We start from the raw sequence: 1005449 nt of genomic DNA, 5'->3' as shown, positions 1-1005449 counted from the left end.
GAGGAAGGAGATTGCGGGGGGAGGAAGGAGATTGCGGGGGGGAGGAAGGAGATTGCGGGGGGGAGGAAGGAGATTGCGGGGGGGAGGAAGGAGATTGCGGGGGGGAGGAAGGAGATTGCGGGGGGAGGAAGGAGATTGCGGGGGGGAGGAAGGAGATTGCGGGGGGGAGGAAGGAGATTGCGGGGGGGAGGAAGGAGATTGCGGGGGGAGGAAGGAGATTGCGGGGGGGAGGAAGGAGATTGCGGGGGGGAGGAAGGAGATTGCGGGGGGGAGGAAGGAGATTGCGGGGGGGAGGAAGGAGATTGCGGGGGGGAGGAAGGAGATTGCGGGGGGAGGAAGGAGATTGCGGGGGGGAGGAAGGAGATTGCGGGGGGGAGGAAGGAGATTGCGGGGGGGAGGAAGGAGATTGCGGGGGGGAGGAAGGAGATTGCGGGGGGGAGGAAGGAGATTGCGGGGGGGAGGAAGGAGATTGCGGGGGGGAGGAAGGAGATTGCGGGGGGGAGGAAGGAGATTGCGGGGGGGAGGAAGGAGATTGCGGGGGGGAGGAAGGAGATTGCGGGGGGGAGGAAGGAGATTGCGGGGGGGAGGAAGGAGATTGCGGGGGGGAGGAAGGAGATTGCGGGGGGGAGATTGCGGGGGGAGGAAGGAGATTGCGGGGGGGAGGAAGGAGATTGCGGGGGGGAGGAAGGAGATTGCGGGGGGGAGGAAGGAGATTGCGGGGGGGAGGAAGGAGATTGCGGGGGGGAGGAAGGAGATTGCGGGGGGGGAGGAAGGAGATTGCGGGGGGGGGGAAGGAGATTGCGGGGGGGGGGGGGGAGGAGATTGCGGGGGGGGGGGAGGAGATTGCGGGGGGGGGGGGGAGGAAGGAGATTGCGGGGGGGGGGGGGAAGGAGATTGCGGGGGGGGGGGAAGGAGATTGCGGGGGGGGGGAGGAGATTGCGGGGGGGGGAGGGAGATTGCGGGGGGGGGAGGGAGATTGCGGGGGGGGGGAGGGAGATTGCGGGGGGGGAGGAAGGGAGATTGCGGGGGGGGGGAGGGAGATTGCGGGGGGGGGGAGGGAGATTGCGGGGGGGGGGGAAGGAGATTGCGGGGGGGGGGAAGGAGATTGCGGGGGGGGGGAAGGAGATTGCGGGGGGGGGGGAAGGAGATTGCGGGGGGGGGGGAAGGAGATTGCGGGGGGGGGGGGAAGGAGATTGCGGGGGGGGGGGGGAAGGAGATTGCGGGGGGGGGGGGGGAAGGAGATTGCGGGGGTGGGGAAGGAGATTGCGGGGGTGGGGAAGGAGATTGCGGGGGGGGGGGGAAGGAGATTGCGGGGGGGGGGGGGGAAGGAGATTGCGGGGGGGGGGGGGGGAAGGAGATTGCGGGGGGGGGGGGGGGAAGGAGATTGCGGGGGGGGGGGGGGGAAGGAGATTGCGGGGGGGGGAAAGGAGATTGCGGGGGGGGGGTGAAGGAGATTGCGGGGGGGGGGGTGAAGGAGATTGCGGGGGGGGGGAAAGGAGATTGCGGGGGGGGGGAAAGAGATTGCGGGGGGGGGGGAAAGAGATTGCGGGGGGGGGGGGGGGGGAAGGAGATTGCGGGGGGGGGGGAAGGAGATTGCGGGGGGGAGGGGGGAAGGAGATTGCGGGGGGGAGGGGGGAAGGAGATTGCGGGGGGGAGGGGGGAAGGAGATTGCGGGGGGGAGGGGGGAAGGAGATTGCGGGGGGGAGGGGGGGGAAGGAGAAGGGGGAGGGAGGCTGAACGGGCCGGGCCCAAGACTTCGGGCAGGGCCCGTCCCCAGCACCAGATTTATAGGTAGGTGGCGTTGGGTCGGGTCGGGGGGTGGTGGGAAGGAGGTCGGTTCGGGTCAGGGGGAGCGAGGGAGAGGGAGGTCAGGTCGGGTCTGGTCTGGAGGCGGGGGGGGGGAGCGGGTGTCGGGCCCAGTCTGGGCGGAGCGGGAGCGGGTGTCAGGTCCGGTCCGGGGGCGGGGGGGGGGGGGTGGAAAGCGGGAGTCGAGTCGGGTCGGGAGGAAGCAGGAGCTGGCCGTGGGAGGAGCCTTATTCACGCAGCCCCAGCGAGGCCATTGGGCCAGGGCTAGGGGCTGCGTGCTTCGGGCCCCTCCCACACAGTTTCGGGCGCCTGGAGCTACTGCACTTGCGTGCCCACTGTAGCGCGCATGTGCAGAGGTCCCGGCACTGTTTTCAGCGCAGGGACCTGGCTCCGCCCCCCTACAGCTCCTGCTGCGCTGCGCCGAGGGCCAGAGGACCTGCAGGGAGCTGGAGAATACGGAGGGTTTTTTTCGGCGCGCTTTGTGGCGCGAAAAACGGGCATCCAGGTCGGGACTGCACCGTTCTAGGCGCGGCTCGAAACTTGGGTCCATGGAGACCAGAACGGTGCACAGTACTCCAGATGTGATCTAACCAAGGTTCAGTACAAGTTTATATGTACAGGATTTAGGTGCCGATGTGGAGAGATAGTGCCCCTCAACAATGTTCACTCTAATTTTATTTTTGGGTGCACGGCCCCTTTAACAGCTGCGTGGCCCATTCAAATTTCCGTACATGCACGGTTTTTCCATTTAAAAGCCAGTGCGCCCGTTGCATGGGACCTCCGAACCTCTGCGCAGCCGCGCAGCTTAACGGGAACATTGTCACTCAGTCACACCAAGTTCTTACCTGCAGCTGGATGTTTACATTGCATCTACTGTTGAGTAAAGTCTCCACCACATTGATATGCCCGTATTGACTGGCAATTGAAAGGGGAGTAGCACCATCCTGTGCAGGAAAAATACATGGAACATTTATTTTATTTTCTTCACCAATTTTCTCGCCTTCTCTTATCGCCTGAAGGCGCTCATTCTTAGTTAGGCCCCACTGGCAATGCTCTGGTACCTTGCTCATTCTTCGTCTGTGAACCTTGACAGTGAGGCACCATAGTCAAACACAATCCTGTCCTGACCTGACATCTGCTTCCAACAGTGGATTACAGGTTAATGATCATGGGAACAAAACTAATCTTCTCCTTTCAAACACAGGACCACAGAGGCCAATGAGAGCACGAATTCATTGTAGTCTGCTGACCCTTTCTGCTCTAAATGGTTCTGCCGTTCACCAGATAAAGCTTGCAACCCATCGGAGGAACAAATCTCAATTACAAGAGACTGTACATGCATCATGTTACATAAGAACATAAGAAATAGGAGCAGGAGTAGGCCATTTGGCCCCTCGAGCCTGCTCCGCCATTTAATACGATCATGGCTGATCCGATCATGGTTTCGAGTCCACTTCCCCGCCCCGCTCCCCATAACCCCTTATTCGCTTATCGGTCAAGAAACTGTCTATCTCTATCTTAAATATATTCAATGACCCAGCTTCCACAGCTCTCTGAGGCAGCGATTTCCACAGATTTACAACCCTCTGAGAGAAGAAATTCCTCCTCATCTCAGTTTTAAATGGGCGGCCCCTTATTTTAAGATTATGCCCCCTAGTTCTAGTCTCCCCTATCAGTGGAAACATCCATCTTGTTAAGCCCCCTCATAATCTTATACGTTTCGATTAGATCACCTCTCATTCTTCTGAATTCCAATGAGTAGAGGCCCAACCTACTCAACCTTTCCTCATAAGTCAACCCGCTCATCCCCGGAATCAACCGAGTGAACCTTCTCTGAACTGCCTCCAAAGCAAGTATATCCTTTTTTAAATATGGAAACCAAAACTGTACACAGTATTCTAGGTGTGGCCTCACCAATACCCTGTATAGCTGTAGCAAGACTTCCCTGCTTTTATACTCCAGTTAAATAAAAAAAAATTCTGCCAAAGTGCATAACCTCACACTTTCCAACATTATACTCCATCTGCCAAATTTTTGCCCACTCACTTAGCCAGTCTATGTCCTTTTGCAGATTTTTTGTGTCCTCCTCACACATTGCTTTTCCTCCCATCTTGGTATCGTCAGCAAACTTGGCTACATTACACTCAGTCCCTTCATCCAAGTTGTTAATATAGAAACATAGAAAGATAGAAAATAGGTGCAGGAGTAGGCCATTCGGCCCTTCTAGCCTGCACCGCCATTCAATGAGTTCATGGCTGAACATGCAACTTCAGTACCCCATTCCTGCTTTCTCGCCATACCCCTTGATCCCCCTAGTAGTAAGGACTTCATCTAACTCCTTTTTGAATACATTTAGTGAATTGGCCTCAACAACTTTCTGTAGTAGAGAATTCCACAGGTTCACCACTCTCTGGGTGAAGAAATTCCTCCTCATCTCGGTCCTAAATGGTTTACCCCTTATCCTTAGACTGTGTCCCCTGGTTCTGGACTTCCCCAACATTGGGAACATTCTTCCTGCATCTAACCTGTCTAAACCCATCAGAATTTTAAACGTTTCTATGAGGTCCCCTCTCATTCTTCTGAACTCCAGTGAATACAAGCCCAGTTGATCCAGTCTTTCTTGATATGTCAGTCCCGCCATCCCGGGAATCAGTCTGGTGAACCTTCGCTGCACTCCCTCAATAGCAAGAATGTCCTTCCTCAGGTTAGGAGACCAAAACTGTACACAATACTCCAGGTTTGGCCTCACCAAAGGCCCTGTACAACTGTAGCAACACCTCCCTGCCCCTGTACTCAAATCCCCTCGTTAATATAGATTGTAAATAGTTGGGGTCCCAGCACTGATGCCTGCTGCACCCCACTGGTTACTGATTGCCAACCCGAGCATGAACTATTTATCCCGACTCTCTGTTTTCTGTTAGTTAGCCAATCGTCTATCCATGCTAATATATTACCCCCAACCCCGTGAACTTTTATCATGTGCATTAACCTTTTATGTGGCACCTTGTCAAATGCTTTCTCTAAGTCCAAATATACCACATCCACTGGTTCCCCTTTATCCACCCTGTTTGTTACATCCTCAAAGAATTCTAGCAAATTTGTCAAACATGATTTTCCTTTCAGAAATCCATGCAGACTCTGCCTGACTGAATTTTGCTTTTCCAAATGTCCTGCAACTGGTTCTTTAATAATGGACTCCAACATTTTCCCAACCACAGATATTAGGCTAATTGGTCTTTAGTTTCCTGCTTTTTGTCTGCCTCCTTTTTTAAATAGGGGAATTGCAGTTTTCCAATCTGCTGGGACCTCTCCAGAATCCAGGGAATTTTGGTAAATTACAACCAATGCATCCACTATCCCTGCTGCTACCTCTCTTAAGATCCTAGGATGCAAGCCATCAGGTCCAGGAGATTTATCTGCCTTTAGTCCCATTATCCTACTGAGGACCACCTCCTTAGTGATTGTGATTGTGTTAAGTTCCTCCTCCCCTGTAGCCCCTTGACTATCCACTGCTGGGATATTATTAGTGTCCTCTACCGTAAAGACTGATACAAAATATTTGTTCAGAGTTTCTGCCATCTCCATGTTCCCCATTACTAATTCCCCGGTCTCGTCCTCTAAGGGACCAACATTGACTTTAGCCACTCTTTTCCTTTTTATATACCTGTGGAAACTCTTGCTATCTGGTTTTATATTTCATGCTAGTTTACTTTCATAGTCTATCTTCCCTTTCTTAATCATTTTTTAAGTCGTTCTTTGCTGGCTTTTAAAAGCTTCTCAATCTTCTGTCCTCCCACTAGTTTTGGCCACTTTGTATGTCTTTAATTGGATACCATCCTTTATTTCTTTAATTAGCCACAGATGGCTATCTTTTCTTTTCTTTTACACCCTTTCCTCCTCACTGGAATATATTTTTCTTGAGCGTTATGAAATATCTCCTTAAATGTTCGCCACTGTTCATCAACCGTTGGGAGTGGAGGCACTAAAATTTGCCTCAGTATCCCAAATTAAGGAGGGAAAGAGCACCTCTCCTGATTGCTGTCCAGTGACCTCTGGTAGAATTGCACATAAATGGACAGGGCCAAGCTGTACTGTGATGCCCTGCCATGGTAGAATGGTTTGGCACCATTCATTGCCAAAATTCACGCATCAAAAATGAAACATTTGAGAGGGTGGCGAGGACCTGTGGTGCTGTCCACCAGCGAGGGAAGGAGGAGAGAGCAATTCATTTCAAGTATTCCAATTCTATCCAAATGCAACTTCCAGGAAATGTGACGGGTAATTTAACAATTCGTGCTTCGGCACAGAAGCCATTGGACCTATGGGGAAAAGAGCACGGGAGTGGGACTAATTGGACAGCACTTTCAAAGAGCCGGCACAGGCACGATGGGCCGAATGGCCTCCTTCCTTGCTGTATCATTCTATGATTCTATAACCTCACGGGATCTTCTGTCCAGTAAAATAAGAGAGCGCAAATTCATAAAATATACTCAACGGAGCCAGTTTGGTATTTATCAATGGAAAATAATGCTGCCTGTTTAAATGTTCCTTTAATTTTAATAACACAAATGGGCCCTTGTGCTTCTCACGGGTCTGCAATTCAAAACTGCCAACATTTAAGACTTAGAAGTCTTTATCCAGATCCCAAATTCTCATTAATTTAAAGAGGAAGGAAAGTGTAGTGGGAGGGCTTTTTGCTCAAAGTGCTCCACATTTTTATAGAACATTTTTGGTAGCCACGGCATTTATATGGCTTATCCAGTTGAGGTTCTGACCAATGGTCTGGTCAATGGTGACCCCCTGGATGTTGATGTTCGGGGACTTGGTAATGGTAATGCCATTGAATGTCAATGGGAGGTTTTGACTTTCTGACTGAGGGAAGGTCATTGATGTACCAGCTGAAAATGGTTGGGCCTAGCACGCTGCTGTCAGGAACTCCTGTAATGATGTCCTGGGGATGGGCCTCCACCAACAACAACAACAACATCTTGTATTTATATAGCGCCGTTACAATAGTGAAACATCACAGGAGTATTATGAGATAAAACAATTTGGCACCGAGCTGCGTAAGTAGAAATTAGGGCAGGTGACCAAAAGCTTGGTCAAAGAGGTAGGTTTTAAGGAGCGTCTTGAAGGAGGAAAGAGAGATAGAGAGGTGGAGAGGTTTAGGCAGGGAGTTCCGGAGCTTGAGGCCCAGGCAACAGAAGGCATGGCCATCAATGGTTGAACGATTATAATCAGGTGGAAGAGGGCAGAATTAGAGGAGCGCAGACATCTCGGGGGGTTGTGGGGCTGGTGGAGATTACAGAGATAGGGAGGGGTTGTGGGGCTGGAGGAGGTTACAGAGATAGGGAGGGGTTGTGGGGCTGGAGGAGGTTACAGAGATAGCGAGGGGTTGTGGGGCTGGAGGAGGTTACAGAGATAGGGAGGGGCGAGGGCCATGGAGCAATTTGAAAATTAGAATGAGAATTTTGAAATCGAGGCATTACATAACTGGAAGCCAATGTAGGTCAGCGAGCACAGGGATAATGGTTGAGTGGGACTTGGTGCGAGTTAGGACATGGGCAACAACCACAAATGTCTTCCTTTGTGTTAGATATGACTTCAGCCACTGGAGTGTTTTCCCCCTGATCCCCATTAACTTCAGTTTTACTGGGGCTCCTTCGTCAAATTGTGCCTTAATGTCAAGGTCAGTTACTGTCACCTCACTTCTGGAATCCAGCTCTTATGTCCATATTTGGACCAGAAGCTGTAATGAGGTCTGGAGCTGAGTGGCCCTGGCGGAACTCAAACGGAGCATCAGTGAGCAGGTTATTGGTGCGTAAGTGCCACTTGATAGCACTGTTGACTACTCCTTCGAACACTTTGCTGTTGATTGGCAGTGGGGGAAGGGTCAATGAGATGGGAGTAAATCAAATTTATTTTTATCCAGATATGATGGACAGGAAATCACAAGCAAATATGTAAATGTCAGATAGCAATACAAATTAATGAGCCCAATTTATTAAGGAAATCTGTTGGAAGGTCCATGTCGATTGGAAAATGGTCCAACTTCCAAACTCCTCTGTTCCTTGTCACGGACATCAAGGGTACACCTGAGAAAATGTGTTCAGGATTTCAAGGGCACATTCAACCACCTAAAGTCTGCAATTCTTTTTTAGTTGCGTTTGATTTTTTTTAAAAAAGAAGCTAGAACCACATTAAAACTAAAAACACTGTGGTAATCTGAATAATGAATCACTTGTATTGTTGTAAGTCAGTTCTAATCAAAACAAATGGTTCTTCTTTTCCTAGAGAGTGGTGAGCCTCTGAAATACATTACCGGCTTGTGTGGTGGATGCTGATTTCCCTGTCCCAGGAGATTAAATAGGAACAAGGCTGTTAAGCAAAGCAAAAGAGGAAATAGCAGAAGCTCTGACCATCATTTTCCAATCTTCTCTGGCTTCAGGTGTGGTGCCAGAGGACTGGAGGACTGCTAATGTGGTATCTTTGTTTAAGAAGGGTGAAAGGGATAGACCGAGTAATTACAGGCCAGTCAGCCTAACCTCGGTGGTGGGAAAATTATTGGAAAAAATTGAGAGACAGTATTAAATCTTCATTTAGAAAGACATGGATTAATCAAGGACAGTCAGCACGGATTTGTTTAGGGAAGGTCATATCTGACTAACTTGATTAAATTTTTTGAGGAGGGTCAATGAGGGCAGTGCATTTGATGAAGTGTATAAGGATTTTAGCAAGACTTTTGATAAGGTACCACATGGCAGACTGGTCACGAAAGTAAAAGCCCATGAGATCCAGGGCAAATTGGCAAGTTGGATCCAAAACTGGTTCAAAGGCAGGAAGCAGTGGGTAATGGTTGATGGGTGTTTTTGGGACTGGAAGGCTGTTTCCAGTGGGGTTCCGCAGGGCTCAGTGCTGGGTCCCTTGCTTTTTGTGGTCTACATCAATGATCTAGACTTGAATATAGGAGGTATGATTAAGAAGTTTGCAGATGATACTAACATCGCCTGTGTGGTTAATAATGAAGAAGAAAGCTGCAGACTGCAGGAAGATATCGATGAACTGGTCAGGTGGGCAGAACAGTGGCAAATGGAATTCAATCCGGAGAAGTGTGAGGTAATGCATTTGGGGAGGTCTAACAAGGAAAGTGAATGAATATACATTAAATGGTAGGATACTGAGAAATGTAGAGGAACAGAGGGACCTTGGAGTGCAGGTCCACAGATCCCTGAAGGTAGCAGGCCAGGTAGCTAAGGTGGTTAAGAAGGCTTACGGAATGCTTGCCTTAAGTAGCCGAGGCATAGAATACAAGAGCAGATGGGGTTATGCTTGAACTGTATAAAACACCAGTTAGGCTACAGCTAGAGTACTGTGTGCAGTTCTGGTCACCGCATTATAGGAAAGATGTAATTGCACTGGAGAGGTTGCAGAGGAGATGATGTTGCCGGGAGTGAAGAATCTTAGCTATGAGGACAGATAACTTTTCCACATTGGTATCTAAGCTGGTGTGGTATAACAATGTCTTTACAAACCAGAGCTGGGTCATGTTGGCAGTATTAATCTGCAACATGCCGTTGTGTATTTTATTTCTACTTTGAATTCTAGATAAACTGCAAAAAAGACTTGCATTTATATTATGCCTTTCATGAGGGAAATCCTTATTAATCGGGAAATTGTGTTGGGGAAATTGATGGGATTGAAGGCCGATAAATCCCCAGGGCCTGAAGGTCTGCATCCCAGAGTACTTAAGGAGGTGGCCTTGGAAATAGCAGATGCATTGACAGTCATTTTCCAACATTCCATTGACTCTGGATCAGTTCCTATGGAGTGCAGGGTAGCCAATGTAACCCCACTTTTTAAAAAAGGAGGGAGAGAGAAAACAGAGAATTATAGACCGGTCAGCCTGACATTGGTAGTGGGTAAAATTATGGAATCAATTATTAAGGATGTCATAGCAGAGCATTTGGAAAGAGGTGACATGATAGGTCCAAGTCAGCATGGATTTGTGAAAGGGAAATCATGCTTGACAAATCTTCTGGAATTTTTTGAGGATGTTTCCAGTAGAGTGGACAAGGGAGAACCAGTTGATGTGGTGTATTTGGACTTTCAGAAGGTTTATGACAAGGTCCCACACAAGAGATTAATGTGCAAAGTTAAAGCACATGGGATTGGGGGTAGTGTGCTGACATGGATTGAGACTGGTTGTCAGACAGGAAGCAAAGAGTAGGAGTAAATGGGTACTTTTCAGAATGGCAGGCAGTGACTAGTGGGGTACCGCAAGGTTCTGTGCTGGGGCCCCAGCTGTTTACATGGTACATTAATGATTTAGACGAGGGGATTAAATGTAGTATCTCCAAATTTGCGGATGACAATCTGTTGGGTGGCAGTGTGAGCTGTGAGGAGGATGCTATGAGGCTGCAGAGTGACTTGGATAGGTTAGGTGAGTGGGCAAATGCATGGCAGATGAAGTATAATGTGGATAAATGTGAGGTTATCCACTTTGGTGGTAAAAACAGAGAGACAGACTATTATCTGAATGGTGACAGATTAGGAAAAGGCGAGGTGCAACGAGACCTGGGTGTCATGGTACATCAGTCATTGAAGGTTGGCATGCAGGTACAGCAGGCGGTTAAGAAAGCAAATGGCATGTTGGCCTTCATAGCGAGGGGATTTGAGTACAGGGGCATGGAGGTGTTACTACAGTTGTACAGGGCCTTGGTGAGGCCACACCTGGAGTATTGTGTACAGTTTTGGTCTCCTAACTTGAGGAAGGACATTCTTGCTATTGAGGGAGTGCAGCGAAGGTTCACCAGACTGATTCCCGGGATGGCGGGACTGACATATCAAGAAAGACTGGATCAACTGGGCTTGTATTCACTGGAGTTCAGAAGAATGAGAGGGGATCTCATAGAAACATTTAAAATTCTTACAGGTTGAGACAGGTTCGATGCAGGAAGAATGTTCCCAATGTTGGGGAAGTCCAGAACCAGGGATCACAGTCTGAGGATAAGGGGTAAGCCATTTAGGACCGAGATGAGGAGAAACTTCTTCACCCAGAGTGGTGAACCTGTGGAATTCTCTACCACAGAAATTTGTTGAGGCCAATTCACTAAATATATTCAAAAAGGAGTTAGATGTAGTCCTTACTACTAGGGGGATCAAGGGGTATGGCAAGAAAGCAGGAATGGGGTACTGAAGTTGCATGTTCAGCCATGAACTCATTGAATGGCGGTGCAGGCTCGAAGGGCCGAATGGCCTACTCCTGCACCTATTTTCTATGTTTATGTTTATGTTTATGAGCACATGATGTCCCAAAGCACTTTACAGCTAATGAAGTACTTTTTTGAAGGGTAGTCACTGTAGTACTATAGGAAACATAGCAGCCAATTTGCACACAGCAATGTGATAATGATTGGATAATCTGTTTTAGTGATGTTGATTGAGGGATAACCTTTGGCCCAGGACACCCGGGAAACTCCTCTGCTCGTCTTTGAAATAGTGCCGTGGGATCTTTTACATCCACTGGAGAGGGCAGTCTGGGCCTCGGTTTAATGTCTCATCTGAAAGACAACACCTTTGACAGTGCAGCACTCGCTTAGCACTGCATTGGAATGTCAGCCTAGATTATTGTGCTCAAGTCTCTGGAGTGGGACTTGAACCCACAACCTCCTGACTCGGAGAGGCAAGTGTGCTACCCACTGGCAGGCGCAATGCAATCCTGATCAATAAACCAAGGTGCCAATCATTGTTGACTTCCAGTCTTGTGAGACATATCACTGCAGCTTCTATCTGATTACAGACAGTTAGTTATCTTACTTTAGTTGGTAGTTCAGTGGAGGCTCCATACTCCAAAAGGAATTTCACAATTGTATCATTTCCTTGTTGAGCAGCAAAGTACAAAGCAGTAGAACCTGACTGGGGGGGAAAAGAAAGAGGACATTAATTCACTTCACACAAAACAGCTACTGCGCTCAATCATTTGGCTTTAATTAAGAAACATAACAAATAGGAGCATGAGTAGGCCACATGGCACTCGAGCCTGCTTCGCCATTCAGTCAGATCATGGCTGATCTTTGGCCTCAACTCCACTTTCCTGCCTTATCCCCATATCCCTTTAATTCCCCTAGAGTCCAAAAATCTATCGATCTCAGCCTTGAATATACTCAACGACTGAGCCTCCACAGCCCTCTGGAGCAGAGAATCCCAAAGATTCATAACATAGAAACATAGAAAATAGGTGCAGGAGTCTTCGAGCCTGCACCACCATTCAATAAGATCATGGCTGATCATGCAACTTCAGTACCCCATTCCTGCTTTCTCTCCATACCCCTTGATCCCTTTAGCCGTAAGGACCATATCTAACTCCCGTTTGAATATATCTAACGAACTGGCCTCAACAACTTTCTGTGGTAGAGAATTCCACAGGTTCACAATTCTCTGAGTGAAGAAGTTTCTCCTCATCTCGGTCCTAAATGACTTACCCCTTATCCTTAGACTGTGACCCCTGGTTCTGGACTTCCCCAACATCGGGAACATTCTTCCTGCATCTAACCTGTCCAGTCCCGTCAGAATTTTATATGTTTCAATGAGAGCCCCTCTCATTCTTCTATATTCCAGTGAATATAAGCTTAGTCGATGCAGTCTTTCTTCATATGTCAGTCCCGCCATCCCGGGAATCAGTCTGGTGAACCTTCGCTGCACTCCCTCAATAGCAAGAACGTCCTTCCTCAGATTAGGAGACCAAAACTGCACTGTGCGAGAACATCACAGCAAGTCGGGGATATAAATAGAGCTGGAGCGCTGGGCCCTGGAACATCATGGGCCGCCCCAACCTGTGTGAGACCACCACCACAGGTCGGGGCTATAAATAGAGCTGGAGCACCCGGCCCTGGAGAGGTGGCAGAGGTGCGGCGAATGAGGGTACGGGGCCCAGAAGAGCCGAGGGCCCAGGGGCAGCACGGACCTGCCCACACTGCGATATGTGTGCACACGAGGTTAACCCTTGCCACTGGACCAAGACCTCGCTCTGTCAAGCCCGTGTGGTGGCTGGTGTGCAACGGTCACCCCACGTTAAAAAAATCCACGCACAGGTATCTTCCACCCCCTCAATTGGAGTTCAGGACTGGAACATCGGGTCCTTCATTGAAACATCTGTAAACTCTCGTGGAAGCAAGTCATTCTCATTCGAGGGACCACCTATGATGATGCCTCAAGGTGTGGTCTCACCAAGGCCCTGTACAACTGCAGTATGACCTCCCTGCTCCTATACTCAAATACCCTCGCTTTCTTTACTGCCTGCTGTACCTGCATGCCTACCTCGTCTGAAGTTGAATGTTCAGCCATGAACTCATTGAATGGCGGTGCAGGCTAGAAGGGCCGAATGGCCTACTCCTGCACCTATTTTCTATGTTTCTATGTTTCAATGACTGATGTACCATGACACCCAGGTCTCGTTGCACCTCCCCTTTTACTAATCTGTCACCATTCAGATAATAATCTGCCTTCATGTATTTGCCACCAAAGTGGATAACCTCACACTTATCCACATTATACTGCATGTGTCTTGCATTTGCCCACTCACCTAACCTGTCAAAGTCACCCTGCAGCCTCCTAGCATCCTCCTTGCAGCTCACACCGCCACCCAGTTTAATGTCATCTGCAAACTTGGAGATATAACATTCAATTCCTTCGTCTAAATCATTAATGTATATTGTAAATAGCTGGGGTCCCAGCACTGAACCCTACGGCACTCCACTAGTCACTGTCTGCCATTCTGAAAAGGACCCGTTTATTCTCACTCTTTGCTTCCTGTCTGCCAACCAGTTCTCTGTCCACGTCAATACATTACCCCCAATACCATGTGCCTTAACTTTGCACACCAATCTCTTGTGTGGGACCTTGTCAAAAGCCTTTTGAAAGTCCAAATACACCATATCAACTGGTTCTCCCTCTGAGTGAAGAAATTTCTCCTCATCTCAGTCCTAAATGGCCGACTCCTTATCCTGAGACTGTGACCCCTGGTTCTAGATTCCCCAGCCCTGGGGGAAACATCCTCCCTGCATCTACTCTGTCAATCCCCCTCAGAATCTTACATGTTTCAATGAGATCACCTCTCATTCTTCTAAACTCCAGCGAGTATAGGCCCATTCTACTCAGTCTCTCCTCACAGGACAACCCTCTCATCCTAGGAATCAGTCTGGTGAACCTTTGTTGCACACTGTATAAGGCTTATATATCCTTCCTTAGGTACGGAGACCAAAACTGTACACAGTACTCCAGGTATGGTCTCATCAAAGCCCTGTACAATTAATTAGGTTAATTTTTACTGATTTAATTGAATTTGAATTGTTCTGAATTGCAAATGCAAATTTATTCCCACATTGACAGATGTTTTCCTCTGGCTTTGTTCAAGTCACATCGCTGGGAATTTGCTTGGGTGTTCTCCTGATTGGCCGCCATGATTTTGGTAGATGCCCCGCATAGTTGCAGTAACCATGAGTTTGTGCCAAGCCTCTGCCGAAGTTACACAGGCCAATCGGAGGAACACCGGAGGAAATTCCGTTTCATAAAATCAAGGAGGGACAATAAAAGTGAGTTTTGAACTCATAGAGTTACCATAGAATTTACAGCACAGAAACAGGCCATTCAGCCCAATAGGTCCTGTGTTTATGCTCCACACGAGCCTCCTCTCACCCCTCTTCATCGCACCCTATTAGAATATCCTTCTATTCCTTTCTCCTCGTGTGTTTATCTCATTTCCCCTTAAATGCATCGATACTATTCGCCTCAACCCCTCCCTGTGGCAGCGAGTTCCACATTCTCACCGCTCTCTGGGTAAAGAAGTTTCTCCTGAATTTCCCATTGGATTTATTAGTGACTGTCTTATATTTATGGCCCCTGGTTTTGGTCCCTCCTCAGTGGAACCATCTTCTCTACTTCCACTCTATCGAAACCCCTTCATAATTTTGAAGACCTCTATCACCACTCAGACTTCTCTTTTCCAGCCCAACAAAATAAAACAATAATTTGGCTGAGATTATAGAAACATAGAAATTTACAGTGCAGAAGGTGGCCGACAAAGAGCCGCACGGCCCTCGGTCAGCAGCCCTGAAGGTTATATATAAACCCATGAACAATCAACAATGGCGGAAAGGCAAAGAGCATCCAGCCCAACCAGTCCGCCCCACACAACTGCAACACCCCTTACACTGAAACATTCTACACTCCACCCCAACCGAAGCCATGTGATCTCCTGGGAGAGGCAAAAAAAGATAAAACCCAGGCCAATTGGGGCAAAAAAAATCTGGGAAAATTCCTCTCCGACTCAGGCAACCGAAACTAGTCCAGGAGATCACCCTGGCCGTATTCGATTTCCTGCAGTACTTATCATCGTATCTGCACAAACCAACAAAAGGTTATCCAGTCTAATCTCAATTACCAGCTCTAGGTCCGTAACCCTGCAGGTTACTGCACTTTAAGTGCCCATCAAACCATCTCTAAACTGTGGTGAGGGTTTCTGCATCCACCACCCTTCCAGGCAGTGAGTTCCAGACCCCCACAACTCTCTGTGTGAAGAAGCTTCCCCTCAGATCCCCTCTAAACCTTCCACCAACCACCTTAAACCTATGCCCCCTCGTAATTGACCCCTCCAACAAGGGAAATAGGCCCTTGCTATTCACTATATCCAGGCCCCTCAATATTTTGTACACCTCAATGAGGTCTCCTCTCAACCTGCTCTGTTCCAATGAGAACAAACCCAGCCTATCCAATCTGTCCTAATAGCCAAGATTCTCCATTCCAGGCAGCATCCTAGTAAATCTCCTCTGCACCCTCTCCAGTGCAATCACGTCCTTCTTATAATACGGCAACCAGAACTGCACGCAGTACTCCAGCTGTGGCCTAACCAGAGTATTATATAATTTAAGCATAACCTCCCTGCTCTTGTATTCTATGCCTCGGGCATCTTCGGACATCTCTTGAAACATGATGAAGTTCAGCCCCAAAAATACCTCCACCTTGCCCAATAACTACCCCTGGATGGATAGTTGGCAGTTCACATATAACCATTACAATAACGTTTACGACGCATTACCTCTCTCTGGACATTGATGTTGGCTCCTTGCAGAATCAGTTCTCGAACGCAATCCTTGTGATTGCAGTACGAAGCTACCATCAGAGCGGTGGTCCCAAGCTGCCAATAAGAAAATGTGAATGACAATCAAGGCTTGGACGATGGTTGGGATGTTTACTGAAATCACCCATGATTCCAATGGAGTTAGCACACAATGCATGCAGTTTAAACAAAAAAAGTAAAAATGTGTTCCATTTTGAAAGCTTTGCTGTAAACCCCTACCACAATGATTTATGGGAAAGGGGATGCACTTCAAGTGCTGTTGGCATGCATTCATTGACCCATACACTGTCTCTGCAGTCTGCATCCATTCGACCACTGTTTAAAAGCAGCCTCAAGAGAGTCACGTTTCCTTTCCGTGCAGTCCAGAATACAGCATTTGCAAGTGGCATTTCTCTCTGTTAGAAAAATACAAGTTCAGTTTCAGCAGTGAAATATATCATCATCAAAATATGCAAGTGAGTTAAAATGGTTCTTAAACATCTTGCAGTTTTGTGTTGGAACTGAGGAAACGGCAAGTCAATTTACGTTATCATTTTTTGTATCATCAGATCATTTGTTACACAAATTCTGTATTCCAAGTGTGATTGTGGTTAGAAACATGCACGGTACTAACTAAGGCCAAGGGCTATCCCCAAAAGAAAGACAGACTTGCATTTGTATCACAGAATCATAGAATAGTACAGCACAGAAGGAGGCCATTCGGCCCATCGAGACTGCACCATCTTTTGCAAAGAGCAATCCAGTTAGTCCCACTCCCCCCCGCTCTTTCCCCATATCTCTGTAATTTCTTTCCCCTTCAACTATTTATCCAACTCCCTTTTGAAGGCTAATATTGAATCTGCATCCACCACCTTATTAGGCAGTGCCTTCCAAATCCTAATCACTCATTGCGTAAAAACGTTTTCCCTCATGTCACCTCTGGTTCTTTAGCCAATCACCTTAAATCTGTGCCCTCTAGTGATCGACCCTTCAGCCAATGGAAACAGTTTTTTCCTTATTTACTGTATCTAAAGCCTTCATGATTTTAACCATCTCTATCAAATCTCCTCTTAGCCTTCTCCTTGGAGCAGAGAAGGCTAAGAGAAGAGCGCCTTCATACAGCGCCATCCACGATCTCAGGCCGTCCCAAAGCACTTTACAGCCAATGAAGTACTTCTGAAGTGTAGTCACTGTTGTATTGTAGGAAACACGGCAGCCAATTTGCACACAGCAAGCTCCCACACACAGCAGTGTGATAATGACCAGATCATCTGTTTTTTAGTTGTTGATTGTGGGTTAAATATTGACCCAAGATCCCGGGGATAACTGCCCTGCTTTTCTTCGAAATAGTGCCATAGGATCTTTTATGTCTACCTGAGAGGGCAGACAGGGCCTCGGTTTAACGTCTCATCTGGTAGATGGCACCTCCGACAGTGCAGCACTCCCTCAGTCCCTAGGAAGATTACACAATGCAACAACAAGCTACATTTATATAGCACCTTTAACAAAGTAAAACGTTCCAAGGCGCTTCACATGAGCGTTATCAAACAAAATTTGACACTGAGCCACTTAAGGAGAAATTAGGACAGGTGATCAAAAGCTTAGCCAAAGAGGTAGGTTTTAAAGAGTGTCTGAAAGGAGGAGAGAGCGACAACAAGTAAAAAAACACTAGAGGCAATTTTCATCTCTGTTAGATCTCTTAATTTCCAATGAAATACGAACTCCGATGGTAGTTTTAACTTTTTAATCTAGGCAGAGAGTAACAAACTGCTTGGCTTCAAGCCAGGTCTTTGTTCTTACTGAGACACATGGTCAAAATGGCTGTACTTTATACCTGGATCAATTTACAGAAAAGAACTCGCCTTCTTTGACCTTATTGGCTCAATTGAAAGTCTTTTAACGTTTTATTGGCTCGCTACCCAAGGTCCGAAAATGTCAAGTTGATTGATGAGTTAATGCAACATGCTGAGCAGCACGTAGCAGCCTTGACTTGGGGGTCTGTGAATGTTCACAGTCTGTCTAAATGAGCCTGTTTGAATACTCAATCAATCTCCCAGTGGGAAACAGAGGGAGCTGGATGTGGAGAGAGCAATGGGTGTCTGGAGGACTCATTTGGAGCTCTGTCCCAGTTTTCAGGCGGTCTCTCTCATGTACATCATTGAAGCAAACTCCTGGCACAAAACCTGGGGGGTGAAATTTCCCTGCGCCCTGATCGGGGGCGGGAACCAGCTCGGGACAGGATGTCCTGTGCCTGCCGCAGAAGTCCTACCCTGGCCGCTGAATTGGGCTTACCTCCGCTCAAAAGGAAGTGGAGTGCAATCTCGCGCCCTCCACTTCCTGATGGGGCGGGACCAGCAGCGCTAATGGGGTGCGATCGGGTGCGCTTCGTGGATACTACTCGTAGCACTGACATGATTCAACGCCCCTCCCCTTCACTTAAAGGGGAGGGCCACTGTGCACTCTGCAAGGCCTTTGATGGCCTCCACTGGAGCTACAGCCCGGCACCCAAAACGGAGTGTCGGGCTGCACAATGGCGGCCTGGTTCATGCTCGTCAGCAAGTATTGGAGCCGACCCGAGGGTCGGCAAAACGCCAAAGATGGCGGCGCGGGTTGCTGGCGCACCCCCCCCCCTTTAGTTTCTGGCCCCTGAGCGGACGTCGGCCAGCTTTGCGATCCGCGAAGCCGCTGCTGACAGCCACGCATGCCAGCCTCGCGGGCCGGAAAGAGGGCATGCGCTGCGCTGAGGGGCCACCGCGCACGGCAATGACATCATCGTCGGTTGCGTGGCAGCCCGGGGGGGCGCTAGCACCTCTGCAAACTCTCAGGCAATTTCCCAGGAGCCGGTAGTAGCCCTCCCCCCCCCCCCCCCCACCAACACCTCCTGGGCGAAAAGTGTTTTGCGCCCCATTAGCGCACCCTGGAGGTGGTAACATGCATCGCAAGAAGAGGCCTTCGAAGGGAGTGAGCGGCGTGGCAGCCTGGCCCAGCAGTCTGCGCGGCCCCCAGGCCTGCGAGCACCATCGGGGCAGGCCGGGGAGCGGAAGGAGCAGCGTGGCAGTGTACTACTCCTGGGAGCAGCACGTGTTGGAGCAGGAGAGCGACGGCAGCGAAGAGGGCGACTGGATTGGACATCACCAAGATCCAGGTCGGTGATTGGAGCGCGGGCAGGTACAGCAGGAGCGGCGAGGTCGGGGCGAAGGAGCGGCGAGAGATTGTAGAGGGACGTGACCGGGGCCCAGGAGAGGTGAGAGTTCGGGGCCCAGGAGAGGCGAGGGCCCAGGGGCAGCACGGGCCCAGCCCACACTGCGATATGTGTGGGCACTGGGTCCGTGCAGCAGAGCTGGTCTCCAGTCGTCCTGGTTAACCCTCGCCACTGGACCAAGACCTCGCTCTGTCAAGCCCGTGTGGTGGCTGGTGTGCAACGGTCACTCCACGTTAAAAAAAATCCACGCACAGGCATCTTCCACCCTTCAACATGGAGTTCGAGATCCGGAATATTAGGTCCTTCATTGAAACACCTGTGAACTTTTTGGCGTGGAAGCAAGTCATCCTCGACTCGAGGGACTGTCTATGATGAGAACTCCGTGGGCAGCTTGCCTTTTAGGAGGCAAGAAATTGGCTGCTGTTGCAAGTTCTGAATCTTGAAGATTCTAAAGCAACCAAAAACAGGGAAGCAACATTGTGAAGCTGCTGAAAATATCTGCAGCAAGAAGAGAGCAATGCCCAGGGGGTTTCAGTTGCAGCTGTGGAGATACTGGTGGAGCGAGTTCATAATAGAAATGAGTTCCTCCCCTCCATAGATAGCAGGGTACCTAGGCAAATTAGTGAATACACTTGGCGAGACCTGCCACTACACATGAAAAGATCAGCATTTTCTGCAGGACCTAATTTCAGTGCCATTATAAATGTAATGTTCTTACCAGTAGTGCCAAGGTAAGATTCGCTATCACATGTCTCAGACTATCTGCAACATTCTACCTTTGCCTCAGCACCATCAAACCTTCTCTTTCCCTCTTGACAGGGCTGTCCATAAATCGGCAGCAAAAGCATCACTGCAGCTCCTTTCCGCTTTCACTCGCACCCAGAAACTACGTCTCCTTCTTGGCCACACTTGCAGCTTCTTCCTGTCCTACTATGGGGAACTGGCTCATTATTGTTAAAAACCCTTGCCCACTTCCAATCTCCTCGTGAGGGAAGCTGGCTCGCAATAGGGGCAGACAACCAGCACATTAAAAAAAAAAGACAGAAAGACTTGTGTTATATAGCACCTTTCACAACCTCAGGGCACCCCAAAGCACTTTACAGCCAATTAAATCATTTTTGAAGTGTAGTCACTGTTGTAATGCAAGAAACGCGGCAGCCAATTTGCACACAGCAAGCTCCCACAGACAGCAATGTGATAATGACCGGATAATCTGTTTTTAGTGATGCTGATTGAGGGATAAATATGGACCCAGGACACTGGGGAGAACTCCCCTGCTCTTCTTCAAAATGACGGAATCTTTTACGTCAGAGTGTGTTGGCATCTTCCTTTCCTATCCTCTTCCTATTAAACTCTTTCAGTCACACAGTCGCACACTACGTATGATAATCTGATGGTGCATTGCAATGCCACTGATCCGCTAATCTTACACTCACCAGTACATCCTTACCCGTGTCCTTCTCCTGTTTTTCTAGGTTAATCAGATGCCTCAGTCACAAGTGCCAGATAGATTGATGAGGAAAACCTTGATTACAGTGCACTGTCACTCACTCTTATCTTGACAAGCGGCAACATAGAAATTGGCATCCCAACAGCGAGTTCGAGGGGACAGCACTGGGGATTCACGGAGCACAAGTGAGCAGGGGCAGGTAGGGCAGAAAGAAGGCCAAGGGAAAAGCTAACTGGAGGGCCAGCTCATGTCCTACCTCTGCTTAAGATGCAATGCAGACTTCAGGGACCCAGGATTGAAACGACAAATGACTTCTGTGCACCAGCAATTTCTGAATGCATTGGTCTGCCTGCCAAGCAGCTTCCAACACATGCGGGACAGCCTGGTGGAATCCACTGCCAACTTGTATAAGGTTCTCCCGAATGGCATTGACACTCTGCAGTCAACCATGGAGCACGTGGAAACCTCAATAGTTGTTGCAGCTGAGCCCCTCCCCTCCCCCAGCTCAGGAGTTATCTCCCGTGGCTGCACATACTGGCACAGTGCAGGTTCTGAGCTCAAACGTCTCCTCCACCTTGGACAGGTTGGGAGAGTGAATAGATAGAGGCTTTACTCGGAACACTGATCTCTGCTTTCCCGGAGACTTTGGCCATCACACTTTAGGAAGAATGTCAAGGCCTTGGAGAGGGTGCAGAGGAGATTTACCAGAATGGTTCCAGGAATGAGGGACTTCAGTTATGTGGAGAGACTGGAGAAGCTGGGATTGTTCTCCTTGGAGCAGAGAAGGTTAAGGGGAGATTTGACAGAGGTGTTCAAAATTATGAGGGATTTTGAAAGCCTAAGTAAGAAGGGGCAGGAGAGTCGGTAACCAGAGGACACAGATTTAAGGTAATTGGCAAAAGAACCAAAGGAGATGAGGAGGTACTTTTTTTTTTTTACACAGCTAGTAGTTATGATCTGGAATGCACTGCCAAAAGGGTGATAGAAGCAGATTTAATAATAACTTTCAAAAAGGAATTGGATATTTATTTGAAAAGGAAACAATTGCAGGGCTATAGGAAAAAAGCTGGTTCACTAGGTTGATTCCGGAGATGAGGGAGTTGACTTATGAGGAAACATAGAAACATAGAAAATAGGTGCAGGAGTAGGCCATTCGGCCCTTCTAGCCTGCACCGCCATTCAATGAGTTCATGGCTGAACATTCAACTTCAGTACCCCATTCCTGCTTTCTCGCCATACATGGAAAGGTTGAGTAGGTTGGGCCTCTACTCATTGCAATTCAGAAGAATGAGAGGTGATCTTATCGAAACAAATAAGATAATGAGGAGGCTCGACAAGTGGATGCAGAGAGGATGTTTCCACTCATAGGGGAAACTAAAACTAGGGGACATAGTCTAAGAATAAGGGGCTGCCCATTTAAAACTGAGATGAGGAGAAATTTCTTCTCTCAGAGGGTTGTAAATCTGTGGAATTCTCTGCCCCAGAGAGCTGTGGAGGCTGGGTCATTGAATAAATTTAAGGCGGAGATAGACATATGTTTGAGCGATAAGGGAGTAAAGGGTTTTGGGGAGCGGGCAGCGAAGTGGAGCTGAGTCCATGATCAGATCAGCCATGATCTTATTGAATGGCGGAGCAGGCTCGAGGGGCCGTATGGCTTACTCCTGCTCCTATTTCTTATGTTCTTATGAGTGGGACTAATTGGGAGCTCTTTCCAAGAGCCGGCACAGCCACGATGGGCTGAGTGGCCTCCTTCTGTGCTGTCTCAGTCATGTATAGCATGGTAAGATACAGTTATATACAGTAATGTGAGATACATGACACCTCAGGCAAGTGCAGCACTGGAGAGCTGGAATTAAAGGTGCAGGTCCTGAGTGACCTTGACTTCAGCATGTGTCTCATGTAAGTCCGTACATTAGAGTCAGGACTTAACAGTATCATTCTATGATTCGAAGTATAATATTTAAATGTTAATTTTAACCCCCTGTGCCTAAGAAGGAATGTTTTTAGCAATTACACATGGGCACAAGTTGGGCTCAACTGTGCATTTATTTTGCACCTCTACTGATAGATTGGGGAGGAAGATTGAGGCCACTGTTTCAGGAGCGGCATTTGTGTTGTAAAGGTTGGGTTTGAGGAATGGCTGTGCTCAGGGCACCTGAATATGTGATTGCATGGCTTGCACAACCCAAACGGCGTCCCTGACTTCGCTGAGGCTGGGATAAGATCCAGACAGACTGGTCGTGCAAAAACACAGTCCTTTGGAACAAGAGCTCGGCCTACCTGGACTGAGCAATGCTGCTGATGGCAGGAGGGTCGGTAATCAGAGGGCACAGATTTAAGATCATTGTCAAAAGAAGCAAAGGGGAGATGAGGAGGAACTTTTTTTTTTTAAACACAGTTATGATCTTGCTTACTAGCATAGAACATCCGTAAGCTTCTAGGTCACCTTGTCCATTCGGACAATGGTTGCAGGGTTATCCGGAGACAAGGGGGGCCAATCCCCAGCCCCCAATGCTGGGGCAATTCCTTCACAATCATGAGCCAGGCTGGCTGATCGGTCTACAATTGCACTCTACAATCTATCTCAAAGGGTGCAATTGTTCCCAATCTTGCCAAGTATGTCATCTTGGTGCCAACTCAACCAACATCTCCCTCCCTTCCAGCAGGTCCACAGTATGGAATGGCATCACATTGACAGCACAGAAAGAGGCCATTCGGCCCAAATGGTCTATGCCAGTGTTTATGCCCCACAAGCGACCCCTCCCACCTACTTCACCTCACCCTACCCACACAACCTTCTATTCCTTTCCCCCCTCATGTACTTATCTAGCTTGCCCTTAAATGCATCTATGGTCAGCCATACAGGTTATGGCAAGAGGTCAGACTACAAATATAGAGGAAACTGAAACACATGCCTACTGCTTCCAACCTTGCTTCTTTTCACACAATAATCAGTGCAATAACAAGACCATAACCAGATCTCCCCTGCTATCTGCAGTGTGTGCAAGCGTCCCCGGGAGTACATGGATTATGGGATACAATAGCCGTCTCTCTATTTAGTGGCACTGGGAGAAAATAGCAAATTCTTGGCCAAAGAGACCTTTGTGTCTTTAGCTTTTTGATTACATGCGGATAAATGTATAGTAAAAGGTTGCAAACTATGAAAAGGTTCCACAATATGTCAGCATTTAAACAGCATCCCATCCGTTATTTTTTTAAAACAAGATCTCCATTCATGCATCTGTAAGTAGTTCGCTTCTCTGCAATCATGCACAACCCCAGCATGGTCTGCCTGAGACGGCATCGTTACCTTAAAAGACATCCTGCTGCAATTTCCCGAGAGGTGACATGAAACTGGAGGTGACCTGAGTTTTGCTGGTTGCTTCCCTCCGAGCGCGGGCGTTAGTGACCGGGATCCGGCTAAACGGAGCGCTTCACACCCGCAGAATGTCCCGCACCAATATCTCTCATTAATAATAATCACCAGTCTGGCACTGCGCGTCCCCGCGACCCGCCCTCTGCGCGTCCCCGCGACCCGCCCTGCCACTGCGCGTCCCCGCGACCCGCCCTGCCACTGCGCGTCCCCGCGATCCGCCCTGGCATTTGTTTCTATAGAACTGCGTCTCTCCCCCCATTTACCCTCTGACCTTCCCCTCATTTACCCTCAGTCCCTCCACCCTTTTACCCTCAGTCCCTCTCCCCTCATTTACCCTCAGTCCCTTCCCCCATTTACCCTCAGTCCCTCCACCCTTTTATCCTCAGTCCCTCTCCCCTCATTTACCCTCAGTCCCTTCCCCATTTACCCTCAATCCCTCTCCCCTCATTTACCCTCAGTCCCTCCCCCATTCACCCTCAGTCCCTCTCCCCTCACTTACACTCAGTCCCTCTCCCCATTTACCCTCAGTCCATCTCCCCTCATTTACCCTCAGTCCCTCCACCCTTTTACCCTCAATCCCTCTCCCCTCATTTACCCTCAGTCTCTCCCCCTATTTACCCTCAATCCCTCTCCCCTCATTTACCCTCAGTCTCTCCCCCTATTTACCCTCAGTCCCTCTCCCCTCACTTTCCCTTCATTCCCTCTCCCCATTTACCCTCAGTCCCTCTCCCCATTTACCCTCAGTCCCTCCCTCCATTTACCCTCAGTCTCTCCCCCCATTTACCCTCAATCCCTCTCCCCTCATTTACCCCCAGTCCCTCTCCCCTCACTTACCCTTCAGTCCCTCTCCCCATTTACCCTCAGTCCCTCTCCCCATTTACCCTCAGTCTCTCCCCCTATTTACCCTCAATCCCTCTCCCCTCATTTACCCTCAGTCCCTCCACCCTTTTACCCTCAATCCCTCTCCCCTCATTTACCCTCTGACCTTCCCCTCATTTACCCTCAGTCCCTCTCCCCTCATTTACCCTCTGACCTTCCCCTCATTTACCCTCAGTCCCTCCCCCCATTTACCCTCAATCCCTCTCCCCTCATTTACTCTCAGTCCCTCCACCCTTTTACCCTCAGTCCCTCTCCCCTCATTTACCCTCTGACCTTCCCCTCATTTACACTCAGTCCCTCTCCCCTCATTTACCCTCTGACCTTCCCCTCATTTACCCTCAGCCCCTCCACCCTTTTACCCTCAATCCCTCTCCCCTCATTTACCCTCAATCCCTCTCCCCTTATTTACCCTCAGTCCCTCTCCCCTCATTTACCCTCTGACCTTCCCCTCATTTACCCTCAGCCCCTCCACCCTTTTATCCTCAATCCCTCTCCCCTCATTTACCCTCAATCGCTCTCCCCTTATTTACCCTCAGTCCCTCTCCCCTCATTTACCCTCTGACCTTCCTCTCATTTACCCTCAGTCCCTCCCCCATTTACCCTTCAGTCCCTCTCCCCTCACTTACACTCAATCCATCTCCCCTCATTTACCCTCAATCTCTCTCCCCTCACTTACCCTTCAGTCCCTCTCCCTATTTACCCTCAGTCCCTCTCCCCATTTACCCTCAGTCCCTCCCCCCATTTACCCTCAGTCCCTCTCCCCATTTACCTTCAGTCCCTCCCCCCATTTACCCTTCAGTCCCTCTCCCTATTTACCCTCAGTCCCTCCCCCCATTTACCCTCAGTCCCTCTCCCCATTTACCCTCAGTCCCTCTCCCCATTTACCCTCAGTCCCTCCCCCATTTACCCTCAATCCCTCTCCCCTCATTTACCCTCAGTCCCTCTCCCCTCACTTACCCTTCAGTCCCTCTCCCCATTTACCCTCAGTCCCTCTCCCCATTTACCCTCAGTCCCTCCCTCCATTTACCCTCAGTCCCTCCCCCCATTTACCCTCAATCCCTCTCCCCTCATTTACCCTCAGTCCCTCCCCCATTTACCCTTCAGCCCCTCCCTCCATTTACCCTCAGTCCCTCCCCTCATTTACACTCAGTCCCTCTCCCCATTTACCCTCAGTCCCTCCCCCATTTACCCTCAGTCCCTCTCCCCATTTACCCTCAGTCCCTCTCCCCTCATTTACCCTCAGTCTCTCGCCCCTCATTTACCCTCAGTCTCTCTCCCCTCATTTACCGGGGGTAGGGACTGAGGGTAAATGGGGAGAAGGACTGAGGGTAAATGAGGGGAGGGACTGAGTGCTTCCCCCATCCCCCTCCCCTCCCCCCCCCCCCTGCCAGTGAGGTAACGCTGCAGCAGGTGATAATGAAACGGGAGCAGCGTGTGGCCCGACCCGGCAATCGGTGTGGCGGCCCCAACCTGCAAGGACCATCAGCAGGTCGGGGCCTTCGAAGGAGCAGACCACTTCAAGGTACAGCGTGTGCTGGAGAGCGACGGCTGTGAAGAGGGCGACTGGATTGGACGTCACCAAGGTCCAGGTCGCTGATTGGAGCGTGGGCAGGTACAGCAGGATCGGCAAGTGATCGTGGAGCGACGTGGTCAGGGCCCAGGAGAGGCGAGGGCCCAGGGGCAGCATGGGCCCAGCCCACACTGTGCGATATGTGTGCGCACTGGGTCCGTGCAGCAGAGCTGGTCTCCAGTCGTCCTGGTTAACCCTTGCCCCTGGACCAAGACCTCGCTCTGTCAAGCCCGTGTGGTGGCTGGTGTGCAACGGTCACCCCACGTTAAAAAAATCCACACACAGGCATCTTCCACCCTTCAACATGTAGTTCGGGATCTGGAATATTAGGTCCTTCATTGAAACACCTGTGAACTCATCCCTTTTTGGCGTGGAAGCAAGTCATCCTCGCTTCGAGGGACCGCTTATGATGAGAACTCCGTGGCCCTCTTTGAGCTCATTGGTCACTGAATCATAGGGGGAGAAATTGGGGTCGTTTGCAAGTGACTTTTCGCCCGGGCACGGCACTGGGCGGCGGTAACTGGTAGCACCCCGCTCCACTGCGCCGGCGATGAGGACGTCATCATCAAGCCCAGCGACCCGTTTCACCCTGGAGCAAAAATAGCCCCCTGAAGCTGCACCGGGCAATGACAGCACCAACTTCAGGGGGCGCACCACTGCTCGCGGGGCACTAGTTAAAGTGGGGGGGGGGGGGGTAGTGTGTGTGGAAAAGAAATCAGCTGACTTACCTGTCGCGGCCCATTGCATCCTTGAACACGGGGTCCGTGCCGCGATCTGGTAGCCCGGCGCTCCGCTTCTGCTGGTACGGAACCACTTTCCCCCGGTGGTCCAGGTAGAGACCCGAAGAGTCTGCCGCTTGGCCCTCCCCTTTAATGAATGGGAGGGCCCCTTCTACGCGGCAGCTCTACACGTCCCAGCACTTAGCCTTGAGCCGCTCTCCCTATGCTACCACCTCCGTAACGCCCCACAGAGCAAGTGGAGAGCATTATGTTGCGCTCCACTTGCTCTCAGGGGCGTTACCCCCAATATCGCGAGCGGGGCGGGACTTCTGCGCTTGGCACAGGAACTCCCGCCTCGAGGCTGTTACCGCCCCCAAACGGAGGTAGGTTTTAAGGAGCGAATTAAAGGAGGAAAGAGGTATAAAGGTGGAGAGGTTTAGGGATGGAACCCCAGGGCTTAGAGCCCAGGCAGCTGAAGGCACGGCCGCCAGTGGTGGAGCGATTAAAATCAGAGATGCGCAAGAGGTCAGAATTGGAGGAGCGCAGAGATCTCGGAGATATTGAGAACTGGATGAGGTTACAGAGACAGGGAGGGATTTGAAAACAAGGATGAGAATTTTGAAATCAAGGCGTTGCTTAACCGGGAGCCAATGTAGGTCAGCGAGCACAGGGATGATGGGTGAGTTAGGACACAGGCAGCCGAGTTTTGGATCACCTCTAGTTTACGTAGGGTAGAATGTGGGAAGCCAGTCAGGAGTGCGTCAGAACAATCAAGTCTAGAGGTAACAAAGGCATGGATGAGGGCTTCAGCAGCGGATGAGCTGAGGCAGGGGCGGAGACAGGCGATGTTACGGAAGTAGAAATAGACGGTCTTAGTTATGCTGCGAATATGTAGTCGAAAGCTAATTTCAGGGTCAAATATGACACCCAGGTTGCGAACAGTCTGGTTCAGCCTCGGACAGAAGTTGGGGAGAGGGATGGAGTCAGTGGCTAGGGAACTGAGTTTGTGGCGGGGACTGAAAACAATGGTACAGGTCTTCCCAATATTCAATTGGGGAACATTTCTGCTCATCCAGAACTGGATGTGAGACAAGCAGTCTGACAATTTAGAGACCGTGGAGGGATCGAGAGAAGTGGGGGTGAGGTAGAGCTGGGTGTTATCAGTGTACATGTGGAAACTAACACTGTGTTTTCGGATGATGTCGTCAAGGGGCAACATATAGATGAGAAATAGGAGGGGCCGAGGACAGATCCTAGGGGGAACACCAGAGGTAACGATGGGGGGCGGGAAGAGAAGCCGTTGCAGGTGATTCTCTGACTACGATTAGATGGATAAGAATGGAACCAGACGAGTGCAGTCCCACCCAGCTGGACCATGGTAAAGAGGCGTTGGAGGAGGATGGAGTGATCAACCGTGTCAAAGGCTGCAGACAGGTCAAGAAGGACAAGGAGGGACAGTTTGCCTTTGTCACAGTCACAAAGGATGTAATTTGTGACTTTGATGAGAGTTGTTTCAGTACTGGGGCAGGCGCAGGAACCGAATTGGGAGGATTCAAACAAGGAATTGCGGGAAAGGTGGGCACGGATATGGGAGGCGACAACATGAGAGGGGTGATGATGACAGATTTGAGGGAGAGGGGGACAGTACCTGAGGAGAGAGAACCGTTAACAATGTCAGCTAACATGGGAGCCAGAAAAGGAAGTTTGGTGAGAATAGGGTCAAGGGAGCAGGAAGTGGTTCTCATGGACAGGATGAGCTCGGAAAGATCATGAGGGGAGATTGGAGAGAAACTGGAGAAAGATGTAAGGTCAGGGCTAGGGTAGTGGGGATTCTTAGAGGAAGTTTGGCCCAGTGGGCTAGGGGAAGGAAGAGAAGAGGCAGAGGCGGCTGAATGGATGGTCTTAATCTTAGAGGCAAAGAAGTCCATGAGCTCCTCACACTTATTGTCGGAGGTGAGTATGGAGACTGGGGAAAGGGGTTTAAAAAGACTGTTAGCAGTGGAGAATAGAAGCTGGGATTTATCTTTACATTCTCTGGAATAGTGAGGAATTTTGGCAGATCAGAGCAGGACCCTACAATGCTTAACGTGGTCTAACCAGATCTGGCGGTGAATGGCTAAACCAGTTGTCCGCCACATCCGTTCAAGTCTGCGTTCCTTGGACTTAAGGGAGCAAAGATCAGGGCTGTACCAGGGGGAACGGCTAGGGTGAGAGATATTGTGTATGTAGGCACCTTTGGTAATGAATCCACGAGGTAGAGTATGGGACTTAAACTGTGTAGGTTGTAGTCCTTTATTTGCAGCTCCTTGAGTGAGGACACCAAGCTGTGAGTTCCTTTTTATACTGGGTTACCTGCAGTGTGCAGGTAACCCTTAGGTCTCCAGCAGCAGCACCCTCTGGTGTACAGGTAAGGTGTGTACAGTGTAAAGGTACATTCAGTGTTATAGATATCATACAACAATACAAGCATGCATACATAACAACACTCCCCCCTAAGCATTTTCCAAGTCCTTATTGTCATGACCTAGGGAGGAGATCAGTAGGGGGCTATGGGAGGTTGTGGTGAGGGTTGTGTGGGTACCAGGTGTGACCCCTATTCTTGAGGCTGACCTCATACATTCCCCCTGCCCCCCCCTCACACACAGACCATGTGGGTATCACTGTTGTGGGATCCCTCAGGAGGGTAGCCATTGTAGCAGTGGGTAGGGTGCATACTTTGTGATGTGGATAATTGTGTGGTGGTGGGCAGGGCCACAGGACTGTGTGGGCTCCTTGTCCTCCAATTGGGATGAGAGTGGTCATCTCAGGGTTTGCCAGGAAAGCTGGAGGGTATTGGCCTCTCGCTCCTGGTGTTGGCCCTAGTGGCCAGGGGGTGTAGGGCTGGTCTGGGGCAGGTTGCCAGTGGTGCTGGCTGTGCTGCCCATTAACCATTGTCCCTGTAGTGGGTCTGCTCCCACTGGGTGTGTGTGTGGGCCCTTCCTGGGGTATCAGATTTATTCCAAAGGTCCAGGCTACATGGTCTGGTAACCAGCTGGACCTGGAGGTCTCCCACAGGGGGATTCCTCTAGCATTTGCATGGTCCCTGTAGAACTCAAGTGTCCTTTAACAGTGTCCTACCTGTATACATGACACCTTGGCTCTGATCACACATAGTCGAGCCTACATTATTGACTGCCTTTACATTATTAATTACAGCATTTGCATCACTTTTTGGTTTCATGGTCTCACCAGACATGGCTACATTAGGCATTTCAAACTCTCTGTCATAATCATCAAACATAACAAGCTTGTTCTTAACCTTATTTACACAAGCACATTAGTTATACCAGCATCACAATTCATGGTTACATTATCATACTTGTACCCTTTTACTGCATTTTTAACTTTAAAGTCTCTGTCATCATTAAGTTGAAACTGTCCCTTTAAATTTTTTTGGTTACCGGTCTCCTTTAAGGGAGCCGTCCAATCTGATTGGCCGCTTGGTGCCACGTGTCGCTCCTCCAACGCTGCCCCTCGTGGTCTGGTCGCGGCCATTTTGATTGCAGGTTCTTTTCCTCACGGTGCAGCCGCCATCTTCTGCCTCTCCTCCAGGTAGGCTGTGGTGATCTTTTCTTCCTCGGGTTCGGCCGTGGACGTCGGGAATCCACTTCTTTCGACGATGTTCGCCTCTTGGAGTCCTGCCCCGGCCCGGAAGGTGGAGTTTGGGTTTTCGGTCCTGGAGATTTCACCGCGATGTTGTGAAGTCGTCACCGCGCAGTTGAGCTGGACGGTGGGATCTCTAAATACAGCGATGGATCCATGTTTGCTGGTGATTGCTGGAACCCGGAGGCCGTCACCACTTGGACTGGGTTCATCCAATTCCTTCCCAGCAGCGTGGGACTATCGCCGGCTACAATGCACAGGGGGAGTTTGTTCAACACGCCGCCCTGGCAGACCTGGACGTCCACGCTGCCAGTGACCAGGATTTTACCTTTGGTGTCGGTGAGTAGCTTCGCTTGGACAGGATGCGGTTTTGGTCGATTGGCGGGATTTATCCAAATTTTTTCAAAGGTCGTTTGGCTCATCAGAGACTGGCTCGCCCCTGTGTCGATCTCCATGGAAACTGGGACCCCGTCGATGTCTACTCCCATCGCCCACGGAGAATTTTCGGTGGAGCAGGTGTAAAATCCATACTCTTTTTCCAGGGGTTGGGCAGCTTCAGCTTCATCTGTGTCGGAGCCCCGGTGATCAGCCAACTCTTCAGAGACGCGGTGAGTAAAGCCTTTTCTGCACATTCTCTGAAGGTGCCCTTTCTCTTTGCAGCCTTTGCATGCATAGTCTTTGTAGCGGAACTGGTGGGCCCTGTGGTTTCCTCCACAGCGCCAGCATGGGGCCATCCTGTTTGCCCCATGTGGCAGACTCAGGGTTGCGGGACTCGGGGCAGCCTTCCTGCCTTTAGAAGTGTCCATGCGGTGCACTGCGCTCGCCGGTTTAGAGTCCTGGGTCAGTATTCGCCTGGAGACGCCGGCCGAAACCATGTAGGCCTGGCTCACTTGAATTGCTTTCTGCAGGGTGACCGTGATGTCTGCAGAGAGCAATTTGTGTAGGAGGCCTTTGTGGCCAATTCCGATGACAAATATGTCCCTTAGTGCTTCATTTAGGTGGTGGCCAAAGTCACACGGTGCAGCCAGTATCCTTAAATGTGCAGCATACTTAGCAACTTCTTGGCCTTCGGGTCGCCGATAAGTGTAGAACCGGTGCCTGGCTGTGAGGATGCTTCCTTTTGGTTTTAGTTGCTCCTGTATAAATGTTACAAGTTCCTCATAGCGCTTGGTGGTTGTCTTCTACAGGGCTAGCAAGTCCCTGACGAGACAATGGATGGTGGGCCCACAACTGCTGAGCAGGATGGCCCTGCGCTTTTTTGGTCGTGTGGCCGGTGTGTCCCCGTCCAGGTCGTTGGCTATGAAGAAATGTTCCAATCTTTCTACAAAAGCCTCCCAATCTTCCCCATCGGTGAATTGCTGAAAGTTGCTGAGATTCGACATGCCGAGCCTGTAGTTCGTGACCTCGTCGCCAGTTATTGTGTATGTAGGCACCTTTGGTAATGACTCCATGAGGCAGGGTATGGTATTTAAACTGTAGTCCTTTTATTTGCAGCTCCTCGAGTGAGGACACCAAGCTGTGAGCTTCCTTTTATACTGGGTTACCTGCAGTGTGCAGGTGACCCTTAGCTCTCCAGCAGCAGCACCCTCTGGTGTACAGGTAAGGTGTGTACAGTGTAAGGTACATTCAGTGTTACAGACATCATACAACAATACAAGAACGCATACATAACAAGAGAGAGTGATTGTTTTAACAGGGCCTAAGGCATCAAAGGCAGTGGTGAGGGTGTGATTGAAAAGATCGGTAGCTGCAAAAATGTCAGGGTGAATGGTGAGCCAAAAGCTGAACAGTTGGGAGTTCATAAGTGCAGCTGTAAGGGAGTCGGGAGAGAGTTTTTTCCAGGGGCGGACACAGAAGGAGGTAGAGTTTGGGGCGGGGTGAGGGGGGGGGGGGTGGGTGGAAAGGTGATGTGCGTGGAGAGATTACTACCTTTGAGGTCCTGCTTTTTAATCTCTCTCCTAGCTTCCTAAACTCTGCCTGCAGGACCTCATCCCTCGTTCTACCTATATCATTGGTACCACGATTGGACCACGATCTCTGTCTGTTTACCCTCTCCCCCAGCCGCTCATTGACATCCTTGACCCTTGCACCAGGGAGGCGACATACCATCCTAGAGTCACGTCAGCAACCACAGAAACTCCTGTCTGCTCCCTTGTCCATTGAAGACCCTACCACTATTGTTCTTCCATTCTTCTTCCTGCCCCTCCCTGTGCAGCCGAGCCACCCGTGGTGACGTGGACTTGGCTCCGGCACCATGGCCCTCACCAGCACTCAGAACAGAATACTGGTCGGAGAGCGAGATGGACTTGCACTACCTGCCTGGTACGTTGATGGAGATGACAGAGCGGGTTAGGCGGTGGTCCATCCAACAGTCGTCAGCTCCTGTCATGGCGCGGGAGATGCGCACGTCCTTGCAGTCCCTCGCTCGGACGATGAAGTAGACGAGCAGATACCAGTGCTTGGAGCGAGGGTGTTGCCATGAGGCCTTGTACTTGCCTTTCTGATGGAACAAGGTGTTGGTTATGACACGGCCTTGTTCTAAGCATTTCGTCAGGAGGAGGGTACCGTTGGAGTTGGTTTTCCCTACCTGCTATCTGCCGATCACACCTCCCCAGAGGTTTGTGTCCTTTCTAACTCTGGCGTTAAAGTTGCCGAGGAGGATCAGCTTGTCGCCCGTTGGGACTCGGGACAGGGATTGTTGAAGGCTGGAGTAGAATTCCTCTTTGGTCTCGTCTGTAGCTTCCAGTGTTGGGGAGTACGCGCTGATGACCATAGCGCATTGGTTCTGGGCTAGGGTGAGCCAAGAGTCATGAGGCGTTCGTTTATCCTGCAGGGGGAATCTCTGAGACGGCCAACTAGTTCATTTTTTATGACGAAGCCTTACCCATGAAGGTGGCGTTCTACTTCTGGTTTGCCTTTCCAGAAGAAGGTGTAACCACCACCTTGCTCTTTGAGCTGGTCTTCCCCTGCCCGCTGGGTCTCGCTTAGGGCGGTGATGTCTACGTTGAAACGTCTGAGTTCCCGGGCAACGATAGCAGTGCGATGTTCCGGCCTGTTGCTGTTGGAGTAGTCCATGAGGGTCCTGATGTTCCAGGTCCTGAACTTCATTTTGAAGGGTGGAAGATGCCTGTGCGTGAGTTCTTTTATCGTGGGGTGGCCGCTGCACACCGGCCACCACACGGGCTTGTCTGAGCTAGGCCTTCGTCTAGTGGCAAGGGGATCCAAGACGACTGGAGACCAGGCTCCGCTGCATGGGCCTAGTACATACACACACACATACTGCCACTGTCCTCTTTCCTATTTCCCGCAGGTCCTCTCCCCCTGGGATTCATTGCCTCGCTGTTGGCCCTTTCTGCTCCTTCCCTGGGCCCTGAACCCACTGCTGGTCCATGCTGTGCCACTCCTGGACCCCGACCTCACCGCTCCTGGACCCCGACCTCGCCGCTCCTGGATCCCGACCTCGCCGCTCCTGGACCCCGACCTCGCTGCTCCTGGACCCCGACCTCGCCGCTCCTGGATCCCGACCTCGCCGCTCCTGTATCCCGACCTCGCCGCTCCTGGATCCCGACCTCGCCGCTCCTGGACCCCGACCTCGCCACTCCTGGACCCCGACCTCACTGCTCCTGGACTCCGACCTCGCCGAGCCTGGATCCCGACCTCGATCCGCTCCTGGATCCCGACCTCGATCCACTCCTGGATCCCGACCTCGCCGCTCCTGGATCCCGACCTCGATCCACTCCTAGATCCCGACCTCGCCGCTCCTGGACCCCGACCTCGCCGCTCCTGGACCCCGACCTCGCCGCTCCTGGACCCCGACCTCGCCGCTCCTGGACCCCGACCTCGATCCGCTCCTGGACCCCGACCTCACCACTCCTGGATCCCGACCTCGACCTCGCTACCGGATCCCGACCTCGCTCCTGGATCCCGACCTCGATCCGCTCCTGGACCCCGACCTCCCTCCTGGATCCCGACCTCGCCGCTCCTGGACCCCGACCTCGCTCCTGGACCCCGACCTCGCTCCTGGACCCCGACCTCGCCGCTCCTGGACCCCGACCTCGCTCCTGGACTCTGACCTCGCTCCTGGACCCCGACCTCGCCGCTCCTGGACCCCGACCTCGCCGCTCCTGGACCCCGACCTCGATCCTGGACCCCGACCTCGCTCCTGGACCCCGACATCGCTCCTGGACCCCGACCTCGCCGCTCCTGGACCCCGACCTCGCTCCTGGACTCTGACCTCGCTCCTGGACTCTGACCTCGCTCCTGGACCCCGACCTCGCCGCTCCTGGACCACGACCTCACCGCTCCTGGACCCCGACCTCGCTCCTGGACCCCGACCTCACCGCTCCTGGACCCCGACCTCACCGCTCCTGGACCCCGACCTCGCCGCTCCTGGATCCCGACCTCGCCGCTCCTGGACCCCGACCTCGCCGCTCCTGGACCCCGACCTCGCCGCTCCTGGACCCCGACCTCGATCCTGGACCCCAACCTCGCCGCTCCTGGACCCCGACCTCGCCGCTCCTGGACCCTGACCTCGATCCGCTCCTAGATCCCGACCTCGCCGCTCCTGGACCCTGACCTCGATCCGCTCCTGGATCCCGACCTCGCCGCTCCTGGATCCCGACCTCGCCGCTCCTGGACCCCGACCTCGATCCTGGACTCTGACCTCGCTCCTGGACCCCGACCTCGCCGCTCCTGGACCCCGACCTCGCCGCTCCTGGACCCCGACCTCGCCGCTCCTGGATCCCGACCTCGCCGCTCCTGGACCCCGACCTCGATCCTGGACCCCGACCTCGCTCCTGGACCCCGACCTCGCTCCTGGACCACGACCTCACCGCTCCTGGACCCCGACCTCGCTCCTGGACCCCGACCTCGCCGCTCCTGGACCCCGACCTCGCTCCTGGACTCTGACCTCGCTCCTGGACCCCGACCTCGCCGCTCCTGGACCACGACCTCACCGCTCCTGGACCCCGACCTCGCTCCTGGACCCCGACCTCACCGCTCCTGGACCCCGACCTCACCGCTCCTGGACCCCGACCTCGCCGCTTCTGGATCCCGACCTCGCCGCTCCTGGACCCCGACCTCGCCGCTCCTGGACCCCGACCTCGCCGCTCCTGGACCCCGACCTCGATCCTGGACCCCGACCTCGCCGCTCCTGGACCCCGACCTTGATCCGCTCCTGGATCCCGACCTCGCCGCTCCTGGACCCTGACCTCGATCCGCTCCTGGATCCCGACCTCGCCGCTCCTGGATCCCGACCTCGCCGCTCCTGGACCCCGACCTCGATCCTGGACTCTGACCTCGCTCCTGGACCCCGACCTCGCCGCTCCTAGACCTCGACCTCACCGCTCCTGGACCCCGACCTCGCCGCTCCTGGACCCCGACCTCGCTCCTGGACCCCGACCTCACTGCTCCTGGACCCCGACCTCACCGCTCCTGGATCCCGACCTCGCTCCTGGACCCCGACCTCACCGCTCCTGGATCCCGACCTCACTGCTCCTGGACCCCGACCTCACCGCTCCTGGACCAAGACCTCACCGCTCCTGGATCCCGACCTCGCCGCTCCTGGATCCCGACCTCGCCGCTCCTGGACCCCGACCTCACCGCTCCTGGACCCCGACCTCACCGCTCCTGGACCAAGACCTCACTGCTCCTGGACCAAGACCTCGCCGCTCCTGGACCCCGACCTCGCCGCTCCTGGATCCCGACCTCGCCGCTCCTGGATCCCGACGTCCCCGCTCCTGGACCCCGACCTCGCCGCTCCTGGACCCCGACCTCGATCCGCTCCTGGACCCCGACCTCACCGCTCCTGGACCCCGACCTCGCCGCTCCTGGATCCCGACCTCGCCGCTCCTGGATCCCGACCTCGCCGCTCCTGGACCCCGACCTCGCCGCTCCTGGACCCCGACCTCGCTCCTGGACCCCGACCTCGCCGCTCCTGGACCCTGACCTCGCCGCTCCTGGATTCCGACCTCGCCGCTCCTGGATCCCGACCTCACCGCTCCTGGACCCCGACCTCGCCGCTCCTGGACCCTGACCTCGCCGCTCCTGGACCCTGACCTCGCCGCTCCTGGACCCTGACCTCGCCGCTCCTGTACTCCGACCTCGCCGCTCCTGGACCCTGATCTCGCCGCTCCTGGATCCCGACCTCGCCGCTCCTGGATCCCGACCTCGCCGCTCCTGGACCCTGACCTCGCCGCTCCTGTACTCCGACCTCGCCGCTCCTGGACCCTGACCTCGCCGCTCCTGGATCCCGACCTCACCGCTCCTGGACCCTGACCTCGCCGCTCCTGGATCCCGACCTCGCCGCTCCTGGATCCCGACCTCGCTGCTCCTGGACCCCGACCTCGCCGCTCCTGGACCCCGACCTCGCTGCTCCTGGACCCCGACCTCACCGCTCCTGGACCCCGACCTCACCGCTCCTGGACCGAGACCTCGCCGCTCCTGGACCCCGACCTCGCCGCTCCTGGACCGAGACCTCGCCGCTCCTGGACCCCGACCTCGCCGCTCCTGGACCGAGACCTCGCTGCTCCTGGACCCCGACCTCACCGCTCCTGGACCCCGACCTCACCGCTCCTGGACCGAGACCTCGCTGCTCCTGGACCCCGACCTCGCCACTCCTGGACCCTGACCTCGCCGCTCCTGGACCCTGACCTCACCACTCCTGGACCCCGACCTCGCCGCTCTTGGACCCTGACCACGCCACTCCTGGATCCCGACCTCCCGTCTCCTGGATCCCGACCTCGCCGCTCCTGGATCCCGACCTCCCCGCTCATGGACCCTGACCTCGCCACTCCTGGATCCCGACCTCCCCTCTCCTGGATCCCGACCTCCCCGCTCATGGATCCCGACCTCGCCGCTCCTGGACTCCGACCTCGCCACTCCTGGACCCCGACCTCACTGCTCCTGGACTCCGACCTCGCCGATCCTGGATCCCGACCTCGATCCGCTCCTGGATCCCGACCTCGATCCACTCCTGGATCCCGACCTCGCCGCTCCTGGATCCCGACCTCGATCCACTCCTAGATCCCGACCTCGCCGTTCCTGGACCCCGACCTCGCCGCTCCGGGACCCCGACCTCGCCGCTCCTGGACCCCGACCTCACCGCTCCTGGACCCCGACCTCGCCGCTCCTGGATCCCGACCTCGCCGCTCCTGTATCCCGACCTCGCCGCTCCTGGACTCCGACCTCGCCACTCCTGGACCCCGACCTCACCGCTCCTGGACCCCGACCTCGCCGCTCCTGTATCCCGACCTCGCCGCTCCGGGACCCCGACCTCGCCGCTCCTGGACCCCGACCTCGATCCGCTCCTGGACCCCGACCTCACCACTCCTGGATCCCGACCTCGACCTCGCTACCGGATCCCGACCTCGCTCCTGGATCCCGACCTCGATCCGCTCCTGGACCCCGACCTCCCTCCTGGATCCCGACCTCGCCGCTCCTGGACCCCGACCTCGCTCCTGGACCCCGACCTCGCTCCTGGACCCCGACCTCGCCGCTCCTGGACCCCGACCTCGATCCGCTCCTGGACCCCGACCTCACCACTCCTGGATCCCGACCTCGACCTCGCTACCGGATCCCGACCTCGCTCCTGGATCCCGACCTCGATCCGCTCCTGGACCCCAACCTCCCTCCTGGATCCCGACCTCGCCGCTCCTGGACCCCGACCTCGCTCATGGACCCCGACCTCGCTCCTGGACCCCGACCTCGCCGCTCCTGGACCCCGACCTCGCTCTTGGACCCCGACCTCGCTCCTGGACCCCGACCTCGCTCCTGGACCCCGACCTCGCTCCTGGACCCCGACCTCGCCGCTCCTGGACCCCGACCTCGCTCCTGGACTCTGACCTCGCTCCTGGACCCCGACCTCGCCGCTCCTGGACCCCGACCTCGCCGCTCCTGGACCCCGACCTCGCTCCTGGATCCCGACCTCACCGCTCCTGGATCCCGACCTCGCCGCTCCTGTATCCCGACCTCGCCGCTCCTGTATCCCGACCTCGCCGCTCCTGGACTCCGACCTCGCCACTCCTGGACCCCGACCTCACTGCTCCTGGACTCCGACCTCGCCGATCCTGGATCCCGACCTCGATCCGCTCCTGGATCCCGACCTTGATCCACTCCTGGATCCCGACCTCGCCGCTCCTGGATCCCGACCTCGATCCACTCCTAGATCCCGACCTCGCCGCTCCTGGACCCCGACCTCGCCGCTCCTGGACCCCGACCTCGCCGCTCCTGGACCCCGACCTCGATCCGCTCCTGGACCCCGACCTCGCCGCTCCTGGACCCCGACCTCGCCGCTCCTGGACCCCGACCTCGCCGCTCCTGGACCCCGACCTCGATCCGCTCCTGGACCCCGACCTCACCACTCCTGGATCCCGACCTCGACCTCGCTACCGGATCCCGACCTCGCTCCTGGATCCCGACCTCGATCCGCTCCTGGACCCCGACCTCCCTCCTGGATCCCGACCTCGCCGCTCCTGGACCCCGACCTCGCTCCTGGACCCCGACCTCGCTCCTGGACCCCGACCTCGCCGCTCCTGGACCCCGACCTCGCTCCTGGACTCTGACCTCGCTCCTGGACCCCGACCTCGCCGCTCCTGGACCCCGACCTCGCCGCTCCTGGACCCCGACCTCGATCCTGGACCCCGACCTCGCTCCTGGACCCCGACCTCGCTCCTGGACCCCGACCTCGCTCCTGGACTCTGACCTCGCTCCTGGACCCCGACCTCGCCGCTCCTGGACCACGACCTCACCGCTCCTGGACCCCGACCTCGCTCCTGGACCCCGACCTCACCGCTCCTGGACCCCGACCTCACCGCTCCTGGACCCCGACCTCGCCGCTCCTGGATCCCGACCTCGCCGCTCCTGGACCCCGACCTTCGCCGCTCCTGGACCCCGACCTCGCCGCTCCTGGACCCCGACCTCGCCGCTCCTGGATCCCGACCTCGCCGCTCCTGGACCCCGACCTCGCCGCTCCTGGATCCCGACCTCGCCGCTCCTGGACCCCGACCTCGATCCTGGATCCCGACCTCGCCGCTCCTGGACCCTGACCTCGATCCGCTCCTGGATCCCGACCTCGCCGCTCCTGGATCCCGACCTCGCCGCTCCTGGACCCTGACCTCGCCGCTCCTGGACCTCGACCTCACCGCTCCTGGACCCCGACCTCGCCGCTCCTGGACCCCGACCTCTATCCTGGACTCTGACCTCGCTCCTGGACCCCGACCTCGCCGCTCCTGGATCCCGACCTCGCCGCTCCTGGACCCCGACCTCGCCGCTCCTGGACCCCGACCTCTATCCTGGACTCTGACCTCGCTCCTGGACCCCGACCTCGCCGCTCCTAGACCTCGACCTCACCGCTCCTGGATCCCGACCTCACTGCTCCTGGACCGAGACCTCGCCGCTCCTGGACCCCGACCTCGCCGCTCCTGGACCCCGACCTCGCCGCTCCTGGATCCCGACCTCGCCGCTCCTGGAACCCGACCTCGCCGCTCCTGGACCCCGACCTCGATCCGCTCCTGGACCCCGACCTCACCGCTCCTGGACCCCGACCTCGCCGCTCCTGGACCCCGACCTCGCTCCTGGACCCCGACCTCACCGCTCCTGGACCCCGACCTCACCGCTCCTGGATCCCGACCTCGCTCCTGGACCCCGACCTCACCGCTCCTGGATCCCGACCTCACTGCTCCTGGACCAAGACCTCGCCGCTCCTGGACCCCGACCTCGCCGCTCCTGGATCCCGACCTCGCCGCTCCTGGATCCCGACCTCCCCGCTCCTGGACCCCGACCTCGCCGCTCCTGGACCCCGACCTCGATCCGCTCCTGGACCCCGACCTCACCGCTCCTGGACCCCGACCTCGCCGCTCCTGGATCCCGACCTCGCCGCTCCTGGATCCCGACCTCGCCGCTCCTGGACCCCGACCTCGCCGCTCCTGGACCAAGACCTCGCCGCTCCTGGACCCCGACCTCACCGCTCCTGGACCCCGACCTCACCGCTCCTGGATCCCGACCTCGCTCCTGGACCCCGACCTCACCGCTCCTGGATCCCGACCTCACTGCTCCTGGACCAAGACCTCGCCGCTCCTGGACCCCGACCTCGCCGCTCCTGGATCCCGACCTCGCCGCTCCTGGATCCCGACCTCCCCGCTCCTGGACCCCGACCTCGCCGCTCCTGGACCCCGACCTCGATCCGCTCCTGGACCCCGACCTCGCCGCTCCTGGACCCCGACCTCGCCACTCCTGGACCCCTACCTCACCGCTCCTGGACCCCGACCTCACCGCTCCTGGACCGAGACCTCGCCGCTCCTGGACCCCGACCTCGCCGCTCCTGGACCGAGACCTCGCTGCTCCTGGACCCCGACCTCACCGCTCCTGGACCCCGACCTCACCGCTCCTGGACCGAGACCTCGCTGCTCCTGGACCCCGACCTCGCCGCTCCTGGACCCTGACCTCGCCGCTCCTGGACCCTGACCTCGCCGCTCCTGGACTCTGACCTCACCACTCCTGGACCCCGACCTCGCCGCTCTTGGACCCTGACCACGCCACTCCTGGATCCCGACCTCCCCTCTCCTGGATCCCGACCTCGCCGCTCCTGGATCCCGACCTCCCCGCTCATGGACCCCGACCTCGCCGCTCCTGGACCCTGACCTCGCCACTCCTGGATCCCGACCTCCCCTCTCCTGGATCCCGACCTCCCCGCTCATGGATCCCGACCTCGCCGCTCCTGGACCCTGACATCGCCACTCCTGGATCCCGACCTCCCCTCTCCTGGATCCCGACCTCCCCTCTCCTGGATCCCGACCTCACCGTTCCTGGACCCCGACCTCACTGCTCCTGGACCGAGACCTCGCTGCTCCTGGACCCCGACCTCGCCGCTCCTGGACCCCGACCTCGCCGCTCCTGGACCCCGACCTCACCGCTCCTGGACCCCGACCTCGCCGCTCCTGGATCCCGACCTCGCCGCTCCTGTATCCCGACCTCGCCGCTCCTGTATCCCGACCTCGCCGCTCCTGGACTCCGACCTCGCCGCTCCTGGACCCCGACCTCACTGCTCCTGGACTCCGACCTCGCCGATCCTGGATCCCGACCTCGATCCGCTCCTGGATCCCGACCTCGATCCACTCCTGGATCCCGACCTCGCCGCTCCTGGATCCCGACCTCGATCCACTCCTAGATCCCGACCTCGCCGCTCCTGGACCCCGACCTCGCCGCTCCTGGACCCCGACCTCGCCGCTCCTGGACCCCGACCTCGATCCGCTCCTGGACCCCGACCTCACCACTCCTGGATCCCGACCTCGCTCCTGGACCCCGACCTCACTGCTCCTGGACCCCGACCTCGCCGCTCCTGGACCGAGACCTCGCTGCTCCTGGACCCCGACCTCGCCGCTCCTGGACCGAGACCTCGCTGCTCCTGGACCCCGACCTCGCCGCTCCTGGACCCCGACCTCGCCGCTCCTGGACCCCGACCTCGCCGCTCCTGGACCCCGACCTCACCGCTCCTGGACCGAGACCTCGCTGCTCCTGGACCCCGACCTCGCTGCTCCTGGACCCCGACCTCGCCGCTCCTGGATCCCGACCTCGCCGCTCCTGGACCCTGACCTCGCCGCTCCTGGACCCTGACCTCGCCGCTCCTGGATCCCGACCTCGCCGCTCCTGGACCCTGACCTCGCCGCTCCTGGATCCCGACCTTGCCACTCCTGGACCCCGACCTCTGCTCAATGCCGCTCCTCACTGCTCCTACTGCTCCTGTGTCCCGACCCCGCCGCTGGGCATGTCCTCGCTCCAATCAGCTACCTGGGTTCCGGGTTTAGTCACCTTCTTCGATTTTGTCGCCCTCCTCAGGGCGGCTCACGCTGCTCCCCTGTGATGGCACGCTCCACTTCTTATGCCCGGTGTTGCTGGAGCTGTTCCCACCCAGGTCGGGTTGGCGAGGCATAGTTTCAGAATAAGGAGTCGGCCATTTAGGACAGACAAGAGGAGGAATTTCTTCTCTCAGAGGGTTGTAAATCTTTGGAATTCTCTGCCCCAGGGAGCTGTGGAGGCTGTAGGTGAGATAGACAGCTTTTTGAATGATAGGGGAGTCAAGGGTTAAGCGGACAGGGAAGTGGAGTTGAGGCCAGGATCAGATCAGCCATGATCGTATTAAATGGCGGAGCAGGCTCGAGGAGCCAAATGGCCGACTCCTCCTCCTATTTCTTATGTTCTTATGTAATCCTTGGTGACTGTTGTATAATCTAGGGAATCCGGAAAATTAATACCAGTGCATCCACTATCTCTGCAACTACCTCTTTTAAAACCCTAGGATGCATGTTGTCATGTCCAGGGGATTTGTCGCCACTTAGTCCCATCAATTTCTCCAGTACAGGGCCTGAAACATAGAAACTAGGTGCAGGAGTAGGCCATTCGGCCCTTCGAGCCTGCACCGCCATTCAATAAGATCACGGCTGATCATTCCTTCAGTACCCCTTTCCTACTTTCTCTCCATACCCCTTGATCCCCTTAGCCATAAGGGCCATATCTAACTCCCTTCTTAATATATCCAATTAACTGGTATCGACAACTTTCTGCGGTAGAGAATTCCACAGGTTAACCACTCTCTGAGTGAAGAAGTTTCTCCTCATCTCGGTCCCAAATGGCTTACCACTTATTCTTAGAATGTGACCCCTGGTTCTGGAATGTCCAGCAACCTTTAACCTGTCCAATACCATCAGAATTTTATATGTGTCTATGAGATCCCTTCTCATTCTTCTAAACTCCAGTGGATACAAGCCCAGTTGATCCAGTCTCTCCTCATATGTCAGTCCTGCCATCCCGGGAATCAGTCTGGTGAACCTTCGCTGTTCTCCCTCAATAGCAAGAACGTTCTTCCTCAGATTAGGAGACCAAAATTGAACACAATATTCCCCAGGTGTTGCCTCACCAAGGCTGTGTACAACTGCAGTAAGACCTCCCTGCTCCTATACTCAAATCCTCTCGCTATGAAGGTCAACATGCCATTTGCCTTCTTCACCGCCTGCTGTACCTGCATGCCAACCTTCAATGACTGATGTACCATGACACCCAGGTCTCGTTGCACCTCCTCTTTTCCCAATCTGCCGCCATTCAGATAATATTCTGCCTTTGTGTTTTTGCCACCAAAGTGGATAACCTCACATTTATCCACATTATACTGCATCTGCCATGCATTTGCTCACTCACCTAACCTGTCCATGTCACCCTGCAGTCTCTTAGCATCCTACTCACTGCTCACACTGCCAAATAGCTGAGTGTCATCTGCAAACTTGAAGATATTACATTCAATTACTTCATCTAAATCATTGATGTATATTGTAAATAGCTGGGGTCCCAGCACTGAACCCTGCGGCACCCCACTAGTCACTGCCTGCCATTCTGAAAAGAACCCGTTTATTCCAACTCTCTGCTTCCTGTCTGCCAACCTATAATGATAGGGGAATCTATTGTAAGGGGAATAGACAGACGTTTCTGCGACACAACCGAGACTCCAGGATGATATGTTGCCTTCCTGGTGCAAGGGTCAAGGATGTCTCGGAGCGGGTGCAGGACATTTTGAAGGGGGAGGGTAAACAGCGAGTTGTCGTAGTGCATATAGGTACCAACGATATAGGTAAAAAATGGGCTGAGGTCTTACAAGACGAATTTAGGGAGCTAGGAGCTAAATTAAAAAGTAGGACCTCAAAAGTGGTTATCTCAGGATTGCTACCAGTGCTACATGCTAGTCAGAGTAGGAATCGCAGGATAGCTCAGATGACTGCGTGTCTTGAGGAGTGGTGCAGAATGGAGGGATTCAAATTCCTGGGACATTGGAACCGGTTCTGGGGGAGATGGGACCAGTACAAACTGGACAGTCTGCACCTTGGCAGGACCAGAACCATTGTCCTCGGGGGAGTGTTTGCGAGTGCTGTTGGGGAGGGGTTAAACTAATATGGCAGGGGGACAGAGGAAAGTAGAATGGGGGCAGAAGCAAAAGATAGAAAGAAGAAAAGTAAAAATGGAGGGCAGAGCAACCCAAGGCAAAAAGTAAAAAGGGCCACATTACAGCAATATCCTAAAGGGGCAAAGGGTGTTAAAAAGACAAGCCTGAAGGCTCTGTGCCTCAATTTGAGGAGTATTCAGAAAAAGGTGGATGAATTAACTGTGCAGATAGCAGTTAACGGATATGATGTAATTGGCATCATGGAGACATGGCTCCAGGGTGACCAAGGCTGGGAACTCAACATCCAGGGGTATTCAACATTTAGGAAGGATAGTCAGAAAGGAAAAGGAGGTGGGGTGGCGTGGCTGGTTAAACAGGAAATTAATGCAATAGTACGGAAGGACATTAGCCTGGATGATGTAGAATCTGTATGGGTGGAGCTACGGAATACCAAAGGGCAGAAAACGCTAGTGGGAGTTGTGTACAGACCACCAAACAGTAGTAATGAGGATGGGGACAGCATCAAACAAGAAATTAGAGATGCGTGCAATAAAGGTACAGCAGTTATCATGGGCGACTTTAATCTACATATTGATTGGGCTAACCTAACTGGTAATGCGGTGGAGGAGGATTTCCTGGAGTGTATTAGGGATGGTTTTCTAGACCAATATGTCGAGGAACCAACTAGAGGGCTGGCCATCCTAGACTGGGTGATGTGTAATGAGAAAGGACTAATTAACAATCTTGTTGTGCGAGGCCCCTTGGGGAAGAGTGACCATAATATGGTGGAATTCTTTATTAAGATGGAGAGTGACACGGTTAATTCAGAGACTAGGGTCTTGAACTTGGGGAAAGGTAACTTCAATGGTATGAGATGTGACTTGGCTAGAATAGACTGGCGAGTGATACTTAAAGGGTTGACGCTGGATAGGCAATGGCAAACATTTAAAGATCACATGGATGAACTTCAACAATTGTAAATCCCTATCTGGAGTATAAATAAAACGGGGAAGGTGGCTCAACCATGGCTAACAAGGGAAATTAAGGATAGTGTTAAAACCAAGGAAGAGGCATATAAATTGGCCAGAAAAAGCAGCAAACCTGGGAGAACTGGGAGAATTTTGTAATACAGCAGAGGAGGACAAAGGGTTTAATTAGGAGGGGGAAAATAGAATATGAGAGGAAGCTTGCTGGGAACATAAAAATTGACTGCAAAAGCTTCGATAGATATGTGAAGAGAAAAAGATTAGTGAAATTCAGGTGAATTTAGAATGGGGAACAAAGAAATGACGGACCAGTAAAACAAATACTTTGGTTCTGTTTTCACGAGGGAAGACACAAATAACCTTCCGGAAATATTAGGGGACCGAGGGTCTCGTGAGAAGGAGGAATTGAAGGATATCCTTATAAAGCAGGAAATTGTGTAAGGGAAATTGATGGGATTGAAGGCCGATAAATCCCCGGGGCATCTCAGAGTACTTAAGGAAGTGGCCATAGAAATAGTGGATGCATTGGTGATCATTTTCCAACAGTCTGTCGACTGTGGATCAGTTCCTATGGACTAGAGGGTAGTTAATGTAACACCACTGTTTAAAAAAGGAGGGAGAGAGAAAACGGGTAATTATAGCCTGACATCAGTAGTGGGGAAAATGTTGGAATCAATTATTAAAGATGAAATAGCAGCGCATTTGGAAAGCAGTGACAGGATTGGTCCAAGTCAGCATGGATTTATGAAAGGGAAATCATGTTTGCAAATCTTCTGGAATTTTTTGAGGATGTAACTAGTAGAGTGGACAAGGGAGAACCAGTGGATGTGGTGTATTTGGACTTTCAAAAGACTTTTGACAAGGTCCCACACAAGAGGTTAGTGTGCAAAATCAAAGCACATGGTATTGGGGGTAATGTATTGACGTGGATAGAGAACTGGTTGGCAGACAAGAAGCAGAGAGTCGGGATAAATGGGTCCTTTTCAGAATGGCAGGCAGTGACTAGTGGAGTACCACAGGGCTCAGTGCTGGGACCCCAGCTCTTTACAATATACATTAATGATTTAGATGAAGGAATTGAGTGTAATATCTCCAAGTTTGCAGATGACACTAAGCTGGAGGATGCTAAGAGGCTGCAGGGTTTGGACAGGTAAGGTGAGTGGGCAAATGCATGGCAGATGCAGTATAATGTGGATAAATGTGAGGTTATCCACTTTGGGGGCAAAAACACGAAGGCAGAATATTATCTGAATGGCGGCAGATTAGGAAAGGGGGAGGTGCAACGAGACCTGGGTGTCATGGTTCATCAGTCATTGAAAGTTGGCATGCAGGTACAGCAGGTGGTGAAGAATGCAAATGGTATGTTGGCCTTCATAGCTAGGGGATTTGAGTATAGGAGCAGGGAGGTCTTACTGCAGTTGTACAGGAAATTAGGGGTGCATGCAATAAAGGTGCAGCAGTTATAATGGGTGACTTTAATATGCACATAGATTGGGCTAACCAAACTGGAAGCAATGCGGTAGAGGAGGATTTCCTGGAGTGCATAAGGGTTGGTTTTCTAGACCAATATGTTGAGGAACCAACTAGGGGGGAGGCCATCTTAGACTGGGTGTTGTGTAATGAGAGAGGATTAATTAGCAATCTCGTTGTGCAAGGCCCCTTGGGGAAGAGTGACCATAATATGGTGGAATTCTGCATTAGGATGGAGAATGAAACAGTTAATTCAGAGACCATGGTCCAGAACTTAAAGAAGGGTAACTTTGAAGGTATGAGGCGTGAATTGGCTCGGATAGATTGGCGAATGATACTTAAGGGGTTGACTGTGGATGGGTAATGGCAGACATTTAGAGACCGCATGGATGAACTACAACAATTGTACATTCCTGTCTGGCGGAAAAATAAAAAAGGGAAGGTGGCTCAACCGTGGTTATCAAGGGAAATCAGGGATAGTATTAAAGCCAAGGAAGTGGCATACAAATTGGCCAGAAATAGCAGCGAACCCGGGGACTGGGAGAAATTTAGAACTCAGCAGAGGAGGACAAAGGGTTTGATTAGGGCAGGGAAAATGGAGTACGAGAAGAAGCTTGCAGGGAACATTAAGACGGATTGCAAAAGCTTCTATTGATATGTAAAGAGAAAAAGGTTAGTAAAGACAAACGTAGGTCCCCTGCAGTCAGAATCAAGGGCAGTCATAACGGGGAACAAAGAAATGGCAGACCAATTGAACAAGTACTTTGGTTCGGTATTCACTAAGGAGGACACAAACAACCTTCCGGATATAAAAGGGGTCAGAGGGTCTAGTAAGGAGGAGGAACTGAGGGAAATCCTTATTAGTCGGGAAATTGTGTTGGGGAAATTGATGGGATTGAAGGCCGATAAATCCCCAGGGCCTGATGGACTGCATCCCAGAGTACTTAAGGAGGTGGCCTTGGAAATAGAGGATGCATTGACAGTCATTTTCCAACATTCCATTGACTCTGGATCAGTTCCTATGGAGTGGAGGGTAGCCAATGTAACCCCACTTTTTAAAAAAGCAGGGAGAGAGAAAACAGGGAATTATAGACCGGTCAGCCTGACCTCAGTAGTGGGTAAAATGATGGAATCAATTATTAAGGATGTCATAGCAGCGCATTTGGAAAGAGGTGACATGATAGGTCCAAGTCAGCATGGATTTGTGAAAGGGAAATCATGCTTGACAAACCTTCTGGAATTTTTTGAGGATGTTTCCAGTAGAGTGGACAAGGGAGAATCAGTTGATGTGGTATATTTGGACTTTCCGAAGGCTTTCGACAAGGTCCCACACAAGAGATTAATGTGCAAAGTTAAAGCACATGGGATTGGGGGTAGTGTGCTGACATGGATTGAGAACTGGTTGTCAGACAGGAAGCAAAGAGTAGGAGTAAATGGGTACTTTTCAGAATGGCAGGCAGTGACTAGTGGGGTACCACAAGGTTCTGTGCTGGGACCCCAGCTGGTTACACTGTACATTAATGATTTAGACAAGGGGATTAAATGTAGTATCTCCAAATTTGCGGATGACACTAAGTTGGGTGGCAGTGTGAGCTGCGAGGAGGATGCTATGAGGCTGCAGAGTGACTTGGATAGGTTAGGTGAGTGGGCAAATGCATGGCAGATGAAGTATAATGTGGATAAATGTGAGGTTATCCACTTTGGTGGTAAAAACAGAGAGACAGACTATTATCTGAATGGTGACAGATTAGGAAAAGGGGAGGTGCAATGAGACCTGGGTGTCATGGTACATCAGTCATTGAAGGTTGGCATGCAGGTACAACAGGCGGTTAAGAAAGCAAATGGCATGTTGGCCTTCATAGCGAGGGGATTTGAGTACAGGGGCAGGGAGGTGTTGCTACAGTTGTACAGGGCCTTGGTGAGGCCACACCTGGAGTATTGTGTACAGTTTTGGTCTCCTAACTTGAGGAAGGACATACTTGCTATTGAGGGAGTGCAGTGAAGGTTTAACAGACTGATTCCCGGGATGGCGGAACTGACATATCAAGAAAGACTGGATCAACTGGGCTTGTATTCACTGGATTTCAGAAGAATGAGAGGGGACCTCATAGAAACGTTTAAAATTCTGATGGGTTCAGACAGGTTAGATGCAGGAAGAATGTTCCCAATGTTGGGGAAGTCCAGAACCAGGGGTCACAGTCTAAGGATAAGGGGTAAGATGAGGAGAAACTTCTTCACCCAGAGAGTGGTGAACCTGTGGAATTCTCTACCACAGAAAGTTGTTGAGGCTAATTCACTAAATATATTCAAAAAGGAGTTAGATGAAGTCCTTACTACTAGGGGGATCAAGGGGTATGGCGAGAAAGCAGGAATGGGGTACTGAAGTTGCATGTTCAGCCATGAACTCATTGAATGGCGGTGCAGGCTAGAAGGGCCGAATGGCCTACTCCTGCACCTATTTTCTATGTTTCTATGTTTCTATGTACAGGGCCTTGGTGAGGCTTCACCTGGAATATTGTGTTCAGTTTTGGTCTCCTAATCTGAGGAAGGACGTTCTTGCTATTGAAAGAGTGCAGCGAAATTTCATCAGACTGAATCCAGAGATCGCGGGACTGACACATGAGGAGAGACTGGATCGACTGGGCCTGTATCCACTGGAGTTTAGAAGGATGAGAGGGGATCTCATAGAAACTTACAAGATTCTGACGGGACTGGACAGGTTAGATGCGGGAAGAATGTTCCCGATGATGGGAAAGTCCAGAACCCGGGGACACAGTCTTAGGATAAGGGGTAAGCCATTTACGACCGAGATGAGGAGAAACCTCTTCACGCAGAGAGTTGTTAACCTGTGGAATTCCCTACCGCAGAGAGCTGTTGATGCCAGTTCATTGGATATATTCAACAGGGAGATAGATATGGCCCTTATGGCTAAAGAGATCAAGGGGTATGGAGAGAAAGCAGGAAAGGGGTACTGAGGGAATGATCAGCCATGATCATATTGAATGGCGGTGCAGGCTCGAAGGGCCGAATGGCCTACTCCTGCACTTGTTTTCTCTGTTTCTATGTTTCTCTATCCACGTCAATACTACGTGCTTTAATTTTGCACACTCATCTCTTGTGTGGGACCTTGTCAAAAGCCTTTTGATAGTCCAAATATACCACATCCATTGGTTCTCCCTTGTCCACTCTACTAGTTACATCCCCCAAAAATTCTAGAAGATTTGTCAAGCATGATTTCCCTTTCATAAATCCATGCTGATTTGGACCGATCCTGTCACTGCTTTCCAAATGCGCTGCTATTTCATCTTTAATAATTGATTCCAACATTTTCCCCACCACCGATGGCAGGCTATCCAATCTATAATTCCCTGTTTTCTCCTTTTTTAAAAAGTGGTGATCCATTAGCTACCCTCAGATCCATAGGAACTGATCCAGAATCAATAGAATGTTGGAAAATGATCACCAATGCATCCACTATTTCTACGGCCACTTCCTTAAGTACTCTGGTATGCAGCCTATCAGGCCCTGGGGATTTATCGGCCTTCAATCCCATCAATTTCCCTAAAACAATTTCCTGACTAATAAGAATATCCTTCAGTTCCTCCTTTTCGCTCGACCCTCAAACCTCTAGTATTTCCAGAAGGTTATTTGTGTCTTCCTCAGTGAAGACAGATCCAAAGTATTTGTTCAATTGGTCTGCCATTTCTTTGTTCCACATTATAAATTCACCTGATTCTGACTGCAAAGGACCTACGTTGGTCTTCACTAATCTTTTTCTCTTCACGTAGAAGCTTTTGCAGTCAATTTTTATGTTCCCTGCAAACTACTTCTCATACTCTATTTTCCCCTGCTAATTAGACCCTTTGTCCTCCTCTGCTGAATTCTAAGTTTCTCCCAATCCTTAGGTTTGCTGCTTTTTCTGGCCAATTTTTGTGGCTCTTCCTTAGATTTAACACTATCCCTAATTTCCCTTGTTAGCCACGGTTGAGCTACCTTCCCCTTTTTATTTTTACACCAGGCAGGGATGTACAATTCCCCATGCCCCAAGAGGAAAAGGGAGCGTTAAGTCAGTCGTTCCACAATTCTCTTGGGGCGGTGGAACCGAAAATCTCAGCAATAAATTTCCAGAAGGCTTGCGCATGCTGCGTAGGCCACTGCACATCCCGTGGACAACCGATTCTTAAAGGCAGGGTAAGATAAGAATGCACATGCCCAGTTTCAACTGCTCAGACTGCTCAGAGTAGGAAAAAGGATGAACAAGAAGGTCGCCAGTGTGCTCACCGCTTCTCGCCCGGAGCCATCGAGGCATTCATCGAGGCATTGGAGGAAGGAGCGTGTGGAAAACCAGACTCCCCACCCACCCTTTCCTTCAACCACTGTCTGTCCCACCTGTGACAGGGACTGTAATTCCCCTATTGGACTGTACAGTTAGCTGAGAACTCACTTTTAGAGGGGAAGTCCTCGATTTCGATGAATCGAGGCTGTGGAGAGGTGGTGGAATGTGCTGCAATCTCCTAGTGGAAAGAGACCTGTTCCTAGTGTTTAGAAGACTATGGAGGGAGATGGCCCAGCACGTCTTCGCAGTGAATGCCCGCTATCCTGGCAGCGCACATGATGCGGTCATCCTGTGGGACAGCACTGTGCTGAAGCAGCGTTTCCGATGCATGGAGTGCTCTGGAGGCAGCCTTCAATACTCCCCTCAATAGGTGTCGCTGTTCACTGTGGTGTGCTGCATGCTGCACAACTTGACCATAATGAGAGCCCAGGCATTGCCAGTGGGGATTGCAGCCCCAGCTCAGGAGGAGGAGGAAGAGGAAGAGGAGCCTGACGAGGCCCCGAATGACCAACCATACAAGGAGAAGGAGCAGCAGCCACGGAGGAGACATCGTGTGGCAATGCTGCCGGTGCAAGAGCCAAACGCCAGTGGCTCATAATGCATCACTTCTCTTGAATGGAGGAAGTTGACGATGTAACTGATATTGACCACGCTCTGTGTTACAATAAGGGCACGTCACGGTGAAATTCCACATGAATACACAAGACGGGAATGCAAACGAACAAATGAACATTTTAAGAATGCCATCAAACGTCTCGCCTCAAATAGCAGACCAAAGGCCTCTCACCAGGAACTAATAAAACATTTAATAAATGCCCCTTGAAACAGCATAAATATAGAAACATAGAAAATAGGTGCAGGAGTAGGCCATTCGGCCCTTCGAGCCTGCACCACCATTCAATAAGATCATGGCTGATCATTCCCTCAGTACCCCTTTTCTGCTTTCTCTCCATACCCCTTGATCCCTTTAGCCGTAAGGGCCATATCTAACTCCCTCTTGAATATATCTAACGAACTGACATCAACAACTATCTGTGGTAGGGAATTTCACAGGTTAACAACTCTCTGAGTGAAGAAGTTTCTCCTCATCTCAGTCCTAAATGGCTTACCCCTTATCCTTTGACTGTGACCCCTGGTTCTGGACTTCCCCAACATCGGGAACATTCTTCCTGAATCTAACCTGTTCAATCCCGTCAGAATTTTATATGTTTCTATGAGAACCCTCTTATTCTTCTAAACTCCAGTGAATAAAGGCCCAGTTGATCCAGTCTCTCCTCATATGTCAGTCCAGCCATCCCGGGAATCAGTCTGGTGAACCTTCGTTGCACTCCCTCAATAGCAAGAATGCCCTTCCTCAGATTAGGAGACCAAAACTGAACACAATATTCCAGGTGTGGCCTCATCAAGGCCCTGTACAACTGCAGTAAGACCTCCCTGCTCCTATACTCAAATTCCCTAGCTATGAAGGCCAACATGCCATTTGCCTTCTTCACCACCTGCTGTACCTGCATGCCAACTTTCAATGACTGATGTACCATGACACCCAGGTCTTGTTGCACCTCCCCTTTTACGAATCTGCCGCCATTCAGATAATATTCTGCCTTCATGTTTTTGCCATCAAAGTGGATAACCTCACATTTATCCACATTATACTGCATCGGCCATGCATTTGCCCACTCACCTAACCTGTCCAAGTCACCCTGCAGCCTCTTAGCATCCTCCTCACAGCTCACACCGCCACTTAGCTTATTGTCATCTGCAAACTTGGAGATATTACAATCACTTCCTTCATCTACATCATTGATGCATAAAGAGCTGGGGTCCCAGTACTGAGCCCTGCAGCACCCCACTAGTCACTGCCTGTCATTTTGAAAAGGACCCGTTTATCCCGACTCTCTGCTTCCTGTCTGCCAACCAGTTCTCTATCCACGTCAGTACATTACCTCCAATACCATGTGCTTTAATTTTGCACACTAACCTCTTGTGTGGGACCTTGTCAAAAGTCTTTTGAAAGTCCAAATACACTTTATCCACTGGTTCTCCCTTGTCCACTCTACTAGTTACATCCTCAAAAAATTCCAGAAGATTTGTCAAGCATGATTTCCCTTTCATAAATCCATGCTGACTTGGACTGATCCTGTCACTGCTTTCCAAATGCGCTGCTATTTCATCTTTAATAATTGATTCCAACATTTTCCCCACCACCAATGTCAGGCTAACCGGTCTATAATTACCCGTTTTCTCTCTCCCTCCTTTTTTAAACAGTGCTGTTACATTAGCTACCCTCCAGTCCATAGGAACTGATCCAGAGTCGATAGACTGTTGGAAAATGATCACCAATGCATCCACTATTTCTAGGGCCATTTCCTTAAGTACTCTGGGATGCAGACTATCAGGCCCTAGGGATTTATCGGCCTTCAATCCCATCAATTTCCCCAACACAATTTCCTGACTAATAAGGATTTCCTTCAGTTCCTCCTTCTCGCTAGACCCTCGGTCCCCTAGTATTTCCAGAAGGTTATTTATGTCTTCCTTCGTGAAGACAGAACCAAAGTATTTGTTCAATTGGTCTCCCATTTCTTTGTTCCCCATTATAAATTCACCCTGTTCTGACTGCAAGGGACCTATGTTTGTCTTCACTAATCTTTTTCTCTTCACATATCTATAGACGCTTTTGCAGTCAGTTTTTATGTTCCCAGCAAGCTTCCTCTCATACTCTATTTTCCCCCTCCTAATTAAACCCTTTGTCCTCCTCTGCTGAATTCTAAATTTCTCCCAGTCCTCAGCTTTGCTGCTTTTTCTGGCCAATTTATGTGCCTCTTCCTTGGATTTAACACTATCCCTAATTTCTCTTGTTAGCCACAGTTGAGCCACCTTCCCCATTTTATTTTTACTCCCGACAGGGATGCACAATTGTTGAAGTTCATCCATGTGGTCTTTAAATGTTTGCCATTGCCTATCCACTATCAACCCTTTAAGTATCACTCGCCAGTCTATTCTAACCAATTCACGCCTCATACCATTGAAGTTACCTTTACTCAAGTTCAGGACCCTAGTTTCTGAATTAACTGTGTCATCCTAATAAAGAATGCTACCATATTATGGTCACTCTTCCCCAAGAGGCCTCACATAACACACAATTAACTTCAACAATATCTGTACAATCGCCCTTGCCATTTGTAATTCCACAGCAGCTTCCATGTGCCATATTACGCCCAGACCCATGCACCAATAGCAGGCATCAAACAACAGCAACGAGATATTTACAATGATATTTACAGGGTGAGGACATCTGTCTATGGTGGCCAAAGTCTTTATTGTGACTTGCTCTCCGATTTCCTACCCCTTTCCTTAACCCCTCCTCCCACGCCTACTGCTCTTCCTTAATTTGGCCGCAGTTCCTGCAGCAAGGCTGCTTGAAGGCTGCTGTGTCTATGTGGCAGACACTACAGACAGCCTTGCAGAACGTCCTGGACCAGCTCTGGGCCTGGAAAGCCCGTCTGTGGACTGCACCGCCTCAGCATCGGCTGCAGCAGTCTTGGATGGCTGGGGTGTAGACCGTGGCAGGGGCAAAGGCAGAATGGCAGTGGTGGGAGCTGGACTGCTTGAGCAAATAAAACACCTTCCATTTCCAGCGGCCCACTGCCACTTCCCCAGGGTGCAGCCACAGCATCCGGAGCAATCTGTGGGAGCACACATTGCTGGCCTGCTTCGGCACAGACACTTCCCCACTGGACTGTGGGGAACACAGAGAGGATGGCAGCAGTCAGTGTATGCATAGCATCAATCTGAGACTGACTCAGAGCAGACTGAGTCTGAAATACATCAGTCAGAGAGTTGATGCCAGCAACTTGTGACTGCATCACATCAGGAAGGCCTTGCGTGGCTTCGGCCTGTGATGTGTCAACCATGGCACTCACCATCACCTCTGGGACTGCACTGTCGCTCGTTGAGCCCACCTTCCTCTGCAACTACGTGTAATGTTTGCACCAGTGAGGATGCTTACAGGTTGGCAGAGATGTTGGCCCCAAGTTTCGCCATGATTTGCTCCTGATTTTTAGGAGCAACTGGTGTAGAACGGAGTATCTTAGAAATCGGAATTCTCGCCATTTAGTTTGCTCCAGTTCTAGTCAGTTAGAACAGTTTCACTTTGGAACAGAATTTTTTTTTCAAAGTTTCGTCAGTGAAAACTTACTCCAAACTAACTTAGAATGGAGTAAGTGAAGATTTTTGTACGCTCGAAAAAACCTTGTCTACACTTTAGAAAATCAGGCGTAGGTTACAAATCAGGCGAAGGGACTGGTGGGTGGGGGTGTTTAAAGGGAAGTTTACAAACATTAAACACTTCAGTTTTACAAATAAAGAGCCATCATCAATAATAAATGATAAAAACATCAATAAATAAACCAATAAATCAATTTAAAAAAAATTAAGAAGAAATATATTTTTTTAAATCAATAAATAAAACATTTTCTACTTAGCGACTGCAGCACCGGGAGCCCTCCAACAGCGTGCTGGGATGCCCCCCCCCCCCCACCACCCCAGTGTGTCTCTGTCAGTGTCTCTATCTCTCTGTCTGCCTGTCTGTGTGTCTCTCATTCTCTGTCTGTCAGTGTCTGTGTTTCTGACAGCGAGGGGAGGGGGAGGAGGGGGGTAGAGGGAGAGAGGGGGGTAACAGAGGGAGGGAAGGGAGAGGGATGGCAGAGAAGGGGGAGGGATGGGGGAGAAGGGGGAGGAGGAGAAGGGGGGAGGAAGAGAAGGGGGAAGGGGAGGAGGAGAAGGGGGAAGGGGGGAGGAAAAGAGGGGGGAGCAAAAGGAGGGAAGGAAAAGGGGGGGAGGAGAAGGGGGGGAAAGGAGAGGGGGGGAAAGGAGAGGGGGGGAAAGGAGAGGTGGGGGGAAAGGAGAGGGGGGGAAGGAGAAGGGGGAGAAAGGAGAGGGGGGAAAGGAGAGGGGGGAAAGGAGAGGGGGAAAGGAGATGGGGGAAAGGAAATGGGGGGCGAAAGGAGATAGGGGGAGAAAGGAGATGGGGGGGAAAGGAGATGGTGGGGGGGAGAAAGGAGATGGTGGGGGGGAGAAAGGAGATGGGGGGGGGAAGGGGAAGGAGAAGGGGGAGGGAGGCTGAACGGGCCGGGCCCGGCCGGGTCCAAGACTTCGGGCAGGGCCCGTCCCCAGCACCAGATTTACAGGTAGGTGGCGTTGGGTCGGGTCGGGATCGCGGGTCGGGTCGGGTCGGGGGGGTGGTGGGAGGGAGGTCGGTTCAGTTCGGGTCGGGGGGAGGGAGGGAGAGGGAGGTCAGGTCGGGATGAGGGAGGTCAGGTTGGGTCCAGTCGGGGGGGCGGAGCGGGAGTCGGGTCGGTGTCGGTGTCGGGTCCGGTCCGGGGCCGGGGGGGGGAGCGGGTGTCGGGTCCGGTCCGGGGGCGGGGGCGGGGGCGGAGGCCGGGAAGCGGGAGTCGAGTCGGGTCGGGAGGAAGCAGGAGCTGGCCGTGGGAGGAGCCTTATTCACGCAGCCCCAGTGAGGCCATTGGGCCAGGGCTAGGGGCTGCGTGCTTCGGGCCCCTCCCACACAGTTTTGGGCGCCTGGAGCTACTGAACATGCGTGCCCACTGTAGCGCGCATGTGCAGAGGTCCCGGCACTGTTTTCAGCGCAGGGACCTGGCTCCGTCCCCTACAGTTCCTGCTGCGCTGCGCCGAGCTGCAAACGACCTACAATGAGCTGGAGAATCTGGAAGTTTTTTTTAGGCGCGCTTTGTGGCGTGAAAAACGGGCGTCCAGGTCAGGACTGCGCCGTTCTAGGTGTGGCTCGAAACTTGGGCCCGTTGAGTTGGGAGTGGCTCAGCCAGTCACGTGATGTTCACAAAACTCTATAAAACCCCAGCCAGTTCAGGGGATCCACGATGAGGCAGGTGGTTGTGAGCCTGGTGATGAGCTGGTAATGTGTCGTGTGATTATTAATCCTTTGCTCATAAACCAACTAGTTCTTAATAGCAATGTGTTACTATGAATTCTTAAGCAAAGAACCCATGAAACAAATACATTACTGGGTAAGGATAGGCTCGATGGGCTTTTGAGATGTATGGGCAATGCTTGAGATGGCCTTGCCCAACCTCAGAGCAAGTGCATCCCTGCTCTGCAGGACCCTCGCGAATGCACCCATAAGCTCGCGGTTCATTACCATGGACTTTCCCGACATAGCCTCCAAGTCCAGGTCCACATCTGAGTGTCTCTGAGCAGGACCCATGGGTCGACTCACCCTCCGGGGAGCTGGCCCCCGAGCTTCCCCTCGCGCTGGGCATTGCTACAGGCCACCGGGGCCAGGAGCCTCAGGCTCTTCAAACCCCAGGAGTGTCATGTCTTTCACCGAGGTGGGTGTCCCCACTCGGTGAAGTTGATGGAGTGTCCCGCTCTGGTGCACCACTGTCGTGCCCTATCCCTTCATCTTCCCCGTCATTGGATGTGGAGGGCTCACGGGGAGGCTGCTGCGCTTCTGACTCATCATCGGTAAGCACAAAGCAACGGAACTGTGGTTAGCAGTAGGGGAGGGCGCAGGAAGGGAAGAAGGAGGTGGCATTGGACATTTATACGTAAAGGGGGTAAAGGGTCTCACATAAAACGCAAAGGACATTAATATACTGTCACTGTACACAGGGGGCTTGGCTTCACCGACCGCTACCACACCAACTGGTGTGCCCATGATGGCGGACACTCGCCCTTCCACCTCCATGAGGTCCTGGATGTCAGGCTTAGTGCAGATTAGTGGCTCAATCTGTCTCTGGGTGTGAGTAATGTATGGGGAATATTTTTGGTGGGTTTTTTTCAGATTTTTTTTCACGGAAGCCTCCCTTAATGTGCTCCGAGGGCGGCTGTTTAGCTCAGCTGGCTTAGCGCCCTAAAAGAGGTGTGAAACGCCTCCCTTAGCGCTGCGCTCCACACTCAGGGCCCAGCTGGTGAATTTTGCGTCTGGAGACGCAAACCATTTCCCGGCGCAAAATTTGCCACTCCGCTCAGGTTAATGCTACACCTTTGTATCTGCCTTCATGGTAGAAGACAGAAAACACATTCTGGAAATAATGGGGAACCAAGGGTCTAGAGAGAATGGGGAACTTAAAAAAAATCAGTATAAGTAAAGACATAGGGCGAGAAATTTGGTTGTGTAGGGCCAAATTTTGCGGCCCGGAGCGGTGTTAATGCATCTCGAATGGCTTAATGCCCGGCTGTACGGATTGCAGCGCCCCACCAGGAAATTTGGTTCAGGTTTACCAGGGGCACAAAATGCTATTGCCTCGCCGTCTAACTTCAATCACATCATGATGTCAGTACACCTGCAATGACCGTCTAGCGCCCAGCTCGCAAAATTAGGTGTTTCCAACTCATTGTCCACCGCTGAAAATGCTGGAGAAACCAGGCGGCCCCACCTTCTTTAGCTGATACCTGGAGGCTATTTGAAGGGAGGAACAACCGGATTAATCGCAGGTTACGGTGAGTGCAACGTTTCGAAAGTGCACGGTGCGTGAACCTCTTCCTTTGCAACGGCAGATTTTTCTGACCTTGCCGGTTCCTAGCAAATTGAGTTTGAGAGTTCAATGGGTGCATTACTAGCCCGCTAGCATCGCCTTCTACACGCTCTTGTTAGGCGGCGTCAAGATAGAAGAGCTGTTGGTCATGTTGGCCCACGACTGAGGAGACATGCCATAGACGTCGGGACAGGAGGCCTTACCCAACCCCACGGGTTTACAAGGAGCAACACTCATACCTTGACATGTCGGCGGAGCAGTGTATCAGAAGTCTGCGCTTCCGAAAGGAGGTCCTGCCAGAGATATTCCATCTCTTGCAGCCAGACCTGCAGCATGACATCGACACCAGGACTGCGCTGCTTGTCGCAGTGAAGGTCACTGTGGTGCTGACATTCTATGCCTCCGGCTCCTTCCGGCTCCTTCAGGGAGACAAATGCAGCTTCTCCCAATTCGCTGCACATCGCTGCATCCGCGACATGACACAGGCTCTGTACAGACGGAGAATGGAGTTCATAACTATTGTGCTCCGAACACAGATGAGGCTGCACACAGGGAGATTAAAGTAACAGTGACCTCAGTCTTTACTAAGACACTCCAGAGTCAGGAACAGGCCTTAGGGGCCGGCTTATATACAGTGCTCCCAAGGGAAGCTGGGATACCTTGGGACTTCAGGGGATGAGCTCCCTGGTGGCGGAACATGGGAGTGCATGCTTTGCAGATACACAACATCACTCCAGCCAAAGTCAAAGTGAAAACTATTTACAAGGTGAGGCGGTCGGGGGCCTTTCTTTCCCTGGTGGACCGCCTCGGTACAAATGTCTGTTCTGGTGTGTTGGCTGTGCCCTCGCTTGGTTGGCGTGTTGTTGGCCCTGCAGGGCTGCTGGGTGAGCCTGGCCTTGCTGGGCTGATGGGCGTGATGGGTTTGATTTCCTGGTCCGGTGTGGTGTCGTTGATCCTTTGGGTGTGTGTTGTGGGCTCGAAAAAGGTGGTGTCTGCTGTGGGTTGTTCAGGGCAGTCTGTGAACCGCAGCCTCGTTTGGTCCAGGTGCTTTCTGCAAATTTGACCATTGTCCAGTTTGACTACAAACACCTACTCCCTTCTTTAGCTATCACCGTGCCCGTGATCCACTTGGGACCAGGTCCACAGTTTAGCACAGACACAGGGTCATTCAGTTCAACTTCCCGTGACACAGCGGCGCGATCATCGTTTACATTTTGTTGCTGCCGCCTGCTCTCTACCTGATCATGCAGGTTGGGGTGAACCAGTGAGAGTCTGATTTTAAGTGTCCTTTTCATGAGTAGCTCAGCTGGGGGCACCCCTGTGAGCGAGTGGGGTCTCGTGCGGTAGCTGAGCAGTACTCGGGACTGGCGGGTTTGGAGTGAGCCTTCTGTGACTCATTTAAGGCTCTGTTTGATTGTTTGTACTGCCCGCTCTGCCTGCCCATTGGAGGCTGGTTTAAACGGGCCGAGGTGACATGTTTGATCCCATTGCGGGTCATGAATTCTTTAAATTCGGCACTGGTGAAATATGGCCCCTTGTCACTGACCAGTATGTCAGGCAGGCCGTGGGTGGCAAACATGGCCCTCAGGCTTTCAATGGTGGCGGTGGCGGTGCTTCCCGACATTATTTCACATTCAATCCATTTTGAAAAAGCATCTACCACCACCAGGAACATTTTACTGAGAAACGGGCCCGCATAGTCGACATGGATCCTCGACCATGGTCTGGAGGGCCAGGACCACAAACTTAGTGGTGCCTTACATTTACTGATTACTGCAGAAGATAGAGGTACGCGGAGTCAGAGGAAATGTATTAGGATGGATAGAGAATTGGCTAGCGAACAGAAAGCAGAGAGTCGGGATAAATGGGTCCTTTTCGGGTTGGAAATCGGTGGTTAGTGGTGTGCCACAGGGATCGGTGCTGGGACCACAACTGTTTACAATATACATAGATGACCTGGAAGAGGGGACAGAGTGTAGTGTAACAAAATTTGCAGATGACACAAAGATTAGTGGGAAAGCGGGTTGTGTAGAGGACACAGAGAGGCTGCAAAGAGATTTGGATAGGTTAAGCGAATGGGCTAAGGTTTGGCAGATGGAATACAATGTCAGAAAGTGTGAGGTCATCCACCTTGGGAAAAAAAATAATGAAAGGGAATATTATTTGAATGGGGAGAAATTACAACATGCTGCGGTGCAGAGGGACCTGGGGGTCCTTGTGCATGAATCCCAAAAAGTTAGTTTGCAGGTGCAGCAGGTAATCAGGAAGGCGAATGGAATGTTGGCCTTCATTGCGAGAGGGATGGAGTACAAAAGCAGGGAGGTCCTGCTGCAACTGTACAGGGTATTGGTAAGGCCGCACCTGGAGTACTGCGTGCAGTTTTGGTCACCTTACTTAAGGAAGGATATACTGGCGTTGGAGGGGGTACAGAGACGATTCACTAGGCTGATTCCGGAGATGAGGAGGTTACCTTATGATAATAGATTGAGTAGACTGGATCTTTACTCGTTGGAGTTCAGAAGGATGAGGGGTGATCTTATAGAAACATTTAAAATAATGAAAGGGATGGACAAGATAGAGGCAGAGAGGTTGTTTCCACTGGTCGGGGAGACTAGAACTAGGGGGCATAGCCTCAAAATATGGGAGAGCCAATTTAAAACCGAGTTGAGAAGGAATTTCTTCTCCCAGAGGGTTGTGAATCTGTGGAATTCTCTGCCCAAGGAAGCAGTTGAGGCTAGCTCATTAAATGTATTCAAGTCACAGATAGATAGATTTTTAACCAATAAGGGAATTAAGGGTTACGGGGAGTGGGCGGGTAAGTGGAGCTGAGTCCATGGCCAGATCAGCCATGATCTTATTGAATGGCGGAGCAGGCTCGAGGGGCTAGATGGCCTACTCCTGTTCCTAATTCTTATGTTTCTTATGTTTCTTATGTAACATTACATTGGTCTTTTCCTAGATTTTTGTCAGCTAAAATCATCAATGATTTTCGAGAAGTCAAGTCCTCTCAGTACTTCGCTCTCGATGCTCATGATTGAAAGACTATTAAGTCGATCTTGTCCCATTCGGTTCCTGACCACATCCTTAATGCGTTTTAGTTTCGAGAAGGACCGCTCACCACTGCAATTTTATACCATCATCACAGAGATTGCCAAAGAGCTATTTCAATGTTAGAAAAGGTTTGGGTGAGGGCGTGTCTATGGAGGAATTGGTACATTCTCAGCTCTGCTGACTTAGTTTGTTTGACATAAATTGAGGTTTGAAGCTGTGTTGAAGATGCCACCAAGCTAGAAAACTGGATGAATTCACTTTCAATCATAGGTTCCAGATCATTGGGATAGGAGCAGGCAAGATTTGCTGTGATTTGCTTGATCTCATGAGTCGAGAGAGTGGCTAGCTCGGAATCCAAACTTACAGTTGGTTTCCTTGTCTGCTTCAAGGCAGTGTTTCAAGGTACTGATTAGTTAATCAATGATGACAAGGAACACTTGAGTTTTGAATTTCTCCTTGGGTGACAGCACAGTGTTTTCAGCAGCTCCATCATCATAGCGGCGGTTGCATACCCGGACGCTCCTCTGAGCTGAATTGTACTCATTGTGGCCACACAGCTTAATCCCTATGGGCTAGAACCTCCACTTTTGAGGTTATCGCCCCAAAATAGGCATTATTTCTGGCATGGGCAGTAACAAAGGGTTTTCAGATCACCGGCTTCTCGCCCATTCTCAAACAGCTCGTTTACATTTTTGAAAATGGCCGTTACCGTGAACGATCTCAAATGGGTGGTAGCGTTACATTTTTTTGACCTTCTGCCGTAAGCATGGATTTATGAAAGGGAAATCATGCTTGACAAATCTTCTAGAATTTTTTGAGGATGTAACTAGTAGAGTGGACAAGGGAGAACCAGTGGATGTGGTGTATTTGGACTTTCAAAAGGCTTTTGACAAGGTCCCAAACAAGAGATTAGTGTGCAAAATTAAAGCACATGATATTGGGGGTAATGTATTGACGTGGATAGAGAACTGGTTGGCAGACAGGAAGCAGAAAGTCGGGATTAAACGGGTTCTTTTCAGAATGGCAGGCAGTGACTAGTGGGGTTCCGCAGGGCTCAGTGCTGGGACCCCAGCTATTTACAATATACATTAATGATTTAGACAAGGAATTGAATGTAATATCTCCAAGTTTGCAGATGACTCTAAGCTGGATGGTAGTGTGAGCTGTGAGGAGAATGCTAAGAGGCTGCAGGGTGACTTGAACAGGTTAGTTGTGTGGGCAAATGCATGGCAGATGCAGTATAATGTGGATAAATGTGAGGTTATCCACTTTGGTGGCAAAAACAGGAAGGCAGAATATTATCTGAATGGTGACAGATTAGGAAAAGGGGAGGTGTAACGAGACCTGGGTGTCATGGTACATCAGTCAATGAAAGTTGGCATGCAGGTGTATTTGGACTTTCAAAAGGCGTGGGAAGCCCACCCCAAAGGTCTACCAGAGGATATGGACTGAGATAGCAGAGATGGTCTCGTCGGCGACCAACGAGGTTCGTGAGGGCAACCAATGCCGCAAGCGATGGAACAACCTTGTGGGATCCGCAAGAGTAAGTATTACATTGATTTACATGTACTTATGTATTTATATAATTTGATTTGTAACAGTCATGAGTGACTATCATCAGATGTGAGATCTTGCCCTTTTACCGGCAATGTTTTATTCAAAGCCTGCGGTCACGGTGTACGTCTTTAGGTAAAGAATGATAATTATCATAATAATCATGATTACATCTGTCGGTTATGTATCAGTGTCTGTCACAGTACCTAGCAATGATATCACGCAATGATCTCATGCTATGTCGACCTGTCACCTTTTGCAGATGAAGCTATCACCGATGAGGTCCATGCAAAGATGAACGGGTGGAGGGCCACCAGTCCCCAGCGACATCATAGAGATGGAGGAGCGGGTGCTCGCACTCATGGGGAAGCACCCCCGGACAGCCACGGACGCATCTGCAGACCCTGAAGTGATGCCACGTGAGTAAAGCTTACACCATTGCGTGATGTAAAGTCAATAGATGCCACACTTTGTCACCCTGGCACCCCCGTCTCCTCTAACAACCTCATTTGTGTCTTGCAGCTCAGCCAGCAGTGCAGCCCATGCAAGGCCACAGAGGCCAGAAGGTGGGGACGCGGGGCAGGAGTCGGTGGACGATCCTACTACATCTGGTGCTGTGGAGCTCCGATTGTCGGCCATCAATCCGCTGGGTCTGTTCTCGACGGATGAGAGCGTGGACTTCGAAGAACCTGGATCGCCACGCTCCAGAAGCTATTCCACCCCAAGGCTATCTATGGGTCCTCCGGTCATTCCCGCCTCCACTCTGAAGGTGCCGGCCCCAAGCACCTCTCCACAGGGCACCCCATTTGGCCCCATGACGGAGCTGACCCCGCGGAGGTCTCGTGGACGCAGCAGGTCTGTTCCACGAGCGTGACATAGAAACATAGAAAACAGGTGCAGGAGTAGACCATTTGGCCCTTCGAGCCTGCACCACCATTCAATAAGACATGACAGCGGAGAGATGGTTCTGTTGTCCAGGAGGACTGTAGACATTGGTGACCAGCTCATCGAAGCTTTAGGGGGCATATCCCGACAGCTAGCCACAATGACCGAGTATTCCGCGCATGGCGGAGTCCCTGGATGCGATAGCCAGGAACACTGCTGCCACAGGCCCAGTGGTCCCCGAGGGTCGCACTCCACCCCTAGGTTCCACACCACCACTGCGAACAACAGATGAGAACAAGGACCAAGATCCTGCCTCTGCATCAGAGAATGTTGCCCCTCGGCACCTCTTGCTCCTGTACCCGTCCAACCAACGCATCTGCCTTCATCCCCCACAATGAGGCACTGCCTGAGGAGCGCCTCGGCCAAGCGCCGTGGAGTGAGGAGGGGAAGGGGTGGAGGTGGGGAGAAGAAGGAGAGGGGAGAAGGAAATTGAGGTGCATGTGCGCAGGTGATGGCTGTATTATATCTCCACAGGGTGTATGCAATTTGTTGCAATGTATGGGGGCTGGGGACCACGCTCCTGCTTTGCCTTTGTATTCTGTGTTGCTGGACATGTTGAACATGTGATTGATGTCAATGGTAGAAAAAGTGGGGTGTGGGCGGGGGTTGGGTGTTATTGGCTGTGATACTTATGTTTTCAGACCAATGTTGGTCTTAAACTTTTGTTATTGAACATAACCTTGTTGCGCATTGTCTCAGATAGCTGGACCGTTACACACTGGTGATTCCTTACCATGAAAGGGTTAAATACAACTTAACATCAATCAACGTAAACTTTAACTGGCACCAAGATTATGGGCACCATTGATGTCTGAGCTGCACACACATAGCAGTGTGTCAGCGTTGTCACTCACACCAGTGCTCTTTCAGTCAAAATTTTCCGATATCAGCTCCTCACGTAAGAATGGGATTTAACAATTGCCAGCCACACCGCTGGTGTTCGTTCCGGTTAGTTCCACTTTTTGTGGGCGGTTTTTTGAGTGAGTGATATTGTGGCCGATACGTGTGCGAGGTGGTGAAATTGAAGCTGGGCGATCTCCATGGCCGCTAGCTTGGGTAAATATGCTCTTTACGACAGAAAACAGTCGCTGGGCATTAATACTGAATCTCTCCGTTAATTCCATGCGGAAAGTAACACTGGGCGATATTATGGGAGTTGAATTCGCCCATTCTGCTGATTCCGCCCAAAAAAAGTGAACAGGCGGTGATATTTTTTATTGGCGTTGAGCCCATTGGGAAAATAACGCTTGCCGATAAGTCTCCGAAAAAAGCCCGTCAGTTTCCATTTTGAGCCAGAATGGGCGATATATGGGCGTTATATGTCATTTCAGCGGTAAAGTGGGTGTTAAGCATGCAAAAATTCTAGCCTCATGTCTTCGAAGTCCTCAAACTCTGTCCGTTGGGTCTTGACAAAATCGACAAGGGACTTGAGCAAGGACGCCATGACATTCAGATTCAAGCCGGTCTCTTGAAGCGAGAGATTGGTCAGGTGAAAGCGCTTCAAGACTGTCTTCCAAATAACAATGAGAATAGCTGAATCTAGTTCATCTAATTTGTTGAGGATCATCTGAGCTTCATTTCGGCATTCAACTTTCTGTTCCATGTCAGTTGCCAGGGATTCCAACACTTCGCATACGGGAGTGTAACCTTTGAGCAGGGCTGACACTGGTTTATACCTCGCTGACCATCAAGTAGCAGAAAGCTGTTTGACGACAGACGGCCCTAAAGGCTTTAGTTTTTCATAAAGCAGTTGCCAGCGATATGTCGATGCAGAAAGAAAAGTTTACAACTTTTTGTACAATGTCAAAAGATCACTGAGCTGTATTCGGCACTGTTTTTCCCCACAAGGTTGAGTGAGTGCGCTACGCATGGTGTAAACATCGCACATGAGCATTGCAATTTGATGATAGTTTGAAACATAGAAACATAGAAAAATAGGTGCAGGAGCAGGCCATTCGGCCCTTAGAGCCTGCACCACCAATCGATAAGATCATGGCTGATTATTCCCTCAGTACCCCTTTCCTGCTAAATACATTGGACACCAATGTATTTCCCACTCATATTTGAAGCATTATCATAAGATTGTCAGCGACAATTTTGTATGTCGATCCCATTCTCATCCAGAAAGGCCAGTATTATTTCTGCTATTTCTTGTCTAGTATGACCGATTATCGGCAAGAACTTTCGGAACCTTTCCTCAGAACCAGTCGGTAGAACATAGCGGACGACAAATGTCAGCTGATCTGAGTGTGTGACACCTGGCATTGAATCAACAGATATTGAATAGAACTTCGCTGATTTCAATTCCTGTATAATTGACTCAAGTACTTTGCCACCCATCAGACTAATCAGTTCAGCACAAGTGGTCGAAGACAAGTATGAATCAGGCCCCTTGCCTTTGTTGGCGAACCGCTTGATGTATTTAGCAAGGAATGCATTGCAGTTTGTGAGAACATCCAACACATCCAGATAATTACTATTACTTGGAGGCTCCACAATTTCGTCTCTGCCTCGCAATGAAAGACCTTGTTCACAGAGACACGTTATCACACAGACAGCCCGCTCTAGCAGCTTGAGCCAATACTGCCAGTCATTTTCTGCAAGACAATATGACCATCCACACCACCAGTGCCTGCTTGTCTCGTGCACATTACTAACATGGCTTCTCTATGCTGGTGGCTGTTTTCGTGAGATAAAATCCTCTCATCTCCATGAGTAAAGTGGCTGTGACCTTTCAAGCAAATCAGTATACTCTACCGTTTGAAGGTGAACAACTGAGCCATGTTTGCTCCACACGTTGCCCTGTTAGCTGGTGCACACGTGTGAAGAAGGACTTCGAGCAGTATCGGTGACATCCTTCCTTGGCATGAACCATGCCAGAGTTTCGGAAGTCTTTATCACAGTTTCGGCAGTCCTTACTACATTTTGCAATCCAATGGCTTTGCATGTCTTCTGAGCTATTGTCTCCCCATAGCCCAATGCCACTCGTAAGTTGCGCCTCTTTGTAGCGTGTTTGTTTTCCACTCTACTTTGATTCATAGACCTCGGGATTCATAGCAGCAGCCAAGTTCATGGCACCGTGGCTGGCTCTGCTGCACAGGAGGGCAAGAAAAAGAGTGGGAGAGCGATAGTGATAGGGGATTCAATTGTGAGGGGAATAGATAGGCGTTTCTGCGGCCGCAACCGAGACTCCAGGATGGTATGTTGCCTCCCTGGTGCAAGGGTCAAGGATGTCTCGGAGCGGGTGCAGGACATTCTGAAATGGGAGGGAGAACAGCCAGTTGTCGTGGTGCACATTGGTACCAACGACATAGGCAAAAAAAGGGATGAGGTCCTACGAAACGAATTTAAGGAGCTAGGAGCTAAATTAAAAAGTAGGACCTCAAAAGTAGTAATCTCGGGATTGCTACCAGTGCCACGTGATAGTCAGAGTAGGAATCGCAGGATAGCGCAGATGAATACGTGGCTTGAGCAGTGGTGCAGCAGGGAGGGATTCAAATTCCTGGGGCATTGGGACCGGTTCTGGGGGAGGTGGGACCAGTACAAACCGGACGGTCTGCACCTGGGCAGGACTGGAACCAATGTCCTAGGGGGAGTGTTTGCTAGTGCTGTTGGGGAGGATTTAAACTAATATGGCAGGGGGATGGGAACCAATGCAGGGAGACAGAGGGAAACAAAAAGGAGCCAAAAGCAAAAGACAGAAAGGAGATGAGGAAAAGTGTAGGGCAGAGAAACCCAAGGCAAAGAACAAAAAGGGCCACTGTACAGCAAAATTCTAAAAGGACAAAGGGTGTTAATAAAACAAGCCTGAAGGCTTTGTGTCTTAATGCAAGGAGTATCCGCAATAAGGTGGATGAATTAATTGTGCAAATAGATGTTAACAAATATGATGTGATTGGGATTACGGAGACGTGGCTCCAGGATGATCAGGGCTGGGAACTCAACATTCAGGGGTATTCAACATTCAGGAAGGATAGAATAAAAGGAAAAGGAGGTGGGGTAGCATTGCTGGTTAAAGAGGAGATTAATGCAATAGTTAGGAAAGACATTAGCTTGGATGATGTGGAATCTATATGGGTAGAGCTGCAGAACACCAAAGGGCAAAAAACGTTAGTAGGAGTTGTGTACAGACCTCCAAACAGTAGTAGGGATGTTGGGGAGGGCATCAAACAGGAAATTAGGGGTGCATGCAATAAAGGTGTAGCAGTTATAATGGGTGACTTTAATATGCACATAGATTGGGCTAGCCAAACTGGAAGCAATACGGTGGAGGAGGATTTCCTGGAGTGCATAAGGGATGGTTTTCTAGACCAATATGTTGAGGAACCAACTAGGGGGGAGGCCATCTTAGACTGGGTGTTGTGTAATGAGAGAGGATTAATTAGCAATCTCATTGTGCGAGGCCCCTTGGGGAAGAGTGACCATAATATGGTGGAATTCTGCATTAGGATGGAGAATGAAACAGTAATTTCAGAGACCATGGTCCAGAACTTAAAGAAGGGTAACTTTGAAGGTATGAGGCGTGAATTGGCTAGGATAGATTGGCGAATGATACTTAGGGGGTTGACTGTGGATGGGCAATGGCAGACATTTAGAGACCGCATGGATGAAGTACAACAATTGTACATTCCTGTCTGGCGTAAAAATAAAAAGGGGAAGGTGGCTCAACCGTGGCTATCTAGGGAAATCAGGGATAGTATTAAAGCCAAGGAAGTGGCATACAAATTGGCCAGAAATAGCAGCGAACCTGGGGACTGGGAGAAATTTAGAACTCAGCAGAGGAGGACAAAGGGTTTGATTAGGACAGGGAAAATGGAGTACGAGAAGAAGCTTGCAGGGAACATTAAGGCGGATTGCAAAAGTTTCTATAGGTATGTAAAGAGAAAAAGGTTGGTGAAGACAAACGTAGGTCCCCTGCAGTCAGAATCAGGGGAAGTCATAACGGGGAACAAAGAAATGGCGGATCAATTGAACAAGTACTTTGGTTCGGTATTCACTAAGGAGGATACAAACAACCTTCCGGATATAAAAGGGGTCAGAGGGTCTAGTAAGGAAGAGGAACTGAGGGAAATCTTTATTAGTCGGGAAATTGTGTTGGGGAAATTGATGGGATTGAAGGCCGATAAATCCCCAGGGCCTGATGGCCTGCATCCTAGAGTACTTAAGGAGGTGGCCTTGGAAATAGCGGATGCATTGACAGTCATTTTCCAACATTCCATTGACTCTGGATCAGTTCCTATGGAGTGGAGGGTAGCCAATGTAACCCCACTTTTTAAAAAAGGAGGGAGAGAGAAAACAGGGAATTATAGACCGGTCAGCCTGACCTCAGTAGTGGGTAAAATGATGGAATCAATTATTAAGGATGTCATAGCAGTGCATCTGGAAAATGGTGACATGATAGGTCGAAGTCAGCATGGATTTGTGAAAGGGAAATCATGCTTGACAAATCTTCTGGAATTTTTTGAGGATGTTTCCAGTAAAGTGGACAAAGGAGAACCAGTTGATGTGGTATATTTGGACTTTCAGAAGGCTTTCGACAAGGTCCCACACAAGAGATTAATGTGCAAAGTTAAAGCACATGGGATTGGGGGTAGTGTGCTGACGTGGATTGAGAACTGGTTGTCAGACAGGAAGCAAAGAGTAGGAGTAAACGGGTACTTTTCAGAATGGCAGGCAGTGACTAGTGGAGTGCCGCAAGGTTCTGTGCTGGGGCCCCAGCTGTTTACATTGTACATTAATGATTTAGACGAGGGGATTAAATGCAGTATCTCCAAATTTGCGGATGATACTAAGTTGGGTGGCAGTGTGAGCTGCGAGGAGGATGCTATTAGGCTGCAGAGTGACTTGGATAGGTTAGGTGAGTGGGCAAATGCATGGCAGATGAAGTATAATGTGGATAAATGTGAGGTTATCCACTTTGGTGGTAAAAACAGAGAGACAGACTATTATCTGAATGGTGACAGATTAGGAAAAGGGAAGGTGCAACGAGACCTGGGTGTCATGGTACATCAGTCATTGAAGGTTGGCATGCAGGTACAGCAGGCGGTTAAGAAAGCAAATGGCATGTTGGCCTTCATAGCGAGGGGATTTGAATACAGGGGCAGGGAGGTGTTGCTACAGTTGTACAGGGCCTTGGTGAGGCCACACCTGGAGTATTGTGTACAGTTTTGGTCTCCTAACTTGAGGAAGGACATTCTTGCTATTGAGGGAGTGCAGCGAAGGTTCACCAGACTGATTCCCGGGATGGCGGGACTGACCTATCAAGAAAGATTGGATCAATTGGGCTTGTATTCACTGGAGTTCAGAAGAATGAGAGGGGACCTCATAGAAACGTTTAAAATTCTGACGGGTTTAGACAGGTTAGATGCAGAAAGAATGTTCCCAATGTTGGGGAGGTCCAGAACCAGGGGTCACAGTCTGAGGATAAGGGGTAAGCCATTTAGGACCGAGATGAGGAGAAACTTCTTCACCCAGAGAGTGGTGAACCTGTGGAATTCTCTACCACAGAAAGTAGTTGAGGCCAATTCACTAAATATATTCAAAAGGGAGTTAGATGAAGTCCTTACTACTCGGGGGATCAAGGGTTATGGCGAGAAAGCAGGAAGGGGGTACTGAAGTTTCATGTTCAGCCATGAACTCATTGAATGGCGGTGCAGGCTAGAAGGGCTGAATGGCCTGCTCCTGCACCTATTTTCTATGTTTCTATGTTTCTACAGGAAGGACTCCATGTAATGAAAAGTTTAGGCTTAAACCCAACTGTTAGTTTATTACACAAAAAACAACTAAAAATTACAGAACAAGACTTCTTAGAGATTGATCGAAGACATACAATCACCCATCCAGCCAGTTGCTGCTGTTGTCAATTGTAGGCTCGTGGGGCTAGGGAAGGTGTTGGGTCCCCGCTGCTTGCTTTGTGGTCATTGATCCTTTGACCTGCTCTACTGAGGTGTTTCTTCGACTTGTTCCCCTGAGTTGTTGTTCCTCACTGGAGTGGGGCTTGAACCCACAATCTTGTGACTCAGAAGCGAGACTGCTACCCACTGTGCCACAGTTGACACCTAAAGGGGATTGGTGATACAATGACAGGGGAATGAAGGGATATGAGAGCAGGGCAAGGATACGAGATTAGGATTTTTGCTTGTGTAGGTGATGAATGCTACTTGGGCCGGAGGGCTCATTTCCGAGTTGTAATTTCAATGCAGTTCCTGGTGTCCAGAAGGAACAGGAATCATGAGGGAAAATCTAGTAGTCTGGGGCCAATATTCATCCCTCAACCAAAATCACTAAAAAAACAGAATATCCAGTCATTTATCATCGAATCATAGAATGGTTATAGCACAGAAGGAGGCCATTTAACTTGTCGAGCTGGCTCTTTGCAAGAGCACTTCAGCCAGTCCCACTCCCCCGCCCTTTCCCCGGAGCCCTGCAAATTTTTGCCTTCAGGTACTTCTCCAACTCCCTTTTGAAAGTCACAATTGAGTTTGCCTCCACTACACTTTCAGGCCGAGCATTCCATTGACGGTGCATTTATGTCATTGCTGTTTGTGAGACCTTGCTGTGTGCAAATTGGTTACTGCATTTCCCTGCATTACAACATTAAATACACTTCAAAAGTACTTGATTGGGACATCCTTAGGTTGTGAAAATGCAATCCTTTTATTCTCTTTGAGTGAAGAGTGCAATAGACTTCGCAAGTGAGCCATAGAGCTTAAACGGGAGGAAGAAAAAGCTTTTAAATATTGAGATTTTAAAATAAAGTGTAAAGTGTTAGAGCTTTGACATTGTTTCCCAATAGACTGTAAATAATTAATTAGCCTGTCTCAGCAATCGATAAATGCCTCATTGTATTGACGTCTTCTGGCTGTGAATGCAGGGTGATGAGAAAAAGAGATGGGGAGGTGATGAGAGGGGGGAGGGGCGATTTTGAACTTTTGCCCCAAACGGGCACAAAAATTGGCAGGGCAGTCATGTCCCTTGCTGTGTGAATTTCGGGCAGGCCCAACTCTCAAAATGGTTCAGGCCTCATTAGAAGCCACTCGCCGAGCGCTAGCAGGCAGCTCACTGAACTGGGGATGGAAAAATCCGCCGGCTCCCATGCCCTGGCAAAATTATTTTAACGCAGTGAGTTCTTGTGATCTGGTCGAACATAAGAATATAAGAAATAGGAGCAGGAGTTGGCCATTCGGCCCCTCGAGCCTGCTCCACCATTTAATACGATCATGGCTGATCTGATCATGGACTCAGGTCCACTTCCCCGCCCGTTCCCCATTATACTAAATTTCCTTATCGCTCTAAAAATCTGTCTATCTCTGCCTTAAATATATTCAATGACCCAGCCTCCACAGCTCTCTGGGACAGAGAATTCCACAGATTTACAACCTTCTGAGAGAAGAAATTCCTCCTCATCTCAGTTTTAAATGGGCAGCCCCTTATTCTGAGACCAGGGGCTAGAATCTCCACTTTTGTGCTTATCATCCAAAAATGGGCGTTATTTCCGGCATGGGCAGTAGAAAAGGGTTTTCAGATCGCTGGCTTCTCGCCCATTCTCAAAACACCTAGTTTACATTTTTGAAAATGGGCATTACCGGTAGCGTTACATTTTTTTGACCTTCTGCCGTAAAGTGTGGCCGTCCTTAGCAACGGCATGGCAACGCTTGATTCCCGCGATTCAGGAGGTCAGAGAGAGAGAGAGGTCAGAGGGACTGAAGGCGTGTCTGGGTGTGGTGTGGCTGCTTTGGAAGGAAGGAGGGAGACTTTAGAGCTTCACAGTAAGTAGGCAAACAAAAGTAGCTGTTACCAGCCACATATTTGCCCGAATTTGCCCTGTAATGGAGGGAGAGGAGGAGGCATCACAGCACGCTGTGGAGACTGACGCTGGAGAGAGCAGTGAGGTGGGAGAGGAGCACATTGGAGGGCGCAAAAGAGCCAGGAGGTTCTCGGACGAGGCAAATGCCTCCCTCCTGCAGGAGGTGGAGTCACGCTGGGGTGATTTGACACAGGGAGGATGTGGGAAGCCCACCCCAAAGGCCTACCAGAGGATATGGACCGAGATAGCAGAGGTGGTCTCGTCAGCGACCAACGAGGTGTGTGAGGGCAACCAATGCCGCAAACGATGGAACAACCTCGTGGGATCTGCAAGAGTAAGTATTACATTGATTTACATGTACTTATGTATTTATATAATTTGATTTGTACCAGTCATGAGTGACTATCATCAGATGTGAGGTCTTGCACTTTTACCGGCAATGTTTTATTCAAAGCCTGCGGTCACAGTGTACGTCTTTAGGTAAATGATAATTATCATAATAATCATGATTACATCTGTCGGTTATGTGTTGTATCAGTCTCTGTGACAGTACCGAGCAATGATATCACGCAATGATCTCATGCCGTGTCGTCCTGTCACCTTTTACAGAAGAAGCTAACGACGATGAGGTCCGTGCAGAGGCGAACGGGTGGGGGGGCCACCAGTCCCCAGCGACATCACTGACATGGAGGAGCGGGTGCTCGCACTCGTGGGGAAGCACTCCCGGACAGCCACGGACACATCTGCAGACCCTGAAGTGATGCCACGTGAGTAAAGCTTACACCATTGCGTGATGTAAAGTCAATAGATGCCACACCCACTCATATCCGAACAATCGTATATGACAGATGATTTTTAAAAGTGTCATAGAAATAATGCTGGCCTAATGAAAATCTTTGCAATCTACAATGTGTTGATGGTCATGAAATGTGATGTCTGCGATGATTTTGAGAGCAGTGGTGTTTTTGTTGTGCATATGCTGTGTGTAACGCTGGACTCACCTTGTGACCCTAGCACCCCCCTCTCCTCTAATAACCTCATTTGTGTCATGCAGCTCAACCAGCAGTGTGTCCCCAGGCAAGACCACAGAGGCCAGAGGGTGGGGGCACGGGGCAGGAGTCGGTGGACGATCCTATTACATCTGGTGCTGAGGAGCTCTGATTGTCGCCCGTCAATCCGTTGGGTCTGTTCTCGACGGATGAGAGCGCGGACTTTGAAGAACCTGGATCGCCACGCTCCAGAAGCCATTCCACCCCAAGGCTATCTATTGGTCCTCCGATCATTCCTGCCTCCACTCTGGAGATGCCGGCCCCAAGCACCTCTCCACAGGGCACCCCATTTGTCCCCAGGGCAGCGGCGACCCCGCGGAGGACTTCTGGACGCAACAGGTCTGTTCCACGAGCGCGACGTGGCAGCAGAGAGATGGTTCAGTTGCCGAAGAGGACTGTAGACATTGGTGACCAGCTCATCGAAGCTTTGGGGGGCATATCCCGACACCTGACCACCATGTCCGAGTACATTCCGCGTATGTCGGAGTCCCTGGATGCGATAGCCAGGAACACTGCTGCCACAGCCCTCCCAGTGGTCCCTGGGCGTGGCACTCCACCCCTAGGTTCTGCACCACCACTGCGAACGACAGATGTGAGCAAGGACCAAGATCCTGCTTCTGCATCAGAGAATGTTGCCCCTCGGCACCCCCCGCTCTCATACTCGTGCAACCACCGCATCTGCCTTCATCCCCCCCAAATGAGGAGCTCCTCGGCCAGGCGCCGTGAAGCGAGGAGGGGAAGAGATAGAGGTGGGGAGACGAAAGAGAGGGGGGAAAGAAATTGAGGTGCATGTGCGCAGGTGATGGCTGTGTTATATCTCCATCCAAGTGGAGGTTCTAGCCCCATGTCCCCTAATTTTAGTTTCCCCTATGAGTGAAAATATCCTCTCTGCATCCACTTTGTCGAGCCCCCTCATTAACTTATATGTTTTGATAAGATCACCTCTCATTCTTTTGAATGTCAATGAGTATAGGCCCAACTTACTCAACCTATCTTCATAAGTCAACCCCCTTATCTCCGGAATCAACCGTGAACCTTCTCTGAACAGCCTCCAATGCAAATATTTCCTTCCTTATATACGCAGAACTTTGCAATTTTTCTCCATTTAAATTATAATTTGCTTTTCCATTTTTTCTGCCAAAGTGGATAACCTCACATTTTCCCACATTATGGGGCCCAAGTTTCGAGCCGTGCCTAGAACGGCGCAGTCCCGACCTGGACGCCTGTTTTTCGCGCCACAAAGTGCGCCTAAAAAAACCCTCCGTATTCTCCACCTCCCTGCAGGTCCTCTGGCCCTCGGCGCAGCGCAGCAGGAGCTGTAGGGGGCGGAGCCAGGTCCCTGCGCTGAAAACAGTGCCGGGACCTCTGCACATGCGCGCTACAGTGGGCACGCATGTGCAGTAGCTCTAGGCGCCTGAAACTGTGTGGGAGGGGCCCAAAGCACGCAGCCCCTAGCCCTGGCCGAATGGCCTCACTGGGGCTGCATGAATAAGGCTCCTCCCACGGCCAGCTCCTGCTTCCTCCCGACCCGACTCGACTCCCGCTTCCCGCCTCCAGACCGGACCCGACCCGACTCCCGCTTCCCCCGGACCTGACCCGACCCAACCCGACTCCTGGTCCCGTCCCCCCCCTGACTGCACCCGACCCGACTCCTGCTCCCCCCCGCCCCCGCCCCCAGACTGGATCCGACCTGACCTCCCTCTCCCCAACCTGACCTCCCTCTCCCTCCCTCCCTCCCCCCGACCCGAACCAAACCGACCTCCCTCCCTCCCACCACCCCCCGACCCGACCCAACGCCACCTACCTGTAAATCTGGTGCTGTGGACGGGCCCTGCCCAAAGTCTCAGACCCGGCCCATTCAGCCTCCCTCCCCCTTCTCCTTCCCCCCCCCCCAAACTCCTTCCCCCACCCCCCATCTCCTTCCCCCCCCATCTCCTTCCCCCCCAACTCCTTCCCCCCATCTCCTTCCCCCATCTCCTTCTCCCCCATCTCCTTCCCCCCCATCTCCTTCCCCCATCTCCTTCACCCCCCATCTCCTTCTCCCCCCATCTCCTTCCCCCCATCTCCTTCCCCCCATCTCCTTCACCCCCCCATCTCCTTCCCCCCATCTCCTTTCCCCCCCATCTCCTTTCTCCCCCTTCTCCCCTTTATCCCCTTCTCCCCCCTCCCCCTTCTCCCCATCCCTCCCCCTTCTCCCCCTTCCCTCCCTCTGCTCCCCCCCTCTCTCCCTCTACCCCCTCCTCCCCCTCTCCTCGCTGTCAGAAACACAGACACTGACAGACAGAATGAGAGACACACACAGACAGACAGAGAGATAGAGACACTGACAGAGACACACTGGGGGCAGGGGGCATCCCAGCACGCTGTTGGAGGGCTCCCGGTGCTGCAGTCGGTAAGTAGAAAATGTTTTATTTATTGATTTAAAAAAAAAATTATTTCTTATTAATTTTTTTTGATTGATTTATTGGTTGATTTATTGATGTATTTATCATTTATTATTGATGATGGCTCTTTATTTGTAAAACTGAAGTGTTTAATGTTTGTAAACTTCCCTTTAAACCCCCCCCCCCATTCCCTACGCCTGATTTGTAACCTACGCCTGATTTTCTAAAGTGTAGAAAAGGTTTTTTCGAGCGTACAAAAATCTTCACTTACTCCATTCTAAGTTAGTTTGGAGTAAGTTTTCACTGACGAAACTTTGAAAACAGGCGTAAGTGGCCGGACACGCCCCCTTTTGAAAAAAAAATTCTGTTCCAAAGTGAAACTGTTCTAACTGACTAGAACTGGAGCAAACTAAATGACGAGAATTCCGATTTCTTAAGATACTCCGTTCTACACCAGTTGCTCCTAAAAATCAGGAGCAAATCATGTGGAAACTTGGGGCCTCTACTCCAAATGCCAAATTTTTGCCCACTCACTTAGCCTGTCTATATCCCTTTGAAAGTTGGCATGCAGGTACAGCAGGCGGTGAAGAAAGCAAATGGCATGTTGGCCTTCATAGCAAGAGGATTTGCGTATAGGAGCAGGGAGGTCTTACTGCAGTTGTACAGGGCCTTGTTGAGGCCACACCTTGAATATTCGATACAGTTTTGGTCTCTTGATCTGAGGAAGGACATTCTTGCTATTGAGGGAGTGCAGCGAAGGCTCACCAGATTGATTCCCGGGATGGCAGGACTGACTTATGAAGAAAGACTGGATCGACTAGGTTATATTCACTGGAATTTAGAAGAATGAGAGGGGATCTCATAGAAACATATAAAATTCTGACAGGATTGGACAGGTTAGATGCAGGAAGAATGTTCCCGATGTTGGGGAAGTCCAGAACCAGGGGTCACAGTCTAAGGATAAGGGGTAAGCCATTTAGGACCGAGATGAGGGGAAACTTCTTCACTCAGAGAGTTGTGAACCTGTGGAATTCTCTACTACAGAAAGTTGTTGAGGCCAGTTCGTTAGATATATTCGAAAGAGAGTTAGATGTGGCCCTTACGATTAAAGGGATCAAAGGGTATGGAGAGAAAGCAGGAAAGGGGTACTGAAGCTGCATGATCAGCCATGATCTTATTGAATGGTGGTGCAGGCTCGAAGGGCTGAATGGCCTACTCCTGCATCTATTTTCTATGTTTCTATGTTTCTATGTTTGCAGATTTTTTTGTGTCCTCCTCACAATTTGCTTTCCCATCCATCTTTGTATCATCAGCAAACTTGGCTACGTTACACTCGGTCCCTTCATTCAAGTCATTAATATAGATTGTAAATAGTTGGGGTCCCAGCACTGATCCCTGAGGCACCCCACTAGTTACTGTTTGCCAACCGGAAAATTACCCATTTATCCCAACTCTCTGTTTTCTGTAGTTAGCCAATCCTCTATCCATGCTAATATATTACCCCCAACCCCGTGAGCTTTTATCTTGTGTGGTAACCTTTTATGTGGCACCTTATCGAATGCCTTCTGGAAATCCAAATACACCACATCCACTGGTTCCCCCTTATCCACCCTGCTCGTTACATCCTCAAAGAACTCCAGCAAATTTGTCAAACATGATTTTCCTTTCATAAAACCATGCTGACTCTGCTTGATTGAATCATACTTTTCCAAATGACCCGCTACTGCTTCCTTAATAATGGACTCCAGCTTTTTCCCAACCACAGATGTTAGGCTAACTGGTCGATGGTTTCCTGCTTTTTGTCTGCCTCCTTTTTTAAATAGGGGCATTACATTCGCGATTTTCCAATCTGCTGGGACTGCCACAGAATCCAGGGAATTTTAGGTAGATTACAACCAATGCATCCACTTTCTCTGCAGCCACTTCTTTTAAGGCCCTAGGATATAAGCCATCAGGTCCAGGGGACTTGTCCGCCTTTAGTCCAATTATTTTACCGAGTCATCATCAAAGGCAGTCCCTCGGGATCGAGGAAGACTTGCTTCCACTCTTAGCATGAGTCCTTAGGTGGCTGTATAGTCCAATATGAAAACCATAGTTTCTGTCACAGGTGGGACAGACAGTGGTTGAGGGAAAGGGTGGGTGGGACTGGTTTGCCGCACGCTCCTTCCGCTGCCTGCGCTTGGTTTCTGCATGCTCTCGGCGACGAGACTCGAGGTGCTCAGCGCCCTCCCGGATGCACTTCCTCCACTTAGGGCAGTCTTTGGCCAGGGACTCCCAGGTGTCGGTGGGGATGTTGCACTTTATCAGGGAGGCTTTGAGGGTGTCCCTGTAACGTTTCCTCTGCCCACCTGGGGCTCGTTTGCCGTGGACGAGTTCCGAAGACCAATACAAAATATTTGTTCAAAGTGTCTGCCATTTCCCTGTTCTCCCTTATTAATTCCCCAGTCTCATCCTCTAGGGGGCCAACATTTTCTTTAGCCACTCTTTTCCTTTTTATGTACCTGTATTATCTGTTTTTATATTCCGTGCTAGTTTACTTTCATAATCTATCTTCCCTCTCTTTATAATTTTTTTAGTTGTTCTATGCTGGCTTTTAAAAGTTTCCCAATCCTCTGGCCTCCCACTAGTCTTGGCCACATTGTATGCCTTTGTTTTTAATTTGATATGATCCCTTATTTCCTTAGGCAGAGGAAACATTACAAGGACACCCTCAAAGCCTCCCTGATAAAGTGCAACATCCCCACCGACACCTGGGAGTCCCTGGCCAAAGACCGCCCTAAGTAGAGGAAGAGCATCCGGGAGGGCGCTGAGCACCTCGAGTCTCGTCGCCGAGAGCATGCAGAAACCAAGCGCAGGCAGCGGAAGGAGTGTGCGGCAAATCTGTCCCACCCACTCTTACCCTCAACCTGTGACAGGGACTGTGGCTCTCGTATTGGACTGTTCAGCCACCTAAGGACTCATTCTAAGAATGGAAGCAAGTCTTCCTCGATTCCGAGGGACTGCCTATGACGATGATTTAGCCATGGATGGTTATCCCTTCACCTACAGTCTTTCCTTCTCATTGGGATATATTTTTGCTGCAAGTTATGAAATATCTCCTTAAATGTCTGCCACTGCTCATCAACCGTCCCACACTTTAATCTATTTTCCCAGTCCGCTTTAGGCAACTCTGCCTTCATACCTTTGTAGTCTCTTTTATTTAAGCTTAGGACACTGGTTTGAGATCCAACTTTCTCACCCTCGAACTGAATTTGAAATTCAACCATATTATGGTCACTCATTCCTAGAGGATCCTTTACTAGGAGATCGTTTATTAATCCTGTCTCATTACACAGTACCAGATCTAAGATAGCCTGCTCCCTGGTTGGTTCTGCAACGTACTGTTCAAAGAAACTATCCCGGATACACTCGATGAACTCTTCCTCAAGGCTACCCTGGCCAATTTGCTTTGTCCAATCAATATGAAGATTAAAATCGCCCATGATTATTGCCGTTTCTTTTTTACAAGCCTCCATTATTTCTTGATTTATAATCCGTCCAACAGTGTAGCTACTGTTAGGGAGCCTATAGACTACGCCCACCAGTGACTTTTTCCCCTTATTATTCCTTATCTCCACCCAAACTGATTCAACAACTTGATCTTCTGAGCCAATATCGTTTCTCACTAACGCACTGATCACATCCTTTATTAACAGTGCTACCCCACCTCCTTTTCCTTTCTGTCTGGCCTTCTGAATTGTCAAATATCCCAGAATATTTAGTTCCCAGTCCTGGTCACCTTGCAACCACGTCTCTGTAATGGCTATCAGATCAAACCCATTTGTGTCTATTTGCTGATTCAGTAATAACTTTCACAAGGAAATTGGATAAATGCCTGATAAATTCCCGGGGCTCAGAATACCTGCAGCTGCAGGGAGGCGAGAACGGTAAGTGCTTTTCCAGTACTGCTTGTGGGCCAGGAGGGGCAGGAGTTCTTCTCTCTGGCCCCCCAAGCTACCCTGTAAACCACTCCGCGATCCGGCCCCCTCGATCGGCCGTGTTCGGCCCCCTGATGTCCAAGTCCTACCCCCACCCAACCTGGCCTCACCCCCATGTCCGACTCACCTCCGCTCTGATCCCCGACTGTCTACCAACGAGCCAGCCTCTCCATCAATCTGGCTGCGGCCAGTAAACCAAATCAAAAAATTCAACAGGACCTTCAGGAAACACTTACTTTGGGTTGTCCTAGCTGATAAATCCCCTCCCCTCGCCCCCCCCCCCCCACCACCCAGTTCCCTTTCTGCCTCACAGTTATTATTGGGGTCTCCGTATAATAAAAAGTGAGTCAAGGATTTTAGGGAGCGGGCTTGAAAGTGGAGTTGAAGCCCAGGTCAGACATGATCTTTTTTAATGGCAGAGCAGGCTCGAGGGGCCAAATGGCCGACTCTTATTTTCTTATGTTCTTATGTATCTGTAAGTGAGATGGATTTGTTAATGTGAGACATATATATCTGCTGTAGAGGGCGATGTGAGCTAATGTTACATGACAGTCCAGCTTCTTTATTGAGAGGGCAGCTCAGGACGCGATTAACAGGGTTCAGTACAGGTCTGCCTCTCTCTCAACCTAGAAAAATCAGGACCACTTAAATTCATAAACGATCAGGACCTCGTCATAACTTTAAAATAAACAGGGCCAACTAACTGCTTAAAAATTAACACTTCTCAAAATAATGAAATTGATGATCAGTAATTTTTAATAAATTTGCACCTATGCAATTAACTGAATTAATTTCCTCCCTTCCCTCCCTCTCTCCTCCTTCCCTTTCTCTACTCTCTCTTTCCCCCTTCTCCACTTCCCTTTCTAAATGAGAAAAGTACGCGCATGCCGAGATTTGAATGGGCCGCGCAGCCCGCTAACAAATTAGAGGGAACATTGATCCTGACCATTAAAAGCACCTTAAGAACATAAGAAATTGGAGCAGGAGTAGGCCATACGGCCCCTCGAGCCTGCTCCGCCATTTAATACCATCATGGCTGATCCGATCATGGACTCAGCTCCACTTCCCTGCCCGCTCCCCATAACCCCTTAATCCCTTATCGGTTAAGGAACTGTCTATTTCTGCCTTAATTATATTCAATGTCCCAGCCTCCACAGCTCTCTGAGGCAGCGAATTCCACAGATTTACAACCCTCTGAGAGAAGAAATTCCTCCTCATCTCAGTTTTAAATGGGCGGCCCCTTATTCTAAGATCATGCCCCCTTGTTCTAGTCTCCCCCATCAGTGGAAACATCCTCTCTGCATCCACCTTGTCAAGCCCCCTCATAATCTTATACGTTTCGATAAGATCACCTCTCATTCTTCTGAATTCCAATGAGTAGAGGCCCAACCTACTCAACCTTTCCTCATAAGTCAACCCCCTCATCTCCGGAATCAACCTAGTGAACCTTCTCTGACCTGCTTCCAAAGCAAGTCTACAGAACTGTAGTCATACCCGCTATTGTGTTCCTAACACAGATGAGGCTACACACAGGGAGGTTAAAGTAACAGTGACCTCAGTCTTTAATAAGACACTACAGAGTGAGGAACAGGCCTTAGGGGCCGGCTTATATACAGTGCTCCCAAGGGATGCTGGGATCCCTTGGGACTTCAGGGGATGAGCTATCTGGTGGCGGAACATGGGAGTACATGCTTTACAGATACACAACATCACTCCCCCCGCCAAAGTCAAAGTGAAAACTATTTACAAGGTGAGGCGGTCGGGAGCCTTTCTTTCCCTGGTGGATCGCCTCGGTACAAATGTCTGTTCTGGTTTGTTGGCTGTGCCCTCGCTGGGCTGGCGTGTTGTTGGCCCTGCAGGGCTGCTGGGTGAGCCTGGCCTTGCTGGGCTGATGGGCGTGATGGGTTCGATTTCCTGGTCCGGGGTGGTGTCGTTGATCCTTTGGGTGTGTGTTGTGGGCTCGAGAAAGGCGGTGTCTGCTGTGGGTTGTTCAGGGCAGTCTGTGAACCGCAGCCTCGTTTGGTCCAGGTGCTTTCTGCAAATTTGTCCATTGTCTAGTTTAACTACAAACACCCTACTCCCTTCTTTAGCTATCACCGTGCCTGCGATCCACTTGGGACCATGTCCATAGTTTAGCACATACACAGGGTCATTCAGATCAATTTCCCGTGACACAGTGGCGCGATCATCGTTTACATTTTGTTGCTGCCGCCTGCTCTCTACCTGATCATGCAGATTGGGGTGAACCAGCGAGAGTCTGGTTTTAAGTGTCCTTTTCATGAGTAGCTCAGCTGGGGGCACCCCTGTGAGCGAGTGGGGTCTCGTGCGGTAGCTGAGCAGTACTCGGGACTGGCGGGTTTGGAGTGAGCCTTCTGTGACTCGTTTGAGGCTCTGTTTGATTGTTTGTACTGCCCGCTCTGCCTGCCCATTGGAGGCTGGTTTAAACGGGGCCGAGGTGACATGTTTGATCCCATTGCGGGTCATGGATTCTTTAAATTCGGCACTGGTGAAACATGGCCCGTTGTCACTGACCAGTATGTCAGGCAGGCCGTGGGTGGCAAACATGGCCCTCAGGCTTTCAATGGTGGCGGTGCTTCCCGACATTATTTCACATTCAATCCATTTTGAAAAAGCATCCACCACCACCAGGAACATTTTACCGAGAAACGGGCCCGCATAGTCGACATGGATCCTCGACCATGGTCTGGAGGGCCAGGACCACAAACTTAGTGGTGCCTCTCTGGGCCCATTGCTCAACTGAGCACACACGCTGCATTGCCGTACACAGGACTCGTAAGTCAGAGTTGATACCGGGCCACCACACGTGGGATCTGGTTATCACTTTCATCATTACTATACCCGGGTGTGTGCTGTGGAGATCTGAGATGAACGTCTCCTTGCCCTTTTTTGGTAGCACTACGCGGTTACCCCACAACAGGCAGTCTGCTTGAATGGACAGTGTTAAGTCCTGACTCTAATGTACTGACTTACACGAGACACATGCTGAAGTCAAGGTCACTCAGGACCTGCACCTTTAATTCCAGCTCTCCAGTGCTGCACTTGCCTGAGACCTCCCTTTATATACCTCAGTGGGACAGGTATGGAGTGTCTCCTACAAGTGCACCCCTGGTGGTAAGGTATGCTTATTGTTACAGGTCATATCCAGTTACAGTCATGTGTAGCATGGTAAGATACAGTTGTATACAGTAATGTAAGATACATGACATCACCCTCCCCCAAGGTCTTATTGCCTTTATAGATTCAGTCTCTCAGGTGGTCTGCGCTCTCGCGTGGACCGTCTTAGTTGTGGTTCAGTTGTTTGCCTTGGTGCCTGTTTTTCGTTCGGTGTGATTGCTGGTATCTTGCCTGGGCTGTCTGTTTCGTTCGGTGTGATTGCTGGTATCTCGCCTGGGCTGTCTGTTGAGACTGCCCTTTCCTCAGGTTGTTCCACCTGTCTGTCCACCAGGTGTGGTGTGAGTTCCACATTGTAGTCTGCCTCTGGTTCTTTAGTGTTATCAATGAATCTACTTTTTACTTGGTCTACATGCCTCCGGCAGGTTTGGCCATTGTCCATTTGTACAACCAGTAGCCTGTTTCCCTCTTTGTCTGTTACTGTCCCTGCAAGCCATTTGGGACCCCAGCCATAGTTTAGCACAAACACTTTGTCCCCTATCTCATTCCACCTCCCCCTCGAATTTCGGTCATGGTACTCAGTTAGCTTTTGACGCTTAGCCTCAACAATTTCATGCATGTCTGGGAGGATTAACGAGAGCCTGGTCTTTAAGGTTCGTTTCATCAATAGTTGCGTGAGGGGAACCCCAGTCAACGAATGCGGACGAGATCTGTATGCCAGCAGCAGTCGCGACAGGCGGCTCTGCAGCGTGGGACCTTGGATTCTGAGAATGCCTTGTTTAATGATCTGCACTGCTCGCTCCACCTGGCCATTAGAGGCCGGTTTGAAAGGTGCCGTCTTAACGTGATTTATACCGTGGTCAACTCTAAAATCGTGAAATTCTGCGCTGGTGAAGCACAGACCATTATCACTGACCAATATGTCAGGAATTCCATGCGTTGCAAACATGGTTCTAAGGCTCTCCACAGTGGTGGAGGTGGTGTCCGAGTTTAAAATGGTGCCCTCGATCCATTTTGAAAATGCATCAACGACTACGAGGAACATTTTGCCCATGAATGGGCCCGCATAGTCTACATGCACCCGCGACCACGGTTTGGTGGGCCAGGGCCAGGGGCTTAGGGGGGCCTCCCTGGGGGCATTACTGAGTTGGGCACAAATGGTTGGGCTCCAAGTCAGCGTCAATGCCAGGCCACCAGACGTGGGATCTGGCTATGGCTTTCATAAGGACGATCCCCGGGTGCTCGCGGTGGAGCTCCCGGACAAACGCCTCCCTGCCTCGTAAAGGCATAACTACTCGGCTGCCCCACATCAGGCAGTCTGCCTGTAGTGAGAGTTCATGCATGCGCCTATGGAAGGGTTTGACCTCCTCGGGGCAAGCATCATGAGCCTCTGCCCAGTCACCGGTTAAAACACATCTTTTAACTAGAGATAACGTGGGGTCACTGGTCGTCCAGGCTCTGATTTAGCGAGCCGTCATGGGCGAACCTGTGGATTCAAAGGCATTGATTGCCATGACCATCTCACAGTCCTGTTCGTCGGATCCTTCTGCGATCGCCAGGGGTAGCCTGCTAAGCGCGTCGGCACAGTTGTCTGTGCCTGGTCTGTGCCTTATCGTGTAGTCGTAAGCCGCCAGCATGAGTGCCCACCGCTGAATGCGCGCTGAGGCATTGGCGTTGATTGCCTTGCACTCGGATAGTAGGGACGTGAGGGGTTTGTGGTCGGTTTCTAATGCAAACTTGGCCCCGAAAAGGTATTGGGGCATCTTTTTGACGCCGTACACGCACGCGAGCGCCTCCTTCTCAACCGTACAGTTCCCGCGCTCCGCCCGCGAAAGTGACCTGGAGGCATAAGCAACGGGCTGCAATTTACCCGCATCATTGACATGCTGTAAAACGCACCCGACCACGTACGCTGACGCATCACACGTAAGGACTAACTTTTTACCTGGGTCAAAAAAGGCTAAAACGCTCTTGGAACATAGAAGGTTGCGTGCCTTATTGAAGGCACGTTCTTGGGCGTCCCCCCAAAACCAATCGCACCCCTTTCTGAGTAGCACGTGGAGAGGTTCCAGCAGCGTGCTCAACTTCTGCATAAAGTTCCCAAAGTAATTGAGTAGCCCAAGAAAGGCGCGCAGTTCCGAGACATTCCGGGGCCTGGGTGCCAGGCGAATGGCTTCGGTTTTGGATTCGGTTGGGCGGATTCCATCAGCGGCAATCCTTCTGCCCAAAATTTCAGACACTTGGATTTCTTAACTCTTAGGCCTACCCGATACAATTGACTTAGTACTTCCTCCAAATTACGGAGATGAGAGTCGGTGTCCCTGCCCGTGATGAGTATGTCATCTTGAAACACAACCGTCCCCGGAATGGACTTGAGCAGACTCTCCATGTTGCGCTGGAATATAGCAGCTGCCGACCTGATGCCGAATGGGCATCGATTGTACACAAAAAGGCCTCGATGTGTGTTGATGGTGGTGAGTAGCTTCGACTCTTTGGTTAGTTCTTGCATCATATACGCAGATGTGAGGTCAAGTTTCGAGAAAAGTTTTCCTCCAGCCAACGTGGCAAATAGGTCCTCTGCTCTGGGCAGCGGGTATTGGTCCTGTAGGGAGACTCTGTTTATGGTAGACTTGTAATCCCCACAGATTAGCACGGATCCATCAGGCTTCATGACGGGGACGATGGGGCTTGCCCAGTCGCTGAATTCACGGGAGAAATGATGCCTTCCCGCAGAAGCCGGTCCAGTTCGTTTTCAGTCTTTTCCCTCATCACATAAGGCACAGCTCTAGCCTTGTGATGGACCGGTCTGGCATTCTGTGTGATGTAGATTCTAACTTTAGCCCCTTTGAAGGTGCCCACACCTGGCTGAAAGAGATGTTCAAAACGGCTTAGAACTGTTGAGCAGGAGGTCCGTTCCTCTGACGACATGCCGTGAACATCATCCCATTTCCAGTTTAGTTTTGCCAGCCAGCTTCTCCCCAGCAGTGCTGGGAGATCCCCGGGGACAATCCACAGGGAAAGTCGGTTCACCGTCCCTTTGTGTGTGACTGAGAGCATGGCGCTGCCAAGGACTGGGACGATTTCTTTAGTATAGGTCCTTAGTTTGGTGTCGATCTTTGTGAGTTTTGGTCTGTTGCTTTTGTGCGGTCAAATTGTTGAACGCTCATGAGGGATTGACTGGCCCCCGTGTCCAGTTCCATGTTGACGAGTATCCCGTTGAGTAGAACCCTCATCATAATTGGAGGCGTCTTGGTGTAAGAACAGTGGACATTGATCGTGTTAACCCGCTGTACCTCGGCGTCCCGTGCACTGTTCCAACCGTCTTCTGGTCCGCTTTCCGACCCTTCCGATTCGTATACCAGCCGAGCTGCTGTTTTTCTGCACATGCGAGCCAGATGCCCTGTGTAGTTGCAGTTTCTGCAAACGGCATGCTGAAATCAACACACCCTGGTTGAGTGCCTTCCCCCACATCTCCAACACAGACCGTTTCCATTGTTTCCGAAGGATGAGCTGCGTCCGGCTGATCTCCCTTGAGCTTCTCTCAATCTGTTGTTGATTGCTCGCATTGTGGATTGATGAGGTGTGATCGGCCCTTGATTTTGATGGCTTCTGGCGCCACTGTCTGCTGTTGAAGGCCTGCTCTCCTGCCTTTGTCTGTGTGTGTGGGTAGCAGTTTGTTTCACAATGTGAACCCCTTGTTCCGATGCTTCGTTGGTTGTCGTACCCGAAGTATAGATCAGCCTCGTTTCTTCTTCGCCTGCCAAGAACGTCTGTGTGACCAGTGCTGCTGCCTCTAGAGTCAAGTTCTTAGTCTCTATAAGCTTTCGGAATATGCCTGCGTGGCCTATTCCTTCAATAAAAAAGTCTCTCCTTAGTTCATCGGGGAACTCACATGAACTAGCCAGCCTCCGAAGTTCCGCCACGAAGTCGGGTATGCTTTGGCCCACACAGCGTCTGCAGTTGTAGAACCTGTGTCTGGCCATGTGTAGGCTGCTCACTGGCTTCAGGTGGTCTCTCACCAGTGTGCTCAACTCCTCAAACGACTTGTTTGCTGGTTTCTCAGGTGCCAGCAGATCCTTCATTAAAGCGTATGTTTTCGAGCCACAGCTGGTCAAGAGATGGGCTCTTCTCTTGTCTGCCTTATCGTCGCCCAGCCAGTCTTTGGTCACAAAGCTTTGCTGGAGCCTTTCTATAAAGTCATCCCAATTGTCTTCAGCATTGTATTTCTCATCCGAGCTGTTGGTAGCCATTCTGTGGATTCTGTGATCCCGTAACTCGTCGCCACTGTTAAGTCCTGACTCTAATGTACTGACTCACATGAGACACATGCTGAAGTCAAGGTCACTCAGGACCTGTACCTTTAATTCCAGCTCTCCAGTGCTGCACTTGCCTGAGACCTCCCTTTATATACCTCAGTGGGACAGGTATGGAGTGTCTCCTGCAAGTGCACCCCTGGTGGTAAGGTATGCTTATTGTTACAGGTCATATCCAGTTACAGTCATGTATAGCATGGTAAGATACAGTTATATACAGTAATGTGAGATACATGACAGACAGCTCGTCCTTTCATCGCTGGAATGGCTTGATTGGCTCTTGCATTTCGACAGAGATGCTGGCCCAGCTCCCATGCAGTACACAGTTTTTTACTAGGGACAGCAGAGTATCTTGGCTGGTCCAAGTCCTAATCTGGCGGGCCGTGACAGGTGATTTATCATTTTCAAACGCTTCCATGACCATCAACAAGTCTGCGGGCTGCGCCACCATCAATAAGTTTGCAGACTGCACCATTTCCACCCCCTTGGTGGGCAATGGTAGCCGACTGAGAGCATCCGCACAGTTCTCGGTGCCTGGCCTGTGACGGATGGTATAGTTATATGCTGATAGCGCGAGTGCCCACCTTTGTATGCAGGCTGAGGCATTAGTATTTATCCCCTTGTTTTCAGCGAACAGGGATGTGAGGGGCTTGTGTCTGTAAGGGGTTCTTGGGGAGTGTTGTTGTGCCTTGGATGTCTCTCTCTGGGCTCCTGCCCTCACAGCTTATGCCTGGCCTGTGAGGTACCCTGAGTGCTGCAAGAGCACCCCTGGAGAGACTGTGTCCACAGCTTATGAAGGGGGTTTTGAGACTCGTGCGTCCCCACAGCTTATGCCTAGCCTGTGAGGCACCTGTGAGTGTCAAACACTCCTAACCCCTTCTTCCCGAGCCTGTGACACACAGTTGAGCATTTTCGAGGTGCTCCTAGCTTCCCTTACACTGTTCTGACATAAGACTCACGATCAGGAGGTGTAATACAATAGAACTGAGACAAGGTGATTCCAAGAGGAACTTAGGCTTCCAATTTATTTGACAAGGTGTATCTCAACAAACAGCAATACACCAACAAAACAATCCCCCTAAATCCCATTAAACGGACACAACGAAAATCTTTACACAAGTTTAGCAGTACAATGCCCAACCTCCCACCTTTCCTGGCCTAACTGAGTTGGGAGTTCCGGGGACCAGAGGTTATACTCACTACTGTGCCTTCTGCAGTCTGGTGGTTTGTTTCTTCTATCTTCGGTGTCTTCGGACACTGGTTTTCCTTCAGTGTCGAGAGGCTTGCTGGTTGTTGGATCACGAGAGCAGAGCACACACACTGGGTCGGAAACCCCTTTTTATAGCCAGATTATCCAGTCCGCCTCTCCTGCTGAAATCGATCCTTCCCATTGGTGGGCTTTGTGATTTTGAAAAATGCAGCAGTTTTAGATTATTGCGGGTTTTTTCCACTGATGTTAACCTGCTCAAGGTTTGAGTGGGTGTTGATTGCGTTGGCCTCCTGTAGCCATTGTGTAGGCCCTTGGGTTGTTTTGGGTTCCCTAGTTTTCTGAAGGTCTGCATAATTTCCCTCCATAGTGTAAACATGGGGAAGACAATAGCCTGATAATGGCGATGAGTCAGTCCCACAGTTTTCGAGCAAGTGCTCTCCCATTGGCTTGAAAGCCGCATGCTTCGGGCTGACTCTGTCCCACCATTGGCCCTCCGGTGTCCTCCCCCGTCCAATCACTGCTCTGCCCAGGTCAAACCGTCTCAGTTTCAATTCACAGCACAGACCGATCCCACAGCCCTTTTCCTTCTGGGCAAAATGAGGGGGTTTTCGTCCTCCCCTACATGATCGGTTTCCAGCTCAAATTTGAGGCCAAACAGGTACTGATGCATTTTCTTTAGCCCGAACACACACGCTATTGCCTCTTTCTCAATCATGTTGTAGGCCCTCTCGGCCTTAGACAAGCTCCTGGAAGCATAGGTGACAGGTTGCAACTTCCCCGCAACGTTAGCTTGTTGTAATACACACCCGACTCCGTACGACGACGCATCACATGCTAGCACAAGTCTTTTACACGGGTTATACAATACAAGCAGCTTGATGGAGCATAAAATATTTCTGGCTTTCTCAAAAGCAATTACTTGATTTTTTCCCCATACCCAGTTCTCACCTTTGCGCAATAACACATGTAGGGGCTCTAAGAGGGTGCTTAACCCCGGTAGGAAGTTACCAAAATAGTTGAGGAGTCCTAGGAACGACCGCAGCTCCGTGACGTTCTGTGGCCTGGGCGCGTTCCTGATAGCCTCTGTCTTGGCGTCTGTGGGCCGAATGCCGTCCGCCGCGATTTTTCTCCCCAAAAACTCCACTTCTGTTGCCATGATGACGCATTTCGACCTCTTCAGCCGCAGCGCTACGCGATCCAGTCGCTGGAGGACCTCCTCCAGGTTTTGTAGGTGCTCGATGGTGTCCCGACCCGTGACCAATATGTCGTCCTGAAAGACCATCGTGTGTGGTACCGACTTGCGTAGGCTCTCCATGTTTCTGTGGAAGATCGCTGCAGCCGACCGAATTCCAAACGGGCATCTGTTGTAGATAAACAGTCCCTTGTGCGTGTTGATGTAGGTGAGGCCCTTCGAAGATTCCTTCGAAGGCGGTGAAGAAGGCAAATGGCATGTTGGCCTTCATAGCTAGGGGCTTTAAATATAAGAGCAGGGAGGTCTTACTGCAGTTGTACAGGGCTTTAGTGAGGCCTCACCTGGAATATTGTGTTCAGTTTTGGTCTCCTAATCTGAGGAAGGACGTTCTTGCTATTGAGGGAGTGCAGCGAAGGTTCACCAGACTGATTCCAGGGATGGCAGGACTGACATATAAGGAGAGACTGGATCAACTGGGCCTGTATTCACTGGAGTTAAGAAGGATGAGAGGGGATCACATAGAAACACACAAAATTCTGACTGGACTGGACAGGTTAGATACAGGAAGAATGTTCCCAATGTTGGGGAAGTCCAGAACCAGGGGACACAGTCGAAGGATAAGGGGTAAGCCATTTAGGACTGAGATGAGGAGAAACTTCTTCACTCAGAGAGTTGTTAACCTGTGGAATTCCCTACCGCAGAGAGTTGTTGATGCCAGTTCATTGGATATATTCAAAAGGGAGTTAGATATGGCCCTTACGGCTAAAGGGATCAAGGGGTATGGAGAGAAAGCAGGAAAGGGGTACTGAGGGAATGATCAGCCATGATCTTATTGAATGGTGGTGCAGGGTCGAAGGGCCGAATGGCCTACTCCTGCACCTATTTTCTATGTTTCTATGTTTCAGCTCCTGCGTCATGTAGGCCGAAGTCAGGTCGAGCTTGGTGAACGTCTTGCCTCCTGCCAGCGTCGCAAATAGGTCATCTGCCTTAGGTAGCGGGTATTGGTCCTGTAGCGAGAAACGATTAATAGTTACTTTATAATCGCCGCAAATCCTGACCGTGCCATCACTTTTGAGTACTGGAACAATCGGGCTGGCCCACTCGCTGAATTCCACTGGGGAGATGATGCCCTCGCATTGCAGCCTGTCCAGCTCGATTTCTACTCTCTCTCTCATCATGTGAGGTACCGCTCGCGCCTTGTGGTGAATGGGTCGTGCCTCTGGGACCAAGTGGATCCGCACCTTCGCCCCGGAAAAGTTTCCAATGCCTGGCTCAAAAAGCAAAGGAAATTTGTTAAGAACCTGGGTACATGAGACCTCATCGACATGTGATAGCACTCGGATGTCATCCCAGTTCCAGCGGATTTTGCCCAGCCAGCTCCTTCCAAGCAGTGTGGGACCATTGCCCGGGACAATCCAGAGTGGCAGTTCGTGCACCGTGCCCTCGTAGATGACCTTGACCATGGCGCTGCCCAGGACAGTGATGAGCTCTTTGGTGTACATTCTCAGTTTCGTGTGGATGGGGCTTAGGGTTGGTTTGAATGCCTTGTTGCACCACAGTCTCTCAAACATCTTTTTACTCATGATGTATTGGCTAGCGCCGGTGTCCAGTTTCATGGCTACGGGTAAGCCATTTAATTTTACATTTAGCATTATAGGTGGACATTTCGTCGAAAATGTGTTTACCCCGTGTACTTCAGCATCTGCCTCCTCTCTCTGAGGCTCGAAATTGTTTTGATCCACCATGGACCGACCTTCCTCTGCCACGTGATGGTTAGCAGGTTTTGCAGAGCTTGCAGCTCGTTTGCAAGCTCGTTGGAAGTGCCCCATTGTTCCACAACTCTTGCAAACATACCCTTTGAAGCGACATTAATAGGCTGAATGGAAGCCTCCACAACGCCAACAAGGTGTGAATTGCGTTGCATTCATCCTTTGTTGTGGACTCTCAGTCATCTGGGTCACCTGAGACCTGCTGGCAATTGCAGACTCGTGGGTTCTGCCCTGTATGTTTCTGCTCGCAAACACTGTTCCAGTTAATTTATGAACATTGCTAGCACTTGTGTGCTGAGAGATTTGTTTGGCGTTATCACTGGTGGACATAAACGCATGTGCTATCACAATGGCCTTACTGAGGGTCGGTGTCTCTACAGTCAAAAGTTTTCGTCGGATGGTCTCGTGGCCAATGCACAGTACAAAAAAGTCTCTGAGCTGTCATGTATTCAACCAGCATTGTAACCCATGTATAGTCTGACCTAAGTTGTACACTGTGAGAACACTGACCACTAGGTGGTGAACTTGTGGGAGACACTCCTAACCTAGACCTTCAGATATAAAAAGAGAAGCTCCACCCACTTCCATCACTTGAGTGCTATGAAATAAAGGACAGGTCACAGACTGACCTTCTCTCAAGCATGGGCCTCGTGTGCATTTATACTGTATAGTAAGGACCTATCAATGGCGACAAGAAACTGGGATTTAAACCACGCGAGCATGGCCACTAGCAGAACAGACGAGAGGTACTTTTTTAAGGAATGGTTGGGACAGAGATTCAACATTGTTAAAGCAGCACACAGTTCTCCAGACAGACAAGGGCAGTCAGGCATGCCCCAACATGTAGTCGAACCCAAAGGGGGAGTTCGACAGAGACAATGGCAAGCTGAACGGTGATTCACGCCATTACAAGGGACAATGCGGCCAGTAATGGGGCCATCAACACCTGTTAATGGTGCACTCAAGGGCAATAACAGGGGCAGTCAGGGACGATCGACTGGCAAGGGACCTTTTGTTTCAAACAGCAGCTCATGCTGGAGGCATGGAGGCACACACTCAGCCGGAGTTTGCAGAGATGAGCAAAATACCTGCAGAAATTGCAGAAATGGACACTGGGGGAAATCACTGGAAGCTGAAGTTCAGCGAGTTCATGTGGAGCACGTATACAGTTCATACACCAGGACGCCACCGATAATGATGAAAGTGCTCCTCAATGGCATCCCAGTATCAATGGAGTTAGACACGGGGGCCAGCCAGTCCCTGATGGGTATCAAACAGTTCAAAAAGTTGTGGGCGTCCAAGGCCAGGAGGCCAAAATTATCGCCGATTGACGCACAGCTACGGACTTACACAAAGCAGATCATTCCGGTGCTAGGCAGCGTCACGGTAGTCGTGACCCACAAAGATTTGGAGAACAGACTGCCATTCTGGATTGTCCCAGGGGACGGTCCCGCACTACTGGGGAGGAGTTGGCTTGCTGTCATGAACTGGAAATGGGGCGATGTCAATGCAATTTCCTCTGTGGAGCGCGTATCATGCTCACAGATCCTGAACAAATTTGACTCATTATTTCAACCCGGCATTGGCACTTCCATGAGGGCCATGGTAGTGATTCACATAAACCCGGACGCCAGACCAGTACACCACAAGGCCAGAGCGGTGCCGTATGTGATGCGGGAAAAGATAGAAGGCGAATTGGACCGCCTGCTGAGCGAAGGCATCATCTCGCCAGTCGAGTTCAGTGACTGGGCGAGCCCGATTGTGCCGGTACTCAAGGCGGATGGGTCGGTCAGGATATGTGGCGATTACAAGGCCACCATCAATTGGTGTCACTCCAAGACCAGTACCCGCTACCGAGAGCGGAGGACCTCTTTGCGACGCTATCCGATTGCAAACTTTTTTCCAAATTGGACCTGACCTCAGCTTACATGATCCAGGAGCTGGCGAGTGAGTCGAAGAAGCTGACCACCATCACAACACACAAGGGGTTGTTTGAGTACAACAGATGTCCATTCGGGATTCGCTTGGCCGCCGCGATCTTCCAATGAAATATGGAAAGCCTCCTCAAGTCGATTCCAGGGACGGTGGCTTTTCAGGACGACATCCTCATCACGGGTTACGATACTGAAGGACACCTCCACAACCTGGAGGAGGTGCTACACAGACTGGACTGGGTAGGGCTGTGACTGAAAAAGGCGAAGTGCGTCTTCCTAGCTCCAGAGTAGAATTCCTGGGGATGAGGGTAGCAGCAGACGGGATCAGCCCTACTGCGTCCAAGACGGAAGCGATCCAGAGAGCACCCAGACCCCGTAACACGATGGAGTTGCGTTCATTCCTGGGGCTCCTGAACTATTTTGGTAACTTTCTTCCCAAATTGAGCACGCTGCTAGAGCTGCTACACGTGCTCCTACGCAAAGGTCGCGAATGGGTCTGGGGGGACAGCCAGGAAAGGGCTTTTAATAGAGCACGCAATTTGTTATGTTCTAACAATCTGTTAACGCTATATGACCCATGTAAGAAACTTGTGTTAACGTGCGATGCGTCGTCCTATGGTGTCGGGTGTGTGTTGCAGCATGTCAATGCCAAGGGTCAGTTACAGCCGGTAGCTTATGCCTCCAGGAGTCTGTCCCAGGCAGAAAGGGGCTACGGGATGGTAGAAAAGGAGGCGCTCGCATGTGTATATGCGGTAAAGAAAATGCACCTGTACCTGTTTGGCAGGAAATTTGAGCTGGAGGCAGATCACAAACCCCTAACGTCCCTTTTGGCCGACAACAAGGCCATAAATGCAAACGCATCGGCCCGCATACAGAGGTGGGCACTCACGTTAGCCGCCTATGACTACACAATTCGGCACAGACCGGGCACCGAAAACTGCGCCGATGCACTCAGCAGGCTCCCACTAGCCATCACTGAGGGAGCTACCGAGCATGGTGCTGAGATGGTCATGGCTGTTGAAGCTTTCGGAAGTGAAGGCTCACCCGTGACAGCCCGTCAGATTAAAGTCTGGACAAATAGAGACCCGCTATTGTCTCTAGTCACGAAATGTGTCCTGAATGGGGACTGGGCAGCCACGTACAGGGCATGCCCTGAGGAATTTAAACCATTTCACAGGTGCAGGGATGAACTCTCGATTCAGGCCGATTGCCTACTGTGGGGAAACCGCGTAGTCATGCCCCAGATGGGCAGAGAGGTGTTCATCAGAGAACTCCACAATGAGCACCCGGGCATTGACATGATGAAGGCAGTTGCCAGGTCACACGTTTTGTGGCCAGGGATAGACGCAGATCTGGAACTTTGTGTTCTCAGGTGCAACACGTGTGCCCAGCTGGGCAATGCGCCCAGGGAAGCCCCCCTTAGCCCCTGGCCATGGCCCGCCAAGCCTTAGTCACGCATCCATGTGGACTACGCAGGTCCTTTCATGGGAAAAACGCCTACTCAAAATGGATCGAGTGTGACATTTTAAATTCAAGCACATCCTCTGCCATGGTAGAAAGTCTACGGGCAATGTTCGCCACCCACGGTCTACCGGACATCTTGGTCAGCGACAATGGCCCGTGCTTCACAAGCACTGAATTCCAGGACTTCATGGCAGGCAATGGAATTAACCATGTTAGAACGGCACCGTTCAAGCCGGCCTCAAATGGCCAGGCAGAATGAGCAGTGCAGATAATCAAACAGGAGATGCTCAGAATCCAAGGGGGTTCCCTACAATGCCGCTTATCACGCCTCCTGTTGGCCTACAGATCCTGACCACACTCGCTCACAGGGGTTCCACCCGCAGAGCTGCTAATGAAAAGGATGCTCAAAACCCGGTTATCCCTTATACACCCCACCATGAAAGAAATTGTCGAGAGCAGGCGCCAGTCACAATATGACTACCATGGCAGGAATGCGAGGGCGCGATGTATTGATGTAAATGACCCTGTTTTTGTCCTCAACTACGCTGCAGGGCCCGAATGGCTCGCAGGCACTGTGGTTGCCAAAGAGGGAAATAGGATTCTGGTAGTTAAACTTACCAATGGACAAATCTGCCGCAAACATGTGGATCAAACAAAAAGGAGGTTCAGCAACCCCACAGAAGAAGCAGAGGAAGAACACGACGTAGAGTTCACTCCACCACAGGTGACCGAACACAGGAACCAAAGGGAGGAGAGCCCAGTCACTGTGGGCAGTCCGGACAGGCCTGAGGCACCGCAAACAGCAGACACTCAGGCCAGCGCCCAACAACCGGAGCCCCAACTCAGGTGCTCTACAAGGGAGCGTAAACCACCAGAGAGACTCAACCTGTGATCGTAGTAAGACTTTGGGGGGGGAGCTGATGTCATCTATTCAACCAGCATTGTAACCCATGTATAAACTGACCTAAGTTGTACACTGTGAGAACATTGACCACTAGGTGGTGAACTTGTGGGAGACACTCCTAACCTAGACCTTCAGACATAAAAGGGGAAGCTTCACCCACTTCCATCACTTGAGTGCTGTGAAATAAAGGACAGGTCACAGACTGACCTTCTCTCAAGCATGGGCCTCGTGTGCATTTATACTGTATAGTAAGGACCTATCATGAGCATTTGCTCCAGGTAGCCATCAAACTCACATTGTCCTGCAAGCCGCCTTAGCTCGGCGACGTAGCTCGCCACTTCCTGACCTTCAGATCGCTGACATGTGCAGAACCGATACCTCACCATCAGCACGCTCTCCCTCGGGTTAAGATGCTCCCGAACCAGTGTACACAGCTCCTCATACGACTTATCTGTGGGTTTCACCGGAGATGGAAGATTCTTCATGAGGCTGTAGGTCGGTGCCCCGCAGACTGTGAGGAGGACCGCTCTCCTTTTTGCAGCGCTTCCTTCTCCGTCCAGCTCGTTGGCTACAAAGTACTGGTCTAGCCGTTCGACATAAGCTTCCCAGTCCTCACCCTCCAAAAATTTCTCCAGGATGGGCACAGTTTGCTGCATCTTTGCATTGGATTCGTATTCTCGTCGCCAGTTTTTGTGTTCCTAACACAGATGAGGCTGCACACAGGGAGGTTAAAGTAACAGTGACCTCAGTTTTTAATAAGACACTCCAGAGTGAGGAACAGGCTTTAGGGGCCGGCTTATATACAGTGCTCCCAAGGGATGCTGGGATCCCTTGGGACTTCAGGGTATGAGCTCCCTGGTGGCGGAACATGCGAGTGCATGCTTAACAGATACACAACACCCGCCCTCCTGTATGGCTCAGAGACGTGGACCATGTACAGTAGACACCTCAAGTCGCTGGAGAAATACCACCAATGATGTTTCCGCAAGATCCTGCAAATCCCCTGGGAGGACTGACGCACTAACGTTAGCGTCCTCGATCAGGCCAACATCCCCAGCATCGAAACACTGACCACACTCGACCAGCTCTGCAACATTGTTCGCATGCCCGACACAAGACTCCCAAAGCACGCGCTCTACTCGCATCTTCGACATGGCAAGCAAACCCAAGGTGGGCAGAGGGAACATTTCAAGGATACCCTCAAAGCCTCCTTGATAAAATGCAACATCCCCACCGACACCTGGGAGTCCCTGGCCAAAGTCCGCCCTAAGTGGAGGAAGAGCATCCGGGAGGGCGCTGAGCACCTCGAGTCTCGTCGCCGAGAGCATGCAGAAAACAAGCGCAGGCAGCGGAAGGAGTGTGCGGCAAACCAGTCCCACCCACCCTTTCCTTCAACTAGTGGGGTGCCGCAGGGATCAGTGCTGGGATCCCAACTATTTACAATCTATATGAATGACTTGGAAGAAGGGACCGAGTGTAACGTAGCCAAGTTTGCTGACGATATAAAGATGGGAGGAAAAGCAATGTGTGAGGAGGACACAAAAAGTCTGCGAAAGGACATAGACAGGTCAAGTGAGTGGGGAAAATTTTGGCAGATGGAATATAATGTAAGAAAGTGACCCGCTTTCTTTCAATTGGCCAGGAACATCGAAGGGCGGGCTTAACAAGCCCAATCTTGGGAAGATTCTTTTCGCAATGCGCGCTGGAGCCAGGAGCGGGATCGCAATGAGCCACCAACCCTGGCCGCCCCGGACCCACCACAGTTGGCGCAATCGCGGCCAAAGTCTGTGGACAGCTGTAAATATAATAAACGGCGAGCGCCATTCACCCGCCGATGACCGCAAAATCTGGGCCATTCCCCTCAAAGCCTCCCCACCACCGACATTAGGCTGACTGACCTGCAATTTCCTGCTCCTTATTGTTTGAAACAGGGATGTAACATTTCCAATCCTCCTGTCCTCTGGCACCACACCCTATCTCCTTATGATCTCTCTGAGCAAGTTTACTCATTTAGTACACTGCCAAATTTCTACCAGATTGTGAGCAATTTTGTGCTATGGATTCGCTCCAACTGGCAACGCGGTTTGAACTGCCAAAACCCAATTGATTCAGCCAGACAGACAGGGGAGACGTTAATCCTGATTAAACGTGGCGCTCAGGAATTACTCCATAGATTTAGATGAACAAGGCTCTTTGATCGATTTGATCTCATCCTTCCAGAATGCAAACTATTATTTTCCTATTACAATCTCACCACCATTCCTGGAAGCTAATTCCAGCTGTTTTTAACACTGTGTGAAAAGAATGTTTCCTTTAAGAACCGAAGAAAAAGGAGCAGGAGTAGGCCATATGGCCCCTCGAGCCTGCTCCGCCATTTAATAAGATCATGGCTGATCTGATCATGGACTCAGCTCCACTTCCCTGCCCGCTCCCCATAATCCTTTACTCCCTTATTGCTTAAAAATCTGTTTATCTCCACCTTAAATATATTCAATGACCCAGCCTCCACAGCTCCCTGGGGCAGAGAATTCAATCGATTTACAACCCTCTGAGAGAAGAAATTTCTCCTCATCTCAGTTTTAAATGGGCGGCCCCTTATTCGAAGGTTATGTCCCCTAGTTTTAGTGGAAATACCCTCTCTGTCCCTGTCGAGCCCCCTCATTATCTTATACGTTTCAATAAGGTCACCTCTCATTCTTCTGAACTCCAATGTGTATAGGCCCAATCTACTCAACCTATCCCATAAGTCAACACCCTCCTCTCCGGAATCAACCTAATGAACCTTCCCTGAAGAGCCTCCAATGCAAGTATATCTTTCCTTCAGTACGGAGACCAAAACTGTATGCAGTACTCCAGGTGTGGCCTCACCCTGTACAGTTGTCGCAGGATCCCCAGGTCCCTCTGTACTGCAGCACTTTGCAATTTTTCTCCATTTAAATTATAATTTGCTTTTCTATTATTTCTGCCAAAGTGGATAACCTCACATTTTCCCACATTATACTCCATCTGCCAAATTGTTGCCCACTCACTTAGTCTGTCTATATCCCTTTGCAAATTTTTTGAGTCTTCCTCACAATTTGCTTTCCCACCCATCTTTGTATCAGCAGCAAACTTGGCTACATTACACTCGGTCCCTTCATCCAAGTCATTAATATAGATTGTAAATAGTTGAGGACCCAGCACCGATCCCTGCGGCACCCCACTAGTCATTGTTTGCCAACTGGAAAATGACGCATTTATCCCTATTCTCTGTTTTCTGTAGTTAGCCAATCCTCTATCCGTGCTAATATATTACCTCCAACCCCGTGAGCTTTTATCTTGTGCAGTAACCTTTTATGTGGCACCTTATCGAATGCCTTCTAGAAATCCAAATACACCACATCCACTGGTTCCCCCTTATCCACCCTGCTCGTAACATCCTCAAAGAACTCCAGCAAATTTGTCAAACATGATTTCCCTTTCATAAAACCATGCTGACTCTGCTTGATTGAATCATGCTTTTCCAAATGTCCCGCTACTGCTTCCTTAATAATGGACTCCAGCATTTTTCTAATGACAGATGTTAGGCTAACTGGTCCATAGTTTACTGCTTTTTGTCTGCCTCCTTTTTAAATAGGGGCGTTACATTTGCGATTTTCCAATCTGCTAGGACCGCCCCAGAATCCAGGGAATTTTGGTAAATTACAACCAATGCATTCACAATCCCTGCCGCTACTCCTCTTAAGACCCTAGGATGCAAGCCATCAGGTCCAAGGGACTTGTCCGCCTTTAATCCCATTAATTTACCGAGTACTACTTCATTAGTCATAGTTATTGTATTAAGCTCCTCCCTCCCTATAGCCCTTTGATGTTTTTAGTGTCTTCTACCGTGAAGACCGATACAAAATATTTCTTCAACGTCTCGACCATTTCCCTGTTCCCCATTATTAATTCCCCAGTCTCATCCTCCAGGGGACCAACATTTACTTTAGCCACTCTTTTCCTTTTTATGTAGCTGCAGAAACTCATAAGAACATAAGAATGTAAGAAATAGGAGCAGGCCCTTGAAGGAAATCCTTATTAGTCAGGAAATTGTGTTAAGGAAATTGATGAGATTGAAGGCCTGATAGTCTGCATCCCAGAGTAATTATGGAAGTGGCCCTAGAAATAGTGGATGCATTGGTCGTCATTTTCCAACATTCTGTAGTCTCTGGATCAATTCCTATGGATTGGAGGGTAGCTAATGTAACACCACTTTTTAAAAAAGGAGGGAGAGAGAAAACACGGAATTATAGATCGGTTAGCGTGACTTCGGTAATGGGGAAAATGTTGGAATCAATTAGTAAAGATGTAATAAGCAGCGCATTTGGAAAGCAGTGACAGGATCGGTCCAAGTCAGCATGGATTTATGAAAGGGAAATCATGCTTGACAAATCTTTTAGAATTATTTGAGGATGTAACTGGTAGAGTGGAGAAGGGAGAACCAGTGGATGTGGTATATTTGGACTTTCAGAAGGCTTTTGACAAGGTCCTACACAAGAGATGAGTGTGCAAAATTAAAGCACATGGTATTGGGGGTAATGTATTGATGTGGATAGAGAACTGGTTGGCAGACAGGAAGCAGAGAGTCGGGATAAACGGGTCCTTTTCAGAATGGCAGGCAGTGACTAGTGGGGTACCGCAAGGTTCAGTGCTGGGACCCCAGCTATTTACAATATACATTAATGATTTAGACGAAGGAATTGAATGTAATATCTCCAAGTTTAAAGATGACACTAAGCTGCGTGGCAGTGTGAACTGTGAGGAGGATGCTAAGAGGCTGCAGAGTGACTTGGGACAGGTTAGGTGACTGGGCAAATGCATGGCAGATGCAGTATAATGTGGATAATTGTGAGGTTATCCACTTTGGTGGCAAAAACAGGAAGGCAGAATATTGTCTGAATGGTGACAGATTAGTAAAAGGTGCAATGAGACTTGGGTGTCATGGTACATCAGTCATTGAAAGTTGACATGCAGGTACAGCAGGTGGTGAAGAAGGCAAATGGCATGTTGGCCTTCATAGCAAGAGGATTTGAATATAGGAGCAGGCAGGTCTTACTGCAGTTGTACAGGGCCTTGGTGAGGTTGGACCTTGAATATTGTGTACAGTTTTGGTCTCCTAATCTGAGGAAGGACATTCTTGTTATTGAGGGAGTGCAGCGAAGGTTCACCAGACTGATTCTCGGGATGGCAGGACTGACATATGAAGAAAGACTGGATCGACTAGGCTTATATTCACTGGAATTTAGAAGAATGAGAGGGGATCTCAGAGAAACATATAAAATTCTGACTTGATTGGACAGGTTAGATGCAGAAAGAATGTTCCCGATGTTGGGGAAGTCCAGAACCATGGGTCACAGTCTAAGGATAAGGGGTAAGCCATTTAGGACCGAGATGAGGAGAAACTTCTTCACTCAGAGAATTGTGAACCTGTGGAATTCTCTTCCACAGAAAGTTGTTGAGGTCAGTTCGTTAGATATATTCAAAAGGGAGTTAGATGTGGCCCTTACGGCTAAAGGGAGCAAGGGGTATGGAGAGAAAGCAGGAATGGGGTACTGAGGGAATGATCAGCCATGATCATATTGAATGGTGGTGCAGGCTCGAAGGGCCCAACCTCCTCAACCTTTCCTCATAAGTCAAACCCCTCATCTCCGGAATCAACCTGGTGAACCTTCTCTGAACTGCCTCCAAAGCAAGTATATCCTTTTATAAATATGGAAACTAAAACTGTACGCAGTATTCCAGGTGTGACCTCACTAATAGCTGTAGCAAGACTTCCTTTCTTTTATACTCCTACTATTGTTTTTATATTTCGTGCTAGTTTACTTTTATAACCTATCTTCCCTCTCTTAATCATTTTTTTAGTCGTTCTCTGCTGGCTTTTAAACATTTAAACATCCTCTGGCTTCCCATGAGTCTTTGTCACTTTGTATGCCTTTGTTTTCAATTTGATACCCTCCCTTATTTCCTTAGTTAGCCACGGATGGTCATCCCTTCTCTTACAGTCTTTCCTTCTCATTGGGATATATTTTTGTTGAGAGTTATGAAATATCTCTTTAAATGTCTGCCACTGCTCATCAACCGTCCCACACTAATCTATTTTCCCAGTCCACCTTAGCCAACTCTGCTCTCATACCTTTGTAGTCTCCTTTGTTTAAGATTCGGACCCTGGTTTGAGATCCAACTTTCTCACCCTCCAACTGAATTTGAAATTCAACCATATTATGGTCACTCATTCCTGGAGGATCTTTTTCGACGAGATCATTTATTAATCCCGTCTCATTACACAGTACTAGATCTAAGATAGCCTGCTCCCTGGTTGGTTCCACAACATACTGTTCAAGGAAACTATCCCGGATACACTCTATGAACACTTCCTCAATGCTATCCCGGCCAATTTGCTTTGTCCAATCAATATGAAGGTTAAAATCACCCATGTTTATTGCCGTTCTTTTATTACAAGCCTCCATTATTTCTTGATTTATACTCCGTCCAACAGTGTAGCTCTTGTTAGGGGGCCTATAGACTACGCCCACCAGTGACTTTTTCCTTTTATTATTCCTTATCTTCACCCAAACTGATTCAACATCTTGATCCTCTTATGTTTTGAACTTGCCCAACATTGATAGAGTAGATAGGGAAAAACTGTTTCCTCTGACTAGAGGACACAGATTTAAGATAAATGGCAAAAAAGCCAGTGGGGAAATGAGAAGATACGTTTTTTAATGCAGCGAATTGTTGTGATCTGGAATGCGCTGCCTGAAATGGTGATGAAGGCAGATTAAATAGTAATTTTCAATAGGGAATCTGATATATACTTCAAAAAGTAATGATTTGCTGGGCTATGGGGAAAGAGCAGGGGAGTGGGACTAATGGGATCGCTCTTTGAAAGTGCCGGCACAGGCACGATGGGCCGAATGGCCTCCTTCTGTGCTGTATCATTCTGTGCTGAACCTGCGCCTGTCCTGGCATATCTGAAAATATCACTCTAGATTTACATTCTCTATCGTTTGTATCTTATATACTCAAGTCGCTGGAGAAATACTACTAACGATGTCTCCGCAAGATCCTACAAATCCCCTGGGAGGACAGACACACCAACATTAGCATCCTCGACCAGGCCAACATCCCCAGTATTGAAGCACTGACCACACTCGATCAGCTCTGCTGGGCAGGCCACATAGTTCGCATGCCTGACACGAGACTCCCAAAACAAGCGCTCTACTCGTAACTCCTTCACGGTAAACGAGCCAAAGGCGGGCAGAGGAAACATTACAAGGATACCTTCAAAGCCTCCCTGATAAAGTGCAACATCCCCACCGACACCTGGGAGTCCCTGGCCAAAGACCGCCCTAAGTGGAGGAAGTGCATCCGGGAGGGCGCTGAGTACCTCGAGTCTCGTCGCCGAGAGCGTGCAGAAACCAAGCGCAGGCAGCAGAAGGAGTGTGCGGCAAACCAGTCCCACCCTCCCTTTCCTTCAACCATTGTCTGTCCCACCTGTGACAGAGACTGTGGTTCTCGCTTTGGACTGTTCAGCCACCTAAGAACTCATGTTAAGAGTGGAAGCAAGTCTTCCTCGATTCCGAGGGACTGCCTATGATGATGATGATGATGATATAATCAACAGGTTGTGTCTGAGCAATCTCGACTCAAGGTTCCAGACCCTTATCTTATCAAGTTGTTCTTTATAGTTCACGGTAGTAATGCTGGCTATCAACTCATTGCTCTCTTCTGCGACACCTTTGGAATTATGATTAGGCCCCTTACGCTGTCTTACGGTGCCACCCAGTTAAAGAAAAGCCTGTTTTTTCTTTGCTATGGGTGTGTTGGAATCCTGATGAAAGGTTCCCCTTGTGTTCTCTGTAAACAGCGGGAGGGTGAGCACAGTAAACATGGATTGTGTGGAAATTGTTTCCAGTAGGATAATGCCAGCGGAAGTGTTGTACAAAGTTGTTTTGTATCAGCTCCATTGCTTTTTCCCGGTGTTGGCAATACTTTGATTAATTAGTAATATTTTGACTATGCATATCCTGTGAATGCTGGGTGTCTAATTTCCTTGAGATACATTATGCAATTACTGCATTTATAATGAATATCGGTTTTCTCCAGTTTACAGTCTATACGGTTAGCTGATATTTTTCGCATTCTAATGCAGATTTAACTATGATTTTTTTAAATTAAAAAAGCTGTTGTGGTAAGAAATGTCCTTTAACCTGTTTTTTGATTCATTCATTTATTGCCCATCCCTAACTGCCCTTGAGAAGGTGGTGGTGAGCCGCCTTCTTGAACCGCTGTAGTCCGTGTGGTGAAGGTGCTCCCACAGTGCTGTTAGGGAGGGAGTTCCAGGATTGTGACCCAGTGACGATGAAGGAACGGCCGATATATTTCCAAGTCGGGATGGTGTGTGACTGGGAGGGGAACGTGGAGGTGGTGGTGTTCCCATGCACCTGCTGCCCTTGTCCTTCTAGGCGGTAGAGGTCACGGGTTTGGGAGGTGCTGCCGAAGAAGCCTTGGCGAGTTGCTGCAGTGCATCTTGTAGATGGTGCACACTGCAGCCAGGGGGCGCCGGTGGTGGAGGGAGTGAATGTTGGAGGTGGTGGGTGGGATGACAATCAAGTTTTTTCACATACTGTATTGCGTCATATTTTATTCAAAACTGCACTACATGCAAAAGAGTATTGCGCAAAATATAACATTGATAATACAGGTATTTCTGTAATGATTAGCACGGCCAGTGACAATATTACACAGTTCCCATAAAGCTTTATGTTTATTAGGCTTTGATGTTTGTTTACTCTATCTAGAATTTTCTTTATCTCAAGAGTGCTTGAATACAAAGGGTTGGAAGTTGCATAAAGCTCTGATTAGACCCGATTATACATGTAAACCTGTAAATACCTTGTTTAACCACCAGAGGGCTCATCCCCTGGAGTCCCAAGGGATCCCACAATCCCTTGGGAGCACCTGTACTTAAGGAGGCCTCACAGGCTGGAGAGGCACTCTGGAGACCAGAAATAAAAGGCTAAGGTCACACTTTGAGCTCACAGTGTCTGGTCAGACTCTTTATTCATACACTACAACTGGTGACAAGATACAGATGATGAACCCCACCGCAATGATGCAGAGAACAGTGGGCATCCTGGAGAAATTTTCAGAGAGAGATGATTGGGAAACATTCGTGGAGCGACTCGACCAATACTTCGTGGCCAACGAGCTGGAAGGAGCAGCGAACGCTGCCAAATGAAGGGCGATTCTCCTCACCGTTTGCGGGGCACCAACGTATGGCCTCATGAAAAATCTGCTTGCTCCAGCAAAACCCACAGAGAAATCGTATGATGATTTGTGCACATTGGTCCGGGAGCATTTTAACCCGAAAGAAAGTGTTCTGATGGCGAGGTACCGGTTCTATACGTGCAAGAGGTCTGAAGGCCAGGAAATGGCGAGCTATGTCGCCGAGCTAAGATGCCTCGCAGGACATTGCGAATTTGAAGGATATTTGGAGCACATGCTCAGGGACTTCTTTGTACTTGGCATTGGCGATGAAGTAATACTTCTCAAACTTTTGACTGTAGAGACCCCAACCTTGAGTAAAGCCACAGCGATAGCCCAGGCGCTCATCGCTACCAGTGACAATACCAAGCAAATCTCTCAGCACACGAGTGCTGCTACAAGTACTACGCACAAAGTAATGTTGTTTACGAATCGTAATGTACAGGGCAGGCCACACATGCCTGCAGCTGCACGTCCACAGATGTCTCAGAGTCCACCATCAAGGGTGGTGAATGCAAGGCCATTAACCTTGTTGGTGCTGCGGGGGTGATCATCATTTCCATTCATGCCGCTTCATAGGATACGTTTGCAAGGGCTATGGAACAATGGAACACCTCCAACGAGTGTGCAGGCAAGCTGCAAACCCTGCTAATCCTGCAAACCACCATGTTGCAGAGGAGGTCAGTTCCACGGCAGATCACGACGAACCAGAGCCTCAGACCGAGGAGGCAGAGGTATATGGGGTGCACACATTTACCACAAAGTGTCCCTGGATAATGCTGAAGGTTGAATTAAATGGACTGCCGGTGTCAATGGAGCTGGACACGGGCGCGAGCCAGTCCATTATGAGCAAAAAGACTTTCGATAAATTGTGGTGCAGCAAGGCCTCAAGGCCAGTCCTCACTCCCATTCGCACTAAATTGAGAACTTACACAAAGGAACTGATTCCCGTAATCAGCAGTGCTACTGCAAAGGTCTCCTACGATGGAGCGGTGCACAAGTTACCACTCCGGGTGAAACATAGAAACATAGAAAATAGGTGCAGGAGTAGGCCATTCGGCCCCTCGAGCCCGCACCATCATTCAACAAGATCATGGCTGATCATTCCCTCAGTACACCTTTCCCGTTTTCTCTCCATACCCCTTGATCCCTTTAGCCGTAAGGGCCATATCTAACTCCCTCTAGAATATATCCAATGAACTGACATCAACAACTCTCTGCGGCAGGGAATTCCACAGGTTAACAACTCTCTGTGTGAAGAAGTTTCTCCTCATCTCAGTCCTAAATGGCCTACCCCTTATCCTAAGATTGTGTCCCCTGGTTCTGGACTTTCCCAACATCGGGAACATTCTTCATGCATCTAATTTGTCCAGTCCCGTCAGAATCTTATACGTTTCTATGAGATCCCCTCTCATCCTTCTAAACTCCAGTGAATAAAGGCCCAGTTGATCCAGTCTCTCCTCATATGTCAGTCCAGCCATCCCTGGAATCAGTCTGGTGAACCTTCGCTGCACTCCCTCAATAGCAAGAACGTCCTTCCTCAGATTAGGAGACCAAAACTGAACACAATATTCCAGGTGAAGTCTCACCAAGGCCCTGTTTAATTGCAGTAAGACCTCCCTGCTCCTAGACTCAAATCCCCGAGCTATGAAGGCCAACATATCATTAGCCTTATTCACCACCTGCTGTACCTGCATGACAACTTTCAATGACTGATGAACCATGACACCCAGGTCGCGTTGCACCTCCCCTTTTCCTAATCTGCCGCCATTCAGATAATATTCTGCCTTCGTGTTTTTGCCCCCAAAGTGGATAACCTCACATTTATACTGCATCTGCCATGCATTTGTCCACTCACCTAACCTGTCCAAGTAACCCTGCTGCCTCTTAACATCCTCCTCGCAGCTCACACCTCCACCCAGTTTAGTGTCATCTGCAAACTTGGAGATATTACACACAATTCCTTCATCCAAATCATGAATGTATATTGTAAAGAGCTGGGGTCCCAGCACTGAGCCCTGCGGCACTCCACTAGTCACTGCCTGCCATTCTGAAAAGGACCCATTTATCCCGACTCTCTGCTTCCTGTCTGCCAACCAGTTCTCTATCCACGTCAGTACATTACCCCCAATACCATGTGCTTTGATTTTGCACACCAATCTCTTGTGTGGGACCTTGTCAAAAGCCTTTTGAAAGTCCAAATACACCACATCCACTGGTTCTCCCTTGTCCACTCTGCTAGTTGCATCCTCAAAAAATTCCAGAAGATTCATCAAGCATGATTTCCCTTTCATAAATCCATGCTGACTTGGATCGATCCTGTCACTGCTTTCCAAATGCGTTGCTATTTCATCTTTAATAATTGATTCCAACATTTTCCCCACTACTGATGTCAGGCTAACCGGTCTATAATTACCCGTTTTCTCTCTCCCTCCTTTTTTAAAAACTGGTGTTACATTAGCTACCCTCCAGTCCATAGGAACTGATCCAGAGTCGATAGACTGTTGGGAAATGATCACCAATGCATCCACTATTTCTAGGGCCACTTCCTTAAGTACTCTGGGATGCAGACTATCAGGCCCCGGGGATTTATCAGCCTTCAATACCATCAATTTCCCCAACACTATTTCCCGCCTAATAAGGATATCCTTCAGTTCCTCCTTCTCACTAGACCCTCGGTCCCCTAGTACCTCCGGAAGGTTATTTGTGTCTTCCTTAGTGAAGACAGAACCAAAGTATTTGTTCAGTTGGTCTGCCATTTCTTTGTTCCCCATTATAAATTCACCTGAATCCGACTGCAAGGGACCTACGTTTGTCTTCACTAATCTTTTTCTCTTCACATATCTATAGAAGCTTTTGCAGTTAGTTTTTAAGTTCCCTGCAAGCTTACTCTCGTACTCTATTTTCCCCCTCCTAATCAAACCCTTAGTCCTCCTCTGCTGAATTCTAAATTTCTCCCAGTCCTCAGGTTTGCTGCTTTTTCTGGCCAATTTATATGCCTCTTCTTTGGATTTAACTCTGTGCTTAATTTCCCTTGTTAGCCACGGTTGAGCCACCTTCCTCGTTTTATTTTTACTCCAGACAGGAATGTACAATTGTTGAAGTTCATCCATTTGATCTTTATATGTTTGCCATTGCCTATCCACCGTCAACCCTTGAAGTATCATTTGCCAGTCTATTCTAGCCAATTCACGCCTCATACCGTCAAAGTTACCTTTCCTTAAGTTCAGGACCCTAGTCTCTGAATTAACTGTGTCACTCTCCATCTCAATAAAGACTTCTACCATATTATGGTCACTGTACCTCAAGGGACAACAAGATTGCTAATTAGCCCCTTCTCATTACACATCATCCAGTCTAGGATGGCCAGTTCTCTAGTTGGTTCCTCGACATATTGGTCTAGTGGGTAAGTGGAGCTGAGTCCACGGCCAGATCAGCCATGATCTTGTTGAATGGCGGAGCAGGCTCGAGGGGCTAGATGGCCTACTCCTGTTCCTAATTCTTATGTTCTTATGTTATGTTCTATGTTAAAACCATCCCTAATACACTCCAGGAAATGCTCCTCCACCACATTGCTACCAGCCCAATCAATATGTAGATTAAAGTTGCCCAGGATAACTGCTGTACCTTTATTGCACGCATCCCTTATTTCTTGTTTGATGCTGTCCCTAACCTCATTACTATTGTTTGGTGGTCTGTACACAACTCCCACTAGCGTTTTCTGCCCTTTGGTATTCCGCAGCTCCACCCATACCGATTCTATTGTGTTCCTAACACAGACTGCACACAGGGAGCTTAAACTAACAGTGACCTCAGTCTTTAATAAGACACTCCAGAGTGAGGAACAAGCTTCAGGGGCTGGCTTATATACAGTGCTCCCAAGGGATGCTGGGATCCCTTGGGACTTCAGGGATGAGCTCCCTGGTGGCGGAACATGGGAGCGCATGGAATCTCACAACAGATTCCACATCATCCAAGCTAATGTCCCTCCTTATTATTGCATTAATTTCCTCGCTAACCAGCAATGCCACCCCGTCTCCTTTTCCTTTCTGTCTATCCTTCCTAAATGTTGAATACCCCTGGATGTTGAGTTCCCAGCCTTGGTCACCTTGGAGCCATGTCTCCGTGATGCCAATTACATCATATCCATTAACTGCTATCTGCACAGTTAATTCGTCCACCTTATTCCGAATACTCCTCGCATTGAGGCACAGAGCCTCCAGGCTTGTCTTTTTAAAATACTTTGCTCCATTAGAATTTTGCTGCAATGTGGCCCTTTTTGTTTTTTGCCTTGGGTTTCTCTGCCCTCCACTTTTACTATTCTCTTTTCTATCTTTTGCTTCTGCCTCCATTTTATTTCCCACTGTCTCCCTGCGTAGGTTCCCATCCCCCTGCCATATTAGTTTAACTCCTCCCCAACAGCACTAGCAAACACTGGCCCTATGACATTGGTTCCGGTCTTGCCCGGGTGCAGACCGTCCGGTTTGTACTGGTCCCACCTCCCTCAGAACCGGTTCCAATGTCCCAGGAATTTGAATCCCTCCCTTCTGCACCACTCCTGAAGCCACGTATTCATCTGAGTTATCCTGCGATTCTTACTCTGAATAGCACGTGGCACTGGTAGCAATCCTGAGATTACTACTTTTGAGGTACTACTTTTTAATTTAGCTTCTAGCTCCCTAAATTCATCTCGGACCTCATCCCATTTTTTACCTATATCATTGGTACCTATATGTACCACGGCAACTGGCTGTTCACCCTCCCTTTTCAGAATGTCCTGCACCCGCTCCGAGACATCCTTGACCCTTGCACCAGGGAGGCAACATACCATCCTGGAGTCTCGGTTGCAGCCGCAGAAACACCTATCTATTCCTCTTACAATTGAATCCCCTACCACTATCGCTCTCCCACTCTTTTTCCTGCCCTCCTATGCAGCAGAGCCACCCACGGTGCCAAGAACTTGGCTGCTGCTGCCCTCCCCTGATGACTCATCCCCCTCAACAGTACCCAAAGCAGTGTATCTGTTTTGCAGGGGGATGACCGCAGGGGACCCCTGCACTACCTTCCTTGCACTGCTCTTCCTGTTGGTCACTCATTCCCTATCTGGCTGTGTACCTTTATCCTGCGGTAAGACCAACTCGTTAAATGTGCTATTCATGTCATCCTCAGCATCGTGGATGCTCCAGAGTAAATCCACCTGCAGTTCCAGTGCCGCAGTGCAGTCTGTTAGGTGCTGCAGGCGGATGCATTTCCCGCATATGTAGTCGTCAGGGACACCGGAAGCGTCCCTGATCTCCCACATATTACAGGAGGAGCATAACACGTGTCCAAGCTCTCCTGCCATGACTTAGCCCCTAGATTAACTTAATTTGGCAACAATGCTAAAGGTTACTTACTGATAAAGGAAAAGAAAAAGAAAAACTACTCACCAATCACCAGCCAATCACTTACCCCCTTGGCTGTGACGTCACCTTTCGATTTCTTTCTACTTCTTCTTTGCCTTCTGCCCCTGCTGCAGCTGCACCGACTGGCCTCTCCGATGCTGCTCGATCTCCCGCTACCTCACGAACAACGCTGGGCCTTTTATAGGCCTCTCCAACACTGCTCGATCTCCCACTGCCTCACGAACAACGCTGGGCCTTTTATAGGCCTCTCCGACACTGCTCGATCTCCCGCTACCTCACGAACAATGCTGGGCCTTTTATAGGCCTCTCCGACACTGCTCGATCTCCCGCTGCCTCTCCGAACTGCTGGGCCTTTTATAGGCCTCTCCGACACTGCCCGATCTCCCGCTGCCTCTCCGAACTGCTGGGCCTTTTATAGGCCTCTCTGACACTGCTCGATCTCCCGCTGCCTCTCCGAACTGCTGGGCCTTTTATAGGCCTCCGATGCTGCTCGATCTCCTGCTGCCTCTCCGAACTGCTGTGCCTTTTATAGGCCTCTCCGACACTGCTCGATCTCCCGCTGCCACTCCGAACTGCTGTGCCTTTTATAGGCCTCTCCGACACTGCTCGATCTCCCGCTGCCTCTCCGAACTGCTGGGCCTTTTATAGGCCTCTCCGACACTGCTCGATCTCCCGCTGCCTCTCCGAACTGCTGAGCCTTTTATAGGCCTCTCCGACACTGCTCGATCTCCCGCTGCCTCTCCGAACTGCTGGGCCTTTTATAGGCCTCTCCGACACTGCCCGATCTCCCGCTGCCTCTCCGAACTGCTGGGCCTTTTATAGGCCTCTCCGACACTGCTCGATCTCCCGCTGCCTCTCCGAACTGCTGTGCCTTTTATAGGCCTCTCCAACACTGCTCGATCTCCCGCTGCCTCTCCGAACTGCTGTGCCTTTTATAGGCCTCTCCGACACTGCTCGATCTCCCGCTGCCTCTCCGAACTGCTGGGCCTTTTATAGGCCTCTCCGACACTGCTCGATCTCCCGCTGCCTCTCCGAACTGCTGGGCCTTTTATAGGCCTCTCCGACACTGCCCGATCTCCCACTGCCTCTCCGAACTGCTGGGCCTTTTATAGGCCTCTCCGACACTGCTCGATCTCCCGCTGCCTCTCCAAACTGCTGGGCCTTTTATAGGCCTCCCCACGCCACCTCTCTGATGTTGCTCGAGCGATGACCCCACGCTGCTCAGCAGGAGCTGGCTGGGGAAGATACGCTGGAACTGGGGCGACGTCCAAGCACTCTCGCCCGTCAATGACACTTCGTGTGCCCAGGTCTTAAACGAGTTCTCCTCGCTTTTCGAACCAGGCATCGGGAAGTTTCAAGGAGGAAAAGTGCAGATCCACCTAATTCTAGGGGCACGACCCATCCTTCACAAGGTGAGAGCTGTACCGTACATGATGAGAGAGAGGGTGGAGATCGAGCTGGACCGGCTGCAACGAGAGGGCAGCATTTCGCCGATCGAATTCAACGAGTGGGCCTCTCCGATTGTTCAAGTCCTCAAGGAAGATGGCACCGTCAGAATCTGTGGTGATTACAAAGTAATTATCAATCGTTTCTCCCTACAGGATCAATGCCCACTACCAAAGACAGACGACCTTTTTGCAACGCTGGCAGGAGGAAAGACGTTCACGAAGCTGGACTTGACCTCGGCCTACATGATGCCGGAGCTGGAGGAATCATCGAAGGGCCTCACCTGCATCAACACGCACCAAAGGTCTCTTCTTTTACAACAGATGCCCGTTTGGAATATCGCCGCGGCTGATCGAATCCCAAAGAAACATGGAAAGCTTACTGAAGTCGGTTCCACGACGACATCTTGGTTATAGGTCAGGACACAGTTGAGCATCTGCAGAACCTAGAGGAGGTTCTTAGTCGGCTTAATCGCGTGGGGCTCAGGTTAAAATGCTCGAAGTGCATTTTCCTGGCGCCTTAAGTGGAGTTCCTGGGGCGAAGAATTGCAGTGGACGGCATCAGGCCCACCGATTCGAAGACGGAGGCAATCGAGAACGCACCGAGGCCACAGAACATGATGGAGCTGCGGTCGTTTCTAGAACTCCTGAACTACTTTGGTAACTTCTTAACGGGTCTCAGCACACTGTTAGAACCACTGCACGCTTTACTGCGTAAGGGAGACAAATGGGTATGGGGTAAAAGCCAAGAAAATGACTTTGTAAAAGCTAGAAAACTGTTATGCTCAAACAAATTGCTTGTGTTGTATGATCCATGTAAGCGTTTGGTACTAGCATGTGATGCATCGTCATACGGTGTCGGGTGTGTATTGCAACAAGCTAATGAATCTGGGACATTGCAACCAGTTGCTTATGCATCCAGAAGTCTGTCTAAGGCTGAGAGGGTGTTTATGGGGTGAAGAAAATGCATCAATATCTGTTTGGACTCAAATTTTAATTGGAAACTGACCATAAGCCACTGATATCCCTCTTTTCTGAAAGTAAAGGGATAAATACGAATGCATCGGCCCACATCCAGAGATGGGCGCTCACGTTGTCCGCATACAACTACGCCATCCGCCACAGGCCAGGCACAGAAAACTGTGCCGATGCTCTCAGTAGGCTGCCATTGCCCACCACAGGGCTGGAGATGGCACAGCCCGCAGATTTATTCATGGTAATGGAAGCATTCGAGAGTGAGCAATCACCTGTTGCCGCCTGACAGATTAGAACCTGGACGAACAAGGACCCCTTACTGTCCTTAGTAAAAAACTGTGTGCTTCACGGGAGCTGGTCCAGTATCCCATTAGAAATGCAGGAAGAAATAAAGCCGTACCAGCGGCGCAAAGATGAAATGTCTATACAGGCAGACTGCCTTCTGTGGGGTAATGGGTAGTGGTGCCAAAGAAGGGCAGGGACACTTTCATTAGTGATCTCCACAGTACCCACCCAGGCATTGTAATGATGAAAGCGATAGCCAGATCCCACGTGTGGTGGCCCGGTGTCAATGCGGACTTAGAGTCCTGCGTGCACAAATGTAACACATGTTCACAGTTAAGCAATGCACCCAGGGAGGCGCCACTAAGTTTATGGTCTTGGCCCTCCAAACCGTGGTCTAGGGTCCATGTCGACTATGCAGGCCCGTTCTTGGGAAAAATGTTCCTAGTGGTTGTAGATGCGTACTCCAAATGGATTGAATGTGAGATAATGTTGGCAAGCAGGTCCACTGCCACCACTGAAAGCCTGCGGGCCATGTTTGCCATGCATGGCCTGCCTGATGTCCTTGTGAGTGACAACGGACTATGTTTCACCAGTGCTGAGCTCAAAGAGTTCATGACCCACAATGGGTTCAAACATGTCACATCTGCCCTGTTCAAACCGACATCCAATAGTCAGGCAGAGAGAGCAGTGCAAACAATCAAGCAGAGCTTGAAGAGGGTAACTGAAGGCTCACTGCAGACTCGCCTATCCCGAGGCCTGCTTAGTTACCGCACGAGATCCCACTCGCTCACTGAGATTCCACCCGCTGAACTGCTCATGAAAAGAGCACTTAAGACAAGGCTCTCGTTAGTCCACCCTGATCTACATGAACCGATAGAGAGCAGGCGGCTTCAGCAAAGTACCATGAGAGCGTAAATGTGTCACGCGAAATTGAGATTAATGATCCTGTATGTGTGTTGAATTATGGACAAGGTCCCAAGTGGCTTCCCGGCACAGTCATGCCAAAGAGGGGAGTAGGGTGTTTCGGGTCAAACTTTCAAATGGACTCATCTACAGAAAACACTTGGACCAAACCAAACTCAGATTCACAGACTATCCAGAGCAACCCACATTAGACACTACCTGTTTTGACCCCCCAACAAACACACCAGTGGCAACCGACATAGCAGTTGACTAAGAAGCAGAACCCATCACCTGCAGCAGCCCAGCAGGGTTCACTACACCAGGTAGCCCAGCAAGGCCAGCTGCATAGTAGCCCAGCGAGGGGTCAACAAATGATTCACCAAAACCAGCATTTGCACCGAGACGATCAACCAGGGCAAGAAGGACCCCAGATCGACTCACCTCGTAAATAGTTACACTATTGACTTTGGAGGTGAGTGTTGTTATATATATAATACCTTGTTTAACCACCAGAGGGCTCATCCCCTGGAGTCCCAAGGGATCCCACAATCCCTTGGGAGCACCTGTACTTAAGGAGGCCTCACAGGCTGGAGAGGCACTCTGGAGATTTGCAATAAAAGGCTACGGTCACACTTTACTTTGAGCTCACAGTGTCTGCTCAGACTCTTTATTCATACACTACAGACCACATCTGGAGTTCTGCGCTCAGTTCTGGGCACCGCCCCTCAGGAAGGGTATATCGGCCTTGGAGGGGAGCAGTGCGGATCACCAGAATGATACCGGGGCTTAAAGAGTTCAATTATGTGGGCAGGTTGCACAGACTGGGCTTGTATTCCCTTGAGTACAGAAGATTAAGAGGTGATCTAATTGAGGTGTTTAAGATGATTAAAGGATCTGATTGGATAGAGAGAGAGAAACTGTTTCCTCTGGTGGGGGGAGTCCAGAACAAAGGGGCACAACCTGAAAATTAGGGCGAGGATGTTCAGGAGTGTAAGGGGCGGGGGGGTGTTTTGTGTCTCTATGAGGGGGTCAGGTTCCCTTCTGACCAACTTGAGCGGTTTCGAATCGCTCCCCCTCCCTTGGGTTCTGTACTCTGGATTTATTTGGGGGTGGGTGGGGGGTGGCAGTGACAAAAGAGCAGAGGACACTGGTTTGATGCAAAGAATTTTGTTTTTATTACAGTCAGGGTAATACAGGCTTATTACTCTCGTAAAAAAATACACGGCCAAACTTACAATCACTCTAATAAAGAACAATACAAGGAAAGGTACAAGGTCAAAGTTACAATCACTCTAATAAAGTACCATACACTACACATTCAAAGGGGGTTACAGTAAAATTATACCTCCCAGCTCCCAATACCTAATTCTAGCTCGGTTAGACTCCAGGGCAGGCAGGGACTTATGCTTACCAAACCTTTTGATAGTTAATGGTAGATGGTGATGTTCTTCCTTCCTTCATGACTCCAAGATTTCGAGGTTGGAGAGTCTCTCCCCTCTCTCTCCCCTCTCTCTCCTCTCCTCTCTCTCCTCTCCTCTCTCTCCTCCCTCTCTCCTCTAACCTCTGTTGAAAACAGTGGCCAGTTATATGATTTCAGTGTTCTAATCTTGTCGCCCAATCTGTTCACAATCCTTTGTATAATTTTGGCGGGCTTGGTTCTTCTTTGTAATATTTTGTCGGGCTCGTTACAAGTTGCTATGTCTTGGGTGGGTTGATGTTCGAAAACTGTTTCCTGATGGAAATATTAGTTTGGTAATTGCAATGTCCTTTTGTGCTTCGTCTTTCGCCTACAGGCTGGATTGGGCCTCTTTGTGATGTACATGCTGAAATGGTTTGTCCAGACCCATGTTGATGGGGAGCCATCTCTGGGTGATACTGTGATGGTAATGTCTCGTGTGGAGGAAGATTTCCAAATACTCATTCTTCCAGACAGGTTAACTCAGTCCTCAGACAGTTCCAATAATCAAGTGGACTTCCTTTGTTCCCTAGGTCCGCCCACAGGCTTTGTCTTGTAAAAGTTCATAATTCTATTAAAGTTCGTAGTTTCTTCCATAAGCATTTTAGAGTTCCAAACTTTTCGGCAGATAGTCCCAAATTAAATTTCCTTTCGAATGAGCCCAAACGTGGGGGGGGGCGGGGGTTTCTGGTGAATTTTGCTCTCTGCAGGAGTGATGTCTGAAGCACTTCCTCACACAAAGTAGATATCTGGAACTCACCCCGAAGAAGCTTTTGAGGTTGGGGGTCAAATGAAAATGTCAAAACTGAGATTGGTCGATTTTTGTTAGGCAAGTGTGTTAACAGTTACAGAACCAAGGCGAGTAAATGGAGGTAAGGTTCAGATCAGCCTGATCAATTGAATGATCTCCTCCTGTTACAATCTTTCTATAAAATGGATTGAAAACTGCTGATCCGCAGCATAACTAAGACCGCCTATTTCCACCTCCGTAACATCGCCCGTCTCCGCCCTTGCCTCAGCTCATCCGCTGCTGAAGCCCTCATCCATGCCTTTGTTACCTCTAAACTTGACTATTCCAATGCACTCCTGGCTGGCCTCCCACATTCTACCCGACGTAAACTAGAGGTGATCCAAAACTTGGCTGCCCGTGTCCTAACTCGCACCAAGTCCCGCTCACCCATCACCCTTACATTGGGCTGACCTACATTGGCTCCCGGTTAAGCAATGCCTTGATTTCAAAATTCTGATCCTTGTTTTCAAATCCCTCCATGGCCTCACCCCTCCCTGTCTCTGTAATCTCCTCCAGCCCCACAACTCCCCCCGAGATGTCTGGGCTCCTCTAATTCTGCCCTCTTGAGCATCCCTGATTAGAATCGCTCCACCATCGGTGGCCGTGCCTTCAGCTGCCTACACCCTAAGCTCTGGAATTCATTCCCTAAACCTCTCTACCTCTCTTTCCTCCTTCTAAGATACTCCATAAAACCTACTTCTTTGCCAAGCTTTTGGTCACCTGCCCTAATTTATTATGCGGCTCGGTGTCAAATTTCTTGTCTCATAACACTCCTGTGAAGCACCTTGAGACGTTTCACTACTTTAAATGCGCTATATAAATGCAAGTTGTTGTTGACCCATGCCACATCAGACTGTATCGTCTTTGAAGCCTCCACAGCTTTCACTGAATCCTGTCACTCTGCTGATTTAAACTGTTACATCTCAAACATAGTGGGCTGAATGTCCTCTGCTTCTTCTGGTTCCTCTGTCGCAGGTCAAACACCCATTCTACTAATGCATTGCTCCCCAAGTTGGTGAAGACATTAATAGATGCTGGAAATCTGAAATAAATACAGATAATGCTGGCAACACTCAGCAGGTTAGGTCACCCATGGACATTAATAGGCCGGATTTTAACTCCCGACGGGAAACGAGTAGGGGCCGATGGTAATTCCACGCGAGGTGCGTTTTGGGGGCGCGGCTGTTTTAACTCCGACGGTTGAGGCCAGGGATCAGGCCGTCGGCAGCAAGGTAAGTCCTGAAGTGGGGGTTTCCGAGCGTCTTGCGAGCGGAGGTGGGGGACCGGGAGTGGGTGGGGGGGGGGGTTTTGGGGAGTGGGCAGCAGACTTTCCATGTGGGGCCCAGAACAACAATCCTCCTGCATCTTATGAACAAGACAAAGGCAAGCTTGTTAACTGACTCTGCTGGCTTCCCGACCGATTCACCCAAGGAGCGCCCCACGCAGGAGCAGGTTAAAATGCCATTGGGGTCCCGCATGCGTCATGGGACCCCGATTTGTATTTATTAATGAGGCTCCCGCCACAAAACAAAGGGCGTTAAAATCACACTTTGTGGGAATGGAGTGGGAATCGAAGCCGCTCTGAGATCTGTGTGCTCCTCCAAATCCGGCCTCTTGCGCATCCCCGATTTTAATCGCTCCACCATTGGCAGCGGTGCCTTCAGCTGCTCTGGAATTTCTTCCCTAAATCTTTCCGCCTTTCTCTTCTCTTTGAAAATACTTCTTAAAACCTACTTCTTTGACCAAGCTTTTGTTCAGCCATGAACTCATTGAATGGCGGTGCAGGCTAGAAGGGCCGAATGGCCTACTCCTGCACCTAGTTTCTATGTTTCTAAGTTTCTATTTGCCCTAATATCTCCTTATGTGTCTCGGTTGTTTTATAAAGCTCCTGTGAAGCGTCTTGGGACATTTAACTATGTTAAAGGTGTTATATAAATGCAAGTTGTTGTTGTTAACTGTGCCCCGCGACCCCACCACCTCCTTTGCTGCTGATCGGGGAGAGTTAAAATCGCCCCCTTTGGTAGTCAGTCAATAGGACCATCAATTAATTAGAGAATAAATAACTTGTTCCATATCAATTCATCAACCGCGTTCATTCAGATAGCACTGACAATCAAAGAATTTTGCAGCACAAAAGGAGGCCCTTCATCCGGTCATGCTGTGCTGGCGCTCTGAAACAGCTATCCACAGTGCCATTTCCCCTGCCTTTTCAACATAGACTTTTCAATTTTTATTTTTCAAATATTTATCTACTTTCCTTTTAAAAACTATTACTTATACATCTTCCCTTATTGTTTATGGTTGGGCATTCCATATCCTGACAACTCTGCATTGAAACATTTTCCTAGCCATGTCCTTACCTGGGACTCAGACTAAAATGCTCGAAGTGTGTCTTCATGTCACCAGAGGTCGAATTCCTGGGGAGGAAAATTGCTGCTGACGGCATCAGGCCCACGGTGCAAAAACCAAGGCCATCAAGAATGCACCCAAGCCACAGAATGTGACGGAGCTGCATTTGTTCCTGGGTCTACTCAACTACTTTGGTAACTTTTTACCTAAATTGAGCATCTTATTAGAACCACTGCACATGTTGCTAAGAAAAGGCAGAGCTTTTGAGAAAGCCACTAATCTGCTTTGCTCTAACAAGCTGCTAGTACATTATGACCCATGCAAACATTTAGTATTGACCTGTGATGTTTCGTCATATGGAGTTGGTTGCGTACTCCAACAAGCTAATGAGTCGCGTAAACTTCAACCAGTCGCATATGCTTCAAAAAATTTGTCTAAAGCAGAAAGAGCCTACAGCATGGTAGAGAAAGAAGCCTGTATGTATGGGGTTAAAACGATGCATCAGTACCTGTTTGGTCTTCGGTTTGAACTGGAGACAGATCACAAGCCGCTCGTTTCACTGTTCCCTGAAAACAAAGGTATCAATACCAATGCTTCATCCCGCATCCAGAGATGGGCGCTGACATTATCCGCTTATGATTATGTCATTCGCCATAGACCTGGCATCGAGAATTGTGCCGATGCTTTGAGCCGTCTGCCGTTGCCCAGGCCGGAGGTGGAAACGCCACAACTGGCGGACCTATTGTTAGTTATGGATGCTTTTGAGAATGAAGGAACCCCTGTCACGGCTCAACAAGTTAAGACCTGGACCAGCCAGGACCCGATTTTATCGGTAGTGAAGAGTTGCATTCTCAAATGTGATTGGTCTGCCATACCCAAGCAAATGTGCGAGGAGACCAAACCTTACATTCGTCGCAAAGGTGAACTGTCTATTCAGTTGGATTGTATACTGTGGGGCAATCGTGTTGTTATGCCCATAAAGGAAGAGAGAAATTTGTATGTGAGCTACATAGCACACATCCCGGCATTGTAATGATGAACGCCATTGCCAGATGGCCGGGAATTGATTCTGAGCTGGAATCATGTGTGCATTAGTGCAACACTTGCATGCAGCTCAGCAAAGCACCAGCGGAATCGCCGCTGAGTCTGTGGTCGTGGCCGTCCAAACCATGGTCCAAGATCCACATAGACTTTGCAGGTCCCTTCCTGGGCAAGATGTTTTTAGTTGTGGTGGATGCATATTCGAAGTGGTTAGTAACAGGTCCTTACTATACAGTACAAATGCACACAAGGCCCATACTAGAGAGAAGGTCACTCTGTGACCAGTAACCTTTATTAGCCAGCACTGAAGTGGAGAAGATGGGTGGAGCTTCTCTTTTATATCTGAAAGTCCAGGTTAGAAGTGTCTCCCACAAGTTCACCACCTAGTGGTCAGTGTTCTCATGGTGTACAACTTAGGTCAGTTTATACATGGATTACAATGACAGTTGAATACATGACATCACCTCCCCCGCAAAGTCTTATTGGGATCACAGGTTGAGTCTCTCTGGTGATTTACGCTCCCTTGTAGAGCGCCTGAGTTGGGGCTCCGGTTGTTGGGCGCTGGCCTGAGTGTCTGCTGTTTGCGGTGCCTCAGGCCTGTCCAGACTGCCCACAGTGACTGGGCTCTCCTCCACTTGGTTCTGGTGTTCGGTCACCTGTGGAGGAGTGAACTCTACATTGTGTTCTTCCTCTGCTCCTTCTATGGGGTTGCTGAACCTCCTTTTTGTTTGATCCACCTAATTGCGGCAGATTTGAACAGCCAGATGTCGTGGGACATTACGGTACCAACAATATAGGTAAAAAACAGGATGAGGTCCTACAAGCTGAATTTAGGGAGCTAGGAGTTAAATTAAAAAGTAGGACCTCAAAGGTAGATTGCCACATGCTAGTCAGAGTAGGAATTGCAGGATAGCTCAGATGAATACGTGGCTTGAGGAATGGTGCAAGGGGAAGGGATTCAAATTCCTGAGACATTGGAACCGGTTCTGGGGGAGGTGGGACCCGTACAAACCAGACGCTCTGCGCCGGGGCAGGACCGGAACCAATGTCCTAGGGGGAGTGTTTGCTAGTGCTGTTGGGGAGGGCAGGGGATGGGAATCTATGCAGGGAGGCAGAGGGAAGTAAAATGGGGGCAGAAGCAAAAGGAAGGAAGGAGAAAAGCAAGAGTGGAGGGCAGAGAAATCAAGGGCAAAAATCAAAAAGGGCCACATTACAACATAATTCTAAAAGGACAAAGAGTGTTAAAAAAACAAGCCTGAAGGCTCTGTGCCTCAATGCGAGGAGTATTCGGAATAAGGTGGACGAATTAACTGCGCAGATAGCAGTTAACGGATATAATGTAATTGGGATTACGGAGACATAGCTCCAAGATAACCAAGGCTGGATACTCAACATCCTGGGATATTCAATATTCACGAAGGACAGACAGGAAGGAAAAGGAGGTGGGGTAGCATTACTGGTTAAAGAGGAGATTATCGTAAGAGTAAGGAAGGACATTAGCGTAGATGATGTGGAATCTATATGGGTAGAGCTGCGGAACACCAAAGGGCAGAAAACGTTAGCGGGTGTTGTGTACAGACCACCAAACAGTAATCGGGAGGTTGGGGATTGCATCAAACAGGAAATTAGGGACACGTGCAAAAATAAGGGTACAGCGGTTATCATGGGTGACTTTAATCTACATATTGATTGGGCTAACCAAACTGGTAGCAATATGGTGGAGGAGGATTTCCTGGAGTGCATAAGGGATGGTTTTCTAGACCGATATGTCGAGGAACCAACTAGAGAGCAGGCCATCCTAGACTGGGTGTTGTGTAACGAGAGAGGATTAATTAGCAATCTGGTCATGCAGGGCCCCTTGGGGAAGAGTAACTATAAGATGGTAGAATTCTTCGTTAAGATGGGGAATGACAGTTAATTCAGAGACTAGGGTCCTGAACTTAAAGAAAGGAAACTTCGATGGTATGAGACGTGAATTGGCTAGGATAGACTGGAGAATGATACTTAAAGGGTTGATGGTGGATAGGCACTGGCAGACATTTAAATATCACATGGATGAACTACAACAATTATACATCGCTGTGTGGCGTAAGAATAAAAAAGGGAAGGTGGCTCAACCGTTGCTAACAAGGGAAATTAGTGAAAGTGTTAAATTCAAGGAAGAGGCATATAAATTGGCCAGAAAAAGCAGCAAACCTGAGGACTGGGAGAAATTTAGAATTCAGCAGAGGAGGACTAAGGGTTTAATTAGGAGGGGGAAAATAGAGTATGAGAGGAAGCTTGCAGGGAACATACAAACTGACTGTAAAAGCTTCTATAGATATGTGAAGAGAAAAAGATTAGTGAAGACCAATGTAGGTCCCTTGCAGTCAGAATCAGGTGAATTCATAATGGGGAACAAAGAAATGGCGGACCAATTGAACAAATATTTTGGTTCTGTCTTCACTAAGGAAGACACGAATAACCTCCTGAAAATACTAGGGGACCGAGGGTCTAGCCAGAAGGGGGAACTGAGGGAAATTTTTATTAGTCAGGAAATGGTGCTTGGGAAATTGAAGGGACTGAAGGACGATAAATCCCCAGGGCCTGATAGTTTATATCGCAGAATACTTAAGGAACTGGCCCTAGAAATAGTAGATGCATTGATGGTCATTTTCCAACATTCCATGGACTCTGGTTCAGTTTCTATGGATTGGAGGGTAGCTAATGTAACCCCACTTTTTAAAAAAGGAGGGAAAGAGAAAACAGGGAATTATAGACTGATTAGCCTGACATCCGTGGTGGGGAAAATGCTGGAATCAATTATTAAAGATGTAATAGCAACGCATTTGGAAAGCAGTGACAGGATCGGTTCAAGTCAGCATGGATTTATGAAAGGGAAATCATGTTTGACAAATCTTCTCGAGTTTTTTGAGGATGTAACTAGTAGAGTGGATAACAGAGAACCAGTGGATGTGGTGTATTTGGACTTTCAAAAGGTTTTTGACAAGGTCCCACACAAGAGATTAGTGTGCAAAATTAAGGCTCATGGTATTAGGGGTAATATATTGATGTGGATTGAGAACTGGTTGGCAAACAAAAAGCAAAGAATGGAAATAAACGGGTCCTTTTCGGAATGGGAGGCAGTGACTAGTGGGGTGCCGCAGGGTTCAGTGCTGGGACTCCAGCTATTTACAATATACATTAATGACTTTGACAAAGGAATTGAATGTAATATCTCCAAGTTTGAAGATGACACTAAGCTGGGTGGCAGTGTGAGCTGCGAGGAGGATGCTACGAGGCTGCAGGGTGACTTGGACAGGTTAGGTGAAAGGGCAAATGCATGGCAGATGCAGTATAATGTGGATAAATGTGAGGTTATCCACTTGTGGCAAAAACAGGAAGGCAGATTATTATCTGAATGGTGACAGATTAGTAAAAGGGGAGGTGCAACGAGACCTGGGTGTCGTGGTACATCAGTCACTGAAGGTAGGCATGCAGGTACAGCAGGCAGTAAAGAAAGCAAATGGAATGATGGCCTTCATAGCGAAGGGATTTGAGTAGCAGCAGGGAGGTCCTACTGAAGTTATACAGAGCCTTGGTGAGACCACACCTTGAATATTGTGTGCAGTTTTGGTCTCCTAATCTGAGAAAGGATGTGCTTGCTATTGTGGGAGTGCAGCGAAGGTTCACCAGACTGATTCCTGGGATGGCAGGACTGACATATGAGGAAAGACTGGATCGGTTAGGCTTATACTCACTGGGATTTAGATTCTGAGAGGGGATCTCATAGAAACTTATAAAATTCTGAGGGGACTGGACAGGTTAGATGCAGGAAGAATGTTCCCGATATTGAGGAAGGCCAGAACCAGAGGTCACAGTCTAAAGGTAAGGACTGAGATGAGGAGAAACTTTTTCACCCAGAGAGTTATGAACCTGTGGAATTCTCTGCCACGGAAAGTTGTTGAGTCCAGTTCATTGGACATATTCAAAAGGGAGTTAGATGTGGCCCTTACAGCTAAAGGGATCAGGGGGTATGGAGAGAAGGCAGGCGTGGGGTATTGAGGTTGCATGATCAGCCATGATCATATTGAATGGTGGTGCAGGCTCGAAGGAGCTGAATGGCCTACTCCCGCACCTATTTTCTCTGTTTCTATGACTGACATGTTCAATGAAAATGGACTTTCAATCCCTGACATGGCCTTTGCCACTCCCACCAGGTCAGCCACCCAGCCACCAGTCACAACAGACTCTGAACACTCGCCCAAGGCTGGAGTTGAACTGCGACGGTCAGCCCGGGAGCGTAAAACACCAGACTGTCTCAATTTGTAAAAGGCTGTGTTAATATCTCAGGGTGGGGTATTGTCATGTCTGTACTTTTGGGATCACTAGCCACTAGATGACGTCACTGTTGGAGGCCATTGGGCTGCACGCACGTGTGTGCAGCCCAAGTATAAAAGGCCAGCCATTTTGTATGTTAGTCACTTTGGGCCTTAATAAAGCAGAGCCAGGGTCATACCTCTGGGAGTTAAACAGTACTCAGTCTAACAGTTATTGCATACACAACACTCCCTCTCTCACTTTTTGAACAGAAATATTGCAATAGCAATCCTCTAATTCTCTGGCACAACTCCCATGTCCAAAGGCATTTGATAAGCTGTGATTATTTCTTCCATGACTGCTCAGCATTTTAAGTTGCACACCACTATAGGCCAGTGACTTTTCCGTTCTCAGATCCACCAATTTTTCTAGTTCTACTTCCTACGCTATCTAATTGTTCCAATTTCTCCTCTAGGACTCTTTCATCCCCACTACTAGCAACAACAACTTGCATTTTCTAGAGCCTTTAATGAAAGAAGGAAGCAAAGAAAGAAAGACTTGCATTTATATAACACCTTTCATGACCTCAGGATGTTCCAAAGTGCTTTAGAGCCTTCTGAAGTGTAGTCACTGTTGTAATGTAGGAAACACGGCAACTAATTTGCGCACAGCAAGCTCGCAGAAACAGCAATATGATAATGACCAAATAATCTGTTTGTGATGTTGGTTGAGGGATAAATATTGGCCCCAGGACACAGGGAAGATCTTCAAAATAGTTCTATGGGATAGAGCAGATGGGTCTCGGTTTAACGTCTCGTCTGAAAGACGGCACCTCCGACAGTGCAACACTCCCTCAGTACTGCACTGGAATGTCAGTCTAGATTATGGGCGCAAGTGTCTGGATTGGGGACGTGAACCCACGACCTTCTGACTCAGAGGCAAGAATGGTACTGACCCAGCCATAGCTGTGGGTTTTATAGATTGAGAGAGAGAGTAGAAATGTGAAGGGTTTAGGGACTGGCGTTACCAAGTCTGGAGTTTTGAGCATTTGCAGTTTGATTACATGACATTTGACTGTATGACTTTGGTCATGTGGTGTTTGACGACATGTAATTTGACTGTGTGACTGGTCATGTGGTGTTTGATCACATGACCTTTGACTGTCTGACTTTTTGTCATTTGATGGCATGATGTCTGGCAGCAGTTTGCAAATGTTATTGCATTTATCGTACAAAGGCTGAATCCTCTGTATTTGAGTGTTCACCGTGAGTCTAAGAAAAGATTTTTGCTCAGTGACAGGCCTGAGTATCAGGAAATTGAAAGTTGCACGCTCAGATCGAAGGTGATCAATTTTTTAAAAACTCAAACAAAAGCAGATTCAGTGGTAACATTGAAAAGGATATTGGATCTCTACTTCAAATGGAAACATTTTTAGAGGTATGGGGAAACATAGAAACATAGAAAATTGGTGCAGTAGTAGGCCATTCGGTCCATGGAGCCTGCACCACCATTCAATAAGATCTTGGCTGATCATTCACCTCAGTACCCCTTTCCTGCTTTCTCTCCATACCCCTTGATCCCTTTAGCCGTAAGGGCCATATCTAACTCCCTCTTGAATATATCCAATGAACTGGCATCAACAACTCTCTGTGGCAGGGAATTCCACAGGTTAGCAACTCTCTGAGTGAAGAAGTTTCTCCTCATCTCAGTCCTAAATGGCCTACCCCTTATCTTAAGACTGTGTCCCCTGGTTCTGGACTTCCCCAACATCGGGAACATTCTTCCCGCATCTAACCTGTCCCGTCCCATCAGAATCTTATACGTTTCTATGGGATCCCCTCTCATCCTTCTGAACTCCAGTGTATAAAGCCCAGTTGACCCAGTCTCTCCTCATATGTCAGTCCAGACATCCCTGGAATCAGTCTAGTGAACCTTTGCTGCACTCCCTCAATAGCAAGAATGTCCTTCCTCAGATTAGGAGACCAAAACTGAACACAATATTCCAGGTGAGGCCTCACCAAGGCCCTGTACAATTGCAGTAAGACCTCCCTGCTCCTATACTCAAATCCCCTAGCTATGAAGGCCAACATGCCATTTGCCTTCTTCACTGCCTGTTGTACCTGCATGCCAACTTTCAATGACTGATGAACCATGACACCCAGGTCTCGTTGCACCTCCTCTTTTCCTAATCTGCCGCCGTTCAGATAATATTCTGCCTTCGTGTTTTTGCCACCAAAGTGGATAACCTCACATTTATCCACATTATACTGCATCTGCCATGCATTTGCCCACTCACCTAACCTGTCCAAATCATCCTGCAGCCTCTTAGCATCCTCTTCACAGCTCACACCGCCATCCAGTTTAGTGTCATCTGCAAACTTGGAGATATTACATTCAATTCCTTCATCCAAATCATTAATGTATATTGTAAATAGCTGGGGTCCCAGCACTGAGCCCTGCGGCACTCCACTAGTCACTGCCTCCCATTCCGAGAAGGACCCGTTTATCCCGACTCTCTGCTTCCTGTCTGCCAACCAGTTCTCTTTCCTCGCCAGTACATTACCCCCAATACCATGTGCTTTGATTTTGCACACCAATCTCTTGTGTGGGACCTTGTCAAAAGCCTTTTGAAAAGAGCGCAGGGAGAGTGAAACGAATTGGATAGCTCTTTCACGGCACTCTATGATTCTGCGAAAAGCAGAAAATGCTGGGAACACTGGAAACTCTCTTAAAGAAGGAAAGTAATATATCAGTAGAGCCCTTCATCAGCACACAAAGAGGTTACCCATTCCCTTTAAATCATCAAATCGAATCTTGAACCCACTGGTTACTGCCGGTATAATGGAAGGTTTCTATCATGGCTGACACGATAGTTTCGCTGGTGGTATAGAGATAGGTCTGTGGCAGATTTCCATGATGGTTTAATGATAGATTGGCAGTATGATCTCTGAGACTCTAATTGTGGGCCTGGAACATGTTCATTATGGTTTACTGATAACTTCCCAGCAGCTTACTCTAATTTGCTGGCGGTTTAGTATGGGGTTTGTGGCCGATTCTCTGGCAGTGCCTCAGAGGGTGCATCTGATTCCCTGATCGGTTGCTACCAAACGACTGGTTGTCTTATTGTTGTTCTGTTTATCATACAATCAGAGAAGTTTACAGCACAGAAGGAGGCCATTCAGCCCATTGTGCTTGTGCTGACCAAAAAAAAGCTAGCCAGCCGAATCCCACTTACCAGCTCTTGATCCCTAGTCTTACAGGTTACAGTACTTCAAGTGCATATCCAAATACTTTTTAAATGTGATGAGGGTTTAGATTGCTTGTGGCCTGCATGTGATTCTCCGATAGCATTATGTTGAGCCTGTATCCATTTTCCTGCTGGTAAGGAAGTGTGTCTAACTCTCCGGTCACCTGCATCATATACTTTGGTGCTTTCTTCTGGAAGGAGTGCTGCTGCACTCTTAGAGGTGCCATCTTTCAGATGAGACGTTAAACTAATGCCCCATCTGCCCTGCAAGTGGACGTAAAAAAATCCCACGGCCACTATCCGAAGAAAAGCCGGGGAGTTCTCCCCGATGTCCTGGGCCAATATGTCTCCCTCAGCTAATATCTAAGAACAGATTATCTGGCCATTATCGCATTGGTGTATGTGGGAGCTTGTTGTGCACAAATTGGTTGCCGCATTTCCTACATTACAACAGTGACTACACTTCAAAAAGTTATGAAGTGCTTTTGGACGTCCTGAGGTTGCGAAAGACGCTATCTAAATGCAAATCTTTCTTTTTTCCAATTTGCTCCAAGGTTGAGAAAATTAGCAAATATGAAGTTAAGCCAAATGTAGCTCTGCATAAATGGTATGGCACAGGATTTGATGCTTTCAGATAGTAATGCAGCTGGATGGGATATAGCAGAGAGCATGTGACATTAAGCATTTACGGAATATTGCATGTTTGAGAGAGAATCATTGCAACATCGAGCCTTGATTGTAAATTTAGGGAAATACCTGACCTTCTAAGGTTTGAAACTAATAGAAGGAGAATGCCTATTTATTTTCCAAAAACTAACAACTTGTTGATAAAACTGCAAGAACGCACAACTTTGAAATATGCAGAGTTATGCAATTACCCCTGGACTGAAAAGAAAGACTTAAATTTCTATAGCACTTTTCATGATCTCAGAACATCCCAAAGCACTTTACAGCCAATAACGTACTTTTGAAGTGCAGTCATTGTTGTAATATAGAAAATGCGTGGGCAACACTTGTGTGAGACCACCACTGCAGGTCGGGGCTATAAATAGAGCTGGAGCACCGGGCCCTGGAATATTGTGGTGGAGGAGCGGTGAATGAGGGTACGGGGCCCAGGAGAGGCGAGGGCCCAGGGGCAGCACGGGCCCAGCCCACACTGCGATGTGTGCGCGCACTGGGTCCGTGCAGCAGAGCTGGTCTCCAGTCGTCCTGGTTAACCCTTGCCACTGGACCAAGACCTCGCTCTGTCAAGCCCGTGTGGTGGCTGGTGTGCAACGGTCACCCCACGTTAAAAAAATCCACGCACAGGCATCTTCCACCCCCTCAACTGGAGTTCGGGATCTGGCATATCGGGTCCATCATTGAAACATCTGTGAACTCTCATGGAAGCAAGTCATCCTCGTTCGAGGGACCGCCTATGATGATGATGATAGGAAATGTGGCAGCCAATTTGTGCACAGCAAGCTCCCACAAACAGCATTGTGATAATGACCAGATGATTTGTTTTAGTGATGTTGATGGAGGGATACATATTGGCCAGGACACTGGGGATAACTCCCCTACTCTTCTTTGAAATAGTGCCGTGGGATCTTTTACATGCACTTGAGAGAGCAGACAGAGTCTTGGTTTAATATGTCATTCGAAAGACAGCACCTCCAACACTGCACTGGGAGTATCAGCATAGATTTTTGTGCTCAAGCCTCTGAAGTGGGACTTGAAACCACAACTTTCTGACTCAGAGGCGAGAGTGCTGCCCACTGAGCCACAACGTAAGCACTTGGTATCACCAACCAGCTGTAACATGCAACATACTTAAGTGTCCTCTCTGTGCATTAGTCATCGGCTTATTTTATATATTAAATTAGAAATAGGTTGCTATACTACTATTCTCTGAAGTTGCTTTCATACCTTAAATCAGAATGCAGGAGCCAAGTATCTAATGAGCTGACTCTCAGCATTATGTCCATTTTGTGTAATCCAGAAGCAAGCTCAAAGACTCACTTAACAAAAAGATCAACAGCATAAATGCCATGAGTCACTTCACAGATGGTGTGATGAAATACGGCTTGGCTGGATGAGTGCAGCTCCAACAACACTCGACACCATCCAAGACAGCGCAATCTATTCAATTGGCATTGTGGCCATAGTTTTTTAAAATTCGTTCATGGGATGTGTGCGTCACTGGCAAGGCCAGCATTTATTACCCATTCCTAATTGCTCTTGAGAAGATGATGATGAACCGCCTTATTGAACGGCTGCAGTCCGTGTGGTGAAGGTGCTCCCACAGTGCTGTTAGAGAGGGAGTTCCAGGATTTTGACCCAACAACGATGAAAGAATGGTGATATACTTCCTATTCAGGATGGTGTGTATCTTGGAGGGGAACTTGCAGTTGATGGTGTTCCCATACTCCTGCTGCCCTTGGCCTTCTAGATGTAGAGGTCGCAGGTTAGGGAGGCGCTGCCGAAGAAGCCTTGGCGAGTTCCTCAGGCGACCGAAGGCTGCGCTGGCGCACTGGAGGCGTTGTTGGACCTCGTCATTGATATCTGCCCTTGCTGATAGTAGGCTCCCAAGGTATGGAAAATGGTCCATGTTGTCCAAGGCCGAGCCGAGGATTTTGATGACCGGGAGGGCAGTGCTGTGTGGCGGGGTCAGGTTGGTGGAGGACCTTTGTCTTATGGATGTTTAGCCTAAGGCCCATGCTTTCATATGCCTCGGTGAAGGTGTTGATGATGGCTTGGAGTTCGGCCTCTGAGTGTGCACAGATGCAATCGTCGTCCGCATACTGTAGTTCGATGACAGAGGATGGGACGACTTTGGATCTGGGCTGGAGGCGATGTAGTTTGAACAGGTTCCCATTGTTTCTATAGTTTAGTTCCACTCCAGCGGGCAGCTTGTTGATAGTGAGATGGAGCATTGCAGCAAGGAAGATTGAGAAGAGCGTTGGTGTGATGATGCAGCCCTGCCTGACTCCTTCAAGAACACCCTCAAAGCCTCCTTGATAAAGTGTAACAGCCCCACCGGCACCTGGGAGTCCCTGGTCCAAGGCTGCCCAAAGTTGAGGAAGAGCATCTGGGAGGGGCGCTGAGCACCTCGAGTCTTGTCTCTGAGAGCATGCAGAAAACAAGCGCAAACAGCGGAACGAGTGTGCGGCAAACCAGACTCCCCACCCACTCTTTCCTTAAACTACTGTCTGCCCCACCTGTTATAGAGACTGGGCTTCCTGCATTGGGCTGTTCAGCCACCTGAGAACTCACTTTTAGAGTGGAAGCAAGTCTTCCTCAATTTCGAGTGGCTGCCTATGATGATGACGGTGAGTTGCTGCAGTGCATCTTGTAGATGGTACACACTGCAGCCACGGTGCGCCAGTGGTGGAGGGAGTGAATGTTGAAGGTGGTGGATGGGGGGCCAATCAAGTGGGCTGCTCTGTCCTGGATGGTGTTGAGCCTCTTGAGTGTTGTTGGAGCTGCACTCATCCTATCTACACTCATTTCATCCATCCAGTACATATTATCTACAGGGAGGCATTGCAGCAACTCATCAAGATTACTTCAGCAGCACCTCCCAGCCTACCCACTAAGAAATACAAGGAAGGAAGGAACTTGCATTTATATAGCACCTTTTATGACCTCAGGACATCCCAAATCGCTTTACAGCCAATGAAATACTTTTTGAAGTGCAGCCACTGTTGTAATGTGGGAAACGCGGCAGCCAATTTGCGCACAGCAAGGTCCCACAAACAGCACTGTGATAATGACCAGATAATCGGAGTCACAGAATGCTCATGTGTAAGGGACATTGAAGATGAGGGGGGCAGTGTAGCCCCAGGCTACGAAAAGCCCTTCTTCAAGACACAAAAGGATTCAGTGAAGGACAGAGTGCTGCAGCAAATGTCTACTGCTGGCCAGTCACTTGTCAGTTTGGGCACTTGGTTTGGAGGAACTTATTTCACCTTTGTCTTCAAAAAGCAGCGTAATGTATTTGCTTCACGGGTTCTTTGCTTAAGAATCCATAGCAACACATCGCTCTTAAGAACTAGTTGGTTTATTAGCAAAGGTTTAACAATCACACTACACATCACCCGTTCATCCACCAGACTCACAATCATCTGCCTCATCGTGGATCCCCCGAACCCAACTGGCTGGGGTTTTATTGAGTCTTGTGAACATCACGTGACTGGCTAAGCCACTCCCAACTCAACAGCTCTACAACTGTTTTGTTGTATCTGTAAATCAACTTTAAATTTAAATCAAGTGCCCCCTGATTAAAGGGGATGGAGAGTGGGGGGGGGGGGGGGAGGGTCACACTCCAGGAACTTTCATTCAAGTGCCCCCTTGTTTTTTTTTGAGGGCACCAAAAGCACAAATTAACAATTCAACATAAAGAGAACCTTTGTCAAATCAAATCAAATTAAAATTCTGTTCCCGGTTGAAATGATGCACACCAGTCCCTCCGGTGCCCACCTCTCGCGGAAGGCTGCGTACGTACTGGTGGACACCGCGTGCTCCATCTCCAGGGACACCCTGGCACGGATGTAACCGCGGAAGAGAGGCAGGCAGTCGGGCTGAATGACCCCCTCGACCGCCAGCTACTTGGACCAGCTGATAGCCCCCTTGGCCATGCCCAGGAGCAGTCCTCCGAACTGCCCGCTCCCCTCCGCACAGGGTGCCCAAAGATCAGGAGCGTGGGACTGAAGTGCAACCAGAATTTGAGGAGTCAACAGCAGTATAATTTATGAGCATACTCACAGGTGCATGAATTACAAGCAGAAGAATAACTGTCCCAGAACAAAACAATCAATCATGAGCTCACTCCAGGAAATAGGCACGCAATGTGTTCCAGTCACTGAGGCACACCCTCAGTGCATTGTTAAAGTAACTGCAGATTGCTGTGTGACAAAACAGCATTTTGTGTTTCCTTGATGCAGAAGTGGGCTGAGATGTCCCCTTGGAGTGTCTGGAAAGACCCTGTTGCTTAGGAGTTGATACAGTGGTGAGCTTAGTTAGGTGTCAGCTGTGGCTCAGTTGGTAGCACCCTTGCCCCTGAGTCAGAAGTTTGTGGGTTCGTAGACCCACTCCAGAGACAGAGCACAGATTGATACTTCAGTGCAGTACTGGGAGAGTGCTACACAGTTGAAAGTGCCATCTTTCTAATGAGACATTATACTCTGTCTCCTCTCTCAGGTGGATGTAAAAGCTCCCATGGCATTAATTCGAAGAGGAGTAAGGGAGGTTTTCCTCAGTGTCCTGGCTAACATATATCAAGCAACATCGCTAAAATAGATGATTTTGGTTATTATTTCATTGCGGTTTGTGGGAGCTTGCTGTGCACAAATTGGCTGTCACATCATAGAGTCTTCGAATCATAGAACGGTTACAGCACAGAAGGAGGCCATTCGGCCCGTTGAGCCCGTGCCGGCTCTCTGCAAGAGCACTTCAGCCAGTCCCACTCCCTGCCCTTTCTCCGTAGCTCTGCAATTGTTTTTCCTTCAGGTACTTATCAAATTCCCTTTTGAAAGCCACGATTGACCCCTGCCTCCACCACCCTTTCAGGCCGTGCATTCTAGATCCTAACCACTCTCTGGGTAAAATAATTTTTCCTCCTGTTGCCTTTGGTTCTTTTGCCAATCAGCTTAATTCTGTGTCCTCTGGTTCTCGACCCTTCCACCAATGGGAACAGTTTCTCTCCACTCTGTCTAGAATTTTGAACACCTCTGTCAAATCTCCTCTCAACCTTCTCTGCTCTGAGGAGAACAACCCCAGCTTCTCCAGTCTCTCCACGTAACTGAAGTCCCTCGCCCCTGGAATCATTTTCGTAAATCTTTTCTGCACCTTCTCTAAGGCCTTCACATCCTTCCTAAAGTGCGGGGCCCAGAATTGGACACAATACTCCAGTTGAGGCTGAACCAGTGTTTATTAATGATTCATCATAACTTCCTTGCTTTTGTACTCTCTGCCTCTATTCATGAAGCCAAACATCCCGTAAGCTTTTTTAACCGCTTTCTCAACCTGCCCTGCCACCTTCCACGATTGGTGCACACATACCCCCAGGTCTCTCTGTTTATGCTCCCCCTTTAGGATTGTACCCTGTAGTTTACATTGCCTCTCCTCATTCTTCCTATCAAAATGTATCACTTTCCACTTTTCTGTGTTAAATTTCATCTGCCACGAGTTGGCTCATTTCACCAACCTGTCTATGTCTTCCTGAAGTCTGTCACTATCCTTCTCACTGTTTACTATATTTACAAGTTTTGTGTCATCTGCAAATTTTGAAATTGTGCCCTGTACTCCCACGCCTTTCCTAATGTCAGGCCTGTCAGCGCATCGGCGGGGCAGCCAATTAATCGCACAAGCATCTAGTTGACAGATGCTTAACAGACTTTTTAACTTACATTTCCAGTTTAACTTCATGGCCACGGGAACCACGCTGTACGGAGACCACGGCTATCAACCTGAGACGTGCGGTCAATGGCCATTGCTCCAGCTGATTATTTGACATCTTCAAATGTACAGTAAAAGCTCCCACCTGACGAATCATCACTTTCCTCAGCCACTGTTGTGTCTCTGCACCTTGTTACAAACTCACACGAGGCATGGATAGATCAGACACGGTCACTCTGTGACCTTCACTTTATTCCCAGGACTAAAGAGTGCTGATCCTGAGTGGGATCTCCCCTTTTATACCTGGAAGCCCAGGTGAGGAGCTCACTCCCTGTGGTCAGGGTGTGCATTACAAGGGTACAGGTACAGTATGCATGAGTTACAGTTACATACTTATAGTCATTGCGAGATGGTGAAATACATTACATCACCTCCCCCCTTAGGAATTTTAGTTTCAGAGGTTAAGTCTATCGGGTGGTCGACGCTCTCTCGTGGAGCGCCGCAGTTGTGGCTCTGGTGGCTGAGCCTCAGCACGCGTCTCTGTCACTTGGGGTGATTCCGGCCTGTCCGGGCTGGCCGCAGGGACTGTGCATGCTGAGGGCTGTCTTTGTTGCTCGTGCGCTGGCAGTGGTGTGGGTGCTATCTCATAATGCTCTTCTTCCGGTTCCTCCATGTCTACACTGAACCTTGTCTTTACTTGGTCCAAGTGTTTGCGGCATATCTGCCCATTGTTTAGTCTGACCACCATGATCCTGTTTCCTTCTTTGCCAATTACGGTGCCCTCGGTCCCAAAGCATGGTTCAGAACAAATACCAGGTCATCTATTTCTATACACCTCCCCCTTGAGCCTCGATTATGGAGCTCGGTTTGGAACTGGTGCTTTCCCTCAACAATGTCTGCCAGGGCTGGGTGGATGAGGGACAGCCGCGTCTTGAGTGTGCGTTTCATGAGGAGTTCCGTTGGCGGGACTCCCGTGAGCGAGTGCGGCTGGGACCTGTAGGCCAGCAGGAGGCGCGATAGGCGGTACTGAAGGGAGGGTCCTTGGATGCGTAGCATGCCTGCTTTATGACTTGGACCGCCTGTTCTGCCTGGCCATTGGAGGCCGGCTTGAACGGGGCTGTCCGGACGTGTTTGATCCCATTGCCCAACATAAACTCCTGGAATTCATGGCTGGTAAAACACAGGCCATTATCGCTAACCAGGATGTCCGGCAAGCCGTGGGTCGCGAAAACTGTACGCAGGCTCTCCATGGTGATGGATGTCGTGCACGAGTTCAATATGATGCACTCGATCCACTTTGAGTATGCATCGACAACGATAAGGAACATTTTCCCCATGAACGGGCCCGCATAGTCCATGTGAATATGTGACCATGGCCTGGTGGGCCAGGGCCACGGGCTGAGTGGGGCTTCCCTGGGGGCATTGCTCAGCTGGGCACACGTCGTGCACCTGCGAACCCAGTATTCCAGGTCTGAGTCAATCCCCGGCCACCACACGTGTGACCAGGCAATGGCCTTCATTAACACGATGCCAGGGTGCTCGCTGTGGAGTTCCCTGATGAACGCTTCCCTTCCTTTCTGGGGCATGACTACCTGGCTGCCCCATAACAGGCAGTCGGCTTGGATGGAGAGCTCATCCATCCGTCTCTGAAACGGCCTGACCTCCTCGGGGCACGCCCTGTGTGCGGGCGCCCAGTCCCCAGTCAGGACACATTTCTTTATCATGGATAGGAGGGGGTCCCTGTTGGTCCAGAGTTTGATCCGGCAGGCTGTGATGGGGGAGCCCGCAGTGTCAAAAGCCTCAATGGCCATGACCATCTCGGCGCTTTGCTCCGACGCCCCCTCGGTGGTGGCCAGTGGGAGCCTGCTGAGCGCGTCAGCGCAATTTTCGGTGCCTGGCCGGTGCTGTATGGTGTAGTCATACACAGACAACGTGAGGGCCCATTGCTGTATGTAAGTTGACGCACTAGCGTTGACAGCCTTGCTGTCGGACAACAGGGATGTTAACGACTTGTGGTCCGTCTCTAGCTCGAACCGTCTACCGAAAAGGTACTGGTGCATCTTTTTCACACCGTACACACATGCGAGTGCCTCCTTCTCGACCGCGTCGTATCCACGCTCTGCCTGGGAGAGCGACCTGGAGACGTCAGCCGTCATCGTTATCCTGCAGCAACACGCACCCAACCCCGTAGGATTGCATGTTAAAACCAGTTTTTTTACAGGGGTCATACAAAGTCAACAGTTTGTTGGAACACAGCAGGTTCCTCGCCTTATTGAAAGCCCGTTCTTGACAATCCCCCCAAACCATTCACAACCTTTACGGAGGAGCATGTGTAACAGTTCGGCAGAAAGTTCCCAAAATAGTTCAAAAGTCCCAGGAATGATCGCAACTCCGACGTGTTGCCGGACCTGGGCACCCGGCGAATCGCCTCAGTGTTTGATTCAGTGGGCCGGATCCTGTCTGCGGCAACCCTCCTGCCCAGGAACTCGACCTCTGGGACCAAAAACACACACTTGGCCTTTTTCAGCCGCAGGCCTACCCGATCCAATCGGCGTAGCACCTCATCCAGGTTGCGGAGGTGTTCCTCAGTGTCGCGACCTGTTATAAGAATGTCGTCTTGGAACACGATCGTTCCAGGGAAAGACTTGAGCAAGCTTTCCATGTTTCGCTGAGAGATAGCCGCTGCTGAACGAATGCCAAACGGGTACCTATTGTAAACAAATAATCTCTTGTGTGTCGTGATGGTGATCAGAAACTTGGAATCTTCAGCCAGTTCCTGAGTCATGTAGCCAGAAGTGAGGTCCAGCTTCATGAACAGCTTTCCACCTGCCAGCGTGGCAAAGAGGTCCTCCGCTCTCGGGAGCGGGTATTGGTCTTGCAGCGATACTCGGTTGATGGTGGCTTTGTAGTCGCCACAAATCCTGACCGAGCCATCTGCTTTGAGGGCGGGGACTTGCCCAGTCGCTGAATTCAACGGCCGAAATTATGCCCTCTCTAAGCAGCTTGTCCAGTTCACTTTCAATTTTCTCACGCATCACGTACGGCACCGCTCTGGCTTTGTGGTGCACTGGTCTGGCGTTCGGAGTGATGCGTATCACTACTTTAGTGCCCTTGAACGTTCCGACACCGGATTGAAAGAGTGACTCGAATTTTTGCAATACCTGCGAGCATGAACTTCACTCCACGGATGAAATGGCGTGCACATCCCCCCATTTCCAATTCATCTCAGCTAGCCAACTCCTCCCCAAAAGCGCGGGGCCATTTCCCAGAACAATCCAGAGTGGCAGCTGGTTCTGTGATCCATTATGCGTTACCACCAAGTTTGCACTGCCCAGCACTGGGATGATCTCTTTGGTGTACGTACGTAGCTGCATCTCAATGCGTTCCAGTTTGGGCCTGCTAGCTCTGTGTGGCCATAGTCTCTCAAATTGTTGGGCGCTCATGAGTGACTGGCTAGCTCCGGTATCCAGCTCCATGTGCACCGGGATGCCATTCAGTAAGACTTTCATCATCATGGGTGGCGTTTTAGTGTATGAGCTGTGGGCGTCGGCCACATGAACTCTCTGAACTTCAGCATCCATGGTTGTTCCCCAGGCATCATCCTGCATTGCAGACCCCTCGTCTGGTTCCTCTGTCTCGCAGACTAGCCTCGCTACTGCCTTTTTGCACATCCTGGCCAGGTGTCCCTTGTCATTACAAGCCCTACAGGTGTAAAATTGGAATCTGCAGATTTTTGCAGTGTGTCTGCTCCCACATCTCCAACATGAGCTATTCCCAGGCATTCCTCTCTGACGGCCCTTTTGGCTGTTTCTAAGCACTCTGATGAGGGATGTTAATTGTCCCATCACAGGATGTATTGTTCCTCGTGATAGCGTGAATTGCCGATCCCCTTTCCATTGTCCCTGTTGCCAGGAACTTGTTGCTACCTGGATGGTGTCGAATTGCCCTTGCCTGCCTGTCTGGACGGTGTCGAATTGCCCTTGCCTGCCTGTGGGGTTCTGTGTCATTTTTCTAACATTGATTCCCTGGTTCAACGCAACTTTAAAACCAGGGCTGTGTGCGTAAATTAGCTTGGTCTCCTCTTCCCCTTCCATAGAGGTCTGAGCTATCAACGCCGCCCCTTCTAAAGTCAAATCCTTAGTCTTTATGAGCTTCCTGAAAGTGCCGGCATGATTAATGCCCTTGATGAAAAAGTCCCTCAACATCTCCCCCCTGCAGGCATCAGAGAACTTACAGAGACTGGCCAAACGGCGCAGTTCCGCCACGAAGTCCGAGATGTATTGTCCCTCCCGACGCCGGTGTGTGTAGAACCGGTGCCGGGCCATGTGTACGCTACTTGCCGGCTTGAGATGCTCACTGATCAGCTGGCTGAGCTGTTCGAAGGACTTGTCCGTTGGCTTTTGGGGTGCGAGCAGGTCTTTCATCAGCGCATACGTCCGTGGACCACAGCTGGTCAGTAGATGCGCCCTCCGCTTGTCAGCCGCTGTCTCTTCCAGCCAGTCCTTTGTGACAAAGCTCTGCTGGAGTCTTTCCACAAAGTCGGCCCAGTCCTCACCCACACAATAACGTTCTTCTGTGCCACCGGTGGCCATCCTCGTGGTTCGGTGATTCCCGTTTCTCGTCGCCAGATGTTGTGTCTCTGCACCTTGTTACAAACTCACATGAGGCATGGATATATCAGACACGGTCACTTTGTGACCTTCACTTTATTCCCAGGATTAAAGAGTGCTGAACCTGGGTGGGATCTCCCCTTTTATACCTGGAAGCCCAGGTGAGAGCTCACTCCCTGTGGTCAGGGTGTGCATTACAAGGATACAGGTACAGTATGCATGAGTTACAGTTACATACCTGTAGTCATTGCAAGATGGTGAAATACATGACAGCCACAAGCTGTATCTCAGTCCATTTCCAGCACAGATTTTGCAGGTTTTCCACGTTCCACTCTCTAACCACTCTCACCTCATTGGAAGAACTCTCTCACCATTGACAGAATGCTTCTGTCATCTCTACTTCACCTGCCATCTATTCCATCAGCATGGGTGCCCTTTATACTGTCTCACCTTGGTCCCCAGAATCCAACCACGATCAGCCCCAACACCAGCTGCACTAACAAAAGCAGCAACCTTCTCCACAATCACCTGATGCTGCACAGGACACAGGGCATCAGCACCCAAACACATTGCTGCCCGGGAGGCCCTGGATGGCCTCACCATGGCCAGATTTACTTCACTTGACACTGTACAGCCTGGCTGCCACATGATGCGCCAGGTTAGCACCACCCCACACCAACACCATAAAGCATTCCTACAATGTCCAAGCCATTCCTTTCATACTCCCCACCATTGCAGGGGGTACCATTAAATCTCATCATTTATTACAACTCTCTAAACCACTTCCAAAGGTGCACACAAATCTGTCCAAGAACAGAAAGTATTGATAATAAAGGTTTCAATGTTTGACAGCACATTAACATGAACATTGGATAAAACACCCAAGTGGCTACCCTTGTGTGTTGTTAGTTGGTATGATTGCACTAGGATGAGGGTGAGTGTGAGGGATGGCTAGTGAGTTGTGGATGTAATAATGTAGATAGAGAGAGAGGGATGGGTGGAGGTGCAAGGTAAGGACGTGAAGGAGTCGGGTAGGGAAAGCGGAGTGATGGGGATGTGATGAGGGGCACAGCAGGATGAAGGTGAATGTGGCTTTGTACTAGCATTTCGTGATTACTGAGGTTACTGAAAGGTTGGTGCCACTGCACCCAGGTGCTCCTGACCATAAGCATATGGAGGGAGTCATGGGAGAGCCTGGGTGCAGCCCTGCACCTCTGTTCAGTCATTGTCAGTGTTTGCAGCACTTCAATGCTGTAGAACACTGACAGCACAACTGTCAAAATAAAGTTGCCCATGGTTCCTTTAAGCAAACCGGCTGATGACGCGTCATGAAATGACATCACCAGACCCGCTTCCTATAATTGGCCTGGAAAATGCACTGGAAGGATCTAACAAGCCCTATCGACGGAAAGTCATTTCACAGAGCGGGATGGAGCCAGCAACAGGGTCGTAACCCGCCACCGACCCACCGAGATCACCATTGACAGAATGCTTCTGTCATCTCTACTTCACCTGCCACCTATTCCATCAGCATGGGTACCCTTTATACTGTCTCACCTTGGTCCTCAGAATCTGACCACGATCAGCCCCAACACCAGCTGCACTAACAAAAGCAGCAACCTTCTCCACAATCACCTGATGCTGCACAGGACACAGGGCATCAGCCTTTATTTCTCTTTCTGCACCTAATATGACTCTAATTCACCCGATTTCCTTCTCTGTCGCTCCTCTGTTTCTTTCTCAATCCTTAAATCTTATTGCTTAAGGAGATAGGCTGTTTGTCCTATTGTTCACTGAGGTCCCAATGCCTCATTGCCCTTGCCGCGTCGTTATCAGCTTGCACTTCTGTCAAGTTACAGGGCAAAGGATTTTTGAGCTGAAAGCGGCAGGAAAAAGTCTAACCAACAGCATACGTCCCGGCTGGGCTCCAGTTAGGCCAATGGCTCAGGAGATGTGCCCACTTGATGCTAGTCAAAGTTGAATCTGTCAGGATTTCATGAGTCTGCACATTTACACGTCCCATGCAGGACGGAATACTGTGTGGGGATGCTTGGAGATTAGAGTGCAGCATTTTAAAAAAGCCAATTGTGGCTGAAGGTTGCAGCAGCCAGCTGGTGCTTGGGAGAGTGTTTGGCTCACTGAGTTCACTGTTGGGTGGTTGCACTGAATGACTCGTGTGTTATTTTGTCCCACTTTTCAGGAATGTCTTTCACTGCAACATCTGACTCACGGCCAAAAAAAGAGCAAGGACATTGCAAGGATAAATAAAGAAGGAAAGAATGAAGAACTTGCATTTCTATAGCACCTTTCACAACCTCAGAACATCCAAAGCACTTTACCACCAATGAAATACTTTTTGAAGTGTAGTCACTGTTGTAATAACATAAGAAATAAGAGTTGGATTAGGCCATTTGGCCATTCGAGCCTGCTCCGCCATTCAACAAGATGATGGTTAATCTTCTACCTCAACTCCACCTTCCCACATTATCCCCATATCCCTTAATTCCCTATGTTCCCAAAAATGTGTCGACCTCTGTCATAAATATACTCAATGACTGAGCATCCACAACTCTCTGGGGTAGGGAGTTCCAAATTATTCACAACTCTTTGAGTGAAGAAATTTCTCCTCATCTCAGTCCTAAATGGCCGACCCCTTATTCTGTGACTGTGACCCTGAGTTCTAGATTCCCAGAGCCAGGGGAAACATTTTCCCAGCATTAACCCTGTCAGGTCCCTTAAGAATTTTAGGCTGGATTTTTGGCTCCCTTGCACCTCTGGTAGCGTCCTGAAGGGGTGGTAAAGGGTGTTTTAGGCGTAAAAGATGCAGGCAGCCATCTTTTAACACCCGGTCGGCAAATTCGGCTCAGGGTTTGCGGCAAGGCAAAAACTTACCGGCCCGCCCTCTAGTTTCAGTGAGATTCTGACGTCAATCATCGTGCAACGTTCCACTAGCGTCCCGGATGGAAAATTCGGCCCAAATGCCTCATTATACGCCCGCCCCAGGAAACGCCTGAAAAAAAGGGGTTCCCACAGTCCAGCAGGCGGTATTTGCAGCATATGTAATTTGAGGGAGCTCCCACATTGCAGGCCACATTGACTGCAACGTTTGCGCACAGCACGCTGCGTGAAGCTCTGTCTTGAAAGCCGTACTTTGATCTGCCATTACACTGTCCTTACATCTTCACTGAAATAATTTAATGGGGGCATTACTAGTTCGCCAGCGTATCATGTGCCATGCTATTGCTAGGCGGCGTCAGGATACAATAAGGGCTCTTGGCCATGTTGGGCCATGGATGAGGAGAGGCCGAAGATGTCCGGGGAGTCGGGCTTACTCCCGCCACGTGTTTACGGGCACCAACGCTGATACCTCCAGCTCTTTGAGGAGCAGTGTGTGAGAAGGCTGCGCTTCTGAAAGGGAGTACTGACAGAGATATGCCACCTCCTACAGGCAGACCAATGCCTGGACTAGTCTGGAGGCAGCCTTCAATACTCCCCTCGACGGATTTCCGAATTCATTGTGGCGTGCTGCACGTTGCACAAATGAGGGATCAGACATTGCAGTGGGGATTGCAGGCCGACCTCAGAAGGAGGGGGAGCCTGGCGAGGCCCCCATTGGATAGTCACACCAGAGAAAATAGCAGAGGCCTTGACTATCATTTGCCAGTCCTCTTTGGATTTGGGCATGGTGCCGGAGGATTGGAGGACTGCTAGTGTAGTACCCTTGTTTAAGAAGGGAGAAAGGGATAGGCCAAGTAATTACAGGCCTGTCAGCCTAACCTCAGTGGTGGGAACATTATCGGAAAAAATCCTGAAAGACGGGATAAATCTACATTTAGAAAGGCAAGGATTAATTAGGGACAGTCAGCACGGATTTGTTAAAGAAGATTGTGTTTGACTAACCTGATTGAATTTTTCAAGGAGGTAACCAGGAAGGCTGATGAGGGCAGTGCGCACGATGTAGTGTATATGGACTTTAGCAAAGCTTTTGATAAGGTCCCACATGGTAGATTGGTCATGAAGGTTAAAGCCCATGGGATCCAGGGCAAAGTGGCAAGTTGGATCCAAAATTGGTTTGGAGGTAGGAAGCAAAGGGTAATGTATGTTTTTGTGACTGGAAGGATGTTTCCAGTGGGGTTCCGCAGGGCTCAGTACTGGGTCCCTTGTTTTTGTGGTATGATTAAGAAGTTTGCAGACGACACTAAAATTGGCTGTGTGGTTGATAATGAAGCGGAAAGTCATGGACTGCAGGAGGATATCAATCTACTGGTCATGTGGGCAGAGCAGTGGCAAATGGAATTTAATTCGGAGAAGTGTGAGGTAATGCGCTTGGGGAGGACTAATAAGGAAAGGGTTTATACATTAAATGGTAGGCCACTTAGAAGTGTAGATGAACAAAGAGACCTTGGAGTACTTCTCCACAGATCTGTGAAAATAGTAGGCCAGGTGGATAAGGTGGTTAAGAAGGCATACGGAATGCTTGCCTTTAATGGCCGAGGCATAGAATACAGGAGCAGGGAGGTTATGCTTAAATTGTATAATACTCTGGTTAGGCCACAGCTGGAATACTGCGTGCAGTTCTGGTCGCTGTATTATAGGAAGGACGTGATTGCACTGGAGAGGGTGCAGAGGAGATTTACTAGAATGCTGCCTGGAATGGAGAATCTTAGCTATGAGGACAGATTGGATAAGCTGGGTTTGTTTTCATTCGAACAGAGAAGGCGAAGAGGAGACCTCATTGAGATGTATAAAATTTTGAGGGGCCTGGATATAGTGGATAGCAAGGGCATATTTCCCTTGGTGGAGGGGTCAATTACGAGGCGGCATAGGTTTAAGGTGGTTGGTGTAAGGTTAAGAGGGGATTTGAGGGGAAGCTTCTTCACACAGAGGGTTGTGGGGGTCTGGAACTCACTGCCTGGAAGGGTGGTGGATGCAGAAACCCTCACCACATTTAAAAGGTGCTTGGATGGGCATTTTAAGTGCCATAACCTGCAGGGTTATGGACCTAGAGCTGGTAAGTGAGATTAGACTGGATAACCTTTTGTTGGCCGGTGCAGATACGATGGTAAGTACTGCAGGGAATCGAATACAGCCAGGGTGATCTCCTGGACTAGTTTCGATTGCTTGGATGGGTCGGAAAGGAATTTTCCCAGATTTCTTTCCCCAATTAGCTTGGGTTTTTAATCTGTTTTTTTGCCTCTCTCAGGAGATCACATGGCTCCGGTTGGGGTGGAGTGTAGAATGTTTCAGTGTAAGGGGTGTCGCAGTTGTGTGGGGTGGACTGGTTGGGCCGGGTGCTCTTTACCTTTCCGCCATTGTTCATTGTCCATAGGTTTATATGTAACTTTCACGGGTGCTGACCAAGCGCCATGTGGCTCTTTGTCGGCCGCGCGGACACAATGGGTCGAAATGGCCTCCTTCTACGCTGTAGATTTCTATGTTTCCATGTTTCTATCCACGGGGGAGAAAGTGTGGAAATGCTGCTGGACCAAGAGTCAAACGTCGCCAGCTCCTAAGTGGAGGAAACTGAGGGATGGAGCTAATACAGGACTCGCTGTGTGCCCCCATAAAGGCACATCTCCGGTGAACATTGAAATGATACACAAGACACCAATGAAAAAGGATGAATCATAAATTTTACAGCAACAAAGTAACAAAAACTCCCCCCACCAAAAGGAAACCATACAATATACAATTTTATGTTGCAGGGCACTGAACAACAATGAAGTTCCTTAAATCAACAAAACTTTTTTAACGCAGTGACTTTCGGCTGGGGTGCAAAAACTTCCTTGTGTAACACCTGATTTTGCACCCCCGATCATGGAATCTAATTTTTTGCCGAATTTTACGGACAAGGGGCAAACTTTTTCCAGGTGGTATCAGGGCTGACCCACCACCATTACCGCCCCGAAATCTCAAAAACTGAAAATCCAGCACTTTATATGTTTCAATTAGAACACCTCAGATTCTTCTAAACTCTAAGGAATATAGGCCTAGTCTACTCAATCTCTCCTCATATGGCAATCCCTTCATCCCAGGAACCAGTCTAATGAACCTTTGCTGCACTCCCTCTAAGGCTTTGGTTAGGTAAGGACACTAGAACTGTACACAGTACTCCAGGTGTGGCCTCACCAATGCCTTGTATAAATGTAGTAAGGCTTCTTTACTCTTATACTCTGATCCCTTTGTCACAAAAGCTAACATACCATTTGCTTTTCTAATTTGCTTGCTGTACCTGCATATTAACTTTCCGTGATTCATGTACAAGGACACCCAGGTCCCTCTGAGTGCAAACATTTCCCAGTCTCTCATGATTCAAAAAATGTTCTGCTTTTTTGTCTTTCCTACCAAAGTGGATGATGTCACACTTCCCCCCTCATTACATAAGAACACAAGAAATTGGTGCAGGATTAGGCCATTTGGCCCCTTGAACCTGCTCCGCCATTCAATAAGATCATGGCTGATCTGATCTTGACCTCAACTCCACTTCCCTGCCTGCTCCCCATAACCCTTGACTCCCTTATCATTCAAAAATCTGCCTATCTCCATCTTAAATATATTCAAAGACCCATCATCATAGGCGGTCCCTCGGAATCGAGGAAGACTTGCTTCCACTCTTAAAATGAGTCCTTAGATGGCTGAACAATCCAATATGAAAGCCACAATCCCTGTCACAGGTGGGACAGATAGTCGTTGAGGGAAAGGGTGGGTGGGACTGGTTTGCCGCATGCTCTTTCCGCTGCCTGCGCTTGATTCCTGCATGCTCTCGGCGATGAGACTCGAGATGCTCAGCACCCTCCCGGATGCACTCTCCGCTCCTCAGCTCTCTCATTGTATTCCATTTGCCATGTTCTTGCCCACTCAGTCAACCTGTCTATAACGCTCTGCAGCCTCTTTGCGTCCTCCTCACAGCTTACTTTCCCACCTAACTTTGTGTCATCAGCAAACTTGGAAACATTACACCCAGTCCCTTCATCTAAGTCATTAATATAGATTGTAAATAGCTGAGGCCCCAGCACCGATCCCTGCGGTACCCGGCTACTTAAAGCCTGCCAACCTGAAAAAGTCCCATTTATTTCTACTCTCTGTTTTCTGTTCATTAACCAATCTTCAATCCATGCCAATATATTACCCTCAATCCCATGAGTCCAAATTTTGTGTAATAACCTCTTGTGTGGCATCTTATTGAATGCTTTTTGAAAATCCAAATATGCTACATCCATTGGTTCCCCCTTATCCATCTTACTAATTACATCTTCAAAAACCTCTTAACAGATTTATCAAACACAATTTCCCTTTCATAAACCCATGTTGACTCTGTCTAATCATATTATGATTTTCTAAGTGCCCTGTTACCACGTCCTTAATAATAGATTCTAACATTTTGCCTACTACTGATGTCAAGCTAACTGGCCTATAGTCATCGTTTTTCTCTTTTGTAATATAGGAAACCCGGGCGCCAATTTGTGGAGAGCAAGATCACACAAACAGCAATTAGATAATTGACCAAATAATCTATTTTTAGATGTTGGTTGAGGGATAAATATAGGCCAGGACACCAGGGAGAACTCCGCTGCTCTTCTTTGGGATCTTTTACGTCCACCTGAGGGGGCAGACGGGGCTTTGGTTTAACGTCACATGTGAAAAGTGGCACTGTGACAGTGCAGCACTCCCTCAGTACTGTGGTGGAAGTGTCAGCCTGGGTTATTGTCTCAAGCCTCGAGAGTGGGGCTTTAAATCGAATTTCAGTGAGGCAGATCTCCAAACTCTCAAGGTGATCGGGGAGGGAGGGAGAGGGAGAGAGAGAGCGAGAAAGACACCGCTGGGTCTCCCAAGAAGGAAGCTGCAAAAAGAATTTCCACCGCCAGGAGCAGATTGGCACTGACAATACTAGCTCTTACATCACTGGTCTGTGGTTCTGGGGGTAAAAAATTCAATGACTTGACGTAGACAGACAAGGTAACACACAGGTCACTTTCCCTTTTCTTTCCTGGACAGAAGAACACACTTTAGCGTCTAAAATTAAGAGCTGTACAATTAACCCTTTATGCTGCACCCAGTTAAGGAGCATCCAACTCTGAATCCTATGTTTTGTCACTATCTGACTGTCCTTGATTAATCCTAATCATCATCCAGAAAGACACAGATTAATCAAGGACAGTCAGCATGGATTTGTTAAGGGAAGGTCGTGCCTGACTAACTTGATTGAATTTTTTGAGGAGGTACAAGGAAGATCGATGAGAATAGCCGTTTGATGTGGTCTACATGAATTTTAGCAAGGTTTTTGACATGGTCCCACATGGCAGACTGATCAGAAAAGTAAATCCCATGGAATCCAAGGGAAAGTGGCAAGTTGGATCCAAAATTGGCTCAGTGGCAGGAAGCAAAGGGTAATGGTCGACGGGTGTTTTTGTGACTGGAAGGATGTTTCCAGTGGGGTACCGCAGAGTTCAGTACTGGGTCCCTTGCTTTTTGTGGTTATACATCAATGATTTAGACTTCAATGCAGGGGCCATGATTAAGAAGTTTGCAGATGATACAAAAATTGGCATGTGGTTGATCTGAAAATGTTGGGTTTAATTCGCAAAATAATCTTGAAGGGGTTAATAAAATAAATTTTAAGTGAATATTACTTATACTACTGATCACCCAACTTCCCTTGGTGGCTCCTATGCTAGCTGATATTGTAAACATAGAAACATAGAAACATAGAAATTAGGTGCAGGAGCAGACCCTTCGGCCCTTCGAGCCTGCACTGCCATTCAATAAGATCATGGCTGATCATTCAACATTAGTACCCCTTTTTTCTGCTTTCTCTCCATACCCCTTGATCCCTTTGGCCGTAAGGGCCATATCTAATTCTCTTTTGAATATATCTAACGAATTGGCCTCAACAACTTTCTGCGGTAGAGAATTCCACAGGTTAACTACTCTCTGAGTAAAGAAGTTTCTCCTCATCTCAGTCCTAAATGGCTGACCCCTTATTCTTATACTGTGACCCCCTGGTTCTGGAACTCCCCAACAACAGGAACATTCTTCCTGCCTCTAACCTGTTCAATCCCATCAGAATCTATATATATGTTTTTATGAGATCCCCTCTCATTCTTCTAAACTCCAGTGGATACAAGCCTAGTTGATCCAGTCTCTCATCATATGTCAGTCCTGCCATCCTGGGAATCAGCCTGGTGAACCTTTGCTGTACTCCCTCAATAGCAAGAATGTCCTTCCTCAGATTAGGAGACCAAAACTGAATGCAATATTTCAGGTGTGGCCTCACCAAAGCCCTGTACAACTGCAGTAAGACCTCCCTGCTCCTATGCTCAAATCCTCTAGCTATGAAGGCCAACATGCCATTTGCTTTCTTCATCACCTGCTGTACCTGCATGCCAACCTTCAATGACTGATGTACCATGACACCCAGGTCTCATTGCACCTCCCCTTTTCCTAATCTGTTACCATTCAGATAATATTCTGTCTTCCTGTTTTTGCCCTCAAAGTGGATAACTTCACATTTATCCATATTGTACTGCATCTGCCATGCATTTGCCCACTCACCTAACCTGTCCAAGTCACCCTGCAGCCTCTTAGCATCCTCCTCACAGCTCACACCACCACCCAATGTGTCATCTGCAAACTTGGAGATATTACATTCAATTCCTTCATGTAAACCATTGATGTATATTGTAAATAGCTGGGGTCCCAGCACTGAACCCTGCGGTCACTACCTGCCATTCTGAAAAGGACCCGTTTATTCCGACTCTCTGCTTCCTGTCTGCCAACCAGTTCTCTATCCATCCAACGGTTCCCTCTCCTCAGGTACTGTCACCCTCCCTTTCAAATTTGCATTCATCACCCCCTCCTTAAAAAATTCCACCCTTGACCCCTCTGAACTTGCAAACTACCGCCCCATCTCCAACCTCTCTTTCCTCTCCAAAATCCTTGATTGTGTTGTCATGTCCCAAATCCGTGTCCATCTTTCCCGAAACTCCATGTATGATCCTCTCCAACTGGTTCCCACCTCTGCTGCAGCACTGAAATGGCGCTAATCAAAGTCACACATTACATCCTCTGTGATTGTGACCATGGTGCATTGTCCCTCCTCAGTCTTGTCCTGTCTGCAACCTTTGACATGATTAACAACACCATCCACCCCTCTCGCTGTAACTTGCTCAGGCTCTGCAACTCCCCCCAAACTCTCTGTTCCTCCAATCTGGCTTTCTCTGCATTCCAGCCCCTCCATCGCCCCACCATTTGTGGCCGTGCCTACTGTTATGTTTAGAATAACTCCACAAGACTGAGTACTGTAAGCTTAAACTGATGTGACCTTAGTCTCTTTAATAAAACTCCAGAGTGCCAAAGCAGCTTGGCAGACAACCTTTTATATTCGCTTGCATGAGGTGTGCGGGTGACCCTTGGGCCTCCAACAGTAACGCCCTCTGGTGGCAAGTCTTACACAGTTATAATGTTTACACACATAACATCACTCTCCGCCCCCCCGCCCCCCCAAAGTCTTTGATACAAGTTATTTACAAGTTGAGGCGGTCCGGGGCCCTTCGCTCCCTGGTTGAACGCCTGAGTTTGAACCCTGGCGTGGGTGAGTCAGTTGGACCATTGCTGCACTGCAGCGCAGCTGGTCTGACCGGACTGTTGGACATGATGGATTCATCCTCTTGATTGACGGCAAGGTCGATTGCTGGTTGGGTGTGTGTTGGTGAATCAATGATGGTGATGTCCTCTTCAAGTTGTTCCTGGTTGTCAGTGAACATAAAAACAGATAGTAAAAGCTTTTACAGATATATAAAACGGAAAAGAGTGACTAAAGTAAATGTTGGTCCCTTAGAAGATGAGAAGGGGGATTTAATAATGGGAAATGTGGAAATGGCTGAGACCTTAAATAATTATTTTGCTTCGGTCTTCACAGTGGAAGACACAAAAACCATGCCAAAAATTGCTGGTCACAGGAATGTGGGAAGGGAGGACCTTGAGACAATCACTATCACTAGGGGGGTAGTGCTGGACAGGCTAATGGGACTCAAGGTAGACAAGTCCCCTGGTCCTGATGAAATGCATCCCAGGGTATTAAAAGAGATGGCGGAAGTTATAGCAGATGCAATAGTTATAATCTACCAAAATTCTCTGGACTCTGGGGAAGTACCAGCGAATTGGAAAGCAGCTAATGTAACGCCTCTGTTTAAAAAAGGGGGCAGACAAAAGGCAGGTAACTATACGCCGGTTAGTTTAACATCTGTAGTGGGGAAAATGCTTGAAACTATCATTAAGGAAGAAATAGCGGGACATCTAGATAGGAATAGTGCAATCAAGCAGACGCAGCATGGATTCATGAAGGGGAAATCATGTTTAACTAATTTACTGGAATTCTTTGAGGATATAACGAGCATGGTGGATAGAGATGTACCGATGGATGTGGTGTATTTAGATTTCCAAAAGGCATTCGATAAGGTGCCACACAAAAGATTACTGCAGAAGATAAAGGTACGCGGAGTCAGAGGAAATGTATTAGCACGGATCGAGAATTGGCTGGCTAACAGAAAGCAGAGAGTCAGGATAAATGGGTCCTTTTTGGGTTGGAAATCGGTGGTTAGTGGTGTGCCACAGGGATCGGTGCTGGGACCACAACTGTTTACAATATACATAGATGACCTGGAAGAGGGGACAGAGTGTAGTGTAACAAAATTTGCAGATGACACAAAGATTAGTGGGAAAGCGGGTTGTGTAGAGGACACAGAGAGGCTGCAAAGAGATTTAGATAGGTTAAGCGAATGGGCTAAGGTTTGGCAGATGGAATACAATGTCGGAAAGTGTGAGGTCATCCACCTTGGAAAAAAAACCATAAAAAGGCAATATTATTTGAATGGGGAGAAATTACAACATGCTGCGGTGCAGAGGGACCTGGGGGTCCTTGTGCATGAATCCCAAAAAGTTAGTTTACAGGTGCAGCAGGTAATCAGGAAGGCGAATGGAATGTTGGCCTTCATTGCGAGAGGGATGGAGTCCAAAAGCAGGGAGGTCCTGCTGCAACTGTATAGGGTATTGGTAAGGCTGCACCTGGAGTACTGCGTGCAGTTTTGGTCACCTTACTTAAGGAAGGATATACTGGCTTTGGAGGGGGTACAGAGACGATTCACTAGGCTGATTCCGGAGATGAGGAGGTTACCTTATGATGATAGATTGAGTAGACTGGGTCTTTACTCATTGGAGTTCAGAAGGATGAGGGGTGATCTTATAGAAACATTTAAAATAATGAAAGGGATAGACAAGATAGAGGCAGAGAGGTTGTTTCCACTGGTCGGGGAGACTAGAACTAGGGGGCACAGCCTCAAAATACGGGGGAGCCAATTTAAAACCGAGTTGAGAAGGAATTTCTTCTCCCAGAGGGTTGTGAATCTGTGGAATTCTCTGCCCAAGGAAGCAGTTGAGGCTAGCTCATTGAATGTATTCAAGTAACGGATAGATAGATTTTTAACCAATAAGGGAATTAAGGGTTACAGGGAGCGGGCGGGTAAGTGGAGCTGAGTCCACGGCCAGATCAGCCATGATCTTATTAAATGGCGGAGCAGGCTCGAGGGGCTAGATGGCCTACTCCTGGTCCTAATTCTTATGTTCTTATGTTCTTATGAATCGCAGTTTGGTCTGATCCAAATGTTTTCTGCACGTTTGTCCATTACATAGTTTGACAATAAACACTCTATTCCCCTCCTTGGCCAAGACAGTGCCAGCAACCCATTTGGAACCATGACCATAATTAAGGACAAACAATGTCACACGATACAGCCGTGCGATCGTGGCACATGTTTTCCCGGTGATGCCGAGTTTCCATGTGATCATTAAGATCCGGGTGGACTAAGGAGAGCCAGGTTTTGAGCGTTCTCTTCATTAACAATTCCGCCAAGGGAATCCCGGTAAGCGAGTGGGGTCGCGTCCGGTAGCTGAGCAGAACCCGAGATAAACGGGTCTGCAGGGAGCCGTCCATCACACGTTTCAAACTCTGCTTGATAGTTTGGACTGCCCGTTCCGCTTGACCGTGGGCTTAAACGGGGAAGACGTGACATGCTTGATGCCATTGTGGGTCATAAACTCATTGAATTCCGAGCTGACAAGCACATCGGGCAAGCCATGGGTGGCGAACATGGCCCGGAGGCTTTCAAGGCGGCTGTGGATGTGCTGGATGACATGATTGAGCATTCAATCCATTTGGAGTAAGCGTCCACAACTACTAAAAACATCTTTCCTAGAAAGGGGCCGACACAATCTACGTGGATCCTGGACCACGGTTTGGATGGCCATGACCACAGACGCAGTGGAGCCTCCCTTGGTGCATTCCTCAGTTGTGAGCAAGTATTGCACTGTTGTACGCATGACTCCAAGTCCGAGTCAATAACGGGCCACCAAACATGCGATCTGGTGATAGCCTTCATCATGACTATGCCTGGGTGGGTATTGTGTAGGTCGCGTATAAACGTTTCCCTGCCTTTTTTTAGCAAAGCCACGCGATTACCCCATAAGAGACAATCCGACTGGATGGACATTTCATCTTTACATCATTGAAAGGGCTTAATTTCATCTTGCATTTCCCCGGGAACAGCCGACCAGCTCCCATTGAAGACACAGCTTTTTACTAGTGATCGCACAGTATCCTGGCTAGTCCAGGTCCTGATCTGGCGAGTCGTGACGGGTGACCCCTCACTTTCAAAAACATCTGCGGATTGCGCCATTTCCACCCCGGTGGTGGGCAATGGTAACCAACTGAGGGCATCAGCACAGTTCTCCGTGCCTGGTCTGTGGAGGATAACATAGTCATAAGCGGACAATGTTAATGCCCATCTTTGGATGCGGGACGAAGCGTTGGTTTTTATACCTTTGCTCTCTGAAAGCAGCGAAATGAGCAGTTTGTGATCGGTTTCAAGCTCGAACCGCAGTCCAAATAGGTATTGGTACATTTTCTTAACCCCGTATACGCATGCTAACGCCTCTTTCTCTAGGCTTTTTCAGCATTAGATAGACTTCTAGACGCATATGCAACCGGTTGCAGTTTGCCTGACACATTGGTTTGCTGTAACACACACCCGACCCCGTACAAAGATGCATCACAAGCTGGCACTAAACGTTTACACGGGTCATACAATACAAGCAACTTGTTAGAACATAGCAGGTTTCTGGCCTTCTCAAAGGCTGTCTCTTGAGATTTACCCCAAACCCAGTCATCATCTTAATGTAGCAACATGTGCAATTGTTCCTGCAAAGTGCTCAACCCGAGTAGAAAGTTACCAAAATAGTTGAGGAGTCCCAGGAACGAACGAAACTCTGACATATTCTGTGGTCTGGGTGCGTTCTTGATGGCCTCTATCTTTGAGTTCATGGGTCTGATGCCGTCTTCCGCAATCTTTCTCCCCAAAAATTCAACCTCTGGCACCAAGAAAACACACTTGGAGTGTTTCAACCTGAGTCCCACTCTGTCCAGTCGACTTAGAACCTCAGGTTGTGCAGGTGTTCGATGGTGTCACGATCGGTGATCGGGATATCATCTTGAAACACAATGGTGCGCAGAACCGATTTCAGCAAACTCTCCATGTTCCTCTGGAAAATGGCAGCAGCTGAGTGAATCCCAAAAGGGCATATGTGGTATATAAACAGTCCTTCATGCGTGTTGATGCACATCAATCTTTTAGAAGATTCAGCCAGCTCCTATGTGTAAGGGGGTGGTCTCCATGAGGGGGTCAGGTTCCCTTCTGACCAAATTGAGCGATTCGAATCGCTCCCACTACCTTGGGTTCTAGACTCTGGATTTATTTGGGGGATGTGACAAAGTGCAAAGGACACTGGTCTGATGCAAAAGAACTTTGATTTTTATTACAGTAAAGAAATTACAAACTTATAATTACTCTAATAAGAAAGTACAATGTCAAAACTTATTCAAACTATTAAAGAACAATACCGTACACACTCAGAGGGGGTTACAATAGCTTATAATGATGCTAATAGAGAACAACACATTACATTCAAAGGGGGTTACAGTAGGATTACTCCTCCCACCTCCCAATACCTAATCCTCGCTAGGTTAGACTCCAGGGCAGGCAGGGACTATGCTTACCGATTCTTTTGACAGTTAATGGTAGATCATGGTTTCGGGGTTCGCTGGATGCAGTAGGGTCTGCTTGCCGAACCCCAAACGTCGGAGAAGGCTTTCTGCTGTGCAATCTTCAGTTGGGTTGAGTCGGTTGATGCGGTAAGGCGCGTTTTGGATCTGTAGGGTAAGTACCCGTTTTCTTTGGTTAGAAATAGGTTTCTACAGTCTTTTAGGTAATGTTTTACCCGTTGGTAGGCCAGGATTAGATTGTAGAGTGAAAACTTTTCAATTCTTCAGATTTTCCCCGTTGGAGTTTTGCTTCGAGTTTGGTCGATCGCGGCAGTTTTCCCTTGATACCACGTTGGTTGTGGTCGGTGGCTGCCGCAATGGTGATGTCTTCCTTCCTTCAGGACTTCAGGACTTCGAAGCTGGAGAAGTTAGTTTACAACTGTCGTGTTGGTTTCTCTCCACAAGCGTGGTCTCAGTTGTATACCCAAGTATGTCATCTGAGGTAGTAGCAGCCTTGTAGCTACCTAGCAACCTAACCTCTGTCGAAAACAGGGGCCCAGTTATACGATTTCAATGGTTTTAATCTTGGCATCAAATCTGTTCAGAATTCTTTGTTTAACTTTGGCGGGCTTGGCTCTTCTTTGTAATATTTTGGCGGGCTCATTAAAAGTTAATATGTCTTGGGTGGGTTGATGTTCGAAAACTGTTTCCTGATGGAAATATTAGCTTGGTAATTGCAATATCCTCTTGTGCTTAGTTTTTCGCATACAGCCTGGATTGGGCCTCTTTGTGATGTATATGCTGAAATGGTTTTTCCAGATCCATGTTGATGGGTAGCTATCTCTGGGCGATTTTGTAATGTTAATGTCTCTTGTGGGGAAGGATTCTTGAATACTCATTTCTCCAGACAGGTTACTTTAGTCCTCACACCTAGGTAGTCTAACACATGGTGTTAATGGATTCGCATTCATGCCCCACGGCGGTCTCTGAGTCATCCTAGGTCTTGTAGCTGCCAACACGTAGGCCCTGCCATGTACAGTTCAGCCTACTAACGGCGTTAGTTTATGCACAATACTTGCCGGTGAGCTTCGATGCTGAGAAGATATCAATTTAGTATTATCATTCGAAGACATGAAGCCCTGGGCTATCATGATGGCCTTGTTCAGGTCTGGAGATTCAGTAGACAGCAGCTTGCGAAGAATGACCTCGCGGCCGATTCCAAGCACGGAAAAAATTCCGCAGCATTTCCCCCAAATATCCAACAAAATCGCAAGGTCCTGCAAGGCGTCCTAGATCGACATAACTCACCACGTCCTGGCCCTCGGAGCGATGGTGCGTACAGAAACGATACCTGATCATTAAGATGCTCTCCTTCAGCTTGAGGTGTTCCCGAACCAGCATACACAACTCTGCATATGTCTTTTCCATTGGTTTCGTCGGTGCTAGCAGATGATTGATGAGGCCAGATGTTGTAGACCCACACACGGTGAGGAGAATCGCCTGCGCTTGATCGCTTTATCGTCCGAATCCCGCCCATTGGCCACGAAGTACTGGTCAAGACGTTCAACGAAGGCTTCCCAATCATCACCTTCCACAAATCGCTCAAGAATACCAACGGCAGCCATAACCGCGTGAAAGTTCGTGATCTGTTACTCATCGCCAATTGTTATGTTTGGAATAACTCCACAAGATTGATGTGACTGATGTGACCTTTGTCTCTTTAATAAAACTCCAGAGTGCTAAAGCAGCATGGCAGACAACCTTTTATACTCGCTTTCATGTGGTGTGCAGGTGACCCTTGGGCCTCCAACAGGTACGCCCTCTGGTGGCAAGTCTTACACAGTTATGTTTACATACATAACACCTACAGCCCTCTAAGTCCCAAGCTCTGGAATTTCCTCCCTAAACCCTTCCGCCTCCCTCTCCTCCTTTAAGGTCTTTCTTAAAACCCACCTCTTTTGCATAATGATAACATTCTTAATCACCCCTCCTAATATCTCTTTCTTTGTCTTAGTCCCACTGCCCCTGCTCTTTCCCCATAGCCCTGCAAATGTTCCCACTTTAAATATTTATCCATTTCCCTTTTGAAAGTTACTATTGAATCTGCTTCCACCAGCCTTCAGCCGGTGCATTCAAGATCGCAACAACTCGCTGAGTAAAAAGAAAATCGTCTTTTTTTCCCCTCGGGTTCTTTGGACCATTATCTTAGATCTGTGTCCTCTGGCTACCAACCCTCCTGCCACTGGAAACAGTTTCTCCTTATTTACTCTGTCAAAATCCTTAATGATTTTGAACACCTCTCTCAAATCTCTGCTCTAAGGAGAACAAACCCCAGCTTCTCCAGTCTCTCCACGTAACAAGTCTTTCATCCTTGTCAAGCTCCCTTGCACCCTCGCTAAGACCTCGACAACTCTCTGCAAAGTGCCTTGGGATGTTTTCTCGACATGAAAGGCACTACAGAAATGCCAGTTGCTGTTGTTATCTGCCGGGAGGTGACCATTGCGACTTCAGCTGCTGTTGGGTGAAGCCGGATGGAGCTTCTGGTTTGAGCTCCCCGGTTATGTTGCCTGATGTTCCGCAATGTCGCTTCATTCAGCTCCCGACGAAACAAAAATCTGAGACAAGAATTGCCCCCCCCCACATTCTGGTTCAAGTAGCATCAGCTGTTTGCCAATTTTTTTTAGATCGTTGGTCAAGGCCATGCCCCGCATCAAAGGCACTGGACAAGATTACTTTCTTACTGTGCGGGTCGAGGGCTTTGAAATATTGCTTTGTTTGCACGAGAGGGTTGAAATATATTGAGAGAGGTGGTTGGACTATACGAGATATTTCAATGTTGTCGATAATTCAAGCAATGCAATCTCCACCTTTCTAAGGATTAGAGGATACCATCGTTACACTATTAGAGATAACACACTGTCGAGAAGGACAGACTAGAGCAGGTGCAAGTGTGCAAATTAGAACTCATTGCATGAGAATGCAATAGAAGCTCATGTTACTGAATGATTCTGTTTTAAAAATAACGTTTTCAGAGGTTAGGTCAGGGGATTAGGACAGCGACACAGTCTACCACAATACAATACTTTTCAAACTTTTTTGCCTAAGGCGCCCTTCAATTACCGATTGATTCAAATGATACCCCTGCAAATATTGACATACCCCCAGTGATTTCTGTCCTAACTTCCCAAAGAGAGCAGTACCTCCCAAACCTTTTGTCAGCACCTCCCAAACTCGCGACCTCAGGAGTGTGATGGAATACTCTCCACTTGCCTGGATGAGTGCAGTTCCAACAACACTCAAGAAGCTCGACACCATCCAGGACAAATCAGCCCACTTGATTGGCAACCCATCCACCACCTTCAACATTCACTCCCTCCACCACCGGTGCACCGTGGCTGCAGTGTGTACCATCTACAAGAAGGGTATGTTCATGGACCATCGGCAAGGCTTCTTTGACAGCAACTCCCAAACCCACGACCTCTACCGCCTAGCAGGACAAGGGCAGCAGGCGCATGGGGACACCATTCTGACTTGGAAATATATCGGCCGTTCCTTCATCGTCGCTGGGTCAAAATCCTGGAACTCCCTCCCTAACAGCACTGTGGGAGCACCTTCACCACACGGACTGCAACGGTTCAATAAGGCGGCTCACCACCACCTTCTTGAGGACAATCAGGGACGGGCAATAAATGCCGGCCTTGCCAGCAACGCCCACATCTCGTGAATGAATTTTAACAAAGCATCAGCTAGCCAAACGAAAATAGTGCTGCTATTCCAGTCAACATTTTTATTAGCATACGGCAATACAAATAACTTCTTAGTAAGTAAAATAGATAAAATTATGTAGAATACATAATTGTAAAGAGAAGCTAGATAGGTCAATGAGGGAGAAAGGAATAGAAGGATATGTTGATAGGCTGAGATGAAGAGGGGGGGGAGGAGGCTCGTGTGAAGCATAAACATCGGCACGGACCGTGGGGCTCAATGGCCTGTTCCTGTGCTGTACATTCTGTGTAATTTTAAACACCCTTACCACAGGGAACAGAAATCTGATAAGCTCATTAGTCCTCTGGAATCTCTTCACAGATTCCCTAGGGACTGCAGATCCCAGTTTGAAAACCTATTCCATAAAACTTCCTTTCGTCTCTGGGAATCCATATTAATAAATTGTTTCTGACATACCATCAAATTATTATATATAATTTCAGGGTCAACAATGTGTTATTCAGTGCTGAAGATTGGAAAACAGACTGAAGAAAGATCATGGTAAATATTTAGGAATTATTTTTACACAGCGAGTTGTTATGATCTGGAATGCGCTGCCTGAAAGGGTGGTGGGAACAGATTCAGTAGTAACTTTCAAAAGGGAATTGGATACGTACTTGAAGGGGAGAAAATTGCAGGGCTGTGGGGACAGAGCAGGGAGAGTGGATAGCACCTTCCAAGAATTGGCACAAGCACGATGGGCCAAATGGTCTCCTTCTCTGCAGTAAGATTCTATGATTCTATATCAAGAAGCACCAGTGTTAACAGTATTTTTGACATATCACTTCCAAAGTGTAGCCACACATAAGAACATAAGAAATGGAAGCACTCCACTAGTCACTGCCTGCCATTCTGAAAAGGACCCGTTTATCCCGACTCTCTGCTTCCTGTCTGCCAACCAGTTCTCTATCCACGTCAGTACATTACCCCCAATACCATGTGTTTTGATTTTGCACACCAATCTCTTGTGTGGGACCTTGTCAAAAGCCTTTTGAAAGTCCAAATACACTACATCCACTTCCTTGTCCACTCTACTAGTTACATTCTCAAAAAATTCCAGATATTTGTCAAGCATAATTTCCCTTTCATAAATCCATGCTGACTAGGACCGATCCTGTTACGGCTTTCCAAATGCGCTGCTATTTCATCCTTAATGATTGATTCCAACAGTTTCCCCACTACTGATGCCAGGCTAACCGGTCTATAATTATCCATTTTCTCTCTCCCTCCTTTTTTAAAAAGTGATGTTACATTAGCAACCCTCCAGTCCATAGGAACTGATCCAGAATCAATAGACTGTTGGAAAATTATCACCAATGCATCCACTATTTCTAGGGCCACTTCCTTAAGTACTCTGGGATGTAGACTATCAGGCCCTGAGGATTTATCGGCCTTCAATCCCGTCAATTTCTCTAACACAATTTCCCGCCAAATAAGGATATCCTTCAGTTCCTCCTTCTCACTAGACCCTCGGTCCCCTAGTACATCCGGAAGGTTAAATTACATCCGGAAAGTTAGATGAAGGAATTAAGTGTAATATCTCCAAGTTTGCAGATGACACTAAGCTGGATGGCGGTGTGAGCTGTGAGGAGGACGCTAAGAGGCTGCAGGGTGACTTGGACAGGTTAGGTGACTGGACAAATGCATGGCAGATGCAGTATAATGTAGATAAATGTGAGGTTATCCACTTTGGGGGCAAAAACACGAAGGTAGAGTATTATCTGAATGGCGGCAGACTAGGAAAAGGGGAGGTGCAATGAGACCTGGGTGTCATGGTACATCAGTCATTGAAAGTTGGCATGCAGTTACAGCAGGCGGTGAGGAAGGCAAATGTTATGTTGGCCTTCATAGCTAGGGGATTTGAGTATAGGAGCAGGGAGGCCTTACTGCAGTTGTACAGGGCCTTGGTGAGGCCTCACCTGGAATATTGTGTTCAGTTTTGGTCTCCTAATCTGAGGAAGGATGTTCTTGCTATTGAGGGAGTGCAGCAAAGGTTCACCAGACTGATTCCAGGGATGGCTGGACTGACATATGAGGAGAGACTGGACTCTGCCAAGTGGTGAGTCACAGGTTGTTTGCACATTCGCTGGAGGTGCCCCATTGTTCCGCAGCCCTTGCACACATAGTGCTTGAATCGACATTGATGGGCTCTATGACTGCCCCCGCAGTGCCAACATGGTGTTAGTGGATACGCATTCACGCCCCACGGTGGACTCTGGGTCACCCTAGGTCTGGCCTCTATGGTCGTGTAGGCCCTGCCATGTACAGTTCTGTCTGCTTAAAGCATTATTTTATGCACAATACTTGCCGGTGAGCTTTGATTCTGTGAAGGTGTCTGTTTTGTGTTGTCGCTCGTGGATATGAAAGCCTGGGCTATCGTGATGGCCTTGCTCAGATCTAGGGATTCGGAAGACAGCAGTTTGCGAAGAATGACCTTGTGGCCAATTCCAAGCACGAAAAAGTCCCGCAACATTTCCCCCAAAGATCCGGCAAATTCGCACTGTCCCGCAAGGCGCCTTAGGTCGGCGACAAAACTCGCCGTGTTCTGGCTCTCGGAGCGATGGTGCGTGTAAAAGCGATACCTGGCCATTAAGATGCTCTCCTTCGGCTTGAGGTGTTCTCAAACCAGTCTTGTCCGTTGGTTTGTCGGGTGCCAGCAAATTTTTGAGGAGGCCATATATCGAAGACCCACATACAGTGAGGAGAATCGCGCTGCGCTTGACCGCTATATCAGCCATGTCCAGTTTGTTGGCCACGAAGCACTGATCGAGACGCTCAACAAAGGCTTCCCAATCATCACCCTCAACAAATCTCTCAAGAATACCAACAGCAACCATTACTGCGTGAAAGTTCGTGATCCGTTACTTGACGCCAATTCTTATGTTCAGAATAACTCCACAAGACTGTATTGTAAGCTCAAACTGTTGTGAGCTTGGTCTCTTTAATGTGACTCCAGAGTGAGGAAGCAGCATGGTAGATTACCTTTTATACCTGCTTGCCCAGGGTGCACAGGGGACCCTTAGGTCTCCCACAGGTGTGCCCCCTAGTGGCAAGTCTTACATATTGGTGAGGTTTACATACATACATAACAGATTACTTGGTTTTATAATTAGAGGAATAGAATATAAAAGCAAAGAGATTATGCTACAACTTTATAAATAACTGGTACAGTATTGTGGACAATTTTGGGCATCATACTTCAGGAAAGATGTAAAGGCCTTAGAAAGGATACAGCGGCAGTTTACCAGGATGTTACTAGGGATGAGAGACTTCAGTTATGAGGAGAGGTTGGAAAAGTTAGGACTGTTCTCCTTGGAACAGAGAAGGTTAAGAGGTGACCCAATAGAGGTTTTCAAGATGAAGAGAGGTTTGGATAGAGTAAATAGGGAAAAACTATTCCCTCTGGCGAGTGGGTCAATAACCAGAGGTCGTCCATTCAAAATCGTCGGCAACAGATCCAGAGGGGAGATGAGGAGAATGTTTTTCTTTCAGAGAGTTGTCGGGATCTGGAACGCTCGGCCTGGAAAGGTGGCAGGAGCTGATTCCATGCATCATTTTAACGCGAGTTGGACAGATACTTGAAGATGAGGAATTTACAGGGTTACGGACAAAAAGCGAGGATGTGGGACTAAAGCACGACTGCTCTTTCACAGAGCCAGCAAAGGCACGGCAGCCTAAATGGTCTCCTTCTGTGCTGTGAGTCCTGGTGATTCACTCTCTGCTGATTGGCAATTATTCCTGCAAAGGGAAAAGGTACAGGTGCATTTTGGCCACAAACGTCATCACACTTTCCCACCAGTTGATATTTGTGACCAAGTCAAAGAGAACTCATCATAAAACAAGGTCCAGGTTGAGAACAAGGCATTGAGTCCATCAAAGGCCATCTCTCCAATACATGATTTCTTGCTCCATGGCATCTAATTGCATTTTGAATAACCCAAATGGTTTTGTCTCTCATCATATCATCATAGGCAGTTGCTCGGAATCGAGGAAGACTTGCTTCCACTCTTAGCATGAGTCCTTAGGTGACTGAACAGTCCAATACGAGAGCCACAGTCCCTGTCACAGGTGGGACAGGCAGTGGTTGAAGGAAAGGGTGGGTGGGGAGTCTGGTTTGCCGCACGCTCCTTCCGCTGCCTGCACTTGCTTTCTGCATGCTCTCGGCGATGAGACTCGAGGTGCTCAGCGCCCTCCCGGATGCACTTCCTCCACTTAGGGCGGTCTTTAGCCAGGGACTCCCAGGTGTCGATGGGGATGTTGCACTTTATCAGGGAGGCTTTGAGGGTGTCCCTGTAACGTTTCCTCTGCCCCCCTTTGTCTCTACTACCTTGCTTGGTAGACTATTCCAAACATTTATCACTCTTTTAAGTAAAGCCATTTTTCCTATCTAAATTAATTTCTTTAATTTCCAGAGTGAGGGATTTAAGGAGTGAGTGAGGGAGAGCAAGGGATAATTCGAGGGAGAGAGGAAGGGAGGAAGGAGAGAAGTGATTTGATCGAAGTTTTCAAGATAGTAAAGGGAACTGATAGGGTAGATAGAGAGAAACTATGTCCACTGGTGGAGTTTGGGACTTTAGGGAGTTTAGGGGTGGGCAATAAATGCTGAGCTTGCCAGTGAACGAATAAATAAAATAAATAACATTGATTCAGATATATGCTATGCTGCCATACAGGGGACGGGGGAGGGGACATGACACCAAATATATAAAGGATAGCTGTAAATATAAATATGCACGATCATTCTCTCTTTCTTTCTCTCAAATGATTCCTACTTCACGGGGCTTCCGAATTATTAAAGCCCAGCTTTTGTGAAAACGCCCTGCAAAGTGAACTTCATCACACCCGATCGGGTTTAAAACAAACCTCAGCATTCAGCCGACCAGGACAGAACATTTTCAACAGGTGTGTTCCAGAAAGGAAATAATGTACACAGCATGGAGCGACAGGGCTGCGACCCATCAAAAGGGCTTCCAGGGGCGGAGGCTGAATGTTGCAGCTCGGCTCGGGATCAGATCACAACATGAAGAACAGTTGGGCATTTTGCTGTTGTTGTTGTTGTAAGCCACCAAAAAAGTTGGCGAATCTTCCTGTTCACAGCCCTGGCTCGCAGCCGGGAAGCTAAAGTGAGCTGCTTCACGCGGAAAAGTTGGCAACTTAGATTTCCCCAATCGTGTTGGCGGATATAAATCCCTTGGTCGGGGAGAGTGATAACAGGGCAGCTGATAGCAGACTGCTTTTTATTTTATCAATCTAAAGCTGATGGGAGTTGCTGCTGTGGTAAAGTGATATTTAAAAGTATATAGTGTGACCTACCTCGGAGGGTACACAAAAGGGTCATGTTATTGTGGAGAATCAGATAGAAAGCGCTCTTTGCACACATGTTCACTAACAATAATGGATTTCACAATCATATAGCACAGGAGACCATTCTGCCCATTGTACCTCTGCTGTCCCTGTGTGGAATAGCTATCCGAGTAGTCCCTGCTCTTTGCAAATTACTCCTTTTCAAGTATAGGTTCAATTTCATAGATATGCATCTAAGACTTAAAAAGTGCAGCCTTTCAAAATGAAGAATTCAGTTATCCAGCCTAAGCTTAATTTAGCAACACAGCGTTGCTTAAATGCATTGCACGAAATGAAATATGAAATAACAGTGTATGATAATGTGTGCCAGTCTACACTGGAAGTAAAGGGCCGGTAAAGAAAGAATGTCAGGCACTCTTGCTGAAAGAAAAGGTATGTTGGGGCTTGTACTTTGACTTGTATTCCTTCATTTCATTCCCTGGCCGTTTGCCAGCAAGCTAAATGTGCACACGCAATATTTTCCAAACACTTTTATATGCGATATCGCCCCCCCATTCCATTAAAATTAAAAGCTCGGTTATCATGGGAAATTTACACAAATACATTTTGCAGAAAGTAGACTTGATCCACCTTTCTTGTGTATGTGAATTTCCAGTTAGTTAGAGTGCGATGCCTGACTCGTTATTATAATGACATGTAATTACACTAACTACACGGCAGTGCAATTTAATTCATATTAAAGCAAATTAATCAGAAAGGAACTGACAAAAAAATTACATTTAATAATCTGATGTAAAAAAAAACTTTCTAGGACAATTGGTATAAAGTCCGAATATATATTTATCTTAAAATGTAAACGCTGATAGCCAATTAGTATTTTTTTTAACTTCTAAATATAGAAGTTTGAAACAATGATTATTCGCAACTTGTGCAGCCAGGATTTCCTCGCAGTCCCAGTTCCTGGGTAGATGAGGGTGTGTGTGGTTGGGCTGTGGACTAGGAGCAGAGCTCCAGTGTTGAGAGAGAGAGAGAGAGAGAGCGCCCAGTGACTGTGAAACATGGCGAGAGGGGCGAGGGGAGCATTGCTGCTCTGTGCTGCCCTGTGTCACTTTGCAGCCAGCCCAGAGGCGCCGGACCGCGTCAACGGCTTCAGCCTGCACCCGCCCTACTTGAACATCGCCCAAGGGACCAAGATCGCGGCCACGGCCACTTGCGGGGAGGACGGATCGGGCAGGCCGAGGCTGGACCTCTACTGCAAGCTGGTGGGAGGACCAGCTGCCGGAGTCTTCAGCCAGACTATCCAGGTACAGGACTATAGAGTGCGTGATCACCCTCCTCCAGAGAGGGTCATTCCTCTGACTGAACGGTCAGAGGAATGCCAGTCCAGGGAGATTTGTTTTACTCAATGTAAGGGGAAATATACAGGGCGGTGGGGGTGTGAGACGAATTGGATCGGTCTTTGGCACAGGCACGATGGGCCGAATGGCCTTCTGCGCTGTAAGATATGTGTGTGTATTCAACTTATAAAACGTTTATTCTATATGAATGCCCGTGCTGGTTCGATATGTTGGTCTAACATTGTGAAGGACAGTCTTATAGAATTGTTAAAACCTGTCCGTGCAAACGTAAACTCGGGCAAAAGAAATGGTGGGAGGCCACAGCTGTTTGTGTGGATGGGACAGGAGGCTGTTCTTGTGTGCTCGACATGCATCTACTGCAGTTTATACCCAGGAGACCACCAGCGAAATTCCCTCACCCCCCCAACGTGTGAATTACAAGTGCTACAGAAACACGGCAGAAATGCCACTTGCGCCGCAGCAAACTTATTAATTGAACCAAATGAAAGCTGGGTCTGTAAGCTAGATATACAGGGCATGCTGGAGTAATATTTCAAATTAACACCGATAGCTACCAGCCTTAAAATGGAACAGAAACAACTGCAAATTCCGGAAATCTAATATCAAAGCAGAAAGTGCTAAACATAAGGGCAGCATCTGCAAAGAGAAACCCCAGGTTATTATGTTCGGGGTTGATTCACGTCACTCAAACTCTTCTGGTATTACACCCGAAATATTAACCTGTATTTTTCCCGGCTGACTGGCTATGTCCTGCAGTTTCAGCAATTTCCGTTTTAATTTTTATAATACCCAAGTTTTCAATTAGATTGGGACGGACTTAAGCTGACAAACTGTCTTTTGCTTAGTTGCACGCGTACATTCAAACATGAAGTTTCTCCCATGTGCTTCTTGCTGCAATGTGCCAAAGGCATCAAGGGGTATGGAGAGAAAGCAGGAAAGGGGTACTGAGAGAATGATCAGCCATGATCTTATTGAATGGTGGAGCAGGCTCGAAGGGCCGAATGGACTACTCCTGCACCTATTTTCTATTTTGCCCCAGATCAACTGCAAATTGTTCTTCGCCTATTGCAACATTTGGGGCTCACCATGGGTCACATCACGATTGGGTCACATGATGGGCTACATAATTGGGTCACATAATCAGTCACACAATTGGGTCACATGATACGATTGGTCACATGATATGATTGATCAGATGATTGGGTCACATGATTGGTCAGATGATACGATTGTTCACACGATTGGGTCATTGGTCACACAATTGGTTCACATGATCGGTCACACAATTGGGTCACATAATTGGGTCACACGATATGATTGGTCACACAATTGCGCCACATGATTGGCCACACGATTGGGGCACATGATTGTGTCATACGATATGATTGGTCACAATTGGGTCACATGATCAGTCACATGATTGGGTCACACAATATGATGGTCACATGATACGATTGGTCACTCATTTGGGTCACATGATCGGTCACATGATTGGGTCACATTATATGATCGGTCATATGATTGGGTCACATAGAAACATAGAAAATATGTCACGTAATATGATTGGTCACACAATTGGGTGAGATGATCAGTCACATGATCGGTCACATGATTGGGTCAGATGATCGCTCACATGAATGGGTCACATGATTGCATTACATGATATGATTGGTCACACTTTCCAATTGGTCACATGATTGGGTCACATGATTGGTCACGCTATTGGGTCACATGATTACGACACAATAGGACTTGGTGTTGTGCGCTGGCGAAGATTTGCGCTGAGGCGGTGACTATAGAAATCATTCATAACCCCTTGTGTTGTGCTTGTGTGGAGGCAGTGGGGTACTTTTCCAATCAGGCATTCGGTACGGCAACCGATACTGGTTCATTGATTTCTATGGCTGCGACTATTTTGTCCAGCAAAAAAAAATCACCGTTTGTCAAAATGTAGGGGGTGAAATACCCTTGCTGTGCGCCTGTCGTTAGCGAGGAGTTAGAGGAGGCATGAAACTGGTAGCGCCCCGCCCCCGCTGATAGCGCCTCGGGCTGCTGCGCCTTCGGCGGTGACCTATTTTCTCCACGCGGTGGCCCGTTTTCGCCCCGTGGCAGAAATTGGGCAGCGCCCAGTGAGGCGATGTCAGCACCAGCCTCACAGGTCGCGGACCGGGCCGCACTTCGCTCGCGAGCGAAACTTAAAGGGGGGAGGTGCGAGCCACTGCGCGTCACTTTTAAAAAAAACTTATATGTCGGGTCTTTCTCTTCCGATTTCGCGGGGTCCATGCCGCGATCATGCAGCCCGGCACTCCATTTCGGTGCTGGGCTGTAGCCACAGCACCCGGTGGCTGAGTGGAGACCCATCAATAGCCGTGCAGTCTTCGCAGCGACCCTTCCTTTTAATGGAAGGGGAGAGCCCGTGGAACGCGTAGCGTCTGACATTCGCCCGGGTAGCGCCCCTGAGCCCGCCCCGAGAGCAAATGTTGTGCGCAATGTTGTGCTGCACTTCCTGTCAGGGGCGGTAAGCCCAATTTCGCTTCCGGGGCGGGACTTCTGCGGCTCGGAAAGGTTACCATCCCCAACTGGAGCGATACTCAATTTCAACTGAGTGGTCGACTGCCAATACAGTCATGAGCCCATTAAGGGAAGGGGACAGAAACGAATGGCTTAAGAAGGATAAAGAAGAAAAAAAACGAATAAAGGCAATGGACTCAGGACTGTATTGGCAATCGGCCACAACATCCTCCTCCAACGCTTCCCTGCTGTTCAGATGAGTGGGACCATCCTCGTCAGGTTCCCCTTTTACCTATCTAATCATAGATAGAGATTCTCCTTCAATGGCTTCTCTTGCTGCCTTCGCACCAGTATCTCTGGAGTCCCCCAACGATCTATCCTCAGCCCCATTCTATTGCTCATCTACATTTTGCTCCTCGGCGACATCATCCGAAGACACAATGTCAGGTTCCTATGTGCGCTGATGACACCCTGGCCCCAGCTCTGTCTCACCATCACCTCTCTCAGCGCTTCCACTGCCTCTGTGTTCTCAGCCTGCTTATCCGGCAACTAGTCCTGGATCAGCCGCAAGGCATTGTCTTCAGTCGCCGTCGTAAACCCCATTATTTCACCACAGATTCCATCTCCTTCCCTGGTCACTGTCTGAGGCTGAACCGGACTGTTTACAACCTCAGCCTCCTATTTGACCCCAAGCTGAGCTTCTGACCACATATCCTCTCCCATCACCAAGATGGCCTACACACACACCACCGCAATATTACCAGTCTCCACCGCTGCCTCTGCCTATCTGTTGCTGAAACCCTCATTATCTTTGACTTGACTCTTCCAATGCTCTCCTGGCCAGTCTCCCATCTTCCACTCTCCATAAACTTCAGCGCATCCAAAACTCTGCTGCGTCGATATTAACATTTTCATCCTTGGGTTCAAATCCCTCCATGGCCTCGCCTCTTCACATCTCTGTAACCTCCTCTAGTCCCACAAGCCTCGGAGATCTCTGCGTTCCTCCAACTCTGGCCTCTTCCGCGTCCCTCACTCTCTTCAACCCACCATTGGTGGCCGTACAGTCAACTGCCAAGCCTCTAAGCTCTGGAATTCCCTGTCTAAGCCTCTCCGCTTCACTCTTCCTTTAAGATGCTCCTTAAAACCTACCTCTTTGATTAGGTTTTTAGTCACCCATCCTAATATTTCTTTGGCTCAGTGTCAATTTTTATCTGATAAAGCTCTGTGAAATGGCTTGGGACGTTTTCCTATGATATAGAAACATAGAAACAGAGAAAATAGGTGCAGGAGTAGGCCATTCGGCCCTTCGAGCCTGCACCGCCATTCAATGAGTTCATGGCTGAACTTGCAACTTCAGTACCCCATTCCTGCTTTCTCACCATACCCCTTGATCCCCCTAGTAGTAAGGACTACATCTAACTCCTTTTTGAATATATTTAGTGAATTGGCCTCAATAACTTTCTGTGGTAGAGAATTCCACAGGTTCACCACTCTCTGGGTGAAGAAGTTTCTCCTCATCTCGGTCCTAAATGGCTTACCCCTTATCCTTAGACTGTGACCCCTGGTTCTGGACTTCCCCAACATTGGGAACATTCTTCCTGAATCTAACCTGTCTAAACCCGTCAGAATTTTAAACGTTTCTATGAGATCCCCTCTCATTCTTCTGAACTCCAGTGAATACAAGATCTCCAGTGAATACAAGAATATAGGCTCTATATAAATGCAAGTTGTTGAGTATTTCAACGCAAAAGTGGAAATAGAACTTAGCAGTTGTATTGGTGATCTATTTCTCAACCACATGACTGCCCTCGACATCAAGGCAGCATTTGACAGTGTCCTAGGCCCAACTATCTTCAGCTGCTTCATCAATGACCTTCCCTCAATCATAAGGTCAAAAGTGGGGATATTCGCTGATGATGGAGCAGTGTTCAGTTCCATTCGCAACTCCTCAGAAATTGAAACATAGAAACATAGAAAATAGGTGCAGGAGTAGGCCATTCGGCCCTTCGAGCCTGCACCGCCATTCAACAAGATCATGTCTGATCACCCACCCCAGCACCTCCCCCCTACGCCCCCTCCACACCCCCCGACCCTCCCAGTCGCAAGGACCACATCCATCTCCCTTCCGAACACATCCAATGAACTGGCAACAACAACTCTCCGTGGCAGGGACCCCCACAGGCCAACAACTCCCCGAGTGAAGAAATCTCTCCCAATCCCAGCCCCAAACAGCCCACCCCCCATCCCAAGAGCGTGCCCCCCTCCCCGGCTCCGGACCCACCCAACACCAGGAACACTCCCTCCACACCCAACCCGCCCCGTCCCGTCAGAATCCTTCCCAAATGGCAAACACCCCCGGATGTCGAGCCCCCAGCCCCGGCCACCCCGGAGCCACGCTCCCGCGACGCCAACCACACCACATCCACCAACCGCCATCTGCGCAGTCAACCCGCCCACCCCACTCTGAACACTCCCCGCACCGAGGCACAGAGCCCCCAGGCCCGCCCCTCCAACACACTTCGTCCCCCCACCTCCACCACTCTCCCCTCCATCTCCCGCTCCCGTCTCCCCTCAACGTCCCTCTGCCTTCCCGGCACAGGCTCCCATCTTGGGGGCGGTAACCTTCTGGGGCAGGGAACTTTAGCCCCCAGCATGGAAGTCCTGCTCCCACCGCAGAATTGGCCTTACCACCCCTCAATGGAAGCGGAGTGCAATTTCCCACACTCCATGAAGTAGTCTGTGCCCGCATGCAGCAAGACCTAGATGACATTCAGGCTTGGGCTGATAAGTGGCAAGTAACATTCGCGCCACACAAGTGGCAGGCAATGATTATGTCCAACAAGCGAGAGTTTAACCACCACCCCATGACATTCAATGGCATTACCATCGCCGAATCCCCCACCATCAACATCCTGGGGGTCACCATTGACCAGAAACTTAACTGGACCAGCCCAATAAAGACCGTGGCTACAAGAGCTGGTCAGAGGCTGGGTATTCTGGGGCAAGTGTCTCACCTCCTGACTCCCCAAAGCTTTTCCACCATCTACAAGGCAGAAGTCAGGAGTGTGATGGAATACTCTCCACTTGCCTGGATGAGTGCAGCTTCAACAACACTCAAGAAACTCAACACCATCCAGGACAAAGCAGTCCGCTTGATCGGCACCCCATCCACCACCTTCAACATTCACTCCCTCCACCGTGGCTGCAGTGTGCACCATCTACAAGATGCACTGCAGCAACTCGCCAAGGCTTCTTCGGCAGCAAATCCCGACCTCGACCACCGAGAAGGACAAGGACAGCAGGCACCAGGGTATACCATCACCTCCAACCTCTCTTCCAAGTTACACACCATCCTGACTTGGAAATATATTGCCGTTCCTTAATCGTCGCTGGGTCAAAATCCTGTAACTCCCTCCGTAACAGCACTGTGGGAGTACCTTCACCACATGGACTGCAGCGGTTCAAGAAGGCAGCTCACCACCACCTTCTCAAGGGCAATTGATCTTTACGGTGCGACAACTGCAAGAGAAATACAGGGAACAGCACCAACCCTTGTACATGGCCTTCTTTGACCTTACAAAGGCCTTTGACACAGTTAACCGCGAGGGACTATGGAGCGTCCTCCTCCGTTTCGGATGCCCCCTAAAGTTTGTCGCCATCCTCCGCCTGCTCCACGATGGCATGCAAGCCGTACTCCTGACCAATGGATCCACCACAGACCCAATCAACGTCCAAAGCGGGGTCAAGCAGGACTGCGCAATCGCGCCAACCCTCTTCTCGATCTTCCTCATTGCAGTGCTCCATCTCGCACTCAACAAGCTCCCCATTGGAGTGCAACTTAACTATAGAACCAATGGGAAGCTGTTCAACCTTCGTCGCCTCCAGGCCAGATCCAAGAGCGTCCCATCCTCTGTTGTCGAACTACAGTATGCGGACGATGCTTGAGTCTGCGCACATTCAGAGGCCGAACTCCAAGTCATCATCAACATCTTCACCGAGGAGTACAACAGCATGGGCCTTGCACGAAACATCCGTAAGACAAAGGTCCTCCACCGACCTGACCCTGCCACACAGCACTGCCCCCCAGTCATCAAGATCTACGGCGTGTCCTTGGACAATGTAGACCACTTTCCATACCTCGGGAGCCTAGTATCAGTAAGGGCAGACATCAATGACAAGGTTCAACACCGCCTCCAGTGCACCAGCACAGCCTTCGACCACCTGAGGAAGAGAGGATCAGGCCCTCAAATCTGGCACCAAGCTAATGGTCTAGAGGCCTGCAGTGATACCCACCATCCTGTATGGCTCAGAGACATTGACCATAGACAGTAGACATTTCAAATCGCTGGAGAAATACCACCAACGATACCTCCGCAGGATCCTACAAATCCCCTGGGAGGACAGACGCACCAACGTCAGTGGTCTCGATCAGGCCAACATCCCCAGCATCAAAGCACTGACTACACTCGATCAGCTCCGTTGGGCAGGGCCACATTGTCCGCATGCCCGACACGAGACTTCCAAAGCAAGTGTTCTACTCGGAACTCCTACACGGCAAGCGAGCCCCAGGTGGGCAGAGGAATATTTCATGGACACCCTCAAGGCCTCCTTGATAAAGTGCACATCCCCACTGACACCTGGGAGTCCCTGGCCAAAGACTGTCCTTAGTGGAGGAAGTGCATCCGGGAGGGTGCTGAGCACCTCGAGTCTCGTCGCCGAGAGCATGCAGAAAGCAAGCGCAGGCAGCGGAAGGAGCGTGCGGCAAACCAGTCCCACCCACCCTTTCCCTCAACCACTGTCTGTCCCACCTGTGACAGAGACTGTAATTCCCGTATTGGAATGTTCAGTCACCTGAGAACTCACTTTTAGAGTGGAAGCAAGTCCTCCTCGATTTTGAGGGACTGCCTATGATGATGAAGGGCAGTTAAGGATGAGCAATAAATGCTGACCTTGCCAGCGATGCCCACATCCCAGGAACGAAAAATGAAGAAAAGTAACTGGAGGAATGAAAGAACATACAGGAGGTGGTTTTATTCACCTTATTGTGTTTAGCTTGTTGAGTACAGATGCACCTCAGGGTGTTTACTACACAATTAAGTTTTTACCATAAATAGTCAAAAATGCAACAAATAAATTCTAACCACGAACCTCAGTTATTTATCTTCAATAGCTATCGTTTCAGAAACGCCTACCTACATAACAACAGTGGCTGCACTTCAAAGTCATTCATTGGTTCTACTTTGGGATGCCCTGAGGATGAGTTAACGTGCTATATAATTTTGTAATTCTTGCCTTTGCAGCCGAATGTTGTTACGGTGAGCACTTGTGAGCAGAGTGTTCAGATGTTCCAATGTTCCTTTTGGCACGGCTGAGCAATGGCTTTCAGAGTGTGCATGGCTCCTGCCTCACACTGTGTGGAGTGTAAATGCACCGTTCGGCTATAAGTAGGGTTGAAACCTGGATAAGGGGTAAGCCATTTAGGACCGAGAGAAATGAGGAGAAACTTCTTCACCCCAGAGAGTGGTGAACCTGTGGAATTCTCTACCACCAGAAAGTTGTTGAGGCCAATTCACTAAATATATTCAAAAAGGAGTTAGATGTAGTCCTTACTACTAGGGGGATCAAAGGGTATGGCGAGAAAGCAGGAATGGGGTACTGAAGTTGCATGTTCAGCCATGAACTCATTGAATGGCGGTGCAGGCTCGAATGGCCTACTCCTGCACCTTGTTTCTATGTTTCGATGTTTCATGGACACACCAAACTATTTGAATAAGATAGGGTGATGTATGAACTTGAAAGCTGCTTTAGCAACTAGAGTGAACCCTATGTGATAGTCACTCAGCTGTGGCCCAGTGGATAGCACTCTTGTCTCTGAGTCAGAAGGTTGTGGGGTCAAGTCCCACTCCAGAGTCTTGAGCATAAAAATCTCAGCTGACATTCCAGTGTAGTGCTGAGGGAGTGCTGCACTGTTGGAGGTGCAGTCTTTTGGATGAGACGTTAAACCGAGGCCCTGTCTGCCCTCTCAGATAGACGTAAAAGATCCCATGGCACTATTTAGAAGAAGAGCAGGAGGGTTCTTCCAGGGATCCTGGCCAATATTTATCCCTCAATCAGCACCACTAAAAAAACCAGATTATCTGGGTATTATCACATTGCTGTTTGTGGGAGCTTGCTGTGCGTAAATTGGCTGCCACGTTTCCTGCATTACAGCAGTGACTCCACTTCAAAAGTACTTTGTTGGCTGTAAAGCGTTTTGCGCGCCCTGATGTCGGGAAATACGCTATATAAATGCAAGTCTTTCGTTTTTACTAATAATTCCAATAAAGAATTCAGGAGAAACGTCTTTACTCAGAGAGTGGTGAGAATGTGGAACTCGCTGCCACAGGGAGTAATTGAGGCGAATAGCACAGATGTATTTAGGGGGAAGTTGGATAAATACATGAGGGAGAAGGGAATAGAAGGATATGTTGATAGGGAGCGATAGTAACTAGAGTGGGAGGAGGCTCGTGTGGAGATTAAACACTGTAAACCTGTTGGGCCGAATGGCCTGTTTCTGTGCTGTAAATTCGATGTAATTATTAAATCCATGTAAGTCTACAGAATTATTATTATAATTAAGCCTTTTTAATCAGTAGAGACATATTTTTTAGTAGAACTTACCCTGAGCTTGTGGTGCAAAATCATACTTAAAATAAATTATGGCAACATGTTTCAAAATGACTAAAGGTCTAATTAGACGCATTTTTTAAGTGAATTTGATTAAAATGTTGTGAGGTTTTATATAATGCGGTGAATGATTAGGCAGGGAGCTTTGCCACAAGAAAATGAGCTTAGTCTGTTAGTGTTTTACTGTGAAATGGTTTAGTTTTATTATGTTTGGAAATGTGGTGAGAATGAATCTTTTCATTCCTGTTTACCTCACCGTGGAGGACAGGAATTTACTGTTGTGTTCAGATTTTTATTTTTTGGCAAATGAATCTTTTAGGCTTGAGTATTCTGTGTAACGGACACCGGGTACATGTTGATTACATTGTTGGCTAACAATTGTCCAGATAAGAACGGGCAATTTTTGATTACATTTGTGCAATGTAGTGATTGAAATTTGGAGATTTGAGAAAGAACAGTTAAGAATATAATACGCAAGATGAGGCCATTCAGCCCCTCGAGTCTAATCCCCCATTCAATTAGAGCATGTCTGATCTGTATCTTAATTCCATCCACCCACCTTGATTCCCTAACTCTTAATACCCTTGCCTGAAAGCAGTGACAGGATCGGTCCAAGTCAGCATGGATTTATGAAAGGGAAATCATGCTTGACAAATCTCCTAGAATTTTTTGAGGATGTAACTAACAGAGTGGACAAGGGAGAACCAATGGATGTGGTGTATTTGGACTTTCAAAAGGCTTTTGACAAGGTCCCACACAAGAGATTAGTGTGAAAAATTAAAGCATATGGTATTGGGGGTAATGTACTGATGTGGATAGAGAACTGGTTGGCAGACAGGAAGCAGAGAGTCGGAATAAACGGGTCCTTTTCAGAATGGCAGGCAGTGACTAGTGGAGTGCCGCAGGGCTCAGTGCTGGGACCTCAGCTATTTACAAATTACATCAATGATTTAGATGAAGGAATTGAATGTAATATCACCAAGTTCGCAGATGACACTAAGCTGGGTGGTTGTGTGAGCTGTGAGGGGGATGCTAGGAGGCTGCAGGGTGACTTGGACAGGTTAGGTGAGTGGGCAAATGCATGGCAGATGCAGTATAATGTGGATGAATGTGAGGTTATCCACTTTGATGACAAAAACAGGAAGGCAGAATATTATCTGAATGGTGGCAGATTAGGAAAAGGGGAGGTGCAACGAGACCTGGGTGTCATGGTTCATCAGTCATTGAAAGTTGGCATGCAGGTACAGCAGGCGGTGAAGAAGGCAAATGGTATGTTGGCCTTCATAGCTAGGGGATTTGAGTATAGGAGCAGGGAGGTCTTACTGCAGTTCTACAGGGCCTTAGTAAGGCCCCACCTGGAATATTATGTTCAGTTTTGGTCTCTTAATCTGAGGAAGGACGTTCTTGCTATTGAGAGAGTGCAGCGAAGGTTCACCAGACTGATTCCAGGGATGGCTGGACTGTCATATGAGGAGAGACTGGTTCAACTGGGCCTTTATTCACTGGAGTTTAGAAGGATGAGAGGGGATCTCATAGAAACGTATAAGATTCTGACGGGACTGGACAGGTTAGATGCAGGAAGAATGTTCCCGATGTTGGGGAAGTCCAGAACCAGGGGACATAGTCTTAGGATAAGGGGTAGGCCATTTAGGACTGAGATGAGGAGAAACTTCTTCACTCAGAGAGTTGTTAACCTGTGGAATTCCCTGCCGCAGAGTTGTTGATGCCAGTTCATTGAATGTATTTAAGAGGGAGTTAGATATGGCCCTTACGGCTAAGGGGATCAAGGGGTATGGAGAAAGCAGGAAAGGGGTACTGAGGGAATGATCAGCCATGTTCTTATTGAATGGTGGTGCAGGCTCGAAGGGCCGAATGGCCTACTCCTGCACCTATTTTCTATGTTTCTATGTTTCTATGTTTCTATGTTTCTATGGTAAAAATCGATCAATCTCAGTTTTGACATTTTTAATTGACCTCCCCCAGCTTTTTGGGGGAGAGAGTTCCAGATTCCCAGCACCCTTTGTGTGAAGAAGTGCTTCCTGACATCACCCCCGAATGGCCTGGCTCTAATTTTAAGGTTATGCCCCCTTGTTCTGGACTCCCCCCCACCAGAGGGAATCATCATCATAGGCAGTCCCTCGAAATCGAGAAAGACTTACTTCCACTCTAAAAGTGAGTTCTCAGGTGACTGAACAGTCCAGTATGGGAATTACAGTCTCTGTCACAGGTGGGACAGACAGTGGTTGAGGGAAAGGGTGGTGGGACTGGTTTGCCGCACGCTCCTTCCGCTGCCTGCGCTTGGTTTCTGCATGCTCTCGGCGACGAGACTCGAGGTGCTCAGCGCCCTCCCGGATGCTCATCCTCCAGTTAGGATGGTCTTTGGCCAGGGACTCCCAGGTGTCGGTGGGGATGTTGCACTTTATCAGGGAGGCTTTGAGGGTGTCCTTGAAACGTTTCCTCTGCCCACCTGGGGATCGCTTGCCGTGTAGGAGTTCCGAGTAGAGCGCTTGCTTTGGGAGTCTAGTGTCGGACAGGCAGACGTTGTGGCCTGCCCAACGGAGCTGGTCGAGTGTGGTCAGTGCTTCGATGCTGCGGATGTTGGCCTGATCGAGGACACTGATGTTGGTGCGTCTGTCCTCCCAGGGGCTTTGCAGGATCTTGCGGAGACATGTTGGTGGTATTTCTCCAGCGATTTGAGGTGTCTACTGTACATGGTCCATGTCTCTGAGCCATACAGGAGGGCGGGTATCACTACAGCCCTGTAGACCATGAGCTTGGTGGTGGATTTGTCGTGATACCAGAGGAAATAGTTTCTCTCTAGCTACCCCATTAACTCCTTTAATCATTTTCATCACCTCCATTAGATCACCCTTTAATCTTGTTTATTCAAGGGAATACAAGACTAGTTTATGCAACCTGTCCTCGAAATTTAATGCCAATTTTTAAAAATGGAGAATTGTTGTCGGATAAGTTGGGGAGAAACAAATACTTGACTAGATCTGAGGGAAACAGACTTCAGGAGAAGTGGTGACAGCAAGGAGCAGGAGTGGCAATAATGCAATCGAGATGAACATAAAAGAGGAAAAAAAGACTTGAAGAGGAAAAAAGAAAAGAAAGACTTGCATTTATATAGCGCCTTTCACGACCACCAGACATCTCAAAGTGCTTTACAGCCAATGAAGTACCTTTGAAGTGTAGTCACTGTTGTAATGTAGGAAACACAGCAACCAATTTGTGCACAGCAAGCTCCCACAAACAGCACTGTGATAATGATCAGATAATCTGTTTTTGTTTTGTTGATTTAGGGATAAATATTAGCCTAGAAACTGGGGATAACTCCCCTGCTCTTCTTCAAAATAGTGCCTTGGGATCATTTACATCAGAGAGCAGACAGGGCCTGGGTTTTGCATCTCAGCAGTAAGACAGTGCAGCACTCATCAGTACTGGGAGTGTCAGCCTAGATTTTGTGCTCAAGTCCCTGGAGTGGGACTTGAGCTCACAACCTTCTGACTCAGAGGTGAGTGTGCTGCCCATTGAGCCAACGCTGACCACAGTGGAAAGAAAGAGTCTTAACAAAGCTGTGAAGAAAGAGAAAAATGCCTCTTGTACCATTCTCGGGTAATTATCTTAAGTACATTCAATACTTTTAAGTACTTGGGCCTAACTTTATTCATATTGGCATGCTGATGGGAACAGCGTTATTTCTTGGAATTGAGTACAGCTCTCCAGGGCTTTTCAGAATTAAATGTCAGTTTTAATTTGAGCTGTTATATTAATTCTTAAATTCTTTCCTTTTTAGGGGCAATTCTGCGATCACTGTTTGTCCGATGATGGGTACAAAGCTCATGCAATCACCAATGCCATCGATGGGACTGAGCGCTGGTGGCAAAGCCCGCCTCTGTCCCGTGGACTGCACTATAATCAAGTCAATGTCACTCTGGACTTTGACCAGGTCAGTAGATGGTATCTGGAGATGTTTATTCATCTTTGGTTGGTACATCTGTTATTGCGACACCAATATTTTGATTATGATTATATCTGGGCACCAGACTTGGAGAGGGTGCAGAGGAGATTTACTGGGATGGTGCCAGGGGATGAGGGGCTCCAGTTATGTGGAGAGACAGGAGAAGCTGGAATTGTTGGCCTCAGAGCAGGAGAAAGTAAAGGGGAGAGGTGTTCAAAATTATGAGGGGTTTTGACAAAGTAAATAAAGAGAAACAGTTTCCAGTAGCAGGAGGGTCGGTAACCAGAGGGGCACAGATTGAAGATAATTGGCAAACGAACCAGAAAGGGAGTTGAGGAGGTTTTTTTAACGCAGCGTGTTGTTGTGATCTGGAACACGCTGCCTGTAAGGGTGGTGGAAGCAGATTCAATAGTTACTCTCTATAAGGAATTGGATAAATAATTGAAAATGAGAAAATTGCAGGGCTACAGGGGAGTGGGACTAATTGGATCGTTCTTTCAAAGCAGGCTCGATGGGCCGAATGGCGTCCTGTGCTGTATCATTCCGTGCTGTGTGATTCTATGATTATGGTGATTAGCTAAACTGGCAGATGTATTTTCAACCCATGTGTATGTTACTAATTATAAGCTCAAACTCTTCTTTGCTAACCATTCCCCAGTCAAAGAAACATTTGGATTGAATTAATTACTTAAGCAATCAGTGTTACAGCAAATGAATAAAACAACATTCTGAGGACTGGCCAACAACAGAAAGTAAAAACATTCAATACAACATTCAAAACATTATCAATTGGAAAAAAAAATCAGAACCTAAATGTTTATCTGAAATAAATAAATGGTTATTTCTGAACTAAGTATTAATGACGTGATTTGTGCTTGACTTTGATTTCAAGTGCACACTTCCTAATTTATGCATCAGTTAGCCTTCTCTTCTGCTCATTGTGGTCTAATAGTGTGTATGAAATCAAGATTTGCATTTCATTTTGTGCCAGCAAAATATCTTGTCCTGAGTATCAGAACTTGAATATTTTTCCAGTAGTTATGTCATAATTTCTTGTCACATCCGAGGCACAAGTCTCAATAAAAACATCATCTTCATTACAAACAGTGGATGGTAAGAGAATCATCATCATCACAGGCGGTCCCTCGAAGCGAGGATGACTTGCTTCCACGCCAAAAAAGGGATGAGTTCCCAGGTGTGTCAATGACGGACCTAATATTCCAGATCCCGAACTACATGTTGAAGGGTGGAAGGTGCCTGTGGGTGGATTTTTTTAACGTGGGGTGACCGTTGCACACCAGCCACCACACGGGCTTGACAGAGCGAGGTCTTGGTCCAGTGGCAAGGGTTAACCAGGACGACTGGAGACCTGCTCTGCTGCACGGACCCAGTGCGCACACATATCGCACAGTGTGGGCTGGGCCCGTGCTGCCCCTGGGCCCTCGCCTCTCCTGGGCCCCGATCACGTCCCTCTACAATCTCTCGCCGCTCCTTCGCCCCGACCTCGCCGCTCCTGCTGTACCTGCCCACGCTCCAATCACCGACCTGGACCTTGATGACGTCACTCTTCGCTGCCGTCGCCCTCCTGCACCAGCTCGCGCTGTACCTTGCCGTGGTACACCGCCACGCTGCCCATGGCCGCCGTTCATCGCTCCTTTTATGGCCCCGACCTGCCGCTGATGGTCTATCGCAGGTTGGGCCGCCAGGAAGAATCATACAGCACAGAGGAAGGCCACTCGGCACATCGTGCGACTGCCAGCTCTCTGAAAGATCTATCTAATTAGTCCCACACCTCCTGCTCTTTCTCCACAGCCCTGCAAATCTTTCACTTTTAAGCATTTATTCAATTCCCCTTTTGAAAGTTACTATTGAATCTGCTTCCACCGCCCTTTCAGCCAGTGCATTCAAGGTTGTAACAACTCGCTGAGTAAAAAAAATCTCTTCATCTCCCCTCAGGTTCTTTTGCCAATTACCTTAAATCTACGTCCCCCTGTTACCGACTCTCCTGCCACTGGAAACCGTTTCTGCCTATTTATCCTCTCAAAACGCTTCATAATTTTGAACACCTCAAATTTCCCTTAACTGTCTCTGCTCTAAGGAGAACAATCCCAGCTTCTCCAGTCTCTACAGAAACAGGAATCAGTAAAAGGCTGAAGGCTTCAAATGATGCTCATTAACTGGCTGAGATTCATGTTCATAGTTTATGATGTACAGCAACCCCCAGTTAAGTTATATATGGAAGGCTGTTGCTTATTTTATGGGTCAGATTTTTAAAGTTCTTTCCTGAGATGTGGGCGTTGCTGGCAAGGCCGGCATTTATTGTCCATCCCCAATTGCCCTCGAGAAGGTGGTGGTGAGCCGCCACCTTGAATGCAACGGAGTGGCTTGCTAGGCCATTTGAGAGGGCAGTTAAGAGTCAATCTGTCGGTCTGGAGTCAAATATAGGCTAGACTGGGTAAGGACAGCAGATTTCTGTCCCAAAAGAACATTAGTGAACCAGTTGAGATTTTACGACAATCCGGTGGTTTCATGGGGCCCAATTTTTCCCAACCCTTTTTTCGGCGCACTTACCCTAAATGCGGCGACTTTGCGCGCTGGAAACGGCGGCGAGAAAAAGTGGCCCCATCCTGCCCGCTCTGCTGAGTCTCCGGTGTCCCAGCGTGGCATACATAGTGCAGTGGGGGGGGGGCGGAGCAACAGCCCAGTGCAGAAAACACTGCTGGCAGCTGCGCGCATGCGCAGTGGAGTCTGCGCGCATGCTTTTCACCCTCCCAGCGTGTCCTGCGTGCTGTGAGCAGGACCCGATGCTCGCAGCCCCTATCCCTGGCCGAGGGGACGCCCTGCTGTTCGCCTGGTGAGTGGGGAATATCCTGCAGTATTTATTCAGGGTCGTTCAGAGTTGTCAGAAACTGAATGCATCATAAACAAAGTATAAAAGTTGGGAATTTGGGTAAAAGTTGGGAATTTGTTAAGTGGGAATTTGGTGCAGAGAGGGGAAAGAGGGTCTGTTTTTTGGCTTCAATACTTGTAGTGGTTCATGTTACATATTTAAATATTTCATATAATCTACCTATAACTTAAACTAGATCAAGTAATGAGTTAAAAAACTATAAGCTAAGTTGATTAAATAAATTTTGAAAGGTTGTTTCCCCGGGCTGAGATTATTCACTTTGGACCCAAGAAAGATAGATCAGAATAAATGTTGTGAAGCTCGGAACGGTGGTGCTTTAAATGTACTGACCTGCGCCGAATTCTTCACTGCCCACAATGTTTTTCAGAGCTGCCCACATACGCTGACCCAAGTCGATTTGGAGTAAGTTTTAGCTGGCCAAAATGGCATAAATGACCAAAACTGGCGTAAGTGGCTGGCAACGCCCCCTTTTGGAAAAAAAAACTCAACTAAAAAAAATCGTACCTAACTGAGTTACTCTGGAGCACGTTTATTGGGGAGAATGGTGTTTTTTAACTTCTGCCAGAAAAACCAACATACTCCAAAAAAGATTGGAGCAAGTCATGTCCAAAATTGGGCCCATGGTCTCCATTACTGATACTAACTTTTTATTCCAGATTTATTTAATTAAATTTAAATTCCCCAGATACTGTGGTAGGATTTGAACTCATGTCTCCAGATCATTAGTCCAAGCTTTTAGAATACAAGTAACATAGCCACTATGCCTCCATTCCCAAGATGACACAGTGAGCTGTAAAATCCAAGTTCGAATGGTCTACAAACTACCACTGAACACTTTAAATAATCAGCAATTATAAGAATGCTGATGGAAGTTTGCCAGAGGCTACTGTGATGTCATCCTTGCATAATAATATATAGTCACGTGGCTGACCGGAGGGTACAAGGGAATTAGGTTATATAGTAGGCTTGTTTATCCAAACAGTTCAAGATACACCCCCGAATAGTTTTGTTAACCAATCATTTATCAATTCTAAACGTTGAATGGCAATAGACCGTATTAATTCAGGCCAGAAATTTACATACCGTTCAATTACTACGGATATCAGGTACCAGGGATGAGGGACTTCAGTTAAGTGGAGAGATTAAAGACGCTGGGATTATTCTCCTTGGAACAGAGACAGTTAAGGGAAGATTTAATAGGGATGTTATGAAGGGTTTGATTGAGTAAATAAGGAGAAACTGTTGTATTCAGAGGACACAAATTTAAGATAATTGGCAAAAGAACCAGAGGGGGAAATTAGGAGAATTTTTCTTTACGCAGCGAGTTGTTGTGATCGGGAACGCACTGCCTGAAAGGGCGGTGGGAGCAGATTTAACAGTAGCTTTCAAAAGGGTATTGGATAAATACTTAAAAAGGAAAATTTTTGCAGGGTTATGGAGAAAGAGCAGGGGTGTGGGACTAATTGGATAACTCTTTCAAAGAGTTGACACAGGCACGATGGGCTGAATGCAAGATTCTGTGATTATTAAATAATCTCATTAAATAATGGTGAATACTGAGAGGTGCAGCCAGTGAAGTAGAATATAATTTTTTTAATTCATTCATGGCTGGACTAATGATCCGGAGATGTGAATTCAAATCCCACCTTGCAGCTGGGGAATTTAAATTTAGTTAATTAAATAAATATGGAATAAAAAGTTAGTATGAGTAATGGTGCCCATGATACTACTGGATTGTCGTAAAAATCCATCTGGTTCACTAATGTCCTTTAGGGAAGGAAATCTGCCGCCCTTACCCGTTCTGGCCTATAGGTGACTCCAGATGCACAGCAATGTGGTTGACTGCCCCCTGAATTGGCTTAGAAACTCTCACCGCCTTCTCGAGGGCAATTGGGGATGGCAGTAAGATGCCCATATCCCGCGAATGAATTTTCTAAAACTGTGGGTGTCACAGGCAACGCCAGCATTTATTGGCCATCCCTAATTGCCATTGAGAAGGTGATGGTGAGCCACTTGCTCGCATTGCTGACTGGCTTGGTAGGTCATTTCAGAGGACAGTACCCTTAATGTTTGAGTAAATGGCTTTGAACAATAGTTTTGAAGCCGAATTGTAAACTCTCATCCTAGGATGAGAGGGCTGTCCTATGATACACCTATGATGTAAGATGAGGAGAGATTGAGTGGAATGGGCCTGTACTGTCTGGAGTTGAGAAGAATGAAAGGTGATCTCATTGAAGCATGAGATTCTTAGGGGGATTGACAGGGTAGATGCAGGGAGGATGTTTCCCCCCCTGGGCTGGAGAGTCTAGAACCAGGGGTCACAGTCTCAGGATAAGGGGTCGGCCATTTAGGACTGAGATAAGGAGGAATTTCTTCACAGTGGGTTGTAAATCTTTGGAATTCTCTGCCCCAGAAAGCTGTGGAGACTCAGTCATTGAGTATATTCAAGGCTGAGATCGATCCTAAGGGAATCAAGGGATCGGGCAGAAAAGTGGAGTTGAGGTAGATCAGCCATGATCTTATTGAATGGTGGAACAGATTCGAAGGGCCATATGGCCTGCTCCTGCTCCTAATTCTTACGATCTTCTTGTGTTTGGGTTCCAATCCCCTCCCAGTTTACATACTATTGTACAATATTAGAGTTAGTGATTTTATTTCTTCTCAAATTCTGGCTTATCACACCAAACAATCCTTTCTGTCTCCATTCCTATTCTTTGTTTTATTACTGTTCAATTTTCCGAGCACAGATCATAGTACTTATCTACTTTTGTTTGCTTATTGAAATACTTTGGGACTCTTGGTTCATAAATATTCTGTCAGATTTAACAACTATAATTAAATGCAACAATAACAATCTATTCACTCCCTTTGAATTTTGAACATAAAAATTCATTCATTTAAGTAAACATATATATCATTGGATGGCAAACTGTCACAGAGGCGAAGGTATTATTATGAATTTTTTATATGAAGTCCATTTAATTCTTGAGCCTGACCAGGCTACTGTGCAAGATGCACACAGTTTGATTGATTCTAAGAATGGAAATGTTAGTAGATGGAGCATTGTTAAAAACCCACCCTCAAACAATCACCCCATCCCCAACCTCCTGCTCCGAGAACATAAGAATTAGGACCAGGAGTAGACCATCTAGCCCCTCGAGCCTGCTCCGCCATTCAACAAGATCATGGCTGATTTGGCCGTGGACTCAGCTCCACTTACCCGCCCGCTCCCCGTAACCCTTAATTCCCTTATTGGTTAAAAATCTATCTATCTGTGACTTGAATACATTCAATGAGCTAGCCTCAACTGCTTCCTTGGGCAGAGAATTCCACAGATTCACAACCCTCTGGGAGAAGAAATTCCTTCTCAACTTGGTTTTAAATTGGCTCCCCCGTATTTTGAGGCTGTGTCCCCCTAGTTCTAGTCTCCCCGACCAGTGGAAACAATCTCTCCGCCTCTATCTTGTCTATCCCTTTCATGATTTTAAATGTTTCTATAAGATCACCCCTCATTCTTCTGAACTCCAACGAGTAAAGACCCAGTCTACTCAATCAAAAAGGTAACCACCTCATCTCCGGAATCAGCCTAGTGAATCGTCTCTGTACCCGCTCCAAAGCCAGTATATCCTTCCTTAAGTAAGGTGACCAAAACTGCACGCAGTACTCCAGGTGCGGCCTTACCAATATCCTATACAGTTGCAGCAGGATCTCCCTGCTTTTGTACTCCATCCCTCTCGCAATGAAGGCCAACATTCCATTCGCCTTCCTGATTACCTGCTGCACCTGCAAACTAACTTTTTGGGATTCATGCACAAGGAGCCGGCGCCTCACAACTTGAGCCGCCTCGGGGAAATCCCCTCCGTGCCTTTCAGTTCCGCGCGGAGGGGTTTCCTGTACGGGCTGCTCCTGCACACCCTCAACTTTGCCATCCTCGCCGGCCGTCCGGACACGCCATGGCGTACCATCTTGCCGTCCGGAGGAGGCGGGGGTCCCCGATGGAGGGCACTCTACGCAGGGGTCCTCCCACTATTCATCGGGGACTTGGCCTGGAGGGTGGTGCACGGAGCAGTGCCGTGCAACAAATTTTTAAGCCGGTTCACGGACTCCCAGGCCGCCTGCAATTTCTGCGGTCTGGAAGAGTCCGTGTTCCATGTTTTTATGGAATGCACAAGGTTGCAGCCCCTGTTTTATTATTTGAAGGGGCTGCTCCTGAAATTCTGGCTGCACTTCAGTCCCACTCTCCTGATCTTTGGGCACCCTGTGCGGAGGGGAGCGGGTAGGTCCGAAGGCCTCCTCGTAGGACTGCTCCTGGGCACGGCCAAGGGTGCCATCAGCCGGTCCAGGCAGCGGGCGGTTGAGGGGGTCGTTCAACCTGACTGCCTGCCTCTCTTCCGCTCTTACATCCGGTCCAGGGTGTCCTTGGAGATGGAGCACGCGGTGTCCACCGGTACGCTCGCGGCCTTCCGCGAGAGGTGGGCACCGGAGGGACTGGAGTGCATCATCACGCCCGGCAACCAAATTTTAATTTGATTTTACGTTTTTTAAGTTTAATTTGTTTTAATTGCCGGTGCTTTTAGTGTCCCCCTTCCCTTTTATAGGGGGCACTGGGGAAAATTGTGATTTTAGTGCCCAAAAAAAAAAACAAAAAAAGAAAAACACAAAAAAAACCAAAAAAAAGGGGGAGAAAAAAAAGGGCCTTGTAAATGTCTGGAGTGTCACCCAGGTCGGGTAGCACCGTTTAATGTTTTTTGTTTTGCAGATGAACTCCAAAAAGAGTTTCATGCACAAGGACCCCCAGGTCCCTCTGCACCGCAGCATGTTGTAATTTCTCCCCATTCAAATAATATTCCCTTTTACTGTTTTTTTTCCCAAGGTGGATGACCTCACACTTTCCGACATTGTATTCCATCTGCCAAACCTTAGCCCATTCGCTTAACCTATCTAAATCTCTTTGCAGCCTCTCTGTGTCCTCTACACAACCCGCTTTCCCACTAATCTTTGTGTCATCTGCAAATTTTGTTACACTACACTCTGTCCCCTCTTCCAGGTCATCTATGTATATTGTAAACAGTTGTGGTCCCAGCACCGATCCCTGTGGCACACCACTAACCACCGATTTCCAACCCGAAAAGGACCCATTTATCCCAACTCTCTGCTTTCTGTTAGCCAGCCAATTCTCGATCCATGCTAATACATTTCCTCTGACTCCACGTACCTTTATCTTCTGCAGAAACCTTTTGTGTGGCACCTTATAGAATGCCTTTTGGAAATCTAAATACACCACATCCATAGGTACACCTCTATCCACCATGCTCGTTATATCCTCAAAGAATTCCAGTAAATTAGTTAAACATGATTTCCCCTTCATGAATCCATGCTGCGTCTGCTTGATTGCACTATTCCTATCTAGATGTCCCGCTATTTCTTCCTTAATGATAATTTCAAGCATTTTCCCCACTACAGATGTTAAACTAACCGGCCTATAGTTACCTGCCTTTTGTCTGCCCCCTTTTTTAAACAGAGGTGTTACATTAGCTGCTTTCCAATCTGCTGGTACCTCCCCAGAGTCCAGAGAATTTTGGTGGATTATAACGAATGCATCTGCTATAACTTCAGCCATCTCTTTTAATACCCTGGGATGCATTTCATCAGGACCAGGGGACTTGTCTACCTTGAGTCCCATTAGCCTGTCCAGCACTAACCCCCCTAGTGATAGTGATTGTCTCAAGGTCCTCCCTTCCCACATTCCTATGACCAGCAATTTTTGGCATGGTTTTTGTGTCTTCCACTGTGAAGACCGAAGCAAAATAATTGTTTAAGGTCTCAGCCATTTCCACATTTCCCATTATTAAATCCTCCTTCTCATCTTCTAAGGGACCAACATTTACTTTAGCCACACTTTTCCGTTTTATATATCTGTAAAAGCTTTTACTATCTGTTTTTATGTTTTGCGCAAGTTTACTTTCGTAATCTATCTTTCCTTTCTTTATTGCTTTTTTAGTCATTCTTTGCTGTTGTTTAAAATTTTCCCAATCTTCTAGTTTCCCACTAACCTTGGCCACCTTATACGCATTGGTCTTTGATTTGATACTCTCCTTTATTTCCTTGGTTATCCACGGCTGGTTATCCCTTCTCTTACCGCACTTCTTGTTCACTTCCTCCCGCAGGTCCTTGCATATATTGTCGCCTCCCAAAACCATGCCCATCTTTCCCATAGCTCCATGTTTCAACCTCTCCAATCACGTTTCCACTCCTGCCACAGTCACGATGGCATCCTCTGTGACTATGGAGCATTATCCCTCCTTGACCTCTCTGTAACATTTGATACGGTCGACCACACCATCTGCCTCTGATGCCGCTCTTCAGCTTCTGCTGCCCTAGCTTGGTTCCACTGTTACCTATCTAAATGTAGCCAGAGTATCTCTACTAATAGCCTCTCTACACCCCTGCAGCATCATGCTAGGACCCCTGCAAGGATCCATCCTTGACCCTCTCCTCCTCCTGAGTTACCATCATCATCACAGGCAGTCCCTCGGAAGCGAGGAAGACTTGCTTCCACTCTAAAAATGAGTCCTTAGTTGGCTGAACAGTCCAATGTGAGAACCACAGTCCCTGTCACAGGTGGGACAGACAGTGGTTGAGGGAAAGGGTGGGTGGGACTGGTTTGCCGCACGCTCCTTCCGCTGCCTGCGCTCGCTTTCTGCATGCTTTCGGCGACGAGACTCGAGATGCTCAGCGCCCTCCCGGATGCACTTCCTCCACTTAGGGCGATCTTTGGGCCAGGGACTCCCAGGTGTCGGTGGGGATGTTGCACTTTATCAGGGAGGCTTTGAGGGAGTCCCTGTAACGTTTCCTCTGCCCACCTTTGGCTCGCTTGCCAAAGGAGCGAGCCTGAGTTACATGCTCCTTCTTGGTGGCATCATTCACAGACATGGAGACAGCTTCCACTTGTAGGCTAGCGTTACCCAGCTCTACCTCTCTACCACCTCTCTTGGCCCAGCCACTGACTGTATTGTCAGGCTGCTTGTTTCACATCTTGGAATGAGCTGGAATTTCCTCTCGTTAAGCATTGGGAAGACCGAAGCCATCATTGCCACCGATTCTATACTCCGTCTCTGGCCATTGTCTCTGGCTAGACTAGACCATTCACAAATTCAGCCCCTATTCGACCCAAAGCTGAGCTGAGGATTAGTGATGTGATACCAATCCATATCTTCTTGATCGCAAAGGCTGCCTACATACGCCGCCGTAACATTGCCCGTGCCACCCCTGCCTCAGCCCACCTGCTGCTGAGACCCTCAGCTATGCCTTTATCACCCCCAGACACGAATATTCCAATCTTGTTGTGCGAGGCCCCTTGGGGAAGAGTGACCTTAATATGGCAGAATTCTTTATTAAGATGGAGAGTGACAAAGTTAATTCAGAAATTAGGGTCCTGAACTTAAGGAAAGGTAACTTTGACGGTATGAGGCGCAAATCAGCTAGATTAGACTGTCAAATGATACTCAAAGGGTTGACGGTGGATAAGCAATGGCAAACATTTAAAGATCACATGGATGAACTTCAGCAATTGTACATCCCTGTCTGGAGTAAAAATAAAACTGGGCAGGTGGCTCAACCGTGGCTAACAAGGGAAATTAAGGATAGTGTTAAATCCAAGGCAGAGGCATATAAATTGGCCAGAAAAAGCAGCAAACCGGAGGACTGGAAGAAATTGTGAATTTAGCAGAGGAGGACAAACGGTTTAATTAAGAGGGGGAAAATAGAGTACAAGAGGAAGTTTGCCGGAAACATAAAAACTACTGCAAAAGCTTCTATAGATATGTGAAGAGAAAAAGATTACTGAAGACAAACGTAGGTCCCTTGCAGTCAGAATCAGGTAAATTTATAATGGGGAACAAAGAAATGGCAAACCAATTGAACAAGTACTTTGGTTCTGTCTTCACAAAGGAAGACACAAATAACCTTCTGGATGTACTAGGGGACTGAGGGTCTCGTGAGAAGGAGGAACTGAAGGATAATCTTATTTGGCGGGAAATTGTGTTAGGGAAATTGACAGGATTGAAGGCCGATAAATCCCCAGGGCCTGATAGTCTGCATCCCAGAGTACTTAAGGAAGTGGCCCTAGAAATAGTGGATGCATTGGTGATCATGTTCCAGCAGTCTATCGACTCTGGATCAGTTCCTATGGACTGGAGGGTTGCTAATGTACACCACTTTTTAAAAAAGGAGGGAGAGAGAAAATGGCTAATTATAGACCGGTTAGCCTGACATCAGTAGTGGGGAAATTGTTGGAATCAATTATTAAAGATGAAATAGCAGCACATTTGGAAAGCAGTGATAGGATTGGTCCAAGTCAGCATGGATTTATGAAAGGGAAATCATGCTTGACAAATCTTCTGGATATTTTTGAGGATGTAACTAGCAGAGTGGACAAGGGAGAACCAGTGGATGTGGTGTATTTGGACTTTCAAAAGGCTTTTGACAAGCTCCTGCACAAGAGATTGGTGTGCAAAATCAAAGCGCATGGTATTGGGGGTAATGTACTGACGTGGATAGGGAACTGGTTGGCAGACAGGAAGCAGAGAGTCGGGATAAACGGGTCCTTTTCAGAATGGCAAAAAGTGATTAGTGGGGTGCCGCAGGGCTCAGTGCTGGGACCCCAGCTCTTTACAATATACATCAATGATTTAGATGATGGAATTGAGTGTAATATCTCCAAGTATGCAGATGACACTAAACTGGGTGGCGGTGTAAGCTGTGAAGAGGACGCTAAGAGGCTGCAGGGTGACTTGGACAGGTTAGGCGAGTGGGCAAATACATGGCAGATGCAATATAATGTGGATAAATGTGAGGTTATCCACTTTGGGGGCAAAAACATGAAGGCAGAATATTATCTGAATGGCAGCAAATTAGGAAAAGGGGAGGTGCAACGAGACCTGGGTGTCATGGTACATCAGTCATTGAAAGTTGGCATGCAGGTACAGCAGGCGGTGAAGAAGGCAAATAGTATGTTGGCCTTCATAGCTAGGAGATTTGAGTATAGGAGCAGGGAGGTCTTACTGCAGTTGTACATGGCCTTGGTGAGGCCTCACCTGGAATATTATGTTCAGTTTTGGTCTCCTAATCTGAGGAAGGACGTTCTTGCTATTGAGGGAGTGCAGCGAAGGTTCACCAGACTGATTCCAGGGATGGCTGGACTGTCATATGAGGAGAGACTGGATCAACTGGGCCTTTATTCACTGGAGTTTAGAAGGATGAGAGGGGATCTCATAGAAACATATAAGATTCTGACGGGACGGGACAGGTTAGATGCGGGAAGAATGTTCCCGATGTTGGGGAAGTCCAGAACCAGGGACATAGTCTTAGGATAAGGGGTAGGCCATTTAGGACTGAGATAAGGAGAAACTTCTTCACTTAGAGAGTTGTTAACCTGTGGAATTCCCTGCCGCAGAGAGTTGTTGAGGCCAGTTCATTGGATATATTCAAGAGGAGTTAGATATGGCCCTTACGGCTAAAGGGATCAAGGAGTATGGAGAGAAAGCAGGAAAGGGGTACTGAGGGAATGATCAGCCATGATCTTATTGAATGGTGGTGCAGGCTCGAAGGGGAGAACGGCCTACTCCTGCACCTGTTTTCTATGTTTCTATGTTTCTAACCCTCTCCTGGGTGGCCGTCTCATCCTTCAAATCATCTAGATCTCTGCTGCCTGCATCCTATCCCACACCAAGTCTTGCTCACTCATCATCCCTGTCCTTGCTGATATTTTTTTTGTTCGTTCATGAATTGTGGGTGTGGCTGGCAAGGCCGGTATTTATTGCCCATCCCTAATTGCCCCTTGAGAAGGTGGTGGTGAGCCGCCTTCTTGAACCGTTGCAGTCCGTGTGGTGAAGGTGCTCCCACAGTGCTGTTAGGGAGGGAGTTCCAGGATTGTGACCCAGCGACGATGAAGGAACGGCCGATGTACTCCGAACTAACCTGATTGAGGTTTTTGTTGTAGTTTTTTAGTGAGGTAATAGAGAGGGTTGATGAGGGCAATACAGTTGATGTGGTGTACATGGACTTCCAAAAGACGTTTGACAAAGTGCCACATTAAAGTTATCCCTCAATCAGCATCACTAAAACAGATTACTGGTCGTTGCCACATTGTTGTTTGTGGGAGCTTGCTCTGTGCAAATTGGCTGCCATGTTTCCTACATTTCAACAGTGAATACACTTTTTTTTAAAAAGTACATAATTGGCTATAATGCACTTTGGGATGTCCGGTGGTCGTAAAAAGCACTATAGAAAAAGTCTTTTTTTGCTTCCTTAATTCTTACAATTTAAAATTCTCATCCTTGTGTTCAAATCCCTCCATGGCCTCTAACTGAATGGTGGAACAGGCTCGAGGGACTGAATTGCCTCCTCTTGTTACTACGTTCCTATGCGGGCCTTCACTTCCTGAAAACCGAAATGCAACCATACACGCACAATATCTGGTAATGTAGCAAGCCCAGGGGTGAAACAGAAGCTTTGTACTTTGTTTAGCTTACTGGATGTACCATAACACTCAGGATTTCCTAGATTTCAGAAAATAGTACAATAATCATTCTTATCAGACCTTGGCATAGGCAAAAACTATGGAACAGACTTATTAAAAGTAGCAGATAAGCAGTAGCAATAGACAATACAACAGAACTTAAGTTAAACTTCCTCGATACCAAAAAAGAAAATGATATGACACTTCGCTAATTCTCCAGGTTAATATTGGGGCCACAGAGTCTTCAGTGCATATTTTAGTGCATCCGAGAGGGTGCTGAGCACCGCGAGTCTCAACGCCGAGAGCATGCAGCAATCAAGCGCAGTCGACGGAAATAGCGCGCGGCAAACCAGTCCCACCCTCCCCTTTCCCTCAACGACTATCTGTCCCACCTGTGACAGGGACTGTGGTTCTCATATTGGACTGTTCAGCCACCTAAGGACTCATTTTAAGAGTGGAAGCAAGTCTTCCTCGATTCCGAGGGACTGCCCATGATGATGATGATGATGATGACAGTCCAATATGGGAATTACAGTCTCTGTCACAGGTGAACTCATCCCTTTTTGGTGTGGAAGCAAGTCATCCTCGATACGAGGGACCGCCTAAGAGGAATGAACTGGAGGAGGAATGTCCATGATATAGTCGCTGTCTCATTTGAGGTTCTATCAGAAGCAAAGGAAATCAAATATGTATCTCTCTGGCATATTTGTCGGGTATCCAAAGAAAGCACAGGAGATGTTTGCAGTCAGGAATGTGGCTCTTAAAATTCTTATCCTTGTTTTCAAATCCCTCCGTTGCCTCGCCCCTCCCTATCTTTCTAACCTTCTCCAGCTCTACAACCCTCCAGCTCTTCTAATTCTGGACTCTTGTGCAAACTCAATTTTCATCGCCCCACCTTCAGGCGGCCATGCCTTCAGCTGCCTGAGCCCTAAGCTAAGAGTTTCCCTCCCTAAACCTCTCCGCCTCGCCACCTCTCTCTCCTCCTTTAAGACGTTCCTTAAAATCTACCTCTTTGACCAAGTTTTTGGTCACCTTTCCTAATATCTCCTTATGTAGCTACGTGTCAAGTTTTGTTTGATAATTGCTCCTGTGAAGCGCCTTAAGACATTATACCGTGTTAAAGGCACTATATAAATGCAAGCTGTTGTTGTAAGTTAAAAACTGGATATAGGAAAGCAGAAGATGAGAACCCAGCGATTTGCCCAAATCAATAGACTGATAATTATGGGAAGTATTTCCAAATGCATCCGTTCAAAAACCCAGCTGCAGCCCATCAATTAGTGATGTGATACCAATCCATTTACCACTTAGTCATAAAATCCTTTCGCGCAAATGCACAAATTTGCTGCCGCGTTTCCTACATTACAACAGTGACTGCACTTCAAAAGTACTTCGTTGGCTGTAAAGCGCTTTGGGAGCAGGGAGGTCTTACTACATTTGTACAGGGCCTTGGTGAGGCCACACCTTGAATATTGTGGACAGTTTTGGTCTCCTAATCTGAGGAAGGACATTCTTGCTATTGAGGGAGTACAGCGAAGGTTCACCAGAATAATGCCCGGGATGACAGGACTGACATATGAAGAAAGACTGGTCCGACTGGGCTTATATTCACTGGAATTTAGAAGAATGAGAGGGGACCTCATAGAAACATATAAAAGTCTGATGGGATTGAACAGGTTAGATGCAGGAAGAATGTTCCCAATGTTGGGGAAGTCCAGAACCAGGGGTCACAGTCTAAGGATAAGGGGTAAACCATTTAGGACCGAGATGAGGAGAAACTTCTTCACTCAGAGAATTCTCTACCACAGAAAGTTGTTGAGGCCAGTTCGTTAGATATATTCAAAAGGGAGTTAGATGTGACCCTTACGGCTAAAGGGATCAAAGGGTATGGAGAGAAAGCAGGAAAGGGGTACTGAGGTGAATGATCAGCCATGATCATATTGAATGGTGGTGCAGGCTCGAAGGGCCCAATGGCCTACTCCTGCACCTATTTTCTATGTTTCTATGTCTATGTCCGGAGATGGTGAAAGGCGCTGTATAAATGCAAGTGCTTTCTTTTTTTTGTGCATTTATATTTTAACTGATGAAATAGGAGCTATGCTCATACATGTAACCCTGTGTTAAGAATGGAAGAACTCCACAAGACTGAGTACTGTGAGCTAAAACTGATGTGACCTCAGTCTCTTTAATACAACTCCAGAGTGCCTAAGCAGCATGGCAGACAACCTTTTATATTCCCTTTCACGAGGTGTGCAGGTGACCCTTGGGCCTCCAACAGTTGCGCCCTCTTGTGGTAAGTCTTACACAGTTACAATGTTTACATGCATAATATCACTCCCCACCAAAGTCTTTGATACAAATGATTTACAAGTTGAGACGATCTGGGCCTACGCTCCCTGGTTGATTGTCTGAGTTCAAACTCTGGCATGGGTGAGTTGATCGGACCACTGCTGCACTGCGGCGCGGCTGGTCGGACAGGACTGTTGGGAATGGTGGGTTCATCCTCTTGATTGACAGCGAGGTCGATTGCTGGTTGGGTGTGTGTTGGTGGATCGATGATGATGTCCTCTTCAGGTTGTTCCTGGTTGTCGGTGAACCGCAGCTTGATCTGATCCAAATGCTTTCTGCATGTTTGTCCATTCCATAGTTTGACTATAAACACCCTGTTCCCCTCCTTGGCCAAGACAGTGCCAGCAACCCATTTAGGTCCATGACCGTAATTCAGGACAAACACAGGGTCGTTAACCTCAATGTCACGCGATACAGCCGCGCGACCGTGGTACATGTTTTGCCGGTGACGCCGGGTTTCCACATGATCATTTAGATCTGGGTGGACTAGCGAGAGCCTGGTTTTGAGTGCTCTCTTCATTAACAGTTCTGCAGGGAGAACCCCAGTGACCGAGTGGGGTCACATCTGGTTACTGAGCAGAACCCGAGATAAGCGGGTCTGCAAGGAGCCTTCTGTCACGCATTTCAAGCTCAGCTTTGGACTGCCTGTTCCGCTTGACCGTTGGATGCGAGCTTAAACGGGGCAGACCTGACATGATGCCATTGCGGGTCATAAGCTCGTTGAATTCCGAGCTGGTGAAAGACAGTCCATTGTCACTGACAAGGACGTCGGGCAAGCCATGGGTGGCGAACATAGCCCGCAGGCTTTCAATGATGGCAGTGGATGTGCTGGATGACATGATTACAACAATCCATTTAGAGTAAGCGTCCACTTACAACTAAAAACATCTTTCCGAGAAAGGGGCCAGCAAAATCTACGTGGATCCTGGACAACGGTTTGGAGGGCCATGACCACAGACTCGATGAAGCCTCCCTTGGTGCATTGCTCAGTTGTGAGCACGAGTTGCACTGGTGTACGCATGACTCCAAGTCCGAGTCAATGCCGGGCCACCAAACATGCGACCTGGCTATAGCCTTCATCATGACTATGCCTGGGTGGGTATTGTGTAGGTCACGTATAAACGTTTCCCTGCCATTTTTTGGAAAAACCACGCGATTACCCCATAAGAGACAATCCGACTGGATCGACATTTCATCTTTGCGTCAGTGAAACGGCATAATTTCATCTTGCATTTCCCTGGGAATGGACGACCAGCTCCCATTGAGGACGCAACTTTTTACAAGTGATAGCACAGGATCCTGGCTGGTCCAGGTCCTGATCTGATGAGCAGTGATGGGTGACCCCTCGCTCTCAAAAGCATCCATGACCAGAAACAAGTCTGCAGGCTGCGCCATTTCCACCCCGGTAGTGGGCAATGGTAGCCAACTGAGGGCATCAGCTCAGTTCTCCGTGCCTGGTCTATGGAGGATAACATAGTCATAGGCGGACAATGTTAGTGCCCATCTTTGGGCGCAGCTTTGGTGTTTATACCTTTGCTTTCTGAAAACAGCGAAATGAGCGGTTTGTGGTCAGTTTCAAGCTCAAACCAAAGTCCAAATAGGTATTGGTGCATTTTCTTAACCCCATATACACATGCTAACGCCTCTTTCTTGACCATACTGTAGGCTCTTTCAACCTTAGACAGACTTCTAGGCGCATATGCAACCGGTTGAAGTTTGCCCGATGCATTGGTTTGCTGTAACACACAGCCGGCACCGTACGAAGATGCATCACAAGCTAGCACTAATCGTTTACACGGGTCATACAGTACAAGTAACTTATTAGAACAAAATAGGTTTCTGCTCTTCTCAAAGGCCATCTCTTGAGATTTACCCCAAACCCAGTCGTCACACTTACGTAGCAACATGTGCAACGGTTCCAGCAAAGTGCTTAACCCGGGTAGAAAGTTACCAAAATAGTTGAGGAGTCCCAGGAACGAGCGCAGCTCTGTCACATTCTGTGGTCTGGGTGTATTCTTAATGCCCTCTGCCTTTGAGTCCGTGGGTCTGATGCCGTCTGCCACAATCTTTCTCCCCAAAAATTCGACCTCTGGCGCCAGGAAAACACACTTGGAGCGTTTCAGCCTGAGTCCCTCTCTGTCCAGTCGACTTAGAACCTCTTCCAGGTTGTGCAGGTGTTCGATGGTGTTATGACCGGTGATCAGGATGTCGTCTTGAAACACAACGGTGCGCGGAACCGATTTCAGCAGACTCTCCATGTTCCTCTGGAAGATGGCAGCAGCCGAGCGAATCCCAAAAGGGCACCTGAGATATATAAACAGTCCTTTTTGCGTGTTGATGCTCGTCAATCTTTTCAAAGATTCAGCCAACTCCTGTGTAATGTAGGCGGAGGTTAGGCCCAACTTGGTGAATGACTTCCCCCCCTGCTAACGTTGTGAACAGGTCATCCACCTTGGGTAGCGGGTACTGGTCCTGTAACGAGACTCTGTTGATCGTTACCTTGTAGTCTCCGCAGATTCTGACCGTGTCATCGCTTTTCAACACCGGAACAATTGGGCTGGCCCACTCGTTGAACTCGACTGGCGATATGATTCCCTCTCGTTGAAGTCTATCCAGTTCGATCTCGACTTTCTCCCTCAACATATATGGAACCGCTCGAGCCTTGTGATGAACGGGCCTTGCATCGGGGACTAGATGGATCTGCACCTTGGCGCCTGTAAAGTTGCGAATGCCTGGTTCAAATAGCGACGGAAACTTCCTCAGCACTTGGGCGCACGAGGCATCATCCACTGAAGTTAGTGCTTTGATGTCGTCCCAGTTCCATCGAATCTTTCACAGCCAGCTTCTGCTGAATAGCGTTGGGCCATCGCCGGGTACAATCCACAATGATAAATCATGCACAGCTCCTTCGTACGATACCTTAACCCCTGCACTGCCAATGACTGGTATGAGCTCTTTGGTGTAGGTGCGCAGCTTTGTCTGAATCGGGCTCAGTTTTGGCCTTTGTTCCTTGTTGCCCCACAGTTTCTCAAAAACCTTCTAGCTCAAAATTGACTGACTCGCCCCCGTGTCTGACTCGATTGATACCAGAATACCGTTCAATTTGACTTTCAGCATAATAGGAGGGCTCTTGGTGGTGAAGATGTGTACCCCATACACTTCTTCCTCGGGTTGAGTTGCCTCTCTTGTTTGTTCTGCGTGATCCGCGCCGGATCGATCATCCTCTGCCGACTCTGCCACGTGGTGAATCGCAGCACTCTTGCACATTCGCTGGAGGTGCCCCACTGTTTCGCAGCCTTTGCACACGTAGTGCTTGAATCGACATTGATGGGCTCGATGATTACCCCCGCAGCGCCAACATGGTGCTAATGGATTTGCATTCACGCCCGATGGCGGACTCTGAGTCATCCTAGGTCTTGCAGCTGCAGACGTGTAGGCCCTGCCATATGCAGTTCTGCCTGCTAGCAACGTTATTTTATGCACAGTACTTGCCGGTGAGCTTCGATGCTGGGAAGATATCTGTCTGGTATTATCGCTCGTGGATATGAATGCCTGGGCTATCGTGATGGCCTTGCTCAGGTCGAGGGATTCGGCGGACAGCAGCTTATGAAGGATGACCTCGTGGCCGATGTCAAGCACAAAAAAGTCCTGCAGCATTTCCCCTAAAAATCCAGCAAATTCGCAAGTTCCCACAAGGCGTCTCAGGTCGGCGACATAACTCGCCACATCCTGGCCCTCGGAGCGGTGTGCGTGTAGAAGCAATACCTGAACTTGGCTCTCCTTCGGCTTGAGGTGTTCCCGAACCAGCGTACACAACTCTGTATATGTGTTCTTCATTGGTTTCTCCAGTGCTAGCAGATTCTTGATGAGGCCATATATTGTGGACCCACGGTGAGGAGAATCGCCCTGCGCTTAATCGCTGTATTGTCCCTGTCCAGCTCATTGGCCACGAAGTACTGGTCGAGATGACTTCCCAATCATCATCCTCTACAAATCTCTCTAAGATACCAACGGCAGCCATAACTGCGTGAAAGTTCGTAATCTGTTACTTGTCGTCAATTGTTAGGTATGGACGAACTCCACAAGACCGAGTACTGTGAGCTAATACTGATGTGACCTTAGTCTCTTTAATACAACTCCAGAGTGCCTAAGCAGCATGGTAGACAACCTTTTATACTCCCTTGCACGAGGTGTGCAGGTGACCGTTGGGCCTCCAACAGTTGCGCCCTCTGGTGGCAAGTCTTACACAGTTACAATGTTTACATACATAACGTAATGCATGTGGATGTAGTAAATTTCCTTCTCAAAGTTGTGCTTTCTGCCCCAGTCAGGAACCAATCCAGCTCCCTCCCGAAGGCTGGGAGTCAGCACCCACCACACCAGCCGGCAAACATTAGAGTCGGATATGGTAACATAGTGGTTATGTTACTGGATCGGTAACCCAGAGGCGTGAGACGTGAGTTTAAATCCCGCCACAGCAGCTGGGGAATTTAAATTCAGCAAATTCAATAAAGCCAGTATCAGCAATGGTGAGCATGTAATTACCGGATTGTTGTTAAAAACCCATCTGGTTCACTAATGTCCCTTTATGGAAGGGAATCTGCCGTCCTTACGTAGTCTGGCTGATATGTGACTCCAGACTCACGACAATGTGGTTGACTCTTAACTGCTCTCTAAAATGGCCAAGCAAGCCACTCAGTTGTGAAGAAGGTGGCTCAAGGGCAATTAGGGATGGGCCATAAATGCTGGCCTTTCCAGCGACTCCCACATCCTATGAATGAATAAAAACAAATTCCAGAGGCTCACTACTCTCCAGGGAAAGGAAGAACCGCCCAATGTCCAGTCTATTCCTACTCTTACATTGTTTAAGCTCATGTCCTCTAGTCCTCCCCAATCTGTGAAACCGAATAATCTATCGATAGGGACACTAACCAGCTCTCAAATTATTTTATAGATCTCTATCGGGTCACCTCTCAGTCTACGCTGCTCTAAAGTAAATAGACCATTCTGAGTCTATCTGAGTAGTATAGGTTCTTTCGGAATCATTCTTGTAGCTCTCCTCTGGATCTTTTCCAAGACCACTACATCACCCAACATGTGTGGGGCCCAAAACTAGGCCCAGTATTCTAGGTGCGGTCAGTACAGCGCTCTCCTGGGTAGAAGCATAGGAATTCGAGTCAAACAGGAGCCAGGCAATGTCGGGAAGACAGTGTAATTTCCTTGTAAACCATGTGTGAAATATCTTTAATCAAGTCTTGTTTATTCCTTAAACTCCGGTGGTTGGGAGGAGGGGAAGTACAAGTATCTACAGTAATAATCAAAACAGTTTAAGGTAGGGGTGGGCCGGCCATAGGGGAAATCAGGAGATTTCCCGTGTTCTACCCTGAATGGTTCCAGAGGGCTGTATTCCAAAGGGGCCTGCCCATTTTTCCGTGAGAACCCTGCACCCTTTCAACAATAACAACAACAACTTGCATTTCTATAGCACCTTTATTGTAGTAAACATCCCAAGGTGCTTCACAGGAGAGATTTATTAAACAAAATTTGACACCGAACCACGAAAGGAAATATTAGGGCAGATGGCCAAAAGCTTGGTCAAAGAGGTAGGTTTTGAGGAGCATCCAAATGAAGGAGGGAGAGGTGGAACTGTTCAGGGAGCAAATTGCAAAGCTTGGGGCCCAAGCAGTCGGCAGCTTTCGGGAGCCAATCCACCCCTGATTACCTGGGATAAACTCTTGTGTTAATTTTTAAGATTGGTATCGTCAGAGATTTGAGTACTCCAGAACCAGAAACTGTATTTTATTACCATAGTATGTGGGATAGCATTTAGAGCAGATAGAGCAGTTGGGTGGGCCACATTGTTCACATGCCCGACATGAGACTCCCAAAGCAAGCGCTCTACTCGGAACTCGTCCACGGCAAACGAGCCAAAGATGGGCAGAGGAAACGTTACAGGGACACCCTCAAAGCCTCCCTGATAAAGAGCGACATCCCCACCGACACCTGGGAGTCCCTGGCCAAAGACCAAAGTGGAGGAAGAGCATCCAGGAAGATGCTGAGCTCCTCGAGTCTCGTCGCCGAGAGCATGCAGAAACCAAGCGCAGGCAGCGGAAGGAGCGTGCGGCAAACCAGTCCCACCCTCCCCTTCCCTCAACCACTGTCTGTCCCACCTGTGACAGAGACTGTAATTCCAGTATTGGACTGTTCAGCCACCTAAGAACTCATGCTAAGAGTGGAAGCAAATCTTCCTCGATTCCGAGGGACTGCCTATAATGATGGGAGCGGATAAAGCTGTATTGTAGCTGTAGCTATGTACTACTATCACTACAGTAACCATTAAGAGGTGTTGTAATTGTCGTAGCTCTTGATTTGTTATTATATGTAACTATACTCCATACATTGTGCGTCTCAATACCAGAATACATCCAGTAATTTGATGAACACATTATCAGCTGTTAACTCTTTCTTTCGCACGAAACGTTAAACCCAGGCCTTGTCTGCTCTCTCAGGTGGTTGTAAAAGATCCCATGGGACTATTTCAAAGAATATCACGGGAGTTACCCCGGTGTCCTGGCCAATATTTATCCCTCAACCAACATCACTAAACCAGATTAACTGCTCATTATTACAGTGCTGTGTGTGGGAGCTTGCTGTGCGCAAATTGACTGCTGTGCCTCCTACATTACAACAGTGACTACACTTCAAAAAGTACTTCATTGGCTGTAAAGTGCTTTGGGCCATCCTGAGGTTGTGAAAGGCGCTATATGAATGCCCGTCTTTCTTTCTCTTTAACTTCGTTAGGTATTGAGGAATTTTAAATAGCTGACAGGTTAAATATTTATGACAAAAGTTCAGTCTTTTGGATGAGTTTTCCTGTTGCCAAGGGGATTGATGATTTAAAAAGAGTTTATTATATTAGCTATGGTATCTACCTGCACCTTGAGTTGCAGTGTAATCTCTGCTATCTCCCACACGGTATAGAATTTCACCTTGCTGGCCTTTTGCAGAGGGATAAACCTGATCAACACTTTGCATAGACAGAGATAAGTACAACGAATGCTCTAACATGTTATCATACTATTTTGTTCCACAGAAGTTTGATAACTTCTTACAGCAACGATCAAAAACATTTTATAACATGATGCTCCCATGAGGCATACCTTGGTCAACCTCTCTTGTAGAGATATTTATCAAATGTCTTGACTGCTCACAACATATCCTTTCATAGAATCATGGAACAGTCGGTGGCCTTTCGGCCCATCTTGCCTGTCTCAGCCTTGCCCTTTTCCCATAGCCCTGCAATATATCCAATTCTCTCTTGAAAGTTATTATTGAATCTGCTCCCACCGCATTCCACCGCAGGCAGTGCATTCCAGATCATAACAATCATGATAAAGCTTCTCAAAAATCAGTAAGTCATGGTGGTATTGTACTTCACAGCACCAACGCTTGGAGCCATGGCGTGGAGCTTTTGATCTTTAGCCTGATACCACTTTCACTCAGATTCCAATCTGAGCTAAGTGGAGAGCAGAGATGCAGAGTGCGGTCTGTAGGATCTCTCTGCAGGGAGGAGGGGAAATCATGCCCATTCGTTCCTAGAATCACTTCATGTCTTGCTGCATAGGGAATTGGAGACAGCCTGAAACTAAGTGAAGAGGCTGAGTAGCAAGGTCAAGTAGACAGTACACGGGAGACCGCAGAAAACACGAGACGGAAATACAAAAAACAGTTGTAAGATCATTCCCTTTTGATTTATCTCATTGAAACATACCAAGATTCTGAGGGGGATTGACAGGGTAGCTACTGAGAGAGTGTTCCCCCCTGGCTGGAGAGTCTGCAACCAGGGGGCATTGTCTCAAGATAAGGGATCGGCTATTTAAGGCTAAGATGCTGATGAATTTCTTCATTGAGGATTGTGAATCTTTGGAGTTCTCTACCCCAAAAGGCTGCGGATGTTGAGTCGTTGAGTATATTCAAGGCTGAGATCGCTAGATTTTTAGACTCATAAGAACATAAGAACGTAAGAACATAAGAAATAGGAACAGAAGTAGGCCATACAGCCCCTCGAGCTTGCTCCGCCATTCAATAAGATCATGGCTGATCTGATCATGGACTCAGCTCCACATCCCCACCCGCTCCCCATAACCCCTTATCTCCATATCGTTTAAGAAACTGTCTATTTCTGTCTTAAATTTATTCAATGACCCAGCTTCCACAGCTCTCTGAGGCAGCGAATTCCACAGATTTACAACCCTCGGAGAGAAGAATTCCTCCTCATCTCAGTTTTAAATGGGCGGCCCCTTATTCTAAAATTATGCCCCCTAGTTCTAGTCTCCCCCATCAGTGGAAACATCCTCTCTGCATCCACCTTGTCAAGCCCCCTCATAATCTTATACGTTTCGATAAGATCACCTCTCATTCTTCTGAATTCCAATGAGTAAAGGCCCAACCTACTCAACCTTTCCTCATAAGTCAACCCCCTCATCCCCGGAATCAACCGAGTCAACCTTCTCCGAACTGCCTCCAAAGCAAGTATATCCTTTCGTAAATATGGAAACCAAAACTGCACGCAGTATTCCAGGTGTGGCCTCACCAATACCCTGTATAGCTGTAGCAAGACTTCCCTGCTTTTATACTCCATCCCCTTTGCAATAAAGGCCAAGAGTCCATTGGCCTTCCTGATCACTTGCTGTACCTGCATACTATCCTTTTGCGTTTGGAGATTGGAGAGGAAAATATACTTGAAGTCGAAGGTCAGCCATGTTCTTATTGAATGGAGCAGCAGCCTTGAGGGGCTGTATGACCTACTCCTGCTCCTAATTCTTATGTTTTTATGTTCTTAATTGTACTACAGATCAGTGTTCAAATACAATGGACAAGTGTGGATTAATTAAGGAAAGCCAGCACGGATTTGTAAAAGGCAAATTGCGTTTGACTAACTTGATTGAGTTTTTTGATGAGGTAACAGAGAGGGTTGCTGAAGGCAATGTGTTGATGTGGTGCACATAGACTTCCAAAAGGCGTTTGATAAAGTGCCACATAATAGGCTTGCCAGCAAAGTTGAAGCCCATAGAATAAAAGGGACAGTGGCAGCATGGATACGGGATTGGCTCAGTGACAGGAAACAGAGAGTAGTGGTGAACGGTTATTTCTCGGACTGGAGGAAGGTATACAGTGGTGTTCCCCAGGGGTCGGTACTGGGACCACGGCTTTTCTTGATATATATTAACGAAGTGACTGCTGCTAATGACCAGAAGCTGCGCAGACGCGTACTGCGCATTAATCTGGAACCGGAAGCTTCTTTTTTTTTTTCAGAGCATTTCTCTCCCGGCATTTAAATTTTTTTTGAACGAGCCCGTTCCCGTGGCGAACCGACAGTGCGCATGCGCAGACCACTTCTGGTTCATTGGCAGCAGTCGTGTCCACATATTAATGACTTGGATGTGGGTGTACAGGGCATGATTTTAAAATTTGCAGATGACACAAAACTTGGAACTATAGTGAACAGTGAGGAGGATAGTGATAGACTTCAGGAAGACATAGACAGGCTGGTGGGATGGGCGGGCACGGGGCAGATGAATTTAACGCAGAAAAGTGAGGTGATACATTTGGTGGGAAGAACGAGGAGAGGCAATATAAACTAAAGGATACAATTCTAAAGAGGGTGCATGAACAGAGAGACCTGGGGGTATATGGGCATAAATCATTGAAGGTGGCAGGGCAGGTTGAGAAGCGGTTAAAAACGCATACGGGATGCTGGGCTAAATAGAGGCATAGAGTACAAAAGCAAGGAAGTTATGATGAACCTTTATAAAACACTTGTCTGCCCTCAACTGGAGTATTGTGTCCAATTCTGGGCACCGCACTTTAGGAAAGATGTGAAGGCCTTAGAGAGGGTGCAGAACAGATTGACCAGAATGGTTCCAGGGATGAGGGACTTCAGTTACAGGGATAGACTGGAGAAGCTGGGGTTGTTCTCCTTGGAGCAGAGAAGGTTGAGAAGAGATTTGATCGAGGTGTTCAAAATCATGAGGGGTCTGGACAGAGTAGAAACATAGAAACATAGAAAATAGGTGCAGGATTAGGCCATTCGGCCCTTCTAGCCTGCACCGCCATTCAATGAGTTCATGGCTGAACATGCAACTTCAGTACCCCATTCCTGCTTTCTCGCCATAACCCTTGATCCCCCTAGTAGTAAGGACTTCATCTAACTCCTTTTTGAATATATTTAGTGAATTGGTCTCAACAACTTTCTGTGGTAGAGAATTCCACAGGTTCACCACTCTCTGGGTGAAGAAGTTTCTCCTCATCTCGGTCCTAAATGGCTTACCCCTTATCCTTAGACTGTGACCCCTGGTTCTGGACTTCCCCAACATTGGGAACATTCTTCCTGCATCTAACCTGTCTGAACCCATCAGAATTTTAAACGTTTCTATGAGGTCCCCTCTCATTCTTCTGAACTCCAGTGAATACAAGCCCAGTTGATCCAGTCTTTCTTGATAGGTCAGTCCCGCCATCCCAGGAATCAGTCTGGTGAACCTTCGCTGCACTCCCTCAATAGCAAGAATGTCCTTCCTCAAGTTAGGAGACCAAAGCTGTACACAATACTCCAGGTGTGGCCTCACCAAGGCCCTGTACAACTGTAGCAACACCTCCCTGCCCCTGTACTCAAATCCCCTCGCTATGAAGGCCAACATGCCATTTGCTTTCTTAACCGCCTGCTGTACCTGCATGCCAACCTTCAATGACTGATGTACCATGACACCCAGGTCTCGTTGCACCTCCCCTTTTCCTAATCTGTCACCATTCAGATTATAGTCTGTCTCTCTGTTTTTACCACCAAAGTCGATAACCTCACATTTATCCACATTATACTTCATCTGCCATGCATTTGCCCACTCACCGAACCTATCCAAGTCACTCTGCAGCCTCATAGCATCCTCCTCGCAGCTCACACTGCCACCCAACTTAATGTCATCCGCAAATTTGGAGATAATACATTTAATCTCCTCGTCTAAATCATTAATGTACAGTGTAAACAGCTGGGGCCCCAGCACAGAACCTTGCGGTACCCCACTAGTCACTGCCTGCCATTCTGAAAAGTATCCATTTACTCCTACTCTTTGCTTCCTGTCTGACAACCAGTTCTCAATCCACGTCAGCACACTACCCCCAATCCCATGTGCTTTAACTTTTCACATTAATCTCTTGTGTGGGACCTTGTCGAAAGCCTTCTGAAAGTCCAAATATACCACATCAACTTGTTCTCCCTTGTCCACTCTACTGGAAACATCTTCAAAAAATTCCAGAAGATTTGTCAAGCATGATTTCCCTTTCACAAATCCATGCTGACTTGGACCTATCATGTCACCATTTTCCAGATGCACTGCTATGACATCCTTAATAATTGATTCGATCATTTTACCCACTACTGAGGTCAGGCTGACCGGTCTATAATTCCCGGTTTTCTCTCTCCCTCTTTTTTTAAAAAGTGGGGTTACATTGGCTACCCTCCACTCGACAGGAACTGATCCAGTGTCAATGGAATGTTGGAAAATGACTGTCAATGCATCCGCTATTTCCAAGGCCATCTCCTTAAGTACTCTGGGATGCAGTCCATCAGGCCCTGGGGATTTATCGGCCTTCAATCCCATCAATTTCCACAACACAATTTCCTGACTAATAAGGATTTCCCTCAGTTCCTCCTCCTTACTAGACCCTCTGACCCCTTTTATATCCGGAAGTTTGTTTGTGTCCTCCTTAGTGAATACCGAACCAAAGTACTTGTTCAATTGGTCTGCCATTCCTTTGTTCCCCGTTATGACTTCCCCTGATTCTGACTGCAGGGGACCTATGTTTGTCTTTACTAACCTTTTTCTCTTTACATATCTATAGAAGCTTTTGCAATCCGTCTTAATGTTCCCTGCAAGCTTCTTCTCGTGCTCCATTTTCCCTGCCCTAATCAAACCCTTTGTCCTCCTCTGCTGAATTCTAAATTTCTCCCAGTCCCCAGGTTCGCTGCTATTTCTGGCCAATTTGTATGCCACTTTCTTGGCTTTAATACTATCCCTGATTTCCCTTGATAGCCACGGTTGAGCCACCTTCCCTTTTTTATTTTTACCTCAGACAGGAATGTACAATTGTTGTAGTTCATCCATGCGGTCTCTAAATATCTGCCATTGCCCATCCACAGTCAACCCCTTAAGTATCATTCGCCAATCTATCCTAGCCAATTCACGCCTCATACCTTCAAAGTTACCCTTCTTTAAGTTCTGGACCATGGTCTCTGAATTAACTGTTTCATTCTCCATCCTAATGTAGAATTCCACCATATTATGGTCACTCTTACCCAAGGGGCCTCGCACAACGAGATTGCTAATTAATCCTCTCTCCACCCTAGTTGGTTCCTTGACATATTGGTCTAGAAAACCATTCCTTATGCACTCCAGGAAATCCTCCTCCACCGTATTGCTTCCAGTTTGGTTAGCCCAATCTATGTGCATATTAAAGTCACCCATTATAACTGCTGCACCTTTATTGCATGAACCCCTAATTTCCTGTTTGATGCCCTTCCCAACATCACTACTACTCTTTGGAGGTCTGTACACAACTCCCACTAACGATTTTTGCCCTTTGGTGTTCTGCAGCTCTACCATATAGATTCCACATCATCCAAGCTAATGTCCTTCCTAACTATTGCATTAATCTCCTCTTTAACCAGCAATGCTACCCCACCTCCTTTTCCTTTTATTCTATCCTTCCTGAATGTTGAATACTCCTGGATGTTGAGTTCCCAGCCCTGATCATCCTGGAGCCACGTCTCTGTAATCCCAATCACATCATCTTTGTTAACGTCTATTTGCACAGTTAATTCATCCACCTTATTACGGATACTCCTTGCATTAAGACACAAAGCCTTCAGGCTTGTTTTTTTAACACCCTTTGTCCTTTTAGAATTTTGCTGTACAGTGGCCCTTTTTGTTCTTTGCCTTGGGTTTCTCTGCCCTCCACTTTTCCTCATCTCCTTTCTGTCTTTTGCTTTTGTCTCCTTTTTGTTTCCCTCTGTCTCCCTGCATTGGTTCCCATCCCCCTGCCATATTAATTTAACTCCTCCCCAACAGCACCAGCAAACACTCCCCCTAGGACATTGGTTCCGGTCCTGCCCAGGTGTAGACCGTCCGGTTTGTACTGGTCCCACCTCCCCCAGAACCGGTTCCAATGCCCCAGGAATTTGAATCCCTCCCTGCTGCACCACTGCTCAAGCCACGTATTCATCTGCACTATCCTGCGATTCCGACTCTGACTAGCACGTGGCACTGGTAGCAATCCCGAGATGACTACTTTTGAGGTCGTACTTTTTAATTTAGCTCCTAGCTCCTTAAATTCGTTTCGTAGGACCTCATCCCTTTTTTTACCTATGTCGTTGGTACCAATGTGCACCATGACAACTGGCTGTTCTCCCTCCCTTTTTAGAATGTCCTGCACCCGCTCCGAGACATCCTTGACCCTTGCACCAGGGAGGCAACATACCATCCTGGAGTCTCGGTTACGGCGGGGAGGAATCAATTGAGAATCTTTTAGCCTTCCTTCACTTCGCGCCTGTAAATGCTGGAAAATTACTGCACTAAAATCACTGTAGTGATATGGAGTATAAAAGCAGGGAAGTCCTGCTACAACTGTACAGGGCATTGGTGAGACCACACCTGGAGTACTGTGTAGTTTTGGTCTCCTTATTTGAGGAGGGATATACTTGCATTAGAGACTGTTCAGAGAAGGTTCACAAAGTTGATTCCTGAGGTGAAGGGGTTGTTTTATGAGAAAAGGTTGTGCAGGTTGGGCCTCTACTCATTGGAGTTTAGAAGAATAAGAATGAGAGGTGATCTTATTGAAACATATAAGATTCTGAAGGGGCTTGACAAGGTAGACAGGTAGATGCAGGGAGGATGTTTCCCCTCGTGGGGGAATCTCGAACTAGGGGGCTTAGCTTCAGAATAAGGGGTTGCCCATTAGTACTTCACTAACCAACCAACATCACTAAAACAGATCATCTGGTCAATATCACATTGCTGTTTGTGGGAGCTTGCAGTGCGCAAATTGGCTACCACGTTTCCTGCATTACAACAGCGACTACACTTCCAAAGATACTTCATTGTCTGTAAAGGGGTTTCGAACGTCCTGAGGTCGTGAAAAGACGATGGAAATGCAGGTCTTTCTTTCCGGTCAGGATATAGTGCGTTTGAATGCTTTAGCCCCAATCATTTATTTACAATGTCTGAACGTAGGACACTACGATCTCTCACATAAAGGCTACTCTTTAACTGGAATCAAGCGAACTTTCTGAAAAGTACGTGTAGCACTTGAGCTGCAGACTATGTACAGACCCTCAGATGAATGAAATTAGAAGTGATAGCCCCAATTGTAACTGCAGCTCACACGGTTTTGCTGGACGCAGCCCCAGGCCGTTTCAACCCTCTCCAAACTCAACCACGTCCGGGAGCCGCGTCTCCCACCCAGGCCTGGCGGGACTCACACACCTGGCGGGAGGGAATGGCACACCTGGCGGGAGGGAATGGCACACCTGGCGGGAGGGAATGGCACACCTGGCGGGAGGGAATGGCACACACCTGGCGGGAGGGAATGGCACACCTGGCGGGAGGGAATCACACACCTGGCGGGAGGGAATGGCACACCTGGCGGGAGGGAATGGCACACCTGGCGGGAGGGAATGGCACACCTGGCGGGAGGGAATGGCACACCTGGCGGGAGGGACTCACACACCTGGCGGGAGGGAATCACACACCTGGCGGGAGGGACTCACACACCTGGCGGGAGGGAATCACACACCTGGCGGGAGGGACTCACACACCTGGCGGGAGGGAATCACACACCTGGCGGGAGGGACTCACACACCTGGCGGGAGGGAATCACACACCTGGCGGGAGGGACTCACACACCTGGCGGGAGGGAATCGCACACCTGGCGGGAGGGAATCGCACACCTGGCGGGAGGGAATCACACACCTGGCGGGAGGGAATAGCACACCTGGCGGGAGGGAATGGCACACCTGGCGGGAGGGAATGGCACACCTGGCGGGAGGGAATCGCACACCTGGCAGGAGGGAATCACACACCTGGCGGGAGGGAATGGCACACCTGACAAGGGAATCACACACCTGGCAGGAGGGAATCACACACCTGGGGGGAGGGAATGGCACACCTGACAGAAGGGAATCACACACCTGGCGGGAAGGAACCACGCAACTGGCGGGAGGGAATCACACACCTGGCGGGAGGGAATGGCACACCTGGCGGGAGGGAATGGCACACCTGGCGGGAGGGAATGGCACACCTGGCGGGAGGGAATCGCACACCTGGCAGGAGGGAATCACACACCTGGCGGGAGGGAATGGCACACCTGACAAGGGAATCACACACCTGGCAGGAGGGAATCACACACCTGGGGGGAGGGAATGGCACACCTGACAGAAGGGAATCACACACCTGGCGGGAAGGAACCACGCAACTGGCGGGAGGGAATCACACACCTGGCGGGAGGGAATCACACACCTGGCGGGAGGAATCACACACCTGACAGAAGGGAATCGCACACTTGGCGGGAATGGCACACCTGGCGGGAGGGAATCACACACCTGGCGGGAGGGAATGGCACACCTGACAGAAGGGAATCACACACCTGGCGGGAGGGAATCGCACACCTGGCGGGAGGGAATCACACACCTGGCAGAGAATCGCACACCTGGCGGGAGGGAATTACACACCTGGCGGGAGGGAATCGCACACCTGGCGGGAGGGAATCACACACCTGGCGGGGAATCGCACACCTGGCGGGAGGGAATCGCACACCTGGCGGGAGGGAATCGCACACCTGGCGGGAGGGAATCGCACACCTGGCTGGAAGGAATCACACACCTGGCGGGATGGAATCACACACCTGGCGGGGAATCACACACCTGGCGGGGAATCACACACCTAGCGGGAGGGAATCACACACCCGGCGGGAGGGAATCGCACACCTGACGGGAGGGAATCGCACACCTGGCGGGGAATCGCACCCCTGGCGGGAGGGAATGACACACCTGGCGGGAGGGAATCACACACCTGGCGGGAGGGAATCGCACACCTAGCGGGAGGGAATCACACACCTGGCGGGAGGGAATCGCACACCTGGCGGGAGGGAATCACACACCTGGCGGGAGGGAATCGCACACCTAGCGGGAGGGAATCACACACCTGGCGGGAGGGAATCGCACACCTGGCGGGAGGGAATCGCACACCTGGTGGCGGGGAATCGCACACCTGACGGGAAGGAATCACACACCTGGCGGGAGGGAATCGCACACCTGGCTGGAAGGAATCACACACCTGGCGGGATGGAATCACACACCTGGCGGGAGGGAATCGCACACCTGGCGGGGAATCACACACCTGGCGGGGAATCACACACCCGGCGGGAGGGAATCGCACACCTGGCGTGGAATCGCACACCTGGCGGGAAGGAATCACACACCTGGCGGGAGGGAATCGCACACCTGGCGGGGAATCACACATCTGGTGGGAATGACACACCTGGCGGGAGGGAATGACACACCTGGCGGGAGGGAATCGCACACCTGACGGGAGGGAATCACACACCTGACGGGAGGGAATCGCACACCTGGCGGGAGGGGATCACACACCTGGCGGGAGGGAATCACACACCTGGCGGGAGGGGATCACACACCTGGCGGGAGGGAATCACACACCTGACGGGAGGGAATCGCACACCTGGCGGGAGGGAATCGCACACCTGGCGGGAGGGGATCACACACCTGGCAGGAGGGGATCACACACCTGACGGGAGGGAATCGCACACCTGGCGGGGAATCACACACCTGGGGGGAGGGAATCACACACCTGGCGGGAGGGGATCACACACCTGGCGGGAGGGAATCGCACACCTGGCGGGAGGGGATCACACACCTGGCGGGAGGGAATCACACACCTGGCGGGAGGGAATCGCACACCTGGCGGGAGGGAATCGCACACCTGGCGGGAGTTTATCACACACCTGGCGGGAGGGAATCGCACCCCTGGTGTGAGTGTGATTTTGGGCAGAAGGAGGACACCGGCAGATGCCACCTTGTCGGGAATACAGCGGGAAACATTGTTCGGCATTTCATCTACCCGCTCCGCCACATTCCTGATGGGCAGGCAGGGTTAAAATCTGGCCTTATGTGTAAAATAATGGTTAATATTAAACAGTTTATAATGAAATTCATGATTCTGAAAAATTTTACACAGGACAATAAGCATATTTTGGTTAAATTCTAAACTTGAAGTTTGCTTTGATTTAAAAACTTTGACAAAATACAGTTCTTTGGAGGGGGCAGGAGTTTCTTATAACTTTTTTGGCAAATGTGTACAGTGCAAATATTTCCTGTTCTGCAAAGGACTGATGAGACACAGAGAAGAGAACATTTTATTACAGCTTAGACAATTTAACAGCTGTCGGAATCTTTAGTGCATTGGATCAAAGTCACATCTGTTTAGTGTCAGCCGTGAGTCAGAGGGCAGCAGTCTCGGCTCTCAGTCAGAAGGTCGTGGGATCAAGTCCGACTTCAGAGACTTGAGCACAAAACCTAGGCTGACACTCCAGCGCAATACTGAGGGAGCGCTGCACTGTCAGAGGTGCCGTCTTTCGGATGAGGAGTTAAACCAAGGCCCCGTCTGCTCTCTCAGGTGGCTGTGAAAGATCCTATGGCCACTATTTTGAAGAAGAGCAGGGGGGTTATCCCCAATGTCCTGGGACTAATAGTGACCCCTCAACCAAAATCAATAAAACAGATTATCTAGCCATTATCACATTACTGTTCGTGGGAGCTTGCTATGTGCAAATTGGCTGCCGTGTTTCCTACATTACAACAGTGACTACACTTCAAAAGTACTTCATTAGCTGTAAATGTTGTCCTACATGTTGCCCCTTGGCGACATCATCCGGAACCACAGCGTTAGTTTCCACATGTACGCTGACGACACCCAGCTCTACCTCACCACCACTTCTCTCGGCCCCTCCACGGTCTCTAAATTGTCAGACTGCTTGTCCCACATCCAGTTTTGGATGAACAGAAATTTTCTCCAATTGAATATTGGAAAGACTGAAGCTATTGTTTTCGGTCCCCGCCACAAATTCCGTTCCCTAGACACTGACTCCATCCCACTCCCTAACTTCTATCTGTGGTTGAACCAGACTGTTCACAACCTTGGTGTCATGTTTGACCCTGAAATGAGCTTTCAACTACAAATCTGCAGCATTACTAAGACCGCCTATTTCCACCTCCGTAACATCGCCCGTCTCAGCCCTTGCCTCAGCTCATCCGCTGCTGAAGCCCTCATTCATGCCTTTGTTACATAGAAACATAGAAAATAGGTGCAGGAGTAGGCCATTCGGCCCTTCGAGCCTGCACCACCATTCAATAAGATCATGGCTGATCATTCCCTCAGTACCCCTTTCCTGCTTTCTCTTGCCCTTGATCCCTTTAGCCAGAAGGGCCATATCTAACTCCCTCTTGAATATATCCAATGAACTGGCATCATTGCGGCCAATGCGGCAGGGAATTCCACAGGTTAACAACTCTCTGAGTGAAGAAGTTTCTCCTCAGCTCAGTCCTAAATGGTCTAACCCTTATCCTAAGACTGTGTCCCCTGGTTCTGGACTTCCCCAACATCGGGAGCATTCTACCCGCATCTAAACTGTCCCGTCCCGTCAGAATCTTATATGTTTCTATGAGATCCCCTCTCATTCTTCTAAACGCCAATATATAAAGGCCCAGTTGATCCAGTCTCTCCTCATATGTCAGTCCAGCCATCCTGGGAATCAGTCTGGTGAACCTTCGCTGTACTCCCTCAATAGCAAGAATGTCCTTCCTCAGATTAAAACTGAAAACTGAACACAATATTCCAGGTGAGGCCTCACTAAGGCCCTGTACAACTGCAATAAGACCTCCCTGCTCCTATACTCAAATCCCCTAGCTATGAAGGCCAACACACCATTTGCCTTCTTGACCGCCTGCTGTACCTGCATGCCAACTTTCAATGACTGATGAACCATGACACCCAGGTCTCGTTGCACCTCCCATTTTCCTAATCTGCCGCCATTCAGATAATTCTTCGCGTTTTTGCCCCCAAAATGGATAACCTCACATTTATCCACATTATACTGCATCTGCTATGCATTTGCCGACTCACCTAACCTGTCCAAGTCAACCTGCAGCCTCTTAGCATCCCCCTCACAGCTCACACCGCCACCCAGTTTAGTGTCATCTGCAAACTTGGAGATATTAAATGCAATTCCTTCATCTAAATCATTGATGTATATTGTAAAGAGCTGGGGTCCCAGCACTGAGCCCTGGGCACTCCACTAGTCACTGCCTGCCATTCTGAAAAGGACCCGTTTATTCCGACTCTCTGCTTCCTGTCTATCCACGTCAGTATATTACCCCCAATAACATGTGCTTTAATTTTGCACACCAATCTCTTGTGTGGGACCTTGTCAAAAGCCTTTTGAAAGTCCAAATACACCACATCCACTGGTTCTCCCTTGTCCACTCTACTAGTTACATCCTCAAAAAATTCCAGAAGATTTGTCGAGCATGATTTCCCCTTCATAAATCCATGCTGACTTGGACCGATCCTGTCACTGCTTTCCAAATGTGCTGCTATTTCATCCTCAATAATTGATTCCAACATTTTCCCCACCACTGATGTCAGGCTGACTGGTCTATAATTACCCGCTTTCTCTCTCCCTCCCTTCTTAAAGAGTGGTGTTACATTAGCTACCCTCCAGTCCATAGGAACTGATCCAGAGTCAATGGACTGTTGGAAAATGATCACCAGTGCATCCACTATTTCTAGGGCCACTTCCTTAAGTACTCTGGGATGCAGACTATCAGGCCCCAGGGATTGATCAGTCTTCAAACCCATCAATTTCCCAAACACAATTTCCCACCTAATAAGGATATCCTTCAGTTCCTCCTTCTCACTAGACCCTCAGTCCCCTAGTACTTCCGGAAGATTATTTCTGTCTTCCTTCGTGAAGACAGAACCAAAGTATTTGTTCAATTGGTCTGCCATTTCTTTGTTCCCCATTATAAATTCACCTGAATCCGACTGCAAGGGACCTACATTTGTCTTCAGTCATCTTTTTCTCTTCACATATCTGTAGAAGCTTTTGCAGTCAGTTTTTATGTTTCCGGCATGCTTCTTCTCGTACTCTATTTTCCGCCTCCGAATTAAACCCTTTGTCCTCCTCTGCTGAATTCTAAATTTCTCCCAGTCCTCAGGTTTGCTGCTTTTTCTGGCCAATTTATATGCCTCTTCCTTGGATTTAACACTATCCTTAATTTCCCTTGTTAGTCACGGTTGAGCCACCTTCCCCGTTTTATTTTTACTCCAGACAGGGATGTACAATTGCTGAAGTTCATCCATGTGATCTTTAAATGTTTTCCATTGCTTATCCACCGTCAACCCTTTAAGTATCATTTGCCAGTCTATTCTAGCCAATTCACGCCTCATACCGTCGAAGTTACCTTTCCTTAAGTTCAGGACCCTAGTTTCCGAATTAACTGTGTCACTCTCCATCTTAATAAAAAATTCTACCATATTATGGTCACTCTTCCCTAAGGGGCCTCGCACAATAAGATTGCTAATTAGTCCCTTCTCATTTCACATCACCCAGTCTAGGATGGCCGGCTCTCGAGTTGGTTCCTCGACATATTGGTCTCGAAAACCATCCCCAATACACTCCAGGAAATCCTCCTCCACCGCATTGCTACCAGTTTGGTTAGCCCAATCAATATGTAGATTAAAAAGTCACCCATGATAACTGCTGTACCTTTATTGCATGCATCCCTTATTTCTTGTTTGATGCTGTCCCAACTTCACTACCACTATTTGGTGGCCTGTACACAACTCCCACTAGCGTTTTCTGCCCTTTGGTATTCCGTAGCTCCACCCATACCGATTCCACATCATCCAAGCTCATGTCCTTTCTTATTATTGCATTAATTTCCTCTCTAACCAGCAATGCCACCCCACCTCCTTTTCCTTTCTGTCTATCCTTCCTAAATATTGAATACCCCTGGATATTGAGTTCCCAGCCTTGGTTACACTGGAGCCATGTCTCTGTGTTGCCAATTACATCATACCCATTACTGCTATCTGCGCAGTTAATTCGTCCAACTTATTCCGAATACTCCTCGCATTGAGGCACAGAGCCTTCAGGCTTGTCTTTCTAACACACTTTGTCCCTTTAGAATTTTGCTGTAATGTGGCCCTTTTTGCCTTAGGTTTCTCTGCCCTCCACTTTTACTTTTCTTCTTTCTATCTTTTGCTTCTGCCCCCATTCTCTTTCCCTCTGTCTCCCTGCATAGGTTCCCATCCCCCTTCCATATTAGTTTAACACCTCCCCAACAGCACTAGCAAACACTCCCCCTAGGACATTGGTTCCGGTCCTGCCCAGGTGCAGACCGTCCGGTTTGTACTGGTCCCACCTCCCCCAGAACCGGTTCCAGTGTCCAAGGAATTTGAATCCCTCCCTGCTGCACCACTGCTCAAGCCACATATTCATCTGAGCTATCCTGCGATTCCTACTCTGACTAGCACGTGGCACTGGTAGCAATCCTGAGATTACTACTTTTGTGGACCTACTTTTTAATTTAGCTCCTAGCTCTCTAAATTCGCCGCGTAGGACCTCCTCCTGTTTTTTACCTATATGCACCACAACAACTGGCTGTTCACCCTCCATTTTCAGAATGCCCTGCATCCGCTCCGATACATCCTTGATCCTTGCACCAGGGAGGCAACATACCATCATGGAGTCTCGGTTGCGGCCGCAGAAACGTCTATCTATTCCCCTTACAATTGAATCCCCTATCACTATAACTCTCTCACTCTTTTTCCTGCCCTCCTGTGCAGCAGAACCACCCACGGTGCCATGAACTTGGCTGCTGCTGCCCTCCCCTGATGAGTCATTTCCCCCCAACAGTACCCAAAGCGGTGTATTTGCTTTGCAGGGGGATGACTGCAGGGGACCCCTGCACTACTTTCCTTGCACTGCTCTTCTTGTTGGTCTTCCATTCCCTATCTGGCTGTGGACCCTTGACCTGCGGTAAGACCAACTCATTAAACGTGCTATTCACGTCATTCTCAGCATCGTGGATGCTCCAGAGTAAATCCACCCATAGCTCCAGTGCCACAATGCGGTCCGTCAGGAGCTGCAGGCGGATACACTTCCCGCACATGTAGTCATCAGGGACACCGGAAGCGTCCCTGACTTCCCACATAGTACAGGAGGAGCATAACACGTGTCCGAGCTCTCCTGCCATGACTTTACCCTTAGATTAACTTAATTTGGCAACAACAATGCTTAATGTTACTTACTGATAAAGAAAAAGAAAAACTACTGACCAATCACCAGCCAATCACTTACCCCCTTGGCTGTAACGTCACCTTTTGATTTCTTTCTACTTTTTTGCTTTCTCTCCCTGCTGCCGCTGCACCGGCTGGGCCTTTATAGGCCTCTTGACATTGCTCCTTGCTCTCCCGCCTCTCCGACTTGACTATTCCAATGCACTCCTGGCTGGCCTCCTACATTCTACACGACGTAAACTACGTAAATGGCTGCCTGTGTCCTAACTAGCACTAAATTCCACTCACCCATCACCTCCTGTGCTACATTGACTCCCGGTTAAGCAATGCCTCGATTTCAAAATTCTCATCCTTATTTTCAAATCCCTCCAAGGCCTCACCCCTCCCTATCTCTGTTATCTCCTCCAGCCCCACAACCCCCCGAGATGTCTGCGCTCCTCTAATTCTGCCCTTTTGAGCATCCCTGATTATAATCGCTCAGCCATTGGTGGCCGTACCTTCTGTTGCCTGGGCCCCAAGCTCTGGAACTCCCTCCCTAAACCTCTCCGCCTCTCTACCTCTCTTTCCTCCTTCAAGGCGCTTTTTAAAACCGACCTCTTTGACCAAGCTTTTGGTCACCTGCGCTAATTTCTACTTATGCGGCTCGGTGTCAAATTTTTAACTCATAATATTCCCGTGAAGCGCCTTGGGACATTTCACTACGTTAAAGGCGCTATATAAAAACAAATTGCTGTTGTTGTTGTTGTAAAGCGCTTTGGAACAGCCTGAGGTTGTGAAAGGCACTATAGAAATGCAAGTCTTTCTTTCTTTGAGTGCCAATTTCAATGAACAGCACCTTTATTAAATGATTAATTAATAAATTTAAAGTAATTGTGGCATTCTGTCTATGTAACCATTTCTGATAATATATGGTTGAAAGTGTGGAGGTAATTCTGGCAGAAAGCCCGGCCTTTATCAGATTCCAGTTGGAGTGCTGCATGACTGAGTCTTCAGGCATCTGCCTTAACTTGTAAGGACTTGAATAAATGGCAAATTTATGAAGAATTATTTCCCTCTAACTTTCTAACTGGAAATGCATTAATTGGCTGTCCAATCTTGTTCACCCACAGTTTATACTGTGGAGCGGTTTATAATACAAAAACAAGTTATTTTAGTACTTTAGATTATTATTATAAATGTTGTCCACAAAGATTTTCTTTTCTACATTACAACAGTGACTACATCTCAAAAAAAAGTACTTAATTGGCTGTAAAACACTTTGGGATGCCAGTGGTCCTGAAAGTCGCTATATAAATGCAAGCCTTTCTTTCCTGTGCATGAAATAGTATTGATGCATTTAAGGGGAAGCTGGATAAACACACGAGGGAGAAAGAATTAGAAGGATATGCTGATAGGGTGTGATGAAGAGGGATGGGAGGAGTATCGGCCCCAAGTTTCCACATGATTTGCGCCTGATTTTTAGGAGCAACTGGTGGAGAACGGACTATCTTAGAAATCGTAATTCTCCACATTTTTTTTTCTGCAGTTCTAGTCAGGTAGAACAGTTCTACTTTGGAACTGAATTTTTTCTTCAAAAGGGGGCGTGTCCGGCCACTGACGCCTGATTTCAAAGTTTCCACAGTGAAAACATACTCCAAACTAAGTTAGAATGGAGCAAGTGAAGATTTTTGTCGAACTGAAAAAACCTTGTCTACACATTAAAAAATCAGGCGCAGGTTACAAATTAGGCGTCCAGAACGAGGTGGGGGGGGGGGGAGGGGGAAGGGAACTCATTAAATTCTACAATAAATCCTTATTTATACTTCTACAAATAAATCCAACCTGAATAAACATTTATAAGCAAAGAAAAGATTAAATAAACCATCTTCCTACCTGTGTGAAAGTGCTTCAGGCACGGAGAATGCTGCAGTCAGCCTGAGGCGCCCGTTCTTCCCGCGGTGGGCGGGGGGAGGCGCCCGTTCTGCCCGCGGGGGTGGGGGAGGGGAGAGGAGGCGCCCGTGCTTCCCGCGGGGGGTGGGGGGGGAGGAGGCGCCCGTTCTTTCCCGCGGGGGGGGGGGGGGTGAGGCGCCCGTTCTGCCCACGGGGGGGGTGGGGAGGGGAGAGGATGCGCCCGTTATTCCCGTGGGGGGGGGGGGGGGGAGGAGGCGCCCGTTCTTTCCCGCGGGGGGGGGTGGGAGGCGCCCGTTCTGCCCACGGGGGGGGGGTGGGGAGGGGAGAGGATGTGCCCGTTATTCCCGTGGGGGGGGGGGGGGGGGGAGGAGGCGCCCGTTCTGCCCACGGCGGGGGGGGGGGGGGTGGAGGGGAGAGGAGGCGCCCGTGCTTCCCGCGGGGGGGGGGGGGGGGGGGGAAGGAGACAGTGAGAAGGCTGCAAGTGCTGATGTGCTGATGGCAATGTGCTTTTATTAAAAAAATGTTCAAAAATTAAACAGCTACAAACAACTACAAAAATGGCCGAGTGCCAATGTTTTTTTCACACTGAGCATGCGCGAACGCTCCAACGCGCACGCGCAGCGTTGCCGGCAAGAAAAAAACTAATTTAAATAGTACCCGCCCCCTCCCATTTACAAAATCGGCGCGAGTGTAGGCTCCGCCCCCCTGGGCGCCGCGCCAGGCAGACAAGGAGCTGCAAGGCGCTCCAGAATCACGCGGTTTTTTTTAGGCGCCGTTTTAGGCGCGAAAAACGGGTGCCCAGCTCAGAGGGGCGCCCGTTTTTTATCATGTGGAAACTTGGGCCCATCGTGTGGAGCATAAACACCGGCCAAATGGGCCTGTTTCTGTGCTGTAATATTCTGTGTCATTCGATGTAATATATCCTGTTCCGTGGTTGTACAAAGTTTACTTGAGCGTTATTATCACTTTTAGACATCAGAATGGACTCCACAGTTGTTGCCGTGCTGATACCTGTAGGGTTAATGATAGCAGTGTTTTACTGTGAAACATTCATCAAGTTGATAGTAAATTGATAAATATTTGAATTGCGAATTGAAGCAGAAGATGATACAGGGCTATGGGGAGAGAGCGGGGCAGTGGGATTAGTTTGGGAATGATACAGGGCTATGGGGAGAGAGCGGGGCAGTGGGATTAGTTTGGGAATGATACAGGGCTATGGGGAGAGAGCGGGGCAGTGGGATTAGTTTGGGAATGATACAGGGCTATGGGGAGAGAGCGGGGCAGTGGGATTAGTTTGGGAATGATACAGGGCTACGGGGAGAGAGCGGGGCAGTGGGATTAGTTTGGGAATGATACAGGGCTACGGGGAGAGAGCGGGGCAGTGGGATTAGTTTGGGAATGATACAGGGCTATGGGGAGAGAGCGGGGCACTGGGATTAGTTTGGGAATGATACAGGGCTACGGGGAGAGAGCGGAGCACTGGGATTAGTTTGGCAATGATACAGGGCTATGGGGAGAGAGCGGGGCAGTGGGATTAGTTTGGGAATGATACAGGGCTACGGGGAGAGAGCGGAGCACTGGGATTAGTTTGGGATTGATACAGGGCTATGGGGAGAGAGCGGGGCAGTGGGATTAGTTTGGGAATGATACAGGGCTACGGGGAGAGAGCGGAGCACTGGGATTAGTTTGGGAAGGATACAGGGCTATGGGGAGAGAGCGGGGCACTGGGATTAGTTTGGGATTGATACAGGGCTACGGGGAGAGAGCGGAGCACTGGGATTAGTTTGGGATTGATACAGGGCTACGGGGAGAGAGCGGAGCACTGGGATTAGTTTGGGATTGATACAGGGCTACGGGGAGAGAGCGGGGCACTGGGATTAGTTTGGGATTGATACAGGGCTACGGGGAGAGAGCGGAACACTGGGATTAGTTTGGGAATGATACAGGGCTATGGGGAGAGAGCGGGGCAGTGGGATTAGTTTGGGATTGATACAGGGCTACGGGGAGAGAGCGGAACACTGGGATTAGTTTGGGAATGATACAGGGCTATGGGGAGAGAGCGGGGCAGTGGGATTAGTTTGGGAATGATACAGGGCTATGGAGAGAGAGAGTGGGGCAGTGGGATTAGTTTGGGAATGATACAGGGCTATGGAGAGAGAGCGGGGCAGTGGGATTAGTTTGGGAATGATACAGGGCTATGGGGAGAGAGCGGAACACTGGGATTAGTTTGGGAATGATACAGGGCTATGGGGAGAGAGCGGGGCAGTGGGATTAGTTTGGGAATGATACAGGGCTATGGAGAGAGAGCGGGGCAGTGGGATTAGTTTGGGAATGATACAGGGCTATGGGGAGAGAGCGGAGCACTGGGATTAGTTTGGGAATGATACAGGGCTATGGGGAGAGAGCGGGGCAGTGGGATTAGTTTGGGAATGATACAGGGCTATGGGGAGAGAGCGGGGCAGTGGGATTAGTTTGGGAATGATACAGGGCTATGGAGAGAGAGCGGGGCAGTGGGATTAGTTTGGGAATGATACAGGGCTATGGGGAGAGAGCGGGGCAGTGGGATTAGTTTGGGAATGATACAGGGCTATGGAGAGAGAGAGCGGGGCAGTGGGATTAGTTTGGGAATGATACAGGGCTATGGAGAGAGAGCGGGGCAGTGGGATTAGTTTGGGAATGATACAGGGCTATGGGGAGAGAGCAGAGCACTGGGATTAGTTTGGGAATGATACAGGGCTATGGGGAGAGAGCGGGGCAGTGGGATTAGTTTGGGAATGATACAGGGCTATGGAGAGAGAGAGCGGGGCAGTGGGATTAGTTTGGGAATGATACAGGGCTATGGGGAGAGAGCGGAACACTGGGATTAGTTTGGGAATGATACAGGGCTATGGGGAGAGAGCGGGGCAGTGGGATTAACATAGAAACATAGAAACATAGAAAATAGGTGCAGGAGTAGGCCATTCGGCCCTTCGAGCCTGCACCGCCATTCAACAAGATCATGTCTGATCACCCACCCCAGCACCTCCCCCCTACGCCCCCTCCACACCCCCCGACCCCCCCAGCCGCAAGGACCACATCCAACTCCCTCCCGAACACATCCAATGAACTGGCAACAACAACTCTCCGCGGCAGGGACCCCCACAGGCCAACAACTCCCCAAGTGAAGAAATCTCTCCCAATCCCAGCCCCAAACAGCCCACCCCCCCATCCCAAGAGCATGCACCCCACCGGCTCCGGACCCACCCAGCACCGGGAACACTCCCCCCGCACCCAACCCGCCCCGTCCCGTCAGAATCCTTCACAAATACTGAACACCCCCGGATGTCGAGCCCCCAGCCCCGGCCACCCCGGAGCCACGCCCCCGCGACGCCAACCACACCACATCCACCAACCGCCATCTGCGCAGTCAACCCGCCCACCCCACTCTGAACACTCCCCGCACCGAGGCACAGAGCCCCCAGGCCCGCCCCTCCAACACACTTCGACCCCCCCCCAGACCTTCGCTGCAATGTGGCCCCTCCTGTCCCCCGCCCTGGGTTTCTCCGCGCCCCACCTCCACCACTCTCCCCTCCATCCCCCGCCCCCATCTCCCCTCAACTTCCCTCTGTCTCCCCGCACAGGCTCCCATCTTTGGGGGCGGTATCCTTCTGGGGCCGGGAATTTTAGCCCCCAGCGTGGAAGTCCTGCTCCTGTCGCAGAATTGGCCTTACCACCCCTCAATTTCCCACACTCCACTTCCTTTGGGGGCATTTACCGGGGCACGACTGGATGCTCCTGTGACAGTTTGAATTGGTTTAAGCCCTTTAATATCTCCTCTCTCACTATGTTTATTTCATCCAGAATATCACATTCCTCCTCGATAGCAGTGTCTGCATTGCCCCTTTCCTTTGTGAAAACAGACACAAAGTATTCATTAAGAACCATACCAACATCTTCCGCCTCCACCCACAGATTACCCTCATGGTCTCTAATCGACATTACTCTTTCTTTAGTTATCCTCTTGCTCTTAATATATTTATAGAACATCTTTGGGTTTTCCTTGACTTTACTTGCCAAGAATTTTTCATGCTCTCTCTTAACATTCCTAATATCCTTTTTAATTTTACCTCTGAACTTTCTATATTCCTCCAGAGATTCTACAGTATTTAGCCGTTGGTATTTGACATAAGCATCCCTTTTTTCTTCATCCTCCCCTGTAAGTCTCTAGTAATCCAGGGGGCTCTAGAATTGTTATTCCCACCCTTTTTCTTTAGTTTGGGATTGATACAGGACTGCGGGGAGGGAGCGGGGCAGTGGGATTAGTTTGGAATATTCTGCATGTTAAACCCAAAGGGCAATGTACAACTTTCACCTCTCACAGACTCTTTCTCAAAGTATTGACTCTCGTGAGGGAGGCAAATAACCATGGATAAATTTCAAAGAAGACATTTCTCCTGATGTCCAGGATATCAATCTGTGTTGCAGTCTACATGAATCATTCCTGACCAGCAGAATTCTGCAGATGACATTCCCATTGTTGTGTATGCATGCCTGGTCACTGTGTGATGTCTGCAACACTGTTATGCCACATTGAATGTACCCTTATACTGCACACACCTTACCGGTACACCAGAGGGTGCTGCTGTTGGAGACCTTGGAGTTGCCTGCACACGGCAGGTAACCCAGTATAAAAGGGAACTCACAGCTTGTTGTGGTCATTCAGGAACTGCAAATAAAGGACTGCAGGTCTACACAGTTTAAGTATCATACCCTGCCTCGTGGAGTCATTATTAAAGGTGCCTCCATACACTACAACCATAATCCCAAAAGAATGGGAGCATAGTTTTGCAAAATATCCGATGGTTTGCGTTTATACTTATCCCTGTAACCATGAGATATTTAAGAATCTGACAGCACTGAATGAGGCCATTCGGCCCATCGTTCCTGTGCCGTTTCTGTGAAAGAGTGATCCAATTAGTCCCACTCCCCCTGCTCTTTCCCCACAGCCTGGCAAATTTATCCTGTGTCTCAATTTATTTTTTACTGCGCCTTTTGTGAGGTGACTATGTGGCTGTTGTGGATGAAGGTGGATGGTGTTGTGTTTGAGAGCAGGATCGTGAGTGCCTGATACTTAAAATACATGTAGTAAATCTCCAGGCCATTATACTTCATTTTACTTTCTCCAGCAGTCATGTGCGAGTGACTATTTGTTAAACTATTATTACTGACTCCCTTATGTCTCCCTTGTGGTCTCCAGTGGTTAGATAAAGATCAGAGCCATTTATTTAATCTTTCTTTCAAGTTAAGCAAGCTGCAGAAAATACAATGTGCAAAATATTTAGAAAATCTTTGGCAGTCGTAAATCAGTCTGAGTTGGACTCGCAGCAGAAAATGATCCCTAGTTTGGCACTGAAAGCTTTTGTTCATACATTTGCATTCAAGACCTAAGATCCTGAACTTAATGTCTGAATTTCCATTAAAAAAAAATTCATTCACAGGGTGTGGATGTCGCTGGCAAGGTCAGCATTTATTGCCCGTCCCTAGTTAACGGCCTTCATGAACCGCTGCAGTCTTGATACAACTGAGTGTCTCGCTGGGCCATTTCAGAGGGCAGTTAAGAGTCAACCACATTGCTGTGGGTCTGGAGTCACATATAGGCCCAGACTGGGTAAAGACGGCAGATTTCCTTCCCTAAAGGGACATTAGTGAACCAGATGGGTTTTTCCAACAATCCAATAGTTTCATGGCTTTTAATTTTAGATTTATTTAATTAATTTAATTTAATTTAAATCCCCAGCTACCGTGGTGGAATTTGAACTCATGTCTCCAGACCATTAATCCAGGCCGAATCACTATGCTATCACACCCCAGATCCCGACAGATCAAGTTTCATGGCAGGAGTGAGAATCTATAAAGTATACCCTTAAAACTGCAGTCTGACTGAGGGAGGGCGGAGGACAGCCGGTATAGTAAATGGAAAATTCACACCTTGGTGCGGTCGCTGTACTTGTCTGAGCATGGGGATTAGGCACATTGTTGGGATGGAATAGAGGAATCTTTGCTCTGCATCATGCTATACCTGATCTCAGAGCACTTGATGATGACAGCCAGTACTCAAAATTGGAAAATGTCCCCGGCGCTGCCATCCCTCATCTTGATGAGCGGAAAATTCACAAAAAAACACCCATAAAATATGAAACAATTTTGGTTTAATGGGGCGATCGTAAAGCAGTCATATTAATCATACGCAATTTGCCTTGAAATCCAATGCTTGCTTGCAAACTCACAAAAACAGCCTGTGGTCAGACACTATTGGAGGCAATGTTAACCTAACGTACCCGTCGGGACACTGAGAGGATGGACAACACAACACCCCCCGCCGAGTGTTTAAACCCTCCCTGGGGTCCTCACTCCCTGATCTGAGCCCTGACCCTCACTGATTCCAGCCCTGACCCTCTCTGATCCCAGCCCTGATCCCAGCCCTGACCCTCACTGGGGGTCCTCACTCCCTGATTCCAGTACTGACCCTCCCTGGGAGTCCTAACTCCCTGATCCCAGCCCTGATCCTCCCTGGAGGTCCTCACTCCCTGATCCCAGCCCTGACCCTACCTGGGCGTCCTCACTCCCTGATCCCAGACTGACCCTCCCTGGGGGGTCCTCACTCCCTGATCCCAGCCCTGACCCTCCCTGGGTGTCCTCACTCCCTGATCCCAGCCCTGACCCTCTCTGATCCCAGCCCTGATCCCAGCCCTGATCCTCACTGCGGGTCCTCACTCCCTGATCCCAGTACTGACCCTCCCTGGAGGTCCTCACTCCCTGATCCCAGTACTGACCCTCCCTGGGAGTCCTCACTCCCTGATCCCAGTCCTGACCCTACCTGGGCGTCCTCACTCCCTGATCCCAGACTGACTCTCCCTGGGGGGAACCTCACTCCCTGATCCCAGCCCTGACCCTCCCTGGGGGGTCCTCACTCCCTGATCCCAGCCCTGACCCTCCCTGGGGGGTCCTCACTCCCTGATCCCAGACTGACCCTCCCTGGGGGGTCCTCACTCCCTGATCCCAGACTGACCCTCCCTGGGCGTCCTCACTCCCTGATCCCAGCAGTGACCCTCCCTGGGGGATCCTCACTCCCTGATCCCAGCAGTGACCCTCCCTGGGGATCCTCACTCCCTGATCCCAGACTGACCCTCCCTGGGGGGTCCTCACTCCCTGATCCCAGAATGACCCTCCCTGGGGATCCTCACTCCCTGATCCCAGACTGACCCTCCCTGGGGAACCTCACTCCCTGATCCCAGACTGACCCTCCCTGGGCGTCCTCACTCCCTGATCCCAGACTGACCCTCCCTGGGGATCCTCACTCCCTGATCCCAGCTCTGACCCTCCCTGGGGAACCTCACTCCCTGATCCCAGCCCTGACCCTCCCTGGGGGATCCTCACTCCCTGATCCCAGACTGACCCTCCCTGGGCGTCCTCACTCCCTGATCCCAGACTGACCCTCCCTGGGCGTCCTCACTCCCTGATCCCAGACTGACCCTCCCTGGGCGTCCTCACTCCCTGATCCCAGCAGTGACCCTCCCTGGGGATCCTCACTCCCTGATCCCAGCAGTGACCCTCCCTGGGCGTCCTCACTCCCTGATCCCAGACTGACCCTCCCTGGGGGGAACCTCACTCCCTGATCCCAGACTGACCCTCCCTGGGGGGATCCTCACTCCCTGATCCCAGACTGACCCTCCCTGGGGATCCTCACTCTCTGATCCCAGACTGACCCTCCCTGGGGGGATCCTCACTCCCTGATCCCAGACTGACCCTCCCTGGGGATCCTCACTCCCTGATCCCAGACTGACCCTCCCTGGGGGGATCCTCACTCCCTGATCCCAGACTGACCCTCCCTGGGGATCCTCACTCCCTGATCCCAGACTGACCCTCCCTGGGGGGAACCTCACTCCCTGATCACAGCAGTGACCCTCCCTGGGGATCCTCACTCCCTGATCCCAGACAGACCCTCCCTGGGGATCCTCACTCCCTGATCCCAGCCCTGACCCTCCCTGGGGGGTCCTCACTCCCTGATCCCAGCACTGACCCTCCCTGGGGATCCTCACTCCCTGATCCCAGACTGACCCTCCCTGGGGGGTCCTCACTCCCTGATCCCAGCACTGACCCTCCCTGGGGATCCTCACTCCCTGATCCCAGACTGACCCTCCCTGGGGGGATCCTCACTCCCTGATCCCAGACTGACCCTCCCTGGGGATCCTCACTCCCTGATCCCAGACTGACCCTCCCTGGGGGGATCCTCACTCCCTGATCCCAGACTGACCCTCCCTGGGGGGATCCTCACTCCCTGATCCCAGACTGACCCTCCCTGGGGATCCTCACTCCCTGATCCCAGACTGACCCTCCCTGGGGGGATCCTCACTCCCTGATCCCAGACTGACCCTCCCTGGGGATCCTCACTCCCTGATCCCAGACTGACCCTCCCTGGGGGGAACCTCACTCCCTGATCACAGCAGTGACCCTCCCTGGGGATCCTCACTCCCTGATCCCAGACTGACCCTCCCTGGGGATCCTCACTCCCTGATCCCAGACTGACCCTCCCTGGGGGGAACCTCACTCCCTGATCACAGCAGTGACCCTCCCTGGGGATCCTCACTCCCTGATCCCAGACTGACCCTCCCTGGGGATCCTCACTCCCTGATCCCAGCCCTGACCCTCCCTGGGGGGTCCTCACTCCCTGATCTGCGCCTGATTTTGTTCTCCATTGAGCTGAATATTGGGCGGGGTCAAGGCTGGATTAAAGGGCCTCTGGCAAACTGATCCAAATGGGCTGATAGTTATTTTGTTCATGTTCATTACTTTACGTATATGATTCTGATTGTGAATATGAAAACATAGGCCAGTATATTCAGCAATGAAAGCATATATTCTGTATCTAGTAGGTATATATTCTGGTTCTGGTAACATTGCAATACTTGATTCCTATACATATATGTAAATTTCTCTCAATAACATGTGAAATAAAACAGGCTAGTACATATTCTGTTCTGTATATTAGTGTATATAGGTACTTCTGTATATAGGTATAAACAATGGAATCTAGCCTGTATATATCCTGTAGATACTTTACAAGATAACATTGTGAAACTTCCGATATGGGAATTTCTTAATGCTGTCTCCCGTTTCAATAGTATTTATACATTTATTTGGTGGGCCTGGGGCTGCAGCACCATCTGCCTCGTGGTTAATCCGCCCCTGGGGGTGTGCAAACCAGCGTTCTCCCAGATCCCACGGGATTCCCGCCTGGCGAGTTAGGTTAACATTACCTCCCTGAGGAGGGTGAGGCAGATAAATGTGTCAGCTGTGGCTCAGTGGATAGCAACGTCACATCTAAGTCAGAAGGTTGTGCGTTCAAGTCCCACTCCAGAATCCCGAGCACAAAAATCTCGGCTGACACTCTCAGGGCAGTACTGAGGGAGCGCCGCACTGTCGGAGGGGCAGTACTGAGGGAGTGCCGCACTGTCGGAGGGGCAGTACTGAGGGAGTGCCGCACTGTCGGAGGGGCGGTACTGAGGGAGCGCTGCACTGTCGGGTGGGCAGTACTGAGGGAGCGCCGCACTGTCGGAGGGGCAGTACTGAGGGAGCGCCGCACTGTCGGAGGGGCAGTACTGAGGGAGTGCCGCACTGTCGGAGGGGCGGTACTGAGGGAGCGCTGCACTGTCGGGTGGGCAGTACTGAGGGAGCGCCGCACTGTCGGAGGGGCAGTACTGAGGGAGTGCCGCACTGTCGGAGGGGCAGTACTGAGGGAGTGCCGCACTGTCGGAGGGGCGGTACTGAGGGAGCGCTGCACTGTCGGGTGGGCAGTACTGAGGGAGCGCCGCACTGTCGGAGGGGCAGTACTGAGGGAGCGCTGCACTGTCGGAGGGGCAGTACTGAAGGAGTGCTGCACTGTCGGAGGGGTAGTCCTGAGGGAGTGCTGCACTGTTGGAGGGGCAGTACTGAGGGAGCGCTGCACTGTCGGAGGGGCAGTACTGAAGGAGTGCTGCACTGTCGGAGGGGTAGTCCTGAGGGAGTGCTGCACTGTTGGAGGTGCTGTCGTTCAGATGAGACGTTAAACTGAGACCCCATCTGCCCTCTCAGGTAGACATGAAAGATCCCATGGCACTATTTTGAAGAAGAGCAAGGGAGTTATCTCCAGTGTCCTGGCTAATATTTATCCCTCAATCAACATCACGAAGACAGATGATCTGGTCATTATCACATTGTTGTTTGTGGGAGCTTGCTGTGCACAAATTTGCTGTTGCGGTTCCTACATTACAACAGTGGCTACACTTCAAAAAGTACTTCATTGACTGTAAAGCACTTTTGAACGTCTGGTGGTCAAGTAAGGCGCTCTAGAATTGCAAAGGGTTATGGGGAGCGGGCAGGGAAGTGGAGTTGAGGCCAATATCAGATCAACCATGATCTTATTGAATAGCGGAGCAGGCTTGAGGGGCCAAGTGGCCTAATCCAGCTCCTATTTCTTATGTTCTTTCTAACTTTTCTTCACAAAATAATTCCTTTCCTCCATTATTATCTCAGTAGAAATTCTGATAATAACCCTTTTCTTTAACCCTCGGCATGTGCTGTGTTCTTGAAGTTAAACTTTCCAAACTCCTGAAAAACTTGGTTAGGTAGCCTGATTGAAAGCAGATGTAGTAACGGTCGGCCAAGGTTTCGGCATTGTTTTTATGAAATTCAGCTACTTTGGCACTTATTCGCTGCTGTTTTGGAGAACATGCTGCTGCTGATTGCTGTGAGCTGAGACAGAAGTATAATTTCTATACTGCACCCAAACAACCAGCCCTGCCTTCAGCCAATGACGGGCTTCCTCTCTCTCGGTTACAATTCACAGTCAGGCTGATGTAAACTTGGTCTTCACCGCTGATGATACAGTGATATCATCAATGGCGTGACAGTGTATGATAGCCTCTGGTCACCCTGGCAGATACTGCTTGTGTGAGGACGTTCTGTGTTCACGAGGAAGCGGAAGAGAATTCCAAAGCGTCTTGGAATATCCCTCCGGATCACTGGTCCAGCGATCCCTGCTGGGAAAGAGCCAGTCTGCGATGTTTTTCCGCCAATACTGACTGTCTGGGCTCAGTTGTGTAAGGTAGCGGAGGGTAGCGGAACTGGTGGAACCATACCCGAGAAAGGGGGTGGGCGGGGTGCAGTGGAATGTGAAAATGAAAATGATTGTGCAAAACAGCTCCATTCCTTTGGACATTTGCACATCACGAAGCTGTGTGCGTGTACATCGTCTGCAGTCACAAGGAGAGTAAATCCAGAGGTGAATATGGAGCTGATTTGTGCTGAGCTGAAATTGTTCCCACATGAAACCCAAGCCGAGTGTGTCGTGCTTTCATGCCAAGATGGATTTGGAGCACAGCATTCGCATGGCGTAAAAAGCGAAATTCGAAGCTCCAAGATGCTTTACCATCAAATGTATAAATATCACGAGGGTATTAAAGTCGCATTACAAGCTGTCAAATGAGTTCTTCTGCCAGTTACAGCATCCCCCTGTTACACTGCAGCTCCTATAAAGATTGCATTGAGTTCCAGTCGCAATGAGCTCCAGTGAATTTGATCTCCCAGGGTTTATATTGGCCGCTGCCCAGGTTCAGTTGAAGTGTAGACAGTATTAAATTACCAGCCTGTTGCCTTCACTGAGCTTTATTTTCCTACAGACAACAACTGGAGATTTCGATCAGGTGATTATACTGGCTCATTGTGATTGCCTTGCTTCACAGTCGCGACCTCGGGAAGTAAAATCTTTTCATTCCAAACTAGAAACAAGGTGGATCACTCCATACAGTTTACTCTTCGCCATCCAGTACAAACCTGCTTCAAATTCAGAAAGAGATAAATTTGCAGCAGAACTGTAGACACAATAAAGCCAGCCTGTGGAATCTGCAGCGAGGGACAGCAGCGGCCAAGGCTAGTCGTATGTGCACAGTGGCGTCTAACCAGATGTGCAAACATGCACACTGAAACCATAAACAAAAGGTCTTACCATTATGAAGAAACCAGTCCAACTCATTGGGCAGCCAGAGATCAAACATTGTTGTGCAGCAAGATTCAATTCACACCCATGCAGCGTGATGGAATATGTATAGGGTTACCTGCCAAATTTTAGTCATATTTAATTCTGTCGGATAGAATATATCCATAAGAACATAACATCTTTAATTCAGCTGACTTCAAGTGCATATCAAGCTCACTCTATTGCTCTAATGTCAGGAGCAAGCAAAGGTGCAACTTTCCACAGGGAGTAGCAGAGATTGTTGTTGTCAACAACAACAACAACTTTCATTTAGATAGCGTCTTTAATGTAGTTACACGTCCCGACGTGTTTCACAGGAGAGTTATCAAACAAAATTTGACACCGAGCCACAACGGAGATATTAGGGCAGGTGACCAAAAGAACACAAGAACACAAGAAATAGGAGCAGGAGTCGGCCATTCGGCCCCTCGAGCCTGCTCCTCCATTTAATAAGATCATGGCTGATCTGATCTTGCCCTCAACTCCACTTCCCCTTGACTCCATCATAGAAAACATAAGAAAACAGGTGCAGGAGTAGGCCATTCGGCCCTTCGAGCCTGCACCGCCATTCAATGAGTTCATGGCTGAACATGCAATTTCAGTACCCCATTCCTGCTTTCTCGCCATACCCCTTGATCCCCCTAGTAGTAAGGACTACATCTAACTCCTTTTTGAATATATTTAGTGAATTGGCCTCAACAACTTTCTGTGGTAGAGAATTCCACAGGTTCACCACTCTCTGGGTGAAGAAGTTTCTCCTCATCTCGGTCCTAAATGGCTTACACCTTATCCTTAGACTGTGACCCCTGGTTCTGGACTTCCCCAACATTGGGAACATTCTTCCTGCATCTAACCTGTCTAAACCAGTCAGAATTTTAAACGTTTCTATGAGATCCTCTCTCATTCTTCTGAACTCCAGTGAATCACTAATGTTCCCTGTAATTTTTGGGGGACAATGCGGCCCCTTTAACGGGCTGTGTGGCCCATTCACAATTCAGCGCATGCGTAGTTTTTGCAATTTAAAAGCTAGCTCATTGGCTACGCAGGACTGCGACTGCGCAGCTTAAAGGCAACATTGTCCAACACTGGTTAGGCCTCAGCTGGAGTATTGGGTCCAATTTTGGGCACCATACTTTAGGAATGATGTCAAAGCTTTGGAGAGAATGCAGGGGAGATTTACTAGAATGGTACTAGGGATGAAAGACTTCAGTTACATGGATAGATTGAAGAAGCTGGGATTGTTCTCTTTAGAGCAGAGAAGGTTAAGGGAAGATTTAATGGAGCTGTTCAAAACCATAAGGCGTTTTAAGAACATAATAGGAACAGGAGCAGGCCATACGGCCCCTTGAGCCTGCTCCGCCATTCAATAAGATCATGGCTGATCCGATCATGGACTCAGCCCCACTTCCCCGCCCGCTCCCCATAACCCCTTATCCCCTTATCGCTCAAAAATCTATCCATCTCCGCCTTAAATATATTCAATGACCCAACCTCCACAGCTCTCTGGGGCAGAGAATTTAATCGATTTACAACCCTCAGAGAGAAGAAATTCCTCCTCATCTCAGTTTTAAATGGGTGACCCCTTATTTTGAAACTATACCCCCTAGTTCTAGATTCCCCCACGAGGGGAAACATCCTCTCTGCATCTACCTTGTCGAGCCTCCTCAGTATCTTATATGTTTCAATAAGATCACCTCTCATTCTTCTAAACTCCATTAGGTTTAAGCCCAACCTACTCAACCTTTCCTCAGAAGTCAACCCCTTCATCTCAGGAATCAACCTAGTAAACCTTCCCTGAACTGCCTCCAATGCAAGTATATCCTTCCTTAAATAAGGAGATCAAAACTGTACGCAGTACTCCAGGTGTGGTCTCACCAATACCCTGTACAGTTGTAGCAGGACTTCCCTGCTTTTATACTCTATCCCCCTTGCAATAAAGGCCAACATTCCATTGGCCTTCCTGATTACCTACTGTGTCTGCTTACTAACTTTTTGTGTTTCATGCACAAATGTTTTGACAGAGTATGTAGGGAGAAACTGTTTCCAGTGGCAGGAGGCTCAGTGACCAGAGGACCCAGATTTAAGATATTTGGCAAAAGAACCAGAGGGGGAGATGAGGAGGAATGTTGTTACACAGCGAGTTGTTATGATCTGGAATGTGCTGCCCAAAAGGGCAGTGGAAGCAGATTCAGTAGTAACTTTGAAAAGGGAATTGGATAAATGCTTGAAAAGGAAAAAATTGCAGGGCTGTGGGGAGAGAGCAGAGGAGTGGCACTGATTGGATCGCTCTTTCAGAGGTCTGGCACAGGCATGATGGGCCGAATGGCCTCCTTCTGTGCTGTATCATTCTATGATTCTAACATGAGCTTCTGGCTCGGAGTTTCGCACATCATACTGGGAATTCAGATGCTGAGGTGCACAGGCCTCTCAGGGCTTCCCATAAGAACATAAGAGCATAAGAAATAGGGGCAGGAGTAGGTCATACGGCCCCTCGAGCCTGCTCCGCCATTCAATAAGATCATGGCTGATCCGATCATGGACTCAGCTCCACTTCCCCGCCCGCTCCCCATAACCCCTTATCCCCTTATCGGTTAAGAAACTGTCTATTTATGTCTTAAATTTATTCAACGTCCCAGCTTCCACAGCTCTCTGAGGCATCGAATTCCACAGATTTACAATTTCTCCTCATCTCAGTTTTAAATGAGCGGCCCCTTATTCTAAGATTATGCCCCCTAGTTCTAGTCTCCCCCATTAGTGGAAACATCCTCTCTGCATCCACCTTGTCAAGCCCCCTCATAATCTTATATGTTTCGATAAGAGCACCTCTCATTCTTCTGAATTCCAATGAATAGAGACCCAACCTCCTCAACCTTTCCTCATAAGTCAACCCCCTCATCTCCGGAATCAACCTGGTGAACCTTCTCTGAACTGCCTCCAAAGCAAGTATATCCTTTCGTAAATATGGAAACCAAAACTGTACGTAGTATTCCAGGTGTGGCCTCACCAATACCCTGTACAGCTGTAGTAAGACTTCCCTGCTTTTATACTCCATCCCCTTTGCAATAAAGGCCAAGATTCCATTGGCCTTCCTGATCACTTGCTGTACCTGCATACTAACCTTTTGTGTTTCATGCACAAGTACCCCCAGGTCCCGCTGTACTGTGGCACTTTGCAATCTTTCTCCATTTGAATAATAATTTGCTCTTTGATTTTTTTTCTGCCAAAGTGCATGATCTCACACTTTCCAACATTATACTCCATCTGCCAAATTTTTGCCCACTCACTTAGCCTGTCTATGTCCTTTTGCAGATTTTTTGTGTCCTCCTCACACATTGCTTTTTCTCCCATCTTTGTATCATCAGCAAACTTGGCTACGTTACACTCAGTCCCTTCCTCCAAGTCGTTAATATAGATTGTAAATATAATGGATGGAAAATCTTGCAGGACTTGCCAAACCAAACTCCCAATTGCTCGTGTATGAAGTTCTATCCCAGGAACATGATTTCACAAGATTTGCCCATGTATCGCTGCAGTCTGAATCAGTGCTTTGAATCCTGTTGTTCAGTTGTCCACTCTTTAACCTATCCCTTATCCTATATAGTCCCAGCAGGCAGGTTATTTCTGGAGTTCCTTGGCCTCTCTGCAACGTTTGATCAAATGAATTACATCGAATTTGCAGCACACAAACAGGCCATTCGGCCCAACTGGTCCATGCCGGTGTTCATGCTCCTCCCACCCCCCTTCATCTCACCCTTTCAGCATGTCCTTCTATTACTTTCTCCCTCATGTTCTTATCGATGCTATTCGCCTCAACTACTCCATTTAGTCACGAGTTCCAAATTCTCAGCACTCTCTGAATTCCCAATTGGATTTATTAGTGACTATCTTATGTTTATGGCCCCTGGTTTTGGACTCCCCCCACAAGTGGAAACACCTTCTCTATGTCTAACTTACTCTTTCATAGTTTTAAAGACTTTTATCGGGTCAGCTCTCAGCCTTCCATTTTCTAGAGAAAAGAGTCCCAGCCTGTTCAGTTTTTCTTGATTATTATTGTTATGTATGTATGTAAACCTCACCAATATGTTAGACTTGCCACTAGGGGACACACCTGTGGGAGACCTAAGGATCACCTGTGCACCCTGGGGCAAGCAGGTATAAAAGGTGACTCACCGTGCTGCTTCCTCACTCGGTGGAGTCTGAATAAAGAGACCAAGGTCACAACAGTTTGAGCTTACAATACAGTCCTGTGGATTTATTCTGAATACAACAAATTGGCGACGAGTAACGGATCACGAACTTTCATGCGGTAATGGCTGCTGTTGGTATTCTTGAGAGATTTGTTGAGAGTGATGATTGTGAAGCTTTCGTTGAGTGCCTCGACCAGTACTTTGTGGCCAACGAACTGGACAAGGCTGAGACGGTGATCAAGCTCAGGGCGATTCTCCTCACTGTATGTGGGTCTTCGATATATGGCCTCCTCAAAAATCTGCTGGCACCGGTCAAACGAATGGACAAGTCTTACACAGAGCTGTGTACGCCGGTTCGGGAACACCTCAAGCCGAAGGAGAGCATCTTAATGGCCAGGTATCGCTTTTACACGCACCATCGCTCCGAGAGCCAGAACATGGCGAGTTTTGTCGCCACCCTAAGGCGCCTTGCGGGACAGTGCGAATTTGCAGGATCTTTGGGGGAAATGTTGTGGGACTTTTTCGTGCTTGGAATCAGCCACGAGGTCATTCTTCGCAAACTACTGTCTGCCGAATCCCTCGATCTGAACAAGGCCATCACGATAGCCCAGGCCTTCATATCCACGCATGATAACACGAAACAGATATCTTCACAGAATCAAAGCTCACCGGCAAGTACTTTGCATAAAATAATGTTTTCAGCAGGCAGAACTGTACAGGGAGGGGCCCACACGACCGCAAAGGCCAGACCTAGGCCTAGAGTGACTCAGAATCCGCCGTGGGGCGTGAATGCATATACATTAGCACCATGTTGGCGCTGTGGGGGCAGTCATAGAGCTCACCAATGTCGATTCAAGCCCTATGTGTGCAAGGGCTATGGAACAATGGGGCACTTCCAGCGAATGTGCAAACGACCTGTGACTCACCATGTGACAGAGTCAGGAGAGCACAACCGATCCAGCGAGGATCATGCTGAACGAGCAGGAGAGGCAACTCAACCTGAGGATGAAGAGGAAGTATATGGGATACACACCTTCACCAACAAAAGCCCTCCGATAATGTTAAAAGTTGAACTCAACGGCACTCCAGGCTCCATGGAATTAGATACGGGGGCAAGTCAGTCAGTTATGAGCCAGAAGGCATTCGAGAGGCTGTGGGGCGACAGAGCACAACAACCCGAGCTGATCCCGATTGAGGCAAAGCTGCGCACCTACACCAAGGAACTGATACCAGTTATTGGTAGTGCAGACATAAGAGTATCCCATGAGGGAGCAGTGCACGATTTACCACTGTGAATTGTTTCAGGTGATGGGCCAACGATGCTTGATAGAAGGTGGATGGGGAAGATTCGATGGAACTGGGAAGACCCCTGCGCACCCTCTCCTGTGAACGACGCCTCCCTTGCTCGAAGGCTGAGCAAAGCTCCACCTTCAGCTGAACCAGGCATCGAAGTGCAGATCCATTTGCAGATCCCCGAGGCACAGGCCGCTCATCACGGCCACGAGGAGGTGAAGATCAACCGAGCAGCGGTACAGGTGCGGTACCCACCACCCAAAGCCGACGACCTCTTCGTGACGATGGAAGAGGCTCCAGGTCGACCATACAGAGTGGGACTCCGGCCGAAATGATCCGAATGCGACTTCCCGACGCCAGAGGCAAAATCCCCGGGGAGGTAGATCGTGGCAATCGGCATCACGGACACGGACGAGAGTGCGTCCAGACCATGGGACGAGAAGGCATCCAGACCACGGGACGAGAAGGCGTCCACACCACGGGACGAAAGTACGTCCAGACCACGGGACGAGAGAGCGACCAGACCATGGGATGTCGCCGCAACAGAACTGAGACATTTGTTGCCCAGCAAAGTAGATGACTGGGTTTGGGGCAAAGGTTATGGGATGGCCGCTGAGAAGACCAGGAACCCACTACGTTCCAATAAGTTGTTTGCACGATGTAACCCATGTGAGCATTCTTTCGCGGCCAATGATGTATTATCATATGGGGTCGGGGGGATCTTACAACAAGCCAAAGTAACGGGCGAACACCAACCGGTCGTATATGTATCTGACAAAGTACTTGTAACAAGTGATGTGTTATCACACGGGGTCGGGCATGTTGTGCAGCAAGCCAAAGTAGCGGGCGAGCCCCAACCGGTTGTACATGTGTCCAATAAGTTAACCAAGGCAGTAGCCTGGGTTCACGGGACAAAAGAGACGTACCAAAGAGTGTCCCAATATGTGCTCGAGTCAGACAAGCTGCCCATCCCACAGTTTTGGGAGAGCAGAGGCACCATTATCGATGCATTGTTTCAAGAACGTCTAACACTGTCTGTGCACTGTAACATGACCCGCCATGGGCCAGGCACTGAGAACGGCGCTGATGCCCTCAGTTGGCCACCATTGCTCACCATCGGGGTGGAAACGGCGCAGCCTGCAGACCTACCCGTTGTCGTGGAAGTGCTAGAAAGCGAAGGGTCAACCGTAACGGCCGCCCAGCTTAGGACCTGGACCAGCCAGGATCCCACGTTACCGCCTGCTAACGGTGAACCGTTAGATGGGATGTTGCAGCTTATCCGTCGCAAAGATGAAAGGCTCATCCCACCTGGGGCAACCCTGCAACGTTACAAAGAAAGGCAGGGAGGCTACATATAGTCGGTGGTCCGGGGCCTCCATACCATGGCCCAGGATCCACGGGAACCACGAGGCCTCCCGCCACGACAGAAAGTCTCAAGGCCATGTCGGCCATCATGGGCTTGCCAGACCTTAGGGTCAGCGACAATAGTCTGGAGCGGGCAGCCCAAATCACAAAGCCAAGCACCACACGTGTCATGGTAGACTCCCTACAGACCCGGCTATCCCGGGTGCTACGTGGATTGAGAACTGGTTGGCAGACAGGAAGCAAAGAGTAGGAGTAAATGGGTACTTTTCGGAATGGCAGGCAGTGACTAGTGGGGTACCGCAAGGTTCTGTGCTGGGGCCCCAGCTGTTTACACGGTACATTAATGATTTAGACAAGGGGATTAAATGTAGTATCTCCAAATTTGCGGATGACACTAAGTTGGGTGGCAGTGTGAGCTGCGAGGAGGATGCTATGAGGCTGCAGAGTGACTTGGATAGGTTAGGTGAGTGGGCAAATGCATGGCAGATGAAGTATAATGTGGATAAATGTGAGGTTATCCACTTTGGTGGTAAAAACAGAGAGACAGACTATTATCTGAATGGTGACAGATTAGGAAGGGGGAAGGTGCAGCGAGACCTGGGTGTCATGGTACATCAGTCATTGAAGGTTGGCATGCAGGTACAGCAGGTGGTTAAGAAAGCAAATGGCATGTTGGCCTTCATAGCGAGGGGATTTGAGTACAGGGGCAGGGAGGTGTTGCTGCAGTTATACAGGGCCTTGGTGAGGCCACATCTAGAGTATTGTGTACAGTTTTGGTCTCCTAACTTGAGGAAGGACATTCTTGCTATTGAGGGAGTCCAGCGAAGGTTCACCAGACTGATTCCCGGGATGGCGGGACTGACATATCAAGAAAGACTGGATCAACTAGGCTTGTATTCACTGGAGTTCAGAAGAATGATAGGGGATCTCATAGAAACGTTTAAAATTCTGACGGGTTTAGACAGGTTAGATGCAGGAAGAATGTTCCCAATGTTGGGGAAGTCCAGAACCAGGGGTCACAGTCTAAGGATAAGGGATAAGGGGTAAGTCATTTAGGACCGAGATGAGGAGAAACTTCTTCACCCAGAGAGTGGTGAACCTGTGGAATTCTCTACCACAGAAAGTTGTTGAGGCCAATTCACTAAATATATTCAAAAAGGAGTTAGATATAGTCCTTACTACTAGGGGAAATCAAGGGGTATGGCGAGAAAGCAGGAATGGGGTACTGAAGTTGCATAATCAGCCATGAACTCATTGAATGGCGGTGCAGGCTAGAAGGGCCGAATGGCCTACTCCTGCACCTATTTTCTATGTTTCTATGTATCTACAACAATTATTACCTCTCAATTCTGGCATCATCCTTGTAAATGATGTTTGCACCTCCTCCAGTGCCTCCTCCATCATCATCTCTCTGTGATCTGACTTTGTGATATTGCCGTCTCATTGCTCCATTGCTATCTGTCCCAGCACAGCACAGAAACATTTCCTGGAATTACTCAAAATGGTAGCCTCAAAATTAGAGTTCAGGGGCGATGTCAGGAAGCACCTCTTCACACAAAGGGTCGAGGACATCTGGAAAACTCTCCCACAAAAAGTTGTTGAGGCTGGGGGTCAATTGAAAATGTCAAAATTGAGATTGATCGATTTTTGTTGGGTTACGGAACCAAGGCGGGTAGATGAATTTAAGATACAGTCCAGAATTGGTCTAATTAAATGACTTGTTTTGTAATCTTCCTTGAAAACAAGTGCCATGTTCGCTTGTTTTTAATCCAGTAGAGGCTCCTCTGTATTCAGTGAGCCTCTCTTAATCTCAGTCTTGGCAGATGCTTGACTAATACTGAGATTAAGGGGCATTGTCGAGGCAGAGGTGGATGGGAGCTTTGCCCTGCATGTAATTTGTACTGCACCTGACCCAGGAGTAACTGGTATTGATGTTTATTGCAAAAAATGCAAAGTGCTCCGATCGTCAGAGTTAATAAGAATCAAAGTATTGGCTGACAAATTCTCATTGTGCATCGATATTTGATGTATGTGCAGATAGGTTACAATATTGGGAGATCTCCACTAGGTGACAGTGTACATTTCAGTCTCAAATAACACTATCACCTGAACAAGATTGCAAGCCTTGGCTTGATGTTGAGAGAGAGTGAGATACTCTCTGGGGAGAGATTTCTTTGTGTCCTACTCAGATTAAAGGAAACAAAACCTCCCTTTATATCACGCCTTAATCTGTCATTTGAAGCTGAGCTTTTGACCTCAGATTCTCTGCATCACAAAGATTGCCTACTTCCATCTCTGCCTTTGCCCCTACATCAGCTCATCTGTTGTGAACTCTTCGTTCCTGCCTTGTCACCTCCAGACTTAACTACTTCAATGCTCTCCTGGTTAGTCTCCCACCCTCCATGCTCCATGAACTTCAGCTCATTTAATGCTCTACTATCAAACCACAGGGGCCCAGGGGCAGCACGGGCCCAGCCCACACTGCGATATGTGTGCGCACTGGGTCCGTGCAGCAGAGCAGGTCTCCAGTCGTCCTGGTTAACCCTTGCCACTGGACCAAGACCTCGCTCTGTCAAGCCCATGTGGTGGCTGGTGTGTAACGGTCACCCCACGTTAAAAAAATCCACACACAGGTATCTTCCACCCTTCAACATGTAGTTTGGGATCTGGGACATTAGGTCCTTCATTGAAACACCTGTGAACTCATCCCTTTTTGGTTTGGAAGCAAGTCATCCTCGCTTCGAGGGACTGCCTATGATGATCCCACACCAAGTCCCACGCACCCATCAGCTCTGTCCTCACTGACCTACATTGCCTCCCAGTCCCTGAGAGGCCCATATTTAATTATCTCATTCCTCATGTTCAACTCCCTTTATTTCCTCATCCATGCCTATTTTTGTAACACCCTACCTATCCATTTCTCTGACCTCTTGTGCATCTCCGCTGCACCCCACCATTGCAGCCATCCCATCAGTCGCCTCGGCCCTAAACTCTGGAATTCCCTTCCTAAATCTCTCCACCTCTCCACCTCCCTCTCTTTCTTCAACACCCTTCTTAAAACCCACCTCTTGTCATCTCTCCTCAGATTGCCTTCTTTGGCTCAGCAATCATCTTTTGATTGCACCTCTGTTTGGCGCTGTGGGATATTTTTACACATTAAAGGCACTTTATCCATGCAACAACTGTAAGGGGTTTTCAGGGAGTGTTGTTGTGCCTTGGATGTCTCTCTCTGGGCTCCTGCCCTCACAGCTTATGCCTGGCCTGTGAGGTACCCTGAGTGCTGCAAGAGCACCCCTGGAGAGACTGTGTCCACAGCTTATGAAGGGGGTTTTGAGATTCGTGCGTCCCCACAGCTTATGCCTAGCCTGTGAGGCACCTGTGAGTGTCAAACACTCCTAACCCCTTCTTCCCTAGCCTGTGACACACAGTTGAGCGTTTTCGAGGTGCTCCTAGCTTCCCTTACACTGTCTGACATAAGACTCACGATCAGGAGATGTAATACAATAGAACTGAGACAAGGTGATTCCAAGAGGAACTTAGGCTTCCAATTTATTTGACAAGGTGTATCTCAACAAACAGCAATACACCAACAAAACAATCCCCCTAAATCCCACTAAACGGACTCAACGAAAATCTTTACACAAGTTTAGCAGTACAATGCCCAACCTCCCACCTTTCCTGGCCTAACTGAGTTGGGAGTTCCGGGGACCAGAGGTTATACTCACTACTGTGCCTTCCGCAGTTTGGTGGTTTGTTTCTTCTCTCTTCGGTGTCTTCGGACACTGGTTTTCCTTCAGTGTCAAGAGTCTTGCTGGTTGTTGGATCACGAGGGCAGGGAACCATCCACACTACGTCAGAAACCCCTTTTTATAGCCAGATTATCCAGTCTGCCTCTCCTGCTGAAATCGATCCTTCCCATTGGTGGGCTTTGTGATTTTGAAAAATGCAGCAGTTTTAGATAATTGCGGGTTTTTTCCACTGATGTTAACCTACTCAAGGTTTGAATGGGTGTTGATTGCGTTGGCCTCCTGTAGCCATTGTGTAGGCCCTTGGGTTGTTTTGGGTTCCCTGGTTTCTGAAGGTCTGCATAATTTTCCTCCAATTCAGTTTTTCTAACCTACTCAAGGTTTGAATGGGTGTTAGTTGGGTTGGCCTCCTGTAGCCATTGTGTAGGTCCTTGGTTTGTTTTGGGTTCCCTAGTTTTCTGAAGGTCTGCATAATTTCCTTCCATAGTGTAAACATGGGGAAGACAATAGCCCGATAATGGCTGTGAGTCAGTCCCACAGCAAGTGCTCTCCCATTGGCTTGAAAGCCGCATGCTTCGGGCTGACTCTGTCTCACCATTGGCTCTCCGGTGTCCTCCCCCGTCCAATCACTGCTCTGCCAAGGTCAAACCGTATCGGTTTCAATTCACAGCACAGACTGATCCCACAGCCCTTTTCCTTCTGGGTAAAATGAGGGGGTTTTCCTCCTCCCCTACATAATAACAACAACTTGTATTTATATATCACCTTTAACATAGTGAAACGTTCCAAGGTGCTTCCCAGGAGTATTATGAGACAAAAAAATTTGGCAGCAAGCCACGTAAGGAGAAATTAGGGCAGGTGATCAAAAGCTTGACCAAAGTGGTAGGTTTTAAGGAGTGTCTTGAAGGAGGAAAGAGAGGTGGAGAGGTTTATTGAGAGAGTTCCAGAACTTAGGGCCCAGGCAACAGAAGGCACAGCCACCAATGGTTGAGCGATTATAATCAAAGATGCTCAAGAGGGCAGAATTAGAGGAATGCAGACATCTCGGGAGGGGGTGGGGGGGTTGTGGGCCTGGAGGAGATTACAGAGATAGGGAGGGGCGAGGCCAAGGAGGGATTTTATACAAGGATGAGAATTTTGAAATCGAGGTGTTGCTTAACCGTAGATCAGCGAGCACAGGGGTGATGGGTGAGCGGGACTTGGTGCGAGTTAGGACATGGGGCAGTGAGCACAGGGGGTGATGGGTGAGCGGGACTTGGTGCGAGTTAGGACACGGGCAGCCGAGTTTTGGATCACTTCTAGTTTACGTAGGGTGGAATGTGGGAGGCCAGCCAGGAGTGCATTGGAATAGCCAAGTGTAGAGATGCAAATTGATGTTGTTTCAGAATCATTTCAAACCACTTCACATATCTTGAATTATTTTGAAGTTTGTTTGAATGTTATGTAGGCAAAAGCAGCAATCATATAATTTGAGGGAAATCATTGATAGGTAGAAACATAGAAAAGAGGTACAGGAATAGGCCCTTCGAGCCTGCACCACCATTCGATAAGATCACGGCTGATCATTCCCTCAGTACCCCTTTCCTGCTTTCTCTCCATACCCCTTGATCCCTTTAGCCGTAAGGGCCATATTTAACTCCCTTTTGAATATATCCAATGAACTGGCATCAACAACTCTCTGCGGCAGGGAATTCCACAGGTTAACCACTCTCTGAGTGAAGAAGTTTCTCCTCATCTCAGTCCTAAATGGCCTACCCCTTATCCTTAGACTGTGACCCCTGGTTCTGGACTTCCCCCAACATCGGGAACAATCATTAAGATGCAAAATCCTAAGGTGCTTCTACCTCATAATTGTTGCTAGTGGCCCCGATTTTAACTCCAGGCGGATTCCCCGCTCAGGCCTGAGTTAAAATTACAGTCGGGTCTCATTGACGTTATCGGGCCATAACCTGCATATGCAAAGAAGGGCCCTGTTGGCTCCCGGCATGTGTCCTTGCTGCCTGCTCCGAAGAGCAGTTAAAATTGCAGATGTTGTGATCTGGTGGCTTTTGGGCAGGTAAGTGCCAGGGCCAGGTTTCTGCTGAGCAAATAGTGTTAAAATCGCTCCGATTCAGTGCCATCAACATAATATAAACAACCTGACTTCGACTCAACTGATGTCATTTTTTCTTGGGTCTTCTCACCTGCTTTGCAACACCTACAAGAATCAATCTTCATGGTCCCGAGTGGCCACTAACAAATCTATAGACCAAAATATAAAAGTAGGTGTAATATATACAACTACGAGTATGCTCACAGGTTCGTAGAGCTACAACAATTAAAAGCAAAATGCTGCGGATGCTGGAATCTGAAATAAAAACAGAAAATGCTGGAAGTCTCAGCGGGTCAGGCAGCATCTTTGGAGAGAGAAACAGAGTTAACGTTTCGGGTTGATGACCCTTCGTCAGAACCTATCGTCAGCACAGCACTGCCCACCCCCCCCCCCCCCCCCCCAGTCATCAAGATCCATGACGCGACCCTGGACAACGTGGACCATTTCCCATACCTCAGGAGCCTCTTATCATCAAGAGCAGACATTGACGACAAGATTCAACACTGCCTCCAGTGCACCAGTGCAGCCTTCGACCGCCTGAGGAAAAGTGTTTGAAGACCAGGCCCTCAAAACTGCCATCAAGCTCATGGTCCACAGGGCTGTAGTGATACCCGCCCTCCTGTATGGCTCAGAGACATGAACCATGTGCAGTAGACACCTCAAGTCGCTGGAGAAATACCACCAACGATGTCTCCGCAAGATCCTATAAATCCCCTGGGAGGACAGACGCACCAACATTAGCGTCCTCGACCAGGCCAACATCCCCAGCACTGAAGCGCTGACCACACTCGATCAACTCCGCTGGGCAGGGCCACATTGTTCGCATGCCCGACACGAGACTCCCAAAGCAAGCGCTCTACTCGGAAAGCGAGCCCCAGGTGGGCAGAGGAAACGTTACAAGGACATCCTCAAAGCCTCCCTGATAAAGTGCAACATCCCCACCGACACCTGGGAGTCCCTGGCCAAAGACTGCCCTAAGTGGAGAAGTGCATCTGGGAGGGCACTGAGCACCTCGAGTCTCGTCGCCGAGAGTGTGCAGAAACCAAGCGCAGGCAGCGGAAGGAGCGTGCGGCAAACCAGACTCCCCACCCACCCTTTCCCTCAACCACTGTCTGTCCCACCTGTGACAGAGACTGTGGCTGTTCAGCCGCTAAGAACTCATTTTAAGAGTGGAAGCAAGTCTTCCTCGATTCCGAGGGACTGCCTATGATAATGATGGATGCTGTTTGTGGGAGCTTACTGTGTGCAAATTGACTGCTGCAATTCCTACATTAGAACAGTGACTACACTTCAAAAGTACTTCATTGGCTGTGAAGCACTTTGGGATGTCCTGCGATCATGAAAGGCGCTGTATAAATGCAAGTCTTTCTTATATAATTTTGAAAAATGAGGTCAAATTCCTATTCAATGAGACTGTTGCTATTCCAGTTTATCCACTAGGTGGAGCCAGCCTTGTGCAGAGCTTGGAATCCGTGGAGATAAGGGAAAAATGTCAATTAAACAAGCTGTCACCAGAACACATTACAACCCATTCTACAAAAAATGTTTCATTCCGATCTATCAAAAGCTGCTTCTGCATTCCAAGTGCAAACTATTGCTGGGTTTTCGAAATCTGGCCAGTGCCCACATTTTATTGATGCAGGCATGTGGGAAATAATTTTACCCTTGTGAACCCCAATCCCACAACCCTTCCATTGGTGGCCGTGCCTTCAGCTATCTAGGCCCGAAGCTCTGGAATTCCCTCCCTCAGCGGGCAGAGATACTGAACGAGTACTTTGCATCTGTCTTCACTGAAGAAGAGGATGCTGCCAATGTCACAGTGAAGGAGGAGGCAGTAGAGACATTGAACAGGATAAAAATAGATAAAGAGGAGGTACTTAAAAGGCTAGCAGCGTTCAAAGTAGAAAAGTCACCCGGCCCGGATGGGATGCAACCTAAGTTACTGAGGGAAGTAAGGGTGGAAATTGCAGAGGCTCTGGCCACAATCTTTCAATCCTCCTTAGATATGGGAGTGGTGGCAGAGGACTGGAGGATTGCAAATGTTACACTCCTGTTCCAAAAAGGGCAGTGTGCTAAACCTGGCAACTGCAGGCCAGTCAGCCTAACGTCAGTTGTGGGGAAACTTTTAGAGACAATAATCTGGCACAAAATTAATTGGTACTTGAAAAAGTATGGCATAATAAATGAAAGCCAGCACGAATTTGTTGATGGCAAATTGTGATTGACTAATTTGATTGAATTCTTTGATAAAGTAACGGAGAGGGTTGATGTCGTGTATATGGTTGCTTTTCAGACTGGAGGGGAGTTTACAGTGGTTGGTGTTAGGACCACTGCTCTTTTTGATATATATTAATGATCTGAACTTGGGTATACAGGGCATAATTTTTAAGTTTGAAGATGACAAAAAACTCAGAAATGTAGTAAACAGTGAGAAGGAAAGTAAAAGAATTCTGGAAGTCATAGATAGAGTGGAGAAATGGGCAGACACATGGCAGATGGAATTTAATGCAAAGAAGTGTGAAGTGATTTATTTTGGTAGAAGAATGAGGAGAGACAATAGAAACTAAATCATCATCATCATCGGCAGTTTCTCGGGATCGAGGAAGACTTGCTTCCACTCTAAAAGTGAGTTCTCAGGTTACTGAACAGTCCAATACAGGTGGGACAGACAGTGGTTGAAGGAAAGGGAGGGTGGGACAGGTTTGCCAAACGTTCTTTCTGCTGCCTGCACTTGGTTTCTTCATGCTCTCGGCGACGAGACTCGAGGTGCTCAGCGCCCTCCCGGATGCTCTTCCTCCACTTAGGGCGGTCTTTGACCAGGGACTCCCAGGTGTCGGTGGGGATGTTGCATTTTATCAAAGAGGCTTTGAGGGTGTCCTTGTAACGTTTCCTCTGCCCACCTTGGGTTCGTTTGCCGTGTAGGAGTTCCGAGCAGAGCGCTTGCTTTGGGAGTCTTATGTCAGGCATGCGGACAATGTGGCCCGCCCAGCGGAGCTGATCAAGTGTGCTCAGTATTTCGATGCTGGGAATGTTGGCCTGATGGAGGACGCTAACATTGGTGCGTCTGTCTTCCCAGGATATTTGCAGGATCTTGCAGAGACATCGTTGGTGGTATTTCTCCAGCGATTTGATATAAACTAAATAGCGCCATTTTAAAGGGGGTGCAGGAACAAATCTGGGAGTGTATGTACACAAATCTTTGAAGGTGTCAGGACAAGTTGAGAAGGCTGTTAAAAAGGTGTATGGGATCTTTGGCTTCATAAATAGAGGCACAGAGTACAAAAGCAAGGAATTTATGCTAAACCTTTATAAAACACTGGTTAAGCCTCAGTTGGAGTGTTCAATTCTGGGCACCACACTTTAGGCAGAATGTCAAGATCTTGGAGAGGGTACAGAGGAGATTCATAAGAATGCTACCAGAGATGAGGGACTTCAGTTACGTGGAGACACTGGAGAAGCTGGGGTTGTTCTCCTTAGAGCATGAAGGTTTTGATAGATTAATAAGGAGAAACTGTTTTCACTAGCAGGATGGGTCGCTAACTAAAGGATTTAAGGTTAAAGAACCAATGGCAACATGAGGCATTATCATGATCTGGAATGCGCTGCCTGAAAGGCCGGTAGAAGCAGATTTAATCATAACTTTCAATGGGGAATTGGATAAATACTTGAAGGGGGAAATATTGCAGGGCTATGGGGAAAGATCAGGGGAGTGGATTTAATTGGATAGCTCTTTCAAAGAGTCAGCACAGGTATAATGGGCCACCTTCGGTGCTATAAGATTCTTTGATTGTATAAACCTCTCCACCACTCTACCTCTTTCTCCTCCTTTAAGACACTCCTTAAATACTATCTCTTTGACCAAGCTTTGAATATATAAGGACATAAGAAATAGGAGCAGGAGTCGGCCACCTGGCCCCTCGAGCCTGCTCCGGCATTCAATAAGATCATGGCTGATCCGATCATGGACCCAGCTTCACTTCCCTGCCCTCTTCTCATAAACTTTTATTCCTTTATCGCTCAAAAATCTGTCTATCTCCGCCTTAAATATATTTAATGACCCAGCCTCCACAGCTCTCTGAGGCAGCAAATTCCATAGATTTACAACCCTCCAAGAGAAGAAATTCCTTCTCATCTCAGTTTTAAATGGGCGGCCCCTTATTCTGAGACTATGCTGGGGAAGTCCAGAACCAGGGGTCACAGTCTAAGGATAAGGGGTAAGCCATTTAGGACCGAGATGAGGAGAAACTTCTTCACTCAGAGAATTGTGATCCTGTGGAATTCTCTACCACAGAAAGTTGTTGAGGCCAGTTTGTTAGATAGATTCAAAAGGGAGTTAGATGTGGGCCTTACGGCTAAAGGGATCAAGGGATATGGAGAGAAAGCAGGAATGGGGTACTAAAGTTGCAAAAATGATCAGCCATGATCATATTGAATGGCGGTGCAGGCTCGTAGGACCAAATGGCCTACTCCTGCACCTACTTTCTATGTTTCTATGTTTCTATGCAGATGGCATCACTTTGATCAAAGGTGGAGAGAACACTTCAGTAATCTTCTTAATCGACCTTTAACAGTGAACGAAGAAGCACTTGACTCCATACCCCAGCAACCTATCAAAGAAGATCTTGATCTTCCTCCCAGCATGGACGAAATAAAGAAAGCCATCAACCAGATGAGTACAGGAAAGGCTCCAGGAAAGGATGGAATCCCTGCCGAAATCTACAAGGCAGTAGGCCCAGCAACTCTCGAGGCCTTTCATGACATAATAACTAGCATCTGGGAAGATGAAGACATGCCACAGGACTTCCGTGACGCTGAGATAGTTTCCATCTACAAGAACAAGGGCAACAAAGAAGACTGTGGCAACTACAGGGGAATATCGCTTCTGTCCATTGCTGGGAAGATCATCGCCCGCATAGTATTGAACCGACTCATAGCTAGTGTCTCAGAAGTAAATCTTCCAGAAACACAATGTGGCTTTCGACCTGGTCGGAGCACAGCGGACTTGATCTTTGCACTCAGACAAGTGCAGGAGAAGTGCATTGAGCAGAACATGGACCTGTACGCTGTATTTATTGACTTCACCAAGGCTTTTGATACTGTCAACAGAGCAGCGCTGTGGTCAATCTTGATGAAACTTGGGTGCCCAAGGAAGTTTGTCCACATCAAGCTGTTTCATGACAACATGACAGGTGAAGTGCTCTCAGACAGCACAACCACGGCCCCATTTGCCATCTCGCTCCAGTTCTGTTCAATCTATTCTTTACCTGCGTCTTGAACTATGCCATAAAAGACTTGGAGTTTGGGGTCTACCTGAGATATCGATTAGATGGTTCACTGTTCGACCTCCGCCGCCTTGCTGCAAGGACCAAAGTACGGAAACGACTCATCCTAGAGGCACTCTTTGCTGACGACTGCCCCCTTATGGCACACAAGGAGAGTGACCTACAATTCATAGCAAATCAGCAAATTCATACTCAGCAAACAGAATTGTTTGACCTAACCATCAGCCTTAGTAAAACCGAGGTTCTCTATCAGCCAGCCCCTGGCACCACAGCACCTGCTCCCACAGTCTTCATCGGCAGTATACAACTAAAGCCAGTGGACAGCTTCAAGTACCTTTGGCAGCACCATATCAAGTGACGGGTCCTTGGACAAGGAGATTGATGCAAGGATCTGTAAAGCCAGCCAGGCACTTGGTCGCTTGCACACTGAGGTGTTGAGTCACCACCACATCCGACAATCAAGTAAACTGTTGGAGTATAGAGCAGTCGTTCTCTCATCTCTCCTTTATGGATGTGAGACCTGGACACATCAAAAAGTTGGAAGCTTTCCATATGCGCAGTCTCAGATCTATACTCCACATATGCTGTCAAAACTGGGTGTCACACTTTGAGGTTCTGGAGAGAGCACAATCAACTAGCATCGAGGTGATGATCATGCGAGCCCAGTTCCGGTGGGCTGGACATGTCATCCGTATGGATGAGCCAAGGATCCCTCGTCAGCTTCTTCACGGCGAGCTCTGTGAAGGTCGAAGACACCAGGGGCGCCCCACAAGCGCCACAAAGATTGCATCAAGGCTAACCTCCAGTACTGTGGCATCCGACCAAAGGACTCTGAGAATACAGCAGCGAATAAAATCCAGTGGCGAACCCTCACGAGGACTGCCTGCCAGACCTTCGAAGAAAGCCGATGTCAACGCCTGCGGGACACTAGAGATAGACGACATCAGGTGGCAGTACTGTCAGCATCAGGCATATCGAACTTCCCTTGTCCGACGTGCAAGAGACTATGTGCATCCAGAATTGGCCTATACAAACCACTTGAGGACACATGCCATTGATGATTAGCACGTCAACGTCTTTGTTGGATACGACAGACTACCAAGAGGTGTTCTATGTCTCCTAGTTTTAGTTTCCCCTATGAGTGGAAATATCCTCTCTGCATCCACCTTGTCGAGCACCCTCATTATCTTATATATTTTGATAAGATCACCTCTCATTCTTCTGAACTCCAATGTGTATAGGCCCAACCTACTCAACCTATCTTCATAAGTCAACCCCCTCATCTCCGGAATCAACCGAGTGAACCTTCTCTGAACTGCCTCCAAAGCAATATATTTTCTCCAACCCCGTGAATTTTTAACTTGTGCAGTAACCTCTTGTGTGGCACCTTATCGAATGCCTTCTGGAAATCCAAATACACCACATCCACTGGTTCCCCCTTATCCACCCTGCTTTTACATCCTCAAAGAACTCTAGCAAATTTGTCAAACGTGATTTCCCTTTCATAAATCCATGCTGACTCTGCTTGATTGAATTATGCTTTTCCAAATGTCCCGCTACTGCTTCCTTAATAATGGACTCTGGCATTTTCCAGAAGGCATTCGATAAGGTTACTGCACAAGGTAAAAGTTCACAGGGTTGGGGGTAATATATTAGCATGGATTGAAAATGGCTAACTAACAGAAAACAGAGTTGGGATAAACGGGTCATTTTCCGGTTGGCAAACGGCAACTAGTGGGGTGCCGCAGGGATCGGTGCTGGGGCCTCAACTATTTACAATCTATATTAATGACTCTGATGAAAGGACCGAATGTAATGTAGCCAAGTTTGCTAATGATACAAAGATGAGTGGGTAAGCAAATTGTGAGGAGGACACAAAACATCTGCTCAGGGACATAGACAGGCTAAGTGAGTGGGCAAAAATTTGGCAGATGGAGTATAATGTAGGAAAATGTGAGGTTATCCACTTTGGCAGAAAAAAAATAGAAAAGCAAGTTATAATTTAAATGGAGAAAAATTGAAAAGTGCTTCAGTACAGAGAGACCTGGGGATCCTTGTGCATGAAACACAAAAAGTTAGTACGCAGGTATAGCAAGGCAAATGGAATGTTGGCCTTTATTGCAAGGGGGATAGGGTATAAAAGCAGGGAAGTCCTGCTACAACTGTACAGGGTATTGGTGAGGCCACACCTGGAGTACTGCGTACAGTTTTGGTCACCGTATTTAAGGAAGGATATACTTGCATTGGAGGCTGTTCAGAGAAGGTTCACTCGGTTGATTCCAGAGATGAGGGGGTTGACTTATGAATATAGATTGAGCAGGTTGGGACAATACTCGGAGTTCAGAAGAAAGAGAGGTGATCTTATCGAAACATATAAGATAATGAGGGGGCTCGACAAGTTGGATGCAGAGAGGATATTTCCACTCATTGGGGAAACCAGGGGACATAGTCTCAGAATAAGGGTTCGCCCATTTAAAACTAAACTTAGATGAGGAGGAATTTCTTCTCTCTGAGGATTGTAAATCTGTGGAATTCGCTGCCTCAGAGAGCTGTGGAGGCTGGGTCATTGAATATATTTAAGGCGAGATAGACAGATTTTTGAGCGATAAGGGAGTGAAGGGTTATGGGGAGCGGGGAAGTGGAGCTGAGTCCATGATCGGATCAGCCATGATCTTATCAAATGGCGGAGCAGGCTCGAGGGGCCAGGTGGCCTACTCCTGCTCCTATTGTGGCTCGGTGTCGAATTTTGTTTGATAACTCTCCTGTGAAACACGTTGGGACATTTTACTACATTAAAAACGCTATATAAATGAAAGTTGTTGTTGTTGTTGACAGCAACAATCTCTGCTACTCCCTGTAGAAAGTTGCACTTTTGGTTGCCCCTGACATTAGAGCAATAGAGTGAGCTTGATATGCACTTGAAGTGAGCTGGATTAAAGATGTGATTGCACTAGGGAGGGTACAGAGGAGATTTATGAGGATATTGCCAGAACTGGAGAATTGTTTTCACAGGGTGGGGGTCTGGAACTCGCTGCCTGAAAGGGTGGTAGAGGCAGAAACCATATCACATTTAAAAAGTTCCTGGATATGCACCTGAAGTGTCGTAACCTACAGGGCTACGGATCTAGAGCTGGAAAGTGGGATTAGGCTGGGTAGCTCTTTTTCGGCTGGCACGGACACGATGGGCCGAATGGCCTCCTTCCGTGCTGTAAATTTTTATGGTTCTATGGATTAGAGGAACAACGAGTTGGATTAGAGGAATAGAGTCAGTTGACCTGTACAAGAAAGATATGATATTGAAGCTGATACAATACGAAGAGACAGCTTGGTGAGGTTACATAGGTACTGTTAAGTCTTTTATGGCTAGTGTCGGTTCAAACTACAGTCACGTGAGTAAAAGAGATTGTCATGGGATGGCGGAGAGACTCGTGATAATAAACTATAAATGCTATTTTTAATCACCAAATGTTGCTTCCAGTGGAACTGACAGGGATACAAAGAAAGACTTGCCTTTCTAAAACACCTTTCACCCAATCTCAGAAAGTCCCAAAGCTCTTTACAGCCAATGAAGTACTTTTGAAGTGTTGCATTGTAGGAACCAAGGAAGCCAAATTTGTGCACAGGAAGCTCCGGCAAACAGGGTGTGATAATAATCCGTGTTTTAGTGATGTTGGTTGAGCGCGCTAAGTATTGGCCAGGTTGTGGCTTAGGAACGAGTCACCCAATTGTCTTCACAGTGATCCGATTCAATTGGAATGAACTCCAAAAAGAGGATAAGAACGATATCAAAGAATGAGTCAAGAGATAAATAAATGTCCCTTCCATTGCTTATTGTGCTGAATTTTTATTTATAGTTGTTCCATTAAAGACCTTACTGGCAGTTCAAAGCTCCACAATACCAGAAAGTAAACTTTATTCATTGAACTAACATGAATGTAACCACATCAGCAAAAACTTGCATTTATATAGCACCTTCAACATAATAAAATATCCTAAGGTGCTTCACAGGAGCGATTATTAAACAAAATTTGACACCGAGCCACAGAAGGAGATATTGGGGCAGATGACCAAAAGCTTTATCAAAGAGGTAGGTTTTAAGGAACATCTTAATGGAGGAGAGAGAGGTAGAGGGCAGAGAGGTTTACGGAGGGAATTCCAGAGCTCAGGGCCCAGGCAGCTAAAGGCACGGTCACCAATGGTGGAGCGATTAAAAAAGGGGATTCACAAAAGGACAGAATTGGAGGAGTGCAGATATCTCAGAGGGTTGTAAGGCTGGAGGAGGTTACAGAGATAGGGAGCGGACGAGGCCATTGAGGGATTTGAAAACAAGGATGAGAATTTTAAAATTTGAGGCGTTGCCGGACCGGGAGCCAATGTAGGTCAGCGAGCACAGGGGTGTTGGGTGAATGGGACTTGGTGCAAGTTAGGATATGGAACAGCAAGGTCTTGGATGAACTCAAGTTTATGGAGGGTGGAAGATGGGAGGCCAGCCAGGAGAGCACTGGACTAGTCGTGTCTGGAGGTAACCACATTAAATAAATATTCATCCCCCTTACTTGCATTAATTTTCGTGAGGTTTAATACATGTCTTTTGTGAAAAAAATGAATTTCCTCCCTCCTGGAAACCAAAGCCTTGTCATCTCAACACACAACGGCAGCACGTTTGGGCTTATTTCTCTCACAGTGAGATCCAAATCTCAGTCCTGCTGTGGTAGGGGATATGCTGAATGAAGCCAGGTATCTCCCCACAAGAAGGGAGTTGAGATCACAGGAAGACTTGATATCATCGCCAAAATACAGTTACTACGGTAATTAATATTTGAGCACAATAACTATGCCATTGGGCTGCCCATAAAGCCATCGCTGCAAAAGTTGTTTTAATTTGCAATGCTAAAGACCAGTTGCCCTTTCTCCAAGTAGCACACGCCTCACACAGTAAATATCTGACATTCCTTTCAACTAGCGAGCGATCCTAGCAGTTGATACATGTAAAAAAAAAATTTTATTCAAACGTAACCAAAATAAGCGCCAACATGTTATAGCTCCCCAATATTTTACTCATAATTATGATGATTTTTTTTTCAAATAAAATATAAAATGCCCATTTGTACTGGCATTGTTGTGCACTTTACCACTCTGCTTTAAACCAAATATTGGGTTTGTGAATGAGTTGCCCCAGTGTATGTTTCATTCTGACTTTTGATAAAACATCACTTTCTTAATAATGAAGGAAACATATAAATCAGCCTTGGCATCATATGTCCCTTACATTTCTACATTTCCAAGTTCACTATGCCTTTGACAAGAAATAGTATTTTGTGTTGTTCTCGGAAGAAAAGGGAGTGTCAGTACGCAGGATATGAGTCCATAGCGTAATGAAGTGGTTAGTGTTGGTCTGCAGAAACACTCCCTCAGCTATGTTGTGCAACTCAGGCTATGACTGACAGCCTAGTCATTTGAATGAAGGAGGGGAATTATTTATTAAACCTTTAGTAATGTGTGTATTAAAGATGTAATAATGACCCATTGGGCTGGATCATGCCAGTAAAATTAATGGCGTGTTAGTGACCCATGCCGTTATTAATGCGCTCATCGGCCAGAAAGTTCAGAGGATGAAGAGATGCGTTGTGAATTTACAGAACATGCTGGTCGATTTCCGCCGTTCCGCCATTCACTTTGCGCAAACGGCATCTCGCTTTTAGTCTCCCTGTTATTTTTTTTAAGAACTTGCTGGATTTTCACATTAATTGTCCATTAAACGGGGTAGAGGAGCAAAGAGATCTAGGGCCACACAGACACAAATCATTCAAAGTAGCAACACAAGTTAACAAGGGATAACTAAAGTAAACTAAGCACTGGGGTTAATTTCTTGCAAAGCAGAGAAGTTATGTTAAACCTGTAGCGAACCTTGGTTAGAGTACTGTGTACTGTTCTGGTCTCCATATTACAAAACGAATATAAAGGCACTGGAGAAGGTGCAAAAAAGATTTACGAGGATGATAGCAGAACTGAGGTGTTATACCTATCAGGAAGGGCTGAACAGACTGGGGCTCTTTTCTCCAGAAAAGAGAAGGCTGAGGGGCAATCCTTTAAAATTATGGAGGTTTTTAAAAAATGTATTAATTCATGGGATGTGGGCATTTATTGCCCATCCCTAATTGCCCCTTGAGAAGGTGGTGGTGAGCCGCCTTCTTGAACTGCTGCAGTCCGTGTGGTGAAGGTGCTCCCACAGTGATTTGTCGTAGCGGTTTGGTATAACTGAGTGTGTCGCTGGCCCATTTCAGAGGGCAGTTAAGAGTCAACCACATCGCTGTGGGTCTGGAGTCACATATCGGCCAGACCGGGTAAGGACGGCAGATTTCCTTCCCTAAAGCACATTGGTGAACCAAATGGGTTTTTACGATAATCTTACAGTTTCATGGTCACTATTACTGATACTAGCTTATTAATTACAGATTTATTTAATTAACTGTTTGATAGAGTAGACGTAGAGAAGGTGTTTCCACTTGTGGGGCGGTCAAAACTAGGGGTTGGAAACAACGTTCCCGCTAAGCTGCGTGGCTGCACATCAGTGTGGACCTGCGTAGGCTGCTCCCCAGCTTTTCAATGGGAATAACCATGCATGTGCGAATAATTAACTGAGCCGCGCAGCCAGTTAAAGGGCCCACGCACCAAAAAAAAATTACAGGGAATATTGGTCATAAATATAAGATAATCGCTAATAAATCCAATAGGGAATTCAGGAGAAACCTCATTACCCAGAGAGTGGTGAGAATGTGGATCTCGCTTCCACAGGGAGTGGTTGAGGCGAATAGCGTTGATGCATTTAACGGTAAGCTAGACAAACACATGAGGGAGAAAGGAATAGAAGGATAGGTTGTGTTAAGGGGCGTGACAGGGTTAACGCTGAGAAACTATTTCCCCTGGCTGGGGAATCTAGAATCTAAAACAGTCTCAGAATAAGGGGTCAGCCATTTAGGACTGAGATGAGGAGAATTTTTTTCACTCAAAGGGTGGTGAATCTTTGGAATTATCTACGCCAGAGAGCTGTGGATGCTCAGTCATTGAGTATATTCAAGACAGAGATTGCTAAAGTTTTGGGAGCTGAGGGAATTAAGGGATATGGGGATAGTGCAGGAAGGTGCAGTTGAGGTCAAAGATCAGCCATGATCCTGTTGAATGGCGGAGCAGGCTCATAGGGCCAAATTGCCTACTCCTGCTTCTATTTCTTATGTTCTTATGTTGAAGGGATTAGATGAAGAAGGGTGTAAGGAGACTCGTGTTGAGCATAAACACCGGCAGAGGCCAGTTGGGCCGGATGGCCTGTTTCTGTGCTTAAATTCGATGTAATTCTGTACAACTGTTGGAATTAACTTTGATGTTCAAGTTACACGAAGTCTGCAGAATCTGCCTTTGCACCAGAATGCACTGCAAACACAATTACGACTCACAACATTAAGTGCAACCCACAACGTATTCCATCATTATGGAAGTATATTCAGTGCCCCCACCCCACCACTAAGAACATGTAGATTAAGGGAATTTGAGAGATGCATGTCCCTCTGTGATTAATGCACGACATGGAACTTACTGTTCAGTAGTTGCTCAGGAATTAGTCCCTTTCTTTATCATGCTAACACATTTGCACTGTTCAAAACACATTTGCATTAGTGCACTGCAAAGGAGGAGGCACAAATAGCCTTGATGCAATGTCTAACTAAACATTATTGATTTTTATATGACACACTTATTACAGTAAATATTCGCCGCATCTATCATGACTTCATTCCCATAAAATCATGCTGGAGCAGGTTCCCTCCTTTTACACTGTGACTACGCAGATTAGAGGCAAGTGACTATTTAGGAAACATAGGGATCATCACTGATCACAAACTGAACTGGACCAGCCATGTCTACAAGACAAGGCAAGAACTGGATACCCACCATCATCATTATCACAGGCAGTCCCTCAAAATCAAGGAAGACTTGCTTCCACTCTAAAAGCTAGTTCTCAGGTGGCTGAACAGTCCAATACGGGAATTACAGTCTCTGTCACAGGTGGGACAGACAGTGGTTGAGGGAAAGGGAGGGTGGGACTGGTTTGCCACACGCTCCTTCCGCTGCCTGCGCTTGGTTTCTGCATGCTCTCGGCGACGAGACTCGAGGTGCTCAGCGCCCTCCCGGATGCACTTCCTCCACTTAGGGCAGTCTTTGGCCAGGGACTCCCGGGTGTCGGTGGGAATGATGCATTTTATCAGGGAGGCTTTGAGAGTGTCCTTGAAACATTTCCCCTGCCCACCTTGGGCTCGCTTGCCGTGAAGAAGTTCCGAGTAGAGCGCTTGCTTTGGGACTCTTGTGTCAGGCATGTGAACAATGTGGCCTGCCCAGCGGAGCTGGTCGAGTGTGGTCAGTGCTTCGATGCTGGGGATGTTGGCCTGGTCGAGGACGCTAACGTTGGTGCACCTGTCTTCCCAGGGGATTTGCAGGATCTTGCGGCGACATCATTGGTGGTATTTCTTCAATGATTTGAGGTGTCTACTGTACATGGTCCACGTCTCTGAGCCATACAGGAGGGCGGGTATCACTACAGCCCTATAGACCATTAGCTTGGTGGCAGATTTGAGGGCCTGGTCTTCGAAATATCCTGCAACCAGTGGCTCATCTCCTGACACCTGGGAACCTGAGAGTAGACTCAAAAGTCGGGGAGGGGGCGGGGAGAGCAAAGCTGGAATTGGAAAGCAGAACATTAGAAAGTGAATATGGAAGGCAGAGGAAACAAAGGCCAGAAAATAGACAACAAGGGAGTTTGGCAGTGCTAAATGGTACATACTTCAATGCAAGGAGTCTAAGGAATAAGGCAGATGAGCTGAGAGCACAGATAGACACTTGTAACTATTACTGAGACATGGCTGAAAGAAGGGCAGGTATGGCAGCTCAACATTCCTGGTTACAGGGTTTTCAGACGGGATAGAGAGGGGGGTAAAAAAGGAGGGGGGTCACAGTATTAATTAAGGAAACAATTACAACTGTGAGGAGGGATGATATGTTGGAAGGATCATCAAATGAGGCCATATGGGTTGAATTGAAGAACAAAAAGGGGCGATCACACTGACGGGATTGGAGAGGTTAGATGCAGGAAGAATGTTCCCGATGTTGGGGAAGTCCAGAGCCAGGGGTCACAGTCTAAGGATAAGGGGTAAGCCATTTAGGACCGAGATGAGGAGAAACTTCTTCACTCAGAGAGTTGTGGGCATGTGGAATTCTCTACCACAGAAAGTTGTTGGGGCCAGTTTGTTCGATATATTCAAAAGAGAGATGTGGCCCTCATGGCTAAAGGGATCAAGGGGTATGGAGAGAAAGTAGGAATGGGGTATTGAAATGCATGATCAGCCATGATCGAAGGTGCAGGCTCAAAGGGCCGAATGGCCTACTCCTGCAACTATTTTCAATGTTTCTATAGACCCCAAACAGTCAGATGGAGATAGAAGAGCAAATATGTAGGCAAATTTCTGAGAAGTGCAAAAACTATAGGGCAGTCATAGTATGGGATTTCAACTACCCTAATATTAACTGGGATAGAATTAGTGTGACGGGTATAGAGGGAGCAGAATTCCTAAAATACATTCAGGATAACCTTTTTAGCCAGTATGTAGCAAGCCCAACAAGGGAGGTGGCGGTTCTGGACTTAGTTTTAGGAAATGAAGCTGGCCAGGTGGTGGGACTATCAGTGGGAGAGCATTTTGATGCTAGTGATCATAATTCAGTTAGATTTAGGGTAGTTATGGAAAAGGACAGAGATAGACCAGGGATAAAAGTTCTCAATTGGGGGAAAGCAAATTTTACAAAGCCGAGATGTGATTTAGCCAAAGTGGACTGGGAACAGCTACTTGAAGGTCAATCAGTGTCAAAGCAGTGGGAGACATTCAAGGAGGAGATCTTGAGGGTTCAGAGCAAGTAAGTTCCCGAAAAGAAAAAGGGTGGGTCTAACAAATCTAGTGCCCCCTGGATGTCAAGGGGCATACAGGGTAGGAAAAAGAAAATAAGGGAGGCTTATGACAGATACCGTGGGCTCAATGCTGCAGAAAACCTAGAGTATAGAAAGTGCAGGGGTGAAGTTAAAAAGGAAATTAGGAAAGCAAAGAGAGAGCATGAACATTTTTAGGCAAGTAAAATAAAGGAAAACCCAAAGATGTTTTATAAATACATTAAGAGCAAGGGGATAACTAAAGAACGAGTAGGGCCTATTATAGACCATAAAGGTATATTGTGTGTGGAAGCGGAAGACATGGGTATGGTTCTGAATGAATACTTTGCGTATGTTTTCACAAAAGAGTGGGGTGATGCAGACATTGCAATCAGGGAGGAGGCGTGTGAAATGTTAGGTGAAATAAACATAGTGAGAGAGGAAGTATTGGCTGGCTAACAGAAAGCAGAGAGTCGGTATAAATGGATCCTTTTCGGGTTGGAAATCGGTGGTTAGTGGTGTGCCACAGGGATCGGTGCTGGGACCACAACTGTTTACAATATACATAGATGACCTGGAAGAGGGGACAGAGTGTAGTGTAACAAAATTTGCAGATGACACAAAGATTAGTGGGAAAGCGGGTTGTGTAGAGGACACAGAGAGGCTGCAAAGAAATTTAGATAGGTTAAGCGAATGGGCTAAGGTTTGGCAGATGGAATACAATGTCGGAAAGTGTGAGGTCATCCACCTTGGGAAAAAAAACAGTAAAAGGGAATATTATTTGAATGGGGAGAAATTACAACATGCTGCGGTGCAGAGGGACCTGGGGGTCCTTGTGCATAAATCCCAAAAAGTTAGTTTGCAGGTGCAGCAGGTAATCAGGAAGGCGAATGGAATGTTGGCCTTCATTGCGAAAGGGATGGAGTCCAAAAGCAGAGAGGTCCTTCTGCAACTGTACAGGGTATTGGTGAGGCCGCACCTGGAGTACTGCGTACAGTTTGGTCACCTTACTTAAGGAAGGATATACTAGCTTTGGAGGGGGTACAGAGACAATTCACAAGGCTGATTCCGGAGATGAGGGGGTTACCTTATGATGATAGATTGAGTAGACTGGGTCTTTACTCGTTGGAGTTCAGAAGGATGAGGGGTGATCTTATAGAAACATTTAAAATAATGAAAGGGATAGACAAGATAGAGGCAGAGAGGTTGTTTCCACTGGTCGGGGAGACTAGAACTGGGGGGCACAGCTTCAAAATACGGGGGAGCCAATTTAAAACCGAGTTGAGAAGGAATTTCTTCTCCCAGAGGGTTGTGAATCTGTGGAATTCTCTGCCCAAGGAAGCAGTTGAGGCTAGCTCATTGAATGTATTCAAGTCACAGATAGATAGATTTTTAACCAATAAGGGAATTAAGGGTTATGGGGAGTGGGCGGGTAAGTGGAGCTGAGTCCACGGCCAGATCAGCCATGATCTTGTTGAATGGCGGAGCAGGCTCGAGGGGCTAGATGGCCTACTCCTGTTCCTAATTCTTATGTTCTTATGTTCTTATTAAGGGGTTTAGCAGCTTTGAAAGTGGATAAATCCCCAGACTCGAATGAAATGTATCCCAGGCTGTTAAGAGAAGCAAAAGAGGAAATAGCAGAGGCTCTGACCATCATTTTCCAATCCTCTCTAGCTACAGGTGTGGTGCCAGAGGATTGGAGGAATGCTAATGTTGTAGCTTTGTTTAAAAAGGGAGCAGGGATAGATCGAGTAATTACAGGCCAGTCAGCCTAACCTCGGTGGTGGGAAAAGTATTGGAACAAATTCTGAGGGACAGGATAAATCTTAATATAGAAAGACATGGATTAATCAAGGAGTCAACATGGATTTGTTAAGGGAAGGCCGTGTCTGACAACTTGATTTAATTTTTTGAGGTGTTAACAAGGAGGGTCGATGGGGGCAGTGTATATGGATTTTAACAAAGCTTTTGATAGGGTCCCACATGGCAGACTGGTCACAAAAGTAAAAGCCCATGGGATGCAGGGAAAAGTGGCAAGTTGGCTCCAAAATTGGCTCAGAGGCAGGAAGCAAAGGATAATAGTTGATGCGTGTTTTTGTGACTGGAAGGCTGTTTCCAGTGGGGTCCCTCAGGGCTCATTACTATGTCCTTGCTTTATGTGGTATATATTGATGATTTAGACCTAAATATAGGGGGTATGTTTAAGAAGTTTGCAGATGATGCAAAAATTGGTTGTGTGGTTGATAATGAAGAAGAAAGCTGTAGACGACAGGAAAATATCAATGAACTGGTCAGAAACATAGAAACATAGAAAAATAGGTGCAGGAGTAGGCCATTCGGCCCTTCTAGCCTGCACCGCCATTCAATGAGTTCATGGCTGAACATTCAACTTCAGTACCCCATTCCTGCTTTCTCGCCATACCCCTTGATCCCCCTAGTAGTAAGGACCTCATCTAACTCCTTTTTGAATATATTTAGTGAATTGGCCTCAACAACTTTCTGTGGTAGAGAATTCCACAGGTTCACCACTCTCTGGGTGAAGAAGTTTCTCCTCATCTCGGTCCTAAATGGCTTACCCCTTATCCTCAGACTGTGACCCCTGGTTCTGGACTTCCCCAACATTGGGAACATTCTTCCTGCATCTAACCTGTCTGAACCCATCAGAATTTTAAACGTTTCTATGAGGTCCCCTCTCATTCTTCTGAACTCCAGTGAATGCAAGCCCAGTTGATCCAGTCTTTCTTGATAGGTCAGTCCCGCCATCCCGAGAATCAGTCTGGTGAACCTTCGCTGCACTCCCTCAATAGCAAGAATGTCCTTCCTCAGGTTAGGAGACCAAAACTGTACACAATACTCCAGGTGTGGCCTCACCAATGCCCTGTACAACTGTAGCAACACCTCCCTGCCCCTGTACTCAAATCCCCTTGCTATGAAGGCCAACATGCCATTTGCTTTCTTAACCGCCTGCTGCACCTGCATGCCAACCTTCAATGACTGATGTACCATGACACCCAGGTCTCTTTGCACCTCCCCTTTTCCTAAGGTGGGCAGAACAGTGGCAAATGGAATTCAATCTGGAAAAGTGTGAGGTAATGCATTTGGGGAGGGGTAACAAGGCAAGGGAATACACATTAAATGATTGGACACTGAGAAGTGTAGAGGAACAAAGGGACCTGGGAGTGCATGTCCACAGATCCCTGAAGGTAGCAGGTCAGGTGGATAAGGTGGTTAAGAAGGCATACGGAATACTTGTCTTTATTAGCCGAGGCATAGAATACAAGAGCAGGGAGGTTATGCTTGAACTGTATAGAACACTAGTTAGGCCACAGCTGGAGTACTGCGTGCAGTTCTGGTCACCACATTACAGGAAAGATGTGATTGGACTCGAGAGGGTACAGCGGAGATTTACAAGGATGTTGCCTGGACTGGAGAATTTTGGCTATGAGGGAAGATTGGATAGGCTGGGTTTGTTTTCTTTGGAACAGAGGAGGCTGAGGGGAGACCTGATTGAAATGTATAAAATTATGAGGGGCCTGGATAGAGTGGATAGGAAGGACCTGTTTCCCTTGGCAGAGGGGTCAACAACCAGAGGGCAAAGATTTAAAGTAATTGGGGGTGAGGTATCGAGGAGATATACATCTTGTGCCGCCCTGACCTGTGTGAGAGCACTACCGCAGGTCGGGGCTATAAATAGAGCTGGAGCGCCGGGCCCTGGAACATCGTGGGCGGAGGTGCGGCGAATGAGGGTACTGGGTCCATAAGAGCCGAGGGCCCAGGGGCAGCACGGACCAGTCCACAGTGCAATATGTATGTGCACTAGGTCCATGCGGCAGTCATCCTGGTTAACCCTTGCCACTGGATAAAGGCCTAGCTTTGTCAAGCCCATGTGGTGGCTGATGTTCAACGGTTAAAAAAAATCTACGCACAGGCATCTTCCGCCCCCTCAATTGGAGTTCAGGACTGGAATATCGGGTCCTTCATTGAAACATCTGTGAACTCTTGTGGAAGCAAGTCATCCTCATTCGAGGAACCGCCTATGAATGAATGAATGAATGAGGAGATATGAGGGTAAATGTCTTTATCTAGAGGGTGATGGGGGGTCTGGAAGTGTGGTAGAGGCAGAAACCCTCGCCACATTTAAAAACTACTTGGATGTGCACTTAAAGTGCTGTAACCTACAGGGTTACGGACCAAGAGCTGGAAAGTGGGATTAGGCTGGATAGCTCTTGATTGACCGGCGTGGACACGATGGGCCGAATGGCCTCTTTCCGTGCTGTAAATTTCTATGATTTTATGAAAGATTGGATAGGCTGTGTTTGTTTTCTTTACAACAGAGGAGGCTGAGGGGAGTCCTGTTGAAGTGTATAAACTTATGAGGGGCCTAGATAGAGTGGATAGGGCAGACCTGTTTTCCTTAACAGAGGGGTCAACAACCAGGGGCATAGATTTAAAGTAATTAGTAGAAGGTTTAGAGGGGATTTGAGGGGAAATGTTTTCACCCAGAGGGTGGTGGGGGTCTGGAACTCACTGCCTGAAAGGGTGGTAGAGGCAGAAACCCTCACCACATTTAAAAAGTACTTGGATGTGCACCTGAAGTGCCGTAACCTACAGGGCTACGGACCAAGAGCTGGAAAGTGGGATTAGGCTGGATAGCTCTTGGTCGGCCGGCACGGACACGCTGGGCCGAAATGGCCTCCTTCCGTGCCGTAAATTTCTTTGATTCTATGAACAACAACTTAGGTTTTAAGGAGCATCTTAAAGGAGGAGAGAGAGTTAGAGAGGCAGAGAGGTTTAGGGAGGGAGGTCCAGAGTTCAGGGCCTAGGCAACAGAAGGCATGGTTGCCAATGATGAGGTGATGAAACAGAACAAAATGAAATGAAAAATATAATAATGATAATGAAAACATTCCTACAACATTAAAAGCATTGAGAATGTGGAACTTGCTACCACAGGGAATGGTTGAAGCGAATAGTATAGATGCATTTAAGGGAAAGCTAGATATGCATATGAAGGAGAAGGAAATAGAGCGTTATGCTGGAAGAGATAGATGAGGAAAGACAGGAGGAGGCTTGAGCACAGTATAAATGCCGGCATGGACTGGTTGGGCCGAACGGCCTGTTTCTGTGCCATATATCCTGTGTAATTCAATGCAAGTAAATAAGGACTAGGATAGTACAATCTATGGATTGGTGAATGGTGATACGACCTCGAATTGATTCAGAATTATACATTTCTTACACCTTTCTAAAACTGGTCAAAGTAAGAAATGGGTAGGAACCATCTTCTTTACTTGAAATGGCAGTACACTTTAAATTAATATACAAAAGAGATTTGTGTTAAAAAATCAGCAACAGGATAGTCAGGCTTTGAGAGGATGTGGCATAAATTTACACCAATTAATTGCGCAGACGTGCTGAAATTCAGTGTTACGACTGAACATGCATACCTTAAACAGAGGCTTAACTTGGAAAGGTTCGCACTCGTGTGATGTCAATTGCAAGTAGATGCTTGAATGATAATCAAATTAACCCATCGTCCTGACAGCATGTGCAGCGTTGGAATGTACAATTAGATCCACCTGGCCAGATAGAAGCTTTGAGGAAATAAATAACTACTGCCAGTCACAGTTATATTAAGTTTTAAAAAAAAATAAGCATCATAGAATGTAGCACGGAAGGAGGCCATTTGGCCCATCGTGCCTGTGTCAGCTCTTTGAAACAGCTACCCAATTAGTCCCACTCCCCCCGGCACTTTCCCCAGAGCCCTGCAAATCTTTCCTTTTAAAGTATTTATCCAATTCCCCGGTTTGAAAGTCACTATTGAATCTGCTCCCACCGCCCTTTCAGGCAGCGCGTTCCAGATCACAATAACTCGCTGCTTGAAAAAATTCTCCTTATCTCCCCCCTGTGTTTTTTGCCAATTCTCATCAATCTGTGAAGTCTGTTTACTGACCCCCCTGCCACTGGAAGCACTTTCTCCTTATTTACTTGATCAAAACCCTTCTTGATTTTGAACGCCCCCATCAAATCTCCTCGCAACCTTCTCTGCTCTAAGGAGAGCAACTCCAGCTTCTCCAATCGATTCATGTAACTGAAGACCCCCATCAAAGGGCAGGGAAAACGTCTTATATTTTTCACCGCTGTTCAGTAGAAGGTGTTTTGAAGTTTTGGAACTCCCAGATGTGATATAAAATTTACTCTTCAAATACTCAGTATTCCGTGAAACCGAAAGACTACTTCTGTAAGTGTAAAAGACAGTAAAAATGAATGAATGTTCTGCACTATTAACAGCAGTTTGAAAATTGAATCGATAGTTCCTGAAGTAGGACTGTAAATTTGACAGACACGGGCAGGCCAGCGCGAGTGGACGTGGGATCCATTTCATTCGGATATGTCACGGGCAGTTGTAAAATAAGATTTCTCTTTCTACAGCTGTGAGACCAATCAGACAGCTAACTCACGAGCATCCAAGGCACACGTCAATATTACCAGTCTGTGGGTAGGAGAAGCCCATCAATTTATATATAAACATTTTACATTATGGGCCAAACCTTGCTTGAAAATTAACAGTGTTTTGACAATGCGCAAATTGGCCGGAATGAAGAGACAAGCCTTGAGTTGCCGATCTCCAGAACTTACTGCTTGATTTACACCGCTCCTTTGCACAAATGGTATCTCGTCGTTATTTTTAACGTTATTTTTAAGAACTTGCTGAATTTTAACATTAATTGCCCATTAGTCGCTGAAGATAAGGCTCATAAATAAGAGCATAAGAATATTTTTAACACTGTGATAATTGTTAATACAATGCCAATTAATCTCTCTGGCCCAGAAAGGGAACAATTTTAACTATTGATTCTCATTCCAACAGGAAGTCAATTCTTCATAGAGATTTTAAAAATGTCAAATTTTACATTTAAATTACTTTTTTTACTTTTCCTTTCAGTCTCTTTTTTTTCTCTCTCTCTTAATCCAATCTTGCTTTCCCTCTCTCTCTTTCTCTTTCTGTACCTGATATGACTCTAATTCACCCGATTTCCTTCTCTATCGCTCCTCTGTTTCTTTCTCAATCCTTCAACCTCGTTGGTTCAGGAGACAGACGGTTGGTCCTGTCGCTCACTGAGGTCCCAGAAGAAGGGACCGAGTGTAACGTAGCCAAGTTTGCTGACGATACAAAGATGGGAGGAAAAGCAATGTGTGAAGAGGACACAAAAAATCTGCAAAAGGACATAGACAGGCTAAGTGAGTGGGTAAAAATTTGGCAGATGGAGTATAATGTTGGAAAGTGTGAGGTCATGCACTTTGGCAGAAAAAAATCAAAGAGCAAGTTATTATTTAAATGAATAAAGATTGCAAAGTGCTGCAGTACAGCGGGACCTGGGGGTACTTGTGCATGAAACACAAAAGGATAGTATGCAGGTACAGCAAGTGATCAGGAAGGCCAATGGAATCTTCGCCTTTATTGCAAAGGGGATGGAGTATAAAAGCAGGGAAATCTTGCTACAGTTATACAGGGTATTGGTGAGGCCACACCTGGAATACTGCGTGCAGTTTTTCCATATTTACGAAAGGATATACTTGCTTTGGAGACAGTTCAGAGAAGGTTCACTCGGTTGATTCCGGAGATGAGGGGGTTGGCTTATGAGTAGGTTGGGCCTCTACTCATTGGAATTCAGAAGAATGAGAGGTGATCTTATCGAGATGTATAAGATTATGAGGGGGCTTGACATGGTGGATGCAGAGAGGATGTTTCCACTGATGGGGGAGACTAGAACGAGGGGGCATAATCTTAGAATAAGGGGCTGCCCATTTAAAACTGAGATGAGGAGGAATTTCTTCTCTCAGAGGGTTGTAAATCTGTGGAATTCGCTGCCTCAGAGAGCTGTGGAGGCTGGGACATTGAATAAATTTAAGACAGAAATAGACAGTTTTTTAACCGATAAGGGGATAAGGGGTTATTGGGAGCGGGCGGGGAAGTGGAGCTGAGTCCATGATCAGATCAGCCATGATCTTATTGAATGGAGGAGCAGACTCGAGGTGCCATATGGCCTACTCCTGCTCCTATTTCTTATGTTTTCTCATGTTCTTATGCCCGGTTGCCCTCGCCGCGACGTTATCAGCTCGCGCTCCCGGCGAGTTACGGCGCTGAACATGTCGAGCTGAAAGATGTAGGAAGAAGTCTAACTAACAGGCACGGTATGAGATGTCCGGCTCCAGCAAGATCCGGCTCATTATTTTTGAAGGAATCTTCCCCTCCTATAATGGTGGGTTTTGCTCCCTCACTGATTTTGACTTTGTGCAATAGTGTAAAACAGGTGATAGCTAGTCGGCAGTCCATTTTACATCACTCCCGAATTTTATTTCCCCAAAAATTGAAGTATCAGATAATTTGAATGAGTAGACAGTAACTCCTTATCATGTCTCATAGATGTTTCAACGTGCTTCAAGTACAATGAATCACTCTGAAGTACGATATTTAGGCAAAGGGAGCAGCAAAATCACACAAACTACAATGAGATGAGTGATCAGTTTGTCTTTTTTTTTACGAAGTGAGGACTGTTCGTTAAGCAGTAGCTTAAGGATTTTTAATAAATACCTCGAGACCCATGGTTGCACTTCTCATCTGAAGGAAGAGTGCTCCAGTACCGCAATCTAGTCTACATGTTTATATCCTGGAGTGGACTTTCAACCCTCAACCTCTGACTCATATGTGCAGGTGCCATCAACTGAGTCAAACCGGATCATTTTATAAATACTGTTACTAATCTGGCTCCCATTAGAATTGATGGTGCAATTTTGGTACCTCTGAATTGGAAATTTCAATTGAGCCCAAGTTGGGAAAGGAAGGGAAGGGCAGGGAAGTCACATGGTCCTTTCGGAGGGGGATGTCATGATTTTACAGTCGCTGAAAGGAAGTAGAAATTACAATGTACCCCTTGATCCCTTTAAGCCAATCAGCCATGATCTAATTGTATGGCAGAACAGGCTCATGGGGCTGCATGGCCTCCTCCTGCTCCTATGAAGGAAAGCATCAAGTGATTGATTGGCTTTGTGAAACTAATGCTAATAAAGTGGGCTTCTCATTTGACAAATAGAAAGAAAGACTTGCATTTCTGTAGTGCCTTTCATGACCTCAGGATGTCCTAAAGCGCTTTACTGCCAATGAAGTACTTGTGAAGTGTAGTCACTGTTGTAATGTAGTAAACGTGGCAGTCAATTTGTGCACAGCAAGTCCCACAAACAGCAATGAGATATTGGCCCGGATTTTGCTCACAGTGACCAAGGAGCAGTGCTCGCCGTTCACCTCACGGACAGCTGCCCACTGACTCTTCGCAGGCTTCTCAGTGGAGATTTCCACGAATTCAGCATCTGTTTCAGCGCGGCGCCCTCTACAGGGATCTGCAGCATCTGTGAACAGGGAAAGCAACAGCGAGGGCAACAGCGAGGCTCTTCAACCAATCAGATTGAAGTATCCTCACTGAGACACGCACAGTCTAAACCAGGAAGTATAACGCAGGAAATATAAATTAGATTTAAATGATGAACAGAAAGTGAAGTAAAAATTGGGAAATACAGAAGGAATTAAGGGAGAGAGATAAAAGAGACAGACAGAAAAAGTTTTAAAAATTATTTTAATTTAAAAAAAAATCTCCAACACTAATTAACTTCTGAAGGAATGAGATTCCACACTTGGAAAATAACATTTTCAGGGCCAGAGAGGTTGTTAATCAGCAAGGCAAAATGGGATGGTAATGGGACAAGTAAAGAAACAAAAGATGGGTGTAGAGGAGGTGTAAATGGCACCTAGGAGTCCCTCGAAGCGAGGATGACTTGCTTCCACGCCAAAAAAGGATGAATTCACAGGTGTTTCAATGTAGGACCTAATATTCCAGGTCCCGAACTACATCCTGAAGGGTGGAAGATGCCTGTGGGTGGATTTTTTTAACGCGTAGTGACTGTTGCACACCAGCCACCACACGGGCTTGACAGAGCAGCGTGGAGGCCCCGACCTGTGTGAGAACACCAGCGGCAGGTCGGGTCCATAAACGGAGCGGTGAGCGGTGGCCTGGGAGCAGCGTGGAGACCACGACCTGCTTGAGGAGGTGTAAATGGTTTCAGCAGAAACATTACCAACATCTGCTGTCTGAGAAAATTGGAGCAGTGGTTTCAATCTAAAGTTGTGGAACTCAATGTTGAGAGCGGTAGGCTGTGAAGCAGAGTGATTATCTGCACAAACAAGTTTGCAGCCTTCTGCGCGTGGAGAGAGGGGAAGTGACAAAGGATGAGAAAGCGGGGGGGGGGGAGAGACGATCGAAGAGAGAGACGATCAAAGGGGGAAGAGAGGGGATCAGAAGGGAGGGGATCGGAAGGGAGGGGATCGGAAGGGAGGGGATCGGAAGTCAGGAATTCAGGGGGTGGGGTAAAGAGCACAGAGAACACAGTGGGGTTGGGGGAAGTATGTAATTCAAGTTTAAAGGTGGGCTGGGGGAAGGCGGTTTGACTGTGACTGTGACCCCTGGTTCTGGACTTCCCCAACATTGGGAACATCTAACCTGTCTAAACCCGTCAGAATTTTAAATGATTCTATGAGATCCCCTCTCATTATTCTGAACTCCAGTGAATACAAGCCCAGTTGATCCAGTCTTTCTTGATATGTCAGTCCCACCATCCCAGGAATCAGTCTGGTGAACCTTCGCTGCACTCCCTCAATAGCAAGAAAGTCCTTCCTCAAGTTAGGAGACCAAAACTGTACACAATACTCCAGGTGTGGCCTCACCAAGGCCCTGTACAACTGTAGCAACACCTCCCTGCCCCTGTACTCAAATCCCCTCGCTATGAAGGCCAACATGCCATTTGCTTTCTTAACCGCCTGCTGTACCTGCATGCCAACCTTCAATGACTGATGTACCATGACACCCAGGTCTCGTTGCACCTCCCCTTTTCCTAATCTGTCACCATTCAGATAATAGTCTGTCTCTCTGTTTTTACCACCAAAGTGGATAACCTCACATTTATCCACATTATACTTCATCTGCCATGCATTTGCCCACTCACCTAACCTATCCAAGTCACTCTGCAGCCTCACAGCATCCTCCTCGCAGCTCACACTGCCACCCAACTTAGTGTCATCCGCAAATTTGGAGATACTACATTTAATCCTCTCGTCTAAATCATTAATGTACAATGTAAACAGCTGGGGCCCCAGCACAGAACCTTGCGGTACCCCACTAGTCACTGCCTGCCATTCTGAAAAGTACCCATTGACTCCTACTCTTTGCTTCCTGTCTGACAACTACTTCTCAATCCATGTCAGCACACTACCCCCAATCCCATGTGCTTTAACTTTGCACATTAATCTTTTGTGTGGGACCTTGCCGAAAGCTTTCTGAAAGTCCAAATATATCACATCAACTGGTTCTCCCTTGTCCACTCTACTGGAAACATCCTCAAAAAATTCCAGAAGATTTGTCAAGCATGATTTCCCTTTCACAAATCCATGCTGACTTGGACCTATCATGTCACCTCTTTCCAAATGCGTTGCTATGACATCCTTAATAATTGATTCCATCATTTTACCCACTACCGATGTCAGGCTGACCAGTCTATAATTCCCTGTTTTCCTTCTCCCTCCTTTTTTAAAAAGTGGGGTTACATTGGCTACCCTCCACTCCATAGGAACTGATCCAGAGTCTATGGAATGTTGGAAAATGACTGTCAATGTATCCGCTATTTCCAAGGCCACCTCCTTAAGTACTCTGGGATGCAGTCCATCAGGCCCTGGGGATTTATCGGCCTTCAATCCCATCAATTTCCCCAACACAATTTCCCGACTAATAAGGATTTCTCTCAGTTCCTTCTTCTTACTAGACCCTCTGACCCCTTTTATATCCGGAAAGTTGTTTGTGTCCTCCTTAGTGAATACCGAACCAAAGTACTTGTTCAATTGGTCTGCCATTTCTTTGTTCCCCGTTATGACTTGCCCTGATTCTGACTGCAGGGGACCTACGTTTGTCTTTACTAACCTTTTTCTCTTTACATATCTATAGAAACTTTTGCAGTCTGTCTTAATGTTCCCTGTAAGCTTCCTCTCGTACTCTATTTTCCCTGCCCTAATCAAACCCTTTGTCCTCCTCTGCTGAGTTCTAAATTTCTCCCAGTCCCCAGGTTCACTGTTATTTCTGGCCAATTTGTATGCCATTTCCTTGGCTTTAATACTATCCCTGATTTCCCTTAATAGCCACGGTTGAGCCACCTTCCTTTTTTTATTTTTACGCCAGACAGGGATGTACAATTGTTGTAGTTCATCCATGCGGTCTCTAAATGTCTGCCATTGCCCATCCACAGTTAACATTTTATCCAAACAACAGCAACCTCCAATTTTGGGAATGGTAGCATAGTAGTTATGTTTCTGGACTAGTAATCCAGAGTCCTTGACTAATAATATGGAGACAGAAGTTCAAATCCCACCATGGCGGTTGGGAAATTTAAATTCAGATAATTAAATAAAATCTGGAATTAAAAAGAAAGTCTCAGTAATGGTGACCATGAAACTACCGGATTGTCATAAAAATCCATCTGGTTCACTAATGTCCTTTAGGGAAGGAAATCTGCCGTCCTTACCCGGTCTGGCCTATATGTGACTCCAGACCCAAAGCAATGTGGTTGACTCTTAATTGCCCTCTGAAATGGCCCAGCGAGACACTCAGTTATACCAAACCACTGTGACAGAGTTAGCACTGTCACCTTCACCACAAAGGCTGCAGCGGTTCAAGAAGGCGGCTCACCACCACCTTCTCAAGGGCAATTAGGGATAGGCAATAAACAAATATAATTTTTTTTTTAAAGTGCATCGCCCCCTCAGTACTGCAATGTCAAACTGCATTTGGTGCTCAAGTCTCTGCAGTGGGGCTTGAACCTGCAAACCTCTGACTCAGAAGCGAGAGTGCTACCTGCACTAAGCCACGGCTGGCACTCAATTTAGGGAAGAAGTAGTTCAAATCATGGAGAATAGATGAAACACACAAGGTTATCCAACTCATACAGTACAAAAAAAATGGACAAATGCTTTCCAGTCCTTCCCTCTTCATCATCATCAGAGGCAGTCTCTCGGAATCGAGGAAGACTTGCTTCCACTCTTAAAAATGAGTTCTCAGGTGACTGAACAGTCCAATACGGGAATTACAGTAACTCTGTCACAGGTGGGACAGACAGTGGTTGAAGGAAAGGGAGGGTGGGACTGGTTTGTCGCATGTTCCTTCGCTGCCTGCGCTTGATTTCTGCATGCTGGCGTAAAAATAAAAAAGGGAAGGGGGCTCAACTGTGGCTATCAAGGGAAATCAGGGATAGTATTAAAGTCGAGGAAGTGGCATACAAATTGGCCAGAAATAGCAGCGAACCCGGGGACTGGGAGAAATTTAGAACTCAGCAGAGGAGGACAAAGGGTTTGATTAGGGCAGGGAAAATGGAGTACGAGAAGAAGCTTGCAGGGAACATTAAGACGGATTGCAAAAGTTTCTATAGATATGTAAAGAGAAAAAGGTTAGTAAAGACAAACGTAGGTCCCCTGCAGTCAGAATCAGGGGAAGTCATAACTGGGAACAAAGAAATGGCGGACCAATTGAACAAGTACTTTGGTTCGGTATTCACTGAGGAGGACACAAACAACCTTCCGGATATAAAAGGGGTCGGAGGGTCTAGTAAGGAGGAGCAACTGAGGGAAATCCTTATTAGTCGGGAAATTGTGTTGGGAAAATTGATGGGATTGAAGGCCGATAAATCCCCAGGGCCTGATGGACTGCATCCCAGAGTACTTAAGGAGGTGGCCTTGGAAATAGTGGATGCATTGACAGTCATTTTCCAACATTCCATTGACTCTGGATCAGTTCCTATGGAGTGGAGGGTAGCCAATGTAACCCCACTTTTTAAAAAAGGAGGGAGAGAGAAAACAGGGAATTATAGACCGGTCAGCCTGACATCGGTAGTGGGTAAAATGATGGAATCAATTATTAAGGATGTCATAGCAGTGCATTTGGAAAGAGGTGATATGATAGGTCCAAGTCAGCATGGATTTGTGAAAGGGAAATCATGTTTGACAAATCTTCTGGAATTTTTTGAGGATGTTTCCAGTAGAGTGGACAAGGGAGAACCAGTTGATGTGGTATATTTGGACTTTCAGAAGGCTTTCAACAAGGTCCCACACAAGAGATTAATGTGCAAAGTTAAAGCACATGGGATTGGGGGTAGTGTGCTGACATGGATTGAGAAGTGGTTGTCAGACAGGAAGCAAAGAGTAAGAGTAAATGGGGACTTTTCAGAGTGGCAGGCAGTGACTAGTGGGGTACCGCAAGGTTCTGTGCTGGGCCCCAGCTGTTTACACTGTACATTAATGATTTAGACGAGGGGATTAAATGTAGTATCTCCAAATTTGCGGATGACACTAAGTTGGGTGGCAGTGTGAGCTGCGAGGAGGATGCTATGAGGCTGCAGAGTGACTTGGATAGGTTAGGTGAGTGGGCAAATGCATGGCAGATGAAGTATAATGTGGATAAATGTGAGGTTATCCACTTTGGTGGTAAAAACAGAGAGACAGACTATTATCTGAATGGTGACAGATTAGGAAAAGGGGAGGTGCAAAGAGACCTGGGTGTCATGGTACATCAGTCATTGAAGGTTGGCATGCAGGTACAGCAGGCGGTTAAGAAAGCAAATGGCATGTTGGCCTTCATAGCGAGGGGATTTGAGTACAGGGGCAGGGAGGTGTTGCTACAGTTGTACAGGGCCTTGGTGAGGCCACACCTGGAGTACTGTGTACAGTTTTGGTCTCCTAACCTGAGGAAGGACATTCTTGCTATTGAGGGCGTGCAGCGAAGGTTCACCAGACTGATTCCCGGGATGGCGGGACTGACCTATCAAGAAAGACTGGATCAACTGGGCTTGTTCAGAAGAATGAGAGGGGACCTCATAGAAACGTTTAAAATTCTGACGGGGTTAGACAGATTAGATGCAGGAAGAATGTTCCCAATGTTGGGGAAGTCCAGAACCAGGGGACACAGTCTAAGGATAAGGGGGAAGCCATTTAGGACCGAGATGAGGAGGAATTTCTTCACCCAGAGAGTGGTGAACCTGTGGAATTCTCTACCACAGAAAGATGTTGAGGCCAATTCACTAAATATATTCAAAAAGGAGTTCGATGAAGTCCTTACTACTAGGGGAATCAAGGGGTATGGAGAGAAAGCAGGAATGGGGTACTGAAGTTGCATGTTCAGCCATGAACTCATTGAATGGTGGTGCAGGCTAGAAGGGCCGAATGGCCTACTCCTGCACCTATTTTCTATGTTTCTATGTTTCTATGCTCTCGGCGACGAGACTCGAGGTGCTCAGCGCCCTCTCGGATGCACTTCCTCCACTTAAGGTGGTCTTTGGCCAGGGACTCCCAGGTGTCGGTGGGGATGTTGTACTTTTTCAAGGAGGCTCTGAGGGTGTCCCTGTAACGTTTCCTCTGCCCACCTTTAGCTCGTTTGCCGTGAAGGAGTTCCGAGTAGAGTGCTTGCTTTTGGAGTCTCATGTCTGGCATGCGAACAATGTGGCCTGCCTAGCGGAGCTGATCGAGTGTGATCAGTGCTTCAATGCTGGGGATGTTGGCCTGGTCGAGGACGCTGATGTTGGTGCACCTGTCCTCCCAGGGGATTTGCAGGATCTTGCGGTGACATCGTTGGTGGCATTTCTCCAGCGACTTGAGGTGTCTACTGTACATGGTCCATGTCTCTGAGCCATACAGGAGGGTGGGTATCACTACAGCCCTGTAGACCATGAGCTGGGTGGCAGTTTTGAGAGCCTGGTCTTCAAACACTCTTTTCCTCAGGCGGCCGAAGGCTGCACTGGCGCACATTCCTTCCATGGGGCAGGTAAATGGGCAGCTTTATCAAACTCTGCTCTGTAAATGTTGGGTAAATAGTTAGCAACGGGACAGGTGACTGAGAAAAGAATGGCATCTCATCATTATCAAACCAATTGCTACTGGAGTAATTGGAGCAAGTGAAAATCTTCCAGCTGTAAAAGGCCCTCGGTCCAACAAATTAATATGTTGCATTATCAAAGAAAGCAATGTAACATCAGCAGATTTTGTTACTCAAAGTTTCCCTTCTGCATGAGGACCTATGTAGTTCATGGAAGGACAGTTGTCACACACATTTAGAAACCATAACATCGATCCCCAGGCAACAAAGAAGCTGCTTATGTTTTGGAACCCATCTCCTGCTCTGAGCATGACTGAGTCAGCAGGAACGGAGAGAGACAGAGACTGAAGGAGCAGACAGCTGTAGTTGTGAGGGGCAGGGAAAGGTGGAGAATACAGGTACTGAAAGAATAATGAATTGGTGTAATGTATTTGCTTCATGGATTCTTTCCTTAAGAATTCATAGCAACATGTTGCTACTAGGAACTACGACAAAAACAAAATACTGCGGATGCTGGAATCTGAAATAAAAACTGAAAATGCTGGAAATCTCAGCGGGTCAGGCAGCATCTGTGGAGAGAGAAACAGAGTTAACGTTTCAGGTCGAAGACCCTTCGTCAGAACTGGCAATAGTTCGAAATGTAACAGATTCTTAAGGAAGTGCTGGGGCCCTGAAAGAGGGAGGGGAGGAAAGAACAAAAGGGAAGGTCTGTGATAGGGTGGAAGGCAGGAGAGATTAGAGAGACAAAGTGGGTGATGGGCCGAATTGAGATGGTAATGGCACAGGTTAGGAAACAAAAGGTGAGTCTCGATAGGGAGTGAATGGCAGAATGATTACCAGCTGCCATGGGAAACAGAGAGAAACAAAATAAACATTTAAAAAAAGCGGGGGGGAAGTTTTTATTAAAAAGAAGAAAGCGAGGAAAGGGAACAAAATCTTGGCAGAGGTTACGCTCTTAAATTGTTAAACTCGATGTTGAATCCAGAAGGCTGTAAAGTGCCTAAACGAAAGATGAGATGCTGTTGAGCTTCATTGGAACATTGTAGGAGGCCGAGGACGGAGAGGTCAGAGTGGGAGTGGGGAGGAGAATTAAAGTGACAGGAAGCTCAGGGTCACACTTGCGGACTGAACGGAGCTGCTCCGCGAAGCGGTCACCCAATCTTCGTTTGGTCTCCCCAGTGTAGAGGAGACCACATTGTGAGCAGCGAATACAGTATACTAAATTGAAAGAAGTACAAGTAAATCGCTGTTTCACCTGGAAGGCGTGTTTGGGGCCCTGGATAGTGGGAAGGAAGGAGGTAAAAGGGCAGGTGTTGCATCTCCTGCACTTGCACGGAAAGGTGCCGTGGGAAGGAGAGGGGGTGCTGGGGGTGACTGCGGAATGGACCAGGGGGTCGCGGAGGGAGCGGTCCCTTCGGAATGCTGAGAGGGGAGGGGAGGGGGAGATGTGATTGGTGGTGGGATCACGCTGGAGGTGACGGAAATGGCGGAGGATGATCCGTTGAACGTGGAGGCTGGTGGGGTGAAAGGTGAGGACAAGGGCAACCCTGTCGTGGCTCCAAGAGAGAGGGGAAGGGATGAGAGCAGAGTTGGGGGAAATAGAATGGACACGGTCGAGGGCCATGTTAACCACGGCGGAGGGGAATCCTCGGTTGAGGAAAAAAGGAAGAAATGTCAGAGGCACTAGTGTGGAAGGTGTGGAAGTGTGGCAGATGCGACGGAGATGGAGAAACTGGGAGAGTGGAATGGAGTCCTTGCAGGATGAGGGGTGGGGGAAAGTGTAGTCCAGGTAGCTGTGGGAGTCCGTGGGCTTAGAGTGGATACTCGTCGAAAGCCTAGCCCCAGAGATGGAGACGGAGAAGTCGAGGAAGGGAAGGGAAGAGTCGGAGATGGACCATGTGAAGGTGGGGGAAGGGCGGACATTGGATGCAAAGTGAATGACATTTTCTAGTTCAGGGCGAGAGCAGGAAACGGCACTGATACAGTCATCATTGTCCCGGGAAAAGAGGTGAGGGAGGGGACCCGAGTAGGACTGGAACAAAGAATGTTCCACATATCCCACGGAAAGGCAGGACTAGCTAGGACCCATGCGGGTTCCCATAGCAACACCTTTAATTTGGAGGAAGTGAGTGGAGTTAAAGGAGAAGTTGTTCAATGTGAGAGCAGGTTCAGCCGGGCGGAGGAGGGTGATGGGGGATGGGGACTGGTTGGGTCTCTGCCCGAGGAAGAAGCAGAGCGCTCTCAGGCCATCCTGGTGGGGGATGGAAGTGTAGAGGGATTGGACGCCCATGGTGAAAAGGAGATGGTTGGAGCCAGGAAACTGGAAACTGTTAAAGGGAACAAGGGCGTCGGAGGAGTCGCGGATGTAGATGGCTTCCTGTAAAGACTCTATTCCATTCTCCCAGTTTCTCCGTCTCTGTCGTATCTGCTCTGACGACGCCACCTTTCACACGATTGCATTTGACATATCTTCCTTTTTCCTCAACCGAGGATTTCCCTCCACCGGGGTTAACATGGCTCTCGACCGTGTCCATTCTATTTCCCCCACCTCTGCTCTCACCCCTTCCCCTTCGCTCCCAGAACCACGTCAGGATTCCCCTCGTCCTCACCTTTCACCCCAGCAGCCTCCACATTCAACAGATCATCCTCTGCCATTTCCACCACCTCCAGCACGATCCCACCACCAATCACATCTCCCACTCCCCTCCCCTCTTAGTATTCCGAAGGGACCGCTCCCTCCGCGACCCTGGTCCATTCCGCAGTCACCCCCAGCACCCCCTCCCCTTCCCACAGCACCTTCCCGTGCAAGCGCAAGAGATGCTCACAGGTGCATACATTACACTGGGGAGGAAACAAGAGGCAGTTAGCAGCAACTCAGTGGAAAACAGAGAAGCCACTGTGATTCAGCCTCTCAGTGTTGGTTTGGCTATGTCATAGGACGATTTACAGCACATGTATGTGCAAAAGGATATTGAAAGTATATTGTCATTTTTAAAACTGTATATGCTTTTAAGGAAAGCTTGATGTATGTAAGGGAAAGCTAGATCCATACATGAGGGAGAAAGGAATAGAAGGGTGAGAGGAAGTGAAAAGAAAGACGTACATTTCTATAACACCTTTCACAACCACCGGACGTCTCAAAATGCTTTACAGCCAGTGAAGTACTTTTGAAGTGTAGACACTGTTGTAATGTGGGAAACATGGTGGCCAATTTGTGCACAGCAAGCTCCCACAAACAGCAATGTGATAATGGCCAGACAATCTGTTGGTTGAGGGATAAATATTGGGCAGGACACCAGGGATAACTCCCCCACTCTTCTTTGAAATAGTGCCTTACGATCTTTTACGTCCACCTGAGAGAGCAGACAGGGCCTCGGTTTAACGTCTCATCCAAAAGACAGCAACTCTGACAATGCAACACTCCCTCAGCACTGCACTGGGAGTGTCAGCCTAAATTTTATGTGCTCAAGTCCCTGGAGTGGGACTTGAACCCACAACTATCTGAGTCAGAGGCGAGTGTGCTACCCACTGAGCCACAGCTGGCACTGTGAGTGGGAGGAGACTCGTGTGGAGCATAAACACTGGCACAGACCAGCTGGGTCAAATGGTCTGTTTCTGTGCCCTAAATCATCATAAGCAGTCCCTCAGAATCGAGGAAGACTTGCTTCCACTCCTGAAGTGAGTTCTCAGGTGACTGAACAGTCCAATACGAGAGCCACAGACTCTGTCACAGGTGGGACAGACAGTGGTTGAGGGAAAGGGTGGGTGAGGATTCTGGTTTGCCGCACGCTCCTTCCGCTGCCTGCGCTTAGTTTCTACATGCTCTCGGTGACGAGACTCGAGGTGCTCAGCGCCCTCCCGGATGCTCTTCCTCCACTTTGAGCAGTCTTTGGCCAGGGACTCCCAGGTGTCGGTGGGGATGTTGCACTTTATCAGGGAGGCTTTGAGGGTGTCCCTGTAACGTTTCCTCTGCCCACCTGGGGCTCGTTTGCCATGAAGGAGTTCCGCGTAGAGCACTTGGGAGTCTTGTGTCTGGCATCGAACTATGTGGCCTGCCCAGCGGAGCTGGTCGAGTGTGGTCAGTGCTTCAATGCTGGGGATGTTGGCCTGGTCGAGGACGCTGATGTTGGTGCGTCTGTCCTCCCAGGGGATTTGTAGGATTTTGCTGAGACATCGTTGGTGATATATCTCCAGCGACTTAAGGTGTCTACTGTACATGGTCCATGCCTCTGAGCCATACAGGACCTAAATATTATGCAATTCTACATATAACTCTAAGTACAATTCTTAAGCTTTGTTTTCAAATTCCTCCGTGGCCGCAGCCCCTCCCTAGCTCTATAATCTCCTACAACCGCAGAACCCTCCGAGATCTCTGCACGCCTCCAATTCTGTCCCCTTGCGCATCCACGATTTTAATCGCGCCACCATCGGTGGCTGTGCCTTCAGCTGCCTGGGCCCTAAGCTCTGGAATTCCCTCCCTAAACCTCTTCGCCTCTCTCTCCTCTTTTGCCTTTAAGATGCTCCTCAAAACCTGCCTGTTTGACCAAGCTTTTTGGCATCTGACCTAATATGGTGTGATGTGGCTCGGTGTCAAACCTTGTTTGAATACACTCCTGTCAAGCGCCTTGGGATGTTTCACTATGTTAAAGACGCTTTATAAATACAAGTTGTAATTGTTGTATAAATCAAAAGTTATTAATTTCCATTGCTCCAGTGTTACACAGCTTGCATACCACGTTAAACTGTCATAGTTCTCTCAATGCACTCTAAATCATTTATAAACTTGTGTTGCCTTGCTTTATTATTGTCATCTACCAAGTGTTTATCTTACACTTCTCATTATAATTTAATTATCTACAATCTCAAATTTAATGGCAGCCTTCAGCCCACAGAACTGCTAATTAATGCTATTAAACACTGCTGCCTTAACATGTTTGGGCGTTTTTCCTACTGTTGCATTGTCTGCATCAACAATTCTTAATTGAAGAGTAATTTAGTCCTATATTTCCTATGCAATATTATATAATTTTCTTTCCCGCACCATTGGCTAATTTAATATTCCCGATGTTGGGGAAGTCCAGAACCAGGTCACAGTCTGAGGGTAAGGGGTAAGCCATTTAGGTCTGAGATGAGGAGAAACTTCTTCACTCAGAGAATTGTGAACCTGTGGAATTCTCGACCACAGAAAGTTGTTGAGGCCAGTTCGTTAGATATATTCAAAAGGGAGTTAAATGTGGCCCTTACAGCTAAGGGGATCAAGGGGTATGGAGAGAAAGCAGGAATGGGGTACTGAAGTTGCATGATCAGCCATGATCTTATTGAATGGTGGTGCAGGTTCGAAGGGCCGAATGGCCTACTCCTATTTTCTATGTTTCTATTTTTCCCCATTTAAAAAAAAACAATCGATTTATGAAACACAATTTGTTACTTCTGAAAGCATTGTTATGCTTTTGACTTCTTTTGCATCATTTCCTTGTTCAGTAGCCTGATGACGCTTCTTATAAACAGAACACAGCCGCATTCAATCGGAGATCTGCATTATTTTGCTTCCTGCCCTTGCAGAGTGCAAGGGTCTGAAATGAGCCATTGTTCCAATTGTGCTACTGCTGCTAGATTCAGCACAGTCTTGAGCAGAGCTCCAGCTTGCACTTCATTTCAATGGAAAGTAACATGCAGAGATTTGACAGGTTAAATCAACTAATCGAGTTTAGTGACAAAATCAGGTATAAAGATCTAAAATGCAGTAGGTTACAACAGCAACTTACATTTATATAAGAACATAAGAAATAGGAGCAGGAATAGGCCATACGGCCCCAAGAGCCTGCTCCGCCATTCAATAAGATCATGGCTGATCTGATCATGGACTCAACTCCACTTCCCCGCCCGCTCCCCATAACCCCTTATCCCCTTATTGTTTAAGAAACTGTCTATTTCTGTCTTAAATGTATTCAATGTCCCAGCTTCCACAGCTCTCTGAGGCAGCGAATTCCACAGATTTACAACCCTCTGAGAGAAGAAATTTCTCCTCATCTCCCTTTTAAATGGGCGGCCCCTTATTCTAAGATCTAGTTCTAGTCTCCCCCATCAGTGGAAACATCCTCTCTGCATCCACCTTGTCAAGCCCCCTCATAATCTTATACGTTTCGATAAGATCACCCCTCATTCTTCTGAACTCCAATGAGTAGAGGCCCAACCTTTCCCCGTAAGTCAACCCCCTCATCCCCGGAATCAACCGAGTGAACCTTATCTGAACTGCCTCCAAAGCAAGTATATCCTTCCGTAAATATGGAACCCAAAACTGCACGCAGTATTCCAGGTGTGGCCTCACCAATACCCTGTATAGCTGTAGCAAGACTTCCCTGCTTCTATACGCCCTCCCCTTTAACATAGTAAAATGTCCCAAGGTGCTTCACAGGAGCGATTAACAAACACAATTTGACACAGAGCTACATGAGGAGATAGTGGGACATGCCCGATTTGGTGTCATCAGCAAATGTTGAAATTGTACTTCTGATATATAATGTCTGGCTGATCCACAGCTGCTAGCTTATTGCCCAAGTCCAAGGAATAAATTGGCCGCAGTACCTTGGGATAAAACAACTCCTTGAAAGCTGGCACAAATGAATGGATTGTTAACAGCCCATCTTTTCGTGTCCGTCCGGCAGCGAGTGTCATATATAGACTGACAGAGCTCTTTAATGTGAACAGTCTCCAATTCTTCAATCACTAAAAACAAGTGTACAAAAATATAATGAAAAAGGCTAATGGAATGTTGACCTTTATCTCAAGGGGGCTGGAATACACAGAGATGAAAGTTGTGCGACAATTGAATAATGCTCCGGTCAGATTCCATCTGGAGCACCGTGTTCGGTTCTGGGCTCCAAACATCAGGAACGATATATTGACCTTGGGAGGGCGTCCAACGCAGAATCACTCGAATGATACTCGGGCTAAAAGGGTAGAATTATAAGGACAGGTTGCACAGACTGGCTTGTATTCCCTCGAGTATAGAAGATTAAAAGTGAACTCATCGAGGTGTTTCGGGTGATTAAAGGATTTAAGAGGGTAGAAACTGTAATGAATGCACCCGGGAGTATGCTCACAAGTTTGTAGAGCTGTTGCCCTATCCTGGGCCGACGTCCGCCGCGCGGCCGATGCCATCGAGTCGCTAAAAACAGCTCTGGGCCCTGACTCCGTTAGGTGTGTCGAGGAGGCTCAAGCACGTGGGGAGATCCCGTCCGAACTGACCCCCGTCCGGACAGAATTCCTCATCGGCGCCAAGCCCCGAAACATTTCTCGGGCGTCTCACAACTTGAGCCTCCTCGGGGAAATCCCCTCTGTGCCTTTCAGTTCTGCGTGGAGGGGATTCCTGTACAGGCTGCTCCTGCACACTCTCCACCTTGCCGTCCTTGTCTGCTGTCCAGAAATGCCATGGCGCACCATCTTGCCGTCCGGAGGAGGCGGGGGTCCCCGATGGAATGCACTCTACTCGGGAGTCCTCCCACTATTTATCGGGGACTTGGCCTGGAGGGTGTTGCACGGAGCAGTCCCATGCAATAACTTTTTAAGGCGGTTCACAGGCTCCCAGGCTGCCTGCAATTTCTGTGGTCTGGAAGAGTCTGTATTCCATGTTTTTTATTGAATGTACAAGGTTGCAGCCCCTGTTCCATTATTTGAAGGGGCTGCTCCTCAAATTCTGGTTGCACTTCAGTCCCACGTTGCTGATCTTTGGGCACCCTTTGCGGAGGGGAGCGGGCAGGTCGGAAGGCCTCCTCGTAGGACTGCTCCTGGGCATGGCCAAGGAGGCCATCAGCCGGTCCAGCCCGACTGCCTGCCTCTCTTCCACGGTTACATCCAAGCCAGGGTGTCCCTGGAGATGGAGCAAGCGGTGTCCACCGGTACGCTCGCGGCCTTCCGTAAGAGGTGGGCACCGGAGGGGCTGGAGTGCATCGTCACCCCCGGCAACCAAATTTTAATTTGATGTTTTTTGTCTAAAGTTTAATTTGTTTATTGTGTCGGTTTTAGTTCCCCCTCCCTCTTTTAGCCAGGGGGCACTTGCATAATTTGGTGTTTTTAGTGCCCTCAAAAAGTCCCCTCCAAAAAAACAAAAAAACAAAGGGGCACTTGTTTGAAAGTGTTTGGAGTGTCCCTCCCCCCTTTAATCAGGGGGTACTTGTTTTAATGATTTAATTGTTCACAACAGAATAGTTGTAGAGCTGTTGCCCTATCCTGGGCCGACGTCTGACACGCGGCCGATGCCATCAAGTTGCTAAAAACAGCACTGGGCCCTGACTCCGTTAGGTGTGTCGAGGAGGCTCAAGCACATGGGGAGATCCCTTCCGAACTGACCCCCGTCCGGATGGAATTCCTCATCGGCGCCAAGCCCCGAAACCTCCCTCGAGAGCTGGCGCCCTACAACTTGAGCCTCCTCCAGGAAATCCCCTCCGTGCCTTTCAGTTCTGCACGGAGGGGATTCCTGTACAGGCAGCTCTTGCACACTCTCCATGTTGCCGTCCTCGTCTGCCGTCCAGACATGCCATCTTGCCGTCTGGAGGAGGCAGGGTTCCCCAATGGAGTGCTCTCTACACGGGAGTCCTTCCCTTATTTATCGGGGACTTGGCCTGGAGGGTGGTGCACGGAGCAGTCCTGTGCAATAAGTTTTTAAGTCGGTTCACAGGCTCCCAGGCCGCCTGTAATTTCTGCGGTCTAGAGGAGTCCGAGTTCCATGTTTTTATTGAATGTGCAGCCCCTCTTCCAATATCTGAAGGAGCTGCTCCTCAAATTCTGGTTGCACTTCAGTCCCACGCTCCTGATCTTTGGGCACCTCATGTGGAGGGGAGCGGACAGGTCCGAGGGCCTCCTCGTAGGACTGCTCCCGGGCATGGCCAAAGGGGCCATTAACCGGTCCAGGCAGTGGGCGGTCGAGGGGGTCGTTCAGCCCGACTGCCTGCCTCTCTTTCATGGTTACATCCGAGCCAGGGTGTCCCTGGAGATGGGGCACATGGTGTTCACCGGTATGCTCGTGGCCTTCCGCGAGAGGTGGACGCCGGAGGGACTGGAGTGCATCATCACCCCCGGCAACCACATTTTAATTTGAACCACATCAAAAGTTTAATTTGTTTAAGTTTTTCGGTTTTAGTACCCCCTCTCCCCTTTAGCCAGGGGGTACTTGTATAATTTGTGTTTTGGTGCCCTCAGAAAAAAAAAAACGAAAAAAAAAACCCAAAAAGCAGGGGGCACCGGAAAAGGTTTTGGAGTGTGACCACCCCTTCAATCAGGGGGCACTTGATTAAAGTATACAATTAAAATAGCTGTTGCATTGTGAGTGGTTTAGCCAGTCACGTGATGTTCACAAGACTCAATAAAACCCCAGTCAGTTGGAGCTAGCTCATCCACGATGAGGTATGCAGTTGTGAGCCTAGTGAATGAACTGGTAATGTGTAATGTGATTGTTAAACCTGTGTTAATAAACCAACTAGTTCTCAATAGCAATGTGTTGCTATGAATTCTTAAGCAAAGAACCCACGAAGCAAGTACATTACAGAAACTATTTCCTCTGGTGGTGGTTGTCCAAAACAAGGGACACGGTCTTAAAATTAGAGCCAGGAAGTTCAGCACTGATGTCAGGGTGCACTTTTTCACACAAAGGTTAGTGAAAATCTGGAACTCTCTCCGCCAAAAAAGCTGTTGAGGCTGGGGGTCAATTAAAAATGTCAAAACTAAAACCAGAGCTCAGCAATACTGTCAGGAATGTAACAAGCGACACCTTCGTAAGATGCAAATGCCATCCAGAAACCGAGAATTTTGAATTGAATCCTCCCATTCCTGGGCAATAGGTTGTTCACGCCCAGCTTGAAAAAACAGTAATTGGTTTGTGAAGTGGAATGATTTGAACTTTAGGGCTAGATTTTATCAACCTTGGCGGGTCCGTGGCGGGCGATGGAGGGGGCAGGTCCCGGCCTCGCTGCTGGGCTCCAGCCCATTGTGTAAAATGATTTTCCCCTGATTGGGCTTGTTAAGCCCGCCCAGCATGTTTCCCGGCCAATTGAAGACATGCAGGTCTGATGATGATGATGATGATGCGCATCACCAGCCGGTTTCCTTAAACGGACCATGCGCAAATTGATTTTGACATTTGTGCTGTCAGTGTTCTACAAGATTAAGGTCCTGCAAACAGTCATCGGGAATGGTAGCACAGCGGTTATGTTACTGGACTAGTAATTCAGGGATGTGAGTTTAAATGGCAGCTGGGGAATATAAATTCAGTTAATTAAATAAAAAGAAGCTAATTATCAGTAACCATGAAACTATCGGTGATACGTGCTTACTATACAGTATAAATGCACACGAGGCCCATGCTTGAGAGAAGGTCAGTCTGTGACCTGTCCTTTATTCCATAGCACTCAAGTGATGAAGGTGGGTGGAGCTTCCCCTTTTATACCTGAAGGTCCAGGTTAGGAGTGTCTCCCAAAAGTTCACCACCTAGTGGTCATTGTTCTCACAGTGTACAACTTAGGTCAGTTTATACATGGGTTACAATGCTGGTTGAATACATGACAATCGGCTTGTCATAAAACCCCATCTAGTTCACTAATGTCCTTTAGGGAAGGAAATCTGCCACCCTTACCCGGTCTGGCCGATATGTGACTCCAGACCCACAGCAATGTGATTGACTCTTAACTGCCCTCTGAAATGGCCCAGCGAGAGTTTCATACTCAGTTGTATGAAAAACAATAATAATACTAAAACCGAACGGACTACCTGGCATCAACCTCGGCATGGGCTATGGACACAACAACAACAGCAAATCCAGCCCCGTCGACCATGCAAAGTCCTCCTCACCAACATCGGGGAATTGTACCAAAATTGGGAGAGCTGTTCCACAGACTAGTCAAGCAACAGTCTGACATTGTCATAGTCACAGAATCATACCTTTCAGTCAATATCCCAAACTCCTCCATCACCACCCCAGGGTATGTCCTGTCCCACCAGCAGATGGCGGTATACAGGTGGGAGGGAGTGATCCTGGGAATCCTCAACATTGACTTAGGACCGCATGAAGTCTCAGTGGAAAAAAGCCATTGTTAAGTGGCTGCAAACAAGCCACTAATGATTTCAATAGTCTCTTCCCCCCGCTGTGTCTCGGGTTTGCTCAGTGCTGGTAGACCCGACATTTGGGAAAGGTGTATGGCATCGGGCTGACATCGGGGACCCAATCCACTGTCAAAAAGAAAACACTTTTTCACCCGACCCACCACCGATCGTGCCCGCGGACCCCCTGGAAAATTCTACCCTTAACCTTTGTTTCAGTTCGAAAAACTATGATATAACGAACGATCAAAGCACATACTTAACTCTTGGGCATAGGCAAAATGGAAAAGGAGGAGGGATAGCTCTGATAGTAAAGGATGGGATAAAGACGGTGGAGAGAAAGGATCTTAGACCAAAAATTAAGAAGTGGAATCAGTTTGTGTGGAGCTACGAAACAGCAAAGGGCAGAAAACATTGGTGGGAGTTGTTTATAGGCCCCCAAACAGTAGTTGTAATGTCGGGCAGAGTATAAATCAGGAAATGAGAAATGCATGTGGGACTTTAATCTACATACAGACTGGGCAAACTGAATTTGCAGTAATAGTGTAGATGAATTCATGGAATAGGAACATAGGAAATAGGAGCAGGAGTAGGCCATTCGGCCCCTCGAGCCTGCTCCGCCATTCTATAAGATCATGGCTGATCTGATCATGGACTCAGCTCCACTTCCCTGCCCGCTTCCCATAACCCTTCACTCCCTTATCTTTCAAAAATCTGTCTTTCGCCACCTCAAATATATTCAATAACCCAGCCTCCACAGCCCTCTGGGGCAGAGAATTCCACAGATTTACAACCCTCTGAGAAAATAAATTCTTCCTCATCTCAGTTCTAAATGGGCGACCCCTTATTCTTAAACATAGAAACATAGAAACATAGAAAATAGGTGCAGGAATAGGCCATTCAGCCCTTCGAGCCTGCACTGCCATTCAATGAGTTCATGGCTGAACATGTAACTTCAGTACTCCATTCCTGCTTTCTTGCCATACTCCTTGATCTCCCTAGTAGTAAGGACTACATCTAACTCCTTTTTGAATATATTTAGTGAATTGGCCTCAACAACTTCTTGTGGTAGAGAATTCCACAGGTTCATCACTCTCTGGGTGAAGAAGTTTCTCCTCATCTCGGTCCTAAATGGCTTACCCTATGCCCCCTAGTTCTAGATTCTCCCACGAGTGGAAACATCTTTTCTGCATCTACCTTGTCGAGCCCCCTCAGTATCTTATATGTTTCAATTAGATCACCTCTCATTCTTCTAAACTCCAATGAGTAGAGGCCAACCTACTCAACCTTTCTTCATAAGTATACAAGATAATTTTCTGGATCAATATGTTAAGGAACCAACTAGGGAACAGGTTATTTTAGATCTAGTATTGTGCAATGAGAAAGGGTTAATTAATAAGTTTGTAGTAAAGGGGTCTTTAGGGAAGAATGACCATAATATGATAGAATTTTATATTGAGTTTCAAAGTGATTTAGTTAAATCCGAAACTCGGGTCTTAAATCTAAACAAAGCAAACTACGTGGGTATGAGGGGCGAGTTGGCTTAGGGAAATTTGGAAACTACATTAAAAGATAGGACAGTAAACAACAATGGATAGCATTTAAGGAATTAATACATAATTTACAACAAGCATACATTCCTTTAAAGCACAAAAACCCCATAGGAAAAGTGGTCTAACCGTGGCTCACAAGAGGAGTTAAAGTTAATATTAGATCAAAGGAAGAGGCTTATAATGCTGCTAAAAATAGCAGTAAGCCTGAGGATTGGGAGGATTTTAGAATTCAGCAAAGGAGGACCAAGAAATTGATAAAGAAAAGGAAAATAGAATATGAGAGTAAACTAGCGAGAAACATAAAAACAGATTGTAAAAGCTTCTATAAGTATGTAAAAAGGAAAAGATTAGCGAAAGTAAATGTGGGTCCCTTACAGATTGAGACCAGAGAAATTATAATGGGGAATAAGGAAATGGCAGAGCAATTAAACAAATACTTTGTGTCTGTCTTCATGGAAGAAGACACAGAAAACTTGCCAGAAATAGTGGAGAACCAAGGGTCTAGCAGGAATGAGGAACTGAAAGAAATTAGTATTAGTAAAAAAATGGTACTGGAGAAATGAATGGGACTGAAAGCCGATAAATCCCCTGGACATGATGGCCTACATCCTAGGGTTTTGGAAGAGGTGGCTATAGAGATAGTGGATGCATCGGTTGTCATCTTCCAAAATTTCATAGATTCTAGAATGGTTCGCACAGATTGGAAGGTAGCTAATGTAACCCCACTATTTGAGAAAGGAGGGAGAGAGAAAGTGGGGAACCACCAACCAGTTAGCCTGACATCGGTAGTAGGGAAAATGCTAGAGTCTATAATTAAGGACGTGGTAACAGGGCACTGAGAAAATAATAAGATTGGGCAGAGTCACCACGGATTTATGAAAGGTAAATCACGTTTGACAAATCTGCTAGTTTTTTTTTGAGGTTGTAGCTAGCAAAATAAATAAGGGGGAACCAGTGGATGTGGTGTATTTGGATTTTCTGAAGGCATTCGATAAGGTGTCACACAAGAGGTTATTAAATAAAATTAGTGCTCATGGGATCGGGGGTAATATACTAGCATGGATTGAGGATTGGTGAATGGACAGAAAACAGAGAGTAGGAATAAACGGGTCATTTTCGAGTTGGCAGACTGTAACTAGTGGGGTACCGCAAGGATCAGTGCTGGGGCCCCAGCTATTCACAATCTGTATCAATCATTTGGATGAGGGGACCAAATGTAATATATCCAAGTTTGCTGATGATACAAAGCTAGGTGGGAATGTAAGTTGTGAGGAGGATACAAAGAGGATTCAGGCTAAATGAGTGGACAAGAACATGGCAAATGGAATATAATGTGGAGAAATGTGACGTTATCCACTTTGGTAGGAAAAATAGAAAAGCAGAGTATTTTTTAAACGGTGAGAGATTGGGAAATGTTGGTGTTCAGAGGGACCTGGGTTCCTTGTACACCAATCACTGAAAGTTAACCTGCAGGTACAGCAAGTGATTAAAGCAAATGGGATGTTGGCCTTTATTACAAGAAGATTTGAGTATAAGAAGGATTCCCCAGACTGATTCCTGGGATGGGGGGATTGTCCTATGAGGAGAGATTGAGTAGACTAGGCCTAGATTCTCGAGTTTAGAAGAATGAGAGATGATCTCATTGAAACATACAAAATTTTTTCAGGGTTTGACAGGGTAGATGCAGGGAGGCGTTTCCCTCTGGCTGGGGAGTCTAGAACCAGGGGTCACAATCTCAGAATAAGGTGTCAGCCATTTAGGACCGAGATGAGGAGACATTTTTGGAATTCTCTGTCCCAGAGGGCTGTGGAGGCTCAGTTGTTGATTATATTCATCATCATCACCATAGGCAATCCCTCAAAAAGACTTGCTTCCACTCTAAAAGTGAGTTCTCAGGTGACTGAACAGTCCAATACGGGAATTACAGTCTCTGTCACAGGTGGGACAGACAGAGGTTGAGGGAAGGGGTGGGTGGGACTGGTTTGCCGCACGCTCCTTCCGCTGCCTGCGCTTGGTTTCTGCATGCTCTCGGCGATGAGACTCGAGGTGCTCAGCGCCCTCCCGGATGCACTTCCTCCACTTAGGGCGGTCTTTGGCCAGGGACTCCCAGGTGTCAGTGGGGATGTTGCACTTTATCAGGGAGGCTTTGAGGGTGTCCTTGAAACGTTTCCTCTGCCCATCTGGGGCTCGCTTGCCGTGAAAAAGCTCCAAGTAGAGCACTTGCTTTGGTAGTCTCATGTTGGGCATGTGGACGATGTGGCCCGCCCAACAGAGCTGGTTGAATGTGGTCAGTGCTTCGATGCTGGGGATATTGGCCTGAGCGAGGACACTAACGTTGGTGTGTCTGTCCTCCCAGGGGATTCAAGGCAGAAATTGATACATTTTTGGATATTAAGGGAATCAAGGGATATGGGGATAGTGCAGGAAAGTGGAGTTGAGGTCGAAGATCAGCCATGGAAAAGGGAAGGTGCAACGAGACCTGGGTGTCATGGTACAGCAGTCATTGAAGGTTGGCATGCAGGTACAGCAGGCGGTTAAGAAAGCAAATGGCATGTTGGCCTTCATAGCGAGGGGATTTGAATACAGGGGCAGGGAGGTGTTGCTACAGTTGTACAGGGCCTTGGTGAGGCCACACCTGGAGTATTGTGTACAGTTTTGGTCTCCTAACTTGAGGAAGGACATTCTTGCTATTGAGGGAGTGCAGCGAAGATTCACCAGACTGATTCCCGGGATGGCGGGACTGACCTATCAAGAAAGACTGGATCAATTGGGCTTGTATTCACTGGAGTTCAGAAGAATGAGAGGGGACCTCATGGAAACGTTTAAAATTCTGACGGGTTTAGACAGGTTAGATGCAGGAAGAATGTTCCCAATGTTGGGAAAGTCCAGAACCAGGGGTCACAGTCTGAGGATAAGGGGTAAGCCATTTAGGACCGAGATGAGGAGAAACTTCTTCACCCAGAGAGTGGTGAACCTGTGGAATTCTCTACCACAGAAAGTAGTTGAGGCTAATTCACTAAATATATTCAAAAGGGAGTTAGATGAAGTCCTTACTACTAGGGGAATCAAGGGGTATGGCGAGAAAGCAGGAATGGGGTACTGAAGTTTCATGTTCAGCCATGAACTCATTGAATGGCGGTGCAGGCTAGAAGGGCTGAATGGCCTGCTCCTGCACCTATTTTCTATGTTTCTATGTTTCTATGATCTGATTGAATGGCGGAGCAAGCTCAAGGGGCCGAATGGCCAACTCCTGCTCCTATTTCTTATGTTCTTATGTTACATATTACCATCACAAAAACTAACCCTTTCAGATTGGCAAATGGATCTATCAGTGTAAATGTATGTCATTGCAGGTGCCGTTGTATCAATATTAATGAATACATGTGTCTTTTTAACAGCTCTTTCATGTGGCTTATATTCTTATCAAATTTGCAAACTCTCCACGTCCTGACCTTTGGGCCCTTGAGAGATCGGTCGACTTTGGAAGGTCCTACAGCCCGTGGCAGTACTTTGCTCGTAAGTCTCACAAATGTTATATCTCAGCATTTTAGTTTGTTTTCTTGTTGCTTTTACAAATTGGAAGGTTCTTCAAGTTTGAGCTCAAGTTCCTTTCACCAATATAAAATCCTGCCTTAAAATACGAGATGTGACGAGGGAAGTTTGTTTTTAATGCACCGAGTTGTTATGATCTGAAAATGCACTGACTGAAAGGGTGGTGGAAGCCAATTCAATAATAACTTTCAAAAGTGAATTGGGTAAATAGTTGAAAAGGAGAAATGTGCAGAGCTCTGGGGAAAGTGCCGGGGGGGGAGTGGGACTGATTGGATCGCTTTTTCAAAGAGCTAGCACAGGCACAATGGGCCGAATGGCCTCCTTCTGTGCTGTAAGAATCTATGATTCTATATAATCTTGCAATAGATTTGTTTTTTGTGTGTGCATGTTTAGAAAATTGCACAAAAAAAGATATGTGTTATTCTCTTCAAGATTGATTAGAACTGGAGGAAGCAGATCATGTTTGCGGGCCCTGATACTGTCAAAACGTCTCAAAGTGAATTTGCACAATTACTCACAAAATCTTCCCATTATCTGATTTATTCCCGTTAAACAAACATTGTATACATTAATCACATTTTCCCTTGAAAATATCATTAATGTGATAAAGAGGAAAGTCCGCCTCTTTATTTTACATCTTCAGTTTCCATTATTTTTAATCATTTCTTATTAACAGTAAAATGGCTGATTGCTGTTTATGACATCTTGCTGTGCATAAATTGGCTGGTGCGTTTCCCTGTGTTACAACAGTGACAACATTTCAAATGTGCTTCATTGGCTGTGAAACACTTTGGGACGTCCTGAGGTTGTGAAAGGCGCTTTATAAATGCAAGTTATTTTTCTTTCTTTTTGCAAAGTAAAAGAATGTAAATTAATTTGATTAGATACTGCATTCTAAACAGAACAGTTTTAAAAATCAGTAGTACAGTGACAGAGAAAGCTGTAGTTACTTTTAATTATACAAGGACCTTCTCGAATGTGGACATTTTCCCAGTCTTTTTATTGGCAATGGTCTCTAGTTATTGAATTGGCAGACAAAATGACTATTATGTATATTTGCAGCTGGTTCGACCTAGGAAGTGTTCGAGTTGGATAGTGCAGCTAACGTACTGGAAGCCTTGATTGTACAGAGGAAGGATAATTGGCCCTTTGTTACAGTCCATCTCTTCTGTTTATTAGCAACTCGACATGTTTCAGCACACTTTCTGTCACCAGTAGGGCACAGAGTGCTGATTTATAACTCTGATTGGTACAGTATTAGCATTGTTCTGATTCAGGAGTTGGCCATCTGCTGAATGACGGTCCAATTCCAACCTCTATTAATGCTCAAGTTAGAGAATCTCTCCATGATGTTAATGAAGCTGGACAAAAGGCTGTTGATCATTTTTCAGTAAATGGTCAGTGATTACATCATGGGGCTAGATTTTCCACGTTTTTTGCATGCTTAACACCCACTTAACGTCCATTTTACCGCTGAAATTACGTATAACACCCATATAACGTCCATTTAGCTACAAAATGGAAACTGACGGGCATTTTTCGGAAACTTATTCACGAGCGTTACTTTCCGTATGTGCATAACGCCAGGAAAAAATAATACCACCCGCCCACTTTTTTTGGGGTGGAATCATCAGAATGGGCGAAATCAACGCCCATAATATCGCCCAGCGTTAGTTTCCGCACGGAATTAACGATAGATAGATTTTTAACCAATAAGGGAATTAAGGGTTACGGGGAGCGGGCGGGTAAGTGGAGCTGAGTCCACGGCCAGATCAGCCATGATCTTGTTGAATGGCGGAGCAGGCTCGAGGGGCTAGATGGCCTACTCCTGTTCCTAATTCTTATGTTCTTATGAGATTCAGTAATACCGAACGCCCACTTTTTTTTGTCGGAAAAATCACATTTGCCAAAACTAACGGCCATGAGATCGCCCAGCGTCACTTTCACCACCTCGCACACATATCACCCACAATATCGCTCACCCAAAAAAATGCCCAGAAAAAGTGGAACTAACCGGAACGAATCACAGCGTTATGGACGCCATGTTCTACATCATATGTCGCATCATTTAAAAGGCTGCTCTGCTTCAACCTCGGGAGAGTTCGGATGTACTCTGGAGGTCTTTGGAGGGGATGTGAACATCTGTACAAACATCTTTATCATACGGTGAACGATTGGAATTTAATAGGTGTCTTCGTCGGGACATTCATTGTTTGTGACCAATCAGTGGAAAACAGAGAGCTATTGCAATGGGGCCTGTCCTTTCTCACCCTCTCTTGATGACTAATACATGCTGCAGACTCGAGATGGGCGAGAGTATGCTCCACAACATTATGTGCCCAATGTAAGACGTGCCAGACTGATGAGGAGGACCAGACGTTACACCCCCCGCAAGTACAGGGACAAGCATTCTTACCTCGACTTGCCCTGCACCACCTGCCTTCGGAGACTGCGCTTCCACAAAGAGGTTACCACTGAGGTATGCCAGCTCATAAGGGGAGATCCTCAGCCTGCCAGCACCAGCAGTACTGCACTGTCTGTCGAGGTCAAAGTCACCATGGCACTGTCGTTCTACACGCCGGGTTCTTTTCAGGCCACAGCTGGAGATATTTGCAGACTGTCTCAGCATGCCACACATTGCTGCATTAGGCAGGTCACTGAAGCGCTGTACGCATGCAGGAGGGACTTGATCAGCTTCCAGGGAGGCACAGAGTGAGAGGGCTCTAGGATGCTCCAGAATTGCAAACTTCCCCAAGGTGCAGGGAGCAATAGACTGTATGCACATCGCGATGCGGGCACCTTTTCAAGATGCAGAGGTTTTCAGAAACCGCAAGGGATTCCACTCCCTGAATGTCCAACTCGTTGTCGACCACCAGCAAATTATACTGGCAGTGAATGCTAAATTTCCGGGTAGCATCCATGATGCTCACATCCTGCGTGAGAGCACTGTATCTGACTTGTTTAACAATCAGTCACAAGGGCAATGCTGGATGCTTGGTGACAAAGGATATGGCCTCGCCACCTGGCTGATGACCCCCCTGCGTGACACCCACACCGAAGCTGAGAGGCGATACAATGAGAGCCACAGAGCCACTCGCAATATCGTGGAGAAAACCATTGGTGTGCTTAAGCAGCGCTTTAGATGCCTGGACCACTCGGGAGGCAACCTCCAATACCACCCTGAGCAGGTAGGTCAATTCGTTGTGGTGTGCTCCATGCTGCACAGCTTGGCTATCAGGAGGGGACAAGAATTGCCTGATGAGTCTGACAGTCCACCTCACCAGAGAGAGGAAGAGGAGGACGAGGAGGAGGACGCTGACATCAGCCCAGACAATCAGGCTGATGCTGAAGCCTTGCCCCCGCGCCCCTGTAGACCGCATGAAAGGGCCCATGATGGCATGATAGCTGCAAGAGCCTTACGTCAGGAGCTCATCAATGAGCGCTTTGCCTGAAAGAACGTTGGTGATATTTACAAGGCTGACACACTGCTGGGTGTGCAGGTCATACATCAATGGTGGGCATCACCTTGGTGACAGCTAAAGTTTAAGTTGATTGAAGTCAAGTGTAATTATACCCTTTGATGTTAAGGAATCATCAGGATGTAACGGTGCAGCCAACTGAGCCAATACACAACAAGGTTTTGTTAAATAAAAAACATTTAAACCGAACAGTTGTCTGAAATCATCTGTATTTTTGTAAAAACCAACCCTTCCCCTTCGCTTCTCCTCCCCACTTCTACCCCTTCCCCTTCCCCTCCTGACTCCAAGCCATCTGGCCGAGGAGCTCTTTAGGCGATGCTTCATTGGGAGGGGGAGATGATGGCCGAACTATTACTTGGACGGATACGGGAGAGGACGGTCCCGAGGTGGGAACGTGCTCCGAGCCAGAAGCAAGATGTTGCTCCTGGCTCTCGTGTGGTTGGTAATGGGGCTGCGGCACCTTGGGGTGCAGTGCCATACTCCGGGACCATTGGGAGCCCTCTGCCACCAATGTTCCTGGCTACCAACTCCAGGGCCTCCACCATCCCTTCCATGTTATATCTTTTTTATTAGCCAAAAACTCGTTGCCAACTATGTTCTTGGTGCTTAGTAGGCTTTTTGCTGCTGGTGAATCTCCCTCGTGCCTCCCACAGCAACCAAACAAGCAAACACACCACACCCACACACGCTTTCAATCCCTCTCAGCTCCCTCTCTGTCTCATCTTCTGCGCATGTCATGATGACCCTTGACCTCCTGAATCGCGGGAATCGAGCGTTGCCATGCCATTGCTAAGGACGGCGACACTTTACGGCAGAAGGTCAGCGAGATTTAACACTACTGCCCATTTCATATCGCTCGCGGTAACGCCCAATTTCAAAAATGGAGACGAGATGCTTTGAGAATGGGCGGGAAGCTGGCGATCTGAAAACCTATTTTTACTGCCCATGCTAGAAATAACATTCTTTTTTGGGCAAAAAAATCACAAAAGTGTAAAATCTAGCCCATAGTCCCCTAGTTCTAGATTCCCCCACGGCAGGAAACATCCTCTCTGCATCTACCTTGTCGAGCCCCCTCAGTATCTTATATGTTTCAATAAGATCACCTCTCATTCTTATAAACTCCAATGAGTATAGGCACAACCTACTCAACCTTTCTTCATAAGTCAACCCCCTCATCTCAGGAATCAACCGAGTGATTCTTCCCTGAACTGCCTCCAATGCAAGTATATCCCTCCTGAAGTACGGAGACCAAAACTGTATGCAGTACTCCAGGTGTGGTCTCACCAATACCCTGTACAGTTGTAGCAGGACTTCTCTGCTTTTATACTCCATCCCTTTTGCAATAAAAGCCAACATTCCATTTGCCTTCCTGATCACTTCCTGTACCTGCAGACTACTTTGTGTTTCATGCACAAGGACCCCCAGGTCGCTCTGTATTGCAACATTTTGTAATGTCTCTCCATTTAAATAATAATTAGCTTTTTTATTTTTCCTACCAAAGTGGATAACCTCACACTTTCCCACATTATACTCCATCTGCCAAATGTTTGTCCACTCACTTAGCCTGTCTATATCACTTTGCAGATTTTTTTGTGTCCTCCTCACAATTTGCTTTCCCATCCATCTTTGTATCATCAGCAAACTTGGCCACATTACACTCGGTCCCTTCATCCAAGTCATTAAAGTAGATTGTAAATAGTTGAGGCCCCAGCCTCTGGTTCCCCCTTATCCACCCTGCTCATTACATCCTCACAGAACTCCAGCAAATTTGTCAAACATGATTTCCCTTTCATAAAACCATGCTGACTCTGCTTTCCCAAATGTCCTGCTACTGCTTCCTTAATAATGACAGATGTTTGGTTATCTGGTCTATAGTTTCCTGCTTTCTGTCTCCCTCCTTTTTTAAATAGGGACATTACATTTGCAGTTTTCCAATCCGCTGGGACCTCTCCAGAATCCAGGGAATTTTGGTAGATTACAACCAATGCATCCATTATGTCTGCAGCCACTTTTTTTAAGACCCTAGGATGCAAGCCATCAGGTCCAGGGGACTTGTCCACCTTTAATCCCATTATTTTACCAAGTACTTTTTATTTAGTGATAGTGATTGTTTTAAGTTCCTCTCTCCCTATAGCCCCTTGATTATCCATTATTGAGATGTTTTTAGTGTCTTCTACCATGAAGACCGATACAAAATATGTGTTCAAAGTCTGTCATTTCCTTGTTCCCTATTATTAATTCCCCAGTCTCATCCTCTAAAGGACCGATGTTTACTTTAGCTACTCTCTTCCTTTTTATATACCTGTAGAAACTCTTACTATCTGTTTTTATATTTATATAGATTCCGGCCAATAGTCCAGCTGAGGCCTAACCAGCATTTTATAAACGTTTAGAATAACTTCCTTGCTTTTGTGCCCCATGCCTCTAGTTACAGTCAAGAATCCCGTGTTCTTTATGAACAGCCTTCGCAACTTGTCCTGCCATAAGAACATAAGAACATAAGAAATAGGAGCAGGAGTAGGCCATACAGCCCCTCGAGCCTACTCCGCCATTTAATAAGATCATGGCTGATCTGATTATGGACTCAGGTCCATTTCCCTGCCCGCTCCCCATAACCCCTTATCCCCTTATCGTTTAAGAAACTATTTCTGTCTTAAATTTAATCTATGTCCCAGCCTCCACAGCTCTCTGAGGCAGCGAATTCCACAGATTTATAACCCTCTGAGAGAAGAAATTTCTCCTCCTCTCAGTTTTAAATGGGTGGCCCCTTATTCTAAGACCATGCCCCATAGTTCTAGACTCCCCCATCAGTGGAAACATCCTCTCTGCATCCACCTTGTCAAGCCCCCTCATAATCTTATACGTTTCGATAAGATCACCTCTCATTCTTCTGAATAACACCTTCATACATTTTTCTTTAGAAGAAAGAGGTTAAGAGGAGATCTAGAATTAGATTGAATTACATATAATATACAGGACAGAAACAGCCATTCGGCCCGACTAGTCTGTGCTGGTGTTTATACTCCACTCGAGCCTCCTCCCATTCCATCTCTCTCATGTCGCCTTTCAGCATATCTCTCTATTCCCTTTTCTCTCATGTACTTGTCTCGATTCCTTTTGAAAGCATCTAAGCTATTTGCCTCAACCACTTCCTGTGGCAGCAAGTTCCACATTCTAATCACTCTTTGAGTAAAAAGCTTTCTCCATATTTCCCTATTGGATTTATTAGTAACTATCTTGTATTGATGGCCCCAAGTTTTGGATTCCCCCACAAGTGGAAACTATTGTGTTCCTAACACAAATGAGACTGCACACAGGGAGATTAAAGTAACAGTGACCTCAGTCTTTAATAAGACACTCCAGAGTCAGGAACAGGCCTTAGGGGCCGGCTTATATACACTTCAGGGGATGAGCTCCCTGGCGGCGGAACATGGGAGTGCATGCTTTACAGATACACAACATCACTCCCCCCCCAAAGTCAAAGTGAAAACTATTTACAAGGTGAGGCGGTCGGGAGCCTTTCTTTCCCTGGTGGACCGCCTCGGTACAAATGTCTGTTCTGGTGTGTTGGCTGTGCCCTCGCTGGGCTGGCGTGTTGTTGGCCCTGCAGGGCTGCTGGGTAAGCCTGGCCTTGCTGGGCTGTTGGGTGTGATGGGTTTGATTTCCTGGTCCGGCGTGGTGTCGTTGATCCTTTGGGTGTGTGTTGTGGGCTCGAAAAAGGCGGTGTCTGCTGTGGGTTGTTCAGGGCAGTCTGTGAACCGTATCCTCGTTTGGTCCAGGTGCTTTCTGCAAATTTGTCCATTGTCTAGTTTGACTACAAACACCCTATTCCCTTCTTTAGCTATCACTGTGCCCGCGATCCACTTGGGACCATGTCCATAGTTTAGCACATACACAGGGTCATTCAGATCAATTTCCCGTGACACAGTGGCGCGACCATCGTTTACATTTTGTTGCTGCCGCCTGCTCTCTACCTGATCATGCAGGTTGGGGTGAACCAGCGAGAGTCTGGTTTTAAGTGTCCTTTTCATGAGTAGCTCAGCCGGGGGCACCCCTCTGAGCGAGTGGGGTCATGTGCAGTAGCTGAGCAGTACTCGGGACAGGCGGGATTGGAGTGAGCCTTCTGTGACTTGTTTAAGGCTCTGTTTGATGGTTTGTACTGCCCACTCTGCCTGCCCATTGGAGGCTGGTTTAAACGGGTCCGAGGTGACATGTTCGATCCCATTGCGGGACATAAATTCTTTAAATTCGGCACTGGTGAAACATGGCCCATTGTCAGTGACCAGTAAGTCAGGCAGGCCGTGGGTGGCAAACATTCCCCTCAGGCTTTCAATGGTGGCGGTGGCGGTGCTTCCAGACATTATTTCACACTCAATCCATTTTGAAAAAGCATCCACCACCACCAGGAACATTTTATTGAGAAACGGGCCCACATAGTCTACATGGATCCTCGACCATGGTCTGGAGGGCCAGGACCACAAACTTAGTGGTGCCTCTCTAGGCGTGTTGCTCAACTGAGCACATACTCTGCATTGCCGTACACAGGACTCGAAGTCAGAGTCGATATCAGGCCACCACACGTGGGATCTGGCTATCGCTTTCATCATTACTATACCCGGGTGTGTGCTGTGGAGATCCGAGATGAACGTCTCCCTGCCCTTTTTTGGTAGCACTACGCGGTTACCCCACAACAGGCAGTCTGCCTGAATGGACAGCTCGTCCTTTCACCGCTGGAACGGCTTGATTAGCTCTTGCATTTCAACGGGGATGCTGGCCCAGCTCCCATGCAGTACACAGTTTTTTACTCGGGACAGCAGAGGATCTTGGCTGGTCCAAGTCCTAATCTGGCGGGCCGTGACAGGTGATTTATCATTTTCAAACGCTTCCATGACCATCAACAAGTCTGCGGGCTGCGCCACCATCAACAAGTTTGCAGGCTGCGCCATTTCCACCCCCGTGGTGGGCAATGGTAGCCGACTGAGAGCATCCGCACAGTTCTCGGTGCCTGGCCTGTGGCAGATGGTATAGTTATACACTGGTAGCGCGAGTGCCCACCTTTGTATGCGGGCTGAGGCATTAGTATTTATCCCCTTGTTTTCAGTGAACAGGGATATGAGGGGCTTGTGATCGGTTTCCAGCTCAAATTTGAGGCCAAACAGGCACTGATGCATTTTCTTTACCCCGAACACACACGCTAATGCCTCTTTCTCAATCATGCTGTAGGCCCTCTCGGCCTTAGACAAGCTCTTGGAAGCATAGGCGACAGGTTGCAACTTCCCCGCAACGTTAGCTTGTTGTAATACACACCCGACTCCGTACGACGACGTGTCACAGGCTAACACAAGTCTTTTACACGGGTTATACAATACAAGCAGCTTGTTGGAGCATAAAATGTTTCTGGCTTTCTCAAAAGCAATTACTTGTTTTTTTCCCCATACCCAGTTCTCACCTTTGCGCAATAACACATGTAGGGGCTCAAAAAGGGTGCTTAACCCCGGTAGGAAGTTACCAAAATAGTTGAGGAGTCCCAGGAATGACTGCAGCTCTATGACGTTCCGTGGCCTGGGCGCGTTCCTGATAGCCTCTGTCTTGGCGTCTGTGGGCCGAATGCCGTCCGCCGCGATCTTTCTCCCCAAAAACTCCACTTCTGTTGCCATGAAAACACATTTCGGCCTCTTCAGCCGCAGCCCTACGCGATCCAATTGCTGGAGGACCTCCTCCAGGTTTGTAGGTGCTCGACGGTGTCCCGACCCATGATCAATATGTTGTCCTGAAAGACCACCGTGTGTGGTACCGACTTGAGTAGGCTCTCCATGTTTCTCTGGAAGATCGCTGTAGCCGACTGAATTCCAAATAGGCATCTGTTGCAGATGAACAGTCCCTTGTGCGTGTTGATGCAGGTGAGGCCCTTCGAAGACTCCTCCAGCTCCTGCGTCATGTAGGCCGAAGTCAGGTCGAGCTTGGTGAACGTCTTGCCTCCTGCCACCGTCGCACATAGGTCGTCTGCTTTAGGTAGCGGGTATTGGTCCTGTAGCGAGAAACGATTAATAGTTACTTTATAATCGCCGCAACTACTGACCGTGCCATCACTTTTGAGTACTGGAACAATCAGGCTGGCCCACTCGCTGAATTCCACTGGGGAGTTGATGCCCTTGCGTTGCAGCCTGTCCAGCTCGATTTCCACTCTCTCCCTCATCATGTGAGGTACCGTTCGCGCCTTGTGGTGAATGGGTCGTGCCTCTGGGACCAAGTGGATTCGCACCTTCGCCCCGGAAAAATTTCCAATGCCTGGCTCAAAAAGGGAAGGAAATTTGTTCAGAACCTGGGTACATGAGGCCTCATAGACATGGGATAGCGCTCGGATTTTGCCCAGCCAGCTCCTTCCAAACAGTATGGGGCCATTGCCCGGGACAATCCAGAGTGGCAGTTCGTGCACCGTGCCCTTGTAGGTGACCTTGACCATGGCGCTGCCCAGGACAGTGATAAGCTCTTTGGTGTACGTTCTCAGTTTCGTGTGGATGGGGCTCAGGGCTGGTCTGAGTGCCTTGTTGCAAATATCCTTTTTCTCATGATGAATTGGCTAGCGCCAGTCTCCAGTTCCATGGCTACGGGTAATGTTTAGCATTATAGGTGGACATTTTGTTGAAAATGTGTGCACCCCGTGTACTTCAGCATCTGCCTCCTCTCTCTGAGGCTCGAAATTGCTTTGATCCACCATGGACCGATCTTCCTCTGCCAAGTGGTGCTTAGCAGCTTTTGCAGAGCTTGCAGCTCATTTGCAAGCTCGTTGGAAGTGCCCCATTGTTCCACAGCTCTTGCAAACATACCCTTTGAAGCGGCATGAATAGGCTGAATGGAAGCCTCCACAACTCCAACAAGGTGTGAATTGCCTTGCATTCATCCTTTGTTGGGGACTCTGAGTCATCTGGGTCATCTGAGGCCTGCTGGCAGTTGCAGACTCGTGGGTTCTGCCCTGTACATTTCTGCTCGCAAACTCAGTTCCAGTTAATTTATGAACATTGCTAGCACTTGTGTGCTGAGAGATTTGTTTGGTGTTATCACTGGTGGACATAAACGCCTGTGCTATCGCAATGGCCTTACTGAGGGTCGGTGTCTCTACAGTCAAAAGTTTTCGTAGGATGGTCTCATGGCCAATGCCCAGTACAAAAAAGTCTCTGAGCATCTGCTCCAGGTAGCCATCAAACTCACACTGTCCTGCAAGTCGCCTTAGCTCGGCGACGTAGCTCGCCACTTCCTGACCTTCAGATCGCTGGCACGTGTAGAACCGATACCTCGCCATCAGCACGCTCTCCCTCGGGTTAAGATGCTCCTGAACCAGTGTACACAGCTCCTCATACGACTTATCTGTGGGTTTCACCGGAGCCAGAAGATTCTTCATGAGGCTGTAGGTCAGTGCCCCGCAGACTGTGAGGAGGACCGCTCTCCTTTTTGCAGTGCTTCCTTCTCCGTCCAGCTCGTTGGCTACAAAGTACTGGTCTAGCCGTTCGACATAGGCTTCCCAGTCCTCACCCTCCGAGAACTTCTCCAGGATGCCCACAGTTTGCTGCATCTTTGAGCTGGATTCGTATTCTCGTCGCCAGTTATTGTGTTCCTAACACAGATGAGACTGTACACAGGGAGGTTAAAGTAACAGTGAACTTAGTCTTTAATAAGACACTCCAGAATGAGGAACAGGCCTTAGGGGCCGGCTTATATACAGTGCTCCCAATGGATGCTGGGATCCCTTGGAACTTCAGGGGATGAGCTCCCTGGTGGCGGAACATGGGAGTGCATGCTTTACAGATACACAACAGAAACCTCTTAGAAACATAGAAATCTACAGCGCAGAAGGAGGCCATTCCGGCCCATCGTGTCCGCGCCAGCCGACAAAGAGCCGCACGGCCCTCGGTCAGCAGCCCTGAAGGTTACATATAAACGTATGAACAATGAACAATGGCGGAAAGGTAAAGAGCACCCGGCCCAACCAGTCCGCCCCACACAACTGCGACACCCCTTACACTGAAACATTCTACACTCCACCCCAACCGGAGCCATGTGATCTCCTGGCAGAAGCAAAAACCAGATAAAAACCCAGGCCAATTGGGGAAAAAAGTCTGGGAAAATTCCTCTCCGACCCATCCAGGCGATCAAAACTAGTCCAGAAGATCACCCTGGCCGTATTCGATTCCCTGCAGTACTTATCATTATAGCTACGCCGTCCAACAAAAGGTCATCCAGTCTAATCCCAATTACCAGCTCTAGGTCCGTAACCCTGCAGGTTACTGCACTTTAAGTGCCCATCCAACCATCTCTTAAAAGTGGTGAGGATTTCTGCATCCACCACTCTTCCAGGCAGCGAGTTCCAGATCCCCACAACCCACTGCGTAAAGAAGCCCCCCCTCAAATCCCCTCTAGACCTTCCACAAACTATGCCCCCTCATAATAGCCCCCTCCACTAATGGAAATAGACCATTACTATCCATTATGTCCAGGCCCCTCAATATTTTGTACACCTCAATGAGGTCTCCTCTCAACCTCCTCTGCTCCAATGAGAACAAACCCAACCTATCCAATCTGTCCTCATAGCTAAGATTCTCCATTCCAAGCAGCATCCTAGTAAATCTACTCTGCACCCTCTCCAGTGCAATCACATCCTTCCTATAATATGGAGACCAGAACTGCACGCAGTACTCCAGATGTGGCCCAACCAAAGTATTATACAATTTAAGCATAACCTCCCTGCTCTTATATTCTATGCCTTGGCCAATAAAGGCAAGCATTCTGTATGCCTTCTTAACCACCTTATCCAACTGGCCTGCTACTTTCAGGGATCTGTGGACAAGCACTCCAAGGTCCCTTTGTTCATCTACACTATTAAGTGGCCTACCGCTTAATGTGTATACCCTTTCCTTATTAGCCCTCCCAAAGTGCATCACCTCACACTTCTCCGAATTAAATTTCATTTGCCACTGCTCTGCCCACCTGACCAGTAGATTGATATCCTCCTGCAGCCCATGACTTTCCTCTTCATTATCAACCACACAGCCAATTTTAGTATCGTCTGCAAACTTCTTCATCATACTCCCTATATTCAAATCTAAATCGTTGATGTATGCCACAAAAAGCAAGGAACCCAGTACTGAGCCCTGCAAAACCCCACTGGAAACATCCTTCCAGTCACAAAAACATCCATCAACCATCTTCTCTCCATGTCTATCCTGTCCAACTCATTCGTAATTTTGAAGACCTCTATCAGGTCTCCTCTAAGTCGTCTCTATCCTCTAACCTGTTCAATCTTTCCGAAAAACTGTAATCTCTCTGTTCTGGTACCATCCTTGTAAATCTTTCTCCACTCTAATAAAGGTATTCAAAATGTTGATCAGTTTTCATAGAATCATGATACAGCACATTGTGCCTGTGCTAGCTCTTTGAAACAGCTATCCAATTAGTCCCACGCACTTCCCCTTTCCCCATAGCCCTGAAAACTTTCCCCTTCAAGTATTCACCCAATTTCCTTTCAGGCAGTGCATTCCAGATCAAAACACTCGCTGCGTAAACACATTCTCCTCATCTCCCCCTCTGGTTCTTTTGCCAGTTACCTTAAATCTGTTTCCTCTGGTTACCGACCTGTCTGTTAGTGCAAGCAGTTTCTCCTTATTTACTCTAGCCAAACCCTTCATGATTTTGAACACATTTATTAAATCACTCCTTAACCTTCTCTGCTCTAAGGAGAACAATGCGAGCTTTGATAAAGTAAATCAGGAGAAACTTATTTCCATAGATCAGTGAGTCTATAACTCGAGGGCATACCTTCATTATGTCCGAAAGTGCTTCATAGCCAATGAAGAATGAAGGGAGAGACTAGGAGAATGTTTATTTTTACGCAGAGGTTTGTTAGGACATGAAATAGCCACCAGAAACATAATCCAGAAGAGCTTTTAATTGGAAAGTTGATTAATATTTGAAAAATAAAATGTACAAAGTCATTTAAAAAGAAAGACTTGGCATTTAAATAGCACCTGTCATAACCTCAGGATGTCCCAAAGCGCTTTACAGCCAATTCATTACTTTTGCAGTGTAGTCACTGTTGTAATGTAGGCAACGCGGCAGCCAATTTGTGCACAGCAAGCTCCCACAAACAGCAATGTCATAATGCCCAGATAATCTGGTTTAAGAACATAAGAACATAAGAATTGGGAACAGGAGTAGGCCATCTAGCCCCTCGAGCCTGCTCCGCCATTCAACAAGATCATGGCTGATCTGGCCGTGGACTCAGCTCCACTTACCCACCCGCTCCCCATAACCCTTAATTCCTTTATTGGTTAAAAATCTATCTATCTGTGACTTGAATACATTCAATGAGCTAGCCTCAACTGCTTCCTTGGGCAGAGAATTCCAGATTCACAACCCTCTGGCAGAAGAAATTCCTTCTCAACTCGGTTTTAAATTGGCTCCCCCGTATTTTGAGGCTGTGCCCCCTAGTTCTAGTCTCCCCTACCAGTGGAAACAACCTCTCTGCCTCTATCTTGTCTATCCCTTTCATTATTTTAAATGTTTCTATAAGATCACCCCTCATCCTTCTGAACTCCAACGAGTAAAGACCCAGTCTACTCAATCTATCATCATAAGGTAACCCCCTCATCTCCGGAATCAGCCTAGTGAATCGTCTCTGTACCCCCTCCAAAGCTAGTATATCCTTCCTTAAGTAAGGTGACCAAAACTGTACGCAGTACTCCAGGTGCGGCCTTACGAATACCCTATACAGTTGCAGCAGGACCTCCCTGCTTTTGTACTCCATCCCTCTCGAAATGAAGGCCAACATTCCATTCGCCTTCCTGATTACCTGCTGCACCTGCAAACTAACTTTTTGGGATTCATGCACAAGGACCCCCAGGTCCCTCTGCACCACAGCATGTTGTAATTTCTCCCCATTCAAATAATATTCCCTTTTACTGTTTTTTTTCCCAAGGTGGATGACCTCACATTTTCCGACATTGTATTCCATCTGCCAAACCTTCGCCCATTCGCTTAACCTATCTAAATCTCTTTGCAGCCTCTCTGTGTCCTCTACACAACCCGCTTTCCCACTAATCTTTGTGTCATCTGCAAATTTTGTTACACTACACTCTGTCCCCTCTTCCAGGTCATCTATGTATATTGTAAACAGTTGTGGTCCCAGCACCGATCCCTGTGGCACACCACTAACCACCGATTTCCAACCCGAAAAGGACCCATTTATCCCGACTCTCTGCTTTCTGTTCGCCAGCCAATTCTCGATCCATGCTAATACATTTCCTCTGACTCCGCGTACCTCTATCCTCTGTAGGTTAGTGATGCGGATGGAAGGATATGGGAGGTAATGGCCAGGACACCGGAGATAACTCGCTTGCTCTTCTTCGAAATAATGCCATGGGATCTGAGAGGGCAGATGGATCCTCGGTTTAACGATTCATCCAAAAGACGGCACCTCCGACAGTGGAGTACTCCCTCAGTACTAGATTTTCTTGCTCAACGCTGTGGGGAAAGGGCAGCAGATTGAGACTAAATAGAAAGCTCTTTCAGAGACAACATTCGTACATTAGGCTGAATGGCCTCCTTCTGTGCTGTAAAACGTTATTATTCCATGTTTCTGCGCCAATGACACAGAGTGCATTGGCTGTCTATGTTCACTTTGAGAGCTGCCAAGAAGAAAAAGACCCCAAAGTGGAACAAAATTACCCCGATAAAGTTTACAGCCAATCATCATCATCATCATCATCATAGGCAGTCCCTCGGAATCGAGGAAGACTTGCTTCCACTCTAAAAATGAGTCCTTAGGTGGCTGAACAGTCCAATACGAGAGCCACAGTCCCCGTCACAGGTGGGACAGACAGTGGTTGAGGGAAAGGGAGGGTGGGACTGGTTTGCCGCACGCTCCTTCCGCTGCCTGCGCTTGGTTTCTGCATGCTCTCGGCGATGAGACTCGAGGTGCTCAGCGCCCTCCCGGATGCACTTCCTCCACTTAGGGGGGTCTTTGGCCAGGGACTCCCAGGTGTCGGTGGGGAGGCTTTGAGGGTGTCCTTGAAACGTTTCCTCTGCCCACCTTTGGCTCGCTTGCCGTGAAGGAGTTCTGAGTAGAGCGCTTGCTTTGGAAGTTTTGTGTTTGGCATGCGAACAATGTGGCCTGCCCAACAGAGCTGATCAAGTGTGGTCAGTGCTTCAATGCTGGGGATGTTGGCCTGGTTGAGGACGCTAAGGACTATACTATAAGTATGATAGATACCTTGGACTGATTTCAAGGTTATAATTACATGTCAGTGTTTAAGCTGTGCTCTTATGGGGCTCAAATTTCCCCAAGAGTTTCCCCGCTTTTTTTGTAGCAAGTAGGTTTTTTTTGGAGTAACTTAAAAATCGCAAATTTCCCCATTTAACTTGCTCCAATGTAAGTCAGTTAGTTAGGTTTTGTTTTAGTTTGGTATTTTTTTCTCCAAAAGGGGGCGTGACCAGCCACTTACACCTGTTTTGGACATAGAAGCAAATTTGGCCACCTGAAAGTTACTCCAAACTAAGTTAGGCCAGTGTATGTGGCCACTTTTGTAGGCACAGAAAAACCTTACCTACATTTAAGAAATCAGCGCAGGTAGCCAGAGATAGGGGGGCGGGGGGTGGGGGAGGTGAGTTAGAGGATTCCAAAACTCTAAAGACCTTCACAACATCAGCACAACAGTACAACATCTTCAACACAACAGCTGCACAACATCACCACAAATAAATGAAAGATAAATCAGCTACTGAAAATAGAGCAGTCCTACCTTGCCGACTGCAGAACGCACTGGCTATCCCTTCCGCCAGGGCTAGGGGCGGCAGGCATGCATGACTGTAGGGGTGAGGGATTTTAACTTTTTACAGTTGACCCTAAATATTTCGTGGTCCTAATGGAGGATGATTCAGTTTGGATGCAAAATATTTTTTATTGTGAATTTTACAGTGCACGTCAATGATACAAACAATAACAACATCCACAGCGGGAAAAAAAGTCTGCACCCATCCCCCACCCACATCTCGGGGAAAGTGCACTTCCTTATAGGGTCGGTGATGGTGGTGGGGGGGGGCGGTTTGGGGCCCAGATGGGTCTGACCGGTGGCTGGTGCGTGGAGTGAAGTGGAGAGTCTCCGGACTTTGTGCCCTTATTGCAGAAGCCAGCTCCCTCATGGCATTTGCCATCGTCTGCACACCCTCTGCAATGCCCACCCTCAGTTCCCATCTTAGTGCAGAGATTTCACCCGATAGTGTGGCGACCTCATCACGCACCCCAGTGACCGCTGCCATGAGTGATCTTGTGAGGGCATTGGTCTCCTCACCCAATGAAAAAACCTGATTTACTTCTGCTGAGGGCTGCCTCTCAGGAAAGACTAGTTGGCTTCTCCTTCCCCTTGCCGTGGGTCTACCTAGTGGCACCCCTCCAGTGCGAGGCGCAGGCTGGGATGGTGTGGCACTGGGTGTCCCAAGATGCATTTCCTGACTGCCACTCGGACCCGTGACCTCGGAAGGTGTGAACCCATGGAAGGTTGCCGAGGAGCTAATGGAGGGTTTTGGCAGTGTGATGCCCTGTGATGGGTCCCGATCGATATCGCGGTCAGCATTCTCCTGAGCACACATTTCTATGGACCCCTCCTCCCTCCACCCGCCTTGGTCTGGAGCGCACGCATCTGGATGCTCAGGATCTTGAGGAGTGTCATCTTCTTCTGCAGAAGACAACACAACAGTCAAATGGTTAGCAGCATAGGTGGGGGGCAGGATGGGTGGCATGAGTAGTCTCACGCGTAGCAGGCCAGTCAGCAGGTTGATTTGAAGGGCCATGATGCATTTTAATGACTCACCCTCACCCTCGCGTGTGGGTCTAGCTTGTGCAGAGCTGATTCTTTTTCTGCCGGTGCGACTCAGCAAGGCAGCAACCCTCTGTTCCAGGGGTGTCAGTTGGTGCAGATTTGGCAGCCCTCCTCCTGTTCTAGTTCTCTCCCTCTTGTGGTGGGCCAATTTCTTCTGCAAAGATGAAAATATAAATTGTCAGACATGGTGCGCTTCTGATGGGTGGGACACATACAGATGGTCACATTTTCCACTGCAATTCAATTTAAAGATGAAGATATTACTTACACTCACTACGTGACCAACGTCCTGCCATTTCTTCTTGCACTGGCTTCCAGATCTTGCAGTGTTGACCCCAGCGGAAAATTCTTCAGCAATGAGGTTCCACCTTTTCCTCATTTCCTTGGGGGAGACCTTTGACGGACCACTCTTGCTGATATCCAGCTCCAACCATTTCTTCTCAATAACCGTCACTAATTTCTCCACTTCCTCATGGAGGAAATTCTTGGTTCTTCTTGCACGCTCTTGCGCCATTCGTCTATTGGACATCAGCGCAGGTAATGTTCAAAGATCACATTTACACCTCTCTTCCACCTATCCAGCACTCCTTTCCACTCCCTCAGCCACACAAAAATCAATATTCAGACTTCACCTTTATATATGCTCCATAGCCACTTATTCTGAGGACGCTCTCCCTTTAATTGGCCGATTGCCAAGCTTCCTGCGCATGCGCGCAGACTGAAGCGCCCATTGCGCATGCGTGCACGCTCAAACGGTCATGCGTGCCCCTGCCGGCCCAAGCCCTGCCCCCCCTGCCGGCTGCGCTGAGCAAGCGTGGCCAAAGCTCTGCCCCCCCCCCACCCTCACACTCTGCTGCGCGAGGCCGAGGGATGTGGACGATGAGGGAGCAGCCAAATTCACAGGTAGATTTTTGGCACTTTTTCTCCTCCAGGAAGTCAGTGCACCACATCGAGATAAGCCGCTTAAGCGGCTGGGGAAATTTGGGGCCATTGTTTATAAATATCATGTTAACCACAAAACAAGATTAGTACCTTGTAATCACTTCCATACAGTTATTATTCTCCATATAATCAATCAAAATGGATACGCAGTATTGTAAAGATGATTGAGAGCAAGTTTTTAATATATTGACGCATTAACTACCAGTTGTCCGGAATGTCCAAGGTACATGCACTGACGCGATGCGAGTTGTCGGCTGAGGGCATTCTGCTGCCTGTTATCCCAAATAATCCACTGGAATTGGAACTGGGCAATGGAAATCTGGAATACTAGTCCCCATAAAGCTGTTGAGACTGGGGGGGGGGGTCCGTTGAAAATATCAAAGCTGAGATCGATAGATTTTTGTTGGGTCAGAGTATTGAGGGTTACTGAGCCAAGGCAAGTAGATGGAGTTAAGGTACAGATCAGCTGTGATCTAATTGAATGGCAGAACAGGCTCGAGGGGCCGAACGGCCAACTGCTGGTCCTATGTTTTTACTTGCTTGAAATACAAAGAAGGAGATGATACAGTAATAAATTGAAAAGATTCTGACTGGGAAGCAGTGACTAATGGAGTGTATCTAGATTCCTTTGTTCACGTTATTCCTAATTTTCATGTTATTCATGAACAATATGGGCAAGAAAGACAGGTGTGACTATCTCACACCTTATCTGCGCACCTGTCCTTACCACAGGTTCTTTTTCTGGTCCTTCCCGGGCAAGTCACCCACCTGTCTTTGGTGATTTGGTTTCACAAAGGAGGCTGCCCCATAGCTATACGATTTCTTGTAGGGCGGAGTGCAGAAAACTTGTGCCACATGAACCAATCCTCTCTGGCACATGTAGTCCATTACTGCATTAACCTTTTATGCCACTGGATACGTCCGAGTCACCTTTGGTCAATCAGTAAATTGGTTGTCCACAGATGCATCAGGCAAGTGCTAGGCACCTAGCTTGAAAGAGTCATCATCATAAGAAGAAAGACTTACATTTCTATAGCGCCTTTCACGACCTTAGGATGTCCCAAAGCGCTTTACAGCCAATTAAGTACTTTTGAAGTGAAGTCACTGTTGTAATGTAGGAAACATGGCAGCCAATTTGTGCACCGCCAGATCCCACAAGCAGCACTGTAATAATGACCAGATAATCTATTCTTTTTAGTGATGTTGGTTGAGGGATAAATATTGGGCAGGACACCAGGGATAACGCCCCTGCTCTTCATCGAAATAGTGCCGTGGGATCTTTTACGTCCTCCTGGGAGGGCAAATGGGGCCTCGGTTTAATGCCTCATCTGAAAGAAGGCACCTCCGACAGTGCAGCACTCCCTCAGTACTGCACCGGGAGTGTCAGCTTGGATTTTGTGCTCAAGTCTCTGGAGTGGGATGTGAACCCACGACCTTCTGACTGAGGAGGAGAGACTGCTACCCACTGAGCCATCAGCTTGACCGGCACATGAAGCTTTACTCGATTGTTCACCAGACCGATTCCCGGGATGGCAGGACTGACATATGAGGAGAGATTGGATCGACTGGGTCTATTTTCACTGGAGTTTAGAAGGATGAAAGGGGATCTCATAGAAACATATAAAATTCTGACGGGATTGGACAGGTTAGATGCGGGAAGAATGTTCCCGATGTTGGGTGAAGTCCAGAACCAGGGGACACAGTCGAAGGATAAGGGGTAGGCCATTTAGGACTGAGATGAGGAGAAACTTCTTCACCCAGAGAGTTGTGAACCTGTGGAATTCCCTGCCGCAGAGAGTTGTTGAGGCCAATTCATTGGATATATTCAAGAGGGAGTTAGATATGGCCCTTACGTCGAGGGGGATCAAGGGGTATGGAGAGAAAGCAGGAAAGGGGTACTGAGGTGAATGATCAGCCATGATCTTATTGAAAGGTGGTGCAGGCTCGAAGGGCCGAATGACCTACTCCTGCACCTATTTTCTATATTTCTATGTTTCTATGTCCAGAGCATTGTCGATAGAACCTTTGTGCACTGAGATTGACCATTACCTCGTGACAGCCAAGGCCCACCGCTGTTCTCTGGAGACAGTGTCCCGAACTGCCAAACAATGCAACCCTATTTGCACCCATCTCATCCTACAACATGCCTACTTTGTCAGCCAGGAAACAGAGAGTCAGGTGTTGCCCTCCTCCCTCACATGTAGCAAGACTCCATTTGATGCCTCCTTGTTAGGTTCCCTGCACATCTTCCCTCCCTTTGCCTCCTCCCTCCCGAGTCCGGGGTCGGCGAGAGGCCTATAAAGGCCAGCGGGAGCTCGGAGCAGTCAGTCGAGGAGGCGGGAGCTCGGAGCAGCGCGAGTCCGGGGTCGGCGAGAGGCCTATAAAGGCCAGCGGGAGCTCGGAGCAGTCAGTCGAGGAGGCGGGAGCTCGGAGCAGCGCGAGTCCGGGGTCGGCGAGAGGCCTATAAAGGCCAGCGGGAGTCGAGCAGTCAGTCGAGGAGGCGGGAGCTCGGAGCAGCGTGAGTCCGGGGTCGGCGAGAGGCCTATAAAGGCCAGCGGGAGTCGAGCAGTCAGTCGAGGAGGCGGGAGCTCGGAGCAGCGCGAGTCCGGGGTCGGCGAGAGGCCTATAAAGGCCAGCGGGAGTCGAGCAGTCAGTCGAGGAGGCGGGAGCTCGGAGCAGCGCGAGTCCGGGGTCAGCGAGAGGCCTATAAAGGCCAGCGGGAGCTCGGAGCAGTCAGTCGAGGAGGCGGGAGCTCGGAGCAGCGCGAGTCCGGGGTCGGCGAGAGGCGTACCGGTGCAGCTACAGGGAGAAGGCAAAAAAACAAAGGTGACGTCACAGCCTAGGGGGTAAGTGATTGGCTGGTGATTGGTGAGTAGTTTTTCTTTTTCTTCTTATATTGGTCAGTAACTTTTAACATTGTTATTACCAGTTTAAGTGTATCTAAGGGTTAAGACATGGCAGGAGAGCTCGGTCGGGTGTTGTGCTCCTCCTGTACCATGTGGGAACTCAGGGACGCTTCCGGTGTCCCTGACGACTATGTGTGCGGGAAGTGTATCCGCCTCCAGCTCCTGACGGTCCGCGTTACGGAATTGGAGCTGAAGGTGGATTCACTCTGGAGCATCCACGATGCTGAGAATGACGTGAGTATCACGTGTAGTGAGTTGGTCTTACCGCAGGGAAAGGGTCCACAGCCAGATAGGGAATGGAAGACCAGCAGGAAGAGTAGAGCAAGGAAGGTAGTGCAGGGGTCCCCTGCGGTCATCCCCCTGCAAAACAGATACACCGCTTTGGGTACTGTTGAGGGGAATGACTCATCAGGGGAGGGCAGCAGCAGCCAAGTTCATGGCACCGTGGCTGGCTCTGCTGCACAGGAGGGCAAGAAAAAGAGTGGGAGAGCGATAGTGATAGGGGATTCAATTGTGAGGGGAATAGATAGGCGTTTCTGCGGCCGCAACCGAGACTCCAGGATGGTATGTTGCCTCCCTGGTGCAAGGGTCAAGGATGTCTCGGAGCGGGTGCAGGACATTCTGAAATGGGAGGGAGAACAGCCAGTTGTCGTGGTGCACATTGGTACCAACGACATAGGCAAAAAAAGGGATGAGGTCCTACGAAACGAATTTAAGGAGCTAGGAGCTAAATTAAAAAGTAGGACCTCAAAAGTAGTAATCTCGGGATTGCTACCAGTGCCACGTGATAGTCAGAGTAGGAATCGCAGGATAGCGCAGATGAATACGTGGCTTGAGCAGTGGTGCAGCAGGGAGGGATTCAAATTCCTGGGGCATTGGGACCGGTTCTGGGGGAGGTGGGACCAGTACAAACCGGACGGTCTGCACCTGGGCAGGACTGGAACCAATGTCCTCGGGGGAGTGTTTGCTAGTGCTGTTGGGGAGGATTTAAACTAATATGGCAGGGGATGGGAACCAATGCAGGGAGACAGAGGGAAACAAAAAGGAGCCAAAAGCAAAAGACAGAAAGGAGATGAGGAAAAGTGTAGGGCAGAGAAACCCAAGGCAAAGAACAAAAAGGGCCACTGTACAGCAAAATTCTAAAAGGACAAAGGGTGTTAATAAAACAAGCCTGAAGGCTTTGTGTCTTAATGCAAGGAGTATCCGCAATAAGGTGGATGAATTAATTGTGCAAATAGATGTTAACAAATATGATGTGATTGGGATTACGGAGACGTGGCTCCAGGATGATCAGGGCTGGGAACTCAACATTCAGGGGTATTCAACATTCAGGAAGGATAGAATAAAAGGAAAAGGAGGTGGGGTAGCATTGCTGGTTAAAGAGGAGATTAATGCAATAGTTAGGAAAGACATTAGCTTGGATGATGTGGAATCTATATGGGTAGAGCTGCAGAACACCAAAGGGCAAAAAACGTTAGTAGGAGTTGTGTACAGACCTCCAAACAGTAATAGGGATGTTGGGGAGGGCATCAAACAGGAAATTAGGGGTGCATGCAATAAAGGTGTAGCAGTTATAATGGGTGACTTTAATATGCACATAGATTGGGCTAGCCAAACTGGAAGCAATACGGTGGAGGAGGATTTCCTGGAGTGCATAAGGGATGGTTTTCTAGACCAATATGTTGAGGAACCAACTAGGGGGGAGGCCATCTTGGACTGGGTGTTGTGTAATGAGAGAGGATTAATTAGCAATCTCATTGTGCGAGGCCCCTTGGGGAAGAGTGACCATAATATGGTGGAATTCTGCATTAGGATGGAGAATGAAACAGTAAATTCAGAGACCATGGTCCAGAACTTAAAGAAGGGTAACTTTGAAGGTATGAGGCGAGAATTGGCTAGGATAGATTGGCGAATGATACTTAGGGGGTTGACTGTGGATGGGCAATGGCAGACATTTAGAGACCGCATGGATGAAGTACAACAATTGTACATTCCTGTCTGGCGTAAAAATAAAAAGGGGAAGGTGGCTCAACCGTGGCTATCTAGGGAAATCAGGGATAGTATTAAAGCCAAGGAAGTGGCATACAAATTGGCCAGAAATAGCAGCGAACCTGGGGACTGGGAGAAATTTAGAACTCAGCAGAGGAGGACAAAGGGTTTGATTAGGACAGGGAAAATGGAGTACGAGAAGAAGCTTGCAGGGAACATTAAGGCGGATTGCAAAAGTTTCTATAGGTATGTAAAGAGAAAAAGGTTGGTGAAGACAAACGTAGGTCCCCTGCAGTCAGAATCAGGGGAAGTCATAACAGGGAACAAAGAAATGGCGGATCAATTGAACAAGTACTTTGGTTCGGTATTCACTAAGGAGGATACAAACAACCTTCCGGATATAAAAGGGGTCAGAGGGTCTAGTAAGGAAGAGGAACTGAGGGAAATCTTTATTAGTCGGGAAATTGTGTTGGGGAAATTGATGGGATTGAAGGCAGATAAATCCCCAGGGCCTGATGGCCTGCATCCTAGAGTACTTAAGGAGGTGGCCTTGGAAATAGCGGATGCATTGACAGTCATTTTCCAACATTCCATTGACTCTGGATCAGTTCCTATGGAGTGGAGGGTAGCCAATGTAACCCCACTTTTTAAAAAAGGAGGGAGAGAGAAAACAGGGAATTATAGACCGGTCAGCCTGACCTCAGTAGTGGGTAAAATGATGGAATCAATTATTAAGGATGTCATAGCAGTGCATCTGGAAAATGGTGACATGATAGGTCCAAGTCAGCATGGATTTGTGAAAGGGAAATCATGCTTGACAAATCTTCTGGAATTTTTTGAGGATGTTTCCAGTAAAGTGGACAAAGGAGAACCAGTTGATGTGGTATATTTGGACTTTCAGAAGGCTTTCGACAAGGTCCCACACAAGAGATTAATGTGCAAAGTTAAAGCACATGGGATTGGGGGTAGTGTGCTGACGTGGATTGAGAACTGGTTGTCAGACAGGAAGCAAAGAGTAGGAGTAAACGGGTACTTTTCAGAATGGCAGGCAGTGACTAGTGGAGTGCCGCAAGGTTCTGTGCTGGGGCCCCAGCTGTTTACATTGTACATTAATGATTTAGACGAGGGGATTAAATGCAGTATCTCCAAATTTGCGGATGATACTAAGTTGGGTGGCAGTGTGAGCTGCGAGGAGGATGCTATTAGGCTGCAGAGTGACTTGGATAGGTTAGGTGAGTGGGCAAATGCATGGCAGATGAAGTATAATGTGGATAAATGTGAGGTTATCCACTTTGGTGGTAAAAACAGAGAGACAGACTATTATCTGAATGGTGACAGATTAGGAAAAGGGAAGGTGCAACGAGACCTGGGTGTCATGGTACATCAGTCATTGAAGGTTGGCATGCAGGTACAGCAGGCGGTTAAGAAAGCAAATGGCATGTTGGCCTTCATAGCGAGGGGATTTGAATACAGGGGCAGGGAGGTGTTGCTACAGTTGTACAGGGCCTTGGTGAGGCCACACCTGGAGTATTGTGTACAGTTTTGGTCTCCTAACTTGAGGAAGGACATTCTTGCTATTGAGGGAGTGCAGCGAAGGTTCACCAGACTGATTCCCGGGATGGCGGGACTGACCTATCAAGAAAGATTGGATCAATTGGGCTTGTATTCACTGGAGTTCAGAAGAATGAGAGGGGACCTCATAGAAACGTTTAAAATTCTGACGGGTTTAGACAGGTTAGATGCAGAAAGAATGTTCCCAATGTTGGGGAAGTCCAGAACCAGGGGTCACAGTCTGAGGATAAGGGGTAAGCCATTTAGGACCGAGATGAGGAGAAACTTCTTCACCCAGAGAGTGGTGAACCTGTGGAATTCTCTACCACAGAAAGTAGTTGAGGCCAATTCACTAAATATATTCAAAAGGGAGTTAGATGAAGTCCTTACTACTCGGGGGATCAAGGGTTATGGCGAGAAAGCAGGAAGGGGGTACTGAAGTTTCATGTTCAGCCATGAACTCATTGAATGGCGGTGCAGGCTAGAAGGGCTGAATGGCCTGCTCCTGCACCTATTTTCTATGTTTCTATGTTTCTATAGGTGCAGCAGGAGCTGAACAACATTTAAAATCCATTTTAAACCTTTACAAAGACAGAGACCAATATTTGCCCCCATGTGCATCAGTTTGCCTTTAAGGAGGAGCATCCCTTTAAATTTGAACTGCAATCCCAATTTTCTGCATCTCCTAATTTGACGAGCTGAAGGCACCAGGCCAAAGCTGTACTGGGAGTTTATGCTAATTGATTAAGTGACTCATCCCTTGCCCATGGCGATCTCAGTGTGTTTCGGTCAAGCTATGTATGGTCAGACTGACATTCCCAGCACAAACTCTGCCATTAACTCAGAACCGCGCGGCTTTAGCATCTGACGAGCAGAGCATGCCAATCCCGCTCAGTGTCAGGCTCAACGGCTGTGGGATCAGATCTCACATCGCGTTAGACATCAAGTCATTGCAAACAAATCGCCAGAGTTTTAACAAGGTGCTGCTTGGCTCAATTTACGCTCCAGATTCCAAGCGCGATTGCGAAGAGTTCTTTGGAACAAGGGCCCGTGGGCGGATTACCAGAGATGACGATGTCATCTGCACTACAGAATATTCACGGATTTTACCCCTCGAGAATGGCGAGGTAAGAGGCTGAACTGGAATCAAGAAGCACCATTATCGGACGAGCTTAATGATGTATGCTAAAAATGAAACTTGCTTCTTACAGACCACCAGTAAGCAAACTAGACATGTGCAGTCAGAGTTAAAGTAAAGAACAAACCTAAAATGAATCTGTTGTTGATGCTGCAGCTGTAATACTTCGTAAAATTGTGTAGAAGCTGATTAACGCTATATTTCAATTCATTATTTAAAGAAGGGGAGATTTACTAGAGGTGTTCAAAGTTATGAAGGGTTTTGTTAGGGTAAATAAGGAGAAAAGGCAGTGAAGCAGATTCAATAATAACTTTAAAAAGGGAATTGGATAAATGCTTGAAAAGGAAAGATTAGCAGGGCTGTGGGGAAAGAGCAGGGGGAGTGGGACTAATGGGATCGCTCATTCACAGAGCCGACACAGGCACGATGGGCCGAATGGCCTCCGTCCGTGCTGTATTATTCTATGGTTGTATTTTTTGAGTTAAGAATGACTTTTGCTTAATCTACCATTAGTTCCACACAGAAAACTTCTGCCATCTTCTAATGACAACATTTTCCTCAGATTGTTATATCTTTGGTGAATGGTCGTCCAGGGTCCACAAACTTCAATGATTCTCCTGTGTTAAGAGAATTCACAAAGGCTACAAATATCAGGCTTCGATTTCTCAGGACCAACACCTTACTGGGTCATCTGATATCCAAGACTCAAAAGGACCCTACCGTCACTCGAAGGGTAGGTGCAGTGCTGACTCGATACAGAAACGGAAGCAATGCTTTCATTTCAGGTTATGGGTCTGCAAATATTGGCTTGTAATCTGATGCAGACGAACTAAAGTAAGGATATTTTTATTGTGAAAAAAGGCATTGTTTTATGTTTTACTTATTAACTATTAGATGTCTGCCGAGGCTCAGTGGATAGTACTCTTGTCGCTGAGTTAGAAGGTCATGGGTTCAAGCCCCATTCCAGAGACTGGAGCATGTAATCCAGGTCAACACTCCCAGTGCAGTACTGAGGGAGCGCCACACTGTCGGAGGGGCAGTACTGAGGGAGCGCAGCACTGTCGGAGGGGCAGTACTGAGGGAGTGCCGCACTGTCGGAGGGGCAGTACTGAGGGAATGCCGCACTGTCAGAGGGGCAGTACTGAGGGAGCGCCACACTGTCGGAGGGGCAGTACTGAGGGAGCGCAGCACTGTCGGAGGGGCAGTACTGAGGGAGTGCCGCACTGTCGGAGGGGGCAGTACTGAGGGAGCGCCACACTGTCGGAGGACCAGTACTGAGGGAGCGCCGCACTGTCGGAGGGGCAGTACTGAGGGAGTGCCTCACTGTCGGAGGGGCAGTACTGAGGGAGCGCAGCACTGTCGGAGGGGCAGTACTGAGGGAGTGCCGCACTGTCGGAGGGGCAGTACTGAGGGAGTGCCGCACTGTCGGAGGGGCGGTACTGAGGGAGTGCCGCACTGTCGGAGGGGCAGTACTGAGGGAGCGCCGCACTGTCGGAGGGGCAGTACTGAGCGAGTGCCGCACTGTCGGAGGGGCAGTACTGAGGGAGTGCCGCACTGTCGGAGGGGCAGTACTGAGGGAGTGCCGCACTGTCGGAGGGGGCAGTACTGAGGGAGCGCCACACTGTCGGAGGACCAGTACTGAGGGAGCGCCGCACTGTTGGAGGGGCAGTACTGAGGGAGTGCCGCACTGTCGGAGGGGCAGTACTGAGGGAGCGCAGCACTGTCGGAGGGGCAGTACTGAGGGAGTGCCGCACTGTCGGAGGGGCAGTACTGAGGGAGCGCAGCACTGTCGGAGGGGCAGTACTGAGGGAGTGCCGCACTGTCGGAGGGGCAGTACTGAGGGAGTGTCGGAGGGGCGGTACTGAGGGAGTGCCGCACTGTCGGAGGGGCAGTACTGAGGGAGGGCCGCACTGTCGGAGGGGCAGTACTGAGGGACTGCCGCACTGTCGGAGGGGCAGTACTGAGGGAGCGCAGCACTGTCGGAGGGACGGTACTGAGGGAGCGCCGCACTGTCAGAGGGGCAGTACTGAGGGAGCACAGCACTGTCAGAGGGGCAGTACTGAGGGAGCGCAGCACTGTCGGAGAGGCAGTACTGAGGGAGCGCAGCACTGTCGGAGGGGCAGTACCAAGGATGACTTGCTTCCACACCAAAAAGGGATGAGTTCATAGGCTATTGAATGAAGGACCTGATATTCCAGATCCTGAACTACATGTTGAAGGGTGGAAGATGTTTTGTTCTAAATGTTTCAGTGGTTTATTGTATTGTTTTTCCTGTAAATAAAATAAAGCTATGTAACTTTGGTAACATTAAGATGTACACTGTTTAGGGACAATAGTACTGGTAGTTTAAATGTGCCAGATCCATTCAGTAAATGTGCAGAATGCAATCTTTTTTTAACGTGGGGTGACCGTTGCACACCAGCCACCACACGGGCTTGACAGAGCGAGGTCTTGGTCCAGTGGCAAGGGTTAACCAGGACGACTGGAGACCAGCTCTGCTGCATGGACCCAGTGCGCTCACATATCGCAGTGTGGGCTGGGCCCGTGCTGCCCCTGGGCCCTCGCCTCTTCTGGGCCCCGAACTCACGCTATATACAGTTATTGTTGTACCAGCGAGAGACTTCCTCCCATCAATTTGGGTTAGATTCAAAAGTAAAGTTATTTACCTTATTTTTTTTTCTATGGTGAACTGTACAATAGTAGCGTATTGTAATTTCCTCTCTTTTTATTGTACTGAGTCAACAATTTAATCCTGTTTTTGACAATAAAAAGAATGAAGGTAATATCCAGTCATTAATTGTGTCTGTTCTCTCAGTATTATTACAGCATCAAGGACATTAGTGTTGGAGGTCGGTGCGTTTGCAATGGACATGCAGACACTTGCAACGCAAAGAACCCAGAAAACCAATTCCAGTAAGTAGTCATTTAATTTATCAGTTGTACGTTAATGGGAGTTTTTTTCAACATTTTCAACCCTGTTGGAAGTGTAAAAGCAGTAAACATCTGGGCGAGGAGTCTCTGCGAGGGGTGCAATTGGTCAAATGCGGCCAGAATACGGCCGACACTGTGCTGGTTTTGCCGAGCTAAAGTTGTGCCCAACTTGCCGAGTAAACTCATTAGCATAAGCCCCAATGTAAAATCTCCCACGAAACAGCGCCATTCAACAGCGTAATCGATTGGTGACTGGGACAGAACGCCCTTCAACATCGCAAAGAGCCGTGCGATTGCCACGAAATGGCCCATTCTTCCACTGACTGATGTAATGCTCATGGTCTTACTTTTTGAACTGGACTGTTCGCAACCTTGCTTTCATATTTGACCCTGAAATGAGCTTTCGACCACATAAGAACATAAGAAATAGGAGCAGGAGAAGGCCTGGAGTCTGCTCCGCAATTTAATAAGTTCATGGCTGATCTGATCATGGACTCAGCTCCATAACCCCATAACTCTTTATTCCCTTATCGCTCAAAAATCTGCCTATCTCTGCCTTAAATGTATTCAGTAACTCAACTTCCACAGCTCTCTGGGGCAGAGAATTCCACAGATTTACAACCCTGAGAGAAGAAATTTTTCCTCCTCTCAGTTTTAAATGGACGGCCCCTTATTCTGAGACTATGAGACACATATCCGCCTATTTCCACCTCCGTAACATCGCCCGTCTCCGCCCCTGCTTCATCCATCCGCTACTGAAACCCTCATCCAGACCTTTGTTACCTCTAGACCTGACTACTCCAACGCACTCCTGGCTGGCCTCCCACATTCTACTCCACGTAAACGAGAGGTGATCCAAAACTTGGCTGCCCGTGTCCTAACTAGCACCGTCCCACTCACCCATCACCCCTGTGCTCGCTGACCTACATTGGCTTCCGGTTAAGCAACGCCTCGATTTCAAAATTCTGATCCTTATTTTCAAATCCCTCTATGGCCTCGTCCCTCCCTTTCTCTGTAATCCCCTCCACAACCCCCTGAGATGTCTGCGCTCCTCTAATTCTGTCCTCTTGAGCATCCCTGATTATAATCGCTCAACCATTGGTGGCTGTGCCTTCTGTTGCCTGGGCCCCAAGCTCTGGAACTCCCTCCCTAAACCTCTCCGCCTCTCTACCTCTTTCCTCCTTCAAAACACTCCTTAAAACCTACCTCTTTGACCAAGCTTTTGGTCACCTGCGCTAATTTCTACTTATGCTGCTCGGTATCAATTTTTTTTTGCATAATACTTCTGTGAAGCGCCTTGTGATATTTCGCTATATTAAAGGCGCTATATAAAAACAAGTTGTTGTTGTTTTAATTGACTTCAATTGGCTGCTTTGAGGTGCTCTTGGTACACGAGCTCTGTGACCAGCGGGCAATTGAAGCCACAGAGATGTGTCCTGCTCTATTTCACTTGACTGAATTTAGACTAACTTAAACTGAATCGAAGGTGATTGTGGCAACGGGAGCTTCAATTGACTGCAGTTCATTGCACATACCGGTGATTAACGCTGGAGTCAGGTGACCACGGGTGCCTGTGCTCCCGTGAATCTGGGCGCAATTTGATAAACATCCCTGAACAGACGGAAGCTCGACATTCCGACCGAGGGGTATGGCCACTTTTGTGGGCGCGGACTGCTTCGGGTGAATGGACTTTGGAACCAGTGTAAAGTTCCGTGATCTTTAGCGCTACTTCATTCAATTCCACCCAGATTCCACTGATAACTGGGCTCAAATCCTGCGGAACTTCCATGCCCTGCGTGCTGTCAGTGGTTTTGCCCTTGGTGGTTTCGAATCACTCCCCCTTACAACAGTTCTAGAACCTGGGAATTACAGTAGTGAACAGAATACTCCGTTATAGGCAGATCTTTCAGTCTCAACCGTCACAATGCTTTTATTCAAGTTAAAGCACACACCTGCACCCAGTAAAACACACCCTGGTGGTGTAAAACAAACAAACACAGTACAACACACAACACTGGTCTGTCTGAACAGGCCCCTATCGCAAAGTACCCACGACTATAACACCCCTGCTTGGCTCAATAGTGCACCATCGAATCTGTCCAACAGAATGTGCGTACGCCTATGATCCGTACAGAAACCTCCCCACTAAACCCCTAAGGCTTGGTTGGGACACACGACACCCTTTCACACTGTGGTCTTAAGGATGCGTGGGCTGGGATAATGCTCACCAGTTATCCCTCTGGCTTACTCGCTGCTTTTCCCGATGAGCGAGGCTCTCTTTGCTTGTAGATGGTGGTTTCTTCTCTCCGTCCCAGATGGAGTGCTCGGCCTTGAGTGCGTTGAACGAAGCAAGCAAACATAGAAGAGGAGAGAGAGAGAGAGATGGCTGCAAACAGCCGTCCCTTATACCCGAAAAATGCTTCTGAATTTTCACGCCAAAAACCAGTCCTTTGCCTGAGGCAGTCAAACTAAAGAACAATGACTCACATCTTCGGCCTGTGCTTTTGTTACTGGGCTGTTCCTGGGGATAAAAGCTCCAATGAGTCTGGGTGGCCAAATAGCTTCCTTTGTCCTGAGGTTCTCGTGCTCAGGGGCTCTCAGTCATTTCGATGGCTTGAGCACTGACCAGTTTACCTGATCTCTCACTGACGGGTTCCCATTACATGACAAAGGGTCCTGCATCTCACTTCAGCCATCCCAGACTATCTCTGCCCACCTGATGTGTATTCCTGTGGAACATGTTGGGGCGTGCCCCAAGACATTCTGTCAGCTCTTTTGAAATATGAAAAAGCAATGTCCAAATCGTAAAGTCCAAAATGTTGAAGTCGATGCTGTTGATGTTTACGCCGATTCTTACAATGCAAGCTTGGTTTTTGGCACTTTTTATGGTAGTAATTTCCCTCCCTATCCTGAGGTAGTCTCCCCAACATATGCCGGAATCATGCCAGGAGCCCACCCAACATATCCAAATTACCCTGAGCCTAGAAAATTGGCCAACAACAGCCGCTTACATTTATATAGCACGTTTAACGTAGTAAAATGTCCCAAGGTATTTCACAGGAGTGTTATCAGACAAAATTTGACACCGAGCCACATAAGGAGATACAGGAGGCCAAAAGCTTGGTCAAGCAAAGAGGTAGGTTTTAAGGAGGGTCTTAAAGGAGGAGAGAGGTAGGGAGGCGGAGAGATTTAGGGAGGGAGTTCCAGGGCCTAGGGCCTAGGCAGCTGAAGGTACGGCCACCAATGATGCAGTGACTAAAATCGGCCATGGGCAAGAGGCCAGAATTGGAGGAGCGCAGAAATCTTGGAGGGTTGTGGGGCAGGGGGAGGTTACAGAGATAGGAACGAGCAAGGCCGTGGAGGGATTTGAACACAAGGATGAGAATTTAAAGTCTTGCCGGACCAGTAACCAATGTGGGTGATGAGAAAACGGATACCAGGGAAGCAAGGCACTAAGATGGTGGAAGTACTACTTGCCAAATATCTGACCTTGTAAGGGCCCGAATGAAAACTAACCCTACAATTTGCAAATTATCCAGAGAGTAGCATAGCACTGCTCATTGACAGCACGGGCTTCACTCAGCTGGGCAGGCCAGGCCATCGAGTGTGGAGGAGGGTGTACCCAACATCTGGCATAGATTAGGCCCAGTCGGATTTACCTTACTGTACAATGGGGAATTGTTGGAGCATTTCATGAGCAAGTCCTACAAACAACAATGAGATCATCTGTTTTACTGATGATGTGAGGGATAAATATTGGCCCAGGACACATGGAAAGTCCGACAAGAAACAGCGGTGAAAGCAGAATCCATAATAGCAGTGATGCCAAATTCTACAATTCTGTCAAAGAGACATATTTCAAATTGAACATCCACGACATGCCCTCCAAGGTCTAGATTTTTCCAGTGACAAATGTTCAGTGATACCTGGACATTTTTGGTGATTGCTTGAGCCAGTTCTTCCCTCTCTAGATTGATTCCTGGAATGAGAGGGTTGTCCTGTGAGGAAAGATTGGACCAATTGGGCCTTTACTCGCTGGACTTTAGAAGAATGAGAGGTGATCACATTGAAACATATAAGATTGTGAGGGGGATTGACAGGGTAGACACTGAGAGGTTGTTTCCCCCCGGGCTGGAGAGTCTAAAACTAGGGGACACAGTCTCAGGATAGGGGCCATTTAAGACTGAGATGAGGAAGAATATCTTCACTCAGAGGGTTGTGAGTCTTTGGAATTCTCCACCCCAGAGAGCTGTGGATACTGAATCATTGAGTATATTCAATCGATAGATTTTTGAACACTAGGGGGAATCAAGGGATATGGGGATCGGGTGGGAAAGTGGAGTTGAGATTGAAGATCAGCATGATTTTATTGAATGGCGGAGCAGGCTCAAGGGGCCGTATGGCCTACTCCTGCTCCTATTTCTTATGTTCTCTCCATAGCTTTCATCCCCACATGAGCAGACTAACTCAAGTTAATCTCACTCAGGCTGTTTCTTCAGAAATCCAGAACTGACCCATGATGCACTTGCAACTTCTCTTGTTTTCCCATTGTCTCAGTCATAGGCTTATGAAAAGCTGGAACATGTTAGGTGGCTTATCTCCTCTAGTCAACCAGTGAAAAACATATCATGACGAAAGAGCTATCCAATTATTCCCACTCCTCACTTTCCCCATAGCCCTAAATCTTTTTCCTTTTTAAGTATTTATCTAATTTCCTTTTAAGGGAATTGGATAAATACTTGACGTGTCAGCCCTGGCTCAGTGGGCAGCACCCTCACCTCTGAGCCAGAATGTTGTGGGTTCAAGTCCCACTCCAGGGACTTGAGCACATAAATCGAGGCTGACACTCCCAGTGCAGTGCTGAGGGAGCGCTGCACTGTCGGAGGGGCAGTACTGAGGGAGCACCGCACTGTCGGAGGGGCAGTACTGAGGGAGCGCCGCATTGTCGGAGGGGCAGTACTGAGGGAGTGCCGCACTGTCGGAGGGGCAGTACTGAGGGAGCACCGCACTGTCGGAGGGATAGTACTGAGGGAGTGCCGCACTGTCGGAGGGGCAGTACTGAGGGAGCGCCGCATTGTCGGAGGGGCAGTACTGAGGGAGCGCCGCATTGTCGGAGGGGCAGTACTGAGGGAGTGCCGCACTGTCGGAGGGGCAGTACTGAGGGAGCACCGCACTGTCGGAGGGACAGTACTGAGGGAGTGCCGCACTGTCGGAGGGGCAGTACTGAGGGAGCGCCGCATTGTCGGAGGGACAGTACTGAGGGAGTGCCGCACTGTCGAAGGGGCAGTACTGAGGGAGCGCCGCATTGTCGGAGGGGCAGTACTGAGGGAGTGCCGCACTGTCAGAGGGACAGTACTGAGGGAGTGCCGCAGTGTCGGAGGGGCAGTACTGAGGGGCCGTACTGAGGGAGCGCTGCACTGTCGGAGGTGCCGTCTTTTGGATGAGATGTTAAACCTAGGTCGTCTGCTCTTTCAGGTGGACGTAAAAGATCCCACGGCACTATTTCAAGGAAGAGCAGGGGACTTATCCCCGGTGTCCTGGCCAATCTTTATCCCTCAATCAACATCACTAAAACAGATTATCTTGTTATTATCACATTGCTGTTTGTGAGAGCTTACTGTATGCAAATTGGCTGCCCCGTTTTCTACCTTACAACAGTGACTACGCTCCAAAAGTACTTACATAAAAACATAAGAAGGAGCAGGAGTAGGCCATATGGCCCCTCGAGCCTGCTCCGCCATTTAATACAATCATGGCTGATCCGATCATAGACTTCCCTGCCCGCTCCCCATAACCCCTTCATCCCTTATCGGTTAAGAAACTGTCTATCTCTGTCTTAAATATATTCAATGTCCCAGCTTCCACAGCTCTCTGAGGCAGCGAATTCCACAACCCTCTGAGAGAAGAAATTCCTCCTCATCTCAATTTTAAATGCGCGGCCCCTTATTCTAAGATTATGCTCCCTAATTCTAGTCTCCCCCATCAGTGGAAACATCTTCTCTGCATCCATCTTGTCAAGCCCCCTCATAATCTTATAATTTTCAATAAGATCACCTCTCATTCTTATTGGCTGTAAAACATTTGAGACGTTCGGTGGTTGCAAAAGGCGCTATATAGACATAGAAACATAGAAAATAGGTGCGGGAGTAGGCCATTCGGCCCTTCGAGCCTGCACCACCATTCAATATGATCATGGCTGATCATGCAACTTCAATTCCCATTCCTGCCTTCCCTCCATACCCCCTGATCCCTTTAGATGTACGGGCCACATCTAACTCCCTCTTGAATATATCCAATAAACTGGACTCAACAACTTTCTGTGGTAGAGAATTCCACAGGTTCACAATTCTTTGGGTGAAAAAGTTTCTCCTCATCTCGGTCCTAGCTGGCTTACCCCTTATCCTTAGACTGCGACCCCTGGTTCTGACTTCCCCATCGGGAACATTCATCCTGCATCTAACCTGTCCAATCCCGTCAGAATTTTATATGCTTCTAGAAACATAGAAACATAGAAAATAGGTGCAGGAGTAGGCCATTCGGCCCTTCTAGCCTGCACCGCCATTCAATGAGTTCATGGCTGAACATGCAACTTCAGTACCCCATTCCTGCTTTCTCGCCATACCCCTTGATCCCCCTAGTAGTAAGGACTTCATCCAACTCCTTTTTGAATATATTTAGTGAATTGGCCTCAACAACTTTCTGTGGTAGAGAATTCCACAGGTTCACCACTCTCTGGGTGAAGAAGTTTCTCCTCATCTCGGTCCTAAATGGCTTACCTCTTATCCTTAGACTGTGTCCCCTGGTTCTGGACTTCCCCAACATTGGGAACATTCTTCCTGCATCTAACCTGTCTGAACCAATCAGAATTTTAAACGTTTCTATGAGGTCCCCTCTCATTCTTCTGAACTCCAGTGAATACAAGCCCAGTTGATCCAGTCTTTCTTGATAGGTCAGTCCCGCCATCCCGGGAATCAGTCTGGTGAACCTTCGCTGCACTCCCTCAATAGCAAGAATGTCCTTCCTCAAGTTAGGAGACCAAAACTGTACACAATACTCCAGGTGTGGCCTCACGAAGGTCCTGTACAACTGTAGTAACACCTCCCTGCCCCTGTACTCAAATCCCCTCGCTATGAAGGCCAACATGCCATTTGCTTTCTTAACCACCTGCTGTACCTGCATGCCAACCTTCAATGACTGATGTACCATGACACCCAGGTCTCGTTGCATCTCCCCTTTTCCTAATCTGTCACCATTCAGATAACAGTCTGTCTCTCTGTTTTTACCACCAAAGTGGATAACCTCACATTTATCCACATTATACTTCATCTGCCATGCATTTGCCCACTCACCTAACCTGTCCAAGTCACCCTGCAGTTTAAAAAAGGAGGGAGAGAGAAAACAGGGAATTATAGACCGGTCAGCCTGACCTCAGTAGTGGGTAAAATGATGGAATCAATTATTAAGGATGTCATAGCAGCGCATTTGGAAAGAGGTGACATGATAGGTCCAAGTCAGCATGGATTTGTGAAAGGGAAATCATGCTTGACAAATCTTCTGGAATTTTTTGAGGATGTTTCCAGTAGAGTGGATCTATGAGATCCCCTCTCTTTCTTCTAAATTCCAGTGAATATAAGTCTCGTCGATCCAGTCTTTCTTCATATGTCAGTCCTGCCATTCCGGGAATCAGTCTGGTGAACCTTTGTTGCACTCCCTCAATAGCAAAAATGTCCTTCCTCAGATTAGGAGACCAAAACTGCACACAATATTCAAGGTGTGGCCTCACCAAGGCCCTGTATAACTGCAGTAAGACCTCCCTGCTCCTATACGCAAATCCTCTTGCTATGAAGGCCAACATGCCATTTGCTTTCTTTACTGCCTGCTGTACCTGCATGCCTGCTGTACCTGCATGCCTACTTTCAATGACTGATGTACCATGACACCCAGGTCTCATTGCACCTCCCCTTTTACTAATCTGTCACCATTTAGATAATAATCTGCCTTCCTGTTTTTGCCACCAAAGTGGATAACCTCACATTTATCCACATTATACTGCATCTGCCATGCATTTGCCCACTCACCTAACCTGTCCAAGTCACCCTGCAGCCTCTTAGCATCCTTCTCACAGCTCACACTGCCACCCAGCTTAGTGTCATCTGCAAACTTGGAGATATTACCTTCAATTCCATCGGCTAAATCATTAATGTATATTGTAAATAGCTGGGGCCCCAGCACTGAACCCTGCGGCACCCCACTAGACACTGCCTGCCATTCTGGAAAGGACCCATTTATTCCCACTCTTTGCTTCCTGTCTGCCAACCAGTTCTCTATCTACGTCAATATATTACCCCAATACCATGTGCTTTGATTTTGCACACCAATCTCTTGTGTGGAACCTTGTCAAAAGCCTTTTGAAAGTCCAAATGCACCATCCCTTGTCCACTCTACTAGTTACATTCTCAAAAAATTCTAGAAGATTTGTCAAGCAGGATTTCCCTTTCATAAGTCCATGCTGACTTGGATCGAACCTGTCACTGCTTTCCAAATGCGTTGCTATTACATCTTTAATAATTGATTCCAGCATTTTTCCCACTACTGATATCAGGCTAACCGGTCTATGGTCCCAAGTTTCCACATGATTTGCTCCTGATTTTTAGGAGCAACTGGTGTAGAACGGAGTATCTTAGAAATCGGAATTCTCCACATTTAGTTTTCTGCAGTTCTAGTCAGGTAGAACAGTTTCACTTTGGAACAGAATTTTTTTTTCAAAAGGGGGCGTGTCCGGCCACTGACACCTGATTTGAAAGTTTCGACAGTGAAAACTTACTCCAAACTAACTTAGAATGGAATAAGTGAAGATTTTTGTACGCTTGAAAAAACCTTGTCTACACTTTAAAAAATCAGGCGCAGGTTACAAATTAGGCGTAGGGAACGAGGGGGGGGTGGGGTGGGGAGGGGGGGGAAGGGAAGTCATTAAATTCTACAATCAATCCTTAGTTATACTTCTACAAATATTATACAAATAAATCCAACCTGAATAAAAATTTATAAGCAAAGAAAAGATTAAATAAACCATGTTCCTACCTGTGTGAAAGTGCTTAAGGCAGGCCTTTCAGGCAGCGGGTGTGGCGTCAGTGTCTCGACGGCAGGGACAGGCAGCAAGCTTCCAGCTGAGCTGCGGTGCTTGAGGCAGGCCTTCATTCTCTTCGTGGCTGGCCGCGAAGAAGCAGTACCGGACGGACCCGAGGCCATTCGGCCATGAGATATCAGTGGCTGGCCGGCAGCCGAAGAATCAGCGGACCGACGTGAGGCCATTCGGCCATGAGATAGCAGCGGCGTCAGTGGCTGGCCGGCAGCCGAAGAATCAACACCTGACACATGCAGCTCATTAAGGTTCTTGAGGCCATTCGGCCACGCTTTAGGGGCGGCGTCAGTGGCTGGCCGGCAGCCAAAGATACAGCAGCAGCCTTCGAGCTATGAGGGGGACTGAGGCCATTCGGACAGGGAGAGGCAGCCACATCGACAGTTTTATATTTAAATTAGCAGAATGGGTGCTGCATTGTCAACACCATGGATTATGCAATGGTTCGCCATCAATTCACTGCATAGGAGAGAATTGATTAGAGCTCACCGCACCAGGAACGTCATAGCCCGTAGGTTGATGGGCAGAAGACCTTACCCACGTCGACAATATCGAGCCAGGTGCTCGTACCTGGACATGAGCGAGGCTGATTGTGTGAAAAGGCTGTGTTTTCTCAGAGAAGTTGTCACTGAGATCTGTGATATGGTGAGAGCAGATTTGCAGCCCAGAAGCAGAAGGACAACTGCCTTGTCTGTTGAAGTGAAGGTAACAGCTGCACTTTCTTTCTATGCCTCGGGATCGTTTCAGACTACAACTGGAGGTGTGTGAGCCATCTCTCAACGTGCAATACATGCCTGCGTTTACCAGGTCACGGCTGCACTGTATGCGCGAAGGAATGACTTCATCAATTTCCCAATGACCGCACAAGCGATCCATGAGAGGGCTGTGGGCTTCTTCAGGATTGCCGGCTTCCCAAAGGTACAGGGCTGCATTGATTGTACCCACAGAGCCTTGCGAGCACCCGTGGAGGAATCTGAGCAGTACCGAAATAGGAAAGGTTTCCACTCTATCAATGTGCAGCTCGTGTGTGACGACAAGCAGCGCATCATGTCAGTCGATGCGAGATACCCTGGCAGCACCCACGATGCGTTCATCCTACACGACAGCGTTATATCTGACATGTTTGAGCAGCAGCCAGAAGGGCAGAGCTGGCTACTGGGAGACAAAGGGTACGGCCTGACCACCTGGCTCATGACGCCCCTACGCGTGACACGGACAGAAACTGACCGTCAATACAACATGGCGCACATTGCGACGCGCAGCATCATTGAGAGGACCATTGGCATATTGAAACAGCGATTCCGATGCCTGGACCATTCCGGAGGACAGTTGCAATACTCTCCTCAGATTGTGGGTCACTTCACTGTTGTGTGCCGCATGCTTCATAACTTAGCCATCATGAGGCAGCAGGAGCTGGTAGTGGAACCCGAAGACCGACGTGAGGATCCAGTGCATGATGATAGTATTACGGAAGACCAGGATGTGGATGATAACGACAATCAGGAAAGCATGCAAGTGCCTGATGCCGGAGCACGAGGTCGGAGGAGGGCCGCCCATCGTGCCCCTTTAACGATTGCTCGAGACTTGCAGCTCATCCGTGAACGCTTCAACTACTGATGCCTGAGGGCTCTGCGACCACTGTTGCGTATGGACATGTTTATTCTTTGCAGTTGTTCCTACGTTGTGTTGTGTAATGGAACATCAAACAGTTTTAATGAAAAAATATTTTATTGAAAAGTTAACGTCACTCTAATAAAATACTTGTTGTATCAAACTATACTTTTTAATATGACTCTTGAAGATCACTTAAAAACTTTAAGATCACTTATAAACTTGTAAAGTTACAAAAGTTACAAAACACTTTCTATGTGAAAAATTTTACACTCTAAGTTCACTTACACTTCAAGATCACTTTTTAGATGCAAAATTAAATAACTTACAGAATGTGAGAGCATTTACACTATAAGATCACTTGAAAACCCTGAGATCACTTATATATTGTAAAGTTACAAAACTTACAAAATAGTTTCATTGTGAAAAATCTTACACTCTGAAGAACACTTAAATTTCAGGATCACTTTTTATGTGCAAAATTAAATAAGATACAAAAAAATGTGAGAGCATTTACACTATAAGATCACTTAAAAACCATAAGATCCCTTATAAGTTGTAAAGTTACAAAACTTACAAAACAATTTCAATTTGAAAAACGCTACTACAGCTACATCAAGAACAAGAACAAAAGATTAATGTGCAAAGTTAAAGCACATGGGATTGGGGGTAGTGTGCTGACATGGATTGAGAACTGGTTGGCAGACAGGAAGCAAAGAGTAGGAGTAAATGGGTACTTTTCAGAATGGCAGGCAGTGACTAGTGGGGTACCGCAAGGTTCTGTGCTGGGGCCCCAGCTGTTTACACTGTACATTAACGATTTAGACGAGGGGATTAAATGTAGTATCTCCAAATTTGCAGATGACACTAAGTTGGGTGGCAGTGTGAGCTGCAAGGAGGATGCTATGAGGCTGCAGAGCGACTTGGATAGGTTAGGTGAGTGGGCAAATGCATGGCAGATGAAGTATAATGTGGATAAATGTGAGGTTATCCACTTTGGTGGTAAAAACAGAGAGACAGACTATTATCTGAATGGTGACAGATTAGGAAAAGGGGAGGTGCAACGAGACCTGGGTGTCATGGTACATCAGTCATTGAAGGTTGGCATGCAGGTACAGCAGGCGGTTAAGAAAGCAAATGGCATGTTGGCCTTCATAGCGAGGGGATTTGAGTACAGGGGCAGGGAGGTGTTGCTACAATTGTACAGGGCCTTGGTGAGGCCACACCTGGAGTATTGTGTACAGTTTTGGTCTCCTAACCTGAGGAAGGACATTCTTGCTATTGAGGGAGTGCAGCGAAGGTTCACCAGACTGATTCCCGGGATGGCGGGACTGACCTATCAAGAAAGACTGGATCAACTGGGCTTGTATTCACTGGAGTTCAGAAGAATGAGAGGGGACCTCATAGAAACGTTTAAAATTCTGACGGGGTTAGACAGGTTAGATGCAGGAAGAATGTTCCCAATGTTGGGGAAGTCCAGAACCAGGGGACACAGTCTAAGGATAAGGGGGAAGCCATTTAGGACCAAGATGAGGAGGAATTTCTTCACCCAGAGAGTGGTGAACCTGTGGAATTCTCTACCACAGAAAGTTGTTGAGGCCAATTCACTAAATATATTCAAAAAGGAGTTAGATGAAGTCCTTACTACTCGGGGGATCAAGAGGTATGGTGAGAAAGCAGGAATGGGGTACTGAAGTTGCATGTTCAGCCATGAACTCATTGAATGGCGGTGCAGGCTAGAAGGGCCGAATGGCCTACTCCTGCATCTATTTTCTATGTTTCTATGTCTCTAAAAGCAGCAAAGAAAGGCTGCAACCATCTCTCATCCATATCTCAGTGAATATTCACTTCCTCATGGGGTGCCATTTGATTGGCTGGGCTGCGTGCCCTTATTGCAGCAGCTACCTCAACCAGGCCCTCCCTGACGGCCTGTGCCGTCGATTGCACTCCCTCGGACATTCCCTCCCTAAGTTCCCGTGTCATTACTGCTATTTCTCCCGTCAGGACCGTCAACTCTTCACCCACTGCACTGACGCCACCGATGAGTGATCGGGTAAGCTCATTGGTCTCCATACCCAATGCCACAACCTGAGCCACATCTGTTGCACGCTGCATCTCAGGAGAGCGTGTCTCCAATCTCCTTCTCCTCTGCCTGGGTCTGCCTCATGGCACCACTACACTGGAAGGCGCAGGCTGGGACTGTGGGACGCCCTGTGTTCCAGACGGCTGAACTGGAGGGAGAGACTCGGGCTGGAATGGTGGGACGCTCTGTGTTGCAGACGGCAGAACTAGAGGGAGAGGCGCGGGCTGGAATGGTGGGACGCTCGGTGTTCCAGACGGCTGAACTGGAGGGAGAGTGCGGGCTGGAACGGTAGGACGCTCGGTGTTCCAGACGACAGCACTCGAGTGCGAGCCGTGGGCTGGGATGTTGGACGAATGGGTGTAAACTGCTCCATGATATCAGCAGCAACACTGGGACCCGAAGCGTCGGAATCAAAACCATAGTAGGTGGAGCCAGAACCTATGCGAGAGGGAGGCGCAGGCTGGGACGGTAGTGCACTGACTGTAGAATGCTGCATTATACCAGCAGCACCACTGGGACCCGCAACATCGGAAGCGAAACCATGGAAGGTGGAACCAAGACCTATGCTAGGGGTTGAAACTCTGATGCCCCTTGATGGGGGCTCATAAACATTAAATTGGAAGCTCCCCCCTGCAGACATTTCAGTCATCGCTGCCATCATCCAGTCTGGATCGTCCGCAGCTGGTTGTACTGGTCCTTGTTCTGTACCCTCAGGATCCTCAGGGTTGGCAGCAGCAGCATCATCATCATCATCATCATCATCATCGTCGTCGTCGTCGTCGTCGTCATGTTGTGTAAAATAGATCAGAACAGTCAAATGTTTAACAGCAAGGGAGGAGGCCGGGTGGGTGGCATGAGTACTCTCACACATAGCAGGCCAGGCAGCAGGTTGATTTAAAGGGCCACGATGCATTTTCAGGACTTACCCTCTTCCTCGCGTGCGGGCCCAGCTTGTGCTGTACCGATTGCTTTTCTCCATGTCCGACTCATCATAGCAGCTACCCTCTGTTCCAAGGGTGTCAGTGGATGCAGATTGGGCACGCCTCCTCCTGTCCGAGTTGCCTCCCTTTTGTTGTGGGCCAATTTCTTCTGCAAAGAGTAAAATATAACTTTTTACAGAGTGTGTCAGTCTGCAAGGTGGGACATACAGATAGCCAGGTTACAATTACGATTAAATTAAAAATGGGAAATATTACTTACACTAACTACTTGACCAAGGTCGTGCCATTTCTTTTCACACTGACTTCCAGATCTCCTGGTATGCACCACTGCGCAGTAATCTTCTGCAACTTGGTTCCAGCGTTTCTTCTTTTCTTTTGGTGGCACTTTTATGCGACCTCTGTTGCTGGTATCTAGCTCCTGCCATCTCTGCTCAATTACGTTGACTAATATCTCCACTTCCTCATGCAAGAAATTCTTTGTTCTTGGTGGACATTGATCCATTGCAAAGTTGAATTGGCACACTCTTGTTTCTCCAAACACACAGTCCTTAATTTGCAGGCACCGGTTCTGCAAGTTTAGCAGTGAAAAGCTGAACTCACTGATTTCAGCAGGTGATTTATTCAGCAGTGCTGCTAAAAGCACTCCCTTACACACAGAAATATCAAGAAAATTAAAATACAAGCCTTTGCAGGGGTCCAAGAAACAAATCTTCACTTTTAAAAATGGCCGAGTGCCAATGTTTACTTCAGACTGCGCGTGCGCGAACGCTCCAACGCGCACGCGCAGGGTTGCCGGCACCAAGAAGCCTCATTTCAATTGTACCCGCCCCCTCCTACTTACAAAATCGGCGCGAGTGGTAGGCTCCGCCCCCTGTGCGCCGCGCCAAGCAGACAGCAAGGAGCTCGAGAATACCGCACTTTTTTTCCGGCGCCGTTTTCGGCACGAAAAACAGGCGCCCAGCTCGGAGGTGCACCTTTTTCGCCGCGTGTGGAAACTTGGGGCCAATAATTCCCTGTTTTCTCTCTCCCTCCTTTTTATAAAAGTGGGGTTACATTAGCTACCCTCCAATCCATAGGAACTGATCCAGAGTCCATGGAATGTTGGAAAATGATCACCAATGTATCCATCAGGTGCCGACTATCAGGCCCCAGGGATTTATCGGCCTTCAATCCCATCAATTTCCCTAACACCATTTCCTGACTAATAAGGATTTCCCTCAGTTCCTCCTTCTCGCTAGACCCTCGGTCCCCTAGTATTTTCCAAGTCTTTCGTAAAGTTATTATTGAATCTGCTTCCACCACCCTTTCAGGCAGTGCATTCCTGATCATAACAACTCGCTGCATAAAAAAAAAAATCTCAGCTCCCCCTCTGGTTCTTTTGCCAATTACCTTAAATCTGTGTCCTCTTGTTACTGACCCTTGTGCCACTGGGAACAATTTCTCCTTATTTACACTATCTAAACCCTTCATTATTTTGGACACAAATTTACATATCATTGTGATTGTCCCTAACGTATAAAATTCTGACTGGGTTGGACAGACTGGATGCGGGGAGGATGTTTTCCCCTGGCTGGGAAGTCTAGAACAAGGGGTCACAGTCTCAGGATACGGGGCAGGAAATTTAGGACCGAGCTGAGGAGAAATGTTTTCACTCAGAGGGTGGTGAACCTGTGGAATTCTCTACCACAGAAGGCTGTGGAGGCCAAGTCATTTGATATATTTAAGAGGGAGCTAGATAAATTTCTAGAAACAAAAGACATCAAGGGGAATATGGTGTTGAGATAGAGGATCAGCCATGATCATATTGAATGGCAGTGCAGGCTCGAAGAGCCGAATGGCCTACTACTGCTCCTATTTTCTAAGTTATCCTTATAAATGGCATTGTCTTTAGTCTCATCATCGCCCTCCTCCCCCAGTTCTTTTGCCAATTACCTTAACCCATTATCTTTATAATTATAAAACTCATCATCATAGGCAGTCCCTCGGAATCGAGGAAGACTTGCTTCCACTCTACAAATTAGTCCTTAGGTGGCTGAACAGTCCAATACGAGAACCACAGTCCCTGTCACAGGTGGGACAGATAGTCATTGCGGGTAAGAGTGGATGGGACTGGTTTGCCGCACGCTCCTTCCGCTGCCTGCGTCTGATTTCTGCATGCTCTCAGCGACGAGACTCGAGGTGCTCAGCACCCTCCCGGATGCACTTCCTCCACTTAGGACGGTCTTTGGCCAGGGACTCCCAGGTGTCTGTGTGTGAAACTATGTAAAAGGTGTTTATTTGTAGTTTCTGTGCAAGGTATTATTTGTCGAAATGTGTCTGCTCCAATTCAGTACATTGACGCCAGTTGCCTCTGATTGCGTGGTACTGACACGAGTTGTAATGTTCAGGTTGCAGTGTGAGTGTCAGCATAACACCTGTGGAGTATCATGTGAACGGTGTTGTCCCGGATACAGTCAGAAACTATGGCAACCAGCTACAACTTCAACTGCCAATGAATGTGAACGTGAGTATTATCGTTAATGTTTCTATTATCTAAGCACAGCCTAAGAGACATTACTGCCCTCAGGGAGCAATTTTTAGTAACAGGTAAAAAGCAACCTGCCTGTTTTTTTAATTCATTCTCGGGATGTGGGTGTTGCTGGCAAGCCAGCATTTATTGCCCATCCCTAATAGTCCTTGAGAAGTGGTGGTGAGCCGCCTTCTTCAACCTCTGCAGTCCTATGTAATCCTGTGTGGGAGTACCTTGACTGCTGTCCTATGTAAACGTAAACTGAGAACTTGCAACGAAAACAGATAACACACAATCTATTCCACACACTGGCTTTTGAATGGAAAAACCATACCAAGCTGGGCAGTGGAAATGTTACAAGGACACCCTCAAAGCCTCCCTGATAAAGTGCAACATCCCCACTGACACTTGGGAGACCCTGGCCAAAGACCGCCCTAAGTGGAGGAAGTGCATCTGGGAGGGTGCTGAGCACCTCGAGTCTCGTCGCCGAGAGCATGCAGAAATCAAGCGCAGGCAGCGGAAGGAGCGTGCAGCAAACCAGCCCCATCCACCCCTTCCCTCAATGACTATTTGTCCCATCTGTGACAGAGTATCTTGTTCAGCCATCAAAGAAACATAGAAACATAGAAATTATGTGCAGGAGCAGGCCATTCGGCCCTTCGAGCCTGCACCGCCATTCAATGGCTGATCATTCAACCTCAGTACCCCTTTCCTGCTTTCTCTCCATACCCCTTGATCCCTTTGGCCGTAAGGGCCATATCTAACTCCCTTTTGAATATATCTAACGAACTGGCCTCAACAACTTGCTGCAGTAGAGAATTCCACAGGTTAACCACTCTCTGAGTGAAGAAGTTTCTCCTCATCTCGGTCCTAAATGGCTTACCCCTTATTCTTAGACTGTGACCCCTGGTTCTGGAACTCCCCAACAATGGGAACATTCTTCCTGCTTCTAACCTGTTCAATCCTGTCAGAATTTTATATGTTTCTATGAGATCCCCTCTCATTCTTTTAAACTCCAGTGGATACAAGCCCAGTTGATCCAGTCTCTCCTCATGTCAGTCCTGCCGGATCTGGTGAACCTTCACTGCACTCGCTCAATAGCAAGAATGTCCTTCCTCAGGTTAGGAGACCAAAACGGAACACAATATTCCAGGTGTGGCCTCACCAAGGCTCTGTACAACTGCAGTAAGACCTCCCTGCTCCTGTACTCAAATCCTCTAGCTATGAAGGCCAGCATGCCATTTGTCTTCTTCACTGCCTGCTGTACCTGAATGCCAAACTTCAATGATTGATGTATCATGACACCCAGGTCTCGTTGCACCTCCCCTTTTCCTAATCTGCCGCCATTCAGATAATATTCTGCCTTCGTGTTTTTGCCACCAAAGTGGATAACCTCATATTTATCTACATTATACTGCATCTACCATGCATTTGCCCACTCACCTAACCTGTCCAAGTCACCCTGCAGCCTCTTAGCATCCTCCTCACAGCTCACACCGCCACCCAACTTAGCGCCATCTGCAAACTTGGAGATATTACCCTCAATTCCTTCATCACTTCAGGACTGGAAGCAAGTCTTCCTCAATTCCGAGGGACTGCCTATGATGATGATGATGAATCTTCTTCAGCCCCACAACCCCCCGAGATGTCTGCGCTCCTCTTATTCTGGCTTCTTGAGCATCCCTGATTTTAATCGCTCCACCATTGGTGGCCGTGGCTATCGCTGCCTAGGCCCCAAGCTCTGGAATTCCCTCCCTAAACCTCTCTACCTCTCATTCCTCCTTTAAGACGCTCCTTAAAACCTACCTCTTTGACCAAGCTTTTGGTCACCTGCCCTAATTTCTTCTTACGTGGCTTGGTGTCAAATTTTGTTTTATTACACTCCCGCAAAGCATTGCGGGACGTTTTACTGCGGTAAAGACGCTATATAAATACAAGTTGGTGTTGTTGTTGTTGTCCTACCTTCTCCTGGGATCCCCACAGACCACGTGTTTGCCAAGATTAAACCCACCAAGAGCCTCCTCTATTGACAAAGGCAGACTTTCCAGGGTTAAAGAAAGAAAAAAAATTACATCTCTATAGCACCTTTCACATCCTCAGGACGCCCCAATGCACTTTACAGCCAATGAAGTACTTTTGAAGTGTAGTCATTGTTGTAATGTAGAAAGTGTGGCAGCCAATTTGCACACAGCAAGCTCCCACAAACAGCAATGACCAGATCATCTGCTTTTAGATGTTGGTTGAGGGATATACGAACATAAGAACATAAGAAATAGGAGCAGGAGTGGGCCATTCGGCCCCTTGAGCCTGCTCTGCCATTCAATAAGATCACGGCTGATCATCGACCTCAACTCCACTTTCCGTATCTTGAGAGTCCAAAAGTCTATTGATCTCAATCTTGAATATGCTCAACGATTCAGCATCCACAGTCCTCAGGGGCAGAAAATACCAAAGATTCACCACCCTCTGAGTGAAGCAATTCCTCCTCATCTCAGCCTTAAATGGCCGACCCCTTATCCTGAGCCTGTGACCCTGGTTCTAGACAATCCAGCCCGGGGGAAACACCCTCTCAGCATCTACCCTGTCACCCACCTTCAGAATCTTGTATTTTTCGATGAGATCACCTCTCATTCTTCTAAACTTCAGAGAGTAAAGGCCCATTCGGCACAATCTCTCCTCATAGGACAGATCCTAACAACATAAATGTTTCCCACAAAAAAAGCATGAGAACAGAAAAGAGTTAAACAATCCCTCTCATTCTCCAGTAACCAGGTTCACCTTCTGACAGTTCCTTTCCTGGGAATTAGAATCCAGTTAATCTCATGCAGATTATCAGCTACAGGATTTTGCCACTTCATACCTAAAAATCTTTTCCACAAATCAACAACATATTTCTATAGCGCCTTTAATGTCGTAAGCCGTTCCTAGGTGCTAAAATATATATTAGCCAGGACACAAACAGGTGGCTGTTCCTTGATTAGACTGCCCCTAGGGTTGCATCTGGGATGCTCACCATAGCAACAACGGCAAGAAGTCCAGCAGACAAATGGTGGGCCAGAGGAGGGAGGTGCTTGGTCTCCTCACCACCCCCCACCCCCCAACCGCCCCCCACCGCCGTCGCTCCCTCTAACAGAAACCTGTAGGTGCCCCCATGGTCCCTTACAATGGCCCATTGACTCTTGGGGTTCTGCTCCCAGCCTTTGCAGCTTCATCCTCATCATAGGCAGTCCCTCGAAACGAGGATGACTTGCTTCTACACCAAAAAAGGATGAATTCACAGATGTTTCAGTGAAGGACCCAATATTCCAGGTCTTGAACTACATCCGTGAGGATGGAAGATGCCTGTGCATGGATTCTTTTAACGTGGGGTGACCGTTGCACACCAGCCACCACACGGGCTTGACAGAGCTAGGTCTTGGTCCAGTGGCAAGGGTTGTCCAAGACGACTGGAGACCAGCTCTGCTGCATGGACCCAGTGCGCGCACATATCGCAGTGTGGGCTGGGCCCGTGCTGCCCCTGGGCCCTCACCTCTTTTGGCCCCGAACTCACGCCTCTCCTGGACAGCTTAGTACCCAAAGGAACACTTTCAAGAGCAGCAGTGGTAGAAATCTAGGGCAAGTTTCATGACATGTGGTCAATGGAGACCTAAAACGGAAGAGTAGGAACATGGGAACAAGAGGAGGCCATTCAGCCCCTTGAGCCTGTTCCACCATCCAATTCGATCACGGCTCATCTGTATCTCAGATACACTGCCCTTTGTGTGAAGAAGAGCTTCCTAACATCACCCCTGAACGGCCGGGCTCTAACTTTAAGGTTATGCACTCTTGTTCTGGACTCCCCAACCAGAAGAAATAGTTTGGTAATATGATGGTAAGTACTGCAGGGAATCGAATACGGCCAGGGTGATCTCCTAGACTAGTTTCGATCACCTGGACGGGTCGGAGTGGAATTTTCCCAGATTTTTTTTTCCTTAAATTGGCCTGGGTTTTTATCTGGTTTTTGCCTCTCCCAGGGGATCACATGGCTCTGGTTGGGGTAGAGTGTAGAATGTTTCAGTGTAAGGGGTGTTGCAGTTGTGTGAGGCGGACTGGTTGGGCCGGGTGCTCTTTACCTTTCCGCCATTGTTCATTGTTCATGGGTTTATATGTAACCTTCAGGGCTGCTGACCGAGGGCCGTGCGGCTCTTTGTCGGCCGGCGTGGACACGATGGGCCGGAATGGCCTCCTGCGCTGTAGATTTATATGTTTCTTTCTCTCCATCTTCCCTACCAACTCCTTCAATCATCTTAAACCCCTTCGATTAGATTATTAATCTTCTACACTTGAGAGTACAAACCTGGTCTGTGTAACCTGTCCTCATAATTGAATTGTTTTTGGCCCAACATGTTGCACTACTGAAGGGCCAATATGTATCGTTGCCGATTATGACGATTTAAGCCACAGCATTGTCGTTTTTTTATTTAGAAATACATTAAAGAGTTGCTGTCGGCCTATGCTTGCTGATCTCTATTAAGCACTGTGCCTAGTGTTTGCACGAGAATCTATTCCCCCACATAGTATTCTTTGTTTGTGCAGTGCTGAGTGAACAGTGATGTTCGCAATTACATTCTGGCACAGAATGCGCTGGGTGTCTGCCAATCACTCGTAAAGGGAAAAGTTCCCTCCTTTTTTACTGCTTCTTTTGTTATGTTCCATTCCTGTTATTCTTAAGATAGACTTGCCTTGACCAAGTGAAAAATAGAGGGTGAACCCGTGAACTCCAAACAACATGGGCTAACGATTTGATGTTGACATTATTTGTAACGTCCCTAACAACATAGATGTTTCCCACAAATAAAGCATGAGAACAGAAAAGAGATAAACGAGCCCTCTCATTCTCCAGTAACTTGGTTCACTTTTTGACAGTTCCTTTCCTGGGAATTGGAATCCAGTTAATTTAATGCAGGATTTTGCCACGTTACCTAAAAACCTTTTAGACATAGACATAGACATAGAAAATAGGTGCAGGAGTAGGCCATTCGGCCCTTCGAGCCTGCACCGCCATTCAATGAGTTCATGGCTGAACATGCAACTTTCTGCTTTCTCGCCATACCCCTTGATCACCCGAGTAGTAAGGACTACATCTAACTCCTTTTTGAATATATTTAGTGAATTGGCCTCAACAACTTTCTGTGGTAGAGAATTCCACAGGTTCACCACTCTCTGGGTGAAGAAGTTTCTCCTCATCTCGGTCCTAAATGGCTTACCCCTTATCCTTAGACTGTGACCCTTGGTTCTGGACTTCCCCAACATTGGGAACATTCTTCCTGCATCTAACCTGTCTAAACCCGTCAGAATTTTAAACGTTTCTATGAGATCCCCTCTCATTCTTCTGAACTCCAGTGAATACAAGCCCAGTTGATCCAGTCTTTCTTGATATGTCAATCCCGCCATCCCAGGAATCAGTCTGGTGAACCTTCGCTGCACTCCCTCAATAGCAAGAATGTCCTTCCTCAAGTTAGGAGACCAAAACTGTACACAATACTCCAGTGAGATGTGGCCTCACCAAGGCCCTGTACAACTGTAGCAACACCTCCCTGCCTCTGTACTCAAATCCCCTCGCTATGAAGGCCAGCATGCCATTTGCTTTCTTCACCGCCTGCTGTACCTGCATGCCAACCTTCAATGACTGATGTACCATGACACCCAGGTCTCGTTGCACCTCCCCTTTTCCTAATCTGTCACCATTCAGATAATAGTCTGTCTCTCTGTTTTTACCACCAAAGTGGACAACCTCACATTTATCCACATTATACTTCATCTGCCATGCATTTGCCCACTCACCTAACCTATCCAAGTCGCTCTGCAGCCTCATAGCATCCTCCTCGCAGCTCACACTGCCACCAAACTTAGTGTCATCCGCAAATTTGGAGATACTACATTTAATCCCCTCGTCTAAATCATTAATGTACAATGTAAACAGCTGGGGCCCCAGCACAGAACCTTGCGGTACCCCACTAGTCACTACCTGCCATTCTGAAAAGTACCCATTTACTCCTACTCTTTGCTTCCTGTCTGCCAACCAGTTCTCAATCCATGTCAGCACACTACCCCCAATCCCATGTGCTTTAACTTTGCACATTAATCTCTTGTGTGGGACCTTGTTGAAAGCCTTCTGAAAGTCCAAAAACACCACATCAACTGGTTCTCCCTTGTCCACTCTTCTGGAAACATCCTCAAAAAATTCCAGAAGGTTTGTCAAGCATGATTTCCCTTTCACAAATCCATGCTGACTTGGACCTATCATGTCACCTCTTTCCAAATGCTCTGCTATGACATCCTTAATAATTGATTCCATCATTTTACCCACTACCGATGTCAAGCTATAATTCCCTGTTTTCTCTCTCCCTCCTTTTTTAAAAAGTGGGGTTACATTGGCTACCCTCCACTCCATAGGAACTGATCCAGGGTCTATGGAATGTTGGAAAATGACTGTCAATGCATCCGCTATTTCCAAGGCCACCTCCTTAAGTACTCTGGGATGCAGTCCATCAGGCCCTGGGGATTTATCGGCCTTCAATCCCATCAATTTCCCCAACACACTTTCCTGACTAATAAGGATTTCTCTCAGTTCCTCCTCCTTACCAGACCCTCTGACCCCTTTTATATCCGGAAGGTTGTTTGTGTCCTCCTTAGTGAATACCGAACCAAAGTACTTGTTCAATTGGTCCGCCATTTCTTTGTTCCTCGTTATGACTTCCCCTGATTCTGACTGCAGGGGACCTACGTTTCACCAATCAACTTGCATTTCTAAAGCGCCTTTCATCAGAACATAAGAAATAGGAGCAGGAGTAGGCCATTTATTCCCTCGAGCCTACTCTGCTATTTAATAAGATCATGGCTGATCCGACCATGGACTCAACTCCACTTCCCTGCTCGCTCTCCATAGCCCTTTATTCCCTTATCGCTCAAAAATCTGTCTATCTCCGCCTTAAATATATTCAATGTCCCAGCTTCCACAGCTCCCTGGGGCAGAGAATTCCACATATTTGCAACCCTCTGAGAGAAGAAATTCCTCCTCATCTCAGTTTTAAATGGACGGCCCCTTATTCTGAGACAATGCTCTCTAATTTCAGTTTTCTCTGTGAGTGGAAATATCCTCTCTGCATCCACCTTGTCGAGCCCCCTCATTATCTTATATATTTCGATAAGATCACCTCTCATTTTCTGAATTCCAATGAGTATAGGCCCAACCTACTCAACTTATCTTCATAAGTCAACCCTCTCAACTCCGGACTCAACCTCGTGAACCTTCTCTGAACAGCCTCCAATGGAAGTACATCCTTCCTTAAATACGGAGACCAAAACTGGAAGCAGTACTCCAGGTGTGGCCTCACCAATACTCTGTGCAGTGTAGCAGGACTTTTCTGCTTTTATACTCCATCCCCTTTGCAATAACAATTTGTCACATTATACTCCATCTGACAAATTTTTGCCCACTCACTCAGCCTTTTGCAGATTTTTTGTGTCCTCCTCACAATTTGCTTTCCTACCCATCTTTGTATCATCAGCAAACTTGGCTACATTACACTCGGTCCTTTCATCCAAGTCATTAATATAGATTGTAAATATTTGAGGTCCCAACATCGATCCCTGCGGCACCCCACTAGTTACTGTTTGCCAACCAGAAAATGACCCATTTATCCCGACTCTCTGTTTTCTGTTAGTTAGCCAATCCTCTATCCATACTAATATATTACCTCCAACCCCACGAGCTTTTATCTTGTGCAGTAACCTTTTATGTGGCACCTTATCGAATGCCTTCTGGAAATCCAAATACACCCCATCCACTGGTTCCCCCTTATCCACCCTGTTCGTTATATCCTCAGAGAATCCCAGCAAATTTCTCAAACATGATTTCCTCTTCATAAAACATGCTGACTCTGCCTGATTAAATTATGCTTTTCCAAATGTCCAGCTACTGCTTCCTTAATAATAGACTCCAGCATTTACCCATTGACAGATGTTAGGCTAACTGGTCTATAGTTTCCTGCTTTCTGTCTGCCTCCTTTTTTAAATAGGGGCGTTATATTTGCGGTTTTCCAATCCGCTGGGACCTCCCCAGAAGCCAGGGAATTTTGATAGATTACAACCAATGCATCCACTATCTCTGCAGTCACTTCTTTTAAGACCCTAGAATGTAAGTCATTAGGTCCAGGGGACTAGTCTGCTTTTAGTCCCATTATTTTACTGAGTATTACTTCTTTAGTGATAGTGACTGTATTAAGTTCCTCCCTCCCTATAACCCCTTCATTATCCACTATTGTTTTTAGTGTCTTCTACCGTGAAGACCGATATAAAATATTTGTTCAATGTCTCTGCCATTTCCCTGTACCCCATTATTAATTCCCCAGTCTCATCCTCCAGGAGATCAACATTTACTTTAGCCACTCTTTTCCTTTTTATGTACCTATAGAAACTTACTATCTGTTTTTATATTTCGCGCTAGTTTGCTTTCATATTCTATCTTCCCTCTTTTTTTTAGTCGTTCTATGCTGGCTTTTAAAAGTTTCCCAATCCTCTGACCTCCCACTAGTCTAGGCCACATTGTACGCCCTTGTTTTCAATTTGATACCGTCCCTTATTTCCTTAGTTAGCCACGGATGATTACCCCTTCTCTTACAGTCTTTCGTTTTCATTGGGATATATTTTTGTTGAGATATGAAATATCTCCTTAGATGTCTGCAACTGCTCATCAACCGTCCCACACTTTAATCTATTTTCCCAGTCCACTTTAGCCAACTCTGTCTTCATACCTTTGTAGTCTCCTTTATTTAAGCTTAGGACACTGGTTAGAGATCCAACTTTCTCACCCTCCAACTGAATTTGAAATTCAACCATGTTATGGTCACTCATTCCTAGAGGATCCTTTACTACGAGATCATTTATTAATCCTGTCTCATTACATAGTACCAGATCTAAAATAGCCTGCTCCCTGGTTGGTTCCGCAATGTACTGTTCAAGGAAACTATCCCGGATACACTCTATGAACTCTTCCTCAAGGCTACCCTGGCCAATTTGCTTTGTCCAATCAATATGAAGGTTAAAATCACCCATGATTATTGCCGTTCCTTTTTTACAAGCCTCCATTATTTCTTGATTTATACTCCGTCCAACAGTGTAGCTACTGTTAGGGAGCCTATAGACTATGCCCACCAGTGACTTTTTCCCCTTATTATTCCTTATCTCCACCCAAATTGATTCAACATCTTGATCTTCTGAGCCAATATCGTTTCTCACTAATGCACTGATCTCATTCTTTATTAACAGAGCTACCCACCTCCTTTTCCTTTCTGTCTGTTCTCTCGATTTGTCAAATACCCCTGAATATTTAGTTCCCAGTCCTGGTCACCTTGCAACCACATCTCTGTAATGGCTATCAGATCAAACCCATTTGTATCTATTTGTGCCGTCAATTCATCTATCTTGTCACGAATGCTGCGTGCCTTCAGTTAGAGCTTTTATTATGTTTTTTCACCATTTTTCCTTGCTTTGACCCCACCTTCTTATTCACCATTATGTTTCTACATTCTGTCCCTTGCTGTCCAATCCTTTGGCCTCCCACTGGATTTCATTTCCCCCAGTGCTACCCTCTGGTTTTCATTCCCGCAGTGCTACCCTGCTCCATTGCCGCCTTCTTATTCTTTGACTTTTTAAATTTTTGCTCACCTGAACGCCCCTCGCCTCCCACTAATTAGTTTTACAGCCAATGAAGTACTTTTCGAGTGTAGTCACTGTTGTAATGTGGGAAACGCAGCAGCCAATTTTTGCACAGCAAGCTCCCACAAACAGCAATGACCAGATAATCTGTTTTTAGTGATGTTGATTGAGGGATAAATATTGGCCCCAGGACACCGGGGATAACTCCCCTGCTCTTCTTCAAAATAGTGCCATGGGATCATTTACGTCCACCTGAGAGGGCAGTTGGGGCCTCGGTTTAATGATTCATCTGAAAGACATAGTAAACGTCCCAAGGTGCTTCACTGGAATATTATGAGATAACAAAATTTGGCACCGAGCCACAAAAGTAGAAATTAGCGAAGGTGACCAAAAGCTTGGTCAAAGAGCTAGGTTTTAAGGAGCGTCTTGAAGGAAGAAAGAGAGGTGGAGAGGTTTAGACAGGGAGTTCCAGAGCTTGGGGCCTAGGCATCAGAAGGCACGGCCACCAATGGTTAAGTGATTATAATCAGGGATGCTCAAGAGGGCAGAATTAGAGGAATGTAGACATCTCAGGGAGTTGTGGGGCTGAAGGAGATTACAGAGCAGAGATAGGGAGGGGCGAGGCATATAGGGATTTGAAAACAAGGATGAGAATTTTGAAATCGAGGCGTTGCTTAACCAGGAGCCAATGTAGGTCAGTGAGCACAGGGGTGATGGGTGAGTGGTACTTGGTGCGAGTTAGGACATGGGCAGCCGAATTTTGGGTCACCTCTAGTTTACGTAGGGTAGAATGTGGGGCCAGCCACATTTTTGTATTCTTATAAACTTATATTCGTGTACTGATTTGCAGTAGCAAGTGCTGTTGTTGGATTTAGAACTAGATTCTCTTAATGCAAGATAGCATCAAAAGATGAATTCAATATTGCTTTCTGGATCTAATGCAGATGTTTACTGTACCTCCACAGTATCACAACGCATCCCACTTTGTACAACTAACACATTAAATGACTACTCACTGGATATGGGTTTTCCGAGGTCTTTCTGTTGCAAGTGTCAGCATGACCATTGCAAACACACCGACCTCTATGTTTTTTAAATTCATTCACAGGATGTGGATATCGCTGGCATTTATTGCTCATCTCCAATCATAGAATCACAGAAATTTACAGCACGGAAGGCGGCCATTCAACCCATCGTGTCTGTGCCGGCCGACAAAGAGCTATCCAGCCTAATCCCACTTTCCAGCTCTTGGTCCGTAGCGCTGTCGGTGACAGCACTTCAAGTACACATGCAAATACTTTTAAATGTGATGAGGGTTTCTGCCTCTACCAGCCTTTCAGGCTGTGAGGCAGAAACCCTCACCACATTTATAAAGTACACGATGGGCCAAAATGGCCTCCTTCTGTGCTGTAAATTTCTATGATTCTATTCTATGAGTTCCAGACCCTCACCATCCTCTGAGTGAAAAAAGTTCCTCTCAACTCCCCTCTAATCCTTCTACGGATTACTTTAAATCTATGCCCCCTGGTTAATGACCATTCTGCGAAGGGAAGTAGGTCCTTCCTATCCACACTATCTAGGCCCCTTATAATTTTATACACCTCAATTAGGTCTCCCCTCAGCCTGGTCTGTTGCAAAGAAAACAAACCCAGCCTATCCAATCTTTCCTCATTGCTAAAATTCTCCAGTCCAAGCAACATGCTTGTAAATCTCCTCTCGCCAGTGCAATCACATAGTTCCTGTAACGTGGTGACCAGAACTGCGCGCAGTATTCTAGCTGTGGCCCAACTGGTGTTTTATATGTGACCTCCCTGCTGTTGTATTCTATGTCTCAGCTAATAAAGGAAAGTATCCTGTCTGCCTTCTTAACCACCTTATCTATCTGTCCTGCTACCTTTAGGGATCTGTGGACATGCGCTCCCAGACCCCTCTGGTCTACTAGTCCAGTAACATTATCGCTATGCTACCGCTCCACATAATGTTGTGGCTTATTTTTGGATAGTGGAAGTATTGATAAGATGGGCATTGAGATAATTTCTTGCGTCATTTTACAGCTTGTAACTGCCATGGACATGCCCAGGATTGTTATTATGATGCTGATGTCAGCCAGCGCAGAGCAAGCGTGAATGCCCATGGGCGGTATGAAGGTGGAGGTGTTTGCCTGAACTGCCAGGTATGAGGCAAGCCATTCAAGTCGAGACAAAAACTTTCACTAATTGATAGCTGAAGGCATCATTTTTAAGAAGCGTATGGCATGCATCTAGGTTTGTCTTTCTATCGCAGATATTTCAAGCAATCTTTGTAAAAACTGGTTGCTTCGGTTTGTCTTAAAGTTGGAGTAAAAATTTACAAATTCCGCCGACTTCAATGTTAGTTTGATTTGCTAAAACAAATGGCCCTAAAACATTTTTTTAAAGCCTGAATGAATATTAAGCTTTGGCAGCAATCATGTCCAGAATGTTCTGACAACAATGCCCCTTTAACTTCAGAAGATACACAAGTCCTTTTTAATGTGTCTGTAAATAGACACAGCGACTGATTTCTGTGACACAGTAACCACCATGGTGATACGGTGTTTGAATTGCGCTGTCTCCAGTCCACCCTGTGCAGAAACACCAAATAAATAGCGTATCTGTAACCTGTTTAACTGACTTGAACAAGCATCATCATCATCATAGGCAGTCCCTCGAGTCGAGGGTGACTTGTTTCCACGTCAAAAGTTCACAGGTGTTTCAGTGAAGGACCTAATATTCCAGGTCCCGAACTACATGTTGAAGGGTGGAAGATGCCTGTGGGTGGATTTTTTTAACGTGGGGTGACCGTTGCACACCAGCCACCACACGGGCTTGACAGAGCTAGGTCTTGGTCCAGTGGCAAGGGTTAACCAGGACGACTGGAGACCAGCTCTGCTGCACGGACCCAGTGCCCACACATATCGCACAGTGTGGGCTGGGCCCGTGCTGCCCCCGGGCCCTCGCCTCTCCTGGGCCCCGAACTCACGCCGAACAAGCGTTGGTGGTGCTGTTAACAGAAATTTACCACTGCAGTTCCATTGGCACACGAAGGAAAGGTTTTATTCGCTTAATTTCCAAGTTGCAAATCTTAATTGTCCACTTGAAAAGCTATTGTAACGGCTGGGTTTAATTTCCTAAAATGAAAGCTCAATTGCTAATATGCTAGTTTGGCATTTCACAGACGAATAAGCATTTGCAGCAGCAGAAGTTTCGTTACTTTTTTGTGAGTCACTTGTTTCTAAATTTCTCCGCAGCACAACACCGCGGGAACAAACTGTGAGCGGTGTGCGCCATTTTATTACCGATTGCCTGGAGTTCCAAGGGAGGCGCCCGATGGCTGCTTACGTACGTCTTTCCTGTGTTATTGTTTTTCCACAGCAGTAAAATAGATTATTGTAGCACCCTCCAGTGAAACATTTTTGGGGTAGTTTGAGCCTAACTCATCCACGGGAATCCCAGGGGAGCAGGTGGAATGCCAGTCTTACACCCGCCAACATTCAACTTTGGCACATTTACAAAGTAAATATTGTGCAATTTTTAACATTTTTAAAAACAATGCCCCAAACGATGCACTTAACGCACGTCACATAGGCCTTAATATTGCTCTCCGTTGATTTCCGTGGAGAGTAAAATCGATCGCGGTGTGAAACCAGCGTTGCTCCCGGTCTCGCTGCTTTTCAAATGGGCCCCCTGGTATTTCTGTATATCATTTTAGAAAGCAAGGAGTTTCCAGTTTTGTTATTTTAATTGCTCAATGAATTGCTGTGAAAATAGAACACTGATATGAAAAAAGAAATTTTTTTAAGATTTCTATAATCCCTCCTTATTTTACCCCCTTCTTTATGGCTACCTAACCTCAATGAAAAGAAGGAAAGAAAGAACTTGCATTTCTATAGCGCCTTTCACGACCTCAGGACATCCCAAAATGCTTTACAGCCAATGACGTACTTTATGAAGTGTAGTCACTGTTATAATGTGGGAAACGCGGCAGGCAATTTGTGCACAGCAAGCTCCCACAAACAGCAATGTGATAATGACCAGATCATCTGTTTCTAGCGATGTTGGTTGCAGGATAAATATAGGCCCAGGATACTGGGCATAACTCCCCTGCTCTTTTTCGAAATAGTGCCATGGGATCCTTTATGTCCACTAGAGAGTGCAGGAAGGGCCTCTGTTTAACATCTCATCTGAAAGACGGCACCCCCGACAGTGCAGTGCTCCCTCAGTACTGCACTGGGAGTGTCAGCCTAGATTTTTGTGCTCAAGTCCCTGGAGTGGGACATGAACCAACAACTTTCTGACTCCGAGGCGAGGGTGCTGCCCACTGAGCCACAGATTTACCTGTTTAAACATGCATTTGCCCATCTTCTCAAAGTCTTCGAAGGGTTACAGACCAAGTGGATAGATGGGGTTAAGATACAGATCAGCACTCACTCATTATTGCACTGGGAGTGTCAGCCTAGATTATATGTTCATTATATGTGTGCGGGATAGCCTAGTTCTGCGTTGTAATTCTATGATTCTCAGAGAACAAGCAGGCTTCTGCTAATGGTAATCTTCGATCATATATAAGGAGATACACTTGATCAGACTGAGGCAACTTCTGCTGATTTTCTCACTTCCTGGCTGTGAGTGTCACGCTTCTCTCTGCTTGGCATATCCCTCCATGGCCTCACCCCTCCCTATCTCTGTAATCTCCTCCAGCACCACAAACCCCCCGAGATGTCTGCGCTCCTCTAATTCTGCCCTCCCGAGCATCCCTGATTCTAATCGAACCATTGGTGGCCGTGCTTTTTGTTGCCTGGGCCCCAAGCTCTGGAACTCCCTCCCTAAACCTCTCCGCCTCTCTTTGCTCCTTCAAGGTGCTCTTTAAAACCTGCCTCTTTGACCAAGCTTTTGGTTATCTGCGCTAATTTCTACTTATGCAGCTCGGTGTCAAATTTTTATTGCATAATAATCCTGTGAAGCGCCTTGGCACGCTTCACTACATTAAAGGCGCTATATAAATACAAGTTGTTGTTGTTGATGGAGCAGTTAATATTGGCAACTCCCTAGTTGAGAAAACACAAGTCTAAACCACATCCCAGTCCCATGAAGCACCACTGTGCAGGACGAACACACCATCTATATCTTGTTTCCCCAAGATAAATAACCTGGCTGCCTGTTAAAAGTGCACAGAATAATAGCTGGCAGCGAGTGATAAGGTTGTAATTAAACTGAGTTTTGATGATGATATAATGACTTTATAAACGACAAAGACTGAAGTTCAATCGGTTAATGAATGGCAGCCTCACCTCAAGATTGAACTTCAGTGCCTTAAGCCCAGTGCGGAGGTCGTATATTCTGCTGTGTGTAAGATTAGAGAAGAAGTTGTTATGATCTGGAATGCACTGACTAGAATCGGATTCAATAGAAACTTTTCAAAAGAACTTGGATAAATATTTATAAAGGAAAAAAAAATGGCAGAGCTTTTGGGAAAGAGGAGGAGAGTGAGACTAATCGTATCGCTTGTTCAAAGAGCTGGCACGATGGGCCGAATGGCCTCCTTCTGTGTTGTCAGATTCTATGATTAGTGATCGTTTTGTCATTAGCCTACTTCCTGTCGGCTAATGGGTTCGCCGAGTGTGGTTAAACTGTGGAGAATGTATCTTAAATGCTCAGGGTGCGCGCTGACCTTCAGGAAGCACACTGCAACTAGGCCATGTCAGAAACTAACCAGCAATGAAGGGGAAGTCATTGAAACTGTGGCTGTGACTTTTTAATCAACCCGAGCGGGAGGCAAGATCCCTCACTGCCAGCATATACTCAGGAAATTACTTCTTGTACATTAGTGGGTAACAAAACAAGTTGTGCCTGGAGACCTAGAGGCTTATGATACTAAATAAATTGTTCAACATATATTAAATATGCAACTTGAATAAGTTGACTGTCTCAGTTAAATTATCCTATGTCTTAATTAACTACAACTTGTATTTATATAGAGGTGATCTTATCGAAACGTATAAGATTATGAGGGGGCTTGACAAGGTGGATGCAGAGAGGATGTTTCCACTGATGGGGGAGACTAGAACTAGGGGGCATGGTCTTAGAATAAGGGGCCGCCCATTTAAAACTGAGATGAGGAGGAATTTCTTCTCTCTGAGGGTTGTAAATCTGTGGAATTCGCTGTCTCAGAGAGCTGTGGAGGCTGGGTCATTGAATAAATTTAAGACAGAAATAGACAGTTTCTTAACCGATAAGAGAATAAGAGGTTTTGGGGAGCGGGCAGGGAAGTGGACCTGAGTCCATGATCGGATCAGCCATGATCTTATTAAATGGCGGAGCGGGCTCGTGGGGCCGTATGGCCGACTCCTGCTCCTATTTCTTATTTCTTATGTTTCACATAGTAAAACATCTCAAGGCGCTTCACAAAAGAGATTATCAAACAGAATTTGACACACGAACCACATAAGGCGATATTAGGGCTGGCAACCAAATGCTTGGTCAAAGAGGTAGATCTTATAAAGTGTTCAAAGGGAATTGGATTAGTACTTGAAAAGGAAAAACTTGCAGGGCCAAGGGGAAAGAGCAGAGGAAGAGGAAGAGCCGGCACAGGCATGATGGGCCGAATGGCCTCCTTCTGTGCTGTAGATTTTAAGCGTCTTAAAGGAGGAGACAGAGGTGGAGAGGTTTAGTGTGGGAATTCCAGCGCTTAGGACCCAGGCAGGTGAAGGCACGGTCACCAATGGTGGAGCGAAGAAAATCAAGGATGCGCACGAGGTCAGAGTTGGAGGAGCGCAGAGATCTCATTAGGGGAGATAGGGAGGGGACGAGGCCATGGAGGGATTTGAACAACGGCAAAATACTGCGGATGCTGCAAATCTGAAATACAAACCGAAAACGCTGGAAACCACTCAGCAGGTCAGGCAGCATCTGTGGAGAGAGAAACGGGATTAACGTTTCAGGCCAGTGACCTTTCGTCAGAATGGTCTGATGAAAGGTCACTGACCTGAAACGTGAACTCTGTTTCTCTCTCCACAGATGCTGCCTGACCTGCTGAGTGTCTCCAGCATTTTCTGAGGGATTTGAACACATGGATGAGAGTTTTAAATTTGATTTAAATTAATGCCTGAAAGCGACGTCTTATTCTCTTCAGCCTGCAGGTGTAACCCTGAACTTACAGACGGATGTGGCGAAACAACAGGCCTCTGCCGCTGCAAACCTCAGTTCAGTGGTGAACACTGCAACCGTTGTTCCCATGGATACTACGACTATCCTCGGTGCATTCGTACGTATTACAGTTTTATATGTGTGTCTTTATGGACAGACCTTGTTCACAGTGCAGAAAGGAGCCCAGTTAAATACCCGTTCACCCATTTCCAAGCAACTGGCAGCGTGAGAAACCTAATACTTTGTTTATTCCGGTTGGAGAATTTGACACTTGAAATCAGAGATCATGCTCTGATTTAAGTATGTCGTCTATGCTTATGTTATGGGCTCTGAGATTCCCACAGGTCACGATGCTAGCACTGCGACAGCATCACCACTCGTTGATGCTCTCGAACACTGATTACTGCCAGAGTGGGCAGGCACCTCATTTAGAAGGAGCCAGTGGGCATTTACTGTATAGAGAGAGTCCAGAAAGTGCAAATGTAATACACATCTTCATTCTCTTTTGAGACTTACACAGAATTACATAGAATTTATAGCACAGGCCATTCAGATCAGCAGGTCCGGCCGGTGTTTATGCTTCACACAAGTCTCCTCCCAACCCTCTTCATCTCGTCTTATCTGCCTATCCTTCCATTCCTTTCTCACTCATGTGTTTATTGAGTCGGCACAGGCATGAGGGGCATAATGGTCTCTTTCTGTGCTGTAGGTTTTAAGCATCTTAAAGGAGGAGACAGAGACGGAGAGGTTTAGTGTGGGAATTCCAGAGCTTAGGGCTCAAGCAGCTGAAGGCGCGGTCACTAATGGTGGAGCGATGAAAATCGGGGATGCGCAAGAGGCCAGAATTGGAGGAGCGCAGAGATGTGATTGGGTGGACGAATTAACTGCACAGGCAGCTATTAACGAATATGATATAATTGGGATTACAGAGACGTGGCTCCAGGGTGACCAAGGCTGGGAACTCAACATCCAAGGGTATTCAACATTCAGAAAGGATAGACAGAAAGGAAAAGGAGGTGGGTTAGCGTTGTTGGTTAAAGAGGAAATTAACATAATAGTAAGGAAGGACATTAGCTGGGATGATGTGGAATCTGTATGGGTAGAGCTGTGTAATACCAAAGGGCAGAAAACGCGAGTGGGAGTTGTGTACAGACCACCAAACAGTACTAGTGAGGTTGGGGACAGCATCAAACAAGAAATTAGGGATGCGTGCAATAAAGGTACAGCAGTTATCAAGGGCGACTTTAGTCTATATATAAATTGGGCTAATCAAACTGGTAGCAATACGGTGGAGGAGGATTTCCTGGAGTGTATTAAGGATGGTTTTCTAGACCAATATGTCGAGGAACCAACTAGAGGGGTGGCCATCCTAAACTGGGTGATGTAATGAGAAAGGACTAATTAGCAATCTTGTTGTGCGAGGCCCCTTGGAGAAGAGTGACCATAATATGGTAGAATTCTTTATTAAGTTGGAGAGTGACACAGTTAATTCAGAGATTAGGGTCCTGAACTTAAGGAAAGGTAACTTCGATGGTATGAGATGTGAATTGGCTAGAATAGAAACATAGAAACATAGAAAATAGGTGCAGGAGTAGGCCATTCGGCCCTTCGAGCCTGCACCGCCATTCAATAAGATCATGGCTGATCATTCACCTCAGTACCCCTTTCCTGCTTTCTCTCCATACCCCAAATAAACTGGCGAATGATACTTAAAGGGTTGACGGTGGATAGGCAATGGCAAACATTTAAAGATCACATGGATGAACTTCAACAATTGTACATCCCTATCTGGAGCAAAAATAAAAACGGGGAATGTGGCTCAACCGTGGCTCACAAGGGAAATTAGGGATAGTGTTCAGTCCAAGGAATTAGCCAGGAAAAGCAGCAAACCTGAGGACTGGGAGAAATTTCAGCAGAGGAGGACAAAGGGTTTAATTAGGAGGGGGAAAATAGAGTATGAGAGGAAGCTTGCTGGGAACATAAAAACTGACTGCAAAAGCTTCTCTAGATATGTGAAGAGAAAAAGATTAGTGAAGCCAAAATTAGGTCCCTTGCAGTCAGATTCAGGTGAATTTATAATGGGGAACAAAGAAATGGGAGACCAATTGAACAAATACTTTGATTCTGTCTTCACGAAGGAAGATACAAATAACCTTCCGGAGGTACTAGGGAACCAAAGGTCTAGCGAGAAGGAGGAACTGAAGGAAATCCTTATTAGTCAGGCAATTGTGTTAGGGAAATTGATGGGATTGAAGGCCAATAAATCCCCAGGGCCTGATAGTCTGCATCCCAGAGTATTTAAGGAAGTGGCCCTAGAAATAGTGGATGCATTGGTGATCATTTTCCAACAGTCTATCGACTCTGGATCAGTTCCTGTGGACTGGAGGGTAGCTAATGTAACACCACTTTTTAAAAAAGGAGGGAGAGAGAAAATGGGGAATTATAGACTGGTTAGCCTGACATCAGTAGTGGGGAAAATGTTGGAATCAGTTATTAAAGATGAAATAGGAGCGCATTTGGAAAGCAGTGACGGGATCGATCCAAGTCAGCAAATGGCGTTAGGTGATTTGAGTATAGGAGCAGGGAGGTCTTACTGCAGTTGTACAGGGCCTTGGTGAGGCCTCACCTGGAATATTGTGTTCAGTTTTGGTCTCCTAATCTGAGGAAGGACGTTCTTGCTATTGAGGGAGTGCAGCGAAGGTTCACCAGACTGATTCCCAGGATGGCAGGATTGACATATGAAGAGAGACTGGAGCGACTGGGCCTGTATTCACTGGAGTTTAGAAGGATGAGAGGGGATCTCATAGAAACATATAAAATTCTGACGGGACTGGACAGGTTAGATGCAGGAAGAATGTTCCTGATGTTGGGGAAGTCCAGAACCAGGGGTCACAGTCTAAGGATAAGGTGTAAGCCATTTATGACTGAGATGAAGAGAAACTTCTTCACTCAGAGAATTGTGAACCTGTGGAATTCTCTACCATGGAAAGTTGTTGATGCCCGTTCGTTTGATATATTCAAGAGGGAGTTAGATATGGCCCTTACGGCTAAAGGGATCAAGGGGTATGGAGAGAAAGCAGGAAAGGGGTACTGAGGGAATGATCAGCCATGACCTTATTGAATGGTGGTGCAGGCTCGAAGGGCCGAATGGCCTATTTTCTATGTTTCTATGTTATAGAGCTGAAGGAGGTTACAGAGATAGGCATCTTTGCTATTCACCTCAACCACTCCTTGTCCCAAGTTCCACCCTCTCACCACTCGCTGGGTAAAGAAGTTTCTCCTGAATTCCCTATTAGATTTATTAGACTACCTTATATTTATGGCCCCTAGTTCTGGTCTACTCCACAAGTGTAAACATCGTCTCTACCTCTACCATAATCGAACCCCATTCATAATTTTAAAGACCTCTATTTTGTCACCCCTCATCTTTCCCTTTTCTGGAGAAAGGAATCCCAACCGGTTCAGGGTTGAACTCTCTCACTTTTGGTATTGTCCTTGTAAATCTTTTTGCACCTTCTCCAGTTATATTGTTTATGTAATATGAAGACCAGAACTGTGCACAGTACTCCAAGTGTGGTCTAACCAAGGTTCTGTATAAGCTGAACATAATTTCTCTGCTTTTGAATTCTTTCCCCATTGTAATTTTTTGAAATTGGCGCCGTGCAGCCTGTCCTTTAGCTTTGGGGGTGGAGCCTAAGGTCTGCGCCGCAAAAAATGAGCCCCTCCCCACTTCTGCGCATGCACAAAAAATGAAGTTTTCTACGTGACTGGTATGGGCGCGCATGCCCAGTACACCTCATGGTCTGCATTCAGCCATTTTTAAAGAGACAGTTGTGTGTGAGAACTTTTCTTCTGAATGGAAAAAATCGGAGCTGCAATACGCAATGTGGCTCAAGGACCAAACATTTCTCCCAGGATGAAGTGGAGGCCCTGTTTACTGTTATTGAGGCCAGATGGCATGAGCTGGACACCAGCAGAGGTCACATAAAAGTTTCACCAAAAGAAATGAAGAAACGCTGGAACCAACTTTCACAAGATTACTGTGAAATGGTGACCACCCCGAGGTCCGGAGGCCAGTGCAACAAGAAGTGGCTGGACCTTGGTCAAGCAGTTGGTGTAAGCAATATTTTAATTTACTCATTGGAATTGCAATTGTACATGTGACCAGCTGTATATGTCCCACCCAGCAGAAAGACACCCTCCCTCAAAAGTTATATTTTCATCTTTGCAGGGGAAGGTGGCCCACAATAAAAGAGAGAGAACTCGATCAGGAGGAGGTCTGGCACATCTGCACCCAATGACACCCTTGGAAGACAGGGTCGCTGCTTTGATGTGTCCTGCCTGGAGAAAAGCAACCACCACTGCACAAGCTGGGCCCACACTCGAGGGAGAGGGTAAGCCCTGCAAATTCCAGAGTCTGGCTTTGTTTAAAGTTAAGTACTGCGTGGGCTAGCCACGCTTCGGTTCATGGGGATGTCTCTGTCTGCTACGCTTCGGTTGATGCAATGTGCTATTATTCATCGTGGTCCTTCAAATGAGCCTGCTGCCTGCGCTGAGCGCCTACTCATGCCCCCCTGCCCCCTCCTCTGCTACTAACCAGTTGTCTGTTCTGTTATATTTTGCAGAACTTGAGGCCAACCCAGAAGAGGCTGAAGCCATCGCAGAAGAAGATTCAGACACGGACGAGGAGAACATCTTCCAATCCCACCTTCCAGACCAAGAGCAAGGGGGTGAGGGGGAGGGGTAGGAAGAAACCCCCCCACTGTTGTACTCACTCTGGGGGAGGTGCAGGTGCCACCGATTAAGGTGCCAGCCCCTTTCCTGAGCGGTGTGAGTGTTGGGACATTTCCTGGTTTCACACTGTCCGAGGCTGCGGTTCCCAGTAGGATGCAGCGAGGCACACCCAGGGTGAGGAGGGGAAGGAGAGCTCGACCGCGCTCACCTGAGGTGCAGGATGTAACAGATGTGGTTCAGATGATGGCAATGAGTGCGGAGATCATTGACCTTACCCGATCACTCTTGGACACCATGGGGTGGGTGATGAGGTATCGGGTCTGTCGGGAGAAGTAACAACACTCTTGCGAGAAATAGGAACACTGTCCGGGCACATTAGGAATGGAATGTCACAGGTAGCGGATACAATGTCGGTGAATATGAGGGAGGGAATGTCGCAGATAGCGGATACAATGTCGGTGAACATGAGGGAGGGAATGTCGGAGGTAGCTGCTGCAATAAGGGAACACGCCCAGACCCCGTGGCCATTGCTGGAATCAACTGCCACTCCCACTCCAATCCCCAGACCAACCTCTGAAGAGCACCAGCACCTCCTCCAGAGTGAGTACAACAGTGGGGGCTTCATCCTCCGACTCCCCCCCCCCCCTCCCTCACCCCCATGCTCTTGGCAGAAAAAATAGTGAAGCAAATTATAATTTAAATGGAGAAAAATTGCAAAGTGCTGCAGTACAGAAGGACCTGGGGGTCCTTGTGCATGAAACACAAACAGTTAGTGACCAGGAAGGCCAATGGAATGTTGGCCTTTATTGCAAGGGAGGATGGAGTATAAAAGCAGGGAAGTTTTGCTGAGGCCACACCTGGAGTACTGCGTACAATTCTGGTCTCTGTATTTAAAGAAGGATATACTTGCATTAGAGGCTTCACTAGGTTGATTCTGGAGATGAGGGGCTTGAGCTATGAAGATAGGTTGAGTAAGTTGTGCCTATACACATTGGAGTTCAGAAGAATGAGAGGTGATCTTATCGAAACATATAAGATAATGAGGGGGCTCGACAAGGTGGATGCAGAGAGGATGTTTCCACTGATGGGGGAGACTAAACCTAGGGGACGTAGTCTCAGAATAAGTGGCCGCCCATTTAAAACTGAGATGAGGAGGAATTTCTTCCCTCGGAGGGCTGTAAATCTGTGGAATTCTCTGCCCCAGAGAGCTGTGGAGGCTGGGACATTGAATATATTTAAAGCGGAGGTAGACAGATTTTTGAGCGATACGGGAATAAAGGGTTATGGGGAGGGAAGTGGAGCTGATCAGATCAGCCATGATCGTATTGAATGGCGGAGCAGGCTCGAGGGGCCGTATGGCCTACTCCTGCTCCTATTTCTAATGTTCTTATGTTCTAAGCCGGGCCTTCCACATTACCGCCTTCCCACATGCCCCAACAAGAAGTGCGCATTACCCAAGATGCTCGAAAGGATCAAGCTTGGTAACAACCCAAGAAATGCTGTGCCACCTTCAGTGGGTAGGGGTGGAGTCACCAAGACCAAGCGCAGCAGGTGATCCTAGGATAAGGTGGAGGAGAGATGGGTGCAGCCTTTCTTTGCTGCTGTTGTTGTTGTTTCTGTTGTAACTGTTCTCAAATTAAAAGTTTTTTGTGAGTGATATAAGTGTAGAAGTTTAAAAGTTGTAAGTGATCTTAAAGTTTGTAAGTGATCATAACTGAATAATTTAAAGTTTGATACAAGAATATTTTTATTAAAGTTAAGTACAAACAAGTGTTAAAACAAAATATATATTTTAAATTATAACTGAATCAGTTCCGTTATTTGTTCCATTAACACAACACAACATTACGGAACAGGTCCAGACAGTAAGCATGGTCCATGTGAAATAGTTGACGCTGAGCCTTCAGGCAGCAAAGTGTTCACGGATGAGCTGCTGGCGCAAGGCTCGAGCAATCGTTAAAGGGGCACGACGGCCCGCCCTCCTCCGCCATCGTGCTCCTGTTCAGGTAGTTGCATGGCTTCCTCGTCATTCTCCTTATCATCATCTGTATCTTCATCCTCATCATCAGCCACTCTCACCTCAGGTGGGTCTTCCACGACCAGCTGCTGTTGCCTCATGATCGGCAACACTGCTTCAAGATGCCAATGGTCCCCTCCGTTATGCTGCGCGTCGCAATGTGTGACATGTTGTATTCCCGCTCAGCTTCCGTCCGGGTCACGCGGAGGGGCGTCATGAGCCAGCTGGCGAGGCCGTACCCTTTGTCCCCCAGTAGCCAGCTCTGCCCCTCTGGCTGCTGCTGAGACATGGCAGATATAGCCCTGTCGCGTAGGATGAAAGCATCATGGGTGCTCCCAGGGTATCTCGCATCAACTGCCGTGATGCGATGCATGTCGTCACAGACGAGCTGCACGCTCATCGAGTGGAAGCCTTTTCTGTTCCTGTACATCTCAGAATTCTCCAAAGATGCTCGCAAGGCGATGTGGATACAATCAATGCAGCCCTATACCTTTGGGAAGCCAGCAATCCTGGAGAAGCCCACAACCCTTTCACGCATTGCCTGAGTGGTCATGGGGAACTTTTATGTAGTCATTCCTCCGGGCATATAGTGCAGCAGTCACCTGCCGAATACAGATATGTGTTGCATGTTGAAAAATGGTGCACACATTCCCAGTTGTAGCCTGGAATGATCCAGATGCATAGAATGAAAGTGCAGATGTAACCTTTATTTCAACTGACAAAGCAGTCCTCCTGACGCTTCTAGGGTGCAGGTCTGCTTTTATTAACTGACAGATCTCGGTTACAACTTCTTTGCGGAAATGCAGCCTTCTCACACAGTCTGCCTCACTCAGGTACAGGTATGAACGCATGTCTCGACATACCCAATGTGGGTAAGCCTCCTGCCCATCATCGTACGTGCTCTGAGGTTCCTCAGGTGATGATGCCTATTAATTCTTCTCCTCTGCAGCACCATCATGCAGAAGGCTTGTGCGAGGTATGGCATTGTCAATATTGCCCTCATAATTAAATTGTAACTTTGCAACAACCTCAAAACAGTAGGACAAAGCACTCACACCTCTTCTTCCTCTCTCTCTCCAAGGTGCATGCCTTAGTGTGGACCACACCCTGGTCTGCGCATGCGCAATAGGCTTGCTTAAAACGGGAAGCTAGGGATTCAATGAAGACATTTGGAGCAACGAAGTCCAATGCAATTCTTTAATTCTTGATGTTTTTCAAAGTACCACCCCATCACCGAACGTCTCCTCACCGGGCTCGAGGGTCAGAGCGTGGGCCGGCAGACTCGTTCCCTCGCCCGGACACGGGCTCAGGGCTCAGCTTCCCCCCCACCCCGGGCTTCTCTTGAAGCCGAGCCCCGAGCGCCTGTGTCCGGGCGAGGGAACGATTCTGCCAGCCGCGCTCCAACCCTCGAGCCCGGAGAGGAGACGTTCGGTAGTGGGTTGGTACTTTGAAAAAAAATCAAAAATTCAAGAATTGCACTACGCTTCCAATTTCTCTCTTTTGACTTTCAAAAAAATTAAGCTTTATGATGAATATTCTCTGCCTCCTTCACTCCCTCCAAAACTTCGGTTAAATACTTCGGCGTCTTTCTACGCCGATTTTGTAAATGTGCACTGATTTTTGTTAAGTGCCTAGAAGGTTTTTTTGGGAATGGTCACATACACCGTTGTAGGAGAAATGTAAGTTGGCCAAACTTGCTTAAATGTTTAAAAACTGGCGCAGACATCAGGTTACGCCCCATATGACGCAAATAAAAATCGTACCTTTGTGAATTACGCAGGCACAGAAACTTTGGGGAAACTTGAAGATTTTAATTTACTCCAAAAAAAACGGTGCCCGCCAAAAACTCGGCGCAGAACATTTGGGAAAATTGAGCCAAGGAAGCATACAACACAGGAGGAGGCCATTCGGCCCATCGGGCCTGTGCTGGCTCTTTGGAAAGAGTTCTCCAATTAGTCCCCCCCGCTCTTTCCCCGTAGCCCGGCAAATTTTTCATTTTCAAGTATTTATCCATTTCCCTTTTGAAAATTACTATTGAATCTGCTCCCAGATCACAACAACTCGCTGCGTAAAAATAATTCTCTTTGTCTCCCCCTCTGGTTCTTTTGCCAATGACCTTAAATCTGTGTCCTCTGGTTACCGACCCTCCTTATTTACTCTATCAAAACCCCTCAGTTTTTAACTCCTCCATTGAATCTCCCTTAACCTTCTCTTACCCGTTGAGTATATTCAAGGCTGAGATCGATAGATTTTTGGACTTTAGGGAATCAAGGGATATGGGGATCGGGCGGGAAAGTGGAGTTGAGGTCGAAGATCAGCCATGATCTCATTGAATGGCGGAGCAGGCTCGAGGGGCAGAATGACCGACTCCTGCTCCTAATTCTTATGTTCTTATGAATTAGTTTGCATGTTATGTAAATTTGACATTTTTAACTGTGAATGTATTTTTCTTCTAGGTGTTCCGGCTTACCCCACCCCCAGTCCCCCAGTGACTGTTGTCCCATCGGCTGGACATTTCCAAAGTGAGCGCTTACCATTTACATTGAGCACGGCACCCAGGGTGCTACTGAGAGTTTGATTAGTATCACGTCAGTTCAGGCTCTTCTCGCTAGAAATTGCCGGAAGGCATCTTTACTGCCGTTCTAGATCGTGCATTTGGGCTACAGGGATTAACCTCACCATGTGCAGTGGCATTGAAAGAGTTAAATGAATGAAAACACATTTTATTAATCTCTGTTAACTCCATTCAGCTATAAATTACATTCTAGTGAAGATATTGCAGGCCTGATTATACCAATGGGTCATCCTCTATTGACCAGATTATCCACAGAAACCGTTCGTGTGATGTTTTACGATGCTTATTTTGACTTTGATTTAAAATCTAGTAAGCTAAAATGAAACGGTGTTAATCAAACAGTGTCAAAATAATGGCAATCTTCAATTGAAGAAAAAGTTTATTGCACCAATTGCTACAAAACAAGTTTCTAACATTTCTGCTATTAAGTAATTAATAGCAGAAATGTGTAACTAACTTGATTGGGTTTTTTGATGAGGTAACAGAGAGGATTGATGAGGGCAATGTGGTTGATGTGGTGCACATGGATTTCCAAAAGGCATTTGACAAAGTGCCACATAATAAGCTTTGTAGCCCATGGAATAAAAGGGTCAGTGGCAGTATGGATAGGGAATTGGCTCAGTGACAGGAAACAGAGAGTAATGGTGAACGGTTGTTTTTCGGACTGGAGGAAGGTATACAGTGGTGTTCCCTAGGGGTCGGTACTGGGACCACGGCTTTTCTTGATATATATTAATGACTTGGTTGTGGGTGTACAGGCCACAACTTCAACGTTTGCAGATAACACAAAACTTGGATGTATAGTGAACAGTGAGGAGGATAGTGATAGAATTCAAGAGGACAGGCTGGTGGAATGGGTGGACATGTGGCAGATGAAATTTAATGCAGAAAAGTGAAGTGATACGTTTTGATAGGAAGAACGAGGAGAGACAATATAAACTAAAGGGTTCGATCCTAAAGGGGGAGCATGAACAGAGAGACCTGGGGGTATATGGGCACAAATCGTTGAAGGTGGCAGGGCAGGTTGAGAAAGCAGTTAAAAAAGCTTACGGGATCCTGGGCTTTATAAATAGAGACATAGAGTACAAAAGCAAGGAGGTTATGATGAACCTGTATAAAACACTGGTTCGGCCTCAACTGGAGTATTGTGTCCAATTCTGGGCACCACACTTTAGGAAGGATGTGAAGGCCTTCTAGTTTTTTCTTATATTGCTTTTAGTTCTTTTACCAATCACCTTAAATCTGTGTCCTCTGGTTCTCAACCCTTCTGCCAATGGGAACAGTTTCTCTCTCTCTTCTCTGTCCGAACCCCTCATGATTTTGAACACCTCTAGCAAATCTCCTCGCAACCTTCTCTGCTCTGAGGAGAACAACCCCAGCTTCTCCAGTCTATCCACATAACTGAAGTCCCTCATCCCTGGAACCATTCTCGTAAATCTTTTCTACGCCCTCTCTAAGGCCTTCACATCCTTCCTAAAGTGCGGTGCCCAGAATTGGACACAATACTCCAGTTGGGGCCGAACCAGTGTTTTATACAGGTTCATCATAACTTCCACATTTTTCTACTCTATACCTCTATCCATGAAGCCCAGGAACCCGTAAGCCTTTTTAACCGCTTTCTCAACCTGCCCTGCCATCTTCAATGATTTCAATGATACCTCCAGGTCTCTCTGTTCATACACCTCCCTTAGGATTGTACCATTTAGTTTACATTGCCTCTCCTCATTCTTTGTACCAAAATGCATCACTTCACACTTTTCTGTGTTAAATTTCATCTGCCACGTGTCTGCCCATTCCACCAGCCTGTCTATCTCTTTCTGAAGTCTTTCACTACCCTCCTCACTGTTCACTGTACTTCCAAGAAATTGTGCCCTGTACACCCACGTCCAAGTCATTAATATATATCAAGAAAAGCAGTGGTCCCAGTACCGACCCCTGGGGAACACCTTCCTCCAGTCCGAAAAATAACCGTTCACCACTGCTCTCTGTTTCCTGTCACTTAGCCAATTATGTATCCAGGCTGCCACTGTCCCTTTCATTCCATGGGCTTCAATTTTGCTGGCAAGCCTATTATGTGGCACTTCTTTCGAATGCCTTTTGGAAATCCATGTACACTATGTCAACCGCATTACCCTCATCAACCCTCTCTGTTACCTCATCAAAAAACTCGATCAAGTTGGTTAAACACGGTTTGCCTTTAACAAATCCGTGCTGGCTTTGCTTAATTCATCCACACTTGTCCAAGTGACTGTTAGTTTTGTCCCTAATCACTATTTCTAAAAGCTTCCCCATTACCGAGGTTAAACTCTACCTGAAGGAAAAAAATTAGCAGGGCTACGGGGAAAGGGCGGGGGAGTGGGACTGGCGGAAGTGCTCTTGCAGAGAGCCAGCACGGGCTCGACGGGCCGAATGGCCTCCTGCGCTGTAACCATTCTATGATTCTAAGATATTCTTGTCAGGAGGACAAAGATATAATTGTTTTTTGTACGAGATTTCTTCTAATAGCAATCTGTGAAGTATCGAGTTGTTAACCATTCTCTAATGCAGCACCATTTTTGTTTCTTCGATCCTGGGGGAAAAGAACAATGAGAAACCTTAGAAGGTAGCCGAAACTAAAAAATACTCTTTTTTAGATGCAATGTGGAGATTAGGGACTTATTGGTGCAGAAATTGAGTTGGAGGTTCCCCCCTAGGTGGATGCCCCCGACCTTTACGAACTTACCTGGTGGTCCGGGAGGTTCGGAAACCTGCGATCCTGGGCCTCTCTGTGAAGCCCTATGCAGTTAATACTATAATTATTTAAATTAAACTATAAAGCCGAGTGCCCCCTTATTGGGCCCAAATTTCTCCAGCCGCCTAGAGCGGGGTAGTTAGGGGTGGCACGCCGACTTTTTGGGGCAAAAAAAGCGCCAAAAATGTACCTGTTAATTTGGCCGCTCCTTCGTCGTCCGGATCCATCGGCGTGGCTCTGCAGAGCCTGTGGGGGGGGCAGAGCTTCAGCCGCGCTTGCTTAGCGCAGCCGGCGGGGGGGGGGGTCGGGGCTTGGGCCCAGCATCTTGTGGAGTGCCAGCAGGGGGACGCATGCCCGTTTAAGCATGCGCGCATGCGCAATGCGCATTTCAGCGTGCGCGCATGCGCAGTGGAGCAGGAAGCTTGGCAATCGGCCAGTTAAAGGGAGAGCGTCCTAAGTTTTATTGGCAATGGACCATATATAAAGGTAAGGTCTAAATATTGATTTTTGTGTGGCTAAGGGAGTGGAACGGAGTGCTGGATAGGTGGAAGAAAGGTGAGAATTGTGATTTTTGAACATTACCTGAGTGTGAGTCCAATACACGAATGGGGCAAGAGCGCGCAAGACGAACAAAGAATTTCCTCCATGAGGAAGTGGAGAAACTAGTGACTGTTATTGAGGAGAAATGGCTGTAACTGGATATCAGCAAGAGTGGTCCGTCAAAAGTTTCACCCAAGGAAATGAGAAGAACATGGAACCTAGTTGCAGGGGTCAATACCACAAGATCTGGAAGCCAGTGCAAGAAGAAATGGCAGGACGTTGGTCACGTAGTGAGTGTAAGTAATATCTTCATCTTTACATTGAATTGCAGTGGAAAATGTGACCATCTGTATGTGTCCCACCCATCAGAAGCTCACCATGTCTGAAAATTAATATTTTCATCTTTGCAGAAGAAATTGGCCCACAACAAAAGGGAAAGACATAGAACAGGAGGAGGTCCGCCAAATCTGCACCAGCTGTCACCCCTGGAACAGAGGGTTGCTGCCTTGCTGAGTCGCACCGGCAGAAAAACAATCAGCTCTGCACAAGCTGGATCCACACGCGAGGGTGAGGGTGAGTCATTAAAATGCATAGTCGCCCTTCAAGTCAACCTGTTGGCTGGCCTGCTACGCATCAGACCACTCATGCCACCCATCCTGCCCCCTCCTGTGCTGCTAACCATTTGACTGTTGTGTTTTTTTTTTCAGAAGAAGAAGACGCTTCTCAACATCCTGAAGATCCACCAGAAGATCCAGATGCGTGCGCTCCAGACCAAGGCGGGTGGGAGGAGGAGGGGTCCATGGAAATGTGTCCCAGGGAGAATGCTGACCGCGATATGGATCAGTCCATAGTACAGGGCATCACACTGCCAGAAACCTCCATGAGCTCCTCGGCAACATTCCATGGGTTCACACCTTCCGAGGTCGCCAGTCCCATTGGCGGCTCTGAAATGCATCTTGGGACACCCAGTCCCCCACCGTCCCAGCCTGTGCCTCACACTGGAGGGGTGCCACTAGGTACACCCATGGCGAGGGGAAGGAGAAGCCGACCAGTCTCTCCTGAGAGGCAGCCCTCAGTAGAGGTTAATCAGGTTCTGTCATTGGGTGAGGACACCAATGCCCTCACAAGATCACTCATGGCGGCCGTCAGTGGGGTGCGTGATGAAGTAGCGACATTGTCGGGTGAAACCTCAGCACTGAGACGGGAAGTGAGGGCGGGCATTTCAGAGGGTGTGCAAACTATGGCAGATGCCATGAGGGAGCTAGCTTCTGCAATAAGGGCACAAAGGCCGGAAATTCAAATGCCACTCCCACTTCAATCCATGCACCAGCCACCGGTCAGACCCAAGCCGGGCCTCCAACCCCCCTCACCACCATCACCGACCCTATAAAGGAAGTGCACTTTCCCCAAGATGTGAGTGAGGGATGGGTGCAGCCTTTCTTTGCTGTTGTTGCTGTTATTGTTGTTGTTGTTGTCATTGAAGTGCACTGTAAAATATCCAATAAAAGATATTTTGCATTAAAACTGAATCATACCCCATTAGGACCATGCAACATTTAGGGACAACTTTAAAAAGTAAAAATCCCTCACCCCTACAATCATGCATGCCTGCCGCCCCTAGCCCTGGCGGGCGGGATAGCCAGTGCGTTCTGCAGTCGGCAAGGTAGGACTGCTCTATTTTCAGTAGCTCATTTATCTTTCATTTATTGTTGATGATGTGTAGCTGTTGTGCTGAAGATGTTGTGATGTTGTGCTGATATTGTGAAGGTCTTTAGTGCTTTAGAATCCTCTAACTCACCTCCCCCCGCCCCCTGCCTCCCCACACCCCCGCAGCCCCGCCCCCCCCCTATCTTTGGCTACCTGCGCTGATTTCTTAAATGTAGGTAAGGTTTTTCTGTGCCTACAAAAGTGGCCACATACACTGGCCTAAGTTAGTTTGGAGTAACTTTCAGCTGGCCAAATTTGCTTCTCTGGCCAGAAGAGGCGTAAGTGGTTTGTCACACCCGCTTTTGGAGAGAACAAACTAAACTAGAAAAAAACCTAACTAACTGACTTACACTGGAGCAAGTTAAATGGGGAAATTTGCAATTTTTAATTTATTCCAAAAAAAGCTACTTACTCCAAAAAAAACGGGGCAACTCTTGGGGAAATTTGAGCCCATTAAAGGGGCATTAGAACCGACAAATTAACAAATAAAACTTTGTGCTGTTAATACTATAATGAATGTAGTAAAATACATTGGAGTGGAAACTGTCAATGTGCTCGGATAGGCAGTTCTGCTTCGGTCCTGAAGTATTGATTTTCCAGTCATTTGCTTTTGTTCCCTTACAGATTGTAAATGTAATGTGCAGGGTACAGTAGCGAGTACTTGTTACGTGGATCCTTACACTCAGCGCTGTGATTGTAAACCTCACTACACCGGTCCCTACTGTAATCACTGTGCCGCAGGACACTTTGGAAATTATTGTCAACGTGAGTATATGCACATCCAAAAAAGTATTCAGTTGCAAAGTAGTTGCATTAGCTATTTAGATAGATATTTAGCCGACAGAGCAAAACTATTTCCTCTGGTAGGGGGAAGTCCAGAACAAGGGGGCATAACCTTAAAATTAGAGCCAGGCCGTTCAGGGGTGATATCAGGAAGCACTTCTATACACAAAGGGCGGTGGGAATCTGGAACTCTCTCCCCCACAAAAGCTGTTGAGGCTGGAGGAGGGGGGGGCGTCAATTGAAAATGTCAAAACTGCTAGATTTTTGTTGGGTAAGGGTATTAAGGGTTATGGAACCAAGGTGGGTAAATGGAGTTGAGATGCAGATCAGTCGTGATCTAATTAAATGGCGGAACAGGCTCGAGGGGCTAAATGGTCTCTTCCTGTTACCATTTCAGCTGATCACATTCCACATTGAGCTCCATTGGGGGAAACGGAGAATTACATGTTGAAATTTTTGATTTTTAAAAAATTAATTCCATACTGAGTCTCACGACATGTCTAATATTAATAATCAAACAATATGAAACACTTCATTAAATAGTATTCCTATTGTGCATGTTTTATTTGGGACTTATAGTGACATTGAATACAAGGGCAGGATCTCACAATCAATTTGTACAAGGTCATGGTTGGTGTATTGTGTGCAATTTTAGGCTCCACATTGTACATTAACGCCGTGAAGAGCATTCAGTGTAGGTTCACCATGATGATACCGAGAATGAGACACTCATCATCATCACAGGCAGTCCCTCGAAATCGAGGAAGACTTGCTTCCTGGAATATTGTGTTCAGTTTTGGTCTCCTAATCTCAGGAAGGACGTTCTTGCTATTGAGGGAGTGCAGCAAAGGTTCACCAGACTGATTTCCGGGATGGCAGGACTGACATATGAAGAAAGACTGGATCAACTGGGCCTGTATTCACTGGAGTTTAGAAGGATGAGAGGGGATCTCATAGAAACATATAAAATTATGACAGGATTGGACAGGTTAGATGCTGGAAGAATGTTCCCGATGTTGGGGAAGTCCAGAACCAGGGGGCACAGTCTAAGGATAAGGGGTAAGCCATTTAGGACTGAGATGAGGAGAAACTTCTTCACGCAGAATGTTGTTAACGTGTGGAATTCCCTACCGCAGAGAATTGTTGATGTCAGTTCATTGGATATATTCAAGAGGGAGTTAGATACGGCCCTTACGGCTAAAGGGGTCAAGGGGTATGGAGCGAAAGCAGGAAAGGGGTACTGAGGTGAATGATAAACCATGATCTTATTGAATGGTGGTGCAGGCTCGAAGGGCCGAATGGCCTACTCCTGCACCTATTTTCTATGTTTCTATGTTTCAGTGATGAGGGGGCTCATTAATGTAACAAAAAATGAAATGTAGAGGCTGGAAGTCGGAAACAAAAACAAGCAAATGCTGGAAATACTCAGCAAGTCAGACAGCATCCGTGGAGTGAACTGACGAGTTGATGTTCTGAAGAAGGGTTATGTCGGAACCATTAACTTGTCACTGCTCTGTAATGTCAGTGTATTACCGTTGGCATTCTTTTGTAATTGTTAAAGTCTCATAAATCAGTTCATATGACTGGCCATGGTTTTCAGGTTAATTATTAGTGCTGTAATATATGAACTAGATGTATTTCATAGAACCGTAGAATGATACAGCACAGAAGGAGGCCTTTCAGCCCATCAAGCCTGTGCCAGCTCTTTGAAGGAGCTTTCCAATTAGTCCGAATCCCCCTGCTCTTTCCCATAGCCTAGAAAATGTTTCCTTTTCAAGGTTGAACCTCCTGGGTGGAGATAAGGAACAATAAGGGAAAAAAGTCACTGGTGGGCGCAGACTATCGGCCCCCTAACAGTAGCAACTCTGTTGGTCAGACCATAAACTAGGAAATAGTGGGGCCTTGTAAAAAGGAAACAGCAATAATCATGGGTGATTTTAACCTCCATATTGATTGGACAAATCAAATTGATCAGGGTAGCCTTAAGGAAGAGTTCACAGAGTGCATTAGGGACGGGTTCCTTCAGCAGTATGTAACGGAACCAACCAGGGGGCAGGCTATCTTAGATCTGGTCCTGTGCAATGAGACAGGATTAATAAACAATCTCCTAGTAAAGGATCCCCTCGGAATGAGTGATCAGAGCATGGTTGAATTTCAAATTCAGATGGAGGGTGAGAAAGTTGGATCTCTAACCAGCGTACTAAGCTTAAATAAAGGAGACTATGAAGGTATGAGGGCTGAGTTGGCTAAAGTGGACTGGGAAAATAGATTGAAGTGTAGGACGGTTGATGAACACTGGTATACATTTAAGGAGATATTTCACAACTCTCAAGAAAAATATATTCCAGTGAGGAAGAAAGGATGTAAGAGAAAAGATAACCATCCTTGACTAACTGAAGAAATAAGTGATGGTGTCAAATTGAAAACAAGGGCATACAAAGTGGCCAAAACTAGTGGGAGGACAGAAGACTGGGAAGCTTTTAAAAGCCAGAAAAGAACGACTAAAAAAATGATTAAGAAAGGGAAGATAGACTATGAAAGTAAACTAGCACAAAATATAAAGACAGATAGCAAGAGTTTCTATAGATATATGAAAAGGAAAAGAGTGGCTAAAGTAAATGTTGGTATCTTAGAGGACGAGACCGGGGAATTAGTAATGGGGAACATGGAGATGGCAGAAACTCTGAACAAATATTTTGTATCAGTCTTTACGGTCGAGGACACTAACAATATTCCAACAGTGGATAGTCAAGGGGCAGGCAGTGACTAGTAGGGTACCGCAAGGATCAGTGCTGGGACCCTAGCTATTTACAATATACATTAATGATTTAGACGAAGGAATTGACTGTAATATCTCCAAGTGTGCAGATGACACTAAGCTGGGTGGTAGTGTGAACTGTGAAGAGAATGCTAAGAGGCTGCAGGGTGACTTGGACAGGTTAGGTGAGTGGGCAAATAAATGGCAGATGCAGTATAATGTAGATAAATGTGAGGTTATCCACTTTGGTGGTAAAAACAGGAGGGCTGCTTATTATCTGAATGGTGACAGATTGGTAAAGGGGGAGGTGCAACGAGACCTGGGTGTCATGGTACATCAATCATTAAAGGTTGGCATACAGGTGCAGCAGGCAGTAAAGAAAGCAAATGGCATGTTGGCCTTCATAGCGAGAGGTTTCGAGTATAGGAGCAGGGAGGTCTTACTACGGTTGTACAGGGCCTTGGTGAGGCCACACCTTGAATATTGTGTATAGCTTTAGTCTCCTAATCTGAGGAAGGACATTATTGCTATTGAGGGAGTGCAGCAAAGGTTCACCAGACTGATTCCCGGATGACAGGACTGACATTTGAAGAAAGACTGGATCGACTGGGCTTGTATTCAATGGAATTTAGAAGAATGAGAGGGGATCTCATAGAAACATATAAAATTCTGATGGGATTGGACAGGTTAGATGCAGGAAGAATGTTCCCGCTGTTGGGGAAGTCCAGAACCAAGGGTCACAGTCTGGGGTAAGGGGTAAGCCATTTAGGACTGAGCTGAGGAGAAACTTCTTCACTCAGAGAGTTGTTAACCTGTGGAATCCTCTACCACAGAAAGTTGTTGGGGTCAGTTCATTAGATATATTCAAAAGGGAGTTAGATGTGGCCCTTACGGCTAAAGGGATCAAGGGGTATGGAGAGAAAGCAGGAATGAGGTACTGAAATGCATGATCAGCCATGATCATATTGAATGGTGGTGCAGGCTCGAAGGGCCGAATGGCCTACTCCTGCACCTATTTTCTATGTTTTCTATGTTTTCTATGTATAGAAGGCGAGGAATTTAACACAATCACAATCACTAAGAAGGTGGTACTCAGTAAGATAATGGGACTAAAGGCAGATAAATCCCCTGGACCTGATGGCTTGCATCCTAGGGTATTCAGAGAAGTAGCGGCAGGGATTGTGGATGCATTGGTTGTAATTTACCAAGATTCCCTGGATTCTGGGGAGATCCCAGCAGATTTGAAAACTGCAAATGTAATGCCTCTATTTAAAAAAAGAGGCAGACAAAAAGCAGGAAACTATAGACCAGTTAGCCTAATATCTGTGGTTGGGAAAATGTTGGAGTCCATTATTAAAGAAGCAGTAGCAGGACATTTGGAAAAGCAAAATTCAGTCAGGCAGAGTCAGAATAGATTTATGAAGGGGAAGTCATGTTCGATAAATTTGCTGGAGTTCTTTGAGAATGTAACGAACAGGGTGGATAAAGGGGAACCAGTGGATGTGGTGTATTTGGACTTCCAGAAAGTATTTGACAAGGTGCCACATAAAAGGTTACTGCACAAGATAAGAGTTCACGTGGTTGGGGGTAATATATTACATGGATAGAGTATTGGCTAACTAACAGAGAACAGAGAGTCGGGATAAATGGTTCATTCTCTGGTTGGCAATCAGTAACTAGTGAGGTGCCGCAGGGATCAGTGCTGGACCCGCAACTATTTACAATCTATATTAACGACTTGGAAGAAGGGACTGAGTGTAACGTAGCCAAGTTTGCTGACGATACAAAGATGGGAGGAAAAACAATGTTTGAGGAGGACACAAAAAATCTGCAAAAGGATATAGACAGGCTAAATGAGTGGGCAAAAATTTGGCAGATGGAATATAATGTTGGAAGGTGTGAGGTCATGCACTTTGGTAGAAAAAATCAAAGAGCAAGTTATTATTCAAATGGAGAAAGATTGCAAAGTGCAACAGTACAGCGGGACCTGGGGGTACTTGTGCATGAAACACAAAAGGACAGTATGCAGGTACAGCAAGTGATCAGGAAGGCCAATGGTATCTTGGCCTCTATTGCAAAGGGGATGGAGTATAAAAGATGGAAGTCTTGCTACAGTTATACAGGGTATTGGTGAGGCCACACCTGGAATACTGCGTGCAGTTTTGGTTTCCATATTTACGAAAGGATATACTTGCTTTGGAGGCAGTTCAGAGAAGGTTCACTCGGTTGATTCCGGGGATGAGGGGGTTGACTTATGAGGAAAGGTTGTGTAGGTTGAGCCTGTACTCATTGGAATTCAGAAGAATGAGAGGTGATCTTATCAAAATATATAAGGTTATAAGGGGGCTTGACAAGATGGATGCAGAGAGGATGTTTCCACTGATGGGGGAGACTAGAACTAGAGGTCATGATCTTAGAATAAGGGGTCGCCCATTTAAAACTGAGATGAGGAGGAATTTCTTCTCTCAGAGGATTGTAAATCTGTGGAATTTGCTGCCTCAGAGAGCTGTGGAAGCTGGAATATTGAATAAATTTGAGACAGAAATAGACAGTTTCTTAAATGATAAGTGAATAAGGGGTTATGGGGAGCGGGCAGGGAAGTGGAGCTGAGTCCATGATCAGATCAGCCATGATCTTATTGAATGGCAGAGCAGGCTCGAGGGGCCGTATGGCTGACTCCTGTTCTTATTTCTTATGTTCTTATGTTATGTTCCCTTATCCTGAACTCCCTTATCCAGAACCACCCCTCATCTGGAACCATTCCCGGCCACCGGATGGCACATATACAGAACTCCGACATGACCAAATTGAAATCCTTCCTCGCTGCCGACTCCTGCAATCGCTGGCCTGACCCCGCGATCCACCCCACCCCCCCCTCCCTGCCCACCCCATGATCTCTCTGACGTACTCCCAGCCCGAAGCCAGCCAGCTCCGATATTCCCTTGCTCAGTATCTCTACCATCCAATTTAACGTGACAACCCCTCATCCAGAAAAATCCCTTATCCAGAACAGGCCAAGTCCCGAGGGTTCTGGATAAGGGAGGTTCAACCTGTATATCAAATTCCCTTTTGAAAGTTCCTATTCAATCTGCTTCCACCGCCCTTTCAGGCAGTGCTTTCCAGATCAGTGACTTGTGCCTTTTCTGATAGTGTTGCGCAGGTGCCCAGAGCTGTATGTTTGTTTTAAATGTTCTTTTCTTTTTATTCTGACGTGTTCATCATCATCATCATCATCATCATAGGCGGTCCCTCGTATCGAGGATGACTTGCTTTCACGCCAAAAAAAGGGATGAGTTCACAGGTGTTTCAATGAAGGACCTAATATTCCAGATCCCGAACTACATGTTGAAGGGTGGAAGATGCCTGTGGGTGGATTTTTTTAACGTGGGGTGACCGTTACACACCAGCCACCACACGGGGCTTGACAGAGCGAGGCCTTGGCCCAGTGGCAAGGGTTAACCAGGACGACTGGAGACCAGCTCTGCTGCACGGACCCAGTGCGCGCACATATCGCACAGTGTGGGCTGGGCCCGTGCTGCCCCTGGGCCCTCGCCTCTCCTGGGCCCCTGGGCCCTCGCCTCTCCCGGGCCCCGATCACGCCCCTCTGCAATCTCTCGCCGCTCCTTTGCCCCCGACCTCGCCGCTCCTGCTGTACCTGCCCACGCTCCAATCACCGACCTGGACCTTGATGACGTCACTCTTCGCTGCCGTTGCTCTCCTGCACCAGCTCGCGCTGTGCTCCCTGAAGCAGTATGCCTCCACGCCGCTCCCGAGGCCGCTCGCCGCCCCTTTTATGGCCCCGACCTGCCGCTGGTGTTCTCACGCCGGTAGGGGCTGCCACGCTGCTCTCGAGGCCGCTCGCCGCCCCTTTTGTTCACGTAACTAAAAGCAGCCCTGTTCTGTGCCCTTCCCTCTCTGTTGTGCCACGCATCCCTCTTTCCCAGACACGAAGGCAGGGAAATGATTAGTTACTGTCTCTCTGTCAAAGTTGTTTGCTAACTGAATGCTGGGAGGTGACATCCAACACTTCTTATCAACTAAGCCTAGCGATCAAAAGAATTCTTATCCCAACAGATAATGCATATGTATATCACGCTTAGAAAAAGCCAGTTGATAGTGCCTCTATTTACTCCTTAAACAATAGGATTAGAAACAGGATTGAAAATTACAGAAAGAAGCAAACATGCCTTTATTAGCCAAGGCATAGCTGGCCAAAGACCACCTTAAATGGAGAATATTATCTGAATGGTGACAGATTAGGAAAAGGGGAAGTGCAACGAGACCTGGGTGTTATGGTTCATCAGCCATTGAAAGTTGGCATTCAGGTACAGCAGGCGGTGAAGAAGGCAAATAGTATGTTGGCCTTCATAGCAAGAGGATTTGAGTATAGGAGCAGGGAGGTCTTACTGTAGTTGTACAGGGCCTTGGTGAGGCCACACCTGGAGTATTGTGTACAGTTTTGGTCTCCTAATCTGAGGAAGGACATTCTTGCTATTGAGGGAGTGCAGCGAAGGTTCACCAGACTGATTCCCGGGATGGCAGGACTGACATATGAAGGAAGACTGGATCGACTAGGCTTATATTCACTGGAATTTAGAAGAATGAGAGGGGACCTCATAGAAACATTTAAAATTCTGATGGGATTGGACAGGTTAGATGCAGGAAGAATGTTCCCGATGTTGGGGAAGTCCAGAACCAGGGGTCACAGTCTAAGGATAAGGGGTAAGCCATTTAGGACCGAAATGAGGAGAAACTTCTTCACTCAGAGAATTGTGAACCTGTGGAATTCTCTACCACAGAAAGTTGTTGACGCCAGTTCGTTAGATATATTCAAAAGGGAGTTAGATGTGGCCCTTCCACTTACAGCTAAAGAGATCAAGGGGTATGGAGAGAAAGCAGGAATGGGGTACTGAAGTTGCTTGATCAGTATGATCATATTGAATGGTGGTGCAGGCTCGAAGGGCCGAATGGCCTACTCCTGCACCTATTTTCTATGTTTCTATGTTTCTAAGTGCATCCAGGAGTGCGATGAGCACCTCGAGTCTCATCACCGAGAGCATGCAGAAATCAAGTGCAGGCAGCTGAAAGAGCGTGCGGCAAACCTGTCCCACTCTCCCTTTCCCTCAATGACTATCTGTCCCACCTGTGATATTGGACTGTTCAGCCACCTAAGGACTCATTTTTAGTGTGGAAGCAAGTCTTCCTCGATTCCGAGAGACTGCCTATGATTATGAGAATACAAGAGCAGGGAGGTTATGCTTGAACTGTATAAAACACTAGTTCGGCCACAGCTAGAGTACTCTGTGCAGTTCTGGTCACCACATTACAGGAAATATGTGATTGCACTGTAATGCGGAGAGGGTACATAGAAACATAGACATAGAAAATAGGTGCAGGAGTAGGCCATTCGGCCCTTCGAGCCTGCACCGCCATTCAATGAGTTCATGGCTGAACATGCAACTTCATTACCCCATTCCTGCTTTCTCGCCATACCCCTTGATCCCCCTAGTAGTAAGGACTACATCTAACTCCTTTTTGAATATATTTAGTGAATTGGCCTCAACAACTTTCTGTGGTAGAGAATTCCACAGGTTCACCACTCTCTGGGTGAAGAAGTTTCTCCTCATCTCGGTCCTAAATGGCTTACCCCTTATCCTTAGACTGTGACCCCTGGTTCTGGACTTCCCCAACATTGGGAACATTCTTCCTGCATTTAACCTGTCTAAACCCGTCAGAATTTTAAACGTTTCTATGAGATCCCCTCTCATTCTTCTGAACTCCAGTGAATACAAGCCCAGTTGATCCAGTCTTTCTTGATATGTCAGTCCCGCCATCCCAGGAATCAGTCTGGTGAACCTTCGCTGCACTCCCTCAAAAGCAAGAATGTCCTTCCTCAAGTTAGGAGACCAAAACTGTGCACAATACTCCAGGTGTGGCCTCACCAAGGCCCTGTACAACTGTAGCAACACCTCCTTGCCCCTGTACTCAAATCCCCTCGCTATGAAGGCCAACATGCCATTTGCTTTCTTGACCGCCTGCTGTACCTGCATGCCAACCTTCAATGACCGATGTACCATGACACCCAGGTCTCGTTGCACCTCCCCTTTTCCTAATCTGTCACCATTCAGATAATAGTCTGTCTCTCTGTTTTTACCACCAAAGTGGATAACCTCGCATTTATCCACATTATTCTTCATCTGCCATGCATTTGCCCACTCACCTAACCTATCCAAGTCACTCTGCAGCCTCACAGCATCCTCCTCGCAGCTCACACTGCCACCCAACTTAGTGTCATCCGCAAATTTGGAGATACTACGGAGGAGATTTACGAGGATGTTGCCTGGAATGGAGAATTTTAGCTTTGAGGAAAGATTGGATAGGCTGGGTTTGTTTTCTTTGGAACAGAGGAGGCTGAGGGGAGACCTTATTGAGGTGTATAAAATTATGCGAGGCCTAGATAAAGTGGATAGGAAGGACCTATTTCCCTTGGCAGAGGGGTCAATAACCAGGGGACATAGATTTAAAGTAACTGGAAGGAGGTTTAGAGGGGATTTGAGGGGAAATTTCTTCAACCAGAGGGCGGTGGGGGTCTGGAACTCACTGCCTGAAAGGGTGGTAGAGGCAGAAACCCTCACCACATTTAAAAAGTACCTGCACATTCACGACATGCCATAATCTACAGGGCTATGGACCAAGAGCTGGAAAGTGGGATTAGGCTGGATAGCTCATTGTCGGCCGGCACAGACACGATGGGCCGAAATGGCCTCCTTCCGTGCTGTAAACTTCTATGATTCTATGATTCTGTGCCAGTATGGTGGACTGAATTACGATGGAAGGGGATGCCTCTGGAGCATAAACACCGGCATGGACCTCTTGGGCTCGATGGCCTGTTTCTGTGTTATAAATTCTATGTAAAACATGGCAATGATCAAATGCTTCATGGAATGTGTCCTGCTAGGACCCTGAAGATATCATTCGTGGAAAATACGTGAACACGTTTGAACAATGTTAATAGGTTGCAGGCAAAGATTTCCTGTAATTACTTTGTGTGGGTCAGTACCATAAAGGTAGTGGGAATGTTTCATCTGTTTACTATTTCTAATGATATTGTGCCGAATAATGTTGAGCAGTTCTCTGTTTGCACAGCACGCATTGTTAGGAGAAGCTGAAGAGGAGCCCTCGTAAAATTCCTTCTGGCCGGTCTTTTCTCCTGTTATTTTCCCCCTCTCTCCTGCACCCTTCCCCTGAAAATCGGCTGGCTTCTGAGGGACAGGCAGCAGCTCTTTACCAACTGCTGGTCCTGAAATTGCCGCTCTAACCCCTGGCACGTCCAGTAAACCACCAAGAACGCCAGGAAAATAATCAAATGAGTTGACCTTGTGTTACTTGGTGACATTTGCCTGCCTGAATGGCATTGGCTGCAATGCACAGGGACCATATTATCAGCTCCATAGTGATCAGATACAATTCTCCCCCACCAACCCCCTTCCAACCTGCAGCATTGCTCAGCTTTCCTTGGGGTCAGAAAGAGATCTTGAGTATGTTTCCATGTTGCAATATCTTGTGGTTATGCCTGTAGGGGCATGGTTCCCGCTTGTTTCTGCTCATTATAGCAATGCAATCGGGGCGGAATTGGCCAAACCAGCACAAAAAGCCAGGTCAATTTCCAACATCGGTGAGTTACGCCCAAAGCCACGCACGCTCGTATTTTCCGCGACCTTTTCTGCTGGTTCAAGATTCAATTCGCCCGAAACAGGCCCCGCCCACAGAACTGGCCCCACCCCTCGGTCACAAGATTCCGCTGATTGTGCTGGTTCGGGAAAGTTCTTCAAAATTGAGCTTTTTTTTGGGGGCGTACAGGCACCAGTCGGCACATTTTAAAAGTTTTTTCAAGCAAATAATATTGACTTTAGTAAGTAACTGACTAGTGTATACCAATGAAAATAATAAATAGTTCAAATAGTTTTTAAAAGTTATTTTCAGTGATTTTAAATCAGGTTACTCAGAGTTGAAGGACTGGACACCCTAAGTAATAATGCTTATTTTTGGTGATTAAACCCATTTTCAGCTATATTAATAAAACTGCACTGGATTACCGCTCTTAAACACATCAAGGAATACCATTTAATGGGAAGAAAAAGAAACGATTACATTCTATTACGCTGCCCAATTGCGATGGTTCTTTGAAGAGCTTACGTTTGTGACTATGCAAATGAATATGCACAGAAATTTGAACTATGACCTAGCCAGCGCAATCTTGCTCCCGAAGAGGAAGTTCTGCCCCATAATGCCTAATACAGCCTGCAATGTATTTGCTTCATGGGTTCTTTGCTTAAGAATTCATAACAACACATTGTTATTAAAAACTAGTTGGTTTATCAACAAAGGTTTAGCAATCACACTACACATTACGAGTTCATTCACTAGGCTCACAAGGACTTACTTCATCATAGATGACCAAGGCTCAACTGGCTGGGGTTTTATTGCGCCTGGTGAACATGATGTGACTGGCTAAGCCACTCACAATGCTCCACAAACCCTGTGAGCATACTCACACGCGCATACACATTACACAGCCCTTTACCCAACCCAGTATCAAGACAGATTACGCTGTACCAGAGCTCTGTGCTTACTGTACCCTCCCCTTCAGTGATTTAAGACCGCGCCTCCAATGTATACATCGCTTTAATACCATGTCATATTTGTTTAGAATGCCAGTGTTACAGTGCTGCTGTGACACGTCAAGTGTGTGACCCAAACACCGGCCAGTGTTTGTGTCGGAGAGGATTTCAAGGTTACTTTTGCGAACACTGTTCGACAGGGTATTTCCGGTTTCCGTTCTGCGAGCGTAAGTAACAATTACCACTACTGTTAGAAAATAGCCCTGTGTATTTAGTTACAGCTGTACGCAACAATGTTCTCACTTCACTTTTCACTCACACAATCTACGTGTCAGGTTTGATTTATTTTTTAACACTCCCCTCCAGAACTCTCAAGTTCTAAATAAAAAGGAACAGGTCAAAACTCATACAAATCATCATCACAGGCAGTCCCTCGGGATCGAGGAAGACTTGCTTCCACTCTAACAGTGAGTACTCAGGTGGCTGAACAGTCCAATACGGGAATTACAGTCTCTGTCACAGGTGGGACAGACAGTGGTTGGAGGAAAGGGAGGGTGGGACTGGTTTCTTAACCGATAAGGGGATAAGGGGTTATGGGGAGCAGGCAGGGAAGTGGACCTGAGTCCATGATCGGATCGACCATGATCATATTAAATGGCGGAGCAGGCTCGAGGGGCCGTATGGCCTACTCCTGCTCCTATTTCTTTTGTTCTTATGTTTGCCGCATGGTCCTTCCACTGCCTGCATTTGCTTTCTGCAAGCTCTCGGCGACGAGACTCGAGGTGCTCAGTGCCCTCCTGGATGCACTTCCTCCACGTAGGGCGGTCTTTGGCCAGGGACCCCCAGGTGTCGGTGGGGATGTTGCACTTTATCAGGGAGGCTTTGAGGGTGACCTTGAAACATTTTCTCTGCCCACCTGGGGCTCGCTTGCCGTGTAGGAGTTCAGAGTAGAGTGCTTGCTTTGGCGGTAATATAAACTAATAAATGGCAATCAACATTATAATGGGATTAATATAGGCTTATCAGTATAAACATGGTAGAATCAGAGAATGATACAGCAAAGATGGACATCTGTCTTTCAGATCTGACGTTAAACCGATGCCCAGTCTGCCCTCTCAGCTGGCTGTAAATGATCCCATTTTGTAGAAGAGCAGGGGAGTTCTCCCCAAGGTTCTTGCCAATATTTATCGCTCAACCAACATCACTAAAACAAGACAGGTTATCTGGTCATTATCACAATGCTGTTTGTGGGAGTTTGCTGTGCGCAAATTGGCTGCTCCCTTTCCCACATTGCAACAGTGACTACACTTCAAAAGTACTTCATTGGCTGTAAAGCGCTTTGGGGCATCCTGAGGTCGTGAAAGGTGCTATAGAAATGCAAGTCATTCTTTCTTATAAAGACAAAGGTTAACTGAAATTAGCCTCAGTGCCCTTGGCTGGTAAGGGAAGAATTATCCGGGGTTCTCATATTGCTTGCAGGGATGTGCACATGGGTGAGGACAGAAAGAAAGAAAGACTTTATTTCCAAAGCACTTTTCATAACCTCAGGACATTCGAAAACGCTTAACAGTCACTCAAGTACTTTTGTGACATGTACACACACATACACATACACATGTGCACACACACACACACAAATCCCTACCAATGAGATCATGAGCTAGCAATCAGGAGTCGGATCCATAGAAATCTTTGTCCTTCTCTAACCTAAAGATGATAACAACAACAACTTGTATTTATGTAACAGCTTTAACATAGTAGAACATCCCAAGGTGCTTCACCAGAGTATTATAAGACAAATAATTTGACACCAAGCCATATAAGGAGAAAACTTGGTGAAAGAGGTAGGATTTAAGGAGCGTCTTAATGGAAGAAAGATTGCTGGAGAGGCGGAGAGGTTTAGGCAGGGAATTCCAGAGCTTGGGGCCCAGGCAACAGAAGGCACGGCCACCAATGGTGGAGCGATTATAATCAGGGATGCTCAAGAGGGCAGAATTAGAGGAGTGCAAATATCTCGGGGGATTGTGGGGCTGGAGGGAATTACAGAGACAGGGAGGGGGCGAGGGCCATGGAGGGATTTGAAAACAAGGATGAGAATTTTAAAATCGAGGCATTGCTTAGCTAGGAGCCAATGTAGGTCAGCGAGCACAGGGGTGATGTGTGAGTGGGACTTGGTGCGAGTGAGAACATGGGCAGCCGAGTTTTGGAGGATCTCAAGTTCACGTAGGGTAGAATGTGGGAGGCCAGCCGGGAGTGGGTTAGAATAGTCACGTCTAGAGGTAACAAAGGCATGGATGAGGGCTTCAGCAGCGGATGAGCTGAGGCAGGGGTGGGGACGTACGATATTACAGAGGTGGAAATAGACGGTCTTAGTTATGCTCTGGATATGTGGTTGAAAGCTCATTTCAGGGTCAAATATGACACCAAGGATGTGAACAGTGTGGTTCAGCCTCTGACAGAAGTTGGAGAGAGGGATAGAGTCAGTAACTAGGGAACGGAGTTTTTAGGGGGGCACTGAAAACATTGGCTTCGGTCTTTAATTGGAGAAAATGTCTGTTCACCCAGAACTGGATGTCAGACAATTTCGAGACGGTTAGAGGGGTCGAAAGAAGTTGTGATGAGGTAGAGCGTGGAAACTGACGTGTTTTTGGAGGGGCCAAGGGGCAACATGCAAATGAGAAATAGAAGGGGAGCCAAGGACAGATCCTTGGGGGACACCAGAGGTAAGGATGTGGGAGTGGGAATAAAAGGTGATTCTCTGGCTATGATTAGATGGATAAGAATGGAACCAGGCGAGTGCAGTCCCACCCAGCTGGACGATGGTGGAGAGGTGTTGAACAAGGATGGCGTGATCAACCGTGTCAAAGGCTGCAGACAAGTCAAGAAGGACGAGGAGGGACAGTTTGCCTTTGTCACAGTCACAAAGGATGTCATTTGTGACTTTGATGAGAGTCGTTTCGGTACTGTGGCAGGGGCCTGGGTGTCATACATGATGAAGTTAAATATAACATCGCATCACTGCCCCTGGCTTAGATTAGTTTGCGAAGCTCAGCACAGCTCAAGGACGAAAGCTGAGATATTTCTAGAATGTATAGTTCTGTAACTCACTGCAAAACATAGAAACATAGAAATTTATAGCGTAGAAGGAGGCCATTTCGGCCCATCGTGTCAATGCCGGCCGACAAAGAGCCGCACGGCCCTCGGTCAACAGCCCTAAAGGTTACATATAAACCTATGAACAATGAACAATGGCGGAAAGGTAAAGAGCACCCGGCCCAACCAGTCCGCCTCACACAACTGCGACACCCCTTACACTGAAACACTCTACACTCCACCCCAACTGGAGCCATGTGATCTCCTGGGAGAGGCAAAAACCAGATAAAACCCAGGCCAATTTAGGGAGAAAAAATCTGGGAAAATTCCTCTCCGACCCATCCAGGCGATCGAAACTAGTCCAGGAGATCACCCTGGCCGTATTCTATTCCCTGCAGTACTTACCATTATATCTGCTCTGTCCAACAAAAGGTCATTCAGTCTAATCCCAATTACCAGCTCTAGGTCCTAAGTGCTCTAGGTTACTGCATTTTAAGTGCCCATCCAACCATCTCTTAAAAGTGGTGAGGGTTTCTGCCAGGCAGCGAGTTCCAGATCCCTACAACCCTCTGCATAAAGAGCCCCCCCTCAAATCCCCTCTAAACCTTCCACCAACCACCTTAAAACTATGCCCCCTCGTAATAGACCCCTCCACCAATGGAAATAGGCCCTTACTATCCACTATATCCAGGCCCCTCAATATTTTGTACACCTCAATGAGGTCTCCTCTGTTCCAATGGGAACAAACCCAGCCTATCCAATCTGTCCTCATAACTAAGATTCTCCATTCCAGGCAGCATCCTCGTAAATCTCCTCTGCACCCTCTCTTGTGCAATCACGTCCTTCCTATAATACGGCGACCAGAACTGCACGCGGTACTCCAGCTGAATTTACTCATCGAGCCACACACTCTGTAATGGGAAGAAACATTTGTGGTTGAGACATAGGAGTAGCAATTTTAGCCTCTTCCGCTGCAGAGATGTTTCCCTTTAAAAAATCGATCAATCTCAGTTTTCAAATTTGCAATTGACCCCCAGCCTCAACAGCTTTTTGAGGGCGAGAGTTCCAGATACCCACCGTCCTTTGTGTGAAGAAGTGCTTCCTGACATCACCCCTAAACGGCCTGGCTCTAATTTTAAGGTTATGCCCCCTTGTTCTGGACTCCCCCCACCAGAGGAAACCGTTTCTCTCTATTATACGCCCTTTAAAAACCGAAGGGGCCAAAATTGCCCCTTTCCTTAAGGCCTCGTGACACCGACTTTTTGTGTAATGACCGCCATTATCAAAATTCCACTTCTGTGTTATCCCAGCAGTGACTCCCCCCCCACCCCCCCCCCCCACCGCCTTACCACTCCGCTGCTGCTGTCGATCTATGCTAAGTGTATCATCACTGATCTACCCCCACACCCCCCCACACACAGCGAAATTCCGCCGTGAAAATCTTCAGCCTGCCCGGCGGTGCCAAAACAAGCTTTTTCGCGGTGGTCCAGTGAGGCCTTCTGTAATGGTGGCACGGAGAGGGCCTGCCGCCACTCCCGCCATGTTTTATTTTGTTGCCATCTCTTGGATGCCAGGCCACTGGCCCGGCCGAAACCTTCCCTGGGTGGCCCAGTCAATCGACGCTTAAAGATCGCGCAGTGATCTTTAAGTGACGGGGGTAGCCGTGGTGACACGGCACCGTGATGACGTCATCGTGGCGGCCACTTAGCATACCCCCCCCCCCCCGCAACTTCCGCCCTTCTAGAGTTGTCACCGCCGCTCATCTGCCCCCATTAAGAACGACTTCCTGATCCGAGTGAAAAAAATCCAAGAGCAGAATTTTGCTCAAGAGGCGGCCTCAACCACCGCAGCGGTAAAAACCATAAAAATGGGGTGCGTGCGCTCCGTTTCAGGCGACGACCAATTTCGGCCCCCAAATGTGTGGACTTTATGCGTTTTCTGCTGGCGTATTCAGTGGGCTATAATTTACCATGATTCTTAATTTCCTTTTCGCCCTGGTAACTGATGAGTTTAAAGATGTTAATATACACTGTATTGTCCGCCAGCCCTACGACCAACAATACCCTTAATGTGTGCGGGCCTGGGATCATGCATCAATCGGGAGGTCCTGCGCAGGCTGCTCACCAGTGTCGCTGCAGGAAGCGACACCACACATGCACAGCCACGCAGCTAATTTAAAGGCACCGCGCACGAAGAAAAGTTCAAGGGAGCATTGCCGACAACCCTCCGAGATCCCTGCGCTCCTCCAATTCTGGACTCTTGCTTATCCCCTGATTATAATCACCCCACCATCGGTGGCCGTGCCTTCTGTTGCCTGGGCCCTAATCTCGGGAACTCCCTCCCTAAACCTCTCCGCCTCTCTACCTCTCTCTCCTCCTTCAAGACGCTCCTTAAAACCTACCTCTTTGACCTGTCCTAATATCTCCTTATGTGGTTCGCTATCATAGTTTGCTTGATAATGCTGCTGTTAAGCGCCTTGGGACGTTTTACTATGTTAAAGGTGCTGTAGAAATACAAGTTGGTGTTAACATTATGGTAACCAATTTACTCAGCACCTGCTTTCACAGTCCAGTAAGGGTTAAATCCCTGCCAATGAGAAGTGGAGTGAGAATAAATATGTTACCATCTTAAATAACTGGACAACTTTCCAGAATAATTGCTATTAAAAGTGTGATTTGTGAACTGATATCAGGAAGTATTCTTTTCTTTTTCAATAAAGAGCGATCAAGATATGAAATACATTTTCTGATAGAGCAGTGGAGACGAAGACCCGGCAATCAATTAATAACATAAGAACATAGGAAACAGGAGCAGGAGTAGGCCATTCAGCCTCTCAAGTCTGCTCCGCCATTCAATAAGTTCATGGCTGATCTTCTACCTCAACTCCACTTTCCCATCCGATCCCCATATCCCTTAATTCCCTTAATATCCAAGGGAATTTAGAAAACAGTTGAATGCTACATCTTAACCGATAAGGGAATAAGGGGTTATGGGGAGCGGGCAGGGATGTGGGCCTGAGTCCATGATCAGATCAGCCACAATCGTATCAAATGGCGGAGCAGGCTCGAGGGGCTGTATGGCCTACTCCTGCTCCTATTTTCTATACTTCTATGGGCCCAAGTTTCGGGCCGAGCCTAGAACGGCGCAGCCCCGACCTGGACGCTCGTTTTTCGCGCCACAAAGTGCGCCTAAAAAAACTTACAGATTCTCCGGCTCCCTGCTGGTCCTCTGGAATCGGGCGCGGCGCAGCATGAGCTGAAGGGGGCGGAGCTAGGTCCCTGCGCTGAAAACATAGCCGGGACCTCTGCACATGCGCGCTACAGTGGGCGCGCATGTGCAGTAGCTCCAGGCACCCAAAACTGTGTGGGAGGGGCCCAAAGCACGCAGCCCCTAGCCCTGACCGAATGGCCTCACTGGGGCTGCGTGGATATTGCTGCCTCCCACGGCCAGCTCCTGCTTCCTCCCGACCCGACTCGACTCCCGCTTCCCCTCCCCCCCCCGCCCCCTGGACCGGACCCGACCGGACACCCCGGACTGGACCCGACCCGCACCCCCCACGCCCCCCCCCACCCGAACCGACCTCCCTCCCACCACCCCCCTGACCCGACCCATGCTCCCAACCTCCCCCCTCCCCACCCGGACTGGACCCGACCCAACCTGACCTCCCTCCCCCCGTCCCCGTCCCGACCCGACCTCCCTCTGCCACCTCCACCCCCCCCGACCCGAACCGAACCAACCCGACCCGACTCGACCCGCGCTCCCTCCCTCCCCCCCCCCCTACCCGAAACAACCCGACCGCCCTCCTTCCCCCCTCCCCCGACCCAACCCGTGCTCCCGACCGCCTCCCTCCGCCCGGCGCTCCCCACCCCGACCCACGCTCCCCCCGACCTGACCCGCGCTCCCGACCCCGGATCCCGGACCCGACCCGACCCAACGCCACCTACCTGTAAATCTGGTGCTGGGGACCGGCCCTGCCCGAAGTCTTGGGCCCGGCCGGGCCCGGCCCGTTTATCCTCCCCCGCCCCTTCTCCTTTCCCCCCCCCATCTCCTTTCCCCCCCTTCTCCTTTCCCCCCCTTCTCCTTTCCCCCCCTTCTCCTTTCCCCCCTTCTCTTTTCCCACCTTCTCCTTTCCCCCCTTCTCCTTCCCCCCCTTTTCCTTTCCCCCCCCTTCTCCTTCCCCTCCCTTCTCTTTCCCCTCTTCTCTTTCCCCTTCTCCTCTCCCCCCCCTTTTCCCTACTCCTCTCCCCCCCCCCTTTCCCCTTCTCCTCTCCCCCCATTCCCCTTCTCCTCACCCCCTTCCCCTTCTCCTCCTCCCCCCTTCCCCTTCTCCTCCTCCCCCCTTCCCCTTCTCCCCATCCCTCCCCCTTCCCTCCCTCCCCCTCTGCCTCCCTCCCTCCCCTCCCATCCCCCTGCCCCCCCTCTCTTCCTCTACCCCCCTCCTCCCCCTCCCCTCGCTGTCAGAAACACAGACACTGACAGACAGAGAGTGAGAGACATAGACAGACAGACAGACAGAGAGGTAGAGACACTGACAGAGACACACTGGGTGGGGGCATCCCAGCACGCTGTTGGAGGGCTCCCGGTGCTGCAGTTGGTAAGTAGAAAATGTTTTATTTCTTGATTTTTTAAAATTATTTCTAATTAATTTTTTTGGATTGATTTATTGGTTGATTTATTGATGTTTTTATCATTTATTATTGATGATGGCTCTTTATTTGTAAAACTGAAGTGTTTAATGTTTGTAAACTTCCCTTTAAACCCCCCCCCCCATTCCCTACGCCTGATTTGTAACCTACGCCTGATTTTCTAAAGTGTAGACAAGGTTTTTTCGAGCGTACAAAAATCTTCACTTACTCCATTCTAAGTTAGTTTGGAGTAAGTTTTCACTGCCGAAACTTTGAAAACAGGCGTAAGTGGCCGGACACGCCCCCTTTTGAAAAAAAAATTCTGCTCCAAAGTGAAACTGTTCTAACTGACTAGAACTGGAGCAAACTAAATGCCGAGAATTTGAATTTCTAAGATACTCCGTTCTACACCAGTTGCTCCAAAAAATCAGGAGCAACTGAGGGCGAAACTTGGGCCCTTTGTGACAGAATGCCCTTGGATAAAGGGGTTTAATTACTTTATTAAAAAGGAACCAAAGGTATTTCACCCAAACAAATTAAAAACTATGTACTGAGGAATATCTATCCCTTAATTATGGCGTGTGAAAGGAAATTTGTAAGGGATATCAAAATCAACAGCATTTTTTTTTACAATTATATTAGACAAAAGAGGGTCATCAAGAGTAATGTTGGCCCCTGAAAAACTGAAAGTGGTCATATTATCAATATATAATAAGGAAATGGCAGACATGCTGAATAATTGCTTTGCCTCAGTATTTACAGTCGTGGGAGTGGATAGCATGCCAGAAATCGGAAGGAAACTAAATCAGGTACAGGGACTCAATAAAATTAATGTAAGTAAAATAACTCATGAAGAAAATAATGGCACTAAAGAGTGACAAATCCACAGGGCCAGGGTTTTAAAGGAAGTAGGTGAGCACATCGCAGATGTCCTAACTATAATCTTCCAAAGTTCTCTCGGTTCAGGAACCAGGGAATTATAGACCAGTTAGCCTAACATCTGTTGTCGGGAAATTGCTAGAGTCTATAATTAAGGATAGGGTGACTGAACACCTCGAAAATTTTCCGGTTGATCAGATATTTGTGAAAGGTAGGTCATGCCTGACAAACCTGATGGAATTTTTTGAAGAGGTGGTTAAAGTAATGGGCAGGGGTTGTTTTCTTTGAAACAGAGGAGGCTGAGGGGAGACCTAATTGAGGTGTATAAAATTATGAGGGGCCTGGATAGAGTGGATAGGAAGGACCTATTCCCCTTAGCAGAGGAGTCACTAACCAGGGAGCATTGGTTTAAAATAAGTGGTTGGAGGTTTAGAGGGGTGTTGAGGAGATTATTTTCACCCAGAGAGTGGTGGGGGTCTGGAACTCATGGCCTGAAAGGGTGGTAGAGGCAGAAACCCTCACCACATTTAAAAAGTACTTGGAAATGCACTTGAAGTGCCGTAACCTACAGGGTTACAAACCAAGAGCTGGAAAGTGGGATTAGGCTGGGTGGCTCTTTGTCGGCCGGCCCGGACACGATGGGCCAAATGACCTCCTTCTGTTGCTGTAAATTTCTAACATTCTATGATTTATGGGACTTCCAGAGGCATTTACTAAAGTCCCACATAAGAAACTTCTAACTAAGGTAGAAGCTGATGGAATTGAGGGAAAATGATTGACTTGGTTGGAAATTGGCTGAGCAGCAGGAGACCGACACTAGGGATTATGGGCAGGTACTCTAATTGGCAGGAGGTGACTCGTGGTGTCCGGCAGGGCTCTATGTTGTGGCCTCCACTATTCACAGTATTTATTAACGACTCAGATGATGGCAGAGAAAGTCATATATCCAAAATTGCCGATGACACAAAGATAGGTGAAATTGTAAACGGTGTAAACGGAAGCATAAAATGACAAAGGAATATCGACAGATTAAATGACGGGGCAAAACGGTCGGCAAATGTGAGATCATCCACTTTGGACCTAAAAAGGATAGAACAGGGTACTGTCTAAATGGTGAAAGGCTAGAAACAGTGGGGTTCAGAGACTTGGAAATCCAGGTACATAGATCATTAAAATGTCATGACGTACAGAAAATAATCAGAAAGGCTAATGAGATGCTGTCTGATAGGTCCTTACTATACAGTATAAATGCACACGAGGCCCATGCTTGAGAGAAGGTCAGTCTGTGACCTGTCCTTTATTTCATAGCACTCAAGTGATGGAAGTGGGTGGAGCTTCCCCTTTTATACCTGAAGGTCCAGGTTAGGAGTGTCTCCCACAAGTTCACCACCTAGTGGTCATTGTTCTCACAGTGTACAACTTAGGTCAGATTACACATGGGTTACAATGCTGGTTGAATACATGACATCACCTCCCCCCCCAAAGTCTTATTGGGATCATAGGTTAAGTCTCTCTGGTGGTTTACGCTCCCTTGTAGAGTACCTGAGTTGGGGCTCCGGTTGTTGGGCACTGGCCTGAGTGTCTGCTGTTTGCGGTGCCTCAGGCCTGTCCGGACTGCCCACAGTGACTGGGCTCTCCTCCCTTTGGTTCCTGTGTTCGGTCACCTGTGGAGGAGTGAACTCTATATCGTGTTCTTCCTCTGCTTCTTCTGTGGGGTTGCTGAACCTCCTTTTTGTTTGATCCACATGCTTGCGGCAGATTTGTCCATTGGTAAGTTTAACTACCAGAATCCTATTTCCCTCTTTGGCAACCACAGTGCCGGTGAGCCATTTGGGCCCTGCAGCATAGTTGAGCACAAAAACAGGGTCATTTACATCAATACAGCGCGCCCTCGCATTTCTGTCATGGTAGTGATATTGTGACTGGCGCCTGCTCTCGACAATTTCTTTCATGGTGGGGTGTATAAGGGATAACCAGGTTTTGAGCGTCTTTTTCATTAGCAGCTCTGTGGGTGGAACCCCTGTGAGCGAGTGTGGTCGGGACCTGTAGGCCAACAGGAGGCGTGATAAGCGGCATTGTAGGGAACCCTCTTAGATTCTATGCATCCCCTGTTTGATTATCTGCACTGCTCATTCTGCCTGGCCGTTTGAGGCTGGCTTGAACAGTGCCGTTCTGACATGGTTAATTCCATTGCCTGCCATGAAGTCCTGGAATTCAGTGCTTGTGAAGCATGGGCCATTGTCGCTGACCAAGATGTCCGGTAGACCATGGGTGGCGAACATTGCCCGTAGACTTTCTACCGTGGCAGAGGATGTGCTTGAATTTAAAATGTCACACTCGATCCATTTTGAGTAGGCGTCTACTACAACCAAAAACATTTTTCCCATGAAAGGACCTGCATAGTCCACATGGATGCGTGACCAAGGCTTGGCGGGCCATGGCCAGGTGCTAAGGGGGGCTTCCCTGGGCGCATTGCCCAGCTGGGCACACGTGTTGCACCTGCGAACACAAAGTTCCAGATCTGCGTCTATCCCTGGCCACCAAACGTGTGACCTGGCAATTGCCTTCATCGTGACTATGCCCGGGTGCTCCTTGTGGAGTTCTCTGATGAACACCTCTCTGCCCATCTGGGGCATGACTACGCGGTTTCCCCACAGTAGGCAATCAGCCTGAATCGAGAGTTCATCCCTGCGCCTGTGAAATGGTTTAAATTCCTCAGGGCATGCCCTGTATGTGGCTGCCCAGTCCCCATTCAGGACACATTTCTTGACTAGAGACAATAGCGGGTCTCTATTTGTTCTATATGATATAATTGGCATCACGGAGACATGGCTCCAGGGTGACCAAGGCTGAGAACTCAACATCCAGGGGTATTCAACATTCAGGAAGGATAGACAGAAAGGAAAAGGAGATGGGATAGCATTGCTGGTTAAAGAGGAAATTAATGCAATAGTAAGGAAGGACATTAGCTTGGATGATGTGGAATCGGTATGGGTGGAGCTGCGGAATACCAAAGGGCAGAAAACGCTAGTGGGAGTTGTGTACAGACCACCAAACAGTAGTAGTGAGGTTGGGGACAGCATCAAACAAGAAATTAGGGATGTGTGCAATAAAGGTACAGCAGTTATCATGGGTGACTTTAATTTACATATAGATAGGGCTAAACAAACTGGTAGTAATACGGTGGAAGAGGATTTCCTGGAGTGTATTAGGAATGGTTTTCTAGACCAATATGTCGAGGAACCAACTAGAGGGATGGCCATCCTAGACTGGGTGATGTGTAATGAGAAAGGACTAATTAGCAATTTTGTTGTGCGAGGCCCCTTGGGGAAGAGTGACCATAATATGGTGGAATTCTTTATTAAGATGGAGAGTGACACAGTTAATTCAGAGACGAGGGTCCTGAACTTAAGGAACAGTAACTTCGATGGTATGAGACAGACTGATTCCCAGGATGGCGGGACTGATATATCAAGAAATACTGGATCAACTGGGCTTGTAATCACTGGAGTTCAGAAGAATGAGAGGGGATCTCATAGAAACATTTAAAATTCTGACAGGTTTAGACAGGTTAGATGCAGGAAGAATGTTCCCAATGTTGGGGAAGTCCAGAACCAGTGGTCACAGTCTAAGGATAAGGGATAAGCCATTTAGGACCGAGATGAGGAGAAACTTCTTCACCCAGAGAGTGGTGAACCTGTGGAATTCTCTACCACAGAAAGTTGTTCAGGCCAATTCACTAAATATATTCAAAAAGGAGTTAGATGTAGTGTTTACTACTAGGGGGATCAAGGGGTATGGCGAGAAAGCAGGAATGGGGTACTGAAGTTGCATGTTCAGCCATGAACTCATTGAATGGCGGTGCAGGCTCGAAGGGCCGAATGGCCTACTCCTGCACCTAGTTTCTATGTTTCTATGTCCAGACTTTGATCTGACGGGCTGCCACGGGTGAGCCTTCGCTTCCGAAAGCTTCAACAGCCATGACCATCTCAGCACCATGCTCGGTCGCTCCCTCAGTGGTGGCTAGTGTGAGTCTGCTGAGTGCATCGGCGCAGTTTTCAGTGCCCGGTCTGTGCCAATTTGTGTAGTCATAGGTGGCTAACGTGAGTGCCCACCTCTTTATACGGGACGAAGCGTTTGCATTTCTGGCCTTGTTGTCGGCCAAAGGGACGTTAGGGGTTTGTGATCTGTCTCCAGCTCAAATTTCCTGCCAAACAGGTATTGGTGCATTTTCTTTACCGCATATACACATGCTAGGGCCTCGTTTTCTACCATCCCGTAGCCCCTTTCTGCCTGGGACAGACCTCTGGAGGCATAAGCTACTGGCTGTAACTGACCCTTGGCATTGACATGCTGCAACACACACCCGACACCATAGGACAACGCATCGCACGTTAACACAAGTTTCTTACATGGATCATATAGCGTTAACAGATTGTTGGAACAGAACAAATTGCATGCTCTATTAAAAGCCCTTTCCTGGCTGTCCCCCCAGACCCATTCGCGACCTTTGCGTAGGAGCACGTGTAGCGGCTCTAGCAGCGTGCTCAATTTGGGAAGAAAGTTACCAAAATAGTTCAGGAGCCCCAGGAATGAACGCAGCTCCGTCGTGTTATGGGGTCTGGGTGCTCTCTGGATCGCTTCTGTCTTGGACGCAGTAGGGCTGATCCCGTCTGCTGCTACCCTCATCCCCAGGAATTCTACTCTGGAGCTAGGAAGACGCACTTCGCCTTTTTCAGTCGCAGCCCTACCCGGTCCAGTCTGCATAGCACCTCCTCCAGGTTGTGGAGGTGTTCTTCAGTATCACAACCCGTGATGAGGATGTCGTCCTGAAAAACCACTGTCCCTGGAATCAACTTGAGGAGGCTTTCCATATTTCGTTGGAAGATCGCGGTGGCCGAGCGAATCCCGAACGGACATCTGTTGTACTCAAACAACCCCTTGTGTGTCGTGATGGTGGTCAGCTTCTTCGACTCACTCGCTAGCTCCTGGGTCATGTAAGCTGAAGTCAGGTCCAATTTTGAAAAAAGTTTGCCACTGGATAGCGTCGCAAAGAGGTCCTCCGCTCTCGGTAGCGGGTACTGGTCTTGGAGTGACATCCGATTGATGGTGGCCTTGTAATCGCCACATATCCTGACCGACCCATCCGTCTTGAGCACCGGCACAATCGGGTTCGCCCAGTCACTGAATTCGACTGGCGAGATGATGCCTTCCCTCAGCAGGTGGTCCAATTCGCCTTCTATCTTTTCCCGCATCACGTACGGCACCGCTCTGGCCTTGTGGTGCACTGGCCTGGCGTCCGGGTTTATGTGAATCACTATCTTGGCCCCCATGAAAGTGCCAATGCTGGGTTGAAATACTGAGTCAAATTTGTCCAGGATCTGTGAGCATGATACTCGCACCACAGAGGTAATTGCATTGACATCGCCCCATTTCCAGTTCATGACAGCAAGTCAACTCCTCTCCAATAGTGCGGGACCGTCCCCCGGGACAACCCAGAGTGGCAACCTGTTCTCCGAATCTTTGTGGGTCACGACTGCCATGGTGCTGCCTAGCACCGGAATGATCTGCTTTATGTATGTCCGTAGCTGTGCGTCAATCGGCGATAATTTTCACCTCCTGGCCTTGGACGCCCACAACTTTTCGAACTTTTTGATACCCTGGCTGGCCCCCGTGTCTAGCTCCATTGATACTGGGATGCCATTGAGGAGCACTTTCATCATTATCGGTGGCGTCCTGGTGTATGAACTGTATACGTGCTCCACATGAACTCGCTGAACTTCAGCTTCCAGCGATTTCCCGCAGCGTTCAATTCTGCAATTTCTGCAGGTATTTTGCTCATCTCTGCAAACTCCGGCTGAGTGTGTGCCTCCACGCCTCCAGCATGAGCTGCTGTTTGAAACAAAAGGTCCCTTGCCAGTCGATCGTCCCTGACTGCCCCTGTTATTGTCTTTGAGTGCGCCATTAACAGGTGTTGATGGCCCCATTACTGGCCGCATTGTCCCTTGCAATGGAGTGAATCGCCGTTCAGCTTGCCATTGTCTCTGTCGAACTCCCCCTCTGGGTTCGACTACATGTTGGGGCATGCCCGATTGCCCTTGTCTGCCTGGAGAACTGTGTGCTGCTTTAACAATGTTGAATCTCTGTCCCAACCATTCCTTAACACAGTACCTCTCGTCTGTTCTGCTAGTGGCCATGCTCGCGTGGTTTAAATCCCAGTTTCTCGTCGCCATTGATACGTGCTTACTATACAGTATAAATGCACACGAGGCCCATGCTTGAGAGAAGGTCAGTCTGTGACCTATCCTTTATTCCATAGCACTCAAGTGATGGAAGTGGGTGGAGCTTCCCCTTTTATATCTGAAGGTCCAGTTTAGGAGTGTCTCCCACACGTTCACCACCTGGTGGTCATTGTTCTCACAGTGTGCAACTTAGGTCAGATTATACATGGGTTACAATAGAAACATAGAAACATAGAAAATAGGTGCAGGAGTAGGCCATTTGGCTCTTCTAGCCTGCACCGCCATTCAATGAGTTCATGGCTGAACATGCAACTTCAGTACCCCATTCCTGCTTTCTCGCCATACCCCTTGATCCCCCTAGTGGTAAGGACTACATCTAATGCTGGTTGAGTACATGACACTATCCTTTATATCCAGAGGACTAGAATACAACGGGGTAGAAGTTATGCTGCAGCCATACAAAACCCTGGTTAGACCCCACCTGGAGCACTGTGAGCAGTTCTGGGCACCACACTGCGGGCCCAAAATTGGCCAGGAGTTGCTCCGCTTTTTTTTTGGAGCAACTTGATTTTTCTGGAGTATCTTAAACCACATTTTGCACATTCAATTTGTGCCAGTGTAAGTGAGTTAGTTAGGATTTTTTTTAGTTTAGTTTAGTTTTGTTCAAAAGGGGGCGTTACCAGCCACATATGCCCGTTTTGGCCATTTAAGCCACTTGGGACAGCTAATAGTTACTCCAAACTAACTTAGACCAGGGTATGTGACCACTTGTTAAGAAATCAGCGCAGGTAGGTACTTAATGACTTGACTAAAGAATGTGAATAGGATCAAGCAGCTATACTGACAAACTCCGCAAAGTTAATTTACTATACAACAGAAGCATTCTTGGAAGCTTAAACTACAAAAATAAAAGAAGTAAAGAGACAAAACATATTTACATAATTTTTTTAAAATATCCAAATAAAACATAGAAGTACTTCCTGCTCGTAGGAAAGTATTTTCATCAACAGGGTTAAGGAAAGTCTTGAGTAAGCTCATTAAAATTACTGGCTACATAGTTATCACACCCTCCCCACCGCCCCCTCATCAAAACTCTCCTCTCTTCACTTAGGAGTGAAATTAGGAAACACTTCCACACACAAAGGCTGGTAGAAGTTTGGAACTCTCTTCCGCAAACTTGGTCAATTGTTAATTTTAAATTGGAAATTGATAGATTTCTGTTAACCATAGGTATTAAGGGATATGGACCAAAGGCGGGTATATGGAGTTTGGTCGCAGATCAGCCATGATCTCACTGAATGGCGGAACAGGCTCAAGGGGCTGAATGGCCTCCTCCTGTTCCTATGTTCCTATGTTCCTAATTGACAATCTCACTTAGTGACCCCAGTTGGTGCTAAACACAGAAAAGTTCAAAATAGGTTGCAGCACAATGTTGAGACAGATTGTAGAGAGAGCATTATTCTGTAACTGGTCCGTACATAACTAACCTGAGGAACCGGGCTAAGTACAAAAAATTCATTCCACTCAAAAGTTACCACCAGAAGGAAAGTGTTTCAAGATGTTAAGACTGGACACATACCTTGCTACCAGTTCCCCAACATGGCCATCCCTCCCTCCCCCCATCCTCCCCAGGACCTGAGATTGGGAATCCATCTGGTGCAGGAATTAGAATCATATTATGGGCTCAAAATTGGCCAGGAGTGGCTACGTTTTTTGGAGCAACTTGATTTTTCTGGAGTATCTTAAAAATCTCCATTTTGCAAATTCAATTTGCACACTGTCAGTGAGTTAGTTAGGATTTGTTTAGTTTAGTTTAGTTTTTCTCAAAAGGTGCCGTTACCAGCCATCCTCGCCAGTTTTGGCCATTTAGGCCACTTTGGCCAGCAAATAGTTACTCCAAATCTACTTATCCCCAGCGTATGTGGCCACTTCAGAAAACCCTTGCAGAGAGTTAAGAAATCAGCGCAGGTTGGTACATTGGAAACCAGCAGAGCTTAATGACTTGACTAAAGAATGTGACTAGGATCAAACAGCTACACAGGACATCATATGACAAACATCGCAAAGTTAATTTACTATACAACAGAACATAAGAACATAAGAAATAGGAACAGGAGTCGGCCATAAGGCCCCTCGAGCCTGCTCCCCCATTTAATACGATCATGGCTGATCTGATCATGGACTCAGCTCCACTTCCCTGCCCGCTCCCCATAACCCCTTATTCCCTTATCGTTTAAGAAACTGTCTATTTCTGTCTTAAATTTATTTAATGTCCCAGCTTCCAAAGCTCTCTGAGGCAGCGAATTCCACAGATTCACAATCCTCCGAGAGAAGAAATTTCTCCTCATCTCAGTTTTAAATGGGCGGCTCCTTATCCTAAGACCATGCCCTCTAGTTCTAGTCTCCCCATCAGTGGAAACATCCTCTCTGCATCCACCTTGTCAAGCCCCCTCATAATCTTATACGTTTCTATGAGATCACCGCTCATTCTTCTGAATTCCAATGAGTAGAGGCCCAACCTACTCAACCTCTCCTCATAAGTCAACCCACTCATCCCCAGAATCAACCTTGTGAACCTTCTCTGAACTGCCTCCACAGCAAGTATATCCTTTCGTAAATATGGAAACCAAAACTGCACGCAATATTCCAGGTGTGGTCTCACTAATACTCTGTACAGCTGCAACAAGACTTCCCTGCTTTTATACTCCATCCGCTTTGCAATAAAGGCCAAGATTCCATTGGCCTTCCTGATCACTTGCTGTACCTGCATACTATCCTTTTGTGTTTCATGCACAAGCACCCCCAGGTCCCGCTGTACTGCAGCACTTTGCAATCTTTCTCCATTTACTTGCTCTTTGATTTTTTTCTGCCAAAGTGCATGACCTCACATTTTCCAACATTATCCTCCATCTGCCAAATTCTTGCCCACTCACTTAGCCTGTCTATGTTCTCCTGCAGCCTCTTTATGTCCTCCTCACACATTACCCTTCCTCCCATCTTTGTATCATCAGCAAATTTGGCTACGTTACACTGTCCCCTCTTCCAAGTCATTAATATAGATTGTAAACATAGAAAGTTAATATAGAAAGTGTTGATGTCCCAGCAATGATCCTTGCGACACCCCACTCGTTACTGATTGCCAACCAGAGAATGAACCATTTATCCCGACTCTCTGTTTTCTGTTTGTCAGCCAACCTTCTATCAATGCTAATATATTACCCCCAACCCCGTGAACTTTTATCTTGTGCAGTAACCTTTTGTGTGGCACCTTGTCAAATGCCTTCTGGAAATCCAAATACACCAAATTCACTGGTTCCCCTTTATCCACCCTATTCATTACATCCTCAAAGAATTCCAGCAAATTTGTCAAACATGACTTCCCCTTCATAAATCCATGCTGACTTTGCCTGACCAAATTTAGCTTTTCCAAATGTCCTGCTACTTTAATAATGGACTCCAACATTTTCCCAACCACAGATATTAGGCTAACTGGTCTATAGTTTCCTGCTTTTTGTCTGCTTCCTTTTTTAAATCGGGGTGTTACATTTGCAGTTTTCCAATCTGCTGGGACCTCCCCAGAATCCAGGGAATTTTGGTGAATTACAACCAATGCATTCATGGAAGCTTAAACTACAAAAATAAAAGAAGTAAAAGATAGTTGAATTAAATTGCCCTAATCTCACAACTAATTGAAACAACTATTTGTTTGCAATGATTATACTGGGCCAAAATTGAGCCAATATTATCTAAATAAAGTCTACTTCAATAAATAAGATATTCTCTCAGTGTTCCTCCGTCACTTATGTTCTTCTGTCACATTAGCCCTGCCCGCCCGCCCCTAGCCCTGGCCGAGCGGCCGATCGATGCGATTTCTAGATGATTAAAGCTGCAAATCAAATACCCATACTCATAGCAACATTTGTCGATATCGGGTCCCACGCTGCTGCAACACACTGAGCGGCTTGGGGCGAGGAGCTACTGCGCATGCGCGCATACTCCACTGCGCATGTGCAGACATCCCGGCACTGTTTTCAGCACGGGATGCTGGCTCCACCCCCAACTCGACTGGCCACGCTGCGAGTAGACCCAGGAGAGGCCGGACAGCGGCCAAAGTGGGGAGCGATTTTTTTCAGAGCACTTTTCAACACAGAAAAGCGGCGCATCTCCGCTGAGTGCACCGAGAAAAGGGTTGGGCCAATTTTGAGCCCATAGATTCATACAGCTCAGAAGAAGGTCATTCGGCCATCATGCCTATGCCAGCTCTTTGGGGACAGTAACCCCAATTTATCACGAGAGGCACCACATCTGTGCCTGGCGGTGCGCTCCTGAATTTCTAGGCCAGAGTGTTTCATCTGGGTGCAGGAGTACGGCAGAGGTTCATCATTGACGGGCAGGAAAAGACCAGCTGGTCCATCAAGCCTGCCCCTCACCATGATAGCCGGAATGTCATGACAAGAACAGCAGCAACAACTTGTATTTATATAGCGCCTCTAACGTCCCAAGGCGCTTCACAGGAGTGCTATAAGACAAAAATGTGACAACGCTCTTTATCTGCTTCGCTCCCACGCAGCCATTTAATCTCCTGTGATTATTATTTCTCCATCTGGAAGGAGTACTAAAGTCTGCATGCCAGTAAACGGATGTTAAAGAGATTACTTTGCTTCAGTGTATGTTTCCTATTGTTGCCTGTTGTTTTGTCTGAACTGTGAGCGAAATGTTGTTTTGCAGCATGCCGCTGTAACAATGCTGGAACTCTACCTGAACTCTGTGATGACTCTGGGAGGTGCCTGTGTCGGGATGAATTTGCCGGCAGACAGTGTGATCAATGTCGCCCAGGATATCACTCGTTCCCACGCTGTCAAGGTAAGAGTTTTGTTTTGTGGTAACTAAAACATTCTCAATTTATATGCTGCAGCTAAAATCTTGTGTATTTGTACATCGCATGACTTTGATACGAGTACAGGGCTTATTAATATCTGTAGGGTAGCTAACATTTTACGCCAATGTTTAATGCAAAATAATGTTTTAAAAGGGACTTTCACAACCACCGGACGTCCCAAAGCTCTTTACACCAATGAAGTACTTTTGGAGTGCAGTCACTGTTGTAATGTGGGAAACGCGGCAGCCAATTTGCGCACAGCAAGCTCCCACAAACATTGTGATAATGACCAGATAATCTGTTTTTAGTGATGGTGATTAAGGGATTAATTTAGCCCAGGACACCAGGGAAAACTCTCCTTCAAATAGTGCCATGATATCTTTTACATCTACCTGAGAGGGCAGATAGGACTTTGGTTTAAAGTCTCATCTGAAATACAGCACCACCGACAATGCAGCGCTCCCTCAGTACTGTCCCTCCGACAGTGCAGCATTCCCTCAGTACTGTCCCTCCAACAGTGCGGCACTCCCTCAGTACTGTCCCTCCAACAGTGCAGCGCTCCCTCAGTACTGTCCCTCCAACAGTGCGGCACTCCCTCAGTACTGCCCCTCCAACAGTGCGGCACTCCCTCAGTACTGTCCCTCCAACAGTGCAGCGCTCCCTCAGTACTGTCCCTCCAACAGTGCGGCACTCCCTCAGTACTGCCCCTCCGACATTGCAGCGCTCCCTCAATACTGCCTCTCCGACAGTGCAGCGCTCCCTCAGTACTGACCCTCTGACAGTGCGGCACTCCCTCAATACTGTCCCTCCAACAGTGCAGCACTGCCTCTCTGACACTGCAGCGCTCCTTTAGTACTGCCCCTCCAATAGTGCAGCACTCCTTTAGTACTGCCCCTCCGACAGTGCGGCACTCCCTCAGTACTGCCCCTCCGACATTGCAGCACTCCTTTAGTACTGTCCCATCGACAGTGCAGCACTCGCTCAGTATTGTCCCTCCATCAGTGCAGCACTCCCTCAGTACTGCCCCTCCGACAGTGCAATATTCCCTCAGTACTGGCCCTCCTTCAGTGCAGCGTTCCTCAGTGCAGCCCCTCTCTCAATGTCGCATTCCCTCAGTACTGGCCCTCCGACAGTGCAGTGCTCCCTCAGTACTGCCCTTCCGACAATGCAGCATTCCCTCAGTACCGGCACTGGGAGCATCAGCCTAGATTTTGTGCTCAAATCTGGAGTGAGAACCCACGACTTTCTGACTCCAACGCGAGAGTTCTACCCACTGAGCCATGGCTGACACTAACACAATGCCTTGCTCAATATGCCAATTCCTGTTTATCTGCAGTCTGTTCCTGTGAACCTGTGGGATCAGTAGACAACAACTGTGATGCTATGGGTCGGTGTCGCTGCCGTCCAAAATACACAGGACCAGCATGCGCCCAGTGTGCGTATGGATACTATGGTTACCCCACTTGTTCACGTAAGTGCTCAACAAATATTTTGACTGGAATTTATTCAGGGTGGTAATGGGCACGATCGAAGGTGGGTCGGGTGGGATAATTGTTTTTGGGAGCGGGTTGAGAACACGCTGTCATCCCGCCCCCATGCGCCTTAAAATAGTACTCGAGAAATTCATGGGACTGAAAGCCTATAAATCCCCTGGACCCAATGGGCGACACCCTAGGGTTTTGAAAGAGGTGGTTATAGAGATAGTGGATGCATTGGTTGTCATCTTCCAAAATTCCATAGATTCTAGAACGGTTCCTGCGGATTGGACGGTGGCTAAAGTAACCCCACTATTTGAGAAAGGAGGGAGCGAGAAAACGAGGAACTACAGACCAGTTAGCCTGACATCAGTAGTAGGGAAAATGCTAGAATTAATTATTAAGGACGTGGTAACAGGGCACTTCGAAAATAATAATAGGATTGGGCAGAGTCAACACGGATTTATGAAAGGGAAATAATGTTTGACAAATCTGTTGAGTTTTTTGAGGTTATAACTTGCAGAATAGATAAGGGGGAACCAGTGGATGTGGTATATTTGGTTTTCCAGAAGGCATTCGATAAGGTGCCACACATGAGGTTATTAAACAAAATTAGTGCTCATGGGATTGGGGGTAATATACTAGCATGGATTGAGGATTGGTTAATGGACAGAAAACAGAGAGTAGGAATAAACGGGTCATTTTCGAGTTGGCAGACTGTAACTAGTGGGATACCGCAAGGATCAGTGCTGGGGCCCCAGCTATTCACAATCTGTATCAATGATTTGGATGAATATCCAAGTTTACTGATGATACAAAGCTCGGTGGGAATGTAAGTTGTGAGGAGGATGCAAAGAGTCTCCAAGGGGATACAGACAGGCTCAGTGAGTGGGCAAGAACATGGCAAATGGGATATAATGTGGAGAAATGTGACGTTATCCACTTTGGTAGGAAAAATAGAAAAGCAGAGTATTTTTTAAATGGTGAGAGATTGGGAAATGTTGGTGTTCAGAGGGACCTGGGTTCCTTGTACACCAATCACTGAAAGTTAACCTGCAGGTACAGCAAGTGATTAAGTAAGCAAATTATATTTTGGCCTTTATTACAAAATGATTTGAGGGAACTCCCTCCCTAAATCTCTCCGCCTCTCTTTCCTCCTTTAAGACACCCCTTTAAAACCTACATCTTTGACCAAGCTTTTAGTGACATGTCATCTGCTTATGTGGCTCGGAGTCAAATTTTGTCTGATAATGCTTCTGTGAAGCACCTTGGGACGTTTTGCTACATTAAAGGCACTATATAAATACAAGTTGTTCTTCCCCTGCCATCCACCTTTGCCTTCCCCGCCTATCCTTCCTGTTGTATTCTCCCCCCGCCCCCCCCCCCGCCTCTTGGCTCCACTCTTGCCCTGCGCCCTCCTCCGTGTGCCTGGAGCACTAATGGGCCCTGATTATAGCCTCTGCCATCATTTATTTTTGCAGGGCCTCCCTGAACCCTGACCTCTTGGTTTTTTATGGGTGTTCCCCTCATCGCCCACAGTCACTTACTAGCTTCAGTCTCTGCGGATATTTGTTGCTGGGTTTTGGTGGCAAGACAAGATTCACTCAGTGAGGATAGCTTGGGGAGAATAGAGACAAATATTAAAAAAAGAAACATTTGCAGGATATAGGGAAAGAGCAGGGGGCGTGGGAATAATCGGATCGCTCTTTCACAGAGCCGGAACAGGCACGATGGGCTGAATGGCCTCCCTCTGTGCTGCATCAGTCTATGATTCTAAGAAAATCTTCTATGATTCTGTCTGCAAATTCATTAGAGAGCCATTTCCCATCACTTTGAACTTTGAGCAGTGATATTGCAATGATCGGCCTGCCTGGAATTTCGGGCCCCGCCCAGAACGATCCCTGCGCTTGAATGGCGAGGCCAGAGCAGCACCTGAAATTGGGCCTTGGGTCTGATTTCCATGGAGCCGGTGATGTGTGGAGAGTAACACACAGCTTCTCGGCTCAGGGGGATTGAAAATCGGGCTGAAGTGAGGGGGGGCGGGGGAGTGGCCATAGTGGGTGGCGGTGGGGAGAGAGGTCAGCAGCGGCTGGTGGTAATATAAGAACAAAAGAAATAGGAGCAGGAGTAGGCCATACGGCTCCTCGAGCCTGATCATGGCTGATCCGATCATAGACTCAGGTCCACTTCCCTGCCCGTTCCCCATAACCCCTTATTCCCTTATCGGTTAAGAACATAAGAATTAGGAACAGGAGTTGGCCATCGAGCCCCTCGAGCCACAGTCTATTTCTGTCTTAAATTTATTCAATGTCCCAGCTTCCACAGCTCTCTGAGGCAGCGAATTCCACAGATTTACAACCCTCTGAGAGAAGAAATTCCTCCTCCTCATCTCAGTTTTAAATGGACGGCCCCTTATTCTAAGATCATGCCCCCTAGTTCTAGTCTCCCCCATCAGTGGAAACATCCTCTCTGCATCCACCTTCATAATCTTATACGTTTCGATAAGATCACCTCTCATTCTTCTGAATTCCAATGAGTAGAGGCCCAACCTCCTCAACCTTTCCCCATAAGTCAACCCCCTCAACTCCGGAATCAATCTAGTGAACCTTCTCTAAATTGCCTCCAAAGCAAGTATATTCTTTCGTAAATATGGAAACCAAAACTGCACACAGTATTCCAGGTGTGGCCTCACCAATACCCTGTATAACTGTAGCAAGATTTCCCTGCTTTTATACTCCATCCCCCTTGCGATAAAGGCCAAGATTCCATTGGCCTTCCTGATCACTTGCTGTACCTGCATACTATCCTTTTGTGTTTCATGCACAAGTACCCCCAGGTCCCGCTGTACTGCAGCACTTTGCAATTTTTCTCCATTTAAATAATAACTTGCCCTTCGATGTTTTCTGCCAACATTATACTCCATCTGCCAAATTTTTTTCCCACTCACTTAGCCTGTCTATGTCCTTTTGCAGGTTTTTTGTGTCCTCCTCACACATTGCTTTTCCTCCCATCTTTGTATCATCAGCAAACTTGGCTGCATTACAGTCGGTCCCTTCTTCCAAGTCGTTAATATAGATTGTAAATAGTTGGGGCCCCAGCACTGATCCCTGCGGCACCCCACTAGTTACTGGTTGCCAACCAGAGAATGAACCATTTATCCTGACTCTCTGTTTTCTGTTAGTTAGCCAATCCTCTATCCATGTGTTCTTAGAATGTGGAGCACGGCTGCTCCTCCTAGCTCCACATTTAGTTAAGTATATTTAGCACACTGATCTGATTGGTTGCAGCCTTTTGAGGACCATCTGCCAAGTTGCATGTAGTGCTGGTTTTCCTGAGTTCCTCGGGGCAAACCAATCTTGCAGTAGGGCTCCAAACAGCTGTTGGGGACCTAACACCGATTTTCTTTATTTTTTGTTGGCCTTTACCAATATGGTGGGTGGCGCACTTCCTTGTAATTAGTTGCCGCTTCCTGCCCACCATACTCTAGGCTCAGGAGGCCACTGAATTTCTCGGTCAAAGTGTTTGGATTCTTTTTCTGTCATATAGTGAGTATCCTTTACTTTTTTTTAAAGCATGTGAGTGCTCTGCTTATGGCTCTTATGATTTGGAATGTGACCTGACCACTGGACAATGTAAATGCCGGCCACATATCTCTGGACAACGCTGTGATACTTGTGTCTCTGGAGCTTCTAACTTCCCGACTTGTCAAGGTAGCAGTGCTTATTATTACTCTGTTATTATTGCTCCTGTGAAACACTGGGCTCAATTTTCCCCAATTATCTGCGCCGTTTTTTTTAGGAGTAAATTAAAATCTCCAAGTTTACCTAACGTTTCTGCGCCAGCGTAATTCAGTTAGGGCCGATTTCTTTTAGGTTACGATTTTTTTGCGTAACCTGATGTCTGCGTCAGTTTTTCAGTTTTAAGCAAGTTTGGCCAACCTACATTTTTCCTCGGTCGGCGTATTTGACCATTCCCAAAAAACCTTCTGCGCACTTAAGTAAAAGCAGCGCACGTTAAATAATCGATGCAGAAAGACGCCATTGTTTTTAGGCGAAGTTTTGGAGGCAGTCAAAGAATATGCATCATAAATCTTAATTGTTTCAAAGTCAAAAGGGAGAACATGGAAGTCAAATGCAATGCTTTAATTTTTGATTGTTTTGAAAGTACCACGCCACCACCAAACATCTCCTCGCCGGGCTCGAGGGTCAGAGCGCCGGGCGGCAGAATCACTCCCTCGCCCGGACTCAGGGACTCAGGGGCTCAGGGCTCGGCTTCAAAAGAAACCTGAGGGTGGTGGGGTTGGGTGGGGTGGAAGCCGTACTGTACGACCAGCCACTTCTATAAGGGATGAGAACCTTAGGCTATACAGCAGCTGCAAAAGAAGCCCGGGGGAGGGGTGTTGGTGGTGGAAGCCCTATGATTTGGAATGTGACCCGAGGGAACGATTCTGCCGACCTGGTTGAGGAGACGTTCGGTGATGGGGTGATACTTTGATAAACATCAAAAATTAAAGAATTGCATTGGACTTTGTTGCTCCAAATGTCTTCATTGAATGCCTAGCTTCCCGTTCTAAGCAAGCCTATTGCGCATGCGCAGACCAGGGTGTGGTCCATACTAGTCCTTGGAGAGAGAGAGGAAGCAGAGGGGTGAGTGCTTGGTCCTACTGTTTTGAGCTTCTTGCAAAGCTACAATTAAATTATGGGGGCAATATTGACAATGTCATACCTCGTGCAAGCCTCTGCATGATGGTGCTGTGAGGGAGAAGATTGATTAGGCAGCATCACCTGAGGAACCCCAGAGCACGTAGGATGATGGGCAGGAGGCCTTACCCACATTGGGTATATCGAAACAGGCGCTCATACCTGCACCTGAGTGATGCAGACTGTGTGAGGAGGCTGCGTTTCCACCAAGAAGTTGTAACTGAGATCAGTGAGTTAATAAAAGCTGACCTGCAACCTAGAAGCGTCAGGAGGGCTGCTTTGTCAGTTGAAGTAAAGGTTACAGCTGCACTTCCAATTGATGCATCTGGATCATTCCAGGCCACAACTGGGGATGTGTGTGCCATTTCTCAACAAGCAACACATATCTGCATTTGACAGGTGACTGCTGCACTATATGCCCGCAGGAATGATTACGTAAAGTTCCCCATGACCGCCCAGGCAATGCGTGCCAGGGCTGTGGGCTTCTCCAGGATTGCTGGCTTCCCAAAGGTACAGGGCTTCATTGATTGTACCCACATTGCCTTGCGAGCACCTTTGGTGGATTCCGAGATGTACAGGAACAGAAAAGGCTTCCACTCCATTAATGTGCAGCTTGTGTGTGACGACATGCATCGCATCACGGCAGTTGATGCAAGATACCCTGGGAGCACCCATGATGCTTTCATCCTATGCAAGAGTGCTATATCTGCCATGTTTCAGCAGCAGCAAGAAGGGCAGAGCTGGCTGGCTGGGGTACAGCCTCACCACCTGGCTCATGACGCCCCTATGTCGCACATTGCTACACGCAGCCTAATAGAGAAGACCATTGGCATCTTGAAGCAGCATTTCTGATGCCTGGACCATTCCGGAGGCTACTTGCAATATTCCCCTGAGATTGACGGTCAGTTCACTGTTGCCTGCAGCATGCTGCACAACTTATCCATCATGAGGCAGCAGCAACTGGTAGCGGAAGACCCACCTGAGGTGAGAGTGGCTGATGATGATGAGGAAGATGCAGATGAGGATGAGGAAGCCATGCAACTGCCTGAACAGGAGCACGATGGCGGAGGAGGGCGGGCCGTCGTGCCCCTTTAACGATTGCTCGAGCCTTGCGCCAACAGCTCATCCGTGAATACTTTGCTGCCTGAAGGCTCAGCGTCAACTATTTCACATGGACCATGTTTACTGTCTGGACCTGTTCCGTAATGTTGTGTTGTGTTAATGGAACAAATAACGGAAATGATTCTTCCTTAGTTTAAAAAGTTGTGTTAACAATGGAAGAAATAATGTAAATGATTCAGTTATAATTTAAAATATCTTTTAGTCAAAAGTTTAACACTTGTTTGTACTTAATTTAACTTTAATAAAATACTCTTGTTTCTAACTTTAAAGTATTCAGTTAAGATCATTTACAAACTTTAAGATCACTTACAAACTTTTAAACTTGTAAATTTACATCACTTCCAAAAAACTTTTAATTTGAGAACAATTACAACAATAACAACAATAATATCAACAACAACAGCAGCAGCAAAGAAAGGCTGCACCCATCACTCCACCGCCTTATTCTAAGACCGCCCGCTGTGCTTGGACTTGGTGACTCCACCCCTGTCCGCAGGCGATGGCGCAGTGTTTCTCGGGTTGGTACCAAGCTTATTCTTTCGAGCATCTCGGGTAATGTGCACTTCTTGATGGGGGATGTGGGCAGGCGGTAATGTGGAAGCCATGGCTTGGGCCTCTTCAGAGGTTGGTCTGGGGATTGGAGTGGGTTTGGCAGTTGATTCCGTCAATGGCCGTGGGGTCTGGGCGTGTTCCCTTATTGCAGCAGCTACTTCCAACATTCCCGCCCTCATGTGCCCCGACAGCGCCTCAACTACCTGCGACATTCCCTCCCTAATGTACACCGACAGTGTATCAGCTACCTGCAATCTTCCATTCCTAATGTGCCCGGACAGTGTTCCCATTTCTCGTGAGAGTGTCGTTACTTCTCCCGACAGATCCGATACCTCATCACCCACCCCATGGTGTCCAAGAGTGATCGGGTAAGGTCAATGCTCTCCGCACTGATTGCCAACATCTGAACCACATCTGTTACATCCTGCACCTCAGGTGAGCGCTGTCGAGCTCTCCTTCCCCTCCTCACCCTGGATGTGGCTCGCTGCACCCCACTGGGACTCGCAGCCTCGGACGGTGGGGCCCTGGCTGTGCCTCGCTGCACCCCACTGGGACCCACAGCCTCGGACAGTGTGAAACCGTGAAATGTCCCAACACTCGTACCACTCAGGAAAGGGGCTGACACCTCAATGGTCAGCACCAGCACCTCCCCCAGAGTGAGTACAACAGTGGGGGGGTTTCTTCCTCCCCCTCACCCCCTTGCTCTTGGTCTGGAAGGTGGGATTGGAAGATGTTCTCCTCGTCCGTGTCTGAATCTTCTTCTGCGACAGCTTCAGCCTCGTCAGGGTTGGCCTCAAGCTCTGCGAAATATAACAGAATAGACAACTGGTTAGTAGCAGAGGAGGGGGCAGGGGGGCATGAGTAGGCGCTCAGCGCTGGCAGCAGGCTGATTTGAAGGACCACGATGAATTAGCAGATTGCATCAACCGAAGCGTAGCAGACAGAGACATCCCCATGAACCGAAGCGTGGCTAGCCCACGCAGTACTTAACTTTAAACAAAGCCAGACTTTGGAATTTGCAGGACTTGCCCTCCCCCTCGAGTGTGGGCCCAGCTTGTGCAGTGGTGGTTGCTTTTCTCCAGGCAGGACACATCAAAGCAGCGACCCTGTCTTCCAAGGGTATCATAGAAACATAGAAAATTGGTGCAGGAGTAGGCCATTAGGCCCTTCGAGCCTGCACCGCCATTCAATGAGTTCATGGCTGAACATGCAACTTCAGTACCCCATTCCTGCTTTCTCGTCATACCCCTTGATCCCCTTAGTAGTAAGGACTTCATCTAACTCCTTTTTGAATATATTTAGTGAATTGGCCTCAACAACTTTCTGTGGTAGAGAATTCCACAGGTTAACAACTCTCTGAGTGAAGAAGTTTCTCCTCATCTCAGTCCTAAATGGCCTACCCCTTAACCTAAGACTGTGGCCCCTGGTTCTGGACTTCCCCAACATTGGGAACATTCTTCCTGCATCTAACCTGTCTAAACCCGTCAGAATTTTAAACGTTTCTATAAGATACCCTCTCATCCTTCTAAACTCCAATGTATAAAGACCCAGTTAATCCAGTCTCTCCTCATATGTCAGTCCTGCCATCCCTGGAATCAGTCTGGTGAACCTTCGCTGCACTCCCTCAACAGCAAGAATGTCCTTCCTCAGATTAGGAGACCAAAACTGAACACAATATTCCAGGTGAGGCCTCACCAAGGCCCTATACAACTGCAATAAGACCTCCCTGCTCCTATACTCAATTCCCCTCGCTATGAAGGCCAACATACCATTTGCCGCCTTCACCGCCTGCTGTATCTGTATGCCAACTTTCAATGACTGATGAACCATGACACCCAGGTCTTGTTGCACCTCCCCTTTTCCTAATCTGTCACCATTCAGATAATAGTCTGTCTCTCTGTTTTTACCACCAAAGTGGATAACCTCACATTTATCCACATTATACTGCATCTGCCATGCGTTTGCTCACTCACCTAACCTGTCCAAGTCAGCCTGCAGCCTCTTAGCGTCCCCCTCACAGCTCACATCGCCACCCAGCTTAGTGTCATCTGCAAACTTGGAGATATTACACTCAATTCCTTCATCCAAATCATTGATGTATATTGTAAAGAGCTGGGATCCCAGCACTGAGCCCTGTGGCACTCCACTAGTCACTGCCTACCATCCTGAAAAGGACCCGTCAATCCCGACTCTCTGCTTCCTGTCTGCCAACCAGTTCTCTATCCACGTCAGTACATTACCCCCAATACCATGTGCTTTGATTTTGCACACCAATCTCTTGTGTGGGACCTTGTCATGTTCGAGTTCTCTCTCTTTTGTTGTGTGCCACCTTCCTCTGCAAAGATGAAAATATAACTTTTTAGAGAGGGTGTCTTTCTGCTGGGTGGGAAATATACAGCTGGTCACATTTACAATTGAAATTCCATTGAATAAATGAAAATATTACTTGCACTAACTACTTGACCAAGGTCATGCCACCTCTTTTTGCACTGGCCTTCAGACCTCGGGTGGTCACCATTTCACAGTAATCTTCTGCAAGTTGGTTCCAGCGTTTTCTTCATTTCTTTTGGTGAAACTTTTATGTGACCTCTGCTGGTGTCCAGCTCATGCCATCTGGTCTCAATCACCGTAACTAGTGCCTCCACTTCGCCTTGTGAGAAATTCTTGGTCCTTGAGCCGTGTTGCATATTGCCGCTCCAATTTTAAGTTCTCACACACCGCTCAGAATTAAGGTTCTCACACACAACTGGCTCTTTAAAAATGGCTGAATGCAGACTGGGAGGTGTACTGGGCATGCATGCCCATAGCAGTCACGTAAAAAACTTCATTCTGTTTTCCGCGCATGCGCAGAAGGGGGGGGGGGCATACTTTTTTCAGTGCAGACATTAGGCTCCACCCACCCCACCCCCCCACCCCGAAGCTAAAGGACAGGCTTTGCGGGGCCAATTTCAAAAATTCGAATGGGGAAACTTTCTTTTGTTTTGGAGTAGCCGGGCCCCAAAAAAACGGGCGTAACTCTTGAAACACGCCAAAAAACAGCATTGGGGAAAATTGAGCCCACTACTTATATTTGTTACAATGAAAAGAATCATGTACACAAGGCATAATTTTGATGTAAGTAACTTGCACTTAATTTATATTTTCTACAGGTGACGCAGGTTGCAGTATAGAAATTGTCTGAGTCTCTATCGTACCCACCGATTCACCACCTTTTCCCGTAACTGTTACTCACAACGCATAAGAAATTTTTGAAAATACTTTCTATGATGAGGAAAAATTTGCAGGGCTTCTGGGAAAGAGCAAGGGGTGAGGGTCCAATCAGAAAGCTCACTCACAGGCATGGTGGAGCAAATGGCCTCCTTCTATGCTGTAGATTCTATAAGCTGGATTTTCGGGTTTGGTCATTTCGGGGCGGTAATGGCGGCGGGCCGGCAAAGCTTGCACCACGAAATGGTTTACACCTGCAGTCACAAAATTTGCCATCTGGGCTCTGAGTGCGGAGCGCAGCGCTAAGGGAGGCGTTGCACGCCGTTTTTAGGGTGCAAGACCGGCTGAGCAACTGGTAATCCGTTGCTAAAGAGCCAGCCTCGGTGCACCCTAAGAGAAGCTTCCTGGTTTTCCAGGCGGTCCTACTACGGCGCGTTATGGGGCGCGAGGGGGTCGGCGTCAATCAAAAATCGATGCGCTGTCAAAACCGATGGCGTTCCACGCTGGCTCCACGTTCCCGGGCGGTGCTGCTCACGCCCCGCAAAACCAGAAACGAATTTCCCGGCGGGGTGTTGGGAGCTGGCCGCCCGCCTGGAAACCATCCCCGCCAGGGCGCAAACAGAGGCGGCAACAGAGGGAAAATCTAGCCCATGGACTCTCATCAACATGCAGTTTGCCCCTTAATGAACATTGTCAATTTATTGATTCTCTTGGGAGAGATGAAGAATAACAGGCAAAACATCCAGAAATAAAGTTCTGTGAAATGTCTTGTTGACATCTGAAGGTGGTCCCGGCTATTAATCTAACGGTTAATTCAATCCTGTGCAGTTGCATTCTTCGGATTCCATTTTCCTGGTCCCAGCAGGAGAGGAACTATCTATACTTACGCTGCAACCTCGATTCCATTCTTAACCACATATTCATTTAGCTCTTTCTAAAAGGAGTTAACTGACAAAATATTAATTTATTGTGTATCACTATCACATCAGCTGTGGGGACTTTTTTTCAAACCTCTCCATGGCCTCTCCCCTCCCTATGTCTGCAACCTCCAGCCCTACATCCCTCCGGGATCTCTGCTCTCCTCCAATTCTGACCTCTTGCGCATCCCTGGTTTTAATCGCTCCACCGTTGGCGGCCGTGCCTTCAGCTCTAAGGCCCGAAGCTCTGGAATTTCTTCCCTAAACCTCTCCGCCTCTCTCTCCTCCTTTAAGATGCTCCTTAAAAGCTGCCTCTTTGACTAAGCTTTTGGTCATCTGTCCTAATATCTCCTTATGTGGCTTGGTGTCATATTTTGTTTGATCACGCTCCTGTGTAGCAGCTTTAATGTTTTACTAAGTTAAAGGCGCTATATAATTACAAGTTGTGGCTAAGGTCATGGTTTTTGGCTGCAAGTATTCATCCAATTCACTTTTGAAAGTCGCCATTGAATCTGCTTCTTTCAGACAGTGCTTTCCAGATCACAACTCACTGTGTAAAACAAACGTTTCCTCACGTTGCCTCTGGTTCTATGTTACCAATGAGTTTCCAGCAGTATATACTTGAAACATTTCTACTGTTGCATAGACGAGGCTTGTATTCCCTTGCATATAGAAGATTAAGCGGTGGTCTGATTGAGGTGTTTACAACAACAACAACTTGAATTGATAGAGCGCCTTTAAGATGATGAAAGATGTTGATTGGGTAGCCAGAGAAAAACTATTTCCTCTGGTGGGAATGGGGTGGGGGAGTCCAGAACAAGGGGACTTAACCTTAAAACTAGAGCCAGGCCATTCAAGGGCAATGACAGGAAGCATTTCTTACACAAAGGGTCTGGAACTCATTTCCCTCAAAAGGTTCTGGTTCTATCATTATACTGTAGCATCAAAAATGTAATCATCATTACACAACCAAGCAAGCTGTCAGTGAGTCTACAGAGTAAGGGAACGAGCTTAATAAACATTTCTGTTCCTAATATATGGCATTATTTTCAGTTACTGACTGTCATTCAGCTGGGACAGCAAGTCATGCTCCTCCATCTCATTTTGTAAGTATATCTTGCGTTTCTTAATTTAAAGTACATGGGACTGAAAATGCCCTTTTGGCACATATGTGAGTTGCATTGCTGCAAAGAGATTTGCCCCACGCTGAGAGCTAATGGACCTTTGCCAATGGCTACAGCTCCTCAGTTTCTTTCTGGTCCCTGACTTGAGTGGCTCAGATCCAACTGGGTGAGACCAAACAAATATTTTGTATCAGTCTTTACGGTAGAGAACACTAAAAATATCCCAGCAGTGGATAGTCAAGGGGCTATAGGTGGGGAGGAACTTAACACAATCACAATCACTAAGAAGGTGGTACTCAGTAAGATAATGGGACTAAAGGCAGATAAATCCCCTGGACCTGATGGCTTGCATCCTAGGGTCTTAAGAGACAGTGGATGCATTGGTTCTAATTTGCCAAAATTCTGGGGAGGTCCCAACAAATTGGAAAACTGCAAATGTAATGCCCCTATTTAAAAAAGGAGGCAGACAAAAAGCAGGAAACTATAGACCAGTTAGCCTGACATCTGTGGTTGGGGAAAATGTTGGAGTCCATTATTAAAGAAGCAGTAGCAGGATATATGGAAAAGCAAAATTCAGTCAGGCAGAGTCAGCATGGATTTATGAAGGGGAAGTCATGTCTGACAAATTTGCTGGAATTATTTGAGGATGTAACGAACAGGGTGGATAAAGGGGATCCAGTGGATGTGGTGTATTTGGACTTCCAGAAGACATTTGACAAGGTGCCACATAAAAGGTTACTGCACAAGATAAAAGTTCACGGGGTTGGGGGTAATACATTAGCATGGATAGAGGATTGGCTAACTAACAGAAAACAGAGAGTCAGGATAAATGGTTCATTCTCTGGTTGACAAACAGTAACTAGGGGGGTGCCGCAGTGATCAGTGCTGGGACCCCAACTATTTCCAATCTATATTAACGACATGGAGGAAGGGACTGAGTGTAACGTAGCCAAGTTTGCTGACAATACAAATATGGGAGGAAAAGCAGTGTGTGAGGAGGACACAAAAAACCTGCAAAAGGACATAGACAGGCTAAGTGAGTGGACAAAAATTTGGCAGACGGGGTATAATGTTGGAAAGTGTGAGGTCATGCACTTTGGCAAAAAAAATCGAAGAGCAAGTTATTATTTAAATAGTGAAAAATTGCAAAGTGCTGCAGTACAGCGGGACCTGGGGGTACTTGTGCATGAAACACAAAAGGATAGTATGCAGGTACAGCAAGTGATCAGGAAGGCCAAACGGAATCTTGGCCTTTATTGCTAAGGGGATGGAGTATAAAAGCAGGGAAGTCTTGCTACAGTTATACAGGGTATTGGTGAGGCCACACCTGGAATACTGCGTGCAGTTTTGGTTTCCATATTTACGAAAGGATATACTTGCTTTGGAGGCAGTTCAGAGAAGGTTCACTAGGTTGATTCCGGGGATGAGGGGGTTGACTTATGAGGAAAGGTTGAGGAGGTTGGGCCTCTACTCATTGGAATTCAGAAGATTGAGGTGATCTTATCAAAACATATAAGATTATGAGGGGGCTTGACAAGGTGGATGCAGAGAGGATGTTTCCATTGATAGGGGAGACTAGAATTAGGGGACATAATCTTAGAATAAGGGGCCGCCCATTTAAAACTGAGATGAGGAGGAATTTCTTCTCTCAGAGGGTTGTAAATCTGTGGAATTTGCTGCCTCAGAGAGCTGTGGAAGCTGGGTCATTGAATAAATTTAAGACAGAGATTAGTTTCTTAACCGATAAGGGAATAAGGGGTTATGGGGAGCGGGCAGGGAAGTGAACCTGAGTCTATGATCGGATCAGCCATGATCTTATTAAATGGCGGAGCAGGCTCGAAGGGCCATATGGCCTACTCCTGCTCCTATTTCTTATGTTCTAATGTTCAAACCAGTACCGTTTCACTCAAATGTATTTTCAAAGAAACACTAGTGCTTATAAAAATAACAGCAGACTTATGCGTAGAGGCAAGAGTCTGAGCATTATCAACACAAATGTTTTTGAGTTGGAAATTATGTTATCTGCTTGCAGTTGTAACATTCCCTGACACAACCCAGATCGGGTGTACATATTGAAATGCTCATTGCATATTCATTTATCAATTCAGTGCGATGACTTGTAGAGACAGCAAGAAGTTTCCAGGCCAACTGCATTCGGCTGGCTGTAGTTGCTCAGGGAAACATATAGGCAATTGGCCATAACCTTGCACTGGGTTCCCAACCCTCCAGGGTTGCCCTGGAGTGTCCACGAGTTAAAGACTAATCTCCGGGATATGGCTGTGAGCAAAAGCCCGGGAGATAAATCATCGGGGCAATGAAAAATTGTGTTTTATAAAAGAAATATCTTTGAACTCTTTTATTTATTAGTTATAAAAACATTAGACATGGGATAAAAGGCTGCCCAGAATCATCCAATTGGGTAACAAGTCTATTCGCTCTCCAATTGGCCGTGGGAGGGCGACCAATGGCGGGAGTGTGGGGGCAGGCCGGAGATCATGTGATCAGACCTCCAGAAATACACCCAATCAGAGTTGGCAACCCCTACCTTACACACAGAAATGATAAACTTATGAATTTAAATCGGAGTAAAGCGTTAAAACAAATGTAGATTGGGGCACACGCCCAGCTTACTAAAGTGTGAATAACTAACAATGAGCTGAAGTGTAAAAGGTCTGTGCACGTTATTTTATAATGGTGCTGACTGACCTGAGATCAAATTTCCTTGTGAAATTCATTTTAGCTTTTGTGTGAAAACCATTTATATTCAGACAACTTTCCTGTTAAACAGGGTTCTTGCCATTGTCTGGCCAATGTCGAGGGTTCTAACTGTGAGCACTGTAAGAGACTGTACTGGAACCTTGCTGAAGAGAATCCTGAAGGTTGTATCGGTAAGTAATCCATGTCTTTCTTACCCAGGGTAAGATTGCTGGGCAATATTGTAGAACTGTTCACTGGTTGGGCAGTGGCTCTGCTTAGGATCTTGCGGAGGCATAGTTGGTGGTATTTCTCCAGCGATTTGAGGTGTTTACTGTATATGGTCCACGTCTCTGAGCCATACAGGAGGCCATGAGCTTGTTGGCAGTTTTGAGGGCCTGGTCTTCAAACACTCTTTTCCTGGTGTACTAGAGGCTGTGTTGGATCTCGTCGTCAATGTCTGCTCTTGTTGAGAAGAGGCTCCCGAGGTATGGGAAAAGGTCTACGTTGTCCAGGGCCGCGCCTTGGATCTTGATGACTGGGAGGCCAGTGCTGATCACCAAATTGGGGGCTAGTCAATACTGAGGAGGACTGCAGCAAATTACAAGAAACCGTTAATAAACAAACGGACACAGTCATGATGGGCCGAATGGCCTCCTTCTGTGTCGTAATTTACTATGATTTTATTTCTGTAAACTTGAAGAATGGGCATATAATTGGCAAATTAAATTCAACACAAATAAATGTGAGCTATTACATTTTGGCAAGAAAAATAGGGAGGTCACATACTACTTGGCAACAAGGAATCTAAATGGGGTAAGCGATTTCGGTGTACAAATACACAAATCTCTGAAAGTAGCGAAACAGGTTAATAAAGGCCATAAAAAAAGCAAACAAAGCACTGATGTTTATTTCTAGAGGGATTGAATTGAAAAGTGGAGAGGTTATGCTAAACCTATATCAAGCCTTGGTTAGACCACACTTAGAGCACTGCGTACAGTTCTGGTCGCCATGTTATATCAAGGATAGAGAGGCACTGGAGAGGGTGCAAAAATAAATTTACAAGCATGATACCAGAAATGCGAGGGTATACCTATCTGGAAAGGATGTACAGGCTGGGTCTCTTTTGTCTTGAAAAGAGAAGGCTGAGGGGTGACCTAATAGAGGCCTTTAAAATGATGAAAGGTTTTGATCAAGTGGATACAGAGAGAGTGTTTCCACTTGTGGGTAGAGCATAACTAGAGGCCATCAATATATGATAATCACCAAGAAATCAAATAGGGAATTCAGAAGGAACTTCTTTACCCAGAGGGTGGTGAGAATGTGGAACTCACTACCACAGGGAGTGTTTTGAAGCAAATAGAAACATAGAAACATAGAAAATAGGCCATTCAGCCCTTCTAGCCTGCACCGCCATTCAATGAGTTCATGGCTGAACATGCAACTTCAGTACCCCATTCCTGCTTTCTCGCCAATAGAAATAGTATCGATGTATTTAAGGGGAGGCTAGATAGAAGGCAAAGGAAATAGAAGGTTATTCTGATAGAACCACAACAACTTGTATTTATATAGTGCCTTTAATATAGTAAAACGTTCCAGAGCACTTCACAGGAGTATTATAAGACAAAAATTTCACACTGAGCCACGTAAGAGGATATTAGGACAGATGACCAAAAGCTTTGTCAAAGAGCAGCATCTCAAAAGGAGGCTCAAAATGGAGCATAAACGCCAACATGGACTGGTTGGGCCAATTGGCCTGTTTCTGAGCTGTATATCTGATGTAATCCTACATTAACCGATATATGTGATACTTAGCAGTGAATACATCTGATATAATTCAGTATTGATTATTTGATATCAATAGTTTTAAGTTGTCAATGAGGATTACTCCACATCATTCAATTTCAATAAAGCTAATAAAATCCTTTACTTTCACACTCATATGTAAATAACTACTAAAAATGCTAAGTGCTACAGATCATAGAATTACATGGCATGCACTGCACCGGCCATTCAGCCCCAACAGGTCCATGCTGGTGTTGTTCCACACGAGCCTCCTCCAACCCCTCTTCATCACATCCTATCAACATAACCTCTATTCCCTTCTCCCTCGTGTTTATCTAGCCTCCCCTTAAATACATCGATACTATTCACCTCAACCACTCCCTGTGGCAGCGAGTTCCACATTCTCACTGCTCTCTTGGTAAAGAAGTTTCTCCTGAATTCCCCATTGGGTTTATTAGCGACTGTCTTATATTGGGGTAGTTAAAGTCTCCCATTATCACTACTCTATAGTTCATGCACCTCTCAGTAATTGCCCTGAAAGTCTGATCCTCTATCTCCTTCCCACTATTTGGTGGCCTATGAGGACTTTTTAATGCAGCGAGTTGTTGTGATCGGGAACGGGCAGTAGGAGCAGATTCAATAGTGACTTTCAAACGGGAATTGGATAAATACTTGAAATGGAAACAAATGGAGGCAGGAAGAATGTTCCCGTTGTTGGGGAAGTCCAGGACCAGGGGTCACAGTCTAAGGATAAGAGGTAAGCCATTTAGGACCGAGATGAGGAGAAACTTCTTCACTCTGAGAGTTGTTAACCTGTGGAATTTGCTACCACAGAACATTGTTGATGCCAGTTCATTGGATATATTCAAAAGGGAATTAGATGTGGCCCTTACGGCTAAAGGGATCAAGGGGTATGGAGAGAAAGCATGAATGGGGTACTAAAGTTGAATGATCAGCCATGATCTTATTGAATGGCGGTACAGGCTCGAAGGGCCGAATGGCCTGCTCCTGCACCTATTTTCTATGTTTCTATGTTTCTATGGGGAAAGAGCGGGGGGAGTGGGACTAATCGGATCACTCTTTCAAAGAGCTGGCACAGGCACAATGGGCCGAATGGCGTCCTGTGCTGTATCATTCTAGGAAGGGAGCGTTTTTCATCAATATTCTGCTGTCATTTCTAACTGAGAGTGAATGAAGATCTGAAATAAGGTCAACCCAGGTGCTTTTTTTTCCCATATTGCAGAATGTCGCTGTAGTTCAATCGGTACAATTAGCGGGATTGGAGAATGCAATCAGGTGAGCATACAGAAGACATTTCAGGATTAGCAAGACCATGAGCAGCAACAGCAGTTGCACAGGAAGGTTTTGCTGCATTTAAACTGTGACCTTAATGTTTTAGGATGATGGCCATTGCTACTGCAAGTCTAACGTATGCGGTGAGCTCTGTGATTGGTGTAAGGAAGCACACTATTCCTTGGAAGAAAGGAACTACTTTGGTTGTCGAGGTGAGTCAAAATATTAACAGTAAAGACTGGATGAACCTAAATATTTCCTTTTGTGGTACGGTACTTGCCATATTCATCCTCCAAATACGGGGCAACCCAGAACAAACCGAGAAGTCTCCCTGGAATTTCACTAGGGCTTGTTTATAGTCGACATCATCTGAAAACGCAACATCAGGTTCCACATGTACGCTGATGACACCCAACTCTACCTCACCACCACCTCACTCAACCCCTCCACTCTCTCTAAATTGTTACTCGGCTTGTCCGACATCCAGTACTGGATGAGCTGAAATTTTCTCCAACTAAATATTGGAAAGTCGTTGTCTTCGGTCCCTGCCACAAACTCCGTTTCCGAGCTGTTGACTCCGTCCCTCTCCTGAGCAACTGTCTGAAACTGAACCAGACTGTTTGCAACCTTGGTGTTATATTTGGCCCCCGAGTTGAGTTTCTGACCACATATCCTGCTTCGTCACCAAGGCCGCCTACTTCTACCTCTGTAACATAGTCCGACTCCGCCCCTGCCTCAGCTTATCCGCTGCTGAAACCCTCATCCATTCCTTTGTTACCTCCAGACTTGGCTATTCCAATGCTCTCCTGGCCGGCTTCCAATCTTCCAATTCTGCGCACTTCCAATTCTGACCTCTTGTGCATTCCTGATTTTAATCGCTCCGCCTTTGGTGGCTGTGCCTTCAGCTGCCGAGGCCCCACGCTCTGGAACTCCCTCCCGAAACCTCATTGTCTCTCTACCTCCCTCTCCTCCTTTAAGACGCTCCTTAAAACCTATCTTTATCCAAGTTTTTGGTCATCTGACCTGATATCTCCTTATGTTGCTCGGTGTCCAATTTTAAAAACATTGAAACATAGAAATTTACAGGGCAGAAGGAGGCCATTCCGGCCCATCGTGTCCGTGCCGGCCGACAAAGAGCCGCACGGCCCTCGGTCTGCAGCCCTGAAGGTTACATGTAAACCCATGAACAATGAACAATGGCGGAAAGGTAAAGAGCACCTGGCCCAACCAGTCCGCCCCACACAACTGCGACACCCCTTACACTGAAACATTCTACACTCCACCCCAACCAGAGCCATGAGATCTCCCGGGAGAGGCAAAAACCAGATAAAAACCCAGGACAATTTAGGGAGAAAGAAAATCTGGGAAAATTCCTCCGACCCATCCAGGCGATCGACACTAGTCCATAATTTTTGATAATGCTCCAGGGAAGCACCTTGGGACATTTTACTATGTTAAAGGTGCTCTGTAGATGCAAGTTGTTTTTGAAATTGTTCGGCCATTATGGTAGACCCCTGTTGTAACTCCAGTTGATGTCTAAAAGACCAACAGCAAACTCTCCTGAGACCTGGGAACGCTGATGGCTGGCGTTCCAACTCGCCTTTAGAAGGGATGGAATCATATCCAGCAGCCAACATCCCAGGATCCGCTATCACCAACATTCCCTGTAAGCTGTGCGGCTGCACAGCTCTCTGCCGGTCCCGTGGATCCGGGGACCAGCTTCTCCTGTGTTAAATTTCGCACATGAACGGACCTTTGAATGGGCTGCGCAGCGCCTTAAAGGGGCCATGCACCCCCCAAAAATTACAGGGAACATTGTCCATCAGCCCCATACCACGGCAGTGAAGAGGGACATCAACAAGATCCAGGTCGGTGATGGAGTGTGGGCGCAGGAACGGCGAGAGATTGCAGAGCGATGTGATCGGGGCCCAGGAGAGGCATAAGTTCGGGGCCCAGAAGAGGCGAGGGCCCAGGGGCAGCACGGGCCCAGCCCACACTGCGATATGTGTGCGCACTGGGTCCGTGCAGCAGAGCTGGTCTCCAGTCGTCTTGGTTAACCCTTGCCACTGGACCAAGACCGAGCTCTGTCAAGCCCGTGTGGTGGCTGGTGTGCAACGGTCACTCCACGTTAAAAAAAAATCCACGCACAGGCATCTTCCACCCTTCAACCTGGAGTTCGGGACCTGGAATATTAGGTCCTTCATTGAAACACCGGTGAACTTTGTGACGTGGAAGCAAGTCATCCTCGATTTGAGGGACTGCCTGTGATGATGATGTTGACCTGGGCATGTTCTGCCTCTCTTTATCTTCAGCCTCCCCTGAACACACCGTTCCTCCAATTCCACTACCCCACCATTGAGAGCATGTCTTCAGCTGCACAGGCTCACACTCTGGAATTCTTTCTATAAACGCCCTCGACCTCTCCAACTCCTTCTCCCCCTCCTTTAAAACGCTTCATAAAACTCACCCTCCATATTACTCCGACATTGCCTCAGCATCTATTTTTTTAAGATTATCTATGAAGCGGCATGGGATATTTTTCTACCATACAAATGAAATTTATTATTGTATTTGAAAGAGCAAAAGAAAAAAAGAAAGACTTGCATTTATATAGCACCTTACGTGACCATTGGACGTCTCAAAGAGCTTTACAGCCAATGAAGTCCTTTTTGAAGTGTAATCACTGTTAGAATGTAGGAAATGCAGCAGCCAATTTGCAAACAGAAGGTCCCACACAAATAGCAATATGATAAGAACCAGATAATCTGTTTTTGTTATCTTGATTGAGGGATAAATATTGGCCCCAGGACACCAGGGAGAACTCCCCTGCTCTTCTTTGAAATAGTGCCATGGAATCTTTTACATCCACCTGAGAGAGCAGACGGAGCCTCGGTTTAATGTCTCATCTGTAAGACGGCACCTCCAACAGTGCAGCACTCCCTCAGCACTGCACTGGGAGCGTCAGCCTAGATTTTGGTGCTCGAGTCCCTGGAGTGGGACTTGAACCCACAACCTTCCGACTCAGAGGTGAGAATGCTACCCATTGAGCCACAGCTGACACTGTACAGCGCGATAGCAACAGTGGACTCTGCGATGGTTGGTTTATCTCTTGACCCCTCAAGGCTAATCCCTCCTCACGAGTGTGATGGAATACTCACCATTCACCGGTTGGAGCAACCACAACAACACTGAAGAATCTGGACTCCACCCAGGGCTGAGCAGTTTTCTTGATTGGCGCTCTTACCATTGGACTCAATATCCAACACTCCCATCACCTGTGCAATGAGGCTGCAGTGTGTAATATCTACAGGAACCACAGCAGCAACTCACCAACCTTACTTCGATAGCACCTCCCTCCCCTGCAATCTCTACCACAAAGAGCAGCCATATCAGGGGGAATACCATTAACTCCAGGTTCCCCTCCAAGTCACACACCATTCCAACTTGGGCAGATATCGCCGTTCCTTCAATATCACTCAGTCTATTGTGTTCCTATTACAGATGAGGCTGCACACAGGAAGGTTAAAGTAACAGTGACCTCAGTCTTTATTAAGACACTCCAGAGTGAGGAACAGACCTTAGGGGCCGGCTTATATACAGTACTCCCAAGAGGGCTGGGATCCCTTGGGACTTCAGGGGATGCGCTCCCTGGTGGCGGAACATGGGAGTGCATGCTTTACAGATGCACAACATCACTCCACCCCAAAGTCAAAGTGGAAACTATTTACAAGGTGAGGCGGTCGGGAGCCTTTCTTTCCCTGGTGGACCGCCTCGGTACAAATGTCTGTTCTGGTGTGTTGACTGTGCCCTCGCTGGGATGGCGTGTTGTTGGCCCTGCAGGGCTGCTGGGTGAGCCTGGCCTTGCTGGGCTGTTGGGCGTGATGGGTTTGATTTCCTGGTCCGGTGTGGTGTTGTTGATCCTTTGGGTGTGTGTTGTGGGCTCGAAAAAGGTGGTGTCTGCTGTGGGTTGTTCAGGGCAGTCTGTGAACCGCAGCCTCGTTTGGTCCAGGTGCTTTCTGCAAATTTGTCCATTGTCTAGTTTGACTACAAACACCCTATTCCCTTCTTTAGCTATCACCGTGCCCGCGATCCACTTGGGACCATGTCCATAGTTTAGCACATACACAAGGTCATTCAGATCAATTTCCCGTGACACAGTGGCGCAACCATCGTTTACATTTTGTTGCTGCCGCCTGCTCTCTACCTGATCATGCAGGTTGGGGTGAACCAGCGAGAGTCTGGTTTTAAGTGTCCTTTTCATGAGTAGCTCAGCCGGGGGCACCCCTGTGAGCGAGTGGGGTCTCGTGCGGTAGCTGAGCAGTACTCGGGACAGGCGGGTTTGGGGTGAGCCTTCTGTGACTCGTTTAAGGCTCTGTTTGATTGGTTGTACTGTCTGCTCTGCCTGCCCATTGGAGGCTGGTTTAAACGGGGCCGAGGTGACATGTTTGATCCCATTGCGGGTCATGAATTCTTTAAATTCGGCACTGGTGAAACATGGCCCGTTGTCACTGACCAGTATGTCAGGCAGGCCGTGGGTAGCAAACATGGCCCTCAGGCTTTCAATGGTGGCGGTGCTTCCCGACATTATTTCACATTCAATCCATTTTGAAAAAGCATCCACCACCACCAGGAACATTTTACCGAGAAACGGGCCCACATAGTCGACATGGATCCTCGACCATGGTCTGGAGGGCCAGGACCACAAACTTAGTGGTGCCTCTCTGGGCGTGTTGCTCAACTGAGCACACACACTGCATTGCCGTACACAGGACTCTAAGTCAGAGTCGATACCGGGCCACCACATGTGGGATCTGGCTATCGCTTTCATCATTACTATACCCGGGTGTGTGCTGTGGAGATCCGAGATGAACGTCTCCCTGCCCTTTTTGGGTAGCACTACGCGGTTACCCCACAACAGGCAGTCTGCCTGAATGGACAGCTCGTCCTTTCACTGCTGGAACGGCTTGATTAGCTCTTGCATTTCAACGGGGATGCTGGCCCAGCTCCCATGCAGCACACAGTTTTTTACTAGGGACAGCAAAGGATCTTGGCTGGTCCAAGTTCTAATCTGACAGGCCGTGACAGGTGATTTATCATTTTCAAACACTTCCATGACCATCAACAAGTCTGCGGGCTGCGCCACCATCAACAAGTTTGCAGGCTGCGCCATTTCCACCCCCGTGGTGGGCAATGGCAGCCGACTGAGAGCATCCGCACAGTTCTCGGTGCCTGGCCTGTGGCGGATGGTATAGTTATATGCTGATAGCTCAAGTGCCCACCTTTGGATGCGGGTTGAGGTATTAGCATTTATCCCTTTGTTTTCAGCGAACAGGGATATGAGGGGCTTGTGATCGGTTTCCAGCTCAAATTTGAGGCCAAACAGGTACTGATGCATTTTCTTTAACCCGAACACACACGCTAATGCCTCTTTCTCAATCATGCTGTAGGCCCTCTCGGCCTTAGACAAGCTCCTGGAGGCATAGGTGACAGATTGCAACTTCCCTGCAACCTTAGCTTGTTGTAATACACACCCGACTACTTGGTTTTTTCCCCATACCCAGTTCTCACATTTACGCAATAGGGGCTCTAAGAGGGTGCTTAACCGCGGGAGGAAGTTACCAGGAACGACCTCAGCTCCGTGATGTTCTGTTGCCTGGGCATTTTCCTGATAGCCTCTGTCTTGGCGTCTGTTGGCCGAATGCCATCCGCTGCGATCTTTCTCCCCAAAAACTCCACTTCTGTTGCCATGAAGACACATTTAGACCTCTTCAGCCGCAGCCCTATGCGATCCAGTCACTGGAGGACCTCCTCTAAGTTTTGTAGGTGCTCGACGGTGTCCTGACCCGTGACCAATATGTCGTCCTGAAAAACCACTGTGCGTGATACCGACTTGAGTAGGCTCTCCATGTTTCTCTGGAAGATCGCTGCAGCCGACGGAATTCCAAATGGGCATCTGTTCTAGATGAACAGTCCCTTGTGCGTGTTGATGCAGGTGAGGCCCTTCGAAGACTCCTCCAGCTCTTGCGTCATGTAGGCCGAAGTCAGATCGAACTTGGTGAACGTCTTGCCTCCTGCCAGCGTCGCAAATAGGTCTTCTGCCTTAGGTAGCGGGTATTGGTCCTGTAGCGAGAAACGATTAATAGTTACTTTATAATCGCCGCAAATCCTGACCGTGCCATCACTTTTGAGTACTGGAACAATCGGGCTGGCCCACTCGCTGAATTCCACTGGGGAGATGATGCCCTCGCGTTGCAGCCTGTCCAGCTCGATTTCCACTCTCTCCCTCATCATGTGAGGTACCGCTCGCGCCTTGTGGTGAATGGGTCGTGCCTCTGGGACCAAATGGATCCGCATCTTCACCCCGGAAAAGTTTCCAATGCCTGGCCCAAAAAGGGAAGGAAATTTGTTAAGAACCTGGGTACATGAGGCCTCATCGATATGTGATAGCGTTCGGATCATCCCAGTTCCAGCGGATTTTGCCCAGCCAGCTCCTTCCAAGCAGTGTGGGGCCATCGCCCGGGACAATCCAGAGTGGCAGTTCATGCCCCGTGCCCTCGTAGCTGACCTTGACCAGGGCACTGCCCAGGACAGTGATAAGCTCTTTGGTGTACGTTCTCAGTTTCGTGTGGATGGGGCTCAGTGCTGGTCTGAGTGCCTTGTTGCACCACAGTCTCTCAAACATCTTTTTACTCATGATGGATTGGCTAGCGCCAGTGTCCAGTTCCATGGCTATGGGTAAGTCATTCAATTTTACATTTAGCATTATAGGTGGACATTTCGTCGAAAATGTGTGCACCCCGTGTACTTCAGCATCTGCCTCCTCTCTCTGAGGCTCGAAAATGCTTTGATCCACCATGGACCGATCTTCCTCTGCCACATGGTGGTTAGCAGGTTTTGCAGAGCTTGCAGCTCATCTGCAACTCTCGTAGGAGGTGCCCCATTGTTCCACAGCTCTTGCAAACATACCCTTTGAAGCGGCATGAATAGGCTGAATGGAAACCTCCACAACGTCAACAAGGTGTGAACTGCCTTGCATTCATCCTTTGCGGACTCTGAGTCATCTGGGTCACCTGGTTGCAGATTCGTGGTTTCTGCCCTGTACATTTCTGCTCGCAAACACAGTTCCAGTTAATTTATGAACATTGCTAGCACTTGTGTACTGAGAGATTTGTTTGGTATTATCACTGGTGGACATAAACGCCTGTGCTATTGCAATGGCCTTACTGAGGGTCGGTGTCTCTACAGTCAAACGTTTTGTAGGATGGTCTCGTGGCCAATGCCCAGTACAAAAAGGTCTCTGAGCATTTGCTCCAGGTAGCCATCAAACTCACATTGTCCTGCAAGTCGCCTTAGCTCGGCGACGTAGCTCGCCACTTCCTGACCTTCAGATCGCTGGCACGTGTAGAACCGATACCTCACCATTAGCACGCTCTCCCTCGGGTTAAGATGCTCCCGACCCAGTGTACACAGCTCCTCGTACGACTTATCTGTGGGTTTCACCGGAGCCAGAAGATTCTTCATGAGGTTGTAGGTTGGTGCCCCACAGACCATGAGGAGGACCGCTCTCCTTTTTGCAGTGCTTCCTTCTCCGTCCAGCTCGTTGGCTACAATGTACTGGTCTAGCCGTTCGACATAGGCTTCCCAGTCCTCACCCTCCGAGAACTTCTCCAGGATGCCCACAGTTTGCTGCATCTTTGTGTTGGATTCGTATACTCGTCGCCAGTTATTGTGTTCCGAATAGAGATGAGACTGCACACAGGAAGGTTAAAGTAACAATAAAGACTGAGGTCACTAAGACAGTCCAGAGTGAGGAACAGGCCTTAAAGGCCGGCTTATATACAGTACTCCCAAGGGATGCTGGGATCCCTTGGGACTTCAGGGGATGCACTCCCTGATGGCAGAACATGGGAGTGCATGCTTTACAGATACATAACACAGTTAATATCCTGGAACTCCTTACTGAACACCGTTGTGGGAACACCTTCACCACAAGGATCGCGGCAGTCCGCCACCACTTACACAGGGAATCTGGGATGGGCACTAAATATGCTCTTGCCTGTGTCAGTTGGTAGCCTCTGGTCAGAGGTCATGGGTTCACGTCCCACTCCAGAAACCCGAGAACAAAATGTAAGCTGACACTCCAGTGCAGTCCTGAAGGAGTGATGCACTGTCGGAGGTGCCGTCTTTCAGATGAAACGTTACACTGAGGCTCCATCTGCCCTCGTAGGTGGACTTTAAAGATCCCACAGCACTATTGTGAATAAGAGCAGGGTAATTTTCCTGGTCAATATTTATCCCTCAACCAACATCACTAAAAAGGGAGTCCAGGGTTATGGGGAACGGGCAGGAAAGTGGAGTTGAGGCCAAGATCAGATCAGCCATGATCTTATTGAATGGCGGAGCAGGCTCGAGGGGCCGAATGGCCGACTCCTGCTCCTATTTCTTATGTAAAACTGATTATCTGGTCATTATCTCATTGGTGTTTGTGGGATAGAAACATAGAAAATAGGTGCAGGAGTAGGCCATTCGGCCCTTCGAGCCTGCACCACCATTCAATAAGATCATGGCTGATCATTCACCTCAGTACCCCTTTCCTGTTTTCTCTCCATACCCCTTGATTCCTTTAGCCGTAAGGGCCACATCTAACTCCCTCTTGAATATATCCAATGAACTGGCCTCAACAACTCTCTGCGGCAGGGAATTCCACAGATTAACAACTCTCTGAGTGAAGAAGTTTCTCCTCATCTCAGTCCTAAATGGCCTACCCCTTATCCTAAGTCTGTGTCCCCTGGTTCAGGACTTCCCCAACATCGGGAATATTCTTCCCGCATCTAACCTGTCCAGTCCCGTCAGAACCTTACATGTTTCTATGGGATCTCCTCTCATCCTTCTAAATTCCAATGTATAAAGCCCAGTTGATCCAGTCTCTCCTCAAATGTCAGTCCAGCCATCGTGGGAATCAGTTTAGTGAACCTTCGCTGCACTCCCTCAACAGCAAGAACGTCCTTCCTCAGATTATGAGACCAAAACTGAACACAATATTCCAGGTGAGGCCTCACCAAGGCCCTGTATAACTGCAGTAAGACCTCCCTGTTCTGATACTCAAATTCCCTAGCTATGAAGGCCAACATACCATTTGCCTTCTTCACCATCTGCTGTACCTGCATGCCCACTTTCAGTGACTGATGTACCATGACACCCAGGTCTTGTTGCACATCCCCTTTTCCAAGTCTGCCGTCATACAGATAATATTCTGCCTTCGTCTTTTTGCCCCCAAAATGGATAACCTGACATTTATCCACATTATACTACATCTGCCATGCATTTGCCCACTCACCTAACCTGTCCAAGTCACCCTGCAGCCTCTTAGCATCCTCCTCACAGCTCACACCACCACCCAGTTTAGTGTCATCTGCAAACTTGGAGATATTACACTCAATTCCTTCATCCAAATCATTAATGTATATTGTAAAGAGCTGGGGTCCCAGCACTGAGCCCTGCGGCACTCCACTAGTCACTGCCTCCCATTCCAAAAAGGACCCGTTTATCCCGACTCTCTGCTTCCTGTTTGCCAACCAATTCTCTATCCATGACCCCCAATACCATGTGCTTTGATTTTGCACACCAATCTCTTATGTGGGACCTTGTCAAAGGCTTTTTGAAAGTCCAAATACACCACATCCACTGGTTCTCCCTTGTCCACTCTACTAGTTACATCCTGAAAAAATTCTAAAGATTTGTCAAGCATGATTTCCCTTTCATAAATCCGTGCTGACTTGGACCGATCCTGTCACTGCTTTCCAAATGTGCTGCTATTTCATCCTTAATAATTGATTCCAACATTTTCCCCACTACTGATGTCAGGCTAACTGGTCTATAATTACCCGTTTTCTCTCTCCCTCCTTTTTTAAAAAGTGGTGTTACATTAGCTACCCTCCAGTCCATAGGAACTGATCCAGAGTCGATAAACTGTTGGAAAATGATCACCAATGCATCCACTATTTCTAGGGCCACTTCCTTAAGTACTCTGGGATGCAGACAATCAGGCCTCAGGGATTTATCGGCCTTCAATCCCATCAATTTCCCCAACACAATTTCCCGCCTAATAAGGATATCCTTCAGTTCCTCCTTCTCACTAGACCCTCAGTCCCTTAGTACATCCGGAAGGTTATTTGTGTCTTCCTTCGTGAAGACAGAACCAAAGTATTTGTTCAATTGGTCTGCCATTTCTTTGTTCCCCATTATAAATTTAGTTGAGTCCGACTGCAAGGGACCTACGTTTGTTTTCACTCATCTTTTTCTCTTCACATATCTATAGAAGCTTTTGCAGTCAGTTTTTATGTTCCCGGCAAGCTTCCTCTTGTATTCTATTTTCCCCCTCCTAATTAAACCCTTTGTCCTCCTCTGCTGAATTCTAAATTTCTCCCAGTCCTCAGGTTTGTTGCTTTTTCTGGCCAATTTATATGCCTCTTCCTTGGATTTAACACTATCCTTAATTTCCCTTGTTAGCCACGGTTGAGCCACCTTCCCTGTTTTATCTTTACTCCAGACAGGGATGTACAATTGTTGAAGTTTATCCATGTGATCTATAAATGTTTGCCATTGCCTATCCACCGTCAACCCTTTAAGTATCATTTGCCAGTCTATTCTCGCCAATTCACGCCTCATACCGTCGAAGTTACCTTTCCTGAAGTTCAGGACCCTAGTTTCTGAATTAACTGTGTCACTCTCCATCTTAATAAAGAATTTTACCATATTATGGTCACTCATCCCCAAGGGGCCTCGCACAACAAGATTGCTAATTAGTCCCTTCTCATTACACATCACCCAAACATCCGGTTTTAATCCAAACTTACTGTGTTAGAGGAATAACACCTTTTTAAGCAAGTGCTGTTACATCTGATGAAATGCTGTTTCTGATTCTCTCTCCACAGATACTGTCTGACCTGCTGAGTGTTTCCAGCGTTTTCTGTTTTTATTTCAGATTCCCAGCAGTATTTTGCAGTATTTGAAGACGCTTCAAATGATAACTTCTTACTCTTTCCTCTCATTCTACTGACAGGCTGCCACTGTAACATCGGAGGCTCTGTTAATCTGACCTGCAGTGTGTCGTCAGGGACCTGCCATTGTCGACCGAATGTTGAGGGACGCACTTGCAACCAGTAAGAAACCAATGCACTGTTCTCTGTGGGGTTTGAAAACCCAGGATAAAACATCGAAAATGTAGCCTTTTTTTTGTGCTCCTTAATTTTTTCAGTCCTCCTCTGGAGACTCAACTACCGTTGCTGTTAGATATAAGGGAGAGTTTAAAAGGAAGATATCGCAAAGCCTCCCATCTTCCACCCTCCATAAACTTGAGGTTATCCAAAACTCCTGTCCTAACTCACACTCTTCACCCTCTGTGCTCGCTGTCCTGCATTGGCTCCCAGTTAAGCAATGCCTCGATTTAAAAACCCTCATCCTTGTTTTCAAATCCCTCCATGGCCTCAACTCTGTAACCTCCTCCAGCACCACAACCCCCCGAGATCTCTGCGCTCCTCCAACTCTGGCCTCTTGAGCATCCCCGATTTGCTTCACTCCACCATTGGTGGCCGTGTCTTCAGCTGCCTGGGCCCTAATTTCTGGAATTCTCTCCCTAAACCTCTCTGCTTCTCCATCTCGCTTTCCTCCTTTAAAACACTGCTTAAAACCTACCTCACCTACTCTAATATCTCCTTATGTGGCTCGGTGCCAAATTTAGTTTGATAACGCTCCTGTGAAGCATCTTGGGACGTTTTACTCTGTTAATGACGCAGCATAAATACAAGTTGTTGTTGGTTTTGTTACCTATTATCAACCGCCAAATATATAAATCGTGAGCTTCTCCAGGGGATTTGCTACATGAATGCTGGTAGCCCTGAGACTCACCTATTCGCTGCTTGCCATTTTCCAACATGTGCTTCGTGGCAGGTGGGGTTTCCTCATTGTCTCAGAAAATTACTCCCCCCTATGTTGTACAGGCTGAACCTCCCTTATCCAGAACTCCCTTATCCGGAACCACCCCTTGTCCAAAACCATTCCTGGCCACCGGGTGGCGCATGCGCAGAACTCTGACATGAACAAATGGAAGTCCTTCCTTGCTGCCGACTCCCGCAATCGCTGGTCTGACCCCGCGATCCACCGTCCCCACCCCCCCCCACCATGATCTCTCTGCCGCACTCCCAGCCCCAAGCCAGCCAGCCCCGATATCCCCCTTGCTCAGTACCTGTACCATCCAATTTAACGTGACCACCCCTCGTCCGGAAAAATCCCTTATCCAGAACAGACCAGGTCCTGAGGGTTCTGGATAAGGGAATTTTAACCTGTACAATCCCCACCACTTAAAGCATTGATGTTTAAAATGGCCAGTCACTTAAATCGCCCAAAAAGCTATAACCATTATCTATTTGAATTAACATTAATTTCCAAGTTGATAGTTACAGGGTATTAAGCGCTCCATTTATTTCAGGCAGGAACAATTGTATTTACTCAGTAGTCTGCATCTCTGAATGTTAAAGTAAAATTGTCATCCCCATATTGTAACAGTAATACTAATTAATCAGTTTTATCAGCAAAGAAATCCTCCCCAGTGAGTGCAACAGCTGTGCCCAATAGTGATACACTCAGTGCAAGCTAATATAGAATCCAATTAATTAAAATTTTAATTGATGTTTTAAAAGTGTCACCTGTGGCTCAGTGGGCAGCATCTTTGCCTCTGAGTCAGAAGGTTATGGGCTCAAGTCCCACTCCAAAGACTTGAACACATAAATCTAGGCCAACGCTCCAAGTGCAGTGCTGAGGGAGCGCTGCGCTGTTGGAGGTACCGTCTTTCGGATGAGACGTTAAACCAAGGCCCCTCTGCTCTCTTAGGTGGACATAAAATATCACACGGCACTATTTCGAAGAAGAGCAAGGAAGTTATCCCCAGTGCCCTGGCCAATATTTATCCCACAATCTACATAACAAAAACAGATTATCTGGTCATTATCACATTAGAAACATAGAAACATAGAAAATAGGTGCAGGAGTAGGCCATTTGGCCCATCGAGCCTGCACCACCATTCAATAAGATCATGGCTGATCATTCCCTCAGTACCCCTTTCCTGCTTTCTCTCCATACCCCTTGATCCCTTTAGCCGTAAGGGCCACATCTAACTCCCTCTTGACTATATCCAATGAACTGGCATCAACAACTCTCTGCGGCAGGGAATTCCACAGGTTAACAACTCTCTGAGTGAAGAAGTTTCTCCTCATCTCAGTCCTAAATGGCCTACCCCTTATCCTAAGACTGTGTCCCCTGGTTCTGGACTTCCCCAACATCGGGAACAATCTACCCGCATCTAACCTGTCCCGTCTCGTCAGAATCTTGCATGTTTCTATGAGATCCCCTCTCATCCTTCTAAACTCCAATGTAAAAAGGCCCAGTCGATCCAGTCTCTCCTCATATGTCAGTCCGGCCATCCCGGGAATCAGTCTGGTGAACCTTCGCTGTACTCCCTCAATAGCAAGAACGTCCTTCCTCAGATTAGGAGACCAAATTTGAACACAATATTCCAGGTGAGGCCTCACCAAGGCCCTGTACAACTGTAGTAAGACCTCCCTGTTCCTATACTCAAATCCCCTAGCTATGAAGGCCAACATACCATTTGCCCTCTTTACTGCCTGCTGCACCTGTATGCCAACTTTCAATGACTGATGAACCATGACACCGAAGTCTCGTTGCACCTCCCCTTTTCCTAATCTGCCACCATTCAGATAATATTTTGTCTTCACGTTTTTGTCCCCAAAGTGCATAACCTCACATTTATCCACATTATACTGCATCTGCCATGCATTTGCCCACTCACATAACCTATCTAAGTCACCCTGCAGCCTCTTAGCGTCCCCCTCACAGCTCACACCGCCACCCAGTTTAGTGTCATCTACAAACTTGGAGATATTGCACTCAATTCCTTCATCCAAATCATTGATGTGGGGTCCCAGCACTGAGCCCTGTGGCACTCCACCAGTCACTGCCTGCCATTCTGAAAAGGACCCGTTTATGTTGGGGAAGTCCAGAACCAGAGGTCACAGTCTAAGGATAAGGGGTAAGCCATTTAGGACCGAGATGCGGAGGAACTTCTTCACCCAGAGAGTGGTGAACCTGTGGAATTCTCTACCACAGAAAGTTGTTGAGGCCAATTCACTAAATATATTCAAAAAGGAGTTAGATGAGGTCCTTACTACTCGGGGGATCAAGGGGTATGGCGAGAAAGCAGGAATGGGGTACTGAAGTTGAATGTTCAGCCATGAACTCATTGAATGGCGGTGCAGACTAGAAGGGCCGAATGGCCTACTCCTGCACCTATTTTCTATGTTTCTATGTTTCTAACCAGTTCTCTATTCACGTCAGTATATTACCCCCAATACCATGTGCTTTGATTTTGCACACCAATCTCTTGTGTGGGACCTTGTCAAAAGCCTTTTGAAAGTCCAAATACACCACATCCACTGGTTCTCCCTTGTCCACTCTACTAGTTACATCCTGAAAAAATTCCAGAAGATTTGTCAAGCATGATTTCCCTTTCATAAATCCATGCTGACTTGGACTGATCCTGTCACTGCTTTCCAAATGCGCTGCTATTTCATTCTTAATAATTGATTCCAACATTTTCCCCACTACTGATGTCAGGCTAACCGGTCTATAATTATCCGCTTTCCCTCTCCCTCCCTTTTTAAAAAGTGGTGTTACATTAGCTACCCTCCAGTCCATAGGAACTGATCCAGAGTCGATAGACTGTTGGGAAATGATCACCAATGCATCCACTATTTCTAGGGCCACTTCCTTAAGTACTCTGGCATGCAGACTATCAGGCCCCGGGAATTTATTGGCCTTCAATCCCATCAATTTCCATAACACAATTTCCTGCCTAATAAGGATATCCTTCAGTTCCCCCTTCTCACTAGACCCTTGGTCCCCTAGTACTTTCGGAAGGTTATTTGTGTCTTCCTTCGTGAAGACAGAACCAAAATATTTGTTCAATTGGTCCGCTATTTCTTTGTTCCCCATTATAAATTCACCTGAATCCGACTGCAAGGGACCTACATTTGTCTTCACTAATCTTTTTCTCTTCACATATCTATAGACGCTTTTGCAGTCAGTTTTTATGTTCCCGGCAAGCTTTCTCTCGTACTCTATTTTCCCTCTCTTAATTAAACGCTTTGTCCTCCTCTGCTGAATTCTAAATTTCTCCCAGTCCTCAGGTTTGTTGCTTTTTCTGGCCAATTTATATGCCTCTTCCTTGGATTTAACACTATCCTGTTTGTGGGAGCTTGCTGTGCACAAGTTGGCTGCAGCATTTCCCACATTACAACAGTGACTACAGTTCAAAAGTACTTAATTGGCTGTAAAGTGCATTGAGATGTCCTGTGGTTGTGAAAGGCGCTATATAAATGCATGTTCTTTCTTTATGGAAAAATACTTTAAATAAATTGTACTCTTTGCATGACAATGTCATTTACACTGAGACTCAAGTATCTAACCTGTATTTGAAGGCCACAGAGGGACCACTATTTCCCAGATCTTCACCATTTGAAGTATGAGATTGAAGATGGCATCACGCCCAATGGAAGAGCCGTTCGCTTTGGTTTTGATCCACAGGAGTTCCTGAACTTCAGCTGGAGAGGCTACGCACAGCTATCAACAGTGCAGGTATGTGATCCAAGACTCTGGTGAAAGGGGGGTTTGGGGAAAGGGTCTATGAAAAGGGGGGTCTGGGGATAGGGGGGCCTGGGGAAAGTGGGGTCTGGGGATAGGGGGGCCTGGGGAAAGGGGGGTCTGTGGAAAGGGGGGGTCTGGGGAAATGGGGGTCTGGGGAAAGCGGGGTCTAGGGAAAGGGAGGTCTGGGGAATGGGTCTGGGGAATGGGTCTGGGAAAGGGGGGTCTAGGGAAAGGGGGGTCTGGGGAATGGGTCTGGGGAATGGGTCTGGGGAAAGGGGGGTCTGGGGAAAGGGAGGTCTGGGGAAAGCGGGGTCTGGGGAAAGCGGGGTCTGGGGAAAACGGGGTCTGGGGAATGGGTCTGGGAAAGGGGGGTCTAGGGAAAGGGGGGTCTGGGGAATGGGTCTGGGAAAGGGGGGTCTGGGGAATGGGTCTGGGGAAAGGGGGGTCTGGGGAAAGGGAGGTCTGGGGAAAGCGGGGTCTGGGGAAAACGGGGTCTGGGGAATGGGTCTGGAGAAAGGGGGGTCTGGGGAAAGGGGGGGTCTGGGGAATGGGTCTGGGAAAGGGGGGTCTGGGAAAGGGAGGTCTGAGGAAAAGGGGGTCTGGGGAAAGGGGGATCTGGGGAAAGGGAGGTCTGGGGAAAGCGGGGTCTGGGGAAAGCGGGGTCTGGGGAAAGGGAGGTCTGGGGAATGGGTCTGGGGAAAGGGGGGTCTGGGGAAAGGGTGGGGTCTGGGGAAAGGGGGGTCTGGGGAAAGGGGGGTCTGGGGAAAGGGGGGTCTGGGGAAAGGGAGGTCTGGGGAATGGGTCTGGGAAAGTGGGGTCTGGGGAAAGGGTCTGGGAAAGGGTGGTCTGAGGAAAGGGGGGTCTGGGGAAAGGGTCTGGGAAAGGGGGGTCTGGGGAATGGGTCTGGGGAAAGGGGGGTCTGGGGAAAGGTGGGTTTGGGGAAAGGAGGGTCTGGGGAAAGGGAGGTCTGGGAAAGTGGGGTCTGGGGAAAGGAGGGTCTGGAGAATGGGTCTGGGAAAGGGGGGTCTGGAAAAGGGGGGTCTGAGGAAAGGGGGGTCTGGGGAAAGGGTCTGGGAAAGGGGAGTCTGGGGAATGGGTCTGGGAAAGGGGGGTCTGGGGAAAGGGGGGTCTGGGGAAAGAGGGGTCTGGGGAAATGGGGGTCTGGGGAAAGAGGGGCTGGGGAAAGGGGGGTCTGGGGAAAGAGGGGTCTGGGGAAATGGGGGTCTGGGGAAAGAGGGGTCTGGGGAAGGGGTCTGTGAAAAGGGGAGCCTGGGAAAAGGGGGTCTTGGGAAAGGGTCTGTTAAAAGGGGGGTCTGGGGAAATAGGGGTCTGGGGAAAGGGGGGGTCTGGGGAAAGGGGGGTCTGGAGAAAGATGAGTCTGGTTAAGGGGGGTCTGGGGAAAGAGGAGTCTGGTTCAGGGGGGTCTGGGGAAAGGGTCTGCGGAAAGGGGGGGGTCTGGGGAAAGGGTCTGGGGAAAGAGGAGTCTGGTTAAGGGGGGTCTGGGGAAAGGGTCTGGGGAAAGGGTCTGGGGAAAGGGACGTCTGGGCTAAGAGGGTGTCTGGGGAAAGGGGGGCCTGGGGAATTAGGGGTCTGGGGAAAGGGGGGTCAGGGAAAGGGGTTCTGCGGAAAGGGACGTCTGGGGAAAGGGACGTCTGGGGAAAAGTGGGTCTGTGGAAATCATAGAACCATAGAAGTTAACAGCACAGAAGGAGGCCATTTCGTCCCATCGTGTCGGCACCGGCCAGCAAGAGGCTATCCAATCTAATCCCACTTTCCAGCTCTCGGTCCGTAGCCCTGTAGGTTACGGCACTTCAGGTGCACATCCAAGTTCTTTTTAAATGTGGTGAGGGTTTCTGCCTCTACCACCCTTTCAGGCAGTGAGTTCCAGACTCCCACAACCCTCTGCATGAAGAAATTTCCCCTCAAATCCCCTCTAAACCTTCTACCAATTACTTTACATTTATAATTTATGCCCCTAGTTGTTGACCCCTCTGCTAAGGGAAATAGGCCCTTTCTATCCACTATATCTAGGCCCTTCATAATTTTAGACACTTCATTGAGGTCTCCCCTCAGCCTCCTCTGTTCCAATGAAAACAAACCCAGCCTATCTAATCTGTCCTCATAGCTTAGATTCTCCACTCCCGGCAACATCCTCGTAAATCTCCTCTGTACCCTCTCCAATCATGTCCTTCCTGTAATGTGGTGACCAGAACTGCACGCAGTACTCCAGCTGTGGTTTAACCAGTGTTTTATACAGTTCAAGCATAACCCCCCCCCCCCCCGGCTCTTGTATTCTATGCCTCGGCTAATTAAAGGCAAACATTCCATCTGCCTTCTTAACCACCTTATCTACCTGGCCTGCTACTTTCAGAGATCTGTGGACATGCACTCCAAGGTCGCTTTGTTCCTCTACACTTCTCAGTATCCTACCATTTAATGTGTATTCCCTTTCCTTGTTAGCCCTCCCCAAATGCATTACCTCACACTTCTGTGGATTAAATTCCATTTGCCACTGCTCTGCCCACCTGACCAGTTCATTGATATCTTCCGGCAGTCCGCAGCTTTCTTCTTCATTATCAACCACAAGGCCTATTTTAGTATCACCTGCAAACTTCTTAATCATACTGCCTATATTCAAGTCTAGATCATTGATATATACCACAAAAAGCAAGGGACCTAGTACTGAGCCCTGTGGAACCCCACTGGAAACATCCTTCCAGTCACAAAAACATCCATCAACCATTACCCTTTGCTTCCTGCCTCTGAGCCAATTTTGGATCCAACTTGCCACTTTGCCCTGGATCCCATGGGCTTTTACTTTTGTGACCAGTCTGCCATGTGGGACCTTATCAAAAGCTTTGCTAAAATCCAAATACACTACATCATACGCACTACCCTCATCGACCCTCCTGGTTACCTCCTCGAAAAATTCAATCAAGTTAGTCAAACATGACCTTCTCTTAACAAATCCGTGCTGACTGTCCTTGATGAATCCGTGTCTTTCTAAGTGAAGATTTATCCTGTCCGTCAGGATTTTTTCCAATAATTTTCCCACCGCTGAGGTTAGACTGACTGGCCTGTAATTACTCGGTCTATTCCTTTCTCTCTTCTTCAACAAAGGTATCACATTAGCAGTCCTCCAGTCCTCTGGCACCACACCTTAAGCCAGAGAGGATTGGAAAATGATCGTCAAAGCCTCTGCTATTTCCTCTTTTGCTTCGCTTAACAGCCTGGGATACATTTTATCCGAGTCTAGGGACCTATCCACTTTCAAAGCTGCTAAACCCCTTAATACCTCCTCTCTCACTATGTTTATTTCATCTAATATTTCACCTCCTCGATATTAGTGTCTGCATCGCCCCTTTCCTTTGTGAAAACAGACAATAAGAACCATACCCACATCTGCCGCCTCCACCCACAGATCACCCTCATGGTCTCTCATAGGCCCTAACCTTTCTTTAGTTCTCCTCTTGCTCTTAATATATTTATAAAACATCTTTGATTTTCCTTGATTTTATTTGCCAAGAATTTTTCTTGCTCTTTCTTTGCTTTCCAAATATCCTTTTTAATTTCACACCTGGACTCTATACTCCTCTAGAGATTCTGCAGTATTTAGCCCTCGGTATCTGTCTTAAACCTCCTTTTTTTTCTTTATCCTACCCTGTATGTCCCTTGACATCCAGGGGGCTCTTGATTTGTTAGTCCCACCCTTTTTCTTTAAGGGCACATGTTTGGCCTGAACCCTCCGGATCTCCTCCTTTAATGCCTCCCACTGGTCTGACACAGATTTACCTTCAAGTAGCTGTTTCCAGTCCACTATGGCCAAATCACTTCTCAGCTTAGCAAAGTTGGCTTTTCCCCAATTTAGAACTTTTATTCCTGGTCTATCCTTGTCTTTTTCCATAACTACCTTAAATCTAACTGAATGATGGTCACTAGCACCTAAATGCTCTCGTACTGATACCTCTTCCATCTGCCCAGCTTAATTCCCTAAAACTAAATCCAAAACCCCTCCCTCCCATGTTGGGCTTGCTACATACAGGTTAAAAAAGTTCTCTTGAATGCATTTTAGGAATTCCGCACCCTCTATACCCTTCACTCTAATTTTGTCCCAGTTAATATTAGGATAGTTGAAATCCCCTACTATTATTGCCCTATAGTTTTTGCACTTCTCAGAAATTTGCCTACATATTTGCCCTTCAATCTCCCTCTCACTGTTTGGGGGTCTATAGTACACTCCCAGCAGTGTGATCGCCACTTTTTTTGTTTTTCAGTTCGACTCGTTTGTCCTCGTTTGATGTCCTTTAACATATCATCCCTCCTCACAGTTGTAATAGTTTCTTTAAACAATACCATGACACCCCCCTCCCTTTTTACCCCCCTCTCTATCCCGTCTGAAAATCCTGTAACCAGGAATGTTGAGCTGCCACACCTGCCCCTCTTTTAGCCATGTCTCTCTAATAGCTATAATATTGATATGTCCTTACTATACAGTATGAATGCACACGAGGCCCATGCTTGAGAGGTCAGTCTGTGACCTGTCCTTTATTCCTTAGCACTCAAGTGCAGGAAGTGGGTGGAGCTTCCCCTTTTATATCTGAAAGTCCAGGTTAGGCGTGTCTTCCACAAGTTCACCACCTAGTGGCCACCTAGCGGTGCCTCAGGCCTATCCAGATTGCCCACAGTGACCGGGCTCTCCTCCCTTCGGTCACCTGTGGAGGAGTGAACTCTATATTGTGTTCTTCTTCTGCTTCTTCTATGGGGATGCTGAACCTCCTTTTTGTTTGATCCACGTGTTTGCAGCAGATTTGTCCATTGGTAAGTTTACCTACCAGAATCCTATTTCCCTCTTTGGCAACCACAGTGCCTGCGAGCCATTTGGGCCCTGCAGCGTAGTTGAGGACAAAAACAGGGTCATTTACATCAATACATCGCGCCCTCGCATTCCTGTCATGGTAGTCATATTGTGACTGGCGCCTGCTCTCGACAATTTCTTTCATGGTGGGGTGTATAAGGGATAACCTGGTTTTGAGCGTCCTTTTCATTAGCAGCTCTGCGGGTGGAACACCTGTGAGCGAGTGTGGTCGGGATCTGTAGGCCAACAGGAGGCGTAATAAGCGGCTTTGTAGGGAACTCCCTTGGATTCTGAGCATCCCCTGTTTGATTATCTGCACTGCTCGTTCTGCCTGGCCGTTTGAGGCCGGCTTGAACGGTGCCGTTCTAACATGGTTAATTCCATTGCCTGCCATGAAGTCCTGGAATTCAGTGCTTGTGAAGCACGGGCCATTGTCGCTGACCAAATGTCCGGTAGACCATGGGCGGTGAACATTGCCCATAGACTTTCTACCGTGGCAGAGGATGTGCTTGAATTTAAAATGTCACACTCGATCCATTTGGAGTAGGGTCTACTACAACCAAAAACATTTTTCCCATGAAAGGACCTGCGTAGTCCACATGGATGCGTGACCAAGGCTTTGCGGGCCATGGCCAGGGGCTAAGGGGGGCTTCCCTGGGCGCATTGCCCAGCTGGGCACACGTGTTGCACCTGTGAACACAAAGTTCCAGATCTGCGTCTATCCCTGGCCACCAAACGTGTGACCTGGCAATTGCCTTCATTATGACAATGCCCGGGTGCCCATTGTGGAGTTCTCTGATGAACATCTCTCTGCCCATCTGGGGCATGACTACGCGGTTTCCCCACAGTAGGCAATCAGCCTGAATCGAGAGTACATCCCTGCGCCTGTGAAATGGTTTAAATTCCTCATGGCATGCCCTGTACGTAGCTGCTCAGTCCGCATTCAGGACACATTTCTTGACTAGAGACAATAGCGGGTCTCTATTTGTCCAGACTTTAATCTGACGGGCTGTCACGGGTGAGCCTTCACTTCCGAAAGCTTCAACAGCCATGACCATCTTAGCAGCATGCTCGGTAGCCCCCTCAGTGGTGACTAGTGGGAGCCTGCTGAGTGCATCGGCGCAGTTTTCAGTGCCCGGTCTGTGCTGAATTGTGTAGTCATAGGCGGCTAATGTGAGTGCCCACCTCTGTATGCGGGCCGATGCGTTTGCATTTATGGCCTTGTTGTCAGCCAAAAGGGACGTTAGGGGTTTATGATTTGTATCCAGCTCAAATTTCCTGCCAAACAGGTATTGGTGCATTTTCTTTACTGGATATACACATGCGAGCGCCTCCTTTTCTACCATCCCATAGCCCCTTTCTACCTGGGACAGACTTCTGGAGGCATAAGCTACCGGCTGTAACTGACCCTTGGTCATTGTTCTCACAGTGTACAACTTAGGTCAGTTTATACATGGGTTACATTGCTGGTTGAATACATGACAAATATCATACTCCCAAGTGTCTACCTGTGTTCTCAGCTCATCTGCCTTATTTGCTGTACTCTTGCATTGAAGTATATACCATTTAGGAAAGCCAGACCTCCTTGTTGACTACTTTCTAGCCCTTGTTTCCTCTTTCCTTCAAAATCAGAAAGGGTCTGGGAAAAGGGGGATCTGGGGAAAGGGGGGTCTGGGGAAAGGGGGATCTGGGGAAAGGGGGGGTCTGGGGAAAGGGGGATCTAGGGAAAGGGGGTTCTGGGGAAAGGTGGGTCTGTGGAAAGGGTCGTCTGGAGAAAGGGTCGTCTGGAGAAAGGGTCATCTGGAGAAAGGGGGGTCTGGGGAAAGGGGGGTCTAGGGAAAGGGAGGTCTGCGGAAAGGGCCCTGGGAAAGGGGGGTCTGGGGAAAGGGCCTGGGGAAAGGGGGAGGTCTGGGAAAGGGGAGTCTTGGGAAAGGGGGGTCTGGGGAAAGGGGAGTCTGGGGAAAGGGCCTGGGGAAAGGGTTTGGGGAAAGGGGGGTCTGGGAAAGGGGGGTCTAGGGAAAGGGAGGTCTGGGGAAAGGGCCTGGGGAAAGGGTTTGGGGAAAGGGGGGTCTGGGAAAGGGGGGTCTAGGGAAAGGGGGGTCTGGGGAAAGGGCCTGGGGAAAAGGGGTTCTGGGGAAAGGGCCTAGGGAAAGGGCCCTGGGAAAGGGGGTTCTGGGGAAAGGGGAATCTGGGGAAAGGGCCCTGGGAAAGCGGGGTAAGTACAGATATTTTCCCTCTTCCCAGGTGGGCAGTTTTAAAAAATTATTATATAGCTAGAAATTCGCTGACTTTGCAACCGGGTTTTTGGTGATATTTCCCCATAATTGGCGAAAAACCAGTCGGCGGGAACTTCGGGCACCTTCTTGCGGCAGTGCTTTCCATGTACCGCTGGGGAGAGGAGCGCCACCGTGCAAGACCCAAAATAGCGTTTTCGCCCGAAATGTGGCTCTTTCCGCACCCGTATTCTGCGCCAGAATACCGACAGGGAAAAACCCGCATAGCAGCCCTGCCAGCGGCGGTAAGTATGAAGTCCTGCAAAAAAGGTAAGTTCATTTTTATTTTTTAATTCTTTTTCAGCGATTTAGTAGGTAAGGGTTTCGTGAATGTTTTTTTCCAGTTTTTTTGTTGTTTTTTCCCCCTTCCCAAGGCCTCTCTCGCAGCGCTACCGGCCCTAGACTACGGTTGCCGAAATTCGCTGTTTGCACCTCGAATCCTCATGCAAGGCCGATTTTTACCACTGTGCAAATAAAAGGCTGAATATCCGGCCTACCAACGGTAGCGAAGCAAAAACAGTAATTTTGGCGGAAAAAATACCGTTGTGAATTTTTAGCCCATAATGTTTTATGATTTCATTTGTAGGAACCCTTTGTTAAGATATTATGATTGTCTTCTGATGACTTGGCTATGTCACTCTACTTGTTCTCAGACACAGCAAGTAGCCTTTCTGCCTGTGGTGGACAGACTACCGCTCTTTCTCAGCAAGCTTGGTTTACCCTTTGCCAATGTGAGGCCCCCTCCCGGGTGAACCATTGTCATTAGGGGAAAATTATTGCTGGAAAGTTGCTCTACGAATAGACATTATTTGGGGAGAATTTCAATGCGAGATCTCCCAACTCCTTAATGCCATTTTCTTCAGCTTTTCGTAGCTAATCCTTCAAAGTTACGGCATGCAAGGACCAGGACATAGGAACAGTAGTGGGCCGTTCAGCCCCTCGAGCCTGTTCCGCCATTTAGATCACGGCTGACTTGTATCTTAACTCCATCTATCCGCTTTGGTTCCGTAACCTTTAATACCCTCGCCTAACAAAAATCTGTATCAATCTCAGATTTGAAATTTTCAATTGATTTTGGGGGAGAGAGTTCCAGATTTCCACTAACCTTTGTGCGTAGAACTGTTTCCTGACATCATCCCTGAATGGCCTGGCTCTAAGGTTAAAGTTATGGCCAACGTTCCCTATAAGCTGCACGGCTACACAGATCTCTGCCAGTCCTGCACAACCCAGGACAGGTTTTTCATTGTTAAGATTCGCAGAGGAAACTGTGAATGGGCCACACACCCAAAAGAAATTAAGAGGGAACGTTGGTTATGCCTCCTTGTTCTGCACTGCCCCACCAGAGAAATCTCTGTCTACTCTATCAACTCCTTTACTCATCTTATTCACCTCAATTAGTATCAGTTCTTAATCTTCTATACTCAGGAGAATACAAGCCTAGTCTATGCAACCTATCCTCGTAATTTAAATCTTTTAGCCCAGAGGGAGAACCCTTACGGGATTTTGCCAGCATTATTTTGTGGGTCATATTCCATGCTTTCTCATGGTGGTTTAGTACTAGAATAACCTTTCTATACTCTATATTAGATATTCACAGTCAGACTTCTTGAGAATGCAGTTATGAACCGTATAAATAATATATATATTCCCTGGTATATTCTGAGAATGCAACTTTTCACACGATAAAGAGCTCACCAATTGAAAGTTATCTTGTAACTTGGTGTAATCCTCTGCAATATTGTAATTGAGGTTCTGAATTGAGCATGTTATGTATTTTTTGAATCTTTATGGCCATGACTTGCTGAGGTTGGGGTTAACGGATCAGACTACGCCATTGCTAGCTTTGTGGTGTGCGAGTGCTAGTTAGGGTGATTCTTCTGCTGTTGGTAGAATTCAGGTTTTCCCTTATTCTCCTTTGAATGCTTTTTTCTTCCCAGCCAGAGGTGGTCATGTCTATCACTGTGACTTCTCCTAATCTGTTTCGCATAATCTTCCGTTACAAGAACCGTACCCCAAAGCCTGTTAGAGGAAGGATCTCAATCACTGAGGAAGTAAATGTTGATTCTTGCTGTGACTGTAAGTGGCTTTCATTTCTGCACCTAGTTTGTCCACCATCTTTCCCTACTCTTAACATACCAACCTCCGACCCTTATTAAGGTGACTACCTTTGACTTTGAACGATCTCCCTCTAACTGGCTGGTCTTCATTCTGCATGAGCTCCCTCAACTAGCACTAGCACTGCTGCTAACTCTGCTTCTAGATCACCCCACCAGTCATGTGTTCATTAACTTCACTTTTACAGAATAACGTGAGGGTAACAGTGCATGTGGAGAATAGAAACCTCAATTTGTTCCGCATCGCCTTGAGATATATTAACCTGGGATTCACTACTGTGTACGGCCGTGTAACAGTTTATCAAGCTCAACAAAGCACAGGTAAGACTAAGCAGTGTAGAGGGTTCATCACATTCATCAAACAGATTGATTGCCATTTTACAGTAAGTATTGAAAGTATCTTTTAAATCCTTTTGGATTTTGCCTAATACACTGAGTGCTGCATTTGCATGAATACCATGGGTTGCCAACTCTATTTGGACATGTTCCTAGAGGTTTTGTCACATGACCTTCTGTTTCCAACTGCCCACCCCCTCCCCACGCTCTCGCCATTGGTCGTCTGACATTACTCGATTAGATGATTCATGACTGGCAGTCAAACAGCCTTTACTCCCATCTCCAATATTTTTATAATTAATAAACAAAAGTGTTCAGAGAAATTTATTTAAAAAAAAGCACAAGCTCTCTCGGTCTCTCTCCCTCTCGGTCTCTCTTGCTCTCTCGGTCTCTCTTTGTCCCTCTCTGTATCTTTGGGCTGAATATTCCGGGTTGTAACTGGCATGATCGGTGGCGGGTCAGGTGGGAAAATTGTAACTTTTGATAACGGGTCAGGAACCTACTGTTGTCTGGCTCCCCCCCACCCCCCCCCCCCCAGGTGCCTTTCTCCCCCAGGCGCGCCTGTCATCACGGAGCTGAACTGATCAGCAGCGGCGGGGGACTCAATTGAGATCATTAACAGGTAGTTTCCAGGCACTTAAATCTTTTTTCACTTACGTTTTAAATTTCCCTGCATGGCCACGGGATTCACGCAGCTTGGGAACCACGTCAGTCAATCTGAGGCGGGAGATCCGTGGCCATTGCTCCAGCTGATTACTTGACAGCATGGAAAACAAACCAAAATAAAAACATGTCGATTACATCAGCTAACAGGTTGCTGGAGATTCTGTTCTACTTGAAAAGCTACTGGTAAATGTTAATTCAGAAATTCCTGAAGTGATGTGCGTGCTGAACGCTCCCCTCCTACCCCTGGATGGTGAGGGAAATACATTTTTCACTGGCCATTCTCGGCTGTTGCTTTCCAACTCAACAATAGTTGCCGTGAATTGAACTGCACTATAAAAAATGACCATTGAAATACATTTTTGTGTTTCTGGTGAGGTTTTTCCCACAATACACTGTGATTGTCCAGTTACACATTAAATGAAGTCATCAACCGTAACAATTTCATTCTCATCACTCATTCCGCTGGCTTAATTTGCCTTCAGTCCTTAAATATAACTAATTAAATTTTTCAGTCTGAGACTTTAGGGTGTAAATTTTTGCAGAGATTCTCTCACTTGTCCATTGTTAACTTCAATGAAAGAGCTGCAGAAATCACAGAAACACAATGTAAGCACCACTTACCCTGTTTGTCAGGGATTCCACAGCTCTTCCGCTGAACTTGCATAAGATTATAAATCAACCCCTTTCCAATTATATTTAAAATTTGCCTAATTTTATATATTACCTATACTCACACACCTTTTATTTGTACCAGTTACGGATGCAAAAGTCTATAGATTTGTGACTAAAGCACCAATAACTTCCCAATTAATGTACTTTTAAAAGTTATGTCCCCGGTCGTATTTGTATATGGCTTCATATTACATAATAGTTTTATTTAAATATTTCTTTGTCACTCATATATAACTTATTATAGTATTGTAGAATAAAGATTCAACAACCACTTTGTTAAATTAAACTTCAAATGTAATGTAGCCATGGTCCCTTTAAAGATCCTGGCTGAAAACACGCCGTGAATGACATCACCAGATCCGTTCCATCTAATTAGATCGGGTAACGCGCTGGGCGGGCTTAATAGGCCCCATGAAGGTAAGTTCATTTTCAACAGTGGGATGGACCCAGTAGCAGGGTCGCAACCAGCTATGGACACCACCCGCACTAGACCCACCAAGGTAAAGACAATTTCGGCCTTTGTCTCTCTCTGTCTCTTTCTCTGTCTGTCCCTTTGTCTGCCTGTGTCTGTCTCTTTCTCTCTGTCCCTCTCTCTGTCTGTCAATCTGTCTCTCTCCCTTTGTCTCTCCCTTTGTCTCTCACTCTGTCTCTCTCTCTGTCTCTCAATCTGTCTCTCTCTCTATCTCTCACTCTGTCTCTTTCCCTTTGTCTCTCACTCTGTCTCGCTCTCTCTTCTCTCTCTCACTGGCGCTCTCACTCTGTCTCTTTCGCTCTCCATTTCTGTCTCTCTCTGACTCACTCTGTCTCTCTCTCACTCTGTCTCTCTCTCTCACTATCTCTCACTGTCTCTCTCACTCTGTCTCTCTCTCTCTCTCTCTCCATTTCTCTTTCTCTCTCTGTCTCTCTCTCTCTCACTCTGTCTCTCTCTCTCACTTTCTCTCACTGTCTCACTCGGTCTCACCTTTTTTAAAAATTTGTTCCGGGATGTGGGTGTTACTGACAAAGCCAGCATTTATTGCCCACCCCGATTGCCCTTGAGAAGGTGGTGGTGAGCCGCCTGTAGATGAATCTTTAATACCTGGAGACTCCAGGACAATCCTGGAGGGTTGGCAGCTCGAGTAACATAACCTATGGTGACTTGAGCCCCTGCCTTGGAGTGGCTGCAGTTGTACTCGAGCAGTAACTGTACAAGCAGCTTCCAACCTCGGGTAACAACCTTATTGACTCAGAATTTCCCAGATTGCACTATTACCTTGAAATTTACATTGATCTTTGCTGACAGGAACTTCTGCCTAACTTTCCTGCGGGGCTCGTTTGCCTATGCTGCAACATAAAAGCCAGTGTAAAACAAGTGTAAATTCTTCAATATTATCGTGCATTCTAATTCCTATTTTCTAATTGGCTCGGATAGACATTTAAATTAATAGTTGTTTTCTGTCATGTCCCAATAAAGTTGATCAAGATCTGTATGCTAACATTTTTTTACTTTTTGTTTACTTATTCATTCATGGGATGTGGGCGTCGCTGGCAAGGCTGGCATTTATTGCCCATCCCTAATTGCCCCTTGAGAAGGTGGTGGTGAGCCGCCTTCTTGAACCGCTGCAGTCCGTGTGGTGAAGGTGCTCCCACAGTGCTGTTAGGGAGGGAGTTCCAGGATTGTGACCCAGCGACGATGAAGGAACGGCCGATATATTTCCAAGTCAGGATGGTGTGTGACTTGGAGGGGAACGTGGAGGTGGTGGTGTTCCCATGCGCCTGCTGCTCTTGTCCTTCTAGGTGGTAGAGGTCACGGGTTTGGGAGTATTGTATAATATTGTAAATGTTGTATGTTTCTTTAAATAATCAAACTTGCCAATAGATTGAACGTTGTTCTTCATTGTATTAGTCTCTGATAGGTGTATCTAATTCAAGAAGCCCCAATATAAATTTTTCGAACAGCAGATTTGAGTAGTCGCTGGATCACGTGGTTTCATACAACCACCGTTGGAATGCTACAGCTGAATTGGGCCATAATATATTTATTTATTTTGATATATGCCTACCCAATGCCTCAATCACTCTTTCAGCAAATCACATAATCATGAGATTCTAAGAACTCTGCAGTTGCGCTTCAGTTATTTAGAAAATGAAGTATAATGCAATATAAATTAAATGGTGACGTTTACAAGCAAGAACAGAGAGACCTGGTGGTTCACATACACAAATCTTTGAAGGTAGCAGGACAAGTTGACAAGGCTGTTATTAAAATATATGGGATCCTTGGCTTTATTAATAGAGGCGTAGAGCACAAAAGCAAGGAAGTTATTCTAAACCTTTATAAACAACTAGTTAGGCCCCAGCTGGAGTATTGTGTCCAATTCTGGGCACCAGACTTTAGGGAGGATGTCAAGGCCTTAGTGAAGGTGCAGATGATATTTACGAGAATGATACCCGGGGATGAGGGACTTCAGTCAAGTAGCGAGTCTGGAGAAGCTGGGATTGTTCTCCTTAGAACAAAGAAGGTTACAGGGAGATTTAATAGAGGTATTCAAAATGATGAGGGTGCTTTGATGGAGTAGATAGGGAGAGGTTGTTTCCAGGGGCAGGAGGGTCAGTAACCAGAGGATACAGATTTAAGGTAATTGTAAAAAGAACCAGCAGGGGAGGTGAGGAAGATTTTTACACAGCAAGTTGTTACGATCTGGAACACACTGCCTGAAAGGGTGGTGGAGGCAGATTCACTAGAAACTTACAAAAGGGAGTTGGATAAATACTTGAAAAGGAAACATTTTTAGGGCTGTGGGGAAAGAGCAGGACTAATCTGATCGCTCTTTCAAAGAGCCGGCACAGGCATGATGGGCCGAATGGCCTTCTCCCGTGCTGTACGATTCTATTCCGACATTTTGTTTACTGAAAGAAAATCAGAAATATTTTAAATGATATGACATTTTTTAAAGAAACCATTATCAAATTAATTTGTAAATATATTTCACTGTTAAGATATTTCAGCTCTAATTCTGTGTCCATGTTCGTTTCGACTGCTGTCTGTAATGCACAATTTATGTGTGATTCAGTTTTTCACCTTGTTCCTAGTGTCGCCCCAGGCGAAAGAGATTATCTTTGCTCGTAGTACAGAACCATCTTTTGTTACGGTCTCGAGGAATAACTATGGTGACCCTTTCCCCCTCACACCCGGGACTTGGACTGTCAACATTGAGGCAGAAGGCGTGCTACTGGTGAGAAGAAGGCAACGATATATTATATTATAGCATGGTAGAACTCTAGTCTGCAACTTTTAAAATGGATTGAACTTTGGTTGGGATGAAAGTTAACTTTCTAGTCAGGTTCAGTCTTCCAGTTGATTGTCTAATGCATCAATGTATTTTTAAATCTCACACTAGGATTATCTTGTCATGCTGCCCAGTGATTATTACGAAGCTCCGATTCTGCAGTTACAAGTGACTGATCCCTGCACTTATGCAGCCAATCCAGAACAAGCAGGGAAAAAGTAAGCAAAACACAAATAGAAAAATTCTGTAGATTTCATAAGAACATAAGAACATAAGAAATAAGAGCAGGAGTAGGCCATACAGCCCCTCAAGCCTGCTTTGCCATTTAATATGCTTATGGCTGATCTGATCATGGACTCAGGTCCACTTCCCTGCCCGCTCCCCATAACCCCTTATCCCCTTATTGGTTAAGAAACTGTCTATCTCTGTCTTAAATTTATTCAATGTCCCAGCTTCCACAGCTCTCTGAGGCAGCGAATTCCACAGATTCATAACCTTCTGAGAAGAAATTCCTCCTCATCTCAGTTTTAAATGGGTAGACCCTTATTCTAAGATTATAGGGCCCAAGTTTCCACACGTGCCTAGAACGGCGCAGTCCCGACCTGGACGCCCGTTTTTCGCGCCACAAAGTGCGCCTAAAAAAATCCTCGGTATTCTCCAGCTCCCTGCAGGTCCTCTGGCCCTCGGCGCAGCGCAGCACGAGCTGTGGGGGGCGGAGCCAGGTCCCTGCGCTGAAAACAGTGCCGGGACCTCTGCACATGTGCTACAGTGGGCACGCATGTGCAGTAGCTCCAGGCGCCGAACTGTGTGGGAGGGGCCCGAAGCACGCAGCCCCTAGCCCTGGCCCAATGGCCTCACTGCGTGAATGAGGCTCCTCCCAAGGCCAGCTCCTGCTTCCCGCCCGACCAGACCCGACACCCGCTCCCCACCAACCCCCCCCCCCTCCGCCTCCGGACCAGACCCGACACCCGCTTCCCCCCGCCCCCCCACCCCGACTGGACCCGACCCGACCCGAGCTCCTGTTCCCGCTCCGCCCCTCCCCCCCCGACTGGACCCGACCCGAGCTCCTGTTCCCACTCCGCCCCCCCCCCCCCACCGACTGGACCCGACCCAAGCTCCTGTTCCCACTCCGCCCCCCTCCCCGACTGGACCCGACCCGACCCGACCCGCACTCCTGTTCCCGCTCCCCGCCTCCCCGACTGGACCCGACCCGACCCGACCCGACCCGACCCGCGCTCCCGCCCCCCGACCCGACCCCCCCCCCCCCCCCACTGGAACTGGACCCGACCCGACCCGAACCCCCCCCCACTGGACCCGACCCGACCCGACTCCCGCTCCCGGACTGGATCCGACCTGACCTCCCCCCCTCCCCCTCTCTCTCCCTCCCCTCCCCCCTCCCCCTCTCTCTCCCTCCCTCTCTCCCTCCCTCTCTCTCCCTCCCCCCTCCCCCTCTCTCTCCCTCCCCCCCTCCCCCTCTCTCTCCTCCCCCCTCCCCCTCTCTCTCCCTTCCCCCCTCCCCCTCTCTCTCCCTCCCCCCCCCTCCCTCTCTCCCTCCTCTCTCTCCCTCCCCCCTCCCCCTCTCTCTCCCTCCCCCCCTCCCCCTCTCTCTCCCTCCCCCCCTCCCCCTCTCTCTCCCTCCCCCCCTCCCCCTCTCTCTCCCTCCCTCTCTCCCTCCCTCTCTCTCCCTCCCCCCTCCCCCTCTCTCTCCCTCCCCCCCTCCCCCTCTCTCTCCCTCCCCCCCTCCCCCTCTCTCTCCCCTCCCCCCCTCTCTCTCCCTCTCTTTTCCCCCCCCCCGACCCGAACCGAACCTCCCCGACCCGACCCAACCCAATGCCACCTACCTGTAAATCTGGTGCTGGGGACGGGCCCTGCCCGAAGTCTCGGGCCGGCCCGTTCAGCCTTCGGTCCCGAAAGGCCTGCCTGAAGCACTTTCACACAGGTAGGAAGATGGTTTATTTAATCTTTTCTTTGCTTATAAATGTTTATTCAGGTTGGATTTATTTGTATAATATTTGTAGAAGTATAAATAAAGATTTATTATAGAATTTAATGACTTCCCTTCCCCCACCCCTCCCCCCACCACCTCGTTCTGGACGCCTAATTTGTAACCTGCGCCTGATTTTTTAATGTGTAGAACAGGTTTTTTCAGTTCTACAAAAATCTTCACTTGCTCCATTCTACTTTAGTTTGGAGTACATTTTCACTGTGGAAACTTTGAAATCAGGCGTCAGTGGCCGGACATGCCGCCTTTTGAAGAAAAAATTCTGTTCCAAAGTAGAACTGTTCTACCTGACTAGAACTGCAGAAAAAAAAATGTGGAGAATTGCGATTTCTAAGATAGTCCGTTCTCCACCAGTTGCTCCTAAAAATCAGACGCGAATCATGTGGAAGCTTGGGCCCATACTCTCTAGTTCTAGTCTCCCCTTTCAGTAGAAGCATCCTCTCTGCATCCACCTTGTCAAGCCCCCTTATAATCTTATACGTTTCGATAAGACCACCTCTCATTTCAGAGGTGAAGTTGCAGAGAACAGCACACATTTGGGAGTAAAATTCTAATTTTTTGTTTTGGAATCAAAACCCGTTATGGTTCAGGAGCACTGAAGTCACAAGTGACCATTCGATTCGTCTCCCACACCCACCTGAGTAAAGAATATGCCTCTGCTCACTGACTCAAATTGGCTCCTGGTCTGGCAATGTTTCGCTTTTAAAGTTCTCATCCCTCCATGGTCTCGCCCCTCCCTATCTCTGTAACCTCCTCCAGCCCCACACCCCTCCCTATCTCTGTAACCTCCTCCAGCCCCACACCCCTCCCTATTTCTGGAACCTCCTCCAGCCCCACACCCCTCCCTATCTCTGTAACCCCCTCCAGCCCTACACCCCTCCCTATCTCTGTAACCTCCTCCAGCCCTACACCCCTCCCTATCTCTGTAACCTCCTCCGGCCCTACACCTCTTCCGATCTCTGTAATCCCCTCCGGCCCTACACCCCTCCCTATCTCTGTAACCTCCTCCAGCCCCACACCCCTCCCTATTTCTGGAACCTCCTCCAGCCCCACACCCCTCCCTATCTCTGTAACCCCCTCCAGCCCTACACCCCTCCCTATCTCTGTAACCTCCTCCAGCCCTACACCCCTCCCTATCTCTGTAACCTCCTCCGGCCCTACACCTCTTCCGATCTCTGTAATCCCCTCCGGCCCTACACCCCTCCCTATCTCTGTAACCTCCTCCAGCCCCACACCCCTCCCTATCTCTGTAACCTCCTCCGGCCCTACACCCCTCCCTATCTCTGTAACCTCCTCCGGCCCTACACCTCTTCCGATCTCTGTAATCCCCTCCGGCCCTACACCCCTCCCTATCTCTGTAACCTCCTCCAGCCCCACACCCCTCCCTATCTCTGTAACCTCCTCCAGCCCTACACCCCTCCCTATCTCTGTAACCTCCTCCGGCCCTACCCCCCTCCCTATCTCTGTAACCTCCTCCGGCCCTACACCTCTTCCTATCTCTGTAATCCCCTCCAGCCCTACACCTCTCCTTATCTCTGTAACCTCCTCCAGCCCCTACACCCCTCCCTATCTCTGTAACCTCCTCCGGCCCTACACCCCTCCCTATCTCTGTAATCTTCTCAGCCCTACACCCCTCCCTATCTCTGTAACCTCCTACTGCCACACAACCCTCCCTATCTCTGTAGCCTCCTCCAACCCCACACCCCTCCCTATCTCTGTAACCTCCTCCAGCCCCAAAACCCTCCGAGATCTCTGCATTCCTCCTCTTGCACATCCACAATTTTCATCACTCCACTATTGGTGGCCGTGCCTTCAGTTACCTGGGCCCTAAGTTCTAGAATTCCCATCCTAAACTTCTCCGTCTCTTTCTCCTTCTTTAAGATGCTCCTTAAATCCAGGGGAGAATTTTTTTGTATGCAGTGAGTTGGTGTGATCTGGAACGCGCTGCCTGAAAGGGCGGTGGAAGCAGATTCTATAGTAATTTTCAAACCGGAATTGAATAAATACTTGCAAAGGAAAAAATTGCAGAGCTATGGGGAAAGAGCGGGGGGAGTGGGACTAATTGAATCGCTCTTTCAAAGAGCCGGCACAGGCAGGATGGGCTAAATGGCCTCCTTCTGTGCTGTACGATCCTATGATTCTGTGATCTCTAACAATTGTTCCATATTCTCCTGTAGTACATGTACATTCTCATTTCCACCATTATAAAATTCACAGCACAGAAACAGACCATTGGGCCCCACGCTCCGTGCCGGGGTTTATGCTCCACACCAGCCCCCTCCCACCCCTCTTCATCTCACCCCATCACCATATCCTTCTATTCCTTTCTCCCTCATGTTCTTATCTAGCTTCCCTTTAAATGCATCTATAATATTCACCTCAGCCACTCGCTGTGGGAGCGAGTTCCACATTCTAACCACTCTCTCAGAAAATAAGTTTCTCTTGAATTTCCTATTGGATTTGTAACTGACTATTTTATCATAGAATCAGAGAAGGGTTACAGCACAGAAGGAGGCCATTCAGCCCGTTGAGCCCTTTCCCCGGAGCCCTGCAATTTTTTTCCTTAAGGTACTTCTCCAACTCCTTTTTGAAAGCCGCGATTGAGTCTGCCTCCACCACCCTCTCAGGCAGCGCATTCCAGATCCTAACCACTCGCTGCGTAAAAAAGTTTTTCCTCATGTCGCCTTTGGTTCTTTTGCCAATCGCCTTAAATCTGTGTCCTCTGGTTCTTGACCCTTCCACCAATGGGAACAGTTTCTCTCTCTCTACTCTGTCCAGACCCCTCATGATTTTGAACACCTCGATCAAATCTCCTCTCAACCTTCTCTGCTCCAAGGAGAACAACCCCAACTTCTCCAGTCTATCCCTGTAACTGAAGTCCCTCATCCCTGGAACCATTCTCGTAAATCTCCCCTGCACTCTCTCTAAGGCCTTCACATCCTTCCTAAAGTGCGGGGCCCAGAATTGGACACAATACTCCAGTTGAGGCTGAACCAGTGTTTTATACAGGTTCATCATAACTTCCTTGCGTTTGTACTCGATGCCTCTATTTATGAAGCCCAGGATCCCATGTGCTTTTCTAACCGCTTTCTCAAACTGCCCTGCCACTTTCAACAATTTGTGCACATATACCCCCAGGTCTCTCTGTTCATGCTACCCCTTTAGGATTGTACCCTTTAGTTTATATTGCCTCTCCTCATTCTTCCCACAAATGTATCACCTCACACTTTTCTGCGTTAAATTTCATCTGTCCCGTGCCCGCCCATCCCACCAGCCTGTGTCTCCCTGAAGTCTATCACTATCCTCCTCACTGCTCACTATACTTGCAAGTTTTTTCATCTGCAAATTTTGAAATTGTACCCTGTATATCCAAGTCCAAGTCATTAATTAATATATATCAAGAAAAGCAGTGGTCCCAGTACCGACCCCTGGGGAACACCACTGTATATCTTTCTCCAGTCTGAAAAATAACCGTTCACCACTGCTCTCTGTTTCCTGTCACTGAGCCAATCCCGTATCCAGGCTGCCACTGTCCCTTTTATTCCATGGGCCTCAACTTTGCTGGCAAGCCTGTTATGTGGCACTTTATCAAATGCCTTTTGAGAGTTCATTTACATCCCATGAACCACATTGTCCTCATCAACCCTCTCTGTTACCTCATCAAAAAACTCAATCAAGTTAGTTACACATGATTTGCCTTTGATAAATCCCTGCTGGCTTTAACCTTAATTAATCCAGCTTGTCCTGTTCAATCTTTCCTGATAGTTATAATCTTTCAGTTGTTGTATAATTCTTGCAAATCCTTTTTGCACCATCTCCAGTGCCTCTATATCCTTTTTGTAATCCTGATCATCATAGGCAGTCCCTCGGAATCGAGTAGGACTTGTTTCCACTCTTAAAATGAGTTCTTAGGTGGCTGAACAGTTCAATACGAGAACCAAAGTCGCTGTCACAGATAGAAACATAGAAAATAGGTGCAGGAGTAGGCCATTCAGCCCTTCGAGCCTGCACCACCATTCAATGAGATCATGGCTGAACATGCAACTTCAGTACCCCATTCCTGCTTTCTCGCCATACCCCTTGATCCCCCGAGTAGTAAGGACTACATCTAACTCCTTTTTGAATATATTTAGTGAATTGGCCTCAACAACTTTCTGTGGTAGAGAATTCCACAGGTTCACCACTCTCTGGGTGAAGAAGTTTCTCCTCATCTCGGTCCTAAATGGCTTACCCCTTATCCTTAGACTGTGACCCCTGGTTCTGGACTTCCCCAACATTGGGAACATTCTTCCTGCATTTAACCTGTCTAAACCCGTCAGAATTTAAAACGTTTCTATGAGATCCCCTCTCATTCTTCTGAACTCCAGTGAATACAAGCCCAGTTGATCCAGTCTTTCTTGATATGTCAGTCCCGCCATCCCGGGAATCAGTCTGGTGAACCTTCGCTGCACTCCCTCAATAGCAAGAATGTCCTTCCTCAAGTTAGGAGACCAAAACTGTGCACAATACTCCAGGTGTGGCCTCACCAAGGCCCTGTACAACTGTAGCAACACCTCCCTGCCCCTGTACTCAAATCCCCTCGCTATGAAGGCCAACATGCCATTTGCTTTCTTAACCGCCTGCTGTACCTGCATGCCAACCTTCAATGACTGATGTACCATGACATCCAGGTCTCGTTGCACCTCCCTTTTTCCTAATCTGTCACCATTCAGATAATAGTCTGTCTCTCTGTTTTTACCACCAAAGTGGATAACCTCACATTTATCCACATTATACTTCATCTGCCATACATTTGCCCACTCACCTAACCTATCCAAGTCACTCTGCAGCCTCATAGCATCCTCCTCGCAGCTCACACTGCCACCCAACTTAGTGTCATCCGCAAATTTGGAGATACTACATTTAATCCCCTCGTCTAAATCATTAATGTACATTGTAATCAGCTGGGGCCCCAGCACAGAACCTTGCGGTACCCCACTAGTCACTGCCTGCTATTCTGAAAAGTACCCATTTACTCCTACTCTTTGCTTCCTGTCTGCCAACCAGTTCTCAATCCACGTCAGCACACTACCCCCAATCCCATGTGCTTTAACTTTGCACATTAATCTCTTGTGTGGGACCTTGTCGAAAGCCTTCTGAAAGTCCAAATACACCACATCAACTGGTTCTCCCTTGTCCACTCTACTGGAAACATCCTCAAAAAATTCCAGAAGATTTGTCAAGCATGATTTCCCTTTCACAAATCCATGCTGACTTGGACCTATCATGTCACCTCTTTCCAAATGCACTGCTATGACATCCTTAATAATTGATTCCATCATTTTACCCACTACCGATGTCAGGCTGACCGGTCTATAATTCCCTGTTTTCTCTCTCCCTCCTTTTTTTTAAAATGGGGTTACATTGGCTACCCTCCACTCCATAGGAACTGATCCAGAGTCTATGGAATGTTGGAAAATGACTGTCAATGCATCCGCTATTTCCAAGGCCACCTCCTTAAGTACTCTGGGATGCAGTCCATCAGGCCCTGGGGATTTATCGGTCTTCAATCTGATCAACTTCCCCAACACAATTTCCCGACTAATAAGAATTTCCCTCAGTTCCTCCTTCTTACTAGACCCTCTAACCCCTTTTATATCCGGAAGGTTGTTTGTGTCCTCCTTAGTGAATACCGAACCAAAGTACTTGTTCAATTGGTCTGCCATTTCTTTGTTCCCTGTTATGACTTCCCCTGATTCTGATAGGACAGACAGTGGTTGAGGGAAAGGGTAGGTGGGACTGGTTTGCCGCACGCTCATTCCGCTGCCTGCGCTTGTTTTCTGCATGCTCTCAGCGACGAGACTCGAAGTGCTCAGCGCTCTCCCAGATGCACTTCCTCCACTTAGGGCAGTCTTTGGCCAGGGACTCCTGGTGTCGGTGGGGATGTTGCACTTTATCAGGGAGGCATTGAGGGTATCCTCTAATATGGAGACCAGTACTGTATACAGAGCTTTAAGCGTGATCTAACCATGGTTCTATACAAGTTTACCATAACTTCTGCCATTCCGTTAATTAAACTCTAAATTTCCCTCAACAGCTGCTTGTTATACAAATACCTGCCTTTGGACATCTTCCCATCTGCTGGAGCCGATGATGGCATGTACACTATTGATGGCAATCAACAACCTTCAGTTCAAATACGGACATCGTACAACACAAAGATGGCCGACCTCACTGGCAGACAGGTACCAAAGGAATATCTATCAGTCTTTATATTCATTCCACGCGCCAGTTCTTTTTTTTTAAAGCAGGGACTTAGAAATGTATTATATGTATTTTACTCATCATCATCATAGGCAGTCCCTCGGGATCGAGGAAGGCTTGCTTCCACTCTAAAAGTGAATTCTCAGGTGACTGAACAGTCCAATACGGGAATTACAGTCTCTGTCACAGGTGGGACAGACAGCGGTTGAGGGAAAGGGAGGGTGGGACTGGTTTGCCGCCGCTCCTTCCGCTGCCTGCGCTTGGTTTCTGCATGCTCTCGGCGACGAGACTCGAGGTGCTCAGCGCCCTCCCGGATGCTCTTCCTCCGCTTAGGGCGGTCTTTGGCCAGGGACTCCCAGGTGTCGGTGGGGATGTTGCACTTTATCAGGGAGGCTTTACGGGGGTTCTTGAAACGTGCCCTCTGCCCACCTGGGGCTAGCTTGTCGCATAGGAGTTCCGACAATTCGCAGTGCGAGATATAAAGAGGCTGAAGAAAGAAAGCTAATCTAGAAGAGGAAATTATTGAATATTCCATTTTCTTAATGGGATATATTTAGAATTAATACGTTAAACTTGAGTATTATACAACAATTTCTGTATTGTACTTAAACTTTGCAAAACTTTTATATATGTAAAATGTAATGTTTGTAGGTTGTCAGAATATCATGTCATTATTGTACAAAAGATCAGAATGAAATGGTTGTTACATTAGATACAGGATACTGGCACTGGTTGTTAAACATTTTAGGATTTTCCACTCTTTCTTCCTAGGTATTTGCGATAGCCGTGGCCCAGTTGATAAGACTCTCGCTTTTGAGCCAGAAGGTCGTGGGTTCAAGTCCCACTCCAGAGACTTGAGCACAAAAATGTAGCCTGACACTCCAGTGCAGTTCTGAGGGACTGTTACACTGTCTGAGGTGCCGTTTTTCGGATGAGACGTTGAACCGAGGCCCCGTCTGCCCTCTTAGGTGGATGTAAAAGGTCCCGTAGCATTATTTCGAAGAAAAGCAAGGGAGTTCTCCCTGGCGTCCCAGCCAATATTTATCCCTCAAGCAACATTAAAAAAACAGATTATTTGATCATTATCACACTGTTGTTTGTGGGAGCTTGCTGTGCACTAATTGGCTGCCGCATTTCCTACATTTCAACAGTGACTACACTTCAAAAAGTACTTCACTGGCCGTCCTGAGTTCATGAAGACGCTATATAAATACAAGTCTTTTTTTCTTTGGGATTTTAATTAAAATTACTCAATTTTTTCCACCATTGGTCAAATTATCCACTAGTTCTTTAATATGCACCTGGTTTCCATATCGCTTTTGCTCTGTTGTTGTGTCAAAGTCCTGCTCATTTTATATATATTTGAAAATGATTTATGTTGTTATATTACATAAGAACATAAGAACATAAGACCCTTTATGCAGTAGCCTGACAACAGACCCAGATAATGGATGGGAGAAAGATTGTTTCCATGTGTACAATGTTAGTTTGCATAGTAATTAAATCCTTCTTCAACAGAACATTTGTGCCTCCACCAGTCTTCTCTTTATCTCCTTTTTGGGGGATTTATTTGATGTGTACCTTGGACCTTGCAGGTGCGGGACATGAGAGGAACCCTCATCCAAGTTTGTAGGTTGGTCGAAAGGGACAGAATAGTAGCTTTGACAGCTGCTGGTACTTAAGGTTCGAAGGCTCAGAGTAATGTGGTGGATAATAGGCACAGCTTATTTGTTGTGGTTGAGAGATATGTTTGTTCTTTAATGGGTCTGCAGCTGAAAGAACAGCAAAAAAAGCACGCTGACAGATATTGCTATGTCTATTGAAAGAAATATTGATGCATATGCAAAGATCTTATCGTCATTGTAATCACTGGTCCTCTTGTTTTCACTGTGCTATATTTCTTTCTTCGGTGTGCAGAGGGCTTTTGTCACAGAATGCAGCGATACAGAGGGATCTGGGGGTCCTCATACATGAAACACAAAAAGTTAGCATGCAGCTACAGCAAGTAATTACGAAGTCAAGTGGAATGATGGCCTTTATTGCAAGGGAGATGGAGTATAAAAGTAGTGAAGTCCTTCTACAACTGTACTGTTGATGAGACCACACATGGAGTTTTGCGTACAGTTTTGGTCTCCTTATTTAAGGTGGGACATACTTGTGTTGGAGGCATTTCAGAGATACTTCACTCGGTTGATTCCTGGGATGAAATGGTTGTCTTATGAGGAAAGGTTGAGCAGGTTGGGCCTGACCTCACTGGAGTTTAGAAGACCGAAAGGTGATCTTGTAGCATATGCATTTCATTCTGGGGGAGAGGGTGAACAGCCAGAGGTCGTGGTCCACATCGGTATCAATGACATAGGTAGGAAGAGGGATGAGGTCCTGCAGGCAGAGTTTAGGGAGCTAGGAGAGAGATTAAAAAGTAGGATCTCAAAGGTAGTAATCTCCGGATTACTCCCAGTGCCACGAGCTAGTGAGTACAGAAATAGGAGGATAGAGCAGATGAATACGTGACTGGAGAGATAGTGCAGGCGGGAGGGCTTTAGTTTCCTGAGGCATTGGGACTGCTTCTGGGGGAGGTGAGACCTGTACAAGCCGGACGGGTTGCACCTCAACAGAGCCGGAACCAATATCCTCGTGGGGGGGTTTGCTAGTGCTGTTGGGGAGCGTTTAAACGAGCTTGGCAGGGGGATGGGAACCTGAAACTAGATTCAGTAGGGAGGGGAGTAAAGCTGGAATTAGAAAGCAAAACTAAAGAAAGTGAGTTTGAAGGAGAGAGGAAACAAGCAAGAAAAAAGGGTAAAAAAACAAACTTAAAGGTACTTTGTCGAAATGCACGTAGAATTTGCAACAAGATAGATGAGTTGACGGCACAAATTGAGACAAATGGGTATAATAGAAACATAGAAACATAGAAAATAGGTGCAGGAGTAGGCCATTCAGCACTTCGAGCCTGCACCACCATTCAATATGATCATGGCTGATCATGCAACTTCAGTACCCCATTCCTGCCTTCTCTCTATACCCCCTGATCCCTTTAGCCGTAAGGGTCACATCTAACTCCCTTTTGAATACATCCAATGAACTGGACTCAATAACTTTCTGTGGGTAGAGAATTCCATAGGTTCACAATTCTCTGGGTGAAAAAGTTTCTCCTCATCTCGGTCCTAGATGGCTTACCCCTTATCCTTAGACTCATAGCCATTACAGAGACATGGTTGCAAGATGACCAGGACTGGGAATTAAATATTATGGGGTACTTGACAATCCGGAAGGATAGACAGAAAGGAAAAGGAGGTGGGGTAGCTCTATTGATAAAGGATGGAATCACTGCAACAGTAAGAAACAATATTGGCTCAAACAATAAGGGTGTTGAAACAGTTTGGGTGGAGATAAGGAACAATAAGGGGAAAAAGTCACTGGTGGGCGTAGACTATCGGCCCCCTAACAGTAGCAACTCTGTTGGTCAGAGCATAAACCAGGAAATAGTGGCGGCTTGTAAAAAGTGAACAGCAATAATCATGGGTGATTTTAACCTCCATATTGATTGGACAAATCAAATTGGTCAGGGTAATCTTGAGGAAGAGTTCATAGAGTGCATAAAGGACGGGTTCCTTCAGCAGTACGTAATGGAGCCAACCAGGGGGCAGGCTATCTGAGATCTGGTCCTGTGCAATGAGTCAGGATTAAGAAACAATCTCCTTGTAAACGATCCCCTTGGAATGAGTGATCATAGCATGATTGAATTTCAAATTCAGATGGAGGGTGAGTAAGTTGGATCTCTACCCAGCGTACTAAGCTTAACTAAGGAGACTATGAAGGTATGAGGGCAGAGTTGGATAAAATGGACTGGGAAAATAGATTAAAGTGTAGGACGGTTGATGAACAGTGGTGTACATTTAAGGAAATATTTCACAACTCTCAAGAAAAATATATTCCAGTGAGGAGGAAAGGGTATAAGAGAGAAGATAACCATCCTTGGCTAACTAAAGGAATAAGGGATGGTATCAAATTGAAAACAAGGCATACAAAGTGGCCAAAACTAGTGGGAGGACAGAAGACTGAGAAGCTTTTAAAAGCCAGCAAAGAACGACTAAAAAAATGATTAAGAAAGTGAAGATAGACTATGAAAGTAAACTAACGCAAAATATAAAAACAGATAGCAAGAGTTTCTATAGGTATATAGAAAGGAAAAGAGTGGCTAAAGTCAATGTTGGTCCATTTCAGGACAAGACCGGGGAATTAGTAATGGGGAACATGGAGATGGCAGAAACTCTGAACAAATATTTTGTATCAGTCTTTACGGTAGAGGACACTAACAATATTCCAACAGTGGATAGTCAAGGGGCTATAGGGGGGGAGGAACTTAACACAATCACAATCACTAAGGAGGTGGTCCTCAGTAAGATAATGGGACTAAAGGCAGATAAATCCCCTAGACCTGATGGCTTGCATCCTAGGGTCTTGAGAGAAGTAGCGGCAGGGATTGTGGATGCATTGGTTGTAATTCCCTGGATTTTGGGGAGGTCCCAACAGATTGAAAAACTGCAAATTTTCCTATTTAAAAAAGGAGGCAGACAAAAAGCAGGAAACAATAGACCAGTTAGCCTAACATCTGTGGTTGGGAAAGTGTTGGAATCCATTATTAAAGAAGCAGTAGCAGGACATTTGGAAAAGCAAAATTCGGTCAGGCAGAGTCAGCATGGATTTATGAAGGGGAAATCATGCTTGACAAATCTTCTGGAATTTTTTGAGGATGTAACTGGTAGAGTGGACAAGGGGGAACCAGTGGATGTGGTGTATTTGGACTTTCAAAAGGCTTTTGACAAGGTCCCACACAAGAGATTGGAGTGCAAAATCAAAGCACATGGTATTGGGGGTAATGTACTGACGTGGATAGAGAACTGGTTGGCAGGCAGGAAGCAGAGAGTCAGGATAAACGGGTCCTTTTCAGAATGGCAGGCAGTGACTAGTGGAGTGCCGCAGGGCTCAGTGCTGGGACCCCAGCTCTTTGCAATATACATTAATTATTTAGATGAAGGAATTGAGTGTAATATCTCCAAGTTTGCAGATGACACTAAGCTGAGTGGCGGTGTGAGCTGTGAGGAGGACGCTAAGAGGCTGCAGGGTGACATGGACAAGTTAGGTGAGTGGGCAAATGCATAGCAGATGCAGTATAATGTGGATAAATGTGAGGTTATCCACTTTGGTGGCAAAAACATGAAGGCAGAATATTATCTGAATGGCGGCAGATTAGGAAAAGGGGAGGTGCAACGAGACCTGGGTGTCATGGTACATCAGTCATTGAAAGTTGGCATGCAGGTACAGCAGGCGGTGAAGAAAGCAAATGGTATGTTGGCCTTCATAGCTAGGGGATTTGAGTACAGGAGCAGGGAGGTCTTGCTGCAGTTGTATAGGGCCTTGGTGAGGCCTCACCTGGAATATTGTGTTCAGTTTTGGTCTCCTAATCTGAGGAAGGACATTCTTGCTATTGAGGGAGTGCAGTGAAGGTTCACCAGACTGATTCCTGGGATGGCAGGACTGACATCTGAGGAGAGACTGGATTGACTGGGCCTGTATTCACTGGAGTTTAGAAGAATGAGAGGGGATCTCATAGAAACATATAAAATTCTGACGGGACTGGACAGGTTAGATGCAGGAAGAATGTTCGCGTTGTTGGGGAAGTCCAGAACCAGAGGACATAGTCTAAGGATAAGGGATAAGCCATTTAGGACTGAGATGAGGAGAAACTTCTTCACTCAGAGAGTTGTTAACCTGTGGAATTCCCTGCCGCAGAAAGTTGTTGATGCCATTTCATTGGATATATTCAAGAGGGAGTTAGATATGGTCCTTAGGGCTAAAGGGATCAAGGGGTATGGAGAGAAAGCAGGAAAGGGGTACTGAGGGAATGATCAGCCATGATCTTATTGAATGATGGTGCAGGCTCAAAGGGCCGAATGGCCTACTCCTGCACCTATTTTCTATGTTTCTATGTTTCTATGAAGGGGAAGTCATGGTTGACAAATTTGCTGGAGTTCTTTGAGGATGTAACGAACAGGGTGGATAAAGGGGAACCAGTGGATGTGGTGTATTTGGTCTTCCAGAAGGCATTTGACAAGGTGCAACATAAAAAGTTACTGCATAAGATAAAGGTTCACGGGGTTGGGGTAATATATTAGCATGGATAAAGGATTGGCTAACTAACAGAGAACAAAGAGTCGGGATAAATGGTTCATTCTCGGATTGGCAACCAGTAACTAGTGGGGTGCCGCAGAGATCAGTGCTGTGACCCCAACTATTTACATCTATATTAACGACTTGGAAGAAGGGACTGAGTGTAACATAGCCAAGTTTGCTGACGATACAAAGATGGGAGGAAAAGCAATGTGTGAGGAGGACACAAAAATCTGCAAAAGATATAGACAGGCTAAGTGAGTGGACAAAAATTTGGCAGATGGAGTATAATGTTGGAAAGTGTGAGGTTACGCACTTTGGCAGAAAAAAAATCAAAGAGCAAGTTATTATTTAAATGGAGAAAAATTGCAAAGTGCCGCAGTACAGCGGGACCTGGGGGTACTTGTGCATGAAACACAAAAGTATAGTGCTATGCTCATAATAAAGGATGAAACTGAGTGATGTGTACAATGACCTTAGCTCCTTTAATAAGACTCCAGAGTGCAGGTACCTCGTGGGTGACCTGCTTATATACCGTGCTCCCAAGGGATGCTGAGATCCCTTGGGACTCCAACAGGTAGGCCCTCTGGTGGTAGTGTAATACAGGTTACAAGGGGTTAAATACTCCCCCGTGAAGTCAACAGTACACTTATTTACAGAGTGAGACGATCTGGGGCTTTTCGTTCCCTTGTCGATTGTCTCGGTACAAATGCGGGTGTGGGTAAGTTGGTTGGTTCTTCACTGGGCTGTTGGGCAGCCGGTCTTGCTGGGTTGCCGGGGATGGTGAGTTCGACTCCGTGGTCAACCATGATGTCGTTTGCCACTTGTGTGTGTGTTGGGGGGGTCAAAGTTGGTGGTGTCTTCTTCGAGTTGTTCGTAGCTGTTGGTGAACCGCAATTTGATTTGGTCCAAATGTTTTCTGTACGTTTGTCCATTGGCTAATTTGACCTGAAGCACCCTATTCCCCTCTTTGACCGCGCCAGCGAGCCATTTGGGACCATGTCCATAATTGAGCACAAACACAGGATCATTGATCTCAATATCGCGTGACAAATTTGCGCGGTCATGGTACACACTTTGTTGATGCCGCTTGCCCTCGACGTGATCATGGAGATCAGGGTGGACAGGAGAGAGCCTTGTTTTTCGCGCCCTTTTCATGAGCAGCTCGGCTGGGGGAACCCCGGTGAGTGAGTGGGGTCTGGTGCGGTAGCTGAGCAGGACTCGGGACAACCGGGTCTGCAGGGAACCTTCCGACACGCATTTCAAGCTTTGCTTGATGGTCTGAACTGCCCGTTCTGCCTGGCCCTTGGATGCGGGCTTGAACGGGGCAGATGTGACGTGTTTGATCCCATTGCAGGTCATGAATTCCTTGAATTTAGTACTGGTGAAACACGGCCCATTGTTGCTGACTAGGACATCAGGCAAGCCATGCGTGGCAAACATGGCTCGTAGGCTATCAGTTGTGGCCATGGATGTGCTTACAGACATTATCGTACATTTAATCCATTTTGAGTAAGCGTCCACAACAACCAAAAACATTTTGCCTAGAAATGGGCCCGCATAGTCCACCTGGATCCTCGACCACGGTTTGGAGGCCACGACCACAAACTTAGCGATATCTCTCTGGGTGCATTGTTCAGCTGAGAGCAAGTGTTGCACTGGCGCACGCATGACTCTAAATCTGAGTCGATACCTGGCCATCACCCACGGGATCTAGCTATGGCTTTCATCATTGCAATACCTGGGTGGGTTTTGTGCAGTTCACATATAAACGTTTCCCTGCCTTTCTTGGGCAAGATCATGCGATTGCCCCACAACAGACAGACCGCCTGCAGGGACATTTTGTCTTTGCGCCTGTGGAACGGCTTAATCGCCCCCTGTATCTCCGCTGGGACACTGGACCAGCTCCCATGGAGGACACAGTTTTTTACCAAGGACAGTAAAGGATCCTGGCTGGCCCAGGTCCTGATCTGGCGGGCCGTAACGGGGGACTTTTTGTTCTCTAATGCCTCCATGACCATAAGCAAGTCCGCTGACTGTGTCATGCCCACCCCGGTGGTGGGCAATGGCAGCCGACTGAGAGCATCTGTGCAGTTCTCTGTGCCCGGTCTGTGGCGAATTACATAGTTGTATGCTGACAGCGTGAGCGCCCATCTTTGGATGCGGGCAGAGGCATTGGTATTAATCCCTTTGCTCTCAGAGAACAGCGATATGAGCGGCTTGTGGTCAGTTTCAAGCTGAAAGTTGAGGTCAAATAAGTATTGGGCATTTTTTTTTAACCCCGTAAACGCACGCCAGAGCTTCTTTTTCAATCATCCTGTCGGCCCTTTCGGCCTTGGACAAACTCCTGGACACATAAGCAACCGGTTGCAAAATCCCCGATTCATTCTCCTGTTGTAACACACACCTGACCCCGTATGACGACGCTTCGCAAGCTAGCACTAATCTTTTACAAGGGTTATACAGGACAAGCAGTTTGTTTGAACACAACAGCTTTCTGGCTTTCTTAAAGGCAGCCTCTTGTGAATTCCCCCGTACCCAGTCATCTCCCTTGCTCAGTAGCACATGTAGGGGTTCCAGCAAGGTGCTTAACCCAGGGAGGAAATTACCGAAATAGTTGAGGAATCCCAGGAACGATCGCAGCTCCGTCACGTTCTGTGGTCTCGGCGCGTTCTTGATGGCCTCCGTCTTAGCGTCTGATGCCGTCTGCCGCAATTCTTCTTCCCAAGAACTCGACCTCCTGCGCCAGGAAAACACACTTCGAGCATTTCAACCTGAGCCCCACACGATCCAACCGACTAAGAACCCCTTCCAGATTCTTCAAATGCTCAATGGTGTCCCGAGCTGTAACCAGTATGGCATCCTGGAAAACCATGGTGCGAGGGAGCGACTTTAGCAGGTTCTCCATGTTCCGTTGGAAGATTGCCGCGGCCGGCCAAATCCCGAATGGGCATCAGTTAAAGATAAACAGACCTTTGTGCGTGTTGATGCAGGTGAGAACTTTCGAAGACTCCTCCTGCTCCTGCGTCATGTAGGCCGAGGTCAGGTCCAGCTTGGTTGAACGTCTTCCCTCCAGCCAGGGTCATGAATAGGTCGTCTGCCTTGGGTAGCGGGTACTGGTCCTGCAGCGAAAAACTGTTAATCGTTACTTTATAGTCCCCACAAATTCTAACCGTGCCGTCCTCTTTAAGTACCGGGACAATCGGACTGGCCCACTCATTGAATTCCACCGTTGCGATGATGCTTTTCGCTGCAGCCTGTCCAGCTCAATTTCCACTTTGTATGGTACCGCCCGAGCCTTGTGGTGGATGGGTCGTGTACCGGGAACCAAATGGATCTGCACTTTCTCCCCCGAGAAGCTTCCAATGCCTGGCTCGAACAACGATGGGAACTTGCTCAGAACCTGGGCACATGAGGCGTCGTCGACGGACAAAAGCGCTCGGATGTCGACCCAGTTCCAGCGGATTTTTCCCAGCCAGCTTCTGCCAAACAACGTAAGGCCATCCCCTGGCACAATCCACAGCGGGAGTTCGTGTACTGCTCCGTCATAGAAGACTTTGGCTTCTGCAGGGATTAGTTCCTTGGTGTAAGTCCTTAGTTTGTTGTTGTTTGTTGTTGAGCTGGGCCTGTGTGCCTTTTTGCCCCACAGCCTGGCGAAGGCCTTTTTACTCATTATGGGCTGACTCGCACCCGTGTCCAGTTCCATAGATACTCGAATTCCGTTCAGTTCAACTTTCAACATTATTGATGGTGAATGTGTGTACCCCGTATACTTCTGCCTCTTCGGTACGAGTCTCCAATTCAGCCTGATCCACAGTGGATCGATCTTCCTCTGCAACATGGTGGTTTTCAGGGTTTGCAGCTCACCTGCACATTCGCTGGAGGTGTCCCATTGTTCTGCAGTCGTTGCACGCATAGAGCTTGAAGCGGCATTGATGGGGCCGATGATCACCTCCATAACGCCAACAAGGTGTTAACTGCCTCACATTAATGATTGATGGCGGACTCTGGGTCATCTGAGGTCGGGCAGCAGTAGCCGGTGTGTACATTCTGCCGTGTATATTCCTGCTCGAAACCGACGTTACTTTGTGCACAGTACTGGCCGAAACCTCTTTACTCTGCGAAATCTGTTTGTTGTCGCTGGTGGACATAAATGTCTGGGCCATCGTTATGGCTTTACTTAGGCTCGGAGTTTCTACAGACAACAGTTTGCGAAGGATTGTCTCATGGCCAATGCCCAGTACAAAAACGTCTCTAAGCATTTGTTCTAGGAATCCCTCAAACTCACAATGTCCTGCGAGATGCCTTAGTTCGGTGACATAGCTCGCCACTTCCTGGCCCCCCGATCATTGACACGTGTAGAACCGATCTCTCGCCATCAAAACGCTTTCCTTAAGATTTAGGTGCTTCCGGACCAGCGTACACAATTCTTCATAGGATATCTCTGTTGGTTTTGCTGGAGCTAGGAGATTCTGCTTGAGGCCATAGGTTGTTGCCCCACAGACAGTTAGGAGGCTCACCCTTCATTTGGTAGCGATCTCGTCCCCATCCAGCTCGTTGGCCACGAAGTATTGGTCGAGTCTCTCCACGAAAGCCTCGCAATTGTCCCCTTCTGAGAACTTCTCCAGGATACCAACTGTTCTTTGCATTTTCGCATGGTTGTACGTTACCTCGTCGCCAATTGCTATGCTCACAGTAAAGGATGAAACTGAGTGCTGTATACAATGAGCAAGTGTGACCTTAGCTCCTTTAATAAGACTCCAGAATGCAGGTACCTCGTGGGTGGCCTGTTTATATACTATGCTCCCAAGGGATGCTAGGATCCCTTGGGACTCCAACATGTAGGCCCTCTGGTGGTAGTGTAATACAGGTTACAAGGGATTAAATACATAACAGATAGTATGCAGGTACAGCAAGTGATCAGGAAGGCCAATGGCCTTTATTACAGAGGGGATGGAGTATAAAAGCAGGGAAGTCTTACTACAGCTATATAAGGTATTGGTGAGGCCACACCTGGAATACTGCATGCAGTTTTGGTTTCCATATTTACCAAAACTGAACTGCTTCCATTGGAGGCAGTTCAGAGTAGGTTCACTCGGTTGATTCCAGGGATGAGGGGGTTGACTTATGAGGAAAAGTTGAGTAGGTTGGGCCTTTACTCATTGGAATTCAGAAGAATGAGAGGTGATCTTACCGAAACATATAAGATTATGAGGGGGCTTGACAAGGTGGATGCAGAGAGGATGTTTCAACTGATGGGGGAGACTAGAACTAGAGGGCACGATCTCAGATTAAGGGGCCACCCATTTAAAACAGAGATGAGGAGGAATTTCTTCTCTCAGAGGTTGTAAATCTGTGGAATTCGCTGCCTCAGAGAGCTATGAAAGCTGGGACATTGAATAAATTTAAGACAAAAATAGACAGTTTCTTAAATGATAAGGGAATAAGGGGTTATGGGGAGCGGGCAGGGAAGTGGAGCTGAGTCCATGATCGGATCAGCCATGATCTCATTGAATGGCGGAGCAGGCTCGAGGGGCCGTATGGCCTCCTCCTGCTCCTATTTTTTATGTTCTTATGTTCAAGACTAGGCTTATATTCACTGGAATTTAGAAGAATGAGAGGGAATCTCAGAGAAACAAATAAAATTCTGACGAGATTGGACAGGTTAGATGTAGGAAGAATGTTCTCGATGTTGGGGATGTCCAGATCCAGGGGTCACAGTCTAAGGATAAGGGGTAAGCCATTTAGGACCGAGATGAGGAGAAACTTCTTCGCTCAGAGAATTGTGAACCCGTGGAATTCTCTACCACAGAAAGTTGTTGAAGCCAGTTCGTTAGATATAATCAAAAGGAAGTTAGATGTGGCCCTTAAGGCTAAAGGGATCAAGGGGTATGGAGAGAAAGCAGGAGTGGGGTACTGAAGTTACATGATCAGCCATGATCTTATTGAATGGTGGTGCAGGCTCGAAGGGCCGAATGGCCTGCTCCTGCATCTATTTTCTATGTTTCTATGTTTCTATGACTCTGAGGTGGCTTGACAGGGTAGATGCTGAGAGAATGTTTCCCCTCCTGGGGGAATCTAAAACTAGGAGGTATAGTTTCAGAATAAGCGGTCACCCATTTAAGATGATGAGGAGGAATTTCTTCTCAGAGTATCATGGATCTTTGGAATTCTCTGCCCCAGAGAGCTGTGGATGCTGAATCATTGAATATATTCAAGACTGGGATGGACAGATTCTTGAACTCGGGGTCAAGGGTTACGGGGAGCGGGCAGGAAAGTAGAGTTGAGGCCAGGATCAGATCAGCCGTATGGCCTACTCCTGCTCCTATTTCTTATGTTCTTGTGTTCTTATTTTACATTTTGTCTTTTATCACTACGTTCCATGCATACTACCAATAAATCATGGTACATCAAAGGTACATGTAAATGCCAGCAGAATGACAATGTAAACTAAACAACCAGGCTCTCAACTCTCTGAATGGCTTTATTGCCCCAATAAAACTCTTACGATCCATTTTATTACTATAACACACAGGTGATCAAACTGACACAATCGGATATGACTCTCACATCTTCTTGTATCTTCTTTCCTGTAAGGATATCCTTTGCTTTGAACTCTTCTTACCCAATTTACAACCCATGATCATCAGAAATCTCTTTGGACTTTTGACCCAGCATGTGCTGATGTCACAGACTGAGCAGAAAGAATACCGAGGTATTCGGGTAATATGGACTTTCGCTCCCACATTCATTGCCTGGTGTGAATGTTACTTGCCACTTATCAGCCCAAGCCTGAATGTCATCCAGGTCTTGTTGCATGTGGGTACTGACTGCTTCGTTATCTGAGGAGTTGCAACTGGAACTGAACACTGTGTAGTCATCAGCGAACATCCCCATTTCTGACCTTATGATGGAGGGAAGGTCATTGATGAAGCAGCTGAAGATGGTTGGGTCAAGGACACTGCCCTGAGGAACTCCTGTAGCAATGTCCTGGGGCTGAGATGATTGGCCTCCAACAATCACAACTATCTTCCTTTGTACTAGGTATGACACCAGCCAGTGGAGCATTTTCCCCATGATTTCCACTGACTTCAGTTTTACTCGGGCTCCTTGATGTCACACTCGACCAAATGTTGCCTTGATGTCAAAGGCAGTCACTCTCACTTCACCTCTGGAATTCAGCTCTATTGTCCATGTTTGGACCAAGGCTGTAATGAGGTCTGGAGCCGAGTGGTCCTGGCTGAACCTAAACTGAGCATTGGTGAGCAGGTTATTGGTGAGTAAGTGCTGCTTGATAGCTCTGTTGATAATACCTTCTATCACTTTGCTGATTTAGACTGATGCAGCGATAATTGGCTGGATTGGATTGGTCCTGCTTTTTGTGGATAGGACATACCTGGGCAGTTTTCCACATTGTCGGGTAGATGCCAGTGTTGTAGTTGTACTGAAGGAGCTTGGCTAGAGGCGCAGCTAGTTCTGGAGCACAAGTCTCCAGCATGACAGCCAGAATATTGTCGGGGCCCATAGCCTTTGCTGAATCCCGTGTGCTCAGCCGTTTCTTGATATCACATGGAGTGAATCGAATTGGCTGAAGACCGGCTTCTGTGATGATGGAGACCTCAGGAGGAGGGAAAATGAATCATCCACTTGGCACTTCTGACTGATGATGGTTACAACCGCTTCAGCCTTGTCTTTTGCACTCACATACTGGGCTCTGCCATCATTGAGGATGGGGATGTTCATGGAGTTTCTTCCTCCCATCAGTTGTTTAATTCTCCACCACCATTCACGACTGGATGCAGCAGGACTGCAGAGCTTTGATCTGATCCGTTGATGTGGGATTGCTTATCCTTGTCTATAGCATGCTGCTTCCATTGTTGACCATAATATGGTGGAATTCTGCATTAGGATGGAGAATGAAACAGTTAATTCAGAGACCATGGTCCAGAACTTAAAGAAGGCTAACTTTGAAGGTATGAGGCGTGAATTGGCTGAGATGGATTGGCGAATGATACTTAAGGGGTTGACTGTGGATGGGCAATGGCAGACATTTAGAGACCGCATGGATGAACTACAACAATTGTACATTCCTGTCTGGCATAGAAATAAAAAAGGGAAGGTGGCTCAACCGTGGCTATCAAGGGAAATCAGGGATAGTATTAAAGCCAAGGAAGTGGCATACAAATTGGCCAGAAATAGCAGCGAACCTGGGGACTGGGAGAAATTTAGAACTCAGCAGAGGAGGACAAAGGGTTTGATTAGGGCAGGGAAAATGGAGTATGAGAAGAAGCTTGCAGGGAACATTAAGACGGATTGCAAAAGTTTCTATAGATATGTAAAGAGAAAAAGGTTAGTAAAGACAAACGTAGGTCCCCTGCAGTCAGAATCAGGGGAAGTCATAACGGGGAACAAAGAAATGGCGGACCAATTGAACAAGTACTTTGGTTCGGTATTCACGAAGGAGGACACGAACAACCTTCCGGTTATAAAAGGGGTCGGGGGGTCTAGTAAGGAGGAGGAACTGAGGGAAATCCTTATTAGCCGGGAAATTGTGTTGGGGAAATTGATGGGATTGAAGGCCGATAAATCCCCAGGGCCTGATGGACTGCATCCCAGAGTACTTAAGGAGGTGGCCTTGGAAATAGTGGATGCGTTGACAGTCATTTTCCAACATTCCATTGACTCTGGATCAGTTCCTATGGAGTGGAGGGTAGCCAATGTAACCCCACTTTTTAAAAAAGGAGGGAGAGAGAAAACAGGGAATTATAGACCGGTCAGCCTGACATCGGTAGTGGGTAAAATGATGGAATCAATTATTAAGGATGTCATAGCAGTGCATTTGGAAAGAGGTGACATGATAGGTCCAAGTCAGCATGGATTTGTGAAAGGGAAATCATGCTTGACAAATCTTCTGGAATTTTTTGAGGATGTTTCCAGTAGAGTGGATAAGGGAGAACCAGTTGATGTGGTATATTTGGACTTTCAGAAGGCGTTCGACAAGGTCCCACACAAGAGATTGATGTGCAAAGTTAGAGCACATGGGATTGGGGGTAGTGTACTGACATGGATTGAGAACTGGTTGTCAGACAGGAAGCAAAGAGTAGGAGTAAATGGGTACTTTTCAGAATGGCAGGCAGTGACTAGTGGGGTACCGCAAGGTTCTGTGCTGGGGCCCCAGCTGTTTACACTGTACATTAATGATTTAGATGAGGGGATTAAATGTAGTATCTCCAAATTTGCGGATGACACTAAGTTGGGTGGCAGTGTGAGCTGCGAGGAGGATGCTGTGAGGCTGCAGAGCGACTTGGATAGGTTAGGTGAGTGGGCAAATGCATGGCAGATGAAGTATAATGTGGATAAATGTGAGGTTATCCACTTTGGTGGTAAAAACAGAGAGACAGACTATTATCTGAATGGTGACAGATTAGGAAAAGGGGAGGTGCAAAGAGACCTGGGTGTCATGGTACATCAGTCATTGAAGGTTGGCATGCAGGTGCAGCAGGCGGTTAAGAAAGCAAATGGCATGTTGGCCTTCATAGCAAGGGGATTTGAGTACAGGGGCAGGGAGGTGTTGCTACAGTTGTACAGGGCATTGGTGAGGCCACACCTGGAGTATTGTGTACAGTTTTGGTCTCCTAACCTGAGGAAGGACATTCTTGCTATTGAGGGAGTGCAGCGAAGGTTCACCAGACTGATTCCTGGGATGGCGGGACTGACCTATCAAGAAAGACTGGATCAACTGGGCTTGTATTCACTGGAGTTCAGAAGAATGAGAGGGGACCTCATAGAAACATATAAAATTCTGACGGGGTTAGACAGGTTAGATGCAGGAAGAATGTTCCCAATGTTGGGGAAGTCCAGAACCAGGGGTCACAGTCTAAGGATAAGGGGTAAGCCATTTAGGACCGAGATGCGGAGGAACATCTTCACCCAGAGAGTGGTGAACCTGTGGAATTCTCTACCACAGAAAGTTGTTGAGGCCAATTCACTAAATATATTCAAAAAGGAGTTAGATGAGGTCCTTACTACTCGGGGGATCAAGGGGTATGGCGAGAAAGCAGGAATGGGGTACTGAAGTTGAATGTTCAGCCATGAACTCATTGAATGGCGGTGCAGGCTAGAAGGGCCGAATGGCCTACTCCTGCACCTATTTTCTATGTTTCTATGTTTCTATGTAAGAAGTAGGAGCAGGAGTCGGCCGTATGGCCCCTCGAGCCTGCTCTGCCATTCAATACGATCATGGCTGATCTGATCATGGACTCAGGTCCACTTCCCTACCTGCTCACCATAGCCCCTTATTCCCTTGTCGTTTAAGAAGTTATTTCTGCCTTAAATTTATTCAATGTCCTAGCTTCCACAGCTCTCTGAGTCAGCGAATTCCACAGATCCACAGAAATCTCTCCTCATCTCAGTTTTAAATGGGCAGCTCCTTATTCCAAGATTATGCCCTCTAGTTCTAGTCTCCCCTATCAGTGGAAACATCCTCTCTGCATCCACCTTGTCAAGCTCCCTCATCATCTTATACGTTTCGATTAGATCACCTCTCATACTTCTGAATTCAGCATGCATGTAGTCCTGTGTTGCAGCTTCCCCAGGTTGACACCTCATTTTTAGATACACCTGGTGCTTCTCCTGGTATGCTGTTCTACACCCTTCATTGAACAAGGGTTGGTCGCTTGGTTTGATTTTAATGGTAGAGTGAGGGATATGCCAGGCTATGAGGTTACAGATTGTGGTGGAATACAATGGTTTACGCAAAAGTCAAGGAACACAGTGGCTGGCGTTATCCATCTCCAGGGCACCAAGACAAAGAAATGAGAGAAATGATAGTTTTCTCACTGTCCCTCCAAGTACCAAAGCAGTTGTTTGGCAGAAAATCCGCCAGAATACTTGGAATATTTTTGAATGCGTGCCCATCTTTTGTGCAACTCCACATTTGAACCTCTCCAATCAGGTTTCCACACCCACCACAGCACTGAAACGGCCTTTATCAAAGTCACAAGTTACATCCTATACTACTGCAACCGTGGTATGCTATCTCTCCCCATCCTTCTCTACCTGTCTGCAGCCTCTGACATGGTTGATCACACCATCCTCCTCCAACGTCTTTCCTCCAGCGTCGAGCAGGGTGGGACTTCACTCGCCTGGTTCCATTCTTATCCATCGAGTCGTAGCCAGAGAATACCCTGCAATGGCTTATTTTCCTACCCCTGCATCATTACCTCTGATTTCCTCCAAGGATCTATCCTTGGCCCCCTCCTATTCATCATCTACTACCTGCCCCTCGACGACATCATCTTAAAACACAATATCAGATTCCACATGTATGTTGATGACACCCAGCTCTACATCACCAACCCCTCCACTGTCTCTGATTTGTCACGCTGCTTGTCCAACATCCAGTTCTGGATGAGCATAAATTTCCTCCAACTAAATATTGGGAGGATCAAAGCCATTGTCTTCGGTCTCTGCCACAAACTCCGTTCCCTGGCCACTAACTCCACCCATCCCTCTCCCGGGTAACTATCTGAGGTTGAACCAGAATGTTCGCAACCTCTGCCTGTTTGAGCCTGAGCTAAGCATAGAATCATCTGACCACATATCCTCTCCATCACCAAGACCATTTACTTCCCCTACGTTAAAGGCGCGATATATAACCGGGAGTTGTTTAGTTTGTTTTACGTTTGACGTTTAATCAACTCGTCAATTGTACTGAACTGGAGAATTCCCAAAAGCAATGCCTTCAGGACGCCATGCAACAAGCAATGATTCCTCGGCTCAAATTAAATCATGTGTCAACATTCCTTTTTGCTAATATTTTGATGCAGGCAGGAAGATCTGATGCACAACAATACCATGCAAGTAATTTACCCCTAAATTAGTCAAAAGGTATTTGGCTTGAGTGAAATATTACCTTTTGATCAGTGTAGACATTGCAATATAAAATAGGATTAATCTGGTCAAAAGTCAAAATATATAATGAGAATAACACATCAGATTCTTGTCGGAAGTTAAAAGTCTGCTATCATCTTTTCTTCAACCATCCCTTCTGATTCCACTCCTAAAAAACTTCCTTCATGTCTGCTCAGTGTCCATCTCTTTTTCTTGTCTGAGACATTAATTCACTGAGCAATAAACATCATTTGTTATTAATGTTATTATTGTAAGATCTAATGGAAAGCAAAGACGTTACTTTATTGTTACGATGTACCATCAGCCTTGTTGGAACTTAATTTTAGCTGCTAAATGTTCACTGTGAGGCTGCAGAGAAAGCCATACATTAGACAGACTTGAGTGTTCAGAGGTAGTTTTCCCACCACTGATATTAGACTGTAGTTTCCAGGTTTATTCCTCTCCCCTTTTTTGAACAGAGGTATAACGTTTGCAATCCTCCAATCCTTTGGCACCACTCCAATATCCAAGGAGGATTGAAAGATTCTGCTCAGAGCTTCTGCTATCTCCACCCTAGCTTCCCTGAACAATCTAGGATGCATCCCATCTGGACCGAATGACTTTGCAGAAGTACACAAGGGATGTTTAGACCCTGTTGCACTGACAACAGTTACTTATCCCCTTAGGTTCAGCTGTGGTTTAGAATGGAGATTCCTCAACCAGGCCAACATGTTCTTGTTCTCGAATATGCCAATGAAGATGAGCGACTGCAGAACCTTAATGTGGATGTGCACAGTTCTCCTGGAGCTGCTTCCCAAGGGAAATTTAATCTGTACAGCTGCAAATACAGGTACGCCTGCACACAACAGGACTGACGCTGGATAAAACTCTCCTAGTTAGTGTGGCTGGACCCAACAGGACAGACACAGGATAAATCTCTCCTAGTTAGCATGACTAGACCCAACCGGACTGACCCAGGATAAATCTCTCCTAGTTAGCGTGGCTACACATAACAGGACAGACCCTGGATAAATCTCTCCTAATTAATGTGGCTGGACCCAACAGGACTGACCCAGGTAATATGGTGATAAAAGCAAAATGTGGATGGTGGAAATCTGAAAAAACCCTAGAAAATGCTGCAAATACTCAGTTGGTCAGGCAGCATCTTATTATTGGGGTATGTTAGCATACTGATTATGTTACTGGACTAATAATTCAGAAGCCTGGCCTAATGATCCAGAGACATGAGTTCAATTCAATTTAATAAATCTGGAATAAAAGCTAGTATCAATAATGACGACTATGAAACTACCTGTGTAGTGTATTTGCTTCATGGGTTCTTTACTTAAGAATTCATAGCAACACATTGCTATTAAAAACTAGTTGGTTTATTAGCAAAAGGTTTAACAATCACACTACACATCACCAGTTCATCCACCAGGCTCGCAACCACCTGCCCCATCGTGGATCCCCAAACCCAACTGGCTGGGGTTTTATTGAGACTTGTGAACATCACGTGACTGGCTAAGCCACTCACAACTCAACAGCTCTACAAACCCGTGAGCATACTCACAGGTGCATACATTACAACTGGATTGTTGTAAAAACCAGTCTGGTTCACTAATGTCCTTTAGGGAAGGAAATCTGTCTCCCTTACCCGGTCTGGTCGAAATGTGATTCCAGACCCACAGCAATGTGGTCAACTCTTAATAGCTCTCTAAAATGGCGGCTCACCACCACCTTCTCGAGGACAATTAGGGCTGAGCAATAAATGCCGGCCTTGCCAGCAATTCCCACATCCCATGAATGAATTTTTAAAAATCTGTGGAGAGAGAAACAGAGTTAACGTTTCAGGTCATTGCCATTTCCTCATATAATGATAAATCTAGTTAATGCATCATGTGCAACACAAAATAAAATCAGGAATTTCAATGGAATACTGTAATTAATATAAAACAAATGTATCTCAATGTTTTGAATTATATTTATAAGGTATGTAATTGTGGCCATGTGCATTTACTGCAGTTTCCTTTGTCGGAGTATTGCAATTGACTCACAGAATCGCGTGGCAGTTTTTGATCTGCCTTCTTACGCTGACCTCCTTCTGCAGGGAACATTGGTCAGTTTTTTGCTGGTAAGTACATCATTCCACATAGTGTGTGTACCAGATATGAGTCGTGTATTTCTTCAGTGCAGTACATGTCGAAAAGTTGCATTTGTCAAGTTTTTTCTGAGGTGAGGAACGGTTTTCTAGTCTGCGCTCACGGTGAGTTACCGAACCTGCCACTCGAACACATCAGCTAATGGCACGCAGCATGTCGGTGATGGGTGAGGTACTCACAGCAAATCTACTCTTCAGAAACGGTCAGTTATTTTACAAAAAGTGCCCTTCGGTAGCGATTGTGCAGCTCAAAGTTGGATATGTCTGTAAAAATAATATCTACAAGTTGTTTGCATTTATCTAAATGTAAATACTCTGAAGTACAATTAGAGATGTGCTAAAATCTAACGGGTTGAAGTTACAGGATAAGAAATTAGTAACAAACATGTTAGTGAGATCTCTCTGCTATTTTAATGAAAATGTTAATCTTTTGAGCTTATCTTATTTTGTCTGTTCTCATTCAGCATCCATGCACAGTTGCACTTGGGCAGCCCGACTAGCAATCGGGAACCAAGGACGGAATGATTTCCCATCCTTAACACAGGCCCACGAAGGCCAATTGTACCAGAGGAACACAGGAACAGGAGGAGACCATTCAGCTCCTCGAGCCTGTTCTGCCATTCAATTAGATCGTGGCTGATCTGTATTGTAACTCCATCTACCCACCTTGGTTCTGCAATCTTAATACACGTACCCAACAAAAATCTATCAATCACAGTTTTGACATTTTAATTGACCCCCAGCCTCAACAACTTTTCGGGGAGAGAGTTCCAGATTCCCACTACCCTTTGTGCGTAGAAGTGCTTCCTGGCATCACCCCTGAACCACCTGGTTCTAATTTTCAGGTTATGCCTCTTGCTCTGGACTCCCGAACCATAGGAAATAGTTTCTCTATCTACCCTATCAATTTCTTTAACTATCTTAAACACTTCAATTAGATCATAATCTTCTATATTCAAGGGAATACAAACATCGTCTAAAAACCTGCCCTCATAATTTAACTTTTTACGTCCCGGTATCATTCTGGTGAATCTGCACAGGACCCACTCCAAGGACGATATATCCTCCTTGAGGTGTGGTGCCCAGAACGGAACACTACTCTGAATGGGGTCTAACCAGACCTTTGTATTAATGTAGCATAACTTCCACCACTTTGTATTCCAGGCCACTTGAGATCGAGGCCAACATTCGATTAGCCTTTTAAATTTGTTCACCAGCTATTAGTAGCACTTCTACTGACATCAGCCAACTTTACACAGAATCGGAGTCGACCCTGCTACCTTATGATATTGATGGCCGCGTCATGCATGACCTGGCAAGTGATATGAGTCACAAGAGGAACTCACTCCGAATTGTAATATTATTAAATTCAGTAAATGCCCCACAAAAGGCAACACAATTGCATTGCTGAGCTGACTTGATTGACGGAACAGGTTATTAAAATAGCATGATATTTATTAATATTTTGTATGTTTTTATTCCTTTCCATGGACAGCACAAAGTTTATTTAATACCGTTTAAAGAATTCTTCATTGAACACGTGGAACCAAAAGTCCACTGCATCGCCACTCATGGGCCCGTCACAAACAGGAGGTAAAACCTATCAGATGCACTTCCCTGCCCGACTCTTCAAAGTGGGAGAAAAAATGATACTAGGTACTGTAAAAACCCAGGGGCTGTCCATCTCGATGCATGGTGACCTTCTGCTCTGATCTTCCCAAAGGAGGGAGAGAGAAAACAGGGAATTATAGACCGATCAGCCTGACATCGGTAGTGGGTAAAATGATGGAATCAATTATTAAGGATGTCATAGCAGCGCATTTGGAAAGAGGTGACATGATAGGTCCAAGTCAGCATGGATTTGTGAAAGGGAAATCATGCTTGACAAATCTTCTGGAATTTTTTGAGGATGTTTCCAGTAGAGTGGACAAGGGAGAACCAGTTGATGTGGTGTATTTGGACTTTCAGAAGGCTTTCGACAAGGTCCCACACAAGAGATTAATGTGCAATGTTAAAGCACATGGGATTGGGGGTAGTGTGCTGACGTGGATTGAGAACTGGTTGGCAGACAGGAGGCAAAGAGTAGGAGTAAATGGGTACTTTTCAGAATGGCAGGCAGTGACTAGTGGGATACCGCAAGATTCTGTGCTGGGGCCCCAGCTGTTTACATTATACATTAATGATTTAGACGAGGGGATTAAATGTAGTATCTCCAAATTTGCAGATGACACTAAGTTGGGTGGCAGTGTGAGCTTCAAGGAGGATGCTATGAGGCTGCAGAGTGACTTGGATAGGTTAGGTGAGTGGGCAAATGCATGGCAGATCAAGTATAATGTGGATAAATGTGAGGTTATCCTCTTTGGTGGTAAAAACAGAGAGACAGACTATTATCTGAATGGTGACAGATTAGGAAAAGGGGAGGTGCAACAAGACCTGGGTGTCATGGTACATCAGTCATTGAAGGTTGGCATGCAGGTACAGCAGCGGTTAAGAAAGCAAATGGCATGTTGGCCTTCATAGCGAGGGGATTTGAGTACAGGGGCAGGAAGGTGTTGCTACAGTTGTACAGGGCCTTTGTGAGGCCACATCTGGAGTATCGTGTACAGTTTTGGTCTCCTAACTTGAGGAAGGACATTCTTGCTATTGAGGGAGTGCAGCAAAGGTTCATCAGACTGATTCCTGGGATGGCGGGACTGACATATCAAGAAAGATTGGATCAACTGGGCTTGTATTCACTGGAGTTCAGAAGAATGAGAGGGGATCTCATAGAAACGTTTAAAATTCTGATGGGTTTAGACAGGTTAGATGCAGGAAGAATGTTCCCAATGTTGGGGAAGTCCAGAACCAGGGGTCACAGTCTAAGGATAAGGGGTAAGCCATTTAGGACCGAGATGAGGAGAAACTTCTTCACCCAGAGAGTGGTGAACCTGTGGAATTCTCTACCGCAGAAAGTTGTTGAGGCCAATTCACTAAATATATTCAAAAAGGAGTTAGATGTAATCCTTACTGCTCGGGGGATCAAGGGGTATGGCGAGAAAGCAGGAATGGGGTACTGAAGTTGCATGTTCAGCCATGAACTCATTGAATGGCGGTGAAGGGCCGAATGGCCGACTCCTGCACCTATTTTCTATGTTTCTATGTTTCTATGTTGCAAGGTCAGGGGCAGGTCACTTCATTAGCTCAGCCAAATAATCCAGGCAAGTACATGCTCGAGGCTATAAAATGAAGCAGAGGGTTCCGACAACCTGGGGTGTGGGGACTGAGGTACCTCCGGGATGGTGACTTGCGATATTGGGCCCCTTTGTAAGAGGGTTGAAATGCTTTTTGTTCAGTATAATCTGGTTTGCGCTGCCTGAAAGGGCGGTGGAAGCAGATTCAGTAGTAAATTTCAAAAAGCAATTGGATCTATACTTAAAAAGGAAAACTTTGCAGGCCTCTGGGGAAAGAGCAGGTGTGTGGGACAAATTGGAGAGCTATTTAATCAGCCGGCACGGGCCTGATGGGCCAAGTGGCCTCCTTTTGCGCTGTATGGTTCTATGGGGGAAAAATTCCATTGCGCCCAGTAACATCCAGGACGCAGGACATTTTGCGGCAGGCACTGATATCCCGCTCCACTCGCTAAATTCAGGTTACCGCCCCCGAACGGAAGTGGAGCCCAAAATAACACGCTCCACTTCGCGGTAGTGTGACGGACGGGTCGGGAGCAGGGCGCTAACAGGAGGTGCAAACAACCCGAATTTCTAGGCATATGATTTTTGGGATGCGGGCGATGCTGCCAATTAAGCATTTATTGCTCATTCCTAGTTTCCCATTGAGAAGGTGGTGGTGAGCTGCCTTCTTGAAGTGTTGCAGTCGGTGCGGTGAAGGTGCTCCCACAGTGCTGTTATGTAGCCAGTTCCAGGATGAAGGGACAGCGATACATGTGCAAGTCAGGCTGGTGTGTGGCTTGGAGGGGAACCTCGAGGAGATGGTGTTGCCGTGACATTGCTGCTGTTCTCGTTCTCGCGCTGAGGTGTGCTGAAAGCTTGACACAGTGCTGCAGTGCATCCTATAGATTGTGCATACTGCAGCCACAGTGTGCTGGTGGTGGAAGGGGTGGATATTGAGTTCAGGGGCACAGCTTTAGTGGCCTGCTTTGTACTGGATAGTGTTGAGTTTCTTGAACGTTGCTGTAGCTGTATCCATCGAGGCAAGTGGAGAGTTTTCCATCACACCTGGGCTAAAAGGGTTAAATTATGAGGACAGGTTGTATTCCCTTGAGTGTAGAAGATTAAGGGGCGATCTAATTAAAGTGTTAAAGATGATTAAAGGAGTTGATAGGGGAGATAGAGAGAAACTGTTTCCTCTGTGAAGGAGTGCAGAACAAGGGGGCATCACATTAAAATTAGAGCCAGGCCATTCAGGGGTTATGTCAGGAAACACATCTTCACACAAAGGGCAGTGGGAATCTGGAACTCTCTCCACCAATAAGCTGTTAAGGCCGGGGCGAAAGTTGAAAAATTCAAAACTGAGATTGAAGATTTTTTGTTAGGCATGGTTAGTAAGGGTTATGGAACCAAGGTGGGTAGATCGAGGTAAGATACATATCAGCCGTGATCTAATTGAATGGTGGAACAGGCTCGAGGGGCTGAATGGCCTCCACCTGTACCCATTTTCTGACTTCGGCCGTGCAGATAATGAATAGGCATTGAGGTGTCAGGAGATGAGCCACTCATTGCAGAGTACCCAGTCTCTGCCTTGCTTTTGCAGCCATGGTGTTGAATATAGCTGGAGTTGTTAAAGTAATTGTTGACCCCCAGGATGTTGATGGTGGGAGGTTCGGTGATGGTGGTGCCAGTGAACTTCAAGAGGAGATGGCAGGGATTTCTCTTGGTCAAAATAGTTATTATCTAGCACTTATGTGGCTTGAATGTTACCTGCCATTTGTCAGCCCAAGCCTGGCTGTTTGCCATATCCTGCTTGACAGTACTTTGGTGATTTTAGATAAGTAGTACAGTGCACCACTAAAACATGATGTGAAGGCCTTAGAGCGGGTGCAGAAAAGATTTACGAGAATGGTTCCAGGGATGAGGGACTTCAGTGACGTGGATAGACTGGAGAAGCCGGGGTTGTTCTCCTTAGAGCAGAGAAGGTTGAGAGGAGATCTGAATCTGATAGAGGTGTTCAAAATCATGAGTGGTCTAGACAGAGTAGAGAGAGAGAAACTGTTCCCATTGGCAGAAGGGTCGAGAACCAGAGGACACAGATTTAAGGTGATTGGCAGAAGAACCAAAGGCGACATAAGCAAAAACTATTTTTACGTAGCAAGTGGTGAGGATCTGGAATGCGCAGCCTGAGAGAGTGGTGGAAACAGATTCAATCGTGGCTTTCAAAAGGGAATTGGATAAATACCTGAAGAAAATAATTTTCAGGGCTACAGGGAGAGGGATGGGGAGTGGGACTAGCTGACGTAGTCTTGCAGAGAGCCGGCATGGGCTCGATGGGCCAAATGGCCTCCTTCTGTGCTGTAACCATTCTATGTACTAGTCTCCAGCTCTCGATTTTCCAATTGAATTCCCAACCTTGTGGAAACTTGACATGTCGTTTACAACCTTGAGCAAATTCCAAGTATGGGTGCAGCTTGTAGCCTATGCAGACACGCTGAAGTGATGTGTTAGTTCAAAAATTACTGTTTTGTATTCATATTAAAATATAATTTTATTATAATTTACAATAACATTTGTCTTCATTTTCTTTCTGTCCCAGCAATGCAAACTTTCTTATCTTTCTTGTCAGAAGAATGAAAGGTGATCTTATTGAAACAGATAAGGTTCTGAGGAGGCTCGACAGGGTAGATGCTGAGAGGATGGTTCCCCTCGTGGGGGAATCTAGAACTAGGGGGCATAATTTCAGAATAAGGGATTGCTCATTTAAGGCAGTGATGAGGAGGAATTTCTTCTCTCAGAGGGTCGTGAATCTATGGAATTCTCTACCCTAGAGAGTTGTGGAGGCTGGGTCATTGAATATATTCAAGGCCGAGATAGACAGATTCTTGAAATATAGGGGAGTCCAGGGTTATGGGGAACAGGCAGGAGTTGAGGCCAAGATTAGATCAACCATGATCTTATTGAATGGCGGAGCAGGCTCGAGGGGGTGTATGGCCTACTCCTGTTCCTATTTCTTATGTTCTTATTCCATTTTGAACCTCAAATCTTTCTTGCTGCTTGTTTTGTTGGCATCTCTCAGTTGAGATCATAGAATCATAGAAGTTTACAGAAAGAGGCCATTTCGGCCCATAGTGTCCGCGCTGGCCAACAAGAGGCTATCCAGCCTAATCCCACTTTCTAGCTCTAGGTCCGTAACCCTGTAAATTACTGCACTTCAAGTGCACATCCAAGTACTTTTTAAATGAGGTGAAGGTTTCTGCCTCTACCACCCTTTCAGGCAGTGAGTTCCAGACCCCCACCGCCCTCTGGGTGAAGAAATTTCCCCTCAAATCACCTCCAAACCTTCTACTAATTACTTTAAATTTATGCCCCCTGGTTGTTGACCTCTCTGCTCAGGGAAATAGGCCCTTTCTATCCACTCTATCCAGACCCCTCATAATTTTATACACCTCAATGAGGTCTCCCCTCAGCCTCCTCTGTTCCAATGAAAACAAACCCAGCCCATCTAATCTTTCCTCATAGCTTAGATTCTTCACTCCCGGCAACATCCTCGTCAATCTCCTCTGTACCCTCTCCAGTGCAATCATGTCCTTCCTGTAATGCGGTGACCAGAACTGCACGCAGTACGCCAGCTGTGGCCTAACCAGTGTTTTATACAGGATCAAAATTAACCCCCTGATCTTGTATTCTATGCCTCGGCTAATAAAAGCAAGCACTCCGTATGCCTTCTTAACCACCTTATCTACCTGGCCTGCTACCTTCAAGGATCTGTGGACATAGAGTCCAAGGTCCCTTAGTTCCTCTACACTTCTCAGTGTCCTACCATTTAATGTGTATTCCCATTCCTTGTTAGCCTCCCAAAATGCATTACCTCACACTTGTCTGGATTAAATTCCATTTGCCACTGTTCTGCCCACCTGACCAGTTGATTGATATCTTCCTGCAGTCCGCAGCTTTCTTCTTCATTATCAACCACACAGCCGATTTTAGTATCATCTGCAAACTTCTTAATCATACCTCCTATATTCAAGTCTAGATCATTGATGTATACCACAAAAAGCAAGGGACCCAGCCTCCCCTCTCCATCGTTCTCCATCCCTTTCCGGTTCGATAGGGCAGACACAGAGTAAATGATTCCGCTGTGGGGAAACCCAAAATTAGGAGCCATAAATTTAAGATAGTCACGAATAACTCCAATAGGAAATTCAGGAGAAACTCCAGGGAGTGGTGAGAATGTGGAACTCGCTACCACAGGGAGTAGTTGAGGTGATTAGCGCAGATGCATTTAAGGGGAGGCTGGATAAACACATGAGGAATAAAGGAATAGAAGGATATGCTGATAGGGTGAGATGAAGAGGGGTGGGAGGAGGCTCGTGTGGAGCATAAACACCGACATGAGCCAGTTGGGTCAAATGGCCTGTTTCTTGTAGAAAATCACAGGATGATATAGTACAGAAGGAAGCCATTCAGCTTATATGTGTCTGTGCCAGCTCTTTGAAAGAGCTAGCCAATTCATAGAATCATAGAATCATAGAATCTTACAGCACAGACCGATGTCATTCTCCTGTTCTATGTGGGTGTTGTTCTTCTTCGGCACTTTTTCTGCTTTCCCTGTGGTCGTTGTTTACTATTGCTATTGTAGGGTGTTTGTTGTTCACTCTACTCTGATTCTTAGATCTCAGAACTTATAGTGGGACTAAGTTGGGTGGCAGTGTGAGCTGCGAGGAGGATGCTATGAGGCTGCAGAGTGACTTGGATAGGTTAGGTGAGTGGGCAAATGCATGGCAGATGAAGTTTAATGTGGATAAATGTGAGGTTATCCACTTTGATGGTAAAAACAGAGAGACAGACTATTATCTGAATGGTGACAGATTAGGAAAAGGGGAGGTGCAACGAGACCTGGGTGTCATGGTACATCAGTCATTGAAGGTTGACATGCAGGTACAGCAGGCGGTTAAGAAAGCAAATGGCATGTTGGCCTTCATAGTGAGGGGATTTGAGTACAGGGGCAGGGAGGTGTTGCTACAGTTGTACAGGGCCTTGGTGAGGCCACACCTGGAGTATTGTGTACAGTTTTGGTCTCCTAACTTGAGGAAGGACATTCTTGCTATTGAGGGAGTGCAGCAAAGGTTCACCAGACTGATTCCCGGGATGGCGGGACTGACATATCAAGAAAGACTGGATCAACTGGGCTTGTATTCACTGGAGTTCAGAAGAATGAGAAGGGATCTCATAGAAACGTTTAAAATTCTGACGGGTTTAGACAGGTTAGATGCAGGAAGAATGTTCCCAACGTTGGGGAAGTCCAGAACCAGGGGTCACAGTCTAAGGATAAGGGGTAAGCCATTTAGGACCGAGATGAGGAGAAACTTCTTCACCCAGAGAGTGGTGAACCTGTGGAATTCTCGACCACAGAAAGTTGTTGAGGCCAATTCACTAAATATATTCAAAAAGGAATTAGATATAGTCCTTACTACTAGGGGATCAAGGGGTATGGCGAGAAAGCAGGAATGGGGTACTGAGGTTGCATGTTCAGCCATGAACTCATTGAATGGTGGTGCAGGCTCGAAGGGCCGAATGGCCTACTCCTGCACCTATTTTCTATGTTTCTATGTTTCAATGAAAGGAAACACATGGCACAAAATTTTAGGCTTAAACCCAGTGTCCGTTTTATTACACAACAAAAAACGGCTAAAAACTGCAGGACTAGACTTCTGAGAGAAATTGACTTCAGACATACAATCACCCTTCCTGGCTGTAGTTATTGTAGATTCGTGGTCATTGGTTCCGTGACCGGCTGGTTCTTCTGTCCGTTCTCTGCAGTGCTGTTCCCGTTCCTGTCCTTCTGTCTCTCTGTCTTTCTGTGTTTCTGTGTCCATATATTTATATCCATAGCATGAATACGTTTGCCACTGAGCTGGGGTCCGATTAATGCATCTGGATCAATGTGCTGATTTGTTTAACTGGCTGTGGTGATGAGTTTGAATGCCTACCAATTTGCACACAGAGTCGACAGTGCAAGAGATAACTCCTTATCCTTAATGCCCTGTTATCCAAAAATGTGCATTTTGTAGAGTCCTTTGCAGTCCTGCTTTCTTGCAGACTTGTAGTCTCTGGGGTGAACTGTTTTACCCCCTGCAGCCAATGAACTCCGGGGCTCCTCTGACAGATCGTATCAATCTCTTTGTCTGTATGCATAACCACGTTTAGTCCTCGACCACAGAGATTGTTGTTAATGGGTGATGAGTCACCACTTGCCCCAGGTTGGGGCCTTTTCCCCTCCCAAGTAGTCAAAAAGTTTTTACTTTAAAACAGTTTGCTCGTGGCCTCTTCCTGTGCCTTGTTCCAAGAAAAATAGGTGTACCCTTACACTACTGCTGAAACCATTCCTGATTATGGGGTTCCCAACTTGTCAGAGCCTGATGTTACTGTAGGTTGGCAAAGAGCGACACTAAAATATTTCACTGAGTTGTAAATCACCAGTTAGGCCCCGGCTGGAGTATTGTGTCCAAATCTGGGCGCCGCACTTTAGGAAGGATGTCAAGGCCTTGGAGAGGGTGCAGAAGAGATTTTCTAGAATTGTACCAGGGTTGAGGAACTTCATAGAAACATAGAAACATAGAAAATAGGTGCAGGAGTAGGCCATTCGGCCCTTCTAGCCTGCACCGCCATTCAATGAGTTCATGGCTGAACATTCAACTTCAGTACCCCATTCCTGCTTTCTCGCCATACCCCTTGATCCCCCTAGCAGTAAGGACCTCATCTAACTCCTTTTTGAATATATTTAGTGAATTGGCCTCAACAACTTTCTGTGGTAGAGAATTCCACAGGTTCACCACTCTCTGGGTGAAGAAGTTCCTCCGCATCTCGGTCCTAAATGGCTTACCCCTTATCCTTAGACTGTGACCCCTGGTTCTGGACTTCCCCAACATTGGGAACATTCTTCCTGCATCTAACCTGTCTAACCCCGTCAGAATTTTATATGTTTCTATGAGGTCCCCTCTCATTCTTCTGAACTCCAGTGAATACAAGCCCAGTTGATCCAGTCTTTCTTGATAGGTCAGTCCCGCCATCCCGGGAATCAGTCTGGTGAACCTTCGCTGCACTCCCTCAATAGCAAGAATGTCCTTCCTCAGGTTAGGAGACCAAAACTGTACACAATACTCCAGGTGTGGCCTCACCAATGCCCTGTACAACTGTAGCAACACCTCCCTGCCCCTGTACTCAAATCCCCTTGCTATGAAGGCCAACATGCCATTTGCTTTCTTAACCGCCTGCTGCACCTGCATGCCAACCTTCAATGACTGGAGAGACTGGAGAAGCTGGGATTGTCCTCCATAGAGCAGAGAAGGTTAAGGAGAGATTTAAGAGAGGTGTTCAAAATTATTGATAGGGTAAATAAGGAGAAACGGTTTCCAGTGACAGGAGGGTCGGTAACCAGAGGACACAGATTTAAGGCGATTCTCAAAGGAACCAGAGGGGGAGATGAGGAGAAATTGTTTTATGCAGCTAATTGTTAGGATCTAAAATTCACTGCCTGAAAGGCTGGTGGATGCAGATTCAATAGTAACTTTCAAAAGGGAATTTGCAGGGTTATAGGGAAAGAGCAGGCGAGTGGCACCAGAATTATAGGGCCCAAGTTTCCACATGATTCGCGCCTGATTTTTAGGAGCAACTGGTGGAAAACGGACTATTTTAGAAATCGCAATTCTCCACATTTTTTTTTCTGCAGTTCTAGTCAGGTAGAACAGTTCTAGTTTAGAACAGAATTTTTTCTTCAAAAGGGGGCGTGTCCGGCCACTGACGCCTGATTTGAAAGTTTCCACAGTGAAAATGTACTCCAAACTAAAGTAGAATGGAGCAAGTGAAGATTTTTGTAGAACTGAAAAAACCTGTTTTACACATTAAAAAATCAGGCGCAGGTTACAAATTAGGCGTCCAGAACGAGGTGGGGGGGAGGGGGGGGGGAAGTCATTAAATTCTACAATAAATCCTTATTTATACTTCTACAAATATTATACAAATAAATCCAACCTGAATAAACATTTCTAAGCCAAGAAAAGATTAAATAAACCATCTTCCTACCTGTGTGAAAGTGCTTCAGCCAGGGAGAATTCTGCAGCCGTTCGTGCCGCTGAGCGGGAGGGGGAGAGAGAGAGAGAGAGGGAGGGAGAGAGAGGGGGGGGAGGGAGGGAGAGAGAGAGAGAGAGAGGGGGAGAGGGGGGGAGGGAGAGAGAGAGAGGGGGGAGAGGGAGAGAGAGAGAGGGGGGGGAGGGAGAGAGAGAGGGGGGGGAGGGAGAGAGAGAGGGGGGGGAGGGAGAGAGAGAGAGGAGGGGGAGGGAGAGAGCGAGAGAGAGGGGGGGAGAGAGAGGGAGGGGGAGGGAGAGAGAGTGAGAGCGGGGGAGCGGGTGTCGGGTCGAGGGTCGAGGGGGGGGAGCAGGTCTCAGGTCGGGGGGGGGAGCGGGTGTCGGGTCTCGGGTCGGGGGGAGCGAGTGTCGGGTCTGGTCGGGCGGGGAGCAGGAGCTGGCCGTGGGAGGAGCCTCATTCACGCAGCGAGGCCATTGGGCCAGGGCTAGGGGCTGCGTGCTTCGGGCCCCTCCTACACAGTTCGGCGCCTGGAGCTACTGCACATGCGTGCCGACTGTAGCGCGCATGTGCAGAGGTCCTGGCACTGTTTTCAGCGCAGGGACCTGGCTCCGCCCCCCCCACAGCTCGTGCTGGCTGCGCCGAGGGCCAGAGGACCGGTAAGTAGGTGGAGAATACCGAGGATTTTTTTAGGCGCCGTTTTAGGCGCGAAAAACGGGCGCCCAGCTCGGAGGGGCGCCCGTTTTTTTTCTTGTGGAAACTTGGGCCCATAGAATCATAGAACAGTACAGCACAGAAGGAGGCCATTCGCCCCATCGAGCCTGCCCGGCTCTTTGGAAAAACAATCCAGTTAGTCCCACCCCCCCAACACCCCCCCCCACTCTTTCCCCATATCCCTGCAATGTATTCTCCTTCGAGTATTTATCCAATTCCCTTTTGAAGGTTACTATTGAATATGTTTCCACACCCGATCAGGGAGTGCGTTCCAAGTCCTAACCACTCGTCACATAACAAAGTTTCCCCTCATGTCACCTCTGGTTATTTTGCCAATCACCTAAAATCTGTGTCCTCTGGTTATCGAATCTTCAGCCAATATAGTTTTTCTTTATTTACTCTATCTAAATCCTTCATGATTTTAAACACCTCTATCAAATCTCTTTTCACTCCTCTGATCCAACGAGAACAACCCTCGCTTCTCCGGTCTATCCACGTAACTGTAATCCCTCATCCCTGGAACCATTCTAGTAAATCTCTCCTGCACTTTCTCCAAAGCCTTCATGTCCTTTCTAAAATGTGGTACCCAGAATTGGACACAACTAGCTGGGGCCGAACTCGTGGTTAATGTAGGTTTAGCATAATTTCCTGGCTTTTTTCGATAAAGCCTAGGATTCACTGTGCTTGGATGGCTCTTTCAAAGAGCCAGCATAGGAAACATGGGCTGAATGGCCTCCTTCTGTGCTGTATCATGCTACAGATGGAGCGTCCCAAATCCAGTGACCTCGGGACCGAGGCCGAGCCGCTTTTCGTGTTTTTTCGGATTTTGGAACATCTTTCTGACGTCACGAATCTGGAAACACGCGAGCCCAGGTTTGGGTGTTTCCGGATTTCGGAACGTCAGAAAGGTAGGGGGGGGTTACCTGCCAAGGAGCTGTTCTGGCCGTCCGGGGCCCGTCGAGGAGGTGTTTGCATTGGGCGGGACCCCGCTGAGGAGGCTGTCGGGCCAGTGGGTCCCGCCAAGGATGTTGTCGTCGGGCAGGGCCCCACCGAGGAGCAGTTCGCGCGGGCAGGCCCCACCGAGGAGCAGTTCGCGCGGGCAGGCCCCACCGAGGAGCAGTTCGTGCGGGCAGGCCCCACCGAGGAGCAGTTCGCGCGGGCAGGCCCCACCGAGGAGCAGTTCGCGCGGGCAGGCCCCACCGAGGAGCAGTTCGTGCGGGCAGGCCCCACCGAGGAGCAGTTCGCTCGGGCAGGCCCCACCGAGGAGCAGTTCGCGTGGGCAGGCCCCGCCGAGGAGCAGTTCGTGCGGGCAGGCCCCACCGAGGAGCAGTTCGCGCGGGCAGGCCCCACCGAGGAGCAGTTCGCGCGGGCAGGCCCCACCGAGGAGCAGTTCGTGCGGGCAGGCCCCGCCGAGGAGCAGTTCGCGCGGGCAGGCCCCGCCGAGGAGCAGTTCACGCGGGCAGGTCCCACCGAGGAGCAGTTCGCGCGGGCAGGCCCCGCCGAGGAGCAGTTCACGCGGGCAGGTCCCACCGAGGAGCAGTTCGCGCGGGCAGGCCCCACCGAGGAGGTGTTCGCACGGGCAGGCCCCACCGAGGAGGTGTTCGCACGGGCAGGCCCCGCCTAGGAGGTGTTCGGGCGGGCAAGCCCCGCCTAGGAGGTGTTCGCTCGGGCAAGCCCCGCCTAGGAGGTGTTCGCACGGGCAGGCCCCACCGAGGAGGTGTTCGCGCGGGCAGGCCCCGCCTAGGAGGTGTTCGCACGGGCAGGCCCCGCCTAGGAGGTGTTCGCACGGGCAGGCCCCGCCTAGGAGGTGTTCGCACGGGCAGGCCCCGCCTAGGAGGTGTTCGCGCGGGCAGGCCCCGCCTAGGAGGTGTTCGCACGGGCAGGCCCCGCCTAGGAGGTGTTCGCACGGGCAGGCCCCGCCTAGGAGGTGTTCGGGCGGGCAAGCCCCGCCTAGGAGGTGTTCGCGCGGGCAGGCCCCGCCTAGGAGGTGTTCGCACGGGCAGGCCCCGCCTAGGAGGTGTTCGCTCGGGCAAGCCCCGCCTAGGAGGTGTTCGGGCGGGCAGGCCCCGCCTAGGAGGTGTTCGCTCGGGCAAGCCCCGCCTAGGAGGTGTTCGGGCGGGCAGGCCCCGCCTAGGAGGTGTTCGGGCGGGCAGGCCCCGCCTAGGAGCAGTTCGCGCGGGCAGGCCCCGCCTAGGAGGTGTTCGGGCGGGCAGGCCCCACCGAGGAGCAGTTCGCGCGGGCAGGCCCCGCCTAGGAGGTGTTCGCGCGGGCAGGCCCCGCCTAGGAGGTGTTCGCGCGGGCAGGCCCCGCCTAGGAGGTGTTCGCGCGGGCAGGCCCCGCCTAGGAGGTGTTCGCGCGGGCAGGCCCCGCCTAGGAGGTGTTCGCGCGGGCAGGCCCCGCCTAGGAGGTGTTCGCGCGGGCCGGCAAGAAGGCCCCGAGGTAAGGGCGGCGAGGCAAGCGGAGGCGGCGAGGCCCCGAGGTCGGGCAGGGTCGTCGGTCCGGATTCCGGAACATTTTACGGATTACGGACGACCCTGCCACGAATCCTCCTGGAGACCGGATTCTGGAACATTCCGGATTGCAGAACTCCGGATTTTAGACGCTGCACCTGTACAAGGAGCTATTTATTGGAGAAGTTTTCTTCAGGAAACAATTTAAAAAAACACGGCTTTAGTAAATAGCGGGTGGAATGGTTTCATTTCAATAAAGAAATTGTAGTCCAGGGTTTTTAAAATTTGTTCATGGGATGTGGGTGTTGCTGCCAAAGCCAGCATTTATTGCCCATCCCGAGTTTCACACTGAGATTGCGCTACTGGGACTTGGAAATAAAAGTGCGATTGAAACCAGCATTGTTCAATTTCAGCTGAGGTTGAGTGAATAAGATTTATTTATACAAGTTACTCAAACATAAATGATTTCAGCTTTTAAGGATGGCAAATAAAAGTAATAAGCACAGCCAGCATGATTAGATCAAGAATGATTGCGCACCACAGAGCAAATAAATAATACTAACATTGGCAGAATTCCAGAGTACAGGCTCAGCTCCTGAACAGCAAGAAAATACTCGTTTCATTTTGGTTCATGTAACTGCTGCTATATTTGTGTCCACAATGGTTGTACTTTCCCCAAAGCATAGAATCTTACAGCATAGAAGGAGGCCGTTCAGCCCGTCGTGCCCGTGCTGGCTCTGTGAAAAAGCTATCCAGTTAGTGCCACTCCCCTTGCTCTTTCCCCGTAGCCCTGCAAATCTTCTTTCCTTCAAGTATTTATCCAGTTCCCCGTTTGAAAGTTACTATTGAATCTGCTCCCACCGCCCTTTCAGGCAGCGCGTTCCCGATCACAACAACTCGCTGCGTAAAGACATTCTCCTCATCTCCCCCTCGGGTTCTTTTGCCAATTATTTTAAATCTGTGCCCCTCTGGTTACTGACCCTTCTAGCACTGGAAACCGTTTCTCTTTATTTACTCTATCAAAACCCTTCATGATTATGACCACCTCTATTTAATCTCCCCTTAACCTTCTCTGCTTTAAGGAAAACAATCCCAGCTTCTCCAGTCTTTCCATATAACTGCAATCCCTCATCCCTGGTACCATTCTCGGAAACCTCCTCTGCACCCTCTCCAAGGCTTTGAAATCCTTCAAGTATGGGGCCCAGAATTGGACATAATATTCCACCTGATACCTAACCAGAGTATAGAAAATGCCGTTCTGTACTCACATTGACTGTTTCACCAAGTATTGGCAAAAGAAATTTCACCCTCTTTATTATATTCTTGACCAAAAATAAGCATCAATTTAGTCATTAGCGCTTCCTCTCAGTTAGTCCCATTCCCTGCTCTTTCCCCATAGCCCGACAATTTTCTCCCCTTCAAGTATTTATCCAATGCGACATGAGAAAAAACGTTTTTACGCAGCGAGTGGTTAGGATCTGGAATGCGTTGCCTGAGAGGGTGGTGGAGGCAGACTCAATCGTGGCTTTCAAAAGGGAATTGGATAGGTACCTGAAGGAAAAAAATTGCAGGGCTCCGGGGAAAGGGCGGGGGGCTGGGGGGGGGGACTAGCTGAAATGCTCTTGTAGAGAGCCGGCACAGGCTCGATGGGCCGAATGGCTGCCTTCAGTGCTGTAACCATTCTATGATTCTAATTCCCTTTTGAAAGTTACTATTGAATCTCCTTCCTCCACCCTTTCAGGCAGCGCTTTCAAGTTCTAACAACTCGCTGCGTGAAAACAGTCTCCTCATCTCTCCCCTGGTTTTACCAATGACCTTAAATCCGTGTCCTCTGGCTACCGAGCTTCTTGCCACTGGAATCAGTTTCTCTTTATTTATTGTACCAAAACTCCTCATAATTTTGAACATAAATACATCATTGTGATTGTCCATAATGTTACCCTTATAAATGGCACTGTCTTTATTTTGAAATGTTCAACAGTTCATGTGTTGCATCCAAGTTTGAACTCCCCGTGTCCTCAGTGAAGGTGAAGAATGGGCACCTTCCAATAGCAGGTATTCCTGCACAGCCTAACTTGCCGACTGATACACCAATCCTATCTCGACACCCTCCAACCATGGTGGAACCAGGAGACATTGTTTTATTGAAATCGCCACAGGTAACCAACTGTTTTGAGTGTGTAAATGTGTTAACATGTAGTAATATCCATAAAATAGAAAGAACTTGCATTTCCAACCCCAGGATGTCCCGAAGTGCCTTACAGCCAATGAGGTACATTTTTGAAGTGCAGCCACTGTTGTAATGTGGGAAACGCAGCAGATAATTTTGCGCACAGCAAGCTCCCACAAACAGCACTGTGATAATGACCCAGATCATCTGTTAGTTGAGAGAGAAATATTAGTCAAGACACCGGGGTGAACTCCCCTGCTCTTTTTCGAAATATTGCCTTGGGATCTTTTACCTGAGAGGGCATCTGTTCTGAAAGTTGGCACCCTTTCAGACAGTGCATTCCAAATCGTAACAATTAGCCACATTAAATAAATTCTCGTCATCTCCCCTCGGCTTCTTTTGCAAATTATCCATAAACCTGTGTCCCTCTGGCTACCGATCCTCCTGCCACTGGAAACTGTTTCCCCTTATTTACTCCATCAAAACCCTTCATAATTTTGAATATCCCATTACCCCTCAACATTCTCTACTCGAAGGAGAACAAACCCAGCTTCTCTCGTCTCTCCTCATAACTGAAATCCCTCATCCCTGATTTTTCTGTGTACAATGTGTATTGACAGGTTAATAATCCAGTTTACAGAGAGCTGGTTTATGATTGAGTGCACGGATAACATTTTCCTCGATCACGAGTTACAAACCGACCCAATATAGAAAGGAACTCGGTGCAATGTGAATTGGAGAATGGAGGGAACAGCTGAGGTCTGAAGTGTAAATTCAAACGAAATGATCATAGCAATTTATAGATTTGGGAAAATTAATAAAATGTATATGTTGTGCATGTCTGCTGCAAGTTTGTTTTTTAAAACATATAAATAAGGAATTTTTGTTAACAATGTGAGGCTTATTCGTTTTATAGAATCAGATCACCTTCAACACAAGAGTGCCAAATGCAGGCAAATATGTGGTTATTGTACATTTTTATCAGCCTTTATACCCATCATTCCCAGTCGAGGTGACAGTGGATGGAGGTCGACCCTATAATGGTGAGTAAAATAATCCTTAAATGGGTAATATATTAGCATGGATAGAGGATTGGCTAACTTACAGAACAGAGAGTCGGGATAAAGGGGTCATTCTCGGGTTGGCGATCAGTAACTAGTGGGGTGCCGCAGGGATCAGTGCTGGGACCCCAACTATTTACAATCTATATTAACGACTTGGAAGAATGGACTGATTGTAACGTAGTCAAGTTTGCTGATACAAAGGGGTCAAGTTTCGAGCCGCGCCTAGAACAGCGCAGCCCCACGAGCCCTCCTCTCCTCTCCCACCCTCCTCTCCTCACCCATCCCCTCCCTCTCCTCTCACCTCCCTCTTCCTCTCCTCTCCCCCCTCCCTCTCCCTCTCCTCTCCCCCCTCTCCACTCCCTCTCCTCTCCCTCCCCTCTCCTCTCCCATCCTCCTCTCCTCACCCATCCTCTCCCTCTCCTCTCACCTCCCTCTTCCTCTCCTCTCCCCCCTCCCTCTCCCTCTCCTCTCCCCCCTCTCCACTCCCTCTCCTCTCCCTCCCCTCTCCCCTCCCACCCTCCTCTCCTCACCCATCCCCTCCCTCTCCTCTCACCTCCCTCTTCCCCTCCTCTCCCCCCTCCCTCTCCTCCCCTCTCCACTCCCTCTCCTCTCCCTCCCCTCTCCTCTACCCCCTCCCTCTCCTCTCCCCCCTCCCTCTCCTCCCCTCTCCACTCCCTCTCCTCTCCCTCCCCTCTCCTCTACCCCCTCCCTCTCCTCTTCCCCCTCCCTCTCCTCTCCCTCCCCTCTCCCCCCTCCCTCTCCTCTACCCCCTCCCTCTCCTCTGCCCCCCTTCTCTCCTCTCTCCCCCTCCCTCTCCTCTCCTCTCCCCCCTCCTCCTCCTCCCTCCCTCTCGCCCCAGCCTCCCTCTCGCCCCCTCCCACTCTCCCTTCCCCTCTCTCCCTCTCCTCTCCCCCCTCCCTCTCCCTCTCCTCTCCCCCCTCTCCACTCCCTCTCCTCTCCCTCCCCTCTCCTCTCCCATCCTCCTCTCCTCACCCATCCCCTCCCTCTCCTCTCACCTCCCTCTCCCCCTCCTCTCCCCTCTCCACTCCCTCTCCTCTCCCTCCCCTCTCCTCTTCCCCCTCCCTCTCCTCTTCCCCCTCCCTCTCCTCTTCCCCCTCCCTCTCCTCTCCCTCCCCTCTCCTCTCCCCCCTCCCTCTCCTCTCCCCCCTCCCTCTCCTCTCCCCCCTCCCTCTCCTCTCCCCCCCTTCTCTCCTCTCTCCCCCTCCCTCTCCTCTCCTCTCCCCCCTCCTCTTCCTCCCTCCCTCTCGCCCCAGCCTCCCTCTCGCCCCAGCCTCCCTCTCGCCCCCCTCCCTCTCCCCCCTCCCCCTCCCCTCCCTCCGCTTACTCATGCCTTCCTCCCCCACCCCTCCCTCCGCTTCCTCTTGCCTTCCTCCCCCTCCCCTCCACCCCTCTACCCCTTCCTCCCCCCACCCCTCGCTGTCAGAAACACAGAGAGACAGAGAGAGAGACACTGACAGACAGAGAGAGAGACGCTGACAGACAGAGAGAGAGACACTGACAGAGACAGAGAGAGAGACACACTGTGGGGGGAGTGGGGTGCCGTCCCCGCACACTGTTGGAGGGCTCCCGGTACTGCAGTCGGTGAGTAGAAACGTAATTTTTTATTTATTGATTTCTTTAAAAATGTTTTTATTTTTAATTTTTTAATTTTTTTTGATTGATTTATTGGTTTATTTATTGATTTATTTATCATTTATTATTGATGAAGGCTCTTTATTTGTAAAAGTGAAGTGTTTCATGTTTGTAAACTTCCCTTCCCCCCCCCCCCATCTTTCGTTCCATACGCCTGATTTTCTAAGTGTAGGCAAGGTTTTTCTGAGCGTACAAAAATCTACACTTACTCCATTCTAAGTTAGTTTGGAGTAAGTTTTCGCTGCCTAAACTTGCAAAACAGGTGTAAGTGGCTGGACACGCCCCCTTTGAAAAAAAAAATCTGTTCTAAAATTAAACTGTTCTAACTGACTAGAACTGGAGCAAACTAAATGCCGAGAATTCCAATTTCTAAGATACTCCATTCTAAACTAGTTGCTCCAAAAAAATAGGAGCAACTCAGGCCGAAACTTGACCCCTTTTTGGAAAGTGTGAGGTTATGCACTTTGGCAGAAAAAAATCAAAGAGCAAGTTATTATTTAAATGGAGAAAGATTGCAAAGTGCTGCAGTACAGCGGGACCTGGGGGTACTTGTGCATGAAACACAAAAGGTTAGTATGCAGGTACAGCAAGTGATCAGGAAGGCCAATGGTATCTTGGCCTTTATTGCAAAGGGGATGGAGTATAAAAGCAGGGAAGTCTTGCTACAGTTATACAGGGTATTGGTGAGACCACTTCTTGATGTGGAAGGATATATTGGCCTTGGACAGGGTGCGGTTCAGATTCACCAGAATGATACTGGGCTAAAAGGCTTAAATTATGAGGACAGTTTGCAAAGACTGGGCTTGTATTCCTTTCAGTATAGAAGATTAATGGGTGATCTGATTGAGGTATTTAAGCTGATTAAAGGAATTGATAGTTTCTCTCTATCTACCCTATCTCCTCCTGTGGGGAGAGTCCAGAACATGGGGGCTAACATTAAAATTAAAGATTGATCATTCAGGGGTTGTCATGCATCTCACATTACTGTATATAACTGTATCTTAACATGCTATACATGACTGCAACTGGGTATGACCTGTAACAATAAGCATACCTTACCACCAGGGGTGCACTTGCAGGAGACACTCCATACCTGTCCCACTGAGGTATATAAAGGGAGGTCTCAGGCAAGTGCAGCACTGGGGAGCTGGAATTAAAGGTGCAGGTCCTGAGTGACCTTGACTTCAGCATGTGTGTCGTGTAAGTCAGTACATTAGAGTCAGGACTTAACAGAGGTGATGTCAGGAAGCACTTCGTCACACAAAGGTTGGTGAAAACCTGGAACTCTCTCCCACCAAAAAGCTGTTAAGGTTGGAGGTCAATTGAAAAATTCAGAACTGAGATTGATCGATTTTTATTGGGTAAAGATATTAAGGGTTACGGAACCAAGGCGGGTAGATAGAGTTAAGATATAGATCAGCCATGCTGTAATTGAATGATCTAATTTAACAGGATCGAGGAGCTGAATGGCCTCCTCCTGTTCCAATGTTCCACTGAACTATACTTAATTTTGGTTGTGAACAAATTTTCACCAGAATTATGCATTCATCACTTTTTCTTAGGATTCCTCAATGCCGTCTTCTGCCCACATGGGTTCGGATGTCGCAACCAGGTTATTTCAGGAAATAGAATAGACTTGGATATAAACAATCTGGAGATGTCCATCATGCTTACCATTCCTAACGGGAAAGTACTTTGGGTGGTAAGTTTTGAACAAATACTAGAATAGTTATTATTGCCGTGTTACCTAAATTACAACAACAAACTTACATTTATATAGCTCCTTTAATGTAGTACAACGTCCCAAGGCGCTTCACAGGAGCGTTATCAAATAAATATTTGACACCGAGTCACATAAGGAGATATTAGGACAGATGACTGACAGCTTGGATAAAAGGTTGGTTTTAAGAAGCATCTTAAAGGAAGAGAGAGATGGAGAGGTTTAGGGAAGGAATTCCCGAACTTAAAAAGCACTTACCGTATATACTCGCGTATCATGCGACTTTTGAAAACCTAAATTGTAACCTAAATTTGGGGGGGTCGCATGATACGCGAGATACAAAATTTGCGGGTGTGAAGTGCTGGCCAAGATTAGGCTGTTAGGCTGTTAAGCAGACCGTATCCACGCTGAATCTCGGCAGGTATCTCCTGGGCTGGATTGCAGCCTCTATTGTCGCTTGTACTGTATCGGGGGGGATGAGAGAGAGTCGCGGAGGTCGGGGGGAGAGAGAGTCGCGGAGGTCGGGGGAGGGGGGGGGGAGGAAAGAGACCGGACCGGATCCGACCTGACCCCCGCTCTCCCTACCCCGGCGACCCGACCTCCCCTCCCCCAACTCCCCCCCCCCCCCCACCCGGCAACCCGACCTCCGCTTCCCCCCGGTGACCCAACCCGACCTCCTTTTCACCCCCCCCCACACCCCCGGCGACCCGACCTCCGCCACCCACAACTCCCTCTGAAGTTTGCTGCATTATTAGAGGCTCCATCTATCTCAGCCCATGCTTCCTTTACCCGCAAACACAGTAGAGGCTGTGGCTAAACGACGCTAGTCAAGCCAGCTGGAACGATTGCTGTATCGGTGTTCGATTCACGAACAGCTTTCACAACAGAATCCACTCGATGTTTCATGTTAAGGTCTGTATTCGATCTCAAAAGAGTGACTCGCATGATACATGAGATATACGGTAAAATCATGTTTTGGGGACGAAAATTTAGGGGTCGCATGATACGCGAGATCGCAGGATACGCGAGTATATACGGTAATTGGCTGTGAAAGGCTTTGGGACATCCTGAGGTTGTGAAAGGTGCTACATAAATGCAAGTCTTTCTATCTTGCTTTCTTCAGACTGTACTACAACAGGAAACAAGGTAATTTTAAGATGACTAGTTTAATTCTGCCTCGAAGCAGCGTTTTAGAAACATGAAGGCCTTCATTCAAAGATTTTCTTTACCTGCAAAGAGTTATTCTGGTATAATATGTCCCATCGCCAGTCAGTCATAACATTTAAGAAGGACTTTAAGAAACATACAAAAGGGTACGAGAGGAAAGCAGATAAACGGAATTAAAGCAGGTGGCCTAGAATTTCCTGCTTGCCCATTTTTCGGTGCATGAGCATGTGGGTGTGATACCCGAGGTGCCCTCGAGGGTGGGGGTGGGGGGAAGCACTCCGCATTCTTGTATTGTGGGGTCGGGTGGATCACTCCTACTCCTACCGGCTCCTTATTCAGGTAAGTTTGGAGAGGGCCTTCCTACCGATTCGCGCAACATTGTGGCATGCGAGTCGAGCACGGAGTGCGTGATCATCATCATCATAGGCGGTCCCTCGAACCAGGATGACTTGCTTCTACAAGAGTTTACAGATGTTTCAATGAAGGACCCGATGTTCCAGTCCTGAACTCCAATTGAGGGGGTGGAAGATGCCTGTGCGTGGATTTTTTTAACATGTGGTGACCGTTGCACACCAGCCACCACACGGGCTTGACAGAGCGAGGTCTTGGTCCAGTGGCAAGGGTTAACTAGAACGACTGGAGACCTGCTCTGCTGCACGGACCTCGTCCACACACATATCGCAGTGTGGGCTGGCCCGTGCTGCCCCTGGGCCGTCGCCTCTTCTGGGTCCCGTACCCTCATCTGCCGCACCCCCGCCAAGATCTCTCGCCGCACCTCCACCACAATCTCTCGCTGCTCCTCCGCCACAAAACACTCACCGCTCCTCCGCCACAGAAGGCGTTCGACAAGTTCCCACACAAGAGATTGATGTGCAAAGTTAGAGCACATGGGATTGGGGGTAGTGTACTGACATGGATTGAGAACTGGTTGTCAGACAGGAAGCAAAGAGTAGGAGTAAATGGGTACTTTTCAGAATGGCAGGCAGTGACTAGTGGGGTACCGCAAGGTTCTGTGCTGGGGCCCCAGCTGTTTACACTGTACATTAATGATTTAGATGAGGGGATTAAATGTAGTATCTCCAAATTTGCGGATGACACTAAGTTGGGTGGCAGTGTGAGCTGCGAGGAGGATGCTGTGAGGCTGCAGAGCGACTTGGATAGGTTAGGTGAGTGGGCAAATGCATGGCAGATGAAGTATAATGTGGATAAATGTGAGGTTATCCATTTTGGTGGTAAAAACAGAGAGACAGACTATTATCTGAATGGTGACAGATTAGGAAATGGGGAGGTGCAAAGAGACCTGGGTGTCATGGTACATCAGTCATTGAAGGTTGGCATGCAGGTGCAGCAGGCGGTTAAGAAAGCAAATGGCATGTTGGCCTTCATAGCAAGGGGATTTGAGTACAGGGGCAGGGAGGTGTTGCTACAGTTGTACAGGGCATTGGTGAGGCCACACCTGGAGTATTGTGTACAGTTTTGGTCTCCTAACCTGAGGAAGGACATTCTTGCTATTGAGGGAGTGCAGCGAAGGTTCACCAGACTGATTCCCGGGATGGCGGGACTGACCTATCAAGAAAGACTGGATCAACTGGGCTTGTATTCACTGGAGTTCAGAAGAATGAGAGGGGACCTCATCGAAACATATAAAATTCTGACGGGGTTAGACAGGTTAGATGCAGGAAGAATGTTCCCAATGTTGGGGAAGTCCAGAACCAGGGGTCACAGTCTAAGGATAAGGGGTAAGCCATTTAGGACCGAGATGCGGAGGAACTTCTTCACCCAGAGAGTGGTGAACCTGTGGAATTCTCTACCACAGAAAGTTGTTGAGGCCAATTCACTAAATATATTCAAAAAGGAGTTAGATGAGGTCCTTACTGCTAGGGGGATCAAGGGGTATGGCGAGAAAGCAGGAATGGGGTACTGAAGTTGAATGTTCAGCCATGAACTCATTGAATGGCGGTGCAGGCTAGAAGGGCCGAATGGCCTACTCCTGCACCTATTTTCTATGTTTCTATGTTTCTACAACATCCCACCGCACCTGGGAGGCGATGATCTGCTGGTAACGGTAATCAGCATGCTAATGAGTACCTGAAGGTCTATATAGCAAACAATGGTTTGCCAGAGACAAGAAAGATCCAATTCTTTTGGATATAAAAGCAACTAGTTTACAGGTAAGATTATTGGTTTTGTTAATGGTTACCTGGAAAGAGCGACAAAGGCAAAGTCTGATATTCATCTATGGTGTTTTGAAAGTGCCTTGGTTCCTACCTTTTATTTTTACTAATTTTCGATAATCGAAAGCGTGTCCTCCAAGAAGCAGCTGACTCAAATTTGAAACATAGAAACATAGAAATTTACAGCGCAGAAGGAGGCCATTTCGGCCCATCGTGTCCGCGCCGGCCGACAAAGAGCCGCACGGCCCTCGGTCAGCAGCCCTGAAGGTTACATATAAACCTATGAACAATGAACAATGACGGAAAGGCAAAGAGCACCCGGCCCAACCAGTCCGCCCCACACAACTGCGACACCCCTTACACTGAAACATTCTACACTCCACCCCAACCGGAGACATGTGATCTCCTGGGAGAGGCAAAAACCAGATAAAAACCCAGGCCAATTTATGGAGAAAAAATCTGGGAAAATTCCTCTCCGACCCATCCAGGCGATCGACACTAGTCCAGGAGATCACCCTGGCCGTATTCTATTCCCTGCAGTACTTACCATTATATCTCCGCCAGCCAACAAAAGGTTATCCAGTCTAATCACAATAACTTATTCTCCCCGTTATACGTTCCCGTTGTGCGCCAGTGTATCGACCTTATCCAATATGGCTGGCAGCGCACCTCTGGCCGGAAATGTTCGCGTGCTTCCTGCCCGCCATATTGGGAGTTTAGGGCGTCGGTTAACACTGGCAGAAGCACAAGGGGCTAATTGACCTGCTTCTGTGTTGATATTTCCATGATCCTATGTAATGTTAATTTACTTGCAAAGTATTAACTGGCTGAACACACTTTTCTTTTTTAGGACTATATCTTAATTGTTCCTTCAGGGAGTTACGATCCTGACCTACAGAATGAAAAACCTCTGGATAAATCATTTGATTTCATTACTGCCTGTGGTGGAAATAGCTTTCACATCGAGTGAGTGTAATTAACTTTTCTGTGCCTTTTGCGTTTTATATTCTCTTAAATTTGAGTGGGAAAAACATTGGGTGGAATCACAAGTGACAAAATTGATGCTGTTTTCATTCAAGAATAAAGTAAAGAGGGTGAAATTTCTTTTGACAATACTTCTGGTGAAACAGTCAATAGAACAGGATTTTCTATACTCCGGTTCGGCCCCAGCTGGAGGATTGTGCCCAATTCTGGGCCCCACATTGTAGAAAGGATGTCAAAGCCTTGGGGAGGGTGCAGAGGGAGATTTATTAAAACAGTTCCAAGGATAAGGGACTTCAGTTATGTGGAGAGACGAGAGAAGCTGGGATGTTTCCCCTTAGAGGAGAGAGGGTTAAGGGGAGATTTAATAGAGGTGTTCAAAATTATGAGGGGTTTTGATAGAGTGAATAAGGAGAAACTGTTTATCAGTGTCAGGAGGGTCGGCAAACAGAGGACACAGATTTAAAGTAATTGGGGAGGGGCAGATGAGGAGAATTGTTTGTGAGTTGTTGTGATCGGGAACGCGCTGCCTGAAAGGGCAGTGGAAGCAGAATCAATAGTGTCTTTCCAAAGGGAATTAGATAAATACTTGAAAAGGAAGGTGTTGCGGTGCAGTGGGGAAAGAGCAGGGGGGAGTGGGACTAATGGGATCGCTCTTTCACAGAGCCGGCACAGGAACGATGGGCCGAATGGCCTCCTGCACTGTACGATTCTATGTTTTTTGTTCTTGTCGGGAACAAATTAAGAACAGTCTGGTTCATTTCAGCCTCCCATCAGGCTGAAATATTTTGCAAGGGGAGGATTGCGTTGTGCGATGTGAGTCATCCGATTCCTTTGAGGTGAGGGCGGGGCTGAGGGCTAGAAATTGCGTAACGTCCCGTTTGGGGCGGTAACTTTTTGCAGGAGCGCAAAGGTGTCACTGGCCAAAAAAGATTTTTCAGCTGACGTGACCTTCCGCTTTCTTGGGGTGGTAAATCCGAGCTCTACCATTTCCCGTAGGGCGCTTACGGGAGTGAGAGGGGCGGTATCGGCAGAGCACTGAGCAATGTTCAGTGCGGCACTGCCGTCTGACGAGGCCCTTCCCTCGCTTAAAGGGAAGGGCCAATTCTGAGGTGACTGGGTTTTCCTGCTGTCTGTACCTGCGCAATGTCCATAGCAGCCCCAAGCTGAAGAGAGTGCAGAGCTGAGCAATCGCAGCTTCATAAAAGCAAAAAAAACACCACACTGGGAAGATAAATACAATTTGACCACCACTGCCTTTAAATATCACCCCCCAAGCGGCCAGCCCATGTGACAACACCTCCTGCAGCTGTCGTTGTTGACGTCTGGCGATGCTGCAGCGGGGTGGGAGCGAATATTGCATCCGGGCGGTAACGGGGCGCTGTGCACCAGATGGTGTCACAATCTCTAGGGCGCAATAGAGCGAGGCGGTAAGTGTTAGCCCCAGCGCAAAACCGGCAGGAAAGTTCGCGGCGGTGCTGAATTTACCGTGCCCAGATGCAATATTCGCTCCTGCCTCCCTGCAGCATCGCCGGGCGTCAACAACGATAGCTGCAGGAGGCGCTGTCACATGGGTAACCCCGTAACACCCTGTTACTGCACCCGCAGGCGCTAACGGAAGGCGCAAAGCAGGCCAATTTCTCCCCATGAGTTTTTAATCATCTTACGATTTCATTTGCCTTGTCGGTAACGGGGCCGAACTTTCTCCGCTGTTCAGACGGACTAGGCCTGTATTCACTCGAGTTTAGAAGAATGAGAGGGGATCTCATTGAAACGTATAAAATTCTGACGGGGTTGGACAGACTGGATGTGGGGAGGATGTTTCCCCGGGGCTGGGAAGTCTAGAACAAGGGGTCACAGTCTCAGGATATGAGGTAGGAAATTTAGGACCGAGATGAGGTGAAATGTTTTAACTCAGAGGGAGGTGAACCTGTGGAATTCTCTACCACAGAAGGCTGTGGAGGCCAAGGCACTGAATATATTTAAGAGGGAGATAGATAGATTTCTAGACACAAAAGGCATCAAGGGGTATGGCGAGAAGGCAGGAATATGGTGTTGAGATAGAGGATCAGCCATGAACTCATTGACTGGCGGTGCAGGCTCGAAGGGCCGAATGGCCTGCTCCTGCTCCTATTTTCTATGTTTCTATGTTTCTCCCACTTTAAGTGCAGTTGGACTGGAATTTCGGCCAGGGCCTCGATGCACTGGCTTGGCAACTTTGGAACAATTTATTCTGCCTAAGCATGTGTAATCTTGCCAGAATTGGGGTGTGCATTTCCACAGAAATGTTTGCTGAAGCACAAGAGCGTTGGAAGCAGATCCCCCAGAACCAGCCTCGGGCAGCCTGCCAGCAAATGCCTTGAAGTTAAAAAGCAAAATGCTACAGATATTGGAAATCTGAAACAAAAACAGAAAATGCTGGAGATAAACAACAGGGTGTTGAAAATTGACAGTGCTGTGGGGAACGAGCAGGGGGGAGAGGGACTAGTTGGATCGCTCTTTCAAAGAGCCACAGGCACGATGGGCTGAATGGTCTCCTTCTATGCTGTAGGGTTCAATGACCCTGTACTTGTGGTACTTGCAGTTTTTTTCTACTCATGAAGGACAACCAAGGTCAATGGGCCAGATACTACCCTGTAGATTAGCAGCGGCAGATCTCAGCTAAGTTGTCAAGCGGAGGCTAGATATTTCTGTAGGTGGCCTTGACTGCGATGAAGAATCCTCGCACATCATGGCTGTCGGCCAGCTGCTGTATTGAGTGCTTTCTTCATCCATCACTTGTTCTTTAGGTCCCGGGTTTTTTGTTGGACTTCAGCCTTAAGTCGTCTGTAATGCTGGCTTGCTGCTCCCGAGTTGGGTTGTTGTTTAAGGCTCAGAAGTGCCCTGCGCTTGTGATCTATTAGCTCTTGGATCTCCTGGTCATTCTCATCAAACCAGTCCTGGAGACACCAACGATGTCTCCGCAAGATCCTGCAAATCCCCTACAAAGGACAGACGCACCAATGTTAGCATCCTCGACTGGGCCAACATCTCCAGCATTGAAGCACTTGATCAGCTCCGCTGGGCGGGGCCACATTGTCCGCATGCCAGACGCGAGACTCCCAAAGCAAGCGCTCTACTCGGAACTCCTTCACGGCAAACGAGCCAAAGGCGGGCAGAGGAAACGTTACAGGGACACCCTCAAAGCCTCCCTGATAAAGAGCAACATCCCCACCGACACCTGGGAGTCCCGGGCCAAAGACCGCCCTAAGTGGAGGAAGTGCATCCGGGAGGGCGCTGAGCACCTCGAGTCTCGTCGCCGAGAGCATGCAGAAAGCAAGCGCAGGCAGCGGAAGGAGCGTGCGGCAAACCAGTCCCACCCTCCCCTTCCCTCAACCACTATCTGTCCCACCTGTGACAGGGACTGTGGTTCTCGTATTGGACTGTTCAGCCACCTAAGAACTAATTTTTAGAGCGGAAGCAAGTCTTCCTCGATTCCGAGGAACTGCCCATGATGATGAAATGTTTCCCCATAGAGAGGAAAGCAGTCACATAGCATGAGGCCACCTGTGCCACACTTCTGCACCTGCTCATGGTTGATTCGAAAGTCTTAGGATAAGAGGTCGAATTTCGGACTGAGCTGAGGAGAAATGTCTTCTCACAAAGGGTGGTGAATATTTGGAATTCTCTACTCCAGAGGGCTGTGGATGCTCAGTTGTTGAGTACATTAAGGCAATGAAGGGATATGGGGACAGGGTGGGAGTTGAGGTAGAACATCAGCCATGATATTATTGAATGGCAGAGCAGGCTCAAGGGGCCGAATGGCCTACTCCTGCTCCTATTTCTTATGTTCTTAATATAGGACCAGGAGAACCCATGATCCTTTGGCCTTCTCAGCCAGAGATTAAGCTGTGATTGCTGTACAAGTGTGAAGAAAATTACTAAAATAAAAGAGGGGAAATTAAAGTTAAAAATGAATATTCAACATTCACAATTGCTATTATATATCTTAGTATTACATTTAAAAGAAAAAAGACTTTGCATTTATATAGCGCCTTTCTCGGTTTCAGAATGCCCCAAAACGCTTTACAACCAATGAAGAACTTTAGGGGTGTAGTCACTGTTGTAATGTGGGAAACGCAGCAGCCAATTTGTGCACAGCAAGCTCCCACAAACAGCAATGTCATAATGCCCGTGTTTTTTGTGATGTTGATTGAGAGATAAATATTCAAAATAGTGTCATGGGATTTGTCACAACCACCGGAGAGGGCAGACGGGGCCTCGGTTTAACGTCTCATCTGAAAGACGGCACCTCCGACAGTGCAGCACTCCCTCAGCACTGCACTGGAATGTTAGCCTTGATTTTTGTGCTCAAGTCTCTGGAGAGGGAGTTGAATCCACGACCTTCTGACTCACAGGCGAGGATGCTACCCACTGAGCCACGGCTGATACTGTATCTGAGAAAAAATCCCTAAATGAAAATATTTTCTGACAATATGAGGCTTTAACACTTTCTGCAGAGTACTGTGCACAGTTCTGATCTCCATCTTATAAAAAGGTTATGGAGGCAATGGAGAGGTGCATAATAGGTTTACAAAGATGATAGCAAAACTGAGAGGTTATATCTATCAGGAAAGATTGAACAGGCTGGGGCTCTATTCTTTAGAAAAGGGAAGACAGAGAGGTGACCTGATACAGAGGACTTTACAATTATGAAGGGGGTTCGATAGGATAGATGTAAAGAAGATGTTTCCAATTGTGGGGGAGACCAAAACTAGAGGACCTAAATATAAGATAGTCACTAATAAACCCAATAAGGAACTCAGGAGAAACCTCTTCACCCAGAGAGTGGTGAGAATGTGGAACTTTCACAAGGGAATTGGATATACCTGTATACTTCAAATCGCAAGTGCTCGAGGCAAATAGCTTAGATAAAGAAAGATTTGCATTTATATAGCATCTTTCACAACCTTAGGATATCCCAAAACCCTTTACAGCCAATGAAGTACTTTTGAAGTGTAGTCATGCGAGGGAGTTAAGGGGAAGCTGGATAATCACATGAGGGGGAAAGGAATAGAAGATTATGCTGATGGGGTGAGATGAAGAGGGGTGGAGAGGAGGCTAGTGTGGAGCATAAACACCGGCACGGAGCGCTTGGGCTCAGTTCTGTGTGATTCTGTTTAATTCTGTTTTTTCAGTCCAGCTACATCATCCAGATTCTGCACGGACTCTGTTAAGTCACTCGTGGCATTCTACAATAATGGAGCTTCACCCTGCCAGTGTAATGGAGAAGGTGCCACCAGCTCTACATGTCGTCCACTTGGTGGCCAGTGCTCCTGCCGGCCAAATGTTATTGGACAGCGATGTGACAGATGTGCCATGGGCTATTACATGTTTCCCAATTGTCGGCGTAAGTTTGTATAATTGCAGAGTAATCTAGTAGGAGAATTCTATTACACACTAATAGATTTTGACAACATAGCAAGGCATGATAAATTCTATATAGTTATTAATTTATGTTCCAGTTTTGGGGCTGAAATTGTCACATCCTGTATTGAGCTTCCCTTCTATCTTGTATAACTGTAGTAAGACTTCCCTGCTTCTTTACTCCATTCCCTTTGCAATAAAGGCCAAGATACCATTGGCCTTCCTGATCACTTGCTGTACCTGCATACTATCCTTTTGTGTTTCATGCACAAGTACCCCCAGGTCCCGCTGTACTGCAGCACTTTGCAATCTTTCTCCATTTAAATAATAACTTGCTCTTTGATTTTTTTTTGCCAAAGTGCATGACCTCACACTTTCCAACATTATACTCCATCTGCCAAATGTTTGCCCACTCACTTAGCCTGTCTATGTCCTTTTGCAGATTTTTTGTGTCCTCCTCACACATTGCTTTTCCTCCCATCTTTGTATCATCAGCAAACTTGGCTACGTTACACTCAGTCCCTTCTTCCAAGTCGTTAATATAGATTGTAAATAGTTGGGGTCCCAGCACTGATCCCTGCGGCACCCCACTGGTTACTGATTGCCAACCAGAGAATGAACCATTTATCCCGACTCTCTTTTCTGTTAGTTAGCCAATCCTCTATCCATGTAATATATTACCCCCAACCCCGTGAACTTTTATCTTGTGCAGTAACCTTTTATGTGGCACCTTATCAAATGCCTTCTGGAAGTCCAAATACTCCACTGGTTCCCCTTTATCCACCCTGTTCGTTACATCCTCAAAGAATTCATTAATCCATGCTGATTCTGCCTGACCGAATTTTGCTTTTCCAAATGTCCTGCTACTGCTTCTTTAATAATGGACTCCAATGTTTTCCCCAACCACAGATGTTAGGCTAACTGGTCTATAGTTTCCTGCTTTTTGTCTGCCTCCTTTTTAAAATAGAGGCATTACATTTGCAGTTTTCCAATCTGCTGGGACCGCCCCAGAAGCCAGGGAGTTTTGGTAAATTAAACCAATGCATCCGCAATCCCTGCCGTTACTGGTAGAGGCAGAAACCCTCACCACATTTAAACAGTACTTGGATGTGTACTTGAAGTGTGCCATAACCTGCAGGGTTACGGACCTAGAGCTGGAAAGTGGGATTAGGCTGGATAGCCTCTTGTTGGCTGGCATGGACGCGATGGGCTGAAATGGCCTCCTTCCGTGCTGTAAATTTCTATGATTCTAATCAGAGAAGATTCAGAACTCTTTCCTCTCTGAATCTATCTACCCAAGTCCTAATATTATAGAAGACTCGGCCACTACACACTGCATGGGCAGTAACGAAGGGCCAACACAGACTGGTTGGGCCGAATGGCCTGTTTACATGTTGTAACTTTTTGTACAATTAATATTTAGATTTTTTAAAGAATATGCGTTACCAAATTATGCCCGTGCTATTTGTTATCATTTTGTCTATCCCTTTGTATCAATTAAAAAGCTCGTTAGCTTTTATGTGCTAAGCTAAAAATATGTAATTGGGGGAATAAAAGAACCCAACGGCTTACATTTTTTTTCTTTTATCTTAAGCTTGCAATTGTGGCAGGCGCCTGTGTGACGAGGTCACGGGTCGCTGCATCTGTCCTCCTCAAACTGTGAAGCCTGCGTGCGAGACCTGTGAGAAACAGACCTTCAGTTACCATCCTTTAGCTGGCTGTGAAAAGTGCAACTGTTCACGGAAAGGAATCGTCAAACCTGCAAACCCAGACTGCAACCGACAGACTGGACAGTGTCGGTAAGTAGGGCTATGTTCAGCAACGCTCTCACGTCTCACTGGCTTCCCTGAAATAGCTAGCAACGAACAACAACAACAACTTGCACTTATATAGCGCCTTTAACGTAGTAAATCATCACAGGGTGCTTCACAGGAGCGGTTATCAAACACAATTTGACACCGAGCTACAGAAGGTGATATTATCATCATCATCATAGGCGGTCCCTCGTATCGAGGATAACTTGCTTCCACGCCGAAAAGGGATGAGTTCACAGGTGTTTCAATGAAGGACCTAATATTCCAGATCCCGAACTACATGCTGAAGGGTGGAAGATGCCTGTGCGTGGATTTTTTTTAACGTGGGGTGGCCGTTGCACACCAGCCACCACACGGGCTTGACAGAGCGAGGTCTTGGTCCAGTGGCAAGGATTAACCAGGACGACTGGAGACCAGCTCTGCTGCACGGACCCAGTGCACGCACACATATCGCAGTGTGGGCTGGGCCCGTGCTGCCCCTGGGCCCTCGCCTCTTCTGGGCCCCGAACTCGTCCCTCTCCTGGGCCCCGATCACGCCCCTCTATAATCTCTCGCCGCTCCTTCGCCCCGACCTCGCCGCTCCTGCTGTACCTGCCCACGCTCCAATCACCAACCTGGATCTTGGTGACATCACTCTTCACTGCCGTTGCTCTCCTGCCCCAGCACGTGCTGCTCCCTGGAGTGGTACACTGCCACACTGCTCCTTCCACTCCCCGGTCTGCTTGGTCAAAGAGATAGACTTTAAGGAACATCTTACAAGAGAGGTTTAGGGTAGGAATTCCAGAGCTTAGGGCCTTGGCAGCTGAAGGCACGGCCACCAACCAATGGTGGAGAGATTAAAATTGGGGATGTGCAACGGCCCAGAATTGGAGGAGCGCTAAAATCTCAGGGGGTTGCGGGGCTGGAGGTTACAGAGATAGATTGAGGGGGCGGGAGGGGGGGCCATGGAGGGATTTGAAAACAAGGATGAGAATTTTACAACATTCTCGAAGCGAGGCTGGACTGCTCATGTGTTGTCACGAGCTCGATCACCTCGAGACCGTGTAGATATTGACAGGTTGTATCTCTTATATTACTATGCTGTAAGGAGGAGAAATTCCAGAGTGTCCTGCTTGGGGTGCAAATTTTTGAAAGTTGAAAGAATTAGCGGCAGGCGCTAATGCTTTTCAGCTTTTAAAAAATTCAGTGTTTACGCTCCAGGAAGAAACACTAAATGAAGCGCTCCACTTTCTTCCTGGAGCACTCGAGGCTGCAGGCGGGCCGGGAAGGGAAGGGCCATCGCAACAGGCTCTACACTGGGACCAGCTCATCATCATAGGCAGTCCCTCAGAATCGAGGGAGACTTGTTTCCACTCTTAACATGAGTCCTTAGGTGGCTGAACAGTCCAATACGGGAATTACAGTCTCTGTCACAGGTGGGACAGACAGTGGTTGAGGGAAGGGGAGGGTGGGACTGGTTTGCCGCACGCTCCTTCCGCTGCCTGCGCTTGCTTTCTGCACGCTCTCGGCGACGAGACTCGAGGTGCTCAGCGCCCTCCCGGATGCACTTCCTCCACTTAGGGCGGTCTTTGGCCAGGGACTCCCAGGTGTCGGTGGGGATGTTGCACTTTATCAGGGAGCCAGTTAGCAGGCCCCTGATAGCAGCCATGATCCGGCCTGATCAGGCCCATGCACTCCAGCAGAGTGCCGGCCTGATCGATCACGGCCCAGGAGACTTTACATAAATTGAAAAACACCATGTTATAAATGTTGTTACTTATCTCGGCAACCTCCCCTTTAACATTTGCCCCCGAAGCACCTGGCCTCCCGAGCAACCCCTCCTGCAACTGTTGGTGCTTTTGCCTGGCGATGTTGCGGGGGGGGGGAACCGAAGTTCTGGTCCGGGGGGGGGGGGGCACACCCTGGGTGAAGCTTTGTAAGGGGGGGCTGCGTACCTGCATTCTTACAGGGTTTCTATTTTTAAACTCGATCGCTCTCGAGAAACCCGGCAGCTAAAAGTTAGGAGGAGGGCCGGATCCATCAGGAGCCACAACACGGCTGTGGTTCCCCCATGGCCCATCAAGCTGACCTTGTAAATCCACCCCCACACCCAACGATCTGTCAGACCCCCCCAGTATCTCCATAATCTCCGACCCCCACGCTCTCCAATCCCACCACCGTCTCCTTCCCCCCACTCCCCTGCACCTCCACCAGTCGAGTTGCAGGACCTGCTCCACAAACTGAGCTCTTCTGCTGCAGGCTTTCCCGCCTGACAGGCAGCCGACCTGTCAATTAGTCTGGCCATCGGGCAGAAAACCTAGAGTTTAAATACGTACTGTAGTTTAAAACATTTGCGTGTCCTGTCCATAACTCCTCCCTATTAGAGACCATGAGGGTAATCTCTGTGCGGAGGCGGAAGATGTTCGGAGGGTTCTTAACGAATACTTAGCATCTGTTTTCACAAAGGAAAGGGGCAATGCAGATACTGCTATCGAGGAGGAGTGAGATATTCTGGATGAAATAAATACAGTGAGAGAGCAAGTATTAAGCATTTAGCAGCTTTGAAAGTAGATAAATCCCCAGGCCCGGATGAAATGCATCCCAGGCTGTTGAGCGAAGTAAAAGAGGAAATAGCAGAGGCCTTGACCATCATTTTCCAGATCTATTTGGATCTGGGCATGGTGCCGGAGGATTGGAGGACTGCTAATGTAGTACCCTTGTTTAAGAAGGGAGAAAGGGATAGGCCGAGTAATTACAGGCCTGTCAGCCTAACCTCAGTGGTGGGAAAATTATTGGAAAAAATCCTGAAAAACAGGATAAATCGACATTTGGAAAGGCAAGGATTAATTAGGGACAGTCAGCGCGGATTTGTTAAGGGAAGATCGTGTCTGACTAACCTGATTGAATTTTTTGAGGTGGTAACTATTATAAATGTATACTTGCATTTACTCTGTACAGCCACCAGAGGGATCATCCCCTGGAGTCCCAAAGAATCCCATAATCCCTTGGGAGCACAGGTATATAAAAAGGCTTCACAGGTTGGAGAGGCACTCTGGAGACCTGCAATAAAAGACTACGGTCACACTTAACTTTGAGCTCACAGTGTTCAGTCTGACGCTTTCTCCATACACTACAACTGGCAATGAGACACAGTTAGCGAACCCAAAGATGCAGAGAACAGTGGGGCATCCTGGAGAAATTTTCGGATTGGGAAACTTTTGCGGAGCGACTCGATCAATACTTCGTGGCCAACGAGCTAGATGGGGAAGAGCGCACCGGCAAACGCAGAGCCATCCTCCTCACCGTCTGTGGGGCACCGAAGAATCTGCTCACTCCAGCGAAACCCACGGAGAAATTGTATGACGATTTGTGCACACTGGTCCGAGAGCATTTGAACCCGAAGGAAAGCGTTCTGATGGCGAGGTACCGGTTCTACACCTACAAAAGGTCTGAAGGCCAGGAAGTGTCAAGTTATATCGCCGAACTGAGACGCCTTGCAAGACATTGCGAATTTGAAGGACATTTAGAGCATATGCTCAAAGACCTTTTTGTACTTGGCATTGGCCACAAAACCATACTTCGCAAGCTTTTGACTGTAGAGACCCCAACCCTGAGTAAGGCCATAGCGATAGTCCAGGCGTTCATTGCCACCAGTGACAATACTAAGCAAATCTCTCAGCACACAAGTGCTGCTACAAGTACTGTGAACAAAGTGATGTTGTTTTTGAATCGTAACGTACAGGGCAGGTCACACATACCTACAGCTACACGTCCGCAGATGTCTCAGAGTCCACCATCAAGGGTGATGAATGCAAGGCCATTAACACCTTGTTGGCGCTGCGGGGGTGATCATCGTTTCCATTCATGCCGATTCAAAGGATACGTTTGCAAGGGCTGTGGAACAATGGGACACCTCCAACGAGTGTGCAGGCGAGCTGTAAAGCCTGTTAAACCTGCAAACCACCACGTTCCAGAGGAGGACAGATCCACGGAGGATCACGACGAACCAGAGCCTCAACTAGAGGAGGCAGAGGTACATGGGGTGCACACATTCACCACAAATTGTCCCCTGATAATGCTGAATGTTGAACTAAATGGACTCCCGGTGTCAATGGAGCTGGACACGGGATCGAGACAGTCCATCATGGGCAAAAAGACTTGCGAAAGGTTGTGGTGCAACAAGGCCTCAAGGCCAGTCTTAACTCCAGTTCGCACGAGACTAAGAACTTACACGAAAGAACTGATTCCTGCAATCGGCAGTGCGACTGTAAAGGTCTCCTACGATGGAGCGGTGCACAAGCTACCACTCTGGGTGGTACCGGGTGATGGTCCCACGCTGCTTGGCAGGAGCTGGCTGGGAAAGATACGCTGGAATTGGGACGACGTCCGAGCGCTATCGCCCGCTGACGACACTTCGTGTGGCCAGGTCTTAAACAAATTTCCGTCGCTGTTCGAACCAGGCATCTGGAAATTCCAAGGAGCAAAAGTGCAGATCCACCTAACTCCGGGGGCGCAACCCATCCATCACAAGGCGAGAACAGTACCGTACATGATGAGAGAAAGGATATAGATCGAGCTAGACCGGCTACAGCGAGAGGGCATCATTTCACCGATCGAGTTCAGCGAGTGGGCCAGTCCTATTGTCCCAGTCCTCAAGGGCGAAGGCACCGTCAGAATCTGTGGCGATTACAAAGTAACTATCAATCGTTTCTCCCTGCAGGACCAATACTCACTACCAAAAGCCATCGACCTCTTTGTAACGCTGGCGGGAGGAAAGACATTCACGAAGCTGGATCTGACTTCAGCCGACATGACGCAGGAACTAGAGGAATCATCGAAGGCCCTCACCTGCATCAACACGCACAAAGGTCTTTTTGTTTATAACAGGTGCCCGTTTGGAATCCGATCAGCGGCGGCGATATTCCAGAGAAACATAGAAAGTTTACTGAAGTCGGTCCCCACACCGTGGTCTTCCAGGATGACATCTTGGTCACAGGTCGGAACACAGTCGAGCATCTACAGAACCTGGAGGTGGTTCCCCGTGTGGGGCTCAGGTTAAAACACTCGAAGTGCGTTTTCCTGGCATCTGAAGTGGTATTCCTGGGAAGGAGGATTGCGGCGGACAGCCTCAGGCCACCAACGCGAAGACGGAGGCAATCGAGAACGCACCGAGGCCACAGAACGTGACGGAGTTGCGGTCATTTCTGGAACTCTTGAACTACTTTGGTAACTTCTTACCGGGTCTCAGCACACTGTTAGAACCACTGCATGTCTTACTACGAAAAGGTGGCGAATGAGTTTGGGGCAAAAGCCAAGAAAATGCCTTTGTAAAAGTGAGAAAATTGTTATGCTCAAACAAATTGCTTGTGTTGTATGATCCATGTAAGCGATTGGTACTAGCATGTGATGCATCGTCATATGGCATCGGGTGTGTATTGCAACAAGCTAATGATTTCGGGAAACTGCAACTGGTTGCTTATGCATCCAGGAGTCTGTCTAAGGCTGAGAGAGCCGACAGCATGATTGAAAAAGAAGCGTTAGCTTGTGTCTATGGGATAAAAAAAATGCATCAATACCTGTTTGGGCTAAAATTCGAATTGGAAACTGACCATAAGCCACTTATATCCCTATTTTCCGAGAGTAAAGGGATAAATACCAACGCATCGGCCCGCATCCAGAGATGGGCACTCACGTTGTCCGCATACAACTACGCCATCCGCCACAGGCCAGGCACAGAAAACTGCGCCGATGCTCTCAGCAGGCTGCCATTGCCCACCACGGGGGTGGAAATGGTGCAGCCCGCAGATCTAGCCATGGTTATGGAAGCATTTGAGAGTGAGCAATCACCCGTCATTGCCCGGCAGATCAAAACCTGGACAAGCCAGGACCCCTTATTATCTCTCGTCAAAAGCTGTGTGCTTCACGGGAGCTGGTCCAGTGTCCAAGTGGAAATGCAGGAAGAGATAAAGCCATTCCAGCGGCGCAAAGATGAAATGTCTATACAGGCAGACTGCCTTCTGTGGGGCAATTGAATAGTGGTCCCCAAGAAGGGCAGAGACACCTTCATCAATGACCTCCACAGTACCTACCCAGGTATCGTAATGATGAAAGCGATAGCCAGATCCTCCACGTGTGGTGGCTCGGTATCGATGCGGACTTAGAATCCTGCGTTCACAGATGTAATACATGCTCGCAGTTAAGCAATGTACCCAGAGAGGCGCCGCTAAGTTTATGGTTTTGGCCCTCCAAACCGTGGTCCAGGGTACATGTTGACTATGCAGGCTCGTTCTTAGGTAAAATGTTCCTTGTGGTTGTAGATGCGTACTCCAAGTGGATTGAATGTGAGATAATGTCGGCTAGCACGTCCATCGCTGCGACCATTGAAAGCCTGCGGGCCATGTTTGCCACACATGGCTTACCCGATGTCCTGGTGAGCGACAACGGGCCATGTTTCACCAGTGCTGAGTTCAAAGAATTCATGACCCGCAACGGGATCAAACATGTCACATCTGCTCTGTTTAAACCAGCATCCAATGGTCAGGCAGAGAGAGCAGTGCAAACCATCAAGCAAGGCTTGAAGAGGGTAACTGAAGGCTCACTGCAGACTTGCCTATCCCGAATCCTGTTTAGCTACTGCACGAGACCTCACTCACTCACTGAGATCCCAACTGCTGAACTACTTATGAAAAGAGCACTCAAGACAAGGCTCTTGTTATTTCACCCTGATCTACATGAACAGGTAGAGAGCAGGCGGGTTCAACAAAGTGCATACCATGATAGCGCAAATGTGTCATGCCCGATTGAAGTCAATGATGCTGTATTTGTTTTAAGTTATGGACAAGGTCCCAAGTGGCTTCCCGGCACTGTTGTGGCCAAAGAGGGGAGCAGGGTGTTTCGGGTCAAACTTTCAAATTGACTCATTCACCGGAAACACTTGGACCAAATCAAACTCAGATTCACGGACTATCCTGAGCAACCCGCCTTGGACCCTACCTTTTTTGATCCCCCAACACACACACCAGTGGCAACCGGCACCACGGTTGGCCACGAACCATCATCCACAGCAGCCCTGCAGGGCCCAAAACACCAGGCAGCCCAGCAAGGCCAGCTGCACAGCAGCCCAGCGAGGGCCCAACAAATGATTCAACAATACCAGCTTTCACACCGAGACGATCAACTAGGACAAGAAGGGCACCAGATTGACTCACATTGTAAATAGTTACACTATTGACTTTGGGACGGGGGGCGGGTGGGGAGTGTTGTTATATATGTATACTTGCATTTACTCTGTACAGCCACCAGAGGGCTCATCACCTGCAAGTCCCAAGGGATCCCATAATCATACTCCTTATATTCAAATCTAAATCGTTGATATATACCACGTTGATATAAGAGGCTTCACAGGTTGAAGAGGCACTCTGGAGACCTGCAATAAAAGACTAAGGTTACACTTTGAGCTCACAGTGTTCAGTCTGACTCTTTCTCCATACACTACAGTAACCAAGAGGGCCGATGAGGGTAGTGTGTACAATGTAGTATATGTGGACTTTAGCAAAGCTTTTGATAGGGTCCCACATGGTAGACTGGTGATGAAGGTTAAAGCCCATGGGATACAGGGCAAAGGGTCAAGTTGGATCCAAAATTGGTTTGGAGGTAGGAAGCAAAGGGTAATGATTGATGGATGTTTTTGTGACTGGAAGGATGTTTCCAGTGGGGTTCCGCAGGGCTCAGTGCTGAGTCCATTGCTTTTTGTGGTATATATCAACGATTTAGATTTGAATATAAGGAGTATGATTAAGAAGTTTGCAGACAACACTAAAATTGGCTGTGTGGTTGATAATGAAGAGGAAAGTCATGGGCTGCAGGAGGATATCAATCTACTGGTCAGGTGGGCAGAGCAGTGGCAAATGGAATTTAATTCAGAGAAGTGTGAGGTGATGCATTTTGGGAGGGCTAATAAGGAAATGGTATACACATTAAGCGGTAGGCCACTTAATAGTGTAGATGAACAAAGGGACCTTGGAGTGCTTGTCCACAGATCCCTGAAAGTAGCAGGCCAGGTGGATAAGGTGGTTAAGAAGGCATACAGAATGCTTGACTTTATTGGCCGAGGCATAGAATATGAGCAGGGAGGGTATGCTTAAATTATATAATACTTTGGTTAGGCCACAGCTGGAATATTGCGTGAAGTTCTGGTCACCGTATTATAGGAAGGACATGATTGCACTAGAGAGGATGCAGAGGAGATTTACTAGGATGCTGCCTGGAATGGAGAATCTTAGTTATGAGGACAGATTGGATAGGCTAGGTTTGTTCTCATTGGAACAGAGGAGGTTGAGAGGAGACCTCATCGAGGTGTATTGAGGGGCCTGGACATAGTGGATAGTAAGGGTCTATTTCCATTGGTGGAGGGGCCTATTACGAGAGGGCATAGTTTTAAGGTGGTTGGCAGAAGGTTAAGAGGGGATTTGAGGGGGGCTTCGGATCTGGAACTCGCTGCCTGGAAGAGTGGTGGATACAGAACCCTCACCACTTTTAAGAGATGGTTGGATGGGCACTTAAAGTGCAGTAACCTGCAGGGTTACTGACCTGGAGCTGGTAATTGGGATTAGACTGGATGACCTTTTGTTGGACGGAGCAGATATAATGGTAAGTACTACAGGGAATAGAATATGGCTAGAGTGATCTCCCGGTCTAGTTTCGATCGCCTGGATGGTTCGGAGAGAGATTTTCCCAGATTTTTTTCTCCCGAAATTGGCCTGGGTTTTTATCTGGTTTTGCCTCTCCCAGGAGATCACATGGCTCCAGTTGGGGTGGAGTGTAGAATGTTTTAGTATAAGGTGTGTCGCAGTTGTGGTGAGGCGGACTGGTTGGGCGGGTGCTCTTTGCCGTTCCGTCATTGTTCATAGGTTTATATGTAAGCCCATAGGAATGCTGACCGAGGGCCGTGTGGCTCTTTGTCGGCCGGCGCGGACGCGATGGGCTGAGGTGGCCCCCTTCTGCGCTGTAAATTTCTATGTTTCTATGTTTCCCCCGACCCCGCTCCCAAAGCGCGGCTCGGTAAATATTCGTAAGAAATGTTGCTTCATCGGCCTGCTGTGAGCAGTTTAATTTCATGTATTTTTTCCATTTAGGTGCAAGTCAAAAGTAACAGGCCGTCAATGTGACCACTGCTCCATCGGCTACTCCCGTTACCCAGACTGCATTCCCTGCAACTGTAACCGGAAAGCAACACAGTCGAGTGTGTGTGATCCAGTAACCGGGCAGTGTCTTTGCAAGGTAAGTCTTAAGGTGTTTAACCATTTTGGATGGGAACAGATAGCATTACACTGCAAAGCAAATAGAAATTGCTATACGACCATCATTTTCTCATATCATACAATTGTGCGGCACCGAAGGAAGCCATTCGATAAGAAATAGGAGCAGGAGTAGGCCATACGGCCCCTCGAGCCGGTTCTGCCATTTAATACGATCATGGCTGATCCGATCATGGACTCAGCTCCACTTCCCCGCCCGCTCCCCATAACCGCTTAATCCCTTATCGGTTAAGAAACTGTCTATCTCTGTCCTAAATTTATTCAATGTCCCGACTTCCACAGCTCTCTGAGGCAGCGACTTCCATAGATTTACAACCCTCTGAAAGAAGAAATTCCTCCTCATCTCAGTTTCAAATGGGCGGCCCCTTATTCTAAGACTATGCCCCCTAGTTCTAGTCTCACCCATCAGTGGAAACATCCTCTCTGCATCCACCTTGTCAAGCCCCCTCATAATCTTATACATTTTATTAAGATCACCTCTCATTCTTCTGAATTCCAATGCTTAGAGGCCCAACCTACTCAACCTTTTCTCATAAGTCAACCTCCTCATCTCCAGAATCAACCTAGTGAACCTTCTCTGAACTGCCTCCAAAACAAGTATATCCTTTCGTAAATATGGAAACCAAAACTGCACGCAGTATTCCAGGTGTGGCCTCACCAATACCCTGTATAACTGTAGCAAGACTTCCCTGCTTTTATACTCCATCCCCTTTGCAATAAAGGCCAAGATTCCATTGGCCTTCCTGATCACTTGCTGTACCTGCATACTATCCTTTTGTGTTTCATGCACCAGGACCCCCAGGTCCCGCTGTACTGCGGCACTTTACAATTTTTCTTCATTTAAATATTAACTTACTCCTCGATTTTTTTCTGCCAAAGTGCATAACTTCATTTACAGCAACAGGTTGTGTCTGTCGTTCATCACCAGCAAAGCCTCTGATTTTAGGCTGGCTGACCATTGGCAGAGATGCCAGGCAGAGGCAAGGGAAAGAGGAAAAGTTACAATGTCAGTTAGTAAACCAAATTACCTGTAAAACAAAAAAGATGTAATTAGTTAGAGCAAGGTCAGTGATAAGGTGTTTGACCATTTTCTATGGGGCCAGATGGCATTACACAGCAAACTAAAGAGAAATTATTAGAGCTGGCTCGAGGGAGCAAATGGCCTACTTCTACTCTTATTTCTTATGTACAGGAAGTAAATTGAATGAAGCTGACGTTATACAGAGCTAATGTTAGCGCACCAAAGCTTAATGAATTCCCCTGTATTCCTTTCCTTTCTCTACTCTTTTAATGGAGGTTTAACCTATTTAAAATGCACACATTAGAATCATAGGAGGCCATTCAGCCCATCGAACCCGTGCCAGCTCTTTGCAGGAGCCATCAGATTAATCCCAACTGTGCATCATTTTGAACACCTCTATTAAACCTTCCCTTGACATCTGAATCCCTCCGAGAACAATCCCAGCTTTTCCAGTCTCTCCACACAACTTAAATCTCGCATCCCTGGCACCATTCTGGTAAATCTCCACTTCACCCTCTCCAATGCCTTGACATCTTTTCGAAAGCGTGGTGCCCAGAATTGGACACAATACTCCATTTGAGACTTCAACAGTGTTTTAAAGAAAGCAATTGTATAGGAACACACTAAACATTCAGATGCTAATATTCACACACTCTAATGTAAAGATATTAATGTTGTACACATAGGGAAATGTTAATGATCATCTTGAAATTGAGATAAAATAAATGATAAGAACATAAGAATTAGGAGCAGCGGCTCCTCGAGCCTGCTCTGCCAGTCAGTCAGATCATGGCTGATCTTCGACCTCAACTCCACTTTCCCGCCCAATCCCCATTCCCCGAGAGTCCAAAAATCTAGCGATCTCAGCCTTGAATATACTCAACGACTCAGCATCCACAGCCCTCTGGGGCAGAGAATTCCAAAGATTCACCACCCTCTGAGTGAAGAAATTCCTCCTCATCTCTGTCCTAAATGGCCGACCCCTTATCCTGAGACTGTGACCCCTGGTTCTAGACTCTCCAGCCCGGGGGGAAACATCCTCTCAGCATCTACCCTGTCAATCCCCCTCAGAATCTTTTGTTGCAATGAGATCACCCCTCATTCTTCTAAACTCCAGAGAGTACAGGCCCAATCCACGCAATCTCTCCTCATCGGACTGCCCTCTCATCCCAGGATTCAATCTGGTGAACCTTCGTTGCACTGCCTCAAAGGCGTGTATGTCCTTCCTCAGATAAGGAGACCAAAATTGTACACTGTACTCCAGGTGTGGACTCACCAAAGTCCTGTACAAGTGTGGTAAATTACTCTTGTACTCCAGCCCTCTTGCAATAAAGGCCAATATGCCATTTGCCTTCCTAATTGTTGCTGTACCTGCATGCTAACTCTCTGTGTTTCCTGTACAAGGGCACCCAAATCTCTCTGAACACCAACATTTAATAGTTAATCACCATCTTAAAAATATTCTATTTTTCTATTCATCCCACCAAAGTGAATAACCTCAAATTTCCCCACATTATACTCCATCTGCCACTCACTTAACCTGTCTATATCCCTTTGCAGGCGCTGTGTGTCCTCCTCACAGCTTATCTTCCCACCTAGCTTTGTATCATAGAAACATAGAAACATAGAAAATAGGTGCAGGAGTAGGCCATTCGGCCCTTCGAGCCTGCACCACCATTCAATAAGATCATGGCTGATCTTTCACCTCAGTACCCCTTTCCTGCTTTCTCTCCATACCCCTTGATCCATTTAGCCATAAGGGCCATATCTAACTCCCTCTTGAATATATCCAACGAACTGGCATCAACAACTTTCTGCGGCAGGGAATTCCACAGGTTAACAACTCTCTGAGTGAAGAAGTTTCTCCTCATCTCAGTCCTAAATGGCTTACCCCTTATCCATAGACTGTGACCCCTGGTTCTGGACTTCCCCAACATCGGGAACATTCTTCCTGCATCTAACCTGTCCAATCCCGTCAGAATTTTATATGTTTCTATGAGATCCCCTCTCATCCTTCTAAACTCCAGTGAATAAAGGCCCAGTCGATCCAGTCCCTCCTCATATGTCAGACCAGCCATCCCGGGAATCAGTCTGGTGAACCTTCGCTGCACTCAATAGCAAGAATGTCCTTCCTCAGATTAAGAGACCAAAACTGAACACAATATTTCAGGTGAGGCCTCACCAAGGCCCTGTACAATTGCAGTAAGGCCTCCCTGCTCCTATACTCAAAACCCCTAGCTATGAAGGCCAACATACCATTTGCTTTCTTCACCGCCTGCTGTACCTGCATGCCAACTTTCAATGACTGATGTACCATGACACCCAGGTCTCGTTGCACCTCCCCTTTTCCTAATCTGCCGCCATTCAGATAATATTCTGCCTTCGTGTTTTTGCCCCAAAAATGGATAACCTAACATTTATCCGCATTATACTGAATCTGTCATGCAGTTGCCCACTCACCTAACCTGTCCAAGTCACTCTGCAGCCTCTTAGCATCCTCCTCACAGCTCACAACGCTACTCAGTTTAGTGTCATCTGCAAACTTGGAGATATTACACTCAATTCCTTCATCTAACTCATTAATGTATATTGTAAATAGCTGGGGTCCCAGCACTGAACCTTGCGGCACCCCACTGGTCACTGCCTGCCATTCTGAAAAGGACCGATTTATCCCGACTCTCTGCTTCCTGTCTGCCAAACAGTTCTCTATCCACATCAGTACATTACCCCCAATACCAGGTACTTTAATTTTGCACACCAATCTCTTGTGTGGGACCTTGTCAAAAGCCTTTTGAAAATCCAAATACACCACATCCACTGGTTCTCCCTTGTCCACTCTACTAGTTACATCCTCAAAAAATTCCAGAAGATTTGTCAAGCATGATTTCCCTTTCATAAATCCATGTTGACTTGGACTGATCCTGTCACTGCTTTCCAAATGCGCTGTTATTTCATCTTTAAGAATTGATTCCAACATTTTCCCCACTACTGATGTCAGGCTAACCGGTCTGTAATTCCCTGTTTTCTCTCCCTCCTTTTTTAAAAAGTGTTGTTACATTAGCTACCCTCCAGTCCATAGGAACTGATCCAGAGTTGATAGACTGTTGGAAAATGATCACCAATGCATCCACTATTTCTATGGCCACTTCCTTAAGTACTCTGGGATGCAGACTATCAGGTCCCGGGGATTTATCGGCCTTCAATCCCATCAATTTCCCAAACACAATTTCCCGCCTAATAAGGATATCCTTCAGTTCCCCCTTCTCACTAGACCCTCGGTCCCCTAGTACTTCCGGAAGTTTATTTGGGTCTTCCTTCGTGAAGACAGAACCAACTGCACGCCTCATCGTGGAGAACCTGAACTCAATTAACTGGGGTTTTATTGAGTCTTGTGAACATCACATGACTGGCTAAACCACTCACAGTGCAACAGCTCCACAACTATTTTAGTTGTATCAGTGACCAAGTGACCCCCTGATTAAAGGGGGGGCACACTCCAAAAAAAACTTTTCATGTGCCCCCTTGTTATTTTTTTTATTGTTTTTTTTTGAGGGCATAAAAAACACAAATTATACAAGTGCCCCCTGGCTAAAAGGGTGGGGGGGGGGCACTAAAACTGACAACTGATAAATAAAGGGGCAACAGCTCTACAACACTGTGAACACGCTCACTGGTGCATATATTATCTATACAAACATCAAATCTTTTTGCTTTAACCATTTTAGGAGAACGTTATCGGTGCACAGTGTGATATCTGTCGACCTGGCTCATTTCACCTGGATCCAGCCAATCCCAAAGGCTGCACAAGCTGTTTCTGCTTCGGAGTAACGAATGAGTGTCGGAGCTCGGACAAGTCCAGGATTAAAGTGAGTGCAATAATATGAGTCCTCAATTTTCGAACTTCCACCAAATACATGGTCAGAAGTCAGCATTGTAAATGGACAACTTTTGAATGTAAGCATTGGAAAGATTGTCGGACTTTTACACATTAGGGTTGCGAATTCTGCTTGGACATATTCCTAGAGGTGTCATCACATGACCTCCTGCCTCCAACCGCCCCGCCCCCACACTCCGCCATTGGTCGCCCGACACGTCCATCCACGCGCTGCCCCACCTTCCCACGGCCAATCAGAAAGCGAATAGACTCTGGCCTAAGATGGTTTGGAGCAACTATTTGCCAAACTCGCTTAAATAGCCAAAACAGGCGTAAGTGGCTGGGACTGCCCCTTTTTGAAAAAAAAAACTAAACTAAATAAAAATCTAACTAACTCACTTACACTGGCGCAAATTAAATGACCAGAATTGCAACTAAAAAAATACTCCAGAAAATTTAAGTTGCTGCAAAAAAAACGGAGCAACTGCTGGGGAAATCTGGGCCCGATGTCTCCATTAAAATAGCAGATAAAGAAATTTGCTGCAAATGTGCTCTCAATTAACATTGCGCAGCAAAATGTCCACGCTATGGTGTATTATACGAATGGCTGAGAGGTTCGCAAGGAATCGCTTCGGGGCCGACCTTGGTGAAGGCCAAGTCCTGCCCAAGTGCCGCCCAAAAGACCGCCAATGACCACAGAGAGACCGGGCGGCACTTTGGGCGGGAAATTGATGAAAAATAATTTAAAAGTTGGGCCAGCAGCAAACAAGCGACGTATACCGTCAAACTGGGTGGGAGCGGGCGGGAGCTGCCAATCTTGGCGGCAAAGGCACTTGCCGCCGAAGTGCCGCCGAGGATGGAGTTGGGCCCACGGAGGGTCGAAGACGTACAAATAAAAATGATTGGAAAAAAAATTACCCGGAAGACCTTCAGGGGAACCCATTAAGGTAAGTCACTGTGAAAAAGAATTTATTAAAAAGTTCACGAATCTTTTTTTTTCAGTTTTGTAAACTTACCGTGGGGGTTAGACCAGCCTCCTCGCGACGGTCCTTCCCCCTGCTGGTGCCAACTCCCTCCCACACCAATCTGGCATCTCGGCGGGCAGGAGGTCACTTGTGCCACTTGGCCGTCCACTGATGTCAGTGGGCGGTAAGGCCATCAATTTCAGCCCCATAAAGGTGCAATTGCAGAACTTCTTCACATAGAGTGGCTTTGGGTCTGCATCGAAGAGCAGTTCGGTTATGTATGAGAAAGAAAGACTTGCATTTATATCACGCCTTTCATGACTTCAGGACGTCCCAAAGCGCTTTACAGTCTATGAATTACTTGGACAGTGCGCCGCTCCCTCAGTACATCGGTAGTGGGTAAAATGATGGAATCAATTATTAAGGATGTCATAGCAGCACATTTGGAAAGAGATGACATGATAGGTCCAAGTCAGCATGGATTTGTGAAAGGGAAATCATGCTTGACAGATCTTCTGGAATTTTTTGAGGATGTTTCCAGTAGAGTGGACAAGGGAGAACCAGTTGATGTGGTGTATTTGGACTTTCAGAAGGCTTTCGACAAGGTCCCACACAAGAGATTAATGTGCAAAGTTAAAGCACATGGGATTGGGGGTAGTGTGCTGACATGGATTGAGAACTGGTTGGCAGACAGGTAGCAAAGAGTATGAGTAAATGGGTAAATACAGAAACATAGAAAATAGGTGCAGGAGTAGGCCATTCGGCCCTTCTAGCCTGCACCGCCATTCAATGAGTTCATGGCTGAACATGCAACTTCAGTACCCCATTCCTGCTTTCTCGCCATACCCCTTGATCCCCCTAGTAGTAAGGACTACATCTAACTCCCTTTTGAATATATTTAGTGAATTGGCCTCAACTACTTTCTGTGGTAGAGAATTCCACAGGTTCACCACTCTGGGTGAAGAAGTTTCTCCTCATCTCGCTCCTAAATGGCTTACCCCTTATCCTTAGACTGTGACCCCTGGTTCTGGACTTCCCCAACATTGGGAACATTCTTCCTGCATCCAACCTGTCTAAACCCGTCAGAATTTTAAACGTTTCTATGAGGTTCCCTCTCATTCTTCTGAACTCCAGTGAATACTAGCCCAGTTGATCCAGTCTTTCTTGATAGGTCAGTCCCACCATCCCGGGAATCAGTCTGGTGAACCTTCGCTGCACTCCCTCAATAGCAAGAATGTCCTTCCTCAAGTTAGGAGACCAAAACTGTACATAATATTCCAGGTGTGGCCTCACCAAGGCCCTGTACAACTGTAGCAACACCTCCCTGCCCCTGTACTCAAATCCCCTCGCTATGAAGGCCAACATGCCATTTGCTTTCTTAACCGCCTGCTGTACCTGCATGCCAACCTTCAATGACTGATGTACCATGACACCCAGGTCTCGTTGCATCTCCCCTTTTCCTAATCTGTCACCATTCAGATAATAGTCTGTCTCTCTGTTTTTACCACCAAAGTGGATAACCTCACATTTATCCACATTATACTTCATCTGCCATGCATTTGCCCACTCACCTAACCTATCCAAGTCACTCTGCAGCCTCATAGCATCCTCCTCACAGCTCACACTGCCACCCAACTGAGTGTCATCCTCAAATTTGGAGATACTACATTTAATCCCCTCGTCTAAATCATTAATGTACAGTGTAAACAGCTGGGGTCCCAGCACAGAATCTTGCGGTACCCCACTAGTCACTGCCTGCCATTCTGAAAAGTACCCATTTACTCCTACTCTTTGCTTCCTGTCTGACAACCAGTTCTCAATCCATGTCAGCACACTACCCCCAATCCCATGTGCTTTAACTTTGCACATTAATCTCTTGTGTGGGACCTTGTCGTAAACCTTCTGAAAGTCCAAATACACCACATCAACTGGTTCTCCCTTGTCCACTCTACTGGAAACATCCTCAAAAAATTCCAGAAGATTTGTCATGATTTCCCTTTCACAAATCCATGCTGACTTGGACCTATCATGTCACCTCTTTCCAAATGCGCTGCTATGACATCCTTAATAATTGATTCCATCATTTTACCCACTACTGAGGACAGGCTGACCGGTCTATAATTCCCTGTTTTCTCTCTCCCTCCTTTTTTTAAAAGTGGGGTTACATTGGCTTCCCTCCACTCGATAGGAACTGATCCAGAGTCAATGGAATGTTGGAAAATGACTGTCAATGCATCCACTATTTCCAAGGCCACCTCCTTAAGTACTCTGGGATGCAGTCCATCAGGCCCTGGGGATTTATCGGCCTTCAACCCCATCAATTTCCCCAACACAATTTCCCGACTAATAAGGATTTCCCTCAGTTCCTCCTCCTTATTAGAACCTCTGATCCCTTTTATATCCGGAAGGTTGTTTGTGTCCTCCTTCGTGAATACCGAACCGAAGTACTTGTTCAATTGGTCCGCCATTTCTTTGTTCCCCGTTATGACTTCCCCTGATTCTGACTGCAGGGGACCTACGTTTGTCTTTACTAACCTTTTTCTCTTTACATATCTATAGAAACTTTTGCAATCCGTCTTAATGTTCCCTGCAAGCTTCTTCTCGTACTCCATTTTCCCTGCCCTAATCAAACCCTTTGTCCTCCTCTGCTGAGTTCTAAATTTCTCCCAGTCCCCGGGTTCGCTGCTATTTCTGGCCAATTTGTATGCCACTTTTCAGAATGGCAGGCAGTGACTAGTGGGGTACCGCAAGGTTCTGTGCTGGGGCCCCAGCTGTTTACACTGTACATTAATGATTTAGATGAGGGGATTAAATGTAGTATCTCCAAATTTGCGGATGACACTAAGTTGGGTGGCAGTGTGAGCTGCGAGGAGGATGCTATGAGGCTGCAGGGTGATTTGGATAGGTTAGGTGAGTGGGCAAATGCATGGCAGATGAAGTATAATGTGGATAAATGTGAGGTTATCCACTTTGGTGGTAAAAACAGAGAGACAGACTATTATCTGAATGGTGACAGATTAGGAAAAGGGGAGATGCAACGAGACCTGGGTGTCATGGTACATCAGTCATTGAATGTTGGCATGCAGTTACAGCAGGCGGTTAAGAAAGCAAATGGCATGTTGACCTTCATAGCGAGGGGATTTGAGTATAGGGGCAGGGAGGTGTTACTACAGTTGGACAGGGCCTTGGTGAGGCCACACCTGGAGTATTGTGTACAGTTCTGGTCTCCTAACTTGAGGAAGGACATTCTTGCTATTGAGGGAGTGCAGCGAAGGTTCACCAGACTGATTCCCGGGATGGCGGGACTGACATATCAAGAAAGACTGGATCAACTGGGCTTGTATTCACTGGAGTTCAGAAGAATGAGAGGGGATCACATAGAAACATTTAAAATTCTGATGGGTTTAGACAGGTTAGATGCAGGAAGAATGTTCCCAATGTTGGGGAAGTCCAGAACCAGGGGTCACAGTCTAAGGACAAGGGGTAAACCATTTAGGACCGAGATGAGGAGAAACTTCTTCACCCAGAGAGTGGTGAACCTGTGGAATTCTCTACCACAGAAAGTAGTTGAGGCCAATTCACTAAATATATTTAAAAAGGAGTTAGATGTAGTCCTTACTACTCGGGGGATCAAGGGGTATGGCGAGAAAGCAGGAATGGGGTACTGAAGTTGCATGTTCAGCCATGAACTCATTGAATGGCGGTGCAGGCTCGAAGGGCCGAATGGCCTACTCCTGCACCTATTTTATTTGTTTCTATGTTACTGCATTGGGATGTCAGCTCAGATATTGTGCTCAAGTCTCTGGATTGGGACTTGAATTCATGACTTTCTGACTCGGTATAAAGACCAACAGTTGGGCCAATTGGCCTGTTTATGTAAATTCTATGTAATCAGATCAATCACCTCTTCACGTTGCCAAACCCCCAACAGCCTGTCAAACTCCAGGACCCTGCCCCAGTTCTGCCAAACCTCAGCACTGCTCCCCAGTGATCCCAAGTCCCAGCTGCTGATCAATCGGATTCTTCCGCCCCTGTGCTGCTAAATAGCAGATATCTCCCTCTGATTGGTGTATCATACCAATCAGAGGTCGATTGCTGTGTATTCTCAGCTTTAAAAATTATACAGGTAAAAGAGTGTGTACAAAATAAAGGCCACTTTCACAGAATAATGACCAAAGTTATGACATTCAAATTCCCAAAGCTTCAGTAAAAATCCCAAAATACCAGTTCATAAAATCGAATGTGACATGCAGATCCTATGGGCTGGATATTAACTTGGAGGTGGGGAGGGAGCTGGGTGTGGGGCTGCTTTGAGGCCAGAAGAACGGGCTTCCCTCAGATCCTGCCGAATTTAACAGCAAGACTTGATTAGCATCTTTAGTTTACGTTTCCCAGCGAGCCATTTTCGCCCCGGAGCAAAAATTCTCTAGCGCCCCGTGAGGCCGTTGCGGGCGATGCATGCGACAGTTTCACGGGTTGTGTGCTGAGCTTTCGGCCGCTCGTGATGCGAGTGAAATTCAGTGACGCTGATATTTTTTAACTGGCCGACTTCGCAGTCGTGGCCTTCCCATCCTCACAGCGCAAGGTCCGTGCCGCGATGTTGCAGCCCGGCACCCCGCTCCCTGGTAGGCTAGCGATGGCTCCTAATGCAGAGCGTGTCTCTCCCCGTATCACTGGAAAATTCACAATGTTTAACACCCCGGTCCCACTCCGAGAGAAAGTGCAAGCGCAGTGCGATATCTTGCGCTGAGCTTCCTCTGGGGGCGCGGTAAACCCAATTTCAGCCGCGAGGCGATACTGACTTTCGTCCCCTTTGTGTCTGTCTTCACAGAAGAAGACATAAATAACATCCCAGAAATAGCAGAGAAGCAAGGGTCGAAAGAGAATGAGGAACTGAAAAATTAGTATTCGTAAAAAAATATTGCTGGAGAAATTAATGGGACTGAAAGCCGATACATCCCATGGACCTGATGACTTACATCCTAGGGATTTGTAAGAGGTGGCTATAGAGATAGTGGATGCATTGGTTGTCATCTTCCAAATTCCATAGATTCTAGAACAGTTCCCGTGGATTGGAAGGTAGCTAATGTAACCCTGCTATTTAAGAGAGAAAGCGGGGAACTACAGAACAGTTAGCCTGACATCAGTAATAGGGAAAATGCTGGAATCCATTAGTAAGGACGTGGTAACTGGGCACTTAGAAAATAATAATAGGATTGGACAGAGTCAACACGGATTTATGAAAAGTAAATCATGTTTGATGAATCTGTTCAGAGTTTTTTGAAGTTGTAACTAACAGAATAGATAAGGGGGAACCATTAAATGTGGTGTATTTGGATTTTCGGAAGGCAATTGATAAGGTGTCACACAAGAGGTTATTAAACAAAATTAGTATTTGTGGGATTGGGGGTAATATACTTGCCTGGATTGAGGATTGGTTAACGGACAGAAAACAGAGAGTAGGAATAAACGGGTCATTTTCGGGTTGGCAGGCTGTGACTCGTGGGGTACCGCAAGGATCAGTGCTGGGGCCCCAGCTATTCACAATCTGTATCAATGATTTGGATGAAGGAACCAAATGTAATATATTCAAGTTTGCTGATGATACAAAGCTAGGTGGAAATGTAAGTTGTGAGGAGGATACAAAGAGGCTCCAAGTGGATATAGACAGGCTCAGTGAGTGGGCAAGAACATGGCAAATGGAATATAATGTGGAGAAATGTGAAGTTATCCAATTTGGTAGGAAAAATAGAAAAGCAGAGTATTGTTTAAATGGAGAGAGATTGAGAAATGTTGGTGTTCAGAGGGACCTGGTTCCTTGTACACCAATCACTGAAAGTTAACCTGCAGGTACAGCAAGTGATTAAAGCAAATGGTATGTTGGCCTTTATTACAGGAGGGTTTGAGTATAAGAGTAAAGGTGTCTTACTGCAATTATATCGGGCCCTGGGGAGACCACACCTGGAGTATTGTGCATAGTTTTGGTCTCCTTACCTAAGGAAGGATATACTTGCCATAGAGGGAGTGCAACGAAGGTTCACCAGACTGATACCTGTATGGGGGATTGTCCTATGAGGAGAGATTGAGTAGACTAGGCGTACATTCTCTAGAGTTTGGAAGAATGAGAGGTGATCTCATTGAAACATAAAAAATTCTTACAGGGCTTGACAGGGTGGATGCAGGGAGGATGTTTCCCCCGGGCTGGGGAGTCTAGAACCAGGGGTCACAGTCTCAGGATAAAGGGTCGGCCATTTAGGACTGAGATGAGAAGGAATTTCTTCACACAGGGGGTGGTGAATCTTTGGAATTCTCTACCCTAGAGGGCTGTGGAGGCTCAGTCGTTGAGTATATTCAAGACAGAGATTGAGAGATTATTGGATATTAAGGAAATCGAGGCATATGGGGATTGTGCAAGAAAGTGGAGTTGAGGTAGAAGATCAGCCATGATCTTATTGAATAGCACAGCAGGCTCGAGGGGCCGAACGGCCTACTCCTGCTCCTATTTCTTGTGTTCTTATACCATCCAAAAAACTTTCAATCCTTCAGTCTACCCGATTGAATCCTTTCATAATCTTAAACTCGTCAGCCTCTCTTTTCTAGAGAAAAGAACCCAATGTTTCCCGATAGGTATAACCTCTCAGTTCGGATACCGTCCTTGAAAAACCTTTTTACACCTCCTCCAGTGCCTCCACATCATTTTATAATGTAGTACTGTGAACTAGTAATTGGTCACGTTAATAAATTACATCTACATACAATGTAAATTCACAACAAAAAAACTATCAGATAATGCACTAATACGTTAAAACGCACCAATTTCACCAAGAATGGTACAATTTTTAAGAGTTGATTTACTTTTGATGTTGCAATTTTTATGTCTTTATTTTACACAGCATATGCAAATGAAGAAGTGGAATTTATACACGGGGAATAAGCAAGCGATTCCAGTTGTTTATAACCGACGGAGTAACACTGTCGTAGCTGATGTACAGGAACTACCTGAGATTATTCGTGATTTATACTGGCTGGCCCCGGAGTCTTATCTGGGGGACAAGGTGAGTGAAGTGCAAGGCTATGGAATCTCAACATACAGTCATAAAATGATACAACGCAGAAACTGGCCATTCGGCTCATCAAGCCTGCACTGATCTTGTTCTCCACATGAACTACCTCGTCTCCTCCCACTCTCCGACTCATTCTCCGTATCCTTTAACATTCCTCTTTTTCCAACAACTATTTAATTTCCCTTCAAAGTGATTTATGGACATGGTTCAACAGTACTTTGTGACATAGATTCATAGAATCATAGACATTTACGGCACAGAAGGAGGCCATTTAGCCCATCGTGGCTCTGCGGGCCGAAAAAGAGCTATCCAGCCTAATCTCACTTTCCAGCTCTTGGTCAGGGATTAAGGGGTTATGGGGAGCGGGCTTGGAAGTGGACCTGAGTCCATGATCGGATCAGCCATGATCATATTAAATGGCGGAGCAGGCTCGAGGGGCCGTATGGCCTACTCCTGCTCGTATTTCTTATGTCCTTATAGTCCGCAGCCCTGTAGGTTACGGCACTTCAAGGGCATATCCAAGTACCTTTTAAATGTGATGAAGATTTCTGCCTCTACCACCCTTTCAGGCAGTGCGCTCCAGACCCCCACCACCGTCTGGGTGAAAAATGTTCTCCTCAAATACCTTCTAATGCTGCTGCCAATTACATTAAATCTATGACCCCTGGTTATTGACCTCTCTGCTAACTGCATTATTTCTACGAACTACAATCTGTATCAACATTTTGATTTTTAACCTCCCCTTGGGGAAGAGTGACCATAATATGGTAGAATTCTTTATTAAGACGGAGAGTGACACAGTTAATTCAGAGACTAGCGTCCTCAACTTAAGGAAAGCTAACTTCGATGGTATGAGACGGAAATTGGCTAGAATAGACTGGCGAGTGATACTTAAAAGGGTTGACGGTGGATAGGCAATGGCAAACATTTAAAGATCACATCGATGAACTTCAACAATTGTACATCCCTGTCTGGAGTAAAAATAAAACGGGGAAGGTGGCTCAACCGTGGCTAACAAGGGAAATTAAGGATAGTGTTAAATCCAAGGAAGCGGCATATAAATTGGCCAGAAAAAGCAGCAAACCTGAGGACTGGGAGAATTTTGTAATACAACAGAGGAGGACAAAGGGTTTAATTAGAAACATAGGGCCCAAGTTTCCACATGATTCGCGCCTGATTTTTAGGGGCAACTGGTGGAGAACGGACTATTTTAGAAATCGCAATTCTCCACATTTTTTTTTCTGCAGTTCCAGTCAGGTAGAACAGTTCTACTTTAGAACAGAATTTTTTCTTCAAAAGGGGGCGTGTCCGGCCACTGACGCCTGATTTGAAAGTTTCCACAGTAAAAATGTACTCCAAACTAAAGTAGAATGGAGCCAGTGAAGATTTTTGTAGAACTGAAAAACCTGTTCTACACATTAAAAAATCAGGCGCAGGTTACAAATTAGGCGTCCAGAAGGAGGTGTGGGGGGGAGGGGGGGGAAAGGAACTCATTAAATTCTACAATAAATCCTTATTTATACTTCTACAAATATTATACAAATAAATCCAACCTGAATAAACATTTATAAGCAAAGAAAAGATTAAATAAACCATCTTCCTACCTGTGTGAAAGTGCTTCAGCCAGGGAGAATTCTGCAGCCGTTCGTGCCGCTGAGCGGGAGGGGGAGAGAGAGAGAGAGGAGGGAGGGAGGGAGGGAGGGAGGGAGAGAGAGAGAGAGAGAGGGGAGGGAGGGAGAGAGAGCGAGAGGGGAGGGAGGGAGGAGAGAGAGAGCGAGGGAGGGAGGGAGAGAGAGAGGAGGAGGGAGGGGAGGGGAGGGAGAGAGAGAGAGAGAGGGGGAGGGAGGGGAGAGAGAGAGAGAGGGGAGGGAGGGAGAGAGAGGGGGAAGAGGGAGGGAGAGAGAGAGAGGGGGAGGGAGGGAGAGGGGGGGGGGAGCGGGTGTCGGGTCGGGTCGGGTCGGCGGGGGGGGGAGCGGGTGTCGGGTCTTGTCAGGAGCAGGAGCTGGCCGTGGGAGGAGCCTCATTCACGCAGCGAGGCCATTGGGCCAGGGCTAGGGGCTGCATGCTTCGGGCCCTCCCACACAGTTCGGCGCCTGGAGCTACTGCACTTGCGTGCCGACTGTAGCGCGCATGTGCAGAGGTCCCGGCACTGTTTTCAGCGCAGAGACCTGGCTCCGCCCCCCCCCCCACAGCTCGTGCTGGCTGCGCCGAGGGCCAGAGGACCTGTAAGTAGGTGGAGAATACCGAGGATTTTTTTAAGCCCCGTTTTAGGCGCGAAAAACGGGCGCCCAGCTCGGAGGGGCACCCGATACTCCAGATGTGGCCTCACCAAGGCCCTGTACAACTGCAGTAAAACCTCCCTGCTCCTATACTCAAATCCCCTCGCTATGAAGGCCAACATACCATTTGCCTTCTTCACCGCCTGCTGTACCTGCATGCCAACTTTCAATGACTGATGAACCATGACACCCAGGTCTCGTTGCACCTCCCCTTTTCCTAATCTGTCACCATTCAGATAATATTCTGCCTTCATGTTTTTGCCCCCAAAATGGATAACCTCACATTTATCCACATTATACTGCATCTGCCATGCATTATCCCACTCACCTAACCTGTCCAAGTCACCCTGCAGCCTCTTAGCATCCTCCTCACAGCACACCGCCACCCAGTTTAGTGTCATTTGCAAACTTGGAGATATTACACTCAATTCCTTCATCTAAATCATTAATGTATATTGTAAAGAGCTGGGGTCCCAGCACTGAGCCCTGCGGCACTCCACTAGTCACTGGCTGCCATTCTGAAAAGGACCCGTTTATCCCAACTCTCTGCTTCCTGTCTGTCAACCAGTTCTCTATCCACGTCAGTACATTACCCCCAATGCCATGTGCTTTGATTTTGCACACCAATCTCTTGTGCGGGACCTTGTCAAAAGCCTTTTGAAAGTCCAAATACACCACATCCACTGGTTCTCCCTTGTCCACTTTGCTAGTTGCATCCTCAAAAAATTCCAGAAGATTTGTCAAGCATGATTTCCCTTTCATAAATCCATGCTGACTTGGACCAATCCTGTCACTGCTTTACAAATGCGCTGCTATTTCATCCTTAATGATTGATTCCAACATTTTCCCCACGACTGATGTCAGACTAACCGGTCTATAATTACCCGTTTTCTCTCGCCCTCCTTTTTTAAACAGTGGTGTTACATTAGCTACCCCCCAGTCCATAGGAACTGATCCAAAGTCGATATACTGTTGGAAAATGATCATCAATGCATCCACTATTTCTAGGGCCATTTCCTTAAGTACTCTGGGATGCAGACTATCAAGCCCCGGGGATTTATCGGCCTTCAATCCCATCAATTTCCCGAACACAATTTCCCGCCTAATAAAGATATCCTTCAGTTCCTCCTTCTCACTAGACCCACTGTCCCCTAGTACATTCGGAAGGTTATTTGTGTCTTCCTTCATGAAGACAGAACCGAAGTATTTGTTCAATTGGTCTGCCATTTCTTTGTTCCCCATTATAAATTCACCTGAATCCGACTGCAAGGGACCTATGTTTGTCTTCACTAATCTTTTTCTCTTCACCTATTTATAGAAGCTTTTGCAGTCAGTTTTTATGTTCCCAGCCAGCTTCCTCTCATACTCTATTTTTCCCCTCTTAATTAAACCCTTAATCCTCCTCTGCTGAATTCTAAATTTCTCCCAGTCCTCAGGCTTGCTGCTTTTTCTGGCCAATTTATATGCCTCTTCCTTGGTTTTAACACGATCCTTAATTTCCCTTGTTAGCCACGGTTGAGTCACCTTCCCCGTTTTATTTTTACGCCAGACAGGGATGTACAATTGCTGAAGTTCATCGATGTGATCTTTAAATGTTTGCCATTGCTTATCCAATGTCACCCTTTAAGTATCCTTTGCCAGTCTATTCTAGGCAATTTACGCCTCATACCGTCGAAGTTACCTTTCCTTAAGTTCAGGACCCTAGTCTCTGAATTAACTGTGTCACTCTCCATCTTAATAAAGAATTCTACCATATTATGGTCACTCTTCCACAAGGGGCCTCGCACCACAAGATTGCTAATTAATCCCTTCTCATTACACATCACCCAGTCTAGGATGGCCAGCTCTCTAGTTGGTTCCTCGACATATTGGTCTAGAAAACCATCCCTCCAGGAAATCCTCCTCCACCACATTGCTACTAGTTTGGTTAGCCCAATCAATATGTAGATTAAAGTGGCTCATGATAACTGCTGTACCTTTATTGCATGCATCCCTTATTTCTTGTTTGATGCTGTCCCCAACTTCTGTACACAACTCCCACTAGAGTTTTCTGTCCTTTGGTATTCCGCAGCTCCACCCATACCGATTCCACATCATCCAGGCTAATGTCCCTCCTTACTATTGCATTAATTTCCTCTTTAACCAGCAACGCCACCCCGCCTCCTTTTCCTTTCTGTCTATCCTTCCTAAATGTTGAATGCCCCTGGATGTTGAGTTCCCAGCCTTGGTCACCCTGGAGCCATGTCTCCGTGATACCAATCACATCATATCCGTTAACTGCTATCTGCACAGTTAATTCGTCCACCTTATTCCGAATACTCCTCGCATTGAGGCACAGAGCCTTCAGGCTTGTCTTTTTAACACACTTTGCCCCTTTAGAATTTGGCTGTAATGTGGCCCTTTTTATTTTTTGCCTTGGGTTTCTCTGCCCTCTACTTTTATTCATCTCCTTTCTGTCTTTTGCTTTTGTCTCCTTTTTGTTTCCCTCTGTTTCCCTACATAGGTTCCCATCCCCCTGCCATGTTAGTTTAACTCCTCTCCAACAGCACTCGCAAACACTCCCCCTAGGACATTGGTTCCTGTCCTGCCCAGGTGCAGACCGTCCTGTTTGTACTGGTCCCACCTCCCCCAGAACCGGTTCCAATGTCCCAGGAATTTGAATCCCTCCCTCTTGCACCAAGCCACGTATTCATGTGAGCTATCTTGCGATTCCTACTCTGACTAGCACGTGGCACTGGTAGCAATCCTGAGATTACTACTTTTCAGGTCCTACTTTTTAATTTAGCTCCTAGCTCCCTAAGAGGTGGAAAATAGAGTATGAGAGGAAGCTTGCTGGGAGCATAAAAACTGACTGCAAAATCATCTATAGATATGTGAAGAGAAAAAGGTTAGTGAAAACAAATGTAGACCCCTTGCAGTCAGATTCAGATGAATTTATAATGGGGAACAAAAAAATAGCGGACCAAATACTTTGGTTCTGTCTTCACGAAGGAAGACATGAATAACCTTCCGGAAATACTTGGGGACCGGAAATACAGGGGTAGGCCATCTAGCCCCTCGAGCCTGCTCCGCCATTCAATAAGATCATGGCTGATCTGGCCGTGGACTCAGCTCCGCTTACCCGCCCGCTCCCCGTAACCCTTAATTCCCTTATTGGTTAAAAATCGATCTATCTGTGACTTGAATACATTCAATGAACTAGCCTCAACTGCTTCCTTGGGCAGAGAATTCCACAGATTCACAACCCTCTGGGAGAAGAAATTCCTTTCAACTCGGTTTTAAATTGGCTCCCCCGTATTTTGAGGCTGTGCACCCTGGTTCTAGTCTCCCCGACCAGTGGAAACAACCTCTCCACCTCTATCTTGTCTATCCCTTTCATTATTTTAAATGTTTCTATCAGATCACCCCTCATCCTTCTGAACTCCAGCGAGTAATCTATCATCATAAGGTAACCCCCTCATCTCTGGAATCAGCCTAGTGAATCGTTTCTGTATCCCCTCCAAAGCCAGTATATCCTTCCTTAAGTAAGGTGACCAAAACTGCACGCAGTACTCTAGGTGCGGCTTTACCAATACCCTATACAGTTGCAGAAGAACCTCCCTGCTTTTGTACTCCATCCCTCTCGCAATGAAGGCCAGCATTCCATTCGCCTTCCTGATTACCTGCTGCACCTGCAAACTAACTTTTTGGGATTCATGCACAAGGACCCCCAGGTCCCTCTGCACCTCAGCATGTTGTAATTTCTCCCCATTCAAATAATATTCCCTTTTACTGTTTTTTTTCCCAAGGTGGATGACCTCACACTTTCCGACATTGTATTCCATCTGCCAAACCTTAGCCCATTCGCTTAACCTATCTAAATCTCTTTGCAGCCTCTCTGTGTCCTCTACACAACCCGCTTTCCCACTAATCTTTGTGTCATCTGCAAATTTTGTTACACTACACTCTGTCCCCTCTTCCAGATCATCTATGTATATTATAAACAGTTGTGGTCCCAGCACCGATCCCTGTGGCATACCACTAACCACCGATTTCCAACCCGAAAAGGACCCATTTATCCCGACTCTTTGCTTTCTGTTCGGCAGCCAATTCTCTATCCATGCTAATACATTTCCTCTGACTCCGCATACCTCTATCTTCTGCAGTAACCTTTTGTGTGGCACCTTATCGAATGCCTTGTGGAAATCTAAATACACCACATCCATCAGTACACCTCTATCCACCATGCTCGTTATATCCTCAAAGAATTCCAGTAAATTAGTTAAACGTGATTTCCCCTTCATGAATCCATGCTGCTTCTGCTTGATTGCACTATTCCTATCTAGATGTCCCGCTATTTCTTCCTTAATGATAGTTTCAAGCATTTTCCCCACTACAGATGTTAAACTAACTGGCCTATAGTTATCTGCCTTTTGTCTGCCCCCTTTTTTAAACAGAGGCGTTACATTCGCTGCTTTCCAATCCGCTGGTACCTCCCCAGAGTCCAGAGAATTTTGGTAGATTATAACGAATGCATCTGCTATAACTTCCGCCATCTCTTTTAATACCCTGGGATGCATTTTCTCAGGACCAGGGGACTTGTCTACCTTGAGTCCCATTAGCCTGCCCAGCACTACCCCCCTAGTGATAGTGATTGTCTCAAGGTCCTCCTTCCCACATTCCTATGACCAGCAATTTTTGGCATGATTTTTGTGTCTTCCACTGTGAAGACCAAAGCAAAATAATTGTTTAAAGTCTCAGCCATTTCCACTTTTCCCATTATTAAATCCCCCTTCTCATCTTCGAAGGGACCAACATTTACTTTAGTCACGCTTTTCCGTTTTATATATCAGTAAAAGCTTTTACTATCTGTTTTTATGTTTTGCGCAAGTTTACCTTCGTAATCTATCTTTCCTTTCTTTATTGCTTTTTTAGTCATTCTTTGCTGTTGTTTAAAATGTTCCCAATCTTCTAGTTTCCCACTAACCTTGGCCACTTTATACGCATTGGTCTTTAATTTGATACTCTCCTTTATTTCATTGGTTATCCACGGCTGGTTATCCCTTCTCTTACTACCCTTCTTTTTCACTGGAATATATTTTTGTTGCGCACTATGAAAGAGCTCCTTAAAAGTCCTCCACTGTTCCTCAATTGTGCCACCGTTTAGTCTGTGTTTCCAGTCTACTTTAGCCAACTCTGCCTTCATCCCACTGTAGTCCCCTTTGTTTAAGCATAATACGCTCGTTTCTGAAACAACTTCCTCACCCTCAATCTGTATTACAAATTCAACCATACTGTGATCACTCATTCCGAGAGGATCTTTCACTAGGAGATCGTTTATTTTTCCTGTCTCATTACACAGGACCAGATCTAAGATAGCTTGCTCCCTTGTAGGTTCTGTTACATACTGTTCTAAGAAACAATCCCATATGCATTCTATGAATTCCTCCTCCAGGCTACCCCGTGCGATTTGAGTTGACCAATCGATATGTAGGTTAAAATCCCCCATGACTACTGCCGTTCCTTTTTCACATGCCTCCATTATTCCCTTGATTATTGCCCGCCCCACCGTGAAGTTATTATTTGGGGGCCAATAAACTACGCCCACCAGTGACTTTTTCCCCTTACTATCTCTAATCTCCACCCACAATGATTCAACATTTTGTTCATTAGAGCCAATATCGTCTCTCACAACTGCCCTGATATCATCCTTTATTAACAGAGCTACCCCGCCTCCTTTCCCTTCTTGTCTATCTTTCCGAATCGTCAGATAGAAACATAGAAACATAGAAAATAGGTGCAGGAGTAGGCCATTCGGCCCTTCTAGCCTGCACCGCCATTCAATGAGTTCATGGCTGAAACTGCAACTTCAGTACCCCATTCCTGCTTTCTCACCATACCCCTTGATTCCCCTAGTAGTAAGGACTTCATCTAACTCCTTTTTGAATATATTTAGTGAATTGGCCTCAACAACTTTCTGTGGTAGAGAATTCCACAGGTTCACCACTCTCTGGGTGAAGAAATTCCTCCTCATCTCGGTCCTAAATGGCTTCCCCCTTATCCTTAGACTGTGACCCCTGGTTCTGGACTTCCCCAACATTGGGAACATTCTTCCTGCATCTAACCTGTCTAACCCCGTCAGAATTTTAAACGCTTCTATGAGGTCCCCTCTCATTCTTCTGAACTCCAGTGAATACAAGCCCAGTTGATCCAGTCTTTCTTGATAGGTCAGACCCGCCATCCCGGGAATCAGTCTGGTGAACCTTCGCTGCACTCCCTCAATAGCAAGAATGTCCTTCCTCAGGTTAGGAGACCAAAACTGTACACAATACTCCAGGTGTGGCCTCACCAAGGCCCTGTACAATTGTAGCAACACCTCCCTGCCCTTGTACTCAAATCCCCTCGCTATGAAGGCCAACATGCCATTTGCTTTCTTAACCGCCTGCTGCACCTGCATGCCAACCTTCAATGACTGATGTACCATGACACCCAGGTCTCTTTGCACCTGCCCTTTTCCTAATCTGTCACCATTCAGATAATAGTATGTCTCTCTGTTTTTACCACCAAAGTGGATAACCTCACATTTATCCACATTATACTTCATCTGCCATGCATTTGCCCACTCACCTAACCTATCCAAGTCGCTCTGCAGCCTCATAGAATCCTCCTTGCAGCTCACACTGCCACCCAACTTAGTGTCATCTGCAAATTTGGAGATACTACATTTAATCCCCTCGTCTAAATCATTAATGTACAGTATAAACAGCTGGGGCCCCAGCACAGAACCTTGCGGTACCCCACTAGTCACTGCCTGCCATTCTGAAAAGTCCCCATTTACTCCTACTCTTTGCTTCCTGTCTGACAACCAGTTCTCAATCCATGTCAGCACACTACCCCCAATCCCATGTGCTTTAACTTTGCACATTAATCTCTTGTGTGGGACCTTGTCGAAAGCCTTCTGAAAGTCCAAATATACCACATCAACTGGTTCTCCCTTGTCCACTCTACTGGAAACATCCTCAAAAAATTCCAGAAGATTTGTCAAGCATGATTTCCCTTTCACAAATCCATGCTGACTTGGACCTATCATATTACCTCTTTCCAAATGCATTGCTATGACATCCTTAATAATTGATTCCATCATTTTACCCACTACCGATGTCAGGCTGACCGGTCTGTAATTCCCTGTTTTCTCTCTCCCTCCTTTTTTAAAAAGTGGGGTTACATTGGCTTCCCTCCACTCGATAGGAACTGATCCAGAGTCAATGGAATGTTGGAAAATGACTGTCAATGCATCCACTATTTCCAAGGCCACCTCCTTAAGTACTCTGGGATGCAGTCCATCAGGCCCTGGGGATTTATCGGCCTTCAATCCCATCAATTTCCCCAAAACAATTTCCCGACTAATAAGGATTTCCCTCAGTTCCTCCTCCTTACTAGACCCTCCGACCCCTTTTATATCCGGAAGGTTGTTTGTGTCCTCCTCAGTGAATACCGAACCAAAGTACTTGTTCAATTGGTCCGCCATTTCTTTGTTCCCCGTTATGACTTCCCCCGATTCTGACTGCAGGGGACCTACGTTTGTATTTACTAATATTTTTCTCTTTACATACCTATAGAAACTTTTGCAATCCGTCTTAATGTTCCCTGCAAGCTTCTTCTCATACTCCATTTTCCCTGCCCTAATCAAACCCTTTGTCCTCCTCTGCTGAGTTCTAAATTTCTCCCAGTCCCCGGGTTCTCTGCTATTTCTGGCCAATTTGTATGCCACTTCCTTGGCTTTAATGCTATCCCTGATTTCCCTTGATAGCCACGGTTGAGCCACCTTCCCTTTTTTATTTTTACGACAGACAGGAATGTACAATTGTTGTAGATCATCCATGCGGTCTCTAAATGTCTGCCATTGCCCATCCACAGTCAACCCCTTCAGTATCATTCGCCAATCTATCCTAGCCAATTCACGCCTCATACCTTCAAAGTTACCCTTCTTTAAGTTCTGGACCATGGTCTCTGAATTAACTGTTTCATTCTCCATCCTAATGCAGAATTCCACCATATTATGGTCACTCTTCCCCAAGGGGCCTCGCACAACGAGATTGCTAATTAATCCTCTCTCATTACACAACACCCAGTCTAAGATGGCCTCCCCCCTAGTTGGTTCCTCGACATATTGGTCTAAAAAACCATCCCTTATGCACTCCAGGAAATCCTCCTCTACCGTATTGCTTCCAGTTTGGTTAACCCAATCTATGTGCATATTAAAGTCACGCATTATAACTGCTGCACCTTTATTGCACGCACCCCTAATTTCATGTTTGATGCCCTCCCCAACATCACTACTACTGTTTGGAGGTCTGTACACAACTCCCACTAACGTTTTTTGTCCTTTGGTATTCTGCAGCTCTACCCATATAGATTTCACATCATCCAAGCTAATGTCCTTCCGAACTATTGCATTAATCTCCTCTTTAACCAGCAATGCTACCCCACCTCCTTTTCCTTTTATTCTATCTTTCCTGAATGTTTAATTCCCAGTCTTGGCCACCCTGCAACCATGTTTCTGTAATGGCCACCAAATCATACCCATTTGTAATGATTTGTGCCGTCAACTCATTTACTTTATTTCGAATGCTGCGTGCATTTAGGTAAGAGTGTTTTAATCCTAGTTTTTAAACCATGATTTTTAGTTTTGACCCCTCCTGCAGCCCCTTTATATTCAGTTGCCCTTTTTGTTTTTTGCCTTGCGTTTCTCTGCCCTCCACTTTTACTCATCTCCTTTCTGTCTTTTGCTTTTGTCTCCTTTTTGTTTCCCTCTGTCTCCCTGCATTGGTTCCCATCCCCCTGCCATATTAGTTTAACTCCTCCCCAACAGCACTAGCAAACACTCCCACTAGGACATTGGTTCCGGTCCTGCCCAGGTGCAGACCGTCCGGTTTGTACTGATCCCACCTCCCCCAGAACCGGTTCCAATGCCCCAGGAATTTGAATCCCTCCCTGCTGCACCACTGCTCATGCCACGTATTCATCTGCGCTATCCTGCGATTCCTACTCTGACTGGCACGTGGCACTGGTAGCAATCCCGAGATTACTACTTTTGAGTCCTACTTTTTAATTTAGCTCCTATCTCCTTAAATTCGTTTCGTAGGACCTCATCCCTTTTTTTACCTAATGAGAAGGAGGAACTGAAGGAAATCCTTATTAGGCTGGAAATTATGTTAGGGAAATTGATGGGATTGAAGGCCGATAAATCCCCAGGGCCTGATAGTCTGCATCCCAGAGTACTTAAGGAAGTAGCCATAGAAATAGTGGATGCATTGGTGATCATTTTCCAACAGTCAATCGATTCTTGATCGGTTCCTGTGACTGGAGGTTAGATAATGTAACACCACTTTTTAAGAAAGGAAGGAGAGAGAAAATGGGTAATTATGGACCAGTTAGCTTGACATCAGTAGTGAGGAAAATGTTGGAATCAACTATTAAAGATGAAATAGCAGCACATTTGAAAGCAGTGACGGGATCGATCCAAGTCAGCATGGATTTATGAAAGGGAAATCCTGCTTGATTAATCTTCTAGAATTTTTTGAGGATGTAACTAGTACAGTGGACAAAGGAGGACCAGTGGATGTTGTGTATTTGGACTTTCAAGAGATTGGTGTGCAAAATTAAAGCACATGGTATTGGTGGTAATGTACTGATGTGGATAGAGAACTGGTTGGCAGACAGGAAGCAGAGAGTTGGGATAAACGGGTCCTTTTCAGAATGGCAGGCAGTGACTAGTGGAGTGCCGCAGGGCTCAGTGCTGGGACCCCAGCTATTTAATATGCATTAATGATTTGGATGAAGGAATTGAGTGTAATATCTCCAAATTTGAAGATGACACAAAGCTGGGTGATGGTGTGAGCTGTGAGGAGGACGCTAAAAGGCTGCAGGGTGACTTGGACAGGTTAGGTGAGTGGGCAAATGCATGGCAGATGCAGTATAATGTGGATAAATGTGAGGTTATCCACTTTGGTGGCAAAAACACGAAGGCAGAATATTATCTGAATGGCGGCAGATTAGGAAAAGGGGAGGTGCAACGAGACCTGGGTGTCATGGTTCATCAGTCATTGAAAGTTGGCATGCAGGTACAGCAGGCGGTGAAGAAGGCAAATGGTATGTTGACCTTCATAGCTAGGGGATTTGAGTATAGGAGCAGGGAGGTCTTACTGCAGTTGTACAGGGCCTTGGTGAGGCCTCACCTGGAATATTGTGTTCAGTTTTGGTCTCCTAATCTGAGGAAGGACGTTCTTGTTATTGAGGGAGTGCAGCGAAGGTTCACCAGACTGATTCCCGGCATGGCAGGACTGACATATGAGGAGAGACTGGATCGACTGGGTCTGTATTCACTGGAATTTAGAGGGGATCTCATAGAAACATATAAAATTCTGACGGGATTGGACAGGTTAGATGCAGGAAGAATGTTCCCGATGTTGGGGAAGTCCAGAACCAGGGGACATAGTCTAAGGATAAGGGGTAAGCCATTTAGGACTGAGATGAGGAGAAACCTCTTCACTCAGAGAGTTGTTGAGCAGTGGAATTCCCTACTGTAGAGAGTTGTTGAGGCCAGTTCATTGGATATATTCAAGAGGGAGTTAGATATGGCCCTTACGGATAAAGGGGTATGGAGAGAAAGCAGGAAAGGGATACTGAGGGAATGATCAGCCATGATCTTATTGATTATTGAATGGTGGTGCAGGCTCGAAGGGCCGAATGGCCTACTCCTGCATTTATTTTCCACGTTTCTCTGTTAAATTCCTTTTGTGATCATCCTAAATTTATGCCCTCTCCTTAACATTGTGCTGACCAGTGCAAATATCCGATCCGTGGCAAAGGTGCGACGAATGATGGTACAGAGCCCAGAAAAGGCGAGGGCCCAGGGGCAGCACGGGCCCAGCCCACACTGTGCGATATGTGTCCACACTGGGTCTGTGCAGCAGAGCTGGTCTCCAGTCGTCTTGGTTAATCCTTGCTACTGGACCAAGACCTAGCTCTGTCAAGCCCGTGTGGTGGCTGGTGTGCAACATGTTAAAAATATCCACGCTCAGGTATCTTCCACCCCCTCAACTGGAGTTCAGGACTGGAACCTTCATTGAAACATCTGTGAACCCTTGTGGAAGCAAGTCATCCTCGTTCGAGGGACCGCCTATGATGATGATAACTAATCACAACCTTTCTTAATCTTGATAATCCTCGGAATCAAGGAACACTTGCTTCCACTCTTAGCATGAGTTCTCAGGTGGCTGAACAGTCCAATACGGGAATTACAGTCCCTGTCACAGGTGGGACAGACAGTGGTTGAGGGAAAGGGTGGGTGGGACTGGTTTGCCGCACGCTCCTTCCGCTGCCTGCGCTTGATTTCTGCATGCTCTCGCCGACGAGACTCGAGGTACTCAGCGACCTCCCGGATGCACTTCCTTCACTTAGGGTGGTCTTTGGCCAGGGACTCCCAGGTGTCAGTGGGGATGTTGTACTTTATCAGGGAGGCTTTGAGGGTGTCCCTGTAACATTTCCTCTGCCTTTGGCTCGTTTACCGTGGACGAGTTCCGAGTAGAGCGCTTGCTTTGGGAGTCTCGTGTCTGGCATGCAAACTATGTGGCCTGCCCAGCGGAGCTGGTCGAGTGTGGTCAGTGCTTCAATGCTGGGGATGTTGGCCTGGTCGAGGACGCTAACGTTGGTGCGTCTGTCCTCCCAGGGGATTTGCAAGATCTTGCAAGATACTTCTCCAGTGACTTGAGGTGTCTACTGTACATGGTCCATGTCTCTCAGCCATACAAGAGGGTGGGTATCACTACGGCCCTGTACACCATGAGCTTGATGACAGTTTTGAGGGACTGGTCTTCAAACACTCATTTCCTCAGGCGACTGAAGGCTGTACTGGCGCACTGGAGGCGGTGTTGGATCTCGTCGTCAATGCCTGCTCTTGTTGATAGGAGGCTCCAGGGATCGGGCAAGTGGTCCACGTTGTCTAGGGCGACGCCGTGGATCTTGATGTCTGGGGGCAGTGCTGTGCGGCGAGGACAGGCTGGTGGAGGACCTTTGTCTTACTAATGTTTAGCTAAGGCACATGCTTTCATACGCCTCAGTAAATACATAAACTATGTCCTGGAGTTCAGCCTCTGTGTATGCGCAGACGCAGGCGTCGTCCGCGTATTGTAGTTCGACGACAGAGGTTGGGGTGGAACTGGTCTGGAGACGCCGAAGGTTGAACAGCTTCCCACTGGTTCTGTAGTTTAGTTCCATTCCAGCGGGGAGTTTATCAACTGTGAGGTAGAGCGTGGCAGCGAGGAAGATTGAGAAGAGGGTTGGGGCGATGACGCAGCCCTGCTTGACCCGGTCCGGACGTGGATTGGGTCTGTGATGGAACCGTTGGTCAGGATCACGGCCTGCATGTCGTCGTGGAGCAGGCGGAGGATGGTGGCGTACTTTTGGGGGCATCCGAAACGGAGGAGGACGCTCCATAGACCCTCGCGGTTGACAGTGTCAAAGGCCTTTGTCAGGTCGAAGAAGGCCATGTATAAGGGCTGGTGCTGTTCCCTGCATTTTTCCTGCAGCTGCCGAGCTGCAAAGATCATGTCCGTTGTGCCCCGGAGGGGATGAAATCCGCACTGCGACTCTGGGAGGAGCTCCTCGGCCACGGGGAGAAGACAGTTGAGGAGAACTCTAGCGACGACTTTCCCAGGGAGATAGCAGGGAGTTTCCTCTGTAGTTGCCGCAGTCGGACTTGTCCCCTTTTTTAATGATGGTCATGACCACTGCATCTCTAAGATCTCCCGACATGCTCTCCTCCCTCAAGATGAGAGAGATGAGGTCGTGTATTCGCGCCAGTAGTGCCTCTCCGCCATACTTCAGTGCCTCAGCAGGGATTCCATCCACTCCCGTAGCCTTGTTTTTTTAGCTGTCTTCTGGCCTTTTCTACCTCGTGCATTATTGGCGTCTCACTGAGGTGGTGACGGGTCGCATGCTGCGGAATGGAGTCGAGAACACTCGAGTCAAAGGCAGAGTCTCGATTGAGGAGATCTTCGAAGTGTTCCTTCCAGCAGGCCCTGACTGCCCCGGTGTCCTTGATGAGTGTTTCCCCATTCTTGGCCAGGAGTGGGGTGAGGCCTTGGGAGTTTGGTCCGTATGTGGCCTTGACTGCGGTGAAGAATCCTCGCACATCATGGTTGTCGGCCAGCTGCTGTATCTCCTGTGCTTCCTCCATCCACCACCTGTTCTTTAGGTCCCGGGTTTTTTGTTGGACCTCAGCCTTGAGCCGCCTGTAATGTTGCTTTGCTGCTCCCGAGTTGGGTTGTTGCTTGAGACTCAGAAATGCCCTGCGCTTGCGATCTATTAGTTCTTGGATCTCCTGATCATTCTCATCAAACCAGTCCTGGTGTTTCCTGATTGAGTGACCGAGCGTCTCTTTGCAGGCACTGGTTATGGAGGCCTGGAGGGCAGACCAAGCGTTGTGGACATTCTGCGTCTCGGGGTCATCAAGGCATGCCAGGTTAGCTGTGAGGCGCTGGCTGTAAAGGACTCTCTTAGCTGGGTCCTTAAGTGCCCCGGCATTGACTTTTTTGCGACATTGTTTCTACTGCCCCCTTCGCTTTGGGGCTATGCTGATGTTAATGATGGATCGGATTAGTGATGGTCCATCCAGCAGTCGTCGGCTCCTGTCATGGCACGGGTGATGCTCACACCCTTGCGATCCCTGGCTCGGACAATGACATAGTCGAGTAGGTGCCAGTGTTTGGAGCGAGGGTGTTGCCACGATGCCAAGTATTTGTCCCTCTGGCGGAACAAGGTGTTGGTGATGACAAGTTCATGCTCTAGACATTTCATCGGGACTAGGGTACCGCTGGAGTTGGCTTTCCTTATCCCCTCTCTGCCAATCACGCCTCCCCAGAGCTCTGTGTCCCTGCCGACCCTGGCGTTGAAGTCGATGAGGAGGATCAGTTAGTTGCCCGCGGGGATGCAGGTCAGGGATTTTTCGAAGTTGGAGTAAAAACCCTCTTTGGTCTGATCTGTTGCATCGAGTGTTGGGGTGTAAGCACTGATGACTGTGGTGCACTGGTTCCGGGATAGGGTGAGTCGAAGAGTCATGAGGCGTTCGTTAGCCCCACAGGGGGAGTCTTTGAGCCGGTCAACCAGCTCGTTTTTGATGGCAAAGCCGACTCCGTGGAGGCAGCATTCTTCCTCTGGTTTCCCTTTCCAGAAGAAGGTGTAACCTCCACCTTGTTCCTTGAGCTGGCCTTCCCTTGTCTGCCGGGTCTCGCTTAGGGCTGCGATGTCGATATCAAAGCGTCTAAGTTCCCAGGCAACTATGGCGGTACAGCGTTCCGGTCTGTCGCTGTTGGGGTTGTCCATGAGGGTCCTGACGTTCCAGGTCCCGAACTTCATATTAGAGGAGTGGAAGATGCCTGTGCGTGATTTCTTTTAACATGGGGTGGTCATTGCACGCCGGCTACCACACGGGCTTAGCTGAGCGAGGTCTTGGTCCAGTGGCAAGGGGGTCCAGGACGACTGGAGACCAGGCTCTGCTATATGGGCCTAAGGCAAGGTGTTGGCTTAATCTTGAAGACTTCTACTGAGTCACCCGTTAACCTGCTCAGCTCTATAAAAACAATAACAACAACAACTTGTATTTATAGAGCGACTTTAATGTAGTAAAATGTCCCAAGGTGCTTCACAGGAGCTTTATCAAACAAAATTTGACACTGAGCCATGTAAGGAGTTATTAGGCCCGGTGACCAAAAGCTTGGTCAAACAGGTAGGTTTCAAGGCGGAGAGGTTTAGGGAGGGAATTCCAGAGCTTGGGGCCCAGGCAGCTGAAGGCACGGCCACCGATGGTGGAGTGATTATAATCAGGGATGCAGAAGAAGCCAGAATTGGAGAAAAGCAAAGGTCTCAGAGGGTTGTAGGGCGCAATTCTCAATTTTTTTCAGCACTGGTTTAAAATCAACTTTATATTTGTTTTCCTTCAGGTCTCAGCATACGGTGGCTTTCTGACATACCAGGTAAAATCCTTTGGCTTACCAAGTGAAGGGATGACTTTACTGGAGAAAAGATCCGATGTCGAATTGAGAGTAAGTAGCACTCTTTAAATGTGAGGAACTGGAGTGTATAGGCGATGCGGAGTTAGTATATGGCATTGGTATATGACCTGGTCACAGAGGGGACATCAAAGTGCACTGTTCCCACTGCGTTCAGTTCTGGGCCCCACCCCTCAGGAAGGGTATATCGGCCTCGGAGTGGGGGCAGCGCTGATTCACCACAATGATACCAGGGCTGAGAGTGTTAAATTCTGAGGTCAGGTTGCACAGACTAGGCTTATGTTCCGTCAACTCTAGAAGATTAAGGGATGATCTCATTGAGGTGTTTAAGATGATTAAAGCAGTTGTTGGGGTAGGTAGAGAGAAACTATTCCCTCTGGTTGGGGAGTCCAGAACAAGGGGCATCACCTTAAAATGAGAGCCAGGCCGTTCAGGGGGGATGTCAGGATGTATTTCCTCACACAAAGGGTGGTGGGAATCTGGAACTCTTCCCCACAAATGCTGTTGAGGCTATTGCTAGATATTTGTTAGGCAAGGGATATGGAACCAAGGCGGGTAGATGGAGTTAAGCTACAGAATAGTCTTGATTTAAGCGAAGAGGTTGCAAGGCCTCCTCCTGTTCCTATATTCTGAAGTACACTCACAATGTGCAAATGCGATCAAGAAAAAAATTGTAACATGTATGTGCTCTGTTTCAGTAACTGTATTTTGCTTGAACGTAACCTTGCTATGTTACTTTAACACTTTCAAATTGGAAGTAAGCTACACTGTGCCACACAACATAAGAACATAAGAAATAGGAGCAGGAGTAGGCCACCTGGCCCCTCGAGCCTGCTCCGCCATTCAATAAGTTCATGGCTGATCTGATCATGGACTCAGCTCCACTTCCCCGTCCGCTCCCCATAACCTTTTATTCCCTTATCGCTCAAAAATCAGTCGATCTCCACCTTAAATATATTCAATGGTCCAGCCTCCACAGCTCTCTGAGGCAGAGAATTCCATAAATTTACAACCCTCTGAGAGAAGAAATTTCTCCTCATCTCAGTTTTAAATGATCGGGCCCTTATTCTGATGCCTTCTGGAAATCCAAATACACCACATCCACTGGTTCCCCTTTATCCACCCTGTTCGTTACATCCTCAAAGAACTCCAGCAAATTTGTCAAACATGATTTCCCTTTCATAAATCCATGCTGACTCTGCCTGACTGAATTTTGCTTTTCCAAATGTCCCGCTACTGGTTCCTTAATAATGGGCTCCAGCATTTTCCCAACCACAGATGTTAGGCTAACTGGTCTATAGTTTCCTGCTTTTTGTCTGCCTCCTTTTTTAAATAGGGGTGTTACATTTGCAGTTTTCCAATCTGCTGGGACCTCCCCAGAATCCAGGGAATTTTGGTAAATTACAACCAATGCATCCACAATCCCTGCCGTTACTTCTCAAGACCCTAGGATGCAGGGCATCAGGTCCAGGGGATTTGTAAGGCTTTAGTCCCATTATTTTACCGAGTACTACTTCGTTAGTGATAATGATTGTATTAAGTTCCTCCCTACCTATAGCCCCTTGATTATCCACTATTGGGATATTTATCGTGTCTTCTACCTTGAAGACCGATATAAAATATTTGTTCAACGTCTCTGCCATTATTAATTCCCCAGTCTCATCCTCCAGGGGACCAACATTTACTTTAGCCACTCTTTTCCTTTTTATGTATCTGTAGAAAATCTTACTATCTGTTTTTATTTTTCGTGCTAGTTTACTTTCATAATCTATCTTCCCTCTCTTAAATCATTTTTTTAGTCATTTTCTGCGGGCTTTTAAAAGTTTCCCAATCCTCTGGCCTCCCATTAGTCTTGGCCACATTGTATGCCTTTGTTTTCAACTTAATACCCTCCCATATTGCCGAACAATGATTGCCATTTTCCTCAACCATTCTCGCAGACTCCAGCCGGAGTTGTGGCCAGAATCCAGAAGTGAGGCCCCACTACATCATTAAAGCTGCAGTTGTGCAGAGTGAGACCTACCCCATTCTCCACTATCCTGGAGTGCTGGCCTTTTCTAACTCCTTCTGTGTCCGACCCTGGAAAAACCTCCCTTTACTGCACTTATCAACTCCGAACTGTCCAGCCTTTGGTCCTCTATTCACCATGACATCTCTGCAGCTACCGATCTGCTCAACCGCACTCTCGTCACCACCTTTGATGCCCTAGTCCCTCTTAAAACTGTCATGTTTGTAACTACAATGTAACACCACTGTATTACTGTATACACTCAACTTAGATGCACACCTTGACCACAGGGGGTGAACTTGTGGGAGACACTCCTTACCTGATCACACAGGTATATAAAGGGAGGTCCCACGCAGGGTCATCACTTCTGGAGTCCTGTAATAAAGAGTTAAGGTCACAGAGTGGCCTTGTCCCTGGAATGTGCCTCGTGTGGTTTCATGCTGTAGAGTAAGGACTTTACATTGGCGACGAGAAACGGGAATTCACGACCCACGAGAATGGCCACCGGTAGCACAGAGGAACGGTACTGTGTTGGGGAAGACTGGGATGATTTTGTCGAGAGGCTTCAGCAAAGCTTCATTACGAAAGACTGGCTGGGGGATGCAGCGGCCGACAAGCGACGGGCTCATCTCCTGACCAGCTGCGGGCCAAAGACTTACGCGCTCATCAAGGACTTACTGGCACCCGAAAAGCCGTCGGACAAAACCTTTGAAGAGCTCAGCAAATTAATCGGGGAGCACCTCAAAACGGCGAGCAGCATACTCATGGATCGATGGGCCGAATGGCCTACTCCTGCACCTATTTTCTATGACGCAGATTCTACACCCTCCGACGTCGTGAAGGACAGAGCATACCAGACTTTGTAACGGACCTCCGGCGTTTGGCCAGCCTCTGTAAGTTCACAGACGCCTGCAGGGGGGAGATGCTAAGGGACTTCTTTATCGAGGGTATCGGTCATGCGTGAATTTTTTGCAAGTTAATTGAGACCAAGCACTTGACCTTGGAAGCGGCAGCGTTGTTAACTCAAACTTTCATGACGGGAGAGGAAGAGACGAAAATGATTTACGCGCACAATTCTGCCTCTAACGCAGCGATAGATCAGGGAGTCAACATCATCAATGCTGCTCAGAGCCCCACAGGCAGGCAGCGACTGAATTCAGCGACTGAGCGAGCCCCATCGTTCCCGTTCTAAAAGCGGATGGCTCTGTCAAGATCTGTGGTGACTACAAGGCCACCATCAATCGGGTGTCCCTACAAGACCAATACCCGCTCCCAAGAGCGGAGGATCTCTTCGCCACACTGGCAGGCGGCAAGCTGTTCACCAAGTTGGACCTCACTTCAGCCTATATGACCCAGGAACTGGCCGACGAATCCAAACTACTGACCACCATCACCACGTTTGGATTGTTTGCGTATAACAGGTGCCCGTTTGGCATTCGATCAGCGGCCGCGATTTTTCAACGTAACATGGAAAGCCTGCTCAAATCCATTCCGGTAACAATCGTATTCCAGGACGACATCCTCATCACGGGCCGAGACACCGAGGAACACCTCCACAACCTGGAGGAGGTGCTACGCCAACTGGACCGGGTAGGCTGCAACTCAAGAAGTCAAAATGCATGTTCTTAGCTCCTGAGGTTGAGTTTCTGGGCAGGAGGGTTGCTGCAGATGGGATTCGGCCCACCGAATCCAAAACAGAGGCGATTCGACGAGCACCCAGGCCCTGCAACACATCGGAGCTGCGTTCATTCCTGGGACTGTTGAACTATTTTGGGAACTTTCTGCCGAACTTGAGCACGTTGTTGGAGCCTGCGTAAGGGTTACACGTGCTCCTGCGTAAGGGTTGCGATTGGTTTTGGGGGGATTGTCAGGAACGGGCTTTTGATTGGACGCGAAACCTACTTTGTTCAAACAAGTTGTTGACCCTGCACGACCCCTGTAAACGTTTAGTTCTGACATGTGACGCATCGTCCTATGGGGTTGGGTGTGTGTTGCAGCAGCGTAATGCTGAGGGTCAGCTACAACCTGTGGCTTATGCCTCCAGGTCACTCAAGCAGAACGGGGCTATGGGATGGTCGAGAAGGAAGCGCTAGCATGTGTCTATGGTGTAAAAAAAATGCATCAGTACCTCTTCGGTAGGAAGTTTGAATTAGGGACTGACCACAAGCCACTCACATCCCTGTTGTCAGACAGTAAGGCTATCAATGCCAACACATCAGCCTGCATACAGCGATGGGCTCTCACGCTGGCTGCTTATGACTACTCCACCCGGCACCGGCCCAGCACTGAAAATTGCGCTGACGCGCTCAGCAGGCTCCCACTGGCCACCACTGAGGGGGCAGCTAAGCAAAGTGCTGAGGTGGTCATGGCTGTCGATGCCTTTGACAGCGCAGGCTTCCCCATCACAGCCCGCCAGATCAAAATCTGGACAAACAGAGATCCCTTCCTATCCCTGATTAAGAAATGTGTCCTGACTGGGGATTGGGCGCCCGCACACGGAGCATGCCCTGAGGAGGTCAGACCGTTTCACAGACGGATGGATGAGCTCTCCATCCAAGCCGACTGCCTACTATGGTGCAGCCGGGTAGTCATGCCCTAGAAGGGCAGAGAGGCATTCATCAGGGAACTCCACAGGGAGCACCCAGGCATCGTGCTGATGAAGGCCATTGCCTGGTCACACGTTTGGTGGCCTGGAATTGCCTCAGACCTGGAACACTGTGTTCGCAGGTGCATGACCTGTGCCCAGCTGGGTAATGCCCCCAGGGAGGCCCCGCTCAGCCCATGGCCCTGGCCCACCAAGCCATGGTCACGCATTCACGTTGACTACGCGGGCCCATTCATGGGGGAGATGTTCCTCATTGTAGTAGATGCGCACTCGAAATGGATCGAGTGCATCATCCTGAATTCATGCACGTCATCCACCACCATGCAAAGCCTACATGCGACCTTTGCAACCCATGGCTTGCCGGATATCCTGGTTAGTGATAATGACCCATGTTTCACGAACTATGAATTCCGGGAGTTTGTTGGGCAATGGCATCAACCATGTCAGGACTGCGCCGTTCAAACCGGCCTCCAATGGCCAGTCAGAAAGGGCAGTCCAAATCATTAAGCAAGGTATGCTCAGAATTAAAGGACCCTCCCTACAATGCCGCCTATCGCGCCTCCTGCTGGCCTATAGATCCCGCCCACACTCACTCACGGGGGTTCCGCCCGCAGAGCTACTCATGAAATGGACACTCAAAACTCGGTTGTCCCTCATCCACCCAGTCCTGACCGACATAGTTGAGGGCAAGCGCAAGTCACAAAACGAGTACCATGACCATAACTCAAGGGGGAGATGTATAGAAATAAATTATCCTGTATTCGTCCTCAATCACGCCATGGGGCCCAAATGGCTTGAGGATACTGTAATTAACAAAGAGGGGAATAGGGTCATCGTGGTAAAACTCAACAATGGCCAGATATGCCGTAAGCATCTGGACCAAGTAAAAAAAAAGTTCAGCACCGACACGGAGGAACCTGAAGAAGACCATGAGATGGAGCTCACAACACCACCAGTGAACGAGCAACAAGAGCAATCAGAAGAATGCACAGTCCCTGCGGTCAGCCCGGACAGGCCGGAATCACCACAGGTGATAGACACTCACGTCAGTGTCCAACAACTAGAGCCACAACTGCGGCGGTCCACGAGAGAGCATAGACCACCTGAAAGACTAAACCTATGGTCCCAGTAAGACTTTGGGGGGAGGTGGGGGGGGAAGGTGATGTCATGTTTGTAACTAACTACAATGTAACACCACTGTATTACTGTATACACTCAACCTAGATGCACACCTTGACCACAGGGGGTGAACTTGTGGGAGACACTCCTTACCTGACCACACAGGTATATAAAGGGAGGTCCCACGCAGGGTCATCACTTCTGGAGTCCTGTAATAAAGAGTTAAGGTCACAGAGTGGCCTTGTCCCTGGAATGTGCCTCGTGGGGTTTCATGCTGTAGAGTAAGGACTTTACAAAAACAATTACACTCTCTCGCCCTGGCCGTTCCCCTGGTACAGCCCTCTGAAGAGACGTAGACTTGAACATATATGGCGGCCAACTGGTTTCGGCATTCGTCATCACATCTGGCTGGACCACATAAATCACTATCGGGTCCTGTTCTCGTCTGCCAAAATCGCTCACTATTCCAGAATCATTCTGGAATATCAAGATAAACCCCGGCTCATAGTCTCCACTGCTAACTCTCTTTTTAAACCCCTCTCCCCAGTCTCCATCCTCACCTCCAACAATAAATGTGAGGAGCTCATGGACTTCTTTGTCTCGAAGATTCAGACCATCTGTTCAGCTGCCTCTGCCTCTTCCTTCCCCTAGCCCACTGGGCCAAACTTCCTCTAAGGATCCCCCTGCCCTAGCCATGACCTCAAATCTTTCTCCAGTTTCTCTCCGATTTCCCTTCATGACCCATCCGAGCTCATCCTGTTCATGAGACCCACTTCCTGCTCCCTTGACCCTATTGCCACCAAACTGCTGAACACCCAACTTCCTTTTAGGGCTCCCATGTTAGCCGACATTGTTAATGGCTCTCTCTCCTCAGGTACTGTCCCCTCTCCCTCAAATCTGCCGTCATCACCCCTCTCCTCAAAAACCCAACCATCGATCCCTCCGTCCTTGCAAAATACTGCCCCATCTCCAACCTCCCTTTTATCTCCAAAGATTATCCAGAAATACAGCATCAGTTTCCACATGTACACTGACAACACCCAGCTCTACCTCACCACCACTTCTCTCCAACCCTCCATGGTCTCTAAATTATCAGACTGCTTCTCCAGTTGCTGGTTAAAGAGGAGATTAATGTAATAGTAAGGAAGGACATTAGCTTGGATGATGTGGAATCGGTATGGGTGGAGCTGCGGAACAGCAAAGGGCAGAAAAGGTTAGTGGGAGTTGTGTACAGACCACCAAACAGTAGTACTGAGGTTGGGGACGGCATCAAACAGGAAATTAGGGACGCGTGTAATAAAGGTACAGCAGTTATCATGGGTGACTTTAATCTACATATAGATTGGGCTAACCAAACTGGTAGCAATACAGTGGTGGAGGATTTCCTGGAGTGTATAAGGGATGGTTTTCTAGACCAATATGTTGAGGAACCAACTAGAGAGTTGGCCATCCTAGACTGGGTGATGTGTAATGAGAGAGGATTAATTAGCAATCTTGTGGTGCGAGGCCCCTTGGGGAAGAGTGACCATAATATGGTAGAATTCTTCATTAAGATGGAGAGTGACACAGTTCATTCAGAGACTAGGGTCCTGAACTTAAAGAAAGGTAACTTTGATGGTATGAGATGTGAATTGGCTAGAATAGACTGGCGAATGATACGTAAAGGGTTGAAGCTGGATAGGCAATGGCAGACATTTAAAGATCACATGGATGAACTTCAACAATTGTACATCCCTGTCTGGCGTAAAAATAAAACGGGGAAGATGGCTCAACTGTGGCTAACAAGGGAAATTAGGGATAGTATTAAATCCAAGGAAAAGGCATATAAATTGGCCAGAAAAAGCAGCAAACCTGAGGACTGGGAGAATTTTGTAATACAGCAGAGGAGGACAAAGGGTTTAATTAGGAGGGGGAAAATAAAGTACGAGAGTAAGCTTGCAGGGAACATAAAAACTGACTGCAAAAGCTTCTATAGAAGCAAAAGCTTCTGAAGAGAAAAAGATTAGTGAAGACAAATGTAGGTCCCTTGCAGTCAGAATCAGGTGAATTTATAATGGGGAACAAAGAAATGGCAGACTAATTGAACAAATACTTTGGTTCTGTCTTCACTAAGGAAGATACAAATAACCTTCCGGAAATACTAGGGGACCGAGGGTCCAGCGAGAAGGAGGAACTGAAGGAAATCCTTATTAGTCAGGAAATTGTGTTAGGCAAATTGATGGGATTTAAGGCCGATAAATCCCCAAGGCCTGATCGTCTGCATCCCAGAGTACTTAAGAAAGTGGCACTATAGACTCTGGATCAGTTCCTATGGATTGGAGGGTAGCTAATGTAACCCCACTTTTTAAAAAAGGAGGGAGAGAGAATACAGGGATTTATAGACCGGTTAGTCTGACATACCGGTCGTGGGGAAAATGTTGGAATCAATTATTAAAGATGTAATAGCAGCGCATTTGGAAAGCAGTGACAGGATCGGTCCAAGTCAGCATGGATTTATGAAAGGGAAATCATGCTTGACAAATCTTCGAGAATTTTTTGAGGATGTAACTAGTAGAGTGGACAAGGGAGAACCAGTGGATGTGGTGTATTTGGACTTTTAAAAGGCTTTTGACAAGGTCCCACACAAGAGATTAGTGTGCAAAATTAAAGCACATGGTATTGGGGGTAATGTATTGACGTGGATAGAGATTTATTTGGCAGACAGGAAGCAAAGAGTAGGAATAAACGGGTTCTTTTCAGAATGGCAGGCAGTGACTAGTGGAATACCGCAGGGCTCAGTGCTGGGACACCAGCTATTTACAATATACATTAATGATCTGGATGAAGGAATTGAATGTAATATCTCCAAGTTTGCAGATGACACTAAGCTGGGTGGCAGTGTGAGCTGTGAGGAGGATGCTAAGAGGCTGCAGGGTGACTTGGACAGGTTAGGTGAGTGGACAAATGCATGGCAGATGCAGTATAATGTGGATAAATGTGAGGTTATCCACTTTGGTGGCAAAAACAGGGAGGCAGAATATTATCTGAATGGTGACAGATTAGGAAAAGGGGAGGTGCAACGAGACCTGGGTGGCATGGTACCTCAGTCATTGAAAGTTGGCATGCAGGTACAGCAGGCGGTGAAGAAGGCAAATGGCATGTTGGCCTTTATAGCGAGAGGATTTGAGTGTAGGAGCAGGGAGGTCTTACTGCAGTTGTACAGGGCCTTGGTGAAGCCAAACCTTCAATATTGTGTACAGTTTTGTGTACCTCCTAATCTGAGGAAGGACATTCTTGCTATTGAGGAGTGCAGCGAAGGTTCACCAGACTCATTCCCGGGATGGCAGGACTGACATATGAAGAAAGACTGGATCAACTAGCCTTTTATTTACTGGAATTTAGAAGAATGAGAGGGGATCTCATAGAAACATATAAAATTCTGACGGGATTGGACAGGTTAGATGCAGGAAGAATGTTTCCGATGTTGGGGAAGTCCAGAACCAGGGGTCACAGTCTAAGGATAAGGGATAAGTCATGTAGGAATGAGATGAGAAGAAACTTGGTCACTCAGAGTTGTGAACCTGTGGAATTCTCTATCACAGAAAGTTGTTAAGGCCAGTTCGTTAGATATATTCAAAAGGGAGTTAGATGTGGCCCTTGCGGCTAAAGGGATCAAGGGTATGGAGAGAAAGCAGGAAAGGGGTACTGAGGGAATGATCAGCCATGATCATATTGAATGGTGGTGCAGGCTCGAAGGGCCGAATGGCCTACTCCTGCACCTAATTTCTAGTCATGACCCCTGACCACTTGAAACGCGTGAAACTAGCGTTGCCATGCCGTTGCTAAGGACGGCAACACTTTACGGCAGAAGGTCAGTGAAATTTAACGCTAACGCCCATTTCAGAGCGTTCGCGGTAACGCCCATTTTATAAAATGGAAAGTTGGCGTTTTGAAAATGGGTGATAATCCCGCGAACTGAAAACCCATATTTACCGCCTACGCCGGAAATAACGCTTATCTTTGGACGATCTGCACAAAAGTGGAAAGTCTAGCCCCATAGTCTCTGGGGTATCAATGTCTTTGTCGGTATGCATAACTAAGTTCCGTCCTTGACCATGGAGATTGCTTTTAATGGGTGATGAGTCACCATTTGCCTCAGGCTGGCGCCTGGTCCCCTCTCAGGTAGTCCAAAGGTTTTTACTTTAACACAGTTTGTTTTACTTTAAAACAGTTTGTTTGTGGCCTCTTCCTGTGCCTTGTTCCAAGAAAAATAGGTGTAACACAGGAAGGATATATTGGCCTTAGAGGGAGTGCAACGTAGTTTTACCAGAATGATACCGTGACTCCAAGGCTTAAATTATGAGGAGAGTTTATACAAACTAGGATTGTTTTCTCTGGAATTTAGAAGGTTAAGGGGTGATCTGATCGAAGTTTTCAAGATATTAAGTGGAACTGATTGGCAGGGTAGATAGTGAGAAACTATTTCCGCTGGCTGGGGAGGCTAGGACTAAGGGGCATTGTCTGAAAATTAGAGCCAGATCTTTTAGGAGTGAAGTTTGAAACACTTCTACACACAACTCTCTTCTGCAGTTGCTACAGGTTTCATTGTTGATTTTAAATCTGCGATTGATAGATTTCTGTTCACCAAAGGTACTAAGGGGTAAGGGCAAAGGCGGATATACGGAGTTTGGTCACAGATCTGCCATGATCTCATTGAATGGCGGAACAGGTTCGAGGTGCTGATCGGCCTCCTCCTGCTCCTGTGTTCCTGTCGACTTCCTCATCTGCCGCTCAAGTAAAGTCTCTGAAGATAGAATTGCTAATACTTTTAGGGGGAGAAATTCGGTAGTGTCCTGTTCGGGGCGATAACATTCGAGAGGCACGAGACTTAGCGCCAGGTGCGGAAGTCCCGCCCCTCGAGAAATTTGGGTTACCGCCTCTGTAAGGAAGTGCAGCCTCGGCAGTGTTGCCCACTGGGCTGTCATCATCATCATCATCATCATAATAGGCAGTCCCTCGGAATCGAGGAAGACTTGCTTCCACTCTAAAAGTGAGTTCCCAGGTGACTGAACAGTCCAATACGGGAATTACAGTCCCTGTCACAGGTGGGACAGACAGTGGTTGAGGGAAAGGGTGGGTGGGGAGTCTGGTTTGCCGCACGCTCCTTCCGCTGCCTGCGCTTGCTTTCTGCACGCTCTCGGCGACGAGACTCGAGGTGCTCAGCGCCCTCCCGGATGCACTTCCTCCACTTAGGGGCGGACTGGTCTTTGGCCCAGAGACTCCCAGGTGTCGGTGGGGATGTTGCACTTTATCAGGGAGGCGTTGAGGGTGTCCCTTGTAACGTTTCCTCTGCCCACCTGGGGCCCGCTTGCCGTGACGGAGCTCCGAGTAGAGCGCTGGGCCGTGTAGCACTGCTGAGTGCTCGGGGCACTTCCCGCAGTCCGCTGCCGACTCTGCATCGGAAAAAGTGTCCTACCTGGAGCACCAGGGAGCTGGGGTGCCATGCAATCACCCCGCCACTCAAGCAGAGAGCCGGGCTGAGCGTTCGTTCGCGGCCAGGACCCAGCGAAGAAACTGGAGCAGGAGCGGGAAAATGAAGATTTTTTTTAATTTCTCACTCGGCCACCTCGCCTTTAATGTTTCCCCAGTGGCGACCGGTCGCCCGACATGCATCTCCTGCAGCCACCAGTGTTATTGCCCAGTGTGTCAATTTCGGGGCCGGGACGCTAACAGGGTGATGCGCGCAGCGATGATGTCACGTTCTCCGGGCGCAGGAGATCGGGGCACAAAGCCGTAGCGCCGTCGCTAAACTCCCGCCCAATATGGCGGGAGTTGTTAATAACGCCACGCCTGGTTGCAAACTCATTTGCGCCCCAGTTAGCGTCCCCTGGGGGCACTAATGGGAGGCGCAAATGCTCCGAATTTCTAGCTCTTAATTTAAAAATAGTATACAGCAACGAATATCCACCACAATATAAGAACATGTGAATGTAGACTTTTCATTGGGTAAATGTGGACCTTTGTACTTTAAGGGGGAACAGATGACGGTTGTATACTTTGACCCACGGAATCCGCTTCCAGATCGAGTTTACCATGGGCAAGTCCAGCTTCTAGAGGTAAGCGTAAAATTGTTGATGATAGTTTGATAGTTTATACTTAATCAACATTACATCGAGTGTACAGCACAGAAACAGGTCCCAACAGGTCCATGCCGGTGTTTATGCTCCACTAGAACCTTCTCCCACCCCTCTTCATCTCACCTGATCAATATATCCTTCTATTCTTTTCTCCCTCATGTGTTTAGCTAACTTCCCCCTTAAATGCATCGACACTATTCGTCTCAATTACCCCTTGTGGTAGGGAATTTCACATTCTCAACACTCTGGGTAAAGAGGTTTCTCCTGAATTCTCTATTGGATTTATTAATGACTATCTTACATTTATGGCCCCTAGTTTTGGATTCCTGTACACGTGGAAACACCTTCACCCCGTTTACCCTGTCGAACTCCTTCTCTTTACTAGAGGAAAGAGTCTCAGCCTGTTCAATCGTTCTTGATAGGTATAACGTCACAGTTCTGGTATCATCCATGTAAAACATTCTTCATAAGATACCGGGTGAAATATTAGAAACAGGCTTAAAGTTCAAGTAAGAAAGAGGAGATTTAATTGAGGTGTATAAAATTATGAGGGGCCCTATGAAGGACCTATTTCCCTTAGCAGAAAGGTCACTAACCAGGTGGCATAAATTTCAAGTAATTGGTAGAAGGATTAGAGGGGATTTGAGGAGAACTTTTTTCACCCAGAGGGTGGTGAGGGTCTGGAACTCACGGCCTGAAAGGGTGGTAGAGGCAGGGATCCTCATCACATTTAAAAAGTACTTGGATATGCACTTAAAGTGCTGTAACCTACAGGGCTACACACCAAGAGCTGGAAAGTGGGTAACTCTCCTTCGACCGGCACGGACACGATGGGCCGAATGGCCTTCTTCTGTGCCATAAATTTCTATGATTCTGTGGCGCTAATAGTTATCTGTTATATTAACAGGATAATTTTAGGCATGCTGTCATCAATACTCCAGTGACCAGGGAAGACTTCATGTTGTTGTTGAGCAATTTGGAAGATCTACAAATTCGAGCACTTTATTACTCCCAAACACAACGCCTATCCCTCGGCCTAGTTCAACTCGAGGAAGCCTCAGTCTCTGGAACTGGAAGTCCTGCTACGAATGTGGAAGTGTGCTCATGTCCCCCAAACTACTTGGGAGATTCATGCCAGGTAGGACCCATCATTCACTGAGGTACATATTTTCTGTGCTATGCAACATGTCAGCTTTTTTTAATCTTTTAGTTTTAGGGTTTTTTTTTAAACATTGTTGCTGTTACCTGTCTGTGGCATAAACTGTTGTTTAAAATCCTACTTTTCCTGATTATGAAACATGCATTCTTCTGATTGGGACTTGTTACCCTAATAACTGTGTCACAGGGATCGATTCTGCCAGGATAGAATTTGTTCATAAGTTAGTCTTGGGTCTTCCAACAAATATGCAATGGTTCTTATTTCTCTATGACATTGTGGACATGCAAAGAATCTGTTTATTGACAATTCTTAAAAAGTGTAAAAAGCCTCAAATAACTTTTGTTCCCAGTTGTGGATATATTAGAATATTGGCTTATCTTTTTTATAAGTTGATTGTGTATCTAGTGGCCAGTTCTGCCTCATAATATAGCAACTGTACGGGCTTAATAAATACTACATTTTTAAAAATGTCATTTACGGGATGTGGGCGTCGCTGGCAAGGCCGGCATTTATTGCCCATCCCTAATTGCCTCTTGAGAAGATGGTGGTGAGCCGCCGCCTTGAACCGCTGCAGTCCGTGTGGTGAAGGTGCTCCCACAGTGCTGTTAGGGAGGGAGTTCCAGGATTTTGACCCAGCGACGATGAAGGAATGTCTGATACATTTCCAAGTCAGGATGGTGTGTGACTGGGAGGGGAACGTGGAGGTGGTGGTGTTCCCATGCACCTGCTGCCCTTGTCCTTCTAGGTGGTAGAGGTCGCGGGTTTGGGAGATGCTGTAGAAGAAGCCTTGGTGAGTTGCTGCAGTGCATCTTGTAGATGGTACACACTGCAGCCACGGTGCGCCGGTGGTGGAGGGAGTGAATGTTGAAGGTGGTGGATGGGGAGCCGATCAAGCGGCTGCTTTGTCCTGGATGGTGTCGAGCTTCCTGAGTGTTGTTGGAGCTGCACTCATCCAGGTAAGTGGAGAGCATTCCATCACACTCCTGACTTAGAAACATAGAAAATAGGTGCAGGAGCAGGCCATTCGGCCCTTCTAGCCTGCACCGCCATTCAATGAGTTCATGGCTGAACATGAAACTTCAGTACCCCCTTCCTGCTTTCTCGCCATAACCCTTGATCCCCCGAGTAGTAAGGACTTCATCTAACTCCCTTTTGAATATATTTAGTGAATTGGCCTCAACTACTTTCTGTGGTAGAGAATTCCACAGGTTCACCACTCTCTGGGTGAAGAAGTTTCTCCTCATCTCGGTCCTAAATGGCTTACCCCTTATCCTTAGACTGTGACCCCTGGTTCTGGACTTCCCCAACATTGGGAACATTCTTCCTGCATCTAACCTGTCTAAACCCGTCAGAATTTTAAACGTTTCCATGAGGTCCCCTCTCATTCTTCTGAACTCCAGTGAATACAAGCCCAGTTGATCCAGTCTTTCTTGATAGGTCAGTCCCGCCATCCCGGGAATCAGTCTGGTGAATCTTCGCTGCACTCCCTCAATAGCAAGAATGTCCTTCCTCAAGGTAGGAGACCAAAACTGTACACAATACTCCAGGTGTGGCCTCACCAAGGCCCTGTACAACTGTAGCAACACCTCCCTGCCCCTGTATTCAAATCCCCTCGCTATGAAGGCCAACATGCCATTTGCTTTCTTAACCGCCTGCTGTACCTGCATGCCAACTTTCAATGACTGATGTACCATGACACCCAGGTCTCGTTGCACCTTCCCTTTTCCTAATCTGTCACCATTCAGATAATAGTCTGTCTCTCTGTTTTTACCACCAAAGTGGATAACCTCACATTTATCCACATTATACTTCATCTGCCATGCATTTGCCCACTCACCTAACCTATCCAAGTCACTCTGCAGCCTCACAGCATCCTCCTCGCAGCTCACACTGCCACCAAACTTAGTGTCATCCACAAATTTTGAGATACTGCATTTAATCCCCTCGTCTAAATCATTAATGTACAGTGTAAACAGCTGGGGCCCCAGCACAGAACCTTGCGGCACCCCACTAGTCACTGCCTGCCATTCTGAAAAGTACCCGATTACTCCTACTCTTTGCTTCCTGTCTGACAACCAGTTCTCAGTACTTGTGCCTTGTAGATGGTGGAGAGACTTTGGGGAGTCAGGAGGTGAGACACTCACCACAGAATACCCAGCCTCTGACCCGCTCTTGTAGCCACAGTATTTATGTGGCTGGTCCAGTTAAGTTTCTGGTCAATGGTGACTCCCAGGATGTTGATGATGGGGGATTCGGTGATGGTAATGTCAAGGAACGGTGATTAGACTCTCACTTATTGGAGATGCCTGATACTTGTGTGACCAAGCCTGAATGTCATCCAGGTCTTGCTGTATGTGGCCACGGACTGCTTCATTATCTGAGGAGTTGCGAATGGCACTGAACACTGTGCAGTCAGCAGCGAACATCCCCACTTCTAACCTAATGATGGAGGGAAGGTCATTGATGAAGCAGCTGAAGATGGTTGGGCCTAGGACACTGCGCTGAGGAACTGCTGCAGCGATGTCCTGGGGCAGGGATGACCTCCAACAACCACAACCATCTTCCTGGGGCTAGGTATGACGACAGCCAGTGGTGAGTTTTCCCCCTGATTCCCATTGACTTCAATTTTACTAGGGCTCCTTGGTCAGATGCTGCCTTAATATCAAGAGCTTTTACTCTTACCTCACCTCTTGAATTCAGCTCTTTTGTTTGGACCAAGGCTGTAATGAGGTCTGGCGGAACCCAAACTGAGCATTTGTGAGCAGGTTATTGGCGAGTACGTGCCACGAGATAGCACTGTCGATGACACCTTCCATCACTTTGCTGATGATTGAGATTAGACTGATGGGGCGGTAATTGGTTTGATCGGATTTGTGAACAGGACACACCTGGGCAGTTTTCCACATTGCCGGATAGATGCCAATGTTGTAGCTGTACTGGAACAGCTTGGCTAGAGGCTCGACTAGTTCTGGAGCAGAAGTCTTCATCGTGACAGTGGGATATTGTCGGAGCCATAGCCTTTGCTGTATCCAGTGCACTCAGCTATTCCTTGATAGCAGGTGGAGTAAATTGAATTGGCTGAAGACTGGCTGTTGTGATGGTGGGGTCGTCAGGAGGGAGCTGATAGGAATCATCCACTCGGCACTGCTGGCTGAAGATGGTTGCAAGCGCTTCAGCCTTGTCTTTTGCACTCACGTGCTGGGCTCCGCCATCATTGAGGATGGGGATATTCATGGAGCCTCCTCCTCCCGTTAGTTGTTTAATTTTCCACCATCATCCACGACTGGATGTGGCAGGACTGCAGAGCTTTGATCCATTGATTGTAGGATCACTTAGCCCTGTCGACAGCACACTGTTTAGCATGCATGCAGTCCTGTGTTGCAGCAGCTTCAGGATGGCACCTCATTTTTAGGTACACCTGGTGTTGCTCCTGGCATGCTGGTCTGCACTCTTCAATGATCCAGGGTTGGTCCCCTGGCCTGATGGTAATGGTAGAGTGATGGATATGTGGGGCCATGAGGTAGCATAGAAACATAGAAAATAGGTGCAGGAGTAGGCCATTCGGCCCTTCTAGCCTGCAGCGCCATTCAATGAGTTCATGGCTGAACATGCAACTTCAGTACCCCATTCCTGCTTTCTTGCCAATGGATTGTGATGGTATACAATTCTGCTGCTGCTGGTGGCCCACAGTGTCTGATGGATTCCCAGTTTTGATTTGCTAAAGCTAGGGCCGTGTGCTCTTTACCTTTCCGCCATTGTTCATTGTTCATAGGTTTATATATAACCTTCAGGGCTGCTGACCGAGGGCCGCGTGGCTCTTTGTCGGCCGACGCGGACTCGATGGGCCGAAATGGCCTCCTCCTGCGCTGTAGATTGCTATGTTGCTATGTTTTAACTGTTCTGAATCTATTTCCACATAATACAATGGATGGTGTTCTCAGTGTGAAGACGCGACTTTGTCTCCACAATGACTGTGCGGTGGTCACTGCTGACATGGACAGAGGCATCTGTGACCGGTAGCTTGGTGAGGACGAGGTCAAGTAGGTTTTTCCCTCGTGTTGGTTCTCTCACCACCTGCCGCAGGCCCAGTCTGCCAGCTATGTCCTTCAGGACTCGGCCAGCTCGGTCAGTAGTGGTGCTACCGAGCCGCTCTTCGCATTTAAAAGGTGATGGACATTGAGGTCCCCTCATCCAGAGTGCAGTCTGTGCCCTTGCTACCCTCAGTGCTTCTTCCAAGTGGTGTTCAACATGAAGAAGTACTGATTGATCAGCTGAGAGAGGGTGGTAGGTGGCAATCAGCTGGAGGTTTCCTTGTCCAGTGGGACAGGGCATGCCCAGGTGATGGAGGAGTCTGGGACGTTGGCTGAAAGGTATGATTCTGTGAGTATGACTATGTCAGGCTGTTGCTTGACTAGTCTGTGGGACAGCTCTCCCAATTTTGGCACAGATGTTAGTGAAGAGGCCTTTGCAGCGTCGACTGGGCGGGGTGTGCCATTGTCGTGTCCGAAGCCAGTGCCGAGGTTGATGCCGGGTGGTCCGTCCGGTTTTATTCATTTTCATAGTGGTTGTGTTACATAGAAACATAGAAACATAGAAAATAGGTGCAGGAGTAGGCCATTCGGCCCTTCGAGCCTGCACCACCATTCAATAAGATCATGGCTGATCATTCCCTCAGTACCACTTTCCTGCTTTCTCTCCATACCCCTTGATCCCTTTAGCCGTAAGGGCCATATCTAACTCCCTCTTGAATATATCCAATGAACCGGCATCAACAACTCTCTGCAGCAGGGAATTCCGCAGGTTAACAACTCTCTGAGTGAAGAAGTTTCTCCTCATCTCAGTCCTAAATGGCCTACCCCTTATCCTAAGACTGTGTCCCCTGGTTCTGGACTTCCCCAACATCGGGAACATTCTTCCCGTATCTAACCTGTCCCGTGCAGTCAGAATCTTATATGTTTCTATGGGATCCCCTCTCATCCTTCTAAACTCCAGTGAATAAAGGCCCAGTTGATCCAGTCTCTCCTCATATGTCAGCCCAGCCATCCCTGGAATCAATCTGGTGAACCTTCGCTGCACTCCCTCAATAGCCAGAATGTCCTTCCTCAGATTAGGAGACCAAAACTGAACACAATATTCCAGGTGAGGCTTCACCAAGGCCCTGTACAACTGCAGCAAGACTTCCCTGCTCCTATACTCAAATCCCCTAGCTATGAAGGCCAACATACCATTTGCCTTCTTCACCGCCTGCTGTACCTGCATGCCAACATTCAGTGACTGATGAACCATGACACCCAGGTCTCGCTGCACCTCCCCTTTTCCTAATCTTCCGCCATTCAGATAATATTCTGCCTTCATGTTTTTGCCCCCAAAGTGGATAACCTCACATTTATCCACATTATACTGCCTCTGCCATGTATTTGCCCACTCGCCTAACCTGTCCAAGTCACCCTGCAGCCTCTTAGTGTCCTCCTCACAGATCACACCGCCACCAAGTTTAGTGTCATCTGCGAACTTGGAGATATTACACTCAATTCCATCATCTAAATCATTAATATATATTGTAAAGAGCTGGGGTCCCAGCACTGAGCCCTGCAGCACTCCACTAGTCACTGCCTGCCATTCTGAAAAGGACCCGTTAATCCCGACTCTCTGCTTCCTGTCTGCCAACCAGTTCTCTATCCATGTCAGTACATTACCCCCAATACCATGTGCTTTGATATTGCACACCGACCTTGTCAAAAGCCCACACAAGAGATTGAAAGTCCAAATATACCACATCCACTGGTTCTCCCTTGTCCACCCTACTAGTTACAACTGAGTGTCTCGCTGGGCCATTTCAGAGGGCAGTTAAGAGTCAACCACATTGCCGTGGATCTGGAGTCACATATAGGCCCAGACCGGGTAAGGACGGCAGGTTTCCTTCCCTAAAAGACATTAGTGAACTAAATGGGGTTTTACGACAATCCGATAGTTTCATGGTCACCATTGCTGACGATAGCTTTTATTCCAGATTTATTTAATGAACTGAATTTAAATTCCCCAGTTGCCGTGGTGGGATTTGAACTCATGTCTCTGGATCACTGGGCCAGCTCCCTGGATTACCAGTCCAGTAATATAACCACTATCCTACCATATCCGATTATTTCTGCTGCTAATATTCTCAGTTACTTTTATTTGGTGTCTAATCTCTTCAAATAATTAACAAGAAAATGTCTGGCGTATTGATTTGCTCTGGATAGAGAATTTTGGTGGGAACAAAGTAAAGATTAGTGTTATAGCTGCTGTTTTCTTAAATAAGTTAATACTTTTATGTTGTCATTGGAGAAGGAGATTTTTGCTTCCATTCATTCTCTGAAGCGTTCAGTGCTGTGAATGTTGCAGATCCATTCAATGAGACTGCATTAATACCTAGCTCATCGTCTGATTGATTGTTATTGGTTTATTGCCTACTTTCACCTTCGTAACATCGCCCGTCTCTATCCCTGCCCCAGCCCTTCTGCCGCTGAAACCCTCATCCGTGCTTTTGTTACCTCTAGACTCAACTGTTCCAATGCTCCCCTGGCCGGCCTCCCATCTTTCACCTTCCATAACAACAACTTACTTTTGTAGAGCGCGTTTAATGTAGCAAAACATCCCAAGGTGCTTAACAAGAGCGATATCAATAAAAACATGTTTGACACTGAGCCACAGGAGTTATCAGGGTAGATGGTCAAAGAGGGAGGTTTTAAGGAGTGTCTTAACGGAGGAGAGAGAGGTAGAGAAGCGGAGAGGTTTAGGAAGTGAATTCTAGACTTGAGGGCCCCGGCAGCTGAAGGCACGGCCACCAATGGTTGAGCGATTAAAAGCAAGGATGCTCAAGGGACCAGATGGAGGAGTGCGAACATCTCGGGGGCTTGTGAGGCTGCAGGAGGTTACAGAGATAGGGAGGGAGTGACGCCATGGAGGGATTTGAAAACAAGGATGTGAATTTTAAAATCGAGGCATTGCTTAACCGGAAGCCAATGTAGGTCAGCGAGCATTGGGGGTGATGGGTGAACGAGACTGGGTGCGAGTTAGGACATGAGCAGCAAGAGTTTAACAATTTTATATTATCTTTATGACATGAAATTAAGGTCACTGGCGATGTTTGAATTGGAGTGGCATTCAGAGTGTTGATACTATAGGTGTTGTGGGAAAATATAATCGCCTTTCTCCAGAGACACACAATCCAGTCAAGGTTCAGATATTACTGTTAGATATCTTTCACTGCATTCCATTAAATTTGCAATGCTGACGACTTCTGACAACATTTTAATTGCGAAAAGATTGCAACAGGAGTTACCCCGTTCATAGCTGCTGCAATCTTAAAACATTGCTGTCTAAATATTTACAACGGAAATATAATTTATAGCATGAAGAATTGAAACTTCAGGTGTGATCTTTGGTTTATAGCTGAAGTGATAAGTAGATAATTAGCTTGTCTATTCATTGCCAATAAATCTGAAGTCTCTTTGATAGGCAGTAATAACAGCGCTGCTGTGGGTGGGCTCATTGCTATATGCTTAGATTGAGGCTTACCACAATCCTTCCTCCCCACCTTCAAATGGAATGCAGAACATTAAGAGCCAGAAGTAATTCATTATTGTTAATGCACGTATATAAATTGGCTCATGGATGGTTACAGCGCAGAAGGAGGCCATTTGGCCCGTTAAGCCCGTGCCGGCTCTCTGCAAGAGTACTTCAGCCAGTCCCACTCCCCCGCCCTTTCCCCGTAGCCCTTAATTCTTTTTCCTTCAGGTTCTTATCCAACTCACCAACTGAAGATAGGTTGAGTAGGTTGGGCCTATACACATTGGAGTTCAGAAGAAAGAGAGGTGATTTTATTGAAACTTATAAGATAATGAGGGGACTCGACAAGGTGGATGCAGAGAGGATGTTTTCACTCATAGAGAAAACTAAAACTAGGGGACATAGTCTCAGAATAAGGGGTCGCCCATTTAAAACTAAGATGAGGAGGAATTTCTTCTCTCAGAGGGTTGTAAATCTGTGGAATTCTCTGCCCCAGAGAGTTGTGGAGGCTGGGACATTGAATATATTTAAGGCGGAGATAGACAGAGTTTTGAGCGATAAGGGAGCAAAGGGTTATGGGGAGCGGGCAGGGAAGTGGAGCTGAGTCCATGATTGGATCAGCCATGATCTTATTAAATGGCGGAGCAGGCTCGAGGGGCCGTATGGCCTACTCCTGCTCCTATTTCTTATGTTCTTAGGTTCCATTTTGAAAGCCGTGGTTGAATCTGCCTCCTCCACCATTTCAGGCAGTGCATTCCAGATCCTAACCATTTACTGCGTAAGCAACTTTTTTCTCTATCGCCTTTGGTTCTTTTGCCAAACACCTTAAATCTGTGTCCTCTGGTTCTCGACCCGTCTGCCAATGGGAACAGTTTCTCTGTCTCTACTCTGTCCAGACCCCTCATGATTTTGAACACCTCGATCAAATCTCCTCTCAATCTTCGCTGCTCTAAGGAGAACAACTCCAGCTTCTCCAGGCTATCCAGAGAACTGAAGTCCCCCGTACCTGGAATCAGTCTCATAAATCTTTTCTGCACCCTTCTAAGGCCTTCAAAACCTTCCTAAAGTGTGCTGCCCAGAATTGGGCACAATACCCCAGTGTTTTATACAGATTTATCATAATATCCACGCTTTTGTACTCTATACCTTTATCCATGAAGCCCAGGATCCCATAGGCTTTTTAACCGCTTTCTCAACCTGCCCTGCCACCTGCAACGATTTGTGCCCATATACCCCCAGGTCTCTCTGTTCATGCACCCACTTTGGGATTATACCCTTTAGTTTATGGAGTATAAAAGTAGGGAAGTCCTGCTATAACTGTACAGGGTGTTGGTAAGACCACACCTCGAGTACTGTGTGCAGTTTTGGTCTCCTTATTTAACGAAGGATATACTTGCATTGGAGGCAGTTCAGAGAAGGTTCACGATGTTGATTCTTGAGATAAAGGGATTGTCATATGAAGAAAGGTTGAGCAGGTTGGGCCTATGCTCCTTGGAGTTTTGAAGAATGAGAGGTGATCTTATTGAAACATATAAGATTCTGAGGGGGCTCGACAAGGTAGATCCAGAGAGGATGTTTTCCCTCATGGGAGAATCCAGAACTAGGGGGAATAGTTTCAGAATAAGGAGCCACCCATTTAAAATGAAATGAGGAGGAATTTCTTCTCTCAGATGGTTGTGAATCTTTGGAATTCTCTACCCCAGAGAGCTGTGCAGGCTGGGTCATTGAATATATTTAAGGTGGAGATAGACAGATTTTTGAATGATAAGGGAGTTAAGGGTTATGGGGAGTGAGCGGGAGTTGAGGCCATGATCAGATCAGCCATGATCTTACTGAATGGCGGAGCAGGCTCGAGGGGCCTATTTCTAGGGGGCATATTTCTCCTGCTCCTATTTCTTATGTTCTGATGTTTATATTTCCTCTCCTCATTCTTTCTACCAAAATGTATCACTTCACACTTTTCTGCATTAAATTTCATCTGCCACGTGTCTGCCATCACACCAGCCTGTCTATCTCCTCTTGAAGTCTATCACTATCCTTCGCACTGTCGCTATACTTCCAAGTTTTGTGTCATCTGCAAATTTATGAAATTGTGCCCTGTACACCCACATCCAAGTCATTAATATATAGCAAGAAAAGCAGTGATCCTAGAACCGGCCCCTGGGAAACACCACTGTATACCTTCCTCCAGTCCGAAACATAGAAACATAGAAAATAGGTGCACGAGTAGGCCATTCAGCCCTTTGACCCTGCATCACCATTCAATAAGATCATGGCTGATCATTCCACTCAGTACCCCTTTCCTGCTTTCTCTCCATACCCCTTGATCCCTTTAGTCGTAAGGGCTATATCTAACTCCCTCTTGAATATATCCAACGAACTGGCATCAACAACTCTCTGCAGTAGGGAATTCCAAAGGTTAACAACTCTCTGAGTGAAGAAGTTTCTCTTCATCTCAGTCCTAAATGGCTTACCCCTTATCCTTAGACTGTGTCTCCTGGTTCTGGATTTCCCCAACATCGGGAACATTCTTCCCGCATCTAACCTGTCCAGTCCCATCAGAATTTTATATGTTTCTCTCTCATCCTTCTAAACTCCAGTGAATACAGCCCCAGTCGATCCATTCTGATAGTCTGCATCCCAGAGTACTTCAGGAAGTAGCCCTAGAAATAGTGGATGCATTGGTGATCATTTTCCAACAGTCTATCGACTCTGGATCGGTTCCTATGGACTGGAGGGTAGCTAATGTAACACCACTTTTTAAGAAAGGAGGGAGAGAGAAAACGGGTAATTGTAGACCGGTCAGCCTGACATCGGTAGTGGGGAAAATGTTGGAATCAATTATTAAAGATGAAATAGCAGCACATTTGGAAAGCAGTTACAGGATCGGTCAAAGTCAGCATGGATTTATGAAGGGGAAATCCTGCTTGACAAACCTTCTAGAATTTTTTGAGGATGTAACTGGTAGAGTGGACAAGGGAGAACCAGTGGATGTGTTGTATTTTGACTTTCAAAAAGCTTTTGACAAGGTCCCACACAAGAGATTGGTGTGCAAAATTAAAGCACATGGTATTGGGGGTAATATACCGACATGGATAGAGAACTGGTTGGCAGACAGGAAGCAGAGAGTCGGGATAAACGGGTCCTTTTCAGAATGGCAGGCATTGACTCGTGGCATGCTGCATGGCTCAGTGCTGAGACCCCAGCTATTTACAATATACATTAATGATTTGGATGAGGGAATTGAGTGTAATATCTCCAAGTTTACAGATGACACTAAGCTGGGTGGCGGTGTGAGCTGTGAGGAGGACATTAAAAGGCTGAAGGGTGACTTAGACAGGTTAGGTGAGTGGTCAAACGTGTGGTAAATGCAGTATAATGTGGATAAATGTGAGGTTATCCACTTTGGGGGCAAAAACATGAAGGCAGAATATTATATGAATGGCGGAAGATTAGGAAAAGGGGAGGTGCAGCGATACCTGGGTGTCATGGTTCATCAGTCACTGAAAGTTGGCATGCAGGTTCAGCAGGTGGTGAAGAAGGCAAATGGCATGTTGGCCTTCATAGCTAGGGGATTTGAGTATAGGAGCAGGGAGGTCTTACTGTAGTTGTACAGGGCCTTGGTGAGGCCTCACCTGGAATATTGTGTTCAGTTTTGGTCTCCTAATCTGAGTAAGGACGTTCTTGCTATTGAGGGAGTGCAGCGAAGGTTCACCAGACTGATTCCCGGGATGGCAGGATTGACATATGAGGAGAGACTTGATCAACTGGGCCTGTATTCACTGGAATTTAGAAGGATGAAGGGGGATCTCATAGAAACATAAAATTCTGACGGGACTGGGCAGGATAGATGCAGGAAGAATGTTTCCGATGTTGAGGAAGTCCAGAACCAGGAGACACAGTCTTAGGATAAGGGGTAGGCCATTTAGGACTGAGATGAGGAGAAACTTCTTCACTCAGAGAGTTGTTAACCTGTGGAATTCCCTGCCGCAGAGAGTTGTTGAGGCCAGTTCATTGGACATATTCAAGAGGGAGTTAGATATGGCCCTTCCCGCTAAAGGGATCTAGGGGTATGGAGAGAAAGCAGGAAAGGGGTACTGAGGTGAATGATCAGCCATGATCTTACTGAATGGCGGTGCAGGCTCGAAGGGGCGAATGGCCTACTCCTGCACCTATTTTCTATGTTTTTATGTTTCTATGTAGAGAGAGGTCCTGCCCTTGCCGTGTGCTTAAGAAAAGAGACGAGCAAACTGTGGTTTGAGTTTTTATACCTCTCAATGCCATTGTTTCCCCGGAAGCCTCAGGATTGGATCTTTGTTCCAGGGCAGTTCCTTATTGGCTCTCCTCACACATGGGTCTATCTGGAGGGCTGGTGGCATTCCTTGATTAGGTCAATGGCTTTCCAATACACATCTTAAAACTCTGTCCAACCAGAAGACAATATACACACAGAACTTGGTGGAAGTCTGTGAGCGTCCATTTTGTCTCTTTCAAAACTGTCTTTTCATATAATCTCATCTTTTAAACTATTTATACATACACAGAATCAATTTTATCATTGCTGAACACTTTTATTCCTACAAACTCCCCACCTTGAGGGGGAGATATCCTTATTGACTCCTCATATGGTTTATCTCCTCAGGGCTCACATATCATAGACATTGAGGGGGTTCTGATAGCTCTGCTGTTTATGTTTCTGTGAGGCGGATGACCGCTGTATAATGGGTTTTAAGCTTCGAGAGAGAGAGAGAAAGAAAAGTGGATAGCCTGACTTGGTCCCCATCCCATAAGGTATATGCCACACGTAGGGGAATTACGATAACATCTCCAGCGGAGACTCTCCCCTTCCCGTATCTTCAGTGCACCGTCGCTTCTCAAAGCACATCGATGATCGATGATGTCCGTGAGTCATGCTGCAGCTCCCGCTTCTCCATCTTCCCTCGGCTTCAGTCGTGACCAGTGTCGTCCTGACAATGGTGAGGATCCGTAACACGGTCTGTGGGAAACAAGATCAGTGCAGTGTTTACTCTTTGGCAGTTTTTAACTGATTAATGTGAAACCACTTCTTGTACTTAATACCCTTTTCCCCCGGTAACTGAATCAAATAAACCGCGGGGTTCAATCGGTCTATAATCTTATGCGGTCCCCACCACCTGGGCTCAAAGGCAGCTTCTTTTTCCCATAATGTGGAATCATTACTGAGTCTCCAACCTCGTATTCACAGGGACGTACTTTCTTGTCAAAGTACCTTTTAATTTGTCTTTTTGACTTTCCCAATTTGGTGGCCACAAATCGATTGATCTGATCGGTGTGATCTGCCACTTGTTCCAGCCACTTGGAACTACATGTTTTCATTGTCAGGGGACTCATCCCTGTTAGTGTTAGCTGGCCTGGTGTTCTCTTGAGCCTCCCCATCATGGCCTGATATGGGGAGACCCCGGTTGTTCGATGAGGTGTGGACCTCATTGCCATTAAGCACATTGGCAGCATGTTAGCCCATTGAGTGGGGTGGACCGCGCACAATGCTTTTAACATTAAGGGTCCTGTTCCCCCTTTCGACCCCTCCAGATGACTGGGGGGTGGTGAGCAATATGTAATTTGCGTTTTATCCCCAACATTTCCAGCAGGTGGGTAAAAATGTTACCGGTAAAGTGTGAACCTTGATCGCTGTCCACTTGTACTGGTGCTCCCCACCTACAAAACACATGATTCAATAGTGTTTTGGCTGCTGTGATTGCAGTGTTGGAGCGGCAGGGGAATGCTTCGATCCATTCAGTGAATTGATCCACCACCACTAGGGCATGCTGAAAATTGCCTTGCACCTGTGGAAGTGGCCCAATGAAGTCTATCTGGAGGTGAGTCCATGGCCCTTGAGGCGGGGGCATGCTTTGAGGCAAGGCTCGGTTAGTGCATGCGGGAGGATTGTGTTGCAGGCACGGTAGCCATCGTGCTACGTATTGGTTGATTGTTTCTCTCGTGGAAGTCCATCAAGCTGTGGATGCTACCTTGTAGAAGGTTACCAGGGCCGAATAGTGCCCTGTTGTGGGGTGGGAGTGAAAGAGGGATAGCAGTTCCTGACCCACCTCTGGTGGAACACACACCACCTGGCAGGCGTTTGGCTTTCTTGGCTCATCTGAGGCAGGGGCAGTGGCTAGTCTGGTATTGGGAGCCCAGGCGGTTGGTTGAGGAAGGGGTCTGCCTTCCTAGTGCCAGGCGCTTACAACAGCATATGGCCAGTATGGCTGCTGCAGGGATTTTAAATCTAGGTGATCTGTTGGGGAGGCCTTGCTAACTGCATTTCAGGGCCTAACAACTATACCCTCTATCTCCCCATCAATCGCAGCATCCTTGGCTGCTCTGGAATTTCCCTCATTATGTGGACCTCCTTTTCTATGGGCTGCTACCTTTCCTATGAAGCAGGGCTGGGGTCGCTGTTTAAGGTATGACCAGAGCAGGCATAACCAGGGCCCATGGACCAGGGCCTTCCCGTCTATCGTACGATAGTCATTTTTGTGGTATAGAGGCAGGGAGAGCATAGGCACTGTCAGACCAAATATTCACGGGTCTATCTGAGGTTTCTTTTACAGCAGTTAGAAGTGCGCCGATTTCTGCATATTGTGAAGACTGTCTGTTGCATCTTCGCTGCATGGTTCTTACAGGCAATACCACAGCATATCCGGTGTGAGGGGGATCCATCAATGTGATATGAGGACCCATCGATGTTGACATCTGGGGCACCCTGTATGGGCTCTTTCTGCACAGAATGGGTCTCAAAGTTAATCAGGGGTAACGGACATTCATGCGTGTCCCCCTTATAGACCAGAAATTGTGGCAGCAATGTGGTGGGTTTGGAAATGGTATCAATGTCTCTTTCCATAAATTCCAATGTTCATTTGCTGAGGTGCTGCGAGGAAACTAACGAATCTCCAGGTTTCATCAGTAGTTTCAGAGGTGTGTGTCCGCTGTGCAGGATTGTAGCCTGTAACCCAGTAATAAAGGTAAGGTGATGTACCGACCAGAAGACGGCCAGTAGGTGGCGCTCGCATGCGGTATACGTCTTTTTTGCCCCTTGCAGGATTCGAGATGCATATACAATGGGCTGTAATCGATCAGCTCGCATTTGGCACAGAACTGCAATGAGGCTTTGCTCTGTGGCCCCGACCTCCAAATGGAAGGGCTGCGTGGGGTCAGGAGGGGTCAGACATGCGGCCCGTACCACTGCAGTTTTTAATTTAGCCACGGACTGGGTGTGGGCACAGAAACATAGAAAATAGGTGCAGGAGTAGGCCATTCGGCCCTTCGAGCCTGCACCACCATTCAATAAGATCATGGCTGATCATTCACCTCAGTCCCCCTTTCCTGCTTTCTCTCCATAACCCTTGATCCCTTTAGCCGTAAGGGCCATATCTAACTCCCTCTTGAATATATCCAATGAACTGGCATCAACAACTCTCTGCGGTAGGGAATTCCACAGGTTAACAACTCTCTGAGTGAAGAAGTTTCTCCTCATCTCAGTCCTAAATGGCCTGCCCCTTATCCTTAGACTGTGACCCCTGGTTCTGGACTTCCCCAACATCAGGAACATTCTTCCTGCATCTAACCTGTCCAGTCCCGTCAGAATTTTATATGTTTCTATGAGATCCCCTCTCATCCTTCTGAACTCCAGTGAATACAGGCCCAGTCAATCCAGCCTCTCCTCATATGTCAATCCTGCCATCCCAGGAATCAGTCTGGTGAACCTTCGCTGCACTCCCTCAATAGCAAGAATGTCCTGCCTCATTAGGAGACCAAAACTGAACACAATATTCCAGGTGAGGCCTCACCAAGGCCCTGTACAACTGCAGTAAGACCTCCCTGCTCCTATACTCAAATCCCCTAGCTATGAAGGCCAACATACCATTTGCCTTCTTCACCGCCTGCTGCACCATCAGTCCATGCCGGGCGTATGTCAGCACCCTGCAGTTTTATTAAATCATACAGGGGCTTTGCACACTCTGCAAAGCCTGGGTTAAAGTTCCTTTGATACCCCACCAAACCCAAGAATGATCGTAGGGCTGTTTTGTAAGCGGGTAATGGTAGTCGCTGTGTTATCTCCATCTTGTGAGAGTCGGGAGATGATCCCTCTGGAGAAATGGACACTCCTAGAAAGGTGACCCATTCTTTTACTAATTGAGCCTTACGTGGATTCACCTTTAGTCCCGCCTGAGCCAACAATGTCAAAAGTTCGTGCAAAAGGGACAGATGCTCCTCCATGCTGTCGGTTGCCCACAGTAGGTCATCTACATACTGCAGCAAGCAGGTAGGGTGGGAAAAGTCTTTTAAAATTGCAGCGATTCTTTTGTGGAATATCATGGTGGTATTGTGGAACCCCTGATGCAGGCATGTCCGGGGTAGCTCTGGTCCTCAAATGTGAACGCAAATTTGTACTGGTCTTCCCCTTTAACAGGGATACTCCAGAATCCATTGGTGATGTCGAGGGTCGAGAAGTACTTGGAACCAGCAGGAATTTGAGATAATATGGTGGGAGTTTCTCTTACTACCGGTGAGCAGGCTGGTGTTACAGAATGTAACTTTCTGTAATCAATAGTCAGTCGCCAGCTGCTATCAGGCTTTTTAACCGGCCATGTGGGTGAATTGGTCATGAAAGTACCTATCCTAAGAACACCCTGCTTGACTAGGGATTTTATGATGTCTCGTATGTAAGGGTGACTCTCCCTTGGGATGGGGTACTGTTTAGTGAATGAGTGGGGGGGTCTCTCTATAGATTCCTCGCCTGCCATTTTTCCACAGTCATGCTTGCACATGGCAAACACCGCTCGGTGTTCCCGAATTAGTTTTACCACAGTTTCATTATTGCTCCCCAGATGGCTTTTTAATAGCAAAAACTGAGTGAGCATCTGAAATTTCTATCACTCCTGTCTCATCTCGCAATCCCATCCAAACACAGTCCTGATTATAATCTATCACCATGCCATACTGATCCAACACATCAGTCTCTTTAATTCCCCTTCAGTCGGGGGTGGTCATCAGCATCGGCGCTGGGACCTTACAGATGAGGCCTCCCAACTGAAGTGCAGTGGCCTTCCCTGTATACGCGGTGGTTGCATCACCGTTAAACCCTTTAAGGGTCATACAACCCTAGCCCACTACATGGCGTTCAGGGTATGGGGTGTGGATGATGGTAACGGCTGAGCCAGTATCGATAAGCATTATCTGCTGCCTGTCCTCTTTTAAGACAACAAGCACTACTGGTCTCCCACTATTATCACGCCGGAACCCCACTTCCGACCAACCTTTGGGGGCCGTACCCTAACATAGGGGCGATCCTGGAATGGGTCTCTCTAATGAGAATGCATTGGCGATTACGTGCACCGGTAAATGATTTTGCATCCTTCCTGTGGCAATTTGGGTTTGTATGTGGGTTATCAACTGGTCCAATTGTTGATCTGTCCCAGAGGGCTTGGATTCGTCCCTCGGAGGGTATCTATGCGTTGCATCATGGTTCGGTGCTGGTCTGGGTCTGCTGCAGTCTTTTGCTCGGTGGCCTACCTTCTACAATTAAAGCACTGTCCCTTAAAGGGGTAGTTTCGAGATCCCTCCACCATTGACACTGGTTTATTTGCAACGGGTGATGATTTCACCTTTAACTGGTCTTTTACCATCTCCCAGGCTCTTTGAGCGTTGGTCTCTATACCTGTCCGCCGATTGGGGGGCCTCATGGCTATGCCCAGGGTGATTTTAACTAAAGGGTGGAGTTGGGTCAGGAACATCGATTTAAATTGTTCCTGATTCTTTCCTACTGTAGCATTTGCGGGTGCCTGGTTCTGAGTACATTGATAGATATCGTACAGGTGATTACTGAAGGCTCTAAGGGTCTTTTCTGGGCGCTGCTTGGTCTGATTAAGCAGAGCCACTAAGTTCAAGTTTTGGATCCCCTAAATGGTTTAGGATCTCAGCCATGAGTGCATCAGCCGCTGTGCCAGGCTGGAGGGCTGCTTCTGGCAGATTATCTTTTAGGGAAGTGGAACAGGCCAAGAGGAGGACTCGTGTTAAGTCTCTCTCTTCCAACTCGGAGTGACCCCTCCTGAAATTTGCCCACCTCCTATTAACTTCCAGTGGGTTGTCCCCATCATTAATGGGCCCCAACTCATGGTTCCAGGCCGTGGCGTCAGCACCAGATATGGGCCGTGAGTCAGTATGGTTACTGGTGATGTGACCATGCGTATTACGTTGTAAAGAAGTGGTTACTATGGCTACGATTGGCTCTTGTGTCTCCAAGGTATCCCATCCTACACCACTACCCTGGGAATTATACTGACTGCCTTCTTTTTCCCAATCTGTCTCCCCTTTGTCCCCTTCTGCTGTCTCTGTTGTGGCTCCCCATGTTACTGCGGATACCAGGGCCTGTTGCTCCCCTAACTTACGTTTTAGCCTCGCTATTTCTAGTTGGCACCAGGAATGATCTGCCTCCCTGTGTGGCTTCTTAATTACTTCCCTTAATGCTCCCCTAGCATCTTCTATCTCTTGCTGGAGCCCCAAGATTTCCAATTTATATTTTTTTAACTCTAATTTGTTTTCATTTGCTTCAACGATGGCTGCTGTGGCATTTAAATTTGAGAAGCTTTGTTGTTGTAGCAATGAAGTTGCCTGTTGAGCCCCTCTTTCTAATTGCCTAATACTGTGGTTTAATTGACCAATTTCTTGTCTTAAATGCTGTATTTCTCCCTCTTTTAACTGCTTCACAAGTTGGAAGGAAAAGGCCTTCTTCCTTTTATTGTTTCATACCTTGATTTTCTCTTTCTTTTAAGAACATAAGAACATAAGAAATAGGACCAGGGATAAGCCATACAACCCCTCGAGCCTGCTCCACCATTCAATAAGATCAGGGCTGATCTGATCATGGACTCAGCTCCACTTCTCTGCCCGCTCCCCATAACCCCTTATCCCCTTATCATTCAAGAAATTGTCTATTTCTGTCTTAAATGTATTCAATGCCCCAGCTTCCACAGCTCTCTGAGGCAGCAAATTCCACAGATTTACAACCCTCTGAGAGAAGAAATTTCTCCTCATCTCTGTTTTAAATGGGCAGCCCCTTATTCTAAGATCATTCCCTCTAGTTCTAGTCTCCCCCATCAGTGGAAACATCCTCTCTGCATCCACCTTGTCAAGCCCCCTCATAATCTTGTAAGTTTCGATAAGATCACCTCTCATTCTTCTGAATTCCAATGAGTAGAGACCCAACCTACTCAACCTTTCCTCATTAGTCAACCCCCTCATCCCCGGAATCAACCTAGTGAACCTTCTCTGAACTGCCTCCAAAGCAAGTATATCCTTTCGTAAATATGGAAAAAAAAACTGCACGCAGTATTCCAGGTGTGACCTCACCAATACCCTGTATAACTGTAGCAAGACTTCCCTGCTTTTATACTCCATCCCCTTTGCAATAAAGGCCAAGATACCATTGGCCTTCCTGATCACTTGCTGTACCTGCATACTAACCTTTTGTGTTTCATGCATAAGTACCCCCAGGTCCCACTGTACTGCGGAGCTTTGCAATCTTTCTCCATTTAAATAATAACTTGCTCTTTGATTTTTTTTTCTACCAAGGTGCATGACTTCACACTTTCCAACATTATACTCCATCTGCCAATTTTTTGGCCACTCACTTAGCCTGTCTATGCCCTTTTGCAGATTTTTTGTGTCCTCCTCACACATTGCTTTTCCTCCCATCTTTGTATCGTCAGCAAACTTGGCTACGTTACACTCAGTCCCTTCTTCCAAGTTGTTAATATAGATTGTAAATAGTTGGGGTCCCAGCACTGATCCCTGCGGCACCCCACTAGTTACTGATTGCCAACCAGAGAATTATGTGCTTTGCCAGAGGGAAGTGACGTATACCAATTTAGTTGAATCTCTTTCACTTGCAATTATTTTAAATCCTGTATCACTTTCACCTGCTGCCTCATTAATTCCTCATCTCTCCGGCCACAATAAAATGCGTTGAATACCACAAAACCGTTTGCCTGCTTTGGCCTTAGCTCTCCTTTATCTACTTTCTCCTTGATAAATGCCACTAGCTCCCCAAAGGATGCATGTTGGCCCTTACGGAGGAACCATGCCTGTGCCTGTTACTCTTCTATGTCCTTTATCAGTACCTTTTTGGACAACTTCTCCTGATAAACTAACTCAACATTTCTTTTTACTATTGGCTTTCTGTTCATGACCGATCCCTTCATCCTGTGTCTTTTGAATATAACTACTGGTGGGTCCCCACTTAAACAGTTACAACTATCGAGACAACTGCTCCTAAAGACACAACTCTCCCGATCCATTTAACCGTTTATAATTTATACTTCGCAACATAGGTTAGAATCGCAACTCCCAAAATGTTCAATTGTCCACAAGAATCATCAAAAAGCTGTCTCACCAGACCCGGACGAGCCCCCAATTTGTAAGATTTCTAAATCTCTGGCATTAAATTGACAGCAAAACTGATTCTTTTAAAACGATTCGGAATAGTTTATTAAACACACACACATGCACATCTATCAGCAGTCGTCAGCTATCCTACGGAGCTACTTAGTTACAACAGAGATACAATGAGGCGACAATAATGATTTATAAAAAGGTACAAAAAGGTCGCTTCCCTTTGGCTAAGCCCACGGCCTGCGCCTTTGTCCGTAGAGAGAGGTCCTGTCCTTGCCGTGTGCTTAAGAAAAGAGACGGAGCAAATTGTGGGTTGAAGTTTTAGACCTCTCAACGCCATTGTTTCTCCGAAAGCCTCAGAATTGGATCTTGGTTCCAGGGCAGTTCCTTATTGGCTCTCCTCACATGTGTCTATCTGGAGGGCTGGTGGTATTCCTTGATTAGGTCAATGGCTTTCCAATACACATCTTAAAGCTCTGTCCAACCAGAAGACAATATACACACAGAACATGCTGGAAGTCTGTGAGCGTCCATTTTGTCTCTTTCAAAACTGTCTTTTCGTATAATCTCATTTTTTAACATTTATACATACACAGAATCAATTTTATCATTACTGAACACTTTTATTCTTACACTGCTCTCTGTTTCCTGTCACTTAGTCAATTCCATATCCATGCTGCCACTGTCCCTTTTATTCCATGGGCTTCAATTTTGTTGGCAAGCCTATTGTGTGGCACTTTATCAAACGCCTTTTGGAAGTCCGTGCTACAGTCTGTGTGGTGAAAGTACTCCCCCAGTGCTGAAACAACCATTCACCACTGCTCTCTGTTTCCTGTCACTTAGCCAATTCCGTATCCATGCTGCCAAAATGTATCAAGCGGGAAATGTACAATTCTTATACCACCTATGTTGGATGCTTAAACAAAAGCCAAACTCTGCGGATGCTAGAAATCTGAAATAAAAACTTACGGGAAATGCTGGAAACAGCAGGTCAAACAGCATCTGTGGAGAGAGAAACAGAGTTAACATTAGAGGTCGGTGATTTTTCATTCGAAACATCTTTGTTTGAAGCAATCACACCTCCCTCAAGAGAGAGGGAGAGAAGAGCTGCCAAATAATTTACAACTATTTACAATCTACATTAATGACTTGGATGAAGGGACTGAGTGTAATGTAGCCAAGTTTGCTGATGATACCAAGATGGGTGGGAAAACAAGTTGTGAGGAGGACACAAAAAATCTGAGAAGGGATATAGACAGGTTAAGTGAGTGGGCAACAATTTGGCAGATGGAGTATAATGTGGGAAAATGTGAGGTTATCCACTTTGGCAGATAAAAATAAAAAAGAAAATTATAATTTAAATGGAGAAAAATTGCAAAGTGCTGCAGTACAGAGGGACCTGGGGGTAATTGTACATGAAACACAAAAAGTTAGTATGCAGGTACAGCAAGTGATCAGGAAGGCAAATGGAATGTTGGCCTTTATTGCAAGGGGGATAGAGTATAAAAGCAGAGAAGTCCTGCTACAACCGTACAGGGTATTGGTGAGGCCAAAGCTGGAGTACTGCGTATAGTTTTGATCTCGTATTTAAGGAAGGATATACTTGCATTGGAGGCTGTTCAAAGAAGGTTCACAAGGTTGATTCCGGAGATGAGGGGGTTGACTTATGAGGAAAGGTTGAGTAGGTTGGGCCTCTACTCATTGGAATTCAGAAGAATGAGAGGTGATCTTATCGAAACGTATAAGATTATGAGGGGGCTTGACAAGGTGGATGCAGAGAGGATGTTTCCACTGATCGGGGAGACTAGAACTAGGGGACTAAGGGCTAGAACCTCCACTTTTGTGCTTATTGGCGTGGGCGGTAAAAAAGGGTTTTCAGATCGCGGGCTTCTCCCCCATTCTCAAAGCACCTCATCTCCATTTTTGAAAATGGGCGTTACCGCGAGCGATATGGAATGGGCGGTAGCGTTAAATTTTGCTGATCTTCTGCCGTAAAGTGTGGCCGTCCTTAACAATGCTCGATTCTGGAGGTCAAAGGGTCATCATGACATGTGCAGAAGAGGAGACAGAGAGAGAGAGAGGTCAGAGGGACTGAAGGCGTGTCTGGGTGTGGTGTGGCTGCTTTGGGAGGAAGGAGGGAGACTTTAGAGCTTCACAGTAAGTAGGCAAACAAAAAGCAGCTGTTACCAGCCACATATTTGCCCGAATTTGCCCTGTAATGGAGGGAGAGGAGGAGGCATCACAGCACGCTGTGGAGACTGACGCTGGAGAGAGCAGTGAGGTGCGAGAGGAGCACATTGGAGGGCGCAAAAGAGCCAGGAGGTTCTCGGACGAGGCAAATGCCTCCCTCCTGCAGGAGGTGGAGTCACGCTGGGGTGATTTGACACAGGGAGGGAGTGGGAAGCCCACCCCAAAGGCCTACCAGAGGATATGGACCGAGATAGCAGAGATGGTCTCGTGAGGGCAACCAATGCCGCAAACGATGGAACAACCTTGTGGGATCCGCAAGAGTAAGTATTACATTGATTTACATGTACTTATTATATAATTTGATTTGTAACAGTCATGAGTGACTATCATCAGATGTGAGGTCTTGCACTTTTACCGAGAATGTTTTACTCAAAGCCTGCGGTCACAGTGTACGTCTTTAGGTAAATGATAATTATCATAATAATCATGATTACATCTGTCGGTTATGTGTTGTATCAGTCTCTGTGACAGTACCGAGCAATGATATCACGCAATGATCTCATGCCGTGTCGTTCTGTCACCTTTAACAGAAGAAGCTATCGACGATGAGGTCCGTGCAGAGGCGAACGGGTGGGGGGCCACCAGTCCCCAGCGACATCACTGACCTGGAGGAGCGGGTGCTCGCACTCGTGGGGAAGCACTCCCGGACAGCCATGGACACATCTGCAGACCCTGAAGTGATGCCACGTGAGTAAAGCTTACACCATTGCGTGATGTAAAGTCAATAGATGCCACACCCACTCATATCCGAACAATCGTATATGACAGATGATTTCTAAAATTGTCATAGAAATAATGATGGCCTAATGAAAATCATTGCAATCTACAATGTGTTGAAGGTCAATAAATATGATGTCTGCGATGATTTTGATAGCGGTGGTGCTTTTGTCGTGCCTATGCTGTGTGTAGTGCTGGACTCTCCTTGTGACCCTAGCACCCCCTTCTCCTCTAATAACCTCATTTGTGTTTTGCAGCTCAGCCAGCAGCGTGTCCCAAGGCAAGACCACAGAGGCCAGAAGGTGGGGGCGCGGGGCTGGACTCTCCGGACGATCCTACATCTGGTGCTGAGGGGCTCCGATTGTCGCCCGTCAATCCGCTGGGTCTGTTCGCTACGGATGAGAGCACCGACTTTGAGGAACCTGGATCGCCACGCTCCAAAAGCCATTCCACCCCAAGGCCATCTAGTGGTCCTCCGGTCATTCCCGCCTCCACTCTGGAGGTACCGTCCCCAAGCACCTCACCATAGGGCACCCCATTTGTCCCCAGGACGACGCCGACCCCACGGAGACCTTGTGGACGCATGAGAGTGGAGAGATGGTACAGTTGTCCAGGAGGACTGTATATATTGGTGTCCAGCTCATCGAAGCATTGGGGGGCATATCCTGACAGCTGGCCACCATGACCGAGTATATTCTGCGGATGGCGGAGGCCCTTAGATGCGATAGCCAGGAACACTGCTGGAACAGGCCTCCCAGTGGTCCCCGAGCGCGGCACTCCACCCCTAGCTTCCGCACCACCTCTGCGAACGACAGATGAGAGCAAGGACCAAGATCCTGCTTCTGCATCAGAGAATATTGCACCTCGGAACCCCCCGCTCCTGTACCTGTGCAACGACCACATCTGCCTTCAACCCCCCCCAGTGAGGCACTGTCTGAGAAGCTCCTCAGCCAGGCGCCGTGGAGCGGGGAGGGGGTGGGGAGAAGAAGGGGAGGGGGGAAGGAAAGTGAGGTGCATGTCCACAGGTGATGGCTGTATTATATCTCCATCTGGGTGTATGCGATTTGTTGCAATGTATTGGGGCTGGACATGTTGAACATTTGATTGATGTCAATGGTGGAAAAAGTGGGGTGTGGGTAGGGGTTGGCTGTTATTGCCTGTGATTTCAGATCTATGTTGGTATAAAAAATGTTTTATTGATCATAACCTTGTTGCGCAATGTCTCAGATAGCTGCACTGTTACACACTGGTGATTCCTTAACATGAAAGGGTTAAATACAACTTAACATCAATCAACGTAAACTTTAACTGGCACCAAGGTGATGGGCACCATTGATGTCTGAGCTGCACATACAGCAGTGTGCCAGCATTGTCACTCACATCAACGCTCTTTTAGGAAAATCGTTCAGCTATCAGCTCGTCACGTAAGAGTTTTGCAGCTATGTAGCCACCACAGGACCTTTCCTGCGGTCTGGAGGGGGTCATGGTCATGGTTGCATAGCCAGCCTGATTGTCTGGCTCTAGGTCAGCATCCAGCCCCTTGTCGTCTCTCTCCTGAGGTGGAGCATCATACCTTCTGGCAATTCTTGGCCCCTCCAGATAGTCAGGTTGTGCAGTATTGAGCACACGACCATGAATTTACCGACTTGCTCAGGGTTGTATTGTAGCTCCCCTCCTGAGTGGCCAAGACATCTGAAGCACTGCTTGAACACAGTTACTGTTTGGGAGCCCCATTGCATTGAAAGTATAACAGCGATTGATCAGAAGCAATGATTTACTCACTAAAATACACCTGGAGTAAAGCCCCGATAGTCCAGAGGCTGAAAATATGTCTGTTGAGATGTTCACTTCACCTGAGTCAATGCAAACTCCCCCGAAGTTGAGGCAGCCTTTTGAATGAAGCGACCTGCGATTTTAAAAATGCCAGCCACACTGCTGGCGTTTGTTCAGAACAGTTCCACTTTTTCTGGGCGTTCTTTTGGGCGAGAGCGATATTGTGGCCGATATGTGTGCGAGGTTTTGAAAGTGACGGTGGGCGATCTAGTTTCACCAAATGTGCTCTTTTCGACAAAAAAAAGTGGGTGGACGGTATTATTGAATCTCGGCGTTAATTCCGTGCGGAAAGTAACGCTGGGCGATATTATAGGCGTTGATTTCGCCCATTCTGATGATTCCGCCCCAAAAAAGCGGGCGGGCAGTAATATTTTTTCCCGGCATTAAGCACATGGGGAAAGTAATGCTCGGCGATAAGTTTCCGAAAAATGCCCGTCAGTTTCCACTTTGTGCCAAAATGGCCGATATATGGGTGTTATGCGTCATTTCAGCGGTAAAATGGGCATTAAGTGGGCGTTAAGCGTGCAAAAAAAGTGGTGGTTCTAGCCCATAAGGAGCCGCCCATTTGAAACTGAGATGAGGAGAAATTTCTTCTCTCTGAGGGTTGTAAATCTGTGGAATTCTCTGCCCCAGAGAGCTGTGGAGGTTGAGTCATTGAATATATTTAAGGCGGAGATAGACAGATTTTTGAGCGATAAGGAAGTAAAGGGTTATGGGGAACGGGCAGGGAAGTGGAACTGAGTCCATGATCAGATCAGCCATGATCTTATTGAATGGTGGAGCAGGCTCGAGGGGCCAAATGGCCGACTCCTGCTCCTATTTCTTATGTTCTTATGTTCTTATAAGTTGCATTTCCGTTTCTAAACATGCACTATTCACCCTCCAACTCGCCCTTCCCAACCTGTACTGGTCACCAAACTATATGCAGTTGCCCTGGCTAAATAAGTGAATTGGGTTCTTATAGGGTTCTCATGCAGGAGCCAGCACTCGATGCCTATTCAGTGTGTTGCAAGAGCTGTTCTCCTTAGATGCGGAGAAGAATCTAAATGATTGGAGTGGAGCCATGATGTGGATTGCAAACTGCGCTGACAGCCCACTCTGCACGAATGAGGTCAGCTCTTCCGCTTTTACCCCTCCAGAGAACCCCCCCCCCCCTGATATCAAGCACCGGAACATGCACAGAAATACAAGCAGGTGAGGCTGGGGATAACACGAGCTGTTTATGGCTGACCTGCTACTCTGCAACTCAAGCCACTCTCGTCCAAAGGATCAAGGGGTTCGGGCAACCCTCAGAATGCAAGTTTAACTCTTCCAAAACAGAGGACATGTTCTTCATTCATACCTTTCCCTTTGCATAGAGTTAAGCTTCATGTACCAAACTTTTCCAGCACCTAATCAGTATACAAATGTAGATATACCAGAATGATAGGTGGACTCCAAGAATTAATTTACAAGGAGCGATTGCACAAGCTAAGGTTGTATTCCCTGGAATTTAAGAAGGTTAAGGGGTGATCTGATCAAAGTTTTCAGGATATTAAGGGGAACAGAGAGGGTAGATAGAGAGACACTGTTCCCACTGATTGGGTATTCTAGGACAAGGGGATGTAGTCAAAAAATTAGAGCCAGGCCTTTCAGGAGTGAAGTTACGAAACGCAAAGGGTGATAGACGTTTGGAATTCTTTTCCACAAATGGTAGTTGATGCTAGATCAATTGTTAATTTAATGACATTGTTAAATTTTTGTTAACCAGAGGTATTACGGGATATGGGGCAAAGGTGGGTATATGGAGTTAGATTGCAGATCAGCCAGGATCTTATTGAATGGCGGAATGGACTCGAGGGGCTGAATGGCCTCCTCCTGTTTCTATGTTCCTAGATATAGAAACATGGAATAATCAGCTTATGTTGCTCCTGGGGACCTTTCAACATGTCCTTCATGCTCCTGAACAGCAGTCCAGATACTTAGATCCCGACTTTATCTCCAACCCAGAGAGTGGTGAACCTGTGGAATTCTCTACCGCAGAAAGTTGTTGAGGCCAGTTCGTTAGATATATTCAAGAGGGAGTTAGATATGGCCTTACAGCCAAAGGGATCAAGGGGTATGGAGAGAAAGCAGGAAAGGGGTACTGAGGGTGAATGATCAACCATGATCTTATTGAATGGCGGTGCAGGCTCGAAGGGCCGAATGGCCTGCTCCTGCACCTAATTTCTATGTTTCTATGTTTCTATGCTAACCCACCTGATGAAACCCAGGCGGGGAAGACAGATAAGGGAAATGCGGTTGACGTGGTGTACACGGATTTCCAAAAGGAGTTCGACAATGTGCCACATAATCGGCTTGGCAGCACAGTTGAAGCCCATGGAATAAAAGGGCCAGTGGCAGCATGGATACGGAATTGGCGAAGTGACAGGGAACGGAGAGTAGTGGTGAACGGTTGTTCATCGGACTGGAGGGAGGTATACAGTGGTGTTCCCCAGGGGTCGGTACTGGGACCGCTGCTTTTCTTCATCTATATTAATGACCTGGATTTGGGTGAACAGGGCACAATTTTAACATTTTCAGAAGACACAAAATTTGGAAATACAGTGAACAGTGAAGAGGAAAGTGATAGACTTCAAGAGGACATAGAGAGGCTCGTGGAATGGGCGGACACGGGGCAGATGAAATTAAACAAGAAAAGTGTGAGGAGATACATTTTGGTAGAAAGAATGAGGAGAGGAAATATAAACTAAAGGGTATAATCCTAAAGGGGGAGCATGAACACAGAGACCTGGGGGTATAGGTGCAAAGATCGTTGAAGGTGACGGGGCAGGTTGAGAAAGCAATAAAAAAGCTAACAGGATCTTTGTATTGTGTCCAATTCTTGGCACCGCACTTTAGGAAGGATGTGAAGGCCTTAGAGAGGGTGCAGGAAAGATTTACGAGAATGATTCCAGGGATGAGGGACTTCAGTTACGTGGATAGACTGGGGAAGCTGGGGTTATTCTCCTTCGAGCAGAGAAGATGGAGAGGGGATTTGATCGAGATTTTCAAAATCATCAGGGTCCTGGACAGAGTAGATGGAGAGAAACTGTTCCCATTGGTGGAAGGGTCGTGAACCAGAGGTCACAGATTTAAGGCGATTGGCAGAAGAACCAAAGGCGACATGAGGAATAATGTGTTTACGCAGCGAGTGGTGAGGATCTGGAATGCGCTGCCTGAGAGGGTGGTGGAGGCAGACTCAATCGTGGCTTTCAAAAGGGAGTTGGATAAGTAGCTGAAAGAAAAGAATTTGGAGGGCACCGGGGAATGGGCGAGCGAGTGGAACTGGCTGAAGTGCTCTTGCAGGGAGCTGACATGGGCTCGACGGGCCGAATGGCGCTTGTGACCCGCGAAACTGCCGTTGACACCTGCTGGCGCCAACCTCGCTATCCACAGGGCAGTTTCCTCCACGGGGCGTTAAGGGGTCGGCGCGGGGAGGTGAGGAGGTCACAGCCCGGGACACTAACCGTGGGGCATGCCTCCCCCCGGGCGAAAAGTGTCTTGCTCCCCATTAGCACGCCCCGGAGGCTCTAACAGGGCTATATAAATAAGGGCAATTTCGCCTCTTATGATTCTAGGGAGCCAAAATTCATCACTCACCGCCCACTGCCGGCGACATTCCTCCTGGAGACCCGCCCAGTGCCACTTTCAGGGGGGGGCCTGGAGCGGGCGGGAGGGGAGAGCCGCCGGGTAGCGCCCGCCGACGTCAGCGGACGGCCGAGTGGCGCAACTGAGCTCCCGCCCGCCGAGCTCCCAGATTCCTGCGGGCGGGACTCGGTGGCAGAACGGGGGCGGGGCCGCTGGATGGGGGCGGGTACTGTCCGCGACGGTGTGTCTGAGGTTCCTGAGAAAAAGGTAAGTGGACATTTTTTTAAAACATTTCCACAGTGACTTCTCCTGGAGGTCTTCCCATAGTTTTTTAAATTTGTTATTGCTGCATTTTTATTCCCAGCTCTCCGACCCTCCGTGGGGCCCAACTCCATCCTCGGTGTTACTTGGGCGACAGGCCCCTCTGCCGCCGAGAATGAGACCTCCCGCCCGCTGCCGCCCAGATTGGCGACGTACGTCGTCCATTTGCCGCCCGCCGACCTTCGAGGGACCTCGGCCGTGAATATCCCGCCCGCAGTACCGTCCGGTACCTCGGCGGCCACCGGCGGCACTTGGGCGGGCGGGGGCTTTGACCAAAATCGGCCAATAGGATTCTGTGATTCTAAAGCCAGCCCTTTACCCCACTCTGATCCTGTTGCCTTCTCACCGTATCCCGATGTTAACCTGCTCTTTTGAGCAGGTAAGCGGGACACTCGGAGGATGGAGGCAGGATTCTTCAGTAAATATGCAGCTCGGGGCCCAATGACGTCAGTTCGCAGGCCTGAGCTTGGGAGCGGGAGCAATGATGGATTCCCCTCAGTCCAGACCTGTCAGGAGGGGGCTTGTGGGCCAGAGGAGGCCCAGCAATTTTAGGTTTCCCTGTGGGCTAAGTGCTCCTCCTCCAGGCCTTGGGCCTCCCTTGCCCAGGCCTCCCCGCCCCCGAGCAAATGATGCGGACCATTATCACGTGTACCTGGTTGTGTCCTCCTGCCAACAAACTCCCACCCCTGACGATCTGGCTGGATTTGGGCAGGAGCCGGGTATCCAAGTCCCCAGACTCCTCGGGTTCAACGCTCGGTTCAGGACTCGGGCTCACCGTACCTATCCCTCCCTCCCTTTAACATCGAGGCCGCAGTGCATGTATGAAATGGAAAGAACTTTGCAATATCGTGTGCTTTTTAGCTTTAAGCTTCTCTTCCCGTTCCCGCACCGTTATCTCTGGTGTCGCCCAAGGATCTATCCTTGGCCCGCTCCTGTTTCTCAGCTACATGCTGGCCCTCAGCGATTTCATCCATAAACACATCAGGTTCCACATGTACGCTGACGACACACAACTCTCCCTCTCTTACTCTCCACCACTTCTCTCAACCTCTCCACTGTTTCTGATTTTCCACGCTGCTTGTCCGTCATCCAGTATTTTCTCAAATTATGTATTGGGAAGACTGAAAAGACTGAAGTCACGGTCTTCGGTCCCTGCCACAAATTCCGTTCCCTAGACACCAACTCCATTCCTCTCCCTGGCCACTCGCTGAGGCTGAACCAAACTGTTCGCAACCTCGGCATCTTATTTGACCTTGAGCTGAGCTTCTGACCCCATATCCTCACCATCACCAAGACCGCCTCTTTCAACCTCCACAACATCACCCATCACCGCCCCTGCCTCAGCTCATCTGCTGCTGATACCCTCATCCATGCTTTTGTTACCTGTAGACTTGACTAGTCCAATTTTCTCTCGTCTTCCACCCTCCATAAACTTCAGCTCATCTAAAGCTCTGCTGCCCACATCCTGACTCGCACCATATCCTATCGCCTCTGTGCTCGCTGATCTCCATTGGCTTCCAGTCCATCAACACCTCAGATTTAAAATTCTTATCCTTAGGTTCAAATCCCTCCATGGCCTCGCCCCTCCCTATCTCGCCAACCTCCTCCAGGCCCACTCCCTCCAAGAACTCTGCATTTCTCCAGTTTTGGCCTCTTGCGCACCCCCTATTTCCTTCACCCCACCATTGGTGGCCGTGCCTTCAGGTGCCTGAGCCCTAAACTCTGGAATTCCCCTCCCTAAACCCACCTCTTTGATTAAGCTTCTGGTCATCTGTTCTAACATCTCCTTACGCAGCTCGGTGTCAAAGTTTTGTCTGAATACGCTCCTGTGAAGCGCCTTGGGACGTTTTACTGCGTTCGAGGCGCTATATAAATGCAAGTTGTTGTTTTTGTGACAAATGTTTTTTCTGTCAGTAACTGTTGTGTTTGCAGCTATTTCTGTTTCCCAGGTGTTTCGCGCAAGAAATTAGTTCTTACAGTTGGGCTCTTTCTGCCTTACTTCTAATATTTTTGGGAGTTTGAGCCAGTTCTGCTTTAAGTGATCAGAAGCAGTTTAATAGCCTGCTGATAGTGGATATCCCACCCCTTGGACCTGGTGCACCAGCAGAGAATTATAGGCCTCTATGATTATTGGTTCGTTAGTCTGGCACCTTTGGCATAGAAACATCTAGTTACTTTATCCAACTGGTTTGATGTGGCTCCAAAACACACAATAACAAATACTGTTACAAATTCTTCACTTGGAGTTTTGACCCTGCAGAACAAATAGAAATTTGTGCGTGAGTCACAAACACTTCTGGGCTAGCTCTCAACAGTTCTCTGGTTGCAAGCTCTCTCCTGTTGGCTGGGATGGAACATTTCTAAATCCACAATACTCATTATGGGTGCGTTTGACATTAGGAATGTCTGGATGTACCAGCTGGTAAACAGACAGAATTTGACCGGAATTAGAGATTGCCGTGCACTTGAGCCATTACATGTTTTGGAAAGTCTTGGGGCTGAAATTGACCCTTTTTTTAAGGCCTGCCGCGTTCCGTCTTTTCCCGCCCCGCCTGCCACGCCGACCCCTCTTGCGCCCCACGGGGGGGAATTGCCCCGTGAGAGTGTGTTCGGCGCCGGTCTCAAAGGGGAGGGCGTACTGCCGACAACAGGCAGCTCTGGCAGCCCCCTTCCCTGGTGGCCCAGTGGGCGCCACAGGGCCCTCATTAGGGCCTCGCAGCATCCCTCCCGTATAAGTGAAGGGGAGGGATGTTGTGACACGTTACAATGATACCGCCCGCCTTTCCTCCTGCTCCCGACTCTGTTCTGTCCCGCTCCCGCCTCCAAACAGTGCCCGAGAACACCGATAGGCTTCCCAAAAAACAAAGTCCCGAACATCGCTCCGTTCTCCGCCCCATGTCTACGGGTGCTAAATCTTCAGTGAATTCAAATGATCTGCCCCAAACGGGCGGAGGGCAATTTCGGCCTCTTTGCTTTGAGGTAGTTTTAATATTCCAGCTTATCTTGGATGTTTGCAATTTTTAAAACTATTGAAAATATTGGGGGTAGGAAAGACTACAGTATTGGAACTGGAGTTGGCCATTCAGCCCTTCATACCTGTTACGTAATTCAATGAGATCATGACTGTACCACAACTCCATTTACCCATCTTAGCACCATAGTGTCAGCCGTGGCGGAGTGGGCAGCACTTTCGCTTCTGAGTCAGACGTTTGTGGGTTCAAGTCCCACTCCAGGGACTTGAGCACAAAAATCTAGGTTGACGCTCCAGTGCAGTGCTGAGGGAGCGCTGCACTGTCGGAGGTCGTTCGCATCAGACATTAAGCCGTCTGCTTTCTCAGATCAGTGGCACTATTTCGAAGAGCCGTGGAGTTATTCCCGGTGTCCTGGTCAATATTTATCGCTCAATCAACACCACTAAAATAAATTATCTGGTCATTATCACGTTGCTGTTTGTGGGAACTTGCTGTGCGCAAATTGGCTGCCGTGTTTCCTACATTATAACAGTGGCTACAATTCAAAATGTACTTCATTGGCTGTAAAGCGCTTTGGGACGTCCTGAGGTCATGAAAGGCGCGATATAAATGCAAGTCTTTCTTTTCCCTGTTCTTGGCAATAATATTAATGGAGGATCTCTAGGTTATTGGTGGAATAGTCTCTTAATTTGAAGACAATTTGTTTGTCTTATCGAACAGGATCTTGATTCTTGCATTCAGTGCACCTAAATGGGCTGCGAATTAGTAAGTAATCAAAACAGTGAGAGATCGTGGCGAAGGTGCGACAGATGAGCGTATGGGGCCCAGGAGAGGCGAGGGCCCAGGGGCAGCACGGGCCCAGCCCACACTGCGATATGTGTGCGCACTGGGTCCGTGCAGCAGAGCTGGTCTCCAGTCGTCCTGGTTAACCCTTGCCACTGGACCAAGACCTAGCTCTGTCAAGCCCATGTGGTGGCTGGTGTGCAACGGTCACCCCACGTTAAAAAAATCCACGCACAGGCATCTTCCACCCACTCAACTGGAGTTCAGAACTGGAACATCGGGTCCTTCACTGAAACACCTGTGAATTCGTGGAAGCAAGTCATTGGCAACTATGAAATTAGCATCAAGGCAAATGGTTAATGGTTTTCACTGATGGGGCGATATAAGCGACTGCCTTTTTAATTGTGGATGTTTTAATCAGGCATAGTGGTTACGTGACTGGACTAGTAATCCAGAGGCCTGGCAAATGATCCGGATATGTGAGTCAAAATCCCACCACAGGCATCTGGGGACTTTAAATTCAGTTGATGAAATAAATCTGGAATTAAAAAGCTAGTATCAGTAACGGTGACCATAAAACTACCGGATTGTCAGAAAAACCCATCTGGTTCACTAATGTCCTTTAGGGAAGGAAATCTGCCATCCTTACCCGGTCTGGCCGATATGTGACTCCAGACCCACAGCAATGTGGTTGACTCTTAACTGCCCTCTGAAATGGCCTACTAAGCCACTCTGGCAGCTCACCAACATCTTCTTGAGGGCAATTAGGAATGGGCAATAAATGTTGGCTTAGCCAGCGACGCCCACATCTCATGAACGAATAAATTAATTTTTTTTAATTGGTGGGGACTGTAATTAAATATTAGAAAATTGGTTTAAGTTTCTGTGACAGTGAAACATAACCTCAGTTATGCAAATATACATAGAAAATGAGAGCAGCTTGTTCGTATGACTGATAATTTAGGAATTTTCTTTTTTTTAAATACGATTTTGAAGTAACTTTTCATATTTTTTTATTTTTATGAACCTAAGTCGAGAGTAATTCATTTTCAACTGAAACAATGTTGAGTACAGGTATTAGCATTTGTACGCACTTGAGGGGATTGGACGAGAGTAATAAGTTCAAAGTGTATGTTATAGATAAACTCTGATCAACTTCCAAACATTGTTTAATATTCATAATGGGTACATTTTAATGTTTCCATTGGGATTTTTTAATATTCAGAGCTCATATCTTCCCCACCATTAATCACTGCCATTTTGGCTGCCAAGTTTTTTTCAATATGGCTCTGCATCAAATTTTGTAACATTGTAATGTCTTCAATACTCTTATGAATGACTCCATGAGGTCTAGTATTGTACTTGAGCTATTGTGACCTTAGTCCCATTTATTGTAACTCCAGAGTGAGGCACATGGTGGGCAGCCTTTTACACTGGGCCCTGCACACCTATGCAGGTGACCCTCAGGTCACCCACCGCAGTGCCCTCTGGTGGCATACCTTATGTGACTATGCAGTTAGTATACATGGTCTACATAGATGACAACAATGCTATGATATAGTCAGTCAACAGAACGAGACGATTGCCTGGTTACTGACCCTCCTGTCCTTGGAAACAGTTGCTCCCTATTTAAGCTTGGGCTGTGGGGAAGGAACTGAGGAGAGGGACTAATTGGATCGCTCTTTCAGAGAGCCGATATGGGCACAATGGGCCGAATGGCCTCTTTCTGTGTTGTATGATTCTATGATTCTATCTGGACCTATGCCGGGCTGCAGTAAAGTGTGTCTGATGTTGGTGTGGCCTCTCAGACTCCGGGTGGAGATGTAAGTACGCGGACAGTGCCTTCATCTGCTGCACGCAAAGTCCAGCCATGACTTGCGCAGCATGACAATTCTATCTACGTTTCTTTCACGACCTAACTTTTATCATCATCACAGGCAGTCTCTCGGAATCGAGGAAGACTTGCTTCCACTCCAAAAGTGAGTTCTCAGGTGTCTAATACGGGAATTACAGTCCCTGTCACAGGTGGGACAGACAGTGGTTGAGGGAAAGGGAGGGTGGGACTGGTTTGCCGCACGCTCCTTCCGCTGCCTGCGCTTGGTTTCTGCATGCTCTCAGCGACGAGACTCGAGGTGCTCAGCGCCCTCCCGGATGCACTTCCTCCACTGCGGGCGGTCTTTGGCCAGGGACTCCCAGGTGTCGGTGGGGATGTTGCATTTTATCAGGGAGGCTTTGAGGGTGTCCTTGAAACATTCTTACGTATCCTTCCTTTGTCCAAGTGCTACTCCATATATCCGTATTTAACAGGAGTTTAGACATGAAGTACCTACTGTTGATAAATGGTATTAAACTAATTGTGCTTTAGAAATATTGTGTTGTGCACCTCAAAGCAACAACATTTAGATGTTGTGACATAATGATATATCATTGCATGTGTTTGTCTTGGGATGAGTTGTGTATGTGTAAACAGGAAATAAGTACGTTACTAACAAGAGGTGTAAATTGGCAGGGTGAATGAATAGTCAGTGTGGGACAGCTGCACAAATAGGGAGTAACTGTTCGAACTTAATCACCACCTCTTGTCAGTTTTGATACTAACCCCAGTCACATTTACTCTTGGTTATTGCTCTCTCTAATTCTAAACACTGCTAGTTTTACAACACACTGTTATTTTTTTTAAAACAGATATTTTTATTCTTTCTTTACGTGTCTTTTATTGTTTTTGATTCTCTCCTCCATTCTTTTTCTTTCTCCTCATGCTTTATGCCTTCATCTGTATTTTCTGAATTCTCGCTTTTCTTGATCAGTTCATTGTATCCCTTCATTTTGCCTGCTTCAGTGTGGTCACCTCTCTTCCTGTCTCTCCATTCGCGTTCAGTCATTTCTGACATGCTTGTCCCGTGACGCCTCGATTTCTAAACTCTCATCCCGGTTTTCAAATCCCTCCATGGTCCCTCCCCTCCCTATCCCTGTAACCTCCTCCAGCCCCACAACCCTCCGAGTTCTCTGCACTCCTCCAATTCTGGTCTTTTACGCATCCCCAATTTTTATTGCTCCGTCATTGGGGGGCCGTGCCTTTAGCTGTCTAGTCCCAGAGCTCTGGAATTCCCTTCCTAAACTTCCTTCTGCCTCTCCCTTCCTTTAAAACGCTCCTTGAAACCTATCTTTTTGAGCAATTTTTGGTCCTCCTTATGTGGCTCGGTGTCAAATTTTGTTTGATAATCGCTCCATGAAAATCCCAAACCTCCATTGGGGTTCCCTCACCACAGATTGATTTTTTTCCTCTTTGGTTGCATATAACCTGTCGAACAATGTGATGGGCTATCCATGGCAACTAATAATATCAAACACTGTTTCAAGCATATCATTCGTGTCAATAGAATATTGAAGTTGATATTAGAAAGACAAATGTACTTGAACAGGAAAATACAGTGATGGGCTCATTCAGATCCCACTAAGCTAAAAATACAATCAGCATAGGCGATCCCTCGAACGAGGATGACTTGCCCACGAGTTCACAGCCATGATCTTATTGAATGGTGGTGCAGGCTCGAAGGGCCGAATGGCCTACTCCTGCACCTATTTTCTCTGTTTCAATGACTGACCCGATGTTCCAGTCCTGAACTCCAGTTGAGGGGGTGGGCGATGCCTGTGCGTGGATTTTTTTAACGTGGGGTGACCGTTGCACACCAGCCACCACACGGGCTTGACAGAGCTAGGCCTTGGTCCAGTGGCAAGGGTTAACCAGGACGACTGGAGACCAGCTCTGCTGCACGGACCTAGTGCGCACACATATCGCAGTGTGGGCTGGGCCCGTGCTGCCCCTGGGCCCTCGACTCTTCTGGGCCCCATACCCTCATTCACCGCACCTCCGCCACGATCTCTCGCCGCTCCTCCGCCACAAACATTCGCCGCACCTCCGCCACAATCCCTCACCGCTCCTCCGCCACGATCCCTCACTGCTCCTCCGCCACAAAAACACACGCGCACAAATACAAACACAAGTAGGGAATCTGTAAGAAATTAAGGAGAGGTTAATAGAATTACATAGAACGTACAATACAGAAACAGTTCTGACGAAAGGTTGGGGAAGTCCAGAACCAGGGGTCACAGTCTAAGGATAAGGGGTAAGCCATTTAGGACTGAGATGAGGAGAAACTTCTTCACTCAGAGAATTGTTAACCTGTGGAATTCCCTACCGCAGAGAGGTGTTGATGCCAGTTCATTGGATATATTCAAGAGGGAGTTAGGTATGGCCCTTATGGCGAAAGGGATCAAGGGGTATGGAGAGAAAGCAGGAAAGGGGTACTGAGGTTGAATGATCAGCCATGATCTTAGTGAATGGTGGTGCAGGCTCGAAGGGCCAAATGGGCTACTCCTGCACCTATTTTCTATGTTTCTATGTTTCGATGTCATCGACCTGAAACGTTAACTCTGTCTCTCTCTCCACAGATGCTGTCTGACCCGCTGAGTATTTCCAGCATTTTCTGTTTTTGCAGAAACAGGTCATGCTGGTGTTTGTGTTCCACGCGAGCCTCCTCCCACCCTGTTTCATCTAACTCTATCAGCATAACCTTCTATTCCTTTCTTCCTCATGTATGTATCAAGCTTCCCCTGAAATGCTTCGATACTATTCGTTTCAACCACTCCCTGTGGCAGCGAGTTTCACATTCCCGCCACTCTCTGGGTGAAGGAGTTTCTCTGAATTCCCTGTTGGATTTCTTGATGACTATCTTATATTGATGGCCTCTAGTTATGCTCTTCCCCACAAGTGGAAACATTCTCTGTCTCCCCCATCAAACCCTTTCATAAACTTAAAGACCTCTACCATGTCACCCCCTCGGTCTTCTCTTTTAGAAACATAGAAAATAGGTGCAGGAGTAGGCCATTCGGCCCTTCGAGCCTGCACCGCCATTCAATAAGATCATAGCTGATCATTCAACTTCAGTACCCCTTTCCTGCTTTCTCTCCATACCCCTTGATCCCTTTAGCCGTAAGGGCCATATCTAACTCCCTTTTGAATATATCTAACGAACTGGCCTCAACAACTCTCTGTGGTAGAGAATTCCACAGGTTCACAATTCTCTGAGTGAAGAAGTTTCTCCTCATCTCAGTTCTAAATGGCTTACCCCTTATCCTTAGACTGTGACCCCTGGTTCTGGACTTCCCCAACATTGGGAACATTCTTCCTGCCACTAACCTGTCCAATCCCGTCAGAATTTTATATGTTTCTATGAGATCCCCTCTCGTCCTTCTAAACTCCAGTGAATACAAGCCTCATCGATCCAGTCTCTCCTCATATGCCATCCTGGGAATCAGTTCTCGATAAAAGAAGCCCAGCCTGTTCAATCTTTCAAAAACAGAAGTTATAGGTAAAGGTATCAAGGGATATGGAGCAAAGGCAGGTAAATGCAATTCTGATACAGGTCAGCCGTCATCTAACAGAATAGCGGAGTAGGCTAATGGGGCTGCCTGGCCTCCTTCTGTTCCGATGGTCCTATGGGAGGAAGGCCAAGCTGGGAACTAATAGAAAAATGAAACCAGCAATGAAAAATAGTGTTAAAAAATGGATTACGTTTTGTGCACTAAAAGCCTTGAATTAAAAAGCATGAGCTTACTTGAAAGAAGAATTTGGTTACTTGTCTAATATCTTGCCACACATTTATAAAAGTACAAAGGAGGTTATTTGCGTTCTTATAAATGTATAAACCGAAGAGGTGAATACTGCTTTGTGTCTTTCATTGTTTATGTCTCTATGATGATAACCGCGGTGGAGGAGAATTCAATACTGCAAGGGGAAGGCAATGTATCAGCAGTTCAGTTTTACAAATAAATCGCATTGATGTGAAATGACTGAGCAATTGTCTAGACACGTCTGGGTCCAGACGTGGAAAGGGTGTGCGTACAGCCACACCTTTCAACTAGTACGGACTAGACCTGCGAATGCGTTGTCTGATTTGTCAGAGTTGTATTTGTGATTATAGCTGTTATAAACCCTGAGTCAGAGGGAGGCAGAATTTAAAGGTGGAGTATCAGGTGCCTTGTACAGGGAGCGGATATAAAAGCCACATTCAGTGGTGAGCTCCCCAACTTGAAGTATTCCCCTGCGAGACCTGAGGGCTAAAGGATGACCACGTATTTGGTGTGGATGAAGAGACTCAGTGTCCTGGCTGTCCTGTTATCGATTATTGGACCATGTTTGGCGGGGATGAGGCCGAGGGATGAGCCAAAGAATATACCACAGACTCCACAAAATGTTTTATTGAATAGCACCATTAACAGAGTCAACTGCAGACAGGTAACCTTCTGTGACAGGATATTGTGAAACAACTTAAATGAGAAGGAAGACAGTTTTAAAGTTTAAAGAAACCTTCAGTTTTGTGTGCACGAACTTAGTTTTATTTCCAATTGCAAAAGATACTTCTAAAATATGAAAATGTGCTCCAAAATTGTTTATTAACATCGGGTTTTTGTAATTGTGTTTTGGGATACAGATTAATGTTTACTTTCATTGTTATTTGATCCATTATTTTAAAAATCTGTGAACTTGAAATTTGCTGGTACATTTCTAAGTATTGTTGTGGCTAAATTGGACTAGAGGAATGATCAAGATCGCATAAGATTTAATGGGAGTGAAATATTAAAAAGCTAGGTTTTGTTCTCAACTGAGAAGAATTTTATTTACACAGCGAGTTGTTGTGATCTGGAATGCACTGTCTGACAGGGCGGTGGGAGCAGATTCAATAGTGACTTTCAAACGGGAATTGGATCAATACTTGAAAGGGAAAAAATTGCAGGGCTGTAAGGAAAGAGCAGGGGGAGTGAGAGTAATCTCTGTCACAGAGCCGGCACAGGCACGATGGGCCGAATGGCGTCCTTATGTGCTGTATGCTTCTGTGATTTAGAAATACATAGAGATTGCAACACAGAAACACCCCGTGTTGATGTTTAATCTTCACACGAGAAAATAGTACGAAACGCAATTAGCTGCCCTATTCCCAGACTTCCCTTATCCTCTTTTCTTTCATCCTCCTCTCCAATCTAATCTTGAATGTTGACACAATTTCTGCAGGGTGGGATGCTACCAGCTCCCGTGAAATTGCACGGGAGTGAGCTGAGACGCAAAACTCGTAGCGCTGTGCCCCGGGCTGGTAGTGCCCCGGGCTGGTAGTGCCTCTGGTGATGGCATCATCGCCACAACCCCTTTTCACCCGCGCCGGCCCTTTTTCGCACCGCGGCAGAAATTGGGCAGTGCCCCATGAGGCTGTCGTGGGCGATGTCAGCGCCAGCCTCGAGGGTCGCGAACCGGGCCGCACATTGCTCGCGGGGCGAAACTTAAAGGGGAGGTGCGTGCTGCCGTATGCCGTCTTTTTTTTTGCCGACTTACTGGTCGGGCCTCTCTCTGCCGATTTCCTTGGGTCCGTGCCGTAATCGTGCAGCCTGACACTCCCCGGTGGCCGAGCAGAGGCCCATCAGTGGCCATACCGGGTGCACAGCATCCCTCCCCTTTAATGGAAAGGAAGGCCCCGTGGAATGCATCAACGGTACGTAGAGAGGCCGCGTGGCGCCTGTTTAGGGCCCCCGAGCCCGCCCTGAGATGAAGTCGAGTGTCTGACATTGTGCTCCACTTCCTCTCGGGGACGGTGACCACAGTTTAGGTTGAGGGGCGGGACTTCCTGTGCCGGGTGCAGGAAGTCCCGCCTTGTAGGGTTACCGGCCCCAAACGGGGCCCTCCGGAATTTCGCGGCCCCTGTATTTAATCTTGTACCAGTGACAGGAAAGAAAGAACACTCGTTTCTATCGTATCTTTCACAGCCTCAGGAAGTCCCAAAGCTCTTCAGCGCCAATGAAGTATTTTTTTTGGAGTGTGGCCACTGTTTGTAATGTAGGAAACACGGCGCACAGCAAGCTCCCATAAACAGCAATGTGATTAATGATCAGATCATCTGTTTTGGTGGTGTTGGTTGAGGGATAAATATTGGCAGGGAGCACTCCCCTGCTCTTTGTTGAAATCGTGGCCATGGGATCCAATTGAAAGAGCAAATGGGGCCTCGAGTTTATGTCTCATCCTAAAAATAGCACCTCTGACAATGAAGCGTCCCTCAGTACTACACTGGAGTGTCATCCTCGATTATATTTATGGCCTCAAGTTTTGGTCTCCCCCACAAGTGGAAATGTTTTCTCTACGTCTACCCGATCAAACCCCTTCTAGAATTTAAAGATCTCTATCGGGTCACCCCTCAGCCATCTCGAGAAAAGAGCCCCAGCTTGTTCATCCTTTCCTGATAGGTCTAATCTCTCAGTTCTGGGATCATCAATGTACATCCTTATTGTACCTTCCCCAGTGCCTCTATACCCCTTTTTGTAATATGGAGACCAGAACTGTACACAGTACCCCAAGTGGAGTCTAACTGAGGTTCTATACAAGTTTGACATAACTTTGCTTGCTTTTCAATTCTATCCCTCCAGAAATAAACAGGAGTACTTCATTTGCTTATTTTAACTGGCCTGTGTAAAGTCCTGTCCCCTCAGTACAGATTCACACGAGGCATGTCGTGAAGTCAAGGTCACTCTGGACCTGCACCTTTATTTCACAGCTCTGGAATGCTGCACTTGCCTGAGACCTGCCCTTATATACCTGTCTCTTGCAAGTGCTCCCCTGGTGGTAAGGTATGCTGGTGGTTACAGGTCATATCTTATTACAGTCATGTATAGCATGTTAAGATACAGTTATATATAATAATGTAAGATACATGACAGCCTGCATCACTACATTTAGTGATTTGTGTATCTGTACTGCTAGATCCCTCTGCTCCTCTACCTCAGAGCAAATGTTAGCTTATATTTTCTTCAATGTTGATCTTTAATAGCAATGTGGCATTGGATACTACAAAGAGCGGAAAGGCTTCTTCCTGGGCCGGTGTGTTCCTTGTCGCTGTCATGGACATTCAGACAAATGTGCAGATCGATCCGGAAGATGTACTGTAAGTAACCAGATATAGATTTTGATTTCACTGTACAAAATTTGCAAAGTATTTACCACACAGAAACAAGCCACTCGGCCCCACGCTCCGTGCCGGGGTTTATGCCACACACAAGCCTCCTCCCACCCCTCTTCATCGCACCCTATCAACACATCCTTCTATTCCTCGCCCCCTTATTTAGCTGCCACGGAAATGCATCAATACTATTCGCCTCAACCCCTCCCTGTGGCAGCGAGTTTCACATTCTCACCGCTCTCTGGGTAAAGAACTTTGTCCTGAATTCCCCATTGGATTTATTAGTGACTATCTTATATTTATGGCCTCTAGTTTTGATCTTGGCTGCAACTGGAGGTATCGTCGAGCTTATTGAACCCTTTCATAATCTTAAAGACTTCTATCAGGTCTGTGAATTGCTTGAACCCGATATCAAACGCAACAAAAACCTCTGCTTAGAAATTGCGGGATTTTTGGCCTAGAAATTCGGTCTAAATCTGACTCTTTTCATTGTACACTATCAGTTGTGTTTGTATTTACATTGTCGATAATCATCAAATGTTCATATTTAAATATAGGTTTAATCTCATCCATGGAGATTCTTCGTTCAATGATAAATTGCCACGAATTATCCCGATTGTTTATGACTCCTGAGACTAACTATTAAGCTCCAGCATTAAGACCTGAACTGGTTCTAACAGGAGTAATTCCACAGCCACACATTCCCAGCATGTGGGTCACAGTATCAAGGCTACAATGTTCTCACCTTATCTTCTACCCCCCTCATTGCTGCAAGCACAGCTTCCCTACTGCAAGCACGGGATCAAGAATTGAGCCCTTATGTCGAAAGATTGGGCCTTTCGGAACCAGAGACATTCCACTGCACCTCAATGGTGAGGCCTGGGGCACCCCCAATCTTGGGCCTTGGGCCGAGGGCCTCAGGCCTCATTTCGATGGAGCTGGCCCGGCACGAACAGCCAGCCAGAGTAAACCAAGATCGGGCCTCTGCTTGCATCGCAGTGGTCCTCAGGCAATTGAGGGTCGGGGAGGAGAATCGAAGGGTGGAGGGGATGGGAGATCAGAGGTCAGAGGTCAGGGAGGGGGAATCGGAGGATGGGGGGTGGGTGCGGGAGATCAGAGATCAGGGAGGAAGAGGAAGTTTGTGCGCATTACCGGCCAGAAGTGCACCGCCCACCATGTTGGTTAAGGACAATATGAGGCCTAACATCTGTCTGAGGGCCCCTCTCCTATGGGGAAGGAATGGGACTAATTGGACAGCTCATTCAAAGAGCCAGCACAGGTATGATGGGCCGAATGGCCTCCTTCTGTGCTGTGCCCTCTGTTGCCTAGGCCCTAAACTCGAGAATTCTCTGTCTTTCTATCTCTCTTTCCTCCATTAGACACTCCTTAAAACCTATCTCTTTGACCAAGCTTTTGGTCTCCTGCCCTAATTTCTCCTTATGTGGCTCAGTGTCAAATATTTTGTCTCTTAATACTCCTGTGAAGTGCCTTGGGACATTTCACTATGTTAAAGGCGCTATATAAGTATAACAACAACAACTTGTATTTATTAAATTGTTGTATGATTCTATTATTTCCGCAGAACACATTACTATGATACATTTCTTTAATAAAACATAGATTTAATTTTAAATGGTTTGTAACATGGTTTTATAGATTTGTTTTAATTTATACAGGTTCTTTGTCCTATAACCTTTCTCTGAGGGATTTTGCTTTAACTGATTTGCTGTCATTGTGGAGTTAAATAGGAATATAAATTCATCTCAAAGAGTGACTCACGCTGTTATTCACTGGTGGATTAAGATTTATTCGACAGGGTTAGGCTCGGACTAGTCGAGGTTATAGCGAGAAAGTACGTCAAACATAAACTCTTGCAATGTTCTGAGAGCTAGTAAATGAGACTGCGGCACTTAATACATTAAAATAAATGCAAGAAGGCGGTTTGCTCAGTGTGCGAACCATTCTGTATCAAATTACTGTAAAGTAAGTACAGGAACTTTAATATAAACAAAATAATATTAAAAAAATAAACCCTGAACAAGGGCTTGTTGTGAACTTCCAAAAGTCACTCCTTGCAGTGTGCTTTCTCAAGGGTATTTGATTGAATCGCACATTTTAAAAGGGAACTGTAAATATCTACTGATGACTGATATGGCGAGGTGTGAAATTTATTTAAAAATCATGACACTGGGAGTGACAACACTCTGGAACAAAGTAAACGGAAATCGATTGACGTGAGTCAGGACTTTAAGAGAAATCGCTAGTGTAACCTTAGGGCAAATTGATCGTAATTTTTAATCCAGCTGTTTCTGCCTCACTCCAACCCGCCAACTGGAGCATGTCGATACTGCCTGAGGATAGGGATCGGGCTACAGATGGGTGGGAACATGCAGCTGCGATCTTACAAGGTGGAGCTCTGTTAGTGTAGCTGGAGTGTGAAGATTTTGTTCCAATTACATGTTTTATTTGGCATTTTGTGAGTAGAATTGTAATTAGTAACAGTTTTCCCAGTTTTTTTTATATATACTTTTATTCGACAAATTGTAATCTCAATGGTTCTGTCACTAACACAATTTTACAGCACAGAAGGAGGCCATTCGGCCCATCGTGCCTGTGCCGGCTCTTTGAAAGAGCGATCCCATCAGTCCCACTCCCCCTACTATATATCCAATTCTCTTTTGAAAGTTACAATTGAATCTGCTTGCACTATCCTTTCAGAAGTGCAGTTCAGGTCATAAGAACTCCCTGTGTAAAAAAAATCTCTCCTCGTTTCTCCTTTAGTTCTTTTGCCTGTTACCTTAAATTTGCGTCCTCTGGTAACTGAGCTTCCGGCCAGTGGAAACAGTTACTTCCTATTTACTCTCTCAACTCTTTTCAGAATTTTGAACACCTCTAGCAAATCTCCCCTTAACCTTCTCTCCAAGGAGAACAACCCCAGCTTCTCCAGTCTCTCCACATAACTGAAGTCCCACATCCCTGGATCCGTTCTCGTAAATCTCTTCTGCACCCTCTCCAAGGCCTTCACATCCTTCCTAAAGTGCGGAGCCCAGAATTGGATACAATACTCCAGCTGAGGCCTAACCAATGATTTATAAAGGTTCAGCATAACTTCCTTGTTTTTGTACTGTATGCCTTTATTTATAAACCCAAGGATCCCATATGCATTTTTAACGGCCTTATCGACTTATCATGCCACCTTCAAAGATTTGTGTATGTGAAACCGCAGATCTCTCTATTTATGCACCATCTTTAAAATTATGCCATTTTGTTTATATTACCTCTTCTTAGTCTTCCTCCTAAAATATATCACTTCGCACTTCTCTGCGTTAAATTGCATCTGCCATGTGTCTGCCCATGTCAACAACAACAACAACAACTTTTATTTATATAGCACCTTTAACGTAGTAAAACACCCCAAGGCGCTTCACAGGAGCGTTACAGACAAAACAGATAAATTTGACACTGAGCCACATAAGAAGAAATTACGGCAGATGCTTGGACAAAGACGTAGGTTTTAAGAAGCGTCTTAAAGGACGAAAGAGAGATAGAGAGGCGGAGAGGTTTAGGGAGGGAGTTCCAGAGCTTAGGGCCCAGGCAGCTGAAGGCACGGCCACCGATGGTTGAGTGATTATAATCAGGGACGCTCAAGAGGGCAGGATTTGAGGAGCACAGATTTTACTGGTCTGTCGATGTCCTACTGAAGTTTGTTAATATCCCTTTCACTGTTCACTTTTCCGAGTTTTTGATCTCAAAATTAAAGTGCGCAGCTCCTTTTAAGCGAGTTGAATGCATAGTTTGTTGAACAACCTGCTGCTCTTTTCCTTAACAGGATTGTAAACACAACACCGAAGGGGATCACTGTGAACGATGCCAATCAGGTTTCTTTGGAAATGCTGCCCGAGGTGCCTGCAGACCCTGTCCCTGTCCACACACACAACCCTCCAACAAGTAAGGTTCACGTGATTGAAACACTGGAATAGAAGGCGCACATTGACTGATTTGAACAATTATTCCCACCTCCGCTTTATTTATCGATAGCCTTTAATAGTTTTTCTTTTACAGCTTTGCCACGCGATGTGGCGAGCGGAATGGCATCTTGCAGTGCTTGTGTAAACCAGGCTACACCGGATCAAGATGCGAGAGGTTGGTGTCTTGTTTTTTTGAACACCATAACAGTCAGGTGATTGTTAGAATTGAGATTGAGAGATTGAGTAGACTATATTTCTCTGGAGTTTCGAAGAATGAGAGGTGATTGTAATGTTTGCATCTGTGAGTATGCCCATGGGTTTGTCGAGCTGTTGCATTGTGAGTGGCTTAGCCAATCACTTGATGTTCACAAGACTTAATAAAACCCCAGTCAGTTGTGTCTAGGTCATCCACGATGAGGTATGCAGTTGTGAGCCTAGTGGATAAACTGGTAATGTGTAGTGTGATTGTTAAACCTTTGTTTATAAACCAACTAGTTCTTAATAGCAATGTGCTGCTATGAATTCTTAAGCAAAGAACCCACAAAGCAAATATATTACAGTGATTTCATTGAAATGTCTAACATTCTTACAGGGCTTGACATGATAGACGCTGTTTCCCTGGGCTGGAGAGTCTAGAACTGGGGAGGTCATAGTCTCAGGATAAGGGATCGGCCATTTAAGACTGAGATGAAGATAAATTTCTTCACTCAGAGGGTTGTAAGTCTTTGGAATTCTCTGCAACAGAGGGTTGTGGATGCTCAGTTATTAAGCATATTCAAGGCACTAAGGGACTCAAGGGATATGGGGATCGGGCGGGAAAGTGGAGTTGAGGTCGAAGATCAGCCATGATCTTACTGAATGGCGGAGCAGGCTCGAGGGGACGAATGGCCGACTCCTGCTCCTATTTCTTATGTTCTTAAAAGGGTATTAATTCATAATTCATAAGAGCTATAAATGTGAGTATATAAAGAGATTCAGAAAAGTCTAGATCATTTTATTTTGCTTGATACTAAATGAAGTTGTTTTCTTAACGCTAGACTGATTGTTGTTGTGATGTGGAACACGGCGGTGGAAGAAGTTCCATAGCAACTTTCAAACTGGAATTGGATAAATACTTGAAAAGGAAAAATGTGCAGGACTGTGGGGAAAGAGCAGGGGGAGTGGGACTAATGGGATTGCCCTTTCACAGAGCCGGCACAGGCACGATGGGCCGAATGGCCTCCTTCTGTGCCATATCAATCTATGATTGTATGAGGGCAAAACTTTGCATCCTGTCACTGAATGGTGCAGTGAACTGGTAAAGTGCAGCACAGCGATTATGTGGCATGTTCATTTAATAGATGCCAAACCTGGGCCTTTTTTAAGGATCATAAGTCAAGAAAAGCAGCGATTTTAGGAACTTCGAAACAAAAGCAAAATATTGCGGAAAGCTGGAAATCTGTAATAGAAACATAGAAACATAGAAACTAGGTGCAGGAGTAGGCCATTCGGCCCTTCGAGCCTGCACCACCATTCAATATGGTCATGGCTGATCAGGGAAATGCTGGAAAACACTCAGCGAGTCAGGCAGCAACGGTGGAGCGAGTAACAGAGGGGGAAATTTTAACCTGATCCGCCCCTCGGGAAACTGACAGGATCGGGTGCAACCCTGGTTTCACACCCGCCCCATGTTACTCCCAATTAACGTCAATATTGGGCGGGCTGTGAAACCGATGTTCCACCTGATCCCGCAGGATTCCCGCAAAATTACCCACAACGTTTCAGCTCTATGCCCTTTCATCGGAGTTCATCATGGAGCTGAAACGCTAACTGTGTTTCTTTCTTTTTTTTTAGCATTTTCTGATTATAGGAACGTGTTGCATTAAAGTTTTTTGAATTTAAATCTGCAGGTGTGCTCCAGGTTATTTCGGGAACCCTCAAGAGATAGGGAGTGAATGTCAGCGTTGCCAGTGTGGCCATTCAGACTCTATAAGTTGTGACCCACTGACCGGTCAATGCAGCAACTGCCCAGGTAATGTCAAACTACATCGCAGAGATGATCTCAATCCCACTATTCTCTGAGGCTGCAATAGCTCAACAGGATTCTTAGTAAACTAAATTCACACCTGAAAAACAAGTGCTCATTCTGTGTGCTGTAGACTTAAAATAATGCTCAACAAAGATATTTCCACTGTCTGGCAAACTGTGCCACTTGTATCCTGCAAGATATGCATCTCTCTGAGATCATTAACTTCATTATCGAACAATAAAAATTTGTATTTATATAGCGACTTTAACAAGGCACCTCACGAGCGATTATCAGACAAAATTTAACACCGAGCCACATAAGGAGATATTAGGGCAGGTGACCAAAAGCTTGGTCAAAGAGGTAGGTTTTAAGGAGCGTCTTAAAGGAGAAGAGAGAGAGGCGGAGAGGTTTAGGGAGGGAGTTACAGAGTTTAGGGCCTAGGCAGCTGAAGGCACGGCCACCAATGATGGAGCGATGGAAATCGGGGATGTGAGTTGGAAGAACGCAGAGTTCTCAGCAGGTTGTAGGGCTGGAGGAGGTTACAGAGATAGGGAGGGGTGAGGCCATGGAGGGATTTGAACACAAGGATGAAGATCTTAAGTTCAAGGTGTCACTGGACCTTGGGTCAACATAGATCAGCGAACGCAGGAAATAATGAAACCGACAAGTGCTAGTGAGCTCTTTGCTAGTGTGTACTGGAACACTGAATGGCTGTTGCCAGAATGACGTCCTTTGCTATTGTAAGTTTGGTCTTTCACTGGGTCCCATCATACTTTCTCAGTGCCCATTTCCTGTGCAAACAACCAAGGAAATAAACCACAAGGATACACTTGTTGCCTCTGATTATATTTCATAGAATCATAGATACAGCCTGGAAGGAGGCCATTCGGCCCGTCGAGCTCACGCCGACCCTCAGCTAGTCCCACACCCCTGCCCTTTCCCCGTAGCCCTGCAATTATTTTTCCTTCAGATACATATCCAACTCCCTTTCAGGCAGTGCATTGGCCGCCAGAATCAGAACCCAACCACTCATTGTGTAAAAAAGTTTTGTCTTACATCGCCTTTGCATATTTTGCCAATCACCTTAAATCTGTGCTCGACCCTTCCGCCAATGGGAACAGTTTCTCTCTCTCTCTCTACCCTGTCCAGACCACTCATGATTTTGAACACGTCGATCAAATCTCCTCTCAACCTTCTCTGCTCCAAGGAGAACAACCCCAGCTTCTCCAGTCTATCCCCGTCACTGAAGTCCCTCATCCCTGGAACCATTCTCATAAATCTTTTCTGCACCCTCTCTAAGGCCTTCACATCCTTCCTAAAGTGCGGTGCCCAGAATTGGACACAATACTCCAGTTGAGGTCGAACCAGTGTTTAATACAGGTTCATCATAACTTCCAATCTTTTGTACTCTATACCTCTATTTATGAAGCCCAGGATCCTGTAAGCCTTTTTAACTGTTTTCTCAACCTGCCCTGCCTCCCTCAATGCACATATTTCCCCAGGTCTCTCTGTTCGTGCACCCACCTTATGATTATACCATTTGTGTCAGTGATTATGTGAAGGCGGTGGTCGACTCAGTTGTTCATCCTAGCAACATCCCAACATAACAAAAACAGATTTTCTGGTCATTATCACATTGCTGTTTGTGGGAGCTTGCTGTGCACAAATTGGCTGCCACGTTTCCTAAATTACAAGTGACTACTTTCAAAAAGTACTTCATTGGCTGTAAAGCATTTTGAGACGTCCAGTGATCGTGAAAGGCGCTATATAAATGCAAATCTTTCTTTCTTTCATGGAGTATGGCTTGTTGCTGATCGTTTTCACTTTGCAGAACCTCACTCAAAAATCATGGACTTGTTAAAAGAAAAAATATATAGTTCCAAATCTTGCCGGTAAAATTAACGGTGCGGTTAACGATGCACGCTGTTATTAATGCGCAAATCGGCCAGCAGCAAGTTCAGGGGATGAAGAGTTTTGCCGTGAGCTGCGAATCTCCAGAACTTGCTGGTCGATTTAGTGCTTTGCACTAACGACATCTCGCCCTCAGCCTCCCCGTTATTTGATTGGACTCTTAATTCACCAGATTTCCTTCGCCATCAGTCCTGTTTCTTTCAGATAGACCCGGAGTACTGCGTACAGTTTTGGTCTCTGCTTTTAAGGAAGGATATACTTGGTTTGGAGGCAGTTCAGAGAAGGTTCACCAGGTTGATTCTGGAGATGAGGGGGTTGACTTATGAGGAAAGGTTGAGTAGGCTGGGCCTCTACTCATTGGAGTTCAGAAGAATGAGAGGTGATCTTATCGAAACATATAAGATAATGAGGAGGCTTGACAAGGTGGATGCAGAGAGGATGTTTCCACTGATGGGGGAGACTAGAACTAGGGGGCATAATCTTAGAATAAGGGGCCGCCCATTTAAAACTGAGATTTCTTCTCTCTGAGGGTTGTAAATCTGTGGAATTCTCTGCCTCAGAGAGCTGTGGAGGCTGGGACATTGAATAAATTTAAGGCGGAGATAGACAGAGATTTGAGCGATAAGGGAGTAAAGGGTTATGGGGAGCGGGCAGGGAAGTGGAGCTGAGTCCATGATCGGATCAGCCATGATCTTATTGAATGGCGGAGCAGGCTCGAGGGGCCAAATAGCCTACTCCCACTCTTGTTTCTTATGTTTTTATGTTCTTATGTAGACTGTTGGTCCCACCGATTGGTCCCAGGTGCCCTGTTTCCCTCACCCGCCATTATCAGCTCGCACTCCCTGCAAGTTACGCTGCGAAAATGTTTGCGCTGAAAGATGCAGGATAATGTCTGACTAACAGGGCTCACCGTGAGAGGCTCCACTCCAGCAAAGATCCAGACCATTATGTCTTAATTTGTAAAATCTTACGTTTGAACTTTCTTTGTTCAATTAATTAATTGGTTTGTGCTTTTTTTTTCACAGACTGCAAAAATGAAGAACCAAAGGATACTAGTTCTGATGAAAAGTGTGATAGTAAGTAAAGGAACTCAATAGATCTGTTCTGTGGTCATGTTGTCTTTGAGAAAGAAAAACCTAGCCAATTACTCGATTGGGGCTAGAGTTACCATATCTGACTAATAACAGTAAATATTAGCAGAGAGGTCATAACTAAGGGACCTAGATTTAAAATCATTGGCAGAATAATTACAGGGCAGTTGAAGAGAATCTTTTCCACCCAGAGGGTGGTGGGGGTCTGGAACTCACTGCCTGAAAGGGTGGTAGAGGCAGAAACACTCACTACAATTAAAAAGTACTTGGATGTGCACTTGGAAGTGCTGTAACCTACAGGGCTCCGGACCAAGAGCTGGAAAGTGGGATTAGGCTGGGTAGCTCTTTTTTGGCCGGCACGGACACGATAGGCCGAATGGCCTCCTTCTGTGCCGTAAATTTCTATGATTCTATGAAACACTGTTTTGCATGGCGAGTTGTTGTGATCGGGAACGCGCTGCCTGAAAGTGCGGTGGGAGCAGATTCAATAGTAACTTTCAAACAGGGGAATTGGATAAATATTCGAAGGGGAAAATATTTACTGGGCTGTGGGGAAAGAGCAGGGGAGTGGGATTCATTGCTTTTTCAAAGAGTCGGCACAGGCACGATGGGCTGAACAGCCTCCCTCTGCGCTGTATCATTTCATGATTCTGTGAACATATGGTAGCATAGTGTGAGAAAAGGGATGGGGGACTTTGGTTGTGAGAAATTGGTGCTCATGGCATTAGCTCAAAGAAGGCTCAGAGAAAATCTGATATGGGAGTTCACAAATTATACGGGGTTTTGATAAGTTTAGTCGAGAGTGAGTCACTAACTAGGTGTAAATTTAAGATCATCGGTAATGGAAGAAAAAGGTTAGATGTTATTTTATACCTGGAATACTCAGAAACCTTTGGAAGCAGAATCCATTATAGTTATTTTTAAATGGATAAATGGATAAAGAAAAGAAAAAAGACAGACTTGCATTTCTATAGCGCCTTTCACTGACTTTTGATAGAAACATAGAAACAAGGTGCTATGCAGCCAATGAAGTACTTTAGTGTAGTCACTGTTATAATCTAGGAAACGCGGCAGCTACATTACAACAGTGACTACACTAAAGTACTTCATTGGCTGTAAACACTTTGGGACACCATGAGGCAGTGAAAGGCGCTATAGAAATGCAAGTCTTTCTTTCTTTTTAAATTCCTCATTATATGTTCAGCTTTTCCGTCAATGAATGTGTGGCCAGTGATGCCGTATCCGTGATAATCTGTTCTTTTATATTCCAGCGTGTGACAGCTGTGTTGAAACCCTGTTGCTTGACTTGAACAAGATGGATTCCGATCTTCTCAAGATCAAACTCCAACTTCAAAATGCAAACACAAGTGCTGCTGCACAGCATCGTATGAACAACTTAGACACGGCCATAAAACACACCGAGGTAACTCCACGACCAAGCTCGTGTTCTTTCTTTGTTTATGATGTTCCATTCTGCTACTTCTGTAGCTGTCTCCAAAACTTGACTGGCTCACCCCAAGAAAAATTTGATATGATTTTCATTGTTGATTGCTAAAACCAATATATATATTTTTAATTTAAACAAAATGCCAGTGTAAGATTAAAATTTTCAATTCGTAAAATAAGGTTCTGAGGGTGGGTGGGTGTGAGTGTGGGAGTGTGTGAGTGAGTGGGTGTGTGAGTGAGTGGGTGAGGATGTGTGTGTGAGTGTGTGTGAGTGAGTGGGTGTGTGAGTGAGTGTGTGTGTGAATGAGTGTGTGAGTGAGTGAGTGGGTGTGTGAGTGAGTGGGTGTGTGAGTGAGTGTGTGAGGATGTGTGTGTGAGTGTGTGTGTGTGTGAGTGACTGGGTGTGTGAGTGAGTGGGTGAGGATGTGTGTGTGAGTGAGTGGGTGTGTGTGTGTGAGTGTGTGAGTGAGTGGGTGCGTGAGTGAGTGTGTGTGTGTGAGTGAGAGTGTGTGTGTGAGTGAGTGTGGGTGTGTGAGTGAGTGTGTGTGTGAGTGTGTGTGGGTGTGTGAGTGAGTGTGTGTGTGAGTGTGTGTGGGTGTGTGAGTGAGTGTGTGTGTGGGTGTGTGAGTGAGTGGGTGAGGATGTGTGTGTGAGTGTGTGAGTGTGTGTGAGTGAGTGAGTGTGTGAGTGTGGGTGTGTGAGTGAGTGTGTGTGTGAGTGTGTGTGGGTGTGTGAGTGAGTGTGTGTGCATGTGGGTCTCTGTGTATGTGTGCATGTAAGTAAAAGATGTGAAAGCAAACTGGAAATTAGTTACAGCATAGGTTCAGGTTCAAAGTTAGAAAACATTTTATTATAAATGCATCAATTTCTTGTAAACTGGAAGATTATTTTTTGGTAGATTGGAAATGATTTTTGCTTTGTCTCAGCAAACCGTGTGAAAAAAACACACAATGCATTACAAATGAAATGTTACGAATTTACCCAGAGCCATTCCCTTTGCTTTCCCATCTTAGAATCAGTTGAAGATTTATCGGGCCAAGGTCGAGCGCCAGGTTAAAAGGACCGATGATTTGGAAAATGACAACATGAATCTCATTCAAGATGTTAATGCACTTGAAGAAAAGGCAAGTATTATTTTATACAGGTACCATTTTGAAACATTAACAGATGTCAAGGCCTTGGAGAGGGTGCAGAAGAGATTTACTAGAAAATGATGTGGAGAAAGTGGAGATGCTGTGGTTGTTGTCCTTCGAGCAGAGAAGGTTAAGGGGAGACTTGTGTTCAAAATCATGAAAGGTTTTGACAGAGTCGATAGGGAGAAACTGTTTCCAGTTCCAGTCGGTAACCAGAGGACACGGATTGAAGATAGTTGGCAAAAGAACCAGAGGGGAGATGAGGAGAATGTTTTTTACGCAGCGAGTTGTTATGATCTGGAACACACTGCCTGATAGGAAACAGCTTTAACAGTGGCTTTCAAACGGGAATCGAATAAATACTTGAAAAGGCAAAATTAGCAGGACTGTGGGGAAAGAGCAGGGGGAGTGGGACTAATTGGATTGCTCTTTCACCAAGCCGGCACAGCAATGATGGGCCGAATGGCCTCCGTCTGTGCTGTATCACTCTATGACAATTTATTCCTTTAATTATCTGTGTAAATTTAAGATGTGCTAAGATCTGAAAACGTTTCTTATCAGGCGGAAAAGAATTCCCGAAGTACTCAGCTGCTACTCACTTCAGTTGATGAAACCAATCGACGTGCACAAGAGATGCTGACAAGCGTACAAGAGGTGCTGTTGAAGATCTTAGGTAAGGTGGTTTTTACAGCAAACGGAATCGCTCAGTGTACCTGATATGTGTGTCTGTAATATGGAATGAAAGTGGTCTTTAAAAAGAAAGACTTGCATTTCCACATCATCTTTCACGACCTCAGGATGTCCCAAAGCGCCTCAAAGCCAACCAGGTACTTTTGAAATATAATCGCTGTTGTAATGTAGGAAACGCAGCAGCCAATTTGCTCACAGCAAGCTCTCACAAACAGAAATGTGATAATGACCAGATAATCTGATATAGTGATGTTGGTTGAGGGATAAATATTGGCCCCAGGACATCGGGGATAACTCCCCTGCTCTTCTTCAAAATAGTGCCATTATTTACGTCCACCTGAGAGGGCAGGTTTAACATCTTATCCGAAAGACGGCACCTCCTTTCAGTGCAGCGCTCCCTCAGTACTACCCTGGCAGTGTCAGTCTAGATTTTGTCCTTAAAAGTCTGGAATGGGCCTCGAACCCACAACCTTCTGATTCAGAGAGAGAGTCCGACCCACTGAGCCACAGATGACACGAATCATTTCAAATAGAAAACATCTCATTCCATGCTAAAAGATCATAGGCTAGATTTTCCTCTGATATCCTGCATGAAATTGAGCCAGATTGGAGTGGAAATAGTGAGACAATGGGGTACTGAAGCCCACCATGTCTGCCAACATTGACCTCGTTTTCCCTTCTCCCCACCCTGCCAGGAGAACCACCTCCACCCCCAAAGACTTCCCGATAGAAGGTGGCTCAAAACAGCGTGGTAAAGACTCCAATGTTGACAAATGGAGTCCAAGGGCTGAATAGGGGCCTCCTCTCCCTCCAACTGGGTCCCCATGCACTTACCTCTGTAGGCCTCAGTTTTTGCCAAGGCTTACAGAACGAACTCTTCCGGGCTCTTCTATCGTTTAAGGTTTTCTTGCAGTACCTCCCAGATCTCCCTCTTTGACCCTGATGGACTCCCTCTTGGTAGCAGGAATTCCCCCAGGAGCTCACCTTGTTTGGTGAATGACCCCCAACCTGGAAAAATAGGTTGGTATTACAACAGGGTTTGAAGGAAAATCCAACTCTATAAATGCACGAGTGCTGCCCAAAGTATGTTAATGAGCAAAATGATGAAATACCAACATTCATGTTTTTTCTGGTAACCCACCCTTTTATAGCAGAATTGTGCATTACTTGCATTTATATAGCAACTTTAATGTAGTAAAACGCCCTAAGGCGCTTCACAGGAGCATTATCAGACAAACATTTGACACTTGTAATGTCACAGGTTTGTAAAGCTGTTGACCCTCTATTTATTGAAGACTTGGCCTGGAGGGTGTTGCACGGAGCAGTCCCGCGCAATAAGTTTTTAAGTCGGTTCACAGGCTCCCAGGACGCCTGTAATTTCTACGGTCTAGAGGAGTCCGTGTTCCATGTGTATGTTGAATGTGTGAGGTTGCAGCCCCTCTTCCAATATCTGAAGGGGCTGCTCCTCAATTTCTGGCTGCACTTCAGTCCCACACTCCTGATCTTTGGGCACCCTGTGCGGAGGGGAGCGGGTAGGTCCGAGGGCCTCCTCGTAGGACTATTCCTGGGTATGGCCAAGTAGGCCATCACCCGGTCCAGGCAGCGGGCAATCGAGGGGGTCGTTCAGCCCGACTGCCTGCCTCTCTTCCGCAGTTACATCCGAGCCAGGGTGCCCCTGGAGATGGAGCACGCGGTGTCCACCGGTACGTTGTTGGCCTTCCGCGAGAGGTGGGCACCGGAGGGACTGGAGTGCATCATTTCAACCGGGAACAGAATTTTAATTTGATTTAATTTGACTTGATTCGACAAAGGTTCCCTTTATGTTAAATTGTTACTTTGTGTTTTTGGTGCCCTCAAAAAAAATTTTATTTGATTTTAGTTTCTGGTAAAAAGTTAATTAGATTAATTTGTCAGTTTTAGTGCCCCTTTAGTCAAGCAGCACTTGATTATTGTTCTACCAAAACAGTTGTAGAGCTGTTGAGTTGGAGTGGCTTAGCCAGTCACGTGATGTTCACAAGACTCAATAAAACCCCAGCCAGTTGGGTTCGGGGGATCCACGACGAGGCAGGTGGTTATGAGCCTGGTGGATGAATTGGTAATGTGTGGTGTGATTGTTAACCCTTTGCTAATAAACAAACTATATCACTGTGTTGCTGTGAATTCTTAAGCAAAGAACCCATGAAACAAATACATTGCAACGCTGGGCTGTATAAGGAGATATTAGGGCAGCTTGGTCAAAGAGGCAGGGTTTACAGAGCATCTGAAAGGAGGCGAGAGAGTTGGAGAGGTTTCGGGACCAGGCTGCTGAAGGCACGGCCGCCAATGGTGGAGTGATGGAAATCGGGGATGCTCAAGAGGTCAGAATTGGAAGAACGGATCATTTTCAGACCCGCAGTTACTAAAAATGTGTATCGGGTTGGAATAACAAGATATTTTTGCAAGGGGAACCTAGGAAAGGTTTTGTTCCTCCATTTGCTTCTTTCGTTTCAGATATGATAAAGACACTGAATACCCTTGACTCAGCCGGCACCGCGCAGAAGTTAGCTGAGGCGGAGCGGATGCTCAATGAAATGAGAAACCGCAACTTTGACCAGGAGAGAATAGTGGCTGACAGGGAGAAGCAGGAATCAAAGATACGTAAGTATTGTAGCTCTTATTCTTTTTTTTTAAAAAAAAAGAAAAATAATTTTCATCCCATTTCTTCAGACCGGCAATCCCAGCAGCTTGATTGAGAATTGCTGTAGATCAATTCCTGAGCATGAGGTAGAATATGGAACTCGCTACCACAGGGAGTAGTTGAGGCAAATAGCACAGATGTATTTAAGGGGAAGCTAAATAAGTATGTGAGGGAGAAAGGAATAGAAGGATATGTTGATCGTTAGTGGTCCCTGTAAGCTGCACTACGTTCCGTGGGGCCTTTTTCTTTTACTGTGTGGTCCCTTTAAATTTCTGTGTATGCGCAGTATTTACAATGGGAAAGCCATTGAGCAGTCTTTGCGGGACCTTTCAGATTACTGTGCAGCTGCGGGGCGCATCTTAGCGGCAACACTGTTGATAGGGTCAGATGAGGTAGGAGGCTCGTGTGGAACATTACCATTGACATGGACCTGTTGGCTGACTGGCCTGTTTCAGTGCAATGTAGGATGGTGATTTTAACCCTACTCGCTCAGCAGAAACCTGTTGGGCAGGCTGTTAAAATCGCCCAAGCTCCTACATGTCTGATTGCAACATCTGCAATTTTAACCTGCTCTCCTGAGCGGGCGGCAAAGACAGGGTCCTTCTTTACATCTGCATGTCGTGGCCCGATGACATCATTGGGACCCGACTGTAATTTTAGCTCAGTGGGGAATCCGCCTGGAGTTAAAGTCGGGGCCAATGTAAAGTCTGTGAGGTCGTACAGAAAACAATTCCTATTAGTGAACAGCTGGGACCTTGGTGAAATTGTTGCCATGCATTTTATTCAATGATTTGGCAGTCTCTAGAAACATTTAGGTTTAAAATTTATAAATCAGTTCCCAAAGTACGGCTTGACAGGCCTTTCAATCTGTGCAGGTATTGGCCATATTCTCACCCCAGTTTTCAGAAAACAACTAATTATTGTTTTAGCAACAGTTCTTTTTAGACACATGTTAAAGTACATCATCACAGGCAGTCCCTTGGAATCGAGGGAGATTTGCTTTCACTCTAAAAATGAGTTCTCAGGTGGCTGAACAGTAAGATACGAGAGCCACAGTCCCTGTCACAGGTGGGACAGACAGTGGTTGAGGGAAAGGGTGGGTGGGGAGTCTGGTTTGCCGCACGCTCCTTCCGCTGCCTGCGCTCGGTTTCTGCATGCTCTCGGCGATGAGACTCGAGGTGCTCAGCGCCCTCCCGGATGCACTTCCTCCACTTAGGGCGGTCTTTGGCCAAGGACTCCCAGGTGTCAGTGGGGATGTTGCACTTTATCAGGGAGGTTTTGAGGGTGTCCTTGAAACGGTTCCTCTGCCCACCTTTGGCACAACATGCATAATTACTTTCAGTGTGACAGGATGACAAGTGCAATTAGAAGTTCAGCTAGAATTTCTGGTTTATAATGTAACTTACTTTATTGGGACCAGAAATATAAGATAATCACTAATAAATCCAGTAAGGGATTCAGGAGAAACTTCTTTACCCAGAGAGTGGTGAGAATGTGGAACTCGCTGCCACAGGGAGTGGTTGAGGTGAATAGTATCGATGTATTTAAGGGGAAGCCAGATAATCACATGAGGGAGAAAGGAATAGAAGGATATGGTGAGAGGGTGAGATGAAGAGGGGTGGGAGGGGGCTGGTGTGGAGCATAAACCCCGGCACGGACCTGTTTAGCCGAATGGTCTGTTTTTGTGTTGTAAACTCTATGTAATTTTATGTAATACTTTATCTAATAAATCCAGGTACAATCTGCATATTTTTTTTTTACTAACATGTCATTTGCTGTCTTCAAACTAAAATGTATTATTTATGATCTTTCAGTGCTTGACCGTATTAAGAATACGCTAGCAAAAAATATTGAAGAGAACAAGGAACTTGCAAGTGATATAAAGGATGCACTAAATTTGTACCAGTCTAAACTAACGGATCTTCAAGAAGCAATGACAGATGCAGCCAGCTTAACCAGAAAGGCCGATGACCTCAATAGAATCAACTCCATTTCACTGGAAGCTATTAAGGTGATTGTTGTTGTTTAATATAACATGAATTGCATAATTTATCTGTTGAGTTTTTTTTTACAAAGTCAATGGATTTTTTATTCATTCACGGGATGTGAGTGTTGCTGGCAAGGCCGGCATTTATTGCCCATCCCTAATTGCCCTTAACTGAGTGTCTCGCTGGGCCATTTCAGAGGGCAGTTAACATTCAACCACATTGCTATGGGTCTGGAGTCACATACAGGCCCAGACCGGGTAAGGGCGGCAGATTTCCTGCCCTAAAGGACATTAGTGAAGCAGATGGGTTTTTACGACAATCCGGTAGTTTCATGGTCACCATTACTGCCACTAGCTTTTTATTCTGGATTAATTTATTAACTGAATTTAAATTCCCCAGCTGCCATGGTGGGATTTGAACTCATGTCTCTGCATCATTAGTCCAGCTCCCTGGATCACTGGACCAGTAACATACGCCATAGGTTAGATTTTCTAATCAATTGTACCCACTTTTGGGTTTTGAAGGAATTATGCCGAGTTTTCATAGCGAACATGAGGAGAAACTGTTTCTACTGGCAGGAGGGTTGGTAACCAGATTGAAGATAATTGGAAAAAGAACCTGGGGGGAGATTTTTTTTACGCAGCGAGTAACTTTCAAAAAGGGAATTGGATAAATATTTGAAAAGGAAAAAAATTGCGGGCTATGGGGTAAGAGCAGGGGAAGAGTGGTGGGACTATTTCGATTAGCTCTTTCAAAGAGCCGGCACAGGTTCGATGGGCCGAATGGCTTCATTCTGTGTGCTGTGATTCTATGATACAACTGTATATTAGCACAGAAAACCCGACAGAGTGATTTTGAACAATTTGTCCGCCTGTCAGGAACATTAAACGGCCCATAGCATTCAGCTACAATTATACTTCAGATTAAAAGAGTCCAGAATTAGTTCACCGGGATTCAGAGTATGAGTACTAAGGTTGCAGGAAGCATTCTAGCCCAACCCACCAGGAACTATGACACAGAAAAAAACTGAAAAAAGTATTTAAGTTCCTTAAGATAAAAAAAATATTGATATATTGTTTCTAATACAACACTAAAAGTATTACATGTCTTCTTAAAGTTTTCATCGGTTGGGGAGTCCAGGACTAGGGGACATAGCCTAAATATTAGAGTCAGGCCTATCAGGACTGAAGTTAGGTAACACTTCTGCACAAATTGGGTGGTAGAAGTTTGGAACTCTCTTCCGCAAATGGCAATTGATGCTGGGTCAATTATTAATTTTATATCTGTGATTGCTAGCAAATTGTTAACCAAAGAGATTAAGAGATATGTGGCAAAGGCGGGTGTATGGAGTTGGGTCACAGATCAGTCATGATCTCATTGAATGGTGGAACAGTAATGTTGACCATGAAACTACCGGATTGTCGTAAAAACCCATCTGGTTCACTAATGTCCTTTAGGGAAGGAAATCTGCCGTCCTTACCCGGTCTGGCCTGTATGTGACTCCAGACCCACAGCACTGTGGTTGACTCTTAACTGCCCTCTGAAATGGCCAAGCGAGACACTCAGTTATAACAAACCGCTACAAAGTCTGCAATGGTTCAAGAAGGCGGCTCACCACCACCTTCTCAAGGGGCAGTTAGGGATGGGCAATAAATGCTGGCCTTGCCAGCGACGCCCACATCCCATGAACTAATTTGAAAAAAACAGGCTCGAGGAGCTAAATGGCCGACTCCTGTTGCTATGTTTCTTCAAATACTGCTTTCGTTGTTTGAATTTTAGTACAAGTGAAAGGGTCTGATTTCAGCAAAAGCAAATCATTCAAAGCAGGTCTATTCAAAACACACCAGTGACATCTCTTGGCAGAAAAATGGTACTAAACTCCAACTATATCTTGGTGTTGCATAATGTTTGAAGTTGCTTGTGTAAATGTAGTTGTTAAGCACCAAAGCCAACAACCTCAACTTGCAAAGAAATGTTATTTATATTTAGGTTGTGTAGAGTGGTTTTATAGATTATTAATGTGAGGTTTTCCTATGTTAAAGGCGCTATATAAATGCAAGTTGTTGTTATTTCTTAATCCTCCGCCCTTCCGAGACTTCATCCCATCCAAAACTCTATGTACCGCTATCCTAACCCTCACTAAGTCTTGCTCACCCATCATCCCTGGTACATCTCACCTTCCCTTCACCCCACATTTGGCAGTCATGCTTTCAGCCACCTAGGTCTTCTGCTCTGCAGTTTTTCCCCAAACCTTTCCACCTTGCCACCTGACTCTCCTTTAAGTCCTTACTTACAACCCACCTCTTTGACCAAGCTTTTGTAGTCACCACCGCCTATAAGAACATAAGAAAAAGGTGCAGGAGTAGGTCATTCAGCCCCTCAAGCCTGCTCTGCTATTCAATAAGATCGTGGCTGAACTTTAACCTCAACCCCACCTTCCCGCACTAGCCCCATATCCCCTAGAGTCCAAAGATCTATCGATCTCAGCTTGAATATACTGAAGCACCGAGCATCCACAGCCCTCTGTGAAGTGTCTTTCGTTAGTTTTCTACATTAAAGGCACTATGTAGAGGCAATTGTTTGTTGATAATGGCTCTATAAATCCAGAGTAATTGACCCGTAATGCAGGTGTTTCTAACTACTTTGAACCTGGTCAGATTTGAAGAGAGTGGAATTTGGCACAGATATCTTGGTTAGCCAAATCTTGCAGTCTGATCTTGGATTTTGGAGAATAAATGAGTTGGTTATAATTTTTTTTAATTTATTCTTTCATGGGATGTGGGCATTGTTGGCAAGGCCAGCATTTATTGCTGATGTAGAGTATGGTATAAATTGTACATAGTCTTAAGTAACCTATTTCTTATTAACAAATGCAGTAACATTGCTTTGGATAATACTGTTCTATTGAATAAGCATATTTAATAATACATTGTGGAATAATAGAATTCTTACTTGTGCAAGTGAAATCTCAGTCACAACTAGTATACTGCAGGAAAGCACGCAACATCTACTACATCATCAACTTGCATTTATATAGAACCTTTAATGTAATAAAATGTCCCAAGGTGCTTCACAGGAGTGTTAGCAAAAACAATTGTCAGTGAACCACTTAAGGCAATATTAGGACAGGACAAAACTTGATTAAGAGGTAGGTTTTAAGGAGTGATATAAGAATATAAGAAATAGAGCAGGAGTCGGCCATTTGGCCCCTCGAGCCTGCTCCACCATTTAATAAGATCATGGCTGATCCAATCATGGACTCAGCTCCACTTCCCTGCCCACTCCCCATAACCCCTTATCCCCTTATCGTTTAAGAAACTGTCTATTTCTGTCTTAAATTTATTCAATGTCCCAGCTTCCACAGCTCTCTGAGGCAGCGAATTCCACAGATTTACAACCCTCTGAGAGAAGAAATTTCTCCTTATCTCAGTTTTAAATGGGCGGCCCCTTATTCTAAGACTATGTCCCCTAGTTTTAGTTTCTCCTATGAGTGGAAATATCCTCTCTGCATCCACCTTGTCGAGCCCCCTCATTATCTTATATGTTTCAATAAGATCACCTCTCATTCTTCTGAACTCCAGTGTGTATAGGCCCAACCTGCTCAACCTATCTTCATAAGTCAACCCTCTCATCTCCGGAATCAACCCAGTGAATCTTCTCTGAACAGCCTCCAATTCAAGTATATCCTTCCTTAAATACGGAAACTAAAACTGTACGCAGTACTCCAGGTGTGGCCTCACCAATACCCTGTACAGTTGTGGAAGAACTTCTATGCTTTTATACTCCATCCCCCTTTAGTCCCATTATTTTACCGAGTAGTTTTTCTTTAGTGATAGTGATTGTTTTAAGTTCCTCCCTCCCTATAGCCTCTTGATTATCCACTATTGGGATGTTTTTATTGTCTTCTACCGTGAAGATCGATACAAAATATTTGTTCAAAATCTCTGCCATTTCCCTGATCCCCATTATTAATTCCCCGGTCTCATCCTCTAAAGTACCAACATTTACTTTAGCCACTCTTTTCCTTTTTATGTAGCTATAGAAACTCTTACTATCTGTTTTTATATTTTGTGCTAGTTTGCTTTCATAATCTATCTTCCCTCTCTTTATTACTTTTTAGTCGTTCTTTGCTGGCTTTTAAATGTTTCCCAATCCTTTGGCCTCCCATTAGTCTTGGCCACTTTGTACGCCCTTGTTTTCAATTTGATACCATCCCTTATTTCCTTAGTTAGCAACGGATGGTTATCCCTTCTCTTACAGTCTTTCCTTCTCATTGGAATATATTTTTGTTGAGAGTTATGAAATATCTCCTTAAATGTCTGCCACTGTTCATCAACTGTCCCACACTTTAATCTATTTTCCCAGTCCACTTTAGCTAACTCTGCCTTCATTCCTTTGTAGTCTCCTTTGTTTAAGCAGAGGACAATAGTTTGAGATCCAACTTTCTCACTCTCCAACTGAATAAAGGAGGAGAGAGAGGCAGAGAGATTTAGGGAGGGAATTCCAGAGCTGAAGTCCTAGCAGCCAAAGGCACGGCCGCCACTGATGGAGCGATGAAAATCAGGGATGCGCAAGATGCCATAATTGGAGGCCGAGATCTCAGAGGGTTGTAGAGCTGGAGGAGGTTACAAGATATTTGACCACAGTGAAGGAAGGAGGGAGAGCAATTGGATAATCAGTCAACGTGGAGCACTTAATAGTGGCCAGAGAACATTTAGAAAGTGTCTCTATTTATAGTGTGAATTAAGAGTTTTTAATATGAAGACATGTAACGCAAGACAGAAAGTCACAATTCAATTCTCTTCTTAGAAAAAATACGATGAACTGGATGATAAGCAGACGGAAATCTCAAGTTTGCTTCGAATGGCTGATGCCACCATCAACAATCTGAACAACATGCTCCGAACTTTGGATGCAAGTCAGGAGGTAAGAGGAAGCATTCTTCAGCAGCACTTGTTCTCAATATACCTCTCCCACAAGTTCACCACCTAGTGGTCATTGTTCTCACAGTGTACAACTTAGGTCACATTATACATGGGTTACAATGCTGGTTGAATACATGACAATACCAAACAGTACTTAACGCTCTTACTCATAGTTTATAATTTTTATATTAACCAGGATTACGAAAAACACGGAGCTGAGTTAGATGGGGCCTTAACGTCACTTGATGAAAGAGTTAAAAAACTGGCGGATGCAAGCAGTAAGGAGCCCATTGTGGTCAGTGCGGAGAAACATGCCGAAAACCTGGATCAGCTGTCAAAGCAACTCCATAGGTGAGAGGGATTATGGGGATCGGGCAGGAAAGTGGAGTTGAGGTCGAAGATCAGCTCGAGGGGCCGAATGGCCTACTCCTGCTCCTATTTCTTACGTTGTTATGTCAGAACACTCGCTGGTTGAAAAAGTCATCACCACAAACAGTCTCTTGGAATTGAGGAAGACTTGCTTCCACTCTTAAGATGAGTCCTTAGGTGGCTGAACAGTCCAATACGAGAGCCACAGTCCCTGTCACAGGTGGGACAGATAATCGTTGAAGGAAAGGGAGGGTGGGACTTGTTTGCCGCACGCTCCTTCCGCTGCCTGCGCTTGCTTTCTGCATGCTCTCGGCGACGAGACTCGAGGTGCTCAGCGCCCTTCCGGATGCACTTCCTCCACTTCGGGCGGTCTTTGGCCAGGGACTCCCAGGTGTCGGTGGGGATGTTGCACTTTATCAGGGAGGCTTTGAGGGTTGTCCTTGTAACATTTCCTCTGCCCACCTTTGTCTGATTTGCTGTGAAGGAGTTCCGAGTAGAGCGTTTGCTTTGGGAGTCTCGTGTCAGGCCTGCGGACAATGTGGCCCGCCCAGCGGAGCGGATCAAGTCTGGTTAGTGCTTCAATGCAACCAACTTGGACTGGCACAACAAGTCAGTGAGTTGGTGTTGCTATCTATTACATGTTGGAGGAAAGAGACCCACATTTTGAGGTTGACCCCCACATTTTGCCATCTGTACCTCAAGCATGCTCCAGCTTTCCGCTTGGGAAATGACACGCATAGAGTGGCGATAAGGAGGAGAAAATAACACGGAGCTGATTTTTCTTCTGACCATTTCCCAGGTGCAAAGGTCAGGAAAATGAAGGGGGTGGAGATCTGTGACACTAGCTCTCTGATCTCTTTGTCAGCCGTGGCTCAGTGGGTAGCACTCATGCCTCTGCTTCAGAAGATCGCGGGTTCAAGTCCCACTCCAGAGACCTGAGCAAATAATCTAGGTTAACATTCCTGCGTCGTACTGAGGGAGTGCTGCACTGTCGGAGGTGCTGTCCTTTGGATGAGCCGTAAAACCAAGGCCTTATCTGCACGTAAAAGATCCATGGTATTCAGGGGAGTTCTGTGGCCTGGCCAACATCACTAAAACAGATAATCTGCTCATTATCATGTTGCTGTTTGTGGGAGCTTGCTGAGCACAAATTGGCTGCCGCGTTTCCCACATTACAGCAATGACTGCCAGGTCAAAATTGTCTGCAAAGCGCTTTGGGACATCCTGAGCTTGTGAAAGGCGCTATATAAATGCAAGTCTTTTCTTTGCATTGCCCTGGGATTCGTGGCAATAGGCACAGGCACGATGCACTCATTTAAGTGAGGGAGGTGGGGGCTTACATGTCTCATTTTCCTGTGCCCAGACACCAAGATTAGAAGGCCTTGAGGGGACCCGGCAGCAAGGCCGAAGGGTACCTTACTCTTTCCGTTTCACCACAAGGATTTTGGGGGAATTCTCCAAAAGCAGCGCCAAGACCCAAGGCCAATGGACAGGCTTGCCTTCTGGACATACTCCTGGAGATAGTGTCACATGACCATCCGCATCTAAGCACCGCACTTCCGCCATTGGTCGCCCGATTAGTCCCGCCCTCACGATACAAGATAATACAAGATACACAGATAGCCAGCACAGCGTTAGCTCTGCCAAAGGGTCGACTGAATCTCTGCGCAGGCATGGACGGTGCTTACCGTCGAAGGTCGGCCTTTGCCGCCCATTGGCCCGCCGGCGGTAACGGGTGGCAGTAGAAACGGCATTTCGACCCCAGGGAGTTCCAAATCCACTTTAATTTTTAAAAAAGAAGCTGTGTAACTCATACCATAAGTGTCCCAGTTATCGATAATGTGTTTCGATGTGTTAAAGTTGTGGGTATATTTACGTTGAAACGTTTTTTTAAATTTTAACTTTGGTTTCAATTGTTTACATTCTAACAGAGCAAGAGAAGAAGTAAACCAGGATTCCTTAATCCAACGTGTTCTGAATGCCTCCGATGCCTATGAGAATATAATCAATGCAGTGAATGCTGCAGAAATGGCGGCCAAGAAAGCAGCTCATGCAGCAGATGATGCTTTACAGGTAAATGTCACACCGGCGGAGAAAGTGCAGCTGGTCTAATGCTGGGAATGGATGGAAACAGGCACTAAATTGTATAAATATATCGGTCTAGAAATGTGGTAGGATAGCGCCTCTCGTTAGTGCCTGGGAGGGGGGGGTTAACGGGACACTAAGGGGTTAGCGACCGGCCGCGGTGAATGCAGTGACGCCCGCAAACGTCATTGTCGGTTTAGCGCTGGCGCGAACTCGCAGCGCCTGGGTCTCTAGTGCCTCGTAGACCGTGATGTCATAAAGTGCGCAGCGCCCTGTTAGCGCCCCCCCCCCCCCACCCCGGATGTAAAATCGACTCTCGCCCCCTCTGTATGGCCTCGCGTCAACAGCGCCAGCAAGAGGAGATGTTGTGAACTCGGCTGGGGGAGTGGTAATTAAAGGGAATGGTTTTCAGCTGGAGCAACTTTTATTATTCGCACCAGTCTGGTCCCTGCACAAAGTTTTTCATGTTTCAATGGTGCAAGATGTCCATTTTGTGAGAGCATTTGGGGCTGTACTGGCAGCCGCGCAGGTCGCCTTGCAAAACAGAACTGCCGACAACTGTCTTGTGGAGGATCACTGGCCCTGCCCTTTAAGCGAGGGAAGCAGCCTCTGATGCCGTTACCAACGCGCTCGAAATTGTTCAGCGCTCTGCCGCGACCGCCCCACTCTCAGACCTTAGCGCCCTAAGGGAAGTGGTTAGTGCTTGATTTACCGCTCCGTTTCCCTCTTGGAGCGCGAAAGCTGAATATCGCCGGAGGAGAGAACCGTTAGCGCTACTTGCCGCTACTTTTCCAAAATTTAGTGCCGACCGAATTTCTGGCCCTCAATCATGGGTTCGTCCTCAGCTGGAGGACTGCGGCCTATTCTGGGCACCGCACGTTAGGAAGGGTGTCAAAGCCTTGAGAAGGTGGAGAGTTGGAGGAACGCAGAGGGGATGTAGGGCTGGAGGGGGTGACAGCGATGGTGAGGGGCGAGGCCGCGGAGGAATTTGTGCTCTGGAATTTCGGGGGAGAAATTCCCTGGCTCCCTGGTTGGGGGCGGGACCCGACTAGGGGTGGGACTTCCTACACCCGGCGCTCTACTTCCTCTTGGGGCGGATCCCGGGGTGATGCTGGGGTGCGATTGGCAGCGCTGCGCGGATGCTCCGCATAGTGCTGACGCGGTTCGATGACCCTCCCCTTCGCTGAAAGGGGAGGGCCGCTGCTCACTCTGCACAGCCTCTCATGGGCTCCACTGGGCCACCCGGGCAGCGTGCTGCTGAGGCTGTAGCCCGGCACCCAAAATAGGCCGCCAAATATGGAGCCATTAAAATAGGGAATCCACAAGAGGCCAGAATTGGCAGAGTGCAGAGACCTCGGAGGGTTCTCATCATCATCATCATCATCATAGGCAGTCCCTCGGAATCGAGGAAGGCTTGCTTCCACTCTTAACATGAGTCCTTAGGTGGCTGAACAGTCCAATACGAGAACCACAGTCCCTGTCACAGGTGGGACAGACAGTGGTTGAGGGAAAGGGTGGGTGGGACTGGTTTGCCGCACGCTCCTTCCGCTGCCTGCGCTTGGTTTCTGCATGCTCTTGGCTGGAGGGGATAACAGAGATAGGGGTGGGTGAGGCCTTGGAGGGATTTGAGGATGGGAATTTTAAAATCGAGGTGTTGCCAGACCTGGAGTCAGACCTGTAGGTCAGCGAGCACAGGGGTGATTGGTGAACGGGACCTGGTGAGAGTTTTGGATGAGCTCAAGGCTATAGATGGTGGAAGGTGGGAGGCCGGCCAGGGGGGCACTGGATTAGTCATCTAGAGGTAACACTGGCATGGATGAGGGTTTCAGCAGCAGATGCAGACATATTGACTGCTTTTTATTGTGTTTTTAGGCTGTGGTGAAGGAAGATTTGCCCGGACAAGCGTCTGATTTAAACATGAAAAGCAATAGAGTACTTTCCGTGACAAAAGATGCTGAAAGGAAATTAGACACAGGTGGAGTATTTACTTGATGTTATTGTGAGTCTGTGGGCGGGGGGGCGGGGGTCCCAGTGATGATGCGACATTAAAGGAACAGTCACAAAACGTTTCAAAAATGTAATGAAAAGATACAAAAATTATTGGAAATCTGAAATTAAAAGCTGGAAATGTATAACATTGTGGCCCATACCTGAATTTGATGTTTTTAAGAATGTAGGAATTGAGAGCAGGAGTCGGCCATTCGGCCCCTCGAGCCTGCTCCGCCATTCAGTGAGATCATGGCTGATCTTCTACCTCAACTCCACTTTCCTGCACTGTTCCCATATCCCCTGATTCCCTTAATATCTAAAAATTCTGTCTTGATTTCTGTCTTGAACATACTCAACGACTGAGCCTCCACAGCCCTCTGGGATAGAGATTTCCAAAGATTCACCACCCTCTGAGTGAAGAAATTCCTCCTCATCTCAGTCCTTTATCCTGAGACTGTGAGCCCTGGTTCTAGACTCCCCAGCCCGGGGGAAACATCCTCCCTGCATCTACCCTGTCAGGCCCTGTAAGAATTTTATAAACATCACCGAGATCACCTCTCATTGTTCTAAACTCGAGAGAATATCGGCCTAGTTTCCTCAATCTCTCCTCATAGGACAATCCCCCCATCCCAGGAATCAGTTAGTCATCTTAAACACTACGACACAGTTGCAGCACAGTTGTTGCACGAGCTACACAGTCGCGAGACGACCCATTACACGCACAGACACTGCTTTTGTGATCTGCATGTTAGAAATGTCCCCATGACGAATGATTTTTGAGAGTCATTCTCAAGATTTTTGTGACTGCTTTCAAGTGTTTGCTCCTGTCCAAAAATGTAACTCGTGTCTTTTTGCAGATGTTCTCCCGAGACTCAGAGATGTGAAGAATCGCCTCAGCGACGCAACTTTCAAGAAAAATCAATTGCTGCCGGATCTTTCATTACTTCGGAACAAACTTAAGCAAATAAACAGAGGTATGGATTCATATTTCGTATGTTTGCTGGTTTAAGTCATAGGAACAGGAGGAGGCCATTCAGCCCCTCGAGCCTGTTCCGCCATTCAATGAGATCATGCCTGATCTGTTTGCTAACTCCATTTACCCACCTTGATGCCATAACCACTAATATCCTTACCCAACAAAAATCGATCAATCCCAGTTTTGCAAATTCAATTGACCCCCAGCCTCAACAGCATTTTGGGGGAGAGAGTTCCAGATTCCCAGCATCCTTTGTGTGAAGAAGTGCTTCCTGACATCACCCCTGAACGGCCTGGCTCTAATTTTAAGGTTATGCCCCCTTGTTTTGGACTCCCCCCCCCCCACCAGAGCAAACAATTTCTCTCTATCTACCCCATCAACTCCTCTAATCATCTTAAACACCTCGGTTAGATCACCTCTTAATCTTCTGCACTCCAGGGATGCCCTGCCATTATTACATCCTGTTGTTTCTAAAGTAATCATTTTCAATATGTTCTTTTTTTTCAGATGATGTCGGTGAGGCTTTAGATCGAGCAAAAGATACTGCCAACGGAGCAAATGAAATGGCTCATAGAGTGATGGATAAATTGCAGCCAATAATGGATGGTGTAAGAGACATCAACAAGACATCAGTCAATATTCCAAATATTGCTGTATTTAACACAGCGTTACATGAAGCAGAACAGTCGGGTGAGTAAAATGGCACGCATTGGAGAGATATGTAAACTCCCTCCCTACATGTGACTCAAGTCCCACACCAACGTGGGCTGACTCTTAACTGCCCTTTGAAGTCACTCAGTTGAATTAAACCGCTACATTGGATATATTCAAGAGGGTGTTAGATATGACCCTTACGGCTAAGGGGATCAAGGGGTATGGAGAGAAAGCAGGAAAGGGGTACTGAGGGAATGATCAGCCATGATCTTATTGAATGGTGGTGCAGGCTCGAAGGGCCGAATGGCCTACTCCTGCACCTATTTTCTATGTTTCTATGTTTCTATGTTTACAAAAAAAACCACACGGATTGCAGCGGTTCAAGAAAAAGGCCCTCCACCACTTTCTCGGGGCAACTAGGAATGGGCAGAAAAATACCGGCCTTGCCAGCAAAAGCCCATTGATTATATTATAGGCTAAACTGACAATTAAAATGCGTCCATTGAAATTGCTATTTACAGTAACGTAAGCAAGCAAGGAAGTTATACTGACCCTTTACAAATCACCGGTCAGGCCCCAGCTGGAGTATTGGGTCCAATTCTGGGCACCACACTTTTTGGAAACATAGAAACATAGAAAATAGGTGCAGGAGTAGGCCATTCGGCCCTTCGAGCCTGCACCACCATTCAATATGATCATGGCTGATCATGCAACTTCAGTACCCCATTCCTGCTTTCTCTCCATACCCCTTGATCCCTTTAGCCATAAGGACCACATCTAACTCCCTTTTGAATATATCTAACAAACTGGCCTCAACAACTTTCTGTTGTCGAGAATTCCACATGCTCACAACTCACAAGGATATCACGACCTTGGAGAATGTGCAGTGGAGATTTATAGGGGTGAGGGACCTCAGTTATGTGGAGAGACTGGAGAAGTTGGGGTGGTTCTCCTTAGAGCAGTTAAGGGGAGATTTAATAGAGGTGCTCAAAATGATGAAGCGTTTTGATAGAGTAAATAAGGAGAAATTCTTCCCACTTGTATAGCGTCGGTAACCGGAGGGCACGGATTTAAGATAATTGACAAATGAGCCAGAGGGGAGATGAGGAAAATGTTTTTACGCAGTGATCTGGAACGTGCTGCCTGAAAGGGCGGTGGAAGAAGATTGAATAATAACTTTCAAAGGGAAGTTGATAAATATTTAAAGGGGAGAAAATTAGCAGGGCCATGGGGAAAGAGTGGGACTTACTGGATCGCTCTTTCAAAGAGCCGGCACAGGAACGATGGGCTGAATGGCCTCCTTCTGTACTGTAATATGATATTTTCACTAGCTAGGCTAACGAGTGTTTGCAATAGCAATTGAATTTTGGTTATTTCTTCTCCTTCACAGTAAAGAATTTGACGGATACCCTACCAGACCTTGTCCGGAAGCTAAAGGATTTAAGCCAAATGCAACCTGTCAATAACATCTCCAAAAATATAGACCGAATCAGAGAGCTAATTGATCAGGCCAGGGAATCTGCAAATAAGGTTTGTTTTTCATTTTTGTTTAGCGACGTCAAAAACTTGTGGATTAAAATCTAGTGGATTGGATCAATGTTCCCAGTAATTTTATTTTGGCCCTGTGCTGCCTCTCTAAGGGGCTGTGTGGGCCATTCGAAATACCATGCATGCACGGTTTTTACATTGAAAAGCCAGCTGTGCCGATTCCCTGGGACACTGCACTGCTGCATAGCTTAAAGGAAATATTGGATTGAATATTTATTTCAATTATCTCATATATTAACTAAGCTGATGTTTTCTGTATTATAAAATACACCCAAATGTGTGAAGTTAATTTTTGAAAACTTTCTGATGGCTACATACACAACAGGAGCAGGATATTCAGCCCCTCGAGCCTGTTCCGCCATTCAATTAGATCATGGCTGATCTGTATCTTAACTCCATTTATCCGCCTTGGTTCTGTAACCCTGCCCTCTCAGGTTGACGTAAAATATCCTTGGGAACTATTTTGAAAAAGAGATGGTGAGTTCTCCCCAGTGTCCTGGCCAATATTTATCCCTCAAGAAGAATGACTATACTTCCAAAGTACTTCATTGGCTTTAAAGCGCTTTGGGACGTCCTGAGGATCGATAGAAATGCAAAGTTCTATCTTTCTTTTATCGAGTGATTTTCTAAAACTTTTCTCTTTCCCCTCTGTGGTTGTAGATAAATGTGGCAATGAAATTCAACGGTGATTCTGGTGTTGAGGTGCGCCTTCCTGACAGTCTAGATCCTTTAAAAGCTTACTCGTCTCTCCTGTTGTACCTGAAACGGCCAGATAAGGATCCAGCCCGAGGAGATAATCTCAGACGGAAACGACAGGATCCCAAAAGCATGTTTGTTTTCTATCTCGGCAACAAGGATGTAAGTATCCTTCTCTTGGTTGAAGGGATATGGGCATGTTACACGGTTGCAAGGGGAAATATTACCAAGTATGCCATCTTACGTGTTGTACAAATTATTTTCCTTTGGTACCAGATTTCCAAGGATTACATGGGCATGGCATTGGAGGGTGAGAAGCTGGTTACTGTGTACAAACTAGGAAATGAAGAAGTGAGAATAGCTTCTGAGAAACCAGTCAGCACCAAAAACTTTGACAATGTCAAATTCGAGAGGTAATGCACAGTCTTAACTTATTTCTTGTAAAGTTGTTCTACGCTGTTTGTTGAAAATCTGCTCTTTTGTTTTACACGCTGTGTAAAAATACGTGTATAGAGTGCACAAGTGACTTTTACGCCAAGTGTTTACACAAAGGAACAGGAGGAGGCCGTTCAACCCCTCGAGCCCGTTCCAGCAATCTGATCTGTATCTTAACTCCATCTAACCGCCTTGGTGCTGTAACCCTTAATACCCTTACACAACAAAACTTTATCCATCTCAGTTTTGGAATTTTAAATTGATCACCAGCCTCAACAGCTTTGTGGGGGAGAGAGTTCCAGATTCCCAGCACTCTGTGTGTGAAGAAGTGCTTCCTGACATCACCCCTGAATGGCCTGGCTCTAATTTTAAGGTTATGCCCCCTTGTTCTGGACTCCCACCACCAGAGGAACTGGTTTCTCTCTCTCTACCCTGTCAACTTCTTTAATCATTGTAAACACCTCAATTAGATCACCCCTTAATCTTCTATACACAAGAGATTACAAGGCCAATCCTGTCCTTATCATTTAATGCTTTTAGCCCCATGGGTACCATTCTGGTGAATCAGCGTTGTTCCCCCTCCAAGCCGATATATCCTCCCTGAGGGGTGGGGCCCAGAACTGGACACAGTTACTGCTGTCAGGGTCTAACCAGAGCTTTATACAACTGTAGCATAATGTCCGCCCCTTTGTATTCCAGTCCCCTGTAGATAAAGGCCAACATTCCAAAGGTTATCCGACCTGCAGCCTTAAGATCATATGCAACCCCCATACTCTGGCAACCCAACCTTCAAAGCCCAGACAACTTAGCCCTGTGTGCACTTATATTTCTTATTTTGTTGGACCTGAACGTTTGGAGAGGGCTGTTGCCTCTTTGATGAGTAAATCGTCAAACAGATCACCAAGATTTTTTGGGTAACATGCTGATTAATGGGGACGTGGATTCAAGAACATAAGAATTAGGAGCAGGAGTCAGCCATTCGGCCCCTTGAGTCTGCTCCGCCATTCAATAAGATCATGGCTGATCATCGACCTCAACTCCACTTTCCCGCCCAATTTCCATAACCCTCGATTCCCCTAGAGTCCAAAGATCTATCGGTCTCAGCCTTGAATACACTCAATGATTCAGCACCAACAGCCCTTTGTTTGGGGTAGAGATTCCAAAGATTCGCAACCCTCTGAGTGAAGAAATTTCTCCCCATCTCGGTCTTAAATGGCCGACCCCTTATCCTGAGAATATGCCCCCTAGATTTAGACTCTCTAGCCAGGGGGAAATAACCACTCAGCATCTATCCCGTCAATCCCCCTCCCACTTTATGCTTAACTCTCGAGGCACTGTGATACATATTTTTGGCAGCAGACTATGACAAAAGCTTGGATAGCTCTGGTTTACACCACAGCCCCTATGAAAAGCCTCCGCAAAGATGTCACTTGTGCAGCCGCGTCTACAAAAAATTTGTAAATTCCTCATACGAAGTCCTGTGTTTCATGGAAACTCTTCTGTTCCAGGATCATGCAGTATGGCCTCTTAAACTACAGTCTAGTCAATCCCATCAGTGGTAAACTTGTTGAAAGCACGCCATACAGAAACACCGCAAGTGGAGATGACCTGCTACTTAATCTTGATCCAAAGGACACTGTCTTCTATGTTGGAGGGTTTCCCAGCTCTTTTACGGTAAAAATGAACTATTGTGCTATCTTTATTTAAGGATTCTGTGAGTCTGTATAATAAGCTTTAGGAATATAGGAACAAGAGCAGGTCATCGCATAGAATGACACAGAATGTACAGCACAGAAACAGGCCATGCAGCCCAACAGGTCCGTGCCGGTGTTTATGCTCCACACAACATATTCCTTTCTTCCCTCATGTGCTTATCCAGCTTACCCTTAAATGCACCTGTGCTATTCGCCCCAACCCCTCCCTGTGGCAGCGAGTTCCACATTCTCACCACTCTCTGGGTAAAAAGGTTTCTTCTGAATTCCTTAATGGATTTATTAGTGACTAGCTTACATTTAATGTCGTTAGTTTTGGATTCCTTTACAATGGAAGTATCTTCACTATGTCAGCCCATCGAGCATGTTCTGCCATTCAGTTTGAACATGGCGGATCTGTATCTTAACTCCATTTACCTGCCTTGTTTCCATAACTCTTAATACCATTGCCTAACAAAAATCTATTAACATCAGTTTTGACATCTTCAATTGACCCCCAGCCTCAACAACTTTTTGGGAGATTCTGACTCCACTTTGTGTGAAGAAGTGCTTCCTAAGATCACCCCTGAACAGCCTGGCTCTAATTTTAAGGTTAAGTCCCCTTGTTCTGGACTCCCCCACCGGAGGAAATAATTTCTCTCTCTACCCTATCAAATCCTTTAGTCATCTTATACACCTCGATCAGATCACCCCTTAATCTTCTATACTCAAGGAAATACAAGCCTAGTCTATGCAACCTGTCCTCATAATTGAACACTTTTAGCCCCGGTATCATTCTGGTGAATCTGCGATTCACCCCCTCCGAGGCCAATATATCCTCCCTGAGGGACAGGGCCCAGAACTGAACACAGTTACTCCAGGTGGGGTCTAACCAGAGCTTTATATAACTGTAGAGTAACGTCCGCCCTTTGTATTCCATTCCCCTTGACATAAAGACCAGCATTCCATTAACCTTTTTTAATTATTGAATCTACTCCATACTTTCAATACATATTGGCCCTGAAATTCGGAGGAGGGCTTCCCACGGGTACATCCTGAAAAAATAGAAATAAACTGTGCACTTACCTGGAGCTGCTGCACACATTGGGACTTCCGATCCTCTCCCAACGACACACAGCGCATGCACGTCAGGACGTCCGCAGGAGTCACGTGTGCCTGGGAACCCAATCACAGGTAAATATTTTCTGATTCATAGTAATCGGAGATTCGTAAGTTACGAGTCTCCTATTACTATGAATGAGGAAAACCCCAAAACGCACAAACGCTATACAAAACATTTAAAAAACACCTCACACAATAAATTAATAGAAATTAAAAATGTTATACATGTTTTTTAAATAATAAAAATTCCCGATTTTTAAAAAAAGTTAGGGTCAGGGTTTAACATAAAATTATCTGAGTGGGCAGGGTTTTAACATAAATGTGTTTTTAACATTTTTATTTTAATCATGTTTTTTCGATGTTTTTAAACTCTTGCGCCTGTAAAAGTAGGCTATACGCCTGCTTCTATCAGGCGCAAGATTGTAAAGGACATTTGCAGGGCAAGATATTCGTAAATATCAGAAATCTTGCCCGTACAAATGTCCTCGCTCCCGAGATACGGAGGACCTGTCAAGCCAGAAACTTGACAGATCGGAAAAGTCGGTTTTCATCGCGTGCGCATTGTGTGCTGAAAACCGGCTTTTCCGATGCCTTCCCGAGTCCGTAGAAACTTCGTACGGACCCGGGATGTCGGAATTTCAGGGCCATTAATATTCTTGCTTAATTTGAGAAAATGATTATACAAGTTGAACCTGTTGCATTTTTTTAACAATAAGCATTGTTAGTTGTCACAATGATGTTTATAGTAAAGATTATAAAATTATTCACCCTGGCCTCCACTAATTTTGGCGATATAGGATAGGAGGAGCTCGTGTGGAGCATAATTTTTTGGAATTCTCTACCCCAAAGGGCTGTGGATACTTAATCATTGAATATATTTAAGGCTGAGTTAGATAGATTTTTGGACGTTAGGGGAATCAAGGGATATGGGGATTGTGTGGGAAAGTGGAGTTGAGGTCAAAGATCAGCCAGGATCTCATTGAATGGCCCTTTGGGGCTGTGTGGCCGACTCCTGCTCCTAATTCTTATGTTCTTATAAACATTGACCAGTTGCGTTGAATGGCTTATAAATTCTATTTGGGGTATGGAGAGAAAGCAGGAAAGGGGTACTGAGGTGAATGATCAGCCATGATCTTATTGAATGGTGGTGCAGGCTCGAAGGGCCAAATAGCCTACTCCTGCTCCTATTTTCGATGTTTCTATGTTTCTATTTAATGAAGCAATCAGCAGCATTATCAGGTAATCATTTACCATTCTTACTGTGGGTCACGTAAAGTAGCCACCTTCATATGAACCTTGTGCATCTAAGAATGCTATGTTACCATTTTACTTCATACATAAGAGTGTTTCAATTTTAAGCCTTTCTTTTTTAATCCAGCCTCCAGCTACCTTAAACTATCCAAAATATAAGGGTTGCATTGAACTTGGCGTTTTGAATGAGAGACTGATCAGCTTGTACAACTTCGAAGCAACATTTAACATGAATACTACAAAAGACAGACCGTGTGAAAGGTATGGGCTGGTAACACTGTTTGGTTTATCCCTGGTGCACATTATTTCATGTGAAACCTTCATCTGCTTTGACGTCTTTAATAAAAAGAAAGAACTTGCATTTATATAGCGCATTTCACAACCTTAGAACTTCCCAAAGCGCTTTGAAGTGTAGTCACAGTTGTACTACTAGGGGGATCAAGGGGTATGGCGAGAAAGCAGGAATGGGGTACTGAAGTTGAATGTTCAGCCATGAACTCATTGAATGGCGGTGCAGGCTAGAAGGGCCGAATGGCCTACTCCTGCACCTATTTTCTATGTTTCTATGTAATGTAGGAACCGCGGCAGCCAATTTGCGCACAGCAAATAGCAATCAGATAATCTATTTTAGTGGTGTTGGTAAATAATAACCCAGGACACCAAGGAGAACTCCCCTGCTCTTCTTCGAATTGGTGCCATGGGAACTTTTACATCCACCTGAAAGGGCCGACGGGGCCTCGGTTTAACGTCTCATCCGAAAGACGGCACCTCCGACAAATCAACACTCACTCAGTGCTGGGATTGGGAGGGCCAGCCTAGATCTTTGTGCTCAAGTCTCTGAAATGGGACTTGAACCCACGATCTTCTGAATCACTGAGTGCTGCCCACTGAGCCACAGCTGACACAAGGTCCTCACACACTGCCTGACACATGGCAGTTAAATTGGCATCCTCCGCATGCTCCATTCCCATTGGGCGCCGGGGTTAAAATTGGGCCTCAAGGTGTTTGACTACATCAGCAGTAATTTTGACTCTGATGGCGAACTACCTACATTTTTTCCTTTTACAGATATAAGCCAACTAAGGAACCAGGAAGTGACGGTTTCTATTTTGATGGAACTGGATATGCATTAATTAACTTGACCGGTGCATCGCAAAGATTAACGATTGAACAAACCATTCAAACCTCGACGAAAAATGCAGTGCTGTTATACTTCGAGAAAATGGTAAAAAAGCACTCCACTGTCTCTGTTTATCATAGAATCATAGAAATTTACAGCATAGGAGGAGGCCATTCGGCCCATCGCGTCCGTGCCGGCCGAAAAAGAGCTACCCAGCCTAATCCCACTTTCCAGCTCTTGGTCCGTTGCCCTGTAGGTTACGGCACTTCGAGTACTTTTTAAATGTGATGAGGGTCCCTGCCTCTACCACTCTTTCAGGCCGTGAGTTCCAGACCCCCACCACCCTCTGGGTGAAAAAGATTCTCCTCAACTGCCCTCTAATTAAATAAAAACAGAAAATACTGGAAATACTCAGCACGTCAGGCAGCATCTGTGGAGAGAGAAACAGAGTTATCCTTTCGTCAGAACTATAAATGAAAGTTGTTGATGCTGTTCAGACATATTATAGATTGTGGTTTATAACCAGATTCATTGTTTGTTCCAGAATACAAGCCTTGCTCTAACCATTGAGGATGGAAAGTTGGTCTTCAGATATGATCTCAGATCAAATTCACCCAAGGCTGTACATTCAGAGAAACGAATCGATACTACCAAAGAGAATGTGGTAATTATATTTTATTGTTGTTTTTCTTCTAAGATATAAATACTGGACTCCATTCATTACAGACATTGTATTACAGACACATAAAAACCAGTAAAAATGAATATTGTATTTTCTGATTCCTTTAGCATACAGTCAATGTTCCCGTCAATTTTTTTGGGGTGCGCGGCCCATTCAAAATACAACGCCTGCGTGTTTTTTCCCATTTCAAAGCCAGTGAGCCGGCTGCTCAGGAGCTCCAGAGCACTGCACGGCCACGCAGCTTAAAGGAAACATTGCATACGGAATAAATCAATAAAAATGAATAACTACTGGCTAAAAATATGTAAACTATTATCAAAATATTTATCTATGATATTTCCTGCAAAAAAATATAATAAAATACCTCGGGGTTTGCTGTAATTGGGAAAATGTGGTCCCTTTCTTACCTTTATCTGTCCAGTACAGGAACAGACCATTCGGCCCAACTGGTCTATGATGGTGTTAATGCTCCACACGAGCCTCCTCCCACCCTACTTACCAGCATGAACTGGTTGGGCCGAATGGCCTGTTTCTGTGCTATATATCCTATGTAATATTTCACTCCACCCCATTAACAAATTCCTTTCTCCCTTCACGTAATTTTCTCTCAGAACATAAGAAATAGGAGCAGGAGTAGGCCATACGGCTCCTTCAGCCATAATACGATCATGGCTGATCCGATCAAGGACTCAGCTCCACTTCCCTGCCAGCTCCCCATAACCCCTTATTCCCTTCCTTATTGGTTAAGAAAATCTGCTCTAGGTCTGCCCATCAAACCCATTCGTTATGTTAAAGACCACTCTCAGGTCACCTCTCTGTCTCTTTATTTTTTAGAGGAAAGAGCTCTGACCTGCTCAATCTTTCCTCACTAGTGTGCTATCATCCTTTTAAATCTTGTTTGCACCTTCTCCACTGCCTCTATATCCTTTTTGTGATATGGAGACCTGAACTGTTCACAGTAGTCTGAATGTGGTCTAACCAAGGTTCTATACAAGTGTAACGTAACGTCTCTGCTTTTGAGTGGTGTTTAATGTTATGTTCCCTGCAAATGAACAGCTTGCCTCAGTACCATGCCCAACGTTTGTGAGGTACTAAATGATATTTTCATGATACTCTGCTTCCTGACAATATTCTGAAGTAGCTCAGTGTAAAAATATTTTCCAGAGGGAAAAATTAGTTCTGAAGAGTCAAAGTTGTTTAGGCGAAGAGAAATTAACTTAGCTTTCAACTCTAACCTATCACAATTTATTCGTTCTTTGATATTTGTAGTCAAAACTTACAATTTTTTTTTCAATTCCCATTTAATTTGAGATCAAACTCCAAATGGTGAAAACGTTTAAAACCAAGCGTGCTGTTGTAAGAGTCGGCAGTGAAACATTTATCGATGTGCTTAATGTTTTCGATGCGATCGACTTCACTAATTATTACCTTGGAGGAATACCGTTACACATTAAGGAAGGGTATGTTAAGTGTTTTTTTTAAAAGCTGAATGCAAGCTAAAAATGTCTTATCTACAAATGTTGCCTGCATGACAAATGTGTTTTGTAGTAAACGTTGTTTCAATTTATAATGAGATAAATATGAGATATGAAATTCAAAAACCCAGCCCCATAATTTACACAGAGTTACCCTGGTGCCTGTGGCTGTAACCTCAGCTGATGTGGAGCATAAACACCCGTTGGGCCCAATGGCCTGTTGCTGTGCTGTACAGTACATTCAGTGTAACTCTATTTGTCTTATTCTGTTGTAGATTAAACATGCCTGTAAAATCATCACTGCGAGCCTGTGTGAAAAATCCAAAAGCTACTTACAACAAGGACCTGTCCAGAGAATACACCGTTGGTGTTAGTAAAGGCTGCTCACAAGAGCTCTTGGTGAGTTTTGATATTCAACTCCTGAATAATGAATCTCTAATAACTCCAGCAAATCATTGCAACAGCAGTTGTGAAAAGCTGTGGCCAAGAAATTTGTCTCGGGTGCTGGTGAAAAGCGGGCGGTATCGGATTGGCCACCCGTTATACGCAGCGCCCGATATTCAGGTCCATTGCAGTCAATCGAACTGGACATCAGATGCTGCGCATAACGGGCAGCCGATCCTATTGCGCCCGAGAGGAATCTCTAGGCCAGTGACTGAGTTTATGATCAGATCAGCCATGATCTTATTGAATGGCGGAGCAGGCTCAAGGGGCTGAATGGCCTACTCCTGCTCCTATTTCTTATGTTTCTTATGTTTTAAATTAAAGAAAGATTTGCCTTTATATAGCATCTTTCACAATATCGGGAAGTCCCAAAGCTCTTTACAGTGCTTTTGAAATGTAATCACTGGTGTAATATGAGGAAACGCGGCAGCCAAATTGTGTACAGCAAGATCCCACAAATAGCAATGGGATCCGTGACCACATAATCTGTTAGTGATGTTGGTCGTGTGTTAAATATTGTCATATCAATCTCTATTTAGCCTATTCATAGAGAGAGGATTGAGTTTGTTAATTTAAATATATATTAATATTAATTTCTTAGATTGCCTATTTCTCTATTTATTTGTTTCAGCAATTACTGCGCATTTTGTCAGTGTCTTTTCAGAGTTAGTCTTAATGTTTCATTGGTACATTAACATTGATGTACTCTGGGCGATTCATTTGAGTAACAACTCGGGAGGCACATGTGGCTAAAATGTTTCCGGAGCCTTGAAAAATTATAGGAAAAACATAAATTGTAATACACAGTCTTTCTATCACTTAGTTAAGACCTGGTTAAGATTTAATAAATAATTGTACAAATTTGTAGCAAATAAAAATAGTTAAGCCGTTGAAGAACATCAAGACCTGGAATGAGCTGCCGGAAAGGGCGGTGGGAGCAGAATCAACAGTAACTTTCATAAGGGAATTGGAGAAGTACTTATTTAGGAAACATTTGCCGGGCTGTGGGGAAAGTGCCGGGGGGGAGTGGGACTAATTGGATCACTCTTTCAAAGAGCCGGTACTGGCACGATGGGCCGAATGGCTTCCTTTTGTACTCTGAGGCCGAAATTCAGCCTCCTGAAAAGGCCTCTCTTACTATCGGAAAGCAGCGGCCGTGTGGCGGACTCGAATGGCCGCTGATTTGGGGCCAAAAGGTCACCGCTACCGAAATTCACCTCGGGCGGTTTTTCCAGCGGTCCCCACTTCCGCCCCACTGCTGCCGACCCCCGATATCCTGCGCGTACCGCCGATATCCTGCACCTCCCGCCAAATTCACCGTGAAAAATCTTTGAACTGCCGCGCGGTATCTCCGACAGCTCTTTCTGTCGGTGCACTTTGTTGGAAGTGTGTGCAACCTGGCACCGTGGCGGCCATTAAAGGCGAGGGGTGGGGGCGGAATTCCGCGGCCGCCATGTTTTTTTTTTGGCGGCCGACTGCCAGGGCGGGCCGACGATTATGCCCCCGGCTTCGGCCAGGCCGCCTGGTGCCGCATGGTGCCGCCTCGTGGGGTGCCAGGCTGCTGGCCCGACCGAAACCCTCCCTGGTGGCCCAGTGGGCCAAAGTTTTAAAATGGCGAAGGCTCTCCCCTTTAAGTACCGGGGAGAGCCTTGGTGACGCACACACACGTCAAGGCACCATCACCGCTTCGCTGATTAATGACAACAGCAGAGGCTCTGTCCCACCTCCATTTCCGCTCTCGCTCGTTGTCGATCTTCTGCTTACCCTGCCCCCTCCCAACTTCCGCCCCCGTTATGACCGACTTCCGTCTGCCTGAAAAAAAATCACATAGAGCTAAATTTCATGAAAGAGGCCATCCAGCGCGGCGGAAAAAGCACTTTAAAAACGGTAGAATGCCCCAGGTTTCCGACGGTCATAGAAACATAGACAATAGGAGCAGGAGTCGGCCATTCGGCCCTTCGAGCCTGCACCGCCATTCAATATGACCATGGCTGATCCTCTATCTCAACACCATATTCCCGCTTTCTCCCCATACCCCTTGATGCCTTTTGTGTCTAGAAATCTATCTATCTCCTTCTTAAATATATTCAGTGACTTGGCCTCCACAGCCTTCTGTGGTCGAGAATTCCACAGGTTCACCACCCTCTGAGTGAAAACATTTCTCCTCATCTCGGTCCTAAATTTCCTACCCCGTATCCTGAGACTGTGACCCCTTGTTCTAGACTTCCCAGCCCCGGGGAAACATCCTCCCCGCATCCAGTCTGTCCAACCCCGTCAGAATTTTATACGTTTCAATGAGATCCCCTTTCATTCTTCTAAACTCTAGTGAATACAGGTCTAGTCGACCCAATCTCTCCTCATACGACAGTCCTGCCATCCCAGGAATCAGTCTGGTGAACCTTCGCTGCACTCCCTCTATGGCAAGTATATCCTTTCTTAGGTAAGGAGACCAAAACTACACACAATACTCCAGGTGTGGTCTCACCAAGGCCCTGTATAACTGCAGTAAGACATCCTTGCTCCTGTACTCAAATCCTCTTGCAATGAAGGCCAACATACCATTTGCCTTCCTAACTGCTTGCTGCACCGGCATGTTTCCTTTCAATGACTTTTGTATTAATGATTTCTAATGTTTCTTTCGTTAGCTGGTCCGGACTGCCTACTTCAGTGGCAATGGATTATTGGGCCTTTCTGCAGCCAACGTGACCTTTCCTGAAAATTTCCACATTGGGTTTGGATTTACAACAAGCCAGCTGAACAGTCTATTGTTTTCTTATGAAAAGGTAAGAAATCTAGTGAGTGGCTAGCTCAATCCAATATTATTTTAACAAAGCAGCCGATTTTCCTAAAATACCTCAAAATGTTCATAAAACACATTTTTTTCTTAGAATTAGACATGGAGCTGTGTTTGAGTAGTATAAGCAAGTGAATGATATAGACATTCATTATTCATTCTTAAGAAAAAACTAGAATCGAGCATAAAGCAGGAAGCACCACTTTAAATGTGTTCACTTTTCGCTCATCATCACAGGCAGTCCCTCGGAATCGAGGGAGACTTGCTTCCACTCTAAAAGTGAGTTCTCGGGTGGCTGAACAGTCCAATATGGGAATTACAGTCCCTGTCACAAGTGGGACAGACAATGGTTGAGGGAAAGGGTGGGTGGGGAGTCTGGTTTGCCGCACGCTCCTTCCGCTGCCTGCGCTTGATTTCTGCATGCTATCGGCGACGAGACTCGAGGTGCTCAGCGCCCTCCCGGATGCACTTCCTCCACTTAGGGCGGTCTTTGGCCAGGGACTCCCAGGTGTCGGTGGGGATGTTACACTTTATCAGGGAGGCTTTATAACGTTTCCTCTGCCCACCTTGGACTCGCTTGCCATGTAGGAGTTCCGAGTAGAGCGCTTGCTTTGGGAGATTTTTTTGCTATAATTAGAAAGAAAGGAGAAAAAAAGACTTGCTTTTCTACAGCGCCATTCGCAACCTCAGGACGTCCTAAAGTGCTTCACAGCCAATCACTGTTGTAATGTACGAAACATGGCCACCAATTTGCGCACAGCAAGCTCCCACAAACAGCAATGTGATAACGACTAGATAATGTGTTTTTGTTATGTTGATTGAGGGATAAATATTGGCCCCTGGACACCGGGGATAACTCCCCTGCTCTTCTTTGAAATAGGGGCCTAGATTTAACATCTCATCCGAAAGGTGGCACCTCTGACAGTGCAGCACCCCCTCAATACTGCACTGGAGTGTCAACCTGGATTTTACGTTCCAGTCTCTGGAGTGGGACTTTTAAGGCGAGAGTGCTACCCACTGAGCCACAGCTGACACCTCATCAGCGAACGGGAGAACATACACCCCTCAAAGCATAGACACGTACCGATGTTTTAACTCATTAAAATTGCATCGAAGCCCAGTGATGTCATCGCGGTGCGACACCTGCAGCTTAAGTAGGCCTTTGTCTGCTTTTATCGAGAGCTTTGACCAGGGCCTGAATCTCCACCGTTAATATGATGGTGGGCGGGATTGCATTGGGTTGGAAGCGGGATTTTTAATTTCAAGTTTAATTTCCCAGGAGATCCCATGGCTCCGGTTGGGGTGGAGTGTAGAATGTTTCGGTGTAAGGGATGTCGCAGTTGTGCGAGGCAGATTGGTTGGGCTGGGTGCTCTTTGCCTTTCCGTCATTGTCCATAGGTTTATATGTAACCTTCAGGGCTGCTGACCGAGGGCCGTGCGGCTCTTTGTCGGCCGGCGCGGACACGATGGGCCGCAATGGCCTCCTTCTGCGCGGTAAATTTATATGTTTCTAAGTTATTAGCCCCTCATCCGACTTTTTCCTGAACATCGGGGAGGAAGAACTTAAAGTTGAAGCCTGTCTCTAAATAAGAGATTTTATGAAACACTTTGCTGTAAATTTTAAAAGTTATGTGCACTATGGGTTATTAAGCAAAACTGCTCAACTCTAATTCTGAAAATAAAAGTCTTTATTTCCTTTGGTAGGATGACTTTGAAGTTTGGCTGCAAAATGGCAAAGTAAAGGTTAATATTCTGGGCAAAGTCCTAACATCCAGAAGCTCCTTCAATGACGGCATGCACCACTATGTGTCAGTCCAGAGGAGAGGAAATAAGTACGTTTCTTACAATTGTATCTTTTACATTTTATCAGTTCAAAGGTTTGTCTCCTTCAGCAGAGCACAGCCACAACAACAACTTTTATGTAGCACCTTTAATGTAGCAAGGTGCTTCAGAGGAGCGGTATCAAACAAAATTTGACATCGAGCCACATAAGAAGACATTAGGGCAGGTGGTCAAAGAGATAGGTTTTAAGGAGCGTCTTAAAGGAGAAGAGAGAGAGGTAGAGAGCCAGAGAGGTTTAGGGAGGGAATTCCAGAGCGTGGGGCCCACGGCCGACACTGGTGGTGCGATTAAAATCGGGGATGCTCAAGAGGGCAGAATTGGAGGAGGACAGAGATCTCAGTGGGTTGTCGGACTGGAGGAGATTACAGAGATAGGGAGGGCACGGCCAAGGAGGGATTTGAAAACAAGGATGAAAATTTTTAAATCGAGGCGTTGCTTAAGCGGTAGCAAATGTAGGTCAGCGAGCACAGTGGGTGATGGGTGAGCGGGACTCAGTGCGAGTTAGGACACGGGTCAGCGAGCACAGGGGGTGATGGGTGAGCGGGACTCAGTGCAAGTTAGGACACAGGTCAGCGAGCACAGGGGGTGATGGGTGAGTGGGACTCGGTGCGAGTTAGGACACGGGTCAGCGAGCACAGGGGGTGATGGGTGAGCGGGACTCAGTGCAAGTTAGGACACGGGGCAGTGAGCACAGGGGGTGATGGGTGAGCGGGACTTGGTGCGAGTTAGGACACGGGGCAGCGAGCACAGGGGGTGATGGGTGAGCGGGACTGGGTGCGAGTTAGGACACAGGGTCAGTGAGCACAGGGGGTGATGGGTGAGCGGGACTCAGTGCCAGTTAGGACACGGGTCAGCGAGCACAGGGGGTGATGGGTGAGCGGGACTCAGTGCAAGTTAGGACACGGGTCAGCGAGCACAGGGGGTGATGGGTGAGCGGGACTCAGTGCGAGTTAGGACACGGGTCAGCGAGCACAGGGGGTGATGGGTGAGCGGGACTCAGTGCGAGTTAGGACACGGGTCAGCGAGCACAGGGGGTGATCGGTGAGCGGGACTTGGTGCGAGTTAGAACACGGGTCAGCGAGCACAGGGGGTGATGGGTGAGCGGGACTTGGTGCGAGTTAGGACACGGGGCAGTGAGCACAGAGGGTGATGGGTGAGCGGGACTCGGTGCGAGTTAGGACATGGGGCAGCGAGCACAGGGGGTGATGGGTGAGCGGGACTTGGTGCGAGTTAGGACACGGGTCAGCGAGCACAGGGGGTGATGGGTGAGTGCGACTCGGTGCAAGTTAGGACATGATCAGCAGAGTTTGGATGAGCTCATGTTTACGAAGGGTAGAATGTGGGAGGCCGGCCAGAAGATGGCCACACAGCTCACAAGCGATGTGCTTGCTGCAGGGAGAAATATTCCCCATAAGGCTGTTTTCAAATCATTTTATTCCTTCCAATATGATTGTTATCCAATATTACAAATATGATTGAACAAAATATATAACATAACAGCTGAGGATTATAAATCACTGATTAGGCCCCAGCTGGAGTATTGTATCCAATTCTGGGCACCGTGCTTTAGGAAGGAGTTTTACTAGGATGGTTACCAGCGATGAGGGACTTCAGTTACGTGGAGAGAATCATAGAGTCATAGAAATTTACAGCGCTGAAGGAGGCCATTCAGCCCATCGTGTCTGTGCTGGCCAAAAAAGAGCTATCCAGCCTAATCCCATTTTCCAACTCTAGGTCCGTAGCCCTGCAGGTTACAGCACTTCAAGTGCACATCCAAGTACTTTTTAAATACAATGAGGGTTTCTGCCTCTACCACCCTTTCAGGCACTCTAAACCTCCTACCACTTATTTTAAATCTATGCCCCCTGGTTATTGACCCCTCTGCTAAGGGGAATAGATCCTTCCTATCCACTCTATATACGCACCTCATAATTTTATACACCTCAATTAGGTCTCCCCTCAGCCTCCTCTGTTCCAAAGAATACATCCCCAGCTTATCCAATCTTACCTCAAAGCTAAAATTCTCCAGTCCAGGCAACATCCTCATAAATCTCCTCTGCACCCTCTTTCATGCAATCACATCTTTCCTGTAATGTGCTGACCAGAAGAGACAAGAGAAGTTCTCCTTGGAACAGGGAAGGTTAAGAGGAGATTTAATTGAGGTGTTCTAAATTGTGAAGAGTTTTGATAGAGCAGATAGGGAGAAATTCATTCCACCGCACAAGGGTCGGTAACCAGAGGACACAGCTTTAAGGTCATTGGCAATGGAGCCGGAGTGAGAGATGCGGAGCATGTTTTACGTAGCGAGTTGTTATGATCTGGAACGCGCTGCCTGAAAGGGCGGTGGATGCAGATTCAATATTAACTTTCAAAAGAAAATTGGATAAATACTGGAAGGAGAAAATTTTGCAGGGCAATGGGGAAAGAGCAGGGGGAGTGGGACTAATCGGATAGCTCTTTCAAAGAGCTGGTACAGGCACGATGGGCCGAATGGCCTCCTTCGTGCTGTTAAACGCTATGATTCGATGATCAATCCCCTTACAAACATGGCCACGAAGACGATGTTGCTGAAGTCTGGTGTGTGGGGGGGGGGGGGGCGTGCAGGGAGGGGGAGGAAGGTGGGGGAAGCTGATCAATCCCCTGCATGGTTGGCAGGAGTTGAATTTTCAAACTGCGTGGGGTAGCTGGACATTAGGGACCCACCACCTGCACCATGCACAATGGGTGCCCTTCCATTGACACAGCAAATCCCAGTCCGGGCGGAGTCAGCACTGGAGGACACCAGTGGGTGTAATCTACCAGGATCGCAACCCATGGTATTCCATCGCCATGGTAAATATGACAGGTGGGGACGAGTAGCTCCAAATTCTGCAGCTCAAGCCCATGATCTGATGACGTGAGATAGTTTTTCTTTATTCATTCCTGGGATGTGGGCGTCGCTGGCAAGGCCGGCATTTATTGCCCATCCCTAATTGCCCCTTGAGAAGGTGGTGGTGAGCCGCCTTCTTGAACCGCTGCAGTCCGTGTGGTGAAGGTGCTCCCACAGTGCTGTTAGGGAGGGAGTTCCAGGATTGTGACCCAGCGACGATGAAGGAACGGCCGATATATTTCCAAGTCAGGATGGTGTGTGACTGGGAGGGGAACGTGGAGGTGGTGGTGTTCCCATGCGCCTGCTGCCCTTGTCCTTCTAGGTGGTAGAGGTCGCGGGTTTGGGAGGTGCTGCCGAAGAAGCCTTGGCGAGTTGCTGCAGTGTATCTTGTAGATGGTACACACTGCAGCCAGGGGGCGCCGGTGGTGGAGGGAGTGAATGTTGAAGGTGGTGGGTGGGGTGTCGATCAAGTGGGCTGCTTTGTCCTGGATGGTGTCGAGCTTCGAGTGTTGTTGGAGCTGCGCTCATCCAGGCAAGTGGAGAGTGTTCCATCACACTCCTGACTTGTGCCTTGTGGAAAGGCTTTGGGGTATCAGGTGCTGAGTTTTGATATAATTATGCTATATTATTTTAACATTAACAAAGTAGCACTTCATACGATACATAAAACAAAATGAAATATTTAGAAATTCATGATTTGTAGGCACACTTTTAATTGTAATGGATGTATGACTATTTCCCTGATTAGCTGTAATCTGAGTAATGTGGAACTCGCTGCCACAGAGAGTGGTTGAGGTGAATAGCATCGATGCATTTAAGGGGAAGCTGGATAATTCAATGAGGAGAAAGGAGTGTGGAGCATAAACACTGACATAAACCGGTTGGGCCAAATGGACTGTTTCTGGGCTGTACATTCGATGTAATGTTCATACATAAACAAACATTGATTATTTCCGTTGTGTTCTTTATTTCTTGAGAATCTGTTGCTCTGTATTTACCACTTTGTCTTTTTTTAATTCCAGGATCTATCTGAATGTCGATGATTCAGACAGGCATCAAACAGAAATTCGATTTAGCCAGCCGGCCCCGATAGCCTCGGTATACCTGGGTGGGGACAAAGACACAAAGAATTTTGTTGGCTGTATCAGCAATGTTTTCCTGAAAAGGTAAATTTCTCTCATTTAACTTGCGTACATGGACAAATGTAACTTGTTTCAACTAATGTTGAGAAACCTCTTTACCCGGAGAGGGGTAAGAATGTGGAACTTGTTACCACAGAGAGTGGTTGAGATGAATAGCACAGATGCATTTAAGGGGAAGCTGGATAAACATCAGCCAGACAGGAAGAGAAGATTATGCTGATAGGATGAGATGAAGTAGGGGTGGGAGGAGGCTCGTGTGAAGCATAAACTCCAGCATGGACCAGTTAGGTCTGTGCTGTAAATTATATACAATTGAGTATTGACCAGTACAGTGAGCTTGTGATCATACTGTTCAATTCCTGGTTGATGAGAGGTGATCTTATCGAAACGTATACGATTATGAGGGGGCTCGACAAGGTGGATGCAGAGAGGATGTTTCCACTGATGGGGGAGACTAGAACTAGGGAGCATGATCTTAGAAGAAGGGGCCGCCCATTTAAAACTTAGATGAGGAGAAATTTCTTCTCTCAGTGGAATTCACTGCCTCGGAGAGCTGTGGAGGCTGGGTCATTGAGTAGATTTAAGGCAGAGATAGACAGTTTCTTAACCGATAAGGGAATAAGGGGTTATGGGGAGCGGGCAGGGAAGTGGACCTGAGTCCATGATCGGATCAGCCATGATCGTATTAAATGGCGGAGCAGGATCGAGGGGCCGTATAGCCTACTCCTGCTCCTATTTCTTATGTTCTTATTGTTCTTACGTTGAGAGCAGCAACACTAGAATATTTGGGCAGAGTAATAATCAATAGTCAACGATAACCAATATTTTCTACAAATGATCATCACTTCCCAAGCAAAACCTCTGATCAGGAATGCTTGTCTTAACTTCGGTTTGTATCTGGGTTCTCTTCCAGGGCTTTGCATTTTCACAAGCTCGCATCTGGTTAGCTGGAACTTCAAAACTTTAAAAAAATGAAATACAAGAATGCGTAGTACTCATCGGAGTCCCCAGTATTTTAAACGTTTAGTGAACTGCCAAGCAGACTCGCTGACCGTGCTTTTGGCCGACTCATGCCACTGGTTGCAAATGTAAACTGGGAAGAGTAACGCCAGGAGACCTTTCTTTTAATTTGACCTTGGGATGTGAGTGACTCTGGCAAGCACTCATTAATTAATTGTGGTTCATCATCATCATAGGCAGTCCCTCGGAATCGAGGAAGACTTGCTTCCACTCTAAAAGTGAGTTCTCAGGTGGCTGAACAGTCCAATACGGGAATTACAGTCTCTGTCACAGGTGGGACAGACAGTGGTTGAAGGAAAGGGAGGGTGGGACTGGTTTGCCGCACGCTCCTTCCGCTGCCTGCGCTTGGTTTCTGCATGCTCTCGGCGACGAGACTCGAGGTGCTCAGCGCCCTCCCGGATGCACTTCCTCCACTGAGGGCGGTCTTTGGCCAGGGACTCCCAGGTGTCGGTGGGGATGTTTTACTTTATCAGGGAGGCTTTGAGGGTGTCCCTGTAACATTTCCTCTGCCCACCTGGGGCACGTTTGCTGTTTAGGAGTTCCGAGTAGAGCGCTTGCTTTGGGAGTCTCATGTCAGGCATGCGAACAATGTGGCCCGCCCAACGGAGCTGGTCGAGTGTGGTCAGTGCTTCGACGCTGGGGATGTTGGCCTGGTCGAGGACGCTAACATTGGTGCGTCTGTCCTCCCAGGGGATTTGCAGGATCTTGCGGTTGTGGCGGGGTGAGTGGGCGGGGGGGCAACTGTTTCTATAACTAAGTGACAAACCATTTCACTAGGTTTTAGGAGTGAACCACAATGTGGAGTAGGAGTCAAGTGTAGGTGAGACCGGGTAATGACGGCACAAACATTGCATCCAAATAAAGTATCTCACCATTTGAGCTTCATGTATTAAGTATACAATTCACTAAAGGCCATATAGAAATACTTTATATAGACCTAAAAAGAAAGACTTACATTTATATTTCGCCTTTCATGACCTCAGGATGTCCCAAAGCACTTTCCAGTTTAGTCACTGTTGTAATGTGGGAAACGTGGCAGCCAATTTGTGCACAGCAAGCTCCCACAAACAGCACTGTGATAATGAGCAGATAATCTGTTTGAGTGATGTTGGTTGAGGGATAAATATTGGCCCCAGAATACCGGGGAGAACTTCCCTGCTCTTCCTTGAAATAGTGGCATGGGATCTTATACGTTCCCCTGAGAGAGCAGACGGGGCCTCGGTTTATCGTCACATCCGCAAGACGGCACCTCCGACAGTGTATTGTTCCCTCAGTACTGCACTGGGAGTGTCAGCCTAGATTTTGTGCTCAAGTCCCTGGAATGGGGTTTGAACCCAGGATGTCCTGATTCGAAGTTGAGAGTGCTACCCATAAGATTAACACCGTGATTCGTACCATAGAGTAGGACCACCTAGTAGTCATTATGCTTGTGCTCAGATACAAAAATCTTGATGTGGTTATTATATTCAGTGATAGAAATTATCCCGATGCAGGGATGAACACTGTATACTTGCATTCGAAAGTATATGCATTTCAGCTGTTGTACATTTTATCCTATCTCACTGGTCTACCTGAAGAATTTATAACGAGATTGAAAATAAATGAGTAATGGTGGTGTTCTGGAATACATTGATAACATTGCTGCTCTAAGCAGATGATTTGGGGATTGGAAATGACATGGCTAAAATCACCACTCTCTCTTTAGGAATTATCAATCTCCTGCAGTTGAAAATTTGGTATTTTCAACGGAGCAGTCTGGAATATACCTGGACACCTGTCCACAGCAGAGAGCCCCAGAAATGCTCATGTTGAAAGAAAGCAGAAAGTCCAACGGTCAAGAGACAGTTAATAAGGTATGCAAACCTTTCTTGGTTTCATAATATTTGGAGTAACGTTAATAAACAAAGGGGGAGAAGTTCGGTCGCACCTCTGTGGCGTTAACCCAGGCGGAGTGGTTCTTTTAGTGGCGTGAAAAAGTTTGCGCCTCCCGCCCAGAAATTGGTCAGAATCGGTCGAAGAGCTGACGGGCGATAAATCAGCCGTTGCACGCCAGAGCTGGGGGGCGAAAACAAAAGTTTGGTCGGTACATTTGGCGGGCCCATTGTGCATGCATGGAACTCTGATTCCGATCCCGGGACACGCCGAGTCTTAAGGCATGGCATAGTAATGCACCCATCAAACTTTCTGTGGTGTATGTAGCACACAAATCACTGACTCCACACGGTCTGGTGTAAGTCTAACTGCTGTGACCTTCGTCCTTTATTGTTCAGCTCCAGAGTGCCTCCCAGGTGTGGTGGTCAGCCTTATATAGCACCTATTACAGGTACTACCAGGGTTCCCCACCGCAGCGCCCTCTGTGGTGTGGCATAGTACTTACAATACATTTAAGGTTCTGGGACGATACACACATCATTACATAACATCACCTTCCCCCCCTCCGCCTGGACGCAGGACAACGATACACACATCATTACATAACATCACACTTGTCCAACGGAAGGCAGGTGGGCATAGACAGTGCGTTAGTATGGTACATTTTATCTGGTACATTAACTGGTTATTGATTGGTAGCGGAACCTTGATTTCCTTGTTAGCCGTTATCATTAATTGTACTTCATCCATTATTTTACACAAATACAGTGGCCATTCAGCATAAAAAAACTTTCCAAACTCACTTGTTTCCTCCCGCACTGTTATGTCTGTCTGCCGCTGCAAACAAGGAGGCTCACGCACCGTGCTGTGTGTAAACATTGCACTGACTGACCTCCCAGGGAAGCGCTTTCTCATCCCTTTAAGTAGCCGCCAGTTAATGACTCTGCACGCCTGCACCCACTGTTTTTCCAGACGTTGTTATTGGCGGGCGCTCAATGAGGCGCACGCACCGAATTTACCGACCGGGGCGCAAGTGTGGGCATTGCACCAGGAATACCTCAGGATCGGAGCGATCGGCAGCAGCCGGGCGCTACTGATTTGTGCCCCCGGTGAACCTCTAATAAATTTTCCATCGGGGCACTAAAAGCTCCGCTCCTGGTCTATAACCTCTTCCGCTCCCATTGACGCTCCTTCTGCCTGCTAACTGAGGTGTCCAACCCAAAATGTCTCGTCAGTAAATGTATGTTGATGGAACGTTTCCTCTGACACAGAACGGAAAGAATCACAAGGTTGTTCCTGATCATTCAACAAAAGAAAATGCGGGGCAAGAATCAGAAGGGTGTCAGTTTCCATGGCAACCAAAAGCAATCAATGGCGCCTCCCAATTTGGAGATTCACCAGATAGCCGATTGGAATATGACGTTTTGCCTGAATCGTTTAAAGAGAGGTAAAATGTGTTATTATTATTTTAATTACATGTCTATTGATGTGATTCAGCATGTGACATCTGTCACATGTCAGCTCTCACACACTTCTGATGTCGCACTGCGAAGTGCCAAAAGTATTTAAAAGGAAGGTTTTTTTTATTCATCCATGGGATAAAAGCCAGCATTTATTGCCCATCCCCAATTGCCCTTGAGAAGGTGATGATGAGGTGCCTTGAACCGTTGCAGTCCTTGTGGTGAAGGTGCTCCCACAGTGCTGTTAGGGAGGGAGTTCCAGGATTGTGACCCAGCGACGATGAAGGAACAGCCGATATATTTCCCAGTCAGGATGGTGTGTGACTGGGAGGGGAACGTGGAGGTGGTGGTGTTCCCATGCGCCTGCTGCCCTTGTCCTTCTAGGCGGGTAGAGGTCACGGGTTTGGGAGGTGCTGCCAAAGAAGCCTTGGCGAGTTGCTGCAGTGCATCTTGTAGATGGTACACACTGCAGCCACGGTGCGCCGGTGGTGGAGGGAGTGAATGTTTAATATAGTGGATGGGCTGTTGATCAAGTGGGCTGCTTTGTCCTGGTTGGTGTTGAGCTTCTTGAGTGTTGTTGGAGCTGCACTCATCCAGGCAAGTGGAGAGTATTCCATCACACTCCTGACTTGTGCCTTGTAGATGGTGGAAAGGCTTTGGGGAGTCGGGAGGTGAGACATTCGCCGCAGAATACCCAGCCTCTGACCTGCTCTTGTTTCTACAGTATTTATGTGGCTGGTCCAGTTAAGTTTCTGGTCAATGGTGACCCCCAGGATGTTGATGGTGGGGGATTCGGCGATGGTAATGCCGTTGAATGTCAAGGAGAGGTGGCCAGACTCTCTCTTGTTGGCGATGTGTAATAGTATTAGGCGGTCCCTCGTATCGAGGATGATCCGCTTCCACATCAAAAAGGGGCGAGTTCACAGGTGTTTCAGTGAGGGACCTGACATTCTGGGTCTGAACTACATGTTGAGGGGTGGAAGATACCTGTGCGTGGATTCTTTTAATGTGGGGTGGCCGTTGCACACCAGCCACCACACGGGCTTGACAGAGCGAGGTCTTGGTCCAACATGACATTTATCAGCCGAAGTATGTTGTGTATTGTGTGGTTTAGTGCTCCTGTTAGAAAACAGTTCGTACAGTGAGCTAAACCACAAAAGGCACTTGAGCATATTTTAAATGTGACATTTACACGTTTCAGGTCAAAGTTCTCCATCGATGTGCGAACTGTTGCGTCAGAAGGAATCATCTTTTATGTAGCAGATAAGTCGGAGAAATCCTACATGACGCTTTACGTTTCGAAAGGCCGTTTCTTCTTTTCCTTTGTCGTTGACGGGAAACAACTGAGAATTAAGAGCAAAGCCAAGCACAATGATGGGCAGTGGCATACAGTAAGTAAAGCAAACAACAGCTAGTCGCTTCAGCTATACGATTGTACATGAAAAAGGTACTTTTAGCAACCTGTACCTTTAGTTTGTCTCTTGTCAGAATCCATTGCCTCGCCCCCTCCTCCCTGTCTCTGTCACCTCCTCAAGTCCTAAAATCCTCTGAGATCTCTGCGTTCCTCCAATTCTTGCCTCTTGTGCATCCGCAATTTTCTTCTCTCCATCATTGGCGGCCGTGCCTTCAGCTGCTTTGGCCCTGAACTCTGGGATTCACCTCGCTAAAGCTCTCTTAACTCTCTCCTCTTTTAAGACGTTCCTTAAAACCTACCTCTTGCACCAAGCTTTTGGTCACCTGTTCGAATATCTCCTTATGTGGCTTGGTGTCAAAATTTGTCTGATAACCCTCCTGTGAAGCACCTTCAAATGTTTTACTATATTAAAGGTGCTATATAAATGCAAGTTATTTTTGTTTATAATATTTTGGCTACAGCAATACAAAAGGCAAATTGCAATGTTTATGCTAGACCACAAGAGATGAATACTACTAGTGCGTAGGATGTGACTTATACATTAGATTCTGCACTAAATAAATTGAAAGGTTTCATAGAAATGAGAATGGTCAAAAGCACAGGTCTGAAGAAAGTTATCCAACAGTCCTCCCCAACTAGAGTCACCCTACTTTAATTCCATTTCCCTGCTCTTTGCTCCCACTCTTTAATATTTTTCTCTGAGTGTTTAATTTGCACTTTAATGTTATAATTGATTTCAATGACTATTTGTGGTAAAGCATAGAAACATAGAAACATAAAAAATAGGTGCAGGAGTAGGCCATTCGGCCTTTCAAGTCTGCACCACCATTCAATATGATCATGGCTGATCATGCAACTTCAGTACCCCATTCCTGCTTTCTCTCCATACCCCTTGATCCCTTTAGCGGGCAGGGGCCACATCTAACTCCCTTTTGAATATATCTAACGAACTGGCCTCAACAACTTTCTGTGGTAGAGAATTCCACAGGTTCACAACTCTCTGGGTGAAGAAGTTTCTCCTCATCTCGGTCCTAAATGGCTTACCCCTTATCCTTAGATTATGTCCCCTGGTTCTGGACTTCCCCAACATCAGGAACATTCTTCCTGCATCTAACCTGTCCAATCCCGTCAGAACTTTATATGTTTCTATGAGATCCCCTCTCATTCTTCTAAATTCCAGTGAATATAAGCCTAGTTGATCCAGTCTTTCTTATATGTCAGTCCTGCCATCCCAGGAATCATTGAAAAAAATCTCCGAATCCATCCAGGTTTTTGTTAAACTTTCACAATCCTGAAAAATTTAAAAATGAGCTATGTAAAATTTGACTTGGGTTAAGAAATTCATTTTACAATTTACAACGCAGAAACTATTACGTAAGCATTGCTTTAAATTATGCTTTAAATTCCTGTACTGATAGTATCTGCATAATTTGCCATTTTTTTTTAAAGGTGGTGTTTAGCAGAGAAAGTAACAAGGGAAAGCTTGTTATTGACGGACTTCGGACACGACAGGACAGTATTGCCAGTAGTCCACTCTTGAAAGTTGAATCGCCATTCTATCTGGGTGGATTACCAGTGGGCAAAGGGCAGGGTAATCAGAAGGTAATGTGACATTTTTCATTCTCATCCTCGTGTTCAGACCCCACCGTGAGATCGATCCTCCCTTTCTCTGTAACCTCCTTCAGCCTTACAACCCTCCCTATCTCTGTAACCTCCTTCAGCCTTACAACCCTCCCTATCTCTGTAACCTCCTTCAGCCCTACAACCCTCCCTATCTCTGGAACCTCCTCTAGCCCATACACCCCTCCCTATCTCTGTAATCACCTCCAGCCCCTACATCCCTCCCTATCTCTGTAACCTCCTCCAGCCCCTACACCCCTCCCTATCTCTGTAACCTCCTCCAGCACCTACACCCCCCCCCATCTCTGTTACCTCCTTCAGCCCTACAACCCTCCCTATCTCTGTAACCTCCTTCAGCCCTACACCCCTCCCTATCTCTGTAACCTCCTCCAGCACCTACACCCCTCCCTATCTCTGTAATCTCCTCCAGCCCCTACATCCCTCCCTATCTCTGTAACCTCCTCCAGCCCCTACACCCCTCCCTATCTCTGTAACCCCCTCTAGCCCTACACTCCTCCCTATCTCTGTAACCTCCTTCAGCCCTACAACCCTCCCTATCTCTGTAACCTCCTCCAGCCCTACACCCCTCCCTATTGCTATAACCTCCTCCAGCCCTACACCCCTCCCTATCTCTGTAACCTCCTCCAGCCCTACACCCCTCCCTATCACTATAACCTCCTCCAGCCCCACAACCCTCCGAGATCTCTGCACTCCTCCTATTCTGCTCTTTTGTGCATCCTTGATTTCTGTCGCTCCACCATTGGCGGCCGTGTCTTCAGCTGCCTGGAGTTCCCGTCCTAGACCTCTCTGGCTCGCTCTCCTCTTTTAAGACACACCTTAAAACCTACCTCACCTGTCCGACTATCTCCTCATAACACTCATATGAAGTGCCTTGGGACGTTTCATTACGTTAACGGCGCTATATAAATATACGTAGTTGTTGTTGTAGTAGTGGTCCAGATGAATTAGCCTGACTTGCGTTGACCATAGCTTCTGGTCCATAAGGAAAACAACGATATTAAGATTGACTGCCTTGTCAGTTAAATGGAGTCATAATTTAGATTTAGTTCACAAATAACCCTAAAATATCTGTTGTGATTGTAATTTTATTCCATTAATAACCTTTTATTTGCCAAGCAGCTACCAAGGCACAGTTTCCATGGATGTATAAGAAACTTTAAACTGGACGGTAACCAACTGCATGCCCCTTCACGTACGTTTGGAGTCACACCATGCTTTGACGGCAACTCTGAGCAAGGAGCTTATTTCTCAGCCGAAGGAGGATACGTTGTTTTAGGTTCGTCAAGTCTTTAATTTATTGGTGCCTTCTGGACACTTCAAAAAAATACTTAATTGGCTGTTAAACGCTTTGGGATGTCCTGAGGTTGTGTAAGGCTCTACATAAATGCAAATCTTTCTTTTTCTTTCTTTCCTTTTCCCTCCCTCCCTCCCTCCCTTCCTTCCTTCCTTCCTTACTTACTTACTTACTTCCTTCCCTTCTCTCTCTCCTTCTCTCCCTCCTTCTCTTTCCTTCTTTTGTTAGCCTGGCTGAAACTGCATATTTACTTGGTGTGGAGTCACAAGTTGCAAATAGACATCCCATTATCCTGCAGCGCAGCACTTTGCTGCCTAAATGCCATCATCAAATATCCCTCGTGCAGTTCATTACTGATACCTGAATGCTTCTTTGCAGATAACACCTTCGTAGTGGGCAAGGATTTTGAGCTCCTGTTTGAAGTGCGCCCTCGAAGCCAGTCTGGCGTCCTCTTCCATATCAACAGCCCACGGGGAAACTACCTCAGTCTCTATATGTACAAGGGAAAGGTAGGAATGGCCAGTTACATAATCAGCTACACGCTATGAAACTTTCACTTTGTTATCTTCTGTCTTTTGCATTATATACAAACATACGAACAACGACGGGACAAGTAAAGACCCTCTGGTCCAGCGAGCCTGTCCCACACAAATGCAATAACTTGTGTCTCACAATATATACACCCCATCCCACCTGAAAACATGTGATCACCTGAGCGAGGCAAAAAAACAGATTTAAAAACCCAGCCCGATTTGTGGTTAAAAAAATCCGTGAAATTCCTTTCAGACCCATCTCGGCGATCGTAACTAGTCCAGGAGATCTCTCTGGATCCGAATTCCCTACAGTGCCTGCCTTCTGTAAGAGCTGATCTCTGCCCCAGCCAGAAACCGAGCCAGCTCTCGCTTGAAGGAATTCAGCGAATCAGCATACACCACACGAGGCTGCAACTTGTTCCAGAGGCCCACTATTCTCTGGGAAAAGAACCCCCTGCGAACATCTAACCTAGATCTGGCCTTATACAACCAAAGCTGGTTGTTAATAAGTTGTTAATAATTACTGGTTTGGTACAACATTAGGGTCTTGCCGCAGATATCGTCTCAGGTACAGGAGCGCTCGTCATTCCTGTAAGAGTCTGAACTCTGGTACTGCCCAATATCTAATACAATCACTTAACCCAGGGTTGTAGCAATAGTTCTTCTAGTGATCGGAACTAGATATTCATGTCTTCCGCACATGTATGTCTTCAGTCTCTCTGCAGGAGGAACTCCCTCCCTAACAGCACTGTGGGAGCACCTTCACCACACGGACTGCAGCGGTTCAAGAAGGTGGCTCACCACCACCTTCTCAAGGGGCAATTAGGGATGGGCAATAAATGCCGGCCTTGCCAGCGACGCCCACATCCCAGGAACAAATTTTTTAAAAAGCACTTTGCGAAATCAGACCAGAAACGAGTTGTTAAGCAGCTTTATTTTGCACGACTTAAAGACAAGGAACAACTTATTTTAGTCAGTACAACTTGTTTTCGTGTTTCCCTGCTACGGTGGGTCATCTTGAACTTAGAACTTAAACAGAGTGCCCCAGAATCTCGTGGAGATTTGCTCCATTGTAGTGAAGCATGTACATTGGAAGGGTCTGTTGTACAGCACTGCAGAATAAGGAACTGATGGTGTAAGTGACTTATACTACACCGTAATATCTCTGCCGTTATCCTCTCCGAAACAGTGAGACGTTAACGAGTGAATATTGACACCGCTATATCAGCCAATGAGTTGGAGGGGGGCGGAGGAGGTCACAATGCGTGTCCATTGGAACGACGTCAAAAACTTAATTTTTTTTCTGCGCATGCGCAGAAGGTGCGGCATTATTTTTTGCCGCAGACAGCCCCCCCGAGGAGAATGGACACGCGGCGCGGCATCAAATTCGAATTATACATCGGGGAAAGTTTGGCAAAATATTTCTGCCGCATTTCTGGCCGAGAAATCCCTGGCGTAACTCTGGCAATACGCCAGAAAACGGGCTTGGGGAATATTGAGCCCTATATACTCGCAGAGTCTCCCGCGTACAGCAGGATGGTGCGGTGAGCGTAGGATAGTTACACGATACAAATGAAGTGCGTAAAATCAATCACTCCGACAGCAGTGTGGTCTCCAGGCGTGATTGACAGGGGCAATTACCCAATCACCTCCTTTCTGGCTGGAATTGGTGGTGTCACTGTGCGCAGCCAGAAGTTAATTATCCGAGCTCCTCCCCTCCCACCCCCCCCGCCCCATTAAAATCAACGCCGGTCGCAAATTCCTGAATTTTGTTGCTGCTGCCACTTAGACGGGACGATCATGATACTGGAGGGCTTCTGCTGATCTGGCAGCTGCCTAATTTATTGCTCCAATACCCGCATACATTATTTATCATCAGCTTCAGCAACAGCAGTCGGGCCGGAAGCATTAAATCTGCAGCCAGAAAACCGTACTCAGAGGAGCAATTAACAATGCTTTTTGCATTGCAAATATTCGCACGCTCTGTTTGATCTTGGGTATATGGGCAGGAATAGTCACCATGGAGCAGAGCTTGCCCATCCTTGCAGATTTAAATCAATCGGGAACAGTTGTGGGAGACGATCAAATCTATCACGTGATTGTAACTGCTCGCACTTTCATAATAATCAGTTTTAGAGCCGTGCTTTATAGGTGATGTTAGCGTCCATGCCTCAGTATCACCCTCGCCTCTGAGTCAGAAGGTTGTGGGTTTAAGTCCAGAGACTTGAGCAAAAATCTAGGCTGACACTGCGAGTGCAGTGCTGGGGAGGTGCTGCCCTGTCAGAGGTGCCGTCTTTCGGATGGGGCATTAAGCCAAGGTCTCGTCTTCCTGCACAGTTGGATGTAAAAGATCCCGCGGCCACTATTGGAAGAGGAGCCAAGGTGCTCTCCTCAATGTCCTGGCCGATATTTAGCCAATTTGCGCACAGCAAGGTCCCACAAAGAACAATGTGATAATGGCTGGATAATCTGTTTTAGCGCTGGTGGTTGAAGGGTAAATATTAGCCAGGAAACCGGAGAGAACTCCTCAGCTCATCTCCCAATAGTGGCAGTGGGGTCTTTTACATTCATCTGAGAGGGACGATCTCATTTAACATCTCATCTGAAAGACGGCACCTCCGACAGTGCAGCGCTCCCTCAGCACTGCGCCTCCGGTAATGTAGCGCTCCCTCAGTACTGCCCCTCCGACAGTGTGGTGCTCCCTCGGTACTGCCCCTCCGACACTGCGGCGCTCCCTCAGTACTGCCCCTCCGACAGTGCGGTGCTCCCTCGGTACTGCCCCTCCGACAGTGTAGCGCTCCCTCAGTACTGCCCCTCCGACAGTGCGGCGCTCCCTCGGTACTACCCCTCTGACACTGCGGCGCTCCCTCAGCACTGCGCCTCCGGCAATGTAGCGCTCCCTCAGTACTGCCCCCCGACAGTGCAGTGCTCCCTCAGTACTGCCCCTCCGACAGTGCGGCGCTCCCTCGGTACTGCCCCTCCGACACTGCGGCGCTCCCTCAGTACTTAACCTCCGGCAGTGCAGCACTCCCTCAGTACTGCCCCTCCGGCAGTACGGCACTCCCTCAGTACTGTCCCTCCGACAGTGCGGCGCTCCCTCAGTACTGTACTGGAGTGTCCGTTGGTAAGCCATCGTCTGTAAGTGTATATTGCTGAAAATGTTAATTCTCTGAAACAAAAGGTGACACCTCCTTACCCCAAGATAAAACACTCTGCAATAAGCAATAAATTATTCCAAAATATTGTCATTTTGCCTTCTAGATCTTCTCCAGATAACCTGGAGTATATAAAACACTTCCTTCTGTGTGTGGCTTACTTTGTTTTTATTTTGCTTGTACTTATAATTAAATTTCTTCTCTCCTCATTTCGGAGACATAAACTCGTTATTCTTGACATACAAACATCAATCACAGACTGCTAACCTCATTACTTCGCAATACCTCCGTACAATTTACTAAATAATTTTTTTAAGACTTTGAACAAACACTAATTGATATGTTTCCCTATGAGCTTTTAAATATACAGGGTATGTATAAAACTTGGCACTTAAATGCTTTACTGATTGCCTGTGATTGCGGGGGAAGAGTAACACAGTCGCAAAGTGTGTATGGGTTCGTTGACTGATAGGTAAACAACTGAAGCCTGACTGATGAAAGAACTCAATTTCGCCTCTCGTTTCTCCAAATTCTTCGGTTTTGTTTTGAGGAGCACAGTAATCAGTAATCACTGGCTCTGTTCATTTAATCTTTGATCTGATGTGACATGGACAATGCAATGCTCAGCGTCTGATGCGCATCAAGCGTCAGTTAGATGTGGCCCTTATGGCTAAAGGGCTCAAGGGGTATGGAGAAAAAGCAGGAATGAGGTACTGAAGTTGCATGATCATATTGAATGGTGGTGCAGGCTCCTAAGGGCCGAATGGCCTACTCCTGCAACTATTTTCAATGTTTCTATGTTTCCCTGCATTATCTGATGCTCGAGGTGTGCTCAGCCCCTGTTTTCCCAGCGCACCATGAAGCACCTTCAAATTGCGAGTTGTAATGTATTCACCTGTGAGCATGCTCACAGGTTTGTGGAGCTGTTGTGGCAGGTCCGAGGGCCTCCTCGTAGGGCTGCTCCTGGGCCTGGCCAAGGGGGGCCATCAACCGGTCCAGGCAGCGGGCGGTCGAGGGGGTCGTTCAGCCCAACTGCCTGCCTCTCTTCCGCGGTTAAATCCGAGCCAGGGTGTCCCTGGAGATGGAGCACGCGGTGTCCACCGGTACGCTCGCGGCCTTCCGCGAGAGGTGGGCGCCGGAGGGACTGGAGTGCATCATTTCAACCGGGAACAGAATTTTAATTTGATTTAATTTGATTTGATTTGACAAAGGTTCCCTTTATGTTAAATTGTTAAGTTGTGTTTTTGGTGCCCTCAAAAAAAAAGGGGCATTTGATTGAAAGTTTCTGGAGTGTGACCCCTCTTTAATCAGGGGGCACTTGTATTAATGTTCCTACACAAAAATAGTTGTAGAGCTGTTGTTGCCGTACGGACACGCCATGGCGTACCATCTTGCCGTCTGGAGGAGGCGGGGGTCCCCAATGGAGTGCTCTCTACGCGGGAGTCCTCCCTCTATTTATTGGGGACTTGGCCTGGAGGGTGTTGCACGTGGCAGTCCCATGCAATAAGTTTTTAAGTCGGTTCACGGACTCCCGGGCCGCCTGCAATTTCCGCGATCTAGAGGAGTCCGTGTTCCATGTTTATGTAGAGTGTGGGAGGTGGCAGCCGCTCTTCCAATATTTGAAAGGGCTGCTCCTCAAATTCTGGTTGCACTTCAGTCCAACACTCCTAATCTTTGGGCACCCTGTGCGGAGGGGAGCGGGCAAGTCCGAGGCCCTCCTCGTAGGACTGCTCCTGGGCACGGCCAAGGGTGCCATCAGCCGGTCCAGGCAGCAGGCGGTCGAGGGGGTCGTTCAGCCTGACTGCCTGCCTCTCTTCCGTGCGTACATCCGGGCCAGGGTGTCCTTGGAGATGGAGCACACGGTGTCCACCGGTACACTCGCGGCCTTCCGCGAGAGGTGGGTGCTGGAGGGACTGGAGTGCATCATCACCCCCGGCAACCAAATTTTAATTTGACTGTTTAAAATTTCAAAAAGTTTTATTTGTTAATTTGTTGGTTCTAGTGCTCCAGTAATAAGGGGACACTTGATTTAAAAGTTTTGCACAAAATAGTTGTGGAGCTGTTGCACTGTGAGTGCCTTAGCCAGTCATATGATGTTCACAAGACTCAATAAAACCCCAGTTAATTGAGTTCAGGTTCTCCGTGATGAGGAGTGCAGTTGGATGAACCCTGGTAGGGTTCAGTTTGACTGTTAAACCTTTGCTAATAAACCAGTTAGTTCTTTACAGCAAATGTGTAGCTGTGAATTCTTAAGCAAAGAATTCATGAAGCAAATACATTCCAGGAGTGACTTTCATGGGCATGACTATCAAAGTGACCATGGATTGTCGTAAAAACTAAACTGGTTCACTAATGGCCTTTGGGGAAGGAAACCTGCCGCCCTTACCCGGTCTGGGCCTATATGTGACTCCAGTCCCCCATCAAAATGCTTGACTTCCAACTGGCCTCTGAAGTGGTCATTCAGTTATATCACCGGGATAGGCAGTAAATGCCAGCGATGCCCACATTCTGAAAATGATTTATTTTAATGTAAAATTATACTTTCTTTGCCATGGACCAGATAGATGAAATTAATCAGTCCATGATTAATATGAGACCAAGATCTGTTGTTGTATAAATGTTAAAGAAACTGCCTCAGGTTTTGCTGGCCTGGAACGCATTGATGCAGCTGACTAAAGTTACATTTCCGGTCGCATTGCTTTCAAAGTGAGGAAAAACAAAGGCTAACTTTTTATGAAAAAAATAACAAAATGTGTTCTAATCTTTGTTCACAGGTTACTGTCCATGTAAACAATGGAGCTGGTGATTTCAACACCTCAGTCACACCTCAGTCACTGTGTGATGGACAGTGGCACAGAATGGCAGGTGAGAATCCTTCAGTGTAGCTCGAAGCTTGTCTTTCCTGTAGAAATAAACAACCACGGAATCTTTCAAATGCAGGCAGGTTAGGAATCAAATGCCAGATCTACCACAACATTCATTAGAAAGCTTTTTAAAAAATTTGTATTGTTTTAACGAGAATGAAAATAGATCCGTTGTCATGCCGTACGGCTGGTAGTGATCCGACAGGTTTGGCAGCAGCAGATGTTTGAGGATCAGTTCAGGCAGAATCCAGTGATGATCAAATAAACATTGTTTATCGGGAGATAGAAGAGGCCAAGATTGGTAAGAAGTGAGATGAGACCTCCGGACTGGTGGCGGGGCGGGGATTGGGGAGGGGTGGAGGGGCAGGGGGAGGGGGGGTAGGTGGTAGGGTTGCTATTAGAGAAACCATCATCATCATCACAGGCAGTCCCTCAGAATCGAGGAAGACTTGCTTCCACTCTTAAAATGAGTTCTTAGGTGGCTGAACAGTCCAATACAGGAATTACAGTCTCTGTCACAGGTGGGACAGACAGTGGTTGAGGGAAGGGGAGGGTGGGACTGGTTTGCCGCACACTCCTTCCGCTGCCTGCGCTTGTTTTCTGCATGCTCTCGGCGACGAGACTCGAGGTGGTCAGCGCCCTCCCGGATGCACTTCCTCCACTTAGGGCGGTCTTTGGCCAGGGACTCCCAGGTGTCGGTGGGGATGTTGCACTTTATCAGGGAGGCTTTGAGGGTGTCCCTTGTAACGTTTCCTCTGTCCACCTGGGGCTCGCTTGCCGTGAAGGAGTTTGCCATAGGAGTAAACTATGGCTAGGTGACATCACCCGACCACTGCCGCAGAGAGCCACGTGGAGTGCAGTCGGGAGGGGTGGGTACTCTGAAATTGGGGGTGGGGAGCTTGAGTGGGGGTGTGGGGTGGGGGGGGTGTGGAAGAAGAGAGAGAGACTGGGAAATGGGGGCTTGAGATATATACTTTGATTTGATATTATTCATACTTAAATAGCAAAACTTAAAACACCTTGGGAAGCGGAGATATTGAGTTTGTTAGAGCATTGTACATTGAAGGGTTTTGATGGAGTAAATAAGGAGAAACAGTTTCCAGGGGCAGGAGGGTCAGTAACCAGAGGACACAGATTGAAGATAATTGTCAAAAGAACCAGAGGGGGGGGGGGGGATGAGGAGATTTTTTTTGCGCAGCGAGATGTTATGATTTGGATTTCACGGCCTGAAAGGGCGGTGGGAGCAGATTCAATCGTAACATTTAAAAGGAAATTAGATAAATACTTGAAAATGAAACGTTTGCAGGGCTATGAGGAAAGAGCAGGGCAGTGTGGGAATAATTGGATCGCTCTTTCACAGAGCCGGCATAGGCATGATGGGCCGAATGGCCTCCCCCTGTGCTGTATGATTCTAAGAGCTGGATTTTCTTTCAGTTCCCTCAAACATTCCTGCTGTTTAAATTGCAAATAACTGTATAGAACTGATTTATGTAAATGTTGGATTGATGCCCGGACCAAGGTCTGGTGATAATTAACTAAATATCTATTAGCCGTTATAATGGGAGTAAGATTTCTGCACTTCTCCCCCACACAACGATCCAGTGTTTAAAATCACAAAGCTAACATCATATCCCAGAAAAAGTTCCAGGAGTGCTCTTGGTTTTTTGTTTGTTTGTTGTAACAATTATTGGCTGCTCCTGTACCAAAAAAAAACACGAGACAGAAAGAAAGAACTTGCATTTATATATTGTCTTTAGTGACCTCAGGACGTTGCAAAGCGCTTTACAGCCAATGAAGTACTTTCTGAAGTGTAGTCACTGTTGTAATTTTGGAGCGCGGCAGGCAATTTGTGCACAGCAAGCTCCCACACACAGCAACGAGATAATGGCCAGATCATCACATTTTAGTGATATTGGTTGAGGGATAAATATTGACACAGGACACAGGACAAGTGAAATAGTAAAGCGTTATTTGCAATTCTGGTAAATATGAGCATAAACCCAAACGTTCGTAGCTTGACCAAATGTATAAAAGAAAGACTTGCATTTGTACAGTGCCTATCATGACCTCAGGGCATCCCAAAACGCTTTAGGAACAGGAGGAGGCCATTCAGCCACTCCGACCTGTTCTACCATTCAATGAGATCCTGGCCATTCTGTGCCATAACTAATCTGCCCGCCTTGGTTCCGTAACCCTTAATACCCTTGCCCAACAAAAACATTTCAATCTCAGTTTTAATTGACGTAGCCAATGAAGTACTTTTTTGAAGTGTAATCACTGTTGTATGTCTTTAATTCGAATGCAGTGATCAAAAGAAATAACGTGGTGCAGCTTGACGTGGACGCAGAACGTAACCATGTTGTAGGGCCTTCTGCTTCACTCTCCACCGACACAGCGGACCCTCTCTATGTTGGTGGCATCCCAGGTAAGATGTTTGTTATTAAAGTTAGAATGATGGTTTTCAGGTTCCCCTTGTGATTTCAAGTTTCACCTGTTTCTCTCATTTAGTCAATGATGTAACTATTCCTCTCAAATAATGGCAACCGTTCCGACGACAACAACAACAACAACAACAACTTGCATTTACATAGCGCCTTTAACTTAGTAAAAACGTCCCAAGTCACTTCACAGAAGCAATTATCAAAAATAATTTGACACTGAGCCACATAAGAAGATATTAGGACAAGTGACCATCATCATCATAGGCAATCCCTCGGAATTGAGGACGACTCGCTTCCACTCCTGAAGTGAGTTCTTTGGTGGCTGAACAGTCCAATACGAGAGCCACAGACTCTGTCACAGGTGGGACAGACAGTCGCTGAGGGAAGGGGTGGGCGGGACAGGTTTGCCGCACGCGCCTTCCGCTGCCTGCGCTTGACCTCTTCACTCGAGGTGCTCAGCGCCCTCCCGGATGCACTTCCTCCACTTAGGGCGGTCTTTGGCCAGGGACTCTCAGGTGTCAGTGGTGATGTCGCACTTCATCAGGGAGGCTTTGAGGGTGTCCTTGTAATGCTTCCTCTGCCCACCTTTGTGACCAAAAACTTGGTCAAAGAGGTAGGTTTTAAGGAGCATCTTAAAGGAGGAGAGAGAGGTATAGAGACGGAGAGGTTTAGGGAGGGAGTCCCAGAGCTTGGGGCCTTGGCAGCTGAAGGCACGGCTGCCAATAGTGTAGCGAAGGGAGTGGTGAATGTGCAAGAGGTCAAAATTGGAGGGTTGAAGGAGGTTACAGAGATAGGGAGGGGTGAGGCCATGGGGGTGGGGGGAAGGGGCAACTTTACAGCAAGTGAACAAGATTTAATGGACATATACATATCTCTATTCCTTTAGCAACTAATATGGCATAATACTTAAGATAGATATTTGAGAGGATCCTATTGAAATTAGTAAAGCTTACATGATTTTTTTGGATTATGGCATATTACAGAATAGTGGGTGGAACTTGCAATTAAATATAGCGTGAGTGTTACAAAATTCAGTATGCTTTGTTAGCACCAGGCACTGAGGATTACTTACATGGAATGTACAGCATAGAAACAGACCATTGGTACATGCCGTGTTTATGCTCCACACGAGCCTCCTCCGACCTCTCATCTCACCCCATCAACATATCCATTTATTTCTTTCCCCGTCATGTTTATCTAGATTCCCCTTAAATGCATCTATGCTATTCGCCTCGTCATCGTCATAGGCAGTCCCTCGAGTCGAGGATGACTTGGTTCCATGCCAAGAAGTTCACAGGTGTTTTAATGAAGGTCCTAATATTCCAGATCCCGAACTACATGTTGAAGGGTGGAAGATGCCTGTGCGCAGATTTTTTTTAACGTGGGGTGGCCGTTGCACACCAGCCACCACACGGGCTTGACAGAGCGAGGTCTTGGTCCAGTAGCAAGGGTTATCCAAGACGACTGGAGACCTGCTTTGCTGCACGGACCTAGTGTGCACACATATCGCAGTGTGGGCTGGCCCGTGCTGCCCCTGGGCCCTTGCCTCTCCTGGGCCCCGATCACGTCCCTCTACAATCTCTCGCCGCTCCTTCGCCCCGACCTCGCCGCTCCTGCTGTACCTGCCCACGCTCCAATCACCGACCTGGACCTTGGTGATGTCCCTCTTCACTGCCGTTGCTTTCCTGCCCCAGCACGTGCTGCTCCCTGGAGTGGTACACTGCCACACTGCTCCTTCCGCTCCCCGGCCTCAACCACTCCCTGTGGTAGCGAGTTCCACATTCCCACCACTAAAAAGAATTCTCCTGAATTCCCTATTGGATTTATTAGTGACTATCTTATATTAATGGCCCCTAGTTTTGGTCTCCCTCATGAGTGGAAACATCTTGCATAAGTATTAGGAGCAGGAGTAGGCCATTCGGCCCCTCGAACCTGCTCCGCCATTCAATAAGATCATGGCTGATCTTCGACCTCAACTCCACTTTCCTGCACTGTCCCCATATCCATCTATGTATTCAAATCACAGATGGATAGATTTTTAACCAATAAGGGAATTAAGGGTTACGGGGAGCGGGCGGGTAAGTGGAGCTGAGTCCACGGCCAGATCAGCCATGATCTTGTTGAATGGCGGAGCAGGCTCGAGGGGCCGAATGGCCTACTCCTGTTCCTAATTCTTATGTTCTTATGTTCTTATGTATCCCTTGATTCCCTTAATATTCAAAAATCCATCGATCTCTGTCTTGAATATACTCAAAGACTGAGCCGCCACAGCCCTCTGGGGCAGAGAATTCCAAAGATTCACCACCCTCCGAGTGAAAAGGTTTCTTCCCTATGTCTCTTCTATCAAACCCCTTCATAATTTTAAAGACCTCTATCAGGTCACCCCTCAGCCTTCTCTTTTCCAAAGAAAAGAGCCCCAGCCTGTTCAATTTTTCCTGATAAGCATATCCTTTAAGTTGTGCTATCATCCTTGTAAATCTTTTTTGCACCTTCTGCAGTACTTTCATATCCCTTTTGTAATATTGAAACCAGAACAATGCACTGTGCTCCAGGTGTGGTCTAACCAAGATTCAATGGCAAGTTTAACATAACTTCTCTGCTTTTCAATTCCATCCTTCTAGAAATGAACCCCAGTGTTTTGTTTGCCTTTATAATGGCCTTATTAACCTGCATTACTGCTTTTATTGATCTGTGTATCTGTATCCCTAGATTCCTCTGCTCCTCTACCCCAGTAAGTCTCTGGTTTCCAAGCAGTATGTCGCTTCCTTATCGTTCCTTCCTCAAGTTTGGTCTCCTAACTTGAGGAAGGACATTCTTGCTATTGAGGGAGTGCAGCGAAGGTTCACCAGACTGATTCCCGGGATGGCGGGACTGACCTATCAAGAAAGACTGGATCAACTGGGCTTGTATTCACTGGAGTTCAGAAGAATGAGAGGGGACCTCATAGAAACGTTTAAAATTCTGACGGGTTTAGACAGGTTAGATGCAGGAAGAATGTTCCCAATGTTGGGGAAGTCCAGAACCAGGGGTCACAGTCTGAGGATAAGGGGTAAGCCATTTAGGACCGAGATGAGGAGAAACTTCTTCACCCAGAGAGTGGTGAACCTGTGGAATTCTCTACCACAGAAAGTAGTTGAGGCCAATTCACTAAATATATTCAAAAGGGAGTTAGATGAAGTCCTTACTACTCGGGGGATCAAGGGGTATGGCGAGAAAGCAGGAAGGGGGTACTGAAGTTTCATGTTCAGCCATGAACTCATTGAATGGCGGTGCAGGCTAGAAGGGCTGAATGGCCTGCTCCTGCACCTATTTTCTATGTTTCTATGTTTCTAAAATATAAAAGCTCATACTTAGAGAAGAGTTACAGATGACTCGATAGAGGTCTGTAAAATTATGAATGGGTTGGACAGGGTAGATGGGGAGAGAATGTTTCCACTTGTGGGGAATCCAAAAATAGAGGCCATAAATACAAGCTACATAGAAACTTAGAAACTAGGTGCAGGAGTAGGCCATTCGGCCCTTCGAGCCTGCACCACCATTCAATAAGATCATTCACCTCAGTCGCCCTTTCCTGCTTTCTCTCCATACACCTTGATCCCTTTAGCCATAAGGGCCACATCTAACTCCCTTTTGAATATATCTAACGAACTGACCTCAACAACTTTCTGTGGCAGAGAATTCCACAGGTTCACAACTCTCTGAGTGAAGAAGTTTCTCCTCATCTTGGTCCTAAATGGCCTACCCCCTATCTTTAGCTAGTTACTAATAAATCAAATAGGGAAATAAGGAGAAAGGTCTGTGCTCAGAGAGTGGTGAGAACGTGGACCTCGCTACCACAGGAAGTGGCTGAGGCAAATAGCTTAGATGCATTCAAAAGGAAACTAGACACGTACATGAGAGAAAAGGGAACAGAAAGACATGCGGAAAGGCTAAGGTGAGGGAGATGGAATGGAAGGAGGCTCGTGTGGAGCATAAACACCGGCACAGACTAGTCGGGCCAAATGGTCTGTTTCTGTACCGTGCAGTCCATGGAATTCGATGTAACTTATCTATTATTAAAATGTGTTTGCCATTTGCACTCACATTCAACAACAACAACTTGTATTTATATAGCACCTTTAACATAGTGAAATGTCCCAAGGTGCTTCACAGGAGTATTATGAGATAAAAAATTTGCCACCAAGCCACATAAAGAGAAATTAGTGCAGGTGACCAAAAGCTTGGTCAAAGAGGTAAGTTTTAAGGAGCGTCTTGAAGGAGGAAAGAGAGGGGGAGAGGTTTAGGGAGGGAGTTCCAGAGTTTTGGGCCCAGGCAGCTGAAGGCACGGCCACCGATGGTGGAGCGATTATAATTAGGGATGGTCAAGAGGGCAGAATTGGAGGAGCGCAGACATCTCAATGGGGTTGTGGATTTATTCTGGAAGTTTATCCATGGTTAACATGGTCAGGGTCTCCCTGAAGACCATTGAATACATTAGGTCATGGGGCTTGCTGTACATTGCGTGAAGAATGTTTGGGTGCCCTGCAAATTGTCAGGTGATAATGCGCACAGTAAACTCTTGAGCTGAAGTGTCCATTTCAAGAGCTTGCGTATCAATGTCAATGATTTTAATATAAAACAGAACAACTGATTGTGTAAGGTATTTATATTTCCACTCCCCCCCCCCCCCCCCCGCCATATTTAAAATGATCATTCCTACTCTTTCGACATCCTTGCACCTCACCACAATATTCTCTGAGCGCAATCAGGCAAGCTCCTCACATTCCACTGCCAATACTATCCAGTCACTAAACTCATGGAGGTGCACATGAAGAAACTCATTTGAGTCGTGGTGATTAGTGCCTGAATTAGCAACTCACCTTCGAGCAACCCTTCTGAGGCTACAGAATAGAGTGAGGGTTGAGGCGATGTACCCTTGGTGACCCAGATGGCAGTTTCAGTTTCTATCCGCAAAAAAGGGGCAGAAAACTAGCATGGAATCTCACCGAAAGCAAAGAAAAACTTGCATTGATAAAGCGCCTTTCACAACCTCATAATGTTCCAAAGCGCTTTACAGCTAATGAAGTACTTTTAAAATGTAGTCACTGCACATCCACCACCTCCAAGTTCCCCTCCACCAACCTGACTTGGAAATATATCGGCCGTTCCTTCATCGTCGCTGGGTCACAATCCTGGAACTCCCTCCCTAACAGCACTGTGGGAGCACCTTCACCACACGGACTGCAGCGGTTCAAGAAGGCGGCTCACCACCACCTTCTCGAGGGGCAGTTAGGGATGGGCAATAAATGCCGGCCTTGCCAAATACTGTGAATGAATACATTTTTTTAAACTGTTGTAATGTAGGAAAAGTGGCATTCAATTTATGCATAGCAGGATGCCACAAACAGTAATGAGATAATGACCCAGATAATCTGTTTTCAGTGGTGTTGATTGAGGGATAAATATTGGGCAAGACACTGGGGAGAACTGCCCTGCTCTTCTTCGAGTAGTGTTTTAATCTCCAGAGCATAAAATGGAACAAACGAGAAAACACAGCCTTCATCACACTAATGAAATGCCACCCTAATATATTTTAGTAATAAGACAGCTGTTGGCACAAACCTTTGGCACAGGCTTTCAAATGAAGTGTTTTGCAAGTTATAGTTATTAATATCAAAGCATTGTTTTATTCTAAAATCTATTGATCTTTTTCAACTTGCAGATGACGTGCGGGTACCTCAACTCCCAGCTCGCACTCCATTCATAGGCTGCATGGCCAATGTAAAGATCAATGTGAAGCCAGTATCGTTCAGGAAAGCAGCAGAGGTTCATGGTGCTGTTGGTGTAACTCAGTGCCCTGCTGTGTAAACTCCAAGTGCTATTTGTACCTGCAGAGATAATTCTACCTTCCTGCACCTGATCGTAATGGACGACTCAACCACTGTCAAAATGCAGAACTATTAATTTATTGTAACTCGGACTCGCTAGTTTCAGTCAATTGAATTTGACACATTTATGTTTGGCTTAAAATAACGGCAATACTTTACTATTAAACAAAAAAAGGACCCACTAACTTTGTGAAATGTGATTCAGATATTTTACTTTCTAACTGGTGCTATATTCTGTGGGGCCAAATACATTACTAAATTTTGCTGCTAATTTTATATTTTTATACTTGAATAATTAATATGCTAAACGTATTTCTTAAATAAACTCCACTGAACCATCATTAGTAAAAGCTTTTTAAAATTATTCTCCATGCCATTGTTACCTCTAGACTTGACTATTCCAACGCAGATCAACCAAAACTCAGCTGCCCGTGTCCTAACTCGCACCAAGTCCCGTTCACCCATCACCTCTGTGCTCACTGGCCTACATTGGCTCCTGGTTACGCAATGCCTCTGTTTTAAAATTCACATCCTTGTTTTCAAATCCCTCCATGGCCTCGCCCCTCCCTATCTCTGTAATCCCCTCCAGCCCCACAACCCTCCGAGACGTCTGCGCTCCCCTAATTCTGCCCTCTTGAGCATCCCTGATTATAATCGCTCCACCATCGGTGGCCGTGCCTTCAGCTGTTCATCTGCCCTAATTTCCCCCTTATGTGGCCCAGCATCATATTTTGTTTTATAACACTTCTGTGAAACGCCAGGGGTGTTTTACTATGTTAAAAGCGTTATATAAATACAAGTTGTTATTTTTTGGTGAGGATGTACGATCTCCCAGCAAGGGGATTATTTTCCCCTGTGCTGCCTGTTTGGGAACTCAAGAGAGGACTGAGGCAGACACAGTTGCAGATTTTGTCTCTTTCTTTGGATGCATGTCTGGCTCCTGAAGTATGGCTGAGACTGGGGATGTAGTGTAATAGAGCCTAGGACTTGTATCTCTCCACTTCACGGCACTACACATTGGTGCTCCAATGCATATCTCTGCCAAAACTAGGGGGACATAAATATAAGATAGTCACCAATAAGAATATAAGAATTAGGAGCAGGATAGGCCACACGGCCTCTCGAGCCTGCTCCGCCATTTAATAAGACCATGGCTGATCTTCGACCTCAACTCCACTTTCCCGCCCGATCCCCATATCCCTTGATTCCCTCAGAGTTCAAAAATCTAACGATCTCAGCCTTGGATATACTCAAAGACTGAGCCTCCACAGCCCTCTGGGCCAGAGAATTCCAAAGATTCACAAGCCCCTGAGTGAAAAAATTCCTCCTCATCTCAGTCCTAAATGGCCGACCCCTTATCCTGAGACTGTGACCCCTGGTTCTAAACTCCCCAGCCCGGGGGGAAACAACCTCTCAGCATCTACCCTCTAAGAATTTTGGAGTTCAGGAGAAATTGCTTTACCCAGAGAGTGGTGAAAATGTGGAACTCGCTACCACAGGGAGTGGTTGAGGGAAATAGCATAGATGCATTTAAGGGAAAGCTAGATATGTACATGAGGGAGAAAAGATATGGTGATGGGGTGAGATGAAGAGGGGTGGGAGGAGGCTCGTGTGGAGCATAAACACCGGCACGGACCTGCTGGATCAATCTTTTCAGCAATTTGTTTTTATTTTATATTTCCATTATTTGCAGTTTTTCTCATTAAAACTTCATACAAATGTTCTATAAACATTTGGAGCAGTTAGTTTTAATTCATTTCCATCCCCCCATCCCACCACTAATATTTCTTGAGTTCCAATGCTTATCGCTCATCTTTAATTCTTGATGGTATATTCCATCAATGGGTCCTTGTCTGATATATATATCTTTGGAACAACATGAAAATGTATCACATCTCTGATAGAAAATACCAAGGAATTCACATGATCACGTCAAGCTATAATTGCAGGATAATAACTTAAAAATAAAACGGATTATCTGGTCATTTATCACATTGCAGTTTGTGGGACCTTGCTGTGCACAAATTGGCTGCTGCGTTTCCTACATGACAACTTGCAAGAATCCTTGCAAAAAAACCTCTGAAATACTCCCCATGTGAATGTTTCCAAACTGTTCATTCCTGTGTATTTCTGTTGCTCTGATGTCAATGGAATCACCAACAGCAACTGAAAATAAATTATTAAAAAATTAACAAAAACTTGCACAAATTCATGATCGAACGGCAAGAATGAACTCAATATATTAGAGGAGCGAGGGTTAACAGTAAGGATCGATTTGAACCCTACCTGTGCGGCGCAGTTAATGAGCAGATTACTCTACCAGCTCAGATCCTGACTGCTTGAGATATTAACCTGCAGGGGGATAAGCCACTTAAATCGATGCAAATTGGGGTACTATTGCACCTATAGGCCGCTGCAATTTTAACTGGGACCTGAGCAGGGAAACCACGATGTTCCTCCAGAACCCACAATGAAAGCTATGGCCTCCTCTGCCCGCCCCCACCCCCTCCCTACTCTCCTGGGAAACCCTCCCGAAAACCCTCTTCCCTCCACCTTGGCCGCCCGATTTTCGCTGGCTGACATCAGCTCCGCACCCTCTTCAATCTCCAGTCGTCTTGGATAACCCTTGCCACTGGACCAAGACCTCGCTCTGTCAAGCCCGTGTGGTGGCTGGTGTGTAACGGCCACCCCACGTTAAAAGAAATCCACCCACAGGTATCTTCCACCCTTCAACATGTAGTTCGGGATCCGGAATATTAGGTCCTTCATTGAAACACCTGTGAACTTTTTGGCGTGGAAGCAAGTCATCCTCGATTCGAGGGCCTGCCTATGATTACCCTCTTCAGGCCCATTCCGGGCGGGAAATGGGCCGGCAGCAATTAAGCGCAGCTCAGCGGTTAAAATCGGCGTGACTTTCCTGCTTTTTTCCGCCTCTGGCGGTCGTTGAAGCCAATTGGTGGGAAACCCACTCCGGGTTAAAATCTGCCTCTAATTCTGTGTTTTGGCCAAACGCCTAAGAAAGAAAAAAAAAGAATTTGCATTTCTACAATGTTTTTCACCCCCCTCGGGATGTCCCAAAGTTCTTCACAGTCAATGAAGTACTTTGGAAGTGTAGTCAGTGTCGACTAGACATACGACTGCTCAAACATTATTGCCTAATTATAAGACCATCAAAACTTTTATCAACAAAAAAATCATACTTTTCAGGGAAACAATTCTAGTTACCTTTTTATTTAGAATTCATAATAATGAAAGATTTTTTTCTCTAAAGAATGCATACATAGTGGTTTAGTTTTATTTTTGATTAACAATAATGATAGGAAAGACCCATATTATTCACTAGTCAAAATTCAGCTCTCAGAACTGTCTCCAGGTTAAAGTTTCCACTGACCCAAACTTTGATTTCACACCACATAGCCACTTGGGGAAACTTGGAAGCCTTAATGTGTTTGTCTGCTGTTATGACGCTGTTGTTAACCCATTTATTTTCAATGAGGTAGAACCTCCATTAAAATAGCAGACAGCAGAATGTCATATGACTACATGAAGCATTCATTCATTACAATTACAACTTAACTTCTAGGCTGACGTTTGGACGAGAATTTGGCTTCAGATCATTCCAAATTACATTAATGTGAAACTTTAGATGTGCATGCATCTTCATTTACTCATGGTGCAGTGATGTTCGTGAGTTGTATGTTTTCTGTCACTCATGAAATAAACAGAACATTACCTCAGCTCATTATTTTTTGTGTGTCTAATTCCCTTTTTTATAATTAAAGGTAGGCTGATAATCAGTGAGCAGCACTCTCGCCTCTGAGTCAGAAGGTCTTGGTTAAAGTCTCACTCCAGGGACTTGAGTACAAAAATCTAGGCTGACACTCCAGTGCGGCGCTGAAGGAGTGCTGCACTGCCGGAGGGGCAGTCTTTCGGATGAGACGTTAAACGGAGGCCCCGTCTGCTCTCTCATGTGGATGTAAAAGATCTTCCGAAGAAGAGCAGTGGGGGCTTGGGGGAAGAGTTCTCTCTGGTGTCTTGGCCAATATTTATCCCTCAAACAATACCTATCTGATCATTATCATGTTGCTATTTGTGGGAGCATTACAACAGGGACTACACTTCAAAAGCACTTAATTGGCTGTAAAGTGCTTTGGGATATCCTGAGGTCGTGAAAGGCGCTGTATAAATACAAGTTATTTTCTTTCAATTTACCTCTAGTAGCTGGGTTTAAATCAGACCACAATGAATGGACGAAACTCTCTCTCTACCAGCTGTAAGGGTTATATATGATATGAGGTTGGGTTGTTCTAGCGGCAAACCTGTCCCACCCATCCCTTCCCTCAACCACTATCTGTCCCACCTGTGACAGAGACTGTGGTTCTCGTATTGGACTGTTCAGCCACTTAAGAACTCATGTTAAGAGTGGAAGCAAGTCTTCCTCGATTCCGAGGGACTGCCTATGATGATGATGATCTTAATGGTTTGGAGTAGAGCCCCGAGATCTGCTGTGCTCCCGTAAAGCAGAATAATACGCTTTACCAGTGGTGCTGAGGGCTTGTGTATAAGTCATGGGATAGCCATAGAAACATAGAAACTAGGTGCAGGAGCAGGCCATTCGGCCCTTCGAGCCTGCACCACCATTCAATAAGATCATGGCTGATCATTCACCTCCGTACCCCTTTCCTGCTTTCTCTCCATACCCCTTGATCCCTTTAGCCGTAAGGACCATATCTAACTCCCTCTTGAATATATCCAATGAACTGGCATCAACAACTCTCTGCGGCAGGGAATTCCACAGGTTCACAACTCTCTGGGTGAAGAAGTTTCTCCTCATCTCGGTCCTAAATGGCTTATCCCTTATCCTTAGACTGTGACCCCTGGTTCTGGACTTCCCCAACATCGGGAACATTCTTCCCGCATCTAACCTGTCTAAACCCGTCAGAATTTTATATGTTTCTATGAGATCCCCTCTCATCATATATTCAAAAGGGAGTTAGATGAAGTCCTTACTACTCGGGGGATCAAGGGTTATGGTGAGAAAGCAGGAATGGGGTACTGAAGTTTCATGTTCAGCCATGAACTCATTGAATGGCGGTGCAGGCTAGAAGGGCCGAATGGCCTACTCCTGCATCTGTTTTCTATCCTTCTAAACTCCAAGAAAGAAAAATAAAGACCTGGATTTATATAGTGCCCTTCACGCCCATTAAGTACTTTTTTTGGAGTGTCGTCACTGTTGTAATGCAGGAACAAGTGTTTTGGAGAATCCGGGAGAGTTGGTACAACGGGGGAAGGAAGTATGAAGGCAGAGTGTGTGACCGTGGGAATCCGGGAGGGTTGGGAAGTCTGGCTAAGAGGGTGTGAAGGCAGAGTGCAGGTCCGGGCGAGGGGGTAGGGGGGAGGGAGAGGGGGGAGGGTTGGCAACCCTGGGGAAAGACGGTCTGAAAGCAGAGAGCGTGTCCGGGAGGGTCTGAAGGCAGGAGGGAAAGTGTGTGCGTGTAAGTGTGTGTCCGGGAGAATCCGGGAGGGTTGGCAAGCCTTGAGCCCATCACCGGAGGAGGGGGGGGGGGAGGAGGAGGAGCTAGCGGCGGGTTGGTTGGAGCCGAGCCTGGGGTGAAGGGTCACCGTTGCCATGTCACCGCCTGCGCGTTGCGAGGTGCGCGCTGGACGGGCCGCGAGCGGAGCGCGGACGCGGAAGGGGCAAACAGCGAGCGGCGGGGCGGCGAGGCCCGGGGCTTTCCGTGTGTGTGTGTGTGTGAGAGAGAGTGAGACCGAGTCGACTTGTGAAGTGTCCCGGTGCCGGCTTCTTGTGGCCCCGGCCGGGGTCGGCTGAGGAATGGATCGCAAGCGGCTGGAGACGGCGGGTTCGGGCTCGGCGGCCACCAGCCCCCAGCAGCTCGACGACTCCGAGCTGGCGCTGGCGGGGATCAACATGCTGCTCAACAACGGCTTCAGGGAGTCGGACCAGCTCTTCAAGAAATACAGGTGAGTGAGTGAGTGAGGCGGGCCGGCCACGCTGAGGCGGCTCGGGGAGCGCTCGGCTCAACTTCGGGAACGCTCGGCCGCACTTCGGCCACACTCGGGAACGTTCGGCCACACTCGGGAACGCTCGGCCGCACTTCGGCCGCACTCGGGAACGCTCGGCCGCACTTCGGCCGCATTCGGGAACGCTCGGCCGCACTTCGGCCACACTCGGGAACGCTCGGCCGCACTTCGGCCACACTCGGGAACGCTCGGCCGCACTTCGGCCACACTCGGGAACGCTCGGCCGCACTCGGGAACGCTCGGCCGCACTTCGGATCCAGCCGGAACCATTCGGCCGGCTGCACTCGGCTCATGTCCATCAGCTCCACCTGCATCCATCATTTCTGGTGCTTTCTGCTGCCCTCAGCACCTGCACTCATCTCGTTTCTCTCCTTTTTGTGTAAAGACTGATTTCTCCCTCCCCACAAAAGTCACTTTACAACCGCCTCCCCCAGCACAGGAAAAGGCCATTCAGCCCATCGTGCCTGTCGGCTCTTTAAAAGAGCTTTCCAGTCAGTCTCACTCCCTCTGCTCTTCCCCACAACCCTGCAATTTTGTTCCATTTCAAGTATTTAATATCAAACATTTTTTGGGGGCGCAGCAATGGTGAATCATACTTTTTTTGTGCAATAAATAATGCTGCAAATAAGATGAAGTTCATTCGCTCTTTTCATTGTTTCTCATCTTTTTACTCTCGAACCCCATCATAATCCCTTCCGAGTGCTAGATTTCAATTTGTTCAGAGAATCTTCCAGCACCGAAGGATGACATTCGGCCCATAGTCCCACTCCCCCTGCTCTTTCCCCACAGCCTGCAAATTTATCTTTTTCAGGTATTCCAGTCCCTTTGAAAGTTACTGTTGAATCTGCTTCCACCGCTCTTTCAGGCAGTGTGTTCCAGATCATACCAACTCGCACGATTAAAATAAATTCTCAATGCGAGTGACCTTAGATCCCTGTTCGGGAGCGCTCGCCTGCACTCCTGCTACTAGAAACAGTTTTTCCTTATTTACTCTGATTATCAAAGTCTTTCATCATTTTGAATACCTCTATTAAGTCTTCCCTTAACCTTCTCTGCTCTAAGGAGAACAACCCCAGCTTCTCCAGTCTCTCCACGTAACTGAAGTCCCTCATTCCTGGTACCATTCTCATAAATCTGCTCTCCTGTGCATGAAATGCAAAAGGATAGTATGCAGGTACAGCAAGTGATCAGGAAGGCCAATGGTATCTTGGTCTTTATTGCAAAGGGGATGGAGTATAAAAGCAGGGAAGTCTTGTTACAGCTATATAAGGTATGCTCATGCAGTTTTGGTTTCCATATTTACAAAAGGATATACTTGCTTTGGAGGCAGTTCAGAGAAGGTTCACTAGGTTGATTCCGGGGATGAGGGGGTTGACTTATGAGGAAAGGTTGAGTAGGTTGGGCCTCTACTCATTGGAATTCAGAAGAATGAGAGGTGATCTTGTCGAAACGTATAAGATTATGAGGGGGCTTGACAAGGTGGATGCAAAGAGGATGTTTCCACTGATGGGGGAGACTAGAACTAGAGGACATGATCTTAGAATAAGGGGCCGCCCATTTAAAACTGAGATGAGGAGAAATTTCTTCTCTGAGGGTTGTGAATCTGTGGAATTTGCTGCCTCAGAGAGCTGTGGAAGCTGGGTCATTGAATAAATTTAAGACAGAAATAGACAATTTCTTAAACGATAAGGGAATAAGGGGTTATGGGGAGCAGGCAGGGAAGTGGAGCTGAGCCCATGATCAGATCAGCCACGATCGTATTAAATGGCGGAGCAGGCTCGAGGGGCCGTATGGCCGACTCCTGCTCCTATTTCTTATGTTCTTATGTTCTAACCCCTCAAAGCCCTTGACATCCTTTCTAAAGTGCGTTGACCAGCTCTTGGACTCAATACTCCAGCTAAAGCCCCTCTTCCTTATTTATTGTGTTGAAAGAAAGATGGTTTCGTTAATACTATTCAATTCATTGCAAAAACTCCCAGTGTTTTAAAATGCAAACTGATGAAGGAAGCTTCTGACTTGTCTGATTATGACAGGCTATTTTAATTAATGGGTGGGAAAATTAGTTGCCATCAGTTTGTGGTATTGTAGTGGTAAATTTTACAGGCCACCTGCATAACAAAGAAAGAACAGGTTCCAGCTTGTGTTGACATTTGGTTAAATATTTGAAGTAGCATTTTTGATTGCCACTGTTCTGCAAATAAGCTACTTGAAGCTGTACATATTAAACAGCTTCTTGCATGTTGTGGAAGCAGAATTTTCTAAGATGCATAACAAGTTGAGGATGATTCACCTTGTTTTCGATCGTGCACTGTAGAGAGGATAATTTTAAACCATCCTTGGATTGAGATTTTAAGATTAAATCAGATTTTAAAGATTCATTGACGTGTTTAAACAACACCCTTGAGTTTAAATAAATGCTGTCTGAAACTAAAGTTTTTCATTTCATCTAGTCATGTTGGAGACGTGCCTCTGCTTGCAGAATCTTTTAATTTGGAGACTAATTGTGTGAAATGGCCCTCCTTCCAATCATTCAGTCAGTGTGTTGCACTGCTTCTGCTCTAGTTATTTGATAAGCCTTTGACTTTAAGGGTGATCATGATTTTCAGAGTACAGAAAAAAACAAAGTTAAGCAGAACACACACCTCTCAATGGAAGATTCTGACCGCGTTCAGAAATGCTTAGTCACTAAAAATGAATGAATTAGTTATAGCGATTGCATTTGGTGTTTGTAAATCCAGTAACTAAATGTATATTTTTCGACCATGGCAGCCTTGTGGCCCCTTTTCTCCTCTTCCCGATTGAGCAGTCCAGCATGTGTACTGGTTGAAGTATGCACTGCAGCAATATGGAAATGCAGAAATGTGGTAGTGGGTCGCATTGCATTTAGAAGGCAGAGGAGGGCTATAATATATTTTGGATGATGTAATCACCAGCCAGTCACAAGGCAGGAATAATGTCAGGTGCTTTGTAAAATACCTCCATTGACAACAAGCGCAGAGAACTAGTCAGATTGACACGAGTTCTTTATCGGCGACTTGTGTATTAATGAACCCTACATGTCGTAATATTTAATAATTGTGCTTGGCACAATTATAGAATTTATTACCTGTATTTATGTGTTACATATTTCCAGATTTATTTGTTATTTCTGTTATTTATCAATGCCTTTATCTTAAGTCTGTGAAAGTGAAAGGTTTTGAAAGTGAAGGGTTTTTAAACTGAGGACCTTGGACCCAAGAGATCTGGGAGATGGGCAGAAATCTCATTATACATCACTAATTTGGGTATTTTCTGTATTTGATTGGCTAGCATGTTAATTCTGTTGCTGTACATACATTTTTGTAAATCTTGAATTAAAGCGTTGCTTTCCTTTTGGGTAATTGCTACTTCTCAAAATTAGGACAGCAATTTATGTCAATATTTGCAGCGACTTCCCCCCCAAACAGGATAACGTTTGGCAACTGTTGATCTAACACCCGTCCTCCACGCCCACAGCTTCTCCTGTCATCTCTGCATATCCAGATAATATTCATACAATCATAGAAATTTACACCATGGAAGGAGGCCATTTTGGCCCATTGTTTCTGTGCCGGCCGACCAAGAGCTATCCAGCCTAATCCCACTTTCCAGTTCTTGGTCCGTAACTCTGTAGGTTAAGGCATTTCAAGTTCGCATCGAAGTACTTTTAAAATGTGATGAGGGTTTCTGCCTCTACCACCCTTTCAGGCAGTGAGTTCCAGACCTTCTGGGTGAAAAAAATGTCCCCTCAAACCTCCTACTGATGACTTTAAATCTATGCCCCCTGGTTGTTGACCCTCTGCTGAGGGAAATAGGTCCTTCCTATCCACTCTATCTAGGCCCCTCATAATTTTATACATCTCAATGAGGTCTCCCCTCAGTCTCCTCTGTTCTAAAGAAAACAACCCCAGCCTATCCAATCTTTCCTCAGCTAAAATTCTCCAGTCCAGGCAACATTCTGGTAAATCTCCTCTGTACCCTCTCTCGTTCAATCACCTCTTTCCTGTAATGCGGTGACCAGAACTGCAGTACTCTAGCTGTGGCCTAACCAGGGTTTTATACAGTTCAAGTATGCCATTTGGCTCCTCGAGCCTGCTCTGGCATTCAATAAGATCATGGCTGATCTGATCATGGACTCAGCTCCACTTCCCTGCCTGCTCCCCATAACCCTTTACTCTCTTATTGCTCATATTACCTTGCACTTCTCCGGATTGAATTCCATTTGCCACTGTTCTACCAAAAAGTAGTCCTATGTTTGTAAACTGTTGTGTCACCTGAAATCTTAGCGTTTCTTGAACACGTAAGCACTGTTTCTTGCCACAAACACACCTCCTGAATGATCTTCAGTTTGAGGACTTTCCTATCTCCTACACCCAATGCCCTCTTGTGTGTTTCGCTCACTTGTCTGCGCCCTCACTGGTCGTTGTAGGTTCAAGCCTAGCCCCAGAGTTTGGGCGAATAATTTAGGCTGATATGCCAATGTTAGATTGAGTTACATCGAGTGTCTTTTCTTCTTAGGTAGTCTCTCGGGGTGTACAGTCCAGAAACAGGCCATTTGGCCCAACTGCTCCATGCCGATGTTTACGCTCCACACGAGCCTCCTCCCACCTTACTTCATCTCACCCCATCATCATTTCTTTCTATTGCATTTTCCCTCATGTACTTATCTGGTTTTGCCTGAAATCTATCTATGCTATTTGCCTCAACCAGTCCATGTGGCAGCAAGTTCATATTCTCACCACTCTGGGTAAAGAATAGGGTTGTTAGAGATGCTTCCTTCAAAGGAGACATCAAACAAAGGCCCCCAACCAAAGGAACATAGGAACCGGGAGTAGACCATTTATCCCTTCTCGCCAGTTAGATCACGGCTGATCTGTATCTCAATTCCATTTACCCGCCTTGGTTCTGTATCCCTTAACAGCCTTACGGAACCGAAAGCAAAATACTGCGGATGCTGGAAATCTGAAATTAAAAACACAAAATGCTGGAAATACTCAGCAGGTCAGGCAACGTCTGTGGAGAGAGAGAAACAGAGTTTCAAGGTGATGACCCTTCGTCCATCTCAGTTTTGAGATTTTGAATTGACCCATGGCCTCAACAGCATTTTGGGGGAGAGAGTTCCAGATTCTCAGCACCCTTTGTATGAAGAAGTGCTTCCTGACATCATCCCTGAACGGCCTGGCTCTAATTTTAAGGTTGTTCTGGATTCCCCCCACCAGAGGGAATGGTTTCTCTCTCTCTACCCTATCAACTTCTTTAAATCATCTTAAACACCTCGATCAGATCACCTCTTAATCTTCTGTACTCCAGGGAACACTAGCCTAGTCTATGCAACCTGTCCTCATATAATGAAACCCTTTTAGCCTCAGTATCATTCTGGTGAATCTGCGCTTCACCCCCTCCAAGGCCAATATATCCTTCCTTAGTTACTCCAGATGGGGTCTATCCAGAGCTTTATATAATTGTAGTGTAACTTCCATCCCTTGTTTTCTAGCCCCCTTGAGATAAAGGCTAACATCCCATTAACCATTTTTATTATTTTTTGTACCTTTCACTAGCTTTTAATGATTTTTGTATTAATATTGAAAAAACAATCCACTAACTGGGCACTTCACAGGAGCATTATCAAACAAAATTTGACATCGAGCCACATATGAAGATATTAGGACAGGTGAACCAAAGCTTGGTCGAAGTTTTAGATTTTAAGAAGCATCTTAAAGGAGGAGAGAGAGGCGGAGAGGTTTAGGGAAGAAATTCCAGAGCTTAGGGCCCAGGCAGCTGAAGGCACGGCCACCAATGGTGGAGTGATTAAAATCGGGGATGGTGGGTGAATGGGATTTGGTGTGAGTTAGAACACGGGCAACAGATAAAATCTGGGGATGTGCAAGAAGCCAGGATTACAGGAGCGCAGAGATCTCTGAGGGTCGGAGGGCTGGAAGAGGTTGCAGAGATATGGAGGGGTGTAGGGCTGGAGGAGGTTACAGAGATGGGGAGGGTTGTGGGGCTGGAGGAGGTTAGAGATGGGGAGGGTTGTGGGGCTGGAGGAGGTTAGAGATGGGGAGGGTTGTGGGGCTGGAGGAGGTTAGAGATGGGGAGGGTTGTGGGGCTGGAGGAGGTTACAGAGATAGGGAGGGTTGTGGGGCTGGAGGAGGTTGCAGAGATAGGGAGGGGTGAGGCCTTGGAGGGATTTAAAATTGAGGCGTTTCTTCCAGGTTGGGTATACTGTAGCCCAGCTCGCTGCAGAATAAAAGCCTTGTACTTTGCCCCAATCTTTCAGCATCATGTCTGCTCCAGTGTTACACTTCCCCATTTCCCAGCGTGATGTTAATTGGTGGCATTTTGATGCGGTTGTTGCGTCCACGAGAAACCAGGTTGAAAGGCCAATCTCATTTCGAAAAGATTCTTGGGTGACAGAGAGGAGAAATGTTGCACAATTATCCTGGATTGAATTTGATCTCTAGTCCCGTTTGTAATATCCACCATTTTACATCGGAGAAACTGTCCCAAAAAGGTGTGTTATTGTGAAGACACTTCTAGATGCAAAATCACAGTTTTTTTTAAAAGTCTGAATAAACCAAACTGGAACTAGCCACTGCTAGCTACTAAGCAGGATCCTGTCAAAGTAACAGATGAGAAGGAGAGCTATTAAGCAAAAGTTGAAGTGTTCTACTTTAATGTGGCACTTGAAGCCTCTTCAGAGCAGTTGAGAGCTGCTGTGAAAGTGGATTGCGATGCTGCATGGTGAAGCTGACCCATCAGGCGATTAACTGGAATCATGTTGGTCTGCAAGCATGTACAATTCCACAAAAATAATTGTGCATCAATTTGGCTAAAGTTATGATCAGAAGGAGGCCACTGGACTAGTACGAATAACGGCTCTTGCTCGCCAACAAATCAGTGGGGTCTGGAAAAATATTATTATACAGTCATATACTGTGACTCCGTGAGTAGCACTCTTTCCGCTGAGTCAGAAGGTCGTGGGTTCAAGTCCCACTTCAGGGACTTGAGCACAAAAATCTAGGCTGACACTCCAGTGCAGTGCTGAGGGAGTGCTGCACAGTCGGAGGTGCCGTCTTTTTGGATGAGCCGTCTGCTCTCTGGGTGGATGTAAAAGATCCTGTGGCACTATTCGAGGAAGAGCAGGGGAGTTCTCCCTGATATCCTGGCCTAATATTTATCCCTCAATCAACATCACTAAAACAGATTATCTGGTCATCATCACATTGTTGTTTGTGGGAGCTTGCTGTGCACAAATTAGCTGCCACGTTTCCCACATTACAACACTTTTTTTTTGCCCCCCCCCTCCTTGCATCTCGAACCGGTGGGATATAAGTCTCTGCCTGCTGGCTGTTAAATTAGTTTGGACAATTTCAGTCCAGTTCATAGTGGGCCGAGGCTTCAGCACAAAACGGCCCCCAATTTGGTACTAATTTGGCGATGTCAATCAGACAGGTCTGAGGATGGTTGCTGTTGGAAACTGAAAAAAAAAGTCACATGGATCCAATAAGAAGTTACTCTTCTGAAGTTGAGCAGAAGCAAGTTGAATAAAATAGGGGGAAGCTTTACTCTGAACCTAGCTGTGCTATACCTGACCAGGGAGTGTTTGATGCTGACATCAGATGCTTGAAATGCAAAATTGTTCATTGCTTAGCTTGATGAGTACGAAATAAACCGTAGATTCTTGTGTTCCACAGTCTTGTCTCTGTATGCTGACATTATAACATGAACATACGAAACTGTTTTATATTAACATTGCACGAGAAGTTGTGCAGCTGTTTCTCTGTCCAAACAACTACTTTGTTCTTCAAAATCACCCCAAGAAAACAGACACATTGAAGTGTCTCCCCAATCATCCTGCCAAGATCCCCGATCACAAGATAATTACAGCTGAGGTGGGCTGTTCGGCCCATCTTAATTCATCCAGCCAGCCAGGCAGACTCTAAAGTTTCCCCCACGATTGCCTCATCCAATTGTTTTACTCTACACAATTACTTCCTGGTATCCGTCCTACATTTAAAAAATTTGAACTGGATTTCCCATGTCGTAACCTTCCAATTTAACTTAAAGTAATAATAACATAAGATCATAAGAATTAGGAGCAGGAGTAAGCCTTACGGCCCCTCGAGCCTGCTCCACCATTCACTAAGATCATGACTGATCTGATCTTGACCTGAACTTTATTTTCCTGCCTGTTCCCCATAACCCTTGACTCCCCTATAGTTCAAGAATCTGTCTATCTCCGCCTTGCTTATATTCAATGACTCACCTTCCACAGCTCTCTTGGGTAGAGAATTCCAAAGATTCATGACCTTCCCTGAGAGAAGAAATGCCTCCTAATCTCCGTCTTAAATGGGTGACCTCTTATTCTGAAACTATGCCCCTAGTTCTTGATTCCCCCAGGAGGGGAAACATCCTCTCAGCAACTACCCTGGTCCCTTCATCCAAGCCATTAATATAGATTTTAAATAGTTGAGGCCCCAGCACTGATCACCTGTGGCACCCCACTAGTTACAGTTTGCCAACCTGAAAATAACCCATTTATCCCGACTCTCTCTTTTCTGTTAGTTAGCCAATCTTCTATCCATGCTAATATATTACCCCCACCACCATGAGTTCTTATCTTGTGTCGTAACCTTTTATGTGGCAACTTATCAAATGCCTTTTGGAAATCCAAATACACTACATCTACTGGGTTTCCCTTTATTCACCCTGCTCGTTACATCCTCACAGAACTCTAATAAATTTGTCAAACACGATTTCCCTTTCATAAAACCATGTTGACTCTGCTTAATTGTATTATCCAGCCTAATCCCATTTTCCAGCTCTTGGTCTGTCGTCCTATAGGTTACGGCACATCCAAGTGCACATTCAAGCATTTTTTAAATGTGATGAGGCTTTCTACCTCTACCACCCTGCTTGATTGTATTGTGATTTTCTAAATGTCTCACTACTACTTCTTTAATAATGGATTCCAGTATTTTCCCAATGACAGATGTTAGGCTAACTGGCCTATAGTTTGCTGCTTTCTGTCTCCCTCCTTTTTTGAATAATCCAATTTTATTTTACTATTCCATTAACGAACATGTAGGTTTCTATAATATTATCCCATTAGGCACCTCCTTTCTAGGTTGAAGAGCCCAAGTTTCTCCAGTTTTTTTTCCTCCAGCCCCATAAATTTCCTCCCCCCCCGCCCCTCTTCCCCGAGATCTCTGTACACCTCTAATTCTGGCCTCTTGAGCATTCCCTAATAATAATCGCTCCAACATTGGCGGCCGTGCCTTCAGCTGCCTGGGCCCTAGGCTCTGGGATTCCCTCCCTAAACCTCTCTGCCTCTACCTCTCTTTCCTCCTTTAAGACGCTCCTTAAACCTACCTCTTTGACCTGCCCTAATTTCTCCTTGTGTTGCTCGGTGTCAAATTTTGTTTTATAATGCTCCTATGAAGCGCCTGTGGACGTTTCACTACATTAGAGGCGCTATATAAATACAAGTTATTCTTAACTCGGACCTGTAACACACGGGATTAGTCTTGTGGCTGTTCACAGCACTGTCCCCAGTGCCTTCATATCTTTGTGTCTCGGCAGCCAGTATTGAATGTGCAGTCGGACCAGAGCTCTGTGCAACTTGCTCTGAGTTGTATCCTCATATTTTGGCTGTATAATTCACTGCTGTATTGCTTTGCATTGGTTGGACATATTGAGCATTGCGTCTAAGAAACTTGGGTCACGCCATTCATAGTGTGTAAGTGTGTCACCCATTTTACTTCCTATGTACATTGCTCAATGCTTGTCTGCATTAAGTTTCATCTGCCATTGTTCTGCTCTCAAATATTTTTTCCAACTCATCTGCGCATCGTCCTCTGATTCCATTGCCTCCTATTTTGCTACATCTGCACATGATCAAAATACATTCAGGTTTGAAATCCAAGCATTGATGTAAATTATAAATAAAAGTGGTCCCAACACTGATCCTTGATGCACTCCACTCCATACGTCTCCCCCACCTTGACATAACTCTTAACCAGTGCCCTTTGTTTCCTACCCTTCAGCCAATTATTGATTTGCAAGATTTAACCTGAATCCGCACAGCTTTGAACATTTTCAAATGGCTGGAAGTCGATGTAAAAGAGTAGGAGTAAATGGGGACTTTTCAGAATGGCAGGCAGTGACTAGTGGGGTACCGCAAGGTTCTGTGCTGGGGCCCCAGCTGTTTACATTGTACATTAATGATTTAGACGAGGGGATTAAATGTAGTATCTCCAAATTTGCGGATGACACTAAGTTGGGTGGCAGTGTGAGCTGCGAGGAGGATGCTATGAGGCTGCAGAGCGACTTGGATAGGTTAGGTGAGTGGGCAAATGCATGGCAGATGAAGTATAATGTGGATAAATGTGAGGTTATCCACTTTGGTGGTAAAAACAGAGAGACAGACTATTATCTGAATGGTGACAGATTAGGAAAAGGGGAGGTGCAATGAGACTTGGGTGTCATGGTACATCAGTCATTGAAGGTTGGCATGCAGGTACAGCAGGCGGTTAAGAAAGCAAATGGCATGTTGGCCTTCATAGCGAGGGGATTTGAGTACAGGGGCAGGGAGGTGTTGCTACAATTGTACAGGGCCTTGGTGAGGCCACACCTGGAGTATTGTGTACAGTTTTGGTCTCCTAACCTGCGGAAGGACATTCTTGCTATTGAGGGAGTGCAGCGAAGGTTCACCAGACTGATTCCCGGGATGGCGGGACTGACCTATCAAGAAAGACTGGATCAACTGGGCTTGTATTCACTGGAGTTCAGAAGAATGAGAGGGGACCTCATAGAAACGTTTAAAATTCTGACGGGGTTAGACAAGTTAGATGCAGGAAGAATGTTCCCAATGTTGGGGAAATCCAGAACCAGGGGACACAGTCTAAGGATAAGGGGGAAGCCATTTAGGACCGAGATGAGGAGGAATTTCTTCACCCAGAGAGTGGTGAACCTGTGGAATTCTCTACCACAGAAAGTAGTTGAGGCCAATTCACTAAATATATTCAAAAAGGAGTTAGATGAAGTCCTTACTACTAGGGGAATCAAGGGGTATGGTGAGAAAGCAGGAATGGGGTACTGAAGTTGCATGTTCAGCCATGAACTCATTGAATGGCGGTGCAGGCTAGAAGGGCCGAATGGCCTACTCCTGCACCTAGATTCTATGTTTCTATGTCTATGTTTCTACACCACATTGTAAGACGTTCCACAGTCTACTGGGGTTGTCATTTCTTCAAAGAAATCGAGAAGGTTGTGGAGAGAGAATTTTGCCCATTATAAAGTTGGAAACTGTTAGCAGCTTGTGGACTATACTGTCTCGGTTTAATTAACCATCATACTCAGCTGATTTCAGTTTTGGGTTATTAAGAACACAGTTGTTTACAGAACTGGAGTCATTTTGACTCTGGAATTTAAAACTCCAGATCTCTTGGTGCAGAAAAAGATTCAAAATATGCGTTTGGAATGGTGACAGCCATGGCTCAGTGGGCAGCACATTCACCTGAGGGGGATGGGAACCTATGCAGGGAGGCAGAGGGAAATAAAAGGGAGACAGAGGCAAACGATAGAAAGGAGAATAGTAAAAGTGGAGGGTAGAGAATCCCAAGGCAAAAAACAAAAAGGGCCACATTACAGCAAAATTCTAAAGGGACAAGGTGTGTTAAAAAGACAAGCCTGAAGGCTCTGTGTCTTAATGCAAGGAGTATCCGTAATAAGGTGGATGAATTAACTGTGCAAATAGATGTTAACAGATAAGATGTGATTGGGATTACAGAGACGTGGCTCCAGGATGATCAGGGCTGGGAACTCAACATCCAAGGGGATTCAACATTCAGGAAGGATAGAATAAAAGGAAAAGGAGCTGGGGTAGCATTGCTGGTTAAAGAGGAGATTAATGCAATAGTTAGGAAGCTTGGATGATGTGGAATCTATATGGGTAGAGCTGCAGAACACCAAAGGGCAAAAGACGTTAGTGGGAGTTGTGTACAGACCTCCAAACAGTAGTAGTGATGTTGGGGAGGGCATCAACAGGAAATTAGGGGTGCATGCAAAAAAGGTGCAGCAGTTATCAAGGGTGACTTGAATATGCATATAGATTGGGCTAACCAAACTGGAAGCAATACAGTGGAGGAGGATTTCCTGGCGTGCATAAAGAATGGTTTTCTAGACCAATATGTCGAGGAACCAACTAGGGGGGAGGCCATCTTAGACTGGGTGTTGTGTAATGAGAGAGGATTAATTAGCAATCTTGTTGTGCGAGGCCCTTTGGGGAAGAGTGACCATAATATTTACATTAGGATGGAGAATGAAACAGTTAATTCAGAGACCATGGTCCAGAACTTAAAGAAGGGTAACATTGAAGGTATGAGGCGTGAATTGGCTAGGATAGATTGGCGAATGATACTGAAGGGGTTGACAGTGGATGGGCAATGGCAGACATTTAGAGACCGCATGGATGAACTACAACAATTGTACATCCCTATGTGGCGTAAAAATAAAAAAGGGAAGGTGGCTCAACCGTGGCTATCAAGGGAAAACAGGGTAAGTATTAAAGCCAAGGAAGAGGCATACAAATTGGTCAGAAATAGCAGCGAACCCGGGGACTGAGAGAAATTTAGAACTCAGCAGAGGAGGACAAAGGGTTTGATTAGGGCAGGGAAAATGGAGTACGAGGGGAAGCTTGCAGGGAACATTAAGACGGACTGCAAAAGCTTCTATAGATATGTAAAGAGAAAAAGGTTAGTCAAGACAACTGTTGGTCCCCTGCTGACAGAATCAGGGGTAGTCATAATAGGGAACAAAGAAATGGCAGACCAATTGAACAAGTACTTTGGTTCGGTATTTACTAAGAAGGACACAAACAACATTCCAGATATAAAAGGGGTCAGAGGGTCTAGTAAGAAGGAGGAACTGAGGGAAATTAGTCGGGAAATTGTGTTGGGAAAATTGATGGGATTGAAGGCCAATAAATCCCCAGGGCCTGATGGTCTGCATCCCAGAGTACTTAAGGAGGTGGCCTTGGAAATAGCGGAAGCATTGACAGTCATTTTCCAACATTCCATAGACTCTGGATCAGTTCCTATGGAGTGGAGGGTAGCCAATGTAACCCCACTTTTTAAAAAAGGAGGGAGAGAGAAAACAGGGGATTATAGACCGGTCAGCCTGACATCGGTAGTGGGTAAAATGATGGAATCAATTATTAAGGATGTCAAAGCAGCGCATTTAGAAAGAGATGACATGATCGGTCCAAGTCAGCATGGATTTGTGAAAGGGAAATCATGCTTGACAAATCTTCTGGAATTTTTTGAGGATGTTTCCAGTAGAGTGGACAAGGGAGAACCAGTTGATGTGGTGTATTTGAACTTTCAGAAGGCTTTTGACAAGGTCCCACACAAGAGATTAATGTGCAAAGTTAAAGCACATGGGACTGGGAATGTTAATACGGATTCTTTTCCCTCAATCTGGTTCAGCGAATTCACTGAGTCGAACACCGTAGCCGCTTATAACAAAGCAGACTTTATTAATTGTTTCACCGGCCGGGACTTATCAGAATGAAGGAATGCTCTCCCTATAGAGTGCACCCACTCCCTACGGACAAGTCCTGTTACAATGTAGGTGCGCAACGGTTATACATTTTCAGTACATGATACAATTTGAGTGACATTCAGTTCAGCTTATCCCCTTATGATCCCTCCTTCCCTTTGTCCACTCGTGAGCCGACATCTGGCCCTCCTGGACCAATTAGGTATGGGCTGCAGTTATGTGTTGCAGCAATTGTTTTACACAAAGAGCCTTTCAGAGTCTTTCTCACCCTTTTTATTGTTTCAAGTTTACTGGTGTGACTTAGCAAGACCTTGAGCCAGTCTGTTATTTGTGCCAATGTTGTAACATTTGCAGTCTGACATTCTTAAGGCTATTCTTCCATGAATCCTTTGTTCAATTTCACTGTCTCTATACATTTTCCCACATTCTCAACTTCAGTGTCTCTATACATTTTCCCACATTCTCAACTTCAATGTCTCTATACATTTTCCCACACTCTCAGGGGTAGTGTACTGACGTGGATTGAGACACGAAGCAAAGAGTAGGAGTAAATGGGTACTTTTCAGAATGGCAGGCAGTGACTAGTGGGGTACCGCAAGGTTCTGTGCTGGGGCCCCAGCTGTTTACATTGTACATTAATGATTTAGACAAGGGGATTAAATGTAGTATCTCCAAATTTGCGGATGACACTAAGTTGGGTGGTAGTGTGAGCAGCGAGGAGGATGCTATGAGGCTGCAGAGTGACTTGGATAGGTTAGGTGAGTGGGCAAATGCATGGCAGATGAAGTATAATGTGGATAAATGTGAGGTTATCCACTTTGGTGGTAAAAACAGAGAGAGAGACTATTATCTGAATGGTGACAGATTAGGAAAAGGGGAGATGCAACAAGACCTGGGTGTCATGGTACATCAGTCATTGAAGGTTGGCATGCAGGTACAGCAGGCAGTCAAGAAAGCAAATGGCATGTTGGCCTTCATAGCGAGGGTATTTGAGTACAGGGACAGGGAGGTGTTAGTACAGTTGTAGAGGGCCTTGTTGAGGCCACACCTGGAGTATTATGTACAGTTTTGGTCTCTTAACTTGAGGAATGATATTGCTATTGAGGGAGTGCAGCGAAGGTTCACCAGACTGATTCCCGGGATGGCGGGACTGACATATCAAGAAAGACTGGATCAACTGGGCTTGTATTCACTGGAGATCAGAAGAATGAGAGGGGATCTCATAGAAACGTTTAAAATTCTGATGGGTTTAGACAGGTTAGATGCAGGAAGAATGTTCCCAATGTTGGGGAAGTCACAGTCTAAGGATAAGGGGTTGTTGATACGGATTCTTTTTCCCTCAATCTGGTTCAGCGAATACACTGAGTCGAACACCGTAGCCGCTTATAACAAAGCAGACTTTATTAATTGTTTCACCGGCCGGGACTTATCAGAACAAACGAACGCTCTCCCTCAGAGTGCGCTCACTTCCCTCAGACAAGCCCCGTTACAATGTAGGGGCGCAACGGTTATACACTTTTGGTACGTAATACAATTGAGGGACATTCAGTTCACCCTATCCTTTTGTGATCCCTCCTTTCCTTTATCCACTCATGAGTCGACACCTGGCCTTCCTTGCTCAATTAGATTCAGGCAAGTGGTTATGTGTAATAGCAACTGTTTTTGCACAAAGAGCTTTTCACCCATTGCTACAATTTTACTGGCGTGACTAGTAACCAAGACCTTGAGCAAGTCTGCTATTTGTGCCAATGTTGTAACATTTGCAGTCTGACATTCTTTTGGTTATTCTTCCATGATTCCTTTGTTCACTTCACTGTCTCTATTGCTATACATTTTCGCACATTCTCAGGGTAAGCCATTTAGGACAGTGGTGAACCTGTGGACCTCTCTACCACAGAAAGTTGTTGAGGCCAATTCACTAAATATATTCAAAAAGGAGTTAGACGTAGTCCTTTCTACGAGGGGGATCAAGGGGTATGGCGAGAAAGCAGGAATGGGGTACTGAAGTTGCATGTTCAGCCATGAACTCATTGAATGGCGGTGCAGGCTCAAAGGGCCGAATGGCCTACTCCTGCACCTATTTTCTATGTTTCTATGAGTCAGAAGGTTGTGGGTCCGGATCCAAGTCCCACAAAAATCTAGGCTGACCCTCCAGTGCAGTACTAAGGGAGTGCTGTACAGTCGGAGGTGCTGTCTTTTGGATGAGACGTTAAACTGAGGCCCCCTCTACTCTCTCAGGTGGATGTAAAAGAGCCCACGGCCATTATTTTGAGGAAAAGCAGGTGAATTCTCCCCGGTGTCCTGGCCAATATTTATTCCTCAATCAACATAACAAAAACAGATTTTCTGGTTATTATCACATTGCTGTTTGTGGGAGCTTACTGTGTGTAATTGGGTGCCGTGTTTCCTACATTACTAGTGACTACACTTCAAAAATTGTCTGTAAAGTGCTTTGGGACGTCCTGTGGTTGTGAAAGGTGCTATAGAAATGCAAGTCATTTTGGTGTACTTTCCTCAAAGGCAGCCTTTCCTTTAGTCCGTTCCATTATATGAATGGAATTGTGACGTTAAAATCTTTGTCCATATCTTTGAGGAAGAAGAAGACGTTGTTTATTGTGCACTGGAAATTACATTTTTACCAGGGGTTTTCAATCGTAATTTATGGTCAATATTCAGCAATCACTTCTGTAGATTGTACTGCATGACATTACGTACTCCAGTACTTAAATGTTTACTTTGTCATGATTCAACAATCAATTTTTAATACTATCAAAATCAGAACGTTGAGTTCTTAGGCAGACCCTGGAGTTGAGGATGACTTGCTTCCACACTAAAATGAGTTCTCAGGTGACTGATGAGACCTGATGCGCAATCTAGCCTGTCACAGGTGGGGCAAATGGCAGTTGGAGGGATGGGAGGGTGGGGTGCTTGATTTGTCGTATGCTCTTTCTGCTGTTTGTACTTGGCTTCGGCGTGCTCCCGGCGAAGAGACTCGGAAGTGTTCGGCACCTTCTCGGATGCTTTCCTTCCACTTTGAGTGGACTTGGGCCAGGGTTTCCCAAGAGTCGGTGAGGATGTTACATTTTTTTCAAGGAGGCTTTGAGGATGTCCTTAAAGCATTTTCTCTGCCCTCCTGCGGCTCGCCTCCTGTGACGTAGCTTGGAGTAGAATGTTTGTTTCTGGAAGCTAGTATCGGGCATGCGGACAATGTGGCCTGTCCATCGGAGCTGATCGAGCGTGATCAATGTCTCGATGCTGGGGCTATCGGACTGAGAGAGAACGCTGACGTTGGTGCGCCAATCCTGCCAATGAATTTGCAGGATTTTGCGGAGGCAGCGTTGGTGTTACTTCTCCAGTGCTTTGAGGTTCCAACTGTACATAGTCCATGTCTCTGATTCATATAGGGGGGTGTGTATCACTACCGCTCTGTCGACCAGGAGCTTGATGCCGGGTTTGAGATCCTGGTCTTCAAACACACCACCTCGGGCGGCCGAAGGCTGCACTGGCACACTGAAGGCGGTGTTGGACTTCATCATCGATGTTTGTCCTTGTTGATAGTAGGGTCCGGAGGTATGGGAAGTGGTCCACATTGTCCAAGGTCTCGTCATGGATCTTAATAATCGGGGAGCAGTACTGTGTGGCGGAGGCAAGTTGGTAGAGAACCTTTGTCTTGCATGTGTTTAATGTAAGGCCCAGACACTCGTATGCCTCAGTGAAGATGTCAACAATGGTTTGGTGTTCAGACTCCGAGTGTGCACAAACACAAGCTTCATCTGCATATGTAATTCAATGAACGAGGTTGGAACAACCTTGGATCTGGCCTGGAGGCGACGGAGGTTAATCAATTTCCCGCTTGTCCTGTAGATTAACTCCACTCCAACGGGGAGCTTGTTAAAGATGAGGTGAAGCATTGCAGCGAGGAAGATTTAGAAGAGCGATGGTGCGATGACGCAGTCTTGCTTGACCCCAGTCAGCACTTGTGTTGGGTCTGTGGTGGATCCATTGGTAAGAATCATGGCTTGCATGTTATCGTGAAGGAGGCGGAGGGTGGTGACAAATATTTGAGGACAGACAAATTTGAGAATGGCACTCCATAATCCCCCAGAGTTTTCAGAAAGCCATGTAGAGAGGTTGATGCTGCTCACTACATTTTTCTTGGATTTGTCACGTGGTGAAGATCTGGGAGGAGCTTTTCAGCCACTGGGAAGAGCTGACATGAGGAGGGTTCTTGCGATGATTTTCCCTGCGGCAGACAGCAGGGAAACTCCTCTCTAATTACCGCAGTCAGACTTGTCACCTTTCTTGAAGTTGGTCACGATTACGGCATCTCTGAGATCCCCCGGCATGCTCTCCTCCTTCCAGATAAGAGAGATGAGATCGTGGATTCATACCGAGTACTTCTCTACCATGCTTTAGTACATCTGCTCCTGAGGCCGTGTTTTTTAGATGTCGGACGGCCTTTCCAAACTTGTGCTGGGCTGGATTGTGCCGAGGTAGTAACGGGTAGCATGTTGTGGAATGGAGTCAAGGACACTCGTGTCAAAGACAATCTTGGTTGAGGAGATCTTCGAAGTGTTCCTTCCAGCAGGCACTGACTGCCTCTCTGTCCTTGATGAGTACCTCTCTGCTCTTGGCTCTCAGTGGAATAGGACCTTGAGTGCTTCGGCCGTAAGTGGTCTTGACTGCATTAAAAAATCCATGCACGTCGTGATTGTTGGCTAATTGCTGAATCACCTGTGCTTTTTTCACCCACCATCTGTTCTTTAGGTCCCGAATTTTTTCATAGAATCATAGAAATTTACAGAACAGAAGGAGGCCATTTCGGCCCATCGTGTCTGCCGGCCGACCAAGAGCTGTCCAGCCTAATTCCACTTTCCAGCTCTTGGTCCTGTAGGTTACGGCACTTTAAGTGCATATCCAAGTTTTTGTTAATTGTGGTGAGGGTTTCTGCCTCTACCACTCTTTCAGGCAGTGAGTTCCAGATCCCCACCACCCTCTGGGTGAAGACATTTCCCCTCATATCTCCTCTAAGCCTCCCGCCAATTACTTTAAATCTGTGTCCCCTGGTTGTTGACCCCTCTACCAAGGGAAACAAGTCATTCCTATCTCATCTATCCAGGCCCCTCATAATTTTATACACCTCAATCAGGTCTCCCCTCAGCCTCCTCTGTTCCAAAGAAAACAGACCCAGCATCTCCAATCTTTCCTCATAGCCACAATTCTCCATTCCAGACAACATTCTTGTAAATCTCCACTGCATCCTCTCCAGTGCAATCACATCTTTCCTGTAATGTGGTGACCAGAACTGCACACAGTACTCCAGCTGCAGCCTAACCAGTGTTTTATACAGTTCAAGCATAAACTCCTTGCTCTTGTATTCCATGCCTCAACTTATAAAGGCAAGTATTCCATATGCCTTCTTAACCACCTTATCTACCTGGCCTGCTACCTTTAGGGATCTGTGGACTTGCACTCCAAGATCCCCTTGTTCCTCTACACTTTTCAGTGTCGCTTTAATGTGTATTTCCTTCCCTTGTTTTGTTGGACTTCGGCCTTCAGCTGCCTGTAGATCTGCTTTCTTTTGCTCAAGTTGTGTTGTTTCTAGTTCAAAAATGCCTTGTGTTTGCGGTTTATTAGCTCCTGGATCTCCTGGTCATTCTCGTCGAACCAGTCTTTCTGGTAGAGTAACCAAGAGTCTCTTTGCTAATTATGGTGGACTTGAGGGCAGACCAGGCACTCTGCGGCTTTGGTTCATTGGAATTCATCAGGTTGGCCGTGAGGCGTTGGCTGAATAGGACTTTCTTTGCAGGGTCTTTGAGTGCTTCAGCATTGATTTTTTTCTGCGGCAGTATTTCTGTTGCCCTCGCCGTTTTGAGGCTACATTGATGGAGATAACAGAAAGGATTAGACGGTGGTCAGTCCAGCAGTTGTCCGCTCCTGTCATGGCACGAGTGATGCGGGACGTCCTTGCGGTCCCTCGCTCGGATGGTGATGTAGTCTAGCAAATGCCAGTGCCTGGCCATTACGTACTCCAGCACTTAAATGTTTACTTTGTCAATATTAAAAATTGATTGTTGAATCATATCAAAATCTGAGCATTGTTAAAATTCTGTTGGAGCCCTATTCCAGAACCTTGCAATTAGGGAAGTGGTGGATGACCCAGCTTAAATGTCAGTCTTGGCTCCACGGCAGCACGTGCCTCTGAGTCAGAAGATCATGAGTTTCAAACCCCACTCCAGAGACTTGAGCACTTAATCTAGACTGGCACTTCAAGTGCTGTACTAAGGGAGTCTTTCAGATGAGAACATAAGAAATAGGAGAAGGAGTAGGCCATACGGCCCCTTGAACCTGCTCCGCTATTTAATATGATCATGGCTGATCCGATCATGGACTCGGGTCCACTTCCCTGCCCGCTCCCCATAACCCCTTATTCCCTTATTGGTTAAGAAACTGTCTATCTCTGTCTTAAATTTATTGAATGGCCCAGCTTCCACAGCTCTCTGAGGCAGCGAATTCCACAGATTTATAACCCTCTGAGAGAAGAAATTCCTCTTCATCTCAGTTTTAAATGGGCGGCCCCTTATTCTAAGATTATGCCCCCTAGTTCTAGTCTCCCTTATCAGTGGAAACATTCTCTCTGTATCCACCTTGTCAAGCCCCCTCATAATCATATATGTTTCGATAAGATCACCTCTCGTTCTTCTGAATTCCAATGAGTAGAGGCCCAACCTACTCAACCTTTCCTCATAAGTCAACCCTCTCATCTCTGGAATCAACCTAGTGAACCTTCTCCGAACTGCCTCCAAAACTCTACAGTATTCCAGGTGTGACCTTACCAATACCCTGTATAACTGTTGCAAGACTTCCCTGCTTTTATACTCCATCCCCTTTGCAATAAAGGCCAAGATTCGATTGACCTTCCTGATCACTTGCTGCGCCTACATACTAACCTTTAGTGTTTCAAGAACCAGGATCCCCAGGTTCTGCAGTAATGCAGAACTTTGCAATTTTTCTTCATTTTAAATAATAACTTGCTCTTGGATTTTTTTTTCTGCCAAATTGCATAACTTCACACGTACCAACATTATACTCCATCTGCCAAATTTTTGCCCACTCGCTTAGGCTGTCTGTCCTTTTGCAGTTTTTTTGTGTCCTCACACATTGCTTTTTCTTCCATCTTTGTATCATCAGCAAAAATGGCTACGTTACAGTCGGTCCCTTCATCCAAGTCATTAATATAGATTGTAAATAGTTGGGGTCCCAGCACTGATCCCTGTGGCACCCCACTAGTTACTGATTGCCAACCAGAGAATGAACCATTTATCCCAATTCTGTTTTCTGTTAGTTAGCCAATCCTCAATCCATGCTAATATATTACCCCCACCCCCGTTAACTTTTATCTTGTGCAGTAACCTTTTTTGTGGCACCTCGTCCAATGCCTTCTGGAAGTCCAAATGCATGAGAACTTCAACGAGACACCGTCCATCCTCTCAGGTGGACGTAAAAGACCCCAACGCGCTATTAGAAGATTTATTTCATTGCTGTTTGTGAGAACTTGCTGTGCATAAACTAGCTGCTGTGCTTCCTACATTTCAGCAGTGACTAAGGGCCCAAGTTTCCACATGATAAAAAACGGGCGCCTAAAAAAAAATCGCGATTCTGGAGCGCCCTGCAGCTCCTTGTCTGCCTGGCGCGGCGCCTAGGGGGGCGGAGCCTACACTCGCGGCGATTTTGTAAGTGGGAGGGGGCGGGTACTATTTAAATTAGTTTTTTTCTTGCCGGCAACGCTGCGCGTGCGCGTTGGAGCGTTCGCGCATGCTCAGTGTGAAAAAAACATTGGCACTCGGCCATTTTTGTAGTTGTTTGTAGCTGTTTAATTTTTGAACATTTTTTTAAATAAAAGCACAGTAGCACTTGCAGCCTTCTCACTGCCTCCTCCACCCTCCCCCCCCCCCCCCCCCCCCCCCCCCCGCGGGAAAAAACGGGCGCCTCCTCTCTTTCCTCTCCCCCCCCCCCCCGCGGGAAGAACGGGCGCCTCAGGCTGACTGCAGCATTCTCCGTGCCTGAAGCACTTTCACACAAGTAGGAAGATGGTTTATTTAATCTTTTCTTTGCTTAGAAATGTTTATTCAGGTTGGATTTATTTGTATAATATTTGTAGAAGTATAAATAAGGATTTATTGTAGAATTTAATGACTTCCCTTCTCCCCCCCCCCCACCTCGTTCTGGATGCCTAATTTGTAACCTGCGCCTGATTTTTTAATGTGTAGAACAGGTTTTTTCAGTTCTACAAAAATCTTCACTTGCTCCATTCTAACTTAGTTTGGAGTATGTTTTCACTGTGGAAACTTTCAAATCAGGCGTCAGTGGCCGGACACGCCCCCTTTTGAAGAAAAAATTCTGTTCCAAAGTAGAACTGTTCTACCTGACTAGAACTGCAGAAAAGAAAATGTGGAGAATTGCGATTTCTAAGATAGTCCGTTCTCCACCAGTTGCTCCTAAAAAATCAGGCGCAAATCATGTGGAAACTTGGGCCCTATGTGTCTAAAGTACTTATTTGGTTGTGCCCACATGCTGTTTGGCCCTTGGAACTGTACCCCACAACCTGCTGCATCTTTCTTCTGCACAGTGCTGCCCTAGTACATATAGCTTTGCTAACAATCTTACTACGCACTAAGATAATCTATGAAGTAATGTGTGAGCTGACTGAATCTGATAATGTAAAAGTATTAAAGGTTAGAAATAAGTCATCTCCAATCTTTCCCTTCTCCCTAACCCCAGAAAGAATTATAGCTTATTTTACAGTACTCTTTCAAGGATGGTGCGGGTTGAACTTCCCTTATCCAGAACTCCCTTATCCGGCACCACCCCGTGTCCAAAATCATTCCCGGCCACCAGGTGGCGCATGTGCCGAATTCCGACATGAACAAATTGAAGTCCTTCCTCGCTGCCGACTCCTGCAATCGCTGGCCTGACCCTGCGATCCACCGCCCCCACCCCCCATGATCTCTCTGCCGCACTCTCAGTCCTAAGTCAGTCAGCCCCGATAAACCCTCGCGCAGTTACCTGTACCAACCAACTTAACGTGACCAATTCCTCATCTGGGAAAAAACCCTTATCCAGAACAGGCCAGGTCCCGAGGGTTCTGAATAAGGGAGGTTCAACCTGTACAATTTCTGTGAAAGATTAGATCGCAGAAATTAGATTTTTTTCTTTAATATGACCTGCAATAAAGCGTAGAAATGAACTCTCTTGTGCTAAAATATGTAAAATATTGTTGAGGTAGTGTTGAGGTGGATTATGCGTTTTTGGAGGGTAAATTGAATCTCAGTACAGGGGCATGTGGTCTGTTCTCGTTCATTCATAAAGAATTCAACGACCGTTCGATTCACTCCCTCTGGGATCCACCTCCCCCATTTTCTCGTTATTTTCAAATGCCTGTTTGTCTTTGTTCTCCTTTCTGATGAAAGGTTTCATGCTCCAGGTCAATAACCGGCTTTTCCTTGTAAAAATGCTGAAAGATCTGCTTTGTAGTTCCTGTATTTTTATTTCAGATTCGCAGCATTTGCAATTTTATTTTCCACCTGCATATATCTGTTGGTAACCAGCAGTTTTGGTTTGACCAGCTTTTTGCTTCATGTATAGCTAAATGCCAGTTTACATAAAATTACATAGAATTTACAGCACAGAAACAGACCATTCGGCCCAACTGGTCTCTGCCGGTGTTTATGCTCCACAGTGCGTCCTCCCACCCTACTTCATCTCACCCTATCAGCATATCTGCAATAGGACATAGACAGGCTAAGTGAGTAGGCAAAAATTTGGCAGATGGAGTATAATGTTGGAAAGTATGAGGTCATGCACCTTGGCAGAAAAAAAAACAAAGAGAAAGTTATTATTTAAATGGAGGAAGATTGCAAAGTGCCGCAGTACAGCAGGACCTTGGGGGTACTTGTGCATGAAACACAAAAGGTTAGTATGTAGAAACAGCAAGTGATCATGAAGGCCAATGGAATCTTGGCCTTTATTGCAAAGGGGATGGAGTATAAAAGCAGGGAAATCTTGCTACAGTTATACAAGACGTACAGTTTTGATTTCCATATTTACGAAAGGATATACTTGCTTTGGAGGTAGTTCAGAGAAGGGTTCACTAGGTTGATTCTGGAGATGAGGGGGTTGACTTATGAGGAAAGGTTGAGTAGGTTGGGCCTCTACTCATTGGAATTCAGAAGACTGAGCAATGATCTTATCGAAACGTATAAGATTGAGGGGGGTTGATGAGGTGGATGCAGAGAGGATGTTTCCACTGATGGGGGAGACTAGAACTAGAGGGCATAATCTTAAAATAAGGGGCCACCCATTTAAAACTGAGATGAGGAGAAATTTTTTCTGAGGGTTGTAAATCTGTGGAATTCGCTACCTCAGTGAGCTGTGGAAGCCGGGACATTGAATACATTTAAGACAGAGATAGACAGTTTTTTAAACGATAAGGGGTTATGGGGAGCGGGCAGGGAAGTGGACCTGAGTCCATGATTGGATCAGATCAGTCATGATCGTATTAAATGGCGGAGCAGGCTCGAGGGGCCGTGTGGCCTACTCCTGCTCCTTTTCTTATGTTCTTGTATCCTTATATTCCTTTCTCCCTTGGTGCTTAACTAGATCTGTGGATCTCAACGTGGGGTGCATGAGCCACTGGAGGTCCAGGGGATCCGCGGAATAATGTGACCATGACCGTTGCTGTGAAGGCGCGGATCGGGCGCCTGCTCTTGGTTTTTGTCTGCTCGAGCGGTGCAGTGAGAGCTCGCGCACAAGGGAGTTCGATGTCGGGCACCATGGCTGAGGCAGCTCTGGAAACGGACACATATCCGGATTTGTGGCGCCTTGGACTGACTGAGAACCCCAAGAGAATAGACGAGAGACCCCAGAGACACCGGGAATGGATTTGCAGAGCTGGGGCTAGGGGAGGGGAGGAAGGAGCCACCACGGCAGCCTTGTCCATGGGCCTGGAATGATGATCAAGTTGAGCTTTGTTCTAAAGCCACTGACCTGGTTACTGGCAGTATTCTGATGGCAGAAATGGTGTACACTAGGCAGCGTGTCAGTGATATTCCAGCGAAGACAGGCAGAGGGAGAAGAAATAATCCCTGCAGCACTCAGTAGCTGTCCAGTGAGAAGGCGGGCAGTGGAGAGTTACACAGGGACGGTCCCAGTGTTCCCAACCTCTGGGCCTAATTCCACTCCAGGAAGGGCAGGGCGGTGTCCTGCGGTGAAGTATTCAACAGTCATGTTGCTGAACTTGTAGGGTTACCTTAGGGAGGGGACGATAACATTTTTCACATCACCAAACACATCAATGTTCATTATATCGGACCAGCCCTGCCAAAATTTCATGCAAGTCCCTTTAACAGGGCACTGATGAACTTTATATTCAGAAATGTAAATATGCAAGGAGTTTATAGTGCTTTCATTTAGATGGGGGGGGGGGGGTCCGCGATTACTAATCCATTTGAAAAGGGGTCCTTCAACCTTAAATGTTTGAGATCCACTGATTTAGCTTCTCAATTGTCGCTGAGAGCATGCAGAAATCAAACGGAAGGAGCGTGCGAGAAACCAGACTCCCCGCCCACCCTTTCCTTCAACCACTGCCTGTCCCATCTGTGACAGAGACTGTGGTTCTCGTATTGGACCATACAGCCACCTAAGAACTCATGCTAAGAATGGAAGCAAGTCTTCCTCGATTCCGAGGGACTGCCTATGATGATGACCATTGCATCTGTGCTATTCGTCTCTCCTACTCCGTGGTAGTAAGTTCCACAATCTCACCACATTCTCAGTAAAGAAGTTTCTCCTGAATTCTCCATTGTAGTTCCTATCATTCAATTGCAGAAGCCATTTTGAAAGTGACCTCGGTCTTAAAAGAACTTTTTTTAAGGTTAAGTAGTACAGAACAAAGCAAGGGGCTCAGTGGGTTATAAGTCTCTCTGCCTTGTATTCCCATCAAAGACTAAATATACCAAGTGTGGCATCAGAAACCCCTCGTGGTATATTGCAGCGCTGGTTGTGTTGCCGCACTTTGAATCTTGTGCAGCTACGGATAAATTTACATGGCTCTGCAAACTGTGAGATTTTTTCCTAAGTAGATCAGCAGTAGGGAGGGAAGCACATGCTGCCTTTTTAATTGGCTTGTCTGTTTTTATTCCCACCTCTTGTCCACTGATTCATGCCAGGGTATCTGGCCCTCAAATTCCAAGTAACACCATGCTGTTTGAATCAGTATTTCTTATTTGCAAATTGCATCCTGTTTTCAAGTTTTGTAACTTGAGGCTTGGAAAGGACTGCTCTTAGAACTGTTGATTGGCGGGTAAATCGTAAGTCAGGATAACGAGATGTCCGTATGTGTTAGTTAATGGAACATGGATAGAATTTGTATGTGGCCTGTGAGGCTCCATGGTATGCTGCAACAGTGAGTGTTATAGCTACTTTTGACTAAGAATGGTGTTGCAGCCCAGCCTGTTCCTGTGCTGGCCTTGCTTTAGGTATTGGCTGTGACTCAGTGGATAGCACTCTCACCTCTGAGTCAGAAGGTTATGGGTTCAATGCCCACTCGAGACTTGAGCACACAAATCTAGGCTGACTTTCCAGTTCAGGACTGAGGGGTATAAAAGATCCCATGGCACTGGCATGGCGCTCTACTTGGAACTCCTTCACGGCAAACGAGCCAAAGGTGGGCAGAGGAAACCCTCAAAGCTTCCCAAATAAAGTGCAGCATCCCCACTGACACCTGGGAGTCCCTGGTCAAAGACCAAGAAGAGCTGGGGTGTTATCCAGTCTGTGGTGAGAGCTGAAGGCGATGGTTTTGTTTAATTGGTGGAAATTACACCTTACCCAAGATTGGATGTTGGGAAGTATCCTGACCATGCAGGTGGGTTGAGGTAGAGCTGGGTGTTATCAACACCATTATCATAGGCAGTCCCTCGGAATTGAGGAAGACTTGCTTCCACTCTTAAAATGAGTCCTTAGGTGGCTGAACAGTCCAATACGAGAACCACAGTCCCTGTCACAGGTAGGACAGATAGTCGTTGAGGGTAAGGGTGGGTGGGGCAGGTTTGCCGCACGCTCTTTCCGCTGCCTGTGCTTGATTTCTGCATGCTCTCGGCGATGAGACTCTGTGCTCAGCACTCTCCCGGATGCACTGCCTCCACTTAGGGCAGTCTTTGACCAGGGACTCCCAGGTGTCAGTGGGGATGTTGCACTTTATTAGGGAAGCTTTAAGAGTGTCCTTGTAATGTTCCCTCTGCGCACCTTTGGCTCATTTGCCGTGAAGGAGTTCCGAGTAGAGCGCTTGCTTTGGGAGTCTCGTGTCTGGCATGCGGACAGTGTGGTCTGCCCAGTGGAGCTAATCAAGTGTGGTCATTGCTGGGGATGTCGAGGACGCTAATGTTGTTGCGTCTGTCCTCCCAGGGGATTTGTAGAATCTTGCGGAGACATCATTTGTGGTATTTCTCCAGCGACTTGAGGTGTCTACTGTACATGGTCCATGTCTCTGAGCTATACAGGAGGGCGGGTATCACTACAGCCCTGTAGACCATGCGCTACAGTCGGCACGCAAGTGCAGTAGCTCCAGGCGCCGAACTGTGGGGGAGGGGCCCGAAGCACGCAGCCCCTAGCCCTGGCCCAATGGCCTCACTGGGGCTCCTCCCACGGCCAGCTCCTGCTCCCCGCCTGACCAGACCAGACACTCGCCCCCCCCCCCCCCCCCGCTGACCAGACCCGACCCGACACTCGCTTCCCCCCCCCCGCCCCGACCCGACACCCGCTGACCCCCGCCCCGACCCGACCCGAGACCCACTCCTCCCCCCCCCCCCCCGACTGACCCGACCCGCGTTCCTGTTTCCCGACCCGATGCCCCCCCCTCTCTCTCTCCCTCCCTCTCCCTCCCTCCCTCCCTCCCTCCCTCCCTCCCTCCCTCCCTCCCTCCCTCCCTCCCTCCCTCCCTCTCTCTCTCTCTCTCTCTCTCTCTCTCTCTCTCTCTCTCTCTCTCTCTCTCTCTCTCTCCCCCTCCCGCTCAGCGGCACGAACGGCTGCAGAATTCTCCCTGGCTGAAGCACTTTCACACAGGTAGGAAGATGGTTTATTTAATCTTTTCTTGGCTTATAAATGTTTATTCAGGTTGGATTTATTTGAAGAAGTATAAATAAGGATTTATTGTAGAATTTAATGAGTTCCCTTCCCCCCCCCCCTCCCCCCCACCTCGTTCTGGACGCCTAATTTGTAACCTGCGCCTGATTTTTTAATGTGTAGAACAGGTTTTTTCAGTTCTACAAAAATCTTCACTGGCTCCATTCTATTTTAGTTTGGAGTACATTTTCACTGTAGAAACTTTCAAATCAGGCGTCAGTGGCCGGACACGCCCCCTTTTGAAGAAAAAATTCTGTTCTAAACTAGAACTGTTCTACCTGACTAGAACTGCAGAAAAAAAAATGTGGAGAATTGCGATTTCTAAAATAGTCCGTTCTCCACCAGTTGCTCCTAAAAATCAGGCGCGAATCATGTGGAAACTTGGGCCCAATAAGTCACCTTGTTCTGATACTAGCTATTTAAATTGTGTCAGCTGTGGCTCAGTGGGTAGTACTCACGCCTCTGACTCAGAAGATTGTGGGTTCAAGTCCCACTCCAGAGACTTGAGCACAAAAATTCTAGGCTGACACCCCCAGTGCAGTGCTGAGGGAGTGCTGCACTGTTGGAGGTTTCATCTTTCGGATGAGACATTAAACAGAGGCCCCCTCTGCTCTCGGATGGATGTAAAAGCTCCCATGGCACTTTTTCAATGAAGAGCAAGGGAGTTATCCCCGGTGTCCTGGCCAATATTTATCCCTCACTCAACATAACAAAAACAGCTTGATGTTTGTGGGAGCTTGCTGTGTGGAATTGGCTGCCGCATTTCCTACATTACAACAATGGCTACACTTCAAAAGTACTTCGTTGGCTGTAAAACGCTTTGGGATGTTCTGAAGGGTGCTATATAAATGCAAGTCTTTTTGCTTTTCAAATTTGGTAAAGGGATAGTATATGTTTAGTGTTTCATTTGCTATAATATGAGCAGAATATGGTACTATCATTGTGGTGGTACTGTTTCTAATTGTATATAATTTTCATGTATTATTTATAGGAATAACAGTCCACTGATGAGCTTTGGAGCAAGTTTTGTTAGCTTCTTGGTGAGTACCCATACAAATTGTGTGTGTGTGTCTATTTTTTGTGTTGATTTTATAATCTACAAGTAACAATTAATCTTTAATTATTAGACCTTCCTTTGCTGCAAGTTGAATGAAATGGACACATTTCTACATCAAATCAAGTTCGCACAATGTAAGAGAATTCGAATCCGACACACAATATGGTTGCAACTAAACCGTTGATTGTGTTCGACCAAGTTTTGGCACACTCCATGTCCATGCTGAGAAATAAACAATATTACCCGCTTTTCCTCTGGGTAGAGAGTCGTAACCTTAATCACAAATTGTGAATGAAAGCTCAAGATCTTTAAAGGCCTCAAGTCACGCAGTGACTATGATGATTCATTATAGTGTGATCAGTTATTGTGAGCAAGACTCCGAATTGAAGCATTTCCTGAAAAAATACCAGATGGCCAACTTGCTTACTACTTTGGGTCCATTGTTCCGTTTCCTATCTCAATAACCTTATTAAGTAGTCCTTGCCAACAAAAGAATCTTTCCTTGCTGACAAAGCTCTTTCTTTCTCAATGTGATCCAAAGCCTGAATCATCCTGGGATGAGCAACTTAACCATTTCATAAGACCGTAAGAATTAGGAGCAGGAGGAGGCCATACGGCCCCTTGAGCCTGCTCTGCCATTCAATAAGATCATGGCTGATCATCGAACTCAACTCCACTTTCCTGCCTGACCTCCATATCCCTTGATTCCCCTAGAGTCCAAAAATATATCTAACTCAGTCTTGAATATATTCAAAGACTCAGCATTCACAGCCCTCTGAGGCAGAGAATTCCAAAGATTCACAACCCTCGTTACTTCAGGGTACAGTATAAGTCTACAAATTATTTATTAGTCAAAAGAAAGCAAAAACTTTAGTCATATGAGATTAAACCTAATCCTACTTGTATATGTATACAAGAATAGGGTATCTTGCAACATGCACGTTTCAGGTTGGTTCTGCATTCTGTTCTTGACCAGTTGGACAAGTACTGCAGTATAAAATAAATCGTCTTTGTTAGAATTCTTTTGGGGTAAAGGTATGCTTCGTTGCAGGTTATGGGGTGGGTAAATTGTACAACATAATGTATAATTTAGCCTAATATAATTCATCATAATTGCTTAGTTATCCAGATTGAGAATTTAAACATAGTTTCCAACAAATAAGTTTCCTTTTGAAAGTATAGTTTAATTTGAAAGTGACAGCCAAACGATTCAGTGGGAAATTTTCCAAACTGGCTAGTATTAAAAGCTATGGAAGATCAATTCATTTTCTACAATTGGGAATAACACTAAGGGCTGGATTTTCAGTTGGAGGCTTCCTAGGGTGCCAATGGCGGTGGGGCAGTACAGTTTGCGTCTGCAGCCACTAAACTCTCTGGCTGGGCCCTGAGTGAGATGTTCCACACCTCTTTCGGGGCGCTCGGCCGGGTGACTAACTGAAAATCCATTGCTAAAGGGCTGGCTTCGGAGCGCCTTAAGAGAGGCCTCCCTGTAAAAAATAAAAATCGGGACACAAAACATTCCCAATATATTACCGACCCCAAATAAAGATAGAAAATCACACTTGCTTCATGCGGTCACTGCCACTGGAACAGCTCGGACCGCCCGCTTTCCCAGGCGATCCCACTAGGAGGCGCTATGGATACCGCTTCAACCAAATTTCCCAACGCTGTCAAAACAGTGGACGTTGCACACCGGCGTGATGCTCCCGGGTGGTACCGCTCAGCGCCGTCGCAAAACTGGCACCAAATGTCCCGGCGGGGTGCTGGCTGCCTGGGCGGTAATTATTTCCAGAGCCATTTCCGACCCTCCAGAGGCGGAATCAAAGCGCAAATCCAGCCCTAATTGTCTAAACCATAGTTTTGTAGTGCTCAAGTCTCTGAATTTTGTCTGATGGATAAAATATCAGGTATGAGAGAGCAGACTAGTTAAATGAACCGTTTCAAGCTATGGTTAGAGACTAAACGCAACTTTTCCTCTGCGTCCTGCTTTACCACCCAACAAACTTTGACAAATTGACCACTTTCATACACTAGGATTTGCAGTCCCATTTGTAAATTTAATCTATATAAAGATGAAACCATTATCTCCCACGTTCATATGTTTTGAGGATAGCGTTTGTCTCTTAACTTTGGCTGTCCTGACTTGGTTCTCATTGCTCATAGCTCTGCGGGTCTGGTGGGTAAAGCATTTTATGGCAATGATTTTACTTGGCCAAAAGACATTATTTTACAATAAAGGATACAGTGAGGCCTCAGTATTTCACGTTTTGCAATTGGTTAAGTATCCACTGTGTCAGCCAGTGGCTCAGTGGATAGCACTCTCGCCACTGGGTCAGAAAGATGTGGGTTCAAGTCCACTCCAGAGACTTGAGCACAAAAATCTAGTCTGACACTTCAGTGCCATACTGAGGGAGTGCTCCACTATCGGAGGTGTCGTCTTTCGGATGAGAAGTCAAACCGAGGCTCCATCTGCCCCCTCGGGTGGATATAAAATATCCCATGGCATTATTTTCGAAGAAGAGCGGGGGAGTTATCCCCGGTGTCCTAACCAATATTTATAGATGAGCTTATTTGCACTAGCAAAATTGTCTGATAGGCTCTCCATGATCACATGACTTGATTGATGATTGGTCACCTTGGAGGATAAGACACACCCAGCAGTTTCTCTGGAATGTGTAATTAGAATCGCCCAGCCCAAGTTCTGAGTGACTTTGCAAAGTGTAATTCGAGCCATTCTGACTTCCGACCCCAGACAGGATAGAGCTAACCCATCCCAGCCCAAGTTCCTGACGCCCTCCCCAAGCCTAAGTTCATGGGTCCGTTTCCCTCCGCCCCCAGCCCAAGTTCATGCATCTCCTAACCCCTCCCCCAAGCCCAAGTTGATGAGTCTCTTCCCCGCCCCACCCCCTCCCCCCCAGCCCAAGTTCATGCATCGGCACAGCTCGGGCAGGTGGTGGCACAGCTCGGAAAAGCACGATACTAACCACACGGGTTTGAGGCGTCTGCGCATGCGCGGGAGGACGGTGACTGAGTCCAGATGGGCAGCGGTGTGTAGGTGTCGGGGGCGGAGTCCAGCGCGTACAGGGGGGCAGAAGGCCGTTCAAAAAGACGAGTGCAAATAATCAATGAATATTTATCCCTCAATCAATATAACGAAAACACATTATCTGGTCATTATCACATTGCTGTTTGTGGGAGCTTGCTGTGCGCAAATATATCTGCCGCGTTTCCTACATTACAATGGTGACTACACTTCAAAATTGGTTCATTGGCAGCTAAGCCCCATGGGATGTCCGGTGGTCATGAACGGTGCTACAGAAATGAAAGTCTTTCCCTTTTTTTCTTTTCACTGAGAGATTTACTTAGTGTAAGGAAAATATCGCATGTGGCCGCCTTGAGTTGAGCAATCTTGCTGATTAAGCTGAATTGACCCGAAACGCATTAACACTGGTTCCAGATTTGAACTGCTGAAAAGAGACTAAAATTAAAATCCGTATGCAAGTATGGTATAGTCATTTAAAAAATAAATTCTGTTCTATGAGACTTGCAAAGCAGGCGATTAGATTCTCGCTACTCATCACCAACTAGCCAAGATTAAGATCCTCTTACTTGGAATAGCAGTCACCAGTGAAGTGAAGGAATAATGGAAAAGCACTTATACAAAAGCAAAATACTGCAGATGCTGGAATCTGAAATAAAAACAGAAAATGCTGCAAATCTCTGGGTTTAGGCACTGTTGTTTTGTGTTGTAGACTTGGCCTACTTAATTTTCATAGAATGGTACAGCTCATTGTGCCTGTGCCAGCTCTCTCTAAAAGAGCTGTCCAATTAATCTCACTCCTTGTGCTTTCCCCCTCGACCTGCAAATTTTGCAGGCCAGGTAGATAAGGTGGTTAAAAAGGCATACGCAATACTTTCCTTTGAGTCGAGGCACAGAATATAAGAGCAAGGAGGTTATTCTTGAACTGTATAAAACACTAGTTAGGCCACTGCTAGAGTACTGTGTACTGCCTGGTCACCACATTGCAGGAAAGATGTGATTGCACTAGAGAGGGTACAGAGGAGATGACGAGGGTGTTGGCAGGACTGGAGAATTTTAGCGATGAGGAAAGATTGGATGGGCCGGGGTTGTTTTAGAAATATAGAAAATAGGTGCAGGAGTAGGCCATTCGGCCCTTCGAGCCTGCACCACCATTCAGTATGATCATGGCTGATCATGCAACTTTAGTACCCCATTCCTGCTTTCTCTCCATACCCCTTGATCCCTTCAGCCGTAAGGGCCACATCTAACTCCCTTTTGAATATATCTAACGAACTAGCCTCAACAACTTTCTGTGGTAGAGAATTCCACAGGTTCACAATTCTCTGAGTGAAGAAGTTTCTCCTCATCTCGGTCCTAAATGGCTTACCCCTTACCCTTAGATTTTGACCCCAGGTTCTGGACTTCCCCAACATCGGGAACATTCTTCCTGGATCTAACCTGTCCAATCCCGTCAGAATTTTATATGTTTCTATGAGATCCCCTCTCATTCTTCTAAATTCCAGTGAATATAAGCCTAGTTGATCCAGTCTTTCTTATGTCAGTCCTGCCATCCCGGGAATCAGTCTGGTGAACCTTCGCTGCACTCCCTCAGTAGCAAGAATGTCCTTCCTCAGATTAGGAGACCAAAACTGTACACAATATTCAAGCTGTGGCCTCACCAAGGCCCTGTACAACTGCAGTAAGACCTCCCTGCTCCTATACTCAAATCCTCTCGCTATGAAGGCCAACATGCCATTTGCCGCCTTACTGTCTGCTGTACCTGCATGCCAACTTTCAATGACTGATGTACCGCGACACCCAGGTCTCGTTGCACCTCCCCTTTTCCTAATCTATCACCATTCTGCCTTCGTGTTTTTGCCACCAAAGTGGATAACCTCACATTTATCTACATTATACTGCATCTGCCATGCATTTGCCCACTCACCTAACCTGTCCAAGACACCCTGCAGCCTTTTAGCATCCTCCTCACAGCTCACACCGCCACCCAGCTTAGTGTCATCTGCAAACTTGGAGATATTACATTCAATTCCTTCGTCTAAATCATTAATGTATATTGTAAATAGCTGGGGTCCCAACACTGAGCCTTGCGGTACCCCACTAGTCACTGCCTGCCATTCTGAAAAGGATCTGTTTATTCCTACTCTCTGCTTCCTGTCTGCCAACCAGTTCTCTATCCACGTCAGTACATTACCCCCAACACCATGTGCTTTAATTTTGCACACCAATCCCTTGTGTGGGACCTTGTCAAAAGCCTTTTGAAAGTCCAAATATACCACATCCACTGGTTCTCCCTTGTCCACTCTGCTAGTTACATCCTGAAAAAATCCTGGAAGATTTGTCAAGCATGATTTCCCTTTCATAAATCCACGCTGACTTGGATCAATCCTGTCACTACTTTGGAACAGAGGCGGCTGAGGGGAGACGTTATTGAGGTGTATAAAATTATGAGGGGCCTGGGTAGAGTGGATAGGAAGGACCTATTTCTCTTAGAGAGGTCAATAACCAGGGGGCATAGATTTAAAGTAATTGGTAGAAGGATTAGAGAAGAGTTGAGAACTGTTTTCACCCAGAAGGTGGGAGTCTGGAACTCACTGCCTGAAAAGGTGGTAGAGGCAGAAACCCTCATCGCATTTAAAAAGTATTTGGATGTGCACTTGAAGTGCCGTAACCTACAGGGCTACGGACCAAGAGCTGGAAAATGCGATTAGGCTGGGTAGCTCTTGGTCGGCCGGCACAGACATAATGGGCCGAATGCTCTCCTGCTGTGCTGTAAATTTCTATGATTCAATGATCACTAAGAAATACTTTCTTTAAAATCTGCAAAATGTTTTACATCACATAGGAAAGAGGGAAAAACAGCCAATAAATAACACTCCATTCTATATTAATGCAGCTTTTCAATGGCCGAGTGGATCAATGGCATAAAGTCATTCCGAGTGAAAGGTTGCAAGTTTTGATTCCTTGCGGAGTTGGCTTGGGCCAGCTGGGTTGCTGTAATTGATCGTAGCGCTCCTGATCCAGGGAAGCAATAAATAATTAGGTCTCGCATTTAAGGCCAATTCCCTGTAAAACTGGCAATCTAACAGTGATTGCTCTTCTAAATAACGGCTGAGAATTTTAATTTTAACTTGGAAGAGGCAAGTGGCTGCTGTCTGTATAGAGATTCTGGAATAAATATGACTATAACTGATAGGGGAAATATTCACTCTCTGGGCTTGACTCTGAAATCAGGAAGTTTGCCTAATGGTAAAAATTTTCTAAAAGGCATCCCCTTAATTCTCAGCTGTTCAAATCTTGTGACCCTGAAAGGAATAGGTGGAATATGTAGTCCTGCGTCTATCTTCATTTTATAACCTGAAAGGACGTCATCCTTTTAAATAAATTAATGGCCTAGAAATTCCTCTTGAGATTTTCCCGCGGGCAATTGCCTCCCAACCGGAGAATTTTTACGAAAGTACCTTGTGGTCTGGGAGGTGCACTGGATTGCGGTGGGGAGGCCTTCTCTTCCCGCGCTGCGCAGCGCGTTCCCGTCCGGAGGGTTCCCACACACAAGATGCAGTCACGTGTGACTGCTCAGCCAATCAGGTAAGTATTTCACAGGTTCCCATTAATAGCACCGAGACTCGCGTATCTACCAGTTCTCAGTGCTATTAATGGGAACAAAACCAAACACACAAAATAATAAAAAATAAAAAACAGACCACACATTTAAAATTAATTGAAATTAAAGTTATTATGCCTTATAAAAAAATAAAATATTTTCCCGAAGGTTTTTAAACAATAAAATATGTGTTTATAATTTTATTTTAACATGTTTTTGTATGTTTTAAAACTCTTGCGCCTGTAACAGTAGGCTATGCGCCTGCTTTTATCAGGTGCAAGGTTTTTGAGGACATTTGCCGGGCAAGAAATCGGTAAATTCCGCAATCTTGCCCGTGCAAATGTCCTCTCTCCTGAGGTACAGAGGATCTGTCAGGCTTTCAGCACATGCGCATTGCGTGCTGAAAACCGGCTTTTCCGATGCTTTCCCGGGTCCGTAGAAACTCCGTACGGGCCCGGGATGTCGGAATTTCTGGGCCATTTTGTTCGTGCTGTAAAATGAAAGGGAGGGTAATTTCTCCATGCCTTCTGTATGTTTACAGGTGTAATCCTTTTGATTTTTGAGATTTTGATACTTGGAAAGTAAATGCATCTTCTCTGAAAGAACCTTTTTAAAAGTTGCAGAATTTGATGCCTTAAACCTGCAGGGCTACGGACGAAGAGCTGGAAAGTGGGATTCGGCTGGATAGCTCTTTTTCTGGTCGGCACAGACACAATGGGCGAAAAGGCCTCCTGTGCAGTTCTATGATTCTATGAATTAAAAAATCATTGCTAGGATGAATGGTGTCAGAATATTATTTTTGCTTTACATAAATAGTAAGACCGTATGCATTTTTACGATATTGATCGCTGTAGTTATCGCCATAGGCAGTCCCTTGGGGTCGAGGATGGGATGCCTCTGGCTACTGTATAATTTGATGATTACATTTATTGAACATCCATGTTTGCAAGTGTGATCTCATTAGGCTGATATTCATAAATTTAGCTATACTTATCACAACAAAATGGAAGATAGTAATTCAGGCTTCATTTTTCAGAACGCCATGATGACCTTTGAAGATGAAAAAATGCAGCTGGCTTGTGACGATTTGAAAAGCACAGAGAAGTTGTGTGAAAGTAATGAAGCAGGTGTCATTGAAACAATCAGGAATAAAATTAAAAAGAATGTGAGTACACTGTCACATTGGTAGAGTTATTCAAGGGCCAATATATATCAATTAAAACAAATAATGGGAAAACATTTCCTTCAGTCTTCACATTGCAAGCATATTCTTCTAATTATACAGTATGAAAGAATGACAACATTTTAACTGTTTTCATAATGAACTTTTAAAAGCACTGCATGACTTGGCCCTTTTTCTAGGCTGTAAAAGTAGGGGGTTCTAATTTCCCCAGATAGTTGAATCGTTAACGCATTAAATAACATTCCTTTTGTGCACTCTTCATGCCCTCTTTGAGCTCATCTTTTCCGTGAGACCCACCCTACTCTGACGACCCTATTCCTGCTAAACTACCCTCACCTGGTTCCACTCTTGTCTATCCAGTCGTAGCTAGAGAATCTCACGTCTGCACCATTGCCTCTGGAGTTTCCTCAAGGATCCATCCTTGACACCTCCCCCCCCCCCCCCCCCCCCCCCCTTCCTATTTTGCATCTGGATGCTACCCTTTGGCGACATCATCCAAAAACACAGCATTGGGTTCCACATGTACACCGATGACACCCAGCTCCTGCTGACCATTACCTTTCTCGACCCCTCCACTATCTTGTCGGACTGTTTGTCCAACATCCAGTCTCTCATAAGCAGACATTTCCTCCAGTTAAACATTGGGAAGACCAAAACCATAGGGCTCAATTTTCCCCAGTGATTTGTGCCGTATTTTTGGCACACGTTGCTTCTTTTGGCCTAAATTTAAAAATCCAAGTTTCCCTAAAGGTTGTGCGCCAGCGTAACTCAGTTACAATTTTTTAGGTTAGTTTTTTTTTTTGCATAACCAGATGTCTGCGCCAGTTTTTCACAATTATGCAAGTTTGGCCAACTTATATTTCTCCTAGGACAGCGTATGTGACCACTCCCGAAAAACCTTCTGGGCACTGAAGAAAAACCACGCACATAAAAAAATCGGCACAGAAAGACGCCATTATTTTTAGGCCAAGTTTTGGAGGGAGTCAAGAAAACACACATGCATCATCAAGCTTATATTTTTCACACTTAAAACGCAGAAAATGGAGGTTTCATGGACGCCACCACCGAACGTCTCCAAGCCGGGCTCGAGGGTCGAAGTGTCGGCCGGCAGAATCGGTCCCTCACCTGGACACTGGCTTGGCTTGAAAAGAAGCCCTTAGGGTTGGGGGAGGGTGGGGTGGGGGGGGGCATGTTCAGCCCTGTGGTCCATATTAGGGCATCGACCTTGGGGAGAGAGAGAGAGAGAGAGAGAGAGAACAAAGAACCTTGCCCTGCCTGCCATCTTGAGTTTCTTGCAAAGGTACAACTTAATCATGGGGGCAATACTGACATGGGGGCAATATCTTGTGCAAGCCTTCTGCATGGTGGTGCTGCGGAGGAGATAATTGATTCGATGTCATTGCATGAGGAACCTCAGAGCACGTAGGATGATGGGCTAGAGGCCTTACCCACAGACGTTCATACCTGCACCTGAGTGATGCAGACTGTCGGAAGGCTGCGTTTCCACAAAGAAGTTGTAACAGATCTGCGAGTTAGTAAAAGCAGACCTGCAACCTAGAAGCGTCAGGACGACTGCTTTGTCAGTTCAAGTGAAAGTTCCAGCTGCACTTTCTATGTATCTGGCTCGTTCCAGGCCACAACTGGGGATGTGTGCACCATTTCTCAACCTGCAACACATATCTGCATTCGGCAGGTGACTGCTGCACTATATGCCCGGAGGAATGACTGCATAAAGTTCCCCATGACCGCCTAGGCAATGCGTGAAAGGGCTAACATAGAAACATAGAAACATAGAAAATAGGTGCAGGAGTCGGCCATTCGGCCCTTCTAGCCTGCACCGACATTCAATGAGTTCATGGCTGAACATGCAACTTCAGTACCCCATTCCTGCTTTCTCGCCATACCCCTTGATCCCCCTAGTAGTAAGGACTACATCTAACTCCTCTTTGAATATAAAGGCTGTGGGCTTCTCCAGGATTGCTGGCTTCCCAAAGGTATAGGGCTGCATTGATTGTACCCACATTGCCTTGCGAGTGCCTTTGAAGGATTTCGAAATGTACAGGAATAGAAAAGGCTGCCACTCCGTTAATGTGCAACTTGTATGTGATGACATGCATTGCATCATGTCAGTTGATGCAAGATAGCATGGGAATACCCATGATGCGTTCATCCTACGCGAGAGCACTATATCTGCCATGTTTTAGCAGCAGCCAGAAGGGCAGAACTGGCTACTGGAGACAAAGGATACGGCCTCGCCACCTGGCTCATGATGCCCCTACGTGTAACCCGGACGGAAGGCTGACCGGGAATACAACATGTCACACATTACGACGTGCAGCATAACAGAGAGGACCATTAGCATTTTGAAACAGCGTTTCCGATGCCTGGACCATTCCGGAGGCTACTTGCAATACTCCCTGAGATTGTTGGTCAGTTCACTATTGTGTGCTGCATGCTGCATAACTTAGCCTTCATGAGGCAGCAGCAGCTGGTAGTAGAACCTGAGGTGAGAGTGGCTGACGATGAGGAGGAAGATGCAGATGACGAGGAGGATGACGACGAGGGCGAGGAAGCCATGCAACTACCTGAACCCGGAGCACGACGGCGGAGGAGGGCGGGCCGTTGTGCCCCTTTAATGATTGCGTGAGCCTTGCGCCAGCAGCTCATCTGTGAGCGCTTTGCTGCCTGAAGGCTCAGCGGCAACTATTCCAGATCAGCCATGATCTTATTGAATGGCGGAGCAGGCTCGAGAGGCTAGATGGCCTACTCCTGTTCCTAATTCTTATGTTCTTATGTTCTATTCCACGTGGACCATGTTTACTGTTTGGACCTGTTCCATAATGTTGTGTTGTTAATGGAACAAATGATGGAAATTATTCTTGTTTAATTCAAAAAGTTGTACTAATAATGGAATAAATAATGTAACTGATTCAATTATAATGTAAAATATATTCTATTCAAAAGTTTAACAAACATTTGTTTGTACTTAACTTTAATAAAAATATTCCTGTATCAAACTTTAAAGTTTTCAGTTAAGATCACTTACAAACTTTAACATCACTTACAAACTTTTAAACTTGTAAATTTACATAACTTACAAAAAACTTTTAATTTGAGAACAGTTATAACAGTAACAACAATAATAATATTCGTATTAGGCAGTCCCTCGTATCGAGTATGACCTGCTTCCACACAAAAAAGGGGTGAGTTCAGAGGTGTTTCAATGAGGGACCTGACATTCCAGGTCCTGAACTACATGTTGAAGGGTGGAAGGTGCCTGTGCATGGATTCTTTTAACATGGGGGGCCGTTGCACACCAGCCACCACACGGGCTTGACAGAGCTAGGTATTGGTCCAGTGGCAAGGGTTAACCAAGATGACTGGAGACCAAGCTCTCCTGCACGGACCTAGTGTGCACACATACTCCTACTGTGCATAGATCGCAGTGTAGGCTGGCCCGTGCTGCCCCTGGGCCCTCACCTTTCCTGGGCCCCGAACTCTTGCCTCTCGTGGGCCCTGATCTCGACGTTCCTGGGCCCCGATCTCTCACCGCTCCTCCACTCCGATCAAAAATGGAGCAGTCAGTAACAGAACATCAATTAGTCTCCTCTTATCTTGGAGACATCAAATATCAACACACTGTTACTTGAAGTATCAAAATATTAAACTCCAGCATAGTTGAAGGGTTAACATCAGAAACAAACACCAGCTAACAGAATGAATTTGATTCAGTAGGGATGTGAATAACAGCAGAATCAAGTTGTTAATCTCGATTGTAAATAGTTAGGGTCCCAGCATTGATCCCTGCGCACCCCACTAGTTACTGATTGCCAACCTGAGAATGAACCATTTATCCCTACTCTCTGTTTTCTGTTAGTTAGCCAATCCTCTATCCATGCTAATATGTTACCCCCAACCACCTGAACTTTTATCTTATTCTTTTGAACACCTCGGGTAATGCACACTTCTTGATTGGGGGCAGGGGGGGGGGGGTGGGGGGGAAAGTGGCAGACGTTAAATGTGAAGGGCCCGGCTTGGGCCTCTTCAGAGGCTGGTCTGGGGATTGGAGTGGGAGTGGCAGTTGATTTTGTAAATGGGCGAGGGGTCTGACCGTGTTCCCTTATTGCAGCAGCTAACTCCGACATTACCTCCCTCATGTGCACTGACATTGTATCTGTTGCCTGAGACATTCCCTCCCTCCTGTTCCCGGACAGTGTTCCCATTTCTTGCCAGAGTATTGATGCTTCTCCTGACAGTCCCAATACCTCATCACCCACGCCGCTGATGGTATCCAGGAGTGATCGTGTAAGGTCAGTGCTCTCCGCACTCATTGCCATCATCTGAATCACACCTGTTAGATCCTGCACCTCAGGAGAGCGCCGTCCAACTCTTCTTCTCTTGCTCACCGTGGGTGTGGCTCGCTGCATCCCACTGGGACCCGCAGCCTTGGACGGTGGAGTCCTGGGTGTGCCTCGCTGCACTCCACTGGGACCTGCAGCCTTGGACTGTGGGAAACCATGGAATGTCCCAGCAACACATGTACCACTCCATAAAGGGGCTGGCATCTCAATGGGTGGCATCTGCACCTCCTCCAAAGTGAGTACAACAAGGGGGGGGCTTCATCCATCCCCTCCCCCTCACCCCCTTGCTCTTGATCTGGAAGGTGGGATTGGAAGATGTTCTCCTCTTCAGGCACGTCCGTGTCTGAATCTTCAGCATCGTCAGGGTTGGTCTCAAGTTCTGCAAAATATAACAGAACAGACAAATGGTTAGCAGCGGAGGAGGGGACAGGGTGGCATGAGTAGGCTCTCACAGCGCAGAGAGCATGCTGATTTGAAGGACCACGATGAATGATAGCTCATTGCACCAACTGAAGCGTAGCTGACAAAGACATCCCCATGAACCGAAGCATGGCTAGCCCACGCAGTACTTAACTTTTAGCAAAGCCAGACTGTCGAAGGAGCCTTGGCGAGTTGTTGCAGTGCACCTTCTAGATGGCACACACTGCAGAATAATACAGAAGCAGCTTGCATTTATGTAGTATCTTTCAAGGAATAAAAAATCCCAAGTGACATTTAAAGCAGTGGCCACCGAGCAGGAGGAAACGAGAGACAGAAATAAGGTTTTTTTTGTGACTTTGAAGGTTGCGAGAGAGTTTGCAAGGCAGAAGAGTTTTATTAAAAAGTTGCAAGTTGCCATGATTCAGACTCCAGTTCCTTTCCCCATGCACTCATCAGTTTTCCGAAGTAACCATATGCGTCCTCTGAGCTAAAGCCTCGCCTTGTGTGTGAAATATCTGGGATAAAGGCCTTTAATTGAACAACAGTATGCACTGGATGTAGAGTGGCAAAGTATCAAAACACACAAACTCATCGAGATTACTAATGTAGAAAATTGGGATTACTGGCTTGGGTTGTACGAATCCTATCCTTTTGAAGTTGAAGCTAATAATAAACTTAAAAAGGTACTTCCACAATTAATGTGAATTTCAAAGATGCAATCGTAGCAGATGGTCCCTTTTTATATTCATGAGTAGTGACATCCAATGTTTACGTTACTGAGGAAGTGCTATTGCTGACAATGTGTCACCTGCCCTGAGAGAAAAGAGACCCAGCCTGTTCATCCTTTCCTGATGCGTATACCCTTGCATTTCTGGTAGCATCGTTGTAAATCTTCTCTGTCTCTATATCCTTTTTATAATATGGCGACCAGAACTGTACACAGTACTCCAAGTGTGGTCTAACCCAGGTTCGGTACAGGTTTAACATAACTTCCCTACTTTTCAATTCTATCCCTCTAGAAATAAACCCTAGTGCTTGGTTTGCTTTTTTAATGGCCTTGCTAAGCTGTGGTGCAACCTTTAGTGATTTGTGTATTTATACTCTTGAGATCTCTTTGTTCCTCTACCCCACCTAGACTTGTGCCCTCCAAGTAGTAAGTGATCTCCCTATTCTCCCTACCAAAATGTAATACCTCACATGTATGTGTTAACTTCATTTACGAACTATATGCCCGTTCTACAAGTTTATTAATGTCCTCCTGTAATTTGTTGCAGTCCTCCTCAGTGTTGACTATCTCCCAAATTTGGTGTCATCCGCAAATTTAGAAATTGTGTTTTTGATTCCAAAGTCTAAATCATTAATGTAAATTGTGAACAGCAGTGGTCCCAGCACTGATCCTTGTGGAACACCATTACCCACCTTCTGTCACTGTGAATAGCTACCCTTTACCCCTACTCTCTGCTTTCTGACTTGAAACCAGCTAGCAATCCATTCTGCTACTTGTCCTCTGACTCCACATTCTCTGACCTTGTTCATAGGTCTATTATGGGGGGCCTTATCGAAGGCCTTTTGAAAATCTAGATAAATTATATCTACTGCATTACCATTGTCTACTCTCTCTGTTACTTCCACAAAAATTCTATGAGGTTGGTCAAACAAGACTTTCCTTTTTGAAATCTTCTGGCACTACACCCTTTTCTAACAAATTATTAAATATGTGTAATAATGCCTCTGCTATCTCTTCCCTAGATTATTTTAAAATGTATAGCTGCAATCCATCCAGACCAGGGATTTTATCCTCTTTGCGTTTGATTAATTTATTTAATATATCCCTTTTTATTTTAAATGTAGACCCTGGTTGAAAAAAATTCCACTCAAATCCCCTCCAAACTTCATACCAATTAATTTACATCTATGCCCCTTGGTTGTTGACCCCTCTGCTAAGGGAAATAGGTCCTTCATATCCACTCTTATTGAGGTCCCTCATAATTTTATACACCTCAATTAGATCTTCCCTCAGCCTCCTCTGTTCCAAAGAAAACAACCCCAGCCTATCCAATCTTTCCTCAGATAAAATTCTCCAGTCCAGGCAACATCCTCGTAAATCTTCTCTGTACCCTCTAGTGCAGTCACATCTTTCCTGTATTGTGGTGACCAGAACTGCACACAGTACTTCAGCTGTGGCCTAACTAGTGTTTTATAAGTTCTAGCATAACCTCCCTGCTCTTATATGCTATCCCTCGGCTAATAAAGGCAAGTATTCATGTAAACTCGGTCTGCTGACTGAACGGAGTTCTTCCGCAAAACGATCACCCAATCTGCATTTGTTCTCGCCAATGTCGAGGAGACTGCATCGTGAGCAGCGAATGCAATATACTAAATTGCAAGAAGGTCATCGATTTGAAACGTGAATTCTGTTTCTCTCTCTCTCCACAGATGCTACCTGACCTACTGAGTATTTCAAACATTTTCTGTTTTTGCTTCACTTTTCTGATTCTTTTACCAGATTAAGCAAACATGCCTGCTTTCTGACTGTATGTGTAGAATTGCATAGACATTACAGCATAGAAACAGGCCATTTGTCCCAATCAAACTATGTTGATGTTTATCCTTCACACAAGCAATAGTCCCCTGTGCCTCCCCTGTTCCCCTATTCCTTTAACATAGAAAATAGGTGCAGGAGAAGGCCATTTGGCCCTTTGAGCCTGCACCACTATTCAATAAGATCATGGCTGATCATGCCACTTCAGTACCCCATTCCTGCTTTCTCTCCATACCCCTTGATCCCTTTAGCCGTAAGGGTCACATCTAACTCCCTTTTGAATATATCTACCGAACTGGCCTCAACAACTTTCCGTGGTAGAGAATTCCACAGGTTCACAATTCTGAGTGAAGAAGTTTCTCCTCATCTCGGTCCTAAATGGCTTACCCCTTAGCCTTAGACTGTGACCCCTGGTTCTGGACTTCCCCAACATCGGGAACATTCTTCCTGCATCTGACCTGTCCAATCCCGTCAGAATTTTATGTTTCTATGAGATCCCCACTCACTCTTCTAAATTCAAGTGAATATAAGCCTAATCGATCCAGTCTTTCTTCATATGTCAGTCCTGCCATCCCGGGAATCAGTCTGGTGAACCTTTGCTGCACTCCCTCAATAGCAAGAATGTCCTTCCTCAGATTAGGAGACCAAAACTGAACACAATATTCAAGGTGTGGCCTCACCAAGGCCCGGTACAACTGCAGTAAGACCTCCCTGCTCCTATACTCAAATCCTCCAGCTATGAAGGCCAACATGCCATTTGCCTTCTTCACCGCCAGCTTTATTCCACTTTGGTTCAACCAGCTGTCTAACCTATTCTGCTTCAGTCACTAACTCCAGTCGTGTATTCCACAGCCTCTCAACCCTCTTGTGTAAGAAAAATCAGAAAAGTGGAGTCTGTTTTGTATGAAAAATGCAGGTGACTTATTGTCAACAATAGCACTTCCTCAGTAATGTAAACACTGGATGTTACTACTCATGAATGTAGAAAGGGGCCATCTGCTACGATTGTGGCTTTCACATTTATTTTAATTGTGAAAGCATCTTGTGTTTATTATTGGCTTCAACTTCAAAAGGATGGGCAGTCAAAGGACAGGTGGGGCTGATTAGGGGCCAAAAAAGATCGATTCTGGAAGCAAAGGGCATGGCTGAGGTGCTAAATGAGTACTTTGCATCTGCCTTCACTAAAGAAGAGGATGCTGCCAATATCACAGTAAAGGAGAAGATAGTAGCGAAATTGGCTCGGATAAAAAATAGATAAAGAGGAGGTAATTAAAAGGTTGTCAGCGGTCAATGTAGAAAAGTCACCTGGTCTAGATGGGATGCATCCTAGGTTGCAGGAAGTATGGGTGGGAATTGCAGAGGCTCTGGCCACAAACTTCCAATCCTCCTTAGAAATGGGAGTGGTGCCAGAGGAAATGTTACACCTGTTCAAAAAAGGGTAGAGGTTTAAACCTGGCAACTACAGGCCTGTCGGCCTAAAGTTGGGAAAACTTTGAGACAATAATCCGGGACAAAATTAATTGGCACTTGGGAAAATATGGGTTAACAAATGAAAACCAGCATGGATTTGTTAACGGCAAATCGTGCTGACTAACTTGATTTGAGTTCTTTGAATTAACGGTGAGGGTGGATATGGGTTGTGAGGTTGCTATTGTGTATTTGGACCTTTTAAAGGCGTTTGATGAAATACAGGTTGAACCTCCCTTATCCAGAACTCCCTTATCTGGAACCACCCCTCGTCCGGAACCATTCCCGGCCACCAGGTGGCGCGTGCGCCGAACTCAGACATAAACAAAATGAAGTCCTTCCTCGCTGCCGACTCCCACAATCGATGGCCTGACCCCGCAATCCTCCCCCCACCCCCTCCCCCTCAATGATCTCTCTGCCACACACCCAGCCCCAAGCCAGATATCCCCTTGCTCAGTACCTGTACCATCCAATTTAACATGACCACCCCTTGTCCGGCAAAATCCCTTATCCAGAACAAGCCAGGTCCCGAGGATTCCGGATAAGAGAGGTTCCACCTGTGCAACGTAACACTTGTTAGCAAAATTGAAGCCCATGGGATTGAAAGGGCTGTGTGGATACAAAATTGGCTGAGGGACAGGAAGCAGAGAGTAGTAGTGAATGGGAAATGTGCAGTGGTGTCCCTAGGGGTCAGTATTCGGACCACTGCTCTTTTTGATAGATATTAACGACATGGACTTGGATATACAGACCATAATTTCAAAGTTTGAAGATGACACAAAATTTGGAAATGTAGTAAACAGTGAGGACTATAGTAACAGACTTCAGGAGACATAGACAGACCGGGGAAATGGGCAGACTCGTGGCAGATGAAATTGTAGTGTGAAGTGATTGATTTTGGTAGGAAGAATGAAGAGCAGCAACATAAACTAAATGGTACAATTTTATAGAGGATTCAGAAGCAGAGAAACCTGTAGGTGTACGTACACAAGTCTTTGAAGTGGTAGGACAGGCTAAAAAGGCAGAAAGGCTTGGCTTTCTAATGAGTACAAAAGAAAGGAACTGATGCTAAACTTTTATAAAACACTTTTTAAATAAAAAAACATTTGTTCCTGGGATGTAGGTGTGGCTGGCAAGGCCGGCATTTATTGCCCATCCCTAATTACCCTTGAGAAGGTGATGGTGAGCTGCCTTTTTGAACTGCTGCAGTCCATGTGGTGAAGGTGCTCCCACAGTGCTGTTAAGGATGGAGTTCCAGGATTTTGACCCAGCGATGATGAAGGAACGGCGATATATTTCCAAGTTAGGATGATGTGTAACAAGGAGGGAAACTTGGAGGTGATGGTGCTCCCATGCACTTGCTGCCCTTGTCCTTCTAGGTGGCATAACTAAGACTGCCTATTTCCACCTCCGTAACATCGCCCATCTCTGTCCTTGCCTCAGCTCATCCGCTGCTGAAACCCTCATCCACGCCTTTGTTACCTCTAGACTTGACTATTCCGATGCACTCCTGGCTGGCCTCCCACGTTCTACCCTACATAAACTTGAGGTTATCCAAAACTCGGCTGTCCATGCCCTCACTCGCACCAAGTCCCATTCATCCATCACCTATTGTGCTCACTGACCTACATTGGTACCTGGATAAATAACGCCTCGATTCTAAAGTTCTCATCCTTGTGCTCAAAATTCCTTCATGGCCTTGCCCCGCCCAATTTCTGTAATCTTCTCCAGCCCACAACCGCCAAGATATCTGCGCTCCTCTAATTCTGATTGTAATCGCTCAACCATTGGTGGCCGTGCCTCATGTTCCTTAGGCCCTAAGCTCTAGAATTCCCTTCCGAAACCTCTCCACCTCTCCTCTTAAGACACCCCTTAAAACCTACCTCTCCGACTAAGTTTTTGGCCACCTGTCCTTCCTTATGTGGTTTGGTATTACATTTTGTTTGTTGATCTCTCCAGTGAAGAGCCTTTTGATGTCTTGCTACATTAAAGCTGTATAACTGCAAGTTGATGTAGGCAACGATGAGTCTTGGCATACCTCTGCTGTGTCACACTGGTGCCTCACTGCTGTTACTTCCTTCCTTTGATCTTGTATCCATTTGTGATCAATATGATTAAAGTCCCAGTTCATTTGGTTTGTATTTAAAGGCACTATAAAAATACAAGTTATTCATAGAATCATAGAAACTTATGGCACAGAAGGAGGTCTTTCAGCCCATCGTGGTTGTGCCGGCCGGTTGTATCATGTGATCAATTCGATCGAAGTTCCCTTTGTTACTGCACACACGTGGTCTGTTTTCAACACCTCTGAATCAGAAGGCTGTTGGCACAAGCCCCACTCCAGAGATTTGAGTACATTATCTAAACTGGCACTTTAGTGCAGTGCTGAGGGAGTGCTTTAATTTGTAGGTACTATCTTTCAGATGAGGTACTAAATTAAGGCCGTAATTGAATCCACAACATTATTTAAGGACGAGCAGGGAAATTCTTCCGGTGTCCTGGCCAGTATTTATCCCTCAGCTAACACTGCTAAAATAAATTATCTGGTCATTTATCTCATTGCCTTGCTGTGTGCAAATTGGCTGCCGCTTTTGCCTACTGTACAACAGTGACTGCATTTTGAAAGTACTTCATTTTCCTGGCTGTCTTTCGAATGAGATGTGAAGCCAAGGCCCTCAGGCGAACATGAAGGAGCCCATTGCACTATTTCAAAGAAGAGCAGGAGAGTTATCACCGGTGTCCTGGCCAGTGTATATCCTTCAGCCAGCAGCTAAAAACATTTCCAGCGTCCGCTGTCATCATCAAAATTCTGACTGGACTGGACAGGTTAGATGTAGGAAGAATGTTCCCAATGTTGGGGAAGTCCAGAACCGAGGTCACAGTCAAAGGATAAGGGGTAAGCCATTTAGGACCGAGAGTGCTACTGCAGTGCTACTGCAGTTCATAAAATTTTTAAGAACTTCAAATTCACTATCACACTCACAAAGACAAAAAAACATGAATGATCAGCCATGATCTTGTTGAATGGTGATGCAGGCTCGAGGGGCCGAATGGCCTACTCCTGCACCTATTTTCTGTTTCTATCATCATAGGCAGTCCCTCGGAATCGAGGAAGACTTGCTTCCATTCTTAACATTAGTTCTTAGGTGGCTGTACAGTTCAGTACGCAAAACACAGTCTCTGTCACAGGTGGGGCAGATAGAAACATAGAAAATAGGTGCAGGAGTAGGCCATTCGGCCCTTCGAGCCTGCACCATCATTCAATACGCTCTGGGCTGATCATGCACATCAGTACCCCATTCCTGCTTTCTCTCCATACCCCTTGATCCCTTTAGCCGTAAGGGCCACATCTATCTCTGTTTTGAATATATCTAACGAACTGGCCTCAAGAACTTTCTGTGGTAGAGAATTCCACATGCTCACAGCTTTGTGAGTGAAGAGGTTTCTCCTCATCTCGGTTCTAAATGGCTTACCCCTTATCCTTAGACCGTGACCCCTGGTTCTGGACTTTCCCAACATCGGGAACATTCTTCCTGCATCTAACCTGTCCAATCTCATCAGAATTTTATATGTTTCTATGAGATCCCCTCTCATTCTTCTGAATTCCAGTGAATATAAGCCGAGTCGATCCAGTCTTTCTTCATATGTCAGTCCTGTCATCCCAGGCATCAGTCTGATGAACCTTTGCTACACTCCCTCAATAGCAAGGATGTCCTTCCTCAGATTAGGAGACCAAAACTGTCCACAATATTCAAGGTGTGGCCTTACCAAGGCCCTGTACAACGGTAGTAAGACCTCCCTGCTCCTATACGCAAATCCTCTCGCTATGAAGGCCAACATGCCATTTGCCGCCTTCATCGCCTGCTGTACCTGTATGCCAACTTTCAATGACTGATATACCATGGCACCCAGATCTCGTTGCACCTCCCCTTTTACTAATCTGCCACCATTCAGATAATCCTGTTTTTACCACCAAAGTGGATAACCTCACATTTATCTACATTATACTGCATCTGCCATGCATTTGCTAACCTGTCCAAGTCACCTTGTAGCCTCTTAGCATCATCCTCATGGCTCACACTGCCACCCAGTTTAATGTCATCTGCAAACTTGGAGATATTACATTCAATTCCTTCGTCTAAATCATTAATGTATATTGTAAATAGCTGGGGTCCCAGCACTGAACCTTGCGGCACCCCACTAGTCACACTGCCTGCCATTCTGAAAAGGACCCGTTTATTCCTACTCTTTGCTTCCTGTCTGCCAACCAGTTCTCTATCCATGTCAATACATTACCCCCAATACCATGTGCTTTAACTTTGCACATTAATCTCTTCAGTAGGACCTTGTCAAAAGCCTTTTGAAAGTCTATATACACCACATCCACTGGCTCCCTGTTGTCCACTCTACTAGTTACAGCCTCAAAAAATTCTAGAAGATTTGTCAAGCATGATTTCCCTTTCATAAATCCATGCTGACTTGGACCGATCCTGTCATTGCTTTCCAAATGTGCTACTATTACATCTTTAATAATTGATTCCACCACGGATGTCAAGCTAACCGGTCTATCATTCCCTGTTTTCTCTCTCACTCCTTTTTTAAAAAAATGGGGTTTCATTAGCTACCCTCCAGTCTATAGGAACTGATCCAAGGTCTATAGAATGTTGGAAAATGACCACCAATGCATCCATTATTTCTAGGGCCACTTCCTTAACTATTCTGGGATGCAGACCATCAGGCCCTGGGTATTTATCGGCTTTCAATCTCATCAATTTTCCTAATACAATTTGCTGAATAATAAAGATTTCCTTTAGTTCCTCCTTCTCACTAGACCCTCGGTCCTCTAGTATTTCCAGAAGGTTATTTGTGTCTTCCTTAGTGAAGACAGAACCAACGTATTTGTTCAATTGGTCTGCCATTTCTTTGTTCCCATTATAAGTTCACCTGATTCTGACTGTAAGGGACCTACATTTGTCTTCACTAAGACATCGAAGGAAGGGGTGGGTGGGTGGGACTGGTTTGCCGCACGCTTCTTCCGCTGCCTGCGCTTGATTTCTGCATGCTCTCGATTTCTGCATGCTCTCGGCGATGAGACTCGAGGTGCTCAGCGCCCTCCCTGATGCGTCCGCAGTGTTTTGCTTCTGCCTTGCATTGCGCAACAGACTTGGGGAGAAAAGCAGTGCTGGAAATCTGAAATAAAAACAGGAAATGCTGCACATACTCAGCCAGTCAGGCAGTGTCTGTGGAGAGAGAAAAAGAGTTTCTGTTTCGGGTCGAAAGTTAGAAAGGTGTAACTGGTTTTTAAGCAAGTACAGAGGCAGGAAAAGGGGGGTAGGGCGCGTGGAAAGAACAAAAGGGAAGGTCTGTAATGCAGTGGAAGGCAGGAGAGATTAAATGACAAAAGGGAAGATGGTGCCAGGCAAAAGAGGGTGGTAATGGGCCAAGTAAATAAACAAAAAATGGTGGGCAGAGGAATCGTTACAAGGACACCCTCAAAGCCTCCCTGATAAAGTGCAACATCCCCACCGACACCTGGGAGTCCCTGGCCAAAGACCGCCCTAAGTGGAGGAAGTACATCCGGTAGGGCGGTGAGCACCTCGAGTCTCATCGCCGAGAACATGCAGAAATGAAGCGTAGGCAGCGGAAAGAGCTTGCGGCAAACCAGACCCACCCACCCTTTCCCTTAACGATTATCTGTCCCACCTGTGGCACGGACTGTGGTTCTCGTATTGAACTGTTCAGCCACCTAAGGACTCGTGTTACTAGTGGAAGCAAGTCTTCCTCGATTCCGAGGGACTGCCTGTGATGATGATGATGATAAAATGGTAACAGTAGAATCATTATCAGCAGCTGCTGTCTGGAAAAAAAATGGGAGTGGTGGTTAGGATTGTTGAACTCGATGTTGAGTCCAGAAGACTGTAAAGTGCCTAATTGAAAGATGAGGTGCTGTTCCTCGAGCTTGTGCTGAGCTTCGTTGGAAGAGTATATTAGGCTGAGGGCAGAGTGGGGAGGAGAATTAAAATGACATCATCAGAAGCTCAGAGTCACGCTTGCAGACCATGGAGGTGTTCCGCAAAGCGATCACCCAATCTGCATTTGGTCTCCTCCCCACCCCCCTCCCACACCACCTCCTCCCCACCTCCACACACACAAAATAGAGGAGATTGCATCGTGAGCAGCGAATGCAGTATATTAAATTGTAAGAAGTACAAGTAAATCACTGTTTCACCTGGAAGAGTGTTTGGGGCCTTGGACCATGGGAAGACAAGAGGTAAAAGGGCAGGTGTTGCATTTCCTGCGCTTGCACAGGAAGATGCCGAGGGGAAGGGGGTGTTGGGGATGATTAGAAATATAGAAACTTACAGGGCAGAAGGAGGCCATTCCGGCCCATCGTGCCTGCGCTGGCCGACAAAGAGCCGCATGGCCCTTGGTCAGCAGCCCTAAAGGTTACATATAAACCTATGAACAGTGACGGAAAGGCAAAGAGCACCCAGCCCAACCAATCCGCCTCACACAACTGTGACACCCCGTATACTGAAACATTCTATACTCCACCCCAACCGGAGCCATGTGATTGAGGAGTGGGCCAGGGTGTTGCGGAGGGAACAGTTCCTTCGGATTGCTGAAAGGGATGGTGAACATGTGATTGGTGTTAGGATCACGCTGGAGGCGGCAGAAATGGTGGAGGATGATCCGTTGAATGGAGGCTGGTGGGGTGGAAGTTGAGTTCTAGGGGAACCCTATTGTGGTTCTGGGAGGGAAGGGGCGAGAGTAGAACTGCAAGAAATTAGATGGACACGGTCAAGGGCCATGTCAACCACAATCGAGGGGAATCCTTGGTTTAGGATAAAGGAAGACCTGTTGGAAGCAGTGCTTTGGAAGGTGGTGTCATCAGAACCGATGTGATGGAGAAATGGAGTAGTCTTTACAGGAAGCTGGGTGGAAGCAAGTGTAGTCAAGGGAGCTGTGGCAGTCAGTGAGTTTGTAGCGTTGGGGGATCCTGGTTTGGGTGCATTTCCTGAACCGTGGCAGCTGGAGAGAGATAGCTCTAATAATACGGCACAAAGCTAGTTTAGGAACTGTAGCAGTTTGAATTGCGTTTTGTTCGCATATAAACCAATCAGGATCAAATTGGTTTATTTCCTCAACTTCAATTAGTGCCATTGTTCCTTAGATGAAAAATAATTAATTTGTTCCATTGTATGTTTGCAAATATGTGAAGTGATATTGTCCTTCACTGTAGCTGTAACCTTGATTTGCCATTAGCTATATGTATATCGTAAAAGAAAGACTTGCATTTAAATAGCGCCATTCATAACTACCAGATGTCTCGAAGCACATTACAGCCAATGAAGTACCTTTTGGAGAGCAGTCACTTGTAATGTAGGAATTGTAGAATCATAGACGTTTATAGCATAGAAGGAAGCCATTTGGCCCATCGTGACTGCTGGTTGAAAAAGAGCTACCCAGCCTAATCTGACTTTCCAGCTCTTGGTTTGTTGATCTGTAGGTTATGGCATTTCAAGTGCATATCCAAGTATGTTTTAAATGTGATGAGGATCCCTGCCTCTATCACCCTTTCAGGCAGTGAGTTCCAGACCCCCACCACCCTCTGGGTGAAAAAAATTCTCCTCAACTCCCCTCTAAACCTCCTACCAATTACTTTAGATCTATGCCTCCTGGTTATTGACCTCTCTGCTAAGGGAAATATGTCCTTCCTATCCACTCTATCTAGGCCCCTCATAATTGTATACACCTCAATTATGTCTCCCCTCAGCCTCCTCTGTTCCAAAGAAAACAACCCCAGCCTATCCAATCTTTCCTCATAGCCAAAATTCTCCAGTCCAGGCAACTTCCTCGTAAATCTCCTCTGTGCCCTCTCAAGTGCAATCACATCTTTCCTGTAATGTGGTGACCAGAACTGCATGCAGTACTTTAGCTGTGGTCGAACTAGTGTTTTGAGTTTGTCTGGGAAACTAAGCCAAGGAGTTAACTGGAGAGTTTGAAACTGCACGAGTTCTTTCGAAATTCAGTGCTTGATCAGAACGAGAGGTTTGAAGGCTAAACACGTAAGAGTTTTCTGAAAGGATGAAATGGCCAGAAACATTTGTTGCATTTAGAAACTTCGATCAGAAGGTAGCCTTACAAAGCACCTTTCCATTTGTTGATGGATATTAGTTGTGTTAGCCTGTAAACTGTCACTATTTGGTAACTTTTGACATTTGAAGGACAATTTGGTAAAATCAAGTGTTTATTAGAGTCCAAGAGGACTTCAGTTTTGTTGTGCAGATGCTTTTGGGAGCTGCCCAGTATAGATTCCGTTTTGTGTTGTATGACTTAAAAAAAATTCATTCTTGAGATTTGGGCGTTGCTAGCAAGGCCACCATTTATTGCCCATCCCTAATTGTCCTCGAGAAGGTGGTGTTGAGCCACCGCCTTGAACCACTGCAGTCCGTGTGGTGAAGGTGCTCCCACAGTGCTGTTTTCGGGGGTTTCAGGATTTTGACCCAGCGATGGTGAAGGAGCGGACGATATATTTCCAAGTCAGGATGGTGTGTGACTTGGAGGGGAACGTGGAGGTGGTGGTGTTCCCATGTGCTTGCTGCCCTTGTCCTTCTCAGCGATAGAGGTCGCGGGTTTGCGAGGTGCTGCCGAAGAAACCTTGCGAGTTGATGCAGTGCACCTGCAGTGGAGAGAGTGAATGTTTAAGGTGGCGGATGGGGTGCCAATCAAAAGGGCTGCTTTGTGCTGGACAGTGTCGAGCCTCTCGTTCTGATCACGCACCGGATTGCAAAAGAAGCTGCACTCATCCAGGCAAGTGGAGAGTATTCCATCACACTCGTGACTTGTGCCTTGTAGATGGTGGAAAGGCTTTCGGGAGTCGGGAGGTGAGACACTCGCCCCAGAATAGCCAGCCTCTGTCCTACTCATGCAGCCACAGTATTTATGTGGCTGGTCCAGTTAAGTTTCTGGTTAATGGTGACCCCCAGTATGTTGATGACTGGGGGTTCGGCAATGGTAATGCCATTGACTGTCAAGGGGCGGTGGTTAGATTCTCGCTTGTTGGAGATAGTCATTGCCTGGCACTTTGTGGCCCGAATGCGACTTGCCACTTAACAGCCCGGGCTTGAATGTTGTCCAGGTCTTGCTGCCTGTGGGCATGGACTGCTTCATTATCTGATGAGTTGTGAATGGAACTGAACACTGTGCGATCATCATTTCCCCACTGTATTGTTACTGGCAGCATTTGGGGAGGCGTGGCACATCCTCCCAGAGTCTTTGGCCTGGAGAGAATATTTTATGAAAAATCAACAATTTGCTTGTGTTGTTGAGTTCACTAATTGTATGCAAATATTGAAGTCCTGCTGGGCATCACATGCCCTTTATTTGTGAGATATGAAGACAGTACTTTAAAATATTTTTTTTAAATTCTTGTCAGCAATCTTTTAAAGCTTCCAGATAACTGTTTACAAATTAGATTTTCCTGTAACTAAAGGTCAGAACAAATACTTTTTCTCACAATCTCAAGATGTGCTGGGGAATCTCCACTGTTGGCCTACATGCAATAGTGATTGCACATCAAAAGTAACCCGTGCTTGAGGAGCTTTTAGGACATTAAAGCACTGTTGAAATCTTATTTCTGACATGACGTATATGTAATAGCTTAGCTTTGTTGTTTACAGGTTTAATCATTTGATTTAGAACAAGGGCAGGGAAAATGGAGTATGAGAAGAAGCTTGCAGGGAACATTAAGACGGATTGCAAATGTTTCTATAGATATGTAAAGAGACAAAGGTTAGTAAAGACAAACGTAGGTCCCCTGCAGTCAGAATCAGGGGAAGTCATAACGGGGAACAAAGAAATGGCGGACCAATTGAACAAGTACTTTGGTTCGGTATTCACGAAGGAGGACACAAACAACCTTCCGGTTATAAAAGGGGTCGGGGGGTCTAGTAAGGAGGGGGAACTGAGGGAAATCCTTATTAGCCGGGAAATTGTGTTGGGGAAATTGATGGGATTGAAGGCTGATAAATCCCCAGGGCCTGATGGACTGCATCCCAGAGTACTTAAGGAGGTGGCCTTGGAAATAGTGGATGCATTGACAGTCATTTTCCAACATTCCATTGACTCTGGATCAGTTGCTATAGAGTGGAGGGTAGCCAATGTAACCCCACTTTTTAAAAAAGGAGGGAGAGAGAAAACAGGGAATTATAGACCGGTCAGCCTGACATCGGTAGTGGGTAAAATGATGGAATCAATTATTAAGGATGTCATAGCAGTGCATTTGGAAAGAAGTGACATGATAGGTCCAAGTCAGCATGGATTTGTGAAAGGGAAATCATGCTTGACAAATCTTCTGGAATTTTTTGAGGATGTTTCCAGTAGAGTGGACAAGGGAGAACCAGTTGATGTGGTATATTTGGACTTTCAGAAGGCGTTCGACAAGGTCCCACACAAGAGATTGATGTGCAAAGTTAGAGCACATGGGATTGGGGGTAGTGTACTGACATGGATTGAGAACTGGTTGTCAGACAGGAAGCAAAGAGTAGGAGTAAATGGGTACTTTTCAGAATGGCAGGCAGTGACTAGTGGGGTACCGCAAGGTTCTGTGCTGGGGCCCCAGCTGTTTACACTGTACATTAATGATTTAGATGAGGGGATTAAATGTAGTATCTCCAAATTTGCGGATGACACTAAGTTGGGTGGCAGTGTGAGCTGCGAGGAGGATGCTGTGAGGCTGCAGAGCGACTTGGATAGGTTAGGTGAGTGGGCAAATGCATGGCAGATGAAGTATAATGTGGATAAATGTGAGGTTATCCGCTTTGGTGGTAAAAACAGAGAGACAGACTATTATCTGAATGGTGACAGATTAGGAAAAGGGGAGGTGCAAAGAGACCTGGGTGTCATGGTACATCAGTCATTGAAGGTTGGCATGCAGGTGCAGCAGGCGGTTAAGAAAGCAAATGGCATGTTGGCCTTCATAGCAAGGGGATTTGAGTACAGGGACAGGGAGGTCTTACTGCAGTTGTACAGGGCCTTGGTGAGGCCACAGCTTGAATATTGTGTACAGTTTTGGTCTCCTAATCTGAGGAAGGACATTCTTGCTATTGAGGGAGTGCAGCGAAGGTTCACCAGACTGATTCCCGGGATGGCGGGACTGACCTATCAAGAAAGACTGGATCAACTGGGCTTGTATTCACTGGAGTTCAGAAGAATGAGAGGGGACCTCATAGAAACATTTAAAATTCTGACGGGGTTAGACAGGTTAGATGCAGGAAGAATGTTCCCAATGTTGGGGAAGTCCAGAACCAGAGGTCACAGTCTAAGGATAAGGGGTAAGCCATTTAGGACCGAGATGCAGAGGAACTTCTTCACCCAGAGAGTGGTGAACCTGTGGAATTCTCTACCACAGAAAGTTGTTGAGGCCAATTCACTAAATATATTCAAAAAGGAGTTAGATGAAGTCCTTACTACTCGGGGGATCAAGGGGTATGGCGAGAAAGCAGGAATGGGGTACTGAAGTTGAATGTTCAGCCATGAACTCATTGAATGGCGGTGCAGGCTAGAAGGGCCGAATGGCCTACTCCTGCACCTATTTTCTATGTTTCTATGTTTCCATAAGAGCATAAGAAATAGGCAGGAGAAGGCCACCTGGCCCCTCGAGCCTGCTCCGCCACTTGATAAGATCATGGCTGATCTGACATGGACTCGGCTCCATTTCCCCGCTCGCTTCCCATACCCCTTTATTCCCTTATCGCTCAAAAATCTGTCTATCTCTGCTTAACTATATTCAATGACCCAGCCTCCACAGCTCTCTCAGGCAGAGAATTTCACAGAATTACAACCCTCTGAGAGAAGAAATTCCTCCTCATCTCAGTTTTAAATGGGCGGCCCATTATTCTGAGGCTATGTCCCCTAGGTTTAGTTTCCCCTATGATTGGAAACATCCTCTCTGCGTCCACCTTTTCGAGCCCCCTCATTATCTTATATGTTTTGATAAGATCACCTCTTATTCTTCTGAACTCCAATGAGTATAGGCCGAACTTACTCAACCTATCTTCATAAGTCAACCCCCTCATCTCCAGAATCAACCTAGTGAACCTTCTTTGAACAGTCTCCAATGCAAGTATATCCTTCCTTAAATACGGAGGTGTGGCCTCACCAATACCCTGTACGGTTGTAGCAGGACTTCTGCTTTTATACTCTATTCCCCTTGCAATAAAGGCCAACATTCCATTTGCCTTCCTGATTACTTGCTGTACCTGCATGCTGACTTTTTGTGTTTCATGCACAAGGACCCCCGGGTTCCTCTGTACTGCAGCACTTTGCAATTTTCTCCATTTAAATTATAATTTGCTTTTCTATTTTTTTCCTGCTAAAGTGGATAACCTCACATTTTCCCACATTATGGGCCCAAGTTTCCACAAGAAAAAAAACGGGCGCCCCTCCAAGTTGGGCGCCCGTTTTCCGCGCCTAAAACGGCGCCTAAAAAAATCTTCGGTAGTCTCCACCGACTTACAGGTTCTGTGGCACTCGGCGCAGCCGGCACGAGCTGTGGGGGGGGCAGAGCCAGGTCCCTGCGCTGAAAACAGTGCCGGGACCTCTGCACATGCGCGCTACTGTCGGCACGCAAGTGCAGTAGCTCCAGGCGCCGAACTGTGTGGGAGGGGCCGAAGCACGCAGCCCCTAGCCCTGGCCCAATGGCCTCACTGGGACTGCGTGAATGAGGCTCCTCCCACGGCCAGCTCCTGCTCCCCGCCCGACCAGACCCGACACTCGCTCCCCCCCCCCCCCCCCCCGCCGACCAGACCCTACCCGACCCGAGACCCGCTCCCCCCCCCCCCGCCCCGACCGACACCCGCTCCCCCCCCCCCCCGCCCCGACCCGACACCCGCTCTCTCCCCACCCCCCCCCCCCCCCCGCCCCGACCCGACACCCGCTCCCCCCCCCCCCCCCCCGCCCCGACCCGACACCCGCTCTCTCCCCACCCCCCCCCCCCCCGCCCCGACCCGACACCCGCTCTTCCCCCCGACCCGACCCAACACCCGCTCTCCCCCGCCCCGACAGAGACCCGAGACCCGCTCTCCCCCCCGCCCCCCCCCCCCCCCGACCCGACACCCGCTCCCCCCCCCGACCCGACACCCGCGCACCCCCCCCCCCCCGACCCGACACCCGCTCCCCCCCCCCGACCCGACACCCGCTCCCTCACCCCGACCCGACACCCGCGCCCCCGACCCCCCCTCCCCTCCTCCCCTCCCCTCACCCCCTCCCCTCCTCCCCTCCCCTCCTCTCCTCTCTCTCTCTCTCTCCCTCCCTCTCTCCCCTCTCTCCCTCCCTCCCCTCTCTCTCTCTCCCCCTCCCCTCTCTCTCTCTCTCTCTCTCTCCCCCTCCCCTCTCTCTCTCTCTCTCTCCCTCCCTCCCCTCTCTCTCTCTCCCTCCCCTCTCTCTCTCTCTCTCCCTCCCTCGCTCAGCAGCACGAACAGCTGCAGAATTCTCCCTGGCTGAAGCACTTTCACACAGTTAGGAAGATGGTTTATTTAATCTTTTCTTGGCTTATAAATGTTTATTCAGGTTGGATTTATTTGTATAATATTTGTAGAAGTATAAATAAGGATTTATTGTCAAATTTAATGAGTTCCCTTCGCCCCCACCTCGTTCTGGACGCCTAATTTGTAACCTGCGCCTGATTTTTTAATGTGTAGAACAGGTTTTTTCAGTTCTACAAAAATCTTCACTGGCGCCATTCTACTTTAGTTTGGAGTACATTTTCACTGTGGAAACTTTCAAATCAGGCGTCAGTGGCCGGACACGCCCCCTTTTGAAGAAAAAATTCTGTTCTAAACTAGAACTGTTCTACCTGACTAGAACTGCAGAAAAAAAAATGTGGAGAATTGCGATTTCTAAAATAGTCCGTTCTCCACCAGTTGCTCCTAAAAATCAGGCGCGAATCATGTGGAAACTTGGGCCCTATACTCCATCTGCCAAATTTTTGCCCACTCACTTAGCCTGTCTATATCCTTTGCAGATTTCTTGTGTCCCCCTCACAATTTGTTCTCCGACCTATCTTTGTATCATCAGCAAACTTGGCTACATTACACTCGGTCCCTTCATCCAAGTCATTAATATAGATTGTAAATAGTTGAGGACCCAGCACCGATCCCTGTGGTACCCCACTAGTTACTGTTTGCCAACCGTGCAATGACCCATTTATCCCGACTCTCTGTTTTCTGTTAGTTAGCCAATCCTCTATCCATGCTAATATATTACCCCCAACCCCGTGAACTTTTATCTTGTGCAGTAACCTTTTATGTGGCACCTTAGTGAATGCCTTCTGGAAATTCAAATACATCTTATCCACCCTGCTCGTTACATCCTCAAAAGAACTCCAGCAACTTTGTCAAACATGATTTCCCTTTCATAAAACCACGCTGACTCTGCTTGATTGAATCATACTTTTCCAAATGTCCCACTACTGCTTCCTTAATAATGGACTCCAGCATTTTCCCAGCAACAGATGTTAGGCTAACTGGTTTATAGTTTCCTGCTTTTTGTCTGCCTCCTTTTTTAAACGGGCATTAAATTTGTGATTTTCCAATCCACTGGGACCGCCCCAGAATCCAGGGAATTTGGTAGATTACAACCAATGCATCCACTACCTCTGCAGCCACTTCTTTTAAGACCCTAGGATGTAAGCCATTAGGTCCAGGGGACTTGTCTGCCTTTAGTCCCATTATCTTACTTCCTTAGTGATAGTGATTGTATTAAGTTGCTCCCTGCCTATAGTCCATTGATTATCCACTATTGGTTTAAATATTTGACTTTTTCCCTACCTTTTTTCTTTTCTTATTTCTTAATAGTATTGGCATGAACTTTAAGTGCAGGCGAACATTTCATTCTCTCTCTCTTTCCCCCCCCCCCCCAAATATCCGTGATTGGGAAACTTCCTTATTCTATTTATATATTCAGAGTGGCTATTTGTACTGATCCTTTTCTGTTCCTTCTGCGCCTGAACATAAGAACATAAGAATTAGGAACAGGAGTAGGCCATCTAGCCCCTCGAGCCTGCTCCGCCATTCAACAAGATCATGGCTGATCTGGCCGTGGACTCAGCTCCACTTACCCACCCGCTCTCCGTAACCCTTAATTCCCTTATTGGTTAAAAATCTATCTATCTGTGACTTGAATACATTCAATGAGCTAGACTCAACTGCTTCCTTGGGCAGAGAATTCCACAGATTCACAACCCTCTGGGAGAAAAAATTCCTTCTCAACTCGGTTTTAAATTGGCTCCCCCGTATTTTGAGGCTGTGCCCCCTAGTTCTAGTCTCCCCGACTAGTGGAAATAACCTCTCTGCCTCTATCTTGTCTATCCCTTTCATTATTTTAAATGTTTCTATAAGATCACCCCTCATCCTTCTGAACTCCAACGAGTAAAGACCCAGTCTACTCAATCTATCATCATAAGGTACCCCTCTCATCTCTGGAATCAGCCTAGTGAATCATCTCTGTACCTCCAAAGCTAGTATATCCTTCCTTAAGTAAGGTGACCAAAACTGCACGCAGAACTCCAGGTGCGGCCTCACCAATACACTGAACAGTTGCAGCAGGACCTCCCTACTTTTGTACTCCATCTCTCTCTCAATGAAGGCCAACATTCCATTCGCCTTCCTGATTACCTGCTGCACCTGCAAACTAACTTTTTGGGATCTGACCTGCGGAGGATGCGTGAGCGCCAGGAGATTTACTCGGCCGCATCCTCCGCCAGAATCAACTGGGAAAAATGTTCCGGACTCCTGGTGGGTCAGTGGCGGGTGGACTCCCTGCCGGAGGAGCTCAGGCCTTTTGCCTGGAGCACGACCCATCTCCTCTATCTGGGAGTCTACCTTAGCCCCGACGAGGGAGCCTGGCCGGCGAACTGGCAGGAGCTGGAGGCCAAGGTCGCCGCTCGCCTAGGGCGCTGGACAGGACTGCTCCGAGTGCTGTCCTACAGGGGTCGAGCGCTAGTCATAAACCAGCTGGTGGCCGCAATGTTGTGGTACCGGCTGGTCACTTTGACCCCTCCCCCTGCGTTTGTCGCCAAGATACAGAAGAAGCTGGTGGACTTCTTCTGGAACAACAGGAAGCACTGGGTCTCTGCTGCGGTTTTGAGTCTCCCGCTTGAGGAGGGCGGTCAGTCGTTGGTGTGCGTCAGCGCCCAGCTCGCGACTTTCCGTCTTCAGACCCTGCAGAGATACCTTTACGTCGAACCCCCTCCTAGGTGGTGCGCTCTGGCGACGTATTTCTTCCGCCAGCAGCGCGACCTCAACTACGACACGCAGCTCCTGTTTGTGAACTTGGGGGGTGTCAGGACCGCCCTCCGGGAGCTGCCTGTCTTTTACAGGGACCTCATCAGGGTCTGGAACAAAGTCTCCACCAAGCGCAGCTCTCCGCCGGCTGGAGTGGCGGCTGTCCTGCAGGAGCTGCTGCTCGGGAATCCGTACCTCCACGACCGAAGTTTTTTGTGGCGGTCGGACGAGAAGGCTGTGGCTGGTGAGGTGACAAGGGTTAGGGACCTGCTCGATGGCGGAGGAGCGGGCTGGATGGCGCCAGACACGCTGGCGCGGCGCCTAAATTCTGCCAACGTCCGCCACACGGCCGATGCCATCGAGTCGCTAAAAAGAGCTCTGGGCCCCGACTCCGTTAGGTGCATCGAGGAGGCTCAAGCACGTGGGGAGATCCCGTCCGAACTGACCCCCGTCCGGACGGAATTCCTCATCGGCGCCAAACTCCGGAACCTCCCTCGGGGGCCGGCGCCTCACAACTTGAGCCGCCTCGGGGAAATCCCCTCCTTGCCTTTCAGTTCCGCGCGGAGGGGTTTCATGTACGGGCTGCTCCTGCATACTCTCAACTTTGCCATCCTCGCCTGCCGTCCGGACACGCCATGGCGTACCATCTTGCCGTCCGGAGGAGGCGGGGGTCCCCGATGGAGGGCACTCTACGCAGGAGTCCTCCCACTATTCATCGGGGACTTGGCCTGGAGCAGTGCTGTGCAACAAATTTTTAAGCCGGTTCATGGACTCCCAGGCCGCCTGCAATTTCTGCGGTCTGGAGGAGTCCGTGTTCCACATTTTTATTGAGTGCACGAGGTTGCAGCCCCTGTTCCATTATTTGAAGGGGCTGCTCCTGAAATTCTGGCTGCACTTCAGTTCCACTCTCCTGATCTTTGGGCACCCTGTGCGGAGGGGAGCGGGTAGGTCCGAAGGCCTCCTCGTAGGACTGCTCCTGGGCACGGCCAAGGGTGCCATCAGCCGGTCCAGGCAGCGGGCGGTCGAGGGGGTCGTTCAACCTGACTGCCTGCCTCTCTTCCGCTCTTACATCCGGTCCAGGGTGTCCTTGGAGATGGAGCACGCGGTGTCCACCGGTACGCTCGCGGCCTTCCGCGAGAGGTGGGCACCGGAGGGACTGGAGTGCATCATCACGCCCGGCAACCAAATTTTAATTTGATTTTATGTTTTAAAGTTTAATTTGTTTTAATTGCCGGTGCTTTTAGTGTCCCCTTCCCTTTTATAGGGGGCACTGGGGAAAAATTGTGATTTTAGTGCCCAAAAAAAAACCAAGAAAAAAGAAAAACACAAAAAAAAAACAAAAAAAGGAAAAAAAGGGCCTTGTAAATGTCTGGTGTGTCAACCAGGTCGGGTGGCACGGTTTAATGTTTTATGTTTTGCAGGTAGACTCTAAAAGAGTTTCTAAAAGAGTTTCATGCACAAGGACCCCCAGGTCCCTCTGCACCACTCCCCATTCAAATAATAATCCCTTTTACTGTTTTTTTCCCCAAGGTGGATGACCTCACATTTTCCGACATTGTATTCCATCTGCCAAACCTTAGCCCATTCGCTTAACCTATCTAAATCTCTTTGCAGCCTTTCTGTGTCCTCTACACAACCCGCTTTCCCACTAATCGTTGTGTCATCTGCAAATTTTGTTACACTACACTCTGTCCCGTCTTCCAGGTCATCTATGTATATTGTAAACAGTTGTGGTCCCAGCACCGATCCCTGTGGCACACCACTAACCACCGATTTCCAACCCGAAAAGCACCCGTTTATCCCGACTCTCTGCTTTCTGTTAGCCAGCCAATTCTCGATCCATGCTAATACATTTCCTCTGACTCCACGTACCTTTATCTTCTGCAGTAACCTTTTGTGTGGCACCTTATCGAATGCCTTTTGGAAATCTAAATACACCACATCCATGGGTACACCTCTATCCACCATGCTCGTTATATCTTCAAAGAATTCCAGTAAATTAGTTAAACATGATTTCCCCTTCATGAATCCATGTTGCGTCTGCTTGATTGCACTATTTCTATCTAGATGTCCCGCTATTTCTTCCTTAATGATAGCTTCAAGCATTTTCCCCACTACAGATGTTAAACTGCATCTTCTGGACTTCGCCGCCTGCCCGAAACTGGAAGTGGGGCCCTGCAATTGGCCACGTTATTCCTGCGAGCTTGCAGGTGGTGAGGAGAGAGGGGCAGCCAAGGGAGAGAGAGAGAAAGATTGGGGGCTAGAGGGTGGACATATTGGGGGGGAATCGGGAGGGAGAGAAAAAATTCAGGGAAGACGGGATCACGTTCTCAGCCCCCTTTACACCAAACCCGATTGCTTAGACAGCTCTATGCGTATGTTGCAAAGAACATGGTTGGAGTGGATGAAATCCAGAAGTCACGCCACTGTCACTTCACCATACCCAAAAATGTTGTTAACAATCTGTACACAATTTCCCATCTGTGGCGGGGGAGCGGTGTGTAAGATCATGCACTTGTGCTGGGGTAAGGGACTTTGGCTGGGGGAGGGATGCACTTGCGCTGGGGTAAGGGACTTCGGATGGAACTTGGTGGCTTTTGCTGGGTTGTTGGAGATCTGTCCTCTCTGACTTCTGAAGTCAGAATGGATCGAATTACAATTTAGAAAGTCAGTCAGAACTTGGGCTGGTGGTTCAGGGTGTGGCTTATCCACCAAGGGGACAAATTAGCAATATTAATGTGTTAATGGAGAGCTAATCAGAGACAATGCGGCCATTTTAGTAGTACAAATAAGCGCATCCTTGTATATTAGTAATCTGATGAGTATCAGTTGAGTCTACAGGTGCAGCGTTGAGGTTCCGGACTCCGGGCCGATCGGTGGCAGGGTCGTCTGGAATCTGTAAAATGTTCCGGAATTCAGATCCGCCGACACTGCCGACTTCAGGCCTCGCTTTGCCACTGCTTACCTCGCCGCCACAGCCCTTACCTTGGGCCACCTCGCCGGCTCGTCCGAACACCATCTCCGCGACGAGGCTGACCGGTCAGCCCGAAGAACTCCTCGGTGGGTTCCCCCCCCCCCCTGCCTTTTCTGACGTTCCGAAATCTGGAAATACCCGAACCTGGGCTTGGGTATTTCCGATTCGTGACGCCAGAAAGACGATCGAAAGCCCGGAATCCGGAACGGCCTCGGTCCCAAGGGTTTTGTATTCTCAACGGTGCCCTGTACAACAGACTGATCAGGGTGGTTATCTGCAACTGTTGTATTTGTAGAAGTGTGACGACAAGTCAGTGAAGCAAATGTTCCACAAATGACCGTGTTTAATATAGCATGGGCCGCAAAAAAAATAAACCAACCACAAATGCTGAATCCGTATTTCAGATGGGACAATAAACCCGTCTGCGCTCTCAGGTGGATATTTGCTCCCATGGCACTATTTCAAAATAGAGCAGTGGAGTTCTCCCCAGTCTCTTGGCCAATATTTATCCTTCAACCGTCATCACTAAAAAAACAGATTATCTGGTCATTGTCACATTGCTGTTTTTAGGGATCTTGCTTTGTGCAAATTGGCTGCCGCGTTTCTTACATTATAACAGTGTAAAGGACTTTGGGACGATCTGAGATCGTGAACGGCACTGTATAAATGCAATTCTTTTTTCTGAACGTAAGATATAAAGTGATCAATGATTATGCATTTGCCTAAAGATGGCTGGGAGCAAGCTGAGACTACTGAACACACTTCATCATACTCTTCCTGCTATGTCAATATACTTGCTATTGGTTTGGGTATCATCATTCCAGCTGTACTTAAATTGATTTGAAAATGAGCAACCCAGTTTAAAAAGACCCAATAAAAACCAAAAATGCTGGAGGTACAAATAATATCCATCAGCTGTTGTATCTGCACTTGTTTTTAATGTTTATTTTATTAAGAAAAGGATGCTCCTAGTCGTCCTTTTTGCAAGACAACTCTTAACCAACTGAGAACATAAGAAAAGTGAGAAACGACCAACTGGCCACTCACCACCTGACAAAGATGTAACCTAGGGCCTGATTCCCACAGCCTTCAACTACAGCGTGTATTTATATAGCGCCTTTAATGTAGTGAAACATCCCAATGTGCTTCACAGGAGTTTTAGTAGACACAAAATTTGACACCGAGCGGCATAAGGATAATTTAGGGCAATTGACGTAGGTTTTAAGAAGCGTCTTGAAGGAGGTAGCGAGGCGGAGAGATTTAGGCAGAGCTTGGTGCTTAGGCAACAGAAGGCACGGCCACCAATGGCTGAGCGATTTATAATCAGGGATGCTCAAGAGGGCAGAATTAGAGGGGCGCAGACATCTTATGGGGGGGAGGGGGGCAGCGGGTTGTGAGGCTGGAGGAGATTACAGAGCTAGGGAGGGGTGAGGTTATGGAGGAATTTGAAAATGGGGATGAGAATTTTGACGTCGAGGCGTTGCTTAACCGGGAGCAAATGTAGGTCAGCAAGCACAGGGGATGGTGGGTGAGGGGGACTTGGTGCGAGTTAGGACACGGGCAGCCGAGCTTTGGATCAACTCTTGTTTACGTAGGGTCGAATGTGGAAGCCAGCCAGGGATGTATTGGAATAGTGAAGTCTAGAGGTAACAATGGTATGGATGAGGGCTTCAGCAGCAGATGAGCTGAGGCAAGGGCGGAGACGGGTGATATTACGGAAGTAGAAATAGGCGGTCTTAGTTATGCTCTGGATATGTGGTCGAAAGCTCATTTCAGGGTCAAATATGACACCCAGGTTGTGAACAGTCTGGTTCAGTCTCAGACAGAAGTTGGGGAGAGGGATGGTGTCAGTGGCCAGGAAACTGAATTTGTGGCGGGGACCGGAAACAATGGCTTCGGTCTTCCCAATATTCAATTGGAGAAAATTTCCACTCATCCAGTACGGGATGGTCGAACAAGCAGTCTGACAATCCAGAGATCGAGGAGGGGTCGAGAGAAATGGTGGTGAGGTAGAGCTGGGTGTCATCAGCGTACATGTGGAAACTGATGCTGTGTTTTGGGATGATGTCGCCAAGGGGCAACATGTAGATGAGAAATAGGAGGGGCCGAGAATAGATCCTTGGGGACACCAGAGGTAACGATGTGGGGGTGGGAAGAGAAGCTATTGATTCTCTGGCTACGATTAGATAGATAAGAATGGAACCAGGCAACTGCAGTCCCACCTAGCTAGATGACGGTGGAGAGGCATTGGAGAAGGATAGAGTGATCAACCGTTCAAAGGCTGCAGACAAGTCAAGAAAGATGAGGAGGAATAGTTTGCCTTTGTCACAGTCAGAAAGGATGTCATTTGTGACTTTGATGGGAGCCATTTCAGTACTGAACCATGCAATCTCTTGGTAGAGGCAAAAAAAGGAGGAGAAAGTAAACTTGTATTTATATCAAATTGAAATGCATTAAATTGTTACTACTACTATCAGCTGCTCTCAGTTGTCCATCCTACTCGAGTCACATACTGAGCGACACAATCTCTGTCCCACCGAATTCAGTGGTACTTCGTATCCCACTGGATGTCGACCGAGTTTCAGAGAGCGGATCTCTCGTTTACGCTTACAGGGATTATCTGGATTGTGGTTCTAACCCATCACATTTGGACTCTGAGGCAGAAATGCTACCATTAAGCTTAGGCTCACTCCACAGTAATAGAAAGAAAGACTTGCATTTATATAACGCCTTTCATGACCACCGGACATCTCAAAGCGCTTTACACTCAAAATGTACTTCATTGGCTGTAGTCACTGTTGTAATGTGGGATATGCGGCAGCTAATTTGCGCACAGCAAGCTCCCACAAACAGCAAAGAGATAATGACTAGATAATCTGTTTTTGTTATGTTGATTGAGGGATAAGTATTGTCCAAGACACTAGGGATAACTCCCCTGCCCTTCTTCGAAATAGTGCCATGGGATATTTTATGTCCACCCGAGAGAGCAGACGGGGCCTCGGTTTAAGGTCTCATCCGAAAGACAGCACCTCCGACAGTGTGGCACCTCCCTCAGCACTGCACTGAAGTGTCAGCCTAGATTTATGAGCTTGTGTGCCTGGAGTGGGACTTGAACTCACTGACTCAGAGGTGCGTGTGCTACCCACTGAGCCACAGCTGACTTCATTATCGATATACGAGCTACCATTAAATATAAAATCACAAAATTTTACACTGCCCGCTGTGCCTGCACTGGCTCTGAGCTATCTAATTAGTCTCATTAATTTGTTTTATTCCTTTTTGTTTCTTTCCTTTTTCAAAGCTATTATGAATTCCGTTTGTGCCATTTCACAGTCGGGCATTCTCTGTCCCAACAGCTCTATTCTTCATAGATATATTGAAAATAAAAGAAGTCTTAACTTCTTCCTTCGCTCTTTTGGTGCTGATCTTCTGGTTTTGCTCTCGCCAACCAGTGGAAAGGTTTTTCCCAATTTGCCTCATCAAAGCCCCCTCATCAGATATCTTAACCTTCAGAGCCCTAGTGAAAAGAGCCCCAGATACTGTAGTGTGCCCTGAACCTTTATAACTAAAGCTTCTTAACCTTGATTATAATTCGAGTAAAGCCCTTTACCCTCTGCATAAATGCTGTGACCTTCTTAAAGCAGGGGCACCCCAAACCGTTCACACTATTGGAGCTGCGGTCAAACAAATGAATTGTACAGTGATTCCGTTTTTTTGGTACTAAAAAATGATTTGAGTTAAATAATGCAAAATAAGTAGGAATTTAGTGATTTAAAAATTATATTATCAGATACCACTTTTAATTTAAGAGTAGCATTGCATTCCCTGGATTTTGGGGAGGTCCCAGCAGATTGGAAAACTGCAAATGTAATGCCCCTATTTAAAAAAGGAGGCAGACAAAAAGCAGGGAACTATAGACCAGTTAGCCTAACATCTGTGGTTGGGGAAAATGTTGGGGTCCATTATTAAAGAAGCAATAGCAGGACATTTGGAAAAGCAAACTTCGGTCAGGCAGAGTCAGCATGGATTTATGAAGGGGAAGTCATGTCTGACAAATTTGCTGGAGTTCTTTGAGGATGTAACGAGCAGGGTGGATAAAGGGGAACCAGTGGATGTGGAGTATTTGGACTTCCAGAAGGCATTTGGCAAGGTGCCACATAAAAGGTTACTGCACACGGTAAAAGTTCACGGGATTGGGGGTAATATATTAGCATGGATAGAGGATTGGCTATCAAACAGAAAAGAGAGAGTCGGGATAAATGGTTCAGTCTCGGGTTGGCAATCAGTAACGAGTGGGGTGCCGCAGGGATCAGTGCTGGGACCCCAACTATTTGCAATCTATATTAACGACTTGGAAGAAGGAACCGAGTGTAACGTAGCCAAGTTTGCTGACGATACAAAGATGGGAGGAAAAACAATGTGTGAGGAGGACACAAAAAATCTTCAAAAGGGCATAGACAGGCTAAGTGAGTGGGCAAAAATTTGGCAGATGGAGTATAATGTTGGAAAGTGTGAGGTCATGCACTTTGGCAGAAAAAAATCAAAGAGCAGGTTATTATTTAAATGAAGAAAGAATACAAAGTGCTGCAGTACAGCGGGACCTGGGGGTACTTGTGCGTGAAACACAAAAGGATAGTATGCAGGTACAGCAAGTGATCAGGAAGGCCAATGGAATCTTGGCCTTTATTGCAAAGGGGATGGAGTATAAAAGCAGGGAAGTCTTGCTACAGTTGTACAGGGTATTTGTGAGGCCACACCTGGAATACTGCGTGCAGTTTTGGTTTCCATATTTACAAAAGGATATACTTACTTTGGAGGCAGTTCAGAAAAGGTTCACAAGGTGATTCCGGAGATGAGGGGGTTGAGTTATGAGGAATGGTTGAGTAGGTTGGGCCTCTACTCATTGGAATTCAGAAGAATGAGAGGAGATCTTATCAAAATGTATAAGATTATGAAGGGGCTTGACAAGGTGGATGCAGAGAGAATGTTTCTACTGATGGGGGAGACTAGAACTAGAGGGCATAATGTTCTAGTCTCCCCCATCAGTAGGTCTGTGGAAGCTGGGACATTGAATAAATTTGTAATTTGTAATACCATGGCCCCAAGTTTCCACATGATTTGCTCCTGATTTTTAGGAGCAACTTCTTCACCCAGAGAGTGGTGAACCTGTGGAATTCTCTACCACAGAAAGTAGTTGAGGCCAATTCACTAAATATATTCAAAAGGGAGTTAGATGAAGTCCTTACTACTCGGGGGATCAAGGGTTATGGCGAGAAAGCAGGAAGGGGGTACTGAAGTTTCATGTTCAGCCATGAACTCATTGAATGGCGGTGCAGGCTAGAAGGGCTGAATGGCCTGCTCCTGCACCTATTTTCTATGTTTCTATGTTTCTATGTTTCTAAGACGGAAATCGACAGTTTCTTAAATGAAAAGGGGATAAGGGGAGCGGGCAAGGAAGTGGACCTGAGCCCATGATTGGATCAGCCATAATCGTATTAAATGGCGGAGCAGGCTCAAGGGTCCGCATGGCCTACTCCTGCTCCTATTTCTTATGTTCTTATGTATTACATCTACTTTTGTACCCACTTGTAATACCATGGCCCCAAGTTTCCACATGATTTGCTCCTGATTTTTAGGAGCAACTGGTGTAGAACGGAGTATCTTAGAAATCGGAATTCTCGACATTTAGTTTGCTCCAGTTCTAGTCAATTAGAACAGTTTCACTTTGGAACAGAATTTTTGTTTCAAAAGGGGGCGTGTCCGGCCACTTACGCCTGTTTTCAAAGTTTCGTCAGTGAAAACTTACTCCAAACTAACTTAGAATGGAGGAGGTGAAGATTTTTGTATGCTCGAAAAAACCTTCTCTACACTTTAGAAAATTAGGCGTAGAGAACGGGGAGCAGGGGGAAGGGAAGTCATTAAATTCTACAATCAATCCTTAGTTATACTTATACAAATATTATACAAATAAATCCAACCTGAATAAAAATTTATAAGCAAAGAAAAGATTAAATAAACCATGTTCCTACCTGTGTGAAATAGCATCAGCCTTCGAGCTTCAGGCAGGCCTTTCATGTTGGAGACAGGCAGGGGTGTGGCGTCAGTGTCTTGACGGCAGCGGCAGCAAGCTTCCAGCTGAGCTGCGGTGCTTGAGGCAGGCCTTCATTCTCTTCGTGGCTGGCTGCGAAGAAGCAACACCGGATGGACCCGAGGCCATTCGTCCATGTGTTATCAGTGGCTGGCCGGCAGCCGAAGAATCAGCAGCGGACCGACGTGAGGCCATTCGGCCATAGGATATCAGCGGCGTCAGTGGCTGGCCGGCAGCCGAAGAATCAACACCTGACACACGCAGCTCTTTATGGTGCTTAAGGCCATTCGGCCACGCTTTAGGGGCGGCGTCAGTGGCTCGACGGCAGCCGAAGATACAGCAGCAGCCTTCGAGCTGTGAGGGGGACTGAGGCCATTCGGACAGGGAGAGGCAGCCAAATCGACAGTTTTATATTTAAATTTGCAGAATGGGTGCTGCATTGTCCACACCACGTAGTTAATTTGCATGCACCAATACAGCACCGGTTCTGCAAGTTTAGCAGTGAAAAGCTGAACTCACTGATTTCAGCAGGTGATTTATTCAGCAGTGCTGCTAAAAGCACTCCCTCACACACAGAAATATAAAAAAAAATTAAATTACAAGCCTTTGCAGGGGTCCAAGAAACAAATCTTCACTTTTTCTGCAGTCCTTTTAAAAATGGCCGAGTGCCAATGTTTGTGTGAGACTGCGCGTGCACACACGCTGCAACGCGCACGCGCAGGGTTGCCGGCACCACGAAGGCTAATTTAAATTGTACCCGCCCCCTGCTACTTAGAAAATCAGCGCGAGTGTTAGGCTCCGCCCCCTGCTGCGAAGAGCGCGCCGCGCCAAGCAGACATCGAGCTCCAAGGAGCTTGAGGATATCGGAATTTTTTTTTCGGCGCAGTTTTCGGCGCGAAAAACAGGCGCCCAGCTCGGAGGTGCGCCGTTTTCACCGCGGGACGAAACTTGGGGCCCAAAGATCTGAAGTATATATTTTTTTTAAAAGCTGTTTTTATGCACTTGTCCCTGCCTCTGCTTATCTTCTGCTGAAATCCTCTTCCATGCCATTGTTACTAAGACTAATTTGACTATTCCAATGCTCTCCTAGCTGGCCTCCCACCTTGCACCTCCGTAAATTTGAGCTCATATAAAACTCTGCTGCCCGTATCCTAACTCACAGCAAGCCCTGTTCACCCATTCCTCTTGTGCTCGCTAACCTACTAGGTTGGCTCCCAGTCTGGCAGCACCTCGATTTTTAAATCTCTCATCCTTGTTTTCAAATAAGAGCAGGTCAGAGGCTGGGTATTCTGCGGCGAGTGTCTCACCTCCTGACTCCCCAAAGCCTTTCCACCATCTATAAGGCACAAGTCAGGAGTATGATGGAATACTCTCCTCTTTCCTGGATGAGTGCAGCTCCAGCAACATTTAAGCAGCTCGACACCATCCAGGACAAACAGTCCGTTTGATTGGCACCCCATCCACCACCTTAAGCATTCACTTTCTCCATTACCAGCACATCATGGCTGCACTGTGTACCATTTATAAGATGCACTGCAGCAACTCGCCAAGGTTTCTTCGTCGGCACCTACCAAACCCGCGACCTCGACCATCTAGAAGAATTAGTGCAGCAAGCGCATGTGAACAGCACCATCTCCGAGTCACATACCATCCTGACTTGGAATATATCGCCGTTCCTTCAGTGTCAGTGGGTCAAAATTCTGGAACTCCCTCCCAAAGTCTTTCCACCATCTACAAGGCACAAGTCAGGAGTGTGAGTGAATACGCTCCACTTGCCTGGATGAGTGCAGCTTCTTTCAAAATCCCGTGCTTGGATCAGAATGAGAGGCTCGACACCGTCTACCACAAAGCAGCCCGTTTGATTGGCACCCCATCCACCACCTTAAACATTCACTCCCTCCACTACAATTGCACTGCAGCAACTCACCAAGGTTTCTTCGGCAGCACCTCCCAAACCCATGACCTCTACCATCTAGAAGGACAAGGGCAGCAGGCGCATGGGAAAATCACCCCTTCCATGTTCCCCTCCAAGTCACACACCATCCTGACTTGGAAATATATCGCCGTTCCTTCATCGTCGCTGGGTCACAATCCTGGAACTCCCTCCCTAACAGCACTGTGGGAGCACCTTCACCACACGGACTGCAGCGGTTCAAGAAGGCGGCTCACCACCACCTTCTGAAGGGCAATTAGAGATGGGCAACAAATGCTGGCCTTGCCAGTGATGCCCACATCCTGTGAATGATTTTTTTTTTTAATTCCTCCGTGGCCCCTCCCCTCCCTATCTTTATAATCTCCACCAGCCTACAATCCTCAGAGATCTCTGCGTTCCCCCAACCCTGGCCGCTTGCACATCCCTGGTTTCCATAGCTCCCATCATTGGCGATCGCGCTTTCAGCTGCATAAGAACATAAGTAATAGGAGTAGGAATATGCTATTTGTCCCCTAGAGCCTGCTCTGCCATTTAATAAGATCCTGGCACATCCGATCATGGGCCCAGCTCCACTTCCCTGTCCCGCTCCCCATAATCCTTCACTCCCTTATCGTTCAAAAATCTGTCTATCTCCGCCTAAAATATATTCATTGACTCGGCCTCCACATCTCTCTGGGGCAGAGAATTCCACAGATTTACAACCCTCTGAGAGAAGAAATTCTACCGCATCTCAGTTCTAAATGGGCGACCCCTTATTCCGAAACTATGCCCCCTAGTTGAAATAGATGTTAACAAATATGATGTGATTGGGATTACGGAGACGTGGCTCCAGGATGATCAGGGCTGGGAACTCAACATCCAGGGGTATTCAACATTCAGGAAGGATAGAATAAAAGGAAAAGGAGGTGGGGTAGCATTGCTGGTTAAAGAGGAGATTAATGCAATAGTTAGGAAAGACATTAGCTTGGATGATGTGGAATCTATATGGGTAGAGCTGCAGAACGCCAAAGGGCAAAAAACGTTAGTGCGAGTTGTGTACAGACCTCCAAACAGTAGTAGTGATGTTGGGGAGGGCATCAAACAGGAAATTAGGGGTGCATGCAATAAAGGTGCAGCAGTTATAATGGGTGACTTTAATATGCACATAGATTGGGCTAGCCAAACTGGAAGCAATACGGTGGAGGAGGATTTCCTGGAGTGCATAAGGGATGGTTTTCTAGACCAATATGTCGAGGAACCAACTAGGGGGGGAGGCCATCTTAGACTGGGTGTTGTGTAATGAGAGAGAATTAATTAGCAATCTCATTGTGCGAGGCCCCTTGGGTAAGAGTGACCATAATATGGTGGAATTCTGCATTAGGATGGAGAATGAAACAGTTAATTCAGAGACCATGGTCCAGAACTTAAAGAAGGGTAACTTTGAAGGTATGAGGCGTGAATTGGCTAGGATAGATTGGCGAATTATACTTAAGGGGTTGACTGTGGATGGGCAATGGCAGACATTTAGAGACCGCATAGATGAACTACAACAATTCTGTCTGGCATAAAAATAAAAAAGGGAAGGTGGCTCAACCGCGGCTATCAAGCGAAATCAGGGATAGTATTAAAGCCAAGGAAGTGGCATACAAATTGGCCAGAAATGGCAGCGAACCCGGGGACTGGGAGAAATTTAGAACTCAGCAGAGGAGGACAAAGGGTTTGATTAGGGCAGGGAAAATGGAGTACGAGAAGAAGCTTGCAGGGAACATTAAGGCGGATTGCAAAAGTTTCTATACATATGTAAAGAGAAAAAGGTTAGTAAAGACAAACGTAGGTCCCCTGCAGTTAGAATCAGGGGAAGTCATAACAGGGAACAAAGAAATGGCAGACCAATTGAACAAGTACTTTGGTTCGGTATTCACTAAGGAGGACACAAACAACCTTCCGGATATAAAAGGGGTCAGAGGGTCTAGTAAGGAGGAGGAACTGAGAGAAATCTTTATTAGTCGGGAAATTGTTTTGGGGAAATTGATGGGATTGAAGGCTGATAAATCCCCAGGGCCTGATGGACTGCAGCCCAGAGTGCTTAAGGAGGTAGCCTTGGAAATAGCGGATGCATTGACAGTCATTTTCCAACATTCCATTGACTCTCGATCAGTTCCTATCGAGTGGAGGGTAGCCAATGTAACCCCACTTTTTAAAAAAGGAGGGAGAGAGAAAACAGGGTATTATAGACCGGTCAGCCTGACCTCAGTAGTGGGTAAAATGATGGAATCAATTATTAAGGATGTCATAGCAGCGCATTTGGAAAAAGGTGACATGATAGGTCCAAGTCAGCATGGATTTGTGAAAGGGAAATCATGCTTGACAAATCTTCTGGAATTTATTGAGGATGTTTCCAGTAAAGTGGACAAGGGAGAACCAGTTGTTGTGGTATATTTGGACTTTTAGAAGGTTTTCGACAAGGTCCTACACACGAGATTAATGTGCAAAGTTAAAGCACATGGGATTGGGGGTAGTGTGCTGACGTGGATTGAGAACTGGTTGTCAGACAGGAAGCAAAGAGTAGGAGTTAATAGGTACTTTTCAGAATGGCAGGCAGTAACTAGTGGGGTACCGCAAGGTTCTGTGCTGGGGCCCCAACTGTTTACATTGTACATTAATGATTTAGACGAGGGGATTAAATGTAGTATCTCCAAATTTACGGATGACACTAAGTTGGGTGGCAGTGTGAGCTGCGAGGAGGATGCTATGAGGCTGCAGAGTGACTTGGATAGGGTAGGTGAGTGGGCAAATGCATGGCAGATGAAGTATAATGTGGATAAATGTGAGGTTATCCACTTTGCTGGTAAAAACAGAGAGGCAGACTATTATCTGAATGGTGACAGATTAGGAAAAGGGGAGGTGCAGCGAGACCTGGGTGTCATGGTACATCAGTCATTGAAGGTTGGCATGCAGGTACAGCAGGTGGTTAAGAAAGCAAATGGCATGTTGGCCTTCATAGCGAGGGGATTTGAGTACACGGGCAGGGAGGTGTTACTACAGTTGTACAGGGCCTTGGTGAGGCCACACCTGCCCTTCGAGCCTGCACCGCCATTCAATGAGTTCATGGCTGAACATGCAACTTCAGTACCCCATTCCTGCTGTCTCGCCATACCCCTTGATCCCCCTAGTAGTAAGGACTACATCTAACTCCTTTTTGAATATATTTAGTGAATTGGCCTCAACAACTTTCTGTGGTAGAGAATTCCACAGGTTCACCACTCTCTGGGTGAAGAAGTTTCTCCTCATCTCGGTCCTAAATGGCTTACCCCTTATCCTTAGACTGTGACCTCTGGTTCTGGACTTCCCCAACATTGGGAACATTCTTCCTGCATCTAATCTGTCTAAACCCGTCAGAATTTTAAACGTTTCTATGAGATCCCCTCTCATTCTTCGGAATTCCAGTGAATACAAGCCCAGTTGATCCAGTCTTTCTTGATATGTCTGTCCCGCCATCCCGGAATCAGTCTGGTGAACCTTCGCTGTACTCCCTCAATAGCAAGAATGTCCTTCCTCATGTTAGGAGACCAAAACTGTACACAATACTCCAAGTGTGGCCTCACCAAGGCCCTGCACAACTGTAGTAACACCTCCCTGCCCATGTACTCAAATCCCCTCGCTATGAAGGCCAACATGCCATTTGCTTTCTTAACCGCCTGCTGTACCTGCATGCCAACCTTCAATGACTGATGTACCATGACACCCAGGTCTCGTTGCACCTCCCCTTTTCCTAATCTGTCACCATTCAGATAATAGTCTGTCTCTCTGTTTTTACCACCAAAGTGGATAACCTCACATTTATCCACATTATACTTCATCTGCCATGCATTTGCCCACTCATCGAACCTATCCAAGTCACTCTGCAGCCTCATAGCATCCTCCTTGCAGCTCACACTGCCACACAACTTAGTGTCATCCGCAAATTTGGAGACACTACATTTAATCCCCTTGTCTAAATCATTAATGTACAATGTAAACAGCTGGGGCCCCAGCAAACCTTGCGGTACCCCACTAGTCACTGCCTGCCATTCTGAAAAGTACCCATTTACTCCTCTTTGCTTCCTGTCTGACAACCAGTTCTCAATCCATGTCAGCACACTACCCCCAATCCCATGTGCTTTATCTTTGCACATTAATCTCTTGTGTGGGACCTTGTCGAAAGCCTTCTGAAAGTCCAAGTATACCACATCAACTGGTTCTCCCTTGTACTGCGGCACATAGAAACTTACAGCACAGAAGGGGGTATTTTGGCCCATCGTGTCCATGCCGGCCGACAAAGAGCCACACGGTCCTCGGTTAGCAGCCATGAAGGTTACATATAAACCTATGATCAATGGCGGACAGGTAAAGAGTATCGAGCCCAACCAGTCCGCCCGACACAACTGCGATACCCCATATATTACAACATTTTACACCCCACCCGGCGCCGTGCGATCTCCTGGGAGAGGCCAAAAAATAGCTAAAAACCCAGGCCAATTGTCGAAAGAAATCTGGGAAAATTCCTCTCCGACCCATCCAGGCGATTGAAACCAGGAGACCACTCTGGTTGTATTAGATTCCCTGAAGTACTTACCATCGCATCTGCGCCAGCCAGAGGTTATCCAGTCTAATTCCACTTAGGACATAGACAGGCTAAATGAGTGGGGAAAAATTTGGCAGATGGAGTATAATGTTGGAAAGTGTGAGGTCATGCACTTTGGCAGAAAAAAATCAAAGACAAGTTATTATTTAAACGAAGAAAGATTGCAAAGTGCCGCAGTACAGCGGGACCTGGGGGTACATGTACATGAAACACAAAAGGATAGTATGCAGGTACAGCAAGTGATCAGGAAGGCCAATGGAATCCTGGCCTTTATTGCAAAGGGGATGGAGTATAAAAGCAGGGAAGTCTTGCTACAGCTATATAAGGTTTGGTGAGGCTACACCTGGGATACTGTGTGCAATTTTGGTTTCCATATTTACGAAAGGATATACTTGCTTTGGAGGCAGTTCAGACAAGGTTCACTAGGTTGATTCCGGGGATGAGGAGTTTGACTTCTGAGGTTGGGCCTCTACTCATTGGAATTCAGAAGAATGAGAGGTGATTTTATCGAAATATATAAGATTATGAGGGGGCTTGACAAGGTGGATGCAGAGAGGATGTTTCCACTGATGGGGGAGACTAGAACTAGAGGGCATGATCTTAGAATGAGGAGGAATTTCTTCTGAGGGTTGTAAATCTGTGGAATTCGCTGCCTGTGGAAGCTGGGGTATTGAATAAATTTAAGACAGAAATAGACAGTTTCTTAAATGATAAGGGGTTATGGGGAGCGGGCGGGGAAGTGGAGCTAAGTCCATGATCAGATCAGCCATGATCTTATTGAATGGCGGAGCAGGCTCGAGGGGCCGTATGGCCTACTTCTGTTCCTAGTTCTTATGTTCTTACCATCTCTAGTTCCGTAACCCTGCAGGTTACGGCACTATAAGTGCCCATCCAAGCACCTTTGAAATGCGGTGAGGGTTTCTTCCTCTACCACCTTTCCAGGCACTGAGTTCCAGACCCCCACAACCCTCTGCGTGAAGAAACTTCCCCTCAAATCCCCTCTAAACCTTCCACCAACCACCATAAACCTATGCCCCCTCGTAATTGACCCCTCCACCAAGGGAAATAGGCTCTTGCTAGCCACTATATCCAGGCCCCTCAAAATTTTATACACCTCACTGAGGTCTCCCCTCAGCCTCCTCTGTTCCAAGGAGAACAAACCCAGCCTATCCAATCTGTCCTCATAATTAAGATTCCCCATTCCAGGCAGCATCCTCGTAAATCTCCTCTGCACCCTCTCCAGTGCAATCACGTCCTTCCTTTTAACGGCAACCAGAACTGCACGCAGTACTCCAGCTGTGGCCTAACCAAAGTATAATACAATTTAAGCATAACTTCCCTGCTCTTGTATTCTATGCCTCGGCCAATAAAGGCAAGCATTCCGTATGCCTTCTAAACCACCTTATCCACCTGGACTGCTACTTTCAGGGATCTGTGTTTAAGCACTCCAAGGTCCCTTTGCTCCTCTACATTTCTAAGTGGCCTACCACTTAATGTGTATACCCTTTCCTTATTAGCCCTCCCCAAGTGTATTATCTCACACTTCTCCAAATTAAATTCCATTTGCCATTGTTCTACCCACCTGACCAGTAGATTGATATCCTCCTGCAGCCCATGACTTTCCTCTTCATTATCAACCACACAGCCAATTTTAGTGTCATCTGCAAACTTTTTAATCATACCCCCTATATTCAAATCTAGATCACTGATGTAAACCACAAAAAGCAAGGGACCCAGTACTGAGCCCTGGGGAGCCCCACTGGAAACATCCTTCCAGTCACAAAAATATCCATCAACCATTACCCTTTGCTTCCTACCTCTAAGCCAATTTTAGATCCAACTTTCCACTTTGCCTTGGATCCCATCGGCTTTTACCTTCATGACCAGTCTGCCATGTGGGACCTTATTAAAAACTTTGCTGAAGTCCATATACACTATATCGTACGCACTACCCTTATCGATCCTCCTGGTTACTTTCTCGAAAAATTCAATCAGATTAGTCACGATCTTCCCTTAACAAATCCGTGCTGACTGTCCCTAATTAATCCTTGCCTTTCTAAATATAGATTTATCCTATCCTGCAGGTTTTTTTCCAATAATTTTCCCACCACTGAGGTTAGGCTGACAGGCCTGTAATTACTCGGCTCATCCCTTTCTCCCTTCTTAAACACGGGTACTGCATTAGCAGTCCTCCAGTCCTCTGGCACCATGCCTGAATCCAAAGAGGACTGGAAAATTATGGTCAAGGTATCTGCCATTTCCTCTTTTACTTCGCTAAACAGCCTGGGATGCATTTCATCCGGGCCTAGGTACTTATCCACTTTCAAAGTTGCTAAACCCCTGAATACCTCTCCTCTCTCTGTTTATTTCATCCAGAATTTCATACTCCTCCTCACTAGCAGTATCTGGATTGCCCCTTTCCTTTGTGAAAACAGATGCAAAGTATTCATTAAGAACATACCTACATCTTACTCCTCCACACACACATTACCCTCTTGGTCTCTAATGGGCCCAACCCGTTAGTTATCCTCTTGCTCTTAATATATGTATAGAACATCTTTGGGTTTTCCTTGATTTTATTTGCCAAGAATTTTTCATGCTTTCTCTTAGCATTCCAAATATCCTCTTTAATTTTAACTCTGAACTTTTTATATTCCTCCAGAGATTCTAGCCTTTGGTATATGACATAAGCTTCCCTTTTTTTCTTTATCCTCCTCTGTAAGTCCTTAGACTTCCGGGGGCTCTAGAGTTGTTATTCCCACCCTTTTTCTTTAAGGGCACATGTTTGGCCTGAGCCCTCCTTGAATGCCTCCCAGTGTTCCGACACTGATTTACCTACAAGTAGCTGTTTCCAGTCCACTGTGGCCAAATCACTTCTCAACTTAGCAAAATTAGTTCTTCCCCCAATTTGGGACTTTTATTCCTGGCCTATCCTTGTCCTTATCCATAACTACCTTCAATCTGACTGAATTATGGTCACTGGCACTCAAGTGCTCTACCACTGATACCCCTTCCACCTGCCCAGTTTCATTCCCCAAAACTAAATCCAGAACTGCCCCCTCCCGTGTTGGTCTTGTTGCATACTGACTTAAAAAAATTCTCGAATACATTTTAGGAATTCCGCACCCTGTATACCCTTCACACTATATTTGTCCCAATCAATATTAGGATAGTTGAAATCCCCTACTATTACTGCCCCATGGCTTTTGGACTTCACAGAAATTTGCCTACATATTTGCTCTTCTGTCTCCCTCCCACTGTTTGGGAGGGAGGGCTTTAAATTCCTGAGGCATTGAGACCGCTTCTGGGGAAGCTGGGACATGTTCATCCTCTCTATCCTTCTGTTCTTGTACTCATTAGCACGTGGCACCAGTCGTAACCCAATCTTCTGAGCCAATACCATTTCTCACTACTATGCTGATCGCATGCTTTATTAACAGAGCTACCCCACTTCCTTTTCCTTTCTGTCTATCCTTCCGAATTATCTCTAATGGCTATCAGACCGTACCCATTTATGTTTATTTGTGCTGTCAGCTCATCTATCTTACATAGAAATATAGAAAATAGGTGCAGGAGCAGGCCATTCGGCCCTTTAAGCCTGCACCGCCATTCAATAAGATCATGGCTGATCATGCTGCATGCATTCAGATAAAGAGCTTTTAATTTAATCTTTTTACCATTTTTCCCTGCTTTGACCCCACTTTATGACACACTCTTGTTATGCATTCTGTTCCTTCCTATCACACTCTGGTTATCATTTCCCCAATCGCTACCCTGCTTAATTGCCTTCTCCTTTCTCTTTGACGTTTTAAATTTCCGCCCTGCCTACGCCATAAGTTCTGGAATTCTTTCCCTAAACCTCTCCGCCTCTCTTTCCTCATTTAAGACGCTCATTAAAACTCTCTTCTTTGACCAAACTTTCGGTTACCTTTCCTAATATCTCGATGTGGCTCGGTGTCAAATTCTGCTTGATAACGGTCTTGTGAAGCTTCTTGAGATGTTTTACTACGTTAAAGACGCTATCTCAATGCAAGCTGTTGTTGATCACATTTGATCAGCTCCGCTGGGCGGGCCATATTGTCCGCATGCCAGACACGAGACTCCCAAAACAAGCACTCTACTTGGAACTCCTTCACGGCAAACGAGCCAAAGAGGGGGGGAGCGGGCCAGCAGAAATGTTATAAGGACATCCTCAAAGCCTCCCTGATAAAGTGCAACATCCCCACCGACACCTGGGAATCTCTGGCCAAAGACCGCCCTAAGTGGAGGAAGTGCATCTGGGAGGGCGCTGAGCACCTCGAGTCTCGTCGTCGAGAGCATGCAGAAAACAAGCGCAGGCAGCGGAAAGAGCATGCGGCAAATCCCTTCCCTCAGTGACTATTTGTCCCACCTGTGACAGAGATTGTGGTTCTCGTATTGGACTGTTCAGCCACCTAAGAACTCATGCGAAGAGTGGAAGCAAGTCTTCCTCGATTCTGAAGGACTGCCTATGCTGATGATGGTTGTTGAAATCAATGTTGGGGAATTCAGATACCTCATCCCTATCATTTTGAGGACTTTAAGATCCCGTTGGATTGTTACTGAACCACTTCTATATAAAACTTATGAAGTCCATGTTTGTAGATGTTAAAGAACAAGACTTTCTGGGGCAGCCATTTAATGTGCAGGTTCTGCTGACAAATTTTTGACTTTAGACTTGTTTGACGCAACCAGTATCGTTTTGATCCAAGGAATACTGTATTTTATAGAACTTGGAACAAGGTCCAAGTCAATGCCTTCAAGTCCTGCATAGCACTCAAAAGTCTGGCAATGTGATTGCAAAGCCATTATGTTTAATTACAGGATGGAGTCGTACTATGAGTAAGGGAGCAAGCTGAGCTATTTTCTGGCATGTTTTATGTTTGTGGTGTGTGCCAAATAATACTGTATACTGAAGAATTACCGACATTCTAGGTTCTAGTGCCCGAGTCCTTTTAACTGAGTCCTGTGTGTGAATCAGTTGTGGTATGGTAGATATTTGTATTCTCCTGCATCAGCCGATATGATTAATTCTGATACCCCTACTTGTTGAGAACAAGATTTAATTCGAAAAATGAGCTCCCAGGTACAAAATAATTGGATAGCAAAAAAACTATATTGCAGGCAATTGCATGTCTCGGGGTTGATGTGACATTAAGCTTGACATACCGTCAATCTCTCAATACGTCACTTCATTTCACCAGTTTGTTTTTCTCTGTTTACCAAGGTTATCTAACCATTGGGAAAAGCTATGGGCTGACAATAATTGGGCTCTTTACGCTTGTTACGCTGTATTAAAATAGTTCTTTTCCTTCTGTTGAACAGGTTGATATGCAGAGGCCCACTGCGTTGGATGTTGATCGACTTCAAAGGCAAATCATCATCGCAGACTGTCAGGTCTATCTGGCTGTACTTTCCTTTGTGAAGCAGGAACTCTCGGGTGTGTCATGAGTTTCAGGGGAAACTTTTCTTCAATGCTTCTACGTTGAAAGTTTATATAGATATCTTTCAGAAAATTTCCATCTGTAATAATTCATTGTATTTGTCTTGTATATATGAAAGGAAATAATTGAGTCCTTTTTAACCTATATTCGGTATTTTCAATACTTTTTATTTTGCTGCCTTAAGCTCAACCCCCTCATCATAGGCAGTCCCTCGGAATCGCGGAAGACTTGCTTCCATTCTAAAAGTGAGTTCTCAGGTGACTGAACAGTCCAATACTGTCACAGGTGGGACAGACAGTGGTTGAAGGAAAGGGTGGGTGGGACTGGTTTGCCGCACGCTCCTTCCGCTGCCTGCGCTTGATTTCTGCATGCACTCGGCGACGAGACTCGAGGTGCTCAGCGCCCTCCCGGATGCTCTTCCTCCACTTAGGGCGGTCCTTGGCCAGGGATTTGTGTCCCCCTTGTGCCACTGTTGCAATCCTCCCTGCCTCAGAAAGGCTAGTATGTGTCTATGTATGCATACATATAGCTTGGCTGGTCCACTTGTCGTTGGTGGAGGGATGCAGTTTAGGTCAAGTTATCCACACTCTAGCTCATGGGATTCATCACCTGGAAACCATGCCCTCACTGAAGCCCGTGCAAGACATGTTCTTCGCATAATTCCAGATAGGATGGGTAAGAGATCCTTATCGGTGGATAAGTTCGTTAATTCTGGGACAATCCTATATTCTTGGATCAAATTTCAGAAACTTGCAGCCCAGGAGGCCATTCAGCCCATTATGCCTGTGCTATCTTTTTGAAAGTGCTTAGTCCCACATCCACACTTTTTGTCTGTAACCCTGTAAGTTCCTCATCCTCCAGTACCTGTCCAGCTCCCTTTTTAAAATTATTGATGGATTCAGGTTGCACCACCTTTTCAGGTCGAGCGTTGCAGATCCCGACAACTCTTGAGTGGAAAAAATCTCTTCTCATCTCCCCTCTAGATTTTTTGCCAATGATTTTGAATCGATGACCTTTCATTATTGACCTACTCGCCAGAAGGAATATTTTTTTCCCTATTTACTCTGATCAAAACTTCTCATCATCTTGAAAACATCTATTAGGTCACCTCTTTACCTTCTCTGGTCCAAGGAGAACAGTCCTAATTTTTCCTACCTCTCCTCATAACTGAAGTCCCTCATCCCTGGTAACATCTTATTATCCTGTCTAAAGCCTTTACATGTTCCCTGAAGTGTGGTGCCCAGAATTGTCCACAATACTGTACCAGTGATTTATAAAGTTGTAGCATAATCTCTTTGCTTTTATATTCTATTCCTCTATTTATAAACCCAAGTGACCCATATGCTTTTCTAACCACCTTATCAACTTTCCCTGCCACCTTTAAGGATTTGTGTATATGGACACCAAGGTCTCTCTGCTCATCTATACTTTTCTAAATCGTGCCATTTATATTCTTTCCATATTAGTCCTCCCAAAGTGCACCACTTCATATTTCTCAGCATTGAACTCTTATCTACCATGCCTCTGCCTATTCACCATCCTTTCTGTCATCCTGAAGCCGATAACTGTCCTCATCACTATCTACTATGGTGCCAGGTTTTGTATCATCTGTAAACTTTACAATGCTGCTCCCTACACCCAAGTCTAGGTCGTTGTGAGCTCTTGTCACGGCGCGGGTGATGCGCACATTCTTGCGATCCCTGGCTTGGACAATGACATAGTGGAGCAGGTGCCAGTGTTTGGAGCGAGGGAGTTGCCACAATGCCTTGTATTTGCCCCTAAGGCGGAACAGGGTGTTGGTGATGAGGAGTTCATGTTGTAGACATTTTGTCAGGAGTAGGGTTCCGCTGGAGTTGGCCTTACGCTAAACATCCGTAAGGCAAAGGTCCTCCACCAGCACCGCTCCCAGTCATCAAGGTCCACAGGGCAGCCCTCGACAATGTGGACCATTTCCCATACCTCGGGAGCCTTTTGTCAACAAAAGCAGACATTGATGCGGAGATTCAACACCGCCACCAGTGCAGCCTTCAGCCGACTGAGGAAAAGAGTGTTCGAAGACTAGGCTCTCAAATCTATCACTAAGCTCATGGTCTACAGGGCTGTAGTAATACCCACCCTCCTGTATGGCTCAGAGGCATGGACCATGTACAGAAGACACCAAGTCGCTGGAGTTATATCACCAACGATGTCTCCGCAAGATCCTGCAAATCCCCTGGGAGGACAGGTGCACCAACATCAGTGTCCTCGTCCAGGCTAACATCCGCAATATTGAAGCGCTGACCACACTCGATCAGATTCGCTGGGCAGGCCACATAGTTCGCATGCCAGACACGAGACTCACAAAGCAAGCACTCTACTCGGAACTCCTTCACGGCAAACGAGTCAAAGGTGGGCAGCGGAAACATTACAAGGACACCCTCAAAGCCTCCCTGATGAAGTGCAACATCACCACTGACACTTGGGAGTCCCTGGCCAAAGACCGCCCTAAGTGGAGAAAGTGCATCCAGGAGGGTAGTTGAGCACCTCGAGTCTCGTCGCTGAGAGCGTGCAGAGGTCAAGTGCAGGCAGCGGAAGGAGCGTGCGGCAAATCTGTCCCACCCACCCCTTCCCTCAACGACAGTCTGTCCCACCTGTGACAGAGTCTGTGGCTCTCGTATTGGACTGTTCAGCGATCAAAAGAACTCACTTCCGGAGTGGAAGCAAGTCTTCCTCGATTCCGAGGGACTGCCTATGATGATGATGATGATGAGGTTGTTTATAAAAAGTGCAAGTAATGGACCCAAAACTGACCCTTGGGGAACACCACTGCAAACCACCTCCCAGTCTGAGAAACATCCATCTACCACCCTTTGCTTCCTGTCACTGAGCATATATTGTACCCATATCACCACTTTCCCCTTAATTCCATGGCCTTGCTGCATCTTAATGAACCTCCTATGCGGCACTTTGTCAAATGCCTTCCGAAAATCCAACATCTACTGCACTACCTTGATCAAACTTTTCTGTTAATTCATCAAAGAATTCAAACAAGTTAGTCTGACACGGTTGACCTTTAGTGGCAGTCATTTTCATGTTGCCAAATACAATTCTACCTCCCTGTGCCGTAGTGTCCAGCATCCTTGCCCCATTATTAGCTAGTCATCGCAGATCAAACAATGTCCATTATCCTGGTGAGCGCAAGGTGCTGAATGGATTGAGGGGATTATTAAATACCTATCTCACAAGACTGCTTCTGTATTTTAAAAAAAACTGCTTTGGCAGTTTTGGTAATTCAGCTAAACTTTGTCACAATTAAGGGGTGTAAAAATAAGTCTTGCTCCTAAATGGTTGACACAGATTTTCTTTCTCGTCTTCCAAATTACAGCTTACATCAAAGGCGGGTGGATCCTCCGAAAAGCATGGAAAATTTACAATAAGTGTTACGCTGAAATCGATGCTCTGCAGCTGCTGCATAAAAAAGAGAGGTCTCAAGAATCGCTGAGGTCTGATCAGGCTAATGATAACCATATTCCTGCTGTGTCTTTACACGAAGAGTCACTCAGTAGACTGAAAGGTGCCGTTAGCTTTGGCTATGGGCTTTTCCATCTTTGTATATCAATGGTTCCCCCTAACCTGCTGAAAATCATCAACTTGCTGGGATTTCCCGGAGACCGTCTGCAGGGATTATCTTCCCTAATGTATGCAAGTGAAAGTAAGGACATGAAGGCGCCATTAGCTACGTGAGTAGGTGTATAAGTATTTTTATTTTTTATTTTCGACAACTGCACCAGTAGCACGATGCATTTGAGTAAATAAGAATATAAGAATATAAGAAATAGGAGCAGGAGTAGGCCATATGGCCCCTCGAGCCTGCTCTGCCATTCATAGAAACATAGAAACATAGAAAATAGGTGCAGGAGTAGGCCATTCGGCCTTCTAGCCTGCACCGCCATTCAATGAGTTCATGGCTGAACATATATATTCACCACCCTCTGAGTGAAGAAATTTCTCCTCATCTCAGTCCTAAATGGCCGACCCCTTATCCTGAGACTGTGCCCCCCTGGTTCTAGACTCCCCAGCCCAGGGAAAACAACCTCTCGACATCTACCCTGTCAATCCCTCTGTTGCTGTGACAGTACTCAGAGCAACTTCCCTGTTCTCCTTGTGAAAGTTAGTGCAGTGTTTCGGGGGAGGGAGACTACTGGATGAAAGTAAAACGAGTCAGCTTACTGATGGTTTTTGATATGTCCCCATTTTCTGTTGGCATTTGCCTGTGTCAAGCTTGTTTATAAATTGTTTGGAAAAAATATACTTTTATCATATTTCATAAACCTTGTCTGAAATCTCCTTGCTTATTGTGCTTTTCCTGTAGTTTATTAGATGCTTCCTGTGGTGATACACGGCAAAAAGAATTTGCAGCTGAGGTAGTTTTACATTTTGGATGCTAGACACTATGGCACAGGAAGATACAATTGTATTTGGCAGCATGAAAATAACTGCCACTAAAACTTTGTTTTTAATGAAGCCATTTTGTATTGTGCCCATACTTTTAGAAAACATGCTGGAAAAGAAAGACTTACATTTCTATAGTGCCTTTCATGACCTCGGGATGTCCCAAAGTGCTTTACAGCCAATTAATTACTTTGTCACAGTTGTAATGTTGGAAACGCAGCAGCCAATTTGCACACAGCAAGATTCCACAATCAGCAATGTGATCATGACCAGATCGTCTTGTTTTATCGATGTTGGTTGAGGGATAAATATTGGCCAGGACACTGGGGAGAACTCCCCTGCTCTTTTTTTTCAGTCTTGTAGGTTCTTTTACATCCACCTGAGAGCGCAGACGGGGCCTCGGTTCAACGTCTCATCTGAAAGATGGCACCTCCGACAGTGCTGCAATCCATTGGTACTGTCCTTCTGACAGTGCAATACTCCCTCAGTACTGCCGCTCCGACAGTGCAGCACTCCCTCAGTACTGCCCCTTCGACAGTGCAGCGCTCCCTCACTACTGCCCCTCCAACAGTGCAACGCTCCCTCATTACTGCCCCTCCAACAATGCAGCGCTCCCTCAGTACTGCGCCTCCGACAGTGCAGCACTCCCTCAGTGCTGGGACCCCAGCTCTTTACAGTATACATAAATGATTTGGATGAAGGAATTGAGTGTGATGTCTCCAAGTTTGCAGTTGACACTAAAGTGGGTAATGGTGTGAGCTGTGGAGGGGACGCTGAGAGGCTGCAGGGTGACTTGGACAGGTTGGGGGAGTGGGCAAATGCATGGCGGATGCAGTGTGGTGTGGATGAATGTGAGGTTGTCCACTTTGGGGGCAGAAACACGAAGACAGAATATTATCTGAATGGCGGCAGATTAGGAGGGGGGTGGATGTGGCGGGGCCTGGGTGTCATGGTTCATCTGTCTTTGAGAGTTAACGTGCAGGTACAGCGGGCGGTGGGGGGGTGCAGGTGGTGTGTTGGCCTTCATGGCTGGGGGATTTGAGTGTGGGAGCGGGGAGGTGTTGCTGCGGTTGTGCGGGGCCTTGGTGGGGCCTCACCTGGAGTGTTGTGTTCAATTTTGGTCTCCTGATCTGATGGGGTGGGGGGGGGGCGTTCTTGCTGTTGAGGGGGTGCAGCAAAGGTTCGCCAGACTTCCTGGGATGGCAGGACTGACATATGAGGAGAGACTGGATCAACTGGGCCTTTATACATTGGAGTTTGGAGGGATGTGAGGGGATCTCATAGAAACATGTAAGATTCTGACGGGACGGGACGGGACAGGTTAGATGCGGGTAGAATGTTCCCGATGTTGGGGAAGTCCAGAGCCAGGGAGCACAGTCTTAGTGAGGGGTGGGCCGTTTGGGGCTGAGATGAGGAGAAACTTCTTCACTCAGAGAATTGTGAACCTGTGGAATTCCCTGCCGCAGAGAGTTGTTGATGCCAGTTCATTGGATATATTCAAAAGGGAGTTAGATATGGCCCTTACGGCTAAAGGGATCAAGGGGTATGGAGAGAAAGCAAAAAAGTGGTACTGAGGGAATGATCAGCCATGATCTTATTGAATGGTGCTGCAGGCTCAAAGGGCCGAATGGCCTACTCCTGCACCTATTTTCTATGTTTCTATGTACTGCCCTCTGGCAGTGAAGCTCTCCCTCAGTACTGCCATCTGACTGTGCAGCTCTCCCTCAATACTGCCCCTCCAACTGTGCGGCGCTCCCTCAGTACTGCCCCTCCGACAGTGCGGCGTTCCCTCAATACATTTGATTTGTTAGCAAGGTGCTATTTTTGTACAATTATTTAATTTTCTGTTATAATCAGGAATGCTCAAGAGGGCAGAATTAGAGGAGCGCGGACATCTCGTGGGGCGGGGGGCAGGGGGGTACGTTGTGGGGCTGGAGGCATTCAGATATGGGGAGGGGCGAGGCCATGAAGGGATTTGAAAATATTGCTGAGAATTTTGAAGTTGAGGCGTTGCTTAACCGGGAGCCAATGTAGGTCAGCGAACACAGTTCTAATGCTTGCATTCGAACCTCAGCTATATTTTCCAGGTAAGCTGCAGGTGTAAGTATTGAGATTACGATCAGTCTGAACACCTGCACAATGCATTGACGTCATGCCTTCAGAAATAATCTAGTGCAACCTTATTTTTGTACCTCCAAACACACGCACTTGGTAAATCCAATGTCCTGCTAATGCCTTTATTCCAGTATCCGTCAAAGAAACTACCGCTATGAAGGACAATAGAGCCAACCTTGGTAGCGATAATAGATGATTGATGGTTGATGATGGATCGTGGGATGTTTGATCACATGGCATTAAGTCATGTGGTATTTGCCCATTGTTTTCAAATGTTATTGCATTAACTTTTATTCTGCCCACACTGATATGTGTGCGCACTAGGTCCGTCCGGCAGAGCAGGTCGCCAGTCGTCTTGGTTAACCTTCGCCACTGGATAAAGGCAGAGCTCTGTCAATCCCGTGTGGTAGCTGGTGTGCAACGGTCACCACACATTTAAAAAAAAATAAATAAATAAATTTGCGCACAGGCATCTTCCACCCCCTCAACTGGAGTTCAGGACTGGAACATCGGGTCCTTCATTGAAACATTTGTGAACTCTCGTGGAAGCAAGTCATCCTCGTTCGAGGGACCGCCTATGATGATTCGAGTGTCTCAGTAACACCTATTTGTTTTGTAGAGTACAAACGTCTTTGTTTCTCCACCTCCCTCCCAAAAACTCACTTCTTTGACCAAACTTTTAGTTACCTAAAATATCTCCTTATCTCCATCTTTGGCTAAGAGTCCATTTTTGTCTGATTATCCTTCCGTGAAGTACTTTGGGATGTTTTTCTGCATTTAAGGCACTGTATAAACTCCTCTCCTCTTGCTGCTTCTCCTTCTGTTGACTTTCTCCGAACTCCATCCCCTTTCCTGACTCGTTTGGCGTACATAGAATTAAAGTTCAAACCCCATATACTATCCATTTCTAAGATCACATACTTCCATCCTCTGCAGCATTTCCTGCCATTGTTCCTACCACATGCCTGATACCACTGTCACGCTGTTAACTCCAGACTCTACTTCACTAGTTTCCTTTCTACCTAATATAAACATCAGTTGGCTAATACACTGCCACTTGTATCCTGTCTCAATAAAGTCCTATTTTCCATCACCCCTATTTCACAGGCTTGCATTTGCCCCCTGTTTCTCAATGCAGTCAGTTCAAAACCTTTGTTCTGTGCAAATCCCTCCTAGGCCCTGTCCAGCCCCAGCTCTGTAGACTTCTCCATCCCATGCCCTGTGCTCCCGTGACTGGCTTTCTGTGCCCTCAACTATGTTGTTTCCATTGCCGATGACTGTTGCACCAGAAGCAGCTCTGATGGGTCCACTGTAACTTGCATTTATAAAGCGCCTTTAACGTAGTAAACATGTCCCAGGAGCGTTATCAGAAAAATAATTGACACTGAGCCACATAGAGGTATTAGGACAGGTGATCAAAAGCTTGGTCAAAGAGGTGGGTTTTAAGGAGCGACTTGAAGGAGGAGCGAGGAGCACAGAGGCTGAGGGAGGGAATTCCAGAGCTTGGGGCTGAGGCAGCTGAAGGTACGGTCGCCAATGATAGGGCGAAGGAAATCAGGGTTGCATAGGAGGCCAGAGGTGGAGGAGCGTGGAGATCTTGGAGGGTTGTAGGGCTGGAGAAGGTTACAGAGATAAGGAGGGGCAAAGCTATGGAGGGATTTGAAAAAGAGGATGAGAGTTTAAAAATTGAGGTGTTGCCGGACCGTGAGCCAATGTAGGTCAGCGAACACGGGGGTGATCGGTGAGCGGCACTTGGTGCGAGTTAGGACACGGGCAGCCGAGTTTTGGATCACCTCTAGTTTACCTAGGGTAGAATGTGGAGGGCCAGACAGGAGTGCGTTGGAATATTTGGGTCCAGAGATAACAAAGGCTTGGATGAGGACTTCAGCAGCAGATGAGCTGAGACAGAGATGGAAGTCAATCGATATTCTAGATGTGGAAAAAAGCGGTCTTTGTGACGGCTCGGATATGTAGTCGGTGTCGAAATCTCGACTCACTATACTACTCTGACATCTTCAGCTCCGGCAGATGTTCTTTTAATTTTTACTTGCAGCAAGGGAAAAGTCTCACTCAGTCAAAGGCTAAGTGAAGACCCCCAATATGGTACAGTTTCACGAGGTATTTATACAGTAAAAACAAGTTATGGTCCCATTCTGTGTATTGGTTCTGCCTTTGCAATCAGCGAATACATCCTTGTCTTGACATTGTTTCCAAATGTCTCCTTTGTCAGAGTTATTGGTGGGCCAGTCAGCCATTACTCGATTAGGGTGTGATAATGTGCTATTACCGGCCTTGCATTGTGTCAGGATTGTCCAGTTTCCTGGTCAGTTATTTGGGCCCATGATTTCCATAGTGGTTGCTTGGGTACTTGGCTTCTTGCATATTATAAATGAGTTCTATACAAGAGATAATGGCTTGATTATCTCTTAGGAGGGTGAATTGGTGCTGCGTGGATAATACAGGGGAGCACAATGGGTGGTACTTGTCTCAGCAGGACAGTTTAATGTTGTCTGGTGGCTATTCAGCTATCAACAGTTTCAATCCAGGTTAGCATGTTTATGCAGACAGACTGTCTGTTGCGGAAGTTTCTGGAAGGACCAGGACTCCATTTTGTTTTATGTCAAAAAAAAGGGTACAAAAAAACAGTGTAATGCAGCTTTAAAAAAAACATTTCCACATTCCCCCCTTTTGTCCTTCACAAGGACAACTTAATTCATTCTGATCTTGCACAGTCTCTCTATTTCCATTTCCACACAAGAACCTTCAGTAGTTGTTGCTACCATAAACCTAGCAGTGGTCTCGGTTGGTAACACTGTTTTTCCCAACCTGACACAGCAACACTTGACTAAGACAAACAAAAGATATAGGGCGAAGACTATCAGCAAGAATATGATCAAACCCTGTACCAAAGATCTCCCTAAGGATCCCAACCATCCCGATGCCCAATCCCACAGGGTGGTACCGTCCTGGCCAATAGTCTGTTTGTACTCTATTACCTTTTTCCTAATGTATTCAGCTACACTGCCGATTTCTTCTGACTTATCCAGGATATACGTACAGCATTCTCCACCAATTAACACGCATGTCCCTCCTTCTTTGGCTAGGAGATAATCTAGGCCATACAATTTTGGAGAGCCACTGTTCGAATGGCTACCATTTCGTCATTCACCCCTTCGAAGACTTGAGAAGTTGCTTTGGCTACTGATTCAACTAAATTAGCCAGTTCCCGTAATTGCCATTCATTTGATGCTATTCCATAGGGTGGTATCCTTACCTTGAATATTCCATTTAGCCATATCAAATCCCGTTTAAATCTATGAATTCCATAGGCATCCCTTAGAGTCTTTGTTGACCTAATAAAGGGTAGCACATATCCTAAGTAACAGGACCCTGTCCAGTTGGCTGGTAACCATGGGTAGGCTTTATGGCTACAAATAAAGTAGGTGCAATTATAGGACGTCAGCTCCTGGTCCTTTCGTGCCATCCATACTCGAGTGGTCTCACCATCCCACCCTTCACCTGAGGCTTTATTATGGACCACGGTCCAGTTAACGGTTGCTATCTTTCTCCCGTCAGTGAGATTTGTTATGGCTTGTCATTTGGGAACACTTGCTGCGTCCCATTTCTGGTCCTTTAGTCTCATCACTCACTAGGCATATTATACCTTCAGGATTTCCTATTCCAGGAGTAATACTTAGGAAGGGTGGCTGACTGTTATTATTATAATTTGGCTGGTACCATCCCTGGAAGGTTGTAAGTTTATACCCTGCTGGCCTCCATTCTGTTAGATCGTTCGTTTCTGACACCTTGGTTAGGTTTGTCCTATTTTGCACTATCAACCATTCTACCATTTCTGATTCATTAAAGGGGACGGATCTGAGGGGAATGCCGCCTTCGGAGTGGACAAGTACATGGGAACATATCCAACAACTAGACAAGTTTCTTTCTTGAGCATACTTATGACTCAGTGCCATAAATACGTTTGCCTGCAATTCCCTTCGTTCGCGTTTCTGTGCCCCTGGTATTACCAATAACGCAAAGCAAAACCCTGTCAAGCACAGCACCATCAGTCCTCATAGTCCGTACAGTTCCTTATTCAGTCTTCCTTTTTCTGTTCCTCTGGTTCCTTCTTCCCTTCCTCCTGGTCGGATGCCCTTTTGCAATGGGACGCATGGATCCATGTTGGTCTTTCCTTTACCTTGATTGCAGTATTAGTCGCCAGCAAGACCTGGTCCTTCAAATCTTGGTTGTAGACTGCTTTTTCTTTTAAAGATTCTGATGTAAATGAATTCCCCGGGCTCCGGGCTATGACACTTCCCTTCCGCTGGCTTGACTTGAGCTTCTTTTACCTGCAAATGAAAGCTGGAAATACATTTGGTTAGCGCAATACAATAATTCAGCATATTTTCTTCCATTTTGTGGATGTCCATTTGTTTTGCAGTAAATGGTGCTGTAAAAGGTAGTCGTTGGGGACGTCCCATAACTATCTCATGCGGTGACAGGCCTGTTGTTCATTGGTTGCAGATCGCATTACCATCAAAGCTAAGGGCAGCAGTTCTACCCATTTTAGTCCAGTGTCATTACATAATTTTGTCAGCTTATTTTTAAGCATTCCATTATATCTTTCAACAAGTTCAGCTGATTGTGGATGATAACTGCAATGAAAACATTGGTTAATCTGTAAAGCTTTGCACATTCCTTTTATAACAGTTCCCATGAAATGTGACCCATTATCACTAGAAAGCTTAGCAGGGATTCCGAAGCGCGGTACGATTTCTTTTAACAAAAATTTAGCGACAGTAGTGGCATCGGCCTTTTTACATGGAAAGGCTTCAATCCATCTAGAGCACACATCTACAATAACTAATACATACTTGAATCCCATACACATAGGTAATTCAATAAAATCCATTTGTAAATGTACAAAAGGCCCCATTGGATTTGGGTGGGAGGCAGATTCTACTTTTTCCGTCTTACCCGGATTCATTGTCTGACAGGTAACACAATTTTCACAGATTTGTTTTGCAATAGCCGAAATACCTGGCGCATACCAAGTTGCCAAAATATAATCTGCCACCCCCCCTTTGCCTGCATGTGTGAATGTATGAACACATCGGGCAATCCATGGAAGTAAGGATTTGGGCGCCACCACGCGGCCGTCATGGTGAACCCATATTCCTTCTGGATTTTTATAACATTGATCCTTCGTCCAGGTCAACATCTCCTCTGTACTGGCCTGAGTTTGGAAGGCCAGCACATCATTAATAGTGGGTGGCGGATCTGAGCAATTATTTTTCCTTAGTGGAAACAATGACACCTGCATCCCCCCTTTTGACAGAGCTGCTGACTTAGCTGCATTATCAGCTCTGGCGTTTCCAAGTGCTACCTCATTCAACTGGCCTGTATGTGCTTGGCATTTGATAATGGAAAGTTTTAAGGGGCCATTGAATGGCTTGCAGAAGATTTTCTACTTGTTCTGCATTCTGAAGAAGTCAGGTACCCGCGAATTTTCCAAATTTGTCCATAGTCATGTGTTACCTCAAATGCATACCTGGAGTCCGTGTAGATATTAACTGTTTGTCCTTCAGCCAGAATACAGGCTCGAGTTAACACAAACAGTTCGGCTTGTTGGGCTGAAAAGGAGTCTGGAACTTCGACAACATTAAACTGGGTTACAACTGCATAAGCCGCTTTAGGTTGGCCCCTATCATTTTGTAAGGCTGATCCGTCAACATAGTACACTAGATCAGGGTTACACATTGGTACATCCGTTAAATTGATTCGTGGTTTAGTCACTAGTTCAGTTACCATTTCACATGAATGGGGTTTGCCGTCGTCTTCCGTGGGGAGTAGAGTGGCTGGATTTAAGGTAGTACATCTTTTAATAAGGTTCGGATTTGATAACAGTTCTACTTCATATTTAGTGGTTCTTGCAGAAGTTAGGTGTTGAGTGGCACATTTAGTAAGTAAAATCTGGACAGAGTGTGGGATATATAAAACGGTTTGATGATTTAGAGTTATTGTCTGAGCCTGTTTTACAGCGTAATAAGCTGCTGCCAAAGAAGGAAGACATCCTGGTAATCTGCGTGCCACTGGATCTAGTTGGGTACTAAAATACGCTATCGGTCGCTGCCTGTCCCCATGTAGCTGAGTCAAAACAGATTGTGCAAAACCCGACTTGTGATGAACAAATAAGTTGAATGGCTTAGTATAATCTGGTAATCCCAAGGCCTGGGCTGAAGTGAGGGACTGCTTAAGATTCTGGAAAGCATTCCGGGATACTTCATTCCAAATCAACTTTTCTGGTAGTGAGGGCATGGATATGTCTAACAATGGTCTAACGATCTCGGAATAACTCATAATCCATTGCCTGCAATATCCTGACATGCCGAGGAAATGTTTAATTTCTCTCTTGGTTATTGGTAGTGGAGCAGAGCAGATTGCTTTTACTCGGTCTTGTGTCAATTGTCTCATATCTTTGACCAATTCGTTTCCGAGACACCGAACCCTTTCTGAGACAAATTGTAACTTCGCCTTTGACACTTTGTGTCCTTTCGAGGCCAAGGCTTTTAATAACACAAGAGAGAGAATCTGTTTCGCAGGCTAATTTGGAGGGTGAGGCGAGCAGTAAGTCATCAACATACTGCACAAGTGTAGAACCCGCTGGTAAAATTACATCTTCCCGATCCTTCTTTAAGCATTGTGAGAATATAGTAGGGCTTTCGGTAAATCCCTGCGGGAGTCTTGTCCACGTATATTGGCGTCCTTTATACGTGAAGGCAAACAGGAATTGGGACTCTGGGTGAATGGGTATTGAGAAAAATGCTGAACACATATCAATCACCGTATAATACGTTGAGTTTGCCGGAATACTGGTAAGTATGATCGCAGGGTTGGGTACCACCGGATAAGTTGGGAATACAGATTCATTCACAGCTCATAGGTTTTGGACAAACCTCCATTTGTCACTATTGGGCTTCTGAACCGGAAAAATTGGTGTGTTACACGGACTTCTCATTTATGCTTATAGTGATTCACAGATCACAGAATGCAAAGTACTTGTTTTATAATTGTGTGCCCAGCTTCTGTTTTAGAAGCCGAACATCAAAAACTCCAATCTTCTGCTCTGTAACTTCAATTTTATGATACAGTATCTCATAAATTACATCTTTTTAAGCTTCAGCTTCTGACGCAGCAGTTGTGTAATTTTATTAAAAAGGCTTCCAAACCCAAGATTTTCCAATACAACCAAAATGTTTATCAAGGAGAATTACCTGAAATATATCAAAATCCCAATTCAAATATTGTACTGCCAATCTTTTATTTAAAAATCTTCTTACTGAGCTAGAAGCTTTCTTGTCAAGGTTTTACACAAAGGAAAATGGAGGTGTCCTTCCCCAGCCTAGAGAGACCCACACAGGCTTTTTTTAAAAGGCATTACAACTTCCCTTCTCCGTTCTTTATCTCATTCCTAGACTAACTTTATTGTCTTTCAACCCAATATAATCAATGATTGTGTGTTTTCTTTTGAGCGTATCGAAAAAATTTTTTAAACCAACAGAACCACGCATTTTTAATCTTTTGCTCAACAAACCTATCCTTTGTGCATTTCCTAGCTCCGTAACTTACCATCCGAATAAATCCACACCTGCGTTTCTCACTTAAAATGTAATTTAATTCTAGGTTCACACTTTCTTAAAACTTCCCACATACAGGACAACACTACGAAGGGTTAAAAACCTTCACTCTGTTTGGAAAAAGTGGGTGGAGCTAAAACAGCAGACAGCTCCACCACTTTCTCAAACAGGCTTTCAGACACATGAAAAATTGGGCAGTCAAAAATCACACAAGCACTCTCATTCAAAGACAGACATTCACAAAAGTCTCTCTTCATTCAACAAAGCTTATTGTTTGGCCAGCTATATTTTTGGATCCATACATCACTATCAGGTTTTCTTTTTTTTTTCCTTTTCTTACATATTGATTTACTTCCTCTCTTAATTTTACGTGGCCTCGAAGAATCGGAACCCAGGCCTTTTCTATTACTTTCTTTTTTTTAAACCTTGTTCTACCTGGGTCTCTGTCTATAAGGCACTCGTCTAGACATGTTATTCTCTCTAAATTAAATGAACCATCGGGTGGAAATGGCCTGTTTTCACCCTTAGTCCATTTTACCCACTTTTTTTTTAGGTGGTCAATTGAAGACTGACCACAATTCTGGAGCATAAAATAGGCTGGTGTGCCCTTTTGTGGTGTTTTACTTGCTCCGGCACCCATTCTGGATGATTTAAGATTTTTCAGTTTCTGACCTCACAATCCTTTCGGTCAACCGAGTTCTCTATGCCCACTTCTCCTGGCCGTCACGTGGCCTGAAAAGGCTCTTAATTCGGGCTCAGTCTGGGTGTGTGAGAGATGTTGACATGAACCAACCGTAGTTGATCAATCAGTTACTGCTTCTTTTCTCAATCACTCCTTGTTTTCCCGAATCACAATTTTCCCTAGTGACTCTTCCCGTTTCTCTAATTGCAATGTCGCACAAAGGTATTGAACACAACAGTATACCAAGGATAACTAGGACAATCAACATTCATGCGAGTATACAAATCATAACCTTAAACTCTATCTAAACAAATAGTCAATTCTCAGTCTGCGTTGTATGCCACTACAGACCTTAACTTGTCTTAATAAAACTTATGGTCCTATCGCACAAGGACTCTGATCCTCACAGGAATCACCTTAATTTATGGTCCTATTGCACAAGGACCCTGATCTTATCACATAAGAACCGTCGATCGATAGTGCTCTTTTTACCTTTTCCTAATGAAAATCTCCCCGGGCTGTTTCAAGATATTTTCAGGATCAGATCCCTTCTGCCTACAAGCTGAGAAGGAAATGATTACAAAAAATAACTTTAGCTCTTAAATGTCGAGTCTCGTAGATCGCAGTACCTCCCTTGTGGACAACAGATTACATATGCGATTCAACAGTAAAGAAACCTCTTGTGAGCAAAAGGCTCACCTTATTCTGGCCAGTGAAGCCCTTCACTGAAGAGGCACTATGCCAACATCTGTTTACTCACAGGATCGAGAGTAAGCGATCTCGGTGGAACCACCAAGAAGTAACTGTCGAAATCTCGACACTCAATATGTGACTCTGATACCTTCAGCTCCGGTAGATGTTCTTTTAATTTTTACTTGCAGCAAGGGAAGAGTCTCATTCAGTCAAAGGCTAAGTGAAGACCCCCAATATGATACAGTTTCACGAGGTATTTATACAGTAAAAAACAAGTTATGGTCCCATCCTGTGTATTGGTTCTGCCTTTGGAGTCAGCAAATACAGATAGAGTTGATTACCACATCCTTGTCTTGACATTGTTTCCAAATGTCTCCTTTGTCAGAGTTATTGGTGGGCCAGTCAGCCATTACTCGATTAGGGTGTGATAATGTGCTATTACTGGCTTTGTATTGTGTCAGGATTGTCCAGTTTCCTGGTCAGTTATTTGGGCCCATGATTTCCATAGTGGTTGCTTGGGTACTTGGCTTCTTGCATATTATAAATGAGTTCTGTACAAGAGATAATGGCTTGATTATCTCTTAGGGGGGTGAATTGGTGCTGCGTGGATAATACAGGGGAGCACAATGGGTGGTACTTGTCTCAGCAGGACAGTTTAATGTTGTCTGGTGGCTATTCAGCTATCAACAGTTTCAATCCAGGTTAGCATGTTTATGCAGACAGACTGTCTGTTGCGGAAGTTTCTGGAAGGACCAGGTCTCCATTTTGTTTTATGTCAAAAAGGGTACAAAAAACAGTGTAATGCAGCTTTAAAAAAAAAACATTTCCACATCGGAGACTTATCTTTGGATCAAAGACGACACTAAGGTTGTGAACAGTCTGGTTCAGCCTCCGACAGATGCCAGAGAGCCGGATGGAGTCAATGGCTCTGGAAGGGAGTTAGTAGCGGGTACCGAAGACCATCGCTTTGGCTTTCCCAATGTTTCAGGGGCACAAGTTGTTCAGAGAACTGCAAATGTACTTAATTTTTGTTGTTTTGAAAGAGGCACTGGGAGATTGCACGAGGTATTATAACCTGGTGAAATATATTTCCTGTAGTGTTACTTCATAAACCTGATTTATCGACCATATCAGGATGTTGTTCATCCATCAGTTGGAGAGACCAAGCGATGTCTCGTACTCGTTTCCAGTCAGCTTATCAGCAGCATAAAATGGTTCGTTGTTCACCCAGCAATGCTACCTCCCAGACTGCTTCGCTTATAGCGTCCAGTTTTAGCCTTGAACATGGGCTTGCCTGCAGAAAGCAGCCCTCTCACTGGCCACAAGCAGTAGTATTTAAAGAGTGCGCAAAGCATAAAATTCTGCTTTTCTGATGATTTTTCTTTTAGATTAGCCTTGTTATGGTACCACACAGTTGTGCGTCCTTTCTTTGCTCTGGACGGCATGGATGCACAAGTTGGGTTGAGGGAGGCGAAAGAAATCCTACAGACAAAGGAAGCCATTTATCCAGACTCTTCATTGTTTCTGTTTTTCAAGGGGAGAATTCAACGATTGGAGGTACAGTTTGGCTTTGTTTGTATTCATGTGCTTAAAGTGTTTATGCTTAGAAGAAGTACAAAAGAACATAGAATGTCTCGTGACAGAAAATGTTTGTTGAGCCTGTCCCTGTTTGATGGACTTTTCGACATTTTTTCACCTCTTCTGTCTGTAGAAATGTAACCAATTTCCTTTTAAATCTGTTTATCCTGCTTTACTTCAAATGCCTGGCTTGGGAAATTATAAACAAAATTCTGCTTAGCTTATAATTTTAACTAGAATTTGAACCCTTCACCATTTGGGAGTTTTTTTGCTTGGATTAACAGTTAATGAGCTTCATATAATCTTTCAAGCTTGGGTCACTTTGAAGTCTCCAAAAGTGGAACAAGTCAGCTTCCTTAACCACAATTTTGAGTTCCTGAACTGGAGTAATCTTCTTTACTCACCTCTGTAATGTCTTCCAGGGCAGTAGTATCTGTTTTGTGGTTGAGTAGCCAGAACTACGAGAAGCCCACCACATGGCACGAGACCAGTGCCTCGTACAGCACATTCTCGATTCATGTGGAAGCTAGTCTGGTGTTTATGAATTGCAACCTTCACCTTCTTATCCCCCTTCCCCCTAGCTGGTCTTTTGAGATTTACATCCACTGTAGTGATTTAGTGATGCAAAAAGAGAGAGTCTAGCCACCTCCCCATGACATTCAATGGCATAATCTCCCACCATCATCATCATCATCATAGGCAGTCCCTCGGAATCGAGGATTACTTGTTTCCACTCTTAAAATGAGTCCTTAGGTGGCTGAACAGTCTAATACAAGAGCCACAGTCCTTGTCACAGGTGGGACAGATAGTCGTTGAGGGAAAGGGTGGGTGGGACAGATTTGCCGCACGCTCTTTCTGCTGCCTGCGCTTGATTTCTGCACGTTCTTGGCTCAGCGGATGCACTTCCTCCACGTAGAGCGGCCTTTCGCCAGGGACTCCCAGGTGTCGGTGGGGATGTTGCACTTTATCAGGGGGCTTTGAGGGTTTCTTTGTAACGTTTCCTCTGCTCTGCACCTCCTGACTCCACAAAGCCTTTCCACCATCTACAAGGCACAAGTCAGGAGTGTGATTGAGTACTCTCCACTTGCCTGGATGAGTGCAGCTCCAACAACATTCGAGAAGCTCGACACCATCCACTATCTTAAACAATCACTCCCTCCACCACCGGCGCACCGTGGCTGCAGTGTGTACCATCTACAAGATGCACTGCAGCAACTCGCCAAGGCTTCTTCGACAGCACCTCACAAACCCGCGACCTCTACCGCCTAAAAGGACAAGGGCAGCCAGGCGCATGGGAATAATATCACCACATCCACGTTCCCCTCCAAGTCACGCACCATCCTGATTTGGAAATATATTGGCTATTCCTTCATCGTCACTGGGTCAAAATCGTGTAACTCCCTCCCTAACAGCAGTGTTGGGAGCACCTTCACCACATGGACTGCAGCGGTTCGAGAAGGCGGCTCCCCACCACCTCCTTTAGGGCAATTAGGGATGGGCAATAAATGCTGGCCTTGCCAGCGATGCCTACATCCAAGAACAAATTTTTTTTAAACTTGTTCTCTCAGCATTCATTAAGGATGTCATACTTACCAACTTATTGGTTTTAAGCTGATAGTTCGGTTCAACCCATGTAGTTGTGGTTTACCAATTGTGTTGGATTATTAACCATCAGATGTGTTGAAAGGCACGATTGGAGCCTTTTTAAAATTGACGGTTACTTTTCATAGAATTTTGCAGCACAGAAACAGGCCATTCAGCCCAACTGGCCATGCCAGTGTTTATGCTTTACACGAGCCTTCTCTTACCTTGCTTCATCTCTCCCTATCAACATATCCGTCTATTCCTTTCACCTTCATGTACTTAGCTCGCTTCCCCTTAAAGGCATTTGTGCTATTTGCCTTAACCATACCCTGTGGTAGTGAATTCCACATTCAAACTACTCTCTGGGTAAAGAAGTTGCTCCTGAATTCCCTATTGGATTTATTAGTGTTCATCTTATCATAGAATCATGGAATGGTTACATCACAGGAGACCATTCGGCCCGTCGAGTCCGTGCCGGCTCTCTGCAAGATCACTGCAGCTAGTCCCATAGTCCCACTCCCCCCCGCCCTTTCCCCATAGCCCTACACATTTTTTTCCTTCAGGTACTTATCCAATTCCCTTTCAAAAACCATGATTGAATCATGCCTTTCAGATAGTGAATTCCAGATCCTAACCACTCGCTACGTAAAACAGTTTTTCGTCATGTTGCCTTTGGTTCTTCTACCAATCATCCTATATTTATGGCCCCTAGTTTTGGACGCCCTCACAAGTGGAAACATCTTCTACATATACCCTAATTAACAATTTCTTTAAATACCCTATTTCACCCACTGTTGTGCATAAACTTGAAACAGGAATGTTTTACGATGAGCTAATGGCTTTGCAGAGTCACGATTGAAGGTGCACTTAGAGTTTTAACCCCAAAGAATTTATAAAGAAAGAACTGGTGCCATTTGTGTCCTAGGAATGAATGAACATGAAAAGAAACTTGCAAGGGATATCAAAATCAGCTTAATTTTATTGCACATGTATTTGGAGAAAGAGGGTGTTCAGGAGGAATGTTAATAATGGTGATATTGTAAATGAAAATAAGGAAATGGCGGACATGTTGAATAAGTACTTTGAGTCAATATTTACAGTAGAAGAATAGGATAGCAGGCCAGACGTCCCAAGGAAACTACTATTGAATCGGGGATGGGGTCTATCAAAATTAACGTAAGCAAAATAACAGTAATGAAGAAAATAATGGCACTAAAGAGTGACATCCCCAAGACCAGATAGTTTCTAGCCCAGGGTTTTAAAGGAAGTACAAAAGCAAAATGCTACAGATGCAGGAAATCTGAAATTAAAACCAGAAAATGCTAGAAATACTCAGCAGGTCAGGCAGTATCTGTGGAGAGAGAAACAAAATTGAAGTTTCAGGTCGATGACCCTTCGTTCTGAAGTAGGTGAGAACATTGGCAGATGTCCTAACTATAATCTTCCAAAGTTCTCTCTATTCAGGGACCGTTCATTTAGATTGGAAAATTGCTCTTGTCACTCTGCTATTTAAGAATGGCGAGAGAGGGAATCCAGGGAATTGTGGACCAGGTAGCCTAACGTGTTGTCGGGAATTTACTAGAGTCTATAAATTAAGGATAGGGTGACTGAACACCTCAAATTTTTAGCTGATCAGAGAGAGCCAGCATGGATTTGTAAAGGGTAGGTCACAGCTGACGAATCTGCTTGAATATTTTGAGGTGACTAAAGTAGTAGACGGGGGAATGTCTATGGATGTTATTTATATGGACTTCGAGAAGGCATTTGATAAAGACCCTCATAAAAGACTATTAGCTAATGTTGAAGCTCATTGAATTGAAGGCTCAGTGTTGGATAATGCTGCTAGGAAGCACTTTGGGGTGTTTTACTATGTTAAAGGCGCTATATAAATGCAAGTTGTTGTTGTTGTCTTCACGGTGCCACTGGTTGCATGAGACGGGTACCAGGGATGCTGGTGACAGAAGAATAATCTAAAAGCAGTCTATCATACAGAACAAAAATAGCAAAATATCTCCCATGTATGTTGAAAGTGTTAGCAGGCATGGTTTTAAAAACACTTCTTTTCTTCTTTAGTGTAAAATTAACAGTGCCTTGACGTCATTTCAAACTGCATTAGAACTCGCTATAGACCAGCGAGAAATCCAACATATATGCCTGTATGAGATAGGTAAGTGTTTTATGTCCATGTAAGGTTTGTAATTGGGGGTTTAAAAGGAGCAATTTATTCTGCATGATTCATGACCTCCATAATTTATCTCTGCGCAGGTTGAAGTGAGGTGATATTGTGTACAAGCCTGCTTTGCAATTCATCCAGGGTATATACTTGCTTCTGCAGTGTTCATGTCCAGAGAGATTGAAGTAATTGGTGTGGTGGTGATGGGAGGTGGGGGGCAGCGGGGAGCAGGAAAAGAGAAGGAATATTAAAAGGTGAGGTCATTTTGGGATTTAAGGTGGTTCAAAGGTGATATTCCTGGTGATGGAAGATTGGAATTAAGTCAACCAGCTCAATCAGTAATCTTCTACATAAACCAGGTAGGTCCACAGTACCCTAGTGGTCTGCTTTTATCAGCCAGTCTGGTCACTAATGGAGGGGGATTGACCGGGTAGATGCTGAGAGGTTGTTTCCCCCGGGCTGGAGAGTCGAAAATTAGGGGCCATAGTCTCAGGATAAGGGGTCAGCCATTTAGGACTGAGATGAGGAGGAATTTCTTCACTCAGAAGGTGGTGAATCTTTGGAATTCTCTGGCCAAAGGGCTGTGGATACTGCATTGTTGAGTATATTCAAGGCTGTGATCAACAGATCAACGGATACGGGAAACGGGTGGGAAAGTGGAGTTGAGGTAGAAGATCAGCTATGATCTTTTTGAATAGCGGAGCAGGCTCGAGGGGCCATATGGCCATATGGCCTACTCCTGCTCCTAATTCTTATGTAACCTGGAGAGTAGACCGGTCATTAGGGGCAGAGATTCTTCCCACTCAATTTCCTAACTGCTATCGACTTGCTAGTTATATTTAATTCTAATAACCTTCAATTCAATTCACTGACTGGACCTTGTCTGGCCCCTTTTTTTGAATACCATCGGTTTCCTATTCCAGCAAACGAGCTGGTTTTGGTAAGCTGCGTGATATTAGTGGGTTAAACACAAGCAGTACTCTTTTTATAGGTTCTGCCAATATTCACCTAAGCGAACTGAACTTGGCTAAGTGGTAGAGACTTACACATTCACTCCCTCCACCCTTGCCGCACCACCATCATCATAGGCAGTCCCTCGAAATCGAAGAAGACTTGCTTCCCTCTAAAAGTGAGTTCTCAGGTGGCTGTACAGTCCAATGCGAGAACCACAGTCTCTGTCACAAGTGGGACAGACAGTGGTTGAGGGAAAGGGTGGGTGGGGAGTCTGGTTTGCCGCACGCTCCTTCCGCTGCCTGCGCTTGATTTCTGCATGCTCTCGGTGACGAGACTCGAGGTGCTCAGCGCCCTCCCGGATGCTCTTCCTCCACTTTGGACGGTCTTGGGCCAGGGACTCCCAGGTGCTGGTGGGGATGTTACACTTTATCAGGGAGGCTTTGAGGGTGTCCTTGAAGCATTTCCTCTGCCCACCTGGGGCTCGCTTGCTGTATAGGAGTTCTGAGTAGAGCACTTGCTTAGGAGTCTCATGTCGGGCATGCGGACAATGTGGCCCGCCCAACGGAGCTGGTCGAGTGTGGTCAGTGCTTCGATGCTGGGGATGTTTGCCTGAGCAAGAACACTGATGTTGGTGTGTCTATCCTCCCAGTGGATTTGCAGGATCTTGCGAACCATGTGTAGCATCTACAAGATTCACTGCAGATTTTCGCGCTGGCTGCTTCGACAGCACCTCCCAAACCCACTACCTGTACCACCTAGAAGGACAAGGGCAGCAGGCACATGGGAATACCTCCAAGTTCCCTTCCAAGTCGCACACCATCCTGACTTGGAAATATATCGGCCGTTCCTTCATCGGCGCTGGGTCAAAATCCTGGAACTCCCTCCCTAACAGCACTGTGGGAGCACCTTCACCACACGGACTGCAGCGGTTCAAGAAGGCGGCTCACCACCACCTTCTCAAGGACAATTAGGGATGGGCAATAAATGCTGGCCTTTCCAGGGATGCCCACATCCCAGGAACGAATAAGAAAAAAAGACTACACTCCATTTTGGGCTAACTGAAATTAGCCTGAGGGTGGCCACCAAGCCTCCCTGATAAAGTGCAACATCCCCACTGACACCTGGGAGTCCGTGGCCAAAGACCGCCTAAGTGGAGGAAGTGCATCCAGGAGGGCGCTGAACTCCTCGAGTCTTGTCGCCGAGAGCATGCAGAAATCAAGCGCAGGCTGCGGAAAGAGCGTGCGGCAAACCAGTCCCACCCACCCCTTCCCTCAACGACTATCTGTCCCATTGGACTGTTCTTGTATTGGACTGTTCAGCTACCTAAGGACTCATAAGAGTGGAAGCAAGTCTTCCTCGATTCCAAGGGACAGCCTAGGATGATGATGATGGAACTACTCCAGAGGCATATCGGTGTTTTGTAGAAGTTGAGAGGAAGGCTTTGGTTTTTGTGCACATTTAGTTGGAGGAAGTTTGGGCTGATCTAGATTATGTCTGCATTAGCAATTGGAAAGAGTGGTAGCAGCCCTGGGGTCAGTGGAGGAGGTGGAATAGAAGACGTGAGGAAGAGCATACCTAGAGGCCATCAATATAAGATAGTCACCCAGAAATCTAATAGGGAATTCAGGAGAAACTGAGAGTTGTGAGAATGTGGAACTCGCTACCACAGGGAGTGGTAGTGATGCATTTAAGGGGAGGCTAGACCAGCATATGAGGGAGAAGGGAATAGAGGGTTATGCTGCTAGATTTAGATGAGGAAATACGGAAGGAGGCTCGAGTGGAGCAAAAACGCCAGCATGGACTGGTAGGGCCGAATGGCCTGTTTCTGTGCCATATATCCGATGTAATCCTCTATGTAATCATAAATTTATGACTGACGTTAGAAAAATGGATTTATAAACTAAAAGTATTAGCCCATTGGGATGGAAATGGGATTTTCAAATTGGTAGCAGGGGTCCAACTGAAGTGAGGAGGAAAAAGTTTAATTTAAATAGTGTAATGCTGGAGGAGCAACGTAACATTGGAAAAGAATGCATTGATTGAAATTTGGTGGCTTGTAGCTTTGTAATACTGCATGAGGTATAGACCTTTTGTGGGGAAGTGGGGAAATGAGGATTTGAATTTGGGGAGGTGGGTATGACTTGTATATTAGTTACGTTGCATGAAAGTATATACACTAGATGTATCTTTGCAATATATTAAAAATTGCTTAAAGGGTAAATGTTAAAGTGACATTAGTTTGAGACCTGTGATTGAACCAGTTGGTCTATATTTGTATTTACTTGAGCTCCATTCCTATTTCTAGGTTGGTGTAGCATGATAGAAATGAATTTCAAGGATGCATACAAGTCTTTTGCACGACTTAAAAATGAGTCCAGGTGGTCTCAGTGCTATTATGCATATTTGACTGCAGGTTGGTGCCAATTTTGTATATTTTAATTTTTTATTGTTGAAAGAGGAAAATGCATTCTCTAATAGTATCCTGTGTCATGTAATAATATATTCAGGCCATCAATATGCTGTATGATCGAGATCTGAAGATATCCAGGATTTGCAGATCAAGATTTGCTGTGTGTAAAGTAACATGGAAGAAATTCACTCGATTAAAGTTTGAGTTTTGCACGGCCATTTTTTTCCCTCACCAGAGTGTTTAAATGATTTTTAAAGTACCTTTGTAGATTATTAGTTCAGCAATGCAGTTGGCAGAGAGCAAGCCGTGTATGTGCAGTAAATCTGCAATCTTAGAATGGTCTTGGCAGATTTTTTAAAAATGTAGAAACCACTCATTCTTAGGTCGGCACCCATTTCTTGTGCTTGTTTTCTATCGGGTTGCTGGCTATTGGGTCCAGAAGAGGCGAGGGCCCAGGGGCAGCACGGGCCAGCCCACACTGTGATATATGTGCGCGCTCGGTCTGTGCAGCAGAGCTGGTCTCCAGTTAGTCTTGGGTAATCCTTGCCACTGGACCAAGATCTAGCTCTGTCAAGTCTGGTGTGCAACGACCACCCCACGTTAAAAAAAATCCATGCACAGGCATCTTCCGCCCTTCAACATGTAGTTTGGGATCTGGAATATTAGGTCCTTCAATGAAACACCTGTGAACTCATCACTTTTTGGCGTGGAAGCAATTCACCCTCGCTTCGAGGGACTGCCTATGATGATGATGGCTATGAAGAATAGAAGGATATTCCTTCAGGTCTTCAGGCTATAGGATCTAGAACTCTGCTATCTGTCCCCATTCAAGCAAAATAAATTCTTACAGGAAAGAAATTGCCTACCTTGGTAGTGTTCGAAGAAGCATCTTTTCACATGCTGCTGGAATGTCCCGGCAGTGGGGTGCATTCTTGGAAGAATCATGAAGAGGGACTGCCGTCCTTCAAGACTTTTTTGTGATATTGTAATATTGCTAAGTCTGAAGTGACCCTTCTTTACCCATAAAAGGTAAGCTCTGCCCTTTAGATGTCTGATGTTGCCTTCAAACCACCAGACATAATCTATCATCTGTTCCCTGAAAGGCATATGGGGATGGATGGGAGTATGGCGTGTCATGTGTGAGCGGAAGTGTAGTGTGTGGAAGGTGCTTCTTAAAGACAGACTCCTATCAAGGTAGGTAATCTTCCTTCTAAAACGTGCATCCTGCATGCACACCACAAACACTGCTAAAGTCTAACAAAGTCATGCAGGACTTGGAGGAGGGTAAGTCTTTATGGGGTACAGACACTCCAGCTATTAATAGACATCCCAAATCGGCATAGGCTAGGTAGCCGTGTTTAACAGAGGTGGGCAGACTACTCCATGTTGCCACATGATAAATGCCATGATGGATACTTGCTTCAGTGCTGTCCAAGAAGTAGCCATTGGGGCTTCACCAATCCTGAAGGATTGCTGTTAGGTAGGTAATGAATGATGCTGCCCACAAGCTTACTGGGCAAGTCCCAAATTAATTGATCATTTAACCCACCCCCAGGGTTTTGAGGCCATAAAGAGACAAACATTTGATCCGAGCTGCAAGGACTTGGTGCAATTAGTGTAACAAGTCAAAGCTCATTGGGCGTTGATTCAATGAAACTCCTATTGGAAGTTCTGTGCAGAGAAGGCTAATCTGCAGTCCCTGACTCTCATTCTTTGTGCTAAAACCAAGAGGAGTTTATTTCTAGGTAAGGAGTTTCAGTTTGCACATTGCAATGGACTCAAGGTGGCATCCACCAATTTTTGGAAAACTAAATTCAAATGTCAGGAAGAGACCGGAAAGGGAAATTGGGAGATAATCGTTGAACTCCCCCTTCCCCCCCCCCCCCCCCCCAACCTCACCCATGGTGCATGAAACTAGAAAGAACCGAGCAACTAAACCTTGGTAGGAAATATTGCGAAAATTGGATGCAGCTGTGACATGAACAAATCAAAGTTGGTTGAGTTGAAGGTTGACGATATCCTAGAACTGATGAAGGAAATGTTATTGGAATAGCACCACTGTATGGACTTGACCTAGCAAGTATTGTAATTCTTGAAGGTTTTTAAGAAGTCAACTATTGAAAGTTGCAAAGCTTAGTTGTAAGAATTGTTCTCTACAGCCAACCTTTCAGCAGAAGAATGTGGGGTCTGGGTGAACAAACTGGTATGATAGTTCAGAGAGAATACCTCTCCTGTGATTCACAATAGTATATCCAATGCCTCTGCTCTGCTTGGATTTTCTGTCGTCTCTTGCGGATGAGCGGAAAAGATACAAAAGCGCAAAGAATTTTTTTGAGCCCCACGGGGACAGGATGATCTGTCCCTTGTCCAAGTTCATAACTGAGGGAAAATATTGATTTCCCGATATCCTTATGTTCTTAAGATGACTTCACAGAGGCTCTTCCACTTGCGAGTGAACTTTTATTTGACAGAACGTCAATAGTTGTGTCAATATTTTCAAGATTGTTACCATGTGGTTTAAAGCAGCAATGAACAAGTAGTATTGTGTCTTGACGGAGCTACTCTGCTGTTATAGATGCTATTTATATACAAGAAAACTGTTCCATTGTTTGTGCAGAAGTGCAGTGATTTAACCTGCACCAGAGCCTGGAATTGAAGTACGGTGAAATCTATTGCTTGGTTTAATTATGCAGTGTGGATCAGGTGGCATCCATTGGTCCCAAACTCTATCGTAAAGGGTGGGTATCCAATGCAGACTGAGATTCAACTATCACTGTGCGTTGAGGAGAGGTTCGTGGGAGTAGAACACCTTGAAACGCGTGTTCCTGAGCCCATGACCTCGGGTCTGAAACAGGGGGCTCGACCTATTTGCATACGTTAAGACAAAAGTTAACCTATGGAATTCTCTATCACAGAAAGTTGTTGATGCCAGTTCGTTAGATATATTCAAAAGGGAGTTAGATATGGCCCTTACGGCCAAAGGGATCAAGGGGTATGGAGAGAAAGCAGGAAAGGGGTACTGAGGTCTATGTGACCTGTAAGAGTAACACTGCCACAGCAGCTTGAACTCAAGTGATCACAAATGATCATCCATTTGGCACAGAAAAAGATTATTTACTGGCGGCAACCAAGAACACACAGGTGTTGTCCACCATTATCTTGCATCCTCCTAGGAAAGGAAACCCTTTCACTTGAATTTATCTGGTGGGCAAGAAGGTTTAATCCAGAACAGTCCTAATAAAGAGCCCCTGGGATCTCATCTCCTGTGATAGGGAATTAAGGGTTACGGGGAGCAGGCGGGTAAGTGGAGCTGAGTCCACGGCCAGATCAGCCATGATCTTATTGAATGGCGGAGCAGGCTCAAGGGGCTAGATGGCCTACTCCTGTTCCTAATTCTTATGTTCTTATAGTCCAGGTGAGATTCACAATGGTCAATGAAACCAAATTCCTTGAGGGAAACAAAAATCTGCTGAACTAAAGACTATTTGGCCAGAGCTCCCTCTCATCATCTAGCTATGGGTAGACTTGCAGATGGCTTGTTTAAAAATGCACTGTGATCATTTGAAGTATTTTTGAACTCTGTGGAGGCAGAATGGGGAGCATTTGTATTGAAAACTAATAACCTGAAAATTATACCCTATATAACTTCAGCAACAATAACTTGGATGACTTGTGTGGAATGCAATGTGAAAAAAGGATCGTTTAGGTAAATAGCTACAACACTGGCATCTATCCAATAATGTGGAAAACTGCCCAGGTATGCCCTGCCCATAAAAAATCCCTTCCATCCAATTACTGTCCCATCAGTCTACTCTCAATCATAAACAAAGTGGTGGAAGGTGTCGTCGACAGTGCTATCCAACATCACTTATTCACCAGTAGCCTGCTCACCGTTGCTCAGTTTGGGTTCCATCGGGACCACTCGGCTCCACACCTCACTGTAGACTTGGTCCAAACATAGACAAAAGAGCTGAATTCCAGGGGCGAGAGCGACTGCCCTCGACAACAAGGCAGCATTTGACCGAGTGTGGCATCAAGGAGCCCCAGTAAAACTGAAGTTGATGAGAATCGGGAAAACTCTCCACTGACTGGAGTCATACCTAGTACAACGGAAGATGGTTGTGGTGGCTGGAGGTCAATCATCCCAGCCCCAGGACATCGCTGCAGGAGTTGCTCAGAGCAGTGTCCTAGGCCCAACCATCTTCAGCTGCTTCATCAATGACCTTCCCTCCATCATGAGGTCAGAAGTGGGGCTGTTTGCTGATGACTGCACAGTGTTCAGTGCCATTCACATCTCCTAAGATAATGAAACCGCCTACGCTGCATGCAGCAAGACCTGGACGACATTCAGGCTTGGGCTGATAAGTGGCAAGTAATATTCGCGCCACACAAGTGCCAGGCAATGACTATAGAAACATAGAAAATAGATGCAGGAGTAGGCCATTCGGCCCTTCGAGCCTGCACCACCATTCAATGAGATCATGGCTGATCAATCCCTCAGTATCCCTTTCCTGCTTTCTCTCCATATCCCTTGATCCCCTTAGCCGTAAGGGCCATATCTAACTCCCTCTTGAATATATCCAATGAGCTGGCATCAACAACTCTCTGCGGCAGGGACTATCTCCAACAAGCGAGAATCTAACCACTGCCCCTTGACCTTCAAAGGTAGTACCATCGCCGAATCCTCCACCATCAACATTCTGGGGGGTCACCATTGACTCGCCACATAAATACTGTGGCAACAAGAGCGTAGAATCATAGAATGGTTGCAGCACGGAAGAAGGCCATTCCGCCCGTCAAGCCCGTCTCATCCTGAGAGAATGCTACAGAAAATCTGAAGCTATAAAATCTGTAGCGGGATTAAAGTAATTTGAATAACTACCTATTTGCCTCACAAACTGTTTCTTAGACATCCTGACATTGAGCAGTGCCTGTCTGAGTCCGCTACCCTCCAGGAGGCTTCTCATGACAGTCAAATTGGTCGAATCTAGATCTTGATCCAATAATCTTGTGATTGACTGCCCAGCTACGAAAAAAGGATAGTTAGACCAAGATCACTATTTGTAGTTGATAGTTCACTGGCTTAATGCAAGTCATCTAAACTGTATTTAACGAAACCAGGCAGAAGAAGTCATTGTGCAAAATAATAGTCCCCTCTCCTGTAGTGTACCTTATATCCTAGAATAGTGACATCACCTGTTCAACATGCAACTGAAACCCAGCTCTTTGCGTTTAATTTCCCCAGTTGTGATCTTCCGTGAGTCCCCTGCATCAGTGAGGTTGATTAGGTTGGTGCCATTTAGTACATTGCTTCATAAAATTAAACCCTGACTCGGCACCTGTACCTTGAATTATGTAGAAATTACAGCACAGAAACAGACCATTTGGTTCCACCTACGAGCCTCCTTCCATACCACCTTAGCATGGATTTATGAAGGGGAAGTCATGTTGACAAATTTGCTGGAATTCTTTGATGTAACGAACAGGGTGGATAAAGGGGAACCAGTGGATGTGGTGTATTTGGACTTCCAGAAGGCATTTGACAAGGTGTCACATAAAAGGTTACTGCACAAGATAAAAGTTCATTGGGTTGGGGGTAATATATTAGCATGGGTAGAGGATTGGCTAACTAACAGAAAACAGGGAGGCGGGATAAATGGTTCATTCCCTGATTGGCAACCAGTAACTAGTGGGGTGCTGCAGGGATCAGTGCTGGGACCCCAACTATTTACAATCTATATTAACGACTTGGAAGAAGGGACTGAGTGTAATGTAGCCAAGTTTGCTGACGATACAAAGATGGGAGGAAAAGCAATGTGTGAGGAGGACACAAAAAATCTGCAAAAGGACATAGACAGGCTAAGTGAGTGGGCAAAAATTTGGCAGTTGGAAAATGTGAGGCAATGCACTTTGGCAGAAACAAATTAAAAGAGCAAGTTATTATTTAAATGGAGAAAGATTGCAAAGTGCTGCAGTACAGCGGGACCTGAGGGTTCTTGTGCATGAAACACAAAAGTATAGCATGCAGGTACAGAAAGTAATCAGGAAGGCCAATGGAATCTTGGCCTTTATTGCAAAGGGGATGGAGTATAAAAGCAGTGATGTCTTGCTACAGCTATACAGGGTATTGGTGAGGCCACACCTGGAATACTGCGTGCAGTTTTGGTTTCCATATTTATGAACGGATCATCATCATAGGCAATCTCTCGGAATCGAGGAAGACTTGCTTCCACTCCTGAAGCGAGTTCTTCGGTGGCTGAACAGCCCAATACGAGAGCCACGGACCCTGTCACAGGTGGGACTGATAGTCGTTGAGGGAAGGGGTGGGTGAGACTGGTTTGCCGCACGCTCTTTCCGCTGCCTGCACTTTATTTCTGCAAGCTCACGGCGTTGAGACTCGAAGTGCTCAACGCCCTCCCGGATGCACTTTCTCCACTTAAGGCGGTCTTTGGCCAGGGACTTCCAGGTGTCAGTGGTGATGTCACACTTTATCAAGGAAACTTTGAGGGGATCCTTGTAACGTTTCCACTGCCCATCATTGGCTCGTTTGCTGTGAAGGAGCTCCACATAGAGCACTTGTTTAGGGAGTCTCGTGTCTGGTATGCGAACTATGTGGCCTGCCCAGAAAAGCTGATCGAGTGTGGTCAGTGCTTCAATGCTGGGGATGTTAGCCTGGACGAGGACACTGATGTTGGTGCGCCTGTCCTCCCAGGGGACTTGTAGGATCTTCTGGAAACATCGTTGGTGATATATCTCCAGTGACTTGAGGTATCTTCTGTACATCGTCCATGCCTCTGAGCCATACAGGAGGGCGGGTATTACTACAGCCCTGTAGACCATGAGCATGGTGGTAGTTTTGAGGGCCTGGTCTTCGAACATTCTCTTCCTCAGGCGGCCGAAGGCTGCACTGGCACACTGGAGGCGATGTTGAATCTTGTCATCAATGTCTGCTCTTGTTGATAAGAGGCTCCCAAGGTATGGGAAATGGTCCACGATGTCGAGGGCCACACCGTGGATCTTGATGACCGGGGGGGGGGGGGGGGGGGCAGTGCTGCGCGGCGAGGACAAACTGGTGGAGGACCTTTGTCTTACGTATGTTTAGCGTAAGGCCCATGCTTTTGTATGCCTCAGTAAATTCGTCGACTATATCCTGGAGTTCATCCTCAGAATGTGCACAGACTCGGGCGTCGTCCGCATATTGTCGCTCAACGACACAGGTTGGGGTGATATTGGATCTGGCCTGGAGGCAGCTTCCCACTGGTTCTGTAGTTTGGTTCCACTCCAGCAGAGAGATTGTTGACTGTGAGGTGGAGCATGGCAGCGAGGAAGATTGAGAAGAGGGTTGGAGCGATGACCCAGCACTTTTTGACCCCGGTCTGGACATGGATTGGGTCTGTAATGGATCTGTTGATGAGGATCATGGTCTGCATGTCGTCCTGCAGGCGAAGGATGTTGACAAACTTTTGGGGGCATCCGAAACGGAGGAGGACGCTCCATAGACCCTCATGGTTGACCGTGTCAAAGGCCTTTGTAAGGTCGAAAAAGGCCATGTATTAGGGCTGGCGCTGCTCCCTGCATTTTTCCTGCAGCTGTCGCGCTGCAAAGATCATATCCGTTGTGCCCCGTAGTAGACGAAATCCGCACTGTGACTGCGGGAGGAGCTCCTCAGCTACAGGGAGAAGACGGTTGAGGAGAACTCTAGCGACATCTTTCCCAGTGGCTGATAGCAGGGAGATTCCCCTGTAACTGCCGCAGTCGGACTTGTCCACTTTTTTAAAGATGGTCACGATCATTGCATCTCTGAGATCTCCCGGCACGCTCTCCTCCTTCCAGATGAGCGAGATGAGGTCATGTATCCGCACCAATAGCGCCTCTCCGCCATACTTTAGCGCCACAGCAGGGATTCCATCTGCTCCCGTAGCCTTGATGTTCTTGAGCTGGTTTATGACTTTTCCTACCTCGTGCAACGTTAGGGTTTCACTGAGTTGGTGGCGGTTCACATGCTGCGGGATGGAGTCAAGAACACTCGAGTCAAAGGCAGAGTCTCGATTGAGGAGATCTTCGATGTGCTCTTTCCAGCTGACCCTGACAGCCTCGGTGTCCTTGATGAGTGTTTCCCTGTTCATGGCCAGCAGTGGGGTGGGGCCTTTAGAGTTTGGACCGTAGGTGGCCTTGACTGCGATGAAGAATCCTCGCATATTGTGGCTGTCGGCCAGTTCTTGTATCTCCTGTGCTTTTTCCATCTACCACCTGTTCTTTAGGTCCTGGGTTTTTTGTTGGACCTCAGCCTTGAGCCGCCTGTAATGTTGCTTTGCTGCTCCCGAGTTGGGTTGTTGCTTGAGACTCAGAAATGCTCTGCGCTTGCGATCTATTAGTTCTTGGATCTCCTGATCATTCTCATCAAACCAGTCCTGGTGTCTCCTGGTTGAGTGACCAAGTGTCTCTTCACAGGCACTGGTTATAGAGGCCTGGAGGGCAGACCAAGCGCTGTAGGCATTCAGCATCTCCGGGTCATCAAGGCATGCCAAGTTAGCTGTGAGGCGCTGGCTGTATAGGGCTCTCTTAGCTGGGTCTTTTAAGTGCCCCGGCATTGCCTTTTATGCGGTACTGCTTCTGCTGTCCCCTCCGCTTTGGGGCTATGCTAATGCCGATGGTGGATCGGATTAGTGATGGTCCATCCAGCAGTCATCAGCTCCTGTCATGGCATGGGTGATGCGCATATCCTTGCGATCCCTGGCTCGGACGATGATATAGTCGAGCAGGTGCCAGTGTTTGGAGCGAGGGTGTTGCCACGATGCCTTGTATTTGTCCCTCTGGCGGAACAGGGTGTTGGTGATGAGGAGTTCATGTTCTAGATATTTTGTCAGGAGTATGGTACTGCTTGAGTTGGCTTTCCCTACCCCCTCTCTGCCAATCACACCTCCCCAGAGGGCTGTGTCTTTGCCGACCCTGGCATTAAAGTCACCGAGGAGGATCAGTTTGTCGCCCGCGGGACAGGAATGTTTCGAGGTTGGAATAAAACCCCTCTTTGGTCTCGTCTGTTGCATCGAGTGTTGGGGCGTACACACTGATGACTGTGGCGCATTGGTTCTGGGATAGGGTGAGTTGAAGAGTCATGAGGCGTTCGTTAACCCCGCAGGAGGAGTCTTTGAGACGGTCATTTTTGATGACTAAGCTGACTCCGTGAAGGCGGCGTTGTTCCTCTGGTTTTCCTTTCCAGAAAAAGGTGTAACCTCCACCTAGTTTCTTTAGCTGGCCTTCCCCTGCCTGCTGGGTCTCGCTTAGGGCGGTGATGTCAATGTCAAAGCGGCTAAGTTCCCGGGCAACTATGGCGTGCGGCGTTCCGGCCTGTCGCTGTTGGAGTTGTCCATGAGGGCCCTGACGTTCCAGGTCCAGAACTTCATGTTTACGAAGTAGAAGATGCCTGTGCGTGAGTTCTTTTAACGTGGGGTGACCGTTGCACACCGGCAACTACACAGGCAAAGTCTCGGTCCAGTGGCAAGGGGTCCATACGACTGGAGACTAGGCACTGCTGTATGGGCCTAGTTGCCTACGGCGCCGAGTAGCGCCCTTGATGGTTGGGTTGGGGGCAAGCAGATGGGTTTTTATGACAATCCAGTAGTTTCATGGTCACCATTACTGATACAATCAAGTTTGATGCAACGGCCATGAAGATGGAACAGCAATGCACTGTGGAGTGTACAGGGCATGGCAGAGCACGAAAGACATCATGGCCATCCACTGCAGCCAACGAAGTCTTCAGTTGTACCAAATTTTGGGCCACTTGAAATCCGGCTTCTGTGGAGGAGAGAGTGGGACCGCCCCTGTGCACCGGCCTTCCCACTTTAAAAGCATCTATGCACAGGTTTGTGCTAACCATCATCCAACGTACCAAGTCTTTCGGCAATGGGGGAGGGACGAAGCGACAGGTGGAGGTGATCACTGGGAGTCGTAGCCTCAAACCTGCACGCAGGCGGCCTGTGGGCAAGTGGTCACTTGACTCTCTATCCAGGGCAGCAGAGGAGCCCTCTTTAGGACAGCACTGCTAACCCTTTATAAGGGAGGGGCCTAGAAAAGGTGGCCCAAACATTGCCTGCCCTTCCATTAATTGGCCAGTATACTGGCAGTTCAACCCAGTCTGCGGTCAAAAATATAGCAACAGTCAAAAACTTCATAACACAAGAAAACTTCTTCTCGAACAATGGAACGTTCGCATGAGCTGACACTACAAGACTGGAACGAAGGACTGCCCTTATTGCAAGAGAGCTGCAGCGTTATAACATCGATATAGCGGCTCTGAATGAGACAAGACTTGCAGAGGAGGGCTGCGTGAGTGAACTAGGTAGCGGCTATTGGAAAGGCAAGGCAGAGAATGAGAATAGGATCCACGGAGTTGGCATAGCAGTGAAGACTTCTCTTATGCAACAGTTTCCGAATCTGCCTGAAGGGATTAACGAAAGACTTATGAAACTGCGTTTCCCCCTGAATGCCAAGCGCCACATCACCCTTATAAGTGCTTATGCACCCACCCTTCCAAGCCCCGATGAGATGAAAGAGAGGTTCTATGAAGATCTAGACAGACTGGCCAGGTCCACACCTGCTGGGGACAAGTTGATCATCCTGGGTGATTTCAAGGCACAAGTTGGAAAAGACAGCAGGCACTGGAAGGGAGTCATTGGACAGCACGGCACAGGAAAATTAAACAGTAATGGCTTCCTCTTCTTGAGTATGTGCACGGAGAACGACTTGACTATCACAAATACTCTAGTCAGGCAGGCCGACAAGTACAAAACAACTTGGATGCACCCCAGGTCTAAGCAATGGCACATGATAGACCATGTCATTGTAAGAAGGCGAGACATCAAGGATGTAAAAATCACAAGAGCTATGCGGGGAGCAGAATGCTGGACAGATCACCGTCTAGTCAGATCCACTCTCCAGCTGTACATTGCTCCACTTCAGCGCAAGCGTCCAAAACCGAGCAGAAGTGCCTTTAACACAGCTAGGCTGAAACATCAGTGCTACTGTGAGCAGTTCCAGGGTGACCTCGATAACAGGCTGATGTCTCACGGACCGCTCATCGGCAACACCACACAGAAATGGACAAAGCTCAAACAGATGGTGACAGACTCAGCAAAGACAACTCTTGGACTTAAAAAGAAGGTACACCAGGACTGGTTCGATGAAAACAACGTTGAGATCTGCAAGACGCTGGATGAAAAGAAAAAAGCATACTTAGAATGGCAAAATGACCCTTCCTCAATTTCCAAGAGGGACCGCTACAGACACATGAAGAGCAAAGCACAAAGAGACCTTCGCCAGATGCAAGATAAATGGTGGCAGACGAAAGCAGTGGAAGTGGAACATTATGCTCAAACTCACAATACCAAGATGTTCTTCAGCGCCATCAAGTCAGTCCATGGACCATCAAAACCCAGCACTACTCCACTCCTTTCAGCAGATGGCAGCACTTTGATCAAAGATAGGACTGGCATAAATGAGAGGTGGAGAGAACACTTCAGTAATCTTCTTAATCGACCTTCAACAGTGAACGAAGAAGCACTTGACTCCATACCCCAGCAACCTATCAAAGAAGATCTTGATCTTCCTCCCAGCATGGACGAAATAAAGAAAGCCATCAACCAGATGAGTACAGGAAAGGATGGAATCCTTGCCGAAATCTACAAGGCAGTAGGCCCAGCAACTCTCGAGGCCTTTCATGACATAATAACTAGCATCTGGGAAGATGAAGACATGCCACAGGACTTCCGTGACGCTGAGATAGTTTCCCTCTACAAGAACAAGGGCAACAAAGCAGACTTTGGCAACTACAGGGGAATATCGCTTCTGTCCATTGCTGGGAAGATCATCGCCCGCATATTATTGAACTGACTCATAGCTAGTGTCTCAGAAGTAAATCTTCCAGAAACACAATGTGGCTTTTGACCTGGTCGGAGCACAGCGGACATGATCTTTGCACTCAGACAAGTGCAGGAGAAGTGCATTGAGCAGAACATGGACCTGTACGCTGTATTTATTGACCTCATCAAGGCCTTTGATACTGTCAACAGAGCAGCGCTGTGGTCAATCTTGACGAAACTTGGGTGCCTAAGGAAGTTTGTCCACATCATCAAGCTGTTTCATGACAACATGACAGGTGAAGTGCTCTCAGACACACAACCACGGCCCCATTTGCCATCTCAAATGGAGTGAAACAAGGTTGTGTACTCGCTCCAGTTCTGTTCAGCCTATTCTTTACCTGCGTCTTGAACTATGCCATAAAAGACTTGGAGTTTGGGGTCTACCTGAGATATCGATTAGATGGTTCACTGTTCGACCTCCGCCGCCTTGCTGCAAGGACCAAAGTACGGTAACGACTCATCCTAGAGGCACTCTTTGCTGACGACTGCCCCCTTATGGCACACAAGGAGAGTGACCTACAATTCATAGCAAATCAGCAAATTCATACTCAGCAAACAGAATTGTTTGACCTAACCATCAGCCTTAGTAAAACCGAGGTTCTCTATCAGCCAGCCCCTGGCACCACAGCACCTGCTCCCACAGTCTTCATCGGCAGTATACAACTAAAGCCAGTGGACAGCTTCAAGTACCTTAGCAGCACCGTATCAAGTGACGGGTCCTTGGACAAGGAGATTGATGCAAGGATCTGTAAAGCAAGCCAGGCACTTGGTCGCTTGCGCACTAAGGTGTTGAGTCACCACCACATCCGACAGTCAAGTAAACTGTCGGTGTATAGAGCAGTCGTTCTCTCATCTCTCCTTTATGGATGTGAGACCTGGACACCCTACAGGCGTCACATCAAAAAGTTGGAAGCTTTCCATATGCGCAGTCTCAGATCTATACTCCACATATGCTGTCAAAACTGGGTGTCACACTTTGAGGTTCTGGAGAGAGCACAATCAACTAGCATCGAGGTAATGATCAGGCGAGCCCAGTTCCGGTGGGCTGGACATGTCATCCGCATGGATGAGCCAAGGATCCCTCGTCAGCTTCTTCACGGCGAGCTCTGTGAAGGTCGAAGACACCAGGGGCGCCCCCGCAAGCGCTACAAAGATTGCATCAAGGCTAACCTCCAGTACTGTGGCATCCGACCAAAGGACCTCGAGAATACAGCAGCTAATAAAATCCAGTGGCGAACCCTCACGAGGACTGCCTGCCAGACCTTCGAAAAAAGCCGATGTCAACGCCTGCGGGACACTAGAGATAGACGACATCAGGTGGCAGTACTGTCAGCATCAGGCATATCGAACTTCCCTTGTCCGACGTGCAAGAGACTATGTGCATCCAGAATTGTCCTATACAGCCACTTGAGGACACATGCCATTGATGATTAGCACGTCAACGTCTTTGTTGGATACGACAGACTACCAAGAGATTACTGATACAGGTTGGACCTCCCTTATCTGGGGCTCCCTTATCTGGCACCACCCCTCATCCGGCATGATGCTGGGGGCGCATGCGCAGAATGCAGCTGACCTCTACCCCGACGCTGGGGCCGCGCCAACACTCGGTCCGCTGGGGCCGTGGCAACACCCGTTGGGGCTGCACTGACACTCGGCCTGCCAAGGGCCCACCGACACTTTGGGCCGCTGACCTCCCCTCATCCGGCAAAATCCCTTATTCGGCACAGGCCGAGTCCCAAGGGTGCCGGATAATGGAGGTCCAACCTGTACTAGCTTTTTATTTCAGATAATGTTTAATTAACTGAATTTAAATTCCACAGCTGCTGTGGTGGGATTTGAACTCATTTCTCCAGATCATTAGTCCAGCCATTACAAGTCCAGTAACATAACCACTGTGCTACCATTCCCTTAAATCTGTACCCCCTGGTTGCTGACCTCTCTGCTAAGGGAAATACGTCCTTCCTATCCACTCTATCTAAGCCCCTCATAATTTGATACACCTCAGTCAAGTCTCCACTCAGCCGCCTCTGTTCCAAAGAAAATAATCCCAGCCTATCCAATCTTTCCACATAACTCACTTGCACGGGTTCGACGGGCTGATTGGCCTACTTCCGAACTGTACTCATTCTAAGATTCTAGCTAAAATTCTCCAGTCCAGGCAACATCCTCGTAAATCTCCTCTGTACACTCTCCAGTGCAATCACATCTTTCCTGTAATGTGGTGACCAGAACTGCACGCAGTACTCTCTTCATCATCACAGGCAGTCCCTCGAGTCGAGGATGACTTGCTTCCACGTCAAAAAGTTCACAGGTGTTTCAATGAAGGACCTGATATTCCAGATCCCGAACTACATGTTGAAGGGTGGAAGACGCCTGTACGTGGATTTTTTTAACGTGTGGTGGCCGTTGCACACCAGCCACCACACGGGCTTGACAGAGCTAGGTCTTGGTCCAGTAGCAAGGATTACCCAAGGCGACTGGAGACCTGCTCTGCTGCACGGACCCAGTGCGCCCACATATCGCAATGTGGGCTGGCCCCTGCTGCCCCTAGGCCCTCGCCTCTCCTGGGCCCCAAACTCTCGCCTCTCCTGGGCCCCGATCACGTCCCTCTACAATCTCTCGCCGCTCCTTCGCCCCGACCTCGCCGCTCCTGCTGTACCTGTCCACGCTCCAATCACCGACCTGGTCCTTGATGACATCCCTTTTCACTGCCGTTGCTCTCCTGCTCCAGCACAAGTTGCTCCCTGGCAGGACCACGCTGCTCCTTCCGCTCCCCGGCCTGCTCCGATGGTGCTCGCAGGCCGGGGGCCCGGGATAAGGCATCGAGCAGCAACCTCCTTACAGCAGCACATCGCTTTGGAAGCGTGTCACAGATGGGCCCAGAAATTGGCACTGAGTCCGGGAGAAGTTCAGGGGGAGTCGGGGGCTGTGTGTAACAGGCGGAGTGGAGCAAGAACTGGTCTCAGTGCGTGGAATGAGTGGGGGAAGGGAGAAGCCATTCTCGGGCTGTCTGTGAACAGCGTGTGTCCCGGGCAAGGAATTGAAGGAACTGGAACAAATGTAAAGTTTCCACCACCTGAGACATAAGGAACAGTGCAACTGGCTCCTTGTACACACAGTACGTATGGTACCTATCGCAGTGTGCAGAGACAAGAACATAAGAAATAGGATCAGGAGTAGGCCATACGGCCCCTCGATCCTGCTCCGCCATTTAATACGATCTTGGCTGATCCGATCATGGACTCAGGTCCACTTTCTTGCCCGCTCCCCATAACCCCTTATTCCTTTATCGGAGCAGGCCGGGGAGCGCAAGGAGCAGCATGGCAGCCTAGCCCAGCAGTCTGCACGACCCTCGGCCTACGCAGTACTCTAGCTGTGGCCTAACTAGTGTGTTATATAGTTCAAGCATAACCTCCCTCTAAGGGAATGTTTCTTTATCCTGTACTTCCCCCCCCCCCGCCCCCCCTTCACGGATTTCCAAGGATGTAATCCAAGCATCCTTCAGACGTCTGTGGAAGATGCCATCTTTCTTCCGTTCCTCCCCCCTCCCATCCCCAAGAAAAGATCGCCGACCAGAGATTATTTTCTTGTTTAGCTAAAGACAACTAATTTAGAAGCTGTAGTCAGATAGTCTGATGAGCAGAAAAAGCAAAAGGAGGATGGAGACTTGCAGCACTGTCTATGAATAAAAGTTAGCAATTTATTATAGAAACATAGAAAATAGGTGCAGGGGTAGGCCATTCGACCTTTTGAGCCTACACCACCATTCAGTATGATCATGGCTGATCATGCACTTCAGTACCCCACTCCTGCTTTCTCTCCATACCCCTTGATCCCTTTAGCCATAAGGGCCACATCTAACTCCCTTTTGAATAAAGCTAACTAACTGGCCTCAACAACTTTCTGTGGTAGAGAATTCCACAGGTTCACAATTCTCTGGGTGAAGAAGTTTCTCCTCATAAGAACATAAGAATTAGGTACAGGAGTAGGCCATCTAGCCCCTCAAGCCTGCTCCGCCATTCAATAAGATCATGGCCGATCTGGCCGTGGACTCAGCTCCACTTACCCGCCCTCTCCCCGTAACCCTCAATTCCTTTATTGGTTAAAAATCTATCTATCTATGACTTGAATACATTCAATGAGCTAGCCTCAACTGCTTCCTTGGGCAGAGAATTCCACAGATTCACAACCCTCTGGGAGAAGAAATTCCTTCTCAACTCGGTTTTAAATTGGCCCCCCCGTATTTTGAGGCTGCGCCCCCTAGTTCTAGTCTCCCCGACCAGTGGAAACAACCTCTCTGCCTCTATCTTGTCTATCCCTTTCATGATTTTAAATGTTTCTATAAGATCACCCCTCATCCTTCTGAACTCCAACGAGTAAAGACCCAGTCTACTCAATCTATCATCATAAGGTAACCCCCTCATCTCCAGAATTAGCCTAGTGAATCGTCTCTGTACCCCCTCCAAAGCCAGTATATCCTTCCTTAAGTAAGGTGACCAAAACTGCACGCAGTACTCCAGGTGCGGCCTTACCAATACCCTATACAGTTGCAGAAGGACCTCCCTGCTTTTGTACTCCATCCCTCTTGCAATGAAGGCCAACATTCCATTTGCCTTCCTGATTACCTGCTGCACCTGCAAACTAACTTTTTGGGATTCATGCACAAGGACCCCCAGGTCCCTCTGCACCGCAGCATGTTGTAATTTCTCCCCATTCAAATAATATTCCCTTTTACTGGTTTTTTTTCCCAAGGTGGATGACCTCACACTTTCCGACATTGTATTCCATCTGCTAAACCTTAGCCCATTCACTTAACCTATCCAAATCTCTTTGCAGCCTCTCTGTGTCCTCTACACAACCCGCTTTCCCACTCATCTCGGCTCTAAATGGCTTACCCCTTATCCTTAGACTGTGACCCCTGGTTCTGGACTTCCCCAACATCGGGAACATTTTTCCTGCATCTAACCTGTCCAATCCCGTCAGAATTGTATATGATTCCATGAGATCCCCTCTCATTCTTCTAAATTCCAGTGAATATAAGCCTAGTTGATCCGGTCGGTCTTCATATGTCAGTCCTGCCATCCCGGGAATTATGTATTTTCGTGGTTGAATCCCTGCCATGTCTGAATAACTTGAGTGAGCTATCCTTACCCTGATATTCCTTTACAGAGCTTGAAAACACCAAATGACTTAAATTGGATTGTTTAATTAGTGGAGTGATGTGTTGAATCCTTTAAAGCTTGGGAAGATGAGATTTTCCGATCGGTAGTGCCTGGACTTGAACTCTAGAAACAGGGGCGAAAGTGCAATATCCCAACTGATTCAATGTGTATTTTTTTCAAATTAGTAACATTTCTAATAGAATTCTGCCAATTGTGCCTGAGGATCCTGATGCTGTATATCATTACTGAGTGAGAAGCAGCATTAACACTTCCATAAATCTAATTTAGCGTTCACTGAACATTAATGAAAATTATTTAGGGTATGTTTTCATAATTAATGACGGCCTATACGCTTCTGTTTCATTTTGGCTTTATTTGCTGCACTGTTGTGCAATGAATGTTTGAGCCGATAAAGTTACCAAAGTCTTGTTTTATTTTTATTAAAGCTTGCCAGGGAGCAACGGGTGAGATTGACAAGTCACAAGAAGTATTCATAGAAGTCCAGAAGCTTTTCAAAAGAAAGAATAATCAAATTGAGCAATTTTCCTTCCGAAAGGTAGGTTGGCACAGTGCAGTTTTCTTTTATTTGGCAAATTGTTAGAGATGAATGAACGTAAAATCTAAAGGACAATGGGTAATTTAAACTAATGTTTATTGCTTCTGTAAAATACGCAAATGAAAATGTGAAACTAATATGCAATTTGTACAAGTGACACCACCTTGCAACAACAACAACTTGCATTTATATAGCACCTTTAACATCATAAAATGTCCCAAGGCGCTTCTCGGACTGTTGTCAAAAATGAAATTGACACCGAGCCATATAAGGAGATATTATCATCATAGGCCGTCCCTCAAAATCGAGGAAGACTTGCTTCCACTCCAAAAGTGAGTTCTCAGCTGACTGAACAGTCCAATACGGGAATTACAGTCTCTGTCACAGGTGGGACAGACAGTGGTTGAAGGAAAGGGTGGGTGGGACTGGTTTGCCGCACGCTCCTTCCGTTGCCTGCGCTGGGTTTCTGCATGCTCTCGGCGACGAGACTCGAGGTGCTCAGCGCCCTCCCGGATGCTCTTCCTCCACTTAGGGCGGTCTTTGGCCAGGGTCTACCAGGTGTTGGTCAGCCGTCTTCTCTCTGTGGCTGAGGAGCTCCTCCCGGAGTCACAGTGAGACGTTAGGGTAGATGATCAAAAGCTTGGTCAAAGAGGTAGGTTTTAGGAAGCGTCTTAAAGGAGGAGAGAGTGGGGCAGAAATTGCACACTCTGTTCCTGCATTTCGATTTTGATAACCGACAAGGGAGGAAAGAAAACAACAATAAAATTATTAGACAAATCCAGCCAATCTTTTTCAAAATAAACCTCCAAAATCAATGAAAACGAATTCAAAGTAGCGGAAGGAATTGAATAGTGCCATATAATGTCTACTTCACGAGGCAGAATGTCCCATCCAAAAGACAGTACCTCAGCACTGCACTGAACTGTCCCCCCTAAATAATACAAGTTCAAATCTGTCGTGAAGGCTTAAATCTACAACCTTCTGACTCAGCTGAGAATGCAACTAACTGAGCCAAACTGACCTGAAAATGTTTCTTTTTCAAATCCCTCCATGGCCTCTTGCCTCTCCCGATCTCTGTAATCTCCTCCAGCCTTACAAGCCTTTGAGATCTCTGCACTCCTCTAAATCTGGCCTCTTGCACATCCTTGATTTTAATCGCTCCAACATCGGTGGCCGTGCCTTCAGCTGCCTGGGCCCTAAGCTCTCGAATTCCCTCCCTAAACCTCTCCGCCTCTCTCTCCTCCTTAAGATGCTCCTTAAAACCTACCTCTTCTACCAAGCTTTTGGTCACCTGGCCTGCTATCCCTCTGTGGCTCGGTGTCAAAAATATTTTTATTGATATCACGCATGTGAAGCTCTTTGAGATGTTTTGCTACATTAAATGCACTCTATAAATGTAAGTTGTTGTTGAAAAGGGAATACAGGTTGAATCTCCTTTATCCGGCACCCACGGGACCTGGCCTGTCCCGAACGAACGAGGGATTTTGCCAGATAAGGGGTGGTGGTCACATGTTTGAGTGGACTGCGCCTTTAAGTGCTGTTGCTGGGGTAAGTATGTGTGTGCGCTGATTGGCTGGACCGATAGTGTGCAGCGGGCCCCGAAGAGCCGGCAGGCCCCAGCAGGCCTCGAAGAGTCGGCCCAGACCCCCGGAGGGAGCGCTATGGGGACAAGCGGCCAGCTCGAGGACTGAGGCAGCCGAATGAGGAGAAAGATTATATTGGTGACGGTCACGTTCTGTGCCTGTGCCACCGCTGGCCGGGAAGGTTCTGGACAAGGGGTGGTGCCGGATAAGGGAGTCCCGGATAAGAGAGGTTCAACCTGCATTTGGAACTCAAGCTGGTGAATCTGATTTGGTAATAAGTTTGATTTCTGCTTTGAAATTCCAGTTGTAAAATTGAGGTGCATGAAAGTACTTTTTTGGATTTGCCTTTGAAATATTTTTAAATTATTTGCGATCATTAAATTTCACAATTTAACATTTGTGACTCGTTTTCTTTAAAACTTTTGGGCCAATGTTGCAGCAAAATTGTATTATAAATAGTTTTTAGATAGTGTCCAGTAAATTATAATCTTCGAAAATGGATGCTTTTAATTCACAGCATTCCCCCACACTGCAGGAGATACCTTGGGCAATTGGTACCCACTATGCATTGCTGACCTTTTCATTCAGATTTTTGCCATTTGTAGCTTTTTCATTGTCTGCATTATCAGAGATGGATTGTGTACACATTTATTAACTTCTTAGGCATTTAATAACTGCTACATTAAACAGTAGACTGTCTAATCTTTTCTCGTATCTACTGGTTCCAAGTTCACCGTGGACAGCAACATTGCTGTCAACACGGCAGTATGTAATGAGCAGCTCTGGACCAAGGATTACACACTGACTAGCTTACAATCAGGCAACACAGAAGCAGGCCATTCGTCCCATCAAGCCTGTGCTAACTCTTTGAAAGAGCGATGTAATGATGCTCACTCCCCCTGCTCTTTCCCCACAGCCCTGCAAATTTTCCCCCTCAGGTATTTATCCAATTCCCGTTTGAAAGTTGTTATTATTGAATCCGCTCAGCGCGTTCCAGATCACAACAGCTCTCTGTTTAAAAAAAAAATGCTCCTCATCTCCCCATCTGGTTTTTTTTGCCCTTGTGCAGGAGTACAGATGCTTGAAATTAATCCAGCGTCTATTTAATTAGAAAAATAATTGTTTATACAATTTGTTCTTTGTTCATAGATACAGGTCAGATTCCCCCCCCCCCCCCCCCCTCACCTCCATACGATGAAAATAGCAATTTTTATGTACATGAAAGAGAACTATCTGTTTGTGGAAGACTTGTGTAGATCTGCAAAATACTGTTGATGCTGAAAATCTGAAATAAAAACAGAAAATGCTGGAAATACTCAGCAGCTGTGGAGAGAGAAATGGGGTTAATGTTTTAGGTCAATAACCTTTCATTATATTTTCTGTTTTTCTATCCATAGCCCAGGATTGCCAAGATTAATGATAGATGGGTCAGTAACCAGAGGTCATATATTTTAAATAATTGGCAAAAGAACTGGAGGGGAAAGGTGGAGAAAATGTCTTCACACAGAGGGTTGTTAAGATCTGGAACGCACGACCTGAAAGGGTGATGGAAGCAGCCTTCCATCAATAGGAACTTTCAAAAGGCAAATGGACATGTATTTGAAGAGAACTAATTTGCAGGACTATGGCGAAAAAGTTGGGATGGGCAGCTTTCAAAGAGGTGAATTCTATGATTCTTCCAGTTCTGATGAAAGGTGAGGAAAAACGTTTTTACTCAGCGAGTGGTTAGGATCTGGAATGCACTGCCTGAAAAGATGGTGGAGGCAGACTCAGTCATGGCTTTCAAAAGGGAGTTGGATAAATACTTAAAGGAAAAATATTTGCAGGGCTACGGGGAAAAGGGCGGGGTGTGGGACTGGCTGAAGTGTTCTTGCAGAGAGCCAGCATGGGCATGAGGGGCAAAATGGCCTCCTTCTGTGCTGTAACCATTCTATGATTCTAGGTCATTGACCTGAAACATGGTCTTCATCTCTCCACAAAATGCTGCCTGACCTGATCATTTCCATCATTTTCTCTTTTCACTTGTGAAGATCTTTTGCCTTTGTAAATATGGAGAAACAAAGTTAAAAAACATTTTTGACGTGACGTTTGTTAACTTCTGTGCAGGCTGAAAGGTTTCAGAAAGAGAAGCCCACCAAAGATCTATGTGTACTCGCTGCCATTGAAGTGCTGTATTTGTGGAAAGCTCTTGCTAATTGTTCTCCCTCGAATCTGCAAAGAATGAATCAAGGTAGCCTACAACTTCCACATGTTTCATTGCATATCACACAAAGTACAGCAGAGAAATGGGCCATTCGGCACAACGGGTCCGTGCTGGTGTTTATGCTCCAAATGAAATTCCTCCCACCCTACTTCATCTGGGATGCGAGGGCTGCCCTATGATGAGAGATTGAGTAAATTGGGCCTATACTCTCTGGAGTGTTGAAGAATGAGAGGTGATGTCAGTGAAACACATTAAGATTCTGAGGGGGCTTGACCGTGGTAGATGCTGAGGGTGTTTTCCCCTGGCTGGAGAGTCTAGAATTAGGGAGCTTAGTCTCAGGATAAGGGGTCGGCCATTTTAATACTGAGATGAGGGGGAAATTTCTTCACTCAGTGGGTTGTGAATCTTTGGAATTCTCTTCCCTGAGGGCAGTGGCTGCTCAGTCTTTGAGTATATTCAAGGCTGAGACCGATAGACTTTTGGATTCTCGGGGAATCAAGGGATATGGGGATCGGGCGGGAAAGTGGAGTTGAAGTCAAAGATCAGTTATGATCGTATTGAATGGCGGAGCATACCCGAGAGGCAATATGGCCTGCTCCGGCTCCTATTTCTTAAGTCTATCTCCCCCTATCAGCATATCCTTCTATTTCTTTCCACATCATGTACTTACCTAGATTCCCCTGAACTACATCGATGCTCATCATCTCAACCACTCCATGTGGTAGCGACTCACCACTCTGAGTCTCTCCACATAACTGAAGTCCCTCATCCCTGGTACCATTCTAGTAAATCTCCTCTTCACCTTCTTTCCTGAATAAGAGCCAAGTTTTTGCATTATTCAAAGTCTGTTATACAAAAGTATCTTGGGTGTTATGACTTTTGGTTGGTGATGGAGATTTTTCATGATAAAATTTACCAGTACAGCAGGTCCGGATATTAATGTTTTTTTATACTGTACGAAAGTACCAGAGGCTGCAGTTCACATAGATAATGTGATGCTAAAATCTGTATGGAGGCTGACTAAATGGACTACTCATCATCATCATCATTATAGGCAGTCCCTCGAAATCGAGGAAGACTTACTTCCACTCCAAAAGTGAGTTCTCAGGTGACTGAACAGTCCAATACGAGAATTACAGTCTCTGTCACAGGTGGGACAGACAGTGGTTGAGGGAAAGGGTGGGTGGAGAGTCTGGTTTGCCGCACGCTCCTTCCGCTGCCTGCGCTTGCTTTCTGCATGCTCTCGGCGACGGGACTCGAGGTGCTCAGCGCCCTCCCGGATGCTCTTCCTCCACTTAGGGCGGTCTTTGGCCCAGGGACTCCTGGTGTTGGTGGGGATGTTGCATTTTTATCACGGAGGCTTTGAGGGTGTCCTTGAAATGTTTCCTCTGCCCACCTGGGGCTCACTTGCTGTAGGGGTTCCGAGTAGAGTGCTTGCTTTGGGAGTCTTGTGTCAGGCATGCAAACAATGTGGCCCGCCCAGGGGAGATGGTCGAGTGTGGTCAGTGCTTCCACTTCTGTGGACTACTGCTCCTTTGCTAAATCCCCACTGACTCATAATTGGATTGTTTCTTACCCACTACCAAAAAGAGGACAATAAAAATCTAGTTGTCATTGGAATTATGACGAATCTTTAGAGCCTTCCGCACAGAGTGGTTAAGGCGAAGAGCATAGAAGCATTTAAGGGGAAACTAGAAAAATACATGAGGAAGAAAGGATTAGGGTATGACGAGGCTCATCGTAACCAATTTTCAAAGTTTTGTTTCTAACATTGTGAACACTAACTCTGTCACGTGGCCAAGTGACTATCCCTCATTTATGAGCCAAATTAGGCAGTTGAACCATGTAATGAGTCTCTGCGTGTCACTTTGTTCAATCAGTACAAGCTGTTTTTGCACAATAATATAAACTAATGAACACACTTCCCAGCGTCTCTGGATCAACTTTTATAATTATCCTCTTGCATTCTAACCTTTTGACCTGGCAAAATTTTGATTTTGTACTTCCTTTTCAGAAACCTAACTCTCTGCAAATGTTTCTGTAAGTTTCCTTATCCGAAGTGAGTATTGGCACCGCTGTGTCAGCCAATGAGTTGGAGATAGAGCAGGACTGACAGCAAACAGTCTATTGACTCAGCAAACAGGGTCTATTTAAAAAGAGTCATAGCAAACTGAACTCATGACTGAAACTGCAGCAAAGTTTCTCGATGAAGTAGGATTATTTCTGCAGCGAAATGCAGTACCTGGAGGATAGTTGCATAATACAAATGATGTGCGTAAAATCAATCTTGATCACTTACAGCGGTGCGGTCTGCAGGCGTGATTGACGGGGGAATTACCCAATCATCTCTATTCTGGCAGGGACTAGTGATGTCTGACACGAGACTCCCAAAACAAGCGCCCTACTCGGAACTCCTACACGGCAAGCTAGCCCCAGGTGGGCAGAGGGAACGTTTCAAGGACACCCTCAAAGCTTCCCTGATAAGATGCAACATCCCCACCTACACCTGGGAGTCCCTGGCCAAAGACCACCCTAAGTGGAGGAAGAGCATCCGGGAGGGCGCTGAGCACCTCGAGTCTCGTCGCCGAGAGCATGCAGAAATCAAACGCAGGCAGCGGAAGGAGTGTGCGGCAAACCAGACTCCTCACCCACCCTTTCCCTCAACCACTGTCTGTCCCACCTGTGACAGAGACTGTGGTTCTCGTATTGGACTGTTCAGTCACCGGAGAACTCACTTTTAGAGTAGAAGCAAGTCTTCCCCGATTTCAAGGGACTGCCTGTGATGATGAGTGGTGTCACTATAGGCAGCCCTCCTTACCTTCGTGTTCACAAGAGGACAGCTTGTGCCAGATTGTGCCCCACCCCACACTCCCAACACAATGGTAAGAGGTGCTTATTGATTACTGAGTATTTACTTCATAATTATTAATTGATTGGCTACTGCGTTTCTCTTGGTGGAAACTACTTTCAATGCAGAAAACATTAGCATTTAGCCACCTCTCCTTGGTGCTTTATGTGAACAGAACATATGAATTAGGAGCAGAAATAGGCCATACAGCCTGCTCCGCCATTCAATAAGATCATGGCTGATCTTCGATCTCAACTCCACTTTCCCGCCTGATCTCCATATCCCTTAATTCCCCTGGAGTCTAAAAATGTATCGATCTCAGCCTTGAATATACTCATTGACTTCGAGCATTCACAGCCCTCTCAGGTAGATATATTCCAAAGATTCAGAACTCTCTGAATGAAGAAATTCCTCCTCGTCTCAGTCCTAAATGGCCAACCCCTTATCCTGAGACTGTGACCCCTGGTTCTAGACTCTCCAGCCCGGGGAAACATCCTCCCTGTCAATCCCCCTCAGAATCTTGTATGTTTCAATGAGATCACCTCTCATTCTTCTAAACTCCAGAGAGTATAGGCTCAATCTACTCAATCTCTCCTCATTTAAATGCAACTCTGCCAAGTCCTTTCTGTGGGAAAAATGGCACATGTGAGCATGGTAAACTCCCAGTGCTCATCCTTGTAGATGTAATAATGCAATGAAGGTATTTGGAAGAAAATATTTAATCTTTAACGGCATTGATTTGATGCTGTGTGTTCACTGTTTGTAATTTTGCATTAGTGCAATCTTTAAGATTAAATCTCTTATTTTAGTACTGTATGCACACTTTTTTTAAATAAAGCTGCTGTAGTTTTTAAAAAATGTACTTTTCTAAGTGTTCATCTTCTTATTTAATTTTTCTCTAAATAAGTCTGAATGCAACATTGACAGTGAATTGGGTTCTGTCTTAGACTATCTAATGTATCCTCTTTTATTCAGCCTGTCAGGAAATGCATGAGCCATTAACAATTGGGTTAAAACACCTACTGCTTGGTGCAATACACAAATGTCTAGGAAATTCAGATGGTGCTATTCAGGTGTGTATGGTATAGTTTGTATTTAACAATTCTGATCGTGTTGTAGTGCTTTCTGATTGTACCAAGAATTGAGCAGGGATATATTGGGCATCAGAGCATACTACAAAATAAAGTACAGCATGAAACTTGGGGATAAAATACATTTCCAATTGTATAATAATGTATTGTTAAACTAGAACTACGGGAATGATAGCATAGTGGTTATGTTACTGGGCTAGTAATCCAGAGGCCTGGACTAATGATCCGGGGACATGAGTTTAAATCCCCCCCACGGCAGCTGGGGAATTTAAATTCAGTTAATTAAATAAAAATCTCAAATGGGAACAAAAAGTTAGTATCAGTAATGGTGACCATGAAACTACCTGATTGTCGTAAAAGCCCATCTGGTTCACTAATGTCCTTTAGGGAAGGAAATCTGCCGTCCTTACCCGGTCTGGCCTGTATGTGACTCCAGACCCACAGCGGTGTGGTTGACTCTGAACTGCCTTCAGAAATGGCCCAGTGAGACACTCAGTTGTACGCTCACCACCACCTTTTCCAGAGCAATTGGCAATAAATGCTGGCTTTGCCAGTGACTCCCACATCCCAAAGTGCAAAAAGATTTTTGTCATTGCAGACACATTTACAGCTCAATTTTTACTGCTTTACACAAGGGATTGGTGTGCAAAATTAAAGCACATGGTATTGGGAGTAATGTACTGACGTAGATAGAGAACTGGTTGGCAGACAGGAAGCAGAGTCGGTATAAATGGGTCTTTTTCAGAATGGCAGGCAGTGACTAGTGGGGTGCCGCAGGGCTCAGTGCTGGGACTCCAGCTATTTACAATATACATTAACGATTTAGATGAAGGGATAGAGTGTAATATCTCCAAGTTTGCAGATGACACTAAGTTGGGTGGCAGTGTGAGCTGTGAGGAGGACGCTAAAAGGCTGCAGGGTGACTTGGACAGGTTAGGTGAGTGGGCAAACGCGTGGCAGATGCAGTATAATGTGGATAAATGTGAGGTTATCCACTTTGGTGGCAAAAACACGAGGGCAGAATATTATCTGAATGGCGGCAGATTAGGAAAAGGGGAGGTACAGCGAGACCTGGGTGTTATGGTTCATCAGTCATTGAAAGTTGGCATGCAGGTACATCAGGTGGTAAAGAAGGCAAATGGTATGTTGGCCTTCATAGCGAGGGGATTTGAGTATAGGAGCAGGGAGATGTTGCTACAGTTGTACAGGGCCTTGATGAGGCCTCACCTGGAATATTGTGTTCAGTGGACGTTCTTGCTATTGAGGGAGTGCAGCGAAGGTTCATCAGACTGATTCCTGGAATGGCAGGACTGACATATGAGGAGAGACTGGATCGACTGGGCCTGTATTCATTGGAGTTTAGAAGGATGAGAGGGGATCTCATAGAAATAAAATTCTGACGGGACTGGACAGGTTAGATGCAGGAAGAATGTTCACGATGTTGGGGAAGTCCAGAACCAAGGGACATAGTCTAAGGATAAGGGGTAAGCCATTCAGGACTGAGATGAGGAGAAACTTCTTCACTCAGAGAGTTGTTAACCTGTGGAATTCCCTGCCGCAGAGAGTTGTTGATGCCAGTTCATTGGATATATTCAAGAAGGAGTTAGATATGGCCCTTAAGGCTAAAGGGAAAGGGGTACTGAGGGAATGATCAGTCATGAACTCATTGAATGCTAGTGCAGGATCGAAGGGCCGAATGGCCTACTCCTGCACCTATTTTCTATGTTTACATCATCATAGGCAGTCCCTCGGAATCGAGGAAGACTTGCTTCCATTCTTAAAATGAGTTCTTAGATGGTTGAACAGTCCAATACGAGAACCACAGTCCCTGTCACAGGTGGGACAGATAGTCGTTGAGGGAATGGGTGGGTGGGACTGGTTTGCCGCACGCTCCTTCCGCTGCCTGCGCTTGATTTCTGCATGCTCTCGGCGATGAGACTCGAGGTGCTCAGCGCCCACCCGGATGCACTTCCTCCACTTAGGGTGGTCTTTGACCAGGGACTCCCAGATATCGGTGGGGATGTTGTATTTTATCAGGGAGGCTTTAAGGGTGTCCCTGTAACAATTTCCTCTGCCCACCTTTGGCTCGTTTGCCGTGAAGGAGTTCTGAGTAGAGCGCTTGCTTTGGGAGTCTCGTGTCTGTCATGCAAACAATGTGGCCTGCCCAGCGGAACTGATCAAGTGTGGTCAGTGCTTCAATGCTGGGGATGTTGGCCTGGTCGAGGACGCTTATGTTGGTGCGTCTGTCCTCCCAGGGGATTTGTAGGATTTTGCGCAGGCACATTTACAGTTGGCTCAATAACTGCTTTACAGTTTACCTGTTTACATACTTAACTCCAGCACAGTATTGGGCGTCTCAGCATTTAAAACCCACTCCCATTTTCCTCCCCTTATAGATGCATGGTGTTACCAATATACCGTAACACAGTTTTCACTTTGTAACTTGTTTTCTTCCTGCAGTTCTTCCAGTTAGCTATAAAAGATGAGCTGAGTCGTCAGAACAATGCATACATACAGCCGTATGCTTGTTATGAGCTGGGATGCCTGTTGTTGGAGACTCCAGAGGTATGGGGAATGGCTTTTATATATTTAATATTACATTCAAAACTCCAAGTTACTAACCGAACTCTGTGTGACTGCTCGTCCATTTTGCTGATTTATTTTTTAAACAATTACAGCACAAAGCAGTAACCATTTTTGCTATCAGTTGTATATTCACGCATCTGGAAGTACTGCTCATAACGGCGATGCATCGTTTTGAGAGCCACATTAATTTTCTGGGCACGAATGAGACAGATAAGGCTTTAGTTTTATTTTGCATTATTTCAGGATTCCTATGAATTTATTTTCTGTGTTTTTCCCAATGATTTGGTTATTCCTATCTGTGATCAAAGTTTCCAGAAAACTTTGTGATATAAAAGATACATTTTGGAAGCTGAAAATTGTGCCCTTAAGTAGGAGTTAGAATATAGATCAACCATGATCTCTTTGAATGGTTCCGAAAGGCCAACTACTGTACCCATGTAATCGTTCTTTCTCCTGCTCAAAATACATGAGTTATTAAATTTAAACGATAGTTTTCTCATGGAATGTTTCGGCACAGAAGTAGGTAATTCGGCCCATCATATCTGTGCATTTTAGTATTACTAATAACTTATATTTATATAACGCCTTTAACATAGTAAAATGTCCCAAGGCGCTTCATTCACATCATCATTATGGGCAGTCCCTCGGAATCGCGGAGGACTTGCTTCCACTCTTAAAATGAGTCCTTAGATGGCTGTACAGTCCAATACGAGAGCCACAGTCCCTGTATCAGGTGGGACAGACAGTGGTTGAGGGAAAGGGAGGGTGGGACAGATTTGCCGCACACTCCTTCCGCTGCCTGCGCTTGATTTCTGCATGCTCCCGCCGATGAGACTCGCGGTGCTCCCCGCCCTCCCGGATGCACTTCCTCCACTTAGGGCGGTCTTTGGGCCACTTTGTAAAACGTCCCAAGGTGCTTCACAACAGTATTACAGACAAACAACTAAATTTGACACCGAGCCACGGAAGAAATTAAGGCAGATGATCAAAAGCTTGTTTAATGAGGTAGGTTTTAAGGAGCGTCTTAAAGGAGGAAAGAGAGATAGAGAGGCGGAGAGGTTTAGGGAGGGCGTTCCAGAGCTTGGGGCCCAGGCAGCTGAAGGCACGGCCACAAACATTTTGTTTCTTTTTTTTCTGTTTTCCCCGCTTATAAAATATGTGCACTGAAAAGATTCCTAGAGGCGCAGCAGCCAACAAACTATGGCTTTTTAGAGTCCATTGGTGTAGAGAGAAGTTTCTGCTCCCATCGATTGTTCTGTGAACTCTTCATTCTACTCAAACCCGCTGATCATGTCGCTATATTATAAATGTGTTTGGAAATTGTAATTTTGTTGCACCCCAGCAGCACTGACATTATTTGGGCAAAGGGCATGTTGTTAATGCATTTTTTTTTTTCCGGCAGACTTTGGATAAAGGCAAAACTTTGCTCTACCAAGCCAAGGTAAGTTAGAAAGCAGTTGTCCAATAGGAGGATTTGATTTATAATAACGGTTATGTTTCTGTACCACTGACTTTGGTTGAATCCATGTTTGTAAGCTAGCAACCTCCCTTGCAAAGTGTATGATGTATTGCCCACATATGTGTCATGTTAAGCACACTTGATTCACTCAAATAGCGATAGAACCATAGAAATATACGGCATAGAAGGAGGCCATTCAATCCATTGCGTCTGCGTCGGCCGACCAAGAGCTAACCAGCCTAATCCCATTTTCCAGCTCTTAGTCCGTAGTCCTGTAGGTTACGGCACTTCAAGTGCACATCCAGGTACTTTTTAAATGCGATGAGAGTTTATGCTTCTACCACCCTTTCAGTCAGTCCCCACCACCCTCTGGGTGAAAAATTTTTTAAAGGGACCGAGCACTCAAATTTAAAATTAGGGGGAACATTGTTCAAAAGACGTTTTATCTTTATCTGAACGTGTGGATTGTGGAAATGTCTGGAAGAGGAAAAACCGGCGGTAAAGCTCGAGCCAAGGCCAAGTCTCACTCCTCCCGGGCCGGACTGCAGTTCCCTGTGGGCCGTGTGCACAGGCTCCTGCGAAAGGGGAACTACGCTCAGCGTGTGGGTGCCGGAGCCCCGGTCTACATGGCTGCTGTGCTCGAGTATCTGACCGCTGAAATCCTGGAGTTGGCCGGCAACGTGGCCCACGACAACAAGTAGATCCGCATCATCCCCAGACACCTGCAGCTGGCCATCTGCAATGACGAGGAGCTCAACAAGCTGCTGGGAAAGGTGACCATCGCTCAGGGCGGGGTGCTGCCTAATATCCAGGCTGTGCTACTGCTCGAAAACCGCCAGTTTGTCCAAGAGCAAGTAAAGCGGACAAGATTAAAGGGTTATGGGGAGCGGGCAGGGAAGTGGACCTGAGTCCATGATCGGATCAGCCATGATCGTATTAAATGGTGGAGCCGTAAGGCCTACTCTCCTGCTCCTATTTCTTATGTTCTTATCCTCGCCAGTTAATTCTCATTTTCTCCCTCTGCAGGAGGAGTTTGCTGGATATGATTTTGAAAACCGGCTTCATGTGCGTATTCATACTGCTTTGGCATCATTGAAAGAAGTCGTTCCACAGTGATCTTTGCCAAACAGGAATCCTCTTCGGTGCACACAATGGTTGAACTTGATCAGTTTCTGCACTTTATGCTGTAAATACACAGCAAAGAAAGTAAGAGCGGTTGGCCTGAACTCGTGAAGGCTGCATTAAACCTAAGCATGTCGAACGTCTTTGGGCGTGTGGGGCAGTTTCACTGGTAAATGTGAGATGCAACGGAGCTGCTGCTCCTTTATTATAGATAGTTAAACAGGCGGAGGCTTAGGGGTTCCAAGGATTATCAAGTGGCCTTGCTTGTTTCCTTTCACCACCCCCCCCCCCCCCCCCACTTTGATGACTATGTAGTCCAATTTAGACCCAACTCTAGCACCAGTGCAGTTTAACAAAGCACAGAGCCCATTCATGTCATTCGCGCAGATTCTAATAATGTGCTTCGGTTGAGGTAGAAGGTGGCCAGGAAGGAAGAAAAGTTCATGGCTTTTGGCCTGTTAATAGCCATATTTTTGTTGCACTAATTGTATTTATAATTTGCCTAGTCTTAACGCCATCGTTATTTTAAAACGTGTAAAATATTATTAGCACTTTTTAATCCCTTTTTGTATTAGACCCCACAGAACACCAGCAGCGAAGGACTTGAGTTCATTTCTGCTCAGGGTCGTTAGTTAATTATGAATGAAAGATGCAGTATCTACAAGGTCATTTTTGAAATGCCTCTTTAATCCTGTGATGCCACTACACTAAGATGTTACTTGAGATCTTCTGTGTTAGTGTACTTTAAAAAAAATCTAAAATACCTCAGTTGTAGATCAGATGTAAAAGAAACAAAAATAAAATGGTGAAATTCATACATTTGTAAAGGATATCTCTGGGAACAGGGTAATGGACATATGAAACTGCCTTGTAGCATCTCAGTGTCTAATTATCTACTTTGTCGTTCTATTTGTCATGTTATGACATTGGGTTTGTATACTGTTACTAGCATCTTACAGGGAAAACAAGATTTTATTCTGTATTAGATTATGCCAATGCCAAGATATTTATGGACCATTACCGGAGAGGTGTGAAACATTGAATAAGAAAATATCACTTGGCTGCAGATGCCACTTGGAAACACCATTGGTTTTAAAAATGTATTTTTTAAAAATAAATCTGTACTGAAATCTGAGACATGATCTAACGGCAATAAAATCAAACAAGTGTACGTCGTTCCTGAATAGTACACGCTTGGGTTTATATACACATTGCAATACCTTGTGCGGATTGTCCAGCAACCACGAATGCTCAATGCGCCCATTTTCTCCCTCTTTCCTGAAGCCGTGGCCTCCATGTTGCGGCATGCTTCTACAGGCACTGGTTGCCGTCTGGTACCTTGCCCAAGTGGCCAGTTGACTTGGCACAGACCTGGGGTCTTTCTGTCTAGACTAAGCAACTCCTTGGCGAAACTCGCCTGAACCGTTGCTGGTTACATTGGTTTATTTGTTTTCCTTTCTGAATTTTCAGCAAAGTGTAATTTGGAATCTGTAGTCCTGTGTTTCCAAACTGATGATGCTAGAATTTAACTCCCCTTATTTACACTATGTTGTATAATTCTATATTGTGGCTATTTTTGTTTTATTTTAGAGTAGAATGAAATAACTGAGGTTTTTGACATTTGGTCATGTGGGTCAAGTAATGTAATGTAAATCTTTCCAATTTGCTTACACTGGAGAATGTTATCAACATTATTGCTGTAGTACACATATTGCTCAGGGGGAAGGGAAATTAAAAAAAAAAAATACATGTTAACGAGTTGAATCTTGTAAATCACCCAAGAATTAATGTGTCCCTGGTTGTGGTAACTGTATTTCATACATAGAGGAAGAAATTGGCCACCTTGCATTGGCAAGTGACTTGATTACAGAAGGAGCTAGCACGTATAAATGTTCCCATCAGGGAACTTAAAACTTACAGTATTGTAACTTTTTCTGCCTGCCCATCACACACTAAATTATTGTGATGCTCATTGAGACCGGGTGGGGGGGGGGGGGGGTTGAGAACTGTGTACATGAGTGGAAATGTTGACTAACTCGACGGTGGTGAAAACTGTTACTGTATTTTTGACTGTATGTAGACTGCTATTAATCTGCTGTATTAAAAAAAGACACATGTCCAGATATGTCGTGGTTGATACCTACAAAGTATTGTAACTGGAATATAAATGGTGATCACACTGTAGTTAGTTTGAAACAATTTCAAAATATTTGATCAGAACGTTATGGGAGGAAAAAAAAAAATCAGTAAATAAAACTATTGTTTTAAGCATATTTCTATTATAACCTCAAATGTGCTATTGGGTAAGATTCTACATTAGAAATCAGTGTATACGCACACCACACTCGGTATTATCTGGGTTTCAGCTTCAACGCATGATATCCAAAATGTTAGTTATTTTTTTCAAACTTAAACTACCATACCAACCAAGTCCGTTTAAAAAAAATTGTTCTCGGTATGTTGGCGTCGCTGGCAAGGCCAGCATTTATTGCCCATCCATTGTGGTAGCTGGTGTGCAATGACCACCCCGCGTTAAAAGATCTCATGCACAGGCATCTTCCACTCCTCTAACATGAAATTCGGGACCTGGAACGTCAGGACCCTCATGGATAACTCCAACAGCAACAGATCGGAACGCCACACTGCCATAGTTGCCCAGGGAACTTATCAAGCGCAGGCAGCGGAAAGAGAGTGCGGCAAACCAGTCCCACCCACCCTTTCCCTCAACGACTATCTGTCCCACCTGTGACAGGGACTGTGGCTCTCGTATTGGACTGTTCAGCCACCTAAGGACTCATTTTAAGAGTGGAAGCAAGTCTTCCTCGATTCCGAGGGACTGCCGATGATGATGGTGGTAGTCATAGGTCTTCTTGAACTGCCGCCGATGTTGTAATGATGGTTCCATAGTGGCGTTGGGTACGGAATTCCGGGTATTGATGCAATGACAATGTCCAAGTCAAGATGGTGTGTGACTAGGAGGGGAACTTGCAGGTGATGGTGCTCCCATGATGTGCTGTTCTTGTACTTCTTGGTATTAGAGGTTGCTGGGCTGGGAGGTGCGGTCAGAGTAAAGTCTGCGAGATGCTGAAGTGCATAGAGTCATACAGCACAGGAGGTGTCTATTCGGCCCATCGTTCCTGTGCTGGCTCTTTGAAAGAGCTATCCATTTAGTCCAGCTTTCCTCTTTTCCCATAGCCCTACAAATTTCTCCCTTTTCAAATATTTATCCAATTCCATTTTTAAAGTTAGAAACATAGAAAATAGGAGCAGTAGTAGGCCATTCGGCCTTCGAACCTGCACCACCATTCAATATGATCATGGCTGATCCTCTATCTCAACACCATATTCCCGCTTTCTCCCCATACCCCTTGATGCCTTTTGTTTCTAGAAATCTATCTATCTCTCTCTCAAATATATTCAGTGACTTGGCCTTCACAGCCTTCTGTGGCAGAGAATTCCACAGGTTCACCACCTCATCTCAGTCCTAAATTTCCCACCCCGTATCATGAGACTGACCCCTTGTTCTAGACTTCCCAGCCAGGGGGAAACATCTTCCCCGCATCCAGTCTGTCCAACCAGTCAGAATTTTATAATGTTTCAATGAGATCCCCTCTCATTCTTCTAAACTCTAGTGAATACAGGCCTAGTCGACCCAATCTCTCCTCATACGACAGTCCTGCCATCCCAGGAATCAGTCTGGTGAACCTTCGCTGTACTCCCTCTATAGCAAGTATATCCTTTATTAGGTAAGTATTGAATCTATTTCCACCGCCCTTTCAGGCAGTTCATTCCAGATCTTAACTCGCTGCATAAAAAAAATTCTCATTTCCCCTCTGGATTTCTTGGGCTATTATTTTAAATCTGTGCCCTTTGCTCACTGACCACCCTGTCACTGGAAACAGTTTCTTCCCATCTGCTCTCATCAAAGCCCTTCATAATTTTGAACATTTCTATTAAATCTCCCCTTAACCTTCTCTGCTCTAAAGAGAACAATCCAGCACCCTGTAAATGGTACATACTGAAGCCACACTGTGGCACATCTACTATGTGACCCAAGTTCACCTCTTGTACAGCCCAACTAGGAGTATTTTACATAAACTTAAAATGAGTGTGTGTGGAAGATGTGAAGTTTGATCTATTACTGTATAGTTGTGTGAAACAAGTGGTGAAACTGGATTATGATCCAAGGATTCAAATATGCGGAACAGGTATGTGTTGGAGGTGGGTCATTTGTCCACCTTGCTGGCATTTACCAAGGCAGGGGGGCTGTAGACAATGTGGACTACCTACAAAAATGATATGAGAGAGATAGACCGGAGGTCTCTTAAGGAGAGTAGAAGTATCTTAATCTAGAGAGTTTATGTCTGGCAGAGAAGGTGATCAGAAATCAGCTCATTTGAAAAATAACAGCATTTAAGAGAGACTAGGATAGGTGGCGGGGACAAGAAATCACAGAATTGCGGCAATAAAATGAGCTGACGAGAAGTACTGAGGGAGGGGGAAGTGGACGAAATGGAATGGATAACCTAGTGAGCAGGAAAAGCAGCAATAATAGAACCAGTAACACCAATGAGTTGATAAGGATCCGCTTCTGACTAATCCTTTCAGTGTTTACTTGCATGTGACTGGAACCGGTGAGGGACCAGGCTAGAAAAGAATATGTGGAAGGGATTTTGGAAGTCACTCAATCTGAGGGGGTTAGCGTGGATACAGATAGACCTGCAAAAGAGGCAGTTGGAGCAGGTAAGCCTCACCTGTGTGATTAGCCATTGGTTGAGGGTTATGCTCCTCTTGTACTATGTGGGAAGTCAGGGACGCTTCCAGTGTCCTTGACGACTACATATACAGGAAGTGTGTCTGGCTGCAGCTCCTGACAGACGGCATTGGAGCTGCGGGTAAATTCACTCTGGAGCATCCATGATGCTGAGAATTACATGAATAGCACGTTTAATGAGTTGGTCTTACCGCAGGTAAAGGTTACACAGCCAAATAGGGGATGGATGACCAACAGGAAGAGCAGTGGAAGGAAGGTAGTGCAGGGGTCCCCTGCGGTCATCCCCCTGCAAAACAGAAACACCGCTTTAGGGTACTGTTGAGGGGGATGACTCATCAGGGCAGCAGCAGCCAAGTCTATGGCACTGTGGGTGGCTCTGCTGAACAGGAGGGCAGGTAAAAGAGTGGGAGAGCTACAGTGATAGGGGATTCTATTGTAAGGGGAATAGATAGACGTTTCTGCGGCTGCAACCGAGACTCCAGGATGGTATGTTGCCTCCTTGGTGCAAGGGTCAAGGATGTCTCGGAGCGGGTGCAGGACATTTTGTAGGGGGAGGGTAAACAGCCAGTTATCATGGTGCATATAGGTACCAGCGATATAGGTAAAAAACGGGATGACATCCTACAAGATGAATTTAGGGAGCTAGGAGCTAAATTTTAAAAGTAGGACCTCAAAAGTAGTAGTCTCAGGATTGCTACCAGTGCCACGTGCTAGTCAGAGTAGGAATCGCAGGATAGCTCGGATGAATACGTGGCTTGAGGAGTGGTGCAGAAGGGAGAGATTCAAATTCCTGGAACATTGGAACCGGTTCTGGCAGAGGTGGGACCAGTACAAACCAGACGGTCTGCACCTGGGCAGGACTGGAACCAATGTCCTAGGGGGAGTGTTTGCTAGTGCTGTTGGGGAGGGGTTAAACTAATGTAGCAGGGGGATGGGAACCTATGCAGGGAGACAGAGGGAAGTAGAATGGGGGCAGAAGCAAAGACAGAAAGAAGAAAAGTAAAAGTGGAGGGCAGAGAAACCTAAGGCAAAAAGGGCCACATTACAGCAAAATCCTAAGGGGCAAAAGGTGTTAAAAAGACAAGCCTGAAGGCTCTGCCTCAATGCGAGGAGTATTCGGAATAAGGTGGACGAATTAACTGCGCAGATAGCAGTTAACGGATATAATGTAATTGGCATCACGGAGACATGGCTCCAGGGTGACCAAGGCTGGGAACTCAACATCCAAGGGGTATTCAACATTTAGGAAGGATAGACAGAAAGGAAAAGGAGGTGGGGTGGCATTGCTGGTTAAAGAGGAAATTAATGCAATAGTAAGGAAGGACATTAGCTTGGATGATGTGGAATCGGTATGGGTGGAGCTACGGAATACCAAAGGGCAGAAAACCCTAGTGAGGGTTGTGTACAGACCACCAAACAGTAGTAGTGAGGATGGGGACAGCATCAAACAAGAAATTAGTGATGCGTGCAATAAAGGTACAGCAGTTGTCATGGGCAACTTTAATCGACATTGACTGGGCTAACCAAACTGGTAGCAATGCGGTGGAGGAGGATCTCCTGGAGTGTATTAGGGATGGTTTTCTAGACCAACATGTCGAAGAACCAACTAGAGGGCTGGCCATCCTAGACTGGGTGATGTGTAATGAGAAAGGACAATCTTGTGCGAGACCCCTTGGGGAAGAGTGACCATAGTATGGTAGAATTCTTTATTGAGATGGAGAGTGACACAGTTAATTCAGAGACTAGGGTCCTGAACTTGGGGAAAGCTAACTTCGATGGTATGAGATGTGCATTGGTTAGTATAGACAGTCGAGTGATACTTAAAGGGTTGTCGGTGGATAGACAATGGCAAACATTTAAAGATCACATGGATGAACTTTAACAATTGTACATCCCTGTCCGGAGTAAAAATAAAACGGGGAAGGTGGCTCAACCGTGGCGAACAAGGGAAATTAAGGATAGTGTTAAATCCAAGGAAGAGGCATAGAAATTGGCCAGAAAAAGCAGTAAACCTGAGAACTGGGAGAATTTTGTAATACAGCAGAGGAGGACAAAGTGTTTAATTAGGAGGGGGAAAATAGAGTATGAGAGGAAGCTTGCAGGGAACATAAAAACTGATTGCAAAAGCTTCTATAAATAAGTGAAGAGAAAATGATTAGTGAAAACAAACGTAGGTCCCTTGCAGGCAGATTCAGGTAAATTTATAATGGGGAACAAAGAAATGGCGGACCAGTTAAACAAATACTTTGGTTCTGTTTTCACAAAGAAAGACACAAATATCCTTCCAGAAATACTAGGGGACCGAGGGTCTAGTGAGAAGGAACTGAAGGATATCCTTATAAAGCAGGAAATTGTGTTAGGGAAATTGATGGGATTGAAGGCCGATGAATCCCCGGGGCCTGATAGTCTGCATCCCGGAATACTTAAGGAAGTAGCCATAGAAATAGTGGATGTATTGGTGATCATTTTCCAACAGTCTATCGACTTTGGATCAGTTTCTATAGACTGGAGGGTAGCTAATGTAACACCACTGTTTAAAAAAAGAGGGAGAGAGAAAACGGGTAATTTTAGACCGGTTAGTCTGACCAGTAGTGGGGAAAATGTTGGAATCAATTATTAAAGATGAAATAGCAGCACATTTGGAAAGCAGTGACAGGATCGGTCCAAATCAGCATTGATTTATGAAAGGGAAATCATGCTTGACAAATCTAGAATTTTTTGAGGATGTAACTAGTAGAGTGGACAAGGGAAAACCAGTGGATGTGGTGTATTTGGACTTTCAAAAGGCTTTTGACAAGGTCCCACACAAGAGATTAGTGTGCAAAATTAAAGCACATGGTATTGGGGGTAATGTACTGACGTGGATAGAGAACTGGTTGGCAGACAGGAAGCAGAGAGTTGGGATAAATGGGTTCTTTTCAGAATGGCAGGCAGTGATTAGTGAAGTGCTGCAGGGCTCAGTGTTGGGACCCTAGCTCTTTACAATATACATTAATGATTTTGATGAAGTAATTGAGTGTAATATCTCCAAGTTTATAGATGACACTAAACTGGGTGGCAGTGTGAGCTGTGAGGAGGACGCTAAAAGGCTGCAGGGTGACTTGGACAGGTTAGGTGAGTGCGCAAGTGCATGGCAGATGCAGCATAATGTGGATAAATGTGAGGTTATCCACTTTGGTGGCAAAAACACGAAGGCAGAATATTTTCTGAATGGCGGCAAATTAGGAAAAGGAGAGGTGCAACGAGACCTGGGTGTCATGGTACATCAGTCATTGAAAGTTGGCATGCAGGTACAGCAGGCGGTGAAGGCGGCAAATGGTATGTTGGCCTTCATAGCTAGGGGATTTGAGTATAGGAGCAGTGAGGTCTTACTGCAGTTGTACAGGATCTTGGTGAGGCCTCACCTGGAATATTGTGTTCAGTTTTGGTCTAATCTGAGGAAGGACGTTCTTGCTATTGAGGGAGTGCAGCGAAGGCTCACCAGACTGATTCCCGGGATGGCGGGACTGACATGAGGAGAGACTGGATCAACTGGGCCTTTATACACAGGAGTTTAGAAGGATGAGAGGGGATCTCATAGAAACGTATAAGATTCTGACCGGACTGGACAGGTTAGATGCGGGAAGAATGTTCCCGATGATGGGGCAGTCTAGAACCAGTGGATACAGTCTAAGGATAAGGGGTAGGCCATTTAGGACTGAGATGAGCAGAAACTTCTTCACTCAGAGAATTGTTAACCTGTGGAATTCCCTGCGGCAGAGAGTTGTTGAGGCCAGTTCATTGGATATATTCAAGAGGGAGTTAGATATGGCCCTTATGGCTAAAGGGGTATGGAGAGAAAGCAGGAAAGGGGTACTGAGGGAATGATCAGCCAGCGAAGGGCCGAATGGCCTACTCCTGCAAATATTTTCTATGTTTGAGTGATGGAAGTATCAAAAGCTCTCCTGAGGTTGGGATTGTGTTGGGAGAGAGGCGGGAGTCGAGAGAGGCAGCGGCCTATAAAAGGCTCAGCAGTCCGGCGGGAGTCGAGAGAGGCAGCGGCCTATAAAAGGCTCAGCAGTCCGGGGAGCGTCGAGAGAGGCAGCGGCCTATAAAAGGCTCAGCAGTCCGGGGAGCGTCGAGAGAGGCAGCGGCCTATAAAAGGCTCAGCAGTCCGGGGAGCGTCGAGAGAGGCAGCGGCCTATAAAAGGCTCAGCAGTCCGGGGAGCGTCGAGAGAGGCAGCGGCCTATAAAAGGCTCAGCAGTCCGGGGACCTGTGAAGCTCCAGCTGGGAGAGAAGGCAAAAAAGAAGTAGAAAGAAATCAAAAGGTGACGTCACAGCCAACGTGGTAAGTGATTGGCTGCTGATTGGTGAGTAGTTTTTCTTTTTCTTTATTAGTCAGTAACTTTTAACATTGTTGCCAATTTAAGTGTATCTAAGGGTTAAGTCATGGCAGGAGAGCTCGGTCACGTGATATGCTCCTCCTGTACCATGTGGGAACTCGGGGACAACACCAGTGTCCCTGACGACTACATGTGCGGGAAGTGTATCCACCTCCGGCTCCTGACGGTCCGCGTTGCGGAGTTGGAGCTGAGGGTGGATTCACTCTGGAGCATCCACGATGCTGAGAATGACGTGAGTAGCACGTGGAGCGAGTTGGTCTTACCGCAGGAGAAGGGTCCACAGCCAGCGAGGGAATGGAAGACCAGCAGGAAGAGTAGTGCAAGGAAGATAGTGCAGGGGTCCCCTGTGGTCATCCCACTGCAAAACAGATACACTGCTTTGAGTACTGTTGAGGGGGATGACTCATCAGGAGAGGGCAGCAGCAGCCAAGTTCATGGCACCGTGGCTGGCTCTGTTGCACAGGAGGGCAGGAAAAAGAGTGGGGGAGCGATAGTGATAGGGGATTCAATTGTAAGGGGAATAGATAGACGTTTCTGCAGCTGCAACCGAGACTCCAGGATGGTATGTTGCCTCCCTGGTGCAAGGGTCAAGGATGTCTCGGAGCGGGTGCAGGACATTCTAAAAAGGGAGGGAGAACAGCCAGTTGTCGTGGTGCACGTTGGTACCAACGACATAGGCAAAAAAAGGGATGAGGTCCTACGAAATGAATTTAAGGAGCTAGGAGCTAAATTAAAAAGTAGGACCTCAAAAGTAGTAATCTCGGGATTGCTACCAGTGCCACGTGCTAGTCAGAGTAGGAATCGCAGGATAGCTCAGATGAATACGTGGCTTGAGCAATGGTGCAGCAGGGAGGGATTCAAATTCCTGGGGCATTGGGACCGGTTCTGGGGGAGGTGGGACCAGTACAATCCGGACGGTCTTCACCTGGGCAGAATTGGAACCAATGTCCTCGGGGGAGTGTTTGCTAGTGCTGTTGGGGAGGAGTTAAACTAATATGGCAGGGGGATGGGAACCAATGCAGGGAGATAGAGGGAAACAAAAAGGAGGCAAAAGCAAAAAACAGAAAGGAGATGAGGAAAAGTGGAGGGCAGAGAAACACAAGGCAAAGAACAAAAAGGACCATTGTACAGCAAAATTCTAAAAGGACAGAGGGTGTTAAAAAAACAAGCCTAAAGGCTTTGTGTCTTAATGCAAGGAGTATCCGCAATAAGGTGGATGAATTAACTGTGCAAATAGATGTTAACAAATATGATGTGATTGGGATTACGGAGACGTGGCTCCAGGATGATCAGGGCTGGGAACTCAACATCCAGGGGTATTCAACATTCAGGAAGGATAGAATAAAAGGAAAAGGAGGTGGGGTAGCATTGCTGGTTAAGGAGGAGATTAAGGCAATAGTTAGGAAGGACATTAGCTTGGATGATGTGGAATCTATATGGGTAGAGCTACAGAACACCAAAGGGCAAAAAACGTTAGTGGCAGTTGTGTACAGACCTCCAAACAGTAGTAGTGATGTTCGGGAGGGCATCAAACAGGAAATTAGGGGTGCATGCAATAAAGGTGCAGCAGTTATAATGGGTGACTTTAATATGCACATAGATTGGGCTAACCAAACTGGAAGCAATACGGTGGAGGAGGATTTCCTGGAGTGCATAAGGGATGGTTTTTTAGACCAATATGTCGAGGAACCAACTAGGGGGGAGGCCATCTTAGACTGGGTGTTATGTAATGAGAGAGGATTAATTAGCAATCTCGTTGTGCGAGGCCCCTTGGGGAAGAGTGACCATAATATGGTGGAATTCTGCATTAGGATGGAGAATGAAACAGTTAATTCAGAGACCATGGTCCAGAACTTAAAGAAGGCTAACTTTGAAGGTATGAGGCGTGAATTGGCTGGGATGGATTGGCGAATGATACTTAAGGGGTTGACTGTGGATGGGCAATGGCAGACATTTAGAGACCGCATGGATGAACTACAACAATTGTACATTCCTGTCTGGCATAAAAATAAAAAAGGGAAGGTGGCTCAACCGTGGTTATCAAGGGAAATCAGGGATAGTATTAAAGCCAAGGAAGTGGCATACAAATTGGCCAGAAATAGCAGCGAACCTGGGGACTGGGAGAAATTTAGAACTCAACAGAGGAGGACAAAGGGTTTGATTAGGGCAGGGAAAATGGAGTATGAGAAGAAGCTTGCAGGGAACATTAAGACGGATTGCAAAACTTTCTATAGATATGTAAAGAGAAAAAGTTTAGTAAAAACAAACGTAGGTCCCCTGCAGTCAGAATCAGGGGAAGTCATAACGGGGAACAAAGAAATGGCGGACCAATTGAACAAGTACTTTGGTTCGGTATTCACAAAGGAGGACACAAACAATCTTCCAGTTATAAAAGGGGTCAGGGGGTCTAGTAAGGAGGAGGAACTGAGGGAAATCCTTATTAGCTGGGAAATTGTGTTGGGGAAATTGATGGGATTGAAGGCCGATAAATCCCCAGGGCCTGATGGACTGCATCCCAGAGTACTTAAGGAGGTGGCCTTGGAAATAGTGGATGCATTGACAGTCATTTTCCAACATTCCATTGACTCTGGATCAGTTCCTATAGAGTGGAGGGTAGCCAATGTAACCCCACTTTTTAAAAAAGGAGGGAGAGAGAAAACAGGGAATTATAGACCGATCAGCCTGACATCGGTAGTGGGTAAAATGATGGAATCAATTATGAAGGATGTCATAGCAGTGCATTTGGAAAGCGGTGACATGATAGGTCCAAGTCAGCATGGATTTGTGAAAGGGAAATCATGCTTGACAAATCTTCTGGAATTTTTTGAGGATGTTTCCAGTAGAGTGGACAAGGGAGAACCAGTTGATGTGGTATATTTGGACTTTCAGAAGGCGTTCGACAAGGTCCCACACAAGAGATTGATGTGCAAAGTTAGAGCACATGGGATTGGGGGTAGTGTGCTGACATGGATTGAGAACTGGTTGTCAGACAGGAAGCAAAGAGTAGGAGTAAATGGGTACTTTTCAGAATGGCAGGCAGTGACTAGTGGGGTACCGCAAGGTTCTGTGCTGGGGCCCCAGCTGTTTACACTGTACATTAATGATTTAGATGAGGGGATTAAATGTAGTATCTCCAAATTTGCGGATGACACTAAGTTGGGTGGCAGTGTGAGCTGCGAGGAGGATGCTGTGAGGCTGCAGAGCGACTTGGATAGGTTAGGTGAGTGGGCAAATGCATGGCAGATGAAGTATAATGTGGATAAATGTGAGGTTATCCACTTTGGTGGTAAAAACAGAGAGACAGACTATTATCTGAATGGTGACAGATTAGGAAAAGGGGAGGTGCAAAGAGACCTGGGTGTCGTGGTACATCAGTCATTGAAGGTTGGCATGCAGGTGCAGCAGGCGGTTAAGAAAGCAAATGGCATGTTGGCCTTCATAGCAAGGGGATTTGAGTACAGGGGCAGGGAGGTGTTGCTACAGTTGTACAGGGCATTGGTGAGGCCACACCTGGAGTATTGTGTACAGTTTTGGTCTCCTAACCTGAGGAAGGACATTCTTGCTATTGAGGGAGTGCAGCGAAGGTTCACCAGACTGATTCCCGGGATGGCGGGACTGACCTATCAAGAAAGACTGGATCAACTGGGCTTGTATTCACTGGAGTTCAGAAGAATGAGAGGGGACCTCATAGAAACATTTAAAATTCTGACGGGGTTAGACAGGTTAGATGCAGGAAGAATGTTCCCAATGTTGGGGAAGTCCAGAACCAGAGGTCACAGTCTAAGGATAAGGGGTAAGCCATTTAGGACCGAGATGCGGAGGAACTTCTTCACCCAGAGAGTGAACCTGTGGAATTCTCTACCACAGAAAGTTGTTGAGGCCAATTCACTAAATATATTCAAAAAGGAGTTAGATGAGGTCCTTACTACTAGGGGGATCAAGGGGTATGGCGAGAAAGCAGGAATGGGGTACTGAAGTTGAATGTTCAGCCATGAACTCATTGAATGGCGGTGCAGGCTAGAAGGGCCGAATGGCCTACTCCTGCACCTATTTTCTATGTTTCTATGTTTTTTTAAATTTGTTCATGGGATGTGGGCGTCGCTGGCAAGGACAGCATTTATTACTCATCCCTAATTGCCCTTGAGAAACAGAAATTTACAGCATGGAAGGAGGTCATTTCGGCCCATCGTGTCCGCGCTACGAGAAGGTGGTGGTGAGCCGCCTAATTGAACCGCTGCAGGCCATGGGGTGAAGGCACTGCTGCAGTGCTGTTACTGTATATTGTGTTGGGGGTTGGTGAAAATTTAGAGGTCATATAAGTATCTCGATGTTTTGACACGATGTCGAATCATAGAATCATAGAAATTTACAGCACGGAAGGAGGCCATTTCAGCCCATCGTGTCTGCGCTGGCCAACAAAGAGCTACCCAACTTAATCCCATTTTCCGGCTCTTGGTCTGTAGCCCTGTAGGTTCTGGCGCTTCAAGTGCACATCCAAGTACTTTTTAAATGTGGTGAGGGTTTCTGCCTCTACCACCCTTTTAAGCCGTGAGTCCCAGACCCCCACCACCCTCTGGGTGAAGAAATGTCCCCTCAAATCTCCTGTAAACCACCGACCAATTACTTTAAATCTATGCAAAATTAAAAGCTCTATATCTGAATACACGCAGCATTCGTAAGAAGATAGATGAGTTGACGGCACAAATAGAAATAAATGGGTATGCTCTGACATCCATTACAGAGACGTGGTTGCAAGGTGACCAAGACTGGGAACTGAATATTCGGGGGTATTTGCCTTTTTGGAAGGACAGACAGAAAGGGAAAGGAGGTGAGGTAGCTCTGTTAATAAAGGATGAGATCAGTGCAGTAGTGAGAAATGATATTGGCTCAGAAATTCATGATGTAGAATCAGTTTGCGTGGAGATAAGAAATAATAAGGGAAAGAAGTCACTGGTGGGAGTGGTCTACAGGCCCCCTAACAGTAGCCACACTGTAGGACAGAGTATAAGTCAAGAAATAATGGAGGCTTGTAAGAAAGGTACAGCAATAATCATGGGTGATTTAAATCTTCTTATTGATTGGACAAATCAAATTGGCAAAGGTAGCCTTGAGGAAGAGTTTCGTAGAGTGTATGCGGGATGGTTTCTTAGAACAATACGATGTGGAACCAACCAGGGAGCAGGGTATTTTAGATCTGGTAATGTGTAACGAGTCTGGATTAATTAATGATCTTGAAGTGAAGGGTCCTCTTGGGAAGAGCGATCATAGCATGGCCGAATTTCAAATTCAGTTTGAGGGTGAGAAAGTTAGGACTTAAACGAGTGTGCTGAACTTAAATAAAGGCATTTACAAAGGTATGAGGGCAGAGTTGGCTAAAGTGGACTGGGGAATATATTATAGGGTAAGACCGTAGATAACCAGTGGCAAATGTTTAAGGAGATATTTCATAACTGTCAGCAAAGATATATTCCAGTGAGAAAGAAAGACTCCAAGAGAAGGATGAACCATCCGTGGCTAACTAAGGAAGTAAAGATTGGTATCAAATTGAAAACAAAGGCATACAATGTTGCGAAAAATAGTGGAAGGCCAGAGGATTGGGAAATTTGTAGAAACCAGCAAAGGACAACTTTAAGAGAGAGAAGGTAGTTTGAGAATAAATTAGCAAGAAATATAAAAATAGACAGTAAGCTTCTTCAGGTATATAAAAACGAGAGTAGCTAAAGTTGGTCCCTTAAAGGATGAGACTGGGGAATTAATTATGGGAAACAGGTAAATGGCAGAGACTTTGAACAAATATTTTGTATCGGTCAATAAGGTAGAAGACACTAAAAGCATCATAAAAATTGATAATCAAGGGGTTATGATCCGGGGAGGGGGGGTGATTTTAAACAATCACTATCACTAGAGGAAAAAATACTAAACAAACTAATGGGACTAAAGGTAGTCAAGTCCCCTGGACCTGATGGCCTGCGTCTTAAAAGAAGTGGCTGCAGAGATAGTGGATGCATTGGTTGTAATTTACCAAAATTCCCTGGATTCTGGAGAGGTTCCAGCAGACTGGAAAACCGCAAATGTAACACCCCTATTTAAGAAAGGAGGGAGACAGAAAACTAGACCAGTTCTCCTAACATCTGTCGTTGGGAAAATGCTGGAGTCCATTATTAAGGAAGGAGTAGCAGGGCATTTAGAAAATCATAATGCAGTCAAGCAGAGTCAGCATGGTTTTATGAAAAGAAAATCATGTTTGACAAATTTGCTGGAGTTCTTTGAGGATGTAACGAGCAGGGTGGATAAAGGGGAACCAGTAGATGTCATATATTTCGATTTCCAGAAGGAATTTGATGAGGTGCCACATAAAAGGTTACTGCACAAGATAAGAGCTCACTGGGTTGAGGGTAATCTATTCGTATAGGTAGAGGATTGCCCAACAGAAAATAGAGAGTGGGGATAAATGGGTCATTTTCAGGTTGGCAAACTGTAACTAGTGGGGTGTTACAGGGATCAGTGCTGGGGCCTCAACTATTTACAATCTAAATGACTTGGATGAAGCGACCGAGCGTAATGAAGCCAAATTTGCTGAGATTACAAAGATAGGTGACTAAGCAAGTTGTGACGACGCAAGTAATCTGCAAAGAGATATAGACAAGCTATGTGGCAGCCAAATCGTGCACAGCAAGCTCCTAGAAGCAACAATGTGACAAATGACCAGATAATGTGCTTGAGTGATGTTGATTGAGGGATAAATATTGGCCATACACCGGGGAAAACCTGCTCGTCTTTGAATAGTGCCATGGGATCTTTTACACCCACCCGAGAGAACAGACAGGGCCTTGGTTTAAAATCTCATCCGAAGACACCATTGACAATGAGGCACTCCCTCAGTACTGCCCCTCCGACAGTGCAGCACTCCCTCGGTACTGCCCCTCCGACGGTGCGGCGCTCCCTCAGTACTGCCCCTCCGACAGTGCGGCGCTCCCTCAGTACTGCCCCTCCGACAGTGCGGCGCTCCCCCAGTACTGCCCCTCCGATAGTGCGGCACTCCCCCAGTACTGCCCCTCCGACAGTGCGGCGCTCCCTCAGTACTATACCTCCGACAGTGCCGCGCTCCCTCAGTACTGCCCCTCCGACAGTGCCGCGCTCCCTCAGTACTGCCCCTCCGACAGTGCCGCGCTCCCTCAGTACTGCCCCTCCGACAGTGCGGCACTGGGGGAGTTAAGTTGACTGACAGGCGGTGTGGTTTGATGTGAGCTGGGGGGGGTGTGAGGTGATTGGCGGGAAGGGCACGTGGCGCGGTGTGAGCTGATTGGCGGGAGCACGGCGCGGTGTGAGCTGATTGGCGGGGCAGGCGCTGACGGGGACAATCTCCCTCTGTGCCCCGCGCGGCGCCGGGCCCTTTCATTTCAAAACGCGTTGAGCGTCCGCGAGAGGGGACAGCGACGGAAAGGCGGCCGGCCCAAAGAGCGAGAGACAAGCGCGCAGCGTCCGAGCACCGAGACCACTAGAATTATTGCAATAGGCAGCTCGAGCAGCGACTGGGATCGTCCACTCCTCCCCTCACCGGCCCACAGCTGGGTCCTGCCCTCATCGGTGAGTGGCAGCGTCCGGCAATGTGGGCAAAACATCTGGGGGGGTATGGGGTCTATAGTGTGGGGGATATATGGGGTCTATAGTGTGGGGGATATATGGGGTCTATAGATATAGGGGTCTATAGTGTGGGGGATATAGGGGTCTATAGATATAGGGGTCTATAGTGTGGGGGATATATGGGGTCTATAGATATAGGGGTCTATAGTGTGGGGGATATAGGGGTCTATAGTGTGGGGGATATGGGGTCTATAGTGTGGGGGATATATGGGGTCTATAGTGTGGGGGATATATGGGGTCTATAGATATAGGGGTCTATAGTGTGGGGGATATAGGGGTCTATAGTGTGGGGGATATGGGGTCTATAGTGTGGGGGATATATGGGGTCTATAGTGTGGGGGATATATGGGGTCTATAGTGTGGGGGATATATGGGGTCTATAGATATAGGGGTCTATAGTGTGGGGGATATAGGGGTCTATAGTGTGGGGGATATAGGGGTCTATAGTGTGGGGGATATATGGGGTCTATAGATATAGGGGTCTATAGTGTGGGGGATATAGGGGTCTATAGTGTGGGGGATATGGGGTCTATAGTGTGGGGGATATATGGGGTCTATAGTGTGGGGGATATATGGGGTCTATAGATATAGGGGTCTATAGTGTGGGGGATATAGGGGTCTATAGTGTGGGGGATATGGGGTCTATAGTGTGGGGGATATATGGGGTCTATAGTGTGGGGGATATATGGGGTCTATAGATATAGGGGTCTATAGTGTGGGGGATATAGGGGTCTATAGTGTGGGGGATATAGGGGTCTATAGTGTGGGGGATATGGGGTCTATAGTGTGGGGGATATATGGGGTCTATAGATATAGGGGTCTATAGTGTGGGGGATATAGGGGTCTATAGTGTGGGGGATATGGGGTCTATAGTGTGGGGGATATATGGGGTCTATAGTGTGGGGGATATATGGGGTCTATAGATATAGGGGTCTATAGTGTGGGGGATATAGGGGTCTATAGTGTGGGGGATATAGGGGTCTATAGTGTGGGGGATATGGGGTCTATAGTGTGGGGGATATAGGGGGTCTATAGTGTGGGGGATATATGGGGTCTATAGATAAAGGGGTCTATAGTATGAGGGATATAGGGGTCTATAGTGTGGGGGATATGGGGTCTATAGTGTGGGGGATATAGGGGTCTATAGTGTGGGGGATATAGGGGTCTATAGTGTGGGGGATATATGGGGTCTATAGTGTGGGGGATATAGGGGTCTATAGTGTGGGGGATATAGGGGTCTATAGTGTGGGGGATATATATGGGGTCTATATACAGTGTGGGGGATATAGGGGTCTATAGTGTGGGGGATATATGGGGTCTATAGTGTGGGGGATATAGGGGTCTATAGTGTGGGGGATATAGGGGTCTATAGTGTGGGGGAAATAGGGGTCTATAGTGTGGGGGATATGGGGTCTATAGTGTGGGGGATATATGGGGTCTATATACAGTGTGGGGGATATAGGGGTCTATAGTGTGGGGGATATAGGGGTCTATAGTGTGGGGGATATAGGGGTCTATAGTGTGGGGGATATAGGGGTCTATAGTGTGGGGGATATGGGGTCTATAGTGTGGGGGATATATGGGGTCTATATACAGTGTGGGGGATATAGGGGTCTATAGTGTGGGGGACATAGGGGTCTATAGTGTGGGGGATATAGGGGTCTATAGTGTGGGGGATATGGGGTCTATATACAGTGTGGGGGATATAGGGGTCTATAGTGTGGGGGATATATGGGGTCTATAGTGTGGGGGATATGGGGTCTATAGTGTGGGGGATATGGGGTATATAGTGTGGGGGATATATGGGGTCTATATACAGTGTGGGGGATATAGGGGTCTATAGTGTGGGGGATATAGGGGTCTATAGTGTGGGGGATATAGGGGTCTATAGTGTGGGGGATATGGGGTCTATAGTGTGGGGGATATATGGGGTCTATAGTGTGGGGGATATAGGGGTCTGTAGTGTGGGGGATATATGGGGTCTATAGTGTGGGGGATATATGGGGTCTATAGTGTGGGGGATATAGGGGTCTATAGTGTGGGGGATATGGGGTCTATAGTGTGGGGGATATAGGGGTCTATAGTGTGGGGAATATGGGGTCTATAGTGTGGGGGATATAGGGGTCTATAGTGTGGGGGATATGGGGTCTATAGTGTGGGGGATATAGGGGTCTATAGTGTGGGGGATATATGGGGTCTATAGATATAGGGGTCTATAGTGTGGGGGATATAGGGGTCTATAGTGTGGGGGATATAGGGGTCTATAGTGTGGGGGATATAGGGGTCTATAGTGTGGGGGATATGGGGTCTATAGTGTGGGGGCTATATGGGGTCTATAGTGTGGGGGATATAGGGGTCTATAGTGTGGGGGATATAGGGGTCTATAGTGTGGGGGATATAGGGGTCTATAGTGTGGGGGATATATGGGGTCTATAGTGTGGGGGATATAGGGGTCTATAGTGTGGGGGATATAGGGGTCTATAGTGTGGGGGATATAGGGGTCTATAGTGTGGGGGATATATGGGGTCTATAGTGTGGGGGATATAGGGGTCTATAGTGTGGGGGATATGGGGTCTATAGTGTGGGGAATATATGGGGTCTATATACAGTGTGGGGGATATAGGGGTCTATAGTGTGGGGGATATATGGGGTCTATAGTGTGGGGGATATAGGGGTCTATAGTGTGGGGGATATAGGGGTCTATAGTGTGGGGGATATGGGGTCTATAGTGTGGGGGATATGGGGTCTATAGTGTGGGGGATATAGGGGTCTATAGTGTGGGGCATATAGGGGTCTATAGTGTGGGGGATATATGGGGTCTATATACAGTGTGGGGGATATAGGGGTCTATAGTGTGGGGGATATAGGGGTCTATAGTGTGGGGGATATAGGGGTCTATAGTGTGGGGGATATAGGGGTCTATAGTGTGGGGCATATAGGGGTCTATATGTGGGGGATATATGGGGTCTATATACAGTGTGGGGGATATAGGGGTCTATAGTGTGGGGGATATAGGGGTCTATAGTGTTGGGGATATAGGGGTCTATAGTGTGGGGGATATGGGGTCTATAGTGTGGGGGATATATGGGGTCTATAGTGTGGGGGATATATGGGGTCTATATACAGTGTGGGGGATATAGGGGTCTATAGTGTGGGGGATATAGGGGTCTATAGTGTGGGGGATATAGGGGTCTATAGTGTGGGGCATATAGGGGTCTATATGTGGGGGATATATGGGGTCTATATACAGTGTGGGGGATATAGGGGTCTATAGTGTGGGGGATATAGGGGTCTATAGTGTTGGGGATATAGGGGTCTATAGTGTGGGGGATATGGGGTCTATAGTGTGGGGGATATATGGGGTCTATAGTGTGGGGGATATATGGGGTCTATATACAGTGTGGGGGATATAGGGGTCTATAGTGTGGGGGATATAGGGGTCTATAGTGTGGGGGATATAGGGGTCTATAGTGTGGGGGATATGGGGTCTATAGTGTGGGGGATATATGGGGTCTATAGTGTGGGGGATATATGGGGTCTATAGTGTGGGGGATATAGGGGTCTATAGTGTGGGGGATATAGGGGTCTATAGTGTGGGGGATATGGGGTCTATAGTTTGGGGGATATATGGGGTCTATAGTGTGGGGGATATATGGGGTCTATATACAGTGTGGGGGATATAGGGGTCTATAGTGTGGGGGATATAGGGGTCTATAGTGTGGGGGATATAGGGGTCTATAGTGTGGGGGATATAGGGGTCTATAGTGTGGGGGATATAGGGGTCTATAGTGTGGGGGATATGGGGTCTATAGTGTGGGGGATATGGGGTCTATATACAGTGTGGGGGATATGGGGTCTATATACAGTGTGGGGGATATGGGGGTCTATAGTGTGGGGATTATGGGGTCCATATACAGTGTGGGGGATATGGGGTCTGGATATGGGGTCTATATACAGTGTGGGGGATATAGGGGTCTATAGTGTGGGGGATATAGGGGTCTATAGTGTGGGGGATATAGGGGACTATAGTGTGGGGGATATAGGGGACTATAGTGTGGGGGATATAGGGGACTATAGTGTGGGGGATATAGGGGACTATAGTGTGGGGGATATAGGGGTCTATAGTGTGGGGGATATAGGGGTCTATAGTGTGGGGGATATGGGATCTATATACAGTGTGGGGGATATAGGGGTCTATAGTGTGGGGGATATGGGGGTCTATAGTGTGGGGGGTATGGGGTCTATAGTGTGGGGGATATGGGGTCTATATACAGTGTGGGGGATATAGGGGTCTATAGTGTGGGGGATATAGGGGTCTATAGTGTGGGGGATATGGGGTCTATATACAGTGGGGGATATGGGGTCTATAGTGTGGGGGATATAGGGGTCTATAGTGTGGGGGATATGGGGTCTATAGTGTGGGGGATATGGGGTCTATAGTGTGGGGGATATGGGGTCTATAGTGTGGGGGATATGGGGTCTATATACAGTGTGGGAGATATGGGGTCTATATACAGTGTGGGGATATGGGGGTCTATATACAGTGTGGGGATATGGGGTTTATATACAGTGTGGGGGATATGGGGTCTGTATACAGTGGGGGATATGGGGGTCTATAGTCTGGGTTATGGGGGTCTATAGTGTGGGGGATATGGGGTCTATATACAGTGTGGGAGATATGGGGTCTATAGTGGGGGATATGGGGTTTATATACTGTGGGGGATATGGGGTTCTATAGTGTGGGGGATATGGGGTCTATATACAGTGTGGGGGATATGGGGTCTATAGCCTGGGGGATATGGGGTCTATAGTGTGGGGGATATGGGGGTCTAAAGTGTGGGGGATATGGGGGTCTAAAGTGTGGGGGATATGGGGTTTATATACAGTGGGAGATATGGGGTCTATAGTGGGGAATATGGGGTTTATATACAGTGTGGTGGATATGGGGGTCTATAGTGTGGGGGATATGGGGTCCATATACAGTTTGGGGATATGGGGTTCTATAGTGTGGGGGATATGGGGTCTATATACAGTGTGGGGGATATGGGGTCTATAGTCTGGGGGATATGGGGTCTATAGTGTGGGGGATATGGGGGTCTATATACAGTGTGGGGGATATGGGGGTCTATATACAGTGTGGGGGATATGGGGTCTATATACAGTGTGGGGGATATGGGGTCTATATACAGTGTGGGGGATATGGGGTCTATATACAGTGTGGGTATATGGGGGTCTATAGTGTGGGGGATATAGGGGTCTATAGTGTGGGGGATATAGGGGTCTATAGTGTGGGGGATATAGGGGTCTATAGTGTGGGGGATATAGGGGTCTATAGTGTGGGGGATATGGGGTCTATATACAGTGTGGGGGATATAGGGGTCGATAGTGTGGGAGATATGGGGGTCTATAGTGTGGGGGATATGGGGTCTATATACAGTGGGGGATATGGGGTCTATAGTGTGGGGGATATAGGGGTCTATAGTGTGGGGGATATGGGGTCTATAGTGTGGGGGATATGGGGTCTATATACAGTGTGGGGGATATGGGGGTCTATAGTGTGGGGGATATGGGGTCTATAGTGTGGGGGATATGTGGGTCTATAGTGTGGGGGATATGGGGTCTATATACAGTGTGGGGGATATGGGGGTCTATAGTGTGGGGGATATGGGGTCTATAGTGTGGGGGATATGGGGTCTATATACAGTGTGGGAGATATGGGGTCTATAGTGTGGAGGATATGGGGTCTATATACAGTGTGGGGGATATGGGGTCTATATACAGTGTGGGGATATGGGGGTCTATAGTGTGGGGGATATGGGGTTTATATACAGTGTGGGGGATATGGGGTCTGTATACAGTGTGGGGATATGGGGGTCTATAGTGTGTGGGTTATGGGGGTCTATAGTGTGGGGGATATGGGGTCTATATACAGTGTGGGAGATGTGGGGTCTATAGTGGGGGATATGGGGTTTATATATAGTGTGGGGGATATGGGGTTTATATACAGTGTGGGAGATATGGGGGTCCATAGTGTGGGGGATATGGGGTCCATATACAGTTTGGGGATATGGGGGTCTATAGTGTGGGGGATGTGGGGGATATGAGGTCTATATACAGTGTGGGGGATATGGGGTCTATAGTGTGGGGGATATGGGGGTCTATTTACAGTGTGGGATATATGGGGGTCTATATACAGTGTGGGATATATGGGGGTCTATATACAGTGTGGGGGATATGGGGGTCTATAGTGTGGGGGATATGGGGGTCTATAGTGTGGGGGATATGGGGTTTATATACAGTGTGGGGGATATGGGGTCTATATACAGTGTGGGGATATGGGGGTCTATAGTGTGGGGGATATGGGGTCTATATACAGCGTGGGGGATATGGGGTCTATAGCGTGGGGGATATGGGGTCTATATACAGTGTGGGGATATGGGGGTCTATAGTGTGGGGGATATGGGGTCTATATATAGTGTGGGGGATATGGGGTCTATATACAGTGTGGGGGATATGGGGGTCTATAGTGTGGGGGATATGGGGTCTATATACAGTGTGGAGGATATGGGGTCTATATACAGTGTGGGGGATATGGGGTCTATATACAGTGTGGGGGATATGGGGTCTATGTACAGTGTGGGGGATATGGGGTCTATATACAATGTGGGGGATATGGGGTCTATATACAATGTGGGGGATATGGGGTCTATATACAATGTGGGGGATATGGGGTCTATATACAATGTGGGGGATATGGGGGTCTATAATGTGGGGGGTATGGGGGTCTATATACCGTGTGGAGGATATGGGATCTATATACAGTGTGGGGGATATGTGGGTCGATATACATTGTGGGGGATATGGGGGTCTATATACAGTGTGGGGGATATGGGGGTCTATATACAGTGTGGGGGATATGGAGTCTATATACAGTGTGGGGGATATGGGGTCTATATACAGTGTGGGGGATATGTGGGTCGATATACATTGTGGGGGATATGGGGGTTTATAGTGTGGGGGATATGGGGGTCTATAGTGTGGGGGATATGGGGGTCTGTATACAGTGTGGGGGATATGGGGTCAATATACAGTGTGGGGGATATGGGGTCTATGTACAGTGTGGGGGATATGGGGTCTATGTACAGTGTGGGGGCTATGGGGTCTATATACATTGTGGGGGATATGGGGGTCTATAGTGTGGGGGATATGGGGGTCTATATACAGTGTGGGGGATATGGGATCGATATACAGTGTGGGGGATATGGGATCTATATACAGTGTGGGGGATATGGGATCTATATACCGTGTGGGGGATATGGGATTTAATTTCCAGTGTGGGAGATATGTGGGTCATAGAAACATAGAAAATAGGTGCAGGAGTAGGCCATTCGGCCCTTCTAGCCTGCACCGCCATTCAATGAGTTCATGGCTGAACATGCAACTTCAGTACCCCATTCCTGCTTTCTCACCATACCTCTTGATTCCCCTAGTAGTAAGGACTTCATCTAACTCCTTTTTGAATATATTTAGTGAATTGGCCTCAACAACTTTCTGTGGTAGAGAATTCCACAGGTTCACCACTCTCTGGGTGAAGAAATTTCTCCTCATCTCGCTCCTAAATGGCTTCCACCTTATCCTTAGACTGTGTCCCCTGGTTCTGGACTTCCCCAACATTGGGAACATTCTTCCTGCATCTAACCTGTCTAACCCCGTCAGAATTTTAAACGTTTCTATGAGGTCCCCTCTCATTCTTCTGAACTCCAGTGAATACAAGCCCAGTTGATCCAGTCTTTCTTGATAGGTCAGTCCCGCCATCCCGGGAATCAGTCTGGTGAACCTTCACTGCACTCCCTCAATAGCAAGAATGTCCTTCCTCAGGTTAGGAGACCAAAACTGTACACAATACTCCAGGTGTGTCCTCACCAAGGCCCTGTACAATTGTAGCAACACCTCCCTGCCCCTGTACTCAAATCCCCTCACTATGAAGGCCAACATGCCATTTGCTTTCTTAACCGCCTGCTGTACCTGCATGCCAACCTTCAGTGACTGATGTACCATGACACCCAGGTCTCTTTGCACCTCCCCTTTTCCTAATCTGTCACCATTCAGATAATAGTCTGTCTCTCTGTTTTTACCACCAAAGTGGATAACCTCACATTTATCCACATTATACTTCATCTGCCATGCATTTGCCCACTCACCTAACCTATCCAAGTCGCTCTGCAGCCTCATAGCATCCTCCTCGCAGCTCTCACTGCCACCCAACTTAGTGTCATCCGCAAATTTGGAAATACTACATTTAATCCCCTCGTCTAAATCATTAATGTACAGTGTAAACAGCTGGGGCCCCAGCACAGAACCTTGCGGTACCCCACTAGTCACTGCCTGCCATTCTGAAAAGTCCCCATTTACTCCTACTCTTTGCTTCCTGTCTGACAACCAGTTCTCAATCCATGTCAGCACACTACCCCCAATCCCATGTGCTTTAACTTTGCACATTAATCTCTTGTGTGGGACCTTGTCGAAAGCCTTCTGAAAGTCCAAATATACCACATCAACTGGTTCTCCCTTGTCCACTCTACTGGAAACATCCTCAAAAAATTCCAGAAGATTTGTCAAGCATGATTTCCCTTTCACAAATCCATGCTGACTTGGACCTATCATATTACCTCTTTCCAAATGCACTGCTATGACATCCTTAATAATTGATTCCATCATTTTACCCACTACCGATGTCAGGCTGACCGGTCTATAATTCCCTGTTTTCTCTCTCCCTCCTTTTTTAAAAAGTGGGGTTACATTGGCTACCCTGCACTCCATAGGAACTGATCCAGAGTCAATGGAATGTTGGAAAATGACAGTCAATGCATCCACTATTTCCAAGGCCACCTCCTTAAGTACTCTGGGATGCAGTCCATCAGGCCCTGGGGATTTATCGGCCTTCAATCCCATCAATTTCCCCAAAACAATTTCCCGACTAATAAGGATTTCCCTCAGTTCCTCCTCCTTACTAGACCCTCCGACCCCTTTTATATCCGGAAGGTTGTTTGTGTCCTCCTCAGTGAATACCGAACCAAAGTACTTGTTCAATTGGTCTGCCATTTCTTTGTTCCCTGTTATGACTTCCCCTGATTCTGACTGCAGGGGACCTACGTTTGTCTTTACTAACCTTTTTCTCTTTACATATCTATAGAAACTTTTGCAATCCGTCTTAATGTTCCCTGCAAGCTTCTTCTCGTACTCCATTTTCCCTGCCCTAATCAAACCCTTTGTCCTCCTCTGCTGAGTTCTAAATTTCTCCCAGTCCCCGGGTTTGCTGCTATTTCTGGCCAATTTGTATGCCACTTCCTTGGCTTTAATGCTATCCCTGATTTCCCTTGATAGCCATGGTTGAGCCACCTTCCCTTTTTTATTTTTACGCCAGACAGGAATGTACAATTGTTGTAGTTCATCCATGCGGTCTCTAAATGTCTGCCATTGCCCATCCACAGTCAACCCCTTCAGTATCATTTGCCAATCTATCCTAGCCAATTCACGCCTCATACCTTCAAAGTTACCCTTCTTTAAGTTCTGGACCAGTTCTCTGAATTAACTGTTTCATTCTCCATCCTAATGCAGAATTCCACCATATTATGGTCACTCTTCCCCAAGGGGCCTCGCACAACGAGATTGCTAATTAATCCTCTCTCATTACACAACACCCAGTCTAAGATGGCCTCCCCCCTAGTTGGTTCCTCGACATATTGGTCTAAAAAACCATCCCTTATGCACTCCAGGAAATCCTCCTCCACCGTATTGCTTCCAGTTTGGTTAACCCAATCTATGTGCATATTAAAGTCACCCATTATAACTGCTGCACCTTTATTGCACGCACCCCTAATTTCATGTTTGATGCCCTCCCCAACATCACTACTACTGTTTGGAGGTCTGTACACAACTCCCACTAACGTTTTTTGCCCTTTGGTATTCTGCAGCTCTACCCATATAGATTCCACATCATCCAAGCTAATGTCCTTCCGAACTATTGCCTTAATTTGCTCCTTAACCAGCAATGCTACCCCACCTCCTTTTCCTTTTATTCTATCTTTCCTGAATGTTGAATACCCCTGGATGTTGAGTTCCCAGCCCTGATCATCCTGGAACCACGTCTCCGTAATTCCAATCACATCATATTTGTTAATATCTATTTGCACAGTTAATTCATCCACCTTATTGCGGATACTCCTTGCATTAAGACACAAAGCCTTCAGGCTTGTTTTTTTAACACCCTTTGCCCTTTTAGAATTTTGCTGTACAGTGGCCCTTTTTGTTCTTTGCCTTGGGCTTCTCTGCCCTCCACTTTTCCTCATCTCCTTTCTGTCTTTTGCTTTTGCCTCCTTTTTGTTTCCCTCTGTCTCCCTGCATTGGTTCCCATCCCCCTGCCATATTAGTTTAAATCCTCCCCAGCAGCACTAGCAAACACTCCCCCTAGGACATTGGTTCCGGTCCTGCCCAGGTGCAGACCGTCCGGTTTGTACTGGTCCCACCTCCCCCAGAACCGAGTCGATATACATTGTGGGGGGGGGAGGGGATATGTGGGTCTATATACAATGTGTCGTTGAATGTCAAGGGGTGGTGGTTAGACTCTCACTTGTTGAAGACGGTCATTGCCTGGCACTTGTGTGGCACTAATGTTACTTACCACTTACTAGCCCAAGCCTGAATGTTGTCCAGTTCTTGCTGCAAGGGTGCGTGGATTGCTCCATTATGTAAGGAGTGGCGAATGGCACTGTGCAGTCATCAACGAACTTCCACACTTCTGACCTTATGATGGAGGAAAGTCATTAATGAAGCAGCTAAAGATGGTTGGGCCGAGGGCACTGCCCTGAGGAACTCGTGCAGTGATGTCCTGGGCCTGTGATGATTGACCTCCAACCACCATCTTCCTTCGTATTGGGTATGGCTCTAGCCAGTGGAGAGTTTTCCCCCTGATTCCCATTGACTTCAGTTTTACTCGGGCTCCTTGATGCCACACTCGGTCAAATGCTGCCTTAATGTCAATGGCAGTCACCCTCTCCTCACCTCTGGAATTCTGCTCTTTTGTCCATGTTTGGACCGAGTGGTCTGGGCAGATATCGGTGAGCAAGTTATTGGTGAGTAAGTGCCACTTGTTAGCACTGTTGCACTTTGATGATGATTGACAGTAGGCTGATGGGATGGTAATTGGCTGGAGGAAGCAGCGTGGAGGCCCCAACCTGTGTGAGAACATCAGCGGCAGGCCGGGGCCATAAAAGGAGCGGCGAGCAGCGGCCTGGGAGCAGCGTGAAAGCGTACTACTCCAGGGAGTAGCACGAACTGTGACTGCACCGAGGAGTGTCATCACCAAGGTCCAGGTCGGTGATTGGAGCGTGGGCAGATACAGCAGGAGTGGTGAGGTCGGGGCGAAGGAGTGGCGAGAGATTGTGGAGGGATGTGATTGGGGCCCAGGGGCAGCACGGGCCCAGCCCACACTGCGATATGTGCGCGCACTAGGTCCGTGTAGCGGAGCAGATCTCCAGTTGTCTTGGGTAATCCTTGCCACTAGACCAAGACCTAGCTCTGTCAAGCCCGTGTGGTGGCTGGTGTGCAACGGTCACCACACGTTAAAAAAATCCACGCACAGGCATCTTCCACCCTTCAAGATATACTTCAGGATCTGGAATTTTAGGTCCTTCATTGGAACACCTGTGAACTTAGCCTTTTTTGGCGTGGAAGCAAGTCATCCTCGTTTTGAGGGACTGACGATGATGATGATGAATTGGCTTGCTTTTTGTGGTTCGAATGTTCCTGGACAGTTTTGCATATTGTCAGATAGATGCCAGTGTTGTAGCTTGGCTAGAGGCGTGGCTAGTTCTGGAGCACCAGTCTTCAGCACAACAACCAGGATGTTGTTCGGGTCCATAGCCTTTGCTGTATCTAGTGCAGTGAATCGAATTGGCTGAAGACTGGCTTCTGTGATGGTGGGGACCTCAGGAGGAGGCCGATGTGGATCATCCTTCTGGCTGAAGATGGTTGTACTCGCGTGCTGGCCTCCGCCATCATTGAGAATGAGGATATTCAAGGAGCCTTCTCCTCCCGTTAGTTGGTAAATGGTCAACCACCATTCACAACTGGATGTGGCATGACTACAGAGCTTTAATCTGTTCCGTTGGTTGTGGGATCGTTTAGCCATATCTATACCATGCTGCTTCTGCTGTTTAGCATGCATGTTATCCTGTGTTACAGCTTCCCCAGGTTGGCACCTTATTTTTTAGGTACGCCTGGTGCTGCACCTGGCATGTTCTAATACTCTTCATTGAACCAGGGTTGGTCCCCTGGCTTGATGGTAATGGTAGAGTGAGGGATATGCCGGGCCATGAGGTTACAGATTGTGGTAGAATACAATTCTGCTGCTGCTGATGGCTCACAGCGCTTCATGGATGCCCAGTTTTGAGCTGCTAGATCTGTTCTGAATCTATCCCATTTATCATGGTGGTAGTGCCACACAACACGAGGGATGGTGTTCTCAGTGTGAAGACGGGACTTTGTCTCCACAATGAGTGTGCGGTGGTCACTGCTACCAATGCTGTCATGGGCAGATGCATCTGTGACAGGTAGCTTGGTGAGGACGAAGTCAGGTAGGTTTTTCCCTCGTGTTGGTTCTCTCACCACATGCCGCAGGCAGCTATGTCCTTCAGGACTCGGTCAGAAGTGGTGCTACCGAGCCACTCTTGATGGGCATTGAAGTCCCCCACCCAGAGTACGTTTTGTGCCCTTGCTACTCTCAGTGCTTCTTCCAAGTGGTGTTCAACATGGAGGAGTACTGATTCATCAGCTGAGGGAGGGCGGTAGGTGGTAACCAGCAGGAGAATTCCTTTCCCATGCTTGACCTGAAGCCATGAGACTTCATCGGGTCCGAACTCCCAGGGCCACACCCTTCTGACTGTATACCACTGTGTCATCACCCCTGGTCAGTCTGCCCTGCCAGTGGGCCAGGACATACCCAGGGATGGTGATGGAGGAGTCTGGGACATTAGCTGAAAGGTATGATTCTGTGAGTATGACTATGCTTGACTAGTCTGTGGGACAGCTCTCCCAATTTTGGCACAGGACCCCAGATATTGGTGAGAAGGACTTTGCAGAGTCTATATACGGGGTGGGAGGATATGGGGGTTTATATACATTTGTGGGGGATATGGGGATCTATACACAGTGTGGGGACATAAGATCAGAGAAATTTACAGCATAGAATGAAGCCATTTTGACCCATCGTGTCCGCGCCGGCCAACAAAGAGCTACCCAGCCTAATCCCACTTTCCAGCTCTTGGTCCGTAGCCCTGTGGGTTACGGCACTTCAGGTGCACATCCAAATACTTTTTAAATGTGGTGAATGTTTCTGCCTCTACCACCCTTTCAGGCAGTGAGTTCCAGACCCCCACCACCCTCTGGGTGAAAAAATGTCCCCTCAAATCCCCTCTAAACCTCCTACCAATTACTTTAAATCTATGCCCCCGGTTGTTGACCCCTCTGCTGTACCTTCCTATACACTCTATCTAGGACCCTCATAATTTTATACACCTCAATAAGGTCTCCAGTCCTGGCAACATCCTCGTAAATCTCCTCGGTACCCTCTCTAGTGCAATCACATCCTTCCTGTAATGTGGTGACCAGAACTGCACGCAGTACTCTAGCTTTGGCCTAACCAGTACTTTATACAGTTCAAGCATAACTTCCTTTATTCTGTGCCTCGGCTAATAAAGACAAGTATTCTGTATGCCTTCTTAACCACCTAATCTACCTGGCTTACTTTCTTCAGGGATCTGTGGCCCTGCACTCCAAGGCCCCTTTGTTCCTCTACACTTCTCAGTGTCCTATCATTTAATGTGTATTCCGTTGCCTTGTTAGCTCTCTCCAAATGCATTACCTTACACTTCTCCGGATTGAATTCCATTTGCTACTGTTCTGCCCACCTGACCAGTTGATTGATATCTTCCTGCAGTCCGCAGCTTTCTTCTTCATTTTCAACCACACAGCCGATTTTAGTATCCGCTACAAACTTCTTAATCGCACCCCTTGCATTCAAGTTTAAATCATTGATATATACCACAAAAAGCAAGGGGCCTAGTACTGAGCCCCACTGGAATCATCTTTCCAGTCACAAAAACGCCCATCAACCATTAACCTTTGCTTCCTGCCTCTGAGCCAATTTTGGATCCAACTTGCAACTTTGCCCTGTATCCCATGGGTTTTTAATTCCGTGACCAGTCTGCCATGTGGGACCTTATCAAAAGCCTTGCTAAAATCCATATACACTACATCAAACACACTAGCCTCATCGATCCTCCTTGTTACTTCCTCAAAACCTCCTCAAAAAATTCACTCAGGTTAGTCAGACACAACCTTCCCTTAATAAATCCATGCTGACTTCCTTGATTAATCCATGTCTTTCTAAATGAAGATTTATCCTGTCCCTCAGAATTTTTTCTAATAATTTTCCCACCACCGAGGTTAGGCTGACTGGCCTGTAATTACTCAGTCTATCCCTTTCTCCCTTTTGTTTTAAAAGTTACTACGTTAGAAGTCCTCCAGCACCACACCTGTAACCAGAGATGATTGGGAAATGATGGTCAGAACCTCTGCTATTTCCTCTTTTGCTTCTCTTAACAGCCTGGGATACATTTCATTCGAGTCTGGGGATTTATCCACTTTCAAAGCTGCTAAGCCCCTTAATACTTCCTCTCTCGTTATGTTTATCTCGTTGAATATTTCACACTTCTCCCTCATTGCAAAGTCTGCATCACCCCTCTCTTTTGTGAAAACATACGCAAAGTATTCATTAAGAATCCTACCCACGTCTTCTGCCTCCACAAACAAATCTCCTTTATCGTCCTTCTTATCCACTCTATAGAAACAGAAATTTACAGTGCAGAAGGAGGCCATTTCGGTCCATCGTGTCCGCGCCGGCCAACAAAGAGCTGCACGGCCCTTGGTCAGCAGCCCTGAAGGTTACATATAAACCTATGAACAATGATGGAAAGGCAAAGAGCACCCAGCCCAACCAGTCCGCCTCAGACAACTGCAACACCCCTTTTACTGAAACATAAGAACATACATAAGAACATAAGAATTAGGAACAGGAGTCGACCATCTAGCCCCTCGAGCCTGCTCCGCCATTCAAAAAGATCATGGCTGATCTGGCTTTGGACTCAGCTCCACTTATCTGCCCGCTCCCCATAACCCTTAATTCCCTTATTGGTTAAAAATCTATCTACACTACACTCCACCCCAACTAGAGCCATGTGATCTTCTGAGAGAGGCAAAAACCAGATTTAAAAACCCAGGCCAATTTAGGGAGAAAATATCTGGGAAAATTCCTCTCCGACCCATCCAGGCGATCGAAACTAGTCCAGGAGATCATCCTGGCCGTATTCGATTCCCTGCAGTACTTACCATTATATCTGCGCCGTCCAACAAAAGGTCATCCAGTCTCATCCCAATTACCAGCTCTAGGTCCGTAACCCTGCAGGTTACTGCACTTTAAGTGCCCATCCAACCATCTCTTAAAAGTGGTGAGAGTTTCTGCATCCACCACTCTTCCAGGCAGCGAGTTCCAGATCCCCACAACCCTCTGCGTAAAGAAGCCCCCCCCCCCCCGCTTCAAATTCCCTCTAAACCTTCCACCAACCACCTTAAAACTATGTCCCCTTGTAATAGACCCCCTCCACCAATCGAAATAGGCCCTTATATCCAGGCCCCTCAATATTTTGTACACCTCAATGAGGTCTCCTCTCAACCTCCTCTGTTCCAATGAGAACAAATCCAGCCTATCCAATCTGTCCTCATAACGAAGATTCTCCATTCCAGGCAGCATCCTAGCGCACCCTCTTGTGCAATCACGTCCTTCCGATAATACGGCGACCAGAATTGCACACAGTACTCCAGCTGTGGCCTAACCAAATTTAAGCTTAACCTCCTTGCTCTTGTATTCTATGCATCGGCCAATAAAGGCAAGCATTCCGTATGCCTTCTTAACCACCTTATCCAACTACACTATTAAGTGGCCTACCGCTGAATGTGTATACCCTTTCCTTATTAGCCCTCCCAAAGTGCATCATGTCACATGTCTCTGAATTAAATTCCATTTGCCACTGCTCTGCCCACTTGACCAGTAGATTGATATCCTCCTGCAGCCCATGACTTTCCTCTTCATTATCAAACACAAAGCCAACTTTAATATCATCTGCAAACTTCTTAATCATACTCCCTATGTTCAAATCTAAATCGTTGATATATACCACAAAAAGCAAGGGACCCAGTACTGAGCCCTGCGAAACCCCACTGGACACATCCTTCCAGTCACACAAACATCCATCAATCATTACCCTTTGCTTCCTACCTCCAAACCAACTTTGGATCCAACTTGCCACTTTGCCCTGTATCCCATGGACTTTAACCTTCATCACCAGTCTACCATGTGGGACCTTATCAAAAGCCTTGCTAAAGTCCATATATACTACATTGTACGCACTACCCTCATCAACCCTCTTGGTTACCTCCTCAAAAAATTCAATCAGGTTAGTCAAGCACGATCTTCCCTTAACAAATCCATGCTGACTGTCCCTAATTGATCCTTGCCTTTCCAAATTCAGATTTATCCTGTCTTTCAAGATTTTTGCCAATAATTTTCCCACCACTGAGGTTAGGCTGACAGGTTATCTGGGCCTCTCTTAATTTTATAACCCGCAATTAAGTCCCTCCTCAGCCTGCTCTGTTCCAAAGAAAATAAACCCAGCCTATATAATGTTTCCTAATAGCTAAAATTCTCCAGTCCTAGCAACATCCTTGTAAATCTCCTCTGTACCCTTTCTAGTGTAATCATATCTACTGTGTTGAAAGTGCAGTTTCTGAGATGTTATGGCTACTTTGGCAGATTGTCATCAATGGAAGCAGTAACTGCTGACACTACAGAAGTGACAACAGCTCTTATATCTGTCTTCTAATGTCTGGCTGGTGGCTGCATTGAACTTCCACAGTCACTGCGTTCTTCCTCAATGCCTCCCTCATTGCATTGTAGATTCTGGACTCCTCCAATTGTCCCGTCATCAGCACCACGAAAGAAGGGATTGTCTCCACTGCCTGCATGTGAGACTAATGCTCCTGAATCATCGATCAAAAATAGCCTGAGCCCCTGATATCATGGTCTTGGAAACCTGAGCTGAGGTCCTTTGCTTGTGTCACCACTGGGGAGATATAGCTGTCTCCTCAAAGTTGCCTTCAGCACCGCTTCCCTGAATGGGTTTGTAAAGTCCTTACTGTACAGCATGAAACCACACGGGGCACATTCCAGGGACAAGGCCACTCTGTGACCTTAGTTCTTTATTACAGGACTCCAGAAGTGATGACCCTGCGTGGGACCTCCCTTTATATACCTGTGTGATCAGGTAAGGAGTGTCTCCCACAAGTTCACCCCCTGTGGTCAAGGTGTGCATCTAAGTTGAGTGTGTACAGGAATACAGTGGTGTTACATTGTAGTTACAAACATGACAGGGTTCATCTGAGCTGTTGCTTGAATAAACAAGATGCTGTGACTGAATGGCGGATCAGGTGCTGCTTTAAGCATTCAGCACCTTGAGAGCTGCAAAGGACCACCAACTGACTTGTGCATCATAAGATGTGCCGCTCTTCAGTATTGCAGTGTTTCCCTGAACCTTGTCGAGAGCTGACTGCTGCCATTGTAAAGGCTTTGAGGGCCTGGTCTTCAAAACACTCTCCTCCTCAGGTGGCCGAAGGCTGAACTAGCGCACTGGAGGCGGTGTTGCATCTTGTCGTCAATGTCTGCTCTTGTTGATGAGGCTCCAGAGGTATGGGCAATGGTCCACATTGTCCAGGGCTGCGCCATGGATCTTGATGACTGGGGGACAGTGCTGTGCGGCGGGGACAGGTTGGTGAAGGACCTTTGTCTTACGGATGTTTAGCATAAGGCCCATGCTTTCGTAAGCCTCAGTAAATACGTCGACTATGTCCTGGAGTTCAGCCTCTGTATGTGCGCAGACACAGGCGTCGTGATTCCCACAGAATCTTGCCCACCCGGAGGTGGGTGGTAATTGTTGAAGTGTCATGCATCATGCTATAAGGAAAACTCAGTTAGGAAGCACAACACTAGTTCTGTAACCAAGCAAAGGAGCAGCACTGTAGTTACTTCCCTGGTTTAGAGCTGACCAAACGGACAAGCAGGCAGATGAAGTAGCTGTAAGGACCAGCCAATCTGCCAAGCCAGGCCCCACTCTATAAGAAGGCTGCAGTGCAACAATTTGTGCCACTCCTTGTGAACCTTGAGTCACTCACGCACGGCACACTATCAGCAGGGTCTGTAAAAACGCATGTCTGCTGGGAGAATGAGGGCTCCACGGGAGAGTGAGCAGCCTCCCAGCTTGATTTGGCTCTGAAATGTGATCCCGGTCGGGGGTGGGGTAATGGGGAGAGAGGACGTGATTCAGGTGTAAAGGATGGGGAGGGAGAATGTGCTCCAAGTCTAAGGGTCACGAGCAAACTCAGGAGGAAGCCGATTAAAGGCATCCAAGCACTGGTACCAGCTTCCCCACAACTTTCTTCGCTGGAGAAATTGCTAATGCCAGTCCAGCACTGCTAAAGTACTGGAAACAGCGAGGAAACTTATTTACCCAGAGAGTGGTGAGAATGTGCCACAGAGAGTGGTTGAGGCAAATAGCATGGGGAAGCTAGGTAAGCACATGATGTAGAAATGAATAAAGGGATATGCTGATAGGATGAAAAGAAGTAGGGTGGAAGGACGCTAATGTGGAATATCAACACCAGCACAGGCCCCAGTTGGGCCAAATGGCCTGTTGCTGTGCAGTCAATTCTATGTAATGTCACTAGTTCAATTTCTGGTCTTTGCTGAGCTCAGGTGAGGGCAGTATGATTGGCCTCGGCATTACTGGGGATAACCAACCAGGTGCATGTGGATGGATCAGGCTTTTGGCTGTGATGTTCACAACAATGAAATAAGCTGCCAACGCTGTCTGTCTAAGCCTGAAGATGAAGAATGGCCACTTGTGGTGAGGTGTCAGAGGGTGAATGTTGACCATTGTACTAATAGAAACATAGAAAATAGGAGCAGGCCATTTGGCCCTTCGAGCATGCACCACCATTCAATATGATCATGGCTGATCATGCAACTTCCGTACCCCACTCCTACCTTCTCTCCATACCCCCCTGATCCCTTTAGCCATAAGGGCCACATCTTTTGAACTACCTTTTGAATATATCCAACGAACTGGACTCAACTACTTTCTGTGGTAGAGAATTCCACAGGTTCACCACTCTCTGGATGAAGAAGTTTCTCCTCATCTCGGTCCTAAATGGCTTACCCCTTATCCTTAGACTGTGACGTCTGGTTCTAGACTTCCCCAACATCGGGAACATTCTTCCTGCATCTAACTTGTCCAATCCCGTCAGAATTTTATATGTTTCTATGAGACCCCCTCTCATTCTTCTAAATTCCAGTGAATATAAGCCGAGTCAATCCAGTCTTTTTTCATATGTCAGTCCTGCCATCCCGGGAATCAGTCTGGTGAACCTTCGCTGCACTCCCTCAATAACAAAAATGTCCTTCCTCCAGTTAGGAGATCAAAACTGCACACAATACTCAAGGTGTGGTCTCACCAAGGCCCTGTACAACTGCAGTAAGATCTCCCTGCTCCTATACTCTCATCCTCTTGCTATGAAGGCCAACACGCCATTTGCTTTCTTTACTGCCTGTCAATGGAAGTCAATGCCTTCCAGAAAGCAGCGCGACTCAGTTGGTAGCACACTTTCCACTAAGTCAGAAGGTTGTGTGTTCAAGTCCCACTCTAGAGACTTGAGCACAAAAATCTAGGCTGAGACTCCCAGTGCAGTGCTAAGGGAGTGCTGCACTGTCAGAGGTGCCATCTTTCAGATGAGACGTTAAACCGAGGCCCCGTCTGCTCTCTCAGGTGGACGTAAAAGATTCCATGGCACTATTTTGAGATGGGGAGTTATTCCTGGAGTACTGGCTCATATTTATCCCTTAACCGTAATCACTAAGACAGATTATCTGGTCATTATCACGTTATTTATGGAAGCTTACTATACACAAATTGGCTGTAAAGCGCTTTGGCACATCCCGAGGCTTTCCTTTTCTTTCTGGAAAGGCCAAAATTGGATAACAAAAAGGGAAAATGGAAAAAAGAAGTGAGGAAATAATGTATGCAAGATTACAGTTGCAATCTGAAAAAAGACTAAATCTATACTCAATTTTCCAGGGCTCGCGAAAGTGTGGAACAAGGTGATATGATCCTTTCTGAAGAGAACGAAAAGGAATTTTTTTTCGGTTGTTGGCAGGTAACGTACACTTCTGCATCTGACTATAGAGATGAATAGCACTTTAGTGTTCACTTCAATGCACTCTTGCAAAATCAGTCCATTTTAATACGGTGCAATGCAGTATTAAAATTATTGCTGTCTGAGATAAAATTGCATAAAAGTAATAAATTAAGATGAGTGATCCTAAATGATGGTAACTGTAGTTTATCCTGTCACTGCAGCGGTAGCTTTATTTTAGAGACTTTCCATCAACTATGTAATTCTAAAATTGTTTCTGCACATTTAAGATATTTAAAATATCTTTGTAAATACTCTTCAGAATTATAGGAGAATGTTGGTTAGAACCAATGTAGTCTGTTGTCCTAGTCATTTGCATACTTTTTCAAATGCTAACATTTAAATCCAAATCACACTCAGTGAAGAGAATCCCATCAGAGAGAATTTGTAGTAACTTCTGAAAAAAACCTTATACCGTTGAATATTCAAGTGACACTAACTTTTCTCAGTTCCTTTTATTTTGGTTCCTTTATGATTTTTTTTTTTAAAAACACTGGCCCGGAATTTGCAGTTTTAATGATGGCGAAACTGTCACTGTTCTATGTAAAACTGATAGCAACTTAGGGCATCCACACATGTGCAGTTAAACACAGAAATCCGGAAGTTGGTGTCAGTGATGCCCTGTTCCTCTGGCCCTGACCGGCAAGGAACATCAGCAGGTCGGGGCCTTCAAAGGAGCAGCGTGGAGCATACCGCTTCAAGGTGCAGCGCCAGCCGGTTCAGGAGGGCGACGGCTGTGAAGAGGGCGACTGGATTGGACATCACCATAACTCAGGTCGGTGATTGGAGCATGGGCAGGTACAGCAGGAGCGGCGAGGTCGGGGCGAAGGAGCGGCGAGAGATTGTAGAGGGATGTGATCGGGGCCCAGGAGTGGCGAGGGCCCAGGGGCAGCACGGCCCAGCCCACACTGTGATATGTGTGCACACTCAGTCCGTGAAACAGAGCTGGTCTCCAGTCGTCTTGATTAATCCTTGCCACTGGACCAAGACCTAGCTCTGTGTGAATCGGCATCTTCCACCCTCCAACATGTAGTTTGGGATCTGGAATATCGGGTCCTTCATTGAAACATCTGTGAACTCATCCTTTTTGGTGTGGAAGCAAGTCATCCTCGTTTCAAGGAACCGCCTATGATGATGATCCTCCACACGGTGCGTTGTGACAATCCTTGCAGATGCAATCAGCACAGAATCAGTGACTTTTTACGCACTATTCTCACAGTAAAGCAGTTAAGCTTTGTTGAATGAGGTATAACTGAATTTCTAACAGTATGTCGAGTCATAATTAGTGCTGACTAACCTCTCTGTTCCTGAAAAACTAATTTTAGAAGTCTGGACTGTCATTCCCTTCATTTCATGATAAAAAATCGATAGATATTTAAACTAATAAAAATTAATTTTATATTTCCGCTTCTACCTTAATCCCATGTATATGTCCCAATCTCTATTTCGTTTTCTGTAAAAGGTCTACATAAAACAATGTAAAAAGTGAATGATAATCGGTGCTTTTTACTTCCTGGTTTGCTATCTGTAAGAATTCTTCAATATTATTGGCTGCTCGGGCTGCTTGATGACGCAATGTTCCACAGATGCCCTACAGATGGTGTCAGAATGAAATTGACGTCATAATAGGGGAAATCAACGCCACGGAGCCCGCCAAATCTTTGAGGTCAGCGGAGCGAGTGCCATTCCTTCACCGCTGACAGCCCCCCCCCCCCCCTTTGCCCGTCTGCCCCCCCCCCCCCCCCTCGTTTATCTCTCTTTCTAAATACACAAGCTTCTCCTTTTTAAAAAAAAAAACACTTAAAATAAGCTCTACTGGAATAAAGCTTTGGAAATTTTTCCTCTAGCTTTTTTTCAAATAATTTTGAAAAACAGATAGAGACTGATGAGAAGCAGGGCTAACAAAATGCTACTGAGTCATTCTGACAATTTTTTCACATAGCACATGCTCAAAACTGCACAATCTGCATTCAGCTAATAAAGTCACAGCTCTGGGAGCAATCTCGACCCAAGTCTGGGCATTTTGCAGAATCTAAGGCCATATTCAAAAGTAATTAATTGTCTATGTAACACAATCAGACGTCCTGAGGGTGTTAATGGCACAATATGAATGCAAGGTATTTCTTTCCTCCCAGCCCTGTCCCTCTAACACACAAGCTTATTCATGGATAATTTAAATCATCACCATTCACGACTGGATATGACCTTGGACCTATCCATGGCCATGGACTGTGGGGTCGTTTATCTCTGTGTATAGCGCGCTCTTTCTGTTGTTTAGCATGCATGCAGTCTTGTGTTGGAACTTCCCCAGGTTGGCACCTCATTTTTAGGTACGGTTGGTGCTGCTCCTGGCATGCTCTTTTACACTCCTCATTGAACTAGGGTTGGTCCCCTGGATTGATGGAGATGGAGGAGTGAGGGATACCAGAAAATGAGGCTACAGATTGTGGTGAAATATCCTCAATCCCCTCAGTCATTCTGGTTGCTCTCTTCTGTACCCTTTCAATAGTTGCAATATCCTTTTTTATACTTTGGCGACCAGAATTGTGCACAGTAGTTTAAGTACGGTTGCACCAATGATTAATAAAGTGGCAGGACTTCTTCACCAGATTAGCTCAATATTGTCCTTTTAATACATCCCAACCAATAGTCACTTTTATTTTTTAATCCCTGGAGCTACAGGGAGCATTGATCCCAACATCTGATCTGCTTTGTTTATTGTCAATCAAGACCGTCCAATCTTTTCATTTTCCATACGCAATTGTCACTTCCTAGATTTTTTTTTTGTTGCCATATAAAGCACTTTGCATTTCTCTACATTGAATTTCATCTGCTGCTTGTCTGCCCAATTCCCAAGCATATTCAAATCCTCCTGTGGCTGATTCTATTCAGCTTTGGACTACAAATGGGGGAAAGTTATGCTTCATTTATACAGAGCCTTGGTCGGAGATCCCATTGGGAGTACTGCGTTCAGTTCTGGGCATCACACCTCGGGAAGGTTATATTGACCATGGTGGCTGTACAGTGCAGATTCACCAAAATTATACCAGGGCTAATAGGCTCAAATTATGAGGACACGTTGCATAAACTTTCCATGTATTCCCTTGAGTTTAGTAGGTTGAGGGGTGATCTAATTACTGAAATCCAAATTGTAAAAGGCTTCAATCGAGCAGCTGCAGTGAAACTATTTCCTCTGGTGGGAGAATCCAGAACAAGAGGGCACAATCTTAAAATTAGAGCTAGGCCATTCCAGCCTGAAATCAGGAAGCACTTTTACTGGGTTAATTGAAATTTCTTAGACCAAAATTGACAGATTTTCATTGGGTAAAGGTATCCAGGGATATAGATCAAAGGCAGGTAAATAAGAGTTGAGGAACTGATCGGCCACGATCTAATTGAATATCGGAACAGGCTTGAGGGGCTGGATGGCCTATTCCTGTTCCTATTTCCCTATCCTTGTTGACCTACATTGATTCCTCGTCTCCCACCACCTCAAATTTAATTTTTTTGTTCTTGTGTTTAAATCCCATCATGGCCTTTGGCTCCATACCTCTGTAATCTCTCCTAGTCCTACAGACTTACTGCCTCACCAAGTTCTCCATTCCTCTGCCTCCTGTGTATCCTCTCTTTCTTTCACTTCACCATTGGGAACTATGCCTTCAGCTTCTTGGGGCCCCACAGTTGGTAATTTCCTCTTTAACCTCTTCCTCTTCCATCTCTCTACTCTCTTTAAGGTTTCCAATATCAGTGTTATCCCACTCCCCTTTAATACCCTCCTTGAAATCTACCTCTTTGACCAAGCCTTTTGTTATCCTTTCTCATCTCCTTACATGGTCTCCATCTTTTCCTTATAAAGTGCTGAGGGAACAAAATGTTTCTACATTAAAGACATATAAATGCACACTATTGTTTGTGTTTATCCTTGCCTTCCTTTACTCCACCCTTGGCCTCTGTACCTTCAGCTGCTGCTGCCCCATGCCCTGGGATTCCCTCCTTAAGCTCCCTGCGCTCTCCACCTTCCTTTAATACCCTCCTTAATACTCACCTCTTTGACCAAAGTTTTGATCATCCCTCCTGATCCTTCTTTCCCCAGTGTCCATTATTTTCCTCTGCCTTCGCAAAGTGTCTTGGGATATTTTTCTGTGTTAAATGCATTATACAAATGTATGCTGTTGTTTGATGTAACAAAACTCTGGAATCATTCAAATTGAAGTTAGATGCCATGATAGAAACATAGAAAATAGGTGCAGGAGTCGGCCATTCGGCCCTTCGAGCCTGCACCACCATTCAATATGATCATGGCTAATCATTTTTGCAACTTTAGTACCCCATTCCTGCTTTCCCTCCATTCCCCTTGATCCCTTTAGCCATAAGGGCCAACTCCCTTTTGAATATATCTAACGAACTGGCCTCAACAACTTTCTGTGGTAGAGAATTCCACAGGTTCACAATTCTCAGTGAAGAAGTTTCTCCTCACCTCGGTCCTAAATGGCTTACCCCTTACCCTTATACTGTGACCCCTGGTTCTGGACTTCCCCAACATCGGGAACATTCTTCATTCATCTAACCTGTCCAATTCCGTCTGTATTTTATATGTTTCTATGAGATCCCCTCCCATTCTTCTAAATTCCAATGAATATAAGCCTAGTCGATCCAGTCTTTCTTCATATGTCAATCCTGTCATCCCGGGAATCAGTCTGGTGAACCTTCGCTGTACTCTCTCAATAGCAAGAATGTCCTTCCTCAGATTAGAAGTCCAAAACTCAACACAATATTCCAGGTGAGGCCTCACCAAGGCCCTGTACAACTGCAGTAAGACCTCCCTGCTCCTATACTCAAATCCCCTAGCTATGAAGGCCAACATACCATTTGCTGCCTTCACCGCCTGCTGTACCTGCATGCCAACTTTCAATGACTGATGTACCATGACACCCACGTCTCGTTGCACTTCCCCTTTTCCTAATCTGTCGCCATTCAGAAAATATTCTACCTTCCTGTTTTTGCCACCAAAGTGGATAACCTCACATTTATCCACATTATACTGCATCTGCCATGCATTTGCCCACTCGCCTAACCTGTCCAAATCACCCTGCTGCCTCTTAGCATCCTCCTCACAGCTCACACTGCCACCCTCACAGTGACATCTGCAAACTTGGAGATATTACATTATGTCTAAATCATTTAAGATGGAGGAAACCATCGTTTTTTTTAATGGAAGGATGAGCTAAATAGCCGTGATATACATCATTTATTGTGATCTAGCAACCAGTTTTATGACCAGCAGGCCGGGGCCATTGGAGGGAGCAGCGTGCAGCGACCCGTCTAGGAAATCGGCGCGGTCCCAGCCTGCAAGAGCATCAGCAGGCCGGGGCCTTTGGAGGGAGCAGCGTGCAGCGGCATACCACTGCAGGGAGTTGCGTTGTACTGCTGCAGGAGGACGACGGCTTTGAAGCCAGGTCACGGATTGCAGTGCGGGCAGGCACAGCAGGAGGGGCGAAGGAGTGGCAAGAGTTTGTAAAGGGAAGTGACTGGAGCCTAGGAGAGGCGTGAGTTTGGGGCCCAGAAGAGGCTAGGGCCAGCCCACACTGCGATATATGTGCGCACTAGGTCCGTTGAGCAGAGCTGGTCTCCAGTCGTCCTGGTTAACCCTTGCCACTGGACCAAGACCTAGCTCTGTCAAGCCACAGCCACCACACGTTAAAAAAAAAATCCACGCACGGGCATCTTCCACCCTCCAACATGTAGTTCGGGATCTGGAATATTAGGTCCTTCATTGAAACACCGGTGAACTCATCCCTTTTTGGCGTGGAAGCAAGTCATCCTCGATACAAGGGACCGCCTATGATGATGATTATGACCAGTAGGATTATTCTTGCTGGTACAATTCAGGCAAGTCAGGGAACATCAGGAAATGCCACGCTTTCCAATATCAGTGTTATCCCACTGATCAACCCTGAACTTGGCTTAAAACAATGAGCTGAGCCTTGAATATTACAACCTATCCATTACCAAGACCACTTACTTCCATCTCTATAATGTTACACGTGTCTGCACCCACCTCGGCTCTCCTACTGCTGAAATCTTTGTGTTACTATCGCCTGATTTCACCAGTCTAAAGTTCTCCTTGCTGTCATTCCATTCTCCAGCCACCATTAACTTGTCCAAAATTCTACCACACATGTCCTGTCCCTACTAAATCCTGTTCATGCATCACCCCTTATTGACCTACATTGGCTTAATTTCTCCCAATGCATTAAGTTAAAAATCGTTGTCCTTGTCTTTAAATCTCTTCATGGGTTTATCGTCCTCTCTTTTTTGCAGTCCCCTTCAATCCTATATTTCCACCCCGCAATGCTCTGTTCCCCTGACTTGGGTGTTTTGGGCATCATCATAGGCAGTCCCTCGGAATCGAGGAAGACTTGCTTCCACTCCTAAAGTGAGTCCTTTGGTGGCTGAACAGTCCAATACGAGAGCCACAAACCCTGTCACAAGTGGGACAGACATTCGACGGGGGAAGGTGGAGGGTGGGACTGATTTGTCGCACGCTCCTTCCGCTGCCTGCGCCTGACCGCTTCACACTCGCGCCGTTGAGACTCGAAGAGCTCAATGCCCTCCCGGTTGCACTTTCTCCATTTAGGGCGGTCTTCAGCCAGGGACTCCCAGGTGTCAGTGATGATGTCGCACTTTACCAGGGAGGCTTTGAGGATGTCTTTGTAATGTTTCCGCTGCCCACCTTTGGCTCGTTTGCCATGAAGGAGCTCCACATAGAGCAATTGCTTAGAAACATAGAAACATAGAAAATAGGTGCAGGAGTAGGCCATTCGGCCCTTCGAGCCTGCACCACCATTCAATGAGTTCATGGCTGAACATGCAACTTCAATACCCTATTCCTGCTTTCTCGCCATACCCCCCTTGATCCCCCTAGTAGTAAGGACTTCATCTAGCTCCTTTTTGAATATATTTAGTGAATTAGCCTCAACAACTTTCTGTGGTAGAGAATTCCACAGATTCACCACTCTCTGGGTGAAGAAGTTTCTCCTCATCTCGGTCCTAAATGGCTTACCCCTTATCCTTAGACTGTGTCCCCTGGTTCTGGACTTCCCCAACATTGGGAACATTCTTCCTGCATCTAACCTGTCTAACCCCATCAGAATTTTAAACGTTTCTATGAGGTCCCCTCTCATTCTTCTGAACTCCAGTGAATACAAGCCCAGTTGATCCAGTCTTTCTTGATAGGTCAGTCCCGCCATCCCGGGAATCAGTCTGGTGAACCTTCGCTGCACTCCCTCAATAGCAAGAATGTCCTTCCTCAGGGAGTCTCGTGTCTGGCATGCGAACTATGTGGCCTGCCCAGCGAAGTTGATTGAGTGTGGTCAATGCTTCAATGCTGGGGATGTTGGCCTGGGCGAGGACACTAACGTTGGTGCGACTGTCCTCCCAGGGGATTTGCAGGATCTTGCGGAGACATCGTTGGTGGCATTTCTCCAGTGGCTTGAGGTGTCTTCTGTACATCATCCATACAGGAGGGCGGGTATTACTACAGTCCTGTAGACCATGAGCTTGGTGGTAGATCTGAAGGCCTGGTCTTCGAACACTCTTTTCCTCAGGTGGCCACTGGCGCACTGAAGGTGATGTTGAATCTCCGCATCAATGTCTGCCTTTGTTGATAAGAGACTCTCTAGGTATGGGACGTGGTCCACGTTGTCGAGGACAGGCTGGTGGAGGACCGTTGTCTTACGGATGTTAAGCGTAAGGCCTATGCTTTCATGTGCCTCGGTGAATACATCGACATTACCCTGGAGTTCAGCCTCAGAATGTGCGCAGACGCAGGCATCGTCCGCCAACTGCAGCTCAACGACAGAGGTTGGGGTGATCTTGGACCTGGCCTGGAGGCGGCATAGGTTAAACAGCTTCGCACTGGTTCTGTAATTTAGTTCCACTCCAACGGGGAGCTTGTTGACTGTGAGGTGGAGCATGGCAGCAAGGAAGATTGAGAAGAGGGTTGGAGCGATGTTGCAGCCCTGTTTGACCCCGGTTCGGACATGGATTGGGTCTATAATGGAACCGCTGGTAAGGATCACGGCCTGCATGTCGTCGTGGAGCAGGCGAAGGATGTTGATAAACTTTTGGGGGTATCCAAAACGGAGAAGGACGCTCCATAGATCTTCACGGTTGACAGTTTCAAAGGCCTTTGTAAGATCGAAAAGGGCCTTGTATAAGGGCTGGTGCTGCTCCCTGCATTTTTCCTGCTTGGGTTTTTTGGGCATCGCTTCTTCCTTCGCGGCATCTTTGATTCCAACAACAACAACAACTTGTATTTATATAGCGCATTTAAAGTATTAAAACGTCCCAAGGCGCTTCACAGGAGTGTTATAAAACAAAATAAATAAATTTGACACCGAGCCACACAAGAAGAAATTACAGCAGCTGATCAAAAGCTTGGTCAAAGAGGTAAGTTTTAAGGAGCGTCTTTTTGGAGGAAAGAGAGGTAGGGAGGCTTAGGGAGGTTGTTCCAGAGCTTTGGGCCTAGGCAGCTGAAGGCACGGCACCGATAGTGCCAGAGTCTTCAGCCATCACGGTGCTACTCACTGAAACTCCCTCCCTGACCTCGCCACCTTTTCACCTCTCTAGCCACCTTTTTAAAAGTCATCTTAAATCCATCTCTTCAACCAAGCTTTTGGTTACTTTTCCAAACATAGAAACATAGAAAATAGGTGCAGGAATAGGCCATTCAGCCCTTCTAGCCTGCACCGCCATTCAATGAGTTCATGGCTGAACATGCAACTTCAGTACCCCATTCCTGCTTTCTCGCCATACCCCTTGATCCCCCTCATAGTAAGTACTACATCTAACTCCTTTTTGAATATATTTAGTGAATTGGCCTCAACAACTTTCTGTGGTAGAGAATTCCACAGGTTCACCACTCTCTGGGTGAAGAAGTTTCTCCTCATCTCGGTCCTAAATGGCTTATCCCTTATCCTTAGACTGTGACCCCTGGTTCTGGACTTCCCCAACATTGGGAACATTCTTCCTGCATCTAACCTGTCTAAACCCGTCAGAATTTTAAACGTTTCTATGAGATCCCCTCTCATTCTTCTGAACTCCAGTGAATACAAGCCCAGTTGATCCAGTCTTTCCTGATATGTCAGTCCCGCCATCCCGAGAATCAGTCTGGTGAACCTTCACTGCACTCCCTCAATAGCAAGAATATCCTTCCTCAAGTTAGGAGACCAAAACTGTACACAATACTCCAGGTGTGGCCTCACCAAGGCCCTGTACAACTGTACTAACACCTCCCTGCCCCTATACTCAAATCCCCTCGCTATGAAGGCCACCATGCCATTTGCTTTCTTAACCGCCTGCTTTACCTGCATGCCAACCTTCAATGACTGATGTACCATGACACCCAGGTCTCGTTGCACATCCCCTTTTCCTAATCTGTCACCATTCAGATAATAGTCTGTCTCTCTGTTTTTACCACCAAAGTGGATAACCTCACATTTATCCACATTATACTTCATCTGCCATGCATTTGCCCACTCACCTAACCTATCCAAGTCACTCTGCAGCCTCATAGCATCCTCCTCGCAGCTCACACTGCCACCCAACTTAGTGTCATCCGCAAATTTGGAGATACTACATTTAATCCCCTCGTCTAAATCATTAATGTACAATGTAAACAGCTGGGGCCCCAGCACAGAACCTTGCGGTACCCCACTAGTCACTGCCTGCCATTCTGAAAAGTACCCATTTACTCCTACTCTTTGCTTCCTGTCTGACAACCAGTTCTCAATCCATGTCAGCACACTACCCCCAATCCCATGTGCTTTAACTTTGCACATTAATCTCTTGTGTGGGACCTTGTCGAAAGCCTTCTGAAAGTCCAAATATACCACATCAACTGGTTCTCCCTTGTCCACTCTACTGGAAACATCCTCAAAAAATTCCAGAAGATTTGTCAAGCATGATTTCCCTTTCACAAATCCATGCTGACTTGGACCGATCATGTCTCCTCTTTCCAAATGCGCTGCTATGACATCCTTAATAATTGATTCCATCATTTTACCCACTACCGATGTCAGGCTGACTGGTCTATAATTCCCTGTTTTCTCTCTCCTTTTTTTAAAAAGTGGGGCTACATTGGCTACCCTCCACTCCATAGGAACTGATCCAGAGTCTATGGAATGTTGGAAATGACTGTCAATGCATCTGCTATTTCCAAGGGCACCTCCTTAAGTACTCTGGGATGCAGTCCATCAGGCCCTGGGGATTTATCGGCCTTCAATCCATCAATTTCCCCAACACAATTTCCCGACTAATAAGGATTTCCCTCAGTTCCTCCTCCTTACTAGACCCTCTGACCCCTTTTATATCCGGAAGGTTGTTTGTGTCCTCCTTAGTGAATACCAAACCAAAGTACTTGTTCAATTGGTCTGACATTTCTTTGTTCCCAGTTATGACTTCCCCTGATTCTGACTGCAGGGGACCTACGTTTGTCTTTACTAACCTTTTTCTCTTTACATATCTATAGAAGCTTTTGCAGTCCGTTTTAATGTTCGCTGCAAGCTTCCTCTCGTACTCTATTTTCCCTGTCTTAATCAAACCCTTTGTCCTCCTCTGCTGAGTTCTAAATTTCTCCCAGTCCCCGGGTTCACTGCTATTTCTGGCCAATTTGTATGCCACTTCCTTGGCTTTAATACTATCCCTGATTTCCCTTGATAGCCACAGTTGAGCCACCTTCCCTTTTTTATTTTTACGCCACACAGGGATGTACAATTGTCGTAGTTCATCCATGCGGTCTCTAAATGTCTGCCATTGCCCATCCACTGTCAACCCCTTAAGTTTCATTCGCCAATCTATCCTAGCCAATTCACGCCTCAAAGTTACCCTTCTTTAAGTTCTGGACCATGGTCTCTGAATTAACTGTTTCATTCTCCATCCTAATGTAGAATTCCACCATATTATGGTCACTCTTCCCCAAGGGGCCTCGCACAACGAGATTGCTAATTAATCCACTCATTACACAACACCCAGTCTAAGATGGCCTCCCCCCTAATTGGTTCCTCAACATATTGGTCTAGAAAACCATTCCTTATGAACTCCAGGAAATCCTCCTCCAGTTTGGTTAGCCCAATCCATATGCATATTAAAGTCACCCATGATAACTGCTGCACCTTTATTGCATGCACCCCTAATTTCCTGTTTGATGCCCTCCCCAACATCACTAGTACTGTTTGGTGGTCTGTACACAACTCCCACTAGCATTTTTTGCCCTTTGGTATTTCGTAGCTCGACCCATACCAATTCCACATCATCCAAGCTAATGTCTTTCCTTACAATTGCATTAATTTCCTCTTTAACCAGCAATGCCACCCCACTTCCTTTTCCTTTCTGTCTATCCTTCCTAAATGTTGAATACCCCTGGATGTTGAGTTCCCAGCCTTGGTCACCCTGGAGCCATGTCTCTGTGATGCCAATCACACCGTATCTGTTAACTGCTGTCAGCGCAGTTAATTCGTCCACCTTATTCCGAATACTCCTCTCATTGAGGCACAGAGCCTTCAAGCTTGCCTTTTTAACACACTTTGACCCTTTAGAATTTTGCTGCAAAGTGGCCCTTTTTGTTTTTTGCCTTGGGTTTCTCTGCCCTCCACTTTTACTATTCTTCTTTCTGTCTTTTGCTTCTGCCTCCATTTTGTCTCCCTCTGTCTCCCTGCATTGGTTCCCATTCCCCTGCCATATTAGTTTAACTCCTCCCCAACAGCACTAGCAAACACTCCTCCTGGGACATTGGTTCCGGTCCTGCCTAGGTGCAGACCGTACGGTTTCCCACCTCCCCCAGAACCGGTTCCAATGTCCCAGGCATTTGAATCCCTCCCTTCTGCACCACTCCTCAAGCCACGTATTCATCTGAGCTGTCCTGCGATTCCTACTCTGACTGGCACGTGGCAGTGGTAGCAATCCCAAGATTAATACTTTTGAGGTCCTACTTTTTAATTTAGCTCCTAGCTCCTTAAATTCGTCTCATAGGACCTCATCCCGTTTTTTACCTATATCGTTGGTACCAATGTGCACCACGACAGCTGGCTGTTCACCCTCCCTTTTCAGAATGTCCTGCACCTGCTCCGAGACATCCTTGACCCTTGCACCAGGGAGGCAACATACCATCCTGGAGTCTCGGTTGCGGCCACAGAAACGCCTATCTCTTCCCCTTACAATTGAAACCCCTATCACTATCGCTCTCCCACTCTCTTTCCTGCCCTCCTGTGCAGCAGAGCCAGCCACAGTGCCATGAAGTTGGCTGCTGCTGCTGAAGCCCAGAATGGAATCTAAAGCTATGCCCAGCAGGGCCAATTGGGCACATCTGGTTGGATTGAACACCTCTGGACGTGCCAACTGCTCGTATGACACAAGAAGGTACAGGCAGAAAAAGTACTAATTTCTTCTCCAACTCAATTGTACTGCTCTGTAAAAAGAACCGAAACCCAGCAGAACAGTGTTCTGCCCTATCTATCAACCCTCGCACTAGACTTACATTCAGATTGCACAGTTACCATCCTGGTTTAACTGCTAATCACGATCCAGCTGTAGCCACATTTTAGTTGCTGCGATTATGCCTTAATTTTCTATTTTAATGCAAGACTCTCGTTCCTCAAATTTGTTTCATTAAAATAGTTTTATTGAAACTATTCAAGAGTTGAATCTCCACTAAGTAGCATCCTGAATACCAGACTTAATGAGGCACAACATGCTTTCTTTAAACAGTTTCATCCATCATCATAGGCAGTCCCTCGGAATCGAGGAAGGCTTGCTTCCACTCTTAGCATGAGTTCTCAGGTGACTGAACAGTCCAATACGAGAACCACCGTCTCTGTCACAGGTGGGACAGACAGTGGTTGAAGGAAAGGGTGGGTGGGGAGTCTGGTTTACCACACGCTCCTTCCGCTGCCTGCGCTTGCTCTCGGCAACGAGACTCGAGGAACTCAGTGCCCTCCCGGATGCACTCACTCCACTTAGGGCGGTCTTTGGCCAGGTACTCCCAGCTGTCAGTGGGGATGTCACACTTGATCAGGGAGGCTTTGAGGGCGTCCTTGTAACGTTTCCGCTGCCCACCTTGGGCTCGTTTGTCGTGGACGAGTTCCGAATAGAGCGCTTGCTTTGGGAGTCTCCTGTCTGGCATGCGAACAATGTGGCCCACCCAGCAGAGCTGGTCGAGTGTGGTCACAGCTTCAATGCTGGAGATGTTGGCCTGGTCGAGGACGTTAATGTTGGTGCTTTTGCCCTCCCAGGGGATTTGTAGGATCTTGCGGAGACATAAACAGATTAGCTGCAAACTGGAACCTGAAAGAAGATTTGCTAAGTCTAGTAACCAGGAATACCCAGTAATAATAAGTTAAGAGTTCCCTTCACGTATGAGAGAGTTTTGTTTTGAGTACAATAGAAACTCTTACAGTACCAAATTTTCTACCCTGAAGATGGGGTGCTTTCATCTGTTACGATGCCATTTTGTCTTTAAGCAATAGACAATTAAGATGACCAAGAAGCAAATTTGCCATTCATTGGGACAGGCCGAGAAACGGAAGGGAATCCATTGCTTCCCCCAAGTATTAGTTGAATATGGTCAAAAATATCATGTATTTTCTGATATAATTTACGACTGCAATTAAATTTAGGAGGTTGTTGAAAAATTTTGGTAAAGAACTTTGGGTGGCTGCATTGGTGACGTGGGTACATGTAAATTCACCAGCAAGCACCCTAAACCCCATCAAATAACAGTCTCCGGTTTCTATAGCTTGACCAATGACTGTGATAGAGATACAGTCTGCTCCTCTTAATTTAAATGATCAAATAATTAAAAAAAAAATTTTGCCAAAATTCTAACTTTGCTCTGAAAACTATGATGCTTAATTCAAATTATTGAATTGTTCTGCTACCCATATCCAAATTTGCACCAAGTTCCATTCACCCATCACCCTTGTGCTCGCTGTTCTACTTTGGCTCCTGGTTTGGCAATGCCTTGATTTTAATATTCTCAGCCTGGTTTTCAAATCCTTCCACAGCCTCACCCCTCCCTATCGCTGTAACCTCCTCCAGCCCCACACCCCTTCAGTTTTGGTCTCCTAATCTGAGGAAGGACGTTCTTGCTATTGAGGGAGTAGAGCGAAGGTTCACCAGACTGATTCCAGGGATGGCTGGACTGACATATGAGGAGAGACTGGATCGACTGGGCCTTTATTCACTGGAGTTTAGAAGGATGAGAGGGGATCTCATAGAAACACACAAAATTCTGACGTGACTGGACAGGTTAGATGCAGGAAGAATGTTCCCAATGTTGGGGAAGTCCAGAACCAGGGGGGACAGTCTAAGGATAAGGGGTAAGCCATTTAGGACTGAGATGACTGGAAACTTCTTCTTCAGTCAGAGAGTTGTTAACCTGTGGAATTCCCTACTGCAGAGAGTTGTTGATGCCAGTTCATTGGATATATTCAAGAGGGAGTTAGATATGGCCCTTACAGCTAAAGGGATCAAGGGGTATGGAGAGAAAGCAGGAAAGGGGTACTGAGGGAATGATCAGCCATGATCTTATTGAATGGTGGTGCAGGCTCGAAGGGTCGAATGGCCTACTCCTGCACCTATTTTCTATGTTTCAATCGCTGTAACCTCCTCCAGCCCTACAATCGTCCCTATCTCTGTCACTCCGCAGCTTAAAGGCGTGTAGGTGACCACCAGACGTAGTAAGTGTGCTAGGCAGGTAACGCAAGAGTCCCCCTGTAGTCCATCTCGCTTTCAAACCGATATTCACTTCTGAGTATTGGTCAGGATGATGGTGCCTCTGGGGAATGCAGCCAGAGCCAATTCCAAGGCAGCACGAGTGGCTCAGCTGCACAAGAGGGAGGGCGAAGAACAAAAGAGCCCTAGTGATAGGGGCTTCTAGTTCGGGGAACAGACAGGCGTTTCTGCAGCCGTAGACTTGACTCCCGAATGGTTTTTGTCTCCCTGGTGCCAGGGTCAAGGGTGTCACAGAGCGTATGCAGGGCATCCGGGGAGGGGGGGGCGGCGCGCCCGGGGGGGTTGGCGAGGGGAGCGGGTGGGGGGGGGTAGGTGAACAGCAAGAGGCCGTGGTCCATATCTGGACTAGCGACATAGGTAAAATGAGGGATGAGCTCCTACAGGAAGAATTCAGGGAGCTAGAAAGAAAATTAAAGAGTAGGACCTCAAAGGTAGTAATCTCTGGGTTACTACCGGTGCCACGTGCTAATGCGTATAAGAATAGAAGGATAGAGAGGATGAACGCGTGGCTGGAAAGTTGGCGCAGGAGGGAGGGCTTTAAATTCTTGAGGCATTGGGACCACTTCTGGGGGAGATGGGACTTGTACAAACCAGACGGGTTGCACCTCAACAGTTGGTTATGGATAAGGACAAGAATTGGCCTGGAATAAAAGTTCCGAATTGGGGAAAAGCTGATTTTGCTAAGTTAAGGAGTGATTTGGCCATAGTGGACTGGAAATGGAAACAGCTACTTGTGGGTAAATCAGTGTCGGGAGGCATTCAACGAGGAGATCCAGAAGGCGCAGGCCAAACATGTGCCCTTAAAGAAAAAAAAGTCTGGGAAAAAATTCTAGAGCCTCTGGATGTCCATGGACTTGCAGGGGAGGATTATGTCATATATCAACGGCTAAATAATATAGAATCTTTAGAGGAATATAGAAAGTGAAGAGACAAAATTAAAAAGGATATTTAGGAATGCTAAGAGAGAGCACAAGAAATTCTTGGCCAGTAAAATTAAGGAAAAGTTTAAGATGTTCTATAAATATATTAAGAGTAAGAGGGTAACTAAAGAAAGGGTAGGGTCCATTAGAGACCATAAGAATAATCTGTCTGTGGAGGCGGAAGATGTTGGTAGGGTTCTTAACGAATACTTTGCACCTGTTTTCACAAAGGAAAGGGGCAATACAGATACTGCTATCGAGGAGGAGTGATATTCTGGATGAAATAAATATAGTGAGAGAGGAAATATTAAGGGGTTTAGCAGCTTTGAAAGTAGGTAAGTCCCCAGGCCTGGATGAAATGCATCCCAGGCTGTTGAGCGAAGTAAAAGAGGAAATAGCAGAGGCCTTGACCATCATTTTCCAGTCCTCTTTGGATCTGGGCATGGTGCCAGAGGATTGGAGGACTGCTAATGTAGTACCCTTGTTTAAGAAGGGAGAAAGGGATAGGCCAAGTGATTACAGGCCTGTCAGCCTAACCTCAGTAAATTATTGGAAAAAGTCCTGAAGGACAGGATAAATCTGAATTTGGAAAGGCAAGGATTAATTATGGACAGTCAGCACGGATTTGTTAAAGGACGATCGTGTTTGACTGAATTTTTTGAGGAGGTAACCAAGAGGGTCAATGAGGGTAGTGCGTACGCTGTAGTATATATGGACTTTAGCAAGGCTTTTGATAAGGTCCCACATGGTAAACTGGTCATGAAGGTTAAAGCTCATGGGCAAAGTGTCAAGTTGCATTAAAAATTGGCTTGGAGGGAGGAAGCATAGAAACATAGAAAATAGGTGCAGGAGCAGGCCATTCAGCCCTTCTAGCCTGCACCGCCATTCAACGAGTTCATGGCTGAACATGAAACTTCAGTACCCACTTCCTGCTTTCACGCCATACCCCTTGATCCCCCGAGTAGTAAGGACTTCATCTAACTCCCTTTTGAATATATTTAGTGAATTGGCCTCAACTACTTCCCGTGGTAGAGAATTCCACAGGTTCACCACTCTCTGGGTGAAGAAGTTTCTCCTTATCTCGGTCCTAAATGGCTTACCCCTTATCCTTAGACTGTGACCCCTGGTTCTGGACTTCCCCAACATTGGGAACATTCTTCCTGCATCCAACCTGTCCAAACCCGTCAGAATTTTAAACGTTTCTATGAGGTCCCCTCTCACTCTTCTGAACTCCAGTGAATACAAGCCCAGTTGATTCAGTCTTTCTTGATAGGTCAGTCCCACCATCCCGGGAATCAGTCTGGTGAATCTTCGCTGCACTCCCTCAACAGCAAGTATGTCCTTCCTCAAGTTAGGAGACCAAAACTGTACACAATACTCCAGGTGTGGCCTCACCAAGGCCCTGTACAACTGTAGCAACACCTCCCTGCCCCTGTACTCAAATCCCCTCGCTATGAAGGCCAACATGCCATTTGCTTTCTTAACCGCCTGCTGTACCTGCATGCCAACCTTCAATGACTGATGTACCATGACACCCAGGTCTCGTTGCACCTTCCCTTTTCCTAATCTGTCACCATTCAGATAATAGTCTGTCTCTCTGTTTTTACCACCAAAGTGGATAACCTCACATTTATCCACATTATACTTCATCTGCCACGCATTTGCCCACTCACCTAACCTATCCAAGTCACTCTGTAGCCTCATAGCATCCTCCTCGCAGCTCACACTGCCACCCAACTTAGTGTCATCCGCAAATTTGGAGATACTACATTTAATCCCTTCGTCTAAATCATTAATGTATAATGTAAACAGCTGGGGCCCCAGCACAGAACCCTGCGGTACCCCACTAGTCACTGCCTGCCATTCCGAAAAGTACCCATTTACTCCTACTCTTTGCTTCCTGTCTGACAACCAGTTCTCAATCCACGTCAGCACACTACCCCCAATCCCATGTGCTTTAACTTTGCACATTAATCTCCTGTGTGGGACCTTGTCGAAAGCCTTCTGAAAGTCCAAATATACCACATCAACTGGTACTCCTTTGTCCACTTTATTGGAAACATCCTCAAAAAATTCCAGAAGATTTGTCAAGCATGATCTCCCTTTTACAAATCCATGCTGACTTGGACCTATCATGTCACCATTTTCCAAATGCGCTGCTATGACATCCTTAATAATTGATTCCATCATTTTACCCACTACTGAGGTCAGGCTGACCGGTCTATAATTCCCTGCTTTCTCTCTCCCTCCTTTTTTAAAAAGTGGGGTTACATTGGCTACCCTCCACTCGATAGGAACTGATCCAGAGTCAATGGAATGTTGGAAAATGACTGTCAATGCATCCGCTATTTCCAAGGCCACCTCCTTAAGTACTCTGGGATGCAGTCCATCAGGCCCTGGGGATTTATCGGCCTTCAATCCCATCAATTTCCCCAACACAATTTCCCGACTAATAAAGATTTCCCTCAGTTCCTCCTCCTTAATAGACCCTCTGACCACTTTTATATCCGGAAGGTTGTTTGTGTCCTCCTTAGTGAATACTGAACCAAAGTACTTGTTCAATTGGTCTGCCATTTCTTTGTTCCCCGTTATGACTTCCCCTGATTCTGACTGCAGGGGACCTACGTTTGTCTTTACTAACCTCTTTCTCTTTACATACCTATAGAAACTTTTGCAATCCGCCTTAATGTTCCCTGCAAGCTTCTTCTCGTACTCCATTTTCCCTACCCTAATCAAACCCTTTGTCCTCCTCTGCTGAGTTCTAAATTTCTCCCAGTCCCCAGGTTCGCTGCTATTTCTGGCCAATTTGTATGCCACTTCCTTGGCTTTAATACTATCCCTGATTTCCCTTGATAGCCACGGTTGAGCCACCTTCCCTTTTTTATTTTTACGCCAGACAGGAATGTACAATTGTTGTAATTCATCCATGCGTTCTCTAAATGTCTGCCATTGCCCATCCACAGTCAACCCCTTAAGTATCATTAGCCAATCTATCTTAGCCAATTCATGCCTCATACCTTCAAAGTTACCCTTCTTTAAGTTCTGGACCATGGTCTCTGAATTAACTGTTTCATTCTCCATCCTAATGCAGAATTCCACCATATTATGGTCACTCTTCCCCAAGGGGCCTCGCACAATGAGATTGCTAATTAATCCTCTCTCATTACACAACACCCAGTCTAAGATGGCCTCCCCCCTAGTTGGTTCCTCGACATATTGGTCTAGAAAACCATCCCTTATGCATTCCAGGAAATCCTCCTCCACCGTATTGCTTCCAGTTTGGCTAGCCCAATCTATGTGCATATTAAAGTCACCCATTATAACTGCTGCACCTTTATTGCATGCACTCCTAATTTCCTGTTTGATGCCCTCCCCAACATCACTACTACTGTTTGGAGGTCTGTACACAACTCCCACTAACGATTTTTGCCCTTTAGTGTTCTGCAGCTCTACCCATATAGATTCCACATCATCCAAGCTAATGTCTTTCCTAACTATTGCATTAATCTCCTCTTTAACCAGCAATGCTACCCCACCTCCTTTTCCTTTTATTCTATCCTTCCTGAATGTTGAATACCCCTGGATGTTGAGTTCCCAGCCCTGATCATCCTGGAGCCACGTCTCCGTAATCCCAATCACATCATATTTGTTAACATCTATTTCCACAATTAATTCATCCACCTTATTGCGGATACTCCTTGCATTAAGACACAAAGCCTTCAGGCTTGTTTTTTTAACACCCTTTGTCCTTTTAGAATTTTGCTGTACAGTGGCCCTTTTTGTTCTTTGCCTTGGTTTTCTCTGCCCTCCACTTTTCCTCATCTCCTTTCTGTCTTTTGCTTTTGCCTCCTTTTTGTCTCCCTCTGTCTCCCTGTATAGGTTCCCATCCCCCTGCAATATTAGTTTAACTCCTCCCCAACAGCACTAGCAAACACTCCCCCTAGGACATTGGTTCCGGACCTGCCCAGGTGCAGACCGTCCGGTTTGTACTGGTCCCACCTCCCCCAGAACCGGTTCCAATGCCCCAAGAATTTGAATCCCTCCCTGCTGCACCACTGCTCAAGCCATGTATTCATCTGCGCTATCCTGCGATTCCTACTCTGACTAGCACGTGGCACTGGTAGCAATCCCGAGATTACTACTTTTGAGGTCCTACTTTTTAATTTAGCTCCTAGCTCCTTAAATTCTTTTCGTAGGACCTCATCCCTTTTTTTACCTATGTCGTTGGTACCAATGTGCACCACGACAACTGGCTGTTCTCCCTCCCATTTCAGAATGTCCTGCACCCGCTCCGAGACATCCTTGACCCTTGCACCAGGGAGGCAACATACCATCCTGGAGTCTCGGTTGCGTCCGCAGAAACGCCTATCTATTCCCCTCACCATCGAATCCCCTATCACTATCGCACTCCCACTCTTTTTCCTGCCCTCCTTTGCAGCAGAGCCACCTACGGTGCCATGAACTTGGCTGCTGCTGCCCTCCCCTGATGAGTCATCCTCCCCAACAGTACTCAAAGCAGTGTATCTGTTTTGCAGGGGGATGACCACAGGGGACTCCTGCACTATCTTTCTTGCACTGCTCTTCCTGTTGGTCTTCCATTCCCTATCTGGCTGTGGACCCTTCTCCTGCGGTAAGACCAACTCACTACACGTGATACTCACGTCATTCTCAGCATCGTGGATGCTCCAGAGTGAATCCACCTTCAGCTCCAATTCCGCAACGCGGACCGTCAAGAGCTCGAGGCGGATACACTTCCCACACACTTAGTCGTCAGGGACACCGGAAGTGTCCCCGAGTTCCCACATGGTACAGGAGGAGCATATCACATGACCGAGCTCTCCTGCCATGTCTTAACCTTAGATACCCTTAAATTGGTAATAACAATGTTATAGTTCACTTACTGATATAAAAAATAAAAGAAAAGCTACTCACCAATCACCAGCCAATCACTTACCCCATTGGCTGTGACGTCACTTTTTGATTACTTTCTACTTCTATTTTGCTTTCTCTCCCGCTGTAGCTGCACCAGTATGCTTTTGACAGGTCGCTCCCCTCTCACCAACTGCCGCTGGCTCTCGATCTCCCGCTGGGCTTTTGACAGGTCGCTCCCCTCTCACCAACTGCCGCTGGCTCTCGATCTCCCGCTGGGCTTTTGACAGGTCGCTCCCCTCTCACCAACTGCTGCTGGCTCTCGATCTCCCGCTGGGCTTTTGACAGGTAGCTCCCCTCTCACCAACTGCCGCTGGCTCTCGATCTCCCGCTGGGCTTTTGACAGGTCGCTCCCCTCTCACCAACTGCTGCTGGCTCTCGATCTCCCGCTGGGCTTTTGACAGGTAGCTCCCCTCTCACCAACTGCCGCTGGCTCTCGATCTCCCGCTGGGCTTTTGACAGGTCGCTCCCCTCTCACCAACTGCCGCTGGCTCTCGATCTCCCGCTGGGCTTTTGACAGGTAGCTCCCCTCTCACCAAGCAAAGGGTAATGATTGATGGATGTTTTTGTGATTGGAAGGTTGTTTCCAGTGGGGTTCCGCAGGGCTCAGTACTGGGTTCCTTGCTTTTTGTGGTATATATCAATGATTTAGATTTGAATATAGGGAGTATGATTAAGAAGTTTGCAGACGCCATTAAAATTGGCTGTGTGGTTGATAATGAAGAGGAAAGTCATGGGCTGCAGGAGGATATCAATCTACTGGTCAGGTGGGCAGAGCAGTGGCAAATGGAATTTAATTCAGAAAAGTGTGAGGTGATGCACTTTGGGAGGGCTAATAAGGAAAGGGTATACACATTAGGCGGTAGGCCACTTAATAGGGTAGATGAACAAAAGGAGTGCTTAAATACAGATCCCTGAAAGTAGCAGGCCAGGTGGATAAGGTGGTTAAGAAGGCATACGGAATGCTTGCCTTTATTGGCCGAGGCATAGAATATAAGAGCATAATAGAATATAAAATGCTTAAATTGTATAATACTTTGGTTAGGCCACAGCTGGAGTACTGCGTGCAGTTCTGGTTGCTGTATTATAGGAAGGATGTGATTGCACTAGAGAGGGTGCAGAGGAGATTTACTTGGATGCTGCCTGGAATGGAGAATCTTAGTTATGAGGACAGATTGGATAGGCTAGGTTTGTTCTCATTGGAACAGAGAAGGTTGAGAGGAGACCTCATTGAGGTGTACAAAATATTGAGAGGCCTGGACATAGTGGATAGTAAGCGCCTTTTTCCATTGGTGGAGGGGTCTATAACGAGGGGTCATAGTTTTAAGGTGGTTGGTGAAAGGTTTGGAGGGGATTTGAGGGGGGGCTTCTTTACGCAGAGGGTTGTGGGGATCTGGAACTCGCTGCCTGGAAGAGTAGTGGATGCAGAAACCCTAACCACTTTTAAGAGATGGTTGGATGGGCACTTAAAGTGCAGTAACCTGCAGGGTTACGGACCTAGAGCTGGTAATTGGGATTAAACTGGATGACCTTTTGTTCGATGGTGCAGATATAATGGTAAGTACTGCAAGGAATAGAATACAGCCAGCATGATCTCCCGGACTAGTTTCGATCGCCTGGATGGGCCGGAGAGGAATTTTCCCAGATTTATTTCTCCCTAAATTGGCCTGGGTTTTATCTGGTATTTGCCTCTCCCAGGAGATCACATGGCTCCGGTTGGGGTGGAGTGTAGAATGTTTCAGTGTAAGGGGTGTTGCAGCTGTGTGAGGCGGACTGGTTGGGCTGGGTGCTCTTTGCCTTTCCGTCATTGTTCATAGGTTTATATGTAACCTTTAGGGCTGCTGACCGAGGGCCGTGCGGCTCTTTGTTGGCCGGCGCGAACACAATGGGCCGAAATGGCCACCTTCTGCGCTGGAAATTTCTATGTTTCTAACCTCCTCCAGCCCCACACCCCTCCCTATCTCTGTAACCTCCTCCAGCCCCTACACCCCTCCCTATCTCTGTAACCTCCTCCAGCCCCTACACCCTTCCCTATCTCTGTAACCTCCTCCAGCCCCTACACCCCTCCCTACCTCTGTAACCTCCTCCAGCCCCTACAACCCTCCCTATCTCTAACCTCCTCCAGCCCGTACACCCCTCCCTATCTCAGTAACCTCCTCCAGCCCCTACATCCCTCCCTATCTCTGTAATCTCCTCCAGCCCCACAACCCTCCGAGATCACTGCTTCTCCAATTCTGGTATCAAATTTTGTTTGATAACGATCCTGTGAAGCGCCTTGATGATCTATACATGCAAGTTTTTCAATTTTTATGCAAAAAAATAACTTCAAACTATCAGGAGTAGACTGTATAGTGGACCAGCGTTACCTTTAAGCTGCTCTGTCACATGGTGTTCCAGGGAACCCGCGCAGCCGGCTTTTCAATACAAAAGCCAGTATGTTTTGCGTGGTATTTTGAATGGCCGGCATTATAAGAACATAAGAAATAGGAACAGGAGTAGGCCATACGGCCCCTGCTCTGCCATTCAACACGATCATGGCTGATCTGATCATGGACTCAGGTCCACTTCCCTGCCCACACTCCATAACCCCTTATCCTCTTACCGTTTAAGAAACTCTATTTCTGTCTTAAATATATTCAATGTCCCAGCTTCCACAGCTCTCTGAAGCAGCGAATTCCACAGATCCACAACCCTCAGAGAAGAAATTCCTCCTCATCTCAGTTTTAAATGGGTGGCCCCTTATTCTAAGATTATGCCCCCTAGTTCTAGTCTCCCCTATCAGTGGAAACATCCTCTCTATATCCACTTTGTCAAGCCCCCTCAATCTTGTACGTTTCGATAAGATCACCTCTCATTCTTCTGAATTCCAATGAGTCCAGAGAGGCCCAACCTACTCAACCTTTCCTCATAAGTAAACACCCTCATCTCCGGAATCAATCTATGGAACCTTCTCTGAACTGCCTCCAAAGCAAGTATATCCTTTCGTAAATATTGAAACCAAAACTGCACGCAGTATTCCAGATGTGGCCTCCCCAATACCCTGTATAACTGGAGCAAGACTTCCCTGCTTTTATACTCCATCCCCTTTGCAATAAAGGCCAAGATTCCATTGGCCTTCTTGATCACTTGCTGTACCTGCATACTAACCTTTTGTGTTTCATGCAGGTCCCGCTGTACTGCAGCACTTTGCAATCTTTCTCCATTTAAATAACTTGTGATTGATTAGTATAGATATTCTACTTGGGAAGAGTAGGAAGATCTGTTTCTTATCGTTTCTTATATGTTTAGTATTTCTTAGAGATCAGTACCTGTACTACAATGCTGCTTTAATGTACTTTATATTTACGTTGGGGAAGGGTTTTATTCCATTTATGGATTCAACACAGTGAGGTTAATCTTTAGAAACTAAGCTATTTTCATTTGCATTGCATTTATATATGTTTTTCTTTCTCTTTGATTCAGATATAATTTAGCAAGATGCCTTCACACGGTAAACTTGTGGTGCCTGAAGGTTTGAAGACTCTGCTAGAGGCATTGGGAAGAGCTGTTGTGCAAGACCAGCCTGATAATATTCACCAGTTTGCCTCATCATATTTCACGGATTTGCTGCAATTTCGAGATGGTTTGTGTTCTGCCTTAATTTATTTCTTTGTTGAATATTTCAAATATAATTGAATTGCCATTTTTTTGTAAATTACACCTCAGCTTATTATACTTCCATCTGTTAAACAGGGAATCCATCTCTTGAAGTATGTGACCTAGTGAAAATGTTCCATTTGAGCAGAGGTAAGAACAATCAAATAATTTACTGAACGGGGAATAATCTGCTTCACTGTTTTTCTACCTGCATTGATTAATACTTATTATAGATTAAGATTGTGTTTTAATGTTCTTTGTTATCCTCCATTAAACTCTTTATTTACATTTGTTAAAACAACTTGTGATTGCATCAACAATTTAATGATCGATATATCATGAAACAGCTGGACAAAGAAATTATCTACTTTCAAACTAGTGGATAGTGGCGTAACCTACAGGGCTACGGACCAAGAGCCTGAAAGGGGGATTAGGCTGGGTAGCTCTTTCGGCCGGCAGACACAATGGGCCAAATGGCCTTCTGTGCCATAAATTTCCATGATTCTATGATTCATGGCAGAAGGAAGAGGAGATCAGAGATGGATAGATCAAGTTTGGAAATCTAGTGAACCTTCTCTGAACTGCCTCCAAAGGCAGTTGATGATAGTGAATAATTGACACTCGCTATATACAAATCACCTTTCCCTAATGAAATTCTCCCGTCTAGATGAACTAGTTTGGGCATCATATGGTCTAGGTGTTCAGCTTTTTTGATTCTTTTTGGTTTCCAGACAAAATACTGAGGTAAGGTCAATAATGGGGAGAAAATATTAAAATTCTTGAGTTTTCCTTTTTTTTTCACACCTATTTCCCATGGTCACAATTTAGTGACACTTCTTTAATATTGGTAATGGCTAGAGATATTGTGGCTGAAATTCAGGGTCTCAAAGAGACGCATTAATGCCCGTTTACGGCGGCCATTCCTAAAAATCGAATGGCTGCCGCTTTGGGGTCAACTGGCCGACCCGACCTAAATTCAAGTCAGGGATTTTTCGGCCTGGACACCACCCCGCCCGAGTGGTTGCACCGTCAATTCAAAACAAAAAATACTTACCTATCCATATTCAGCAGAATACATCGATCCTGTGCTGCGCGATGTCCCCGACAGTTTTTTCTGTCGGTGCACCATCTCTGCGGTCTGGCAGCGCGGCCCCTTAAAGGGGAAGGCCCACTGCCGCGGCCGCAATAGAAAAAATTTTTGACAGCTGGCAAAATACTGCCCCTGGGTTCGGCCAGGCCGCCAACGGGCAGCCTGGCACCGTCTCTTGGGTGCCAGGCCGCTGGCCCGGCCGAAACCCTTCCTGGTGGCCCAGTGGCCAAAGATAAAAAATGATCGAATCTCTCCCCTTTAACGGAGGGGAGAGAGCGTGGTGACGTACACGCACTGTGACATCACCACGACTCCACCGCTGATTGACAGTGGCGGAGTGCCCCGACCGGCCCATTTTCAGCTAGTCAGCCTGGCTTTCAGTCTAAGGCCCGCTGCCATTATGATCCATTTCCTGTAGGACTTTGAAAAAATGTCAGTGTCCTGAAAATGGATCTACTTACCGTACCAGGGATTCCAGCGGTAAGTACCACCCTAAAAATTATAGGTGCGCCAGCTTTCTGGTGCACCTGAATTTCAACCCCATTGTCTGCTTTGAATAGGGAATACTCACACCTACCTATTGACCTGCCCCTATTTGACCAGGCTTCACTTTTATGTTAACTGTTTTTGGTCCTCCAACTGTTTCTCACACTCTGACCCATTCCTGAGCCTTACAATCGTTGCTCGGTGCTCTTTAATAGCGTTATAAAGCTTTAAAGAAAAAAATACCTCCCTGTCCACTAAAGCTATGTTTATTACACAATAAGAATTTCAGGCAACAAATTTGTCAGGACCAGCCTGGTGAGGGTGATAGTTGGCATAGGGCAAATTAGGCAAAGGAGGGGTTGGTGGATTAGAGCCTTTTGGCATCCGCCTAATGGATGATTGGGGACTTAGACAAATATATGGAATAGAATAATTGACACATGGGGACTAGGCATAGAGTGCTAAAGTGGTGATGATGCATAAATGGATGGGGTCAGTCTGTTGGTGTAGTTGGAAGGATGTGAGGCAATTGTCAGCAAGTGTGCACCAAAGGTTAGCAGAGTGGACTTCCTGCATTGTAGCCACATTTCTCATCCCCTTCCCACAACCCAAAACCTGCCTCAAGTTCTGGTGAGACCCCTTATCTGACCCACAATTCAAAATCTGAAACTGTGCTGCAAATGGGTAGTTTTAGGAATGCAATTTGACCAATTGGGTTAATTCAGAGCAGCTGTTTGCTGGTCAACTCTACTATACTGGAGTTAATACCAGTGTACAGTAGAAACAATGTAGTATTTCCTTTAGCTGGAGAGGCAAAGCTGATAAACTTGTATAGAACCCTGGTTAGACTACACTTGGGAGTGCACAGTTCAGGTCTCCATATTATAAAAAGGATCTAGAGGTACTGGAGAAGGTGCCAAAAAAAAAAGTTACAAGGATGATCGCCAAATTAAGAGGTTATAACTATCAGGAAAGATTGAACAGGCTGGTGCTCTTTTCTCTATAAAAGAGAAGGTTGAGAGGTAACCTAATTGAGGTATTTAAATTGTGAAGGGATTTGATAGGGAAGATGTTTTCACTTGTGGGGAGTCCCAAATATACGATCATATGAACAATAACGGACAGGTAATGTTCCTCTGGTCTATCGAGCCTGTCCCACACAATTGCGATACCTTGTGTATCACAACATATACAACCCACCCCACCCCAAAACCATGTGATCTCCTGGGCGAGGCAAAAAAACAGGAAAAAACCCTAGCCAATTTGGGGGGAAAAATCTGGGATATTCCCCTCCAACCCATCTAAGCAATCAAACTAGTCCAGGAGATCACTCTGGCCCTGAATTTCTTGCAATACCTACCTTCTGTAAGTGGTGATCTCCACCCTAACCAGAAACAGGGCCAGCTCTCACTTCAACATAAGAAATAGGAGCAGGAGTAGGCCATTTGGCTCCTCGTGCCAGCTCTGCCACTCAATAAGATCATGGCTGATCTACCTCAACTCAAGGTGCCGCACAAGAGGTTATTGAACAAAATTAGGGCTTCTGGGATTGGGGGTAATATACTAGCATGGATTGAGGATTGGTTAACAGACAGAAAACAGAGAGTAGGAATAAACGGGTCATTTTCGGGTTGGCAGGCTGTAACTGGTGGGGTGCTGCAAGGATCGGTGCTGGGGCCCCAGCTATTCACAATCTATGGATGAGGGGACCAAATGTAATATATCCAGGTTTCTGATGATACAAAGCTAGGTGGGAATGTAAGTTGTGAGGAGTATGCAAAGAGGCTTCAAGAGAATAGAGACAGGCTCAGTGAGTGGGCAAGAACATGGCAAATGGAATATAATGTGGAGAAATGTGAAGTTATCCACTTTGGTAGGAAAAATAGAAAAGCAGAGTATTTTTTAAATGGTGAGAGATTGGGAAATGTTGGTGTTCAGAGGGAGCTGGGTGTCCTTTTACACCAATCACTGAAAGTTAACATGCAGGTACAGCAAGTGATTAAGAGAGCAAATGGTATGTTGGCCTTTATTACAAGAGGATTTGAGTATAAGAGTAAAGTGATTCGTGTTAGCTGGTTAGCCCTGAAGGAATTCAGTGAATCAGCATCCACTACACGAGATGGCAGCCTGTTCGAGGTCCACTATTTTCTGGGAAAAGGGCCATCTCTTGACATCTAACCCAGATCTAGCCTTATACAACTTTAATTTGTCATCCATGGTCCTCCCTGACCTATTTACTTGAAAAAAAAATTGTCAATTGGAACACAATCTATACCCTTCATTATCTTATAAACCTCAATGAGATCCCTTCTAAATCTATGCTTCTTAAGTGTAGAGTCCCAACTCTTTTAGCCTATCTTGATAACTAAGATGCTTTAGACTGGGAACCATTCCCAAGTGCAGTGAGCTATTAAAAATACAGGCTAGGGTCTCTCACAGCACATGTCCCATCTCCTTGAGGACCCTCTGTTGGATATCATCTTGCCCGGCTGCTCTATCTATTTTCAAGTTCTTAATTCTTTCTAAAACAAAATGGTCACCTATGTAAATATTATTAGTTTTGTTAGTAACATTATTCAATTCTAATAGTTGAGCATCTCTAAGGGTGAAGACTGATGCAAAGTACTCATTTAATATTTCCGCCAAACCCAGCGAGTCCTATGTAACCTGTCCATGAATATTCTTCAATGGCCAATACTGTCTTTTGACAGTTCTCTGAATCTTCATGTAACTGAAAAAGCTTTTCCCATTACTTCCACAATTGTCTCTGATCTTTTTTTTTCCAATAGCCTTTTTGCTGAGTTGTTCCTTGTTCACAACTCTGTTTGTTTAGTTGAGTATTAAATATCTTTAATTTATATAAACATTTCTGTTTACATATTATTTATCTTTGTACATAACTAGTCACCTTGACTTTTTCTTACCACACTTCCTTCTTTTGACTTTGGGTACATATTTGTGTTCAATATTTTTTTTCTTGTTCTTAAAAACTTTCCATTTGTATTCTATATCAGTCTCACCACCACCCAGCAGGGTTAGCCAATTTACCTGTTCCAAATCATCTGCCATTTTAGTGAAGCTTGCTCTGAAGTCTGATACCAGCTGCAGGTTCTCAATACCTTTAGTTCTACAACCAATTGAAACCGTATCATGTTGTGGTTGCGATTGGCCAGATGTTCCCCCAGATGACCATGGAGGTCAGGCTCACTATTAAACACCAGATCCAATATATAATTGGGTGACCGCTTTGCAGAACACCTCCGTTCAATCTGTAAGCGTGACCCTGAGCTTCTGGTCGCCTATCACTTGAATTCTCTGCTCCATTCCCACTCTGACCTCTCTGTCTCCGACCTCCTCCACTGTTCCAATGAAGCTCAACGTAAGCTCAAAGAACAGCACCTCATCTTTTGTTTTAGCACTTTACAGCCTTCTGGACTCAACATCGAGTTCAACTATTTCAGACTGTAACCTCTGCCCCTATTTTGTTCCCGTTCCTCCCTTTTTTTTTTACAACCCTCACCTTTTTTATTTTTATTTTTTTCTCTCTTTTTTCAGCTGGTAATTATTCCACCAGTCACACCCCATCTAGACTCATCTTTTTTTTCCTAACTTGTGCCATTACCATCTCAATTTTGCCCATCATCCCTTTTGTCTCTCAACTCTCTCCTGCCTTCCACCCTATCACAGAGCTTCTCTTTTGTTCTTTTCCCCCTTTCAGTGCCCCAGCACTTTCTTAAGTATCTGTTACACTCGAACTTTTGCTAGTTCTGAAGAAGGGTCATCGATCTGAAACGTTAACTCTGTTTCTCTCCACAGGTGCTGCCTGACCTGCTGAGATTTCCAGTATTTTCTGTTTTTATTGATGATTATCCCTAGTTACTTCATTAACATGTTGAGTTAGGAAATAGTCTTGTATATTTTAGCTGTACTTCCCACCACAACAGAGGGTAAATCATCGTGCCACTGACTGCCAAGAAAATAAAAATCACCAATCAATCAAAGGCGGCATTTTATATTAAAAGCTTTGCAATCTGTTTCCATAATAACTCATCGTGTTCAGGTGTCTGACCTGGGGGCCTCTTAAAATTTACTGATGATTAGTCCCTGCCTGTCAGCTTGGTCCACCTGAACCCAGATGACCTCAGCTGTACTTGGTGAGGCAATATCAAGTCTTTCTCTAGCTGTTAGAGTCTCACTGATAAAAATAGCAACCCCACCTCCCCTTTGACCTGCTCTATCCTTTCTGAATGCCTTGTAGCCCTTTAGGTGAATTTCTGTTCCATCACTTTTGTTTAGCCATGTCTCAGAAATACATAATATGTCTAATTTCGCCAAAACAGCGTAGGATAGCAGTTCTAACAATTTGTTTCTAACACTCCTTTCATTTACATAAAAAAAATGTTAAGGTCTCTCTTCTAACTTAGAGTTATTTATTTTTATATGCTTCCTACCTGATTTAACTGCATGCTTAGAATCTATATAATTATCAAGGTCAATAAGGCTATCTTTAAATATATCCAACGGGTACTGTAGCACAGTGGTTATATTACTGGACTAGTAATCCAGAGGCCTGGACTAATGATCCGGAAACATGAGTTCAAAACCCACCACGTAAAATTTAAATGAAAGAAATGTGGATAAAAAGCTAGTATCAGTAATGGTGACCATGAAACTATCGGATTGTCGTAAAAACCCATCTAGTTCACTAATGTCCTTTTAGATAATCTTCTGCCCTTATCCAGTCTGGCCTATATGTGACTCCAGTTCATGGCAAATGTGGTTGACTCTTAACTGACATCTGAAATAGCTGAACAAGCCACGCAGGAAAACACCTGATGGATTGAAGTGGTTCAAGAAGGTGGCTCATCACCACCTTCTCAAGAGCATTTAGGGATGGACAATAATTGCTGGCTTTGCCTGCGACACCCGCATCCAATGAATAAAGAAAAAAAAATCTGCACTATCCCCTTGCTGAATTCATTTAAATGCTTTCTGAAAGCATGCTCAATACTCTCGGATTGAGGCCGTCCCTCCATCTTAATGACTTGCCTTGTCCAGCGATCACATTCCAATTATCGATGAAGTGGAGCTTCTTTTTGAAAAGGTCCTGAAGACAGATGTTGAATCCTACGATTCAGGTATTCCTCTCCTCCAGTGATCTGGGCATGTCTGGTAATAGCCCAGAGACTACTACCCTTGCACCCCTTTGCTGAAGGTCAGCTATGAGTGTTTGTAAGAATCCTGCAAAACAAATGGATTTTTAACCATTATATCATTTGTACCAATATGTAAACCTACAGTACCTTGGCAAGCACACCTTGCATCAGATCATCCACACGATTCTGGAGATCAGCTACCTTGGTACCTGGAAAACAAAACACTGCTCTTCACCGAGCCTTACCTCTACATAGGGAGCTGTCTGTACGCCTGAAGATGGAGTCTCCTATGAGGATTGCATGGTGCCACTTGCTCTTCCTTGGCTGCTCACCAACGATGTCCTCTTGGACTTTGCAGCCTTTTCCTTATCTTTTGCAATATGTTGATATGAGTATTGAGAGTGATCAGTGTCACTGGTGCTGAGCTCACTGCCTGTTGTGTCCTCCAGTCAAGAAGTGGTGCATACCTATTTGGAGCAACAAAAGAATCTAAAGTCGTGAAAGATCCAGGAATATCAATGCCAGACAATGATGACTAACTTTTCGTGCCAGTCAGGAAGTCATCAAAATCCACCAAGTATGTTAATTGGTCAATCTTCTCTTTTAAGCAATTGATCTCCTGCTGCAGAGACAAAACCTGAACACGTTTAGTGCAAGTGGAAGCCCCCAAACTAGGAGTCATAAATATATGCTAGTCACTAAGGAATTCAGCAGAAACTTCTTTACCGAGAGAGTGGTTTCAATGTGGAACTCACTACCACATGGAGTGGTTGAGGCAAATAGCATAGATGCCTTTAAAGGGAAGCTAGATAAGTATAAGAGGAAGAAAAGAACAGAAGGATATTCTGATATGGTTAGATGGAGTAAGGTGGAAGGAGGTTTCTTTAGAGATTAAACACTGGCATAGACCTGTTGGGCCCAATGGCCTGTTTCTGCATTGTAAATTCTACATTTAGAGCATGTTTCAACATGTGCATTCATGTTGAATTTAGCTTCAATTATATTAACGTATTTCATTTTTGGTATCTATGCAAGATGAAAGCATTATGAAAGTTATTTGTATAATGCAGAATTAAAAAAAATACTTTCTATAAGGAATGCAGTTATCTTTTCTAGTTTCTTTCACAGAAAAGTGAATAAATGCTGAAAGTTCTTGAAATACACTGGCTCAGGATTTCCTCAGATATATATTGCTGTTGCAAAAAGAAGAAAAGTTTTACATTCACCACTGGCCTCTAGAAACATAGAAAATAGGTGCAGGAGTAGGCCATTAGGCCCTTCTAGCCTGCACCGCTATTCAATGAGTTCATGGCTGAACATGCAACTTCAGTACCCCATTCCTGCTTTCTCACCATACCCCTTGATCCCCTGAGTAGTAAGGACTACATCTAACTCCTTTTTGAATATATTTAGTGAATTGGCCTCAACAACTTTCTGTGGTAGAGAATTCCACAGGTTCACCACTCTCTGGGTGAAGAAGTTTCTCCTCATCTCGGTCCTAAATGGCTTACCCCTTATCCTTAGACTGTGACCCGTGGTTCTGGACTTCCCCAACATTGGGAACATTCTTCCTGCATCTAACCTGTCTAAACCCGTCAGAATTTTAAACGTTTCTATGAGATCCCCTCTCATTCTTCTGAACTCCAGTGAATACAAGCCCAATTGATCCAGTCTTTCTTGATATGTCAGTCCTGCCATCCCGGGAATCAGTCTGGTGAACCTTTGCTGCACTCCCTCAAAAGCAAGAATGTCCTTCCTCAAGTTAGGAGACCAAAACTGTACACAATATTCCAGGTGTGACCTCACCAAGGCCCTGTGCAACTGTAGTAACACCTCCCTGCCCCGTACTCAAATCCCCTCGCTATGAAGGCCAACATGCCATTTGCTTTCTTGACCGCCTGCTGTACCTGCATGCCAACCTTCAATGACTGATGTACCATGACACCCAGGTCTTGTTGCATCTCCCCTTTTCCTAATCTGTCACCATTCAGATAATAGTCTGTCTCTGTTTTTACCACCAAAGTGGATAACCTCACATTTATCCACATTATTCTTCATCTGCCATGCATTTGCCCACTCACCTAACCTATCCAAGTCACTCTGCAGCCTCATAGCATCCTCCTCGCAGCTCACACTGCCACTCAACTTAGTGTCATCCGCAAATTTGGAGATACTACATTTAATCCCCTCGTCTAAATCATTAATGTACAATGTTAACAGCTGGGGCCCCAGCACAGAACCTTGCGGTACCCCACTAGTCACTGCCTGCCATTCTGAAAAGTACCCATTTACTCCTACTCTTTGCTTCCTGTCTGCCAACCAGTTCTCAATCCATGTCAGCACACTACCCCCAATCCCATGTGCTTTAACTTTGCACATTAATCTCTTGTGTGGGACCTTGTCACAAGCCTTCTGAAAGTCGAAATACACCACATCAACTGGTTCTCCCTTGTCCACTCTACTGGAAACATCCTCAAATAATTCCAGAAGATTTGTCAAGCATGATTTCCCTTTCACAAATCTATGCTGACTTGGACCTATCATGTCTCCTCTTTCTAAATGCGCTGCTATGACATCCTTAATAATTGATTCCATCATTTTACTCACTACCGATGTCAGGCTGACCGGTCTATAATTCCCTGTTTTCTCCCTCCTTTTTTAAAAAGTGGGGTTACATTGTCTACTCTCCACTCCATTGGAACTGATCCAGAGTCTATGGAATGTTGGAAAATGACTGTCAATGCATCCGCTATTTCCAAGGCCACCTCCTTAAGTACTCTGGGATGCAGTCCATCAGGCCCTGGGGATTTATCGGCCTTCAATCCCATCAATTTCCCCAACACAATTTCCCGACTAATAAGGATTTCCCTCAGTTCCTCCTTCTTACTAGACACTCTGACCCCTTTTATATCCTGAAGGTTGTTTGTGTCCTCCTTAGTGAATACCGAACCAAAGTACTTGTTCAATTGGTCTGCCATTTCTTTGTTCCCCGTTATGACTTCCCCTGATTCTGACTGCAGGGGACCTATGTTTGTCTTTACTAACCTTTTTCTCTTTACATATCTATGGAAACTTTTGCAGTCCATCTTAATGTTCCCTGCTAGCTTCCCCTCGTACTCTATTTTCCCTGCCCTAATCAAACCCTTTGTCCTCCTCTGCTGAGTTCTAAATTTCTCCCAGTCCCCGGGTTCGCTGCTATTTCTGGCCAATTTGTATGCCACTTCCTTGGCTTTAATACTATCCCTGATTTCCCTTGATAGCCACGGTTGAGCCACCTTCCCTTTTTTATTTTTATGCCAGACAGGGATGTACAATTGTTGTAGTTCATCCATACGGTCTCTAAATGTCTGCCATTACCCATCCACTGTCAACCCCTTAAGTATCATTCGCCAATCTATCCTAGCCAATTCACGCCTCATACCTTCAAAGTTACCCTTCTTTAAGTTCTGGATCATGGTCTCTGAATTAACTGTTTCATTCTCCATCCTAATGTAGAATTCCACCATATTATGGTCACACTTCACCAAGGGGCCTTGCACAACGAGATTGCTAATTAATCCTCTCTCATTACACAACACCCAGTCTAAGATGGCCTATCCCCCTAGTTGGTTCCTCGACATATTGGTTTAGAAAACCATCCCTTATGCACTCCAGGAAATTCTCCTCCACCGTATTGCTTCCAGTTTGGTTAGCCCAATCTATGTGCATATTAAAGTCACCCATGATAACTGCTGCACCTTTATTGTATGCACCCCTAATTTCCTGTTTGATGCCCTCCCCAACATCACCACTACTGTTTGGAGGTCTGTACACAACTCCCACTAACGTCTTTTGCCCTTTGGTGTTCTGCAGCTCTACCCATATAGATTCCACATCATCCAAGCTAATGTCCTTCCTAACTATTGCATTAATCTCCTCTTTAACCAGCAATGCTACCCCACCTCCTTTACCTTTTATTCTATCCTTCCTGAATGTTGAATACCCTTGGATGATGAGTTCGCAGTCCTGATCATCCTGGAGCCATGTCTCTGTAATCCCAATCACATCATATCTATTTGCACAGTTAATTCATCCACCTTATTACGGATACTCCTTGCATTAAGACACAAAGCCTTCAGGCTTGTTTTTTTAACACCCTTTGTCCTTTTAGAATTATGATGTAGTGTGGCCCTTTTTGTTTCTTGCCTTTGTTTACTCGGCCTTCCATTATTGCTTTTTACCTTTCTACCATCTGTTTCTGACTCCATATTACTTCGCCCTGTCTCGCTGCATAGGTTCCCACCCCCTGCCATATTAGTTTAAACACTCACGAACTGCATTAGCAAATGTTACCCCCAGGACATCAGTTCCAGTCCTGCCCAAGTGCAGACCGTCCCTTTTGTACAGGTCCTACTTTCCCCAGAACTGGTTCCAATGTCCCAGGAATTTGAATCCCTCCCTCTTGCACCACTGCTCAAGCCACGTATTTATTCGAACTATCCTGCTTCCTCTACTCTGATTAGCACGCGGCACTGGTAGCAATCCAGAGATTACTACCTTTGAGGTCCTACTTTTTAATTTAACTCCTAGCTCCCTAAATTCAGCTTGTCGGACCTCTTCCCGCTTTTTACCTATATCGTTGGTACCTACATGTACCATGACAACTGGCTGTTCACCCTCCCTCTCCAGAATGCTCTGCAGCTGCTCCGAGACATCCTTGACCCTTGCACCAGGGAGGCAACATACCATCCTGGAGTCTCGGTTGTGGCCGCAGAAACTCCTATCTATTCCCCTTACAATAGAGTCCCCTATCACTATAGCTCTCCCACTCTTTTTCCTGCCCTTCTGTGCAGCAGAGCCACCCATAGTGCTATGAACCTGGCTGCTGGTGCGTTCCGCTTGTAAGTCATCTCCCCAACAGTATCCAAAACGGTATATCTGTTTTGGAGGGAGATAACCGCAGGGGACTCCTGCACTACCTTCCTGCTTTTGCCTTGTCTCTTGGTCACCCATTCACTATCTGTCCTAACCCTTACCTGCGGTGTGACCAATCTCTAAATGTGCTATCCACAACATTCTCAGCATCGCGCATGCTCCAGAGTGAGTCCATCCGCAGCTTCAGTGCCGTCATGCGGTCTGTCAGGAGCTGCAGCTGGATACACTTCCCACACACATAGTAGTCAGGGACACTGGAAGTGTCCCTGATTTCTCTCAGCACAGGAGGAGCATGACACGGGTCCGAGCTCTCCTGCCATGATTTAACCCTTAAATTAATTTACTTACTAAAATTTACTTAAACCCCAAACAGCTACTTAGTAGTGCGCTGCCAATTAAACCAATGTAAAAGTCAGTCTAAAAGAGAGTTATACTTACCAGTTGAACAGCCAACCACTTACCAGCTTGGCTGTGACGTCACCTCTCGATTTCGCACCCCTCTATCTTTGTCTGCAGATGGTTGGGCTGGTCTCTGGGCCTCCATTTCCTGCTCTCACACTCCTTATCATCTAGAAGGAGATACACACGGTTTTTCCTGAATTTGCTTACTTGTATATCTGTTGATGCAAGCATTAGTGTAAAAGCAGCTGAACTAGCAGGAAATCTCTGGGCAGCCTTATAAATACACTGTTCAGCTGCTGTTATTCAGCAGAACACTGGGGCAGAAGAAGGTAAGGCAATGTCACTGCTTGGCTCTTTCATTTCTCTCTCAAATTACTTCACTGCATGAAAATATTTTTATTATACATGGACAGAATTATGACATGGCACCAAGGTGGAGGTGTGAAATGTGCACAACTTTACTCTTCGGACCTCCTTGGGAGCAGTGAAGGTTGGCTGACCAGACCCCTGGGCATTGCCAAGTCACCTGAAATTATCACTTGTGCCACCGACACTAACTGCCAGCTACCTTACCCCCAGGACCGCAGAACAATACTGCAAGAAGTTCCACATCCTCAGCAGGGCCTTCACTGTACTCCGGTTAAGAGCGCCTCTAATTTCCTATCCTGCACTGACTACACAGTTCCCCAAACTCACATCAACTGCCTTGCACAATCCCAAATCCCTGTCCTGAACTTTTAACCCCCTCACACCCCACATATCTTCTACCCATGCACTACTTAACTACTAGCCTTACTCACATTTACTTATCTCTTTGCAGGATAAATTGGCACCCAATTCCCATCAAATGCACGGCAGCAGATGGGCCACCCCCACCTTTAAACTTGTAGGGTTTTTGGTTTAACTCTCTTTAGGATAATCAGAGGTAAGATCATCCAAAGCTTTAAACTTTTCTAACAATTGGTTTTGTTAACATTTAAAATACAAGTTTTACAGGCAGACATTAATTCAACCTTAATTAGAAGTACAACTCTAAATTCTAAACGGACAATTCTTTTGCTTTGGGAGATGGCGAGGTTAATTCTCCAACATCCTACATGGTGTTCTTCTGATCTGTCTTTGTGGCCTTTCCCTTTCCTTCACGTTAGAATGTCTGATCTTGCAACGTGCTTGCAAGGTGACCAGATCTCGGAATTAAATATTATGGGGTATTTGACAATCCGGAAGGACAGACAGAAAGGAAAAGGAGGTGGTAGCTCTATTGATAAAGGATGGAATCATTGCAGGAGTGAGAAACTATATTGGCTCAAATGGTCAGGATGTTGAAACAGTATGGGTGGAGATAAGGAATAATAAAGGGAAAAAGTCACTGGTGGGTGTAGACTATAGGCCTCCTAACAGCAGCAACTCTGTTGGTCGGAGCATAAACCAGGAAATAGTGGGGGCTTGTAAAAAGGGAACAGCAGTAATCATGGGTGATTTTAACCTCCATATTGATTGGACAAATCAAATTGATCAGGGTAGCCTTGAGGAAGAGTTCATAGAGTGCATAAGGGACAGGTTCCATGAGCAGTATGTAATGGAACCAACCAGGGGGCAGGCTATCTTAGATCTGGTCCTGTGCAATGAGACCGGATTAATAAACAATCTCCTAGTAAAGGATCCCCTTGCAATGAGTGATCATAGCATGATTGAATTTCAAATTAAGATGGAGGATAAGAAAGTTGGATCTCTAACTAGCGTACTAAGCTTAAATAAAGGAGACTATGAAAGTATGAGGGCTGAGTTGGCTAAAGTGGACTGGGAAAATAGATTAAAGTGTAGGATGGTTGATGAACAGTGGTGTACATTTAGGGACGTATTTCACAACTCAAGAAAAATATATTCCAGTGATGAGGGAAGGGCATAAGAGAAAAGATAGCCATCCTTGGCTAACTAAAGAAGTGTGCGACGGCTTCGAGGTGGGCGACTGGGTGACATCAGCAGGACCCAGGTCGCAGTTTGGAGCATGGGCAGGAACATCGGCGGGACCCAGGTACAGCGGAGGAGCAGGAAGGTCGTGGCGGAGGTGCGGCGAGTGATCGAGGCGGAGGAGCGATGAGGGATTGTGACTAATAATATTTCTAAATCAACTTGTGCTTCAATTATAAATAAAATTCCCCTGAATTGATAATTTTCAACAAGCTGTGACGTAGCATTGTTAAGCCTCACTATTACAGAACTCATGGACAGAGCAGATGGCAGCAGTTATTGAGGCTGATGGAGGGATATATGTTGGGAACCTCGAGATATAATATTTCCGAGATACCGGACAAGCCAATGGTCCTTTTCAGTCCTGTATGTTAGCACGACCCCAGTCCTTCAACAGCCAACAACCTGATGTAGGAGGGAGTAGGGTATAATGAGAGGCTGCAATAATGAGGTAGACATTTTAATTTTTGCTGCTGTTTAATATTTATTGATAATTTTGAAAATAATTGTTTTCTAAAGGTTGAGCATCAATTTTAAAAAGCTACACGGTTTTCAACAACCTTCTGTGTCTAAACTCCCTTTGAACGCAAGACAGTATTTGGATTTGAATGCATGACAATTATTGGGAAACTAATAAACCATACTTCCACTTCGCTAAAATATCATACTGTAAAGATCTTGAATCATTTGTTATATTTGTTCCAAAGAAAAAGATAAACTTATTGGAAGTTGTAGTGGTATGCCGCTCCAGCTCTTTTGTAGCCCCGACCTGCGGAGGTGTTCTCATGGAGGTGTGGCGAGTGTTTGTGGCGGAGGAGCGGCGAGAGATCGTGGCGGAGGAGCGGCGAGAGATCGTGGCGGAGGTGTGGCAGATGAGGGTACGGGGCCCAGAAGAGCCCAGGGGCAGCATAGGCCAGCGCACACTGCGATTATGTGTGCGCACTAGGTCAGTGCAGCAGGGCAGGTCTCCAGTCGTCCTGGTTAACCCTTGCCACTGGATAACGGCCGAGCTCTGTCAAGCCCGTGTGGTGGCTGATGTGCAACAGTCACCACACGTTAAAAAAATCCACGCACAGGCATCTTCCACCCCCTCAATTGGAGTTCAGGACTGGAATATCGGGTCCTTATTGAAACGTGTGAACTCGTGGAAGCAAGTCATCCTCATTCGAGGGACTGCCAATGATGATGAACTAAAGAAATAAAGGACGGTATCCAATTAAAAACAAGGGCATACAATGTGGCCAAAACTAGTGGAGGACAGAAGATTGGGAAGCGTTTAAAAGCCAACAAAGAAGGACTAAAAAAACTGATTAAGGGAAGATAGACTATAAAAGTAAACTAGCGCAAAATATAAAAACAGTTAGCAAGAGTTTGTATAGGTATATAAAAAGGAAAAGTAAATATTGTTCTCTGAGAGGACAAGACCGGTGAATTAGTAATGGGGAGCATGGAGAGGGAAGGAACTCTGAACAAATATTTTGTATCAGTCTTCCCAGAGGACACTAACAAGAGAAATTAGGGATAGTGTTAAATGCAAGGAAGAGGCATATAAGTTGGCCAGAAAAAACAGCAAACCTGAGGACTGGGAGAAATTTAGAATTCAGCAGAGGGGGATAAAGGGTCTAATTAGGAGGGGGAAAATAAAGTATGAGAGAAAGCTTGCAGGGAACATAAACATTGACTGCAAAAGATGCTATAGATATGTGAAGAGAAAAAGATTAGTGAAGACCAACGTAGGTCCTTTGCAGTCAGAACAGGAAGTGGCAAACCAATTGAACAAATACTTTGGATCTATCTTCACTAAGGAAGACACAAATAACCTTCTGGAAATACTAGGAGTGCAAGAGTCTAGCGAAAAGGAGGAACTGAAGGAAATTCTTATTAGTCAGGAAATTGTGTTAGGGAAATTGATGGGATTGAAGGCTGATAAATCCCCAGGGCCTGCTAGGCTGCATCCCAGAGTACTTAAGGAAGTGGCCCTAGAAATAGTGGATGCATTGGTGATCATTTTCCAACAGTCTGGACTCTGGATCAGTTCCTATGGACTGGAGGGTAGCTAATGTAACACCACTTTTTAAAAAAGGAGGGAGAGAGAAAACAGGGAATTATAGACCAGTTAGTCTGACATCAGTAGTGGGGAAAATGTTGGAATCAATTATTAAAGATGAAATAGCAGCTCATCTGGAAAGCAGTGACAGGATCGGTCCAAGTCGGCATGGATTTATGAACGGGAAATCATGCTTGACAAATCTTCGAGAATTTTTTGAGGATGTAACTAGTAGAATGGTCAAGGGAGAACCAGTGGATGTGGTGATTTGGACGTTTAAAAGGCTTTTGACAAGGTCCCACACAAGAGATTGGTGTGCAAAATTAAAGCACATGGCATTGAGAGTAATGTATTGACGTGGATAGAGAACTGGTTGGCAGATAGGAAGCAGATAGTCGGAATAAACGGGTCCTTTTCAAAATGGCAGGCAGTGACCAGTGGGGTGCCGCAGGGTTCAGTGCTGGGACCAGCTACTTACAATATACATCAATGATTTATATGAAGGCATTGAATGTAATATCTCCAAGTTTGCAGATGACACTAAGCTGGGTAGTGGTGTGAGCTGTGAGGAGGGTTCAGCAGGCAATGAAGAAGGCAAATGGCATGTTGATCTTCATAGCTAGAGGATTTGAGTATAGGAGCAGGGAGGTCTTACTGCAGTTGTACAGGGCCTTAGTGAGGCCTCACCTGGAATATTGTGTTCAGTTTTGGTCTCCTAATCTGAGGAAGGACATTCTTGCTATTGAGGGAGTGCAGCGAAAGTTCACCAGATTGATTCCCGGGATGGCAGGACTGACATATGAGGAGAGACTGGATCAACTGGGCTTGTATCCACTGGATATTAGAAGATTGAAAGGGGTTCTCATAGAAACATATAAAATTCTGATGGGATTGGACAGATTAGAGGCAGGAAGAATGTTCCCATTGCTGGGGAGTTCCAGAACCAGGGGTAACAGTCTAAGAATAACGGGTAAGCCATTTAGGATCGAGATGAGGAGAAACTTCTTCACTCAGAAAGTGGTTAACCTGTGGAATTCTCTACTGCAGAAAGTTGTTGAGGCCAGTTTGTTAGATATATTCAAAAGGGAGTTAGATATGGCCCTTACAGCCAAAGGGATCAAGGGGTATGGAGAGAAAGCAGGAAAGGGGTACTGAGGTTGAATGATCATCCATGATCTTATTGAATGGCGTTGCAGGCTCGAAGGGCCGAATGACCTGCTCCTGCACCTAATTTCTATGTTCCTAATAATATTCCAGCAGTGGATAGTCAAGGGGCTAGAGGGGGGCTGAGGAACTTAACACAATCACAATCATTAAGGAGATGGTACTTGTGTATCTGTAAAGCATGCATTCCCATGTTCCGCCACCAGGGAGTGCATCCCCTAAAGTCCCAAGGGATCCCAGCATCCCTTGGGAGCACTGACTATAAGCTGGCCCCTAAGGCCTGTTCCTCACTCTGGAGTATCTTAATAAAGACTGAGGTCACTGTTACTTTAACCTCCCTGTGTGCAGTCTCATCTCTGTTAGGAACACAATAACTGGCGACGCGTATACGGATCCAATGCAAAGATGCAGCAAACTGTGGGCATCCTGGAGAAGTTCTCGGAGGGTGAGGACTGGGAAGCCTATGTCGAATGGCTAGACCAGTACTTTGTAGCCAACGAGCTGGACGGAGAAGGAAGCGCTGCAAAAAGGCGAGCGGTCCTCCTCACAGTCTGCGGGGGACCGACCTACAGCCTCATGAAGAATCTTCTGGCTCCGGTGAAACCCACAGATAAGTCGTATGAGAAGCTGTGTACATTGGTTCTGGAGCATCTTAACCTGAGGGAGAGCGTGCTGATGGCGAGGTATCGGTTCTACACGTGCCAGCGATCTGACGGTCAGGAAGTGGTGAGCTACGTAGCTGAGCTAAGGCAACTTGCAGGACAATGTGAGTTTGATGGCTACCTGGAGCAAATGCTCAAAGACTTTTTTGTACTGTCCATTGGCCACGAGACCATCCTACGAAAACTTTTGACCGTCGAGACACCGACCCTTAGTAAGGCCATTGCAATAGCACAGGCGTTTATGTCCACCAGTGATAACACCAAACAAATCTCTCAGCACACAAGTGCTAGCAATGTTCATAAATTAACTGGAACTGTGTTTGCGAGCAGAAATGTACAGGGCAGAAACCACGAGTCTGCAACTGCCAGCAGGCCTCAGGTGACCCAGATGACTCAGAGTCCGCAACAAAGGATGAATGCAAGGCAATTCACACCTTGTTGACGTTGTGGAGGCTTCCATTCAGCCTATTCATGCCGCTTCAAAGGGTATGTTTGCAAGAACTGTGGAACAATGGGGCACCTCCAACGAGCTGCAAGCTCTGCAAAACCTGCTAACCACCACGTGGCAGAGGAAGATCGGTCCATGGTGGATCAAAGCAATTTTGAGCCTCAGAGAGAGGAGGCAGATGCTGAAGTACATGGGGTGCACACATTTTTGACGAAATGTCCACCTATAATGCTAAGTGTAAAATTGAATGGCTTACCCGTAGCCATGGAACTGGACACTGGCGCTAGCCAATCCATCATGAGTAAAAATATGTTTGAGAGACTGTGGTGCAACAAGGCACTCAGACCAGCCCCGAGCCCCATCCACACAAAACTGAGAACGTACACCAAAGAGCTTATCACTGTCCTGGGCAGCGCCATGGTCAAGGTCACCTACGAGGGCACGGTGCACGAACTGCCACTCTGGATTGTCCCGGGCAATTGCCCCACACTGCTTGGAAGGAGCTGGCTGGGCAAAATCCGCTGGAACTGGGATGACATCCGAGCGCTATCACATGTCGATGAGGCCTCATGTACCCAGGTTCTTAACAAATTACCTTCCCTTTTTGAGCCAGGCATTGGAAACTTTTCCGGGGCGAAGGTGTGGATCCACTTGGTCCCAGAGGCACAACCCATTCACCACAAGGCGCGAGTGGTACCTCACATGATGAGAGAGAGTGGAAATCGAGCTGGGCAGGCTGCATCGCGAGGGCATCATCTCTCCAGTGGAATTCAGCGAGTGGGCCAGCCCGATTGTTCCAGTACTCAAAAGTGATGGCACGGTCAGGATTTGCGGCAATTATACAGTAACTATTAATCGTTTCTCGCTACAGGACCAATACCCGCTACCTAAGGCAGACGACCTATTTGCGACGCTGGCAGGAGGCAAGACGTTCACCAAGTTCGATCTGACTTCGGCCTACATGACGCAGGAGCTGGAGGAGTCTTCGAAGGGCCTCACCTGCATCAACACGCACATGGGACTGTTCAGCTACAACAGATGCCTGTTTGGAATTCGGTTGGCTGCAGCGATCTTCCAGAGAAATATGGAGAGCCTACTCAAGTCGGTACCATGCACGGTGGTTTTTCAGGACGACATATTGGTCACGGATCAGGACACCGTCGAGCACCTACAAAACCTGGAGGAGGTCCTCCAGCGACTGTAACGCGTAGGGCTGCGGCTGAAGAGGTCGAAATGCGTCTTCATGGCAACAGAAGTGGAGTTTTTGGGGAGAAAGATCGCGGCGGACGGCATTTGGCCACAGACGCCAAGACAGAGGCTATCAGGAACGTGCCCAGGCCACAGAACGTCACGGAGCTGCGGTCGTTCCTGGGACTCCTCAACTGTTTTGGTAACTTCCTACCGGGGTTAAGCACCCTCTTAGAGCCCCTACATGTGTTATTGCGTAAAAGTGAGAACTGAGTATTGGGAAAAAAACAAGTAATTGCTGTTGAGAAAGTCAAAAACATTTTATGCTCCAACAAGCTGCTTGTATTGTATAACCCGTGTAAAAGACTTGTGCTAGCATGTGATGTGTCGTCGTACGGAGTCGGGTGTGTATTACAACAAGCTAATGTTGCGGGGAAGTTGCAACCTGTCGCCTATGCCTCCAGGAGCTTGTCTAAGGCCGAGAGGGCCTACAGCATGATTGAGAAAGAGGCATTAGCATGTGTGTCAGGGGTAAAGAAAATGCATCAGTACCTGTTTGGCCTCAAATTTGAGCCGGAAACCGATCACAAGCCCCTCATATCCCTGTTCGCTGAAAACAAGGGAATAAATACTAATGCATCAGCCCGCATACAAAGGTGGGCACTCGTGCTATCAGCGTATAATTATACCATCCGCCACAGGCCAGGCACCGAGAACTGTGCGGATGCTCTCAGTCGGCTACCATTGCCCAGCACGGGGGTGGAAATGGCGCAGCCTGAAAACTTGTTGATGGTGGCACAGCCCACAGACTTGTTGATGGTCATGGATGCTTTTAAAAATGATAAATCACCTGTCACAGGCTGCCAGATTAGGACTTGGACCAGCCACACACCCAGAGGATCAACAACACCAGTCCGGACCAGGAAATCGAACCCATCACGCCCAACAGCCCAGCAAGGCCAGGCTCCCCCAGCAGCCCTGCAGGGCCAACAACACACCAGCCCAGCGAGGGCACAGCCAACACACCAGAACAGACATTTGTACCGAGGCGGTCCACCAGGGAAAGAAAGGCTCCAGACCGCCTCACCTTGTAAATAGTTTTCACTTTGACTTTTGGGGGGGGGTGTGATGTTGTGTATCTGTAAAGCATGCACTCCCATGTTCCGCCACCAGGGAGCTCATCCCCTGAAGTCCCAAGGGATCCCAGCATCCCTTGGGAGCCCTGTATATAAGCCGGCCCCTAAGGCCTGTTCCTCACGCTGGAGTGTCTTAATAAAGACTGAGGTCACTGTTACTTTAACCTCCATGTGTGCAGTCTCATCTGTGTTACGAACACAATAGTACTCAGTAAGATAATGGGACTAAAGGTGGCTAAATCCCCTGGACCTGATGGCTTGCATCCTAGGGTCCTAAGAGACGTAGTGGTAGGGATAGTGGATGCATTGGTTGTAATTTACCATAATTCCCTGGATTCTGGGGAGGGCCCAGCAACGCCCCTATTTAAAAAATGAGGCAGACAAAAAGCAGGAAACTATAGACCAGTTAGCCTAACATCTGTGGTTGGGAAAATGGAGTCCATTATCAGCAGCAGGACATTCGGAAAAGCAAAATTCGGTCAGGCAGAGTCAGCATGGATTTATGAAGGGGAAGTCATGTTTGACAAATTTGCTAGAATTCTTTGAGGATGTGACGAACAGGGTGGATAAAGGGGAACCAGTGGATGTGGTGTATTTGGACTTCCAGAAGGCATTTGACAAGGTGCCACATAAAAGGTTACTGCACAGGATAAAAGTCCACAATGTTGGGGATAATATATTAGCATGGATAGAGGATTGGCTATCTAACAGAAAACAGAGTAAGGATAAATGGTTCATTGTAGGGTTGGCAACCAGTAACCAGTGGGGTGCTGCAGGGATCAGTGCTGGGACCCCAACTATTTACAATCTATATTAACGACTTGGAGGAAGGGACTAAGTGTAACGTAGCCAAGTTTGTCGACGATACAAAGATGGGAGGAAAAGCAATGTGTGAGGAGGACACACACAATCTGCAAAAGGACATAGACAGGCTAAGTGAGTGGACAAAAATTTGGCAGATGGAGTATAATGTTGGGAAGTATGAGATCATGCACTGTGGCAGAAAAAATCAAAGAGCAAGTTATTATTTAAATGGAGAAAGATTGCAAAGTGCTGCAGTACAGCGGGACCTGGGGGTACTTGTGCATGGAACACAAAAGGTTAGTATGCAGGTACAGCAAGAGATCAGGAAGGCCAATGGAATCTTGGCCTTTATTGCAAAGGGGATGGAGTATAAAAGCAGGGAAGTCTTGCTGCAGTTGTACAGGGTATTGGTGAGGCCACACCTGGAATACTGCCTGCAGTTTTGGTTTCCATATTTACGAAAGGATATACTTGCTTTGGAGGCAATTCAGAGAAGGTTCACTAGGTAGATTCCAGAGATGAGGGGGTTGACTTATGAGGAAAGGTTGAGTAGGTTGGGCCTCTACTCATTAGAATTCAGAAGAATGAGAGGTGATCTTATCGAAACATATAAGATTATGAGGGGGCTTGACAAGGTGGATGCAGAGAGGATGTTTCTGCTGATAGGGGAGACTAGAACTAGAGGGCATAATCTTAGAATAAGGAGCTGCCTATTTAAAACCGAGATGAGGAGGAATTTCTTCTCTCAGAGGGTTGTGGATCTGGAATTTTCTGCCTCAGAGAGCTTTGGAAGCTGGGACATTGAATAAATTTAAGACGGAGATAGACAGTTTCTTAACTGATAAGGGCATAAGGGGTTATGGGGATCGGGCAGGGAAGTGGACCTGAGTCCATTATCAGATCAGCCATGATCGTATGAAATGACAGAGCAGGCTCGAGGGGCCTTATGGGCTTTTGCTCCTATTTCTTATGTTCTTATGTTCTTATTCTTGTTGACAAAGAACAAGCTTCTCAGTAACTTTCCCCTCTCACTTTCCCATGGTTACACAGACTGATGGTGTGAAAATATCACCTGGTGTGTACCACTATTTTCCAAAGTCTTTCAAGGCCTCCTTATCTGTACCGTCTGAATAACACATTGTGCACATGACCAAATTTCCCACCCATGCCACCTTGAACAGTCAGTTTATCAGTTACTTGGGTGAATTCACACTTTTAACCAAACTCAGCTCCTTTAGCAGATTTCTCATCAATCTTTAAGTTTCCTTAAAACATATTGAAAAGTCTAAAATCCTTCAATCTCCTCACTTGCTTCGAGGACAAGGCCAGACGGCCTGCGGGTAAGCACTCCGCTTTTGCTGCGGGAGATGTTGAGGTTGTCAGTACCTTGGCTGAGCACCTGCACTATTGCCCTGATACCCCGGTTAAGTACCACACAAACAACACTATGCATCATCCCTTCTCTGTCTCTCTAACAGAAACATATAAATTTATAGTGCAAAAGGAGGCCATTTCGGCCCATCGTGACCGTGACCGTGCCGGCCGACAAAGAGCCACACGGCCCTTGGTCAGCAGCCCTGAAGATTACATATAAACCAATGAACAATGGTGGAAAGGTAAAGATCACCCGGCCCAACCAGTCCGCCCCACACAACTGCGATGCCCTTTGCACCGCAATATTCTACACTCCACCCCAACCAGAGCCATGTAATCTCCAGGAGAAGCAAAAACCAGAAAAAACTCAGGATATTTGGGGGGAAAAATCTGGGAAAATTCATCTCCGACCCATCCAGGTGATCGAAACTAGTCCAGGAGATCACCCTGGCCGTATTCAATTCCCTGCAGTCCTTACCGTTACTAGCCAACAAGAGGCTATCCAGTCTAATCTCACTTACCAGCTCCAGGTTACGGCACTTTAAGCGTCCATCCAAGCACCTTTTAAATGTGGTGAGGGTTTCTTCATTCACCACCCTTCCAGGCAGTGAGTTCCAGACCCCCACAACCCTCTGCGTGAAGAAGCCGCCCCTCAAATCCTCTCTAAACCTTCCACCAACCACCTTAAAACTATCCCCCCTTGTAATTGACCCCTCCACCAAGGGAAATATGCCCTTGCTATCCACTATATCCAGGCCCCTCAATGAGGTCTCCTCTCAGCCTCCTCTGTTCCAATGAGAACAAACCCAGCCTATCCAATCTGTCCTCATAGCTAAGATTCTCCATTCCAGGCAGCATTCTAGTAAATCTCCTCTGCACCCTCTCCAGTGCAATCACGTCCTTCCTATAATACAGCGACCTGAACTGCATGCAGTAGTCAAGCTGTGGCCTAACTTGAGTATTATACAATTTAAGCATAACCTCCCTGCTCTTACATTCTATGCCTCGGCCAATAAAGGCAAGCATTCCGTATGCCTTCTTAACTACCTTATTCACCCAGCCTGCTACTTTCAGGGATCTGTGGACAAGCACTCAAAGATCTCTTTGTTCATCTACACTTCTAAGTGGCCTACCCTTTCCTTATTAGCTCTCCCCTAGTACATTACCTCACACTTCTCCAAATTAAATTCCATTTGCCACTGTCCTGCCCCCCTGACCAGTAGATTGATATCTACCTGCAGTCCATAACTTTCCTCTGTTTCTTTGTTTCTCTTCATTATCAACCACACAGCCAATTTTAGTGTCATCTGTAAATTTCTTAATCATACTCCCTGTATTCCAATCTAGATTATTGATGTATACGACAAAAACCAAGGACCCAGTACTGAGCCCTGTGGAACCCTACTGGAAACATCCTTTCAGTCACAAAAATATCCATCAACCATTACTCTTTGCTTCCTACCTCGAAGCCAATTTTGGATTCAACTATCCAATTTTGGATCCAACTTGCCACTTTGCCCTGAATCCCATGGGCTTTTACCCTTTGTGACCAGTCTACCATGGGGGACCTTATCAAAAGCTTTGCTAAAGTTCATATATACTACATCGTACGCACTACCCTAACCCTCATCGACCCTCCTGATTGAATTTTTAGAGGAAGTAATCAGTTTAATCAAACATGATCTTCCCTCAACAAATCCGTGCTGATTGACCCTAATTAATCCTTGCTTTTCTAAATATAGAGTTATACTGTCAGGATTTTTTACAATAATTTTCCCACCACTGAGGTTAGGCTGACAGGCCTGTAATTACTCGGCCTATCCCTGTCTCCCTTGTTAAACAAGGGTACTACATTAGCAGTCCTCCAGCACCATACCTGTTGTTGTATGGAAACATAGAAAACAGGTGCAGGAGTAGGCCATTCAGCCCTTCAAACCTGCACCACCATTCAATAAGATCATGGCTGATCATTCACCTCAGTATTCCTTTCCCGCTTTCTCTCTATACCCCTTGATCCCTTTAGCTGTAAGGGCCACGTCTAACTCCCTCTTCAATATATCCAATGAACTGGCATCAACGATTCTCTGCGGCAGGGAATTCCACAGGTTAACAACTCTCTGAGTGAAGAAGTTTCTCCTCATCTCAGTCCTAAATGGCCTACCCCTTATCATAAGACTATGTCCCCTGGTTCTGGACTTCCCCAACATCGGGAACATTCTTCCCGCATCTAACCTGTCCCGTCCCGTCAGGATCTTATACGTTTCTATGAGATCCCCTCTCATCCTTCTAAACTCCAGTGTATAAAGGCCTAGTTGATTCAGTCTCTCCTCATATGTCCATCCAGCCATCCCTGGAATCAGTCTGGTGAACCTTCGCTGCACTCCCTCAATAGCAAAAATGTTCTTCCTCAGATTAGGAGACCAAAACTGAACACAATATTCCAGGTGAGGCCTCACCAAGGCCCTGTACAATTGCAGTAAGACCTCCCTGCTCCTATACTCAAATCCCCTAGCTATGAAGGCCAACATGCCATTTGCCTTCTTCACCGCCTGCTGTACCTGCATGCCACCTTTCAATGACTGATGAACCATGACACCCAGGTCTCGTTGCATCTCCCCTTTTCCTAATCTGCCGCCATTCAGATAATATACTGCCTTCATGTTTTTGCCCCCAAAGTGGATAACCTCACATTTATCCACATTATACTGCATCTGCCATGCATTTGCCCACTCACGTAACCTGTCCAAATCACCCTGCAGCCTCTTAGCATCCTCCTCACAGCTCACACCGCCACCCAGTTTAGTGTCATCTGCAAACTTGGAGCTATTACACTCAATTTCTTCATCCAAATCATTAATGTATATTGTAAATAGCTGGGGGCCCAGCACTGAGCCCTGCAGTACTCCACTAGTCACTGCCTCCCATTCCGAAAAGGACCCGTTTATCCCGACTCTCTGCTTCCTGCCTGCCAAGCAATTCTCTATCCACGCTAGTACGTTACCCCCAATACCATGTGCCTTGATCTTGTACACCAATCTCTTATGTGGGACCTTGTCAAAGGCCTTTTGAAAGTCCAAATACACCACATCCACTGGTTCTCCCTTGTCCACTCTACTAGTTACATCCTCAAATAATTCTAGAAGATTGGTCAAGCATGATTTCCCCTTCATAAATCCATGCTGACTTGGACCGATCCTGTCACTGCTTTCCAAATGCGCTGCTATTTCACCCTTAATAATAGATTCCAACATTTTCCCCACTACTGATGTCAGGCTAACCGGTCTATAATTCCCTGTTTTCTTTCTCCCTCCCTTTTTTAAAAGTGGTGTTAAATTAGCTATCCTCCAGTCCATAGGAACTGATCCCGAGTCGATAGACTGTTGGAAAATGATCACCAATGCATCCACTATTTCTAGGGCCACCTCCTTAAGTACTCTGGAGAAAGAGTCAGACTGAACACTGTGAGCTCAAAGTAAAGTGTGGCCTTAGTCTTTTATTGCAGGTATCCAGAGTGTCTCTCCAACCTGTGAAGCCTTCTTAAATACCTGTGCTCCCAAGGGATTATGGGATCCCTTGGGACTCCAGGGAATGAGCCCTCTGGTGGCTGTACAGAGTAAATACAAGTCCACATAGATAACAACATTCCCCCCCAAAGTCAATAGTGTAACTATTTACAATGTGAGTCGATCTGGGGTCCTTCTTGCCCTAGTTGATCATCTTGGTGTGAAAGCTGGTGTTGTTGAATCATTTGTTGGGCCCACGCTGGGCTGTTGTGCAGCTGGCCTTGCTGGGCTGCCTGGTGCGTTGGGCCCTGCAGGGCTGCTGTGGATGATGGGTTCTGCTTCGTGGTTAACCGTGGTGTCGGTTGCCACTGGTGTGTGTGTTGGGGGATCAAAAAAGGTAGGGTCCAAGGTGGGTTGCTCAGGATAGTCCGTGAATTTGAGTTTGATTTGGTTCAAGTGTTTCCGGTGAATGAATCCATTTGAAAGTTTGACCCAAAACACTCTGCTCCCCTCTTTGGCCACGACAGTGCCGGGAAGCCACTTGTCCATAATTTAAAACAAATACAGGATCATTGATTTCAATCTCGCGTGACACATTTGCGCTATCATGGTATGTTGAAGCCGCCTGCTCTCTACCTGTTCATGTAGATCAGGGTGAACTAACGAGAGCCTTGTCTTCAGTGCTCTTTTCATGAGCAGTTCAGCAGGTGGGATCCCAATGAGTGAGTGGGGTCTCGTGCGGTAGCTAAGCAGGACTCGGGATAGGCGAGTCTGCAGTGAGCCTTCAGTTACCCTCTTCAAACCTTGCTTGATAGTTTGCACTGCTCTCTCTACCTGACCATTGGACGCTGGTTTAAACAGGGCAGATGTGACATGTTTGATCCCGTTACGGGTCATGAATTCTTTGAACTCAGCACTGGTAAAACATGGCCCATTGTCGCTCACCAATTTATCCCTTTACTCTCGGAAAACAGGGATATAAGTGGCTTATGGTCAGTTTCCAATTCGAATTTTAGCCCAAACAGGTATTGATGCATTTTCTTTACGTCATAGACAGACGCTAACACTTTTTCAATCATGCTGTAGGCTCTCTCAGCCTCAGACAGACTCCTGGATGCATAAGCAACCAGTTGCAGTTTCCCGAAATCATTAGCTTGTTGCAATACACACCCGACGCCATATGACGACGCATCACATGCTTAGTACCAAACACTTACATGGATCATACAACACAAGCAATTTGTTTGAGCATAACAATTTTCTCGCTTTTACACAGGCATTTTCTTGGTTTTTTTCCCCAATCGCCCCCTTTTAATAGTAAGACATGTAGTGGTTCTAGCAGTGTGCTGAGACCTGGTAAGAAGTTACCAAAGTAGCTCAAGAGTCCAAGAAACGACCACAGCTCCGTCACGTTCTGTGGCCTTGGTGCGTTCTCGATTGTCTCCATCTTCGCGTTGGTGGGCCTGATGCCATCCACCGCAATCCTCCTTCCCAGGAACTCCACTTCAGGCACCAGGAAAACGCACTTTGAGCGTTTTAACCTGAGCTCCACGCGGTTGAGTCGACTAAGAACCTCCTCCAGGTTCTGTAGATGCTCGACTGTGTTCCGACCTGTGACCAAGATGTTGTCCTGGAAGACCACGGTGTGCGGGACTGACTTCAGTAAACTTTCCATGTTTCTCTGGAATATCGCCGCCGCTGATCGGATTCCAAACGGGCACCTGTTATAAACAAAAAGACCTTTGTGCGTGTTGATGCAGGTGAAGGCCTTCGATGATTCCTCTAGTTCCTGTGTCATGTAGGCTGAAGTCAGATCCGGCTTTGTGAAAGTCTGTCTTCCTGCCAGCGTTGCAAAGAGGTCGTTGGCTTTTGGTAGTGGGTATTGGTCCTGCAGGGAGAAACAATTGATAGTTGTTTTGTAATCGCCACAGATTCTGACGGTGCCGTCTCCCTTGACGGCTGGGACAATAGGACTGGCCATTCGCTGAACTCGATCGTTGCAGCCGGTCTAGCTTGATCTCTACCCTTTCTCTCATCATGTACAGTGCTGCTCTCGCCTTGTGATGGATGGGTCGCGCCCCCAGAATTAGGTGGATCTGCACTTTTGCTCCTTGGAATTTCCCGATGCCTGGTTCGAACAGTGAAGGAAATTTGTTTAAGACCTGGCCTCAAGAAGTGTCGTCAGCGGGCGATAGCGCTCGGATATTGTCCCAGTTCCAGCGTATCTTTCCCAGCCAGCTCCTGCCGAGCAGCGTGGGACCATCGCCCGGTACCACCCAGAGTGGTAGCTTGTGCACCGCTCCATCATAGGAGACCTTTACCGTAGCACTGGCGATTACAGGAATCAATTCTTTTGTGTAAGTTCTTAGTTTCGTGCAAATTGGAGTTAAGACTGGCCTTGAGGTCTTGTTGCACCACAACCTTTTGAAGGTCTTTTTGCCCATGATGGACTGGCTCGCTCCCGTGTCCAGCTCCATTGACACCGGGAGTCCATTTAGTTCAACATTCAGCATTATCAGGGGACAATTCGTGGTGAATGTGTGTACCTCTGCGTCCTCTATCTGAGGCTCTGTTTCGTCGTGATCCTCCTCTACAACATGGTGGTTTGCAGGTTTAACAGGCTTAGCAGCTTGCCTGCACACCCGTTGGAGGTGTCCCATTGTTCCACAGCCCTTGCAAACATATCCTTTGAATCGGCATGAATGGAAACGATGATCACCCCCGCAGCGCCAACAAGGTGTTAATGGCCTTGCATTCATCACCCTTGATGGTGGACTCTGAGACATCTGCAGACGTGTAGCTGTAGGTATGTGTGACCTGCCCTGTACGTTACGATTCGAAAACAACATCACTTTGTTCACAGTACTTGTTGCAGCACTTGTGTACTGAGAGATTTGCTTAGTATTGTCACTGGTGGCAATGAACGCCTGGGCTATCGCTATGGCCTTACTCAAGGTTGGGGTCTCTGCAGTCAAAATTTTGTGAAGTATGGTTTCGTGGCCAATGCCAAGTACGAAAAAGTCTCTGAGCATGTGCTCCAAATGTCCTTCAAATTCGCAATGTACTGCAAGGCGTCTTAACTCGGTGACATAACTCCCCACTTCCTGGCCTTCAGACCTTTTGTAGGTGTAGAACCGGTACCTCGCCATCAAAACGCTCTCCTTCGGGTTCAAATACTCTCGGACCAGTGTGCATAAATCGTCGTACGATTTCTCCGTGGGTTTCGCTGGAGAGAGCAGATTCTTCATGAGGCCATATGTTGGTGCCCCAGAGACGGTGAGGAGGATTGCTCGCTTCCCCATCTAGCTCGGTGGCCACGAAATATTGGTCGAGTCGCTCTACAAAAGTTTCCCAATCATCTCCCTCTGAAAATTTCTCCAGGATGCCCACTGTTCTCTGCGTCTTTGGATTCGTTATCTGTATCTCGTAGCCAGTTGTTGTGTGTGGAGAAAGAGTCAGACTGAATACTGTGAGTGCAAAGTAACGTGTGACCGTAGTCTTTTATTGCAGATCTCCAGAGTGCCTCTCCAACCTGTGAAGCCTTCTTAAATACCTGTGCTCCCAAAGGATTATGGGATCCCTTGGGACTCCGGGGAATGAGCCCTCTGGTGGCTGTACAGAGTAAATACAAGTCCACATATATAACAACACCCAAATCCAAAGAGGACTGGAAAATTATGGTCAAGGCCTCTGTTATTTCCTCTTTTACTTTGCTCACAGCCTGGGATGCAATTCATCCGGGCCTGGGGATTTATCTACTTTCAAAGCTGCGAAACCCCTTAATAGCATTGCCCTTTTCCTTTGTGAAAACAGACGCAAAGTATTCATTATGAACCATACCAATATCTTCTGCCTCCACACAGAGATTACCCTCATGGTCTCCAATCGGCCCTAACCTTTCGTTAGTTATCCTCTTGCTCTTAATATATTTATAGAACATCTTTGGGTTTTCCTTAATTTTACTTGCCAAGAATTTTTCATGCTCTCTCTTAGCATTCCTAATATCCTTTTTAATTTTACCTCTGAACGTTCTATATTCCTCCAGAGATTCTACAGTATTTAGCTGTCGGTATATGATTTAAGCTTCCCCTTTGTTTCTTTATCCTCCCCTGTAAGTCCCGAGACATCCAGGGGGCTCTAGAATTGTTATTCCTACCCTTTTTCTTCAAGGGTACATGTTTGGCCTGCGCCTTCTGGATCTCCTCCTTGAATGCCTCCCATTGTTCCGACACTGATTTATCTACAAGTAGCTGTTTCCAGTCCACTGTGGCCAAATCACTTCTCAACTTAGCAAAGTTAGCTTTTCCCCAATTTGGGACTTTTATTCCTAGTCTATCCCTGTCCTTATCCATAACTACCTTGAATCTGACTGAATTATGGTCACTGGCACCCAAGTGCTCTCCCACTAATACCCCTTCCACCTGCCCAGCTTCATTCCCCAAAACTAAACCCAAAACCACCCCCTCTCATGTTGGGCTTGCTGCAGACTGACTAAAAAAGTTCTCTTGAATGCATTTTAAGAATTCCGAACCCTCTATACCCTTCATACTATATTTGTCCCAATCAGTATTAGGATAGTTAAAATCCCCTACTATTACTGCCCTATTATTTTTAGACTTCACAAAAATGTACCTACATATTTGCTCCTCTATCTCCCTCCCACTGTTTGGGGATCTATAATACACGCCCAGCAGTGTGATTGCCCCTTTTTTATTTTTCAGTTCGACCCATATGGCCTCATTTGATGATCTCTCTAACATGTCATCCCTCCTCACGATTGTAATAGTTTCATTAATCAATACCGTGACCCCCCTTTTTTTTTTACCCCCTCTCTGTCCTGTCTAAAAATCCTGTAACCAGGAATATTGAGCTGTCAAACCTGCCCCACTTTCAGCTATGTCACTGTAATGGCTATAATGTCATTCTCCCAAATGTCTACCTGTGCTCTCAGTTCATCCGCCTTATTCGCTATACTCCTTGCATTGAAGTATATACCATTCAGCACAGGAAGACCTCCTTGATTACTACTTACTAATCCTTGTTTGCTCTTGTCTTACAGATTCACTTTCTGCATTCTTGCTTTCAAATTTCAGCTTTACTTCCTTCCCTATTGAATTTGTTCTCAGGTTCCCATCCCCCTGCCAAGCTAATTTAAACTCTCCCCAACAGCACTAGCAAAACTCCCCGCGGGGATATTGGTCCCAGCGCTGTTGAGGTGCAACCCGTCCGGTTTGTACAGGTCCCATCTCCCCCAGAAGTGGTCCCAATGCCTTTAGGAATTTAAAGCACTCCTTCCTACACCAACTCTCTAATCACGCGTTCATCCTCTCTATCCTATTCTTGTACTTATTAGTTCATGGCACCGGTAGTAACCCGGAGATTACTACCTTTAAGATCCTAGCCTTTAATTTGCCTCCTCGCTCCCTAAATTCTGCCTGCAGGGCCTCATCCCTCTTTCTACCTATGTCGTTGGTCCCAATATGGACCACAACCTCTAGCTGTTTACCCCCCCCCCCCAGAATGCCCTGTGTCCACCCTGTGACATCCTTGACCCTGGCACCATACCATCCTGGAGTCACGCCTATGGCCGCAGAAAGGCCTCTCTGTCCCTCCCCACTGTGCAGCTGAGCCACCAATGGTGCCTTGGACTTGACTCTGGCTGCACTCCCCAGAGGCACCATCGCCTTCACCGGTACTCAAAAGAGAATATTGGTTGGAAAACTAGATGGGCTCGGCGGGGGGGGGGGGGGGGGGGGGGGGGGGGGCGCAGACTCCTGCACTACATGCCTAGAGTTCTTCATCCGTCTGATGGTCACCTCCTGAAACATGCTATCCACACAGCTCTCAGCCTTGCGGATGCACCGTAGTGACTCCACCCGCTGCTGAAGCTCCAAAACGCGGAGCTCGACTAGTTGAAGCTGGAGACACCTCCTGCGCAAATGGTTGTCTAGGCCACGCAAAGTGACCAATACTTCCCACATGCCGCAGGACATGTAGTCAACAGGACTGAGCTCCTCTGCCATCCCTCTATTTAAATTTATCTGGTTAAAAAGAGAAAGAGAGATACTTACTAATTAAACAGCTAATCACTTACCTGCCCAGCCAAGGGCTGTGAGCTCCTCGCCGACCTCTGGGCCTCCTGCTCCTCGGACTCTCGGACCTCCGGAACTCATGGGGCCTCCCGACTCGCCGAGCTCCCAGGGCCTCCCGACTCACCGAACTCCCGACTCGACGAACTCCCAGGGCCTCCTGACTCACCGAACTCCCGACTCACCAAACTCCCAGGGCCTCCCGACTCACCGAACTCCCGATTCACCAAACTCCCAGGGCCTCCCGACTCACCGAACTCCCGACTCGCCAAACTCCCAGGGCCTCCCGACTCACCGAACTCCCGACTCGCCAAACTCCCAGGGCCTCCCGACTCACCGAACTCCCGACTCGCCAAACTCCCAGGACCTCCCGACTCACCGAACTCCCGACTCGCCAAACTCCCAGGGCCTCCCGACTCACCGAACTCCCGATTCGCCAAACTCCCAGGGCCTCCCGACTCACCGAACTCCCGACTTGCCGAACTCCCAGAGCCTCCCGACTCACCGAACTCACAGGGCCTCCTGACTCACCGAACACCCGAAGCTGGCTGAAGAGGCAGTGAATGGAGCGCTGAGCTCCGGGGGGATTCTTCCCTTCCTGCAGATCTACCAGAGCAATGGGTGGCACAGGAGAAGGAAGATGATGGTGAAGAGGATGTTGATGAAGACTACACCACCCAGGAGTCACAGCTGCGTGATACTGCCATCCTTCAGGACAGCAGCACATGCCAGGCCTCCAGCCGTACCCCTTGGGGCACCATGCCAGTGGAACATGGGAAGCAAGACCAGGCTGCCCAGGAGCATCCTCTAGAAATGCAGCCAACAGTGGTTCCATGCCAGCAGCCAGCTGCCATTGGACAACGGCAACAACTTCAGTTGTATGACACATGCATAAGGAGCCAACTATTTCAAACACCTAGAGGAAGCACGAATAGGTCCCCATAGGGAACACCATATTTCCTCTGTCCTGAATACACCTGAGGTTGGATGGGAGGAGGGCGTCTCTGAGGGTCTGAATATCTGCTGGCACTCTGACCCTCTGAGAAGTCAAAGGCAGGTGCAGGTGTCTTGTAGGTCGAATTCAAAAAGAAACACGTTAAAATCTTTTCCTACCTTCAGAGATCTTCAACGAAAAACTTTTAGCCTTATCTAATTTGAGGAACAGCTCACTTCCGCCTTTAACAGCTGATCCTTACAACTGCGTGTTGCATTGATACACGTGTGACTTGCCCCGAATACACTGGTGGGTTAAATTCAGGAAACTGCATCCACAGTGCCACTCTCAGGGGGCATATGTAAATGAAGCCATTGGCAACGAGCAGACTGGCCACAGAACTGCTCCAGAATCATGAACAAACTTGGGAGGAAGTCTATTAAAGGCAGATAAGCACTGTTACCAGCTTCCCCACAACTTTCCTCGCTGGAAAAATTGCTAATGCTATGCCAACTCCACTAAAGTATTGCAAATAATGAGAAAACTTCTTTACCCAGAAAGTAGTTGGAATGTGGAACTTGCTACCAAAGGGGGTGGTTGAGACGAATAGCATAGATGCATTTAAGGGAAAGCAAGATAAGAACATGAGGGATAAAGGAATAGAAGGGTATGTAGATAGGGTGAGATGAAGTAGGTGGGAGGAGGCTGGTGTGGAGCATAAACATCGGCACGGACCAGTTGGGCTGAATGGCCTGTTTCTGTGCGGTAAATTCCATGTAATTTGATGAAATTCACCCCCACTGTGCTGTTTAGTGTATAAGTATAGTGGACTACTGTGAATAACGGTGTATTATGTTGATTAAAATTATTATTATTGGCTCTTTAGTTTACTCTAACTAAAAAAAACTTTTTTACTTTCTTTACAAATCATAATAGCTGTAAATATTGATGGGAAGGCACACCGAACAAGCGTCGATGATCAAAATGTAAAATCACTGTCTAAGGATTCTTCACTTATTAATCAGGAAGTTATGTCTAAAATTCTTCGTGAGAAAACCCCTTCTGTTCGTGATGAAGCCGTACCTTGTCCATCTCTGCCTATGCTTAAGGAACATTCTGTACATCAGGAAGTTTCAGGTACTCCAAATGAAACCGTCCCTTATCAAGAAGGAGTACCTGTCCCATATGAACCTTTGATTAGGGCCCCATATGTTCGTCGTGAAGGAGTACCTGTCCCATATGAACCTTTGATTAGGGCACCATATGTTCGTCATGAAGGAGTACCTATCCCATATGAACCTTTGGTTAGGGCTCCATATTATCAAGAAGTCGTACCTGCTCCATATGATCCTTACATCAGGGCCCCGTATTTTCATCAAGAAGCCATACCTGCTCCATTTGAACCTCTGATTGTGGCCCCAGCTATTCGTCCAGAACCTGTTCCTATGCCATATGAAACTGTGGTTATGACTCAGCCTCTTTGTCAAGCACCTGTGCCAGCTGCATATGATTACAGGATTAAAGGTTCCCCTGTTCGGCAGGAGGTTTTACATTCCCCCTATGACACAAGATTATCGTCTGGTCATCAAGGAACTGTACCGACTGCAAGTGACATCAAGTCTCTGCCTGTTGGTCCCCCAGCTCAACCTTCTCAACATGAATGTCTGCCCTCGCCTGCTCGTACTGAACCGATACCTGCTACTTATAGCAGTAAAACTTTAGAGGCTGGTCAGGAACCTGTACGGGTTATTTCCCCGCCTGCTCTTCAAGAACGTTCATCTTCTCAGTTTGAAAGGAAGTCCCCGATTGTTTTACAACAATCAATGGCACCTCAATATCAGTCCCCACCTGTTTATTCACAACCTATACCATCTCCATTTGAGCCTATACCTCCTTCTTACTATCAAGGGGTATCTCCTCAATATGCAAATATGGCTCCAGTTGTTTACCAGCCCATATCACCTCAATACACCACTAGGTCCCCTCCTCTTTATCAACCAACTACAGCTTCTCAATACGAAAATAAGTACCCATTAAGTGCTCAACAAACAGTACCTGCTCAGTATGAAACTTTTTCTCGGCCAATTGAGGGGAAGTCTGTTTATCAACTAGCTCCAGGTGAGACATTAATATGTACGTCTGTTCCACAAGAAAGTGTGGGGCTCCCATCACCTACTCCATATGAGAGTTTGAAGATAAGCCGTTCTGTTCGCCAAGAAAGTCCACCTGCTGCAAGTGGCGAGATCTTATCTGTTTGTCAAGACCATTCATGTGATCAATGTAAGAAGGTCCCATCTACTCATCAAGATAAACTGGCTCCATGTGGTGATGTCTCAGCTGTTTGCCAAGACCAGCCATGTGATTATTGTAAGAAGGCTCACTCTACTACTCAAGATAAACTGGCACCAAGTGGTGATGTCTCATCTGTTTGTCAAGAACATTCGTGTGATCAATGTAAGAAGACCCAATCTACTGAAGATAAACTGGCACCAAGTGGTGATTTCTCCCCTGTTTGTCAAGAACATTCATGTGATCAATGTAAGAAGAAGTCATCTACTCATGTACAGTTATCGTCTGCTCCAAGTGGCGATGTCCCAACTATTTGCGAAGAACATTCATGTGATCAATGTCAGAAGAAGTCATCTACTCATATACAGTTATCGTCTGCTCCAAGTGGCAATGTCCCAACTATTTGCGAAGAACATTCATGTGATCAATGTCAGAAGAAGTCATCTACTCATGTACAGTTATCGTCTGCTCCAAGTGGCAATGTCCCAACTGTTTGCGAAGAACATTCATGTGACCAATGTAAAAAGTCATCTACCGGTCAAGAGTCGTCTGCTCCAAGTGGCGATGTCTTAACTGTTTGCGAAGAACATTCATGTGATCAATGTAAGAAGTCATCTGCTCATGTACAGTTATCGTCCACTCCAAGTGGCGATGTCCCAACTGTTTGCGAAGAACATTCATGTGACCAATGTAAAAAGAAGTCATCTACCTATCAAGAGTCTTCTGCTCCAAGTGGCGATATCTTAACTGTTTGCGAAGAACATTCATGTGACCAATGCAAAAAGAAATCATCTATCTGTCAAGAGTTCTCGTCTGCTCCAAGTGGTGATCTCACAACTATTTGCGAAGAACATTCATGTGACCAATGTAAGAAGGAAACCTCTATCTGTCAAGAGTTCTCGCCTGCTCCAAGTGGTAATCTCGCATCTGTTTGCGAAGACCATTCATGTGACCAATGTAAGAAGGAAATATCTATCTCTCAAGAGTTCTCGTCTGCTCCAAGTGGTAATCTCGCATCTGTTTGCGAAGACCATTCATGTGACCAATGTAAGAAGCAGTCATCTACCTGTCAACGTTTCCCGTCCGCTCCAAGTGTTAATCTCGCATCTGTTTGCGAAGACCATTCATGTGACCAATGTAAGAAGCAGTCATCTACCTGTCAACGTTTCCCGTCTGCTCCAAGTGGTAATCTCGCATCTGTTAGCGAAGACCATTCATGTAACCAATGTAAGAAGCAGTCATCTACCTGTCAACGTTTCCCGTCCGCTCCAACTGGAGATCTGCCATCTGGTTGTCGAGACCCTTCATGTGATCAATGCACAAAGAAGTCATCTACCTGTCTAGTGTTCTTTTCTGCTCCAAGTGCTGATCTCTCATCTGGTTGTCAAGAAGAGTCATGTGATCAATGCAATAAAGAGTCATCTTCCTGTCAACAATTCTCGTCTGCTCCAAGTGGTGATCTCACGTCTGGTTGCGAAGAACATTCATGTGATCAATGCAATAAAGAGTCATCTACCTCTCAACGTTTCTTGTCTGCTCCAAGTGGTGATCTCACGTCTGGTTGCGAAGAACATTCATGTGATCAATGCAAGAAGGAGTCATCTACCTCTCAACGTTTCTTGTTTGCTCCAAGTGGTGATCTCTCATCTGGTTGCGAAGAACATTCATGTGATCAATGCAAGAAGGAGTCATCTACCTCTCAACGTTTCTCGTCTGCTCCAAGTGGTGATCTCTCATCTGGTTGTCAGGACCCTTCATGTGATCAATGTAGCAGGACATCATCTTCCTATCAACAGTTTTCATCTGCTCCAAGTGGTGATCTCTCAACTGGTTGTCAAGATCCTTCATGTAATCAATGTAAGAAGAAGTCATCTGCCTGTCAACGATTCCCATCTGCTCCAAGTGGTGATATCTCATCTGGTTGCGAAGAACATTCATGTGATCAATGTAAGAAGAAGTCATCTACCTGTCAACAATTCCCATCTGCTCCTAGTGGTGATCTCTCAACTGGTTGTCAAGATCCTTCATGTGATCCGTGTACGAAGGTGTCAACTACTCGTCAAGAGTTCTCAACTGGTACAAGTGTATCTAGTTGTCAAGACCATTCATGTGATCAATGTAGAAAGGTATCATCTACTCGTCAAGAGTTCTCGCCTGGTACTAGTGCATCTAGTTGTCAAGATCATTCATGTGATCAGTGTAGGAAGGTGTCATCTACTCATCAAGAGTTCTCAACTGGTCCAAGTGCATCTAGTTGTCAAGACCATTCATGTGATCAATGTAGGAAGGTGTCATCTACTCATCAAGAGTTCTCACCTGGTGCAAGTGCCAATGCCTCATCTAGTTGTCAAGACCATTCATGTGATCAGTGTAGGAAGGTGTCGTCTACTCGTCAAGAGTTCTCGCCCGGTGCAAGTTCTGATGCTTTATCTATTTGTCAAGTCAATTCATGTGTTGAATGTAGGAAGGTGTCGTCTACTCGTCAAGGGTATTCGTCTGCTCTAAGTGCCAATACCTCATCTAGTTGTCAAGATCATTCATGTGCTGAATGTAGGAAGGTGTCATCTACTCGTCAAGAGTTCTCGCCCAGTGCAAGTGCCAATGCCTCATCTATTTGTCAAGACCATTCATGTGATCAGTGTAGGAAGGTGTCGTCTACTCGTCAAGAGTTCTCGCCCGGTGCAAGTTCCGGTGCCTTATCTATTTGTCAAGATCATTCATGTGCTGAATGTAGGAAGGTGTCGTCTACTCGTCAAGAGTTCTCATCCGGTGCAAGTGCCAATGCCTCATCTATTTGTCAAGATCATTCATGCGCTGAATGTAGGAAGGTGTCATCTACTCGTCAAGAGTTCTCGCCCGGTACAAGTGGCGATCTCTCTGATTGTCAAGACCATTCGTGTGATGAATGTAAGAAGGTGTCATCTACTCGTCAAGCGTATTCGGCTGCTCCAAGTACTAATGCCTCATCTAGTTGTCAGGACCATTCATGTGCTGAATGTAGGAAGGTGTCATCTACTCGTCGAGAGTATTCGGCTGGTTCAAGTGCCAATGCCTCATCTAGTAAACAAGACAATTCATGTGATCAGTGTAGGAATGTGTCATCTGCTCCGCAAGATTCTTCATCTGCTCCAAGTGGCAGTGTTTCATTTGGTTGTCAAGATCCTTTATGTGCTCAATGCAAGAAGGAGTCATCTACGCCAATTAGCGATGTTGCATCTCCTCCTAGTCAAGCGCATTCATGTGATCTCTGTAGTAAGGACTCATCTACTCATCAAGAACCTCAACCATGTGATGAATGTATCCAAAACGCCTCTAGTGAAAATCCCCAAGACACCACATTGCAATGTTTGTATAAGGCTCCATCATCTGCATATGGTGCACCGGACACTGCATCTACAGATCCGTCAACAACATTTAGTCCACAGAATAGTGTGTGTAAGTCCCAACCCTTTAATGAAGGAAGTCCTGATGGAGGTCATTCTGACGCATTACCCACCAATAAGCCCATTTTCATGCACCTTTCCACAAAATGTTGCATTGTGAACTATAGGGATTCATCAACTTGCCTTGAACCTGTAATCGTTTACCATGAATCTACAATTCAGCGAGTATCAGAAATTCACTTGAAGGATGACGGTGATGCAACTAGTGCTAAAGATGGTAAATCTAAAGAAGATACAGATGGTGATGTATGCTCTGTTGACGCTGCATCAAAAGGCAAAAAAGCTGAGGCTCCATCTGAAGACGATATATCTTGCCATAGCTCTACAGATTCTGTATGTGGGAGATCAGAAGGGGATGCACAGGAAAAATCTGGTGAAGCTGGTAAGGAAGATGCAAATTAGGTGAAGAGTAAAAGATTTAGTAAGAAGTTTTGAACATGAGAATGAGAGAAAGCAATTATGTCCTTCCACAGACCATTGAACTCTAACCCCGTCCATCCAGCAGAAGCCAGGGAGTGAGTTGTGGTGGGGGGGGGGAGGGGGGAGGGGGGGTTGGTGGCAGCAGTTAAAATAATGTGGGGGACATATCAACTGGCTTCCTACCCTGATGTACCCGACTAAAATTGCAGGTGACAGGTCACGCACAGGATTTAAAAATCGATCCCGTTGATTTTTGAAGTTAGTACAGTTCCTCCTAACAGTTAGCAGGTATTCTTTTGTTGCAATTTGGTGTTTAATGTAACATTAGGAAAACTGGAGAAAGAATTGCAAATATATAGATCAAGGTCCAATGATGTCATCGCCCGACGGCATTATTAACCTGAGGCCTGATCAAAGTGAGCCATGTTGGCTTCAACGCCAGGCCAAAGCTGTCAGGACATGCATCCTCGGCTAGAAGGGTAGATTTTTCCAATGTGTTTTTAAAATTTTCATGTGGGCCAGGAGGCGCTGCAGGCTCCAGAAAGAAAGGTTGAGCCCTGGTGTGGACTTGCCAACTCTTCTCCGAGCATGTAATCCCTGTCGGACACCCCGTCCCCTTCCTAAAGACTTACCTACGTATTGGGATTCATTCTCTCTGGTCCCCAGCGGCGGCCTCCAGCCGTACGGTTTCAACAGCCAAGCAACTGCTTTCCGCTGATCTCCAGGTCGTTTTGGTTGGGGAAGTCGGCCAGTGATGTGCTAACAAGGCTCCCACTCCCAGATGGATTGGCCACTTGCTAGGCTGCATTCCTGTCCGGGATTTAAAAGCGATCCCATTGATTTTGCAGTTAGTGCAGTTCCCCCTAACAGTTTATTTTTTTTGTTCCAATTTTCATGTTTAATGTAACGTTAGGAAAAATGGAGAGTGAATTGCAAATACAACGAAAGGATGGAATATGGGAAGATTAAGTACTTTTGTACTGATGCAAGGAGAATTAGGAATAAACCTTGGGAATTAGATTAGATTTCATGTTCTACTTGCAGCCATACTTGTGTTATGTTACTGACGTTACTGACATCACAGAAGTAGGGCTGCCAGTTGAAATTGAAAAATGAGATCACACTAAGAAGAGTTTAGAGATCCAAAAAGCTACAGAAGAGCACATTCTGACATAAGTGCCATGATGCATCCTCGGGGCCTCTGCAACTGACACCACGAGTCAGGGAGTGGGGCAGAAGTACTCCCGGGATGGCAAAGAGGCTGCTCCCAGCAGTGCCTTTATATCAGGTGGCCAATTGTAATATGTTAAACAAAAACAGAAGCAAAAATTGACCTTTCATCTTTGCGAACATGGACCCCTATCCCAACTTGGACCTGGTGTTGTGCCTGTGCTGATCCTCTGCTGGGTTATGCTGGATACTTCAGGGAAATGTCCAACCCAAGCAATGTGAGACAGCCTTCTCTTTGGGGTTTACACAACATTAACATCTGGATTTAGGTTGGAAACCACCTCTGGAGTAATAATCGCATTGTTATTGTCGCCCCTGCCTCAGCTCATCTGCTGAAACCCTCATCCATGCCTTTGTTATCTCTAGACTTGACTCTTCCAATGCTCGCAAGGCCAGCCTCCTATCTTCCACCCTACATAAACTTGAGCTCGTCCAAAACTCTGCTGCCCGTGTCCTAACTCACATTTTCCATTCACCCATCATTCCTGGCTCCTGGTCCAGTAACGTTTTATGGGGCGGACTGGTTGGGCCGGATGCTCTTTACCTTTCCGCCATTGTTCATAGGTTTATATGTAACCTTCAGGGCTGCTGACCGAGGGCCGTGCGGCTCTTTGTCGGCCGGCGCGGACACGATGGGCCGAAATGGCCTCCTTCTGCGCTGGAAATTTCTAGGTTTCTAAAATGGCAAATGTCACTCCATTATTTAAAAAGGGAGTAAGAGAGAAACCAGGTAACATCAAACATGTCAGTTTAACATCACTTGTGAGAAGTTACTGGACTCTTAACAGCAGAGACAGAATAACTAAGTACTTGGACAACTGAGCTGATTAAAGAGAGTCAGCACCGATTTAGAAAGGGTAAGCCATGTATGACTAATTTTCTGGGGGGGCCACTTGCATGATGGTTAGGGGATGCTGGCCTGATCGAGAACACTGATGTTGGTATGTCTGTTCTCCCAGGGGATTTGTAGGATTTTGCGGAGACATCGTTGGTGGTATTTCGCCAGCGATTTGAGGTGTCTACTTTATATGCTCCACGTCTCTGAGCCATACAGGAGGGCAGATATCACTACAGCCCTGTAGACCATAAGCTTCGTACCAGATTTGAGGTCTTCGAACACTCTCTTCCTCAGGTGACCGACGACTGTGCTGGCGCACTGGAGGCAGTGTTGGATCTCATTGTCAATGTCTGCCCTTGCTGATAGTAGGCTCCCAAGGTATGGAAAGTGGTCCACGTTGTCCAAGGCCGCGCCATGGATTTTGATGACCGGGGGGCAGTGCTGTGTGGCGGGGTCAGGTTGGTGGAGGACCTTTGTCTTACAGATGGTTAGTGTAAGGCCCATGCTTTCGTACGCTTTGGTGAAGACATTGACGATGGCTTGGAGTTCAGCCTCTGAATGTGCACAGACGCAAGCGTCGTCCCCGTACTGTAGTTCGATGACGGAGGGTGGGGCGACCTTGGATCTGGATTGGAGGTGACGAAGCTTCGTAGCATCGACCCAGCATCGAAGCACTGACCACCCTCGACCAGCTCCGCTGGGCGAGCCACATTGTCCGCATGCCTGACACAAGACTCCCAAAGCAAGCGCTCTACTCGGAACTACACGGCAAGCGAGCCCCAGGTGGGCAGAGGAAATATTTCAAGGACACCCTCAAAGCCTCCTAACCCTAACCCTAAATCCCCATCGACGCCTGGAAATCCCTGGCCAAAAACCACCCTAAGTGGAGGAAGAGCATCTGGGAGGGTGCTGAGCACCTCGAGTCTCGTCGTCGAGAGCATGCAGAAAACAAGCGCAGGCAATGGAAGGAGCGTGCGGCAAACCAGACTCCCCACTCACCCTTTCCTTCAACCACTGTCTGTCCCATCTGTGACAAAGACTGTAATTCCCTTATTGGATTGTACAGTCACTTGAGAACTCACTTTGAGAGTGGAAGCAAGTCTTCCTCAATTTCGAGGGACTGTCTATGATGATGGTTAGGTGAGTGCCAATGAATGTTGTCTGTGAGGACTTTCAGAAGCCATTCAATAAAGTTTCGCACAAGAGATCATCAGCAAAAATGCAAGTGCACGTTATTGGAAATAACCTTGTGACATGAGTTGATAAATGGTTGGGAGGTAGGAGAATGAGTTTGGATAAAGGGAATGATCTCTGGTTGGCACAGGATGTGACAAGTGGTGCTCCCCAGGGATCTGAAATGGTGTCTCAGATTTTCATCACATATAGTAATGACTTGGATGAAGGAATAGAGAGTTGTATATCCAGTTTGCAGATGACTCTTAAGTTAGGAGGTATAGTAAGTTGTGCAGATTGGAGCAGGAAGTTACAAAGGGACATAGACTAAATGAGTGGAAAAAGCTATGGCAGATGGAATTCAATGTCGGGAAACATGAGGTTATCCAATTTTGATCTGAGACATACAAGTTGGAATATTTTGTTACGGGCGAGAAACTAGGAGCTTTGGTGGAGGAAAGGTATTGGTGACCCATGTACGCAAATCACTAAAAGCAAGTGTACAAGTTCAAAAAGTAATCAAGAAGGCTAAGGGAATGTTAGCCTTTTTCACGAGGGGATTGGAATACAAAAGTGAAGAAATGATACTTCAGTTGTACAGTACAGAGCTATGGTCTACAGGGCTGTAGTAATATCCGCCCTCCTGTATGGCTCAGAGACATGGACCATGTACAGTAGACACCTCAAGTCGCTGGAGAAATACCACAAACGATGTCTCCGCAAGATCCTACAAATCCTCTGAGAGGACAGATGCACCAATGTTAGCGTCCTCGACCAGGCCAACCCACATTGAAACACTGACCACACTTGATCAGCTCCACTGGGCAGGCCACATTGTTCGCGTGCCAGACACGAGACTCCCAAAGCAAGTGCTCTACTCGGAACTCCTTCATGGCAAATGAGCCAAAGGTGGGCAGGGAAACGTTACAAGGACACCCTCAAAGCCTCCCTGATAAATGCAACATCCCCACTGACACCTGGGAGGCCCTGGCCAAAGACCACCCTAAGTGGAGGAAGTGCATCCGGGAGGGCGCTGAGCACCTTGAGTCTCGTCGCCGAGAGCATGCAGAAATTAAGTGCAGGCAGCGGAAGGAGCGTGTGGCAAACCAGTCCCACCCACCCTTTCTGTCATGTATTTCACCATCTTGCAATAACAATAGTTATGTAACTGTAACTCATGCACACTGTACCTGTACCCTTGAAATGCACACCCTAACCACAGGGGGTGAGCTTGCGGGAGTCACTCCTTATCTGGGTTTCCAGGTATAAAAGGGGAGGTCCCACCCAGGGTCAGCACTCCTCGGTCCTAGGGATAAAGTGAAGGTCACAGAGTGACCGTGTCTGATATGTACATGCCTTGTGTGAGTTTGTATCAAGGTGCAGAGACACTACATTTGGCGACAAGAAACGGGAATTACCGAACCACGAGGATGGTCACCGGTGGCATAGAAGAACGCTATTGTGTGGGTGAGGACTGGGACGACTTTGTGGAAAGACTCCAGCAGAGCTTTGTCACAAAGGACTGGCTGTAAGAGACAGCGGCTGACAAGCGGAGGGCGCATCTACTGACCAGCTGTGGTCCACAGACGTATGCGCTGATGAAAGACCTGCTCGCACCCCAAAAGCCAGCGGACAAGTCCTTCGAAGAGCTCAGCCAGCTGATCAGTGAGCATCTCAAGCCGGCAAGTAGCGTACACATGGCCTGGCACCCGATCTACTCTCACTGGCTTAGGGAGGGTCTTCATGGTGGAACTGCGCCGATTGGCCAGTCTCCGTAAGTTCTCCGATGCCTGCAGGGGGGAAATGTTAAGGGACTTTTTCATCGAGGGCATTAATCATGCCGGCATTTTCAGGAAGCTCATAAAGACTAAGGACTTGACTTTAGAAGGGCCGGCGTTGATAGCTCAGACCTTTATGGCAGGGGAAGAGGAGACCAAGCTAATTTACGCACGCAGTCCTGGTTTTAACGTTGCGATGAACCAGGGAGTCAATGTTGTAAAAGTGATACAGAACCCCGCAGGCAGGCAAGGGCAATTCGACACCGCCCAGGCAGGCAAGGGCAATTCGACACCGCCCAGGCAGCAATAAACTCCAGGGTGGGCCCGCAACAGGGACAATGGAAAGGGGATCGGCAATTCACGCCATCACGAGGAACAATGCATCCCGTGATGGGACCAATAACACCCTCCATCAGAGTGCTTAGAAACAGCAAACGGGCCATCAGAGAGGAATGCCTGGGAATAGTCTTTTTGTTAACAACAATCTCAGCTCACACTGGAGGTGTGGGGGTAGATACACTGCCAAAAGCTGCAGGTTCCAGCTTTATACCTGTAGGATTTGTAATGTCAGTGGACACTTGGCCAGGATGTGCAAAAAGGCAGTAGCGAGGCTAGTCTGTGAGACAGAGGAACCAGACGAGGGGTCTGCAATGCAGGATGAGGCCTGGGGAACAACCATGGATGCTGAAGTTCAGAGAGATCATGTGGCTGACGTCCACAGCTCATACACTAAAACGCCACCCATGATGATAAAGTCTTACTGAATGGCACACGGAACTGGAAACGGGAGCAAGCCAGTCACTCATGAGCGCCCAACAATGGCCACACAGAGCTAGCAGGCCCAAACTGGAACACATTGAGATGCAGCTACGTACGTACACCAAAGAGATAATCCCAGTGCTGGGCAGTGCAAACTTACTGGTAACGCATAATGGATTACAGAACCGGCTGCCACTCTGGATTGTTCCGGGAAATGACCCCACGCTTTTGGGGAGGAGTTGGCTAGCTGAGATGAATTGGAAATGGGGGGATGTGCACGCCATTTCATCCGTGGAGTGAAGTTCATGCTCGCAGGTATTGCAAAAATTCGAGTCACTCTATCAACCCGGTGTCGGAACGTTCAAGGGCACTAAAGTAGTGATACGCATCACTCCGAACGCCAGACCAGTGCACTATAAAGCCAGAGCGGTGCCGTACGTGATGCGTGAGAAAATTGAAAATGAACTGCACAAGCTGCTCAGAGAGGGCATAATTTTGGCCGTTGAATTCAGCGACTGGGCAAGTCCCATCGTTCCCGTCCTCAAAGCAGATGGCTCGGTTAGGATTTGTGGCGACTACAAAGCCACCATCAACCGAGTGTCATGCAAGACCAATACCCGCTTCCAAGAGCGGAGGACCTCTTTGCCACGCTGGCAGGTGGAAAGCTGCTCACGAAGCTGGATCTCACTTCTGGCTACATGACTCAGGAACTGGCTGAAGATTCCAAGCTTCTGACCACCATCACGACGCACAAGAGATTATTTGTCTACAACAGGTGCCCATTTAGCATTCGTTCAGCAGCGGCTATCTTTCAGCGAAACATGGAAAGCTTGCTCAAGTCCTTCCCTGGAATGGTCGTATTCCAAGACGACGTCCTTATAACAGGTCGAGACACCGAGGAACACCTCCGCAACCTGGATGAGGTGCTACGCCGATTGGATCGGGTAGGCTTGCGGCTGAAAAAGGCCAAGTGTGTGTTTTTGGTCCCAGAGGTCGAGTTCCTGGGCAGGAGGGTTGCCGCAGACGGGATCCGGCCCACTGAATCAAACACTGAGGCCGGGTGCCCAGGTCCGGCAACACGCCGAAGTTGCGATCATTCCTGGGACTTTTGAACTATTTTGGGAACTTTCTGCTGAATTTAAGCACATTGTTGGAGCCGTTATACATGCTCCTCCATAAAGGGTGTGAATGGTTTTGGGGGGAACCTGCTGTGTTCCAACAAACTTTTGACTTTGTATGACCCCTGTAAAAAACTAGTTTCAACATGTGATGCGTCATCCTACGGGGTTGGGTGTGTGTTGCAGCAGGGTAACGATGACGGCCGACTCCAACCGGTAGCTTACGTCTCCAGGTCGCTCTCCCAGGCAGAACGTGGATACGGCATGGTCGAGAAGGAGGCACTCGTGTGTGTGTGTGTGTGTGTGTGTGTGTGTACGGTGTGAAAAAGATGCACCAGTACCTTTTCGTTAGACGGTTCGAGCTAGAGACGGACCACAAGCCGTTAACATCCCTGTTGTCCGACAACAAGGCTGTCAACGCTAACGCGTCAGCTCGCATACAGCGATGGGCCCTCACGCTGGCTGCGTATGACTACACCATACGGCACCGGCCAGGCACCAAAAATTGCGCTTACGCACTCAGCAGGCTCCCATTGGCCACCACCGAGGGGGCGTCGGAGCAGAGCGCCGAGATGGCCATGGCCGTTGAGGCTTTTGACACTGCGGGCTCCCTCGTCACAGCCCAACAGATCAAACTCTGGACTTAACAGGGACCCCCTCCTATCCATGATAAAGAAATGTGTCCTGACTGGGCGTGCCCCGAGGAAATCAGGCCGTTTCAGAGATGGATGGATGAACTCTCCATCCAAGCCGACTGCCTGTTATGGGGCAGCCGGGTAGTTATGCCCCAGAAAGGAAGGGAAGCGTTCATCAGGGAACTCCACAGCGAGCACCCTGGCATCGTGTTAATGAAGGCCATTGCCCGGTCACATGTATGGTGGCCGGGGATTGGCTCAGACCTGGAACATTGGGTTCGCTTGTGCACGACGTGTGCCCAGCTGGGCAATGCCCCCAGGGAGGCCCCACTCAGCTCGTGGCCCTGGCCCACCAGGCCATGGTCACGCATTCACGTAGACTATGCGAGGCCGTTCATGGGGAAAATGTTCCTGATCGTTGTCGATGCATACTCAAAGTGGATCGAGTGCATCATATTGAACTCATGCACGACATCCATCACTGTGGAGAGTCTGCATTTGGTTTTCGCGACCCACGGCTTGCCGGACATCCTGGTCAGCAACAATGGCGCGTGTTTTACCTGCCATAAATTCCAGGAGTTTATGTCGGGCAATGGGATCAAGCACGTCCGGACAGCGCCATTCAAGCCAGCTTCCAATGGCCAGGCGGAACGGGCGGTCCAAGTCATAAAGCAGGGCATCCTATGCATCCAAGGACCCTCCCTTCAGTACCGCCTATCGCGCCTCCTGCTGGCCTACAGGTCCCAGCCGCATTCGCTCACGGGAGTCCCGCCAGCGGAACTCCTCATGAAACGCACACTCAAGATGCGGCTGTCCCTCGTTCACCCAGACCTGGCAGACATTATTGAGGGCAAGCGCCAGTCCCAAACCGAGTTCCATGATCGAGGCTCAAGGGGGGGGGGTGTATAGAAATAGATGACCTGGTATTTGTTCTTAACCATGCTTTGGGACCCAAATGTCTTGAGGGCACCGTAATCGGAAAAGAAGGGAACAGGATCATGGTGGTCAGACTAAACAATGGGCAGATATGCCACAAAAACTTGGACCAAGTAAAGACAAGGTTCAGCATAGACGCAGAGGAACCTGAAGAAGAGCATGATGAGATAGCACCCACACCACTGCCAGCATACAAGCAACAAAGACAGCCCTCAGCATGCACATTCCTGGCGGCCAGCCCGGACAGGCCGGAATCACCTCAAGTGACTGAGGCTCAGCCACCAGAGCCACAACTGCGGCGCTCCACGAGAGAGTGTCGACAGATAGACTTAACCTCTGAAACTAAAAGACTTAAGGGGGGAGGTGATGTCATCTATTTCACCATCTTGCAGTGACAATAGTTATGTAACTGTTAACTCATGCACACCTTATCTGTACCCTTGAAATGCACACCCTGACCACAGAGGGTGAGCTTGCAGGAGACACTGCTCAACTGGGTTTCCAGGTATTAAAGGGGAGGTCCCACCCACGGTTTCACTCCGTGGTCCTAGGAATAAAGTGAAGGTCAGAGAGTGGTAACTTTATGGTGGGGAGGGCCATAATCAAGGGAATAATGGAGGCATGTGAAAAAGGAACGGCAGTAATCATGGGGGATTTTAACCTACGTATCGATTTGTCAAATCAAATCGCACAGAGTAGCCTGGAGGAGGAATTCATAGAATGCATATGGGATTGTTTCTTAGAACAGTATGTTACAGAACCTACAAGGGAGCAAGCTATCTTAGATCTGGTCCTGTGTAATGAGACAGGAATAATAAACGATCTCCTAGTAAAAGATCCTCTCAGAATGAGTGATCACAGTACGGTTGAATTCGTAATACAGATTGAGGATGAGGAAGTAGTGTCTCAAATGAGCGTACTATGCTTAAACAAAGGGGACTACAGTGGGATGAGGGCAGAGTTGGCTAAAGTAGACTGGAAACACAGACTAAACGGTGGCACAATTGAGGAACAGTGGAGGACTTTTAAAGAGTGCTCAACAAAAATATATTCCAGTGAAAAAGAAGGGTGGTAAGAAAAGGGATAACCAGCCGTGGATAACCAAGGAAATAAAGGAGAGTATCAAATTAAAAACCAATGCGTATAAGGTGGCCGAGGTTAGTGGGAAAATAGAAGAGTGGGAAAATTTTAAACGACACCAAAGAATGACTAAGAAAGCAATAAAGAAAGGAAAGATAGATTACGAAGGTAAACTTGCGCAAAACATAAAAACGGATAGTAAAAGCTTTTACAGATATATAAAACGGAAAAGAGTGACTAAAGTAAATGTTGGTCCCTTAGAAGATGAGAAGGGGGATTTAATAATGGGAAATGTGGAAATGGCTGAGATCTTAAACAATTATTTTGCTTTGGTCTTCACAGTGGAAGACACAAAAACCATGCCAAAAATTTCTGGTCATAGGAATGTGGGAAGGGAGGACCTTGAGACAATCACTATCACTAGGGGGGTAGTGCTGGACAGGCTAATGGGACTCAAGGTAGACAAGTCCCCTGGTCCTGAGGAAATGCATCCCAGGGTATTAAAAGAGATGGCGGAAGTTATAGCAGATGCATTCGTTATAATCTACCAAAATTCTCTGGACTCTGGGGAGGTACCAGCGGATTGGAAAGCAGCTAATGTAACGCCTCTGTTTAAAAAAGGGGGCAGACAAAAGGCAGGTAACTATAGGCCGGTTAGTTTAACATCTGTAGTGGGGAAAATGCTTGAAACTATCATTAAAGAAGAAATAGTGAGACATCTAGATAGTGCAATCAAGCAGACGCAGCATGGATTCATGAAGGAGAAATCATGTTTAATTAATTTACTGGAATTCTTTGAGGATATAACGAGCATGGTGGATAGAGGTGTACCGATGGATGTGGTTTGTTTAGATTTTCAAAAGGCATTCGATAAGGTGCCACACAAAATGTTACTGCAGAAGATAAAGGTACACGGAGTCAGAGGAAATGTATTAGCATGGATAGAGAATTGGCTGGCGAACAGAAAGCAGAGAGTCGGGATAAATGGGTCCTTTTTGGATTGGAAATCGGTGGTTAGTGGTGTGCCACAGGGATCTGTGCTGGGACCACAACTGTTTACAATATACATAGATGACCTGGAAGAGGGGACAGAGTGTAGTGTAACAACATTTGCAGGTGACACAAAGATTAATGGGAAAGCGGGTTGTGTAGAAGACACAGAAAGGCTGCAAAGAGATTTAGATAGGTTAAGCGAATGGGCTAAGGTTTGGCAGATGGAATACAATGTCGGAAAGTGTGAGGTCATCCACCTTGGGAAAAAAAAACAGTAAAAGGGAATATTATTTGAATGGGGAGAAATTACAACATGCTGCGGTGCAGAGGGACCTGGGGGTCCTTGTGCATGAAACTCTTTTTGGTCCCAAAAAGTTAGTTTGCAGGTGCAGCAGGTAATCAGGAAGGCGAATGGAATGTTGGCCTTCATTGCAAGAGGGATGGAGTATAAAAGCAGGGAGGTCCTTCTGCAACTGTATAGGGTATTAGTGAGGCCGCACCTGGAGTACTGCGTGCAGTTTTGGTCACCTTACTTAAGGAAGGATATACTGGCTTTGGAGGGGGTACAGAGACGATTCACTAGGCTGATTCCGGAGATGAGGGGGTTACCTTATGATGATAGATTGAGTAGACTGGGTCTTTACTCATTGGAGTTCAGAAGGATGAGGGGTGATCTTATAGAAACATTTAAAATAATGAAAGGGATAGACAAGATAGAGGCAGAGAGGTTGTTTCCACTGGTCGGGGAGACTAGAACTAGGGGGCACAGCCTCAAAATACGGGGGAGCCAATTTAAAACCGAGTTGAGAAGGAATTTCTTCTCCCAGAGGGTTGTGAATCTGTGAAATTCTCTGCCCAAGGAATCAGTTGAGGCTAGCTCATTGAATGTATTCAAGTCACAGATAGATTTTTAACCAATAAGGGAATTAAGGGTTACGGGGAGCGGGCGGGTAAGTGGAGCTGAGTCCACAGCCAGATCAGCCATGATCTTGTTAAATGGCAGAGCAGGCTCGAGGGGCTAGATGGCCTACTCCTGTTCCTAATTCTTATGTGACCGTGTTTGATATATACATGCCTCGTGTGAGTATGTAACAAGGTGCAGAGACACCCTTTCCCTCAACGACTGTCCATCCCACCTGTGACAGGGACTGTGGTTCTCGTATTGGACTGTCCAGCCACTTAAGAACTCATGTTAAGAGTGGAAGCAAGTCTACCTCGATTCCGAGGGACCGCCTATGATGATGGTCAGACTCCATCTGGAATACTGCGTTCAATTTTATGCAGTGAACCTCAGGAAAGATGTATTGGCCTTGGAGTGGGTGCAGCACAGATTCACCAACATTGATACTAATGCTTGAAGGGTCAATCATGAGGTTGCAAAAACTGGAGTTTAGAAAGATGAGAGGCAATCTGATTGAGGTGTTTAGAATAATAAAAGGATTTTCAAGGCTGGATACCCAAAAAATATTTCCTTATGGGAAATCCAGAACAAGGGGCATAATCTTAATATTGGAGCGAGGCCATTTAAGAGTGAAATCAGGAAGCACTTTTACACACGAAGGATAGTGGAAATCTGGAACACTCTTTTCCCCCAAAAGGCTGTGGAGGCTGTGGGTAAATTGCAATTTTCAAGAGCAAGATTGATAGATTTTTTTAAGTGAAAATATCAAGGGTTATGAAGAAAATGTAGGTAAATGATGTTGAGGTACATATCAACCATTATCTAATTGAATGGCGGAACAGACTCGAGGCTGAATGGCCTATGTTCCTGTAATTCCCTTGATGACCACTCTGGTACAGGCATGTGCTTCATTGCAGTACTCCTCTGCTGCTGTTCGGGCAACTCTTAGGGTTGATATGCATGAGAGTGTTCCAGATTTCCATGACCCTTCGTGTGTAAAAGTGCTTCCTGATTTCACTCTTAAATGGCCTAGCTCCAATATGGTGACAGATTAGGAAAAGGGGAGGTGCAACGAGACCTGGGTGTCATGGTTCATCAGTCATTGAAAGTTGGCATCCAGGTACAGCAGACTGTGAAGGCGGCAAATGGTATGTTGGCCTTCATAGCTAGGGGATTTGAGTATAGGAGCAGGGAGGTTTTACTGCAGTTGTACAGGGCCTTGGTGAGGCCTCACCTGGAATATTGTGTCCAGTTTTGGTCTCCTAATCTGAGGAAGGACGTTCTTGCTATTGAGGGAGTGCAGCGAAGGTTCACCAGACTGATTCCCAGGATGGCAGGACTGACATATGAGGAGAAACTGGATCAACTGGGCCTTTATACATTGGAGTTTAGAAGGATGAGAGGGGATCTCATAGAAACATATAAGATTCTGACGGGACGGGACAGGTTAGATGCGGGTAGAATGTTTCCGATGTTGGGGAAGTCCAGAACCAGGGGACAGTCTTAGGATAAGGGATAGGCCATTTAGGACTGAGATGAGGAGAAACTTCTTCACTCAGAGAGTTGTTAACCTGTGGAATTCCCTGCCGCAGAGAGTTGTTGATGCCGGTTGATTGGATATATTCAAGAGGGAGTTAGATATGGTCCTTACGGCTAAGGGGATCAAGGGGTATGGAGAGAAAGCAGGAAAGGGGTACTGAGGGAATGATCAGCCATGATCTTATCGAATGGTGATGCAGCCTCGAAGGACTGAATGGCCTACTCCTGCACCTATTTTCTATGTTTGTAGGGTACATCTTGTCACCCACATGCCATTGGTTAACATGATTTTCTTCCTTGAAAGTAATGGCAGTTTTAGTTTATGGGGACGGTAGTGTAGTGGTTATATTACTAGGCTAGTAATGGAGATGTGGGTTCAAATCCCACCCTGGCAGTGCGAGAGTTTGAATTCCGTTTAATAAAAGAGCTGGTACAAGTGACAGTGACCATGAAGCTGTCGGACTGTGGTCAGAACCCAACTGGTTCATTAATGTCCTTCAGGGAACGAAACCTGCTGTCGTTGCCTGGTTTGGTCGATATGTGACTCCAGTCCCACACCAATGTAGTTAACTCTTAACTGCCTTCTGAAGTGGCTAGTAAGCCCACCTAATTGTATCTAACCATTGCAAAGAATACTCCTATGAAACAGCATTGTGCAAGTACCTTGATCGCCCAGATTGTTGCGGTGTAAGAAGGCGCACACTACCTTCCTGGGTGAGTTAGGGGCGGGCAGTAAATGCCGGCCCTGTCGGCAGCCCCCACATGCTGAGAATTGATCAAAAAAGGAGCTCACAGAGGGTTGAATTCCAACTTGCAGCAAAACTTACATTGACATGCAGGAACCTTGCACGTTGTCACACACAATCTGTACATTCTGGCAGTATAAGACTGTTCTCCTGAGGATGTTGCAGGGGGATGATTGTAGGAGCTTCCAAAACATTTACTGCACTCTTGATCTTGGGAAAGCCATAAACCCCATAAAACTGGATGGCCCTAACTTGATGCTGCTGTAGTGTTATGCCAATCTGGTCCTCATGCAGTAGCTGAAAGCTCCTCTGGTGCCTTTCTGGTGAAATGCATTTTTCTAATAGTCATCTTCTCACTAAAGGCCCAATTAATGGGCCCAAGTTTCCACATGATTCGCACCTGATTTTTAGGAGCAACTGGTGGAGAACGGACTATTTTAGAAATCGCAATTCTCCACATTTTTTTTTCTGCAGTTCTAGTCAGGTAGAACAGTTCTCGTTTAGAACAGAATTTTTTCTTCAAAAGGGGGCATGTCCGGCCACTGACGCCTGATTTGAACGTTTCCACAGTGAAAATGTACTCCAAACTAAAGTAGAATGGAGCCAGTGAAGATTTTTGTAGAACTGAAAAAACCTGTTCTACACATTAAAAAATCAGGCACAGGTTACAAATTAGGCGTCCAGAACGAGGTTGGGGGGGGAGGAAGGGAACTCATTAAATTTGACAATAAATCCTTATTTATACTTCTCCAAATATTATACAAATAAATCCAACCTGAATAAACATTTATAAGTCAAGAAAAGATTAAATAAACCATCTTCCTACCTGTGTGAAAGTGCTTCAGCCAGGGAGAATTCTGCAGCCGTTCGTGCCGCTGAGCGGGAGGGGGAGAGAGAGAGGGGGGGAGAGAGAGAGGGGGGGGAGGGAGGGAGAGAGAGAGGGGAGGGAGGGAGAGAGAGAGAGGGGGGGAGGGAGAGAGGGGAGGGAGGGGGAGGGAGAGAGAGGGGGGGAGGGAGGGAGAGAGAGAGAGGGGGGGGAGGGAGAGAGAGAGGGGGGGGAGGGAGGGAGAGAGAGAGGGGGGGGGAGGGAGAGAGGGGAGGGAGGGAGAGAGAGGGGGGGGAGGGAGAGAGAGAGGGGGGGGAGGGAGGGAGAGAGAGAGGGGGGGGGGAGGGAGAGAGAGAGGGGAGGGAGGGAGAGAGAGAGAGGGGGGGAGGGAGAGAGGGGAGGGAGGGGGAGGGAGAGAGAGGGGGGGAGGGAGGGAGAGAGAGAGAGGGGGGGGAGGGAGAGAGAGGGGGGGGGAGGGAGGGAGAGAGAGAGGGGGGGGGAGGGAGAGAGGGGAGGGAGGGAGAGAGAGGGGGGGAGGGAGAGAGGGGAGGGAGGGGGAGGGAGAGAGAGGGGGGGGAGGGAGGGAGAGAGAGAGAGGGGGGGAGGGAGAGAGAGGGGAGGGAGGGAGAGAGAGAGAGGGGGGAGGGAGAGAGGGGAGGGAGGGGGAGGGAGAGAGAGGGGGGGGGAGAGAGAGGGGTGCGTCGGGTCGGGTCAGTCGGGGGGGGGGGGGGAGGGAGCGGGTCGGGGGTCCGGGGGGGGGGGGGGGGAGCGGGTCTCGGGTCGGGGCGGGGGAGCGAGTGTCTAGTCGGGGGGGTGGGGAGCGGGGGTCGGGGCGGGGGGAGCGGGTGTCGGCTCTGGTCGGCGGGGGGGGGGGGGGGGGGGGCGAGTGTCGGGTCTGGCCTCATTCACACAGTCCCAGTGAGGCCATTGGGCCAGGGCTAGGGGCTGTATGCTTCAGGCCCCTCTCACACAGTTCCTCGCCTGGAGCTACTGCACTTGCGTGCCGACTGTAGCGCGCATGTGCAGAGGTCCCGGCACTGTTTTCAGCGCCGGGACCTGGCTCCGCCCCCCCACAGCTCGTGCTAACTGCGCCGAGGGCCAGAGGACCTGTAAGTAGGTGGAGAATACCGAGGATTTTTTTAGGCGCCGTTTTAGGCGCGAAAAACGGGCGCCCAGCTCGGAGGGGCGCCTGTTTTTTTTCTTGTGGAAACTTGGGCCCAATGTTGCCTGAATATTCCTAAGGATGGGAGTTAACAGCTGGTGCGGTACATCCTTCGAAATGCTGCTTTACTTTGCACCCTCTCATGCTTTTACATGTCTCCCTCCATGATAACGGCCCAGAAATCCCGGTTTCTCCTTCCCGCGGGCGTTTGACTGGATTCTACAAAAAAGATGCGCACCTACCTGTTCCTGCTGCGCCCATGCGAGTTTCCGGTCCTGAGGCCTCCACTGACTGCGTGTCACAGCGCGTGCACGTCAGGACATGCGCAGGGCTGGAGCTGCAGTCACATGGCTCTGGGCAGCCAATCAGGTACAGTATGTTCTCATTCATAATAATGGGAGCTCCGTAAGTTGGAGTTACATTTATTATGAATGAGAACCTTCCCCCCCACAAACACACGAAACATGAATAAAACATTTTTAAAATATAGTACATATTTAACATTAATTTAAATTTCTGATTTTTTTTTTGAAACATTTTTTTAATTATGCTTTAAAATAAATTTAACATAGTGGGCAGGGTTTTTAAAAAGTAAAATGTGTTTTTTTAATGATTTTAAGCGTGTTTTAAAACTCTTACACCTGTAAAAGTAGACTATGTGCCTGGTTTTATCTGGCGCAAGAGTTTTCAGGACATCCGATGGGCAAGGTATGCGTAAATACCGCAATCTTGCCTATGCAAATGTCCTGGCTGCGGGGCTACAGAAGATCAGTCAAGCTCCAGCTTGACAGATGGGAAAAGCCGGTTTTCAGCATAATGCGCATTGTACGCTGAAAACTGGCTTTTGCGATGCCTTCCTGATCCATACACACTCCGCATGGACCCGGGAGGCTGGAATTTCAGGGCTAATAGCTAATCCCAAGAACCTCTCTCTAGGGGTGGGGGGAGTTAAAGTCTCAGGGTGTTTACAGCCCCACAGGCAGTCAGAAGCAAGTTCAAGGCTGTGCAGGCAGAATTCAAAAAAATATTGCATCAAAATTGTGTTCCTCGCTGTAGTAGTTGTAACTTTCAGCAATCTTCAGCCTCAAAGACTACTCACTTCTGCTAGCCTTGGCTGATCCTGGCAACAGCTTTGTTGGATAAGTCCTTTACCCATTAAACATCTAAGAACAGTAATATGTTTGATAATTCACTTCATTTATTATTGATGTTAACCTTAAATCATCGTTATCATAGGCAGTCCCTTGGAATTGAGGAAGACTTGCTTCCATTCTTAAAACGACTATCTGTCCCATCTAAAACGAGTCCTTAGGTGATTGAACAGTCCAATATGGGAATTACAGTCTCTGTCACAGGTGGGACAGACAGTGGTTGAGGGTAAGGGTGGGTGGGACAGGTTGCTGCATGCTCTTTCCGCTGCCTGCGCTTGGTTTCTGCATGCTCTCGGCGACGAGACTCGAGGTGCTCAGCGCCCTCCCGGATGCACTTCTTGAACTTAGGGCGGTCTTTGGCCAGGGACTCCCAGGTGTCGGTGGGGATGTTGCACTTTATCAGGGAGGCTTTGAGGGTGTCCCTGTAACGTTTCCTCCGCCCATCTTTGGCATGTTTGCCGTGAAGAAGTTCTGAGTAGAGTGCTTTCTTTGGGAGTCTCGTCTCTGGCATGCGAACAATGTGGCCTGCCCAGAGGAGCTGATCAAGTGTGGTCAGTGCTTCAGTGCTGGGGATGTTGGCTTTGTCGAGGACGTTAATGTTGGTGCGTCTGTCCTCCTAGTGTATTTGTAGGATCCTGCGGACACATTTGTTGGTGATATTTCTCCAACAACTTGAGGTGTCTACTGTACACGGTCCATGTCTCTGAGCCATACAGGAAGGCGGGTATACTACAGCCCTGTAGACCAGTGGGAACCTGTTCAACCTTCGCCGTCTCCAGGCCAGGTCAAAGACCACCACAACCTCTGTCAGCGAGCTAAGAGACTGAACTCCAAGACAGAGTCAACGTATTTACCGAGGCGTACGAAAGCATGGGCCTTACGCTAAACATCCGTAAGACAAAGGTCCTCCACCAGCCTGTCCTAGTCGCACAGCACTGCCCTCCAGTCATCAAGATCCACGGCGTGGCCCTGAACAATGTGGACCATTTCCCATACCTCAGGAGCCTCTTATCAACAAGAGCAGACATTGATGACGAGATTCAACACAGCCTCTAGTGCAGCCTTCGGCCACCTGAGGAAAAGAGTGTTTGAAGACCAGGTCCTCAAATCTACCAAGCTCATGGTCTAACCGTAAAACACCCTAAACAACCACAGAGTAAGGCACATTAGCCTCAGGTCCAAACCTTACGTGTGTGGATATTAATGAGGACCCGTGAAGATGGCTTCTCCCAACCTTATCACACCACGCATTCTCGGAGGCAGCAAAGGTCTTTTTCTTTCTACCTACGTATAAACATGGCATCTCTTTATACCATTTTCTTTTCTGGTTCTCTTCCTGCTGGATGCAACACTATCTAATGTTTTATGACCACCCAGTTGCTCAAACTGATTGCCAAACAGAGCTGAGAGGCTCTATACCTTTTCACACCGTACTGTTGATTTTCTGTGAGCCGCAGCTCTGTTGTAAACAACCTTTGATGCTCTTGCATTATTCCCTTCTATGATGAAAAGTCTTTCAATCTTAATACTTCTTTAAACTCAATATTTCTCCACCTAGCTTATTTATTTATATCTTTAATATCCTTAGTTCTGAAATCCATCCTTCAATAACGTCTTCCATCGTCCAACTGGTGGGTCTTCCCTCGCCAAATTCAAATCTTATTGTTGGGGTAAAAAGACTTCCCTTCCTCGAGGTGGACTCCCTGATATAAGGAATCGACACCCGCCCATCCGTATAGCGACCGCGGAATCACTCAAACGAAATCTTGGTTTAACCGTTTTTTATTCAAGCATGCTAGGGAAGGGTTCCGATGAACACTTCCCCGATCAGAGGGTTTTCAATTACAGTTATACATTTTTCGAGGTGTGTGACTCTCCGACAAACCACCGATTGGCCGACGGCTATCGGCGAAGTTACATTGATTTGTTGGCCCTGATCAGACTGGCTCTGATTGGTTCTTCCCCACCTGTTCATCTCCCATCACATGTCACCCTCCCGGAATGTGTTATTCAGTGGTGTCACTTTGCCTCAGTTCCTCATGACATGTGAATTGACCTTGCTTCCCAGGGTTTGCTATCTTTCTAGACTGTTGACTCTCTACTGCTCTTGGTGGATGTGTTATTCAGTACTGAGTGTATGTTTTCATCTTCTATCAGTCTGTGCTAAGGCTCAGTGCATTACAATCCCTACCGTAAGACAGGAACTCCCGATTACTTAGCACCTCCTAATACTGTTAAGCCCTATAATCTGGACCATACGTCAAATCAATTCATTACCTTCAGTATCCACATTAGTGACTATTTTTTAATCGCCTTACACTTATCCATCTAGTTGTAGCCAGAAAACCACCTGTTACAGCTTCTCTTTCTTTTGCTAAACTGTTACCTTTGGAGTTCCCCAAGGATCTATCCTTGGCCCCTCCTATTTCTCATCTAAATACTGCCCCTTGGCGACATCATCTGAAACATGTCAGGTTCCACATGTATACTGATGACACTAAGCTCTACCTCACCACTACCCCTCTCTCGCTCTCCACTGTCTCTAAATTGTCAGACTGCTTGTCCGACATCCAATACATAGAAACATAGAAAATAGGTGCAGGAGTAGGCCATTCGGCACTTCGAGCTTGCACCACCATTCAATAAGATCATGGCTGATCATTCCCTCAGGAGCCCTTTCCTGCTTTCTCTCCATACCCCTTGATCCCCTTAGCCGTAAGGGCCATATCTAATTCCCTCTTGAATATATCCAATGAACCGGCATCAACAACTCTCTGCGGCAGGGAATTCCACAGGTTAACAACTCTCTGAGTGAAGAAGTTACTCCTCATCTCATAGAAACATAGAAACATAGAAAATAGGTGCAGGAGCAGGCCATTCAGCCCTTCTAGCCTGCACCGCCATTCAATGAGTTCATGGCTGAACATGAAACTTCAGTACCCACTTCCTGCTTTCACGCCATACCCCTTGATCCCCCGAGTAGTAAGGACTTCATCTAACTCCCTTTTGAATATATTTAGTGAATTGGCCTCAACTACTTCCTGTGGTAGAGAATTCCACAGGTTCACCACTCTCTGGGTGAAGAAGTTTCTCCTTATCTCGGTCCTAAATGGCTTACCCCTTATCCTTAGACTGTGACCCCTGGTTCTGGACTTCCCCAACATTGGGAACATTCTTCCTGCATCCAACCTGTCCCGTTCCGTCAGAATCTTATATGTTTCTATGAAATCCCCTCTCATCCTTCTAAACTCCAGTGAATACAAGCCCAGTTGATCCAGTCTCTCCTCATATGTCAGTCCCGCCATCTCGGGAATCAGTCCGGTGAACCTTCGCTGCACTCCCTCAATAGCAAGAATGTCCTTCCTCAGATTATGAGACCAAAACTGAATATTTCAGGTGAGGCCTCACCAAGGCCCTGTACAACTGCAGTATGACCTCCCTGCTCCTATACTCAAATCCCCTAGCTATGAAGGCCAACATAGCATTTGCCTTCTTCACCGCCTACTGTACCTGTATGCCAACTTTCAATGACTGATGAATCATAACACTCAGGTCTCGTTGCATCTCCCCTTTTCCTAATCTGCCGCCATTCAGATAATATTCTGTCTTTGCGTTTTTGCCCCCAAAGTGGATAACCTCACATTTATCCACATTATACAGCATCTGCCATGCATTTGCCCACTCACCTAACCTGTCCAAGTCACCCTGCAGCCTCATAGCGTCCCCCTCGCAGCTCACACTGCCACCCAACTTAGTGTCATCTGCAAATTTGGAGATACTACATTTAATCCCCTCGTCTAAATCATTAATGTACAATGTAAACAGCTGGGGTCCCAGCACTGAGCCCTGCGGCACTCCACTAGTCACTGCCTGCCATTTTGAAAAGGACTCTTTTATCCCGACTCTCTGCTTCCTGTCTGCCAACCAGTTCTCTATCCGCGTCAGTATATTACCCCCAATACCATGTGCTTTGATTTTGCACACCAATCTCTTGTGTGGGACCTTGTCAAAAGCCTTTTGAAAGTCCAAATAGACCACATCCACTGGTTCTCCCTTGTCCACTCTGCTAGTTACATCCTCAAAAAATTCCAGAAGATTTGTCAAGCATGATTTCCTCTTCATAAATCCATGCTGACTTGGACCGATCATGTCTCCTCTTTCCAAATGCGCTGCTATGACATCCTTAATAATTGATTCCAACATTTTCCCCACTACTGATGTTAGGCTAACCGGTTTATAATTACCTGCTTTCTTTCTCCCTCCCTTTTTTAAAAGTGGTGTTACATTAACTACCCTCCAGTCCATAATGGATGAGCAGAAATTTCCTCCAATTAAATATTGGGAAGACTGAAGCCATTGTCTTCAGTCCCCGCCACAAACTCCGTTCCCAAGCCAACGACTCCATCCCTCTCCCTGGTAACTATCTGAGGCTATACCAGACCTTCCTCAACTTTGGTGTCGTATTTGACATCGAGATGTGCTTCGGACCACATATACAAGATCGCCTACTTCCACCTCTGTAACATCAACTGACTCCTTCCCACCTCAGCTCATCTGCTGCTGAGACTAAGTTAAAGGCGCTGTATAAATGCACATCCTTGTTATCAGCACCATTGAGGGGGAAAGACAGTTTTTTCGAGAACACAATTTAAACCAATTTGGTCTACATTATTCACTGTCTATATTACTGATCTGTCTTTGTTAGAAATAAAAGTAATATAAAAACATAATATTCTTACAATCTGCACCTTAGATTTCGCATTCTAACTTATCTTGAGTGCATTGCAAGCATAATAACAGGAAATTCAGGGCTTCAGTGCCAACTGGGTCCCATTCTAATCTATGTTAAATAGGTAATAAAAAGAGAAAAGCTGGAAAGACTCAGCAGGTCAGGTAGCATCTGTGGAGCGAGAAACAGAGTTAACGTTTCAGGTGGACCTTTTGTCAGAACGTTAAATAGGTGGCTGGGAGCTCGGTAGGATGTTCACATGAAGCGTTAAAATTATCAGAAATATGGGAGGGAAAATGGGGCTTCAGCCCCAATTTTCTGACAGGTGAAGTACTTGCCGAGGAATGTTGGGGCCCAGTGTATGGTGTATACTTTACACTTCCTAATGAGGTGCTCCTTCATTCGTAGCCTACTTCAACTCTGTAATATCGGGCTAGTCTCTTCTGCCTCAGCTCATCTGCTGCTGAAACCCTCATCCATGCCTTTGTTACCTCTAGACTGAACTAGTCCAATGCTACCCTATCCAGCCTCCCACCTTGCACCCTGCGTAAACTTGAGGTAATCCAAAATTCTGCTGCCCATATCCTAACTTGCATTAAATCCCTTTCACCCATCACCATTGTGTTTGCTGGCCTACATTGGCTCCCAGTCTGGCAATGCCTTGATTTTTAAATTCTCATTCTTGTTATCAAATCCTCCATTGCCTCGTCCCTCCACCCTCCCTCCAGCCCTAGAACCTTCCGTTATTTTTGCGCTGCTCCAATTCTTCTTCTCCCGGGCCAGTTAGGTTGCTCCATGGCTGGTACAATGACCCATACTAACAGATTTAAGCAGCCTTCGCCTCCCAGTACAGGCGAGTGGAACACTTACCTATTTACAGACCTGCCTGAAAATCGCATCAGATGATCCGTGGGCGTCACTGGGGAGACCAAGGTGCCCCCTGTTCCCCACACCCCCTCTTCCTCACGCCCCCCCTTTCCCACACCCCCTTCCCCTCCACACCCCTTTCCCCATACACCCTCTTTCCCCACACACCCCTTTCCCCACGCCCCCCTTCCCTTCGCCTCCCCTCCCCCACACCCCCCCTTCCCCATGCCCCCCTTTCCCCACGCCCCCCTTCCCTACCCAGTATCCCCCTCGTTAGACTATCGAGCTTAACCCAACACAAACTCCATTCATGCAAATCTCTGCCATCTGCATCTTATCCCAAACTCATGTCCTGCTTCGCCCATTGCTCATGTCTTAGTTGATCTGCACTGCTCCCCAAACCATGGCCTTGCCATACTCTTCTCTTCAACCTTCTGCAGCCCTATATCCCGGCACCAATCATCTGTGCGTCCTGTGCAATCTCCTGCCTTAACACTTCTCACCCAGGCGCATCTACCATCTTGTCTCTGCATTTTTAGCTGTGCATTTGGTCAATTCTCATCATTCTTCTGCTAGTACTTGGTTCATTTGTTTCCTACTGTTACGTTAAAGTTACTGTCCAAATATAAGTTGTTGTTAGTACCCATTTTAGATTCCATTCATATTGTAGTCTTTGTTTTCTAATGTAGGTATTCAGGAGCCTGGAACGGCTGAAGAAAGTGCTATCTGCCAAATGTTTTACCCAAGTAAAGAGGATGACTCAGCAGCTCCCTCCGCAAAGGGGCCAAGTAATTCTTGCCCTCCGGAAGATAGTTCTTCAAAAACAGCAGAGGCTGCGAAGGCTGATTCCGCAAAAGAGGAGAAGACACCAGATGCAGATTCTTGCCCGAGGGAAGAAAGTTCTACACAGACAGCAGAGGCTGCAAAGGCTGATTCCGCAAAAGAGGAGAAGACACCAGATGCAGATTCTTGCCCGAGGGAAGAAAGTTCTACACAGACAGCAGAGGCTGCAAAGGCCGGTGCCACAGAAGAGGAGAAAGCAGTAGAGTCAGGAGCAGCCTGCCCGATAGGAGAAAGTTCTTCAAAGACAGAAGAATCAAGATCAGGAGACAGTGCAAAGGCTCCAACATCCAGCAAAACCGACGTGAAAGATAAAAGCAGTGACCAGCAGTTGCCCTCCATTGTTGATAAGGGCTTTCAAAGGGTAAATGGCAGAATTGATGAATTGGGATGCAAGATGGATGGTCTGTTAGACAGCATTAAATCTCTTGCTGATGTTATGACCAAGGAGCAAAGAGAAGATGAGAAGCGAGCAGCAAAGCCTGCTAAAGAAACAAAAAGCCAAATACCAGTGGCGTCAGCAAAGCCAGCGACACCTGAAGCAAAATCACCAGAAGCAAAATCACCAGCAAAATCGCCAGAAGTAAAATCACCAGCAAAATCACCAGAAGCAAAGTCACCAGCAAAATCACCAGAAGCAAAGTCACCAGCAAAATCACCAGAAGCAAAGTCACCAGCAAAATCACCAGAAGCAAAATCACCAGCAAAATCACCAGAAACAACGCCACCAGGAGCAATGACACCAGAAGCAACGACATCAGAAGCAACAACACCAGAAGCAAAATCACCAGAAGTACCGACAACAGAAGAAACAACACTAGAACCAAAAGCAGAAGGATAAGCAGACTGAATAACAGAACCCAGGACCCTTCTACCCTCTTCTGACCTGTGGAAAGACAGTGTAGGGTATGTCTTCTTAAGTAAAACACTCTAAGAAAAGACTGAAGACAGTAGTTATGTTAGTGAATCCTGGTACTTTAAAAAAAAACTTGTAAGAATGTGTGCAATAAAGATCTTATTGCCAATTAGTTCTGCCTTCTGGTTCCTGTTTATTAATCTATTGGAAATGTCCTAGTCACTGTTACCCACTAATTGCAAGGTAATACATTTAATCCCTGCTTAAATACTTGCAAAGATTGTAAATATTTTGATGTTTCTTCCCCGTTTGTAAAAATTGACTTGTTGGTCCTAGTTTCCAGACTTATTAAGCCACATATTATGAGCATTTAAGCGGAAGCTTGATATGCACATGAGGGAACATAAGAAATAGGAGCAGGAGTAGGCCATTCGGCCCCTCGAGCCTGCTTCGCCATTCAATAAGATCACGGCTGATCTGATCCTCGCCTCAACACCACTTTTTCGCCCCCTCCCTATAACCCTTTGACTCCCTTATCGCTCAAAAATCTGTCTATCTCCACCTTAAATATATTCAATGACCCAGCCTCCACAGCTCTCTGGGCAGAGAATTCCACAGATTTACAACCCTCAGAGAAGAAATTCCTCCTCATCTCAGTTTTAAATGGGCGATCCCTTATTCTGAAACTATGCCACCTAGTTCTAGATTCCCCCATGAGGGGAAACATCCTCTCTGCATCATACCCCCACATTTAAGTCCAAGTCATTGATATATACCACAAAAAGCAAGGGACCCAGCACTGAGCCCTGCGGAACCCCACTGGATACAGCCTTCCAGTCACAAAAACACCCATCAACCATTACCCTTTGCTTCCTGTCTCCGAGACAATTTTGGATCCAACTTGCCACTTTGCTCTGGATCCCATGGACTTTTACTTTCGTGACCAGTCTGCCATGTGGGACCTTATCAAAAGTTTTGCAAAAATCCATATACACGACATCATAAGCACTGCCTTCATTGATCCTCCTGGTTACCTCCTCGAAAAATTTAATCAAGTTAATCAGACATGACCTTCCCTTAACAAATTCATGCTGACTGTCCTTGATTAATCCCTGTCTTTCTAAATGAAGATTTATCCTGTCCCTCAGGATTTTTCAATAATTTTCCCATCACTGAAGTTAGGCTGACTGGCCTGTAATGACTCGATCTATCCCTTTCTCCCTTTTTAGACAAAGGTACAACATTGGCAGTCCTCTGGCATCACACCTGTAGCCAGAGAGGACTGGAAAATGAGAGCCTCTGCTACATCCTCTGTTGCTTCCGGAAATACAAGGGGTTCAAGGGTCGAGCGAAAAGGAGGAACTGAAGGAAATCCTTATTAGTCAGGAAATTGTGTTGGGGAAATTGATGGGATTGAAGACTGATAAATTCCCAGGGCCTGATAGGCTGCATCCCAGAGTACTTAAGGAAGTGGCCCTAGAAATAGTGGCTGCATTGGTGATCATTTTCCAACATTCTATTGACTCTGGATCAGTCCTATGGACTGGAGGGTAGCTAATGTAACAGCACTTTTTAAAAAAGGAGGGAGAAAGAAAACGGGAATTATAGACCGGTTAGCCTGACATCGGTGGGGAAAATGTTGGAATCAATTATTAAAGATGAAATAGCAGCGCATTTGGAAAGTGGTGACAGGATCGGTCCAAGTCAGCATGGATTTATGAAAGGGAAACCATGCTTGACAAATCTTCTAGAATTTTTTGAGGATGTAACTAGTAGAGTGGGCAAGGGAGAACATAGAAAATAGGTGCAGGAGTAGGCCATTCGGCCCTTCGAGTCTGTACCACCATTCGATAAGATCATGGCTGATCATTCAACCTCAGTACCCCTTTCCTGCTCTCTCTCCATACCCCTTGATCCCTTTAGCCGTAAGGGCTATATTTAACTCCCTCTTGAATATATCCAATGAACTGGCATCAACAACTCTCTGCGGCAGGGAATTCCACAGGTTAACAACTCTCTTGAGTGAAGAAGTTTCTCCTCATCTCAGTCCTAAATGGCCTAACCCTTATCCTAAGACTGTGTCCCCTGGTTCTGGACTTCCCCAACATCGGGAACAATCTACCCGCATCTAACCTGTCCCGTCCCGCCAGAATCTTGTATGTTTCTGTGAGATCCCCTCTCATCGTTCCAAACTCCAATGTATAAAGGCTCAGTTGATCCAATCTCTCCTCATATGTCAGTCCGGCCATCCCGGGAATCAGTCTGGTGAACCTTCGCTGCACTCCCTCAATAGCAAGAACGTCCTTCCTCAGATTAGGAAACCAAAATTGAACACAATATTCCAGGTGAGACCTCACCAAGACCCTGTACAACTGCAGTAAGACCTCCCTGTTCCTATACTCAAATCCCCTAGCTATGAAGGCCAACATACCATTTGCCTTCTTTACCGCCTGCTGCACCTGTATGCCAACTTTCAATGACTGATGAACCTTGACACCCAGGTCTCATTGCACCTCCCCTTTTCCTAATCTGCCACCATTCAGATAATATTCTGTCTTTGCGTTTTTGCCCCCAAAGTGGATAACTTCACATTTATCCACATTATACTGTATCTGCCATGCATCTGCCCACTCACCGAACCTGTCTAAGTCATCCTGCAGCCTCTAAGTGTCCCCCTCACAGCTCACACCGCCACCCAGTTTTAGTCTCATCTGCAAACTTGGAGATATTACACTCAATTCCTTCATCCAAATCATTGATGTATATTGTAAAGAGCTGGGGATCCAGCACTGAGCCCTGGGGCACTCCACTAGTCACTGCCTGCCATTCTGAAAAGGACCCGTTTATCCCGACTCTGCTTCCTGTCTGCCAATCAGTTCTCTATCCACCTCAGTATATTACCCCCAATACCATGTGCTTTGATGTTGCACACCAATCTCTTGTGTGGGACCTTGTCAAAAGCCTTTTGAAAGTCCAAATACACAACATTCACTGGTTCTCCCTTGTCCACTCTACTAGTTACATCCTCAAAAAATTCCAGAAGATGTTTCAAGCATGATTCCCCTTCATAAATCTATGCTGATGTGGACCGATCCTGACACTGCTTTCCAAATGGATTTGGTGTATTTGGACTTTCAAAAGGCTTTTGACAAGGTCCCACACGAGACTGGTGTGTAAAATAAAGCACATGGTATTGGGGGTAATGTATTGACGTGGATAGAGAATTGATTGGCAGACAGGAAGCAGAAAGTCGGAATAAATGGGTCCTTTTCAGAATGGCGACCAGTGGGGTGCCGCAGGGTTCAGTGCTGGGACCCCAGCTATTTACAACATACATTAATGATTTGGATGAAGGAATTGAGTGTAATATCTCCAAGTTTGCAGATGACATTAAGATGGGTGGCGGTGTGAGCTGTGAGGAGGATGCTAAAAGGTTGCAGGGTTAGGTGAGTGGGCAAATGCATGGCAGATGCAGTATAATGTGGATAAATGTGAGGTTATCCACTTTGGTGGCAAAAGCAGGAAGTCAGAATATTATCTGAATGGTGAGATTAGGAAAAGGGGAGGTGCAACGAGACTTGGGTGTCGTGGTACATCAGTCATAGAAGGTTGGCATGCAGATAGAGCAGGCGGTGAAGGCAGCAAATGGCATGTTGGCCTTCATAGCTAGAGGATTTGAGTATAGGAGCAGGGAGGTCTTACTGCAGTTGTACAGAGCCTTGGTGAGGCCACACCTGGAATATTGTGTTCAGTTTTGGTCCCCTAATCTGAGGAAGGACGTTCTTGCTATTGAGGGAGTACAGCGAAGGTTCACCAGATTGATTCCTGGGATGGCAGGACTGACATATGAGGAGAGACTGGATCATCTGGGCTTGTATCCACTGGAGTTTAGAAGAATGAGAGAAGTTCTCATAGAAACATATAAAATTCTGACGGGATTGGACAGGTTAGAGGCAGTAAGAATGTTCCCGTTTCTGGGGAGTTCCAGAACCAGGGGTCACAGTCTAAGAATAACGGGTAAGCCCTTTAGGACCGAAATGAGGAGAAACTTCTTCACTCAGATAGTGATTAACTGTGGAATTCTCTATCGCAGAAAGTTGTTGAGGCCAGTTCGTTAGATATATTCAAAAGGGAGTTAGATATGGCCCTTATGGCCGAAGGGATCAAGGGGTTATGGAGAGAAAGCAGGAAAGGGGTACTGAGGTTGAATGATCAGCCACGATCTTACTGAATGGCGGTGCAGGCTCGAAGGGCCGAATGGCCTGCTCCTGCACCTAACTTCTATGTTTCTCTTAACAGCCTGGGAAAAATTTCATCCGTATCTGGGGATTTATCCACTTTCAATGATCTAGATTTGAATATAGGGAGTATGATTAAGAAGTTTGCAGATGACACTAAAATTGGCTGTGTGGTTAATAATGAAGAAGAAAGCTGTGGACTGTAGGAAGAGGGTAACTAAAGAAAGAGTAGGGATATTAGAGTCCATGAGAGTAATCTTTGTGTGGAGGCGGAAGATGTTGAACATAAAAATTAGGAACAGGAGTAGGCCATCTAGCCCCTCGAGCCTGCTCCGCCATTCAACAAGATCATGGCTGATCTGGCCGTGGACTCAGCTCCACTTACCCACCCGCTCCCCATAACCCTTAATTCCCTTATTGGTTAAAAATCTATCTATCTGTGACTTGAATACATTCAATGAACTAGCCTCAACTGCTTCCTTGGGCAGAGAATTCCACAGATTCACAACCCTCTGGGAGAAGAAATTCCTTCTCAACTCGGTTTTAAATTGGCTCCCCCGTATTTTGAGGCTGTGCCCCCTAGTTCTAGTCTCGCCGACCAGTGGAAACAACCTCTCTGCCTCTATCTTGTCTATCCCTTTCATTATTTTAAATGTTTCTATAAGATCACCCCTCATCCTTCTGAACTCCAACGAGTAAAGACCCAGTCTACTCAATCTATCATCATAAGGTAACCCCCTCAGCTCCGGAATCAGCCTCGTGAATCGTCTCTATACCCCTCCAAAGCTAGTATATCCTTCCTTAAGTAAGGTGACCAAAACTGCACGCAGTACTCCAGGTGCAGCCTCACCAATACCCTATACAGTTGCAGCAGGACCTCCCTGCTTTTGTACTCCATCCCTCTCGCAATGAAGGCCAACATTCCATTCGCCTTCCTGATTACCTGCTGCACCTGTATAGGGATTCATGCACAAGGACCCCCAGGTCCCTCTGCACCGCAGCATGTTGTAATTTCTCCCCATTCAAATAATATTCCCTTTTACTGTTTTTATTCCCCCAAGGTGGATGAGTTCACACTTTCCGGCATTGTATTCCATCTGCCAAACCTTAGCCCATTCGCTTAACCTATCTAAATCTCTTTGCAGCCTCTCTTGTGTCCTCTACATAACCCGCTGTCCCACTAATCTTTGTCATCTGCAAATTTTGTTACACTACACTCTGTCCCCTCTTCCAGGTCATCTATGTATATTGTAAACAGTTGTGGTCCCAGCACCGATCCCTGTGGCACACCACTAACCATCAATTTCCAACCCGAAAAGGACCCATTTATCCCGACTCTCTGCTTTCTGTTAGCCAGCCAATTCTCTATCCATGCTAATACATTTCCTCTGACTCCGCGTACCTTTATCTTCTGCAGTAACCTTTGTGTGGCACCTTATCGAATGCCTTTTGGAAATCTAAATACACCACATCCATCGGTACACCTCTATCCACCATGCTCGTTATATCCTCAAAGAATTCCAGTAAATTAGTTAAACATGATTTCCCCTTCATGAATCCATGCTGCGTCTGCTTGATTGCACTATTCCTATCTAGATATCCCGCTATTTCTTCCTTAATGATAGTTTCAAGCATTTTCCCCACTACAGATGTTAAACTAACCGGCCTATAGTTACCTGCCTTTTGTCTGCCCCCTTTTTTAAACAGAGGCGTTACATTAGCTGCTTTCCAATCCGCTGGTACTTCCCCAGAGTCCAGAGAATTTTGGTAGATTATAACGAATGCATCTGCTATAACTTCCGCCATCTTTTTTAATACCTTGGAATGCATTTCATCAGGACCAGAGGACTTGTCTACCTTGAGTCCCATTAGCCTGTCCAGCACTACCCCCCTAGTGATAGTGATTGTCTCAAGGTCCTCCCTTCCCACATTCCTGTGACCAGCAATTTTTGGCATGGTTTTTGTGTCTTCCACTGTGAAGACCAAAGCAAAATAATTGTTTAAGATCTCAGCCATTATCACATTTCCCATTATTAAATCCCCCTTCTCATCTTCTAAGGGACCAACATTTACTTTAGTGACTCTTTTCCATTTTATATATCTGTAAAAGCTTTTACTATCTGTTTTTATGTTTTGCGCAAGTTTACCTTCGTAATCTATCTTTTCTTTCTTTATTGCTTTCTTAGTGATTCTTTGCTGTTTAAAATTTTCCCAATCCTCTAGTTTCCCACTAACCTTGGCCACCTTATACGCATTGGTTTTTAATTTGATACTCTCCTTTATTTCCTTGGTTATCCACGGCTGGTTATCTCTTCTCTTACCGCCCTTCTTTTTCACTGGAATATATTTTTGTTGAGCACTATGAAAGAGCTCCTTAAAAGTCCTCCACTGTTCCTCAATTGTGCCACCGTTTAGTCTGTGTTTCCAGTCTACTTTAGCCAACTCTGCCCTCATCCCTTTGTTTAAGCATAGTACGCTCGTTTGAGACACTACTTCCTCACCCTCAATCTGTATTACAAATTCAACCATACTGTGATCACTCATTCCGAGAGGATCTTTTACTAGGAGATCGTTTATTATTCCTGTCTCATTACACAGGACCAGATCTAAGATAGCTTGTTCCCTTGTAGGTTCTGTAACATACTGTTCTAAGAAACAATCCCGTATGCATTCTATGAATTCCTCCTCCAGGCTATCCCGTGCGATTTGATTTGACCAATCGATATGTAGGTTAAAATCCCCTATGATTACTGCCGTTCCTTTTCCACATGCCTCCATTATTCCCTTGATTATTGCCCGCCCCACCGTGAAGTTATTATTTGGGGGCCTATAAACTACGCCCACCAGTGACTTTTTCCCCTTACTATCCCTAATCTCTACCCACAATGATTCAACATTTTGTTCATTAGAGCCAATATCGTCTCTCACAACTGCCCTGATATCATCCTTTATTAACAGAGCTACCCCACTTCCTTTCCCTTCTTTTCTATCTTTCCGAATCATCAGATACCCCTGTATGTTTAATTCCCAGTCTTGGCCACCCTGCAACCACGTTTCTGTAATGGCCACCAAATCATATCCATTTGTAATGATTTGTGCCGTCAACTCATTTACTTTATTTCGAATGCTGCGTGCGTTTAGGTAGAGTGTTTTAATACTAGTTTTTAAACCATGATTTTTAGTTTTGACCCCTCCTGCAGCCCCTTTATATTCAGTGGCCCTTTTTGTTTTTTGCCTTGGGTTTCTCTGCCCTCCACTTTTACTCATCTCCTTTCTGTCTTTTGCTTTTGTCTCCTTTTTGTTTCCTTCTGTCTCCCTGGTAAGGTTCTTAATTAATACTTTGCATCTGTTTCACATATGGAAAGGGGCAATGCAGATACGGCTATCGAAGAGGAGTGTGATATTCTGGATGAAATAAACATAGTGAGAGAGCAAGTATTAAGGGGTTTAGCAGCTTTGAAAGTAGACAAGTCCCCAGGCCCGAATGAAATGCATCCTAGGCTATTGACGAAATAAAAGAGGAAATAGCAGAGGCCTTCACCATAATTTTCTAGTCCTCTTTGGATTTGGGCATGGTGCCGGAGGACTACTAATGTGGTACCCTTGTTTAAGAAGGGAGAAAGGGATAGGCCGTGTAATTACAGGCCTGTCAGCCTAACCTCAGTGATGGGAGAATTATTGGAAAAAATCCTTAAAGACAAGATAAATCGACATTTGGAAAGGCAAGGATTAATTAGGGATAGTCAGCATGGATTTGTTAAGGGAAGACCCTATTAGACCAACCTGATTGTTTTTTTTGAGGAGATAATCAAGAGGGTCAATGAGGGCAGTGTGTATGATGTATATGTGGACTTTAGCAAAGCTTTTGATTAGGTCCCCCATGATAGACTGGCCACAAAGGTTAAAGCCCATGGGATCCAGGGCAAAGAGGCTAGTTGGATCCAAAATTGGCTTAGAGGTAAGAAGCAAAGGGTACACACATTAAATGGTAGGCCACTTAGAAGTGTAGATGAACAAAGGGACTTTGGAGTGATTATCCACAGATCCCTGAAAATAGCAGGCCAGATGGGTAAGGTGGTTAAGAAGGCATATGGAATGCTTGCCTTTATTGGTCGAAGCAAAGAATGCAAGAGCAGGGAGGCTATGCTTAAATTGTATAATACTCTGGTTAGGTCACCGCTAGAGTACTGAGTGCAGTTCTGGTCACCCTATTTTAGGAAGGACGTGATTACAGTAGAGAAGGTGCAGAGGAGATTTACTAGGATACTGCCTAGAATGGAGAATCTTAGTTATGAGGACAGATTGGATAGGCTGCGTTTGTTCTCATTGGAACAGAGGAGGTTGAGAGGGGACCTCATTGAGGGGCCTGGATATAGTTGTTAGCAAGGGCCTATTTCCGTTGGTGGAGGGGGCATAGTTTTAAGGTGGTTGGTGGAAAGTTCAGAGGGGATTTGAGGGGGGTCTTCTTCACGCAGAGGGTTGTGAGGGTCTGGAACTCATTGCCTGGAAGGGTGGTGGATGCAGAAACCCTCACCACATTTAAAAGATGGTTGGATGGGCACTTAAAGTGCTGTAACCTGCAGGGTTACAGACCTAGAGCTGGTAAGTGGGATTAGACTGGATAACCTCTTGTTGGCTGGCGCAGATATGATGGTAAGTACAGCAGGGAATTGAATACGGCCAGTACAGCAGGGAATTGAATACGGCCAGGGTGATCTCCTGGGCTAATTTTAATCGCCTGGATGGGTCGGAGAGGAATTTTCCCAGATTTTTTTTCCCAATTGGCCTGGATTTTTTATCTGGTGTTTGCCTCTCCCAGGAGATCACATGGCTCCAGTTGGGGTGGAGTGTAGAATGTTTCAGTATAAGGGGCGTCGCAGTTGTGTGGGGCTGACTAGTTGGGCTGGGTGCCTTCTACCTTTCCGCCATTGTTCATAGGCTTATATGTAACCTGCAGGGCTGCTGACCGCGGGCCGGGCGGCTCTATGTTGGACGGTGCAGACACGATGGGCCGAAATGGCCTCCTGCGCTGTTTCTATGTTTCTAAGATATAAATGTACTGGTTCGGGTGGGCAGAACAGTGGCAAATGGAATTTAATCCAGATAAGTGTGAGGTAATGCATTTGGGGAAGTCTATCATCATCATCATAGGGAGTCCCTCGGAATCGAGGAAGACTCGCTACTGCTCTAAAAATGAGTTCTCAGGTGACTGTACAGGCTAATACGAGAACTACAGTCACAGGTGGGACAGACAGTCAATGAGGGACAGGGTGGGTGGGACTGGTTTGCCGCATGCTCTTTCTGCTGCCTGCGCTTGGTTTCTGCATGCTCTCGGTGATGAGACTCGAGATGCTCAGCGCCCTCCCGATCCAGATAAGTGTGAGGTAATGCATTTGGGGAGGTCTAACAAGGCATGGGATTACACATTAAATGGTACGACACTGAGAAGTGTAGAGGAACAAAGGGACCTTGGAGTCCAAGTGCACAGATCCCTGAATGTAGCAGGCCAGGTAGATAAGGTGGTTAAGAAGGCAAATGGAATACATGCCTTTATAAGTCGAGGCATGGAATACAAGAGCAAGGAGGTTATGCTTGAACTGTATAAAACACTGGTTAGGACGCAGTTCTGGTCACCACATTACAGGAAAGATGTGATTGCACTGGAAAGGGTGCAGAGGAGATTTACAAAAATGTTGCTTGGACTGGAGAGTTTTGGTTATGAGGAAAGATTGGAGATGCTCAGTCTGTTTTCTTTGGAACAGAGAACGCTGAGGGGAGACCTGATTGAGGTGTATTACATTATGAGGGGCCTGGATAGAGTGTATAGGAAGGACCTGTTTCCCTTGACAGAGGGGGTCAACAACCAGGGGACATAGATTTAAAGTAATTGGGGGGAGGTTTATAGGAGATATGAAGGGAAATGTCTTCACCCAGAGGGTAGTGGGGGTCTGAAACTCACTGCCTGAAAGTGTGGTAGAGGCAGAAACCCTCACCATATTTAAGATGTGCACTTAAAGTGCCGTAACCTACAGGGCTACGGACCAAGAGCTGGAAAGTGGGATTAGGTTGGATAGCTCTTAGTCGGTCGGCGCGGAAACGATGGGCCGAAATGGCCTCCTTCCATGCTGTAAAGTTCTATGATTCTATGATAATCGGGCAGTTAAATTACCGGTCACCATTACTGATACTAGATTTTTAAATCCAGCTTTATTAATTAACTGAATTTAAATTCCGCCCGGCTGCCGTAGTGGGATTGGAATTCGTGTCAGTGAGTTATTTAGTACAGGCCTCTGGATTACTCGTGCAGTACCATAAATGCTGTGGCATCAAATCTGGGTATTCTGGAGCGAGTGTCTCACTCCTGACTCCCCAAAGCCTTTTCACCATCTACAAGGCACAAGTCAGGAGTGTGATGGAATACTCTCCACTTGCCTGGATGAGTGCAGCTCCAACAACACTCAAGAAGCTCGACACCATCCAGGACAAAGCAGCCCATTTGATTGGCAACCCATCCACCACCTTGAACTGTAAGATTGCAATATTCGCAAAACACCCCAGTGTTTGGACTCATTGGAAAATAAATTCGATTTGGAACTATCAGCTAAAAAGTTTGGGATCCTAAAATGCACATGGAAGAAACTACGAGTTTTAACCAAATTTGGGATTTTACAAGGCATATTGGGTCAGTGAAAAGGGCTGCAAAACTAAGGGACAACTAACCTCTAAAGAAGCCAGTCTTTGGGTATTGAAACTGTCTGGGGTATTGAAGCTAAAAAAATCTCTGGAGAATTGTATACACTCGAAAACTCTTCTCCCCGGGAGACATTAATATAGCAACAATCGACCCAGAGATAGCCAGCCATCACTCTGAGCAGGAAACCCATCCAGCGCATACATAATGTTAATAGCCCATCTTTGGGATGGAAAACCCAGGCCTAGGCAGACATCGCAAATACCAAAACTAATTTTCCCGATCAAGAAACAAAATCGACAGATCAACACCACCGAGACAGGTTACCATTAATGAGCCCACCAAAATATGACAAAGAAATATCAAACCCACCAAAATTAAGACAAAGAATCAGGGCTGATTTGGCTCGCAGATTAGAATGACTCCCAAAGTATAACTGGGGCCGTTTTATGGGGGTAGAAGGAGACCACCGCAGCAGCGTTAACGAGCCTTCCAGAGAGCTTGCTACACAGCCTTCTATGCAGCTCTTCTGAGCACCAACATTTGCAGCCTCGACGACACTCCTGGGCTACACTACTCTGCTACCGAAGAGGAAGGAAGAACATCATCAAGGCAGAGAAAAGCAGTTCCCAGTAACTTCGGACATCGCCAGCGCGGCAGCGACTGACTACAGCCAACGTGGTAATATCGAAACCACCGCGATCGATAAATTCTAAGAACAAAACTCAAGAAGATACCGAAGATTCAAAAGTTTCCACTCTGCAATCTGTTCCTAGCTACCAATAGGTGAAACATTACCAAAAGAACTTTAAAACCTACTGCTGACGGAAGAAAGTGGGTACTCACTCCATACATCCAATACGCACCCTACCGCATCAGCGGACACCACCCAACTAAGGACTGCGCAGTAAGAAGTCTTCCACGACATTCGGGGTACGGCAAGCAGAACTTAGAGTCCAGCAACCCCGAAATCGTGAACCACCGCCAACTGACAATAAAAGGATTGGTGAGCATAATCCCTGTTTGCCCTGGAGTTCAACCTAGTCAGTTAGGCGTTGGGAGGTGGGAGGTGTATTATTTTCTGTAATCCCTTTTGAATGTGTGATACAGTGTTCTTTATTCCAGTGACTGCAAGCTTTGACATTGTACTTTCTTGTCCTTAATAAAATCGAAGTTCTTAGCACCAAAACCAGTTGTCTCTTGCACTTTGTCACATCCCCAAATAAATCCAAAGTCTAGAACCCAGGGAGTGGGAGCAATTCGAACCGATCAGGTCAAAAGTGAACCTGACCCCACAGACCACCCCCTACAAATATTTACACCATCTAAACGATGCACTGCAGCAACTCGCCAAGGCTTCTTCGGCAGCACCTGCCAAACCCGCCACCTCTACCACCTAGAAGGACAATGGCAGCAGGCACATGGGAACACCATCACCTCCGTTATGTCTCAAATAAAGCTGTTGTATATCTGTAAAGCATGCACTCCCATGTTCCGTCACCAGGGAGTGCATCCCCTGAAGTCCCAAGGGATCCCAGCATCCCTTGGGAGCACTGTATATAAGCCTGTTCCTCACTCTGGAGTGTCTTAATAAAGACTGAGGTCACTGTTACTTTAACCTCCCTGTGTGCAGTCCCATCTGTGTTAGGAACACAGTAAAAGCAATGTGACTGAGTACTGTAGACTTGAGTAAGTGTGACCTTAGTCTCTTTATTCTGACTCCAGAGTGCCGGCACAGCATGGGAGGCCTGCTTATATACAGTGCTCCTAAGGGATGCTGGGATCCCTTGCGACTCCAACAGATGCGCTCTCTGGTGGTGATAGAATGCTGGTAACAAGGTGTTGCATACATAACATCACTTCCCCCTCCCCCCCAAAGTCAATGGTACACTTATATACAGGGTGAGACGATCTTTCCGCTTCCTAGTCGATCGTCTCGGTGAGTTGGTTGGGCCTTCGCTGGGCTGCTGTGCAGCTGGCCTTGCTGGGCTGCTGGGGATGATGAGTTCAACTTCGTGGTCAACCGTGATGTCGGTTGCCACTTGTGTGTGTATCGGAGGGTCGAAGTTGATGGTGTCCTCTTCAGGTTGCTCATGGCTGTCTGTGAATCGTAGTTTGGTTTGGTCCAAATGCTTTTTGCAAGTTAGTCCATTTGCAAGTTTGACCTCAAACACCCTCCTCCCTTCTTTGGCTACGGCAGTGCCAGCAAGCCATTTGGGACCATGTCCATAGTTGAGTATAAATACAGGGTCATTGATTTCAATATCGCGTGACAAATTCGTGCGATCATGGTACATGTTTTGTTGATGCCGCCTGCCCTCGACATGATCATGGAGATTAGGGTGGACTGGAGACAGCCTTGTGTTGAGTGCCCTTTCATGAGCAGTTCGACAGGGGGATCCCCGGTGAGCAACTGGGGTCTTGTGTGGTAGCTGAGCAGGACTCGGGACAGGCGTGTCTGCAGGGAGCCTTCCGACACGCGTTTCAAGCTTTGCTTGATGGTTTGGACTGCCCGTTCTGCCTGGCCGTTAGATGCGGGCTTGAACGGGGCAGATATGACGTGCTTGATCCCATTGCGGGTCATGAATTCCTTGAATTCAGCGCAGGTGAACCGCGGCCCATTGTCGCTGACAAGGACATCAGGCATGCCGTGATCGCTACCCAAGGCAGACGACCTATTTGCGACGCTGGCAGGAACTACCAAGTTGGACCTGACCTCGGCCTACATTACGCAGATGCTGGCGGAATCTTCAAAAGGCCTTACCTGCATCAACACGCACAAAGGTCTGTTCATCTACAATAGATGACCGTTTGGGATTCGATCGGCCGCGGCTATTTTTCAAAGGAACATGGAGCGTCTGCTAAAGTCGGTTCCGCGCACCACGGTTTTCCAGGACGACATATTGATCACAGATCGGGACACCATCGAACCCTTGCAAAACTTGGAAGAGGTTCTAAGTCGGCTAGATCGTCGGGGGGGGGGGGGGGAAGTGATGTTATAGAAACATAGAAAATAGGTGCAGGAGTAGGCCATTCGGCCCTTCTAGCCTGCACCGCCATTCAATGAGTTCATGGCTGAACATGCAACTTCAGTACCCCATTCCTGCTTTCTCACCATACCCCTTGATTCCCCTAGTAGTAACTCCTTTTTGAATATATTTAGTGAATTGGCCTCAACAACTTTCTGTGGTAGAGAATTCCACAGGTTCACCACTCTCTGGGTGAAGAAATTCCTCCTCATCTCGGTCCTAAATGGCTTCCCCCTTATCCTTAGACTGTGTCCCCTGGTTCTGGACTTCCCCAACATTGGGAACATTCTTCCTGCATCTAACCTGTCTAACCCAGTCAGAATTTTAAACGTTTCTATGAGGTCCCCTCTCATTCTTCTGAACTCCAGTGAATACAAGCCCAGTTGATCCAGTCTTTCTTGATAGGTCAGTCCCGCCATCCCGGGAATCAGTCTGGTGAACCTTCGCTGCACTCCCTCAATAGCAAGAATGTCCTTCCTCAGGTTAGGAGACCAAAACTGTACACAATACTCCAGGTGTGGCCTCACCAAGGCCCTGTACAATTGTAGCAACACCTCCCTGCCCCTGTACTCAAATCCCCTCGCTATGAAGGCCAACATGCCATTTGCTTTCTTAACCGCCTGCTGTACCTGCATGCCAACCTTCAATGACTGATGTACCATGACACCCAGGTCTCTTTGCACCTCCCCTTTTCCTAATCTGTCACCATTCAGATAATAGTCTGTCTCTGTTTTTACCACCAAAGTGGATAACCTCACATTTATCCACATTATACTTCATCTGCCATGCATTTGCCCACTCACCTAACCTATCCAAGTCGCTCTGCAGCCTCATAGCATCCTCCTCGCAGCTCACACTGCCACCCAACTTAGTGTCATCCGCAAATTTGGAGATACTACATTTAATCCCCTCGTCTAAATCATTAATGTACAGTGTAAACTGCTGGGGCCCCAGCACAGAACCTTGCGGTACCCCACTAGTCACTGCCTGCCATTCTGAAAAGTCCCCTTTTACTCCTACTCTTTGCTTCCTGTCTGACAACCAGTTCTCAATCCATGTCAGCACACTACCCCCAATCCCATGTGCTTTAACTTTGCACATTAATCTCTTGTGTGGGACCTTGTCGAAAGCCTTCTGAAAGTCCAAATATACCACATCAACTGGTTCTCCCTTGTCCACTCTACTGGAAACATCCTCAAGAAATTCCAGAAGATTTGTCAAGCATGATTTCCCTTTCACAAATCCATGTTGACTTGGACCTATCATATTACCTCTTTCCAAATGCACTGCTATGACATCCTTAATAATTGATTCCATCATTTTACCCACTACCGATGTCAGGCTGACCGGTGTATAATTCCGTTTTCTCTCTCCCTCCTTTTTTTAAAAAGTGGGGTTACATTGGCTACCCTCCAGTCCATAGAAACTGATCCAGAGTCAATGGAATGTTGGAAAATGACTGTCAATGCATCCACTATTTCCAAGGCCACCTCCTTAAGTACTCTGGGATGCAGTCCATCAGGCCCTGGGGATTTATCGGCCTTCAATCCCATCAATTTCCCCAACACAATTTCCCGACTAATAAGGATTTCCCTCAGTTCCTCCTCCTTACTAGACCCTCCGACCCCTTTTATATCCGGAAGGTTGTTTGTGTCCTCCTCAGTGAATACCGAACCAAAGTACTTGTTCAATTGGTCCGCCATTTCTTTGTTCCCCGTTATGACTTCCCCTGATTCTGACTGCAGGGGACCTACGTTTGTCTTTACGAACCTTTTTCTCTTTACATACCTATAGAAACTTTTGCAATCCGTCTTAATGTTCCCTGCAAGCTTCTTCTCGTACTCCATTTTCCCTGCCCTAATCAAACCCTTTGTCCTCCTCTGCTGAGTTCTAAATTTCTCCCAGTCCCCGGGTTCGCTGCTATTTCTGGCCAATTTGTATGCCACTTCCTTGGCTTTAATGCTATCCCTGATTTCCCTAGATAGCCACGGTTGAGCCACCTTCCCTTTTTTATTTTTACGCCAGACAGGAATGTACAATTGTCGTAGTTCATCCATGCGGTCTCTAAATGTCTGCCATTGCCCATCCACAGTCAACCCCTTCAGTATCATTCGCCAATCTATCCTAGCCAATTCACGCCTCATACCTTCAAAGTTACCCTTCTTTAAGTTCTGGACCATGGTCTCTGAATTAACCGTTTCATTCTCCATCCTAATGCAGAATTCCACCATATTATGGTCACTCTTCCCCAAGGGGCCTCGCACAACGAGATTGCTAATTAATCCTCTCTCATTACACAACACCCAGTCTAAGATGGCCTCCCCCCTAGTTGGTTCCTCGACATATTGGTCTAAAAAACCATCCCTTATGCACTCCAGGAAATCCTCCTCCACTGTATTGCTTCCAGTTTGGTTAACCCAATCTATGTGCATATTAAAGTCACCCATTATAACTGCAAACATGGCTCATAGGCTTTTAGATGGTGGCAGTGGACAAGCTTACAGACATTATTAGACACTCAATCTATTTTGAATAAGCATCCACAACAACCCAAAACATTTTGCGTAGAACGGGCCAGCGAAGTCAACGTGGATCCTAAACCATGATTTGGAGGGCCATGACCACAAACTTAGCGGTGCCTCCCTGGGTGCATTACTAGCTGATGCACGCAAGACTCCAAATCTGAGTCAATGCCGGGCCACCACACATGGGATCTGGCTATAGCTTTCACCATTACTATGCCTGAGTGGGTACTGTGTAGGTCACGTATGAACGTTTCCCTGCCTTTCTTAGGAAAAACCACGCGATTACCCCACAAAAGACAGTTCGCCTGTATGGACATTTTATCTTTGCGCCGCTGGAAACGGCTTGATCTCTTCATGCATCTCCGCTGGGACGCTGGACCAGTTCCCATGGAGGACACAGTTTTTTACAAGGGACAGTGAAAGGTCCTGGCTGGTCCAGGTCCTGATCTGGCGGACCGTAACGGGTGACTTTTCATTTTCAAATGCATCCATCACCAAGAGCAAGTCTGCAGGCTGTGCCATTTCCACCCCGGTGGTGGGTAATGGTAGCTGACTGAGAGCATCAGTGCAGTTCTTTGTGCCTGGCCTATGGCGAATTAAATAGTTATATGCAGGCATTAGTATTAATACCTTTGCTCTCTGAGAATAGCAATATGAGCAGCTTATGGTCAGTTTCTAACTCGAACTTAAGCCCAAACAGATACTGGTGCATTTTTTTCACACTGTAAATGCATGCCAGAGCTTCTTTTTCAATCATGCTGTAGGCCCTTTCGGCCTTGGACAAACTCCTGGATGCATAAGTGACCAGTTGCAATGTTCCCGATTCCTTTGTTTGTTGAAACACACACCCGACCCCTTATGAAGACGCATCGCAAGCTAGCACTAAACATTTACATGGGTCATACAGAACAACCAGTTTGTTGGAACATATCAGATTTCTGGCTTTCTCAAAAGCAGTCTCTTGTGATTTCCCCCATACCCCGTCATCTCCCTTGTGTAGCAACACATGTAGAGGTTCTAGCTTAACCTGGGTAGGAAATTACCAAAATAATTGAGGAGTCCCAGGAACGACCGCAGCTCCGTCACGTTCTGTGGTCTTGGCACGTTCTTGATGGCCTCCATCTTGGCGTTGGTGGGTCTGATGCCATCTGCCGCGATTCTTCTCCCTAACAACTCGACTTTTGGTACCAGGAAAACACATTTCGAGCGTTTCAACCTGAGTCCCACACGATCTAGCCGACTTAGAACCTCTTCCAAGTTCTGCAAGGGTTCGATGGTGAGAAATTTCCGATACCTGGCTCAAACAACAACGGGAAAGTGCTCAAAACCTGGGCATGAGACGTCATCGATGGACGAAAGCGCTCGATGTCGTCCCAGTTCCAGCGGATTTTTCCCAGCCAGCTTCTGCCGAACAGTGTGGGACCATCTCCTGGTACAATCCATAGTGGTAGTTTGTGCACCGCTCCATCATGGGAGACTTTTTACTGCTGCACTGCCAATTACAGGGATCAGCTCTTTAGTGTAAGTTCTCAGCTTGGTATGAACAGGGCTCAGCTTGGGCCTTTGTGCCTTATTGCACCACAGCCTCTCAAAGGCCTTTTTGCTCATGATAGACTGACTCGCACCCATGTCCAATTCCATGGATACTGTAATTCCGTTCAGTTCAACTTTTAACAGGATCGGTGAACGTTTCGTGGTGAAGGTGTGTACCCCGTACACTTCTGCCTCCTCGGTTTGAGTCTCTAGTTCAGTTTGATCCGCCATGGATTGGTCTTCCTCTGCAACGTGATGGTTTGCAGGGTTTGCAGCTCGTCTGTACATTCGCTGGAGGTGTCCCATTGTTCCACAGCCTTTGCACGCATAACGTTTGAAGAGGCATTGATGGGCTCAATGATCACCTCCGCAGCGCCAACAAGATGTTAACTGCCTCGCATTGACGCTTGATGGTGGACTCTGAGTCATCTGAGGTCGTGCAGCTGCAGGTGTGTATGTTCTTCCATATGCATTCCTGCCTGAAAACGACGTTACTTTGTGTACAGTACTTGCCGATGCATCTTTATGCTGCAAAATTTGTTTGGTGTTATCGCTGGTGGACATAAATGCCTGGGCTATCATTATGGCTTTGCTCAGGTTCGGTGTTCAGCAGTCAATAGTTTGCGAAGGATAACCTCATGGCCAATGCCAAGCACAAAAAAGTCTCTTAGCATTTGCTCCAGAAATCCATCAAATTCGCAATGTCCTGCAAGGCGCTTTAGTTCGGCGACGTAGCTCGCCACTTACTGGCCTTCAAACCGTTGACATGTATAAAATCGATACCTTGCCATCAGAACGCTCTCCTTCAGATTTAGGTGCTCCCAGACCAGCGTACACAGTTCTTCATACGATTTGGTTGTTGGTTTCACCGGAGCAAGAAGATTCTTCATGAGGCCATAGGTTGTTGCCCTGCAGACAGTGAGGAGGATCGCCCTTCATTTGGCAGCGTTCTCATTCCCTTCCAGCTCGTTGGCCACGAAGTATTGATCGAGTCGCTCCACGAAGGCTTCCCAATCGTCACCTTCGGAGAATTTCTCCAGGATACCAACAGTTCTCTGCATTTGCGCGTGATGGTTCGTTATCTATTACTCGTCGCAAGCTGTTCTGTCTCAAATAAGCAATGTGATTGAGTACTGTAGACTTGAGTAAGTGTGACCTTAGTCTCTTTATTCTGACTCCAGAGTGCCGGCACAGCATGGGTGGCCTGCTTATATACAGTGCTTCCAAGGGATGCTTGGGACTCCCTTGGGACTCCCAAAAGATGCACCCTCTGGTGGTTGTAGAATGCTGGTTACAAGGTGTTGCATACATAACACACTCCAAGTTACACACCATCCTGAATATATCGTCAGATCATTCATCGTCGCTGGGTCAAAATCCTGGAACTCCCTCCCTAACAGCACTGTGGGAGCACCTTCACCACACGGACTGCAGCGGTTCAAGAAGGCGGCTCACCACCACCTTCTCGAGGGTGATTAGGGATTTTATGGGCAATAAATGATGGCCTTGCCAGCGATGCCCACATCCTATGAACAAATGGTGCCATATCCCCTGGGATGTCTCCGCAAGATCCCACAAATCCACTGGGAGGACAGACGCACCAACATTAGCGTCTTCGACCAGGTCAACATCCCCAGCATTGAAGCACTGACCACACTCGATCAGCTCCGCTGGGCAGGCCACAATGTCCGCATGCCAGACACGAGACTGCCAAAGCAAGCGCTCTACTCGGAACTCCTTCGCGGCAAAGGAGCCAAAGGTGGGCAGAGGAAACGTTATAGGGACCACCCTCAAAGCCCTCCTGATAAAGAGCAACATCCCCACTGACACCTGGGAGTCCCTGGCCAAAGACCAGTCGGCCCTAAGTGGAGGCAGTGCATCCGGAAGGGCGCTGAGCACCTCGAGTCTCGTCGCCAAGAGCATGCAGAAAACAAGCGCAGGCAAACCAGGCTCCCCACCAACCTTTCACCAAACCACTGTCTGTCCCACCTGTGACGGGGACTGTGGCTCTTGTATTGGACTGTTCAGCCACCTAAGGACTCATGTTAAGAGTGGAAGCAAGTCTTCCTCGATCCCGAGGGGCCGCCGATGATGATGGTGACCCCCCCCCTGGCCATCAAGGTGTTTTGTAGATCACAAGACTTCTGCAGTCACAACCCTGCGGGGGGGGGGGGGGGGGGGGCAGAGAGAGCGAGAGGTAGGCGGGGCTTTGAGCTTTGATGGACAGCATTCACGTGCCGGCCTGGGCCGTGAGATGACGTCAACAATCCCGGGCCAGGAGCTGCGCGCGCAGCTCACTGGACCGTTGCAATTCAAAAGGCGGCGCGTGCGGGCGAGGGCGCGACGCCAGATCCTACTCGAGCACCGAGGACCCATTTGGGGCCTGGTCCCCCCCCATCATCTACTGAAATGGTGAGGTGTGAAATGAAGCGGTAGTAGCCTGGATGGGGATACGTTGATGGCTATGTTGTATGGGTGTGTATACCGGGATTGGCGGCAGCGGCGGCTGCTCCTACTCCAGCTTCCCTCAGCGGCGGCTCCGCGCGGGGCTCCGGCGCCGGCGCCATCTTGCAGAGTCTCTGCGCCTGCGCAGTGACATCACGATCGGGCGGGAACGGCCGCGTGCCGAGAGCCGTCAACCGGCGCGGCCCCGAGAGCGGCGGGTCACACCCGGAGCTCACACCCGGAGCGGTGGGTCACACCCGGAGCTCACACCCGGAGCGGTGGGTCACACCCGGAGCTCACACCGGGAGCACAACCAGTGCAGCGGGATCACACACCCGGAGCACACACCGGGAGCGGCGGGTCACACCCGGAGCTCACCCCGAGAGCGGCAGGTCACACCCGGAGCTCACACCCGGAGCGGCGGGTCACACCCGGAGCTCACACCGGGAGCACAACCAGTGCAGCGGGATCACACACCGGGAGCGGCGGGTCACACCCGGAGCTCACACCCGGAGCGGCGGGTCACACCCGGAGCTCACACCGAGAGCGGCGGGTCACACCCGGAGCGGCGGGTTACACCCGGAGCTCACACCCGGAGCGGCGGGTCACACCCGGAGCTCACACCGAGAGCGGCGGGTCACACCCGGAGCTCACACCGAGAGCGGCAGGTCACACCCGGAGCTCACACCCGGAGCGGCGGGTCACACCCGGAGCTCACACCGGGAGCGGCGGGTCACACCCGGAGCGGCGGGTCACACCCGGAGCTCACACCGAGAGCGGCGGGTCACACCCGGAGCTCACACTGGGAGCACAACCAGTGCAGCGGGATCACACACCCGGAGCACACACCGGGAGCGGCGGGTCACACCCGGAGCTCACACCGGGAGCACAACCAGTGCAGCGGGATCACACACCCGGAGCACACACCGGGAGCACACCCAGTACAAGTGGGATCACACACCCGGAGCAGCGGGTCACACCCGGAGCACTCACCGAGAGCAGCGGGTACACACACACCGGGGTCAGACCCGGAGCACACACCGGGATCAAACCCAGAGCACTCACCGGGATCACACTCGGAGCACACCGGGATCACACCCGGATCCCTCACCAGGATCACACCCGGAGCACAGCGGGATCACACCCAGAGCACTCACCGGGATCACACCCGGAGCGTGCATCCAGAGCAGCGGGAGCACACACCTGGAGCACACCCAATGCAGCGGGAGCACACACCGGGATCACACCCAGTGCAGCGGGATCACACACCCGGAGCACACACCGGGAGCACACCCAGTACAAGTGGGATCACACACCCGGAGCAGCGGGTCACACCCGGAGCACTCACCGAGAGCAGCGGGATCACACACACCGGGGTCAGACCCGGAGCACACACCGGGATCAAACCCAGAGCACTCACCGGGATCACACTCGGAGCACACCGGGATCACACCCGGATCCCTCACCAGGATCACACCCGGAGCACAGCGGGATCACACCCAGAGCACTCACCGGGATCACACCCGGAGCGTGCATCCAGAGCAGCGGGAGCACACACCTGGAGCACACCCAATGCAGCGGGAGCACACACCGGGATCACACCCAGTGCAGCGGGATCACACCCGGCGCACGCACCGGATCACTCCCGGAGCACGCACCAGGAGCAGCGGGATCACAGACGGAGCACGCACCGGGATCACATGGAGCAGACACCGGGATCATACCCGGAGCACACACCGGGATCACACCCCAGTGCAGCGGTAGCACACCTGGAGCATGCACCGGGATCATCTTTTAAGTATAATTTGCCAGTCTATATTGGCCAATTCATGTCTCATACCATTGAAGTTACCTTTCCTTAAGTTCAGGACACGAGTCTGAATTAACTGTGTCGCTCTCCATCTTAATAGATAATTCCACCATATTATGGTCACTCTTTCCCAAGGGGCCTCGCACAACAAGATTGCTAATTAGGACCTATGCAAGGACCTCACAACTCACATCGCCACCCAGTTTAGTGTCATCTGCAAACGTGGAGATATTACACTCAATTAGTCCTTTCTCATTACACATCACCCAGTCTAGGGTGGCCAGCCCTCTAGTTGGCTCCTTGACATATTGGTCTAGAAAACCATCCCTAATACACTCCAGGAAATCTTCCTCCACCGCATTGCTACTAGTTTGGTTAGCCCAATCAATAGGTAGATTAAAGTCGCCCATGATAACTGCTGTACCTTTATTGCACGCATCCCTAATTTCTTGTTTGATGCTGTTCCCAACCTCACTACTACTGTTTGGTGGTCTGTACACACCTCCCACTAGCGTTTTCTGCCCTTTGGTATTCCGTAGCTCCACCCATACCGATTCCACATCATCCAAGCTAATGTCCTTCCTTACTATTGCATTAATTACCTGTTTCACCAGCAATGCCACCCCACCTCCTTTTCCTTTCTGTCTATCCTTCCTAAATGTTGAATACCCCTGGGTGTTGAGTTCCCAGCCTTGGTCACCCTGGAGCCATGTTTCTGTGATGCCAATCACACCGTATCCGTTAACTGCTATCTGCGCAGTTAATTCGTCCACCTTATTGCGAATACTCCTCGCATTGAGGCACAGAGCCTTCAGGCTTGTCTTTTTAACACCCTTTGCCCCTTTAGAATTTTACTTAATGTGGCCCTTTTTTCTTTTGCCTCCATTTTTACTTTTCTTCTTTCTATCTTTTGCTTCTGCCCCCATTCTACTTCCCTCTGTCTCCCTGCATAGGTCCTAATTAGCAATCTTGTTGTGCGAAGAGTGACCATAATATGGTAGAAAATTCTTTATTAAGATGGGGAGTGACAGTGTTAATTCAGAAACTGGGGTCCTGAACTTGGGGAAAGGTAACTTCGATGGTATGAGATGTGAATTCGCTAGGATAGACTGGCAAATGATACTTAAAGAGTTGACAGTGGATAGGCAGTGGATAGACGTTGAAAGATTACATGGATGAACTTCAACAATTGTACATCCCTGTCTGGAGTAAAAATAAAAAGGGGAAGGTAACTCAACCGTGGCTAACGAGGGAAATTAGGGATAGTGTTAAATTCGAGGAAGAGGCATATAAATTTGCCAGAAAAAGCAGCAAACCTGAGGACTGGGAGAAATTTAGAATTCGGCAGAGGAGGCCAAAACGTCTAATTAGGAGGGGGAAAATAGACGATGAGAGGAAGCTTGCAGGGAATATAAAAACTGACTGCAAAAGCTTCTATAGATATGTGAAGAGAAAAAGATTAGTGCATACCGACGTAGGTCCTTTGCAGACAGAATCAGGTGAATTTATAATGGGGAACAAAGAAATGGCAGACCAATTGAACAAATACTTTGGATCTGTCTTCACTAAGGAAGACACAAATAACCTTCCGGAAATACAAGGGTTCGAGGGTCTAGTGAAAAGGAGGAACTGAAGGAAATCCTTATTAATCAGGAAATTGTGTTCGGGAAATTGATGGGATTGAAGGCCGCTAAATTCCCAGGGCCTGATAGGCTACATCCCAGAGTACTTAAATAAGTGGCCCTAGAAATAGTGGATGCATTGGTGATCATTTTCCAACATTCTATTGACTCTGGATCAGTTCCTATGGACTGGAGGGTAGCTAATTTAACACCACTTTTTTTAAAAGGAGGGAGAGAGAAAACGAGGAATTATAGACCGGTTAGCCTGACATCGGTGGGGAAAATGTTGGAATCAATTATTAAAGATGAAATAGCAGCGCATTTGGAAAGTGGTGACAGGATCGGTCCAAGTCAGCATGGATTTATGAAAAGTAAATCATGCTTGACAAATCTTCTAGAATTTTTTGAGGATGTAACTAACAGAGTGGACAAGGGAGAACCAGTGGATGTGGTGTATTTGGACTTTCAAAAGGCTTTTGACAAGGTCCCACACAAGACATAGGTGTGCAAAATTAAAGCACATGGTATTGGGGGTAATGTATTGACGTGGATAGAGAACTGGTTGGCAGACAGGAAGCACAGAGCCAGAATAAACAGATCCTGTTCAGAATGGCAGGCAGTGACCAGTGGGGTGCTGCGTGGTTCAGAGCTGGGACCACAGCTATTTACAATATACATCAATGAGTTAGATGAAGGAATTGAATGTAATATCTCCAAGTTTGCAGATGACACTAAGCTGGGTGGCGGTGTGAGCTGTGAGGAGGATGCTAAGAGGCTGCAGGGTGACTTGGACAGGTTAGGTGAGTGGGCAAATGCATGGCAGATGCAGTATAATGTGGATAAATGTGAGGTTATCCACTTTGGTGGCAAAAACAGGAAGTCAGAATATTATCTGAATGGTGACAGATTAGGAAAAGGAGAGGTGCAACAAGACCTGGGTGTCATGGTTCATCAGTCATTGAAGTTTGGCATGCAGGTACAGCAGTTGGTGAGGAAGGCAAATGGCATGTTGGCCTTCATAGCTAGAGGATTTGAGTATAGGAGCAGGGAGGTCTTACTGCAGTTGTGCAAAGCCTTGGTGAGGCCACACCTGGAATATTGTGTTCAGTTTTGGTCCCCTAATTTGATGAAGGATGTTACATAAGAACTTAAGAATTAGGAACAGGAGTAGTCCAGAGAATTTTGGTAGATTATAACGTATGCATCTGCTATAACTTCCGCCATCTCTTTTAATACCCTGGGATGCATTTCCTCAGGACCAGGGGACTTGTCTACCTTGAGTCCCATCAGCCTGTCCAGCACTACCCTCTAGTGATAATGATTGTCTCAAGGTTCTCCCTTCCCACATTCCTGTGACCAGCAATTTTTGGCATGGTTTTTGTGTCTTCCACTGTGAAGACCGAAGCAAAATAATTGTTTAAGGTCTCAGCCATTTCCACATTTCCCAATTTTAAATTCCCCTTCTCATCTTTGAAGGGACCAACATTTACTTTAGTCACTCTTTTCCGTTTTATATATCTGTAAAAGCTTTTACTATCTGTTTTTATGTTTTGCGCAAGTTTACCTTCGTAATCTATCTTTCCTTTCTTTATTGCTTTCTCAGTCATTCTTTGCTGTTGTTTAAAATTTTCCCAATCTTCTTGTTTCCCACTAACCTTGGCCACCTCATACGCATTGGTTTTAATTTGATACTCTCCTTTATCTCCTTGGTTATCCACGGCTGGTTATCCCTTCTCTTACCGCCCTTCTTTTTCACTGGAATATATTTTTGTTGAGCACTATGAAAGAGCTCCTTAAAAGTCCTCCACTGTTCCTCAATTGTGCCACCGTTTAGTCTGTGTTTCCAGTCTACTTTAGCCAACTCTGCCCTCATCCCTTTGTTTAAGCATAGTACGCTCGTTTGAGACACTACTTCCTCACCCTCAATCTGTATTACAAATTCAACCATACTGTGATCACTCATTCCGAGAGGATCTTTTACCAGGAGATCGTTTATTATTCCTGTCTCATTACACAGGACCAGATCTAAGATAGCTTGCTCCCTTGTAGGTTCTGTAACATACGTTCTTGCTATTGAGGGAGTACAGCGAAGGTTCACCAGATTGATTCCTGGGATGGCAGGACTGATAGATGAGAGACTGGATCAACTGGGCTTGTATCCACTGGAGTTTAGAAGAATGAGAGGGGATCTCAAAGAAACATATAAAATTCTGACGGGTTTGGGCAGGTTAGAGGCAGGAAGAATGTTCCCGTTGCTGGGGAGTTCCAGAACCAGGGGTCACAGTCTAAGAATAAGGGGAAAGCCATTTAGGACCGAGATGAGGAGAAACTTCTTCACTCAGAGAGTGGTTCACCTGTGGAATTCTCTACCACAGAAAGTTGTTGAGGCCAGTTCATTAGGTATATTCAAAATGGAGTTAGATATGGCCCTTACGACCAAAGAGATCAAGGGGTATGGAGAGAAAGCAGGAAAGGGGTACTGAGATTGAACGAACAGCCATGATCTTATTGAATGGTGGTGCAGGCTCGAAGGGCTGAATGGCCTGCTCCTGCACCTAATTTCTATGTTTCCATGTTCCCATCCCCCTGCCATATTAGTTTAACCCCTCCCCAACAGCACTAGCAAACACTCCCCTTAGGACATTGAGTCTGGTCCTGCCCAGGTGCAGACCGTCCGGTTTGTACTGGTCCCACCTCCCCCAGGACCGGTTCCAATGTCCCAGGAATTTGAATCCCTCCCTTCTGCACCACTCCTCAAGCCACGTATTCATCTGAGCTATCCTGCGATTCCTATTCTGACTAGCACGTGGCACTGGTAGCAATCTTGAGATTACTACTTTTGAGGTCCTACTTTTTAATTTAACTCCTAGCTCCTAAATTCATCTTGTAGGACCTCATCCCGTTTTTTTTACCTATATCATTGGTACCTATATGCACCACAACAACTGGCTGTTTACGCTCCCCCTTCAAAACGTCCTGCACCCGCTCCGAGACATCCTTGATCCTTGCACCAGGGAGGCAACATACCATCCTGGAGTCTCGGCTGCGGCCGCAGAAACGCCTATCTATTCCCCTTACAATTGAATCCCCTATCACTATTGCTCTCCCACTCTTTTTCCTGCCCTCCTGTGCAGCAGAGCCACCCACGGTGCCATGAACTTGGCTGCTGCTGCTCTCCCCTGATGACTCATCTCCCTCAACAGTACCCAAAGCGGTGCATCTGTTTTGCAGGGGGATGACCGCAGGGGACCCCTGCACTACCTTCCTTCTACTGCTCTTCCTGTTGGTCTCACATCCCCTATCTGGCTGTGTAAGCTTTAACTGCGGTAAGGCCAACTCACTAAACATGCTATTCAAGTCATCTTCAGAATCGCGGATGCTCCAGAGTAAATCCATCTGCAGTTCCATTGCCGCAATGCAGTCTGTCAGGTGCTGCAGGCGGATGCACTTCCCGCACATGTAGTAGTCAGGGACACTGGAAGCATCCCTGACTTCCCACATAGCGCAGGAGGAGCATAACACATGTCCGAGCTCTCCTACTATGACTTAACCCTTTAGATTAACTTAATTTGGCAACAACATGGCTCCATCATGGTGGGTACCACTGCCGTGTTCATGGAGCTGACCATTTAGTCCATGTCAGACACGATGGTCTCCATTCTCTGCGTGAATCTTGGAGCGAGACTCCCCCATGCTCTCTGACATCGTGGAATATGCCTATTGGCTTTCTTCTGTAGGCAGGGCCCAAAAAGTCATTATCTGAGTGCTCCACAACAGAGCTAGTATGCGATCAACAACAGCTGTGGTGTAGCGGTAGCTCCTGCATACTTGTAGCCGATGATTCAACACATGAAGACTGCTCCTCTAAAGTATGCCTGGTGTCAGGATCCGAGCTGGTGCTTGCCAGGTAAGATCAAGTGGCACTGCATTTTCAGGGAGGTTGTTCCTCCACTGGCAGAGGAGCATCCACATTTTCAGCATCTGAAATAATCGAGAAGGATAAGGGTTAGCTTTTAGTGTAAAGGGACAGTAGAGAAAGCAAGAAGCATCTGCACTTTGTCATGCAGAGTGTGTAGGATGAGTTAGAAGTAATAAGGGTGTGAAGAAATCCTGCGTGATGTCTCCTCCAGCGTTGCTAGTCGCCATGGCCATGACTCTACCCCTGCGCGTGATGGCCAACCAACACGTTTTCTTCGAGAGGAGAGAGAGTGTGATAGCGGACTTGTCGTCCTCTGGTAGGAGTTTCCTGTCTGGAGTTGTGGGAGTTTTCTGTCTGGAGTTGTGCAAGAAAGAAATGTGTGCGTGTGTGACAATTTTGTGAGACGTGTAATGAATGTGCCTAGTACGATAAAATAGCTGGTTTGCAGTGCGTCAGATGTGAGTTGTGGGGAAGTGAAGGTTGCAATAGAGGCAAGTGTGTGAGTAGACTGAGACGGAGGTGTACTGAAAGTGTGGTGCAGTGATTGTAGGAGCGTGAAAAGAAGTGGGGAGGGGAGTATTGCGAGAAATGAGGCTGGAGGTGGCGGAGATGTGAGTGGGGACTAAGCGAGTAGTATTCTTACCTTGATAACTCTGGTGAGATCATTGAACTTATTCCATCATTTTTGCCATGTCCTTGAAGCTAAGCTTCTGGCAGTGACATCCTTGGTGAGCTCTTCCCACTAGTGATAGAGTTGTTGCCCGGAAATGGCGAGTGCCCAGAAGAGCAGCCAAAAAGATTTCAAGCACTTTTGAGATGCTTTTACATTACGATGTGAAATAAATGCAAGTTGCTGCTCTGTTTCTGTATTATTCACATTTGATTCAAATCAAAGAGCAAGTTATTATTTAAATGGAGAAAAATTGCAAAGAGCTGCAGTACAGCGGGACCTGGGGGTCCTGGTACATGAAACGCAAACGGTTAGTGTTATATATGTAAACCTGTAAGTATCTTGTTTAACCACCAGAGGGCTCATACCCTGGAGTCCCAAGGGATCCCACAATCCCTTGGGAGCACCTGTACTTAAGGAGGCCTCACTGGCTGGAGAGGCACTCTGGAGACCTGTAATAAAAGACTATGGTCACACTTTACTTTGAGCTCACATATCTGGTCAGACTTTTTATTCATACAGTACAGTTAGTATACAGGTACAGCAAGTGATCAGGAAAGCCAATGGAATCTTGGCCTTTATTGCAAAGGGGATGGAGTATAAAAGCAGGGAATTCTTGCAACAGATATACAGGGTATTGGTGAGGCCACACCTGGAATACTGCGTAAAGTTTTGGTTTCCATATTTACGAAAGGATATACTTGCTTTGGAGGCAGTTCAGAGAAGGTTCACTCGGTTGATTCTGGAGATGAGGGGGTTGACCTATGAGGAAAGGTTGAGTAGGTTGGGCCTCTACTCATTGGAATTCAGAAGATTGAGAGTGGATCTTATCAAAACATATAAGATTATGAGGAGGCTTGACAAGGTGGATGCAGAGAGGATGTTTCCACTGATGGGGGAGACTAAGACTAGGGGGCATAATCTTAGAATAAGGGGCCGCCATTTAAAACTGAGATGAGGAGGAATTTCTTTTCTCAGAAGGTTGTAAATCTGTGGAATTCGCTGCCTCAGAGAGCTGTGGAAGCCGGGACATTGAATAAGTTTAAGACAGAGATAGACAGTTTCTTAACCGATAAGGGGTTATGGGGAACGGGCAGGGAAGTGGACCTGAGTCCATGATTGGATTAGCCAAGGTCGTATTAAATGGCGGAGCAGGCTTGAGGGGCCATTTGGCCTACTCCTGCTCCTATTTCTTATGTTTGGAATTTCCGCTGGCGGGATGTCAGCCAAACCCCCTATAAATGGCTGTTTCTCTAGGGCTTCTGACAAAGTTACGCCGGGAGATTGAGAGGATGCTGTGGAAATTCTCCACTCACAAGTTCAATTTTTGGTAACTATATTGTATAGAGAATGTGCTATGCCCTGAGTTATTGCTGTAATTGTTTGGAACTTAGGAACAGGAGTAGGGCATTCAGCCCCTCGCACCTGCTCCGCCATTCAATGAGATCATGACTGATCTGCGACCTAACTCCATATACCCGCCTTCGGCCCATTTCCCTTAATACCCTTGGTTGACAGAAATCTTATCAATCTCCAATTTAAAATTAGCAATTGATCGAGCAATTTGTGGAAGTAATTTCCAAACTTCCACTAGCCTTTGTGTTTAGAAGTTGGACGGTAGCCGAAATGGCCTCCTTCCGTGCTGGAGTCGGCGAGAGGCGGGAGCAGCGTCGAGAGGCAGCGGCCTATAAAGGCTGGGCAGTCAGACAGTCCAGGGAGTCGGCGAGAGGCGGGAGCAGCGCCGAGAGGCAGCGGCCTATAAAGGCTGGGCAGTCAGACAGTCCAGGGAGTCGGTGAGAGGCGGGAGCAGCGTCGAGAGGCAGCGGCCTATAAAGGCTCAGCAGTCAGACAGTCCAGGGAGTCGGTGAGAGGCGGGAGCAGCGTCGAGAGGCAGCGGCCTATAAAGGCTCAGCAGTCAGACAGTCCAGGGAGTTGGTGAGAGGCGGGAGCAGCATCAACAGACCAGCCGGTGCAGCTGCAGGGAGAGAAAGCAAAAAAGAAGTAGAAAAAAATCGAAAGGTGACATCACAGCCAAGGGGGTAAGTGATTGGCTGGTGATTGGTAAGTAGTTTTTCTTTTTTCTTTTTCTTTTCTATATCAGTAAGTAAACTTTTAGCATTGTTGTTGCCAATTTAAGTGTATCTAAGGGTTAAGACATGGCAGGAGAGCTCGGACACGTGTTATGCTCCTCCTGTACTATGTGGGAACTCGGGGACGCTTCCGGTGTCCCTGACGACTACGTGTGCGGGAAATGTATCCGCCTGCAGCTCCTGACGGACCGCATTGTGGCACTAGAACTGCGGGTGGATTCACTTTGGAGCATCCACGATGCTGAGAATGACGTGAATAGCACGTTTAGTGAGTTGGTCTTACCACAGGTAAAGGGTCCACAGCCAAATAGTGAATGGAAGACCAACAGGAAGAGCAGTGCAAGGAAGGTAGTGGAGGGGTCCCCTGCGGTCATCCCCCTGCAAAACAGATACACCGCTTTAGGGTACTATTGAGGGGGATGACTCATCAGTGGAGGGCAGCAGCAGCCAAGTTCATGGCACCGTGGCTGGCTCTGCTGCACAAGAAGGCAGGAAAAAGAGTGGGAGAGCGATAGTGATAGGGGATTCAATTGTAAGGGGAATAGATAGGTGTTTCTGCAGCCGCAACCGGGATTCCAGGATGGTATATTGCCTCCCTGGTGCAAGGGTCAAGGATGTCTCTGAGCGGGTGCAGGACATTCTGAAAAGGGAGGGTGAACAGTCAGTTGTCGTGGTACATATATGTACCAATGATATAGGTAAAAAATGGGATGAGGTCCTACGAGACAAATTTAGGGAACTAGGAGTTAAATTAAAAAGTAGGACTCAAAAGTAGTAATCTCAGGATTGCTACCAGTGCCACGTGCTAGTCAGAGTAGGAATCGCAGGATAGCTCAGATGAATACGTGGCTTCAGGAGTGGTGCAGAAGGGAGGGATTCAAATTCCTGGGACATTGGAACCGGTTCTGGGGGAGGTGGGACCAGTACAAACCGGACGGTCTGCACCTGGGCAGGACTGGAACTAATGTCCTCGGGGGAGTGTTTGCTAGTGCTGTTTGGGAGAAGTTAAACTAATATGGCAGGGGGATGAGAACCTATGCAGGGAGACAGAGGGAAATAATATGGAGTCAAAAGCAAAAGATTGAAAGGAGAATAGTAAAAGTGGAGGGGAGAGAAACCCAAGGCAAAAAGCAAAAAGGGCAACATTACAGCAAAATTCTAAAGGGGCAAAGTGTGTTAAAAAGACAAGCCTGAAGGCTCTGTGCCTCAATGCGAGGAGTATTCGCAATAAGATGGATGAATTAACTGCGCAGATAGCAGTTAACGGATATGATGTAATTGGTATCATGGAGACATGGCTCCAGGGTGACCAAGGCTGGGAACTCAACATCCAAGGGTATTCAGCATTTAGGAAGGATAGACAGAAAGGAAAAGGAGGCGGGGTGGCGTTGCTGGTTAAAGAGGAAATCAATGCAATTGTAAGGAAGGACCATTGGCTTGGATGATGTGGAATCGGTATGGGTGGAGCTGCGGAATTCCAAAGGGCAGAAAACGCTAGTGGGAGTTGTGTACAGACCACCAAATAGTAGTAGTGAGGTTGGGGACAGCATCAAACAAGAAATAAGGGATGTGTGCAATAAAGGTACAGCAGAAATCATGGGCGACTTTAATCTATATATTGATTGGGCTAACCAAACTGGTAGCAATGTGGTGGAGGAGGATTTCCTGGAGTGTATTAGGGATGGTTTTCTAGACCAATATGTCGAGGTACCAACTAGGGAGCTGGCCATCCTAGACTGGGTGATGTGTAATGAGAAGGGACTAATTAGCAATATTGTTGTGCGAGGCCCCTTGGGGAAGAGTGACCATAATATAGTAGAATTCCTTATTAAGATGGAGAGTGACAAAGTTAATTCGGAAACTAGGGTCCTGAACTTAAGGAAAGGTAACTTCGACGGTATGAGGTGTGAATTGGCTAAAATAGACTGGCGAAGGATATTTATTGGGTTGACGGTGGATAAGCAATGGCAAACATTTAAAGATCACATGGATGAACTTCAGCAATTGTACATCACTGTCTGGAGTAAAAATAAAACTGGGAAGCTGGCTCAACCATGGCTAACAAGGGAAATTAAGGATAGTGTTAAAGCCACGGAAAAGGCATATAAGTTGGCTAGAAATAGCAACAAACCTGAGGACTGGGAGAAATTTAGAATTCAACAGAGGAGGACTAAGGGTTTAATTAAGAGGGGGAAAATAGAGTAGGAGAGGAAGCTTGCAGGGAACATAAAAACTGACTGCAAAAGCTTCTATAAATATGTGAAGCGAAAAAGATTAGTAAAGACAAACATAGATCCCTTGCAGTTGGATTCAGGTGAATTTATAATGGGGAACAAAGAAATGGCAGACCAATTGAACCAATACTTCAGTTCTGTCTTCACGAAGAAAGGTACAAATAACCTTCCGAATGTACAAGGGGACAGTGGGTCTAGTGAGAAGGAGGAACTGAAGGATATCCTTATTAGGCGAGAAATTGTGTTAGGGAAATTGATGGGATTGAAGGCCGATAAATCCCCGGGGCCTGATAGTCTGCATCCCAGAGTACTTAAGGAAGTGGCCCTAGAAATAGCGGATGCATTGGTGATCATTTTCCAACAGTCTATCGACTCTGGATCAGTTCCTATGGACTGGAGGGTAGCTGATGTAACACCACTTTTTAAAAAAGGAGGGAGAGAAAACGGGTAATTATAGACCGGTTAGCTTGACATCAGTAGTGGGGAAAATGTTGGAATCAATCATTAAGGATGAAATAGCAGCGCATTTGGAAAGCAGTGACAGGATCGGACCAAGTCAGCATGGATTTATGAAAGGGAAATCATGCTTGACGAATCTTCTGGAATTTTTTGAGGATGTAACTAACAGAGTGGACAAGGGAGAACCAGTGGATGTGGTGTATTTGGACTTTCAAAAGGCTTTTGACAAGGTCCCTCATAAGAGATTGGTGTGCAAAATCAAAACGCATGGTATTGGGGGTAATGTACTGGTGTGGATAGAGAACTGGTTGGCAGACAGGAAGCAGAGAGTCGGGATAAATGGGTCCTTTTCAGAATGGCAGACAGTGACCCCAGTTCTTTAAAATATACATTAACAATTTAGATGAAGAGCTAGAGTGTAATATCTCCAAGTTTGCGGATGACACTAAACTAGGTGGTGGTGTGAGCTGTGAGAAGGATGCTAAGAGGCTGCAGGGTGACTTGGACAGGTTAGGTGAGTGGGCAAATGCATGGTAGATGAAATATAATGTGGATAAATGTGAGGTTATCCACTTTGGGGGCAAAAACACGAAGGCAGAATATTATCTGAATGGCGGCAGATTAGGAAAAGGGGAGGTGCAACGAGACCTGGGTGTCATGGTTCATCAGTCACTGAAAGTGGACACGCAGGTACAGCAGGCAAATGGTATGTTGGCCTTCATAGCTAGAGGATTTGAGTATAGGAGCAGGGAGGTCTTACTGCAGTTGTACAGGGCCTCAGTGAGGCCTCACCTGGAATATTGTGTTCAGTTTTGGTCTCCTAGTCTGAGGAAGGACGTTTTGCTATTGAGGGAGTGCAGCGAAGGTTCACCAGACTGATTCGAGGGATGGCTGGGCTGTCATATGAGGAAAGACTGGATCAACTGGGCCTTTATTCACTGGAGTTTAGAAGGATGGGGGGATCTCATAGAAACATGTAAGATTCTGACAGGACTCGACAAGTTTGATATGGGAAGAATGTTCCTGATGTTGGGAAAGTCCAGAACCAGGGGACATAGTCTTTGGATAAGGGGTAGGCCATTAAGGACTGAGATGAGGAGAAACTTCTTCACTCAGAGAGTTGTTAATCTATGGAATTCCATGCCGCAGAGAGTTGTTGATGCCAGTTCGTTGGATATATTCAAGAGGGAGTTAGATATGGTCCTTTCGGTTAAGGGGATCAAGGGGTATGGAGAGAAGGCGGGAAAGGGGTACTGAAGGAATGATCAGCCATGATCTTATTGAATGGTGGTGCAGGCTCGAAGGGCCGAATGGCCTACTCCTGCACCTATTTTCTATGTTTCTATGTAAATTTCTATGATTCGAAGTGTTTCCTAATTTCACTCTTGAAAGGTCTGGCTCTAATTTTTAGACTATGCCTCCAGTCCTAAAATCCCCAATCAGTGGAAATAGTTTCTTTCTATCTACCCTACCTGTTCCCCTCAAGATCTTAAACTTCGATGAGATCACCCCTTAGCCTTCTAACTTCCAGGGAATATAACCCTAATTTGTGTAATCTCTCCTTGTAACTTAACCCTTGAAGTCTGGGTATCATTCTGGTAAACCTACGCTGCACTCTCTCCAAGGCCAAACATATTCTTTCTATTTTATAGCAACATTAGAGGAAAAGCCAAAATAGAAACAGGAGGGGGCCATTCAACCCCTCGAGCCTGTTCTGCCAATCAATTGGATCATGATTGATCTGTACCTTAACTTCATTTACCTGCCTTTGTTCCATACCCTTTGATACCTTTGCCTAGCAAAAATCCATTGACCTCAGTCTTGAAGATTTGAGTTGACTCAGCATCTACAGGCAGAAAATTGCAAAGTGATACATTTTGGTAGAAAGAATAAGGAGAGGTAATATAAACTAAAGGGTACAATCCGAAAGGGAATGCAGGATCAGAGATACCTGGGGATATATGTGCACAAATCATTGAAGGTGGCAGGGCAGGTTCAGAAAGCAGTTTAAAAAAAAGCATACAGGATCCTTGGCTTTATAAATAGAGGCATAGAGTACAAAAGCGAGAAAGTTATGATGAATCTTTATAACACACTGTTTCGACCACAACTGGAGTATTGTGTCCAACTTTAGGAAGGATGTGAAGGCTTTAGAGAGGGTGCAAAAAAGATTTACAAGAATGCTTCCAGAGATGAGGGACTTCAGTTACGTGGATGGACTGGAGAAACTGGGGTTGTTCTCCTTGGAGCATAGAAGCTTGAGAGGAGATTTCATCCAGGTGCTCAAAATCATGAGGGGTCTGGACAGAGTAGATAGAGAGAAACTGTTCCCATTGCTGAAGGGGTCGAGAACCAGAGGACACAGATCGGCAGAAGATCCAAAGGCAACCTGCGGAGCCGTTCTCTCGCAGGTCGTGGGGCCACGACATCGTGGCAAGTATAAAGAGCTGGAGCGGCTGGCCTGGGACATCGTGGTCCCCCTCGACTTGTGAGAGAACAGCTCCGCAGGTCGGCAAGTATAAAGAGCTGGAGCGGCGTTCTGCTTCAACCTCCAGCGCGAGCTGCTCCAAGTGTGCGACGATTTTGAGATGGGCGACTGGATGACGTCATCAAAACCCTGGTCGCTGTTTTGGAGCGTGGGCAGGAACACCGGCAGGGCCCAGGTACAGAGGAGTGAGAAGGTCGGGGTGGATGAGCGGCGAGTGTTTGTGGCGAGATGCAGTGAATGTTTATGGCGGAGGAGCGGTGAGAGATCGTGGCGGAGGTGTGACAGATGAGGGTGCGGGGCCCAGAAGAGCCGAGGGCCCAGGGGCAGCACAGGCCCAGCCCACACTGCGATATGTGTGCGCTCTAGGTCCGTGCAGCAGAGCTGGTCTCCAGTCGTCCTGGTTAACCCTTGCCACTGGACCAAGACCTCGCTCTGTCAAGCCCGTGTGGTGGCTGGTGTGCAACGGTCATCCCACGTTAAAAAAATCCACGCACAGGCATCTTCCACCCCCTCAATTGGAGTTCAGGACTGGAACATCGGGTCCTTCACTGAAACACCTATGATGATGATATGATGATGGTTATGCAATGGAATGCAATGCCTGAAAAGGTAATGGAAGCAGGTTCAATCGTGCCTTTCAAAAGAGAATTGGATAAGTACTTGAAGGGAAAAAAAATTGCAGGGCTCCGGGGAAAGGGCGGGGGAGTGGGACTAGCTAAAGTGCTCTTGCAGAGAACCGGCATGGGCTCGACGGGCCGAATTGCCTCGTTCTGTGCTGTCACCATTCTATGGGAGATTTGGGGAGGGGCAGGGGGAAGATACAGATATTCACAACCCTTTGTGTAAAAATAAACGTGCTTCCTGATTTAACTCCTGAAAGGCCCAGCTCTAATTTTAAGATTATGCCTCCTTATTCTGGATTCGCCCACCAGAGGGAATAGGGTAGATACAGAGAAACTATCAAATCCCATTATTTTAAACAACTCGATTGGATCACCCAGCAACCTAAACTTTAGAGGGTACAACCCAAGCTTATGCAACCTGTTCTCATAATTTAACCCTTTATGCCTTCTTGACTTAAATAGCACATTGTTCTTTCAGCGTTCCTGGGTTAAAATCCTCGAGTTCTCTACCTACCACCATTGTTTAAGCACCACCATAACCTGGACAGCGACAGTTTAAGCAGAAGGCTTTGCGCCTTTTCAGGACAGCTAGGGATGGTCTAAAAAATGTAACCCTGTCAGTATCTCTCAAATCCCAAGGATCTTTTTTCTAAATACATAATATACAGGAAAAGAGTATTGTGTACTTGGGAATTATTTTAGTAACAAAACTAATATTCAAAAAAGGGGATTAATATGTGTAAAAAATATAACCAGCTGAGGCTAATGGAAAATAACGTTTTAGAAACACAATTGTTTTTAATTTTGCATGTTTATAATATTTTTTCCCTCCCCCTTAATTCAGAAACACCGAACTGATTCCACCAAGATGACTTGCGGTAAATCTCTAATTCCCTATGGCTTCAAGACTCTTGTCGAAACACTAGGCAAAACCGTTCTGTTTGAACAACCTGTGGATATACACCAGTTTGCCTCAATCTATTTCAAGGAATTACTGGCATTTAGAGCTGGTTTGTGTTCAATTCCTTCTTTATTTCTTTGTAATAAGATCAGTATTTCAAAAATTCTTTGTATCCAAATAATTGAATTTAACTTTATTAGGAATCAAGAAAATATAAGTTATGTGCTTCTGTCTTGCAGTTAATCCAAATCTTGATTTAAAAGAACTGGTGAATTTATTTTATATAAACAAAGGTAAGGAAGCTAAATTTTGCACTATCCTAGTAAATTATCTTGATTTATCTTTTTAGAGTCTAATATTTTCCAGCTTTATTCATTTAAAAAAAATACAAAACTGTACTGCGGATAACATCAGCAGCTTGGCTGATAGCTGTCTGAAGCAGCTCTGATAAGAGAACCCTGATTAGCTGCCATCGCCAAACTGAAAGCCTTGCATTCCATTTAAAAGGAAACATGACAAATAAGATCATCATCCCTACATTTTTTCGCCTTGGTAACTGAAATAGCACAAGTACCTGTAGTCCAGATCAGCAAATTAAAAATATCTGATCTCTTGTTGCAATGACTTTGATCATGAAAGAATGCAAAGATCTTTTGTTTTTTTAAATCAGTGGGTTAAATAAAATGTGGACCACTAAACCATCAGTTGACGATCTGCTTAAACTGAGTAGGGAAAATCTTGTAGGTTCCAAAGCTTGACACCACTAACTCTAAAGGCACAGAGTGGCATTACTTATTGCTTTATGTACAAGAAACTCTTGTCTTAAATCGCTTGGTCAACTGATTTGGATAAGTATGGATGGGCCAGGAGCAGAGCTCCCATGTTCACACACGGGAGCAACGGGAAAGTCGGGTGGAGACAAAGCCATGACTGCTACTACAACAATAACTTGCATTTATATAGTGCCTTTGACAGAAAAATGCCCCGAGGCACTTCACAGGAGAGACATAAAAAAAAATTTGACACCATGCCGCATAAGGAGATTAGGACAGGTGACCAAAAGCTTGGTCAAAGAGGTAGGTTTTAAGGAACGTCTTAAAGGAGGAAAGAGAAATAGAGAGAGACAGAGAGGTTTAGGGATGGAGTTCCAGAGCTTAGGGCCTTGGCAGCTGAAAGCACGACCACCAATGGTGGAACGATTAAAATCGGGGATGCTCAAGAGGCCAGAATCATAGAAAATTACGACACAGAAAGAGGCCATTGTGTCTGTGTCGGTCAAAACAGCTAGCCAGCCTAATCACACCTTCCAGCACTAGGTCCGTAGCCCTGTAGTGCACATCCAAGTAATTTTTAAATGTGATAAGGGTTTCTGCCTCTGTTCCAGACCCCCACCACCTCGTGGGTGAAAAAAATGTCCTCCTCTCCCCTCTAATCCGTCTACCAACTACTTTAAATCTATTCCCCCTAGTTATTGACCCCTCTGCAAAGGGAAACAGGTCCTTCCTATCCACTCTATCTAGGCGCCCTCATAATTTTTTACACATCAATTAAATCTCCCCTTAGCCTCCTCTGTTCCAAAGAAAACAACCCAGCCTATCCAATCTTTCCACATAGCTAAAATTTTCAGTCCTGGCAACATCCTCGTAAATCTTGTCTGTACACGTTTTAGTGCAATCATATCTTTCCTGTAATGTGGTGACCAGAACTGTACTTCAGAACAGAACTGCATGGCAAACGAGCCAAAGGTGGGCAGCGGAAACATTACAAGGACACCCTCAAAGCCTCCCTGATAAAGTGCGACATCCCCACTGACACCTGGGAGTCCTTGGCCGAAGACCGCCCTAGGTGGATCCGGGAGGGCGTTGAGCTCTTCGAATCTCAACGCTGAGAACGTGAAGAGGTCAAACGCAGGCAGCAGAAGGAGCGTGCGGCAAACCAGTCGCACACACCCATTCCCTCTGCGAATATCTGTCCCACCTGTGACAGAGTCTGGATTGTTCAGCCACCAGAGAACTCACTTCAGGAGTGGAAGCAAGTCTTCCTCGATTCCGAGGGACTGCTTATGATGATGATGACTTAGTACAGAATCTGTACCTTGCCAATCTCCTCCCCGTCAAACTCATCTCTCCACTCGCTGACCCTGTGGATGCTAGCAGTGGATCAGCCATCACGGATCCTCTCCGCATCTCCTTGCAGAATGTCCGTTCACTTGCAAACAAGGCCCTTGCCATCCATGAGCTTATCATTGATGATTGCATTGACATCATGGCCTTGACGGAAACTTGGCTGAGGGATGATGACACCTTACCTTTAAACAAAGGCTCCGAATGCCGGCATTCGGCGCGGTGGCATCAACCTGCAAGGATCATCAGGAGGTCGGGGCCTTCAAAAGCGCGTACCATTTCAAGGTACAGCGTGTGCTGGAGAGTGACGGCTGTGAAGAGAACGACTGGATTGGATGTCACCAAGGTCCAGGTTGCTGATTGGAGTTTGGGCAGGTACAGCAGGTGTGGCGAGGTTGGGGTGCAGGAGAGGCGTGAGTTTGGGGCCCAGTAGAGCCAAAGGCCCAGGGGCAGCACCGTCCAGCCCACACAGCGATATGTGTGTGCACTAGGTATGTGCAGCAGAGCTGGTCTCCAGTTGTCTTGGTTAATTCTTGCCACTGGATCAAGACCTAGCTCTGTCAAGCCCGTGTGGTGGCTGGTGTGCAACATAAAAAAAATCCACGCACAGGCATCTTCCGGAAGGTTGATTATGTCTTCCTTCATGAAGACAGAACCAAAGTATTTGTTTAACTGGTCTGCCATTTCTTTGTTCCCCATTATAAATTCACCTGAATCTGACTGCAAAGGACCTACGTTTGTTTTCACTAATCTTTTTCTCTTCACATATCTATAGAAGCTTTTGCAGTCAGTTTTTATGTTCCCAGCAAGCTTCCTCTCATATTCTATTTCCCCCCTCCTAATTAAACCCTTCATCCTCCTCTGCTGCATTATAAAATTCTCCCAGTCCTCAGGTTTGCTGCTTTTCCTGGCCAATTTATATGCCTCTTCCTTGGATTTGACACTATCCTTAATTTCCCTTGTTAGCCACGGTTGAGCCACCTTCCTCGTTTTATTTTTATTCCAGACAGGGATGTACAATTGTTGAAGTTCATCCATGTGATCTTTAAATGTTTGCCATCTTTGGATGCAGGCAGAGGCATTGGTATTAATCTCTTTGCTCTCCGAGAACAGCGATATGAGCGGCTTGTGGTCAGTTTCAAGCTCGAACTTGAGGCCAAATAAGTACTGGTGCATTTTTATTACCCCATAAATGCCTTCTGGAATTCTAAATACACCACATCCACTGGTTCCCCTTTATCCACCCTGTTCGTTACATCTTCAAAGAACTCCAACAAATTTGTCAGACATGACTTCCCCTTCAAAAATCCATGCTGACTCTGCCTGACCGAATTTTGCTTTTCCAAATGTCCTGCTACTGCTTCTTTAATAATGGACTCCAACATTTTCCCAACCACAGATGTTAGGCTAACTGGTCTATAGTTTCCTGCTTTTTGTCTGCCTCCTTTTTTAAATAGGGGTGTTACATTTGCAGTTTCCCAATCTGTTGGGACCTCCCCAGAATCCAGGTAAATTACAACCAATGCATCCACAATCCCTGCCACTACTTCTCTTAAGAGCCTAGGATGCAAGCGTTGTGGGGGAGCGGAGAGAGCGAGCATGGGGGGTGGGTAGGGGGAAGGGAGAGAGCGAGCGTGTGGGGGGTGGAAAGTGAGGGAGAGACTGGGGCAGAGAGTGAGGGGGAGACTGGGGGTGTGACTGAGGGCTCGGTGGTGTGGGGGATGTTAAATCGCACGGAGAGCAAAGTGAGGATGGGAGAAGATCCAGATTTAAACGGGCTGCTGAGAGCGAGAACGTGATCAGATGTTAAAATAGATCACGTTCTTCCAACCCCACCCCCTTTACACCTGCACCACCTTCTCCCCCTCCTCCCCCAGACCTGGTTGATGATTTAGAAATCTCAGTGCATGTGGCAACTGACACCATTGGCCTGGACGAAATCTGGAAGTCACGACACTGTCACTATTCATTTCATACCCAATAAACCTGTTAACAATCAATGACCCACCCCCACTGCTCCATCTATGGCGGGGTCTATGGTCAGTGACTAGTTGGGGGGAGGAGGTCATGAATCCGTGGTGGGTGGCAGTGGGGGAAAAAAGGTCAGGAACTTGGGCTGGGGGGTGGAGGTCAGGCACTTGGGGCAGGAACTTGTTTGGGAGGGTGAGAGAAGGTCTTAACCCGTGAGAGTGAGCCCTGTCTGTTCCAAGTGAGCTCTGTTCTGTCTGGAGTCAGCAGTCAGAAAGGCTTGAATTACACTTTGCAAAGTTACTGATTATGTAGGCATGGCAGTTCGAATTACACATTCCAGAGAAACTGCTGGGTGTGTCTTATCTTCCAAGGGGACCAACCAGCAATCAGGTCTTGTGATCAAGGGGTCCCAATCAGAACTTTAGGTGTTGCAAACTAACGTGAATCTTCTAACTGCAGCTCCCAGGATTGAATGTTTGATTGTATCAAGCATCAATATACAAGAGGGTGGAGGGAGAAGGCAAAGACTCGAGTGTTTTTTAAAATCAGCCATGATCGTATTAAATAGCGGAGCAGGCTCGAGGGGCCGTATGGCCTACTCCTGCTCCTATTTCTTATGTTCTTATGCAACATTCCATTCGCCTTCCTAATTACTTGCTGTATCTACATGTTAACTTTTTGTGTTTAATGTCACCGGGGTGACGACTCTATCCCCGACTGAAGGGACGTCGCCCCTATCCCCGGCCGAGTGGCCAGTGCATCTTACCTCGGCAGCGGGCCCACCCGCCCGGCCTCTCGCTGGGGTGGGCCCCACCCGAAGAGTCGGCGGCGGTGGCAGCCTCGCATCAGCTCCGTGTGGGCCCCGGCTGAAGTCCTAGGCAGGGCCCGGCTTCTTTGGCGTCTTCTCTTCCCCCCCCCCCCCCATCTTCTTCTCTTCTTCCCCCCCCCATCTTCTCTTCTTTCCCTCCCCATCTTCTTCTCTTCTTTCTCCCCCCATCTTCTTCTCTTCTTTCCCCCCCATCTTCTTCTCTTCTTTCCCCCCCATCTTCTTCTCTTCTTTCCCCCCCATCTTCTTCTCTTCTTTCCCCCCCCATCTTCTTCTCTTCTTCCCCCCACCCCATCTTCTTCTCTTCCCCCCACCCCCCCCCGTCTCTTCTCTCCAGTGCTGCAGTAGGTGAATAGAAATAATTTTTTATTTATTGACTGATTTTTAATTTTTTTAAACATTTTTATTAATTTTTTTGATCGATTTATTGGTTTATTTATTGATTTATTTATCATTTATTATTGATGATGGTTCTTTATTTGTAAAAGTGAAGTGTTTGATGTTTGTAAATCCCCCTTCTCCCTCCACCCCCCCACGCCTCATCTTTCGTTCCATACACCTGATTTCTAAGTGTAGGCAAGGTTTTTCTGAACGTACAAAAATCTACACTTACTCCATTCTAAGTTAGTTTGGAGTAAGTTTTCGCTGCCTAAACTTGCAAAACAGGCGTAAGTGGCCGGACACGCCCCTTTTGAAAAAAAAATCTGTTCTAAAATGAAACTGTTCTAACTGACTAGAACTGGAGCAAACTAAAGGCTGAGAATTGCAATTTCTAAGATACTCCATTCTAAACTAGTTGCTCCAAAAAAATAGGAGCAACTCAGGCCGAAACTTGACCCCTATACATCTCTGCCTCTCTCCTCCTTTAAGATGCTCCTTTGACCAAGCTTTTGGTGACGTCCTAATATCTCCTTATGTGGCTCGATGTCAAATTTTGTTAGATAATGCTCTGGTGCAGCGCCTTGGGATGTCTTATGGCATTAAAGGTACTATATAAATGGTAGTTGTTGTTTAATATTAAAAAACCTTTTTACCATTGCACAATACATGAATTGTTTTTTTGCCATTCTGCTTTTCAAATGTTTGAATCCCAGTTTCATTTGGTAAACTTGATTTTTACTCAGTACGTTGAGGTAACCTCCCGTTACCTGGTGATGAAGGAATGTTTGTGTCAAAGGTGGGGTCTAATGGGAGTAGACCAAAATTATTCTCCTCGGTGTAGCAGTTTCAAAAAATGTTATAAATATGCACAATGCAATTTAGAGTTCACCTATTGGATATTCAGAGACAAGATAAAATCTACAATTAATACACATTTCCCTATGAAAATGTGATGTAAAAGTGTAAGTTACACCCTCTTGTGAAATTATACTGTTGCGCATGGCCTGTAGATATTGAATTATTGTAGAGAATATAATGGCAAGTTCAATTATTAGCACTCTCGCCTCTGAGTCGGAAGGTTGTGAATTCAAGTCCCACTCCAGAGACGTGAGCAGAAAAGTTTGGGCTGCACTGTTGCCTGGGCAGTACTGAGGGAGCGCTGCACTGTCGGAGGGGCAGTACTGAGGGAGCGCTGCACTGTCGGAGGAGCAGTACTGTCGGAGGAGCAGTACTGAGGGAGCGCTGCACTGTCGGAGGGGCAGTACTGAGGGAGCGGTGCACTGTCGCATGGACAGTACTGAGGGAGCGGTGCACTGTCGGAGGGGCGGTACTGAGGGAGCGCTGCACTATCGGAGGGGCAGTACTGAGGGAGGGCTGTACTGTTGGAGGGGCAGTACTGAGGGTGCACCGCACTGTCGCGTGGACAGTACTGAGGGAGCGCTACACTGTCGGAGGGGCTGTACTGAGGGAGCGCTGCACTGTGGGAGGGGCAGTACTGAGCGATTGCTGCACTTTCAGAGATGCCGTCTTTCAGATAAGACTTTAATCCGAGGCCCCAGCTGCTCTTTCAGGTGGACGTAAAAGATCCTGTGGCAGTATTTCAAATAGGAGTGAGGGAGTTCTCTCCTGGTGTCCTGACCAATATTTATTCCTCAATCATCATCACTAAAACAGATTATCTGGTCATTATCACATTGCTGTTTGTGGGACCTTGCAGTGCGCAAATTATCAGCTGCCTTTTCCTACATTACAACAGTGACTACACTTCAAAAGTACTTCATTGGCTGTGAAGCGTAATAGTAGGGGATTTCAGCTACCCTAATATTAACTGGGATAGAAATAGTGTGTTAGATACAGAGGGAGCATAATTCTTAAAATGCATTCAAGAGAACTTTTTTATGCAGTACGTAGCAAGTCCAACAAGAGAGGGCGCGGTTCTGAACTTAGTTTCAGTGAATGAATATGGGCAGATGGAAGGGGTATCAGTGGGAGAGCATTTTGGTGGTAGTGTTGGAGCAGAAGGAGCAGCGTGGCGGCCAAGCCCAGCAGGCTGAGCGGCCCCCGGCCTGCGAGCACCACCGGAGCAGGCTGGGGAGCGGAAGGAGCAGCGTGGCGGCGTACCACTCCAGCGAGCAGCACGTGTTGGAGCAGGAGAGCAACGGCAGCGAAGTGGGATGTCATCAAGGTCCAGGTCGCTGATTGGAGTGCGGGCAGATACAGCAGCAGCGGTGAGGTCAGGGGGAAGGAGCGGCGAGAGATTGTAGAGGGACGTGATCGGGGCCCAGGAGAGGCATGAATTTGGGGCCTAGGAGAGGCGAGGGCCCAGGGGCAGCACGGGTCAGCCCACACTGCGATATGTGTGCGCACTAGGTCCGTGCACCAGAGCTGGTCTCCAGTCGTCTTGGTTAATCCTTGCTACTGGACCAAGACCTAGCTCTGTCAAGCCCGTGTGGTGGCTGGTGTGCAACGGCCACCCCACGTTAAAAAAATCCACGCACAGGCATCTTCCACCCTTCAACATGTAGTTCGGGACTTGGAATATTAGGTCCTTCATTGAAACACCTGTGAACTTTTTGACGTGGAAGCAAGTCATCCTCGACTCGAGGGACTGCCTATGATGATGAGGAGTGTTAGAGCATTGGAACAGTATATTTCATTGGCTGTAAAGCGCTTTGAGACGCCGATGGTCGTGAAATTGCGATATAAATGTAAGTCTTTCTTTTTAAGTAATCATAATTCAGTTAGAGTTAGGGTAGTTATGGAAAGGACAAAGATAGACCAGGGGTAAAAGTTCTCAATTGGGGAAAAGCCAATTTTACTAAGCTGAGATGTGATTTAGCCATAGTGGACTGGAAACAGCTACTTGAAGGTAAATCAGTGTCGGAGCAGTATGAGGCATTTAAGGAGGAGATAGTGAGGATTCAGAGCAAGTATATTTCCTTAACGAAAAAGGGTGTGACTAACAAATCTAGAAGCCCCTGGATGTCAAGGGGCATGCAGGGTAGGATAAAGAAAAAGAGGGAGGCTTATGATAGATACTGAGGGTTCAATACTGCAGAAAACCCAGAGGAGTATAGAAAGTGCAGGGGTGAAATTAGGAAAGCAAAGAAAGGGCATGAAAAAATATTGGCAAGGAAAACCCAAAGACGTTTTATAAATACATTAAAAGCAAGAGGATAACTAAAGAAGGAGTAGGGCCTATTAGAGATCATAAAGGTAATCTGTGTGTGGAGGTGGAACACGTGGGTATGGTTCTTAATGAATACTTTGCGTCTGTTTTCACAAAAGAGAGGGACGATGCAGACATTGCAATCAGGGAGGAGGCGTGTAAAATATTCGATGAAATAAACATAGAAACATAGAAACATAGAAAATAGGTGCAGGAGTAGGCCATTCGGCCCTTCTAGCCTGCACCACCATTCAATGAGTTCATGGCTGAACATGCAACTTCAGTACCCCATTCCTGCTTTCTCGCCATACCCCTTGATCCCCCTCGTAGAAAGGACTACATCTAACTCCTTTTTGAATATATTTAGTGAATTGGCCTCAACAACTTTCTGTGGTAGAGAATTCCACAGGTTCACCACTCTCTGGGTGAACAGGTTTCTCCTCATCTCGGTCCTAAATGGCTTACCCCTTATCCTTAGACTGTGATCCCTGGTTCTGGACTTCCCCAACATTGGGAACATTCTTCCTGCATCTAACCTGTCTAAACCCGTCAGAATTTTAAACGTTTCTATGCGATCCCCTCTCATTCTTCTAAACTCCAGTGAATACAAGCCCAGTTGATCTAGTCTTTCTTGATATGTCAGTCCCGCCATCCCGGGAATCAGTCTGGTGAACCTTCGCTGCACTCCCTCAAAAGCAAGAATGTCCTTCCTCAAGTTAGGAGACCAAAACTGTACACAATACTCCAGGTGTGGTCTCACCAAGGCCCTGTACAACTGTAGTAACACCTCCCTGCCCCTGTACTCAAATCCCCTCTCTATGAAGGCCAACATGCCATTTGCTTTCTTAACCGCCTGCTGTACCTGCATGCCAACCTTCAATGACTGATGTACCATGACACTCAGGTCTTGTTGCACCTCCCCTTTTCCTAATCTGTCACCATTCAGATAATAGTCTGTCTCTCTGTTTTTACCACCAAAGTGGATAACCTCACATTTATCCACATTATACTTCATCTGCCATGCATTTGCCCACTCTCTTAACTTATCCAAGTCACTCTGCAGCCTCAAAGCATCCTCTTCGCAGCTCACACTGCCACCCAACTTAGTGTCATCTGCAAATTTGGAGATACTACATTTAATCCCCTCGTCTAAATCATTAATGTACAATGTAAACAGCTGGGGCCCCAGCACAGAACCTTGCGGTACCCCACTAGTCACTGCCTGCCATTCTGAAAAGTACCCATTTACTCCTACTCTTTGCTTCCTGTCTGACAACCAGTTCTCAATCCACATCAGCACACTACCCCCAATCCCATGTGCTTTAACCTTGCACATTAATCTCTTGTGTGGGACCTTGTCGAAAGCCTTCTGAAAGTCCAAATACACCACATCAACTGGTTCTCCCTTGTCCACTCTACTGGAAACATCCTCAAAAAATTCCAGAAGATTTGTCAAGCATGATTTCCCTTTCACAAATCCATGCTGACTTGGACCTATCATGTCACCTCTTGCCTTTATTCGCGAGTCATAAATTATAAGAGCAGGGAGGTTATGATTGAACTGTATAAAACACTAGTTAGGTCACAGCTGGAGTACTGCATGCAGTTTTGGTCACCACATTACAGGAAAGATGTGATTGCACTGGAGAGGGTACTGAGGAGATTGACGAGGATGTTGCCAGGACTGGAAAATTTTACCTATGAGGAACAATTGGATAGGCTGGGATTGATTTCTTTGGAACAAAGGAGGCCGAGGGGAGACCTCATTGAAGTGTATAAAATTATGAGGGGCCTGGAGAGAGTGGATAGGAAGGACCTATTTCCCTTAGCAGAGGGGTCAATAACCAGGCAGCATAGATTTAAAGTAATTGGGATGAGGTTTAGAGGGGATTTGAGGGGGAATTTTTTCACCCAGAGGGTGGTGGGGGTCTGGAACTCACTGCCTGAAAGTGTGGTAGAGGCAGAAAGCCTCATTGCATTGAAAAAGTATTTGGATGTGCACTTGAAGTGCCGTAACTTACAGGGCTACGGACCAAGAGCTGGAAAGTGGGATTAGGCCGGATAGCTCTTTGTCGACCGGCGCGGACACGATGGGCCGAATGGCCTCCTTCCGTGCTGTAAATTTCTATGATTTTATGAAGCGCTGGGACATCCTACGGTCATGAAAGGCACCATAGAAAGTGCTCCTTTTTTCTTTCTATAGGTATCTAATATTTAGTTTGAAGTTGCTAATGTGTCCTTTAAATCAAGATTTCGTTGTTTCTTGATGTTTCTTGCTGTTTTTACAAACAGTGATACCTGCAGGCTCAGAGAAGAGAGCAGAGTGGCTATCCAATCGAGGCAAGCAAGCACATCAAAATGGAACTGCATCGTCCAACATGTTTGTACCCATTGGCCAAAAATCTTGCTTTCTTATTGAGAGAGACTCATTAGAAGATGTACCTGATTTGCATGAGGATTTAATTCCCAGACTATTAATGACAGAAACAAATTTTAATAAATCTAATATGGTATCCAAAAAGGAGATTTCAGAGATGGTAGCTGAAGATCAAGCTAGTTTTGTATACATTTATACAAATACTTGTTCTGTGAACCAAGATGAATCTGGTTTTGCATACATTTATACCAATGCTTCTTCAGTCAACCAAGAAGATAAATTAACTAACATTAAGCAGAGACCAGCTCACCTTGAAGTCGCAACAGGTCAAGTGACACAGAAAGCACTTCCTGTTAACTGCAAGGATACACTTGAGAGAGCGAATGAATTGAACAATATTCCAATTTTGGCCCAAGTGCAGCGAGCCCTCGTTGATAATAGCACAAATAGACATGCTCCTGCTCCCAAGAGCCAGCCAATTTCTCGTAAATCAGAATCTGTTGCTGAGGTGCCCACGGCTCATCGTGCACTTTCATCGGAGACAGTGAGGTACCAAAAGGCCATCTCCGCGACTCACAAAGCTGTTCCAGTTCACGCTTCGGCAATTCCAACCCATACCGAGCACACGCCGGCTCTCTGTTCTGACCTGCCGTCACTGGACAATTACAAACAAGTTCTAATGTCTTTTGGAAGAGTTTCATATCCCATTGAAGCAGCGTCAGCTGACCAGGAACTTGGTAAGAAAGACTCACTAGTGTACCTTTATGACACCACATCAGGTGACCATAAATACCTACTTGAGAAATGTAAATCTCATGAATGCTCCTCAGTCCTTAAAACTGGAAAAGCAAAGAAGGAAACACTAGAAAGTTTGCTGTATTATAAGAGAAAAGATGTGAATGAGAAAGATACAAATAAGATGGAAAGCAAAAAAGATCCTGGTAAGGTTTTGTGTAAGCATAAATTTGATAAATCTTTATTGAGGCTGAAATTAGTACAGCTCTCAAATTGCATCGACCGTATTTTACTCCAGTTTTTACAAATTGATATATTGTAATCAAAACTATAGAATTTAAAAGTTAAAAAAGGATTCTATGACGATCTAATTTAGAACTGTAACCACAGCTGCTCAGATTCCAACATAGCTTAGTTTTTTGATAAGATAAGTTAAAATATATTGTAATGGATAATAGAGGTCTTTAAAATTCTGAAAGGTTTTGATAGATTAGACAGAGTGTTTTCACTTCTGGGGAAGAGCAAAACTAGGGAGCAGGGAACAGGCTATTTTAGATCTGGTAATGTGTAATGAGACAGGATTAATTAATGATCTCATAGTAAAGGATTCTCTAGGGAAGAGTGATCATAATATGATAGAATTTCACATTCAGTTTGAGGGTGAGAAACTTGGGTCTGAAACTAGTGTCTTAAACCTAAATAAAGGCAATTACAAAGGTATGGTGGACTGGGGAAAATAGAAAGCTAAAGTGGACTGGGGGAAATAGATTAAAAGGTAAGACAGTAGATAAGCAGTGGCAGACATTTAAGGAGATATTTCATAATTCTCAACAAAGATATATTCCATTGAGAAAGAAAGACTCGACGAGAAGGATGAACCATCCGTGGCTAACTAAGGGAGTTAAGGATAGTATCTTGAAAGAAACGGCATACGATGTTGCGAACATTAGTGGTAAACCAGAAGATTGGGCACATTTTAGAAACCAGCAAAGGATGATTTAAAAAAAAAAATAAAGAGCTAGAATATGGGAGATAATCTTAAAGGATGAGACTGGAGAATTAATAATGGGAAACAAGGAAATGGCAGAAACTTTGAACAAATGTTTTGTATCGGTCTTCACAGCAGAAGAGACTAAAAGCATCCCAATAAAAGTAGAAAATCGGGCAAAAGGGAGGGAGAAAATTAAAACAATCATTATCACTACTGAAAAAGTACTATCACTACAATAAAACTAATGGGGCGCTCTTAGGCAGTCCCTCGAGTCGAGGATGACCTGCTTCCACACTAAAAATGAGTTCTCGGGTGTTTCCATGAGGGGCCTGGCATTCCCGAACTTCACTTCAAAGGGTGGAAGATGCCTGTGCATGAATTCTTTTAACATGAGGTGGCTGTTGCACACCAATCAATACATGGGCTTGACCGAGCATGGTCTTGGTCCAGTGGCAAGGGGATCCAAGATGACTGGAGACCATGCTCTGCTGCACGGGCCTAGCACACATATACTTCTACTGTCCTCCCCTCTCCCTCCCTCCCACAAGCCCTCCGCCCCCCCCTCCCCCTCCCCCAACAAGAGCGGGAGCTTAGTTTTAGGGAATGAAGCTGAGGCAGGTGGAAGGGGTATCAGTGGGAGAGCATTTTGGCAGCCCAAAGTGGACTGAAAACAGCTACTTGAAGGTAAATCAATGTCAGAATAGTGGGCATCATTCAAGGAGGAGATAATGAGGGTTCAGAGCAAGTATATTCCCTTAAAGAAAAAGGGTGGGACTAGCAAATCTAGAGCCCCTGGATAAATGGTTCATTTTCCGGTTGGCATACAACTTCAGTACCCCACTCCCGCCTTCTCTCCATACCCCCTCTCCATAACCCTTGATCCCCTTTGCCGTAATGGCCACATCTAACTCCCTCTTGAATATTCCCAAAGAACTGGCCTCAACAACTTTCTGTGATAGAGAATTCCACAGGTTCACCACTCTCTGGGTGAAAAAGTCTCTCCTCATCTCGGTCCTAAATGGCTTACCCCTTATCCTTAGACTCTGATCCCTGATTCTGGACTTCCCCAACATCCGGAACATTCTTCCTGCATCTAACCTGTCCAGTCCCGTCATAATTTTATATATTTCCATGAGATCCCCTCTCATTCTTCTAAATTCCAGTGAGTATAAGCCTAGCCGATCCAATCTTTCTTCATATGTCAGTCCTGCCATCCTGGGAATCAGTCTGGTGAACCTTCGCTGCACTCCCTCAATAGCAAGAATGTCCTTCCTCAAATTAGGAAACCAAAACTAAATATAATTATTTCAGGTGAGGCCTCACCAAGGTCCTGTACAACTGCAGTAAGACCTCCCTGCTCCTATACTCAAATCCTCTCACTATGAAGGCCAACATACCATTTGCTTTCTTTACTGCCTGCTGTACCTGCATGCCTATCTTCAGTGACTGATGTACCATGACACCAAAGACTTGGATGAAGGGACCGAGTGTAATGTAGCCAAGTTTGCTGATGATACAATGAATAGGTGGGAAAGCAAGTTGCAAAGAGGACACAAAAAATCTGCAAAGGGATATAGACAGGCTAAGTGAATGGGCAAAAATTTGGCAGATGGAGTATAATGTGGAAAAGTGTGAGGTCATGCACTTTGGCAGGAAAAATAAAAAAGCATGGAGAGAGATTACAAAATACAGAGGGACAAAACACAAAAAGTTAGTATGTAGGTACAGCAAATAATCAGGAAGGCAAATGGAATATTGGCCTTTATTGCAAGGGGGATGGAGCATAAAAGCAGGGAAGCATTGCTGCACTGTACAGGGTATTGGTGAGACCACACCTAGAGTACTGTGTACAGTTTTGGTCTCTGTATTTAAGGAGGGACATACTTGCATTGGAGGCTGTTCAAAGAAGGTTCACTAGGTTGATTCCTGAGATGAAGGGGTTGACTTATGAAGCTAGGTTGAGCAGGTTGGGCCTATACTCATTGGAGTTTAGAAGAATGAGAGGTGATCTTATTGAAACATATAAGATACTGAGGGGGCTCGATAACATAGAAACATAGAAAATAGGTGCAGGAGTAGGCCCTTCGAGCCTGCACCACCATTCAATATGATCATGGCTGATCATTCCCTCAGTACGCCTTTCCTGCTTTCTCTCCATACCCCTTGATCCATTTAGCCGTAAGGGCCATATCTAACTCCCTGTTGAATATATCCAATGAACTGGCATCAACAACTCTCTACGGCAGGGAATTCCACAGGTTAACAACTCTCTGAGTGAAGAAGTTTCTCCTCATCTCAGTCCTAAATGGCCTACCCCTTATCCTAAGACTATGTCCCCTGGTTCTGGGCTTCCCCAACATCGGGAACATTCTTCCCGCATCTAACCTGTCCAGTCCCATCAGAATCTTATACGTTTCTATGAGATCCCCTCTCATCCTTCTAAACTCCAGTGAATAAAGGCCCAGTTGATTCCTCATATGACATCCCTGGAACTAGTCTGGTGAACCTTCGCTGTACTCCCTCAATAGCAAGAACGTCCTTCCTCAGATTAGGAGAGCAAAACTGAACACAATATTCCAGGTGAGGCCTCACCAAGGCCCTGTACAACTGCAGTAAGACCTCCCTGCTCCTATACTCAAATCCCCTAGCTATGATGGCCAACATACCATTTGCCTTCTTCACCGCCTGCTGTACCTAGATGCAGAGAGGATGCTTCCACTCGGGGAATCTATAACTATGGGGCATAGTTTAAGAATAAGGGATCGCCCATTTAGAACTGAAATGAGGAGCAATTTCTTCTCTCAGGTATGTAAATATGGAATTCTCTGCCCCAGAGAGCAGTGAAGGCTGGGTCTTTGAATATATTTAAGGTGGAGATAGGCAGATTTTTGAAAGATAAGGGAGTGAAGGGTTTGGGAGGTGGGCAGGGAAGTGGAGCTGAGCCCAAGCTCAGATAAGCCATGATCTTATAGAATGGCGGAACAGGACCGCAGCACTGAATGGCCTACTCCTATTTCTTACGTTCTAACAAGTTTTCATAGAGAACGTGCATTAATGGGAGATTTTATGTTGTCCCTGAATATCTAATAGATGAACTCTAAATTGCATTTCTAACATTGTTTCAAACTGCTACACTGAGTAGAATAATTTTGGTCTACTCCCATCTTAGACCGCATCTTTGACACAAACATTCCTTCATCACCAGGTAACGGGAGGACTGGCCAACTGATTTTTGCCTTTGGCCACTACAAGTCTTGGGAGGTTACCTCAACGGACTGAGTAAAAATCAAGTTTACCAAATGAGACTGGGATTCAAACATTTGAAAAGCACTTTAGCAAAAAAAAGTCATGTATTCTTGCCGGAGTACAATGATAAAAAAAGTTTTCCAATACAGATATTAAACAACAACTTGCATTTATATACTGCCTTTAATGTCGTAAAATGTCCCAAGGCATTACACAAGAGTTTTATCAAACAAAATTTGACATCGAGCCACATAAGGAGATATTAGGACAGGTCACCCAAAGCTTGGTCAAAGAGGTAGGTTTTAAGGAGCATCCTAAAGGAGGAGAGAGGCAGAGATGTTTAGGGAGGGAATTCCAGCGCTCAGGGCCTTGGCAGTTGAAGGCACGGCCACTAATGGTGGAACGACAGAAAACAGAGTCGGGGTGAATGGGTCATTTTCAGGTTGGCAAACTATAACTAGTGGGGTGCAACAGGGATCAGTTCTGGGGCCTCAACTATTTACAATTTATATTAATGACTTGGATGAAGGGACTGAGCATATTGTAGCCAAATTTGCTGACAATACAAAGATAGGTGGGAAAGCACATTGTGAGGATTCAAAGTGGCTGCAAAGCGATACAGATGGGTTAAGAGAGTAGGCAAAAGTTTGGCAGATGGGTGTATAATGTTGGAAAATGTGAGGTTATCCACTTTGGTAGGAAGAATAGAAAATCAAAATATTATTTAAATGGAATGATGCGTTACAGGGGAATCTGGGTGTCCTCGTACATGAAACACAAAAAGTTAGCATGCAGGTACAGCAAGTAATCAGGAAGGCAAATGGCAAGTTTATCTAGGGGAAAATCATGGCAGGACAGCTCGGACATGTGCTATGCTCCTCCTGTACTATGTGGGAAGTCAGGCACGCTTCCGGTGTCCCTGACGACTACGTGTGCGGGAAGTGCATCCGCCTGCAGCTCGTGACAGACCGCACTGCGGCACTGGAACTGCGGGTGGATTCACTCTGGAGCAGGCACGATGCTGAGAATGACGTGAATAGCACGTTTAGTGAGTTGGTCTTACCGCAGGTAAAGGGTACACGCCAGATAGGGAATGGAAGACCAAACAGGAAGAGCAGTGCAAGGAAGGTAGTGCAGGGGTCCCCTGCAGTCATCCCCGTGCAAAACAGATACACTGCTTTGGATACTGTTGAGGGGGATGACTCATCAGGGGAGGGCAGCAGCAGCCAAGTTCATGGCACCGTGGCTGGCTCTGCTGCACAGGAGGGCAGGAAGAAAAGTGGGAGAGCTATAGTGATAGGGGATTCAATTGTAAGAGGAATAGATAGACGTTTCTGCGGCCGCAACCGAGACTCCAGGATGGTATGTTGCCTCCCTGGTGCAAGGGTCAAGGATGTCTCGGAGCGGGTGCAGGACATTCTGAAAAGGGAGGGTGAACAGCCAATTGTCGTGGTGCATATAGGTACCAACGATATAGGTAAAAAAACGGGATGAGGTCCTGCAAGACGAATTTAGGGAGCTGGAGCTAAATTAAAAAGTAGGACCTCAAAAGTAGTAATCTCAGGATTGCTACCAGTGCCACGTGCTAGTCAGAGTAGGAATCGCAGAATAGCTCAGATGAATACGTGGCTTGAGAAGTGGTGCAGAAGGGAGGGATTCAATTCCTGGGGCATTGGAACTGGTTCTGGGGGAGGTGGGACCAATACAAACCGGACGGTCTACACCTGGGCAGGACCGGAACCAATGTCCTAGGGGGAGTGTTTGCTAGTGCTGTTGGGGAGGAGTTAAACTAATATGGCAGAGGGATGGGAACCTATCCAGGGAGACAGAGGGAAATAGAATGAGGGCAGAAGCAAAAGATAGAAAGAAGAAAAGTAAAAGTGGAGGGCAGAGAAACCCAAGGTAAAAAGCAAAAAGGGCCACATTACACCAAAATTCTAAAAGGGCAAAGTGTGTTAGAAAGACAAGCCTGAAGGCTCTGTATCTCAATGCGAGGAGTATTCGGAATAAGATGGACAAATTAACTGTGCAGATAGCAGTTAACGGATATGATGTAATTTGCTCCACGGAGACATGGCTCCCGGGTGACCAAGGCTGGGAACTCAACATCCAGGGGTATTCAACATTAAGGAAGGATAGACAGAAAGGAAAAGGAGGCGGGGTGGCATTGCTGGTTAAAGAGGAAATTAATGCAATAGTAAGAAAGGACATTAGCTTGGATGATGTGGAATCAGTATGGGTGAAGCTACGGCATACCAAGAGGCAGAAAACGCGAGTGGGAATTGTGTACAGACCATCAAACAACAGTAGTAAGGTTGGGGACAGCATCAAACAAGAAATTAGGGATGCATGCAATAAAGGTACAGCAGTTATCATGGGTGACTTTACTCTACATATTGATTGAACTAATCAAACTGGTAGCAATGTGGTAGAGGAGGATTTCCTGGTGTGTATTAGGGATGGTTTTCTAAACCAATATGTCGAGGAACCAACTAGGGAGCTGGCCATCCTAGACTGGGTGATGTGTAATGAGAAAGGACTAATTAGCAATCTAGTTGTGCAAGGCCACTTGAGGAAGAGTGACCATAACATGTAGAATTCTTTATTAAGATGGAGAGTGACATAGTTAACTCAGAAACTAGGGTCCTGAACTTAAGGAAAGGTAACTTCGATGGTTTGAGGTGTGAATTGGCTAGAATAAACTGGCAAATGATACTTAAAGGGTTAATGGTGGATAGGCAATGGCAAACATTTAAAGATCACATGGATGAACTTCAGCAATTGTACATCCCTGTCTGGAGTAAAAATAAAACGGGGAAGGTGGCTCAACCGTGGCTAACAAGGGAAATTAAGGATAGTGTTAAATCCAAGGAAGAGGCATATAAATTGGCCAGAAAAAGCAACAACCCTGAGGACTGGGAGAAATTTAGAATTCAGTAGAGGAGGACAAAGGGTTTAATTAGGAGGGCGACAATAGAGTATGAGAGGGAGCTTGCCGGGAACATAAAAACTGACTGCAAAAGCTTCTATAGATATGTGAAGAGAAAAAGGTTAGTGAAGACAAACATAGGTCCCTTGCAGTCGGATTCAGGTGAATTTATAATGGGGAACAAAGAAATGGCAGGCCAATTGAACAAATACTTTGGTTCTGTCTTCACGAAGGAAGACACCAATAACCTTCTCGAAGTACTAGGGGACCGAGTGTCTACTGAGAAGGAGGAACTGAAGGATATCCTTACTGGGCGGGAAATTGTGTTAGGGAAATGGATGGGATTAGAGGCCGATAAATCCCCGGGGCCTGATAGTCTGCATCCCAGAGTACTTAAGAAAGTGGCCCTAGAAATAGTGGATGCATTTGTGATCATTTTCCAACAGTCTATCTACTCTAGATCAGTTCCTATGGACTGGAGGGTAGCTAATGTAACACCACTTTTTAAAAAGAGAGGTAGAGAGGAAGCGGGTAATTATAGACCGGTTAGCCTGACATCAGTAGTGGGGAAAATGTTGGAATCAATTATTAAATATGAAATAGCAGCGCATTTGGAAAGCAGTGACAGGATTGGTCCAAGTCAGCATGGATTTATGAAAGGGAAATCATGTTTGACAAATCTTCTGGAATTTTTTGAGGATGTAACAAGTAGAGTGGACAAGGGAGAACCAGTGGATGTGGTGTATTTAGACTTTCAAAAGGCTTTTGACAAGGTCCCACACAAGAGATTGGTGTGCAAAATCAAAGCACATGGTATTTGGGGTAATATACTGACGTGGATAGGGAACTGGTTGGCAGAGAGTCAGGATAAACGGGTCTTTTTCAAAATGGCAGGCAGTGACTAATGGAGTGCCGCAGGGCTCAGTGCTGGGACGCCAGCTCTTTACAATATACATCAATGATTTGGATGAAGGAATTGAGTGTAATATCTCCAAGTTTGCAGATGACACTTTATTGTGTTCCTAACACAGATGAGGCTGCACACAGGGAGGTTAAAGTAACAGTGACCTCAGTCTTTAATAAGACACTCCAGAGTGAGGAACAGGCCTTCGGGGCCGGCTTATATACAGTGCTCCCAAGGGATGCTGGGATCCCTTGGGACTTCAGGGGATGAGCTATCTGGTGCCGGAACATGGGAGTGCATGCTTTACAGATACACAACAACACTAAACTGGGTGGCGGTGTGAGCTGTGAGGGGGACGCTAGGAGGCTGCAGGGTGACTTGGACAAGTTAGATGAGTGGACAAATGCATGGCAGTTGCAGTATAGTGTGGATAAATGTGAGGTTATCCACTTTGGGGGCAAAAACGCGAAGACAGAATATTATCTGAATGGTGGCAGATTAGGAAAAGTGGAGGTGCAACGAGACCTGGGTGTCATGGTTCATCAGTCATTGAAAGTTGGCATACAAGTGCAGCAGGCGGTGAAGAAGGCAAATGGCATGTTGGCCTTCATAGCTAGGGGATTTGAGTACAGGAGCAGGGAGGTCTTCCTGCAGTACAGGGCCTTGGTGAGGCCTCACCTGAAATATTGTGTTCAGTTTTGGTTTCATAATCTGAGGGAGGACGTTCTTGCTATTTGAGGGAGTGCAGCGAAAGTTCACCAGACTGATTCCCGGGATGGCAGGTCAGACATATGAGGAGAGACTGGATCAACTGGGCCTTTATACATTGGAGTTTAGAAGGATGAGAGGGGATCTCATAGAAACATATAAGATTCTGACGGGACGGGACAGAATAGGTTAGATGTAGGTAGAATGTTCCCGATGTTGGGGAGGTCCAGAACCAGGGGACACAGTCTTCGGATAAGGGGTAGACCATTTAGGACTGAGATGAGGAAAAACTTCTTCACTCAGAGAGTCGTTAACCTGTGGAATTCCCTGCCCTCGAAAGTTGTTGATGCCAGTTCATTGGATATATTCAAGAGGGAGTTAGATATGGCCCTTTCGGCTAAGGGGATCAAGGGGTATGGAGAGAAAGCAGGAAAGGGGTACTGAGGGAATGATCAGCCATGATCTTATTGAATGGTGGTGCAGGCTCGAAGGGCCGAATGGCCTACTCCTGCACCTATTTTCTATGTTTCTATGAATGTTGGCCTTTATTGCAAAGAGATGGAGTATAAAAGCAGAGAAGTCTTGCTACAACCGGACAGGACATTGGTGAGACCACACCTAGAGTACTGTGTACACTTTTAGTCTCCTTATTTAAGCAGGGATATACAAGAATCTAGAACTAGGGGACATAGTTTCAGAATAAGGGGTCGCCCATTTAAGACGGAGACGAGGAACCATTCCTTCTCTTAGTGTGTTGCAAATCTTTGGAATTCTCTACCCCAGAGAGCTGTGGAGGCTGGGTCATTGATATATATTCAAGGCTGAGATGGACAGATTCTTGAACTAAAGGGGAATCAAGGGTTATGGGGAACAGGCAGGAAAGTGGAGTTGAGACCAAGATCAGATCAGCCATGATCTTATTGAATGGCGGAGCAGGCTCGAGGGGCCGTATGACCTACTCCTGTATCTATTTTTTATATTATTATGTTCTAGAAGCCATCAATATAAGAACATCGCCAAACAATCAAATAGGGAATTCAGAAGAAACCTCTTTACCAGAGTGGTGAAAATGTGGATCTCGCTACCACAGGGAGCGATTGAGGTGAATAATATAGATGCATTTAAGGGGAAGCTAGATAAGTATATGAGGGAGAAGGGAATAGAGGATTATGCTGATAGTTAGATGAGGAAGGATGGGAGGAGGCTCAAGTGGAGCATAAACGCCGACATGGACTGATTGGGCTAATAGCCTGTTTCTGTGCCATATATTCTACGGCATTCTATGTAGCAGTCCAGATGCTAAACCTTTGGGTGGTATTAATGTCAGCAGTGAATATTTAACCATGGTGAACATGTGTATTCTGAACTTAGAGATGACAAATGGCACCAGCAATATAGTTCATACTCGAACTAGGTTCTAACACTACTCCAAAATTAAACTATAGATGTTTGAGAGAAACTGTACAGCACTTGCATTCCTATCAACTACAGTCCTATCTGAGGAGTGCAAAGAAGTGGAGATCCAGCACATAGGTTAGAGAAATGACTGAAGGCCTTACTCCACATAGAAGCTTTCTTGCAATTGCTGTGAATAAGGAATGTCTCCCAACAACTTATAACAGGAGTGGATGAACTGGCATGAGCGGTTGATGAAAACCTCCTTTGCACCTATTTTGGTTCAAGAAAATGTTTATGTAGGTATTATTTATATCCTCCTCATCATCATAGGCAGTCACTCGGAATCGAGGAAGATTTGCTTCCACTCTTAAAATGAGTTCTTAGGTGGTTGAACTGTCCAATACGAGAGCCACAGTCCCTGTCACAGGTGGGACAGATAGAAATATAGAAAATAGGTGCAGTAGTAGGCCATTCGGCCCTTCGAGCCTGCACCACCATTCAATATGATCATGGCTGATCATGCACTTCAGTACCCCATTCCTGTTTTCTCTCCATCCCCCTTGATCCCTTTAGCCACAAGGGCCACATCTAGCTCTCTTTTGAATGTATCCAACGAACTGGCCTCAACAACTTTCTGTGGTAGAGAAGTCCACAGGTTCACAACTCTCTGGGTGTAGAAGTTTCTCCTCATCTTGGTCCTAAATGGCTTACCCCTTATCATTAGACTGTGACCCCTGGTTCTGGACTTCCCCAACATCGGGAACATTCTTCCTGCATCTAACCTGTCCAATCCCATCAGAATTTTATATGTTTCTATGAGATCCCCTCTAAATCTTCTAAATTGCATTGAATATAAGCCTAGTCGATCCAGTCTTTCTTCATATGTCAGTCCTGTCATCCCGGGAATCAGTCTGGTGAACCTTCGCTGCACTCCCTCAATAGCAAGAATGTCCTTCCTCAGATTAGGAGACCAAAACTGTACACAATATTCAAGGTGAGACCTCACCAAGGCCCTGTGCAACTGTAGTAAGACCTGCCTGCTCCTATACTCAAATCCCCTAGCTATGAAGGCCAACATGCCATTTGCCTTCTTCACTGCCTGCTGTACTTGCATGCCAACTTTCAATGACTGATAATAATCTGCCTTCCTGTTTTTACCATCAAAGTGGATAACCTCACATTTATCTACACTATACCGCATCTGCCATGTATTTGCCCACTTACCTAACCTGTTCAAGACACCCTGCAGCCTCTTAGCATCCTCCTCACAGCTCACACCGCCACCCAGCTTAGTGTCATCTGCAAACTTGGAGATATTACATTCAATTCCTTCATCTAAATCATTAATGTATATTGTAAATAGCTGAGGTCCCAGCACTGCCTGCCATTTTGAAAAGGACCCGTTTACTCCTACTGTCTGCCAACCAGTTCTCTATCCACGTCAGTACATTACACCCAATACCATGTGCTTTAATTTTGCACACCAATCTCTTGTGTGGGACCTTGTCAAAAGCCTTTTGAAAGTCTAAATACACCACAATCACTGGCTCCCTTTTGTCCACTCTACTAGTTACATCCTCAAAAAATTCTAGAAGATTTGTCAAGTATGATTTCCCTTTCATTGTCGTTGAGGGAAAGGGTGGGTGGGACTTGTTTGCCTCATGCTCTTTCCGCTGACTGCGCTTGATTTCTGCATGCTCTCGGCGACGAGACTCGAGGTGCTCAGCGCCCTCCCGGATGCTCTTCCTCCACTTAGGGCGGTCTTTGGCCAGGTGTCGGTGGGGATGTTGCACTTTATCAGGGAAGCTTGGAGGGTGTCCTTGTAACGTTATTTATATCCTACCTATTTAATATCAATAGAGCATTAGGAAGAGACTAAAGGCCAAAACAAACTTTTATGTTTTGTTTGATCTTAACCTTCCTTCTCACCATGCCCCTCAGTCACTTCAGCCTGGAAATGCAGTTGCCTCTTGAAACAACTAGTACTGTTTGTTCCTGGTAACCTGCCAGGAGTCTGTTACCCTTTATTGAGTCAATTTAGTTTCTATTTGTTCCTGAATTGTGGGAGGTGCAAGCAAAGTAGCCCTTATTGCCCATCGCTACTTGCCCTCAGAAATTGGTGGTAGCTCCTGAAGTGTTTTAGGTATGGATATAAAATGGGCACAAAGCAAGATTGGGCACAGGAACATCCCACTGTTAATTCATGAGTCCATTGTTTAGGCATCCCAGGCGGACGCCTATAACAGGCATTGGACCTCTGGAATATAAAAATGAGGGGCCCCAAGAACCAACGTTCCCTGTAATTTTTGAGGGGCATGTGGCCCCTTTAACGGGCTGCGAAGCCCATTCAAAATTACACACATACACGGTTTTTTCACTGCAAAAATTGGCTCATCGGCTACATGGGACCCCTGGAGCGCTGCACAGACATGCAGCTTATAGGGAACATCGCTGAGTACATGCCCCACTCAGGATTCTTCTGCACCCCTCGCTGCTGCCAATGCGAGAGTTGAGTACATAAGAACATAGGAATTAGGAACAGGAGTAGACCATTCGGCCCCTCGAGCCTGCTCCGCCATTCAATAAGATCGTGGCTTATCTTCAACCTCTATTCCACTTTCCCGCCCGATCCCCATATCCCTTGATTCACTTAGTGCCCAAAAATATATCAATCTCTGTCTTGAATATACTCAACTATTCAGCCTCCGCAGCCCTCTGGGGCAGAGAATTCCAAAGATTCACCACCCTCTGAGTGAAGAAATTCCCCTCATTTCAGTCTTAAATGGCCGACCCCTTATCCTGAGACTATCCAGGGGGAAACAGCCTCTCAGCATCTACCCTGTTAAGTCGTTTATAACATTTTTAACCCTGCACATTAGGAGGAGCAGGAGTGATTCCCAACCGGTACACTACTCCAAAATCCTCACTAAACGTTATCGGAACATGAAAAACTGTCCACCTGAACATAGCTTATTAAATCGAAACGCCAAGATGAAAGACTAAGGGGTTGAAATTCGGTTTTGTAAGCTGCCCATTTCCGTGCGCGAGAGGTGGATAACGGGTGGCAAATGCCTACCATCGTCAATAAGCGGCATCGACGCCTCGCTCTAAATTGAGTCGGCTCCTTGGCAGAAACACCAAGACGCAACGCTGTGCCGCGTGGTGACGTCATCCAGTGTACAATGCTTCTGACGAGACATGTGCTTTGTATGGCTGCCATACAAATATCCAAGAAAAAGTGGTCATAACAGATCGGATCTCGGGCAGAATCGCCCAGAAAGGAAGGTAAGTTTTTCTCTTTCTTTGGGCCCAAGTTTCGAGCCGCGCCTAGAACGGCGCAGTCCCGACCTGGACGCCCGTTTTTCACGCCACAAAGCGCGCCTAAAAAAACCTTCCAGATTCTCCAGCTCATTGTAGGTCGTTTGCAGCTCGGCGCAGCGCAGCAGGAGCTGTAGGGGGCGGAGCCAGGTCCCTGCGCTGAAAACATAGCCGGGACCTCTGCACATGCGCGCTACAGTGGGCACGCATGTGCAGTAGCTCCAGGCGCCCGAAACTGTGTGGGAGGGGCCGAAGCACGCAGCCCCTAGCCCTGGCCCAATGGCCTTACTGGGGCTGCGTGAATAAGGCTCCTCCCACGGCCAGCTCCTGCTTCCTCCCGACCCGACTCGACTCGACTCCCGCTTACCCTCCCCCCCCGCCCCTGGACCGGACCCGACCGCGACCCAGACACCGACCCGACTCCCGCTTCCCCCCCGCCCCCGGACCGGACCTGACCCGTGCTTCCCCACCCCCCCCACCTCCGGACCGGACCTGACACCGACCCGACTCCCGCTTCCCCACCCCACCCGACCGACTGGACCCGACCTGACCTGACCTGACCTCCCTCCCCCCCGACCCGAACCAACCTCCTTCCCACCAGCCCCCCCGACCCGACCTGTGCTCCCGACCCCGACCCGACCCGCGATCCCGACCCGACCCAACGCCAAGTACCTGTAAATCTGGTGCTGGGGACGGGCCCGGCCTGTTCAGCCACCCTCCCCCTCCCCCTCCCCCCACACCATCTCCTTTCCCCCACCCCCCTCTCCTTTCACCCTCTCCTTTCCCCCTCCCCCCTCTCCTTTCCCCCTCTCCTTTCCCCCTTCCCCCATCTCCTTTCCCCCTCTCCTTTCCCCCCGCTCCTTTTCCTTCCTCTCCCCCTTCCCCTTCTCCTCCTCCCTCCTTCCCCTCCTCCTCTCCCTCTCCTCCTCTCCCTCTCCCCCTTCTCTCCTTCCCCCCTCCCCCTTCTCCTCCTCCCCCTCCCACTTCTGCTCCTCCCCCTCCCACTTCTCCTCCTCCCCTCTCCCCCTTCTCCTCCTCCTCCCCTCTCCCCCTTCTCCTCCTCCTCCCCTCTCCCCCTTCTCCTCCTCCTTCCCCCTCCCACTTCTCCTCCTCCCCCTCCCACTTCTCCTCCTCCTCCCCCTCCCACTTCTCCTCCTCCTCCCCCTCCCACTTCTCCTCCTCCCCCCCCTCCAACTTCTCCTCCTCCCCCCTCCCACTTCTCCTCCTCCCCCCCCTCCCACTTCTCCTCCCCTCTCCCCCCTCCCACTTCTCCTCCCCTCTCCCCCTTCTCCTCCTCCCCTCTTCCCCTCCTTCTCCTCCTCCCCTCTCCCCCTCCTCCTCCCCTCTCCCCCTCCTTCTCCTCCTCTCTCCCCCTTCTCCTCCTCTCTCCCCCTTCTCCTCCTCCTCCTCCTCCTCCTCCCCTCTCCCCCTTCTCCTCCTCCTCCCCTCTCCCCCTTCTCCTCCTCCTCCCCTCTCCCCCCTCCTCCTCCTCCCCTCTCCCCCTTCTCCTCCCCTCTTCCCCTCTCCCCTTCTCCTCCTCCTCCCCTCTCCCCTCTCCCCCTTCTCCTCCTCCTCCCCTCTCCTCCCCGCTTCCCCTCTCCCCCTTCTCCTCCTCCTCCCCTCTCCCTTCTCCTCCTCCCCCCCTCTCCCCCTTCTCCTTCTCCTCCCCCTCCCCTCTCGCCCTTCTCCTTCTCCTCCCCTCTCCCTCTTCTCCTCCTCCCACCCCCTCCCACTTCTCCTCCTCCCCTCTCCCCCTTCTCCTCCTCCCACCCCCTCCC

The 1005449-nt window shown here is 47.1% G+C and overlaps 5 protein-coding genes and 1 long non-coding RNA gene across 7 annotated transcripts in view; 4 read left to right on the top strand and 2 right to left on the bottom strand.

The window, feature by feature from the left end:
• The window catches only part of ankrd29 (ankyrin repeat domain 29), a 1085233-nt gene extending 1061340 nt beyond the window's left edge, over positions 1 to 23893 (bottom strand). Inside the window, exons 1-5 of the mRNA XM_070889282.1 lie at positions 23882 to 23893; positions 16225 to 16335; positions 15899 to 15997; positions 11623 to 11721; positions 2652 to 2750 (exon numbers count right to left, since the gene is read on the bottom strand). Of these exons, the coding sequence (XP_070745383.1) occupies positions 2652 to 2750; positions 11623 to 11721; positions 15899 to 15997; positions 16225 to 16335; positions 23882 to 23893 (420 nt within the window). The remainder of the gene's footprint in view (positions 1 to 2651; positions 2751 to 11622; positions 11722 to 15898; positions 15998 to 16224; positions 16336 to 23881) is intronic.
• A 140457-nt stretch (positions 23894 to 164350) lies between these two features.
• lama3 (laminin, alpha 3) lies at positions 164351 to 676237 on the top strand. The gene is made up of 80 exons (XM_070889172.1): positions 164351 to 164603; positions 177634 to 177786; positions 289871 to 289988; positions 315768 to 315886; positions 316460 to 316630; positions 318713 to 318810; positions 334990 to 335105; positions 346865 to 346983; positions 348079 to 348169; positions 351960 to 352198; positions 355889 to 356089; positions 356599 to 356703; positions 359945 to 360166; positions 365278 to 365350; positions 378529 to 378666; positions 398007 to 398141; positions 399494 to 399628; positions 403205 to 403342; positions 411184 to 411236; positions 414043 to 414142; positions 416977 to 417029; positions 417133 to 417238; positions 428089 to 428188; positions 432579 to 432735; positions 441810 to 441948; positions 446733 to 446875; positions 447041 to 447147; positions 455008 to 455155; positions 473924 to 474087; positions 475263 to 475371; positions 476894 to 476991; positions 491775 to 491952; positions 492880 to 493006; positions 496243 to 496382; positions 500592 to 500707; positions 505900 to 506111; positions 507723 to 507927; positions 517056 to 517200; positions 521985 to 522125; positions 529992 to 530153; positions 547423 to 547524; positions 559235 to 559318; positions 560247 to 560477; positions 601828 to 601941; positions 605786 to 605904; positions 606019 to 606099; positions 607814 to 607935; positions 610869 to 610919; positions 612206 to 612357; positions 613394 to 613504; positions 614075 to 614186; positions 616694 to 616840; positions 618695 to 618891; positions 623678 to 623794; positions 623990 to 624144; positions 626094 to 626235; positions 628120 to 628222; positions 629094 to 629210; positions 629720 to 629902; positions 631257 to 631396; positions 632075 to 632272; positions 632387 to 632523; positions 634054 to 634219; positions 636737 to 636870; positions 637678 to 637834; positions 638274 to 638393; positions 639723 to 639871; positions 640162 to 640285; positions 642976 to 643113; positions 644829 to 644956; positions 648858 to 649001; positions 651703 to 651850; positions 653141 to 653316; positions 654531 to 654720; positions 656193 to 656345; positions 657504 to 657660; positions 658057 to 658187; positions 664141 to 664231; positions 666536 to 666655; positions 672373 to 676237. The coding sequence occupies exons 1-80, from the start codon at positions 164358 to 164360 to the stop codon at positions 672516 to 672518; spliced, it is 11007 nt and encodes a 3668-aa protein (XP_070745273.1). The 5' UTR covers positions 164351 to 164357; the 3' UTR covers positions 672519 to 676237.
• Positions 676238 to 678209: 1972 nt separating this feature from the next.
• On the top strand, positions 678210 to 818420 carry ttc39c (tetratricopeptide repeat domain 39C). Its single transcript, XM_070896814.1, has 14 exons — positions 678210 to 678520; positions 707328 to 707376; positions 715074 to 715202; positions 761238 to 761352; positions 764721 to 765075; positions 778303 to 778471; positions 782150 to 782243; positions 785509 to 785616; positions 803146 to 803255; positions 806945 to 807068; positions 810865 to 810962; positions 813441 to 813545; positions 814969 to 815007; positions 816052 to 818420. Exons 1-14 carry the CDS (start codon positions 678372 to 678374, stop codon positions 816139 to 816141), a joined length of 1734 nt encoding a protein of 577 aa, XP_070752915.1. The 5' UTR covers positions 678210 to 678371; the 3' UTR covers positions 816142 to 818420.
• Positions 818421 to 832663: 14243 nt separating this feature from the next.
• LOC139278135 (neurofilament heavy polypeptide-like) lies at positions 832664 to 941460 on the top strand. Of its 2 annotated transcripts, XM_070896793.1 has the most exons (6): positions 832664 to 832891; positions 853249 to 853327; positions 877468 to 877627; positions 877738 to 877791; positions 911946 to 917123; positions 940312 to 941460. In XM_070896793.1, the coding sequence occupies exons 3-6, from the start codon at positions 877483 to 877485 to the stop codon at positions 941301 to 941303; spliced, it is 6369 nt and encodes a 2122-aa protein (XP_070752894.1). In that variant the 5' UTR covers positions 832664 to 832891; positions 853249 to 853327; positions 877468 to 877482; the 3' UTR covers positions 941304 to 941460. The 2 variants fall into 2 exon arrangements, with proteins under 2 accessions (XP_070752894.1, XP_070752900.1); XM_070896799.1 differs by lacking the exon at positions 911946 to 917123.
• LOC139278150 (uncharacterized) lies at positions 884114 to 889089 on the bottom strand. Its single transcript, XR_011596217.1, has 3 exons — positions 888324 to 889089; positions 884619 to 884840; positions 884114 to 884458 (listed from the first exon to the last, which is right to left on the bottom strand). It is a non-coding gene; the product is annotated as an uncharacterized lncRNA (long non-coding RNA).
• Positions 941461 to 969046: 27586 nt separating the features above from the next.
• Positions 969047 to 1005449, top strand: part of LOC139272893 (uncharacterized) — a 62299-nt gene continuing 25896 nt past the window's right edge. Inside the window, exons 1-4 of the mRNA XM_070889032.1 lie at positions 969047 to 969118; positions 978539 to 978704; positions 978835 to 978888; positions 989358 to 990179. Of these exons, the coding sequence (XP_070745133.1) occupies positions 969083 to 969118; positions 978539 to 978704; positions 978835 to 978888; positions 989358 to 990179 (1078 nt within the window). The 5' untranslated portion in view covers positions 969047 to 969082. The remainder of the gene's footprint in view (positions 969119 to 978538; positions 978705 to 978834; positions 978889 to 989357; positions 990180 to 1005449) is intronic.

The sequence above is a fragment of the Pristiophorus japonicus genome, chromosome 1 (genome assembly GCF_044704955.1).
Source record: "Pristiophorus japonicus isolate sPriJap1 chromosome 1, sPriJap1.hap1, whole genome shotgun sequence".
In the NCBI taxonomy this organism is placed as follows: Eukaryota; Metazoa; Chordata; class Chondrichthyes; family Pristiophoridae; genus Pristiophorus; species Pristiophorus japonicus.
This window is presented reverse-complemented; position numbering and strand designations above follow the sequence as displayed.

Excerpts from the sequence above, each read along its gene's own strand:
- lama3 (XM_070889172.1), top strand. The coding sequence starts at position 164,358 with ATGGCGAGAGGGGCGAGGGGAGCATTGCTGCTCTGTGCTGCCCTGTGT. Across the intron at positions 432,736-441,809 it reads CACAGCTATCAACAGTGCAG|CCAGAGGTGGTCATGTCTAT; the intron begins GTATGTGATCCA and ends TTTTCTTCCCAG. Across the intron at positions 496,383-500,591 it reads ACGGGAAAGTACTTTGGGTG|GACTATATCTTAATTGTTCC; the intron begins GTAAGTTTTGAA and ends TTTCTTTTTTAG.
- ttc39c (XM_070896814.1), top strand. The coding sequence starts at position 678,372 with ATGGATCGCAAGCGGCTGGAGACGGCGGGTTCGGGCTCGGCGGCCACC. Across the intron at positions 707,377-715,073 it reads CAAGTTTTGTTAGCTTCTTG|AACGCCATGATGACCTTTGA; the intron begins GTGAGTACCCAT and ends TTCATTTTTCAG. Across the intron at positions 715,203-761,237 it reads GGAATAAAATTAAAAAGAAT|GTTGATATGCAGAGGCCCAC; the intron begins GTGAGTACACTG and ends TCTGTTGAACAG.
- LOC139278135 (XM_070896793.1), top strand. The coding sequence starts at position 877,483 with ATGCCTTCACACGGTAAACTTGTGGTGCCTGAAGGTTTGAAGACTCTG. Across the intron at positions 877,792-911,945 it reads AATGTTCCATTTGAGCAGAG|CTGTAAATATTGATGGGAAG; the intron begins GTAAGAACAATC and ends AAATCATAATAG. Across the intron at positions 917,124-940,311 it reads GGAAAAATCTGGTGAAGCTG|GTATTCAGGAGCCTGGAACG; the intron begins GTAAGGAAGATG and ends TTTCTAATGTAG.